Genomic DNA, 1,153,433 nt, shown 5'->3' on the forward strand with positions numbered 1-1,153,433 from the left:
CAGTTGTTTAAAGATTGTTTAATATTCTGATATGAAGTCTTAGTCTTTAAGCTATATAGGTATTAAGAATTTCAGTTCCAAAGTAATCATGTTTGTCATACTTATAGTTAGACTAATCAGGGTCTTTACATAGAGAGAGATGTATTTTGATTAGACAGGTAATCTTCAGCCTCTTCAAAGAGCTGTGGAATGTGACATATCAATAACTTAGGGTTCTCTTAACATGAGACACAATTGATCCTGGCAGTACCAAGAGAAGGTTGAACACCGAAGACACTCTAGTTGGAGCTTGTTTTCTTCTTTGAGGAACTGGCCATTGGGCAAGGAACTGCCCATGCCTTGACCACTGAAAAAATGAATGGTGTCTGGACAAGCATGATACAAGAAAAAACACTATCAAACCTTGCCAAGACATGAAAAGACAGTTTAAAAGTTTTCCTCCCTCTAAAAGTGGTTTGTCAGTTATTCTAGGCCAAAGTTGGTTGCTCCAGCATTGCAAATGAGACTTTGAATGAATGCCCAGGTAGAATGTCTCTGTCATCTATTGCACATTTTGGAAGCTACCTGATTGTGCTTCCTGCCTACTCAAGTAATATTTTCTCCCTTCTCAGGCCTTCAATGGGGTTAAAGACTAGATAGATTTATTTTTCTTTTATAACTTAGCCAAGACATTTCAAATATAAGACTTAGATTCCTTAGGATAAAATAATTATTAAAACATTTAGCACATGTTTATTGCTTAATATTGTTTATTTTGGTTATAATTCTAATTTTTATACTTGATATCTGTTCTTATTGTATATAGTTTTGTATTGGATACGAAACTTGCTTATTTAAACAAAAGGGGGAGGTGATGAAGACCCTCCTTTGGTCAATGATGTTTGAGAGGCTGGACCATGTTGGGCTTGGCCTTAGGTACCAAAAAGTGCATGGGTCTGCCCCTTTAGTCTCTCGTTCTCTGCTTGACTCACCTGGATGTTGAATTTTGTTCCTGTTCCCCATTGTAATATGTGGATTTCCTTTTAATAAAGAACCCCTTATAAAACCCTATTTGGAGCCAGTGCCCATGATTCCTTTATTCACGATTTCCCCCATCTGACTCATTCCTCTTCAGACCCCTAAGAAATCGTATATTCTGTAAGCAAATTTCTGTTCCATCTTTTCCCTGACACCCAACATTTTCCAAGCTTAACCTATAAACAAACTTGTTTACTCGTTAATAGTTCAGTTTGTATGACATATAAATATAAGTTCCACTGTGTTAGGGACCATATACGTCTTTGTTTCTCTACACACTCTGTCGCAGTGAACCTATATAAGGAGGAGTAGGACGAGGAAGACTAAGAGAAGGAAAGAAAAGTAGATCAGGGTTGGAGAGAGAAAGAGGTCATATATATCTTTTCACTGTAACTACAGGCATTTTTTAAATGGTAAGTGAGGTAGCTTATTCTCAAGTGTATATCTAAAGGACTATTTTTAACTTTAAAATGTGTCATGGGTTTTGAATTGTCAATAGGGCATATTGAGAGTGAGCAAAACGTAAATTATTTTCACTGAGTAGGCAGCATGTGGGACTATTTATGCTGTTTTTTGGCCTCGTTGAGAGCCCGTGACTACATCACAAGATGAATACGTCTCCAAATTTTACTGCAGAACTAAGATAAAAGAATATGATCCAAAATTCAATCAGAGGCACTGACATGAAATATCTAATTTTTATTAGTGAGAAGATTCTCTAAAGTTAAACTGCAATTGGCATGAAGAAACCTTCAACACTTCTGGAATAAAAATGCTCCCCAAATACCTCCACAGTGAATCTGACTAAAACCTCGTTTCCCTGAAAGCTTTGGCAACTGGATATCCTCTTGGCTCCAAGTTAGCACTAAACTATACATTCAACACATGTGGAGACAATACATTAGGTGAACTTGCAGAAAGACCTTTGACAGCTACTCTCCCTGAATATCTAATAAGAGGAAAACTGCTCCATAAACCAAGAAAAACATGTCTGGTTTCATTTAATTCTTTGTTGATAATGTAGGTCATGAACAGCCATTCACACGGAAGGTTTCCATTGTGAATACTGCTCAGGGCTTACTGTCTTAGGAACATGTGTATGCACATGTGTGCCTCACATTTGCATGCATAGAATGTTTTTGATATTTAAGAAAAAAAACTGAAATGTAGTTTTGTCAGATAAAGCAGTAGACAGTTTTTTATTTAAAAATCATATTTTTAAATAAGCTGTACATATTTGGGAAATAAATATCTTCCCTATCAATAGTACTCAGATGTTTGTGCAGTATAGTACAGTTCTATAGATATAGGCAACTAGAATGGTGACAGGCGGACAAACATGAGTGTTTTACTAAGTGTAAGATAAAAAAAGGATATGAATGATATATTATTCTAAATTATGAAAATTAGCTTATTTTTCTCAATAACATCTTCAGAAAAATAAAAGTCAATGTTTTACCACTTTCTTTGTTATGTGAGACATAAAAGTTGAGAACCCAGAAGGGGGAACACAAAAGCACATTAATTATAATGTTAAAAAGCTCGTTTTTTACTTTTTTGGTTTTGAGATTGCCACATGTTACTCAACTATCATTCCAACTATAAATGCATTTTAAAGAAATGTACATGAAGAGATTTGCACCAGGCATTATGTTGGTTGCTTAGTACAAATGATAAATTGTTTCTCAGTCTCCAATTTTCCTCCTCCCCTGTGAGGATTCTATTGAATTAGGAGTTCAGGCAGTGGATGGAGACTGGCAATATCCACTGTGACACGGATGCTTTGTGCTCCCTAGATACAGGCTGGAATAGTAAATATCCAGAAAGCCTCCATTTAGAAGTTTCCACACACCATATTGGTGAAGCTAGTATTAATAAAATGTATTTAAATTACTCCTGGCTGCACCTGTTACTCAGGGTTTAGTGAGAAACACTACCCAGAGTGCTGAAACAGTCAGCCTCAGAATGTTTTCTCAAGACTATTCTTACCCCAGGGAGATGTCTCAGTGGGTTTCTACTTCTGTCCTGAGACACAAGGGGAGCAAGTATGAATCTCACAGCTATTCCTGGTTCTTTGGCTTCTTATGTGTTGAATGCACCCAACTTAGAGTTCTGGGAGGATTTGATAGCACAGTGTTTGAATAAAATGAAGGCAGCATGCTTAAGTTGTGAATCTTTGTTTGAAATAACAAAAATATAATAAAGTCACAAATATTCTAAATATTACATATCTGTCTCCTTTTGTGTCTGTGTGTTGATATATGGCTTCTGCATATTAATGCATTCATATGTAGTAATAAAATATTATTGCTGTATATATCAGTGTAATATTATATTATAAGCAATATACTTTATTTATAATTAAAATTAAGTAAAATGGGGCCGGAGGGATGGATCAGTGGTTTAGAACACCACCTGTTCCTCTAAAGGTCCTGAGTTCAACTCCCAGCAACCACATAGTGGCTCAACAACCATCTCTTTTTAACTTTATTTTATTTTTATTGTTATTATTAAAAATTTCCACCTCCTCCCCACCTCCCATTCCCCCCCCCTTTTTCCCCCACTTCCCCTACTACCTCTCCAGTCCAAAGAGCAGTCAGGGTTCCCTGCCCTGTGTGAAGTCCAAGGTCCTCCCCGCTCCATCCAGGTCAGGAAGGTGAACATCCAAACAGACTAGGCTCCACAAAGCTAGTACATGTAGTAGGATCAACTCTTTTTGCCTTCATGCATGTAGGCAGAATACTGTAAACACAATAAATAAATCTTTTAAAAAATTAAGTAAAATGCAAATTATATTTTATTTAATTGTATTAATTTAGGAAGTTTTGTAGTTAGTCTTAGTTTTAGAGATAATTGATGTTTCAGAGAAGGATAGGACAAACTTTCAATTTTTGCTTTCTGAAGGCAAATTTTACCGTTAACAGCTAAATAATCTTATTATAAGTATTTTTATTATGATCATATTCAACTAAATAATGTTAAGATTAGCTGAATATATTACAATAAAATATTTTATATCATATTAATATGATTATAATAAAATAATTATTGAACTTTTATAGAAATTAAGTAATTATGATCTATTATATAGGTGTATATTTCCATGATTTTTATATTTTATTCTCCTACTTCAGCAAAACACTTGTAATAGTCTATATATTTATCATTACTTTACATTTTAGTTAAACCTAGTCCATAGACTTGAACATATCAAAAAGGACACATATCCATTCCCTTTATACTCACTGAAGTAACACAACTTTTGAATATTTAGACTTTTGCTAGTGTGTAACCCCCATTCGTACATACAGTCTGCACCAAAAGTATTGTACTTTATCCTCAACAGATTCATGGATTGGTTTAGCAGATAAATAGTATGTAAACTTACTATATTATGGTATTATACCAGTGGGATATGGTGGTGTACCGAAGGAAAGACAGAGAACCCCCAAATCCCAGGGTACACAGAGGACACTGCAAGAAGACTCAGAGCAAATGGTCCAGACAAGCTGTCAAAAATGAGGAACTGAAAGATCAGTTAGCCTCTGGAAAGAGAAAGTGAAAAGAAACACAGCCTATGCCCATAAACCGTTGCTGAGCATTGGATGAAGGAAATAGCTTTCCCTTTCTAAAAGATACTCTAAAAATGCTCATATATTCCTGTGTGTGTGATAACAGCCACTCAGTTTCTTTACTCACTGCTGCTCTCCTTTGCATGGCCCAAATTCTAGTTCAATAAGAAAAGATCGGCAGCTCAGATAATAATTGTGTCTATTGCACGTAAGATCAATGTTAATTCCTATTCACTATGAGGGCTGTAGGTATGTGCCAGGCTTTTGTGTGTAAATGTTGTTTACATCCTAACTCATTTTGCTCAATAACAAAGATGGTGTTGTTGCTCCATTCAACAGAGAAAGACCCCAAGTTGCAAAATGAGGACCACCTATTAGATGCCATAACTAACAAATTATAGAATCAAGATGATTTAGAAGTGTTCAGTCTGATACAAGGATTTACATAAGGAAAGAGAAAACGACAAGATTTCTTGAGAAAATTGGGAACATGGGGTTTACAGAAGAAGGTAGCAGGGGAGAAAGAAGGAAGGGAGGGGAACAGAGAAAAATGTATAGTGCAATAAAAACAAAAAATATTAAAAAAATTAAAAATGTACCATCTAGCTTTGAATAACAAAAATAGTGATGTTAAAATGATAAAAAATATAGTAACAGTATAATTATACTATTATAATCATGAAATGTGCAATTAAATTTACATATAATATATAATTATAGTATATTATTAATCTAACATGATGTACTGAAAATATTAATTTATTTTATTTTGATAGTGAATATAACAGGTACCACACCACATACCTCATGTTTAATCATTATATTTGCTGTCACCTTCATGTGGACAAGGATAATTTGTTATGTAAGAGAAAGGAATGTTCATGCATTGCTCAGAGTATTATTTTACAGAGATAAAGAAGATTTAAAAAAAAAATACCTCAAATGTTCCAATTAGGACAACATGCATTTTGCTAAAAATGTGCTATTCCCACTTATTTTATTGATTATTCTTTCCAGTCACAATGCCAGTGTGTAGCTCATGATGATGATTTTTGCCCACAAGCCTCTTCTCATGGCTCTTTGAATGCTGGGTTTACAAGAGTGAGTCATTAATCATCTTTGGTCTTGTATTTTCAAATAAAAGATGGTAAACTTCGAAAAAAGAATAAACCGAGTTTAGTTCCTTTCATGGGTTTTCTTTCCCTTGAACATTACAGAACTGTAAAAAATCAAGCTTACTAGCATAGCTACAAGAAGAGCAACTGTAGTTTTATTCATATTTAATATGTGCATCATAGTGTTTTATGTGTAAGGAGACTACTTCATTCAGTTAATGCTGTTCTATACTTTTAGTCAGGAGAATCTCACAGATTCAGTTCTCTTTCCTATAAAATACAGCTTAACTGGCTGGTTCGTCTTTAACTTACCATATATCAGTATGCTCAGAATATATTTTTATTTAAACCATGACTTTTTCATTTGTCATAAGCACAATTACAGATTTTTCTGAGTTCTATGGAAAAGAAAAAACAGCATTCACTGGTGGAGTTTATAGTCAAAGAATGAATAATTGAAATGATTCGTTTGGGGCCAAGACATGGGACCCATCCCACTATTCCTTCGATACTAGGATTTTGGCAGAAAGAAACATGACTCCAAATCTATCCTCCGTCTATGAAATGTATAAGGCTTCACATAATCTAGTTTTTTGCCTATCCTTTGTCAAATCTGAACTGAGATAAACTAAACATTCCAAAGACATTTAAGGAGGCTATCAAGACAAGCAGATAGAAAATGCTCAATGTTATTTTATTTCTTATATGAAACTATTTAATATTAAGAACTGAATTACTCAAATACAAATTAGTTACCAGTAGAAATCTTGCTCATTATGAAAACATTATGAATAATAAAACAATCTTTATTCAAATATTTATCTCTTAATAACTAAGGAATACGCTTTAAATGATTTATTTCCTATTTTCCTTCCTTCTTTCATTTGGGTCTTGCTAGTCAAAATGGGTTCACAGTTCTATGTAGCCTAGGTTGACCTGCTGCTCACTCTCGTCTGCTTCATCTGGGATTATAAACATGCACCACAGTGCTCACACACACACACACACACACACACACACACACACACACACACACTCATTTGAAAGCTGTACTCAGTAAGTGATTATTACCTTAAAATACAAACTAGAAAAAGGAGAAATGCCCCAGAGTGTATGCACCATGTTAGAGCCGGTAGCTCATTTCTGAGCCATAAGAATTTATCAGCAGTGTCTGATTTTTTAATGAATGAACATCTCATTCATTGAAAGGATTAAAAATAGTTAATGTTTGAGATACACAAAATAATTCAAAACAATGTTTCCCTATTGGTTCTGCAATAGGTGAACATACTCAAATATTTTCATGAATAAATACAGCCACTGCTAATAATATCTATTAGAACATTATTTGCTATCCAGTTTTCTGAATATAATCAGCAATTTTAATATTTTTATGTAGCTTTCATTAAAAATGTTCCTATGAGTTATCTAGCAGTCAACTAAGCAGTTTTTAAGTTATATAAAACATGGTATCTGTAAATATTTTCTCTAAGTTTTAAAGGGAGCATATAGTTCACAAACAACGAATGAATTAATATTTACAAATTATAAGAAAAATCCCGGGGACTAAATAAGTTTCAAAGAAAGAGAAAAAATAAGGAAACATAGAAAGTAAAAATATATTAAAAATACTATCAAAGATCTTTACCGTATGCAAAAATATTGATGGATTAATTGGTTAATTAAATTAATCAATGATTTAGGCTCGCATTTTATTTCATTTTTCCCAGAATCAAATCTAGCTATATTTTATCTGAAGGTTTACAAAGTTCTTCAACCTACCTTGGAAACAGAACTGAAAAGTGCAAAATGTATCACAGGAAAATGCTGAAGGCAGTTGACTTAGATGACTCCAGGTGTGGGGGTGAGGGTAAACCCCTGTGGCCTTCGGTCAGCAATATCTGCACCAATTACTTGAATGAAGACATATGTACTATTGCTGTAATTCTTTATGGTAGTCTATTGTTTGGAAGATTCAAAACTATCACAGCAGTTTGATTTCTTGGGCTGGAAAAATGTAAGAAGAAACATAAAAGAACGAGTGCCAATCAAAATGTAATGTATTAAAAAGGCGATACTAAAAGGTGGTTGTGGTAGAGTTAGTGATGTGATGTGCTGATAATTGTCTACTAATTAATTATACCATCCTGACTTTGTTGTCTTATTGTTAGCCAGAACTTCGAGTACTATATTGAATAAATATGGAGAGAGGGGATAACTTTATGTTATTCCTGATTTTAGTGGAATCACTTTGAGTTTCTCTCCATTTAATTTGATGTTGACTCTTGGCTTGTTGTAAATTGTCTTTATTATGTTTAGGTGTGTTCCTTGTATCCCTGACCTCTACAAGACCTTTATCCTTAAGGGGTGTTGGATTTTGTCTAAGGCTCTTTAAGCAGTTTTTTGAGATGGTCCTGTTTTTTGTGGGTTTTTTTTTTGGTTTGTTTGTTTTTGTTTTTTTTTTCCTTTTAAATGAATTACATTGACAGATGTTCATATGTTGAACCATCCCTGCATTTTTGATCATGGTGAATGGTGTTAATATTATTTACTTGGTTTCCAAGATAACAAATGGGTTTTCTGCTGCTCTTAAAGACTATGTTGTTTTTAAATTATCTTATGAGTATATGAAATTAAATTTATTTGTGGCATTCAATCCACACCAATCTTCCTCTTATTGAAGCTCCAATTTAATTCTTACTGTTTTTCAGCTTTGTATCTCATCTATTGACAAGACCTTCATAGTCTTTCACAGATCATGAAATATAAAAATAATTCCAGTTCTTTTTGTATTTTTACATTCATATAAGATGAACTGAATTTTCTCAAGAATCACCAAATTTATTCTATGATGAGGATATTTAATGATAAATACTTTGGTTACAGACATATTCATTAATACTAGTGAATACTGTAGAGAATTTTTAATGAGGATGATCATTGAGTTATTTTGATACTTTTGATTCTACCTAAGAAATGCCATGGTTTTGCCTCTGTCTTCTAGAGTACATCATCATCTTCGTTCATCGTTATAAACCCTGGTTCACAAAGGGTCAGTGAACAGACACAAATTACTCTTTGACTGAAATGTATGAATTCTAGTCCCAGTCAAGATGTGTGTTCACATCTAGAGTGTGTACAGCCATTATGTGTTGTTTTCCAACATGACATGCTGCTACCTAAAAATCTTATTTAATATTTTTACTTTGGTTTTTGCTTGCTTGTTTTGTTTTTGTATTTGAGACAAAGTCTTTCTATGCAATCTTGGATGCCTGGGAACTAAGTTGTTTTACAGCAAATAGGCCTCAAAGTCACTAAGATTTACCTGTTCCTGACTCTTAAGTGCTCTAAAGATTAAACTGTTAAGAAATCTCATTTAAATCTAAGGTCCTTTCTCTTAAAATACTTTAATGCTTTGGAAGGTACACAAAAGGTTAGTATTTCCCAAATATTACTTCATAAGTATATTCATGGATATCAATTTTTCTGAGTTTGTTCATGCAGTAGTTTCTATTTATTTTTTATTAATTCTTTGAAGAACTTGTTAAAAATATGTTTTGATTGTATTCACTCTCTTCCTTCAATACTCCATGATCCAAACCTGCTTCATTAGTCACACAAATTTGTTTCCTTGTCATTGTCCTGTTTTTTCTCCCTTCAAAACCAATTCATGCCATTCTAATATTCTTGGTTGTATGGTTTCACTGGAGTATAGTCAACTTACCAACGGTTGTATTCTTAGAGCAAATTCTTTCCCTCTTCCAGCATCTAGTTACTAACTTCCCTCTTCATGATGGAATTTTGTCTGGCTTAAACTTGCACAGGGATTTATACAAATTGTCACAACCATTGTGAGTTCATATGTACAACTGCCCTACACTGTCCAGAAAACACTATTTTGTTGTAGTCATCTGCTACCTTGATCTTACATGCTTTAATCATGTTCTTTGACAATAATATATAACCTTGGGGAAGAGGATTTATGGTATACATGTTCTCTTTATAGCTGAGCATTCTAAGACTCTTATTCCATGCATCTTAACAACTTGTGGGTTTCTTTATTGATCAACATCTACTACAAGGAGGAGCTTCTCAAATGAGTATTGATATAGGTGTTGATTTATGGGTATAGGAATGTCATTAGGAACTGACTTAATATTATCACAATTTAGCAAAATAATAGCAATAGGTAATTCCTTAATGTGTCTATAATTCCAATGTGTCTTAATTCCAATAATGTGTCTTTTTACAGGTTTTTAGACCAATACTGGTACCAGGTATGAGTTTCATCTCTTGGAACAAGACTTAACTCCAACCAGACAGTGGCTGGTGAATTCCATGATTGATATTCATATACTTTTACACCAATTAGTGTCTTGTCATTCTAGTCCTTACTGAAGCTTGAAGGGTTAACAGCTGGATATGATTTTTAACTACTTTTATCCTGTGGTAGTATGCATCATACCTTCCAACACTGTGAAAGCTAGTCATTAGTGCTTTAATTTCCAGGTCAATACTGGCATAATTTTTCCATGTTCTGTAACTCACTAAAGTATGCAATATCTTAAGAAATAAAAATGTTAGGAATAATAATTTAGCAATAGTCAAAATTTTATTTCTGTTTTACAAACTCTAAAATAAAATTTCTTTAATTTCTGAGATTTCCTTCCTCTGTTTCCCTGTTTCTTTATATTTATGTGATATTTAGCTTATCTCTTTCTTTTTTCTCTGTCTTCAGATTTTTTCCATTCACACTATGTTGCTCAGTGTTGTGGAATAATAATGTGTGTTTGCCCAGGTACCTTCTTGTTGCTTTAATGAAGAGCTGATAAACAAGTAGCTAGGCAGGAGGGCATAGTAGGATTTCTGGGCATAGGTAGAACTCAGGGAAGAATCTGAAGCATGCAGAATTCACCAGCCAGATGTGGAGGAAATCAGATGTATGGTACTGAGGAGAGGTAATGAGCCATGTGGCAGAATGTAGATTAATATAAATGGGCTTATTTAAGTTATAAGAATTGGTTTGGAACAAGCCTAGTCTAAGGCCAAGCATTCAAACATAAGAAATCTCAGTGTCATTATTTGGGAGCCGGTGGTGAAAAGAAAATTCCAACTACAGATTAGTGTATGGTCCTTCATGTTACTGAGCTATCTTAATCTCTTTGGTTTCTAGGAAACAGAAAGCTATAGGATGTACACCAATATGTACTCAAAGGGCTCTGAAAAAAGCCCTAGTACTCATGTTATGACATTATGTGAAACCATGTCTCTCATTTTCATCTGTAGGTGTCTAACTCCCTGAAAAGTTTTTCACAGATCACATACTAATCTTGATATTGTTTTGTTTTGACTTAATATATATATATTTTTACTTCCACGTGAATATCTTCCATTGCAGAAGCTAACCCAATGCAGGAAATAACCAGGCTAGCTAAAAGATAAACAATTACATTTTTATTTATTTTAAGGGGAAATTTCACTAAACCAGAATGAGAAGTCTAAGCTTAGCTGTGTGGCAAGGGAACCACAGAGAGCACACCTGGGCAATGCACCCATTTTTCTCCAGGTCCCAGAAAGCCACACTGTAACTTGGTTCCACCTCTTAAAGATAATTAGTTAACAAGGCTTCCCCATCACCTCCCACTTTTGTCTAAACAAAAGTGATTCAAACCCAATACAAAACTATATACAATAGGAACAGATATTAAGCATAAAATTGCAAACAATATAAACAATATTAAGCAAGGAACACATGACAAATGTTTTAGTAAAATTCTATTCCAAAGAGTTCAAATCTTGCATCAGAAAAAAAAAGCTTGGCTAAATAATAAGAGGAAGGTAACTATGGCTATCTAATCTTCAATCACATTGAAGGCTTGAGAAGGGAGATAATATTACTTGAGTAGGCAGGAAGTGCAATCAAGCAGCTTCTAAAGTGAATAGCATATCATGGAGACAATTGGCTACCTGAGCAATCACCCAAAGTCTCATTTGCAATGTTGAAGCAACCAACTTTTGCTAAGACCTAGCTTAACTGGCAGGCCATTTTCAGAGGCAGGGAATTTTTCAGAAACTTCTTACCCTGTCTTGGCAAGGCTTGGCAGTCCTTTTCCTTATGTCCTGCTTATCCAGTCCGGATACGATGTAATTTTTCAGTGGATGAGGCATGGGCAGTTCCTTGCCCCAAAGCCAGTTGTTCCAAGAAGAAGACAAACTCCTAGTGGAGTGTCTTTTGTGCTCAAGATTCTCTCAGGAATAGATTGGTGCTGTCAGGAGCAATTGTGTCTTATGTCAACAGAACCCAAGATTATTTAAATGCCATGTTCTACAGATCCTGGAAGTCATTGAAGATTACCTGTCTAGGCAGAATACAATCTCTATGAATGTTAAGAATTTAATTAATCTGACTATATTTATAACAAACTTGAACAACTATTGACCTATAATATTTAATATCTGTATAACTTATGGACTAAGACTTTATGTAAGAATATTAAATAATCTGTAAACAAATGTGCAGCAAATGAGGACAATGATTTCAAAATATAAATAATGTATATGTGTCTTGATCAGAGGTAAGAATAATATATAATGCATTACAAAAACATATTCTAAAAGTTGTATCAATATACAAAATGTTCTTTATAGAGGTAGAAACTCTATATGTATAAAATCTGACAGAATAACTTTGCAGAGATGTACAAATACTGTAAACAAATAACAAATAAAAATTGATCTTGTATCAATATACAAAAAACTATACCATGTAAATTATCCATAAATAATAGTTCATAATTATTCACTCTATTACCCATTATTGTGATCCTTTTTTTTTATTTTTGAACCTATATTGTTTCTACCCCAACCCTCTGACTGATACAAATAATAATCGACAGCCCCTAAATAGTGTTCCTAACTCTGAGGACAACCTTTTATGAGAGAGGGGATATTGTCATCTAGAATTGCTTCCCACTGTCATGGTGGTGATGTTCTCTTTATGGGATCCTGCAAAAGTAAAGTGATGGTTAAGTTTCAAGATTACTGTCTAGCATAGTTGCAAACAATTTCCGAGCAATCGATACGGTTTTTTCCAAAGTTCTTATTTGGAGTTCTAGCCAGATTATCATGACAAGGTGCACCACCTCAATATCTGTTACCAAAAAATCTGGTTTTATAGCAGTGCTGTCAATATCACGATGTCATCTCAACCAGGTGTAGTTGTTGCTCTGGGGCCCCATCTTCTTCCAGGAAACTTCAAAGATGACTGCAGGAAAGGGATCTGTACTAAACTCTATTGCTCATCATTGAAAGCTTAAACATTATTCGTGTAGACATACATTCAATGAAGAATAGACAAAATATGCACGGAGAAAGTAATTTTTTTCCTAAAGTCTTTCTTCCGTCCCATACCAAATGGCTCCTGACATGAGACAGAAACTATGAATGTGCTTTTTAACAACATGCTTAGATTTAGAGAAGTACAGAGATACTGTCCAATTCCAAAGCCAGATCAATATGTTCATTTACATATATAAATGTGTATGTTGATCACCTGTCCTCATAAGTCATATACCTTTTCCTTGATGATCCTCATTGGATAGCTATTTTCCTTGTGACAGCACCCAAACATCCAGGATCTCTTTAGTTTTTGAAGATGTGAATTTTTCTGTAAAAACAAGAGCAGAACCCTGCCCTAATCCTGTATGGTTTCCTTACCACCTGTATGGTCATCACCATTGTGGATGAGCTGTCATTTCATTCTCAAGAGGTTTCTTTTTTCAAAGAGAATATTTATTAAATTTTGATGTATCCATAGTTTTTCCTCTCCTGTGGAAACAAGAGTGAAACCCTTCCCCAACATAGCACATCTCCTAGTTTCCAGTGTGAGGCCAACACATCCTTGAAATACCATGGTTGAGTCAATTCTGAAGTTTTTTCCATTATCCAATGCCTCTCTACTGCTGTTGTTCCTTTCTCATTAGCATTAAAAACATTCAAGGTTAATAAAGTATTATGCAATCTATTTCTGGGGATATTTTCCATACATTTCTGCTTATTTAGCATATCCTTTATAGTTCAATTTGACCTTTCTATAACTGCCAGACCTGTAGGATTATTTGGTATATCTATAATATGCTTTATATTGTAATAAGCACAAAACCATTTCATTTTCTTAGATATATATGCTGGACCATTGTCTGTCTTTATTTGTGCAGGAATACCCATGATGGCCATAACTTCTATTAAATGCATGATTACTGAGTCAGCCTTTTCCAAGCTCAAGGCAGTTGCCCATTGAAAACTTAAATATATGTCTATGGTGTGGTGTACATATTTTAATTTTCCAAATTTCATGAAGTAGAATTTATGCATCTGCCAGATCTCATTCCTTTCAATACCCCTTGGGTTACTCCCTGCAGGCAATTGTGTTTGGTTATAGAAAGAGCAAGTAGGACATGATTTTATAATCTCCTTAGTTTGTTGCCATGTAATAGGAAACTCTTTCTTTAAACCTTTGCTATTGACCTTGCTTTTTATGCAATTCTGAGGCCTGAAACATACTTGCAATTAATAATTGATCAATTTTTGCATTACCTTCTGCTAAAGAACCTGGCAGACCAATATGGGATCGGATGTGTGTTATGTATATAGGTCAAAACTTATTCCTTATTCTGTCTTGAACCTGAATGAATGATGAAGTCAATTCTGTATCATCTGGTATAAATTCAGTGGTTTCAATATGCAAGACAATTTTTCTGTATATTATGAATCAGTAACCATTTTGATAGGTTCTTTAAAATCCCTTACTTCCATAAAAATAGCATATAATTCTGCTTTCTGGGCAGAATTATAAGGACTTTGTTCGACCTAACTTAATTCTTCTGATTTGTAACCTGCCTTCTCTGATTTATTTGCATCAGTATAAAATGTAAAGGCTCCAGTTATTGGTGCATCATGTACAATTTTGAGAAGAATCTAATAAATTCTCTTTATAAGGTTAAGTCTATTGCTTTTGGGTTAGTTGCTGCTAATTTCTCCCTTCAAATTAGCACAATCTCTTTGCCAGAGTTTATGCCTTCCCATCATGTTTTTATTTCATCAATAGTAAAGGCACTATAATCTCTGCTGGGTCTGCACCTGCTAATTGATGAAGTCTTAATTTACATTATATGATTAATTCAAAAACTTTTCCCATATGTGTGGTAAAAAGATCCATTCTAAGATAATATTATACCTCTGCATTAAAATTCCTGTAGGAGAAATTCTGGAAGGCAATATGACTAGAATACAACTAAGATTTGGATTCACCCTATCCACATGTGCCTCCTGTAACTTCTCCTCAACTATTGTCAATTCTTTTTCCACTTCAGCTGTTAATTCTCTGAGACTATTCAAGTCTCTATCACCATATAAGTTTTGGTTTTTTGTGAATTATTAGATCAGGTGTTATCCCAACAGCTGGTCGTAGACTGGAAATGTCTCCTAAGACTCTTTGAAAGTCATTAAAAGTCCGCAACTGGTCTCTTCTAATTTGTGTCCTCTGTATTCTAATTTTTGTAAACCTATTCTGTAACCTAGGTAATTAACAGAATCTCATCTTTGAATCTTTTAGGAGCAATTTGTAATCCCCATTTATACAAAACTTTCTTTACTTTTTCAACCATTTTTTCCTAAAGTATCTGCATTTGAATTAGAAAACAAAATGTAATCCATGTAATGGTAGATTATAGATTTAGAAAATTGCCTACATATTATTTTCAATGGCTGACCTACAAAGTATTGGCACAGTGTGGGCCTATTGAGCATTCCCTGTGGGAGGATAGCTCATTGATATGTCCTAGTAGGCTGAGAATTATTTTAAGTAGGCACTGTGAAGGCAAAGTTTTCTCTATCCTTTTTTTTGTGAAGGTATAATGAAGAAACAATCCTTTAAATCAATAACTATGCGAGGCCATTTCTTTGATAACAAAGAAGGCAGAGGAATTCCAGGTTGTAGAGATCACATAGGTTGAATAACCTTATTGATAGCTCCAAGATCTGTCACAATTCTCCATTTTCTAGATTTCTTTAAAAAAAAACAATTACAGGAGAAATCTAAGGGCTGGTAGATTCTTCAATATAGTGAGCATCTAGTTGCTCTTGTACCAGCTGTTCTAAAGCCTGCAGCTTGGGTCTCCTTCTTGGAAATGTTCCTGATTCTGATTTAGTAAAACTTTATTAAATATAATCATCAATCTTTCCCTTAAGTAATAAAAGTTCTTATTATTAACTACCAACCCCTGTTATTTAAGACAAACAACTATTAGATTGGTGTGGGAAGTCCTTCTGTATATGTGTTGCTTTTATTGGTTAATGGATAAAGGGGTTTCAGCTAGTGCCTTGGCAGAATAGAGCAAGGCAGGTCAACTAAACTGAATGTTAGGAGAAAGAAGGCAGAGTCAATGAGAAGCCATGTAGTCCCACTGGAGACAGATGCTGGATGCTGGATGGAATTTTATCTGGTAAGCCACAGCCACATGGTGATACACAGATTAGTGGAGATGGTTTAGTTTAAGATATAAAAACTAGCTAAAAATATGCTTAGTTATTGGCCAAACAGTATTGCAAATAATATAGTTTCTGGATGATTGTTCCTAGTCAGGGTGGTTGGGAAGTAGACTATCATCTTCTGCCAACATTGATGTAGAGGAACATTTCATATCCAAAGTGTGTATCTCCAAACAGTTCAAAAAATAGAATATTACCTCACCTGGAACAATGTATGGTTAGATTTCACTACCAACTACACATTTATCTACTATTGTTATTTAGATCTTAAATGAGTTTGTTTTCATCAGCATATCAGACCTTTGAAGAAACATGGACATACCCAGTACATTTCCTATGCCTTAGCTGACATATCCAGTTTCTTCATATTTGTAATTTATATTTTATTTATTTATTTATTAAAGATTTCTGCCTCTTCCCCGCCACCGCCTCTCATTTCCCTCCCTCTCCCTTGATCAAGTCCCCCTCCCTCATCATCCCGAAGAGCAATCAGGGTTCTCTGACCTGTGGGAAGTCCAAGGACCACCCACCTCCATCCAGGTCTAGTAAGGTGAGCATCCAAACTGCATAGGCTCCCACAAAGCCAGTACGTGCAGAAGATCAAAAACTCATTGCCATTGTTCTTGAGTTCTCAGTAGTCCTCATTGTCTGCTATGTTCAGCAAGTCCAGTTTTATCTCATGCTTTTTCAGACCCAGGCCAGCTGACCTTGGTGAGTTCCTGATAGATCATCCCCATTGTCTCAGTGTGTGGGTGCACCCCTCACGGTCCTGAGTTCCTTGCTTGTGCTCTCTCTCCTTCTGCTCCTGATTTGGACCTTGAGATTTCAGTCCGGTGCTCCAATGTGGGTCTCTGTCTCTGTCTCCTTTCATCGCCTGATGAAGGTTAATATTCAGAAGGATGCCTATATGTTTCTCTTTGAGCACTTGTAAGTTATATTTTTAGTATGACATAGCAGTGATGATTTCAATGATCAATGTTCTCTATGTTGGGAGAACCTCTGCTTGCCAATGTAACCTTCCTGATCAAAAGCAAGGATTGCAACTCAGCTGTCTTTATATGTGAAATGCGTAATCAGAATAAACTGAGCACAGGTAACAAAATGTCATATTCTCAGGCCAGACTTTTCTTTTGAAGGCAAAAATATGTAAGTGAGCAAGCTCTCTCTCTTGTGTTATACATATATGTGTATACATGTGCGTGTGTTGGCATACATCTGCATGTGTGTACCTGTGAAAGTCTGAGGTTAACTGCAGTTGACATTCCTTAAGTGTTGTACACTTTGATATTTATGAGACAAGTCTCCACTGAGACCCAATTCTTACCAGCTAGGTTGGTTGACCAGGAAGCACCCTCAGTATTTCGGTCTATGCCTTCTTAACGCTGAATTTTAAGCTGTGTGCCCCTCATGCCTGTTTCATATGTGGAATTTGTACATGGAATGGGGATTATCATTCACTATTGACTAAACCATCTCCATAATTCTGCTTTCGCATTTTTAAATTATACAGCCTCTTTTATGTAGTGGCATTTCACTTGTATTTTAATAATTTAAATGAGCCTGAAGGATCAGAAAAGTGAAACAGCTACTCTTACCAACCTTATAGGCCAGGCAACAATAACACACACCTTTAATTCCAATAGACACACTAACTTGCCTTGGAAACCATGTGATAATGGTACATGCCTTTAATCCCAGAACTAAAGAGGGTTATAAAACCAGAGGGAACAGAAACAGTCTCATTCCGAAATTGCTGAAGGCAGGATTCCCATTTTCATACTGAAGTCGAGGTAAGAGACAGTGGCTGACTGTTTTGCTTTTTAGAACTTTACATTGAACCCCAATATGTGTTTCTGAGTTTTTATTAATTGTGCTTCACCTTTATCTACTTACCTACACTTTACAGAGTCCTGAGTAAAATCGGTAATTGTCTTTCTTCCAAGGGCAACTGTATAGGAGTAGTAAGATTAAACAATAACAGTGACAGCAGAAAGACAAATGGCACCTACAAGGGTGTTTACATCTGGACACCCAGGTCCCATGCAAAAAAGAGAACTGTTTAGCTGCAGCTGATTCTCGTCCTCTGCTTAAAAAGAGCATCACTGCTAAGACTTCCTTTTTTTTTTCAAACAAAGCAGGAAATCCAGATTATTCTGTGAAATGTTCCAGGATTTAAATGCTGACAACTAATTCAATTAATTTTTAAACATTGTGTAGGCAAATATGGTGTGAGCCAAACAAAACACATCTGCAGGCAGGGGATACAGTGCAGTACTTCTGCTGAACAAGCCTAAACTATCCTCACGCCCTATACCTTTCTCCTTTATTTTCTTTCTCTTATTTCATGAACAAGGTCAAGTATGAGCTTCTCGAGGCCTGTTCAATTTACTTCATACATTACATGTTTTCCATTTTTTGTCTTCCATTCAGAGGCTGCTGTCATAGCAACCTATGTGATATACCACCTGTGCATTCCTATGCAGTTTTGCATGTGTGCTTGTCTGACTATCCCTCCTACTTTTCTCTCAGGGGGCTTGTCAGGCAAACATGTTTTTATCTAAAGAAGAAAGAGGGGGTCCTTACAGACACAATTAAAAATCTAAAAATCAGGTCATCTGTTTATAAGAGGGTAGATAAGAAATCCAACGGCATATGTCTTTAGGACAGACAAAGAACAAGACCATATAAAGACAACACCCAGATTACAGAGATATCCAAAAAATTTACTGACTGGGACAACTTAAGCCCAAGGAAGCAAGCATGGATCTTTCTCTAATAGCCTTCACAGTAACAAAGGTATTTCTTATAGTCTAATTTCTGATCTCTTGCTTGTACAACTGAAACAAAACAAAATTCTTATTTTTAAGACACTGTTTGTATGATTTGCTACAGTAACCCAGACAATAGAGACAGAGACTATACATGAATGACTCTCAATGCCAAATACCTAACACAGAATCAGCTTAGTGGAGATAGACTTGGAATCCGTGTTAATTCTTGGGAAGAGGAAGCATAAATCTCAGTGTTTCTGAGCTCATGGATTTCCTTGCACAGTTTATGCACTGTGGCAGAATAATATTATTTCATGCCTCATAAATTTAATTTTTGAATGGGCTTATTAAGACTCAGTAATCAAGAGACCAACAGTTTATTATTGCTAAGAATCTTTATGACCTGTATCTCTTCGCGGAAGAGTATAAAGTATGCTTCTCCATAGATAAGTGAAGAGAAATAATCCCTTAAGTCAGATGTTGCTACGTGTCACAGAAATGCAGTTCAAAAGGCCATATGTTTCCTAAGGAAGGAGACACATTGTCCCTGGGGCCAGAATAGCACAGTAGAAAGAGCAGACTCTGATCATCTAGAATTGAATTTGAACCACAGTGCCAAAACCGTGGGGAAATGATTTAACCTCATTGAGGGAACTGGTGGTCATGGAGGGAGGCAATAAACACTCTAAAATTATGTATTAAAAAATCAGATAGGTTAAAAGTTCTTACTTGCTATCTGCACTTGGAGTTAAATGGAAAACTAATGCTGCTTTCCTTTCACAGATTTTCAGTTAACTGTTTTGTCTTGATTGAGGAAGTAGTTTGGGAAAATGAAGTCAGTTGGACTACTGGTTTGAATTTAAGTGTATTAAGTTGGATTTCCTACTTTTAAAATACAATCCAGATTTCTGTTTTATAATTCCTAAAAAGCTAGTTGGGGATGGATGTAATTCTTAGTATACTAGATCCATTAAATCCTGGAATCATTTCCCTAACTAAGATGAAAACAAATTAAATTCTGCTTTGGCTGTACATTAAACACCCTTCTGGCTGATTGTTAATTGGTGCTCATAATCAGCATTATGATTCATAATGAGAAGGTCATAGAGATGGAATCATGGACCACAACCACTTTAATATTAAAGTGTTTTGTGAGGAAGTACCTTTTTTCCAGTTGTGCTTAACCTTAGTGTAGTGGTTTGAATGAGAGTATTCCTCACAGTCTCTGCATTTGAACATTTGGTCCATTGTAGGAGGTGCTGTGTGGTCGGTGCAGCCTTGATGGAAGAAGTATGTGACTGGAGGCAGGCTTTGAGATTAGATCCAATTTCTGTTACTTTGTCTGCTATGCTTCCTGCTGTGGTTGATGATGTGATCCCTTGGCTTCTTGCTCTTGTTAACAGTATCTGCTACCTGCTGCCATACCTCCTGTAAACAACTGATTCTTATAGTTCTGGAACCATAAGCCAAAATCAACTCTGCTATAAGTTCATGAGAAAAGTGATTAGGCCACATATCCTATGTTGATAATGTTGATAATGTCAGCTTGCCCATCAACATTTCTGAAGAAGAAACATGCCCACAATGAGACCTATTAAAGTATAGTGATATGTATTCCATTTCCTTCTAGCAGTCAAAAGTTTCTGTATAGGTAGTTAGTAGTTTATCAAATTAACCAATTTTAGACTTTTCAGTATCCTCCAGTATACATAAGAAATGTTGACTCACACAGTGTTCTTGTTTGGATCATTGGCTCCTGAGTAAGCATTGCATTTAGTACTCGAATGGCACTGGGCAATGTCTGCAGTTTATGTTGTCACATATAAAGAAGACAAGTCACCACTGGCACAGGGTAGAGGCAAGAAACCCCAGTAGCCATTCTTCAATCCATAAATCTTTATGAAAAAGCCCATAGCAACAAGGTACATTACTCAAAATGTCAGTAGTGACGTTAAGTGAAGTGCTGTAAGTGGAGAACTATAAAAGAGATGAACATGAATGGAGTGTCCACTAAGAAGAGCACACACACACACACACACACACAGAGAGAGAGAGAGAGAGAGAGAGAACAAGCAAACAAGCAAATCTTGTATTCTGAGACAAGAGTATCATGGAACAAAACAGAAATATGCATAAAATGTGAACTGGTCAGGAATGCTAATAAAAAGTTAGAGAGAAGAGAGAATGATAACTCCTGTGTATATATTTCTAACATGAATTTATAAGATCAAACTGTAGTGATATTAATACATTTCTATTTACCATAGATGATAAAATATACAGTGCTGAAGGGTTTATCAATGTAAACACCATTGATTTCATGAAATGAAGAATGTACTTTGATAAGTGAGCTCTCAGACACGGATAACTAAAACAAAAAAAAAGCAGAATTCAAAACACAGACAAAAAGCAGGAAGATAAGTTTTCTAATGATATTATATAGAAATTATTCAAATACAAGATTTATCCTAAATGCATGTAACAAGAGAAAGATGTTTGAAATAATTATAGAAGGTACACATTTCACTAAATTGGAAAAACAACATTTAAATGTTTCAGGTGGTACGGGAAGTAGAGAATGTGCTAAATGACAAACAAAATATACAGTAAATAATAATTTTACAGGTTGGAGAGATGGCTTAGCAGTTAAGAATTCTTGATGCTCTTTAGTAGAATTCAGATTTTGTACCCAGAACTCAAATCTGGTAGCTCAAAACTATGTATAACTCTAGTTACAGAGGATCCAAGGCCCTACTGTCTTCTTAGGGCCTTTACGTGAGTGTGGATAGCATACATCTACTCAAGCACACACATACACATTTCATAAGTAAATTTTAAAGAATGTAGTTTTGAATGAGAAAGAAAGATAATTTCAAGAAAATACATAGAGAAAAATACATTTGAATGACTGTAATAAGCAGTATGCTGAGGGGTTGAGGATAAATAGTAACTGAGATAGTTGAAGGATTAGGTACAATAGCGTTGCTTTTGCCCTATTTTCATATAATTTCTCTTTAGGCAAGTACAACATGTTGTTTACAAATTTTTATCTGTTTAAAATTGATAAAAAAAACTTACATAAGGTTTAGACTTAAACCTGTATATTGTCTTTGCTATCTCGGGCATTATTCTGATGCAGTCTTCTGCATTCATATCTGTTACACATTACAGTTTATTTTACAATTATAATTCATATCATGATTCCTATAGTGCGATATTTCATACTTTTTCTCTACAGTTTCTAAAAACCATATAAATGTTGTTGGGACACATGAGACAGAGAATTCTATTAGAGAGCTTCTAAAGGCACACTAGGGCCTCAGCCAGTGTGGGACGGAAGGGCATGGGATGGGGGCAGGAATTATCACTAGTCACAGCCTTCAAGTTCCCACACCTAATGCTCCAGAACGTTCTGGGGTATTTTCAGCATCTACCCACATGGAAGTAATAAGGCACACACCTTAATATTTTATATTTTTCTGTTAATACCTTGAGCCTGAGTGAAGAGACACATTAGAGAAAAGTACAGTCCATTGAGAGCCATCTGATGACTAATCATTTGAACACATCTTACTCTAGGAAGTCGTCAGTGCCTCTATCAAAATCTCTTGCATAGTCACAAAAACCAAGCATTCTTTAACATTTTAAGGGTCATTTAATGTCCTCTTCCACAAAGCAAAATTAAACACACATTTTAAAAAAATGGATCTGTCAAACCTTTCTTTCAAACCCTAAAGAGTTTGAAACCTAACTTCCCTGAGACCATGAACACATATTTTTCACTTTCAACTCCATCCGAATAGCTTCTATCAGGCCACCTATTGATGGCTCCTAGGAATTCTATCCTTGTTTCCAAAGTAGGTTTAATATTTTTTCATCCACTACTTTGTTCAATGTCATGAATTACTGTTGAAGGTTGTATTTAACTATTTGACACTAAATTGTTTATGATCTTTACTTAGACCCTGAAGCCACAACTTTGAGACCATGATCCTTAGCTATTGGACCAAATTTACTGTCTTTCCTCTACTAGGTGCTCCACAAACACAACTGTATTTTTCTTCAGACACTAATGGAATTTATTTGATATGTATGAGCTATCATTCTGAAACAAAGTCTTCTCATCATAATAATGAAGGATGTGTGAGGTGGTTGAAATATTTTAATTGGCCAGACTTGGATATTACAAACTGTACATCTAGTTGAAAGCATTCTCTTATACCACTAAACTTTCAGTTGAAATAGCCCTGTGTTCTATGTTTATTGTTTGAATTTTAGGACCTCAGAAATGTCTTCCTGTATTATTACTAGTATTATGTGCTTATCCACCTCAAAGATTGGGTGTACAAAACAATGCTGCTAAAATCACCATGACCTGCACTTTGTAGCATGTGGGAAAAGGAATATTGCATGCTTTCTTGACATTATTATCACATCATAATTTTTCAATTAGTCTAAAAACCGTCAACATCTCCCAGGGCTGGTGATTGTAGCCAGCCAAAGAAAAGGATGGGTTTAACAAATATCAAGTGCATGACCATGACTGGTTTATAACTATAAGCTTGCATTTTCCCATCTTTCTCATTGACAGAATTCATTGAAAAATAGTTAATGTCATTTTCCTAGTAAGATACTAAATCTCAAATGTAGACCAATACAGACAAACAGTATTTTCAAGTATTGTCTCTTTGCGCAGCAGTTTATAACTCTTCTCCTAAATATTGTTAAAGTCAATAAAAGTGATTATTCTCGCTTTGCATCTTAACATAAGACTTACTGTAACCAAACTAAAACTTCAAACAGGAGGGAAGTACAAATTATTGCCTTGGGCACACCTATTCTTGCTTATTTGTTATTATTTTGGGGAAAGGGAATAACATGTATCTGTTTTCAGAAAAATAATTTTCCACTGAACTATCAACTAAAAAGAAAAAGTCTTGAATTTATTATAAATACATTTTAATTCCCCTTGCATATTTCCTGCTATTGAGAAGCTATAGCACATGAATTAGCAAAATGGCTTAGCAGTCCACAATGTAATGCATGAAAGTTATAGACATATTTCTTCTACATATTTGATCACCTCTATAAAGTTTTGATAATAAATACCCATCAGTAAATATTCTTTAAAAACCTAAATGTGAGCATCTGTCTTCCATTAAATAAAATATGAAAACCGGTTTACACTTGAGAGTATTTGAATGTAGATAATGCCTACTACACAATTCATAACTATGTTTTTTATTATTATTCTTTGGAGAACATTCTGGAAGTTTGGGTATTAATCAGAATTATCTCACAAAAAATATACTTTCAGAATCTGGAAAATTTGCGTTTGAGTTCTAGATTTCTATATCATAGGTACTTTTTCTTAGCAAATTAAACTAGCATTGAACTTTTTGAAACATTTAACGTCAAAGTTAAGTCAAAATCGAGAAAACATTTTAGGGAATTGTATGCAGGATCTACACTATTAAGAATGACTAATTTGTATTAGATTCCTTGAAAATTCTCTGACTTAAAGATTTTGTTTCTTGTTCTTCATAGTATGTCTTGTCTTTATACAATTTTTGTCATCCCTGCTATCTAATCAATATCCTTTTTGATAAAAACACTTTAGCTTCCCAGACTTGACTGTAGAATTACAAATTCTCTTATAGGGTAAATATTGTCAGAAATTAAATATGTTATATCAATTTTTAATTAAAATCATGTGGTAGACAACTTTAAGAAAGAAGGCAATACTTCATTGGTTGAATCTTAAATCTCCAATCTGATGATTTGGAGGCAAGGAATTTGACGTACATAAGATTATGAGTATGGAGATTGAATGATGGGATTAGTGCGAATATTTCTCTTGTGTTGTATATATGTATATTTGAGTGAGTGAGTGAGTGTGTGTGATGTGTATTGATAGCTCAGCAATTAACAATGCTAGCTACTCTTTCAGAGTACCCAAATTTGTTTCCTAGTTCCCATGTCAGACAGTTCAACACCACCTATTGCTGTATGAGATTGAATGCCTTCTTCTCAACTCTGTGATAACACTTACACAGATAACATACATCACAAAGAATACATAAATATGGATAAATATTTTCAAAAGGAAGGATGTAGCTTATTGGCTGCCTCTGAAATGAAATCACAGTTAATCAAGTAGCCATCTATAACTAAGAAAAATCTTCCTTATTGGAAATCAACTATGCTAGGTGTTGGATGTCAGACTTCGAGTCTACAGACTTATGTGAAGATAAACTGCAACAACTTTTAAGCCTAGTAGTTTTTGTTATGGAATTTTGAGAAAATGAAGAGAAGTTTTAGCATAACTGTAGTTGAGATCTGAGTAAGAGGTTTCTGAACAATAAAAATAGAATTTTTCCTCTAAGTTGGACACCAACATCTAAGTCAATGGATTTCTGAAACAGTCTAGATGAAGGTAAAACACTAAATCATGAATTAGGATTCAGGTTTCATTTATGGTTTCACAATCTAATAAAGTAACATGAAAATAAAGAATATTTAAGAACCATGCGGAATAATTATTATAACCCATTAGTTATTACTGTACTTTGATAGATATTATTTTTTAATTTAGTTTGTCTTATCCACTTGGTAAAGCTATTACTTGTTCTGTTTAATGACAAGAGTACCTTGAGAGGAAGATGGGTGAGTGATTGAGGATATTAACTACCAATATCAGAATAGGGACATAAGTGCTTTTATCTATATAAGTAAGCACATATGTTATTATTTCATGTAAATGTGTGCATGCCTTACATATATTTAAGAACCTGCTCTTTGAATGTAGATCACATAGCTGTTCAGTAGAAATATTTCCTGATAGAGCAGTGAACAGATACAGACAAGTAAACCTACTGGAAAGCACTGCCTCCCATGTGATGGGTATCCAAATGAACATCTCAAGGAAAAACTCATGGTTTTCAACTTTTTGGCACACTAGTCTAAAATTTCTAGTTACTAGTCATGTTCAAAGGAAGAGCTTATATCAGAATACCCATCTGGCTCAGAATGGCAAAATAGTTGAACACTAGAGGACTGTGTGACAGTAGGAGCTTAGTTATAAGAGCAGTGGGATCATGATGGGCCAGTGTTTTAGAGGTAAGTCTCCCAGAGGTAGAGCAGAAGAAGTGTGAGGAGCACATCATTGGAGAAGGAGTGTCCTCATTTTACAGTCATCTGATACTCCATAGCAAAGGCTGAGATGCTCCGAATTGTAAACAAACCTTATGGAACTGTAATGATCATGTAGAAACAAAATCCAGAATTTAAGATTTCCTAAGGCAGAGAGATTTGGCAGATAATCTTATGGATTTTAGCTTGGATAACTTGGTTGAATCTAGGGTCTGAAAAGTTCAGAAAATAATTTGCCCTACTTAACGACTGAGTGAAAGTGTGCTCTTAAGTGAGACCCAGCTTCCTTCTAGAAGCACTATAAATGTACAGCAATAGGAGCCAATTAATATTTCAATAATTAGAATAAGTTCCAAAGCAAAGAATTTTAATCTTATCTAGAATATAGTACATCATCTAGGTGTTTAAATTAGTTTAAGTTTAATAAAATTGAGTAAAATGATCACACAAGAGCTAGCATATTAGAGATAAAGTCAAGTAAACTGAAAACAATAGAAGTTATAAAAATTGAAGAGAAGATGAGGATTTTATTGCATGATAGGATCTATTCTAAGCAAGCAAAATCATTTTCTAGATCATAACAAAATAACTAATGTTAGAAATTCATTTGAGATCACAAAATTAGTGAACTGATATTCAAAAGGTATCTGCTGATTGGTCAGTTTCTTTGGTGACTTGTAGAGCATGCAGTGAACAAGGGAAGAGCATGACAGCTAACGTAACATCACCGTAGTTGATTCGGCCATTACAGACATGGCTTGGATTGTTTCTGGAGTTGCCTAGACCTTTATCTATAAAGTAGAAGGGGAAAAGCCCTACTATGATGAATAATAAGTGTTTTTTTTTTTTATTTTAGAGACAGGGTTTCTCCGTAGTTTTTTTGGTTATTGTTCTGGAACTAGCTCTTGTGACCAGGCTGGCCTCGAACTCACAGCGATCCGCCTGCCTCTGCCTCCCGAGTGCTGGGATTAAAGGCATGTGCCACCACCGCCCAGCTAATAATAAGTGTTTTAAGTAAAGAAAAACTAACTGAAATGCTTTGAACAAACCCTGACATTATAGTTAATTTTCACCTGTATTCATAAAAAAAACAGATATTTTTGCATTCTTCTGAAACACACGTTTTATGGTGTGACATTCCTAAAGCATTATTTTTGTAAACTATACTTAAAATTTCTTCCTTTCAAAAATAATGAATCCTGGTTCTATTCAAGTACCCATGTACGCATATTAAATTAGCCTGAAGAGATCAAAATATTACTTTCAATTTTAATTTTTTTTTTTTTTTTTGCTGAGTAGTGGGGTCGAGGTTAGGCTAATTATGTGAAAATGCTAGGGGAAATCTACATAATAATACAGCTCAGAAAAATTAGAAGAGGGTGAATAATGAGGAAATATAATTCATTGCAACTTCTTAAGTCATAAAATGCTTTCAAATCCTTGTAATGTCTCCTCATTTTTAGTTTTGGCAACCCGTTAGCCTAGAGATAATCTTTAAAAATATGGGAACATAAAAAAAGACAGAATACAGATACTTCATAGTTAGTTGATTTAATACTTGAAGAGGGACACCCAGGAGATTTAAATATTGTAAAAATATTTCATACATTTTCTGCATACATATGTACATATTTACACACATGGGTACACATATGCAAAATGTAGCCTAGTGAATCCTGCTACTATATCGTAGAATGTAGACCATTTAAACCACACATATTTCAATATATATAGGAAATAATTGCAGGAATCTAACAGCAGGAACATATCAGATTGACAACAGGGAGAAATTAATGTTGGTACAAACATTTGATTCAAAGACTTCACAACCCTGTTAGAAACACTAGAAAAAGGCATACAGTCCTTACAAACAAAACACTCAAAAGAGGGCACAGTGAATAGGTAATGCTAAAATTAAATGTCCTGTACCCTACATAAGATTTAAATCATATATTTTATATAAATAAAGTATGTTGTTCATTAATATGATTCACCATATTCTTGGTTACTACAGACTTTCAAACTTTGTAAAATTCGAATTGCTATTGTTGTTTTAAAAGTCGAGACCTTGAATATTTTTATAATCACTATAATAAGTATGCTGCAGCATATATTTTATTAAGAATAAAACACAACTATGGAAAATAAGTTACTAACCAATAAAAGAATGAAAAGTTCTCTGATTCCATAGTATCTTACCAATCTCATATGCACTGATAATAGCATTGTTTATAAAACTAACCAGTCAGAAGCATTTGTTATTACTAACAGTACTTATATAAAAAAATCATATTTTTGGACATAAATATAAGCCCTTGTATTTTTGCAGAATTGCTCATAATAGAAAAAAAAATACCACCACTGAGAGAACACATGAATAAATTGAAATACATTTTTTCAGAGCAGCAGAAATTATTTATTCCTAAGTGTCTGGGGGGAAAGCTCCACAACACTAATTCTTGTATTTTGCGTTCTAGCACAACCTATACCATGTGAACCATGCCAAACTAGCATAGTGACTTTCAAATTACCTGGACACCTTAGACCTGCGGCCTGTGATTGCTGTGCAGCTGCGTCAGTGAAACACTTTCCTTGCCTTGCCTTTGTACCAGGTGCCATGTACCACCACCGTCTCTAGGGAGGGATGTTGATGTGCTTGTTTTCATATATTTGAGTATTCCACAGGAAGGGTTTGCATGGTTCCTGAGCTTGCCTCAAAGCTTCTTTCCCGTAACCCTTAAGTGAAATAATCAGTTTTGTTTTAACAATACCAATCTCTTTGTAAACCGTGACTTCCTTTGACCCATCTTTATTCAGGCCTTTCTAACTAAAACGCAGAGTTTTAAAAATGTCTGCTTTGCTTGGGTTTTAAATTTGTGTTATAAACTTGTCTAAAATTTGATTCTAAAGACCATCCATATGATAAGGCCTGGATTATTCTTCTGGAAATTTTCTTTATGAGATAAATTATGCTATCATTATTAATACAACTTCTCACGTACTATTGGAACATGTACTCAAACAGCAAAATTCTATGGTAGCATATTACACATATGATGCTTAGGCTGATTTCTACAGCCATTGTACCCATCTGAGATTTCATGAGGCTGCAATGAATGGTTTCAATATAAAACGCTGCATTCTGAAAGAAAGCAGTATGAGGATATGATGAAAGGAGTGCAAAAAAGAAGACTGAAAACGCTCAGAACATGAATTAAATACCAAATCCATGACTGGTACTAGGACAGATGTATTGTGATGTGAGCTCGAACCCACGTAAGCAAACCTGTTCAAGATCTCTCTGCTTTACAGACAGAGACGGTAGTGCTAAGGGAAGCCAATGAAGTTGCTCAAGCCTTCACACACACTAATTTATTAAGTACGACTTGAATAAATATTAAGAACTTTATTTCCAGGATTTGTGATGTCACTCAGCCTATGTTCTATATACAAATATTGCTTAAGTTCAATTAAAATGTTTGCACATACACATACGAAGACAGGCACACACAGGTACTCATGGAATTCACAGATACCAACATTTTGAAAACCCTAGCATATGCCAGGATTATTAAATGTATGGAAACTATTCAAGCGATTATGTAACCTACATAGAAAGTGATAGTTATACCACACTTTATAATTAATATCAAGCTGACTACACGGAATCAAATTAGCTGAATTTGCAGTCTGTGTAACTGATGGCAGTACTCTCACAAATGAAGTTGAATAGCTTCAACAGTGAGCCATTTGTGGTGCTCCTCTGCTACAAGCACTCATATTTCCTTGCGTTTTCCAAGGTCTAGAGGAAATCAGTATTAAAATGTCCCTATGTCATATATTTCAATGTCATGACAACAAAGTAACTTCTACAACATATCTTGCTTTATGTTTTACTCATTGGATTAGTTTGATAATGCCTCCTTACCTTGTAGACTTTGTCTTATAAGATAAATGTAGTTGTGAAAAATTTCCTAAACTATATGAAGTTATTATTCTTAAATCAAGCAAGAAGAATATTGCTCATAGAGTGAAAATGTGCCTTTGTGATAAAGTTTAAAAGTTGGGAACATCCTGATGTCACATCATCATTCAGTTCTGGTATCAAGGCGATAGACTCACATGACACTTTAACAACTATCCAACATTGTTTTATTTCACGTAGACACTATTGACATTTGTTAAATATTTAGAGTATAAGCTTTAAAATAAAACTTTAATAATGTGACTAAAATTAGTATTTTTCTGAGATAATGTAGGAGTAGATAAAGTCAACTCTAATGTGGTGTAAAACACATTGAGCTCTTAGAATTAATTTACAATGAAGAATGTCTAAAAACAATGATGATCATCAGTCATAGTCGGCTGACCAGCAAGAACCATGGATCCTGTCTGACTCCACAAAATGCATACCATGTGATCTTCCATAAATTCCTTAATATGTCCTAGAGGATAGAGTGAATGACACATAAAGATAACAGTTCCTAGCTCTTGCAAGTTGGCAATATAAACTCAACAAAGAAAAGCGTCTTTGTTGGAGTGCTTGATTAAGGGTCTGATATACAGACATTATCCTGAATTGTCTGAATGGGCAGTAGATATTCTTATTAGCAAAAACACAAGATACTTCTACACAGGGGATAAGGTAAACAGTTTTTGAAGATGGGGGACAACTTTGGGATAATGGAGACACAAGTGGTAGAAACTGCCAGAAGATTCAAAAGTCTGGGAATAATGTGAACTTGGAAGCTGGAAGTTGAGGGACATAGCTCAGTATACTATGACTTTGTCCCCAAGACAATATTTTTTTAATCTGAACTCCAGACCTGTAAAATAATGACTCGTTTATTTCCCCAGTTGAGACATCCTTGGAGGAAACTAAATTTTCATTTTATAATGGTTATAAATTGGAGATGTCTTCTGGGTTTTGCATGGGAACATATGTCCAGTTATCCTTTTAGCTTTACATTTCCAAACGGTGCAGATCTCTGTAGACCTTGTGCATGCTGCCTCAATCTCTGTGAGTTAATTTGTGAGTCTATCTTGTTTATTTAGACAGTCTTGTTTTCTTGGTGTGCTTCATCTACTCTGGTTCTTCTACATTTCCTATCTCCCCTTCTGTGGACTTCCTGGAGCTCTAAGGGCATGGATTTAATGAAGACAGCCCTTTTAGGGGGTAAGTGTTTCAAGGTCTCTCACTCTGCACAAAACACTCTCTGCTGTGGGGTTTTGTATTTGATTTCATTTGTTACAGGAGGAAGCATCTTAGATAGTGGCAAAGCAAGGCAATGATGTATGATTGTAGAAGAATATCATTGGGAGTCATTTTATTGCTTTTTAAAAACAGTACTATTTGTCTCCACCATAGTTCCTTGACCTGAGTAATTTCAGGTCCTTTATCACACAAGCAGTGTGAGGTATGGGTTTCATCTCATGAAGTAGTCCTTAAGACAATTCTGATACTGGTGATACCAGTGCACCAGCATATCTCACAGGAAAGACACCAGTGTAGATCAAAGAAATTGTGTCTGGGTTGTGTTTGTGTTTTTTCCCCCTTTGGTATCTGACAGAGTACCTTCTTGTACTAAAGATGCTATTACATAGGTTTGAAGGCTCTATGTAGGTACCAGCTTCACTTCTCCATGTTCAATGAGTTGCGTAGGTGGGGCCCTCCCATCAGATTGTGTGGAGAAATATGCAATCTTGGAAACAACCTGGGTAGTTTGGTAGCTCTCTTGGACCCTTTGGCCAAAAACTCAGTTAGATGTAACCCAACCAGGTACGTGTTGCTTGGTGACAGGTCAGTTGGGGCTCTGTCTCCTCTGTTATTTGACAATTTTCATTCATATATGTATATATTTTAGGAACCTTTATTGTATTCTTTTTCTATACTACCATCAAATGGACATTAATTTTATCTGTCTTCCATCTATTTGCTCCCTCTGGCCCCTCTTTTTACCTCCTCTCCACTTGATCCTCCTGTTCCAGGCAACTCCTTCCAATCCATTTATTACTATCTGCTCTATTTCCATTTCTTAGGGAGAGCAATATGCCCCTGTCCCTATTATTCTATGCCTAAACCCTGTGTTCTATACAGTGGTTATCATCCACTTAGTACATATTGTATTTGTCTTTCTTGTTCTTGGATACCGCACTCAGAATGGATTTTTAATAGTTCAATCCCTTTAACTGCTAATTTCATAACTTCAGCAGCTAGAGAGATGGTTCAGCCAATAAGGCTAGGTGTCGAAGGGAGCTGCGGGCTGCATTCTTGCCGCCCTGCTCCCGGCTGCCTGGCTAGCTTATACCCCGAAATAACAACACACAAATTGTATTCATTTAAACACTGCCTGGCCCATTTGCTCTAGCTTCTTACTGGCTAATTCTTACATCTTGATTTCCCATTTCTATTTATGTGTGTAGCACCCCAAGGTGCACTAATGGGGAAGATTCTAGCCTAGGTCCATCCTGGGTTGGAGCTTCATTGCGTATGCTCCGGAGAGGAGAAATATCGAGTCTGAGCTCACTCCCTCTTCCTCCCAGGATTCTGTTCTGTTTACTCCACCCACCTAAAGTCTGGCCTATCAAATGGGCCAAGGCAGTTTCTTTATTAGCCAATGACCTTCCTCCATCAGCTAGGCTCAAAACAACAAAGATCTTAAAATTAACTTAAATCGCTTTAATAAAGTACAAAAATGAAAATAGGTGCATTTAATCCTATCATACAGCCAAACATCATTTCTTCATGAAACATGGACATAGTGGAGAGGGACACAGTTGAAGCCCTAACAAGGCATTCTAAATTCCTTTGCCAGCTATGCAACTTTGCAAGTGTTTCCAATTATTTAGTACTCACCTTGTTATCCAGTTCTAAAATGTGCACGTGTATATGCACACCTGCCTTGAGTTATGAGCTTTTAACAAATATACATGAGGCTATGCTTGCATATTATCAGCAACTGCAAACCTAATTCTCTCATGCCATTGCTTTTATAATGGTGTGATTTTTGTTTCATTTGTTATTTGTAATATGTGAATATGTCTTAAACAATATATTATAAACTATTTCTTACTCATTTCAAGTAGTATCTCTTGAGAGCATGTCCTTCTGGTAGATTTACAGGCTTTATGAAGGTATCTAGAAGGGAATCAACATAAATTTGTTCCATGAACACAGGCAAAACTTGGAGTCTGGCAGCCCTTGTAATCTTAGCAGTGCATAAAGCAGAACAACACTAAGGTCGCTGGGATATTCTGGCCAACCAGTTGGTGTGGGACTCCACTCTGTATGCTGTGATTACCATTAATGAATAAAGAAACTGCTTTGGACTGATAGCAGGGCAGAGCTTAGTTAGGCAGGGAAAACGAAAATGAATGCTAGGAGAAAGGAGGCAGAGTCAGGGAGAAGCCACAGAGCTGCTGTCAGAGACATGTGCTGAATCTTTACTGGTAGGCCCCAACTTCATCATGATACACAGATTAATAGAAATGGGTTAAATCAGTATGCAAGAGTTAGCCAATAAGAAGATAGAGCTAATGGACTAAGCAGTGATTTAAATAATATGGTTTCTGTGTGATTATTTCGGGGCTGAGCAGCTGGGAACCAACAAGCAGTCTCCATCAACAGCCATTAGTGCTGGTTGGTTCATCCACCTCATGCTCACCTAGTCATGTTTAGGAAAAGGGATACTTAGCTAACAAAACACCTCCAGAAGACTGGCCCATGAGCAAGAATGTGGAACATTTTTACTATTATTTAGAAATTGATGGAGGAGGGCAAGCCCATTCTGTATGGTTCTAGCCCTGACAGGTGAATGAGAAAACTATAAGAAAGAAGGCTAAGCAAGCCACAAGAAGCCAGCCAGGATGCAACTTTCCTCCATGGTCCTCTGCTTCAGTTTCTGTCTTAAGTTACTGCCCTGCCTAACAATTTTGCTCTACATGCTGTAAGATGAAATTCAACTTTTCTTCCTCAAGATGGGTTTGGTCATATTGATGCATTTTTGATTTTTAGGCTGCTCTCCTTAACATAGCCCTAACTGTACTGGAACTCACTACATAGAACAGGCTGGCCCTAATCTCACAGATATCGTTTTGCCTCTACTTTCATGTGCTAGAATTAAAAGCCTTTGATAAAAGTCAAAGTACAGTCTAATATATTTAGTAAGTTCCAGGAAAAAAAAAACTACACCCAATCTCAAAGGAGCTGGGTGGCATCCTTGAGAATGATACTTACGGCTCTCCTTAGGCCTACATACGCACACTCACATCCATGTACCTGCGCACACAGAACACAAACATTAATAAAAGCTTAAAACTATAGATCAAATAAATTTGAACCTTGCTAACATATAGCAGTTATTGAAACAATTGGGTTGATTCTGGCTTTTATAGCTCACTCTGGTTTTCTCTCATCTCCTTCCCTATACCTGATTATTCTCAGTCATTACAAATACAAAACTAATTCGCATATATCTTGATTCCTTTATGTTAGGATTTATTTTTTCATGTGTTACTTTATAATATACAGTTATGTTTTTAACAGTGTGTTGCAAATTATTTTTATTCATTTCAAATATTTTCTAAGAACCATGACCTCCTGACAGACTTACAAGCTTTCTGAAGGAGGTATTTAGAAGTGACCTTTGAGAAAAGGATACTAATACTGACAAGAGTGGACTGTTTCCATTTTTTTATCTGCATTTGATGAGGAAGTTGTGGCCTCTTTTCAGTGTTGTGAATTTACCATCATTATCCATGTCTCTAACCTGTGGCCTTGATTACTATAATACTCTTGACTTTGGGCTGATTTGAGCTTTGGCTGGTGAGGAATGCAGCAATCTGTTTGCTTGTGGGTAGCCACGGCAGGAAGCATATTGTGCCAGTGTTCCATCGTAAAATGCAATGGAGCTGCACTTTAATGAAGCCACAGCAACGCTGAGTGTATTTGAGGAATCACTTGAATATTTAATAAGTCTAAATGGAAAAGAGATATGCTTTTTTTTTCTCTCTTGTGTTATTTTACCAGCAGTGGTTGAACAAAAGACACTTAATGAAAACATCTTAGCTGAATGTTATTTTCAACATTGTAGGCATTATACAGCAGAAAAGTTAGATTCACAGTAGGACTTAAAGGCCCCTGTTTTCAAACTCAGTACAAATGATTATTAAAAAACAAACAAAAGGACACAGAAATATGTCCTCAGCTGATGGAGCCATTTTTATGGAGACTGAAAAGCAGCACAGAAAGTCAGGGAGGAAGGGCAGCTGATTTCCTACATACAGGGGAGTGAAAGCAAACAAGCTATCACCATGGAATGACACTCCCAAAGGCATCGAATAGGCAGGAACCGAGAAAAGAAATGCCTGTGGATCTTGGCACAGGGAAATAAGAAACTTACCTCATTTTACATATAGTATAGACAATTCTACATATATGAATAATTGACATATCCATTTTATATATCTCCTTAAGATGTTGCACACATCTATGTGCAAAATATTTGTATATAACATATGTATTGCATGTGAGTTTTTTGCATTATGCATTTATACATATGCACTCATACACATTATGCAGTTATACATACATACATGCACACAAACATATTAATTTATGTTCCCAGTTTCTCTTATCCAATACCCTGTTCCTCCTTAGACACCATTGTGTAACCTAAGTAACTTTTTTGTCATCAAGAAAAATTTCTTTAAAGAACATTCTGTTGTTATACTTTTAAAATAAAATACAAATGTCATGGTTCCATATGTTACTCATTCGATTTCAGCTCATCCTTTTACACCTCCCAGAACCCTACTACTATGTGGGCCTGAAACTACAATAGAATCCTTGTCAGTTGATGCATCTGCCAGATTGTTTCATGAGTAACTTCAGAAAAATCTTCTTCTGAGCTAATATCCAAAATGTACTGGGAATTAATCCTAATTTTAGAAGCTTATTAGAAGTTTCTTACAAAAGATTTTACTAGAAAGAAAAGAAACTGTCAATTGCAGTCCTGGTCTAGATGGTGGCTGGTGGTAGAGCTTGATAGAATGACATAGTCCTTAAACAATTGGCCATATATCAAGCTTCATTGCTAACTGGAGAGGGACTTCGAACTAGTTCCAAATTCCAAAACCTAGTTTTTATGACTGTAAAGTAATGCCTATTATGTCAATACCAGAGATGACTGTGTTAGTTTACTGAGGTACTTTCTTTCATGGTATCTATGTCAAACATTCAGGTGCATTAGCTATTTTTTTTCCTGTTATTACAGGTAAAATATGAGGAATGTGTTCTCTGACTTTCTAGGCCTCTTAGATGTCTATACTGAGCTCACATGGTATGGGAAGATCGTGTTCTCTGTTCACTAATTATAGCGCCTTCTTATAATTGAATTTTATAATTGATGTCACTAAATATTTCATTTAGTCCTTTCTTCATTAACTCAACCTAAAATTACTGAGGACTGGCAATAAACCGGACATTTTGCAACTGATATTCTACCAATGAATGAGGCAAAGTCCCTTGATAGAGAAATCAAGTCTGCACTGTTATGAAAAATTAATAGGTACACAAACATTAGAAAAACGTATCTCATTAGAGAAATACTCCCAAGCTCATCCTATTGAGAGGGGTGGGAGTAATAGATCTTGTAATAGAGGAGCTAAAATTGAGCTGAGGGAGATTAGGTAACGTGGTGTAATCTAATGTGAAGTCTGCAATAGACAGTCCTGAGTTCTTGCCACCTGCTTCCTGAAGCAATGTAATTCTGTATTCCATTTTGGATATCCATAATAGGACTTGGGCAATGACTTCCATACTTACAATTGGAAAAACACAGTTCCTCTATCAGGCGACCGGCCCATCTGTGGAATGTTGAAACCCTATAATTTCACTTCATCCTGTCAGCAATATTTCATTTTCATTTTGTAGTAACGTAGCAATTAAAATAAAATGTGATACAATACACAAAAATAGGACAAAGAAAAATTAGAAGAGACTCCGAATGTACATGGGAGAAAGAATATGGGTGAGGTAATGACCTTGTTTATATTACATGTGGGCAATAACTGAGAGTTGAATTTAACCATTTAATTGTCTCAGATATCTAATAAGAAACTCAACCTGTAGCAAGAACTTTCTTTCAGTCCTCTACTTTAACTAGAACAATATCTTTATCTTAATTTTAGTAAATGTAAAAACTGTACTTATCTGTTAAACATATAATAGAATGTTATTTTTAGAAACAATTTAATGTCTGGATGGTATACATTTGTTTGAATTTATTTTAAATATTAATTGATTTTCCGAGTCTATAGTAGCCAAACTTACTTCCCTTCCACACCTACCTGCATTGCTTTCCTTTTTCTTACATTGGTTAGCTTTAAGAATATGTTTTGGAAGTTTATGTTTTGTTTGTTTAAGATTGTCAGTCATCCATGACTTTCTGCATGTAAAAATTCCGAGTGTATCAAAGTATCATTGCATTCTAAGACATCTGAACTCCTTGATGAATTATTTCAAACTGAAGTCTAAATGAATGAGAATAAAAAGCAAGTCAAGTAGGAATTAGTGTGTAATTATTCGTGTTTAGGACTAGATAGACTGTTATGAATTATGGGTTAACCCAATGTAATAAAATTTTAGTGAGTCTTTGTCTTACATTGTCAATTAAAAAAAATACTTCTGGCCTACAGACTGTAATTTGATTTATGTTGCCTGCCCCTTTCTTTTTGCAAAAGTGAGAAATTACAGAGCTATCCTAATGTTTCAAAAGATTAATTGTCCATAACGCCAATTTGATTTGCATGAAGTCAGCACAGCTGTAATCATGCTCACCTTCCCCAGTGAATATACCTAAGAAAATATTTCTGGGTTGCAAGTCCCATCATGTTACACTCAAGAAGCCAAACTAAATACAGCATAGCCCGCCTCCTCCACTTTCACCCTGGATGTTCTCCTGCAGTTGATCTTCAGATTTCAAAGTCTTTGCAACGTTTCCAAACCTCCAGGTTGTCAGCATTTTACTATTTTGTTTAGCCTTTTCTCATCTTTTTTGAAAGATGATAAGGAAGCTGTTTTTCTTCTGTCCAGAAAATTATTTTTGGTAGTACCATCATTTCTGCTTTTGCAGGACCAGCTAGCAAAAAAAAAAAAAAAAAAAGAAAGATAATATTGAATTCCAAGTTTGCCTTCTATTCAGTGTTGACGTTGACTTCAGCAATATGTTATCTGGGCTATCTATTTGGTCACAAATATTAACACATGGTGATCATCCCAAGTGCCCCAAGTGAAAGGAATTACTCAAAATCACAGCTACAAGAGAGCTTAATCTCTACTTTTTAACAAGGACTTTTTTCTTTTGTAGTATTTTAAATTGACAAATAATAAATATAAATCCATGAAATATATTTTAATGCTTTAATATGTATTTAAATAACTAAATATATTTTACAAGCATATTCTAAAACAAGTCTTTCATTATTAGGGATATAACAAAGATACTAGATTTAAAGCTTTATCCTACTGCTTTTGCAAAAGAAAGCTAATGCAAAATTATTGCATATTCAGTTCTAGAAGCAGCTGTCTTCAGACTGTAATTAAAAAGCTCATATGAGATTTCCCCCCTACTGACTCGCCTTAAAACCGCCTTGCTTTTGAAATCTATATTCTATAAAGTGTACTGGGTTTTGCTCTGGGGGTAGAATAGGAAGGAGAAGGGATTTAAATAGGTAATGTAGACTCCTGCATGTATATAGCTTCAGAGACACCTGCCTTGGGCCCAAAGTAGAGTAAGCCAGAAAGCTTAAAGATACCTTGGAGATTCATATAAGGAAGTTAAGAGACCAGAGGTCCCCATTGCACTTAATGGGAGGCAAGCTGAGTCAGAAAGAAAAGCCTATTGGACTCCAATTTTCACCAGCTTTGAGTAAATTACTCAAAAGTCATACGTAACAACATTTGTCTTATTCTTGAAAAATAAATATTAGAATGTTATAAAAATTTTGATGAGATTACCACCAGCACACATTGATATATATATATATATATATATATATATATATATATATATATATATATATATATATATATATTATTTTCCTAGAACATACTTTCTCATGCTACTATCTTAAACATTCTGGTAGGAATTTGTACAATTCGCTCTTGCCTTCCCGGGTCACACATTGAAAAACACATATCCCAAGGGCAGTCAAAATCCTATTCAATACCTGAAAGGTGAGAATTCATTCTGAAGCACTCAAATTAGTTTCACCTAACTTTTAGACTGAGGAGACAGAAACAAATTGTGCCACTTGCATGAATACATAGGGAATGCCTCAGTACGGAGAAATAATAATCACAGGAATGATTGGAGATGACCAGCGAGAATGGATCTGCAGATGTCAGAGTTCTGGATCCTTCAATGAGTCCTGCTACTGACTCTTTGTGTATTATTGCCCTTGGCACAACTTCCGGCAATATGTTTCTGTAGAAAAGCCTTCTTTTCTTGCTTCAGCCTTTACAGATTTTGTAGCCCATCAAGCAAAAGAGTTGGAAGTAGGAGTGATGCTAATTCCATGGTAAAACCCTGAAACCAGAATGGCATGGTTGCAGTTTTTGAGTTCAGTGTCAGGAAAAGGATTGCAATCGTAATGACTATTCATAGTTTTGATTGCCTCCTGGGGGCTGGTGTTTGTAGAACTTCCCCACTTCATCTCATACAGTCTGAGGAAAAGATGCTGACACTATTAATTACTTTTCTGAAGCTTTGATAAAATACCACAAGATAAGGCAACTTAAGGAAAAAGGAATCAATTTGGTTTACATTTCCAGATAAATAAGTGTTCATCATGGCAGGGATACATGGTAGCCAGAGGCATACATGATGGCTTGAGTAGTAATTTGAAAGGTTTTTATCTTCTATTAAAGCCAGAAGAAGAGAGAGCACACTGCACCTGACCCAGGCTATGAATTCTTAGTCTGCCCCAGTGGCATACTTCTTCCAGCAAGGTTGTACCACTTTCTCAGACAGTACTGCCAACTAGGCCAAAGTTGAGAAACATTTAGATAGGTAGATAGATAGATAGATAGATAGATAGATAGATAGATAGATAGATAGATAGATAGAGAGAGAGATAGAGAGATAGATAGAGAGATAGATACATAGATAGATACATAGATATGAATGGATAGATGGATGGATAGATTATAAATAGATTTAGATAGATGTATATATAGATCCATATATATATCCATCTTTTCTTGTGTGCATGAATACATTTGTGTGTGCTTATGTGTGTGTGTGTGTGTATATCTCTCTGTGTGTATGTGTATGAGTGTACAGATATCTATATAATGCATGTACAGGTAGGAAAAACAAGGATATGCTTCCTAGGAGCTCAGCTTGCCTTCTCATGGGAAAGACTGTGGTAGGAAAAGTTTTACTCAGGGACAAAATATCTGAGCTCCATTCTCATGGGAAATGCGGTAGAAAAGAAAAATGATCATACAAGAGCAAACATCTCTGTGTTATTTTAATGAATATAGGAGGTACCAGACACTTTATAAAATGCTAAACCCAGTGTCATTCTGTGAAATCCTAAATCTGGCTGTTTGGTTCCATTCTTACAGGAACTATCAACTTGGGCTCAATAAAATTCTTGCTTTCTCCTGTCTCTTCATTTCAGTCTGTTCTCTTTTCCAGATAGGTATTTTTTGCCTGTTCCACAGAACAAACTTAGTTATCATTGGGATTGCCTTTGAAAGTTTTCATATACCTAAGCCTATAGACGGCAATCTTATTCCAACTCCCAAAGTGTTTCTTCTGTGAGGTGATTTAAGATAAGCCAAAGACCAGTGAGTCTTTTCAATGTAAATAACCGTTATTCGCAATGAGCACTAAGAAACTGACCATTCATCCTGTGGATCTCTGACAACCACGTATTCTGAGTCTGCTCATGATTGTCTCTGTTTAGCTTCATTCATTTTCACAAATATCCCATTTTGTTTGGCTAGTTGCATTAATACTACATTTATACATTCCTAGCCTTGTCATGCATTGGAATTATAAAATGGTTAAGTCAGTTCTTGTTTCTGTTACTCAGTTCCAGTTTCACTGTTCCATGGGAGGCTATAGTTACATGAGTCTTTCAAATTACAAATCCCTGCGAATAATATGGCAATGCTTTATAGAACATCTTGTTGTTTGTAAGATTTTGCTAATAAAATAAATTAATTATTTCCACTAACCAATAATGTGAAATTAATTAGAATATGCCTCTGAAACATGCATAGACCCACTAGGGAAAAGATACCCTAAGTATAAATTATATCTGGTGGAAGCCACAATCAGTGAGTCTCCAAGAATAATTGGGTGCACCAAACGATACCTAATGAGTTGACAGTGTCTGACAGTCACAATTGCCATCACAGATAACATTTCAAATGTAATCTGTAAGTACAATGCATCATACCAAATGAAAAAGTTCTTATCAGAATATTTTCTTGTTTAGTTTAATGTTTTGGAGAGCTTTAAGCAGTAATCTCTTTCAATAATATTGATCAAAATGGCTGATGTTTATTAGTGTTCCTTTTTTAAAATTATCTTGTCTTTCAGCTAATTCAAAGTAAATGGTACTCTTTCTTTTTCTGTATAGGAACTATACTCTTAAAGTATTATTTTCTTTTGACAGTCCATCCTTCTGTTCCCTATCACTCAAATGCAGGACTGAGAACATTCCTTACTCATACAATATTATTTTGTCCAGGTAAGGTCCTTACAAGCCTCATTCTTAGAACATCCTTTGTATCTCCAAATCATTGGTCTCTGTGTTATTAATATATTACCCTAAAGTACAATACTTAATGTCAAAGAAAGCATTCCTTTCAAAATTTTAATGACTTTACTGTGTCAGCAAAGAGCTGCCTGTTGTCAAACACATAATGAAATACATTCATTATTATGATCTTATGAGAAAAGTAGCATGATCTTATACTCGCCTTTTCCAAAAGAGTAAACACCCACGATCCAACAGCCTTCATGTTGGCATATAACATAAGTGTTCAATAAATACTGTTTATTAGGAAATCTGATATTAAGCATATATGTTAATTACCAAAGCCTGCTTCACAAAGCCCACTATGGCTTAAAAGAAGACATTCTCATTGTTCGGTCCACATGTTACTAGTGCACAATGCAGCATATTCCATGTTTTCAAAGGTTCTAGGTCTATAGGTTCAATTGGTCTTGGGTGTAAACCTTATAATTATACTTGTGCGTAGTTTCTAGGAAAATACTGCTCTATTTTATGGAAGTGAATTGAGTATCCAAGGATTTCGGTTCTACCTGAAGTACTGGAATAAATCTTAGGTCATACATATAATTGAGGGATGGAGACTATGAAGGTAATTTCCCTTTAAAGTCAGGAGTCAACTGAATATCTCAGAGGTTTTCTATTAAGAAAAATTTCTACCATGATTCCCAAAAGAAAACTGACTTCAAATTACCTAGTTTGCTGCAATAAAAATATGACTAAAAATGTTTAAGTTCAAACCTTGAAAATTTAACATATGATTAGTTTAAGTAGTGGGTAGAAGTATGGCGTGTGGTTTACTTTAGGTTGGCAACTTCCACTCCCTCCTTTTGGTACACATACACACTATTAAAATATTTATACAACTTGCATAATGGCATTTAGAGATTCAACCACATCTTATTCTGCCCCTTCTTTTAAAAGCATTTTTGGCAACTAAAACTCATTTGCCTATCAAGATCCACAGCACAACAGTCCAGTGTTTTGCCAGGTACTCTGTATGTTAAGTTCATATTAAACAGGTCAAGTTCCAGGAGAATAGGTCACTAGTGGAAATTAAATAATTATAATTTAATCTTTATGTGGTTTCACAACTGGCTTTGTGTTTTAAATTTCAGCTGATTAAAGTTTTCACAGATTGATATGAAAAGCAATACCATAACACATGTACATGTATGTATGTGATTCCCCATTCATGGTCTTTTATTATCCTACAAGTGGCATTTCTGCATTAAATAAAACATCACTGAATGTTCAAACATAGTTACTGAAACAAGATATTTATTTAAACTCCAATATGTTCCTCTTCCGATCCTCAGATCTTCTCTTCATATCCTGCTAGCACCAACATTTACTGTTAAATAATTATGACTGCCAATTGCCATTCCCATCTCCTTCACGTGCAGGTTACTCCTGAAAACCCCCATGAACATTTCTCATCTGTAAAAGTATAACAAGAAAGAAAACAGTATGAATGTATACATTTGCCTCATGGGACGAGGAAAAGGAATGACTAAGGCTGAAGATCTGAAGATCTTAACACAGTTCATAGAATAAAGCTGGCATACATGTCATGTTCATATCTTTCTTCCATCTTCCATTTATATATCACATCAATGATTTTTTAAAAAGGGTGGTCACATAAGCATGTTTCTATCAAAGAAGTCCATGTATCCATACATGGACTCTTGCCCATGATTGTGAAAATCTATTATGTGAATTTTCTACAACTTCTTTTATATATGTCTCAATAGGGCTTTAATAAATCAATTCTATACTCTCAGAGAGGTCCTTGCAAAATTTAATTTTTGATATTATTTATTAATTTCTTTTGTACTTTTGGAGGTATTCAGTAATAAATTTTTAGAATGTAGAAGGAAACCCTTAAAATAAATTATTGAAGTATTTGGTAAAAGCACTTTTTTTCTGTATTTGCATCACATTTTAACGCCAAGTGCATGTCATTGCATTGTGGCATGATGTATTTATCTGCTCATTTATATCTTAGAATATTCTATTAGGCAACTGCTATTGTCACTGCTTTATGACTGACAAAACAAAAGTCAGAGGGATTAAATAGAATGTTGTTGGCTAAATGATAAATTTTGGGCGAAGCTGCCATCAAACCTCAGAAGTCTAGTTTCTACACAAATAAGCAAAGGCTTATATCTAGGAGCTCACAATCTTTTAGCCTATCAGTTCAGTAAATAGTTTGTTAAATGATATTTTAATCGCCAAAATTCTATCTCTAAAAAAAATGAAAGGAATTCTGAGACTATCCCATTAATGTTCTGAGGGAATTCCATTATTAGATGAATAACTGGTCTTACAGTGAGCATTAGCTGCACAAGTTGTGCTTAGGCCAGAGCGGCCTGAGTGAAGAATGGTAGCCACTGTCACACCTATATTAGTTATGGTTAGCAAGGCTCTGCATGCCAGATGTACAGATGCTGGCTCAAATCCCTCTATTCTCATGACATTATTAGTGGGAGATATCAGCCTGGCATTTGTTATACAGACTCAATCTCCTTTAAGAGAGTCACTCATTATAATGCTGAATGATTACATCCAGAAACCTTTTGTGTTTTGCATTAGCTAACTGCTAGCTCCAAACTTAGATGAGGAAAATGGATGCAAAGCCTTTGAGTCTCTGTATATTAGTCTCCTAGAGCTGCCATAACCAAAATTCTACCCCCAAAGTTACATAAACAATGTAAGTTAATTTCTTCATTATTCTGACAGCTGCAAGTTTTTGATCAGGGGGTTACAGAGATTTCCTCTCTCTTTTTTTTTTCTTGCAGATGATGAACCTCTTGGTGTCACTGGTCATGGTCTTTCCTCAACATATAGATATTTCTGTTGTCACTTTCATCTTCTTCCTCACTCCCTCCCCTCACCCTCAGTTCCCCTTCCTTCCTTCCTTTCTTCCTTCCTTTCTTCCTTCCTTCCTTCCTTCCTTCCTTCCTTCCTTCCTTCCTTCTTTCCTTCCTTCCCTCCCTCCTTTCTTCCCTTCCTCCTCCCTCCCTCCCTTCCCTCCCTCCCTCCCTTTCCTCCCTCCCTCCCTCCCTGCCTGCCTCCCTCCTTCCTTCCTTCCTTTCCTCCTTCCTTCCTTCTCTCCTTCTTTCCTTATGCGGAAGCATTTGAACGAGAGCAGATGTGTACGCAGGTTCTTGTGCACTGTGTGCTTGTGAATGTTGAGGCAGAGGTGAACCTCCGATGCTGCTCCACAGGATACAACTACCTTATTTCTTGAAACTTGACATCTGATTAGAAGCAGGAGCTTGTTCTTTATAGGTTAGGCTAGGTGGCCAGCAAACTCCATGAATCCTCTCATTTCTATTTCTATAGTACAGGGATTACCAAGGCACACCACCACATTCAAATTTGCACAGGAATTCTAGGGCTAAATCCCAGGCCCTCATACGCTTCATGAAATGACCCGTCTCCCCAGACTGCTCTTTTTCTTCCTTTAAGGACACAAGGCCTAGTGAATTAAAGGCTCTTGTTTAAATGAACTTTTCTGAAAAAGCACTTATGTCTTTAATGAAAGTGACAACTTTATTTATTTTGGACCCAATGAACGTTAAATGTCAGATTTTTCTAAGCTTTCTCTCAAAATGAAAATTTAAAGAGAAAGAACTGTTTGTCACAGAAGGAGCTGACTAAGGGTCAACACTGTTTCTGTATATGGGATAGGCCGGAGCCATTGCTTGATGAAAAGCAATTGAGTGCTTATGTTGTCCAGGCATAAGCAAAGAACATAGTGTCCATACATGAAGACCAGATCTTAGGTGACATAAACGGAGAATTCTAAATCCTTTATTCTATAACATAACCCCACAAGCTAGCATGGAATCCTTTTTACTAGACCAATAAAGCTGTTCATAACTTTAAAAATAAATATTTATTTGAGGCAATAATTAATTCATTGAAAACCTGTTTTCATAGCAGAATTGCATTAGTACCCTGCATTTTCTTGGCTCTTCTATATATTGACATCTTTGTGTGAAACCCAATTTATAGACAAAGTAAAAGTATTACAATGAAATCCAGCATTTTGCACACATTTTTACACCTAAAGCCAAAAATTGACTAAGATTTTTGTGGTCAGACATAGTTAAATAGATGGCTAAAATGTTTTGGTACTTTCTTGGCATATATTTTTATTAACTGTATTTGTACAATATAAATTAAAGGAACTGATGCATCTGTGAAATAATTACTTGCGTTATTTGGTGTTATTGTAAATTTTCCAGAAGCAAAGAGTCTTAATCCGTCTTAACTGGAGTAACCCCTAGTCTAGGGTGGCTGACTTCTGTCACAGTCTTTTCAACTCATGCGTCTTGCTTACCGGCTAAGAAGGCCTTAGGTGCAAAATTTTTGCTCAGTCCTGGAATCACAGAGACAGACTTACTATTAGTAAAGGAAATCTGTTTGTGAAATGAAAAAAAAAAATGTAGACACAGATATACCTCAGAATAATCTAGATATGGGGAAGGCAGGCAGAGATGAACAAGTAATGGCAGCCCTCCAACAGAGGCTTTTCTTCACTGGTTTTTCTCTCTAGTTCATGAGGTAATATGTTGGTGTCAAATTCACTGCTGTGTAAGGTAGCCGTGCCCAGATATGTTTCATACACCTTAGGAGTTGTACTGATTAAATACACTGAATTCAGTTTTTCAAGGATTAATAACAGATATTTCATTTGTTAAAATTGGAGTCTCTAACATTTAATATCCAGTACTTTATAAAAATCATCATGTTATTGAGCTGCCAGAAAGGGTTTTATTAACATTATAGATAAGTTTTAATTCTAGGTAGTAGTTATATTTTTAATAATCTATAATATTAATTTAGCTCTAGAGAAGCCAAATTGCTTGGATTGAACAGCTATATAGTTCTTCATGTTCATAAATTATTTAAATCATTCCATGGTATAATACATAGATAACTTAGATCCTCGTTTGAAAGTATTCCAAATTTCATTGTCCAGATGATATATTAATAATAAAATAGTTGTGATGTGATAACTCATATTCACTATGCAGTGTGAATTGATGTATTTAAAAAATAATTTTGAGATTGTATATAATTGCATCATTCTGTCATCCTTTTCTTTTGTATTTATTGAATCACTTAATTATATTTTTCATGGCCATTGTAAAGATAATGTAACATAACTATAGAAAACTGGAATATTTTAATCTTAGGTACATGGTAAAATATTTTTCATTTAGATGTCATATCTAGTATATTAGTTTCTTAGAGATGCTGCAAAAAGTGTAACAATGCACAAAATACAAGAAACTCCGGCTGGAGAGATGCCTTAGTGGGTAAAAGTGCTTGGTGCACACACAATAGGACCTAAGTTAGATTATTAGAAACCATTTAAAAATCCTGTGTAACTGAGAGATTTTCTGATCACAATTATAGGGGTATACACCTCATATACCTCTCTCTCTCTCTCTCTCTCTCTCTCTCTCTCTCCTTCTCTCTCTTTCACACACACACACACACACACACACACACACACATACACACACACACACATGCACACGCGCATGCAAAAAAGTGATTAAATAAAAAATAAAAACCTGTAACAGAAACACCTATGCTCACAGATCCGGAAGCTAAAAATGGGAAACCCAAGTTGCAAGCAGTCCAAGCTTCCTCGAGAGGCTCCCATGGAGAATGCATCTTATCCCCCCAGCTTGTGCTTAAGATATACTTTCTTTGGCTGTATCACTCTGCCTTTGCCTTTTTCTGACACAGTCTTCTCCTTACAGTCGTCTCTTCCCTTACAAAGACCAGTGCCATTGCATTTGCAGTAATTCAAGATGATTGTTCTCTGAAATCCTTGTTTTGATTACATGTTCCTAAAATACTTTTCTTCTCCAAATATGGTGAAATCTGTGGGTTCTTAAACATAGCTTTGTTAGGTTCACAATTCAACTACCTACACCAGGTTTCCTCATGCCAAAACCGTCTCTGTCTCTACGAGCTTTTGCAAGTAAATATTTTACAATGACGAGCACAGGAAGATTATACTTAGTGGGATGGAGCTAGGAGGGGAAAGGGATAGGTTTTGACTTAAAGCATAAAGGAACTAGAAAGGTAGCATCACCATATCATGTATGTTTTGATTCAGATAACGCACTACTCATTCCTACTTTTAGTTTGTCATCTCTAAAATGCTTTCCTGTACTTTCTACCACATCTTGCTAGGATGGTGTTTTAAAAGCTAATAAATAATCAAATGGGGCATTTTAGTGTGCAGATACAAGATATTAAATGTTCTTTTACTGCCCAGAAACACAAAAGTGTGCCAGGAATGAGAATTCATTTCTAGATTAAACTTAAAAATATGTATGGTCATGTTCAAAATGTTTGTAGATGGATTGAACTCCTTTACGTGGATGAAGACGGGTATGTGTTGTTTAGACAGTGAAATGGATAAATAAAATAATAGGGGATTTTTGTAACAACCTTGTGAGAAATAATTACAGTTTGGAAAAGCAGATTAGTCTGATCACTAAGAGAAAACCTTCAAACTTGAGAGGAGAGATGTGTAACAAAATCTGTACAGACTGTTAGAACATTTGGAAGCAAAGGAGATACTACGTTTGGTTTGTAGCAAGAGCATTTATCAGTGTAATCCCTAATATAGAAGGAGCTCCTGTAGGAATACACAGCAAACAATCCTGACTAGGAACAGAAGCAAGCAGTACACAGAGTGAGCAATATCAGAGGCCATGAGCTTTTGATAGCCCTTCTGTGTGGTATTGATGCTGTTCTAGAAAGAATTTACAGAGTGTTCAATGAAAACCACGGAAGCTTTGGGAGTGGTGAATCACATCTCCAGATGTGTAGCGATTACTGTGTGTAGCTGTGAGTTCTTTCTTTAAATTAACAAATAGTATGTTATTGTTTAGAAACTTTTGATATGTTTAGAAATTTGATAATTCATGAGTATTTCTCACATTTTTATATGACAAAGATGTTATCAGTTTTCCATGTCTCATTTAATTTTTCTTCATATTATTGTTGGAAATAAAATTTCTAGACATAAAAACTAAATGAGAATAACAAAATGATGCAACTGATGAGACCAAAATGTGAAAATCCTCAGTAACTAAGAACAGTACAGATTCCACCTTCACATTGTGGAAAAAATAAATTCAGCATATATCTAGGCTTTCTCAATGCTCAATGTTTTCTTTCTTTAAAAAATGTGTATACATTTACAGCAGGACTCGTAATTGAGAATAATCAATGTTGAGAATGTTGCAAACTGGAAACAGTCCAGAAAATCATCAGAACGAGGAAGATTAAATAAACCATATTGAATAGGTCATGTACGCCAATGCAATACAGGCACACATTGAGGTGATGCATCTCTACAGACTGCGAGGAGGAAGACAAATTCCACCAAGTGATATACAAAGCAGGATTCTTCTTATGTGATTCCAACATTAAGAAGAGTAAAGTATGAAATTTTTTGGATATATATAGAAATAAAAATTCCAACAAGGAACACGGAATATAAAATATTCTAAAAATAGCCAGGTGTAAGGTGGAAAGAATGGAGCAATTTGACCTCCAAGGCACTGGAAACAGTGATACTGAGCAAGTGCTGCCTTCCTCTGCTCACTCTTGGCATTCTCTGTTCATGTGCTTACATTTCAGATCCACCTCCAGGTTTGATGTTTCTCACACTACTTTTTAAATATAAACAAATGCAGTTCCGTTGACAAAATAATACAGTAGGCCTTCAGAGTTGAGCATAAGCAAGCCCAAATTTTAACAATTAATAAGCTACACCTTATATTAGGGTATTAAGTTTAAGAAATAAATGACCCTGTAACTTTACATAAAATCAGTTAAGAACTCTACTTCACTGCCAAAATTGTATCATGTCAAAATAATACATATGCTTTTAAAAATATCTTATTCATTTACTTGTTTGTGTCCTTGAAGTGTGTGTACCATAGTTCCTGTGTGGAGACTAGGAGACAATGTACAGAAATGGTTTCTCTCTTTCTGTCATGTGGGTTCCAGGGATCAAATGTAGGTCATTAGACTTGATGAGAAGTGTCCCCTTTAGTCACACTATTCCCCCAACTAATATTTTAATTTTATTTTTAATGTGTATACATTTTCTCGGAATAGATATTGTGTTCTGTACATAGTGACCCTCCCCACCCTCCTAGCCCTGTTTTTCTTTGGCAAACTGCATGCCCTTGATCTTTGTCTCCCTGCACTGTGTAAAAACCTGCAAAAAAGAAGAGAAACCCCTGCTTTTTTTCCACCAGAGCTTAAAGGAAATCAAATAAAATCAATTTGTACTATAACCAGAAGAGCATTTTTTCATGAGAATGTATATTTGAGGAAATGAATAAAAGTTCCTGGAATTTTACAAGGTGTGACTCAGATTTAGAAAAATTATTTAAAGAACTCTTAAACTACTTAAGTCTTACTAAGCATGGAATATTTCACAAAGCCTTTTCAATATTACAATTCTAACATCGTACCTGTTAGTGTGATTAGATTTTACTTCATCATTCTAGAATTTGCTTTCTGTGGTATGTCTGGCTATGTGTTTGACAAGTTTTTTTGGCAGTATATAGAAAGTTTAATAGCCAAGCATGTGGGAGAGTGAGAGATTTTCCGTCTGTTAATTGAAGAGAGCCAAAAGGAGGAAACGCCATTACGCAATTCTTGAACCACGTGGCTAATGCAGACTGTTTCACAAGGTGGCTCCCATTGCAGTTATACAAAGGCCTGAACACACTTCTATCAGGAGAAAAGCTAGCATTTCCTTTCTCGTTAAAAGATCATTTTATTGTCATGCTTTCCTTTGGGTTGTGTTTTACTCATGTGGTGATAGGAGAAGAACATAGTCAATGTTCCTTTGAGAACCTTTAGCCTGAAAGTGATAACCCTGAACCAGATGACCTTCAGAAATCAGGGAGGCTGCTCTGAATTTTTGAAAACAATTGGATATCTTTCAGTATCCCGTAGAACAATTCAACTTCCACATCCAAAAGAAAATATGTGTTCAACAAATATTCCCAAAATACTTTAACTGTGTGGCCATTGGCCCTTTTAGCTTTTTAAAGAGGAAAGAAGCTAAAACAAATGCAAACACAGTGAGGTGACTTTGCTTTATTGTGTTTATCATCAACAGAGCTTTGTTCTGTGGCTGGATGACTTTAGCCCCAGCTGTAAATCAGTGTTCTTTTTCTCTCCAACTCTTGGAAATGCTTTTCCACCTTAAATGTTGTAAGTATTCCTATTACACACATAAATTTAAACTACCTTTGGAATATTATTCATATGAAGAAATGACAGGAGGAAGTAAATTTCAAATTTACTTTTTGAAAAATAAGTCTGCCTGCAGTAATTTGCCTCCAGTCTAAAAACTTGGAAGGTAAAGGCCAGAGATTGAGACAAATTTGAACTATAGCAAATTTCAGGTGACACATTCCTCCAGATTACACCCTTTGAGAAACTGGTAGAAGTGATAAATGAATATAGAAAGACAGGAGATCCTATGAAAAATTATACCTGACTTGACTACACAATAGGAAGAGATGATATTGACCTCTTAATTAAATGCTGGACAGGAAATCAGGATCTGAAGTATATACATACATACACACATACATATATACATACATAAATACATGTATGTATCTAACAATATATGGATATATCTCTATGGATATATATTTCTAATTATATATATGTATATATAAATAAAACAATTAGATATCCTTCTATGAAGATCTTAAATCTAAAGACTCTAACTCTTGAACTGTGTAGTGTTAGGGAGTTGTGCATGTCTGCAGGGGGAAATAGTCCATAGACAATGCTAAGAAGGCAAGTATTTGAGTCTTGATTTCACATTACAGCACATTAATATATTTCTTTTTTAGTTTTTAACTTCCTGGACTTCAGAATCTCCAATTTGACCAAATATGATTAAGTTTTGTTGTGGAATTCCTGAATATTATTTTTGGTGTTTGTAAGTGGGGGATATTCTAGGTGGAATTTTGCACTCGGACCATAAAGAAATGGGAACACACTAGGCATTGGCAGAGAGTTACTCCAAGGGTCAAGAAAGGCTTAACCCATGGAACACTTTGAAAGTTAAGAAAGGTAATGCATAAACTCGGATGGGCTGTGACATTTTGTGACCTAAATAAGAAAAAGAACACAAACTTTCACATAAAAATATTGGAAATTAATTAAATTGAAAAATTAGGAAATGCAATTCTTTCTCTTTAAAGTCTGACATTTACACTCCATGGTGAACTGAGGCATGTTTTAGGCAGTCCAGAGTCATGTGAAGCAGCAACAGAGGAAATAGAGAACTCTTGGCTCTGTTGACTTCTTCACTGATGTTCCCTTCTCAACACGAACAGGGTCACTTGCCTCCCCCCCCCAAAAAAAAAAATTGACATATTAAAGTGGAACAGTCCTGGCGTTTCAGCCTCTACGCTGTTTTGTACATTTTCTGCTCATAGCATTTGTTAACACTTTTAGAAAAGTTAACAGAAATATGCCTGCTGATGACCATTTTTATCAAACACCATATAAATCAACTTACAAATGCTGTTTAAATGTTCTCTTTTCTAATCTATTGTCAAAATTTAATTTATAAATTATTTATCTAAAATATATAATACATTATTTTATTCTAAGCAAATCTAAGTCATATTTTTCTTATTTGGGCCTGTGGCTCTTTCATTTATTGCTACTTTAATCTTTAATGACTTATCAAAAGTTTTAAGGGTTTAATCTGCAATTGTGAGTTGTGAATCCATGTTTGCAACTGAAATGCTGCCTTTAGGAATGTCTCTTCCACTGACTAAACATGCCTTTTAATGTGGTGAATTTATTCAGTTAACTCTGAACAACAAATTAAGCTTTTCTTTTCTCTCATGACCTTTAGACTTCCTGAATAGGAATAATGTGACTCAGATTTGTCATGACCATTCAATAGTTTTTATTTACTTATTTATTCACTTTGTTTGCTACTCCAATTTTGATTAATATTCCTTTCTTTTAAATTTCAAGAAAGCTCGTTATCCTTAACAGGCTGAAGCATCCAGAGCTCGGTCAGGCTGCACCATAGCTAGAAGTGAACAGACTGACCCTGCTCTCTCTAGTGCTATGATTGCCACACAAACAGGCAGAGTCACATTTTTTTTTTCTTCTTCACCTCTGAAGAAACAAAGTTGGATGCAGTCCACAGCAGGGAGTGAAATTGTAGGCAATAGAGCATGCCATCTGGTAGGAATATGCTGGAAAATCTTCAGCTTTCTCATTGCAACAAAGGTAAAAGTAAAAGTCTATTAATTCAGCTCCTAACTTGGCTCAGAAATAAATTCCACCAGTCTCAAATTGCATCTGGTTTACTACATGTCTGGCTCTAATATGTACCATGAAAGCCAGACAATTTGGATGAAAATATTGTTCCTCTCTAAGCTTTTAGCAATTGGGAGGGAATAGAAGTGTAATTCATCTCTTAAATTTTTGCTCCTGTCTTCATGATACTGATCTGGAATGCAGAGTCTGTTTAAGCTGTTCCGTGGGTGATAAAAGAAGAACCCAATTTTTCTTACTGAGGAGAGGGTAATGTTGGAAAACACAGTTTTCCATATCAAGATGCCTGCTAATAAGACGTGCAATGCCAGTATCACCATGATACCTGGTCTCTGTGCTTTGGACTGATACAGTCTCTTATTTCTGCATTCTATTGACTACATTGATTACTTTGGAGAGTATCCTGGTCATTGCTTAATGTATAACTTTGCTCACATCTTTAGGCTGTCTTTTCTACATGTCTGCAAATATCCACGCTTTAAGTAAGAGTCATGTTTATGCATCTCAAGGGAATAAATAGTGTTAAATGTCTCATACTCCCTTAAGCCATGGTTATATTATTGATCAATAATGCAACATGGTGCCTAGTCTTTCAGTCATATAAAGACTACTATGGATTTACACCTTTAAAACAGGGGGCAGTTAGCTATGACAACGACATCCAATTTATTTTCCATAAGAACTGAAAACTTTTTAGAATCTTCTCTGAAAGATGTTTAAGTGCCTTTACACCAAATTATGGTATGTCACATATTGCCTGCAAAGGAGGATACCGCGTTATATATTACACTACCTTTCATTCTGTAGATAGAAAGTGAATTTAGGACACAGTATTTTCTATGTTTTAACCAACTTGAAGATCCAGCTACATTTATCAAACAATTATAATACATAATAAAGGATCAATAAATTGAAGATGATGCTATGTACTAATTTGTGAGAAATAACATGGAAATTAACAAAATGTGACCTAATATCTAAATATGTAATTTTAGTCAACCACCAGACCTCATGTAAAGAATTTACATTTCACTGTGTCTACTATTCATCATTTCCAGAAGAGATAAAATGCTCAACATATGAACTGACAATATATCAGCTTTCACATTTCCAAAAGAGAATATACTTTTTTAAGATTTTGGTTTTTACTGTGAGTTCGAGACCAGCCTGGTCTACAAGAGCTAGTTCCAGGACAGGCTCCAAAACCACAGAGAAACCCTGTCTCGAAAAACCAAAAAAAAAAAAAAAAGATGTTGGTTTTTAGTGTGTTTATATACGCACACATACATACACACATAGAGACTAATGTAAATGAATACACATGAAGTGACTGCAGCATCCAGAAGAGAAGTATAAGCTGTGGGCTGCCAAATGTAGATCCTGAGAACCAAAGCCAGTTTTTTCTAAAGAACCACAGTATGCTTAACCACTGAAACATCTTTCCAGTGGCAACATTTTAGTGTTATGTCAGTATTGCAACTGAACATGATTCATATTTTTAAATAAAATGATGTCATCCAGAAAGACAAATTTAAATTTTTTTATGATTTTTATAGGTACATATATAATGCTAACAAGCTGCAAACATAAAACCAGGCATCCCAAAGCTTTATTTTCACATATCATTCCTCAGGACAGTCTAGTGTTGAACCCTAAATATTTGGTATGTAGGAATCTAAACCACATCATATGGGTGTCATGTGGTTTCAATGGGAATCTAAGACATCCTGGCTAGTGGTTAAGAGCATCCCCAGGAAAAACAAATTAAGAATGAACACCAAGCTAGGCATGTAACCACCACATCTAAGAGGTCAAGAGTGGAGGATTAGGAGTTTAAGCAGGAGCCAAGGCTACATGGTAGTTTGGTAACAGACTTAACTGAGGACATGTTCCCAAACAAACAAACAAAAGTAGTGGGGAGGGAGAGAGAAAGAGAGAGAGAGAGAGAGAGAGAGAGAGAGAGAGAGAGAGAGAGAGAGAAAGAGACAGAGAGACAGAGAGAGACAGAGAGACAGAGAGATAAACAGAGAGAGAACACACAGAAAAAGAGAGAGGAGAAGGGGGTAAAAATAAAAGTGAAATCAAGAGAAAGCAGAAAATAATTGATATCAGAAAAGAAAATCATGAGGCAAGCTCCAGAAGGAAATCTTTTGCTGAAGTTCTTGGAGGAAAACCTGAATCTCTTAACAACACAAGAGTATAAAGCAAAATTTACAATCAATTGTGGATAATCACTTGAGAATTTGAATATGATTAATTTTCTGAATCTTAACTATCCTCACATATAATTGAAAAAGCAATGTAGTGAGAATAAGGACAGAAGGTAAAATATTTTTGTTGTGCTTGCTATATTTTCATGAAAAAAACACCTGACAATAGCAATTTAAGTAATGGATGTTTTATTATATTTTTTTTATTCACAGGTTAATGGTACATGCATCATAATGTAGAATTTTTTTGTAATAGAAGTGAGGCATTGGCAGCCATGAACTGAAGTAAGTTTCTTGGATCATTTTCTTCTTTGCATTCAGTCTAGTACCCCAGTTCATGGAATGGTACCAACAATGTTCGTGGTGAATTTTTCCAAACAATTTGCTGAATTCAAAACTGCCACAAAACAAGACAACAAGGTAGTCTCTTACATGATTCTGGAGCCTGTCAATATTACCCGTCAAAATAGTCATTTGTCTTAAAACTTCTTGATTCTCCTAAAGCAGTAATACATGTTCAGAAATCATGTTAGATGGTTCAACATGGAAACACACACACACATATACACACACAAACACAAAACAGTGAATGAGAGAATGAAAGAGAAGAACACAGATCAGATACAGTATTGATTTATTATCAAACAAGATGAACTTCAGGGACTTCAATTGGTAGATACAGCCTAGCCAGGACATTTGGTGAATACAGCCCAGCCAGTAATGGGTACCAAACATTAAAACATATGAGCCTATGAGGGCCATTCTCATTCATACCACCACAGTAAAAGTTAGAAAATCTGAGACAATGTTCAATTGTTCAGAAACACAGCATTCAAATGTGATTGTTGAACAGAACCTGCAATGTCTGCCTTAACCCTTCTCTTCTCCCCAGGCTATACCTTTTATTTGTCTTCACTAACTAACAGTGTTAATAAATTGTGATTTCCTAATAGCTTTCAAACTCATTTTCTCTCCTCACCCTACTTCCTGGTAATAGCCTTCAAATTATTATCCAACCTCCAGCCCATTTCATTTGAATTGGTAATGGTTTGACTTCTCTTGGAACAGACTTGTAGAGCTGTTGAGCAATAAAAATACATCCATGCAATTTTACCTTCTTTTCCACATGCTCCACATGTAGAAAGGCTCTCCACCACTCCTTAAACAAATCTATTTGGCTTCATCCTTAGTGTACCACCTCAGAATTCCGAGGTATGAACAGTTTTCCTATGAGTTAACTATTTAACTTTGTCAATAGTAATACAAGGATAATATTTCAAAAATATTTGATGATTCAAACTCAACCAAAATCTTTGTATTGACAGTTTCAATAAAATGTGACTTCTTATAGATAGTATCCCCAAATCTATACTGGTGTAGGAAGTGCTTCTGTATATGTTTAGCTTTTATTGGTTAATCAGTAAAACTGTTTTGGCCAGTGGCTTAGCAGAATATTGCTAGGCTGGAAAACTAAACTAAATGCAGGAAGAAAAAGGTGGAATTGATGAGAAGCCATGTAGCCACCTGCAGAAGACAGAGGCACTAGAAACTTGCCGATAAGCCAAAACCACGTGGCAATACACAGATTAATAGAAATGGGTTAATTTAAGATATAAGAGCTAGCCAATAAGAAGCTAGAACTATTAGGCCAAGCAGTTATTTGATTAATACAGTTTCTGAGTTTTTATTTCTGGTCTAAGCATCTGGAAAACAAACTAGCAGCCTCTGACAACATATTGGGATGCCAACGTGTGCTAACTAAATCCACATAAAACCTAAGAAAGCTTGAAAATTAATTGTAAATATAAAATCCCCACAAAGTTTAGCCACATTTTTTTTCCAGATGAGCTCTGTTTGCTGGCAGTATACCACAGGTCCTTTAAGAGAGGTCTTCCTGATTCAGCAGCAGCAGAAAACAAAACCAAAACTAAAAACGTGCAGTTCCAAAAAGGCAACTTTCTGCTCTGTGCTGCCAGCAAGAACTCTGACTCTTTAAGGAGGCCAAGCACTTGAATGGGGTTTGTGGGCAGTGTCCTGCAAGTTACTTGGTGGCAGCATGGGCCAACTGGTTACCAGAGTTGAGGTGGTTAGTGTGGCTCCCACCTGGCAGTCTCAGAGGCAGTGAACAGACTTTCACCATGTTGGATGGGGAAGAGCCAAAAGGCAAAGAAGCCTTAATCCTAGCCATGCCACTTTGCATTTGATTTTTTCGAGAGTATGGGCAGCTGGGAAACTAAACAGCCTGCAACAACACTACACTTTTCTCCAAGATTACCTATATAGCTTTATTGTTCACCATGTGATTACTACAGAAGTGTAGTACTTGTTATTCTAGCTTCCCAGTCATTATGGGTTAGTATGAGTCTGCAATTCACATTTTTTTAAGATAACAAGTATTATCTATTGATTTTTGTGTGTATGGGGGGGGGGTAGAATACTGATGTATAGCTTGTAATGAGATTATCTCAAGAATGGGATGCAAACCTGAGATGAAATTCACTTTTTATAACACATTAATATCCATTGATCAAAGAGAGTTTTGGTACTACTTTAGAAAACCTGGGTTTACTGTAAGGTTTATTCAAGGTAAGGTATGGAATTCCGTACTTTTGTCAACATACTAACTTTTAATAAGTTCAGGAATTTAGAATATCTCAGATTTTAAAGGTTTGAACTAGGGATGCAGAACTTATTATATTTTTGTGACCATTTCCCATCTCAAAAAAAGAGAAACAAATAGATGAACAAACAAACAACAAAACCTTCACTCATTGCCATTTCCATTTTGGTCTCAAAGCAACTGTTAGGAAAGGGCTTCTTTATCTACAGAGACTATTGTCACTTTGTCACAAGCAAATTCAATTCTTCTCCCTCCCTGACTTGCATCATTCTTTGTACTTTTTTATTGGTTATTTGAATGATTATCATCTCATTTCCTTATTATGATGAAAACCATATCAGAGATGGGATTCTTTTTGTCCTGTTCAAAGAGTCATGCTCAGTAGCTACAACCATCTGTGAAGCATCATATATGTTCAGACATGATTTTTACAACTGTGATTGACTGAATGCAAGAGTGACTGGAAATATTTTAAAATGTATTGGAGAGGTGTGGTCCTCAGTTCTTAAAGATGCTATGAAAAATAAACATAACGGTGCTGAAGATTCTTCCTGTGGAATGAGGAGGAATATTTCCGTTTCTTGGTTTTCCCTGGAATCCATACAAATCTTAGATATGAGGACCACCTTTTCTGTGTTCTGTGATTTCAACATTCCATTCCTGGGGCTGGCCATACCAGCACCCATCAGCTGCTTCTCACAAATTCTTTGTTTCAGGGAGCTTCAAGGGAGAGGTGGAGAGAAGTGCAGAAGTCAAGAGTGCACATTGAGTAACTCTCTAGCAGTTTTGTATAACTGCAACACCCATGTTCAAAACAGATTTATAGTAATCATTTTATTGAAAATGAGTAAGACTATCAAGGAAAATCTAAAAACCAGTCTTTCATGTCAAGTAGTTTGAGTCCCTTCTATAAAGAAAGGGGAGAGATGAAGCCTGGAAAAGATTTTGTGAAGCATTAGTGTCAGACACAGGCACGAAGACATCATCTTTACCTGGTGTGTGGTTTAATTATCTAATTCTCCAATGTGCAGTTTCTCTTAGGTTCTAGAGTTCTGGTAACAACCGATGTCATATGCCTCTAATATATTATCGAATTACTAAAACTGTTAAGTTAAAAAAAACTGTAAATTTCTCAAAATTTCCATGAAAGTATACAATCAAAACACCTTAATAGTCAAACTGGAGAACTGACAAAGGAATTCGGCCATTAGCCTTTCCATATTATAACATGCTTCACTGGAGTAAATTGAAATTTTATGAAGAAATAAAAATGAAACCAATTGATAAGATTTGGGTTTTAGCAGATAGAAAAATTTATATAACAGAGAATAGCAAACTTTTTTTAAACATACAAACAGCAAGTATTTTAGATTTTTTTTTAGTTTTTTGTTTAGTTTGACTGTTGTTGTTTTTGTTTTTAGTAATTAGTCTCTTTTACAACTTTTTTCTTATAATGAGAAAATATGCATAGACACAACATAAACATGTACAATAAAAATTTATAAATAAAATATTTGGTAGCCTGTCATATTTTGTTTGTATCACTTGTAGCGTACATTGGAAGAACACCTCCTATGAGAAAAATAGTAGTGTTTAGTCCTTCTGAATCCTGACTTACTTGGAGTTGGATATGGTCTGGTAAGTAATGTCAAACAGTAAATAAACCATCTGAGGACAGTAATGAGTCTTGAATAAGATGTGGACTGGAAAATATTAAGTGATGTATCCCAGGATCAGAAAGAAAAGCAGTGCATGTTCTTTCTCACATGTGGAGCAAGCATTCTAATTCCTACATATGTGTATTTATGTAGGAGTAAGAATAGGTTGAGTTCAGAAAATTAAAGTAAAAGCCCATGAAGGAAGGAAAAAACAAAGGTTTAAGAGGAGGAAATTGGGAGAGTAACAAGATACATGTGGTATGAAAATACCACAGGGATGGCTGGAGAAAGAAGGGAAAAGCTGTGGCAGCCGCTAATGTAATGGAAGCGAGGAGTCTAGCAAGGTAGGGAAATCAATTCACACTAAATATGAACCAAAATGCTCCAAAGAAATATTATTTTGTACACAAAGTTAAAAATAGATGACCAAATAGCATCTAGATTAAACAATGTGAAATTTAAAAGGTGGTCAATTTGGTTGTAGGAGTTTTTCCAGATCCTTACTGATAGGAAGACACCACTAAATTTATTTTAGAGACAGTAGTTCTGAGGTAATAATAATAACAAGGGCAAATAGGCAGTGAGGCTATCCAGTCCCAGATTCTTCTCTAAACATGGGTGCTAATTCAAGTCATCTGGCTCCAGTGCCAGCTCCCTTTATGAGCAACCATGGGAACTCTTTTTAACCATGTCAAATTGGAAATGTCAGTTAGGAGTTTCTGGAAAGGCTCTTGACTATAGCCATGAATTTGAGGGTAGAAGTTCACACAGTAAGTTCTCCATATCTTCCAGTTCCTCATCCAGAATTTAAACAACTGTACATGAAAAATACTAAAAAAAAACCATGATTTTTCTGTACTGAATATATACATGTATGTATGTATGTATATATATATATATATGTGTGTGTGTGTGTGTGTGTGTCTTGTTTGACACGATTAATAAATACAACAAATCAATCATTCACATGGTGTTTAAGTTATAGGGTTTACTAACAGTAATATAAGGAGATTTAGCATAATAGGACATATAAATTGCACACAAATATTATGTCATTTCATATTAGGGACGTGTGTGTGTGTGTGTGTGTGTGTGTGTGTGTAAGTTCCTGGAAATAACCACCTACCCACCCCCACCTCAAATTAAAAGGGACAACAGTAGATCATACAATGAGATTTGGGAGAGAGAGAGAGAGAGAGAGAGAGAGAGAGAGAGAGAGAGAGAGAGTTGAGAAAAGATCTCAAATTATAGCCCTGACCCTTCTAATTGCTATGTATCAGGCTGGCTTGAAACCCATTAACTAGATCTGGTGCTTCTGCATCCCAAGTGTATGTAATGCATGTTCATGCTATCACACTTGGCTCACAATTGGGTAGAAATTTTTAAGGTTTCTTCAGTAAGATCCAATACATTAATATTGCTCTACAGTATGGGGTCCTTTAAATACATGATATTAATGAAAAAAGAATTCAAAACTACGTAAAAGAAGTAGAATACTTGGAAATTCAAATATTTCAGAGAATACAAAAATGAAAAGTATTTGCATGTCTCTGAGAAGAGAAAGAATGTAAATCTTCCAAGCCTGGCATTTGCTCTAGATTTAATTATATTCTGGAGACACACACAAACGCACATACACATACTCAACAAAAAAAATAACAAAACACAAGGTTTAGAGCAAGGACATTTATCTACAAGAGAAAAAAAATCATTATAAAATTCTCTCCGTAGGAAGGGAAGTCATTTTGTAGAATCAGTATCATTGTCATGTAATTAGCACCCCAGGTTATATTTATTTAATCTCTTGAAAGTCTGAAGAAGTACAGCCCTATCTGGAAGAGCCCTGATGGATAATATCCTAATGGAGTTATAAATTGAAACTAATTGGTTTATACGATTGTTATTAAGTCTAATTTCAGTTAGTTAATGGAATTTTGTTTGGCAAGGGAATAGAGGTAATCTTTGCAGATGATATTTTACTTTTGAAATTAGTTGGTGTATTACCCTATTGGATCCACAGTTATAAATAAACATGAAGTGATAGCGCTTACCTCTACCTCTTGGGCCAAAGGTTAATTTTAGAGAAATGTAACAAAAAATTAATAATAATCCTAATATAGTATTTTTTCTATCCTTAATATTTGCACATGTAGTCTATGCTTCGAACAGCCTGCACACAAGAACAAGTTATTCAAAGCAACGCAACAGTTTAGTAGAGTTGAATCCTCATCATAGTAGCTTCAATATCTTCCGATATCATTTAATAAATTAATATGGCCTTTGCTAAGACCCAAATATATCAAAAATATCAGAAAACCTGCGTGGTTAAATGACTTGGATATTCTTTCACACTGCCATCCTTTAAACATGCCGACTTTTAATTAATTAATTTTTATTACATATTTATTTTACAACATGATTATAGTTTTCCATTCCTCTTTTCCTCCCATTCACTTCTCCCACCCTGTGACCCTTATCAACCCCTTCCTCCTCTGTTTCTGTTTAAAAAGGGGCAGGCCTTGTATGGGTATCAACAAAACATGACATATCAAGTTGTGGTAAGACTCAGAATCTCCCCTTGTATAAAGGGCAATCTAGTAGATGGAAGAGAATTCCAAGAGGCAGTCAAAATGATAGAGATATCCCCTGTTCCCATTGTTAGGAGTCCCATAAGTGGACCAAGTTACATAGCTGTCACATAAAAGTAGAGAGCATAGGTTGGGCTCAAAAAGGTTCCCTGGTTCTTGATTAATATTCTGTGAGTCTTTATGAGCCAGGTTAGCTGTTTCTGTGACTTGTCTTGTGATGATCATAACCCCCTTTGGCTCCTATTATCCTTCCTCCGTCTTGCCAGTATGATTCTTTGAGCTTGGACTAATGTTAATTTTCAATCTCTGCATCTGTTTCCATCAGTTACTAAGACTCTCTGCTGGCAATTCAGAGTGCCACCAATCTGATCACAGGAGATTGCCAGTTCAGGCTACATATCTACTATAGCTAGAAGTCTTATCTGGTGTCATCCTTAAAGATTTGTGGGAGTTTCCTTTGCATTAGCTTTCCATAAAACCCTTCCAGTCATCTGAAGCATTTACCTATTTATTCTTTATCAATATAATCTTGGAAGTCAGATATCAGGGTGAGAAGCTGAATGATCAGAGAAATGACTCTGAAGCAATCAGTGACTTCCTCTTGCTCTCTTTCCTTGATCCAAAAGGGCTAAGAAATGTCCTGAACCCCACCTTATTATTCCCAATGTCTCACTATATCACCTCAATACTCCAAAACCCCTATGGTTCAGTTTGGTCAGCTAATAACTAATTCCATCTTCTGATTCAAAGTAAACTTTATCGGCAGTCTCAGTAGTACAATCAAAATATCCTACAACATTCATCTCTTTCGGTACATATCCCCCTCCATTCACCCCTCAACCTACTCCCTCTAGTTCCCATCACCACCCACCCCTACTCCTCCCAGGAGATCTCTTCTATTTCTGCTTCCCAGGGAGATCTATAAGTCCCATCTTGAGCACTCCTTGTTTCCTAGGATCTCTGGTTCTGTGAATTGTAGCATGGTTATCCTTTACTTTATAGCTAACATTCATTAATAAGTGAGTACATATCATATTTGTCTTTTGGGGTCTGGGTTACCTCATGCAGGGTGATTATTTTTAGCCCCATCTACTTGCCTTCAAATTTCCTGATGTCATTGTTTTTAACAGCTGATTAATGCTCCATTGTATAAATGCACCACATCTACCCATTCTTTAGTTGAGGGGCATCTAGGTTGTTTCAAGGTTCTCTCTGTTACAATTTAAACTGGTATAAACAAAGTTGAGCAAGTTTTCTTATGATTGAGCATCCTTTGTGTATATGTGCAAGAGTGGTATAGCTGGGTCTTGAGGTAGAACGATTTCCAACTTTCTGAGAAACTACTATATTGGTTTCCAAAGTGGCTGTATAAGTTAGCACTCCCACCAGAAAATGAGGATGATTGCCCTTCTTTCACATCATCAGGAGTATAAACTGTCACTTGTGTTTTTTAGCTTATCCATTCTGACAGGTGTAAGATAGAATGTCAGAACCATTTTGATTTACATTTCCCTGGTGAATAAGGGTGGTGAACATTTCTTTAAGTGTTTCTCTGTCATCTGAGATTCTTCTGTTGAGAATTCTGTTTAGCTCTGTACCTTGTTTTTTATTGGATCATTTAGTTTTTTGATGTCTAATTTCTTGAGTACTTTATATATTTTGGAGATCAGTCCTCTGTTGGATGTGGGATTGGAAAAATTTTCTCCCATTCTGCAGGCTGCTGTTTTGTCCTGTTGACAGTGTCCTTTACCTTATAGAAACTTTTCAGTTTCATGAGATGCCATTTATTAATTGTTGATCTTAGTGTCTGTGCTACTGGTTTTCTATTCAGGAAATTGTCTCCTGTGCCAATGTGTTCAAGACTGTTTGCAACTTTCTCTTCTGTAGGGTTCAGTGTGTCTGTAGGGTTCAGTGTGCTGATGTCTTTGATCCACTTGGCGATGATTTTTAGGCAGAGTGATACATATGAATCTCTTTGCACTGTTCTGCGTGCCAGCATTCAGTTATACCAACACCATTTGTTGAAGATGTTTTCTTATTGCCATTGTATAATTTTTATTTCTTTATCAAAACTCAGGTGCCCATTAAGTTTGTGGATTTATGTCTGAGTCTTTGATTTGATGTTATCGATCCACCTGTCTGATTTTATACCAATACAATGTGACTTTGATTGCTACAGCTCTATAGTAGAGCTTGAGATTAGGGATGGTGATAACTCCAGAAGTTCTTTATTGTACAGGATTGATTTAGATATCCTGGATTTTTGTTTTTCCATATGAATTTGAGAGTTGTAAAGAATTTCATTGGAATTTTGATGGGAATTAGGTTGAATCTATAGATCACTTTTGTAAGCTGGGCATTTTTACTATTAATCATACCAATCCCTGAGCATGGAAGATCTTTGTATCTCCTGATATGTTCTATAATTTATTTCTTCAAACATTTGAAGTTCTTGTCATAAGCATCTTTCACTTGCCTAGGTAAAGTTATCCCAAGATATTTTATATTATTTGTGGTTATTGTAAAGAGTGTTGTTTCCCCAATTTCTTTCTAAGCCATTTTATCATTTATGTATATGAAGGTTAATGGTGTTTTTAGTTAACCTTGCATCCACCCACCTCATTAAAGGTATTCGTCAACTGTAGGAGTTCCATTGTAGAGTTTTTGGGTCACTTATATATACTGTCATATCATCTGCAAATAATGATTCTCCAACTCCATTCTTTCCAATTTGTATCCCCTTGATTTCTTTAACTTATCTTATTGCTGTAGCTAGAACTTTAAGCACTGTATTGAATAGATATGGAGAGAGTGAGAAACCTTGTCCTTTACAAGATTTTATTGGAATTTCCTTGAGATTTTCTTCAATTAATTTGATATTGAAAAATCAGCTTGTTATATATTGCATTTAGTATGTTTAGGTATTCTTTTTTATCTCTGATATCTCTAAGACTTTTATCATGAAGGGGTGTTATATTTTGTCAAAAGCTTTTTCAGCATATAACAAGATGGTCTTGAGTTTTCTTTTCTCTTTTAGTTTGTTTATATGGTGGATTACGTTGACAGATTTTTATGTATTGAAAATTCCTGTATTTTGTGATGAAACTTACTTGATGATGGTGGTGATCTTTTTGACGTGGTCATGAATTAGGTTAGTATTTATTGAGTGTTTCAAAGTCCGTGTTCACTAGGAAAATTGGTCTGTAATTCTCTTTTTTTTTGAGTTTTTGTGGTTTGGATATCATGGTATCTGTGGTCTCATAAAGAGATTTTGGCAATATTCCTTCTGCGTATATTTAGGGGAATAATTTGGGGAGTACAGATATTAGCTCTTCTTTAAAAGTCCAGTAGAATTCTACACTGAAACCATCTGGCCCTGTGCTTTTTCTTGTTTAAAGACTTTTAATTACTGCATTTATTTCCCTAGGTATTATAGGTCTGATCAAATTATTTATCTGATTGTGATTTAGTTTTTGTATGTGGTATCTATCAAGAAATTTGGCCATTTCTTTTAGTTTTGAATTTTGAGGAGAACAGGTTTTTGAAGTATAACATAATGATTATTTGGATTTTGTCAGTGTATGTTGTTATATCCTCCTTTTTGTTTGTGATTTTGTTAATATGTATATTTTCTCTCTCTGCCTTTTAGTTAGTTTGGATAAGGATTTGTTTCAATGATTCTTTGTGTTATTTTTTTGTTTCTATTTCATTGATTTCTTCCCTGGGTTTAATTATTTCCTTCCATCTACTCTACTTGAGTGAGTTATCTTCTTGTGTTCTAGAGCTTTAAGGTATGCTGATAAGTCACAAGAATGAAATTTCTTCAAATTTTTTATATGCACTTAGTGCTATGAATGCTCCTCTTATCACTGCTACGATTTTTATCTCATACATTTGTTGGAGAAAGCTGCATGTTTGTTCCCAACTACTCAGAACCAAAATATTCACACAGAAACCGTAATATTTAAATCATTGCTTGGCCCATTAGCTTTAGCTTCTTACTGACTAACACATATCTGCTGTGGGACAATGGTCTGTATCCTGTCAATTATATTTTAAATAAACACTGATTGGTCAGTATCCAGGCAAGAAGTATAGGCAAAACAACCAGACAGGAAGTAGAGGCACATAGATGAGAACAGGAGAATTCTGGAAAGAAGAAAGTCCTAGTCCAGAGTTGTGAACCAGCCTCAGAAGAAGCAAGAGGTGACTACCTCGCCAAATAAGGTACTGAGCCTCATGGTTAACACAGACAAGAATAATGGGCTGCATGGCGTCTCTCTGTCTCTACCCTTCTTTCTCCCAGCCTTCACTGTAGTTTCCCCCACTTAGCTCTGCTCCCCTATAGCTCCCCATAGCAGTTCCTTTATTAATTGATGATATTCACAGCATACAGAGGGAAATCCTATATCACTTCTCCTTTTCTGTTTAAATAAACAGAGGGTTTTTAATTTTAACATAGTAAAATTACATATAACAAAACATAAATCAAGCAAGAATTACAGTTACAATATTTATATCTACTTTATCTTTTATCACAGCTAAGGAAAACCTTAACTATAAATTCCTACACTCCATCAAAGACTCCAGAAGGATATAATTTAACCTAAGTAAACAGGAAATACATTGTAAGCAACTTCCAAATCACTAGAAATGACAGAGACATCTCACTGCCTGGACAGTCACCCAAAGTTCTTCTGTGATGGAGGAAGGTCATTGGTTAAGTAATAAAGAAACTGCTTGGCCCTCATAGGCTAAAACATAGGTGGGAGGAGTAAAGAGAACAGAATGCTGGGAGGAAGAGAAAGTGAGCTCAGACTACAGCTCTACAGCTCTACAGCTCTGCTCTCTGGAGCAGAGACACCATGCTCCACTCTCCTGGGTGGACGTGAGAGCTCTGCTTTCTGAAACACACACAATGAGGCTCCGACCCAGGATGGACGTAGGCTAGAATCTTCCTGGTAAGCGCACCTAGCGGTGCTCTGAAGATGATTAGAAATGGGCTAAATTAATATGTGAGAATTAGCCTAGAAGAGGCTAAATAGAAATGGGCCAAGCAGTGTTTAAAAGAATACAGTTTGTGTGTTGTTATTTCGGAGCATAAGCTAGCCAGGCGGCCAGGGTGCTGGGGACACAGCCCCACCGCTTCTATTACAACACTTCTGTACTGTTGGGGCATCCATTTTCAGCCTACAGGCCCATAGTATCCAACATTCTATTCCATGAAGTAGGCAATTTCAAAGATAATTCTGCCTATATTGGCAGTTTGTCAGTCACATTTTTCAGTGTCCTGCAGAATGTCTTGCAGACTCTAATGAAGCAGGAACCCTGAAGGATTGTCTCACCTTTAGTCACGTTCAGCAGTCATGTGGATCTTGCATGTCCACTTTGACTAATTTTTGCATTGATTTTCATTGAATTCTAGAAAATCTTCAATTTTTTTGTGTATTACTTCCTCAACCCAGTGGTAATTCAGTTCAGAGGTGTTCATTTTCCATGAGTTTGTAGGCTTTCTTTAGTTTGGTTTGTTGTTGAACTCCAATGTTAATCCATAGTGATCTGATAATATACATTGTGTTATTTCAAATTTTTTGTATCTGTTAAGACACAAGCAAGTGATCAGTTTTGGAGAAGGTTCCATGAGGTGCTAAGAAGAAAGTATATTTTTGGTGCTTTGGTGAAATGTTCCATAGATATCTATTAGGATATCTTTTTGAGTTATCTCATGTGTTTATTTTGCGATTTCTTCATTTAGTTTGTTTGAATGACATGTCCATTGGTGTCAGTGGGGTGTTGAAGTTTTCAACTATTAATGTGTAGGCTTTGATGTGTGATTTACACTTTAATAATGTTTCTTTTACAAATATGAGTGCTTTTGCATTTGGGGCATAGATGCTCAGAATTTAGACATCATCTTCATAGATTTGTCCTTTAATGAATACAAAATGTTTTTTTCTATCTCTTTTGATTGATTTTGGTTTGAACTCTATTTTGTTAGATTTTAAGATAGCTACACTAGCTTTACTTTTACGTCTACTTAATTATAATTTTTTTCAGCCATTTATTCTGAAGTAATGTCTGTCTATGGTTTTGAGGTGTGTTTCTTGTATGGAACAGGAGGATACATCCCGTTTTCTTATCCATTTTGTTTGCCTATGACATTTTATTGGTAAATTAAACCTATTGATATTGAGCAGTATAAATGAGCAGGGCCCAGGAACAGCAAGGCAGGAATGGACTGGGAAGACATGGATTTGGGGTAAGTGTCCAGGGTACAGACCATGGGAAGGGATGCAATTCCATCCACTGACAGGCGGGTCACTCCCCTGTTTGGGCTGATATGGTCTTAGCCTTAATGGCAAAAGTCCACTGGGTTTGGGGTCTGATCCCAGTAGACAGAATCCAAGGAGGATAACAATTCCTCTGCAGGAGGATCGCTCACACACTCTGGCTGGTATGGCCTGGACACCTTGCTGAGGTAATGGAGAGGGCCAAGCAGATTCACCAGGCACTAGATGGGAAGGCATGGGCTGGGGAAGGGTTGCAAGGGTGCAAACGGGAAAGTGCAGAATCCTTGGAAAGTTGCAATTCAACTGGCAGGCATGTCAGTCACACATTCTGTCTTGAGTTAGCATGATTATTTCTTTACTGTCCTCCAACTATTAACTGGCTGAAGTGGAAAACCATAATTCGCATGTGTGGTCCAAAAACTGATAATGTCTGTAATCACTGTGTAATAGAGTCTTTTGATTTTTTTTCCATTTGGTAAATGAATATTATTTCAGTAGAGATACATGATCTCTATTGATATTTTGTAACTAAAAATGCTATCATTTGTAATATATGCTAAAGTTTGAGATCATTTTAAAAGGCATTAAAATCACTCCCAACTGTTTGCCATCTCACGTTTGTCTCTTCATCTGACAGAGGCTTTAAAGAGAACAAGCAATCAAAATGGAAAATATAAGTACAGCCATTTCTTAATTTGTTTTTGGATGAGGCCTTTCCCAGGATAATGCTCTTCTGGAAACTTCTAACTCGAACTGTGGCATTCACAAACATCAGCTCTGTGGAACTGATTATGAGTGTGTAAGTGGATAATATAATGTGTGCATTAACATATATAAAGAACCCAATCTACAGAGAAAATGGAATGAAAACAGGACAGGTGGCCTATGTGCTATGGTAACAGCTCTTCCAGCAGGGAGCTTCCCTCACTCTGTAAGAAGAGATGATTTGTTCCTTAGGCACCATGCAGACCAGACTGATAATGGCCTGAGAAACAGCATCAAGTTCCTGCATGGTTTGCCACCCCTATAGCTATTCTTTACAGCGACTTTGCACAATGCTTATCTTGCAGATATCAGTACTAAAAGAAACATAAAAGACACACTGTATAAAACAAGGATGTTCATTATCTGAACTCATCTATACGATTTTGTTATCAAGCTATAAGAAAACAGGTTATTGGACGTCAAATCCAATGACACAGAGAGAGAATGATTGATCAATATTTGTTGCATATGTATGATATGCCTTTGTTGACACTTTATATACAAAAACTCACCAGGTGTTTACACTAACCAGCAGTGGGTATTACTTCATATTCTTTTGTTTCTAGATAACAAAAATCCAAATTCACAGAAATCCACTCACAGAGCAAAGACTTTAGAGTTAATAACTATATTCTGAGATTCAGTGTTCTTACTAGAACAGTGTGCTAGTTATATAGGTATTAATGGAATTTTCTTTTTTTCTAAGAATTTGGCCTTGTGATTATAACTCTTTTGACCAAATTTCTTACTTTAATTATGGTAGTGTTTTTATATAAATACATTCTTATCATTTGCTATAATTAATAGTAATAGTATAAAACCATTCATATAGAAATGGTATTAAGTCATTTGCCAAGATACTGCAAGAGCAATATACAACACAATGCAAATGCCATATATACCCACCTATATCAAAATCATTTCAGAATATCATCTAAATATTCTACACCCTTTTGTTCTAGAAATAGAAAGATAAGTTGGAGAATAAAATTGACAGAATTCAAGCCATTTCAGGTAATATGGAAGCTATTACCATATTCCTATATGTGGAGGACTGATTATATACTAAACGCCATAAAATGCACTTCCATTTCTACAAGTTTTTGTGGCATTAGATCTTTGTGGATAAAGCCCAAGAGATGCACCATGGTTTCCTTGTTTTGTTCGTTTGGTTTGGTTTGGTTTCTTATTTCGTTAAATCTTTTTCTTCTATCATTGATTTCTACCTCCTTGCCATTGATGGCACCCTGGCATCACAAGATGATCAAGTACAGCAAGGAAACATCACCATTCATGCTTTTCCTGACACTTTTCTTGGAACTCGATGTGTCTCTTTCCATCACTATTTCTCCTCCATCATGAGAGTCAATTCAATAATACAAAGACTGGTCATCCTACCCAATCTACTTATCCCCTATTTAAACCTCTAGAGTAGTAGTCATTTGTTATCTCATAGTTTATTTTAATATTTTTCTCATTTTAATTAAATTGATCTTATCTGATATCAGAAACTTACCAAGACTTCATAGTTTCTTTCAAAATATCCACAAATTAGTATATAAAGTGATGTGCCTCTTAAGATTTTACTAATTAAGATTTTACTAATAGATGCTTCCTGTTGACATGTTTGAGTACTCTACAGATAATATTCTTAATATACAACTAGTTTTTTGCTTAGTTTTAATTGACAGATGAAAACAATATGTACTTATGAATGTTACGTTGCTTTGAAATGTATTACCATTTTTTTTCTTTGTGGTCTTAATAGACAAAGACCTATTGCCATTCTGCATTGACTGTTCTGTGTGTAAATATCTGAAGTCAGGCTGGTTATGTCTTTGTCGTAGCTAAGTTGTTTTTCTGTTGAATGTTCAAAGACAAATGTTCCTATGCTCAAACTCCAATATTTTGAATGAGATATATATTTTCTCCTCTTATTCTATGACACGTTTTACTACATATAGTTTCCTAAAATAATACATGTTCTTAATGCCTACCAGTTTTTTTTAAATTTATCTCAAGAAAATATTCTGCTATCAAAGTATATACCAGACATCCTGATCTTGTTTACTTTTATTTCAGTTATATCGATTAGTCTTCTAATCTGTCTGTCCTTGCTTTATTTCCTGTTGTTGCGATAAAATAAGCTAAAAAAAAAAAACCCAAAAAACTGAAAGCAAAAAGGGGTTTAATCAGCTCATAATTATAGGTCCCAGCCCATCGTTGTAGAGAAGTCAGGTGGCAGGGACTTGAAAAGCCGTCACAATCATGGTCAGGAGCAAAGAGAACAGGTACCAGCGGGCTAAGTGCACAACCAGCTTTTTCTTCTCTTATAGAGTCCATGATGCAAACCCAGAGGCCACAAACAGTGGACTGGGTCTTCCTACCTCAGTTAACGTAACTGAGACCAGCACACCCAGACATGCCCACAGGCCACGCTCTAACCTAGAGAGCTTCTCTGCCAATGCAATTCTAAATTAGGTCAGGTTGATAATTAAAATTAACCATCACATATCTAACTGAATTAATCTTATTTATTTTTCTTACTTTCCTTATTTCTGATAATCTCAAGACTATTCTTGTTATTTGCAGGGGTTTAAGTTTAATTGTTCTGCTGCCTTTATTTCGGTTCTGATCAATTCCGATTTACTCATCAATTTAGCAAGGATGTTATTTTATTCTGCTTCTCAATTATATCTTTTCATCTTTTAACATTAATTTATCAACATGGCTTTAGTTGTTAGATTATCTTACTGATTTTTTTGATTTTGTTTTCTTGATATCATGCCACAATTATATTGGTTGTATAAGATAACATAACAATTTTCTTGGGACTTTGTTGATTTTCACTTTATGTTTGTTTGCCTTGCAGATGATATGTGGTTACTATTCCTTCAAATTTATTAATTTAAATCTCTGTGCTTGCCGTACTATTTGATTTCTGTAATTTGTCAATATTTCTACTTCCTGAGCAGCCATGACTATAGTTTCTGTAGTCTTTGCTGTACTGAGACTGAGTTCATAAATATTTATTTATCCCTTACCTGTCCAGTGCTGCAGTGTTTTTTTTGTTTTTGTTTTTGTTTGGTTTAATTTTTTTTTAACACAGGGTTCATGTAAAGCTTGGGTGTGTATGTTTCTATTCTCTCCACAACTTGAAGGCCTGTGAAAGGTCAGAATTAAAGCATACAATTTTCTGTACTGTTTTTATTATTGTATATGATTTTGAAATGTTTGAGTAAGGTACTTTATATCAGTTTCTTGTATAGAAATTTAATCCCTAAACTCATCATTTAATGTCACTTAGAGTGACATTTGGGAGATCATTATACCTTTCTGAAGTATGTAGTATGCCATGGCATCCTTTCAAAGAACGGGAAGATACAAGGACAGTAAGAGAGCTCTGAGCACACACCATTCCTTACTCTCACCATATGGTCCCATCTACTGGAACTATCAGAAATAAATGTCTACTTTCTTGCTTCCTTTCTTCCATCATTTCTTTCTTTTAAATTTTATAGAATTTATCATAAAAATTGCAAATAAAACAAATCACACTCCCATGTTAATTAGACCCTAGTCTATGTGTCTCGATGAACTTTAATACAGGTTGAATAGAAAATAATTTGAGTAGTTGTTTTTAACAAAACTTCAAATTTGCGATATAATTCAGTTGTAAAAACCACACACACACACACACACACACACAGAGAGAGAGAGAGAGAGAGAGAGAGAGAGAGAGAGAGAGAGAGAGAGAGAAAACCAGACAGACCTAGAGCCTGTTGGACTTTGGAACCTTTCATTTTAAAGCATCTCCAGAACTTTCATTGTGTTTCTGAGCAGTTTTGCACTTCATCCCTGCTAGATTTCTTTCCTAGAGATAGAAGGTTCTGGTACAGGGGGAGAAGATTTGAATCCTGACAGCAACAATAGTGATAGGCCTAACAAGATATGTCAGTAAGCAGTTACATTATGATTGGATTCAAGACCCCCTTAAAAGAAGCAACTCCTGTCTGGCATTCAACTGGCACCCAAACCCCTGCTATCTTTATAATGGGCTCTAGTGTAAAGCTAAATACTATTATTCTGCTAAATCATTATACTAGTAAAATGCCCCATATGTTCTTATGCTTCTAGCCATGTTTAGGGTATCTCAGTCCTTACAACATGAGCTTCTTTTTATAGTAGACAAACATTAATTTAGACTCCTATAACTAGTCAACATACAAAGAATAAAAGACTGTTGGGTTCTCAGCTCTAAGTGGTCAATGACCTCCTTCCCTCAAGGCTCAGGCATCATTACAAAAGACAAAAGAGTTGTCAGGACCAGATCTAGACATTTTCATAAAAACATTCTTCGGTGGATATGACAGCGCCAGGGCTGTTGCGCACATGAACTCACAGTAGCTGTGACTATTTGTACAAAACCTGTAAAAGATAAAGGCAGTCAAAAATCCTAGCAGGAATGGGGAGGACTCATGGAGTTGCACACTAGATGACGAGCTGTTGGTAATTGGTGATTGTGGGTGGGGAGGGAGCTGCACTCTGGAGAGGCTTTCTACACTCCAGTGATTGTTTCTATACCCACTGCACATACAAGTAACAGTAAGTGGACTCAAGAGGTTTTCAAAAAAACACACAAAGTTAAGAGAGAAAAGTAGTGGGAGAGAAAGGGAAGGAAGTGAAAGTGAGGGACTGGGGGTTCATTTGATCAAAATACACTATATGAAATGCATACATTCTATGAGATTATCAGGAAAAATTGGAAACAAAACAATCTTCTCATGTTCACTTGCTGACAGGAAACATTTTTACACACACACAGAGAAAGAGAAAGAGAGAGAGGGGGATGTTACATTAAACACTATACTTTGTACTCTAAGATAAAGAAAATTAAGGCAAAGCCTGCTGTCAACTTTTACTGCCTTCTGAAAGACGCCAATTCTAGCATTTTCAGGATGTTTATTTCTTGAAATCTTCATTTGCAATTGCTATTTTCATATACTTTGTCCACCATAAGGAGGCTGAAAAAGAGCAAGGGCTCTTTAAGGGTGTCATCACTGGTCCACAGGCACTGGCTTAAGCTCTGTCAGAACACAAGCATAGCTGTCTGCAGGGGGTCCGTTATTTTACTCCCTAAAGAGTTTGTAAAAGACAAATGAGATCCCTATGTAATAACGTACCCAATTTGTTCTAATAAAGATAGTAAGCACGTATGAGAACGAACAGGGATATGTAAGGCTTCGAGTAAAAATTGTAATTTTCCATTTGGAAGTGGAAAACAGCTACATGAACTACAGGAGCTGCAGCTGATTAGAAATTTGTGAAAGGCAACAGATTTGAGCAGAATATTAAAGGACTGGTAGGGCGTGGACTTTGCAGCAGCCATTGAAGTGCTATGAACACTCTAAGTGAAAGAGCTGGGCTCTTCTATGACTGCTAAGAAAAGAAAGAATTGCACTAATGCTTTTAAAATAACCTGGAGGCATGGAGACATTCAGTGACACTTGGTGACATTCACCTTTGATCTTTGAAGCTGCCCCAGGGGTTGAAGATCCCTACATTGTCAGTTTCCATATCTCGCTGGAGACATTTGAATTCCTTTCCTGGAACTTAGAGAAAGCATTTCTAGCATTACAATCTCTTCCTAGGAGTTCAAATTCTAACAGGCTGACTTTAGTAACAAGAGATTAGAGGTGTGAACTTCCTCAATATATGTTAACAAGGTGCTAAATGTGAAGGCCAATTATAGCTACTCTTAACTTCCTGTCTCCTGAAGGCCCAGTGAATGAGCATGAGCAGGTTAAGGCTCTCACTCTGAGGTATTTATAGGATTCTCAGCTGAAACTTATTGGATTCCTGAAAGGGTAGTAGTGGATTCCTCAGGGTATTGAGGAATTTTGTAGGCCCACCGTAAATGCTCCAGATGCCTTCCAGAACACCTGGCAATAAATTCCAGCCCCTTTGGCTTCCCCTTTCTTCTGATGCAAGGTTATTAAATATGAAATATTGCATGCTGAAATGCACATAAAACAGCCTAATTAGTAAGAGGAGGAAGTGAGAGCCAGGGCACACATGCTAAAAAGGGGATCATAGAAGGGCTAAGGGGTATGCTTTGTAATTGCAAAAACACAGGCAACTCAACCCCCTCAAAGACTTGATGGTATAGCAGTCCCTGCTGTTGAACTCTCTCTTGTTCTGATGATTTTTTTTTCAGCTGACAATGGCGTTATTTAAATTTTTGCTCCTCACATAAAAATGAAACAAAACTATAATTTTTACAACAGTTTGAAATTTACAAAAATGTTGGAGGAAATAGTCTAGTGATTTCCCCTATGGTCTTTAACCGTGCAGTCTTTATCCAAATATTAACATGAGAAAATGCAGTATACAGACTTAGTTTACTATAGGGAAAGCAAGGGCCTCTCTATATCTCTCTCTCTCTCTCTTTCTTTCTTGTTCTCTTCACCACCCAATCTCTTGCCTGGTATATTTTTTTATTTCACCATATTCCATATAATGTTGCAAATAAGCTCACTGCCATTCTGACATAGTTAAATTCATTAAAATGGTATTTGCCTTAGGAACCTAAATACAGATCTTTATGTCTCCAAGTAATCATTCAAAGCAGATGTGAAATTTTTAGTCTATTGAGAGTTCATTCCTAGTCCTCATAGTGATAAGCAACTTGATTTAAAATTTAAATGCTCTATTCCAACAGAAATGATTAACTTGCACTCTTTTGCTATTTTCTGGAAACTTTTTGTTGCTTTCTATCAGATCGAAGTAATAGAGTTTACAGAGATATTCATATTAAACTATAGATTGATGAGAGGAAAGCATATCATGTTTACACTATGTGACATGCGTGCTCCTATGTGACATAAAGCCTTTATAAATAAATAGCTAAAAACATAAGAAAGACTATGGGGATCTTTTGTATGTGTAGAACTATAAGCAAAAAGCAAATGCACATTATATAATGTTGAATGTGCTGTGTAATGCTGGTGGTTTACAAAGCCTGCTTATATTTTTCATGGCCTCTCCATGTGTTATTAATTTTTTCCAGGAACAGGAGAGACACACCTGTGGAAGAGGGTTGCTGTGTATCACTTTGGAAGAAGGACAGAAAAGTCTTTTCTGGCCTTGTAGAGAGGATGGGTGAGGGAAAGACCATATGGGTGTTCCTGATGGTCTTCATCAGTATTTAATTACTATGAAAAGACACTATGCCCATGACAACACTTATAAAGGGAAACATTTCATTGGGCTGGTTTACAGGTTTAAAGCTTTAGTTCATTGTCATGGCAGGAAGCATGGTGGTATAACAGGCAAACATGGTACTGAGATGAGCTGAGAGTTCTATATCTGGATCTGGATCCATGTGTAGCAACATAAGATAAACAATGACCCTTGCTTAAGCATTTCGAACACCAAAGTCCACCCCCAGTGTCACACTTCCCTCAACAAGATGATACTTTTTCCAACAAGGTCACACCTACTAATCTTTTTCAAATAGCACCACTCGCTAATGACCAACCTTAAAGTATATGAGCCTATAAGGGTCATGCCTTTTCAAATCACCATGTGACTTGGTCATTCTTTCCAATGCCAAGATGCCATATTAGAAGATTCTTTGTCTTTAAGTCTACCTCTTCTCTACCTAAACTATTCTTAGACACATTTTAAGCCATGTTGGTTCTTTAGCTCCACAGTTTCTTTTAACCTCAGGAAACTATTAATAAAATACCTTAAATATAGTGGAAATATCCCAAAGCATATAAATTGCTAAGTACTCATCAAATGGCTCATGGTGAGTGCTGAAATTCATGAACCTCAGTTATGGTGAGTTTTATCATAAATGTTTGTTTTCTAAAGTTATTCCATGAATTTAAAAGGTGTAATTTACAGTTATATTTATCAATTAAAGTAATTATCAATATTTGTGTGATTAATAAGGTATCTGAAAGAGCATCACTCTGTGTTACTTCCTCCTAGGTATCATGGTAGGTTGATCTTAGCCTATTAGTCCTTAGGTTTCAATGTTGTTTTACATACAATGACCATATTGTCATACCAACTTTTGACTTGTGCATTTGCTAGCAAAAAGAAAATTTCTTTGCATTCTGCTTTTAGTGTAGAAAGCCTCTCTGAATCAGAGTATACAACTAATGCTAAGGTTATACACTATGTTCTAACTATAGACTTGGTAATAATAGCACAACAAAAATGAAAATTGCTGAATAGGTCAAAAAAAAATCCAGTGTGGAAGTAGGGGACTCCTGGCTTCTAATCTTACAGATTAGAATTCTTCAACCAAATGTGATGCTTTCCCCAGAGGTGATATTCAGCCATATGCAGATATGATTTTGTTTATCATAACAGGCATAACTATTGTATAGTATTTTCCTGGGATGGTTAGTGTAACAAGCTTTATTGTAAGACTGGCATTGGCTCACTAGCCACCAAATAATGAAACAGAGACCTATTATTAATTATGAAAACCTGCCCTTTAGCTTAGGACTGTCTCACCTAGCTCTTATAATTTAAATTAACCTACTTATATTAACCTACGTTCTGCCATATGGAGTTATCTCTCATCCATCTTGCACCTCCTGTTTCCTCTCCATGTCTAGCTGACAATTCTGCTTTTCTTCTTCCCAGTGTCCTCTCTTTGTCCCAAAGTCCTGCCTATAACTCTAATCAAGCTATTGCCCATTCAGCTCCTTATAACACCAATCATAGCAATATAACTTCACATAGTGTACAAATATCCTATAACAAAATAGCAAATATCTATTTACATTAGATTTTATATCAACAACAGACAAAAGAAATTAATTCACTTACCACTAGCTGGATGTACAAATGAGTTTAATTTTGACTACTTATGGAAGTACAGGCAAATTATGAGTACCTACAACAATAAAGAAAATGTCTCTTTCCTAGTAATCATGAACTTCTTAGAAATCCTTGGGGAGGAATGGAGAGTCATGAGCCATGCTACTTCACAGGAAGTTAATTGGCCTAATCTTATGTGAGTTTCCTGCAAGGGACCAAACTAATAACAGGTTAAGATTATAAAGGCCATGCCTTACTTGTAAGACTACATTGCACAATAACATGAATTATACTACTTAGGTTCAGAACTGGACAGTATGCTTGTTACTAGATATGCTATGGTTAAAAGAACAATGGACATGACAAGGATAGCTGATAGATAATGTCGATAACTCAGTATGTTTTGTTGGAAAAATACACACACACACATGCATAAACATGAGGCATGTTGTTAACTAGCATGGGGATCTTTGGAGTTTGAGAACAATTTAGGCTACATAGAGTCATACACTAGCCAAGGTTAGAAAGAGAGATTCTGTCTCAAAAAGCAGAAAAGAATGCAAAAATCTAAATAAAGATGATAATGAAGTTGTGACTATTACATGTCTGGTAATATAGAAGGTTATCAAATGAAACTGAGGATTTATCAGTTTTCAAGAACAGTTAATACACCCCAAAATTTTTTTAAAGATATGTCTGAGTGATAACTATTTTTAGTTTTATAGGAAAAATAATATCTAACTTATATGGATTAAATTCAGTTGGGTAGATACAAGGGTGGCAAGTCCTCAGTGGATAATATGTTGTTGGTTGACACTGGACACTTCTGGAAGGAACACTTAGAAATTAATACAAGGTTCAGTTACCTCTGTTCTTAGGATTTCAGCCTGAAACAGTAGAGTAGTGTATGAGATGATGAATTTTGAGGTTTATATAGAGATATAAATGGGATGCCATGTCAGCAAAGAGGGCAGGGAGTGGTCAATAGAGAAAGAAGTTGAAAACTTTTGCTGGATAAAAAGCAACAAGGATGGGACGTCAGCTGAATTCTAAGTACATAGGATAGTAGGGTAAGTGACGCTAAAGAACGGATGTCAGGAAGGATTACAAAATGCTATGGAACTGGTGAAATAGCTCAGCAGTCAGAGCAATTCCTTCTCTTGAGGAGGATGCAAGGGAAATTAACAGTAACCAAAGCATGGCTCATAACTATCTATAACTCTAGGTCTAGGATATCACACTTTCTTCTTCTAATCCCTGTGGATAACAGAAACATGGGTTTTATAAATATATATAATATAATATACAAATATATGTATATATTATACTGTATAATATGCAACATATAAAACATGGCTTTGTATATAATACAATGCATAAATAGGTATATATATTTTATTATGTATAAAAACTAAAGATATATATATGTGCAAATAAAACACTTGATATACATAAAATAAATAAATACAAAAAAGAGAAAATTTTGTTTTTTCTTGTGGTTGTAGAAAGTCTATACTGGAGTGGGTGAAGAACCATATGGTGGCAAAGGTGGAGGTAGAGTTCAAAACATCTTAAAGTATCTTTCTATGGTATTGCTGAAGATGAAAGTAACAGGAGAGTCCTTCTGAACCTTGTGAAGCAAAGGAGGTGCCCATCAGATGTGCCCTAGGAATCCACTCTAGCCTGAAAAGTGTGATGCAGAAGACAGTGCCAGAGTGAAGACAGGATATCTCAAGATTCCTGGAAGCAAAAGTAACCAGCAGTCGACTGTACAATCTAACTTATGTGGAAGTGCATTTGTTCATAAATTTCAGAATAATAGAGACATATCCAAGAAGAAAATAAGTGCACCATCCGAGCACCTCACCATTCAAGAAAATTCAGGCATTGTGTGTGAATTAAATATTTATAGTAATTTTCCAAAGTTATAGGGAAAACAGAAAATGTGAATATTAATGTAAAATTCAGTCAGAAGTGACAGGTACAGTTAGGCTTCAATAATGGAACAGAATAAGCAGAGACCCCCATCCACAGGAATCTGTATCCATTAGAGCAGGTTATTCATGCCATAGTACTTACTTATAAAATATGCGCTTAGCACTTCACAGGGCTGTAATCTGCAGTGTTATGAACTCTCACCAGTTGACGGAACTGAGGTGTAAAAGGATAAAAAGGCTTGCCCTCGGTTATAAAACCAAAGAAAACGAGAATATCTGGTGTCAGTTGCAGAAAAGTTAAAACAGGAGGGATAGCTTATTCCAGAGTCTATTACCTCACCAGAAGAAAAGGAATCATCCCAGCACATTCAAAAGGCAGGGAGGAAGGGAGAAGGGAGAGAGGAAGGGAGAGGGGAAAGGAAGAGTGGAAGGAGTGAGGAAGGGAGGGAGAAACAGAGACAGAGACAGAATATTTAACTCAAGCTTGAATTAGATAAAAAAAAAAAATCAAAGAGTAAGCCAACTTTTCAAGTCATCTGAACTGAGGTTTAACTATCCTATCCTTGATGTCATAGTATACACCTGGCTGCAGTCTTAAGAAGAACTGCAGGCAGACTTCCATTGTTTCATTTCCATCTTGAAGGTGGGTCCTCTTCAATGGTTTGGAGCAATTATTTGATCACACACTTTCTAATTGGGAAAAAATGTTAACAGTATCTTTAAAAAGTCTTTATCTTCCTAGCTGCCAGTGAAGCATTTGTAAAACAGATGCCAATAACAGCTTGGAAACGTCCAAAAGGATGGAAACAGCAATTACTATTACTTCCTCTGTCTGCAGTACCCAGGGTTGGCATCCCAAGCCAGCATGGTGCTTGCCAAAGGGCTCAGATGGCATGCTGAAGAAATGTCTTACTCAGAAAACTGTTCTGTGGTTTTTATTCTCCTCAAAATTACAAAATGAAAATTGACTCAGAGTATTGATTTATAAGCCCTAACTGGAAAGAGAAATAATTGCAATAGTTTCAAGGAAACATCGTCTTTAATAGTTTACCACAAACTTCACTGGCAGTAGTCAAAAGATTCTAGTGAAATTTTCTGAACGCTGCATTTTCTTCTAATACATGCAATACTTACCAAATCCCAGCAAAATCGTGTTGAGGGGACATCCTGTGGAAAATCAAGACTATCAGAATTCTAGTCATCTTCATAGATACAGCTCATGCCCCTGAATCCTTCTCTGTACACCAGACCTGAGCAGTTTTGATTTCTGTCACCATATTCTTTGCTGATGTCCAACTATTTTTCTTATCTGATGGCCCCTAAACTGTCTCTCCAAACAAATATTTATGCCCTTTTTTTTTCTCAGCACTGTCTTTTGTAATTTGTCCTCAGTTTTTGCTCTAAGTCTAAAGTTTGTTTTGAAAGCAAGCATACTGCTATTGTAGACCACTATAGTCTGGTCAACTATATGTGTTTCACCAGGAGGCCTTTAACCCTCTTGAAACTGCTTCAGAATCACCAGTATTTTTAATCTTGGCAAAGGATAGAGTGTGTAGCAGGCAATGAATCAATAGTAGCTATATAAGGGAAAAACCAAGTTTTTCTTCTTAAAAGGGTGTTTCATGAAGAACCCTGTATGGGTTTGAGCTAGGTGATCTACATTGTGTAGGTGGGTATTCTTGTGGGCCTCACAACAGTGGGAATGGGGAGTGACTCTGATCCTCTGTCCTGTTCTTGGGACCCTTTTCCACCTGCTGGGTTGCCTCATTCATCCTTGAGATGAGGGTTTGTGCCTAGTCTCATTGTAACTTCTTAGGCCATGCTTGGTGGATATCCTTGGGAAGCCCTCTACTTTTTTTAAAATTTATTAATTAAAAATTTCCACCTCCTTCCATTTCTTTCCCACTTTCCCCACTTCCCCTCCTCCCTCCCACTCCAGTCCTAAGAGAAGTCAGAGTACCCTGCCCTGTGGGAAGTCCGAGGCCCTCTCCCATCCATCCAGGTCTAGGAAGGTGTGCATTCACACAGACTAGGCTCCCCAAAAGCCAGTACATGCAGTAGAATCAAATCCCCATTGTCAGCCACGTTCAGAGAGTCCGGTTTGATCATATGCTCCATTAGTCCCAGTCCAGCTGCCCTTGGTGAGCTCCCATTAGATCAGTCCCTCGGTCTCCATGGGTGGACACACCCCTCACAGTCCTGACTTTTTTGCTCATCTTCTTCCTCCTTCTGCTCTTCATCTGGACCTTGGGAGCTCAGTCCAGTGCTCGAATGTGGGTCTCTGTCTCTATCTCCATCCATCGCTGGATGAAGGTTCTATGGTGATATTCAGGATATTCATCAGTGTGGCTATGGGACCCCAGTAGCACAGACAATAAGAGTAACAATGAATAAATTGTACCTCCTGAATTTGAGAAGCTTCTGTAAAGCAAAGAACACTGTCATTAAGACAAAAAGGCAACCTACTGAATGGGAGAGGATCTTCACCCACCCTGCATCAGACAAAGGCCTGATTTCCAAAATATATAAAGAACTCAAGAAACTAGACATTACAATTCTGAATAACCCAATTAAAAAATGGGGTACTGAACTGAACAGAGAATTCTCAACTGAAGATGTTCAAATGGCCAAAAGATACTTAACATCATGTTCAACTTCCTTGGCAATCAGGGAAATGCTAATCAAAACAACTTTGAGATACCATCTTACACCTGTCAGAATGGCTAAAATTAACAACACCAATGATAACCTATGCTGGAGAGGATGTAGAGTAAGGGGAACACTCTTCATTGCTGGTGGGAATGCAAACTTGTGCAACCACTTTGGAAATCAGTCTTTCGGTTTCTCAGGAAACTGGGAGTCAACCTACCCCAGGATCTAGCAATTCTACTCTTGGAAATATACCCAAGAGATGCCCAATCATACTACAAAAGCATTTGTTCAAGTATGTTCATAGCAGCACTATTTGTAATAGCCAGAACCTGGAAACAACCTAGGTGCCCCTCAATGGAAGAATGGATAATGAAGGTGTGGCACTTATACATATTAGAGTTCTACTCAGTGATAAAAAACAATGACAACTTGAATTTTGCCTGCATATGGATGGAAACAGAAAACACTTTACTGAGTGAGATAACCCAGACCCCAACATATGAATATGGTATGTACTCACTCATTAGTGGATTAGCCATAAACAAAACACATATATTGAGCCTATAATTCGTGATCCAAGAGAAGCTATATAATAAGTTGAACCCAAAGAAAAGCATACATTTATCCACCAGGAAATTGAAAGAAGACAAGATCGCCAGGCAAAAGTTGGGAGCAGGGAGGTGGGGTTACGATGGGGGGAAGGAGGATGGGGGGAAGGTTACGAAGGTTACGAGAGGAGGGAGAAGGAGAGGATTGGGGAGAGTTTCGAGGAGTAGGATGGTTGAGATGGAGGGAGGGTGGTTATAGGAGCAGGGAAGAAGATAATTAAGGGAGCCATTTTAGAGTTAGCAAGAGACTTGGCTCTAGAGGGGTTCCCAGGTGTCCAAGGGGATGTCCCAGCTAGGTCGTTCGGCAGCATAGGAGAGGGTGCCTGCCCACTATATTTTAGGGAAATGGAGGAATAGTGGATCTGGTGGTGAGGGAAGGTGGGGATACTCACTGGGAGGAGAGGAGAAAAGGAAACTGTGGTCGAGATGTAGTGAATGAGAGAAGAGTAAAAGAAAAAAGAGAAAGAAGAAAGGTTGTTTTTAAACCAAGATGCACGACCTTTTAAATAAACATTTTATACTCTGACAGGTTTTGAACTTTTGGATCAGATTTAAGAACAAATTCTGACCTTCTTACTTTTTAGTCACTTTATCTGTGAAAGTTCATTTGGCTCTATGAATGATGCACATTAATAATATCCAGCTTGAGGAGTAAATATATAAAAATAAATGAGATAATGATGTAAGTTCTCATCCTAGGGAATAGTATAAAATGAATTCAATACAAGTTAGCTATGAGTGTAGTTGTTAAAATTATACAAAAAGTGCCTTGCTTCACTTAAGGTATATTTTGCTTCCTGATGTCTCTCTGTTATGGTTTCCTTGTCTTTTCATACATTTATTAAAAGAAAATATTATACTCCTTAACCATACAACTGACTATCATCTTTCTAGTTTACAATAATTCCTTTTCTTGCTGATCACACTCCATGACTTACTTATTATATGAATATTTGCTAGAAGTAGAACTCACTAATCTGGCTTGAATAGGGGTTTCATACAATGACTCAGAATAGTCAGGCAGTAACATCAGAACGAGGCAACAGATACGACCATGGTATTCACTGCAATGTACAAGTCACCCTTTGTTAGGACACAACAGTGTAGTGAGAAAGAGCCACGGGCTTTTATTTTGATTTCTCCCGTTCAGGTTAATGACTTTGCAATATATTCCAGAATAATATAAGTGCTCCACTTACCATCACACTAAAAAGAATCAGGAGTCTGTCATAATTAATTTATCTACCCTATTATGGCTTATATTCTTTCTGTTGAAAATTTTCAAAAAACAAAACTGTATATGTGTTGTCATTTCAACTCTACCTTATTACTGAGAATATTTTTAAATGAGCATTTCTAAAGGTGCATATGTGCTATGCATGCTACAAGAGGAAAAAGTAATTGCCCATCTTACCTAGCTATGAACCCTATGAACTACAGTAATGACCTGTCTGGCAAGTCATGCCCACTGGTACAGTAATAGCATGGATGTCATGGGAGTAAACAACTACTTTTCAATTGTTTTTACGGCCTCGTCCACAAAATAGAATCCATATCCTGCACAGCTACCAGGTTCAAGAGCCTGTGGCTAAACAAGTCACAGGCCCTAGGGGAAACTACTACTATTATTCACTAATGGGACATAGTATTAAGCCCATTCCTAATGACTTCTCATTACTTTCACAGATTCGGGGATCTTTCAAATATCATCAACAAAGCTTCTTTTAGCAGTAGATTGTAATTCATGCAAAGCCCCTTAGCTGGTCAGATTCAGATTTAAATGGAGCATGTATATCACGCCTTCTTCTTCCATGCCTTAGGATCAATGCAGAAGAGGAGGTGGAGAGAATGAAAGGGTGGGAGACAGTGGATAATCACAAAAAAAAAGTGTTATTTTATAGACACAGTAGAGGAGATTCACATATGAACTCAGAGTGATTGTGACAATATGCACAGGACCTGTGGAAATTCAAGTAAGACAAAAATCTCTCGCATCGAATATGACACGAACGTGAAATTCTTCCCTTAACTGAGGAGCTGTTGGTCATTGATTACTCTGGGAGTTAGTTTAATTTCAGGGTGAGTGTAACATGCTCCAGCGTATGGACATATACACAAGAGTATTTGGGTAGAATTTCATGTGACTCCGTGTGTTTTAAAAATGAGGATGCAAAATTGGGTAAGTATGGAATGAGGGTGAATACATCAGAAAGTAGAAGAAGGGATTAAAAAAATCAAACATAATATATAAAATTCTCAAACAATTAATTAAAAACATTTCAAAGGAAAATTTACAGAAGGTATAAATATGCTTACAATCAATAAGTGAATAAAAAATCGAACCTTTCAAACTGTATAGCTTATGATCAGCTTTATGGATTTGTTGTGAATGAAAAGCACTTCATGTAAACAAATTACATTGATATACCTAAATGTAGTTAGCCACACTCTACATTAATACAACAGTCCATATTACATTTGCTACACTATATCAGCATACATTTTGACCACTGGTTTAAAATAATATCCAGTTCTTGTTCAGTTCCTATCATACTACTGTTATTTCCACATCATCACTAGTTTATTGTACACACTTGGAATTCACTTCTAAAAAAGTATGTTCTAGAAATTTCATTAATGAGTTTTTTTTCTGACTTTAATAGTACAGACCAGTGGAACGTTGATGGTGCATGCTTTTAATCCCAGCAATCAGGAGACAGAGGCAGGAGGATCTCTGTGAGTTCAAGGCCAGCCTGGTCTACAGAGTGAGTTCCAGGAAAGACACCAAAGCTATACAGTGAAACCCTGTCTAAAAAAAAAAAAGAAAGAACAACAAAAACTAAGAAACCAGACTGTAAGTATGAGATCTCATAAACACACACACACTTCTACTTTCCGTACATGTACTCACACATACACACCTGTTAGCGACGTGAAGAAAATTAAAGATTTTTAATGATCATCTTTATTACAAAGTTCAGCATCAAGTTTTAATCTAAGAATTTCCTCTCTTGTTATTGGTTATCTAAACTAAGTGCCTGATGGAAAGATAATTATTTTTTATTTTATTCAACTTCTTACATTTTTATTAACTGGGCATTTTTTCTACCAAAAAGTATTCTTTAGCCTCATTTCTTCTTCTCAGTATATTAGATTTTTAATCAGTTAGTACTTTATTTTATTATGGAAATTTCATAGGTTATATAATTAGATTTTAAATAACATGAAATTTTTAATAATCATGATTTTATGAATATTCCACACAGATTAACACATTTAAAATATCCTCTACACTTCCTCTTCAACCCACCTTTACATCAAAATATATCATTTGTTAGCTACTATGTGCCAATCATGGGAAAACAACCAAAACATTAATTACTTGACCTTATTTCATTACAATACATAATAGATAATGTGAAACTCAACTATTAATTTTAAATGCTTTACATTGCATTACAATATTCAAACAAATCTGAAGCTTTATAGCCATCAACAATTCCTCACTGTTTAAAAGATGTTGGTAATAATTGATATGTGTATTACTTTTGTGTCAAGGTGACTAAAACAACAGACACAAATAACAAAAAGCAGCTAAGAGTTATTGAGTTCATTGTTAGAAGCTGTACTTCATCATGGCAGGGGAGGTGTTACAGAACAAAGCTTCTCTAGTCGTAGTGGGCAGACAAAGACGTATGTGTACTCAAGTGCCTTTTTCCTCCCTTCCTTTATTCTGTCCAGGTTCCCAGTATATGCTCTGGTGGCATCACATCAAAGTGGATGTCTCTCTTGTCAGTTAATTCTCTCTGATAAAGCCTCTCAGACAGACTCCCAAGTGTGTCCTATCAGTCTCCTGAGGGATTAAAATAAAAATTAAATATTACATTATACATTTTCCTTAAAATAACCTAGTTTAGTATGCTGCAATATAGAATATTTATATCTGTTTCTTGATGAACTGATAGCCATATGAAGTCTAGTATAAAGTGTGTAGTAAAATTTACTCTTAAGGACTAGCAAGAAGGATCTAAGCCTAGGACCAGAGTTCAACCACAAGAACTCCCATGTCAAAGAGAATACCAATTCCTGAAAGTTGTTCTCTGACTGTAGAACTCATACCATGGCACTTCCAAACCACCCCACTAATAATATGAATAAATTTTATTTTAAACATTTAAAATATAAATAAAATTCATGTATTTTATAGTGCTTCCAAATGAAAGACAGAGTTGATATTAACATGCTTTATATCACAGTATTCAAACTGATGATTCAAAATAGCAATGTCTTTTATATTATATAGAAGCATACATAAGTACTCAAATTATAAAAGTGATTTACATTGATTGCAATTTTTATTCCCATTCCCAGAATAGACACTTTTATTTGCTTGTTAACTGATACTCACAATTACTTTAAGATATTCCCCATTACCTGGTGAGTTTGCTTAGCTTCCCAAAGCCTAGTAAATGCAATGACACAGTATTAAGTAGTGATTATAGAATTCTAACAAAACCATACTTTGGTTTCATTGGAATTTTATATGGATCTAGAGAAATTAATATCTTAGTTCACCAACAGTCTGGAATTATTTTCATTCTGTACTGTTATAAAGTCTGTTTTCTTAGAATTCTATTAAAATATTTCTACTTGCACTCATGAAATATAAATGTGTGTGTGTGTGTGTTTTGTGTGGTGGTGAATATATGTACACTATACCTATATGAAAACACTGCAGACTCTCAAGACCCTCAGAAGATAAACAATGGTTGCTTCTTGAGTCACTGTAGTTATGAGGAAATAAGTATAGTTTTAAGTTACTAAATTAGTGGCAGTTTGTTAACCAGGCAAGTGAAAATGTTACATGAAGAGAAGGATTGTGCATTTTGATGGAAAAAAGGCAGCGTAGGGCAGTATGGGGGGGGGTGTCTGATGGGGTATGTTAGTGATGATTACATTGGAAACTTAAATGCTACCCAAAGTGTGAGCTACTCTATAGTCTGAACTAACTGTTCTACCCAAAGCCAAAGCCAAGAGGAGTTCAGCTTAATGGATTTATTTAGGGAAGTAGAAGTCTTTGAGGGAGACCAAATATATGGAGAGACCAAAGTGACATTAGAGAAATTTGGGTCTCTGCTACCAATAGTACACCAAAATAGTTGAAAAAAAACTGAATACAGCTTTAAAAACGAAATTTAAAAAGACACAAGGAAAGATGTAGACTTCAACACTCCCATAAGCAACTTATAGAGCAACTAGGCAGAAAAATACATGTGTATTGTTGAAATCAATACTACTACATGTATTTTGTTTGATTGACAGCCATACACATTCCATTTAACAACAGAAGACTACATGTTCTTGTTCTTAATAGTACATGGGACATTCACTTAAATAGACTACACTCACACCAAAAATCCATCAAAATATATTTAAACGTCTATGTATAATTCTATATGTGTTCTCAGAGCTCAATTCATTAAATAGAAAATTATAAGAGAAAGATACTTGAAATGCATTTGAGTACTTAGCAATTTAATAATATTTTCTTGACATTATGGGTCCAAGAATTCCCTGAAATTAAGACATTTTCAATTTGATTGGAATTTCAGATACAACATAAAATTGCCTGTAATGTAGTGACAACAAATGGCTAGAAATAAATTAAAAGATGAAGTTAAATGTATGAGAACAAAAGCAACATCTAAATGAAGATCCTAAATCTACATTTTGAGGAGATTAACAAAAGTACACACAATTTAAAGAATAGAATCTGAATCTTGCATGGGTAGATGTACAGCTGCCAGGAGCCAGGAGCGTTAAATAAGAATCTCAGGGCAAGGTGTAGGATTCCTCTCTATAAATTGTTGATTCGAAGGCTCCAAAAATAATATAGATAATGCTATCTCTTTAGATTATCCACTCGATCCAGATGGGAAGACTGTATTTATGAAGACAACATGTACTTTGGATTCCTCACATATTAAAATCAAACTGGAAATGAGCTGGCCTTTTCCTTCTTCTTAGTAATGTCACAAGTTGCTGCTGGAAGAAACATACTCATCCAGTCTGTATTGCTGTGGATGATGCACACTTCAATTCCAACCTTCCAGGAAGATGCTCCTCCAGTGACTATAATAGTTGGGAATTAACCAACCATTTCCAATTCTTTTTGTGATTTGCTACACGGTTGCCTCTGTAACGCTGGTAAAAGTCCTATGGTTAGGAAAGTCACAGGCCCTAAGGGAAAAGCAAAACTGGTATTTTTCTAAGTGATATGTAGACAAACTGCTACCTAAACATTTACGTTGATAGCCATGAACTAGTGCTGTTCTTAGCCTGAGGAAAAGAAATTACCTTTCTCTCCCCATAGAGCAATGACTAATATAGAGACTCATAACAGATGGGAGTTTTAAAAGGAAGTATTGGCTGATTGTGAATTTCTAAAAGAGTTAGCTAGATCACCCAATGCAAGAGTCAGGGAACATTACACAAGAGCAGGAAGAAAAGATTGGGAGAAAAGAAGGATGGAAAGGAGAGCTATGATGTACTATCTTCTGGGTATGGCATAGGCCTCACACTCATGAGTACATCAGTTATGGCTACCTGCACAAGTCTTGCATATAACAGATATAGAAAAGATATAAGAGAGGGACTAGCTGTGAACGAGAGATTCACAAAGAATGGAAAAGTCGTGGGAGGATAATATATGTTGGATTTGATCAAACTGTAATATATTTATGTATATACTTGTCAAAAACAAATACAAAAGAGTAAAACTCTATTTTGCTTGTATTTGGTTTTGGGATTCTGTTTTCTGGTTTGTTGGTTGGTTAGGATGTTTTGGAGACAGGGTTTTTCTGTGTAACTGTCCTGGTTGTCCTGGAACTCACTTTGTAAATCAGGCTGGCCTAGAACTCTCTGGGATCCACCTATCTATGCCTCCCAAGTACTGGGATTAAATGCATGAGCCGCCATCACCCTGCACAAAGGAATAAATCTTAAAAGCATTTGAGAAAACAAAATTAGAAATGAAAACTAAAAATAAGAACAAAGTGACTTGGGAAATAGCTTATAAATCTAGAGAAGAAATCAATGAATGAGAAAACAAAAATAACAGGAAAAATGGATAAAATTGAAATATGGAATCTGCTTAATATGGATACAGCTGATAAAACATAAGCCCAGCTAACTGTAAAAAAGGCAAGACAAGACATAATAATATTTCATGTCAATGACAAAAGACGGGTTATCTTTTCTGATACCTCAGACACTAAAGTACCATTGTAAACAAATCTTAAAAATAGATGCCTATAAATTTTGTGCTTTGTATCAAGTGGATGATTTCTTCGAATGATAAAAGCGATGAAAGTGCACGCAAAGACGAATAAGTCATCTCTACAGAACTATGTTTCCTAAAGAAGTTGAATCCATATTTAATAACCTTTCCAAAAAGAAAGCTCCCGAGTCAGATTCACTGGCAAATATTTATTAAAGTGGGTAAATATTTCAGTTCTACCCTGAGGCTTGTAACCCCACAGGTATGAGTGGCAGATCCTCATCCAAATTGTTGTGCGGCATACAGATTTGAAAAAGAAGTGCTTCCCTCTCTGAAACCAACATACAGGGCTTTGAGTTAATCCAACACCACCGGCAGGATAAGTTCCACAAAATATTCTTGTGCGATCTTCCCCCATGTACTTTTTCTTCCATGCATGTACTTTCCAAAAGTCACATGCAGCTCTAAAAAAGTATCAGTCATGTTTGATCAAGAACATACACTAACGGTGGCCTTTTACCTCTGAAAGATCATTCAAAATATTTACATTCCGATGTACTGATGGCTAAGACTTCAGTATATGAATTTTAGGTAAGACAACTCGATCCACAGTCTTTCATTATCCAGATCTCTTAAATTCACATTTTTTGCATGCAAAATGTCTTTGACACATCACAGAGCCACATTAGGTCATTTCCACAGAAACTCTAAATTACACTTCTTAGCTAAGAATCATTCAAATCCGGTGTGGGTGGGGGCTGGGGTGAGATGTTTCCTGAGGTAAAGATCAGGTGCCATTATTCAATAATCATACAGACATCAGACAGGAATTCCTGACTTTTATGAAGGTTCTAGGGATCCAAAGGTGGGTTTTGCAATTGTACAGTAATCACTTTACTTGCTGAATTCTCTCCCCAGTCCAGGCCCATAAACATATTACTGAATCTCATCACAAACATTCTACCTCAGTCTCAAGCTCATCATAACAGAAACATTAGTTAAATCCCATTATATTCATTTTAGAAGGTACCGGCTTAATTTTTAAAACATCCCAATCTTCAATATCTGATAAAAAATGACCACCAGAAGTCCTACAAGACATGCTTCCAAAATAAAGTATAGCATGTTTTGCAGAAATTATAGAAGAAAGAAAATCTCATTGAATACAGAGAGTTCGTAATTATTAATGTGTCAAAATGATATAACCATTGCCTGGAAAAATGGGTATATTATATGAAGTTTTCCTAGTAATGATATAACTTTAAAACTGTTCTATATAATAAATGTTTTTTATTGTTAAGTTATTTAATTTTACTTATTTAACATAAAAATCAATGTATTCATGTTTAATATATCCCAATTAAAATAATATGGTAAACAAACTATACAAACTTGTCTCCTCAATTTTGTTTGCTTCTATCTTTTATTATTATATTTTATCTTTATTATTTAAAACTAAATTTACATATATTGTGATCATATGCTTTCCCTCCCCCAAATCCCTCCTCACTACCCACCTAAATTTAAGTGCTTTTTCAAAAAGCAGAAAAGGACCCACAAAATACAAGACCCACTAACCAAGAAAATATGCTACCCCTGAAAAACACCCCCACCAAACTATAACCAAATGAAAGCACACAAAGTAACCTGTGAAGTCTATTATATGTTGGTTAACTTCTCCTGAGCATGAGGCCTGTCCTGAAGTAGTTGATATACGCAGTATCACTCTAATGGAAAAAAAAAGTTTTTTCCTCTCCCAGCAGGTATAAGTGACAGTTCAGTGGTTAACCTTTATCCTAGTGGTTAAACATTCATTCATTCATTAAAAGTTATGATAAACTATACTAAAATAAAATAAAAATTTATCACTTCAGAATCTTAATAATGCAATGTTTTAATTAATTCTTTGAGAATTTATACAACATATTTATATTATATCCACCACTAACTCTTCCCAGGTGTACCCCTTTCTGCTCCCTATTCTTGCTTCTATTTTATTTTTATTTAGAAGAGACTGTCTTGCAGCAGAGGACCTCCTGGTCCTTTGGTCCTTTGGCGCTTAGAATCTTTCTACTCTCCCTTCTGTGATGTTCCCCAAGTCTTGATTGTGTGGACTGAATTATAGATGTCTTCACTGGGACAGGCACCCAGGTCCAGAGTTCAAAGACAAATCATAAAGTTGAAGTGAAGGATACATTCAATGAATCAAATCATCTTTGATTTTAAACATGAAGGGACTGTTTAGCTATGGATCAGGGCAATCTTTAGGCAGTAACAGTATACACCGTCTTATAAACAGCAGGGCAATGGACACATCAGTCGCCCTAATGTAAGAATGTCGAGTTTATGTCAATCAGAATAAGTCTGGAAGAGAAAATTTCACCAAATTGTCCAAACAAAAACATTTCTTCTGCCCAACTGCTTGATATCAGACTAGTGCCATGTGCATCTGCACCAGTTACATTGAGTCTGGACTGCAAACTTACAGAAGGTTGAGCTGGTACACAAGTGTCATTTTGAGCAATATATTTAAGACAACTCCTTCTGTAGCAGTTGAAGAATAACAAAGCTTGAAGCGAATAACATTCATCTTTTGTCTCATCTCCATGGTCCTCATGGAGTGATATGTGAGAGGCATGTTAGAAAAATCCATCTTAGCCCAACTGTGTCCTCTTCACTGTCTGCCTCTTGCATGGAGGGCCAACTATTTATTGTTTGTTTTATCTGGCAGGATAACTAACCAAGACAAGACCTGTCTTTGCAAAGGGTTGTCAACATTTGGGCTTCGGGGGACTGAAGTAAGTGGGATAGAAACCTTAAAGGGCCAATTTGAGACCAACCTCAAGTCATGCTGGCTTTCAGAGCTTAATTTCCTGCAACATGTTGGTTTGATTTTGTCATGGTGAATCTCACAGTTTTTGAACTCAAATGGTCAAAATAAAATTGACTTTTTAATGAACTTTCTCAAACTTCACCTTGAAGTGTTGTTCCCTAGCAGTCGAAGAGGCACAGAAGAAAGAAATTTTTCATTTTTACTGGAAAGATACTGGTTTTATGAAAACTAGAAAGAAAAGCAAGTTGACCATGAAGAAAACTGAATCACATTGTGAAAACTGGATATAGTAAAATTGAAATGATTTTCTTGAGCAGGGTCATGATGTATTGAGAATGTGGTTTCAAATCTACCCGTCTGATATTGTGACAAGGCCCATGGGGTAGTGGTATAAGTGGAAACAATTATGCCTATGCAAATACTATATAAAGTGATTTACTTTAAGCTTCATATAAAAGTGGATCTTGGCTCAAACCAGGACCTGCTTAACAGGATAGAAGAAAGAAGGGTCTCATACATAAAACTGGTCCCTTAAAAGCTTGAGACAGGCATCAGTACTTATGAAAACTGAACTTTTGCCAACTAGCTTATAAAGCATAGAATATCATTTTACTACTCTTAGCAACTGCACCTGGATTTTCCTTCCCATTTCCAGACAGAACAGTTCCCAAAGAAAGAACAGTTCTCGTAATTGTCAAAATACATAATTTGGCAAAATACAAAATATAAATATCATTTAATGATTTTTTATTGTTATTCCAATCTTACCAAGAAGTTGTTTACACCTTGACAATCTGCCTCAAGTCAACTGAAACATGATTACAAGCCAGCGACAGTAAACAATGCCAACGTTTAGACACTATGCCTAACAACTCCACTGTGAAATAGGGACCTATTACTTGCATGTTAATCAAGAAACTTCCACTTAATTTGTTGTCTTTTCAGTTACATTTTAGATATTTTGAAGCTGGATATTATTCTAGGGCTAGTCTCACCCTTACATGCCCAAGAAGTAAAATCACTAATCTAACCTGATTGGATCAGGACTTAGAGTTCTGATTCAAGACAGACAATGGGTGGAGGTGGCTTTGTCAAGGAAATTAACATACTTTTCCTACCTTTAACTCCATCGCATAGAACTAAGCTGGCACTCTCATGGGTTGCTATGAACGCTACTGTAACACTGTGAGATGTAGTTACAAACTGCCTGAGGTGAGAACACCTGTGGCATTTCACTGCAAATGCAAACAGAAGGCTTTCAAAATCGCCATACTAGCACCACAGCTGAATCTAGCTAACATATAAATAACTTCTACACAGTAAGAGGCAAAACATTGCAGCAGATAGCTCATTTTGCTTACTGTGCAAGCAATAATAACCCTAAAGATTAAAAGCATGTTGCTCAGAGGCCTCAATTTCCTCCTCTGTTAGCTTTGATGAACAAAAATGGGAAAATGGGACTCTAATATCTGTCTTGAGAAACTATTAACAGGAAATAAACACAAACATTAGGCAATGTACGCATTAGTCTTGCCCAGAAACATACAAGCAGTAGGATGTTTTCTACATACATATGTAGCACATACATACAGTTGCACCTGACATTGGAAGAGGTATATAATAGAATAAGAGGAACTTATGATTTGTATGATCACAGAGAGCAAGCCTGAGGAACAGGAGAATGGGCAGTGTCAACACTAGCTCTGAAGCCTGACACATACAAGATCCTGAAAAATTCAATGCGTCTGTTCAAATCCAATAACAGAGAAAGAAGACATTCGAGTTTCCTAGTTTCTATGGCAGCTGGGGAAAAAGAAGTCTGTTGTCTGGAACAGAATCTGCTTTTTCATTCTACGTAACTGACTGCTTGAAACTCAGTCACATTTTATGGGGAACGACCAGCTTCATTGAGTCTATTAGTCTCACCTAAAGATACTCACAGAAACAACCAGAATACCATGTTACTGAATACTTTTACACCCAGTGGCTCAGTCAATAGATCACAAAATCAACCAACATAGTCTATACGAGGTCTATGTTTCACAGTTGGGAACATAAACTAAAAAGATGGATCATACTTTTTATTGTCTGTTTCATGTGCCATAAATCTTAATTCTACTATCATTCATGAACTCTCATCCTCGCCATTCAGATTGATGGGTGCAGATTTTTACAATGGATTAATATTACTCCAAGAATATGTGTCTATGATGCCTGGAATTAGAATACAGAAGCTCTTCTCTAAAACTAAGTCACATTGTCCATCTTTTTTTAAAGTAAAAATAAAGCTGAGAAGGCATAAAACAGTGCCTAAGATTCCTTCATACTCTTATAGCCTCCAGTTCACTTTCATGCCAATGTACATGTTTATATATAACCATGTGTGAAGCGTCTATGCCATTTTTTCCCTGAGAAGTTGAGTAGGTGGCGTGTATTTCAACAGCTCATCTCTACCAAATGAGAGCTATAATGTATATTTAAAGATGATGTCAGCTTTTCTAAATATAATTTTCAACTCTGCTGGGAAAAAATAGACTGCAGAACTGTAATAATCAACATATAAATAGCAGCCACATCTTTGCCATGCAAATTTGGATAATGATATTATGGAAGAGGACTATGCGAAGGAGCCTTCTGTCACCGCTCTTTCTGCTCACCAGAGAACAGCTGGGGTGGATGACATTTTTAGTTAAAGCCCATTTGGAAAGGCTTTTATCCCATGGAGATAAGCTAAAACCTCAAAATAAAACAATCCAAACCTGCCAATGTTTGATTGGTTTGCATTTGGAATGGAGGTATTAAATGCCTGGTTTTCTCACAGTTTGGGAGAAAAATCACACAGCTTTCCGTTGCCCTTTGACTGCTGACAAACGAACCCACCAGATCTTTTTTGCCTGCGCATGGGCATTTTCTTTGTTTCTTACCATCCTGATAGAACTAAGGTTAGATGCCAGACAGACTATGATGTCTAATTCTTTCAGGTCTCTCATCAAGCCCCATGAAGACAAATTCCTATGTGAATATTATATATCAAATTCAAGGTTCTACAAAGGGTAGAGGTGCACTATGGGAATTCCCACTGAAGAGACTCCCATATGTCCATCTCAGCAGAAGAAGGCCAGGCCCCCGAAAAAGTTGCTTACACGGAAATACTGCTAATTTCAGAAATGTTCTGCTACTGGTTGTAGCTCGTCATTAAGGAAAGTCGGGGCAGAAATCCAGGCAGAGACTTACGGAAATCATGGTAGAATTATACTCAGCCAGCCTTACATAGACTGTGATCACCTGCTCATGGAATAATGATGCCCACAGGGGGGCGGTCTCTCATATATCATATAACAGTCAGGTCACTCCTCTTCATTTATGACCCATAAACCAATATGATCTGTGCAGTCACTCAGTTGAAACTCCCTTCTAAGGCGACTGTAGGCTGCGACAGGTTGAGTGTTAAAGCCAAATAACACTGGGTAGGTATTTATATGACAGGAGTTACAAGCATGCACTTCTTTTTTTTTAAATATTTATTTATTTATTATGTATACAATATTCCGTCTGTGTGTGTATGCCTGCAGGCCAGAAGAGGGCACCAGACCTCATTACAGATGGTTGTGAGCCACCATGTGGTTGCTGGGAATTGAACTCAGGACCTCTGGAAGAGCAGGCAATGCTCCTAACCGCTGAGCCCATACCACCCTGAACGCGCCCGATCTCGTCTGCACTTCTTGACTATTTGGGACTCTGAGACAGATTTATCTGGGACAAGACAGAAAGGAATAAAATAATATGTGCCCATAAATGGTCTTAGACACAGCTCTTCTCATTTGATTAGAGAGAACCTTAAGTGTGGTATTGTAAAAGGAGCCCCGATTGGAATGGACACCAAAGAGAGATCCTCATTCTGTGGGATGGATTTCAACTTTATTCTTTCTTTCAGTTTGGGAATCAATCCATTTGGGGATAAAAAAAAAACCATCATGTGTTTAAGTCAAGCTAACACTATTTTGGTCTCATGTCTCATCTTTGTTGAGTTGTTTCTACCCTGTGACCATTCTCACATTTTTTCCCCTAAAATTGCCACAACCTTCCCACTTGTAAGCACAAGAACACCGTAGTACCCATGCCACCTATCCTGATGTGGCTCCATTTTATTTCCTTTCATTTGGACCTGACCATGAGACCTAGTCTGTTCAATCAGAAATTAGAAAACTCATTTGGACCTTGGGAGCTCAGTCCGGTGTGCCAATGTGGGTCTCTGTCTCTATCTCCATCCATCGCCCGATGAAGGTTCATATCCAGGAGGATGACTATATGGTTTTCTTTGGGTTTACCTTCTTATTTAGCTTCTCTAAGATCACAAATTATAGGCTCAATGTCCTTTATTTATGGCTAGAAACCAATTATGAGTGAGTATATCCCATGTTCATCTTTTCGGGTCTGGGTTACTTCACTCAGGATAGTGTTTTCTATTTCCATCCATTTGCATGCAAAACTCCCGATGTCATTTTTTTTACTGCTGAGTAGTACTCTAATATGTATATATTCCACACTTTCTTCATCCATTCTTCCATTGAAGGGCATCTAAGGCTGTTTCCAGGTTCTGGCTATTACAAATAATGCTGCTATGAACATAGTTGAACAAATGCGCTTGTCATATGATAGGGCATCTCTTGGGTATATTCCCAAGAGTGGGATTACTGGGTCTTCGGGCAGAAGGAGGGAGAACATGAGCAAGGAAGTCAGGACCGCGAGGGGTGCACCCATCCACTGTGACAGTGGGGATGATCTATTGGGAGCTCACCAAGGCCAGCTGGACTGGGACTGAATAAGCATGGGATAAAACCTGACTCTCTGAACATGGTGGACAATGAAGGCTGATGAGAAGCCAAGTACAATGGCACTAGGTTTCGATCCTACTGCATGAACTGGCTTTGTGGGAGCCTAGGCAGTTTGGATGCTCACCTTCCTGGACCTGGATGGAGGGGGGAGGACCTTGGACTTCCCACAGGGCAGGGAATCTGGACTGCTCTTCTGAGGAAGGGGGAATGGAGTGGGGGGGGGGAGTGGAGTGGAGAGAGGGGTAGAGGAGTGGGAGGAGGAGGAGGGAAATGGGAGGCGGAAAAGAGGCAGAATTTTTTTCAACAAAAAATAATAAATAAATGAATGAATAAATAAATAAGAAATTAGAAAACTGAATACTGAAACTTTAAATATCCCTGCCCTTAGGTTGTGTCTTACTGGGCTTGATGAATTCACACCACAGCATTAATGGATCCATGTTAGACTTCCAGTGAGCATACAAAGGAATGATGAGGAATTCTGGTTTAAAAGTTCATTTCCCATGTCCTTCCAGATCCTCTCCCCTTCCCTAATTATCCAACTTTAAGTTGTTTCTCAAAATAAATAAATAAACAAACAAACAAAATCTTAATACAACAATATTTCCTCAAACCAAAAAAGAAAAAAACAAAAATAAAGCCACACCCAAGATAAAAATGTACAAACAAAAGCAAAAACACAAAACTGTGATGAAATAAAGGAGATAAAAGCCAACACACAGAAAACAAACAAACAAACAAAAAAAAACCACAAAAAAACGGTGGAGTCCATTATATGTTGATGAGTTGTTCCTGAACTGAGGCATGTCCTAGAACGTTTTTTGTCTCCAATGTCACTCTATTGGAGAAAAACTAAATAATATTATAAAAATATATTTAAATTTAAAAATTATTTAAGGTAATAAAGATAAAAGGAAAATGTAACTAAATTATATAAATTTGTTAAAACTTACTACAAAACAGATATGAATACAAGCACCATGATACATTTTTAAGACTCCATTTCGTTTAATTAAAAGATAGAATTATAGAAATCATAGGAAGTAACTTGTAGTGGTACTCTGTATATTTTAAATAATATATATCAGGGAATGTCTCAGATATGGTCTAATAAATAAGAGCTATAATATCAATTGGGTATTGATTTCAACAATCATGAGTCTCCTGGCATTCACACAAATTTATATCCCTACTCGAAGAAAAGAATGATAATGCTTCCTAATAGTTCTTAAATTGGACAATTATTTGTTTTTTTTTTCAAAATGTAATTTTACTTTGACAAAATATTTTCACCCTAGGACCTTCAGGAAAAAAAAAAAGCTTATAGTACTAAGTTTCTGAGAACAAAATTAACAATACCCGTAACAAAGATCAAACCAAGAGAATCTCCTTACATTAGAAGTGCAAAGTGAACCATGCACTCTGAGAGCAAATATCTGAAGAACTATTTATTTTACAGGGCCGTGTACCCATGTTGCTGTGTTTATGGACAGATGAGTGTGTTCTCCCTTTGTGCATGTTGACACCAATTACTTGGTAAGGCATGTACACACAAAGATACCCAATAAAACACAGTTTATGGGGTGTTCTCAAAGAGAATCACATTTCCATTCCATCCACGTCCCATTCCAGGGACAAAGGAACTGAAGGCTAAAGCTATGGTAAAACAGATGCAATATGGAGAGAAACTCTGAGAAGACTGGATCAAGAGGTTTCACTTAGCACCTCAAGCGAAACTCTCCTTTTATTTTCAAAATATCTAAATCAGCCGGGTTCAAAAACTGAAAGAGTAGAGTAAGAAATTGGCATGTCTGGAATATCCAGGGATGGTTTACTTTCAAAATACACAACCTAAAAAACATGGAGTAGCTATCCCTGAGCTCTTTTCACTTTCTTTTTTTTTTTTTTTGACTTTATTGATTCTTAAGTTAAATGGATGCCTACAAAGGACTGAAGCCCAATTCATACCTTAGAACAAACAAGTATTTTGTCCTTAAAAAGTCAAATAAGTGTCTTTGAGTCTTAGTTTTTAAAAAAATTAAATTATACAGTCACCCTTGAACCAATCACCAAAACTCAGAATGGAATCAATTCATCCATACCCTAGAGTCAGGCTTGGAGAAGGAGGACATATCTACCAGAACAGGGAGCAGAGAAGGTTGCCATTTAACAACTGAGAAGACTCTTCAGTTTGACAAGGTGCCTTTATATTTTGAAGCTGTTACTAAATGATTGATTTTAGGATAGAGGCATGGGAAGAAATCATCTTTGGTGATTTTCATTCTTTGAATATTGACACATCAAAGAAATCAATGCAGACATTTTAATGTGTCGGATTCTGTTTGGCAGAAGAAGTAAATTTAGCTTTTGTGGTGCTAATTCTATATATTATATTTTAACAGAATATTTACTTGTTCCAGACACACAGAAATGACAATCCCTGGAGTCCTGGCAACTCAGTGCTTACACCTACTCAATTATGTATTTGGCTCCCTTGCAGGAGGAAGTAATCAGATGGAGACTGGTACAGACTGGCTTGAAGAGGAATGAATATGAGTGAACTCATCCAACAACATGCCTCATGAGGAAAAGTAGTGTGCTTATGTTGCTAATAAAAATATCAGAAGTTGAACAGTCTCACATCACATTCCTGTAGTACAGATGGTGGGGATATATAACACATTAAGTAAGGCAGGATGCAGAAGATAAAAAGTAGGTATGGCTCAAGTAAGGACATGAGAAGGGAAAAATAAAGGTAGCAGATGAGGCCTCCAGAGGGAACCCAAAAAACAAGCAGTCACTCAGGAGGGTCAGGATGTTCACATAGATACTGGACTCTTAGCAAAATGAAGAAGACTGGATATACTGAAGGCATGAGCTTCAGCAATGGAGTTTTCAAAATAAGTGTCTGTGGAACTGACGGTTTCCTCCTCTGTAATTTCCTGTGGTTTTGCTTTTTCTTACTGTTTATCTTGGTTTGGGAATTAAGCTAGGCAATATGGTAGGTTTGTGACTGTAGGAATCTAGAGGGCTGGTTAGAGAGTCATGGACAACACAGAGAGTACACAATGAGAGCATTCCATCCACAGTCAGTCCCATTTACTTTTCTCTACATTTTGGACCCTCAAATACTTAATGCTCCTGGTTGGTAGTAAATAGCTACTCAAAACTCAGTTTAGCTATCATTTTACATGCATAGGGTCATATGGCTGCTAATTCTGTCTCATTCTTAAGAATTTCTACGGTAAAAAAAAGTGCAATTTGCCAATTATATTTTATTAATTTTTGTATCTGGCCCTTTCTGCATAGTAAAAACCATTGTTTGATCATCATTGTATCCCTAGTTTCTGTAGTAGTACTAGGTGTCTTGCTTTGTGATTTCCTGATTGTGATTTAAGTGAGACTCCTTAGGATGAAATCATGCCAAGTACAGCACTACCATGGTGACATGTATCGGTGGGATAGGCAAAGAGTATGTCATCAACTCCACAGTCTTTCTGTGCCAAAGGATTGCTAGATATTTAGAACTTTAGACATGGCTTCTAAAATATTTTAATGTGTGATTATGATTTCCAAGTAAATATTTGTAAAGAAAATTGGTGTCTGTAACAAAAGATTGTGAATAACTAAGTATGATATTGCATGTTTTGGAGGCTTTTCTACATAAGATGGTCTCATGTCACTCATATTTAGAATCAAAATTACAGAACCAGATTTTCTCATCTTTAAGCAGGTCATCTGCTGTGGAATAATCTTCTTATACACTGTAAAGAATTGTCAATTGAGTTGGTTTTAATAAAACACTGATTTGCTAGTAGACAGGCAGGAAATATAGGTGCAGCAACCAAACTAGGAGAATTCTGGGAAGAGAAAGAGCAGAGTGAGGAAAGTTGCCAGCTAGATGCAGAGAAAGCAAGAGATAGGCGCACCATGTTAATAAAGGTACCACCACATTACAGAACTTCAAAAGAAATAAGGATTAATTTAAGTATGAGAGTTAGCTAGTAATAAGTTTGAGCTATTGACTGAGCATTTATAATTTATATTAAGTCTCCTAGTCAATTATTTGGAAAGAGGCTGTCAGATATTTGAGAATTGGAATGGTGATAGAGAAACTTCTGCCTACAATAATTGTATCTCATATATAAGATTAAAAGATTCAGATATTACCTTTTTCAAAACTTTATGGTTATTACCCTCTCATAATTAACTGCTTGAATATATTGCTTAAACGTAATGAGCATTGTATATTTAAAAAACTGAAGAGCTAAAATTTCATTTTTAGGTTTGTCTCTAATCACTTTAAAATCTTCATAAGAAAGACTGAGATTAACATTTTCTTTTTATTTTCATACTCTATTGATGAGTTAATTTGGGTGGTACCCGCGGACTTGCACATATTGTTGCTTTGCCTATAGTTTTATTTAATTATTATTTTTTAGTTTTAGGATATAAAACTCAAATTTCTCGAAACACTCCATATTTAGTTATATTATACTGTATTTTTCTTTTAGTCTAGCTTCTTATTCTGTTCTTTGCTGTTTCAAATTCTTCTTTCTCTTCTCTTTTTTTCTCAGGTTTATGAAATATTGTGAGCTCAAAGTCTGAGATCTAAGAACTGTTCAAAAAATATTGTTGGTAAGAGTATATACATTAGAGAACAAATGATGGCTGAAGGAACAGGAGTATAGGTGTCTCCAACAAGTCCTTACTCAGGTTTTCTATATCTGATTCCAAGTACTTGGCAAATATCCTGTCTCAGTTGTCTGTTAATTCTGGTACAGGCTTGATATAGAAAACCTCCAGCTGAGAGGGTTCATTTAATAAGTCCAGGAGGGAAGAAAACAAGGTAGGGAAGCAATGGGAAAGGGGCCCACAGGAGATTGTTAGCAAAGGCTGACATGCTCACACTTAATAGGTGAAAACAGCCCACAGGAGACAGAAGGTTCTTGCTTCCCTTAATTTAGTCTCCAGTAAAGAATGCTATTGGGCTTAAAGGAAATTATACTGTGGCTAAACTGGTTTGGTGGAAATGGTAAGGCTGCTTGGGTCAGCTCCTTGTTAACTGGAGTGATCTGGAAGAATGGTATAGAAACAGAATACAGGCTGTAATGATGAAGACATAAGCTGCTTTTTAAAATAAAAAAATTGGCACTAAAACAAAGATAAGTTAATGTTGAGGTTTCTGAAAGTGTTATGGTATTTAAAAGGAGGTAGTAATTAGGCCTTTATGCTCGGCACTGCTTCTTCTGTGGAACTGCACATTGGGCTTGTGGGTGAGATTAGACATTTATGCTCGGCACTGCTTCTTCTGTGGACCTGCACATTGGGGTTGTGGGTGAGATTAGACATTTATGCTCGGCACTGCTTCTTCTGTGGACCTGCACATTGGGCTTGTGGGTGAGATTAGACATTTCTGTTCTGTCATACATACTGACTTAGACTCAGTGTCAGGGGCTCCCTGCTGGAAAGCAATGCCTGTTTATACACCGCCTAGGAGAAACTCATGTTTCCTTTCCTATCTCTGTCCCGTCAATGGTCATTTCCAAGCTGAAGTTCCTTAATGTTGGAAAGCTCTTGGTTTTTAGTAAGTAGCCTTCTTTTACTGATCATGGTTGACAATTATTTCTGAGCTCAGCTTCTAACCTCTTATTCTGACATGATCACTGTCCGTGAAGGTTATTTGTGAAGATATCTTTGTCTGTACAATCTCCCATTCAAGGAAACACATTAAAAAATAATAACAACAGCCAAGGAAACTTGCACTCTTGTTTTCTTCCATTCCGGAAATATTAGGAGTATTTCTGACTGCTCTCTTTATCCTTCTTTCATTTATGGGGTTTTAATGTTAGAATTTCTTCTTCCATTTCATGTCCAGGCTTTCTAGTTTAATCTATGCTCAAATCAGTCTGTCACTAAATAATGAGTACAGCTTTATAAATACTCTGTATGATTTTATCTAGACTTATCTATCTATGTCCAAAATTCCAAAGAATTTTTATAAACATTACTTATCTCTTGCCAACACTGTATTTGGAATGCATCTGGAAGATTCTACAATGATAACATAGGGGACTTCAGTCACTATTCATTAATCTTCTCTCCATTTCAAGAACTTGTATCTGATAGTAGAAAGGTATACATGTGAGTTTAGGATGATTCAGGACAAATGAACTATAACTTGTTATGAAATAGGCAATGAGAGAGTAAGTATACGGTATGAATAAAACAAGTAGTTATGAAAACACACACAGAGATCTAAAATGATGAAACGTTGATTGTGCTCTGACAAGCGCAGGGGCATTTGAACCAAACATGTGGTGTAGACAGAAGCATGGAGGGTCATGAACAAATTTCTAGAGGCAGCTAAGGCTAGACTAGATGATTCAGTACTGAGAAAAAAATAAGCAAGACAGACTAAAGAAAGGTCAGGTTATGAAAGATTCTTTGTCACGGTGTTCTGATTTCATGTCTACTGCTGAGATTAAAAACACCCAACACAGGAGAGCAAAGATACTATTTTATATTACAATTAATTCCAGATTACAGTGCATCATGGGAGGAAGTGGCTGTGGCAAGTGTTTGACACAGATGCTAACACCATATCCCAGGAAAGAGCAGAGAGAAGGATCATATAGATGCTGCTGCTTGCACTTTCATCTGGCTTTTTTTTTCCCATTTTACATACTTTTAAATTTTTTTCTCAGGAAATGGTGCTGTCCACAATGGGTTGCAACTTCCTATATCAATTAACAATCATAATATTTTTGTAGACATATCTAAAGGCCAACCTAATCTAAACAATTTCTTAACTAAAACTTTCTTCTGAGGTTATTCTAGGCTACAGTAAGTTGACATTTAAAACTACTCAATATACACACCAAAGAAGAGAACAGTAACATTATCGGACGCTAATCCTTTATCAAGTAATTCTCAACCTCCATAGTATATGCACCAGAAAGATGATGATAAGAAATATCAAACAAATTTATATGAAGATGGTCTGTAAAACACAGGCTAACAATGATATTTTAGATGAAAGATAATTTACAGTACAATTTTGTTTAAAATTATACTTTATTTTCTAAAGTTTCCATTTCTTTAATATATAGTATAATCACACACACACACACACACACACATACACACACACACACACACTGTGGTCTGATAAGAGCAGCTCACAGCTACTTGAACTAGAGTCCAAGCCACAATTTACAAGCTAGGGAGTGGGAGTAAGTAATCTCTTACACGTCTGCAAATAGAATTCAGCCAGCACTTGACTTTATAGTCATGCATGTTTCATGTATGCCGATGCATGTATTATTGTAATTACAATGGTTCCTCTGTCCCAGTATCATCCAATGCTCAGTAGACAGAAAAGAAAGACTGGACTGAAAAACAGATGAACATTGGCATCATAGATATAAGATAGTAAATGGATGGAGAAAATACAGCAGCTTCTACTATTCTTTCTTTTTCATATTAATTCAATTTTATTTAACACTGTGACTCTTAGAAAAATTATATCATATTGTAATGTCTTAGAGGGTTATAGGAAAAAAATTTGAAGTTGTTTGTCTTTCTGAGTACTTCCAAGAACAAGAGAAAGTTCTAATTGAACCTTAGTATTTGTTTTGTGTATCTCACTGATGTATCTTCTTTGTAGACAGCTTTGATATATGATCATGTTTTCATTCTTCTATAATTCGTCCTTTGGCCTAACTTGAAAGACTGTTGAGAGCAGAAATGTTATCTTACTCTTTAATGCTAAACTTATCTTAACACCAGTTTTAGCTAACATCAGTCTTAATGGGTTATGGCTCTGAGAAACAAATCACAGTCTGTTTCTGTTCAGATAGATGATAGGAATTTAATGTGCTGTGATAACTTCAGGCCATAGAAATGTTTTAGATATAGATGCACACCCTAAGGTATTACCGATTTCATTGATAACAAATTCATCCTGACCTTCCCATTACTTATTTCACACTCTCTAAAATGGATTTATATTAGAAGCATAGCTTTATCAAGAGTGACATGTAAATGAATACCCTTATTGGAGTGAAGTCAAACATTATAAAATTTGGTAAAGAACAAGAAGGGAACTTAGAAACTTCAAAAAGAGAATAAAATTAATGTATTTCAAACTTTCTGGATCATTCCTCCCAATTATCTTGTAATATCCATTTATTTTTATTTACAATATATGAGTCAACTATTGGTTCAATTTTTTTACTCCATTACTGATCCAGGCACAAATAAGTCTGACAGATGTTCCAAGAAGTATAATAAGCAATGATGTTTACTTGTAACTAATTCATATTGATGTTATGAACAGACAACAAGAAGAAAATCCTGTACAGTTCATGATATCACAGAGCTCATACAAAATATTTTAGTATGGAATATTTAATGGAATGTATAATGTAAAGTTCTATACTTATTTAATTCATAATTCCAACAATATAATTGAAATAGTTAGCAATTAAAAGAGATTCTGCTTTAACATTTTTAAAAATAAGTATAATCATTTTTAATGACATTAATGAATATGCACGCCTAAGAAAAATGTTATTTGAAGAGTGGAAGAGTCAAGGTTAAGAACACTTTAATTACTTGCAGAGAATCCAGGTTTATTCTCAGAATCCACATAATGGACCATAACAGTCTGTAATTTTGCTTCCAGTGAATCCAAACTCCACTTCTTCTCAAATAAGCTAGGCACTCACAAGATACACAGACATAAATATAAAACTATGCACATACAATAACAGTAGAGAAATAAATCTTCTAATTTTTACTCTAGCAAGATATAGGTTACCTTAATTGTCTAATTTTAATTTTAAAATGTAGTATTAGAGAATCAGAATTGCATGCCATGAATGAGTTAGCTGTTATGATACTATTGTACATGTCAAGCTTTATTAGTCAGCACTCCTAATGGGGGCAATAAATGTAATTCAGTATTCAAAGGCTTTCTTACCATGGGTGAGGCTCTAGGCTTAATGTTTAACACTACAAATAAATACACAAATAAACACAAAGTTTCTATTTACTTCAGGATGCATCATGTGTCCATTATTTGCTCAGTCTTGATTCAGTTTGCCTTAGTCTAAGTCACTTGATATTAAATATACATAACTTCAATAGTTGAATAATCATTGGTTATTAATGTCTTCTGTTAATATTTTCAGAAATCAGAACACTGAAATCAATTGTGATTAAGTGTGGCTAGCTCATGAAGAATCTAAGATAAATGCTTATTTCACAGTTCTGTGCCAATAAACCCAACTGATTTATTAAAAGTTCACAGAATAAAAACAAAAAATGAACAAATAAATAATTAAAACCCAATCCACCCAATCAAACAAACAAATACACATCTCCATAGCCTCAATAGCTTCAAGGGCAGAGAAAGGCAGTTGCAGAATGGGTCTTTAAAACACTCATTTCTGCTCCATTTTCCTATTCTGGCAGAGGATCTTTCTGCTGTCTGTCAAAAGACAAATAAACATGTATATATTCCACACTTTCTTCATCCATTCTTCCATTGAAGGGCATCTAGGTTGTTTCCAGATTCTGGCTATTACAAATAATGCTGCTATGAACATAGTTAAACAAATGCTTTTGTCATATGATAGGGCAGTACTACTCAGCGGTAAAAAGCAATGACTTCGTGAATTTTGCATGCAAATGGATGGAAATAGAAAACACTATCCTGAGTGAGGTATCCCAGACCCAAAAAGATGAACATGGGATGTACTCACTCATAATTGGTTTCTAGCCATAAATAAAGGACATTGAGCATATAATTCGTGATCCTAGAGAAGCTAAATAAGAAGGTGAACCCAAAGAAAACCATATAGTCATCCTCCTGGATATGGGAAGTAGACAAGATTGCCAGGCAAAATCTGGGAACTTGGGGGTGAGGTGGCATGGGGCTAAGGGGGGAAATAGGGTGAGAAACATAAGAAGGGGAAAATGAGGGGTGTTTGGGGGAATGGGATGGTTGGGATAAAGGAAGGGTGGACACGGGAGCAGAGAAATATATATCCTAATTAAGGGAGCCATCTTAGGGTTGGCAAGAGACTTGACTCTAGAGGGGCTCGCAGGTGTCCAGGGAGATGTCCCCAGATAGTACCTTGGGCAACTGAGGAGAGGGAACCTGAAATGACCCTATCTTATAGCCATACTGATGAATATCTTGCATATCACCTTAGAACCTTCATTTGGCGGATGGATTGAGATAGAGACAGAGACCCACATTGGAGCACTGGACTGAGCTCTTAAGATCCAAATGAGGAACAGAAGGAAGGAGAACATGAGCAAGGAAGTCAGGACCACGAGGGGTGCACCCACCCACTGTGACAGTGGAAATGATCTATTGGGAGCTCACCAAGGCCAGCGGGACTGGGACTGAATAAGCATGGGATGAAACCGGACTTTCTGAACATGGAGGACAATGAAGGCTGATGAGAAGCCAAAGACAATGGCACTAGGTTTCGATCCTAATACATGAGCTGGCTTTGTGGGAGCCTAGCCTGTTTGGATGCTCACCTTCCTGGACCTGGATAGAAGTGAGAGGACCTTGGACTTTCCACAGGGCAGGGAATCTGGACTGCTCTTCATTCTTGAGAGGGAGGGGGAATAGAGTGGGTGGGTAGGGGGCGATGTGTGGGAGGAGGGGAAGGGAAATGGAAAATGGGGAGGAGGTGGAAATTTTTTTCTTCAACAACTAAAAAAAATAAACAAAAAATAAAATAAACAAAAAAGACAAACAAACAAAAAGAATGGGGATTCCCATGAAGAGTTTATGTTTAGAAGAGATATAAAAAGAAAGACTGCTCTTGTTATCCTAGGCTCTTGTTGAGTAAAGGCATAAAACCTAAAGCAGTAGCAACATTCCTGAAGTGACTTACAGGAAAAGAAAAAAAAAATGCAGAGGTGTTGGTGATGTTGTTAACTTTGAGATAATCTATCTGTATTAAAAGAATCTCTATGTTTCTCTTTGTGTTGTATAAAAGATAATATCATCTTAGCAAATATTGGAACAAGAAATATCTCTGTACCCACAAAAGTTCTTAACTCATGGTAGTATTATTTCCTAATTTTTATATATTTTTTATTTATTTTTTTTTATTTTTTTTTTAATTTATTTATTTATTAAGGATTTCTGCCTCCTCCCCGCCACTGCCTCCCATTTCCCTCCCTCTCCCTTGATCAAGTCACCCTCCCTCATCTGCTCTAAGAGCAATAAGGGTTCCCTGACCTGTGGGAAGCCCAAGGACCGCCCACCTCTATCCAGGTCTCCTAAGGTGAGCATCCAAACTGCCTAGGCTCCCCCAAAGCCAGTACGTGCAGTAGGATCAAAAACCCACTGCGATTGTTCTTGAGTTCTCAGTATTCCTCATTGTCCTCTATGTTCAGCTAGTCCGGATTTGTCCCATGCTTTTTCAGACCCAGGCCAGCTGGCCTTGGTGAGTTCCCGATAGAACATCCCCATTGTCTCAGTGTGTGGGTTCACCCCTCGCGGTCCTGAGTTCCTTGCTCGTGCTCCGTCTCCTTCTGCTCCTGATTTGGACCTTGAGATTTCTGTCCCGTGCTCCTCTGTCTCTGTCTCCTTTCATCGCCTGATGAAGGTTGATATTCATGAGGATGCCTATGTGTTTGTCTTTGGGTTCACCTTCTTACTTAGCTTCTATAGGAACATGCATTATAAGCCCAATGTCCTTTATTTATGGCTAGAAACCAAATATGAGTGAGTACATCCCATGTTCCTCTTTTTGGGTCTGGCTTACCTCACTCAGGATAGTGTTTTCTATTTCCATCCATTTGTATGCAAAATTCAAGAAGTCCTTGTTTTTTACTGCTGAGTAATACTCTAATATGTATATATTCCATACTTTCTTCATCCATTCTTCCGTTGAAGGGCATCTAGGTTGTTTCCAGGTTCTGGCTATTACAAACAATGCTGCCATGAACATAGTTGAGCATATACTTTTGTTGTATGATAGGGCCTCTCTTGGGTATATTCCCAAGAGTGGTATTGCTGGATCCAGGGGTAGGTTGATTCCGAATTTCCTGAAAAACCGAAACACTGCTTTCCAGAGTGGTTGCACAAGTTTGCATTCCCACCAGCAATGGGTGAGTGTCCCCCTTTCTCCGCAACCTCTCCAGCAAAGGCTATCATTGGTGTTTTTTATTTTAGCCATTCTGACAGGTGTAAGATGGTATCTTAAAGTTGTCTTGATTTGCATTTCCCTCATCGCTAGGGAAGTTGAGCATGACCTTAAGTGTCTTTTGGCCATTTGAAGTTCTTCTGTTGAGAATTCTCTGTTCAGCTCAGTGCCCCATTTTATAATTGGATTGATTAGCCTTTTACGGTCTAGTTTCTTGATTTCTTTATATATTTTGGAGATCAGACCTTTGTCAGTTGCGGGGTTGGTGAAAATCTTCTCCCAGAAAGTGGGTTGCCTTTTTGTCTTAGTGACCGTGTCCTTTGCTTTACAGAAGCTTCTCAGCCTCAGTAGGTCCCATTTATTCAATGAGGCCCTTAATGTCTGTGCTGCTGGGGTTATACGTAGGAAGTGGTCTCCTGTGCCCATGTGTTGTAGAGTACTTCCCACTTTCTCTTCTATTAGGTTCAGTGTGTTCGGACTGATATTGAGGTCTTTAATCCATTTGGACTTGAGTTTTGTGCATGGTGATAGATATGGATCTATTTTCATTCTTTTACAGATTGACATCCAGTTTTGCCAGCACAATTTGTTGAAAATGCTGTCTTTTTTCCATTGTATACTTTTAGCTCCTTTATCGAAAATCAGGTGCTCATAGGTTTGTGGGTTAAAGTCAGGGTCTTAGAATTATATCATCTTCTCTCCTCCCTTTCCATTCTCCAGTTACTTCTGGGTACTGTCCCTCCAACCCATCCTTGTATTTCCCGCATTTCCAAGTTGATAGCCTTTTTTCCCTTTTGCTGTTATTGCTACACACACACACACACACACACACACACACACACACACACACACACACGTTATGTGTTTTGTTTTGTTTTGTTTGTGGGGGAGTGTTTCGAGACAGGATTTATGTGTGTAGCTTTGGAGCCTATCCTGGAACTAACTTTGGTAGACCAGGCTGGCTTCAAACTCACAGAGATCCACTGGCTTCTGCCTCCTGAGTGCTGGGATTAAAGGCATGTGCCACCACCATCCAGCCTTATGTGGGGGTTTTGTAAATATAACCTGCTGAATCTGTTTTGATGTTGTTGTTTGTCAATTTATGGTTTCAGGGCTCACCACTCTTCAATGGAGAGCCAATAATTGGTTCATCCCCAGGAAAGGGCTAATTTTTCCTTCTCCTAGAAGTCAGTACTTGCCTGTAATTCTCTGTATTTGAGACACTGTGACATTTTCTTCTTTCATGTCAAGTGTGTCCATTTGTATTGCCATTGCTCTAATCATGTTCTTGCAGCCATTTTTAGGAGAGATGGCTTCACAGCAGACTTTGTGGAATTTTTGCTCTCATAATCTTTCATCCCTTCTCCTGCCATGCTCACTAGGTCATCATACATGGCCTGTAATGCGAACCTTACCAATTGGCACTGTGCACGCCCCACAATCTGTTGATATCTACATTTTGTTCTCTATGATGGTCTCCGTTTGCTATGTTTCTCTGGTGAAGGGTGGTAGGTTCTCTCTGGGTATGAAGATAAGCCCAGCTAGCTTCCCAGGGCTCTTGAACTCACTGATATGAGAAAAGGCTGCTCTTGTCATTTTGCTAGCCCAGCATAAATCCCTACTACATTCTCATCTTTATATTCTTTTTTTTTTTTTTTGGTTTTTTGAGACAGGATTTCTCTGTGGTTTTGGTAGACCAGGCTGGTCTCGAATCATCTTTATATTCTTAAGTGAATCCGTGCCCACAAACCCCAGCTGTTTGTATTTCTCTTTGACTTTTATCTTTTATCAACATAAAAAAATACCTCTGCCTCCTCTTTCACCTGAAATTTTCCTCCTTACAAAGAGAATGACTTTGAGGTTAGCTTTGCATCTCTGAAGTTATAACATTTACTGGAAGCCTTACAGAGGCAGTGGAAAAACAATTGTACCTGGATTTCAGGTTAGTCACACAGGCTTTTCTGGCTATATTATGGGTGTTATTTCAAAGATTATTGGAAAATAGAGATGCCATTCATGCACAGACTATTCAGAACTATGTAAAAATGCTACAGTGGACATTTTAAGAATAACTTCAATTCACGTGGTACCATCAGTTAACTTACCATAAAACTGCACCATTATAGCCCATGCAAAGGGGCTCAAGTGTTCAAAGAATAGGATCAGAGTGGAACCGGAATATATTCCATGAGGATTTGAACTTATGTGCAGGAAAGTCACTTGATGCTTATCCATTCAGATCTATTTAAAAAGAGTTGCCTTCTCCCCAAAGCCTGTCTATTATGATGCTACAGTCTCCAGACTGCCAAATCCATCTACCAAAGAGCAGAGTACTTGGAAAAAGCTGCCAGATAAACAAGTTCTCACAGGCCTGGGGAGAGATTAAAGAGTGCTACGTGTAGTTACTTCCAAAGATGCCTTTGCTTCTCCCGCTGAACTGCTGCTGTGACAATCCTGGAGATGCATTGAGTTTGGAAGCAGGGAGTTTTCAAAGTGACAGGCTTAAAAAATACAATTCACCTTTTGCCCTCCCACTCCCAGCTGCAAAATACTGGGCCTCCTTAGAAATATGCCGTGTACGTCTGAATGTGCTCTGGTATGTTTAACACATAGGCTTTCCTGGACCTCAGGTTTCCTATTTCTCTTCCTAGTCCAATTACTCTTTTAAATGCAGATAATTAAAGGAGAGTATTTATAATTTAGGAAACAATAAAAAAATCTTTTTATCTCTTAGCTCTGCACTCTCACCTCCATGTACTTACAAATCCAGAGAAATAATTAATAGCAAACTCAAACTGGTTTCAAAGTTTCCTACTATTGAAGCTGTTGCTAAGAAAGACAGGAAATCAAGTGCAAAGAATATATGGGAAGAGAGGGCTGCCGTGACTGTTTATCAGTGTTTTGGTTTAAAAGAACTGGGCAGCTCTGTGTAACAGGAAGGGTGGGAAATATGAGATTTTACCGTGCCTCTGACCACAAATGCCACTTCATGGCTCTGGTCACCTAGCTCTTGGTGTCCTCATGTGGGAAAATTTTCCCTCACATGCAGTTTGCAACCCTTGATTTCCTCTCTGTCTTTCTTAGCAATGCCATAGGTCAAAAGAAATTCTGGAATCAATTTGAGTCTCCTAATAACTATTTCTCTGAATTTTGAAAGAACCCAGATTAAAGTTTATACCCAGGAGATAAAAAAATATAAAATCATTAATAACTCTTGAATTCTGTCAGTTCACTTGTCAACCTTCAAGCAATTTAAAGAGCAAAGTTTCGACCAGAAAAATGTAGTTTTGAAATATAGCTTCAAGTATCTCATCTATAAACATGCTGATACAATAGTTACACAGTCAAGCCTCAATTTTCCCATCTGCAAAAGAGAAATAATATCAAACTCAAAATTACTTTGGAAAATTGCATCATCATATAAGAATATATATTATATTATTAAATTATAAATATATCAGAAATTCAGGTAGAAGTGTCAGTCTTTAAAGGAAAACATGAACACAAAGTGTTTAGTTGAAAAAAATCATATATATTGATGGCTGAAAGAAGCAAGCCAGCCCTGTAGGAGAGGTATACTCAACTTCTCTTTTAACCTAAATATCTCCTATGTCATCTGTGGATGATCTCAGACCCTACCCATTCCTAGGTGTCAGATTCTAATGCCTAGAAACACTTTCTACATGGAATCCCCAGTGGCCATACCTTGCAAGATCTCAGAAGCATTGTTCAACAGAGCTGTAAAATCAGCCATCAACTCCCTTTTCCAACTTGCTGTTATTTCTTAATGCTCACCATTTAAGAACAAGAAACCACTATGGAAAATCTAGAAACATTCATTAAACTGATTTTAATATGCTTTTAATACACCAGGTTGTGGTTCTGACAGCTGTAAGACATGCAAAATATGTCTTACGATGTGCAGAAGTTGTCAGATGAGTAATTGACGGCCCACTTGGTTTGAATGTCTGTTTTCTGGAATATACAAATCCATGTTTTTTACCCAATCCTCCTTTATTGTCAGAGGAAAATGATTTTGTCCCTCTGTGCCCTTGGAGTTTTAGGAGGATGTTGTTTTCGCATTAATCCTAATGCAGACATTTATTTATAGATGTGAATGGTCCCCTATACTTTGGAAAACCATGTCTGAATCTCTTCTATTTTAGATATACCTTAGCAGAATCTTAGCACGTGTTGTAGAATATTTATTTACACTGTAAAGATATGTCTCTTCCAAAGGAACCATCTGATTGGTTTAATAAAGAGCAAAATGGCCTATATCTATGATTGAGAGAATAGACAGGACTTTCAGGCAGAGAGAGAGAAACTGGGAGGAGATTCCTAGGTGTGAAATTTCCCCTGCGGACTCGAATCAAGGCAGATGTGTGGTACTGAAAAGATGTAACCGAACCATGGAGCAAAATGTAGGTTACTAGAAGTAGGTTAATTTGAGTTATGAGAGCTAGTAAGGAAAAAACCTAAGCTAAGACCAAGCTTTCATAATTAATAATAAGTCTTTATGTCACTATTTGTGAACCGGCCATCTGAGAAAATCCAACAAAAAAGCTTGTTACATGTGGATATGGTAGATGTTTCAAAAGCTTTGATGAATGAGTAAGTGGAATGCCAAGTAGACATTTTTGTTTATTCATTTGCATTGGTTTTCAAAACTAAGGCCTATAGAGTTTTCAGTAAGATTTTTTCCCCCTTTACCTTTTTTTTTTCCCTGCACATTAATAGAAATGAATTTTAGGTAACTTCTTTGGAGTCATTAAAAGAGAGGGCTGAAAACGTCATGCATGCAGAAAAGGAAATAATATAGAGATACAGAGAGAGAGAGGGCCCCACAGAGGGAGAGGACCCCACAGAGGGAGAGGAACCCACAGAGGGAGAGGACCCCACAGAGGGAGAAGACCCCACAGAGAGAGAGGGCCCCACAGAGGGAGAGGACCCCACAGAGGGAGAGGACCCCACAGAGGGAGAGGACCCCACAGAGGGAGAGGACCCCACAGAGGGAGAGGACCCCACAGAGGGAGAAGGCGCCACAGAAGGAGAAGGCCCCACAGAGGGAGAGGGCCCCACAGAGGGAGAAGGCGCCACAGAAGGAGAAGGCGCCACAGAAGGAGAGGGCCCCACAGAGGGAGAGGTCCCCACAGAGGGAGAGGACCCCACAGAGGGAGAGAACCCCACAGAGGAAGAAGGCCCCACAGAAGAAGGTCTCACAGAGAGAGAGCGCCCCACAGAAGGAGAAGGCCCTACAGAAGAAGGTCCCACCCCCACAGAGAGAGAGAAGGTCCCACAGAGGGAGAAGCCCCCATGGAGGGAGAAGCCCCCATGGAGGCAGAGGGCCCCATAGAGGGAGAGGCCCCAACAGAGAGGGCAGGTGAGGAAGAAGTCCTTCTGTGAGTGCTCCTCCCACCTGTGTTGTGCGGATAAGAGATCAATAGGTCCTGACTGCACTTAGATGAGAAGAGGGACACCTGAGAGCTTCTCCAAGGATGTTACAGGAGTTTCCTAACTTATTCCTCTCCACAACACTAAAAACTTAAAATCTCTGTTTCAGAAGCTTTGTGGGAGCCTAGGCGGTTTGGATGCTCACCTTACGAGACCTGGATAGAGGTGGGCAGTCCTTGGGCTTCTCACAGGTCAGGGAACCCTGATTGCTCTTCGAGCAGATGAGGGAGGGTGACTTGATCGGGGGAGGGGGAGGGAAATGGGAAGCGGTTGCGGGGAGGAGGCAGAAATCCTTAATAAATAAATAAATTAAAAAAAAATAAAAATAAAAACAAGGAAAAAAATAATAAAATACAAAAAAAAAAGAAAGAAAGAAAAGGAACTAGGTTCTGCAAAAGACTCTCAGAAGGCCCTCATCTTCTTGCAGGGTGAGAATTAGGTGAGTCAGTCCCTTCTAAACTAACCTCCATTTGGAGTCCAGAAAAAGCACCTGATCTGTGTACCGACAGCTCGGTTCTGGGTGTCTGAACTGACCCTTCAATGCCAAAAGTGTAACTGGAGCTGGAACAGCAACACTCCTGCACAAACTGGTGTAAAGTTCAGACAGAGGACAGATGGCAGCAGGTAGGAGAGGGGAGGGGGAAGATGTTTACATGCCCCACATGTTTGGCATAGTAGACACCCTCAGGTCTCTTAAGCTTGGCAGGGAAAAGAGAATGGCTTGGCTTAGATAACCCTGAATCCGCACGTATTCATGGTCTTGATGTTCTTTCGTCTGGATGGGAATGACAGACATCTTTTGTTAAAGTCTGGCAGGTAAACAAGGGCAGACTCTCCCTCAACACAGCACAGCCACTGACAACAGAGACACCCATAAGCTCCATAAGTAACACAAATGTCCTTCTTCCCTTTGATCCACAATTATTCATAAAAATATCCAATATGCTGAAATGCTGTGTGATTTATGAAGCAGCTGAACTCCAAATACTCTTAAATCCTCCCATCCCTCGTGGAAAAGGAAAGGGGATATAGCCCAGCTTGAATAATAAGCAAGGGAGGATGCCAAAGTCAGTGCAATATGCATCAAGATAATTCAGAGCTGCAAAAGGCAGGATAGAATCCAAGGCAAAGTTGATCAAGGGAAGTTGAGAGTAAAATGCCAGAGATAACAACTGTGCCCTGAGTTCAAAGAGACAGAAGAAGAAAAGAATATTTAATATAACTAACACATGTTACTGGCTTGATAGGGAAAATGCTCTGTCTCTGGGATTTTTTTTTAAACGGATGGCTATATTTATTTTGAGCCAAGCATTGTCCGGTTTTGTCAAAAACCAGTCCGTGGATGTTCTAAGAGATGAGGATCTCCAGTGAGGAGGTAAAACAGAGAGGGGCCTACATTTACATAGACACTTTGGAAACACGCTTCAGGACTCTGCTCTCCAGAACTGTGGAGCAGAGAGAGGTTCATAGTAGTGAGGAATGAATGGCATAGGTAGCCAAAGAGGGGAAATGGCTGAGCACATGTCCTCACATAGTAGGCTGAGGAGGAAACTGGATATGGGAGAAGCTATGCATTCTCAAAACCTACCCTGACTGATGGACATCCTCCAGTTGGCAGCATCTCCTAAAGATGCCGTAATCTCTGCAAACAGTGACACCATATATGGAACAACTGTTCTAACACTTGAGTCTCTGGGTTGCATTTTTCTCATTTAAACCATCATGCCAGTTAATTGATGAATTCAATTTGAATCAGGTGATAGATACAGCAAAACATAAATGCTTGGAAAAGGGGTTATGATTTTATACATTTTTGATCTTGAATATAGTGTCAATGTCTTCTATGAGATAATTTTTATACCATGCATATAAGGGAATACAATAAATGAGATTTCTTCTCTCCAAAAAAAAGAATATATACATTTCATTCATTAATTCAATTAAAATATTTTCTAAAATTTTACATATAGTGCATTGCAACTGTTTTGTATTTAGCCTATGTATAAATTGTTAAGCAATAGACAGAAAATAGCTCCTAAAAAGACGAAAGTTCAAATTTCTGGACCTCATGTAAGTGTGACATTACATGACAAAAATATTAAGGTTATTTTTCAAAGATCCTTAAACCAGGGATATTTTCCCAAATTATTGTCCTTCACTCAATATATCCTCCAGGTCCTTAAAAATGGAAGAGGGGAGCAGAAGAGAAGACTAAGAAAGGAGATGTGCGTCTCAGACTGATGGATGTGACCTCCAGCCACTTCTGAAGTCAGAAAATGTATGGAACTTAATTCTTCTCTGGAGGATCCAAAAAGTATTGGTGCCAGATGACACTCGATTTTATGCTACTGAGACCTGAATCAGATTTCTAACCTATGAAACTTTGAGGAAACATTCATTTTGTTAAATTTGAGGTAATCTGTTGCAGCAAAAATGAAAATCTAATGCAGGTACATTATCTAAAGATATTCCTGTTCTTTACATTATAGTCACAATTTTGAATTTATAATTCAGAAACACCATTCTCGCCTCTTCCTGTCTTGAGGTTTGAACAATCTGAAGAAGTCATAAAATGGTCTCGGGTTTTTTCTTGTTGGCTTTGGAAGAACAACAAGAAGTGTTGGCATCTGCTGCTCTCAACTTAACCAAATTATGCAGAGGTTTCTTGGGTTAGGCCACATCCTTGCACCAATGTTGGCCTTTTAGTTCAGTTAGAAGCAGAATCACAGCACTTCAGTCTCCTGAATACTTCTTATGAAACCTCCAATCCTTCATATGAAATTAGTCATCATTCAATAAACCCAGAAACATGCTAACATGTATATAACCAAAACTAAGTGACATATCTCTTGATCTCAGAGATATCAATGACACAAAGCCTAAAACAGTAATGTAACCATGTGTGACTTCTGTTATATGTCTGCAAACTCTTCTTTTCAAATCATTTTTATTTTTAAAGTAATTTAAATAATTACTGTAAAATTCTATGTAATTTAAAATGAGAATAATATAATTTCGCAAACCATACTGAAGAAATCTAAAACTTCATTGAGTCAAATACACTATCTTGTCTTCAGCCAAGGCAGTAAGAGACATCTGCAGCAAAGTGTTTGTTAAATCATTTTTTGTGAGGCTTGAGGTCACTATTGTCTAGATTATCCTAACTACTAATTACTTCTATATCTCCATATGTCTTCTGTATGAAAAGATGATGATTTGCAATCTATTTATTGAATAACGTAAAATCATTAAGTGGCTATGTTAAATAGCTCATATCTAAAAGCAGTTGCTTCATGTCACAAAAAAATTGATGTAGTTTTCTAAGTTCAAATTCATCAAATGTTGTTTGAAATACCAAAATTAGGCTGTGGTTATCTTTTATTGTTAGCCTGCTTAATATGTAGAAAAGCCCCTTTTTTTGAATACCAGGCAGTGATACAAATAATTAGTTAAGTAAAAATTATTTATACTATTTGATATGTAACTCAACCTAATGCTATAAAATGTAATTATTAATTCATTTCTATCAAATACCTTTCCCTTTTTCATTTAAGAAGGACTCAGCAAGTGGGAATTGGGCCATGCAGTTAATGCAGGCAGAAACACTTTGAAGTTTCAAACTTGATGCATGCTATTTCAGTTGGGAAGACAAGAAAATCATATAAATACTGAAAATGTGATGCTTATAATATAAAGAAGTGAATATTACATCATTTCAAAGGAAGGCTGACTGCTATTGTTAAACTGTAAGCATCCAAAAGCTCCATAAAATTGTTAGTACCCAGGTTGCTGTTTTATATAATAGGAAGCATGTTCCAGGCAGTGTAGAAGGATAATTTACTACATGGGCTTGCTGCACTGCTGAAGAAAGCACAATACAAAGTCCATTCCAATGGTTTGATGAATATTCCACTTTAGCGCAAATTTACAGTATGACACATGTGTGAGTAATTCTGAAGTTGTGGTCACAAATGCATTGCTAAACTTTAGAGGCTAATTTGGAAAGGAACATAAGTCTTTCTACATATTCATTTACCTCCATGGTAGATAAAATAGCTCTTGATGGGGGAGAGTCTTCTATTTTGTGTTAATTTCATTGGTTAAATAAAGAGACTGCCCTGGCCCTTTAATAGGACAGAAAATTAGGTAGGCGGAGTAAACAGAACAGAATGCTGGGAAAAAGAAGCTGAGTCAGTAAGTCGCCATGATTCTCCCACTCCAGTCAGACGCAGGTTAAGATCTTTCCTGGTAAGCCAGCTCGTGGGCTACACAGATTATTAGAAATGGGTTAGGTCAATATGTAAGAGCTAGCCAATAAGAGGCTAGAACTAATGGGCAAGGCAGTGTTTAAAAGAATACAGTTTCCAACAAGCTCTTACTCACCAGGATAGAGGAAGGACAGAAATGAGAAAAGATGTTGATAATTACCTGCATTCAACCTTTACAAAAGGAAAGTGAGTGGTACCCACACAGATAAAGGGTAGACAGGGAAGCACTTCAGTGTGATAAGTGGATGGGTTTAGATGGGGTGTGCTGAGTTAGGAGTAGAAAATCAATAGACTGTTGATAGTGGAATATGGTGTCTGGTATAGAAGCTAATGGGGACCAGGCCTTGTGGAAGATGCCAAAGGAGATTAGAAGAAAGAAATCAGAGGAGGTGGAAGAATGAACCGTCAACAGAACATAGCGAAGGCCGTACAGAGGGGAGTTAACCAATGAGAAATTAGAAACAGATAATAACAAAAGACAGGGGGGGGGGGGGAGAGAGAGAGAGAGAGAGAGAGAGAGAGAGAGAGAGAGAGAGAGAGAGAGAGAGAGAGAGAGAAAGGATGGATGGATGGAAGGGAGTAGGAAGAAAGGGTGCAAATGATGAAGATGAAGACTATTGAGTAAAGTATATGAGTAAAGTCAAAATTGTTGAGAATATCTAAAAATGTCAATACATTTTTTTTAGTTTCTGTTTTGATTTAATTGAAATAAAGTATACCACTGCATAACTGCCCCTTCCCTTTCTTTGATTCACCCCTCTTGTATCTCCTCTCAAACGGCATCTTTTGCTTTAATTATTTTGCATATTTTATCACTGCAGGCAGCAATTCTAGGAAAATGTTGTGTTAGGACACATAATAAGAAGGGCCCATGAGGGAGGCTGGAAAGAATGAAAGTAAATGAATATCTTATAAATTTATAATTGAGAAATTATGAATCAAGAGTCAGGTAGGGGGGTTTACATCTATAAACCTCAGTGTGTAGGAGGCCAAGACTGGAGAATCATTGCAAACTCAAAAGCAATTCATAATAAGATTTTGGCCACTTACAGTATGAAACAACACACACACACACACAGACACACACATATAAGTCAAAGGGAATAAATAGGCAAATAATGAGTAGTATAAAAGCCTCCATTTGTAATAGGAAATGCAGCTAAACTATCCATAATTCCTTATACCAGCTCCAACAATATTGATCATTCTCGGCAGCATGGTTGTCTTAGCAGAGAGCAGCCATCTTCAAAGTTATTATTGTTGCATCTTCATGCACAGTTTGTTCTATGCAAAGAAAGGAGCAGCAATAAACACTGGACGTCTGGCTGTAAGCTCACAAGTTTATGTTTTACCAAAGTTGTCTGGTCTGCCAACTGTTCCTTTATTAATATAATTTTTTTAAATGGTACTACAATATGGTTTCAATTGTTTAGTATTTTTTGGTGGGCTTTTCTCCTTCCTTCCTTTCTTCCTTCTCTCTTTTCCTCCTTCCTTCCCTCCTTCCCTCCCGTCTGTCTTTTTTCTTGTTATGGAAACAATGATGATCATCTATCTCAGGTGAGTCTGTAGGCTGGGCTTTAAGAGTTCAAACTTTTTTTTTAAAATCTACTTTTGTCCTTCAAAACAGTAAATTTTAATCTAAAGAATGAAGCACACATATGATTTGCAGAAATTTAGGACACACAGAACTAAACTCAATATACATGGAGAACTACTTTGCAAAGCAGTTTCTATGCTCAGAGTCCTGTGGTTCTGCCTTCCCCATTGACTTTCAAAAAAAAAAATGAAAAAAAAAAATAAAGGACTAATACCACCAGCGGGCAAATTTTGTAAAATTACTCTCCAAGTGTTTCAACGAAACCTGCCAGCACAACTCAAACCCAGACTTCCCCACACTTTGCTTTGTGGCAAAGGGCCTCAGTGGGACAGGCTGCCAGTCACACAGATGAGAGCCAAATTGTTCAGCGGATTTGAGAAGTGGACAGATGTTCTCCTGGGATGATGGAGGCAGGCCCCACCACATACATTTTCACTTGACGTGTTAACCAATATTCCCAGCCAATTATTCTGAGGCGACCAGCAGTTAATGAATGCAAAGGCAGGAGCTGGAGTCATCACTCATAGCTCCCACACAGCCACAAACTCCTGCCAGAGTGCTAAATTCCTCTCAGGCTCAAAGAGTCGCAGAGTTCAGGGGGGGAGGGGGGTTGGGCTTTGGATGTGTTCCCCGAGGCCTATATGGGAACACCTAAAACTGATTATGATGTGGTCATTGTGCCTGAATAAATACAAGAAAATAAAACACACTCTGAGGATACACACTTCAAAACATGAAAGAATGGGTTTTACATAGGAGAATGCATTTGAGGTCTCATAGGTAATTACCCCGAGGCACTAGAATAGGGCAATAAAAACAAAAGCAGCTGGGCCACACCAGTGCTATAGTGTGCTAATGGCTATTAAGCTAATTTGCAGCAGAAATATGATATAATAAGATCTATCACTTTAATGGAAAATAGAAAAACATAAAATAATTATGTTGTCTACTTTATTTGGAGAGATGACAGCAAAGAAGGTCAACAATTAGAATGTTTTCTTCTAAGCAACTGCTTGCACAAAGCCGTTGTGTCTCCAAACGTGCTATCTTCTTTGGGTTTTAAGCAATGCAAGCTTGAAGCTGTTACCAGGGAAATAAGATAAAGGGATATAAATTTGTTTTCAAAGGTTTGTCATGCAGAGCATTACTCCTGAGGTAGCAATTTCTCATTGGGGAATGTTTGCAAGATATATATTTCAATATTTATATTATATAAAACAGACTTATCCATAAAAAACTTTATTAAACAAAAATATCATGGGGTAGAAAATAAAGAAGTATATCGAGATGTCAGTGATCAATCTATGAGATCTCTAAGATTTTAAAATATATAATAGAGATTATTATTTATGCCATCTTCCTCAGGGGGTAGAAGGCTGACAATCAAACAGGGACTTAGCTTTCTCAAGTAAGGGTTGACCTTCTAATGATGTTGTAACCTCCATAAACATTGCCATTACCTGGAGACCAAGTATTCAAATGCATACACCTCAGCGTGACACTTCTCATTCAAATCACAGCAAAGATGTCTACTTGTAATCTGGAGGAAAGTGTATCTGTACTAGATATAGGACAGAAGACATGGCAGTTGCAGAGATGTGGGAAAGAAAGGGAACCTCTCACCGTGCAGTCAAACTCAATCTCTTCACTCCCCAAGGAGCAATACTCCCAGAAAAATTAAACTTTGATGTAAAGGTCACCAATATAAAGTTATTATTCTTTTTTCACATAGATATTTTATGAATGAGTGATAATGACTCAAACTTAAGGGCTTGGGTGGAGCCTCATTGATTTCCGCAGACATTCCCTGGGACCTAGAACAACACTGTTATTTTTATTTACAGTAAAGATATCCTACTTTCTTGCATACTTGTGAATGAGAGTTTTACCTTATCATTTATTATCTTCTCAAGCACAACCTAGTATTCCCCCTGAAAGCCCCTTTTTTATTTCATTTAGATTTCATGGCAAGTGTTTAAAGAGAATAACTTCAAAACCCTACATGCACCTGTCTTTAAGACAATGACGTGTGACAGTTTTAACTGAAGTTCTCACACCCATGCCCTTGAATGTGCCTTTTGTCTTTTTTTTCTCAGTGCTTCTTTCTGATCACCTTTGTGTTTTTAACTTCTGTTTTAAGCTAAAACTCTATTTCATGCTGTCTAATTCTGACTATTTGTACTGCAAAACCACGAGTCACAGTTTAACTGAGACCAATCCTTAAATGACTAGAACTCCTGGGAGTGATAGAAATGTACCTCCATACCCCAAAGTCCGCATGAGGACAGAGCTCAGACTTCAAATTCCCACATTTGTGAGTTATGGAATGTTCCCATTTATATCCCGATCTGTGATAACACAGCATGGCAGTCTGAACAGACAGAGGCACTGGAAAGACAGTAGATTTCAAGACTGTTATATTGTGGAGCAGAATAGAGGAAATAAACTCAGTATGAAAAATCAGTCAATGTTATTTCTGAAGTACAGCCTTGTACATATGACCAAAATCTCCTTGTTAAATGAGTGTAATAGTTTACCACACACTTGCCTGACTAAACATTTAGCTCCTTCAACATATTTATATGTTGTATCTAATCATAAAGGCACTTTGGTCTCTAAAATCCATGAAACACAAATCTCTTCATGGATAAATTCATCGCTTACCTCTTAAGTTTTCCCCCCTTTTACCTAAAGTACAATGAGTTCCATCCCCTTTGAATGGATTCATTGGCTTATTTGGTGATTCAGCAATACCTTACCAAAGACTTGCTTCTCTTGGGGCGTTTGTTTCATTCCAAAGAAAATTGATGAAGTATGTACTTGTCTGGTGATTTGTATGTGTAAAGCATGGTGGGGGAGGGGGTTCAATGTTTAGAACATTGTGAAGAGATTTACACAATATCATGGCTTCCTCTTTCATTATGTGATATTTGTACATAGACCTAAAGATAGTGGTGAGAGTCCTGAGATAAGATCGAATGTATAAAATGGAGGGGAAGGGGTTAGCAGGCAGTCAGCGTACAAAGTACAAACTCCCAGAAGAATAAGCTCAAATTTTGGACTATCAGGTTATTGTTTCAGAATGGGCTCTCTTTAGGCCTTCATACCTTATATTAAACTGATGTTTATGGGGTAAAAATCCCAGTAAATATTAATATTTAAATTGGCATGGTGATTTGACAAACAAATTCCTTAGTTACTTGGCTATCTATTGTCTGCATACTGGGATTGGCTTTCTTATCAGAAATAGGTATTTATACTGAATAAAAAGTCTCAAAGTGGTTTCAAGAAGATAGATGCATACTTCTGTTATATCTACCCAATATCATTTGTTGGGTGTCTAAAACTCCACCTTATTCCTAAGTATTCTTGTAATATATTTCATCAGCGTTGCATTTGCCATCCTAACAACAGAGTAGGAGAAAATGAACCTATCACTGAGGATAACATCTACATAGCTGGGACTTAGAAGCTAAATATATCAATTCCCTTAATGTTCAAACAGGTAGCATCCAACCATATGATGATACCAGGTCTAAAAAGATTTTGAAGAGACATGACATTAGAGTGTTATTTATACCAGTGGAAATTAGGAAAGACAAATACTGAGAAACACCTGCAGATTATGCCCTTTACCAGGAGAAATAGGGAGAAGAGAACTATAAGAACATCTGTAAGCCAAAATGTTTGTAGAAAATGATCATGAATGTTCTAAATAGAAAAGACAATCCATTTGAGCTAGAAATATGCATGGTTGCAAATGGTTGTCACAGAAGACCATTAACAACAATGATTTCTGAAAAATGTCAAAAAAGAAATATGGAGATATTTTATGAGGGGTTGTAGTACACTATAAAATCATAAACTGCCTACCTATGGTATGGACAAATGTCACATATCAGTGTCTGAAATTCAAATTACTTGAGATTAACATTGCATTTACTGAGAGAGAAATGAGATGAGGAAAAGCAGCAGATGAGAATCACCACCTTAGTACTCTGAATTAGTGAATTTTATTGTTTCCGGGATCAAATAACTAAAGAAGCAACTTGAGGAAGGGCGTCTCGTTTGCTTCTAGTTTCACGTGAATGAGTTCATAATGACATGACATTCATGTGGGCAGGCAGCACCATGGTGGGCAAGGGTGTGCATATGTGACACTTCACCTTCTCACATCTTGCTGGGACAGGAAAAGGAGAAGTGCTGGAAAGGAGTGAGCAGGCAGGAAGTGGGACCAGGCTTTGTCCACACCATCCCTAGAACCACATCTTCCCAAAGGTTTCATAACCATCTGAAGCAACATTACCCATCTAGGGACTAAATGAAGATATGGAGGTTTTTCTTTTTTTTTTACATTCAAATCACAATATTCACATTTCTTTTCTCTGTGTGTAGATGGTTGTGTTCTTAGCTACCCCTTGACTGTAACCATTTGGCTTTAGAAAAAATCATTAATTTACTATTAGGCATGATAATACCCTTTAGAATCATGTGTGGAGCTGCAACCTGCAACTAATATTACTCCAATGCTACAAAATTATTAAGATTACCTTGGGCTAGATACGTGTGAATTAGAGGCTGCAAACGTTCTGTAAAGAGTCATTCATCAAACATTTTCATGTGTGGGGTTATAGTGTGCTTGTTTCCAGTACTCCACTCTTCTGTTGTACTTCTGTGGCAGCCGTATGTAGCAGGAGACTGAGCGGCATGACTGCTTTCTTGTAAAACTTGATTGAGAGAAAAAGTTGCTGGGAGATTTTGCCAGAGGGTCCTGTTTGCTGTTTGGCTGATCTAAGATTTGAACTGTTAGTTCAATCTCTTTTTATCGGGGTAAGGAGAATAGTTTCATTTTCACTTGCCACGATTTAATAGGTACCAATGCCTAGTTATCCACAATACAAACTCTAAAAGTGTAGAATACATTGCTCTTGATTAACTACGTAATACACACACACACACACACACACACACACAGAGAGAGAGAGAGAGAGAGAGAGAATCATGGGGCAGGACTAGAGAAAGGAATGGTGATAGACAGGATGAGTCTTCATTGAAGAGTCAAATGGTTACAGATATCATCATAAAAACTTCATGTTAATTGATTGTAAATATAGCCCCCCCATCCTCCAGCATTTAGTGTTATTTACTAACTACTACAAAGAAAAAAACTTCCTAGAATGCTCAGAAACAATGCTAGATGAAATCTAATATGATTTTAATTCACATACCTTTATCATCTATTACAATGTTGGTTTTCTGAAACTGAGTAGACCAAAAGACCACATTCCATCAAAAGACTTCCTCTTCTGATGTCATCCTTCAAAACTAACGCTTTTCTTCAACACTCAGATCATTTTTGGGGTGCTCTATCATCATATACCTAATAAGGAATTGAAATAAATCAAATTTGAATACCATTAAAACAGGATAATGCTAGTTATTCCTAAAAATGACTAATATCATAATATTTGATGACTGTTATGATTCTACTAACTCAGAGCTGTAGCTTACGCCATTTCGATGGCTTTCAGGGGTGGTAGCTCCATCATTTAAAATACCTCCAACCAGGCAGAAAAAAAAATAAGTAGTTTTCATTCAGATTATCCTACTCTATCTGAACAGTAGTGGTGGTTCATCAAAGCATTAAAGTATCAAATATTTTATGGCTGCACCCACCACATTAAAGCCTGGCCTAAAAAGCAGACTTTAATTTGAGTTTGGAGAGAGCATTTCTGTTTAAATAAAATAAAAAACACAGGTGGTTCACTGAATTCACTGAATCCCAACCTCAAAATGCTGTTTAAAGTGCAAAGTTGTTAAAGGATTTTACTTTGCTGGTCAGCTCTACCCCGTGTAGGAACAAGGACCATACCATTTCCAACAGTATGGCTTGTTCACACGTGTTTGGCTCTGTGCCACCTTTCACGTGTTTCAACATTTTCTAACAAGAAGGAAGGAATTCCCTTACAATCACCAAGAAGTTTGTGAGCATAATTTGCTAATAATACTATGTTTTTTCAAAGCGTTCTTAGCTTTCCTCTTAAGACCACGATATTCTTTACTTTCTGCCTGCTGCCTGATCTCTCCCAGAATCACCACCACTATTTGGTACATGTCTCCTTTACAATACTACTTCTCAAACTGTGTTTATCATCCCAGGAACCACAGCCCATGCAACTGGGTCCTCGAACCCTGACAGAGATTGATTGAGAGGCACAAATGATTTAAAGCTCAGATCCACAGATCATATCCTTGGATGGAGATACGGCAGCAACCCAGGTACTCAGCTCATTCATTTTACACAGGAACAAGGCAGTAGTTGACATATTCTCAGAGGGCCTTTCTGTAGGGGATTAGTATGGAGGGGGACTAAGATCATAGTCGTCTGGGAGAAAAAACACTCGATTAGGTACTTTTGCACATACAACTTTCATCCACAGGTCAACATTTTGAAATCATCCACAGCTGGGTCACAGGAATGCCTTGACATTCTACTGATACTGACCTGGGGAAGGCCTTGCCATTTTCATTAGTCTGAGGCATTGGCATCCTTGACATGTCACTGCCCATATTAACAATATGTAATCACTCAAGACTTCATCTGCGTATCACCCTTGACTTTTCAATTATTTTTACTCTCCATTAATTAGAACACATCAAAGTAGTAATTATCTTTTGAGCATCCCAAACTCAAGCCAATAAAATATTTGCCCACACTCATCCATCAGTATTATGACTGCATCTACCATTTAGTCTCTTTCTCTCTCTCTCTCTTTTTATGTCCAGGACGGATAATATATAATGAATGAGATATAATCAACATTCTGCTTCTAAGACTTTAGCATAAGAGGCTATCTGTGTAAGCATTCCCAAGAACACATGGGGCTCCACATCAGGATGCAAAGATTAAAATCCAAATATAGTTCCTTGGTAGTTACCAGAACTACAAACATCTGCTTCACCTGTCAGTTGCTCCATGTTCTTACTTGATAATGTCACGACTGTGTCAGAAATGTGTTTTTAGGGTGGAATTAAGTAATGTAGAGAAAAGCCTGGCATGCAGTGGTGCTGGAGTGGTGTGTGATATTATTTTGATGACATGTGGCAAAGCTTGAGATTGCACTATATTAAATTCTTAACACGCATGATCTCATTTAATCCTCTGCCAGCTCCAGAAAGTTCTATACTTGAGAAAATTGGTATTTGACATTTTTAAGCTTGGGGTTTTATAGGAGTGTGACAGAGAAGCCTATCTTCTTCCTGAATTCATGAAATGGAAGTGAGTATAAAGGTTGAAGACTGTCATTGGATAAACATAAATTAGGAAGGCTACCACTTAAAGTACAGGATTCTACATATTATATTTATTTTCATGCAGACACTTTTCTTAAACTCAATGAATACTTGCAAACACACATCTATATATTTCTCCTATATATTATATGTGATATATACATACATACATACATACATACATATTCTCCTGTGAAAACATTGGAGTACTTTATGCCTTGTTGAGGATGGTCACTTGGATGAGCAAGCATCTTCTGCAGTCAACAGTCATTATCCTTACACAGGAGGTCATCAATTTAGCAAAATTACAAGTGTTATGAATTTAACTATGCTTTTACATTTCCTAAAACTGACCTCACACATTTCCCATGATACTGGCCCTTGAAGAAATGGCATGTTATGGAGATGGGGCGTTGCTTGTGACATGATGGTGACATTTTATCTTGTTTAGCTTCTTTTCTGGATTTTACCTTATTTAACTTTCCTTCTATTTGTTGATTTCTTAGTGTATTTTACAGGAATATCAGTAGTTTCTACATGCTCTGTTATTTGTTATAACAAGTTTGAACAATGTAGCTGCAGACTTTAAGTTACCAGAGCTTTTGCAGAAGTTTCATTACCAATGTACTGCTGGCATTTCTCTTTAATGTACAGGTACTGTTCCTTTATGACTACTAAAGTATATTCCATAACTACCTATGCCTTAAATATGGGAGTTCTGTAGTTATTGGTTAACTTTGAAGATTTTACATGAGTAGCATCATTTCACCTTGAGAAAAATTTACCATGGCACATTCAACTATGTGATTAGCAAAAGTCGTCCTCCTCAATACACACATTTAATTCATACAAGTTGACAGACAATATATATTGTCTCCTTTTTCACGATAATTAGGCCTCCACTTCTTAGAGAAGCCCAATGATCACTCTGTATATTTTCCGTTTCCTGATAGCATGCTCATACCAAGGGTTTCATTCTATACCGTGAGGAGGTAGAGGGAATAAAGGAGGAATGTGAGAAAGATGTCACTGAGTATGAATAGCAAGAGAAAACAAAATGCACAATAACCTACACAATAATTTCTTCAGGTCAGGCTTCCAACTCAATGCATTAAATCAATTACTTTGGCTTTTAGCATTATCAAGAATGGATGTTGTTTAATAAGTGATGCTCAGATGATATAGATCAGAAATTCATTTCTTAGTGTTTACTTTTATTGATATTGCAGTTTACTAATTTGCTAAAGAAAAGATGTAGGAGTAATATAAGAAGGCATTGTCTTTCAAAGATGTGTAAAAGATACGGAATTTCAGAATATAAGTTTAATTTTCTGGTGAAATAGGAAGAATGTGTATTAGTACCATTTATTTGAATTTTTGCAGTGTCCCTAGTTACTTTGAAAAAGAAAGTAAAATAGAACCCAAAAAGTGAGGAAATAAAGTTGGTATATTCTTGTAATTTTTCAGAATTATTGCATTTTTTTTCTTTTTGAAAGTATAACCCATCTGTGAAGATCTGCCGGGTACACAGACCTTTCATACAAAGGCAAACGGGAACTAGAGAGGTACCTCCTAGGTTAAAGCACTAGCTAAATTTTCAGAAGACTCAAGTTTTGTTCCTAATATCCTTGCTTGACTTATAACTGCCTGTCACTCCAATTCCAGGGGAACCAATATCCTCTTCTGGTTCTCAGAGACACCTGTATGCATATGGTATACCTTCACACACACACACACACACACACACACACACACACACACGCACGCACGCACACACACAATTATATACATAAATAAAAATCAAAAAGTAAAATAAACTTAAAATAGGTAAATGACAACAGTGATACTCAAAATGTTGAAATGCTAAAAAAAAATGTCACAACAACCCACTGAAATATCACATACCCTCCTTTTGTTGAAAATGATTAAGTGGAACCTTCCTATTCTCTCTAAGTAATCTTTGGAAATTACTTAACATTCACAATCCTCTTATCCTCAACTATAAAATCAAAGCAATATTATGTCATAAAAATATAAGAAATGTTTTATTTTCTTAAGAAATCCAACCTTATAAGATGCTATACGCTTGACTGCATCAAAAGCATATAGTGATATTCTTGGCAATTACATACATATACATTTAAGTATACGGTCGAGACATTTTAGGGTGCAAGTGTACACCAAGGAAACAAATTGTCACATGAAGGAATATTTTTTCTATACTCTGATCAAGACTATGTAAAACAAGCAGCGATTGAGACCTCAGAAGATTTTTAATTTTTTAATTACTGCTAATGGGACATAGGATGCCCTACAACTCTTACTGCTACTTCTAACACACACATGTGCATACGCCCACGTATACGGACTGCTTTTCAATCTAAAACCTCATTAATGTGCACTCTACCTGCGGACATGCCTCAGTTAGAGACCTCAATACACTCTGGCAATTGATTGTCAGTCCAAAGCCTGCTGACTTCATGCTCTTTGCAAGCTGTCTTGAAGCAACACTTTCAAAGGTTACTGTAGACATACTGAACCTGTTATGAATTATGATATATTTCCACAATCAGGACATGTTACATGAAATTTTGTTTGTTCTCATCTTTAATATCTTAATAAGAAACATGCCTATTCACTTTTAAAATATTGCTGCTAACCAATCATAGCAAAAATCATATTTTGATGTAATCCTACTTCTATCATAGAGTATATGCAGGGGAGTAACCTTCAGATTCACAGATACTCCCAACAACAACAGGTCTCTTCCTACAACCTCTCTAAATTTAGGGACTGATAAGTTTTCTGTCCCATTGCAAGATATATACCATCACCACTAAAATGACCTGTGATGGGTAATGTATATAATTCAAAATATCCAGTTGTATGTGAACAAAATTTCCAATGTCACCTGTCGGTTAAATAATAAAGACTTGCCCAAAATTGTAGAGTTGCTTCAAGTAATGAGTTCATAGTCATAGACTGATGATTTACTTACATTTTATCTCTTATAAAATAACACAACCTTTATATCAAATTTCGTGATCCACAGATATTATCTTTAAAATGAGAATAAGATTATTGAATGAAAAAGGATATAATTTAAGTGTGATAACTATATTAAAATGTCAAATTTGCATAGTGTAAAATCCTCTGTGAAGGAATTATAAGTGAAGGATTGTCTAGATTTAGCTAGCATATAGCAGGTTCACGTGGGATCATCATGATTATGTTCAATGAGATGGGAATATTTGGCCACTACAAGGATCACCATTCTCTGGGCAGGGGATCTAGGATTACATAAGCAAAGAAAGCAAGCTGAGCATCATTTATTGTTCCTCTGACTGGATATACTACAGAAAAATCCTCCTAACCGCCTTCTGCGGTGACTTTCCTAGCCACGATAGACTGGCATACTACAATATGGAAGTGTGAGCTAAGTAAATCCTTTATTTCTTACGTTCTTCCTGTCATAACATTTTATCACAGCAAAGGAAAAATAACTAAGATCATTATATTTCAGCTCTAATTGTGATAGTCTTAAAAAACTAAGAGCCTAATGAAAAAAATCAGAAAATAATATATGTGAACACACAGCCAGAGATAATTACGACCTCTCTCAGCATCCCCAATAGTCACCAGCTACCTTTTTAATGGTATGGCTGCATGAGCCTCCCCCATGTCCATACTTGCCAATTGACACACAGTATTTTCAGGATAGGTCAGGTTAAACTCGATAGGTCATAAAATAAAAGCCAAAGTACATGTACATGGAAAAGAGATTACTAATAGGAAGATAGATAAAGGTAGGAAGGAAATAAAAAAGGCTAGTGGTGAAGATAATTATAATTTATTATGTACACACGCAAAAGTTGTCAAAATATAAAATTTATTAATAAAATAGAAAAAAGAAGTGCATGATTGTGTATAGTATGTTGTAGAACAGTTCCAATAAATAACCTCAATCATGTGGGGGAATAAAAATTATTTTCGAGGAACATACACATGACTCCATATTATCAAACATTTCTCTCACACATTTCTAGAAAAGTCCATTTAAACAATTTATTCAATACATATTTAAGGCACTTTTTCTATGATTGTTTATTGTACAAATTTCAGAGAAAAGGACAGTGAATGAACTGTGCAGTAAGCTAAACATCAGAAAATATGGACGCTTTCTAGATGTCATTTCTGAACACACACCCAGACCTGTCATTATAAGTCTGGAGTAAGATGGCATTCAAATCATGTCAAGAAAAAAAAAGCCTCGTTAGTAAGAATGTACATCAGTTTACACTTAGAGGAAGTGTTGGGAAGTATTACAAGTCATCCCCTAGAAGAATGGTAGTTTCATTCTCATTACCAGGGAAGACATGCATATCAATGCAAATGTCAGCAAAATCAGCATAAGGGTACATAGAGACCCCTTTGCATATGAAAACAGCTTCTCTTAGGATGTCTTAATATTAGACAACCTCAAATATATAATCTAAGTAACAGTGAAATTGCACTTCCTTCACCATAGCATCCAAGCCATAGAAACATTGTAAATGAAATCTTGTCTTATCCCAATCTGAAAGTAAATAAAAATAACAACTTCAAATTGCCTCAATGGAAATGGCAAGTCAGCATCACTGCCTGCTTAACAAAATAGCTGTATTGCTTGAGAATACTTCCTGTATCATGTTACTATTAAAGTGCCAAAGATGTGGGTATTAATTATATGAGGGACACACACACACACACCATCACCATCACCATCACCATCATCATCACCATCAAATAAGACTTGTGAGTGAGGATTTCTAGAGCTTAAAGGACAGAGTGGGGGAAAAAGGAACATAGAGTCACTGAGGAACTACCCCAGAGAAAATTTTCAACCACTAAATTCTGCTTCTTTTCAGTTCATACTAGCTAAATAGTGTGGAATTCGACAGAGCTGGAAATCATGCCCTTTTAGCTTTGAAGTATATTTAGTTTATTAAAAATCATAATCAACTAGATTTTTACCAAGAGTAAGGGACTGTCCTAAGTATTCAACCACCATACTATTTTCATTCTTAAAATTCTGGTGAACATTCAGATCAAACTAAATTGCTCCAAAAGGCTTTATCTAAAGGAGATTTTCCAGGACACAGGTTTCCTTGCACTATTGAGCTGTATTCAGATATTCAACTTTTATTAACAAGGTGAAAAGAATCTGGTGAAGTATGTGGCAGATTTTTGGTTAGGGTTTCCAATTCTATCTGGATGCACTTATCCTGATTGGTACTGGAATAATGGCTTCCACATTTGTTCATGTAATTTTCTAAAATCGGTGTCAGAATTTTCATATGCCTCTCTCAAAATTGACTTTCTCTGAGAAGGTAATAAGCAATGATGAAATCTGTGGTCAGGTCAAAGCTTTCCATGTGGTAAGGATTCATATCTAGCCAGTGACAATGTCGCAGAACCATGATTTGGGAAGTGTGCTAGCTAGTTTTACTCCAACTTGACTCAAGAAAGAGTCATCAGAGTGGAGAAAGCCTCTATTGAGGAATCTCTTCCTAAGATCTGGATTCTAGGCAAAACTTCAGAGCATTTTCTTAATTAGTGATTGATGTGGGAGGGCCGAGTCAATTGTGGGTGGTGCCATCTCTGGGCTGATGGCCCTGGATTTTATAAGAAATCTGAGCAAGCCATGGGAAACAAGCCAACGAGCAGCAGCTAACCTTGGCCTCTGCATCACTTCCTGCCTCCAGATATCTTCCCTGTGTAAGTTCCCGCTCTCACTGCTGTTGATAAACTGTTACACAAAACTGTAAGCAATCCTAAGATGGAGAACAATCTCTGTTCATGGTAAAAAATATTGACTTGGTAAAAAAAGCAAAAGCCTCTTCACACACAGAAGATCCTATAATGTAAAATCATATACACCACAAAAGCTTGATTGTTTTCAAACATTATTTAATAATGGACTATTACATATGTACATACAATCATGATCTGAAGAGAACCGCAGTGTTTGAAAATAATGTGTAATATTTTCTATGAAAAACTCTAGAATTATAACTCACAAGAGTCGTAACTGCGACAAGTTAAGCCCTGGTGATATTAGTGAACTTATTTAGAACACATATTTTGGATATTATATAAAGTGAACAATTACTTGCATTTCATAGAGTTTAATTGCTATTATATTTGATTAATACAATTTATATTTTCACAGTTGCTAAATCATGTTTATATCTATAAATTTTATGTACAAGCATACTTCTATAGACATAATCTAAGTAGTTAGCATTTACATATAAAAATATGTAAAAATTAGAATACTTAAAAATTTTACTTTTTTATAGATAGAATTACTGTGAATCAATGATAATAAATCACTACCCAGGGCCAACATGACAAATTGATGAAAGTGGAATGATTATGGTCCACGTGCTTATCAACTGCATAAAAAAACTCAAACATGATGTTTTTTAATTTGTATCAGTATTACTTCTCCAAGAGAGACATGGTCTGGGTCTTAGAAACATACCTACTACACAGATGTCTTTCTGTGATACCTATGATGTGACCAGATTTGCTAGGAGAAGTAGGTTTTCTCCTACCTATTTATTTGGGTAAAATAAATGATGGTTTCCTTAATGTTCAAAGATCAACTAATAAAAACAGTAATGACTTTAAAAAAAGAAGAAGTGCCCAGTCCTCGGGGCGGCCGGGCGGGCTGCACTTCCTTTGTTTCGGTGGCCTGCCTGCACCAAGGAGGGTAGGCGCTTTGTTTGCGAGCTGCCCAACCAGCACGGAGGCCTGATCTCTCGGCCCCAGGAGAACCAGCGTTGGGGTGAGTTTCTGGCCCGTGGCGCCAGCCAGGGACAGGGATCTCGGGGGTCCCTTGGCCTCCTGTCTTTCTTGGGCTCTCTGCAGGACCTCTATTCCCTGGGTACTGCCTCTTTCTTCCTGGCCCACCCAGCTTCCGTCCAGAGCCCTCCCCACTTGCCCCCCCCTGCCCTCTTTTGGCGCGTGGCATTGGGAGCTGGGTCCCAGTCCTCGGGGCGGCCGGGCGGGCTGCACTTCCTTTGTTTCGGTGGCCTGCCTGCACCAAGGAGGGTAGGCGCTTTGTTTGCGAGCTGCCCAACCAGCACGGAGGCCTGATCTCTCGGCCCCAGGAGAACCAGCGTTGGGGTGAGTTTCTGGCCCGCGGCGCCAGCCAGGGACAGGGATCTCGGGGGTCCCTTGGCCTCCTGTCTTTCTTGGGCTCTCTGCAGGACCTCTATTCCCTGGGTACTGCCTCTTTCTTCCTGGCCCACCCAGCTTCCGTCCAGAGCCCTCCCCACTTGCCCCCCCCCACTCCCCGCCCTCTTTTGCGTCCAGGCGGGCTGCAGTTCCTTTGCTTCTGTGGCCTGCCTGCACCCAGCAGGGTAGGCGCTTTGTTTGCGAGCTGCCCAACCAGCACAGAGGACTGATCTCTTGGCCCCAGGAGAACCAGCAGTGGGGAGAATCAGCATTGGGACGAGCCAGTGTTGGGCACGGAGACCAGATCCCTTGGTGCCAGGAGAGCCAACATTGGGGAGGCCGCGTTGGGTAGGCAAGGAGACCTGATCTGGTAAAAGAAGATCCATAAGGGAGTATTTGGAAGAAGAGATGGGCAGACGCCAAGGCAAGAATTCGCCCAACAAACTGAAAAGCAACATGAAGCCACCAGAAACCAGCGACCTCACAACGGAAGGACATGAACACCTTAATCAAGAAGGAGAAAAGATTGACTTCATGAAAGTTATTGACGCCCTTAAACAGCATGTAAAAAACGCCCTTATAGAAATGGATGAGAAATATAACAGAAAGTTTGAAGAATTGAATAAATCAGTGAATGATACCCTAGAAAACCAAGGAAAAACAATCAAACAGATAATGGAAACAGTTCAAGACTTGAAAACTGAAATAGAGGCAAAGAAGAAAACACAAACAGAGGGCCGGCTGGACATGGAAAATCTAGGTAAACGAATAGAGACTACAGAAACAAGCATAACCAGCAGAATACAAGAGATAGAAGAAAGACTCTCAGATTCTGAAGATACCATAGAGAAAATAAACACACTGATCAAAGAAAACAGCAAGTCCAACAAACTCTCATCACAAAACATTCAGGAAATATGGGACACAATAAAAAGACCAAACCTAAGAATAATAGGAGTAGAAGAAGGAGAAGAAGTGCAGCTCAATGGTCCAGAAAATATATTTAATAAAATTATAGAAGAAAACTTTCCCAACCTAAAGAAAGATATACCTATGAAGGTGCAAGAAGCATACAGAACACCAAATAGGCTGGATCAAAAAAAAACATCCCCTCGCCATATAATTATCAAAACACAAAGCATTCAGAATAAGGAAAAAATATTAAGAGCGGCAAAGGAAAAAGGCCAAATTACTTACAAAGGTAAACCTATCAGACTTACACCTGACTTTTCCATGGAAACCATGAAAGCCAGAAGGTCCTGGATAGATGTACTGCAGAAACTGAGAGACCATGGATGCAAGCCCAGATTACTATACCCAGCCAAGCTTTCGTTCACTATAAATGGAGAAAATAAAATTTTCCAGGATAAAAACAAATTCAAACAATATGCAGCCACAAATCCAGCCTTACAGAAAGTAATAGAAGGAAAATCACTAACCAAGGAGTCCAATAATGACCACAATAACTCAGGCATCTAGAGACCCTTCATCAACACAAACCAAAGAAGGGATACACACAAACTCTACGACTAAAAATAAATGACCGGAGTTAACAACCACTGGTCATTAATATCACTTAATGTCAATGGTCTCAACTCACCTATAAAAAGGCACAGGCTAAGAGACTGGATAAGAAAACAGGATCCAACATTCTGCTGTTTACAAGAAACACACCTCAACCACAAAGACAGGCACCTACTCAGAGTAAAGGGTTGGGAAAAGGCCTATCAAGCAAATGGACCTAAGAAACAAGCAGGTGTGGCCATACTAATCTCTAACAAAGTTGACTTCAAACTTAAATCAATCAGAAGAGATGGAGAGGGGCATTTTATATTCATAACAGGAACAGTTCATCAGGATGAAGTCTCAATCCTGAACATCTATGCCCCTAATATAAAAGCACCCACGTACATAAAAGAAACATTGCTAAAATTCAAGGCAGCCATCAAACCGCACACACTAATAGTAGGAGACTTCAACACTCCTCTCTCACCAATGGACAGGTCAATCAGACAGAAATCTAGCAGAGAAATAAGACAATTAATGGAGGTAATGAAACAAATGGACTTAACAGACATCTATAGAACATTCCACCCAAATAGGAAAGAATACACCTTCTTCTCTGCAGCTCATGGAACCTTCTCGAAAATCGACCACATAGTCGGTAACAAAGCAAACATCCACAGTTACAAAAAAGTATTATTAACCACCTGTGTCTTATCAGATCACCATGGATTAAAGTTAGAATTCAACAACAAGGCTACCCCCGGAAAGCCCACAAAGTCATGGAAACTGAACAGCCAACTACTGAACCATACCTGGATTAAGGAAGAAATAAAGAAGGAAATTAAAGTCTTCCTGGAATTCAATGAAAATAAAGAAACAACATACTCAAATTTATGGGACACTATGAAAGCAGTCCTAAGAGAAAAGTTCATAGCACTTAGTGCCCACTTAAAGAAAACAGAGAAAGCTCACATTGGAGACTTAACAGCCCACCTGAAAGCTCTAGAAAAAAAAGAAGCAGACTCACCTAGGAGGAGTAGGAGACTGGAAATAATCAAACTGAGGGCTGAAATCAATAAAATAGAAACACAGAGAACAATCCAAAGAATCAATGAAACAAAAAGCTGGTTCCTGGAGAAAATCAATAAGATTGACAAACCCCTATCCAAACTAATCAAACGGCAGAGAGAGAATTTGCAAATTAATAAGATCAGAAATGAAAAGGGGGACATAACCACAGACATAGAGGAAATTCAGAGAATCATTAGATCTTACTACAAAAGCCTATATGCCACAAAACTGGAAAATGTAAAGGAAATGGATACTTTCTTAGATAAATATCATTTACCAAAGTTAAATCAGGACCAGGTGAACAATCTAAATAGACCTGTTAGTCGCGAAGAATTAGAAGAGGTTATCAAAAACCTCGCTACCAAAAAAAGCCCAGGGCCAGATGGTTTCAACGCGGAATTCTACCAGAACTTCCAAGAAGACCTAATACCTATACTCCTTAATGTATTTCACAATATAGAAACAGAAGGGTCATTACCAAATTCCTTTTATGAAGCTACAGTTACTCTGATACCAAAACCACACAAAGACTCAACCAGGAAAGAGAATTACAGGCCGATCTCACTCATGAATATCGATGCAAAAATCCTCAACAAAATACTGGCAAACCGAATCCAAGAACACATCCGAAAAATTATCCATTATGATCAAGTAGGCTTCATTCCTGAGATGCAGGGCTGGTTCAACATACGAAAATCTATCAATGTAATCCAGCATATAAATAAACTGAAAGAAAAAAACCATATGATCATTTCATTAGATGCTGAAAAGCATTCGACAAAATTCAACATCCATTTATGTTAAAAGTATTGGAGAGATTAGGGATACAAGGGTCATACCTAAATATAATAAAAGCTATATACAGCAAGCCGACAGCTAACATCAAATTAAACGGAGAGAAACTCAAAGCCATCCCGCTTAACTCAGGAACACGACAAGGCTGTCCACTTTCGCCATACCTCTTCAATATAGTGCTGGAAGTTCTAGCAATAGCAATAAGACAACATAATGGGATCAAGGGGATTCGAATTGGAAAGGAAGAAGTTAAACTTTCGTTATTCGCAGATGATATGATAGTGTACATAAGCGACCCCCAAAACTCCACCAAAGAACTTTTACAGCTGATAAACAGCTTTAGTAATGTGGCAGGATACAAGATCAACTCCAAAAAATCAGTCGCCCTCTTATACACAAAGGATATGGAAGCAGAGAGGGAAATCAGAGAAGCTTCTCCATTCACGATAGCCACAAACAGCATAAAATATCTTGGGGTAAATCTAACCAAGGAAGTGAAAGATCTATTTGACAAGAACTTTAAGGCATTGAAGAAAGAAATTGATGAGGATACCAAAAAATGGATGGACATCCCTTGCTCTTGGATTGGGAGGATCAACATAGTAAAAATGGCAATTCTACCTAAGGCAATTTATAGATTCAATGCAATCCCCATCAAGATCCCATCAAAATTCTTTACAGAGCTGGAGAGGACAATAATCAACTTTATATGGAAAAACAAAAAACCCAGGATAGCCAAAACAATCCTATACAATAAAGGATCTTCTGGAGGCATTACCATCCCTGACTTCAAACTCTATTACAGAGCTACAGTAATGAAAACAGGGTGGTACTGGCATAAAAACAGAGAAGTCGACCAATGGAATCGTATAGAAGACCCGGATTTTACCCCACAAACCTATGAACACCTCATTTTCGATAAAGGAGCTAAAAGTATACAATGGAAGAAAGAAAGCATCTTCAACAAATGGTGCTGGCACAACTGGATGTCAACCTGTAGAAGAATGAAAATAGACCCATATCTATCACCGTGCACAAAACTCAAGTCCAAATGGATTAAAGACCTCATTATCAGCCCGAAAACACTGAACCTGATAGAAGAGAAAGTGGGAAATACCCTACAACAGATGGGCACAGGTGATCGCTTCTTAGGTATAACCCCAGAAGCACAGGCATTAAGGGCAACATTGAATAAATGGGACCTACTAAAACTGAGAAGCTTCTGTAAAGCAAAGGACACTGTCACTAAGACACAAAGGCAACCTACTGACTGGGAGAAGATCTTCACCAACCCCGCAACAGACAAAGGTCTGATTTCCAAAATATATAGAGAACTTAAGAAACTAGACTTTAAAATGCTAATTAACCCAATTAAAAAATGGGGCACTGAACTGAACAGAGAATTCTCAACAGAAGAACTTCAAATGGCCAAAAGATACTTAAGGTCGTGCTCAATTTCCTTAGCAATCAGGGAAATGCAAATCAAAACAACTTTGAGATACCATCTTACACCTGTCAGAATGGCTAAAGTCAAAAACAACAAGGATAGCCTTTGCTGGAGAGGCTGTGGAGGAAGGGGTACCCTCATCCATTGCTGGTGGGAATGCAATCTTGTGCAACCACTGTGGAAGTCAGTGTTTCGGTTTCTCAGGAAATTCGGGATCAACCTACCCCTGGACCCAGCAATACCACTCTTGGGAATTTACCCAAGAGATGCTCTATCACATGTCAAAAGCATTTGTTCAACTATGTTCATAGCAGTATTATTTGTAATAGCCAGAACCTGGAAACAACCTAGATGCCCTTCAATGGAAGAATGGATGAAGAAAGTATGGAATATATACACACTAGAGTACTACGCTGCGGTAAAAAACAATGACTTCTCGAATTTTGCTTGCAAATGGATGGAAATAGAAAACACTATCCTGAGTGAGGTATCCCAGACCCAAAAAGAAGAACATGGGATGTACTCACTCATAATTGGTTTCTAGCCATAAATAGGGGTCACAGAATCTACAATTGGCGAACCTAAAGAAGCTAAGTAAGAAGGTGAACACAAGGAAAAACATATCGTTATCCTCTTGGATAAGGGTAGTAGACAAAATTGCCGGGGAGAAAAGTGGGATCTTGGGGGTGGGGTGGGAAGGGGGTAAGGGGAGATGGGGAGAGAAAAGGTAGAAGGGAAGGAGGGGGGACTTGGGGAAATAGGAGGATCGGGATAAAGGAAGGTTGGATAGGGGAGCACGGAACCACAATCCTTAGTTAAGGGACCCACTTTAGGGTGGGCAGGAGAATTGACCCTAGAGGGGCTCCCAGGAGCCCAAGCTGAGGTCCCCAGTTAGTTCCTTGGGCAGCTGAGGATAGGGAACCTGAAATGACCCCATCCTAGCGCAATACTGACGAATATCTTGCATATCATCTTAGAACTTTCATCTGGCGAGGGATGGAGATAGAGACAGAGACCCACACTGGAGCACTGGACTGAGCTCACAAGGTCCCAATGAGGAGCAGAAGGAGGGAGAACATGAGCAAAGAAGTCGGGACCATGAGGGGTGCACCCACCCACTGAGACAGTGGAGCTGATCTACTGGGAGCTCACCAAGGCCAGCTGGACTATTACCAAAAAAAGCATGGGATAAAACTGAACTCTCTGATCATGACGAACAATGAGGGCTGATGAGACGCCAAGGACAATGGCATGCAGTTTTGATCCTACGCAATCTGCTGGCTTGGTGGGAGCCTAGCCAGTCTGGATGTTCACCTTCCTAGATATGGACGGAGGGGGGAGGACCTAGGACTTACCACAGGGCAGGGAACCCTGACTGCTCTTTGGACTGGAGAGAGAGGGGGAGAGGAGTGGGGGGAAGGGGAGAGGGGTGGGAGGAGGGGGAGAAGAGTGGGAGGAGAGGGAGAAGAGTGGGAGGAGGGGGAGGGAAAGGGGAGGCTGGGAGGAGGTGGAAATTTGTTTGTTTTTCTTTATTCTTCTTTTATCAATAAAAAAATGTTGAAAAAAAAAAGAAGAAGTTTCATGACTTAAAATTATTATCTAAACACTTGGGATGAATGGAGTCTACACACAAACGTACACATATATATGCACACACGTACTAAATAGATGATAGCTACATGGATAGATGATAGCTAGATGGTAGATTATGACTCGGCTAATTAATAATAAAGCCAGAATGGATGCCATGTCATTATTTCTATCATTAAAAACATTTTATTCATCATACAGAATATACATATGGAAAGAAATTCAGTTTTCATTTGTTCGTTTTGGGTTTCAATTTATAAAAGCAATGCCAGCTGAAGAAAGTACAAATAAATACTTTCTAATTCCTTTTAACCTGTATGGAGGACAATTGCTTTCTTTTTAAGAGTGATGCTGCAAAGACTCTTTAAGGAAGTTTTCCTGCTGTGTATGTTTTCTTCAAGCAAATGAGATAAGTGGCATTTGATTAATGAGAAAACATTATTTGCTTCGCACAGACTACCGACAGGTGCGTTGCAATCCAATTCTGGATCTGTGGGACATGAAAGTGATGGCTGCTGTCCTGTGAGGGCAGGACAGCTCTCAGGCTCATTTGCAGTGCAACATGAGGAGAAACTCCTATATGTTTTGTTTGTTTCTCTATTTTAAAAGTACAATGTGGTCTTGCTATAGCTTCATGACTATAGACTGTTAACAGTAAAAATTCTAACCTTAATACTAGCTCTTAACCCTAACTCTAACTACACACACACGCACACACACACACACGCACACACACAACACACAATTACACACACACACACGCACACACACAACACACAATTACACACACACACACTCAAGCACACACACAGAGTCAAAATTACACAGGTGGAAGACAGCAGCAGTACCAAAGTCAGAAAGGTCAGAGAATGATAAACAACATTTTTATTAGAATAATTTTATTCAAGCAGGTAATTTTCAATATTATTATAAAATAGAATAAAAAACATAAAATCTCTTTATTATTAAGAATTTGGTAGTCTTCACACTTTTCATTTATCCTCTCATAAAATTACATTTCTGTCCTTTTGCTTACAAATGTAGCAATTATATTTTGAAAGAACAAACTTCATTAAAAATAAAAGTTGTCTAAGGTGAATGCTTATATATAGTTCATTTCTCTTGATGGTAGTTTTCCTAATTTTCCATGAATATGTTACTTTAGAATTGTATGAAATATAGAAAGATGCTGATGAAAAATTCAATTTGGCTTTAATGAGTCTCATGATGGCTTTTAGTGCACCGTACAATTTCCATATTAGTCAGTCCCTCCCGTATGTTCTATTCTTCATTTCTTTTTAATGTCTTTAAGAAAATGTCTTAAACTAACTTTCTAAAACTTTCTCCAAGTCTCATTTTCACTCACCTATAAAATGGCATTTATTTTCAAATATATATACGTATATATGTACAAACACATATACATAAATAACCATTGAGATGCTTAGCTTTACTGTCAGCTCAACCTAACCTAGAGCTACATGAGAAGAGAGCCTCAGTGAGAGATTGTCTTCATTTGATGGCCTATGAGTGTCTGTCATAATTAAGTTCTCTGACCTGGGATTACCCAGCACAGTGTGGGTATCACTTAGATAGATTTAGATAGATCCAGAACTGCACAAGGGTGCAAACATTGACCTGAGGACAAGCGGGCAAGTGAGCATGCATGTTATTTGTTTCTCTCACTTTTGAGTGTGATTATAATATGCCTAGATGTTTCAAATTCCTGGCCCCATGCCTTTCCTGCACTTCTGGAATATAATTTGATGCTCTGTTTGCTAAAATAAACACTTTACCCTTTAAGAAACATTTTCTCAGGATATTTTATTGTAGCATTAGAAATGAAACCAGGGCAGCTACATTTTTTGTCTGTCATTTATATCTATCTTTATATATGTATCTATGTATTATCTTATATGATATGTATTAACTATCATCTATCTTTTATTTATCTGTCATCTATCTATCTGTCTAGCTAGCTAGCTGAGACTTGGCCCCAGCTTAAAACATAGTAGTTGATTCATAGACAGTAAAATTAGAAATATCATTTTGTGAGTTATTCCTAGCACTTTTTGCACCTTACTTTGATTTCCTGACCATGATTAAAACAACAGGAGGTGGTTAATACACAAAAGTAAATATCCCATCTAGGCAAAGACTGTTGGGATCTTTGAGGAAAGTTAAGAATCACTAATAGGTGACTATCCACAGCGTTCTCCAGGCTGTCTTTCTGCTTGTTTTGTTGTTATGGCAGAAGAAAGCATCAAAACCTGGTGTCATAAAATCAGAAAATTTATCTTCATTCTGGAATCTAGATATCCAATATTAAGTTGTTAGAAGGGTTCTTTCCTTCTGAGAGCTGTGAGGGTGGATTTTCAGACCCTCTTGTACAGCTTTGTTGATTTTCTGATTTCTACTTCAGTTTGCTTTTCAAAATATCATTCTGATCTCTTTATTTTCCCAGGAAATCCTGTAAACATCTTGTGTTCATATTCAATTTCTTAATATAAAAACATACATATCACATTGACTGTGGTACATTATATTGAGCTCATTTTATCTGTTTTATCTCTGAAAAGATCCTACTTCAAAACCAGAACAGAATATGAGACAATTCATTAAGGAATTCATTTTATTTTATTTATTGTTTTATGTAGGAATCAGTATATGGCTTTCATGTATATTTGTGAACCATAACCAGAGTTATAGTAGGTCGTCAAACACCATGTGGGTACTGAGACTTAAACCTACATCCTCTTGGAGATTAGCCAGTTCTCTTCAAAGGTGAGATATTTCTCTAACCCTTATAATTTAGACTTTTTTCCAAGACTGGTTTTCTCTATAGCTTTGAAGCCTTTCCTGGAACTCACTTGGTAGACCAAGTTGGCCTCAAAATTTAATGGATGGGGTTAGTCATATACAGTTTAGCTAAAAATAAAAAAGCAACTTACTTAGCTTGCAACAGTAAACTCTGATTGTTGACCTTGCTAACATTAGTCATCCATACTTGCAGGAACCTTAACTTTTTATTTGCTTCTTTATGATGTATCCCAGGTTCCCAGAATAGCACTTGTTGTTGGGCAAGCATACTGCACACTTTTATAAAAAAAAGAAAGTGAGTGATGTTTTTGGAAGTGTTTGTCTATTGTGTGTTACATGAGAAGCACTGTCAATATTTGATTTATGATTATAATGCATGCATTGATTTTGTACTGATATCGTTGACAGTTCTTCTGAAAAACATTCAGAAATGACTTTACTTTTGACTGTGCCAATTACTGTGAGTTCCTTCATTATTAAACATGCCAATATCTGCAAATCTGTGTGATTTATTGTTGCAAAGTAAGTTCATTAAGAAAATGTTTATTTATTGTAAAACTATGATATAGTTTAACAAATTTAGTGGCATCCTTAGGAAAGAATGTATGACTACATCTTAGTTCATGTTTGTTAATTGCATTGAACCACCAGTGATTCTGTAAACACAATTCCTAATAGCTTTGCTTGTTTGACATATTCAAGCTTGCTTATACAGTGCATATTGGTGACATTTTAAAAATTACTATTTCCTCTATAGAATTGAAAGTAATGGACTTGTTGAGTCTTTATTCCATTTATCTTTGGAAATGTCAATTAAGGTGAAAGAAAGTAAATACTAATCATCCACAAAGATTGTGAGCCTTTGTATATCTTACTTTTATTGGTTTCTTTTTTCTAAATGGTAAAGCAACAAAAGGGTTCTAGAACAAATATCCTCAGAAATAAAGTGCAAAAGGAACTCAATTTTTGTGTTCTTTTAAATAAGAATATTGGTATGGGCAGATAATAGTGTGGTATTTTAAACAGAGACTGCTTGTTCATTTTCCAGCTGTTCATACCCAAATAATCACACAGGAACTATATTAATTACAACACTGTTTGGCATATTAGCTCGGGCTTCTTATTAACTAAAACTTACATCTTAAATTGACACATTTCTATTAATCTATGTATCATCATGATACTGTGGCCTTCGGCAGTTATGTGGCATCTCTCTGACTTTACCTACTCTCCCTATATCTCTGTTTGGATTTCCTGCCTGGCTTTAGTCTGCTCTGCCATAGGCTGAAGTAGATACTTTATTAACCAATGGTAATAAAACATATTCACAGCATACAGAGGGGAATCCCACATTATGGTGTGCTCTCTGGAGTCATATTAGCACCTTGTGCTTTCACTGAGTACTGCAAAGGTTGGTAACGAACATTCAGTACGTATTGATGCTGTTTTGAGCAACAGTTTCTTGGGAGATGGAACATTTCAATGTGGAAGGAGGTTGCTTAGACTTGGGGAGTTCTGAGTTGAATTAGTCCCTCCAGAAAGGAGAAGCAATACTCCTTTGACTCTTGAGTAAACAAACTTTGCATGTCTCTTGACAGCTCTCCCAGGTTATACAAGCTAGAAACTAGTATTGGGGGATGAGGTGAAGAGACTGCAACCTGTTGAAGTCCCTGCAGACCCTGCAGGGTGGCAGCTTTCCTGCAATAACCCCTATGGTGGGGTGACATTTCAGTGAGGGCTGCCTTTTAGCTCCCCTTGATTCTGGAAGTACACCTCCCTCACATTTCTGTAAGTGGCCTTTGTAAACTTGGTTTATCAAGTCAGACTTTGAAAAAAATTTCTCTCCCTTTGGTGTGTCGTCATTTCTCTGTCTGGAGTGAGTAGATATTTGTGCAACATCCATCTTCCCAGGAATCACCATGCAGCACAGTTGCTGTCTGTGAGAAATCTTAAGCAATCCTCTTATTAGCCCCTACGTCCAAGAGACCTCCATCTGATCTGCTTCCAGCCCAGGCATTCAGGGTCCCTAGAGACTGTCAAGTCAAAGGAGTGTGCAGAATAAATTAAAGTTAAAATATTGTCCAGAAGAGACCATATGTTTGAGCAGACTGAATTTGCCTTGATGGGGGGATGTAAGTGTTAAGAGAAATCATGTCCAACTTGTCAGAGAAATTGAATTAGGACCGGAAGGAAGAGGGAGATTGTAGACAAGAGAGCCAGGAAGCTTAACAGATATTCTCCTGAAATTAACAGATGTAAGACTAGTGGCCAAACAACCTTAATCATTTTACTTGTTTCCCTTGAGAAACAGGCATAAAATTTTTTAATTTTTAAAATATGTGTTCTTTCTAGTTTTTCTACAGCAAACAATATTTTAAAATTACAGAAAATCTAATATTGACAAAGTAGCAAACTTGCTAATTAGTAATAAAAACTTTAAATATGTAAATAATATTATATAGATCAAACAATATTATATAGAACAAATGATATTATGTAAACATAACAGGTTATATTTAGAATGAATATGTATATACATTTACATATGTAATAATAAACGATGATGCCATGGATTTATTGAGGGTGGAAAGGGCATTATAAAAAGGTTTTGAGGGAGAAAGGTAAGGGAGAAAACTTGTAATTACATAAAAATCTCAAAAATGTTTTTAAAATTTAAAACAAGAAAACACCAGAATAACAGAAGCCCACATTGTAGAATTCAGATGAAGACTATTGCCACAAACAGCAAAGATTCTTCTGGTTAGGAAACATATATTTATTTAACTTCCACTTTTTGCCAATTAAGAAATGAACAAAGACATTATTGTCAAAAAACATGCATTCTTATTATCACAAAGAAAATAACAATATGAAATAACCCAATTAAAGAATATGTTAACATGTGAGTGCAAGAAAAATTAGCAAGTGATGGGATATATTCTTAACCACCACACATGGGTCAGCTGAGCAGGGGATTAATGGCCGTGTGAGTTAGTGAGTGCATGAGTTGTCTGGATGTCTGGTGATATTGTTCCAAGAAAGGAACAGCAGATGACAGTGATCCCAATAGCCTAGTAAGCCAACCATTTTGGTTCAGGAAATGAAATATCAGAAGTGTTGAGGATTAGTTGAAATCTCAATAGAATGAATAGAGGAGTCTGAAAGAATAAACTCAATTTTTGGTCAAAGTTTTAATAACTGAATTGGAGATAGACTGAGAAGAAACACACATGGGGCAGGGAGCAGTGCAGTGCCCATTTGGTATTCACACTGAACTTAAGCAAGCAGAAGTGGAAGTTTAGGTTGCACAAGAGATGATTTATATAGATAGATAATAAAAATGTAAGCTGGAAGAAGAAGAACAAAGATAGATTATTAGATCAGTTATCTGATGCATGAATAGGTAATAGTTAAGTGATAGATGACAAATGATATATAGGTAACATATAAATGAGCGAAAATTTAAATATTTTAAGTTGATAAATGATAGATGTGTAGATCAATAGATGATAAATATAGATGATATACTAACTAAAGATTTATGAAAACAGATGTTAGATGATAAATTCATAGATGCATACATAGATTACATATTTAGATAACAGATTATTAGATAGATAGATGCAAATAATAGGTAATTAGATGATATATTGATAGATGATAGACAGAGCATGACTGATACAATATACCTAGATACATGCTAAGTTGATGATAAAAAGATTAATGATAAATTAGTAATAGATGATAGTCAATTAAATGGTATAAAACTTGATAAAGTGGCTGTCTGCATAGACACATGGTGCTAAAGGAATCAAGCAATCCTGTGCATCTTAGAGCAATTTAAGTCAGTCATTACTTCTATAGAAATAGAGGCCTTAACTAGAAGAAAAATCAAAAGTGTAGGCTTCTTACCAGACAGTGGAGAATGACTGATTAATTAAATAGTGCATAATTTTGTTGAAAGGATGAAAGCAATTGTCTGTGAGAGTGAGCAGTATTAACCTATAGTCACATGCTGTGGAGAAGGTTTCTGTGTATGAGTGCAGTTATCAGCAAACACAGATGCTCTGTTTTCATTACCATATCTTTGTGAAGGATCTAACAACAAGTTTGTTGCCATGATTCATAATGGGAAAGGATGTAGTTGAATCTTAAGGAGAAAGAAAAAGAAGACAGTTATATGCAAAAGTCATATATAAAACAAAGCACAAATTTATAAATAAATGATAGCTAGTTCTTCACCATGTTTGACTAGCTCCTGGGTTGTGGGTGTAAAGTGGAACCAGTTTCTTGATTCCTATGTTTTTATAGTCTTGTTCATATGTTTCTGTCAGAGCATAAAATATAAGTTCAAAATTAACCAAGGTGATTTTTGTACTACACATGAAAAAATGAGAGCCATAGTATATTGTCACTGATCTAAGATTATAAGAACAGTCTTTAGACTTTCAAAGTATCTATTTTGGTCCTTGTCTAAACCAAAATACCAGTCTGGATGGAATTAGTTGCCCTCTATTTACCTGGCCATTTTCTTAAAAGAGTGTGCTTACAGATTCATTTCCCAGGTCACCTGCTTTAAAGTGGACTATAAAAATTCATCACTAGGAATAAAGAAAAGGAAGGAGTGTGGAACAAGAAGAATTTGGCTACTGTTCAGAATATCACTTAGGTAATTAATTGTAATTATTTAATTATACAATATACAATTAATTAATTGTAAACACACAATTAATTGTATTTTCTCAAGTAGTATGCAAAAAGTAACAAACACTTTTAGTGGAAGAAAATACTGAAGAACATATCTGAGGTATCAGTGTTAGTGAGAAGCATTTTCTCAGAGGTGGCCAAAGTCTTAAGGGTTGTGTAATATTTTAAAATATGCAATCATGAAAGAGATTAGATTCCAGTTCCTATATGGGCTGGGGGATATGGAGGAATGAGAGGAAGGACCAAGTCTCAGTTGATGAGTGTGTCACATAAAGAAAACGGCACATGAGCATCAGGTTTGAAGTATCTGAAGGCAATCTTCAAATACATGTCCAACATTCAGTCTAGCAGGGGTTCACACTGGGTGAAGATATGCCCTGTTCTTCTACTAATTGTGGCTCACTTTTACAACCTAGTATTTGATTGACCATTTTAAAGTCAAAGTGAATGAAAAAAACCCTAAAAATCAGATCTAAGTACATAAATTTCAATAAACAAATATTCAATGCCAAATAAGTACAAGATCTCAAAATATGTCCATATTTTTTTTAAAATGAGAGTAAATTATGGAAAGAAATCATAGAAGTTCTCGAGTTTTATCTGTTGAAGGATCACTGCATGGAGAGTCGGAGTCCTGATAGCTGATTACTAAATAAAGATCAGAATCATATGTTATGCTTGACTTGTAACTGTAAATGTTCATGAACACCCTTAAAGATGAAGAGGCATCTCTGGTAGAATCTTTAAAATCGAGCATCAACAATAATAACAACTGTGCATGTTGAAAATGGATTAATTGCTTCTAAAACCACAATGAAGAGACTTGCTGCTTTGTGATTGCTCAAGGTTTATATACCATTAGATCTTTAAAGCTTTAAAGTGTGTGTATGTGTGTGTACTCCTGAGTATATGTCATGAAGCAGAAAGAGAAGTCAAGTCTCTCATTTTACCACGTGAGTTCCACAGAGCAAACTCAGTCTTTAGACTCAATAGCAAGTACTTTAACTTAACAGCCCATTTACTTGTTCCTTACTGATAGATGTTTTAAAAAAAAAATATCTAAGGTGACATGATAGCGCTTGTGCCAGAAAATTATCTTCACTTATTCAACCAAATGTCTGCTTTACAGAGAAAGAAACAGACCCAATGAATCAGCTCCATTCCAGTTCACACAATTAATTTGGATCAGAACCAGAGTCACCTGTTTATTCAAGTGCACTATGCTGATGCTTTCTTTAAGGAAATCATACTCGTATTTAAGTTAATAAAAAATGTTACTACTTACTCCCAAAACTCACAGAAAATGTAAATAATTACACTTTAGTCAAAAACAATTTAAATGTTGAAAGTAATGGAAATGGCAACTGCCTTCTTGCAGTCATGAGGCTATGCATATGCATCAGATTTTTCCATATAACAGATACACATAAACATACATAATTAAATTAATTTTAAAAGGCTATTAGTATGGTAGTGTGGTAAGGATGATGAGCTGGAATCTCTAATAGTTACTGATTGGTTTGACAAAGCATTTGTGTCTAGTTAATATCACTGACAGATCACTTTGGAATTGAGTAATCATATAAAATTATTGGTAAATAAATATAATGATGATAACAATGAAGCAAACACAATATAATAATGAAATATAATCTGACTAGAGATAATACCCAGCAGTTAACAAAATGTACTTCTTTTGCAGAGGATCCAAGTTTGAGATCTAGCAAGCATATCTAGCAATTTATAATTGCCTATAATTCTAGTTTTTGGCAATCCAATCTCTTTGTCCTCCCCAGGCAATTGGGTGTACACATATATGCTTACACACAAAAACACAAAGACACATACTTTTTAAAAACTAAAATATATTTTTAATTAATAGACAGACTGGGATATTGCTTACAGAAATACTAAGGGCTAGATTTATTTGAGTGTCTTGGTTTGCATGTCACAAGTTTTTCAGTTTTGCACAAAGTGGATGTTGAATGCACATAAACACAAGCTTCCTGTTCCTACAGCTTCAGTTTTTAAATGGAATCGCGTGGTTAAATTCCCCTTCCTTTGCATCTATAAGAGCTATTTACAGTTCATTACAGGGCACTCAAGACATATGTATTTCCTATATTTGGAAACATGAAAGCCTTCATTTCCTTTTCTGGCTTTCTACCAACAATCTTCACTGATCAGCCAGAGCGAGATTCTAGCTGAATCTGAAGTTGACTTCTTTGAAGTAAGTGCCTAACCCTCAGAAAGTGACAAAGGAAGCAAACAACTGGCTTCCTGGCATTCAGACATCTAATTTGGAAAGTGCTACAGTAAGCGCAGGACTTAGATGTATTAATAGAAATTATCAAAGACAATTGTAATACATGAAATTATCTAAAGTATCCAGGAAGCACATAGACTCAAACCTAAATTTAAGCAAAAAGTTTAAATAAACTAAGATTTTTCTACTCCCAGCAATGCTATGCCTTCTAATTGACTTTTAAAGAAAGAAGCAAAAAGTTATGCATTTAAAAAAGTCTATCAAAGAATCACAAAATTTTATATTAAAGATAAATAAACAGGTGTGTAAATACTACTCTTAGAGTTCTTTCAATCTATGTAAGGAAAAAAATGATTGCATCTAACTGAAGGCCTCATAAGATGTGAAAATTATTTGAAGAGATAATGTGCAGACACACAATTCACCCATACTTTATATATGCTTTAGTTTCCCCAAATTACAATCCATTCCTTATTATTAAATGATGTGTGTATATTCATGCTTTGCAGAATATTTTAAGTTAATTTCTATAACACTGAAACAATTCTACCCAGATTATTGAAAAACATTTTTCAATTTCTGGCAATATATATTAACTATAAATATTCAGCAAGTCATTCAGCCTCTTAAAATGTCTATTTTCATGAAGACATAAATAGCACACTCATAAACATTTATAGGAGTGTAAGATTGCACTCTGATAGTCTTTTTACTCCATTCAACAAATATCCATTGATGGTTTTTATCATATTCCATATGTTAATGTAAGCAACATGGAAATGAACGTAAATAAGAAACCATTTTCACCCTCTATTGAAAGGGTAGCATTTTTAGTAAGGAGTTAATATGCTTTATATATCTGAATATAATAAATAACATACCCATTGAATGTAACCAAAATATTTCACAGTGGGTAGATAACGGGCTGAGGATGTGACTCAATGGTAGCGTGTTTGCTAATCATGTTCCAAGTCCTAGTTTTGACTCCCAGCACAATAATGAGAGCAACAGAATTGTGGTATGTAATAACTTACCTAGAGACATTAAAACTGTTATAATCATGATTATTTGCTTATTTGGATATGGTGGCAAACTTCAAGACCCAGCTTCTGAGGTCTGAGACCAACCTGGATGAACCAGCTACTGGATCTTATTTTGTGGGTTTTGGGATCAAACTTAGACCACTGGTCTAAGTGGCAGGCATTTTTATCCACATAGCTTTCTTAATGTCTCCAGAAATATTTTCATTATCATTCTAATTATGCATATTGTGAGGCACCTGTCAGAATATATTCAAACTCATATAAATCTTAGACAATGATTTTATAATTGGCAAAATATTTAAAAATAAATGAACATAATATGTCTCAAAAATGCATTGAAAAAACACACTCTGTCCAGCAAATATTTTCTGAAAAATTGGATATCATTATGTACAAGACAAAAACTAGATGTCTGCCCATTATCCTATACAAAATTCAGATGAGAAATGGATCTAAGCCTTTAATATCAGGCCTGAAATTTTTATATTTCCAGGAGCAAATAATAGCAATGTTTCAAGATTTATAGATAGATAAGATTAACTGAAGATTCCTTTTGTTCAAGTAATAATAACAAGAATCCACAAATTTAATCAATTTAAGCTTTTATGAAGCAAAAGGGAAAATTTACAGAGTGAAGAGACAGATTACCCAATGGTATAAAATTCTTTGACAATAATTCATATTACAGGAGATTGATATCTAGACTAAATAAAGAATAAAACAATTAAAATGAGTAATCCAATTGATAAGTGGGAGAATTAGTTGAACAGACACAATTTATTTATTTATTTATTAAACATTTCTGTCTCTTCCCCGCCACCTCCTCCCATTTCCTTAACAGACACAATTTAAGAGAAAAAAAGTATGTATCATCAATGAACACATGAGACATCTATGGTCAATGAAAATCTTTAGCCATCTGAAAAGTGCAAACCAAAATGAAGTTGAGATTCTATCTCACTACAATAAAAGTGAGAACAACCATTGCTGACAAGTGTGCTGGGAAAAGAAGCTGCCAAAGAACTATTGAAATCATCATTAAAGGCGCAGAGAAAGCTAAAAATCCACGTATACCATGGCTGTAGATACAGTTGAAGTCAAAGTTAACATACCACAGAGACATCTGCAAACCCATGCTTACCATGACACAATTTCCAGTCACCGTGACTTGGAATTCACATAGGTGTCAGTTGGTGGATAAAGTGATAAAGGAAATGGAGTATATGAACACAATGGAGTACTCTCTTAAAGAATGGATCAGGGGCTGATGAGAAGAGTCAGTGGTTAAGGGCTGTTTTTCCAGGGCACCTGGGTTCTATTCCCAGAACGCAGATGGCAGCTGACAACTGTATATAACTCCAAGAGCTGAAACTCTCACACAGACATACATGCAGGCAAAACACCAATGATATAAAATAAAAATAAGTACAATTTATAAAAATAAAATCAATCCTTTCCTAGAAAAATGATGGTGTTGATGCTAGAACTTCAAACAAAAAAAAACTTGTACAAATATGCTATTTGTCTCATATGTGTAATATAAGAAAAGATTATGAAAATTTAATGGAAACCAATTAGGAAAAACAGGAGTAAGAGAAAAATGAAGCAAGAAGGAATATGTGCATCGGAATATCATAGTGAATCTGTTATTTTGTGCAATTCATTTATGATAATGACATAATGTTAGAATCAAAAACACATGTCAAAATCAAGTCTCCTGCAGAAAAGATTTTGAAAAGTGTACATAAAATATTCATAGAATTTCAGAAAGAGATAGCCTCCTTTCATCTCTCTGTAATACCAAACATATTCAGCAAAAAAGTATATATAATCAAATTATCATATCTGTTTCTAAAATTATTGTACCATTTTTCAGTTTTACCAACAATTGTACTTCTTGGTTGTTTAACATGCTACCTAATGGCGGATATTTCATTTTGCTAACTATGTGCATTTTCCAGACTATTTTTATAGTAATTTTGTTTTCAAGTATCTTTTGGCTATACTTACAGATTTCTTTCTGGAATTTCTAGACTTTTTCTCATTTTCAATTAGTTTATCTTGTTATTAGCAACTTATTCAAGTCATGTAACTATCCTGCCAGGAGTCACTGGCCCAAACCATTCCTGTTTTCTCTGGATTTGTTGCATTCCTATTATTTTTCCTAATGGGGTGACATTTCAGGTAAGAATTAAAGATTTAACAATTTATTGTTAACATTAGATCGAGTCTGTTTCTATTTTCCTTTTTATTATTATTGTTTTTTGTCTCTAAGGAACTTTTGAAGATTCTCAAATCCTAGAAATATTCTTAGATATTTTCCTTCCAAATATTTCAGTTGTCAAAATTTAGGTTGAGATATCTACATTCCCTGTGTTATCTATTTGAATTATCTACTTATTTTAATATATGTTGAAAAAAGAAAAATAAAATTAGATTGCATGAAAACCATTGATGATAACTGAAGGTTTCAGTTACCCTCAAAGTTGCAATTATTCTCAAAGGTTTCTGTGAGTGTGCCCTTGCCACTGACTTAATCTGCTCCACTTGGTTATCTGCAGACTATTATACCACTGACATATTAGATTTTGCGAGTCACCTCAGTTCTGAAAGATGTGCATGTTTTGCAAACAGAATTTGTCCTCATACAAGATTGCTATTGATAGTTCAAATCTTTTGCATGGTTTTGTGCAGTCTTTCACCCAGGTTACCTGTTTCTAAAACAAGCTCCCCAATTTGATATTTGGGACAACAGTTTTTGAAAATTAGATTGTAGAGGATGCATATATTCATCTTAATCTTAGTAAGGTTTTTAATGATGAAGTTTTCAACCTGTCAAGGTTCAGCATTCTGAATGTACCACAGTTATTTACGTAAGCTCACTGCCAATGTAACGAGTTGCCACAGCTCAACATATGTTTTAAAAGAGTGGTCATTAAGCCCATAGACAGAATGGGCCTCAACATTGTTTATGTTGGCTTGAGAGGTGCCTGTCCCAACTTGTCATAGGCTGCATTGGTCTGTGTTTTCTCACAACCATTTGTTCTGCATATATGAGCTGCTGTCACTGAAAACATGAAAATTTGAAACTCTGTTGTCAGCTCTTTTGGAGTTGACCATTCTATAATAGTATGACAAGAATACTGTTTCCTTCAAGTTGCTTCAACTTCAAGTGCTAGCCTCCCTTTTTCTGTTCATTTTTTAAGAAAAGATTTTCTTCTTGCATGCTGTATTCTGTTTATAGTTTTCTTGCCTTAATTCCTCACAGTTCCTCTCTACCACCTACCCCTCCACAGATCCACTCCTCCTCTCTCTCTCTCTCATTAGAAAACAACCAGAATTCTAAGGGATAAAAAGGTGTGTGTGTGTGTGTGTGTGTGTGTATTCATATATATTTCATATATATATGAAAAAACTAAAATTAACACATTAGAATAGGACAAACCAAAAAAAAAAAACACAAGAAAAAGAGCCCAAGAAAAGGGATAAGAAAGAGATATAGATATAGAGACACAACCATTTGCACACTCAGGAACCCCATGAAACACTAAAAGTCATATATATGTGTGTGTGTGTGTGTGTGTGTGTGAGCTGCAAAGTAAAAAGAGAAAGAAAATATATTTATAAACAAAACAAAACAAAAACATGGAAAAGCCCAGACACAATACTGTGAGACAAGGAACCTCTCAAGATATCATTGAGTTTCTTTTTCTGGTGCACATTCACTGCTGGGCACGGGCCTACTCTTAAGAGTAGTTTGTTTTCCTAGTGAACCTTCCTTGGAGAAAACTAAATTTTCACTTGCAAATGGTTATTAGCTAGAGATTGCCTCTGGCTTAGGGATGGGGACATTTGTTCCATTCTTTTTCAATTCTTAGACTCCAGTTGGTGCAGACCTGTGCAGACTCTGAACATAATGTCTCACTTTCTTTGAGGCTTTGATCCTTTTGATTTAGAGGGCCGTGAATTCTTAATGTCCTCTAATCCTGCTAACTTTTACACTTTTTCCATCTCCTTTTCCCAGGGTTCCCTGAGCTCTGAGGGGAAGGACTAAATGGAGACATCCTGAGTGTTTCAAGCTATCTCACTCTCTGCTGGAGGTCTGGCTATGGTTCTCTCTGTTTGTTCCCATCTGCTTCAAGAGGAAGATTTTCATTATTTGCTCCTCATTTATAACCTGGAAAAACCTTTGCAGGTCTCTAACTAAAAATAGAAAATTCCCCCCCTTGATGTATTAACTTCAAACAATCCCAACAACTTGAAAAGTTTCTAATTTACTTGTTCCTTCAGCTGTGTATAATATGGTATATCTGAAGATTGGTTTACATGGCCATATGTTGACAGTTATTTTCAATATTGTCTGCATGTATGTTTGCTGGATTTTCTGTAACTAGGGTAGCAGACAGTTGTGAGCTGCCATGTGGGTGCTGGGAACTTAACCTGGGGCCTCTGGAAGAGGAGGAGCAATCTCTCCATAAAGCTGTTGTTGTTTTGTTTTGTTTTTTGAGACAGGGTTTCTATGTAGCTTTGGACCTGTCCTGGAACTAGCTCTTGTATAACAAGCTGGCCTCGAACTCAGAGATCCACCTAACTCTACCTCCCGAGTGCTGGGATTAAAGGCATACGCCACCACCTCCCTGCTTATTTTCAATATTGTATGAAATCAAATATATAAGAATGACAATATATTATCATATTACATCAACATAATTTAAATAAAGAGAAAAAGGAAATTGTTTAATGAATAAATAGACACTGTATTTTTTCTCGCCCATAGTTCAATTTTACTCCCACACAAAATATTTGCCCCATTTTATACTTTCCCAATGGGAAAATGGTGAGGTTTGCTACTGGCATCTAGTGGACAGAAATCATTAAATATTTAGATATCCTGTGATGTAGAGGATAACTCTAAACAAGAAAGAATTTTGTTTCATACATCGGTAGCTTAAAGAATTTAATGTGTTCTACACCTATCCGTCAGTTGTATTTGATGTCATTTTCAAGTTCTTTATTCAAGTTTCCGTGTCTTGTGATGATCGTGAGACTGATACTAAGGCATTTATTTGTTCCCAGTCTCATTCCCCAGCTTCCAACCTGAAAGATAATCAATGTCCTAAAGTTTAATGTACAGGTAACGCTGAATGATTATATATTTTACTTTGTATTTGTCAACCAAATGTTCTGTGTGTATTTATTGTCCCTTCATGTAAGTATCCGTAACCATACTTTTGGTCAACTACTTTATTCTTAAGGTCTATGACCTTCAGTCGTTACTCTGTGCATCCATGTCTTTGGTTATTCATCACTTATAATAATGGACAGGTGGTTGTTTTCCATTATTCCCCAAGACATACAGTGCTGTGATGTATTTTCTTGTTAGATATTATTCCCTTTATGTCTCAAATAACGTCATGTAGATATAGACATGATTAGAGTACTTGATTGAAAAATTTCTCACAAATCTGAGGTCACCTCCCATAGATGATGAAGATGCTTAGAAAATGTTTTTGCTTCCAATAGAATTTCGGCAGCTGCATCCAAGTTAAAATGAGGTCTTTTGTTGTGCAGAGAGTGAGAGACCTTGGAACACTGAATCCTAAATAGAATGTCTCCATCAAATCCTTCCCCATGAAGTCCCTCTCTATCAAATTCCTCCCCATGAAATCCCTCTCCATCAAATCACTCCCATTTAAGAGCAGATTCCCATGCTCAGCTGTAGCTAGCCAATGCAAAATAAACTCAAGGGCTTTCTGAAGGTATATTGTCTTATAATGCTTTGTCAGGGTTTGTTGTTTGTTTATTGCTACAGATGTTTTGCTTGTATATTATGGTTTCCAAATTTGTTTTTTGAATTTTCTATGTTTAAATGTGTTTGTTTCAGGGTCTATATGCATTTATTGTGTCTTTTTGGCTCCTTTTTGTTTTTCCCCCTACTTATTCTGGATTTTTTTAATCTTAGTTTATTTTGTAGTCATTTATTTTAATCTCCATCATTCTCAGTATTTTGCATGCTTGCTTATTTCTTAATGAGAGAGAATTAGATAAATTGGAAAGCAAGGAGAATCTGGGGGAATTCGAGGAGGAGAAACTTCAACCAAAAAATAATGTACAAAAGAAATCTCTTTTCAGTTAAAAAAAAAAGGGATGGATAAAGGTGAACTTTAATATTATTTCCTTGTCTTTATCAGAATAGGGAAATCATATACATACAGGAAAAACTGGCAGGTGGGGAGATGCAATCATTTTAGTGATTTATTTTCAAATGGTAAGGAGTGGCAGAAATGATCCAGAGAGAGGATTATGGAGAGGGAGAGATTCTTTTCTTGGAGCAACTGTGAATTACTTGGCATTTCTTCAAATTTAGATTTCCTTCCATTAGCAGTGAGAGAGAATAAATTGATGTCCTCTGCCACTCAGTTTGTGCAGATCTATGAGGATGAGCTTAGAAACCAGGTCTGCACAGGCATGAGATCTACAATCCTAAAAGTCAAATGGAAGAGTTACTGAGCAGTCTCACAGGGCTTCTGCACCTCACATGATTCATCGATGGAGACTTCTTCAGATTCTCGTCATCTTGGTTATTATAATCAATTGTTATTTGAAATTCTGAAGAGTAAGAAAGGATATCTCATTGTCCATTGTCAATAGACAATGTCTATATTGACATTAACAATATCTCTGCTCCATTCACTGTCTATGACTATTAGTGAGTAACTTCATATAATTTTAATTTATTGAGATGTGATATTAGAACTATTAATGTCATGTTATTCTGATTTTTTCTGTGGAAAACTGGGAGGGATTTTCTTTAAAACCTAATATGTGGGGTGACATAACACATGAGAAACACTTTGGCTAAGATATTATGAACATCTTTCCAAGAGTGTAATCTACTTTTATTCTTTTATATTGTATTTTCAATTGGAGTTATTAATCCTGTATGTTAGTCTAATTTTCATGACTTATTTTTATTTTGTGAAACAAACTAATTCCATAAAGTGTTTTTTCCACTTGTCATTTTAACTGCTTGAAATGTTTACTTTACTATTTTTTTTTAAATGTAAGGTTTATGTATTTTTGTTCATAGTATTACATAAATATATTCTTTTCATAAGAGAATAATCAATATCACTTTCATCATTTGTTGACCAATATATTTTCTTCTCATTTGACTTTAATATGACCTTTGACTTGTGCATTTTTTATGGCTGTTACTTAGAATTTTATATTTGACTCCAATGACCCATTTGTCATTTAATACCCATTTATCATGCAGTCTCAAAAGATATAATTTTGAAATAGTTTTAATATGTGGGAGGTCTGGTGCTCAATTTTATTAGTTTTCAAGTATATCATAGACATTCTTAGCCTTTTAACCTTCCAGAAAAATTTTAAGATCAACTTATAAACCTCCACAATCAACACTGGAAGGATTTAAGTTCAAATTGCATTCAACTTTCAATTTATTGCTATTTGAAATATTTATAGTATTAAGTCACATTATTATAATCTTTAAATACTTCTCCAGAGCCTTAAAATCATTATTTATTATTAGATATAGTAGTTTATACAGATTTACACTTGCTGTTAATGGTATCAGGGAACATTCTGATTTGTTCTTATATTTATTCCCAGAATTTTTATTAACCTCTCTAATTATTGATAGCATATACATATTGAGAAAATCATAAGTAATTTAAATTTATATTTAAAATAAGGTGATTCTTATCTTTTTTGTTCTTAAGAATCAAGTTAACCTTTACACCTTGTAAAGGTCCAGAAAAATATTCAGTACTAAAGATGGTTGCAAGTGTGTTTGCTTTGTGTATGATTTAATGGTATATTACCAAAATGTTGGTGATTTTCTTTACAAAGGCAAATATATTTCTTTTCCCTTAAAATTTGTGCTAATTTTTTATTAAGAAATAATAAATTCTAATAGTTTTCACCAAATTATGATGGAGTTATGATTAATAACATGCCAACCATATCTACTATTTTATAAATATTGTTAATGGCAGGGTCCAGGTATTAGTCCTTTATAAAAATGTAAGCCTTTGATATTTTCCTTTAAGTAATATTTTCAACATGAAGATTGGAATTCTCCCAAATGTGGATTTAAACATATGCCACTGATTTTAAAGATAATATCAATCATAATGTGTAAGAACTATGATTAAGAATGCTTACATACTTAGTGACAATATTTTATAATCTTTTGAGGAGATATTTATTTAATCGGACTGTGAACTATCTGGGGAGGTATAAAATGACTGAAGCATGTGCAAGAATTCGTAGTGAATGGAACATTAGAAGACAGATGAAATTGATAAGTTACCAAAGGTAACTTTATATTAATGGATACTGGCAGAGAATACTAAAGAAAGTGGAGAGGCTTTGTGCAAGATCGTAAAACATAGACATAGGTAGAAGGTGGACAAGATTGTGAGGCAGAAATGTTAGCATAAATTAAGCATACGGATATTCTTGTTAACATATCTGGAATTGACTACAAAGGTGGAGGTTTAGGTAGAGAGTCAGTTTCTTCGGGATATATATTATCTCTACTTATCTTGGAAGTTGATATGAAAGACAAAGTTTATACTTTGGAAATAATATCGTATATATGCATGTATACACATTTTTCTATTATTGTATACTTACATTCTACTTAACAGAGAAACTCAGTAAAGCGAGTCCAGATGGTGATGCAATTAAGTATAAGTCTAATAAGTATGAATGAAAGAATAGCTACTGCCATTTTGCATCTCAGAGTCACTCCACGGCATGGGCGACAGAAACATGATTATTTTAAATTGTTTTCTCTTCACATCTACCTTTATGTTTCCGTAATTTTCTACCTTTTATTTTCTATATTTATTATCTCTTGAACCATTTCTTGTTTTTCCCCTAAATATATGCTGATAACCTATAAACTGATTATATGTATTTTTTAATTAACATCCTTAAGTCTTTAAGAATCTCACATGGTGTATTTAAATCAAACACATTTCCTTTTCCTCCTCAGTTCTTCCCAAATTCACCTCCATCTCTTAACCCACCAAACATACTGTTAGTCCAATATCAAGGTTCTCTATAAAACTACAAAATGTCTCTAAAATATTGTTTAATTAGCAAATTTATACTTTATTTAATGTTTCATCAGTTACATTAATTCAAATGCTCTATAAACTGTTTCCTAGAACAAAATATCATTGAGTGTTGTATAATTTATATTATGGCACTCATTTATATTTTACAAAGGAAATAGCAAGCTAATAATATCATTTATGGGTATTAATAGAAATGGGGTTAAATAGAAAGCATAAATGAAATATTATCTTCTTAGTTTCAACAGGATATTAAAGAATTGTCTCCATAGTAAAAAAAAAATGTTATTAATTTCGGTACAGATGTGAATTATCTGATGAATTATCTTAATGTTTTAGTAAGAATACAATGAGAATTTCATAGATGTAATGTCCCTTTGTAATATTTCCTAGAATATGAATTACAAAGAGCCATCTTCTAAATACAAAAGAGTGAATATTAACATTTTACTTGCTGACTAAATACAGCATATTCCAATTCAAGTTAAGAACAAAGTTGCAATTATAATTTTGCTTCTCTTAGATAAGCTTTTATACATATAAGAGAATATTAATTGACATTAGAGAATGAAATGCCAATTTTAACATTTGTATGTAACATATTTTTATAGGAACAACAATGTTAATGGCAATAAAAATCAAGGAACACTCAGCAAAATGACTTATTTGAGAGAAAAATTTAATATAGAAACATACTAGTATACCCAAGAATAACTGTAAAGTTTCTAATTATTGATTATAACTTCCTCAGCAATCACTATTTCACAAGTATTTTCCTGAGTATATTGAATACATTGTGTCAACAAACTGTCATTGTCTTCTAAATATAAGGAAAAGGATGCCTAGAGACTTTAATTAGTACATGAGTACCTACATCTAGAAAATAGAAGAGCTTGAATTGTACTCAACGGTGTCGTTCTATATAGCCTATTTTTACTTATTTACTTAATGTACATTTTTGAAAACTTGTAAATTGCTTTATTTCAGCATGTATTTTTTTCTTATTTTTTGCATTGTTACTATATTATTTACTATTTTAATGATTTTCAAATGCACCATTTAATACTATTTATGATATCTTTTGTTAAATATATTTAAAAACGTTATGCTGAAGTATATTATCAACATATGCTAAGTGGTTATAATAACTAAATTAAATTTGAGAATTTCAAAAAATAGCTGTAGAAATAAAGAATAGCAAAAATCTAATAGAACTGATCAGAGAAAGCAGCCAACAGAGATTATGCTTTTACTTTGAGAAAAATTCAAAGTATAACCTTTCCTTGAAATATTTACCAAAGCACAAGACTGTCCGTCAATGAATGGATGAAGTAACACCTCATTCATGTTTTTATAATGTGTATTTTTCTGATTTTTAAATGCCTAAAGCTTTAGTTGCTAAAAGCCCTGTAAGAAGTAATGAATATTAATATAGTCACAGGGTATCTGACTCCAATACCAAACACATCAATAGACACATATTATAGGTTGTTAATAAAATGGATTCAAAAAGAAAATAATTTTTAAGATAAGCTCATATATCTCAAAGAAATGACTAGGGAAATAATCTCATCTATGTAGTTGAAAATAGCATTTACCATATATTCACCTCTTTAGAATCGTTGACCTCCTGTGTTTCAGTAACCTTTATAAGCACTAATGGTTCTAATGATTTATAAGCGAAAATCCAGGAAGGTCATATTTGAAAATCAATCATTTCTTACATTACTTGGAACAGGGAGATCACAGAAGTACTAACAAGGCATTGATACACATTTTAAGATATTGTTAAATAGAACCCTAATATAAATCATGAATTTCTCACCAAATCAATGTGCGGTGATACCCACTTTCTTTTATTTAGACTGCAAAAAAATGTTTGGTAAAGGGTTGTAGCAATCTTATACCTAAAATTTACCAAGATCCCAACAGCTGGAAGATTGATTCTTCAGAGGTCTAGATAAACAACAAGAGGATATTGAGTATAGCTACCTAACTACCAGCAATGGTCATGCTGCTTAAATGTGTTTTCAAGCTCTTGTTTTGCAAAGCATGAGAGTCACATGACAATACAAACCATAGTGTTATGTGACTTTTCCTGGGAAGAGAAACAAATATCTTCTCACTTCATCAACAGAAAAAAAAAAAGAAAAAGAAAAACAATTCTAAACACGGTAGACTAGTTAACCAATGAGATAAGTTTAGATCTCTTACAGGAGATTGTGTAACGTTTGGATAGGTAGAACTCTCAGAAAAAAAAATTCTCTTTCTCTGGAATTGTTAACTGACTATAAATTTATGAAGAAAGTACTTCATGAGATCCTTCTCTCTATTATAGGACGTAAATGGGTCCAATCTTGTGTAAATCTCCAGATTGTAATCCCAGCTACGAACAGCTAAAATTAACAATGGAAGTGGCATACATAGAATATGTCTGACACTGAGCATATGTGCCCAAAAGCAACAGCAAGAATCAAAATGAAGCAAGGGTGGCCGCCAAGATATTGCTACAAAAGCTCAATCAGAGACAGCTCCTGAAGCAAAGAATTGTCTAGCCCTAACTGTTCATCAAGGTGAGGTTTAGAAAATTTTATTTAATCTCTTCCTATGGGCACTGAGGAAAACACAGATGTTGAAGTTAGCTGAAGTTTTGTTAAACCACTCGTGAGCAGACATGCTGAGTTTACATCAGGACATTTGGTGGAAAGAGCCATACATAATTTTGGCTAGTGTCTGATTGTTTCTGGGTTTCTGAGATTCATCTGTTTGGAGACCTGTGTAGGTAGTACCCTCAGACCTCAGTCAGCTTGTCTATTCCACAGATGCCATTCAAGGGGTACTAGATTTCTGATATGATATGCCTATGCATATATTAATCACATACCCTGCTCTTTCAACAGGTCATCTCAACTTACACCATTTGTCAAAAGGAAAAAAAATGGAAAATGATGTTTAATAGTTTCACAGATTATGTATGTTCTTGACTGAGTGCTCAAAACAGAAGTAAAGAGACTTCTAATTCTCACATTATCCAAGTTCTAATCAAAACAACTTTTTATTGGCCTATTAGTGTTAGGGAAGAAAGGAGTAATGAAGTACCAAGCTGACTTTTTCTTTCTTTTTATTTTATTTTTTTCATAATTTTCTGTCTTTATAGTGCCTTAGCTATGAGATGGAATATTTTATTACAACTTTGGGAAAATTCAAATTATACAAGGTATTCATAGGTGTCTATGCGGTTAGATACTACTTAATTAGTGTATACATTTGAATTTGCATAGCACTATGTATAATTTAATGACGGACGTTTTAGAGAGAGAAATGTTTTATGGGATTTTATGGTAAATAATCATTTTATATTCTGTAATTAAGTAGAGTAACTATTTTTTATCTTATTCATGACCATGATTTACAAGGTGATACCGGTGTATTCATTATACATTTCTCCATTATCCCTTTACAAAATAGCAAACTAATATCTACATAACCATTTGATCACTATACTTCCAAAATATATGTGTATAAACAGAAAGATACATGCTTATGTACATGTTTAATTCATGAGCATGTGAAGATACAATATATTTATGTGTATATAAAAATGCAGATTTCAAGTCTTTAATTCTACTTGCAGATATTCTGGTAGACAATTCTTCACTTCATTAAATTTACTCTGAAGTAATGCATATAAACATAACAATTGTATTTAAGGACTGACAATATTTTTATCAACTCAAAATTTTATTATTTCTTTGTGCTGAGAGCATGCAAAATCATCTGTAGCTTTTTTAAATCTACAATACATTATATGCTAATGTGAAGTAGCATGCTAACACATATTACTCCTTAGTTAACCTGACTTAATATCCATGTCTCCATTAACCCTATCTATTGGCCCCACTTTGTGTAATCACTATTCTGCTCTCTGAGTCGATGAGATCATATCTTTTAGATTGAACATATGCATGTGATAACATGATCTATCTTCTGTCCCTGGTCTTTCCCCTGCCCCTTAACATATTATTATACAGTCACATTGCATTGTTGCAGATGATGGAATTTTAATCATTCTTAGGACTAAGTATTTGTCTAGGTTGCACTATATCAATTATTGTAAGGTCTGCTGGGGTTTACAGTAGATGTGTTTGAATCCATGCATTACTCTGAAGACAATTTTCATATATTTTTAGCATTGCCATTCAATTTATGAATATGAAATACTTTAAATTATTTAAGTTTGCTTTATCTGCAGAATACTAAGTAGATCTCTGTCTATAGAACACAGCCTCAATTTTTGATGCTATGTTCAGTAGCATTGCATAATATTATGTCATTTTCAAGAGCATAATTAATATAAATCAACACCTGTATTTTGCTGGTGACTTAAGTTCTTGATTTGGGACAGCTGATACACAGAACTATGTTAGTATTTTTAATAAATGCAATTTGTTTTTATTTGCCGTATATTTTGTTAATGGCATCACTGACTTATTTGTTTCCATAAATTCTGGAGCAAATTGGCATGCTCTCTGTAAAAAGAGAAAACTAAGTTCTTTCTTCCCAGAATAGAAAAATCAAATGATTTCATTACCTAGGTACGAATTTGGAAAGAGTAATTCTTTCTTTGTTTATGATTTAAGGGGATATGCATGCATTTTTTGACAATTTAGAATGTATCTGCAGAATTTGTGTAGGCTTTCTCTTGGCAACTTATTTCACTTGATTCCAAGTTTAAAATTCAAATCAACAATGGCTTTAATTTGACCGTGTAACTTTTATGATATTTAGAAATGGGTGTGAGTTTACTTCTCTTTTGATAACTAAAGGAATTATAATGACATATGTGTGAAAGTTCTACTAGCCGCCATTTCCAAGGCAAGTGTCACATAGGACTGAAGCTGTTTGAATATTTTTGGGTTGAATTACAGAGATTTTTTGAAGTGTGTGTGTTCATAAATGTCATTCCCTTTTCTTTCCTGATTTGACTCCTCATAACACCTTTATGGAGGAAGAAAGAGTTTTGCTCTGTACTCCAAGCTGGCCTAAACTTAGTGAGCCTCCTGCCTCTGTTTCAAGAGTGCTGAGACTTCTGGTGTGCCTCACTGCATTAAGTCCTTCTTTGGTTTTTTCTTCACGGCACTGATTTTGAAAGTAAATTCACTTCTTGGGTGTTTACTCCCTTTTACTAAAAATGGATTGCTTTTCTGTGCATATTTCTTCCCTCTATTTTTGCTAGTCCTTCTTCATCTCCCTTCTCATCAAGATCCACTCTCTTTCTCTTTCTCATTAGAAAAGAACAGACTTCTACGTGTTGATAATTAAAGCATAGTAATATCATTTCCCTTTTTCATTTCCTCCCTCCAATGTCTTCTCACTTCAGTTCTTCCTATGACTTTCCTTACTCTTTCTCAAGTTTTTGACCTTTACTTTTTCTTAAAGTTACATATAACACACAAACATATATAGGCACACATATAATATATATATATGTATATATATTGCCATTGCATTTATAACAACATACAGTGCATATATATAACAATATATGTATAACAGAATACATATATACATAAATATATAATAAATACCACTTGTTTAGTATTGCCTCTATGTTTATGATTTCAGTGTGTTTCATCACTATGGAATACAAACTCTCCTTCTTTCAGCAGTTATTAATTGCCTGTAGTTCTTTATTTAGAAATGAAGGTCTATGAAATTTTTCCTTTCCTGATATCATATCAATTGATATTGTACATTGTTTAGGTAGCCATGCTGTTGTGGCATCATGAGCAAAGCTTTCCTGTCATTTCTAGGAGGCACAATCTCACAGTACACTTCCTGGTCTTAGGACTCTTACATTTTTCTGCTGTTTTTGTCAGTATTCCCTGAGCCTTGGGAGCAGCAGTTGTCCGTTAGCTGTGCCAACTGGGCTGTGCAACCCATGACCCTTTATTCACTGCGTATTGACCAGTTAGAGATTTCTGTGATGGTCTACAACTACTGGAAAGAGAGCGGTACTTACTTGTGAGTATTATGATGAATGTTTAGAATGCAGTTAGGAATTTTACTGGTCTAGTATAGTGGTGGTAGCTGGCTCTACTAAAGATCTATGCCCTTACTAGCCTCAAATATTTGGCTAGGTTTCCACCTAGTATGGTTTCTGTCCTGTTAGGCAGACCTTAAGTCCCAGTAGAACGTTCTTGATTACCAGCAAGGTCTAAGTGACCCAAGTGAAGTTTCAGGGATATCTTGTCATGCTTTTCATTGTTATTCATAGGCAGCACAACTGAATAGTACTATTTATTGCTTTTCTTTTGTTTTTTTTTTGTTGTTTTTTTTTTGTTTTTTGTTTTTTTTGGCAGCTTGCGCAGAACCTTCTAATATGTGAAAACTAGTCCTCAGGAGAATGTTTTCACAGCACTTCCAGCTTGAATCTTCTGAGATCTGTGTACAAAGTATCTGGTGTCTAGGAAACCAAGACAGGAGAAATAGTTGATATTAATATAATAAACAGCCAAAAGGTGGTTTCTTGAGACTGGTATGGTGGTTGTTTTTAGATGGTCTACTGCTCCTGGGGTAACATTGGTGCTCAGGTCTGATGGCTAAATCTATAAATTCACTCCTTCACTTAAGGCTCATGAAACATTTTGGAAGCGGGGCGGAGCAGGGGGGCGTGTAAGACCAGAGGATCAGTGTGTTTGCTGCAATACTGCATCTCCTAGCTATATTAGGAGCTACACCCATCAAATCTCATCAACATTCTTTTTCCTAAAAATGTACTGAACAAGAAAGACTATTGACATGTTACTACTCTGTAGTTATTGTGTAGTGAATACCTGGCTCAGTACTGGCTATGAAAAGAATCAAGACAAATTGGATTTGTTTGGTCCTTATTTACTCAGTTGGTATTTATTCAGAAACTTCTGTTTTAGAGACATTTCTGACTATCACAGGAAAGTGACAAATATTCAAAGACAGAGAGTGATATGGGAACTCTTCCCATATGGAGAAGGTGGTAGAATTTAGGTGCATGGCCTTAGGTGTGATTGACCAAAGGGACAGAGGGTATTCTTCAGGGAACATTTTTGGCTTTCTCCAGCTTGAACAGAGAAGCAAAGGCAGAACATGAATGGTAAAAGTCCTAGCCAAGGTCCTGACATCTTAGAAAATTTGCTTGAAAAGCTGTGATCTGGCTAGCCTGCAGAGGTTGTGATGCAGTCCTACTGTTTATTTTCTCATTGCTCAGCTGCATGCCATAAAGAAGATGGAACAAATGTCAAGTCCTAAAATCATGAGGAGTTGGTTTGCATATGGAGCTGTAAATGTAAATGCAGTATGGGGGAATGTATGCCTAGTATCTGCTGAGAATTTGCTAGCATGTAGTGTGTTCCCACTTTCAACAAAACGACTCTTTATGTCAGAGGATGGGACTCAGTAGTGTGTGCCTTACAAAATGCTGTGGGCTACACTTGTATTTATATGATGATACGATGAGCCTCAGACCTAAGGCAGCCTCATTGCAATGTGAGAGCTTGAAGCCAAGGAGAGAAACCACTCCCCACTTGTGTACATATTCAAGAGTCAGTTGCATGGCGCTTAGACTGTTTCTCTTAACAAGGATTAGAGATAATCACTGTGTTTTAAATGTGAGATACTTCAGTCTTACCAGAGATTTGAATACATTGAGCTTTATTAGGACTGATGAAATGAGGATACTTGTTTCCCTAAAGAACAGTTTAAGCCTGAACACAAAATAAATCAAAAGGAATTCTAGCCTTGGTATCTGCAGATGCCATTAATTAGCAGATGAGGCATTTGGCATTTACATTCAGTTAAAATCTCCACTTGGGAAAAGTGACATTTGATATGCAGAATGCTGGTTTTGGAAAAAGCATAAATGTGTGTGAGGGTACCAAATTATGTGAAAAAGACAGCTAAGACCATCAGCTATATTCTCTTCAACCTAAGACCCCATTCTACAGAGTGGAAATTAAAAAGGTAAAACAAAAGAGACAGGGTGTAATACATGTTATATCAAACTGAAGAGAACCTACTTTAATCATAAGATTAAAAACTAGAAATGATAAATATTTAAAATGCAGAGTATTCTAATAATAAATTAAAAAATAGAGAATGTATAAGATCATTTACTTGAAGTAAGTCTTTCATTTAAAGCAATCTTGTGGTCTGAAAATCAACAGTTAAGCAACACGACTGTATATATACGTGCATGCACACCTTTTACATAGGCATATCTTTACTTATAATACGCATGGACTTATATGTCAACAAAAATCATCAATAAGTATGCATGGTTCATGGTTTTGTACATGTGCAGCTGTTTATTCCCATAGTTACCAAATTATAATTTGGCGCGACCGCCTCGACCAGCAAGTATGATGTGACACCGGAGTTCTTCTTGCAAGCAGTTTTATTCAGAACCTTTTTACATTTGTATCTCTCTCTCTTCTCTCCCCAGGAAAGCCTCTCCCAGCCCTTAAGTAAGCCTGGGCTACCAACCTTGGATAGCCACGTGGGCACCGTCCATTGGTACACGCATAGGCAAACCGCTTGCGATCATAGGGTGATGATCGCAAGAGTCCAGTCTTAGCCAAATAAGGAATTGTTTATCAGAGAGCGCTCACTTTCGGGATCCTGGAGGGCAGAAGCCAGCACCATCTTTTAGGGATGTAGAGAGCTCCACGCAGCTCTCTACAATAATTGTGTCCATGAAAGCTGTTTTAAAAACTTTAGTGTGTATAAGAAGCCTACAAATCTTTACTAATTGGGGGAAATGTCTTCACAACCCAGTTTTAAACACAATAATTTCTCCAAAGGTTAAATGATTTAACTCTTTATAGATTTGCATTCAGGAGTTCTGAGAAGAGAAAATAAAACATTGAATCTCCACTACCTGTTTTATCTCCTTTTGAAATTCTTCAATCAATATACTGTTGCATAGTGTTAAACTGCATGCTATATTGTTCAAAAATTATATATTAACTACTGTACAGATTTTATGTGCTACATGAGTCTTCTTGTGTTTTGTTTTGTGTGTGTGTGTGTGTGTGTGTGTTAATGGGGAGAAGTGCATGTGTGCACACATGCTTGTTCAGTAGTACAAAGAACAAGTCCAGGCATCATTCCTGATGAGCCACAGACGCTGCTTTTGGAGTCAGTGTATCTCACTGAGAATAGGAGCTCACCTGATTGGCAAGATAACTAACCCCAGAGAACTTTTTGTCTCTGCCTCCCCAGCAATGAAATGCAAAATACATATTACCATGTCCACATAGTTTAAATGGTTCTGGGAGGGGTGTCGAAGTTCGGTAATCATGATCATGTGAAAAACCCTTTACTTACTGAATTATTCTCCCAGACCCATTGGAGATTTTCTATGGTTTTGCCTTTCAGAGAATCTTTAATTCACTATACCTTTATTTATGTGGAGGGCCACAGTGGACGTCCATATATAATTATGAGTACTATCTTTATCAGAGAACAGCTAAAATTTAGGTACATTGCCTTTTCCTTGTTCCCACAATAACTCATGCTCACTTCATACTTTCTCATTTGCTAATACAATGGTTTTCCTTAGTGGAGAATATGGGTCTAGTGTCAGGTAGCTAATGCTGTGTATTTCTTTTTTAATTTTTAATTAATTTATTAAAAATTTCCACATCCTCCCCTCCTCCCATTTCCCTCCCATTCCCCCCAATTCTTCTCCCCCTCCCTCTCCAATCCTAAGAGCAGTCAGGGTTTCCTACCCTATGGGAAGTCCAAGGTCCTCTGATGGAGGAGGGTCATCTGTCTATGTATTACTTTCATTAGTTAATAATAAAGAAACTGCCTTGGCCTTTGATAGGCCAGACCTTAGGTGGGTGGAGTAGATAGAACTTAATTCTGGGAGGAAGAAGGCAGTGAGCCAGATGTCATGTCTCTCCTCTCCAGGCAGATACTATAGCTCTCCTCTTCAAGATGGACACAGGTTAAGGTCCTTCCTGGTAAGCCACCACCTTGTGGTGCTACAAAGATTATTAGAAATGGGTTAATGAAGGTGTGAGAATTAGCCAGTAAGAGGCTAGAGCGAATGGGCCAAGCAGTGTTTAAAGAAATACAATTTGTGTGTTGTTATTTTGGGTGTAAAGCTAGCAGGGAGCCGGGTTGCAGCCTGCCGCTCATATCACTACAGTCCTCCCCCTCCATCGAGGTCTAGGAAGGTGAGCATCCAAACGGACTAGTCTCCCACAAGGCCAGTCCATGCAGTAGGATCAACACTCAGTGCCATTGTCCTTGGCTTCTCGGTCAGCCCTCATTGTCAGCAACATTCAGAGAGTCCAGTTTGATCACATGCTCCATCAGTACAAGTCCAGCTGTCTTTGGTGAGCACACATTAGATCAGTCCCATTGTCTCAGTGGGTGGACACACCCCTCGTGGTCCTGACTTTCTTGCTCATGTTCTTCATCCTTCTGCTCCTCATTTGGACCTTGGGAGCTCAGTCTAGTGCTCCAATATGAGTCTCTGTCTCTATCTCCATCCATCGCCAGATGAAAGTTCTATGGTGATATGCAAAATATTCATCAGTGTGGCTATAGGATAAGGTTAGTACAGGCACTGTCTCATCTGCTGCCCATGGAACTAGTTGGGGAAATCACCTTGGCTACCTGGGAACCCCTCTAGAGCTAAGACTCTAGACAATCCTAAAATGGCTCCCTTATTTAAGATATCTTCTTCACTGCTCCCATATCCACCCTTCCTCCATCTCAATTATCCCATTCCCCCAAGCTCTCCCCAATCCTCCCCTTCTCCCTTCTCTCTCCCCATCTCCCCTTCCCCCAAATCCACCCCACTTCCCTGCTCCCAACTTTTGCTCGATGATCTTGTCAACTTCCAATATCCAGGAGAATAAATATATGCTTTTCTTTGGGTTCACTTTCTTATTTAGCTTCTCTAGAATCATGAACTATAGGCACAATGTCCTTTGTTTATGGCTAGAATCCACTTATGAGTGAGTACATAGCATATTTATCTTTTGGGGTCTGGGTTACCTCACTCAGGATAGTGTTTTCTATTTCCGTCCATTTGCATGCAAATTTCAAGATATTGTTTTTTACAGCTGAGTAGAACTCTAAAGTATATATGGCCACACCTTCTTTATCCATTCTTCTATTGAGGGGCACCTAGGTTGTTTCCAGGTTCTGGCTATTACAAATAGTGCTGCTATGAACATAGTTGAACAAATGCTTTTGTAGTATGATTGGGCAAATCTTGGGTATATTCCCAAGATTGGAATTGTTGGATCATGAGGTAGGTTAACTCCCAGTTTCCTGAGAAACCTCTACACTGATTTCCAAAGTGGTTGCACAAGTTTGAATTCCCAGCTAAATGACCTGATGGAAATTAAGAAACCAAGGTTTTGTATTATAGAACACAAGACTGGAAGTAAGCAGCAACATTACAATTGAAATAAAAATGAGACAGCTCATAGTGGATCTTGCTTAAGTATAAACAACATTAGATATCACATTTTGGGGTCAGGGAATCTTTTGAGAGAAAGGACTATTATAAAAGACTGTTCTGTGGTTCCTATCAATACTCCCTAGAGTGATGGGAGGCAGGGCATTGCACACAGAGAAAGTCAAGGCTCACTTAAGCCGGAAAACCATGACCTGCCAAATGTCTATGTACACATGTGAGAGGGCAGGTGAAGGGCTGAAGAAAAGTTTCAAGATTTCAAGAAGAATGTTGAAAATGCAAGAGAAAACAAGAAATTAAGGTGGACAAAGATAATTAAAAAGAAATCATTCCAGTTTCACAGGAGAACATGTGAGGTCATGAAGAAATTGCCTGGTACCTGCAGGTCCCATTTGGGAATTATTTTAGTAATGAGATACAAAGGGCCTGGAGAGGAAGCCAAATTGTTACACTAGCTTACAGTCAATCATGAGCTTGCCATTTAGTTTCAATCAACCTTACTTAGAGGTTCCCCTGTAAAATAAAGTACAAGTTGCTGGGCTCTTAAAAGATCAAATGAGATCATGTCTATGAAAGTGTTCTTTAAACTCAGTATGTTTCTTCAATGAAGCCATGTTATCATTAGATTAAACCCAACTCCAGTAGAGTTCTAGCCTTTATTAACCACCATTGTTCCAGGTAGTCTATGAGAGAAATAAGGAAAATAAACATAAAGCAAAATATTGGCAAAGATTAAAAAACTTAACTTTCAGACCCGGTTTTGAAAAGTTATGATATTCCTTTAGACTAATAAAGTTTGTAGCTGAATGAAATTTTGGAACTGCTATGAAAGATAATGAATAAACCATGGGCCTATAACTGAAGACTGAAAATGTTAAGAAGATAAAACCAACTAAAGCACCAATATTTCCTAGAATATAGCAGATACCATGAATATGACAAAAATTGATAGAACACTTCCATGTGGCATATCTCAGTGCTTAAGCTGTTTCTGCAAAACCAACTCAGAGTTGTGAAGAAAGTTGCACTTTTGATTGTAAGCTGTTGTTTCACTGTTCTCTGGCATGGTCCCATGGGAAGACATCTTATATTTCTTGAGAAAAGAGCCTATAAAACACAAGAAGCTGCAGAATGTCCTTTGGGAAATGTGCAAAGAGCTAATCCCTGTGGGAGAAAGCCTCTCTTTTGGCAAAGAAGAACTACACAAGAAACAGCAAAAACCAGGGACAGAATGAATAGAAGAAAAAAGCAGCATCTGAACCTGAAAGCAGTTTGGAAGGATAACAATTACAAGACAGCATAAAAACTAGACACACTGGGGGAGAGAGGGTTTTTGACAGGACACAATATGATAAAATGTGACTCTTTTAAAAAACAATTGATACATTTAACAAAATTAAAATTTCCTTTTCGTTTTGCTCTATTGTAATTATTTTCATAAATTTATTTAAGCCTATGAATTTGGAGAAAAAAATGGAATGACATTTGAGCAGAGAAGCAAAAAGAGGGATCTCCAAGTTTAAAACAAACATGAAAAATAAACAAAGACCTTTAAATTTTTAATGATTCTCTACCAGCAAACACAGGAACTGCTAGATTCATGAGTTAATCAAAAAAATATTAAAGTAAGAGAAAATTAATTGTATTATATAATTAATGCAGGTGAGTGGGAAAATCAAAAGTGATTTAGTAAGCAATATATGAAAAATATGGCTAATCTGTTATTTAAAATGCTAGGTCTGTAGTGCAAGCAAGGATGCAGTTAAACTAGCAAACTTGACCAGTCAGTGGGTAGAAAGAAAAAGTTTATTTTGGGAATCCATTTGTGGGGCTGCCTCACTGTAATAGAGAGTAACAACTTGGCAGGAAAGCAAGCTGATTTAATATGATAGCGTGGTGGGAGTCTTTGATCTGATGTAGACTGTTGATATAATCAGGACCTAGATAGCCTGCCTGAAGGTAGTGGGCTTTAGGGAGTGATAAAAGAGGTAGTGCTTTTCCCAGTAAATAAAAACCTAATTAATTAGATTCTTGATGAGTGTTGAGCTTTGATTTTGTTTATCTAACAACAATCGTGGTCAGAGTCCTGTTCAATCATCATCATCAACACTACTGTCATTTGGGGACCCATTTTGGGCATAACATTTATACTGCACTAAAAATAAATTCAGTATCAATTATAATGTATTTTTAGAAGACCATTACTGTATTTAACTATATGACACAATGCACACAATACATGATCCTTAGAGGCATAACAAGGCGTTTGCTGATGACTCAGAAAGTGCGGCCATCTGTCACAAAGATCAACCACCTGAGGTTAATCCCTGATCCACATGGAGGGAAGGAACTGATTCCTGAAAGTTGACCTCTGATCTTTAAAAGTATATAAGGTAGCATGCAAGTGTACAAACTTGCATAGATCAACCATATCAACAAACTTTATGTTCTGAAAATTGATATGAAACAATTACTACAAGCATCAACAAAAGTATGTAACAAGATTAAATTACAGTAAAAACACAAAATTATAGAACAAGAGTATTTGGAAAAGATTGACATGATAATCTTTATGATATTTCTTTTTTCTTTTCTATTATTATTTTTATTGAGCTCTACATTATTCTCTGCTCCCCTCTTTACATCTCCCTCCCCTTCAACCCTCTTTCAAGGTCTGCATGTTCCCAATTTACTCAGAAGATCTTGTCTTTTTCTACTTCCCATGTAGAACAGATCTATGTATGTCTCTCTTAGGATCCTCACTGTTGCCTAAGTTCTCTAAGATCATGATATTTCAAATTTAAATCATTTAAAATTTTTTATCTTTGTCAATTTACATGTCAGTTCTACATATTTGTTTTCTTGTCTGCAGAACGAGATTTATATGTCTACCTAAATAGAAGAATATTGTAAAGATTCATGTTATATATTAGGTATTATGTCTAAAGTTATTCAAATAGTAACTTTTCTGTGGAACATTGTTCTAAGGGCATAATGAAATGCATACTTATATATAGTAATAGAAAAATGTATTTTATATATTATGTATGTGAAGTATATACATAATAGATATGCAAAAGAAAGACATATACATATGAGTCAAAACAACCAATGTACCAACAAATAGTATTCTTCATCTTGATGAGTAATTAAAAAAAATCTATGGACTTATTTGGAATGGTGCTGACCATATGCAGTGACCTAGCTAAGCCAAAAAGTTGGTGTGAAAGGTTCTGTAGTTAGAGTCTACTTAGAGAACACAAAGCCTTAGGAGAGTTCTCTTCCATATAGAAAGAAACATCCAGAAATTTGCACAATGATTGTGAAGCTACGAGAGTTTAAAGAGAGAAGTGATAAAGCCATGATGCATATACATCTTGCTTTATACTCTTGACTTTATCATTACAGGTTGGTAGTTTATGAAAAATTATTTTCAAGGATTTCATTTTCTAATGCCAAAGTCTTTTCTTTGAATACTACCACACAATCAAATTTCCTGCTTCCCTTTGCCCATAGACAAGGGCAAGGTCAGAATGTCTATATCAAGGGACTCATTCTGATGGGCAGATTTGAGGCAAGTTTGTGAAGAATACAGATTCCCATGTGCCTGCCAAGATGTGGGCAAGGCATGGAAACAGAGATAATGTATCAGAATTGCGGCTTTAAACTATTAGACATTTTCACAGCTCCTAGTCTTTCTCTATACCCCATGAAATTCATTTCAGCTGAGACCTGGATGGGATGATAGATAGGGGCAGTTCTAGCTAGCAGCTGAGATCCTCGTGGTCTGTGAGTGGAAGACAAACCAAAGTGGTGGTAGACATTAAAATATTAAGAATCTTTTTATCCCACTGTGTCTCAGTGAAAGCTCATTAATACAAATGTAGCTGCCAGAGTGTGATGATGGTTTATGGTAAGGAGGGTGCAGCCCACACTGATCTGGAAGGAAGTGCAGGTAAAAGGACAGAAAAGTGGAGAGAGCGGTGAAGAAAGCAATGAGGCCCTCATTTCAGAGGTGCACTCTTTTGTCCTTGTCTCCCTAGCAACCTCTCAAGTAGAAACTAGGTAATAAAACGAATAACTTCATCTTTGCCAGTAAGTTATTTTGCTTCATGTAATGAATACTTTAGATAATTACATAGGTCACATTCCCTTTTATATCTTTAATACTAAAAGCTTTAGAGTCCAATTTTAAGATGCATTCAGAGAGGGGGGATATGTAGGTCTTGTATTTTCATATTACCATCATTTCAGTCTCATGCTTCTACCTCAGACTGCCGTCTTTCAACTTTGCCTTATAAAAATTAAATTTAGATAGTGTTTAAATATCTAGTTTCTGCAGTTATCAAGTAAAATTTAGGTATAAGTTTATAAGTAGAAAGCAAAAAATTAAACCATTACTAAAAAAAGCCTATGGTTGCATACAGTGGTTACTAATATGCTTTCAATATATGTAATGATTTTAATACTGCTAAGATCCATGTTACTGTGCCAATTAACCAAACAGGGAAATGAATGCTCATAGTCGCTAAGTTTGCCATAGTAGTAAGAGACAGCAGAAGCACCACTTAGTGCTTCTACAAGTTTCCTCATATTGTGATGATTCTAACCAGCCTAGATCTTCTACAAATTTGAAGATGTTTCTACTTCATAGTGTTAGTAGCCTTGTGTAATAATAAATGAGAATGATCAGGTACCTTCAAACAAATTGTATTGTTTTGTTTTGCTTTTTCCCGTAGCCTTCCCTGTAGTATGACTTTACATAAAAGCCCTTTAACATCGTATGCGGCCAATCGTTTGCTCCACATTAGACCAAAGATTCTTGGGCACTCTTCAGATGCACACCCAGTGCTTTGATCACAGAGTTTCAAAGCCATGCCAAGTCTTCCTCTGATTTCATGGCATACAGCCCTTAGGAGCTTTTATTTTGGTCTTTATGCAAATAAACAACGGCATGTAACTGGGAAGCAAATGAAAGATGAAAGTCTGTTTATGAGCATGCCAAAGCAAATTGTTGTTTATCCTTCTTCCTATCACTCCATGTTTAATTCTTCACAGATAGAAACAAGGACCCTGAGTAGGAATCATCAAACTAGGCTACAGATAGAAAGAGCAAACAGTTAGTTGGCTTCCAGGGCAAACTGGCATAAACTCTCATGCGATGAGCATCTCGATTGATCTAATTCAATTTGGTGGTTAGCACTCATTGCGCTTACACAGGCCATCATTTTATAGAACATTGTGTACAGTAATTATTCAGGATTATTTGTTTTTACAGAAACTCAGAGAAGGCACCATTATTGGTTTTGTACAAATGAGGAAGCATAGTGAGAGATGCAATTTTACTATCCAGAATAGTTTGATTCAGAAATAGTACTAGTGGACTCAATCACAGACATAGCAGAATCTAAAAAATTTATAATTTCCATCTTTTCAGAATGCAAGGAAATGCATTCTTGTTCTTGTGATAATGCGTAATAAATAGGAGTAGTCATTAATATTATCTGAAGATGAATAAATTAAATAATTGGAATATAATTATCTGGCATGCTTGAAACTCAACACGTTTCCTATTTTAGGGCTTCAAGGGATTTAGAATATTACTATAGATTCATTTCACCTTACTGAAAATCCCATAACTTAAAGTCCAAAATCTGAAATGTTTTTCACATCCTGTTGGTACTCTGACAGCTTCAGATTTGGGGACATTTGATGTTTCGGATTCTGTGGATTTGGAGTGCTCACCCAATGACAGGCTTACAGTCCGTACTTTTCTGAATTCTATTTGCAAATTACAGCCTTCACACAGCGCTCAGGTCACATTTACCCTGCTCTTCATCAGCATAGGAAGCCTATCATTTCCCTAACACGTTCCTTTTCCAGAGCGCATGATTGAATTCATGAGTTCAGGAGATGTGAAGTTGGACAAAGGGTTTAGATTTCTTTATATTCTTGATGAACAGTTAAAATGATCAGTGTTCCTCAACAACTTTTATCATGGTTATCCTAGGTTTTATAAGCTAAGACAGTTTTGTTCCTTTCTATGAAGTTTTATTCAGGGTGTGGTTCAAGAATATAAGACTGTAAGTTTTTGGGTTTTGTGAGTTTTTTGTGTATAGTTTCAGAAATAACACCCCTCTTTTCTAGCACTGATTACTACTGTCAACAATTCTAAAGACACAAAGATATTATAAAATACAGTAATCAAGACACTGGAGTACTTCCAAAAAAGAGACATAAACGTAAATAAAAAATACAGATAACTCAGAAATAGGAGCCAATATACATAGACAACTTGCCTTTAACAGTGAAAGAAACAAAGATATTAAACAGTCTAGAGCACCTAAAAAAATTAGGCTGGAGATGATAGATATCAATAGAGGGGAGAAAAATACAGATGTGCAAATTATATCTTAAATTAACTCTAAACTGATCATAGAACTATATGAAAAATGTAAAAATATAAAACTAATAAATGGTAAAATATACAAAACCTAGATTATCTTGTGAGAAATGATGACGTTTTTAGATAAAATATCAAATATACACTATGAAAAAGAAATGATTGATGTGCTATAAATAATTAAAGTTAAAATTTTGCCCTTGAGTAAAATAGTGTAAAGAGATGATAAGGTAAGTCATAAGTTGGGAAAAATACTTGGGGAAGACATTACTATTAAAGGACATTGTCCCCAAAATACAAATAATTCCTATCACTTGGTAAGGGGAGAAACAACTCACTGAATACATGGGACATTTTAACAGACACCTCACCAAAAAAGATAAACCGAGGGCAGAAAGACACACAAAATGTTTTCCAGATCACATATCTTCAGGGAAGTATAGCTGAGATAAATACATAGAGGAAAAATGAGTTTTCGGTCACTGATAGCCTTTGAACCTAGAATGATGGGCACATGTATACATTTTTCTTCACTCATTGCTACATGCGTCAACAGTAAAGTTCTCCTGTTAATATAGAATTCTGGGTGATGATGACATGTAAGCTCACTGATGTCACTAAATTAATTGCCAGAAAGTTACCATTCTGTTTAGAGACATGCTTTCACAGTACTGGACTGGAATACATGAAGAATGTTTATACATCCCTTCTAATTTTGCTATGAGCTTATAATTTCTTTAAAACTAGAGTTTTAAAGACATAACCTAGGAATGAGACCAGCAAGAAAGACGCTAAGATCCTGATGACCATGAGTAACTGCTTTCTCCGATCCTGATGCTCTCTACTTCAAGAATTCCACTTTGTGGAGCAGTTTTTTCCCTGAAGTGGGCTTGAGTTTGAAGTATGTTTTCTTTTCTATGAGCCTCACCAAAGCTGATGATTGTGGAACAGTGGTAGGATAAAACTCCAATATTTAGAAATTTGTGACCTCGAGAAAATTATTTAACCTCTCTCATCTTCAGTTTTATGTTTGTAAAAGGGGGATTTTCACTACTTAGAAAAGATGAAATAAAATTTCACATGTAAAACATTATCACTCTACCAGCTCTTTAATAACTACATAACATATTTAATAGAATAAAAAATAATTTCAACTCTACTAGTCTGCAGCAAGTCCACCTAGCTTTAGCTACCTTAATTCTGGCATCCCTTTTGGCATAACAAAACACTGTTTAGTTAAATTTTCCTTTCTGTCTCTTCTGAAATATTCATTTTTAGAAGACATTGCTCTTGCATGGACTGTGCTTTCTTGTGCAACTTGAAACAAGATTGTTTATAGAATGGGGATTTAACAAAAACTGACCCTATGTAATAAAATCACAATGTGAGAACACCACATAAAGGAATAAATCAGAAAGGCCTTCAGGAAAAAGAGTAATTTGCCCAGAGGTGTTCATTACCATCGAGTTTAAATAACCACCATACACATGAATCTTGATCAATAAATCAGATTCCATGTCCTCGTGAAATTATACAGTTGGAAGTAGATGGGAAATAAGAATATATTTTCAGAAGTTATTAAACACATATACGCATACCAATGTGTCATAACATTTTAGAATATATTTGGAATTTCCAGAACAACTATCTATTTTCTTATTCATTCCATGTTTTCACAGATACTTATTGAGCCGTCTATTTTGTGTTAGACACTGTGAATTTCTTTCTGTGTTGGTATGTTAATTAAATCAAATAAGTAATTATTAAAGATGAAAAGCAAACTCATTTGTCCTGAATAACACAGATCATAAGTTATCCTGTTGCAATTTGTTGTACATAAATGTTACAGCTGGGTCCATACTGTAAATTCAGTTTTGAAACCGAAGTCCCACTCTGTGAAACTTACTTTAAGGAAAGTTGTTAAATGGATAAATGGCAAAAAAAAATTATGCCCATCTTTCTTCAAATTCTTCCAGGCTTCATTTAAACAATTCAAAAAAGTAATAATTCTGTCCTAAAAGAAGTATATCATTTAAATAAAAAGTATTTTAGTTGAAATAAATATCCAATCAATTTTATCTCATACTTGAAATCGGATACATGAGACTCTCCTGCACTTCTTTACTATGAAGAAAGTAAAATCTTATGACAAACTGAAATAAAAGCAGATGTAAACTATACAGATTTTGACAAATCAGAGAGTAATAAAATAAGCCAAAGCAGAGCAGTATCTCATCTCAATCAGCAAAAAGTATTTGGATTCAAAATAAGAATGAGCAGTTGTCAAGTGATTTTGAGAAAATAAACTGAAAGGTGGATGGGAATTGCTAGAGAGAAAAAAAGTAAATGTCTCCAGGCCAGTCTGAAAGACACCCCAGTTTATTGACTATTCCCTATTAGCTTAGTCATATTTTATATAAATAGCTATAATTCTCTATGTATGTCATAACAATTATTATCATGTGAATGCATATATGTATTTGTATACATTAAGCTAGATTGCATTTTTGGTTTTGAATTCCTGGATGAATACGTCATAAAATTAATAGTTAAGAAACTGATTTGTTTTCTTGGTTTTCACAATGTTTATCAAGTTTCAATATGTACTGGAAAGGTATTGTTGAAGGTTAACTCAACAAACTTTGTAACCACACAAATTCTCAGTTCCAAATTCTTCCCCTAATACTGAGCAATTTAGATATGATAAGTGGGGATATTAATATTATATATCTCATAAGATTATGGGGAATATTAAAATAAGGATGGATTTCCAGAATAATGCTGGAAAACTTCATATAGGAAGTAATATTGTGTGAAAGATGTGAGTTAAAATGACTGGACAATGGTGTTCTGATATCATACACAAAATTCCACAGTACCTCTAGGAAACAAAGCTTGATTTCCAAGCTGTTTCCTCAAGCACTTGTATGTGAATCTGCTGCACCTACTCTGGCATGATGGTTCAGCTAATAAAAGCATTTTCTGCAAAGCCTGACAACCTGGCTATGGCAGTAGTGGCAGGACAGCACCTGCTCCTACAAGCTGTCCTGTGATCTCCACACCCTCTTCTTCTTCCTCCTCCTCTCCAGCCATCTATCTTCCTTAACACAAATCAGTAAGTGTAATTAAAAAATTAAAATTAAAAATCCATTTTTCATAAAACAAAATATTTTAGAAATATTGAGTTTTCTTCTTAAAGATTGTAACAAATGTGAATTTCCTAAGGAGACTATATTTAAATAAATGTGTCTAAATTTGTTTAGCTAGAAATTTTGATTATAAAGTCCTTTTATGAAAAGACTCTTACTACTTTCTGTGTCATTCACAGATTAAGTAGTAATAATCCAACTGGTCAGCATCATAGAGTACAGACAATGAAGTAGTATCAAAATGACTTTTTTCAATTAGTACATAAAATTGTACTTATCCAAAATATTTGATACAGCAATTTTAATGTTGATTGATCCATCTTTAGACACTTTTATACTTTTGGAATCCTGGGGAAAGCAAAGCATTTCTCTCACACACATTGAATGTAGACAAAGGGAAATAACAGTGTGAAATTATCTCCAATTTGAATACTGGTCCTAAATCATTTTGAGGAAGAACAAGAACTGAGGTCCCTTATTTAGAATCTCAGTACCCTCTATTTGTCAATGTCAACCCAGCCACAGGTGTCTCACCACCTCAAACATATTACCAAGCTCTAACACAATATTATATGATTTAAGATGGCAATGTGTTTCATTGCTTCTGTCAGTTCTGTCTTTGAGGTGTTACAGTCTTTCTACATTGGGTTGTCAAAAGTGGAGGATTTCTAGAAATATGTAGAAGTTCCCATGAGGGTACATGTAAGGCCTCCAGTAGATGAGTGGAACTATACGTAAGAAGGTGAAGAGATAAAACTTAATATGAAGTTCCCAGTCATGTTAGGGCCTGAAGGATATTTGGAACTTTGGACACTTAGTTTTTATAATTACATAATTCTAACTATGGGTAAGGACTTTCTTCCTAAACTGAATAAGACAAATGTGTATGATGGTTAGTTATTTGTAGATAAAACTGCAGTGGGCTCTGGTCAGAACTCAAACCTCTCTTGTACATTAATACATATTAAGACACATGAACTCAGAATCTCAGAAAAATCACTGCAACCTAAAAATATAATATGCATACAAAATGTGCAGTAAGAAAGAGAGATTATTTGAATAGCTACAAACTCACAGGTTCACTCACCTTCGAATGTAACAAGAATTACAGAGTTAGGGGAAACTTAGAAATGACAATTATTGAAATTGCTTTAGAAATAAGGAAATTTAGTGATCCAGTTTCCCTCTATCTTCTCACTCCGTAATTCAAAACCTCGCAAACTCAGTCTACAAAGTCATGTTTAACTAAAGAGCAGAACATTTATGAGACTTCTCTGAGTCTAGGAACTTCATCAGTGGTCATAGAACACATGAATTTAAAAATAGCAAAAAAATTAATACAATCTCCAAAGTTCCCATAGCAGTCCACAGCAAACACCAGCTTAAAAATCTCACATGCCCCCACAGTGAGCAGCTCACTTAGACCACGTTCTATACTGCTGCCTGACCCTAAAGTTGTTTTTTATTTTATTTTATTTTTTGAGACAAAATTTATTTGTATGACTTTGGAACCTGTCTTGGAGCTCAATCTGTATATCAGGCTGGTCTCAAATTCACAGATATATGCCAGCATCTGTTGGGATTAAAGGTGTACACCACCAATTCTAAGTATCCACAAGGATGACCCTAGCTAAGACTCCTAGCAATAGTGGAAAGGTTGCCCAAACTTGCCTTCCCCTGTAATCAGACTGGTGAATACCCCAACTGTCATCATAGAGCATTCATCCAGCAACTGACAGAACCAGATGCAGAGATCCAAAATCAAGCAACAGGACGAGCTACATGAAAACAATGAAAGAGAGGGAGGAGTGAATATAGGAACAATGGAAGGTAAGATCATAATGGAGAAATCTATAGAGACAGTTGAGTCAAGCTCGTGGAAACTCATGAACTCTACACCCACAGCTATAGAGCCTCCATGGAACTGAACTGGGCCCTTTGCATGTGGGAAACAGTTGTGTAGCTTGATCTATCTGAGAGGTCCCTGACAGTACCACCAGGATCTGTCCTGGTTCATGAGTTAGCTTTTTGGAGCCTGTTCCCTGTGGTGGGATGCCATGCCCAGCCTTAATGACGGATGGGGGTCTCGGTCCTGCCCCAACTTAATGTACCAGACTTCATTGACTTCCAAGGAAGCCCTTACCTGTTAGGAGGAGTGGATGGTGAGTGGCCTGGGGGTAGAGGTGGGAGGTACAGGAGGAGAGGTGGGAGGAAGAACTGTGGTTGGAATGTTAAGTGGAATTTAGAAGATAAAAATAAATAAAATAAAGGAATAAAAAAACTCACATACTTTTAGGGAAGACTACTGCAACATTTTTAGTATTTAATCATTAACAACAAAATAGATTTCTTACAAGTAATTTAATTTATAAATAAGTATTTACAACATATAATAATTTGTTGAATTAAAATACAATGTCAAATACTAGAGAATAAATATCTATACTCAAAGGCTCTTAATAAAGTATTAGATAAACTTCTCCAAAAGTATGTTGATTTGCAAGTAATTTTAAGTATGAAAAGATACTTAATATATTTTTAAAAACAATACAGCATTCATAAACAAGCATAGTGTCTATCATTTGATCAACAGTTAGGGTAAAAATTAACCAAGAATTGTGAAAAATTCAATCAAAAAATGGAACTGGAGATTGTACAGAAAATGTACCCATACAGCATAGACTAATGGTGCAGGACAATTCTGAATTCTGTCAATTATATTTTAAATAAATGCTAATTGGCCATTAGCCAGGCAGGAAGTATATTATATGCGGGATACCAGACAGGAACTAGAGGCCAGTCAATGAGAACAGGAGAATTCTGGGAAGGAGGAAGCCCATTCCTCCCCAGTCCTGTCCAGACACCGAAGAAGGATGATGTGATTTGCCCCTTCTGAAAAAGGTAGTGAGTCATGTGGCTAACATATACTAGAATAATGGGCTAACATAAGTAATAAGAGTTAATAAGAAGCCTGCACTAATGGGCCAATCAGTTTATAAATTATGTAGACCTCTGTGTGATTTTCTTTGGGGATTACCGGCTGTGGGAACTGGGCAGGACAGAAACCCCAACAAGCAAGCCCTCATGTAACAGACATAGTTTTAAATACAATAAAAAAAAAATCACTGTAAAATATACAACAGAAAGGACACTGTGGCTACAAAATATCAGCGATTTTAACTTCTAAAGGTTAAAAACAAACATCTGGGGTGTTTCAAAATTTCATAAACTGATAATAAAATCAAATGCGATGTTTGCAAGGAAAAAACAACATACAGTACAACTAATTAGAAAGCAGAAACAGATAGTGAGAGAGAAATGGGGCTTGAGAAGTACGGCGGGTAAAAAGAGGTAAGAGAAAATGAGGTAGAAGGAAGAGACAGGGAAGAAAAGGGGAAGAAATGGAGAAAAAAGGAACAGAGTGCAAATAACTCACTGAAATGACTGAAGAAAAATATCTAGTAAATCCACATATGTAGTATATATCCTAGGAATCCCACAGTAAATGTGAAGAAATAATAAGTGCCTCAATGCCCACGACAGCCATAATCTTAGAGATCCAACAAGCTTAGTTTTTCCCAAGCTAAGTATACTTCAGAAAAACACACTAAGGTACATTATAATCAAACCATTGAAAATCAGTGATACAAAGAAATGTCATATGAGTCATTGAATAAGACAATGGTAGGAGGAATGATGGTTAAATTTTCAGTGGGAGAAATACACACCAAAGATTGAAGCTTAACTCAAGTGAAATAAATGTCAATAATATATATTTTTTAAATGAACCAAAATGCGCTTTCAATATTGAGGGGCTAGAAAGGTCATTTAGTTAGTAAAACGTCAAAGGAAATTTTCACATAGATACTGGAACAAGTACAAGCAAAATTTCCAGGCTGACAGAAACTGCTGCATTTGGAAATTCAGACAGTAATAAAAATAAGATCACTAGAATATTAGATACATCGTATTTATGCAATACTTTTTTAAAAAAATTAGTGTTATAAGTTCTATTTGGGTGATCTATACTGACATATTAGTATCAAATGAAGATGATGTAATACCAAGAGGTTAGGCTTTCCCATGGATCACAATTTAAGCAAATGCCCTACAGACAAATCTTATGGGGTCATTTATCAATTGAAGGTCTCTTCATTTCAGATAACTCTAACTTGTGTCAGTTGATAAAAAATTAACTACCACAAGTAGTATATATTGTTGTTGGATTCTATTAAATATATAATATTTAATATTTTATATATATATAATTTGATGGTATTCTCTGGCAGTTTTAAAACCAATATGTTCTGTGTGTTTTGCTCTAAACAGGATGAATCCTTTCCCTTTTCCTATTTAAATTATGCATATTTTTTAAAACTGAGCTATTTTCTGATACACTGTGAGCTGTAGATTGAACTGTGTGCTTTCTTCCCAGACTCACGTGCTGAAATCTGATCCCTGCTATTATGGTGTTTGAATGCAAAGACTGTGTAACCTGACCATGTTATGAGGATGGAGCCCTCAAGGAAGGCACAGTAGTTCTTGAAAAACAACTCATGTCTATGGTTGTTAAATAGGCCAGAGAACAGTAATTGGCTGGTAATAAGTTTTAAGAGAAAACCTAATAGTATTATTCAGCTATATAGAGATAATACGAAACAACTTTCTAAGCCCCTAACTTTATAATCACAGTTTTATACACAGATCTCTCATGTCTTATCAGTAAAACCTCATTTTGCAGTAGATGATGATAAATACAGAAATCCACACCTAGCTAATGTACAAAAAATAAGACTGCCATATTTTGTTTTAAAAAGGGACAATAAAAGATTTTTTTTTACATCTGCAACAAAAGAATATCTCCTATACATGACAGAGATGGTATTGCATATGTAACTCACAGTTACTGCAGCTGTATGCATAGCTCATAGACAAGATCAACATCTTCTCATCCCTAGCTGAGGTGCTGCTACTGGCAACAGATGGCTTCTGGGGAGGAAGAATCAGTTTTCTTCTGGGATGCAACCCTAAGAAAAAGCATGCTCCCACACCGGTGCACATACTGGTAGGACTAAAGGAACTCATTGAAAATATTTGAAAAATAAGCGGAGAATATGGAGTTAGGAAAAACAGTGGTATGAACAGATAGTGGAAAATATGCAAAAGGAGTGCAAAGCGGATTTGCTCAAAACACATTATAAACATATATGAACTTATAAATAAAATATACACCTAATTCAAGATCCAGCTATACCACTCTTGAACATATAGCCAAAGGACTTTACATTCTACTACAAAAACACTTGCTCAAACATATTCATTGCTGCTCTTTACATAGTAGCCAGCCAGGCATTGAAAACCACCTATATGTCTTTTAACATATGAATGTCTAAGGAAAATGTGGTTCATTTACACAATGGAATGCTATGCAGCTGCTTAAAAAACTGAAATCATGAATTTTTATGTAAATGGATAGAGTTAGAAAAAAAAATCACCCTGAATGAATTAAGCCAGATGCCACCAAAAAGCATATATGGTATATATTTGTTTATATGTGGACATTAGCTGTTAAGAGTTCAATAATCAGGCAGCAATCCATATAACCAGAGAGGTTAGATATAAAATAAGGGTCTGGTGAGAAGGAAGTGTGTTTCTCTTGGAATGGAAAATAGGATAGAAAATTGAATGATTGACAGGATGGGGAGGCTAGAAAAGGATCAAATATTGAGGGGAAAGAAAATGAAGTATTAAAGAAGAAGTTTATAAGGGGTGGGTCAGCTAACACTAATGGCCATTTGAAGGGCTATATGGAAGCATTTAATATAGGAGAAGCTTCTTAAAATACATACATATGTGAAAGACATCTAAATGGAATAACCAAATAATGGGGGAGACAAAGATCCCAGGTAGACATCTCTCCCAAAATAGAAAATCTCCAATGTTGGAAATGGGTTATGTCAAATAGCATTCATAGCCAGAGGAGCCTCATGGGCACTCCCAAAATATCCAGCTGATTGCCAAGTCTATTGATTATATCAATGACTGATGGATGATAAAGCCCTGTTTCTGATGACAACACCTAGTAAATCATTGACCACAAAGAAATCTGTGTTCTGTGTAGATACAGACATCGCTGCTAGGATATGATAGTGGCAAACTGACAATCATAAAGAGATAGACTCCTTTCAGTGCCTTGAGTTCCTTCTCCCATGTCTTTGTATGTTTTTATAAATGACTTGCAATCTCCTCTAGTCTTATAGCATGCCAACTCTGCCATGCCAATCATTCCTAGTGTTCTTATAGATTTTATCCAGGATTCTGCTTTTGGAAACCCTCACTTGATATTCTAAAGCACTTCTGATTAAAAGAATAAGCTCCCCTCCTTCTTTCCATGTGCACTCTACTGTGAGTTGAAATGTGTGAATAGAAGAAACAAGCAATGATTAAAATTTATCAAGATGTGACAATTCTGTAATTATTTCATTAAAAATACCCTTTACCTAGCTGTGACCTGTGATCTTTGAGTCACACTAAGACACTGAATGAAGGAAACAGATTCATCCATTTGGAATGTTATAGTTTTCTTAAAGAGATTTAAAAATACTTTACAATTGCTATAATAGAACATAAGGTAATAAAAGAAAAACCCAGCTCTTCTAGAGGTGGGGTAAATGTTCCTCAGTGTTCCATTTCCTGCTTGAATGCAGCTCTTTTTGTTTTAAGCCATCAATACACAAACTTGACTTGAAGCTACCACTTATCAAATTTTTTCAAACACATTATTCTTTCAGTAACAAAAGGATTTCAGTTAGCCTTGGAAGCCAATATTCGGATCCAAGTGAACACTGCACCTGCTCCATCGTTAATTTGTTCATATCTCTCAGTTTATCGTCTTTTGGCTATTTAAGCCTGGTTAGTTTTGAGTTATAAATTCTGGCACATCTGTGAAAAAAAGGCAGACATGTTAATGACACTATCATTCTGACCAGTGAAATATCTGAGAAGCTTTAGCTTTAAAGTTACTATCATGTTTTCCATGATAAAAATGAAGATAATGTTTCATTTTGAGAAAAGGATGTTCTTTGATAAATTTATAACAAAACCCATACACTTACTGAATTCACTATTAATACTCCATGAGAAATATTCTACCTTAGTTCTCACAATCATTAAATTTATATAATATATATACACTTTATGCTTCTGCAATTGTGGTGATTTGAATGAGAATGCTCCCTTTCTGCTCATGTAATGAATGCTTAGTCACCAGGAAGTGACACTCTTTGAAAGGATTAGCAGAATTAAGAGGTGTGACCTTGTAGGAAGAGGTCTGTCACTGCAGGGGGGCTTTGAGGTTTCATAAGTCCTTGCCAACTCAGAAGCTCTCTCTTGTGCATACAGAGCTGGGTAGCCTACTTAGGTACTTCTCCAGCACCACACTAGCCTGCCATTATGCTCCCTGACGCCATGATCCATGCCATGATGATAATGAACTAACCCTCTGATACTGTAAGAAAGCTACCAATTAAATGCTTTTTTAAAAGAGCAGTTGCCATGCTCATGACTTTTCTTTATGATAGAACAGTGCCTGGGGCTACAATGGTAATCAGAAGTAGCTTTGAAGACTAGAATTTTGGTAGTAGAGAAGTTTCCATTCCTGGGTGTGGGACCACATTTCAGGTAAAATTTTATGGGACGTGCCTTTCACTTTATACTTATGGGAAGTTCTAGGTAAAGTGTATTGACCAGGTCAGTTCCACCAATTCTTTGTCAGTAATACATGCTTGGAATTTATTTTCCTGAACACATTGTTTATAAGTGTAATAAAAGACATCTTGAAGTTCCATTTGTTGCTTTTTTTAGCAAAAAGTAGTGCTGAAATAATAAAGCCAAGACTGAGCTAAAGTTCTCAAAACACAGACTAATTATACTGCAAGAATACACCATTTTTAGCAAAAACGGATTTAAGCATTTTCTGCCACAAATAAATTAAAGTTCAATTTATATTGAAGCATTGATCAAACCAGTTCATTGTTTTTCAACGAATTAGAAGATAATAGAAAACCATAATTAGATTATAAGAACAAAGTAAAAATGCCTTTGTCTTCAATTCAGTGAATCTGAATATCAATCTTCCTGTCATTTCATCACAGACTTACAAATGACAAAGGCATTTAACTTATAATGATCTAAATTTCCCATTATTATAATGTAAATACTTCTTTTTGCATTTAAAACAGTATATTTTACATTAAAATACATTGTAATTTGCATGAGCATCCCCAAATGAAAGTCACAGGCTTAAGTATAAAGAAATATGGACAAGATTTATATAAATAAAACTATAAAGTCTTGATGAAAATTAAAATAATTAATTAAACGTATACACTATATGCTGACATAATTCAATTTAAAAACTAAGAGTGGCTGTCACAGACTGCTCAGCCATCACTGTGTCCATCTGAGTTCTCAGCAGCAACGGATGAGAGTTCCTTGTTCTTTGACAACCTAACCAGGATTCCTCAGCATCTTGCTGGACAAAGCTGGAGTCTTGTAAGTGCTAGAAATACTTTCTACCATGTGAATAATTCTTAAATACAAATATAGTATAAATATTTTTAAAACAGGTAATATACAGAAGAAATAGTATCTTTTCAATAATGTTAGGTGTTATTTTTCTTGAAAAAATAATTTATAAAATACTTTTTGTCTGGTGATGAACTCAGTAGGTAATGGGGTTAGTTGCCTAAGTTGTCAAAGTCTGATGACCTGAGATCCATCCTTGTAACGTATGTGAATAGAAAGAGGGAAAGATTCCATAATTGGTTCTGCTGGCTTATGCACATGCAGAAAAAACACACACAAACACAAATCCACAAAATAATAACTTTAAAAGAACTTTTAAAAAATTATTAATGGAAAAAAGAATAAAAATCTATTATTAATGAAACTGAAACAGAGAAAATACAAATGAGGACATGTATTACTAGCACACTATTTCCTTGATTTCTTTAATCGTTTATTTTTGCTTATACTGAATGTGTTCATAGTTCTTCATACTTCATTTGAATTACCACATCCACAGGTTTTAAAATGGAGGAAAATATGTTTTGTACATCTGCATGTAGATACATAAATATAAATTACTTGACAAATTTGGCATGAAATGAATTAGTAGAAGGGATGATGGGGATGCAACCCGTGCCTTATGTGTGCTGCTTGCTACATTCCCAGCCCCTGAAGTAGACTATTTTGATTTGTTTACCATTGGCAAGTCCAGTTTCCTGCCTTTAATAAAAAATGAAAGAAGATTTATGTTGAATGTCAAATATCTAAGGATAAACCACTTTTTGATGAGTTGAATAGAAAGGAATCGGGAACATAAGGATTGAATTTCCTTGAAAAAAAAAATCTGTGTTTAAAAACGAAGGACGGGAAGTCTACAGAGACCCTAAAGGCTTGAAAAATTACTTGATAAATTTGATGAACAGAAAGGTGACTTCATATCCTCACTCTTAATGATTTATGAAAGCAAAAGATTTTACATTCTAGATGTTTTCTGCCTTTTCTAGTTTCTTTACATTTGTGGATTTTAGTATAGAAATTTCTGAATCCTATGATTGAAAATGAACATATTTTTAAAGGATGAGACCCACAGAAGCCATTTTGCTCCAGGAAACAGGGCCCAATACTGTCTTTGTCCATGATGAACTAAGCAAAAAGCCACAAATTGCCAGGGCAGATTCTCTCTCACCTGAGCCCTCATAGAGCCCCTGATCCTTGTTTAACAAGATCTGTTTTAACAAGACCTGCTTGAAAGTAGAACTGTGAGGATCTGCAACAATTGGTAGGCAGATTATGGTTTATGATATTTTATAGTTGACGTTTTGTTAAACAAATACTATACTTTGTCTTGCAGAACATATTTAATAAAAGAAAGAAGCCCTACATCATATTTTCCATAGTGATTTAATAATACCATTCTCATCCACAGTGAGCATGTCTGTCAACTCCCATTTTCTTTTTCTTTTACTGTTATGCTCAATCACCAACTTTGTATCACGAAAATCCAATGCAGTCAATACATGCTGCTTACAAATCTCTATTCTAGCTTCTTAGGGGTTTGAATAGAAAAGCTGAATTTCATTTGCAACTGATAAAATTTTATAAACAGCACCAAGTTCAAATACTAGTTTCTTTGATGTAATGAACAGAGGAAGGTTATAAAGTTGTATGAGAAGCCATCAAAATATTTACTGTACCTTTTCCTCAACCTTTATTATTTTTTACAGGCCAGAAGGTAACACTAATAGTTTTAAAGTTCTTGTAGCAGTGAAACTTTTGATTATTTTCTGGCATTGTTTTTCAGGTGGTTGCCACATGTTTGGCTTCAATTCATAGATAGATATTATTTAATTTTCTTCACTGGTGTTCCCATTCTTTCATGATGAAAGCATATATTTTCTCAGAATTTGCATGTTCATTGAGTTATCAGAGATCTATCTATAAAGAGGTAATATACAAAGTGGAAGGAGAGAGTGTCAATTCATTTTTAAAAATAAAAACTTTGAAGTAGTTAAAGAACAAAATATTAATTAAAAACATATTTAGCCTTAAATGCATAAATGAAATTTTTCATAGCTATCTATAGATGTGATTGGCATTTATTCCTTAATAGTACAATTTGATTGCTGCAAAAATAAGGCCATGTTCATAAGTTTAAAACAAAGATTCAAACCAAAAAATTTTTTTTGATATTCAGATTTTATATATATTGACAATTAGTATTTTCTCAGATACATGCATCATACCCACTATGAAAAAATATACGTGCTGTAGTTTTGGTTAATTTGTGATTATAGTGACTTTAATGTCTTAATTAAGTTGATATTTAATGTCTTATACAAAATGACCATTTTTATAATAATTAGTTCTAAATAATTTCTAGAAAACAACATTGAAACTATATATGCTTATAAAAACTTTTCAAGCCTTCAAAGCTTGCATTCTCACCCATCTCTGAATTCGGAAATAACAGATAAAAGATAAACATATAAAAACAGTTTAAAAGAAATTGTGTCTCCTATACCCGCCATATCCTGTTACAATTCCAACAAGAACAGATGCTTACCTGATCCGTTTTCTTTACTTCTCTCTCTTCTCATTGTTTACTCTTTAGTTTTATATTATTTTTTACAGTGCTGGAAATTATGCCAAGGACCTCACACAGTTCTATGCTGTTGACCCTGTTTAATAGTCCTTGAAATGTGTATTTTTAAATAAGCTATTATTTCCATTGTCTCTGGATGCTCAAATGTCATTAGACTTAGTGATTGAAAGTCAGCTAAAACTGTTCCTTTGTACTCCTGACACTTTCTTAAACACTTCCTTAAAGTGATGATAAACATGGCTGTTCCATATGTGCAAAGTTGTCACATTGCGCAAATCCAATGGCTGGGGAAAGAAGAATATTGAGAGTAAAAAAAAAATAACTGACAACGAGATTTATGGTGGCACATGTTGCTAATTCCTGTATACCAATACTCTAGAAGACAAAGACAGAGATCAGAAGTTGGAGATTCTCCTGATGTCCACAGGGAGAAGCTATCTTTTCAAGTGTACAATTAAGAAGTGTATTAAGGGGAGAGAAAAAAATCCTTTTGGTCAAGGAATAACAAGAAATAAATGGTTATCTTAAAAAATGTCAGTGTGAGAAGAAGTGTTATGTATTGAGGTTAGAGAGAATAAATATATGCTGAGCAAGGCTGCAAAGGAATCAGATTTCACTTTAAGAGGGAAATCAACAGTGTCAGCTAATTAGTTGCCAAGTACGGCCTGCATGCTGTTGTAAGGGATCGCATGATCTACCTAAACTGGAGATCACAGAATGAAATAAGATCACAACTATAAAGATGGTGATTTCACCTTGAGGAACAGCACTGATATGGAGGGAATACTTAACATCGGGGGTAGCTGATACAGAGAAGCACACAGGACATGAATAAATTTGATGTTATTTATACAACGTGAGCCAAGAAAGCTTCAGTTTCACATGGGTTAATAGATAGATGACTCTTCCAACAAAGAAAGAATTGATAGTGAGAGATCATATTTCTAGAAAAATTTACAAATAGTATTTTGGAATGTTCAATGTTGAAACTGTTACATGCAAACACTAAACTCTGACATAGACTCAAAATCTCATTAAAATTCTGATTTATGAATTTCAGAAACAAACATCTATATACATATGTATGTGTATAAACATGTATATGTATATGCTTTATACTACATAACTAGGCAAAACACACATATGAAAAATTCATTCTTTGGGATAAAGGATTGTCCACTCTATTTTAATATTACTTTTATTTCCTAAAAGTCAAAAATAATTAAGTTAAGGCAACACTATAGATTTAAAGCATCATATTTTAAATCTTCCTGTGTGAATACGTTCTAGTGAAAGTATACATACCTAAGGAAAGCAATAGCTTATTGATAGGATATTTACAGAGCAATGATAAACAGACTGACAGTAGAGTTTTGCGTATATTAAGAAAGACAAAAGACAATGGAATAATGTACTGGTATGCTGACAGACCATTATTCACGAAAGTGAAACATTGAAAGATTTCTTTCTCATGTGAACAAGGCAAGGTATTCTTTTTTGGAATACATTTTTACCAAAGTATTAATAAAAATATGAAAAGTTATTAAGGGAAAACCAAAAAAATAAAATTTGAAAGAAAAATGTGGTAAAAATAAATGAGAATATATATAAATATAATTGTAATATGTATAGAGATTTGATACTGGTACCATGTTCAGAGGTTACATAGTTTCTCTACATTAACCTATACTAACATAAAATTTAAAGAAAGTATCATTACATGAGATCAAAAGCATGAAATATAAAGTAGGGAAATGTATATAATACAGTCTAAAAATAAAAATATTGGGAGAAATTTAAATACACAAATAAATGAAAAAATATAAAATGACATATTAGAAGACACACAGTGATGCAGTTTAATTTTCCTCCACAATAACCCATAGATTCAATAGTTTAGAAATTAAAGTCCTAACAGGCTCTCTTGAGTTCACAGTGTATATTCACATGCATAATTCTGTATGCATTAATAGCCTGATCCTATAGCTGATAAAGACAACCAAAGGACCACCAGAGTTAACATAAGCATAATCTTCAAAAATCCACCAAATTTGAGTATGATTTCTAAAGTCCTGGTGGCAATGATTAAGATAGGGTGAGAATGACTCACATATGCAAACACACGAAGTCCGACAGAGTTCAAATATAACCAAAAATAGGAAGTTATTTAATAGGAACTTCAAGGGTTAATACAGTTTTCATCAAGAGAAGCCAAGAGGAAAACAGATGGCCAAGTCACAGATTATTGGAAACTTTCACAAAACACTAAATGAGAGGAATTATAAGGATCCATAATGTTTAAAACTCATTTTAATAATTTTTATTTACCATGCGAGCCATCTATCTTTATATAATTTATAATAAAATTAATTGCTGCAAGATGTCAAGGTTTATTAGGCCACTGATGCTGTGAAACAGAAATCTGGAACCAGCCTCGGATGGTACCCCTTGCTCATGCTTTTGTCAGGATGAATGTTAGGCTTTATTATGAACTGGCACCCTTTCAAGCCATCACTGAGAAAGAAGGAACTATGAAACTAAAGCTTTTGACTATTAACAACCCTTTTTTAAAATTTTGTCAAAGATACCAACAATGTCTTGCCAAACAGGAGGCTTCATTTCCTTCATAGCATATGATGTATAGTACCTGACTAAAAACATATCACCACGTTAACAGACAAACATGTTTTGGTACAGATGTAAAACAGAACAATGTAAATAAGCTGGGCGGTGGTGGCGCACGCCTTTAATCCCAGCACTTGGAAGGCAGAGGCAGGCAGATCTCTGTGAGTTCGAGACCAGCCTGGTCTACAAGAGCTAGTTCCAGGACAGGCTCCAAAACCACAGAGAAACCCTGTCTCGAAAAACAAAACAAAACAAAAAAAAGAACAATGTAAATAAATAGGTTAATATAATACAATGGATGAATCTTTTATATAAGAATTTAAGATAAGATTTAGAATGAAAGAGCAACTATACCAAAAAGCAAACAATATTTGGTAGTAACAACAAATACAATTTTTAAAAGAAATCATCCAATTTGCAGCCATTTTTAGAAAATCAGGTAGCATAAGAGTGGAGAGAAAAGAACACCATGAATGGCTAGGAACATCCTCCATGCCACATATCAACATCAGTACCAAAATTTGCATCTCTAGGTATGTATGTGGGTATTTAACATACATATACATCTGAGAGAGAGAAAATATTGTTTAAATTTTGCAATATTTTGCTACCCTACTCTGCACATATCTTAACTCTTTCCAAAATAAAATCTATTGTTGAAATGTGTGTATATGCTTATTTTCTCTGTGTTAGAATGTGCACATGTTAGTGCAGGAGAGGGGATTGGATTCCCTGGCAGAGTTCCAGGAGATTGTCAGCTACCAGGGAGGGTGCTAGAAACTGAACTCTGGTACTACCCAAGAGCACTCCATCCTCTTAACTTCAGAGCCAAATCTTCAGACTCTGACTCTATTACAATTCCTTAAAAATATAAAACACTGTTATCTTTAGACTTAGAAATATTTACTTAAATCTCTTTGATATTCTAATGCACTTCTACAGGCAAATCTTGTATGCAAACCTACTTGGTAAATTGCTAAGTACAAAAGCAATCAAGGCAAGAAATAAGCAAAAGTAAAACAACAACAACAAAACACCTTTGAAAGTTGAAAACTCATACCAAAATCACACATTCTCTCACAGAAATCGTAGAAAAATACAATATTACCAAAATAAGCTTTCAATTAGAAACAAATTTTTGAACAAGTTCTATTTTCCAGCTATTTCATCACACAGCATAAGATAATAAAATCAGAAAGTAGATTAAGCTAAGATTTTTTTTTCAGATGTGTGGTTTTATTTACAAAACAGAAAAGGGTTCTCTTATCAACTCTCATCCCCTGAACATGCTTGTGGGTTTTGTTTTCCATGTAGTTGAATATAGCTGGTGTACTAAAATCTTCCACTTAAACACTTTTTCCATTCTCTCTCAAAACAGGGTTAAATAATTGACAAGAATTTTGTAGCTTCGTGGTACTGTGGAACTATATGTATTCATTGTGGCATGTCTTTGTCTTTGTCACAGTTTTCTCTGAATCCTGAGTGACTGTGTCTTTTTTTTTTTTAACCTTGGCCTTCTGTTTTAACAGAAGCCATGTAACAATAAGCATGGAGGAATGGAAAAGTCCCTGATCATTGATCAGTTGCGCTCTTCTAATTTTTGAAATTGACATTGGCCATACTTCTAATTATGTGAATGAATTTCTGTCACTCAGTAGTATTCCTGCAACTGTGTATCACAAAATTCTATTTAAGCAAAGACTGCTTTTTTCATTTCCCAGTCCCTGAGACCCAAATAATCACATAAAACTATATCAATTACAATGCTGATGTGGGATTCCCCTCTATATGCTGTCAATATCATTGGTTAATAAAGAAGCTGCTTTGGACCTATAACAGGGCAAAACTTAGCTAGTTGAGACAAAACTAAGCTGAATGCTGGGAGAAAGGAGATAGAGTCAGAGAGAAGCCATGTAGCCCCACCAGAGACAGACACTGGAACTTTACCCAGTAAACCACAGCCATGTGGCGATATGCAGATTAATTGAAATGGGTTAAAATAATATGTAAGAGCTAGCCAATAAGAAATTAGAGCTAATGGGCCAAGAAATGATTTAATTAATTCAGTTTCTGTGTGATTGTTTTGGGGCTGAGGTGCTGAGCAGCCAGGAATAAACAGTGGCCTCCCTCCAATACAATACTCTTTGGTCAATGGCTCAGGCATATTTCTAACTAGCTCTTACATCTTATATTAACCCATTTCTATTAATCTGTGTATTTTCACAAGGCTGTGGATTATCAGTAAGGTCCTGACATATTTTTCCTTTGGCAGCAATGTGGCATCTGCCTGACTCTGCCTTTTCTTCCTTCATTCAGTTTAGTTTTCCCACCTACCTATATTCTACCCTGCCATAGGCCAAAGCAGCTTCTTGACTAACCAAGGGTAATAAAATATATTCACAGCATACAGAGGGGAATCCCATGTCAATTCTGATTCTCTATTTGCGAATAGAGAATACACCTGCTGTCACCATAGATGCTTGAGTGTGCCTCTATCTACAAAAAACTTGGGGCCCCACACGTGGTCCTATACTAGTCATTGCTATTCTGTGTCTGCTAAAAGATGAATTCTTGTAAAATCTCCATGCTACTGTCAGGAAACAGAACAATAGCCCTGAAGTACTGTAAGTTTTTTTTAAAGTCTCCTGAGATATTTGACAAAATAATATAACACTTATTTCTTCCCTTTCCTTTTATTTTCTTCTCTCAGCTATCTTCACCATTGCTGAGACACTTTGTAAGTGGTTCAGTAAACAATTCTTCTGTAGAGACTGCATTGTGCTTAGCTCTTTAGATTAGATTTAGTTCATATCTAAAAGTTTGTGTTGCTGTATATAAACTATTAAAATTTAAAAGTCCGTTAAGTGCATTTCTTTTATTTGAAATCATGAATAGAAACTTGGCAAAAAAGTTTTATTAAAATCTACTGCATTTTCTGCAGACAGAAGTTTCTGTCTCACTCAGTCCCACAGACTTTTGGTCCCAAAGAATCATACAGAGGCTTATATTAATTATAAACTGCTTGGCCTATTAGCTCAGGATTATTATTAAATAGCTCTTACAACTTTAATTAAGCCATAATTATTTTCTATGTTTAGCCACATGGCTTGGTACCTTTCTCTGGCAATCTCATCTTACTTCCTCTGAATCTGGCTGATGACTGACTTTCTTTCCTCTTCCCAGAATTCTCTTAGTCTAGACACCCTGCCTATGCTTCCTGCCTGTCTACTGGCTTATCAGCATTTTATTAAACTAATACAAGTGACAATTACTGACAGTATACGAGAGCATTATCCCATAGCAATTATCTAAGCATGCATCTGCATGCCTACAATTGTAGTACTTTGGAGTCTGAGGCAGAAGACTCATTAGGAGATCAAATCTACCCTGGCCCAGATACCTAGATACTTACTGTCATAAGCAGACAAACAAATGAGCCAGTGTGTAGATGTAAAGATGGACTGCCTAATTCTTTTTCCAGGAAGTAATTGTGGCTTCACTATGCTTTCAGCATCAGTTTAACTTTGTATACTTGCACTGAAGAACTGCTTGTCTACTGATCCACATGATCCTTCCACTTCTTCCTCTAACTGAAGCCACTTCCTCTCACTCATATCTATAGCCAAGAGTCCCCCCCACAAATTCTTTACAAGCTGGACTCTGTTCCAATATTGCTTCCAGAGAATTCCGCCCTAAGATTTAGTTTGAAATTCAGACTATGTTTTGATTCTGAAGTTTCACTGAAGGAAATTCTGCCTAACCCTTTCATTGCAATAAACCCAATCACCTTAGCCTAATTTTAATTAAAAGATGGTTTAGGGAGGGAATATCATTTTTACAAAGTTGAGTGCTTTGGGTGATACTTCTTCAAAATACTGTCTATATTGCCTTTGTTTGGTTATATTAACCTTTTATTTGATTACATTTACTCAGGGCAAATGAGGTCAGAAAACTGACTTCTCGTTATGAAGCTTCAGTGGCCTATAATGATTTCAGAAGAAAGGGGCACCAAACCACTAATGGTAATTTCTGTTTCCCTTAGCTGAGACTTCCAAATCTCCTGATGAGCATTTATTTTAATACCATCATTTAATTTTTTCCTTCTCACATGTTAGTGATTTGTAATTGACATAGGATCAAAGTCCCAAGGTTCACCCATTTCCACTTCTACCCACACCCAAGGTTCCTAGAGAAATGTGGAGATGTTTTATGATTCTCTTTCATTAGCATTTTATAAGTAGCAGGACCTTCTGTTAGTCTGTGCTTTCTTGACATATAAATTTGTTGATACTCAGTTAGTACAGAGATGAAATGTTCTAAGGGAAATCATATGATTAGTGAAATATGGACCCAATATTCCTTGAAATGAAGATTTTTGTATGAATTATCAAAATTTTGAAAGTTACATTTTCAAGTGTAAGAAATTTGTGAATCTACCTCCAATTGAAAAAATAACTTATAAAATGTTTGAAATATGTTTTTCTGAAGATTAGCTTTTTGTTTGTGTTAGCTTTTAATTAGTTTTAATGATTTCTAGAAAATTAGAGATCTAACGATGTGGCAGTATTTCTCCAAAAGAAACTACCTCAGTTCTTCAGGAGCTGGACCACTGGTCTCTCTTAGTGATCTCTTTTATCTGACTATAGACTACTCTACTTCTATATTTCTAGCTGAATTCTAATTCAATTTTATGTTAGACTCTTAAGAAAACAGACTGCCAAACAACAACATGACTGCAATATAGGTAATGTACAAGTTATTCTTTACATCTTTATTTTAAATATTATGCAATTAATTTAATAACTTTGAAATTGAATCTGGACTTGCTCTATTGAAAATATTTGTGTTCCATAGCCAGCTGTATAACTTATATACCTCTTTAAAGGTCCCCTGTTTTTACAATCACTACTTATTTAATGCTTTTTTCCTCACACCAAATGTCATAAAGAATCTATGATATTCTGTTTATTTGCATTTATATATGAAAAAACTCCCAAATCAAATTTTGAAACATATTGAAAGTGTTAAATATATTAAAATGTGTTGAAAGTCTCAGTACAAGGTTCTGGAAATTCAAAGAGACAGTATAGCTCTCTTGTGATGGACAATCACTGTGTACATGGTGAGAGTAGGGTGGGGTAATTAAAATAGATCACCATGGCTAATGTAGAAATCAGAAGAATGGTAGGAAAATCTGATGTGGATAGCAGATATAAACTGGAACAGAGTGGACATTACTTTATGCTTCTTAAGAGTGCTGCCACCTGCTTTTATTCTATTCTACAGTGTGCACTTGTGTGGGTGTGTGTGTGTGTGTGTGTGTGTGTGCCAGGAATTCAGTAGAAAAAGGAAAAAAACGGAAGGACAAGCTTGGAATTATCTGTAGTTTTTGTTCCTGTCCTTTAAAGACTTTTATTTATTCACTAGCAATATCAATTCAATGGCAAGCTCACAGCTTGGGTGGCCCCTGTACCTTATGTTATCCAAAGGATTTGCCTGAGTATAGCTTGATTTCTCATTTGTCATTTGTCATGGAAAATGTATGCCCCAAAGTTACATATAGTGAAATGAAATCCAATTATGTTATTTTATGATGAGAACTAAATAATGCTCAGTGTGTTTCAGATTCAGCAGAATAATTTCCTCATGCTTCCATTGCTTGGCCAACGGGATTTCTTTTACACTAAAATCTGTTCTCTCACTTCAAAAACACTGTCTAGCTCCAGCACCCTTCTGACCTTAGCAGTCTGTTCCTTTGCTGATGAAATGGTGCTTTTAAGAAAGAAAAATATTCCGTCTTATTCCTTCATTGCTACAAATATTAACTTCTAATTATCTATAATGGAAATTATGTCTATAGATTAGGAGTGGAAAGAACAATGACCAAATATCACCTGTTTCCCTTCAAACCATCCATTAGTCAATAAATGCTTTTAGATATTCAAGTGGTGATGGTTAGTTTCCACCACAGAACTCACAATGATCTCTTAGTATGATGACACCTTGAGGTAGCCATATTCTTTTTAAATTGGTGTGCAGTGAGTGCTCACTAATATAGCAGTAGTAGACCAACCAGTATTATTATTTCCTCTCTGATTCTTTGAGAAATTAATAACTTACCACTTCACCTTATATGTGACATTTATAATCTGTGATTTAAAATGTTTAGTTTGGGACACATGATATACACTTAGAGGCAATCCCTTTGCATTAGAATGAATTAGAATCCCTTCTTAGCCCATAATGTAGAAAAAAAGAGTGTGACTTGGACTATTCTTTGTTTTTTTCATAGTGAAGACATGTGAATTATTTACTTTTGGCAAAGCCAGAAAAAGACATGTAGACATGTCTTGAATTGTGGACTTTGGAACGGCTGTCAAATAAGGTGAGCAGTTTATTAAAAGCTTTTAACAGACTGTATTAAGTGTTCAGATGACTGATTCTTTTTATGCCCTTGATAATAAATTCACTTTTCTCAAGCAATGAACTCTCTTGAGATTCATAGACTCCTTATAAACCTTGTAGTAAATGTTTAACTTCAGATTTCAAATACTATAGGACTCATTATGATAATAAATCTTATCCCTATGGTATTGTGAATTTGGTGATTATACACAGTGCTTCAGTTAAAGAGACCTTACCTACCGCATATATGATTTAAAAATTCCATTTGAGTATTTAATTACAAAATTTATCAAGATATTTTATTTTATTTTTCAAAATCTCAAACATAAATTTTGACCAAGTCTGTTTCCAATTCCTTCTCCTCACACTCCTACCCTATCCCTATCATCTCAATTCAGTAGTTTGCTTTAGAACCCACAAAAACCACATCTGCTTTGTGCCTGCATGTGTTTTGGTGTAGAACCATCTACTCAGGCAAGAGTCCGATGACTGAAGAAAGCTGAATCTCCCTAGGATCCATTGGTCACTAATACCTCTTCAGGTATAGCTGGGACTTCATAAGCTCCTGCCCTATCTTTACTAGTATATTGGCTGACTTTTTCTTGTGCAGGTCTTGTGATTGCAGTTTCAGCTATTGTGCATTTTTACGTGCAGCACCCTGCATCAGGATCATTTTAGAGATATATATGCATCCTATACTTCCTTCAAAGTGAGTTGGTTTCACTTAGAATCAATGTCCTAAAGTTCTTTAAGGAAATGACACAATCTTGTGTATTTTTAATTAACTTTGAGTTTTGTTGTGTAAGATACTAACATATGATAAATGCTATGGAAATTAAGACTTTTTTTTTTTGGTTTTTCGAGACAGGGTTTCTCTGTGGTTTTGGAGCCTGTCCTGGAACTAGCTCTTGTAGACCAGGCTGGTCTCAAACTCACAGAGATCTGCCTGCCTCTGCCTCCCAAGTGCTGGGATTAAAGGCGTGCGCCACCATCGCCCGGCAAGACTATTTTTTTAAATAAAACTTTTTATTCCTGAAATGACCCACAATTCTATATTCTGGCACAATAGAATTTGGGTGTATTTTTTTAGATAAGGCAGCAGGGTAATATTAGCTAAAGACACAGAAGGAATATTTTTATTTTCTTCTAGAATTATGTGTCTTTGTTAAAAATAAACTTCATTGCCAATTATATTTAAAATCTACTCTTTAAATAGTATTCAGATTCTTAGTAAACGATTACATGGGGCTTAGCATATAATGTCAACAATTACTAAGCAAGCATCAAGATTCAAAAAATGTATTGGGTGCATGGCTAAAGAAAGTACCAAAATGTTGTACTTTAGTAAAAAATTTCTTAAAAAAAGGAATCTGAGTCAATTGTGGTCAGAAGAGGATAGCCAATAAATTCCAAACATTTTATTAAAATATACAAAGTAAGAAAAGTACCAAAATAATAAAATGAGGGTATTCTCTTCTCTGGCTCTATTTCTTTGAATAATATTCAGTTTTTTTTAATTCTTCTCTAGCAAAACACTTGAGTGTTTGCATATCACATGCATTGAACACATATTTTGAATCTTATTCATTCATCATACATAAATGTATGAACAAAGAGCAACTGTGTGTCACACTCTGCTAGGGACATAAAGCTACCAAATTGTCTCCTCATTACTGTCCATTCCTTACATACCTGGAGAGAGAGCTACAATCTAACATTCCTAGAACACCTGTCTTTCATCTGACTTGCTGTTGAAAGAATAGGATAGTGGCTCTATTTTTACAAGAACAGAGAGGAAGGAGAGAAAACTTCAGTGAGTGCTGGTGGTGTCTGCCATACATATAATCTCCTCTGTCCTGGAAGTTAATCAATAGAAGCAAACATGGAAAGAAAATCAATAAACTATCCATGGGATGGTGCACTTTTTAAAGCTAGTACAAGATGCATGGAGACAGTCTATTTTGGGTTTTTTGGTTTTGTTTTATTGATTTTATTTAGCTATACATTTTTCTCTGCTCCACTCCCATCTTCTACCCTCCCCAAATAGCCTCTCCCATGATCCCCATGTTCCCAATTTACTCAGAAGATCTTGTCATTTTCTACTTCTCATTTAGATTAGAACCATGTATATCTTTCTTAAGGTCCTCATTATTGTCTAGGTTCTCTGGGATTGTGAATTATAGACTGGTTTTCTTTGGTTTACATCTAAAAGCCACTTATGAGTGAGTACATAGGATATTTGTCTTTCTGAGTCTGGGTTACCTCATTCAATATGATGTTTTCTAGATCTATCCATTTGCTTGCAAATTTCAGGATGTCATTTTTTTTTCCACTCTGTTGTGCAAATGTACCACATCTTTCTTATCCATTTTTCAGTTTAGGGGCATTTAGGTTGTTTCCCTGTTCTAGCTATGACAAACAATGCTGCTATGAAGATAAGTAAGCACATGTTCTTTTGGTATGACTGAATATCCTTTGGGTTTATATCCAAAAGTGGTGTTGCTGGATCTTGAGGAAGATTGTTTCTTAATTTTCCGAGAAATTGCCATACTGATATCCAAAGGAACTGTAACAGTTTGCACTTCTGCCAAGAATGCAGGAGTATTCTTTTACCCCATATTCTCTCCAGCGTAGCTATCATTGGCCAGTGTAAGCTATTTGATTTTGGCCATTCTTGCAGGATTAAGATGGAATCTCAGAGTTGTTTTGATTTGAGTTTCTCTGATGGCTAAGGATGTCAAACATTTCCTTAAGTGTCTTTCAGCCATTTTAGATTCCTCTGTTGTGAGTTCTCTGTTTAGTTCTGTACCCAACTTTTTATTGGATTATTTGCTCTTGGATCACCAATTTCTTGTGTAACTGCATTTTTATTGAGGACTTTGATCCACTTGAACTTGAGTTTTGCGCAGAGCGATAGATATGAATTTATTTGTATTCTTCTACATACTGCTATCCAGTTATGCCATCACCATTTATTGAAGATGCTTTCTTTTTTCCATTATATATTTTTGATTTCTTTGTCAAAAATCAGGTATTCATAGGTGTGTGGTTCAGAATTGTTAGGTTTTATGAGTTTCTAGACTTTCTGATGTTTTTGTTTAACTCTAACTTTAACCCATGGTGGTCTTCTAGTTGTTGAATGCATTTTTATACTGGCATTTATTAATCTTTTCTTCCAACCAATGTGGCTTGTTCTTGTGCCTAATCTTCTGACTGTTGTGGTTTGCCCCTGTGCCTATATAATCTTCTAGAGTGGCAGGGAAAGGCTAGCCATGAGGAGTATGTTAACGTGTATGGGGTTGGGTCATGGTGGGACAGTGTCCTTTTGGTGTTGGGAGATGGGCCAAGCCTGGAGGCAGTTCTCTCAGTTGCCTGCAGGTTGGTAGAAAGTGCAAGATCAGCTTTTAAATATAGTTTTTTCCACATGCGAAAAGCCATATTTGTGTATCTGTCATTGACATGAGAAGTAGAAAAAGGAATTCTACTAATAGTATATTAAAAGGTTATTTTGATTTGCATCTGTTGATTTTATATACTGCAACAAAAATAATGAGCATTAATAGTCTAATAGTCTTTATATCTTTCTTTGTATAAATTAAACCATCTGTAAGAAGATAATATACACTCTTATTTCTTGCTATAGTTCAATTTCTTTTGTTCTGTTGTTTCATTGCTTTGGTGAAAAATTTTAATAAAATAATTAACAAATGCATTGAAATGTATACCTTAATAGTTAAGAACGTTCGTGTTACTTTAAACTTCAGAATTTTAGAAATAACATCATCTAAAGTTTGTATACAAAAATCTACCTGTTCAATTACATAGTATGACAAATCTTTTGGCAAACTTATTGTTGTTAATTTTCATCAAACTTCAGTTTTGGAACTTCAATGTCACCGCAGTAATAGAATTCATATTGTTCACACTCGGCTAATATCTCTAATCACAAATAATGAGCAATTCATTTTCTAATTTTGAGAATTTATATGAAGTGGTTTAAGCAAAAATGTAATTCTTATTTCTCATTGACTTAGTACACTCAGCAAAGCACTTTTTGAAGTTTACCTATGATGCAAGATGTAAGAATATTTTTATAAATTTTATTAAAAGTTTTTCTCAATTTCTCTTTATTCACACATTTTGCCTGCCCTGTATTTGAGTTCATGGGTCAATGTTATGATGAATAACTTGTTTCCTTAAGTTTATTTTTAAAATTTATATTAGTACTTTGGAATACAGATTATATACAATGATCATTGTTGACCACTTTTCCTATGTGTAGATAAATCAAGATTCATGATGTTGCAAGATAATCCTTAGGAATATAAAATGGTAAAAGTACCTGAGTCCTAATACCATCATAAGTCAAAATACCTGCTTAGAAATCTCATATGAAAACTTGAAAATTTGTTTATTTTAACCTTTACAAATAGATACATAGAAAATATCTAAGGGAAGAGTAATTTTTTTAAAAATCAGGCTACACACACACACACACACACACACACACACATAGATATTTTGTATTGAAAATCTAAAATGCAAATACAATAAGTATTTATAGCTTTCTAAATGTATATCTATATACATTTGTATACACACATACACACACACACACACACACACACACACATATATATATATATATATATATATATATATATATCAAGGTATTAAGAAATAAAAAGAAACAGGATATAGGTAGAAATCAGTAAGTGCTTTTGAATAAGGAAAATGTCAATTTAATACTTAAGTGGTCATAAACATTAAAGAAAATAAGACTCTAATTGTATTTAGAAACTTACTTCTTAATTTGTGATAATGATTAAAATACTACCATTCAAGTATATGGTCTCTTCTTACTTTAATTTACACCTGTAAATTTATCAAAGAATACACATAGAAAGAATATCAAAAAGTAAACTGGAGCATGAGATTCTAATTAACTTGACCACAGAGTCTGGCTGAGCATTTTTCATTTCTGTGTTTCTCAACATTCAGTCTTATAGTACATTTAATACACTACTGCATGAGATTTTGTTAGGGTAAAGATGTGAACCACCATGTTTTGTTCTAAACAAATTCTTGAGTAGATGTATACACAGTCTTCTCAAATAACACAGAACATTTACTATTTAAGGGGAATATTGGGCAATAGATGTAATGGGACTTGGATGAAATTCCCTAGTAATCACAGCTATAGTGCTTGTTGCAGCCTTGCCTTTTTCAGTGATTAATGTTTGGGACAACTACATAGCACTGGAGAAAACACTTGTATGTAACAAACAAATCAAACTAGAATCACATCCAAAGTCTCAGAAATAGTCATAATCTTCAACTTTCCATCTTCCAACGTCATGATTGATAAAGCAGAAGTTGTTCTCTTATAAGAATTAAAAGCAGCAAGATTCTCTATGTAAACTAAACCTCATGATCAATAAAAGAGAAATTGTTTTTTTTATAAGAGTTAAAGGCAACAAAATTCTCTATGTAAAGTAAAATAACCATACCATCTCAAGAAATAGTGGCTCTCATTGTTAATACTGTACTTCAAAAACCCTCCAGTTATCATCATCAATCTGCTTTTTTCTTTGAACCAGACTTTTTAAACAATGATGGTTAGCAAAAATATAGATGAACAGACCACATTTTCATCAATGAATACCTGTGTGATTTGAGGTAACATTAAGTTTTCTTCTGTTCAAATAGTGGTAAAAATATTTACAATGTAGGATTGAGGAAATAATTCAGTAAAATAGAGCTTATTATCAGAACTTTGGTGTCTGGTATATGTGAAATTTTGGAGAAATTCATTAACTCTAATTTAAATATTAAATTTATTCTATTTTATTTATATATTTTGAAAAATATATGACAAATCAAAGTTATTTTTTATAATTATCTCATTTTATTAGTAATATTAATGGTAGAATTTTCTGAGTAAGGGGCATGGCATTAATAATAGCCATAAACATGTAAGGTTATGAACATGTCTATGACAAACTAAAGAGAGGGAGGTTTCAGTTAGGTAGAATTGTTTCTTCATTGTGGATATAGAAAGACTTATATGGTCAATTATATTACAGAACCAGAATGAGGATATTCTCCTTCAGACAATGATTCCCTCAAAGATACAGACTATGTTTTTCATGGACGAAAAACCTAGAAATCATGGTGAGAATGGAAAGACGTCTAAAAGTTTTTGAGAAGCAATAAGAGAAAAATTTGACAGCTGCTTCTTGATAGGGAAGCAGGCAATATGTGTCATCCAGAGAGGAAATGGAAAGTATTTCTGAGAAGTAGAGGTGGGGATTGTCGCAGGCAGCTGTGGAGTGCCTGGGAGACTCGGAAGAGTGTCAAGACCATGAGCATTAATAAATTGGAGGTCAGGGGATCACGCTGCTCATCAGTCATTGTCACTGGTGATGAATGTCCTGAGGGGAAAGGTCAGTGCAGGAGACTGGCTGCAGTCTGCTGCATGCTTCTGCTCAATCGAAGACTATTAGTGACACGTGCTTATTAAGCCCATGACATCAATGAAGTTGGGACAGAGACAAGTCAGAGTAAAGTTTCCAGGAATTTAATAAACTAAAAAAGAATAGATAAAAATAATTAAGTGTTTTTCTACTGAACTTTTAGAGAGTCCATATTACAAAATAAATACTATTTATGGTATAATCCTTTCAAAAAAAAGGTTGATTTTTTTTAAAAAAAATTTTAAATACTTACAAGCTAAGTGAAAATTGTATTTGTATTCCATTATTTAATTATTTCTGATTGAAGGTTCAGGTTAAAGCTAAAAATAGAATAAGAATGTAGCTGATGAAATATGATGTCCTGTTGTAGGGAGGCTGCTTGTTAGTTCCCCGGCAACCCAGTCTCCCAAAATATTTGCATAGAAACCATACCATTTAAATCACTGCTTGGCCCATTAGCTCTAGCTTCTTATTTGCTAACTCTTACATCTTAATTTCACCCGCTCCATTAATCTGTGCATCACCACAAGGTCACATTTGTCTCTGGCAGTGGCTCCATGGCTTCTCACTCACTCTGTTCTGCCCTGCACTGCTATAGGCTCAAAACAGTATTTTTATTCACCAATGGTATTCACAGCATACAGAGGGGAATCACATGTCATCTCCCCCTTTCTGTTTAAATAAAAGGAGGGTTTTAAATTTAATATAGTAAATTACATAAAACAGTTATTAAGCAAGGCCTATAGTTACAATATTTATATTTATTTTATCTTTTATTATAACTAAGGAAAATTATAACTATCAATTCTTCAACTCCATAAAAGACTCCAGAAAGTTATAATATTACCAAAGTAGCAGGAAGTGCATTGTAAGCAACTTTCGAAACTGTAGAATTGATGGAGACATCTCTGCCTGGACAGTCACTCAAAGTTCTTTTGTGCCATTGGGGCATCCACCTTCAGCCTACAGACCTACAGTATTCAACATATTTTTCCAAGATGCAGGAAATTTCAAGGACAGTTTCACCTATTTTGGCAGTTTGTCTGTCCCATTTTTCTGTGTCCTGTAGAATATCTGGCAGACTCTTTCATGGAGCAGGAACCCCAAACATCTCACCTTTAGGCAAGTTCAGCAGTCATTTCTCTGTGGGTCCTGCATGTTCAGTTCTTACAGCATACCATAAAGCAGTCCAGGCAAGAGCAGTTTATTATGCAAATGGCTAGCAAACTTCATAAGGAACCTCTTTGATACTCATCTTTATCTTGAAGTAATTGATCCTGCCAGGAGAAGTATCTCACTGTCATGAAAAACTATAACTTAAAATATTTAAATGCCATATTCTGTAGGTCTTCAAAGGGTTTGAAGAACACTTATCTAAATGAAATATATCTCTATATATCTAGAAATCCTAACATGACTAGAAGCTTGACTATTATAAAAGATTATTCATTAACCCATATTTCTTAATTATAAATTACATTTTTAAATGAGCAACACAAGCACAATACCTTAAGAGCATATATATATATATATATATATATATATATATATATATATACACACACACACACAAAATTGACCTTAAAATTGTATCAGTAAACCAAGATCCATACCAATGCAAATCTCTATAGCATATGCCCCTTTAAATGTAAACAAACATGTATAAACAATATTTGGAAATATGGGAATAGTTTTCTCCAAACTAATCCCTGCTGTTTATTGTGCAAAGTTATTTTTTGAGGGGTGTTCAAAGCGACCTTTCAGAGGTCTTGGTCCATCAAACCATATAAGTCTGGAAGCAATCCACAGTTTCTCATCTTCTGTGGAAACAAAAACAGAACCTTTTTTACAAAGCAACAAATCCTTAGACCAAAATTTTGAAGGTAAAATACCTTTAAAGTATATAAGTTGGTTACCTAGCTCTTTCACAGTCAAAAAATTCAAAGAAAACACAATAATATACATAACCCAGATTCTCTTTGTATATTCCATCTTTATGTGGCTTTTCTAACTCTATTACCTTTAAATATTTATTTTATTATCTTTACTCCTTTAATCTATGACTGTCTGTCTCTTTAAAGACTTTGTTTTATTTTTTTAAACCATTTAGTTTTTAGCTCTCTATACTCTTTTTCTTCTAACTCCCAAGCCTACATCCATTTATCCAACAGTATGACTCCTTTAGAGGTCTTTTCCATCTGAATTTGTCTTTATTGTGTGTGTTTTTTTTTCTGACCAGGGCTGTTTCTTAAAGTGCTAAGCACTTCTTAAAAACATAAGTTGCACCGTTGCTTGTGTTAATACAGCCCTGCCTGCTTGTTCTACCCAGTCCAACATGGCAGAAGTCTATCAGTGCCTGAGACTGCCAGATGGGAGCCATCCTTGCCAGCTCAACTCTGATAACCAGTTGACCCATGCTGCCGCCAAGTAACTTGCAGCATGCTGTCCACAAACACCATTGAAATGCTTGGTCTCCTGAAAGAGCCAGTTCACACTTGTAGCATGGCCCAGAAAACTGCTGTTACAAAGCCGTGTGGTTTTTTTGTTTGTTTGTTTTTGTTTGGTTTTGTTTTGCTACAACTGAATCAGGAAAACCTTTCTTAAAGGAGCTGTAGCATGCTGCAAGTAAACAGAGCCCACCCAAAAAACAATGCAGCTAAATTTTGCTTTTGCTTTTTAGTGTCTAGAATTCCTTTCCAAACTCTCTCAGGTTTAAGTGGATTTTAGTTGGCCACATGAGTGCTAGTTTGTTGTAGGAGCTGCTTGTTAGTTCCCTGGCCACCTAGACTCCCCACATAATCACACAGGAATCATATTATTTAAATCACTGCTTGGCCCATTAGCTCTAGTTTCTTATTTGCTAATTCTTACATCTTTATTTAATCCATCTCCATTAACCTGTGCATCACCATGAAGTCATAACCTACCACCAAAATTCCATCACATCTGTCTCTGGCAGCAGCTTCATGGCTTCTCACTCACTCCACCTTCCTTCTCCCAGCATTAAGTTTAGTTTTCCCTGCCTACCTCTCTTCTACCCTTCTCTGCTACAGGTCAAAGCAGTTTCTTTATTCACCAATGGTATTCACTGCATACAAAAGGTAATCCCACATCAATGTCCCAGATTTTGCTCTTTGCAGATGTGTGGTAGTGTTTGAGTTGGGACAACAATTTATGCAATCAGAGTAGATGTTCTAATTCATCTTCAGAAGAATCACACATGGAAATGGCAGGGCAAGCCTGAATACTGGGCAAAAGAGAGCCCTGTTATCATGAACTAGTGATTCCTGGAAAATGAGAAGAATCTCAGTGCTCTCTCATAGTAAAATGGAATATAGTACATATTGCTTTCAGGAGAGTGAGAAACATGATTTGTGTATCAGTATATAACTATGGGTGTAGACTTGTATATATACACACACATACACATACACACAGCCCAAAATTTACTATTACCTCATTTAAAATTTTAAAGCTGATTTTATGCATAAAAGTTTTCTTTCAGGTGATTATTAACACAGAGGTAGAGGTTAAGTGACAGATGGTCCAAACAGTCCAAATCTTAATCCCAAAGGACAAACATAAAAAAAAAGAAAACAGAGGACAAATAAATACAATCATAGTACAAGGACCAAGACAAATATGTCAAAGACAAAGAGACACAGAGTTCCCTAGGACCTAAATAAATAAAGTCCATGAATTTAGATATTAATAGACCATTATGAATTAAGATGGAGGGTCAATCAATCAAAATATCAGATTGCATTAAGGCAGAAGTGGTGGGCAAAAAGGACACACATTGCCAACAGAAGTTGAGAGAAAGCCTTGAGATGAGTGTCACAGAAAAGGCCATGAGAGAATGTGCGGTGGCATGTTTCATGCAGGTTTCGGGGTCATCTGAAGGAATGGGAAGCCAGTGAAAGCTGTGAACATAAAAATGATGGCCGACTTATCCATTTCCGCTAAGAACTTCAACATATATCAAGGGATATGCATCATAAATTGATACGGCACAGGGTGAAGAAGTTGCTTCTTTATTTTGCCCATGTTCAGGCAATGGAATAAAGGTTCAGTGAGGTTAAGCAGTTGCTCTAAGTTGCATGGAAAGCTAGGACCTGAGATGTCGCTCAAACCCTAGCAAGTGTGAGACACAATCTCATTTTTAGTGTGTTACTTGGATGTCTAGCTGTCTCCATCTTATCACTTTGTTCAATAGTAAGAGTGTTCCTATTCATTTCTTCTTTCTTAGAATTTTTAGTTTCAATCCATTGTTTTATTTCACCATCAGAATAAATGACCTTGTCTTTGATATGTTTTACAATTGTCAGTGTTATCTTCAGTGAAATTCTACTTATAAAGACAAGATAATTTTCCTTACCTGCTATTTTCTTCCCTCTCTTCCAGGATATATACAGTTTGCATTTGTCTTTCTCCTTTTCTTCTTCCTTCCTTTGTCTCTGCCTCTTCCATTTGACTTCTTTCCCTACTTCCTCACATTTTATCCTTTTCTCTTGTATGATGTTTGTATTTTATAATGTCTTACATCATTTTACCTAATTATCTTTGGTTCATCCTCCTCTTCCATTTCTTCTTCTCTTCCTTCTAAGATAATCTATCCCATTAGTACCTTCTTGCTGTGCTACAATATCATCCACAGTGGTAAGGGCTTCTGATTTGTCAGATCTGTAAATCTTTGGTCCTACTCCAAAGTCTATCTTATAACTTTATCAGCACATTAACATCTGCAAGCCATTTTGTGCAGAGGGAGAAGCATGGCATAGAATTTGTCCCCAGCACGAGATGCTCTGCCGACTTTTCAGATAGAATCAGTTTTACAGATATCAACCTTCAGAAAAGGTCAAATTCAAGGATACACTCATATCTACTATCAAGAAAGAAACTATTTAAAATATTCATGCTAAATAAAGGTCTGATTAGTCCTGCTTTCTCATTTGGGAGCACGTAGAAATCCACATTCTGAAATTGTATACCACATGTGTACTATAGCCAAAGTTTTCATGTTCTGCCTCAGTGCTTCCTTTTGGGAAATAAGTACCTTGAAGATAGAACAAGTCAATGTTCTTTTTAAAAAAAACAAAATCCAACCCTTGATTTCTTTAAGGTCAGTTTCATTATAATCTTTGAAAAATTGTATCTGGAAAGGAAGACTGTGTAATCTATTCTTTTTAAAAGGATACTCTTCTGTATAAAGTAATGGCAGAAATTCGGAGAGACTGTTTTTCATTGCCTCCGTCTCCCACTTAAGCATACTCCATTTTTGAAAAGGAAAGAGTTACTTGACACCAGATGTACAATTTAGGTCACTCCTGTATTCAGAAAGTTGTTTTTGGTTTAAGAAATGACAAAATGGAGATAGTTAAAGTGTTCTTATGAGATTCAGAGAACTTATAAGACCCTCCCAAATTATGAGTGACTATAGCAAGAGACCACACACACACATGCATGCATAAATGCACATGTGCACACACACACAGCAGAGAGTGACGAAATTTAATTATTTCCTAGTGACATGCTGTGCACTTTTAAACAAAAGATGATGAACAGCCACAAAAGCCCTGGCCCTGGCATCACTACAGCTCCCCATTCCACATTTGACTACCTTTTTTTTTTCCATTGACATAGTCCTACATCTGCTAATTGCATTCCCAGATCTCAACCACCACAAATATCCACAGGTATCTTTGCCTACATGGTGGCCTTCTTAGTGTGAATAAATTTGAGTCCCTCCTGCCTGAGCTCCAGCTGTTTCCTTACTGCTGTGGGTGATAATCAGGGACTAGATGTTGGGCAGCTGCATGCTCAATAGAAGAAAAGGTCAACACATGTCTTGGCTTCTGAATTCTTCCATTGGTTTGTTACTGTGCTTGATGCAAGCACACAAAACAAATTGTCTTTCTGAAATAGTTTTGCGCTTTCTTTCATTGTGTACATGCCTGGAACTCTTTATAAATTTAAAAGTGCTTTTAGTCTAAAGTAATTTAATTGTATTAATTTTATGCAAATTGTTAAATCCATGTAATAATATACATAGAATTAAATCCAATTGCTCTATCCTCAGGCCACCATCAGTTACTTTTTGTTATATGGTATTTTGTCATATTCTTGTAAAGCTTGTGGATCTTGAAGTGTTCAAAGACCGGAAATAGCAAAGGAGAACTTGGAGGTCTTTATATCAGCCAAGTCAGTATTTTCCTTGGAAAACTGAACTTACTCCTTCCAACGAGTAATATAAGATGAAACCCTCATGCATACAACTGCCAAAGAGTCTGTTTATTTTAAGCGGTTTTTATTTCCTTTAATAACACTCCTGGAATATCATTTATAAATGTTCCTCTTTAATAGCAATGTGTTCAGCTTTTAGTGACTTGAAGATATCAAAAAGTAATTAGTCCCCTGAGCCTATTAATTAAATTAATTTATATTTTATGATTATAGACACAGAAAAAAGTCACAAAAAGTTATTATAGAACGCTGTACAAATATGAGTAGAAATGACAGACATTTATAACTAAGCAAATGCTAAATACACACACCTATTGCCAATTCATTCTAATGTATTTTGGTGCCGCTAACTAGGATAAATCACCCTTGTTCTTGAAGCGTTGCCTCCAGATATTTTTCTTCCTTTACCAATTATCTTTTATTGTCCCAGCAATTTAACATGGTGGCTGTGTCAATAGTATTGTTTATCTTAGGCTCATCTGTAATGCCTGAACTACATGTACAAAGCATCTGGCCTCCAAAAGCTGCTTATATTTTAGATGGTTAACGTTCTTTGTCAATTCAAATGGATTTGAAACATCTATGGGAACATTCTTCTGAGTGTGTCTAGGAGGAGGTTTCCAGAAAATTTTAATATGAATGAAGACACATCCTGAATGTGTGTGCGCCATTCCTTAGGCAGAAATCTTGACTACACCAAAAAAAAAGAATGTGAGCTGAGCATCCACATCTCTTGCCTCCACTTCCCACCTCCAGATGCACTAGGACCAGTTGTTTCCCTTTGCTGCTCTAGTGCCTCCTTCAGAGTGGACTTTATCCATTCTTAAACTGTAAATCCATATCAACTCCTCCTTCCTTAAGTTACTTTGGGTCATGTATTTAGTAAAATCAATGACAAAAGTAACGAATACATGTATGTTTACATACAGTGAAGTACCTTGGGTCTGCCAAACAGTATTTAATGATAAGTAATCAATTCTGCTTTACTTTGAAAGAAGGAATGATACCCTGGACAAATTAAGAAACACAAGAAAGACACATTGGAGATGGGGGCATTCTGAGCTTACTGGCACTGTAATGAACAAAGAAGTATGATATCATTCAGGTAGGGAAACAGAGATTGCCACTCTGCCTGGAGCATTCATCTGAACCCTATGCTGTACACAGACAAACACAATCTGTACATATTTTATTGAACTAGTTTAATGATTCATGTTATTACCAATAAATATAAAATTATCTTTCTGTGTAGGTTATCTGCATATCTTATTTTAAAATTTAGAGATAATTGATAATCCCAAGAAATGTTTTAGGTTTTAATTTGTCTTTTGGTAGACAAAGGCTTTGTGGTACCCTAGGAGAACCTACGTCCGTATCAGAGTGGACAGAAATATATATATACAGAGAGAGAGAGAGAGAGAGAGACAGACAGACAGACAGACAGACAGACAGACAGACAGGAGAGAGAACGAGAATGTTTATAGCTGCTTTGATGTATAGTGTCATTTGTTCTTGAGACATTTCAGGAAAAATCAATGGTAAGTAATTTTAAAGGGTATAATCAGCTTTGTTTGTTGGCTGTTATCTTTTTCAGAATGATATTTATCACACATTTTTTTTTTGGTTTTGGCCATCCATGGGATGATATTAATACTGTTTTTGACAGATTCCTCTTTGAAAAAAAATTGTCATTTCTTGTCTCAATCATCAGGAAGAAGCTGGTAAGGTGCTTTTTTTCCCCCCTGTTGTAGTTGAAATAAATCACCACAAACTTAGTGACCTGAAGCAAAATAGTATTATTCCTCAGTTCAAGAGAAAGTTTTGCCAAAATGAATCTAATCTTACTGGGCTGAAATCAGTGCATTTGGTTGGCTGTACTCTTCCTGTTGAGTGTTCAAAGACTGTTTCTTATCTCCCCTAGATTCTAGAAACCAGGGGCATTGTTTATTTTAGGTCAACCCCCTTGCATTCAACCCCTTCAGAATATGTTTAGGCATACTTTAATACTGAATTTCATTTTCCTTCTCTATTTTAAATAATCTGAAAAAGAATAGATACCAAAAGTTTTAAATGAGCATAATTAAAAAACAGTAAAACAAAACAAAACAGGGAAGACTTAGACTGTCTGAAGTGGGGTTGTTTAAGATCTTTTCCCATTCTGTAGGCTGCTGTTTTGTCTTGTTGACCATGTCCTTTGCTTTACAGAAGCACTTCAGTTTCAGGAGGTCCCATTTATTAACTGTTTCTCTCAGTGACTGTGCTACTGGGGTTATATTTAGGAAGTAGTCTCCTGTGCCAATGTGTTAAAGTTTTCTTCCCATTTTTTCTTTTATGAGGTTCTGTGTGTTTGGCTTTATGTTGAGGTCTTTGATCCATTTGGATATGAGTAATGTGTACGGTGATAGATATGGGTCTATTTTCATTCTTCTACATGTTTATACCCAGTTATGCCAACATGATTTGTTGAATATGCTTTCTTTCTTCCATTTTATATTTTTTGCTTCTTTGTCAAGATTCTGGTGTTCATAGATGTATCTGGGTCTTCAATTCAGTTCCATTGGTCAAAGGTGCTAAGATTAAGACAGGATTTTTAAGTTAATGATTCTCACTACTATTGTAGATTGAATTAAAAACCACTGGGTCCCTTTGTTGGGTTATGAAACTCAGATAGCTCCTGATTATCAGACTCTCATATTATTCTCTCTTACTTCCAATGTTGGATAAAGCGTTGGCTTAGGAATTAGATGAAAAGCTTCCTGTATGGGTTACACACACACACACACACACACACACACACACACACACGGAACACGGTATCCATGCACCCTTTGTCATTCCTGATCCGTTGGTGAATGGCAGTCGCTGATTACTATAATGTCTATTCGATTCAATATTTGCAAACCAACTTCACTCCATTATTTTTATTAACTTCAAAAAATAGCAAACTATCCCTAAATTACCTGTATTAAATTTCCCTGTACTTATTACTTTCTCACGAAATACTGGCTTAATTGATATTGTTCTTATTCCTCTTTTTGATAACAGCAAAGGCTCCATAGATTTTCTTGCTTCCACTTCAAACATCCCAATTCAATCATACTGTTATCCAGCATGAGCATGATAAATACCAAGTTCAAGAGAGGAATACCCTAAATAAATTTAGTACATAACTTTCCATTCCCTTTGCAATGAATTTCCAGCCCAGTGTTTGATATCCTTATCCCTTTGTCGTCTATCTTGTTTTAAATTATATATTAAGAATCTAGAAGAACACTAAGAACTGGTCACAGAAGCAAAATTACAATTAACCTCTTCTCTGAAAATGGGCAGAAAGAATACTAGGGATGTATGAGAGAACCCTATAGGGAAACATTCTTATTTGAGGATAATGAAAAATTTCTTTGAGAAATGGTATAAGAAAGCTGGAGGATAAGTTAAATTAGTAGAAGCATCATAGAGTCCAGACTTTAGCAAAGTTCTCTCTATTGCGTGGACAGAGATTAGATTGGGGATTCAGGGAAGAGTGGATGATAATGGAAAGAACATGCAGTTATGTATGCTTGGGGATAGGAACCTGGGCATATATTAGGTATTATATTAATGCCACTGTTACTTTATTTGGATGCTTATCTATTAAAATCACATTTAGCATTTTAAATAAGGCAATGTTGCTCTTAACTGTCAAAGAATGTAGACTTTTAAAATTGAAGTTCACAAATACTATTCCTGTGGTTGGATTAAATTGAAGAGATTTCTTAAAGGCAGTTTGGAGTCCAAGCATCTTTGATAGCTCTTTAACATTACCTGGAGCATAAGTGTCTGAAACCCATTTTTACCTTCAAGCTTCCTTGATAAACTCCTACATTGTCACAACTTCCCCAAATAAGTCACAGAAGTACTACATTATCTCTCTGATTCGAAATTCTTCTCTGATCTGTAGAGAACTCATATTTTGTTTCTCTAAATATTTATTCTTATTTTATGTGTCCATGAGTATTTCTGTGTGTATGTATGAGTGCAGGCTCCTGTAGACTCCAGAAGAGAATATTGGATCATCATGGACTATGTGTAATTAGCTGTGTGCCTCCTGACTAGGGTCCTGAAACGTGAACGTGGGTTCTCTGCAAAAGTACCAAACCCTCTTGACCTCCATCCCAAAGACTTCTATTTTGAATATATGAAAACTTCTCTGACTCTACTTTTTCAGGGTAAGAAGATAATGGTATTTTAATATTTAGTCTCCACTCACAAAGTATTTCATTACAATAATGTTCATTTCAGAAAAGAAAATATTTACTTATAAATGGTGAATCTATCAGAAATATATGTATATTTAAATATTTGAATAGTAATATGTATGTATTAATTAGTATGTATATAAATATTCAAATATTTAACAAGGTTCCAGACAAATGGATTACTTTTTGTGAGAATGATACCACCCAATAGCACAACAAACGACACAGAAAATCAAATAAGAATTTTAAACATAATAAAATAGTTTGTTCTTCATAGTTCTCAGGAGCTCCAATGCTTCAATAGTTGGAGTCTCTAAATCCAAAGAAAAACACAAAGCTAATACCCAGGACTGCTCTCACTGCCCCACCAGTCACTACTAAAATTGAATGGGGTGGCAATTCCTCAAAAATATATTAGTTACTCATGTTCTCCCTCCTTCTGCTCCTCATTGGGACCTTGGGAGCTCAGTCCAGTGCTCCAGTGTGGGTCTCTGTCTCTATCTCCATCCCTCGCCAGATGAAAGTTCTAAGATGAAGGCCAGCTGGACTATTACCAAAAAAAGCATGGGATAAAACTGAACTCTCTGATCATGACGAACAATGAGGGCTGATGAGACGCCAAGGACAATGGCACGCAGTTTTGATCCTACGCAATCTGCTGGCTTGGTGGGAGCCTAGCCAGTTTGGATGTTCACCTTCCTAGATATGGACGGAGGGGGGAGGACCTAGGACTTACCACAGGGCAGGGAACCCTGACTGCTCTTTGGACTGGAGAGAGAGGGGGAGAGGAGTGGGGGGAAGGGGAGAGGGGTAGGAGGAGGGGGAGAAGAGTGGGAGGAGGGGGAGGGAAAGGGGAGGCTGGGAGGAGGTGGAAATTTGTTTTTTTTTCTTTATTCTTCTTTTATCAATAAAAAAATGTTAAAAAAAAATATATATTAGTTAGCAAAGCCTAAACACCACCTTCTCTGTTTTACTTTGGCTCCCAAGATACTTACAATCTCGTTTATTTTTACCCAGTATATGACTATATAGTGCATAAATACATGGTAGGCAATGTCTCTGCTCTTCAATAGTTAAGTGTCCTTAAGCATTTCAAGGTGTGAGTGGGTCCCGGAGCCAGTATCTTGTCATAACAATGACACATCTGCTCTAGAAGCATCATTATGTGTTTGAATTTTTATCTCCTTATAACAACCTCTTTTGCATATCTTTCCACTCATTCAAAACAAGAGAAATCTTCCTTGAGATGCTACAAACACCAAAAACACAGAAATGATACCGAAAGAGTACAGGGAAAAATTATAGATTGCCATAAATCTGAGCTCCTTAGCATTTTTATTTTTATAGGGCTTTTAGAAATTTTTCATCTATGCTTTTATATAAATCATTTAGACTTTCAAATTCTCTATTTATTAAATCAAATAATGATAGTATTGGTAGATTTACAGTTTTTTAAGACTGAGTTACTTATTATGTCCAGGGAAGAAGATGTGGGATGTGCCAAGCGAGAAACAGCTTTTGAGTTTCAAACACATATGTGGGCAACATACTTCTAACCACTATTGAGCTTCTCAGTAGGACTTTGCAACCAAATATTTGAAATACATTCCACCAGATGTTCTCTGTCATTTTCCCCATCTCTGACACAGTGTGGCTCCATGTAAAGCTCACAGACGCTGACTTGGTGTAGCAAGAATTATGCAGGCTTAGGCAGAAAACACATCCAAATTTTGATCCTGACTTGAATTTACAAGGTCATTGTGCAAGATGTACAAAAATATTATTGAGTCCGTAGATGATTGAGAGACAAATGATAGATTAGAGATAGATGATAGGTAAACAGTAAATAATAGAGACTAGATAGATGCAATTGTCCAGATTGAGAAGAGTGGTATGCAAGCATTCTCTGAATGTAAAGAGGATGCTTAATAATTGATGAATCATTTAAATAATCGCTATATTCATCCCCACCTCCGCCTTCCAAAGGGAAACACTGTTCAATAATCCCATCAAATATTTATATAGAGCCTTAAGACATTTTTACACGTGCCTTGTCTCATTTGATCCACATGATTCTCCAATGTAATTCCACATTAATTTCCTCATTTTTTGAAGGGAGAAAACCGGTTCAATGGTCTGTTCAAGGTCAAGTAGCTACTAAATGGTTGGCGTGGGGTTTGAACTCAGGCTCCCCAAAGCTCAATCTGACCTAGTGCATTGCTCTGAATGAGTTATGCATATTCAGCTTTATCTACCATCATCATATTTTCTGGTTCAGCTCTTCCATGAGACTTTTGTAAAATGAAATTGGCAATTGTTTCTGGCTGTGACGCTGGAGTGCTACATTAGGTCATCTACTGAAGCAGCCATCGTGAAATAACATGCTCCATGATGCCTCAGCGTGAAGTGCAGCCCCCGTGTCACACATATCATTTTTCAGGATTGATATCTGCCCTTGTTACCCCTCAAACTTGCTCAGGATGCAGAACAAGGTCTTTGCTCACACGGTGACTTGACTCCTCAGGCTGGCAAACCTGAAGCCAATTAAACAAGCGTTTTCTACACATAAACACAGGACATAAACATAAACACATAAACATCAGGCAAAGTCATATTCAAAACAAATCACCCATCATCGAGTTTTTGATGGCCAAGTTACCATTATCATTAAGAGGATTCTCTGTAGTTTTGATATTTGTTGATTTGGTTGAATTAAACCAAATCTCTTAAAAAATATTACTGAACTCTGCTGATGCAATAGTAACAGTTTCCTAGGTTAAAAAAAAAGCTACCAGTGAAGCTCTGGCCCATCTCTTGACATTTTAATGCAATTATGCTGCAATTATACATTTTGAAAGTATCATTAAAGTAACCCCAAATTGCAGCTAATTTCTTTTATTCTTGGTAATTCTTTTTCTATTCTATTTCCTCATACCAGTTAGACACAATAAGGAATAAATAACAAAAGCTGTTGTAACAGAGGCAACAGCATCACGGTTTCTAAATTAAGGGAGTCTGTGAAGGAAGGTGATGTTTGGTTGAAATATGGGTTTTTGCTTTTGAGCATGCATTTGTTTGTCTCTGCCTTTGTCCCACATATTCTGGGCTACTTCAAGCATACGTCTTGTCTTTAAAGATAGATTTGACCCCACTTCATTGTTAGTGAACATACAAATTGTTATTCATTGTTTCTGTTCCTCATACTCTTGTCAAGAGTCTCATGTCTGTACATCAGGCTACGCAATATACTCACGTTGTAAACTAGACATTGATGTTTCATTTCTCTCACTCCTGAAATATCTGTGCATAACATTCAACCCGAAGTCAAAGTCTCCACAGTATCTACAAAGCTCATTCCATCATGGCTTCCAATCTCCTATCCGGTTACTCTCCTTGTTCATTCTACTATGAGCGAACAGACTATCATCTGTTCCACACACACTAGAACCTTAGGGTCTTTGTGTTGCAGCTGCCTTTACTTGGAAAGTTACTGTCATAAATCTCACAGTGTTCCTACTTCTCACACATCTCTGCTTAAATGTGGTTGTCACAATGAGTCTTTCCTTGTCTATTAGAAAATTCCTAATTGGAGATCCTTGTCTTCTTTAAGTTTTTTTTTCCTTCTTATTTCTTACCATCCATTAGCACACTATATATTTGCTTTATTTGCCTTGTTTTCTGTCTCTCCATGGAAATGATCAGCTTCTGAAAGCAAAACTGGCAAGAAGCTTACTGTCTTATCCTCCACATCTACTTCAGTGCCTGGTGCTTGGCTACTCAATGAACACTTGTCTTTCTTATTTACAATTCATGACTACCTTTGATCAGCATGAAGAATCTGGGACTCCACACGTTGTTACATTCAGGATCTAGAGTTTGGTTGTGGGATTTCCAATGACATTAATTATAAGTGTTTTTATAGTCCTTAATTTGAAAAATCATAATAGGTCACTATTAGGTAACCATAAAATTTAGTGATAAAAATGGTATTCTATAAAACTTTCCTGGACAAGTATTTCACAACTACTTTCTCAGGCAGTGGTGTGGTAATTTCCCAAACCACATTCTGTAGGAATCTATTTAGCCATAACCCTAAATGATTTATAAATCACAAGTTTTATAGTGGATTCCACAGTGTACAGTGCTTTAGAATTGGGGATTCTGGGAAACTGTGTGATGTATTTTTCTTGAACATTGTCTTAATTTGATAGTCAGTTTTCATTATAATCACAAAATACTAAAGGTTGTTTTGAGAAACAAAATTTCTAAACAACATTAATACTGGCTCTGGTATTTAGCCAAGAAGACCTTCTTGGCTAAAGCACTTGGTGACAAATGTTGCCCCAACCACAGGAAAAGAGGGAAGAGGGAAAGAAACGAAGACAAAACAAGAAAGAGAAGCCACATTTTAGCATCCCATAACCACTCTTGAAACACTTACCACTGCCTAATACTGTTTTACTGAAAGTCAAGCTCCAAATGTGTAAACCCAGGGTGGATCCAGTCAAAGTGTAGCCAAAAAGTGTTCAGTTGGAGCATGCTTGCTCCATCCTGCTGCTTTCAGTAGGCTCTTCTGTCTTCTACTGCTCACCACTCTTAACATCCTTTAAGGACACAACTTAATGTCTCTTTACTACTGAAACTGCACTAAATAGGAACTTTCACCCTCGTGTCTTCCTTACACACTTATCCTGAATATCTAGAGTCTTCATCTTAACGTTACACAATTACATTTATGAAATATGTTGGTGTACGTACAGGCAGAGCAGTGTTCACTTATTTTGTTCTAACTCTGCATCCAACACACAGTATGTGTGTCATATGTCATATGTCACAAGATGAGTGAGTGTTTGTTGAGCACCTATTTATAAAAGGGAAGGGACTCATAAGGCTGCACTATTCCCTGGGGATTTATATACAGCTAATGGGTTAATGGGGAAAGAGAGATATTTTCTTCAGTGGTGTAGCCACTGGTAATTGCCCATGTCCCGTAAGTAAACCATTACCCACGCTCTTACAAATGACCCTAATGAAGTTCATTGCCCGTAGAAAATAAAACATAAAAGTAGAAAGGGAGCTAGTTTGGGAAAGGAAGAGTATTAAACAGAGTGATGAGGTACAAGAAAAGGTAATGGGGTGAGTATGTGTATGTATTATATACAAAATGAAAATGTTATCATGAAACCTGTAATGTATAAATAATAAACGCTAAGGAACCTTTTAATTTTTTTTTAAGAAATAATATATCTGAGAGGTTGCTCAGCGGTTACCAATGCTTGCTCCCCTCGCAGATGACCCAAGTTCAGTTCTGAGCACTGACACCATGGCTCACAAAGGATGTTAACTCCAGCTTTAGGAATCTGATGCCATCTTGCCCCCAGAGGAACTAGGCACAAAGATGGTACAATGCATTAATCCCAAAACACTAATACTCAATAAATAACTAACGTGTAAAGACTAGACTGCCAACAGTACTTTACAGGTTAACATTCTTAATTACCATTCACCACAAATTAATAAAATCCTCTTTATAACACACTAAAATCTGGTCCTATTTGAAAGATTCTCATTTATATGAATGTCTATTTCATATTGACTGATGAAAACTATAGTCAAGTAAACATGTTGTTTTCACTAGAATATTATTGTTTTATAAATTCTACATATTTCTTTTCTTTTCATAAATATTTTTCATTTGAATGACAATTTTTTTCATTTATTTTACATACCAACCACTTTCCCCTCACTCCTCTCCTTCAATTCCCTATCCTTTCCCATTTACCCCCTCTCCATCCACTCTTCCTCCATCTCCATTCAGAAAGGGAGAGGCCTCCCATGGGCTTGTGCAAAGCCAAGCCTGGCACATCAAGATGAGGCAAGACCAAGCTCCTTCCCTTACGTTGAGGCATAGCCAGAAAATTCAGCATGTGGAACACATTACCAACAGCCCCTGAAGCGCCAGAGAGGGGTCCTGCTCTCATTGTTAGGATTCTTAGCAATAGAAAGCTACATGGTCGTCCTATAATTGCAGAGGGACTAGATCGGTCCTATTCAGGCTCCCTGACTGTTGGTCCAGTGTCATTGAGCTCCTACGAGCTCAGCAGCTTGAGAGATTGCTCACCCGTTAAAGACTAGGCTCACAACCAAAAATATTTCTGTATGTTTGTTGTGTTTTTTTAGCTCATTTATCTGGGTTGTATGTAATCTAGTATATATCCAGTTCCATTTTCCAGAGAATGATAAAACCTGGGGAATATACATATCTTGTCTGGGGTCGTGCTGGTAGATAATACCAGGGCCAGTATGTGAATTCAGGGTATGTTCTTCTGTCACTTGCGTTTTGTCTAGAACATACATGAACACTTTAGACATCAAAAAACAATTTTTAGTGGCATTGAAAAATCTGACATAACTTTTATTATCAATGTAACTAAAATGTTGCTTTAATAGATAAAACTAAAGTACATAACTTTTAGATTTTTTTCCATATACCCCCAAAAGAAAAACGATGTTTGAGTAGAATTTACTCCTTGTTGAAAAATTTTCTCTATCAGTTTACCTACCTAATCTATTTATCCACCTATTGTTTAATACCAAGTTGTCTATGTCTAAATACACATTTCCTTAGTTTTTTAAAAAAAATTAATAAAATGGATTTATTTACTTATTCAATTTATCTTTACATGCCTTCCTTTTCTAGGAAACATTTTCATCATGGATGGCTTAATTCATAATAAATTCTGGATTTAAATTCATTGTGTAGTGCCAGAAATGTGTTTCATGGGAGTTGTTAAATTCCTATAATCAACACTGTAATTGCAACAGGAAAAGTCTGTATTGCATGAAAACATGAGGTAAGAAGAGGAGGTCTCTTCTTAGGCAAGGGACAAAGGTGTAAAGAGGTTAAGTGACCTCTGTAGCACCTCAGAGCATCGCTTCCCTAAGGAGTACTTGACAATGTTTCTTCTCCATTAATTCTCTTGAGAATCATTTTATGGCTTGAAGACTCCCTATGCAATAAAAGTTTATTGGCCGTGTGTCAGGAACTTTGCTGGGTGCTGGAGTTGCAGGGATTTATGAGACATCGCTCTATCCCTAAAGGAAATCACAGTGTAATGACAAAAGTAGGTATAAACCATTCTACAGAATCTAATAAGTGCATGAACAGATGAAGGGCACATAAGCCATCCCAGAGGGTCAGAACAGAAGCACTGGGAAAGAGATTTGCAATCTGAGCCTTAAATGATAAGTTGGGCTAGAAGTTTTTGAGACAGTTAAATGGAAGGTTAGGGGGATTAGCAAGGTTGAATCTATGCACAGGAAGGGAGTATGTAGTCAGAAAGACATAAGAAAAGACAATAAGGAATTCTAGGGAGGATATCAATTAATTGCAAGCAGTTCATTGCTCCTGAGCATAAAAGGGTGAAGAGAACAACAGCAGAAAATCGATCTTCATAAATAGGTTAAGCACGTAAAATGCATAATAAGCCATTCCAAGTTATTGGGCTTACTTTTTAGAAATTACAGAATTACTAGGACATTTTTAATTAGAGTTTTATAGCATGAATTTAATTCACAGAGGAACTCTGGCACCCTTGCTTTCTAAGTAATGGAGGGGGTAGGAACTAGTTAGGAAGTAAGTGAAGTAATCCATCCTGATATTTTTGTAAACATTAACATAGGTGAAGACAAAAATAAAAAAGCTGCAGAGTTTGGTGCAATTGAGTGATATATATGTATATGTGTATATATGGAAATAACTAACAGCTTTTAATTTTCTATGAATTTGATATAGAGTTTTGGCAACTGAAAATAATTTAATGTTGTGAATCCAGTTATAGAGAAAGTAGCTATTTACTTGAAAGAGGATCTAAATTGAAGTCAAGTCTAAATGGAAGTTTAAAGAATGAACAGATGTGCAGGTAATACATGGAGGTATTATTAACATAAAACTATGTGATAGGTACAAATATGTAGGAAAAGTATTTTGAATGAACATTTGTCATCACCTTAAGTCATTCTAATATCAGCTTGTGAAGTCATTTTGATCTATTTCAAGAAAGCTTCCTTATATGAGTACATTTATTTAACCATTTTGATTTTATTTGTTAAAGACATCTTTAGAAATACCATCTAAGCCATAATGTATTTTTTTTGTCTGTAATGAACCAGTACATCTGTCACTCTACCTCTTCTCTCACTGTTAAATTTCTCTATACATTCCTTAGCCTACATGGATACATGAGGTGGAATAACTCAACAAAAGGGCAAAAATCACATTGTTTAGGTTTATGAAGAGAAACGAGAAAAGATGATTTTATCAAATCAAAAACAATACACATTCCAAGAAGGAAAGCATTGCCAATCTAATAAATAATATAAGAGTTTAAATGCCCACTCAAAGCCAAGAGGTGATGTTACTGGAACATTTGAAAATGCCATTGTCAAGTGATGCTCGCAATCCCTTGTGAACTGAATGGACAATGAAAGTGCTTATAAATGATTCTTGAAAATCATGGAAGAAAATGGCTGGGCGAATAGAAGCAAGAACTTCACGATATTGTGATTTTGGTGTGAGATACTGGGGATTAATTTATTCCTAGGGAGAGAAGGAGAATGGGGATGAGAAGAAAGGAAGTTGAGGCTAAAAGAACCAGAGGCAGTGGTGCTAACTGAAAAAAAAATCTCAGAGAAGGCTAAGTGATAAAGTTAATGAATAATTAGAGGTAGTTAGTGGCCAAGATAGACCAAAATCTTGTTTTCTGGAAGCAGGCAAGAGGTAGGTATGAATTTAGACGAGAGTTAGAGAAAATAGGTTGAGAGATTATGCACTACCAATTTATTTTCTAGAAGAAGCAAGAAATCCTTAACTTTCTGCTTGATGTTGACTTAAGAGTATTGGATAGTCACTAAGATAGTAGAAAAATTGCATCCATATTAACATGAAAGTTTAGTGTCTCTGAGGTTGTTGAAATAGAAAGCTTTAGTACCAGAAATAGGGGTGGGTTAGATTTTAATTTTTATGTTTTAATGTATTTCTGCTTTAAAAGACATAGAGAAAGATAAAGAAAGAAGATATCAAAATAGTTCATGGACGAAATGAATGGAGGAAGCCTAGGATTGGATACAGATTAATCTGATGAGTTTGAGTTGGGAAGGAAATAAAGAGCCATAAAATTTCCAAAAGTCAAGTAGAATTGTCAATGATGACATTAGAAAAGTCAACATTTATCTTCAGATGGTTCTAAAGGGGAAAAGCTATTCTCACCCAGAGCCTGTAGAATGATAATATAAGAAAGTTAGAGAAGAAAATGCTCATAAAGAGACAGAGCTGTGTTCATTGTTACAGAAAAAAATTAATTGATAGAATTCACGAATTCATTTCAACTTCCAATTGAAATTAGGATTCAAAGGGCAGGTAGGAAAACTCAAAATAGAGAAGATGTAAGAGGAATGAGGTCAGTTGTAATGATGTTACACAAACAAGGAGGCAATGTAATTTCCATACTACATAAGGAAACATTCTTGGGAGACCAGTATAAGCCCCTTTGGGCATTCTGAGGAGGACCTGAGAAGATGCATGAAGGAGACAGACTTGGATTTTTTGGGTGTGTAGGCTATAAGTTTGGAATGAGCATGAACTGATTGTAGTCTACTCGAATGTTCAAGCTATTCTATCCTTATTGGTATCAAAGAGGGGAAGAGCTAACTTTTGATCATTTTTTCTTGCTTGTTTGTATATGTTTTTGTTCACACTCAAACGACCTACATGTGAAGTAGCAGGAAGGGGTCAATGAAAGATCTTAAATTGTGTCATTAAGCAAACCTCATAAGTGGTTTTTAAATATAAAGCAAAGAAAATCAGCCTACAAACCACAATCCCAGAGAACCTAGACAACAAAGAGGACCCTAAGAGAAACATACATGGATCTAATCTACTTGAGAAGTAGAAAAAGACAAGATCTCCTGAGTAAATTGGGAGCATGGGGACCATGGGAGAGGGTTGAAGGGGAGGGAAGAGGAGGGGAGGTGGGCAAAGAGAAATGTATAGCTCAATAAAAACAATTAAAAAAATCAAACTTCAAATACAGAATGAGAATCTGCCTGGAAAAAAAGATAATAACCCTACGTTCAGTAGACAACAGCCTACTACTACAAATAGAAATGGCTAAAACCCCAGAGAAAAGGCATTGTTGTTCTGTCAACTTGATCAGTACAGACAAAGGATCCTTATACCAGAGGCACTGGAAATGCAAAGAGAAGTGCCCAAAGCCACAAGTATCCTAGAGGTTAAGCCAAGCAGTATCGAAGTCAGGGAAGTAGTCTCACCCAGGTGGTGGCATGCGAACTCAGAGATAGCATCTGTAACTGATGGTTTTGTGACAGTTTTGCTTGACACAAACTAGTGTCATCAGAGGCAGAAGCCTCAGCTGAGATAATGCCTCCATGAGATCCGGCTGGAAGGCATTTTCTCAATTAGAGACCAATGGGAAAAGGTCCCGTCCATGGTGGATGGTGCAATATCTGGGCTGGTGTTTCTGGGTTCTCTAAGAATCTGGGCTAGTCAAGTCAGTAAGCAGCACTTTCCAATGGCCTCTACATCCCCCATAGATCCTGCCTCCAGGATCCTTCTCTGTTTGAGTTTTTGTCCTCACTTCTTTCAGTGATGAACAGCAATGCTGAAGTGTAAGCCAAATGAACCCTTTCCTCCCCAACTTGCTCTTTGGTCATGGTGTTTTGTCGCAGCAATAGAAACCCTAAGACAAGATCCAAATGCCCAAATCCAGAAAGAAGATAAGCAAAAAGACTCGGCGTGTCCAAGCCTGCTCGTAAGCTCTGGAATGTGCTTTGACTGAACCTGGAGGCGAACTCTACGATTAACTCCAGCAGGGAGTTGCCAGAGTCTTGTCATGATCTCAGGACTTCACAGCATTGCTGGTAGATAGGAAAAGAATCCCTCGTTGTCTTACCTGAGTAAGACAACCAAAGTTGAGGCTACAAGGAAGGAAGCTAGAATTTTCGAAGTTTGAAATTTTAAGACATCATGCCATGTTCATGATCCCATATGTTTTGTGATTTCGATTTTTTTTCTTGCTTAAGCCAAACAGGAAAAATACGATTAAAGAGCTCTCTGGGTCAAGCATTCTGTCTGAGTAGGCTTAGGAAGATAAAGATTCCCATTACTTGGTTTCTCGCAATGATGAACACACCTGAACACAGTTAATGTTCTGTTCAGACAAGAACTGAGATAATGAGACACACAGGCTTTATTCTTCAGCCATTTGTTTCAGAACTCATAAGCTGATTCACTAAAACCATCTTCTCTTAAAGCTGATAAGTCATATTTCCAGGTGACTTTTCAGATGTGTTAATACTGTAGCTGGAAAGAATTCATACTGGCAAGAGGATGTCAAATATATCATTTTTGAAAAGTAAGTACTCTCCAGACATGAGATCACTGCAGTTTATTGAAGGACCCATTGTACAAATTGGTATATGAGATATTTCAGCATATATTCAGCATAAAATTGGTCCTCATTAACATTTTAAGCTATCATAATGTGACTATATTTGGAATGGAAATGATTGGTTTTTTTTTTTTAGTAAAACCACTGTTATAATAAAGGCAGAAAGAGTCTGAAAGTTTTTCAAATTCAAAATGAAGTGGAAATTTTTGATTTTTCATTTCTGAAAAGAAAACTCTGAAAGAACAACTAGGAAACTGGATCCTCAAAATAATTGTTTTGAAATTGTGCTGGTATGTAGCTTTGTTCTTTAGATAAGATCTTCCTGTGTGCCCCTTATTACTCTGTATTTGCTATACAGATTAGACTAGTTTTGAAGTTGTGTCTGTCCTCCTGCTTCAACTCTCTGAATCTTGGATTACAGACACTTTGCTCTTTTAAGTGCAGCAATTGATATCATAGGTATTGAAACCAGAGTGTGTGTTCAAAGCTTACCCTTGTTTTCCATCTATAATAACCTAAGTAAGAAATATCTAAAAATATCCTCATAGCATCTCTGGGAGGAGGGAAGACATGATTGTCATAAAGATTTCAGAGCAAGACTCAGCTAAAGAGGGCATTCTATAAATTACGGCAGTGAAAAAGCATCTGCCAGTTAGAGTAAGTTACGGCTTTCTCCTCTCTGCCGACGACCACAAAACAGTTTCAGTCCACACAGTGTTTACTTGTGAGCTGAAATCGGGGCACATGCGTCTACTGGAATATAAATATCCTCAATTGCTGCCATAGTACTGTGGTTTTACTTCTTCAGTAAATTCTCCAAATTGGCTCACATTCTTTGTTATCTGTGTCATTATCACCCAATTCTATAATTACTTCTTAATAGAATTTGGGTTCTCATGTTATTTGCCTTCTAAAACAGGCAAGAATTGGAAGACAGCCCTGGAATTGCCTTGGCAGTACATTGCTTGCTCTCATGAATCTTGTTTTGAAGATATTCTGGGAAGAAAGATCCAAGATTGTAGAATTTACAATCCCACTTTGGCAGCCGTAGGACTTAACTACATACAGACTATTAAAAGGTGAGGTATTTTGCTCTGCAGGTGAGGAAGTCATTTCTGTTACCCATTATACCTGTCATGACTGGGAACAGCATTTAAGAAAGCCCACCCCCCCTTTAATACTTAAAAGAGTTTCTTGGCTTTCAGTGAAGAATAGCAAAATTAACTCCACTGAAATAATACTACTATCAATTTTCATTTGAAGATTCTGCATTATTCATTCACTCAATTATCAAGTCAACAACAATTTAGTGAGTGTTTCTGTTTAGTCATTCATCCTTTCTGTCTTACAATGAAATAATGAATGATCTTGGGTGTGCTACCCATCTACTAGGGATAAATAGATTTTTAAAATGTGAGTTTTAATATTGATTTTTAATCTATAATGGAGAAAAATACCAGTTCCTTACTATGATTTAAAGCAATAATAATATTCATGTATGGACAGCATTGGATTTGTCTTATTCAAATAACATTATTAAAACTATTATATAATTTAAGATGTTAAAGAAAATTTAAATAGCACTTCTCCTGGACTTTAGTCTCCTAAGTGTAGCATTCCCTTGGAACCATAAGTGCATGCTGCAGGAAGCTCTGGGTAGTTCTGTAGCACTGGCCCATGCATCATCTGTACAATCCCTAGGGCATGGCTTTCATGCAGCTGGATGGGTTCAGGTCACCTCTGAGACATGGTTCTTTACGTATCTCTCAAAGGAGCAGATATGTCCGTCATGTATATCTTGTCAGCATTTAGGAGGTGACAATGGATTAAAGTTGGTATATTCCAAATCACATGAGCCTAAAATTTTTATAATCTTTCTGCTTTTTTTCTTAGTTGTGACATGTACAATCAATCACCGTACTCATCCAACTAAATAGTACATAGCTGTTCTAGACTGTGTACTGCTACAAAACCATAGATGTCTGTTAAGATTGGCATTTAGGCAAATCTCATTTTCTATATAACAGTATGGTTGACTGAACCACACTGAAGTCTAGATTATAAAGGTATAGACAGATATAGATATAGCTAGATTATATGTATATAGAGAGAGGTGTGATAGATAAAGATAGATATAGATATAAATATCTCATAATTGACCCTCAAATAGGAACAGAAATCTGCTGTTGAGTAAATTTATTATAAAATAAAATTCTAAGTTCCTTTAATTTTAATGTCCAAATAATGCAATTAAGTGCTCAACTACAATAATTCTTGAAGCCACCTTGTTAGGTAGGTGTCCTCAGTGCAGTTTGAATAAATGGGAAGCTGAGACTCAGAAGATAAGTGATTTATAAACATAACTCACATGGAAAACAGAGAAAGGAAAAATGTACATATGATATATATATATATATATATGTACATATGGATGATATTAAAATGAAATGTTTCAAAAAGATTTTTAGATTTAGATCCTCAGATAATTTTTAGGTTTAAGATGTATTTTGGATTAGTCAAAAAATGGGAATCTCAACGTACATGCAAGGGCATCACAAAGCTTGCATTGACTATTTATCCTTCAAGAGGAGTTAAAAAGAAACATCACCAAAGCTCTGGAATCTGAAGGTCAGTGTCATCCCATAGTAAATCAGAGACACTGAGAGCCAAGAGCAGCTGCTGTCTAACTAGTAGCCAACAAGTTCCTGGAAAGGTTAATAGTGAAATCCAACTGCTTACAGTGATATCTTGCTGCAGAGTTTTCATCTCTGTAACTCTTTATCTGTTTATAAAAAGACATCCTTTCAATAGAGAATATCAGACATACTTAGTAATAGTTAATTGTGTAAATTTACACAACATAAATGAACCAATGATTCTACTGGTGTCTCTACATATTTAAGACATACATTTCAATAATAATACTTAGAAAACATTCAAATGACAGTAAGCTTTGACCAAAATTTTAAATTCTGGATGAAAACTGTTTGAGAAGTGATTAATTACTAAGTGCTTTAATGCTAATTCAATTATCTCTTTTCATTTCCTTCACTACAGCCTCTAATTAGCTGGTTTGCCATCAAAACAGCATACGTGTGGCAAGAATTGCACAAAAGAAACGTCCTGACATTAGAATTCAAATGCTGGTTTATAACTAGAGCCAAAGGAATGTATTTTATTTACAAAAATAAAAAGGAGGAAACTGAATCATTAAATCAATGCTAGATCACAGTAAATATATACTCATCTAATTGCAAATACCTTCAGTAGTGTGAAGTTTTAAAATAAATTATACATGTAGAAACACTTCAGGAGTTTGCTCTGTTATTCTATCAAATGATTGTCATGTTTTACAGAACAGTCTTTTCTTGCCATTTTCCCATTTCAAAATACTAGCCTATTAATATACTGGTTCGTGACACTATTAATTCTCTAGAAGGTTTGAAGGATAGTTAAGAATCAGAATTCCAGCAGAACTAGTTATCATTTTAATGGAATTGATCAGAATATATGACTTTAAACTGATTAGCAAAGTCATAATGAAACAGATACTACATAAACTGGCATTTCTCTTCTGTCTCATTCTTACCATTTACAGAAAGGGCCTTGTGCATTGAATCATTGAAAAAAAAAACTAACTTGAAATAAAATGATAGCAATGGATGCTTTCATCATTTGCAGATTGTCTCTTCATATTTTAGGTCACTTAGTATCATATTCAAACATACATGCTACTACTGGTAGACTCAGTTCAGGAACACACTTCTTCAAACATGTCAGATCATGTTCTTGAAATCTCTGATGATAGAAACCATTTCAGTCCGTCAATGTGCATTGTAATGTATTGAGTCAAATATCATCAGAGACCATAATTCATTTAAAATGACCAAAAATACATTCCCAGTTAAGTCAAGATTAATCCAAACATAATCTGTTTTGTTTGTGAAAATTTCCAATATGCTCCAGGATGACAATAACCTTTAATTTATTGTTTTGTTTTTAATTGTTCTTCGTTTTAAGACCCAAACTTTCATTAACAGAAAAGTAAGACACTAGTAAAAAACAACTATGATCAATTGATCCTGAAAGTTGAGACTCAAATGTAAGTAAAAACTCTTCTCATTTAAAATATTGCTTTCTTTTTTTCAAAATACTTATCTGTGAAAAGCTTTTAACTGTTTTTATTCCAACTCAGTCATTACTGACTTAAGACCAGAACTTATAATAACAAGTAGTAAAAAATGTTAAAACATCATTTATCTGGTGGATACTCAATCATTGTCTTGATCCACTGGAAAAAAAGTGTCTTGAAACTAGCACTTAGTTTTTACACAGCAGACTACTGGCGAGGGGAAAGTTTGAAAGTCAGTAGTAGCTTGATTTAAGCATTGCTAAGTAAGCACTGATGACGTCTTTCCTCCTTACTTATAAACATGCCATATGTTACCAGACCTTTTGCCCTCCAAATCACCATCACTATATCTTTCCAGGATTGATAGAATCTAGCTCAAGGAATGGGAATAAAGTTGGATTTGCCAAAAATACCCCAGGCTCATGAGCACTAGAATAGATAGAAAGGATACACATGCCAAGTCACTCATAGGTTTTTTTTAATAAATTTACTAATTTTAAATTAGTAAATTTTTAAATTCTTAAGTCTTTTTTAATAAATGAATTTAAAACCTAGATAGTAGTCAAAAGATCATAGAGAGTTTCTACAACAAACACAGCAGTACATGTAACGTCATGAATATTTGATTTGCTCTATGAGTCTCCATGAATTATGATACTATGCTTCAGTGGAAAAGCTTAGCCTCAGATATATCTGGATATGAACACCAGCTTTAATATCAACTTTAGATAAAACATACATTGAATAAATCTATTTTCCCTATTTCCAAAATAGAAATATTAATAAAAATTTCTGGATAAGACTGTATTACGGACGACATGAAGCAGAAGCCCTTGTAAGGCATTTGTTGCATTATTTTATATGTGTCCAATGTTTAGCAATTGTTAGTTATAGTGTTATTAATATAGCTATGCAATACAACGTGTAGTCACAGCTAGTGTACAATATATATTTACATCTTAAATTGCAATTAGTTGGGATTATGTAATTGGGGTTATTCTATTGGATTAGAGAAGTGTGGTTTGTGTCCATTCCAGGCTGAGACAATAGAGAAAGTTTCTCATCCTGTTTCTCTTTCCCTAAGACTGTGACCGTGAGTACCACCTGTTCCAGATGGCAGAGTTATGGAGTGCAAGAGATTCAAAAATGCACAACAACTCTTAGAGGTGAGAAATGAACCTTGTAGGACTGTTTTGGTTTGGTTTAATTTACCAAAACACAGCCTAGCCTAATTGGCCAATATGGATTGTGGAGGTTGGGGTGACAAGTGAAGTTTCTCTTCTTTTGTGAAGAGAGAAATTAAGGCTCAAGGATTTTAAGTAATTTCTCTGAGGCTTCAGAGGCAAACTTGAACCATGTTTCAGACCGTATCTTTTAATTGTTTTTTTTTTTCATGATTTTATTTATTTATTTATTTTGCTTTTTTAAAATTTATTTATTTATTAAAGATTTCTCTCTCTTCCCTCCCCCACGGCCTCCCATTTCCCTCCCTCTCCCCCAATTAGCCCCCCCCATCAGCCCGAAGAGCAATCAGGGTTCCCTGCCCTGTGGGAAGTCCAAGGAACCCCCACCTCCATCCAGGTCTAGTAAGTTGAGCATCCAAACTGCCTAGGCTCCCACAAAGCCAGTATGTGCAGTGGGATCAGAAACCCGTATCTTTTAATTGTATAAAAATTTATCACAGAAAACAAGAGGCTGGGTAACTAAACTATGAGCAAAATTGTCACAGATGAAGAAGAACTGACTCCATTTGTGATGGAGGTCTGGACTGAATCAGTGTGTGTAGATCAGCATTAACCATACTCAACTATATTTCTCATCAAAATGGGTGCTTAGAGAATGAAAAGAATAAAATACTAGGGCTTGGGGAGATAGCTCAGCAGTTACGAGCAGGTAATAGTCATGCAGAGAACTGAGTGTGTTCCAAGCATCCACTTGAGCGATCCACATTTGAGACTACCTACAGTTTACTCTGGTGTCTGCAGACTTCAGCACTAATGTATACATGCCCATATACAGTAGACATACATACAGACTTAATGAAAATAAAATGATAAATCTTAAAAATATAGTCTTAATAGTTGTTACCTGTGGTGTATTTTAGTTTTACAAGACAATTACTACATGCTCTGTTAAATTCCAAAGTGCCGTCTAATTCAAAAGAAATTAAAAATCTCTGGGAGTGACTTGATATGCTCAAATATATCCCAACGTGGGGCATGCTTTTAGGGCTTCAGACGTGTTGAATATGCAACTTCTTGTTTTTTTTCCAGCCATGCATTTAGTAATTCAGTATTTTTTTTTAATCCAATGAGCTAAAATTTGTTTGTTTTGTTTTTCAGCAAATTATGACTTTTGACATTTTACTTGAATTACTGCTGGTGAATTAACCTTAATCATTATAAAATTAGTAAATTCAACTGAATTTTGATTCTTTATTATGTAGATTGTTTGAGCTCATTGGTATCACCCCTCATCCATACTACCTCCTATATTTATAAGAATTTATTCCTAATTTGTTGGGTGTAACTAATCAGAGCAGATTGACTATTATTTTGAGGAAATTGCTTACATTTTGAACACCTTCCACCATTAGTAATGTTTTCAGCAAATTCATATTCATTGCTTTTTTTTTAGAAAAAATATGCTTCAAGAGTTTAAAGTTTAAAATAATGCCTTTCGCTGGTTTTAATTTTTCTTTATAAATATGCACTTAAATATATTCTCTTATTTTACCCTTTGAAAGTGATTTTTTTCTTATATAATATATTCTGCTTACCATCTCGCATCCCTGTGCTCCACCAAGTTTCTCCCAGCTCCACTCCCATCCTGACCTGCTCTATTACTATCTCACACTAGAAAACCAGCAGACGTCTAGGGATAATCAGAAAAAAATAAAAACTAAGAACTGTAATTGAACAAAACAATCAAACAGAAGGAATGGGACAAGAAAGAGAAGCACTCATTTGCATGCTCAGGAAACCCCTCAAAATACTACACTGGATCATTTCAGGTTCCCTATCCTCAGCTGCTGGCTTGGTGGGAGCCTAGCCAGTTTGGATGTTCACCTTCCTAGATATGGACGGAGGGGGGAGGACCTAGGACTTACCACAGGGCAGGGAACCCTGACTGCTCTTTGGACTGGAGAGGGAGGGGGAGAGGAGTGGGGGGAAGGGGAGAGGGGTGGGAGGAGGGGGAGAAGAGTGGGAGGAGGGGGAGAAGAGTGGGAGGAGGGGGAGGGAAAGGGGAGGCTGGGAGGAGGTGGAAATGTGTTTTTTTTTTTGCCTTTATTCTTTTATCAATAAAAAAAAATAATCAAAAAAAAATACTACACTGGAAGCCATAATGCATATGGAAAAAACATGCAGGGTAAAAAATAAAAGCAGTAAGATAAAAGTTTAAAAAATTAAAAGAGGATGTGGAGGGAGATCCATGGTATGCATTGACAAGATAAGATAACTTTGAGTTCATCTTCTGTTGAACATCTACTGATAAGATTGCAGCATACCATTAGGAGAGTAGTTTATTTCCCCAGTGAGATTCCCTTTGAGAGAGTTTTCATTTGCAAGTAGTTATCAGTTGGAGATGGCTTCTGGGTTAGGATTGGGGGCATGTGTCCACTTCTCCTTCCAGCTTTAGGAGCCAAATGGTGAAGATCTATGCAAGCCGTCTGCATGCTGCTTTAGTCTCTCTGTGTTGCTATGTACTTCAATCTTGTTGATTTAGAGGGTCTTGTTTTCTTTGTGTTCTCTAAGATGGAGGTTCTTAATAGTCATTTCACTTCCTCTTCCATGGTATTCCCTGAGCTCTTTGGAGAGAGATGGGAGCTTTCTGCTTAGGGCTGCATGTGTCAAGGATTTTTCACACTGTGCACTATGCTTGGCTATGGGCCTGTCTATTTGTTCCCATTTTCTGCAGAAGAAAGCTTCTCTGATGGCGGTTGAGCAAGGCGATAATCTATAACTATAGCAGAGTGTTGATATGAGTCATTTTATTGCTACATTTTTGTTTTTGTTTTTTATAACTGAGGAATTTGGTTTTCTTCTAGTTTCCAAGGATATCTGGTATCACATTATTGGTTACATAAACAGTGTCAGATATAGATCCCATGTCATGGAGAGGACCTTAAGTCAAATCACATATATTGGTTGGATACTCCCACAAACTTTGTGCCTCATTGCACTAGTACATCTTGCAGAGAGAATTCCATTGTAGATCAAGTGGTATCATAGCTAGATACATGTTTGAAACTATTGTGAAAATTGCTTTTTTTCCCTGATTTCTTTCTCAGTTTATTTGTCATTTGTATATATGAGGGCTACTCATTTCTTGAGTTAATTTTGTATCCATCTACTTTACTGAAAGTGTTTATCTGCCATAGGAGATTTCTGTTATATTTTTTCCAGCCACTAATGTATAATATTATGTCATTTCCAAATAAAAATACTTTGACTTTTCCCTTTCCACCTTGTACACATTTGTTCTCCTTCATTTTTCTTATGGCTCTCTCTAAGACTTCAAGTACTCTATTGAATAGGTATGAAAAGAGTGGACAACCTTGCCTTGATACTAATTTTAGTGAAACTGTTTTGAATTTTCTCCATTTAAGTTGACGGTTATGGGCTTGCTATAAACTATGTTTATTATGTTTAGATCCCTTGTATCCCTAATATCTCTGGATCTTTAATCATGAAAGTATGTTGGATTTTGTTAAAGGCCTTTTCTGCACCCATTGAAATGATTCTGTTGTTTCTGTCTTTCAATTTGTTTACAAGGTAGATTGCATTTACCTATTTAAATGTGTTGAACCATACATACACCTCTCAGATGAAACCTACTTGATCAAAGTAGATGATTTTTTATGTGTTCTTGGGTTTAGTTTGCAAGTATTTTATTGAGAATTTTTTCATCTATGTTCATATGGGAAATTTGTTTGCAATTCTATTTTTTTTTGTTGGGCTTTATATGGCTTGAGTATCAGGGTAACTGTGACCTCATTAAGCAAATTAAGCAATGTTCCTTGTGTTTCTACTTTGTGGAATAATTTGAGAACTATTGACATTAACTCTTCTTTGAAAGTCTGGTAGAATTCATTTGACCCTGAAATTTTTGTGGACATTAGGGGCCGGGTTACACTTTTAACAAATGCTTCTATTTCAACACTGGTTATAGGTCTGTTTAAACCTTATCTTGATTAAATTTTGGTAAATGCTATATATTGAAAATATTATTCATTTCTTTTAAAATTTTCAGTGAGATGGAGTTCAGAATTTTAAAGTATATCTTTATGATTTTTCTGGCTTTCCTCTGTTGTCTATCGTTTGCCCCTCCTTGTTATTTCTAATTATGCTAATTTGGGATAGAGGGAAAGTTAAAGATCTGCAGCTGGCCTCTCTCCTTCACTGGTCAGGAAGAGCTGTTCGTTCCCATGTAATGCCTGCTGGCATTGAGGGCTGGGTTTGAGCAATGAGCTGGGAGAGGAAAGGTTGAAGAGGAAGATATGTATAATCCACTGGAGATAGAGGCAGGGTAAAGGGGAGCCTGCAGTAGGTCAGCTACAGAGCTGGGTATAAAAGACTGGGAGTTTAGATTTGGAAGAGTAACAAAACAAGTGAAGAGCTACAGTGTTAGCCAACATCCTTCCTTGACAAGAGTGGCTTGCAGATTCCCAGGGAAATCTTAAATGTATTCTAACACAGGTCATGCAAAACCATTCTCTTTTTTCTATCTTATAGTCAAAGAACAACATTTTTAATATGAAATTTTCTAACAGTGCCAGTGCAGTTCTTACAGATAGTTGAGTCAAGGTTGTAAATAATGAGAGCAAGATTTTTTTTAGCAAATCTGGATTCTAGTTCTAGTTTATCCAGTTCTTAGGTGTTTGAAAATTAAAACACACTCTCTTGTCCTGAGTTTTAATTGAAGACTCAGCTGCGTGGGAAGACATATCTCTAGGGTCCGTCTATATCTATTTCTGTGTGTTGGTATATGTAATGTTTCCATTTAATCTCCTTATTAGGAGACTTCAGCAACATATTCCTAACTAATGCCCTGTAACTAATCTCCTATTTACCACCCACCAAAGAGCACTATACTTAATAACACCTGTTTTAAATGATATATTAAGATATGGTTTGTAAAGTATAAATTTCCCTCACAGCAATTGCACATTTCAGTGACTGTTTTTAGTAGATTTAGAGTTGTGCAATGTTCATCACAACAATTTTACATAAATGCTGCAGTCTCTCCTGTGTCTATTTTAATATACCCTTAAGGCAATGATAAAATGCAAACCACCAACACTATGAAAAAGTTGATCTGCTATCCATCTTCATAAATTTGCATAATCTGAGTTTTCATTATAATCAGTTGTACAATGTGTGGTATTTTGTATCCATCTTTTCTCATTTTCCATATGCTAAATGTCTTCTTATCTTGGGGTTATTGGCAATTGTCTGTTTTCAGATAACAGCATTTCTTTCTATAACTATTATATTTTTTTTTTGTCTATAGGCATTGGAAATGTCCCAACCTTGACTATTAATGATACTGTGAAAATTTGAGTCCAAGTCTTTTGGGATGCTTTCATTTCCTCTTCTTTTAAGTAGACTATTAGGAGAGAAATTACTGGGACTTATGAAATTACTAACAATTTAAAGAGGTGTTAAGTGCTTTGAGGATGTGACTGGTTTATTTTTAAATATGTTGTAGTTTATAAAAATATTATTTAATAAATATAATTGTCCATAACTTTCTGGATTTCTCTTAATTGTTATTGCTTAGGTAAGACATTTTACAATGAAGCCAAATTCATCTTTTTTCTTTTATAATCATGATCATCTCACAGACTCATTCTACCTGTGATCATGCCAATTTTCTCATACATATTTTACTTTTATTTCTTTGGGCTCTCTGATCAACATGTATTGCCTTGGCTCAGTTTTGAGTTTCTACACGAAATCTAGGTTGAGTGCTTCACCTTCATTTGTCTTCTTCCTCTGTTTTCACAGAGATTGATAATTTCTCACTAGACCTGGAATGCAGCCATGTTGACTGACCTTTATGTCAGTGCACAGACTGCATTAGAAGTGTTTATAGTGGGTCTCGACATTGGAGATTAGTGAGCAGTTGATGACTTTCTTCTAAAGTGTGATGGTTATACTTAAATTTAGATTTCCTTATAAAGATTGAATTTTTCATGTAAATTTTTTTCCCAAATCAAGTGAGACTTGGAAAGCTTTTTTTTTTCGCCAAAGACATCTTGAGTCAACTTGAAGGTAATACATATTTTAAAATATTGTAAGGTCTAATACAAAAAAAAATCTTTTCATTTAGTTTGCATCATATTTAATTTATTTTAGGAATATTGTGTAATTATAAGTGCATGGACCAGATTTTTTCCATTTGCTAATTTTACTGTCTTTATGCTACTGTCACAATATCCATTTCAAGTGGTTTATTTTTAAGTATCTTATATCTTACACTTTGCAATTTTATTAATATTTCCGGTTGCCAATCTCAACTTCATGTTTTCATAGAATTTTTTGAAGTATTCCCGTTATAAATATATTTTCTCTTTTCTTTGCGTTTAGGTGAATGTCTGGCTCTTGCTCTCTCTCTTTTTGAGTTGTATGCATATGTGTGTGTGTTTGTATGTATGTATCTTACATTGCATGTCTCTGTATTTGTGAACCTCATTTTTTCCCTTGCTCTCATTGTTACTATTGTCACTAGTCCTACTTAATTCTTTTTAGCCTTGTTTAGAATCCCAAGTATAATGCTCTATTGAAGTGAAACCATCACTTCATTCCAAATATTAGAAAATATATATATATATATAGTCTTTCAGCAATAACTTTGACATTAACTTTGTTTTCTGTTTTTATTTTTTTGACATATACATTTTTCTCTGCTCTCCTCCCTTCCTCTCCCCTCTTCTACCCTCTCCCATAGTCACCATGCTCCCAATTTACTTGGGAGATCTTGTATTTTTCTACTTCCCATGTAGATTGGATCAATGTATGTCTCTCTTAGGGTCCTCATTGTGGTCTAGGTTCTTGGGATTGTGAACTATAGGCTGTTTTCTTTGCTTTATGTCTAAAAGCCACTTATGAATAAGTCCATATGATATTTGTCTTTCTGGATATAAGATACCTCACTCAATATGATGTTTTCTAGATCCATCCATTTGCCCTCAAATTTCAAGATGCCATTTTTTTTCATCTGTATAAATTCATTTGTCCATTTGTGTAAATGTACATTTTCCTTATCCATTCTTCAGTTGAGGGGACATTTAGGTTGTTTTCAGGTTCTGGCTATGACAAACAATGCTGCTATGAACATAGTTGAGCACATGTCCTTATAAAATGATTGAGCTTCCTTTGGGTATATACCCAAAAGTGGTATTGCTGGGTATTGAGGACAGCTGTTTCCTAATTTTCTGACAAATCATCATACTGATATCTGAAGGTGCTGTACAAGTTAGTACTCCCACCAGAAATGCAGGAGTGTTCCATTTACCCCACATCTTCCAAGTATAAGTTGTCATCAGTGTTTCTGTTCTTGGCCATTCTTACAATTGTAAGATGAAATCTCAGAGTTGTTTTGATTTGCATTTCTCTGTTGATTAAGGATGTTGAACATTTCCTTAGTGTCTTTTAGCAATTTCAGATTCCTCTGTTGAGAGTACTCTGTTTAGGTCTGTGCTCCATTTTTTATTGGATTATTTATTCTTTTGATGACCAATTTCTTGAGTTCTTTGTATATTTTGAAGATCAGAAATCTGTCTGATGTGGGGTTAGTGAAGGAAGATCTTTTCCCACTCTGTAGGCTGCCGTTTTGTCTTATTGACCATATCCTTTGTTTTACAGAAGCTTTTCAGTTTCATGAGGTCCCATTTATTAATTGATTCTCTCAGTGTCTGTGCTACTGGGGTTTGATCTTAGAACTGGTCTCCTATGCATTCAAGTGTACTTTGCATTTTCTCTTCTATGAGGTTCAGTGTGGTAGACTTTATGTTGAGGTCTTTGATCCATCTGGATTTGAATTTTAACTTTTGATTTCTTAAAGATACTCTAATAGGTCAAGAAAGCCACATTTGACTTCTAATTAGTTAGGAGTTCGGTTTTGCTGTTATGCTTTTGTTTTGTTTGTTTTTTTTGGGGGGGGGTGTTTCAAGGCACGTTTCTCTGTGCAACAGTCTTGGCTGTCCTGACCCTCACTTTGTAGACTAGGATCATTGAGATCCTCCTGCTTCTGCCTCCCAAGTGCTGGGATTAAAGGTGCTACCACCACCTGGTTTAGGAGTTTGTTTTTCTTCTGAATTGATGTTACAATTTTCTGAATCTGTTGAAATAACTTTGTATTTGAGTTTTTATTTTATTTTACTGGTATAACACTATTGTTGAAAGTATCTTATATTAGTGAATTGAGCTCCCTTAGTGAATTCTAGACCTTCCCTTTCTGACTTGCATGAGTAAGTATGCTGCAGTTTGATCCATGTCCATTGATGTTTTTAGCTAATGTGAGTCACATTTTCCTTACTTTATTATCATGTTTAAAGCTTTGTTTACCTGTTTGCAGAAGACAACTGGCTCAGGCTCTGCGTCCCCCATTACTAAGAGCTTCCATTGCATTAGCTTTCTTTCCAGCTTGCCCCTGAATTGCCTCCAATTCCAGTCGTTTCTCTCAATATTCTCTCCCTAAAGCTGATTCTTCCTCTTCCCAACCCCACCCACTGCTAGTTCATCCCTGAACTCATCATACTTTGGTTATCAATCGACAGCTGTACAGACAGCATATATGCAACTACTTAAAGACAGATGTTGACAATCTGGGGTCCAGCTTCTTAAATTGTGTCTTGACATTTGAGGGGTCATGTGACTTAATGTGTAAGTAGCAAACTTTTTTTTTATAGAAACAAGAGAATAGCATATTCTCAAACAAACTCAGCTGACTCATCATTTATAGTGTTAGTTTCACTTTTTATTTTAACTGGATATTGTTTTTAATATTTAAGTATAAATTAAGCAAGATCTGACAAAACAGCCAGTCCCATAAAATCTGCTTCTCTAAGTTGCTTTACCTAGGTGAGGAATGTTAACTAGAGAAGTATACTATTGGGAAATTTCAAAGTTATGTCACTTGTTTTAGTTCAAGAACAAAATTCTTACTAGGAAAGTTGTGGTAGAATGAAAGGCAAAAGAAATGCTCTGAAAACAGGTTGAGTTTTATTCCTTCCACTCCACAGCAGGTTTTTAGAAAAGAATTGTGAAGGCGCTAACTTTCAAAAATATTGACATGAAATATGCCAATGTGCATATATACACATTTTGCTTGACTGGGATTACCTGTGAGCTAAGAATTTTGTAGTTTTCATTTTCCACTCTCATCACAGACTTTCACTGTGATGCCATTCTCCTTTCTACCCACTCTGACAATTTCCAGAGATAGAAATTACCTTTATCACTCATTCAATTATTCAACACTGTGTTTTTGTTTTGTTTTCTCTTGATTTTTTGATATATTTCTTTTTTTTAAAAAAGATCTGCTTTAAAAATGAAAAGGAAAGAATCTCATAGTTTAATAGAGACATGTCCAGTGATGACAAAGTTATGCAGTAGAGAAGGTGCTAAGAGGAAATGTGTTAGAAGTGCTGAAGACTCAGTTGTAGTTAATCTATGGTATCAAGGAAAGGTTATGAACTGAGCAAGCCCAGGAACTTGGCAAAGTTAGGAAATAAATAAGGAATAAGGCCAATGAGATGCCTTAGTGGGTAAGAGTAATTGGGTTCATGGTTAAAGAGCAAATGTCAATGCCCAAGACCCACAATTGATTTTCTCACACAAGCCATTGCATGTCCACACAGACACACACCAAAGGAGAAAGAAGAAAAAGAGAAAAGAAAGAAAGATAGATATAAAAACACGAGAGAGAGAGAGAGAGAGAGAGAGAGAGAGAGAGGAGAAAGTCAGGCTTTTCCAAAATTACAAAGGAAACCAGTACTTGGAATCTACTTTGTTATTCTGAGTTTCTAGTCTCCCATTTGTCAGACTATTTCAGGAATTCATTGCATGTCCTTGCTACTGCCGCATTCATTTGACATAAGAACTAGTTCCTTGTGTGGCTGAACAGCTGAAGGTTTAAACACGTTTTCTTTCTTACTGTATGTGATTAGTTGCTCTTTTTCCCAGTGTATAAATTTTTTAAAAGACCTAAAGCTCTGACAAATTTTGACTTTTCTTTTACTTGTCTGTTTGGGGATATAGCCCCTCACTGTCCCTCTAAGCTGTCTGAAATGTCCCCCAAGAGTTTTAGAGACCTTAACTTTGGCAAAATCAGGTTTTCTGCCTTCAAATCTTTATTTAAGGACTAACTAGTTTGTAAAGAATTGGAATTTTTATTAAAGATGTACTAGAATAGAATTAAGGACAAGAATTAACAGAGTCTTACTTGTAAAAAGTAAGACATAGCCAACTATTAATATAGACCTCAAGGGAGAGGAGAAACTCATTGTTATAATAATAGTCATATATTATATTTATTGGAGTTTGCACTTCGGTCTTATCCATGAGTAGTTCCTGAGGGACTCCTGATGGGACTATTACAGGAAAGGTGAAACACCTAACCCACAGGTCTACAGAAGTTAGGATGCTTTTAATTTAAAGTTATTTTTTTTTTTGAGATTATCAGGCAATGTCTGAATTAAGCAATGAGGCCATGCCTAAAGTCTTATTTATTCATGCTGTTAGCTTGAGTCCTTTCAATTTTAGCATAACATATATGCATATAAAAAGAATTGTAATTCTAGTAGAGCAGCCTTTACTACAAATATTAATTGTTCAGCTCTCAGGTGGCTAGACTCTAGGACGCCAGGCTCCCGCCCCTTCTCATGTTCCCACAACTTTCCTTTCTATCCCGCCGCAAAATGACTGTTCTATTAGAGTAACACATCTTTTTCTTTTAATTATGGTGATTTTCTAATCCAGAAGTTCAAAGATGGTTTAAAATGTACAAATGAATAACCATAATCCATTACAAAGGATTATTATTACACTGAGTAATAATCTATTGTCTAACTATACCTACCACATTTTCTGTATCCATTCTTCAGTTAAGGGATATCCAAGTTGTTTTTATATCCAGGCTCTCTGCTTGTGGCCGATAGTTGTGTAACTTGGTCTGTTTGTGGGCTCCCTAGCAGTGGAACCAGAATCTGTCCCTGGTACATGAACTGGCTTTTTGGTACCCATTCACTATGGTGGGATGCCTTCCTCAGCCTTGGTACAGGGGGGCGCGGAGCTTGGTCCTACCTCAACAAGGTAACTGTGGTTGATATGTAGAATAAAGAAAAAAATTTAAAAAGGAATTTTAGCATTCAACCTGCATGAGATTTTATCATATTCCTTTTCCCACTTTTTAGTGATTCTTTGTGGATTTCACATTCTGTATTGTGGTTCACTCATTTTCCCATCCCCTCCCTTTATGCCCTCTCTGCCCTTGCAACCTCCCCCAAAACAAAATTCAAAAGTGAAACCAAAACAAACAAAATTATAAAACAAATGTCTGCCTGAAGGCTGTAGTGTGGCTCAGTGAGTCCTACAGTATACCCTTTAGTCTATACATCTTTAGTTGTAAGTCTTCACTGGTTTGAGACTGCTGGCTTCTGCTGTTCTATAGATAGTGCACCCTTCCTGGGACTCCTCTTGGATATCCTGTTGTTGCTTTGTGTCATGGAGATCCTGAGATCTAGTCCTTCATGTCTTCCACCAGTTCATAGATGGGTGGGTGATGGGTGGGCTACCTCATAGTCACCGTTCTGGGTCTGGGTGGTAGCTTGGGTGGTCAACCTGCCGGCTTTCCCTCATCTTCACCACCAGCCCAGCTCTCCTGCACCCCCACCAACAGGGTCACCTCTACTGTGCTGCCTAGGCAAGCTGCCATACCTGCCTTCCCATGCACTGCAGCTGGTGGTGGCCAGGGCCAGATCTCACACCCTCATAGTGCCAGGCCCAGCTCTGTGCCTACCACAGCAGCAAGGGGAAAGGGGAAGGAGGACATTTTTTTTCCTTACTCACGTCACCACAGGGCAGACACAAGCGGGAAAGGTCAGTCCTTCTGCTCTCACCCTCCCCCCTTTTCAGGGTGGTGCAGCTGAGGAGGGACAGGTCTATTCCTCCCCACTGACGCAGCCAGTGAGGGGAAGGACCAGTTTTGAGCAGCCCAATCCTCACTGCCTTCGGTGACAACAGGAGCCAGCGGCATCTACACAGACTGACGGTAGTGCAGGGTCTCATATTCAGACATGGCCTCCGATAGCATCCCAGGCCTGCATGACACCGCGGCCCTGGGTGGCAGTGCAGGCTACTCAGTTCTGCATGGCCCCAGCAGACGCTAATCTGGTTCTAGGAGGCAGTCCAGACCCCTAATATCTGTAGAGTCCGCAGCTGTGATTGAACCATGGACTCAGACATGGTTGGTCCTAGGCAGCAGTCCTGGCTCAGATGTCACCATGGTCCTGTTTGGCAGTGCAGGTCCCATAGCCCTGAAACACAAACATGGCCCCAGGTGTGGACCCCAATCCCGGGCATCTGCACTACCTCTGATAGCAACAGGAACCTCAGACATGGGTGCTGCAGGCCCTATATGCAGCAGGGTCACAGACATGGTCCCCGCCACAGCTCAGGCCCACGTTGACCCCAGGAGTCGGCGCATGTTAGAGGAACGTCTTTTTCCATGCATAGTCTGAGCTCACTTTGGAACCTTTCTTGATAGCAATTTTTGGTTAATTTCTACTCACTCTTCTAGCTCTAGTCTCTCCATCAACTATTCCAGGCCAGCTTCATTTTATCTCTCACTTTACCCAACCTTCTGCTTTTCTGTCAATGGTAATCATTTCGCTGTTTCCTTCTTCCTCCTTCCCGAAGAGGCATAAGTTGTCTGTCATTCTTATCTTTTTTCTTCTTTCCTGTGTCTCTCACTGACCGTTTCCTTTTCTATCTCTTTTAAGACACGTTTTATTCATTTTTCATGACTTGGTTTAATTCATTTATCATGATAAGCTTCCTTGTGCTTTTGGTCAATACTATGAAATGTATTGTTGAATAGTTATTGTTTTGTATAGATTTTTGACTTTTGAATGTTAATTTTTTTTCTTCTCAATTTGTCAACAATATCCTCAATGGCAGGAGCTACAGCCTCCATTTTTCTGTACCCCACATCACACTTAGCAGTCGCCTGAGGACATAGTGAAAACTCAAAAATGATAGGTGTTTAAGATCCAGTAAGTGAATTGCCTTTTCTCCATTTTGAAATTGGTGATTAATCTTGAAACAACAGATTAATGTATAATTTCAAAATCCTGTGTTCTAAGACACTTGCTGAATAATTCCCCTTCAGTATTGCTATATTTAATCAATTAGTGTATGATACAAGCAAGCCGAACACAGACACACTTGACATTTTAGATTATCAGTCATCTCAACCTCAAGGACCTAGTCATTTGCTTTTGTTCAAGTTCATTTTTATCAATGTATGGTCACATCTTCTAGTCCTTTGATAATAATGCTGCATCAGAAATAATGTGCTATAAAATATAAGAATAGGCTTTGCTAATTGTGAAGCATTTGATTTATGCTTACTATTTATATGACTGCATTTGTATTTGCTTCTCCATATTTGGAGAACACTGATAAGTTATTCTTATAATTCATAGTTAACTATACCATGCTAGAGAAAATATACAGGAATTATAATGATATAATTTTCTTAATCTATTGATTTATTTGATAACTATTTTTACCAAATTCTATCCTATAATCTTTATTGTATCTCATAAAAATTTGATTTGGGGGAATTTTTAGGGTGTTGTGTTCATTTGCTCTTTAAATTAAAGATTCATAGGAGACTCAATGGGAATTTTATTAATTATTTCCGTTGCTTTTATCTTCCACAGTAGATAGGGAGATGCCAACAGGCTATATCAGCCAAATAACTCCTTTCTCTACACGAGATCAAAAGTTTCCAGAAATATAGGACAATTTTAGAAAAGAAGACCCAAGTTTGTCTTATTTGTATTGAATGGCTTACCAACAATGCTGCTGATAGCAATGCATGTGGCACTTTCCTGCACATGTAGTCAATCAATATTATAACTCTCCAAATATCAACTTGGTGTTTATAAGTCAATGGCATTATTAGGCTAACTTTAAATTTAAGTGATCCGTTCTACAATGCTTTCCTGATTTGAGAATAGTATAAACACTGGATATGTAAGGTACTTACTATTCTAATGTGAGTTGGTTACAGTTTCAGGAGTTTCTACAATCATGATTAGTTTGTTACCATCATTAATTTATTAGAAAAGACACAAATGAACAGCTAAGAGAAAAGACACAGAAGGTGAAATCAGGAAGAATTTTGCATACAGCATCTTCCATTCTCTGAGAGTTGAGGTGGGGTATTCTTCTTACACAGGTATTCTTCTTACATTGGTGAGCACATTCCTGAAGTTGATCAAATTTTAGCATCCTATATTACATTACATAAGTGTGATTGACTAAATGATTATCCATAAATTAACTCAGTTGCCCACCTTTCTTCCTCACCTAAGGTGTGTGTGGGTGAATAAGAAGCCCAAAGATCTCAAGCTTCTAATCATAGCTTAATTTTTCTGGCAAGCAGTCCACATCCTAAGGCAGTCTAGTGACTTACTCCAGTTAGTACATTAACATAAGTTCCTGTGGGATTTAAAGGAAATTTTTTAAAATGACAAATGACTGTCTCGTTTAAAAATGCTGTGTCAAGAATTACATGAAGGTCTCATATGACTTCTTTTTATATCATTAAATCATAGCCACTTATTTTTACCATTAATTTGACTAAAATGTGAATGTCAGTTTGCTTCCTGGAAAAGGAGATTCACTGAGATTATTAGTTAGCAGCATAATGATTTGGATGCAATAGCTGATTGGAATGACATTTCCTTGTATAAAACTTGATGAAATTGAGGTTACTTATTCATTTATTGATTTTTCACAAGGTCTGACACTGGTGGCTGTCCTAGAATTCACAATATAGTTCAGGCTGTCCTCAAATTTGTTGCAATCTGTCTACTTCTACATCAGTAGTATTGGGATTATTGACACAAACCACTACAAGCAGCAATAAAAACTTTCTGAAGTTTAATTTATTCACCAGAAAAATGAGAAATACACAATCATTATTCCATCTGGGTTTTTAGATTACCATGGGCTGAGTAGCAAAAAACAAAATAAACAAACAAAAATACGAAAAAATCACAAAAGAACAACAACAAAAAAAACAATGAGTTATAGAGAACTCAGCTGAATAAAAAAAAGTGAAAAAAGTAATTATTGGGTTTCGATTAGTGTAAATACTATGATAGAAAGTGCCATGAAAATTACTCAGATACTATAAACAGGGCTCTGCCTCTTTCTCTATTACTGAGCACGAATATTCTACCTCTGTTACACACAACACTTTGAGTTAGCCTACATGAAGCTGTGTTGTGCTCTCTACAGTGCTCCAGCTAAGACAGTAGTCAGAGCTGTGCTTTCATCTAATGCCTGTCTGCTGAAACGTGCTGCTAAGTTTTGGAAATACAATGCATGTGGCCCCTGAAGACACCTCTGTCAGAAGTTTGATCTTTATTGAGGTGAGGTTAAAAGATGCTAAGACCTTTACAAGAGGTCCCTGGAAACATTGCCCAAAGAACTATGTACCTTTGTAAGATACTAATTGTTCCCATGATAATGAGCTGTTAAGAAGGAGCAAGCCTGGTTCCTCCCAATTCTGTCTTGAAGTTTTGTCTCTCCATGTGGCCTATTCTCATATATGATCCATTATGGTACAACATTCCATACTGAGACAAATCTAGTGGTGCTGTCCCCAGAGTGTGTGCTAGGCTGTTTGCACTTTAAACTCCCATATTGTGATGCAAACAAACCCATTCTATTTGCAAAATACTTGTCCCCTTCTACTTCCTTAAAACAGAAAGCTAACTAAACCAGATAGACTTGTATGTTCACTCAGACAGCTATCAGAGTTGAGTTCAATTCAGGAAAGAGAGAGAGAGAGAGAGAGAGAGAGAGAGAGAGAGAGAGAGAGAGAGATCAGAAGCTCCAAGTTTATATACATAAACGTCCACCTACAATTACATCAATCCTTTAATTTTGTTATATTCTATTAAGTTGAAATGATTCACAAATTGTGCAAATGATCAGGCTAAAGGTACCACACCAGCATTTGAATATTAGAAAAAAGTCACCGATAATATTCTATGTATAAGATACTACACTTCCTCATTGAAAAGTTCTTTTGAAGTCATGGCTTCCTTAGAAAGCAATACATCAATATTTGAAATATAAAAATATGCCTTGGTGGCAGGACACTGTCTCACCATTTGGCATGTATAGAGATGGCTATATGTACTGCATGCGAACTTGATCATGTGCCCAGCTCTGAGTGATATACACACATACAAACACACATACACACACACGAGAAAGAGAGAGAGTCTGTGTACTGTACTGTAACTTACCCATGTCTAATTTCAAAGACTATTTTGCTATGTTATCATCTATAAGCCTGTTTTTTATGAGTCATTTAAAATGTGTGGAATAGGGGAAATATCTTTAAAGAGTCTAGATTTCAGACCATATTGAATTGCAACTCCTATTAATTAACCACCGATGACCCAGAGTAACCACTCAGATCCCATTAAGCCAATATGGTGAGTCAATGTCTGCCAGAATCAGAAACAAATGTGATCTATGCATTCCTTCTGCCCCTTCACTGCAAAATGAGCCTTCCATCCTTTCTTTGATTTAAAAGCTGAAAACCTATTACTTTGAAGAAGTCAATGGAAAACTACAAACCTCTCTGGGAATTACCTGACTGTTGAACACTAAACCAAATGGCATAGGTAATAAAAAGCAAACCCTGTTGCTGTAGAGATTTGCTCCAATAGAATTCATGGGTATTATTGTTTTTCAGTGAACCAATGACAGAGGGCGAAGTTGGCACCCAACTGAATCTTTGTTTCACGTGGTTGTAGGCAAATTATAAGTGTTCTCCATAGCAAAGTCTCTTGACATAAAACTTACACATTCCAGACTTCGGAAACTTTCCGCCTACTTATGGGGCTGCCACTTACACATATCGTTAATCCATCAATAACTGTCAGAGTTGCAGCAGTTGAGTGGAAAAATGGTCAAAGTTCCCCCATTTCATAAATCTCAGAGTGCTTGTGATTCTCAAAAAACACTGCAAATGTTTTTATTTGCAGGTTCAAAATGATTAAAATAATTTAAGAACACAGACTCCCAACTGGTGAGTGATTTAGTCTCGGGCTAGAATTAATATTCCATATTTCTCGATTTTGACAGAGAGCCATTTACTAAAAACTTTTAAGCAAAAGGAATTAATAGATTTTATGTTGACTTTCTACCTTAATATTAAAAAGCAAGCACTTTTTGGGGGGAAAGTATGATTTCACGTTTATTCCAGATAATCATATATTGAACATTTTGTGGAGAAAAATATTGAAGTCTTAAGGCTGTAAAGGCCTATATTGAGTAGTTTAAGAAGCCACAAAGATTTGGTTATTAAATTAGTGACTAAATTTGCTCGAAGTATGACTGTTCCCAAAAGGGAAGAAAAGAAGCAAGTCCCTAAAATCTGACAAGATGAAAATATAAATTTATTTGAAAATTTAATATTAGTTTAAAAACATGGTAACCCCCATATCATAAACATATAACACATAACACTATTTAAACAATCAGAGCTAGATATTCTATGGCTAGATTAAATACATAGAAATAAAAAAATAATTCTTAAAACAAATGAATCGTTTCATCCAACTTAGAGAAAAAATAGATATGTTTATAAAAAACCACACATAATAAGGTATCTCAAGTTTATTACGCATCTTTAAAATGATGAATACATAATGTCAGAACTGAGGAAGGAAAGGGACAGTGGGCTAAAACGGTACATTCTCAAAACACATCAATTTAAATGATTCTTTGACAACCTGAAGTAGTCAAAAATAAAAAGAACATGGAGAAAGATTATGCTGCTCAGGTAGGTCTCTCATTTTCTCTGCTTCAGAAAAAAGCACAAATGTAGAGAGTCTATGATGTGGTCTGGATGGTAGTTACACAAGAAACTTTGCCTTTTCATCAGTACCTAGAACTCTTTCTGCTAATTTAACTCTCCCACCTAGACTAGCTATTTCTAATTTTTTTTTTGATGTTTGTTAAGCTCGGGGATACTTCTTTTGATTTTATTTTATATTTTTTATTTAATATTTTTCCTACAGTATATTTTCCCCTCTCAAAACACCTTTCTCATTCTTCCCACACAACTTCAGTTCTATCAACAAATAACACAAAAATAAAAATTGAAACAAGCAAAAAAAAAGTCTCTACAAAAATAAAAACAACACAAATAACAAAAACATGGAGATTATTTAGTGTTAGCCAACAACTCCTTGGGCCTAGGGCTTGCCCTAGAGTATGGTTAATATACACAGTAACGCTTCACACAAGAAAGCTGATTTTCCTTTTGCCAGATGATATAAATCGCAGATAGCTTCTTGGGACATCTGGTACACTCCCCCCTCTCAGTGCTAGTGCCCTAGCTCTCTTGAACCTGAGCAGATCCTATATGTGCTGCCATAGTCTCTGTGAATTCAAATCTGCATCAGTTGTGCTGTTTCTGACAGACTCATCCACCACCTCTGAGCTCTTACACTCTTCCCTACTCTACTTCTGTTTGAGCGAAGGGGTTTGATGAAGACATCCCAATCATCCTGTTTCCCCAAGTTCCCCCCATCCTCCCCTTCTCACATTTCTCTCTCCATCTCCCCTAACCCCCATCCCACCCCACCCCCAAGATCCCAATTTTCTACACGGCAATTTTGTCTACTTCCCATAGCCAAGAGGATAACTATATGTTTTTCTTTGGATTCACCTTCTTATTTAGCTTCTTTAGGATCACAAATTATAGACTCACTGACCTTTATTTATGGCTAGAAACCAATTATGAGTGAGTACATGCCATGTTCATCTTTTTGGGTCTGGGTTACCTCACTCAGGATAGTGTTTTCTATTTCCATCCATTTGCATGTAAAATTCGAGAAGTCATTGTTTTTTACCGCAGTGTCGTACTCTAATGTGTATATATCCCATACTTTCTTCATCTGTTCTTTCATTGAAGGACATCTAGGTTGTTTCCAGGTTCTGGCTATTACAAATAATGCTGCTATGAACATAGTTGAACAAATGCTTTTGTCATATGATAGGGCATCTCTTGGGTATATTCCCAAGAGTGGTATTGCTGGGTCCAGGGATAGGTTGATTCTGAATTTCCTGAGGAACCGAAACACTGATTTCCAAGGTGGTTGCACAAGATTGCATTCCCACCAGCAATGGATGAGGGTACCCCTTCCTCCACAGCCTCTCCAGCAAAGGCTATCATTGGTGTTTTTAGCCATTCTGACAGGTGTAAGATGATATCTCAAAGATGTTTTGATTTGTATTTCCCTGATCGCTAAGGAGGTTGAGCATGACCTTAAGTGTCTTTTGGCCATTTGAACTTCTTCTGTTGAGAATTCTCTGTTCAGTTCAGTGCCCCATTTTTTAATTGGGTTAATTAGCATTTTAAAGTCTAGTTTCTTGAGTTCTCTATATATTTTGTAGATCAGACCTTTGTCTGCTGCAGGGTTGGTGAAGATCTTCTCCCAGTCAGTGGGTTGCCTTTTTGTCTTTGTGACAGTGTCCTTTGCTTTACAGAAGCTTCTCAGTTTCAGGAGGTCCCATTTATTCAATGATGCCCTTAGTGTCTGTGCTGCTGGGGTTATATGTAGGAAGTGGTCTCCTGTGCCCATGTGCTGTAGAGTACTTCCCACTTTCTCTTCTATCAGGTTCAATGTGTTCGGACTGAGATTGAGGTCTTTAATCCATTTGGACTTGAGTTCTGTGCATGGTGATATATATGAGTCTATTTTCATTCTTCTACAGGTTGACATCCAGTTGTGCCAGCACCATTTGTTGAAGGTGCTTTCTTTCTTCCATTGTATACTTTTAGCTCCTTTATCGAAAATGAGGTGTTCATAGGTTTGTGGGTTAAAATCCGGGTCTTCTATACGATTCCATTGGTCGACCTCTCTGTTTTTATGCCAGTACCACCCTGTTTTCATTACTGTAGCTCTGTAATAGAGTTTGAAGTCAGGGATGGTAATGCCTCCAGAAGATCCTTTATTGTACAAGATTATTTTGACTATCCTGGGTTTTTTGTTTTTTAATATAAAGTTGGTTATTGTCCTCTCAAGATCTGTGAAGAATTTTGATGGGAGCTTGATGGGGATTGCATCGAATCTATAAATTGCCTTTGGTAGAATTGCCATTTTTACTATGTTGATCCTCCCAATCCAAGAGCAAGTGAGATCCTTCCATTTTCTGGTATCCTCTTCAATTTCTTTCTTCAATGCCTTATAGTTCTTGTCAAATAGATCTTTCACTTCCTTGATTAGAGTTACCCCAAGATAAAGGAAGGTTGGATAGGGGAGCAGGGAAGCACATATCTTAGTTAAGGGAGCCACCTTAGGTTTGGCAAGAGACTTGAACCTAGAGTGACTCCCAGGTGCCCAAGACGATGTCCCCAGTTAGTTCCTTGGGCAGCTGAGGATAGGAAACCTGAAATGATCCTTTCCTATAGCCATACTGATGAATATCTTGCATATCACCATAGAACCTTCATCTGGCGATGGATGGAGATAGAGACAGAGACCCACACTGGAGTACCGGACTGAGCTCCCAAGGTCCCAATGAGGAGCAGAGGAGGGAGAACATGAGCAAAGAAGTCGGGACCACGAGTGGTGCACCCACCCACTGAGACAGTGGGGCTGATCTATTTTGAGCTCACCAAGACCAGCTGGACTGTGACTGAAAAAGCATGGGATAAAACTGGACTCTCTGAACATGGCGAACAATGAGGGCTGATGAGAAGCCAAGGACAATGGCACAGGGTTTTGATCCTACTTCATGTGCTGGCTTTGTGGGAGCCTAGCCAGTTTGGATGTTCACCTTCCTAGACCTGGACGGAGGGGGGAGGACCTTGGACTTTCCACAGGGCAGCAAACCCTGACTGCTCTTTGGACTGGAGAGGGAGGGGGAGAGGAGTGGGCAGAGGGGGAGAAGAACAGGAGGAGGGGGAGGGAAATGGGAGGCTGGGAGGAGGCGGAAACTTTTTTTTTTCTCAATAAAAAAAAGAGACATCCCATTTAGGACTAAGTGTTCCAGAGGCTCTCACTCTCTATATATATCCATCTGTGGATCCCTATGTTAATTCCCAACTACCACAATATGAGGGTTGTGTGAGACACTGATCTTTATGTATGATATCTTCTTGCTGTGGAAAATATCTGACTAAAGCAGTGTGTATGAGTGGAGGTATTAGCATCACAGTTCAGAATATGCTAATCAAAGAGAAGATGTGGTGCTAGCAGGATCTCCAGCTGTAGTAAGAGAAGCATGAAGCAGGTAGTAGAAAGAAATGCTAGTGCTTAGCTTACTTTCTTCTTTTCATTTGGTCCAAGACTCCAGTCTGTGAGATAACATCCATATTCAGGATTGGTATTCTTCCTGGAGATGTTGCTGAAAAGGCTCCTTCCTAGATGATTCTAAATCCTATTGACAATGATCATTAACCAACACAAGAAACACTATGTTCCACGTATCTCCAGAGTTTCTCAGAGATACTAGCTCTAGAGCTACTTGCTTGCTGAGGCACAGCCTGTCAAATGCTAACCTTCAACTTCTGGTTTACTATGGAAAGGGTGGGTCTGTGATAACCTGCCTTCCCAGCGAGTTCTCATGGCAATATTTCATATAATCCCCATTGGAAATGATCTTAGTTAGGGTTGCAATTGCTGTGAAGAGACATCATGACCATGCAGAGTCTTATAAAGTAAAACATTTATTTTGGGTTTACAGTATCAGAGGTTTGGTCCTTTACCATCATAGTGAAACATCGTGGTGTGAAGGTAGACATAGTGCTGGGGGAAGAAGCTGAGAGATATGCATTTTGATCCACAAGCAGCAGATGCCAATGCACACTGGGTACTGCTTGAGCATAAAGGACCTCAAAGCCTGCCCCACAGTGACACACTTCAATAAGGCTACACCTCATAATAGTGGCACTGCATTTGGGGTGGTGAGGCATTTTCTTTCAAACCACGACATGAATGTAAACCTGAAAGGTTGGAGTCTCCCACTTTTATTCTGCATTCTACTTGATAAATTTTCACTGATAAATGGTTCCCCTATTGTCACTAGACAAAGCTATGTAAGTTCATAGCTCTAAGAGGTTTCTCTGTTTTAGACCTATAAACATCTGTTTATGTTTTTGCTAGCTACAGATAGGCCAATTTCTTATTTCTGCAAGATCATGACACATAAAAACTTTGTTAGATAAACCATGATGGTGCCATGAGTGAGCTCAGCATCTCTTGGTCACATACAGGGTTGGTTCTCAGAAAAACTAAAGCTAGAATAAAGGAAAAAGGTAACTAGAGAAGCTGGGTAGGCAACAAGCAACCAAAGGTTGGGGTTTAAAGAGAAATGAAAAGTGTGGGTCAGAATCAGAAACTAACTCATTTTTTATTAACAATATATTTCTGTAAAGAAGAGATAGAGTTATATTAGATTGTATGCTTGAACATGGGAAATAATTAAGATTCAGGAATTAACAACACTTTCATCAATTGTGATAAAGGAAAAAAGGTGAGATGCAAGTGAAAGAAAGGAAGGAAGGCTAGGACAGCTGGAAACCAGATCACATGGGAAGAACTTACCTATTAGAAAATTTCATAAACACCTGATTTCAATTCAGTGAACAATGAATAGAGATGAAGGATTATTTGGGTTTTATTTCAGTTTTATTGCCATTCTTTCATTTCTTCTTATTTTTTTTCATTGAATGGGAATACATTGTAAAGAAAAAACATGTAAGTGTAGATGCAAGTGTTCTTTAGGAACTCTGTGTGTACATTATACTGTGTTTGTTAAATCTCTAATAATGGTTTTCACTCTTTTAGACATGCCATCCCTCTAGCTTAGATATTCATTTTTTTTTTAGTTTCTGCCCACAATTTTATATGGAAAATATATTTTGATCAATAGTTTTTATTATTTTTACTTACTTATTTTTATAATCTAATTATTTAGCTTTTATCTAGGTAGGAATCTCTAGTTAAGCCCATCTAACATTCACCTTTTTTTCTTCCTTTCTTTTATTTACGTATTTAATTTTCCTCTGTTTTCTGTCAAATGTGCTCTGGATGATGAGACCCTGCGCTGGGCCCATGACCAGCAGGAACTGAATCAATGCTGAAAACACATTCTAACAGCTGAATGGGCAGCTCCCAGGTGGTAATGACTTTCAGTCACAATTTCTCTGGAGCTCAATGCCGTGCTTCGACTTGCTAGTCCATTACCAATTTTGTTGCTCTTGCAGTCTATTACCAATTTAACTCCGCAAAGTTCCTTTTCACTGCTCACTTTTACTCTGGCTTTCTTTCTAATTCAATTGCAGGGCCTTCAGTGGGGGATTGAATGGGAGTTCCTATGTCACAGGCACGATTAAGTTATTGTTCCAATACCTCCTCATCTGCAGGCACTTGTCCAATTGAGGTATAGTGTGGGTTATTCTGTAGGTAGACTTTTCAGCATGCACATGTGATATTCTCGTCAGCTTTTTGAAGTGCCTCGCCTTATCTTTCCTATTAAACTAAATAATAGGTAGAAAAATGATGCTCAAAAGACTTTTTGTTTCTAAGAACTAAAACTCAAATCCCCTCCTGGATGGAAAGATGAATAAATATGTACAATAAAATCAACCATCAAAGTCATAATGACTATATGTTTTAGTTGACATATAATGTAACTACAAGTTTAACATTATTTTAAAAACATATTCTACATATTGAGCATATCTTGTTTAAGTACATAGTGTTGATATTCTCTCCTAAACCTTGAAAATTTCTGTACCACTAATAGATTTCAGAAAAGAAAACACAAATGAAGGTAAATGGACCATCCATTGTTTCTTTACTATTAGACAAAGGAGCTAGAATTTCATCTTCTCCTCCCGGCTGGGTTCTCTTGGGCTCTGTCCTTGGTAGAGCATGTTGATGTGACCTAGGTCCCATACTCTCAGACACCTTATGGAGGCCCAGAATATAAAGATTACTCAATTTTAACTCATCAAGTACTTTCCAAGTATAGCAAATATGACCCTACAGTGGTTTATTTTGTATGTACCCTGTCATCTTCCCTTGTTTTACAGACAGCCTGGAAAGTGATAGTTGAAATTTCTAGATCCTTTGTCACAAGGGAACAAAACTAAGGAGCAAGTGTCCAACACAATTTCCTCTTTACACACTCTCAAAAGGACCCAGACAAAGCAGTCACTTTAATATTCTTCCTGCTAACTTACTTCCTTTCACTCACATTAATTTGAAGCATATATTTTTATTCATTTATTAATATTGAAATAAGCATATACCATTATATCTGAATATAGATGCATGCATATTCCTATTGTATATGCTTAATAATAAACTGACATATTTATTAAGCAGAATTTTAGTCCAATTATAAGACAAATCTTTGAGTGCTCTGGGGGAACAAGGTAAGATCTAGGACTTAAATATTTTCATTGTATAGATTATCTTGAAAAATGAAATTCAATAATATTTAATAAAATATGCTTGGCTGTTTTCTGTGCTTGTCCATTGTCCCAAAATATAACAAGAACAAAGTCTCTACACTTTGAAGAAACACTAATCTAGGTGGCAGCAGAGTGAATTCTCACAGAGGTTCTTATAATATTGGGCACAGTTTATTTGCACATAAAATGTATCCAGTGGGAATTGAATTTGCACTTTTTAGCCATAGGCATCAAAGACTTTCATCCTCACGTTCAATTTGCCTTTACTAATTAATGACAAGACACAGCAATGCAGCTCCAAATTCCACGAAATCCTAGTGATCGTGTGGGACTCTTGGCGTGAGCTGTGTTTTTCCACTGGACAATGGACCTAAAGCCTTGGGGAAAGACTGAGCTCTTAAGAAGGAAGACTAATGACTTGCCCTTTACAAGGCTTTCTACACACATCTTCCTTAATAGCATCATGGCCCTATTTTTCCAAAGCCATCCATTTTTTCTAGCGAATGACCATCTTTTCAGGGCACTACACCTGCAGTGACATTATTTCATTTTCAAGAAAATATAACATGAGCACTAGATCATTGCAGCAACAAACACAGACTCCAATTTAGAGCCAAGAGAAGATTGACAATGAGTGAAAATTAATTTATCTCCACCAAATTTATTTTTGAAAATTTTAGTCTGAGAAAGGGTGCAATACAGGGCTTTTTTTGTGTTCCATTAAACACAAATCCATATAAAAATATAATCCCATAAATACAATCAGTATAAAGGTTACATAAGACTCCATGAACCACAATCAGTAATGCTGAAATTATAAAATACCTAAGTACCGTCAAAGAGGAAAGGGAACTGCCTAAGACTTTGCAGCTTGAAAATAGCCAGAATACAAAAACAAAGCGTCATAAACTGTAACTTAAGATGTCTCTAAACATGGTGTTTTAATTTAACTATAGGACTTTATGAAAATGAGATCATTTTTATACAGCACCTGTTGATTTAATCTAAAATCTATAATGTTCTCATGAACTTATTGTCACGTACCTAAAGGACACTGGCTTATATAAAACCACAAGAGTTATCCATATCCACATCAGGATGGCTGAGGAGAATCAAGCCGAACATTGATTCCAAGCAGTTAAGTATGGTGGCCCACACAGTGGTGTTTCATGCAAAGATGAAGGTAACCTCTCCTGCCACACTCTTCTGCCTGTGATCAGAAGGGCAAAAGCTTGTCACGGAATTCCAGTTGCCCACGGTTTCGTGTGTTACTCGGCTGGCTGACATGACACCTACACTGTTGCCACAGTATCCATTAATTGTCCTTCTTCCTTATTTTTGGCATCTCTGCTGCCACTCCGCAGTTTTCACTGGTTCCTCTTCTGTTGGGCTGTGGTTCTGGATTCAGGGCCGCTGCAAAAGCAGCATTTGCTCAACTTCTGTTTGAACTGTTTACCAAATCTGAGAAGAAAGCAGGCGTGGTGTTTGTGCTACTTATCTCGAATTGTCAGGGCAAATTTACGATTTCTGTTAGATGAAGCATGGTGAACAGTGAAACAGTTGATTTTAAATTTAGAAAAGAAGGAGTTGGTATACAACTCCAATTTTTAAATTGTCACTGTTTTCTATATCATTTCCTTGGTTTCTTTGATCCTCACCTTGTAGAACCCTAAAAGCCACAACTACTAATTTAAAGATTATGTTAAAAAGCAAGAAATAATTTATCAACAAATGCCATGCACTGTCTAAAGAAAAAAATACAAAAATCATCAAGATTCATTGGTGAACAGAAAATGTTTTCTTTTGGTTGTATCTTTATGAATATTTAATCTTGTTCTCATAACAAAACCATTAAATAAACCAAGGAACACTAAGTAATTTGCTTGGATTTTGAAAGCAAATAATCAGTAAGCCTGCATTCCGGTCAACTTGATTTTAATCCCTAATTTTTATACTCTCTGTATTGTTAGCTCCTTTGCTGTCTGTTTTTTTTTTAATGCTTCTAATTATACAACTTGTGTAAGTCTTTTACATCATAAAGTAGACTGTGGGAACCACTGGTACAAACACACAATGAAAAATGAAGGCAGAATCTTGGAACTAAAAAGTTCTGTCAAAGTCATCTAGGTGAACCCTTGCTTTTCAGAAAGCCAACGAAACCATTCCAGACACGCTGTCAGGAAAGGAATTAGCCGCTCTGCTAACTCCTGCTCTGCTTAACCATGCTTGTTACTCCCAGAGTCCCCCCTTACATCACTCCAACTCCCTCCAGCTGCAATTTATACCCTTCTTCCCTTATTCTGGCTCTGTCAGAGAACACAAACAGCTGGTCTCCATCCTCGGCATAATCACACACTAGATGATGAAGGTGGTTACTAAGTCACCCTCCAACAACTTCAGTACAGGCCATACTGCTCAGACCTGTTTTCTAGGCAACTGACAATCATGGCAAGTAGAGGAGAATGCATTTAAATATATTCACACCTTGTAAAAACCTGGGCAGGAAAACTGGATATAATCTCCAGCTCATATTGCAGCTAATCTTTTGCAATTGTTTTAAATCTGAAGCACACTCAATAATGGCCAGATATCACCTTTTATGCAATTTGGCTTTTCCTTTATCGGAGTTTGAAGTAATTAAATCAAGAAATCTAAGGTGAAAAAAATGTTTGGACAGAGGCCAGCAGGATATTTGATCCAAGGCCCATGTGTCTGAAATTAGACATAAAAGCTAAAACTGTGCTGTCCTTAAATCATGATGGCAAATGAAAGAAAAACGTCTGTGTGCTAGAGAGAGACAGAAACAGAAACAGAGATAGAGATGGGATAGGCTGATGCCTAGTAGGACTTGCAGGGGACAGGGATAATTCCCAGAAACTTCTCAGACTGACTGAAAAACGGTTTGGCACACAGTCTGAGAGAACAAGAATGGGCAGCTCCCTATAATTACCAAGTCTAGTTCCTGAGAGATTGCCTATGTGTCTAAGGAAATGAAACACAGTATACATGGAATGGTTTTAAAGTCACCCAGTGCCTTCAGTTAAAAGCCAAGTAGTTACATACCCTTCCATTGTTATAGCGTTTCTTTCCTTCATTTTTTTTTCTTTCTTTCTTTCTTTCTTTCTTTCTTTCTTTCTTTCTTTCTTTCTTTCTTACTTTCTTTCTCTTTCTTTCCTTCTTTTTCTTCTTCTTTTTCTTCTTTTTCGTTCTTTCTTTCTTTGTTTCTTCCTTCCTTCCTTCATTTCTTCCTTTGATATCTTTTACAAGTTGCCTCTCTTAGAATCAGTATTTTGAGATATAATATTCTCCATTAAGTCGATGGAGTCATGAAAACATGGTTCTGAAGGAAGGGGAATCCCATTCAGACTCCAATATTAGTCCAAGTAAAAGTGATATCCAATAATCTATTAGTCCACTTATTCTTTTACCCAGTCATCCATCTGCACAATAAGAATGAAAACAGTTGCAGCCTCACATAGGTGAGCTTTGTGTGACCCCCTATGGAAAGAGCTTCTGTTAGTACCTGGTGCATAGCTTGAGAGGAGCTGACTCTTATTGCTCATCGGGACAATCGAAAGAAGCATACAATTTAAGCAGACTGTTCAGGAATAAGCAAAAGAAGTGAGCAATGGGGAATGCTTTTTAAAATGAAGCAAACATCTCAGTTGTCATGCTTTAAAAGGAGAAAGCAATATTGATGAGTTGATGGTGGTTGGGCTACACAGGAAGCACTTTTTCTAAACATAACATTTTCATGAGATATAAATCAATTATGTTGCAGAACTGAAATCAAATAGAGGTAGTTTTTTATAAACTATTTGAGTAGGAAAATTTGGGGGAGACATGTATTTGTTTAATTGACAGAAGATGTAATATGCACTGGGATTCTGTGATTAAGAAATATAAATTTTATAAGTAATAAAATTATCACCATGTCAAATGTAAGCTAAGGAAGAATTATGTTTACCAAGTATAATTTTATAACAATAGAATGTGATGAAAATGTGGCTTAGCTATCTTACATTTATGTATGATCAGTGAGGATAATAAAAGATAGCCTTTAAAAATTGCTTTATAAACCTTACCAGGTACTTAGATATATTCAAATTTTTATTTGATCAAATTAACATCTGGTTTTAATGATACATACTAATAATATGTTAAAGACTAAAATGGAAAAAAAAGGAATACTCACAAAATACTCTATTCATGCATGTTCATCTGGGGGAACATGAAATACTTTACCTAAAAACAAGTCCAGACTGATCAAAAACCATACTGTGTTTCAGACCATCCAAGCTACATAATCAAACCTTGTCCAACATCCCCCCCCCCCCAAGAAAAAGGTAGCCCTTAAAACCTACTAAGGTCTGTTGCCTATAGAGTTCAGAGGTAACCTGAGAGAGATGACATGATTGTAAAATACATCCAGGGCTTGAAACTCAAAGCAAGAATGACTAGTATAGTGCTGTCTGAAAAAGGTCCTTTTAAAAGGCATTGGATGAAGAGATCAGGATCAATTATCAGTATCCTTTTAAAGGGCTTAATTCTTAAAAGAATAGTTAGCAGAGGCTGAGAAGAACACAAGGAAGGAGGAAACAGAAAAAGGCTTGATGCTGAGTAATGAATGTGCAATTAGAGAAGATGGATATGCTTAGGCTTTGGACAGCACACTATGGTGATTGTCATTGGCAATAGGTCATTCCACAGCTCCAAAACATAATTTTGAATGTTAATAACACACGTACTAAATGTTGGACATAATGAATGCACTGTTTTTCTTTGTCTGATCACCTTTTATGTATCACTTACTATGCATCCAACTGAAAAAAACACAATGTATTCTCTAAATATGTCAATGAACACTTTTGAAGCATAACATAAAAGAGAATCCTTTTTTTCCTTTATTTTCTTGAGCAAAATAAATTTCATTCTAGTACACCGACTTTTTGTCTCTGGTTATAATTAAGCTCCTTCCCAGGTGTAGTCGCATTGTCTGAAGTACCTCACTGCTACCAAAACTCTTTCATGTTTCCTCTTCATGATTGTTTATATGACAGAACATTAATGGACTCTCGTCATGAAGGTATTGTGTGCTGGAGAGTTTTGTAACTGCTGAGAGTTCAAAAGAGGAAAATGGATACATCATGCCTGGAGAATATTTAATATTTTTGTGTGTGTGAGTGTGTGTGTGTGTGTGTGTGTGTGTGTGTGTGTTTATAGAAGTCCAGGGGCTGAGTCCTTTCCCCCCAAAATTATCTTTGAATCCAGGATAACAATGCAGTGAAGTATCTTTGTATTCCAATCTTTAAAAAATAGTTTTGGGGGGATGAGGACTTGATGAAAAATACAATTTCATTTTATATTCAATTATGAAGGATGTCAGAGCTCATGGTGAGAAGCTGCAGTAAGCAACCTAAGCAGAGACCATAGAGGAACACTGTTGCTAGTCTGTTTTCTTTTTTTTTTTATTGTTTTTACTGAGCTATATCTGTTTTCTCCACTCCCATCCCTTCCTCTACCTTTCCTCTACCCTCTCCCGTGATCCATACACTCCCAAGTTACTCAGGAGATCTTGTCTTTTTCTACTTCCTATGTAGATTAGATCCATGTATGTCTCTCTTAGGGTCTTTTGGTTGTCTAGGTTTTCTGGGATTGTGAATTGTAGGCTGTTTTTCTTTGCTTTATGTCTAAAAGCCACTTATGAGTGAGTACATATTATATTTGTCTTTCTGGGTCTGAGTTACCTCACTAAATATGATGTTTGCTAGATCTATCCATTTGCCTGCAAATTTCAAGATGTCATTTTTTTCCCCAATGTGTAGTACTCCATTGTGTAAATGTACCACATTGTCCTTATCCAGTTTTTTGGTTGAGGGGATTTAGGTTGTTTCCATGTTCTGGCTATTACAAATAATGCTGCTATGAACATAGTTGAGTACATGTCCTTGTGGTATGATTGAGCATCTTTTGGGTATATACTCAAAAGTGGCATTGCTGGTTCTTAAGGTTGGTTGTTTCCTAATTTTCTGAGAAATTGCCATACTGATTTTCAAAGTATGAACCCCACCAACAATGAAGGAGTGTTCCCTTTATCCCACATCCTCTCCAACATCCATGTGTTTTGATCTTGAGATTTTTTTAGCTATAAGATGGAATCTCAGAATTGTTTTGATTTGTATTTCTTTCATGGCTAAGAATGTTGAACATTTCTTAAGTGTCTTTCAGCAATTTTAGATTCCTCTGTTGAGAGTACTCTGCTTATGTCTGTACCCCATTTTTTATTAGATTGTTTGTTCTTTTGATAACCAGTTTCTTGAGTTCTTTGTGTATTTTTGAGATCAGTCCTCTGTCTGTGTGGGGTTGTTGAAAATCTTTTTCCATTCTTTAGGCTGCTGTTTTGTCTTGTTGACAGTGTCCTTTGCTTCACAGAAGCTTCTCAATTTCAGTAGGTCCCATTTGTTTATTGTTACTCTCACTGTTTGTGTTACTGGGATTATATTTAGAAAGTGGTCTCCTGTGCCAGTGCATTCAAGTGTACTTCCCACTTTCTCTTCTAGGAGGTTCAATATGGTTTTATGTTGAGGTCTTTTATTCATTTGGACTTGAGTTTTATACATGGCAATGGTCATCACATTGGATGCTAAAAAACCCTTTGAAAAAATACCACACCCCTTCATGATAAATATCTTGGAGATATCAGGTATACAAGGAACATATCTAAATATCATAAAGCAATATACAGCAAGCCAACAGCCAACATCAAACTAAATGAAGAGAAACTCAAAGCAATCCCACTGAAATCAAGAGCAAGACAAGGTTGTCCATTATCTGTTTCCATATCTATTCAATAGAGTACTTGAGGTTCCAGCTAGAGCAATAAGACAACAAGAGGAAATCGAGGGAATACAAATTGGAAAAGAAGTCAAACTCTCACTATTTGCTAATGATATGATAGTTTATATAAGTACCCCAAAAATTTTACCAAGAAACACCTACAGCTCATAAACACCTTCAGTAATATAGCAGGATACAAGATTAACTTAAAAAATCCCTTATATAGATGGTAAATGGGCTGAGAAAGAAATCAGAGAAACATCAGCCTTTACAATAGCCACAAACATCATAAAGTATCTGAGAGTGTAGGCAGAAACTTCTTGTTCATTTCCCGGCTGCACAGAATCAAATAATAACACAGGAACTATATTAAGTACAACACTGTTGGGCCAATAGCTTAAGCACTTTTCTAGCTAACTTTCTTACATCTTAAATTAACCCATTTCTATTCATTTGTGTATTGCCAATAGGCTGTAGCCTACCAGTAAAGTTCTGGCTGGCGGCTCATGCCTTTCTCCTTCGGCAGCTACAAGGCATCTCTCTGACTCTGCCTTCTTTTCTTCTCTATCTCTGCTTGAAATTACCACTTTTCTCTATTTTGCACTGTCATAGGCCCAAAGCAGCATCTTTATTAGGTAATGGTAGTAAAACATATTTGCAGCATACAGAGGGAAATCCCACATCAGAAACTCAGTTCTGCATGCTTGAAAGAAAGCACTTTATCGACTGAGTCATCTTCCCAGCACCTTAACTCATAACGACCTGGGTGTATGCTGAACAGTAGTGATTATACATGCCTTTTTGTGTTTGGAGTCATCTAGCAAATCTTTGTTCATATTTCTACTTTCCAAACTTTATAAATTACGTTGCGAGTAGATTCTTTTGTAACCAGCATGACACAGTTTTGCTTTGAAAAGTCTGACCTCATTGGCTTGTTGACTTAAGTTTAGTGATGAGATGACAATTGATCTTCATTGTCACTCTAGTCTGATCGTTTTTTCAACAAAATCTCAATTGTTTGATTTTACTAGTAGACTTTGTATCCAGATGCTGAGGCAGATGCTCAGAGGGGCAGTAAAACACCGGGCTGACCTTCCTTTATGCTGACATTCCAGAAACTTTCTCCTCTCTCCTACCATTTCAAAGAAGCCTCAAACTGAATGTCTTTCCTTCCCTTCTACTTCCTGTGTATCTTTCTATCCATCCTCCTATTCGCTCTCATGCTGAGTGTACCCCTCCTGCTTCCTATGCATTTCTCTATCTGTCCTTACCTCCTGAATCTCTCTTAATCTGTTTTTCTCTTGTTCATTCCCTGTCAACTTGTTGCTTGCTCTGTCTCTTGACCTATGGTTGATTTTATTGAATCCTATTTACAATGAACAGAAAGTTCTTGGATTAAAGGTGTTTGCTAGGGTTCAGCCACACCACAAGTAGAAAAAGTTTTGTTTTTTTTTTTCAGTAAATAACAAACTTTCAGGTTTCAGAGTCTAATCAAATATCCTGCAACATTGGAATAGCTCTAACCAAACAAGTGGAAGACCAGGTATGACTAGAACCTTAAATCTTTGAAAAAAAAAATGGAAGAAGACACCAGAAAATAGAAAGATCTCCCATGTTTTTGCATAGGTAGAATTAACATAATAAAAATGGCAATCTTACAGAAAGCAATCTACAGATTCAATGCAATACCCACCAGAATCCCATCAAAATTATTCACAGACCTCCAAAGAACAATACTCAACTTGTTCTGAAAAAGTGGAAAAGCAAAAAAAAACAAGAAAGAAAGAAAGAAAGAAAGGAAAACCCAAACAATCCTGCAATCATGTACAATAAAAGAATATCTGGGGGCACCACAATCCTTGACTTCAAACTCTACTATAGAACTAAAGTAATAAAAACAGCCTGGTATGGGTATAAAAACAGATAGGAGGACCAATAGAATTGAATTAAAGACCTGGATATCAATCCACACACCTATGAATGCCTGATTTTTGATCAAGAAGCAAAATATATAAAATGGAAGAAAGAAAGCACATTCAACAAATGATGCTGGCATAGCTGGACATATAGAAAAATGAAAATAAATCAAAACGTTTAGTTTTGTGGGGTTTTTTTTGGTTTTTTTTTTCTTTATTGAGAAAAGGAAAAAAAGTTTCTGCCTCCTCCCAGCCTCCCATTTCCCTCCCCCTCCTCCCACCCTTTTCCCCCTCCCCCCACTCCTTTCCCCCTCCCTCTCCAGTCCAAAGAGCAGTCAGGGTTCCCTGCCCTGTGGAAAGTCCAAGGTCCTCCCCCCTCCAGTTTTTAGAGACCCAACAGGACAAATCAGAGGCAACAAATTTGGTAACACCACAGAAAGGCAGATAAAATCTAGCTAGTCATATCTGATAATGGAGATGCCTTTGGTGCAATAAGATCTGAGGTCATTGGCCTTTGTTATTCCTTATAGAAAGGGAGTCTGAGACAGGAATCTTTATAAGTGTTGTTTTGCTTTTAAGCAAGTATAGGGGAGAGCAAGGTATGTTTATTTCTGCACCTACTTCCTTTTAAGCAATTTTAACATCAATACTTAGGCTGATGTAGCAGAGTGAGGGAATGGTATGCTCTGGTATCTGACATTCCCTGACCAGTGCAGCTTAAACAACAGGAATTTATTCCTCACTCTTGTGTGAAAAGGAGGTCTGATTTTAGATGACAACATAGTTAGCTGTTGATGAGAGTTCTCTTCGTGGTTTCTATCAATGTTATTTGACTTTCCCCATTCTATCATTGTTTCTGGACTCTCTTTGGGAAGTGTCTGGAGTGAATAACTCAGTTCTAGTCTCCTTTCTTGTTCTTGAGAAGCCATTAATCCTACCTGTGATACCTATGCCTTATGACAAAAGACATTTTAAAAATGTAAAACATTTTTTGAGGAGATTCCATGAGATGCCGAGAAGAAGGTATATTCTTTCCTGTTTGGGTGGAATGTTCTATAGATGTCTGTTAAGTCCATTTGGTTCATTACATCTGTTAGTTCTCTTATTTCTCCATTAAGTTTCTGTCTGGTTGATCTGTCCATTGGTGAGAGAGGAGTGTTAAAATCTACTATTAGAGTGTGGGTTTTGATGTGTGCTTTGAGTTCTAGTGAGGTTTCTTTTACATATGTGGGTGCTTTTATATTAGGGACGTAGATATCCAGGATTGAGACTTCCTCCTGATGAATTGTTCCTGTTATGAGTATAAAGTGTCCTTCTCCATCTCTTCTGATTGAGTTTAGTTTGAAATCAATTTTGTTAGATATTAGTATAGCCACACTCACTTGTTTCTTAGGTCCGTTTGATTGGAAAATCTTTTCCTGACCCTTTACTCTGAGGTAGTGTCTGTGTTTGAGGTTGAGGTATGTTTCTTGTAAACAGCAGAATGTTGGATCCTGTTTTCATATCCATTCTCTTAACCTGTGCCTTTTCACAGGTGAATTGAGTCCATTGATATTAAGTGATATTAATGACCAGTGGTTGTTAACTCTGGTTATTATTTTTTTTTTTGGTGGTAGTGTTTGTATCCCTTCTTTGAGTTGTGCTGGTGGAGGGTTGTCAGATGCTTATGTTATTATGGGTGTTATTGGCTTCCTTCGTTTGTGGTTTTCTTTCTAGTACTTCTGTAAGGCTGGGTTTGTGGGTTTGTGGCAACGTATTGTTTAAATCTGTTTTTGTCCAGGAATATCTTGTTTTCTCCATCAATGGTGAATGCAAGCTTTGCTGGGTATAGTAGTCTGGACTTGCATCCGTGGTCTCTTAGTGTCTAGTATGTACTCACTCATTAGTGATTCTAGCCATAAACAAAGGACATTGACCCTATAGTTCATGATCCTAGAGAAGCTAAATAATAAGGTGAACCCAAAGAAAAACATATATTTATCCTCCTGAAAATTGGAAATAGACAAGATCGCCGGGCAAAAGTTAAGAGCATGGGGGTTAGGATAGGGTGGGGTGAAGGAGAAAGGGGGAGAGGGAAGAAAGAAGGGGAGTATTGGGGAGATCTTGGGGGAGTGGGATGGTTGAGATGGAGGAAGGATGGATATGGGATCAGGGAAGAAGATATTTTAAATAAGGGAGCCATTTTCGGGTTGGCAAGAGACTTGGCTCTAGAGGGGTACCCCGGTGTCCAAGGGGATTTCCCCAGCTAGGTCTGTGGGCAGCAGAGAAGAAGGTGCCTGAACTGGCCTTCTACCATAGTGACACTGATGAATATCTTGAATATCACCATAGAACCTTCATCTGGCGACGGATGGAGATAGAGACAGAGACCCACATTGGAGCACTGGACTAGGCTCCCAAGGTCCAGATGAAGAGCAGAAGGAGGGAGAAAATGAGCAACGAAGTCAGGATCGCGAGGGGTGTGTCCACCCACTGAGACTGTGGGACTGATCTAATGGGAGCTCACCAAGGCCAGCTGGACTGGGACTGAATGAGCATGTGATCAAACCGGACTCTCTGAATGTGACTGACATTGGAAGCTGACTGAGAAGCCAAGGATAATGGCATTGGGATTTGATTCTACTGCATGTACTGGCTTTTTGGGAGCTTGGTATTTAGTGTGAAGTGTATTTCAAACATCATTTGGAGAATACTGTTCTTAAAAGTAAATCTGAATTTCAATTCATAGTTATGACACATTTGTATTTTATCTGGTGACTGTTTCAAAAGGTTACTCTGACCTTAGCAAAACTCTTTTGTATCCATAGGTGTATTCCTTCCCTTATGTGCTAAATGATGGATAAGAGCTCTCTAGCTGAGGTACTCACATTATGAATCAGATGTCAGTATGTATATAACCTTGAGGTAAGTGTTGAGGAAAATGAGAAATTGAAGCTGTTTAGGCCTTTGAGGATAAATGTGTTTTTCAATATTGACTGAACTAGGAGAGGTTTGAGGTCATTGCTGAAGAAGAAATTGGATCAGTTTTTGATTAAAGATTCTTCAGTTCCAGCATTGGGGAATTCAGAAAGTATGAATTGACTCACGGCTATTGTCTGTGTTGAGGCTGAGCACTGAAGACGGGATGCTAATGCTGACGCTATTACTCTGAATGATCCCATGTCCTACTTTGCCCTAGACAGTTTTGTCAGGTAACACCAGTTGTCTTGATATCTCTCCCATTTGAAGCAGTTTTCATTTCAGAGGGGCTGACACTGACAGAAATTCATCACCTCCGAGACTGAGGTCTATCCAGAAGGAGAAAGCTGGCCTGATGATGTGCCACCCAAACACTTGTATTCATCTTGACCTGCAGGAAATTTCACAAGGGGATTTATTTTGGAACACCCTTTTCTGCTCCTCCTTTAACAAAAATTTGAAAATAGCAATTAGTTTATAATTGACAGAGAAACCCTAATGGTTTGCAAGCAGAGGCCAGGAACCATCCACAGTGAAGAATCTGGAGAACTTGCCCTTTAGTGTTTGTCCGAACAGTGCTCAGTGTCTTCACAATGCAAATCTATCCCCATGTCAGAAAAAAGGTAGTCTCAAATCTGTAAATCTCTAATATATGCTATACACATAGTCTATTTGAATACAGAAAATAATATAATGCATAAGCATAAATATTACATTTATTTTATTACAGGTTTTAGGATTATACTGCCTAAATCTTCATAGAAGCACAGATAGGTTATTAACTGTAAATATTCACTATACTCATTTCGTCCTTACCACATGCCTAGAGATGAATGCCATATTACTTTCCTGAATGTCATAAAGATGTGCTAGGAGGTTAGTTGGGTGCTGTCCCACCTTCCTAGCAGGCTAGGGACCTTGGGCTCAATTTCCAGAACTGAGTAAAATAAATATAAATAAAATACATTCGTGAGACTGAGGCTGTAGATTATTTTGTGTCCCTCTGTGTACAAATGAATACAACACCTCAGTCTATGGAACTGACAGCTAGGGGAACCTGATACCAGTGAATTAGGATATTTGTACTTTTGTGAACCGCACGTTTCACTTAAAATGGCATTGTTAAGATTCATCCATGTGTAGTCTGTCAAATTTCATTCTTTTTAAAGACAAAATCGTTAAATGAAAAGCACATATTAGACGTTTTTCTATTTCACACTTTATGTACATGTCAGTAACTTTCATCTTACAAAGAGGAAATGAGATGTTTTAGTTAAATGAATTGTAAATAAAGTACATAAAAGAACACGTTCACAACTAAGTCATTTGGAGCGTATCAGTAAATAGTATTAAATGTATTCATATTTTTTGACAACCAATCTTCAGAACTCTCCATTTTACAAAGTCAAGACTCCACAGACGTTAAAAAACAATACTCTTTTCGTCCTTTCTCCTGCCCTTGACAGCCATTGTAGTCTCTTGAATACCCAAGAGACGACCTGCATAAGACTTAAACATATGTGGGCTCAGTAATGTTTTGTAATGGAGAAGGTGATGTATCACAAATGCCTCTCTCTCTCTCTGAGGATTTTCATGGAGATAGTGATTCCTAAAAAGAGAGAAAGTAGATTGGGATGAGACAGATATTACGTTCAGTATTATAGTTACTATTAAGTTGTCCATATCCCTGTAAATAACCACTTAGCCACTACCTTATAAGTAGCCCTGGTTAAACTCATTCATTCAACTTGCAATTGTTTTTGATTTGTTAATAGTTCCTAAACTAAAATGAACAGACATTCATTTGTCTTTCCAAGAAAAATTTACAAACATTAATAATAATCTGTTTGGCTTTCACCCCACTTTTCTTTACAGAGGTTGATTCCAACTCTTGATTACAGAAATTTTAAAAAAAATATTTTCCCATCTTATAGAATTTCATGATGTCATCCAATTCAGACTGAGAACTACTATGAGAATAGTTGGAGCACATTCTATTTTCTGCCTCTGTGAATTTACACACCCATGGTACCTCATATAAATGGAATCACGCAACATTTATTCTAAAAGTTCATCCATCTTAGATTTTTTGAGATTAAAGTTTTACTAAAAATAGAATATATTTGTTTATTCATTCTTTTATATAATTGTATTTTCTTTAGCCATTATTAATTTTTTAAATTTTCTGAATGCCTCAAAACCTTCTGGAAACCTAAAGAATCTTGAGAAATCTTTCATGTGTTGGTAATTATCAATGTTGTCCCTTTGAAAGTCACACAACTTTGGGTATATTGAGTACTCATTTTCATTGAATTTTAGGAAGTCTTTAATTTTTTTAAAATTCTTCCTTGACACAGGCTTGATTTAAATAAGCATTGTTCAATTTCCATGAGTTTATGGCCTTTCTGCAATTAGTGTTATTGTTGAATTCTAACTTTAATCCATGGTGATCTGATAAGATACTAGGATTATTCTTTTTTTTTGTATCTGTTGAGATTTGCTTTGTTACTGAGTATGAGAGAAGGTTCCATGAGGTGCTGAAAAGAAGATATATTCTTTTGTGTTTTGGGGGAATGTTCTATAGCTATCTGTTAAACCCATTTGAGTCATAACTTTTGTTAGTTCCTTTATTTCTCTGTTAAGTTTCTATCTGGCAGTCCTGTCCAGTGGTGAGAGTGGGGTGTTGAAGTCTCCCACAATTAGTGTGTGGGGTTTGACGTGTGATTTAAACTTGATTAACATTCCATTTAAAAATGTGGGTGACCTTGTATTTGGGGCTAAGATGTTCTGAATTGAGACTTCACCTTGATGGATTTTTTTCTGTGATGAATATGAAATGTCTATCTTCATCTCTTTTGGTTTGTTTTAGTTTGAAGTTTGATGGTGTGGGACTGATTGCCTGTGTTTTTGTGGGTATAGCTAGCTTCCTTGATTTGGAGTTTTCCTTCTAGTACTTTCTTTAGGACTGTATTTGTGGGTAGATATTGTTTAAATCTGGTTTGTCATGGAATATCTTGTTTTCTCTGTCTATGGTGATTGAAAGCTTTGCTGAGTACAGTAGTCTGGGCTGGCATCCATGTTCTCTTAGTGTCAGCAGAATGTCCACCCAGGACCTTCTGGCTTTCGGAGATTCCATTGGGAAGTCGGGTATAATTCTGATAAGCCTGTCTTTATATGTCACTTGGTCTTTTTCTTTTGTAGCTCTCAGTATTCTTTCTTTATTCTGTAATGTTTAGTGCTTTGATTATTATGTGGCAAAGGAACTTTTTTTTGGTCTAGCCTATTTAGTGTTCTATAAGTTTCTTGTACTTTCATAGGCACGTCCTTTATTAGGTTGGGAAAATTTTCTTCTATTTTTTGTTGAATATATGTTGAATGTATGTGCCTTTGAGCTGGACTTCTCCTTCTTTTATCCCTATTATCCTTAAGTTTTGTCCTTGAATTCCTAGATATTTTGTGTGGAGAGTTTGCTGAATTTAACATTTTCTTTGACTGGTGGTTCTAGTTCCTCTATTGTATCTTCAATACCTGAGATTCTCTCTTCTATCTCTTGTATTTTGTTGGTTATGATTGCATCTATATTTCCTGTTCATTTTCACAGATTTTCCATTTCCAGAATTCCCTTGGTTTGTGTTTTCTTTCTTGCGTTTACTTCAGTTTTCAAGTATCGAGCCATTCCCTTCACCCGCTTGATTGTTTTTCTCTTGGCTTTCTTTTTTCCTTTAAGAGATTTGTTAAATTCTTCCAAAACTTTGTTTGTCTTTTCCTCCACTTCTTCTTTCTTTTTTATATTTTATTTTAAAAAAGAAAACAAACCACCGTTTTCATGTTATATACCAATCCCAGTTCCCACTCCCTCCCGTCATTCCATTTCCTCCACCTATGTCCCCCACTCCACTCCTTAGAGAGGGTACAGCACATTGCTTTGGGGAAGAATCAAGACCCTCCCTACTATATGTAGGCTGAGCAAGAATGGGCTCCTAAAAAGCCAGTACAAGCAGTAGGGCTAAGTTCTGGTACCACTGCCAGTGGTCCCACACTCTGCCCCTTCTGTAAGAAAAAATTTTTCACTTTCCCTTTAAGGGCCTCTAATATCATCATAAAATTATTTTTAAGGTATACTTTGGCATCGTCTATGTTGGAATGTTCAGGTATTGCTGATGCAAATCCACTAGTTTCTGGTGGTACCTATTGCTTTTTATGTTGCTGATCGTGTTTTTACACTGTAGTCTGTTCATCCCTACCTCCAGTGGGTGCAGTGGAGCCTGTGCTTCAGGGAGGTCCTTTTCCTCCAATTGGTCCAATCTGACGTAGGAGGTCTCTCTTCGTCCAGTTTCAGGTAGGTCTGTGCCTCTGGTAGATGCTGGTACGGCTCTAAAGCTCTTCCAGGTGTAGCTGGGGTTAAACCTCTTGTGGTCCCAGATGTCCTGGGGGGATGTTTGGGGGTGTTGGGAGCCTGCCTCCAGCTTTCTGAGGCTTCTATGGGTTTGGGTAGGGTTTGGGATGTATCTCCAGGGGCTAGGGTCTCAAGAGTGGGGTCTTCCAGCCAGATACCCAGACACTCACCTCTCCAGGTACATTCAGGGCCAAGGTTCAGGTGGTCTCAGATGCCAAGGGAGATAGCTGGGGATATAGGGAGGCTGCTCCCAGGTCTCTGCGGCCCTGGTGGGTGGGGGTGAGGCATAGGATGATCACTAATCTTAAAAAGTAAGTCAGGATCACCTCATTCCATGTCTGTGACAGTGACATGAAACCCACTGCAGATATTTATCAATGGGTTTGTTCAGTGTTATTCCACTGGGACCATACTGAGCCTCACAATAGGTTCTGGCCAGGGTGGGTGGCAATACCCAATGATGTTCTGCATTCTATGCTGAGATTAACACTTCCCAAGCAACATTTCAGCTGCCATAACTGCAATGCTCAGCACTTATTCAGATCCAGCCTGTTGTGCAGCTCCCCCCTCAGATCACACACCATTTTTGTTATATTTCACTTTATGACAAAATTTCACTTACTACATCTCTTTCCCTTTTATTCATCCTGATACCCCATGCCCACACTGCTGCCTGGGCTCTCCTTCTCTCTTTCTCATCCTCTGATGGAACGACTAACTCCCGAGTCTCTGTGCAGTATCAAACTGCAGCTTGTTCTCTCAGCTGTGCTCTATTCTGGGATGCTGTTGCAATTCGGAGAGCCGAGAAGGGAAAAAGCACTGCTTCCTTCTGTTCTGCCATCCCGGATTCTCTCAGAAAAATCCCTCCACCTCTTTCTCAATGACTGACAGGTTCCCACCACTGCTGCTCCAAATTATAATATTTCCCTTCCCCTTCATGTGATGACTCAGACTGCTATTGGAGCAACATCAAGTTCTCAGTTGCTTGTTGGTATTGCTACTACTGCTCTCTGTAGTAAGGAGGCTGCTTGTTCCTTTCTAGGCTGCCCAGACTCCTGAAAAACCCACACAGAAACTTTATTAATAAATTACTGCTTGGCCAATTACTTAAGTGTACTGCTAGCTAGCTCTTACATCTAGAATTAATCTGTCCCCATTATTTTATATTTTACCATGAAGCTTGTGGCCTACTGGCAAGGTTCCAGCATGTCTGTCTCCGGCAACAGCACCATGGCTTCTCCCTGACTCTGCCTCCTTTCTCTCAGCATTCGGTTTATTTTTCCCCACCTAGCTCTATTCTTTTGCCCTATCACAGGCCAAGACAGTTTGTTTATTAACCAATGGTATTCACAGCATTCAGAGGGGAAACCCACATCAGTTCCCAGTCTTCCTCACACCTCTGTTATTACCCTGACATCACACCCCCCTTCTCCGAGTAAGGGTTGCCAATACAGTTTCTACTCCAACAGTTATGTCAGCAGAGGCTGGCAGAAACACCTACCTTGGCATGCCAGGAGATAACAAAGAGCAGCTCAGTCACTTTCTGTCTCTTCTATGACTAACGTTTATAGATTGCTTACTTATTTCCCCCATCAGTTCCCTACCCCCAGTTTGTGCTTCTCCGAACTGAGTAGGGCGATTTGAGGTAGCATTAAAGGTCTTCCACATTGCTGTGAGGTGAATGCCAGCCTTACCTAGACCATCATAGCTAAAGCAATGAAGTTATGTATACAAACTATGGTATATACGAACATGAATGATAATGTTATATAATTTAATGCAATAGAGACATGGAGATTTAATAAAGGATATTTAAGGAAGTAAAGAAATATATTCATATCATTAATTTTGTCTATTATTTTTCACCAAGTCAATAGCACATGCTTCATAATTTTTTTTTTCCTTTTTTTACAAATAGAAAATTCTAGGCTGCAGTTTACAAGAAATATAGTGTCAATCTGGTATGGAATTCACAATGTTAATATAAATGCTACTATATAACTTTTTGGTGAACCATATGTGACTGCCACTGATCAAGAGGATAATGTTTTTGTTAATTAAAATAAAATAGGAGTTTTTGATGGCAAGTTGAGTCCCAGGATCTATTCTGTGTGTCTAGACATGCAAATGAGGGACCCTATGACATTATATGCCTAAATGTGTCACTTTGACACTTGAGAAAACATCAATAGCAGGAACATCACTCAGAAGTGATTCATAACACTTAGGAAGAATTCTTCAGCATTTCCCTAGAAGAGGTCACAAGATTTTCATTCAAGGAGTGCTCCCCATTTCCTGAAGGAAAGAATAAGTTAATAAAGGATATTTAAGGAAGTAAAGAAATATATTCATATCATTAATTTTGTCTATTATTTTTCATCAAGTCAATAGCACATGCTTCATAATTTTTTTTCCTTTTTTTACAAATAGAAAATTCTAGGCTTCAGTTTACAAGAAATATAGTGTCAATCTGGTATGGAATTCACAATGTTAATATAAATGCTACTATATAACTTTTTGGTGAACCATATGTGACTGCCACTGATCAAGAGGATAGTGTTTTTGTTAATTAAAATAAAATAGGAGTTTTTGATGGCAAGTTGAGTCCCAGGATCTATTCTGTGTATCTAGACATGCAAATGAGGGACCCTATGACATTATATGCCTAAATGTGTCACTTTGACACTTGAGAAAACATCAATAGCAGGAACATCACTCAGAAGTGATTCATAACACTTAGGAAGAATTCTTCGGCATTTCCCTAGAAGAGGTCACAAGACTTTCATTCAGGGAGTGCTTCCCATTTCCTGAAGGAAAGAATCAGTATCACCTCTAAAGACACAAGAACATTAAGTAAAGCTTGAAGAAAGAAACCCTGCATAAATATAACCTCTCACGAAGATCTACTTCATCATCAAATCCAACTGATGGAGGAAGGTCATTGGCTAATAAAGGAACTGCCTTGGACCATTTCATTGGTTAGAAGATAGGTGGGAGGAGTAAACAGAACAAAACGCTGGGAGGAAGAGGAAGTGAGGTCAGACTCGACAGCTCTCCTCTCCGGAGCAGACGCCTCAATGCCATGCTCCCCGCTCCAGGGAAGATGCACGCTATGAAGCTCTGACCCAGGATGGACTTAGGCTAGAATCTTCCTGGTTAGACCAGTGCTATACAGATGATAAGAAATGGGCTAGTCCAGGTGCGAGAGTTAGCCTAGAAGAGGCTAGGTAGAAATGAGCCAAGCAGTGTTTAAATGAATGCAGTTTGTGTGTTGTTATTTCAGGGCAAAAGCTAGCCGAGCAGGTAGCTGGAGTGTTGGGGACACAGCCCCGCCGCGCCCTTATTACTACATCCAACCTAACCTATCATGGTTTAATTCCCCTGCCCCTCCAACCCCATCTTCATTTTCCCATGAAACTCCTGTATCATGAAAGACTTATTAAATAATTATTTGTTTTTTTTTCTATTTTTATTCTTGCTCTATTTTTTTTTGTTTTGGGTCAAGGTCACATGTAGCTCAAACTTGTCTTCAAATTTATAGCCATTTTCTCACCATAGTTTCTCAAGTGCTAGGATTAGAGGCCAGACTCTCCCTGTCTGGCTGTATCTTTGGAATCTATTATCTGTTATAGAATTTTAGCCATGAACTTAAAAGGAAAAGACTAGATAATCTCTTTCCTATAGAATATTCACAAATAAAAGACATTTCTATACCATCTAGTACGAATTGTAGAATCTGTTTTGAACTGATATGCCATATTTTCTTGACTCTCAGAGAAAAATACCTAAATTGGTTGCATTTCCAGTGCATCAAGCTGGTGTTTAAATGTCATTTCTTGAATTGTCTCATCTATTACTTTAAACCAGGCAGTTCACGTGATTCTGTTAACTCCATTATACTCAATTAGTAAACACATGACAATAACCAAACACCTGCCATCTTATGGCTGCTTTCTAAATAACTTCCACTGCTGGTTACAAGAGTCAAGAGAAAAGAGCTATCCTCTAGATTATTGAGCAATTTGAAAGCCAAATTCTCTATTTCTGTGTGCAAGATTGCTCCACGTTTGAGGTTGTGTAAAAGAGCCCAGGGGCATTTCTTAGATGGGGAGTACCTGCATGCAGTGACTAAGTTCTCCATGTCTGAAGTGTAGAAAGATAAAGATGCGGTGCTGTGGAGATTCTGTTTTGATGCTGATGCCTTCTATGAGAAACCCCAGCTGTCTGTGGAGATTGCCTGTTCCCAGGGTTTCTCCTTTTGCTCCACTCTGGAATTCTGATGATTTTTTTCCATCAGTTTTGCTCAGTAATGCAATAAATAAGATTTAGAAAATACTTTATTTTTCAACAATTCATTGGTTTTAATGGGGTGTTTATTCAAGACAAGAGAACCATTATGCTACTAGAATTGGAAATCTACCATTTGTATCACAGCTCAGTCATCAAACACCTGCTTGCACAGAAAAAATAAAGATGTTTATCTGTATAATTTTATATAAGGTGAATATTTTAGTATTCAGTGGATGAGAACTGACTTCCCTGACTGTTACATATGATCAAAAAAAAATGTTTCGTCTTGTCGTGTTACTATCATCTTCTAAATCTTGTTTTCTACTCTTTCCTGATTTTATTTGCTTCTGTATTCCAGAGTAATTTCCTCAATACTAAAATATAAGTATTTCCAAGACTTCCCCAAATCATAATCATAAGAATGACCACAGAACACATGTAATGGGCTGAATAACAACTGGAATGAAGAAAAGGGAAAACTGACTTTTTTCTGTTTAGTGATATTCTCACTACTCTTTTATTTCATAGTAAGTAAATTTGCTTAATAAAGGAACAGATTTGTATTTCTTTATGACTATATGCATAACTTAAGAGAATTTCCTTATCTACATTAAAATCTTTACTATGTAGTATCAAGGTAGATGCTACACTCTATATCTGTGCAATAGCTTGTTGTACTGGAAATACATGCTGATTTAGGCATTTTCTCTGAGAGTAAAAAAAAATATATCTTAATGGATAAAAGCAGACTCTAGAGTTAGCTGGATTTTTATTGTGACAGAGTAAAGTAAAATTTGATAGAATTATATTGCTAAATTTTATAAATGTGAAGAATCGTATTAGAGATTTAAAGCACTAATTAATATTTCGATCCATCTTGCTAGTCTCATGTACATGGATCATCAAAAACCTGCACATTGCACATTCAAGCCTTGTCATATACAGGGAGCCTGTGATGAGATGTACTAACAGAAAAATCTGAAACATATTCTCCCTTCTCTTTCACAATGAGCTAATGGTCACTGAATAGCAATTTCTATGTTCCTAACTTTTTTAATCAAACTTGAGACTTAGTTCTTGCCATTGTCATCTCACTGTTTTAAGCTGAGAAATTTTTATTCTAATGGCAGATGCGTTGGCCCATTAGATCATCACAGCCATGATGAGAGGGGCGTCACTTGCAGGCAGAATAGATATTAGTAAGATGTGGTTTCTGGGGGCCTCCACATCAAAGCTCTTAGCTGACTTCTAGAACTATCTGCGCATTTTATGGTTATTCAGCAAATCACTTCTCACACTAAATAGATCCCTCGTGCCACTTAAAAAGGCCATGGCATTCATTTCATTCCATTTCACAGAACGGAGCAGCTTGTCGCATAGATGAAAAAGAATTTAGCTCTGCTATCAGTGGCTTTTACCCTCTGTTTAGAGGCTGATGGGAAATTTCATAGTAATGATGCCCTTTGCCTCTTTCCCCTCTTTCTTTTAAAATCTGTTTGGAAACAGCTTTCATTTCCCCTCGGGTAGATAAATTTCAGTACTACTTTCCTGTACATCACATACAGATGCTGCACTTGTATTTCACTATGAACAAAATTCAACACTTCTCTCTCCTAATTTTTCCTTTCTTTTAGTACTTTTTCTACCATAAATGACTTCTGATTCCTTAATGGGGATAGATAGATGACAGATAGATAGATGACAGATAGATAGATAGATAGATAGATAGATAGATAGATAGATAGATAGATAGATGATAGATAAATAGATAGATAGCCCGATGACTCTACAGATTTTGTATATCCTAAAGCTTTCATAGAAGGTCAAAGCAAATTTTGTTCAATTTATATAACCCATTATGGTCTATATTCTTAACCTCATGGGAGTAGGAGTGTATATGTCTGTATATGTGAGTATGTATGTTTCAATGTGCTTCTGCTTCTGTGTGGAAGACAATACTAACAGGAAGTCAAAACCAATTATTCGAGAGAAGCATTGACAAATGTCTCTGATGGGCAGAATTGATTATTCATCTCTAAGAACATAATTTAAATTCAGACTTTTTAAAATTACTACTGCAGGAATCAATTGTGATGGTGAGAAGACTGGCTCTAACCTAATAGCCTCAGAACATGCCTTGTCCCTCTGGTGACCTGCTGTGGCTTGTAATAGCATAACAACACCATTGGTCCTAAAGATTAAGGCATGAGAATAAGATTCTTACACTCCTGATCACTTCATTTAAAAACCGCCTAAATGGTTTTCAAGCACATTTTCTAGGACTAATCAGCTGCTCTGTGAGTAGAATGAGCCTTGCTCATGTAAGTGCTCTATCTTGAATTAAATGTGGGGATAATTGACTTAAGATTACTTCTGAGGTATGCTTCCTTATTATAACTATATCCCTTCTTCTTTACAGCATATTCAGAATACTAAATGAATGTAATAGAAAGAGAGACAAGTTTCTTCAAACAAGAGATGTAACTAATCATTTATCATTAATTCATAAGTAGACTTTTATATCTAACCCTCACCCACATCAGTGAAGGAAATGGTGATTTTAGACACAACAAAGCTTTATTTACATTATAGGATATTAGATCAACTGAGACATTAGCATAAACTACAAACTTACAGTGCTTTTTAAACGTGTGGTGAGCTCCCAAAATTATAGATTACACTTGATCAATAAAATTATCTAGTTTGATGAAATTTAATATCTTTTAATACAGCTTTATGAAGTCTACCCTGGTTTCAGAAATATTTTTTTTCCTGTCAGACAAAACATGTCACTTTCTCTAGAATTTATGTTAGTATATTTTTTTTTCTGCAAGCACAGATTATTTCCATGGGACAATGAACTTTTTTGAATGAAAACTGTTATTTTTTGCTTGCTATTCAATGTTTGGGAAAGTTTTATTGAATACAAACAATAGTTGCAAGTTTTCATACATATTTATTCATCGTTAAGGTGTTTGATCACCTTAGCTGAAATCTGAAACAAAAGACAAAAAAAATCTTGATATCATTCAAAAGTCCTCACTCAGATATGCCATTTCTAGATCGTCTCCATAGCAGGTAGTATCAAATCCAACAGAGGCGAATCTGAAATCTTGCCACATTCACATGAGGGTGATGCTGTTTTGAAGTGTTTTACAGCTGTTTTCCAGAGTCTCAAAGAAAGTTTCAGAAGCGTTTTCTCTTTTGACTGGCCCAGACATTTCAGGTTGGAGAGGAATTACTGTGCTTGAGTTCCTATTTTGGTCCTGGCTGGGAAGATCCCATCATCTTCTGTATATGCCTTGTTCTGCTCTTCTATTGACTTAGTCTTTCCTACTATTTAGACGTCAATGACCTGGGACACCAGAAAGTGCCAATTTAGCCTGGTAAATTATCATTTTCACCATGGCCTCAGGATTTCCAGCAAAAGGTTTTGTTTTGTTTGTCTTGGTCCTTCTTGCCAGAAAGACTGGTTTGAGGTAGATTTTAAAATTTGGGATGATTACAGAACATAATGACAGGATGCCCTCAAGTGGTGACATTTACACTACCCAGAAATCTCTAAGTGGTTTATAGCAAGCATGCACAATTCATCCTGTCCCTTCTTCAGAAGTAAGTAGCTCATGAAATCAAGAGAAAGAAATGAAAAAAAAGCTAAAGGATACAAAATTAATTTATTACAAGAATTATGTTTATTTCTCAAATCCCCATTTATTAAATAATTGAAAATACTTTCTTTCATTAGTTATTAAGAGCAACTGATTAGTATTGAAAATTGTGTATGTGTGTGTGTGCTGCGATTATTGATTTTAAAATTAGCATACTCCTTGAAATCCTAAATCTTACCAGTGAGCCATTCTGAACTTATTTCAGAATAATACTCTATCACATGAAAGGAATGTGCTTTTTAATACTGTTCTATTTCTCATGTTCCTCTTCATTAATGATAACACAAGCAATAAGTCTAGCTCAAAATACAGGTGGAAAATACTGATCCCTGGAAAACTTGGGCTCAAGTACCTCAACTTAGTATTTGTCAATAACGCAAGTCTGTGCCCATTTCTGGTTTTCATTCTAAGTAAATGCATTCTGGTGAAAACCATCAACAGTCCTAGCCTTGCTCTCCCAGTGACCTTCCATGCAGGCTTTTCACACACACACCCTCCTTTAATTTGTCCCCTTTGTGAATGGTTCTTCAGTCTGGCATCACCTACACTGAGGACTTAATCAATTTTCCCCTAACAAATTGCTCTAGGAAAAAAGAAATTGATGTCTGGATGGCAAAAAGAAATATTAGCTAACTGTAAATAATCTAAAGCATAATTATGGTTTTGGAAAATGGAGGTGGATACTGACATCAGGAGCCGTATAATTCCAAATGACAAATAATTTCAAAAGTCTTTATCCAGAAGTCAGAAAATGGGCTTGGAATAGTTTGGAGAGTCAAAACGTGGTATTTGACAAACACACATTTTTAACTATTCTTTTGTTGAATGAACAAATGTCTATGAATTTAGTTAAGAAAAATTACAAAACGTTTTTGAAATGTGTATATTGTGTATATTTTTGTCTGTGTATATTGACATGCTCAGTACATGATAAATAGCAAAAGTCCTGACTGCGTTTTTAATGACTATGATATTATCAAGTACATGGGCATTTTCCCTTTAAATATAGAATCATATATGTGGACAGTGGTTGACAGTAATATGGAGTTTAGACAATATCTGGGCATTTTAACTGTCAGCTAAATAAATTAATTAATTAGAGTCACCAGAAAATTGGTAACAAAGTTACATGAGGACTGAATTTTTGCCTTTCCTGTTCCCGTTTCAAGTTTATAGACTAAGAACAATATAATTTCTCTTAGTAAATATTGTCAAATGTAGGTCAGAGTGCCCAAAAGGGCTTATTTCTATTCTTATCTATTTCTATTCCTGTATTTGGCAGACCTACAAGCAATAATGCAAATATTATCTTTCAATTATGCTCAGTGTTTGACATACTCTCTGCTGGGCCTATTCTTCTATTAAAATTACAGTTAATGACATTTTTCAAAATTATGTTACTGAATAATTGCATGCATGGTAAAAAAGAATGCATAGAAATATCTCAAGGTCCAAATTAGGAGCAGAAGGAGAGAGAGCACGAGCAAGGAACTCAGGACCGCAAGGGGTGCACCCACACACTGAGACAATGGGGATGTTCTACTGGGAACTTACCAAGGCCAGCTGGCCTGGGTCTGGAAAAGCCTGGGATAAAACCAGACTCTCTGAACATAGCGGACAATGAGGACTACTGAGAACTCAAGAACAATGGCAATGGGTTTCTGATCCTACTGCACGCACTGGCTTTGTGGGAGCCTAGGCAGTTTGGATGCTCAACTTACTAGACCTGGATGGAGGTGGGGGTTCCTTGGACTTCCCACAGGACAGGGAACCCTGATTGCTTTTTGGGCTGAGGGGGGGGACTTAATTGGGGGAGGGGGAGGGAAATGGGAGGCGGTGGCGGGGAAGTGACAGAAATCTTTAATAAATAAATAAATTAAAAAAATTAATCTAGGAAAACACCTCAAAATTAAAAAAAAAGAAATATCAATTTCACTTCAGCTTAAAGGACAATATTTTGCTTTTTTATGGAGATGATGTTTTATGTAGATGGTTACCTCCATATGTCAACCACGGCTATCTACTTGCACAAACATTTAGGTGAAGATTTCTCAGGTTTGTATATTTTCTTTAAACCAATGTATTTAGAGTCAGGGGATTGTCTTACTATCAGTGGATATTGGTAGAAAGACGATGGTGATGGGGAGTCTCATTGGATTAGTAAAAGAACTGATTGGCACAAATAACAAAAGAGGGTTCTCATACCAGACTGCCTTTACCTACCATTTGTACTTTACTAACAGACTGGCTTAATACATAAGCTATGACTCTTCCTTAGGTACAAGTCTAATGGTCCCCCCATCAGAGCTTAGAGTTGCCAAACATTCACATGTCCATTAACTGCTTAAAATAAATCTTTTTATGTTTTACATATATCATATTAGTATATTCGTCTAGAATAACGATATCGCTTATTTTATAACCAAAGTATTCATAATTTGCTTTCATTACAGAACCTGAATTTATGTAGCAATGCATCAATATACATTTTCTTATTAAACATAGAAAAATAAATAAGAAATGCACATTTGACTTAGTTTTTTATTGCTGGGCAATAGAATTTACTTAAAAGGAGAGACATGATCATTTTACAAATCCCTCTTCCTAGATTTGTCAGTAATGAAGGTCTCAGGTAGAACTCAGTACAGTGAGAATGTGATTACACTCAGAACATAAGGTAACTGGAATATCTACACTACCTTGTAATGTGTGCACCTGCGTGTATGTTTATGCATGCAAGCACTTGTGCGTAGGAGTATGTATTCACATGTGTGTGCATGTGCGCTACCTACTCTTAGCTTCCTTACAGGCTCACAGATGCCATATTACCATCGTATTTATATAGCTTCAAGAGAGTCCAGGGGTGTGTTTGGCAGATAAAATGTCCAAAACTACCTCATGTCTTATTTTCTTACTTCCCAAGTAACAGTGTAAAATTTTGTGGTAAAAACTCTATTGATGGAAATTCTCATAGAAGAAGGCATAGTTTCAAGAAGAGATAGATCTGTATTTCTTAATGAAAAAAAAAAAAAACATTAGAAAGCTTTACAGATATATTTGGGCAAAACTGTGCCTGCTAATCTCTTAAGCCTTTGGGGGATATTAAAATAAATAAATAAATAAATAACTGAAGATGGATGCTAAAAATGATCCTGCACTAGTTCAGAATTGAATAAAGGGATATTTCTTTATTTAGGCGTAGACTCACAGATCACAATCCTCTGCACGAACCGGAAACAGGAACCAAATCCAGCAGCCAGGAGCCAGAGTGAGCTTGCTTTACTTTGCCATTTATAGTATAAGAGGCCACGCTTAAGTGGGCTGGTATCTTAAAGGCTACAGACTGAAGGAGTTCCTACAGCACCTCCTCCTTTTGTTTAGCTAAGAGAGTTCTAAGTCTAATACAAATAACTCCTTACTTATCAACGGCTTCTGAGACAGTGAAAGAAAACATTACTAAGCCTTGTCTTTAAATTAAAATTTAAAATTTAAAACCACATTTCCCTCACCCAGGTATTACCAACCAACTCAATGATTGTGAGTGAATATTCAGTAGCCTTATCCACAATTCTACATTAAATCAAATACGATTTCAAGCATTTCCATTTCTGCAGTTTTCTTCACATATCTTCACTGAGAAATAGGAAATATTAACTTAAAGTTATGTAATGATTCTATGGCTTTCTGCTTCATGAAACATTCCAGAAAGGAACTGTAGCTACTTTAAACCTTCACACAAGGATCAATGACAAAATAGATACATTTTTCTTTAATCAATAACTTCACCCTGAATAAACTACACTTTTTCCTGGTAAAAAAGAAAGTCCCCTGCAAACAACTGAGAGGTCAGCACATCCTCTATACCTTGTGAACAATGGGAAAATCTACAGGGTGGACACCACTCAGAAGTTTGCATATTAATCCACATTTATTCTTCTCTCTCCCATAAAACTGATTGCAGAAATAGAATAAAGTGTAGTGATGAGCACCTATAAAGGGGAGGGTCTCTTAGCATTCATCATTCTAAGACATCAGTGGAAGGAAGAATCCATTCCTGTAGAAAGCAAACACAAAACTTAGTAAGGCAATACCCAAGGACTTAAAAAAAAAGGATAAGCCAGTTTCAACCTAAGAGCTCTATAGGGGGATGGAAAGATGGCTCAATGGCTAACAGCACTAATGGATCTTCCAGAGGACACTGTTTCAACCCCCAGCATTCACATAGCAGCTCACAACTGTCTGTAACTCGTCTTTCAGTGAATCTGGCATCCTCACACATACATTCAGGCTAAACACCAATGCACATGAAATAAAAATGTAAATAAATTTTAAAAAAGGAAAAAGAAAATACAGCTTTGTAATCTTAAGGATAAATTTATTTAAAAAATTAAAAGAGCTATATATTAAATCACTCGTGTTTTGAAGAAAGTATTAGTCGATTCTATCCTCCATGCCACATGCAATGGCCAACTATTTCTTGAAGCAAAGATTCCATACCATGCCTCATTCCCACTTGGTAGGAAGGAAAGACATCCCTCTCCCAATTGCCCCTTTGAACTAAGATACCAGAAGAGAAATACAGAGGAGACCACAATTCCTAGACACAAGTTCAGTGAAAGTATGGGGTTTAACCACTGGATCATATAAATTTACCACTTCTTCATATTTTATAACCATACCAATAGGACTATATTATATTAGTGGATTACAAAGGACAAGCTTTAAGACACAGACTATTTATTCAAGGGTTTCTTAAGTATGTCTAAAGACAGCAGGGGGGAAAAAACAATGAAGACAAGCTCCTGCTACCCACACGTTTGGAAATCTTTGAACACAGCACAAAATTTGTGCATTTTAAAGTGTGCTCTAGTGCTGCTAACATATGCCCCTGTTTCTCTCACATATGCAACATGAGTAACTTTTAACAAAACAGAAGGCATAAGATACCCAACACCTGGACAAAATATCTTAGAAGAAAAAGCAAGTATCACTATAGCAAAGATGTTCAACTTATCAGATAAGGGGTACAAAACTGTTATGATGATCATGTCTAACTTTCTCATAATAAAAATTAGATAACTACAAAAACAGACACATAGTGCAAGACATTGTGATGTTTTGAAAGAAAATGCTCCCCAAAGGGAGTGGCACCATTAGGAGGTGTGGCCTTGATGGAGGAAGTGTGACCCAATGGGGACAGGCTTTGAGATCTCTTTTTCTCAAAACTCCTCTCAGTGGGACAGTCAGTTGACTTCTTGTTGCCATGCTCCCCTTCATGATTATAATGGAGTAAACCTCTGAATATGTAAGTAAGTCACCCTCAATTAAATGTCTTCTTTATCAGAGTTGCTGTGGTCTTACTGTCTCTTCACAGTGATAGGAAACCCTTATTAAGACAGAAGTGAACATTAAAAAAGAGGGGAAATTTTTATTAAAAAAGTAAAAAGGATAGAAATATAAGTAGAGAACATAAGGAAGAAGATGGCTGAGAAGAGTGATGCTGAAATTCTGTCAGTAGATACCTCCTAACTTGAAATATAGTCAAAGGCCAAAATGAACAATGAAACATAGAATATGTGAAAAAGACACAGAATGCATAACTGAAAATCCATAATGAGAGGATATAGCTCAAATATATTTGCAACAATAATAGCCAAGAGGCTCCGAGAACCTGTGACAGACAAGAAAACATCATCCATAAATCTGCAAGTACAATCACCACAATCACCACAAAGATCAACAGACGGAACAACACAAAGACAAATAAAATCAGATTCTGGTATCTGATATCTAACCAGAAGAAAACCAAGGGCAAATTAAATCAATTTAAGATGCCAGTGGGCTCATGGTAAACATTTCATCCATAGATGGTGGAGGAAAACCATGTAGCAGGCTTGTCATGCAAAGACGAAAAGAATGAACTGGGATGAAAGATGACAGCAACCTCCTTGAATTCTGCTTACAGTGAGCCATCTTTCAAACATTAAAAAGACTTAGATTCCTTAATACACAGAAGTTGAAAGAATCCATGGCACATATGGAGCTGCAATGCTATAATGTCAAAGTTCTTTATGTAGAAGAAAAAATTATAAATGTCAGCTATCTATAGTTCTTAAAAGACAGGAGAATTTCATAGAAATAACAGATCATGAAATAATTTTTTCTTTTGCTTCCCTATTTACAACATATGTAGGTAGCTGTAGTAGATATGTTTGCAAGTGCGTATGAGTATGTAGGTGCTGATGAACATGTGTCCTTATATGTGGAGCCAAAGGACTCCCTGAAGCATAATTTCTCAGACACTATCGGCTCTTGAGTCAGCCTCAATGACGGGGGAGTTCAGTGAGAGATGACAAGTGAGTCCCAGGTTCACTCACTTCCATTACCCAAGCACCAGGATTATTGTAAGCATGTACCACTACACCCAGCTTTAACAATATTTTTCCTGTATCTCTTTAAGCTATCAATAACAATATGTTGTATGATGATCAAGATACACAAAATGATTGAGAGTAATAAGAAAGAGAGAAAGCACTGAGAAAGCTTTTACTCACTTGTATATGATGATGTTATTAGATAATTTAACTATGAGTTTATTCTCTAGAACAGAAAGATCTATTTAAGAACATGGCATATATGCCAAAAGAGGATAAAACAGAGCTATACACAATAAAACTAGAGAAACATGGAATAAAATGAACAAAAGAAAAAAAACAAGATATATTATTTTTTATGTCAGGTCTGCCATGAATTGTCTTTATGGAATGACTTTCTTGTTTCTATTCCAAGTAAATTATTGCAGAAGAGAACATATGGCCTGTGAAGCTTAAAGTACTTACTTCTACAAAACCTAAAGTATTAGGCCTCTATAAAGAAACACTTTTGAAGTCATATAAAAGTCTATGGACCATATTTTAATTTCATTTCCCCAAATAATGTTTTCAATAGATACTTAGCCCAACATATAATATAGAATCTTCCACAGATTTGGTTTTAGTTTTCTTCTAATTGCCATTAGTGTGTGTGTGTGTGTGTGTGTGTGTGTGTAAATGTGATTAAGGCAGGGGTCAACATCAAGTTTTATTCCTTATTGTTTTTCAACTTATATTCTGAGATAGTTTCTCATCTAACCAGGAACTTGCCAACTAGACTGACTAGCCACCAAACCTACTGTCTCTAAGTACCAGTACTAGGGTTAATGGTGTACCCTAGCATGCCTGACTTTTACAAAACTTGCTGGGAATTGAAATTTGGTGTTCATGTTTCTTTTTCAAGCTCTTTATCAATTGAGCCAGTTCCATAGGCTCCCATTAATATCCCCTTTAATCTTGACAGTTCCGAACCATACAGGCCAGATATTTTGTAGAATTTCTTTGAGCTGTCGCTGCTATTCATTGATACACTTGAGGAGGGATACCAAAAGTGATGTGTTCTTGGTGTGTTGTAACACAAGTTATTTATTTTTCAAACATTACACAGATTTACCTTTTTTTTTCAATTGAACATTCCTATCCTATGTGTAATATGTAAAGTGCACCAATAATATAATTTCAAAGAAATCTGATAAACTTATCAAATCTTCACCCAGTTGTTTTATAATTATCTGAGTCCATCATTCCATTAATTTTCAGTTAGTATTGCACTTAGAGAGAATTCTCTCTCTCTCTCTCTCTCTCTCTCTCTCTCTCTCTCTCTCTCTGTGTGTGTGTGTGTGTGTGTGTGTGTGTGTGTGTGTGCTGTCCATATGTACAAATTCATATTTGAGTATAAATTGTGGATGTTTTGCAATGATCTATAAAATTGTGTTGGCAGTATATTAGTGTTTGTACCTTCCCACTTTGAGACAGACAGGGCTCTGTAAAGCTGATTCCTCCAAACTTTTAATAAGCTTCCATCACTTTTAAGGTATTTCCTTAATTCCTGGCCAGGTGGTGGTGGCTCATGCCTTTAATCTCAGCACGCAGGAGGCAGAGGCAGGCTGATCTCTGTGAGTTCGAGACCAGCCTGGTCTACAAGAGCTAGTTCCAGGACAGGCTCCAAAGCTGCAGAGAAACCCTGTCTCGAAAAACCAAAAAAAAAAAAAAAAAGCTGATTCCTCCAACCTTTCAATAAGCTCCCATCACTTTTAAGGTATTTCCTTAATTCCTGTACATAACTTGCTTAAGTTTGGTATCATATGTGATCCCATCACTGAGAAAGCACAACAAACCAAAATGCTTGCAATTTGTATGTCCTGTTTCAAACTTTGCTTCACCTCTTGCCTCAAAGATCAATAATTCTTTTTACTCCTAAGTAATATCTAGAATAAAGACATAAGTACTAGATTTACTCAGTATTAGAGAGTTGCCAAAGACTGTGGGAGAAGTCCTTCTGTATGTGTGTTGCATTTGTTGGTTAATGAATAAAGAAACCAATGGTTTAACAGAATATAGTCAGGCTGGAAAAGATATATAGAGAGAGTAGGTGGAGTCAGAGAGAAGCCATGTAGCTGCCAGAGGAGAAAGGTGTAAGCTGCCAGCCACAACCTTACAAGTAAACCACAGTCTTGTGGCGATACACAAATTAATAGAAATTGATTAATTTAAGATATACAAGCTAGCTAGCAATACACTTAAGTGATTGGCCAAGCAGTGTTTCAATTAATACAGATCTATGTGTGATTATTTCAGTGTTTGAGCCACCAGGAAACAAATGAGCAGCCTCCCACAACAACTGACCCTAAAATTACTCAAGGTATAGTTCTTGGAAACACACAAAGATGATATACAATGTAACAATGATAGATAGGTATAAACTTATCTTGTTATCTTCCTCTGTTTATAAAGAATGGGTTTAAAACAATTTTCAGTCTATTTGTCTGATTCTATGTATCCATACTTACATATAAAAATTAAATGAACTGCTTTCTGAATTCTGAATCCTGATCTCTGCAAGAAAAAGAAAGCATGATATAGAAGTTCAAAATTTTTCCACAGTTCCATTGTTGTGGTGAAGGTAAACCTTACACAGACCAAAGACAATTTGATGGGTTTCAATGAATGCATCCTCCAGTGTAATACTTTCTATTATCAATCTATGGGAATATTCTATTCCCAAGTGAGACCACTTTGTCATTAACAAGTCTTTGAAGCAAATATTTATACTAATATTTTCTATCACAGATTACTTGTACTCACATTTTGCCTCTTTTTTTATTGAGCTATATATTTTACCCACTCCCTTCCCTTCCTTTCCCCTCCCCTCCTACCCTCTTCCATGGTCCCCATGCTTTCAATTTACTCAGAAGATTTTTGACTTTTACTACTTCCTGTGTATATTAGATCCATGTATGTCTCTCTTAGGGTCCTCATTGTTGTCTAAGACACCATTTCATGCTCTTGCCTTTTTGTTTTTGTTAATCATAATGCTGAAAGTCATCTAGTTTGTACCTGTGGTATCAACTCCCTAATTTGGAGAGCTTAATATTACTCTATGATGTGAGCATCTTATATGACATTATTCTTTTTGGAATAACAATGAATTTTGTGGCTGTTATTAATAGACTTGTGCTAGTGTAGCTACATAGAGAAGACCATGTTGTCCAGCCTATTTCTGTTGCTATGTACCTTGGTATTATTTCCAGTTCCAACTGATAGAAAAGAGGTGATAAAGACAGACATTTTTGTCCAATTCCACATCTTCTTTTCTTAGCACCTGATACTTGACTTGTCTTCGATTTTAGTTCATAAACCAATGTCACTTCAAGAATGAAACTGTCACCACACAGAAACAAAAATGAAGGTTTCACCTGGCAGTGGTGGCACATGCCTTTAGTCTTAGCACTCAGAAGGCAGAGGCAGGCAGATTTTTGTGAGTTTGAGGCCAGCCTGGTCTACAAGAGCTAATAAAAAAAAGGTCTCTAGAAAATCAGTTGTCTGGAAAGAAAATCATAGGTTTAAATCTTCATAAATTCTTATTTAAACATTCCCTACCAATGCTTGTATTTTCAGAATTTTGTAATGTATTCATGGAGAAATGAACTCTGTCTCTTTCAAAAGGGTATAATATTGTGTTAAACAAAAGTAAACCGATTTAAATTAGTAACTCTGGGTGCATTTTCTTGGGATGCTATATAACTATGATTGAGTTTACAATAAGTTCCAGAAACATTCCTGATGATAGGTAGACAGACTCATTAGTGCTACTTGACACAACTTCCCTGTGACAAGACTTTGATAAAGTAGAGTATGAAGATACTTCATTATTCTTCCTTTAAAACAATTATTTGGTTTTACAACCCACTGCCTCCAATTAGCGCTTCCTCTGTTACCCCGAAACTCCTGCTCAAGTGCTGCTGCGATCTACTTATATGAGAGTCTCATGCTTCATCAATCTACTACTGTCTCCAGTCGTAAGGATTTTTTGCAGAATCATCATTGATACAGTCATAGATGAATGACCTCTTTTGAGCAGAGCTGTTCTCTGTGTTGCACTCAGTCTTTACCCTGTGGGTCCACATGTTCATAACTCATACATGCTTTGCTCTTTTCATGCCTGATTGTCAGAGAGGTCCCCTGATTCTGACTGAAAGCCTTGAATTTCTAGACACTGAAATAAAGCTGCACCAATGTCTTTCAGGAAGGGTAGATTTGTGAATCTTTTCTCCAGATTTCTTCGCATATCTACAGTGGTTGGGTGATCTCACTAGAGTTCCTTTGATTTCAGAAAATAAGGATTGTAATACATGGTTTAGGGAGCTAGCTTAAGGGGTAAAGTGCTTTCTATACAATCACAAAGATCGCAGATAAGCACACAGTAAGAAGACCCGAGTTCAGTCTTCGGGATTCAGGTGAAAAGTCTGTATAAGAATGCGCACTTAAAAATCCCAGAGCTGGATAAACTGGAGCAGGAGAATATCCGAGAGCTATAGATTACTGAGAATGATATCTCAGAAAACAAGGTGAACAATGCCTGAGAAACAATACGTGAAATTGACATCTGTCCTCTGTGTACATACATTTGAGTATTGACTCATGTGACACATGTATGAGCGCACACACAGAGAGAAATGTGCTGTCCCTCGGTCCTGCTATGACAATTCAGAATTCAGACTTAAAATCACATCACTTTCCAATTGACTAATTTTCTTACAATTCATTTTTTTTGATTTTAAAATATTTATGACAGAACAAAACTAATGAACAATCTGTGGACCTGGATTAAGAAAAAGTGTGCTTGTGTGTGTGTGTGCTTGTGTGTGTATGTGTGTGTGTGTATACACATAAGCATGTGTTTAGGGAGATTTAATGAGATTTAGATCTATGCTATATATAATGTTATATGTTGATGGAGGCTGCTCATTCATTCCTGACTACCCAGAACTGAAATAACCACACAGAAACTATTATTTGTAATACTGTTTGGCCAGTAGTTTAAGCATATTTTTTAGCTAGCTCTTATATCCTAAACTAGCCAATCTCTATTAACCTGTGTATCACCATATGGCTGTGACTAACCAGGAAAAGTTCTGTTCAGTATCCGGCGTCTGTCTCCAGCAGGGCTACACGGCTTCTCTCTGACTCTACCTACTCTTTCTCTGTATCTCTTTCAGTCTGGCTTTACTCTGTTAAGCTATATATGGAAAGCAACTTCTTTACTAACCAATGGCAATAAAACATATTCACAGCATATATCACCTCCATACCAGTTAAATATTATTGATATATATTAAGAGGATAAATAGAATTTTCTATAAATAAATTCTTACTATCAACTGATTTTCTTCACCAAAAACCCATTCATTTTTTAAAGAATTTTTAAATTTATCTATATGTGACTGTGTGTATGCACATATGTTCAGCTCATCTGAAAACTGCATCAGATCCCAAGATCTACAGTTACAGGTGGCTGTGAGCCACCAGATGTGAGGTGTAGGATCTGAACTTTCCTTCTCTACAAGAATAGCAAGTACTGTGAACTATAAGCCATCTCTTCCAATCCATAATTTCTGTTTCTAAGTTCACTTTGAATTTCTGTATTTTAAGGAATTTGATAATACTATTATAAATGTTCAAATTTTAAAAAAGTGTGTATAAGACTGTCAGATAGTCTTCACGATCCAAGTTTGCTAGCACCATGGTTTCTCAAGACTTATTCCTGTGGTTATATTATATTTCTTCTTCTAATACTATAATTGCTTTTTCTAAAACATTAGAATTGGTTCTAAATTAAGAATATCAACTTAATTTTTATTACATGAAGAATAAACAATTATGGCATTAACTATTAATTCTTAAGCATTATTAATAATGTAAACAGTATTAAATTGTGAATCATAAACAAAGTTATTATAATTGCTTTATCAGTAATATTAACAAGAAGATAAACTAATTAGTTTGTGTTTTCTTATTTTCAGTACTCACTTGCTTCAAGCATTTTCATACTTGTTTTGAATGAGAGCATATAATAGGCATTTGGTGGACTGTTGCAGTGAAATTAGGATGCAGCACAAGCCTTACTAAATAGATCTGCATGACTGTTTTAACAAGCTAATGCTAGCTATAGATTTCTGCTGACTAAATCCAGGTGACTTGCTTGTTTGATCCTTCAAAGTTCAAGTTGTCAGTTATTGACTCCTCCTTGCCTACCTTGCTTTGTTAGTAACAAGTTTCACTTTTTGCTTGAAAAAGCATTCCATTCATTTTATCTCACTTGGTCTACCTATTGTTCATGCCGCTTTGACTAATGATTTTAATATCATGGTAAAAAGAAGAAAAATGTATCCCATAAACATTTTAAGTCTCCCTAAACACCACGAGTTCTTATTTTTAGAAGAAGAATAAGATTGCATTTTGAATTAATTTTATCTTAAAGAGGTTCTCTCTCTCTCTCTCTCTCTCTCTCTCTCTCTCTCTCTCTCTCTCTCTCTCTCTGTGTGTGTGTGTGTGTGTGTGTGTGTGTGTGAGAGAGAGAGAGAGAGAGAGAGAGAGAGAGAGAGAGAGAGAGAGACAGAGAGAGACAGAGAGAGAGAGGATGTGTAGAAGCCTTTATTGTCATTTAGAGGTCAGAGGACAACTTTCTAGAATCAATTCTTACTTTCAAGTTTACATGTTCTGGGGGATATTTGAACTCATGTCTTCAAGCTTGTGAAGCAAATCCTTTGCCAACGGAGCCAAGTCTGTAGCTCTGATATGATCATTTAATTTGTTGACTAATAAAGTGAGCTTTCTGAACACTTCAACTTTGTTTGCATTTGTACTACACCACAATTAAATGGTTTGCCCACTGCTTCATCTGGATTTAATTTTCAAAGGTGTACATGAGAAAAATATGTCCCCTCCTTTGTCATGCAACAAAATGAATATATAAAATCTACAACGCCAACTCTCCAAATTGTAGTTTAACTGTCATTAAGAGATCACTGAGTAACAGTGCTTTACTGATATTTTAAGACTCAAAAAGAAAAAAAAGGATTAGAAAACTCATTATAACTGCTTTCTAAACCTGCTATTCAATGTCTACTAATGCCAAAGAAAAACATGGAATTCATCTGGCAGTTGTGGTTTCAAAGACAAAGAAAAATCTAAATTAATACAAAGGAGGTGAGTATAGAGGGAAATGGATGAAAATTAAGTATTCTTTTTTTTTTCTTCAGTCCTAAGTCCTGTGAAATAACTTTACAAATTCTGTAATTACTGCCTAGGATATTTTTCATGATGCTTGGACTCCAAAATAGATAAAATCCTATTTTCTCTATAAGTCTTCTAGTTACCATTCTCTCCCTCTTTCTTAGGTGTTATGTATATTCCAAATCTCTTTCATCTATGTTTCCCAAAGGAAGCATAGTCCATATTTTAACAGCTGTAGCTCTTGTGCTCTCTAATTGAATTCATCATGCCCTTGTTGATATCCTCACTCTGGTGTTTGTCTAAGGTGGAGGAGACAGTCTAGATCTTGGCTGGAGCTATGGACATGCAAACTCCATCTGTCGCTATTGAGACCGTTTCTACTCAAGGGCCTCTTATATACACCATCGCTGTTGTACTCATCAGAAAAACATCAGACAAAGTTTTCCAGATGACAACCCATGTATTTGTGAGACAATAGATGTCCTAGCAGCTCTGAAGATCACCCTCACTTCTACAGAAGGCCTTTGCAGAAAGAATGCGCCTAATCTGGAATTTATAACATCTCACCAAAGAGAAGCTCATTAATTTACCTTCAATAGCAAGAGACTTCATAAATAACAATCTAAACCAGAATAGAGTGAAAGAGAATTTTTAAAGTGATAGAGTTTTGTGAAAGGACCATGATCTCAGAAAAGACACAGATAAATATTTCCTTTCCCTGTAAGGAAGACCTGGAGTTACTAGGTTTTGGTGAGATGATGTTATTTAAAGAACAAAAGTTTCTCTTCTGACCTTACTAAGAAATTGTATTCCAAACATTCTATCATAATTATCAGTTGGCAAAGGGTTCCAATAGTTATTCATTATTATAATACTTATCACCTATCATAATTATTCCTGGTATCAGTTTACATAAATTACAGCCTTTCCAGGAATTACTGACAGTGACTACTTCCCAGACCATTATAGTATCTGGATTTAAATATGTAGTATATTACTGTGCTAAAACATGCAACAAAAGAATGGCTGACACCAGATAAACAAACTGAAGTTTGAAGTATTTTGCTCCTTTATACTTAAATATGAATATTTCCACCAAGCCATGAATTTCAGTCTCCCTCTTATTTCTCCTTGTTTGTTTCTGAGAGTAGATGCTCAGAGCTTTATAGAAAGGCAAAATCCCTTCCAAGATCCTAAATGAAAAATATATCAACTGTTATTGCATTTGTCAAATATGCCTTTAAATATTGCTGTATTTCCTGCTTTTGCTTTTCAATCACTTAAAATCAATACTAGTGTCATTTGTAGGCAAAAGCAGCCTTTTTATGAAAGGCTATTAGATTTATCTTTAAAGAAAATAGCAATAATAAATTATTTCAAGTGAACAAAGACCACTCTTCTTTTTTTATGCTTTATATATGCCCTTAGTTTCTGAAATTTCTTATTTGTGCATATTTGTTGTAGAATGTTATTTGATCCACACTTTAAAACTTTGAGACTGTTCATAAATTAACCTTGGATCAGGGGCTGGGACCAGTGACTACTTGACAAGAATTAGCCATAGAGAGTACAGAGAACCATGAAGCTGGATAGAGACACACACAGGAAGTAGTAGGGTGAGAATTAGAGATTAGCAGTCCTTTTAGGTCTGGGATGTATGGAAAGATGTGCTTGTTTAATCTCTGGTAAAAACGGTAAGATCAGCTTTGTTCTACCAGGTTTTCACCCTGGTATCAGACTCCAAAGTCTTCATTAGTAATAGAACAACTTAAATAAAAACACCAATTTGTAAATTTGTAGGTCCATATTCTTTAACTATTTTTCTTTTATTTTTTTGAGATTATATGACATCATTTGTTCTTCCTTGTCCTTCTTCCAAACTCTCCTCTGTACCCCTCCCTGCATTTTCATGGTTTCTTCTTTTATTAATTGTTGTCACATATATATTCCTAAATACATAAATGTAATCTTCTCAGTCTGTTTAATGTGACTTGCACATATGTCTTCAGGGCTGACCATTTGGTATTGGAAAACAATTGGTGTGATCTTCCCTGTACACCTTCACCTGTTCTCAGTATTCATTAATTTCCTGTAATTCTTTGTGAAGGTCCATATTCTTAAATGTTGATACAAAGAGGTCAAGTTGAAGTAAATAATAAAAACGGTGACAGGCGTGTCTTCATTTCTCTCTATCTGGAAGCAGATTGTTAAGCTGCTTTCCATCTGAAAGTGTCTCTGCCCACAAGGGCTCCTTGTCATATCATACTTTTTAAAATTTACTTTAAGGAATTGGTGTTTTTTCCCCCGTGGTAGTCTTATAAGACGTCGTGTCATAAGACAAAATTGTAATCTGCTTATGCTGTGTTGAACTATTCCTCCTCCATTGTGCATCTGCATGCTGTAGTCTTGCCCTGGGGAAATGATTTCATTCCATTATTCTCTTTACCATATTCTTCCTTCTTGTGTCGGATACCAATGGGGCATCTTTAATGGCACTTAGATATTCAATCATCCCGTCCACCAATGGCAACATATCCAAGTTGTTATATATCTTGGATATGGCAACATATCCAAGTGATTGCTTGTGATATAAGTTTGATATTATGGTGTGGAATGGCTACACGGACATAGACCCTGTCTCCATGATTATACAAAGTCATGATAGAGTCAGTTATTAAGCAAATGTACAAATGCATATGCCACTGTGTAATGGGTAAGTATTGTGGGAATGGGGGAATATTTTTGGAGCAGACATGTGTAACAGTAGCCAGGTATAAACCATTTGATCAGAAAAATTTCTACAAGAAGATGAAATTAACACAGACATAGAAGGAAGAGTTGTTCTCATCTGGTGTATCTTAGGCATTTGGAGACTTTTCATTGAGTAAGACTGTTAAACAGAAAGATTCTCTTTCCATTTAAGCTATTAAAAAATTAAATGCATGTGACTCAATTATCTATCTTTCTAAACTTAAATTTCCCTGATGTTGGCCAACCACTCATAGATAGATATCTCACTAGATAATTTCAAGGTTCACGAAATCAAACTCGGCACTGATTCCCCAAATAGTTCCTGCAAGACTTACATGGAAACACAGACATGTGTTGACTGTGTTTGTTGCCCCCTTGAGCATTTCATTAAACTATTTATAGTTGAAAAATGCAAAAATTAATATTAGATTGGTGGATTGAAAATTAACAATGAGTATTACTAAACCTTAATTATTGTCTTGAATGTCAAAGGATTTTGAATATAATTCACCAATTGCTATAATTTATTGTCCCACAGGAAAAAGCATTTTCACACTGGAGATACACTCTCCCACAGATATATATCCTCCATGAAACTCAGTTGTGATTTCACAAAGAAATATTTGAAAATCCAAAGATACCATAATCTTTTGGAATACAAAAGAATGAAATTAGGAGCAAATAATATACATCAAGGCATTTGGCTTTGCCCTCTGTTCCTACTTCTCTGGTTTCCATTATCCGTTCTTACTATGTAGTCAGAAAAACCATGGAAAGTGCCTCAAAATCAAGTCTCTTTAAAATAAAAAAGCTCTCAGATTTAGTAAAAAACATTATATCGTAAAATATCAACACAAATTATATTCAGAGACACAGAAATTTAGGGTAGTAGATCGTAGGGATGGAACAGGTAGAAAATATTAAGATATGCAAAGGAGTAAGACTGTCATAGCAAAAGGATATGGACACAAACGATATTGAAGTGTTTTTGGAGAGATTGAAGGGAAAAATTGATACTATGGAAACAGGAATCTCCTATTACACACTTCAGGCTCACCATAAACAGAATCAAAAGGAAAATAAATCCATCAAAGAGATATATGGATGAGAGGGGCAACTTTAAGATGACAACAATAATAATAGCTATCAACTACACAGTGTGAGAAAATGATGATGTCCCCATTGTTATTATAATTTTCAGCTAACTAGAAAGGATGTGAGGTTGGTAACATTATTACCTCTGCTGCACTCTAAGAATGACAGAATCCTGAAAGAGTTCATTGTCATTTGTCCAAGGCAATAAAGCCTGCTTGTGGAGACACTCTACTTGTGTCAAATTTTGCAACATGGACTAATTCTATTAATGAGAATTTTAATCATTGCCACTTCCTTTTCCCAATGATGTTTTAAAAGTGATATGTTCACTTACAAACCTATCCTTTATTATTGTTTTTCAACTGGTAAGTAAATGTAAGCTATATCTCAGCAATACTACTGTGTTTTCTATTAAACTTTCTTTTACTTTTCATGTTATTATTAAGCTCTTTGTTCGTCTTTTAATTTTAAACTTTTATGAATCACACTGTCTTCAGATTTTTTCTTTTCTTTTCCTTTTTACTTTTATATAGTACATTTTATTGTTTGATCTTATAATTGCTGCCTTGACATTTGATGTACCCTTACCATTCTGGCTTGAGACACACTGTCACTTCCTTGAGTACTTTCCTGTCAGGAGAATTGAACTTATCTGTCTTTGCTTATCAGAATCACTTGGTTCTTGTCATTAAAAAAAGAGTGTTCATTTTCTTTTCCTAGAACTGGATTATTCAAAAGCATGGTTTTTTTTTTACCCAATAATGCAGCTGTGAAGAAGTACTATAGAAATTATTCAACAATGGAGTGGATGTGACATATGGTTTTGGAGTGTTGAATTTATTAGTAAGAAATACAGAATAATTAAGAAATTAGCTAAATTATAATGAGAAATAAATCACTCATTTTGAATGCAGCAGGCAACAAATCCTCTTTCCTGCCACTAATCTGAAAATAAGCATCCCCTTAGAGGCTATCTTTTTTTCTTCTTCTTTTAGTAGTGGAGATGTTGCTGATAGAATGGTGTCTAGATAATTATTCAAATCCTAAACAAGATTTCTTTTTGCCAATGCATGTAGCTTTAGCAGATTAATCTGTGATTTTAGACACTCATCTACTAATTGGAATGCTACTAGAATCCAGAGAGTTTTATTATTATTAAGTTTGATGGAAGCCCTCATTGTGTTGTTCAATAATTAGTCACGGAAAAAAGTAGAAGAGACTAGATGGCTGATTTCTCAAATTTATGGGACTCTCTATGAAACTACAGCTTCAGAAGTATCTTGAAAATGAGTTCTGTACTTAAAACAGTTTTTAAGAATAAAATACCTTATTACAGAATTTGACTTATTGTGCTTTGCGCAAATTATAAAAAGATCAATTTTGTCCAATTCTGAGACATAATTTCTTCTATTTTTATCACTATGTGTATTCATTTAAAAAGACTGAAAAACCACCCAAATAAATCACAAGTAATGGACACTTGGAAGGAGAGAAGGAAGAACTAAAAATAGTACTTGGGGACATTTTGCTTCTCCCATCTCTTAGGGCTGATTTCCATTCATGGAGTACTGACCTCTGTTGGGCTACATCTCCTGCAGACCCAAGGACAGGATACTTGTGTTCATCCTATGTGTCTGGAAAGCTTAGGTCACAGTAGGTCCTTGTTTAAAATCTTCTGATTATGTGGATTTGCTTCAGATTTTTGGGACTTGGACCTGAAGCTTCTCTTATCCACCAACACTTGTGTCCTTGGAAGAACTGGCTGATACTACTGAACTTTTAAAAGAGAGGCCAGATGCAGTTCCTGTTAGAGAAGCAACTGAAAGGACAGAGGGCTCACTGTCTGGCTGTCTCCTCTCAGGATGTTAGCTGCTACTAGGTCTGTTCATTTTCACCCCTGGTTCTTCGCATACACCATGAAAGTACTGAACAATCGTGATACGCATAGCCAGCTCCACAGAAATCGATCACCTTGTCACTGGAAATGTGTGGCCACTAGAGGATATTTATCCCTAGTGTCTTTCTTGGCAATGTTTTTGGTATACTTTGCTCAAGCATGACCTAAATTACTGATTGCATTCCTATTTTTATGTCTGAATTACCAGGGGGACAGTTAAACACCTAGCCAGAAAAGCTTTCTGCTGTTGTGCACAGAAAATTGAGCTAGTCACAATCAAACTTTCCACCATCAATAACCAATTTAAATCATTACTCCAAGTAAATACCATTCTGAAAGCAATCTTAATCAGTCTCAACTTGAAGATAGACTGCTTGAGACTTACCTGATTGGAATTTCTGAAGACTTGACTGAGTCAACCTGTTGGTGGAAAAAAAGAAAAACAAAAGAATACTTAGCATCTTGAGAGCACCCAGAAAACTCAGATGGGATTGAAGTTCATCCACAAGTACTGTGAATCAAATCGTACTTAACATTTGGTTTTTTTTTTTCAGTGACTTGGAATGTGTATCTATGGTATGTTTCCATGTGTATATGTATATTCCCATGTATGTGGGTGCACATGTGTTTTCTAGGGCACCTAAAGAGGCCAGAAACTGATATCAAATGTCATCGTTTATCTCTCTCCACCTTAGATATTGAGGCATGGTTCATAACTTGAACCAGGTGGCCATTTATTTGGCTAGTCTGGCTACTCAACTTGCTCCATGGAGCCCCTGTCTGCCTTCCACATGATGAGATTGCAGGTGTGTTCCCATACTCACCCAGCTTTTAGGTGGGGGCTGTATATCTAAACTCTGATCCTCCCATTCTTACTTCGCATGCTTTATCCACTGAACTATCTTCTCAAGTCTGTGTCGCTTTTTACAAGGCCACCACATTTTGTGCCATTATTAGTGTTTTAGTTGACTGATGCTGGAACTCATGTGTAGTAACAGGCTGCTTGTTCTTCCTGGCCTCCCAGAACCAAAATAATCACTCAGAAACTGTATTAATTAAATCACTGCTTGGCCCATTAGTTCTAGCTTCTTATTGGCTAACTCATATTAATTTAACCTATTTCTATTAATCTGTGTGTCGCCACGTGGCTGTGACTTACCGGCTAAAGTTTTAGCATCTGTCTTCGTCAGGGCTACATGGCTTCTCTCTCTGACTCTGTCTCCTTTCTCTTAGCACTGAGTTTAGTTTTCCCCACCTACTTCTGTTCTGTCCTGCTCTGCTATAGGCTCAAAGCAGTTCTGTATTAATCAATGGTAATCACAGCATACAGAGGGGAATCCCACATCACTCATGTGCCAATTGGATTTAGTTTTATAATTAACAGTAATATGAATTTTCAGGTAATGAGTATACAATTATATCCCTGCAATGTTTAGCTGTGGCACACAGTGTACAATATTCCCACCTCACAACTGTATTTCTTTGATATGAAGCCTTCTTTTAGCAATATTGAAATACACTGTAATTACAGAATAAGACTTATTCTGACTCTAAACATTTTTCATTATTAGCTTATTATTATTTGACAGTTTCATACACATATTATATAATAAATTTTCAGACACTTTGACTACACATTACCCTATTTTACTCCCTTTAAACCTTCTAAAATTATTTTTTTTCTTCCCAACTTTTATGACATCCAATGGTATTTTTTCTTTTGTTATCAGCCTTATCCCAGTTAATATTATCCCTTCTTGATGCATCTTGTTGAAGATAGCTGATTTCCATTTGTGATGACAGTTTTTGTATATGTATACATTGCATTCCAATCATTTTCACCCACCATTCCCCCCTCTTTTGTTCCCAGAGACTTACCGTTCTACTTTTGTGTCTTCTTTTGCTGTATGACCCACTCAGTTTAGAGTTACTTACCAGAGCATGAGAGGGAGATTAGACTGGAGCAAAGACAAACTTACCAAGTCTACATTGTGAGAGAAAATACCACCTCTTCCTTTAGCAACCATTAACTAATCGACCCTCAGAGAACGTCTTTCATTTCATTTCATAGAAAGCTCCTCCTGCATTGCTGATGAATGTTGACAGCCAAGCCTTGTAGTTTCTCCTTCTCAGTGCATATAGAACTCATGAATTATTGCTAATTGGTAGAATAGTGGGATGATATACCATCTACTACATCATATCACTATAATATTAAGTCCCCATTTTAGTCACAGAATCTTCAAGAAGGATTCAGTTTCCTCATAAGTGACAGCAGTACTAAAATTTGGATCAACCACCTCTAATTCTTGCGATAAAAAATGTTAGAATATTTGCTTTGAAGGGTATTGATACTGAACATATGGTCCTTTAATGTTCATTTTTACCAATTCTGAACTCTGTGGTCCTCTTGGGAGATATTTTATGTCTACTAACCTTCCTGGGAAAGATTTCCAAGTATTTTCATATCTACAAAACTCACTGGCTTCAAAGAAAAATGCACATAGCAAAAGCCATGATCAGAATTGTGATGATTTCTAATTGCCCATATAAAAGGTTTACCATGACACATGGCACATAGTAAACATTAAAAAATAAAAGATGTGGGTTTTGGCTGACTTGTACTCAGAAGGATGTGTTTTTGTTTCTTTCTCTCCCCTTCTAGATGTCAGTAATATTCCAAGGAGGGGAGAGGTGGGAAATATCTTCAGACAGGAACTATGAAATCAAAGGTGCAGAAGAAAGATTCAGTGTCAATTAGAACCAGAGATGGTATTGAGAACAAAATAAAATGAAACATAAACAAATTCTAGTTCTTAATTATTCTTAACAAATGCTGTGTGATTGAAAACCTATCATCTTTATCTATGGAATGGAGGAGGGGTAGACCAGACTCACCTGTTTACAGCAGGTGTCCCTCAGTCGTCACTTCACTCTCTTGTCGACAATCTCGTTTTCCCCTCCCATTTCTGAATCATCTTTCATGACTTTCATTTATCCAGACCCCTTGCCAGACAGTCCAGAGAGAGGGTGTTTTGACTGAATTTCCATCATCACAGGTGATAAGACTGTCTAAAAGTAGTTTAGCTCTGTCTGGATTGAAACCAGGTTTGACTATGTGATGGATACTTGCAAGAGAGAAAATTTGGGAAAGAGATGAGTGACATTATGTTCAGTTGGATTCCATTTGCAGTTACATCCATCTACTGTAGGACTAAAGTTTTAGCATGATCTTCAACCAACCACTTGTCAACTGCTCATCACAAATGACAAAAGATTCTGAAAAGAGAAGTATAATGTGTTTGCTTTGGAAAATTTTTCTGATAAAGAATTTCACATTGTTTTGAAGATATTCTGGTTTGGGTTTTACATTGAGTTATTATTAAATACGGTCTTGTCTTGGCTCAACACAGGCATACATCTCTAATGGGCACTTGCAACACCATGGTGCATCTCGAAGAGGAAGGAAAGCATTATTCAGCAAACTGTCTCATTCTTCAGAATGACTTCCTTTGCACTTTGCGTCTGAATTAGTAAAGCAGATAAAGTCTGCTCTAAAAATCCATCATCTTTGAAATCCCACAAGTTTCCCTGATTGTTTTGTGCAGCAGACTGAGAAACAAAAGCCTGCATTTCCCAAGACAGTCATTTAGCTTTGGAATACAATACTATTCTCAAAGGCAGGGTTTATGACTTTGTAAGAGTTAATAAAATCAGTTCTGAAAGGGGGATATAGGGATATTAAATTCTGAAATATTCTAAATACATGTGCATATGTATAAAGTTGTGTTCCTAAGGAAGTATCTATAACTTTCATCACACACTTCCAGGAATAGATGACACAAAAATGTAGAGCCGTTGCTTTGAAATTTGAGTTCTTTCATAACCTCAAAGGATCACACTGAAACTAAACATTTTATGAGGGAAATCAGTCACGAGCTAGGAAATAGCTAAACCTACTTTTACCTAGTGCTGTCATAAAATTAAAGAATCCGTATGACTTTTCATTAGACATAAAAGCTTTCAAGTGAACCACGGGCTATTGTGATCCCTAATCAAAATATAATGCTTGCTATAAAAAGTGCCATGTGAAAGAGCCTCATCTTTGATGTGGTGTATATACACCTCAGTGCTATGTGAAATTCATCTTTGTCTTTTTTATTTTCTTTGGGGCGTCTTTCTAATCCTAACGCCCATCACATACTCTATAAAAATAGACAAAAGATGACTACTTGATACTATAACTTTGATGCTAACTTGTGTCTCTGTTCCTTCTTTCTGTTGTTATTGTAGCTATATTGTTGTTGTATGTGTGTGCTGGTGTGTTTGTGACTATGCATATTAGTACCTGCAAATGTTAAGTATAGATGTTAATGTCAAGTGTCCTTCTCCATTGCTGTCAATCTTAGTTTTTGAGATAGAATCTCTTGATGAATAGTGTGCAGTTTTGTCCAGACGGTGAGCCACCAAGGCCCTGGGTCCCTCCCATCCTCACTGCCCAGTGCTTTGGTTACTACAACACTGCACGACATCTCACTTTTAATTGTTGAAGGAGATCTAATCTCAGATCTTTATGATGATGAGCTTTTCACTCATTAAGTCCTCTCTCCAGCATTGATTTGCTACTCTTGTTCCATGATGCTCTCATTTCATATAAAACGTCATAACTCAGGTACCTGCTAAAGCTGGATAAAGAGTAGGTTGTTGTTAGAGAACTCTAAAGCCATTAGTTATGCAAGTCATAACTTAGTATGTATCCTGAGTTAGGATTGTATTTCTGAGCTCTTAAGTTGACTAATTATCCACAAGTTATGCCATGGAGGAAAACAAGAAACAAAAATGAACTTTGGGCACCTTATACCCTGCACATGAGTTGCAGTGTATTAAAATGTGGGTTATAAGATGTCTTGTATAACAGTTTTAAGCATTGAAATTCAAAGATTTTCTTATTTTTCTTTACAGTTCAGTGGAGCTTAATTGCTTGAATCGATAAACATAGCCCTGAGTTGCATGATTTTATAGATAAGAAAACTATTTTTATAACTCTCTAGTGTTATAGGTTATTACAATGCCTATGAAAGAGTATATGAAATATCAAGTTAAAAATGGATTCTAAATGCTTTGTTCAAAATAATAATCTTTAAAACATGATTGATTCCTTACCATATATTGGGTGCCTTGTTGAGAACCTAATATAGTAAATATGTAATCACCCCTATTCTCAAATTTATCCTAAGAAGCAGGTAACGCATGGTTATATTAACTTTGGGAATGAAGAAACACAACTAAGAGAGATGTGAACGAAATGTAGCATCAGATCCTGGATAGTTTTAGTCACAAGAACCCATGCCTCTCAGATCAAATTTTAAACCATGTGGCTATGCTTTTCAAATAGAATTCTTATCTATTTTGAGAAGAGAAGCTTGGGGTAGGTATGCATGTTAGTTATTGATAAGAGAATGAAAACAGAAGGAGAAAATAACAAACGAACCAGTAAGCAACACCACAAATGTCATCATTCTTACATCATTATTAGTGGCCGAGGTCATCAAGAACATCACTGTAGGCAGGGTCAGCCATCTGACAAGCCATTTTACTCTTATTCCATTGTTTACCAAAAATGATATGGTACCTCCTCCTGCTTTTTCTTCCAGCCTCTTTGTAGCTATCCATTTGCTTCTCATAAAGAGTGCATTCATTATTTGAAAAAAACTGATTGGTGGACTGCTATGTAGTCACAGTAATCTGTCAAATTTGTGAAGCATTAATGACTAATTTATCTTGAATCACACATCTCATTATCAAAAGATTTTAATCCTCCATGGAGACTATTTCCTCCGATTCACACTGGTCAGTAATTGTCTTTGCTTCTCTGCTGCAACTGTGACTATTAGTTGTAAAAACACTAACAGAGGTTTCTCTGGAGCTGTAGGTCGGTAGCAGAAAAGATTACAAAACTCCACACTAGGCATACTTTCGGGTCCAATTAATTCTGTAAAATGTTTGATCTTACAAATAAAATGATTCTTTGCATTTGTTTACAAGTTAATACCTCATTTTTTTCTAATGAATTTAATGTATCAGGCACTTGCAAATTCAAGTTATGCCAATAATTTAGTTTAAAAGGTTCTTACATGACTTTCCAGATTGATGAAAAATAAACAGCCATTGCAATGAATTCCTTCTTGTCCGGTAAGTAGTTCCTTGCATGCTTTCCCTATAACATCAACTGTAAGAATCACAATAACCAGGTAACACCAGGTCAGGAACTGTGTCTACCCATTATCTTTCTGAATCTCTGAGAAAGAAGGAGGTCCTCACTTAACAGTGAGAAGAGTAAGTGCAGCCATGGCAACAAACACTTCAAAGTACATAATATTCTTTTTACATGATAAGCAAAGTATTCTGTTCATAATTATGGAGACATTCTCCAAAAACTATTAACCACAACCATCTGGCCTGGTCCATTGTGACAGGTTTCAGACTGCATTTTTATTTCTGTTCTTTCCGATCTCCTTTCTCCTACTCCATTGTCAGGTGAGTACTCTTCAGCCATTGCTCTGCACATGGCTGCTTCATGAATGCTTTCAGCATTCTTTTTTTTTTCACTAGAAAGCTTGCTGAAATATTTACATGATTTCACACATTCTGATCACAGAGATCTCTCATGTTTTAAGATTAACGCTTGTTTCACAAATTATAGTCCAGTAGATTTACACTTTGTTAACCCTGCCAGTTATTCAATTCCTCTCATTAGACTTTCCTTATTCACTGTCTTTTCTACAACTATTATATTTTTAAACTTTATTTTAAGGTTACCTTGTCTTTAAAATGCATTTCAAATTTACTTCCTCTATCAAAATTTCTTACAATACTTTCAAGACTTCATCTGCTAAGGAATCAAAATCCCAAGCAAAGCATAATAAAATTATTGCCATCCAATTCACAGCCCCCTTAGGACCTGCACACAGATTGAGAGCCAGATCCATCTTTCAGCATTAGTTCTTTTACATATCCACTGGGTACCATGAAAAACGTCATCTTTGTTGAAACTTGTGTCTTTTTTAAATCTATGAACAATATGTAGAATATAATAAGGAAAGACTAAAAGAGTTTAAGAAATGACTAATATTCTGTTACTACAATATTTTTGATATACTACTAAATTTTTGCAATAGTCACTACTTTTATGACTTGAAAATATTATCTCTCTAAGATTTAAATAATAATTTTCACTTTGTAAATCTCTGAATTTCCTAATGATACTACCCAACATGAAAAAGAGTAACCATATTTTTTTTTAAAAAAACTGCCCAACTGTAGGAAAAGTAACAGTATTGAGTACAAATGTCTCTAGTTGTTCTTGTAACGTTAGCCATGAAGTGTGCTTAACTAAGACCTATGACTTGCTTTCTTAAGATACTGGTTTCATTAGGAAGCCCTTTTGCTGAACGCAGAAAACACTGTCTGAATAAGAAGATGAGAGTTCATATTTAATACTATTCCTTCAAAAGAAGTCCAAAACTAACAAAAAAACAACAGACGGTGTGTGTGTGTGCGCGCGCACGCACGCGCCTGTGTATGCAATCAAGTTTGACACTGGGGAGAAAAGAAGTGACCATGTGGAGAAACAGAGAAATCATAGCAGCAGGTTGAGATTTCAAGAACTAACTTTCAGAGCTCTTCCCAGACCTGCGTGATAGAATGCTGTAACCTGCAGACTCGTATGGCATCCCAAAGGAGCATAAACGTTGACAAGAGAGAGAAAAACAAACCACATCTATCTCTGATAGTTTATCAGATGTGCACACATAAATCTTATGCCAGAGCTTCTCTATCAGTTCTATGTCTCCAAACTAAAAGGAGGGTCTGTGATTAGGGGAAGATTCTCTGGGAGATAGGAGAGATAGGAAGAATGTGGGGTGATTCTGTGTAGAGGCCAGATGACCGTTTCCTCCTCTCACTGCCTATGTGTGGAATGCTGACCGTGATGAATGGTGCCCTGAATAACTGCAGGGCTAGCATACAGCACCTGACAAGGACTTGTCAGATTGTCAGAAGGTATTGCAAAAAGATTCTACGTGAGCAGGTTCCAGTTATTTTTTTTCTTTTTGCCCTCACCTTTTCATCTAGCAAGGGTACATAAGTCCATACTTGTAGCAGGATTTTACATTTTCTAAAATCATTTGTTATCTAATACTTGTTTGACCTATTTATGTAAATTATCTATCACGTCAGTTAATAGAACATGTGAAATAACTGTTCCCGTGCATTTCTATGGAAACAAGTACGTAAGACAAAATATGCTCATTCCCATGATATATACGTATAAGCAATAAATAGATAACAGAGTAGAAAGGGGACTCAGAGAAGGCTAGTTCCATTTTTGAGAATATTGGTTCTGACCTCTAAACAAAAAAGGTAAAGAGTGGGTGTCAAGATTTCTTGTGGGATTTTAGTGGTTTGAGCTGAGGGGACAGAGGTGCCAAGAGTCCTGTCAACATCCTGATAAATAAAAGTGCTAAGGGGCAAGTTTGCTATCAAAGAGTTTTTGCATCAAAATATAACCTATATATCATGGTATAAACAAGATGGAGGGGATATGAGTTTCCTATAGCTCTGTGAAACGAATCTTATAGTAACGAGGAAAGCCTGAGAATATTTAGAGCTGAACCGAGCAAAAAGGCCAGTGCAATAGGAGATATTACTAGATTTGGGAGTCATCTGGCCACTGTTGGACAACAGAAAACAGCACACAGGCTTCACGTACTTTGACAGTGAATAGGAGAAATGACCTTGGCTTAGATATGTGTCTTGTCAAAAACAAAGGAACTAAATTTGCCTTCAATTTTCAAGCCTGAGAAACTGGAAGAATATATTTGATATTGACTTAGTGGCTGATTTATATTCTTATCTCTTTTACTTAGATTTTACTACTATCAAAGCCTGTATGCAGATCTGATTTCTGTAATTAAGATGGCTCTTTACTTATATAATAAAGTAATGTTTCTTGGGTGAAAAGAGTTAAAAACCTTTTTGTCTGTGAATTTTGTTCACCTCAAGAGACACATAAGATATTTAGCTTTTCATTTTACCTTTTAAATTAACCACTTTTTTTTACCATGTTTAAAGTATGGCTGACATGGGTGTTACCATTTGAACATCATAAATAGGAAGGAGCAGAAGTCAGACTGACAAAAAAAATCACTGCAATGTTAGCTATGTTAGAATCTAGTAATTCTATACCAGGGACACCCATGTTTCGACACATCTTCCAAGGTTGTCATAACTTCTTTAGTCTCATCTATGTGAACTTTTAAGACTGCTGTTTGACCATAATAGTAGTGAGATTTCATTCAAATGACTAGTATACCCTAGACATTAAAAAGAATGGACTGAAAGTTAGTGTTAAATCTGTATATGAAAGAAGGAAGAAGATGCTGAGAGAGTGAAATGTGAAGAAAGAATAGAGGTTTCTCATATATAAATATTATGTTTATGCTTTCTTGAAATGACAAAAAGTTAAGTGGTCATTATGCAACATAGAAAACATTGTCGAAGAAAAGTCAAAATCAGGTTCTCCAAGAACTCTGAGAATCTACTATTAATGTCTGGCTCCAGTCTGTTGTCTTAGCCACCCTGCTCTAACAGGACGAGTAGCAACCCTTTACATCCTGAAAACATCATGATAAAGAATTTTGGAGGCATAGGAGTTAAGAATGCTGAATTCCACATTAGAGCTTCTTGTATGATACATGAGGTATCTTTAGCTAATTCCCTGGCACTCATGTGAACTATTTCTCCCCAAGGTCACTTTCATAAGAATCTTTGAGTCTGTGAATATGTGCTCTCAAGTGATATGTTTTAGTATCTGATTCTTATCTGGTCTAACCATGGAGGAGGGTCACATTATCACACATAAATATGTCCTTAAATCAGGAGTAAAAACAGAAACCTCTAATCTCTTTAAACCTTGATATATTATTCCTCACTACATCCTCAGAGACAAAAATAGTTCTTAATATTTAGTAAATATGGAGAGAGACATTAAACTATAAAATAGAAAGAAAGATACCTAGTTCAAGGCAAAGCGGGGAGTGGGGTCATAACTCATAACCCATATTTGTTAAAGAGCAAGGACAAGCCAATGGCTATAGTCAGAGCGCTCCGGTGCAAGTTGGGAATCAGGCCCCGATTGATGCCTCACTACTTTATTAGGTGGGGTCACTTGATTTGATTCAGTGCTCCTATTTCTTTCATGCACAGAGTTCATCCTGAGCAAGCCGTGCTATAAATTCTCAGAAAACTCAGAAAGCCCTGAAGCCTCTGCCTGGTGCTGTTGACAGTTTTACAGTTAGGAAACTAGTCTACTGGGTGTGGTATTTACGCTGTCGGGTCAGTCTGAAGCCCTGGTCACCTTTATAACAAGCGAAGAGGCCTCCTTTCAACTCAAGCACCTGTCTTTTCCTAGCGAATGCAGGCACTAAATTGATGAACTCTCCAGGTAAACAGTACCTGGAAACAACTTGCTTCTCGCAGATTCTGTCAATGCCTATGTTCAAGGATAGCTGTCTGAGGAGAGCTGACGAATGCTGCGAGAAAAGTAGAAAGAATTGTGCAAAGTGAATGTGTGAGAGGCATTGTTCCATGATCCATTAAATCAGTGAATTACGTACGCCAAGATCTTCTCCAGATCATACAACAAACAAAAATGCATTAGGGGCTCAGAAAGACCCAGAGGAAAGAAATAGTTTTTACTCTATTAAATGTGTGCACAGTTCAGCTTCCTTTTACCCAGTCACATCTTCCTGATGTGCATCTTGAGTTAAATTCATTTAACTTAGTGTTTCTGCAGCGTGTCTACCTCTTATGAAAAAAAAAAATTCCCCAAAGCTTCTTTCTTGAAAACCTAATTAATTCACTTACAAACATCCAACAAATTTTTCTGGATAATGAACTTTGGAGTACACTGCAGCAGAAGCATACAAACTCTGCTACCTTCTCTATGTAGACCTTAAGAGATTCCTAAATTCTGAAAAACCTGATGCTCTCACTGCTTTCTGTTTCCTTGGGAAACAGGTTTTTGCTTTGTCCTGTTTTGTTTGTTTGTTTGTTTTTATGTTTTTTGTTTTTGCTTTTTGGGGTTTTGTTTGTTTTTAAGAAGAATCCACTGTTTAGGTCAAGCTGTAGTGGGTTGTTATTTTAAATAAATTAAAAAATATTTAAATCATATTAGTTTAGTGTCTGACATATAAACATCCCCTGTGCTCACCTGAATAATCACCTCTTTCTGGGATCAACAACAGATGTTAAAGGCATGAAGAGCTGTAGAGCTTCCTGAGTTGAGGACTGTCACACTAGACTACCTGAGCAGTAAATTCTCTGGGGCAGTGCTGTATCTGCTCCAGATGGAATAAAACTCGTGAACTCTGTGCAGAGATATCTGAAGGGGTACAGGGCAGAGGATCCACAACCACCAATCATGACAAGATTACAGGAAGTGAACAAATCATCTGGAGTTTTGAGAACCAAGCATTCACTTCCACCATTGTTTTTATTTACTTATTTTATTTGGGGCTATCTATTAAGGAACCTGTTTCTTAACTGTTTCCATTTTTAAAAAAAACAAAGCAACATTATAAAGAGAAACTGAATATTTCAATATCAAAATTAACTATAGTAAAGAAAAATGAGACTGAAATAAAAAGATTCTGGGCTCCAAATACTTTGAGATCCTAACCAACATTTATTATTTTCCAATAATTATAAGGATCCAACAACATCACCTGTCCATTGAAGAGGTGAAATCATTTTAACAGTAGATAAATATTGAGTAATTTCAAGTTAACAGAAAGCCTTTGCCTTAATGTATCTTTCTGTTGTCATAACTAAAATCATAGAATGTATATTTAACAAAGAATCAAGATTTATTTATTCTATAATTTTAGAGGCTGGAAGGGTAATGAGCTTGGTACCATGGCGTTGTTGAGGACGAATTCGTTTAACCATGGTCTTCACTATTCTAAACCATTTGTTTAGGGAACTGTGCTCCACATTTTGCCGCTGTACCAGTTGACTCTGGCATATTAGTGATGCGGCCAGTGCTCAAGGACTATGGCTCTGATGTAGACTCCTGCAACTCTATGTGGCCAAGAAATCATGACTATTGTTCAAGTGTTCACAAGCTGAGATGAACTATCTGAACTCTCTGTCTGTCTCTGTCTCTATCTCTGTCTCTATCTCTGTCTCTGTGTGTGTGTGTGTTCCTCTTTCTCTCCCCTCTCCCCTCTTCCCTCTTCCCTCTCCCCTCCCCTGCCTCTCCTCTTAAGCATATTCCAGGACCTGGATTCCAACAGTCTTGGTGTGAAATAAGTGCGTTGTCCTGGGTCCAGTTTCTTTAACTCTATAAGGCAACTGAAGCAATAAGTTTAGGGCTAATATAATAAGTTTATTGACTTACTATACAGTACAGGGTTTCAAAAGACTGAAGGACAGAAAAAGGAGGAAGTGAAGGAGGATAAAGGAAGTGATATGGGGGCTGGAGTTACTATTCATTAGTGGTTAAATGTTTCTGTGAATTCAAGTAAATTCCTTCATACCTTTTGCAAGAGAAGTGTAAAAAAATCTAGCTATGTATGACTTTCAGAAAACTTGTGAATTATATACCTTTAATTAGTCGGTGATTCAATAAATGTGAGTAGACACTCACAGCACACTCATTTCCCTCTTCATCTGGCTTGTACTTTCTGCATGCCCTCTCTACTTCCAGATATCTCTTTGATGCAGGTAGCATCTCATTTTAGGAAGTATTTCTCCTGGCTTTCCCTGGAGTCTTCTAGAGACAGGCCAGCATTTTTTTTAACTGTGGATCTGGTTTAGTGGACCTTTTTTTTCTCCTAGTCAAGCAAAATGTAGATTCTGTCAAGTCAGTTTCTCTCAAGTAAATTTGGAAGATGGCTTTAGGCTGAAAATTGTCATTATACTCAATGTCTCAAATATTAAAATCCAGTTCCATATGTGGCATTTGAATTGAGGGTACTTTGCTGAAAATGTGGGTGTTCTAGAGTCTGACTATGGAATTGTCATCAACAAATAGAAGCATTTCAGTATTCCTACAAATCCAGTTAAAATTTTAATGTCAGAATACGTACTCTGGTTCTAATCTTACTTGTATTTTCTTTAACTGAAAGTTTTAGCAAGAAATTAAAAATAAAATATTTATTTAGACTGTTTTCAAATTAGAAGCAGGTATAACAATGTTTTTTATACCTCAGACTAATTTTGGTAAGTATAAGGCACAACTTGTTCAAGAAATATCTTTAACATTAGAGCAAGGACATTTGTTCAACTACTAACAAGAAGTATCCCCTGGGGCTTATATAAAATAAATTCAGGCTTAATAATGTTGAGAGAGAAATTATTTTAAAGTGTGCTTCTTTTTAAATGCAAATGGAATTTGAAGGTGTACATCAGCACTTTCTATCCCAGTGGAATTTTGCTACCACATAGTATCTTATCATTTCGCTTTTCTACCCCTGTATTCAGGACAGTGAGTTAACCAATGGCTATAATCTTCTCTCATTGTTTTAATGTTTGAATTGAAAAAAAAAAAGTCTTGTTGTATTGGGTAAGGTGAATTGCTACAAAACATTTTGAAATACATTCCAAAGTATTTCTGTTTACTCCAGAATGGGAACTGCACAATAAAATATCAGACTGTTTATGAAAATGCATATATGCGACTGAGAAAGAGAATGCATATACTCTCCTCTCTTCCTATTTATTCAGAAGTATTTTAACTAAATGAGAAATACTCACATACACACACACACACATACACACAATTGATTAGGAAATATATATATATATATATATATATATATATATATATATATATATATATATATTTCCCATACTCTAAGTAATATAATGGTAATTTAATACCTACATATATAATTTAATGATTCATAAATTGCTGAATTGGCTTGTTTTGTATTTTTATGGATTTTTTTAATTAATTTAAATGTAAGGTATTTGTTCTTGAGTATAGGTGTTTCTATAAGCCCAAAAAGGATGTTTGATAGCATGGGGTTGTGGTGAGCCTGTCAGGGTGCTGAGAATTCACCAAGGTCCTCCAGAAGAGAAATGCAAACTCTTTATTTAAATAAATGTTTTTATTTACTTTACATCCTGGTCGCAGCTTGCCCCACTCCCCTTCCAGCTTCCCCACCCCACTGTGTTTCCAACCCCCTGTAATCCACTCCCTCTCTGCCTCCACCCAGGGAAGGACTGCTCAAGAGGAGTCTAACAAATAAGGCACACCAAGTGAAATGCAAACGCTAAACCACTGAGCTATTCCTTTAGCCTCTTCATTTGTGATTTTAAGGGGGAAAGTATTGACAAAATTGTATAATAATGCAAAATATATAATTGTAGAAAATGAAATAATTGTATAATATATTATTCTAAGATAAACTATTTTCATCCATTTTGATGTCTTCATTTCAAAGAAAATATATAAATATTGTTTGCATACTTCAATGGGCAGATAAAGAAATGAGTATGAATAATTGGAGAGAGTGATAATAGTTTAGTGAGATACAATTTTAAAGGTCTATGCTCATACGAAGCACCAAGAACAACCAGATTGCCTTAGTGTTCCTTGTGTTGTTCTAAAAGTATTGTATGTCACAAAACTATGAGTAGTTTCTATACATTTGATCGGTTAATTATTCAGCTCTTAAACATAATCACACATGGTCATTTATATAAAATTAAATACTCATATAGAAATCTTACATAATTTAACTAGTCCTTTTTATACTGAATTTCTTTCTTAAATTATATCAGACTTGATCATCCATACTAGTCTTAATTTTATAATAGGATAGATATTTTAGAGCTTCATAAAGTGGAGTGGAAAGAGCTATTTCACAAAATGCATTAACCTTTAAACTCTTTCACTTTACCATGTAACTTAGACAAATCTCTTAAACTCACTAAATCCAGTCTTCATCTTTATAATAAAGTTAGAAAGTCTTTACGTGCCATAATGATGTTTCTACATACTTTAAGGATCAAATGGAATGATGTCCATGGAAGAAAGATGACAAATTACCAAAATATTTATGTAAGTAATGTGAAAATCATAACACAAGGCCGCATAACAAAGAGATTTCTGAATTAACTCATTTTAGTGAGACAAGACACAGAGTCACTGTTAAGATTGATTAATTTACTCTCCTAATATTATTTTTCTCTGTGTGTGGAATCGAGTTAGTTCTCTGGCAAGTAGGCAGCAAGGGTATGAAATACAAAAGAATAAATAAAAAGGACACAATTCTTCAAAGTCACAAATGACATGTCTATTTCTGTGGAAACTATGAACATGCATATTTTTGTATTATCTTTAACTCACCATTAAAGATAAGTCAGTGAACTTTACTGGCTCATTCTGTATAGGATATTACTGATGGGAAATGTTGGCATCATTTGAAAGTGAATTTAGCTTTTGGAACTGACTATGAACCAGATCTTAGTGAAAACTCCATGGATAGAATTTTTACTTTAAAAGTAAATTCAAGGAGTAGAAATGTTACACAGTAAAAGCATGTTTATCTGAACTTGGAGAAAAGCAGAATTAAAATCATTAATTTACAATTAATTAAAAGTAAACAAAATAGTAAGGATATACATTTGGCTCATAAGTGTGTATACGTAAAAGGAACTTTGAAAATCATTGAAAAAACAGTTTTAACTTATTTAAGTGTATTACCTCTATTATATGGCTATGGATACTATTGGATACAGAAAAATGGCAGCAATTTAGAAAAACACAGACTTATTATAATTTCATTATATTTCATATAATTCTTCCAAGGAAATAAAGCTCGAGGCTAGCATATGAGGGAAATCTCTCAGAGAAACGTATAGTCACATATACAAAAACATTGCGATTTCATCTCACTTTTCCAGTTACTTTTCTTAACTTTTGTACTAAAATGTTAACTGTTTGCTGACACTGGTAAAGGACATGGAAGACAAAAGCAGTCATCTGTTTGGATTTGGCTAGTCATACAAGTCAGTTTAGACAATCTCTGTTTACCATCTGTAAACTGGAAACTCTCCCGTTTTCAGTCATTTTGCCTACAGAGCACAGACTTTGCCTGCACATTGTCACCTTGGATTACATGACTGCATCTCCCTCTGTGGACCCTGCAAACTCAGACTTCTCCCACTGTTATCATGACTTGATCCACCATTCTTTTCTGCTTATCACAGTGAAGCTGACTCCCTTCCAGATTCTTGCTAGCCAGGGTCTGGTCATTCTCCATGGAATGATTTCTGTTTCTGAGTCCCTGTATTTACAATGTGAATGCTGTGTTGGCTTCCTCTCTGCTTTCCTATCTTTTAGGATTAAGACTTTATCCCAGCAGAGATCCTATCTTCCTAATCCAGCCCCTTTCCAAGTCATCTGTTTCTACTCTTGGTTGAATCCTGCTGGTGATTCCTTTACCACTCTACACAATGCAAATTCCTCTCATGTTAAAGGTAAATAGTTAAGAAACAGCTCAATGACATTTTAAACCCCCATGGTCACTTATGAAGTGTCCACCAATAAGACAAAAATAGACTGAAGCAAGTATTTCATAATGAAAATAGCTCCTATGCGTTCTCGAAATTATGGTATGTATTCTAATCCAGATTTCATCCTTAGAAATGATTTGCTCAACTTATAAATTCAACAAATAATTGCTGTAGGAATAGCATTTGATAGTATTCAGGTGATTTTTGTCAGGCCTATAAATAAAATATATTTGAAGTGTCAAGAAGCAATGAGAGGTTCATATACCTTCATATGGAGCAGACATTCAACGCCATATCTCAAACTGAGTTACCAGCACAATTTCTCCTTTGGGATAATACAGGAAAATACATCAGGAAGAAAATTAGTTGAAGATATTGAAGAAAGGCTTGGTCCTTTGATTAAAAATGTTACCCAAAACATGACTGGAGTAGCTTGAATATCATTCTACCTCTTTAACTTCACGATTCATTAGTGAGATTCCTTTACATGGTGGAACAACAAGGTCCAAGTGAAGTGGAAAGAGCTGTTGGCATGTCTGTCTGCCACCTCAGAGCCAAAGACCCATCCTACTAGAGTGTGCTGGCCTGCCCCCTGGCAACTGGCAAGATGCACCTGTCAGTACTTAAGCAAATGCCTAGCCAACTCCAGGGTCCCACGGCCATACACACATGCACTTGTCAATACACAGACAAAGGCCTAGCCAACCTATGTCACTAAGTCACACGCTGTGTGACTACTCTAAGGCTCTGTACACATGGGCCAAGGCCCCTTTAAAAGAAAGCTCTGCAGGTCACTTGCTCTCTTTTTCCTGACTTCCCTTTGTTGGTTTACCTGCACGACTTTCTGATTTTCTTTCTTTCATCCCAGCCCCCCATTAATCATCTTCCAGATGGGTCTGTTGTATATTGTGATCCATTCTCACCTGCTGCCAGACAACTACATTTGTTCCAAGTTACATATTTTATTCTTATCGGACTTCAGTTTTCCTTGAGGTACTCTCTGCTCAAGTCATTGTATATATTTATAATTCCCTACTTATATCAATATTAAAGCATTACAATGTTGAATTAACTTATATGGACAAGGAATTAAATGTTGATTTGTGACAAGCAATATGCCTGAAGATATAAATGTATAATTGGCCTTTTAAAAAATGGAAAAAGAAAGTCATGTCTTCTACATTTCTTCATATGAGACCACAGGTAAAAGCTTTCAAAGACAGTGCTATCTGGGTGTCAATGTGTGAGATCATTATGTTCTCCAGTTACAGAGGAAACAGTTTCCAGAAGTTTAATTTTTTATTATTTTTTTGTCAAATCCATACACTACACAGTTAGAACATTACCTGTTTTAAGTTATGGCTTTTCATGTTTGAGCAATATAAAGTTTGTAATCTCAGAAAGAAAAAATAAAGCAGATAATTCATTCTTCCCTCCTCCCTTCTGGAGTACTGCGAGTCTATTTGAAGGTTGTCATTTAAGTGGAATATTTTAGGTGGTGCTAATAAGTTTGTAAGAATAAACATAAATACTAGTATTAAATGCTTAAGATAGTCTATTTGATGCTATCATTCAATGGACACAGAATACTTTGTAGTTTTTAAAGAGATGAATTTCAAAGATTATTTTAAAATAAAAAATTGTATTGAACATAGAGGTTATGGAAAATTCATTTCAGATTTTTCTAAGGAGTATGTATTTTGGTGGATTTCAGATTCATCTACCAGTTTCATTGTATCTCTCGTCCTTCTCATAACATAAAACGTGGGGTTCTGAATCATTTAATCTATTTTAAATTCTTCTTATTTCAAGTTCAGATTTTTTCTCTAGCTCTAGAGATTTTATCATTGCTGTACAAATCCCAGCCTCTGGAAGCTTAATCAATATAATAAGGTAAAATTTCCTGTCTGAAAATGTCAGTGTGGCGGGCACTACTGAGAGAGCAGCCTGTGTGCTCCTCCGGGTGAGAAGTAAGTCATGTTCACTCCTTTGTACTTACTTCTGACACGAACACTTTGCATATCCTTCTCTGCTGACATGCTTAGTGAGGAAGGAGACAGTCCCTGGAGTCTAGAATTAAGACCTCATTATATGTATGGCCATTCATTGAACAGAAGTCAAATAGCTATTGATGCTCCCAGACATGACAGTGAATGGAACAGCTGCCATGGTTCCTGTCACTGAGGAAAATTTCTAAGGAGTCCAAGGCATAAGGTTTCACGGAATGCTGTCTGAAGACAGTTCTTAAGGTACACAAATCCAGGCAGGAGAGCAGTGCTGGCATTTGAGAGTTATGAATTCCTAAGAAGTCAAAGGAAGAAAAAACAATATGATTCAATACTCACTACTTACTACAAGATAAATATTCTAGATAATTCTTAAAACGACCTTGCGATATTAGTTTTTCATTTTATAGATGAAGCAATGGAGGTACAGCAAGTTTCAAAATTAGAAGAGCTGAGTCTGTATTTGAACCCATATATCTGGTTTGGAAACTCTTGCTCTTCTCCATGGCTTAGGGAGGGAGGGTGAGGAGCGTGAATTTGCATGTTGCCTGGTATGTAGGGCTAGTAATTTCTTCTTTCTCCTGAAGTGGGTGAAATGGGAAACCTTTTTTGGTTTCTTCTACTTCCATGAACTTCTTTAAAATTAGTGCTTAATGGCTCCACTCTGCTTCATGTGTACAGGTCTGGATTTAGTGTGCAAATGAGCAGCAGTTATGAAGTAAGTGGAAATAAATGTTTGGTTATTTATGGGGCTTAGTGGTATAATAGTAAATGTTTTAGATTAGGAAATTTTATAGATTCAGCCTGACTCATTACAAAATTGTTAGTGTAATGCCATACGGCATGTTTAGGATGCTGGAGCTGCCTTCTTAGCACTTGCATTCTTGAAGATGGCAGTTGAGGATTGACATAAATAGCCCCTTTTCTCTGGTTACTTTTTGAACAAGATTTCCTTTTCTAACTCTCTCCCTGTAGTCCCCCATCTTTCCTCCTTGCCTGCTCCTCACCCACCCCACAGTGTGCTATCACACTATTTACCCATCCTGCAGTGTACTCTCTGACACTCACTCTTTACCTCCACAGTCTCAGGGACCATGACTTTACTGCTGCCACCCACGCTCCTTCCAAAAGGGCACCTATTAGGCAAACCCGTGTTTCCACAAAGCCTGTCAAGTCAGTTCCCTGTTTATGGGGACCAGTGTGTCACCCAAGCTCCAGATAAGCTGGCTGGCTGATGCAGTCACCCACCTGGGACGTCCACGATAGCGTACCATCTGAAAACACACAGCATTTACACAGCCAGCTCTTCAGTAACTGTGGGAAATGATTTATTCAGGGAGACGTGAAGATTAGATAAACTCTGAGTCATTTCACAAAATGAACTGCAATAGACAGCAAGTAGTAAATCTTAGCTCCAGGGATTTTATTCTTAGAAGACAGATTCCACACCTTTCTCCTGATCTATTCATTGGCTACATTTCTGCCCTAGCAAATATTTCTGAGCACCTATTACGGCTAGTCATTATGCTATGTGTTCAGAGCAGAAAATGCAACAAGTCAGCCATACACGGTGCACACATGTAACCCAAGAGCTCAGAAGGTGCTGGCAGGAAGACCAGGATTTCAAAGTCAGTCTCAGCTACATATGAAATTCGAGACCATACTGTAAAACATGAGACCCTGTTGCAAAATTCCAAGAAAGCAAAGCAAAATCAACACACGAACAAAATAGGTCAAGTTATATATCTATGTCTTTGAAGACTAACACTTTGGCAATCTTTATCATAGCTCTGGGTATATTCTGCTGCAGTGAAATTGTGTGGATAAAGCGGATAGATTACAGCAATGATTGAACTGACTGGTTTCTCCCATATATTGTGAAGTTTTAGAAGGGAGAAGCTTGATCAGTTTTAAATCTCTGGCTGATATGTAAACATTTCCTTGTGTACAAGATACACACACACACACACGCACACGTGTGCGCATGCATGCCAATTTGTATGGATATGCACAAAGATACTCAAATTTCCAATGACCTTTCACCTAATTTACAATAAGCAAATGCTCTGACTCACTTTTTCCTGCTCTTCTCTTACCTGCAGAAAATCTGGCCTCTCCTACATTGTCTTCACTCCCTAGGCAGGCCAAGATCACTGTAACCTCGGGGCCTGTGCAGGTCCTTATGGCTCTCCCTGGAATGCTTCTTCTGGAGTAAGGAATACTTAGCTCTTACCCCATGTCTGTGCTCTATTCACATACTTCAGTAATCTCCCACACTGGAGTTGACCTTTGCTGCCTTGCTGAGTAATTTTCTATCTTTTACTACAGTGCACTTCCTTCAGAATGCTTGTCACTGAAGAAAATAGCGTAGCTGTCTCTAACCTGACAAGTCACAGCCTTCCTGAACTTTTAGCCTAACACGTAAAACTCAAAAAAAAAAATAGTAAAGAAAAGAAAAAGACTTAAAATTTTTTGTCTCCATTAGACTGCGTCTTAAAGAAAAGGGAAGGGCTAAGAGCATACTCTATTTTTAAAATGATTTTTTTTCTGCAACAAACAAATCAAGTGCACCCATTAACACCGTGTTAATAGCTATGGTAATACACATGAATTGCTTTCATTCTTAGCAGGAAGTTCTGATTCCTCATGGACAAAATGTATACAATGAAAGAAAGACAACCTCTCACATTAACAATAATGATGAGATATGCTAAATCCACAGTTTTAAAAATCTTGATTGACTAGAGACCCTAAAGGTGCAGGGAGGAAAGAAGAATCTGAAACAATGCTTGACTTATGACAATGTCCACTGTTACTTCTAAACCCATTCTAAACAGGAGAATGCTTGTTTGTAGGTAAGATTTAGGAGCTGGGTTTGCTAGCTGTTTGAAGAAGAATATGGTCAAAACAGCACTTCACTAGCAATTTATGCAGCACTATATCTTTTTGAGTGGCTTGACAGAAGATACAAATCTACCCCCTTCCCACTACAGCTTTATAGAGAAGAAGACACAAGCTGAGAGGCCCTTATTGGAAATGCCTGGGACCAGCTCTGTGTAAGCATTCTATTTTACAAGTGTGGAAATGTTTGCAGGTTTTACCGGTTGAGCTTCCTAAAATGAAAACCTAAAATTGAGTGATTTTGAAAACAAAGCTTAAGATTGCAGAACATTTGGGATTCTGCATTTGAAGTGTAGAACCACTCATTTCTTATTAATTACGCAAATGAAAACAGTTCCAATGTGAAACTTTACACACGTTTTCTCCAGCTGAAATTTCTGAAAAAGGAAAATGTGAAATACAAAATAACAAAAAACAAAACAAAACAAAAAAACAAGTGATATATCTTTAAAAAGCCAATTGAGACCCAGACAAAATTGAGTTTCCTCTTGAATGCTGAACTTGATACGATAATAGTTACTGTTATAATAACATTCTGTATTTTGTTTGTTTCTTTGTTTGTTTTTGTCAACGTAATAAAAGTTAGAGCTATCTGAGAGGAGGGAACCACAATTGAGAATAAGACTGGTCTCTAGGCAACTTTGTGGAGCATTTTCTTAGTGATTGTGGTGAAAGGGCCAGCCCATTGTGAGCAGTGCAATCCCTGGGCAGCTGCCGCAGGGGAGTGTATGAATGCACACTGAACAAGGAACAAGCCAGTAAGCAGCACTCCTGAACCACCTCAGCTCTTGCCTTGAGTTCATTCCCTCACTTGCCTGGATGACAGACTACAAGTTATAAAATGAAATGATCCTTCTCCTCCCCATGTTGATTCTGGTCATGGTATTTCATACAGCAATAGAAACCCTTCCTAAGTCACATAGTATCCAGAAGTATAGCCACAAATTTGTTTCATATCATAAAGCAAAGAGAAAACATAGGAACTATTTCTCATTGGATACTCGGTTAATACTCGTGAAAAAATGTTCATTTGTCTAATAGGTACTCTTTAAAGGAAATGTGTTTAACTGATTTCTTTTTAAATCCAAAATAAGGTAGGGAATAATCAAAGAAAATCGTTAAGTGTGGGGCATTAGAAACAGCTCTTATAAGACAAATGGCATTCTGTTTAAATATACTTAGGAGAAGTTCACACCCCATAAATACTGTGTCAATAACTATTTTCCACATAGGTAAAGATGATCTATTTGGCTTCAAGTCAGAGCTAATTGCCATAATATTTTGAGTAATGTTACTACCTCGTCTGACAGATTTAATTGTCTTCTCTGTATATGCAGGGCAGATCAAATTTCCTAATCCTTGAGAGAGCAGAAACAGTTTACTTTTATCTCATGATATGTCTCCTTTTCTTATGTGAGGAAATAAGCTTCAGTCTTAACTTCTATTGGACATTCCAGTCCTTGTCACTTCAAATCTCTATACTTGTGCCTTCTGCATTAAGCATCCTAGAGACAGTGAAGAGATTTCAACATAATAAAAGGTGATATAACACTATGAATACAGAAAAGGTTAGTGTATTAGATTTCACAGATCCTAGATGTGATTATTTTTCCCATGTAGGATTTTTTTTCATGTGAGTGTAGGAGCCATTATGGTTTCCTGATCTATCCCTGTTTTGTTGTCTACATGATAGAGGAAGGAAAACAAGTAGGGTAATTCAGTCTCAAACAGGCATGACAACTGTGGGAGCCCACAGAAGCAGGTCCGTTCCACCTTGACCAAGAGGATTCAATCCTATTCCTGTTCCTTTGAGGATATGACAGTAGGTTTAACCCAGGCTGCCTACAGAATGCTTGGTCTAAGGTGTGGTCATTGCATGTACTTTCTAAACAACAGAAGGCTTAACTCAAGATATAGTTGCTTGGTGTTTCAGGTATTGAAACGGGTAATTCCTCTGTTTGTTCTGTGTATGGTGTTAAAGCAGTCTTTTGCCTTCTCTTTGCCCCTGTTTGGATTGGGGTATATAAGCATATGGAAAATAAATACAGGCTAATTCAGTATTCATTGGATTGTCTTCCCAGTTCTATTCTGTATCTCTGTTCCTTTTCTTTCATATCTTTGATACCCCTGTCTAATATTTCTAATCCTCATGCCCCTAACCTGGAATGTGCAAACCCTGTGGAGGCTGGACTCTAGCAGACAACCAAGGAAACTCTTGTTTAAACCTCGAGTCCCTAACTTAAGACCTAAGAAGGAAGGATTGGTTCCAAACTCTGAAGTCTGGAGGCCTTAGAACAAAGATGCCATGCTCAAGAACAGGAAGGAACGGACAATCCTAGTTCTAGAAAATGGCAAGTGAGATAATCTATCCTTTTCCTTCATGATCTATTTGCAATGCCTGAGAAATCGAATGAACTGTGCACATTACTAGACAGTGGATCTCCCTACTCAATCCACATTTAAATATTAATTCCTTCCAGAAATATCTCCATGGATTCACCAGATATAATGTATTATTAGTTTATGAACATCCTATGAACTAGACAGTCAAGAAAAGATATAAAAGTTCAGACCCCATGGTAGAAGGAAAGAATTTTCAATTGCCTATAGATTTAGCTGAAAATAAAATACCTTCTACATTTTTCCACTAGAATTTAATACGCCTTTTCTACTAAAAAGAGATTTAATGACAACTTATGGATTCTTTATCATGTATAATTTTAATGTTATATATAATATAAATCACATTTGTTGATATATATGATACCATATGAAATATATTCATATATTTTAATGTACGTTTCATACATATAAAATAGTTATTGTTTTAAACTGCTGGTATTCAAATGAATGCGCTTATCTCTCACTTATGTCTAAGTACTAGGTAGCAAATATCAGGAGCTTCAAATGTCCATCACCAGGTCTGGCCTGGAAAGTTTTCATTTCTCAGATTCTTCTTTGCTGTTTCACAAGTGGTGAGTATTGTTGAAAGATTGTAAATGTGTATGTATCATATACTCACTAGAAACTTACTGTCCTAAAGTCATAGACATACCATAAGAAATAGATTTATGGGCATTTCACATTATACTGTGAAATGATTTTTGATAGATAAATCAACTTACAACGAATGAATCAAAAGAGAAGAGGACTTTGAAATATGCGCCAAGACGAGATCAGTACTAAAAATATCAAGGCTAACTGAAGAAACATTACATAAATAAAATTTAATCAAGGGAATATAAAGAAAGCAAAAATACTTGAAATCTCACCCCACTTTTAACAAAAAAAAAAAAACCCACCCTGAGTAGCATGTTTCCTCCCTTCCAGGTGCTTTTCTCTTTTATAGGCTCCTTTTATGTATTATTCATATTTTAACCAAAAGAACTAAGCTGCCAAGTGTTCTCCATCGCTGGTTACCAAAATAGTGAAACCTGGTACAACTGATGTTATATTTTTCTAGTTATTAGGGTTTACATTTCACATTTACTAAGTTTTTAAAAGTACAAATGCTAAAAATTGCTGACTTGTGTGTGAATATGTGTGTGTGTGTGTGTGTGTATCTTATAATAAGTCATTGAATAAGTTCTTGATGAAAATAAAAAAATATAATTTTTGGAAATTAATGCAGAATTGTATAATAAATATTTAAAATATTTCTCTTTTTTATTCCGACATTTCTGAACTTTGTCAAAAAGTAATAGTCAGAAAAATAATTTAAATATATGAATATTCTGTTGTAGATTTCAATTATTTATTCTATGGAGTGATAGAAAATAAACTTGAATGTTCATCATTATGGAAATGGAAATGTTGATAAATTCATGCATTTATAAGAAATACAGTGCTCAAAGCACACTTATGAACTAATGGGCATGCATACAGAATCATGTCAAGTTAAGAAACAGGTAACAGATTCTCTGTTATTATATTCAACGTTATTCTTGTTTGGAGACATATGGGTGTGCATGTGATAATGTGTTTGCATTTATGTGGGTCTAGCCTATGTTTTTCACATTCACAGTCAAGGACAAAGAAAGAAAAATAACAACACAATAACAACAACAAAAAGGAAACCCACTAAAACAAGAGATCCTGATCATGGATGTTATTTATTTGTGGCTGGAACAATATGTGTATTTTACTAAGATTTTTTTTTATTTCACAGATTTTTCTACATTAACCAGTTTGCAATTAAATAGTTTTAACTGGGTCTGACCAACAAACTGGAAATAATCTCATGTACTAATGTGCTATTTTTATTTGCCAGATTAAAGCAAAGTCTGATATTCATAAATGACAAACCACTGGAGATCTGAAATTGCTCATAATTGATTGCAGTATTCCTATATCACCACACCACACACACAAATACAGCAAAAATTTGTATTTTCTCACAATCCTATAATTAATAGGAAATAATTCTAACTTAAAATGTTACAATTCTATTGAATGTAACTGTGTTCAATACACTCACATTTATATGGAATATACTTTTGGAGCTAATGTCCAAAATTAGGTACTTTGTTAAGTTTAGATTTTAATTTATAAAATGATTCTTAAACTGAAAAAATGGAATTTAGCAAGATTTTTCTGCAATCAAAAGAGACTCTAAACCATGCAGATGTTGTCTGTGTTTAAGAGTGAAATGTTAGCAACATTCAAAACACCAAAATACCGATTCTCAAGGGAAAAGCAAAACACACAGTAATGAGTTACATTAAATATAATTGTTCACAACTTATATTTTGCTAATAAAATTGTTACATTAATCCCATAGTTATTTTTTATATTTTTCTGCAACTGTGCATACAATCACAGAAGCCATTAAACACAACTGATAATGTTTTAAAATAATATAAATTTATTCTTTTCTTTTTCCTTGAATCTTATCAGTCATTTACTTATGAAGAAAATAGACATGAAGTTTGTAATCTTCATTTACAAAAGCTGCTGGTCATGTCCAAACAGCCAGTAAGACAAATGAAAAATAAAACAAATTTAATCTTAATTGACTTTCTCTATCTAACAAGATCAAAATAATCAAATCACTCCTCTAAATGTTTAAGGTCCAATGTTTTGGAGGTAATTTGATTCCTTTGCAGATAAAATCATTTCAATGTCAAATTTAACTTGAGCCCATGTGATTAAAGATCACAAAATTGTTTATTTCACAGTAATCAAGTAAAGTCTGTCATTTCAATAACTATAGAACAAAATGGTTAAGATCTCAATCTAGCCTCAAAAGGATGTGAATTTTAAATTTTAAATTCAATTTTGCCACTTAAAAGTGACCAGAGAGGTCAGAAGTTTTTAGTCATTCTCAAACTGCACGTTCTTGCCTACAAAAAAATGGCCCAATTTGGCCCATGTCAATGGAAGACAGAGTGGGGTGAGAGCAGTTTTAGTCTGAGTACTTGGTACTTCCCTAAACACTCAACTAATTGTAAAGACCAACATGCACTCAGAACAAATGTCTTTCAAATATCTTCTCTTCAGCAAACTTAACTGATCATTAGTCCTTTTACCCAGCATGCCAGTCCTTAATCACCCACCTGGGAGTGGTTCAAGGGCAGAAGCCTGGAAACTCCTGTACTCAGCAGGGAGCTGCCCAATCATCCGCTGAGGTGGGGGTAAAGAGGGACAAGAACTTCCTTCTTGGCTCTTTTATTTATAATCTTGTTCTAATTTTATTTTTGAAAGAGTAAGCAAGATGGACTTCAGAAAATTAAGGAAACAAGTTGTTTTAAAAAATTTATTTTGGAATAGTAGCTTACTCAAATTAAATTTTTCATAAATGCCGCCATCTAGTGTTCACGAATCCAACTTTTATAGCTGACTTAACGTGTTGGTGGTAAGGGAGTAAACTTTCCCAGAGACCCAACAGCACAAGCATGAATTATTTTGTTCCTAAGTATTTAAAGAAAAGTTTTCAAATATCTGAAATTAAAACAGAGAGCTGAAATGAGGAGTCATCACATTACTTGAAGGCTATAACTAGATAGTCACTAGACAGTACCTAGACAGTGTACACTGCGCAAAACACAAATGCCTTCTTATTCAATCGTGATTTGGCTTCCTACCTCCTCTCCCTCTTCAAGATTTTTTTAGAAATGTTTGTCTGTCAAAACTCAGTTACAACAAAAGAATAACCTTGTTAAGAAAAAAATATGGACAAATAATTTGAATGGGAATTTACCCCAAAGTGGCTGAAAATGGCCGACTGGTACATGCTCAATGTCACAATGATACATAAATGCAGTCACAACAAAGGAAGCCATCACCCTGAAATCTCTTGGAGTGACTGCTTAAGATAAGCATGGGGATGGTGTCAAGAAATTGAATCTTTGGATACTGCTAATGGCAGCATGGAATGATACAAGCCACTGTGGAAATGGCATGGCATGCCCACAAAATTAAAACTAGTTCTACCATGTGAACTAAGTATCCCAAATTTGAGCATGCATAGAAAATAACTAGAATTGATATAACAATAACTTTTTGTCCCCCTAAATTCATCATAGCATTATTGAAATAATAAAATACTGAATTTTGAATGTCAATTAGCAGATATATAAAGAAAATGTAACTAATATATAATCTTAAATACTATACTAACTTAAAGATTCCTGTCTTGCCTTTCCAAACAGCATCAATGGAATTATAGAACAACATCTAGCTGAAGGTTTTAGACACAGGACAAATTTTACATTATTTTTCTTAGATCTAAAATAGTCACACTCACAGAAGAAAAAAAAATAGTATGATGGCTATTAGAAAATGAGGTGACAGAAGTATGGATTCATAAGATATAAAGTTCAGATAGTATAATGTCTAGCTACTTAAAATAAGTTGGGAAATCACCTGAAGAATTGGTGGGTAATAAAAAAAATGGCAAAAGATAAAGACTTTTGAATACCCAACAACCAAAATCAAGTCAAAGACTTTGAGGGATGGAACAGTGGTAAAGAGCACTGGCCGTTCATTTAAAGAACCTGCATTTGATTCCCATACACATAATACCAAAATAAAAGCCTCAAGATTAAAAACATGGGGATACTAGATGTTTCTGCCACTTGTCTTCCACGTTGTGTGCTTGACCTTGCCGCAGCCTCAGTTCTGATCCTACACCATGTGTGCCTCTGCATGTACTGAGTCTACAGCATGTGCACCTCTGCATGTGTGCCTCTGCATGTGCTGAGCTAACAGCATATGTACTTCTGCATGTACTGAGTCTACAGCATGTGCACCTCTGCTTGAGCTGAACAAACAGCATGTGCCCCTCTGCATATGCTGAGCCTACACCATATGTGTCTCTGCATGTACTGAACATACAGCATGTGAACCTCTGCATGTACTGAACATACAGCATGTGAACCTCTGCATGTACTGAACATACAGCATGTGAACCTCTGCATGTACTGAGCCTACAACATGTGCCCCGCTGCATGTGTTGAGCCTACACCATGTGCACCTCTGCATGTACTGAACACACAGCATGTGTGCCTCTGAATGTGCTGAGCCTACAGCATATGTACCTCTGCATGTGCTAAGCATACAGCATTTCATCTTTGCATATGCTAAGCATATAGCATGTGCACCTCTATATGTGCTGAGCATACAGTATATGAACATCTGCATGCACTGTGCATACAGCATGTGTGTCTCTGCATGTGCTGAACATACAGCATGTGTACTTCTGTATGTGCTGAGCATACAGCAAGTGAATCTCTGCATGTGATGAGCACACAATATGTGCACTTCTGCATGTGATGAGCCTATAGCATGTGTGCCTTTGCATGTGCTGAGCATGCAATATGTGTGCCTCTGCATGAGCTTAGCATACAGCATGTTCACTTTTACATGTGCTGAGCATACAGTATGTGAACCTCTGCAAGTGCAGAGAATACAGCATGTGTACTTCTGCAGAATCTATCACACTGAGAAATTCCAACAAATGCTGCCCAAAACACTCAGCTGAGATTCAAAGCTAGCTTATGTCATAATTTGCTGTGTACTTTCTGCTCTTAATTAAGCAATGGGTTAATTGTGGAATAGGACACCATGCATCAAATTATTCCACATATGGGTGATATTGGATTAGTATGATTCATTTTGAAATCACTGTTTGAACTGCTAACTAGGTTTTAGAATGAACCATAATGTGAATTATGCCTTCAGAGTAAGACAGAATCTCCAATAATTTCTGAAGTAACCGTAAACATGCTTTTACATTTTGTGTGCTTCTATTCAGTGACAATTATAAATCAAATTGTTCATCACCTCTGGAAAGTGTTCAAAATGTTCTATGTCCTGCAATCTCAAATATTCAGTTACAATTTAATTCTTCATGTACAAGAAAATAAGGAATGCATCTCATTAATATACATATTTCTTTCATCTTCAAAATGATGACTTTCACATACAAATGTTTAGCCAATTGTCAATTAAGAAAAATTAGGTTTGATCAAGGAAGACCACCTGAGAAATCTCCGGTAGGAACAGGTGGCCCAGATGTCTGAGTTCTACATCTAGAACATATTTAAAATGTTTCCTGAGATGATCAAGCCTCACAGGATACTCCAGTCAGGACTTGATCATAACTCTAAATTTTCTTTAGGTCTCCATAAGATTATCAGCATCCCCAACCAGCCAGAAATACCTGGAATACTATGCCCACATTCCCAAAAAAAATGGACTATGGATATTTTCCTTTGTTAAAAAAAAGAGGGGAAAGTGGTGTGGGAGAATTGTCTGTATTCTGTAAATCATGTTTTAAATAAAATCTGATTGGCCACACAGGAAGTATAGATGGGTCAACCAGACAGGAAGTAGAGGCAGGGCAATGCGAACAGAAGTATTCTGGGAAGCAGGAAGATACCTCCCCAGTCCAGCCCAGACCACTGAAGAAGCAACATGTGACCTTGCCTCACTGAGAAAGGTACCGAGCCATGTGGCTAACATAGATAAGAATAATGGGTTAATATAAGCTACAAGAACTAATAAGAAGCCTGAGCTAATGGGCCAATCAGTTTATAATCTTAAAAAAATGTTTAGCCAATTGTTTCAATATTATAAAACTTAATTTGTATAAGTGAATATGGTATTGATTACATACTTCTTCCAGTATATGCATATAATGATGTATACATATGGAGATATATATATTTCCTTTTGTCCTATCTTAATAGTCTTATGAGCCCAGGAACTTTATCGGCTTAGGAAAATGGCAACATTTGATAAGCCACTGTACCACACCATTATCTCCTATGTGGGTAGAGGAAAAACTTCATAGTTAGCCCAAGACTTCATGAAAATGTAGTTGTTTGTTTACACAATAAATTTTCAAGAGAAAAGAAGCCCCTGAGAAAGATATACCTATTTCTTCTCATTAGAATATAGAAAACTGAAAATGGGTATATCCAGTTGCCTGAAGAAATGCCAGTACATGGTACTAACTAGAGTGGTTGGCATGACTCCTAATGATTCCATCCCATGCCCGCATTTATAATAGAAGAGTATTTGATGCAAAACTTCATTTATGAGATATCTATGAATTGCAGCTAGACTCAGTTGAAATACAGGGCTGAAAATTATGTGAATCATTAAGAAATCAAGCAGCATTCTACGAGAAATGCAGGATCCTTTTGTTACTCTCTGTGAACTGGGTACTGAAACTCAAAGACAACAGCCATACACACTTTTTGCTAAAGAGAAAATGGGAAGAAATGTTAGGGTCATTCCCACACACAAAAGCCCCTCATTTAGCTTTAGTGAATGCAGGGTCTAGGAATTCTTGGTTTAGTATGGACTTTTCATCATCCAGGAGTTCAGAAAATGATTTAAAGGTTAACAAAACCTTTTTGAAAACATACATTAAGAGAACAATGGTAGATTAAAGTGATAGAACCAACAACGGTTGGACAAGTAGAGAAAAGGTCATGGTTTCTTTTACTATTTATTCAAGTGACTATTCTTAGCAAACCTCGATTACAAAAAAAAATTTAAATGTAAGCATTAGCTACTAACAAGTCTGGGCTATTGACCTAGCATTTAAAATTAATATTAAACCTTTGTTTAGTTACTTGGGAGTGGTTTGCAGGACAAAAACTTCAGCCTACAGATGTCATTGCCAAATTCCTTTTATGAAGCTACAGTTACCCTGATAACAAAACCACACAAAGACCCAACCAAGAAAGAGAATTACAGGCCTATCTCACTCATGAACATCGATGCAAAAATTCTCAATAAAATACTGGCAAACCGAATCCAAGAACACATTTGAAAAATTATCCATTATGATCAAGTAGGCTTCATGCCAGAGATGCAGGGCTGGTTCAACATACGCAAATCTATCAATGTAAATAAACTGAAAGAAAAAAACCATATGATCATTTCAGATGACACTGAGTCAATACTTTGAAGTCTTTGTTAACAATGTTGGGAAACATTGTTAAAAAGATATTTGTAGTAACTGCACTGTATTTAGATATGGAATTAATCTAAAAATTTATGTAATGAATAATAACAAATGCATTAGTGGATCAAAATAAAGCAACTGGGTGAAGAGTTAAATATATTGGTGGTAGGAAAATCTGTGGCACTTAAGACAGGCACTGTTGAGGTTGAATTATTCCTTTCTAGCCAAAAGATTTTCAAAGTTTCATTATTATAGAACAAGCACACCCTTACTTACTATTTAATAATTCATATGGTTTTTTAAAAATTCATATACATATATTGCTTCCATAAACATGTATATTCAAGCACAGATACTCATATATATGCACATATTGTGTACTTATAGTGTTTTACATTCTAATATTCTACCTATATAAATATAGTAGACATATAGGCCAATTTAATTTCTTACAATGCCACTCGTAGACCTGGAACTACTAAGTCATTGTGAATAGATACATTGGAAATTGTGGAGGATGTAAGTTCTGGAACTTTTTTTCTGGAGCTAATCAATAAAAGGAATATATAAATTTATGTGTATTATTTAGAGTTATTCAGGAAATCTTCAAAGACATCATGTCATTCAAATTAAAGGTAGAACATTCTGACTTATAATCTTCAACTTAGATGACAGAAAGTGATCCTAATAATTCACTGTTGTATTAGATACAACACTGTTGGGGTGTATGCTACCTCTAAGAATATAATACAGCTCTAACCTAAATATTGTCAACTTAGCTGGAAGAGAAGCATTATCTGCAAATTTCTAAGACATGGGAATATTTGATCAATCAACCTTCAAGTCAAAACATGACAAAGAAGTATCATTAAAATAAATCAAAGAGCAAGCACTTTTATTGCTATATGTGCAAATACTAGTCAAACGAGATCTCTTCTCACTTAAGAGAAAGATTACAAAAATAAAAAATGTAAGAAGTCACCCAGGTGTGCAAAGCTGTCCACTTCTATGGAGTTAGTGATTAAACACACACTTCACCTAAATTGAAGGCATAAGATATTTAATAAGATATAGACTCATAATAAATCTAAATTTGCAATATGAGAGGGTATTTATGTTTTTTATTAGAAAGAAAATAATCTATCTCAAATTTTGAAAACCAGTATTAGCAATTCTGCAGATATTCACTGTTTGGGCAAATTATAGTGATATATTAACTCCAAGATGAATAATTATCTATTAACATGAACATAGTTAAATATCTAACTTTCCTTATCACTACACACAAGTGCAAATTTAAAAATGATATGTGCCTGCTATGATGGTACATGCCTCAAATTCAGAACTTGGTTGAAAGAGGCCAGAGGCCAGAGGCTCTCTGCAAGTTCAAGAACAGCTTGCTTTATGCTTCAGGTGAGTCAGTGTTATATAGTATGACCCCGTACCAGGAAAAAATGAATAAGAAATAGTTCTATGAAATATTGAAATGATCCACCTCTCATTTCACTAGTTTGCTAGTTCCTTGAGCATTAGTAATTTAAAATAGTTTTAGGAAACTAATCTCTCCAAGCCTTGCTGATGGTAGTGCATGTTTTTAACGCTTTCTCTTCTCAAATGTCTAAAAACTGAGCAAAAATTTTAGCTCTGACACTCTTTTAATCTACTAATGTAATTTCTGCATAATCTTTCTAAAATATCTGTCATATGAGAACAGAAGATGAATATATGATAGTCCACCTCCTTATGACAGTGGAAAGCTCTTTAAAATCAAAACTCGAGAAGAAATGGATGTTCAGAAGGAAAAATGACAATAAACTGCAGCAAACACATGTCATAAAATTATTAAAAATATTTGTTTGATATGGAAGAAAATTTAATAATCTGCTTGACTTTATGATAAAAAGCTTAAATAAACAAATGTGCCAAGCAAGTCAGAATTTATTTTCTACTAGAAAAAAAAACTCTAAGTGCATATTCTGAAATGTTATCTGTGGTCATATTTAGTAGGTAGGATTCTCACATGTTTTACCTGACCTTTGCTCTTTGGAATTTTCCAAACTTTTCACATAAGGCATGTCTAATAATATGCACTGATTATTTGTAAATAATCCAGTTAAAAATGCTTCTGAGGGAAAAGGAGAAAAAGGTAGAACAGTATTGACTAGGGGCCTGACCTTTCTTTAGAAAGGCTTATTGCTCATTCAGTCTTTGAATGAGCATTAATGGGTTTTCTGATCTATTTTATTCCATAAGCTAGATGCAGATATCCAAAGATAAGTCACTCACAATCACTTTGACATAAACATCAGGTGCCTCCAGAGACAATGTCAGTATAGTCGCAGTAGATTGTGTCTTAATGCCAAACTAAAGAGCACAGAGGAGGAGCAAAACTATAGGGAAAAGAGAATAAAAGAATACATTTTCCACATATAAATTCCAGGCAAAAAAAAAATGGTGTCAGGCTAGGAATACAGCATGAGAGATGCTGAGAAAGATGATTTAAATCAAATTTGATCAAAGAATTAAATAAGACCTTATGTTCAGAAAAAAAAATCATTGTTGTGATGGCTTGCGTACCATATTTGTTTATGAAAGTTTCAAATAACCACTCAAAGTCCTAAATGTGTCATTGCTTAAAGCAACATCTCCATGGTTATTATCACACTTTTACTCTATGACTACAAGCAAGAACTTGTGTGGCCAAGATATATCCTAGATATGGTCATGATCTTATTCTGCTTTGTGCTAGTACCTAGTCATCAACTGTAGTATATTGTTTCATTTCTCACAAACATATTATGCAACTTCATTCTTACTATATCTATCTATTAAGGAAAAGGAACAGAAAAGAGAAAGGAAAAGAAATGAAAAATCCCAGAAAGCTATCATCTTAACAAGATATTTCTGTTTTATATTTTCGTGCATTTTTATGCATCGTGAAGCATCTTTGTCCCATTTCACCTTTCAATGTTTGTGTCTCACTTGGTTCAGCATCCGGAATCTAAAACAAACCACAATGTGGGCAAATAAATAGCAAGCATTTATTGAATAAATTAATGAAAAATGTTATATTTATGTAAACAAAGCAGTGTTCCTATAGAACTTACAATAAAATATCTCAGTTTTTATCATCATGGAATTATATGTATAGAAAAATCAGGAAAAAATAAACAAGATAATAAATTGAAATAAGGTAATTTGCTATGTCTCCAGTTAAAATTACTTAAATTCAATTCAATTTCTAAAATAAAAGCAAAGAAGTTTATAAAGTTATAATTTAAATGAGGTGCTTTGATTTCACAAAATATCTTACTGAAGAAATGTAAAGTAGCTTAAGCCTAAAGCTAACTTATTTCACCTCATTGCAATACATTGTAACAGAAGTATTTCATAGTCAGAAACATTTAAGTTACATTTGGTGTCTACCTAAAAACAAACTCAGATTGTCTAGCTACTTTTATTAATTCCTCAGATTCCATAAACCCCATGAGTAATGAATGACAAAGAAAGGATCCCTCTCTTCTACTGAAGTGTATTTCTCCTTGGTGGACCAAGAATTCCTCCAGTTTCTGAATTCTTCTTTTATTTCCACAGCGATTCTTTAATCTCTGCCCTTATGTAAAAGCATGTTAAGGAAAGAATTTGTAAAAGAGACATTTCTTATTCTCACGGTGGCAAAACGTCCTTGAAAAATCAAAGACGGCTAAAGGCCAGGCAGCAGTCTCTGGAGATCTTTTGTTATTTTTGTTATATTTACTCAGTGTTGGAAAAACCCTACCCTATGTAGAAGGACCAGAACGCTTGTCAGCAAGTGAGTTAGAGAGACCCAGGCACTGTCAGGGTGCTTTGGGCAAGACAGAGTAAGTTTTCTCACAAACCTGAGGTTGCCTTGTTTAAGGCTTATGAGTGTGTACTTTACATATGTATGCCTCCAAAGTGATGATCAAAGGGCTTCAGATGACATGATAAACTATGCATGAATAAATCCAAGAATGGATAAATCATCTTTAATGGAACATGGTTTGATATAAGACTATTAGCGAAATACGTCTGATCAGCAATACCAAGAAAAATCTCAAAGACTAAAATCATTGTGCACAGCAGAAATCATATTCAAGCATGAGACTTATAACATAAACTATGTATGTATGCAAAGCTTTATCTGTGTACATTGACTTATAAAAGTATTTTTGCATAAGCACATCCTACCATCTCTCTCTCTCTCTCTCTCTCTCTCTCTCTCTATATATATATATATATATATATATATATATATATGGTCACCAGCAATACAAATGAAAATCTTTAAGCAACCTAAATAATGTTTATTTCCTTCCAGAGAATATGAGCATTTTTAATTTCTTGATGTTGCTTCTGTGTATTTTCTGCCTATCCTAAGATACATGTATTGTTTCTGAAATTACTTCATGCAATGCAGACTGGCCCCAGGTTCACTATGAATCTACGGATGGGTTTGAAGTTCTGACACCTCTGCCTTTACCTTGCAAGTGCTGAAGAAAGAAATTATTCATGAGTAACAGAATAGAAAGACCACTGTCTCCCTTTCTAGATTTAAACTAAATATTAATGAGTAGATTGAATACACGAAGACAAAACCAGTTCAGTCATTTGCTTTGATATTTTCTTTTGCTGTCTATGGAGAACATACCAGAAAAGATATTCACTGATGTGACTATTCCTAGTCCTTGTGATTTTAAGAAAATTTGGAGCTGGAAGGAATCTGGGATTGGCATTGGGTTAGGAGGAAAGCCCAGTGAAGTAGGAAGCGCGATGTGGAAGCACCCTGATGAACATGGACTGGAGGTTCCTCTGGCTGGATACTGGAGCCACCTCCTCCCTTTCTCCCAGAATTGATCTAGGGAACAAGACAGACAACAAGAAAAGGAGCCCATGTCCCCTTCAAGGAGAGAAAGGATTTGCAGTGAACTCAGTAGAACCTTTGGCAAGAAAGTTATGAAAGACCTTGGACTCTCTGGCTGCCAGATTAAACAAAGGAGAAGATGTCGTTTATTTTACTTAAGTCAGTTCAGTTGATTCATAACACTAGTGGTAAAGGCATCTTAGAAGACAGGTCAGGGATCACTAATTCTTTCTTAGTGCCTCTCTTATCTCATTAGATTTAAGCTAAAGAAAAAACAATCCAATAAGCAGTCAAGATGCTTACAGAGAATTAAAATGCTTTTGGAGATTGCTGCAGATGGGACACAGTTACCTCTGAGGCTTGAAATAACAGACAACTTTGCTTCCATTGGGTTGAATAAAAACATACTCTATTGAAATGTGAAATATCTGGCAATTATAGCCATTTTTTACATCCACTGAGATCATCTTCTAGGTGGTCTCCCAATCTCCCAGACCTCATTCCTGCATGTCATCTTTTACAGTGTTCAGTCTTTTCTAGCTGCCTCCCACTTACAGAATGTGAGACTGCTGCAAGACCAGCTTCGGAATTCCCTGGGCTTCAACATAAATAGTTCTGTAGATCAGCCAGTGAGTCTTCCAGTGTTTCATTTGCAAAGCAACTGTTGAGAACCTGGTCCTGGAAGCTTCTGTGTAACAAGTCCTTTACAGAACAGGCCCTCTGAAATCTGGCCCTGAGCTTGGGTTTTGATCTTTCCGCCTCTCTCTTTGCATCCATATTAAGGGACCGTATCAAGTTTTGGGTGAACTTCCTATGTTCTCAAATACCTCCATTTTTCCTTGGCTTTTTCTGCCTGTGCTTTGCCATTCCTTGATACCCTTGGAAAATTCTAAACCTCTCTTGTAAAACTCTGGTTGCTCACATACACTGGAGGTTCCTTTGGCCTAGTTTCTGCCTCTGGTATACTACTTAGTATTACTTAGGAGTACAGTTACTCTGAGTATTGTGTCCATTGAAGGGAGTGACTAATCTCTGAACCAATGACTTTTTAAAGATTTCACTCTAAACTTTCCAAAGATCGCTCTATAGTTTAGTCTCATTGTGCATGCCTGTGGAATCAACATTGCAGAAATAAATTGAAATAAAAGAATTATGGGTTTTGGAATTTAATACTCATGAGCTTAAAATACTTTTTTATAATTTTCAGCAAAACCTTTATCTCTTTGAACTCAGTTTACTTTTCTTTTCTTTTTCTAAATTAGAGACACTATCCCTGGGTGAATGTCCATATAAGTAAAATAGTATAAATTTCAGGTTTTTTTTTCCCTGAGCCAAACTCTGTCCAACTTTATTAAAGATACTTATCCTAAACAATCATGATCTTTCAGGCAGGACACAAGCCGACAATACTTAATAGTAAACAAATACTTCCAAACTCCCTTCTTATGTGGACTACTATAATCATAATGTCACAATAAATCCCAGTGAAGTCTTGGTTTGATGCTTTGGAAAGTGGGAGGATCCTAGAAAAGGGCTGACATTTCACATTGAGGATGTTGTTTAACAACTTTTCATAAGCCTACCCTGACTTTCAGGAAATGAATGACAGTGTTATCAACATGAAATGCACAATCTTTTATGAAAGTAAAACTGCTGCTCTTTTGAGGACACTCAGTGGTGTCACAGCAAAGTCCAGATTGCCAAAATGGCAAAAGCAACTTTAGGAGGTCAATGTAGGTGGAGTTTTTCTGTCCCAACCGCCTGCTCCCAAATAACTGACACAGAGGTTCATTATTACTTATAAATGCTTCGCCAAAAATTCAGGCTTATGGCTATCTAGAGCTTGCTTTTTTAAGTTAATGTATATTCCATATTCCTTTTTTACACTCTGCAACATGGCAGTACCTTTATTAGCAGGGCACATTCATCTCCTGCTTTCTCTATGGCTGGTGATTCCTGACTCCACCCTTCTTCCTCCCAGCATTCTTCTAGCCTGGCTCTCCTGCCTAACTTTAACCTGGTTATACTGGCCAGTCAACTTGTTTATTAAACCAATCACAGATCTTCACAGTGTACAAAGGGATTATTCCACAGCAGGCCCAATTCCAACAGGTCCATGGTTTTAAGGGGGTTAAGTCTATGTTGATGGTACACGGGAAGGAAGATATAAAAATGAATTTAGAGTTCTTCCACTCCACAAGGCATTTTTGTGCCATACTGACCACATATGTCAACACCAGGACATCTCTCCTAGGATACAACAAGAGTCTTTAAAATTTATCAGGAATGATATCAACTTAGGAGACACTTGGTTAGTCACACATGTTCCTTCTTCCCAAAATACAAGGAAGTGTTCTGTGTGCTAACAACATAGCTTTTGCAAAAAGAAGTAAAACAAAATTCTTCATTTTTATAAAACTTTATAAAAATACAGTATTTCAAACTGTGTAGCCACCACAGGTACACAGTTATCAAAAACACGCGCATTTCGTTGGCATCTCCAAGACCATCAGCTTTATGTGCCTGGTCTGTTTGAGTATCTTCATTTTAAGCAGGATTATTCACATCCTTACCAGCACTGTTTCCCCCCTCTTCCCCTTAGGTAGGTTCTCTCCCTTCATTACAGGGGCCTTTCTAGGCTTGGGCTCTGGATTTTGGAGCAGGTATAGCAGACAACTTTGAAGATCTTCTCTGTGACTGAATTTATCTCCTTTACCATCCCTATCAGCCTTTCTTTGGGGCGTGGTGTCAGTGGGGGTGTTGGTGCTAGATGCAGGGATGCAGTTATATCTGGGTCTGATCCATGGGGGAATATTCTCAATGCTTCTTCACACTTCTCAGATTTTTATTTTATGTTTCTAATATGACATTTCACTAATCCTTTAAACATTCTGCAGAGTATATTTTGATCATAATTCGTTCCACTAGATGACTCCTTTTAACATCTATTCTCACCTCCCTTCCATTGCTAAGTCCTCTCTTTTATTTTCTATTTTTATTTACAACTTATTAAGTTCAAATTGTGTTATCTATATACACCTGAGTCAGGGGCATCTGCTAGAACACAATAAACCTACCAGGGAACTACACATTTCCTTCACTGTCCATCGTTCTTCTGTTAGTTTTGGACTTATAGACCTTTTAACCCTCTTAACAATACTGACTGGATTGATCTTGTGCAGGTATTATGCAGGTGACAGTTGCTACTATGAGTTCACTAGTGCACTGAACCTGTCACGTCCTAGAGGTACTTTCCTTTGGTCATCCTCAGTCTGTGGTCATTACTTCCTCTCTGCCACCTCCTCTGCAATGGTCCATGAGCTTTGTAGGTGTTGAATGAGGGTGATGTTGATGTCCCTTTTATGACTGAACATTCCATCGATGTTATTCTCTGTACATCCCATCCATTCACTAACTACATTAACTACCATATATTCCACAGGAAAACTGTGATGAGGTCTAAAGAGTACAGAGAGCAGTTTCAAATATTTAGCAGAATAATAGCAGTAGGTTCACCTCTGGAGCTTATCAACTCCATAATCATGGGTTCTTTGCCAGATTTATGGTACCAGGCATGACTTTGCTACTATGAAGGATGCCTTCAATTTGATGAGGAAGTGCCACTATTGCATGCAGGGGCATATCTTGACAATGCATGTCATTATTGTGTTTCATGCAGTTCTCTGATGGATAAGACTGTTGATGGTATTTCCCTCCCAGCAGCATACATGACACCTCTCAATGTTATGAAAATTAGCCAGCAGGAAGGAGACCTCCTAGGCAGAACCCATTTGAGTTCTCCATGTCCAGTGAACAAGGTATGCAGTGTGTTTACCACTAGAGTTTTACTCTTAAGTTCTAGTGGACAACCCAGAACAGCAGCAGTAGCCTGTATTGCTTAGGGGGTTTCTAGAACACCTACGGCCAGCAACTTGAAGGGTTACATAACTGGCACTGATCTTTTTATTTAGTTTCTTATGTTGAAGAAGGAGTATTATCCCGTGTGTAGTGTAACATCTACTGAATAATTTTAATGGATATGAATGTGCTTATACTATACATATATATATATATATACACACACACATATACATGTGTGTGTGTATATATGTAATTCATAAAATTGAAGGCTTCCATATAGCTTTCGAACATATTTACTGTTAATTTTTCTCCCCTAGCTCCTCCTCTCTTACCCATCCATCTCTCCCCAATTAAATTGCCCTCAGATTTGCATTTTTAAATCTGCTTCTATATCCCATTTTACAAGTGCATATACAGCAAGGCCCAATTTGATATTAGCAAATATCTATTAAATTATTGTTAGTCAATGAATATGATGAATTAAATTCCCTTATAGTAATTTTACTGTAGTTGCATTAAAAACAGATTTATTTTTAGTTGGATTTTCAAGGATTCATAGGATTAAATACTAGTGTCACAGTCTATAGTGATGGTTTAATATCCTTATAGGTATTATCTTAAGGTAATATCATAATATGATCTCTCTCTTTAAGAATACAATTAAAATCAGATGGTTAAGATAGTATTAATCCAATATAAACAGTACCATCCATTGTAAGAATATACAACGCCACATACATATTAAGAAAATACTGTATGAAAATGCATAGAAAATTTAGGCATCTGAAAGGTGGAAATTTTGGAATATCTTTGTGTGTGTGTGTGTGTGTGTGTGTGTGTGTTGAAGCACATTCATGTGTGCAATGCAGGCGTGTGCATTCCATAGTGTTTGTGTGGGGGTCAGAGGGCAACCTCACGGGTCAGTGCTTATCGTTCACCATGTTTGAGAAAGGGACTCCTTTTATGCGTTTACTTTTTTTTTCTGCTGTGTATTCCAGGCTAGCAGTCCCATGAGCTTTTGGGGATATTTGTACCTTCGCCTTTCTCCATAGGAGTTCTGGAATTACATAATCACGTTACCACATCTGGTTTTACGTGGATCCTGGAATCTAGGCGCAGATCCATATACCTTTGTAGCAAGTGCTTTGCCTATTGAGCCTTCTTCCCAGCCCACTATCAACATCCTGGGTGCCTTGAACTTCTAGATTCCAATAATTTGAGGGGATATTTGCTGTATTTTAAATCACTGCATTTGTGGTTTTATTATGACATTCCTAGAAAATAATAGGCTAACCCTTGACTTTAGTTTTAAAATTGCTACACTTGAAATGAAAGCTTATTTGTGTTCATGATATCAGTGTTAATTTATTTAATATAGCAATACAGTATTTAAAACCTTGAATTTTCTCCTGTAAAAGGGTGACAGCAAATATTTTCTTGCTAAAGAAACACATCTAGTGGGGTGGTTAGGCAGGTCTTGTTTAGGCACACATGTTGTTGAGATTAAATGGGGCAGCTTGCCTGTCATAACTATAAGAGTATCTAGCAGCTGACATCTAGGCAGTCTGGCTTTTACCAACTTTCTTTTTCATAATAACACTCTTCCATGGTTTTCCCTGAGTCTTAGGTATTGGGGGTTGGATTTTAAGTACAACACTTGGGTGCCACCTCCCAGCAGCGTATTCTCTGAATTTTGACCCACTGTGGATACTTGGGGGAAATTTTATAAAGTCCCAAAGGCAATCAATTGCTACTGAGAGAGAGAAAAAATATTTTTCTTTCTCCAAGGATGAGCTCCTTGATAGGTTATCCAATTCTAATTGGTCAGCTCTATATACCTATATTTGGACTCAGTAGGCTGTGTGTGTGTGTGTGTGTGTGTGTGTGTGTGTGTGTGTGTAACAACAGCAACAAGAGTAAGAATTAATGGATTTTAGTTGAAATTGATGGGGAAATGGAAGAAGTTGGAGAACAGACAGGAATGGCAATGTAAATACAGTATTCATATATAAAATTATTAAAAAAATAAAAGTTCAGATGGATGCTGGTGGTAGCACATGCCCTTAAACCCAGAACTCAGGAGGCAGAGCCAGCTGGACTATGACTTTGAGGCCAGTCTGGTCTACAAAGCTAGTTCCAGAACAACCAGGGCCACACAGAAAAACCTTGTCTCCAAAACAAAATAGAAAAAGTTAAATTAACAATGAAAGATTGGTCTGTTGTCTTAGTCTTGGGCATGTGGTGGTAGGAATGTAAAGAATTAAAGGCTGAACTGCATATGGGGGATCAGAGAGTGAATGTGAACATAATCCAAAATATTACATTTCCTGAACACTTATGAAGGAGTGTGCGATAGTGTGGTAACTACTACATCTCAGTTTGGTTGTTAGCAGTGATGCTAAGATGAACGAGGCATAAATGAACTAGAAAGCTTTGGAGACAGGTAAATAACTCTTGTTTCATTTTGAGAGTACTGTATTCTAGGTCATGTTTGCTATTGGTACTGTATAGAATCCAAAGAAACAGAAAATGCATTTCTGGGGATCTGAACCACTCTAGCTCAATCTAGTCCTTTTCTGTGAGTGTTTGTTTTCTCTTTTGTCTATTACTAGGTACAATAATTGTTATCAATTCAGCATGGGTATCCAAGGTCTCAGAACTAGGTGCTTTCTCCAGTATCATTGTAAGAGAGTAGTGAGGAGCTAGAATTTTTGACTCAAAGGCCCTGTTCATCTTTCACTGTTGTGGTTGCTGGACTTTGACTATAAGTAGGCACAGCCCAGCACGTGTTCCTCAAGAAACAAAAAGAACAGAAGTTTAAAAGAATTGAACCATGTAGTTTCAGACTGCTTGTGGTGGTAGTAATTAGTAAATTAAAGCATTAAAATATAGCTGGGAGTGGTGGCACATGTCTTAGATCCCTGCTTTTAAGACAAGGATAGATGGAGTGCTGTGAGTTCCAGGAAAACTTGGTCTTCATAGCAAGTTCCTTGTCACCAGGGATACATAGTGAGACCCTATTTCAAAAATAAATTAAGTATTAAAATCTAAAGACACATGCTGTGTGGTGGTTGCACAGGCCTTTAATCCCAGTACTTGGGAGGCCAAGGCAGGCAGATCTCTACGAGGTCAGCCTGATCTACAAGAACTAGTTCCAGGACAGGCACCAAAAGCTACACAGAAAAACCTTGTTTTTGAAAAAAAAATCTAAAGGCACATAAATTAACAGAAATAATTGAGGTTTTCTAAGATTCTGTACATCATAGTATTAATGAACAGTTAAAACCAATTCCTACTTCTCAGATGGAGGTGAAAAAGTTATTCATTCAAATCTATAATCATCACTATAACTAATAACTAGATCTGTTGTTCCTCTTTGTAACTGTCCCCAGATACCGCCTTGCTCCCCCATTTTAACTGATTTTATTTTATCAGACTGTGCTTATTTCAAACAAACAAAAACCCTAAAGAATAGATACTGTGACCATGGAAACCATTTTTATGTCAGTAGAGTCTTGACCAAGGAATTAGCAATTATCCTTTCCACACCTCCTATTACCTTCATGAACCTCATCTTCATTATTCTGATATGGGTGAAGAACTCCATAAAATGCCTATAAAATTCTATAATGTAGTTATTATTAAAATGAGATAGGGAACTGGGGAACTCAGGGATTAAATAGCTTGCCTAAAATATTACAAAGAGTACATAGAAAAAACAAGTATGAAGCATAGATATCCAAGTTGAAAATGTTATTTTTTATTTTTTAAATTAAAATAGCTTAAATAATTCTATAAGTTAGTAGCATACTTTCTTCACGCTATCCTTTGTTAAACAACACATACATTAGATACTCATTTACTGTATTTGGAGGCTGCACGTTCATTCCTGGCTTCCCAGACCTGAAAAAATCACAAAGAAACTGTATATATCAAATCACTGTTTGGCCTATTATCTCTAGCTTTTTATTGTCTACCTCTTACATCTTAAATTAACCCATTAATATGAATCTTGTATCTCAACGTGGCTGTGGCTTACAGGCAAGGTTATAGCATGTCTGTCTCAGGTGGTGGCTACATTGCTTCTCTTTGACTCCACCTTATTTTTTCAAGAATTGAGTTTTTCATTTAGCTCTATTCTGCCCTATCACAGGCCAAAATAGCTTCTATATTCATTAACCAATGAAAACAACTCATATATATATATATATATATATATATATATATATATATATATATACATGAATGAATCCCACACCACCTCCCCTTTTCTGTCTAAATAATACATATAAAAACAGGTATCAAGCAAGAATTACAGTTGCAATATTTATATCTATTTTATTTTGTATCATAACTAAGGACAACTATAACTATCTATTCTTCAACTCCAGCAAAGATTCCAGAAGAATATAATATTACCTAAGTTAGCAGGAAATGCATTATAAACAACTTCCAAAACTCTAGAATTGACATAGATATCTTGCCGCCTTGACAGTCACCCAAAGTTCTTCTGTAACATTGGAATATGAAATCTTCAGCCTACAGGCCCGAAGTATCCGGCTGATTTTTTCATGAAGCTAGAAATTTGAAGATCTCTTATGCCTTATACTGGCAAAGTTCATCAGTTGCTTTCTTCTGTGTCCTGGAAATTGTCTGACAGTTCTCTCATGAAGCAGGAACCTTGAAGGACTGTCTCACCTTTAGGTAAGTTTATTTTTCTGTGGGTCCTGCATATGCACTTAATACAGCATAACCCCAAAAAGTCCAGGAAAAAGCAGTTTCTTACCCAAATGGTTAGCCTTGTCACATTGAAGGCAAATCCCATAATGGATTTCTTCAGTTCACATCATCCTCTAGAGTATTTTTGTGCTGCCAGGAGTGGATATGTCTCATTGTCATGAGAAGTCCTAAATTCTTAAAACATTTTAAATGTTATATTCTGTTAAGATTTGAGAGGGTTGAAGAATAGTTATCCATCTAAAATATATCTCTATACATCTAGAAAAACTAAAATTACTACAAGTTTGACAATTATAAATAATTATCTATTAACGTTTATATCTTAATTATACATTTTATTTTTAAGTGAGATGCACAAACACAATCCCTTAACCAAAAGCAGAAATACATATAACAAAACCTTAAATTTGAATCAATAAACCAAGAATCATCCCAATGCAAAGTATCCATCTCTATAGCATATTCCACTTTAAATGTAAAACAAAAAAACCTTTATAAACACACATTTAGGATATTTAGGTATGGTTCTCTCTACACTGCTTTCTCCCTTTGTTGGGAGAAGTAATTTTGAAGGGTGCTCACAGTGACCTTTTGGTGGGCTTCATCAAACCACATTAGTCTGGATGGAATCCATAGGTTTGTAACTTCTGTGTACAGAAAAGTATGAAGTGGTGAGAGAACTAAACATCATTTTACTGGAAAAATTTTCCCTTCTTCATCAGTTAGTTTATCTAATCTAACTTCTAAACATTAATATTATGCCCAGCATACATGAAATTCATATTTCTACTCTTATACTTATCATATACTAAACCTAAAAGTCAAATCTCACTTTAAACAATTTGTCCAGACTATATATTTTTGTTAAGTGGACAATCATACCTTCATTTGCCTTGTTATTACAGTGTATGGGTAAAAATTTTGCTTAGAGTTTTGAATTAAATCAAAGAGATTATTTCATGTATGCTGCCCAGATGGTCATATGGTCAACATGAAGTCAGGGATATATTTTTACCTTGATGATAATTTATATTACTCCTTGGCCTTGTCATCTGTGACTGAGATATTTTCATTGCATCTCAAAACTTTGCCAAGTTTGTAAAATGAGTACCAAAATTAGTTTACATGCTTGGAGAATATTGCTTTGTGACTGTCAGTATTAAACTCTATTAACTACTCTCATTGAACAGCTAAATTCAACTTTGTCAATCCAAAGTGTGACAGGCATTCATAAAGTACCATCAAAAGACTTAGATATTTGAAATCTTTCAGATACAAGCTTTTATTTTGCTTTAAATCTTATAACATATTATAATATATAGATCATACATATTTATTTTCTGTCCAGTTTGCTATGTAAATATGGTTAAGATAATGGTAGCTACTTCCCACTCTCCACCTGAGATTAAATAAGAAAAATATCTTAAACATCTGAAAAATACCTGATGTATACTATGTACTCAGTCTCATGAGGATATTGTCAGGGTTACCCTCATATAAATTTAAAGCACAGACATCAGTAATGTCACAGGCACCATGAAGAAGCAATGCATGACAGTGTACTGGTTTTCTGTTCGATAGAATTTCTTATGTAGTGAGTAGAGAATGAATGGAATGAACCACCATTGTTAATTTCTGAATCTCATAAGCTTATCCATAATCAAGAATGCACTATTGAGCAAAAAACTGTTGAAGATAGTGTCTGGAAGATAGTTCAGTAGTTAAGATCACTGGCTGATCCTCAAGAGGACCCAGGTTTAATTTCCAGCAGCACTCACATAGAAGCATACAACCCTGAAACTTTAATTTTAGGAATCTGACATTTTTGGCTTCTTAAAGCACCACACACACACACACACACACACACACACACACACAGAACACATACATGCATTCAGATTAGTCATTTACAGGCAAGAAAAGGGGAATATTTTATTAAATGTTGAGGCTAAACAATATTCTGGAATTATTCTATGACTGTTAAGTTGATATCAAAATTATTGAAGCCCTTGTTAAAAATGGCATAGCGTCTGGAAATGGTTCAATGGTTACAGTGCTGATTGCACACATGAGGACCAGAATAGATTCTGCCCTAAAACTATGACTTCTACAAAGGAACAGGAAGCAGAGGCACATGAACCCTCAGGACTTTTTAGATCACGAAGCCTGGTATGCACAGAAGCAAGAACAAGATACCCTGTTTCAAAGAAGATAGAAAAGTCTGAAATTAGAGGTGGTCCTCTGACCTTCAGGAATGTTCTCTGACATGCAAGCACTCTATTTACTCACATAAACACATACACCCATACGTGTGTACACATCACACACACACATACACAAAATAATTAACAACAAAAAATAAGTCCAATGATTTCTCCATATATGGATATAGAAAAAACAGTTTTAACTAGAACAGACAATCATAGCAATTATATAAATTCTTAAGATTTACCTTAGATTTCAGATATAGCAGGTTGATAAAACCATTTTGAATAAACTATCGAGATAAAACATACTAAAATAGGACAATTAGGTGTAATCGATAAACTCATTTATAATTAAACTTTTATCCTTATTTATGGTGTTGCCATAGTAACATGCAGATCTATATAGGATTGAATTTCTGTAGACTTCAGTAATCATTCATGCACACACATACAGAGACACACGATAAATGATGCCTATACATGTAAATCTGTATTATACATATTAACATTTTATTGAGAAAAGAAGATATATATATTAGATGTTATGGCACTGATAAAAATGCATCTTACCCACAGGGGAAACATGTAGTGCTATGTCAGAACACAGTACAAGCACGGAGTCATGTGAGAATTCCAGCTGGTTGTGAGAAAACTCAGGAAAAGGGTTCACTTCAGTAGCACATAGACTAAAATTAGAATACTCAAAGAAAACAAGGCAGGAGTTTCATGACCTCAGTTTCTTTAAAACACAGAATTGTTCTTGTAATGTGTTTGCATGCCCTTCCCAGGTGTGGCTGACAGGAGTGGGTTTCTTTCAGATTACTCATTATTACCTGCTATTGTTGTTTATTATATGCCTTATGGGAAAACATGTTTTTGTCGCATGTGGCTTGTCCTTGTGATTGAACATTTTACTCACTTGATTCTTATTAACCTTAAGAGGATCAATTGTTTGATGCTCTGAATAAAGTTGACTACTGTATGAGATGAGATGTTGGTCCACTTCATTTATTCAGTTCCTACAATCTTTATAATTGCAAATAGCGGTACATGATACATCACACAGACACAGTCCATCCACTGCAATTTCAGGAAAGATGACATAAACAAGTTTAAACAGGATTTGTATGTGAATTGTTGATTTTCATAGTCTGCAGTTAGATGATCAGCCAAGTTTTCTTTATTTTTTTAAAACTTCTCTAAGTGGGGCTGTAGGGGTTGCTCAGTAGTTAAGAACATGCATTGTTCCAACTGAGGACCTGAATTCAATTACCAGCACCCACATCTACCAGCTTATAACTGTCTATAGCTGAGTCAACATTACTCAACACCTTCTTATGGACTCTATGGCACTGGCACTCACATGTGCACATAGACATTAACATAATAACAACAAAAATTTCTTTTACAAGACTTAACTGTTATTTTGTAATCCTTTCTTGTTTTGGTAGTGGTCTCTTACTGAAGGAACTGAAAATTAAAACAAAACAGGCTATAAGTTCATTTTCACCAAAGTACTTTAACTGTGATGTATCTCATTCTACTGTAAGCAATGAAAAACATAGTCCCAGTTGATAGAGTGTGTTCTGAAGTCTCCATCTTCACCTCATGAAACAACAGCATACAACACATAGCCTCTTGCTTTCTGATATATAAAACTTGTTGGATCAAATATTTATAAAAAGCACAAAGTTTTTAATAATATTAATTAATCACTTTGTGGGTACCACCAGGTAGTACATTATATAACAATAAATAAAATCCTAAATTTTGTAGACTAATTTACATAATTATACATGGGTTTTACTTTCGTCTATAAAATGGCAATAATAAAATCTGCTTTCTTGATGTTGGAGAGATGGCACAATGGTTAAGAGCACTTCTTTTTGCAGAAGAACCAGTTTGGATTCCAAGCACCCATATGGTGACTCACAACCCTTCATAATGCCAGTCTCAGGGGCTCCAACACCTCCTTCTGGTCTCTAAGCCACCATGTTCATGCGGTGCACAACCATACATGCACACAAGACAATACAGAAACAGCATAATTCAAAAATAGTATAAAAATAAAACAAATTAAAATCTGTTTGACAGAATCAGTCTGAAGATTAAGTAAGATATACTTGATGTATCAGACACACGCATCACAATGTCTAAAATGTAAAGACATGTTAATTACTACAAAAGTTTCTGTATCATCATTACCATCTTTCAGAAACTCAGTTTTCTCATCTGTATATTAGAGGATATATATTACATCTAAATGATATATGGATATGACTTATATGTGTCTACGAACCAGAGACCTAGAACTTCAGGTTTTATTAAACCAAAAAAATATGAAAATGTCTTTTAAGGCAACTCACCAAACAGGAAAAGCTATTACAAACCCAGAAGACAGAACTAAAATAATAACACAAACGTCAGGACATTCAGGAATGCCATTGAGTCTTACTGGGGAGAAGAGAGTTTGCAAGTTGAAGGGAAGAGGAAGCAGTTTTGGAGTAGGTGATAAAATGAGAATGAATTTCATAAAGAACGTTGCAAATGCAGGTAATAATGGAAATCAATCTAATTCCTCCACAAAACCTGTTGGAATGGTGCAAGCATTTTTTAAAGTGTCAGAAAATAAAGAGAAAGAGATATTTTTAAAGAAAATTTTGACTCTATTACCAAAAGTTTCCCAGCCCAACATTATCTTCAGAAAGAAAATAGAAGTAAGGCCACTGAATTTTTCTCACGAATGTATAGAACAAAAAATGTTTCTTATATTTTACTCAAAACTTTACATTTTAAAAGAATGTATTTAAAACTGCTTAGTGTCTTCAACAAATGAATTCTCTCGAATGGGATATTTAGCATGTAAAGAATGTTCTACTTTTATTGATTACTAAATTGATTTTCTCACTATCATTTTGAATTTATAAATGAGAACTTTCTTTAGATACATTTTATTGAGCAATAGAAAAATGTAATCCCTGTTATCTAAGAAAAATACTGTTCCTATCTATATTGCTCCTTTTATTATTTTTATATAAATAAAGAAATCCTTTGAATTCATTGGCCAGCCACTCTAGCATACTTCACAAGCTCCAGAACAATGAGAGGCCCTGTCCCAGAAAACAAGGTGGATGACATTTAAGGAACAAGACCAAAGCTGACTTCTGACTTCTACACGGCAAACATGAAAGTGCGGGTATATATTCAAATACACAGGCACCATTATAAATGTATATATGAACACATACATGAACAACCTACGATGCTTACAGGGAAAAAAGAAAAAGGGTAAAAGCTTATTTAGATAACCCATCTAGAAAATTCCTGAGTCATGTTTTTGGAGTTTCTTCAGTATATCGTTAGGTTCTCTACAAAGCATTCTAGGTTACACTGGATTAAACATCAGGTCTCATAACAAGTATTTGTGTGTCTTATTCCAAACACATCATATTTATCCACTTCTTCTGATGGTATATACAACTACAAAGTCACTTTGGTTGTATGACACATAAGAAAAAAACTTCACTTCCTGTTAGAACATTTAAGATTCAGTACGATTCTTTAGGTGTGTTTTTCTTCTCCCACAGTGATTATTAAAGTATGTGTCAAGATTGAGCCACTGTAAGCTAAATCTCTAAGTGTCTATAACTACAGCGATTTGCTGGCCTACACGACACACAAAATAACAGTAAAATTATTATGGCATGTGAAGTCAGATGAATTGTGGAACTATTTATTACAAGTATAGCCTGTCTTCTCTTGACTATTCTAAATGTTCTTACTTTTTTTATCTTCATTTTTATTAACCCCCAATATATGTGTTCTTCTATTAGAGTTTCATAGAAAATTATCTAATTAACTATTTATTTCTTCATTAAATTGAAGTCTTTTTAAAATTTGGACTTTGGCCCTGTCTTTTAGGCATTACCGGTCATAACGTAGCTACTTAAATGTACTTTTCAAATAAATATAATTTAGAAAATTATTTATTGAATAGACACTAACTTTTAAATTCAGAAGAGATAAAGAATTTGGACGTATTCTGAGTGTTGAATGAAAAACAAATGGACACACATACATATGCATACACATTATATATACAATGTAAATTATATATATATAATTATGAAAAATTGGAAAAATCTAAAGATTGTATACTCCTTAACTGTGAATCATTATTTAATGGATCAAAAGTTAAGTCTTCCCTCATTTTGTTCACTAAAATGCTGTTTTCAGTGTTACACTGTCACACTTAAGCACATAAAGCATATGCAAATAAAAATATCAGAATATGTCAAATAGCAATGAATTTCTCTTCTTTAAGAGAGTAAAGATGGAGATTTTAATTACAGTGAACCACAGCAATCCCTATTGGGTCAATGACGTTGGCTCTATGTGCTCATGAAAAGGAGTAATTTGATATCATGGTTAACATGGGGATCATGTAGTACATTGTTTCCTTTTCTGTTAGTCAGATTTCTTTTTCTAACTTTCCAGAAAAGGTATTTTCCACTCCTTTAACCCAAGTACCCTATTTTCTCCCTCAATGAAAAATTCAACAAATTCATCTGATATTCCTCAAGTGCCCTCTCCAAATTTAATTTATTATATACTGGAATGAATCCAGGAAGGATATTTGAGAGAAAAAAGAACTAGAAATATGTCATTCAATTTTGTAAAACTGAATTGAAGTTTTAGAGGGCAGTCTCCCTTGCTCATGTCTTTGTTTATACTGAGGTTGCTATAACGAGGTAATGGGAATGCAAGGCCTTTAAAGAGTGAGGCTGAATCTGTCAGCACATGGAAGTAATAGCAGTGGTTTGAACCTCCACCACACTAGATTTTCCATTTCCTCCTATTGAGTCTTTGGCTACTTTCATGTAACCACAATTTATTCTTTGCCAAACATAGTTAACATATCAAACCATATCAGTACAGACAGCACAAAAATGGAAATAATTATTTAGGTTAATATAGAAAAATACATGTGATGAGATGTTGAATTTTCCATCTAAAAGTTTTAATTATGAACATGCGCTCTCTGCTAGTTTGGGTTATATGTTATGTGAAAACACTTGTTATTTAGAGTGTATGTTGTGAATAACATTCAAGTGTAAATGCCATGCTTTCAGTATTTCCTTTGTTTGCAAGAAACTGTTTTTAAAAATAGTTAACTAGAACTTAATAGTTTTATAATAACTAGAATAAAATTAATAATAATGAAAATAATATATATATGTGTGTATATATATCACAACAATAATATATATATATATATATATATATATATATATATATATATATATATATATATATATATATATATATAACAATGTGGCATATTTGGAGAGTAGAGCATAGAGTTAGTGTGATACCCATAGGATGTTTTTCTATCTTTGTATCTGCAGGCCAAATAGGGAGGCATGGCAGCACAATCCCCAAAAAGAAGAGATTGAGGATAAATTAATAGAACTTATAGTCTATGATGCATGCAAACTCTAGCTGTAAAGTAAACCTGGGTAATAAACTCTTTAACTTCATTCATTTCCCTCCTTCCCATTCTTCATAGGGATCACATGCAAATCAATTTCAAATAGGAAGAAGGAAATGCATTTATGTAAACATAAAAGCTAGCTCCTCTGAGTATAGAATTAATGCAACAGGCAAGTAGAATATTAAACACATTATTCCTCCCTTCTCTAATTGGTTTCAAGAAATACTTTCAAAAGTAAAATGCTCTTTCCCCAAATAAATATTAATGAATTATATACAATTTGCAATTTATTATCAAATATTTTCCATTTCTTCAAAAGGAGATTGCAATGCTTTTTGTTTCTTAAGATCTTCATCACTTAGCTGAGGTATAATGATATGGCAAAAATCAAAGATCACATAGAGTGGGCATTGCTCTGACACTGACTTAAACACAGGTGATCAGAGAAGAGATTTTTTCACTTTTGAAAATTTTACTTTAAACAGTGTCTTTAAGATATGAATTAGATTCACCCACTAAAAGATAAAGAAATTATGTCATGAACCTCATAAAAAGTTCTGTCTAATTCCAGGCATATGTGACTCAACCATATAAGAATATAAAGGATGGCATAAAGACTATACTAAAGAAAATAATAGAAGACCTTATTAACCATTGTCTTAGGTGTTCTAATGCTGTGAAGAATTACACATGACCATGGCAACTCTTACAAGGGAAAACATTTCATTGGGGATGTCTCACAGTTTCAGAAGGTTAGTCCATTTTCATCACGGTGGGAAACATGGCAGTGTGCAGGCAGACTTGGTGCTATGTACACAGGAAAGATCACCCAGGAGACTGTATCAGAGGATAGCTCATTTATTAGGAGGGGATAGGGAATAGTTATACCCCAGGAAGAATTTCCAGTTATATCCATGTTGTGGTATGTTATTGATTTGGGGCAAGAAAATCAAAGGTGTTTCACTTGCATTCTCAGGAGCAGCAGAGGACAGGGGAGGGAGCCTTAAAAAGTCATATAAAAAGGAAGGAAGTCAAGGCCTAAATGTTTCATTGGTCAGATAAACAGCAACCAGTCCTTGTAGCCTTTATCAGTTGCTGCAAGCACTAAGGCAAACCTGCACCTGGGGCAGTCTACCTGCTGGTGTCTGTTGGTGACCAAGAAAGGTAAGGGAGACTCTCAGAATATAGAAAATTTGGGGATTTAGATATGCTTTAACTTCTTCTTACCTTCAGGCCATCCCCCACATGACAACAGGAAAAAACTAACACATTTGGCCTGGTTTGAGCATATAAGACCTCAAACCCCATCCACAGTGACAAACTTTCTACAATAAGGGCACATCTACTCTAACAAGGCCACATCTCCTATGGGCATGATACACCATTTTTATTTAAACTATCATATTCATGTATCGAATGCTTCCATGCCATGCCCCACATAAGCCATTTTCAGGAAACATTCCTTTTTATTTTATTAGCCAATGTTCTTTTCCTTTAGCTTCTTTAATCCCCGCATTGCTGCAGGCTGTAGTATTCTTTGCTAGGATACTTGACTTGATGATCAGAATGTTGGTGCTTAGAGCAACAATTTCAAACTCAAATGTCTGGTTATATTGCATATTTCACCTCATCCAGCTCCTTAAATACAGATGTGTGATAGTCAGTTGAATGAGTAGCTCTATTGCTTTTATATTATTTATGAGCTAAATTGTTATTTGTTAGGTTATGATTCATTTTCATTGAATATGTCTTTTAGTTCTGTACTCGGCACACTAAATAACTTGTACCAAATCTGACTTCTTTGGGTTAGAAATAACTCCAAACAGAGACATTCAGATGATGTGGGGTTCCCCTCTGTATGCTGTGAACACCATTGGTTAATAAAGAAACTGCTTTGGACCTATAGCAAGGCAGAACTTAGGTAGGCAGGGAAAACTAAACTGAATGTTGAGAGAGAGGCAGAGTCAGTAAGAAACTATGGAGCTGCCACTGGAGACAGATGTGCTGAAACTTTGCTGGTAAACCACAACCTTATGGTAATGCACAGATTAATAAAGATGGGTTAAATTAAGATGTAAGAGTTATAAAATAAGAAGCTAGAACTAAAAAGCCAAGCAGTCTTTCAATTAATATAGTTTCTGTGTGATTATTTCCAGGCCAAGCAGCCAGGAATCAACAAGAAGCCTCTTACAACATTCAGAAAAAATTATGTCAATAAGTAGCCCATGTGAGACTGTTCCCTCCTCTTTTTCTAGGCTTCTTTTGGTGACTAGTTCTAACTTGTACAAGAAGATGAGTATTTGACATAGATATGTACCCACTTGAACTCTTTCTCTTTGTCTTACTTTGTTGTGGAATAATATTTTGTACTCTGTGAAGATGTGTCTTTGCCAATGTCTGATCTGATTGGTTTAATAAAGAGCTAAATGGCTAATAACTATGCTTCAAGAAGGTAAGCGGGACTTCTGCACAGAGAGAGAGAGAAGGAAGAGAGATGAATCTAAGTGGGGGAGAGATACAGAGAGCAAACAAAAGATGCAAAGGACACAGAGAGGAAACAAGATACAAGACAGATAAAAAGCCACAAGGCAAAATGTAGAAAATGTAGATTAATATAAATGGGTTAATTTAAGTTATAAGAGTTAAGAGGACAAGCCTAAGTTATAGACCAGTCATTCATAATTAATAAGAAGTTTCTGTGTCAATTTTGTATGTGTGAGTTGGAGCTCCAAAGAAAAATTTATCTACAAATGTTTTCCAATGTTGGGTATATATTTCCAATTACGTACTGAGAAAGCTTTTAAAAAGATTACAAACATACAAGAATGGAACCTAACATGGCTTCCTTAGTACCACAGTACCCTATGTGTGTTGGGGACCATCTTCAACAAAATACTTCTTGCCAGGATAGGGGCATGGAGATCAGAAAAATAAGTAAAGAGTAGGAAGACATGAGTAAAATAATAAAACAAAAAACATCGGGTAGGACTGGACGGTAATTCCAGCGAATACTGAAAATTGCCCATGTTTAATTTCCAGTTGCATAAAATACCTCTGACCCCAAAAGGTAGGAATAAGATGTTTAAAAGATGCATTAATGAAACAAGAAAATGAACAGACCAGTTGAAGGTTGAGGGCTACATTCACAGTTAAACATTCTCTCACTAGAACAAAACAAGTCATTCTCACACCCTAGACCAAAACATTCTGTAGGAAAACCACTCTCTGGGTGGAATCCATTGTTATTTCCTTAACAAAGTAGGAACTTAGTTGGATTCTTAAATTTTTGTCTGGAGAAGAAACATCTACTTCTCTATTCCTGGAATACAAGTTTGGATATTATTGTCAATGCCTGTTGACAATTACCTTAAAAGAACAGAACTCTCTTATCTAAATCTAGGTGAGACCTTGGTTTGAGGTAGAAACAGACAATAGTCTTGAAAGAATAGAGGTAAGTACCAACTCTCTGACCTTTAAACATGGTAGAAATAGGCTCAAATTTTTGGACCTCCATACATGTGGGTCATAATTCAAGTCACTTCCTGTGGGCTTGAACTTCCAGCATGCCATGAACTAAGCTATGCATCAGTTTAAGATTTTGCTCATGTAGACAGAAAAGGTAACAGATACACAGAAAAGCAAGGTCAGATGGAAAAAAACCTCTCAACAGGTTGCAATGTGTTTAATATTCTGTATAAGCATAAAAATAAAAAGAAAAGGGATATAGACAGTATCAAAGAATAAAGTTCAAAACAATAAAGTCTTTAAAACAAGAAACAAGATAATAAAAAAGAAGAAGTCATATAAGGATAAAAAACAATTTTAGCACAGGGAGTTTGGACCTTATTTGGTGCCTTCTTAATTTTGAGTATTTTGAATGTTAATTAACAGACAACAGCTGCTTGGAGACATTGGATTGTGAAAGAGATTGTTGATTTAAACCAACCTATATCCTTTAAGAATATTTAACTTTAAAACAGAAGTCAGAAAATGTATTGCTTTGAATAAGAGGTTATTGTAATAGAGAAATAAAATTGCTGCAGGATCCCTGGTGGCTGCAGCGTCAGAAACGTTACAAGTCCCTGAGCAGTGGCAGGTAACAAACAGCGGGTCCCAAGAGTAGCCAGTCCCAGGCAAGAATGGCTCACGAGTCTAGGCCATGGGTCTCCAAAGCAGCTGGTCCCAGGCAGGGAGCCACATGGAGGGTGAGAGACAGATCACCCTGAACATGGATAAGGAACTCAGTCAGGCTGGAAGCTGAAGATCAGCTTGCCTCAGCAGATGGGGTGGGGAAGAGGGGGAGTAGCTGTGGCTTGTCTCGTAAAGGGACAGGACAGATCATTACAGTTATGCTTTTGTTTTCACATAAAATGGAAGTCTGTGTATTCCTTCAAGGTTGATAAAGATGAGGTTTGATCAAGGAGGACCCCCCAGAAAATTCTGGCTATAGTTAAAGAAGTAAACAAACCTAGAAAAACTACAGGACAGTTAACATATATTTTGCCTGCTCAAATGTTATATATAAAAAATGATCTTTGGCTGTCTTGTGTACAATGCAGAGCCATACTTCTACTAATGCAGATATGTATGTTACCTTTGAAAGGTTTTGTGTTTTTTATGTGAGTGCTCGACATATTGGAAGGGGAAAAAGACAGAAGGGGCAACTGAAGGCTTTGTCAGCAGTCCACAAGTTTGAATGGTGACAGCTCTCTTAGAGACAGATTTTGATGAATTAACTCAATTTTATTTCAGAGTATTAAAAATACATAGGGTTGGAGAGCTTGGGGACAAGCACTAATTTGTATTAAGTGACATGCTTCTATCACAAGGCTTGATATGTGGCATTAGGTTCCTATAATAGAGTTTCTAACACAAAACTTCTTACCAATGATCTTTGCTAAGAGTCAAGTTAAGATGAATCAGGCAGCTACTTTAGAGACAACTTTCAAATAAGGTCAGTCCTCCAGGCCTAGATAAAAGCAGATAGAGAGCAAAAAACCATGCTGGGAAGGGAAGGAGTTTCCATATTGCTGAGCTTAGAGGAATATCTTGCAAGGCTATGGCATACTGTGTCTCCTAACCAGCCAGCAATGTATTTCAACTGTTTTCAGAGCTAGGACACCAGATATCAATGAAAACATTTGGCCCAGGTGACCTAGTCTGTAAGAGTGCTTCTATTGAAGTTTTCTCAGAGTTCTACAGCCAGAACACCTTCAAGGACGCTCGTTCAGATGTTCCAGCCTCATAGATTACTCCAGCCAGGACTACAGATAAGCCTTGCACTTCGTCATTGCACAGAGACTGGACAACAAATGATACAGATAGTTCGCCCAGGACTTGAGCATTATCTATTTTCTATGGGTCCCATCAAGATGCCAGTGACTCCAAACAAGAGGAAGCAATCTAAAGAACACAACACTCAAACTTCCAAGATGTGGAATGGATAAATTTTGTTCATCTACTGGGTTATGAAGGTTTATCATCATTTGAAGTTTTTGGTTACAAGTTGTTATTGGTCATGGTCAGGGAAAAAGTTAAAAAAAAGATTAGATTCAAGAATCTCTTTCTGAAGGGATAAGGGGGGATATAGTACAGAAATGATGAAATAAAAGTGTAGAGTATTGAGTCTACTTTTAAACAACCACTAATCTCAAATATTTTACATTTGTATGGATTCTTGTATATTGATACAAAATTGAGGATATTTTAGTTACAACATACTATATGTGTGTTTCTTCTCTTGTTTAAGGTATTGCACATATGTAGTTCATTTTAAGATGTAATGTAAAGTTCTAGCCCTTGAAAAACTTTTATTATAAACCATTTAGGACAATTAGAAAATGCAGGTTAGTAGTCATATATAACAATCCAGTTTGTAGTCATGTTAGGCATGTTTTCAAAGTCATACAGAGATATATTTTAGAAAGGTAGATGGTCTTCAAACATATTAAAGACTTATTAAATATGGTCTTTAAGATATTTTAATAACAAGATTTTTCATGACAGGGAGACATATCTGCTCCTGACAGCACTTATTTACTGCAAAAATGATGCCGGATATCAAAGAACCTGTATATGGAGTTTGCTTTCAATGTGGAATGACTATGCTACATACGGTCCAATTATAAAATTCCTCATCTTCTTTGAAAGAATTGTATATTTCATAAATACTGTCAAAACCAAATATAGTTCATGATCCAAAAAAGATACTTTACTCCTGGTCAACTATGGGTAACTAAGAACAGGGAACACAAATCTGATTGTCCTGGATAATGTCCTCTACTCTAGAAGAGGCTGCATGAATTTATGCTGTCTCCAAATGACTAAGGATGTGCCTATTATCACATCAAACAGATGCTGACTGAGCTTTATTGACAGATGACTGAAAAATAAAATGAGGACGTGACTGCTCAAAGGTATGGTGGAGGAGAAGAGCTGATTGTTGATCAAAAGGAGAGCATAGCCAGGAACATCTGGAAAGACTCAGACTGAGCATGGCCAGCAGGTTAAATTGGGCCATAAGGACAGGACACAAGATTGGAAATGTGTCCAGGAAGACCAAGTGGCCAAGAAGAAGCCAGGAAAACAGGAGTGTAGGCAAATGGCTGAGTTATATGGGAATCAGAAGGGGGTTGGCAGAAGCCCAGCCCCTGGGAGGGAGAAGTTTAGGGAAGGGGTGAGAAGTGCTGGCAAGAGCTAATGGTACCTGTACCAAGTGAGACTTATCCCAGTTTTCTTTGGGACCTTGCACAGGGCACAATTCCTATTTCAGATTGTTCCAAAGATGAATAAGTTTATAAATGTTGATAGGAGAGTTGTAAGATGGTAAGACTATCACACAGGTCTGAGTTAATACTAACAAGTTTCTGTGCTGATACACAGCTTGCCCCTTAAGAAAATAGCCATGGCCATTAAATTCCCCTATCATTAGCTTTTAGTGAGTTCATGCAGTTTGCCTATCTGGTGCAGAACCCAGGAAATAGAAGTGTATTGCTTCTACATAAATGCCTTTGAAAATGTCAGTCCCTCCTTTCCCAAACCACAGTGCCCCACCTTTAATGGTTTTATGGAAGCATGCTAAATTGAAACACCTGAAAGGGAAGCCCTTGTACAAGCTTCTTACTGTTCCTAGCCTCCTATTCCTGTGTGGTTCTCACACTTTGACTCTCTTTCCCTGTTCCTGTTTATTTCCAGGATTTGTTTTGTCTAGCAAGGAGCCATAAAGGTTATATAGCAAAGGAAGACTTAAAAGTGTTCTTTGGTGGCAGAACATACACATGCCAGGGGGGAATAAAGCTGCCACTGAGATCTCAGCTTGCTGCCATGGGAAGCACATACCTGCATAATCAGGCTAGATGAAAGTGGAGAGCTTCCTTCCTGATGCCATAGGGGACAGGGTTTGGGGCCTGTGGGGAAGCTGTATTCAATCACAACTGAAGAAAGGGAACTCAGAGGAGGCCAAGCACTATTAGCTCTAATTGTGATTGAGAACCATGGAAATATTTAATGAAGAGCTCCTGAAATGACAAGCTCTCGAGCCTTAAAATGATGGCCAGCCAACATAAAGTCTACAAGAGTTTGCTTTTCTCTATCAAGAATGTAGATTAGATAAGGTTTAAAAGGAAGCTATTAAAAGAGGAGGTCAGTAATCACAGTTTGTAACCTCCCCATAATCAGAGAAGATCTACAAGCCTCTGTGTACATCTGAGAAGCCTTGCTGAGCACTGTCTTCCTAGGTAACTGCTCTACGACAGTGTGAATGCTCCGGGCTCATTGTTAGTCCCTATGTGTCCTCTACATATGTACCTGTTTAAGATTCTTTCACTCCTCAGAGAGCACCCAGAATAAAATCAGTGGGCCTGGTTAAAGGAGAAAAAGGTGAGATCAAAAGTGAGAAATATAATAATATATATAAAGATGTGTGTGATACATAAAATGAAATACAAATGATAAAGACTTTTTTATTTTTATTTAGTAATAAAATAAATTTATTTATTCATAAGGTTAAAATTTAAAAATAATTTTGATGACTTTTTTCTCAAAAATATCATATATTCTTCCTTCTGAACACTAACCTTGATGATCATACTTTTTTTCAGGCTTGAGAGATTTGAGGGGCTGATGTAGGAAAAGTGTGGCCACAATAGGAACCAGTACAAAAAAAAACTTTGTGAGGAGGCCCTGGGACTGCTGAATGTGAGATTGAGCTCCTCATAACTTGGCACTATCCAGTAGGGATGCTAATTTAGAAGGGGAGAGAGGCTGGGTCCTTTTGGGGGACTTGGAAGTTTGAATGTGTCTCCGAGTGTTTCTCTCTAACGGGCAGCATGGAAGTCAGTTTATGGTGAACAGATGTGAGGTTAGACTTTTTAAGCTGTGTAAGAGAGATGGGCTTCTAATGGTGAAGAATTTGCAAGGAAGTTGTACTCAAAGAACTGATAATTTAATGCTGAAAAATTACACTTCTCTGCTTTCCCTGGGCCCAGGAAAAGCAACTCCAGAGGAGAGGGACTATCGGAGGAAATGTAATATACGTGTGGCAGTCATTCCCACTGCTACAAAAGTCAGAATCATCTTCTTCCTGTGGGGGTTGTTTCCTTCGGTGGCTGGTGTGGGCATTCTTTCATCCACCCACATGGTATGAGAATCTGCTCATTTTTCAGCATAGTCTGAGACATGGCTCAAACATCCATATGGATGATATTGGTCTCCCAGGTGTCATGTCAGCCAATAAACACAGTCCTGCCTATTTAAACTCAGACTTTCTTTCTCTGCTTTTCTTCTGCCATGCAGAGATCTCACAACAAGGTATAAAACTTTGCTTTTTGACACAGTGGAACTTTGGAGGCAATGGGCCTCAGCCTTTGATTAAGATATTTAAAAAGGTCCAATACACAGAGGCCATTTTGAGCTCATTTATGTAATATAGCCATACCACCTTTCTATCTATTCTTATTGTCATGGTTGCTAGAGACTTGGCCTGGAATATGACTGAAATGAAGGTGCCAATGTACATTCATTCTCTTCATGTACAGGCATTGGATACAAGATGTAAACATGCTAATTTCATAGCACAGGTTGTGTGCACCCTTCCAGTCAACATGACAGCATGAGCCATGTATGTACCACACAAAATTATTTCCAGTGGAACATAGGGCCTGGCATATGCACTTGGGTGGTAGAGAAAGTAAAATCCAAAATTCAAGGTCATTGCTAGCTCTATATAAACTATGAGGCCAGCTTGGGCTTCATGAGGTATTCACTGGGGTAAATAAATAAAAGGATGGCAGGGATGTGATACCTTCCCTAACCCCAGCACTAGGGAGGCAGAGACAGGCAGATGTCTCTGAGTTTGAGGCCAGTATGGTCTACAAAGTGAGTTGTAGAACAGCCAGGGCTGTAACACAGAGAAACCTTCTCTAGAAAAACAATGAAACAAAAGCAGAACAAAAAGATGGAATCTAGACAGAGGAGGTAAGTCATTAGGGACATTTCCCATATCTTTGGGGAACTGTTTCTTTTTCAAAACCTCTTTTTTCTCATTCTTGGCCACCATGCAGTAAATGGCATTGATCTTCTATGGCCTTCTTCTTGCTTTGCTTCTCCTCAGGCACTACACAGGGGCATCAATCAAACATGGATTGATACCTCAGAAATCATGAGTGACTGTAAAACCTTCCTCCTTCAAATTGTTTTTTCAAATATTTTGAACATAAGTTTCTTAAAAAGTCAATAAAACACACTGCATCTGAAATATTCTATTTCTTTTGTTCAATTATCTCTATGAAAAAAGTTCTTGAACTAAAATTTTACATACTAAGAAAAATTTCAAGGATGTTTATTTTGACTAGTTCCTGTGCCTACATGTTGACTTGTGGCTTACTATGGCTCAAAATCTCCGAGTTGGGGATGAGTTGGACAGCTCAGCACCTGATATAAATCATGTACCAAACCTGGCTACCTGACTTTGATGCACAGGACCCATGCAGTAGTAGAAAACCAATTTCCACAAGCTGTACTTTTATCTCCTCATACACACTGTGACATATGTATGAGTATACACACAAACACACACATAAATGTAATTAATATTTTTTAAGGAATCTCACAGTAAGTCATGTAAAAACTATAGCTTGATTAACACTACCAAATTCCTGATTTTTATTTCATGATTCTATTTCTCAAATTACTATTGATTGATAAAACAAAAATTCAACGTTGTTATTTAAGATAAAATAATGGCTCTTTTCAATTTGTATCTCTTTTGAAACAAGATTTTCAGAAATATAATTATTATCACAGTTTTTTTCTGGATGTTATTTTTACATATGACAATATACTCAGCAGTTGTGACATTTTAAACAATAAATGTTAATAAAAATGATATGTAAGTATGAACTACCCTAATATGATGAACAATTGTTGAATCTTTATTGATCTGAGAGAAAGAGTTGAGTGTATGCCAGTGTACATGTGGAGGTCAGAGATTAGCCACAAGAGCTGGTAGTGTGCCACAGCTCCTTTAAGGGAGGTCTTCCTGATTCAGTGGTGTCAGGAAAATATAAACCTGCTCAGTTTCAAAATGGTGGTTTCCTGGTTTGCCAGCACAAATGACTCAGACTCTTTCAGGAGGTCTGGCTATGGAGCATTTAAATGGGGTTTATAAGCAGCATATTACAAATTGATTAATGTCTCAATATAGACCACTGCATACTTGCAACTGGGGTGGTGTTGCATGTGGCTTGCAGAGGCATTGAACATGCCATTTTAAGATGTGCTCCTGGCCAGAAAAGGATCATAGCTACACAATAGGACAGATTCAGACATAAAAGACCCCTAATGAGATAAAGTATGCTTAAAAAGTGTACATATGCTTGGGAGAAAGAATAAAAAAGACAGTAAATGTAATATAAAAGAGTATAGACAGTCATAGATTAAAGGAGTAAAGATAATAAAATAGAGTAAAATAATGAGCCTCATAAAGATAGAATATACACAGAGAGTCTGGATCATGTATACTATTGTGTTTTCTTTGAATTTTTTGGCTGTTGAGCTAAGTACAGAGAGATATTTCATTGTACAGGCTGCTAAGCTAAGTAAACATATATGTTTTAGAAGTATCTTGATATCAAAATTTGTGTTTAAAGATATGTTGCTTTGGAAAAGAGGTCCTCTTTTTGTTTCCACAGAAGGTGAGAACCTGTGGATTTCTTCCAGAATAATGTGGTTTGATAGACCAAGACCCCCCTGAACAACCTCTGTGAAACTCCCTAAAAAATTACTTCACCTAACAAAAAGCAGGAAGCATTTTTAAAAGAATTATGCCCAAATTCCCTAAATTTTTGTTTATAAATGTTTGCTTATGGATATGAATAATTTGTATTGGTATGGACCTTAGTCTACTGATACAAATTTTAGGTCAATCTTATTATATGTATATTTCTGTTCTTGATTAAGGTATTTTGTTTGTGCAGCTCATTTTAAAATGTAGTGTATAATTAAGAAATATCAGTTAATAGAGTCATCTGTAATAGTCAAGCTTGTAGTCATGCTAGTAATGGTATATATATATATATATATATATATATATATATATATATATATATATATTAGATAATCTTCAAACATTTCAAATACCTAATGAATATGGCATTTAACATGTTTATGTTATTAACTTAAAGCTTTCAATGACATGAAACACATCTGCTCCTGGAAGCACCAATCTACTTCAGGGGAAAGATGGGTATTGAAGAGGCTCCTAATGGAGTTTGTTAGACATTTGGGCAAAAAACTGCTCTTGCCTGGACTGCTTGACGTTATGCTATATGAACTGTTCATGCAGGAACCACAGAAAAATAATTGCTGTACTTGCTGGAAGGTGAGACAGTCCTTCTAAATTACTGCTGTATAAAAGAGCCTGCCAGACATTTTGCAGGACACAGAAGAAAGTGACTGACAAACTGCCAATATAGGCAAAACTGGCTTTGGAATTTCTTGCTTAATGGAATAGTCTGCCAGATTCTATGGGCCTGTGTGCTGAAAATTGGATGCTCCAACAATAAGGAGAAACTTTAAGTGAGAGATGTCTCTGTCATTTCTGGAGTTTTGGAAGTTGCTAACAGTGCCCTTTCTGGTTACTTAGTATTATTTCCTTCTGGAGTATTTGATGGATTATAAGACTAGATAATTATAATTACAGCTTTCCTTAGTTATGATAAAAGATGAAGTAGATATAAATATGTAATTATAATTCTTGCTTGTACCTATTTTGCTATATGTAATTTTACTATGTTAAAGTTAAAACATTCCTTTTTACTTAAATAGAAAAGGGGAAATGGTGTGGGAAGTACTTCTGTATATGTGTTGCCTTTATCAGTTAATAAAGAAGCTGCTTTTGGTCAGTGGCTTAACAGAGTAAAGCCAGGCTGAAAAAGATATATCAAGAGAGTAGGCAGAGTCAGAGAGAAGCCATGTAGCCTACCAGACATAGACATGGATGGAACTTTACTCAGTAAGCCACTGCCACACAGCAATACACAGATAAATGGAGATGGGTTAGTTTAGGATATAAGAGAAAGCTAAAAATATGCTTAAGCTATTGGCCAAACAGTATTACAAATAATACAGTTTCTGAGTGATTATTTCATGGTCTGGCCATCCAGGAACGAACAAACAGCCACCCCCCAACACCTATCTACCATGTTTAAGATAATGTTTTTCTCCTTGCTGTGCCTGGAGCTCACCTATTAGGCTAAACCAGCAGATGTCCACCTGTTTCTGTGTCCCACCACCCCATAGCACTAGGATTACATGCACTTGCCACCAGGCCTGAGCTTTTACATGGGAACTTGGAATCAAACTCTGGTGCTTATGCTTGTGAGGCAAGCTCTTTACCTTGAAGCATCTCTCCAGTCCTCAGGATTATTTCTATTTTATTTACATTAAACTACTTTTATCACATCTTGAATTTGACAAATGGATTTAATTTAAATGTTTTAATAAATGATTACCAACCTCAGATTGGACTACTGTTTTGTTTTGTAGCATTTTATGTCAAGTATCCCAGAATTTTTCTTTTTCATACCATCTGTACTAACTACACACAGTCTTTTTTCCTGTAACTATATATTTATGTAAGAGATTGATGTATTTTACTTGCAAAAAAAATGTTAACTATGAATTTTTTCAGGAACTAATAATAAATTTAAAGAATAAACCGTGAACATGTTTGTTTTGTCTTTTTTTGCTAATGTTTTAAAAAACCATTTTATTTGTTAGTGTGCAAATGGTAGACTCACTATCCAAATAACTGGGAAGAGCTAAGAAACTTTGATACTCAATTCAGCTGGACACGTTAACAGTTGATACTGACAGGTGATGCTAAAAATTGTGTTTGGCATGAATTAAAAATATGATGAAATGACTCAAACAATCATTCCTGAAGTCTGCCACCTTTCCCCAGATTCAATACTCACATTTAGACATGTTTGCACTAGATTTCACTGAAAGAGTACTGAAAATCAAAATAAATCCTAATGAAGAACAAATAATACCTCTGAATTTAAGTATTTTTGTTTTTTATTGATTAGTTAATTATTTTTCTTGTGTGTGTGTCTCTCTCTCTCTTTCTCTTTTTTTCTCTCTCTCTGTGTAGGCATACATGACATAGAATACATGTAAAAATCAGGGACAACTTTTTGAAATCTATTCTTTTTTATTATCTTTATGTGCAGTTTGGATATCCAGCTCAGGTTCCCAGGCTTACATCGCAAGGGCCTTTACCCACTGAGCATTCTATGGCCCAGTTTTCTTCTTTTAAACAAAGGGAGAAAATTTCAAAGTGATCATTTCTAATTTTAAACTGCTAAAACCTCGTACTTAGATACAACTCATTTATTAAGCAATTTAAGATGCTTGACTACAAGATTATCTGAGGCTCCAAACAGAAAATGAATGTGTTTAGAAGTAATTCTTAGACAAATAATATTTAGTTTGCTTTTAGAAGTCAAATCGTACTTGTATTATACCTCATATTCCAGTGAGCAAGTCAACTCACTTAGACAGCGGGATCTGAGAAAGTTCCTTGACTTTCCAATGACATTTTACAGATGGTCTGTAGGCAGTCCAGAGATGATCCAAAGATCCGAATTCCTCACAATTCCCTCATCAAGCTCCTTGCGCTTGTTTTGGATATTGTTTGACACATCAACATGTCACAAACCAAGCAATTCCAAACACACAGGGTTAGAGGGTTGGTGTCCAAGTTCCTTACATTGTCTTCAGATAATGCTCTATCTCAAGTGTTGATAGTAGGTTACATATGGGACAATCCCATATGTGGCTTATCATCCACAATGTAGCACATTGTAATAAAAATCCAGAAACACATATTGGAGTTTAACTTAAAGAGCAGAAAAACAAAGCAGTCAAGCTATTAGAGAGCTCTTACCTCTTTGAAATCTTCAGACTGAAAGAGAATGAGTTCCTGTCTAGTGAGTGCTGGGATTAAAGATGTGCACACAGCCATAGCCCAGCCTCTCTGGCTAACTAGTGCGGCTGCTGAGATTAAGGGTGTGTACAACCAGTGCCTGGACTTTATGACTGACTAATGTGACTGCTTTGTACTGACCCTCAGGCAAACTTTATTAAAACACAAATGAAATATTTCTAAACCATAATTTTCCTACCATGGTTAAGATATTCTCTTCTCTCTTGACAGTAGTTGTCTCAGCCTCATTCATCTTCCTCACATCTGTGAATGACAATTGGAAGTCTATCTTATAAAAATCCAGTCCTACTCTCTCTCTTTCTCTCTCTCTCTCTCTCTCTCTCTCTCTCTCTCTCTCTCTCTCTCTCTTCTCTCTCTTTCTCCCCCCTCTCTCTCACATACACACACACACACACACACACACACACATTAAATGTAAATTATTGCTGCTTTTAAAAATAATTCTGGATATAGAACACAAGTAGTATAGTAAGTCTTATTTTAGTGAAAGGTAGAAAATATATTTTAATCCTTATTCATAATTTACTTTTAATCAACAAAAAGGGAAAATCATGCATACTATACGCCCTTTTATAAAATAATGCAATTAATATAGTGGAAGGTTCCCCATGGCAACTTATCTTCATGCAATTGTCCCCATTCTGTTTTTATTTACTGCCAGACAACCACAGTTCTGTCATCAGTTCATGCATGTTAGATTTAAATATTACTCACTGAAGTAATAATAATCACTTAACACTGCTTGTTGTAGTAATATGGGTCTGAAAAAGCATGGGGTAAAACCGGACTCGCTGAACATAGCGGACAATGAGGACTACTGAGAACTCAAGATCAATGGCACTGGGTTTTGATCCTACTGCACGTGCTGGCTTTGTGGGAGCCTAGGCAGTTTGGATGCTCACCTTACTAGACCTGGATAGAGGTGGGCGGTCCTTGGACTTCCCACAGGGCAGGGAACCCTGATTGCTCTTTGGGCTGATGAGGGAGAGGGACTTGACCAGGGGAGGGGGAGGGAAATGGGAGGCGGTGGCAGGGAGGAGGCAGAAATCTTTAATAAACAATTAATAATAATAATAAAAACAAAACAAAAAAGACACATTGTGATCTTCTTCTCCTTCTCTTTCTCTCTCTGACACTAAATAATCTAATAGCTTTTTAATTTGCCATATGAAAGCTGTAAGTATATTTTATATAATCACTAGCAAAACAGAATGTTTCTACATTTTTGTAATTTGTACTACTTTTCATTAGAGTTATGTTCTCCCGAATTTTCCATTTGAATGTGTATAGGGGTTATGGAAAGGGGCTGGGGACTGACCCCAGGGTCTCAGACAAGCTTAGCAAATACTCGACCCATGTGTCACATTCCAGTCCCTCTTTGCCTAAATTTTGGAGATGCCGTTTTATATTGTGTTCTGTACTTTATGTTTTAAGCAATTATAGCCACTTTTCACTTTTATAGAAAGATAAACTGGGATGTAAAGAAATTTTTCATTTTTTAAGGTTTAGGTAATACAACTTCCACCAAAGCTCTGCTTGATCCTGAAGCTATGCTCTTAACAGCAACTGCATTGCTTTTACCACATCCACTGGGGTCTTCACTGTCTTTGAATAAAATCTAGTTTCTCTAATTCTGTTGAAGAAGAAATTATGTTAAAAGTGTAGACATTTCTAGGTATATAAATATTCATTTCATTTTCCTTATGAACATTATGCTTGCTTCTACAGGAAACAAAAGCAAAAATTAATTTCTTCATTAAAATTAACTGTTCTGTTAATGATCAAAACTCAGAGAACAATTTCTAAACTAAATGCACGGAATCATAAATGCTTATTTTTTTCTCCGTTGACTAATGACCAAGTTGCCATGGAAATGAGAATATCCTTTGAGTTGGTGTGTATAATGAAAGATAGTTCTTATCTTTTTATTAGATATTCTTCAGGTATTTATTAAAGAGAGAAATTTGTGCATATTATCTGTCAAAAACTAGAAGTCTATTAATCTGAAGAAGAAGCGTATGTTATTTACTGATTTCCTGTCTCCATTTCAACTAAACTTATGATGATCAAGGAGCAGAAGAATCTGGTTGCTCCCAAACATCCTCTTTCTCAGGCAACACTTGATTGATAAGAATTGATGAATATCTTCCACTTTAGTGTTGATTTCCTTTCATCTTTTGGTTCTATGAAGCAATAGCTAATTTAAAGTTTAATATCTTCCTTTTGTTCCCACACAGAGCAGATGGCCCAGACAAAAACCACCTCCTACTACCTAATTCCTTTGTGGCATTAATTATTCATCAGAAAGGAAGTTAGAAAATAGTATCTTTCAAATTCCTGGCTCACTTAATTGAATAGATTAAAGAAAATATCCTGTGGTTTGAAAAAATATATTAAAACACAAGAAATCATTAAAAAGTAAAACCTAGTGACCACCCATTGAGGACACTTCTAACAGTTGGATGGACTGGAAAGAAAATGTAATGAATACAGAACAAATGAAGACATCCTTTGCACTAGGGCTCAGTTTCCACAGATGTTCACCCTTGGGCTCTAGAAGGATAGCCTAAGAAAGAAATTAAGAAATTACTCCTTTTTTTTTCTTTTTCCTATCTCTACATGTCTCTAACTCCTTTGTGTATTTAACTGTACTTGTTAGTCTAAGAGAATAATTCAGTAGAGTTCTTTTCTACTTTCAATTTCAGTGAAGAAAGAGAGAGAGAGAGAGAGAGAGAGAGAGAGAGAGAGAGAGAGAGAGAGGTGTTCTTGTATATATTCACATAATTTTGCATATGCACATGTGTGTATAGAAGCCAGAGGTCAATGTCAGCACTCTTCATTACTAACTCTCAATAATTTAGACAGGGTCTCCCACTGAACCTGCAGCTCACCAATTAGGCCAAACTGCCTGACTAACAACCACCAAGAATGGAACTGTCTCCACTCCTTACATCCTCCAACTCTGGGGTCGCAAACGTGCACTTGTGCGCCCAGTTATGATGTGGGTGCCAAGGATCTAAACTCTTCACAATTATTTATGACATTCTTTACAAATCCAGTCATCTCCCGAACTCTAAATTGTGGTGTTGTTTTTGTTTATTCTCTCTCTCTTTTGTCCACTTTGACTTCAAATCCAGTTGAAACTGGCCTGAAAAGATTTTCTACCTTACATTTATTAAAAATGAGTAAATAAGTACTGGAAGAATCCTACTTAAATTTATGATTTTCAGTCAAACCTATTTAAGAAAATTCCATTCTACAGCCCAAGAGGAAAACAAAATAGAAATGATTTTGTCTTGCATAAAGTTAATCATGGCACACCACATTCTCCTTATTCTTCCACTCACTACTACTGTTTATAATGCAAACAAATAAACTCAAAGTAATTGTTAAAATGAGCACCCTTATCTTTTTTATTATAAGAAAAAAATAAAACAATACAGGGAGGGGCAGGAACACATACACAGAAACAATAAAAAAAAAACCACCAAAGTGTAAACAAATAAGAGCACACACAAAGAACCTGTAAACTTTATTATATATCAGGCAACTATTCCTGACCATGAGGCCTGTCCTGGAGGGGCTGATGTACCCAGTACTACTCCATTGGAGAAAACAGTTTTTGCCTCTCTCCACAGATATATCCTTTACCCGAGTGACTATATTTTCATTTATTCATTTTAAAAATAAGACAAAAATAAGATAAAACATAACTATTGTATCAAAGTTGGTCAACACAAACCAAGAGAAGAAAAAGAGCCCAAGAGAAAGCCTAAAAATGGGAGGCCCACTCATTTGCATACTAATATCCAATTAAAACACTAAACTGATTTGTATTCCTCTGATCTCTTTTATTGTCTTATTGCTCTAGCTAGAACTTCAAGTACTATATTGAATAGATATGAAAGAGAGTGGACAACCTTGTATTATTCCTGATTTCAGTGGGAGTGAAAACTTATATAGCCAATTTAGAAATCAGTATGGTGATTTCTCAGAAAATTAGTAAACAATCTACCTCAAGACTCAGAAATACCACTTTGGGTATACACCCAAAGGATGCTCAATCATACAACAAGGACATGTGCTCAACTATGTTCATAGCAGTATTATTTGTAATGGCCAGAACCTGGATACAACCTACATGTCCCTCACACAAAGAATGGGTAAAGAAAATGTGGTACATTTACACAATGCAGTACTACTCAGAGATTTAAAAAAAAAAAATGACATCTTAAAATTTGCATGCAAATGGATGGACCTAGAAAAACCTTATTGAGTGGGGTAACCCAGAAAAACAAATGTAATATGTACTAGCTAATAAGTGCTTTTAGAAATAAAGCAAAGAAAAACCAGTCTACAGTCCACAACCTCAGAGAACCTAGACAGTAAAGAGGACCATATGAAAGACCTACATAGATCTACATAAGAAGGAGAAATGGACAAGATATTCTGAATATATTGGGACCATGGAAGTCACTGGAGAGGGTAGAAGAGGAGAGAGGAGGAAGAGAGTAAAGCAGAGAAAAGTGTATAGCTCAATAAAAAGAAAACAAAAAATTAATGAACTGAAGTCATAATATATACTCACAGACCCATGCAGGTCCTTTACTTACTGCCTTGGTCTGTGTGAGTTCATGAGCTTTGATCCTGTCAGTTCAGAGGGTTGTTTTCCTTGGTGTCCTCCATCCCCTCTGGCTTTAAATTCTTTCCACATTCGTTTTTTGGTGTTCCCCGTGCTCTGCAGGGAGAGATTTAGCATAGTCATCCCATTTAAACTGATTGTTCCAAGGTCTCTTGCTCTCTGTGTAAGGTATGACTGTGGGTCTCTATATTTGTGACTATTTGTTGCAAGAGGAAGCTGCTCTGATAATGCCTGAACAAGGAACTAATGTATGAGTATAGCAGACAACCATTAACAATAATTTTATCACTACATATTTTCCTCCCTGTTTAGATTAGGATTATTTGATTTCACCACAGGTCCCTATGTCTAGTCTCAGGTTCTTATTAACCCAAACAGTGTCAAGTATGGGTCCCGTTTTAAAGAGTGGACCTTAAATCAAGTCAGTTATTGGTTGGTTATTACTACATGCTGTGTATCACCATTGCCCTAGCATATCTTGCAGGTAGTACACTATTGCAGATAATCTGTGCCTGGCTTGGTGCTTGTGATTTTGTTTTTATAGCATGAGAGTACCTTCCTGTACCAAAGATACTGGAATATAGAGGTGAAGGTTCTATATCAGTATCAACTCAACATCACTAAGTTCAGTGAGTTGTACAAGTGTTGCCTTCAACAATAGGGCCTTGCTCTCAGTTTACCTAGAGTAACCTATTGCCTTGGCAACAGCCTGGGTTGTCTGGAGATTCCTGTGGGGCCCCTCTGGCCAATAGTTCAACTAGATGTAGCACAATCTTTCAGGACTAGAACTTTATTTAGTGACAAGAGATAGCCAGTTGGGACTCTGCCTCTCCAATTATTTGGAGATTTCATTTAGATTGTCTCATATAAGTATATAGTTTAGGAAGTATCTACTGTATTGTTTTCAAATTACCTCTCAAATGTCTGTTGCTTTTGTCTCTTCCAATATTCACTCCTTCTCGTTCCACCCCTTCCCTGTTAGATCTTTCCATTTCATTTGCTCCATGTGTATCTGTCAGTTACATTTCCCTTTCCTAATGAGAACTACATGCTCCCTCTTGTCTCTTAATCTACACCTATAGGTTATAGCCTGGTTTTTTTATTGATTCAACAGCTTATATACACATATAAGAGAATAGTTACCGTATTTGTCCTTCTGTATTTGGGATACTTTGATCAGAATGATTCTAGTTTCATTTATTTGCTGGCAAATTTCATGCTATCACTTTTTAAAAATGGCTGAGTAAGACTCCTCTGTCTAAATGAACCACATATTCTTTATCCATTCTTCCAGGGAAAGACATTAATGTTTTTCCAATTTTTGGCTGTTATGAGTAGAAGAACAACAGACGTGGTTGAACAAGTGTCTGTGTGAAAAGATGAATCATTCTTTGGGTATATACCCAAGAGTGGTATATTGGACCTTGAAGTAGATAGATTCCCATCTTCCTGGGGATTTGTTATACTGGTTTCAATGGTGATTTTATGAGTTTGAATTCCTATCAGCAATGAATTGATTTTCCCTGTATTCCATATCCTCTCCAACATGAGTTTTAACTTGTTTTCTTGATCTTATCCATTCTGACAGGTATTAGATGAAATCTCAAAGTAGTTTTGATTTGCATTTCCCTAATGGCTAAGGAAGTTGAACATTTCTATGAGTGTTTTCTCAGCCATTTGAATTTTTTCCATTGAGAATTCTCTGTTTATATCTGTTCCTATTTTTGATTATGTTATTTGTTTTCTTGATACCTAGTTTCTGGAGTTCTTTTTATGTTCGGATATTATGACTCTATGAGATGTGCAATTGGTAAAAAATATTTTCTAATTCTGTAGGGTACAACTTTTTCCAAATGACAGTGATTTTTTGCTATGAAGAGCTACTCAGTTACATGAGGTCTCATTTATTAGTAATTAATTTTAGTGCCTCTGCTAATGGTATTCTATTCATAAAATTTTTTCTTGTGCCAATGGGTTCAAAGCTATTCCCCCAGTTTCTCTTCTATCAGCTTTAGAGTTTCTGGTTTTATTAAGCTGAGATCTTTGATCTGTTTGGAGTTGGTTTTTCTGCAGGGTGTTAAGTATGGGTCTAATTGCATTCTTCTACCTGCTGCCATGCAGTTTGACAACACTGTTTGTTGAATATCTGTCTTTTTTTCATTGTGTATTTTTTGGTTTCCTTTGAAAAAAATCATGTGTCCATAGATGTGTGGATTTTTGTTCGGGTTTTTAATTCGATTCCATTGAACAACATGTGTATTTTTGTGTCAACACATTGCTGTTTTTATTATGAAAGATCTGTAGTAAAACTTAAATTGGGATACTGATACCTCCAGCAGTTCCTTTATTAGTCAGGATCATATCATCTCTTCTGGGTTTTTGTGTTTTCTAGGAAGCTGAATATTGTCCTTTTAAGAATCTGTAGATTACTTTTGATAGACTGACCATTTTTACTATGTTAGTTTTGCTTAGTTCTCTATTTGGGTGTCTGTTGATTTTTCATAAATCTAAAGTTTTTTATTCCTGTTCAGCATATATTTCGACCTTGCTTTGCTTTTCCACACTGTCTCCCTTTCTTACAGATTTATAGAGACACAGGCAAGCTCTAGGTACATCTAATCTAAAATTTTCCCTCTGGGCAACTTTGTTGTTAGTCTATAAACTCATTAATATTTAAAATGAGTAAAGCAAGTGATAATTTCAAAGTTTTAATTTTTACTTATTATGACAATATCTGACTAGATTGGAAGGTCACACATTTACATTAATCTTATTATTTGTTAAATTTTACACTTAGTGCTTCATTATTTGTTGTTTTGTCCTTTCTACTGAAACATTGTCTACCTCTTTACTGATTATTTTATGTTTTATTCTATATGTGAGCTAATCACATTGTATTTCCATTTAGAGTTCATTGATATGCTTCAGTTGTGTTTCTTAACAGTTGGCCTAGCTTTCAGAGTTTACCTTCAGATGAAATACACATCTGAATTTCAAGAAACGTCCCTGTGCTATTTCTGTTTTCTCTGTATTTAGTACTATTTTGTTATACACGTTGCCTTTTACCAAAGAAACATATTTAACATGTTTAGCATCTTTCATTTCTCTCTCTAGATACAAATTGCTACACAACTCATTTTCTAACCCTGAAAAATCCATTTACCATTCCTTAGTTCATAGTCACTAGCAATGGATTCTCTCAGTTTACTTGTGGAAATTTTAAGTAATTATGTCTTGATTACTTTTATTTTGAAACATATTGGTATAGCACAGAAAATTCAAGTCACATGCACATAAGCATATAAATATATAAGAATATATACATATTTAATCAGTGATATGCATGCATATTTAAGGTGATGTTTTATTTTCTACTATCTCACATATTTTTATGACCAGATTTTTACTATCCTGCTTATTTCTATCTGCATAACCTAACAGTTTGTGTTCTTTCTACTTATAATACATGGTATTCATTCCTTATCTTCTGCAGTTCTTTTACTCAGTTAACTGGCAATTCTAAATGTTTCTTCTTCCTGCCTCCTTTGCATTCCTGCTGTTGATTAGAACTCATAGTTGTATCACAGAGATAACTGAAGCTAGAATTACATGCTTGAAGTCTCTCTCTCTTATTGTTTCTTATATTTTGGAAAGTATATGTTGTTGTGTCTTTAGACTAATTGAGTTGTTTCACTGCACAAAGCCCACCAACCATCTCTCCCGTGTGTGTTTTGGTTTGGGATGTTTACTCTTTCCTCCCTAGAATTTCTTCTTGAGTATCATTTATATCGTCTTCGCCATGGTCATATTTCTTTCTCTTTGGGTGAGCACAGGCGGAATTGTATAGCAGACATCATAATGTTCATATCTTCTCATCCCATCATTTATTTCAGGTCTTGACTTCCTGCTGGAGATTATTTTCATACCTCAGTTATGTATATGCTTTGAGATTCTTTATGTGCTTTCTCTTCCTTTTTATTTATTCTGAGTCCTTTACATTGTGTATCTTGATCCCATTCATTTCCCAATCCCTTTACATCCATCCTCTTCCCGTCAAACACACACACACATACGCACACACACACACACACAGAGAGAGAGAGAGAGAGAGAGAGAGAGAGAGAGAGAGAATTTAAGCTAATAAAGGGGGAAGGGAGAAATAAAAAATCTCATCATGGAAGCTGCAGTGTGACAGTGAATGACATAATATCTTTGTCCATATATCTTTACTTACAAGTGTTCATTGCAATGAGGCATTGGTCTGGTTTAAGGTTTCTGATTTCTACTACACTATCTGTGCTGGGCTCTCACTAGTCTTGGATATTCTGTTATTGGTCTGTGTTGTGGAGTTCCTGCAGCTTTGGGTTTGTAAGTTAGGACCCTTCAGATGCTCTAGCAGTTCATAGATGGAGTAGATGTTGGGGTGGGACAAGTCATAACCGTGGTTCTGAGCCAGGCAACTGCACAGTTTATTCTCCCCCCCACACACCCTCCCACCAGTTCTCCCTTGTCGTCACAACCAGGCTGAGCTCTCCAGGCTCACCCTGGCTGATTACCTCTTGCAGAATTGAGCAATGGGTGGGGTTTTCTTCTGCTTTCCCACTTTCCCAATCATGCTCCCACACCTGCGTCATTAGGGCCAGTTCTCCTGTGTTGATCTGGTGAGGTACAGGAGCCACCATTCTCCAGACTGCTGCAGCTTATGAAGGAGAGGGAAAGCCCTCCTGCTCCCATGATCCCAAAGCCACCCCTCCACCTGTCTCAGGCAGAGAAGGGCATCTCTCCTCTGCCTATGCTGCCACACGTCCAATGAATAATGGGGACAGCTCTCCCTTGCTCAAAACAGCTGAGCTGGATCATCATTACCTCCCACCACAGGCTGCTCTGCTATGCTGCATAGGACAGGGCAGGACCATTTCCTGAGTGTTGAAGTTGCAAGGAGAAAGGTAGGTCAGCTCTCTGACCTGTGGCAGGCAGTGAGGGGTGAAGGATAATGGGGAGCATCTCACACCCTCCCACATGGTCACATGACAGGAGTAGTGAGGACAGCTCTCCCACACTAACAGTTTGGGGACTGGCTCACTGGCACCTCCACTAACAAGGTTAGCTCTATTGTGCTGTTACCCAGGTGAGGTGCAGGGCCTGCACATTCCGAGATTTTATTGGGTTCAGGAATTATAATTTCTGTATTATTGGTCATGTAGCATTTCTCCATTCCTTTAAGAATAGCATTTTATCTTGATTTAGGGAACAGTTAAGGGTTTTGTTTTGTTTTTTTCTTTTTGTAATTACATTGAGTTTTTCCAGATTTTCAGATTAGGTTAAGGAGAACATTTATTCTAGAGCTAAGACATCAAACAGTAGGCAACACATTTCACATTTCTGAGAATTCTACATAAATGGCTCATTGATTGTTCCTTTTTCCTTTTTTTTATTTTTCTTTTTTCCTTTTTTTTTTTTTTTTTTGGTCTTTTGAGGCAGGGTTTCTCTGTAGCTTTGGAGCCTGTCCTGGAGCCAGCTCTTGTAGACCAGGCTGGCCTTGAATTTACAGAGATCTGCATACCTCTGCCTCCTCAGTACTGGGATTAAAGTCATGTGCCACCATCAACTGGCTTTGTTCTATCTTTTTATTTTACCTGATAGAAATGTGTGTTCTTCCCAGCTCTCATCATGAGCACTAGTTTCCTTTTGTCTAGTCCATATAAGCATCTCTTCCTCTGGTTTAGATAACTTCACTTCATCTGTTAGGCCAGTGAGGAGGATTCCCTCTAGCTCAGTAGAAAGTTACCACTGCTGCTACTGCCTCTCTCTCTCTCTCTCTCTCTCTCTCTCTCTCTCTCTCTCTCTCTCTCTCTCTCTCTCTTTCTCTCTCTCTCTCTCTCCTCTCTCTCTCTTTCCCTCCCTCCTAATTCTTTCGATTTCTAGTTGCCCTGGCCTCCCTCAAGGTTGATCTCTGTTTCTTGTACTCAGCAAAACCACCCAGTTTTGTTTGTCTTCCTTTTCTATCCTGTAATCTGAAAACTGCCTACAGGCTGTGTGTTCATGCAAACACAGGATTGGTTTGTTTGTTTCTCTTCTTTTTGATTGTAGTCCTAGGTTGACTTTTATATATGAGTCTGAAATATTTGCTTTATATTTCTCCCATTATCAAAGTGTTTTCAGCAGAAAGACATAATCCTTTCTTGTGTTTTATTCTGCCTCCACCGACTTATTTCTGAAGGTTATTGAATTAATTTGAGGAGAATAATTACTGAAAAGAAATCAATAAGTTTCAATGGCTTCTATAATAAAAATTGATTTATTGTTCACATTACAATGTAAAGGCAGGGATATTGGGTTGCGGGTTCTCCAGGTAAGCTGATCCAGAGCAGACTCAGTTCTCAAGTTCCTTGTCTTTCTGTGCCAGCGTATCCTAAGCCCTCCAAGTTTTCCTTGCAGCTCCCTACATTCAGTTACAATGATGGCGATAGCAGAAAAGTGGGCCATGTTCATGTGCCATGCTTATAAATTTCTGGTTCACTACGGCATTCCTTTAGCCTGACTTCAGTCACCTTTTCTGACCAATTTGCAAGAGAAGTCAGGAAATGAAGCTTAGCTGTGTGTCTAGATTATTTCTGTCCCACAGACATAAAAATGGAGCCATGCTTGCAATTGTAAATTTTCTGGTAGCCACATTATGTTGTAAAGTAAAATATGCAATTACTTTAACAATGACCCTTAATGGAAAAACATATTCAAAACTTTAAACATGTCATTGCATATTTAACAAAAATGTATAGTATCTCTTACATTCATTTTCATAATAAATCTTTAAAATATGTATATTTTATAGATATTAATCATATTTTAGTTCAGATTAGGTTGAAATATTAATTGTTTTTCATCTTTCATAAAGTTTATGGTTTGAATGTATGCTTATATACATCTATCACAGTTAAATTGAATACATTTCTTTCAAAAATATCTAATTAGATGATAGATATAGATAGATGATAGTTTTCATTAATCTTTAATACAGAGATCAGTAATAAAATATTACTCTTGACAACTACAAAAGTTTTCTCGACATTTTCATTATCTTAATTAATTGCACAAATAATGGTTTTATTGTGACATTTTCATACATGTATATAATGTACTTTGATTATATTCACTGATAATGCTGGATTGAAACAACATTTGGAAGCCAGAGCTCATTGGTCAGAGTCAGGATGCAGACTGTATTGGAAAAATGCTGTAGCTAAGAAGATCTTTTCACATTCACAAGTTTATGAAAATTAACCAAAATAATATTTTATGAGACATAGATGTTATAAGACATTTGAATTTAACTGTTAATTAAAATGTTTCTTGGAAACACCTATATTCACTTCCTTGCACATTGTTTATGACTAGTTCCCTGCTACTGTGAAACTTGAGAAGGTGTGAAGTAATATATGGCTCTCAAACAACAAACTATCTACATTTACAGGAAATTGTTACCAAGAAACAGACACTGAAAATTATTGGAGACAGGTGAATACTTTGATATTTCCCATTTTAATCATAAAATGCATTATTGCTCTAGAATTCCTTAAGGAATATAATTTGGAGATAATTTTCCAAAATATCACATCGCTTAGCATGGGCTGAGCACTGACATATATAATTAGGAGATAAATTAAGAAAAGGAATTCTCTATGTGCATAGGAAATCAGTTAAAATAAATTGCAATGAGACAGTAAATACTGAAAAACTGACAGGTGGGTTATGACATCACGCCAAAGTCATAAACACGGAGTGACTGGATCCCATAAGAAGTCTGTCAGTCCTGGCAGCTTGAATGGCACTGCTGTACCCAGTGAGGTTATCTGAAAACCTCACAGTGCCGGGCCCTCTTTCCTGATTTCTCTTTACCTACATTCCACAGCATCTTAATCTGGACCCTCTGTTGCCACATCTGCGATTCCCACTTATACATTCCTGGTGAATTCTCTGACTTCAGCCTTAGTCTAGCAAGTCCACTTGGCTATTCAAACATATTAAAGACAAAACAAACAAAATCTATGCTTCACCCGCTTTCTTTCTGCTAGCCGCTGCCTGGCACTCCCCGGTGTTCTGCCTGAAGTCTTGGGTATTCGCTGTTGCTGACAGAATGACTGATAGGGTCCACATGCCCCTTTCATTCAGTACAGCCCAGGCCCCAGAATGCTATGCTCTCTTGAGCATGCCTCAGAACTCTCCTAATGTGAAAATGTAACTAAAGAAGAGGAAAGGGGAGGTCGACACAGATGCTGGAGTTCTTTCTATGCGGCATCAAGGAGCAACATTTAAAGTGAAAATGCCCAGGATTTAGAAAGAACCATGGGAACTTAGGGACTATTTTCACCTCATCTATCTTCTCAGTGTTGTATGCTGAGCTTGGCACCTGGGAGCACACTTCCCCAGCTTCCCGGCTAGTTGGGTTAGGGTTCGGGTCTCCTGGTATGTGACACTTTTGAGAAATGTAGCACATGAAGAGAAAGAAGCCCACACAGCCATTCCCTTAGAGCAGAAGTTGGCAGAAATGCTGGCGGGGTGGAGGGGAAGCTCTCAACGGGTTCTGAGCAAACTTCCCAATCGCCTGCCTTGCCGCTGACAGCAGCAGACATTATTGGCAGTGTCTACACTCAATTACGTTACCTCCTCATTTCCTGGAAGTTAATAGGTTCTTACCCAGTCTCTGCTCCCAGAGCAGTTTCAATTGTTTTTTAAGTGACTATTCCTGTTTTAAATTTCTTCCTGTTTTAAAAAAAAAAAAATTGAGAGTGGTTTCATTCCTTTTTTTTTTTTTTTCGTCTGAGACTTGACTGGTCCATTTCACCAGCATCAATTTTCTGGATGACTGAGACTGTGGAGGGAACGAATGCAAATTCATGGTGCTTACTCACTCTTCATTTTACTAATTAGATACGGGGAATTAAGATATTCCAAGAGCCAATCTCAGCTAGGCATGGTGTGTTTTGAAGGCACACAGCATCTAGATGAGTAAATGAATCGAAATTGTAGTGATGTATGTTGAAATAAATTGAGTGTAGTAGAGAAGAAAATGTGAGCATGCAAAAGAGATAGTATTTTGCCTTTGGTTCTCGTCCTATGTAGTCTTCCGGGAACCTGACTAGCTGGCCAGAACATTGCTCATCCTTCCATGATAGTCATCAACTTGAACTACATGGAATTCATTTAAGGCATTAGAGAGATTTATGATTAAATATTTGATATTTACATGAGCCTGAATCTGTGCTTGCATGTGTGTATGTTTGAAGAAGGAGAAGAGATGGAAGAAAGAGGAGGGAGAAGTTCATCCCATCACAACTGTCTGGAAATGCCCCCAAACGTCACATTTGGCACACAAGTCTCTAATGCGACTGTGGTGAGAAGTGGAGGCTGACAAGAAGTGGCGTGGACCTACCTACGTGAATCAGTCAATGTACAATCACATGAGCAGGCTTGTACAAAGCAGTTCTGGTCCCTCCTGTCCTCTCACTTTCCACCATGCTTGACAGTAGGAAGGCAGCTCCCTAATGTTTGCAACTTAACTGGATTCCCCTGTGGCCAGAGTTACAAGAAACAAATTAGTCTTCTTTATGAATTACTCAGTCTCTGGTATTTTGATGAGCAGAAAATGGACCAGGACACACAGATTTTGTGGGGATCACTGAGATTCCCATGGGTACAATATGTATATCTCATGGTTAATATTTCTCAAAGAAATTTTGTGGAGGTTTGACAGTGGGTCTCTTTTATAAAGAACTACAGAGTTAAAAGGTAAGAGGCACAGCCTTTTTGCTTCTGCACACTAAGTGTTATTTCATTGCTCAAATTATTTTTCAGAACTTCCTTAGCTGAGGGCAAAACCATGCTTAAAATGCTGTTATAATGAACTATAAGCTCCCTGTTATCTAAAAGGTCTATGCATGTTTCATATTTTATTCACAGGGAATCTTTGCAGAATGGATGTTGAAATACCACTGTGTTAAGACTCTGGAAATCAGCCCCTGTCTGCGGTGACCTTCTTCAAGGTGACCCCCTCTGCGCCCCCCGCTGATACAGCACTTGAGAATGTACAATTGTGTCACTCTAATACCAACCAGACTTCTGATGGAAAATTGTATTATAATTCTAATTAAAACAAGATGCTCTTTCTTCCTATATAGCTAAGAAGTATTTGTAAATTTTAATTCTAAATGAAGATGAGAGTGCACTATGTAAAAAAATTTATATATTGGTAACTGAAGATAAATTTCTCCAAAACTTCTGGTTGACAAAATTGTGTGTGTCAGTGGGATGAAAAATATATATATATAATATATATTTATATATATTACATATAAATATATATAATCCTAACAAATTAATTCCATTTTGAAGAACTTTTATATCCTTATTTTCTATAACATGGAAAAGTTTCTCATGTCATATATAATTGGAAAGACCTAGTAGTGAATTGATATGGAAATTATTAAATGTACATGGGACCTCATTTTGTGGAAGAGTATGCAGTCACCATAAATATATTCCATTAAACAAGCTTACCATTGTCTATGTTAAATGCTAACACTAGGTTGCCTTACCACACTTAATGTATCATCTCATGAATAAACATATATTAGAAATATTGCTTAGTTAGTTTTCTATTGCTATCACAAGACACCACAATGAAACGCTACTAATCAAGTATCTTTGTTTGGTTTTTATGGTGTGAAAAGACTACTATGACCATGGCAAATCTTATAAGAAAAACTTTAAATGAGGGTGCCTCACTTACAATTTAAGAGGTTCAGTAAATTATCACATGGTGAGGAGCATGGCAGAACGCAGGCAGACATGGTGCTGAATCTGAAAGTACCATATCTGTCAGACTGAGGGAAGCTTGAACAAAGAGACCCCAAAGTCTGACCCCATAATGACATACTTTCTCCATAAAGGCCACAGCTACTAATAGTGTTACTCCCTTTGGAGACCCCCCCTTTTTTTAAACTACCACATTCCACTTCCTGGCCCCCAAAGGTTTATATCCAAATCAAAGTATAAAAAAAAAATGTGTTCAGTCTAACTTCAAAAATATCCATAGTCTATAAGAGTCTCAAACTTGTCTTAAATTCTGAAGTCTCTTCTGAGATAGATTGCAATCTCTTAACTGTAATCCCCTATAAAAATCAAAATCTTAAAGCAGATCACATACTTCCAACATACAACGGCACAGGATATGAATTACCATTGCAAAACAGAGGGAAGGTAGCATAGTGAGAAAATACTGGACAGGAGTAAGACTGGAACGCAGATGCGCAAATTTAAACTCTGCATAACCATGTCTGTCATCAAGAGACTCTCCACATCTCCATGTCCATTCAGCTTTATTAACGGGAACATGCTTATTTCTCTCCGACTGTTTGTACTCCCTGTTAGCAGCTCTCCTCAGCCGATATCTCACAGTTCTGGCATCTCTAAGGTCTCAGGCTCCCCAGTGCAATCCAGGCTTCAACTTCACAGCTTCACACAATGGCCTTTCTACTAGACCTCCATTCAAGACACCCTTGACACATGCCTGGCCTCAGGGCTTTATTCCATAACTCCTTTCTTCTGTCCTTAACTCTAAAGTCAGAATCAATAAGGTGGTCAAAGCTTCCAAGTTCTGCTCCTTGCTAAGGCTGGAACATTTCCTCCTCATTCAATTACATCTACAGCATTCTGTCTTTCATTGCCTAAGCTTGGTTGTCTTGAAACATGCTCTGTAAAACAGGCTGTTCTCAAACTCAGAGATCAGTCAGCCTCTTCCTTCCCAGTACTTGGATAAAATGTGAGCACCACCACACCCAGCTCTAAGCTTTCCTTCAGTTCCTTTTAACAAATTGGGAATCTAGCTAAGTGGGATCTTAACCTGTCACAACTTCTTTTATTCTATTTCTTAATTCATTCATTTATCTCCTTGAACACAGAATTTTGCTCTTTCCCACTTCCTGGTGCTTTTTTTAATCCTTCATTGGAGTTACCACTAAAAACCACAGGACAGAGTCTATTTGAAATTTATTCTGCCAACGGAACTAATGAAAACCTCTTCATTTTAGCCTTAGGCAGACTATTCAACAAGGGCAAAAGGCAATCACTCTTATCACCAAAATATCACAAGGCCAATCCCTAGGCCACATACTAAATTTTTTTCTCTGAAACCTCTTGAGCCAGTTCCCGATATTTCAAGTCATTATCAACATCATTGTTTTTCATGCTTCAGCTAGTATGCCCCATTAAGCAGTGCTTAAAGCGCTCCACTGCTTTCCTAACCCAAATCACCAAAGTCCATATTATTCCACAGAAAAGCATGGCCAGGCCTATCACAGCAATACCCCAGATCCTGGTACCAACTTCTGTCTTAGTTAAGGTCTTTTATTGCTCTGAAGAGACACCATGACCATGGCAACTCTTATAAATAAAACTTTTATTTGGGGTGGCTCACTTACAGCTTCAGAGGTTCAATCCACTATCATCATGGTGGGGAGCATGGCAGTATGCAGGCAGACATGGTGCTGGAGCTGAGTCCTGCATCTTACAGGCAACAGGAACACAACTGACTGTCACACTGAGGGAAACTTGAGCAAAAGATACCTCGAAGCCTGCCCCCACAGTGACAGACTTCCTCCAACAAGGCCACACCTCCTAATAGTGCCACTTCATGTTCATCATGAAGGGAGCTTATTAGTTGCTTGACCTCAAAGGCTCTTTCTCTTGGTGTCTTTAATTATTCTGAAGCAAATAGCCTGATATTTTTGAATGCTGCCACTTGGGAAAGAACGTTAAAGTCATTCATCCATAGTAAGCTCGTCCTTTGTTGTCATCTCTTAGTTTACGGCATTTACCATCTCAATACAAAATTGTTAGTATATTGCTTCCACATGAAAACTAATTAAGACAAAGCTGTAACTCTAAACTGGGTTTACAAAATATTGTATTAAAAACTTACCTTAAGACTTATGGTGGAATGAATGGACCCTAAACCAGCAACATAACATTCAAGTGACAATTTGTCCTGCCAGCAAGATGTATTGAGGTATAGGTGGCATAGAAATTATGGGAGTGACCAAGCAATGACTGGTTCAGCTTGAGGCCCATTCCATATGAGGGAGCCCATGCCTGACACTGCCTACAGGGCCAGGACACACAGACTGAATAGTTCAAATACCCAGAAATGAACATTCCTGGCAATCGATCAATCAATCAAACAATAAACAAGCAAGCAAATAAATAAATAAGTATCAATGAAATGAGTTCTAACAATATTCTGCTTTACTCATAGGTGGCCAATTGTCATCAGAGAGAATTCATCCAGCAACTGATGGAAACAGATGCAGAAACCTGTTGTAGAATATTATTTAAGTTGTGTTACATATTTTATGTTCTGAAACATTTGGTTTTTTTTCTGTTTTTTTTTTTTTTTTTTTTTTTTTTTTTTTTTTTTTTTTTTTTTTTTTTTTTTTTTTTTTTTAACGAATGACACTTTATTCAGTCATTTTCTTTACAACTGAAACTCCGGGAATTCAAAATTAACATCCTTGCCCGTGAGCTTCTTTTTTTTTTCACGGTTTCATCCCCAAGTTTTATTTATTTTTTAATTTATTTATTAAGGATTTCTGCCTCCTCCCCGCAACCGCCTCCCATTTCCCTCCCCCTCCCCCGATCAAGTCACCCTCCCTCATCTGCTCAAAGAGCAATCAGGGTTCCCTGACCTGTGGGAAGCCCAAGGACCGCCCACCTCTATCCAGGTCTCCTAAGGTGAGCATCCAAACTGCCTAGGCTCCCCCAAAGCCAGTACGTGCAGTAGGATCAAAAACCCACTGCGATTGTTCTTGAGTTCTCAGTATTCCTCATTGTCCTCTATGTTCAGCTAGTCCGGATTTATCCCATGCTTTTTCAGACCCAGGCCAGCTGGCCTTGGTGAGTTCCCGAAAGAACATCCCCATTGTCTCAGTGTGTGGGTGCGCCCCTCGCGGTCCAGAGTTCCTAACATTTGTGTAATGATGTAAAAATGTTTTGTTTTTGTTTATGCTGCATTTCTTTAAGTCTGTGAAGCTGTGATTCATTTCCTGTCTAAAACACCTGATGCTCTAATAAAGAGCTAAAAGGCCAAAAGTGAGGCAAGAGAAAGGATAGGCAGATCTGGCAGGCAGTATACATGGAAGTATACATGGAAGGAGAAATCTGAAAGAGGAGGGAAAGTAACAATAGAACAAGGAGAAAAGGATACTAGGGGCCAGCCACCAACCCTAGAGCCACACATGGACTAGAAGTTATAGCAAGATTTACAGAAGAAAGAAAAGGGAAAAGCCCAAAAGTCAAAAGATAGACCTGTTCATTTACATTTAGAAAAGGTGTTGAGAAATAAGCCAAGCTAAAGCCAGGTGGTTATAAGTAAGAAAAGGTTTGTGTGTGATTTATTTGGAAGCTTGGTGGTGGGCCTCCTGAAAGAAAAAAGTGTAAATGCAAAGATCAAAAAACAGCCAATAACATTTAGGCTGTATGTGGGGCTGTATTTCCATGTAGGGCCTGAGAAAGTTGGAGGGAAATGCTGCTCCTTTAGAAGTTTCTGCCTGCTGATGAACCCTTGAGCAGCCAGTTTGTTAAGTAGAAACAGAAAAAAAGATGAAGTGAAAATGCCTGCAACAGTGCAAGCATGAGCATTCTAGAGCTCTAGGAAGGTGGAATGCAGTTCTCGGTCTTGTAACTCCAACCAAGCCAGAAATTTTAAGCTTTGCTTTTGTAAACTGAGAAGTGGACAGAGCTAGCTGATAGATCACACTGAAGATCGTGATGTAGCTTAGCAGTCTAAAGGTTGCTCATGCAGTCAGGAAAGACTAAAAGATATGCAATAAAAAAGGATAAGACAGAAAAACCCTTAAACAGATTCCAGTGTGTTTTACAATGTGCATAGGCTTGAGAAAAAAATTAAAATAAGTATAGACAGTCATGGTAACAAATAAATAGGTTAAGAATAATAAAGTCTTTAAAGAAACAGTAAGAGTGAAAGAAAAACCATGTGGAGATGGGAACTACACAGGGAATCTGAATCCTATATACTATTGTTTTGATTTTAAATGTTTTGAAAGCTGATAAGCAAACAACAGCTACTAAGAGCCATAGGATTGAAAGAGGGACTGAGGCAATAAGCCAGCCTATGTACTTAATGAATGCCTTAACTTTAAGAAAGTAAAAAAAAAAAGTATTTGTCCAATGGAAATTAAAAATGCTTTGGAGAAGAAATGTTTCTTATTTTTCAACAGGAAACAAGAAGCTATGTATTTGTTCCTGGTTGATGTGGTTTGATCAAAGGAGACTGCCTGAAACTTGACAGGTGATATCTATCAACAAAGGTTACTGTTAGTCTTCCCAGGACTTGATCATTATTTCAGATTTTCTCAGGTACCTTAAAAATGCCTTTGTCCACTTTCAGCAGCAAGCAGTCTAGAGAAAACAATATCCACGTTCCTGAGAGTTGGGTTGGGGGAAGTTATTGGTTATTTGATGGGCCATGATGTTTGTTACATTTAGAGGAATATAGGAATGATAAGGGTGGTAGATTATTGAATTTAAACTAAAAAACAACTTTTAATCTCAAATATTTTGTAATGGTATAGACTTTTGTATATTTATACAAATTTAAGGTCGTTTTTGTTACAACGCTATATACATGTTTCTACTTTTGTTTAAAGGACTCTTGTGTATTGACACAATTTAAGATTTTTTTTTACAATATATTGTTGTATATATGTTTCTACTCTTGTTTAAGGTATTGTACCTAGGCAATTCATGTAAAAAAATATAAAATTCTAGCTCTTAGAAGCTGTTGTTATAAACTATTTAGGATAATCAAGAAACATAGGTTAATAGTCATTGATAATTGTTGTATAACATCTAATTGATCATAATAATAAAAACCTGAAGTCAGGTATCTGGCCAAATGCTGAAAGATCTGAGACATAAAGAAGCAAGTCATAGCAAACTCTTACCTTGCCCACTCCTTAGCCAAAAAAGAGCCAAACCCAGTCTTCTCCCAACTTATATTCCTCTCTCCACATATCACTTCCTGTCTTCTGTACATACCTCTAAGAACTTTATTGCTAACTAGCAGCTAGCTCCATCCTCTAATCTTCAGGCAAGGTTTATTTGTTAAAGTACAAACAAGATATCAATACATTCCCATTTTTATCTAAAATAAAAAAGGTATAAGAAAAACTATGTACAATAAGAACTATAGATCTATACAGTATATATAGGCAATAAATACATCAACAGTATCTAGTCCATTAGCAACTGACAAATTCAGAGAAAATACTCCATAATTATCTTATCTTGAAGAGTCCAAAAGAATGTACTTAATTCACTTACCTAATTCTAATTTGCATTAGAAAAAAAACTATGTTTTAATGTCTCTCAACCGTATGCACTTTACACCTTATTAGTGAATTTCTTTTCTGTGTCTGGTAACAAGGCAAACTATTATTATAAAGTCATCAATGCCATCAGAGACCTGAGAAGAAAATGATATTACCTGAGTAAGCAGATAGTTTAACCAAGCAACTTCCAAAAAAATATGAGATATGACAGAAATAGCGGACACCTGGATAGCTACCCAAGGTTCCTCTGCAATGCCATGACATCCATCCTCTGCCTACAGCCCTAGCATATATGACAGACTTTTCTGTGAAGCAGGGCATTATGAAGGATGTCCTATTTTCTCTTAGCAAAGTTTGACAGCCCATTGTTGGTGACCTGATTATACTACTTTTCTAATTTGGACAGCATACTGTCTTTAGTCAAGGCAACAGCACATTCTTGCTCAGTGGCTAACTTTTGCTACTAAGAAAGTAAACTCCATATGGAGTGTCTTCAGTGCCCATCATCTTCTCTGAAATGGGTTGGTGCAGACACATCTCGTTGTCATAAAAGAAAGAACCAATGTTATTAAAAAAAATCTTAAGTCATATTCATCAGATCTCTGAATTGTTTGAAGATCGCATGTCTCTTTTTTTGTTTGATCTTGAAAACATGCCTAAGATGACTATAAGTTCAATTGCAATAGGTAACTAATTACTAATAATTAGGGCAACAATTTCTTATTGCCCTAAAACTTTGGTAATAATAACTTTCAAGGACAGAATTTTGCATTACATTGCCTAATGAGCCTTATAAGTATAATACCTTGAAGAAAATTAGAAGTGTATGTACACTATGTTCTTATGAAAATAGCTTTGAATTTGTACCAATATTCAAAAATCCATATCAATGCAAAAATATTTAAAACCGGTAGTTGCTATTTTGGTTTAAAAATAGATTCACAAGGCTTCAGAGAAACCCTATCTCAAAAAAACAACAACAAAAGAGTAGATTTAATAATTTACCTTTTTACTCTATTTCTATATCCCCCCTTTTCTTTACAGAGTAGTCTCAATAATCTACCTTTATATCCTATAATATCTATATCCACTTTTTTTCTTTTGTAGATAGAAGTTTCTGTCCTGCTGGCTCCTGCAGCTGTTCAGTCCCAAATAAACACATAGAGGCTTACATTAATTATAAGCTGTTAGGTCTATTGCTCAGAATCATTACTATATAACTTTTACATCTTAAATTAACCCATATCTTATCTGTGTTTAGCCACATGGCTTGATACCTTCTCTCACTGAGGCATTCTCATCCAACTTCCTCTGCATCTACCTAGTGACTATATCTCCAGACCTCTATGGTTAACTAGTGGCTAGCTTTATCCTATGATCTTTGGGAAAGCTTTATTTGTTAGAGTACAAACAAAATATCTCCACAGATATCAGTCAAATTTGTAGATATTTTAGTTATGTTTACTAGATTATACTATATAAAATAGACAAATTGTCTACAAACACTTCAAAGACTTATAGAATATGGAATTTAAAATGTTTTGTTCACTTAGAGCTTTTCATGACAATGAGACACATCTGCTCCTGGCATCACAATTGACCTTATAAAAGGATGATGAGAATTGAAGGAACTCCATAGGGATTTTGTTTTCATTGTGACAAGATTAGCCTCTTGGGCAAGAAACTGTCTTTGCCTTTATTTCTTGACTATGTGTTGTGAAGACTGGATGTGAAGGATCCACAGGAAAAATTCTGATGAACTTTGAAAAACAAGGCAGGAGAGTCCCTTCAAAATTTCTGCTTTACAGAAGAGTCTGCCAGACATTCTGCAGGACACAGAGGAAAGTGACTGACAAACTTTGCCAATATGAAGTAGGTGGGTCATTCAGATTTCCTGCCTCATTGAAGTGGGAGTCCCCAATGTATGATATTGATATGTTTAATTACCACTGGTTAATAAAGAAGCTGCTTTGGCCTATAGCAGGTAGGTGGGAAAGCTAAACTGAATGCAGAGAGAAAGAAGGTAGAGTCAGGCACATGTCATGTAGCTACTGAAGAATAAAGATGCCAGAAGCTCACCAGTAAGCCATATCCTTTCAGTGATATACAGATTAAAAGAAATAGGTTAATTTAAGATATAAGAGTTAGAATATGCCTGAGCGATTGATCAAACAGTGTCATAATTAATATAGGGTGTGTGTGATTATTTGGATCTTGGTAGCCAAAAAAAAAAAAAAAAGATGTTGTCTCCATTTACACTTCACTAAAAAGTATGCCAGATACTGTAAAGCTGTAGACTTAAGATGGATACCCCAACACTGCAGAAACACTTTGGGTGACTGTTCAAGCAGCCAGATTTCTCTGTCATTTCTAGAGTGTTGGAAGCTGCTTGGAATGTACTTCCTATTTTCTTAGGTAATATTAATTCCTTCTGGGGTCTTGGATGGAGTAAAAGACTAGATAGTTATAGTTGCAGTTTTCTTTAATTAGAAACAAAAGTTAGGTATAAAACTTAGCATTCACTAAGATAGGTAATGTAGTATTTTCTTTGAATTTTGTTAAATTCAAATGGGCTGAATATTGTAAATTAATTCTTAATTAATAACTATTTTTGTTGTTAAATTTAAAATGCTTTATTTTTATTTAGACAAAAAGGGGGAAATAATGGAATATTATTTTAAGATATGTCATATTTCTTCCTATTGCTTTTGTTTATAATGCAAAAACAATCATATACTTGATTAAATAAAATTAGCCTATTGTCAGGAAGCTGAGTCAGCAACTAGCTAGCGGAAAGTGGTAGGGAGGAACCAGGAGTAGCAAGTGTTCTTAAGTGAGAGCTGAGGAGGTCTGGTAAGCTTTTCAGAAAACTTAAGCCAAGAGAAGATTAGCTACTTCTGATTCAGCCTCTGTGAGCTAACAGAGTGTTACCTCAACCTTTAAATCCTGAGTTCTATAGAAGGGTAGAGATCTAGATGAAGTTTCCCTTAGTGACTTTGAGGGAACTGGTGTTTGTGGGAACAGAATTCTCAGTGACTGCAGCCCTTATGGCTGACCTGTTGTTGGTAGCTGTGGAGTTGCTAAAGGCCAGCCACTGAATTGGGTGACAAAGAGCAGAAACCCACAGCCAGACATTAGGCAGAGCTGAGGGAATCCTGCAAAAGAAGGGGGAAAGGAAGAATTGTAGGAGCCAGCGGGGTCAAGGACACCACAAGAAAACCCACAGACTCAATTAACCATTGTTACTGGAGCTCACAGAGATTGAACAGTCAACCAGGGAGCCTGCATGAGACAGACCTAGGCCCTCTACATATATGTTACAGTTGTGACTCTTGGTATCCTTGTGGGACTCCTAAACAGTGAGAGCAGAATCTGTACCTCAATTTTGTGAAGGCTTTTGGGACTCTTATCCTTATACTGGATTAGCTTGTTCTGCCTTAATACAAGGGGAGGTGCCTAGTCCTACTGCGACTTAACATGCCATGTTTTGCTGATATCCATAGGAGGCCAGCCCTGTTTTGAATACAAATGGAGGAGTAGTAGATGGGGTATGTGGGCAGAATGAGGGTGTGCGGGCTAGGAGGAAAAGAGGGAAGGGAAATTGTGATTGGAATGTAAAAACACTTAAAAGTAATAAATAAACTTACTAAAGCTTTAAGATAAGAAGAAAGTTGCTTTAAGAGAAATATAAATACCAATTCAACTACAAACCACTCAGTCTACAATGGTGTCCTATCTACAGCATAGGCTAGCTAGAGCAATGGTTGCAAAAAGCTTGTGGGATAACCAACCAGTATTTGATTTGACTTAAAGCTTATTCCATGAGATGGAACCTGTTCCTGATGCTTCTTGAATTATCAAGAACCTGAGATGATATATAGCCCAGTGATGTGGAATTTCCCTCTGTATGCTGTGAATACCATTGGTTAATGAAGAAATCTGCCTTAGGCAGTGATAGTGTAAAGCTGAACTAGGTGGGGAAAACTAAACTGAAGGCGGGGAGAAAAAAAAGACAGAATCAGGGAAAAGCCATGTAGCCCTGCCAGAGACAAACACCAGAACTTTACCCAGTAAGACATAGCACCGTGGTGATACATAGTTTAGTGGAAATGGCTTAATTTAAGATATGAGTTAGCCAGAAATATGCTTAAGCTATTGGCCAAACAGTATTGCAAATATAGCTTCTGTGTGATTATTGCGGGGGCTGAGCAGCCAGGAACAAACAAGCAGCTCTCCTACAACAGCACACAGATTTAGAGAAAAAGCAAATACTTTTCTACAAAAAGAATGTAATAATAAAATGACTCCTAATGACATTCTGATATACTCTTAGATCAGTGCCTTGCTCAGTATTCATCAGAGAGATTTCCTTCTACAACAGGTAGGAGCAAATACAGAGAACTCACAGACAGGCAATAAGCAGAGAGTGGGAGACCTCAGAACACTAAGTCCAAATGCTGTGTCTCCATTAAACATGTCCCCTCAGGGCACAGGGAACCCTGCAGAAAGAGCTAGCAGGGATGGAGGACACCAAGGAAACAAGTGCTTCTAAACTCTACAGGACCCAAGCACATATGAACTCACAGAGACTGAGGCAGCATGTACAGGATCTACAGAGTCTAAACCAGCTGGAGATTTAGAACAGAAAGAAGTGATTACATCCACCCATCCCTAAACCAGAAGTTATCTCCAATTGAAAACCACTTACAAATGAAAACTTCGTTTTCCCCCGACAGTGGTGGCACTTCCCTTTAATGCCAACATTCAGGGGTGAAGGCAGAGGCAGGCATAGCCCTGAGTTGAAGGCCAGCATAGTCTGCTGAATGAGTTCCATCCAGAACAGCTAGAGCTATATAGATCAACTCTGACTGGGGGAGGAGAGCAAGAAAGAAAGGAAGGGAGGAAGGGAAAGGAAAGCAAGGAAGGAAGAAAGGAAGGAGAAAAAAAATACAAAGAAAAATTGGTTTTTCTCCAAGGAAGTCTTATTTGGGAAACAAACTATTCTTAAGGATATGTTGATGCCTAGCTGCCCATGGCCAACAGAAAATGATTTAAAAGTCATCTTTTGAGGTTCTCATAATGTTGTGTCAGAGATTTTTATTTTTAATTTTAACTTTTATTTTATTCTTCTATTTATTTATGTATTTATTTTATTTGCATGTTTTGCATATATGTTATGGCTTTAGGTCTTATGTTTTTGGTTTTTTGGTTTTTTTTAGATTTATTTAATTATGTATACAGTATTCTTCTGTCTGCATGTATACCTGCAGGCCAGAAGAGGGCACCAGATCTCATTACAGATGGTTGTGAGCCACCATGTGGTTGCTGGGAATTGAACTCAGGACCTTTGGAAGAGCAGGCAATGCTCTTAACCACTGAGCCATCTCTCCAGCCCAGGTCTTATGTTTTTATGGGATTCGTGAGTGTGCAAATGAGTCAATCTCTGCATCTACATATGTTTTTTGGACTCTTTTCTGTTTGACTGTTTTGTTTCTTTTATTTTATCTTATTGTTTTATTATTATACCTTAGAAACCTGTTTGTTTGTTGTTTGATGAGAGACATAATGGGGTTGGATATGGATTGGAAGAGAAGTAGAGAGAAAATGGGAAAAGTAGAAGGAGGGAAAATTACTCAGAATACATGGCATGAAAAAATCTATTTTCAATAAAAAATAATACCTTACTATGTCAGGCATACTTTGGGCCAAATGTAAAATTTATAATTAGTATCTTCATGATTTTCTCAATGTGAGAGCATGAAACTTTCAGGGACAATTTATAATCTTGTACACTTCAGGAAAAACCCATAAAAGCAATATCATGAGCCTTATTTTCTCGTAACCTGGTTATTTTTAGCTGTCATGCCATTTGAATAATTCCAAACTAGCATTTATTCTGTGATATAAAAAATGATGCCTTATCTTTTTAGCTGAAAAAAAGACTTCAATATTATTTTACAATCCTTAAACATACCACAGTCCCTAAACATTTCAACTACAGTAATAAAGGTGGCCAACAGTGAGAATCATTTTGGAACCCTTATGGCTTAATTTTTTATGTCATTTTACTGCTTGATTTTTTTTTCCTTCATGGCTTTAAACATATGGAGGCTATTAAAGCATTGGCTGTTTTGGGTGGCTTATGTAGTGTATAGAGACAATACATAAAACAATGTTAAAGATAAAATTAGAAATGGAGAAATTTCAACCATAAAAGGTAAACTCCATAGTAGTGTAAAGGAATGAACATAATAAATATGTCCATTTCTATGACATCACTAAGTCTTGGCATTGAATGGAAATGCCAAATATAATGTTTCACAACTTATTTTTTCCACAAATATTCATTCTCTTTATACTTGAAAATATTGTCATTTGTGTGGAACAAAATAATCACTAAAATGAAAGCATCTGGTAAAATAGGCCAATATGTTAAGATCTAAAAGGAAGCATTCTTGTTTAACACATATATTGTTTTCCCCATAAAATGTCAAATTCTTTTTGGAAACTCACATATTTATCATAGTTATAGCTTAAGATAATGTACTTTTCCCACATTATGATTTCCCATGAACCATGTTGTGATACAGTTGTTTTGCTATATTAAAGTTCTATTAAAAAGAGAGAAGCCATAAGGGGAAATGGTTGGCACTGAAATGTGTGCTCTAAGTCTCTTTGGGAACTTACTGAATAGATGTTTTAACCTGTAATAATGTCCTCTTTCTTCAGGGATCAATTCCAAGTTACAATGTCCACATATCATCTCTGGTTAAAAGCAATTTCATGGAACAGAACACTAGTACATAGAAGTCAGATACATGTACAGTTGAGACTGAATTTATAAATATACCATTGACAAGTCCGTGGACGGTTTTTGAAAGGAAAATTTCATCAGATGAAATTCATTGATAATTCTATGATTAAATTTGATATTTATATATTTGAATTCAAAATATTTCCCAATTGGATAAGTATTTTATTAAATTTCAAGCATATTTGAGAGATATTTAATTGACAGTTTTCTATACTATTTACTTTTTAATTATTTAAGATAAATACTAGGAAACTTTTAAGTAAACCTCAAATAGGTAAAAATAAATTTTCTAGTGATATCATTCACTGAACTTTCAAAATAAAATTCTCTTCAAATGAAATTTTATTGAAAAGTTCCATTGTCTCACCATAAGTTTTTATTTTTATTTTTTGAGACAAGGTTTTGTATATCCCAATTGACTTTGAACGTACTATGCAACCAAGGTTGACCTTTAATCTCTGATCCTCCTGCCTCCCCCTCCTGTGGTTGGTATCACAACACATAGAGCTCCATTTCTACTGTCACATGCTGCTGGAGACTGAGCCCAGAACTTGTGTACTTGGCAAACATTCCACCAATTAAGATACATTCCTAGCCTCTTGCTACCAATTTAAAGGCTTTTATGGATAAAGGGTAAAGAGTTACTATAACTATTAAAAAATATTCACTCATTAAAATACCAAAACAGTAGAAATAAGGTCAACTTCTGGGTTTGGCCATTATTATGCTTGTGGTATTTGAAAGTGATGTAAGCTATATTCAGCCACAAGGCTAACAAGAACTAACCCGTCAGTATATAAGTAAGTTTACTAAGTATTGTCAACGCAGAAGGAAAATCACTTTCATGCTTTTTAGTAACTCAAAATTTTTGTTTTGTTCTTTAAAATATGCAATAAAGAATAATCTTTTCTTAATTAATTTCACCTAGAAATGTCTACAAACAAGCGACCTCCTTGCTACAAAATTATACTATGTAAATATAACCAGGTGAACAAATGAGTTTATTGCAGTTAGTAATAAATAACTAACTTTTTAACTCTCAGAACTTCCTAAGTTTTGTAAATTTTTTGAATTTCCTGAACTCAGTAACTTTCATTAGCTTCTAAGTCTTAGAAACAGCAAGTTTCTAAAAGAAGATGCTTCAAACTTGAAAAGATATCTATGTAAAAATTATGTGCATGCTATCTGGTTTGTATTTACCACAAAAGCATGATGATTTTGTATCTGGGAATTATGGGAAGGTTTTGGCCATGACACTTTTCTTTGAAGAAAATAATTTCATATATATGTATTATATATGAGGATATTAACATATTCTTCATATTCTTGGAATGGTGTGTTTTTATATCTCATTTCCCTGTAAGTATTTCTATGTCTGACTAACTGCTTAACAACTACCAATTTAACCATAAATGTCTTTTCATCTTTAATGACTATCCTTTTAATTAATTTTCTAAAATGTACAGTGTCAATTGAATGACTTGTTCATGATCTTTTTCTTAGAACACGTAAAATTTCTCCATGCAAAGTCTTTATTGATTTTCTTGTATGTGTTGGTTACCATGACTAGGGTTGGTTACAAAAAATTACTCACTATATGGCATACTAGGGCCCATGATAGGTACCTGAAAATTTTGGCTTAATTTAATTTACCTAACAAAATTTCAGCAGTAAGTTTTTACTGATCACCTAAAAACAAAATGTGCTCCTAATAACCACTAGATTAATAACTAAATAATAGAGGCAAAAATCTCAGGTTAAATCATAGCTAGTACTTTGTTATATAATTTTCTTACATAATGAATATGAGCCATTAAGGATTCATCACTTTCAAGCCTACTTAAACTAAAAAATAAACAATGAAAAACATCAAAACACAGCTTTTCAGCTATCAGACAAATGAGGTTAAATTGAGCAAGACAGAAAATACAGGAGATAATGATGAACAGCTCGTATCAGGTAGCACATGAATGAAACTGATATACAGTCAATGTTTAAAAAAATGCATCCTTGTGCTGTGTGAGACACAGAAGCAAGTACTCTCCTTGGGGATACAGAGTATGAACACATATGCTTATGTTCAGATCAATCCATTCTCTCACTTGGCCTCACAGTCAGCTTTCATTCTTTCTACACAAACTCTACCCATACAATAGGATTTGTCAATAATCTATATACAGTAGGATATTTGTATCATATGCTTTAACCATGCATCAAATAGTTTATCATCCAAGAACACAAATATAAAATTATAAAGTTTTCCTGACTGAAGAACAATGCTTAGAATTTTGAATGCTACCTCTTCTAATCTTCATAACCAATCTGTAGCATGAGGCTAAAACAGAAGGGGCAGAATGATTTCTTGAGGGTTTGTATGACCTTCCAGTCCACACCAAACTTCTGATGTAAGAATGACTGACTTCCAAACTATTATATTTCTCATAACCTAAACTACCTTCTCAGCTACTGCTGCTGTTATGAGAAGGTGTTTTTATATAATAACGGTTATGTTTTATAGTACTGTTTAGTTCAATGAGTTCCATGTCAATGAGGTTTAGTAATTTAAAAAGCATTTCAGATAAAATCCAGCAAGGTATTATCAAAAGTCATGTTCTTGTCAGCTGCAGATCTTCATTTCTACCAGAAAACAGACTCAAAAACTTTTCGTGATCTTTTGAATCCCTTATAAGTCATAACGAATTTTCAAAGCATTACTTTCTTTATGTGGCAACCAGTATAACCAGGATAACTGCTTTTCTTTAAAATGATTCTGTGGGGAGTCAACAAAATATTATATTCTTGTTTATTTTATTTTGTTTCTGCTTGCTATGTTTTTACCACATGAAAAGGATGTTAATAGCATCACAATAAAATCATATTGAAGACTAATTTTCTGACGTATTCCTTTGAAGGCACATTTATGAACATTAAAAATGTTGTCCCAAAAGATCTTCAACAATTCCACATCAGACAGAGGAATGATATCCAAAATTCTAACTCAAGAAGCTAGACATCAAAATACCAAATAATCCTATTAAAATGGGGTACAGATTTAAACAGAGAATTCTCAACAGAAAAATCTCAAATGGCCAAGATTCATTTAAAGACATGCTCATTGTCCTTAGCTATCAGGGAAATAAAAATCTAAATGACTCTGGGATAGCATCTCACACCTGTCAGAATGGCTAATGTAGAAACTCTGATGACAGCCTATGCTAGAGAGGATGTGGAGTAAGAGAAATACTCTTTCATTGCTGGTGGGAGTGCAGACTTATAGAGCCACTTTGGCCTGGGTAAACTGGGGGAAGTAGAGACTGGATGGGATTGGGGGATGGATATGAGGGATCAGGATGATCTATTTGGGGGCAGGACAGAAGGGTAGAGTAATGAAAGTGATATCTTGACAGAGGGGGCCCTTATGGGGTTAGGAAGAAACCCGGTGCCAAGTAAACTCCCAAGAACTCACAAGGATTATGCTAGGACAACAGCATGTGAATGATTTAGGCCCTCTGCATCTGGATGACAGTTGGGTAACTTGGTCTTCTGTGGGGCCCCTAGAAGTAGGAACAGGACCTGTCCCTGAATCATGCTCTGGGTTTTTGTAACCTATTCCCTATGGTGGGATGCCTTGTTCAGCCTTGCTGAAGTGGGGAGGGGCTTGGTCCTTCTTTGACTTGATATTCCATACTTTGTTGATTCCCAAGGAAGACCTTACCCCATTTAAATAGAGATGGAGGAGGAATGGATGGTTGGGGGTTGAAGGGAGTTGGGGGGAAGGAAACAGGAGAAGAGAGAAGTGAAACAGTGGTTGGTATTTAAAATAAAATAAAGGAAAAATATGGCTCCAGTCTCAGTCTTATTTCTATAAAAGGAACAAGTGACATAAAATACTTGTGTTCAATATAGCAGTTATATTTTAGGTGGGCAATATTTCACTTACTCCAATAGAGAGATAAGTGAGGTGCCTATCTCAAACAAAGAGCTGAACATTTTATACTCCTACAAGATTATCGAATGGTTTATGGAAAGAGGTGATTTCTGGTTTTGCTTCAATTACTCATGAAAGCCATCAGCATCTTGGCCATTATCTTCTTTCCCTTTCTAGGTATACTGACTTTTATTTCAAGCTTTGGTTGGTCCCATCTCTAAACATCATGCCTTCACTCAAGTCAAGAAGAAAAGGTAATATCTCTGTGTGCTTAGGCTACGTAGGACAATAATGAGGAGACAAATGTACTGACCTTGAGGTGACAGAGGCATTGCTGATGACCACCGTATATTTATGGCATTCAGTTCTCCGTCCCAAACTTAGAGATGCCCTTGCTCAATAAACACATCAGTGTCCTTAGTTCTTCTTAATTTCCAGCTCATATTTAAACTTCCTAGAATTATTGTTTTAGCTTGTTGTCACTGTGACAAATATTAGACATAAGCTACATATAAGGAGGAAGGGTTTACTCTGTATCACAGTAAGAGGCATTAGTGTCTGGTCAGTTGATCCACTGATTTGCGTATGGTGGGGCAGTGCTTCATAGCAGGATGAAATATGGTGAAGGAAAGCTACTACTTCACTGAAACCAGGAAGTGAAAAGAGAAAGCAAGAACATGCTGGCTTCTGATTATTCTTTTTAAAGACACATACCCAATGACCTGATTTTATTCAGTAGGCTCCACCCCTGAAAATTGTCATGGATTAGAAAACAAAGGCTCTTGAACACTTTTGAAGATCCCTTGGAACAAAGTATAGAAATTGCTTTACAAATTAATAAGTTACTTTATTTTTGTCAATATTCCTCACTCTCAATAAAAAAGTAACTCTATGACATCTAAGACTCCTTTTATCTTATTTTACATTTTTATTATATTAAATGATTATACGCTTGGTCGTTTTGTTGGTGGTGGTGGGTTCTTGTTGTTGTTGGTTTTTTAAGCCAAGGTTTCTCTGTATAACAGTCCTAGCTGTCCTGGAACTAGTTCTTGTTAACCAGACTGGCCTCTAGCTCACAGAGACACACATGCTTCTGCCTCCCCAGTGCTGGGATTAAAGGCATGTGCCACCAACCCTCAGTTTAAGATCAGTTCTTAAATACTGACTGGTAGTTAGGGAGTGCTTAAGCAAATGAATGAATCAATTAATGAATAAAAGTGGTGATTTGAATACTTTGTAATCCTGTGGCAATTGTTTAGGTCTTTTAATTGTGATGGTTAGACAAAGAATGCCCCTCATAGGCTTACATAGTTGAATGCTTGGTCATCAGGGAGTGGCACTACTTGAGAGAAATTAGGAAGTGTAACCTTCTTGGAGTAGGTATGGCCTTGCTGGAGGAACTGTGTCACTGGGGACAGTCTGTGGGATTTCAAAAGCCCAAGTCAGTATAATCCTTGGGTCTCTCTCTTCCTGCTGTCTGTGGGTCTGGATGTAAAACTCTCAGCTACCATGTCTGCCTGTGTGCATGCTACCCATAATAATCTAAACTTCTGAAACGGAAAACAAGAACCAATTAAATGCTTTCCTTTTTAATAATTGTTCTTTTTATGGTGTCTCTTAGCAATAGAACACTGATTAAAACAATAATAAAGTATTCTAGTGTTTCCAAGGACTGGAATTTTTATATTAGAACTTTTAGTAAATTGCAAATATTTTTGTTGTAATTTCACTCTTCTAGGTAAATTTGGAATTTATCTAATGAAAGTTTATGTACACTAAATAAACTTCTAAATGAAGTGGCATTATTTTAATTTACAAATATATTCATGAAAATAAAAGCATCATTAAATATAAGTACATATAATAATCTAAGCCATATTCTCTTTTTTTTCCTTTCAAAATACTTTTTTATATCTTCCTTTGTTGTCAAGTTGTATGCTGTGATATGGACATGCAATACTCAATAAAGTTACTTAAAATTATCAACTTTTTATATTTTATAGCTTCATTACTTATTTATGACTTGCTATGTTTGTAAAATTAATTCAATGCAAATGATCTTGTTTGTACACGCACACACACACACAAAATTCATTTTATCTCCAAAATGCCTATGATGGGACAATTTTTGACCTAGAAAAGCAACCCTTTAGCTATAGATAAAGATATCAATTTGAAAAGATACATGAGACCTTATCTTCAAGTAACAGAAGAAAATAAAGATAGAGATACTGGTTCTTGTCCTCCTTTTCCTCTTCTTCTTCTAGACAGTCTGGTCTCTCTATTTCAGTCCTGGCTGTCCTGGAACTAGATATGTCAACCAGGGTAGCTTCTAACTCACAGATTATTTTGCCTCTGCCTTTCCAGATTACAGATTAAAGGGGTGCATAACAACATCCAGCCTCTGACTGTTTTTGTGTGTGTGTGTGAGTTTGTTTTAATTTTTTAGGTTTTTGTTTGTTTGTTTATATGGAGACAGGGTTTCTCTGTGTGACAGTCCTAGCTGTCCTGGAACTAGCTCTTGAAGACCAAGATGGTCTCAAATTCATAGAGATGTGCCTGCCTCTGCCTCCCAAGTGCTGGGATTAAAGGCGTACACCACCACTGCCTGGCTCATCTGGCTGTCTACTTAAACATTTGTTATCATTCTTGAAAGGCTGAGATCTCCATTTCTGGCATTATGTTGATATAAGCAATGCTGGAAAAGGATACATCTAGGTACAGACTTCGCTGATGTTTGAATGCCAGTCAGCTGGACATTAAAGATAATGATTTCATAATTTCCCAAAGAGATAACTCATTTTGTCTTTATTTACTTAAGTGATACATGTATTTTAAATAATACTTCATCTGATTTCTTTTTCTTTATGCCTTAAAATAATTTGGTGCAAGAAGCTGTAGTGTCATGGAACCCATACAATCCACTCACAAGCAAAAGTGTATGCCACACAACAGGTAAAGGAATTCTGTTTCACTAATCTGTCCAGTCACCACATGACTCCCATTTGGGGCTGGACTTGCAGAGTCATATTGTAGAAATGTGTGTGTGCTGTGTGTGTGTGTGTGTGTGTGTGTGTGTGTGTGTGTGTGTGTGTTGATATAGTAACTTGGAAAGAAAAAAATCAGAAAAATTATTTTACTGGACTATGAAGAGAAGAAGCTGTAAGTAACTAAAGTTTCTCAAAATTTTACTTTTTAAGGAGGAATGCTAAATGTTATATTTTAATTAAAACCAAATATTAGTTACAATTAATTTTAATGTTAATTATTTAGGTTCAGAACATAATGGGACTTGGTTAGATAATTTAATATCTCTGTGATTTTGTTTATACTGAGCCATTTGTTACCTACTTTGTGATGTCTTCTTATAGCTCTTCCAAATGTATGACTCATAATTATTTATTCTGATCATTTGCATTTAAAAATAACCCTTTCTCTTGCCTGCTTTCACCTGATGCATATTTTGCATTCTTCTGCAGATGTGTCTGATATTTAGAATGGCTATATCTTTACATGAGATAAGATCTTTTACTATGAGTCAAAACTGACTGAGTAATGCTCCCATCATCAATCAATGTATGTAAACCCGAGGTAAGAAATGTAGAATCATTTGGGGAACATTCTCACCTTTATCACAAATGAAATTGACTCTAGAACTTGAGAACATATGCTCTCTAGTATTTCAAATTCAGTATTTTTCCTGTTTTCAAGGCCTTATTTCAGTTTACTGTCTTTGCTACACATGCTAAAGCCATACTCTCTAACATGCTTTTCCTAAGTCTATATGATTCCCCTACAATGCATTATTTTGTATATAGAATACACTAAGGCAGAAAATGTCATCTCTCTATTGCTGTCCAACAAATAAAAATTTTATTTGCTTACATTCTGCTTATTAATACCGTCATTCATCATTCAAGTCCTTTTCTCCTCTGAGAGAATTAGATGTTTAACACAAATTTCCTTACTCTGTCTTACATAATTGAAAACTCAAGAATAATTGCAATAACAAAGGAAATTTCAGAAAATCTTTACAGAGTTGATACATGGACAGAAAGTAAATATTGTTCAGGAAATTAAAGTAGAAAAAAGTAGTAGAACTTCTCCCATGAACAAAATAAATCAACTGCCACAAACAAGACTTGCAGGTAACTGTCCATAGACATGTGGTTGTGTCTTTAGAAGCAACTATTTAATTGTGAAGTAGAAATAATATTAAGAAAAGGTTTCCTGAAAATTCATTGAAAGGGAGGTGTAACTGTAAAACCCTTACATTCATTCTAAACATAGTATTTTAGGTATTTCTGGAAAAATACAAAGACTTACTGCATTTATAAAAATCTTATACCATAGCATTTCAATAAAAAAACTATAATTATATCCAGATTTTGAACATAAACTATGATGCCAAACTTTATCAATTTTAAATCTCTTAACCAAACTAGCTGTGGGATCATCGTCAAATTATTCTGTGTGATTTTCTATAAATCAAGTTTACTCATCCTTTAAAATGCAGATAAAAATGTTACCAGAGAATGTCAAAGGTAACAAAGTCAAGCCATTGATGCTTTGCATGTTCCCATGTTGGTGAATACATTGCCTCATGTGTACTTTGTGCTACATGACAGTATTTATTTTATGCTGCATTCTATACATATGCTTACTTATCTCTAATTTCCTTAGCCTGCTTAAAGAATAAGAAAATAAAAAAATCCAACATTCAGTTTATTGTAACTGTAAAGAAATTTAGTTTTCCATTAGTTTCTCATTTTATTTTGTAGAGAATAAAGATACAGAAACATGCCTATTCTTGAAGAACCAATTTTCAGCAAACAGATAACCTTACATATTAAAATGTACATACAGTTTAATCATTGCTTTGGCATTCTTTCACATGATCAGTATCATCCTAAAAAATGCCCATGAAGTCAACATTTTCCTTGAGAGCCAGTGGGAGAAATGCCCATTTCCCCTGATGGAAAATAAAAAAAAACCCACAAAACAAAACAAACAAACAAATGATAACTTGTATAGATAAATAAACAGGTAAGGGTAGAATTACAAGCCAGGCATTTTCTGAAGTTTTTGTTTGTTTGTTTTTGCTTGTTCATCTTGTTTTTTCTTTTGTCTGTGATAAATTATGAATTTGGGAAGTGTTTTATAAATAGACATCAGAAGTCCTAAGTAGCCATAACCTCGTTTTCAGATAAGACCCCAAAGTACAAATTCTCAGCTTCTTTCGGTGATTTTTCTTCTTTTGAAATGATAGATCCTGTGGAAGCTTTTGAATGACATTCTGTCTAAGGTTTTTATTTCGTTATGGAACATAGTACTTCTATTTTAGCATATTAATAGTAACACACACAAATCTTGAAAACAAATTATTCAGCTATCATAACTTTTTATCTACTGTTACATCAGATAGAGCCATCTCTATAGCAAAACCTGCAGAGAGAGAGACAGGCAGAAAGACAGAGAGGCAAGATAATAAACATTTGGATGAATAAACAAAAAAATTGTGTATAATTCTGTAAGACTGAAAATAAGTTTATAAGTTTCTTAAAATATCATGGATATCAAGTTTTTGTCAGGAACTCCTGTAAATTAGCGAAAAGAATTCCAAGGCAGTGATGAGAATGATATATCTGGATATATTCTGGGATCCGACACTGAAGAAATCCTATCTCCTTATGACTAGTGGTTCCTGAGATCGTTTCCCCACAGCAACTCATAAATCAACAGGAGATGCTTCTCACGTGCATCCTGTCTCATTGGAATGGAAACTGCAGTGGGCAGAGACAAGCCAATATTGTTAGCACGTCTGCGTGCCTGCTGCTGTCAATCTTGGGGGTCAGAGGAGGAAGCGATGTTTACAACCTCAGAGTTTGTGTGACCTATGCTTACTTATTACTAGAACAAGCAAGCTACAGTGAACCTGGTATGAACTGGGAACATGTGGAATAAAATATTTCTTTCACATTGTCAGCAAGCAATGGAACAAATGAGATTTATGGCGGAATTGGATATGTGATTTATAGTTTTTCTTGTTCTTCATTTAGAAGAGGAAATTAAAACCACACTTGCATATGATTCCATCTTTGATCACTAGAGAATTGTGCTGCAGATTAATTATTATAAGCTCTATTAGCAATGCTCACCCCAGGTGCAGCTTCCATGCTATCTTCCAGCTATTATCCCAGGAGAAAGGAAAGAGGTTTCTAAGTGCTTTCCCTCCTCTTCCTTCTCCTCTTCCTCCTCCTCCTCCCAGCCCTCTCTTCCCTTGTCATTTGAGACACAGTCTCACAAGGTAATCCAGGCTATCTCACACTGATGATCCTCTTACACTTCTTAATGTTGAAATTACAGACATGTTCTACCTATGCTTTGAACTATCAATTTGTTTTGTTGTAAATTTTTCAGGTAATGTATCTGACATTTGGCATTTCACTGGGCCGTCATTTATTTCTTAAGCAATAATTGAATAATATGGAAAAATTAAATGGCTTTATGTCTTATTTTAGATGACACAGATTAAATAGGTAATATTTATGATTATATTCTTTTTAACTCTGAGACTGGTTACACCCTCTTTTTTTCATCATTCTGAACCCAGATTCAAATTTGTAGGTTTATACACAAATATTTTCAGGAGTTGGTTCTTATATTTCATTCAACTCTCCAGTTAAATGTGAAACTATTTGTTTCTTGAAAAAGCATTTTCCGTATTTTATTCCCATTTAAGATCATAAAAATAATTTATTAATTTAAAAATACTAAATTTAATAGTAACAGAGCATAGTAATGAATCACTTAGAGAGCTTCAATGTACACATCGCAGAAGCAGTCAAGTTATTAGATATTAAGCAGATATTTGAATACAAATCAAATAAAATACAAACTCATAATTATGTTTAAAAGGAAATCATTATTCATATTTTTTTTCTGATTGGACTGCATGCTTTGAAATTTTCTTTAATTCTCTATAAAGAACTACATTAATGGGTAGAAAAATAAGAATAACTCTAAGAAGCACTTGGTTTATTCCTATAAATTTGAATATTCAGGTTTATATGATAAGAATTAATGATATTGTGATATGAAAACTGGTTAGGACATAAAGTGGTGTTTTAGGGAGGATGTTTGTTTGTTCCTGGCTGCTTAGCCCCAAAATAATTATACAGAATCCATATTATTTGCAATACTGTTTGGCCAATAGCTTAAGCATATTTCTGGCTAAGTCATATCTTAAATTAACTCATCTTCATTAATCTGTGTATCACCATGAGGCTGTGGCCTCCCTGGTAAAGTTATGGCATCTTTCTCTGGAGGGGCTACATGAATTTTCTACTCTCCTCCTTTTTTCTCCCAGCATTCAGTTTAGTTTTCCCTGCCTAACTCTATTCTTTTGCCCTATTACAGGCCAAGACAGTTTCTTTATTAACCAATGATATTCACAGCATACAGAGGGGAATCGCATATCACCTCCCCTTTTCTTTAAATAAAAAGGGAGGTTTTAACTTTAACATGGTAAAATTACTTATAACAAAATAGGTACCAAATAAGAATTGCAGTTACAACATTTATATCTACTTTATCATTCATCATAACTAAGGAAAACTATATTTTAACTATATATTCTTCAACTCCATCAAAGACTCCAGAAGGATATAATATTACCTAAGTTAACAGGAAGTGCACTGTAAGCAACTTCCAAACTCTAGAATTGACAGAGACATCTCGCTGTCTGGATATACAGTTCCAAAAATCTTTGCTACCTCCATGGCAAGTTGCTTTCAAGCAGACCCAGATTTATACATGAGCCCCAGTTAGAAGGACTGTTTCTCCGTGTCAAGAAGATTGCAACCACAACCTCAATGAGGGCAGATGCCTCCATGCCGAATGTTCTCTTCATCACACCTTAAGCATCTTTTCATCTCTGTATTTACTATATATTTTAAACAGAACCTCATGATAACTCTGTATTTATATGTTTTTTTCCTGAGTTGTGGAAGCTATCCTAACAAATATAAAATATAAAAATATTTGAAAAACTCTAATATACAGGCATATCAAAAAAGAAGCTGAGGAGAACTGACTACTGGAAACTGTTATCTGAAATGGAGGCAAGTTGCAGGGACTTACTCAAACTGACAAATGAAGGATTAGAGAATAAGAGCAACATCTCTGCATTGAATAGTGAAGGTTTGAGACAGCTGTACATGTTAAAGTGGTCTGTCAGGAACTAAAAACCAAAAGTAAGTCGTTACCAATATTTTTAACCAAACTCCTGAATGATTTTTTTACCAAGAAAACATCGAAAAGAAAAAGAAAAGCCAATTTATTAGATGATACACTATAATGTGAATATGCGCATCATAGCACACTGTGGAAACCACAAAGAAACTGAAGCAAAGAGGATGCTTCAAAAACAAAGATCCTCTCGTCCTCTCCTAATGAGTATATGAATTAGTGACTCCTCTATGGAAACCAGAGTGGAAATTCTTCAAAATCTAAAAGTTGATTTATCACACGATGCAAGTGTACCACTCCATAATATAGACCTGAGGAAATCATTGAGAATATGATAGAGATGCCTGCATACACATGTTTATTATGGTTATTTGAAGCAACCAACTTATATAATCAGCATAAGTGACCATTAATGAATGGATGTGTAAAAAAATGAGGAATGCATTCAAAATGCCTCTTTAGCCACAGAAGATTTGTCTTAGGGTTACTATTGCTGTTTAAGAGACCCCGCAATCATGACAACTCTTATAAAAAATAGAATTTAATTGGGGCTGGCTTACAGTTCAGAGGTTTAGTTCATTATCACAATACCAGGAAGTATTGCAGCATACCAGCAGACATGTTCCTGGAGAGGAAGCTGTAAGTTCTACATCTTTATCTGAAGGCAATGGGAAGTAAACTATGTGTCACTCTGGGTGTAGCTTCAGCATATGAGACCTCAAAGCAAGCCCCCCTACAGTGGCATACTTCCTCCAACAAGGCAGTATGTCATTCCCTCTGTGCCAAACATTCACACATGAATCTATGGGGACCATTGCTACTCAAACCACCACAATAGCAATTTATGCAGGAAAAAGATTGGAACTGGAGATTCTTGTAATAAATTAAATAAATCAATCTCCCATCAATATTGCATACTTTCTTTCACACGTGGAATCTAGATTTTTAAAATAGAACCTAAATTAGGGAATAGACACCAACCAACAGTAAGTACATGGGGCAGGAGATAAGAAAGGGTAAAGAGACCACATGCGTTTAAACACAATATTTGCATACATGAAACTTACTTACTACATATACATAATATATGCCAATTAAAACTCCATAAGAACTAGTACCACTTTCTTAATTTGGCACTACTCCTTTCTTGTTCAATTCCTGTTGACAGGAATGACATAAAATGACTAACCTTAACCCTATGTGCCCACCCTCCTCTTAGAGCAGAGAGGCATTTCAATATGGCACAGGTTGTCTCCACCGAAAAGTCAGGACGAAAGCTCCCAAGAACATGAGGCCCTGCCAGACAGAAAAACAACAGATGTCCACTAACCAAAAAGAAGTGATTTCCTGTGTGTGCTCCTTTGTGTCTACTGCCAAATGAACTGCACGGGAACGGGAAAGGTCTTCCAAAGAAAGATGATGAAAACTATTTCTTTTATTAACTACTAATTAATTCGTGTCTTTAAAACTACAAGTCACTGAAGATTTTTACTTGTTGTAAGTAAGCATGTTTGCACACAGTTTGACATTTGGGAATACAAGAATTTGTTTTATAGAATAATACTATTCTTGTAAAACTAATTTAACTGTGTTTCATCATATTTTAGAAAAAAAACATAGAATGAAAAGGGATTAGACATAGATTTACTACTCAAAGCACTTTGGAAACTATTTGGTTGCATCTCTTACCTCAAGTTTAAATTGATTTGATTCTTATATTGAAATATTTATTAGCTATTACTAACTTTCTAAACTATGATCTACATTTAATATTACAGTGCAAGTATCTCATTGTTACCATAAATCATACATGATAAAGAATTGTAGTCAATACATGCTATTATTTTACTCATGACAGTTCTTATTTCTATTTTTAAAACTTGGTGCTTTTCAAATATTTTTAAATTCAAATAAAATTATTTCACTTTCCTCCCTCTAACATTTTTCATGTTCATTTCCTCCTAACCTCTCCCACTTCACCTCTCATTCCTCTCAAACTTCTCAAATTGATAGCCTCTATCATTATTATTACTATTATACACAGGGTTATGCATAAAAATTAACACCAACTGCTGAGTTAATTTTTGTTGTTTATGTGTATATGATTTCAGGGATGATTATTTTGTGCTGGATGATCAATTAGGGGTTTAACTGTCCCAGAAAAAGCTAATTCTCCTTATCTCTGCAGTAATTAGTTCTTGTCTAAGGCTTAGAAAACAAGAGATTTCTTTTCTTCCATGTTAACATGTCTATTGATATGACCATTGTTCATATATTGTTAAAAAATTTGGTATTACTTCCAAGGATACATATTTATAACTTTATGTCCTTAAGTATATTTTTCCAAAGTTTTTTCTTTCTGAATTTCATTTTTAAAGAAATTTTCTAGCAATCATATTCCTAAGCAAGAATTACATCTATGTGTGTCTATATCTTTGCACATGAGTTAAGGTGTCCACAGAGCCTAGGAGAAGCCAAATACCTTGGTGTTGGAATTTCAGGCTGCTGTGAGCAGCCAGATGCTAGTGCTATCACACACTAGATGCAGATGCTATCACAAGTCTGCAAGAGCAAGAAGCACATTGAACTGCGAGACATCTTTCTAGCCCAGGATGTTATAGCTATGCGTTAACTGGATGAGGATTGTCGCTGACTTTTGCTTTTATTTGAATGGATAATTCTATTAAAATACATCTCAATTATAAACTTTAAAACTATAGAAATTTGAACTTAGTTTTATTCAACTAACATTTCTGGAGCATCTATTAGATAGCAAAGAGTACACTGAAAGAATGTGTTAGAGAAAGACACAAATACAATATGCAAACTGGGATCCATGAGGAGAAATGACTGTAAAAGGAGACTATGTAAAGGAAAGAGGACACCTTATACAGAAGAAATCAAATAGGAAAATCATAGCAAGCTTAAAAAGTCTCATGAATTTTTGAGTTCTAGAGACATGAGACTGGGGGATGAGGGAGGTCAGATTTCAAAAGCATCACCTGCCTGCACTAAGGGGAATCAAAAGGGAATTCCACAAAGCCAGATGCTAATGAGACCACAGCACTCCACTGGATCAAATTGCATAACACACATTTTTGTCCTCAGTTTGTTGAAGGTCTCTGTGACATTCCAAAATGCAGTGATACTCCACAGCACAAAGGAAAGGCTGAAAGAAAGAAGGATGTTGACATTTTAGGCAAACGTGTGATTCAGGTCTATGGGTAGATAAACTTTTTTCTCTCATCACAGAAAGGATGACTCACCCCCATCCCACTGCAATTCCCCTTGGCCTAGGGCTATTAAAGATTGGCTGACCTTAAGGGCAACATAGTTTAAGGAGTCTAGTCATATTTAAATCCCCAAGTGTGCACAAGAACTAGGCAAATATGATAGGCTTTCCTGTACCCTTTGCCCCATACAAATTTCATACAACAGGGTGACCTGTTTGACCCAGTGGAGAAAAAAAAATACAGTATTAGCAAATACTTTCCACAGGGAATATAAAGCTACGCTGTCTTTTCTTTGTAGCCTATTCACAGTTCAGTTACAGCTTCCTCAGGGAAAAGTTCATTCTAGGCTTCCTTTGAATTATACAATAGTAAAACTGCCACTAAACACCCTTTATACACACACACACACACACACACACACACCACATCATACCACACCACTTTAGGTAAATGTAGTCTTCATGTCTGCGGCTGCCAATTCACTTTCCAAAAGCCCAATCCAGTTCTAAATTCTTAGAAAATTGTAAAAGAAAAGCAAGGTTGCACAAGTAGGAGACAGATGGATGGGCCAAGGATCTGAATTCCTTTCCTGCCTTCCTCTACAGCTCATTGGAGACCTTAGCTGAACCACTTTCCTGTCATAATCCCTGGCCTGCGTAACAAGGATAATTATCGCTGTCCTTTCCTTTGCCCTTTGATAACCTCACTGGGATATTCAGAAGTGTTATGAAGATTAATAAACCAAATGTGCTTTAAGTACAGCACAGGAAGAGAACAGAAAGGAGGCCCTCTGTGCAGAGAGCAGGAGCCAGTAACCAAGCCTTACTCTGCTATGACAGAAAGGCCCTCTATGTAGTGTCAGTCCAAGCCTAGAACAGGGGACATACCTCTCTCTCTCTCTCTCTCTCTCTCTCTCTCTCTGTCTCCCTCCTTCCCTCCTTCCCTTCCTCCCTCCCTCCCTCCCTCCCTCCCTTCTTCCCTCCCTCCCTTTGCCTGACTGGTTTTGGTACAGTACTTCATCTAATTGGCCAGATTTTGAAATATTCATATTCATTGTTTCTTTAATTTTTGTCTGAGTGAGCTAAATGTGAATAATGTACCCCAAGTCTACACTGTAACCCTCAAAGCCTATAAATATGTTTCCTCACAGGGAGATATTGACTTTCTGAATGTGGCCAGTCTGAGAAGATTAAGATGATGAGATTGCCTAGAATAATGTGACACTTAATAACAACCCAAGGACTCTTCTCAGAGGGAGGTGGTTAATGGTGGGGGATGCTGATGCTATGAGAGAAGCCAGAAGGCAGAACTAGGACAAGGACAGAAAAACCAGCAGACTCTGAAAGCTGAAATCGTTAAGGTATCAGATGCTTTGGATTCTGAGCTCCCAAGCTCCAAGATTGTACGTTATCCTACGATTCTACATTTGTGGTACTCTATTACAGGACTACCAGGGAAAACTACATAGATGGTATATATTAGGTTAAATGTTGGTCTTAAAACACACACACACATTTCTGTAGTGGTTTTGAGTAAGTATGACCTTGTTGGAGCAAATGCACCATGCCAGTGTGGGAGTGGGCTTTGAGGACTTACAAGCTAAGGTCCAGCCAATGTGCACAGTTTCTTTCTGCTGCCTGAAAGATCAAGATGTAGAACTTTTGGCTCCTTCTGTAGCACCATGTCCTGCCCTGATATTAATGGACTAAACCTCTGAGACTATAAGACAACCCCAATTAAAAATTTTCTTTATAAGAGTTGTTGTAGTCATGTCTCTTCACAGCATTAGATATTCAAACTCAGACAATATTCAAACACGTAAAAACGATGAATGTAAATTTATTTAGTAAAGATGACTGTGTGTATATAAGGATGAAGAAATGAAATCATGGTGAATTGAGACATATATCGAGACACAAACATACCTGTGTGCTGTCTCTTTTTATCTATATATATGTATACATATATATAGAAATATATACATGTCTTAGTATATGTATGTGTATATGATCAATTCAAGGAAATATATCTCCAGATCAAGGCAGCTTTAAATTAATATGTGATGGTAAAATAAAAAATCTTCATTCTCATTCCTTCTATTTTGAAAGGAATTTATAGCTCTGAATGATGTCACATGATTACTACTTGCTAAAGTTTAAAACAAAATAAGAATAATTTTGATAAAGATCTTTATTGAACAAGTGTTGGCTATGTAAGTAAGACTACTAAACATAATTTCTTAGACAATAGTGTTCTTAGAATATTTGTTATTGACTAAGTGAGATATATGCATCATTAATCCCTTTGGCTCTTCATCTTTAATCAATAAAATGAGAAGGAAAGATTTACTTTGAGCTACCAGGCAGAAACAGCTAAGGTAAAATAAGAAAATGACAGAAAATTGCAAGTCATAAAATGCTCAAAAGTTAGACTGAATTTATGATTATGAAAACTCAAGGGAATTTGCATTGGGAAAATTTGATTGTAGAAAGGTGTTTTTATTTCAATAATTATTTCTAAAATTATATGCCAAATGTATGATGAATAGACTTCTGCTGTGGCTAGTAAACTTCCCATTTATCAGCCTTGTCAAGGAGTGAGTGCATAAGTCCACTCAGATACAAACATATATGAAATACAACACCCAGGCATGCGAATGTGTTCAGTAAATGTTGTTTTTATTTTGTCATTGTACAGATATGGTCCACATTACCCACAATTCTTTGCAGTGGTGTGTCCCATATTATTGAACTTTGTGGTGGATGCCCCACACAAAGCACAGGTTTAAAGATTCAAGTTCCTAAGACACTACATAAAACCAAAGCCCTTGGGCCCTAATTTGCACTATGAAGCAAATGACAAATTACTGAATAAAGTATGTTAAATAGTCACTGTTTTGAATTAGCTGTTGGCTTTCCACAATCAATACAAAATGGTGTGCTAACTATGGAGCTGTGAGTCCTCCCCAGAATACAAGAAGTTGTCAGCTGAGACTTTTGAAAACTTTAAAAGCATAAATAATAAAACCTGTTGAAGTCCCCTGCTTTTCCTCATCATGGCTGTGAATGGGGGGACTTCTTTGATTCCTTTATAGCATTTAAGAAATCCCATATTATTCCAACAGGTAGGGCTATTTCACCTAATACGTTGCATTTGAAACATGAAGCAAAACATATAAAACATTTAGTCTTTCATATGTATCATATGGACAAATGTTTGAATACATTACTTTATTTTTAATAATAATTTTGTACTTCTAGGCACAGGATAGTCTCTTCTGGTCATATATACAATCATCCAGGCTTCATAGAATAAATCATATTTCATTCTCCTTGTTCATTTGTAACAAGCAGATGAGGAATCCTGAAACTGCTTTTTATAAACACCTCCTGGTTTTGCGACGGGCCATTATCAGTTTGGGGAAGATCTCCTCACACTTTCTGAATGTGTGATTAGGAAAAGGAACTTTAAAGATAAGATGCTTCTCTACCCCTCTTCCCTTTCTACTTACTTGCTTCCTTCTCTCCATTATGTACACAACATTTACCAAGTATCTATGAAAACAAGCCCGTTATCCAAATGAATAAGGCCTCTCCCCACCATCCTCAGGGTCTTCAATCCACAGAGATATCAATCAATATAAAGAAGCATGTGGAAAGTAAGAGTGGACAGGTCCCTCCACAGCAGAGCTGTGGGGTGTATAGACCAATGCATTTATTGCATTAAATAAAAGACTCTAAATATGTCACTGACTGTTGATTTTGCCAAGCACAAATGTTAAAAAAAAATCCAATTGCAGTTGCATTTTTGCATTCCATAAACAATTAAACAATGGAACAATTTATCATCAGCTGCGTAAGGACATGCTTTCAGAAAAACCACATTCCTACATTGATATAAGAGATTTTCTTTTGTCAAGTCTCTCTCTCTCTCTCTCTCTCTCTCTCTCTCTCTCTCTCTCTCTCTCTCTCTCTCTCTCTTTCCCTCCCTCCCTCTCTCCTTTATAGGAAACTGTTATGGATTGTTTCAAATCAGTTACCTCAATGTTCCCCATGAAATTGGGATCATGACACAAAGTAAGTTCAGATAACCCCCAAGGGGATCATGTGATGATAACATGTGACTTTTTTTTTATCTTGGGCTTTAGTTGGAAATAGAAAATTTTAAGCAGTGAATGTTGTACTGATTAATTGGGGGGGGGGGCAGGAAAAGGATGGGAGGCCTGGAAGTGGCTATTCAGGCAGGAAGACAAAATAAATCAGCCCAGGTACTCACTAGTCAGGGTAGAGTCAATGACAGTCTAGAGACACAAAATCTCAGTAGAAGAAAGCAATAGGAATATGGCAACTAATCAGCACTGTTTTAAAATTCTTTCTTTTTATAGAACTGTTTGTTGACATCTCTTCTAGATGAGTCATCTCCTGTTACATGAAAACAACACTTCCAGATTAATTATATTTCAATATCTCAAATCATCTTACACTGAAACAGCACGAGATGTTAATACATTCTAAGCATGCACTTCCTTTTTGAATTTATTTTTCTCTCATACAAAACATCTGTACTGCAATCTCCCCTCCCTCAACTCCTCAAAGTCTCTGCCTCCATCTCCATTCTCCTCCAGATCCAATGCTCCTTTCCCTTTTGAATAGAATAGGTCTTCCAGGAATATCAACCAAACATGACATAATATGATGTAATACAACTAGGAGCAAAACTTCATAATCACGGCTTGGCAAAGCAACACAGTAGGAGAAAATGGTCCGAAGAGAAGACATAAGTCAGAAGCACCCCAATTCCCACTATTAGGAGTCCTATAATAACTCCAAGCTAACAACCATGACGTACATGCAGAGGACCTAGCTTTTACCCATAAAGGCTCGGTGATTGTTGCTTCAGTCTCCATGAGGCCAAATGAGCCTTGTTTAGTTGATTCTGTATGCCCTATGTTTGTCTGGTATCCTTGAAGCCTCTGGCTCCTACAATCCTTCCTCCTCCTCTTCTGCATGGTACCCCAAGATCATAGGGGAAGAGCCCAATGGAGATCTCCAACAGGACTCTCTCTTCACCTAATATGAGTTTATTTCTGCATATGCTCCCATAAATTGCTGGAGAAAACCTCTCTGATGACATTTAAGTTAGGCAACAATCTATGAGTATAGTAGAATATTTTTGGAATCATTTTATTGATATTTTTTTTCTATTCTAGTCTTTATACTCTCTGGCCTCAGGATCCTGGTCATCCAGGCAGTGTAAGGCATGGGCTGTCTCTGGAGGCATGGGGTCAAAAGGAAAGAAAGGACAGGTTGTCTACTTCTTGGTCTACATCTGTACTTACTCTCTTCTGATCTGATCACATCTGCATTGAAGGTTCTTCTATAGTTCCTCAGCTACAGATATTCTCAGGGAAACCAAATATCTGTGCAAACTAGAAAGAAAAATAAGTACCAATTCAGGAACCAGATAAAGATAGAAACCAAGAGAGTTAGGTGTAAAAGTTAGATGAAATTAGACCAGTCATTGGTTGGCCACTCCCACAAGCTATGGGCCTCTATTGCCTGAGTACATCTTGAAGGCAGACCAGATTGTAAGTTGAAGGTTTTGCTTCTGGGTTAGTGTTCCAGTTCCACCACTGGAAGTCTTGCTGGGTTACAAAAGATGGCCAGGCATTTTCAGTGTTAGTTTATAAGACAGGATTTTCTATAACAGATGGAGGAAAGGAAAATGAATCCTGGGTATAAATTTTAAACCATCTTTGTAGGGACATTTATACTTTTTAAAAGAGGAAATAACAGCTTTTAAATTTAAGCATTAAGAAGTATTAGCAAGGTAGTTACCCTTTTTATACAATAGGCCAGTTTACTTTGTTGCTGCTTTCAGAAAATAGGGGTCAGAAGGAAAGAAAAGACAGGTTGTTTACTTCTTCGTCTACATCTGTACTTACTCTCTTCTGATCTGATCACATCTGCATTGAAGGTTCTTCTATAGTTCCTCAGCTACAGATATTCACAGGGAAACCAAATATCTGTGCAAACTAGAAAGAAAAATGAGTACCAATTTAGGAACCACATAAAGGTAGAGACCAAGAGAGTTGGGTGTAAAAGAGGAGATGGAGGTCAGGTTCTGCTAAAAAGAGAAATAAAAAAAAAAAACACTATCTTTTTTAGCTTTACATACCAATCCCAGTTCCCATTCACTCCCCTCCTCTCATTCCCTCCACCTACCCTCAAACCTCCCCCTCCCCCCTCGCCATCTATTCATTCCTCAGAAAGGGTAAGGCACATTGCTTTGGGGAAGTTCCAAGGCCCTCCCTACTATATCTAGGCTGAACAAGGTATCCATCCAAAGAGAATAGGTTCCAAAAAGACAATAGAAGCAGTAGGGATAAATCCTGGTGTCACTGCCAGTGGCCCCATAGTCTGCCCCTGCCATACAACTGTTACCCACATTCAGAGGGACTAGCTTGGACCTTTGCTGTTTTCTTCCTTGTCTGGCTGGAGTTGGTGAGCTCCCATTAGCTCAGGTAAACTATTTCAGTGGATGTACCCATCATGGTCTTGACTTCTTCGCTCATATTCTCACTCCTCCACCCAGTCCAATGCTCCCATGCAGGTCCCTGCCTCTGTTTCCATCAGTTCCTGAATGAAGGTTCTATGGTGATATTTAAGATATTCATCAGTCTGGAGGTTAAATGTTGATAGACGACAAGTTCCACTTGTATGAATGTATGAGATTGAATGAGTATATGATATATGAGGTAGCACATCTCATATTTTTTGAAACAGTGTCTTAGGTAACCCAGGCTGATTGTGAACCCTCAACAGAGCTGGCATCAATCTTCTGCCTCTACCACCTCACTGTTGAGATTTAAGAATGTACCACCATGCACAACATTATCTCATTCCTTTAACCTCTTGTTTATTTTCTCTTGTAGAAGTGCCAGTTTTCAAGTCCAAGGGGGAAATTACTGAATCCTATCCTCTGATTTGTCATCTAATGAAATGAAATGGAATCCTCAGTCAATGTTACTATCAAAAACACGTCTAAATAAATTGAAGAGCCATCAACCTGCACATCAAAGATTATATCATCTTTGTTCATAAGTGTCAAAATTTGGGAAATCTCAGTTTTTAAACATTCAAAGAGGTACTGCAAAGAAAAGAACTCTAAGGTCATGAAAAAAAAATCCATGAACAGAGAGTGATTTTCACTAAGAAAATCAATCAAAATGGAGTCTCATACTGTTAGAGTCCAATGGCGTGTCATGATGGAAAAGGCAAAACCATGGAGACAGCTAAAGCATCAGTAGTTTCTGGAGATTAATGAGAAAGAAGGAAGAAAATGGCAGTGCACGGGGAGTGTTGAAGGCAGTGAAACTCTTCTATATATCATAGTAATGGTGGTTCAGATCTTTATGCATCTGACAAGATCCACAGAATATGTAATAACAAGAGTAAATCCTCACTTCCGAGTGTGGTGATAGTGACATGTAAAAATCCAATTCATTCATTATAATATGTGCTCCCATTCTGTTGAGGGATGTTGATCATGAATAATATCATGCCTGTGTAAAGACAGAGAGTCATAAGAAATATGTCCCCTTTACCTAAAAGTCTTCTGTGAACTTTAATGTGCTCTAAAATAGCTTTTTTTGTGGTTTATTCAATGAGAAACCAAGCATAAGAGTGTTGTCTTTTGATTAGTAACAGCAGCCCTATTATATATAGAAATTAACATGTCATCAAATACAAGGTTTGTAAATATGCCGTTTCCTCTGCTCTGAAGAAGTTATTAGTTTATGAAGATCATACTGCTTATCAAGATCCTCATCCTGTAATATATTTTAAACAAAACAAAAAAACATGTATGATATTTTCAATTTCGTTGTTGCTCAAAATTGTTTTAAATAGTTGGGGTCCTTTGTGGTTGCATGTGAATTTTAGGAGGTTTATTTACAGTTTTAGAAGTTCAACGGCATAGTGTCAGCAGCATGGAAGCTCAGGTATGGGACCTCTTGACAGTGGCAGTAATGTAAATGTATGTGCAAACAGTTACTACATCCTTACATAGGGAGCCTGAGGTCTGGAGGGAGCCAGGCTTTTCACAAAATCCTTCACTCAAGGACTATTATGAAGCATATGATAGCTATACAAACATCTTCTGTGGAAAGCACTACAGTTTATAGTAGTAAAAACCCTGGGAAGCTATTGATCAAAAAAAAAACTTGTTTCTTACTCTGAGATATAAAAACTTACGTCTATATCACTGTTTTGTTTGTTTAGGGCTACTCTAAAAGGATGCCTGTGTGTTCTCTATAAGTTTAAACTTTGCTAATATATCTTTGTCCCTATTAGACATGTATCAAGGGAATTATCTAGATTGACAAGCATGACATTCTTTTAAAATTAAATTTGTAGGGCAAAAAAATAGATTTAAATTTTAAAAAGTAAACACACTATTTTTTTTAAGGTCAAAGTTTTCTTAGTGGTATCTGAGTTCCAATTTGAAGTGAAAAGATAGAGATTTGACTAAGTTTCCAACAATGATTGGGTTCAAATTTACTGAGTGAAATATTAACCCAAGAGTCATCCATTAAAAGTATGATCTAATTTTTTTCTAGAAACATGTGAAGATAAATCAAATTTACTTTCAGACAGTTGGAGTCCTGCATTTCTGATTGAAGGTTGCCTGTGACCTCAGCTCAGAGAACATAAGAGTACCCTGAAATACTTAACATCCCCCAAGGCCCCAGAGAACAACAGACAGCAGCAATTCTAGTGTAAACCTGACTTGGCCCTGTAACGTAAAGCAGATCCGCTTCTGTAGGGCCTTTTGAGAATTCCTGCTTCCTGAAATACCTCTGAGACCCAAACATCAAACACAAGCAAAACCTAAGGAGGTGCCTTGGAGCCAGTGCAATTTTCAAATCCTTCATACTAAAGGAACAGTACTGTCAATATTTGAAAGTAATTCTCCAGTGGGTTTCATACCCAGGCCTCTTGGAAAGATGGATGAGTGTTTAAATTTCTGTGAACATTTACAGTAACTTTGAGTTACATATAAACACTAAGAAAACCAATTAAAATATACAGAATCTTTGCATGTTTAGCATAGGCTAACATAAAGACAGTCAAATTTTATATTTTATTGGGTATTACAAAAACTAAACAATGTGAATGTGCTGAATATATAAAAATATAAATATATATAAACATATATGTGTGCATGTGTATTTATATGTGTGTAAACATAACTACATATGTACTTACCCTGATACATTTACTTTCATATACTCAACACTGGAGAAAATTATCATTTGTAAATTGTGATTTTGGTTGTTTGTTGTTTGTTTTTAAGCAATTTAGGCCTGGAACTAAAGTTCGGGTTTTTTTGTTACTTTTATATACTCAACACTAGAGAAAATCATCATTTGTAAATTGTGATTTTGGTTGTTTGTTGTTTGTTTTTAAGCAATTTAGGCCTGGAACTAAAGTTCGGGTTTTTTTGGGTTTTTTTTGTTTGTTTGTTTTTTTGGTTTTTCGAGACAGGGTTTCTCTGTGGTTTTGGAGCCTGTCCTGGAACTAGCTCTTGTAGACCAGGCTGGTCTTGAACTCACAGAGATCTGCCTGCCTCTGCCTCCCAAGTGCTGGGATTAAAGGCGTGCGCCACCACCACCCGGCTAAAGTTCATTTCTTAGGAGCACATTCTGCTCTGTGTACCTTTCTCATCAAGGTTCTAAACTCCCTTCCCAGAACCATGTTAGTACCGTGCCACAAATGTTCCTTCATGATATTCACTTCAGCCAGCTCCACGGGACTTTTAAGTTATCTAAAGCTATTGTATTCCCTTACTCCCCGTCTCATATAAGAGGGCTGCTGGTCTGACTGGCAACAAACACCTAGGTGACTTAGCAAAGCTTAAAGTATGTAAGGGTCATTGCCATTCTCAAGCATGATAAAAGAGAAATATTCTGACAGTTAATCAGCACACATCAAAAAGAATCTTTTAAAGTTTCTTCTCTTCTACCCGGAAATTACATTAACCTGAGGCTGCAGATTCTTCCATCATCAGGAAGCAAAACTCCCAGCTCTTTGTCTTGAAGAAAATTATTGATAATAACAAAGCACAAAAAGAAGCAGTTCTGGTTTCTACTAGGAGAGATGATTCAGTTGTGCTTTACTAAGACCTGGGACTAAATAAGGGTATGAAAGCTTATGAATCTTGAAAGACTCTGAATCTTGAGCAGAGCTACTAGACAGCAAAGGAATTTGGGGTTCAAAATTCAAGGTTAACAAAATGGCATCACATACTACCGTCATCCTATGAATTTCAAATGCTTAGGAACATACCATTTATGCTTATAATGGCCATTAGATTGTGCTGTGGGATATTTGTACACTGTGTGAAGATATATTTGCTCTAATTGGTGTAATAAAAAGCTATATGGTCAATAGCTAGGTAGGAGGTATAGGCTAAACTTCTAGGGAGAGAAAGGAAGAGGAGGAAGAATCAAGGAGAAAGAGATACAGAAAGGAAACAGTAGGTACAAGATGGAAAAGAGATAATGCCATGTGATAGAATGAAGGTTAATAAAAATGGGTTAATTTATGTTACAAATGCTAGTTAGGAACAAGCCTCAGCTATATAGGCTGAGCTTTCATAAAGAATAAGAAGTCTCAAGTCATTATTTGGGAGATGGATGGTGAGACAGAAAAAGACTCATTACAAGATTGTGTGTGTGTCTTTTCTGCTTTGCCAATTTGAATGAAGATCAGGTGTGATGCCCCTACCTTTGGTGCAGCTAAGTGATGATAGAGTGTGTACACACCCACCACAGATAAGGAGCCAAGAGAGCTTGTGAGTTTCCGTTGCCAATCCTTCTTTTGTCATTGTTACAGAACTGAAATCAGCTGGTTTTCATGATCCTATAACACAAGCATCAGACCACATCTGGTGCATCATCCATGTTGATTGCTCCCAGAAATTCTGGAAATGTTTATTGACATATCCACATCTCCACTCTAATGAGCAAGGAAAAGGTCAGGCTGATTCATAAAAGAAATTCTGAACTGAGAACATTTGGGGTAAAGTACCTCATCGCATAAGTGAGCCATTTGTTTTTTTTACAGTTGGCAAGCTGGTTAGTAAGGGTAGAGCAGCTGGGTTGAAATGATAGATCAGCATTAAGGGTAGCAACTGAAATCCTGGAGATTCAATGGGCACAATGAGCAAAAGATGACAATCTCTATTTTCTTGATTCTTATTGAAACTTAACCTAATAGCTAATGTCCAGAACCAACCTAAGTGTTCAATGCCAGAGAAATGGATGGAGAAAATGTGGTATACAATATAAATGGGGATATTTTTAGTTATGAAGAATATCAAAGTTATCTTCATTTATAAGAAAATAGGTATAGCTAGAGACAATTACATTAAGTAAATTAATCCAATTTCAGAAAGAGAAATATGTTTTCTCTCATTTTTGGTTCGCACATTTTATATATATATATATATATATATATATATATATATATATATATATATATATATATATATATATACAGAAAATCATATAAACAACATGGAATTTGAAGTAAAGCTGCATAGGGAACAAAATGTACTAACAAATAGGAAAGGCAAGAAAGGAGGAGATTATGGTGGGGTATATGTTCAAGGCTCAATATGTACTTATATACTTACATGATAATTTAGAAATTCTTGATGAAGCATTAATGGTCCCACGAAAATTGTTATTTCTTTAGACACAAAAGCTCAAAATAATTCCCTCCCTTTAACTCAGTTGCATCTTTTCCCCATTGTCTTTTGCTCTCTACGAAAAAATAATTTTGTCATATTTTCTCTAGACATTCAATGTCTTCCCTGCAAGTCCACACTGAGACTTGTTAGCTTCGTCACACCGGTGATGCCTGCATGCCTAATGCCTAGCTCTCCCATTAAGAATTTGTCTTTTCGCCGGGCGGTGGTGGCGCACGCCTTTAATCCCAGCACTCGGGAGGCAGAGACAGGCGGATCTCTGTGAGTTTGAGACCAGCCTGGTCTACAGAGCTAGTTCCAGGACAGGCTCCAAAGCCACAGAGAAACCCTGTCTCGAAAAACCAAAAAAAAAAAAAAAAAAAAAAAAAAAAAAAAAAAAAAAAAGAATTTGTCTTTACTGTTCCATCTGCACTTTCTTTGTACTGCAGAAGAGTGACAGGGAGGTCACCTGTATCATACAGAAGAAGGCAGACTAGAAAACCTTACCACTGAGGTGGAAGTCTAACCGATCATGCGCCTAAAAAGTGTCAATGTGCAAACTATAAAAATGCTATACAAAGGCCCCCATCTACTGAGCACAGTGCCATTGAGCGTCTAACCCTTCTATCAGCTTTGGAACACATTGTCCTCCTTGAAAGAAACTGTCTTTGCTTATAATGCTACCCAAATGCCCCTGTTCAATTCCTTGTTCTGAGACACAAGAGCCTGTAAATCCTGGTGAGTGCCCACAGGACTCTGACACTCACTTGCTATACAGTGTGCTGTTGACTCAGATTTACTAATAGTGGATGTTTTTATGAATATGATATGATCCAACAAATGATGTCAAGTGACTCATCTAACGATAAAGGAAAGACATGTCTACTAGTATCAGAGAGAGTGAAAGTGAAAGACTGAAGAAACCATTCAGCTCAAGACCAGCTTTGTGAGCCAATGGGTTTATGGCAGTATCTTGTAGGGGACAGCGTCACCAAAACTTTTCAGCAGCATGGCCAGTTCGGGAGTAGCTATGGCACTGAAGAACATCAACATCCTCAATACTCCACACCCCCAATAGTATAGTATCCTCTAAGACCATTCTCATTTGAGACAGGAGCTGGTATAAACTAGTATGTAAGAAAGGGGCATCTTGGCCAGCTTCAATATTGCAGACTTTCTGTCTACCCTGCTGTTCTGTTTGTCTCATTTGCCATGATGGTAGGCGAAAGGAAGTTACCCCAACAACTCTACAGCTTGGTTCACCACAGCTGTGTTTTCTGTCTCACTTTTTTCACTTAGTTTAATATTTTAAGGTAAAAATCTGTAACAATAGGTTTAGTATTTTATTCTCCTTATGGTCAAGTACTATACTATAATATACTCATGTAGCATTTTGCTTAAATATTAATCAAGTACCAGGCATTTAAATTGTTTCCATTTGTGCCTACTGTGATTTAATTCTTATAAATTATAAAAATATTCATGCATAGATTGCTCCATGGACATATGTTTTTGCTTCAGTGTATAGCTAAAAATGAGATCTGAGTCATATGGCAACTCTAATTTTTAACTGCTAGAGTAAATAATAAAGTGTTTAAGCAGTTTCAGTAATATATGTCATTACTAGGATGGATATGTGGGATTTAGCAAACAGCATCCCAGTGAGTGGGCAGTAATACACTTCTTTTGATCCTTATGTTCCAAGTGACTAAAGATATTGAGAGTCCTCATGTTTATTGGAAATTATTCAACATGCTTCAGATAAATGTATATTAAAGAGTCTCCATTTATAAACTGGCTTTCTCTGTGAAGTTTTGAAATATATATTTTGTTATTTACTTGGTATAATCAGAACATCAAATACACAAGTCTTAAGAGTTTTTACTATTCTGTACAGTTCAAACATATTTCTTTTTTACAGTCTTGCAATTTTTTAGCCTTTCAATTAAATGAATATACGATTAAAACACTATTCTTTCTACACAATGGTCTTGGCACCCTTGTCAACCATCAGCTTACCATAAGCATAAAAGAGTATAAATTCCATTTAAATTATATCTGTGTTATGTCAGGGGCATATACCATTTTGGTTACCATAGGTTTTTAGTAAAATTTGAAATAAAAATTATTATTATTTTTTTTTTTTGGTTTTTCGAGACAGGGTTTCTCTCTAGCTTTGGTGCCTGTCCCGGAAGTAGCTCTTGTAGCTCTTGTAGACCAGGCTGGCCTCAAACTCCCAGAGATCTGCCTGCCTCTGCCTCCTGAGTGCTGGGATTAAAGGCGTGCGCCACCACCGTCCGGCTGAAATAAAAATTCTGACTCATTCAGTTTTTATTATTTTTGAGTTTGTGACCATTATGTGCCCCTTGCATTTTCAAATGAAATTTAAACACAGCTTATCAATTACCTGTTTAAAAGGAAGCATCCGTGAGTTTGATTATAATTGCCTTATGACAGAAAATCAAAGTGTGGAGTATTTTCATGTAAATGGAATATGTTAAGTCTTTCCAAATATTTGATTCTTTGTACAAAGAGTTCATTATTATTTTGTAGTATTTTTATTTCAAAGGGGATTTAGAATTTTCAAATGATTTTTATTTATAACATTATCATTTTGTATTTTCTTGTTTGATTAGTATGAGTGAACTATGTATATCACTTGAGTCTTCAAAATTTATACCACCTTGAATTATTAGTACTCATTCTCATTTGCCAAGCTGTATTAACTTTTTAGGATCTGTTAGCATTTTGTCGAGTGCTACATATTCATCAACTATACTGCATGTAATTGTGATTTTTTTCAGTAAAATCTCTAAGAATTCTATAATATGATTTTTATCATATTCACTCCTACTTCTCCCTTTACCGATTCGCAGGTCTAACACCACCTCTGTAACCCTCCGCCAAAGTTAGGGTCTTCTTTTATTTTAAGTATTTTTATGTTAACCCATCAACTCCTATCTGCGCTGTTCATATATTTCTGGATGTGGGGCCATTCACAGGAGTTAGCCAACTACCAACGGGCACAGACTTAAAGAAAAACGAGGATCCTACTCCCAGAAGCCACCGATTGTCCATCGTTCAGGAGCTAGGGACAGGGGTTCATGAGCCCCTCCATGCTGGAGTGTTGACTGGCTTGATCATATACAGGTAGCCACGAGCTGCCGTGAGACCATAAGTGCACGAGGAAAAAAGAAACACTTTGTATTAAAAGTAAAGGACCTGGTAGAGCTGTATGCTGGCCAATACAACCTAAAGAAAACAGCCTAAACTCCAAATCAAGGTGTTAGAACATAAGATCAAAAGAAATGTCTAGCAACTGGAAACAAAAAACAGTCGAGGTTAAACCTGAGACCGAAGAAAAGTTGAGTGCTTACAGGTATGAACACAAACACGTGTCTGTTGTAGAATCTTTTCTTATGAAGGTAGACAACCATAGTAACTGTATATTTTACTCAACCCTACCTGATGATAGGTGAATTTTCCCCCTATCCACATAGTGGCTGCAAATTTCAAACTTATCCCATTCAATGGGAGCTCAAATAATTCATTTTTAAAGTGCAAAACCTGTCCTGCAAGCCAGAAGCTGTCCAATAAACCGTGCTCCCTCCTTTCTGAAGCTTCTCTAAACAAGTCTATCCATGCCAATTTTCATGACATCTAGCAGGTTTGATTTATGTCTAAAAAGCTCAAAGAAATAAAACTACCCAAAGTGTTCACTGACTAGTTAGAAAAAAGAACAAGTAATATGTATCTCTGTTATACTGTTACGTGGTATGTAAGTTTCTTGAAGTCAGGATGGTCACCCTTTGTACATCATCAAATACAAGAACATGAAGTGGTTTCTTGGTATTAGTGTTTCCAAGTAGATTACCTGAAGAAGGAGGTAAAAATAAAATATCTCAAACATTAACTAAGCTGCTATAATTTAACTATTTTTTTACTCATGTAATATATTTTATAAATTTGAATTCATTTGAAAGCAGATTTCTATCAAATGACTATACTGACAAATTTATAAAATGTGTCATGCACACGAATATATATTCTCCTCTTTGTTGCTTTTGCCTTGGTTTTCTGAGATAGGAATTTTCTACATAGCCATGGGTATCGACATCCATGTCTACACCTATTCTCAGTAATCTCATACAAGCATCATACCCTTTGTCGGGACAAACCAGATGTTCAGCCGACTTCACCTTTGTTCATCAGAAACAATCTGTTTTGCTTTTGTTGTTGTTGTTGCTGTTTTTTTGAGACAGGGTTTCTTTTTAGCTTTGGATCCTGTCCTGGAACCAGCCCTTGACAAATTGGCTTTACTACAGCTGCTTTCTTCCAAAATAAGTAAGTCTGGAAGTAAACTGTGAACTTCACAATTTGCAATGAATCATTGGTTTTTCCTTCTCCATTGCTGATGCATTTTGAGCTTTGCTGTGGAATTGATCTAAGCATGTACAGTGTCCTAATGAGTGGCAGTGATTTAAGTTATAAAACTTTTCCATATCCAAAATAACTAGCTTTTTCACAAAGAAGAACACTTGGAAAGTGACTTCTTTAATCAAGCATATTTTTACATTTACACGAATTTACTTCTTATTAGTTGATGGTATGTGAAACAAGTAACCATGACAACCACCTAGCTCATAAGGTGGTTGTCATGCCATAAAACATGACACATAGGCAACAGTGTCACAGTGTTAGGTATCGGATGGTTTTTATCCTGAGAAAAATTGATCATAAAGCCACAAAGGACAATTCACACATACCTGTTCTGTTCCAAACCTATTGAATATTGAAATGATTTTAAATTAGCTGGAGAATTATCATCATTCAAAACAAATGATGATGTAGAACTCTACATTGGCACTGTCTAATAGTCACTAGGCAAACATGCCCTTGGTAAGACTAAGGAATTGAATTTTGAATTTCATTTTTCATTTGAATCTTTGGAGATTTTTTTTGGTTGTTTGAGATTAATTAGTACAAACTGCTGTGCAACTTACAATACACTGAAGCTGGCCTCAAACTCACTAACAGTCCTCCTACTGAGACCTGAGAATGTATGTGTTAACTACTATATCAGTTTAGACTTTTTTTAATTTCACTTAATTAAATTAAATTTAGATGACTGCTTGATATTTAAGGTTAGATGCTGTTATTGTCTCTCCTATTAGACAGTAAACTTCTAGGTGATTGAAAATATGATTACCTTATAATAAAATTTGAAAAGAATCTTTGCTGAAATAAAAAAAAGAGAGAAATAGTCTAACCAAATCCTTCTTTGTTCTTTTCTATTTTATTTTATTGTATTTTTGATTTTGAGACACGATATATATGTATACACATATATACAATCCTCAGGCTATCCTCTTACATCAGTCTCCAAGCTGGAATAACTAGCATTACTGTCACTATATCTCTGACCCAACTTATGAAATCTGAGATTTTTATGACTATTATGAATTTTAAGGTGCCTTGAAGACCATAAAGTAAGTAGCTACCCATGTTTGCAATTTTAACTTAGATGTTTTTAATAATGCTCATTTCATTTCCTCCTATTGAAAACAGATTCTTTTATACAATATATTCTGCTTACACTTTGCCTTATCCCTACTCTTCCTAGTCCCTTTCTACATTCAGTCTTATCTGTTTCCAAGCCTTTTCTGTTTCTAGTTAGAAAACACACAGGTATCTAAGGAATAATAATAGAACAAAATGCCAATGTTAATTTTAACAATTCTGTTCCTCAAACATCATCTTTTATGCTTGCATCTCCATTAACTTTTTTAGCTTGTTTTTCCACATTGGTTCCTGTACCCACCCAAGACCCCAAATCTGTTTTTCACTACCATTAGCATCCCTTACATCTTTTACTTTTCCCATTTCTGGATTCATAGTTAATCATTATTGTCCTCTCTTACACAGATTTTTAATTCTCATCACCTCTATCCCTTCTCCACCTGGAGAGATTAGAGCCGTAACTAACACTACATTGTCCAAGTCAACCCCAGTGAAGAAGCAGCTGAATATGAGCAGAGAATAACACTAGTAACTACTACATCATTTTTTCCCACATGACTACTTAAGCAATATCACTTTTTATTTGAACTGTTCATTTCCTTATCTTTCACTTCTTTGTGAATAAGATAAGAATTTTTCCATCTTCTCAATCTTCCAACACATATTTATTCATTATGAGATTTCTCTCTGAATCACAGAGAGCATCCGAGAAACCTTAAGGTGCATACAGGTTCCTATTTCAAGTCCGCCAGGCTGGCCCATTCCTTAAACCTATTGTCTCTCACAGAGGATGGATCAATGTGCTCCTATGGACAACTCATCTACCACAATCCATTTCTTCCCAGTTTACCAAATCAGAGAACCACTCCTAATAATGTCCCCTTTCCTGCACCATGCTATCTCCCCATGTCCCTGGTTATCCATGGCTGGATATGGCATCGCTCACATCTCCTCTTTTTAAAGAAGAAAAAGATAAGAAAGAAAGCACATACACACCCATTTTCCCTGACCTACATGTCCAATCATCTAAAGCCAATTCCATTCATTTCCATTCTTTCTTGAAAAGATTGTGATTTCTATATCTGTTGCCTTCATGCACATTCCTTTGATTAAAAAAAAACAATAAAGGGAAAAAACATAATAAGTGTTTACTCCCACTACACTAACCATACTTGATTTGTTCACTTACCTATCAACTTCATTTACCACATTCAGAGTAATGTCTGATTCCCAGTTCACTGGACTTAACAATGCTGGATGTATTTGAATGACCTATTATTCTCAAATTACTTGCATACCTGGCTTTAAAGGAATCTCTGTTTCAGAGTTCCAATTATATATCCTATACAGTCTTTAGCTATTTCCTACTTCAGTGAACTACAAACTGACCACTAGATGCTACCACTCATACCAAGCAGAAGTCCCTAAAATTTTGGTTGAGTCAATATTTGAATATTTGAAAATTACATCACACCTCATGACCTCATGTGTGAATAGGCACAGATCTCTACATATTCTTAGCTTGTGCTTAACTAGTGTTCAATCACATCTTCAGTATCCTTACTTAGACACTATATGTGTATCTCTTACCATGAACTCATTATCACACTCTAGTTTATCAATCTTCTCATGAATGGAAGCTCTTTTTAAAGATTGTTTTTAATTCCATTCATGTGTATGTGCTTGTGTCTGTGTATCTGTGTACCATATGGCTGTGAGTATCCACAGAGGCAAGAGCTTATAGAGCTGTGTATATTACAGGGATGGCGACAATGATGCTGTGTTGTGCTGTGTTCACTAGCCCACTGGCCTTAATCAGCTCCAATCCACTGAGTTCTATCTCAACCCATTAAAATGTTAATTCATAGCCAACATAAACAAAAATGAAAGACAAAAAGAGATAAACACCATAGACATTAAAATATATTGAACATTAAAATACACAAAAGAAAGACCTCTAAAGGAACAATCTCCATGGATAAACTCGATCTTGAACTGAGACATGCACAAAATATACCCTGGATGATCTTGTATGAGCTAATAAAGCCATTTGTTCTTTAATTTTATCATCTTTAAAATGACAATCACTAACTGTCTTATTACATGTAATTATTAGAATAATTAAAGAAGACATTGCCTGTAAGTTGTTTAAGATATACTAAGTACTGAAGAACAAAACTATTGTTTATGTGTAATTATTGCATGTCACAGTGTGCTTTCAGTTTAGGAACTGACGCTGGCTTGTATGTCTAACACCTAACACGCTACCTGGAACTTAACATACAGAAGAAAACACTGAAAATAAAAAGATGAAAGCTACTGATCTTTGTTCTTCTTTCCAATTAAAATATGTATATTTCTTTCCTACAATCACTCAAAGCAAAAGAGCCATTATTCGGTAGTAGGATGCTGGCCTTCAAACAGAAGTATCTGGTTTCCTCCTTCACTATTTACTAATTTAACTTCCAATTGCCTGAATGAGATTAATATCATAAAAGTAACCTGTATTTGTATTAGTTATAGAATTCAAGTTTATGGTGACAGGGACTTTAGATAAAAAATTAAAATATTACACGGACATAAAGATTTTGTTTTATTCCTGTTACTAAAATGCAACAGTCATTGCTTAATTATCTTGATCCAACATTAAATATTAGCAAGTTTTGGATAGTTTTGGTGATTTATGAAACTTGAAGATACACATATATATGTTTTATCGGGAACTCACCAAGGCCAGCTGGACTGGATCTGAAAAAGCATGGGATAAAACCGGACTCGCTGGACATAGCGGACAATGAGGACTACTGAGAAGTCAAGAACAATGGCACTGGGTTTTGATCCTACTGCACATACTGGTTTTGTGGGAGCCTAGGCTGTTTGTATGTTCACCTTACTAGACCTAGAAGGAGGTGGGAGGTCCTTAGACTCCCCACAGGGCAGGGAACCGTGACTGCTCTTTGGGCTGATGAGAGAGGGGGAGTTGACTGGGGGAGGGGGAGGGAAATGGGAGAATGGGAGGCGGTGGTGGGGAGGAGACAGAAATCTTCAATAAATAAATTTAAAAAAAAGAAAAGTCACAGGACTGAAATCTCAGCCTGTGATTTTTATCTGTGCAGCTTGGAAAAATACTTAATATCTAATCCCTCTAGGCTTTAGCGCTCTCGTCTCTAAAATAAAAGATGACCAATTACAAAAAAAAAAAAAAAGCAAGCTTCCTGAACGTGTTGCTGAGACTGAATAACTACATACCATTAAATAGTCTCCAATCTTTATAGAGAGTGACCTGGAATTTGTGCAGCAGTGGGAAACTTGGAGCAGTTGATTCCAAGCAAGAACACTTCTTGATCTGTATATAAACCCATCTTAGAAATCAATCCTGGATACCAACAGGTTGGATACCCTAGGAAGATGCAGTTCCCTAAGTGATCTTTACTTTCACAACCATCGAGACTAAGAGGTACACATAAGAATTCTTAGACAATTGTTTAGGTTTTTTATTCAAGTTTGAAGTGAATAAAGGCAGATTCTATGCTTGAAAAGAAAGAAGGAAAAAGTGGGTAATGAGTGGGTTTCCATTCCATCTGTTCACATCCTGTGGAAACTGTAAGTCTAGAGGCTCTGCTGCTGGTGATTAGGGGAAAGTGACAAAAGCTGTCACTTTGCTCCCCTGCACACTATTCTGACCTAATTTTTCTGGACCAGTCTTTCTTTCAGTCATCAAATTGTAAGTGACAACACGGGCATGCAGATGAAGTCTGGTCCATGTGTGACAGGCCAGAGATGAGCATAGGGTCCTCTACAGATGCATGCTAATGATTCTTGACAGGGGTACCCGTTCCATTCATCCTCAAAATATGAGCCTCTGGGAAAGAAATTCGCTGAAGGCCTTTAAAAGTAGGTGCTAGGTGGTGCTGGAAATAAATAAATAAACCGAGAGGTAATCTAAGTGGGTTGAAACACTTCCCCAAGGCAAAGGAGGAGTCTGCATCCATCACACAGTGACATTATAAATCTGTATGCTTTGCAAGGCAGTGACATGAGAAATTAGACTGAAGAAGCCACAGATGCACAATTTGTCAGCCTCCGAGGAAAGGTTAATGCAAGTTAAATATTGACATGTCAGCAATAAAGATTACACCAATTATAAGTGTATACCACTGATGCTGTACCTAATGGCTGTGTGACACTGACAGGCAAGCCTAGGATGGAGAAATTACAACTAAAAGGGAATGTCAGAGTTATTAGAAATCAGACACTTGAACTTTTTAACATCTTGTCTGGTTTTCTCCATCTTATCATTATATTTTGCAGGGTTTTCTGGAGAAATAGAGACAGTAGATTTACGTGCACACGCGTGCGCGTGCACACACACACACACACACACACACACATAAAGGATAGGGAGTTAAAGACATAGAGAGACAGATACAGACCGTTGGATTCTATCATTAGGAGACCAAGGCATTTCCCAATATAAAGGACTAGTTAACAAGCAGGCGGCCCAAGAGATCCCATGGTAGATGCCATTCTTGTCTAGAAACTACCTTCCTTGAGTCACAGAATTCAGTACTTCAATTTTAGAAGAGAGTAGGAAAAGTTAAGTTCAAGTGAAGTCAGGCAGGAAAAACAATTTCTCACATACAAGAAGGTAAATCCAGTGAATATATAAAATTAACTACGGCAACTCTCAACTGAAGTTTTTTGTGAATAAACACCACAGTTTAACAATGACTGAACTCTTCCCACACATCAGATTCTATGCTAACATGTCACACCTACGCTCCTACAAGAACATCACAGCTGTCTAGCACTGTGAGCATTACACCTGGCCTCTTTTTTGGTTGGCAGCTCAGATAACTTACTTCAGCTCACAGAAATGCTAAGCACAGGGCCCTGAATTGTGATCCTGGAGTGGAGCCTGTTCCTTGACCTCAGAGTATTGGTTCCCTTGCTGTTTTTCTATTTTTTATGTCAAGACTCTATCTGTCTCTCTGTCCATCTCTCTCTCTCTCTCTGTCTTTCTTTCAGCTAACAATTCCATGAGAATCTTTTAGGTAGTGTGTTAAAGCTATTTTTTTATAACTATAATATTTTAGCTTCTACCCATTCTTTCTATGGGATATTGTAAGCACTGTTAGACAAATGTCTCTTGACATGAAGTGAAAATTCATCCTTTCAGTTGCCTAAGAGATAAATATTAATGTCCAATCAGACGAAAATAGAAAAGTTTTCTTGATGTTTATCTATGATTATTTTTGAAATATATTTTCTTAGTTAAATAGATTAGTATGAAAATTTATAACTCAGCAGGAAATGAAAGTATATAGATGTAAGAGCAAAGACATGTGAGTTTTATAATATTTCATTTAATTTTTTAATGTATTTAATTTTCTTGCTAAAGTTGACTGATTTTGACAAAACCAATAAAACTATTTTAAGTTTTAACTATTTAAATATATATATATATAGGCTTTTTGTTTGTCTGTTTGTTTGTTTTACATGAAAGTATGTCCAGTCACCAGATGAGGGTGTCAGATACCAGATACCTGGAACTGGTGTTAGAGGTTTGTGAACCACCATGTGGATGCTGGGAATTGAAATGCCTGAACCATTGAGCAAACCCACAAGCCACAATAAAGTCTATTTATAAAAACAAGTTTTAAGAATTTTGCAATAAAATTACCATCAGCAAACATTTTCAAGGTGAGAGGCAAATAGTTTTAAGAGATTTTAAGTTATTTTCATGCAAGCATAACAAATAACATTTCAAAGTAAAGAGAATTCCAAGTAAATCATGAGCTAAGGGACTATATAATTATATGGAGCTTATTTTCTCATAGTGTGACCAAAATAGCTAACCTGATTCTACAATCATTGGCAAATCCTTGAAGGGGAGGGAGAGATCAGTTTTGTTGAAGAATGCCTCCCCTAAAAAGACACCCAATCCCCATGGGATAGCCCTATACCCATGAACATATAGACAACACTAAATTCACTCAGTGGGTTATGAGAGTTGGGGGCAGGGAGGTAATACACAAACTACAAGGAAAAACTATGACAGAAGGGTAGTGAGGAAACTGGAAGGCGGGAGGGGTATGTATTTAGTTAAAACACAGTGTGTGTGTGTGTATGTGTGTGTGTGTGTGTGTGTGTGTGTGTCGAAAATAGAAAAAAATTAAAAACTTGACAAGTGCTTTAGCCCATACTTCAGAGAACTTTCTGAGAGGTCAAGCAAGGGATCATTGAAAGTCTAAACATAAGCTTGTTTGACTCCAGGACTCATATGCTCAGCTTTACTCTTTAGTCTACTGACCATAACTCAGATAAAACTATGAGACGAGAAGTCACCAAAATTTAAGAGCAATATTAGTCAACCTATTATTTCAGCTTATTGCTTCAAATTCTGTTCTTCAAACTTCAGAAGCCAACATTATTTGGGAATCATTTAAGGACTAAAAAAAAAAATCACATCTGTAATTCCTGTAAACCTGACAACAGTCAGCAAGGGTGCTATTAGTGGTTGTATTTGTATTTATTTGCAGAATAAACTTATTTGTTGGTCTCTTCCCAAAATCTCTCCATCATACTTAGGCCCCTCAAAAACTGTAAAAGCGCATCCGAGTATGAATCTCTAGTGCGTCATGATGAGTGCTAGTGAGGAAGAGAAGTTAGGTGAGGACTGAAATTCACCAACACGCCAACTTGAACAGGAAATCACTCTAGATGTATAAGGATGGATAAGTAGGGACTCTTCCATAGGACAGAAGGTAGAGTTCCAAGGCTATGCTCAGGTGTGGAGTACACTAGAACCATTAAGTAGTATCTGAAGTACAGAACACAGATGGGATTTCATAGAGTCGTCTGACATGCATCCGGGGACAAATGCTAGAAATAGTAATAACAATGACTAAGCCATTCAACTCAGGAATTCTGTCAAATCCAGGAGGACATATTGTATTTAAACCTTGATTGCTTTGGCTACTCGTCAATAAAAGGAATGAGAATTCTTTGAATGACAAAAACATGATCTGTAAAAGGAAATATACTAAACCCATTTTATGATGTCAGAAAATAAGGATGTACTCAAAGAGTCAAAGGGCTAAGAACAGATCAATAGGGTCTGAGAATTGCTATGGTCAGAATATGACTTGAAGTTCTCCTGAATACTGATATATTGAAATTTAATACTTATCAGAAAATAACCCAGTTTGGGTTATTTCAGTATGATGAAGCATAGTGAACTGATTATAGAAACTGGTATAAAAGATTCTCTAATGTCCAAATCTGGAATAGCATGAAAAATACAACAAACAATGTGCAGTTAGATCACAGTTTAGAGTAGTATTTAGCAGCAGATATAAATCAAATAAAAGTGAATTGAAAGTAAAAAGATCTACCAATATCAGTTTGGTCAGAGCAAAGGTTTATTCAAAGTACAAACATTGAAAAACTTTAACCCTCAGGTGATTTTGAAAGATAAGTAGGAGATGAAGGGGTTGGGTGAAGTAAGTTTTGGGGGTGTTCAAGGAGCCGTAGTGTGCTGCCCGTGAACAAAGCCAATTTGGAAAAAAAAATGTGGCTACACTTTTTGTGTGTGTGTGTGTGTCTAAAAGTCCTTTCCAAGCATTCTCAGATTTTATGTGAATTTAGTCTACCACGTTGGCACCAATTTGTTCCAAGGAGGCCACTTGTAGGTTCTTGGCTGCTCAGCAGCTCAGCCTCGAAATAATCACACAGAAACAGTGTAAATTAAATCACTGCTTGGTCCATTAGCTCTAGCTTCTTATTGGCTAACTCTTACATATTAATTTAATCCATTTCTAATAATCTGTGTATCGCCACGTGGCTGTGGCATACTGGGTAAAGTTTTGTTTGGTTCCAGCAGGTCTACATGGCTTTTCTCTTCCTCTGCCTTTCTTTCTCCTAGCATTCAGTTCTGTCTTCCCCACCTATCTCTGCTCTGCCCTACCATAGGCTCAAGCCAGCTTTCTTTATTAACCAATCATATTCACAGCATACAGAGGGAAATCCCACATCAGATTTGAGCATTTAGGAATGGGGTGACTGGGAACAAGAGGAGCACGGTGCAATTCATGTGGAATATCGTTTCCAAAGCAACTGCCAAGTACTTATCATGAAGTCAAGTTATTATGGAAATGACATAAGAACTAAGGACTATATTCAAAAAAAGAAGCATTGTAAACAAATACAAGTCAATAGAAGAGAAAAACAATTTTAATTTATGTGGATTTAGAAACACCTGTTTGAAAGAATCAATAAACAAACAATTGTAAACTTCCTACGTTGTGTTCATGTGTGTGTGTGCGTGTGTGTGTGTGTATGTGTGTGTCTGTGTGTACAAGGCAGGAAAGAGATGCATAAAGTGTTCTGTTTAGCATTCATTGTAGTCCAAATCCACCAAAATCTACACACATGACTTTGGTGTTCAGAGTCAGTTCCATTTAATTTCCATTTTAATTGGAAATGGCACACTGGAGAACAAAAAAGATGATAAGCCATCAGGAAAGTTATTAATTCCATGAGTAAGGAAGATAATGTTTGTATTTGCCAGAGAAGAGGCTATTAAAGTGAGATTATGATTGAAGGGGATAAGAGGCAAGGAATACAAAAGACAAGCATTAAAAAGATTCAGAATCATAGCAGCAAGATGGAGCATGTGGCACTGTGATAGGTTACAATAAAGTTTTTGAGAATTGTCTTAGCATGTAATCTAATTTGTCCTAAATGATGATACTATTCATCTCAATAAATAATGACACAATAAAGGTAACATTACAACAGATGGACTGATTAATATTCCATAAGATCTACACTGAAGGATGCTGCAGGTAGTAAAGCTCTGTCCTTGTAATATTGGTGATGCTAATAAAAATATAATAAAATCTAAACAATGGTAGTAATAATAACTGTTGATAGCACTTGTAATTTATCAAACCACATATTCTATAACATTAATATTGTTTTGAACTTTAGCTTATTCTTTTACTGGAGAAGGTTTCCTAATTTACAGATGGATATTTGAGAAGTTCTGTTCAGATTGTCTTTGATAACTTTAAAACATATGTGTCTCTAAGTATTGAGTCACGCACAGTAAATAGCCTGTCCAATGGCATAAATGACTGCTTATGGAGAGTGGAAAGGGTTCACTTTTACTATTTATCTATTCCAAATGTCAAAAATAAATAAATAAACAAAATATTTCATACATCAAGGTATCAGGGAGTGGACTTTGAGTCTCAAATTTTCGTTAAAGCTAAGTTGCTCTCTGTTTTTAGGCTTTCTTCCCAGAAAAGCTTTTACATCTTGGTCAGTGTGTTTATTACTAAAGACAAGAATTTAAAAAGCAAAAGTATTTTACACTGATGATAGCTCATGCTGGAGAGGATGTGGGGTAAAGGGAGTGCAAACTGGTACAGCCCCTTTGGCAATCAGTATGGTGATTTCTCAGAAAATTAGGAAACAACCTTCCTCAAGACCCAGTTATACCACTTTTGGGTATATACCCAAAGGATACTCAATCACATAACAATGACATGTGCTCAACTATGTTCATAGCAGCATTATTTGTTATATCCAAAACCTGGAAACAACCTAAATATCCCTCAGCCAATGGATGGATAAACAAAATGTGGTATATTTACACAATCAATTTACACTATACAGCAGAAAAAAATAATAGCATCTTAAAATTTTCAGGCAAAGTGTGAATCTAGAAAACATCATATTCAGTGAGGTAACCCAGACGCAGAAAGACAAATATAATATATAAACACTTATAGGTTGGTCTGGTAATCTTGCATCATTCTGTTATCCCAAAGAGAAACAGGATTAATCACTATAGATACCCCATGGAAGGAAGAACTTTCTTATAGTAGAACATAAAGCACACACACACACACACACACACACACACACACACACGTAGGAGGAGGACTTGCTTGTTTGTCCCAGCTGCCCAGAGCCAAAATAACCACACAGAAACTTTATTCATTAAATCACTGCTTGGCCCATTAAGTCTAGCATCTTATTGGCTAACTCTTACATTTTATTTTAACCCATTTCTAGTAATCTGTTTATTGCCATGTGGCAGTGGCTTACCAACAAAAATTAAGTACGTCTGACTCTGGTGGCTCCATGGCGTATCTCCCTGACTCCACCTTTCTTCCTCCCAGCATTCAGTACAGTTCTTGACGCCTACCTAAGTTCTGCCCTATCAACAGGCCAAGGCAGTTTCTTTATTTATTACCCAAGAAAAGCAACACACAGAAGAAACACACACACACACACACACACACACACACACACATCCAACTATATGTTACTGTGATGGCTTTTCTTGGTAGCCAAATTGACTCTATCTGGAATTAACTAAATCCAAAAATGGGGGAAACACCTGTGAGGGATTTTTGCTTAAATTTAAATAGGAGGATCTATTTCTAATCTGGATCTTAAGGCAGAAAGATACATGCTTATAATCTGGGCCACACGTTCAGCTCAGCCAATATAAGAACACAAAAGAAAAAAGTATTTGCCTTTGCCTGATTGCTCTTGCTTTGCTAACAAGCCAATTCCCTTGCTCCCATTAGAACCTAAATCTTAAGGATTCCAACTTCTAATGAAGACCAACTGAGACATCTAGCCTCATGTGTGCACTGAGCAAATTACCAAATTCTTAGACTTTCTGTTCATAGCCAGCCACTGTGGATTAGTTGGGTCACAGGCTGTAAGTCATTCTAATAAATCTTTCTTTCTTTCTTTCTCTCTTTCTTTCTTTCTTTCTTTCTTTCTTTCTTTCTTTCTTTCTTTCTTTGTCTTTTTCCCCACATGCTCCCTCTATATATGTGTGTATGTGTGCATGTGTGTCTGCATGCATGTATACATATATTTATATATATATAGAGAGAGAGTAGAGATATAGATTGATTGATAGATGATAGATAAAAGATGATAGATAGATGATAGATAGATAGATAGATAGATAGATAGATAGATGATAGATAGATAATAGATAGATTAATAGATGATAGATAAACAGATAGATGATAGAGATATAACAGATAAATTCATTTCAAAAGTTCTGATTCTTTAGAGAACTTTGACTAATTCAGCTGCTATAGAAAGAAAATTTTCTCTCAGTGAAATACATTCTATTTTATGTAATTTTGTACACTCTCATTTAATGGTTCTAATAAATCCCTGGCATACCCTTCCTTGGAGTATCACTGTTTTTCAATGGTATAATATTGTTTGATTGTGTGTGCATATATATATATATATATATATATATATATATATATATATATATATATATAACACACAGACCTTGCAAAATATTAATGCTGGAATCATTAAAACAGCATTTAAAGTGATGTTTTAACATACGGAGAGAAAATATTATTCAAACTGACAAGAGTGTAACTAACCAATAGCAATCAAATATATAGATATAATAAGACTATATGAATAGATTTAAGGGACCTCCTTAGGAATAATAACTTTAATAAAAGAAAAACAGAAGTCATGAAAACGCAAGAAATAAGATCCAGGTATAAGAAGAGTCAATACAGATCCGAAGATGATAGTGTAGTATGTAAGCGAAGCTACTCAAGGGTCTGAAACTGGAGAACTACAATCAGAGTTATGGAAAATTTCAATTGTTGTGAAGAGAAGTGATAGAATTCTAAATAGAATGATGATAGATAGATAGATAGATAGATAGATAGATAGATAGATAGATAGATTTATATTTGTTAGAAATATATGTTTATACATGAGTTTAGTATGACTCAAGAAGAGATATGTTTTAAAAATGAAATTAATTGGTGTATGAATGGATGTCTTGGGACAATTGAGATGTGTTAGTTATCTTTAAAAGGTTAAACAAAAAATGAAAGAAATTATCACCTCTAGGAATACTAACAATAATGGAATGACTACAAATAACAAAATACTACAATAACAGAATTATGACAGGCATACACCTTGTGGAACAGATAAGAATAATGTTTAGGCCATCAATGTAACAGTATCAAGTATTGATTTTACAACTAATAATGCTATAAAAATTCAGTGTCTCCCTCAAAATATGTTGCAGAACAACAGCAATGAGACCATTTGAAGAGTTGTAGCTATGACCTTCTCTGATGTGGAATATAAATTACTGTTTCTCATTTCAGAACTACTGAATCAGAAACACTGAGGACAAACATCCCGGTTCTGTGCTCCTGCAGCCTATCAGCCCCTCCTGAAACATGCAACCATCTGAAAGCTGTAACTGTGATTGTCTTTTCAGAATGTGATCATAGGTCATGAAGCCAATCGTAAAAGACAAACAGTTCTTTCCCAAGCAGAATCTAAATGAAAAATAGAAAATGTAAAACAGTAATATAATAGGATTTTAACAAATATGGAAATGAACCTATAATGGAAGAATTTACTAAATGTGTCTATTTGTGTGTGTTTTCCTTAATAAGTATTGCTAAATATGGCACAAAGAACAATTTTTTTCTGTGATACTTTCATTACAACTTACCTTTATAAGAGATGCAAATGTTAGTTGATAAAAAGTCAGTGGATATTTGTGAAGTGATGAGATTAGAAAAAGAGTAGGTAGTTTTAGAGGAAGCCAGGAGATTCTATGTACTTTTGCAAATAAATTATATCCCATATTTTATGCAGTAGATACTTGTATAGACAACTAGCCTCAAGTTTTGTATGACTTTTTAAGTTTTAGAAGCATGGTTTCTGTGTGCATATTTCCTGAAAATAGTATGTAATGTTTGAAGACTAGGTGGCAATTTCAGATAGACAATAAAGAAGTCACGTGCCTGGTGTTTAGGAACTAACTGAGAAGCATAAAGATGAATTGCTATTGTTTGAATTTTGAGTTTTATTTTGACTTAGGTATATATTTTATTTTTTTAGGCACCATTTTATTTCAGGTAGGATCATGATATTTCCCAGGGACAGACGTGTTAGCCAAAGTTCTACCTTGACTTTCTTTCTTTATTTATTTATTATATTTATTAAAGCTTTCTGCCTCCTCCCCTCCACCACCTCCCATCTCCCTCCCCCAATAGAGCCCCCTCCCTCATCAGCCCGAAGAGCAGAAGAGCAGTCCGGGCTCCCTGACTTGTGGGAAGTCCAAGGACCTCCCACCTCCATCCAGGTCTAGTAAGGTGAGCATCCAAACTGCTTAGGCTCCTACAAAGCCAGTACGTGCAGTAGGATCAAAACCCCGTGTCATTGTTCTTGAGTTCTCAGCAGTCCTCATTGTCCGCTATGTTCAGCGAGTCCAGTTTTGTCCCATGATTTTTCAGACCCAGTCCAGCTGGCCTTGTTGAGTTCCCGATAGATCATCCCCAATGTCTCTGTATGCCTTCTGCTCCTGATTTGGACCTTGAGATGACTTAGGTATATTTTAGTGTGTTTGTGTGTATGAACACATTCATGTGGGTTTCTGTAGCAGTCAGAAGAGGTATTCGATCTCCCTAAGCTAGAGTTACAGGCAGTTCTGTTCCAGCTCATGTGAGTACAGGAAACCAAGTTGGGCCCCTCTGCAGAGCAGCATGTGATCTAAACTACTGAGCCATCTTGCTGACCCCTTTGGTTAGTTGTTAGGAAAAATAAGGAAAACTGGAATCAGATACATCCATGTAATAGAACTTAGGAAACTGGAAGAATAACAACAGTGACAACTGAAAATCCAAGGGATATTCAAAGGTATAGTTTAAAATGAGTCAAAAACTGGCGCTATGATTTTTTTTAAATATTTATTTATTTATTATGTATACAATATTCTGTCTGTGTGTATGTCTGCAGGCCAGAAGAGGGCACCAGACCTCATTCCAGATGGTTGTGAGCCACCATGTGGTTGCCGGGAATTGAACTCAGGACCTTTGGAAGAGCAGGCAATGCTCTTAACCACTGAGCCATCTCTCCAGCCCCTGGCACTATGATTTTGTCAGACATATTCCTCTGCGGTCATGAAGGTTAAAATCATCAAGTTCATTAATCTGGAGAGCAGAAAATTACTTTCTTAATATGCTTGACACTCTTGATGCAGTGATTTCTTCCCTGTTAGACTGTGACTGAACAGTTAGCATTGTTGAGGATAATCTTTTACTTGTCTGGGGCAAAGGCTACTTAATGCCTGATACAGTGATTGATATTGTCATGAGTGTTTGAAAAGTAACTAAAAGAATGTCTTCACATCCATGCAAATGAATTAATTAACTAGTCTCATTTTCCAGATGATCTCTGTTTTATATTCTACCTTCACATAGACTCTTTTGACTGATCAGAAGATTTAACTGTGTACAATATTTGGGTTTACATAGAGCAGATTGAATTTTAATGAAAACCATTTATCACCTTCAGGAGTTAGTCAATATCTGTTCAAATCAAGCCTACTACTCTTGCAGAGTTTAGCATGCTGCCGTGGTATTGGAGCCACTTCTACAACAAGTACTTTGAACTCAGCAGGAATAAAACATCAGCAACACAATGAAATTCTTGATGATAATCATGATATATTCTGAGTATGTGTACCACAGTTTGATGATAATGACTATAACAGTAATAATAAGTACTTATTATGTACCTCCACTCTATTGGATTCCATGTCAGAAGTTTTTATATAACCTCATTGATTTTTCTCTAAAGTTCATCCAGATTGTTCTACTTTATACCTACAAAAATTGAAGTTAGGACACTATATAACAGTGACTACATAAAGAGGTCACATGTTTGGTATGCACAGAAGTATAAACTCTAAATAAATTGTCTCCTCTTAGTGTTATTATTTTGGGGAATTTATATTCTTTACTAAATTTAAGTTTAGTTTTTTGTTTAATGTTTAGTATATCACAAAAAATTAAGCAAATATGCCATTATGAAGATACACTACATAGAACTTTGGGGGAACTATATGCGTTTATTTTCATTTTAAACTATCTACTCTCAAAGAAGAATTTCAAATTGAATTCACCTGATAAATTAACATTTATGTGTACATATACACATAGAAGTTAAGGATACTTTACTATTGTTTTTAGTGTTTGAAACTTTCATATATTCATATAATATGATTTGATAAATCCACTGCTTCTCTTCTCTAGTATCTCCCCTATCCTACTGTCTTAGCTATCATTTGAATACAATGAAGAGACACAATTCCTAACCAAGGCAACTCTTATAAAAGAAAACAATTAATTTGGGCTTGCTTATAATTTCAGAGGTTTAGTCCATTATCATTGTGGTGGGGAGAATGGCAGAACACAGGCAGACTGGGTGCTAGAAGAGTAGTTAAGAATTTCACATCCTAATCTGCCAACAGCAGGAGAAAAGAAACACTGGAACTCTCTTGGGCTTTTGAAACCCCAAATTTTACTCCCAGTAATACACTTCCTCCAGAAAGATCAAATCAGCTCTACCAAGCCCACATCTCCTAATTTCTCTCAAGTAGTGCCTCTCCTTGATGACCAAACATTTGAATATATGAGCCTGTGGGGGCCATTCCTATTCAAACCACCACACCCTGATTCAGCCTAGGGATGCTAGTGTGTACATTAATAAAAGATCACCTCCCAGGTCATCAGGAGCCCTTAGGGTGATGAAAATTGATTCTTTCTCCTCCAGTAGTCAGCAATTGCAAATAGTTTCTTTGAAAGAGGTGAGATTTCATAAGCTCTATGCCCAAATCCATGCTGTGGTTTTAACTAGCTTTTTCTTGACCAGGTCCTATGCATGAAGTAAGAGGTGTATAAGTACATGCTAATCAATGACCTGTCATACCTGTCCAGACACAAGAGTCCTACAGAGTACTGAATAGACAGGACCAATGGAAGAAACTCCTTAATACTTAAAATATTATTTTTGGTTGTGAGCCCAGCCTTTACCAGCTGAGCCATTTCTCAAACCCTACACTTAAAATATTGGTTTAGAATGTCCTTCTATATATGTGTTGCTTTTATTGGTTAATTAACAAAGTAAGGCAGAATGTAGCCAGTCTGGGAGAGATAAAAAGAGAAAATAGTTGGAGTCAAGGAGTGACCATGTAGCTGCTAAAGAAAAAAGACACAGCCAGAACCTTAGCAGTGGACATAACCTCATGGCAATACACAGATTAATAGAAATGGAATAAGATATAAGAGCTAGCTAGATAGGCTCTGTTTGTGGGCTGAAAAAAAGAGGCATTACTCCTTTAAAAAACTTTAAACTTTAAAAAACATTCCCCTCCTACTCCTACACTTACTGTCCTCTCTCCCCTCCTTCCTTAAGAGAGGGCAAGAAACCCTGCCCTGTAGGAAGTCCAAGGCCCTCCCTGCTACATCCAGGCCTAGGAAGCTTTGTATCCAAATAGACATTTAAAAAACATACATAGACTAGGGGAGAGAGGAAAAAGAGTATAGACAGTTAAAAAAAGTAATATAAAAGAGTACAGATAGACTTAGATTAAAAGAGTAAAGAAAATAGATATTAAAAAGTAATATGTTGGTGGGATTAAGCTGCTTGTTCATCTCTGCCACCCAGAACCAAAATAACTACACAGAAACTATATTAGTTAAAACACTGCTTGGCCCATTAGATCTAACTTCTTATTGGCTAACTCTTACATATTAATTTAACCCATTTCTATTAATCTGCATATTGCCACATGGCAGTGGCTTACCAGCAAAGATCTGGCATGTCTGATCCAGACAGCTCCATGGCGTCTCTCTGACTCTGCCTTCTTCCTCCCAGCATTCATTTCTGTCTTCCCAGATTACCTAAGTTCTGCCCTGCTATAGATCCAAATCAGTTTATTTATGCATTGATGGTATTCAAACATACAGATGGAAATCCCACATCATATATGAACTGGGCATGCAGGACTCACAGAAAATTGACTGTTGAACTTTCCAAAAGAATGGAATGGTCCTTCATTGTTCCTGCTTCACAGAAAAAAAAAACTGCCAGACATTCTTCTTGACAGAGAGGAAAGTAACTGATAATCTTTGCCATTACAAGAAAAATCTGCTGGATACAATCAGCCTATAGGCTGAAGATGGTTGCCCCAATGTTATAGAAGAACTTTGAGTGACTTTCCAGGCAGCAAGATCTCTCTGTCATTTCTGGACTTTTAAAGTTGCTTACAATGCACTTACTATTTACTTAGGCAATAGTTTATCCTTCAGGGTTCTTTGATGAAATTGAAGACTATGATAAAGTTATGATAAAGATAAATTGTATATGAAACTTTAGACTCACAAAGAAATATTGTAACTGTAATTCTTGCTTAATACCCGTTTTTTATATGTAATTTTACTATGCTAAAGTTAAAACCTTTCTTTTTAATTAGACAAAAAAGAGGAGATGATATGGGATGTCCTTCTCTGTATAAGTACTGCTTTTATTGGTTAATGAATAAAGATGCTTGGACATATGGCAAGGCAGACTATAGCCAGGCTGGAAAAGATAAATAGAGAGAGTAGGTGGAGTCAAGGAGAGGTCATGTAGGTGCCACAAAAGAAAGGTGCTGCTGGAACCTTTCCAGTAGGCCATAGCCCCATGGTGATACACAGATTAATAGAAATGGGTTAAGATGTAAGAACTAACTAGGAATATGCCTAAACTATAGGATGAACAGTGTTGTAATTCGGGTCTGGGTGGCAGGAAATGAACGAGCATTTTCTGCTCATAAAATATTAAAAACATTGAATAAGCAATGATTTTGAAAGCTTTAAGTGTGAAAAGTCAAATAACTTTTAAAATAGGCCCTTGAAAATAACAAATACTTACTTATTTGACAGAAATATGTGAAGCCTGAAGTCCTTGAAAGGTATCATTCAACTCTGAAAAACCTCAATCATCAGCCTAGACTATTAACCCAACAATATCATCTATTACAACTGAAGGAGAAATAAAATCTGCAGTTAAAAAATAGGTTAAATGAATATATAACAGCTAAGATAGCTCTACAAAGGATACTAAAAGTGAAACTTAGTTCTGAAGAGAAGAAAAAACACTCTCAAGATTTCACAGAAAATAAACAAGCATTTCCAGAGCAGTTAATCAGAAATACTTAAAGAAACACCACAAAACAACATAGATAGTAAAGAGTATTCCATGAAAATATGAATAAGAAACAATCATATATAGTTATTACAATATCTGACAAAATAGATTCTAAGCCAAAATGAGGCAAATTAGATAATTATAGGAGTTCACTTTATACTCATTGAAGGAACAATCAACGGACAGGGTATTACCACTCTAACATATACACACCAAACACAGATTAAATGCCTAGTTCTAAAACCTCACAATGAGCCCAGCATAATGAGAGTGGTTGACTTTATACTCACCAACAAACAGGTCATTGATACTTTTTTGTAAACAAAGAAGCATGGGGATTAAATGACATAATTTAATCAACCTAATGGACATCTATAAAGCCTCCCATCATAACACAAACATGCTTCCTTTTTCAGTGGCCTATGGACCTTTCTCTGAAATAGATGACGTATTGGAATTTCAAACAAGTCTCAACAAATACAAAATAAATAAATAAATAAATAAAAATAAAAAAGTTGTGATAAAACTTGAATTCTTATCTGACCACTGTACAACAAGGCTGCATATCAACAGCAATCAAAACTACTGGAACTAAACAAACTAACCTACCTACTATAAATTATAATTGGAACAAAAAAAGAAATAAAGTAATCTTGGAATTAAAAGAAAATGAAATTAGAACATATTAGAGTCTATAGGACAAAATTGATGTGGGAGTGTCTTCTATCTATCTGTTGCTTTCATTGGTTAATTAATAAAGAAAACTGCTTGGCCTGATAGGGCAGAATTTAGGTAGGTGGAGTAGACCGAACAGAATGCTGGGAAGAAGTGAAGTGAGGCACATTCCATAGCTCTCCTCTCCAAGATGAATGCAGGTTAAGATCTTTCCGGTAAGCCACCACCTCATAGTGCTACACAGATTACTAAATATGGGTTAAAGCAAGATGTGAGAATTAGCCAGTAAGAGACTGAAACTAATGGGCCAAGCAGTGTTTAAAAGAATACAGTTTCCGTGTAATTATTTCCGGGGCTAAGCTAGCCATGTGGGTGCCAGGCGGCAGGAATGCAGCCCACTGCTCCATCTACACACAGTGAAAATATTCCTAAGAGAAAACTGCCTACATCAGAAAATGAAAAACTTCATTCAAGTTAATAATTTAATGTTGTACCCAAGGGCCTTGAAAAAACAAGCAAACAAAAAACTCTGGAAGAGTAGACAAGAAGAAATAACCATTAGAACTTCCTAAATGTTGTATAATTGATAAGTTAACAAAGGTCTCAATTATTACTGTTTGTTACCTTGGCATACAATAAATGTACACATAAAAATTAAACATAATATGTATCTATTATCTACTAAAAGCCATTTTATATAAAAGATGTTAGGAAAAATAAAGTTGAAATATATTTTAGGAATGTAGGTCATACAGGGGAATGTAGCCTCAAAAGGACAAGGATGAAATTTGTTATTTTAGAAATTTTTCATATGAACTTAAAAAGTGGAAGACTTTGTTCTCTATTAAGTATAAAGGCAAGATTCAGAAGGAATAAAAGCAATAGCTAAATGGTGGAACTAGCTTATCACATGGTAACACCTTGAGTTCTATCTAAAGCATTACCATGTATACTATGTGTATTGTGTAATGAAGGAGAAATAGAGAGGGAGAGAAAGCCAGATGACAGAGAAACTAAAAACCCAGAGCAAACTTACAATAATGTCCAATGTGAATGCTGAAGGACTTAGAAAATGAGGCTGTATAATTAACCTTTGTCGAGTACTATCCTATATATTATATGTAGTATTTAATATATTATTCAATCTTCACCAGCATTTGCAAATTTTGGATTTTACTTAAAGCACATTAATACTTGCATTAGTAAAAAAAAAGATGTTATAACAGCTCAAAAATACTGGTTTATGCTCTCTGTCCACTGGATCTTATTGGATCTGATAACAGGGTAGAAATGTGTTTTTCCACATATTGATTCAGAGAAAGACTGCTTGATGTCACTTCCATTGTTTTAAATACCCTCTAGAAAAAAATTACCAAATATAATTATACAACTAATCAAGGACATAATACCAATCACTTGGCTTCATGTTCTCATGTCAAGAAGGTCATAACTCTACCCAAGTGAAAAGAAGCAGCAAATATATTCTTTTTTAATTAATTTGTTAGTTAATTAATTAATTTTAATATCCCAGACATGTTTTCCCTTCCCTTTTTTCTACCCCCATCTGTTTCTACCCCTCTATCCACTCCCCTCCATTTCTGTTCAGGAAAGAGCAAGTCTCCCATGAATATCAACAAAATATGTCATATCAAGTTATAGTAAGACTAAGCACCTCCCTAAATATTAAGGCTGAGCAAGGCAACCTAGTATGATATGAGGAGTAGGGTCCCAAAAGCCAATGAAAGAATCAGAGATAAGCCCCACTCCCAGTGTTAGGAGTGCCATAAGAGGACCAAGCTAAACACCTCTAGCACATCTAACAGCGTGCCCAGCTCAACCTCTCAACAAAGGTACTCTTAAAAGGCAATCACATTTCAGGTATGCTTTCCATTATAAAAACAGGAGAAGAGAATTTGAAGATCCACCTCTGGTATGGGAGGGTGTTTTCACTGTTCATAAAATATAAGTCACTAAGGTTTACAGTTATTGAATTATTTGTTCTTAGACTCATGGGTATAAACTAGGGGTGGGGTCTTAACGGAATCTATCTAGCTCTCAGAAAATCCATGATCCACAGTTTAAACCTGGCCTGCCACTTTTTTTTTTTCTAGTTCAGGTATTATTGGACAACAGCCATGACTGTTTATTTTAGTGTTCTCTCTGTGTGTTCCATTACACTGCAGTGGCAATATTTTTAAATTGTACGGAAAGAGAGTACAGCCATCAAAGTTTCCAACATCTCTATCTGGCTCTAAACCAAAAATATTTGATTGCTGTATAAGTTTTCAGCTACATCTATGTCAATTTCACAAATACTTGATAGCTTTAAACAACCAAGATTTATTATCTAACGTTTACGGAATTCAGAGGTGTGAAATGGATCTTACTGTGCTAAAGCCACTTTCTCAGAGTGCTGCATTGCTTTTGGATGGCCTGAAACAGAATTGTCACCATGACTTTTCCAGCTTAAGGAATTTCTCTGAGTTTTGGTTTCTATCTTTCCAAATAGTGATAGCCGGTCAAGTCCTTCTCATGATGCATCACTCTGAGCGCCTCCTCCATTAGCACCTTGACAGTGGCTCTTCTGCCTTCTTCTATGGAATACCCTTATCATGATGATCAGCCTATTCCCCCAAGCCAAATGTAGCTAATTAATCAGCTTAATTTATCTGTACTCTTGACTTCTGTTTGCCAGCTGATGCAAAATACTTAGTTCCTATAGTTTCAAATGTGACAGTCTGGAATGTCATTAATCTGACTAGCGCAATGAGCCTTATTCAACACTCTAACCTTTTCATTGTTCCAATTCTTTTGCTTTCTGTCTCCAAAAATGATAAAGGCCAAAGCTGTGTTTCAAAGGAAATATTAAAAAAAATGGTTGGGTACAAATATGTAAGAGTACTTCTCACTGACCAAAATGTTTAGTGTCTAGACTATGGAGTGACCAAACATCCAAAGACCTTCATAAATGAGAACTTTACTCTCTGTGGCCCCATTTCTGCCCCAATAATACGACAGTAATTTTTCAGGAACCAGAAAAGCTGACCAAACTGTACATAAAGGTATACATTTACAGAAAAACATTATTCACATGAAGGAGAAGATGGCTCACAAAACAACTTACAACAGAGGAAACAATACTTTAGTTTTCTTGAACTAAAGGGGATAAACTGTACCTTCAATATGGAAGAGATAGCTATGTTTACATGCCAAGAAAGAGGGTGGCACTTTCATTAGCCTAAAACTCTAGCATATCTCTCAGAGCAACATTTTCATCTTCACAGGCCATGCTTAAACAAAACAGCAAACATCCTTCTTATCAGCGTCTTTATCCAGCTAAATGCAGACCATGTAACTAGTTGAAGAATGTTAGATGCAGCTTTGTTAAAATACTCTGTGGGTGGGACTAGAAAGAATGAGACTGAAGAAGGCCCAGCCTCAGTATTCCCAGTTTATAGATGCAGGATTAAGACACAAAGCAATTGATTCCCAATTTCAGTAAACAAGGCTCCTAAACACTGCACTTAATCTTTCTACCAGCATATATCTGAAACCACAGGAACCAGGGTAAATATCAGAAACGTCTGTTTTCTTTGTCTTTTAAAGAGTCTGAAATACTGAAGGTCCTTGTAGATCACATCAGACCTATCTAAAATAACTTAAACATAGTGCATCCTGTAGTGTTTTCCCTTACTTTGATTGCTAGAATTATTCAATAATAACTGAACATTATGATTAAAAATCAGGAACTGTTTAGATGTTCACTTGAATCTGCTTGCAGGGCACATCTGCAGAACTGCATTATTGAATTGCGGGTGCCCTCCCACCATTTCTGCGGGTCAGCGTGAGATCCCTCCACCTGTCCTAAATGCAGAAAAGAATAAATTGCATTTTCAGTCCTGTGGAAATAATTATATTTTCAAGGTCACAATCAATCATCATAAACTCAGTACCTCTCCCTTGGGAGAAGAAAAATTTAAACCCCTGATGTATTGCTTTTGTCATTTTGGAAAAAAAAAAAACTTTTCCAACTGACACGGTCAGTTATGAAACAATCTACGTGGGAGAGAGTCACTGGCCTCTATTGAGTCTCCACTCTTGGTTTTGTTCTAATAAATAATAGAAATCATGAAAATGACTCTAATATATGCAATTGTTACTTTTATTGCACTCCTTTATATGAAAAGTATCTTTAATTCAGGATCATGTTTAGTTTTAAAAATAGTATTCTGAATTAAACAATACAAATAATCATTTTTATACAATGGAAATAGATGGCACAGGATGTTTAGAATATTCTCCAGGTATGTCAGTAGAAATAATAATAATAATAATAATAATAATAATAATTATTATTATTATTAGAAGAAGAACTGGAAGTCAAGCTTCTGTCACACTGACTCCAGACATTATAAGAAAGGAATATCCAGGCAGTGTGCAACATGTCTGAATTTACATAAACAAAACAAGGCATTTTAAAATTGGCATAAAACTACTAGAAATAATTATAGCATTGCAAACAAAGCGTTGCCACCTCACCATCCCCTGTGGGCCTCTTTATATCTTCTTTCTGGTCCCCTGCCATCTCCCACCCCACACCCACTCCATGTGCTGTGTATCACTTTGCAATGTCTTGGTCTCTATTTTGGTTTCCAAGGCTTTCACTACTTTTATTCCTATTTACACACATGCACATAAACATTAAAATCCAGGATCTTTACATGAGGGATAGCATGTAGTTTTTGAGCAAGACTTTAAAAATAAGAGTCTGTGAACATAGTTGAACTAAATGTAACCCAAAATACAGTTCATTCTTACTTAGTTGCTTCTAAAATCAGAGAAAAAAAATACTCATCTTCAAGTTTTTCTACTCCTTTGATACAAATGCTGAATATATATTATCTGTCACAGAAAACCAGAGAAAATTTCCCACTTAATCTTTGAGGAGACAATGACCTCCATGCTCATCTGTCTTGTTTCATTTACATCAGTTGTTCCTTGTCACTGATCCTCGGTTAACTGTGGTATAGATTTCTTATCATGAGTTAAGAAAACAAACTAACAGAAGCTGATATATCCCAGAAGAACTGAATGGCACAGGGGATGGGAAAACCAGACCAGACATCTCTAGTAGGTTGCAAGGGTTTGAGCTGTAGGGAGCATCTGTCAGAGCTGACTTGAGGGCATAGAAGCATTTCTTTCCTCAAGAAGCATAAAATGTGCACTTTAAAAATAACTGTGCGCAGCAGTGAGTCGACATGATCAGCTTCTGATGAACTGCACATCTGTCTCTCTTGATCCACCTGTTGATTTGAAAGCTCTCTGCTTTTATTACATAAAGCCAGTGGCTTGTGGTTATTTGGTGACATCTTGCTGAAAGTAATGATAAATTCAGAAGCATGCTTTTACCAATTTTACAAAATTGAACATGAGGTATTTCAAAGTTCTCAAGTACACTGGCAGGATCTATTAACATCTAGTTTTTAGGTCAGCTTTACTTAGTCTTGACTTCATTCTCAGTAAGGAAAAACTAAATACACTGGTGAACTTACTTTTCCACTCTATCTAACAAAAGAAATGTTAAAGAAATCTCTCTTCCTGTGGTTTTGGTAAAAACCTGGGGAACATGGTGTCATTGACAGAGTTAGTTACAATAAGGTGAATCATTGAAATTCTGCCTAGACACATTTCCATTGGTTTATACCTGGAGTCAAGATATAGGATCACAGCAAGGATTTCAAGTAAAGAGGAGTTAGGCCCCTGAGTATAATTTAATGGGGTAATTAGAAGTCATACCAGGTGATGATTAGGCGAAGAACAATGGAATGTTCTACAGATAACTAGAGGTCGAATACTTACTGTGTTCTAGGAGCTATCACAACTTACAGAAAGACTTGGTGCTCACCACTGCTGCTACACAAGAAGCTCTCCTATGAGGAGTGTTTTCCAGTTCCTGGATGTAGAATTGTAGCTGTCGATCCCAAAATTTATAAGACCCCGATTTTATATCTAATACTTTTATTACCGACAAATCAAGTATCAATACTTATTCTCCATTAACACACACACACACACACACACACACACACACACACACACACCTGCACTTCTATTAAGGAGCAGTAGCTCAGACTCAAAGTTAAGATGTAGCCTATGCTCCTCTCTCTATTCCAGTCTAGTCTGAAGGGTCCGATAGCATTTAGGAATAAGAATCACTTTCAATTCTATAACATCAGAATCATTAGCTGAGGATAAAGATTAGGTAAAAATAAAGAGAAGGAAGAGGACTATTTCAGCACTCTGGGCTTTTAAAGATGATCTCACCTGATCTGTCTAAGACAGAAGAAATTAGAGCAAAGCAAACATAAATAAGCTAGTGGTCCTTATACAGAAGAATCTTTTAGTATGAAAATTGCATTTTCTTTTTCTAATCTATTCCTTGACGAGGAAGCTACAATGGGCTGCATATTTGGTTTTACCCAAGTTTCAAATTTTCAATTCCAAAGCAACCGCATTGTAAAGTGGGGTATTTAGGATATAAGTAGATCTTGAGAGTTAAGTCCTTGTGTGTGGAATCAGAAATGGCCAGAGTGTTTGCTATTTTTTATTAGTTTTTATTTTTTTTACCATGTGAAAAAAACAAGTCAACCATTTGCAATCTGTAAGGGACCCTTCATCAGAACACACTAACACTGGCATCCTGATCTCAGATTTCTAAGTCTCTGGAAGACTGAGGAGAAATGTTGATTGAAACTTTCTGTGTCCATGTCGCTTTTTTACAGCAACCCAAAGTGATGTAAGGGAGATCCACTGTGGAACTTTTTGTGCACTAAAGATGTTGCTCTGATTGCTTTAATAAAAAGCTGAGTGGCCAATTGCTAGGCAGAGTTTCCACTATGCAGAGACCTTCCCAGAGGACACTGGGAAGAAGAAAGGAGGAGTAGTGCCAGCCATGGAAGAAGCAGGAAAACGGCATGGGCAGTACAGAATAAAACCATGAGGCAGAAATTAAATTATTATAAATGGGTTAGTTTAAGTTATAAGAGCGAGTTAGAAACAAGGCTAAGCTATTGACCAAGCCTTCATAATTGATAAGAAGTCTCTGTGTGCTTGTTTGGGAGCAGACTGGCTAGACAGAGAAAAACTTGCTAAAAAGAGTTATGTTTTGAGTCATGAACAACCCATGGAAAAGTACATATAGATCTGATTCATAGCTAAGCCAGGAAACAAACACCATAGAACTAAACCACTGTAACTTTTAAAAAGGATTTTGCTATTTGGAAACATATTTTGTAAACCCAGTCCCAAATGCCATCCAGAACCTACGTATAATCAACAGAAATTTTAGATTATTTATTCTACTTTAGAAGGAAGGAAAAATATGACCCAGGGGAAGCTAGGTACCAGAAGGGGCTAGAGTGGGCATACGCTTCCAGCAGAGTGAATCTTGAGTTACAGAATTCTCGGGAGAGTGCTAGAAGTGGTAACAGTCATGATTCAGCTATAATCAAAAAGTGAAGGAAGTTTCACAATGATCTTTGTAATTTTTCAGATCACGGAGAACATTTTTTATATTTAATACATGAGTAGTTAGAAGGGCTGAGGTCTGCCTTGTTTGGGCATCACTTATGCTCGGTTGGGAATGCCACAATCTGGGTTTTGTTTTGACTTTGTCAATGGTTCATGATAGAATGACCAAATGAGACTCTTCTTCTTCAATTTAAATTCTGTTTTGTCTCCCTTCCTGATCTCAGGGTACAGTTCTAATATTTTGTTGTGATGAAGTTATTACAAGTTATTGAGAGTGATTCTATAAGCCTATTTTACTAGGTTGCTGAAAAAAAAGTAAATGAAGTAGAATACTTTTTTCTAGTATATTTTCTGGCATACACTGAAAACACAGTCACAGGTACCAGTGAACAGAATTATGAACCAGACCAATAGAAATCACTATCAGGTGATTTAAAGCTTTAATTGTCAGCTTGAGAAAGTCTAGAAATGCCTGGAAAGAAAGTGTCATGAAGTACAGCCTACATGGAATTGGTCTTTAGGATATGCCTGTGAGGATTTTCTTCATTAAATTAATTGCCATAGAAAGATTTTACCCACAGTGGGCAACACCGTTTCCTCAGAAGGGGAGTGAGTGAAGTGGAATGTAGAAACTGATTTGACCATAAGCAAGGAGCAAGTCAGCATCCTTGCTACCATTTCTCACTGTTCTTGACAATGGAGCTTGTTTAACTAGCTATCTGATGCAATTAGCTATTTGAAGTTCCTATCTCGACTTCTTTCACAGTGGTAGAATTTACATTTGGAACTCTGAACTTAAATAAAACCTTTGCCAAACTTACTTTTGTACATATATTTTATCATAGCAACAGAAATGAAACTGAAAAAGAGAACACACACACACACTGAAGGGTTTCTACATTCTACCTGAGAATTTTATTCCTCAAGGTATATTCTAATATATAAAAAGTAGAGCTGTAATGAATAGTATTGCTCAGCTATCTTACCAGTAGTCAGTCAGGCAGTGATACTAATAATGTGTTCTCCTGCTATTGGATCTCATATGCAAATTTTAAATGACACCTATTTATCAAACAATGTGAACTGGGAGCTAAAGATTACTCCCACCTATGTTAATAATATTATTAACACTGGTTGATAGTTTAACATTCACAATTTTGTTATCAGCATATGTGGGATATGCTTTGGGAAGCATTTGCTGTGGTCTGCGGGCAGGTGGAAACGTTCCTGTAGTGATAGCACTGGACAAGGAGTCTGTGTGTTGGCATCTAGGCTACTGAAAAGCTCAAGGCAAGCCTGAGCAATACAAGCAAGAATTTGTCTTCAAAATGGAAAATAAGGTTGAGGATATAACAGGGGTAGGATGCTTTCATGAATATGAGGACCAACATGACTTCTCAGCACTAGAAAGGAGAAAGATAAAATGGAGAAGATTGAGAAAGAGGAGAAAACAAAAAGCATTTCACTTTACCAAGCATCCTGGTACACTGTCTTATCTGGATAATAGATAGTTACAAGGTTCTGGTTGGCCACCATTTCTACTATATTAAAATCAATAGAATATTTAAACTTAATTGATTTTATCTCAGATTTAAAGGCTATTTTAAGTAAAATACATTTGAACTGAGATAAAATATTAATCATATAGAGTTCAACAGCTTTTGACGTAGGATTGATTTAGAGAATACGTTAGGGGAAGAAAAATAATATAAAAGTATGCATTTCAAACTGTTTTTCATGTTAAATAGTTACTATGTAAGTTGTATGGTGTAAACAGCAGCTATCCTTTCCCAAGGAACTTCTTCGGGGCAGGATTGTTCTCACTTCATCATTCGTTTTCAAAATAACCATGGTTTAGTTAGATTTTGCTACTTATTATAGAAAATATAGGGTTAACAACATAATGTAGCTGACAGAATTATCAAGCTGTAAACGCAGGTGCGGTCCATCTGAAGATTTGTGCAGAGTCCATATGACATTATTACCTTCTATTATAACCTATCTGTGCTGGCAGAAAAGATGAGGATGAGGTTAGTAGCATGTCCTGAATGTTCTTCTCTTCATCATTGATTGTTCTTTTATGTCCATATATGCTCTTGTCAGCCTCCTTTCCTTAAATCAGAGTTTGTCTTGCTATTGTTGGGGACCCATATGGTCTCACAAAAGAGTGTTTTAATTATTTCCTATTCTTAGATAAAGCTTTAAGCAAAATTAATTACTTCTGTTTCTGAAGAGGGGGCCACAGCTCCCTTAGCTAGGAGTCACCAAATATGCCACGGTTCTTGTGTGAGTGTGCATCACATTTTTATTATCCATGAACTTAACAAACTAGTTCATACATTAAACAGGTGCTTAGGGTTCTAATCAATTAAGTGAAATAATGTAATATCTAAAGTAACATACTCTACCAGATATTAAGGTATACTTCAATCTTTGTTACATAAGATTGGGTGCCACCAGTACAATGTTTACAAAATGGCCAAGTGAATAAATAAGACATACCTGAAATAAAATAGTAATAGTAATAAATATTAATGAGGATGGTGATGTAAACCGGAGACATCAAGAGAAGTCTCTTCAATAGATACTTCTTTACCACAACACTTAATGATCTAAATGAGTAATATCAAAATGAGAAAGAATAAAAAACTATTTAATATATGTAGCATTATAATTACATTTCCTGAGAAACAAGAACTTGCCCAAAATTTTAAAAAAAGTTAGAGGTTGTTGTCTTAAAATAAAGGACCTCTGTTTACCGAAAGATAAAAATAATTCTTCAATTTATTTTCTTGCATAGTTTCTCCACCAGGATTTAATCTAACACATACACTCACACTCAAACATATGTGTACACACTCTCACACACACATACACACACACATACTCACACAATAAGTGAACATATATAAAACTTAAAATCTAGAATGAACACTAGACAAAATCTATTTGTCTCTCTGGGTCAGTGGCATTTCACTTAGGATTAAAATATCCAGATCTATTTCACTAAGTAAAAACTGATACATATAAACATTAAAAGTGGACATATTAATGGTGTGCCAAGTAATATTTCAATACATATATGCAGTGCGTAATGTATAAGTCATGTTAAGCATGTGTGCCTCATATGCTTATCTCTTTAAAAGTGAAAACTTATTACACTCCTACTTGCCACTTTTGGAATACACACTGCATTGTTACCTATGATTTTCCTTGCATGCAGTAGCACATCAGACTATTTCCTTCCTGCCTACCTGTAACTTAGCACTCACTAAACCACCTTTGTCTAGAGCAAGTCAAAAATGTTTTTATCTTTGAAAAGACCTTCCTAATATGCACTATACACTGAGAAACTACATGTTTTCATCCATATTTCAATCATGTAACAGGCTAAACTGTCTTGATTACTGACATGTGTTTGTCCTCCGCTTTGAAGAGTCGATATATTGATGCTCAGAACAGTCAACAAAGCACTCAAATGCTGGTAGATGCATATTGAAACAATTAGTGCAATGTTTGTCATTTGTGTCTTAGCGCAAGTGACTGAGAGAGTATCCCAGTTCCTTTTGTCACTACAGTGAAAATACTTTCCAAAATCAAGTGACAAGAGAAGAGTCTGGTCCATTATGGCAAAGATGGAGTGGTGACAGAAGCTCATGGCATCTACTGTTACGAAGCAGGGTGAAGGTTCAATGCTGATGGCTGGCTTTCTCTTTTATAAACTCTCTGGAATCTTGCTTCATAGAATGGTGCTGCCTAAACTGAGGTGACTTTTCTACTTCAATTAAGCTAACCTAGATACTCCTTCAGACATGCCCAGAGGTTTACTCCCATCAAGTTGGCAATAAACTTGAGATATAGAGTGCCATATGCTATGCCGGCTCCAGGCACACTGCCTGGATCAGGATTCTAACTAACTTCCTATTTGTATGGTACAGAGCTGGGAGCTATGTAAAGAAACTCAAACCACCAGCCAAGAGTGTGTTTCCCATCTATGCTTATCAGTCCAAAGGAAGTACCTCAGACCACACCCTAATGGGGCAGTGCCCAAAAAGGCTATTGTCTAAATGAATTCTCACAACACTAAATCTTGGTTGTGACAGTTTGAGAGGCTGCATCATCTCAGCCAGTTACCTTGAAGCTATTCTGGATGTTGGATCAACTGGGTCATTGCTCCCAGGGACACGTCTCAGGGAAGTCTTACTTTAACAAACCATATTAGCTTAGAAGCAATCCATAGCTTCTCATCTTCTGTGGAAACAAAAGCATATCCTCTTTTCCAAAGCTTCATATCCTTAGAAACAAATTTTAAAGTCAAAATACTTTTATATTGATTTAGTTTAGCAGCCCCCACAATCAAATGTCTCTCTGTAGTTAGCTCACTAACAACAAAACATTTAAAGAAAACACAATAGTATATGTAATCCAGACTCTCTGTGTGTTTTCCATGTTTATTTGCCTCTTTAAAAAAAAACTTTATTTTATTTTTTAAAACCATATTTTTCAAAAGTGCCTATACCCATTTTCTTCCTTCTTGAGCCTATGTATATTTTTAAACATGCCATGACCCAATTAGAATTTTTTCCCTTGGTTTGAATCTGTCTTTATTCCATATCTCAAATAATTTTTTAAAATACAAAGTGGGTGTTGTTAGGACCAAAGCAGTGACTTTTTGTTAGTTGCATCCCGTTTGTCTTTCCAAAATGGCAGAGCCAGCTCTGGGAGCCATGCTCACTGTTCCAAGTCTGGGAAGAAGTAGGTCAATACTGCCATCAGGCAGCTTGTAGCACCCTGCTCATAAACTGTTTTTTGTCTGCATGAGTAAAAACTAAATCCACTATACAGCAAACTGCACAGCTTGAAGATACCTCCTCGTACTGTGGTGGTAACCTGCCATGCTGTGCTCAGGCCGGAATGCCGCCATGTCTCTGCTTGTGGCCTTCATGAACACAACTAGGAAGCTGCCGTCGGGTCTGTCTATGCATTCCAGAACCTCCCTTTTTCTTTTAAACTTCCTCAGATCTTATGTAGAATCTCAAGAGTCCCATGTTGGTATACCATTTGTAACTAGAGGTTTCTCTCCCACCTTCTAGCACCAGAATGTCTTCTCTGGGGCTTAATATTAATTACAAATTGTTTGTCCAATGGCTCAGGCTCTTACAAGCTAGGTCTACATATTTAAATTAACCCATTTCTATTATCCCGTATTTTACCACAAAGCTTGTGTCTTGCTACCTCACATCTTGATTCCCAAGAGGCTTCTGGTGTCTCTGGTGCCATCTTCTTTTTCTCCCTATCTCTCTGCTTGATTTTTCATCCTGGCTCTATTTTGCCTATTGGCCAAATCAGTTTCTTTATTAACCAGTGATAATAACACATATTCAAAGCATAAAGAAGGGCACCCCACATCAAAATATATGCAGAGGTTTATCTCTAAGGTGATTTTAGCTCCCATCAAGTTGGCAATCAACTTGTGATATAATCTGCCATCTGCTACGCCAGGTCCAGGCACACTGTCTGGGTCAGGATTCTAATTTCCTATTTGTATAGTACAGAGCCATGTGGACCATGAGTCAAGACAATTTAGGATTATAAAATCCACATGCTTATTATTTCTAAGTTATGAATGTGAACTTAAATCATTATATAAAAATCTTTAACCATGATAGTCTGACAAAAATATTAAATGTTACAGAACCTTTTTTGTTTCTATAACACATGATTTGTTTTGTTTTTTTCTATTTGCTATTTTTAGTCTTAAAATAAAGACATATTTAACTTTTCCAAATGCCCTTATATAATAAAAAAGTGACAAGCTTTTAGCCCTATAAAAATGAGCACAATATTGGGGATTATTGGGCATAAGAAAGATAAAAGAGAAATAAGAGAGAGAGAACAGTATAAGCTGGTCAGAGAAATATGAAAAGCGGGCTCCTTCCTGAAAGGAAAAGCCAAATGATGCTCAGGCCCTGGAGGTCAACTCCTAGAGCAAACGTGAGGTTCTCAATAATGCTTTGTGAGTTGGGGATATTTTGTCTGTAGATTCGGGTCAGAGAGAAAAGGAAGGCCCTGGGATACACAGATACTAACTCACAGGTTAGAGAGTTCGGTGGAAGGGTGAAGAACACGCAGCTGAAAAAGACCACGAATGTGTAGATGCTACACACTTTCTAGTGAAGCAACATGCTTTCAAGGGATATGATAGGATTGTGAAGATGAAGTTGGGAAGATATCAAAAGACGGAGTGTTCAGAGTGTCAAATAGCAGGGTCACGGTATGTTACTTTCCTTATCTGTGTGACCAAATATCTATATGAACAAGAGAGGGAGAGTTTGCTTTAGATCACAGTGTCAGATGTCAGCATATCATGGGAAAAAGGACACCGCAGAACAGAAGCAGTCACAACCCGAGGAGGAGACAGAGAGGGACTCCGTATACATTAAAAGTAACCTCCCTTCACCAGCTCCATCTCCCAAGGATTCTACAATCTGTCCATACTACACTACTATTGGGAACAGTGTTTAACACATTAGCTTCCAGGAGACATTTTATACTTAAACCATACCAATGTATTATTCATTATACATTAGAATAAATTCCTTGAAATTATTTTATTAAATTTCTGTGAAGATTCTAGAGCAAATAAGGGACTCTTAGCCTTTAAGAAAAATGACACTTTTGAAGTTTAAAATAACCATGGAGTAACTGAATTGCAAATAGAACAGAATTTGTTTATTTATATGAGGGGGTGGGAGGGAAGTGTGTGTGTGTATTTAGGTGGTTAGTCTCCTCTTCTGTCCCATACTCCATCCCTTCCTCCATCCATTCTTTCTCCATTCTCCCTTTTCTCCCTTCATTCCTCCCCCTCCCTCTGTTCATTCCTGTTTATCCCCCTGCTATTTCTGTTGCATCGCACTATAAATGCGTGAACCTTCATTTATAAGTCTTGCATTTAGTGTCATGCTTTCAGCATTAATATTTAACATTCACAGCTGTAGATGAAGCCATCGGAAGAAACGTAGAAGCTCTGTTTTTATAACAAAGCCATCTCAATATATGACTGACTTTCTGAAATAAATGTGCACTATAAACATACATGTCACCAATAATTTATGTTCATTCCCCAGGAGCTAAACTCAATGAAAGAGTCTGGTGACATAGGTCTGGCTTATGTAGGCTTGATTGCTTGAACTTTAATTAAAACATGACTTCTTGGAGCATTGTGTGTATGTACCAGCGCACTAGATTGTGTATAGATACTCTATATGTGTATATCTCTATATACACAGAAACACAAATTAAATTTTAAAAATGTAATTTTAAACCAAGCCAAAGAATTCCCTTTCTGTTTTTGTAGTTGTGTTACTGGTTAGGAAATTGCATTTAACAAAGCCCCTTTGTCCAGAAATAATGTTGTAGTATAGATAGGAAACTCCTTTCTTCTCTGATGAAGACAATTTTTTTTTCGCTTTTTATGGGAACTATTCTCTAACTCCCCTAATGGGACATGAATTAATATAGTAGAACACAGTTTAGCCTCAACAGCTGTGATGTGCACCTGTGCAGTATTTTTTTAATCCTTTTTCACCGCAGTATGATAGAGTAAAAAACAGGGGAAAATGCTTAATAGAACCTTCCAACTGAGATGCTTAATGCATTATTAGGACCAGACATCCTCAGCAGGATTTAACCTTGCCTATTAGGAATTGGGCTCAGGGAACCAAATATGAAAAGAATACATTTTCCCCAACTTGTTCTAAGGCTGGCAGTGGGATCCACTGCAGCCATATTCTGCTTTCTGTCCAATCTGTCACATGAGCTTTCTCCCGATAATTTCACCTTCTGCCGTGTCCGATTCACAACCGAGCATCCAAAGCCTTTTCACAACACTGCACTGGCATCGTGTGAGGATCACTAGCTAAGACAGAGCGCACAATCAGCTCTGCTCTCTGCTTGTTCTGCATCATTAAGCATTAATGAAGTGCTCTCTAATTGTTTCGCACTCCCAGCTTGCAGACTCTCTATTGCTTGGTATTGCAGGGCAGTTATCCTTGGAAGTCAAGCTAACTCTCCTAACTGTTATGACGGTGGGCACATGCTTCTCTGTGGAATGAATACCATTAAGCTGCCATCAACTGGAAGGCCAGAAAAGACAGGAGAGTGTTTCTAATCATGGACAATGAATAACATCTTTAGATTTTCGTTGCCCATTCTCTTTCACCTCAGGTTGGCAACGACTGTCCTCCACTCTCACTGAAAAGGAAACACCTATGCCAGATATCAGAAACATCTTAGAAACATTCCTGACTATTTGCAGGCTTTTTCAGTGGCTTTTTCAGATTAGGCTAAATGTCTAAGCTTTCTAAGGTAACTCCTTAGAAAACTATAAATAATGTATATGAAGAAATACAGAGAGCTGTAAGAAATCAATTGGCTTATAGTATTACACAGAGATCAAGGCAGCCTGCAGTTCTGCTACACACACTCTGAAAATGTTTGTATCTCTCAGTAAAACAAAACTCTCCCATCTGAAACATGAATAAAATCAACTTCTATGTGTGTGTTGGGGGTAAGAGAACAGTTTTTTTCTGATTGTTAGGGAAAAAAAGGAAAAAGAAAAATGCTAATAAAAAATATTGCCACAACTGATAACTTAATAAGTGGGAATTATAAAGTAACTATGATATTGGCAAAGCATTTTGATGCAACTGGGCTCCCTATATAAGGCTCAAGTGGCAAATCTGGTTTAGAGTTAAATTCCAACTTTCATATGAGATACATTTGGGGACCTGCAATTCCCAAATATGGCACACAGTTCCCATTGACCAAGTAGTAAAGTAAAATTCAGGAGGAGGTAATGGTGAGTTTGCAGAATTCAAAAAACCTCAGGCGTTATTAGAAAAAAAGACTTTTATTTTTAATGAGGGCTGCAGGGGATTTAGTGAACATAAATGGATGTGTTTCTGACTTTAGAAATCGGTGCACATATGCGTGCAAACCTTTCAACCAAGACCAACTTGAAGTAGAGTTCCTTTGGGGTCGGGTCATGTCATGATGCATGTTTTTAAGTGCTACGTACTGAGCCCAGGGCCTCAAGCTTCCAAAGAAAGTTAATATTTTACAACTAAACTACATCTACAGCCCCTCAAACTGTCTCCTGAAGAAACCATTTGATTAACTCCACTGGATAACAAAAGAATAAGTACGTATCATCCAGTTTAGATTCAAGAGAATGGAATATGTATTCTATGCATTATCTGTTCTAACATTATTCAACATAAATTACCTATCTGTTCCTGATTCCCCATTAATGTATTTCTTTTATGAAATAAATGTACCTGAATCTTTTTCTTGGGCTGTTGCCCCTTGGTTCCTAAGGTTAGATACTTCTGGAAAGTGTCCAGTGAGAACACATCTTAGTGGCCAAGATTGCTGCCTGCCTGTCACTTCTTTTGGCTTATTTTGCACAGTTGAGTGGTTTGTCCTTTGAGTAATGTTGGGGACAAGGCCTGAGAGAAATCGGAGTGACAGTTAAGCTCCAGACAGACTCCCCTTTCAGAGAGAGTTGTGCCTTGGAGAACAAGTGCCTGCAGCTGACATTTATACAACATCTATGGCTTAAAAGTATGTATTTACCTAAAGGCATAGGATTTTCAGATCTACATGAGAATTTAGAGTCCTTCTAACTTTTTAGGAAAAGAAAATAGAACTTGTGTAAGAGAATAGGAAACTCCTGTTCCTGTCTGGGGAGATTCAGGACTGGCATTTCTATTCCCTGGGTCTCAATATTCCTAGAAGATAGGCTCCATCCCTGCCTAGGGTTTTTCTGTAGCTTTGAAGCCTGTCCTGGAACTAGTTCTTGTAGACCAGGATGGCCTCGAACTTAGAAAGATCCTCCTATGTCTGCCTCCTGAGTGCTAGAATTAAAGGAGTGTGCCACCACTGTCCCGCTAGAAAACAGGCTTTCTATGTGCATCTTCAATGCTGATTCATTTTTAGTAGTCCTGGATCAAGGCAAGGGGATTATTCAGTAGATTATTGCTCTGATTTTAGATTATGGTCTTTTATTTTATATTATGCTTTGCCTTATTACTGAAGTCACCTTACAAATGAGAATATGATGTTTTCAATATTTTTACCATTTTGGGGGGATAGATTTTCAAAGCCCAGCTTCCGTTTATGTTTGATAAATCTGCATGAGTGATCATTAAACTCTCTCTATATATCTATCTATCAAATATCTACTCAATAAATTTAATTTGACTTAATGCTTTCTTTGAATGGAGTGGAAGAGAGCTATGGGGAATTCCGACTGTAGTTAAATAGACTAAGCTCTCTACACTAGCAGGATTCAAGCCTGTTAAGAGTACAGATAACTCTTCCTCAAAGAGGGATGTGCATCTATTAGTCAAGTCTTTACAGCGGTATTGTCTTGCCTGCCTTTCCAGGTACTCCTCCCTGGTCTAGGCTGTATGGAGAGTAATGTTTTAAGAGGCTGCTAACATTACATCTGGGAAAATGGGTTCAATTCATGCTGATGTAGCAGTTGACACCTTGTCTTAACTTTGTTCTCAATCTAATACCTCATGAACCAATGGTCCAGTCAACAGTCACAGGCAACATTCTAGGTACCATGATTTGATGCCAAATATGGTTAGAAGGCCTCTGACCAAAGAGAATTTTTGTAATATGTTTCTCTGAACTTCACAGTAGAATTTTTAACCCAATATATTCATTTTTTTAAAGGTCCAATTTTACCATTATGTTTTTCTTTTGTTTATTGTATTCATATAACATGAATACTCAGGGTTTTTGTACTTACTACCATATTAGCAAACCACAGATACTTTATTTACAACTATACTGAATACATACTGAAAAACATAATTTATTACAAATATGAATTTAAGGTGGTTACCTTTACTTGATAGAAAGCAAGAAAAAGACAAGGATTTAGTACACTTTTAAAAACCTCTTTCATATGAAAGAACCCCTTAAATGAACTTCTGGAATCCCCAGGACCATACAGATTGGGATAATAGACATAACACATTAATATCAACACACAAGAGAGCCACTGTGTTCAAAAAGTAATCTCACCACATTAAGATGTGGACAGTGAATTTAGACTGTGAACAAATGGAAGTGGTAAAGCAGGAATAAAAAGTTTCGGAGAAAACTAACATTAAAAACATCAAAAAGTACAGAGAATGTTTCTCACATGAGAGTGAGAAAAGACAGATCAATAGGGAAGAGAAGGCACTCGGTTTACACAGATGAAGCTTCTGGAGGCAAAGGTATTCCCTTATGGAGCTGGGACTGCAGTTCTTCACAGAGAAGCAAACCACAGGAAGGTGCAGATGACTCAATCCACAGACAAGTGCATGGAGTTCCAAGTAATGACGTTCTGCAAAATCCAGCTGAGACTATTGTTCTCCAGAACCCACCACAATATGAAGAAAGAGATTCCTGACCATTGCACCCATCAGGATCCCTGTTAAAATAGTGCTCTTACTTTTAAAAGTGGAATTCTTAAGCTCACATAGATTGTTAGTTCAAATATGATATTCAAGTTGGAAACCAGAAAGCTGCAATTTGCTAGGAAAGGGATAGTTAAGTGATTAAAATGAGCCTGTGCTTGCTGCACAGCTATGAGGAACAGTATTCAGATCTCCAGGACTCGTACAAGTTCCGCCATCTGTAGTTCAACTGCTTGAAAGACATAGGGACTCCCTGGAGCAAGCTGGCTATGTAGATGGTCTCAGTCTCCTAGCTCTGAGTTGAATGGAGAGAATGTGCCTCAATGAATGAGGTGATTATCAGTCAAATCAAAGAGGTGACATCAATCTCTGGACTCTACATGTATATCTACGTACGTGCACACACGTCCACACAGAAAAGTGCCCATCACACATATATGATTACACATACATACTACACATAAAACACATCTCAAAAAGACAAAGACAAATGGAAGTAGACATTTAAATAAAGGACTAGATAAGATGAAAGATATAATATGGAGCATAGGAGTGGAGAACACTTGAGACAATGGGAATAGGCTGGAGAAAAGTTTTAGATTAGAGAAATCCTCAGAATGCTTAAAAAAAATATGAGGAAGCCAATGTGGCTGAACCAAAGAAGCAATGGTGTTGACTGCAGAAGGTAAGTTTGGTGAGGTAAATAACACTGAGCCAAACTGTGAAATACATTGTAATCACTGTAGGGTTCTTGGCATTTACTCCACAATGCAGAGGTTTGAGTAAGAACTAAAATTTTTCTTATCTATATAGAAACAATGACTGGATCTTTCATTACTAACAGAGCGCAGTTGGAGAACAAGGTAAACAGAGACAAGCAAAAGTCAAAAGCCAGTAAGCTCAAAGGTGACCTCTACCGGTTCTTTCCCTGATTTCCCACATGAAGAAGAGTTATTTCCCTCCCCTCGAACCTAGGATAGAAATATTGGCATGTTAGGCTATAAAAGTGAGATGGAATAGAAGAATTTAGAAGAAACTCAACAACTCTGAACTACAGCTCTCAAAACATACTCCTAGGATGGTCCTGACCAGAACCTAGGCATCATGATAGTTGATACACAACTGACTTACACAGTCTCCCTACATTTGAACCTATTGACAGGCCCACATGAGCTCCACTTATTCTCCAGTCTCAACAGTAGGCCAGTCTCTCCTACCGTCATCTATTATCTGAGTCTGAATGCATGTAAGACTGCAATAAAAAATAACATCCAGCTAGATATCTAAGCCCAAAGACATATGTTTATAGTAAATTGTGGTAATCTAAGCCGGGCGGTGGTGGCGCACGCCTTTAATCCCAGCACTTGGGAGGCAGAGGCAGGCGGATCTCTGTGAGTTCGAGACCAGCCTGGTCTACAAGAGCTAGTTCCAGGACAGGCTCCAAAGCCACAGCGAAACCCTGTCTCGAAAAACCAAAAAAAAAAAAAAATTGTGGTAATCTATACAAATATCAACAAATGAAACATGAGTTATTTCTGAAACTTTTTCAAGATAGCAGGAGATTGTGTCAGGTGTCCCAGTAAAATTGAAAGAAAGCAAAATGACCATCTGACTGACTGATGTCCTCATAGACGTTATGAAAGAGAATTAAGAATGGTTCGTAAGGCTGGGCTGTGGTAGAGCATGCCTTAATCCCAACACTCAGGAGGCAGTGGCAAGTGGAGTTTGAAATCAGTCTAGTCTACAAGGTGACTTCAGAACAGACAGTACTGTTACACAGAGAAACCATGTTGGAAGGAAGAAAGGAAGGAAGGAAGGAAGGAAGGAAGGAAGGAAGGAAGGAAGGAAGGAAGGAAGTCAGTCAGTCAGTCAGTCAGTCAGTCAGTCCCTGGGTCCAAAAATTACTTAAGTTGAGTTTGAATCTTGATCATCCACAAATAAATAAATAAATAGATAAATAAATAAATAAATAAACAAACAAACAAACAATTAAACAAATAAATTGGGCTTGACTGTTTCTACCTATCACCTCAGTATTCTAGAGATCTGAGACAAGAGGCTCACTGGATTTTCTGGCCATCAGTCTAACTTCAGGATTAGTGAGACATCTTATCTCAAAAAAAATAAGGGAAACAGTGATTGAACAGGACACCTGATATCCCGATCATGCCTCAGCAAGTGCACACAGACTCCTATATCCGCCCTTACACATGTATATACAACACACAGACACACACACACAACTGTAAGTACATGAATGATTACAAAGGATTAATTCAATCAGAAAAGCAAGATTTGCTTTCAAATACATTTTTAGAGATCTGTAGATAAAACAAGATTTGGAAAGGAACAGACTTCTAAGCAGAGAAATGAGAAACGAATGATGGCCATTTGTATGGGATAAGCGAGTTGCAAGAACAAAAGGAAAACACAGAGGACAGGAAGATTAATGAAAGACTCCCCTGAATTGCATTCAAACGTAGACCTGGTGTCTGAGAGGTAGTCACAGAAGGAATGGCAAAAAGTATCAAGTGTATAAGTCAAAAAAAATTCAAAAGTTATATGACAATGTCAAATGTCAAAGACACAGTCATGTAATCTGTGAAAACACAGGGAGATCTTGTTGAGGTTTCTATAATTCAAGTTAGATAAATGGAGGCTTCAGCAGAAATGAAAAAGTTATGAAAGTACAGAGAGAGACCCTAGTAATGTGTCCATAAATAATGGATCAAATAGAACAGTGTGTGGACTTTGCCCTTTTGTAGTAAAGATGCTTGGGGTTTCTAATTATTTTCAGATTGTACTTTACAACACTGTGCTATATTTTGCTTGTATTTATTTTCTTTCTTTGCTGAGAAATAACAAAGAGAATTTGGGTTGTATTTGTTATCAGGAGAGGGATAAATCTGTCATTTCTTTCTTATTTAACAGGGACCAGAATAAAATTTTTGGGTTTATTTCTAACTCTGAGACTCATGAATGTTCAAGGAAAACCATTCTCTTTCTTCTTACAAGATTTCCAGCATAATCACCACTTATTAGTGACCCAAAGAGATTTATGTAAGCTCTGTTAAATATCAAAAGTTACCTTTGCCCTTCTTAATAAGGAAAAAGTAAATATAATCACTATAAAAGGTCAATGATCAAGAGATGTCCTCCACAGACATAGTATTTCAATACAGAATAAGGATGGGGATGAGGGGTGTGGGGTGTGTTTGGGGGGGGTGGCACCCTTGCGTTTCACTTTAAAGTCATCCTGTTTCTTTACCAAACTTCTGGGACAGAGCTAATGGGCAGTATTGAAAGCGGAAGGAAAGTCAGTGTCATTTTGTCAGTCTGCCTCGGGGTTCAGCACATTCCTCTGCTGCTTAGAGTTCAGCTGGAGTTGAGAGCAAATATCTCTGTTTACATCTCAGAACTTGAGTCTCTTTACAATGCCAGGTCTGGGAGCAGTTTCCTAGGACAAGGGTGGCATTGACTAATTTTTCTATACTCTGCCTATCTGTCTTACAAGAGTGATACATGGTACTTACAGCTAAGTTTTAAACTACAGGTCAGCAGTGGGCAATGAGCATTTACTTAAATGCATTTCCTTGCATGCACACACCTACAAACATGGGCCTTCATATTTTTTACAAACTATTTTTGCTATGTCCAGGAATAGCTGCATGAGGGCAATTATTGCTTTTCAGTGCTAACTAGATGCCAAGCGGTTTTTAAAGAATGTTGTATACATTCTTTTTGTTACCCATGCCCTAGGACATAATACATAGTAGCCATGACACTGAACCACATTCCCCAGTTTTCCTTTTCCTTTTTATTTTGAGACTGCGGCTCCCTGCATAGAATAGGCTGGTCTTGAAGTCACCTGCAGCCCAGACAGGCCTCGAATTTGTCATCTTCCTCCCTCTGCCTCCAGAAGAGATATGATTTCCAACTGGCACTATGAGATACTGTTGTTTATGAACAATCATAACAAAAAAAATAAGGTAGTTATTGGTATTCCTCAAAAAAAAACCAACTTGGAAACATTAAGAAACAAAGCAACATCACACAATAATCTGCAGAGTAAATGTTAAACTTAACTTCTGACTCTAAAACAGGTACCCCCTCCACTATACTGCATTACTAATTTATATGCATAAGAAAGGACATACTGCACTAGAAAAAGAAGTAAGATTTCAAAAAAATAAATAAACATTCTAAATTTTTGAAGAGTTGTAAAAATTTCAAGAGAGCTAGTAGAAAAGTCCTCTTGCCTATTGGAAATATTAAATAGGAAATATTAAACAAATCTAAATTCATTCTATTTAGTAGGTAAAAATGTAAACAATATGCAGCACCTTCACATCATAGAACATTATTCAGTAACAAAAAGAGAACAAATTCAGGGTTGTCCAAGAGACTCCTCAAATATTACAGGATATTCCTATTGCCCTGGGTTGTCCCTATTGCTGAAGACACCATGCATTTCAAACACAAAACACAGAGGCTCCTGCAGTGGAATTGTCCAAAATGCATTCTCCCTGAAACTTCCTGGTATTAGAAGGCATCATGCAAACTTCCAAAGGAGGGAAGCAACCAACAGTCTCACCCAACAATGACACTTGTAAACCACAATGACAACATGGCAGAATAATTCTAAGGGTGCAGTAGAGGTGTGTGTATCTTATCTTGGTTTTAACAAGAGCTCTCTAATTGATTTAAGACTTTCTCAACAAGAAGGAACTTATGCCTGGTATAGAAAACCTAGCCAAGTAACCTGGGCTAGTGAAATCATGGATATTGGAGAGGAATCTTCAACCCCACTGTACTAAGACAATATAATTTCCAATTACCTTCTCATACCCACAGATAAGTGTAGTCTTTGCTTTTCATTGAAGAATCTTCTCTTTGCAACAGAAACAGACCACTTCAGAAAACAACAACCAAGCAAAAGGCAGAGCTGTGGAGCCCAGTCTCAAAAGACACATATACAATACAGTCCCCACACCTAAGGCTCAGGGATCACTGCAGAAGAGGGGGTGGAAAGATTGTAAAGCTGGAGGAAGTAGGAGTTTGCTGTGTTATTGGGTCTCCTAGGAATTTCAGAAGCTACACGTATAGACTCTCACCAACATGAGTGCCCAAACATGAGCTGAACAAGGACAATGACGATAGACAGTCTAAGGTGGATGAGGAAAAACCAGGAGCCCTTAGCCCTACAAAAAGAGTAATAGGGAACTAAAGAATTGTGAGAGAGGAAAAAGTCTTCTCCAGGAAACAGCACACCACATTATTATTTTATACCAAATAATCAGCCTTGAAAGTGTACGTAAGAGTAGTACTACACATACTGAAAATATTGTACTTAAGTATTTAGGCTTATATCCATGTAGCAAAGAGAGTAAGTAGGGGTGTAAAGGGGGGAGTTGGAAGGAGGAAAGGGAAGATGAAATTTATGTAATTATATTATTATCTCAAAAAATTAAAGAAATACTTTTTAAAAAGAAATTATTAATGCACACAATAACTTGGCTATGGATCAAAGACATTAAGTTACTCTAAGAAGGTAGTTAGTTTCAAAAATTTATGTATATGATTCTTGCTGCCAGAGTCCATGACTAAGAGCAGATATTTACATACATACACGTGCACGAGTGCACATGCGCACACACACACACACTCACTCACACATGGGGGTGGGTGGTCACAGCTCTTAGGAATGATGAAGTTGTTCTGAATCTTGATTATAATGCTGGTAACATGAATCTTTACATGTTTTAATTTGTAGCATTAATTACTTCTCCAAAATAAAAACCAATTAAAATATAATTTAAAAATAAATAATAATATTGAGAAGAGAAAATTATTCAGACTAAAATAGCCAAATGTGATGCCTCTCTCTGGAAACTTGATCAAGTTTTTTTGATGTTCATAGCCTCAGCTTTCTCTCTTCAATTAATAATTAATCAAAATTATCTGCCTAGAAGCACATTGCAAAGATGTATGCTAAATTCTCTGATACATTCAGCTCTCTGATGAACAAACAGAAGCACCTAAGAAATTCTTGTTGAGAAAGACTCTTTGACTCATTGTCCCATGAGTGTTCTGAACACAGCTTCCTTTTCTCTACACCCAGATCCTCCCTAAGAAGCTGGAGTCAACAGAACCTTTCTCCCAGGTTCCTGATTAGTGATACAACTGTCTTCCTCTAAAATCTCTTGTCATCACTTGGGCAATTTGTCAAAGCTGTACAGGACACTTTTCAATCATAAGTATATCTATTCATTTCTCCTCAGCAACCTCTGATTCCATAACTACAGTTGTTGGTTTTTGTTTGTTTCTTTGTTTCTGCTTTTGTTTTCTGTTGTTCTTTACAGTTAATTTTCTTGTTAGCAAATTCTCTACTCTTTCTTTCAGCCACCTGCTCCACTCCATTTTGGTCCATCGGATCCAGGACTCATCCTCCCAAGAATTCTCTGAGACATGTCCACCGAGTAGCTAATCCTGTTACATGAACATGAACATCCTGACACTTGGTTCTGCAAGTACATCCATGCCACAGCATAGCCAAGACAGGAAGTCATTAGCTGGGAGTCTCTTACACATGTCTATGTTCCAGAACTTCTCCTTGCGCCTTCGTAGGAGTTGCTTCATTTTATTTAAAGAAAGTCAACTAAGCCTGCAATTTTGCCCTCAATATAGAGAAAACAGAAATGAATTTAATGCTACATTACAGCTAAGTATGGTAACTCATGATTGTATCATTTAGGCAAGAAAGTAGTCAAGAGTTCAGTGCCAAATTAGGGCACATAGTGAGTTTGAGCCTGCCTGAGCCATACAAGAATACTGTCCCAAGCCCCAAAATAAGGTAATTAAATAAATACAACTTGTCATTTTCCCAAGGGAAAGCTATAGACTTTGAATGTGAGATTTAAAATCAGATGAGGTTCTAAAACAATTTTGCTTTCTTCAAAATGTTTTATCAAATATTTTCTTTGAAATTTCATAAACACACACAATAAATTGACTACATACCAGGTTCAATAATTATTTTAATTGAACATATTAATGTATATCAACTTTTTTAAATGATAGCTTTCTATATCCCAAAGACAATAACTTTACTTTTACCAAATAAAGGCTTTACATGATAGAAAAAGGTGTATAATCATGTTTTCAGTTATAATTTCTAAATAATATATTCACATTATTTAATTTTTTCTTTTTACACTCTTTTTCCTGCTCCTTTTTCTCTTCCACCAGTTATTTTATATTTTTATAAATTTATTTTTAATCAGCACCATTTCTTGAACCCAAGGCAGCATATTTTATTCTGACACCTTAAGACATTATGATACCAGTAAACATATTTTTGAATGTTAAAAAAAAATCACACTCTTTTTTTCTTCACAAGAAATGGCACATTTGGGGTAGGTAAAAGAAGGAAAGAGCAAATAGGATTGTATTACATACATTTTCTTGCAAATTCAAGGAACTGCTTTAAGGAAAATCTATCACAGTGGGGCAGAAATGAGACTTAGTGATGAGAAGATCTGGAGGAAATGCCATCCCTTTCTTGCTGAATTTAGTAGATTTTCAAGTATTCCCCAGACTTAGCACCTGTGGGGAACCTGGTGTCTATGGCCATTGTCTGGAACAAGGAAAACTACAGAACTCTAACAGTAGAACATCAGAAGCTTTGGAAATTGGTGTTCGGCAACAGTATTCTTCAGTACTGTTTCATGGCACTGACGGATTTGAGATCAGATGGAAAATTATTTTTTACAGTATGCCATAGAATAATATTTAAAGGGTAGCATTTACAGAGAATGCTACAAACAGTAGGCCCTGCAGCTGAGAATTATCCATTACATAGTTAAGTCTCATAATGTTCAGAGATGTCTCTCAGAATTTTCACAGTGAGAGAAGCCATTGAGCCTCCAGTGTTTGTGACAACTATCCCTGCTGCTAGGGAATAACCCACCCCAAGCAACCTTCTCTCTTTTGACAAAATGTCTATATATATAGCCTAGCCTGCTGTATAAGTGTTTACATGCAACTTCTGAAATGAGATATTGGCTATGCATTCTTTGAAATGTATTCTAGAAGTACAAAAAGCTTTGTTTGATCATTGCCCAAATGCATTTTTCATTATTCTTCAAGCGAGTTTCCTTGGATAGTTATTGATGAGATTTATGGTCACAGAAATTCAGCTGACATGCAAACAAAGACAAAGAGAATGCATAGCTTCAAGCGGTACCATCCATAATAATTGACCTTGCACTATGAATTGTAAGTGTCGAGCACTGGCAATTGAAGACTCCAACTAACACAAAGTGTTCCTGAGAGTAGGCTTGGCATTGTGAGAGTACACAGATGCAGGCTCAGAAGAAGCCGGGGGTTTTAACATTCATTAGTTTTATAGCCATGAAGGTCATCTGTAAAATTTCATTTACATCAGCAGACTGCAATTAGAATTTAGATAATAAACTGGTCCATCAAACACCAGAACAAATGCATTAAATTCTCTTCTCAACGTATCAATATACAGCAACAACTTCAGACATGTTTTGGGGACAGAAACTAATAAAACCAAGTTGTGATGGCAAAGTAACCAAATGTAATAGTATCGGTATCTAGGTTTTTCACAGACAATCGTGAACCTGGTTATACAGTGATTCAGCAACAACAGTGACTTACAAGTAGGAAGGTTTGATTGACATGGCAACAGTACTAACCTGTGTGACTTTATGACTCTGGACCTAATGACAATTAAGGCCTACAATTCACAAAATTCCCCAGCAACACTCCAGTGAGCATTCAAAATTGAATTCCCAGGGCTGTGTTTAAAGGGAAAATGCTGTCTCTTTCACAGTTTTATCTACAGCCCTAGCAAATGCCTGGTATGCAATAATGAACAACGTATTTGCTAAGGAACAAATGGTTACAACTCCTTGCAAATTACAAATACCAGTACTTACTTTATAGAAGTTGCAAACTCCAGGTATGTTTACTGTGCAGAGAAGGAACTTGTGAAAAAAATATATAACTATAGGTCAGCTTTCCATTTTGTTCCCATTGCAGCATAATTGGTTTGCAAGGTACCTCAGCTACAAAGGTGAATCATTTTCCCCAAGTATGCTAGGAGAGCATGTGTACAACCAAACACTGATTTTATCACACTGTAATTAATTTTAAAGTGCAGGTTCCGTGGCACTGAGTCAATGCATTAAATTAAGTCATGGATATTACATTATTAAGGGAAACCTTATTTGGTAAAGCTAATGAATTCAAAATTTCAATAGCTTTGAGTGCAGGTGTTCCCAGATGGCAGAAAGATGGTTTTCTTCTATGTATTATTCAGCCATCTGCTTCCTCAGACTTCCTCTGGGCTGTTTCTGTCTCTCTACTCAGTTGGAGGATATGGGAATAAGGATACCGCTACTATAAACCACCCTAACCTTAAAGTAATAAGCCTCATTTTTGTTCACCGGCCCCAACAAAAGCTAACAAAAGGATGTGGCCTAAATGGCAAACAACCTTTAAATGTATTCTCGCTCTAGGAAACTACGGAAATGCAGAGCACACTCATAACTGGCTTGGCCACAGGTGTCCTCAGAAAGCCAACCCCATGTGGCTGGAGAGGCTTCACAGAAGCAGTGGGAGAAATGGTGGTGCTTCAGTCATAACCAGGCATTAGCCAGGAAGAGAAGCAACAAGGAGTCCCGAGTAAAGGGAACAGTACACACAGTAACCTGAGGGTTAGAGAGAGCAAGTGTAAATGTGAGGGGAAGGGTATTCCATCTCACATCTTGTGTGGTAACGATGGAAGGAAGTTAGCAGGGCCCATACAGGAAGAAGATAAAGAACTTAAGTGTCAACGTGGCAAGCCCCTGCTCCTTCTCCCTCTCCCTACCTCCCTCTGTATTCTCATTGACTGGGTCCAGGTCCTCACAAACTATTGTTCTCATTCTTGCTCATTCATGAGGATAATCTCCTTGCTAGACAGGGCCACTAAAGGGAAATCTTTCCTATTGAACGACTGACCTTTTAATTCTCCCAATTGACTGTGTAGATAAAGCCTGGTCATGTGTCTCAGCCAATTGGCCTCTATTGAGACAAGCAGAGCATGGTTCTCTCCCTGACACAGACAGAACTTGGAGTGCTCCAAGGACATGGACAAGGGCCGTTCAAACAGCATCTGCTAATTAACCGCCTATTGAAATAAGGCAGTTTGAAGTATTATGTCCCGGTATTGTGTTTCCTCATCGATACCCTTCAGCCAAGAGAGTGCAATCCCCAGCGACAGCAATATGTTCATTTATTTTTAATATTCCATGACCTACTCAGGGTTATGGCCTCATTAAAAAACGATTGATGTCTCTGACATAAGCCTGCGAAATGCCCTTGTTGTATGCATTTATACATGATAAAGAAGAAAAAATAAATGAAAACGAGTTGCCCCAGATCTTACGAACATTGTAACAAAAACTGACAAGAGTAATTTTTTGCTACTTTGGGGACAGACAAAAATAGATAACCAATCAAAGGAGGTCAGTGAATTTTGCTTCTATATATAGTTAGAAGATAGGTTATTTTTACAGTTTTAAATTGCTAACTTTAGCGGGGCAAAATCTGGCTTCCTTATTAATTTCACTTAATTAATTTTCTCCAGAACATAAGATACTAGAATATGTAGAGTCTTTTAAACTTTGGTTTATCTATGTAAATCCCACAAATGGTGTCCCCTTTTAAATATCTCTATAAATACTGTGTTGGGAAAACTCATGAATAATTTGTTAAGTCGGTATGGTCCAGGCATATTCTAAACACTGACAGCTGTCTAGAAATGTGATTATTGCTCAGCTGAAAACTCAAAAGACACAGACAAAGGTACTGCTTTAGACAAACACTTTTTTATGTCCGCTAACTGTTGATAACCGATATTCATAATGAGTTTCTCAGGAAGCACAGCTTTGTCCTGTGTAATCTTCTGGCTGACAGGAAAGAATGCATGATACTAAGTAAGATTTTGCTAATAAACTCTTAAATGATAAACTGATTGAAACTAGATGTGAATGCGTGGTGAATATGTCAACCTCAGAACCAACTGACTTATTTCCTTATCTTTCAGAGAGCGTTGTAAGGGTTAAACAGCTACAATGAACAACCAAAAGACCCCGGCTTTCAAACAAAATAGAGTAGGAAAGTTTAAAAGCTCAAAAATGTGTGAGCATAATCCACTGCTCCTGCATCACACTTGAAAGGAAGGGGGTGTGTGATCCTCTGAGAGAAGCAAGGAAACAAACTGTCATGAGAGTTTAAGGATATGTGACTAGATGGTAAAATCCTAGATCCACTAGGTCTTCAACACCAATGTATTATGATCTTATATAAAAAACTTTGTTATTGTAGAGTTTGTGTATATGATGTATTTCAATAAGCCTCCACACCATAGCTTTTGTTTGGAAGTCACAGGACAACTTTGCGGCGTTGCTTTTCTTCTTCCACCTGTACATGGGTTCCCAGGATCAACCCAAGTTCTGTAAACTTGTATGACAAATTTATATAAACTTGTATGCCTTCATCTGCTGATCTAGCTCAGACCTGAGTGATATAATCTTTTCCAGTGTTACCGAGGTAATAAAACAGCAAGGGTTGTATAAGTGTTAAAAAGAACAGCTCCCAGTTCATTCAAATGACTGAAATTATATACTAGTCCTTCATTATATTAATAAAAGGTATGAGTAATATACTAGAAATATAATATTCACGTTGGACCTCTATGAAAAATAGAAGTTATCTACAGAGAAAAGGAAAAATAATTTTCTAGGCAGGAGAAAAAATGGAGGCGTCTCAGAGTCATTCAAGACATAATCCAAATTATAATTTTTATTGCAATTCAGCTCACCAAAATCTTGGTGGTAGTAATTAATTTTATATTAAATGCTAGAATTTATAACAGTAATAATATAAAATTTCTACCAAAAGGAAAAAAAAACAAAACCTTCAACTTGACTTTGTTGTTTTAAATTTCTTGGAAGGCTTAACTGATACTCACCAGCCTGGGAGTATAAGGATCCCTATATTGAAAGTAAGGCTCACAAAGAAAGCAAGGATGTCTCTAAAACAGAAAGGTAAAAGTGTCAAGCTCTGAGGCCAGATAGGAAGCAGTAAAGGTAAGAATCGATTTGGTCCATCCAGGGCACTACAGCAAAGCCACCAGAGCTGGGTGAAGTTCGCACAGCAGAACTTCCGTTTTCAGACTCTACATAGCTGGAAGGCCCAAGCTTAGGAGGTCAGCAAATTTGATGTCATCAATGGAACGTTGTTGCTACATCCATCCTTACATATGAAAAAAATTAGGGAAGCCATGTGGTGTCTTTTTAATAAGGACATTAATTCCATTCTAAGCAGTTCTGCACCCATAATCTACTCATCTCTCAAAACCTCCAAATCCCAACACCACTGTGTGGTGGGTTATCGATTTTGACCCATAAAATTGTGAGGAACGTAGATACATCATAGAATGAATTAAACCCATTTCTACTGGATTCTACTCCCTCTTTCTCCACCATACCTGCAATAAACACAGTCGAGGGCTGTCCTTAATTATAAGTGACTGAATCTAGAAACATCTAGAATCCCTTGAGCTCTTTTTGTAGTACATAATACATTTGAAACTTTTCATTCCCTTCTTTAAATGAAACTTATTTTTCTTCTAACCCAAAACTGAGCTTTAAGTGCACACAGTGAGGTCAGTCCTCTAAGGCCAGAGATGGAGTTGGCTCACAGGATGCTTGGATGTTGAAGAGATTGTGGAACCTTGGGCAGATATAGCACACTTTATTTATGAGTACATAGTTGTCAGACATATAAGCACCTCCTGACACACACAACAGACAGAGACACACATGCAAATCAGCCTACATGCCTATACACAAACATATACTGGCAGAGGTAGGGTAAAGGTCTTAGGCCTCTGACTCAAGGCCATATTTGTATAGAACTCAAACAAGAGTGGAATTCTTCAGGAACTAGTTAGATGAGAGATGACATTACTGTTTGCTTTTGTGGCAGCTATTTTGTCTTGTTATAGAGAATATCCTTACCACTTCAATGCTATTTAATCATAAACAGCCTTCTGTCTCCACCACACACCAAGAGACAATATGAGCCAGAAAAGTATAGATTAAAATCCTTCGACATTACTGAATGAAATGAAGAAAAAGGTTGTATTGCAGATATGAGGGAAAATACAGCCAGAGGCATCTGGAAGAGTCCAAAATGAGCTGGCCTTGTGAGGAGGGGTGTGAGGGAGAAGGAGACAGGATGAGAGAGGAAGAATAGGAGGGATGTGAAACCAAAATAGGAAGAATATACCTTTCAGGTTAACTTCTGCTTGCAGTTAAGACAGCTGAGAGTAGTCCCTTCAGACTTGTGCTGGTTAAGATTTCTGTCTGTGATTAAAGAATAGCTTCCTGTTTGACCCATGTCCTTGCAAGTTAAGGTTTCTATTTGGAATTAAGAATAAGCTTGTTTCTTGGATCTTACAGAAACTGCAAAACATGCTTTTCTACACTGAACTTGCTATCCCATTCTCCTGATGTACAACCTTACCCTTGTTCCTTCCCTTTCAATGTATTTTTCTAAAACTCTCTAATAGTCAACAGTCTGGCCCCTGTAAATGCCCTATATCTTCTACAAAAGGAATCTCAAGAAGTCAGAAGGGGCTTGTTGTCTGAGGTTTTCTGTCCTGCCTGGTCCTGCAGCCCTTAAGTCCCAAAGAATCACACAGAAGTCTACATTAGTTATAAACTGATTGACCTAGTAGCTTAGACTTCTTGTTAACTCTTATAACAGATATTAGCCCATTATTGGTGTCTGTGTTAGCCACGTGGTTTGGTACCTTATTCCCTGAGACTATCACATATTGCTTCTTCTGTGACTAGGTCACGACTGCAGATTGTGCTTCCCTCTTCCCAGCATTCTCATTGCCCCACCTCTGCTTCCTGCCTTGTTGTCCTGCCTATTCTTGCCTGGCTACTGGCCAATCAGGATTATATTAAAATACAATTGACAGGGTACAAACCATTGTCCTGTAACACTTCCCCCTCTTTTTTTTAAAAAAAAGAGAATTCTGAATATAATATCCTTTGTTTAGCTTTTCTCCTGACCATTGTCCATAACAACTTGTAACTAACATTCTAAACAAAGGAAAACACTCATAGTCAATTTTTTGGGGAATGTGGGAGTAGCTTCCCAGATTACTTCCTGCTGGTTGGGGATTCTGATAATCTTATAGGGAACTAAAGAAAATTTAGAATTATGATAAAGTCATGACTGGAGTATTTTGTGAGCCTGATCATCTCAGGCTGCAATCTTGAATCAGTTCTGGATGTAGAACTCAGACATCTGGGCCATCTGTTCCTATTAGAGATTTTTCAGGTGGTCTTCCTTGATCAAACCTGATTCTTCTCCAAAATAACATACCTTTTGACTTTAATTTTGAAGTCAAAATATTTTCAAAATACATATCTTGGATTAATTCAGCAGTATTTATAAATAAATATCTTTTAGCAGCTGTTGTTCCTTCTTCAGCATTCAAACAACTCAAAGAAAGCATAATAACCTGCAGTATCTAGACTCTCTGTATTTTTCATCTTTATATGGCTTTATTTTAACCTCTATTTCTTTTATTTTATTTTTATTTTTTGGCTTTTTGAGACAGGGTTTCTCTGTGTATCTTTGCCTGGAACTCACTCTGTAAACCAGGTTGTCCTTGAACTCACAAAAATCTGCCTGCCTCTGCCCCCCAAGTATTGGATTAAAGGTATGCCATCATACCTTGAACTCACAGAGATCTATCTGCCTCTGCCTCTTAAGTGTTTGGATTAAAGGTGTGTGCCACCACACCCAACTACTCTCTTTTTTTCTTTTTTTTTTAAGGACTTTAACCTTTTTCTTTTTTCTCCCAAGCCTACACATATTTTTAAACACAGTGTAAAACATTTAGAGGTTTTCTTTATCTGAATCTATCTTTACTGTATACCTCTATTTTTTCTGACCACATGAGTTCTAATTTGCTAAGCAATATGGCTAGGATTAAAGCCATGGCTTTGACGGCTGGATCCAGCATATTCCTTACCTTCTGAGATTCCAGCCTCATGGCAGAGGTACCAGCCCGAGTCATGTTTATTGCCACAACTCTATGGCATTTCAGGGTCTCTGTCACCACCAAAAATCATGCAGTCATCTTTTATTCAACACCATTTAGGTGTTTTGTGGCAGGACCTCTTAAAAAAGATTCGGAGTTTTGTAGCTAATGCTGAGTCAGGAAGCCTCTCTTAAATGATAGCGTTTACCTCTAGCAAGCAGAGTCTACCTGAGAAAGTACTGCTATCAATAAGCGATGCTTTACCCTATACTTTTCTGTCTAGAATTACTTCCCAAGCTCTCTCAGGCTTTATGTGGATGCAGTCATGTGTGCACCATTCTATTGTCTGAGGTTTTCTGTCCTGTCTGGTCTTATAGCCCTTAAGTCCCAAAGAATCACACAGAGGTCTACATTAGTTATAAACTGATTGACCTAGTAGCTTAGACTTCTTGTTAACTCTTATAACTTATTCTTGTCTATTATTCCTGTCTATGTTAGCAACACGGCTTGGTACCTTATTCAGCAAGGCAGTCACATCTTGCTTTTTCTGTCTGGGTCACAACTCTTTCCTCTTCCCAGCATTCTTGTTGTCCTGCCTCTACTTCCTGACTTGTTGTCCTGCCTATACTTCTTGCCTGGCTACTGGCCAATCAGCATTTTATTAAAATACAATTGACAGGTTACAAATGCATCCTTACCCATGTTCCTTCTCTTTTAATGTATTTTTCTCACACTGTCCAACAGCCAATTGTCTGGCCCTGCAAATGCCTTATCTCTTCTACAAAAGGAATCTCAAGAGGCCAGCAGGGGCTGCTCTGTAAAATCCAGACTTGAGGAAAGGCAGCTGTACTGACCAATCCTGGGTGCACCCCAAAATAAAGCTTGCTTCATTTGGACAATTTTGGAGTTTGTCTTTCTCCTCGAAATTTTCAGGTTTAACACGGGATTGAGAGAGAGCCAAGGGAAGCATGTGTGTGTGTGTGTGTGTGTGTGTGTGTGTGTGTGTGTGTGACAGAGAGAGAGAGAGAGAGAGAGAGAGAGAGAGAGAGAGAGAGAGAGAGAGAGATGGGGCAGGGATTCAAAAGAGCAAATGGTTGAAATAACAGGGATAACTGGATAATATAGAAATGAAAAGTTGGAGGAAGGGAAGGGAAGCCCCTGGGTTGGAAAGATTTAGGGGCATGGTAAGAGGAGCTAGGGCTCTGAAACAGGTGTTTATAATGCCGAGAGAGCCTAGTGGCTAGCATGCAGTTTGGTATGTTAATAGATTAGCACCACAGTTAGCCATTTTTCCCAGGTTTTGGGGTGGGGGGCGGCTGACAATTACAACCTTCCCGTATATTCAGCTGCTGACCATTTCCACCTTCATGCTAAAGGGGGAGCTAAGAAAGTGCTTCTATAAGACTGCTTTGCCCCCAATGAATGGGACACTAAACCAAATAGAGTTTCCACAGTCACTTCAAATAAGGCATTCTCTCTGCTTTGCAAACTTACTACTGTGTTCAAATTTATCAGCAACATAAAAAGTGGGCTCGACAATAAAAAAGAAAGCAGAGTCATCATAGTCCTGATGTTAGCAAAGGATGACCGCAGACGATGTATGGATTTACCAACTGGGCTCATCGGCAGCAGCCCTGCCTTTCCCTCCCTTCTCTCTACTTCTGGACTGCAGCCAAAAGGCCCTGAAAACTCCGAGGGAGGTCTTCCCCTTCAGTTAATCCTTCTAGGAAATACCCCTAGGGATCTTCTCAGAGAGGTATCTCTGAACAGATCCCAGAGCCACTCAAACTGACATCTAAGATTACCCATCCCCAGGTGTACTCCAGAAAGTACTGTGCCAAGTGTGGTCCCTACCATAGACCAACCCATTCTCTTTTACCCTCTGGCTATTTCCATTTGAGCCACACCAGGTAATTTAGAATTCAAACTCGTCACTTCCCTCTCTTATCACCCTAGACACTTGAAGCTTGGATGCCAATTAGTGACTGTAAAGAGGAGATGGCTTGTGGGAAATGCTCTAGATTATTGTAAGTGGCGTGAGGGGTACAAAATGGATAACAAGGCATGCAAGCTTTTGAAGTCCCGACCAGATGAAGGAATAATCAAGGCCCAGCTGAGAGCTCAGACCTCCAAAACTGCTCTGCCAACTCCCAGCTGTCCTCCCAGGGAGCCACGCTGTTCTCATCAGCATGCTCCATAAATTCTGCAGTAGGATGCAAACCGCTGGCTGGAAGCTGACACTGATTGAGAAACCTCGCCCCAGGCCAACTGCTCTGAGGAGAGAAGCTGGGGCTTCAGAAACAAACACCAGGGTCTGTTGTTCAGCAGATTTGTTAGCGTTTAGAGATCACAGGGGAGACAGAGCTCGGCAATGGAAAGCTAATGCCCTGAGGAGAAATATTGTATGGCTGTATTTTTTTCTTTGATAATTTTTTAAAATGTTGGTCAAGGAAGAAAAAAAAACATAAAATTCAGTATTAATGTAGTTTTCTTGGTAGTTGCAAAATATGTTCTGATTTTGTATTCTGGATTTTTGCGGATGGTAGTTTCCTGTTTTTTTGGCTTGCTATCTCCCAGTGAACTTTCTTCTATCTACAGTCAGGCAATAGAGGGTGATGTGGGCTACAGAAGCCTGGTTGTCTCTCATTACAGAGTAGCCATGGGCTCTTTAAACTAATAAAGCTGAAGAGAAATCACAGATAAAACAAACTAGACTCTTCAGGCGCAGATGACAAGAGAGCGCCTGGGGGAGGGGGCTATGTTAATAATTATCCTGCTGGAGTTAGGAAGGAGGCCACTGAAGAAAGGCACGTCCTGATGTATTTACAGCCCCTGCAAAGTGTTCTGCATAATAATGCCAATTTTGGAGTTTTCCATCCCTCCTCCCTAAACAGAGACCAGTTTTCCCCCAGGAAATTATTCAAAAGACAAAAAAAAAATTAAAAATAAACACTTTCTCTCATTTCTACAAGGGGAAGAAAAACGAAATAACATGTGTACCATTAGGCTGCTGCAAACCCTAGAGGCCATGGTTCCTGACACACAAGATAATTTTCCCAGATCTATCAGGAGTAAACTTCTAATTTAACCCCGTATGGTGTGTCTCTCAATCCTGGTCTTCCTAATTCCAAGATTTTCTCTTTTCTTTACCTGTATCTCCGCTGGTTTGTTTCTGTTTCTGGTTTTGTTTTTATCGGTTCTGAGAAACTTTTCAAGGGGCTATCAGTGTCTGAGTGTAGGAATGTATGTGCCTATTTTAGCCCATTGTCTATTTGTGTTTGTACGTGCATGCATATGTTGTTAATAAGAAATAACAAATTCAAAAGACTAATTTAAAACATGTTTCTGCAGAAAGAGTTTCCAGAGCAGAGAAAACATAAAGATGGCCTCTGATGTGCTGACCTCTGCAGACAGTGTTGGACTTTTTAGTCTTTCCCTTGTGAGAAATTCTTGTCCTGTTGTGCTATACATCGAGACTTGCTTCTCTAGCAGTACTTTTCTTTGGACTACCAGCTCACAAATAATGACAGGGAAACTTAATATTAATTATGAAAGCGCAGCCTTAGCTTAGGTTTGTTTCTAACTAGTTCTTATAACTTAATCCGTATTTTCAAAGCTATGTTCTGTCACGTGACTCCTTACCTCATCTCTGTGTGCCCTCTATCCCATTTCTTCCCTGGCTGGCTAGTGGCTCCACCTTTCTTCTTCCTGGCAGTTTCTCTCTGCCTGCATGTTCTGCCTTTCTCCTGCCTAGCTATTAGGCAGTCAGCCTGTTAGTACAGCAGCGATGTGTCTCCACAGTGCACACATATCCCACAGCAAGCAACCCTCTCCGAGTACTCATCTCACTGGCAAAGAACACAAAGCCTGTGATCTATTCAGAGCTTCAGACCACCCTGCCACTTTCCTACCCTGGGCCCTGTCCCTTAGCAGATACCCTGCAACTGTCTAACTCTCAGGGTGCTATAACAAACGGGTACCAGCTGCCAGCTAGGAAAAGAGGGGCCTGGCACCTCCTGGAATTTTAGGCACATCTTAATACTGAAAACGGACCATAGCATTCTAGTTCTTACCCATGTATCTATAAATGTCTATACATAAAAATACAAGTTGTATGTGCATGTGTGTGGTGGTGGTGATGGAGGTGGTAGTGGTGGTTTGTGTGTGTGTGTGTGTGTGTGTGTGTGTGTGTGTGTGTGTGTGTGTGTGTATCAGCCCATTTTTCTCTGTATCTATGGGCTCCATAAAGGTTGATTAAATTCATCTGAGTTCAAAAATACTGTTGCAGAAATGATTCTGTTTTCTTAGGATTATCCCCTAAGCAATGCAACATAACAAGAATTTCCACAGCATTTACAGCTGGGTTGGTATTAGAAGCAATCCGGAGGTGATTTAAAGTACACAGAAGGATATGTAGAGTTAAAATGGGGAAAAAATGCAGCATTTTCTAAAAGAGATTGTACAGTTGTAGATGTGGGTATCCCTGGAGGTCCTGGAATCAACCCCTCTTGGACATTTAGGGTACCATGTCGTTCATTATTGTTTTCATTTAATTTGCTCAGGATATAATTTGTAGCAATCTTGGGAAAGGGACACTGACTGGCAACAATGCAAAAACGAATAAAACCAGGTTCTTGTTTTGATCGAATTTCACCAGAGGAAAACATACATGAATCTATAGTGTTGAAGCAGTACAGCATTATTGTTGAAGCCAGCATAGGGCATATGAACCTGGCTTTGAAAACTTCCATTTTCTATTGAAAATGTTCAAACCTTCCTTAAATTACTTACGTTTCAGAATCTGATTTCTTCATGAGTGAAAACCGAGGCAGTAACATCTACCAAATAGGTTTTAAAGCCAAAAAGAAAAAAAAAAGGCCTGGTGTTGTAAAGTGCCCCTGAAAGTACAGCGTTTTACAAGCAGAGACTAGAAAATTATGAGTTCCAGGCTAGCTTAGACTATATAGTGAAACTTTGCCACAAAAAATAAATATAAATTTTGCACTCTGACAAGGGAAGTAGGTAGACTAACCTCAGATCTTTCCCTCTTGTTCCATTCCTCCAAATTCTATCTGCTAGTCTCATCCAGAGCTCTGGAAGAGAGCACCTGCTGCTGCCTACCTTCCAACCCATCCGCCATCTTCAGTGGGTCACACATATATCCCTCTCCTAACTTCCGTTTCCGAACTCATTTCTTTACCCAGCCCCCAACTGCAGCAGGAATTCCCTGGGAACCCTCATGCTACGCATGGCAGGGATGCTGGTAAGCTCACCTCAGATGTTCACTTCTCCCTCCCAAACCAACACCCCAGTGATCATCTGTAGGTGCCGGACTTTCTCATAGCTTCATCCCAGCCTCCAACTCCAACAGGCATTCCCTGGGAACCCTTAGTCTACTCAGGCTCCCACATCCAAAGGATCATTTAGACCTTCTCTTCCAAGCATCCTTTCCCCACACTCATCCCAGCCTTCAACACCAGCAAGCATTCCCTGGGAACCTTCAGGCAGCATGAGGCCTAAGCGTTGGTCTTCACAGCTTCCTTCTCTCCAGTCAGGCAGCAGCTTCACCCCCTTCTCTGTAGCAGAACACCTGCTGCAGCCCCATTCCCCCAGCCTCCATCTCCGGCATATCACACACATCTTCTCACCATGCTCCCCACTCATCTTGTATTCAAGCCCTCAACTGCAAGGTTTCTCCGGAAACCCAGAAGTCAAGCCTGACAGAGAAGCAAGTAGGTCATCAAAGCAGATAGTTGAGCTTCAGATCTTCACACTCTCTCCTGTCCTCCAGGTCTAAAAACCCAGCTCATCCCCAGCTCTGGAGCAGACTACATGCTGGAGCCTCTCCTCACTGTCTGACCCCATTCCCTGGAATAAAAAGATTCTGGTGGATGATCGTGGTTTAATTCCCTCCTGTGGAGCACTTCAGGCTCACTTATATGTGGATATTAGCTGTTAAGGAATGATAACCAAGCTGCAATCCATAGAAACACAGAGACTGGGTAGAGAGTAGAGGACTCAGATGAACAAACAGATCTTTCTACTACAGGTGGATAGAATAGACAGTTATGGATGAATAGGAGGATAAATTCGACAGTTGCAGGGAACAGGAAGAGGAGGAAGGGAATATGGTCAGGGACAGCTAAATTAAGGGGCATTAAAGAGGTAGTATAGAAACCTAATACAGTAGATGCTTCCTAAAATATATATATGCATGGAGGTAATCTAAATGAAATTGCCAAATAATGAGGGAGACAGAACCCCAACTGCCATCTCTTGTCACCAAATGAAGCTTCCAGTACCAGTATTGGATCTTATCAAATTGTTGGCCCAAGAGGTCCCTTAGCATCATCGCCCAAAGAATCCAGGCTGTCTTCAACACTATAGGTTGTTCTCCCCAAACTCTGGGCAAGGCCCATTGCTAAAGATAACACCTACATAACTCATTGTACAGGAGAGGTTGAGCTGTTGTCTGCATGGAGTCTTCACCACTACATGCTACCATCTTTGGTAAAGGAAGATATTCTGTATGCCACCAAAGGAGAAATATAACACCAACCAAGCCACAAACCTTTGATCTATCAGTCCTGCCTGCAAGATAGATCAGAGCAATAGTGGTGGTTTGTAGGAGTAACCAATCAATATCTGAGTTGACTTAAGGCCAACTTCAGCAGATGAAAACTGGGTCTAGATAGCTCAGGAACCTAGGATAGAATCCAATACTATTTTTTTTTTTAAAAAAAAAAGCAATAAAATGACTCCCAATGACATTCTGCTGTACCTATAAGTCAGTGCCTTGTTCATTATCAGTGAAGCTTCTTCCTGAAGCAGGAGGGAACAAGTACAGAGCTCCACAGCCAGACATAATGTGTTGATTGAGAGACTTTGGAACACTCAGCCCTAAACAAACTATTTCCATCAAATCTCTCTCCTCCCAGTTCAGAGAACCCTAGGAAAAAGAAGGGTAAACAGTGTAAGAGTCAGAAGGAACAAAAGACAGCAAGAAAACAAAGTCCTCTGGCTAACATGATCAACACATGCTAGTTCACTGAGACTGCGGCAGAATGCACAGGGCCTGCAAAAGTCTTCACTGAATGGGCCACAGAGATGAAAGGAGAAGTAAACATATCCCTCACCCCTAACGCAGAAGCAATGTCCAATTGATAAACACTTGCAAAAGAAAATTTAGGTTCCTCTATGGAAGTCTCACTGGGGAAAGAATAACCCTTAAGAATAGGGTGCATGCCCAGTGGTAGGTGGCCAACAGAAAATAAACTCAGTGTTATGACTGGAGGTTTCTCATCTCATAATGTTGTGTCAGGGCTCTTCTTTAAAGAAAATCACCTTATTTTTAATTTTAATTTTATTTATATATATTTTTTTATTCTCTCATTTTGCCCTACAAGTCCTAGGCCTTCTGAATGTGGGTGACAGTCATGTGACTTAGGCAGTCTGTGGGATCACTGTCAGTGGGACCAGGATTTTTTTCCTAGTGCTTGAACTGGCTTTTTGGAGACCATTCTCTTTGGAGGGATACTTTGCTCAGCTTAGATATAGGGAGAAGGGCCTTGGTCCTGCCTCAAATTGATGTGCCAGACTTCGTTGGCTCTCCATGGGAAGTCTTACTCTCTTTGAGAATTGGATGGGTGGTGGGTTAGGGGGAAGGTGGAAGGAGTGGGAGGAGGGGAAGGAGTGGGACCTGGGATTGGTATGTAAAATGAGAAAAGATTGTTTTAAAAATAAATAAATAAAAAGAAATTCCAACATGGAACTGCATAACTCTGTGGTCAGTGAAGAACAGTAGAAAGACTGGGGTCAATTAGAGCACTTCACAGAAAATGTATCCATAAATTTCATTTACATTTAAGATATATATAATTTAAATATGCAGAAAACAGTAAGGTTGACTAGCTAGAAGGAACTGTAAATGTGAACATCAAAGGCATTTCTGAAGTGTTAAACGTGGTAGTGTTTTGACGTCCTTTGACTTGAAGCAAGTTTAGTATATATTTGGTCTAAAGTTTCACCCCAGCTTCCTAACAGCCCTTTATACAAAGAGTCTAGAATATTATAGTCAGGGGCCTCATCCCAAGCCCTGGCATTCATCTTTGGAATATTGGGCAGAAAGTTCCATTTCAAGCCCCCTCCACTGGGAGTTACCTCAGTCCAAACTTCACCTCTGAGAAAGCCTACCAAACAGTAACTCCTTCCCAGGGATGGTCAAGAAAGCCCACCAAATGGTAACCCCTCCCTGGGGAAGGTCAAAACCACTCCACATGCTACTTAAACTGCCCCCCAGAGAATAAACATGTGGTCTCCACTTTCACCTTGTCTCCCCTTCTCTCTCTTCCCCTCACCATGATCTCCCAGTGCCACCTGGGAGCATTTCATTAAACATGGGCATCTTTTATTTGGTCTGATTTGGTCTGATTGGAATTATTTGCATCGGTGGAGAGGTTAGTCATAAGAAATATTCCTAACAATGTGTTGGGTGACAATCTCCAGTTCTTTCTCTGTGGGTTGTTTGCTTGTTTGTTCATTGTTTCTTGTTCTATTTTGTTTAAAATAAAGTCTTACTTTCCAACTCTGACTGATTCTCTATGTATCCCAGAATGGAATCAGTCTCCAAATTCTGGGGATACAGGTATATTCTACCGTTCTTTACTCTCTTGCTATGACTTCTCTTGAACTGTAGTGCCTCCCACTTGGGGTCCGCACCATCCATGTTAGGCTTCACCTAGGGACCTTTTATTGTCAAAGAAATGTAGACAGAAAGTCAGTGTGCTGGTGGCAGCTGAAACCATAATAACCTTTCCTTGTTTGGTTTTAGACTCAAATAGTCCATTGGATTGTGACCGTGAAAAGCAACATAGTGAAGTCATTAGTCTCGATGAGATGAGGGTGTCCAAACCATAAATCTAAATTCAATCCTAATTCTAGAGAGAAACCCATCTCAGTTCAAAGGAAGCTTTCTAGACTAACCCACAGGCCTATAAAAAAAGAAAATCAATTCTCTTGTAGTCACTTATAAAAAATATAACACAATTTCAGAGAATTGCCATGGTAAAAGTCCCATTAATAAAACAAGACAAAAACATTTAAATACCTGGTTATGACTTGCTCTCAGAACCAAGTATCCCTCTAACTTAGATTCTCTCAAATTTTACCATATTACTCAACCAATACTCTTTTCCACTGTCCTTTCGTTCGTGTGTGGTGTGTGTGTGTGTGTGTGTGTGTGTGTGTGTGTGTGTGTGTCTCCAGACTTTATTATTTTACAGGTGTGAATCCCAGAAGTCCATGGCACTAGGCTCAAATCAAAACCAACCTGCCAGCAAGCCTGAGAATTCTCAGGGAGAATTGTCTTTTACTGATGCCTGAATTCCCAGGGACTCTGTCCTTCCAACTTCATAGTCAGCCATGAGCCATTGAGTCTTTCTTGGGAGGGATCAGTCTGGCTTTCACTCTCCAGGCTCTTTTTGCTTTCATTTTGTTTGTTTGTTTGCTTGCTTGTTTGGTTTGGAGGGGGTTTGTTTTTGTTTGTTGTTTTGTTTTTATTATTTTTATTGAGCTCTACATTTTTCTCTGCTCCCTTCCCTACCTCTCCCCTCCCCTTCAACCCCCTGTTCTTTTGTTCTTAAGCATATATAGTTTCTATTATCTGTTACCCTTTGAATTCCAGCACATAAACAGTTCTACTGAGATACTTTCAGTCTTAACTATCTATCCAGATACAGTGTAGATAATGAAACCATGTGTTGGAGCAACAATTATTGTATATAGGAAAAAACTATTTCATTAAAGATTTAGTGAATTAATGAATTAATTAATGATGAAATACATTTCATACCTAGGTATAGTAAATTTTTTTCTACTAACTAAACGTCTTGAAACATGTTTCATTGATGAGTGACAAAGAGAATGAATTACAGAGGAAATATAAATATTTAAAATGTAGTTAAATAAAGAATAGATTGAAAAGGAACACGAGTAAAGAATGGGAAATAATAATCTGGTTAAAGCAGAGGAATATGAGAATTTTACTAAAGGCAAGTGGTAATGTAAGCGTGAAATACAAAGAAGATATCCAACAGGTTTGACAGTCATTGGCAGAATCAGGCTTTGAGTGAATGAAGAGTCTCTTTACACAGCAAGAGTGAAGTTTGCACTAGAGTCTGTAGAAGTCTTCCAGAGAACAAACACTAGAAAAAAGAAAAAAAAGCCTTCCAAATGATGAACAATATGTGATATGCTCCTACGAGGGAGAAAAACATCAACTTAAGATTAGAAAATGTCACATATTAGGTAATCTTTTTTGGAAAATTCTCAAAACATGTTTGTGTGTTAACTCGTTAACACTATTCTGCAATGAGTAGTATGTTAAATATAACACTAATACACATTTGACCATGCATCACTTTGTGTGCAAAATAATCTATTAAAATTAATTACTTTAGTTATGTTTCTATTACTGTGACAAAACACCAAGGACCAGGGCAACTGACAGAAGGAAGGGTTTGCTGAGCTTAGAGTTCAGAGATTAGAGTCTGTCGTGATGGCAAACAATGGTGAAAAGCAGCAGACATGGCAGCTGTATCAGAATTTGAGGGCTCCCATCTTGAACCTCAAGCAGGAAACAGAGACAGCAAACTATTAACGGCACAACTCTTTAGTGACACCCTGCACCTAACAGTGAAGCCACTACTTCTGACCCTCTCCAAATAATGTCACCGACTGGGGACCAAGTCTTCAAACACTGAAGGTGCTGGGGTACATTTCCAATCCGAAACAGTATTTTTCAACTAGAGGAGTTAAAACCATATGGATGCTTATCTTTATTTCAAACCAAAGCTGGTCTTGAACTCATAGAGATCCATCTGCCTCTGCCTTTCGAATGTTGGGTTTAAATAATTTTGTAATTAGAGCTTAAACTCAGGACTGTGCTCATGCTTAACTAGTATTTCTTCTTTCTTTCTTTCTTTTTTTAAAAAAATAATTATTCTCTCATTTAGTTTATTTCCCTTCTGGAATCTTTTCTTTTTTGTTTCAAGTATTTCTAATATCAACCTGATATTGACTGTAAAATCTGCAGGCTTTTAAATTCCATTATTTGGCATCGAAGTACTTTTTGACTTTTGTATTTGTTGTTTTTGTGCTACAACATTGAGCTATGTATATGATTCTTCCCAATCCTTTCCCACTAAAATGGAGAGATTCTGAGAATCATTTTCAGGTCTTCCTCCCATAATTTTAACCCTTTAATCTACTGGAAAATGTCAAAATCCATTTCACCAGGCAGAGAATTTAAAAATAGAATATCTCTCAACATAGATTAGCCAAAAAAAGTTTGTATTATTTTGAATTTCTCTTGATTTAGATAAAAATCCCAGCTGAAGGGAATAAGGATGGGATGCTGTAAGATGACTGAGGAAGAGACCACGGTTGATGAGAGCAAGGAAGGGATGCTGGAAGAACAAAATGGGAGGAGAAGACAGTCAGGAGATTGTCATGAGTTAGCTGTTACTGTGAACAGTGAAGTTTAGCATAGGAGAGAGTTTTGTAGAACTACATAAAATGCACATAGAAATTTACCCTCTGAAGAGCAGGGTTGTGGAACTCCATCCTCTGGACAAGACGTGACCATTGTCCTTTTGAATCAGAGCAGCTACAAGGACATGTATGAGACAATCACAAAAGTGGACCCACAAAGATTTCTTTATTGAAGAAGAGTAGGGCTTAGAAGAATGTACGCATACACATTAGAAGGCCCTGTCTTTTGCCAAAGATGTAAAAGCTGTTAGGGATTGTTGATGAAGGTGGGCTGAGGACCTGTTCTGTGGTGGTACAACGGAATCTTTGGTCATGTAGCTTATCCTATGTTACTCATGATCTTATACTAGTCCCACTTTGACTGTAAACAACCTGAGTTAAACTCATTGAGTCATTGCTGGGTAGAATTGTTCCTTTGGTTGGTCACTGGTATCCTGTGTGGGTTTAATAGATATTTGTCCTTATCTCCCCAGGAAAAGTCTCACATCAGATGGGAAGTTCCTCTTCATCAATTCTCCCTTCCGCTATTAGTGGAGGGAGTGGCCCCAGAAACATTTGCTATTCCATGCTTCTCTGAAATTCTCTACAAATATGCCTTAGGTGGCGAAGCTATATTAAGTTAGGTGCTTGAATTTGCTCACCGCTTTGCAGCAAATGTCCATTAAAGCTGCGCCTGAAAACAGGAGTAGTGGGCAAAAGAAGCTGGCTTGGCTAAAAGCCTTTTAAGTGTTCTTGTCTCTAGTCGTGCCTTCTTTACTTTTTGCATGGTTTTCAGATAATGATTCTTCCATTTTCATGCATTAATAAAACACAAATCGCCTAAGTGCATTCTATTTTCCAGACACTGTTTTGTGCTGTTGGTAAACGAGACCCATTCTGAGTATCAGGGAATTTACATTTTGGGAGATATTTAAAAACAAGCAAGTAAGCAGGAAAAATACAGTAGGCAAGAGCAATAAATCTTATTCACGTTCTTAGATTCCACATGTGAAAAAAAAAAAAGTCTGACTGGGCACCCTGAGTTACTTATTACAGAAAATGAAGAAGAAAGCGGCTTTATTTGATGATTAGGAAAGATCAGAGACAGTGAATGGATTCACAAGATTTTCAGAATCAGTCAGTGATCGGATGATGAAGCAAATGTAAAGCGTGGAAGAAAAGAGAAAAAGGGATGTTTCCAAATTTCAGGGTTGGAAAATAACAACAGGTGTTGTCACTCATTCCGGTAGAGACACTGGGGGGAAAAAAGAAAGTTTCAGAGGACATTGATGGGCACTTCACATCTACGTTATATTTGAGGTGATTGTTCAGTATACTTAGATGTGATATGATTTTTCCCCATGTAAATGCCCATGTAGAATGCGTTTGCCTGAGCATGAAGGCCAAATGTAGGTAGTGAGGCATATTCTTAGTTCACAGAACCTCCCATTCAGTCCACCTACAGACGCTATTATTCAGTCATACTCTGATCTATTTTAGTTCTCAAAATTAGAGCATCTCCAGTCTTCTTTATGCCTCCCTGCAACATTAATTTTTCTCACCTACTCACTCTTTTCTAAGCCTAAATCTGTATTTAGCTTTCAAACACTGGTGACAATATTATTTGGAGATGAGTCCATCTTCCCTCAGCTTCCATTCTCTATATGTCCTGTTCTCTTGAGTATGAAGCTTAATAATATGTATATTTTTATTATCAGTTTTTGTTTGGCATGTGCAGAAAGAAATTTATTTCTAGCATTTGACATTCTTTCCTAGTGTTAGATGCATGCTTTCAATGGCTAAATAAGTAAATTGAGAAATGGAAGAGATTGTTAGCAAATGAATGAAAAAATACATAAATATCAGGATACTAGATATTTATATTTACTACATATTTATATAGTTTTCTCTTTTTATTGGTTCTTAAAGCATTTGTACAACATGTTTGTATTATATTCAACCCCTCAACTCTCCCCAAGTCCTTCTCACCTTCCCGGTTAAGCCCAACTTTGTGTCTTTTTCTTTAAACCCTTCAGACTATTTTGTGCTCAAAGTATTTGTGGAATATGTGTTCTTCCGCCAGAGAGTAGTTGACTTATTAAAGACAACACTACTTAAAAAACCTGAGCATTTTTTTCCAGCAACTAAGTTGACTGTAGGGGTGGGAGTATGTGCCTAGTTCCTTTTCTATTGAGGTTGCACAGACTCTGTACATGCTGCCACACATTTATAAATTCCTGAGTAAAATAATATCAGTTATATTTCATTAACTTGAATTCTGCATTTGAAAGTATGCAGTCCCCTGTTGATATATTGAAAATTTTCTACAGTCATCTTAACAGTAAACTAAATTATATTTTACATACACCCATAATTAAGACAGGTAATTAACTAGAGAAATTATTTAAACTTAATTTTATTTTCATTTTAAAGTCATCTGAGTACTATAAAGGTGCACTCTGAAACAGATGAGCAAACAAGGGAAGCTATAAGTATTAGAAAAGAAAGACATAAAGGGAGAAAAAGGAAGGAAGGAGCAAGGAAGAGATGAGGACTAGAGAGTAAACCAAATTTTCACAAAGGTAAAAAAGAACGAAAGAAGGAAAGAAAGAAAGAAAGAGAAAAGGCTGCATGTAGAAGTTTTAAGATTATTAAAGAATATTCAGTTTAAGGAGTTACATTTCTTCTCAGAGGATAAAAAACATTAAAATGTGCTTAAGCTAAATCAAGAATTCTGAATCATACAACAAATATATTCTCTGCAATAAAGAGAATGCCATTGTTCAAGTGGGTTAATGTGGAATGAATTATTGGACATAAATAAATATATGTTTTATATTTCTACAAAACTGTAAACAAGAAATATGTATTGTGAGCAATTCATGTCATCATTATATATTTAAAAGTGATGCATTAATAGGCTTAGAGGGATTATATACATTTATACATTTCATTTAGCAAGATTTAAATTACATTTCTTAAACATGGTAGAGAGAAAATACGGAAATAGGGAGTTAGTTCCATGTGCATGAATTTTATTAGAGTTGTTCTTATATTTATTAGCTAGTTGAAACAGATCAACTTGAAAGAAAAATTGCATTTGAGTCAAATCTAGTTGGAGTATGAGTTGCATGGATTCTTTTGATGCTTTCTAAATTCAATTCTCGTTTCCGTATATTTTTCAGAGAATATTGAAGTAACTATAATGAAAGAGGTAAGCCCTTTAAAGTTTCCTGAGTAAACTGAATGCCATGAGCCATACACCTGCAGATTCTGCTCTTTGGGAGACTGAATAAACAAAGGGATCATTTGAGCTTTAAGCGTCAAAAGCAGTCTGGATGACGTGTAAAATTAGTCAAACAACAGGACAAATTTGGTAGGAAGGGAGGAAGAACAGGGGGAAGAGGAACTTCAAATAAGGAATAGAGCATCCATAGAAAGCCTAAGCTGTGTGTATTAGTTGCTTTTCCTTGTGCAAGGAGGAAGGGAGGATTTATTTTGACTTACAATTTGAGGAAAAAGTGTACCATGGGAGGGAATCTATAGTGGCAGGAGCTCCAGGCATCTGGACACACTGTATCCTCAGTCAGGAAGCAGAAATTAACAAACGCTTTTTTTTTTTCCTCAGGAAAATGAACTGGTTGTATTTATTTGCCAAGATACAGCTTTCATTTTAAATCTATTTATTTATTTATTTATTTATTTACTTAGGATTTCTGCCTCCTCCCCGCAACCGCCTCCCATTTCCCTCCCCCTCCCCCGATCAAGTCACAGTTTGCTTTCCCCTTTTTTATACAAGATCTGAGCCTAAGGAGTGGTGACACTCATGGTTGGTGAGTCTCCTCACTTAATATTACTGAACAAAACAATCATTCACAGGTAAGCTGGTCTTGAGTGTAATCTAGGCCAAACAACCTAACCTAGAAACATCTCACAGATATATTCACATGTTTGTCTTCAGTAGGATTAGGATCCTGTTAAGTTGCCAGTTAGCACTAATCATCCACTATGTAACAGAAAAACCGTGAGTCTTGAAAGAATTTCTTTGTTCTAGCCTACTTCCCCTCTTGCAGTTACTGACCTTATTGAATATAAGTCTCTGTGCAATTCCTTGGTCTGATCATAGACCCTGGCACACCTTTTAGACACTCGTTCACATAGTATGCTTAGTCCTTCATAGTTTTCATCTCGCTTAAACAAATGTGAAATAAAGGCTTTGTCTTTGAAATCTCAACACAATAAATTTTAAATATGTTACTGACAAACTTAATTGCCTAAGAGTAGATGACGCATCCTGTACTAGGTGTTCTGGAACAATTTATGGATTAAACTGATCAGCAAGTAAATTGATCAGCAAGCAGATATTGAATATGTTTGTACCTGGCACTGTACCTGTTGGCAATTCAAAGGTCAATCAAACAAAGTATCTACTATGAGGACTTCGTAGTGTAACTGGGGAGTCAGGTGAGTTGGGCATAAAGGTTATGGAATTTACTTCCCTGTGGAAATGTACGTCATTTACAGATCTATAAAGAGCCTACAAAAAATGGCATAGTGATAATGACTATGCAAATTTAGTGAAACAGGGATGGTTGTAGTGTAAGTGGCAAAGAAGGAAGTAATTTTATTGTGACTGAAATAAAAAATTATATAGGAGGGTGGGAAATGAGGTTGAAATGGTAAATATGAAGTGAGGTTGTTATGGTTTTAATATTAAGTTAAAATATTTGGATTTTGTAATATACTCAAGAAACATTCAGAATTTGGTTTTAGTCAGTCCTGCTTTTACGAAGGTAAACTTTTAGGCCAAATGGACCATTCTAGTAAGTAGAGTTTATGTGGGTTTTTATCAAATGGTTCTAGAAAACTCATGACAAAGATACCATAATAACACACATTTTTCATTTTATCTTGAGGGAAATGACTCTATCTTACTTTACTCCCAAAATAAAAACTGCAAGTGTCAGAACTGGTAAGCTGTTAATTTCTACCTATCTGTCCCTTTCCATATATCTAACAATGTTATACTGACAATGAATTTTAATGATCAATGAGAAATGAACAAAATGGTCGGGGAAACATATTTCCTACTCAACATAGTAATTTAGGTCAGAGCTGAGATGTAAAAGTTACAGGTCATGATAACCTAAAGTTGGGTCAGTATTGTAAAAGTATTTAAAGACCGAACAAAATAGTGTATGATTGCAAGTAGATGATTAGTAACTAGAACTAGGTAAATTTAATTTAAACATATTGTTGTATCTCTATACAATAAACCAAATTCAGCAAAACACATGGTAAATAAGTCAGTATCTTAACTGATGGACAATATGCAGCATTCAAGAAAGAATACAGAGAAATGAAAAAAAGGACTGAAGAGAAAATTACTCAGATCTCAAAAGTGGTTTTTCTCCCCTTGAATCCATGATTGAAGATTGATCGTTGTTGATCACCTGAAAGCCACTAGTGAGTCCCTCTGGAAATCACATATGTACAGATGAGACTCTGGCAATCATGTTTGTGAAACATCTTTGTACACTGTCAGATTCCCTTGAATATTTCCTCTCATCACCATGATGCATCATGATAATCCTTTGGCTAAAATGAAAGGTTCTTAACCATTGAAAAAGAGATTTTGTACTACTTTAGGTTGATCTTAAAAAGGAACATGCCTTATCTGAAAAAAAGATCAGAGATAGTTTTCAAAATGCTCTCAAAATATCACCCATTTCTACACTGAGCATCAGCTATGAAGAGTGAGCACTTTCTTTAGCTCTGCCGAGGCTATCTGATAAAGCCACCCCCAGACTTTACAAGCCATCAATGGTCCCCTTAAGGGCTCAACAAAAGCCCTGTTGTAGCTCAGAAAAGTGGAATTAAAAATGGAAACAGTTAGCGACCTTCTTTTATGTGCTGACATTTGGGGTGGGGGTAGTGATCATAGTTAGTAACACAAGAGTAAAGATAACTCAAGGACAGTGGCCATAATCTAATTAAGATTTAAAATTACAAACCTAGTATATTTATTAAAGAAAAATGTGCCTGTTTCCTTGTGCAAAAAGCACCTTATGATAGAGCGGAAAAGGGTAGGAGAAAATTTTTGCAAATCTTTAACTAAGTAAAGAATTTGAGAAAAATTAACACATACTCTTCCCCCCAAAAAACATACACAAATTATAAGATGTGCCCAAACAGACACAGAGCAACTCCAAAATATTTAGAGCAAATAAAATATTTTAACAAGATAAATACATGAATATTGAAGGGTAGAATATTTTATTCTGGTTTCATAGGAATATAAAACCAGAATAAAATATATTCTAGGGTAGTATGTGCAGTGAATCAGAGAGCAGAGTATTTAACAATATGATGACAATAATTGATAAGCTGCTCGGGGGCCAGCCAGTTCCCCTGTCTGTACTTCATTTATTTTATAAGAAGAAATTAGGATAGATAATACCCAAGGTTATGTTGATTTTATGATTGAGAGAAACTAGGATAAAGTGGTACTTATTGAAGGAAAATCAGAGTAGAATATTGACTTCTTTGATGTCAGTGTTGCTGTGAGAGGTCTTCCACATAAAGCCTATACCATATGTCTAAATGCCTCATCTGCCAAAATGCCATAGAGTAATAGAGGGCATGTGTTAATTTGCCTATCCATGTGTGTGTGTGTGTGTTGTTGTTGTTGTTGTTGCTGGTTAACAAGAAAATGTTATCAAAGCTTCTGAATGTTTGAAGTCCAGGATTAAGGAAATAGTTCAGTTTCTTTTTCAAATTTCTCCTCTGCTTACAAATGGCATAATTCAGCTGGGCAGTGGTGGTGCACGCCTTTAATCCCAGCACTCGGGAGGCAGAGGCAGGCAGATCTCTGTGAGTTTGAGACCAGCCTGGTCTACAAGAGCTAGTTCCAGGACAGGCTCCAAAACCACAGAGAAACCCTGTCTCAAAAAAACAAAAAACAAAAAGAAAAAAACAAATGGCATAATTCAGATTGTTTACTTTCAAGTGTTTGTGCACTTGCATGCCTTGGCCATCACTGTACATTCTAATTTCTACTTATTGCAGGAATACTAGTCAGATTGGATTAGAGCATTTTAGTTTCATTATCTCTCATAAGGTCTATTTTCAAATAAAGTTATACTCTGAGAAACTAGGGATTAAAAGTATAATGTTTGGTTTTAGAAGGACAGAATGTAGTTCATAACATATATACATACATATGTATATGTTATATGTTATGTATGTATGTGCACACATACAAAGATATATATTATATATGTATATTCTTTGTCTACAACAAGAGGTGCTAGTGTCTTATGTACATGGTAGTTAAGCCCACAGTAATGGGGAAATATCTGGGCACTGAGAAGAAGCATTCAGATTCTGAATACGTTCACTAGAAGGACAAGAGCATCAAGGAAGGGAGTGTGGGAAGCTGAAGAAGTCTAGGAAAATATAAACATAATTATGAAGTGGCTTCCACAACCCTCCAGATGTAGTTAACAAGGGAAAGACTGGAGTCATGTGAATATTCTCCCAAAATAAGGCCACTTGGCCATCTGTCTAACTTTCTTATTGTGCTTAATGTTGAGACTTGAGAGAGAAATAAAGAATTGTCAAAGGGGAAGAAAAGTTAGGGTAGGCTGAAGGAAGAGAACAAAAAGGAAGCATCAAAAACAAAGGGAAGCAATAAACGCTGAATTACAAACACACCCACATAAGAAGGAAAACAGCTCTATAGCAGCCCATTCTGCTTGGGCAGAAACTGAAATACCAGAGACTGGGTGGATGAAACAAGCAGAATTTGTTTTTTTAAGGGCCTGAGATCTGCTGGCACATGGGTGTCTTGTCTAGGAGGTGGGTTTTATTCTGTGCTCTTCTTGGGCAGTGTTGGTCAAATGAAACAAAATAAAAGTAATTCTATTATTCCTTTCCTTGAAAAGCCAACAGTCCTTTCTGATTAATACTCCAACCTCATGTCCTGCTTTAACTTTGGTTCCTAAAGGTCCTTTCTCTAAACACACAATGGGAAATAAGACTTCAATATATCAATTTGGGGAAAACAATTCAGTTCTTGGCACCGATGTTGCTGATGTCTGAAATACACCGTCTTTCCAACAGATTGTCTCCTCCCTGAGTTCTAGTTAGAGAAAGTATTTTTTGGGGGGTAGGGGGAAGAAAGAGCCTTGAGTAAACACCTGATAGTTCAAGAATTCTTCTATAAAGCTACGAAGAACCACAGGCAAAACTGACCCTTACCAAAATGAAAGGAGCTTAAAGCTTTTATGTTTTCACAGAGGTTTAAGAGTTGCTTGAAGTTTGTTAATTTGTCAATCAACCTTTAGAAAAACCAGCTCTAAGTGGAACATCTTGAAGAGGGGTAAATTAAATCTTTTTCCAACAAGGATAAATAAGCAGGGAAGATCCCATTTACCTTATTTATAAAGGAGACCGAAGAAATGGTGCTGGACAGCTTGATATTGTCTGTTTCTAAATGCCTTCATTGTAAGAGGTCATTGGGAAGGAAAGCAGTCACAGAGAGTAACATGGTTTTCACTTTCCTATTTTGCAATAATTTTAGGTCTGATCTAAATTAGAGAAACCTACATGTGTTAAATACTCTACAGAAGTCAAGCAAGTTGAATACAGCAGTAGCTATGTTCCCACTGTCTTTGAAGTAACCTGAAGCCATTCCTGGCTCTTTCCCTGAGTTGTTGTTGCCTTTGGTGAAGTATCTCAGTTGTTCTGTATCTTCATTCCTCAGCTATCAGCAGTATACAGAGACAGTACCTGCTTCTTAGGGCTATTGGGAAAGTGGAATTCACTACTAAACTTCCAAGAAAGTTCATGCTAATGTCACGTGTTCAGCACTTTCATGTTTTGATTACTTCCTCTTACACCACCAAATAGTAAAGACTATTACATTTGATATAATAAGGATATTTGTTAACACTGAGTCTGTTCTGATTGATGGCTCAGTAAATGACTAAGGATTTCTCTGAGTCTGGGATACTGCATGGCATGGGGAATAAATAGAATCTGTGCTCCCTACTTTAAGCAAGAGAAGGATGTAGCTGAGGGAATCTTTTCAATATCTTTCCAAACTCTTTGGAAAAGAAATTGAGTAGACATAACCTAAACATGTCCTAAGTCTCAGCACAAACTGCAGTTCAGTTTAGTCACCTGATTAGAACATCACCCCCTCCAGGCCCCAAGAGGGCTGGCTCTGAGAATGCCGTAACTCTGATGGAAAAGGGGAGAATTGTGCCAGAGAGTTAGAGCTATGATAGCCACCAAGAGACAATCCAGACCAATGAACTTTGGTCCCATTAGCACTGGACTTTTACCAATTCAGCCCATAATTTCTCTACAGTCACAGTTCGCAAAATATGATAAATCAGAACTGACTAATGGAAACCAACCTAATTTTTTTCTTTATTTTCCAGAAACAGTATTTCTTCTGACTGTCAAGCATAAGGGAGGCTGAGGAAAGATGTCTCTAGCACAGAGGTTTTGCTTATCCATAATAGGAGTATCTACATATCTCACGGCTCTCAGAATGTTTATCACAATAGCTATATAAGACTAGCTAGGTCAGAGTTAGCGCCTGAGGTTAAATAAAGGTAAAAGCTTAGAGTTTAAGCATTCCGGAGATGCTTCTGCAGCTTCATGACTTTCCCCAGTGAACTGGCAGAGGAAGCAATCACTACATTGTGATTTTTGCATACTGTTTATGCATACCACATCCTAAGCCAACCTATAAACACTCTAAGGGAATCAAAAGCCCAGTTAATGACATATTATATGGAAGTCCCATGTTTCCTACAGGACTTGCCCCAAGGCACTGTGTTCAAAGGGAATTTGGAATTTTCCATCAAAAATTGCAGTTAATAATGATCTTGCATGACCTGCATTCCTGTGTTTCTTTTTTCCTCCTTTTAGTCCTGTGATACTTTCACACTCTCCTTTCTGTGGGAAATATGAATTCTACAGTTTGAACTGTGGACCCAGAAAGGCAGGGTAACCCTTGGAGGTTAGCAAGAAATCTTCTAAAAAATTTATTTGATCTAAAAGATAGCCTGGTCCAGAGACATCCTCAGCCAGGCTTCGGGAACAAGGCCAGGGCCTGTTCAGCATCACGGCAGACCAGAACGTGAAGTATCTGGCCCCTTCTTTGCTCTACTAAGATAAACCACATAGCCCAACCAGAGTTTAGGGTATAATTTGCCACCTATTATCTGTTCTGTCCTGGGCAAAACACTCTTCTGAAGTGATAAAAAAAAAAAAACCAATGTGACATATTTTAAACTACCAAGAGATATCAAGACATCTCAAAAGAAGTAGATGTTTGAGTTGGTTTACTGTTCTAAATTTACTTTGAAATACTTGCCTTCTCTTCCAAGCAACCCAGACTGTTCATTGACATGGACCAGTCCTAAAGGCCATGGACAAATAAATGTGCATCTCGACTTTAAAACAGTTCTTGTTTTGTTTTAAAAATGATTTTCACACGAAATGGAGAGTTACTAAAAACTAAATTCTTTCCTTCTATAAAAGAACATATTCCTCCTAATATATCTTGTAGGAATCCTACAATTTCTTTAGTCTGCCTTTCTGAAATTTCCCAGTTATAACTGCTGAGAATTTCCTAGGATGAACAAGAAATTCTAGACATAAAACTTTTTCTGAGTTATTCTAATATTGAAGCAAACGCATGGCAAAGAAGAGGGAGACAAGAACATTAAATTGATTAAGAAAATACTTGTCATTATATTTACATTATTTTTTTCCTATTAATCCTGTGAAAAATGTCAGTTTATATGTGGAGCTATATTTCATAGATTCATGTCTTTGGGGAATTCTTCCTCTGTTTATCAATGCTTTTGTAAAAAAGACAATGATAGCAGCATTGCCTGCTGTGAGACTCATAGAGAAAATTTAATAAACTGCCCCCTGTAATGCATGAAATATGTACTTCAATAAACATGGCATGGGACTCTTAGCAGTAGTAGGGGCACCAGAAAGTTCTTGTCAAATGGCTAATTTGACAGAAATCACATATTCTTCATAAACTTGATCGCTGAGTGTCCTAGTTATGGGACTGGAATAATCCCTGGGGATTCAAACTCTCATCTTCACAGGGCTGGTCCTTCATTTTCAATTAACGCACACTTTTTTTCACTAAGCAGACGATCATTGTGTTTTTATACTAACTACAAAAACAGTTGTGTTTATATAATACTCTAGGTTAATTTCTAATTTCTTAAACAACCATTGTCTGAGAAGACAGTTGCTTTCCCATCCTATAGATACTTTTGTATCAGAGAAGAAAATTCATGAATATGATATTTTGTTTAAAAATTCTAATTTAAACAAGAAGATCAAAATCTTTCCTTGCAAACACATATACATTTAGGCATAGTCATATTTGGATCTATGTGATGTCCATTTTTATATCTTTGTAATTTAGTTAATGTGAATTGAAAGGATTGGGATATGTCCTCAGGGTACTTACAGAAAAGAGATTTTATCCAAAAGGATAAACATTATTAAGTGGAAAGTGGGGTTTTTTTTCATGGATAGTTTTGAAGCTAAACAAGATACTACAGCTATTGCAAAATTTCCTATTTTTTTCCATCTCAAACTGAATGAGCAAAGGGAGGACACATGTAGGAGCCAGAGACATCAATGTTTATAGGAGATGAGTGATGGACAGAGGTGTGACCAACCAGTGACTGTCCAATGTTGTCTTTTGCTAAATGGGAGCAGAGATCATCAACACTTCACACTTTCTGTTACACCGCTGGCTTCCTTGCTAAACTGTGCTAGAGACAGGAGGAAAATGAGTTACCCAATGAGACACTGTGGTTTTCATTCCTCAAATTCTCACCCTTCTACAGTAACTTGCACGCCCCAGCCCGTATAGCTTCACCTGTCTGCCTGCCTTTCTGGGTCACTCGGAAAAGTCAAATTTTTCCTTTTTGGGATTCCATTTCTTTTCTAAGCATATGCCCTTAACCCTTTGGGCTTCCCCAACCCTGGGGCTTCCTTACTCTCCCTACAGCCTTCCTGTCCATCATGTATCACACCTCCTTGACAGTTTGAACAGCAAGGCTTTTTTCTTTCTCTCCTCCACTCTGTTCTTCCGGGCAGCAGCTAAAGTTTACTACTTGCCTGCCATATTTTATTTTTATTGATTTTTCTAACACTAAAAATATTTGCCCATCCTTGAGCTTCTGTTTGAGTCCATTCCTAAACGATTTTTGTTACTAAGACTGGGAACTCAAAGACAGGACCCATTCTCTCTTTCTCAATTTTATACTCAATCCAGTGGCCTTCACAGGAACATTATTATTCCATCCACAAACTAGTTCAGTGCTCAGGCCTTTAAGAGAGAGTATACGCACCAAAATGAGGTGTGTCTTCTGACTTATCCATCGAAAGGTGTTAGATACTACCATGTCTTTGAGAAGCAAATTAAGACCATTAGGAAGCGTAATCGCCCCATGTTTTGCTGAAGCTCACAAGGCAAATCTCATTGCAAGCTCACAGCAAAGGGAATTGAGCCACAGAGTTTTATCCTCAAACCCAGCCTTCCTGAGTTCTATTTGAACATTCACTCTCAGCGTTACCAGGATTCCTGCTCACCAAGTTTTCTATAGAAGAAATCTGTGGGGTAAACAGTATTTACACCGTAAATCAGTCTCCCTGGGAAAGGTATGTGCTGGTCCTAAGAGGAATGAGCGGCTGAGAGAACTGCAGCTAAATGCCTAGCACATACACATACTTGGCCCTTGGATTTCTGCTTTCCCTGCTGTGGCTGAGAGAGTCAAACAGCTCTTGCTGGAATGTGGGGCCCACTAAGCTAGCCAGTGCTCAACATTGCTTTTTCCTCCAGCACCTGGTAGAGTGGCTAGTAAATATAGATTTCAAGGAGAAAACGGAGTATACAGAAGTTTACCTCATTGAAATATAAAGTTGCATGTCTTAAAAACAACAGCAACATTATAAACAGGAATGATGGAAGTATCTCCCTCCTAAGTTTCAAACATATGCACATTTTAAAAATCATATCTTGGTGTTTAAAGATCATAAAAGCCATTTTGAAAGTATTCCCTCTAGTTAATTGCAACAGAGAGAGGGAATTCTTGGCCAGTGAGTCCAGCTCATTCACAGCTTTCATCAGTTAACAAGGTACAGTTCAATCCCATTTTGCCTCCAATTCCCCATTAAGCTTGGCTCAAATTCAAGTCCCAGCCCCTCCCACTGTCCCTGAATAGTCTCCATGTTTCCCTGCACTAAAGAAGAGATTAATTTGTAGAAAGGCTTCAGCACATTCCTGGGTTGCTCAAGTGCATTTCTTTTCATAGAACAAGCTTTTGATTTTGCGCTGTAAATCAAAGGCAGAGAGCAAAAATTCCAAGTATGTATGAGCTTCCGACCTTTAAAGAAACAGGATTGTTCAGATGGAATTCCACATGGAAATGCTCCACTCTATTACCCTTGCTAGTTTGATTATTCCTCAAGATACACCCTTTCTTCTTGCTGCTAAATATCAGAGTTTCAATCAAGCTGGTGTTTGGCAAAGCATTAAAGACAATTGAAGAGTCCTCTATTAGGAATTTATTCATATCGTCATTTCAGAAAATTTGTTTCATTGTTCAAGGCCATGGCCCTAGTTTGGAAACCTGTTAGCAGAATTTATATTAACACTGTATTTCCTGCTCCATGGGAGACAATGTGGACACCAATTCAGATACTGTGAACAGAAGCTATAATATTTTTAAAAATAAATTTTGACTACTTAAACAAATCTCTTAGCTATAAATCAAGTATAAAGACAAAATTTAGTACTGCACAGGATGGTAAGTAGCTATATCTTTGAATGATAAAAGCAAAAAAATTAAACCAAATTAAACAAAAAAACCCTTCAATATCCTTTATTCTATTTTGTTACCTTTTTATTTGTTCTCTTTACTGCATATACCAAACAAAACAAAACCATCCACTCAGAAGAAGGCATTGGTCCAGGTTGGACAGAGATGCTGTAGCATGTCTATTTAACAAAGACACCCTGACCCCTGGTCTGAACCTGTGCTCATGTCATACACATAGTTTAGAAAAGGGCAAGCGGTTGTAACAGGTGCTGCTCTCACAACGATGGTGTTCTAGTTTAAGAAGGAGTTAATAATTTGGCATTCCACAATTGGTATTAAGAGGAAGTTGGAACACTATGACTGCATGTGACTTCTGATTGCTCTGAATGTATTTAATTAATTGATTGCAATTGGGAAACATACTGTAACCACTCTAAAATAATTCCAGTCTTATTTATTTGTAGAACCTTTGATCATATGAAAAGATGAACTCTGATTGATTAAAATGGAATGCCCTAAAAGTTCAGTAGGAATTTAGTCACTGGGATGAGTAAATATATTTGGCTTAAATTACATGACTATGACAGAGATAGGGCATGCATCTATACTGGGCATAAAAGGACACCATTCCCTTTATCACAATATTAAAAACATGCATGCCCTTGATTTGGTTGTATCTACTTAATCAGTAGAGCACCCGAACTATAAACTCCTGATATCATATAGAGAAAGTACCAATCAATGCTACACCTTGCGGCTTCTCTCTTGTAACTTTCCTTTATGGGTATAAGACTAGAAGAGTTCTGCATTTATATCTACATCCTAGACGACGATACTTTGTCAAATTTCTTTCAAGACTGTGAAAAGCAGGTTCCTGGAACTTAGTTATGGCTGGCAAAGGGAAAACCTGCTTAATCTCAAGACAAGTGGTCACTGGGGTGGAGAGTCAAGCTACCATAACAGTACAAGCATTTAGTGCAGTCTTGATTGTGTGCACATCAGTTTCCATACCTAAAAGAAAGCCTTTTGTTCATGTAAGTTAGGAGGCTCTCAAATCCTAAATATCAACAAATATAAATAGATTCAGTCTGTGTATGGATCTTACAAAATGACCACACAAGTAACAAAATATTACAAGAGATATTGAGCTTGTAGAATCTACGACAAAGGCACAAATACCATTATTTCTTTGCCATTCTTGTGCTTCAAAGAATTTGTGCATAGTGAGGTAAAACTGATGAGAATGCTGGTTTTCAGCGGGATTCTCAGAGTCCTGCGAATCAGTCACTAGGTGCCGTCTTGTAGTACACTGTGTCATTTCCTGCCTCAGAGCTCTGATAAAGGAGACCACTTAAATGAATGCTGGGTTTTGCTTTGCCTTGATTTAATTCTAATATCAACAAGAGTCTTCAACAGAAGCTTTTTACAATTTTCTTTTCATATTATGGAGCTATGTTCATGTGTTCATGTTAAATAAAGTTGCGTTCCAAAACTCAAGCTTGCTTAACATTCAGGAAATATACTATATCTAATACATCTATAGAAGTGCAAGATAGCTAGATTTAGAAACGAGGGGTTCGGAGAATGGCCCAGTTCCAGTCTTCTTGTAGATACAGATACAGATTTACAAAAGTAAAATGGTATCAAGAAAGACTTGACCACTGTGCTTAACCCATACCACCCCTGGACACTGAAAATAGAATGAAACCAACCAACCAAAGAAGCTATTTGCATGGAAAGCAAGATGCCTCGGTGAAAATAAATCAATTACTAGAAAGTATTCAAGCTGACAATTACTAAACAATTCCCAGTCATGATTAATTTTAGTGTGGGGAATTTAACAAAGAAATATTGTCCGTTCAGAGTCTCTCATCCTGCTGAGGTCCTGGGATAGTGCCAGTGGATCGGCTGCTATTCACAAACTCTGGCAGCCTGCAGCTGAAACTGCACACCGTTAAATACCCTGAAGATGTTACCAGGGTTTTATCCCTGTAGTCTCTACAGCCATTCTATTTCCTTTAGTTAAACAGAAACCTTCTGCTCTATTTACCCTAGGAGCCAGGGTTTTGCAGATCAAACTCAGCAAGGCACATGGAGGAACTAATTAACAAGTCAAGTCAAAATGAAACTAGAGCCCAGGGTCTTGTATACAGTATGCACAGTTTGAGAAAGTGGATGTAACTTTCAAATCCAAGTCCTAAATCCTCATTTTCCTGTGTCTTGACCTTGGGAATTCCACCTACCCTTTTTCTCAGCCTTTTTTTTTATGTAACAAATGAGGGTGATTGCAATAGTTACTGTTTGAGAGAATGAGCTACAGGGCCACTGAACATGAGGGTTATTGGACCAACAGATGCATATTACCTAGCAGCTCATTAGAAATGCAAGTTCTTGGGACACACCCCATACTCTTGACTTAGAATTGGAGGTGAGGAGAAGGCATTAGTTAAGATCTGTATTTTATAGCAATCCAGGAGATTCATAGTCACATTAACTTCTTAAAGCATTGATTTAAAGCAGTCAATAAAATGTGAAGCCCTTAGCTTGGCCCCTGGTACACAATATGGTCTTAATATATATGAACAATTATTTTTATTAGAGTGTAAGAAAGGAGTTAACGTTGGACTTTGATCAGTGATTCAGGAGCTCAGATGGCTCCAATAAACTACTAATAAAGACAAAATGAAGTTGTGAGCTAATGGAAAGAGTTTACAGATTCATTTCCCAAGACTCCTATTGCATCTCCAAATTTTTGTTTGTTTTGCTTTTTGTTTGTTTGTTGTTGTTGTTGCTTTTATTCCTAATGCCCGAAATCTATTTGATTATAACCTCCTTGGACAAATGATTGTAATAATCTATTATCTCAACACTATCTATCCTCCCCATTCCCACCAACATTTATCAGATTCAGAAAAATTAATGGGTAAAATGGTATATCACACCAAGACTTTATCTGCATTTTCCAGATTAACATTAAAGAAAAGGTGGTCATGTACTAATAGTTTTCTGTGGTTCTGTGCCTGCAAAACATCAGTTCATGTGGTCTGTTTACATTTCGGCTTGGATTTTTTTTTCTTCATTTTATCGATTCTTGAGAGTTCTTCATTCTGTTGAACTTTTAGATTGATCCTAGGACACAGCTGTGATTTTCTTCCTTCCTGGAGAAGAATCTGAAGATTAGGAGATTAAGAGACATGTGCAGGGTCATAGAGATAACAGAAAATGATGGAGGATGATCCAAACAAGCTCTGTTGGATGCCAGAGTTCAGAAAGCTACACAGAAAAGAGACGGTTGTACTTTTGTTTTCTTTCTCCTGTACCCCAAGCTCTCTCTACATTTTCGGCAAAGATCAACCAAACTCACTGTGAGTCACAGGCAAAATGAAATGAAAAATTAACATGAGCAAACTCAAAACATCTAGAAATAGGAAGTGAGCCAGGTATAAGACTAAGAGAATTGGTTATTTGGGAGAAATCTGCTGAGAACCAAATCTGTTCTTAGCCCTGCAGATCTCTCTTAGCACTCTCTGTGGTGGTTTGAATGACAGTGTTCCTTGGACTCTTATGTTTGAATATTTTGCTCCCAGTTGGAGGAACTGTTTGGAGGGGAGAAAGAGGAGCAGCCTTGGAGAAAGTATGTAATGAGGGTGGGCACTAAAGCTTCAAAGCTTGCCATCTCCAATGTGCTTTTAGTATTCTGCTTGATGTTTGAGATGTGAGCTCTCAGTTGTTCATCACTCCATGCCTCTGCTCTGCCATCATGGGCTGTAATCATCTGAAATTGTAAGCCAAATTAATTCTTTGTTTTGTAAGTTGTCCTGGTTATGGTGTTTTATCAGAGCAATAGAGAAGTAATTAATACACTCAAAATGAGTGTTCTAATTATGATAGAGCATCTATTGAGTGCTTAAGAGTACCAAACCATAATCTCAGTACATTAGTTTCATGATTATGACAATTTTGCAAGTTAGGGAACTGACTTAGTCTTACTGTCCTAAAAAGGAATCCTAGTTTTAAAGGAATTATGAAAATTCCTTCAAAGCCACAAACTAAAAACCTCAGAAGAAAGCCCAATTGTTTAGCTCTGCAGTTACAGTATCTACAGTAATGCCTGTATTGCATACACCACCAGTCAAATACCCTATCACACAGTGTGCATCTCTTTGCTCAAAACACACATGCATTTGTCTTCTTTCTGGTCACTGTATTATGCAAAGGGTGAAAAGTCATACCTGGAAAGTTCAAAAATATTCTCTCATGTGTAATGCTCATGTCAGTTAATTTTCAAAAGTCAGTTGTTGTTCACACCTGAAAAGGTTAAGATATATGCAGTTAGTTCTCTTTGCTTCTTATTATCAGTATTGTTGTTATTTTAGAAAGGGCAGGACTTCCAAGCTTCAGATGGCCATGAGGAATCATATCTGGGCAAAGAGCGGAGGCAAGATCTATATTTATCTCTCATTAGAAACTTCCTGCTACAGAAATAATCTCAGGGAAAAATACCAAGAAAGCTTACTGCAAACTCAGGGATATCTAAGCTGCTTTTCAGTGAACATTTCAATGTGAATCTAACTTATCTGAAGTAAATCCTAATGGCATCTATGAAGACTCAGTCTTCTCCAGAACAGACAACTTGGCTCATCTATTGATTGCTATATTTGTGAGTGATTGCTATCCTGTAATGACTTCTTTTTCTTTTTTATGTCAATATAGCTCACAATAGTCCAATAACCAAATATGTAGGATTACAGTTACATATTTATTTGTTGTCTACATCATTTTAAACTAAATGAAATATTGTTGGGTAAACGGTTCAACCAAAGGAACTCACCCTGGCCCTGAAACAAGAGCCAGTGAAAAACGCACTCTAGCACCTTAGAGTCAAAAGGTTGAAAAGGGTCAGTGAAAGAAATACACTTTGGTCCTGAAAGCAGAGCCAAAGAAACACACTTTGCCCTTGACCAACTGAGCATGAAATCAACCAACACCTGAACAAGAAAAATAACCAATCCTTGAACACGAAGTCTAGCCAATCTCTGATCTTGTCGAGCTCAAGAAATTGAAATCTGACCAGTTTCTACCCTAGAGAAACTCTACCCCTAAGAAGCCCTGTATAATCCCTGTGCCTGTCCAGTTGGCAGCTGCCTTTCTCCCCCCCTGGCGGAGGCAGCCACCCTTCTAGATTCCTCACTCCCATATAAATCACTTAAATGTGTTTTGTATGAAACGGTCTTTCAGTGGAGTAGAGCAGAATCACTGCTGGAAACTCTACAGTGGAATGGAGCAGAGAAGCAATGGACACCTCTGCTGGGAAACTCCTTAGGGCGGCAGAGCAGAAGTAACAAGTTTTCTCCAGAGCTACGGCAGATAGCTAGAATTCTGTGGGGATTTCCCCTTAACAGAGCAAAGTAGAGAAGTAAAAACTTGGACCCTAGCTGACAAGAAATGGACATCTCTTTTGGGAAACTCCCTAGTGGAGCAGAGCAGAGAAACAATCAACACTTCTGTTGAGAAACTCCCTTGGGGGAGCAGAGCAGAGCTCAGTTGTAACAGCTCTCTTGGAGAGGAACAGGAATGCCACATCCTGTGGGGAGACCCTCTCCCACTGGGACCCAGCTTCAGACAAGTTAGGATACCTTTCTTCTCAGTTGTAGGTGTTCAGGATACCTCCCTTTAAAGTTGTTAATTTTTACCTGACTTTTGACAGTCATAGTACCTTTCCCTCCAGAGTTGTAATACTTACAAATATGTTTTTAAATAGCTTGGCAATAGGTATTATCACATTAATCAGTCAATATTAACTGTAAAAATAAATAAAGGGGAGGTGTTTTTTGTTGCTTTTGTTGTTTTAGAAGTTTACTTATATCTTGCTGCAGCCAGCCCAGCCTGGATAGCCAAGACTGGCGGGGGTGCTGGGATTGAGACAAGGAGGCTTCTTTTCAGGTGGAAGAACCTTTATTTTACCCCGCAACCTTTTATACCTCTACTCCTTCTGTGGAGACCCACCGGGCAAAAAGAACACAAACATCCTTGTCAATTACAGACCACAAGGAAGTTGTGCTGTCAGTCCGGGGGGGGGGGGGGGGGGGGGGGGGGGGGGGGGGTAAGGGCAGCTGGATCACAACAATATATGAGTGCTCTGTCTGCACATACATCTTTATGTGAGGAGAAGGCATCAGGTTCCACTATAGAAGGTTGTGAGCCACCATGTGATTGCTGTGAAAAACACTAAAAATCTCTGAAGGCCAGTGCTGTTAAGTGCTGAACCATTTCTCCAGCCCAAGAGGTGTTTTTTTTTTTTGATGTTGTTGTTGTTTTGTTGTTCTGTTATTGTTTTAAAAAAAAACACTAAAGCCTGTTATCACTGAGAACACTTCCCCTGATGATCCCGAAAGGAAGCCAAACTAGAATTTGATCAGCATATCTATAATGAAGTAAAAACCAGATTTACCTTACTTAAGTTTTAAAATTATTATTTTGGGGGCTAGAGAGATAGCTCAGAAGCTTAGGGCATGTGCTGCTCTTGGAGAGGATCTGAGTTCAGTTTCTACCACCTACACTGAAAGGTTCACAATCCCCTGTAGCTCCAGCTTCCTTAGATCTGAAACATAGTCATACTACAAACTACACATATAGTCTTACATATAATTGCAAGTAAAAACAAACCCTAAGGCCTATAAAAAAATCAAATTTTTGAGTGCATTATCTCTTTTAATTTTTACAACATTATTTTTGCTTGTATATTTCTAATAAACAGGAAAAGTGAACATTGCCAGAGGGTACATTGCCAGTACTGATGAGTTGTCAAACCAGGAGCCACTTCTGGGTCTTCCTGAGTCAGATGTTCATGCTCTCTCATTTGGAACACGGTCCTCTCCTAAGTCTGTCTCTTTTATTGGCATTTATCAGTAAAATAAGATTGGTATCCAAAGAAAAGAATGAAGTATCATATATTGACAATTATGAGTCAAGTATTTCCTATACTCACACTCATATAATCAGTTAAAAAATATTAAAAGTGTCTTTATACAACCACATTTCTATAGATGAAGAAACTGAAACCCATGGATATATGGTAAGTTGTATAAGAGTGGGCTCAGAATTTAAAATCTTGTCTGTTAGATTGAGGATTTTGTTTCATGTTGTTTTGTTTTTTGCTTTTGTTGAGATTAGATTGGTAGTTTTACGTGTGTGTGTGTGTGTGCGTGCGCGTGACATTTCCTTGTCCATTTACATATATATGGGCTATTTGACTGGTTTTATAATTTGGCTATTTAGGTTATTATAATAAAAATCTGTGTTATCATGTTTTGTGTGTTGATTTAGGTTTCTTCATATACGTGTCCTGAATACCTTGATCACATAATTCTATTGACAGCTTTTATGAAAGAGTGCTCTTTTCTGATCACCTTATTGACTATGCTAGTTTATATTTCCACCAGAAATCAATGGGATTTTTTTCTACGTAACCACTGACAGAATTTGTTGACTTTTCATGTTTTGATTATTGCACTTCTGATTAAATGATTGGATCTTAATATAGTTTCAATTTGGATTTCCAAAACTGCTGATGATCTCCTACTATAGGGAATGGACTCCAAAAAGCCAGATCGTGCACCAAGGATACATCCCAGTTCCACTACCAGGGACCCCCAAACAGATGAAGCCATGCAATTTTTACCCAAATGAAGAGGGCATATAGGATAAAAGGAGTCTAAAATCGGTTCCCAATGACCAAAGTTAGGACAATTTGAGTAACTCAATAAATTGTATGATATTAGATTATTACATATAATGTAAAATAATTCACAAATGCATAATGGCATAAAGAAATAATTTATTGAACAAACCAGAATTTTGAAGTAACTAATTTTTTTGTATAGACTAATTTCAACTTAATCTGCAAGAAAGCAGAGTTCAGATTCCCTCCATCTTCTTTAAGAGTTTCCTAGAACTTCTTTCTTCAAGAAAGAATAACTAGAATAGCTTTATTCAAGAAACTAAACAACAAAAGAGGAAAAGCAATTACAGTACCATAGAAAAACCTGGCAGTACTACATTAGCTAAGCAATGAAGAACTAGCACCATTATCTGCAGTGTGGACATCACACACCCCAGAGGAGAAGTCACAAAAGGGAATATGGACTCCTGTGTTCTTCTCCTAGCCCAGATCACCAGTCTAACTGTAAGGAAACATTACACATGCCAAAAGCAAGGGAAATTTTATAAGGTACATGGGCAGTAATCTTCAAGGTTATCAAGTCATGAAGAACAAAAGCAAAACAAAGCAAAAAGAAAAATAAAAGCCCAAAAGACTAGCACAGACCAGATATGACAACTGAGCTTTAGGAAATGACCCAATAGAAATAATGGAAATAATAGTGAAAAAATGTAGGACATGTATATGGGAACTTCATTGTCTCTGAAGGTTATGTACAAATAAAGTGCATTATAAACGCAGCATTTTTTTCTATAAACTAATGCCAGAAAATAATTTAAAAAATGGACCAAACACAGAGGTAAGGTATAGGGATTACCTTTGCAAGTGTCAATAACTTAGAATTTAGAAAGCTGAAAATAAATTTCATACAAGTACAAGAATTTTATGTATATTTGGGTAAATTACACTCAGAAACCCTCTTTCCATACTGGACTGACAAGATTTAGTGTCAGCGGCCACAATTATAATGAATACAGACGATTTTAAGTCTTATAAAAGTAAAAGTGAGATAAAGGTGAAATATAAATTTTGTCCTTGAAATAGGTGACTAAGGTTTCTGCCATATGAGAATTCATTTCTCACAACTTGAGTGTCACCTGCTATGAATACATACATAGTGTTGAACAAGTACTGTTAAAACAAGGAACACAAGTGAGTGACAAGCTATGAAAACCTAATTTATAAATCCGGGATATGGAGGAAGTGACTAAAACAACTTAAGGAAGGCATCTTAATTCATCTCACACAAGTTGGGGCGAGAACCACTGTTCCATAACTATCATCATTATTTCTGAATTGCTAGGAAACAAAAAAGAGGGGCCCTATAAATACCTAATTTTATGAAGAAAGAGAGAAAGGGAGGGAGGGAGGGAGAGAGAGAGAGGGGGGGGGGGAGGGAGGGAGAGAGAGATTGAGAGAGAGAGAGAGAGAGAGAGAGAGAGAGAGAGAGAGAGAGAGAGAGAGAGAGAGAGATTGTGGGAACCCACAGATGTGGACTAGTTCTACCTTGACCAAAGATCAGAGAGTTCAAGCCTATTCTTGTTCCTTCAATGTTATGACAGGAGGTTTGACCCAGGGTGTGGCTCTAACAGGATGTTTTGACCTAACGTGTGGTTACTTGATACTATGGGTATTGAGAAGGTGATTACTTTGTCTGTTCCCTGTATCTTGGCACAGAAGGTTTTAGTCTCCGTCTCCTCTTTGGATCAAGGTATATAAAGCCTATGAGAAATAAACTCAGCCAGGTTCAGTATTCACTGGGTTGCCCTCCTGACTCTATCCTGTGTCTTTGTCTTTTCTTTTGTATCTTGATTTTCTTCTGTCATTTGTTAATCTTCATTCTTCCATCCAAGCATGGATGAATAAGACAGTTAGCACCTGACTGATGTTGTTGCTGGATGTGGGATATAGCAATAGACAAACAAGTAAATGAATATCAGCTATGCTAGAAAGGTGGTGAGGAATGTTACACCATAGTAGATATTTATGAATCATTCTCGTGTGTGTGTGTGTGTATAAATATAAGTATATATTCAAGGAATTAAGAAGATAGCTCATTTGGTAAAGTTGTTTTGTTTTTGTTTGTTTTTGAGCAAACATTAAGAAACTGAGTTCATCAACTGCACCTATGTAAAGTACTGGGTTAAAGAGGCAAAGACAAAACTGAGAAGTTGACCCCCATAGTTTACCAGCTGGCCATACTAGCCTATTTGGTGAGGCCCAAGTCCCAGTGAAAGCATCATGTAAAAACCAACAAAGCAGCATGGATGGCTCTTAAAGATCAATATCTGAGTTTGACTTCTGTCCCAAATGAGGTGGACACATGTGCATATGTAACACCCCCAACACACACAAATGTGTACCCTCCACATATACACTATAATACAAGTGATACACCTTTTAAATACAGATTTTAAAGAAAGACCACGGCTCTAAAACTATAAAACTTTTGACAAGCACAGTGCTCAGGTGGCCATGCAGATATATACAATAAGTCATTTTATTCTCTGCTGTTAGAATTCTGATTGCCACCTAGTAGGTCATTCATATATTGTTTTCCAAATAAATAGATCACAGGTTTGTAAAACTAGTCACTCTACATGGGTTTTATCTGTATAATAGATAGCATTCAACTGGGTGACCCTTACTTGTTGTATTAATATAATTTTAATTTTGGGTAGAAAAATTCAAGTCGAGAGGTGAAAAAACAACCTTGTTTTCACATTTGAAAAAGACAGAAGTATGAAGGGTCATGGGTAACTGGTAGGGAGTGTGATTGTAGGAAGGGATCTTCACATTTAAAATTCTTTTTACAGTGTCATTATTAGCAAATCCTTTATGTTTTTCCCCTCAGATACCATATCAAACCTGAGAATTATTATTTTAAAAGTACATCCGAAGATTACTAGGGTTGAAAATTTAAAGTTAAGAAGAACTATCTTAAATGTCTCCTGTTGGGGAATATAGTAGTCATATATCTTGGGTTTTTTATTATAATAATGTCACAACAGCTGGACAAAAATAGCATTGTTAGTTTTTAGAAAGTGTTTTTTTTTCATTTATGTTATATTATTCAATGCCCACAACAGGAACCAACAGTTCAGTTTAATCATTTATGTTTTCCAGATAAAGAAATACAGCTGAGCGAGGTTAAGTGACTTGTTCAAAGTAACATAGCAATTTAGCTAGTCTTTTAACTATGCCTCAGGAAATTTTTTACATTCTGCCCTGCTGCTAATACCTCAGTGTGAATTAATTTTAATTAACACTTCCTTCCTAGGGCTATTGGCTTCAAATGATCATAGCAAGCACAAGAATCTATTCATGAAGGCTAGAATTTAAGTCATTTTAGTCTTTGAGTAAGTAGATACTCAGAGGGAGGAAAGGACCATTTGTGTATTACAAAAAAAAATAATAAGTTTAGGATACTACTTATATGTAAGATTTATTTTGATGGTATCATTCAGTTAATACCTCTATTATTAATAATAATATATATTTAAACTCCTAAATAAGTTAAAATTCTTTTGACATATGCAATGATGAATCAAATAGATATTTTATAATCACTTTCTACCATATTGATCACTGGCAGACAAAATACACATCCCAAATGGAAACAAAAGAATGTGATTTCAGAGCTTGAAATGTCATATTAATTAGATGACAGCTCTATTGTCTGTGATATCTTAGAAGTTGTCACTTTTTTCTCTTTTTATTAAGAATTATTTATTACAATCTCATTTTACATAGCTATGCCTCTTCCCACTCCCTCCCCTCCTCCTGCTTCCTCCAGCTTTCCTCCACCCTACTTCGCCATCCACTCTTCAGAAAGGGTAAGACTTCCTATGGGTAGTCAACAAAGTCTGACACTTAAGGGAAGACCAAATCCCTCCCCCTATATTTAGGCTATAAAAAGAATGCACTCCTAGATGCCAGTTCAAACACTAGGGATAAATATTGGTCCCACTTCCAGTGGCCCCACAGATTGTCCTAGCCTCACAACCGTCCCCCACATCAGTGGTCCTAATTTGGTCCCACGCAGATTCGCCTGCTTTCAGTCCAGAGTCAGTGAGCTTTCAGTTGCTCAGGTCAGCTGTTTCTGTGGGTATCACCATCACCTTTAAGTAACCTTGATGACCTGAGTTCAGGTCTCCAGTTCCCATGCTAATTCAGGCTCAGTAGTGCAGGTATGTAATCTATTGTTCTAGATAGACATTTCTGTTCCCCATGGTCCTGCAGCTGGTCAGTTCCAAAGAAACATACCAAGACTTATATTAATTATAAGGCGAGGCACCAACACCTAAGATTGTTTTCTGACATCCACAAGGGCACCATGTTGAAGTCACACACATTGTACAAACACATTTGAAAGATGTAAAAGTAATCACAATTCATGTCATAAACAAAGAAACTTGATTGACAAACAAAGCCTAGTGATCTCTTTAGAGCTTGGAATGATGTAAAGAAGATGCTCGTGGGACAGGAGTCCTCATAGAGGTACTTCAAACTGTGAGCTTTAAATTTCTCTACCATTGATGAATAATGGGCACAGTAGTCACATACTGGGTTTCTAATGAATATGTAAAGTCAATTTGAAAAGTAATAAGTAGGTGGTGAAACAGAGGTGGTGGTGGTGGGGGCAGTTTTGAGAGTGATAGTGAATTTGGCAGTGATAAAAAAGCAACAAAAGTAAGGAAAATAGATTCACCCTCCTCTCTTCCAGTTCAATTTTCACAGTTTCATCCTAGCCCTGCATCAAATCACTTGCAAGGGCCTGCCCTACCTTTTGCCTCCATTCCCTAAGGGCTCCTCTGAACCATGCTGCTGATGTAGCTTTTTTCCTCCACATCCTTAATACCTGGAGGCACTCTCCAAGTGCAAACCTGGTATCCGAACTGGCCTGGGAAGCAGATCAGCGTTTTGCTCAGCCAGCATTGGAGAAGCTTCCTACTACATACAGGAGATAAGAACAAATACAGAAAACCACAATTGGACAATGTGGAGAGAGAGAGAGAGAGAGAGAGAGAGAGGGGGGGGGGGAGAGACCTTGAAACCCTCAGTACTAAATGTGATAATCTCTATCAAATCTTTTTCCTCTGGGCTCAGATAACTCTGAAGAAGGGGAAGCAGAAAGATTGTAGTAAGAGTCAGTCAGGAAGAAAGAAGTCAAGGAACTGAGAGGTCTTCTTGACACAGTAGGGCTAACATATATGAACTCATAAAGACTGTTGCAGCATGCATAGGTCTTGCACGGGTTCATGCTAAATGAGTTCCCAGCACTGGCAAGGGGAAGAGGACATGATCTCAAATCCCGAGCCAAGAAGCCATGTTGAAGTGATGATAACTCACAAAGGAAAATTTGGCTCCATTAAAATCTCAAACCACAATCAAGGTCATGTTTTACACCCAGCAGTAGATGGCCTAGTCAAAATAAACTCAGTGGTATTCAGAGATTTTTTTCTTTTGTCTCACAGGTTTTCTCTGGGTATTGCCTTTGACCTGACTGTTTCTTGGCTTACATATTATGGTTTCCAATTTTGTGTTTATTTGAGTTTTCTGTGTGTGCATGCGGCTCTACATGTGTATGGGTGTCTTGTGTCCCCCCCCCCTTTTTTTTGCTATGTTGTTTGTCCTTTTTGCTGTTTCTTTGTTTAATTTGTTCTATTCTGGTTTGTAGGTTTTGTTCTTTGCCTGCTTGTCTTCTAAGGAGAGAGGAAAAGAAGGCATGCAGTTAAATAAGTGGGGAAATAGGAAAGATCTGGAAAAGAATATGGGCAAAAAACATGATCAGAATATATTCTATGAAAAAAATCTATTTTCATTTTTAAAAAAAGGAAAAAAAAGTCCTAAAAAATATAAAGAGGGTGGGAAGGCATGTTAGAAAATTGTATCTGTTAGAAAAATGATCTTACTTTTGATCTATACCAGCTTCATAATTTTGAGAAGTAACCTAATCTACTTAAGCCTCTGCTTCTCCATATAGAAAACAGTATGTTCAGCTACCAATTTTTACCTTTCCTGAGTAACTTGTAAGCATTTATTAGTGAATATATAAGGCATGTTGGTAGTTTGAAGGGAAAAATTTGTATGTCTCTGAATCCCATTCCCATTCTTTCCACAATCAATGTTCATACTGTCCATGGTGGAGACAAATTCACCCATAGAAGTAGGAGCACACTGGAGTATTTAGAAAAATGGACTAGGCACAAGAGTCCCTTCTCTACATAATGAATGAGAAATTCATTCAATTTTCCTGGGCTTTAATTTCCTCAATCTCTCAGTACACAGATCCCCAGAATCTTCAGCTGTAAGTTGTATGTGTATATTTAAATCATAAATATTAGTGTTGGCATTTATAATTCTTTTAGAAAATACATGGCATATTAAATAAAACACAAATATATTATTATACATTTTATAAGAGAGTTTATACACCAGTGTTTTCTAACTGGAATATTTGCCAACCAATGATATCTGACAACACATAAAGACATTTTGGTTTACCACAATGGTAGGCTTTACTGTCAATAAAAGAGAGGAATGGTGGTAAATATCATACACCAAATAAGACATTTGTCAGCAATAAGGTTCATTGAGTGTACTCTGTTCTTTCAAAAACCTACAACTAATACTTCTTCTTTTTTTTGTTTTTTTTTTTTGTTGTTGTTGTTGTTTTTTGTTTTTCAAGACAGGGTTTCTCTGTGGTTTTGGAGCCTGTCCTGGAACTAGCTCTTGTAGACCAGGCTGGTCTCGAACTCACAGAGATCTGCCTGCCTCTGCCTCCCGAGTGCTGGGATTAAAGGCATGCGCCACCACCGCCCGGCTCAACTAATACTTCTTAAATTACTAAAAACATATAGAAAGATCATTTCCAAACTCACACTAAGAAGCTACTTTTACTCTAATACCAAAATCAGTTAAGCACACAACAACAAAAAGACTATAGACCAATATCCCTGAAGAATATAGATGCAAAAATCCTAAATAAATTAATAGAAGGTCAAATATGGCACATAACCCGCTATAATTAAGTTGACTTTATCCCAGAAATGTAGGGACAACGGAACACATGCAAGTCAATAAATATTATACATCTTATCAATACACTTAAAAATGAAAATCAGGCCTGGAGAGATAGTTCAGAGGTTAAGAGCACAGGCTGCTCCCCAAGAGGTCCTGAGTTCAATTCCCATAATTTACATAGTGACTCACAACTATACATGATGAGATCTGGTGCCATCTTATGGTTTTTAAACATACAAGCAGGAAGAACACTGTATATGTAATAAATAACTAAATCTTTTTTAAAATATCATGCAATCACCCAATTTTATGCAGAAAAGCCTTTGACAAAAGTCCGACATGCTTCTTGATAACAGTCTTCAGAGAATGTAGGAATGAAGGGAACATAACACAACACAATCACAAACTCACAATCAGCATCAACCTAAATGGAAAAAAGCTTGAAGCAATCCTACTAAAGTCAGAAATGAGACAGGGCTATCCACTATCTTAATTCCTTTAAATATAGTGCTGAAAGCATTATCTGGAACAACAAAACAAAGGAAATTAAAGGTATATAAGTAGGAAAAGAATTTATATTATTGATATTTGTTGATGATATGATACTATGTAGAGGAGATACTTAAATTTCATTAAATAGCTTCTAGGAAGAATCAACAATTTTAGCAAAGGCACAGAAAGAACTCATAGCAACAAAAATACCAAGAAAAAATTATGGACAGGCCTTCATATGCAATAGCATCAAAGACAATATAGCACCTTAAAATAACCCTAACCAAGGAGGAGGAAGATCTATTTAACAAAAGCTGCAAATTTCTGAAGTAAGAGATATAGGAAAACACTGTAAAATAGAAAGGATAACATATTCAAACATCAATAGAAATAACATTATTAAAATGACCATCCTTCTAAAAGAAATTTATACATTCTGTGCAATTCCAATCAAAATACCCACAGCATGTATCATAGAAACAGAAAAAAAAACTTATGTGAAATCAGAAAAGACTCCAGATAGTTGAAGCAATCCTCAGCAAAAAGAATATTGGAGAAACTGCCCTTCCAGACTTCAAGATACATAACTGTAGTAAGAAAAACAGTATGGTACTGAAAAGAAATAGACATGTGGACCAACTGGATAAAATAGAAGACCTAAACAAAAGTACTTGTAACTACGATCTGATATTTGAAAAAGGGAGAAAATACAATGGAGAAAAGACAGCTTCTTCAAAAAATGGTGTTAAAAAAACTATGTTCATAAGCCAATGAATTAAAATAGGCCACATTTATCACCCCTACAAAAATTAGCTTTAAGTGGATCAAAGCTCTCCATTTGAAACCTGGAATGATAAAACCTGCTAAAATCAAACAGACAGTAGAGTACATGACATAGGTATAGGAAAGGACATTATGAATCTTTCTGAATAGCACTGTGATTTCTCAGGAATAAAACAATTGACAAGTGGGATCTCATAAAATGAAAGCTTCTACACAGCCAAGAATACAATAAATCAAGTGAAGAAGCAATCCACAGAATTTGTCAGCTATACATCTGACATAGATATTGGATTCTTATCCAGAATACACAAATAGCAAACAAAAACAGGTCCAGAAAAAAATGAATCATTTTTTAAAAATGGGTAAGGTATCTGAACAGAGAGTTCTCTCCCGAAGAAATAAAAATGTCTAAAAAAATAACTCAAAAAAATTTCACCATCCTTAGCCACTGGGGATACACAATTAAGAATAGAACAACTTTGAGATTTCATTTTACCCCAATTAGAAAGGCAAAATACAATAAAATAACTGATAACAAATTCTGGTGAGATTGTGGGGAAAGATGAACCCTCATTCTCTGCCAATGGGAATACAAACTTGTGCAGTCTCTCTCGAAATCTGCATCATATATACAAAAGAGTGAAATGTGGTTTATAAAACAGAGAAAAAGGAAAGTAGAGTTTGAATTATATAGCCATAAAAGGAGCAAATAATAAGAAAAGCTATCATTAGAATCCTATAGACTTTTCTCTATAAGGACTAGAATACAGTAGGAAATTTAAGACCAAATAAGGATAAAGAGACAAAATATAGTTGTGCATTGCTTAATGATGGAGGTTCACTCATACTTAAAGTTGAATTGGCAGGGTACTTTGTTATGTGAACATATTGTTACAAAAACTACAATGACTATGATATCACTAAGTCATAAAATCACATAGGACCAGCATGCCCTGCATCCAACTGTGGTTCAAAACACCCTGTAACACAAAGATATTGCAATATAACTGAAGAAACAATTAACATTATTTAAGAGATGAAAATATTCCTTATCTCTTTTTTCTAAAGTATTTTGACAAAGAATGATAAAAAACAATAAAAAGAAGGGAAGGCATTTTAAAGATAAATATATGTCAAGGGCCATCATGGGATAGCATTTTTTTACTTGTTTTCCAAAGTTGTATGACTTAAGTAAGTGCATATTGTTATATATCAATCACAACACAGTAGTTTACAAATCCCTATCTAAAGCTATACCTATCTGCTGTCTATCTTTTTTGTCTTCATGTTGTATTGTTGGTTTAACTCAGCTGGAAAACTGGAGCAATGACCTAAGAATTAATTATTTCCCTCTATCAAGGTGGAAAGAATGTCACCTCCTCTTCACTGAATAGCTTTGCCTTTCACTGTGACAGCTGCAGACGCAACTCTTCTTTCAGACCAAGGAAAATGTTTTCATTAAGTATTAAAAAAACTGTTTTAGATAAATCTCAAAATATATTGCCTTAGGAGTACTTTTTTCTAAAAGGAATAGCAATTGTTTGCCAAAGGATATGTTTAGTATGCTCTTTGTTTGGGTTTGAGATCCTATAACCTCCTGCAAACAGTCTAAAAGAATTTTACTGGCAATACTTTCAGTGTGTGTGTGTGTGTGTGTGTGTGTGTGTGTGTGTGTGTGTATACAACAAACTAAGAACTAAGCAGATCTTGTCTCCTATCTAACTTGCCTGCTAATATAAATATTCTCTCTCTCTCTCTCTCTCTCTCTCTCTCTCTCTCTCTCTCTTCCTCTCTCTCTCTCTCTCTCTCTCTCTCTCTCTCTCTCTCTCTGGCCTTTTGTACAAATCAAGAACAGAATAGTAAAATGTTCAGTAATATGTATTATGCAGATAAGACATGTATCCATCCGATCTTCATTCATCAGATGTTTAATTTACACTAAAATTAACAATGAAATCATCCAGTGGATAAAAACACTGGATTTTTCTGAAACACATTTATCAACATTTGCTTCATTTTTCTCCTGACACCTGTGAGTTCAATTCTCAGTAGGCAAATTGATTTTTTTCAGTTATTTTTCTGCAGGGTAATGGCTCTCAAATAGCTTCACTCGATAGATAGCTGTTATAAACCCGAGGAAGACCTGTGAAGTGGCAAGGTAAAACCTTAGCTTCAAGCTCCTGGACACCAGAACAATTCATATCTGTTCAGATATTTATGTGCCAGCTCTACACACACATATTGAAACGAGAGGTCTGACAAATCTGTCCTTTTCTCATAGCGGTTAAATCCCTCAGTCCTGTGGTTTGCTCAAAAAATAAAACCGTAACCCAGTTCTCCATCTCTAGTGGTTTTATCAACAGGACTGCAAATGGATCCCACCCTGAAGCCCATTTGGACACCATCATGCATACAGGCACACGTATCAGCTTCCCCTGCTCTTCCTCGTTCCTACCTCAAATTTGTTTATGGAGGAAATTACAAAGGAACTGACATGAAGTTTGCGTTAAGTTAGTTTGATACTTCTCAACTCCTAGAAGCCTAAATGCTTAAAATCACCATTTAACTTTTCATTTTCATTTTTTTTTGTTTTATCCAGGTTCTATAGGCTGAGTCAAGTAAAGAATAAGTGTATTTCTGTGTCCAAATCAAGCCCCAGTATATTCTTTTAATGAAAAATTCTTTAAGGATTCCATACGATGTATTTTGATCAAATTCAGCCCTAACTCTTCCTCTTAACTCCTCCTTGATCCACTCCTACTTCTCTTTCCCCAACTTAAAGTTCTCCTTTTTAAATAAAAAAAAAATCATTTTATAACCCTCCTACCTAATTTGTGCAATTTGTGCTCTTCACTTTTTTTTTTTTTTTTGGTTTGGGGACATCCACTGGAATCACACCCTTAAGGAAAACTGTCTCTCTCCCAGAAAAAAAAGTTACAAATACTGTCTCTTTCTTCTTCTGACTCCTGATTTCAAGTGACAGGACACCTTTTATGCTATTGCAGTAATTATCTGAGGGTCTTCCCTATGGAAACCAGACAGGCTGGCAGCTGCCGTCTCAGTAGTAGAACAGGGCGCCATAGCATTATATCTGCAAAGTTGATAGATAAATAACTTTTGGCTGTTGTTCTCAGCTAAACACCAACAACTCTTCTTGTGACTGCCAAGGCAATTGTAAATGCCCTGTCTCAGCTAAACACCAACAACTCTTCTTGTGACTGCCAAGGCAATTGTAAATGCCCTGATCCCAGCTTGTAATGTCACACAGACCGAGAGAAAGAAGCAGTGTTGCTGCCTGATCACTGGGGAGAATCATTCTCATAGACACCTCACCCCGGTTTCTCAAAGAATGCAGCTGGAATTTGCCATGCAGCAAATCTCAAGAGGGACATAGTGGTACTCATATGGCTAAAGAAAGCAAACCAATGTATCAAATTGGAACTGTACTTATGTACTCTTTAAGACTGTGTAAGAGAGGTTTCACTCAGAAATAGAAACATCACATTGCCTCTTTTTTCTTCCAGTGCGCATGGTCAGGAACACGGAAGGTATATTTGTTTCTAAGCCAAATGCATTAAACATTTTAGGTGAACCTGAATTTCTTGCTTAGATGAAGTGATGAAGTTATAAATGAAGGAGGGGGGGGGAAGGGAGGCCAGAAAAGTGAGAATAAATAAGCTGAGACTCAATTGATTTAACTGGCCTTGAAGTACAATTATTCTCTAAGCACAGGTTGTTTTAAACCATGCTGTCCCTCAAAGTGGTTGTATTTTGTTTTATATCTATTCCGACTTATTTTACTGAGCACTGCCAATATATGGAATGTTAAAGTCTAAGGAAATGGAAGACTACAAAATCTTGTTGGTGTGTGCTTAGTTTTATAAAAGATCTACTCAAATGCAACTGAACAGGTGAATTCAAGCAACGTCCGTGTTCAACACAAGTTTTAGCAAGAAAGAAGGGCCGTGGACAGAGAGATAGACAGGGCTAAGTGGAGGTCTCACCATTTACTACTATATATGTAAAAAAGAAAACACACAAAACAAAATTATTGACAGCCTAGAATCAAATTCCATGTAATCTGATCAGAAATTAGAACTCTTAGGATATTACTCCCTCTCTTCTGTATTTCCGTTTTGTAATACGTTAATCAGAGATGGTAATAAGGGATGGTAATAGTACCTATCTAATTAGAAAAACCTGGGATAGCTGTAGTAGATTCTTAGGACAATGTTTGACATGTGATGTGTGTACAATATAGACAGGCATCACTGTTATTACTGTTGCATTTCCTGTTGTTTTTGATTATTATTCCCAGGTGGTATCATTATCATTATATATTGTCAGCCTCAGATCTTTGATTTAAAAGAATAAATATTACACAACTATTTTGTTTTCAAAGTTGATTACTCTGTTGAACTGTATTAGTCCATCAAAATTTAGTTTTACGGAATACTGAAATAATTCATTCAAAAAATGGAGGTCTCCGATAACCCTGATCACCCATAATCTACACAGAAATTGTTTCTGCCCCTTATATCACCAGATACCTCACTAATCATTTCATAAGAGTCAAGTTACTAAATTTAGAAACCCATTTGTTAGTTAACACCCTCTTGCTTTATTTAGAGTTAAATGTACTTATTTCAAAATTCTAGTTGCAATGAAATTCATCTTCACAAAAGGGAATTTATAATGTGTGTCTTGAGAGATGGTTGTGACAATTAAACATCTAATGTCATGAATCAATAAATGATGATACTGTAGTCTTATTTTGAGTAACATACCGAACTAAGAATTTTTCAGATATCAGCTAAGGTAATTTTCTCAACTACCCCATGCAGTTCAGGATATTATAACGCCTATATTTGATTTTATAAATAAAAGGCAAATGCTGTTATTTAAACAAGTCTCTTCAGTGCGTTAGGCATTTGTCTTTAAAGACTCCCTTTAGGAGTCATTAGGATAGCAATATTATATCTGTCCAAGTCCCCCATGCCTGTCTGGCCTAAAGGGCTCCAGTCTGAGTGTGGGAGAACTCACCAAGGGGGAAAACAATTTAGCTTCACCTGGGTGACAGCAATTATGCAGAATGACAAAAGGAGCAGTTGAGTCACTAGTTGAGGATGGTAATTCACACTCCCCAGGGCCTGCCACTCAGAAAGCCCTGAGAAAATATTGCAGCAAAACAATGGCCGGCTCTATTGTTAGCAGTTGTGTCCCCATAATGCCTTGGCAGTTGGAAACAATCAGAGCAAACATGTATTCTGCTGTCTCTGAAAAGCTTTCTGGGCACATATGCTCCATCTCAAGCTGTCACTGCTTAGAGACCCAACATGGAATGGGTCACCAGGTCATCTGAGTTAGACATGGTGGCTCCACAGGACCCTCTGCCAATGACCAAATAAGCTGCAAACAGAGCTCACCAATAGCTTGTGAAATATATGACTCAAGGAGCAAAAGAATCATAGCTAATTTAAAATGTAGAGTTCTTCCACCTATGTGTGGGAGAAAGGATAGTAATTGGGGAGTTGGCTGTTAGGAAAAAGTGTATTTTCTAAAGCAAATTTTGGTTGTTATTACTTTATGGTATAGAACACTTTGAAAAATTCCTTCAAATAAGCAGAAATAAATTGTAAATACGTATATTTCCAGCTTTTTTCTAAGTTCTTCATGTCACCACAATGGGGAAGAATTCAATGAATGCCTTTGGCGACAATCAGACGACAGAAAATATGCCATTGGTTGATCTGTCACCTCTGTTAGACAAGATCTTTGTATAGATGCACCAGGTTGTTCATGTTGCATCATTACGTCAAATGCAGTGTTGGGAAGGAACCTGTGCCAGTAAGTGATTTTTTTTTGTTTATTTGGATTTTTGTTGTTTTGTTTTTGTTTTTGATTTGCTTGACACAGGATTTCTCTGTCACAGCCTTGGCCATCCAAGAACTCACTCCATAGACCAGATTGGCCTTGATCTCACAGAGATCTGCCTGCTTCTGCCTCCCGAATTCTTGGATTAAAGGTGTACACCACCATCACCTGGCATATATTTTAATATTATGAAAAGTAATTCATCAAATGTATTTGACATAATTCGGTCTTATTCTGCAAGTAGAAGCTTAGAGAGAAGAATACATGAAGTCCAGGATAAAATTAAAATCTCCAAGTCAGAAGTTCCTAACATAATCACCTGAGAAAAAAATATAAAACCAAATTCTCTTAATATAAATTTTTATTAATATAAAACCCAGCATCTGGAAATAAAAGAATAGGGATATCCATGCATGCGTTCAAACTGTATCCACTAAATACCTATGTGTGTATGACTGCTCAGCCAAGAGTTCAGGGTCATGGTTTAGTCTCTGACTCTACTAATGAAAGAGATTTCGGTTTCAAGCAGGTAAATTGCCAAAAAGTAATAACTACATGATCATCTAATAGTAAAAATAGTAGTGTATTTTACCCCAGAGCCAAAGGCACCACAAAATAGTTTGTGGGCAATACCTCTATATGAGTCAAATCACAAATATGACCAAAACTCACAGCTTCTGAGAATATCAATGAGAACTCAGCAATCATTCAAAAACACCAACAAGACTAGAATTCTGCACACTCAAGATAGTACAAAAAAATAAATCTAAATCAAGGGGAGACTAACTGATGGATTCAAAGAAACCACAGCTTTTTATGGAAAAGAAATCAGTTGTCTTGGTTACATGACATGGAGTTTAGTCACTCGGCACGTGTTTGCTAGGCCTTCTGAGTTGCTATAGCTGGGCTCAGAGAAAAGATGTTGTATGTTTATGAAGGAGGGATTAGCATTTAGTGGATGGATCCAGGCATGCATTTCTGTCCCTTCTCATTTATACTCAGATGTCACAATGGGAGAAGGAAGAAGCATCTTGAGCATTTATCCTTTGGGATTCATTTCGAATTGAAAAGATCAGAAACTTGAAAAGCCTTCTCCAGCTGATAATTTTCCAGAATGTTCTATGTTCTGATCTTTTTCTAGGCCATCATCTGCTACGTGCCTAATCATGGATTCCAGAAGCTTCTGCTACAGACTACTGACTTGGTCCACCTTTACCTTCCATGGCCTCAGCTTCCATTTCATCTCCCTCTTTACACTCTTGAAATAATGCCAGGCTCCTTCTTTCATTATTTTTAGACATCTAGTGAAATAATACTATTTTTAAAACCCAAAGTCATTTGTTTCTTTTATCGTGTTGTATTTTTCTTTCAAGTACACCACAAATTCTTTCCATCAATGGCAAAATAAGTCTTTTATAGCTTTCTCTTGGTCTTTTATCTTAGTCATCTTATAAACATAGAGATGAACAAAATGTCAAATTCTGAGTCAGTACGCTATGGTCTAAGGAACACAAAATTGGATTTGAATCCCAGCTTTGTTTTTTCAATGACCTTGAGTATGTGAAAGTCAGGGAAGGTGTTACATTTAGAGAAGTATCCTGCTTATAGACCTGTCAGTATGTAAGCCTTTAATGTTTCTGTCTTTATGATGATTATAGGAGAATGTGTAACCTAATTTCTAAAATATTTATCAAAAATTATTTGTTAGATATTCATATGCTAATATTAATTTCAAAATCAAAATAATAATATCTGTCCGCATTAGTGCAACAGCATTAGTCAAAGTAAGGCTTGAAGACTACACCATTGTGGTTAGCCAGATGATAAACAACCATTCTGATTGATATTTCTCTCAATTTTAAACACTACAATGTCTTTTTACTGTCCTTTTACTAGCCTTAAATCCATAATACTCTTGTCTCAGTCTCCCAGTGTATGTATGCAAATACACACTGTTAGGAATATTTCCTAACATAAGCTCCCTGCCAACGCAAAAATTCCCAATCAAGCCAAAACAAACCAAGCCAAATTAAGAAATATCCAGGTTTAATGGGAGATCTGTGGTCTCGGGTGTCCTTGAGGGGGAACCAGGAAGCCGCTGGAATGCAACCCCCAGAAGGAAGAAAGGGAGACCACATGTTCCTTTTTCGGTAGATCACTTAAATACCCTGGGGAGTGGTCCTGACCCCTCCCTGGGGATGGGGTCAGGACCAGGCCTGCTGGGATTTGGATTCCAGACCCGGCCTGAGGGCTGGAATAGATGCCAGGGGCTGGGGCCTATGCTCCCAACTTGACACACACTACCAAGTTGAGTTCCAATATTATTTGTTATTATTGTTATTAATTATTTTTTCTTCTGTTTCATTTTGAAACAAGTTTAGTCCTGGCAGAAAGAGAGAGATACAGTGACAGGCTTCCTCAAACAATGCCAAACCCCTTCTAACAAGGCCATAGCTTCTAATCCTTCCCAAACAATTCTCCCACTGGAGACTGCATGCAAATATGCGCCCATGGAGGCCAGTCTCCTTCAAACCAGAACATCACCCACCATGGAAAATTTTATTTGTAATAAAGGGAGACCAGCACAGAAAACCACAACTAAAAAAAGAATACCGAGTTGTTGGTGGAGGTTGTTTGTTCGTTTGATTCCCAGCTGCTCAGAGAAAAAATAATCACACAGAAACTACATTATTTGCAATACTGTTTGGCCAATTGCTTAAATGTATTTCTACCTAGCTTTTATAACCTAAACTAATCCATCTCCATTAATCTGTGCATCACCATGATGTCATGGCCTACCGGCAAAGATTCAGCAGGCTCTGGCACAGGAATCTGTCTCTTGTGGCTGCTACATAGCTTCTCATTGACTCTGCTTTCTTTCACACAGCATTCATGCCTAGCTCTATTCTCCTAAGCCACTGGCCGAAACAGCTTTATTTATTAACTGATGAAAGCAACACATGCAGAAGAAATTCCCATACCACATAGTTGTGGAGGCCACTTCCAGTTGGCATTATATATAAGCTACTCCTGCAACCAAGGAATAGTGTGGAAGGGGAGCAGAAAAATTGTAAGAGCCAGAAGAACAGGGAGTCTGTTGTGAGACTGTGTCTTCTAAATACCTGAGAAGCTATATCCATGCATTATCTTCTACATGGCTACCTAAACAAGACCTAGACAAGAAAGACAACAGTGGATGTGCAATGTGGAAGGAGGAAAGCTCATGAAGGGTCAACACTAGCCAAAGCTAAGGAATGTTGAGAAAAAAATAGTATTCCCCAGTGAAGTTAACCAATATATATTATACAGAGTGAGCAGGTAGTGTTTATATATTAACAAACACACCACACACATATACACTTTTTAAAATAAGAATAGAGGGCAGCAAAAGAATATCCAAGAAGAATCCCAGTGAAGTAGACCAATGACTCATTGCACTGAACATTTGCAAGTAAAGATGTATGGACTAAAGGCTATATTGTGTGATTCACTGTGACACACTATAACTTCCACAGTGAGATTTTTTTTTTTTAACTTTTGGGACAAGGTCGCAAGTCTATTTAAATCGCTCCCTGGAAAATCCCTTCTTTTACGTCAACAGAGAGCTAGTGTTAGGAAAATTCCTAAGAATCATGTACAGCAAAATCTAGGTAAAAGTAAAATAAAACACTAAGAAAACAAAATAGGCAAAAATTATTGTAAAGATTAAAAAGAGAAATGAGTAAATTGTAAAATTCCATATAATATACATTTAGAGAAAATTTTACATTAAAAGGTGAAATAACCACAGTTCTAATAATTATATGACAAAAATGAAGAGAAAAATGTACATTTGCAAAACAGGACACATTAAATTAAATTTACAAGAAGCCAACAAAATACACTGAAACTCTACCTTGGGGCACAGTAGTATTAGGGAACATTCGCAACTGAGTGACTCTTCTGAAGTTTCAGGCCACCTTGCTAAACTGAGTTCTACTTGGACTTCTAAGAAATGGGATTAGAGACTTAATAGTCAAATTTCCAGAAGATTAATTGTAATTGGAAGAGTAATGAGATACCTTCTGCTTTAATCCTTAAACACAAGCATACACACTCAGTATTCATACATCACATATACACAGAAAATAATACAAGCACACATACATCATACACACACATACACAGGTATACCATATATACATATACACCATGCACACACTCATAGCAAACACACACACACACCACAAACACTGATGATATCTAATCTGATATTTTTTTGTGCTGTTCTGTCTCCCAGTCCTCACCATACAATGACTAATCCATTTTTCTTCTTTTGTTTCTATTATTTTCTGCCTTTTTCTTATACTTGGTGGACCAGAATGTTTATTCTATGCAATGCAATGTCATGTTTCCCAACACTAAAATTAAAATAAAGACAATTAAGATCCTTACATTATTATAATTTTTTTCTATCATAGATCTGACTCTCAAACCTAGCTAGTGATTTTTGGAAGGCTACAAAACACAAAAGTTTGTGCTAATAGCTTCCCTATTGAAGAGGATTTTAAAATTTAATGTGCAATGCCATGTATATTACACACACACACACACACACACACACACACACACATATGTGGCTGTGTGCATAACTCAAATTAGAAACAGTGTGAAGCTGTTGAAAGAAACTGATGAATTAAATAAATGGAAAATAATTCCAAGGGAGAAGGTATGAAGACTTAGTACAAAGAAGACATCTGCTTTTTTTAAAGCCCATCTATATGTTTAATACACTTATAATCAAAATCTGTACAGTCAATCTATGGATATCAACACATTTTCCTAAAGTTTACATGGAGAGACAAAATATCCAAAATAGTCAATATGCTATTGAAGGAAGAAGGAATCTGGAGAGCTGATACCACCCATCTCCAGGACTTACTGTAAATCAAGTCAGTTATGAGAGGTTAGCACTGATGAAAGAAAAGGAAAAAATGTAGCATAATAAAAGCTTGAAGGATATCCACATGAATATTACCCTAGAATATACCACCTTAAATACATCTCTATAGGAGAAATATACTCTAGACGTTGTTATTTTGTAAAGCAGTATGCACACTTGAGGCACTAAAGAAATAATTTATCATTTCATTGGAATTTTTAAATTAATAAATAAAGTTAGAAAAAGAAAACCAAGTATAATCACATAAGAAGATTATCATAAGAAGATTTGCAAAGCTGCACAACTGCCTGGACAGGAAGATGCTCACATGTTCCTATAGATTGGAGTGTGGTATTTGTTTGTGTGTGGGGGGGGGTGTTAAATGGAAGGACAAATACATGGACCATAGTTGTTTGCTAGAGCAGTGAAATTCCTATGGGATGATATCATCATGTTATAAGTACTCCATTGTATATATTTACCATATTGCAGTGTATACTTGTACATTGTTTACATTTGGAGGTCATTGTCTTCATTTATTGCACAGTTGTTTATTGTCTTAGTCTTTAAATTAGATAAGTATTAAGAATTATAGATTAATAGTCATCTATGTTTGTCATATTTATAGTTAGACTAATTGGGTTTTTTAGATATGTAGAAATTATATTCTGTATAAACAGATATCTTCAACCTCTTCAAAGACCTGTAGAAAATGGCATTTAATCTAAATTCTGTGGTAGCAAGACACAATCGCTCCTGACAACACTGATCTATTCCCAAGTGATTGTTGAGAACCAAAGACACTCCATTTGGAGCTTGTCTTCTTCTTGATAAAACCGGCCTCTAGGCAAGGAACTGCCCATACCTCAACTACTGACAAAATACATAGCATCCGAAAATGGATAAGCAGAACTGTCAAATCTTGCCAAGATAGGGTAAGACGGTTTTGAAAAATTTCCTGCCTTTAAAAATAATCTGTCAGCTATTCTAGGCCATAGCCAAAAAGTTGGTTGCTTCAACACTGCAAATGTGTTTGCAGTTACCCAGGTAGCCAGTTGTCTCTCTGATTTGTTGCATGTTTTGGAAGCTGTTTGACTGTACTTCCTAATTACTCAGGTAACCTTATTTCCCCTCAGATCTTCAATGGAGTTGAAGACTAGATAAATGTAGTTACTTTCCTCTCATGACTTGGCCAAGTTATTTATTAAACAAGACTTAAGTTAGTTAGAGTAGAAAATTTGTTCTTATTGTATATAATTTTGTAGGAGGTTTAGAACTCTATTACTTAAACAAAAGGGGGAGGTGCTGCAGGGGCTTCTTCTGCTACTTCAGCCAATAGCCTTTAAGATACCAGCCCACTTGGGCGTGGTCTATTTGGCCTGAAAAGGCAGCGGTAACCATGCATTCCCTCTCTTGTTTCAGAATCCACTTCCGGCTACCAGACTTCCTGGTCATGGAGAGGGTTGTTGTCCAGGACGGTGATCTGTAAGTTTTTCCCTTTAAATAAATAACCCTTTTATTCATCATAATTCCAGACTGGTGTGGGATTATTTTGTGACTTACTCCTTTACCTGGCTCTATTCCGCTCTGTCATAGGCCCAAGCATCTTCTTTATTCATTAACTACTAAAAGCAACACATATACAGAAGGACTTTCTACACCAATATGCTGATATTATTACATTAATTTTAAACTACCTAAATGAATCCTTTTAACTCTTGAAAAATATTTCCTTGTGTTCATGTTTCTATTCTATAAAATATTTAAAAATAGAAAATATATTATTTTTCTCTCCTTTGTCATTTTTATAATTGTAACACTATTTTAAAATATTAGAGATACTTATAACATTAAAATAATATTAGAGACATGTATATAGAAACAACAGAACAAGAAGCAATAAAATAAAAGTTCCAAAACTGTCAGTGGCATAAATAGTTTTTAAATTAAAATGAAGTACTACCACAACTTAAAAGGTCATTATGTTAAGAAAAAGTAATTTACCATAAGAATGTTTGACGGTACATAATTGCACACATATTTTACTGCTGCAAAACAATAATGAAATGAGGTATTAAAATCAGTGCATTGCACCAGCTTTGAGGCTGGACATAGTCAGCAAACCAGTATGCTTTCCAGTTTATGTATGCAGACCGTAACACACCCAACTGAATATTTCCACATGCTTTCTGTAAATTGTGGTATTTATGATTTGTTGCAATTAATATTTCAGCCTGCTTCTAAAAACTGAATGGCATAGACATTTTGGCAGAATTATATGCAGATGTGAAGGCTCTACCAGCTACTGACTCCTTTCCCTGGTCCCTATTCTATTCTATTCTTAGTGGCTTCTCTATACCAAATATGTTGCAGGTTGTTTATCAAATGATGCATGAGCCCTAGTGAACAGTGTGGCAGAGTTCCTACAACGTCACTTCTTTTCAGTGAGAAAAATGAGTGAGTTTGAAGAGGCAGTTAATTTTGTATTGTTTTGATAAACAAGGACATGTAGAAAACTATGACACCAGACAGGGCACATGAACATTTCTAAATCACAGTACTACACCTGCCCTAAAACAATCTCCCTCAGTAGGCTTTCAGTATTTGTTTGTTGTAGGGGTAACTTCCATTATCATATGAGGTAGAAGTGAGGTACTGGCTTTTATTATGTATGGTCAGAAATGTTTAATACCTTACTGTATAAAGAATTGACTTTCTCTCTTAGCCTCAGTCAAAACCAAACCAAACAACCAATAAATCATGCTTGTAGAACCATACGGGTAGAATAACATTACTGCCATCAAGGCTATAACAAATATCTGAACTTTGCTCCACTGCTTTGTTGCACCCTTGTGACCTCAGAATTTGAGAGAATGGAGAATGAATATCACCATGAATTTAAGTTTGAGATCAATCAGAGCCACATTTCGGGGCACCCTGGGCTGCAGATGTCTCCAACATAAACACATGAACAAATCCGCACCTGTGATCCCTACAGGCACCCAGGAGTATAATTGTGCTTTCCACCTTGCTTCAATATAAACAGAGCCAGACTATTATTGTTTTACTCACTGAAACAAGAAAGGGAAGTGAACTTTTCTAAAACCAGTACACTATTGGAGCCACAGTATTATATATTAAATGTACAAGTGTACAGCTTATGGGGTACAACTTATGGGGAACCCGTTTTGCAGAGTTATGGGAACACTTGTCTTTTGGATTACTCACTGTCAGTTTTGTAAAAATCTTGTGAAATCATGGCATTTCTCCCTTCAAAATGGGATTCATCCCCAAAATACCTCATCAGTGTAACTTCCTCCTCTTGCATGGGGTCTGGGTGTGGGTGAGTCCAGGGCTCAGAGACCTTTAGTGATTTTTATCTAATAGTGTGGAATGTCAGTATTTTCTCTTGAATGCTAGTCCCTCCTGGGTAGTGTCATCTGTTCCTGGAGCAGAGCTGCTTTGTCAGGTTCTACCTGCCTTATTGTGATTCTGACATGCATATTGTTATTACTGTTTTTGCCCATGGATTTTTTTAACTATGTCTGTAAAAACTGAAAACTTGGTAGAGATGGCCCTTCTTTTCTCTCTGCTTCTTTGCCCAAAACATAAAAAACATGTAGAGGTAATGCATGTGAGTTAATTTATTTTGTTTACCCTAAGATCCAGTGAGCCAATTTTTGCCTGTTATTAGTGAGTCTTTCTGAACCCTGAGAGGTTTAATGGGCTTAATCCCAAAATAAATCTTGATAGAAAAGTCTCCCCAAGTTTATTTTTCCTGTTCTGTGCAAAGGTGGGAACATGTGAAGAAACCCATGTTAAGACATGCTGTATAGATATCATGCAAACAGAATGAAAGCATAGCGTAAAGCCACTGAGGGTTTAAGGCTGTCTGCTACTGTGTTAGTTTCTATCTTACCTGACTGATGCTTCACCTTCAGGCAGTTTGACGGCCTCTGTATTCTTTCTAGGACTGAAACATGGTCACCCAAAACCCATAGATTAAAAACCTAAACATACACAGTCTCCTTATTTAAAGACAAAGGTGTTTAAACTATAGTTAAGCAAGGTCATAAGTCTACTCAATAACACTAGCATCCTTGTAAGACGAATTAAGATCACAAGACGTGTGCATACCTAGCAGAAGGACCGCATGATGACCAAGGTGGTTGTCTTCAAAATTAGTAAAATGGACTCAGGAAAACTGAACCTGAAAAGAGTCTGGTATTTTAATTCTGACCTCTAGAAAGTTAAGATAAATGTCTGTTGCTCAGCCTCTGCAACTTCAATGCTCTGTTATTGAAATCTTAGTTGACTGCGTCTGCAGTTGTCTGCCTTCTGAGGACTTGAGTTCCCATGTACTTCATTTACATCCTTGGCATTGGCCATGCCAGAGGAGCAGTGAGTTGCAATTAAAGTTCCAGGTGTCAGCCCATCAGAAGGGCATCCTCTGATGGGCCAATCTCATTCAGTCAAGGACATGGGACTGTAGACCCCGGAATGTCTTTTGTTTCTGCTGTATCTTTACGTGTTTGCCTCAGCTCTTTTTCTCTGATATCTAGCATGGTGTGAGTGGACATAGGGATATCTCCACTACCTGTAATATAGTGTGATTATCTTTTGGAAACATCCAATTCTACTGGGCATTTTTACCTATGGATTGTCAAGAGGATGACTCCTTCCTAAGCTGTACTGTCTAATATAATAATAATGATAGATTATACAGAGTTTTGATAGATAAAAATAAATACAAGGATACAGCCAGGGTCTGTGAGTCATTCCTAAGAAGCTGCATGGATTGTACCTCAAGAAAATGACTAACAATTGAATCCCAGTAGCCCAGCTAGTTTAAATTCTTTCAACCTTAATATCAGAAGATATGTTCACAGGTCTCAGAGTGCATCACAACTGAAAAAAGCTTTGAAAATAACCAAGTTAGACTAAGATGATTTTTATTAAATAACTTTTGGGTGAATAACACAAGAAAACAATCTAAAGCTTTAGAAAGACACACAGTTGAATGTGGAACTCTTTAAGGTCAGGGAGCAAGAACAAAGCAGCCCAATTATTACTGACTGACATACTCTCCTTGCTAGGTTTGGTTGATGACCAAAGGGGATGATTAATTCCTTATACCCATTTCTGTCATCAATCTCCTGATGTAAAAAAACTATTAATGAATGGATATGTATTCTAAAGTTTTAAAGTAAAGCTGACTGATTCTTTTTCATATATAAAAGTTTAGGTTTGTGATTCCTTTAAGATTCCTTATAAGAGCACCTTTCAAGATAAGTAATAAAGCAAGTGGCCCTTTTTTGCAATTTCAAAAGGCAACCTGCTAGTAAAAGACATGATAAGAATACCTTGCTTGCCACATGGTTAGTTTATAACAAGTTGCTTGGGTACAAATGAATGTGGGTTCTTGGAATAAATTTTTTCACCTGTAATACATAAAATGTTTAATCACACGAGAGAGATGAAAAACACGTTTTTACCTATAATCATCCACTTGAGAAATGTCATGAAACTATTTTGCCTCTCATACTGTATGGAAGAATCCAATAAAAGCTGTAAAACAATAAGAGAGAGAGAATAAACAGAGAAAACAAAGAAGGAAACCATCAAGAGAGTTTCTGTGTGCCTTTTACCCTAGCCCCCCTCATATAGAAAAGATTAACTTCTCCGACTCTGTGAATTTCTATCAACCCTGTGCTGCTGGAGGCTGCCCCCCCCAAGACAGCTGAACATTCTCAGTTGCAAATATATCCTGCATCAAGCTTAGAACCCTATGTTCAAGGTTACTGCCTACATGAGATTAATGCCTTATAATGACTCCTAAAGTATTGCTGATCTCTCTAACCTGGGTTTAAGCCCATCTTTTCAACGACTTGTGTTGATGCTTTCATCTTTGCTTTGCCTTAAACATTCTAAGAAAAGTTTGACCAATAACTTTTTTTTTCCTCTGTGCTTTCATTTCTTCACCTCTCCATTAGTACCACCTTATAGTGTTGTAGAGGGCATAATAAGAGTTTATGAAAATAGTAACAGTTAGGGCAGGTTTTGATTCATAGTGGACATATAAAAGAATATTAACTCCCATTACAATAACCTTTAGATTTCAATACCAGCCATCATGGTATACTTGCATGACAAAAATTCTTGATAAATTAGTTAAACCTGAGGTAAGGGCTATGAAGCATTTTTGTAACCTTTGGAGGGAAGCTTCCCAATGTAACATACTCTAGCTGTTTCAGCTGTCTTCTCTCAAGTCCTGGATTTGATAAGCATTGCAACCCTTTCAATGCCTTTCCTCAAATACTCCAGGTCCTTGGCCAGTCTCCTCTACAACAGAAGGAAATGCTGTCCTGGGAGCTTATTCATAGTAAGGCATGTTAAGACTGCTAGGCCACACAAATTCTCTAGTAGGAGTGTGATGGAGTCTATGTATTTCTTAGACTCAGTGTAATCAACCTATATGATAGTATAAGACTTGTTTTTTATTCCCCTAAACAATAATGATAACAAATTAAAGTTTAATGGGTAATTGACTCAAAAATCAAAGTGCTTGTAAGAACACTTAGAAATGCTTGAAGGAGACAGAGCATGCTGGGTTTCATAGCAAACTGCAAACTTCATTTGAATTTTATAACAAGGAAATAAGGCCAGAGATGTGTTCCTTTTTCCCACTGAAGGAAATAGCTTCTATCAGCTGGAAGATCAGCTCCAATAACTTCAGGGATTCATTCGCCTTTATTAGGTCTGTTGCCAGTGTGATGGGCTAAGAACTTTCTTTTGAAGAAAAGTAATTACTGTACCAGAGTCCCTAATCAAAGAAACACAATTGTGGTTTTAAAGAAATCTACTCCCTCAGCACATTTTAGGCTCTCTGTGCCTTTCTGTAGGGAGGATCAATAGCTGGCAGACGTATAGATCTCTGTGATGGCCAGAGTTTAACTCCTCTCACAAAGTGTAGTTATATAGCCAGGGGTGAGAAGCCATTGTGTGGAAACCTGCCTTTCAGAGGTGGGTCAGAGCTTCATCACACTCATGGAGTAGGTACCAACATCTCCGGAGACCTTAGAAGTGAGGAATATCTGCCAGGTATATGCTTTGGGCCCATTACTGCAATATGGGATAGATTTGAATGATATGTTTTTTATAGTTAGCACATAAGTATGGAGCAGAAACTCCCTATAGCACCCTCAATAGAATACACACTATAGGAAAGAAGAGAAGTCTGAAGCATTGTAGAATGTCAATTGCCCAGCTATATTTAGTGAAGGATTTTGTAAATGTACGTTTATCTCAGATCCCTATAATGTGTTATCTATAGCTAGTGTATATAAATACCACTATCTATCTGTACAGTTAAAGGTCTGTGATTTGAATGAAAACTCACTCATTGTAAATGATCTCTCTTCCAAAAACCGCTCTGAATATCACACTTTTGCCTGTTGGGGAAAGTAATTGAAACCAGACAGATGGGCCCAAGACTGACAGTAAAATTTTGAAACCCAGAGTGGACAAATCCTTCTGTGTCACTTTTATTTGTCTTAATTGGGGACATTTTCTTCCCAATAGTGGCTACCTAAAGTAAGAATCACCTGATATAACTCCTCTCTCACACACGGTCTCTGCATATATGTGTATGTGTGTATTCAAAAGTAAAATTACTCCAGTGTTAGAAGATATGTGTGTGTGTGTTTGAGTACTGAATTTCCTTTCTTGAAGCTAAACACTTAAAAAATAATAATGCTAAACATATTTGGTTTAACAATCTGAAGAAGGCCTAACTCTGACTATTCAGAAATGAAGAAAAGAAATTAAGGGTAAAATGATGTTTTCTTCAATGTAGTGTTGTGTCAGGCCTTGATTTGAGAAAGGAAAAAGAAATCCATCTGGTCTTAATAAAGATTTGTGCTTTCCGGGTTGTCGGGGTATATTGTTTCCTTTCCATTTTTACAGTGAGAGCTAATTCTTGGTGCTGTGGAACTAAACAATTTATTTTCTTTTTATAGAGACCAGTCTTATTGATTCCATAAGTCTTCATTAAAAAATAAATAAGTGTTGCAATCTCCTTAGAGACACTCTGATACAATGAGTCCTGTGCCAGAAAGAAGCCCAGTGTGCTCACGGGAGAGAGCCTTCCTCCAGCCCACAGGTTAGGAGAGGCTCCCGGAGGAGGGGGGCCAGGGTTAAACCCTGAAACTAGGCAGTAATGACCAACATGAAGAATGGGAGGAAGGACTTTCCAGGCAGAATGGGCATGAATGCAAATCACATTACTGCTGACTGCCCGGGATGCATTTCCAGTGCAGCTCTGTGCCTTCTCAGATGTCACACAGCTTCACCAATCAGCCACCAGGCAATGCACCGCTGCATCTGGGTTCCCCATCTCAGGCAAAGGTATCACTGTACTTGGCTGCTTCCCCAAATCAGATGCGTCCCTTAAACTTGACTCCTTCTCTTTAACTATAGTGGTGGTGAAGGGATCAGCAGATGTTCGCTCTTCCATCTGCTGGGTGTTCGCTAAGCTTTTGCTTCCTCTCTATTTCTAATAACACTCCAATTTAACTGTGTCCTCTTCTTTTCATTCTATAAAATGATATAACTGCTTTTATTATATAAGTTTATAGTTATTTATCCATTTGGATTATTTGGAACTCAGCCCAGACTTCGCACAAACAAGGCAAGTTCTCTATCAGCTACACCACTAGCCTCTAATTAGATGAGTGGGGTCAGGTTGCATGACGTGAAATCCACAAAGAATTGATAAAGAGTTAAAAAATAACTCTGGGAATTCAAAAATTAACATATAGTGGGGACCTCAACCCTAATATATAGTGGGGAGCCTAACCCTAAACTGTTACAGGAACACCACATGCTTCCCAGTGGCCCAGCAGCTCAAACCCAAAATAATTACAGAGAAACTATATTATTTGAATCACTGCTTGGTCCATTAGTTCTAGCTTCTTATCGGCTAACTCTTACATATTAGTTTAACACATTTCTAGTAGTCTGTGCATTGCCACGTAGCTGTAGCTTACTGGGTAAAGTTCTGTCTGTCATCTGTCTCCAGGGGGGCCACTTGGCTTCTCTTTGATTCTCCCTCCTTTCTCCCAGCATTCAGTTTAGTTTTCCCCATCTACCTAACTTCTGCCCTATCAACAGGCCAAGGCAGTTTCATTATTAACCAATGGTATTCACAGCAAACAGTGGGGAATTCCCACATCACCTCCTCTTTTTAACTTTAGGAAGGTTTTAACTTTAACATAGTAAAATTACATATAACAAAACAGGTATCAAGCAAGATTTATAGTTACAATATTTATATCTACTTTATATCCATTCTTCAACTCCATCAAAGACTCAAGAAGGATATAATATTACTTAAGTAAACAGGAAGTGCATTGTAAGCAACTTCCAAAACTCTAGAATTGACAGAGACATCTCATTGCCTGGACAGTGGGATTCCTCTCTTTGTGCTGTCATTACTATTAATGAATAAACAAACTGCTTTGTACCTATAGCAGGGTAGAACTTAGCTAGGTGGGGAAAACTAAATTGAATGCTGGGAAAAAGAAGGATGGAGTCAGGCAGAAGCCATGGAGTTGCCGCTGGTGAAAGACATGCTGAAACTTTGCTGGTAGGCCACGACCTCATGGAGATGCACAAATTAATGGAGATAGGTTAAATTAAGATGTAAGAGTTAGCAAATAAGAAGCTAGAGCTAATGGGCCAAGCAGTGATTTAAATATAGTTTCTTTGTGGTTATTTCAGTTCTGGGAAGCTGAGAAATGAACAAGCAGCCCGGAACAAACTAGCAGCCCCTTTATAAGACTAAACATATATCTACACCATAGCTCCAGAATCTTTGACTTGGGGAACATGACAAAAAAGAGGGGATAGAATGATTATAAGAACCATGACACCAATATCTGCTATAATACTCTTTCCAGAAAATGACTTCACAAGGGAGATCAAAACAGTGGAAACATCAATGATGTTATTAATATGCAGGGGGAAAAGTGTGCAAGGTTCCACCCCTAAACACAAAACTACAGATACCTTATGACTACTGGGAGAACATGAGTGTGTGTGTGTGTTCACATACATACATAAATGCATACATATATACATACGCACATACGTATACATGCAGGAATGTATGGACCAATAAAAATAAAGAAAAAAGATACTGTCAACTTGAAATCAGTGTGGCAGGAGCATGGGAAGAGCTTCTAGAAGGGCAACTGGAAGGATCTAGAGAGAGAAAAGTGATGAATTCTATCTCAGTAAAAACATAAAAAAAGAAAAAGAAGACACTATGTGGATGAATATTTGCAGTTGTGTTATTTTTCAGTTCTAATATATGGTGTCTTATGACACAGAAAAGGGTGTTTAAGTTCTAAGCAACTTCAGGTAAACATATCACATATGCAAACTTGACAAAGCCTTGAAAAGAAAACAATAAAAATACTTTTTACCACTGTGAAAAATACCCAGAGTGATTATCGTGCAAAGACCATTTTGTACTCAAAATTTCCTGCATGAGTTATTTTTCCAAGCACTTTTCAATCGGTTCTCCTTTTATTAAAATAACAAATTTCCAGTATGATTGGGGTTCATCACTAATGGTTGATTAAATCATAATTACACCCCAGTTAATGTATACAGTGTTAGAGAGTCAACCGTGAACGTTTTTCATGAGGACCCTGTGTCATACATAAATAGCTTGGCACATAATGGGCATTTACTAAATCCATTTTTCATTTAACAAATGTGGGCTTCCATATTTTGTGGGAACATGTAGAATGGCAATTGAAAGAAAATGGGGAATTTAATTATATAGCAAAGTCTGAGTGTTGTGAAGGAGAAATCTTTTATCAATGTCTTCAAAATATATCAAAATTTACAAAGCTTTCTATTAAATTATTTCCCAAGCTTCAGTAGAAAAGCAATGGTCAACTATAGCTCACACCAGAAATAAAATATGAAACAGATGAAGATAATAAATTTTCATCCTTATTAACAAATAAATGCATATGGCTGGCTACACACACAGTATTTTTTTCCTTGGTATCCATGAAAGATGTGTTACAGATATACTCATGAATGTTAATATCCCATAATATTTAAGTCCCTTATATAAAATACTATAGAATTTATACATCACCCATACACACCTCCTTCATTCTGTAAATAGTAAAATTACTTAAACTAATTAATAAAGTATAAATTCTATATGAATGGTTATTTTTAGAGGCTATTGGCAAATATCTGTTTTTCTATTTGCGAAGAACAATTGCTAAGATCTGTTACCTTATTAATTCCTTCACTAGTATACAGAGCAGTGGGTATTGTTAGGTAATTTTCACATACATGTCACTGTGCTTTGCTCATATGCATAAAGAGCTATTATGGTGAATTGCTCTCATAATGTACTTATTCTCTAAAGATGAAAACATTTGTACTAGCTCTTGACTATACCCATGGAATTGGATGTATGCACACACACACACACACACACACAAACACACAACATGTTTTCTTTATTCATTAATCCATTGATAGAGTAATTCCTTTCCATAACTTGGCTACTGTTAACATGTACCCAAAACATGGTTATGAGGTATGACTACTGCATGCTGATACGGATTTTTTTCAGGTATGCTGGGGAGTATACCTGAATCATTTCATAGTTATTTTCATTTGATTCTAGTAAATCTCTTCGGTAACTGATGATTCAATGTCTTATTTCATCTTCATGTGCATATATAGTGGCTTGTTTTGCTTTGATTTCTGATTGCTCTTCACTTTGATCTGGCAAAATTCATAAAATTCTTTATAGTTTTTTTCTTGTATTGTTAAGACTGCTTTACAGCCGTAAATGTGGAAAGTCCCATGGGCTGATGAGAAGAATGTATATTCTGTAATAGTTTGATAGTATGCACTCTATGCCTGGCAATTCTTTCCAATTATGGAGAAGTTCAATTTAGAACTATTATTATAGATCATCTGGATGATCTATCTACTGATGGCAGCAGAGTACCAAAGCTGTCCATGATTATCGGATCTGGATCTACCTGTCTGTGAATCATTAGGTGGACCAGTGTTCATAGAACATATCTAGATTGGCATATCTTTTTGATAAATTTTACTTTATTGGTATGTAGCAACCTACCTTATAATTTCTCTATTTTGCTTGTAATCTTTGTCAGATGTAAATGTAGGTAATGATTCCCACTTAGATTCTCTATGTTTAGAATGTGGTTTTGATCCTTTCATTTGCAGTCTGTATGCATTTACTCCTAAAGTGGATTACTTACTTGAAATTAAATATTTTGTTCTTACGTTTAATAAATTTATCCAGCCTTCATCTTTTAAAATATTTTCTGAAATTAAAAATATAATTGTTTCATTTCCCCTTTTTCTTTTTCAGTACCTTCCCATAAATTCCCTTTCTTTGTCTTTCAAATTCATGGTCTCTCTCTCTCTCTCTCTCTCTCTCTCTCTCTCTCTCTCTCTCTCTCTCTCTGTGTGTGTGTGTGTGTGTGTGTGTGTGTGTCTGTGTGTGTGTGTGTGTTCAGCCCATATAAAGTTACTTGCAAGTATACAATTTCAGGGTTGACCACTTGGCACCACGTAGCCAATTGGGAACTCTTTCCTGGTGAAGACTATTTCTCCAGCTCTCAGCATTCATTAGTCACTTGTGGTCCTTTGTCTACAAATGAGGCCCCATGAGCTGACCTTCCTTCCATATTATTATGTCTATTGTTTAGCCATGCAGATGAGACTTCATGGCTGAATGAAGTACTTCACGGTAAATTTTGACATTGTTAGAAGATGAAACTTTACAGAAAATCTTCTCTGGCTCGTACAATCTTTCTGTCCTCTTTCATGATTCTTGAGCAGTTTTGTAGATGTATATGCTTGTTCTGATTTTAATTGGAAAGCTATTATTGTTTGCATTTAAATAAATTATTGTAATGAATGTATTAGCTTTTGCTTTTTTCTGAGAGGTTTGCTGTAGTCATGATCTTCATTTGCCTTTCAGCTATTCTCATGATGATCCAATTACAAAGCATAGGGGGAAATCCTGCCAGCAATATAAACAAGATGAAGTAACAATTAAAAAAATCAATTAATGATTACAACAATAACCATAGCAAAAAAATTTTAAGAAATAAATGCTGGAAGATGGTTCAATTGGTAAGGTACTTGCTGTGTATTCAGATCTTTAATACTCGTGGAAAAAAGATGGATGCAATGTTTACATCTATCCCTGTATTTGCAGCACTAGAAAGGTAGAGTCAGAGAATTAACGGGCTTGATGGCAAGCCAGAATAACAGGTTAGTGAACTGCAGTTAAGAGTGAGAGATTCTATGTCAAAAATTAAGATGAAGGTTGAGAAAGACATTTGGCATCAATCATTGACCTTTGCTTGCATGTGTGCACATACATATACACACAAACATGTAAATACACATACACATACATGCATGTGTATTCCCACACATAAATACAACCAGATTCATGAATACACACTCAAAAGAAAGTAGAGAAAACAATGTAGAATTGTTAATTTAAATATACAATAAAAATAATAAAATAAGTTTTAAAAGAAGAGAAATATCCAAAAAAGAAACTAAAGGAAAGGAACAAAATAATGAGGAGAGGAGGAAGATAAACATCATGAAATTAAACAAAATAAATATATGTACAGACAAGATAATGACAAGAATAAAAGAATAAAAATATTACTACATCTACTAGGAAAAAGATTTTTAAAACAAAAGAAGAAAAGAATTGAGATGTATATTTCCTGGTTCTCTTATATTAGAATACCCAGTTCTGGGGAGAGGTGGTGAGTAGTATTTGGGGTCAATTGTGATTCTAAGGAAAGCTTCCTTATTGGACTACAAAGTTAAGAAACAAGCCTGATGTACTCTGGAAAGGAATAATTGGAAAATCTATCTCCTACTCTTTAAATTTGGAAACCCTAAACTGTATGAAACAGCAAACTAAAAGAAGGATATTCAGGAGAAAGAGTAATCTGCTGGACCTGAACTCAGAGCTCCCATTGTCAACCAGCATCAAACACAGAGGAGAGTCAGCTCAGAGAGTGAGTAACCAGTTAGCCATGTCTTAGAGCACAAGTCTCCACGATGCTTCACCTCAGTGGGACTCATTCCATCCGGTCAATGAATGAGGTCTTCAACCACTCTTCTCTCCCAAATCCGACCTCTCCCAATAGATCCACGGCTGAGTCTCCCCATCTCTGTGAGCGGTTGCCCCGACTATGAACCACTCATACATGGTGGCAGGATATATCCAAGCCTCCTCCTGATTTGTGTTTGTTGCTTGTTTATATATTTCCAGAGTATCTCTGTCTCAAGTGATAAGTATCCTCTTGAAATGATTCTCTATTGAGTGGATCCAGAGAGGAAGGGAGATGGAGAGGAACTGGGACAAATAAAAGGAGAGGGATGTGGGATTCCCCTCTGTATGCTGTGAATATCATAGGTTAATAAGGAAGCTGTTTGGGACCTATGATAGGGTAGAGCAGAGCTAGGCAGGGAAATCTAAACTGAATTCTGGGAGAAAGAAGGCAGAGTCAGTGAGAAGCCATGTAGCCCTACCAGAGACAGATCCCAAACTTTACCTGGAAAGCCACAGCTTTGTGGCGATACACAGATTAATGGATATGGGTTAATTTAAAATATGAGTTAGCCAGACATATGTTTAAGCAATTGGCCAAACACTATTGCAAATAATATGGTTTCTGTGTGATTATTTCGGGGTTGAGCAGCCAGGAATAAACAAGTGGCCTCCTACAACAGAGGGGAAAATGTAATCAAGGTATATTATATGAGAAAAGAATTTATTTTCAATAAACAAAGTTTTTTTTTAAAAAAAATCAGAATGCCATATTAAAGCACTCCAAGATATGGGAAGTGAGGACAGTCACTTACTTTTCTCTTTCAGTAACAACCAAGAATGGTGAGGAGTAAAAAAATACCCTGAATGTTAGCTAACTGAGGAAAATTTATTCAGATAATGTTATGTAGTATTTAAACTTACAAATTATCATTGTATTTATTGACTTAAAGTGACATCAAAATTAAGCCTATGATAAAGAAAAGATGCAAATGTATATAAATGATTTGCAAAGATATTCCATGTGAACATCTAAATTTATACGATAAAGAAAAGACATCTGATAGCATGAAAGTAGGTGTTAAGACTCATCAATTTTCAATAACCTAAGGAAACCTAGTTCCTTCAATAGCTGCAGTGGGCTGGGTTTTTATTGTAAGATTTGAGAAAGTTATATAAAACAATTTAGAAGAAAATATAGTTTTATTTTATAAGCACCCATCAGGTTTGTAAATTTGTGAGGTTTGGGAAGTAGAGTCTTGTGTTTTATTGCTGTTGTTGGCAACCAATTTCTATACAGTTCTTAGTGTTATAGTCAATAGGAAGCAGAAATCAAAAGTAACTAGCTGAATATTAGAAATATGAGGAGAACACTCTGAGGTTTTTCTTCCACCTCTTAAAGCCCTAGGCACTTTACCTGGTACCCTCTTCTTCTCTTTGGTGATGGACTTAATTTCGTTGTGTTAGAATTACCTCACCTCTGTATTATTCACCCACAGGACTTAAACGTCTCAAAAGTTCAGAAATGATAACTTTTTATCGAGTCATTGCTCTCTGGAATGTAATTAGTAGCTGTAAACTAGTAGAGATAAACCTGTATTTGCTGAATTGTGTAAGAATAAAATAAAGAAGAAGGAAAGGATCAGCGTGTACAGGACAATGCCTGGTGAGCCTGTGATAGCTACCAAACACCATCTCCTACCCATCCTTTTCCCATTCTACCCTCATACCCTCGCTGCCTCTGGCCTGTATGCTGCTCGCTTGTCACACTGAGGCAACAGAAAGGTTACCCAGCTATTTATCAATTCCTCACCTCCCTGCAGCGATTTCCTGGCAGCCATTAGGCCCCTGGTGGGAGAGCCATAGCCTTTGGCTCTGCTTGCGGAATGGCCAAGGAGCACATCTGGATTGAGCATTTCATTTTCAATCCAAACCTGCTGCATTAACGCTCTGTCATTCTTAATCTACACCAGGTAACATGTAGACTGCTAGATTTGTACTCGTTGGGAAAAGACAAAGCATGACATTGTTGAGGCCACACCAGCAGGGGGTATAACTCTTTGTAAAGCTGTATAATACGTTCCAAACACATTGCAGCTGTTGATAGCTTTTATTGCATTTGCAGTTAGGGACCTTATTATATTTGCAGGAAAGATTTATTGTATTTACTTTTATTGCTACAGCAGTTTGGGATATTTTTGTATTTGTCATGAACTTGCTCCATTTATGCTCCTTGAGTTCCTAAAGTTTGCTCCATGAGCAGGCTATGAATAATTTCACCTGTTGTCATTACACTTGCAGTCAATTTTCATTACTACCCCGCTAATATTTCACAGTGTCTGCAGGTGCTGCATATTACATTAGTGGGCTGAATATTTTAAAGTCAGCAGTAATGGAGCAGAGCAATCAGCTGAAGAAAGGGCACAGAACTCATCAAAGGCTCAAACTCTAGGCAGATGGAGGGAGCACACTGGGCTACAGCCTCAGCGGACTGGGATCAGCAGCCTCTTTCAGAAGGACGTGTCCAAACAACTTGAAACTGAGTCAGTCTGACCTGTTCAGGCTTACACACACACTACAGATTCTCTACATATTTATTGCTTTAGAATTCTAATGCCCCTCTATTGATGATCTAGATAAAGATAAGACACCGACTTCAAATTTATGACAAACCGACATTTACAGTGGTATTCTTTGCCTGAACCACTTCAACCTTAAAAGCTATAAGACACGTATAAAAATCACACTGCAGATAAATCTATGACAAATTCTCACACCAGCTGTGACATTTAGGGATGACTTTACCACTGCAAAATGTTTGAGCAGAACTTGGCAGCTCGGCCACAACCCCAGCCTCCCCCGACCCTACTCATAACTACTGTCCTCTATTAATAACTGGAACATTTGATACAAACCTAGGTTTGATGGTATGTGACTCATTAGCACAGTTAATGACAGCAGCTAGATGCAATTGGAGGGAAGGGAAACCTGGAATAATTTGATTATATTCTGGAAGCAGCAGCTGCAGATGGAAAGTAATAATCAGACTAGAAGCTCATGTTTATTGAGTGTTTACTGCTTACTAGGCAAATTGTTAAGTTCCTTATATGCGTTAATTAAGCTTTATAACCACCCTATGAGATGTCCACGCTAACTAGCCCCCTTTTACCAAGGAGAAACTCAATCACAGGTGGGTAAGCAACTTGATCAAAAGCAAAAAGTGGGACAGAGAGAGCAGAGTGAGGTAGGTTTAAACTTGGATGGTTTAAGTCTAAACCCCAGTGTCTGGAACCCTGGTTTCTAGTAATCTAAACTCCATAACCCAATGTATTTATATTTAGTTGTTAAGCATGCTCTAGAATATGCTATGCTCACTGGACTTTCTTCAGGCATATAGAAAATGAGTATTTCAATAAATAAGGTTCTTCCCAATTACTTGAGAATCCACTACTTTACAAAGGTAGTTTTCTCTTTGTAAGCTTTGATGATGCTCTGGCCTCAATTCAAATGCAGATAGTATATGTTCATCATCCTCACAGTTACAAATCCCACAGTCTAGGATTTGTTTGGCACACAGAGCAATGTGTGCTAAATGCAGTGGGTGAGAATAGAGTCACTCATCAACCACTGGGAAACAGTGTTCTCGACCCAAGATATCCTGATGATTAGATGTAGTTTGGGCTTTTTGTTCTTTTAAGGCTTTATTACTGAAACATAACTGGAGATAACTTACTAAATGGAAGAAATCTAAGAAATCTAGGACCTACTCTTCAGGCACAGCTATATGCAGGGACTCTTTTGATATTATTTTGATGTCAAGGCCAATTTCCATGTTTCATTGTCTCTGTCACCTTCCCCACATCATCTATCATTTTGTAGCTAATATGTATTGGTCCAACAAAGGTTATGTCTATCCTTGAGGCAAAAATTCAGTGACTGACTGAGAAAAAGACTGGACAGACCTGAGTCTCATGCATCTCTGCTACCGGGGGTGGGGTGGGGTGGGCAGAGGCACTCTGACTCTGTCAACTGAGACAGGAGAGGATGAGTATAATGGTTAGAGCGTGTTTGCTGCTGAAAGGAAAACTGATGATGAGAAGGCTGTTTGTTATCACAGAACAGAAAAGTAAAGAAATCAGAAATTTGTCAGAGCTGATGAAGATGTAGAAAATGAATTTGTAGCAGGTAATAGATGTTTGAAAGTGTTACCCTCTTGAAAGTCTTGCTTTGTGATTTGGTTTATATATTAGGCATGTTTTAGTTTATTTTTTCCTTTTTAGATAATAATACAGTCACACCATTTCCCATTGTCCTTCCTTATTCCAAAACCTCCCATCTATTCCTCTTCAATCTCTTTCTGATTTATGGTCTCTTTTCATTAATTGTTGTTACATGTATATACAGATGTACATATACTTTCTTCAATGTCACCTGCTTAGTCTGTATAATGGTACTTGCTTTGTGTAAGACCACTTGGTTTTGAACAACCTATTGATATATTTTTCCATGAGGAGGACCTTTTTTTCCCTTCTCAGTATTTTCTGACACAGTCTCACAATAAACTCCCTAATTCTCTGGTTCTTAAAATCTATTGGCCACCTTTTCTGCAATGTTTCTGAACCTTAGGTGTTTGTAGGAGTGATTTCGAAAATGTGTCCATTGAGACTAGGCTCTGCAGCTCTGCATTTTTATGGTCTATGGTTTCCTGTAATGGTTTCTGTTGCAAAGACAAGTTTCACCGAGGAGGTGGTGAGGATTATACTTCTCTTTGGGTAAAGAGGAAATTTACAAATAGTTACAGTGTAATTAAGGATTATACTGGCTTAGAGAAGTGGTTGCTGTAGATTCTTCTCCAAAATCCATGGCATCACTAGGTAGTTGGCTAGGTTTCCTGTACCAGGCACAGTGTTCTTCTTGTTGCACAGTTTTCAGTCCATTTAGAGAGCTCATCATTAGGGCCAAGGCATGTGTGCCACTAGTGCTCCTTAGGGTTATTATACCATGCCTGTTGTCATTGTGTTCATAGGTATCAGAACCTGGGAGGACTGTTGCTTGCTTCCCTCCCTCCCTCCTTTGGAAGCTTGCATTATGCCTTCTGTTCTGAAACGTTATGGATTTTCTTTGGTTGTGGTTTGAAAATGAGAGGGAATATGAAAGATTCACACAGCAATGTATCTTAGGTAGCGGGAAAATAATGACAATGAACATAATGATAAGAGGCAGGGAGCTGGGTGATCACACTGCATCCACATTCAATAGAACAGCAAATGAGACCAAGGCATAAAACCTCAAAGCCCAAACAGAGTAGTGTGCATCCTCCATGAGGTCTATCCTACTAAACGGTTTCTAAACAGCACCACCTGCTGGAGACCAAGTGTGCAAACTGATGACCCTGTGGAGGACAGTTCCCATTTGTACCATAGCTGGTATTAATGATTTTCAAGTCTTTTCAGGCCCAAGGAATACAGCACTTTGATCTGGAAACAATCAGCTCCTTAATTCACTTAATATATTACTAGAGAACACAGAGGTTATTAGCCAAACCTCTACAGGATCAAGTAATCTGGAAAGAAAACTCCCTTTCCTTATTCTGAATGTGGACCCACTCCCTACCACCACATGCTTAGAAGCACTGGCCAAATTAGTACCAAGGCTATCCCTTTTAGAACAGTGTTTCGATACTGAATATCCTATTTACTATCCTAAGAAATTAGCCAATTGAAATTTATAATCACCATCAAATTAAGAGGATTGAGGAAAGGAAATCACTCCAGCTGCACTTTTCTAAGAACATCTATTTCCTTGAAGCTGGCACGCAATTAATGAACGTTAGTTGCTCAGATTATTAGAGTTCTCAGTTCTTCCTTTAAGCAGTGATGTTTGCTATCATAATGGCATTTGCTTTTAGCACAGCACTCATTATTTTTCCACTCCTCTGTGACAGATATATCTATCTGCTCAGTTCAAGAAGAAAGTATCAGCAAGTTCACTTACCCAGATATTTGGAGCCACAGTTTCCATTACCTCAAGATCAGAAAAGTGGATAGTTAGATTCTTCTTTTTTCTGTCTCCTGAATTTCACTTATCTTTGGATTAATGCTGAAAAGAAAATTGCTACTCATTAAGCTCTGCCAAAATCTAATATCTGGCACATGGACTGAGAACCTTGAAGAAAATACCAGAAGGAAAAAATTTGGCTGGTAACTTTATTATTGAGGCTTTGGTGTTGCCTAAGTAGAATTTTGTCCTTGGCAGATCATTATGGATTATGGAAGTTTTGTTCACAGGCAAGTAGCTTCATTGATATACATAAGGCTATTTTTATTCACTTACCTTGTACAAAATAAAGACCCCTTGATCTTTAGCAAACAGCTTTGCAAAGACCTTGGCAGAATGAGACCTTAGCGAATGGTCTGTGATGACCTTGGACTCTTTAATGCTCTGGCTTGATCGTAACCTGTAAAAGTAGCATCTTGACTTTGTAGAAGTTCTGTGAGGCTGAGGTGATACCAGCTGTGTTAATGATATTAAAATGAAATAATTCAGAACTGAAAGTATCCTAGTTGGAATTACTTCATGTTATCCACAACGCAGACACACCAGAAAGGCGGTTTCCTTTAGTGAAGCAAAAGCATGTGCTGGACCATCAAGCCTGGGAAAAAGCACTTCCTCACAGGAAAGCTGTACCCAGTAGACTTTGTTGTAGGTTAGTGTCTTAGCTAGAATTTCTCCTTCTGTGATAAAAAATACCATTACCAGGGGCAACTAAGGGTGGAAAGGATTGATTTTGCTTTCACTTCCACATGAAATCCATCACTAAAGGAAGTCAGCAAGAGACTCATTGCAGAAACTTGGGAGCAGTAACTGAAACTGAGGCCGTGGACGATCACTACCTCCTAGATTGCTCACCCCTAGATGGTCCAGTTTGCTCCTTTATATCATACAGAGAAAGCAGCCTAAGTGTAGCTACCACCCACAACAAGTAGGGTCTTCAAACAACAACCACTGACTAACAAATGTATCACAACAATTTGGTGTGGGTATTTTCTTTCCTGAGTTTCCCTCTTCCTGACTAATTCGAGCTTGTGTCAAGTTGACATAAAACCAGCCATCATAGTTTGGTAATTAATTTTAGCATGAAATTGTAACTAATACAAAGTAGAATAAATTATAGCTTAAGCCAAATTTTAACATTCAGTTATATGGAAGAAGAGAAGCTTCCTAAATGCCAAACTTAAACATAAGGCTCAAGTTTTATTAATGAACAAGTGAAAATGTTAAACTGTATTAGGAGAAGTGATAGAGGTGACATGTTTATTTTTCCTAACTCCCATATCTTTTCACAATGCTCAAGAATTCAGGTTAGAATAGCAGGTTTATTTTACAGAGTATTTCAAAGAGTAATAATAAGTTACATTTTCTTTTAGCTTTTCAATTTTGAGAGATTTTTTTTCTAGCTCCATTTAACCTCAGAACAAGACTCACATACATAAGCATTCCTATGACTAGAAGATCAAAATAACAATAACTAAAAGGCCATGGGTTCAGAATGTCCTGGGAGCAGAGAAAACACAACTGACAGGGTTACAAGCTGTGAAAGATAATGAAAAAAGTAGCTCTACTGCACTATGGCCTTGATTAATTAAACCAGGGTAATTAGTTGAGAAAGTGAGGACTGGAGGTATAGACTTCGGGCAGAAGACAAATTCTGGTTAAACGTAAGTCAATGTTTGCTTCTTTTCATTGTATTTTCAAATTTGTAAAACAAAACTTCTAAATGTTCTAGCCTTTCATTTTCATCCTGAGTAATAGGTGTCTTTGAAAGTACAAATCCCATTTAAAGCATAACTCTTTCAATAAAACAATTATGTAAGAGAAAGAAAGGGGGAAAGCAAAGGGTTAATTTTGACTTGGAATGGTCTAATGATGTTTAGCATGTACTAATAAGAGTGAAAACTATAGTAAGGCAATGTAGATTAAGTGGCTTATAAAGAACAAGCATTTATTTCTCACAGTTATAGAGACTGAGCTGTCAAGACTAAGGTGTGAACAGATTGTGTTTCTAGTGAGGGCACACTGCTAGAAAGTCCTAGAAAGTTGTCTTTTGTCTGTGTCCTCCCAGTAATGGGCTGGAATGTTGTAGCACATGGGCAAGGAGTTACATGTTGCAATAAAAAAAAAGTCTACTGTTCCTTGGTAGCTGTTTCCTAGTTAGGAAGGAAGTTAGGATTATTGAAATAAGGAAATTACAATCATGTCTTGGGAGATGTATCTACTGATAATCAGGATACCTTGTGGTTCAAAATCCTTGGAGTTCAAAGAGCTTCTTCCAACTGCTTCAGAAATTAAGAAAACCTGATGCTTTTCTGTTTCACATGGGCACATTGATGAAGAGTCTGCATCCTCAAACGTCCCCAGCTTCATTATGTCTTTTAAGCAGTAGTTTTAATCTGTCTAGTGGATTTTTCTAAAGAATCATAGGAAGAAACATTTGTAAAAGGGAGATCCAGATTATGAAGATTTGAGAGGGGAAAATGACTGCCTTGACCCATGTATATATGTCATTCATTTCACACATCACAGAACTGAGAACCCACTGTGCTGCTATGTCCTCTTTTCAGACATTACACTCAGAATCCCTTTGAGATATATTAGACACCAATAGTCACTTAACTGCTATTAAAATTATAATGTCTACAGGCTACATTGATTAAAGTCTTAATTGAAAGATCCATATCACCCATTCCAAGGCTCAAGAAATATCTGTGAGGAGGTAGAAAGAAAGGTGTAAAAAGTGGAAAAGGGGAGCCATTAACTGAAAAGCTATGGCCATGTCAGTCATGAACTCACAGCAGCTGCGGTGGCCTGCATAAGGCCTGGAGAACATCTGGTTAATAAACATTCATAGATAGGGAGGGGCTGGTGGGTCCAGCTTCACCCAGAAAAGCCTTTGGTAGTCCAGAACTTCTGGGGGAAAGAAACCACTGTCTTCAGCAACTGGTAAATATCAGTGGATGCTCCAGTCACATGAACAATGATGCCCAAGGCCCTGGTTAAACCTACAAAGAAAACCTAAAATAAAAAAAAAGCAAACAACAACAAAAAAACAAGAAAAAAGTGAGATTGGGATTTGTTATGTGGGAGTGGGTAGGAGGCTAAGAGAAGAAGTGATGACTATGACCCTCCACATGGCTCAGTGGATAATGGCACCTGTTGCCAAGCATGGACATCTGAGTTGGATTCTCAGATTTTTATGGTAGACATAGTAGAGTCCAGCAAGGCATGCTCTGAATTGTAAGTCTGTGCCATGGCATGCTGGTACCCACATATGTACTGGTTCAAAACTAAAATGGAAGAAAAAATTCCAGTAGTTCCTGGAACCAGTGTTATATCTAGATTCCTTAGTCGGCTTGCTGACATAACACAATACTAAAGCCTGATATGTTCAAACAAGGGAAATGTACGCCTTCCCCATCTCGCTGCAAACGTGAGATCATGCTGACAGCGTACACTGCTGGGCTCTCATGAGGGCCGTTTTCCTTGCTGCCTCTTCCTTTGTGCTCACCTGGTGTTTCCTGCTGACTGGGTGCTGGAATAAGACATCTCTGTTTATCTGAGGAGCCTGTTAGATCAGGATTCTATCCTTATGACTATAACCTTTAAGGGTTAGCCTCAGGGTTAACAGAGGCTAAGAGTAACCATGAGGTTAATTTTTTACTTGAATTACTTCCTGAAAGTCTACCTAACCCAGCCAAAGCATTTGTTTTTTTTAAAGCATCCCAACTTTACGTTGATCATCATATAAAAAGCAACAAAGTATTTTATAGCAATTCTACTTTACATATATTCTTACATTATAAAATCTCCTTTTAAATGTGTTATATAACTATAAAAGTAAAATACTTTGTAGTGCTAAATTATGATAGTTTTGATTTTTTTACTCTAAAATGTTTATGAAAAATGAGTTATATCAGAAATAAAATGTCATATTTCATAAATCAAATGTTTGCCTTCTGTTTAGTGTTTATACACACATGCATGAAGGAGTATGTGTTTTATGTTTAGGGTCCACAGTTATGTAAAGCAATCTTAACTATTAAAAATAAAATTAAAACCCCTAATATAGAATACCTGTATATTTATGGATAGGAAAAATAATTGTATGTCCACATAACAAAATGATTAAATTCACTGTTAATAAGATATATGTTAATTCAAATTTTTAAAGCAATTTGGGGACTTGATGGGTTAAGGAAAATGATACACATGGAGTGGGTAGAAGGAATGCTTCTGGGAGGGCTTGAACAGGGGAGAGATTGAGATCAAATACGCTGTACAAAATTTTCACAGAACTAATAAAAACGAGGAGAAAAAAAGCAATTTTAATATCAGATAAAAATCTTAAAGGTCACATGGTGATAAACTTTAAAAATTGCCTTTATGCATCTCTTTTTATATTATAAAATAATAAGACTCATAAAAATTCATTAAAATGTGCATAACGTGAACCATAGCAAACCTTTACCAGGAATATTTTATAAAAAATATTATTGCTAATTTTTACTCTATTGGAAAAGTAGAGGAAATTATCTGCTTAAAATGAAGTGATGTGCAATTTTATCTACATAAAACTGATGTGGGTTAGAAAGCAGGTCTTCCAAGCATGAGAACCTGAGTTTGATCCCCAGAACTCATGAAGAATTCTAAGAGTCAGGTGTGATGGCCGATGCTTAGCATTCTCGCATTGAGGAGTGTAGAGAACAGGGGGTGCCTGGGGCTCCCTGGCCAGTTACTCTGTCCTACCTGCTGAGTACTAGTCTGGTCAGGAAGCCTGTCTTTAAAAAGGAGGGGGATGGTAACTGAAGAAGAACACCTGAGTTGTCTTTTGGTCTCCATATCCATGGACATGTATGTGCTCATGCACTTCCACACGTGTGTGCGTGTTTAACCATAAAAATGCACGTACACAAGTAAAATATATGAAACTATTATAACAAAGATTATACAAATTGAGAAATTATAAGAGATAAAAACTTAAATATGAAATTATAAAGACTTCAAGATTATGAGAAACATGCTCAGAGACTATTGCCTTCAGATAATGTGTTTCTGCATGAAAACACAAACGTGTGCGTAGATGGAAGGCTACTATGATGTCGGGTTTCAGATGAGTCCTCTTTCTCTTGTCCATTTGTTTCTCTTCTTCTAACCTCAAATGTTTGATGCTTGTTATTTTGGTGCATATCCCAGTCTCCTTTAAATTTCACTATGTAGAAAGTATGGTTCTGTTGTTCAGAGCACATTTCCAGAGGACCTGTATTCAATTCCTATCACAAAAGCCTGTAAATCCAGTTCCAGGGTATCAAATACCCTCCTCTGGCTTCAGTGGGCATCAGGCATGCATGGAATACCCAGATATAAATGAAGGCAAAACACTCATACCCATAAAATGAAACAACATCACGATGTAGCCCAGAGTTTCCTGGAACTCAAAGTCCACCTGCCTCAGTTTCTTAACCGATGGGACTTCAGCTGTGTGTCTGAAGCTATTTTCCTTTCAAATATTATTCCATTTACCCTTACTATAGCCTATAAATAATAGAAAAGCACGTAGAAATCAGTACAATGGAAATAAGTAAAAATTAGTTTATTATATTATTTGTAGATTTTTTATTTTCAAATTCAACTATTTTTCCCTCCTTTGAGCTCTAACAATAGCACAGAAAAAATTCAATGAAAGAGAAGCAAAGGAATCCTGGCTATCAGAATACCTACAAATAAAGCATGCGTTAAACTAATTAGATTTTCTTATACTAAGTCCACTAACAAAATGTATCCATCCATATACTATGCAAAGGACAACATGGGGAAGTAGAAATGTGTTTATGCTTATCTAATAACAGTCTTATCTCGTTAAGATTTTCTCGTAAAAAATTTCTAGGCTGTTTTTGGAAAAAGCCTAAGACTATGTGATGAATTGTAAGACAAGCTTTGCTTATACTTTGTAAGATATATATATATCTTAAAGTGGAAGTTAGGTTATTAAAATAATCACAAAAGTTATTATAATATTAATTTATCTTAGACTTAAGCCACTTACACATTTACTTATGAATATACTAAATAGATGTAAATGACAGAATATAATCTTTGTATGCAGGCATTATAAGCATACAATATGTATTTATATGCAATTATTATTTACTTTTTTGCTCTGTTTAGGTTCAAAATCAGAACTTTTTGAATTCATGGCATGGGCTCCTCACTGAAAAACACTTCTACTCCACAACAAATGCTTTACTGAATGAGCATATCAGTGAGTTCTCCTTAGGTTGCCTTTTTCTGTGGAGCATTGTTGATATCATTTATGAAGATATGGGCCCCAAACAGTAGCATCCACATTACGTTAAGACTTAGTAGGCATGCAGTTTTTAGTGCAGCCCAGACACTTGGGAATTACTCTTGAAGTTTAATTTAAATTGACTTGAGTGGTTCCAATGCTTGCAATGGATGCTTAAATCTGAAAAATCTACTAATAGTCCCAACTGACATATCTTAGACCATACACCCTGAAATTCCTGTTTCAATACAACAAAAATAATCAACTGGGTCTACAAAATAAATGCTCGTATAAGATTACATGATGGTAATGTAAAACCTATAAAAAGATAAGAAGAGATTATATAAAAGTCCAGTAAATTAATTAATATCATATCACCTCTAATTCTGAAAAATATTGTCTGATGTTTCCAGGAAAGTAAATAAATCAATTATATTTTATGGATGGAAATAGATTTTATGTAAGCTTTTAGTACAGAATTTGATCAAAGTATTAGTAAAATACACATCAGGTAAAAGCCTGAAAAATTACTTGTCAAAAGGCTAATGGAAGAGCTCTCATGGGAAGAAATTTTATACTCTGGGTATGTATGAAAAAACAAATGAGCTGAGAAATAAAACTTGTCATTTATTGGAGATCTCGTACAAGGGGGACTCAATAAACACTTCTGTTATGTGAAAATCTTCAGGAAATAATGTCTTAATCTCACTTCTCTAGGGGATCAATTTTATGCATAAGGCCAATACATGTGATCAGTGTAGATAAGCATGCTGTCAGAGATGGTATCTTGATTTTCCATGTGAGCCTGTACAGAAGTGAAGTCTTATGAAATAAAATCAGTATGAGGAAGAAAATTTATGTGGACATATCTTGCAGAAGCCACACAGGAAGCATTCATAAAACACATGGAATATAGGTTAGGTTGTCTTCTCTTAAAGGATTATTTATGCTGCCACATGCCCTAGTTCCTGGTGATAAAATATAATATATTGTACTTATTGAAATAGAGACTATATGCGTTTTTATAAACAGTATTTTAAAAGTATAAGAAAATTGTTAAAAAGTGAGAAAATGTCTTCTTTCAAAACAATTATCCAAAAGCTACAGATTGCCAAATAAAAACACAGTGCCTGATGTGAAATACTACCTCTTAAGTTGTTGGTCAGAGGTATTCCAAGCACACACACACGCACAAAATAATAGAGGTTATTGCCTTTTATTACATTTGCTCACCAGAACTTGAGGGTTAGATCCTACTTGGTGAAGATGCTATATATATATTGGTTACAGAACATGGAGAAATAAGGATATTACTGACCAGGAAGATGGTTATATTTCCCAGTAATGGAAAGTGCTCTGTTAGCTGCTTCAGTGTGTGTGCATGTGTGTGTATGTGTGTGTGTGCACGCACACACGTATGCAGATGGGGGCTAGTTACCAACCTTCTTATCCAGCTGTGAAACCAGTGAACTACAATACTGACCAGCATTACAAGAGGTGTGCACAGATGAAATAGTGGCATAAATATTATGGGGATAACTAACTACTCTCTGATTGGATTTAAGGCATCCTTCCCAAGAAAAAACACATGTATAGATAGTACTCTAATTCTGGACAAGAACTCATGACTGGGAAGATAACAGGCTCCAGGAATAATCAAACTATTAAATTCTGCTAAATGGAACCAGTTCTAAGCTGCTATCTGAATGCCTATCTTTCGACCCATAGATTAGTGAAGTGCTCATACCTCATCAAATAAGTTCTTTTGTGCAGTAGACAGTGATTAACATACAAACTTATAACTGATCGAAGTACAGAGAGCAAGTGTCAGTGGAATGCTCAGACACAAATTGGACATCTATAGTATTCACTCTCCAGGTTCAGGGAACATTATGGAAGAGAGGGCAAAAAGAAAAGAATGAGCCAGAGGTTGAGCAGGTTCACAATGAAAAGGTGTCATATGGGTATGACAGGACTGCTGCACACATAAACTCAAAGATGTCACTGCCTGCACACAAACTGTAGAAGGGTCAAGCCGATCAAAAATCTAGCATGGAAGGGAAATGGAATGGACAACTGATTACTTCTAGAGGAAAGAGGGTTGGATACATTTTAGGGATGTGAACTCTTGTAGATGGACCATGATATGGTGGATGACTTCACACCCAGAAAAAAAAACTGGACTCAATAGATTATTTTAAAAAGAACTGGTCATAATTATGGAGAAGAACAAATGTTGAAGAGGGTTTTGGAAAAGTCAAGGGAAGGAATGGAAGGTGAATATGATCAAAATATGGTGCAATAGATTCTCAAAAGTTAATAAAAGTACTTTAAAATTATTTCAGCTCATGCTTAGGTATTCACATTGCTGAGGATTTTAGGTAAAGCTTTTGATATTAGAGGGAGACACAGACTCACAGCAAACTTCCTTTTTTTCTCTTACAGTCTTTCTTTCCTCTATTTCACAGTGATCTCAGAGTCTTAAGTGTGAGACTTATACTGTAGATGTTTCAGTTATAATTTGACACTACAACTTTGAATATTCATTGTAGTTTTTGATTGGTCAAAGGGATATTTACTTGGTGACATGAATGAACTATACTCATCTCTGATAACAAGGGCAAATATTTAGAATATAGTCAAGAATTATGCTGGTAAAGTTGAGGTTGCAGGATCTCTTCCAAGACCCATGACACAATAAACTATAATAGACTGACTAACATGTCAGTAGGTGTGGTGTGGAAAAGCCTAAGAAGCTTCAATACTACGTAAAGAATTACAGGCCACTAGGAATGCTGAGAGCAGGAGAAATAGTTTTTCCAAAGAAGACACAAATTAGATATTCAATACCAAAGGGCCCCAAAATATACATTATACAGACTAAGCAGATTGTACTTACATATTTAGAAAATAGTGTGTGTATGTATGTGTGTGTGTGTGTGTGTATGTGTGTGTGTGTAAAACAATTAATGAAAAAGAAACCATAAATTTTAGAGAGATCAGGGAAGGCTATATGCGAGAGGGCAGCTTGGAAATGGGGGATGGGGAAATGATATACTAAATAAAACCAAACAAAATGCTTTTCAGTGGTTTCACAGAGATAACTCAAAATCCAATCAATTTTTATATAGTTGAAAGTAAGTCAGGGAATGGGTTTAAAATGTGACAGCATGCAAAGCTGTGTTTTCTCTTAACAGAAAGACTCTGGAGAGGAATGTTTGACAGATTTTGTAATAGAAAGATAGGTGTTGTTTCAACAGCTGAAGTGGATTTAAGAGGATGTTCCAGAGTGGGTAAAGGGAAGAATGAGAAATTATTAATAAGAGAAGAGAGCATAATAAGATGGGGGCAGAATAATGCCCTCCCCCAAATTTAGGTAATCTGATTCTACAGTGTGATGTTTGCGAGCTTTAGGATGAATCTAAACTGAAGGATAGAACAGATGGTTTTCATCACCTGATTTTTAAATGAAGACATTACTCTGGATCTCTAATTGGGCAGCAAGAGAGGCAGAGAAGATAAGACGACATGGCCAATTCAGACAGGTATCAGTGCTGGTCTTTGAGGACAGAGGAAAGTTTCCAAAACTCAAGGAAAGTGGGTGGATGCAAACAGATAGAAAAACTGGAGAATGTAGATTCTCTGGTAGTATTCGAAAAGAAAAACAGACACCTTGATTTTGCTCCAGTCAGATTCACTGTGGTTCTAGCCTCCAGCTGAAAATAAACATGCAAGATACCATCGTCAAGGTGATTGGTTGGGGAAAAAAAACCCCACACAAATGCAATGGAAATAGACTGTGAGAAATTACTGAGTCATAATATGTTCTATGAAAATTAAAGCAATGAAAATTGGTGCTCTGGTGATACGCCTATTGACATCCAGGGTGAGGCACATTTAGCTGCGAAAAGAACATTTCCTTATAATTTTTGATTTGGTAGGTTGCAGTACAGGTGTGTGAGGTTGTTTAGATTTACTCTTGGAAAAGAGAAAGACAGGAAACAGGAGCTCTCCTTTAGGGTGATGGGGCTGAAAGCGAAATCCAGTTCAGAGGGATTCCAGGGAGAACACTGGGGAAATAGCAGGAAAGGAAGGCAGGTTTGAGCATTACAAACATTCCTTCACTACTACTGTGTGTTGACTTTGTATTCTAAAAGTAGTCAAAAGGAGTCATCTCAAGCATAAACAAAAAACAATTTGTGTGTGTATGTGTTTGTATGTGTTGTATGAAGCATGAATATATATATATACGTATATAAATGTATGTGAGTGTTTATAAATATACTTAAAATAACTCAGCGACTAGGGAATACAATACTTGTCTACATTTTAACATATAAAAATCTGGTGTTTTCACATTAACAATTAGAAGATATCCCTCTGAACATATATTTTTTATATACAGACAGTTAGAAATTCTTCTCACTGATATGAATTCTTTTCCATTCTCCTGTTCTTTTTTCTTTTCTTCCAAATTGAGATCATAGCTGAACAGGTTATATTTTTCAGCCTTCCTGGCAGCTAAGCTATGTCACAGGGATTTATATAGCAAGACACAGGAAGAGTAACATAGGAAAAAATTGTTACAAAGTTAAAAGAAGGATAGTAACCTTACATTTCTTTTTCTGTTCCTAGACAGAAGGAGGAAGCTTGAAGGAAGCTGGGACCCAAATGACTAGAAGACAGAAAGTTGAGTCCTGCCTATCTGGATAGCTTTGAGGAATAATGCAATATCAATAATATTGCATTCACAGGTTATTATTGTTTTTGCTTATTTTTGTTTTGATTTTTTTTTCAATGCAGGTTTCTCTATAGCTTTGGAGACTGTCCTGTAACTCACTGTGCAGACCAGGCTGACCTCAAATTCACAGAGATTCATCTGCCTCTGCCTCTCAAGTGCTGGGATTAAAGGCCTTCACCACAATTGCCCAGCTGACAGCTTTATTTTCACAGCTAAGCTTGCTATAGCAATGGTTAAAGCTGATTTTCAAGCACTGAGGGTGATATCAATATGCAGCTATTTGTTTCTATAAGTAAAGTCAAGTTTAACTGCAGATTGGAGCAATGCAGTCATATAGAGCAATTTATTTCTTTTACTTTAAGAAAGCAAAAATGTGAATCTAATATGTTAGAAATAATTTCTACTGTGTAAATAGAGAAGGAAGAAACATCTCTATCAGATATATCGGAAGATGTAAATAAAGAATGGGGAAATAAAAGAACAAAAATCAAAGTGAGTATCTATTGTAGTACAATAAGGATACCTCCAAAATGATGTATTTTCATATTTCACCAAAAAAGAATAAACATGGGCTAAGAATGTAGCTCAGTGGTAGCCACATGCCTAGCTCACACAAGGCCCTGGCTTCAATCTCTTGTCCTACAAACAAGCAAACAAGGATGAATACAAATTTATAGTAGAATTTAAAAACAGTTGCTATGATCCCAAACCTGATAACAGTCTATGAATGATTTGCTCACCCTGTGGACCACACTTCTCTCAGCCAACAAAAGAAGAGCCATGTCGGGTTAAATGGATGGCCTCTAGGGAAGTTATCTCCAGACAAAAAAACTTCACCTACTTTTATATCCTTTAGACTGAAGTACATCTCACAGCTCATTAGGCTAAGAGAAGGAATAATTTAGCTAATCATTATCTGGCGTTAATGATGCATGAAAATGGGTTGAGTTCAGTGCCAGGCAGGCTGACCTGCTCCAAGAGAGAGCAGGCAAGCCATGCCAGCTGCTGTTTAGTTCTGATTAGACTGGTATCAAACCAACTGAAGGTACAGGGGCAGGAGATGAGAAACAACTCCTTTCAGACTTGATACTTTTACTATTTTTTGTAGCAGTGGTGGCCCCCACATGTTTTAATACTATGTAGCCTTAACATCAAAAGACAGTTATTATTTTTATTATTTCTGATGTGTACCCCCCATAGCTTTCCCATGTTCCAATGGATAGTCCCACATCCAGGCATACATAGGCAGCATTAATTGCATTTATTTGGTGGTCAATCAAAAAAGAGGCTGGAATCTTTTATCACTGTATACATTCATGAATTCAAAACTAAACACCAATAACTTCATTGTGCTAGTCCCACTGGTCATGCTTCACACCTTCAGCAGGAGTTTGTGGCTAGTCGTACCACACTGTAGAGAAGAGGGACAAAAGAAGACCAGCACACTCTGATCAATAGTGACACTGTGATCTAAACAGTTCATAAGCACCCCTTCTTTTTTTCTCAAAGGAGAAAATGTCTATTTCATCCATTGCTTTATTTGTATGTGTGTGGCTGCCTGGATGTCTGGTGTACATGTTCGGCATAGATGCACCTGTGTGTGCAGGGGCAGAGCACTGGGGAGGACCTTTTGTCCCCTGCTCTGTCAATCTCTGCTCTGTTCCCTTGACACAGGCTCTGTCACTGAACCTGGAGCAGGGTTAGCAACTATCAAGCTCTAGAAATTGTCATGTTCTTGTCCCTCATGATGCTTGCGTGGCAGGATATGTGACCACACCCAGCTTTTAAACTGAGTTCCAGAAATTTGAATTCAGAGCCTCTCTTACCTGTTGATTAACTTCCTTCAATCAGTTTCCCTAATATTTAAAAACAAATAAAACATTCCCTCAACTATCAGATCTACCAATGAAATTTTCACTGGTCATCTCCAATAGAACATTGCATAACGATTCATATTGGACATGTTCAGAGCATCCAAACATAACTTGTCCATTTATTTATGCTGTGAATTAGTGAGTGCACCGGCACCATGTATAGTTACGTGTCCAGATTCCTTCAGTGATTGGTGGAAGAGAAATCTAATTATCTCTCAGAAAGGACACCTTCTTTTATGCCTAGATGAATGACAGTTTTGTTCCTGTAACTGGTCACATGACCCACACTATTTCATCATATGACTTATGGTACAATCTAAGTAAACCATTTAGATATCATTCAGCTTTGAGGAAATAGTTCCTTCTTCTCTATTATTTCCCTTGCACAAGTTGAACAAAGAAGTCTCCATGGATATGGAGCAGAGTGGTAGAACATAGTATTTATTACCTCTCAATTAGCATTTGAGAAGAACGACATTAGCAGGTTAGGAAAGCCATGCTGGAGCAAGATGCCTTAGAAAGACATGGGAAATGGCACTCCAACAAACTATTGAAAAATTGGTTATATTTGTCAATGAACCCAGAATCATTTCTACTAGGTAATAACTTGTTTTCCTGTTTGACTCCCTTTTCAAATTTATCAGGCATAGTTAGGCCATAAACCTAGTAAACATTTCCAAAATATGCATCCCAAAGTGGCTACCCGAATGTGCTCCTCAACAACCATCTTAATTAATCCTATACCCGCCTCATACTATCATCAAGTCTTTTTCCTCCAGATCCATTGTCCAGTTACTTTCCCTGGAGAAGCTAGCTGAAGCAACTCCAGACAGGTCAAAAACATCAAAGAAATGACTCCTTCTGGTCCGGCTTGGTAAGGTAAGGAGTTTACTGCAGTTACTTAAAAAAAGCACAGATGACTCAGACAGCTGCATTTCCAGAGCCCACCCCAGAGGGAGGGAGGATTCGGAAAAGCTGCCCCCCCCATAAAAAGGGTGCTGGCTGCTAGAGGTTGTTCTGTCTCCTCTGCTCTGAGCAATTGCTCACTACTTCTCCAACCTCAGGGAGGAGCCTCGTGAGTCTTCTAAATTTCATGACCTCTGTGAATTTTATCTCCCCTCGAGGAGAGAGCGTTCCAATCCATAAGAAACAACTACATGGGACCCTGCCCTAAAACATGCTTTGTTTTTAATTAAATCTCTAAATCTTCACAATTTTATGAGGTTTAGATGAATTTCTCAAGCAGAGCAGTTAGTCATCAATTTTCATGTTACTATATACTGGGTAGTGAACTGATTGCTCCAGTAAGTACTCAGAACTGTTGGTTACATTGGATTGATCAGGTTTTCCAAAACTACTCCCTTCAAAGACAAAAAGCACACATTCCAAGGATCTGGGTTGCCACTTGAGGCAATGTTGGTGTCCAAGGGCCACTCTGCTGCGGTGGCCATGCTGATCTGAGTGGCTTTCACTGACACCAAGGAGCCATGGTGACATCTAGGCCTGGACTGCTGCTGGAGACAAGGTCTGAGTCCATGGTCCCACTAAGTCAGGATCTGTGATGTCTGTGGCCCATGGTGCTATCAAACGCCACTTGTATGCCCTGGATCTAGGTTGCATACTGTGGTCACGTATGTTGCAGGAGGTCCTTCCGCTCCTCCAGCCAATAGCCGCTGAGGTACCAGCCCATTGGGGCGTGGTCTCTCTCCCTTTAAAAAAGCGGCCACTTTCCTTCTCGCTCTCTCTTATTTACTGTTCCACTTCCAGCGACTAGACTCCTTTCCTGATTGCGCAGAGGGCTGTTGTCTGGGACGGTGATCTGTAAGTTTTTTTCCCCATTAAATAAATAACCATTCTATTAATCATAATTCTAAACTAGTGTGGGATTGTTTTTGACTTATGCCTTCACCTTCACACGTAGGTGCCAAAGAGTCAAGATGCCACAGGATCTCTTTGATTCGGAGCAGCAGCAGGGTGTCCTAGAGGAGTTTCAGGGAGGGTCCCATGATGATGGTGCCCCAGAGGCCTTGAGCCACACCAATGGATCACTGCAATGAATATTTTGGGGTGGAGTTGATTGGACAAAAAGGTATGCTTTGTGACCTAGCATAGCTCCTGATGTTACTAGATAATGTTACTAGAGTTGTTGCACCAACAGACAGTGAGGTGGGTTCTTCATTTGTTTTGCTTTAAAATAATTTGGAGGGAGCATGCTGCATGGGTGAAGGGCAGATATGGAGGGACAGGGCAGTGAGTGGGACTGGGGTGCATAATGTGAAAGTCCCAACAAATTAATAAAAAGTGAAACAACAGTTTTCCTTACTTATTCAAACAACATAAAAAATCTTCACAAAGCTTACATCAAACTACATCATATATGATAAATATCACAGTTCTAAGTTTCCTGTATAGTTTAGTGTATATATTTAAAAAATATAATTCTCAAGTATGACTAGACAAGGATGGATAAGATTAATTTAGTTTTTGGTGTATGATACACAATGCAAAACTGAGATTTCTGTTTCTTTTTCTGTCAAATGTTTTCACCTGTATGAGCTCTATAATTAATATACAAGTTTTAATTTGTAACTGCTTCCTACATGATACGACTACATGTCTTCTCCACTGTATGTCTGTATGTGAGTGATGTGTTTGTATGTTTTCTGTATTCAAATATATGTGGCCACATGTGTGTATGTATGTTCTCCATTTTTGAGAGAAATATAATGTTTTGAAATTATTTTATTAAGTATATAGTGTTCACTATCCTTTTCTCAATTCCAGATTTCACCAATCATTATATCTTCTTGTAATAATATGTTCGTAATCATTGTGTCCAACTCAAAATACTTCCTAATTACTTAATTAAGCAAGTAACCCTAATATACTATAATACTGAATATTTTATAATCATCGTATTTGTGGTGATTTATAGGAAAATGGCTTGCAAAAGGTGTGGCACATTTAGGAAGTGTGGCCTTGTTGGAGGAATTATGCCACTGTGGGGTGGACGTTGAGTTCTCCTATTCTCAATCTATACGCAGTGTCACAGGCCAATCTGATAAAGGCAACGCTTAATTGAGAGTCTCTCTGCCCAGGTATGTATGTCTGGGTTTGGGTCAAGCTGACAAAACATGAACTAGCACAACTTATACTGTTGGTGGGCAATAGAATATATACGTTTGAATTCTTTTTCTGTCAAATATGAATATATTATATTTTGATGAGACTCACCCTACACTGTGCCCTCACCTTTGCTTAGCACCTTCTTTCCCCTCCTACTTTCACATCCCCTTGATATTGACAAAACATGTGCTATCTTATTGTTCTGGTAGGCAAGCACAATGGTTTCCATGTGAATTTTTCAAGTATCACTAATGATATTTGTCCCTCTTCCCTTCCCTCGCTGTTTTATCCTCCAATCCCATTACTCAGTTAATCCTCACCTAATATTCTTCTTTCATCCTTATTATTTTTATAATTATAGGTATATAAACTTTCTCATTTACTAGTATAGTATTCTAGAATTGCCTGAAAAGACCTCTGTAATCACAGAGGTATAGTCAGGAAGATGTGAAAAGAAAATAAATAATACAAGTTAAGAAAATAAGCCTCTGTAGATGGGTTCGTTTAGAGAGGCAGCTATAGATAGTCTGGCACAAGCAGCAACTTGGCACTATGCCATGGATGTGAGACAATGCAAAAGGATACACATAGGTGACTCATTACACAGTTGTGTGAGGACGTGAGAGTTGGCTGTAAAGAAAAGTGATTTAATTTTCTATATAGTAAAACTATTATATGTTAATTTCCAGAATTACATGTGCAAATTTAATTTCTCATCATTACATAGTACAGGATATATGTGTGTGTGTATATATATATACACACACACACATATATATATACACACATACATGAATGCATACACATATATAGTCCTGCTTATACATACAAGTGCATTCCTAATACAATTGTAAGTGTCTAAAAGGAAGGAATTCTATCTTAAAAGAAACAGTAACTACAAGGTTTATGACCTAGACACATCCTCACATCATCATCTGAGGATACATCATCTTCACCATGAGAAATAAATAATTTCATTGAGAAAGCACCCAATATAATATCAAGGACTATGAATAAGAGCCAAGACCCCGCAAAAGCCATGGGCTGAATTAGAGCCAATTTCGTTCTTCCAGAACTCTCTGACTGACTCTGTCTTCCTGGGCTAAAACCAGAAATCTAGACAGCATCCTTGGTATTTATTACTCCTTTGACCCTCTAACTCCTTAATCTTGCAAACATCTCATAGGGGTCACCGGCTAAAGCCATTTCAACCGTAGAACATCATCTAATCCAATTGTCATCACTGGGCAGCAGGAGCTAGGTGACACCTGACTCCTATGTAGAGAGCTGATTGTTCTTTATGCTTCTGCCACTTTCCTTTAAAGGAGGAGTGATAATATGAGCAAAGGAGTCAAGACCACGATGGTGATACTCACAGAAACAGCTAGTGAGAGACACCAGAGGAACCTCCATAGAACCTAACTAGGCCCGCTGAATATGGGTAATAGTTCTGAGACTTGGGCAGTCTGGGGACACCAATGGGACCAGGATTGATTACTAGTGCTTGAATTGGCATCCTTTTGGAGGGATACCTTGTTCAGCCTAGATATAGGAGGGAGGATGTTGGTCTTGCTCAGAAGTGAAGTTTCAGACTTTATTGACTCTCCATGGGAAACTTTACCCTTCCTGAGGAGTGGGTATGGGGTAGAGTGGAATGGGAGGAGGGAATGGAGTGGGAACGGGGATATGCTATGTAAAATGAGAAAAAATGTATTAAAAATTTCCTAATTTTAAAAAAGTATCTGTCAGTTTTCCAGTAGATATCCAGACAGAACTGGTCCTCACTGGCTTTTTTGGTTATCAACCAGAAAATTAGCTTTGTTCTATCTAGCAATACCAGTATCATTTTCATTCTAACTCATCATGAGATCTGGGATTTTCTGGTCTGCTTGATCAAGTCAAACCACTGTTTCTGTGACAGCTTCTCTAGCCCCATGCCTGGCACCTCACAGAGTTTCCTGTGGTTGTAATAATCATCTCACTTATAAGATTATTCAATAAATTTTGCCTCTGACAGAGACAATGTAAAAAGATGAGGCAACGAATGAGTATTAGATCTTTCTTGATTTTCATTTCTGAGCCTTTTCTTAAAGAGCTCACAATAGTATTCTGACTTAAAAGTGTCATCATAGTGAATTATAAAAAAGTAAACAAAAATTCTTACTTATGACAGCACCATGAAGTGTCTAATGTTATTAGGCTGTAGAGAAAAATTGAGAATAGACTTAACATGCCCAGGTAAATCCAAAAGAATGGAGAACACTGGGGAGACTATAATAAGGGCTCGGAGGTCATCACAAGAGTCATTGTAGAATGCAGTCATCATAGAAAATGGAAAGTCCCAGTAAAATGCCCTGTGTGCAGAGCTTCCCTCCTGAGAAAGGACACAGGAGCAAATGAGATGCTCAATGCCTGTCTGATTTTTAGAAAGATAAATACAGGAAGTTCACAGAGCAGTATGAAGCTTTCTGGTGCTAAAAGCTTAATCTCAGCTTGCATAAATGTATTTATGCAGCAAAGTAAACAAAACATAGTTTTCACTTTTCTTTAAAAAAATTCTCTTAACATTATTTTTCCCAGAAAAGAAAAAAAAAGTAATCAGAATATATTTTAAGAAATAATATGCATTTCTTTGTTTGTTTTCTTTCACTGTGAAAGAAACATTAAGGAGAACCAACTTGAGGGAGGGAAGCAATTATCTAACCTTACAGCTTCCTGTCCATCCCAGGGGAAGCCAGAGCAGGAACTCAAGAAGGAACCTGGAGGCAGAAGCTGTAGTAGAGACCCTGGAAGAGAGCAGCTTATTGTCTTCCTCTGATGGCTTGCTCAGCCTGCTTCCTTATACCAACTAGGACTACCTACCCAGAGGTGACATCACCCGCGTAGTCAGGACTCACAGGCATGCCAACAGGCCAGTTTGATGGCGGCAATTTCTCAGTTGTGTTTCCCTCTTCCCAGGTAGCTATAACTTGTGCCCAGCTGACAAAGCTACTCAGAACACATAGCCATACTAATTGTGAGTGTCCTTCCTGTACAAGTAAAGAACAAAACAAAAATTGCTTTTCTTGTTTTCAGGAGTTTGTGTATTTTTTCCTAAGGCTAGCACGGTAAACAATTAAAAAAATTAACATTGGATATGCCATTCATACCTTACTTAAAAAATAAATTCCTGTTGCATGTTTTCTAGATAACAATTTTGCTTGCAGGTTTTATGGTTTTGTTATATTTTAATGTTAGTTGATTTCTGGTGTTATTCTTAGTTTAAATGGCATAAAACAGTAACATTATTTTAGAGCATTTCATTATTATAAAAATGAATTTAGTTTCTATTCTTTGCAGTTAAATTTCATTACAGTTTAAATAAGCTTCTAGATTTTCCATGCCATATATGCATTGAGATGAATTTTGACTGAATTCATCAGCTGGATAGTAATGGATTATTTTCTATAGAGATTAACCTCCAAGCAATAGGTCTGCATTTTCATTTCACCAAATGACTTCTATTAGTAACCGTATGTTGTGTTAATGATAAGCAAAAATAGTGTCCAAGGTTTCATTTATTCCAATGGCTTGACTTTTGGATTTACAGAAAGATAACATAAACTGAATTTGATCTTAATGGGTGCTGATCAGTCTTAAGCAATCAAACTTGTAATGCTTTAGCCAGTTGCATGATAATGTGAATTGGAAGGAAATAGTCTCATTTCTACTAGAAGATTTTTATTGTTTAATATAGACAGTTGAACTCTTTAATAAGATAATCTTGAGCACAAATGATTCCCACCCCCATTGGGTAACTGATAACTTCATTGAGTAAGCTGATGAAACCTGGGATATATTTCTTTTTATTTATAGGAGAGTGATTCTTCTCTCTTAGTATTGTGGGAATATCAAACAAAATATGGGATAGCTAAATAATAATAAACAGGACTAGAGAGATGTCCAGTGTCTAATATTTTTATGTTAGGTTTTTGCGGAGACCTGGCGTTCAATTCCTAGCACCCACAAAAGCTGCTGACAAATCCAGCCCCAAGATCTTCCTGGTCTTTGCGGGAACCGGCATTCACAAGCATATATGCACACTAGTTAGTTATCAAATAAATTAAATGATAATTGCATACTATAATGCAAATACATTAGGTGTTTTTTGTTTCACTCCGAGAAATTTTATGTCTCAGACACAAGGAAATATGCACACTAAGGGAGCTTAATATTTATAATAGTTTTGCTTTCTAAATTGTTTTCCTGGAATTGCTATTCCTATTCATTATGAAATTTTATACGTGTTTTCATCTGTGGTGTCTTTTCTCAACTCTGTATTTTTCCATAATTGCTATATATTGGAGAGAGTTTTGCCAGTGTAGAAAAGTTATTTTCGCTGATTAAATCACTTTTCTTTAAAGTAAACATAAACTTAATAGACATCTAAGAGTCCTCTTTGTGTGTAGATGAAAAGAACTCACCATTTGGTTAGTTGAAACAGCTGGGTAACAAAACCATATAAACAAAATGTTCTGAGATTTGAAAGGTTAGCAGTATAACATGGGCAATCAGGCTCGTACCGACCTGTAGAGTGGCTCTTAGCTAAAGAAGATTTCAAGTGGACTGGCATCTCTGTCAGACAGATCCAGTAGCTAAATAAGTGTGTCATGCAGGGCCACATTGAAATAAGACATTGGTGAACACCCTTCAACATTTGCTTATATAATGTCTTCGCAGCCCCATTTTTACAGGAAAGTATATACCCTATTTGGGTAAATGGTTTGATACTACTCCAGTCTAAGATCCATTTAAACAACAGGTTTAGAAACACGTCTGTGTTTATCAAATTAAAATTCTATTGCATATCAATATATGAGACAAACACATTCTTTACACACACACACACACACAGAGAGAGAGAGAGAGAGAGAGAGAGAGGAGACAGAGAGAGAGAGATCATTCTTACTTGTAAATTCACTAAGTCGATAAGAAGCTTCTTGTAGTCGTCTTGGCCTTTGTCTCCTGCAATGATAAAAATAACATGAACAATGAGAAAACCAGAAATTATTCAAAAGATTATTATGTTAATTAGTTTTTGCCCAAAATTTATAAACTTAACACTATTCGAAGCCAGTTTTGAGGGCGTGAGATATATCATTAAACAGAATAAATACAAAGCCTTGCCCTCATGGAACTCACACTGTTGTGGATGGTTGAGAGAGGGAGACAGAACATATTCATTAAACACGAGGAAAAGCCAGTTACATATCAGAAAGCTAAAACTGTATAAAAATTGGCCAGGGTAAGGTTTAGAACAGAATAGCTAGGGTTAGGATTTTTTGACAAGATAAAGATAAAGGCTTGAGGAAAAGTAATGGTATTAACACATAGGTGTGGCTATATTGAGAGAATCTGCAGGGAGCTTGAAGTGTCCCATAGAAACAAAAGGAAAAGGTGTGCCTTCAATAGAGGGGGCAGGAATTAGTAAATGATAATATCAGAGTCAGTTAGGAAACAGGTAATCCAGGGTTTCTGGTAGCACACTATACTAACAGTCTAAAGAGTATAAAATGATTATGTCAATTAATACACAATTCACTGATTTCCAATGCAAGTATTATGCAATCTGGTAAGTTATAGAAATGATTTGGAGGGGCACCTGCTGCTGTTATAATTCATACATTGTTGAATGGTATTTGCTATGAGTTACGTCTGAGTCACAGCCTCCAAATTCGGTCATTCCATTCTTGTTAATGAACTAATAAATGACATGTGCAGTGCAGCTTGATTGAACCTGTCCTTTCAGAGATCTTATCTTCATCTGTCTCAGCACACTGAATGCCAGTGTGCTCAGTGGATCACCAAGAGGCAAAGTCCCTATGAGAAAGCATCCATTAAATGCTATTTAAAGATGATAATTCAACCTACAGAATAAATGAAATTCATTCTTTTCTGCTGTTGATGAACGTGTCAGAGTAAGATGTTGGCAACACAACACAGAAATTATGACACAAATGCCTAACAACATCAGTCGCTGAAAAGAAAGCTCAATTAAATCACAAACAGATTTGAGTTTCCTAGGTCATAATGACTATCAACATAGAATAATTGGAAAGTTTATCAACACTCTATTAATATACATATATATCATATTTACTATGCCCAAAGAGATTGTACTGAGAAACATAAATCTTTCTCCTTATATTATCATGGTGAGGTAAACATTGCCAGCTCCCACTTGCATGAGGAAAGGTGAATGGAAAGATGAACCTCCAGGTTTGTGAAGACAATGGTTATGGAGCCACCATAACTAGGAACTCAATCCCAGTAGCAGATATTAGTCTGGAAGTTACTTTATCTCTATTAGTGTGAGGTTGAAATCACTGGCTTGTGGTGATGATAAATTAAGTATCTTGCATGAAGATGTTTATAAGGGACTCGGAGATAAATAGGACTATAATAAATGCTGGCTGTCGTTGTCTTGAGGAGGTTTTACATCGTGTTGATAATCATCAGAGAGCAGTCATGTGCCCAGTAAAGAAGTTATTCGTCGTAACTACAAGAGCTGTGATTCAGCGACTTTATGCCTTATTATTGCAGGAAAAAGATGAAGATGGCTAAATTTCCCACATGTGAAGAAAAAGCATTCAAATAATGTGGCTGGTGATTACATACAATAAGATTGCTAGTTTTGGTCAAGAGGAAGATGAGGCCAAATTCCATTTTTTTTCTCAGTCATCATAAGTTTTACAGCTGAAAATTTATTTTCCATTTGTTTAAATTGTTTTGTTACAGAAAACCCTGTAGAACATTTGGGTCATTTAAAGAGGAATCTAACTTCTACAAATCATATTCATTTTAAAAAACTCTCACTTTTGTAACACACATTATTACAATGTGAAGATTTTATTTTCTCTTTTTGTATATCCCCCACCCACAACTCTCTAAACTCACTTTGTGGCCAAAGCCAACCTTAAGCTTGCCTTCCACTGTTCCTCCTGCCTTAGTCTACTTTGTACACGGATTTTGAAAGCCAACACCAATAATTTTCATAATAATGGCTCAGGTTCCACAACCTGCAATTTTTCCCTATAAGAGTACAGCACAATCTTTGGGAAAAAAAACCAGAACATTTTCATTTCATTTTGAAAACTCGAGTTGTATTATGTACCAAATACCAAAAAAGCTGAAGTAGAAACTGACACTTGTTCCAAAGGGAGGCCTGACCTTCAACTTTTGATCACCCACTCTCCTGGAAAACTCAATGTACACACTCATGTCTTTTTAATTGTGTCGAAAGATTCCCTGATATACAGTACATCTTCAACCAACTATGTTAATGTGAGTTAGAAAATATAAAAATGGAAGCAGGAATGAAAAAAAGCCAACCATTCCTACATTGAAAGAATTAAAACTATTCTAAAAGACCCTAGATATTTGACTCAAGCTTTGGATGAGAACATTAAAATGGCAGATTTTAAGGGCACTCATGACAGTCTTTAGTCCTCTCATGACAGTCTCTGTTGTCATTTGTAGCTGACATTCTTCACACTGATTCAGGTTTTACTACCTTATCTCAGGCTTGTAGCAGTATTCTGAAAGCTCTGTAAACTTTAAGAGATAAATCCTGGTTAGCTGAGGTAATTTACTAGCGGAAGGTCTTTGAGAGTCCACACCTTTCCTGTCTGATGGTCTGCCTCACAGTTCACTAAGTATGAGGAGTCTCCACCAGGCTCATGCCACCATGAACTCTGCCACGCCTTTCCAGCCATGACAGACTGAAATGCCTCTGACACTCTGAGCTGAAATAAACCTTTCCTTTCTTGAGGTTGGTTCTGTTAAGCATTTTGTCACAATAACTAGAAAGTAACTGATACACTAGCATATTTTATGAAAGTATATAGAGTGTTGTTTTTTTTACAAAAAAATAATGCATTCTGTGTTGTTTAATGTCTAGACTCTACGTGTCAGTGAAGTAAAAAGTTATAAAGCTGTTTATGTCAGGTTTACGGCCGCCTTTCAGAAAGCCATTGAAAGCCATCTGCCTCCATCATACCAAATGATCTCATTTAAGATGCATATATGCAAATAATGTATGGTTTTTATATTTACACAGAATAAAACAAATATCAGAGGAACGTTTCCCATATGCGTGTGCTGGGCAGAACACATTCTATATAAGCATTTACAAATGCTTGCTATGTGTGGCTATCCCATCTCAGGACCACCCCTCTGTGCAGACATACCTTCACAAGAAAGTCCAAGTCTCTCAGCTCACTGAAGTCTCTCTCTCTGGAATGCAATCAATTTCTCCCTCCACAGGGAGATAGCTCATTCTGTGCTTCCTCCTGGTTTGCAAATGAAATATTTGAATTTAGTTTTCTGTGAATTAGGCAGCCTCTTAAACACTCTCAGAAAATGTAGCTGCCGTCATTCATTTTATTCTGGTGAAAAAATATTTTATTTACCCATCCAAGATCCCTTAAAATACTTCATATCCAGAATATGGAATGTCTAAATTTGCAGTGTAAGAAGAAACAGCCTGCAGGCAAAATAATCTACACTTGCCATTCAGGTTGCCATTTTGATACACTACAAAAACATCTGCTTTATCACATGAGGTTTTATTATTCTCTCTAACCTCATGTCTTTCTGAGAAAATGGAATATGACATGGAATATGAATATATATAAATCAGTTTCCATCATCATCCAGGAATATGTTGTAACCAAATATCGTAAATCATCTTGAATCATAGTGGATCAGAAAGCTGTTGGTACATCATCTGAATGGAAAAGATGGAAGAAGCAAGACTGGTGAGTTTGTAGCTATGTGACATCTTTGTATATAGTGAAGGAGTTTGTATGTGGGCATCTGAGCAATAGCCTCATCTGGTACTACTTTGAAAGAGCTGGTACTAATCAGGAGGCTGCAAATTCCCGATCTGAGTTCTAGAAAGGCAGTGTGGAAGGAAACACTGTATGACTTGCCAATAAATATGTACCCTTAGCACTATAACACACATTTGTTCAGTTCTGTGGAAAAAGTCATGGAAGGCAAAGTTCTGTCCGTCTAGTCAATAATAGTGTTAGTGTTAGTCTTTCATGATACAGGCATTTTTTAAAAAAAGCCGGAGAATTTAGAAAGGCAAAGCTGAGTAGGTGTACATAAAGTAACTTCTGCAATTGTCACAGATGAAGTTTTCCTCAACCATAAAGGAAGAGAACTATTGCTAATCTAACAATGTTGTAGATATGAACAAAAAGTAATTACTTTTTTGTCTCTTACTGTTACATTTTAGGTCAATATCAAAAAGTTTAAAATGATAGTTAAAACCTAGTTGTCACAGCAATACATTTTCTTTGTTATGTTTAAGTCAAATCTCCATAATAAATTGTTTGTTTGTTTCATGTCACAGACATAGGAGTCAAAACTTCCCCATAGCCATTCTATATAACACGGCATATTCCCTGTGGGCAGTTCCTTCAAGCAATTATAGACATTTTAATATGACATGCTTTTAGTCTGTACAATGTATATCATGCAAGTTACATTTCAAAAAGCTGCGCAGCAAGAGCTAAATAATTCACTTTTACGATTCAGTAGTAGATAATGGAAATGGGGATGGAAAGAGAGCTAGGAGATAGCAGCTAGACAGCTTTGGAAACCTGTGGATGTCATAGAATGAACCTTGGTGAGGCAAAGAATTAGAGGGGAACAAGCAGGTGCTAAGAATATGCAAGTGCGTGGAGATGTTACATTTCATCACAATTTTAACCTTTCTTGTCCCACTAGCAACAGGGCCAATGCTGTGTAAAACAAAATATCATGAGCATTAACGTAAAAGGAAGTATTTCAGAGGCTAAGCTTAAGGAGCTGATATGACTTCACAGACCCAATATAAATCACTTTGCACATCTCTCTGAATCCTGGGTGTGCAGGACATGCAAGATACATTTTTTTTATTCTTTTTATTGACTATATATTTTTCTCTATTCCCATCCCTTCCTCTCTCCTCACCTTCTACCTTCTTCCATGGTTGCCATGTTCCCAATTTACTCAGGAGATCTTGTCTTTTTCTACTTCCCATGTAAATTAGATCCATGTATGTCTCTTTTAGGGTCTTCATTATTGTCTGTGTTCTCTTGGTTTGTGAATTGTAGGCTGGTTTTCTTTGCTTTTATATCTAAAAGCCACTTATGAGTGAGTACATATTATATTTGTCTTTCTGGGTCTGTTACCTCACTCAGTATGATGTTTTCTAGATCCATCCATTTCTCTGAACGTTTCAAGAAGTCATTATTTTTTCAACTGTGTATTTTTTTTTTATCCAGTCTTTGGTCAAGGTTGTTTCCAGGTTCTGGCTATGACAAATAATGCTGCTATGCACATAGTTGAGCACATGTCCTTGTGGTATAATTGAGCATCTTTTAGGTATATACTAAAAAGTAGTATTGATGGGTCTTGAGGAAGGTTGCTTCCTAATTTTCTCAGAAATTGCCATACTGATATCCAAAGGGGCTGTACCAATTTGCACTCTCACCAGCAATGGAGGAGTGTTTCCTTTACCCCACATCCTCTCCAGCATAGGTTGTCATCAGTGTTTTTTATCTTGGCCATTCTTACCGGTGTAAGATAGAATCTCAGAATTGATTTGATTTGCATTTATCTGATGGCTAAGGATGTTGAGCATTTCCATAAGTGTCTTTCAGACATTTTAGATTCCTTGGTTGAGAGTTCTCTGTTCAGGTCTGGACTCCATTTTTTAAATAGGATTATGTGTTCTTTTGATGACCAATTTCTTGAATTTTTTATATATTTTAAAGATCAGTCCTCTGTCCAATGTGAAGTTGGTAAAGATCTTTTTTTCTGTAGGTTGCCATTTGTCTTCTTGACCATGTCCTTTGCTTTACAGTAGCTTCTCAGCCGCAGGAGGTCCATTTATTAATTGTTTATCTCAATGTTATAGTAATAAGAGTGGCGGGGGCTGCGTCCCCGGCACCCGGCCGCCTTACTAGCTTATGCCCCGAAATAACAACACACAAATTGTATTCATTTAAACACTGCTTGACCCTTTAGCTCTAGCCCTTACTGGCTAATTCTCATATCCCAATCAACCCATCTCTAATAATCTGTGAGCACCGGTCTTACCTGGAAGATTCTAGCCTACGTCCATCCTGGGTTGGAGCTTCATCGTGTGTGTCTGCCCTGGAGCGGGCCATGGCGTCTCTGAGCTCACTTCCTCTTCCTCCCAGCATTTTGTTCTGTTTACTCCTCAGAACAAATGTTTTAACCTATTAGGGCCAAGCAGTTTCTTTATTGCTTAACCAATGAAATCAACAGATTGATATATGACACTCCCACATCACAATGTCTATGCTACTGGGGTTATATTTAAGAAGTCTTTTCCTGTGCCAATGGGTTCAAGTGTACTTCCTATTTTCTCTTCTATGAGGTTCAGTGTGGTTGATTTTATGTTTAGGTCTTTGATCCATTTCTACTAGAGTTCTGTGTATGGCAATACATATGAATCTGTTTTCATTTTTCTACATGTTGATATCCAATTATGCCAGCACCATGTGTTCAGTATGCTTTTTTCCATTTTGTATTTTTATCTTCTTTGTCAAAGATCATGGGTTCATAGGTGTTTAAATTGATACCCAGGTCATTGATTAGGTTTTATTGGTCCTATTGTCTATTTTTATGCCAGTACCAGGCTGTTTTCAGTACTGTAGCTCTCTAGTAAAGTTTGAAGTCAGGGATGGTGATAACTATAGAAGTTCTTTTATTGTACAGGATTGTTTTGGCTGTCCTCGGTTTTTTGGTTTTTCATATAAAGTTGAGTACTGTTATTTCAAGGTCTGTGAAGAATTTTGCTGGAATTTCAATGGGCATTGCATTGAGGCTGCAGGTTGCTTTTAAGACTGAAATTTTTACTACATTAATTCTAAGTACCCAAGTGCACGGGAGATCTTTCCATTTTCTGGTGTCATCTTCTATTTCTTTCTTAAAAGCTTTAAAGTTCTTGACATACAGTACTTCCACCTGTTTGGTTAGAGTTTCTTCAACATATTTTATGTAATTTTTCACTATTGTGAAAGGTGATGTTTCTCTGATTTCTTTCTCAGTCCATTTATCATCTGTGTAAAGGAAGGCTACTGATTTTTTTTTTTCAAGTTAATCTTGTATCCTACTACATTACTGAGGTGTTTATGAGTTGTAGAAGTTCCTTGGTAGAATTGTGGGGTCACTTATGTAAACTATCATATCATCAGCAAGTAGTGAGAGTTTGACTTCTTCTTTTCCAATTTTTACCCCCTTGATCTCCTTTTGTTGTCTTATTGCACTAGCTAGAACCTAAAGTACTATATTGAATAGATATGGAGAGAGTGGACAACCTTCTCTTGTTTCTGTTTTCAGTGGGATCATTTAATTTTCTCTCCATTTAATTTGATGTCAGCTGTTGGCTTCCTGCATATTGCCTTTGTTATGTTTAGATATATTCCTGGTATCCCTGCCTTCTCCAAGACCTTTATTATGAAGGGATGTAGCGTTTTTTGTTGAAGGCTTTTTCAGCATCTAATGAGATAAGCATTTTTTTTTCAGTTTGCTTATATGTTGGATTACATTGACAGATTTTCATATGTTGAACCATCCTTGCATCTCTGGGATAAAGCTGACCTGATCATGGTGGATGTTTTTTCTGATGTGTTCTTGGATTCAATTTGTCAGTATTATATTGAGTATTTTCCATCAATGTTCATGAGTGTGATTTGTCTGTAATTCTCTTTCTTAGTAATGTCTTTGTGTGGTTTGGGTATCATGGTAATTGTAACCTCATCAAAAGAGTTTGGCAATGTTTCTTCTGCTATATTTTGTGGAACCATTTGAGGAGTATTGGTATAAGTTCTTTTTTGACAATTGTATAGAGTACTGTGCTAAAACCATCTGACCCCGAACTTTTTTTGGTTGGGAGCCCCTTAATGACTGTTTCTATTTCTTTAGCAAATATAGGTCTATTCAATTTGCTTATCTGGTCTTGATTTAATTTTAGTAAGTAATATTTATCCAGAAAATTTTCATTTCCCTTAGGGTTTTGAATTTTGTGCAATATAGGTTTTCAAAATATGACCTAATGATTCTCACTTCTTTGGATTTTCTCCATATCTTTTGTTATGCCCACTTTTTTTTATTTCTGATTTGGTTAATTTGGATATTATCTCTCTCTGGCTTTTGATTAGTTTGGATAAAGGTTTGTCTATTTTGTTGATTTTCTCAAAGAACCAACTCTCTGTCTCATTAATTCCTTGTATTGTTTCTTTGTTTCTATTTTGTTGATTTCAGCTCTCAATTAGATTATTTCTTGCCATCTAGTACTCCTTGGTAGACTTTGATTCTTTTTGTTCTAGAATTTTCAGGTATTCTGTAACTTACTAGTGTGAGATTTTTCTAGGTTCTTTATATAGGCATTTAGTGCTATAAACATTCCTATTTACACGACTTTTATTTTGTCACATAAATTTGGGCAAACTGTGTGGTCATTTTTGTTGAATTTAGGAAGTCTTTGATTTCTTCATTTATTTCTTCCTTTACCCATTGATAAATCAGGCAAGCATTATTTAAATTCCATTTTGTGGGATTTCTGAAATTAATGTTGCTGTTGAATTCTAATTTTAAGCCATGGTGATCTGATAAGATACAAGGGGCTATTCCAGGTTTTTTTTTAATCTATTGAGGTTTTCTTTGTTATCTAGTATGTAGTCAATTTTTGAGAAGGTTCCATGAGGTTCTGGGAAGGAGGTATATCTTTTCATGTTTGGATGGAATGTTCTATAGATGTCTGTTAAGTCTGTTTAAGTCATAATATCTGTTAGTTCCTTTATTTCTCAATTAATGTTCTGTCTGGCAGATCTGTCCAGTGGTGAGAGTGGGGTGTTTAAGTCTCCCACTATTAGTGTGTGGGGTTTAATGTGTGATTTAAACTTTAGTAGTATTTCTTTTATATATGGGGTTGCCCTTGTATTTGGGGCATAGATATTCAGCATTGAGATTTCATCTTGAAGGATTTTATCTGTGACTAATATGAAATGTCCTCTTTGTCTCTTTTGACTGATTTTAGTTTGATGTCTATTTTGTTAGATATTCGGATAGCTATACTAGCTTGTTTCTTAGGTCCATTTGATTAGAATTTTCTTCCCGACCCTTTACTCAGAGGCAATGTCTGTCTTTGAGGTTGAAGTGTGTTTTTTGTATGCAGCAGAAGGATGGATTCTGTTTTTGTATTCAGTCTGTTAGCCTGTGCCTTTTTATAAGTGAGTTGGGTCCATTTATATTAAGGGATATCCATGACCTGTGATTGTTAATTCCTGTTATTTTTGTTTTTGTTGGTGGTGATGTTATTGTGTCTGTTTTCCCAATTTGAGTTTTGCTGATGTAAGGTCATCTATTGCTTGTGTTTTTTTTTTTTTTGGATGTAGTTAACTTTCTTGGTTGGAATTTCCCTTCTAGTGATTTGTGTAGGGGTGGGTTTGTGGCTAGGTATTGGTTAAATCTGGTTCTGTTATGGAATATCTTTTGTCTGTCTATGGTGATTGAAAGTTTCACTGGATATAGTAGTCTGGGCTGGCATCTGGGGTCTCTTAATGTCTGCATAATGCTTTACTAGGACCTTCTGGCTTTCATTGTTTCCATTGAGAAGTCAGGTGTAATTCTGATAGGTCTGCCTTTATATGTTACTTAGCCATTTTCTTTTGCAGCTCTTAATATTCTTTCTTTATTCTGTTTGTTTAGTGTTTTGATTATTATGTGGTAAGGGGATCATTTTTTGATCATCTAGTTGGTGTTCTGTAAGGTATTTGTACCTTCATACGGATATCCTTCTTTAGGTTGAGAAATATTTCCTCTATGATTTTTGTTGAATATTTTCTGTGCTTTTGAGTTGGACTTCTTCTCCTTCTTCTATACCTATTATTCTTAGGTTTGGTCTTTTCATGGTGTCCCATATTTCCTGGATATTTTGTGTTAAGTTTTTCCTAGGTTTAATGTTTTCTTTGATCGATGAGTCTTTTTCCTCTATTGTATCTTCAGAGATTGAGATTCTCTCATCCATCTCTTGTATTCTGCTCTTTATGCTTGCATTTGTGGGCCCTGATCATTTTCTCATGATTTCTGTTTCTATAATTACCTCGGCTTGTGTTTTCTTTATTGTCTCTATTTTGGCTTTCAAGTCTTGAATTGTTTTTTTCATCTGTTTGATTGCTTTTTCTTCATTTTTCTCAAAGGGATTTGTTGATTTCTTCTAATTTTTTGTTTGTATTTTCTTCCATTCCTTTGAGGGAATTTTTTATTTCTTCTTTAAAGGCTTCAAACATTCTCCGAAAGTAATGTTTTAAATCATTTTCTTCTGCTCCATCTTCATGTGTGGGTTTAAGTCTTGATGTTTTAGGGTCACTAATTTTTGTTCGTGTCTTATTGTTCTTTATGGTATTAATTGTGTTCTTAACTTGTCTACCCATCTTTTCTTCTAATTGGTATAGTTGAGGCTGTGTCTCTGGTGATCAATTTTCCAGGTGCCAGTGCATCCAAGGCTCAGATGGTTGCTCCTCATGGGAATCCCACATCATTAAATAAATAAATACCATCATTCCAAGATTGCATTTTATAAGAGTTACAAAGGAAACCAAATGCAATAAAAGAACTATAGATATTGACGTACATGTTTGAATAACATGTGTCATTATTTTGTGGCATATTAGAAATATATGAGAAGACCCTGAATGCAGACACAGGCTGGAGCACACGGGAAGAAAAAAGGGATATGGGAGCAGATGTATTTTGCTGGACTTTCTCTGGGTCCTGAAGCAGTCATACTTCTTTCTAAGCCATATTGTTTACTGAAATATAAGGGTCTAATGTGAGTCTCTTCTATTTCAGTGCTAAGTGGCCAGAAACGAACAGGCGGTTTCCTCCTACTTTAGGGATGAAGAGAAGAACTTTATTGCAAGTTTTGCCTCCTTGATTTCAAAATATGGTAAAAATAAGAATGGGAGTGTGCTAGTTTTCATGGCAACATGATAGACTAACAGTTAACTAAGGACATTCATGAAACCTTTCTAGAAATAATAAATATTCAGTTTTAAACAAGAAAAACCAATTCAATAATGATGGCTATGTTTATATAATATTTAGATGCCTATAGAACAAAATTAAGAATAACAATATTACAGAGATTATGATATGATAATATTGTGAGGGCATGTACACAGAATTCTAAAGCAATCCATTAACTTGAGATGTCACAAAACATTTTTAGATTGACAATAGAAAAGGCTGGTTTAGGATATCATATATAAGTCTTCATGGAAGCAATAGAATACAATTGATGCTGAAATGCAATGGGAGAAGGATTCTTGGAAAGACAAAAAAAAGCAGGAAGACATAGGGCACAAGTCATGTAGTAAATAGTTAATTTGGAAGTCTGTCCATTTTCAAAGAAGGGAAACCACCCTAGTTATTAATATTTATTGAGTCTCAAATAGGTAAAAAAAAAAAGTAGGATTGTTCTGTCTGTAGATCAAATAAGGGAGAAAGTTGAACTGTGTAATAAAGAATTCCATGCTGCTTTTACATGGTTGGCTAGAAATTTCTATGGACTACCTAGGGTAGATGGAATCCTAAGTAGGAATCTGAAAAAGGCAGCTCTAAACCACAGCTGCTAAGAGTTCCATGCTCTACAATTCATTCACACAACTCTCGTTATTCTGCTTTTCTTCCATTGGTAAAAAGAAAAGGAAATTCAATATAGAGATGATCAGATGCTCTCTGATTTTGAATTTTTAACTCTTTCTAGAAAAGATGCATGGGTAATATTGGAAAGCCATTCTACAAATAAAGCGTCCAGACAAAGAGCAAACTCCTGGGACCCCAGAGCCAGGGAGGTAGACACACCTTCATACCTGCCCCCTTGCTTTTTAGGTACAACCTACGGAAACCTAGAATTGGGTCTTAGACTATTGGCAGTGAGTCCACACCTCTCTACTATTTCTCCTTTGTCATAATAGGATTTACACATTTCTACATGTTTTCGAGGCATAACTAGATAAGCATAATCTCAGAGAAATTCATGTCTTCAGAGTGAATAGAGCTGAAGAAATCAGATTTATATCTAAGCAGACAGGAGGAACATAAAAGTCATACTTTATGAAGCCTAAAATTATTCCTTCTATAAAGGTGGAACCTGAGGTCATTGAGGTGATGTGACGATTGTGGGATCGAGGAACTACATAAAGGCACTAAACTAATGTCTGCAGTCTGAGAGGGAAAAAAATCTAAAGGAAGAAGGGCAAGAATCTATTCATTCAGTTTTAAAATTTACAATCATGAGTAACATCCCATGAGTAAACTTCAGAAAAATAAAATTTTACTGAGGATTTTCCATGTGCCCTGCAAACATTTGCCATGAGAAAATTTATGGGCCAATAAGCAATATAATATAGACTCAGATGTAACATCCACTGAATGATGAGAATACTAATCTGGATGTTCCTCAGACAAACCTATAGATTCCCCATATATATATATACATACATATATATGTATATATGTGTGTGTATGTATATCACAGTCTTCACCTTCTTTCCCAGTCTTCTAGCCCCTGCAATCTAATTGTTTGTTTTTGCAAATTTTATTGCTTAAATTGTTGTATTTAAAGTTTGCCTTAATTTAAAGTGCATGTTCTCACATGTCCCTCCAGCTTACCAATACTTTCCTAAACAGTAATTACAATTTCTTTCCTTTCATCCTTGTAAGAAAGTGTTTTCCAAGAAACCCCTTCTGCTGATTGTCCATTTTTTTCTAACTTGGTCCATATCATCCAGAGTTTGTCTTCTTTCCTTGTTATTTCAGCTAAAACACTGAATGTAAATTTACCATGCTGCCAAGCAGGAATCCCCATAGGTGTGTGTGGTGGTGATGGGGCTAGAGTCTACTTACCAAGAAATTGCCTGTCAATAGCCTCTAGGGATAATTCTTATACTTCCTTTCAAGAGATGTCGAGGGAGAAAAGGAGAGGAAGGGATGTTGGAGGAAGGGAACCAATCGGCTTCTAATTTCAAAAACTATATCAAGAGCTAACATTATAAATATGTGTTTGTCCCACTTGATGGAAAAATCTGACCTCACAGAGTCCAAACTCTCACCTTCAGTCAATGCTGAAGTCAACCACTGTGTAGCTCACTCCAGGGGAGCATAAGTTTCTAAAGTATGGTTTAGTGTTCCCCAGCAGGAAGGACTTAACCAAGTCTCTGTGTCAAAATAGAAACCCCTCAACAAATATCTCAATCAACTGGTTGCAAAGTTTTGATTTAAGGGGAAAAAAAAGTCTTAAATGTACTTCTGTCTTTACGTTTATTTCTGTGTATGTTGTATTTGTATGTGATTTCACTTGACTAATATCCCTTAGTATTTTCACGGTTTGCTACGAGCATTTGACTTCTACTCTTCTTATTAAGTCACAGAAAGGAAGCATTAAATGAAAGTATGAGCCTAGCACTAAGCTCCAATATTTCTGTGTACAGTAATATATCCTTTCTAAGAAGCTTCTCAGAAACAATGTACTAATGACTCTCTCTTCCTCCATCAAACTGATTTCCTGAGGATTTGGAGTGATGGCCTACATCAGTATAATGAAACTTTAAATACCTCTAAAAATACCCTGTGAGTAATTGTTATCCATTACTCTGTTTTCAATGACTCATGAGTCTATTTTCTACAAAAATTAGAAATTGGCTTTTATTGTTATCTGAGTGATTCAGTAGTGTGTGTGCCTAGATTGGGGAATCTCTACCTGAGTACGACTTTGTGTGTGCATGTGTGCACTCGTACACACAGGCACAGACACAAACACACACACACACACACACACACAGAGAGAGAGAGAGAGAGAGAGAGAGAGAGAGAGAGAGAGAGAGAGAGAGAGAGACTCCTTCTGGCTTTAAAATGTCTGTTTAGTTGTTTAAGACTCAGTTGCTTATGTCCTTTCATGCTAATTTAATGCTGGTTATCTGAGGGGAAAATCTAAGAAGTAAATTTCTTTGCAGCAAGAAAAAATTCTTTTATATACAAAAATGAATAGAATCAAGAAGCAATTACTGGATGTATCTTGGGGATGTTAGAATCAAGGAATACAAAAGATGCCAGCCCAAACAGAATGCTGCCTCCAACAAGCTCGATTTAGTGAGGAAGACAGATGCTGAAAGAAATCTAAGTGCCAAAGCCAACATATAAGCTGATGTAAAACTATTTAATTTGAAGATCACAAATGTTTATCTTAAAAAAACTGGTTCTTAGAAAATGTTCCCAAAAATGTAGAACCCGGAGAAAGACACTATATTATATGTCAAAGTGTACCAATAAGGAAAGTGCTTGTAGAGCAAAAAAGCTTGTGATTAGGTGCATGCCAGAGAAGAGCTGAGAGCGCTCAGGTAGAAAACACCCAGCTAACCTGAGGATGCTGACTCTTTCAGAGAGGAATTGATATCAGAGCTGGCATTTTGTAGTAAATAGGAGCGCGGGGCTGCGTCCCCAGCACCCCGGCCGCCTGCTAGCTTATGCCCCTAAATAATTACATGGACATTGTATTCTTTTAAACACTGCTTGGCCCATTCTGCTTGGCCCATTAGCTCTAGCCCTTACTGGCTAATTCTGATATCCCGATCAACCCATCTCTAATAAACTGTGTAGCTCCGGTCTTACCGGGAAAGATTCAGCACGTCAGACCTGGCGGCTTGCTTCATCGTGTGCATCTGCCAGGGAAAGCGGAGCATGGCGTCTCTGAGCTCACTTCCTCTTCCTCCCAGCATTCTGTTCTGTTTACTCCTCCCACCTATGTTTTAACCTATCAGGGCCAAGCAATTTCTTTATTGCTTAACCAATGAAATCAACACTCCCACATCAGCATTTGAGTTTGGGTAACTATGTATTTTCACTGCTGTGACAAAATCAACTAAAGGAAGGCACTGTTATTTTGGCTTACAGTTTATGGATGAGCCCATAGGCAACAGTGATCATTGAAACAGGAGCAGGAGGAATCTCAACCTATTGAATCTGTAGACAAGTGTCAGAGACCAGTGAATGGTGGAACTCAGCTAGCTTTCTTATTTTCTCTCAGCCAGAAAACCATACCCTGAATACTGCCATTTAGAGGTAACATAGGTCCAGTGAACTTAATTGAACTAACTTAGAAAATCTCTCAGAGATATGTTTAGATGATTCTGGATCCCATCAAATTGACACTCAAGATTAACCATCATTCTGTAACTATGAAGAAAAACACTTATGGGACGTTCAATTCCAGCCAGCAGGTGCTCTTGTTTGTTAAAAGATTGGCAAGGAGGTCATCAGAGCAGTTGTGTGCAGTTGGAGGAGAGATAAAGATGCAATGGAATCAGGTATTCAGCTTCCATGGGTTTTTGATGCCCAGTTTGAATATGTGGAAGGTTTAAAATAACATTTTATTTGACTTCAGCAAATGTGTTAGATTCCTTAGAAGTCCATTTTTTCCAAGTTGAAAAGCATCGAATGAAGTCGAGCCTTTTACCTAAGGCCCATGTAGACTTAACCCCAGCAGGACTCAAAATTTGATTGATGAGATGGGATCATAGCAAGTCCTTTTCCAATCCCCTCTACACTGGTTTTCTCTTCACTACCTGTTATTACTGATTGAACTTCCCCTGTGTCAAGCTCCATTTCAGTGAAAAGTCCCAATTCCCTTTAGCCTTCAGGTTTTTCCGCCTTCACTCAATCCCAGCTTTTCAGAGCCCAGTGGCTGTTTGATTGCTAGTGTTCTTACAACACTTTGGCAATTCACTCAGCACTTCCCGTGCCCAGCCAGCTCTTCACAAACAACAGGAGTGCATGAAATTCAATTCACAACACCTGCAGCTCCCACATTCCAACCTCACTGAAGAGATAAGCTCTCCAATTAATGATCTCCCTCTGTAATTGCTTCCCTTCCACTTCCTATTTTGCTTTTGATCATGTTCTGTTACAAATTCCCTCACCTGCTCACAGCAAGTTTCTTACTTTAAAGGAACCTGTAGGAGCTGAAAGGGTGGGCTGGGGAGTGGAGTGCACAGTGAGATATTCAGAGTTGAATGGTTGGGTTGGCATCTTCTAGTGTATGCTTCCTTTAACTCTTAATATCATAACTACTTGAGGTTTTCTACCTTGAATTTTTGACCGGTTATGAGTACAACTTATTTTCCTTTATGTTTTTCATTAACTTTTAAGAAAATTAATTCATTTGAAGAAAATTAAGTCATTAATCACAGTCTTGCTTGTCTACAACCAATGTTAAGAATAATCAGTCTGGTGAGTTATTTCCCTAGAAACAGTGCAACAAGGTTGTTAGTCATCATGTCTTCTTCATCTGCCTCTATATTATGGGACTCTGTGTATGCCCCCAAAAAGGAAGTAAGCAAGTACTAATTATGTCTCTACAGGTAAAATGAAATTATTATGCACAGAAAAAGAATTGTTTTGAAAATCACCATGGGAAAAATAAAGAGCAATACAAAATTGGTAGATCAAAAAGTAAATATATAAAAAAAGCATGTAAATTCCAGACTGGGCCTGGATGGATGTTCTGGTTCAATAGAGCTTGTGTGGCTGTTTTTATTAGCTTTTAAAGGTGCCCATCTATCTGACTTTGATGTAAATGGTAGTAGGAAATCTTTTAAATCTTCTGAGAAACACTTATGTAAACAAAAACAAAACAACAACAACAACAAACCCAGAAAATATCCAATCCCCAAATCTCAAAACCAGGGTTTTCATAATTAGGGCACAAGTTCATTTCTACCAGTCGCTTCCTGATAATGAAAGTCCCCACCATGAGAACCCTTGCTGAGAATAATGTGGGAACAGAATGTCTGACTCTCTACCTAACAAGATGGAGAATCACATGAACATGGCAGAGGAAACCATTTACAGACTAGGAAATTAGTTATTGCAATTTAAAGTATAAAAAATACAGATGATCCCCAGCCTAGAGAATGGTGCTGCTCAAAGTGGGTCCCACCTTACTCTGTCAGTTAACAATCAAGACCTTCCCCTGCAGTGATGCTCTCAGGCCAACTTGATCCAAATAATTTCTCTGTAGGAGTCTCTTTCTAGGTGATTATAGCTTGTGTCAAGTTGATAATTAAAATTAACCATCACAATAAGCAAGCAGAATATGATTATAAATTCAAAGTGGCTCTCTATCATTTTTATTTCGTGTTAGTAAGAAGTCGCTTTATATGTAATTTAACACTATGAAGGTGTGTCTGCAAGTCAATGGGAAATTAAATCTATTGAAAGTTATAAAAAATTTTCATAGAATGAATCGTATAGGTAAGCAAATGCCACTGATGTCAGAGCATAGAGAGACATGATCTCACTACAATAATTTGGGCTTTTCTTTGCACGAGAGTGTTATTATCCCTGGAAACCATTTTCTCCTAAATAACATATTAAAGCTACACAAGGAGGCTGAAAAAAGAAAAAGTGTCCTTATTTACAGTCAATTTGTCTAATTGAGTACTGGATAGTCACAAAGGGGATCTGACACCTTATACAAATGACTTAAGATATGGAGAAATGCATTCAATAGTTGTTCATTTACAATCTTTCAGTCCAAGCAGTCATTCCCAACAAGCATATTATTGAAAAATTTCAGTCATCTAGAAAATATACCACAAGGAAGAGTGCTGTAAAATGGGGGAAGTCCTGGTCTTTGTCCTCTATGGCAGGGACTTCCCAACCCTAACAAACAGAACGAAACATTTATATGCTTTTTCTAGCTCAAAGCTAACTCTTCCTGCCTGATCTTAACATTGAAGAGACAGCTGAAATTCTCAAATGGCAATTTTGAGAAAATAAAAATCATAGAGGAGAAGAAAAGGGGAGGGATCTAAAAAGATCTCAGCGAAGATCTGAACACAGTGAATCTGACTTTTCCAGGATTTTTAAGTCTGTAAAACTCTAAAAGTTCTGCCTTCCCTATCCCTTCACAGCCCCTGTATGTGGATTATCAGAGAGATGAACAAGCACGTCTATCTCTTCCAGGTACTTCAGTTAAGGTTTCTTTGACAGGTTACCCTTGCAACATCTTCCTATTGGCCACATGTGATACATATGTTCATAGTTTTATAGTCAAAAACTACCATTCTCTACTCTCCACGACCACACATAACACATCCATAGTCATAGGTCTCTCTCTTCTAAAATAGAGTGACACATGATACAAAATGGGAAAGAATACAGGAGGAGTAATATGTATTTTAGTGAAAATAGTTCTGAATTCCTCTGCTTCTGAGACTGAGTCAGGAAATGATCTTCGTTAGGTTACTAGTTGAGAAATTCTCCTCATTTGTCCATAAATACAAAACCACTCCTTTCTACCCTCTAAGGCAATTATGCTCATCCTAGTCTATGTCATTGACTTGTCTATCTGATGTCTTTCCCTCAGCAGATGATAAAGTCAGCATCTTAGATGATATTCTAGTTTATTTCATTTACCTTCACACAGCTAAGCATCATGTTTTATATAAAACCGTCCCCTAGGATGCAGTTCTACAATGTATGTGAGACAGAGGGATGATTGTGAAACATCCCAAGAAAACTTTTATCTTGGGAGCTGAAAATTTCCATGTGAGAGTGTCTCAGGAGTTTCTGCCTATTAATATTTTTATAGAAAAATTTCTACCTCTTAACGTCCATTATTATAACTGTACCGTTGCTTTCTTTTACAATGGAGAGGCTCATCAAGCAAACTCTGGAATCAATTTAACCAAGTTTGCAATTTCAGATAACAGTTCACTGAAGCTTCGTTAGTGTAACAGTAACTTAATAAAAATAAGTAAATGAAAAGGAAGAAGTAAGATCAGCTATGGAACTTGAAATAGCCTGTCACTTCAGATGGGAGATGCCATCATTAACCTTTAAGGTCACATCAGCTTTTATTGAAGTGTCAGATATCACAGTGTCAAAATTAAATTAGACAAACTATTGCCTCATTATTATGTTCACAAATCTCAAGGTAATCTGAATTAATACTACATGAACTGGGAACTCCTTAACCATTTTACTAATAGTGCACATATTTAAACTGTTTCAACATATTTCATGAGATCAAGTTCCTACCTCAAAAAAAAAAATCCAGAGCTACTTGTGCTAATAGTAATGTCACAACCAGCCCTAGGACTAAATTGCCAGTTAGCATTTAATTTAATGCAGTGTTTTAAGAAAAGTTGATACCTGTTTATTTTATTCTGGAATCCCTTTACTTGAATGTCAGGTTTTCTAAGATATAATAAATTTATATTTTTCTATAAGGAATATTTGGTTTGAAAATATGAAAGTAAAGTCAGTTTAAGATATCAAATGGCATTCCACTAAATGTTTTGTTGAAACGGTTTTCATCCATTCAACACACTAAAATATGGTGCATGAAATGGTCTAGATCAGTGTTTCCTCAACCTGTGCATTGTGGCCCCTGTGGAGGTCAAAGAAACCATTACACAGGGTTCCTTTAAGACCATTGGATAACAGAGATATTTGCATTTTGATTCACAATGGGATCAACATAACAGTAATGAAGTAGTAATTAAAAATAATTTAATGGGTGGGGGTCACAACATGAGGAACTGTATTAAAGGGTCAGAGCGTTAGGAAGTTTGAGAACCACTGTTCTAGAAGGAAGGTGTGACTTAGCTGGCTTAGGTAACTGCTGAGAAAAAGCCAAGTTATCTGGCCTCAATCCTGTAAATATTGAGTCTTTTAACTATGAATTGGAAGGGACAGTAAGGATTTAAAAGGAACGGTTGAGATCTGAAAGAATTATTAGTCTTGAGACCTTACAGTTTCATGAATGAAGAAATGTGTACAGAAGGTTTAAGCAATTTGGTCAGAATTACAGAGCTTAAAACTCCCCCAGCAAACAGAGCCATGATACACAAAATGATGAAAGCCTGAAATGGCACAGGAAATAATCCTTTACTATCTCTAAAAAACTGTCAAAAACATAACTATTCAAAGTCAAACAATAGATTAAATGTTGAAGGTAACTGAAAAGAGCAAGTGGATTCTTGATTAAATATTTTTAAAATCTTAATTTTACCAATTCATAAAGATGTTCTTTATTTTTACATTAATCCTAGAATGGAAATTCTTGTCCTCAGACAGGAATCAGCCAGTCCAAAGCAATGAGAACTACAACTTTGACAGATCTGCAAAACTTATAACTGCTTAATATTAACACAAGAATGTTTTGCTCTTTAATAACTCTTTCCATTTTAAATTTTCTGGCTCTTGGTGAACTTCACATTATGCATCTCAATCCCAGTCATCTCCTTGTTTCTACCCTCTGTCCTTGCAACCTCCCCTAAAACAAAATTAAAAAATAAAACCGAAAAACAATTAAAACTAACCAAACCAAACAAAATGAATAGAAGCCATAGTGTGACCCAGTAATACTCAATATGTTTTTAAATAGTAGTAAAATACAAATGAAAAACAACACTATATTTTCATAATTAAATATAACCTTGGAAAGTGCCAACACAGAACTATTGGGTGGTAGGTACTGACTTTGTAGGATACTTTGACACCATACTTTGTGATTTTTCTATATCAAGGGAAAAATTCCGTGTATAAAGATGAATTGATAGGCACCATACTCTTAATATCTAAAAGAAAAAATAATTGAAATATTACACATAATAAAACTGAGGTGGAAAAACTATGCTATGGTAAAGACTGTGCTATCAAGTGAAACAACATATTGCTGAAATTAAATTGAACATACGGTTTAAAAGACTCCTAGAAAGGTTTTTCCAAACCCATGGTCCAGAAACCATGAGGAGAATGAATACAAAGAAGACAAAGGAGTGAGAAGGTTCTCAACTCCTAGTTTGCTCAATACCATAGCTAACTGTGTGGGGGTGTGTTGGAAACCACAGCAACCTAGTGTGCTTTAAATGTGGATGTAAGAGATAATGAAGAGGACACTGATATTTTAAGAACACAAAGCTGAGGTAGCACCCAAGGTGCCAATTAAAATGGCTGCACATCAGAGTTAAACGATCAGTGCCTTCTACTGAGGAGCCTTTAGCCTTTGGGCCGTCAGTGTAGACTTTGTAGATAGGAAGATCTGACCCCTGCTCTCCCTAGAGCTCCCAAGGCCACAGGGTTTTATGCTGACTTTGCCATGGTGGGGTTGTAAGTACAGCTGGATTTGAAGACAATGGTGTTCATATTTAGACAAAATGCTGTATTTGTCCAGGTTTTTCATTTTTTTATCTGAATGGTAATAGTCATAAAAACGTGCACATTTTCTAACTTAATAAGTCTGAATCCAAGGGCAATTTTGTGGCCTTTTCATCTTTGAGTAAGTGGTTATTTTTGAAAAACTAACTTCACGCTAAAAGTCTGAAGATAACTTTCTCCTGTGCTGGGCACAGAGGTGAAAATCTGAGGACCTTTTCTTTCCTCTTTTTTTTTTCTGATGATATGCTTTTATGCTCCAAAGTTATTTCAAGATCCTGAACCAACCACCTGCTGATTATATTGATAAGAATAATAAGAAAATCTCAAATAACTATGTGTAAGAACCAATATTATAAGGAAACAAAGTCATTTTGATCTGACCCCAACAAAGCCACCTCCCTGTAGGGTCTCACACCCCACACCCACTTCCCTTTGCCTCTGTAGTCCCTATAACCCAGACCAACACTTTCTTCCCTGTGGCTCCTTTATCCTCCCAGATCATAAGTCCTTAATGTTTATGTGGACTCATGTGGTACAGACTACTAATACTAGACAACCAGTGATACTTATTTTAAACACATGAGAATAATGATTTTAAGTACCTCATGTATGGACTTACAAAGGACATACCACTTATTTAAAATCCTTAGAGCATGCATGTCTTCTTGTTGACATGTACACACATACTCTCACATATATTGTGTGCATACATATACATACATATGCACATATTACTATTCATGTTTGTAGAGTTGCAACTTTAAAGACTAAAATATAATATTAAAATGAATTTAAGCATCTCAAATTGAGGTACTTTTAAATTCTAATCATGCAAATGCACAGTTTACAAATCTACACATGTAAGTATATAAAATACAGAGAATATATCGGTATAAAGTATACATGCTTATTATTTTTTATCTCGTTTATATTATTGTAACCACTTCTTCAAAATGTATTACTTCCATAATCAACTTATCTCAACATTTGTTTGCAAATCACTTTCTTACACGTGTGCACGAGAGTCTGGGCTCTGTCATATGTTTACTGAAATATGTGTAAATCTATCTTTTTTACATGTACCAATGTTTTGTGATTTTTGATATTTTACAGTAAGTATAAATTCAGTTAACATACCCTAAATTCTACTATTTCTAGGTATACCTGTTATGAATTCAGTCTGTAAGTCCAAGAGTTTCACACAGAGACATTTATTCTCTGTTGGTTTCACACTTTGGGGAGGTTGTGGAATTTTTAGAATATTTGACCTCTATGTCAGAAATAGGTCACTAGGGTCATGTCTTTAAAATTACAGCCTAGCTTCTAGCTGCGGCCCACTGTCTCTCTTTCTCCTACAAGACCACCACAAGACACAGCCAATCTGCCAGGCTTTTCCCATCATGATGGACTAAAGTTCCCTAAGGCCATGATCTATACCAAATCTTCACTTGCATTGTTTCTGCCAGACATCCTAACTACAACAATGAAAAGGTTTTTAAATCAGAGTATTATTAGGTAAGTCAATTCTGCTGCTTATTATTTTATATCTCTATGTATAAGATACAGGGCTGAATACTTTATGTACATTTTAAATGAATTTGTAATCTTTGTTGTTCATTGTATATCAGTTTCAAACAGATCAAGCTATTCTTCATGTGTTACCCTCTAAAATTTTTATGACTTTACGTTTCATGTTTTTTTTTCAATAATTGAAATAAGATACTTAATCTGGTCTAGTGGTTCTGGGGAGATGGCTGTATCAGTAAGGTGCCTGCTGTGCAAATAGAAGGACCCACATTTGGATCCTCTGTACTCATATGGTAGCATGTACCTGTAATATTAGCGCTTGGGGTGTGGGGAGAAAGGAGAATCACTGTTGGCCAAGGGTCAACCTGTCTTTCTGACTCAGTAAGCTCCAGGTTTAGTGAGAGAGCTCATCTAAAAAGGTGAGGTACAGAATATGTGTGTGTGTGTGTGTGTATTACATATACATATATATACATACAGAATATGTATATACCCACACAAACACATTCATTTTATGCACAAACCACAGTACCCCCTCCTTTCCCTCCTCACCCCCAGCCACAATCCACCTCTCTCCCACCTTCCACTCCCCAGAAAGGTAAGGCCTTTCATGGGGAGTCAACAAAGCCTGGCACATTAAGTTGAGGCAGGACCAAGCCCCTCCCCACTGTAATCAGGCTGAACAAGGCATCCCACCATAGGGAGTGGACTCCAAGAAGCCAGCTCATGCACCAGTGATAGATCCTGGTCCCACTGCCTGGAGCACTACAAACAGACCAAGCCAGACAACTGTCATTCACATGCAGAGGGCCTAGTTTGGTCCCAAGCAGGCTTTCCAGCTATAGGTCCAGAGTCCCTGAGGTCCCACAAGCTAGGGTCAACGGTATCTATGGTTTTCCATCATGATCTTGATCTCCCTTGCTCATATAACGGCTCTTTCCTCTCTTCTACTGGACTCCTGGAATTCAGCCCAGTGCTTGATTGTGAAGCTCTACATTTGTTTCCATAACTTACTGGATGGATGTTCTAGAATGACAATTAGGGTGGTCACACATCTGACTACAGGAGAATGACAGTTCAGGCACCCTCTCAACTATTGCAAGTAGTCTTAGCTCATGTCCTCTTTGTGGATCCCTGGGAATTTCACTAGCACCAGGCTCCTCCCTAACCCCATAATAGCTCCCTCCATCAAGATATATTCTCATTGCTCTCGCTTTCTGTCTGTCCCTGAACTTGATCATCCCTTTCCCTCTTGTTCCCATTCCTCATCCTCAGTTTACCCAGAAGATCTCATCTATTTCCCCTTACTAGGCAATGCATGTGTCTCTTGTTGCCTCACTTCTCTGGAGCTGTGAATTGTATAGCCTAGTTATCCTTTGTTTTATATCTAATATCTACTTATGAGAGAGTCCATACTGTGTTTTATTTCTGGGATTGGGCTAGCTCACTTGGATGATTTTTTTTTTAGTTCCATCCATTTGCTGGCAAGTTTCATAATGTCATTATTTTTTACAGCTGAGTAATAATCCACTGTGTAAATATGAGGTTCAGATTATATTAGTCTCTTTTCTGTTACTTTGATGAAATACCATAACCAAGATAATTTACAGAAGGAAGAGTTCATTAACTCCTATACTTTCAGAAGTAGAGTCCGTAATGTTGGGGAAGGCATGTCAGGAACCTGTATCATACTATATTCTGCAAACATAAGGCAGGAAAAAGGCTACAAAGTCTTAAATTCCACCCCCAGTAATAAACATCCTCCAGCAAGGCTGCACCTCCAAAAGTTTTCATATCATCCTTCAAACAGCACAACTCACTGGGTACTAAGTGTTCAAATAAGTGGCCAGTAGGGGAGACTTCTAATTCAAATCACCACATCAAGCAATAGAAGATACTTGACATAGACCTCTGGCATCCACATTCTTGCACACAATTATGCCCCTTCACAGTGCACACACAAACATGTACACATATATACACATACTTATATCACACACATACATAGGTCAATAACTCCTAGTATGTTTATAGAGGTGGAAATAGATCCTTTAGTTATGTCTATTGTTGGTTCACATGATATAGTACTCTTATGACTATATGCATACAAACTACTGTTTTAACATAATGACTGTTACGTTATAGTTGTCATTTTTATTCCATCTGCTTCAGCACTTTTATAGCAGTTTTTCGCTCTACAGAATGTGTGACAGACATGCTGATGTGGCCTTCTGATCCCTGTCTCTCAATATTCATGACTTCACATAACTTCCTATTGCCCTGATCTTGTAACTTTCTTCTAAACAAATGTATATCACCAATAATATAGAATTGTATAGTTATATGTAGGTGACCGCAGGAAGTTTTATCTCATTTCTCTAGAAATTACCTTTCTTTTGCTGACTTTAGAAGCAAGCTTCCATGAATCCATTATTCAAGAAAATGGATTATTCATAAGGGAGAGTGAAAACATGCACTTCCTCCGTGGGCTGTTGGTGCAATCTGGTTCCAGACAAGCTGTGCTGTAATTGAACTTCTGAGCAGAAGATGCACGTAAAAGACTCACTTGGGCTCCTGACCTACAGAAATGAAGCTTTCATTTCTACCCAACACTGCTTCCCAGCTGCCTGCATTATATCTTCGTTACCTTTACAGTTACCACCTTAATGTTCAGGCTACCAAGAGCTTCTTCCTCTGTTTTACCTTGTTGGGACTCATGAATTACCTATTTGACTGATAGTGTTGTGCTTGGGAGATTCCAATAATCAATGAAGATACAATATGGAGCAAACTAGTGTCCTTCTTTGATGTGTTTTATGTTTTAATAGACTGAGGCATGGAGTAAGTAAATAAACACATAAGAATATGAAAAGTGATAGAATCAACCTAGAAAAATAAAGAAACATCTTCACAAGGTAAAAGGAATGGTGAGTCTTCTGTAGCATAAACAGGGCTTTGCCGATACTATTCTTCTTTGCTCAGAGTTAAAAGGCGACTGCTTACTAAATGTAGTATCTCTTGTAGTCTCAAAAATAATCATCTGGATTAGGCATCTTTATTCTACCAGGTTTTTTGTTTTGTTTTGTTTTTTGTGAGACATTTTTATTTTATTTTCCTTTATTTATTTATTTATTTATTTATTTATTTATTTATTTATTTATTTATTTATTTAAGATTTCTGTCTCTTCCCAGCCACTGCCTCCCATATCCCTCCCCCTCCCCCAATCAACTCCCCCTCCCTTGTCAGCCCAAAGAGCAATCAGGGTTCCCTGCCCTGTGGGAAGTCCAAGGACCACCCATCTCCTTCCAGGCCTAGTAAGTTGAGCATCCAAACAGCCTAGGCTCCCACAAAGCCAGTACATGCAGTAGGATCAAAACCTAGTGCCATTGTTCTTGATTTCTCAGCAGTCCTCATTGTCCGCTATGTTCAGTGAGTCCAGTTTTATCCCATGTTTTTTCAGACCCAGTTCAGCTGGCCTTGGTGAGTTCCCGAAAGAACATCCCCATTGTCTCAGTGTGTGGGTGCACCCCTTGCGGTCCTGAGTTTCTTGCGTGTGCTCTCTCTCCTTTTGCTCCTATGATAAACACAAAGTGTCTGACAATCAAAATATGTTCTATAGCAGCAATCATAAAGAACAAGATTTCAATGAAGATCTGCCTGGCTTCAATAAGCCTGTATTATTAGCTAGTGGGTTATGGACTATATTGAATTCTAGATATTTTCTTTCACCCTCTAGTAAGTAACAAAAATGTCCACATTGTTATTTTATGGGGAAAAATTAAGACCAATACTGAAATCTCTTATATTTTAGATGCTTGTAAGAGCTTCTGTTGCTTGGCAGGTTTGTGATTGGAGAAGATAATATTTGAAATACTATGTGGGAACTGGAGAGATGGTTCAGTAGTTAAGAGCACTTCTTGCTCTTGCAAAGGACTGGGTTTGATTCTCAGCACACTCATGGTAGTTCACAACTGTTCATAACTCCAGTTCCAGGGCATCTACAGTTCTCTTCTAACTTGCACGGGTACCAGACACACTCATGACACACATGCATGCATGCATGTTAAACATTCATACACATAAAACATAAAAATAAATCACCAAAATATATCATTATTTGTAACTCAAAATGCCATGTGAAAATGAGGGTGTTCAGGCATTAACATAAACAACCAACAACAGATTAATGATGGTGGATCCAAATAAAATAACTTACTTCTAAAGTGCTTAATGCCAGAAAGGTAGAAAAAATTCTCCTCTTCCTCTAATTTCATGAAAGTTGCTTTAAGGAACACATAAATATTCAGCAGAGAAACGCTCTAAGTTCCAGCCTCCATGCTAAAGAAGAGAGCTTATTTCCTCTCTAAACAAAATTTCCACTTACTGTTTTGATAAAAAGATTTTTCTAATTTGTATTTCCTTGGATGATCTACATCTTGTGAAAAAATAAACACTGACCTTAAAACACATCTTTTAATTACCCTATATTTGCCTTTCAGGTTTAGTTACCAAACTCTCCCAGTTGTATAACGCCTTGTGTAATCAGTGCGGCATACATAGGGCTAGAGTGGTTCTATAGCCTCTAGCTTGGAGAGAAAAAAAAAAGCAAGTGGAAAAAAAAGGTCTGTCATTTATTAGGGGTGGGTGAGTTTAACTTTAGTCAAACTCTTGACCTTTTCAGTAATGGGGACAGAGGAAATTGCAAGTCAGATAACCGTTGTTCTAAACAGAACTAAAACTAACACATATAATTAAGTTATGACCCCAGGCACAGGCTAATATGGTATGGGGAGCAGACATCGCGGGATTCATGTGAAGGGGCAGTGAGTCTGATCTCAGAGCAGCAGCTAGCTGAGAGCCTCGGGGGAAACACTTCTTTCTGATCAACACATAGTCTCACCTTTTCCTTTATTTTTTTAAGGTGCTAGTGCATCTTGTATAACAAGATGTTCCTGCAAAATGAGAAACATAGGAATCAATGACTACACAGGTAGCTGTAGCTATCAACCACAAATGCAAGGGCATTCTGATGCTTATTCGTCCACAACGACGACACAGCTGGTCCTTTTGTATTTGAAAGTCTGTTCTAAAGCTGAAGGACTATACAACCGAGCACTGCATGACTTAGTTCTACCATTTCTGTAACAAATACTTTATATAAGCAAGTTAAAGGAAAGGATTTCTTTCAACTGTTTAAGAAACTCTATATTTGGGCTGGAGAGATGGCTCAGAGGTTAAGAGCACTGCCTGCTCTTCCCAAGGTCCTGAGTTCAATTCCCAGAACCACATGGTGGCTCACAACCATTTGTAATGAGGTCTGGTGCCCTCTTCTGGCCTGCAGGCATACACACAGACAGAATATTGTATACATAACAAATAAATAAATATATAAAAAAAGAAACACTACATTCTATTAGGACAGGCACAATGGTGGGCACATAAGGCAGGGGTCATAATATCCCTCAGTGAGAAAGCATGGAGAGATGAATGCCAGTCCTCAGACTCCTTTATCACTAGTTTTTACTTTTTTATCACACAAGTGAGTGGGATGAGGGTAGGATTTCCCTACTTCGTTTAAACTTGAGTAGAAACATACTCATAGATAAACTCAGTGAAACACCTGCTAGGTGATTCCAATTTCACCCAAATTGGCAATAAAGAATAACCATTACCAATCTAGTTCTTGCCAACAGGACATGCAACCTACCAATTTTAAAAGATAGAATTCTACCTCTGGTTCCTTGAGGTTCAACCATCTTTCATGAGTTAAAATACATGTATCTCACCTTCAAATGCCCCCACGGTATATTTGTTTCAACATTGCTAAAAAATAGAGACTTCTTCTGAGATTTAAGATGCTCTCTTACTGAGTCCCGCTAAAATCAAGAAACTAACTTATGTACTTCCAATACACAACAGCACATGGCTGGGAAGATGTCTCAGTGATTAAGAACATGTATTGTTCTGATGGAAGACCCAGGTTCAGTTACAAACAACCACATGGTAGCCCACAACTACCTATTACAGAAGATCAGAGGATCCAATGCCCTCTTTTGCAGAGGGCTCCCGAATGTATATGGTACAATAAATACATTAAGTACTCACAAATACACACACACCCCACAAATTTATATATTATATATCAGCACAAAGTAAGTGTTCTCGTTGCAAAAGAGAATAATTAAGATGTAGAATGAGAGATTATGCTGAAACAATACTGATATGTAGCAGGACAAACCCTACCTTCTGAAGTCCCGTGACCTAAATCTGTGGTCTTGGTAGAATCAGCCGTGAACAGCTCTACCTCTCCAGTTCTGCCATCTGCAAGATATATACCTTCTCTATTGAGCAGACTCCATCATACATGTGTGGCTCTGCTTGGAGGACATTCTTACTGTCTTGGCATCTCCTGGGGTCTCCAGGGGAACTTAGATTTCATTTTTATAGCTTCGTGTAATGGCTTTTTAGAGCCTATTTGCCTGAAAGCCACATATTGCCCATTGTCAGTGATTTTGTGGCCCTGAAACTCTTGTTTTTTTCATGCCAGCAATACAAGCATTTTGTAGACCAGGCCACTGAATATTATTATCAACGTAAGCATTGCCTGCCCCATTTATGATGTAGGAGAGTTATCTGTCTATGTGTTACTTTCATTGGTTAATAAAGAAACTGTCTTGGCTTTTTGATACCACAGAATTTAGATAGGCGGAGTAGACCGAACAGAATGCTGGAAGAAAGAAGCAGAGTCAGGCTGATGCCATGATTCCCCTTCCCGAGACAGATGCTGTCTAGACTCATGCCTGTAAGCCACGACCTCGTGGTGGCATACAGATTATTAGATATAAGTTAGTCATGATGTGAGAGTTAGCCAATAAGAGGCTAGAACTAATGGGCTAGGCAGTGTTTATATGAATACAGTTTCCATGTAATAATTTCGGATGTAAAGCTAGCCGGGTGGCGGGACACAGCCCGCCGCTCCTTCTACATACTTATGCTACAGATTTAGTGGGCTCTGGGTACTTTAGCAACTGGAATGGAAAAATTCTCAAGATGCTTGTTTTTAAGCAGGAAACCGCATTTGGAGACATTCTCAATTCATTATTTTTTTCTTTCTAATGAAATTACACTTTAACAATATCGAGTCTTTTGGAATAGGATCTTGCCTACAAGTCTCCTGTCCTATTGTTCCAGGGAGGAGCTCTGGGTTCCTCTTTAATATTACTGACCACTTCAATAATTCAGTTTCTTTCTTTGTACCAGTCTTTTCTGAAGTCTTAAACTCACCTGAATACTGTGGTGTCATGATCTATTCCACTCAACAATTTAGTCAATTACTTTTGAATTTAGACTTCCCAAACTTTCCATAGCTCATATAGCCAGAGATTTGGCAATAAGGTAACACTGGCTCTTGAGTTCTCATGCCCCTCTGAAACCTTCTAAGCTGGGATGTCAGCACCTGTGTTTCTACCAGCATTCTAATAGAATACAAATTCTAATTGGTCTTAAAAATAAAATCTTGGAATGCTGAAAATCAGAAAAGCAGTGCAGTCAGCCACCAGCTCTTACTTCTACCTCAGACCAGAAGGGTGATCCTGTCTCCACAAATCCTCCCACTGAAGGATTCAGCTGTCTCTATGAACCTCAGACTGCAGTCTCAGATTGCATCTGAACTCCTATCTTCTCTACCTTCTATTCCTCTCTCTGCCCAGACATATCATTCCTGTCTCCACCTCCCTAGTGCTGGGATTAAAGGCTTGTGATCCCAAGTGCTGGGATCACATTTGTATGAGCTCCGTTTCTCTTTGAGTCAGATTGAGTCATGTAGCCCAGTATGGTTTTGAATTCACAGAAATCCATCTGCCCCTGTCTCCCAAGTATTGAGATTAAAGGTGTATGCCATCACTGCCTGGCCTCTGTGGCTGACTACTAACTTAGCTCTGCACTCTAATCTTCAGGAAAACTTTATTTGTTAGATTGCAAGCAAAATATCACTATGTTCCAATCTGCTAAATTCTTATCAGAAGAGCAATTAAGAGTTACCCTGGCCCGTAAGTCTAAATTCTTCCAAGTTCTACCCACAAAGCAACTCCAAATACCTCCATGTCACGTGGTTATATATGAACAGTCTCTCTTCTTCATAACCAGAATTTTATATTAATTATTTTTTCTTATTGCCACACACACACACACACAAATGCACACGCACATGCACACGCACACACACACACACATACTTGGTGGAAGCAACTTACTTTGGCTCACAGTTTAAGAAGTAACGGAGTTCATTATGATAGGAGTACAGTACCTGCTCACATTGCAACCTCAATTAGGAAGCAGAGAGAGATGAATTCTTGAGCTTATGTGGCTTCCTCCTTTCCATCTTTGATCCAACCCATATGATGGTATCATCCTCATTCAAGCCATGACCTCCCTTAATTAAGCTCCTGGGTAACAACCCTCAATGATACTCAGTTTTTTAGGGGATTCTAAATTCAGTCAGGTTGTCAATGAGCATCCACCACCACAGTAACCAGATAGTGATCATGACTTTAAAAATCCCCAATTATATACTCTGAGTGTGCTATCGTAACTCTACCTGTTTTGTTAGTTAACTAAGGAAAGTTAGAAAATACATAAAGGATATGCTAAGCAGGTTTTCTTTAATCCTTAAAATCAAATTTCACAGAGGTTCCCCACCCAAGTACTGACCAGGCCAGACCCTGCTTAGCTTCTGAGGTTAGATGAGACTGGGTACATTCAGAGTGGTATGGCCATAGACTAATTTTATGTAGACTTTTATAAATACTTCAAATCCTAGTATAATCCATTCCTTGGTATTTTTTTCTACATAATTATTTGCCACCTGCCCCTTCAAACTCCCGAAAGTTCTATCCTTAGTTCATTCTCACTTGATGGGAGAGAACAGTATTTCACTGTCAGTAGAAACTGCTACAAGTTAAGTCCCTGTCCAGATTCCTTTGTGGTGCTGTAATGAAATGATTTGACAAAAAAAAAAAACAAAAAAAAAAAAAAAACCACGAAGCAATTTAGTAGAGAAAAGGCTTTATTTGACTTTACAATTCCAGGTTATAGTATATCATTGTAGAGAAGTCAAGGCAGGAACTTCAAGTGCTGGTCCTGTCCTATCTGCAGTCGAGAATAAAATGAATGCATGTATGCATTCGTTTGCTTGTTCCACTCATAGGCTCAGGACTCCTTGACAGTGCCTTCCACACTGAGCTACGTCTTCTCCCATCAATTAACTCAACTAAGACAATCCCACAGGTCAACCAGTACACACAGCTCTGACTGAGACTCTCTACCCAGGTGATGCTTGGTCGCAGTGTCTTGACAATTAGAACTGGGCAGCACAACCCCCGTGCTCTGACAAAAACGTATTCACGCTCCAGCTGCTTCATTCCAATTAAGATGAGCATCTGTTGCTCTCCTATCAAAGACCAATGTCAACTGTGCAATGGTGGATCTCATCTTTTCTTATGTACTCAAAGTCATGTTTGTTCTGGAATCTTGAAATCATTGTCATTTATACTTTACTGAATTATACTCATTTTATAAGCATCTTATAGTAAGTCTCAGCTTCAAATCCTCCAAGCATTCTCCTTTGGCTTTATTACCTCGTTATTTTTCTTCCCTTGTAATTTAAATAGTTTTTTGAGAATTTCATGTATGAGAACTATATTTACACCATTTTTACCCTGTATTAATTATGTCCCCTATACTCTTTCTAAATTCATGACCAACTTAATCTGTTTTAGCCATTATTGTTTTGTATGCATGTGCACACATGCACACACACACACACGCACATTGCCAAGTTCCTTTAGTATTGCTCATATGTAATAAGTAGTATCTGTTTGGGAACTGGACTACCCATGCTGGCTAACTCTCACATCTTGATTAACCCATTTTTTCTGATCTATGTTAGCCATATGGCTCAGTACCTTTTTTCAGTGGGGCAGATCACATTCTGCTGCTTCCATGGTCTGGGCAGGAGAGTGTGAGGAATCAACGTCCTCCTTCCCGGAATTCTCCTGTTCTCATTACATCATTTCTATTTCCTGTCTGGTTTTCCCACCTATATTTCCTGCCTGGCCAAGCAGTGTTTATTTAAAACATGATTGACAGATTACAGACAATTCTCCCACATAAGCCCATCTAAGAAATACCCTTTTAATAAATATTAATTCTTTCCATTATTTTCCTCTGACTAATGCAGATGGTCATTATAGATGGATTTTTGGTCACTTTTGAAATTTAAAGATATGGCTGATAAGTGAAAAGCACTATGAGAAAAGGACAAATTTAGTGAAGACCTGGAACTGGACTCAGAAATGGCAGATTTAAGTATTCCCATGATTCTATTGAGAACAAGTGGCTTTCAGAATTTGGACTATCCATCATTTCTGTATCTGGATACAGACATAAGTGCTTTCCAATTTACACCATTATAGTTAAGATCCCTAGACTCTTAAAGTAGAGGCTATAGGCAAGCAATCATAGTTCCATGAATCCTAAAGTTTCAGGTCTGGGCAAACATTTCTCCTGACTACAGTAAATACCCGTACAGACAGACAGACAGACACACACACACGGGGAAGAGGGCAACTTTTGTCTTAATAAAGGAAAAAGGTGTGTTCTGTAGTCTGAAATCTACAGAGCTTTCTCCAACTATATTAGAAAACTTTCCCTAAAATTTGCTCTGCTTCTCCTTTTATAAAAATTGTTTTATTTTTTGATAATATAATATTATTATGCTATTTTCTCCTCCCCTAATGTTCCCCTTAAATCATAAGTTTCCTTCTAGTGATACTACAGACATAATAAACTCTTTAGCTATTACTTTGTTTTTAACCCACAGTGACTGAGAATTCTGGCTGTGATAGGAATTGTTACTGTTTTCTGTTTATTTGTGCAAATTGTACACTCTAGTAATTATGGGGTGGATATCTGACGTTGTTTGACTTTCTCTTTAGTTTAAAGCCAAATTTCGTTCTGTCGGTATATTTGTCAACTGTATCTCCTTTTTCTTTATTTATTCTTTGAAAATGTTATGTATGTAAGTAAAGCTTTCTATGTATTCATTCATTTATTTTATGTGTATGAGTATTCTGTCTTCATGTATTTACATGAACTACAGGGGAGCCTGGTGCTCTCAAGGCCTTAGGAGAGCACTGAATGGTCAGGGACTGGAGTTACAGATGGTTGTGAGCTGCCATGTAGTTGCTGCCCACTCCACCTAGGTCCACTGGCAGAGCAACTAGTGCTCTTGTGCTCACAGCCACCTCTCTAGCTCCTGTGCATTGTATCTTCATTATATATCATACCCACTCTTCAAGTGCCCCCACAACACCCATCATATCCTCCAAATCCCTGTATTTATTTTATAATTTACCTAATTTTATTTTCTGAGTGTTTATATACAGAGAGAATGCCTATCTGAATATCGCACCCCAAACTACGGCATGAGGAACCTTGAAGACCTGATAAGGATCAAGACATTTAATCCCAGTATTGAATGGAGAGGGCTTCCTGATGGCCTTCCCATAGTTGAAGACCCACTGGTGGTTGATTGCTACAAGGTGAAGGAAAGTAATTTTTATTTAGCATTGTGGCCGCTGGAAAGTTGTCTATGCCCCAGTGGATGACCACAGACAGGCCCACCCACATATGGGCATCAATAACTATACCTTCTTTAGTAAAACTTTGTTGAAATAATATACCTACATTTGACTTTATTAATAAAAGTTATGAGTTCTTTACATAATCTACTTGTAAGTCCATTGTTGAGCATGAGACTGCAAATATGTTCTCCTAGTTTACGATTTGTTTTTATTTCATTTCTTTTATGTTGTTACTGTTGTTTTGTTTATTGTGACAATAAGAAATCAGTTTGTAGCCCAGGCAAGTCTTAAACTTACAATCCCCCTGCTTCAGTCTCCCAAGTGTTAATATTATATTCACAGCCCACCACTATGTGGCCCATAAGAGTTTTACATTTTGATATAGTTCAAATAGCATTTCTAATGTTTGGTACATTTAGTCTCATAATCTAAAAACTCAACTAAACCCAGGCCAAAGAAGATTTTTCTCTTACCTTTTCTTCTGAAAGCATTGAATTTTATATTCCGATTATGATTCATATTGATAAAGAAAGTATATGGTGAATGACTTTTTGTTGCTGTTCCTGTGTATGAATATACAATGGTTTCAAAACAAATTTTGAAAAAGAGAATTTTTTTTCTCTCCTCAGTAGTTTCTGTACCTTTGCCAAAAATAAGTTGTTCACATTTACATGGTTTTATTCTGGGAATGTCTATGATGTTGCACGGATGTGTTTGTCAGGTCATTCATTTATATCAACTTTAAGTTCAGTACCTTAAATCCCACTACGAGCCCAGGGCTGGAGATAACAGAAGCTTTTCCACTGAACTACAGATCCCTTTGGCACTCACAGGCCTGCTTAATGTTTCTTGGCTTGGTTACATAGCAGAGGTCCTCAAAGACATGATAAGTCTCTTTAATCTCTATAAATTTAGTTATATACAAATATAGCTTTCAACAAAGATAAATATTAATATTCAAACTGCTGGTATAAGTGCCTGATAGCCAATTCCAAATACTCTTCTTAAATATTTGAAAAGTTTTAGATAAGTTTTAGATAATAAATCCAGCATGGTGAAAATAAATGGAGTATTTTAAACTAATGTATACAATCTTTTCTTGAGTTACTAATAAAAAATAAGAATCCTCCCTTTAATCTCGTCTTTGCTAAGCTAATGCAAAACTGAAGTATCTTACATTTTATAGAGCAAGGGGTTATTAGTATCATTGATTATCCTCTTGAAGGTTGTTTTGAAGGAAGGATCTGTAGACTCTTAAAGAAAATTATACAGCAGTTGCCCTTTAACTATAGAAAGGCAGGGTAAAAAGACCTGTTTAGATTTGAAAATATTATCTTTCAGTTTATAGTATAGGATTTCGATGAGTTTTCAGGCATAAACAAGCTCAGCTGCAGGACGTCGGACTAACGTGAAAATGGAAGTAACCCATGATTAGCTACTCTCAAGCATTTGCAAAGTATCCAAATAATCACTGCCCGTGTTTCTTCATTTCAATACCCTTGTCTGTGCTGCCAGGACTGTCTCAAAGCTGCTAACATATCCAAAACAGTTGAAAGTGCATGAAGAAGACAGAAGCTTTGGTTATTATAGATGGGATAAGTGAAGCAAAGGTAGAAAAGAACACATATACCTCAAGGAAGTAGAAAAGCTCTTCAACCCAAACTCATAATAGCTGACTCCACATACTGTTGACTCCTGATTTGTAGTTGTTAGTCCAAATAAAGAGAAAATGCCAGTGTGAATCCCAAGTCAGTGAACCAATACCCAAAAGCTCTTCTTTGGGACCTGGTAAAAATGTATAATATATGCGTTTGAACAAACATGAAAACCAAAACCAATAATTAGAATATTAATTATAAATGTGTGTGTGTGTGTGTGTGTGTGTCTGTCTGTCTGTCTGTCGGTCTGCTTGCCTGCCTATCTGTCTTTGTAGTTTTATATTTATTTCCTTTTCTTTTGTTATGACACGGGCTGAGTATTCAGCTCAGGTGTTAGTCTCAAACACACCCTCTTCCTGCTTGGGCCACGCCAGGCTAGAATAACAGACATTTACCACCATTGTCAGCTTGAAAATAAAGTTTTATAATAAATATTCACCTTATATAAGTTATTTTATAAATTTTAAAACTAGATTTTCTTCTTGAGTTCCTAATTCATCTAAAAAATTTTAATTTTTTTCTCCTTATCAGTGCAACCCATATAGGATTTTGTAATCTTTGCTGATTTTTATCATTTTTAGTGCTACCTAAGGACTGCAAAATTTCAGATACAATTATGGTAATATATATTAGTTATCACTGATGAGTTAAAACAGATTGAAAAGTATATGTTGTAGAGCTTGTATTTATCAGTCACAGAGTCAAATTTTTATTATGGAAAACAAAGAAAGAACCACAATACGTTACTTTGAGACTTCTTAATTCACAGGTAAATATGCTTAGTCCCTTCTTAACATTAAATGCACTGCTCTAAAAGTGAGTACATCCATTCTCGTGCTGTCTTGAAGCCATTAATTTTGTAGCTAAATGCTTTATATATCTCTTTTAGGTGTCTTTCATTTATCACCATTACTTAACATTTGTGAGCAGTATTGTAAGCTAATACACTTCATTTCTTGATTTGATTTAGCCTGTTTTACTGCTTTGCTGAATTCTTGGTTGGTTTTTGTTGTTTTTTTTTATTTTTATATCTGGCTCTATGCCTCAATTTTATACTAATTATATTGGCACCACTTAGTTTACTTCAGAATGTTTTCCAGTTGCCAACAATATATTTCTCAATATAGAAACCTGGATTCCTAGAAATATTTCATTAGGTGAATCCTATTCTTCATTGACAGTGGGGAAATTGTCCATAGGGTAGATGAGTGGGAAGGATAACATTTCTGTTTCCATCGCTTAGGCAAGAACATCAGTGCAAACCTAAACTACAATCTGCAGTAAACCTAGTAAAGTTCCATATTATACTAAGGTTCAGGTCTCAGACTCAGCCTCCCCTTTAGGTCAGTTTAGGTTTATCAGGAAAGACATTCTTGTTTTTTTTCTTTCTTTTCTTGAGACAGAATTTCTCTGTGTATCTTTGCCTGTCCTAGAACTCACGCTGTAGACTGGCCTTGCCTCAAATGCAGACATCCACCTGTCTAACCCTCTGGAGTGCTGGAATTAAAGTAGTGTGCCACCACACTGGTAAGGTGGTGGTTTTTTTTAACTAATCCTTTCTTATTTTTATTCCTCCTCTGCAGGGAACAGTGTCTTGATGTGGTTTTGGTCATAAGCTTTGGATTCTTCTATGTTGTACACAGATCTGAGCAGTGAGCTGTCTGATGAATTCAGGACTTATTCTGGTGAAACTGATGTTTGTTAAGGTCTAAGAATATCCAGGTTATTTGCACAAAATCCCTGGTTGACCTAATCTTAATTTCCTGCCTTTGTAATCTCACTAATGTTTCTCTCAGGTTTCAGTTTGTGAGTAATCTATGTTTTTCCTAGCTTTGATACTTCAAGTCATTGTAAAATTCTTACCTTAGGACCAGAGAATAATGACAATTTTTGTAAACTTAAGGGATATATTGAAGCTTGGGCAGCGCTTAACCTGGGAAAGAAAGAGGAAGTAATATCCACAGGGCATTAAAAATATTAAATGTGTGTGCTTATATGTGAAAAATTTATAATTAATATTCTAATTATTGGATTTTGTTTTTATGTTTGTTACAGAAAGTGGTTGCTTAGTCCCATGATATTAGTGCCTCTGTTGCATCAGTGGGCTTGTCAGATTACTTACTAATGTAGTAAAGGTCTTACACCTGAGTAAGACCAGTGGTTCCCTTTTCTCCTCTGTTAACATACATAGCACCTCAACTAGTAGGGATGAAGTGTCTTGCTGAGTACTGACTTGATGTTTTATAACTCGAGTTGTATCTTCAGCAGTAAGGTCTTAATGTCAAGTTTTATATGGTTACAAAAAGCATTGGTCATACCATAGTATTTGAGGGTCTAATGAACCTCACTTTCCAACAACATCCAAATAGGTAACCCTTTCCTGGCCCTGAGCTTCTATTTATTATGCTGTGGTAATTGTTCGTGGCATCGTTGCATTATTATTGGGTAAAGCCCCTTAAACTCCTTCTGTATGTGTGTATGTACACATTTCTATAATATTTTATTTATAGTAGTTAGGATTCCAAATGGCTGTTTCATAACATCTTCAATGTTAGTTAACCCTTCCCACATGCCTGCCTCTGTTTATTAAACATTTCTTGACCTGTTTCTCAACATGTTACAGATTCTGGCTGAGGACTTTTGGTTTGGGGTTTTCAAACTAAGGACGGCCATCTCATATTATGCTAATTAATGCCATCTTTGTTGACTATGCGACTTTTATATGTACCATATATGTCAGTGTAGATTTTACAGATACAATTTTACCCAAGTTCTATACTTTGTCTGCAAAGTAAGTTCACATTAATTAATCGTGAAAATTTAGAGGAACTAGGTCAATTTAGCATATGTTACAATTTTGAGGATGACCATTAGTTTTCTTACAAAGGTCAGCCTTTGCAGGTCTTCCACCAGTGGGGTAGTCGCAGATTTGCCGCCAAATTTCTACAACAAAAAGGTGGTATTTGGTCCTTTAGTTCTACAGGTCTTTTGAATATCACTTAACTTCCTGTCCTGCTTTCTTTTGCATAACTCTTTTTTTTAATAAATGAATGAATTTATTTATTTATTAAAAATTTCTATCTCCTCCCCTTCTCCCATTTCCCTCCCACTTTTCCCACTCCTTCTCCCCTCCCTCTCCAGTCCTAAGAGCAATCAGAGTTTCCTGCCCTGTGTGAAGTTCAAGGTCCTCCCCCCTCAATTCAGGTCTAGGAAGGTGAACATCCAAACAGACTAGGCTCCCACAAGGCCAGTCCATGCAGTAGAATCAAAATCCAGTGCCATTTTCCTTGATTTCTCAGTCAGCCCTCATTGTCAGACACATTCAGAAAGTCCGGTTTGATCACATGCTCCATCAGTCCGAGTCCAACTGGCCTTGGTGAGCTCCCATTAGATCAGTTCCACTGTCTCAGTGGGTGGATGCACCCCTTTTGAAACCCGAAATTCTATTTAAAGATAAAAAAAAATAAAGATATTTATTCTATTAAAAGATATTTATTTAATCATTTACTCTCTCTCCCCTTCTCTCTCTCTCTCTCTCTCTCTCTCTCTCTCTCTCTCTCTCTCTCTCTTCTTTCTCTCTCCCTCTCTCTCTCTCTCTGTGTGTGTGTGTGTGTACAAGGACGGGGGAGTTCCCCACAGTATACTTGTGATGATCAGAGGACAGATTTCAGGAGTCAGTTCTCCCCTTCTACCATGTAGGTCCTAGGGACACAACTCAGGCCATCAGGATGAAAAGGAAGTGCTCCCATGCTCTGAGCCATGCAGCTGCATCTGAAACCACATAAATTTTAATGCTGGTTTAGTTTGACCCAAGCATATGGGAATGGTTTAATCATGTCAATTTATTGAAGATATAGTTTCTGGTATTTCTAGTTGTTTATTTTTGTCAATATATCTATTTTATAAGGAGATTCTAGACTATTCTAAGAAGTATGTCAACAACTTCCATGCAAAAAAAATTTACTTGTAACTACTACCACCACCACTTAGAAAATTTAATTAAAAGTAAACTAAAATAAAAATCTTTCTTTTATTGGAAAGATTGGAGACTACTAAATAAATAAATATATATGTAAAATTTAGAATTGTATTTCTATCTTAATGGTTTAATCATTTTCTATATTAATCCATTTCTATTTTAAAGATACATGCAACTTGAAAATCTTTTCTAGGTGCATATAAAGTTTTTTCATGTTTTACTGTGTTGTTATTTCTCTTACAAGTATGTACCATTATGAAGAAATGTTAATTTTACCAGAGTATTTAAAACAAACTCCTATAATTGAGCTTTATTGGGTTAAACCTGCTCAACTGTTGAATGTTTCATACTTCCTGAAACTACTGAGGTTTTAGAGATTATTTTTGTGTTAACTCAAAATTAAACTATTGGTTAGTTCCTTTCCCTATTTGATTTTGAAAACCTCCTTAAAGCAGCTTCTCTAACACTCCTAAGATGAAAACACATCCTTTATATTATGAATCAATCCCTAATCTAACCTTTTGCTCAAGGCACCAGTTTTTATGTCAAGTAAAGATATAATCATTGATATAAGGTATAAAAAATCAGTTTATCAGTTCTTAGCATTCATTACGTGGACTTATTAAGTGAAGTAAAGTACTCTGCAGTGTTGCTATGATACAAAATTGGCATGACAATTCAGCTGTTAAAGTAGTTTAGTTTAATATGTGCCACTCTGTACAAGCCAACGAAAGTTAAGAAAGAGAAAAGTTTACCAAAAGCATCAACTTGAAAGTGGAAGCTGGATGTTGTTGCTTTTTAATCTTCAGTTTTAGAAATCTGAATCTCCTCCCCACTTTGCAAAAAAAAGGCCATTTATCTGGAAGATAACACATATGATTTAGCTCAGCTGTGCTCTGATCATGTGTGCTGTGGCTGAATTAAAGATGCAAGATTACACTTTAATCATTTGAAATGCTTTTAGATTCACAGAATACAGCTGGAAAAAGATTATGTTGAATTCTAGGAAAAGCCTAGATTATTCTCTTCCCGGTACTTAAGGAAAAGCCAGGGGAATCAGATTTCAATTTGGGTTCTATAAATCAAAACATGAAAACCTCATGTAGCCTTGCTCTCAAAGACACTTCTTGGAAGAATCCTTGTGTTTAATTTTTGGATAGCCTGCTGTGGTTTTCCTATCTGGTGTAAGTGGTCAATTTGGCGTTTTCCAGAGGTAAATGCTCAGAGATGTGATCTGATAGAGAAATTTCAGTTCAGGCAGTTTCCTAAATGTTTAGAGAAGATATATTTGCAGTCTAGGCCAGAGAAACAGAGAGGAAAAGCAAAGAGAAAACTGTCCTTGTTTGTGGAATAAAAATAAAGGCAGGACAGACAAACCTAACAAAATCTAATCAGCTTCATTCCCCACCCCCCACACACACACAATTTGCTCAAGTCAAAAATTCCACTTCTCTATCTAGAAACTTGTAATTTATTTTGAAAGATCCCTTAGAATCCTAGAGTTACTGCCTCCCAATTCAAGTAAGTTTTCTAAAAGACATTTTTAAATTAATAATACACTGACCACTGAAAATAGTCTACACATAAATAAGAGGAGTGTTCTGTTTAAAATCAGGACCATTATGACATTACAATGTGAGATCTATTTTATAGGGACAATAATGGGACAAAAATGAGTGGGATCTGATGAAAATATACATAGTGATTATGTGTAGACTGAATGTCTCTAGATATCTAGTGAAAATGTCAACATTGGACTATTTTCAATCAGAAAGTATGATAACTTTCTCAGGACCCCGAAATAATAAAGAATCCAACATTTTGTAGTATAAAAGACATAGTACAAACAACTAAAGTTTCAAATAGCCCACACATCCCCACATTCATGATAATTTCTTAAAAATAACACCAGACCGAAAACCAACAGTGAATTGCTATCGCTAGCTCTCACTCTTTAACTCAGTCTAGCAGTTTTAACATTCGCCTTGATGGGCTGCAGGCACTTTTTGGTCTGGATGCTTCAATGTCCTCTATAGTTACTGGTCAAAAATAAATTTTTGACCACTACTGCTAAATAAAGCTCTCTAAAATAAATCTCCAAAATTATTGGTTGAAAGTTTATGTTGTATCTATAAAACAGAACTCATATTGTAGTGTCAAACATGGTCCTGATTTTAAGCAAAACATTCCTCTTATTTATGTGTAGACTATTTGCATTGGTCGATAAAATATTAATTTTAAAATGTATAAGAGAAAAACTAATTGAATTAGGAAAAAATATCCTTAGAATTCTAGGGAACATTTCTATTCAATTCTCTTGGGAGATGATCCTTTGAAAAAACTATTGATTCCTGAAGGATTTTCTTTCTTGATTAGACAATCCCCACTCAAAATATTGGAAAGAATAGAGTGATCCTCTTCTTCTATAAAAGAACACAGCAGGAAGGCAATATTTCTGTGCACTAATAGATAGTCCATCAAAGCCACTGAGTCTACTGGTGTTTCTAGGCTGGACAGCCTCCTGAACTTTGAGAAACTAATTCTTTGGCTTTTCCACTGCTCAGTTGGTGCTAACTTTTTACAGCACTCCCAGCTTACATAGGTTGTCCCATGCAAATTTTCCCCCAAATAAATTTGTTTCCTTTCTCCTAAAATAAAATTCTTCTAGGGTGTCTCTTTTAAGTGATGTCACCCTTTCTGCAGCCTTCCAATGAAACAGCACAACAAGCAAACAAAAAAGCAAAGCAAAACAAAAGTTCATTTCAAGCATCTCTAGTCCACGTCTTCTCAGATTTGCATATTCTTTTAAACATAAGACCATAACCTATCAGACAAAAATATTATATATTCAGTTTTCATGATATAAGCTAAAAAATGCAAACCCCATTTTTGCCTACATTTAGTTTATCACCACTTTCATATAAATCTTTCGTATTTATTCACTTTTTACTTCCTTCTGTAATCTTTATTTCATAAATAAGTGTTTATGGCTGAGCCAACTGCATACTCAACATCTGTATTTTAAATTTTTAGCCACTTTTGCATCATATTTTTGAGTCCTGCATCATCGGCTTTGCACTTAATCTTGAATTTGCTGAATTGCATTCTAAAACAATCACTTTAGGAGGCAAGGGTACCATTTATAAATCCATGCACATTCAATGCGTGTCTCGGCTGAACTTGCCCTTGGAAGTTTGGCATGGAATAGCATTTTCCTTTACAACTTAGAAAAATAAATATTTTCCACTATCACATTCAGTTTTGATGACAAAGAGTCAGAAATACTTCCAAATCTTTCTCCTTTTATGTAACTAACGAGCTTGCTGCTTGTCTCTGATGATTTAGCAATCTCTTACATCTTTCACATTCTAAAAATGTCACTATGGAGGGATACCTATGAAGGGATGCTGCCACATTCATTCTGTTCAGTCCTTGGAATGAAACATCACAGTACCAGAGAACTCTCGAAAGTTGTGTCGATCCACCATTCTACTCTTTTCTATTTGCTTTTCACTGTCATTTAAAAATCCATGCAATCCTTATTATAATTATAGCAAATTTTAGAATGTAGCTCAACCTATGAGACTTAGACTCAATTCACTCCTACGTTGCATCATTAGTATTTGTATCATACTATATAAATCACTTCACAAATCACCTACTCTATGGGTGCTTCAGTTGCTCAGTTTATAAGATGAAACTCAGAACAGTCCTGCACTCATAAGTAATGGTGTTAGTGTTTGTGACAAAAAATGTCTTAGCCATATAGCTATACTTCGAAAATTTTAAGGCCTTAAAAAATGTAAGATTCCATATGATCATTGTAGACTGGTGATACACTTTTAGGCATTCCAAAATGATGATTACATGAAATACCTCTCAAAAAGTATCAGATAGCAAACATATAAATAATGTGCATGTAATCTACTTATCAGTTATATTTCTCCAAATGCTAGAAAGTCACTATAACAATAGATTCATTTTCTCTGTGTCCACGAGTCCATTGTAATTAATTTTTTCTCCTTTGCACAGGGAATTGTGAACAATGACATTTGTGTAGATGGATTACTGCCAGTTGTTTATACACACACACACTCCATCACACACACAAACACACACACACACTCCATCACACACACACACACACACTCCATCACACACACAAACACACACACACTCCATCACACACACAAACACACACACACTCCATCACACACACAAACACACACACACTCCATCACACACACAAACACACACACACTCCATCACACACACAAACACACACACACTCCATCACACACACAAACACACACACACACTCCATCACACACACAAACACACACACACTCCATCACACACACAAACACACACACACACTCCATCACACACACACACACACACTCCGTCACACACACACACACACACACTCCATCACACACACACACACACACACTCCGTCACACACACACACACACTCCATCACACACACAAACACACACACACACTCCATCACACACACACACACACACACACACACACACACACTCCGTCACACACACAAACACACACACACACTCCATCACACACACACACACACACACACACACACACTCCATCACACACACACACACACACACACACACACTCCATCACACACACAAACACACACACACACTCCGTCACACACACACACACACACACTCCGTCACACACACACACACACACACATGCACAAACACATCTAGATATATGCTCAGAGAGACACATATGCATACATACACACCCGCACAAAGGAATGCAGTAGTTCAACGTATCTTAAAATACCACCCTCTCTATATAAGTTTAAAAGGTACATTTGAACTGAGTTCATCTCTTCCCTATTTTGTCATTTATTTTTCAGAATAATCCCCATTTAGGACAAGTGTCATCTCAACATCTTTTTGTGATAACTAGAACACTGAAATCAGGAGCTCAGAGACACCCAGTTTATAAAACGATGTTATCCTCAATGCTGTAAATGAATAGCACACATGTGTTCATGACACATGGATTACAAGATTATAATAAACCTGATTGCAAAAAAATGGTCTAATAAAGAAATAAAAACTGAACCTGAATACAAGCATTAAATCTGAGTCTGATTGATTTCATTAACGAGTATGATATGATAGTGCACATTGCTGCTTTATCTTCACATTTTTATCTCACACTTTTTAATAGTTTTGTGGCCCATTTTGTTTAATTTTAGAAAGCAATGATAGATAAAGCATATGGAAAATTTGGTTTCATTTGTAAAAATTTCTATCAATTCTTTTTTGTCAGAAATGTTTGATCTCTTGCAGAATTGTAGTCTTGAATGCATAAGTTTTGCTCACAGAAAGAACTGCTTATTTCTTTTTCTCAACAAAGAAATTAAAATTTTAGTTGTGGGATGTCCAGAAAGGAGTATTTGACAGGCTTCTTCCATTAATAATAATTAATGTAAAATTCCATCACCCTTAAAATATTAAAATCTCTTTGACTAATCTCAAAGTATTAAGAGAGTGTGATTTTAATGCACAATTCTGGCAAAAACAGTCGCTGCTGGCATGCATAGTTAATATCCCATGAAAGGCCTTTGAACTGCAGCCGAAAGAGACAGGCAAAGCCCACTGAAAAGTGCCGCTCTTTTTTTGGAATCGTGCCTAGCTCTTGCAAAGCAATTCACAGAAGGCCATTCTTTCTACTGTAATCTTCCTTACTTCGAGCTGATGATGCTTTTATTTGGATGCCTGTGTGGAGAGCCAGATTGCAACTGCACGCCATGTTCTGGTGAATAAGGCAGTATTCACCAACAAGTGAAAAGATCCAAGGTATGGGGACTGTGAAGACTGGGAAGGATATAGAAGGTAAAGGTCAATACCGTTGACTTTGCAATTTATTCCTGACAGCTGAAGAGATTAGTCTCTTCATTAATGGGGAGCATTGGCTCTGTGATGACAGCCTCGCTGCAGGTAACTCCACATTGGATGAGGCATTCCCACTCTACCTGCTCCAGCTTTTTATACCACAGATCCCACAGACTAGAGATGCCACAGCCACTCCAGGTATGAAGTCCTGAACTTGCCTTCTCTGAAAACTGTCAAATATCAAATACAAGATCTTTACCTATTCAAGCAAGATTTTATTTAAGACAGGAAACAGATACATATCAAAATATGGAACTTCCTAGCTCTTTTTTTTCTAAAAGCAGGGTTGTGTTAGTTTTTTATTAAAGTTGTAAAATATTATGAAGTCTTATTGCTTAAACCAATGCAAGCGTTTCAGATTTCTAGAAGTCAGACACCAAAGTCAAAATGCTCACTAGGCTGTTTTCCCTCTGAACCTCAAAAAAGAAATCTGGATTCTCGCCTAATTTAGGTTTTGAACCTGCCTTTGCTGACTTGAGGTCCATGCCCATACATATATCACCCCAACTTTTGTTTTTAACCTGTGTCTCATCTTGTTCACCTGAGGGTATACTCTCTTCTTTCTTATAAGGACACTTGTGATGTCATTGACTAACTCAGGTTCTCGGATAACTTTTGTTCCAAAATTTTGAGTTTAACAACAACTTTAAGGTGGCTATTACCATATGAGGTAATGTAATCACATATATAGGGAATTAGGATATGTATATGATGGGAATTATTCAACTTGCTATAAAATAGAAGAATTAGATTTTATAAATCATTAAGGTGAAGTTTAAGAGCATATATTTGTTATATTTAAAGACCTGCTTTTGTAGTAACTTGGGAGTTTTGATTGTCTCCAGTACAGTCCTGTTAAGAAAATTATAAATTAAAACTATTTTTAATACCCAACATGTAATATTTCTCTGTAGGGGTCTAGCATCAAATAAATGTATATATACTGTGTGTGTATGTGTGTGAATGTGAACTGTAAAGAAAATTCTGAAAGTTATCATCTTAAAAAATGATAAATACCTGAAGATATAGATATGTGACTATGATTTGAATATGGCACAAAGAATACATGTATATATGTATATGTACATCATACAATACTCTATAAATACATATAAATATGGATTGAAATTAATTTAAAATTAATAATTGTTAAGCAAAGTGAAAAAGCTCTTCTATGTAGTAATACTAAATCCATAAGTAAGTATATATTTTGACAAGTGTTCGTTTGACAATTTGGACTCCAAAGACGGCAGTGGGATTTCTATTATTACCATATGGAATCTCTATTTTATACTTACAGATTACATGGAAAAGAGATCTATAACCCCCCATATGTCTTTCTCTCCTCTCTGATATGGTTTTCTAAGATGACCTTGATTCATGATCAGCCTTCCCCATACTCTGAACTCCACCATCCCTATCACACAATAAGGGTTTTCACTGAAGATATAGGCTATTTGTAACTGATAGAGTTGATATATTAATATATGTTTCTATAGTGGAATCCTGAGGTTTTATTATTATATGATGGTTATTTGATTCAAGTTTTATTTGAAAAAGCTAAGTATTAAAAGGAACTGGGATCTTTTATGTGTCTAGAAGATGTATTAAGTGACTAGTCATCCTAGTCATTGGTATTGTCGACATCTTAAACTTGAAATCAAATTTGAATATATCTGAGCTCCAGGGGTTTTATTTCCTGAAGAGTCTTGTTATTAAGGCTATTGAAGTAGAATTTCAACATGAACTGGAAATTCAAGTCATGAAAAACACTTCATATAGACTACATTATACAAGCAATGTTTCTCTTGTTTTATGCAAACTATTACACAAACTGAATACTTAAATTAACTAAAGAGAATAAGCTGATAATATTATTATAAACCATGACTTTATACAAACAATAATATATCCATATATATGTTAATTTCTTATTTCCTCATATTACACTGGACCTCAATATAGAAATAATGCCAGGTAAATGCAAGCCACAGAGACACTTTGTGTAAAACAGCATATAAATGCAAAAATACTAGAATAGATGGCATCACACAGTATTTCCACTTCCATAGATGTATCAGAATTATGATTTTGCAGTCTGTTTCTAAAAGTCACATGGTATTGTTACATACCAGCTTTATGGACCCTAAAGTTGGAGGGAACTTACTAAAGTTATCAGGTAGACTAAAAACATTCAGAATAAAAATACAAGTCCGTGTCTAACCCCTGCTCCTATTAGCTATAAATGTAAATGCCAGACATGTTCAAAGAAAGAATAATTCTTCTTTTATAAGGCTAAAATAATATCCATAAACTTGGCTTCAGTGAATTCATTCTGGTCATGGCATCTTTGCTGTACAAAGTCAACCAGAGAAACTCCATTAAACACAATAGCATGAAAAACATTCTTTATGTTCCAGAGAACACAAAAATTAGAACCATTTATTTTGAGAGACAGAGAAACAGAGGTAGAGGAGAGAACAAGAGAAAGGAAAGAGAGAAAGCAAGATGAAAAAGAAATAGAGGGGAGAGAAAGATGAAAACACACACATACACACACACACACACACAGAGAGAGAGAGAGAGAGAGAGAGAGAGAGAGAGAGAGAGAGAGAGAGAGAGAGAGAGAGAAACATCATATGGCCCAGAGTTACTCAGAAGACAGGGGCAGAACAAGACCTTCAGCAAGATCTAAGATATATGTATTCTGCAATATACCAGGGGATTCTCAGTAAATAGAAATGAACTTTAACAAACCACTTTCCTCTATAAAAGAGCCCAATATAGACTCAAAGGGTTGTATTTACATAAGTCAGCCTGATTTCCATAGGCAAATTATCCACCAAATATTGGTGATTGAATTCCTGTGGAGGTGTGCTGCTTCTCTTGATGTGATAGCCTGCTACAATGACTTCAACAATCAAGATGTTCATCCTCACATAGAAATACAATTATTATAATTTCTAAAACTGGACTCATACTTCTCAAACTGGACCCAGTCTGCATCTAAGACCTCAACTGGCATCAAGTTTGTAATTTTGGAACAGCTTCATACTTGTTGTATAGAGATTATTAGAGTTGTCCTTGTTCTAAAAGAAGACAACAAAAAATAGACTTCAGTGGAATAGGCAGTGACACCCAAAGTCTCTTCTTCAAATCATGGCAGAGATTCCATATAAATCTGAGCAATTCACTCCAGAGGAAAATTTATTGTACATAGTGTCTGTCAACAAAAGTGACAAATTGATGCGGCTGGGAAAACTTGTTTCTTTTCTACTGGTAATATATTAAAAACGCCAGGCATGGATTCATCCATCTCCCCATACCCCCAATTTTGAGTACATAATTTATTATAAGCAACTTTACTGCTCTGTATGCAAATATATACCCATATATAGCAAGACGGAGATATATAAACTTTAATTATCTTTAAAGCAATTCAGTTTCATTTTATGACCTTCTTAGAAACATTTTTCTTGGGTAAGGAGTATGACCTCAATATTAAAAACAAGTTGCTTTCAGTACTAGAATACAATGTTTCTTTCCCTTTGAGAAACATATTTTACACGATAGCACTTATGGGGACTGAAGGTCATCTTGCCTAAAGCCCCATGGCTGTATTTCTGAAGCCAGATATAGCAGCATTTATTCTCATGAAATCATACTAGGATAGAAACACATATTTGATAACTTTAACTGAGATGTTTCCATTTTGGATGGTTATTTCACGTATTTTTTTTATTATAATCACAGTTGTAAGAGAGTTGTATTTAATCATTGAGTACTTTTATTAAATTCATTTTTTCACACCACCCAGGTTTAGACAGAAGTCAGCTGTGTGCTCCTTTCTTTTGTAGAAAATGAAATCAATGTGCTTATATGTATTTATTGTAAACTTGTTTCTTATGAGATCAGCTTTTAACAGTGTCAATAGAGGTAAAGACTATCTTTTTAGAGTATAGCTTAGTCCTTTTGGAGTTTAGATCAGAAACCAAGGGAATATGTCCTCTCAGTGTTTTCAGAGGGAAATGAGCAATGGCTAATTTTGCCTCAATTTGATACAAGCTGCAGTCATCTGAGAACAGAGGCACTCAATTGAGAATATGCCTCCACCAGATTAGCCTATGGACGAACCTGCAGTACGACAAAAACCACAAACAACTAAGCATTTGTGAAACTATTTTTTGAAAATTATAAATAGTGAGTGTTGATATTTCTCCACAGAAAATATGAATATTTTTCAATGTAAAATAACAATAAGTATTCATCATTTAGTAGAAAGCATAAAATCTAATTTGGGCTTTATCAGTGATTTTAGTAGTTTCATGAAAGTATTTTCATGCTCAAATAGAATGAAAGGACGGAAGGATTGCAAAATCATGTGGTATAAGGATAAAGGAAAGAAAGGGAGTGAGGGAATGAGGGCATTTTCCACAATAAAAAAATAAGGTTGACTGAGCCTGGGCTGGAACAGGCCTGAGAGAGCAAACCCCACGGGACCAAGACTGAGCCAGTGCCCTAAGCTGTAGCTGGCCTGAGATAGCATATTCCACAGGAGCAGGACTGAGCCAGGGACTTGGGCTGCAGCAGGTCTGACACCGTGAATTCCACAGGAAGCAGGAGCAGATCCAGACAAGGTACATTTGAGGAAGCAGGACTGGAGAGCAACCTAGACTGGAACAGTCCTGAGGCAGAGAATTCCACGGGAGCAGGACAGAGCCAGTGACCTAGGCTGGAATGGGCCTGAAACAGTGAACTCCATGGGAGCAGAAGCAGATCCAGACCAGGAACACTTACAGAAACAGGACTGAGACAGCAACCTAGGCCAAAGCAGACCTTAGACAGCAAACGCCACAGGAGAAAATACAGGGGAGCAACCATTGAGGGAGTTGGCTGGAGCCAGAGACCTCTGCACGTTCAGGAATGAATCTGGGAACTACAAGGGAGTAGGAAGGAACCAGAGACCTCTGAAGGTCTGGGTGTGGGTCTGGGGGTGTAAGCCTGAGCCAGGTTCTCTGCAGGTCTGGGCACACCCAAGTCTGGGACCTCCAAGTAAAGAGATCAGGGCCAGAGATCATTGTAGGACCAACCCCAAGCCAGGGCCTTCTGCATAAGATCCAGACTAGAGACATCTACAGAAACAGGTCTGAGCTGGCAACCTAGGCCAGAGCTGACCTGAGACAGTGAACTCTATGGAAGAATCCATTTTTCTGTTGCGTACAAGAAACACACCTCAACCTCAAAGACAGACATTGCCTCTGAGTAAAGGGTTGGGAAAAAAATTTTTCCTGTCAAATGGATCTAACAAATAAGCTGGTATAGCTATCCTAATATCTAACAAAATAGACTTAAAACTAACATCAAAAGAGATAAAGAAGGAAATTTTATATTAGTCACAGTAAAACTCCATCAAGAAGAAATCTCAAAACTGAACATTTATGCCCCCAAATACAAGGGCATCCTCATATGTAAAAGAAACACTTCTAAACTTAAATTATACATTAGGAGATTTAAACACTCCCTCTCACCACTGGACAGGTTAGTCAGACAAAAAGAATAACCGAGAAATAAGGGAACTAACCGATGTTATGACTCAAACAGACTTAACAGACATCTATATTCCATCCAAACAGAAAATAATATATCTTCTTATTAGCACCTCATGGAACCCTCTTAAAAACTGACCACATACTTGATAACAAGCAAACCTCAATAGATAGAAAAAAATTGGAATAACTCCATGTATCTTATCAGATCACTATGGCTTAAAATTAGTATTCAACAATAACACAAATCTAGAAAGCCCACAAACACATGGAAATTAAAAATTGTTCACCTGAATCATCAATGGGTCAAGGAAGAAATAAAGGGAGAAATTAAAGACTTCCTAAAATTCAATGAAAATGACCACACAACATACCCAAATTTATGGGACACAATGAAAGCAGTGTTAAGAAGAAAGTTCATAGCACTAAATGCCTACATAAAGAAGCTGGAAAAATCCCACCCTAGTTAATTAACAGAACTTTTGAACATTTTAGAACAAAAAGAAGCAAACTTATCTAAGAGAACTAGATGATAGGAAATAAACAATGAGAGATGAAATCAACAAAATAGAAACAAAACAATACAAAGAATCAATGAGACAAAGAGTTGATTCTTTGAAAAAATCAACAAAATAGACAAAGCTTTATCCAAACTAGCCAAAAGGCAGAAAGAGAATGTCCAAATAAACATAATCAGAAATGAAAAGGTGGTTTTAACAACCAACATAGAGGAAATACAGAGTATCATCAGGTCATATTTTGAAAACCTGTATTCCACAGAATTGGAAAACTTAAAGTAAATGGACAACTTTCTGGATAAATATCACTTACCAAAATTAGATCAAGACCAGATATGCAAATTGAACAGACCTACAACTGCTGAAGAAATAGAAACAGTTATCAAAAGTCTCCCAACCAAAAAAAAAAAAAAACAACAACAACAAAAAACCGAGGACCATTGTTTTCAACTCAGAATTCTACAAGATTTTCAAAGAAAAACTAATTGTAGCCTCATAAAAAGAGTTTAGCAATGTTCCTTCTGTTTCTATTTTGTGGAACATTGCTAAACTCTTTTTATGAGGCTACAATTACCCTGATACCTAAACCACTCAAAGACATTACTAGGAACAAGGATTATAGACCAATCTCACTCATGAACATTGATGCAAAAATATTAAATAAACTACTGGCAAATTGAATCCAAGAACAGATCAAAACCATCATCCACCATGATCAAGTTAACTTCATCTCAGATATTCAGGGATGGTTCAATGTATGAAAATCTGTCAACATAATTTACCATATAAACAAGCGGAAAAATAAAAACCACATGCTCATCTCATTAGATGCCAAAAAAGCTTCCAACAAAATACAACATCCCTTCATGATAAAGGCTTTGAAGAGAACAGGGATTCAAGGAACATACCTAAACACAATAAAGGCAATATACATCAAGCCAACATCCAACATCAAACTAAATGGAGAGAAATTCACAGTGACCCACTAAAATAAGGAACAAAACAAGGTTGTCCACTCTCCCCATATCTATTCAGTATACTTCTTGATGTCCTAGTTAGAGCAATAAGATAACAAAATGATTTCAGAGGGGCACAAATCAGAAGAGAAGTCAAACTCTCACTACATGCTGATGATATTATAGTTTACAAAGCAATCACAAAAATTCTTCCAAGGAACTTCTACAACTCAAAAACACTTTTGGTAATATAACAGGATATAATATTAACTCAAAAAAAATCCAAGGACAGATGGATGGATCTAGAAAACATATTGAGTGAGGTAACCCAGACCCAAAAAGACAATTATCATATGTACTCACTTATAAGTGGTTTTTAAACATAAAACAAAGAAAACCAGCCTACAAATCACAATTCCAGAGAACACAGACAACAATGAAGACCCAAAGAGAGACATATATGGATCTAATCTACATGGGAAGTAGAAAAAGACAAGATCTCCTGAGCATGGGGGCCATGGAAGAGGGTTGAAGGGGAGGAGAGAGGAAGGGAAGGGAGCAGAGAAAAATATATAGCTCAATAAAATCTTTTTTAAAAAGGAAACAAAACAAAACAAACAAACAAACAAAAAACCCAGGGACAGAAATTGAGGTTATACTTGTAGATTAGAAAAGCAAAATAGCCAGCCATTGGCTCTTACCTCTACCTCAGTATGAAATGACAATACTGCCTCCAGTAATCTCAGAATAGACTGTCTGTCGTAGAACGGTCTCCTCCCATTTTATATTCCTCTCCAGTACTGGGATTAAAGGAGTGTCCCACTAAGTCCTGATTTCTATGTCAAACTATGCTACCATGGTCTTTAAATATGTTTAGTGGGTCTGTTTTACTATCTGGACTTAAGGCAAACTTTATTTATTAAAATACAAAGGAAATATCACTATAAATCTACCTTATCACTGTATGATGTGGGAGTTCCCCTATTCCTTTCCTCTAGGAAATCGTGTGGGGTTTCAGTGGAGGATACAAGGCTAACCCCTTTAAACAAAATAATTTTTTCGAAAAACAATTCCTGCCAGTGTGAAACCAAATTGCCTAACTCAGCCTACTCCCACACAAGTTAACACCAAGCTGCTAGAAAATTTAGGTAACATTTGCTTGATAAAGATATAAGGTATACTTGATAATCATTATTTATAAATTCCTAAGGTCTACCCAGGTTCACCGTAATATTTGTCTAGTTTTGTCTTTGCTTGATTTAAGTTTTCAGCTCTTTGGATAAATTAAGCCATACAAAAAGTACAATATTCTATGACCAAGTTTCTGGTCCCTTTAAAAAGTCCTTTTCCCAAGCCCAGGCATTTAATCAAAATCCTCCATTTTCTCAGGTGCTTGAGTAAAGCTCCTGCTTGCTACAAAGGGAGTCATTCTCTTTATCTCTGGCAAGAGGAACTTGTGATCCTTCCATTAACTGATGACTGTGGTGCCTATTAACTTGTCAAGGCCAATACTTACTTCCTCAGTTCCTGCCTCCAAACCCCACTTCAGCTCCCAAATCCCATTCCTCCCATTCCCAAGTAATCCTTTGTGCAATTGTAGAGAATAAAAGGTGCAGCCTTTTTTAAAAAAGAAATAAAGTAGCAATCATCTCGATTCACCCTCGGGTCTCCACACCTCCTCTTTGGTACCTGAACCCTACTGGAGCTGGACTCTGGCAAATAATGATTAATGCTCACTACAAAATTATATGCAATTTTGGGATTACAAGTGATAATTTTATTCTTCAAAGAAAAAGTTTTAAATACATGATATATGCAGACAGATGTATGTCAAGAATACAAGGTATTTGTGAAAAGCTGTAATGTAAGGTTTCAAATATTGATATTACCTATTCAACAGCCATGCCTTAGATAAAATCCCAAAAAAGGAAAATATTAGTTAATTCTGTTCGATTGGAGCCCATGCATGGTTCAGAAAGCCACAAAGCCCCCGCCCTCTCTCTCTTTCTCTTTTTCTTCTCCAAATGCAGCCTGCCAGAGAGTCTCCAAACAAAGGAAAAGTGCCAAAAAGCCCAGTTCTGTATTCTCGGTGGCTATTGCAGCTTCCTGCACTGAAGTTGCCAGCTGCTCTCAGATTTTGACCGTACTTTCGCACAATCCCAGCTTGTAGTGAACATGTCATCATTGCCCGGGGGCTTCACCCCAGCTCCCAGCATAAGCTTCCTCTCCTGTGAAGTTGCCTTAGTCCAAACTCCACCTCCGAGACTGCTCGCCAAACAGTGACCCCTACCCAGGGAAGGCTGGGACCACTCCCACAGGGTATTTAAACTGCCCCCCAAGAGAATGAACACGTGATCTCTAGTTTTTGCATTGTCTTTCCCTCTCCATATTTTCCCGGGGACACCCAGGAGCCTGTTAAACATGGGCATCTTTAATTTGGTCTGATTCAGTCTGATTGGAATTATTTGCATTGACCAGGATGCTCCAACCAGGATGATCGTTCTAAGAGAAAATACCTAACAAGCACCACTTGCCTACAATCTATATATTTCCCCTTCTTTAGTTCAGGGCCATGACCTCTTTTCCCTCAATCTCTGAGACCAGAGAACTCAACTGGGAGTTACTTTGCTCAGAATACCTGTTGGTATACGTTTTCAATTTGGCTTGCTCTGGCTTACTCTTGGCAGAGAAACTTATTTTGGGGGGGAGGGAGCAGAGAAATCTCTTCATTAAGTAAGATGAATATTAATCCACCAGCAATTGTTGCAGAACATCATTAGAGATTTGGAATATAACTATTATATTTTAATTGGAAAGGAATTCTGGGCCTTGAATTGTAAATACTTGTGAATAATTTACCCTTTGTCAACTCAGTGTCTACATGTGGTATCACAGGGACCTGGATGATTATGAAATGTGAAAATCATCTTTCTTTCGAAGCAGTAAGATGTTTGTCCTGATTGAGAGTACTAACAACAGCTCAGGAGGCAATCAGTTATGTATGTAAGCCAGTAACCCATTCATTTTCTTTACATCCTCCAATGAACAGCTAACACTTGAGTAGAAGGGATCCACACTGGGTGGCTGTGGAAGTCACAATTCACATTGCCAGAAAGAGTGGTATGGCCCATACCTTTAATCCCAGCACTCATCATGCAGAGGCAGGTGAATCTCTGAGTTTGAGGCCAGCCTGGTCTACATAGTGAGTTTCAGAATTGCCAGGGCCACACAGCAAAACCCTATCTCAAAAAGCAAATTTACAAAAAGGGTGTTTTTTGTTGTTGTTCATTAGGACAGGTATTGTTTGCCACAAGAAAATTCTTGCTTAAAAGATTCTTTCAATGATGAGACCCTGTACTTTCAGTCTGAATAATGGTTTTTACCATATGTTGATAATGCATCTAAATCACCTGACACATACCAATTAGAAATTGTCTTTACTCTACATAGCAGTCATTTTTTATCCTCAGAGTTCCAGGAAAACTAAAGAAAAGTGGCAAATATTCAAGAGTCCATAGAATAAAGGATGTTCAATATTATTTCTTGTATTTTCTTTTGTTGCAGAATATTTATCTATGCAAAGATGTGTTGCATTTGTCTAATATGTAAAGATATTTTGCATTTGTTTATGTTGCAGAATATTTGTTTAGCTATGTAAAGATGCGTTCCTTTTTACCTTACCTCCCTAAGACACCTGGTTGGTCTAATAAAAAGTTGAACAGTCAATAGTGAGGGAGGAGGTATAGGCAGGGACAGTAAGAAGGAAAGAAAATTTAGGCTTGTAGAAGAAAGAAAGGAAAGGATACAACAGGAAGGTACTAGGTGCCAGACAGACAGACATGGAGGAAGCAGGAAAGTAGGACATACAGAATGAAGGAAAAGTAAAAAAAGCCCCGCGACAAAACATAGATGACAAGAAACAGGTTAAATTAAGTCATAAGAGCTAGGAGGACAAGCCTAAGCTAAGGCTGAGCATTCACAATTAATATTAAGTCTCTGCGTCATTATTTACAAGCTGTTTGGCAGCCCAAAGAAAATTCCAACTCCATTCTCTCACACTTATTTTGCTATTGATTAAGATTCTTGGTTTTACATATATGAGATCACAGTCTTACAATATTTGAAAGCTTGAGGAATACATGAAACAAGAGAAAGGAATGTTTTTACTGTGTAACTAGACTAAGATGGACATATTGGAACACGTTTATATTGATTTCCAATTCTCTTGAGTAATTGTTTATACAGTAGAAATTGTATCATTTTCAGTTAACTTTAATCACTTACTTCTTCAAAATAACTATTGCATTATGTGTTATTTACCTGAAATGAATCTTATTTAAAAGTCATCAATGTCATTATTTATTAATGAGGCTATATAAAAGCTTTGTCAAAGTTTTAATGCTATGTGGTTGTTCAATCTTTTTGCAAAAAAAAAAAAAGTTTCCCTACAGAATTTTATTTCAATGCATTTTATTTTAATGTTGAAAAAAAACATATCACAAAATACTATGAATAAAATACTATATATTATATTCTAGACACATAGTATATCCATGGTAGGTACAGAACACATAAATTCAGGTTAGTTTAAATGATGATATTGAGTGGACTCTGAGGGACCTCACCAAATGCAGTGACTTACGCTAATGTAGCTTCCATCCCTGCGTTTTTAATCCTATTCTTTCTCACCTGTAGTAATATATCTTACCATTATCATTTTTCCTTTGCTTTATAGCATTTTTACTGTTTATGTTACCAAGACTATAGACTACTAATATTTCCACATTTCTACCCTTGTGCAAATAAAAAAATACTTTTACCTGTGACATGATTGGCTTCCCAGATTGGCTTCACGCTCTTCAGAGTCCCCAAAGAAACTATGTGTTTCAAAGTTATATTTGGTTTTATTCTTGCAGTGAGTTGAATTTCCTAATTTATTATTTATTTATTCATTTTCTTTTCCTGGAAAGTATTCCCCAAGGTTTATATTGTTTGCAGAGGCCGCTGTTTGTTCCTGGCTTACCAAAGCCAAAATAATCACACAGAAACTATATTATTAAATATAGCTTGGTCAATCACTTAAGTGTATTGCTAGTTAACTCTTATATTTTTGGTTAACCCATTTCTATTAATTGGTATATCACCACATGGCTGTGACATACCAGCAAGGTTCCATCACACCTGTCTCCCTGCAAAGGCTGCATGACTTCTCTTCAAACTCTGCCTTCTTTCTCACCAGCATTCAGTTTAGTTTTCCCTACCTGGCTCTACTCTGTCCAATCACAGGCCAAACTAGTTTCTTTATTAATTAACCAATAAAAACAACAAATATACAGAAGGACTTCCCACACCATTGTATCACTGCAAACATTTCCAAGCCAAAAGGATAACAATATTTAAACTCTTAAATATTATTTTTCTCAGTGTCGTGTTCGATTCTTTCAGTTCCAAACTCCAATTTTCCTATCTTTGAGGTGTGCCTTTGTTACTTTGACTTGTATCAGTTTTTCTGAGTAATAATTTCTGTTAAATGGGCTGACACTCACTTTGATTACACATAGATTTTGATTTAATTTGATCATTTTTCCTGCTTTTCATTTGTCCTTCTTGTTCTGTAATTTACCCCCTTCTCATTTTGGTCAACATTTAATTATATAGTAGCTCTTTTACTTTTTTAAAATTACTTTATCAGAGTGTAAATGATGCCTTTTGTAACAGATTATTTTTTTTTCATACAATATATTCTGATTAGGTCAACCCTCCTCCAACTCCTTTTCAAATCCCCAACCATTCAAAGGCCAACCACCCAAATCCATACCCTATCTCTGTATCATTAAAATACAAACTGGAATCTAAAATAGTAACATTTATAACAACATAAACTAACAACTGGTAAGACAGAATAAGATAATGTTAACAAACAGAAGGAAAGAGAGCAAAGAAACAAATATAAAAAGTCAAATAAAATAGTCAAGAAATAGATACAAACACACATGTTCACGCACAGAAAAATCCCATAAAAACACAAAATTAGAAATCATAAAATAGATGCAAAGGATTTGTAAGAGTTTTTGTTGTTGTTATTTGTAAACACACACAGAAGAAACACTGACAAAATTATGAAACAAAGTATCTCTGAAAACATCATTGGGTTTATTTTATGTTGCCATTTACTGATGGGTAGCCAATCTCTGTGAGTTCATATGTGTATTTGTTCTGCTGTGTTTAAGAGACCTTGTTTCTTTGGTGTCTTCCATCCCATCAGTCTTTTAAAATCTTTCTGTCTCCTCTTCTACAGGAATCTTGGACCCTGAGGGAAGGGATTTGATTGAGATCAGTGTCTTGCTCAGCCATTAGATAAGTCAATATGTGGGAACAGAGACCCACAGCTGGACAATGTAGAGAGTGAGAGACCTTGGATCACTGTCCTAAATAGGATGTCTTCCTTTCAGTTTGTATTTTACTTCTGAAAACCTTAGCAAGCTAGCTTTCCAAACAATGACAGCAACTAATTTCTGTACTCTGCCCCTCATAAATATCTTTGACTATAATCTTTCTATAATTAAGTTCATTCCAAAATTATTTGCTGAATGTCGTCAAAGTATAAGGCTTTATAATATTCTTGCAAAATTAAAGATGAATCATACGCAGTCCTTAAATTAATTATTATGCTCTTGAGATAGTTACATAAAGCTATATATTTGCTTTGCAACAGGAAAATTATCTGAAACCAGTGTGGAGAGTATCTTGGATGGTGAATAATCCCCTCAGTGGGATTGTCAGTAACCTTCAATTTGATACCTGTGTGATGTCTCTATTATTATAAGGACATGTCCAGTGTGTAAGTAGAAGAAGTTTACTGTTGTGATCCAGCTGCCCTCACTCCCCCTGACTGACAGCACAACTTCCTTGTGGTCTGTAATTGACAAGGATGTTTGTGTTCTTTCTGGCCGGTGGTTCTCCACAGAAGGAGAAGAGATATAAAAGGTTGCTGGGCAAACTAAAAGGTTGCTGTTCTTCCACCTGAAAAGAAGCTTCTGTGTGTCAATCCCGGCACCCCCGCCAGTCTCGGCTATCCAGGCTGCGCTGGCTGCAGCAGTTTACAAGCTAATATTTTGAGCTATAAGGAAAGAAACAGCAATGCTCAATCATGAAGACTCACAGACGAGACTTGGATAACTTTAAGAACGGTGTGATGCCCAGAGCGCAAACCTAAGCAAGACAGAGATGAGTCTAGAGAAAGGCAGAGAGGGCGAATTAAATCTTCAGCACCCTGAGGCTCAGATATGTGGGCAGAAGGCAGAATTCTAGAAAAAAAAATTGGTGTCAAATGTAAATAATTTTGATATAGAAAAAGACCTTGTGTTGGAAAAAATAGAACAATGTTAAGATAATTGGCATATTTCAGATTATTTTCATGAATAGGTGATGGAGCCCCAGCCCCACTCTTCTTTGGCCCCTCTTATTTATTTCCTCATCCCTCTTTTCTGGTCTATTTCAGCCTCTCTCTCTTCAACACCATATCTCTGGGCTGTTACTTATAAAATGAAGCCATGGGATGAATAGCTCATAGCAACAGAAATCTATTGCTTGCAGTCCTGAGAGCTGAGAAGTCCAAACCAAAGTGCTGGAATACTCCAGGCCTGAAGAGCGTCCTTCTCACTGTGTCCTCTCACAGTTCCCTGTCATCTCTTTTACAAGTGCACTAGTCACATGCCAACACTTTCTGACTCAAGGCCTGACTGCTGCCAAGTCCATCTCCAACACCATATAACTGGCAGTCAGATCTCAATTCATAATTTGGTCATGGGACGACTACACACATTTGGCTATGGAGAATCAGCCCTCCCTTTCTTTTGCACGGGGCATTTTAGGTCTGCAGGTGTATTAAAATTAATCCCATCTTTCTTTGTTGCTAGGAAATTCTCCACTTTGATACCCTTGAAAAGGGAAGAGTAAATAGTAACCTTTAAGTCGCAGGTGAGTCTGACCTAAGCCATGCCCGTATTGTATAAACTAAACATGTATTTTCCTCAGAGCTTTGCAGCTTTAGAGTTATGAAAAGGGAGCCATAAGACCCAAATGTTTTATGCATCTGTGTAAGCAGAGGCTTCTTATTCATTCCCAGCCAACCACACCAGAGATAATCCCATAGAAACTGTATTAATTAAAACACTGCTTGGCCAATCACTTAGGCATATTGCTAACTAGCTCTTATATCTTTTTATTATTATTATTTTTGAGACAGGGTTTCTCCGTAGCTTTTTTGGTTCCTGTCCTGGAACTAGCTCTTGTAGACCAGGCTGGCCTCAAACTCACAGAGATCCGCCTGCCTCTGCCTCCCGAGTGCTGGGATTAAAGGTTTGCGCCACCACTGCTCGGCTAGCTCTTATATCTTAATGGTATCTTAAATTAACCCATTTCTATTATTTTAAATTTTACCATGAGGCTCATGGTTTACTGGCATGGTTCTTGCTGACGGCTTGCATCTTTCTCCTCCAGAGGCTACATGGCGTCTTCCTCGACTCTGTCTCTCTACATCTCTACTTGAATTTTCTGCCTGGCTTAACTCTGTTAACCCAGTGACCGAAGTTAGTTTCTTTAACTATTAATCAATGGCAATAAAACATTCATAGCATACAGAGAGGAATCCTACATCACATCTGGATTTATAATTTATGGAAACCATCAATTGGCATGAATTGATCTAAAAAAGAAAGTGTAACTGAGAAGGAAAAATGTCATAAAGTACAGAGGACTTTATCATATTGTGGCAGAAGAGGAGCCTGGAGAACAGATGTGTGAGTGAAAGAGACCACACTGGATAGTTAAATCTCTTTTCAAGACTATTATCTAATTCTTATGTTGAGTGTGTGCAGATTAATCTTTCTAAAGTTCAAATCTCTTTCAACATTGGAAGTTTGACTCCTTCTCACCCTTAGTTCTTCCCTGTCTTTTCCAACCTTCCTCCCCAGCACCAAGCCCTGATGACATACTCTTCAAACACTGATGTGAAGCCATAAGCAATGAATTATCCAGTCTTCCCCTCTAGACCCTTCCTCATTATGTCACCCAGCCACACTCATTGATCCCATCAACTACAGTTCAATTTTCAGGACTCTGCTCACAATCTCTTTTTCCAGAATCTCTTCCATAAACCACATTCAAGTTGTTCTCTCACCGAATGCCATAATTTTTCTTTAGTAGTAACCATGGAGCATCCAAGTTTCCTATGGTGAGCCTCCATTTGTTTTCACAAAACAGTGAATATTTAATGCGCAGCTCTAGCTCATAGTTGAGTCTCTGGTGTGAGGAGCAGAACTATGCATGAATTTTAGGAGCTGTTTTGTACCTCAAATAGGGCCTGTGGTCTTTCTTCTTGTTACATAAAACTCACAAAGGCAAAAAAAAAAAAACAATTGTGTTCATTTCCTAGCAGTAACACATAGTTAAAGTAGATCTTGAACATTTTTGAATTGACTGATGATGAAAATAATATTACTATTTAGTTTTTATGCTTTGGCTGTGAGTGGTTTTATTTAGTTGATTGAATGGATGAAAATTTACTTTTAGATTGTTTGAACACCTTTACCATAAGTAATACAAACTGTAAATAAACCATGTAAGTTGTTTCTTCAGCTATCACAGTGCTGGGAACGATAACAGGCCTTCTATAAAATGTAGTGATAGAAAACTCTTAGTCCCAGCACCTCTTTTCCCTTTGATGAACTGTTATTATGCTGAGTACTTTATATTTCTATGTGAACTTTAAAAACAACTAGCATCCTTCTGACAAAAAGAAGGTAGATTCTACCAGGAATTGCCCTCAATTTGTTGTTTGGTTTCTAAATTATTGCCATCTTCATAATATTTCATTTTCTAATCAGCATGAACTGTCCTTCCATTTATTTGAGTGACTTTGTTTCTCTCAGTGAAATTTTCTATGTTTTAACATATAATCTCCTATACGCTTGTTAAACTTACTCCTTATTTATTCTTCATGATACTATTATGAATTAAGATATTTTCCTAATTCCTTTCAGATACTTAAAATCCTTAGTTATCCAAAGCTACCATTTAAGCCCAATTTTAATATTAAAATAACAAGCATCAGATATACTTAATCCCATGAAATAAAATATTCAAGCTGTCATAGAGATTAGAAAGATAAAGCATCGTTCTCACCTTCCAGCAATTGAAAATACAACAGTTTTCACTGGAAAGACACATTCTACTGAATATCAGAACCTCTGACGTACAATAAATGTTTGTAAAACAGTAAATGGATGAGTAGCGTTCTGGCACTTGTGACAATCATGAAGTCTGTTTTTGTGGAGGGATGGCTGTGTCAATTTTCTCTGCCCTCCTTTCCATGTCTTTTCAATCTGATTTTCAGAAATTCTAAATCACTTTTGCCTATAGACTGTCGTGTCTACCCTTTGATGACGCTATTCATCAAAGCACGTGCCACCCTCATCTACTCCTTATTTTTCTAGTCTCAGCCCAATTTAACTATCTCTTCTATTGTGAAACCTTTCCTGATGATTGGCATAGCCCAGCATTCACCTATGATCTTTGTAGACCACCCTTATCGTGGCATTACTACTATTTTAACTGCCGTGCTTACTTGGTTGTGAGCCCTTTGAAGTCATAGCTCTTTCTCCTCCTTCCCCTCTTTTCTCTTCCGTCTTTTTTTTTTTTGTGCTGGTGAATGAACCCAGCACCCAGTATGTGCTAAACATGTGTTCTATTTCCAAACCATGCTCCTGTACATTCATAAGAACTTTTTAAAACCTTGAGATAGAGACTAATGAAGGTGACCAGGTAGCTGAACTAACTCTATAACTCAGGGACACCTTGAAACTGTGATTCTCCTGCCTGAGACTCCAGAGTAGTTAGGATTAATTGGCCTACATCAGTAGGTTCAGGCAAAAGTCATAGGGCTCTGTTCCTTCATTTTCCTGAACGACTGTGCAAGTTTCAGTTCCCCTAAGATGTTCCAATACAAACTGATTAAATGGTCAGGAAAGGATGAGTATTCCTAGGCTTTGGGGTTCAACCAAAATTTTCCTGTTCCTTCTTCTGCTCCTTTTCAACAACTTGTAGTCTCACTTCGTATCCCATGCTGGATTTTATGTCACTTGCCTGTTGTTAAGCAACTCTCTGAGAGTATATTTTGTCTTCCTCTGTATAGCAGTTTCCATGATCTCTGTAAGAACTCAGTAGTTTTATAACACATCTCAGAAGCCAATTCACATTCCCTAGTAACAACATATCAACTATCATTCAAAAATATGGTTTTTAGCTAGTTGTGCTTAGTTGGTGCTATATGGATCTAAAATTATATATAAAGGATTTTTTTTAAAGAAATGTGTTGATCTTACTCTGTTCTCAGCTTCCCAACAGAATCTCTAGACTGTATCTTTGGTCACAAGTTTAATAACTGTCAGATGGCAAGATGTTACTTTACATCTCTGACTTCTATTCTCTGAGGTAATGATACATAAAACTTAACACTAAGTTTTTATATATGGGCAGGGAATGAAGTTCATAATAACATCTAAGTGGCCCATCAGTGCCCCTGGCATATTAAGTATGTGTAATAATTTAGTCGCCTCTGAATTTCCATCACTTTTTTGCTAAATAGAATTATAACTCCAGTGAAATGTTTAGACATGTTAGAGACTATTTTTCATTACACATATGGTTGATAGATACTTGGATACTTTATCAACAAAAACTGAAAATAGTATGTTGAAAGAAAAGAACCGACTGATTGTTGATACTCTTTTTAAATTTCATTTCAATATCCCTGTAAGAATTATTTAAATCGAAAGTCACAAATTATAATTTTTCTTTGGGATGGGCTTCATCTATACTCCAATATATGCACTTCCCACTGAGGCTGCCTTAGTTTGCTCAGAGTTGAATATTGTCCAAAGCCCTGTAACCTATTTCCCTATAAATTAGTCTTCTAAATGTTTTTATACTAAAATAACTACATGTTGCATTTCTTTCAGTATAAGGGGCAATTTCAATATTTCAAAAGTCTTTTAAATCAACCATAGTGCTGTAAAAACTAAGTGATATGGCTAGAAAAGCAAAGACATGGTTGCTGTCTGACATTTGCATCAGAAAGTCAGCCAAGCTTCTGAGTGCACTGGTCCACGGAAACAAGGGACCTCTTATGATAAACAAGCGCTCTGGGAGACAGGGCATTATCACAAAGAGGATTATTTATGCTAGTTCGAGAAATAAGAAAGAGGGAAAATGTAATCCCCTTTAGATCTTGAGACTGCTGATCAAATAAAAATTTCAAAGTATTTTTCCTTCCTTTTTCTGTTTGGCTCTGAAGAGTACTTATGGTTTGAGTCAGAAAAGCAAATGGGCAAAGTGACAGAATATTGCATAAAAAGTAGGGCTAATATTTAATTCTGTAAAAGCAGGATTTTAACTCTCTTACATATCAGAAGCCATCTTAACTTATTAAAGACATTGAGAATGACATCTTCTCTATAAGAGGAGGAAGTAGACTTACGTATTTTCTTTTTTTTTTAAATATTTATTTATCCATTTATTTATTATGTATACAACATTCTGCCTCCATGTATGCCCACATGTCAGAAGAGAGCGACAGATCTCATTACAGATGGTTGTGAGCCACCATGTGGTTGCTGGGAATTGAACTCAGGACCTCTGGAAGAGCAGCCAGTGCTCTCAACCACTGAGCCATCTCTCCAGCCCCCATGACTTACGTATTTTCATTGCCATGCATAGTTATATTTGGAAACAGAGCCATGAAACCGCAGAGAAGTGTTTGTGCTCTCGAAAAAAAACCAAACAAACAAAATTAACAAAGGAAACAAAACAATAGCAAAACAAAAAAACAAAAGCAAACCATTCACAGTATTTGTGTAGTGACTTTTTTAAGGTCACACATATAAGCTGCAGGATCTCAGGTTTCAGGAAAATTTCTAACGCTCAAAAACATAATCTGTTTTTAATTGGACATAGAAAAACAAGCACCAAGGAAACAAACAAACAACAACAAAATGCACCAACTGTTCTGTTATAGTGTCAGAAAAGTATAACTTGAATATTCCTTGGTACTCCTTTATTCCAACTAAGAAATTTCACATGTAAAATTATGATGTTTGGATCTCAGGACAATGAGGGGCTAATGAAAGAAACAAACTAATCATTTATTCCCATTTGGCTAAAACAAACTGTTAATAGCTTTGACTATTCTCATCATCGAGAAAAGTCCAAATCACCTGAGAAAAAACAGACTAACAAGTAAAGCATGTTGGATTGTAGTCTATCCGGTGTGACTTCACTTTGCAGCTTTACTTGTTGCAATTGAGCAATGTAGCCATGGAAGGGACATCTAACCTCTCTGGGACAGAAGCCTGCACCCTTCAATGGCAGAAACAGTGTGTTAGCATTAGGTCTTGGTTAAGGCTACATATTTTCCCCTTTTTGCTTGGTACAAAGCAGCATTTGGCACTCACTCAACATAGTTATTACCCACAAATGCAATGGAATGTGATATGATATAAGACAGGCTAGACATCCCCATCCTGAAAGTGCAAAGGGAAGAACACTCCAAAATCCACACTTGTAAAGCGAGAGTACTCCTTCATTCCCAGCCACCCAGACCAAAATAATCACACAGAAACTATGTTAATTGAAACACTGCTGGGCCTACTAGCTAAGGCTTCTTATCAACTATCTCTTACATCTTAAATTAACCCATTTCTATTAGTCACTATATGACCCTGAAGCTGTGGCCTGTCAGTAAGGTTCCGCTGGTGTCTGTTCTTCTCCTTCAGCAACTAAATGGTGTCTCGGTGACTCTGCCTAATCTCTATATGAATCTCTGTTCAGATTTCCCACCTGGCTTTGCCCTATTAAGTCATTGGCTGAAACAGATTTATTCATCAACAAATAAAAGCAACACAAAAGAGGAGGACATCCCACATCACAGACCTTTGGAACACTGGCATGACACTCAAGTTCAGGATTTTGCAGCATGTCACATGTCACATTTTCAGATTAGAATTGCTCATAGGTCAAGTGCTGTCAGATATTCTTAAAATCAGAAGAAAAACAAGAACAAATAAACAACCTCTGAAATCAAAATGCTTCTGTTCCCAAACATTTCAGATAAGGAATTTGCAGCCTGTACTTGTTTCCAGTGATTTATAGATTACATTTACTTCAGTAAATGTTGAGATGATTTCATTCAAGCTGCTTCAAATGAGTAATGAGGCAAATCCAAGAGATAAAGAGTCTAAGAGCAATTATAAACTAATATAATCGTTCATTCCGTTGTATGTTTAAACAAATTTCTATGTACTTGAGGAAAGCGCTTTGTGTGAAATCGCAGTAATATAGAAGAACAAGCCAAATTGTAGCTAATATATGAGTTTTGGGGAAGGTAATAGGTCTGCAGAAAATCTAAGGACCATTCTGTCTGGCAGTACTAAAGGATAGTAATCCCCTATGGAATGAAAAATCCAGAGCTTTCAATTAGCCAGTCTCTCGGATGCTTAGCACTAATGCCACCTGCTCTCATGATATTGTATCACCAGAAAGGAGATTTAAAACCGTATTTCCATTTTATGTCCCGTGATTTAATATTTTAGATATATCCTAGAAATGCACACTGTGTGTTACTGTGAAAGACAAGCACAAAATACTAATAATATATACTGCATAAATGACAGGCATCCATGCCCAAGTCTGTAAGAGTATACGGAAAATAGAGAATATAAATGTCAGAAGTGCAGATATTGATGGACGGAAGAAGGCATTGAATTCTCTGGAACTAGTGTTAGCAGTGGTTGTGAACTACCTGACAATGGTGCTAAAAAACAAAATCAGGTCTCTTGGAGGAGCAGTATACACTCTTAACTGCGGAGTCAAGTCTCCAGCATCAAGATCTGATGTTTACTCTAAGAAAGAAAGAAACATATTTCTTTTTGTTAAGTGACCATATTTTTTGTGCATATACAATATTTCCTGAGATTTCTGAATTCTATGAAATGGGAATGGCTCAGGTGAGTCAGCTGATATATCAATTGCTTAAAATACTATATTTTCGTATAGTAGAAATACTTAAAACTTGTGTTATTAGTATTAACCAAAATATAATACATAATTAGTAACTATAGTCACCATGGTTTAGTTGAGCAAGTCACAAAATGAATGCCATATGATCTCAATTAAACATGACATTTCAAAAACTTGATCTCAGGTTGACAAGTTGGCTTAATGGGTAAAGGTGTTTGCCACCAAGCCTGGTGACATTAACTTGAGCCCTAGAATCAACATGGTGAAGAGAGAACTAGCAACTCTACGTTGTCCTCTGACTTCCACATGTGCACGTTAACATTTATGTGTGCCCCTCAGCTCATACTTGTAAAAAAAGCTGAGTTCATGGAAATCAAGAGTAGAATGTTGGTTATCTGGGATTGAGTGGGGGGCATGGATCATTGAGATGAGGTGTGTCAATGGACAGAAAATTTCAACTAGACAGAATGAATACTATGTAGGAACATGTACTTTAAAGTTCCAGGTTTACATCTGTGGAAACACCATTGCACAGTCACCCCATCCCCCAGCTCCCCTCCAAACTTACTTGTCACCCAAGCCTGTAGAGTAACCCTGCTACAAGAATGAATGGCCTGGTAAGCAACAAATGACAGTCAAGAGACTCTAATTCTGGTTCACATGGCAAAAAATCAAAAATAACTTAAAAATAAAGGCTCTAAATTAAATTTTTATTCCTGATGAAATGAAGCAATGACTGAAAAACGTACTTATAATTGTCTTTAGTGAAGACCACTCAGGGACTTTACCCATGTCTGCCGGGAGAAAGGGAGGAAGCCAAATATGCTGTCCTAACACATCTGGATGCTTCATAATACCCAGGCTACCATGTCACAGCACTTTCTCTCCTGCTTAACTTCTGTTATTAGTTTCCTAAACAGTGTTCAAAGTCTTTGTTTAAGCAATTATTCCAAATGTATGATTATTTACCCCAAGCAATCTTTAAACAATTTCATAGCTCATGAATATCTGACCTCAAGATTTGGGCAAATCTCTAAGCCTTTGTCTAATCTTTATGTACCTACATTTGTTTTAATTATCTTGTCATCTCCACAAATTCAAGACTGAATTTGTTCTGGGCACAGATTTATATTACTTATGTTCTGAGTTTGTTCTCTCAAATGGGAAATTCAAGTAAAACTGATGAAATACACACAAACACACATACACACACACCCTCAGAGGTGTCAACTACCAAGAGCTCTTTGAAGTCAGTGTAATCAAGTAATTGAAAACAAATTGTGCTTTTTTTCCAGGGGTTTAACTCCAGCTACTATTTTCAGTGATTTAATCTGTCTCCTTTAAATCTACCTCCCACCAAGTTGCCTGCAAAACAGAGGCTTCCCATAGCACAGGAAAGTGCAGCTGCCTGCTTGCTGATATATTGCAAACCAACATGAAGCAGCTGCTTCATTTTCCTTCTCTTCCATGCTGAAAGCCTAGTGTGGTGCAGCCTTGGCTGTAATAATCTTTCTATGACCCTCTAAGGTAAGTTGTTTTTAATAAGAAAGCTCCTCTCTGTGAATTTCAATGAGCTTATCTATAGAATGTAGCCAACAGTATCATCCTAAGAGAGTTGGGGCAATAATATGCAAAGATACCAATAGACAATTATTCTTTCATATCCCTTCTTCCTTTTTTATGTGCGCATATATGTGTGTGAACAGGTTAGGTAGGTAGAAATGTGTGTACTTTCATCTGGCAGTCAAATGACAGCAATAAGTGCCATGCTCAAGATTGCTATCTACCTCTGTTGATACCCAATCTCTCACTAGCTTGGAATTCATCAGGTAGTCTAGACTGGCTAGCCAGAAACCCCAAGGATCCGCATGCTTCTGACTTTCTATTACCAAGATTATGGTGGTCATGCCACCATACCAGCATTTTCACGTGAGTTCTGAAGATCGAACTCAAGTCCCCATGCTTGCAAGGCAACACTGAGCTACCTCACTAGTCCCCACCTTTGTTTGCTTTGATAACTAAACCTCATTGAAGAAAAGCAAAGAGATTGATGGGTACAAACTGCATTTCTTAGTGACCCTTGCAAATAGTGCATGGCCCCATGACTAATTTTGCCAGTATGACTGGAATAATGTATTCAAGATTGAGTCCTTAAGATAAACTCCCCATTCTTTCTTTACTTTTCTGATGGGTATGTACATGTGTATATAGTGCTGGTTAACAACTGTGTCAGCTTCCTTGGAGAATAGTGGATAATGATACATGGGCTCTAGGTACCAATAAAAGCCATGAAGTTTTTATCTGAAATACGTATTTTAGTGAAATTTTATATACTAGATAAAAGACCCTTTTGCATCAAGTCAGTGAAGCCTTAGCAAGTCAATGGATGAAGCCTGAAGTACAGATTCCATAGCAGGCCAGAACATGGTATCTTACCTTATTTTCTCTTCCTTTTTTTAATGAACTTTGGAGCTGAGCCTCACAGAGGTATGGGGAAAATCTGCCTCTGATACTTCTCAAACTTTGAAAGTCCTCTGTGAGGTTGTAAACACACACACACACACGCATGCAAGTGTGTGCACACACATATATTTTAAAACTTAAACCTTTCTGACTCTTTACCTTTGGGCAGGTGCATATGTGGATGTCAGTTCAAAGCCTGCTTTCACTTTGAATGTTTCCTTGCTTCTAGGAAGCATTTAGATACTTGAACCAGATTTCCACATAATGGATTATAAGAACTTGTCATCTCTCTGTCACCACTAACTTTGGGACCTAATTGGACATAATTGGTGCTCAATAAGAATTTTAAAATAAATCATTAAAGTCAGTAGTATTTTTGGTCCTTACACTGTGCCATTCCCCAGGGCCAGTTACCTCATTTGGGTCCAGGTTGTAAGAACTATTATTATGAGTCCCAATCCACAGATGAAAGGCTGAGGTGTGAATAACTTTTTATGACTATACAACAAATAGGAACTGGAAGAAAAACAAATTCAAGGATTTGTGGTGGGTAGCCAGACACTATTGTACATAACTCTGCAATTAACAGAGGACTCAAACAAGGAATGCTGAGTGCCTACTATAAGCATTGTGTTGTGCTAGGCAGAGAAGGCACACAAGTCACTTACTCTGCTCCTCAAAATGAATAGTCTGTTTTAAAGGATGTAAAGGGTACGCACATAAATACTCAGATATGGTGTAAGGGCAGAAAGTAATTAAATATGAAACATACAACACCTACACAGTTTACATATTTTGTATAAATTTTTGAGGCAAATGATAGCATTCAAAGATCTTCTTTGTGATAGTTATGTATATTCTCCTCTCTAACCTTCCTAGAATGATGAATGGCCTAGTCATAAAAACAACCAGTTGCTTTTTAAAAAAACATCAGTCCATGAATAGGAATCAGCATAGATTTTAAAGAAACAAATCATGACAGAGAACATGACGCTTTATGTCATTTTATTTGCAGATAAATTGGTAATGGAGACATTGCAGAAGTTTTGAGTTAGATTTGATTTATTCACCACAAGTTACTGTCTCAGGAAAACACACTCCCATATTGGGCAAAATTGCCACAGGTGTTGGATGAGCACTGTCAAGTAGATTGGATAGGAACTGAAAGGTCATAAAACAAAATGTAATTGCAAATTGCCTGGCATTTAGATGGAAATGCCCGAACTGCAACAGGCACACCCAAAAGTGATGGCTGTGTCAGATATTTCCCCAAAACTAAATATAGAAAAGAATAACATATATGTGTGTGTCTACATATATGCATAACTATGTACTAGCATGTGTTATTTTCATGAATAATTTAATAAACTATTAAAATGGGGAATGTGTAGGAAGAAAAGAGCTTCCATACTTAGAGCTTAATATATGCTATATTTTGAATGAATAATTTTCAATGACATCTCTTATTTAGTAAAGAGAGTGTAGGCAGCCAGTACTTCTGTTACTATGATGATCAGAGCTCTCTTTGCAGCAAATTTAGTAAATTTGTTTTCTTTCTTAAAAACTAAAATCAAAATTAGAAACAAACTTTAAAAGACTAGTTTTCCCCCCCAAAGCCTGGCCTCATCTGTAGGCTGAGTACCTTTAACCAAGCCATCTAATTTTCTGGTGGTCAGTTATCACATAGAGTTTCTTTGAAGACGAACCATTGATAACCAGTGCATAACCCCGTGCATACAAACCATCGATCATACCATTATCTTCTCTACCTTCATCATGTAATATCTCTAAGGGATGGAATCAAAAGGGCATGTGTCTTGGCACACGGAAGAACTGTATTCAAATGTTCTTTCAGTTTCTTTTCTGTGACCTGTGAAGAGTTTGTTAAGCTTTTTAGACTTCAGCTCCTTAATAATAAAATTAGAGTCCATACTTATCTCTTTAAAACTGTTATAGGAATGGATGTGAATTAGTTCAATTTGTTGCCAACACTCTTGGAAAAATTAAAAATCTTCTCTCAGTGGACAATCTCATTGTTAAAAAAACTCACTACCCTGGGAGCTGCCTGCCTCATTTTCAAATTCCAATGTTGTTTTTTGTAAGCTAATTTATTCTTCGATTGAAAAAATTCTGATTGGATGTTTATAATCTTCCATGATTAAAATCATATACATCCATAATCCCCCTGCCCACAAAGCTAACATTTTAAAGCCCTAAGCAAGGTTTTCCTCTTATACTGCCCTATTTATCAGAGACAGAGCAGATGTCTGAAGAATGCAAAGGTCATTCAAATTACTGGTCAATGCCAGACAAGGTAAATTGTCCAGCCTACACAAACATGTGCTTATGTTTAGAAGATTTTGAATTATTATTGCTTGCTTAAAAGTCAGAAATAAAACAAATGGATAAAATTGTTTTAATCCACATCTTTTATCAGAAAACTTACAAATATCCGCATTCACACTAGAAAATATTAACTGGACTGTTTTTAACTGTGTTGCCCACTTTGAAAATTATTTTAGTCTATATGAATTCTATCTATGCTAACTTAATTAAAAGCAATTATCATTTACTGATGAGCCATCAGATGTTAAGCCCTAAGGATAAAGAAACATAAGCAGCAAGCCTCATGCTCTCAAAGAATTTATAATCTATTGGCAAATATCAAACAGACACTAATTATAATGATCATTACAGAAGAACCTTGATATAGTTAATTCTAACTCAAAAGTGTTCCAAACTATTAGAATTTAGAGTAATAAAAAGCCAGATTAACAATGGATGTTGACTCAATGTAAAAATTCTGAAGTAATGAAAGGTCATTTTATCATTAATATTTTCACAAATAATTTTTAAAGTTTAAAAATTCTAGTTCAGTTTTTTTTTCTCTTTGCTTGTTTGACCTTCAGGCTTATTTTACCAATGCTACCAGATGCTTTCTGGTTAAATGAAAGAGTGAGAAGTTTAACTCAAAGCACTATAGATTATTTTTATTGATGAGATACTCAAGGCTTATAGGACAATTGGGTATTTTCTAAACCACAGGATAAAATATGTAAAAAATGGAAAGAATGCTCATGAAGAAAACTGAAATGTATGGGAAAAGCTAAGTACATATACATATATCCTATCTAGTGGATAGGAACTTAGATTCAACACATTGACTATGTAAATATTTACTCAGTAACTGATCGTGTATATTAAGTATGGCATATTTGAAAGTGGGTAACAAACTATGAAAATGGATAAAAAAGTATCCTGACTATAACTAAGGCTTCTATCTAAATAATAGTCAGGATGGTTGTGTATATTTTCACTATTCTAAACCACACTCAGAGTATTTCAGATGTTTCATGAACTTACATTGCACAGAAAATGAATATGATGCTGTGAGCACATACCTCACAGTTTCCACGAATCATGCTAAATATATGTATATATTCTATATCTGTATATATGATCTTTCCTATTATCTTCTCTCAATGTAATTCAATCATGCAAAGCACATCTTAAAAATAAGGTTTAATTCAGAGAGAAAATGTTCTTACTATGTCACCTAAATAGTACTGCAAAGATAGAAAGTAAGGTTAGTTATCCTTGGCCTCTGTGGTATATTTTTCCAGTAACATAGGTAAGACATTTGCATTTGACACCTACTGGCAAAAGGAAAGTCAGTTCTCTTAAAGAGAGTATTTCAGAGTATATCAGCCACACTCCAAGGCAGACCCCATACCCAGGAATAGCACAAACACAGAAAAAGTAAAAATACTGGCATAGGAGGGAAAGTTTGCAAAAATCACCATAACAGAATAAAAGGGTTTCAACTAAAGAACAGCATGCAGATATTAGTCCATAGAGTTTAAAAAAGTGAGAAAAAAACCCCACAACAGCATCAAAGTTAGTACAGTTTACCCAATCACTACACCTATAGTGGGACAGATGAAGAACTGGAAAGACAATATTTGGGAAGGTGTGAATAAAGAAAAACACCCTCAGGTTCCTGAGTAAAAAACAAAACTCCAGCTGTGAATCAAAACTAGACTAGGAAGAACTGGGGTAGTAATGGTTAAATTTCATGCATACATTTGTCTAAATTATGCTTGCTGCAGCAAACAATAGTTCTGTTATTGCAATAAAAGTATTTTACACTTGCACTGTTAACAATCATAAAGTAAAAGATGTTAATGTTAGTAATATGGGTGAATCTCTAGCAGTTTCCTGAAGGACTTTGGAGCAAGACACATCATTTTCTGGAGAATAATAAGTACTGGTTCAAGACTATAACTCAGAAATTCTGCTTAGGTTTCAACCCCATTGATCTTCTTATAGATTTCAAACTTAAGATTTCAACATAAACTCTATCTTGGTTTCCAGCTGGAAACTGCCAGCTAGCCATCCCCATAAATTTCAGATTTTCACCCCCCATAATCCTTTGACCAAATTCTTGAAAATAAATCACTTTATATGTAGATAAATATAAAAGCTTGCAATCAAACCAAGAAGAGTTTGTTATCATTTAAATAAGATATTTGGTGAGAGAGATGGAGGGTAGCTGCTATATTCTAGATACATTTAAACAAATTGATGAAATTGGTGATGGATTTCATGTGGGGGAAAGTGAGAAAAAATGCGTTAACTATGGAGCTTTTGGTTAAGCAGACTTAGCATCCATCAAAATGAGTTCTGAAATTTTTCAAGTAACTTCAAGACAGCAAGCTATATTACCCTCTAGGGTAGAAGGCTGTCTGGAATCAGGGCAAGGATAGAGTTCTTACCTTAGTTGCAAGGAACCTATGATTGACACTGTTGCTGCAAAGGAACTAACTGTGAAGAAGTCAAACCAGGAACAAGAAGAAAGTCTTGAGTCAAGCTGAGGAAATTTCTAACAGTGAGGGATCTTATATCTTGTACTCATACAAGTTCGTTGGTAGTGGAAATTGTGGAAAACACAGTTTCCTTTCAGAGTGTCATGTGACAGTCAAGAGAGATTTACCTAAAAGGGAGAACCAAGTGTGTTAGACAAACTGGCTAAGAGCCAGTCTTACTTTGTTCTCACATTTTCTTCTCCCCAAGGATGCTTCACAGGCAAAAGTAAACTCAATGGTTCTCTCTGTCTTTCATGAGGTCCTTACTGACCACTGGTTTCTTACATCAACCCTCCTTTGTTGAAAATGTAAATATATTAGAAAAGTTGAATTTTGCCTATGTGACTCTCTGAGCGGAGTTTTGTGCCCTAAGAATTAACTACAGAATTTGGTCATTTACTTAGTATAAATAAGTAATGTGTGTGTGTGTGTGTGTGTGTGTGTGTGTGTGTGTGTGTGTGTACTATTTATATATAACCAATAAGTCAGTTTTTGGAATAGATTTAAGATCAGTGGTTCTCAACCTTCCTAATGCTTCGACTCTTTAGTACAGTTCTTCATATTGTGGTGACCCCTCCATAAAATTATTTTGTTGCTATTTCATAGCTGAAAATTTGCTATGGTTTTGAACCATAATATAAATATCTGATGTGCAGAATATCTGATATTTGACCCCAGAGGGTTGTGGCCCCCAGGTTGAGAGTCACTATTCTAGATGCTCAGAAAGTGTTCTGGAACAACAAATGTACGGGATTTTAGGAGTATTGTTGACTTCATTGTTCTTAGCAGTGGTTGTAGGAAATACACACATTTTGTTAGATCTTAAAATCCCTCTTTCAAAACTTCTGCCTATTTGACATTTTAGACAAAGTATTGAGGAGCCATAAACCTGCAGTCATCTCATGTAATTTCCTTCCATGGTAAGTTCTCATCAATAATACTTTAATCAGTGTTTTATGGATCCTTTCAAGAAAGTCATTTGATACTGATCTCAGCTATCTATCTCCTGTGCAGCAAGAGATATGTGTAAATAACTTAGTTGCATCAGGAAGCCAGAACCCAGTGGTTTGAGGATGAAGATGAAAATGAAACGGAGAGACAGACATAAGCACCATGTCACTCTGCAACCATCCAAGGAGAGGTATGTTAAAGGCATTCATACAAGTTTTGGCCACTAAGATCAGCATTAAACATTTTACAGCTCTGCCCCAAAGTGACCTCCTTTAACAACTTTTCCTCAATTCTGTCATTTCTATACTTCAAAATCTGAAATGCAAAATGTGCATTCTACATTTCTACTCAGGGTTATTGAAAACTCTCTTTTGAAAGTATATTGGTGGTTTTTAAAAAAAATATACAAGGAGAATTATATGAAACATCCATTTTCTAAGAAAAAAAAATTAAAGGACTTCCTCTCTGTTTTAAAGACAGTATCAGCTTTGATGTGATGGGTGCACTGAACATGTCAGGCAGAATGTTATCAAAAGAAATAGTTTCAAACCATTCCTCAGGAAAAATACATTTTGATGTCCAACTAATCTTGTCTTTACATGAAAGTATTTGGTTTAGAGAAATTTTTGCTTTAACCCAGAAAAGGCAAACATATGCAATTAATATAAAAACAACAAATTTGAGCTTCAAAATGGGGACTTTGAACCTTTCTGATTAAAGTCAGTTCAAACAACATGACCAGACACTACTTTCTTAAGAAGTTCCAATTTGTAGTTGAGAATAAAATTGTTTCACTGGATCCCCTGAGAAAATGGCAATGCCAGAAATTCAATTACAGGTGTATTTTGGCTGACAGAAGACCCCTAAAAGCTATCGTATCAGCAATGATAAATACTATGTTTTCTTTTAAATGAAAATCCAAGCAATTAAGTGAACCAACGTCTCTTCCCTTTGTTTTCTTTGTCACTTCCTCCCCTCTCAACATAACAGTTGACTAAAAAACAGCTGCATAATAAATTTTGTTTAGGGAGTTGAGAAAATTTGCAATCTAAGAATTTACCCTTTTCCCCCCTTTTTTGTAAAGCTAAAGTCAACTTTGAGAATGGTTGTGATAAAATAGCCTGCCTTCATAATAGGCTTGAAAGCCATCTTATAATAAAGACAAACTTGATCCATTCCTGTTTATGATTAAATCTGTTTCTCATAGATCGGGCTATGCTCTACCTGTAAATTTAACTACAAATGGTTCTGGGTTGCCTGCTCCAGAAAACAATACCACAGCATTGTTTGAAAAGATTATTATGATGACCTTGTTTTGATTACAACCATGACCACCTTGCAACAATGTCTTTGTTTTAAAAAGTTGTTATGAACAACTTTTTATGCTTATTCTGTTCCTATAATCCTGTTTGTTTGTCTGCCAAATCTTCCATTTGGAAACCCCCAACTCCTAAATTATATATAAAAAAAAACCCTAACTTGCCCATGTACAATGATGAACTCCTGAATCCCACCTTTAAAGAGAAACAGACTATTTATGAATAAAAAAGCTTGCTTTAATTTATTAGGTCATGATGATTTTGGTTGGTGGTCTTTCTCATAGTATCTGTAGAATCAACAATTATGATATACTATGTTCTTATCATCCTTAATCAAAATCAAAATTTCACATGTGAGATTTAATAGCTGTAGGTCAACAGATATATCCTTGTGGAGAGTGAGACCATTCAATCTCCAGCAAGTTCTCTATCTTATTTTCTTTCTGTAGATGAAAATGAAGCCATTCCTTAAACTCTGCCTTGTGACTCTACCCTGGAAATGCAGACTGGAATGTTTGCCCAAAGCTTAGATTGACAAAGAAAGCTTCGCTATTCCAACTGTTCTATACTCCATTTTTAACCAGAAGCCGAATCCTGAACGTCTCTCTTTCGCCTGGAGGTATTTCTTTTACCAGTCTAAAGGTATACGTTCAATGGGGAAGAAGCCAGAAATGAAAACCAAACATTTTGTCTAGAAAGAGTCCAGAATGAGAAAGTGGAAGAGATTTAGAGATAAGGGAATAGAAAATAAATTTCCAGCTTTGCCTAGATATTGAGTAGTCGCTGGCAAGCAAAATACTATAGTGCAAACAGATGCTGCCAGAGAGGATTCATGGGTACCTGCATAGGGGGCAGGAGTAAGTCATGCTGCAAGACCAGAATATAGCTGGGGCTAGAATCTCAATATTATATTTGTTTTTAACAAAAAAAGAAGGCCCATCATTGAAAAATAGCAGTCTATAATGCGAGGATTCTTATCATTTGTTTATTCTGTTTAGGGTTTACACTATTGTTATGTTTCAATACAACGAAAAAGGTCAACCCACATGCTTTTTGACAGTTCCCAGCTCTGCCTACTGTTACTCACTGTAAATCATGGCAGATTTCCCACCATATATGAACACTTTAAGACAAGATTTATTTTACATAGCCCATGATATTCTAAATAGGATTATAAACAGTGTTCCACTTCAATGTTTCCATTTAAAAACTAAGGGTACAATGAGATGCCTCTCCCACTACTCTCGGAACAGATAAAGATTGCAGGTTCATTTGGACCTTTATTTGCAGGCAGAATCCAAGGAAACCTCGAAAGCTGGGAAAATTGTATCTGCTGTTTTACTGCTTTCTGAGTCTAGACCTTCTGTGCTTCTCATTATTCTGATCCAAGCCAAATACCAGGTCAACATCATCAAGTCAAAGAGACTCCTACAGTAGATAGTAAATAGCCCAGGAAACTCGGATGAGTTGGTGAATGACAGCCCGTCAATCCTGCTCAGTGTCACAAAGAACACTCTTCTTAGACCTGAGGGTGACAATCAACCAAAGCAGCATGTTGCCCCCCAGCTGAGATAGCTGCTTTTTAGGGGCCATTGGAACATATAGCACCAGATAGGAATTTCCAAATGCTTTCTTATAGATTGCAGTCTTCACTTAATTAGAGCAAGATCCATTTGCCTATTCAATGGTGCACAGTCTAGCTTGCAAATGTGACCTTGATGTCTTGGCCACTGTGCAAATGATCCCTGGGAGAGGCTGCTTGAAGTAGCAATGGCCATTTGGACTCTAAATTTCGCTGATTTACTCATAGCTGAACATTTTATATGTATGCTTTATAATTTGTAAAAGAGATAGCTACAGCATTTTGAGATTAAGATTGTCTTAATTGTTTCTGTTCCTGTGAAAGTAACAAAGTGGATGGCTGGTGTTATGATTGTTCCGTCACTTTAAGAGACAAGCCACGCCCACCCCCTGCTGCCCCACCCATTCCCTCCTCTTGCCATCTTGGCTGCTCTCTGCAGTCCCTTTTCTCTCTCCCCCTTCTCCTTTCTCTCTCACTCTGTCCTCTTCTCCTTCTTTCCCCCCTCTTTCTCTCTCCTCTCTTCCCCCTTCTCCCCTCTTTCCTCTCCATTCCACAATTCAACTAATAAATATCCAATTCCATTCTGTACAATATGTCTGCCCACATGTCTCCTACCCGCTTACCTGCCCAGCCGCTTGCTGGGCCTCTGCTCGGGGCTGGTGGCTCTCCTGATCAGGGAACCTCACTGTCGCCAGGACCAGCCCACCCCACCCCAAGCTCGGGACCCGCTGGCAAAAAATTATAACAGCTGGTGCATAATAAATGTTGGCCAAGCATCATCTTAATACTACCTGTTTACTTCCATCAAAGTTTTAGGTTGTATCATCAGTATCCTAGTTTACAGATGACCCTGAAACTTCTGGCAGTTAAGGAGGTTGCCTAGATTAGGTAAATTGTAAGTAAATATGTACAGGTTCAAATTCAACTGTGTCTGATTTGAGCCTCTTCTATACAGATAATTTGTATTGCTTTACCCTCTGCTGCCCTTGAAAAAGTTAGAATGGACTTTTAGAAAAACATCAACATGCAGGATTTGTGTTTCTTTTACAAGATATAAAGATAAAAAGTATGTCAATTGACTTTACTTTCTCATCAATGCCCCTGTTATCCCCCTCTCTGTCTTTCTGATGCTCTTTTTTTGTTTTCCTTGTAATGATTAAATGATCTGGCATAACACAAAATGCAAATTATGTTCTATTGCCCTAAATTGTTCCAGTTCATTTAGCTCACCATGAGCATTCATTACAGCTAATTATTGTAACAGAGTTTTATTATTCATAATTATTTTTTCATGTTGCAATGATCATAAATTTTAAAATTTCTGGCCATCATGAGTTACCATTCATGCATGCATGTCAGGGACATTTTTTTCTTAAGGAACATTCAGATGCTCATTATCATCAATATATTTGTAGGATGTTAACATTCAGATCCAATAACGCCCTTTTGGGGTATTCAAAATGCAGTAATTCTCAAGACTAATGATAAACTGACACTGTGCTTAATTTTAGAAAACCAAATTAACTACCTCTGATTAGATGTGTGGCAGATTTCACTGTGCTAATTGTGTCAGGTTCGTGACCCCAGGCAAGAGAAATGCTTTCTTAACTCACTAGCATGCAGTAATATCTATTTTTAAAGATTGCCCTCCAAGGGTGTCAATAACGCAGTAGGTTTTGTATCAGTCTTCATGGAGATCATCTCATCTCCTGAAACTGGCAAATGAGACAAATGCCAGAATTCCCTGAGAATGAGAAAGTGATGAAAGTATGTTCTTACACCATTAGTCCAAAAAGTAAGCTTACTCTGTCTCAGAGTAGAATTAGGACACCCTTGACACAAATCTCATGTCATGTGAAACAGATCTTACTTTTTTATTTTCTTCATATAGTTCAGTTTAGATTCACTACTCATTCCTTACTATATTCATGACATTATCATTTATCCATGACACACTCTTGAAGCCTAAAGAACAATGGAAGCATATAGTTTGCCTCTTGAGCTTGTGCCATGAACAGGGACATATTCAGTGTCAAAGAATCATGCTGAGCATAAATCTTAGGATCCAGTGAGCATGGAACACCTGCAGCTATCACTTCCACCTGAAGCCAGACACAATGCACTCCCTTATGCACTGCCAATGTGCAGGTACTCAACAGTGGGCAAGCACTTCTTGGCATTTTTGACTTACGGATTATCTTTAGCTCTAGGCCATTAAATAAAATCTGAATTCTCATGTTTCTTAAATGTGAATTATGAGCTCTGAGCTACTTTCTTGAGCATTAAACTCTATGTCTTCTTTTTTTTTTTTTTTTTTTTTTTTTTTTTTTTTTTTTTTTTTTTTAGTGAGGAGTTCTATGGGGGCAAGAGAAGAAACTAGAAAAGGAAGGGAGAGAGGGGAAGAGAAAACAGAAAAAGACAGAGGGTCCGAGAGAGAGAAAAGAGAAGAGGCAGGAAAAGTCCTGCCTGCTTCTTCCGAGGAACAATGAGAAAGTTAGACTCTATATGCCTTCTTAATACCCTTTTTACATATTTGATAAGCATTCTACACTCTGTAAACCTTATCAAGAATCATGACAAGAGCATCTCCATATCCTTCAGTTGCTCCATTTTCATTTTCTGTTACTCACTGCCTTGAGCAAGGAGAATCTTCCCCATTTGACTCTTTCTTTCCAATCCCTTAAAATGTCTTCCCAAATTTTCTCATTTCTATGTCTATGTCTTCCCATCATCACAGTTGGCATTCTGGGTCACACCAGCAACTGATGTTTGGTTGGAAGTGTCACTCCAGCCCCCTGGCACTCCTATATCCAAGGAATCTGGAATGTTTGAGGTGGAACTTTCCACTCCAAGTCCCCTCCCCTGGGAGTTGCCACAGTCCAGACTCCACCTCTCAAAAAGCCTGTCAAATGGGACCTCTACCCAGAGAGGGTCAAGACCACTCCTACAGGCTATTTAAACACCCTCCCCCTTGAGAACGAATATGTGGTCTTACCAGTTCTCCTGTTCCCTCTCCGTTTTTTCCAGATCTTTCTTCCTGTAGGGCCTCCAGGAGCTCGGGCATCCTTTAAACCTGGGCTTTTCTAATTTGCTTTGATTTGGTCTGATTTGGATTATTGCATCGGTGGAGAAGTTTATTGGGCCATAAAACGTTTACACCTGGGCACTGCTAGCCTATGCTCTTCACCCTTACACAGTAGCCTCACCACAAGGCACACAGATCTTTTCCTGAAGCATAAGTCAGTGTTCTGTATGTACTCCAAACTCTTTAGGAACTTTCAACTATTCTTAGAATCATTAGAATCTAAACTGTCCTCACCACAGGACTCTATATAAACTGACCCCTAACTTCCAAATCCTGTATTGTAGCTCCTCACTTCCTCCCTCTCCCATATGCATAAGTTTCATGCCATACAGGTGGTCTTCTGACTCTTGTAATTTATTGCTTGACTATTGATATTCATTAGCCACGTGCTACAATTGCACACTACCCATGTATTTTTCCATCTAAACCTCACAATACCTTTAAAATTAGGTATTGTTAATAACCTATTCTAGAGATGAAAATAGAATGAAGTCCAGAAAGCATAAACCTTTCAGAAGAGAATCAAAGTGAGAAAATATGAGACAATAAAAAATAATTCATTGCTATACATGATTTACTGCTACTGTTTCTTTCAAGTCAAGTACTCTCAGATTTATGACACAACCATTCAACAAACCATGTATGCTCACCCTGGCTCTATCACAGCTGCTTTTCTCTGACCTGAACATCATTTTCATTCAATTAGAAGTTGTCATGACCAAGATACTTGATTGAAATTAAAGCAAAAATATTGAGGGTAGGGACATTACTTAAAGCTATTTTTTTTTTTTGCTAAAAAAAAATGAGTGTTATTGAGAAAATAATAAGATCTACACTGGTCTGTCTTTGCTTAATTTGTTACTACACAAACTTGACAAGGTTTATTTTTTATTATTACACCAATGGAATAAGGATATCTAGTGTTGGAAGCCTAAAGAGATTAGGGAATATTTGACCTTGTATACTCAACTGCCAGAATATGAAAGAGAATAACCATTCCTACAAAAAATTATATAAGCTAAATTTCAACATTTCTGATTTTGAATGTTTGCTACATATGATGAATGTTTGCATTGTTAGCAAATTGCATGTTTAAAAATAAGATTTCTTCGCATGGAGTTTTATTCTGGAGATATAGAATAAATCTTTTCCAGAGATGTGGAATAATAGATTTAAAAGTTGAGCAAATTTAATATGATTTTTCTTTTGGTAAAACGTACACCACAGAAAACTCTTCGGTAGAAAAGATATAACCAAACAGAGAGAATCAGTATTCCCTGAGTACTAACATTACAATTGCTATTTTAGTAAGTGTTCATTTCCTTATTTTTCTTTGAATAAACACACATCACCTTTGTAACTAGATAAGGTCTGCTTGAAATACTTTCAATTTATATATTGGGTGCTGGTTAGAAGGTAACTATCCTCTTTTTCCTCCTAGATGTTGAGTGAATTTGTTGAAATATCAGAGCCAGATGATTCTGAGGTAAGAATCAAAACCACACCACTTATCTCGATATCCTTTTGATATTTGACTTATACCCACTCTTTACTACAGGATATTTGCTAGGTGCGCTGCTACAAAAATGTGTGTGTATGCACAATTATGCGAACAAGTGGGAATGGAACTGAAAAGATATAAAAATGATTGGAGGATTGAGAAAGAGAAACTCCTATAATCAGCTTCATACTCAAAATCAGGTGGTGTCTCTTGAGTCACTAGAGCTGAAAAGGGGACAGACGGAAGAGTGGAGATGCAGGGCCACTGCAGGTATTGAAGATGGCATTTGTAAAAATTTGTTCATAAGTAGCAAAGATGTGTGTGCAGAGAAACTTCCCATCTACCGTTGATTCATTCATGTGCTGTTCTTGAGGTTGTCATTAACTCACTCTTCAGCACATGTCCTGGTCTTTGTTCACAATACTCCGAGTCAAATATACGGAGCCTGTGAATAGAGTATGACTATGCGCATCATGATCTGAATGTCAGTTTGCCATCTTTTTACTAGAATCATATAAACTCTCGCCACTTCCAATGTTTGCTGGGTTCAGGCCCCAAAAGGATCAACAGTTTGTGAAGTCTGGCCCTAACTTGTTCATATTAAAGCAGTACATGTCTAGGCAACTTGCTCTTCTGTGGACTCCTTTCTAATACCATCAACCTTAGGACAAATATATCTGGAGGAAGAGCAATGGTTTTCAAAGCCCAGAATATGACCACACAATGCAATCATCTTCTGAAACTGGAAGACTTGCATTTTTTTCAGGTTATTCTCAAGACCTACTGAAGTAGAACTGTACATGAAATCAGCTGTCTATGATTTGACAAATACTCTGGGTGTTTCTAAACTATGCCAAAATTCAAGAAATGGTGATACAGAGAAGACAGACAGGTAATTCTGTAGTACCATTTCATTTGTGTTTTAATAAATAAAGCTTTCCTGAAGAGTGGAGATTAAAACAGCCCCTCTGGTCAGCCTTACTACCAGGCTGTGGTAAGACATATCTTTAATCCCAGTAGTTACACAAGTTGCCATAGAAACTGGGCAGTGCATACCTTAAATCTCAGTGATGCATGCCTTTATTCCCAGAAGTAGAGATTATAAAATGGGAGGAGAGAGCTCTCAGGTATAGTCACATTCTGAGATTCCTGGAGGCAGGATTGCCATTTCTGACTGAAGTCAAGTTAAGAACCAGTGGTTGGCTGCTTTGCTTTTCAGATCTTTAGTACAAAACCCAATTTCTCTCTCTGAGTTTTTAATAATCATGCTTCATAATTCCTTAATTACTAGTAGGAATTCTGAGTCCATGACACAGTGCAATCCTTTACAAAAATTTGTTTGATCAGGCAATGGTATAGAAGAAGGTCCACACATAGTAGGCTTCTACCGTTTAGGCTCCTTCTAAAACCTTGCTCCACCCTGTTCATAGAATGGTGGAATTTACATCTTTGCTTCTGCTATTCATTGTGAAAAGTCATTTAAACATTACTGGCATTGGTTGTTTCTTACTCACATACCAGAGTTACTACTACTTATATACACACATGAACCTAACGTGTGCTTTTATTAGAGACAAATTTACTCATAGATTAACTTTAAACCAACTCAGTTTAAGAAATATCTCAATGTGCTGCAACTCTAGTGTATACATAAAATAGAGTGAAGTACCAGAATGTTATAGCTAGATGCTGTTGGTGACCAAAAAAAAAAAAAAAAAATCCTGAACTCACATTTTCCCACTGGAAAATTGGAAAAAAACTGGATTTAGGAGTGTTAAATACCTGTATTTGAACTCAGGCTCCCTCTAAAACAGTAGTATGTAAAAAGGGAACAGGAAAGAGGATTGTCATTTTATGCTATTATGTGTAGTCCAATTCCTGAACTTACTACATTAAAAAGATCCCGTGTTCCCCTGTCAACATCCCATGTCTATGTCTAGCACCATATCTCTCATCTCTGAAGTGATCGGCACTTGCAAAAATAAAGTTCTCACTCCATATACAAATACTTTATGCTTGAGACACAGTCAGGTAAGGTAGTTCAGAGGGAAATGTTGTGAGTAGCAAGAGAATGGATGGGATAAAATCAGGAAGCAGGACATGCTCTAGAAAGGCATGAGTGAGACAAAGACAGAGAAGAGATGAGAGAGGCTTCCATGTGGGCTTCTATTCAGCTCTGCTGCTGAGTTGCCCCATCATCTTCATGCACAGGTACAGCTTCAAAACCTCAAAGGTGGTGAGGAATATTGTTTGGATATTTAAAGAAGACAAAGGCCTCTGCGGTTTGGAGTGATTAACAGGAGAATTAAGTCTTTAATATGAGCACTTAATGACAGATGGTTATGGTGACACAAGGCCCAAACCAAAACTCAGTCAACACATCAGAGAGAAAGACAGGTGAAAAGGAGGAAGAAAAGGAAGAGGTGGTGGAGAAAATAATGAGATGAGGAACCTCAGATGAAAGCTTTCTGGTTTTCACTGTTAAACAGTAGTGTTCATGTTCCTATATACACAAGGAATGCAGCATTCAGACAAGACTAGATATGGCAGGATCTGCCAAAAGCAAAAGCAAAATCAGTTGGTCACTGTTGTCCACAGTAATAATGTTTGGTCAACAACGGAATCCTTTGCACACCCTGCAGTCATGGCCAGACAATCATTACAGATTCCATCTCCACAAATTCAAAATTGATTTATCAGATTTTATGATGTCTGGGTTATGTTCTTCAGCCTCTGAAAAAGTAAAACATAGTAAAATACTCTGCCAGCCTGCTCCGTGAAACCTAACATCCAAACCGACATTTACTTGAACTAATGAAGTGTTCTAAGTATTTGGCAGTTGGGTTTTTGTCTAGGTTGGTTTTGCTTCTTAGGGATTTATTTTCTGAGTTGATGTGTCAAAGAAATCAACAGCCTCTGGGACACAAAGTCTAAAAGATGTCACCTGTATGTCCTTCTGAAAGAGAGATTAAAATCAATAGCCACAATACCAAACACTTTCTTAAGCATGATGCACACACTGACTATTTTAATTTTCTAAGACTTACAAGACACACAATTGAGGCAGGACAATAGCGCACAAGCACAAGGAATCTCATGCAAATTCACAATGAGTAAGCAAAATTGGCCAAGACAACCTGTCAGTGGACCCAAGTCATGGTAACTAATTACACAGGCTCCTAGCCAATCACAACACACCAGCAGTGATTGCCAGTTTCAAAAGAACCAACAAGAAAAGTTCTTGTGGCATCTTAATTTCCCTAAGCCCATAATAACCGCAATAAAAAGCTTCTGCATTGGATTCTCTCTGAATCCACATCTTCTCATCCCGTGTCCCCTAGGAAGCAGGGATTGCACAACTTGCAGCAGCAACAAGCCCACAAAAACTACAGATGATTAATGATTAACTACATTTTACAGAAGAACTGATACATACAGTGGCTCATTCATTTAGGACCAAGCAACAACCGATGCCCACTGGAGCCATATACCACTGACTGCCACAGGCCCTCAGACATCCTGCAAACATTCTTCAGTCTCAGCAATTTAGTCATTCTTTTTTGTTTAGAGGTCTGAATGTACTAACCAACCAGTGATCAATGAGCCAAGCAATGGCTAAGCAACTGAGATAATCTTGGAAGAGGCGGCCAGTAAGGTATTTTATGAGAGATCAGTAAATCAAGTTCCTTTCCTCCAAGATTGTTAAGGAAATGAACACAATTAATATGTTTAGAATGAAGATAAGAATAGATTGCATGTAGGAAATTGAGAGTGGTGATTCGCTCTCTTTTTAGTGTTTATTCCTTCTATCAATTATGAAAAACTACTATGGGTGAATAGTTAATAATGAATAACCAAGAATATGGCTACCAAAATCAAGCATATGTGGATGTGAGAATATCCACACTCTGATACTTAGTAGATACAGTTGCTATGGGGATGTTAAGAATCTCTCTTCTTTCCTTTTAGCCTTTAAAATTATTATGAAGCTGCACATACCTCCTAGCATGTGACACTTAAGTAAATCACATATGCGACAAAGTAAATATCTGCCCTAAAATTAATTTTAATAACATTAGTTTGTTAGAACAATTAAAGGAGATAAGATATTTAAAACATGTCCTGCAATAGGCAGATAGAAATTATAGTACAAAACATTGCAATGAAAGCTGCGCAGTACAGTGAGACATATAAAGGAGGTGCAGAGTTCAAAGACAATAGTGAATGCTCTGTTAAGATGTCAGCACAACTTCAATATTGACTATATAATTTATATAGTGAAGAAGGGAAGAAAATGCATTTGTGTTAGTTGTGAAAATTCAGGCACACATCTTTATAAAAGTTAACATGGATACCAGTCAAGAATTTTGGACAGATAAAATGATAGATGGGGAAAATAACATTAGAAATTTTTAGAGCCAACAAGAAGACTCAAGAGCTAAAGGTACTTGCCACCAACTCTGAAGACCTTAGTTCAGTCCCCAGGACGTCCAAGCAGAAGAAGAGCATTGATGGCGGAAAACTCTTCCCTGACCTCGACATGAACACTGTGATGTGCCCCTACATGTGTTGTTCTCTCTCTCTCTCTCTCTCTCTCTCTCTCTCTCTCTCTCTCTCTCTCTCTCTCACACACACACACACACACACACACACACACTCTAAATGGAACTCAAACTTCTCTAAATTACTAAGAATTTTCTAGTAGATAAAGTCCACATGAGAAAATGAGATGGGAATCCATAAGACTGTTATATTTATGTTGTTAAACAAGGTTGAAATCTTCATACTTGTGATCTGCACAGGTCAGTTATCTATCCTGATTTTTAACATTCTGTGCAGATAAGAAAATGGCAAGCTCAAGTGGTGATGTAGGTTATAGTATAGAATTGCTTTGATAGGAAAACTTTAAAAGTCTCATTTGTTTTATCTACTCAATGTCAGCTACCTGTCCAGGTGTACTAAAACTGACAGGGAACCAGATAGTATCTTTGTAGTTGTGGGATGTACCCCTCATGGTGATTGGCAATGACGAAAACATTTATAAGTATAAATACATGGTGATTTTATGGTATGTACTATGAAGAAAATAAAGAGAATGAGGCAGAATTCTCAATAGAAAACTTGTCAGTTTACGTTGTGACTTGGAACCTCCCTTAAAAGTTGATGCTTGATCTATGGACTAGGAAATAGTAAGCAAATGGAACAGATGGAGACTTCAAGAATGAATTCAATTTTATGTTTGTTGTGGGGTTGCTGAAGATATTTTTCCATTCTGTAGGCTGCCATTTGTGTTGCCGACAATGTCCTTTGCTTTATAGAAGCTTCTTAGTTTCAGGAGGTCCCATTTGTTTACTGTTGTTCTCAGAGTCTATGCTCCTGGGGTTATATTTAGGAAGTAGTCTCCAGTGTCAATCCGTTCAAGTGTACTTCCTACTTTCTCTTCTATGAGGTTCTTTGTGGTTGATTTTATGTTAAGGTCTTTTATCCATTTGGACTTGAGTTTTGTACGTGGTGATAGATATGGTTCTGTTTTCATTCTTCTACATGTTGATATTCAGTTATGCCAGCACCATTTGTTGAATATGCTTTCTTTTTTTTTCATTTTTTATTTTTAGCTTCTTTGTCAAAAGTCAGATGTTCATAGGTGTGTAGATTGATTTCTGGGTCTTTGATTTGACTTCATTGGGCATCCTATCTGTTTTTATACCACTACTAGGCTGTTTTATTACTGTAATTCTATAGTAGAGTTTGAAGTTAGGGATTGTGTTGCCTCCAGAAGTTCCTTTATTGTACAGGATTGCTTTGGCTATCCTGAACTTTTGTTTTCCCATATGAAGTGGAGTATTATTCTTTCAAGATTCATGAAGAATTTTGCTTAGATTTTGATGGACATTTCATTGAATCTGTAAATTGCTTTCTGGCAAGATAACCATTTTTACTATGTTTATTCTACCTACCTAAGAGCATGGAAAATCTTTCCATTTTCCAGAGTATTCTTCAATTTCTTTCTTCAAAGACTTAAAGTTCATGTCAGACAGGTCTTTCACTTGATTGGTTAGAGTTACCCTAAGATATTTTATGGTATTTGTGTCCATTATAAAGGGTGATGTTCCTCTATACAAAGAATTCAAGAAACTTGACATCAAAAGAGCAAATAATCCAATTTAAAAAAAAATGGGATACAGACCTAAAACAGAGAACTCTCAATAGATGAATCTCAAGTGGCTGAAAGACACTTAAGGAAATGCTTTACATCTTTAGTTGTCAGTGAAATGCAAATCAAAACAACTCTGAGATTCTATCTTACACCTAACAGAATAGCTAAGGTCAAAATCACTAAAGAAAGTCTATGATGAAGAGGACATAGGGTAAGAAAAACACTCCTGCATTGTTGATGGGAGTACAAACTTCTATAGCTGCTTTGGAAGTCAGTTTTGCAATTTCTCAGAAAATTAGGAAATAATCTACCTCAAGAGCTAGTAATATCATTTTTGGGTATATACACAAAAAATCATTTATACTACAAGGACATAATCTTACTATGTTCATAGCAGCATTATTTGTAATAGCTAGAACCTGGAAACAACCTAGATGCCCCTCAACTGGAAAAAAATTGATAAAGGAAATGTGGTATATATACATAATGGAGTATTACTCGGTGGTAAAAAATAATGACATCTTGAAATTTGCAAGAAAATGAATGAAAAAAGAAAACATTTTGAGCGAGGTAACCTGGTGTAGGAGGTCCTTCTTTCTATATGTTGTTTGTATTGGTTAATGAACAAAAACACTGCCTTGGCCTGATAGGATGGAACTTACGTAGGTGGAAAGGATGGAACTGAATTCTGAAAGGAAGAAATCAGAGTCAGAGAGATGCCATGGATCCATTGGAGACAGATGCTGGGTTTTTGTTTTTGTTTTTTTCGGTAAGCCACTGCTATGTGGTGATACTCAGATTAATAGTAATGGGTTAAATTAAGATGTAAGAGTCAGTCAAAAAGAAACTAGAGCTAATGGGCTAAACAGTGATTTTAACTAATACAGTTTCTGTGTGGTTATTTCAGGGCTAAACTAGCTGGGCGGCAGGGATGAACAAGCAGCCTCTCCTTGCAACAGTAACCCAGACCCAGAACGACCAATATAATATGTATTCACTCAGAAGTGACTTTTAGACATAAAGCAAAGAAAACCAGCTTACAATTCATAACCCCAGAGAACCTAGAAAACAAAGAGAATCCTAAGAGAGACATATATAGATCTAAATAAGAAGGAGAAAAGACAAGATCTCCTAAGTAAATTGGGAATGTGGAGGTCATGGGAGAGGGTAGGAAAGGAGAGGGGAGGAAGGGAGAGCAGTGGGAAAATGTATAGCACAATAAAAACGAGAAAAAAAGAATGGATTCTCAAGCAGGCAATGCTGCCCCTTTTTGTAAAGGCAGCACATGGGAAGTAGGGCCAGAAAGAGCAGGAATTAAAGGCTAGGTCTAGCTACATAGTGAGTCTGAGCCCAACCTAGGCCACACAAGACCCTTTCTGAAAACAAAAATTTTGCTCCAGGAGGCATGTCAGGGTAATAGGAAAAAGGAGGCAATGATAGATCTTCTCATATTACATGGCTTGAAAAGAAGTCTGAAAGTGTGAACACCAGAGTGTAAATGTGAAAGCAGCAAACATAGGTTCATGTTGCATTGATGGATGATGGGGACAGAAACTGCATGGACACAGGTTCAAAACTTGGGAGAAGATGAAGGGAGATAATAAGAAAGAGCTCACTGCAGCTGTTATTAGGTCAGATACATGGGACTGGAGCAGAAAAGAAAAGAATATGAAGTCGATTGATGTGTTTCCCCTTTTTTCTGTTCTTTTCTTTATCTAGATGGCAGCAGGTACAGATTATTTATATGGTGACCTAAATAATACATGAAATAAGGAATAATACTGAAGGAAAGAGCAGATAAATTGCCAAAACAGTTTTTGCAGTAGATGGAAAGAAACAGATTACAGTTAGAGAGACAAAGGAGTCGGTGGTGTTAGCCTTAGAGGACCAGAGTATTTCATCCACAGCTAACGTGGGGGGGGGGGAGTAGAAGAATATAGGCATATATCTAGGAAGCATGGGACATGGGAATCTTTTCTTCTAATTCTTCCAGTGTCTAAAACCAGAGAGCAAAGTTAATAGAAAGAACTTGGCAAGGGTGAAGGAGTGTACGTAGAATGCTTGAGGACAGAGAGATGGTAACAAATTGTTATGCAGAGTTGGAGATTGGATCATTTAAGGCAGGACAATCCAACCAGTTTGTGGTCCAAATCTAGCTTACTGAGTGTTTCTGTAAATAATTCTGTTGGAAGAAAGCCACACCCATTCATTTGAATTGAGTCCCTCTTGTTTTTTTGCTATGATGGCTGAACTATGAAAGAAAATGTATGGCTGCAAAGCTCGTATTACTTACTCTATGAACATTTACAGACAACAATGTCCAAACATTGGTTTAGAATGTTCAGTTGGATTTTGATGCAGTGTTAGGAGGTAAAAGGTTAGTGGTCATAAATCTAAGGAGTTGAGAAGACAGGGTTATTCCTGTGTTTGTGTTTATGAGGATTAGAGGAGGAAAAAGAGAGTTCTTGCCATGATTTCAGCTGCTCAAGTCTGTATGTAGTAAAGGAAAAGAGTTGGAATTAACCAGAGCTTATGTTCAGGCAGGCTAGTCCAATTCATAAAGAGAACCACAGAGGCATCGAGGGAATGGAAAGAGCATGAGAAACATACATGGAATTGCTGCAAATTAAATGAGGTTATAAAACAAAGAACGACACTGAAATGAAGGGCCGATGGATTTAGCTTTAATGGGATTCAGAAAATATGAAATTGGATCTAGAAAGAAGTAAACACTAAAAGGCAGGATGATGGTTGAAATTAAGAGTAGGAAAGGTTGCAATTTAGAGTGAGAGAAAAGCAGATAAATCAGTCCAGAGAGGTAGAAAGAAAACAAAGCCAGGAACAAGTGTTCTTCAGAAGTCATAGTCCACAGAAGTCCAAGAGAGCATTCCTGTCTATTACATCGAAGTTTCACACATGGCACAGAAATGCAATTTAGGGAGCAAATTTGGAAAGCTTGAGCAATGAAGATCTTCTCTCCCTTGTCTGCTTCAAAGAGATCCATGAAATTGCATTAAGAAAGAAAAATCAAAACCAGGCAGGAGAAAGTCCGTGCACTTTCAAACGTAGGTCCTGTTAATAACTGCATCTCGCAAGGGAAATGTCTCCAACTGAAAGACACTGCCCAGAATTACTGTCCCTGGAATGGTGTAGACGACAGACACAAACCAGGAACTGCAGATTTCATTACTCACTACACTGCTGGTGAAATGGAGCACAGGGTGAGTTATGTGAGGTTTTTCAGGTCTTTCCAAACTAAACACATTTTGTCAGTTTTTGAAATCATAAAGAATAAGCCATCTTCCTACTCTTAGCCTTGACCTTGCACACATAGTTCTTTTTCTTCTTTTTTAATTATTGTGTCTCTTACATGAAACACTTGAAATAGGGAGCATGTTGGTCTTAGCTGACTTTGTCCATGCTTGCCATCTTTCCTGACCCACCTTCAAAGTTATGGATGCATTCCAAACTGATTAAATGGGTCGCAGCCTTGCAGAGAGGCCAAAGCCAGCTGGTTCCAGTCAACTGTATTTCTTCCAATTGGCAAACGATAAATGGATTTTTGTTCCTACAGTTGCTGATTGATGACTTGATAGTATGCCTTGCAGACCAGAGTAACATCTCACCCTAAGCCAATGTCTATGAATCTGTCTGCATTCTTAGATTAGCCTATCTGTCCACCACAACACACTGAATCTGATTTTATTAATAAATTGTAAATCCAGTTATATTCAAAGATATGTTTATATATTTTCTATAGTTGTTGTTTGTGGATACATCAATACAATAATTACCTATATGCATATATTATATACATATATATGTATATATATATATATATACAAATGCATACATCCATATGTCTGCAGAGTGGTTATGAAGAAATAGATCAAAGACACAATTGTTCTGAGAACCACATAATAAAGAAATGGATTTTTAAAAAGTGGGGATCTTGGTATAAAACTAAATAGTTGATATATATGAGCATGTGTTTAGTAAGTGTTAAGCCCTGAGTAAATCCAAAGAAGAAAAACCAAGTGTGACTGAACAGAATAGAAGCAGTTAAAAGGAATCTAAAATTGCCCATTTAAACCTAGAGGTGCCCAAACCACAGTACTTGGTGTGTCAATGGGTAGACAACTCTATATTGAAAGAACCATTTTAATTCCATTGTGTTGTAAAATGTTGATTATCATTCTTCACCTCTGCCTAGTAGATGCCAAGATGTAGCTTAAGTAGTGACAAAAATATCTTGCAACGTAATCAAACGTCACCAGTTAGAGGGGAGGCAAAATTGCTCTTTTCAGAACCACAGATTAAAGCAATCTGAAAGGTTCCCTGTGGGCAACAGATCTTTAAGTGTAAGCAGTTGTTTGCTCGGTATGTGAAATTAAATAAAGCTCTTAAACAAAGAAAATACCCCATAGATAGATATCATTGTGAAAGAATGGTAGCCTAAGGGGGGCTGCAGTGTAAACTGAGAAGAAGGTGTGCAAAAGTGAGATGTAAAGTAGACTGAACCAAATTAATCACAATTTTCACCATCACAATACATTTTGGTAGGTCTGAAACAAATCATGCTGTCAGAATTACCTTTATTCAACACTGTGGGCCTGGTGCTGGCCTTAATGAATAAGAATTCCTACGAATATCTGTATCACAACCTCTTAAATTAATGAATTTTTAGTGTTGTGTTACTCAGATTTTAAGCTACAAGCCGTAAGCTATCAATATCCCTGAGCTCATGTTAGAAGTGCAGAATTTCATTCCGATCTATGGACTTAGCACCTACAGTTTGTAAATGCCTCAGTGATTCGTTCAGTCGTTAGATTTAAGAAACACTGCTCTGACACTCAAAGTGTTGAAAAATTACTTATATGAGTGTCGTTGATGATCTCCAGAAACACACCCTATGTTGTTCAGCACTTTCCTGTCCAGTTTAGAACAAGGGGAGGTCTCACAGAATCGTCGCTGAACCATTATCTTCAAATATGCCCCATAGGGTAAAATGAAGGTTTATTAGTAATATAAAGTACTACAAGCTTTTATAAGCTCTCATGGGATAACACAGAGGTGAAAACCACCTCTGAACATAAAATATCATTCTATGACCCAAAATTCAATTGTAGAATATATTGTCATTCTCCAAGATCTCAAAATAACCCCATTGTTTCAGAGTCAGGAAAAGAAAGGAGAAATTGCATTTGATGTTTGAATATTGAGAAGCACAGGCTTACATGAGCGAGCTTTTCAAATCCATTAGTCCACATTGTTAACATACTTTAATTTCAGGATTATTTGAAACCTTACCCAAATCTGTCTCCAGGCAATGGGGAAAGGACTAGGTACAGAAACTAACAGCAAGGGCATAGAGATCATTTATGAAATTTCTAGTATTGTTTTAATATGTCAAATAACCAATGACTTTTTAGAAAAATATTATTCTGTCTTGAAAATGTCAGAACGGAAGTTCTGTGTATGAAAGCCCAGAGTTGCTGATAAATAAGCTATTAAGCCTGAATACAATTCTCCATTATCCTACATTCTATTCCTTGACCCTAGGTACTCTGATTTAAGCTTAACTCTAAGAAGAAACACACTTGAGCTTCAGTCAAACTTCTCTGATGGATTCAGCATAAAATAAAGGCATATAAAATCCCACTTGTAATTTAAAACATCAATATCTAATCTGTTAGACTTATGAATCATTGAAATTAAATTTATGAAAATGTAACTGTAAATCTGTATAATTATGTCAATTTCAGCCAAAATTAAAGAATGATTTCATCTATAAATTTGATTCAAACCTTTCCTTCATTACAAATCTATGCAAGATTTAAAATTTATTGACAAGTAAATATACCTGTGATGATAAGCATCTCAATGGATTTTAAAAAGAACAAGACAGAGATAAGTAAGAATACATGCTCAGATCTCAGTCTTGGTGTAATGAATAAAAATTTAATATGTATTCCTTAATATTCTCCAGAATAATGATATATGTTTATAATATATAATATTGTAATATGTAACATATAATAATATATGTTTAAATTTATATAGACAGTGAAGAGAAAGGAAAACTGAGAAAAGAGACAGAAGATAGGAGAGCAGAGGGGAAGAGAGGAGAGGAAAAGTGAGGAGAGGAAAGGAGAGGAGGGAAGGGGAAGAGAAGAGAGGAGAGGAGAGGAGAGGAGAGGAGAGGAGAGGAGAGGAGAGGAGAGGAGAGGAGAGGAGAGGAGAGGAGAGGAGAGGAGAGGAGGAGAGGAGAGGAGAGGAGGAGGGGAGAGGAGGGGAGGGGAGGGGAGGGGAGGAGAGGAGAGGAGAGGAGAGGAGAGGAGAGGAGAGGAGAGGAGAGGAGAGGAGAGAAGAGAAGAGAAGAGAAGAGAAGAGAAGAGAAGAGAAGAGAAGAGAAGAGAAGAGAGAAAACAAACCACAAAGGGTGTAATGATTTGGTTCAATTCTGAAGCTTTATCGACCAAGAGACTTAATGATAGACAATTCTAGTCCAAGGGCCGAAATGAGATGTAATAACTCAGATAATTCAGTCAAGCAGAAGAAAAGTGACAAATTTTATGTCCCTAACAATGGTAAGACCACAAAATCAACCACTACACAGGTGTTTATACAAAATGAGAAATCTGTGACCTGCATGTAGCAGAGAACAGTTGCATATGCTTTAGCCTAGCTCTGCAACCATCATGAGCAAGAAAAAAGACAACTAAAATCATGGCCATATAGACTAGCCGTCTGCTGCATCAGGGAAGTACCCCTTCCCTAGTAAAGCAGGCAAAACCACAGGCACACCCTGGTATAAATGCTTGATGTTCAGATGGAGAACAAGCTCTCTGACATTATAGAGAAAGTGTGGGGCTGAAGTGGGTAGAAGAATCCCCTTCAGGTTAGGTTTACTAAAGCATGAATCTTTGCAAGAAAAAGAAATACAAGCTTTCATTCAGAAGGAAATACTGCAGATATTCTTGGAGGAGAAATATTGAACAGCATAGATTCCAAAGCTCTGTTGATCCATTCAAGTCATAGTTCAGAGCAACTTCTTCAACATGGTTGCCCTGTCCCATATTCATCACCTTCCTCTATTGTCAATATGAAGAATGGCATTTGTAGTTAGAAGATACTCTCTGGAGAGACAACCAAGATTGAAATTTCTGCTCCACAATCTCTCAACATGTTATCCAGGCAATGTCTCTAAACATACTGCCCACCATATACAGATCCCACAAGCTGACCCATGTGACAGTAAAGTCTAGCCCAGACTCATCATAAACTCTATGCAGAGAGATTCAAGTCACTTCACATAACTATTTTAATAACCACAAGTTACATTTTCATATGGAATCCTGTTTCTAGCAATTGTCTGTAGTAATTCTTTCTTTGGATGGACAGCTCTGAATGGAGCTTCTTACTAAGTATGAAAGCTTGACCTTGTTCCCAACTAGCACTTAAAATTAAATTAACCCATCTATATTAATCTACATTCTGCCATGTGTTTCTTTATCTTTGCTCTGTACCTTAGTCCAACATCCTGAGCATCTCACTGGGAAATCTTCACCTCTTTTTCTTCCCAGGTTCTTATCTCTGCTTGGAAGTCTCTTTAATACATAATATTGATCGATGAAATTGCTTTCTAATATCTCTTTTAGTGTTACATGTTTATTATTCTGAGTGTTAGACATGTAAATTGATGTCCAAAGATCAGTTGTGATCAATTATTTCTCTCTAGCAAGGACTCTTGGGGCAATAAGTAAAAACATTATTTCAGAATCTAGAAGTTTTATGTTTATATGTAAAATAATCACTATTCTGTATTGTAGAATATTATTTTATGATGTGTTACATTTGTTTATGTTGTGGAACAATTTTTTTAATGATGCAAAGTTGCATTGCATTTGTTTAACTGTGTGAAACTGTAATTCTTTGCCTGTCTAGAATACCTGATGGTCTAATAAAGAGCTGAGTGGCCAATAGCAAGGATGGAGAAAGGATAGGTGGGGCTGGCAGGCAGAGAGAATAAATAGAAGGAGAAATCTGGGAGGAGGGGAGGAGGTGCAAGAGAACAAGGAAAGAAGGATGCTAGGGGCCAGCCACTCAGGCAGTCAAAGAGTGAAAGCAAAAGAAACACAAGGAAGAAAAGGAAAATGCCAAGACGTTAAAGGAAGATGGGATAATTTAAGATAAGAATAGTTGGATAGAAACTAGCCAAGCTAAAGACAGGCATTTATAAGTAATAATTTAATTGGTTGCTGGATGGTGGACCCCCAAAAGAAACAAAAGAGTAAAAAATGAAGAACAACAGTTATGTTTTAATCAATGATTTATAAATGGGATTATCTTCTTACTTTCGAAAGTGGAGAAAGGCGAATGTTCTTCTGCATTCATGGGAAAGAAAAAGAAAATAAATAAATAATCATAGAAGTATGCATGGTGACACGCGCTGGAGAGGAAACTATCAAAGTCAGGGTTCGGTGTTCTAGCTGGACTTCATGTGGGATGGGAACTAGTCAGAGAAGTCCACTTTAAATTAACGTTCAACTGAGATCTTAGTCAGAAACCTAAGGAAGATAATTCCAAGGAAGAAAATTTCTAGTGAATTAATGTGCTTGTAGTTGAAAACAGTCTAACAGATATTTGCCTTAGAATTATTTTCTTCTTCCCTATTACAACATTTCCCTTCTTGTTGCTCTTCGGTTGGAAGGAACGGTTGCACACATTAGCACTTTGCACTCATAGACTGTTCTGGATGTTCATAGCTCTGTAACATAATACTTCAAAATTTCACAGGTTTAGCATGATCATTTATTTTGCTTACACTTTTTTATGTCAGTAACTTGGGTAAGGTTGGGATTCAGATTCCCAGCTAAGGTAGCCACTGCAGGAAGACATGCTTCCAAGATCTCTTCTTCCTTCTTCATTGGCTCAACACATGAGTCTCAGGTTTTCTTCAGTTGAATGGCTCCTGCTATACAGTAAATCCACAGGACTCAGGCTTGTCAAGATATGAGGATTCATCAGATTTCACCTATGACCTGGCTTCAAAGCAAAGTATCATAAAAGCAAGGACTCTAAATGGAGCCTCAAAAGTCATGAAGCACCAGTTCTACCACATTTCATTTAAACGACACTTATCTGAAAGCCGGTGTAGATTTGAGTGCTAGGCAACACACAAGGAAAGAAACCCCGGGGTTATAACCAAGACTTATAGGTATCAGGTTTAATACTCATTTGGCAGTGAAATTATGTGTCCTTATTTTCCTCTTAATTCTATACATCTCTAGGTTCTTAGCATCACCATTTTCTCTTCTGTGAGATTTTCATTGCTTCTGAAAACCCGTTGTACATATATCTGCCACGACATGTGTTTTGTCCCATTATCATTTGATTTGCCAGTCTGCCTGCATACTAGACATTGGGTACCTAGAGGGGATTGAAGATGTCTTCATTCATCTTTAAATGTAAGGCTCTGATGGCTGGTGCTCAGTAAATGTTAGCTGGATAAGCAAGGATGTGCGTGTCAACACATTTACTCCTGAGGCTGAGAAAAGCAGCAATAGGTAGATTCATGTGGAACTCTTGTTTCCAGAGAATTTTTGGGTAAAAGGTTATGTCAGCATGAGACTAGCTCCCTCTACAATATATTCACACGTAATGTCAAGTACTATCAGGGTTCAACAAATAGACTTCCCTAAAAATAGTGAGAGCAACTGATGTCAAAGAGTTTTAGGATCTTGTCAACTTGATAAGTTGTTCTGTTTTTTTCACATACTTCAAGAAGGTATACTTCATAGATTTATCTGCCCAGGAAGTGCCACAGATGATAAAAGAGAAAATATGGCTGAGATTCAACCTGAGAAAAATTTCTTCTGTATGAATTTTTTAATCTAATCTGATACTTTATAATTCTTGTGGTTTGAGTCTTAAATGTACCCTGGGAGAATGTAGGTTAAAGGCTTGGTCACCAACCTGTGGTGCTATTGGGAGATGAAGGAATTTTTCGGAGGTGGGTGAGGTTAAATAGGAGGAAGTTAGGTCCTGGGAGGCAGACTCTGCAGGATTAATTGAGACACCACTCCTTTTTTCATGCTGCAGATATTTCTCAGCTTCCATGAGATGAGCAGTTCTATAGTTCCTAGTCTCCTTAAGATAATGCTCTAACTCACCGCAGGCCCCAAAAGAAAACACCAAGTGACTTTGAACTGAAATTTCTGAAACTATGAGGAAGATAAAAGCAAAACAAACCACTTTTCTCTGGAGTCTTTTGCCATGGTAAAGGAAAGCCATCTACAATAGTGGCATTCGCTGAATCTGCATGTTCACAGGGAGCTGTATAGATGCTGTATTTGCTAAGCATGCACCGTGCAACTTCCTACAGCAGCAAACATGTGAGGAAAAACACAAACATTTCCATGTGGGTCCAAATTAGTAATAGTATGCTTATCTCAGTCATCAGAAAGTCAAATTTAAGTTGCCTTCCACTTACCTTTCAGAGTTTAAACACGAGAAATATCAGCTCAAAATCTTTACTGTTTAAATTTCATGCTTTATTTATTTATTATGGATATTTTTCACAGTGATGAGGATCACTTAGAATACACCCTGCCTGCAGGTAAGTGCTCTGTCACAGAATTCTGTCCCCATCTCTTATCCTTATTTCTTTAAGTGGATAACAAAATTGTACTTACTCAAAGGGAAAAAATTGTACTTACCCAAAGGGAAAAAAAGTCAACTAAATTGGTGTAGGGAAAAAAGATACACAAATGGTGAAAATATTTTTTAAAAAATAAGTCCTTGGATAGAGAAATAGCAAATAGAACACTTATGTCAGAATAGGAGGACAAGCTATAGACCCCACAGCCCTTCAGGACAAGCTTTCTTTTTTATTTATTGAGAATTTCATAGAAGAAGCTAAGACACTTTGAACAAATCTACCCAATTACTCTCTCTTTCAGCCTCTCCCTTACAGTTTCCAATACTTTCCCTTCTGAACTTTATGTGTTTATTTGTAACCCACTGAGTCAACTTGATTTTACCTGCATGTGCATTGATAGGACCATCATCTAAAACATAGGCACCCTCTCAGGGATACATCCCTGAAGAAACTGACTCCCTTTGCAATAGCAACCAAAAATTGCCAGTAGCACCATGGTTATGGATGGAATTTAAGAGCCCTTCCCCAGCCCATGTTTGTATTTTAGCAACACAAAAATTTTATTACAGAGTTTTTCTTTAAAAAAGAAAACCTGCTATCATCCATACTGCTAAATTAAAGATTGAGGTCTCAGTACAGTTCCGTATGACACACACACCATGTGCTAAGAGGATGAAATCACAGCACTGCTCAACAGTAGCCAAACTCATATTAAAATGAAGCTGGAAGTGTGATAGGAGAAAAAGTGCTGAGTGAAGCTTAAGATCATTGTCAAGATGTTGCTGGCACAAGGCAGGATAGGATATAAGGGGTAACCTTCCTGGATGCTTTCCATTTGGTCACTGCAGCACTGGGAGCCTGTGTGTTCCCAGACCTATTTGCCAATTCTGAGGCAATTGTACCAGTGTCAGTATTCCAGAATGTAATGTCACCTCTTCCCTGCAGAGCTTCTCTCTCAAAATTAGGAATGAGGGTATGTGCTGAAGACTTTGAAGAGTATAGACTGTAATTTGTATCTCCCCAAAATATGAGAGTGAAGGGTTCAGATGTAGACTTCCAGGATCTGTACACTTTGTCTACAGGCCAGTGCTGTAGATATTTTAAGACTTTGTGTGTTGTGCAGACTCTGTCTCAATGGCTTAACTGCCTTGTAACAACAAAAAAATGTGTGTGTCAGCAAATCCTTGTGCTGTGTGTTTCAATAAAGTTTTATTTGTTCTTGGAAACAGAATTTTTATCAAGGTTTCACACTAGTGACTGGAACACTGGTTGTCATCTTGGCAGGATCTGGATCTCCTAGGAGATAAGTAAGCCTCATGGCATGACTCTCCTGGTTAGGTAAATTGATATGGAAAGACACACACACACACACACACACACACACCACACACACACACACACACACACCACACACACACATACACACCACACACACACACACACACACACACACACACACATGCCTGCAAGTGTGGATGGCACCATTCTATGCGCTGAGGTACTGGAGAGGCTACAAAGGAGAAAGTCAATTGTGAGTCTCTCTTCATCTCCTGCTCCAAGTCTCTACAACTGGGACCTTTGCAGAGAGGAACCTTTAGTTTTAGTCTTTCTATCAGTAGAACAGTGGCCCACTGAGCCTTAGATTTAAAGTGGGCATAAGACAAATCTCTTAACCCCAGGTAATAGTAATAGTTAATAGCCTCTCTCTCTCTCTCTCTCTCTCTCTCTCTCTCTCTCTCCTCTCCTCTCTCACATACATAAATAATAAAATAACTTGTTAAGAAGTAAATTCAAATATTTGACTAGTAAGGATATGGCCAAATTGCTGAAATTTTGGTGCTCCGATATAGTCCATAATTGCACCTCAGAGGCTATTCTATTCATTTTCTACAGGTGCTGAGATAGCTGGGAAACTCACTCATTTAGGACAATTTTCTCAGTTGTGCTCTCTCCATGGTAAATTATGTGAATTGGAGTTTGCTGTGCTCATATAGGGACTAGTTCCCTTCCTTTGCTTGATACACATGTCTTAAAAATATGTGCACAATGAGGCTCATCAAAACACTTTTGCTTTTATATTTTTAATGTTTCAAAATTAGATGCTTCAAGATTAGGCCTTGTCAATCTCACTTGGCTTCATTCTGTTCTTAAAAATGAATTTTGTCAAGTAACAATAACAGCTCCAGTGATTTATCTTCTCAAAATGTTTCAATGCATGGAAAGATAATTTTGAGATTATATATTATGCACTACTTTTTTGAGCATTCACTCTTTAATTTGTTGAGTTTTTACCTGGATTTTTTGACAAATGTCAATGATTTCTTATTTAAAAACTATTTTTTCAGTAATTGTAACTCAACAAAACTTCAAAACTCTGAAGTTTCACAGCATTTAAGCCATTACCTATTTGATTAAAGAATTCCACTGAAATTTTACTTCTTTAAAGGAGCAATCAAATTCGGAAGAATCCAATTATAATATAAGTATGTTAATAGGAAAAATTTCAACTGAGGTACTGTATGATAACCTTTTGTATATCATTCTAAGGCTAGATAACTTTTTCTAAAATCTAATCAATGACACATGTAGATGAATAATAAAATACATTATGAAACTGTTTTAGAAATTTTTAAGTGTGGCAAATATGTATAAAGCTCACCATTACAACAAGACTTGGTTATAGTACCAATAGTGCCACATTGATTTTCAACCAGTGTGCAAAATCATTTCCATCTTGAAATACAGAAACTATTGCAACTAAATGAGAACCAGTTCTTATAGTAAACGAAGGGGTGATGCAATCTGTCAAAGGACAAAAGACAAACCAATAGAACTATCCAGCTATAATGGCTACAAACCATAATGAACAGCTGGGCAAGATATTCCAAAAGGTGCAACAAACACCAGTAAGACTTTCTCCAATTCAGTCTAATGTTATGATGAAGTCTCTTATCTTGGTTGTGTAGAACTCCACTTACAAAGTGGGTTTGGCTTGGCTTTATTGTTGCTGTTGCTATTACTTTGGTGTGCGGGTGTATGCATAGATGTGTGTGAGTGTGTGTGTCATAAGTGTGCATACATGTACACATCAAAGCACAGGTGTGTAGACCAGAGAACAACTATCAAGAGTCAGTTTTCTCTTCCCGTTGTGGGTTTTGGGTATTGGTGTACTGATCGTTAGGCTTGTGCTGTTAGGCCCTGAGACATCACACCCTTGTGAGCCTTTGTCTTGTTGGACTTCTGAGCATTGCCATTTTCTCAGATGAGCTGCTAAGAAGAGTATTACTGTGAATTAGGTCGTTCCATTGCTATTGATACCTCGGTAACAGTTTTCCTAGTGCTCACAGGAACTGCAAAAAGTTTTAAATGTCCCATCAGCTGAGCTGCTGATGACACGGATATGGCTTTTGTCCCCCATTTTGTTTGTAACTCACATGGTAGTGGTGTCCTGTAGGTTTGTAACCAAACATTTTTAAAGTGAAAAGTAAATTTGGAAATTTCTTTTACAGATTTTTGGGGATTTTTATATTATTATTATTAAAAGTAGTAGTAGTAGGTTTTGATTTTTGGTTTTTCAAGACAAAGTCTCTCTGCAGCTTCAGAACCTATCCCAGAAATAGCTCTGCAGACCAGGCTGGCCTCGAACTCACAGAGATCTGCCTGTCTCTGCCTCCCGAGTGCTGGGATTAAAGGTGTGTGCCAACACTGCCCAGTTTACAGAATCTTAAATAAGCCATCGAGCCATACTTTATATGGAGTAAAAAACGATGTACAAATTCAATGGAGGGAGATGACTTAATGGCATAATTGAGATTGCATGAACTGGATAAATCAAGTCTAAATGAGAATTTGATATAATTAAAACTATAGAGATAATGAATCTTTCTTTTAAATAGTAAAGCTGGAGCTTTCTATTAAACACATATTTTCTAAATGCAAGAGCCAATAACTTTATTCTGAGGTATTTATACTGAGGTAATTAATAGCTTTTTTCTCACCTCTAATACTAAATATTGTTATAGTAATTATTCAATAGTCATGCTTAAATCATATATTCAAGTATTAAAATAAATTTGATATATTTCATTAAAATAAAATAATATTCCAAGTTAATTAGTGAATTAATTTCCTCTTGGTTTATTTTTTGATTATATTATCTTACACCATTTGCCTGATTTCGCATAACTAACTTTGTATTATTATTCCTTCTTATGTATTTGTAGCACTCACTATGAAATCCTTCAGGATAATTCAATAACTATTTAGGTTCCATTTCCAGTGAGTTATTTCTTTTTTCTGAAATTGTGTTTCTTTCTTTCTTTGCACATTGAAACAAGCCTCTTCTTTCGGTTTTGTAGACTATCACGAATCCAGGAGGAAACGTTCTCTATCAGCACAGAGCAGAGGCCTTGTGTCCACACTTTCCTGGATGTCTTGCACAGCCCTTCCCTCTTCCTCCTCCCTAACATCACAATGTCCTGTCACTGTACTTCTCAGAACCTCAGCAACAGTGCAGAATTTTATTACCTATGTTATTATCACCTAGGTGCCCCAGCCTGTAGATTCTGCTGCTTTTATATATAGTAGAGCCTATCGCTACATTCAGAAGACTCACACCTGATAGCCAAACAATGCCATGGCCCTCAGTAACATTCGGAATGAATAAGCCCCCAGGCAATCTTTAACAAACTGTAATTTGAAAGCTCATATTATGTTTTTCCTTCTGAGCCAAGGAAGAATTCAGGGATGGAGTAACTCCATGATAAAGTATTAACTCTCCCTGAATGAAAGGCCCTAAAAGGAGAAAATGGCAAGCGACTTCTTATCTTCTAGGATCTTTCTTTTCATTGGTTAGATGTTCAGTTGGTTGCTGGTGCTTGAGTGCTCTCTACAACCCCTGACCTTAGGGTTACTGTGTTTAAAGTAAGGAAGGTGGCATCGTCTGTGATCTCTCTGCTATCAAGTTTTGTTTTTTAAAATAAAGAGCTTAATTATAAAATGTTAATATTTTATTCTGTGTAAAATATACTACTAACTTTTGATAGTTACATTCTTTCCTTCAATTCAAAGACTATCAACTTATAAAATATTCATAGAATATCCTATTTGACACAATTGGTAGTATACCATAATTTATTTGTTCATAATTATTTCCTAATGCCTGTATCATAGTCAAAGAATTCTATTTCTATTCCATGATTTTCTTAACCCTTAGAGCCTTGGATTTTAACAAACTTAATTTCCTGAAAAATTAGAACTTCAATTATCAACACAAGAAACTAATTTTGTTCGATATTAAACTTCTACATTTGAAATATTATCCAAGAAAAATTCAGTCATTTTGACAGAGAAAATCAAATAATTTACTTTGAATCCATTATTTCCATTAAAAGATACAATGCCATTCTAAGAATTTAACTGAATTTCTTCTTGTAGAATTAAATGGCACCTATTTTCTTCTAAGGGAAGACATCTGTTTTAAAACGTCCCTCTGTTAAGTGGAATAAAACTGTAAATAGCTGTGTCCGTGTGTGTGTGTCCATGTGTGTGTGTGTGTGTGTCTGTGTGTGTATGTGTGTTTCCTACATTCCAAAAAACTTTTAAATTAAAGGGAAAAATTAAATAAGATCTACTGTTTGTTAGTAAAAAGAGTCATCCTTCTTAAGCAATATAAGTACACCTGTCCCTCCTACAAGCAGCAAAATTGTCATTCTGGGAAACAGTTCATTAAATAAATAGTAACTTTGAAGTGCCTGCTGATGCTGCTTTGTCCTTGGCTTTTTAATGTGTCTAATATGGCCACTATGACTGTGTGATGGATGATAAATGTCAAAGAAACTTTTATGCAAATTAAATTGTTTCAACACCTTTCTCAAGTAACAAAAATCAAATATTTAAATTCTCACTAAAAGCTTTTGCTTTTCTGTGCTCATTATTCTTAACAGATTTCATTGCTAAATGGAAAACATGCCAAAATATTAAAATAAATATATGTGACAATTACTGACAAACCGCAGGAGCAGACAGGTCGGATCACTTTAAATCTCTTCCATGCTGGGTCTGCTTAGCTGCTGTCTCCAGCTCTCACACACTCGTTGTACACATAATCCTAAATTGTCCAAGTGTCTTAGGAGTTATTGTCTGGCAGTAAATCTTGGCAGATTTGCTCTTCACAGCACGCAGATAAAACTTTGGTAAAGATGGCTGATATTATTATATCATGTTAGGTAGAAATTAACTATCTCTAAAGCAGACATCACAGTACATTTATTTTTATCAGTCAATATCAATCAGATATAGTAAGTGCTGATAGTGTCACAAAATGACATGTCATCATTGGTAATTTTGAAATTTTAACCTTGCATTAAAGAGCAAATTCTGGTAGTACATACATTAGCATGGCAAATATAGAAATACATATATGCATGCAAAAACAATCACTGGAGGAAAAAGGCTGTAATTCTGAAGAAGAGAAAGGAGGGGTATATGGGAGAGTTAGGGAGGGGAGGGAAAAGAGACTTGTGGTGTTTATATTAAATATCAAATTTAAAATAATAGAAAAAATCCACTTCAAACTCAGATGGGGAAAAAAATCACAAGCCAGAGTAGGTGGCAGTGCAAACATAAGCACATACCATCATCACACAGAAAAGTGAATATATGATCACGCTAGCTACATTTATTCATATCTGACTATTCACATCCAGTTTATAAATAAAGAAGCGTAAGGTTTCCTATCTTGGGAAGGCTTAGTAAGTTAGTACAAGGTAGTCCTATCTTATTCCTTTTGTCTCCAACACCATTTTCTGTTTTCCCGATCTAACAACTTAAGTGTAACTGATACAGGATGCTAACAGACCAAGCAAGAACTGAGGGAATAGTTCAGACACTAAAGTCTTAAGGTGAGACCTGAGGATTCTGTTTTTTTTTTTTAATTCCTAGAAGTAGTTACATATATGATAAGAGAAGCTAGAGAACTTGGCTCAAATGTTGCATTGAAAAGAAAGATCTGATTGAAAGGGCAGCAAGGATACTCCTCAAAGAGTTTGGAAGGATTGTGAGAAGAAACTCTAACATCACATTTTTATTTACCAAGATACAGAACTTCCTAGATTTTGGAGTTAGCTGAACAATTGCACATTGTTCAGATAAAGTATCAAAGAATGTTCAGCAGCTTTTTTAGAATATCCAACTAGTATTCTTTAAGGAAATGGAATTTGGCGAGTGACTCTGCCTTTAGAATATAAAAGTTCTAAGTTCTTCCTACAAGTATTTGTAACTATTCTACAAAGAGAGCACAGACAGCCTGGACTAAGCGAGATTGACTCAAATATTAGAAAAAGGTGAAGAAAATATGAGGTAAATCTTGCTCAGACACAAGTGGTAGATGCATGGGAGAAATAACTTCAAGTGTCTTAATGTACAAGAGAAAAAAAAAGGATGATAGGTAAAGACAATGAACCGAATACATCAAAAAGATTTGAAGAACTCCCTAGTCTCTACCATAAAGTATATTGGAGGAAACAGATCCATTTATGTTGATATGACCTATAAATGCATCAAATAATACTTGGAACCCAGAAATAATCACAGGTATTATACACCAATTAATCTTTAAACTAAAGGTTACTAACACAAACAATAAGGTCTATCTGAAGCTTGGGCATCTGTGGCTACTTGAGGAAGACATGTCCTCCATCGTTTGAGAGAGTACTTGGTGCCAAGTTGGTGTTGAGCCTGGGAAGGATATGATTGTTTAGGAGTATGTCACCCACCAGGGATAGGCTTAATTCCTGTTTCCACTGTGTCTCTGCTTCCTATGAGCACAAGAAATATGATCTCTCTGGGTCCAACTGTCAGGACAGGCTCTACTCTTACTGCATGTTTCCCCACCATGACGAATTCTGCTTCTCTGAACTGTAAGCCAAAATAAACCCCTTTCCTCCTTCAGTTCCTTTTCTCAGGGTATTTTCTCACAGCAACAGAAAAGTAACTGATGCAGGGTGCTAACAGACCAAGCAAGAACTGAAGGAATAGTTGAGACACCAAAGTCTTAAGGTGAGACCTGAGAATTCTTTTTTTTTAATTCCTAGAAGTAGTTACATATGCAAATTATAAGAGAAATTAGAGAACTTGGCTCAGATGTTGCACTGAAAAGGAAATATCCATTGTATAACAAATGGATGAACCAGAAGGCGATTATGACGAATGAATCTGACCAGTCAGAACAGAACAAATATTACAAGATCTCACTGGTAGAAACCAGTTAAATGGTCTATTTTAGGGGGTAGAATATTGGTTATCAAAGACCACGATTAGGGGATATAGAGAGTTTTGTTTGAGGCTATTGAGTTCACTTCATTAGACGGAAAGAATTGGCTGTAGATGCATGACAGTGTGAATGCCTTTACCACAACCTGAAGACACATTAACAGAAATAGCGAAAGGCTGCAGAGATTTCTCAGTAGTTAGGAATGCTTGCTTCTCCTCCAGACACCTGCGTTTGGTTCCCAAAGCCCATGCTAAGTAGTTCGCCGCAACCTGTAACTCCAATTCCAAGAGATCTATCTGATGCCATTTTCTGAGTCAGTATCTACATACATGTGGCATAGTCTCATACCGGTACACGGGCACAAATAAAAATACAAACAAATTTATAAAGGCTTAAATAGTTAGTTTTAAATTACATGTACATTTTTATCACAATTAAGGTTGAAAACTATCCGGCACACTGTATGAAACTATGTATCTCTATATTCTCTTTCCTGTCCATCACAAATTAGATTTTAAGGGAAAAATGGGCCTGAGAAGTTCTCAGCCCAGCTCTATGAATACCTGTCAATAAGGCAGAAGTAACATGTTTAATGTGTCTTACAATAATTTCTTAAGCAGTCATAATAAACATTTGAATCTCTCAATCTGACGTAAACATAATTCTTTATGTTTGAAAGGTGTGGGGCTTTGAAGGCATAATTTCTCCAGTGTGTAGACTATACCTCAGCGCCACTTACACGAGCGCTTGTGCTTACTGTAAACTCAACTTATTGTGTGTTGCTTTCATATATTTTGCTTGGCTCATGCTTTTTATTTGGGAACACGGAAAATCACATGTGTTTTAGTTTACAAAAGAAGTGTGGCATTTCCACCCTTTGATATGAAAACATTTATTAATGTTTGAATGGAGCTTTCAAAAATCAAGCAGATGTAATTTGTATCTTATGAATAAGAGATTTGCTCTTAGATTACATTTTTCTCTAAGGCACCTGTGCCGTCCTTTTTATTGATCGTTATGTTGCCCAGGAAGTTGTGCTAATTCATCGTGTTGCTATTTTGATTAATGTTCACACATTGAATTTATTCATTCAGAGATTGGCCAGAATTTCTAGACACGGGTCATTGCTCTAATCTCTTTTTCTTGGGCTTTTATTGGGGGGGGGGGCAACAGAATGTTCTTGCAAATGACAAAACATAAATCCTGTTTATACCATTTAAATAAATTATTTTGAAATCAGTGTAGGCTAAGACTAAAAACCTCAGCCGAATTCCAAGTTGAAGTTTAAAATTTTCTAGGAAAACTTAGGAGGAGTTTAGAGAGAGCCGTTGGAATGCTGGGAGTCCCATCAGTCCTAAAAAGTAATGAATGTTGTGTATTTATCCTTAGTATCAAAACCAGGTATCAATCTTATTTAATTCTAATTTATCCTTAGTATCACTCTCAGGGTCTTTGTTTTTGTTCTGGAAACATAATAAACAAAGGATACTCATCTCTGTCCCTGTCCTGAAAAGTCATCTCAGACAAAAGCTAATTCAAGGTGCCATGTAGACATTAAAAGTATCAAAAACACAGAGGCACAGTGTTTTCCTCGCCTGTGGTTGTGACTTCAAAGTGGCTGAACTCTTAGAACTGTTAGAGAACTATGCATGAAATTCATTGAAACGCAGATTAGAAATTTTCACTCTGTCATGTATAGGTGGGCAAGGGACTTTGAAAAGAGGAAAACTCAAATTGTACTAACATTTAACTAAAATTTATATAAAAATAAACAAATGTTGAAAATGTAGTAAGAAGTCATAATTGGTCCAATCACAATGCTGAGCGCATTGTTCCTTTTCTTTGGAAAATTGGAGATTTCTCAGGATTGGAGAGAGAACCCCAAGAAATGGTTTAATAAGTGAGTTTGTCAGCTTCAAGTGCCTCAGAGACCCATTACCATGAAAATCAGGTCATTGTTGGTTTGAAAGTTTGTTCTCAAATTTCATGGGTCATAAATATGTTAACAAAGTGAGAAAGGAAAACCAAAAAGGACTGAAATCAAGGCTGGAGAGGTGGAGGAGTTATTAGCCATGCATACTCATCTCACAGAGGACCCAAGAGTTTCCAGAACCTTTATCACTCCGTTCACAGCTACCTTTAACTCCTGTTCTGGGACATTTGTGATGTCTTCTGGTCTCTGCAGACACCTGTGCTTGTGTTCACAAACCCAGACTTAGAAACATACTTATACATAAATAAAAAATTAAAATGGCATTTAAAAAAGAATACTCATCATTGTCCGCTATGTTCAGCGAGTCCGGTTTTATCCCAGGCTTTTTCAGATCCAGGCCAGCTGGCCTTGGTGAGTTCCCAATAGAACATCCTCATTGTCTCAGTGTGTGGGTGCACCCCTCGCGTTCCTGAGTTCCTTGCTCGTGCTCTCTCTCCTTCTGCTCATGATTTGGACCTTGAGATTTCTGTCTGGTGCTCCAATGTGGGTCTCTGTCTCTGTCTCCTTTCACCGCCTGATGAAGGTTAATATTCAGGAGGATGCCTATATGTTTTTCTTTGGGTTCTCCTTATTTAGCTTCTTTAGGATCTCAAGAACAACGGCAATGGGTTTTTGATCCTACTGCACATACTGGCTTTGTGGGAGCCTAGGCAGTTTGGATGCTCACCTTACTAGACCTGGAGGGAGGTGGGTGGTCCTTGGACTTCCCACAGGGCAGGGAACCCTGATTGCTCTTTGGGCTGAAGAGGGAGGGGGAGTTGATTGGGGGAGGGGGAGGGAAATGGGAGGCGGTGGCGGGGAAGAGACAGAAATCTTTAATAAATAAATAAATTTTAAAAAGAATACTCATTAATATTCCCTGAGTCTTCCTTTTCCTCATGTATGAATTTGTGTATAGCTTGTCACTGTGTCTATTAAATAATTACAATGCAGTTGGTGTAAACTAGCCTTTATGATTTTAATCATCAAATTGTCTGCATATTTCTTCTAGGCCTCAACCATTTGTATTAGATATAAAATGCTTATGTTTCCTGGAGTTATACTTTTGACAATCTTCACAAGTCTCCCCTCCTTTCTATGTACAGGCTGGCTTTATGAAAGTTCTGATCACAAACTCCTACTTCTTTCCCATCTTCCATCTAACTTGCACAAATTCCTGAGAATTCTGCCTCCCCAGGAATCGTCAAATCAGCTGGCATTTGCCCAACGCTGTTGCTTAGAGGCGAAAAACGACCTCAGGACCGAGCACATTTAGCTATCAAGACTTAGCTACTGCTTCTCTCCTCATCAGCATCCTGCCTCATGGTGTGTATCAACCACATCCAGTTACTTTCAGTGTTTTGTGTATCATTAGGTTTATTTCTTGCTTCATTGCCTCTGAGGACTAGGTCTCTATGACCAGTGTGTTTAAAATTTGATCTAGACTAAGTACAAAAAGGTCGACTAGCCAATAATTATAGCATCATATTTTTCAACAAATATGCTTTTTACTGAAAAGCCCATAGTAATCAATTTTGTACATTCAGGCTGACCTTTCTTTCTTTCTTTCTTTCTTTCTTTCTTTCTTTCTTTCTTTCTTTCTCTTTGTTTCTACATATGAGAAATAAGTATTTCTTGCCTAACTTACCTGGATTAACATGATTTTCTATTCTCCTATCAATTACATCATAAATAACAGGGTGCTATTTTTCTTTGTGACTATGTAATAGTCCATCATCTGTACACATATATGTATATGTTCATATTGATCTATTAGTCCATTTGATTAGTGCCTAGGCTGATCTCATGTCATGACTAACATGAATAGTAACACAAGAGATGTGTGCATTCATTGTCACACTTTAGTCTACTGATGACCTCTGGCTATGTGGTCACCAACTATCACATATTGGTTGTATGCTTGGTTTTCTGAGAACTGCCACACTGGTCTTCATAGTTGTATAGAAACTTCCATGCCCATCAGCACTGTGTGTTTCCTTGTCTATACACCACGTGCTTATTTGCACACACACTTATAGTGTGTGTGGGAAGGAGTGTGTGTGTGTGTGTGTGTGTGTGAGAGAGAGAGAGAGAGAGAGAGAGAGAGAGAGAGAGAGAGAGAGAATATGTAGACTAGCCACAGAGATCTGCCTGTTTCTGCCTCTTAAGTGCTGAGATTAAAGGTGTCCACCACCACTGCTCGGCTTCCTGACATTTTTAAAAGCATGCATGTATGTGTTATCTGCCAACATCAAAATAAAAAAGAAGTCATTCACTCAAGAAATCTCTCTTCATTTTAGCATCAACCATCTCACTTAGCTCAGCCTCTGGTCTTAATTCCAGGGCTTCATATGCAGGGTCACACAGTACAGACCAGAGTATGGCTTCTTTCACTCAATTTAATGCATTGAAAAGATAATAATTTGATTTTACATATCAGTTACTTGTCTGTTTCTGTTAAGTAGTGATCATTATAGGACACATTGCAATTTGTTTATCCATTTACCTATTAAACAATTCAGTTGTTTGGGGCCTTTGTTATTAAAAGTGCTCCAAAATTTGCTTATAAAATTTTCATTAAAAATGTTCACTTCCATTAAATAAAGCATTAGGAGAAGTACTGATAGTAAACCCATATTTAAATCTTTCATAGCCGGGCCATGGTGGCGCACGCCTTTAATCCCAGCACTGGGGAGGCAGAGGCAGGCGGATCTCTGTGAGTTCGAGACCAGCCTGGTCTACAGAGCTAGTTCCAGGACAGGCTCCAAAGCCACAGAGAAACCCTGTCTCGAAAAACCCAATAAATAAATAAATAAATAGATCTTTCAGAAATTACCAATGTATTTTCTAGAGTTGATGCACTATTTACCATTTCCACAGGAAATTAGGACAGTTACAATGGCTCTATGCCCTCACAAACTCACTAGAACACACTGTGTGGAAACTTAACTATAATTTTTCCATGAAAATATTATCTTACAATTGTTTTCTTCTATTTCTTTAGTTTTTAGACAGACCAAGCTGGACTCAAAACTTATAAGCCTCCAGTTGCAGCTCTGAGAGTCGTAGGATTGCATCTAGTTCTTCTGCTAACACTTCAATGAACATAATGAATCCACAGCTCTACATTGGGGTTTTCTATTCAGTCTCTTTTATCAGCATGTCTCCAATGCCCTGGCAGTGTGGATGGTAGATGCTACAGTCACGCAGTGCTGTGAGGTAAGTCTTCTATGAGCTTAAAAAACAAAATGGTCATTCTGATTTTAATGACTGTAAAAACTTTGGTATCTCAGGAAGATCTTCTGCTGAGAATTTGTGTACAATGAGTTAAAGTTAAAGATCAGTTTCATAAAACTGAAATTTTGCAAACATTGTTTTCCAGTCCATTCATTCATTCATACACTTTCATATTTAAAATACTCATTTGTCTATTTCTTTCTTGTTCTTTTGGTGTTCAGCATAGTGAAATTACACATAATTTACTATATATATAACTTTTTGATATTTTAGATGCCTTTATAAATAATCTATTAAGGATTTATATTATTTTTAATTATGTGTATGCCTGTGGAGGGGCATGTGCCTATGAGAACAGGTGCCCACAGAGACAAGAGGGGTTAAATGTCCCCAGAGTTGGAGTTAAAGCCTGTTGTGAGCTGTGAAACATGACATCTGAGGAATGAACTCGGGTCCTCTCAAAGAGCAACACCTGCTTCTAACCACTAAGCCATCTTCCCAGAACCTAGTAATCTTTAAAATTGGCATACCATAGTTGAATTTGGAATCTTTTTAGGAATAACTGGAATATTCTCATACAAAGCACAAAGAGTATGAAGCGATTAAATAAAGCTAATTAACGTAATTAACATATTTTCCTTGACAGATTTGTCACTTGACATATTCCTAGTGATTCATTTGAAATTTGCTCTCAGTTATTTTGAAATAGATGATAAATCATCAACTACAGTTACCCACACAAGCAGCAGGCCTCAAAGCTTTTTCTCCTAGTACCTAAACCTAGGACTTAAGAATTAGTAATTCCTCAGATCTTTGCTTTGTCTACCCCCAGCCTCTGGAAACTATCATTCTAGTCTCTTCTGTGGCATCATCATGTTTTTGATCCTAGTCCAAGAGAAATGATGCAATTCCTGTGACTTTCATTCCACTGACCATAATGTCCTCTAGATCCATCCATACTGTCTCAATGTTTTTCTTTCTTTCTTTCAGGCTAAATAGTATTTAGTTGGTCACATATGTACAGAGCGAATTTTCTTTATCCATTCATCCATCTACATATACTTAGGTTTAGTCTGTATAATTGTTATTGCAAATAGTGATGCAACCAACATGCAAATATTTTTGATTCTTAAGAACATATTCAGAAAGATGCCGTTGATATAGCAGATAGCAGTTGTATTTTCAGTGTTCCCAGGAATCTATATAACATTTGTTACTTACATTCTGTGCTCACATTCTCTAGCAGGATGCAGAGATTGCTTTCTCTCTCTCCTCCCCAACTTTGTCTTTAATTCCTTAGGCAAAAGAAATTCTAACATTGGCGAGAAAATATATCACTGTTGTCTTAGATTATATTTCCCAGTGATTGGCAGTACTGAGCAAATTCATATCTGTTTGAATGTTCCTCTTTGAGAAGTATCTCTTTCTTCCAATACTTCTAAAACTATTCAGTCAGGCTGTTTTGTGGCTACTGAGTTGTTTGAATTCCTTTTATATTTTGCAATCACCCTTGCCAGCATGTAGGATTTCCTAACATCATTGCTTGTTCTAGGCAATATCTCCTGCATTGCCTTTCCTTTGCCGTACAGGTTTGTAGTGTCAAGGAATTCAAATGTCTACATTTGCTTTTCTCATCTAAGATGCTGCCCAAGCTAATGTAATGAAATATGAAGCCTATATTTTCTTCTCAGAGACTCACCATTTTAACTCTTATATGTAAGTGTTCATTCTGAGTTGAACTGCATGCATCATTTTAAATAGGGGCCTTTCATTCTTCTGTATGAGAATAAGTGGGTTTCCCAGGATCATTTATTGAATCGCTGTTCATTCTCAATTCTATGTTCTTGGTATCTTTGCCAAAACTTCATTGCTAATAAATGTGTGAGATTATTCCAAAAGTCTGGCCTGTTCTATAACTCAATAATATGTCTGTCCTTAAACCAGTAGCAAGCTTTTTACTATGATTTCTTCATAACATTTAAAGTCAGGAATTGCAATGTTGTTCTTTTTTTTTGCTCAAGATTGTTTTGACTACTCATGATCTGTTGTGGATCCATACAAATTTAAGAGTTCCCCCATTTCTGTAAGAAAACAGGGGTTTTGGCAGGGGTTCTGTTGAATATGTAGATTACTTTGGAATGTAGGAACACTTGATATTAAATCTATGTCTGTGAACATGGCATAGCTTCAATTTATTTGTTTTCTTTAATTTATGTCATCATTATTTTATGGTTTTTAGTACAAAAGTCTTCTCTGCGCTTAGTTAAATTTGGACCTGAAGGTTTTATTTTCTGTTTTCATTATAAGGGAGATTTTAAAATTACATTTTCAGATAACTTATAATTGGTTTACAGAGTATAAATTTTTGTATGTTTATTTATATTCTGCTGAATTTGTTTATTAATATTGACCAAACTATGTTTTGCTGGAGTGTTCAGGATTCTATGTATATGAGATGTATTGTCAGACAGAGTATTTTGACTTCCTAATAGAATGACCTACTGTGCTCATCATTTGATTCAGCTACCAAAAAACAGTTAAAGAAGGAAGGTCACCACTCATAAGCAGTCAAGTTCAAAGCGATACTTAATATAAATTATACATAGTCTTATGTTATCATTAAGAAAACAGTGTACATTTACACAATGGAGGACTACACAGCAGAAAAAATAACATCTTGATTTTGCAGGAAAATGGATGGACCTAGAAAACATCATTTTAAGTGAGGTAACCCAGACACAGAAAGACAAGTATCACATGTACTCACTCATAACTGGTTTTTAAACATAAAGGAAAGAAAACCAGCCCACAAATCACAATCCCAGAGAACTTAGACAATAATGAGGACACGAAGAGAGACATATATAGATCTAATCGACATGAGATGTAGAAAAAGATCTCTTGAGTAAATTGGGAGCATGGGGACCTTGAAGGAGGGCTGAAGGGGAGGGGAGATGCAGGGAAGGGAGCAGAGCTCAATAAAAATCAAAAGAAAGAAAGAAACAATAAAAAGGTCTGATCTCCAAAATATACAAAGAATTCAAGAAATTAGACATCAAAAAAAATAATCCAATAAAAAAATGGAGTACAGGCCTAAATAGAGAATTCTCAACAGAGGAATCTAAAATGGCTGAAAGACAATTAATGAAATGTTCAATATTCTTAGTCACCAGAGAAATGCAAATCAAAACAACTCTGAGGTTCCATCTTACACCTGTAAGAATGGCCAAGATCAAAAACACTGATGACAACTTATGCTGGAGAGGTTGTGGAGTAAAGGGAACCCTCCTGCATTGCTGGTGGGAGTGCAAGCTGGTACAGCCCCTTTGGATATCAGTATGGCGATTTCTCAGAAAATTAGGAAACAACCTTTCTCAAGACCCAGTAATATCACTTTTGGGTATATATATAAAGGAAGCTCAATGGAGCCACAAGGACATGTGCTCAACTATGTTCATAGTAGTGTTGTTTGTCATAGTGAGAACCTGGAAACAACCTAAATGAACCTCAACCAAAGAATGGATAAGGAAAATATCTACATTTACATTTGGAGTACCCGACAACAGAGAAAAATAATGACATCTTGAAATTTGCAGGCAAATAGATGGAGCTAGAAAACATCATACTGAGTATGAGGTAACTCAGACCCAGAAAGGCAAATATCATATTCACTCACTCATAACTGGTTTTTAAACATAAAGCAAACTAACCTACATATCATAATTGCAGGAACATAGATAACAATGAGGACCCTAAGAGAGGCATATATGAATCTAATCTACATGAGAAGTAGAAAAAGACAAGATATCCTGAGTAAATTGGGCACATGGGAACCATGGGAGAGGGTTTAAGGAGAGAGAGGAGGAAGAAGGAGGAGCAGAGAAAAATGATTAGCTCAATAAAATCAATTTTAAAAAAAACAACAGTGTAAGAGGGCTAGAGATGGCTTGGTGGATAAACGTGGGTTCTGCTCCTCCAGAGGACCTGACTTTGGTTCTCAGATCCATATTGAGTATCTTAGAACTACCTATAACTTCAGTTCCAGGATCTAACACTCTCTTCTGTCTTCTGAAATATTTTTTTAAAGAGCACATACAAAACACATATTATATATGTGACTGCTTTTTTCATCTAGAAAGAAAGGAAGGAAGGAAGGAAGGAAGGAAGGAAGGAAGGAAGGAAGGAAGAAAAAAGAGCGAGCTTTGGGGTGCTTTATAAGAGCACTAATATCATGTGGTGATTCCTTTTTTTCAGAGCACAGCAATGCACTCTGATCCTTATCTGTATATATCTATATACACAGACATACAGACACTAAAGACTTTACATTTAATTCTTCTCATAAAATTTTTATTCTTCAAAAGTTCATGAACATATAAGAAAACATCAAACAACTAATAATTGTACATCAACATTTAAATTTGACATAAAATAATGTTAGATTTAAAATGAGAAATATTCACAGGAAAATAGCCAGGAGTCTATACGATAAAAGGGAAGCAGAAGATATTTTACAATAATCAATCTTTTTTCTCTAAAAAATGGACTCTATTTTTTAAAGAGGATATTTCTAATACTGCAACTGTGTGTATCTAGACAACAGAGACATATTATAAGAATGATGGGGTGCTTCTCTGATTGTTCTTTGCTCTCTTGATTTTTTGTGGCAGCCAGGAGTATCACGGTGGTTATACTAATTGACATGTTTTCTGATACAAAGATCAGGGCCACCTATGGATGCATGTAAAACACAACTGCCCAAGGTGTTGTGGAGTTCTCTCCCCTCTCTGAGGTTGTAATGATTTGGGGAAGCATATTTAAAAGTATCTAAAATTAAAATGAACCAATGTAAATTGGATACTGCATTACTGCCCCATTAATAGCACAATGACTGGCATTTAGTGAAAGTCAGAAAAAAAAAAATCAGACCCAGAATCACTTTTAACCCTTTATTCTATTTCATCCCAAAGAACCACTGTAGAAACGAATAGCCTTAAGAACCAGAGATGGCTAAAGAGTTTAACTGTGTTGTCTTCAGCATGTGATTGGCCAATGAGAAATAGTCAAGGTGACTATTCACAGATTCCTTTAGTTGCTTTGGAGTCATATAGGGAAAAATAAACTGTCCATATATTTTAAAAATGGTTACAGCACCCCCTGTCTTAGGGGTCTGCAAGGATCTATTGCTATCTCCTACTTCAGAACGTATGTCTGTATGATTTACCCTAGTTAATATATTCCAGCTGATTACTACTATGTTTAGAGCCTTGATTTTTTTAATTAATAACATATATTATGTCCTAAACTTAACATTTTTATACATCCCCGTTCTTTGAGATAATCTAAGATAATTTTGACTGCTATTGGTGTGTACAAACAAGGGTAGAGGATGACAGGGAAAATGCTTTGTTACATCTTACTTTGAAAGTTTCCTATTTCCTTTGTGCTAATAAGAAAATAGTTTGTAAACCTGCAGACTTGCTGCGGGCTTCATGTTTAATGAAGTAAAGGATATGCAGTGGTTTTTCAGAGCAAAACACAGCTGGAGTAAAGTAAACTAAGCATTAGTAACTTACATGCTCTATATGTATGCTCTCTATATGTTTGTTCCGAGTATTTCAGCAATGCATTTAAAGCAAAAGACACGAAACAAAGATGAACAGATAATCACTGGGTTTCTCTATACGTCATCATCCTCAAACTTGAATACATGAGTCTTAGAACAAGAGCAAAACTGCCTTCCATTAGCGTCACTGTGAAATCTAATCTTAGAGCTGTTGGTACTCTCCACTTTCTTCACTCCTCTACAAATCTTAAAAAATGGAAAATTTCAAATGTACCTTACTTTCTCATCAAACAGCCTTAACTGAACAAGCATTTCTGTGATAGATATAAATGAGTTCGTCTTTAACTCTGCAAGAAAATAACAGTATTATAGGAAAGAATAAATAAGCAAAGCAAAATCCTTACTTTTGTTGGTTTTGTGGCCACTAAAATAGACGAATGTAATGATGGTTTCTTCGTGGAGTCGGCGAAGATTTTTTTTATATTTTTATTTATTTATTTATTTAAGATTTCTGCCTCCTCCCATTTCCCTCTCCCTCCCCCAATCAAGTCCCCCTCCCTCATCAGCCCTAAGAGCATTCAGGGTTCCCTGCCCTGTGGGAAGTCCAAGGACCTCCCACCTCCTTCCAGGTCTAGTAAGGCGGTGTTTAAAGTTACACATGAATTGGAATTTTTCAAAGAAAGAATCACATTCCCTCACAAATATTTCAAAGGTAAAGATACAGCACGCAGGGAGACTAGCCTCGCCTGATTAGGAACCTCATTGTGGCTGTCAACCGAACGGCACATTATTGGATGAGAACCAATACATAGGTCGATAATGGAGAGATCAGAAAGACTGAACATGCACTGGTAAAAATCTTATCATTTAATTGACTGTAGAGAATTTCTGGGTTTTGTTGGTTGGTAATCAGAGGAACAGTTCTATCAGATTAAGTTAAACAAAATAAGAAAGAGAAGCAGGAAGAAGAAGAAAAAGGTGAGGGAGAGAAGGATGAGAATAAGGAGGAGAAAGAGGAGAGAAAGAGAGGGAGGAAAAGACAGAGAAAGGGAGAATGTGTGTATGTGTAAGTTACATGGAGGCAAGACTAATTTGAAACAAGTCTGGAAGCTGGGACTCACTCACTGAAGATTCCCACCAAGGTCAACGTGGCTATGTTTAGAAATATGTGGATAAACAAATAGTCTCTAAAGTCCAGAAGGTAAGATGGGTAACAATAGAGGAGAAAAAGAGATCCCAAATATTCTGCAATTTCTTACTCATTCTTTTCTCCAGAAGCATTGGCGCTGACCATGTTATTAAAAATGAATTAGTCCATGTGCCCACTGAAAACACTTGCATCACCAGGGACTACATTAAAAGTACCAATGGCTGTGCTCCTTCACAAAACTTCTGGTAGGAAGGCCCAAGAATTAAGCTCTCCCAGTGACAAGTGCTTAGAAATATGGCATAATCAATGCTGATATGTGTTATATTTCTATTATGAATTGTTCCTCTCCTAGCCATCCCTGACATCTCTATTTCTGGTTCTGCTCCTGCTTGAAAGTTAAATAAAAGTAGCCTAAGAGAATGGTGTCAAAATTTAGAAGTGAGCATTTTTTTTTCCAGGACTAAAATGTGAGGCTCATTAAACTGTTGAAATGGTTGGCACTCCACTTAGTGTAGTTCCAATATGGTATGTGTCTGCTTCTTACTGCATCAGACAAAAACACTTACAAACAATAGGCCCCGCAGTACTTGAACTTATGTCTATTTTCTCTGTACAGTTCTCATTTCGATACTACCAATGGCGGCCGTGTCCTACTGCGAGCCTCTTTATTGTAAACGCCTCCATTGTAAATAGAGCAGAAAAGAGGAGTGTAGCTTCCAATGGGATCGTGAAAGGATGGAAAACCTTGTTCCTAATTAGGCTCTTGAGTTTGAAAAACTCCATTCTTTCCATGAGAGGAAATACTTCAGACCGAGCATCAGAAAAAGAGATGGTACAGAAGAGCTGGGAATGAGAGATTGACACACTAAAGGGAATATCCAATTTGCTGCATTTCTGAATAGGGGTTTTCAGTGTTGCACCTAAGATTGTTTCCCATTCGCTATCTGCTGTTTTTCCCCCGCTTTATTTCCCCCTTGCAATTGCAGCTGTGGGAGTGGTAGCTTGCTAAGTCCCTGTCTCCCCCTCAATTTATTAATCTCTTTTTCTATTCTTTGAAGACGATAGGCTTTTAAAGGAGCATACTACTCTCTTCTCAAAGAAACAAGCAAGCAAAATGAAAATAAAGATGCCCAGAGGGGGGAAAAAGGAAGGCGAAGCCTAAGAGGGCAACACTTGGGGTAAAGAAAGGATGATGAGAGTCCCCTGTTGAGCTCCTACACAGGCGGTAAGAGCCAGGCAGTGCTAAGAAAGCAAAAGACAATAAAGACAGAGCGATAACTGCCACTTAGGATCTTTGAAAGGAGGGAAAAAATCACACCCTTTCTCTTCCCATGAAAGAACAACAGGACCACCCAAGAGGGACAAGAAGAGATGGGGCTCCCCTTTTCTTTCTTCATAAAAAGAGAAGAAATAAAGAGACATTGCAAAATGTTCTTTCTGGTTACATAAATGGGAATGTGCTGAGATGGGTTTAAGTATACCCTGTGCAAGAAACTGGTTTCAAATGAATGTGGCCTTCCTCTAATCAGGTCCTGGAAGTAACACTTACCACGGAGACCCTGGCAATGACTGGAAGACCTGGGGACTGACTTTCTTCAAAATCATATTTTATTTTTCTTGTTCTTTGGTGTTTTAGAGAAGATGCATGAGAAATCAGAAACTATATTCATTTTACTTAACATATTATTTTAGATGGGGTCTTAAGGACCCTAGTCTAAATGTCTTAGAGACCCTGGCTAGTCTCTAAGTTGGTCTTGTCCTTAAAATAACTCTGAACTTCTGATAGCCTTTTCTTCATATTTTGAACCTTGAGTTATAGGCATGTTCTGGTTCACTCAGCTTGATGTGGTGCTGGGGACTAACCCCATGGTTTGCACATGCTAGGCCAGCATACTAGCAACTGAGGCACCTTCCCATACTTTTGTTAATTTTTATTCATCAGGCTGGTAGCTGTAGCGATGCAATGCACAAAGCCTACTGTTGAATGTTAGGTACATGGGTCTGAGAAGAAACTTCCCACTGACGGCACAGGGCTCTGACGTTCACACAGTGACAGCAGAATTGAGACTGAATTCACCGGGGACTATTAGCACTTGTAATTCTTATTTTGTATTCCCAACTCTAGCAACTTGTTTCTGGCATGTGTGTCTCCCTTTCCCAACCTTCCAAGCACTTCTGAGGAAGTTGCCTCACCAAGCCTCACAGTCATATTTGAGCTAGATTTTGAATAAGAGACATGCAGGTTATGTATTCCTGCTTTCCAACCATCAGCCCAGCGTGTTTGGGGACACAGTTATTTCCCACTAGTTTTCCACTTCTAAATCCACAGCCATTGCCTTTAAAGTTAACATAATCCATCCAAGATTCAAAATCTACACTGATCACCTTTCTTTGTGTGGGACTGTAAGGCTGCCATATAGTCATGAATGTGTGTGCAAAAAGCTGCCTCACATCTAGGCTTTCTGTGGAATCCCATTGCTTATTGAAAATGTGAGGGTAGCATCCTTCAGTTAGGAGACACAAGCACCCTCCTGATTATCACCCTGGGTTCAGGAACTATCGTTCCCCTGAACATGAAGAACACTCATACAGTTTAGAAAAAAAATAACTCAGTTGCTTATCTGCTAGACAAAGTCAGAATTTTATAGGAAAAGATGTGGAAAATTTTAAATGCTATGTTCACAGAAACATTCAGACTGGAACCCTTGAAAGTAACTCTAATGGTTTTGAAGAAGATTAATTGTTATAAACAATATATAAAATTTTGAAAAGACTAAATGAGTCAGTTCATTGGTTTTATAAATTTTATAAAAATTGTTGTCTAAATATAAATTCCTAGAACTGTTTATAAACCAAAAATTCTAACTATTTTCTACCCATCAGTTTGTTTCAGATGACTACATCAGTGGAATTCAACATTAAATCTAGTCAATTTCCTGATCATTATCAATTAGGCTTGCATGCCTCGGAGTGTTTCCCAGCACATGTTCTCAAGTTCAGTCAATTTTTAATATGATCCCTCTCTACTTGATATTGATTTTCCCATATCACCATCTTGCTCCAGACTCTGATAACATCATACCTGACATTCTCCTTCACTGCTTATGAGCTCCAAAATGCCAAAGTGTTTCTATCATTCTAGTTATGCTTGTCCCATTAATTTGTGGAAATTTGTTTTAAATAATCTTCAGTTGATTAGAAGGGAATTCATTATTAACTAAGAAGTTACTGAGGAAAGTTGTGTGTGTCTAACACACATACACCAAACTCAAACCACCTTTAAAGCCAATTACTATAGTAAAAATAGACTTCATACTAAAATTATGTTTAGCACACATTTACCCACTTTGACACAATTTTAAGAGATAAAATCCTTCTAAGTTTGTTTCTTTTCTTTTTTCCGTATTTTTTCTATTTTTTAAGCAAATCACTCATTTTCTCATTATAGTTAATTTTGCAAAGGACTTCCATTATCCCTAATCTGCTAAAGCTGGATATAAAACTGGAGCAGGGTGTAGCACATAGCACTTGTGATAAAGGAAGAAACATGCTATTATAAATGCTGTCACCATACTCCTAGCAAATGTAGAAGATGACACTTAAGAACTATTATGACTGTAGTGACAATGAAGTCAGCAAGCTTCTCTAACACAAATAAATAGGAAAAAGAAAACAACAGCCTTCCAATACAACAGAAAAATAATTCAGAGAAGATAATGAAAAGAATATTCTCAAAGCCATCTTTCTTATGATGCCCAAGCAGTGCAAATTTCCTTGTAGAGGGTTAATGGTCTATTCATCAAACATAGGGAAGGTATAGAACAGCAATCATAGAGCCAAATATTTTAACTCAAATTTCAATGGCCACACACAAAGTACGTAACCTTAAAAAACCACGTAAACCTATGCCTAAGATTACTCCTATTTTAAAAACTCATGTACATTAGATTTGGTGCATTCAAGCCTTAAATTTAACAAGCTTTTTTCCACAAAAAAAGGATTGTGATAGGAGGATTGTGAGTTCAAGGCCAGCCTGGGTAACATAGCAAAATCTTAAACAAACTAACAAGCAAACATATGAGCAACAAGAGCAACAAACAAACTTATTCTGGGACATTTGAATCCACATGTGCATGACATTGGCCTCAATATATGCATATATTATGGAATAGAACCATGTAGTTGACTGCGTCAGTAAATCACCTTGAGTGTCATATGAAAAATAAGGATTTACTCTCATCTTGATGATGTAACACATAATTGACTAAAACAACATCTGTCTTCTGCTGAGAGTTGATACAAAACAAATTAGTGTGCAAGTACTGGGCTGATGTGTTCTAAGATTCCACCCAATCTTGAATGCTAGGGCTCATTGAAATTTATAGCATCTATTTTTTGTTTTACATTTCCTTTGTGGTTCCCATTAGTTCGAAAACTGAAGGATTGCTGTAAGTGTGCTCATATTATTTCCTCTAAAACAAAGTATATTTCAAAGGGGAGAAATAATTTCCCTAAAAGTCTTAAAAGCAGTGGACTGCTTTCTTTTTATGTGACCGATGAATTGAGAACTGTTGCGGGGATGATTGGCAGAGACAAACAGAAGGAGAGAAGTGGATCTATTCATTTAAAGGTTACACTGCTTTAGTCTGTGCTGAGAGGGATTCAGAAAGGTGGTGTGATGTAAAGAATCTGCATTGTACTGTCAAAGAACACAGATTCTAATCTGAGTCGTCAGGCTACCCAGCAAGAGGAACTTGGTTCCTCTCACAATAGTGCAGCCTTGCTTTCTTTATTTCTAAAATTAAAGTCAAATAGGAATTGAGTTAAACAATTGCTGTTCTGACTTTAAGGACCTTGACCCAATCCATGCCTTCTCCCTGTCAAAAGAACACAGATTATTGCATGCATGAATTTCTCGGTTTTCTGAATTTCAAAGCCACATGTCTTAATCTACTTTGTAATTTTGCAACAAAATTTGACAGATCAGTACCTCATTTTCTCACAGTTCTGATCAAAAATCAGCTTTGTAGTGTGTCTTAATTAGGGTTGCTCTTGTTGTAGTGAAACACCATGACCAAAAGTAGCATGTGAAGATAAGGGTTTAGCTAGCTTACACATCATCAACTTATTTTAGTGTTCATTAATGAAGTAAATCAGGATGCCAGCTCAAACAGGGAAGGATCCTGGAGGCAGAAGTTGATACAGAAAAATACTGCTTACTAGCTTGCTTTTAATGGCTTGCTCAGTCTACTTTCTTATAGAAACCAGGACTACCAGCCCAATGTATAACCACCCACAAAGGACTTGGCTCTCCCCCATCTTTCAATAGTTAGGGAAATGCCCTGCAGGCTTGCCTATAACCCAATCTTATGGAGGCATTTTTTCAATTGAGATTCCCTTGTCTCTGTGACCTCATTTGTGCCAAGTCGACATAAAACTAGCCAGCACATGTCCATCTCCTTGCAGGAAGAAGTGAACTTTATCTTCTCAGAAAGAAAAAACACAAACAAACAAGAAAAAACAGAAACAGGAAATAAGGAATGTATGAGTGTGTGGCCTTGTATAGTGGCATCAATTCAGTCATGAAGGCAGAGACCCTAGGAACTAAATTTCTCAAAACATCACACTTCCCAATATTGGCACACTGAAGGTAAGTTTCATCAAAAAATTTGGAAAGAATAAAAGCATTCAGACAATAACAACTCTAAAGGTAGACATTTGCATACCTAAAACCATGCCAAATTGTTTTAGGGGAACTTGGAAGAGATGCAATCTCTTACAGGTACCTTTGCGTGCTCAAACTATTCCCCACTGGTAAGAAGAAATCAAAGTAGTAAATTCTGATCATCTCTCTTGAGAAAAGGGTAAAAGTCAGCCAAATGTGAATGAAGGGATCAAAGCATCCCCTTACCCTTTCACAATTCACCCCGAAGTCTCATTTTTCTCTTACAGTGGAAATAGCAGGTTAATGCACATGGCTTAAATTGAGGCATTTAATAATTGAGTGCTGAGACAGACACAAAGAACAAACTCTTTAGTACAGATGAGCTACAACAATGTGAACTATGTATAGTTGGCTCCCTTATTGCATACTTTAAAAGTACACAGCAAAGTGCCACAGCTCTGTCCCAGGAAACAGCAGCTGGTTTCTAACTACCTTCTCCTTAATTTGGAAACTCAGTATTATTCGTGGCTATCACAATCCAGATGATGGGTGAAAATAGTGTGCCCAGAGTTTGAAGTATCCCATGAGTCAAAGCAACAGGTGGAAACATTCTTTTGGTAGAAGATTTGGTGATTTTTTTTTCCCTAAGGTTTCTGCCTAAGAGGGGCAGTATTGGATCACAAGACTCAAGATGTCTCTTCTGAGAACTATATTAGCTAATTATAGTTTGATTTTATATGATTCATTTTTCAGGGAATGGGCATCTTGATTGACAGTTTCATCAAGATTTTATGGGATGGATGGGTTCCTTGGGAGAAAACAGAGGAAGAGAAATAGAATGTGAGCAATCAGCAGTCCCCAAATGCCCACTTGACTTTCCATAAAAGCTATTGCAGGACTCTCCCTTCCATTGGGGTTTTGCTTTAGAAGCAGAGCCTTCAAACACACTGGCTCTAGGTTGGTGCTGTGAAGTGTTCTCTTTATAAGCACAGACGACTGCTTGATTCAGGAAACAGCATCATAGGCTTTTAATGATCTCACGATCTCAATTCATTATGATTTCCATGGCAAGGGAATGGAATTGATCAGTGTCCTTCTTTTCTATTAGCATAGTTTTAGATGTAGACATAAACGTACTTCTTACTTAAATGGTGCAGGTGGTTTTCTTGCTAGTTTTTTCTTTTAAAAACTATTGGCCATTTCTTTGTCCAAGTTGAAAATATTTTTAAAGTCCACATGTATACATGAAGTGCCAAATCACAAGGGAAAGATTATGTTACATAAAAGTCAATGGTAAATTCTCCACAGATGTTCTTCCACTTAAAAGATTTAGCAAAAATGATAATAACAACTTTTGGAAAAAAAACTAAGGCTTGGGCATATGTTATTATAGTCTTTCTTCCAAGTCAGTGCCTTCACTCGCTCTAATTTAGCCAACTGTGTTAATCTGTTAGACACAAGGTCAAAGTTTTGGAAATTGTATTTTTGCTTCCTTAATACTCTAAACATCTAGTGAGAAAATAGCTAATCATTGTTAAGTAACTTTCTAGAGTAATTGGGATTTTTGTTTTTTGTTTTTACATTGCCTCTATAAGAAAGTGTGATTGAATGAGTAAGATGCTTTCATACTAAACAAATTAAGGTCTCTGAATTTCTAATTTATGATGCTACCGCTTTGAATGGTATAACCACCAAGAGGATTGGGTGGCAGGTGAAGGTAGAAGATTGTTCACGTCTCTGAGAAGTGTGATGTGAAAAGAAATGGCAAATGAGTCCAAGGAAGGCTCAGATCCCATCGATGTGTTTGCAATGATCAGTGGTCAGGTTATCATTCACTGTCTGCAGTCATAAGAAAGCATGGCCTAGAGAAGATGGTAAGAACCTGAGCTACACGCTGATCCTAGCAAGCTGTTAAATATTCCAAATTTTATTTCCCGACAGCATCATCTAAGCTTGGTGAAAGGGCTGGAAGAAAGTTGAAAGGATATAGAAGATTCATTAGATCTAGGGAATTACTTAGCTGGAGAATTTCTTGCAACTTTTTCTATGATAAAAATCTCTAGAAAGAGAGACTGAATTTGGATCCCTCTTCTGTCTGACTAGCCTAGTAAGTTTAAACATCCATACAAAGAAAGTCTGAACATTTATTTACCAGAGACACTGTTTTGTTAACCCTCCACTCCAGGCATAGAATAATTACTACAGATGGTACTCGAGTTCAACAAGGATGAGTTTCATGTCATATATATCACTGAATGCATTTCTTTACCTTCAGTCTACATGACATCCAGAGATGTACACACCCAGGCAAAAATGAGTGCACATCACACAAAGCCTCTTACAACACTGTTTGCAATAGTTTTCTACTTTTGTTAAGAGTTTTTTTAGGTTGGACAGGGGAGCACGGAACCACAATTCTTAGTTAAGGGAGCCACTTTAGGGTTGGCAAGAGACCTGACCCTAGAGGGGCTCCCAGGTGCCCAAGCCGAGGTCCCCAGTTAGTTCCTTGGGCAGCTGAGGATAGGGAACCTGAAATGACCCTATCCTAGATCAATACTGACGAATATCTTGCATATCATCATAGAACCTTCATCTAGTGATGGATGGAGATAGAGACAGAGATCCCCACACTGGAGCACTGGACTGAGCTCCCAAGGTCCCAATGAGGAGCAGAAGGAGGGAGAACATGAGCAAAGAAGTCGGGACCACGAGGGGTGCACCCACCCACTGAGACAGTGGAGCTGATCTACTGGGAGCTCACCAAGGCCAGCTGGACTGTAGTAATAGGAGTGGCAGGGCTGCGTCCCCAACACCCCAGCCGCCTGCTCAGCTAGCTTATGCCCCGAAATAATTACACAGACACTGTATTCATTTAAACACCGCTTGGCTCATTTCTACCTAGCCTCTTCTAGGCTAACTCTCACACCTGGACTAGCCCATTTCTTATCATCTGCATAGCACCCGTCTTACCGGGAAGATTCTAGCCTAAGTCCATCCTGGGTTGGAGCTTCATAGCGTGCATCTTCCCTGGAGCAGGGAGCATGGCGTCTCTCTCTGAGGCGTCTGCTCCCGAGAGGAGAGCTGTCAAGTCTGACCTCACTTCCTCTTACTCCCGGCATTCTGTTCTGTTTACTCCACCTACCTATGTCCTAACCAATGAAATGGGCCGAGGCAGTTCCTTTATTAGCCAATGACCTTCCTCCATCACTGGACTGTGACTGAAAAAGCATGGGATAAAACTGGACTCTCTGAACATGGCGAACAATGAGGGCTGATGAGATGCAAAGGACAATGGCATGGTGTTTTGATCCTCCGTAATGTGATGGCTTTTGGGGAGCCTAGCCAGTTTGGATGTTCACCTTCCTAGATATGGACGGAGCGGGGAGGACCTAGGACTTACCACAGGGCAGAAAACCCTGACTGCTCTTTGGACTGGAGAGGGAGGGGGAAAAGAGTGGGGGAGGGGGAGAAGGGTGGAAGGAGGGGGCGAAGGGTGGGAGGAGGGGGAGGGAAATGGGAGGCTGGGAGGAGGTGGAAAATTGGTTTTTTTTCTCCTTTTCTCAATAAAAAAAAAAGAGTTCTTTTAGGTAGTTTGATGTGTGACTTTCTGCCACCCACTACTCCAAGTGTGTGATGTATACATAACCACACACTGACAATTCACTGCTCTACACCTACAGGGGCACTAGAGGGATAAACTAACTTGCATAAATTATGAGGTCTACATTTACCTTTAAAAGAGATATATGAGTGACATTATTCGAACCAAATTTGCTAGCATATTTTAGCAAATTTAGTCCAGTGTGCAATCTAAAACTGCTGTATCTCATCCAATTCCTGTCTATATAAGTGCCATGACTATGAAAATGGTTATTTCTGACAAAGGTCTTACATGAGGGATGATGTCATACTTACCAAACAATACAAACTATCCTGTGAATTATGTTCTTTATCCACAATTTAAAGATGAGGAAACATGATTTATCAGATTCCTAATTTAGTGTCAGGGCTGTGAACTCAACTAAACCATCTGGTTTTGGAGCTCAGTCTCTATAACCTGGTCTTCTGAAAAAATTAAGGACTTCAAACCCTTCCAGGAGACCTGGTTATAGGGACTGAGCCCCCAAAACCAGATAGCTTATTTCGAATACAGCACTGACACTAAATTGAGTTATACAAACTAAGAGTAACTAATAGCTATAATGATATTATTTAATTCATTTGTCAATATTATAAATATTATGGATGCTAATACCATTAATGTTAATAATATTAGTTAAGAGTATTATGACTATGATTATGACTAAGAATACAAATCTTAGCTCCTTGGAAAAAGAAAATCATTATAAGTATCGCAACAGTAAGTCTCTAATTACAAGAAATATTTTTTTAAGAATTCAGCCAAATTTGCTGGACTCATATGTAATACCCTCTCTTGTCTCTTAAAAAAGAGTCTTTAGTTAGAAGAGCAGCGGTTGCCTATATAGTGTTCTGCACTTTAGTAATCCTTTGCTCACTGTCTATGATATACAGAAGCAATTACAGTTTGAAATGCAGATCACAAGGTTTCATTTGCATTTTGGAAGCTGATATTAGATTCTATATTGCATATCTGATTCATTCGTTCTGTGAATGTTATATTTTATTCATAAAAACTTGCTCTGGACTTCTATTGTGATATTAGCAATGGCTCTATACATTTAATGGCAATGTGTGGGGCTTTGGAGCTAATTTACACTTTCCTTCCCTATCAGTGTGGTTGTCAAGTAGGAAAACAGAGAGAGTCAATTGACTACAAGGTACTTGAACTTTATTGTGGATGAAGTATGTGGGATTAGGGGAGGATATACTTTGCCCCATTCAGAACCTAAGAACATGGGCCAGAAGTAGCACAGTATCCACTCAGTATCAAGAGGAGAGCTGGAAAGAAAACAAACATATGTTTACTTTCCATCTCACAGAATAGGATAGCTATTTTGTCCCCTTTCAAGCACATATACAGAAAAAAATGAAGACAAGAGGAACTCATGCATGCACACTAACCATTACCTCTGATTAATTAGAAACAATTTAATTAAGATGCCAATCTCTCCCTAACATTCCAGGTGAAATCCTATACCTCCCCAGGGACTCGAGCAACTCTGCACCTGCCTCTCTGACCTCCTTCTCAGCCTTCTGGCCATGGCAGGTCTAGATCAGCTTTTTGAATTCGTTGTTCTAGTTTCCAGAAACAATGTGCCACCGGCTTCTTGGCAGGATGTCATGAAAGTCTTAAATGGAAAGTTATGCTTGAGAGGATCTGGAGAGATGGCTGATGGGCTAAAAACACTGCATTTTCAGAGGACCCAGATTTAGTTCCCAGTCTGCACATAGTGGCTTGCATTCATCTGTAACTAGAGTTCCAGGAGCTCCAGCACCCTCTTCTGGATTCTGTGGGCATGCACAGAGTGTATATACACACTTACTTGTAAGACACTCATACACCCAAAAAGTAAAAAATAAATAAAAACTTAAGTAGTTGTATTTTAGAAACACTTTTAGTATTTCAACCATGTATATGCCCCCGCCCCTACAGTATCTCTGGTCTTCACGGAATTACTAAGTGTGTTTGTTTACTGAGTTATTGATTCCATTAAATTGGTGATTTTCAAGTATTTTAGGCTTTTGAGATATGTTAGAAACCTGCTACTATTTATGAAAAGATGCCTCAGTATTAGGACTCTTTATTTCTTCTGATTGTGCACTTTGATGTTGGAACCCTATTTCTACTTCTGACTCTACATTGGTATAAAATAGTCATAGACAAAATAGATATTGCTGTGACTGTATTCCTCTAAGATTTTATTTTCAAAATATAATTGAAGTTCAGATTTGCACAGGAGGTATAGTTTGCTGACCTCTGTATTATATCTGTGAAAACAGAATTCATTTGTGCCCCTCAGCAGTCTCTCCACTGTGAGGGAAACAATAACAGCAGGTTGCAAATACATATATTTTCATGAACAAATGGCCCCATGCAGAAGGCTGATGAAGGTTCACCTCGTGGAACACAAAGAATGGGATGAATAGAGATTTACCCCTAAAAGGCCGAGAATGCATTTTACTCATTTATATTACAATTACTAAGTATTTTAGAAATCTAATCAATGTGGGTTTTTCATCTTGTAGTAACCTGCTAAGTCTCAGCTACTGGAAAAACCTCTGAATCATAAGCTTTTGCTTAAAAATATTAATTTACTTTGAAAACTAAGCCAATGTAATTTAGGACTTCTGAGAGATTAATCAAACAGGATGACTAAAGCAACTGAGATTGGTTTTATAGCTGTTCTTGTTGGAGTGAAATTGTTAAGGGAAAGGAGGAATAATCAGAGTAAATCTGTTTGATCATAATTATTTTCTTAACATCCAGGACAGCATTTTAATGTCAGACAGAGTTTCCTCTTCCTCAAATGTATTTTTGGATTTACTAATAATACTAAAGATGCATAGATATTGGATGTCTACCATATAACAAGCATAGTCTTGTAAATGTACTACATACACTACCCTAAAATAACTCTGTGGAGGTAGAGTTTCATCTTATGGGCAGAGAGTTGAACAGATTAAAAAGTGGCTGATCTAAAAATAGGTATTTGCCATAGTGACTGTAGATCCACACCTATCTCTACTGTGGAATAATTCTCTTGTACACTATGAAGAATGTTACTAGGATTAGTTTAGTAAAAACTGACTGATCAATAGCCAGGTAGGAATTATAGGTAGGATAACCAAACTAGAACAATGATGGGAAGAAGAAGGATGAAATCAGAGGAGCCACCAACCAACCGCTGAGGTAGCAGGATGTGTAGAAAATGAGGTAACAAGACATGAGCCGTGTGGCGAAGCATAGATAAGAAATATGGGTTAAATGGGAGAATCAGCTATTAGCTGAGCATACTAGGTCTCTGAATCAATTATTTGGTAAGGAGCTGATTATTTGGGATCAGGTGATCAGGACAGGAAAACTCCACACACACACATCTCCCATACTAGACTTCATCATTCTCAGTCCACAGTGGGATAAGTCTTCTCTCTGAGTACGCAGAATATTTAAAACTCCCCAGACATAAAACCATATGGAATGCTACAGCAACAACTAGCATAGAGCAGAAACTGCTGCCTTATGGGGAACATAGCACATGAGGATAAACAGTGCTGCTGTCATGAGAACAGGATGGAAATTGTTACATAGCACATGAGAATAAAAACTGCTGATGTTCATGAGAACAGGATGGGAACTGTTACATAGCACATGAAAATAAAAACTGCTGCTATAAATCAAAACAACTCTGAGATTCCATCTTACACCTGTAAGAATGGCCAAGATCAAAAACACTAATGACAACTTAATGCTGGAGAGGTTGTGAGGTAAAGGGAACACTTGTGCATTGCTGGTGGGAGTACAAGCTAAAACAGCCCCTTTGGATGTCAGTATGGTGATTTCTCAGGAAATTAGGAAACAACCTTCCTCAAGATCCAGTAATACCACTTTTGGATATATACCCAAAGGATGCTCAATCATGCCACAAGGACATGTGCTCAACTATGTTCACAGCAGCATTGTTTGTCATAGCCAGAACCCGGAAACAACCTAAGTGCCCCTAGACCAAAGAACTGGATAAGGAAAATGTGGTACATTTACACAATGGAGTACTACACAACAGAAAAAAATACTGACATCTTGAAATTTACAGATAAATGGATGAAGTTAGGAAATACAATATTGAGTGAGGTAACCCAGACCCAGAAAGACAATTATCATATGTACTCACTCATAAATAGTTTTTAGACATAAAGCTAAGAAAACCAGCCTACAATTCACAATCTCAGAGAACTTAGACAACAATGAGGACCCTAAGAGAGACTTACATAGATCTAATCTGCATGGGAAGTAGAAAAAGACAAGATCTCCTGAGTAAATTGAGAGCATGGGGACCAAGGAAGAGGGCTGAGGAGGAAGAGAGAGGCAGGGAGGGGAGCAAAGAAAAATATAGAGCTTAATTTAATCAATAAAAAAAATGCTGCTGTTCAAGAGAACAAGATAGGGAACTGTTACATAGCACACGAGGACAAAAACTGCCACCACCATGAGAACAGGATCCCAAGTACATGAGAGTCAGGCTACTGTACTTTAAACTACTTGTTTACATTTAAAGATAAGTGAAGAGGTTTTACATTTTGTGTTCTTTTGACAGGAAAATTTTCAGACACACACACACACACACACACACACACACGTCCCAAACAACTTTGACCCAGAACCCCCTTAATTAGATCTAATGCTCAAAGGGACTCCCAGAAAAAATGTTTTTTTTTTTCCAAAAATCAGAGCACATTCTGGATATAAGACAATCCTTAAGGGAAGTATCCACATTAAGACTGGGATAGGAATTAGACTTGTGTTCTGAGATTTATGTTCAACAACTCAGATTGATTGTTCCATTTCTATAAGGATTCTACAAGTAGGTACTATGACTATTAAAATAATTTTCACTTGATTTTTTATTTTGACACATTTGCTCATTATGTATCCCTGACTTATCTAGAACTCATAATGTAGACCAAGTTGGCCTCAAATTCACACACATAAACCAGCCTCTACTTCCTTCATGCTGAGTAAAATCAGGTGCAACCATACCTTGCTTCTATTTTATGGTAATTTTATAAATGAAGAAACTAAGCCTAAGAGATTAGGCTATTTGTCCAAAGAAAGAAAACTGGTAATTATGGAGAACTTATTTCAAGTTAGACAATGGTTCTGCAACTTGATGTAGGAGTCCCCTCTGTGTGCTGTGATTACCATTAATGAATAAAGAAGCTGCTTTGGACATATAGCAAGGCAGGACTTAGATAGGCAGGGAAAGCTAGGCTGTATGGTGGAAGGAAGAAGGGTGGAGTCAGGGGATGCCATAGAGTTGCTGCCAGAGTCAGACATGCTGAAACTTTGCCTTGAAGCCACTGCCACATGGAGATACACAGACTAATAGAGATTGGTTAAATTAAGATGTAAGAGTTAGCCAACAAGAAGTTAGAGCTAATGGACCAAGCAGTGATTTAAAATTTGGTTTTTGTATGATTGTTTTTGGTCTAAGCTAGCCAGACAGCCAGATCAAACAAGCAACCCTTCCCCCAACAGCAACCGACATTTTTTTTCACAGAAATTTGTGTGATTTAATATTCAAAACTTAACCCCATCATACATATTAAAATATAGAAAAATCTTATTTATACTTGAATCTTGCTATTCAAACTTTGTGGTGACTTTTAGAATATATGTAGCAAATTTTATATTTCCTAAACTTCATATTTTTATATTGAGATTTTTCTTATATTTAATTTTGTGAACTTGAAATTTATTGCAAAGGAAAATAAAACACTTGTGCCTTTTTAGAACAAAAGGAAAATTAAGATGGTACAATTATTAGAAAAATTGTGTATTGCTCACTCTCACCAGTAGATGACCATTAACACAAAGACTCACAATTGGTCAGCGTGCAAAGAATTAGAGTCTTGGGAGTGCTCAGTCCTCAATGGAATGTTTATGTCATGGCCCTCCCGTCAAGGCTCAGGAATCTATTAAGAAGACAAAGCAGGAAGCAGTGCTTTTCAGCTATGACAGGACAGATGGACATAATTACTTACAGGAGTTGTGACAGGACACATTAAGACCCACAGAACCTTAAGCCAAACAAACTTTAAGCATGGAAGTGGGGAGGAGGGACATGAATTCCTACCCCTAGCTAAGGTGCTACTGTTATTTGATATATGCTGAGAGGGGAGAGAGAAAGACATGGTGGGGAGAGAGTTATGTTTCTTCAGTATTGTGACCCTTGGTATATACAACATAATCCCAGTAATGTCCCATGCCCAAAACAGTTGACCAACACAACAACAAAATAGTTGAACTTAATGAACTTAAGAGGGAAAGTTGGCAGCATAGTGGTGGCTAGGTAAGGGAAAGAAGATGAATACAATCAAATACATGTTGAGAAGTTCTCCAAGAATTAATAAAAACATTATTTTTTTTAAATCCATTGAAATGTTTCTATTTCTATGTGATTTTTAAATGCATTTAATTTGCTGCCTCATCAGTTCTATACAACTTGTATTAAAACACAGGATCTTTGTTTTTCTCAGAAGAAAATCATGTTGGTACAAATGAACTGGTTTTACTAATTTTATTTTACTATCAGATTTTAATCTTTTATAATGTTATTTATATGTACATATTTTTAACTTGCAATTCAGTTAATTCTAAAATAAATCATTTATTTTTTCATTCTTCCTTTATAGAAAGAATTATATTTCTGAAATGCACATACGTTTATGTGCTGTTTTTCTAATAGCTGTTCCAATTCATGCACCTCAAATCTGAAGGTGTATTGTCAACTAGCAATAAAAATTTCACTAGAACCTACATTTTTACATTCATACAAAAATAACTCAAAAACGGAGCAATAATTAGCTTTTCATCCAGCACTGCTCTCTAGGGTTGATGGGACTGGCTCTAATCTATAGGGTTATATACTAATCTGGAAAAGTCTACTGTGGACAGAGGCAAACCAAGATGATGACAGTTCTATGTGTCTACTCAATGTGTCTTGAGATTAAATACACATGGAGCTGCCTTTAATTCCAAGCTAAACATGTCGTGTTGGTTTGCTTTTGTTTGCTTGTAAAAATTCTCATAGACCTACATAATGTGAAGAATGTGTGAATCTGGGAAAGGAGGTTTAATACCCAGCATTCCCCAAGCCTGCTCACCAATGGAGCATGCCTTTTCCAGCCTTTTTAGAGTTATCTATTAACAGCTTCACATGTTATTAGTCCATGTTAATTTCATTTTACCAGTTACCTTATAAAAACTTAGAGCTATGAGAGCAAGCCTGGCCATATCGTGTACTCCAGAATATTAACACACAGGATGTGGAAACTGAGAGGAAAGCAGAGTAATGGGGTGTTTAAGCATGAGGTAAAGCAGAAAGGTGGAGAATACAAGATTCTGCAAAAAAGTTGAACCCTGTATGTATGGTATATATTTGTTTATCTACCAGTGGTTCCTATTCTGCAAGCTCATTTACTGGTGCTGTAATTGAGAGATGACATGAAATCTCCAAGAGGTGGTACCTAATAATGGGAGGTTGTAAGGTCACCGTTTAAAGTGATTTTGGTGAGAACCTGCTTAGTTCTCAAAAGAATGAGATGCTATGGAAGGAAGCATCTTTTCTAGCCACAGGATTTATCTTGTATACGCTCTTGTCTCCTTCTGCTTTTTACTAATGATCCTTGCTAGATGCTGAACTAATGAGGCTGACCACCTGCGGACAAATAGTATCCAAAACTGTGAGTTAAACAAATCTTTCTTCACAAAATAGACAATTTCAGATATTTTGTGATACAACAGAAAACAGACAATGCAGTTTGTACTAGGCAAGAATTGACAAAATAATGGATTTCAAATGCTTTACACAGGACAGAAAGGTATACTCAGTAACCACAGAGGTGGTTCTAGTGATAATGCATGCACCTAGCAATGCACCTTTGCTAGGTGATGTCACATTCCTATGAATCAATAGAATTATTTTCTTCAGTTGAAGATACCAAAGGTAGTATCTCTCATATCCATGATGTTGGATCAGAAGACAAAGGACACAACTAGTCAGCATTGATGCTATGTGTATGCAGTGTATTTCAGTCAGACCTGCTCTTGCTCTGGGCCTCTATTTCCTGTTGAGCTCCTTCTTTCCAGCTAGTCCTCATCCTACTTTTATACCTTTTCCTATTATCCATTGGATTGAATTAGTGTTGTTAGCATGAGCATGAATGCAGGGTTATTTACAGGATGTTAATCAAGTTACCAGCTGCTATGCCACTGAAGAAAATGATTCCCCATCTTCCAGCAAAACATAAACTACCAAAAGCTCCTGAAAGGTGAGCAGGACCTTATGGGCTTATCTCCTCATCCACAATAGAATGTTAATAGGCCTGATTTTGTTCAAGTTTTTGGCAGATAATAACAGTTCCATAGGTTCATGGCTGCAATAGCCATGCCAAATTCAGAAGACAGCACCATGCAGTAGTCCTCCCTCTCTTTCATATTTCCACATTTTCTGTCCCCTCTGCAATATTCCCAAGCCTTAGAGGATGTGATAACAGTGGTTTGCTTAAGCTTGGGCACTCAATAGTCATTCATTATCAGCACTTTGACCTTTTATGAGTCTCTGCATCAGCCACTGCACACTACAAAAAGAAACTTCCCTGACCAAGAATGAGAGTAGTACTAAGCTGTGGCTATAAACATAAATAATTAAAAAGCATTTAGAGAATAAATCCATTTAGAAAAACAACTGTAGTAGACTTCTCCATATGGCCCGTGACCTTCTACACCATGGGCTTTTGACCAGGTTTATAGTAAAAGGCACAAATTTCCTCCTACAAAGCAGCACTCAACCCTGGTATCAGAAGTCTTTGTATAGGTGTTGCTTTTATTGGTTAATGAATAAAGTAACCAAAGCATCAAGTAATCACACCCTAGGTCAAAGCATCCTGTTAGCAGCCAAAACTTAATGCAAACCTCCTGTCAATAACCTTGAGGAAGCAAGAATAGGCCTGAACTCTCTGACCTTTGGTGAAGGTGGAACGAATTCACATCCATAAGCTCCCACAATACCATGTGTTGAAAAACAGATGCTAAGCACTTTGAATAGTTAACATATGAAGTGATATGTGTCTGATATCTTGGTATGAAAAGGGTAAGTTGGAATGTAAGCTTGATGGCTCAGTCAGTAAAGTGCTTATTCTTATGCAAACATGAGGAACTGGGTTTGGATCTCTCACCAGCCAGAGCAGCACACATCTATAATCCCAGTGCCTGGGAGACAGATACACACAGGCTCCTGGTGTTTACTGACAAGAGAGTTTGTTAAGAAAGTACAAAGTTCTAAAGAAGATTAAAGATGATTTGTGCATGTGCTATATTCTAGACAAAGGAGTAAGTGGAATAGCTTCAGATGGAAAAAATAATTAAAATCTTAAAGTCAGAGGAGTTTAGACATGAAGGTATAAGAATTGGGGAGCTGATTGGATTCTTTACAGGGCATGGGATAAACATTATTTGATAGAGATTATATTGACAGTAGAAAAGTAAAAAACAAATTTTCTATCAAAGTTGCTTCAAAGAATGTGGTTTAATTTCATTTAACATTTTATTTTTAAGGTAAATTCAATTAGAACACCTTTTCTTTATTGATATAATTAATTTTAAGTAGCATTTATTGTAATTGCAAAAATATTTAATTTAGAAGCAAAAGTATCAAAGGAGCAAAAACTATGTCAAATTATCCCAGAATAAAATGATCGTTGACATTCATCCCTTCCCACCCCTTCTTATGCATTTTGCATAATCAACCTTAAAGAATAAAAGATAATTTTACTACCTCAATTGTTATTTCAAATATAAAGAGGTGTTTTCATGTTATTAAAAATTCTTAAGCAACATAATTTTAGCAGATTGGTAGTCTTCATTTATCTGAATCCACTATGCTAACTTGAACCTGTTCTTTTCCTTGGGTATTCATGTGATTTAGTGCTTTGCTTGCATCTTATATGCAAGTCTTTGTGATATTTCACATTATTTAGTTAAAACATTTTTATAAGGGGACATCCAAGTTATAAAACGTAAGTATTTCAAATGTATTTCCAAATTGTTTTCAAGCTATATGCTAATCATTTTTTCTCCCTTCAAGAGGTATGAATATTTTGACAGAAGTTTCTGTCCCACCCAATCCATAGCCATAGAAACTCACAGAGGCTTACATAATTACAAACTGGTTGGCCTATTAGCTCAGGTTTTCTTATTAACTAACTCTTACATCATACATTAACTCATAATTCTTGTCTGTGTTAGCCATGTGGCTTGGTAACTTTTATCAAGCAGGCGTTCTCATCATGTTTCCTCTATGTCTGGGTGACAACTGCAGACTGAGCCTTTCCTCTTCCCAGAATTTTCCTATTCTGGTTGCTCCCACCTATACCTCCTGCCTGGCTACTAACCAATCATCATTTTTATTAAACCAATACAACTAAAAAATCTTTACAGGGTACAAGAGCATTATTCCACAGCATGAATATATATATATATATATATATATATATATATATATATATATATATCCTATTAAAATATCATATGTTTCTACCAGGAAGAAAAATATCAGACATCATGCCACTAACTTTGAAATAAAGTCAGTTCAGAGTAGCAATCACTTGTTCATCCATTAACTTATGACCTTCATTTAGAACTAGCAGTAATGCATGGTGTCTGGGCAACTTTGGGGAGACTGAGAGACAGTTCCAAATGTTGGTATGGTTCATATGGTGAGAAAGTCCCCAGATAAAACACTGTTCAAAACACATATAGTTTAGAAATAATATCTCTCCTAAAAGTAAAGACATAAATTGGTCATTGTTTCAAATATACAAACTATGCTAATAGAATTAATCAAATGATCTCTCGTTTCTCTGGCTAGTTAATACTTCTATTATAACACATGAGGTAATTCCATGTACATAGATAGATTTTTGGTTTGGACTCCATTTTAACAGTAATTTTCTGGCAAGCTTAAAGTAAGGATAGTTAAGAATGAAACATTTTCAACACAAAAGTTTGACTTTTTATTTGTTTGTTTGTTTTTGTTTTTTGAGACAGGGTTTCTCTGTGTAGATTTTGGTACTTGTTCTGGAACTAGCTCTTGTATACCAGGCTGACCTTGAACTCACAGACAACTGCCTGCCTCTGCTTCCTGAGTGCTTGGATTAAAGGCGTATACCAACACCACCCGGCTTGACTTTTTAATGTATTCAGTAGCAGTCATTCCATTGATATGCCTCTTACCATGTGTTACAATATCTTCATGATCCATTTATTTAGGCATCTCTCATAATTAAAACTACACAGAACTCAAAGCCTATGTTCTTAAGTCAGCATTATCTCCATTTAATAAACAATAAAATAAAATTTTATTTAACTAATGTTGTACTTCAACAGGCACACACACGCACACACACACACACACACACACACACAGGAAGTCCTACCAGCTATCATTATCCAAAACATAAGTACACATGTACTTTTAAAACACGCATTTCTCTAAGACAGCTTACATTCCTTTTCATTGAGAACATAGAAAGATCATCCTCATGATTACAGATCATGGAAAACATTGCTTCACTTTCTACCAAGATCATATCACTCATTTGAACATAAGAAAACTGTTCAATCCACAAGTAATTTACTTAGTATTTTTTGTGTAATTGTTTGACTCAGAGAAATGCCCTAGGCTTGGCATAGAAATTATTGGATGGTTCTAATTATAGAGGTTTATAATATTTTATTATTTTGTCTGTGGAAAAGCGAGTTCAATACAGAAGTTAAATAGCACACATTCTATAGAGGTTTTGAGTGAGGCACATAGAAAAGCTACCATTAGGAATCAAGATTCTTTTTTCCCCAAATTCCTTATAGAATATCTACATGTTTGAGGCACTGTCTTAGGTGTCTCTCTACTCAGAATAGGTATTTTTACCCTCAGTTGTAGTGACTGAAAAAATAGACAAATGGAGTAATGTTCATTTGTTTGAACTCAGTCTATGACTTTCCAGTCATGGCAAGACAAATAGGCAAATATTTTGTTACCACTTTAAAATTCATTCTTCTCCCCATCTTCTAAACATTACACGTGGATCCAATTTAAGCATCACTGTGGGAAGTGGTATTACTTGTACTACCTGGGGACTAAAAAAACCTGAATATTTCAAAGCAGCTACATAAAATTCCATCCCTTAATGAATTTTATTAATAAAAACAAACATTCCATGAATTAGCAACATCATTAAATTCATGAGAAATGGTGAATGTGGTCAAAATAACATGCTAAGCAAAACATTCTTAAAATTCCTGTCATTGTTCAGAGCATTTCCTAAAATGTCTTAATTATATGTAGTTTTAAAGTTATAAATATAAATATAAATGCTGATTTTGGAAATGTGTGCTGGATTAGTTCTTGGTGGCCTGACTGCTTGTTTGCAAGTCATACCCCATTAGAATATCCTTTAGTTTGGCAGCCGCTAGCCAAGTAGCCAAGAGCATCTTGTCCATAGGAAAGTATCAAGGTAATATGTTGAAGTTGCACACATGATGTGTAACTAAGGGATACAACAGCAAGCAGCATCCCCATCTTGCTGTGTCTATTTAACACCCTTCTCTGATCCCTAAAGTGAACCACGCTACTCCCTGGGCCTTGAGAGCTTACTTGTAACTTTCATATGATGATTTTGTAAGAAGGAAGTGGAAGAGAGAAAAACCTAAAACTTTACAGAAGCAGTTGTATAGAAAAGCAAAGACAGTTTCAGAGAATAGACTTAAAACTTAATTATCTGACAGCTAAGACTCAAGACTAAGGTGCGATTCAGCAATGGTTCTTTTCAAAATGACTCCGAAAAGATCATACTTTATAAAAACAAAAGATTAGATAATTCTACAAGGTCAAATATCTGTGCAGTTTTAAGAACATAATGAACAAAAATATTAATTGTATGTTTTACAATATATTTGAAAAAATATGTACCTGTGCATTATAGGACACCTAAGTTGTTATTACTGGTGTCAACTGTTGACAGAGCACAAATTATGACAATGAGTAATATCTATCAAAGGAACATTCAATGAGATTAGGAGTTGTTTCATTTTTAAGTATAATTTTAAAATATTAAAATATAAAAAAATTAAATAAAAATTTCAAATTATTTAACTATTTTTCCATGCACATATATTTAAATATTCAATGTTTTCTCCATTAGATATAGGTCTCACAAATGCTGAATTTTTTAATTATTAGTAATTAACTATCTTGGTGTATCCATAAAAATTATTTTAAATAAAATAATGATTTATGAATGCTAAATATAAATAAATCCATTCACATTAATATTAATGCTAATTCATAAAAACGATTGTTTTATCTTATACTTATTTATCAAGTGTTTGTGATCTCCTTCAGTCCACATAGCCTACATTGATAAGATTAAGATCAATGGTTTGAGAGACAAATAGGTCATGAAGCCCTCAGGGATGGGATTAAAGTCCATGATGGATAATTTTGTGAATCAGCTTGACTGGGTTAAAGGATGGTTAGTTTGTGGTTAAGACATGATTTCCAAAGAGTTTCTAGAAGAGTGGTATTTGAAACAATGGACTAAGTAAAAATCCCTCTTATCAGTGTGGACAGAGATCTGTTAATCTGCTAAGAATCTGAACAAAACACAAAAGCAAGAGACTAATGAGATGACTTTGTGGATAAAAGTGTCCTAAAGTTAATGCCTGGAACCTAAATAAACAAACAAGAAAGAGGCATAAAGTGAAAATCAGTACCATGAAGCTCAAGCATCACACACGCACATGTGCGTGCACACAGACACACAAACAAACACACACACAAAACTGTGTTTTAGGGAAGCAAAGGCTGAATAAAATAGTAAAATAATTATCTTTCTCCTCTTGAGATGGGACGTTTTCCTAATGTCTCTCAGACATCAGAAAAAGGAATCTTCTGGTTCTTAGATGTTAAGACTGCCTCATTTCTATCCTAGATCTCAATCCTCTGGGTTCAGACTGGTGTACACACCATTTTTCCTGGGTCACTTCTCTGAACAAACCTGGATAATGTAGTATCCTTACAAAAGAGGTCTTAAAATGCTACCTTGCTCACTTTGAAAGAGTTGAAGACAGTAGGGATGATCCTGTGGCTAACAATGTTGGCACTCTGACCTCAGACATTCTCCTTCCAAAATAATAAGCCGCAGGTTTCTGTTGCTCATAAACTACCTAATGATGGTACTTGGTTCCAGCAGCTTGGTCTGATGCATGTTCCTTAACCCGTCTAGATATATTTCCTTTTTAATGTGTGTCTTTAGTATTTATAAAGTGCTTTAGAATAAAGGTTTGCTTCCATTATGGGAAAAGTTCAATTATCAAGAAAACCAGCAGAGCAGCTTCAAATTACGCTCAATATCATTCTAAAACAGATTAGATGAACTGACCTCAGTCAGTTCCCTTTTCTCATATAATAAGAAATATACAGTTTTCTGTAGTTGATGCTGGAAGCTAAAAGCAATGCAAGTGTGTGGTTATTAAAGATGAGGAAAGCTTGGTTAAATTATTCTGACCACTGAAGATTTAAGTGACACCTTGCATCCTTCCTTCTTCCCTCTCTTCCTTTTTCCTTTCTCCTTCCACCTCTCCCTTTTTTCCTTCCTTTTTTCCTTCATTCCTTCTTCCTGCTCTTCTTTTTCTTTCCTCCTTTTTCCTTTTCCCTTTTCCTTCTTTTTTCTTCCTTCTTTCCTCTCTCCTTTTGTCCCTTTCTCTCTCCCTCCTTTCTTTCTACCCTGCTTCCTTATCTTCTTTCTTTTTCTTCTTTTTCTTCTCCCCTCTCTTCTTCTTTTCTTTCTTCCACCTTCCTTCTCTTTATCATTATTCCTCCCTTTTCTAGTAATACAATTTATCAAAATTTATCAATATAGACTTCCCTGCCAGATCATAGCACTGAAGAAATCTATGATCTTCAAAACATGGAACTTGACTGTGTTTTGAAGTATAAGGTGCAGATAAACAAGAAACTAAGTATCATTCCCATGTAAATAGATACGCTTAATAGCATATTAAATAGATAACCACTGAGGGTCTTTGCCAGTCCCTGTGAGGACAGAGTTAGAAGAGATAAACACAACCTTTGTCATCAAGAATCTTCAATCACTTGGGGAAGACACAATATGTAATGACAGTGGAGTTGTCTTACTATAGATTACTAAAGAATTAGTACTGTTGAACTAGGCTGGCTAGACATTATAAACTATATCAAGGTCAATAAATATATTTTTCTCTCTTTTATCTTGATACCACACTAGGATTCTATTACAGCCTCCTCTGAATAGGACAAATGTCAACAGAAGCATCCTGAGAAAATTGAGATGTGCCATGTAATAAGTGGGAGAGGAAGCAAAGTGGACTTTGTGCTCATTCCTGTCATTCTCGTTAACCGGTGATGAAAAATAATCTAGAGAGAGACTCTTGCATGGCATTATGCAAGGGAATGAACAAAGGAGTAAAGAGCATATGTCAGAGGAAGTCAAATGTGTTAGCAGCTCAGGGCTAGCCAAGAAGGCGTGGCTAAAAAAGGAATAAGCAATGTGTTTGTGTGGAAGGAATTTCTCAAGAAAACACACAAGTGGCTAAGCATATGTAGAAAGCACGATTTTTATGAAACACCCAAGGAATGGAAGGCTGTCTAGACAGAAGAGCTTGCCAGAGCATTTACATGCTAGCAAAATTGTGGGTTTCGAAGAGTGCCAAGCATGCAAAGTTTTCCTAAAGTATTTGCTTAAGAAAGAGAAATGTGTATCAGTGATCACATTTGGAGAAGGTCAATTCTGTGTAAAAGAGAATTTATAACTAAGAAGGTAGCCTCATTCTTAAGGCATCATATTTAAACAAAAATTCTTTCCTTCCCAAATCTTGGAAAAATTCCTTAGCCTGGGAGAATTTCCCTTCAAATAGGAAAAAAATACGTGTTAGATATTTTTGAATAATGGGAATGCAGAGAATGTGTATTTTTGAGGTCTGAAGACGTTTTTGTCCTTGAAGAACTCAAAACGTCTTTGTTCCTTTGAATCAAATTTAGTACATTATTAGTGCATAATTATGACCAGTTGTAGCATCAGACTCTAGTTAAAATATATTTAAAAATACACAGGAAGTCAGATAATCTAAAGCTCCTCTCCAGTTGTACTAGTTCAGAAAGTTCTACTGTTAAGGAAAGTGTAATGGACTCGGAATCTGTTTTGCTGACTTTCAGAAAGCCGTTGGTAGTTAATTTTCCTCTTCAAGTTTGGTTTGACAGTTTATCTGAAGTAAATGGAAGTTTTGAACCAAAGAGTTATAATATAGAAACAAAGTTGGATGCTGTCCAGATGTTCTGCCCACAAGCTAGGCAGCATTAGGAAAGTTAGTCTGTCTCTTTGTTCTTGCCTACCCTCTTTTAAAAGTAAGGGCAGTTTGTAGCCAGGGTCAAGGTGGTTATGGCATCTCAACTTACATTTGATGTTTCAGAAAAACAATTAATGCAGAAGATATTTCTATCCTCAATATAGGTTTATGACCTGATAAATCCATTGTAAAGTAAAAATGTCAGGAGAAAATTCATTTAACATACCTCACCTACTGAACCTCATAACTTAGCTTAGCCTGCTTTAAACACTCACAGAACACTTAACATTAGCTCATAGTTGGGAAAAATCATCTAACAAAAGCCTATTTTACAATGAAGTGCTAGTATTGTCATGTTGTTAACTATACTGCAAATGAAAACCAGAAAGGTTGAATGAGCATACTTTCACACCATTGTAGAGCTGAGGGATCTTAAGGCATCATAAGTCAGGGACCGTCTGCATTTGAATAAGCAGAACAGAGCTGTGAAAGCCAGAAAACTCACAGACAAATGAAATCAGAGGGGAAAGCCAGGAAGAAGTGGTTCTACTACCCTCTACTGCTCAGCTGCAGAGAAGTTAGATCTCACCTTCATGTTTTAATACATCTTTTACAGAAAAGCTGCTGAAGCAATGCCACCACCACTACACCACTAAGCCCCAACTCATACAGTGGATCTTAAACTGTGATGCTTGTCCGAAAGACCTGAAGAACTTGATACACTCAACGCTAGTATGTCTGAGTTCTTGTAGGGGATGTGCATAAATTTCAGGTTTCCAACCACTGTTTTCCCTGATGTTGCATCAATGGTGGGAACCACACTCTGAGAATCATGCCCTAGTGCTTAGTTCTCAACTTCAAATAAATATAAGAATTAACTTGAACGTTTTGTAAAACTACAAAGTGGCTAAGATCAATCATCGAAGAATCTTTGGGTTGAATTTAAGGGCAGATTTTTTTTTCTCCTCCAAACATCTTCATGTTGTATTGGTGAGGTGTCTCAGCATCCAAAGGCAGCTTGGTGCATCAGCCTGGTAACTTAAGTTCAACCATAAAAATTAGAATCTATAAAAACGTAAAAGGAGGGAGCAACACTGTAAACTTACCCACTGACCTAAATACTGTCCTGGCATGTGCAGCCACCCCCCCACCCCCCACACTCACACACACAATGTACACTTGAGAAAAAGTTGAAAAGCATTGGTTCAGTGGGACAGAAATGGTTTTCTTATTGCTATTCAAGTTTGACTTTCTTAATCATGATTCTGAAAACAAGATGTCCAATCACCAAGATTTGCTCTACGACTGTTACCTACAGGGCAACTTCACCAAATGGTGACTAAATTCTTCCTGAAGTAAAAGTCAGAGTAATTACTAACCTCTACGACAATAACTGCCATGATTTTTGTTCTTTGGGATACAAATTTCCTACTTCATAATTTACATTGTATGTTTCTTACTTGCCATTATTGACTATCTGCTTGTGGGTTTTGATAGTTTCTTCTCTTCCACGAAATTCTAAGTTTGCTTTTCTGTCTAAAACTGTATAAGTTCTTCTGGTAATATGAGTGCAGTAGAATAAGCAAATAAGCAAATAAAACAGGGTAAAGTTCTTCTGTTTAAGGAGACCACATATTGAGCTGTCAGACATGGCAATGTGCTGTCACCATTGCAGAGTGGCACTATACCTCTAATTATAGCCACAAGACATTTGAGGAAGAGGTACAAATCATTTTGGTAGTGAGGGAACAAATCCTGTGGATTTTGTGACAAAAGTCAGTCTTCAAAGATGATTAGGAATGTTTAAGAGCAAGGTGGTTCACACAGAGGGATAGAAAAGTGAGCTCTAACCAGAGAGGCAAGCTGAAAGGCGGGGGAGGAAATGTTCCAAGATGGTATGTATGACTAACATAAGTGGGTAAATGCAAACCAGCTAGTAAACACTGATAAACACAGATTGGTGAGAGTTTGATTACTGTGAACCCTCCCACCTCCATCTTTGGAGTAGCACACACTTGATTGTCATAAACATTGATGTTTCCTAGGTTACCCTAGCCAAAATACTGCTGTGCATCTAATAGCCAGTGGATCACAGGGATGCTCACTTTAACATAGCTAATTGTGCTGAGAACTGGTGTCACTAATTGATTTCAGTGTGTATCTCATGTTACTCAGCATTTAGGTTTTTGTTATGAACTCAAACACAAAAGTCTGTGTGTTTATGGAAGAAAATAATAGAGCAGTTTTATTTGATTGTAGATTTGGAGTTTGTGGTCTCGTCTTAAAAGCTCTAAATTAAGGGTGCCCAACCCATAGCTAGCAAGCCACAAACAACCCAAGGATAGTCAATATTATAGATTTTCTTGGTTTTTAACTTAGCTCCATCTGGAATTAAATAAAACCTAAGTGGCTGTGAGGGATTATTTTTCCTTAATTAAATCATTTGAAGTAGGAAGACCTATTTTTAATCTGGATCTATTGTGGTGAGAAGATAAACCTTTAATCCAGATCTTTGGAGGTAGAAAGATCCACCTTTAATCTGAGCCATGCCTTCTGCTGGCAGTCATAAAAAGGACATGAAAGAAGAATGCATCTGTCTGTGAGTCTATTCCTTCTCTGGCATTAGAGGCCACTTCTTTGAAATTCTGGCATATACTAAATACCAATGGAGACAACCAGCCTTGTGGAGTAAGAAACTCCTGGATTCTTGGACCTTCCTTTGATAGACAGCCGTTGTTGGACTAGCTGGACCATAAACTACTCATAAGGTATTCTAATTTTATATATATTCCAGAAGTTCTGTTCCTCTATAGAAGCCTGACTAATATAGTTATGAATATGGTGTAAAAAGAAACTGCTCTTTTGTTCCCAGCCACCCAGACTCGAATAATCACACAAAAACTGTATTAATCACAACACAACACTGTTGGCTAATAGTTTAAGGATATTCCTAACTAATTCTTTTTGTGTGTGGGCGGGATTCAAGAACTTTATTCAAAGTGCAATAAAACTGGTTAAAAGCTTAAAAGATAGGGGATACTAAGATACCACCCATAAAGCCCTCAAGCCCAAGAGCAAGCACAAGGAGTGTTCTTTCTAGACAGTATACTGAGAAAGGTGCATCCATCTTCCTGTTTGACTTTCTTGGTGGTGAAACTGAGTTCATTTGCAGGCAAGCAGCTGGAAGATGGCCACATCCTGTCTGAATACAGCATCCAGAAAGAGTCCACCCTGCACTTGGTCCTCTGCCTCAGGGGTGGGATGCAAATCTTTATGCAGACCCTGACAGGCAAGACCATCACCCTGGAGGTTGAGCCAAGAGACACCAAGGAGAATGCCAAGGCAAAAATCCAGGACAAAAAGGGCATTCCCCCTGACCACCTGAGGTCAATCTTTGCAGGCAAGCAGTTGGAAGATATCTGCACCCTGTCTGACTACAAGATCCAGAAAGAGTCTAACCTGCCCCTGGTTCTCCGCCTAAGGGGTGAAATGCAGACCTTTGGCCTACTGTTAAGTTTCTGGTGTCTTTCTCCTTCGGCAGCTGCATGGCATCTGCTGACTCTGCCTTTTGTCCCCATGCATTTATTTTAGTTTTCCTGCCTACCTACATTCTGCCCTGTCATAGGCCAAAGAAGCTTCTTTATTAACCAATGGCAATAAACATATTCACAGCAAACAGACAGAATCATATCAATATGGCCCAACATAAAGTCAACTTATATAAAACATCATATGCATTTTTGATGGTGCTTTGAGTAGGAATATTGTAAATGGTCTTGTTCTGTCATAACATCACACAAAATTAGAGTATACACGCTCTTGCTATTTGTACACAAGTAGAGTTTTAGGTTTATCATTGAGCATGCTTTCTGGTGTGTTATCTTCCAAAACCAGACTATTTAATTGCCACTATTAGTTGTTACCTTACCCATTGTGACTTGATAAGTAAAATAATAATTATCACTAATGTATTAACTTACCATAATCAATGTTACTTAGACAAGTAAGAATTAATATTTAAACTTTTAAAATTCATTTATTTATATATATTTTTGGAAGAGAAACAATGTTGGAAAACAACTTGCAGAATTAGTTCTTTTCTTCCACTATGTGGTTCCACGGATAAAACATAGGTTGTGGGACTTGGAAGCTAGTATCTTTCCTGCTATGCCTTCTTGCCAGCCCTCTAGTTTATCATTAAATATGAATTCACACTACAGGGAGTCTTATATACAAACCGAATTCACTTCAAGATAGAGCCTCTGATTTGGGCTACATACTCATCTAAGTTGCAGAAAGGCATGAATGTTGTTTTCAATCTTCTTAATAATTTTCATAACAATAAATACAGTCCCTTTTCTTTTATTTTTTAATCTCAGTATGGCTATGAGAATGTCTAAAAAATAACATAACCCACAAAAGAAATGTTACAGATGAAACGAAATTGTTAAATGAAAAGTGGATAGACTATCTTTTTGTCAAGGCTAAAGGAATTCAGCTTAATTCAGTAAAAATCTGAGCAAGTCTTCAAAGACTATAATTTGAAATATCATTATATGCAAACGCATGCTGCCAAGTTTGTTGGATAAAATATTGTAGACAAAATAGTCTTCTCAGTAAAAACTTTCTGTTAAAAAGTTACAGCTCAACTATACAACTTAGTTGCATTGTTGAATATTTAATAGCAAAGACACAACCCCAAAGTCATTTATTGATGCAGAGTTAATTAAGCAATGTATGGTCAGGAGGGCCTTTATAAAGCTGATCTATTACTAAATCCACTTTGTCTCACCAATCCATAGTCAGGAAAATGACAACAGCAGGGAAAATCTATTGAAAGAAGTGTAGAGAATAGAGCCACTAATTTTATAATGTGTGATTTGGTGACAGATAACACCTCTGAGGCCACAAATCTGCCTCAACATGCCATTTTTATTAGAGGTGTTGATCATTCATACAATTTCACTGAAACTAGTGTCTCTAGTAATATTAAAAGACACAAAAAATCTAGAGATTTTTACAGAGCAGAAAACATGTTAAAGAATTCTTTATTCATTGTCAATGTGTCTAGTACAGTTCCTGGGGTGCCTTTATAATACTGAGTAAAAGACATAAATTAATACAAGATAAAGCAATTGTTGAATTATCATTGTCTGGGAAACTTACAAAAGTATCAGAAATAGATGATATTATGCCAATAGTCATCAAGATTGGGAATTTCTGAAGAGCCAAGGGTTTAAATCATGTTATTTCCAGAAAATGCTTTTTAGTGTTGGTACTGACTGCATCATTGGTTTTCTGGAAGTAAGATGACTAAGTCAAAGCCAAATGTTGAAAAGATTTTATCATTCATAACATGATAACTTGTTATCAATTTTTTATTGTATTGGAAGCAATTTTTTTAAAAAAAAACTTTAAAATGAAAAACTGGTGTAGGAGGTCCTTCTGTATTTGTGTTGCTTTCATTGGTTATTAAAGAAACTGCCTTGGCCTAGTTGATAGGGCAGAACTCAGGTAGGCGGGGAAGACAGAACAGAATTCTGGGAGGAAGAAAGCAGAGACAAGCAGACGGCATGATTCTTCTGCCAGAGACGGATGCTGGTTAGACTCATGCCAGTAAGCTACCATCAAGTGGCGATACACATTAATGGAGATGGGGTAAACTAACATGTGAGAGTTAGCCAATAAGAGGCTAGAAATAATGGGCTAGGCAGTAATTTGAGTGAAAACAATTTCTGTGTGGTCATTTCGGGAGTTAAGCTAGCCAGGCAGCGGGATACAGCCCGCTCCTCCTACAACAAAAAACAGCATACAGATTTATTGTTTTTGTTTATTTGGTTTTTTTATTGATTTTTATTGAGCTCTACATTTTCCTCTGCTCCCCTCCCTGCCTCTCCCAGATTTATTGTTTTTAATGGACTTAGCTGCTCATTTAAAAGCTAAACATGGACCTCTAAGGCGAAAAAAAAGCTTATTGGTACAATAGTTCAAATTATACTGGCATTTTAAATGAATTGCAAAGTATAGCAGATACAAATTAAAGCAGACAGTTCTATGCACTTTAAACTAATGGCCAAACATAGTTTGTAAAGAAAACAATATTTTTTCGTTTTGCATAAATTCTAGTGCCATGGCAGTGGCCCCACAGTCTGCCCCAGCCAGACAGCTGTAACCCACTTTCAGAGGGTCTAGTTTGCTCCTCTGCTGGTTCCTTCTCTGTCTGGCTAGAGTTTGTGAGCTCCCAATAGCCCAGGTAAACTGTTTCAGTGGGTGTCTCCATCATGGTCTTAACCTCTTTGCTCATTTCCTCACTCCTTCCTCTCTTCAACTGGGCTTTAGGAGCTCAGTCCAATGAATGCTCCACTGCAGGTCTCTGCCTCTGTTTCCATTAGTTGCTGGATGAAGGTTCTATGGTTATATTTAAGATAATCATCAGTCTGACTACAGGGCAAACCCAGTTTTGGCACCTTCTCCTCTATTGTTTAGGGTCTTAACTGGGGTCATCCTTGTGGATTCCTGGGAATTTCTCTAGTGCCAGGTTTCTTGCTAGCCCCATAATGGCTCCCTCAATCAACATATCTTTTCTTCTGTGTGGTAAATGGTCATGAAAAAATTTAAACAGATTCTATTGTTGTTTATGTTAATGTTTTTGTATTTACTGTGTGGCCCCCAACCAATCATTTACCCAGTGTGGCTAAGAGATGTGAAAACCTTGAGGACTCTGCACTAAATAATACTTGTAGAGACACTAAGTCATTGTATGACCCTGAAGAGTCAGCTCTACTTTTACTTTAAAAACAAAAATATTGAAGCAGTATAAATGGTCACTGGAAACTAAGTTTATCTCAAGTACGTATACCCTTGGAAATAACTGAATGAATATAGGAATGAAAAATGTTGCTTACTGACCATGACTTTTAATCTTTTCTGAATATTTACTCATGAGTAGTGACTGCTTAACGGCACTATAGCTCTATACTGAGTGTTTCACATACCATTTTCTACAGAGACAATATCATTTTATGTTTTATCTTAGAGTACTCATGAGTTCAAATCTCACCATACTTAGTAATAGCCTTACTAACAATAGATGTGAGGTAATATTAGCTCATGGTATTAATTTGTATTTCCCTAATGGATATTGATGTTTCCATGTTTTGCTTGCCTGTTGGCCACTTGTGCATCTTCTTTAGAGAAATTTAAACTGATATTCTTTGGCTATTTTTATTTGGATTAATTTCTGCTGCTACATTGTAGGAATTTTTAGAAATTATTAGCTATAAGGTTTATAGAGGTTTTTTCCCATTGGAGAAGCTGTCTTTTCATTTGGTGATTATTCCCGTTACAAGCATTTTAATACAATATAGTCCTGTCTGTCTACCATCCTGTTTATGTTGGCTAAACTTTCAGTATGACATCTGAGAAATCATTGATAGAACCAGTCTTAGAAAGTTTTCCATTTTAATCAGATTATAATAGTTGAGATCTTTCATATTCTTGAATATGTAACCCTTTTTGAGTTGATTTTTCCACATGGTGAAAGAGAAGACTGAAGAGGATAAAATAGATAAAGAAACAAGGAGCTATGTCAATTACCCAATTCAGCTTCCACTTCTATTTAATCAAATTACCCAAATATTTTGGTTTTAAGTTTGATTTTCAATTTCTTTTGCCAAAAAAATTCCTATTCTTTCCACCACTAGACATCTTATTAAGTGAAAACTAAGATTTTGGAAGGTATATTGAATGTCTTATGAACTTAATTCATTTAAGTGTTTATTAAGTGTCCACTATGTACATGAACAATTACTAAATGGGTTAAGTAGTTCATAGTCTCCTGGAGGGTATAAATAGCACATAAATGTATTATATTACAATATGGGCTGCAAGGGAAGAATATGTAACAATACTATGAGGCAGAACTTATCCTCTAGGTGAACAATCTAGAGTAATTCTTCCAGAAAAAAATATATATTTGAGTTACATCATGAAAGAAAAATGAATAGTTCACTAAATAAAGAAAGACACTTTTAAATAGGGGAAACATGATATAAAACAGAATAGTGGCAAACAATAATGCAAATGCATAATTATATGTAAATAGCAAAGCACCCTGTTCATTCTTAGAAAAGGACATATATGTATATTTAAATGTTGATAAAAGTTATTCTATAAAAAGTGGACTAAGAATATAGCTTAAGTGCTGGTTAACCATGCCTTCTAATTCTGAGAATGGGAATGTCTGAGGAAGGAGAGAGTCTCTGGATATTGCCATTCTGCTCTGTTTAACTGCACCATTGAGGCTGCTATAATTAGAAAGCATCATCTGCCATGTCCAAGGTCCAAATCAGGAGCAGAAGGAGAGAGAGCACGAGCAAGGAACTCAGGACCGCGAGGGATGCACCCACACACTGAGAAAATGGGGATGTTCTATCGGGAACTCACCAAGGTCAGCTGGCCTGGGTCTGAAAAAGCATAGGATAAAACTGGCCTTGCTGAACATAGCGGACAATGAGGACTACTGAGAACTCAAGAACAATGGCACTGGGTTTTGATCCTACTGCACGTACTGGCTTTGTGGGAGCCTAGGCAGTTTGGATGCTCACCTTACTAGACCTGGAAGGAGGTGGGTGGTCCTTGGACTTCCCACAGGGCAGGGAACCCTGATTGCTCTTTGGGCTGACAAGGGAGGGGGAGTTGATTGGGGGAGGGGGAGGGAAATGGGAGGCGGTGGTGGGGAGGAGACAGAAATCTTTAATAATTAAATAAATAAATAAAATAAAAAACAAAAAAGAAGGCATCATCTATGACTTAACTAAAAATAAAGGTAATAACATATAATGTATGTCAAAAGACCCATGTGTTCCTTAATGTAACTTAGGAAATAAAACACAATGCTGGCAAGAGAAGGAAGTCTTATATATATAATTACAATATATATATGAACGATTACAAAATCTATTATGATGAACTAAGATATTTTATGGTAAAAAGTAAACACTGATATTTTAAACATTTTCCTTGTTTGCACTAATCCATGGAAGATTAATGAATAACAGGGTACATAGAACACATCTGACCTCGAAGATTGCAGACCAGGAATAAAAGATCTGTTAAAGTAAGATATGATAAATGCGAGAACATTAGGACAAAGAGAAAGAAAATCTTAATACAATGATGTCAAAGACGTGAAAGAATTAAAATGATAATCTTTACTCATGCTCAGTGGATTATTGGTGAATATGTATGAAGGGGTAGGTTTTACTTGATGTGATGCACAACTATTACTTAGTTATGAGAAGAAGGACCAAATTACTTCTCAAAAGTCACTGGCATAGGAAACTGTGAGTGCCTGGTAATCTCTGGAGGTGTGAGTGGAAGCAGGAGGAGAACCACGAAGAGGACCACAGGAAACACACCAACTATGACACAACTTTCCCAGGTTCTCTATGACTGCATCTATATAATCCTCTTGGGCTACAGCAGACTGTTTAGACCTGAATGTGCTGTGCAAGGTGCGCAATAATATTCCGGAGTCTGATATTTTACAGGGTGAGAGACAATGTCCTCTAAGAAGGAAAAGCCTGTCAATCTAATGCCAAAGAATGTTCAAGCATGTTGGGAGTTTAAGCTGTGAATCACTATACACTGGTCACAACAACCTTCCTCAAACTGTATTAAAGATGTCCATTAAAATAGTGCCATGACTTGATTTTCTACATGATGAAAGACTATTAACTTGATTAACTTAATTAACTTGAGATGGCCACAAACTCTATATTTGTCTTATTTATGTGCGGGACAACGTCAACAGATAAGATTCTTAATGATAGCTTTGGGAAACCAGCACACTTAAGTGTCCTAACAAGCTGTGGAACAGAAAGAACGGAGGTGTTCATGGAAAAAGAAGGGGACAAGGAATAAAAGGTTTCATGAAACCAATGAAGGGAAGCAAGAAAGTTGTCAACTGCAAGGATACATAACACATTTTGGACCAATTCCCCTGTCTGGAGAGATCTTTGCAGCCTCGCTGGAGCTGTGCCAGTCAATGGGAAAACAGGGATAGGAAACAAAGCCAGAAAGTGGTGAAGCCATCTGTGACTATAACAAAAGCTTTTGTTAAGTTTGGCTGTGCTGTATAGAAAACAGAAATAAAATATTCTTCATACTTCCTCCACTCCGAAGTAGTCTTCATGTACATGGAGTATGGCTGACATTTTACAGGATGAGGATATTTTGAGGGAGGAGAGACAATATGTTATAAAATATACAAGTCTTATGCAGTGTTTAGAAGCTAGAAGAAGAAAGACAGTAATGTCCACTGCAAGAAAGAACCAAAAACACAGACCTCTGGTTAGATAATCCATGATCCACAGGCAATAATTTAATAATATATCCAAGGCTCGATAGTATGTTCTATTTTCCTTCAACAGAGAAAGAACTGGAAAGAAGAACTTGTTTTTTCATTCTGTTATACACGTTTCAAAATAGCAACACATTCTTTATATTTTTCACCCTGCTAAAAACATTAAATCTTTTATAAATGTCCATTTAAAAACAGCAAAGGGAATGTTCAAAATAAATAACTATGAAAATTGTCAGGTTCTGATTATGCCACAAATAAGGATTTGCTTAGCAGCCATTTTCTTTCTCCTGCACAGAATCTCTCCTAGATATGAGTTTGCCATGCAACTCATTTCCTATTTATTCTTCTGAACAAATAAAAATGTAACAGTCATTTCCATCTTCCTACAAATGGAGCACGGGTGCCTCAAGTGCCAAAGCTAGAGAGCTCAGCATTAAAAGCCTAGTCTCTTACCCTAAAACTCCCACGTGGGTACTGGAATTACTGTCTTCCTTTATGCAATAAAATGTGATGTTTACAAAGTATTGCTATGATGGAGAAAAGTGGTATCAGTTGCCATGTTTCCAGCACAAATACTTTCCATTAGTCAAGCAGCAAGTTTGACAGCATGTTTTAGGAAATGGGCACAGAGGTTTGCTTTTTTTTTTCTTACTAGTATAATATATTCTCTATTTAGTGTGGACAAAAATGTCTTTGTTATTCCAGAAGGAATGTTCTTATGTGTCAAATTTGATAAAATCACATGTTTGTCCCACTAAGCATGATGTACCAGGATAAACTTCTCTCTCTCTCTCTCTCTCTCTCTCTCTCTCTCTCTCTCTCTCTCTCTCTCTCTCCTCTATATAACCCCAGCTGTGCTGGAACTTGCTTTGTAGACCAGATCAGCTTTGGACTCAGACATCCACCTGCCTGTGTCTCCCAAGTATTGGAACTAAAAATTTGCCCCTGTACCCCTGTATCTTACTACATCTGATCATTAAGGTAACCTGAAATTTCATTTCTCTGTATATCATTGAACACAGTCTTTCAAGAAATTTTTTCTCTGAACTTCATTCTTCTTCTCCCTCTTCTTCCTAATCTTCCTGCTTTTCTTTGACCTCCCCCTATTCCATTCCTGTATTCACAAATTGTATCATCTATCCCCTAAAGTCCAAATCCAGTCTCCATACTTTCAGTCTTTAACAATTGGAGCCATGCACCTCCAACAGTTAGATTCAAAGCATTCCAGTTACCTTTACCACCAATTTAGTTCCACAAACAACTCCTGGTTCCTAATAACTTACAATGTAGTACATTAAGCCTTTTATTTTCAACAAGGCTTAGAAGATTTCATAGACTCTCTCTTAAAGCTATATCTTCAGGTTTATCTATGACATAGATACTGCAGGTTTTTAAACATCTTCCATATAAGTCACATGGCTCATTATGCCCACATCATCCCAAAAATCTACTTCTAAACACTTTAAAGTTTGTACTGGAAGTTGAAAACCTTTACTCATGATTATGTTTTTCTCCTTTATTGGCACACTACTTGGGCTTTAGGACCAAGGCCCAAATGATAAAATACAGACAGAAGGGATGCCTACAATTATGATGCCTATCCTTTAAAATTGTGCATAAGTCTTCACAGAAAATTGTGTGTAATGCTTATATGAAGGGAATCAAGTAAAGACCTTAGGTGCCTACAATATTGTTGTAAAAAGCATGATGTAGATGATTCATGAGGCAATGCTACTCTGCTAAATAATGCTATCAATATAATGTGAGCAAGAAATATTTATTGAACTCAGACATTAAAATATGAGGACAAATCATTAAAATTCGTTATAGTTGCCACTGTTACTTACCCTGACAAGCATAGCAATCCAAAAGAGTAATTATTCTCATGGAATTTCAAGAGGAAGAAATTTCTAATATGCTGTTATCACAATATGTTGATTCTACTTAAAAATAGAGCATTTTCTTAATGAATGCTGTTAACATATCAAAAATGGTTCTAAGTTTTACATGAAGATGCAAAAGGCCAGGTTAACAAAAAGATTGTTGAAAGAAATTGAAAGTATTGACACTACCTGGCTTCAAAATTTACAATACACTTGGAGTAATTAGAAGAGTATAGAATAAGTAGAAGTAAAAATTAACAGATCAGGATAGAATACAAGAAAAAGAGAGACAGATGCACAGAGTTGATAGGTTTTTGACAAAGGACCCAAGGCAGGGTGATGAAGATCATATAAAACTTCACATCCACAGTCATAAAAACTTGACTTGAACAAAACTTTGTATCCTTTAAAAAGCCACTCATAAATTCAAATGGTCTACAGATTTAAATATAAAATTCAAAAATTGACAAACTAATGGAAGAGGACACTAAAAAGTCTATCTTTCCTCAGATTTAGTGGTAATCTGAAATATAACATCAAAGATTTTGCCCATGTGAAAAAAAAAATGTTGAACTGGAATTGCTTAAAAGAGAAACACTCTATGAAAGATACTGCCAGAAAAAAATGAGGACAAGTTACTAGCCTAGAGAGCAATATTTGCCCCCCAAAAATATGACTAAGGTTTATTACCCCAAATATACAAAGGACTCTTCAGTAATCAACTAAAAAGTCTTAATGAAAAATTAGTTATGGGACTCAAAAAACCAGTGGCTAAACAGTCATACACCATAGGGGAGAACCTACTACTCTTACCCTGATAAATGAACATAGTATTAAACTAACTACACATGACTTATCATTATGTCCATAGACTAGGACAGCTTTCAGGTCCCATCAAGGAGTCTTCTTTTTGCAGTGGATAGCAACTAACACAGAGATCCAAAACTGGTCCAGGTGTAGAAACAATGGACTGGAGTATGCAGCCTGAGAAATCACATCTATCTCATACTGCCTCCTGCCAAGACTCAAAGATCATTGCAAAAAAAGAGAAAAAAAAAGTGTAAGAGTCAGAGCTCACTATTACAAAGAAAGTCTTTTCTGGCTGCATCAGGGTATTTGCACATATGAATTCACAGAAGCAAAGACAAGATGAGCAAGACCTGTGCAATCTCAAGTAAAACAAAATTCCATATGGAGAGGGGAAGTGGCCATGAAGTCCCAGTCCGAGCTGCTAACTGGTGAGAGACAGAGTCAGTTTTCTTTACGAGTGTAGGCCCTGTCCAGGCTGACCACTTTCCGATAAAGACCACTCACCCAGGTCATATGGACAACAGAAATTGAACTTACTGCTTTTAAAAGATAAAAATAAAGGCACAGAAAATAAGGTTGAGAATGAAAGAGTGGATCTGGGAAAAGCCAAAATAAAAATGACGATGAGTAAAATAAATTATCTGAAATTCTTAAGTAACTAGTAAAAATGAAAAAAAAAAGTTAGCCAAAGTATTAAACAGATAAGGTCATCAAAAAGGTATCAACTGCCAATGAATCTTAAAGAAAGTACATTTCATGCCATCAAGGAATTTCAACTTAAACAAGAGTTAGATTTTATGGCAGTTCTATTATAATTACAAAATTCAAAACACTGACAATTCTCATACAGATGTTTTGTACCTGAAACTGCCATTCTTTCAAAGTAGGATACAAAATAATAGTATCACCTTGAATCAGAGTTAGGCAATGTCTTGCAAAACTAAGTATGAACAAACATTTGGGGCAACAATCAAACTCAACCTGAAAGCTCTGAAAGCTTTTGTCCATATAGAAATATACACACAAATAACTAGAGCAGGTATATTCATAATTGCCTTACATAGTAGCAACCAATACTGCTTTCAGTAAGAAAATGGATATATTCAAAACAACAAAGATAACAACAAAAAATAATGATATGCAATGATATAAACAAATGAGCTATCAAACAACAAAAAGACAAGAAGGAAAACTGGGTCCATATTTCTCAAATACAAAAGCAAACTGGAAAACATTACATATTTATGATATCAGTTAGGAGACATTTTGGAAAGCATAAAATTATGGGGATAATTTTAAAGATCAGTGATCACCAACTGACAGTGCATAGGGAAGTTTTTTTTGATGTGAATTGGTTCTCTTTTATAATATGATGGAGCATACATATCCTAACATTATCAAAACTCTTAAGGTAAACTATCATTAACTGCCTACTACAACTTGTGTACCTTGTGTGGAACAGTATGTCACTTGAACCTCTAAATTTTAATACAAAAGTCCCCCGGAGGATATTGATGGGGAGGTGGAAGCTATGCATGTGTTTGGGTCAGATAGTAAATAGATGGAGTCTTGAATGAATGTGCATTGTTGATATGGTCATGACCGTGTCAAGAATCCCAATGCTTCAGACCGATGGGGATGCCAAAGTCTTCCTATTGTCTAAGAAAGAATGCTATGAATGATTGATCTTAATCAAAACAAGTGTGTGTAGAAACTATCAGCTACAACTTCCTCCTCTCTGGTGACTGTAAACTGAAACTGTTTTCCTATAGAATCATCCCATCAAATTTAGCTAACTGACACCCTCTTCATTCAGATGTGTACAGCAAACCCCCTCCTAAATCAGCATTATATAATAAATGTGTTAAGTTTCCAGACTGCTGGTATGTTGTCACCAGATCTCATGGGTCACCCAAACCCCCTTTTTTTTCTGTATATGTTTGTCTATGTGTCTGTATGTCTTTATTACTTCCTTTACTGATGACCAAAGTCATGTAGATTTTGGCAAGAAATCCTGTATTCTACTTAAGGTTTCCTCTGTGAACTGATTAAAATGATTGAAATAGTGTAATAAAATAGTCTACATAACTCGATGTGACAATAAAAACAGTTTGTACCTATTAATCCTTACAAATCTTGAATCTAAAAGGATAACCAACTAGAAAAAGTTATAGCATTGACACCAAAAGATGTTGTATTGATTGAAAATAAAGTTGAAGAATTTTTCCTTTCCTTTATCAAAAGAGAGGTATCAAAGAATACTATAAAACATTATTTGCCCCATAATGGAATAGCAAAAACAGAAGAAATTGAAGTAGATTACTCCATGATGATTTTCAATAGCTTTTTCTTTCCTATGTCCAAAAATTTTCTTGACTTTCCCTTCAGTCTCCACAACCACACATACACACACACACACAAACCACCACCACCACCACCACCACCACCACCACCACCACCACCACCACCACCACCACCACCAATGCCACAAACAAACAAACAAACACACCAAAAAAATGGGTTAAAAAAAATTTTGAAGCTAGATTATAAAGATTCTGATGTCCTCCTTGGTAATTTACCCTCTTCTTGGCTTACTCCCATGAAGCAAAAGGCCATACTTGTAACACTCAAGTGGCCAGGAAGTGCAGGGTAATAGCTAATAGCCCTTCATAAAATCTGACTTAAAAACCAAAGGAATATAATTTTTTGTACAAGCACAGATGTGAGTTCAGAAAGAGATTCCACTGCCTTTTAGTCTTTATATGAGCTCCCAGCCTGGCTGAGATCTTGGGTGGTGTTACAAGAGGAATTGAAACAGAGAACCAAGATCTCTGTTGACAATTCTCACCAAATATTACTTTGAAATTTAAATATGTGCTACTTTAAGTTCCAAAGTTTCCTGAAATTTTTATGCAGAAATAAATAGCTAATATAAATGTTTCTAACTTCTTTGGCCTAGCTCTTTACTCAATGCTAAATGTTGGGCTTTTCTAGATTATATTGATATTATTACATCAGAGAAGCTCAAGAAAAACTGTAACTTAATCCAATAGTCACAAATGTGGTTTCACTAATATTATTTGTAGTCCTCAAATACACCAGGAAAATCTTATAATTTACCCCCCACAAAAAAAGGGTTTCCAGGTATTTGTAATTAAATACGCCCCTCCCCCAGAGCTATATAAAGGCTTCTGTGTGCTGCCTAAAAAGTGGATGCTCTAGCTGAAAGGATTTGCAAAAAAACTGATCTGTAAATCTTCACCTATGTAAATATATCTTATTGTCCCCAAAATCAAAACAAAAACTGTAAATCAAGTATGTTTTTGCTCTTTGAGTAAAGCCCTGTCTTCAAGCTCCCCCCAGAACAAGGTATGTTGAAGATCTCGGGGAAATCTTCAATTCAGTATTATCCCTTGGGATCCAAAAAAAGAGGTCAATTTCTTCTTTTTTTTTTTTTTGACAATTTAAGAAAAAGCTATCTTTTTTTCATTTTATTTATCAATCCCAGTTCCCACTCTTCCCGTTCCCTCCACCTCCTCCCCCAACACTGCACCCCCTCGTCCACTCCTCAGAGAAGGTAAGACACATTGCTTTGAGGAAGGACCAAGGTCCTACCTATGATATCTGGACTGGGTAAGGTATCCATCCAAAGAGAATGGATTCCTAAAAGACAGTACAAGCAATAGGCATAAATCCTAGGCCCATTGCCAGTGGCCCCACAATCTGCCTCAGTAACCAGCGGACACCATATTCCAAAGGCCTAGTTTGGTCCTATGCTGGTTCTTTCCCTATCTGGCCAGACTTTGTGAGCTCTCATTAGCTCACGTAAGTTGTTTCAGTGGGTGTCCCAAAAATGGTCTTGACCTCTTTGCTCGTATTCTCTCTCCTTCCACTCTACAGCTGGACTTTGGGAGCTCAGCCCAATGCTCCACTGTTGCTGTCTTCCTCTGCTTCCTTCAGTTGCTGGATGAAGATTCTGTGATGACATATAAGATAGTTATTAATCTGACTACAGGGCAAGACCAGTTCGGGCACCCTCTCCACTCTTGCTTAGGGTCTTAATTAACACATTACGTTTATTGAGAATATGTGAAGGAAAGTCATTATTGGACAATAGTGCATTATCTTTTTTATTTTCATGCTTGTCTTTATGCTCACTTCATCAAGCCACAATTGTGCATCTTTTCTAAATAAACACCTAACAAAAATTCCTGAGTGTGTATCACTACATATAGAATCCTCTAGAGTGACTCCTTGCTAAAAAGTTGCTTATAAGAAACATGTTCATAAGGAAACATAAAACAAACTTGTTTGAGAAAATTTCCATTTTATGAAAATATGCTAGCAAAAAAATAGATGCAATTTGGGTCACACTTCTTTCTCTGTGCCAACTTCTGTTTTAGTTGCCTTCTCACACTCAAAAGATTCCTACAAGATATATATATAATTTCCATTTTCTTTTTACAAGCAATGCCACTCCTAGCTGAGGTGCTATTGGCAATTGGTGGCTGCGAGAGAAGGGAGAGTCATTTTCTTTAGGAGTGCAGTCCCTGAGGGTCGATCTATGTTCTAGCAGATGGCCTTGAACCTACAGTTATTGGCAGCACTAAATGGACTCAGTGGTTTTAAATAAACAACTCATGAATATGGAATGGAAAAGAGGAGAGAAAGAGAAAAAGGGAAGATTTGGTCAAACCACATTATACATACATATGAGACTCTCAATCATTAAAACAGACTTTTAAAAAAAAAATAAAAGCAATAGAAACCAATTCATTACAGTTGTAGAGAACAGAAATCTGAAGTAAATAACACTTTCAGAGATACATTTTCTCAAAGAAGCAATAAGGAGAAATCCATGCTTGCGTCCTCTTGCTTCTGAAGTCTTCATGCTCAGAGCTTTCTAATGCTAACTTCCATCTCCATCTTTAGCTAACCTCTTTCAAGTGTTTGTATGTACCTTGGGGGTCTGTTCTGAAGACATGTGGCTTTCACTTTAGGGGAAACTCTTAACTTCAATATGATCTTGCTGAATTTTCAACTTAATTTTATCAATGAAGACTGTTTTTTCCAGATAAAAACAATTTCATCAGTTTAGGAAGTTAAGACTTATCTTTTGGACTCTACCATTCTGACTGTTACAGGTGCATGAGGTCAAAGTCTCAGTCTCCAGAATTGGGGACACTTGGATGAAAATCTGGTCTTTATTCAGAGGCAAAAATTTTTCATAGCTGTGGTGGTAGCTAAGAGGCATCACATTTGCCTGAATATGAGACCTAAAGCACCACACATACACTCGTACACACACTCTCTCACGCACACCACACACACTCAACATGACACACGCACTCATTCACACACACAATGATTCATACACATTCTCTCTCTCTCTCTCTCTCTCTCTCTCTCTCTCTCTCTCTCTCTCTCTCACACACACACACACACACACACACGACCAAAGGTATCTCAACTGTGAACTGCAGCATGTAGCATCAGAACTTATGTTCTGTATTTGAAAAGAAAAACACAAAATTGGGACAATCAGCATATGACCCATGGAACAAAGTATAAATGCCCCTATAATTTCCTCCACAGCTCCCATTACTGAAGATGACTGAGCCTTACCTCAAGACCACCAGGCCAGTATCCGGCTAGATAAAGACTGAGATAGGAACATCATTGGCCTTTTTTACAATTTGAACTACTTTTATGAGATAAAATGTTAAATCTTTGAGGAAAACTGAAAATTATCTAAGGCTAGTCACGTGACTCTATAGGAGATAAAAATCATCTTCAAGGACAATGTTTTGTCCATAACTGTAGAGAACATTGGGCATAGTGGCAGTTAGATCCCAGGTATGCTTCATAATTACTTCCTGCTTCTTTATATTACTACTTATTAGATAAATATTTAATGACAATGATTCCCATTGTCTTAAAATGTGTATGCATGTATGTATTTGTGTGTGTGTGTGAGATTATTTATTCCATAACAGTTTATGTGTTTCAGCTCCCAGTTTAAATGTCATAAGGGATTTCCTTCATGGCTCAGAGGAAACTCATTTTTTTGTCTTTGTTTTTTAACTATCATTGCTTTTATTTAGCCAGACTTTAGTGAGATCCAGAGAGAGGACAACGTGTATATGAAATATACTTTTTATATTTATTTTTTAATTTCAATTTACATTCCATCCATAATTCTCCCACCCTCAATCCTCCTCCTACCCCCCACCTCCCAGCCCATCCCCCACCCACTCTTCCCAAAGGGCAAGGGCTACCAAGGGACATCAAGGAAGTCTGGCACACTAAGTTGGGGCAGGACCAAAAACTTTACCCCTGCATTAAAGCTGAGCACTGCATCTCCCCATAGGGAATGGATTCTAGTAAGTTAGCTCATGCACCAGGGGCAGATCCCAGTTCCACTGCTAGGTGTCTCAAAGATAGTCTAAGATTCACCATTGTCTACCACATACGGAGGGCCTAGTTCGGTGCCATGGAGGCTCCACAGGTGTCGATTGAGACTTCATGAGTTTGATTCAGCTGTCTCGGTAGATTTCTTCATCATGATTTTGACCTGTCTTGCTCATAGATTTCCTCCTTCTCTTCAGTTGAATTTCTGTAGCTTGGTCTGATGCTTGCTTGTGGATCTCTGCATCTGGTTTTACCAATTGCTGGATGAAGGCACTATGATGATAGTTGGAGTAGTCACCAATCTGTTTACAGAAGTGGGCCAGTTCAGGCTTCCTCTCCACTATAGCTAGGAGTTTTAGCTGGGATCTTCCCTGTGGATTCCTAGGGATTTCTCTATCACCAGGTTTCTCCCAGAGTGGATCTTTCTGTCAAGATCTTTCATTACCTGCCTACTCCGTGCCTCTCCCCCTCTCGACCATCCCATTCCTTCATGTTCTCATTTCTCCTTCCCTCCCCTTTACCATTGCTCCCTTTCCCCCAGTTTACCCAGGAGCTCTCATTCAATTCCCTGTCCCTCCTAGGGTTTTCCTTGTTACCTAGCTTATGGGTACTATACATCTGGGGCTATGTATTTTAGTCTGGTTATCCTTTACTTTACATCTAATATCTGCTTATGAGTGAGTGAATTTCTACATCTTGTATACAGTATTTTCATCTCTATAGATATAGATAGAGTTCCTTTATCTATAGAGATGAAAATACTGTAAACAAGATGCAGGATTTCTCTATATAAATAAATTATTTACAACAAATGATGACAACAACAAAATAGCCTCACAAGGAGTTTAACTGTTGATATTAAGGACACTAAGAAAGAAGATTATCATATAATTTGCAAATAGGATATATAAGAAATACCTTTTGAAGTCAGAGGTAATGCAGCCCTAAATTCTACAATTTATTTGGCATTGAATGAACTTCCCACACAAGCAAAATTTCTTGCTCCAGTCCAGTAGTAAAAGAGTAGCATTAACACAATAGGATCCTTGCCCACACTGATATTGGTTTATGCTAGCTAATCTGAGCAGTTTAATCTTGTGTTGACTAAAGGCACTCTAATGACCTCACCTACAGAGCTAACAAAAACACTGATTCTCCTCTGTACTTATTTCTACCATCCCCTTGTTACTTATAGATTTAGAACTAAGGGAAAATTTCCAGCAATCCCCTTAAGGTGAGATACTGAGCATCACAATGAAGAGATATATTAAACTTCAGAATTGCCTCCCTTTTCCAATGTATGTAGACAGAAGTCTCAAGAGCACGTGTGGAAATAGACACTCATTTTGTGGTATAATCATGTAACAAACATAGAATCGATCAGTCTGAATTTATTGCTGTGAACTTACTAAAACGAAAGTAAGTATTTCAATTTGCAAAACAGAGATTTTGAGAGTTTCTTTGGTTGGGAGAAGACCAAAAATTAACAACAGTATGAGCAAACTGAAAACGCCATAAGTGGAGGCTAGAAGGTTTTGGAGTAGTATACTACAAAGATACAAGATTGTTGCCATGAATAGCTCACTAAGGGCAATTCTGGGAGGAGTCCAAAGAGGAAAGATGTAGAGATACTATGAAATTTTTTAGAAATTACTTAAACTTTAAAGATCAGGACCAGAATGCCAGTACGACTAGCAGTAATCAAATCCATTCTGATGAAATTGTAACTGGAAATAAGAATGCATTAGAAATTGAAAGAGACCATCTTCTTTTCCCCGGATTTCACAAAGTTCTCTGCTGACGTTTCCAGGCCCATGAACTTTATCAGACAGAATTTAAGAGCCAAATCTGAGTTTTGTGGATAGACAAAATTACAGAAGTGTATCCAAAGTGTTATTTGGACAAAGCTAACTTATTTTAACTTACCAGGCTCCCAGGAAAATCTGCCTCTGGTGATCCATGAATTGCCTCACATCTATGTTTTAATTACATAGGAATTGGATTCTTGAACTTTTTTTTAAGTTGATGATATGAAAGTTTTAAAATTTGGAAAGATTATTAAAAATTAAATAATGTATCTTATATGCAAGGGCATATATTTTCAAGGGTAGGATGCAAAATGTTATAGTTTGAATATTTTTTTTCTGCACCCATGCAAGAATGTATTTTCAATTAAGACATTTTAAGGAGTTAAGACCTTGAAGAGATGTTTAATTCAGAGTTGATTCAGAAGCTGGGTCTCTTACTTTCAGAAAAGTTCAAAAGATGACCTGCTTTTCTACTTTCTTCAGTGTTTACTCTCATCCCCCACAGCCCCCCCCACATACTTTCCCAAATTTCCCTTCACCTTTGTGTTTGTGTGTGTGTAATCTATATTCATAACCCACCAAATTCAATAACATGAAAGTATATTAGAATCACATCTTATTTCAATATAGTTATTTCATCTTCCTTCAAGGATTTATACAAAGTCCTTGAAAACTGAAAAATCTTCCCTATAATTATACATTGTGGAGAAAAAGGAGAGAAAGAATGGAATTATTAAAAAAATAAATAAATAAACATTGTTCTTAACTTATCTTCAATAAATACTTATTAAATACAGTATGTAGAAGAGCTTGATGTTCAAAATTTAGTTTTGTGTCTTCTACAGCAAATACAAATATTTAAGCATATTTATTAAATATACAACTTAAGAGAGCTTGAAAGATTGTAAGACTGTAATCTTACTCTCTCCAAACAGAGGTTTGGTTAACCTCATCTTAAATTACCTTGATGGTTCCAAAGTCACTTCTGATATTACACGATGTAGTTCCAGACTTCAAGGTAATCTAAGGGAACCTGACTATAAAAATCACTTACAGCAATAGTCTAGTGGCTGGACATAATTTCAATGCTGTGCCAAAAGTCTTTTTAACATAATCCATTGATTTTGGCATGAACTATTGTGGCTTACTGATGGCTTCTAGGACAAATAGCCAGCATGCCACTAAGCTGGTTGGTAGTCTGGGTACCAGTCTAAGATTTGATGAAATGAAGCATTTATAACAGAAGAGCCCAATGCTGAGCAATCTAGACAGGAAGTCCTGTCTGTTCTAGGGTACAATATGTCAATTCGCCTTTAGGAAACCTTTAAAACATGACTTATGTGAGGAAACTGGGTGATTCCGTTTAAGACTGCTGTAATCAAGTACCATAAACCAAGTGACTTAAACAAAAAAAAGTTTATTGTGTCACAGTTGTGAAGGCTGGAAATTAAAGATCAAGATGTTGGCAGAACATGTTCCCTCTGAAGTCTGCATGAAGTCCCTGCTGTGTGTGTAAATTTCCATATTCCATAAAGAAATAGTCACAGAAGATTTAGGGCCTAACCCTTCTCTGCTATGAGTTTATACCCAGTAAGGTCATCTTTAAAAGCTTTCCTTCCAATCATGAGATATTCAGAACTAGGAAGGACTATGACTTTAGAGGTAAGAAAATTAGGTTTCACTCTCTTTATAGGCACACACAGTTCAAAGCACAGCACAAAGCAATAGGGTCTGCAAGAGAAAAGTGCAGAACAAGCAGGCCTTTATCGAAGAGCAAGTTGGTAATGCAAGGTTCTCTTGTTTCATGCACTGACAACCTGACATGGAGATCAGTTGAAATGCTTTGAAAGCAGAAGGAAATTCCCAGTGCAAAATTCTGGAAGGCACAATTTCTCCTTCTCTCCAGTGGCAGCCTTCTGAGCTGAAGGAGAGGACCCCAGCCAACCAAACCAAGTGTGAAAAAGCAGGCATGGGGTCAAGTCTGAGCTTATCACCTGGACAAATTGACTGGCATTAAAGAGCTAGGTTCGAAGGGTGCCAGAGAACAGTGGATAAACAGATCTACTCAGGCCAACAGCTAGGCATAGTTTTAGAGGAAAGAGATCATTCAATTATTCTTCCTCTACCTAGCTCTGTTTTCTCAGGCAGCCCAACACTCCACATATTTAAATCTTTGAAGTGAAACACTTAACAGGAAAGTTACTGTCACTTCAAACTGAAAGAGACACGGATCTACTTTCCATCAGACCTTGCCTTGCTATGGCCAGTTTCCAATATTAATAAAAAGTTCAGTTCCTACAAAAATAACTTCAGACTGCTCCTGAGCTCTGAAGCTTTGGTGACAAACTTGGCGTACTCAAAATCAATGCTGAACACAAGAGAAAGCTCCGTGCCCAGTGGTAATACAAGGACACGGTTATATTTAGAGTGGGATTCCTTAGCATGGAATAGCTGTGAAGGTCTGATGTCACTTCTAGAAGATTCACTTTATATACAGAAGAGTATTGAAAACCAAGCTTAGAAAGCATTATTAATTTGAAATAAAATTGTGTTGCACTTCATTTTCAAAGATAGTAAATCCACCAACACTAGTAAAATTAACTACATAGTTGAAGTCTGAAGTTGACATATATGAAAAAGCCAGGAAAAATTAAAGTTTCAAAATCTCTGTGACCATTCAAGATTAACTATATATCATCTACAAAAATCATTCAGTGATAAAATGTCCACCTAAATTGACAAATTAAAGATAAAAATTCACTCTTATTAGTTTGGCTACTTGTGGCCACTATGAGTTTTTGTGTTTACCCTAAATAATCAGACCAGTCTTTTACCTTTTCATAAGCAAATCTGTGATCATTCACTTTGCCACTATTATCATATTTTTAGCATACTTGGAGTTTACAGAGACATCTTGATCATTAATCTCATGTTCCTTGACAGTAGCAGCTGAAGTATTCATATGTCATCTGGTAAATAGATATTTAAAGTGTTTAATGAAAAGGAAAAATTTTCAGTTCATTACACCTGGTATAACACATATAACAAATGTGTTAATAAAAATTACTATCTGAGCTTGGTCGTGTATGATTTTGACTCCAGCACTCAGGAGGCAGAGGCAGGTGGATCTTTGTGATTTTTGAGGCCTACCTGGTCCATATAGCAAGTCCTCCACATCCGAAAAATACTAAGATAAATAAGCAGCATTAATGGAGAAAAACTATGTTTGATAGGAGAGAGAGAATATTTGAGTTGTAGTGTAAACTACTTTACTTAGGAAAAAATGTAATAAAAATGTCCAAGATATATAATTTTCATATATCATAAGAAATAAATGTTGATTATTTGCAGTCTTTTTCCATTTTTTTAAAAAAATATCTAATGAGCACCAGCATTCAAAAAAGCATGGCAGCAGGTTAGAGTGTTTCAAAGCCCTGTTTATATAATACTGAAAAATAAAGAATCAATTGCCAACAACCAGAAATGAGAGAAAACCTGATTTTTTTTCAGAGGCATCATAAGTATTTTTCAACACAACCAATATCCTCAGCAGCAGAAGAATTAAACTAGAAAAATGTTATTTGAGAAAATAACTAGTACCTTAAGGGGTAAAGTTGTAGTAACTGTGTTTAAGCATAATAAAGAATAACTTTTAGGGATTAGAACATCAGCGGTAAAAAAACAATGACATCTTGACTTTTGCATGCAAATGGATGGAAATAGAAAACACTATCCTGAATGAGGTAACCCAGAACCAAAAAGATGAATATGGTAGGTACTCACTCATAGTGGATTCTAGCCATAAATAAAGGACACTGAGCCTATTTAAAAAAAAAAAAGAATTAGAACATTGTAAATCTCAAACTAGTTTCTTCAATACATGCATTTATTTTAATTTATTTTACCTGAAAGTTATTAAATTAAAATGTCACTCATTTATTGATGATGTTAGAGAAGTGAAAAAAATAAATCATAATTCTGGGAATAACCTCAGAAGTTCACCTAAGAACTAAGAGTGAGTTGATTCAATGAGTCTATGAAAATGGATTCTTAAATTTCTCATTGATGATTAGTCTGTTATGGGGAATGAAGAATATTTTAAAGAAAGAAAACTTCTTTTATAGATATCCAACAAATGTATAAATATAATATTTTAACATTTCAAAATCATGAGAACAGACTACTTACACAAAAACAATTCTATGATTTTTTTGATACACTATTAAGAGTTCTCAGTTGCAAACTATCTTAGTGCACTAATAAAATTTATATTAGTCAAAGGAACATTACTACCATGAGAAGGGATAAATATGTTGAGAGTATCAATAAGTCTCATAAACATGGAATTGACCAATAGACATCCAAGAATACATAAAACTAATATGCAGGCTCAGCAATAAGAGTACAGGAAAAGTTTTATGAGTTAATTCTTACTCAGAAGGAGAGTAAAGCCTTCCAACATGCTGGTGATTTTCCATACCTTGACATAATGGTTTAGTGCAAAAGACCCCATTGGTCTGAATATATGGTCTGTGCATTTTTCTATCCCAAAATGTCTTACTTTGACAAAAACCTTCAGAATCACTTCTCTGTTCATTCACTTTCTGTCTTCATCACTGTCTTGGTTCCTTTTTGATTGCTGTGAGCAAATCTCTGCCAAGAAGCACTTAAAGGGGGAAAGACGATTTCTGGCTCACAGTTCAGCAGGAGCAATTCTCTGACCATGGTAAGGAGAAGAGGTCCATGGTGAAAACTGCCAGGAACTCACATATGTCACATTAAGAACACAGTCTGAAAGATTAAGAGTTAAGAGGACAAGGTTTGGAACAGAAGAAAATAAATAAGAGATTTCCACGTTGGGTATAAGATGACCAAGCTAGGCAGATAAGAAGTGGAAGGAGACTGTGAGGCAGCAATTGATGGTTGGCTGCTGTCCTACCAACACCATCATTGAAGCACTGGTGGAAATACATCATGGTAGGGAACAAAGTACCCTATTGTCTGTTCTTATTTTCATGCTTCTAATGCAGATTTCTAATAGACTACATCATAGGAAGTGATGGTTTCTCAGAAGATGCTTCCAACTAGGAGGCCACCAAGACCACCCATTAACAAGGATTTAAACAAGGATTAACAACCCATTAACAAGGATCCACCTACATCTAGGTGGTTGTGACAGAGCTCAAACCTGCCACAGTAAAATTATAATCATATCATGCAAATTTGAGAACAAAGGAAGCTTAGCGTAATCAGCAGTGTTTGAGACACCTATAAGGTCAGTGTACAAACCAGTGTAGTCATCAATTTTTGTTTCTATGACAAAATACTGAGAAAAATACTTTAAAACAGGAATGATATATGTTGGTTCATAGCTTCAGTTCATAATTACCTGGCCTCTGATATTTCTGAGAGGAAAAAAAAACCATCCATCATGGTGAAAAACACATGTTAGGAAAAAAACAGTTTATGACAGGCAACAGGGGTTGAAATAGGTTAGAAAGGAGGGATAGAGGCAGGAAAAGGAGAGAGAGTAACAGAGAGGGAGAGAATGGGGATTCTCTCACTCAAAGATATAACCATAATACTCAAAGTTGTATCAAAAATACTCAGCTTTTCTAATCAGTATAACTCACCAATCAATTAATCCCTTAATGCAGTCATCAATCGGATGATACAATCATCTCTCAGCAGCAACACCAGATAGGAACACATGATCCTTTTGGAAGGACATTTCACAATCAAGCCATAACACTTCCAAGTATATTTATTTTAAATTAGTTGGCTCTTCGATCAAAGCAGAGAAAATGAATCAGTATATGAAGCATTTAGATGATAGAACCTTGGAAGTCAGGGAGAGCTATGAGCCTAGTTCACAAGGCTATTATCTTTCCTTTTGGCAACCATAATAATCCACATCAGGAATATAGATGCCAACAAGCCTGGTTAAACTAAAGAAGCATGAAACATATCAGAAAAAGTCTCCTCTCAACACCTATGATGGAAAAATCAGAACCTACTCTGCTGCCAAATTCTTTCATCTCTGAAGACATAATTTCCAACAATTTTTAAAGAATTTTTATTTATTCTTTAAGAACACCAAGTATGTATCCTTTGCTAAAGACTGTGTCACCCCAAATTGATCTCAGAGTAATCAAGCATTACTGTGTATTACCAAGATTGGAAAGCTGAGTAAAGAAACAGAAAGATGAATTACTATTTGACCATGGCCTATTTTGGCTTTCCAGAAATTGTGATGTATGGAAACGAAGCAATTGAAACCAACATGTACTGGGTCTAATGGCTATCCTCTTCTCCCCTAACAGGAGCCCACAGTGTTTTTATAAGTCTCATAAAAGCATTTATGAGGCTTTGATGGGAAGTTGGCAACCATGGCTGCCTACAGTGATCTGATGAAAAGCAGTTCTCCACAGCTTCAGGGGAGGGTTATGGCTGTGCTTGTTAGGCAAGGAGGGCCAGTAGAGCCAAAGAAGAGAGGAGAATGCAGGTTTCATGTGTGATGACACATGAAACTCTAGGAAGGCAGCAGTATACAGCAGAAGTCCTGAACTAGATTCTCCAGGAGGCTGGGAAAGTCGTCTATCCTGCAAATCCATAGCTGCTTTTGAACTTTACCCAAGTATTCCTCTCATTTGATATCAGGACATGCCTAGTCTGCTGACTGAGCACATGAGCTTGGAAGACATAGAGCCTGACTTTAAAAGTTCCTTCATGACTTCCAATGTGTCTAACTTCAATTAACTGTTTGGGGGCTTGTGTGTGTGTGTGTGTGTGTGTGTGTGTGTGTGTGTGTGTGTGTGTATTCATCCCACTTGTGTATTGTTGCTTGCAGATGACGAAAGAGGCTGTCTGATTCCTTAGAACTGAAGTTACATGTGATTTTAAGCCACCTGATCTGGTTGCTGGGAATCAAATTCGGGTCCTCTGGAAGAGCAGCAAGCGCTCTTAACTACTGAACCAGCCCTTTATATGCTGGGTAAGGTATTTGTTTCACTTTTCTGATTTCTGTTTATTGCTCATTGTTAAGAGCAATTAAATGAGATGTCTTTAAATATGATTTGCAAACCAATAGCCATTTGGAAATCAATGACTGCTCACCAATAATTGAATTCCCAACTCACTTCTACCACTAAAAGGAAGATCAATTAATTTACCAGATACTAAGCTTCCTGACAATGTAGAGGCAGTGAAAGAGAGATATAAAAATAGTGATATTATATAGAAACACAATTTGTGCGTGTTAAAATTGAATGCTATGTTTGTTTGTTTGCTTTTTATACAGGGTCTCACTCTAGAGACCTAGCTGGCTTCAAGTTCCTGCCTCAGCTTCTCAAGTGCTGAAATTGAAAACATGCATCATGATATCTAACTAAGGAGGAATGCAGATTTTAAAGGGACCATGGAACTATTCAAAATAGATTCCTGAGTAATACTAGCTATTAATAATAAGAAAGGCAAGGCATTTATGTTATGTATGCCACATGTAGAGGCCTATTGCAAACATTTTGTGTGTGTGTCTATGTATAACCATCACTATACTGATTTTAGTGGCTGCTTCAGTGAAAAGACAATAAAAGAAACTGAGGTACACAGATTTAGTAACTTCCCTAAAGCAGAGCAAATAATAGATTTTGGGAAATTCAACTCGTATGTCCTTAGTATATTGAATGTATGACTTCTCTAAATGCTGAAAAAACTTAGATGTGCATGTTAGACATGAATAATTGTTTTTTCCCTTAGTAAAACAGATGGCTGTATCTACATATGTAGAAAGTGCAGTTTTAGCTAATTCCACAGAAAGAAAAAATGTGTGGCTTATCAAGTTGATGTATATTTTTCTCATTCATTTTACAAACATTGATTTGGTGCTTACAGTGAGGCAGATACCATGGCAGATGCTGGCAGAAGAGCATGGGCACTTTTGCAAAATGTTTGGTTAAGTTCTCAGCATCTACTGCTTACACCCTCTAGTCACTGGTCCACATCATCTTTCAGTCTGCTCTCCATCATAAGCAACTCAACCACATTCTGGGGAATCACACTGTCGTCAATGCCATATGTTTGTATGTACATATACACACAATATTTGTGTGTACATATACATGAACATTGTTGTGTGTACATATACAAGCACACATGCATTCTGGAAATCATGCTCTCATCACTTACCAAAAATCTTTTGTGTACCTACATATGCACAATGTTTGCGTATACATAGACATACATATTTTGGAAAATCACGCTCTTGTCACTTACTACAGTGCTCATGTGAACATGTACTTGCACAATGTTTGTGTGTACATATAAACACACATATTTCAGAAAATCATGCTCTTGTCATTTCCCACAATGTTACAAATACACACACACACCAACACAAACACGTCTCCACTATCTTAATCTTATTCTAACTCCTTGTTTTCCCCCTTCAATCTGAAAGTGTTCACTTAACTCAGGCAAAAACCAGTTTCTCAGAATATTGGGAATCAATCTACCTCAAGACTCAGCAGTACAACTCTTGGGCATATAGCCAAAGGGTGCACACTCATACTGCGTGGACATGTGCTCAACTACGTTCATAGCAGCATTGTTTGTCATAGGCAGAACCTGAAACAACCTAAAAATTCCTCAACTGAAAATGGGTAAAGAAAATGTGGTGCATTTATACAATGCAGTACTCTCCAGCAGGAAAAAAAAAATGACGTTTTGAAATTTGCAGGCAAATGAATGGAACTAGAAAAAAAACCATCCTGAGTGAGGTAAAGACAAACAGGATATGTACTCACTCATAAGTGGATAATAGACATGAAGAAGAAGGGTGGACACGGGAGCAGAGAAATATATATCCTAATTAAGGGAGCCACCTTAGGGTTGGCAAGAGACTTGACTCTAGAGGGGCTCGCAGGGGTCCAGAAGATGTCCCAAGATAGTACCTTGGGCAACTGAGGAGAGGGAACCTGAAATGACCCTATCCTATAGCCATACTGAGGAATATCTTGCATATCACCTTAGAACCTTCATCTGGCGATGGATCGAGATAGAGATAGAGACCCAAATAGGAGCACCGGACTGAGCTCTTAAGATCCAAATCAGGAGCAGAAGGAGGGAGAACATGAGCAAGGAAGTCAGGACCACGAGGGGTGCACCCACCCACTGTGACAGTGGAACTGATCTATTGGGAGCTCACCAAGGCCAGCAGGACTGGGACTGAATAAGCATGGGATGAAACCAAACTTTCTGAACATGGCGGACAATGAAGGCTGATGAGAAGCCAAGGACAATGGCACTAGGTTTCGATCCTAATACATGAACTGGCTTTGTGGGAACCTAGCCTGTTTGGATGCACACCCTCCTGGACCTGGATAGAAGTGGGAGGACCTTGAACTTCCCGCAGGGCAGGGAATCTGGACTGCTCTTCATTCTCGAGGGGGAGGAGGAATGGAGTGGGGGGAGGGGGAGAGTGGTAGGGGAGTGGGGGAGGGGGAGAGGGGTAGGGGAGTGGGGGGAGGGAGCAATGTGTGGAAGGAGGGGGAGGGAAATGTGAAATAGGGAGGAGGCGGAATTTTTTTTTCAACAATTAAAAAAAAATAAACAACAACAACAAAAAAGAAAGAAATGGATAACCAACCTACAGTCCACCACCACAGAGAAGACCATGAAGAAACGAGAACCCTGGTGAGGTGAAGTAGACAAGATTTCTTTAGTAAATTGGCAGTGTGGGGGGAAGGGGAAGAGGGCAGGATAGTAGAGAGGGGAGAAAGAGAGTGGGAAGGAGAATATGAGGGATTGACAGAGAAGAAAAGCAAGAAATGAAATACCTTGAAAGAAGGAGCCATTATAGAGTTAGCAGGAAAATAGGTACTAGAGAAATTCCCAAGAATCAGCAAAGATTACTCCAGCTAAGAATATAAGCAATAGTGGAGAGGGTACCTTAACCAGCCTTCCCCTGTAATCAGATTGATGACTACTTAATTGTCATCACAGACCCTTCATCCAGTAATGGATGGACAAAAATGCAGAGATCCACAATTAAGCACTGGGCCTAACGCGTAGACTATAGTCATAGACAGGGAGGAGCAATATTATGAAAAAAGGGGCCAAGACCATGATGGGGAAACTCACAAAAACAGCTTACCCAAGCAAGTGGGAGTTCACTGACTCCAAACTGATAGCTGAGGTACGCAAAATAAGATCAAACTAGGTCATCTGAACATGGATGTCAATTTTGTGGTTTTGGCAGTTTATGGGGCCACTAGTAGTGGAATAAATATTTATTCATACTGAATGAATTGGTTCTTTGGAGCCTATTCCCAGTGGAGGGATACCTTGCTCAGCCTAGATACAAGGCGGTGGGAGGGCATTGGTCCTGCCTCAAGTGATGTGACAGACTTTGTTGATTCCCCACTGGAGGCCTCACCCTCTCTGAAGGAGTGAATGGGGGTGAGGTGGGGAGAAGGTGAGGGGAGCAGGGGGATGGGAGGGAGAGAGAACTCAAATTTGTATGTAAAATAAGATTTTTTTTTAAAGGAGGGGGCAGGGGAAGAAGATAGAAAATAGTTTGACTTACATTCTTCCCCAATTTTTGATTCATGGGAACAATATTTCAAGATCAATTCCCATAATACTCCTCTAGCTTCGTCTCTTACTACTTTCGCCACATATAAAATCCTTCAACAAATTAATTGTTTAATCCTCACTATTTGTCTTATTTCTTTATATTAATCCAGTGTGTTCTATGAATTAACTATGTCCACTTGAGTGTGTTAGGTCAAGTTCTACTTTTTCTTAGATGAAAAAACTTTCTCTTCTCATGGTCCAGTGACAACCTCTGTCCCTTTCTCAAAACTATATAGTTTATCTTAAACTACGAATGTTTAAATGTCCAATAAATTATAAGTACCTTAACGGCTCCATTAATTCCTTGTTAAACCACATACAGAGTTACACTCATTCTAGTTTCAGTAACTGTAAGTGGGCAGCTACTTGATGCAAGCACTGATTGTCACTGGTTTCCATAGCTAATATGTCAATCATCCTACTAGGAAATATGATTTATGACACTTGGGGCAGGAATTAGTTTAATGTACATACCTGATAGTTGTCTTCTTTTGAAGACTTTTCTACTTTGGAAAATACTGTTAATTTCTACTGCTAGCAAAATTTTAGGCAAATGATTTTATATATATAATATATATTTATATTTATAGCCACCAACATCGGATTAAAATGTTGCTTCTACATACTTTTATTGACTACATTCTTGTATACTTCCAGTGTCTGCTTCCTAAGCATCTACTTCCTCTGAATGGAACTATTAAAGCTACTTAAATAGAGCACTTCTAAGCATCCCTATGGCTCTAAATATTTGCAGAACTACCCTTTACCTTTCCATGAGTAGCTTGTGTCAATTGTGTTGCAATTCTTCAAACAAGTAGATAGATTTCTAAAAAGAACTTGCTGTTGAATCATCCCACAGCAATTTCCCAGAGTGCCTGGGAATAAAAAACAGTTCATATCTAAACATGATGTTGTTTTAGAGGAAATTTTGAAAAGGGCAATTAGGAAAAAAAAATCTGACAACAATCCCTACCAAGTCTAAATCTCTAGAAATATGTGAAAGACTATAAATTACATGAGCAGTGGTGTATGTGCATGCATGTGTCTACATGTTTTAGGTGGCAAGCACACACAGGTATGCATAAGCATGCTATATGCAAAAGTATATGCTTTAAGGAAGCAAAAAGAAGAAATGTGGTAGAAATAGAAGTAACTCAACTCAATTTTAAAAAAATAGTCTTTTCAATTCATGTGCTGAAAGACAAAGAGGTGGCAAATTTTGTGATATTTATTGCCACTGTGTTGGTGAAGTCAATACTCTGTACTTGTCAGTAGGGGCAGAGAGCAACAATGTGATAGATTATCCGTGCATGTGTTTCTTTCTAACATGTCCATCACTTTGTCAGATTTTACTCACCCTAAATTTTGTTTTTGATGATGAACAAAAATCAAAAAAAAATAAATAAAATGAGATAAGCTTTGCTTGTTTTCACAGACACATGCTTTAAAACGTCTATCAGAATGCGACTTTTAGAGCATGCGTGGCTTGGCTCCCCTCCTTTGTCAAGGGTATGTGGAAACAGCTGAAAAAATGGGGGAGCGCTGTCTCATTAGTTATCCCATTTCAAGGACAGGTGTCTCCTCCACCAGTTCCTAACAAGTCAAAGTGAGGTCAATAAAGGTTTCCTGGGCTAGGAGGGATTTGGTTGGGCTGGATTTGAAGGACTGGTTAAAAAGAAAAGTTTTTCTTTTTTTTTTTTAAACAGTTCAGTGTTCGTGATGTGCATTTTACAAATGTCACTCTGTGGGGGAAATATTTTCCCCTCTTTTATAAATAGGACAGCAGAAGGCTGAATGTTATAAATAACCAGCCTAAGACCATTCTGTTAACAATTATGAAAAGCACAATTTGAGCCCAATAGGTCTCTCCCAAAATAGAACCGCAATGCACTTGTGCTTTGTCGTACCCTTTATTTAATCAGTTGTGCTTTTCTGTCTAAAAAGTGATTTATTTTATATATCTAATTATTTTCTTATTGCAACAATAAATACAAAATTGAAATATTATTTAAATTTTACTCATATAAATAAACAAGTGGAGCATCAGAAAATTTAAATATTTTATTCAGTCATTTACTAGGCATAATTCCTAGGCAAGTACTTGGCTTTCTGTTTCTAGGGACAGCTTTTCTGACAGCAGAACATTCTGTGTTTTACCAAGCCATGTTTCAAGACAAAATACTGTGCATGGTTTAAAATGTTATTCCATCTTAAAATAAAATTAGAGTTACATATACAGTTGCACTATGTAATTGTCTTAGTAAATATAAAGAATTGAAATGGGCCATTTTTCATCAACACAAAGAATCCCTGTCAATTATTCTAATGCAACATGGCTGGATAAAGAATACAGAAACTCTTCAAGTAAAATTGTACAAACACAAAAAAAACATTAATAGCTTTCCTCTGCAAAAGCAATAGAAGTCTGAACTTGTCTTTGCTTGACTAGACTGAGCCAGCATTTTAATTAAATAACTTTCACTTGACATTTAGCTAACAACTATTTCATAGATTCAAGTTCCATGCTAAACTAAGGGCCTGTCCTAGCAAGGATCGAAGCAAGAGTTATAAAAAGAGTGTTTCTTATGCTATTCTCTTCGTAAGTACTCCAAATCCTATCCTAGGAATTGTTTTCCTGTTCCTGATTTGAACATGACATGAAATGGGGACAAGGGGCATGCTAAAAGACAATCCCCTAAGAAACAACATGGACTTCCAATCTTCAAAAGACATCAAACTGCATAAGCACACATTTTGTTTATATCTATCAGGGAAAGATAGGTATTATTTCCCTCAAATGAAAGAGAAAATTGAAGCCAACTGTGTCCATTGACTTTCCCAAAGTTGCTAACAAGCCAGTGGCTGAGGTTAGAACTGGATTCAAATTTCTTCATATTCCACACTGTCTCACCTCCTTATGTTGAATATTAACTTTAGTTACCTCAAGCCTAGAAAACATTAAGAAGCTCCATGAATACTAAATAAGTCATGATTTCTTAAGAATATTCTTTTGAAATTCAATCCTATTTTCTTTCTAACATTAAAGCTCACTTATTCTTTCATTTTCTGCTCATTAGGGCTGAAGGAATCTATAAAGAACACCCAATAAGTAAACTTGTTTCGTTATATTATTGGCAAATGCCATACTGGGATGCAAAAACTTCTGTATTATAATCAGTAACACTAAATAACTGGTTAAAATGTTAACTATTGTCACACGAAGAGAAAATGAATTAGTAGGACTTTCAAGGTACAAATGTATGCAATTTCTATGAAATAAGTGACCAAAACAAACTGTAGGTTTTGGGAAAGATCTATAGAGCAGGAAGCCTCACAGATGAATTTTTGTTTGTTTGTTTGAGACAGGGTTTCTCTGTGAAGTCTTAATTGTCCTCTAACTCCTTCTCTAGATCAGGCTTGTATCAGACTCGGAGATCGGCCTGCCTTTGCCTCCCTAGTTCTGGGAATAAAGGCTTGTGCCAGCACTGCCCAGTCATAGTTGAAATTTTTTAAGTGTGTACATATTTGCCCAAATGGGGAGAAAAAAATAGAGATGTGGTGAATAAATGAGTACCAGGATACTGAATGTTTGGGATAAAATAGTATCATGGTGCGTGTGACTCTAAAGGGATGGGGCAATGAGAAAATCACTGGCTCGTATACTTATGAATCAGCTGATCAAAACAGTGTGTCTGATGTGGGAGTCCCCTCTGTGTGCTGTGATTACCATTAATGAATAAAGAAACTGTGGTGGTCTGTTGATAGCACAGAACTTAGGTAGGCAGGGAAAACTAAACAAACTGAATGCTGGGAGAAGAGAGAGTCAGGGAGAAGCGATGGAGCCGCCAGAGTCAAACATGCTGAAACTTTGCTGGTAGGCCACAACCTCGTGGTGATGCACAGATTAATGGAGATAGGTTAAATTAAGATGAAATAGTTAGCCAATAAAGAGCTACAGCTAATGGGCCAAGCAGTGATTTAATTAATCGAGTTTCTGTGTGGTTAGTCTGTGTGTAAGCTAGCCGGGCTGCCAGGAAGAACAAGCGACTCCTTCCCTCAACATTGGTCCATAACTAAAGCAGATACTTCCAGTGACACTCCTCTGGACCAGATACTTATGAAGGAAGGAACTAGAAACAAGAAAGAGGACAGAAGATAAGAAGATGCTATAGTGAGTTGAAGTTAGCCTCACAATGCAAATCATTCTTAAAGGTACTTCCCTATTTCCTCAAGACTGCATTCAATTGGTGAGTAACTAAAGAAACTGGTTGAGGATAATTTACATTAATTTTATAGTTATTTTACATAGGAGTTCTCTATTGGCTTCCTTTTCTCTAAGTTTTATTGTCAGACTGAGGAACCATCTTGACATGGACTTAAATTCTTGTGGTTGTACCTGAAACAATTCCTGTCTTCAAAATAAGTCCATCACTCTTTCTGGTCACTGAGCCTCCTGTGATAATATCACTAAAATGTGGTTGATGATACCCACTTCTTTCAGGTACCTTCCTTCATACATACATGCAACACATATTTATTGGGTATGTGTGAGCCAAGCATGGTGAGTGTTCTCTATCTGTGATTATATAGTAATCAACAAACATACAAAATCCCTTCTTAGGGTTTTTGCTAACATTTGACTATGCATCTCTGCACTATAGCTTTTGGCCTTAAATCCCAAAGTTTCTGCTCCTGTGACCGCCTCATTAGGAACCATGTCACTATTAGTACATCAAATCTCTCAAAATTCTTATGTTTCTCTAGACAGACTTTGAAGGTTTCAGGATGCTTTCTTCAAGCATGAATTGGAGGAATGTACCCCACATGCAGTGTAGGGGATACTTGATGCTGTGCCGAATGCAGAGATGAAATTTTCACAGACCACATGGAAATAAGTAAAGAATAATTTCTTCTGAAGGAAGATGAGTGAGAAGCAGCACTAGACATCAGCACCTTGCCACTTAGCTTTTGTCTATCTTACTCCCAAGTCATAAGGCCTCATGATGGCATACCTCCCTTTTCCTCTCTTCTATTCTTTTATGTTCCCACATCTTACTTTAATCCCATGATCTTGTCTTGAGAGTAAAATTTTGTAGCTATTCAAAGAGAAGTACATTAACAACTATTATAAAAATATTTTTCATTAAACAACAGTTAAGTTTCAAGTTAATCACAATTGATTTAACACAGCCATGGATGAGATGTTTAAAGTACACACTCCAGGACTTTATATGCAATAGATAGTGCAAATATAAGGCTACAATTAGAAAAACTCTTTATGAGCGAATGAAAGAGCAGTGGTTCTATTCCCAGTCATAGAGAGCATAGAAATATTGCTAAGATGCCAGGCACTTATTTGTATGTTGGCCTAGAAATACCTCAGAATATTGGAATGAGGATGTCCATCTACATTTCAAAAACAGGACTGAGGAGCCATCCATCTGTATAAATCATAAACCCAGACAATACCAACAGTATTAATCTGAAACCATGGAGTGATCCTCTGACTCAACCCTACTTTCCCACTACCAGTAAGTCATCTTACACAACTGTGAGTTGAGAGAAATTTACTTTTCAACAAGGTCAAATGTGTAGTTTCTGCTTAGCTTAACCTAAAGTATTCTTCACTCCCAGCCCAGCAATGAGATCCATGATAAGGTAGAAGATTACAGTTCAGATAGAAAACAATGAAAAATGAAACAGAATCTAGACATTTTAGCTAAAGTATTCAGGATAGACGTATCACACATGTGAGAGAATTTTAAAGTTAATCTCCTCCCGGATGAAGTGCGATGTGTGCTTCCCGAAGCATCTGGCACATTCAGTTGTCATCAAGGTGAACTCATTAAAAAGCAGAACAGTCCCCAGGGCAAGAGACTCTTTGCATGAATTAGGTGTGATGAATGAAATACACATATGAGAAATATCTATCATACAGCATAGAAATATGGAGTTGCTGCAGAATGGAGCAACTCCCTCAAACTAAATGTAATAATCTATGGTTCTGTGTCTATGGCCTATCGAAAAAACATCTGGCCACGGGAAAAACAGCAGTCCAGAGGTGAATACCTGCTAAGTCCTCCCCTGGCTACCAAATGATTGAGCAAACAGCTATCTAAAAACCAGTCCCCAAAGAACTGTGTTTTCTTCAGAAGGACTGATCAAAGCACAATCGGTAGCCAACTGACTGTCCCAACAACCCAAAATATCCACCCCCATAAATTCAAAGACTGGGACTCTTTTCCTACTATGATTTTAATTTGATTATTTATTTTTCATTCAGTTTTGTCAAAAGGTCTTCTGAGAAGATGATCCTGTAATTTTAAGAACTTTCAAGTTAAGGCAATAGGAATTTTGGCAAGTAACACATCTCTTCCTCCCCCATAGGAAAGATTATTCTAGTCCTCTGTGCCCCAGCCTAAAGTCTCAGTTTCTCATATTCTCAATACCAAATTCAAATATCCTGGATAATGAAAAAAACTGTCAAAAAATAGCTAATTTTGACTTGTCCTGAGTTTTAAAGATGTCTATTTTCTGTGAAATAAAATATTAAAACTTGAAAATAAAGATATCCACTGTGCTCCTGAACTCCTCTTTCAGATAAACCCACAAAAATATGATTATTATTCATCCATATAAATATAGACTTTACTCTAAGTTTCAGCTCCACAAGTAATCATGTATTATGTTCCAGACACTATACCTAGCTATGCAAACAAATACCCCTAAAACATAAATATTGTTCGCTCCAAAGACTTACAGACCAGGAATCTCAAATAAAGGATTGGATTTTCATACACATATCTAGATGATAGTAGCCATGCATGTACAATGAAGCCATAATCCCATGTACGAGATGTACACTCTTAAATTAATAGCCTCCCAAAGGCCGCACCTCTGACTACCATCACATTGAAGGTTAAGAATTTTAACATTGGAATTAGGGGGAAGTAGAAGTTCCATTACACTGCAATCTTCCCTTAATCCACATTGAGTCTTTCCCTTTCTTCCCTGAGCACCAACAAATCTTTCATCTAAGCCTGTGTTATACATGAATGCCTATTCTGTGGCCTTTTCTGTGTATTGCTCAGATTTTAACATGGGTTCCCCAGCAAGGAAGCTTGGTATGGATAAACTTAAGGTGTCTAAGATGAAAGCTCAAATTACTGCTGTTTTAGTTAGTCTTCACCCTAATTCCACTCTACACCATGGCCTTTCCTCAGGAGCAATTGCTCTGCGGATAATTTTTAATGATGGCTGAATATTGTTATCTTTACCTTTATGTTCAACTTTCTGTATTTCTGGGATATTATTGCTTTAATTCTGATCTTCTCCATGGATGTATTATTTTTGATTCTATTCTCAGCACAAGCCTACAACACACAATTGATATAGACAAAGATAAACAAACAAACATACCCACATATTTTATTACTTACCTTTTTCTCCCAACACAAGTAAGCATGTCTACATTATTGTAGCTATGAAAATGCTATACATAGATATAATAACTCAGGTAGTAATTATTAAGTTATCCTTTCCTGAAAAAAATGTTAACTTAGGTAGAATATTCAAAAAGATAATCCCAAACTGGAGCTGTCTGGAACTAGTACATATACATATGCACATATATGCAATGTTTTTTAATCAAATACACGTGGCAGTTGTCTTACTTGGAGTTTCTATTAATGTGAAGTGAAACCATGGTCATGGCAACTCTCAGAAAGGAAAACATGTAATTAGAGTGGGAGGCTTACAGTTTCAGAGGTTTAGTCCATGATCATCATGGTGGAACATCACATCATCAGTGTGCAAACAGACATGGTGCTGGAGTAGCTGAGAAATCTACATCTTGATCCACAGACAGCAGGAGGTGAATTGAGTCCCACACTGGGCATAGCTTGAGCATGTGACCTCAAAGGCCTCCTCCCACAGGGACATACTTTCTCCAACCAGGCCATACCTACTCCAATAAGGCCATTCCTTCTCCAATAAGGCCACATCTAGTAATAGTGCCACTCACTATAGGCTAAGCACTTGAATACAGGCGTCTGTGGGGGCCATATCTATTCAACCCACTCTAGCAGTTTTTGCTTCATTCTAACTCCACCCAGATCCTTCCAAACCACATCCTCCTCCAAATTTTATCTCTTTCCATTTTCAACTACTGAGTACAATTAATGTAGTAAAATTATGCATGGGCATCAGATTATCCACTGGGAGTATGAGGAACCTACCGTGAGGTATAGAAGTATGAATCCTATGGGCAATCAGCTAACTAAGAAAACCAATGAAATAATTTAACACCTACTTCCAAGGACAGAAACTCATATATCGAGCATTCTTAACTTCACTATTTATAGATGTGCAATTACTGGGCGCATTTTCTTCCTCATGCATGAAGGCTGTAAAGTATTGTCTGTTTTCTGTATTGCCTATGCACCAAGCATATTCATAAATCACTCGATTTTCCCCATCGTCTTCCACATATTCTTTTTTATTTTTTTATTGATTTTTATTAAACTCTACAGTTTTCTCTGCACTCCTCCCTGCCTCTCCTGTTCAACCCTCTCCCATGGTCCTCATGCTCCCAATTTATTCAGGAGATCTTGTCTTTTTCTATTTCTTTTTTTTTTTTTAAGATTTAGATTTTTTTAAAATTTATTTATTTATTAAAGATTTCTGTCTCTTCCCCGCCACAGCCTCCCATTTCCCTCCCCCTCCCCCAATTAAGTCTCCCCCCAGCCCGAAAAGCAATCAGGGTTCCCTGTCCTGTGGGAAGTCCAAGGAACCCCCACCTCCATCCAGGTCTAGTAAGTTGAGCATCCAGACTGCCTAGGCTCCCACAAAGCCAGTGCGTGCAGTAGGATCAGAAACCCATTGCCATTGTTCTTGAGTTCTCAGTAGTCCTCATTGTCCGCTATGTTCAGAGAGTCCGGTTTTATCCCAGGCTTTTCCAGACCCAGGCCGGCTGGCCTTGGTGAGTTCCCAATAGAACATCCCCATTGTCTCAATGTGTGGGTGCACCCCTCGCGGTCCTGAGTTCCATTCTCGTGCTCTCTCTCTTTCTGCTCCTGATTTGGACCTTGAGATTTCAGTCCTGTGCTCCAATTTGGGTCTCTGTCTTTGTCTCCTTTCATCGCTTGCTGAAGGTTAATATTCAGGAGGATGCCTATATGTTTTTCTTTGGGTTCTCCTTATTTAGCTTCTCTAGGATCACTAATTATAAGCTCAATGTCCTTGGTTTATGGCTAGAAACCAAATATGAGTGAGTACATCCCATGTTCCTCTTTTTGGGTCTGGCTTACCTCACTCAGGAAAGCCATCCCACTAAAATCAGGAACACGACAAGGCTGTCCACTCTCTCCATACCTCTTCAATATAGTGCTTGAAGTTCTAGCAATAGCAATAAGACAACATAAAGGGATCAAGGGGATTCGTATCGGAAAAGAAGAAGTTAAGCTCTCGTTATTTGCAGATGATATGATAGTATACATAAGCGACCCCAAAAACTCTACCAAAGAACTCCTACAGCTGATAAACACCTTTAGTAATGTGGCAGGATACAAGATCAACTCCAAAAAATCAGTGGCCTTCCTATACACTAAGGATAAGGAAACAGAGAGTGAAATTAGAGAAGCATCACCTTTCACGATAGTCACAAATAGCATAAAATATCTTGGGGTAACTTTTTCTATTTCTTATGTAGATTAGATCCATGTATGTCTCGCTTAGGGTCCTCAGTGTTGTTTAGGTTTTCTGCAATTGTGACTTGTAGGCTGGTTTTCTTTGCTTTATGTTCGAAAATCACTTATGAGTGAGTACATATGATAATTGTCTTTCTGGGTCTGGGTTACCTCACTCAAAATGATGTTTTCTAGCTCCATCCATTTGCCTGCAAATTTCAAGATATCATTTTTTTTTCTGCTGTGTAGCAATTCATTGTGTAAATACACTACATTTTCCTTATCCATTCTTTGGCCAAGGGACATTTAGGTTATTTCCAGGTTCTGGCTATGACAAACAACCCTGCTATGAACAGATGAACACATGTCCTTGTGGTACAATTGAGCATCCTTTGGATATATATCCAAAAGTGGTATTGCTAGGTCTTGAGGAAATTTGTTCCCTAATTTTCTGAGAAATCGCCATACTGATATCCAAGGGGGCTGAACCAGCTTGCATTCCCACTAGAAATGGAGGAGTATTCCCTTTACCCCACAATCTCTCCACTATAAGTTGCTATCCGTGTTTTTGATCTTAGACATTCTTACAGGTGTAAGATGTAATCTCGGGGTTGTTTTGATTTGCATTTCTCTGATGACTAAGGATGTTGAGCATTTCCTTAACTGTCTTTCAGCCATTTTAGATTCCTCTGTTAAGAGTTCTCTGTTTAGGTCTGTACTCCATTTTTTTTATTGGATCATTTGTTCTTATGATGACCAATTTCTTGAGTTCTTTGCATATTTTGGAGATCAGACCTCTGTCTGATGCCTCCACATATTCTTTTGGGACTCCTGAGTACAGGAAGTACTCCTGAGCCAAGGAAGAAACTCTAGTACAACTAGCTAGCATTAAAGTGTATGCTGCCAGCTCATGGACTATAACTCTGCTTTTGGGTTTCACCACAGATGTGCTGTCCCCAACTTGGCATAGAAGGCTGTAGGCCTTACTTAACTTTAAGACTTCATAAGTGCAACAACACTTGTTGGCATCTAAATCTCAGATAAAGAATATTTCTTAAAGAAATGATGTCCTAAGAACTCAAACAGCATGAAATCATCAAGTTGCATGAGATCAGTAGTCTTTCTCCGGAATCCCAAGTGTTTGGTTGGGATGTTAACACTGGAACTTGCCATGTACCTATACTAGGTCCCTGGCCATTATTTGTGTCCTATGCCATAAAACCTATAGAGTTATACAATACAACAACAAATCTTGTTGTTGCATGCCTAAGCCTGTGTAGTATTTGTCACTGTTCCAGGCTGCACTCAAATGATATATGTTGTCCTATCTTCCTTGCTAGGACAACATCAGAAAATAAATAAATACCAAAACATCCTCTATATATTCTTCTCTGAGCCGGTAGCCTCAGCCTGACTTGGTTTGTAGATATTCCTCCTCAGTCTTTCTCCTTCACGTTCTATTCTCTCTGTATTTTCTTATTCTCTTCTCTCTAACTTAATTAAAATCCCCTCTTTTTATGAAGACATCAGACTTATTAAAGAAGGATCCACTCTAAAGGTTCTATTTTCTACTGGGATCTCTCTGTAGAAAACCATATTTTTAAATAAAGTCATATTCTGTAGTATTGGAACTATAATGTATATTTTTTGAGGTGGGGAGAAAACTCAAATCAACCCTGAAGACACAAAATATGCAACCACTTGTCCTTTGTTATGGAAATAATATTCAGATAATCACCTGTCCACTCCAAAGCTCATGAAGAGGAACAGAAGTCCTCAGAACAACAGCAACTTGCTAAGCATGCAAGAGCCAACTTGAGGAAGATCTTCCTTCTTCCAGCAAGCCTAAAGATTAGAGAGTCCCAGTGTACAGATGACAGCAAGCTTTGGAGACATATTAAACACTAAGATACCATCGGCTCATCTGTATCAAAATTCACAGATACCATGAGAAGAAACAAAATTTTGCTTTACTTAACCTACTATTTTTAGATGGTTGTTTTTATAGTGTAAAACAATAAATAAAACTAGGGTTTTGTTTATTTGTTTGTTTGTTTGGTTGGATGGTTTTGTTTTTGAGTTTCTGTTTGTTTGTTTGTTTTTACTGCAGTTGTTATTTTTTGAGACAGCATTTCTCTGTTTAGCCTTGGCTATCCTGAAACTTGCTTTGTAGACTTGGATGGCCTCTAACTCATAGTTCTACCTGCTTCTGCCTTCTGAGAGACAGTTAAAGGTATGTGATACCACTGCCCAGCTAAAACCTAATTTTTACTTCAAAAACTCCCACAAATGGAAAGTTACTTATTTTTCTATTTTATTGATCATTCTGTTGATACCATTTTCTGTCTTTCTTTGATTAAATAATTGATAACATTTTCAGAGTTTTTCATACAAGAATCCTTTCTCAAATAGACATTATACACATATGCATATATATATGAATACAAGTGTGTATATGTTAACACATATTTAGACATTCACCTAACTCTTTTATTTATTTATTTATTTATTTATTAAAGATTTCTGTCTCTTCCCCGCCACCGCCTTCCATTTCCCTCCCCCTCCCCCAATCAAGTCCCCCTCCCTCATCAGCCCAAAGAGCAATCAGGGTTCCCTGCCCTGTGGGGAGTCCAAGGAACCCCCACCTCCATCCAGGTCTAGTAAGGTGAGCACCCAAACTGCCTAGGCTCCCACAAAGCTAGTACGTGCAGTAGGATCAAAAACCCATTGCCATTGTTCTTGAGTTCTCAGTAGTCCTCATTGTCCCCCTAACTCTTTTGTCAACCTCCTTTGTATGTTTACTTACAAACTTGGTAATGATGGGTTGTTTGCAAATATATTTGGTAATAATCATATTTATTTATTTTTCTGCATATATTTATGTACACTGTGTACAGAAACTACAAAGGCCAAAAGAATGTATCAAGATCCCCTGGAAACAAATTTGAATGAGGTTGTGAGCTGCCGTGTAGGTACAGAAACAGAATCCAGGTCTTCTGCATGAGCAGTAAGTACTGTCAGCCTCCTTGCCATCTCTCCAGTCTACATTTGATAATATTTTAAGCAACACATTGAAAGTGGGATAGAGTATTTTGAGCACAACAGGAGGGAGAATGTACTCTATTGGCAAAATTATGCATGAATGAATCATGATCTTAGAGTACATGCATTTAAAAAACTATTTGAGCATATTTTGCAATTTAATTAGAAAGAAAAAGGGGGAAACTAAAAATTTTCTGAAAATGAAAGAAATGAGAGATTTGCCACAATTTATGATATAGTAAGAAAAAACAGAATTAAAATAGTTTTAATGTGTTCATATGTAGACATATCAGTGCATTCTGAAATAAATCCACATATAGAATCAAATGCATATGATGATTTAATATGTGATAAACTTGGCATTTCAAGTCAAAGGGAAATTGTGAACTCTTTAATAAATTGTATATGAGATAATGGATTGCCATCTGGCAGAAAATATAGTAAAATCAGATTTCTTGCTTTGCACCAAAATGAATTCTGTATTAATCAAAGTTTTTGTAAAGAAACATAAAGAAATAAGGAAAAAATAAGGCTCGTAGTAAAGACATTTTTAGGGGTTTCTAAAATGCAGAAGCTATAAAAATGCAATAATCGCATACATAAAATAAAATGTGCTTAGAAAAAAACCACAATAAAATAAAATTGAAAGAAAAATGACAAAGTCTGAATGGAGATTTCCAACTTATACCACAAATAAAGTGCTAGTTTCTTTTCAATAAAGAAAATAAAAACAGCATCCCCATGGAAAACATGGCTGTCAGCTATAAGCCCACTATATTCACAGAAAAATATTCAAAATGCCTCCTGACCAACTAAATCAAGAATACATTAATTTCACTCACAGTAAGAAAAACTGAAGCTATAATAAAACAAAAATCTGCTTTTTTAGAAAGAAATCTGCTATATTTGGGGGAATAAAATCGAAATGTATTTTAAACAGGTACAGGGGATTTGAACTCAGGTCCTTAACTTGCAGAACAGGTATACTAAGCCAGTCCTATGTCTCCACTTTAACCCAGATTATACTTCTGTGCACACACAGTATACTACATGAACAGTCTAGTACATGTGCAATATATTACATGTACAGCAGTCTAGATGTAAAACAGAAAAGATAGAAGAATATTTGTTGGCTCCTTCTGTAGTCTTATGATAGTTGAAGGACAATAAGAAATAAACAAAAGTCAAACAACAGAGGGCTGAGTAAGTCAATCATGATCAACAAGACTAGCCCAAACGGAAGGACTAGAATGAAGCCTGGTCATTTTGTGGTAATATTGATGAACATCAAGTTATTAAATAAAATAATCTAGACATAAGGAGACAAATCTTCTGTGATATTATTCATAGAGGAGTCTCAAATAACAGATCTCATAGAAGCAAAAAGCAAAATATTAGTTACCAAAGGCTGAGGAGAGTAAGGGATGGAGAAGCTGCAGAAGAAGGGTGAGTTCAAGGATACAAAGTCACAACCAGAGAAAATGAGTCATTTCTGCGGTTCTAACAAACAGAAGGATGATAGCCATGAATAATGTTGTATCACATAATTCAAAATAAATGTAAGTTAAGGTTTTGAATGTCTTAATCACAAATAAATAAAATTCTTGAATCCACCCATGTTTTTGTCTGTTAATGAGACTAAGAACTGCAAGGTGGGAAACCTCAATTTGTCTAATGTTATCTGACAGCCAGAAAAGGGTCCCCCAAAGTTCTATAACACTTGGATTATTGCAAACTAGTTTTATAGATATTCTGTCACCAAAAAGATTGCATATTGAGTATTTACCAACAATGTGGCATTTCAGAGCCATTGGAATAAACATCGTGTCACACAAGTAATCTAACTTAGGTCTCCTGACACCAAATCTGAGGGAACTATTTCCCTTGTTTTACTTCAATAATAACTGTTTTAATTATGTATCAGACATGCACAAAAGTATCAATTCTTAACATGTCAGGTCGTACATAATAAAAAGCTGTAAATTCTTATAATTTAGTAAATAATACATGCCATGCTTAATACATCCCTCTCTCTTCCTCCTTCCATCTCTATTCCCCTTCGTTCTTTCATTCCTTCCTTCCTTTCTTCCTTCTTCCCTCCCCTCTGACCCTCAATAAATGGTGGCCGTTTGTTTTGATTTTCTAGCAGTTTGAAAGTTCTGAGGAAACTGTAGTCTGCCATGTGTATGTAGCTGACAGCAATGAACACATGTGCTCTACGTTTGGAAGAGAAAGAATTCTGCATGCTACACTTTAGACATTTCTTGAATTATTGGACTAAAGTCTCTTCATGATGGGCTAGTGCTAATTATATACTAAGGAATAAACCCCAGGTTCATTGACTATTTATCTCTCACTCCTCCTCACACACACACACACACACACACACACACAGAGAGAGAGAGAGAGAGAGAGAGAGAGAGAGAGAGAGAGAGAGAGAGAGAGAGAGAGAAGTCAGCCTGTGTGCTAACTGCATCAGGAAAATGAAGCATTAAAGGCAAGAGAACTCATCTATCACCACGGAAAGAAGAGCTCGGGGACCCTTATCATCACCATCCTTCTTGCCTTTTCACTCTCCTCTAAAATCGCTTCCCTATAAACTTCAGTGCACTTTTCGGGTGTACTTCTGTTTCCCTGTATTGAATGATTAAATCCTGAACAATTTACAATGCTCTCTTGGGTTCAATGCAGCCTGAACAGAAATAAGAACGGTCTAAATAATGCATTCCAGTAATGAATAAAAATGCTACCTTTTAATAGGATGTGGCAAGAGGAAACACAGTCACAGGCAGAGTTACCTTGTCTGAGCAGAATTTCACCATTTTTTGAAATCGTATCAGAAGTGGGAGAAAGTAGTGATGTTGCCCATAGTCCATGAAATATGACTGACATACTATCCACATCTCAGTCCTGGAAAGCAGAGCAGGGTCATGTCCACAGAGGGACAATGATCAGACTGCATCCCCTCAGCAGTCCAGATGTGAGCACCGAGGTACACGCAGAGAGTGACATGGTCGGGACACGACTGCCACAGCACAGCACCTAGTCATTTCGGGAAACAGTAGAAGCAGGGAAGCCCCTCTGCTTGGCGCCAGCTGTTCATGTTGAAGAAAATCCCCTTGCCCATTTTCACATGAAGCAGATCATCACACCTAGGAAAGTCATCTTGCCCTGATCCCCTGAAGCCCTTTGTGACAGGTATCCTACCCTGTATCCAAAGGTAATGTCGCAGAGAGAGATCCAGGGGAATCTGAACACGTGCGTCTTGTTACCTTTCCCCAAATTTATTACCATTTGGAATATAAACATTTATCCCCTGGTTGTACTTCTACAGGGCTCTCAGAAAAATACAGTTATCCTGTATTTTTTTTCTTTTCTTCTTCATTCTTGATGGTCTCTGATTTCTTTATCTCGGTAATCTCTTTTGCTAGGTATCCACCACCAAATCTGTGTTTTAGTGAGAAAGTATATTTTCTTCTTTATAGAACCAAGGGTGTTTTTAGAACATTCAAATGAGCAGGAAGGGTGAAGACCTCTTTGAGGTACTTTTTTTCTTTTGAAGTTATGAAGCTGCAGTATTATATCTATCCTGTCATTGGCCCAAATCTAATCACATTATTTAAGTCACTGAGAGGAGAGCTGGTATAAATTTTTTGTAATTGAAAACCATGTATACAATAGACAATGGGAAAGTTAATGAAGGGAAGAACTGACCATACATGTTACAAGATAGTTTGGGAAAAATCAAATTCCTGGAAACATATGAAAATTTGTTACATAGAGATGAATTATATTCTTGGAAAACTAGAAGAGAGCTTCTGAAAACCACTCAGAATACTAAGGTTTCTAGTAGACAGATTAGGAAGGGTCAAGTAACTCTAAAGGACCATACTGAATGTGTTGACACCAAAGATGCTAGAGGGCACAGAGATAAAAGAAAAATATCAGAGCAATATCTGTAGGTGTCAGGAAAAGAGAAATATATAGAAAACTCTCGGGAGTCTCAGCAAAGTGATGGAGAGTTTCTTCGGCCCAGAGGAAGTGATGGGAACAGGGTGCCTTTCAATCGCTGCTGTCTCCCAGCTTCTCATTCAATGCCGTGTCTCGGAAATGGCTAAGGAGATCTGGAGTAAGTTAAAACTTCCCTCTGTCCCTTCTCTTAGATCTGTAAGCCTCAGACAGGAAGCCTCGTTGAAAGACTTTCTTTCATCCTACTTCAGCTCACAAACACAGTGGAGCCTAAGGTTGGAAGGATGAGTGAACGGAGAACTTCAGACCTATAAAGGATACTGTGCTCCCAGAGAGATCAGCCTGTGGATGGTGCCAACGTTCGTCCGTCAGCATAAAAACTGCTGAGAGGAAGTACACTTTAAAATATCTGAACGTTATTCTTGGGGAACCCATATGTACCAGAATGACCAGAAAAGGCAGAATTATCTACAACTGGGAAATAATATTTAAGAATCTGACACTTTTTGAACTAAAAACTATAGGAGAAAAGAATGAAAAGGCATAGTAACCTAATAATCTTCTATTTTAGAACAAAATAATGAAAAAATGAAGGAGATTCAGGCAAATGGCATGTTAAATATAATGCTTTTTAATTGTGAAAGGTACTCTAAAGATCAGTTAAAATATATTTATGAGAGAAAGAAAGATAATCACCAACATACCCTCAGTAATGTTTCTCATACATGGAAGCTCAAAAAGAAACACCTCATCAAAATAGAACGAGCAACAAAGACAGTGGGAAGAGATAAGATATCTCTTAGTTCAGAAGATAGCAAGCTACATTCAGGCAAGGCTGGCCTGGGTCTCCGGTGAATAGTCTAGGGAAAGCTGCGAAACAACTGTCAGAAAAGCACAGGACACCCTAAAATTCCCTGGGAAAGGCTAGACCCAAGGCAGTGGTGGTAACAGTGGGAGAGAAGACAGGAACACCCCTCTCTTCTTGACACGGACTGCTTGGCCCTAGCAGTGACTGAGCAGATGTGAGATGTCATTTCAAAAAGGTTTGAAATAATTAACCTATAAATGGAGAGAGAGAGAAGACAGAGACAGAGATAGAGACAGAAAGGGGGGCTGGAGAGAGATATCTGCTGCATGGTGTGTTTGGAGTCTGGACACTTAGGGAACCACATGCTGGGAAACTGGTAAGAAACTGTGGTCTGACATCTGAAAAACAGAACAGTGTATGGCTGTGGAAAAGGAACCTTGAAACAGATCTAAAAAGCAGTCTGATAGAAACTAAAGTCTATGTTAGAAATTTCAAACGGGCTCCGAACAGTGTCCTAGAGCTAAATGGGCAGAGCCAGCTTCTTCCTGGAGCCCAGAAGAAATTCTTAGAGCTGTGACCAAATCTGATACTGCACCTCTGAAGCACACTGTCCATGACCTGGATAACATATATAATCTGATCCTATGAAGGAAGGCCCAGAAAGACAAGACTTTCCATTGCAGGGCGACCCCAAACTTTGAGGAAAGAATGTGAGAGTCTGAACCATGACCAATAAACAAGCCAATTAGCGCTGGCTTCGTCCGTTGTCAGTGAAGCTCTTCTTGCAGGGGGTTTCAGTCATTGCAGACCAGTAGTTGGTGTGATTGCAGAGAACAAGCAGGTCTTGATTAATCAGCCCTAAGGGATGACAGGAAGCAGAAGCAAAGCAGCCCCACTGGAAAGGCAGCAAGTGAGAAATACAGGACTCAAGGAAACAAAAGCATCCATATGTGGGGTGGAGCCTGTAGCTCCCTCCGGGAATATGGAGGTTTTGCAATAAAGTTTGCACAACCCTAAGCTAAACAATGTACTTTACAAATCACTGACTTATCAGGATACTGAATAGGTGTTAGCCTTTGTTCTTTTACTTTCCCCTCCTGCCGGAAATTATTGGCCCTCCTTTCTCTTGCTGGGGAATTCTTCCTGAGCCTATGATCTTTCACATGATTCATCAATCAATCATAATTCCCTACATATGTTGACGTTAAAACCCATCAGATTTCTCCCAGCTGAATGAATTATTTATACATGGGCAGGACTGAAATGGCTCAGTCCCAGGATCTGAAAGTCTCTACCCAAAACTGTTACCTGAAAATCATTTCTGAGTCTCCTCTTGACTGCGGGGAGCTTTTCTTTACTTCTTGATAAACGTTTCTTCTTCTATCCTCAACTGTCATTCTTCACCATCCTGGATCCTGAGACAAAGAACTAGGCTCTGGTGCAAGAAAATGGCCACAGCGTCAACTATGTGGCCCCCTGCAAAGCTCACAGAACATCACAGTGGTGAGGTGGGGGCAGAAAAATATAAAAGGCAGATGGTAAGGAGGAAGGCTAAAAAATACTGTCTTCTGGATATGACCTGACTTCTGCACTCATGAACCCATAGCTGCTTTGTTTGCCTGCACATGACCCTCAAACCTGACTGATCCACATTCCATCATAGATGGGGGAGGACTCATGAAGCTCCACCCCTAGGGGAGGAGCTACAGGTGTCTCCTGATTGATGAGCAAGAAGAACTCGTTTTCTTCCTATGTTGGGGTTATGCTCAGGCTCAAGTAAGTAACCTCCAATCCATAGTCATGAAAGTAAAACAAAACGCATGAACAAGGGGGACTTTTTGAAAACAATGGATAAAAGAGGAAGAGGAAAGAGCTATGGAGGTATGGAGAGGTAAAAATGACCTAAATACAGTATATACATATATGAAGCTATTAAAGAATTAAATTTAAACTATTTTTAAATACATTGTTTAATCTACCAATAAGTGCAAATTCAAGAATATCAGAAAACTGCAGTCCTATTTACTAATTGGCAAAATCTGAAAGCAGTAAGTGCCTCATAGAAATGTTCAGTCAACAAAAGCCCTGTGTTTAAAATACATAGCAAGTGATGTTATCCTGGAACAGGGCAAGAGAAAGCCAGTGCTAAGTTGAAGTTTTGAAAATGCACTTTGCTTCTAGAATGTCTACAGGAAGCATCTGTAACACACAGCACAAGATAAAAGTGTGTCCATCAACCACCAACTGGATACGCAAGACATCACCTGAATGAATTCAATATATTCTGTAATCTCAAGTTTCTACAGGTTAATCAGATTTACTTCCGATAAAATAATGACCTTAGATGAAGTGTCTTTAAAAATTTAAGTAGGTAAAAAGAAAACAGAAAGAAAGAAGAAAGAAAGAGGGGGTAAGGAAGGAAGAAAAGTAGAGAGATAGATGAAAGAAAGAAAGAAAGAAAGGAAGAAAGAAAAAAAGAAAGAAAGAAAGAAAGAAAGAAAGAAAGAAAGAAAAGAAAGAAAATTATCATCAATGACTCTTCCTAAAATTGTAAACATAATGCAATGTGTGGGAGCAGTTTTGACATTAAGGATGATGAGTGATAAGATTAAAATTAAACAGAGAGCAAGTCTAAACACTTTTCAATTAAAGCAGATGACAAAATACTTGATGTAGCTTAATATGCATAAAATAATATATACTCACACTTAACTGAGTGGTAGGTTGAATAAAAATGGTTCCACAGGCTCATAGGAAACGGCACTGTTGGAAGGTGTGACCTTGTTGGAGTAGGTGTAGTGTTGTTGGAGGAAGTGTGTCACTGGCTGTGTGCTTTGAGGTCTCAGATGCTCAAGCCAGGCTAGTCTTCTAGTCTCTCTTCTTGCTGTCTACCAACCCAGATGTAGAACTCGGAGCTCTTTCTCCAGCCCCATGTCTGCTTACATGCTGCCATGCTTTCTGCAATGACAGTAATGGATTAAACCTGTGTACTGTAAGCCAGCCCCAATTAAATGTTTTCTTTTGTAAGAGTTGCTGTGGGCATGGTGTCTCTTCACAGCAATAGAAACCTAAGACAATGTGCAATGTCGCATATGTTCACATTTATTAGAAAGTTTTATCTGTCTGTTTTTATTGAAGACAAGGTCTCACTCCAGTCCAGAAAGGCCTGATCCCCATTCTGATCTCTGACTCACAGTATCTTTGGTCCCAGTTTCCAGAGTGCTCGGATTATAAAAGTGAGTCCTGTCCTGCCAGAACGCTGGTTTTCAAATCTCCTCGGTTTAAACCCTAGATTGTGTCATGAACATCAAGGAAAGTGAGAAATGTGGTATTTTCGCTGAAAGAGGCAGAATAAAGGCCACATTCCAAATTCCAGTAAATTCAGGTAGAATGTATGCAGGCTTTTTTACTGAATGTTGATAATTTCAAAGAAATGTCACATGCAATTACTTAGAGCAAACTGTGTGCACTGAGCTGATGGGCAAAGGATCATGGGATCCAGATCCACATTGAACTCTGAGAAACCTTGACCTTTCTGGGTCCAGGTGCTGCCTCTTTGCAGTGACTGACACCCCAGAACACCTGCAGTGGTACCCACACCGCATTTGTGTCACTCCACCAGTAGCTATGCAAATAAAACAGTTCCTCCTTGCTCCAGCCTGTGGGCTCCCAGATACTTCAAAGTCATCCGGGAGGCAGACCCCTCTCATGTCACCTCTCCCACCAACCCCTGGGGCTCACACCTATCGCATTCCACAAACACAGAGCACTAGCGTATGTTCTGCATAGGGCTTAGAGGTTCCAGTTGCTCTTGAAATTTGTCAAAAACCTTTGTCCTGAGCTTTTGATTCATTGGAACTGGGAGGATCCACTTGGAACTTTCTAGCCTAGCCCCTGGGATTTTCAGCCAGTGTGTACAAGTTAGGAGAGGATAATCTTTCAAAACTGTGCATGAATTATCACTCAGAAGTAATTTGCTCAGGATCCAGTCAGGGTTCAGAACCTGAGAGCCCTCTCTTAGGTTTAAATGCTTTTAATTTGCAACTGATGCATTGAACCAGTGATATCAGAATTCCTAAACTCTACATCTCACAATAGAGCCACTCTGTGTAGGATCAGGTCAGCAGGACCCAGACATGTATCCCCACCTGTTCTCCATCCTGCCTCCTGCTCAGCGAATCACCCCTAGCAGGCTGCCTCTGGGCTGAGAAATCACTGAGGCCCTGTTGAGAAGCCTCTACCGTTTGCTTTCTTCTGTTTGCTTTCACACCTTCCCTGCTTTGGGGGAAGTGATAGGATTCCAGGTTCAGAAGAGCCAGTGCTGAGCTCTGCTCCACAGAGTGAAAGTAAACAGGAAGGCAAGAGCCTCACACAAGGCTTTGGAGCCTGTATGTTAAATTATGTCAACAGGACGCTGAGAACAAGACTATGCAGGAAATTCCACAACCGAATGATGAAACCTCCGTGGCACCTGGCTGCCACAGATGCCTGGATGGCATTTGCTTTGATCTAATCAGCTACAAGGAAGATTTCAAAGAGGAAACGTAAAATTAAGGTCAAATTTTAGCATGAAATAGTCCAAGGAGTTAGATCATTGCTTAAAGGGCAGCCAGGCTCAACATCCACCTTAATGGCTGGAATCAAAAGAACGGACAAACCTTTTGAATCAGATTTTAGCATTAGCTTCAGGTAAAGGTCTGTGTTTGTCAGCGCTGTTTAGGATTCTTTTTCCACTTTCTGGAAAGGGGCTGACTTCAGTCTTCAAAGTACACATCCAAGTTAATGGAGAAACACGAGGGGCAATAGTGATCTAGCCCTCCTTTCTGTTCACCTACTCTAGGGAGACATGGCCATGTGGCAATGCTTACTCCCCCCACGTTCTTTCTCAGGACATCAAAGGACACTGAATTAGGCTTAATGGTTTATAATCAGAATTTGTCTTTATGGAAACATACAGCTGGTTGCCGGTGTAATTTATGGAAATTAAGCATGCATACATATCCATTGTGCTAGGACTCATTGTTATACAGTATGGTGAGACAGACAGGCAAAACCCTCATAATGAATCGAAAACACTGAGTGTTCAAACACAGCACTGAGCCTGGAGTGAGATTAAACGTCTACTTTACATCACAGGGCAGGGCCTATTTCAAGAATAAACTAAACTCATCTTTGAGTATGTTGTTTTGAAAGAAGTCAATATTTTTGATTGTTTGTTTCATATTTTACCCTAAAGATCTCGTGTTTGGGTTTTGTTCTGTTGTTTTGTGTTTTTTTTTCCCCCACCTAGAGGGATTATTTTGAGAGTGTTGAAGTGATGTGCAAATAGAAAGACAGGGCCGTATTCCTAGTATACTGAAATAACTTTATTTATTCAAGTTTAAAAGTACAGTCATTTCTGCTGAGTACTGGGAAAGAATGAATTTTGCTGATCCTTTCCCCCATACTAAAACATTGCTGGGTGTGAACTCTTCTAGAGTGGACTCTTTGCTTCACTAAAACAGTGTCTGCTTCAGTAGATGTATAAGAAACACTTCTTACATTTTGATTCAACCCTTCAGTGTTGGGGACTCACTCCTCACAATGGTTTAAAGTACAGAAAGGCCAACCGTCAGAACCATGATAACTGGTAACATTACAAGTGGTTTAACTCACGGCCTCAACATGTGTTTTCAGAGGTTCACGTGTGTTTGCCTAGTTGATCAAAGTGCCTTCCCTTCTTGGGACATTCACTTCAACTTCAAAATAAATGATATTTATTCTCGGGCCGTCACAGTTGGTCAGGGTCACAATGGTTCTCCACTGCAATGAGTACCCTGTCAAGAATCTAACACACTTCACCAGGTGCTCTTGGGCTTTCTCCAAGTTTAAAGAAATTTCCAGAGATATCCACACTTCTTGAGGGCTCGTAAAAGTACTAAACCAAGAATAAAAACAAAAAAAACCCCACAAATACTTAATGACACTGTAGGTATTCTATTTATGGTTAAAATGAAGAAAATAAGAATTAATTTTACTTGGGAGAGAATATGCTTGCTTACCAAATAACTGTTTCGATACCACTTTAGAAAAAATGACTTATATCATTAAGAAATATAGACCCAATGGTAAACGGGATCAGATGTGTGATATTTATAGCTGTACAAATAAACACATTTCAAATTTGTTTATTGGAGGCTCTTACTAGTTTGGAAGAAGAGATGTAGCGCTCCCGTTGAAATGGGAACCCTGCCATCTAGTGGTCATTTTAGATATTACTTCTTAGATCAATAGCATCTCAAAGAGAAATGTTGAGTCAGTTTAAGAATGAAGCACTTTTTGGAAAGGCGAAGCAAGACCACCAAAATTTTTTTCCCTAAAGCTCACAGTAAAATAGCTGAAATGTTTTAAGTAGTATCAAAATAGCTAAGCTTTAACAGGATATTGTTCCCCAGTGTAAGCGCACTTAATTTAAAAGGAGTAACACTTTAACATTATAAATTGTTCTTTATCCAGTTAAAACCTTTGTGACCTTGCACCTACTAATCTGTGTAACAAATCCTGCATTCTTTTCTAGTTAATCATCTCAGGGCCCACAGGCTAAATTTCAAAAACTCATGCAAAAGATATTTTGGTTTTGATTTTCTTACCAAAAAAAAAAAAGTATCCAGAAGAAGGTAACAATATTCTGAGGAGTCTTAACACTTCACTGAGTCTTGAACTTTTGGATTTGCTAAGTAGCAGTTGACTCAGTTACAAAGAATCACAGCCTCAGTGAATTAAAATACACTACGCAAACCTACATTTTAAATAGAAAGGGTAGCAAAGGGTGAGGAAAGGCTATTTCACTCAGAAGAACCCCCGCAGATGGGGAAAATATCATTTCTTGTCATGTCAAAATATTATGCTTGGGTCCAGAGAAATGGCTCAGTGGGTAAAGGTGCTTGCTGGCAAATGATGACCTGAGTTCCACCCCTGGGATTCACACAGAGGAAGAAGAGAACTGACGACTGTAAACTCTCCTCTCAACCACACACACACACACGCACACACACACACACGCACACACACACACACACATGCACGCACACACACACACACGCGCACACACACACACGCACACACACACACGCACGCACACACACACACATACACACACACATACACACACACGCACACACACACATGCATGCACACACACACGCACACACACACGCACACACACACACACACACGCACACACACACACATACACACACACACACTCAAATAAATAAGTAGAATTTTAAAATCATGCTTAATCAGGAGTCATTTTCCCTCATTTATTCAACAAATCCAATGTCAGGCATGGGACACATAACAATGAAAAGTGCGTTCCTCTCTCCTCAAGCTCTCAGGCACTAAACTGGAGACATACGATCAGATGATCATGTGTGTCACAGATGTTGTCATAATAACACGGGCACATGGGTCAGGTCTGCTGTGATTTAGGTGATAAGAGGGGGACCATTCATTCCTTTTAGGAAAGGAACTTGAGGAAGCCCTGAAGCATAGAGAATATAATGGTTGGTTTTACGTATATCAGTTTGTCTGACACTTGTGTACAGATGTGAGATGAAACATTAGCCAAGATGTTGCTGTAGTGTACTGCTGTTCTTTCTATACAATTCCCACTCAGTGAATGAGCTTTGAGTAAATCAGGTTATCCTGTATCATGTGTTTGGACCTTATCCACTCAGCTAAAGGCCATAAGGCAGATATAGGCTGAGGTCCCTCCAAAGAAACAGTTATGCCTCCAGACTGTCTTTGGCCCCAAGACAGAAACATGGGGTTTTTTTCCACAATTCACCACTGCCAGCACAGTCTGGCAGTACTATGGAAATTCTGTTAAGTCCTCATTAAAATAAATGTCTCTGGGGCTGGAGAGATGGTTAGAAGATTAGGAGTACCAGCTGTCCTTCCAGAGGACCCAGGTTCAATTCCCAGCACCTGTGTGGCATTTTACAATTGTAACTCCAGCTCCATGGGATCCCATGCTCTCTTCAGTTTTTCTTTGCAGACAGTGGGCATACATTTAGTGCACAGGCATACATGAAGGCAAAATACCCCCACATACAAAATAAAAATAAAAAGCAAAATTATTTGGGGCCTGGAAAAGTGACTTGGAAATTAAGAATGCATTTTTGTTCATGCAGAGGACCTGGGCTCATTTGCCACCACTTGCATTGGGCAGCTCTCTGACATGCTCTCTCTCTCTTCCTTCCTCTTCCCTCACCCATCTCTCTTCCTCTCTTCTTATGCTTTTCCTTATGTCGAGTATCACTTCCTTTCCCTTTCCGTCTCCCCTCATGACATGTCTAAAGGATAAAGCATCACTTTGTCTCTAGAATGAGAGTAGAGCAAACTTACCTCCCAAGAAGATTTTCAGTTCACATAAAATGAAAGAGCATCTATAAAGTGTACGGAAGGGACAAACGATGTTGCTACTTACCTGTAACTAAAGATGCAGATAGGCAGGCCGGGAGCAAAGAAGAATGATACTAACTCAGGTACCCAGACTATCCTATTCCCATTCTTCTCTGCCTTTGTAGATTGTCCTCCTCTAGGTAGCAATATGAATCCTTTACAGATTCTGAGTGTCCAACATGATGGCTACTTATCCAAAAATGATATAGTGGCGGTTTTTGCAAACACAACAGTGGGGTCCATATTTGGGACCTAAGTAACTTCAGTCTTGCAGTAAATGACACCAGATTATGAAAATGCTGCAATTCCCTTATGGCATGCTTCCCAGCTTTGTTCTACCTCCTAAAAGACAACTTCTTTTCTAGGGAGTCTAGAATGAATTCTGAAATAGGAATTTCTGAAATTTTATAGTAGTCACTTGTCTTTTTGAAACAGTTCAGTCATTCATAAATCAACTTATTAAGAGTGTTGTATGGCAGAACTATGTCAGCATAGTTCTGAAAACACACATCCCAAATCATAAAATTCTTTTCTCAAGTGAAAAAGTGCGTGTGTGTGTGTGTGTGTGTGTGTGTGTGTGTAGCAGTGTCTCTGTAACCCTACCTTTATGCAGATTCTGGGGCAATTTCTCTGAAAAATTCATGCTTACATAGCCATAATCTGAACATACTTCAAGTCATACTCCAAATGGTCCTACAGCCATACCATGAATGTGAATGTGCAACAAAAAGCAATAGACTATTGATTCATACAATGCCACAGATGGATCTTAGGTGGCTTCCAAGTGAAAAAGTCAAGTCCATAGACTGTATGCTGCATGGTTCCATTCACATGGTATCTTTAACATCACATAACGACAGAAATGGAGAATATATTGTTGATTCCAGCACTAGAACTTGCCTTAGAACTGCTTCTCTGGTTTAAGAAAAGTGGCCCAGGTTCTCCAAAATAGCAACATGCAAAATAAAAGGAATTTATTACCTCACTTGTGATATTGATATATAATACCAATATGCTTGCTTGATAGACATGTAGAGGTTTGCAGAATTATGTACAGGTATATGGGAACATACAACTTAAAAAATAAACATCATTAAAATATTTAAGTTGGCACTTGCCTCCAAGCCTGAACATCTGAATTTCGTTTCCAGAATCCACACAGAAGGAGAGAACTGATTTTTGCAAGTTGTTCTCTGACATTTGTGTATAAACATATACACAGTAAATAAGTAGTAAATATTGATGTAACCAATATATGATATGATTATATTGAAAAAATAATGGGTGATAATCGCTTTTGGAATGATAAGAAGAAACAGAAAAATTAACAACTAAATTTTGGGTTACTGGAGAAGATGGGTCAGTGGTTAAGATCACTTGCTACTTTTCTAGAAAATATAAAATTGGTTCTCACCCATTGTCCAAGGTGGGAGGGTCTCATATCCACCAGTAACTTCGGCTCCAGGATATTCTCCCTCTGGCCTCTGTGGGCACCCACCTTAACACACATGACATGCAAAAATAAATAAGATCTTTTAAAATATGCATTTTGTCTTCCACACTTCAAAGATAAAAACATAGCTATTTTTTAAAAGTTAAGATATAACAACCAAATATATTATTTATTTTTAAGCAAGAAGCATTATTACAAACAACAAAATCTTTTGAACTTTTGTTTTACAAAAGAAATAGGCTTATTTTCTGTTGACTGAGGTTTTCTGTTCTGCCCAGTTCCCGCAGTCATTAAGTCCCAAAGAAATCACACAGTCTAAATTAATTATAAGCTGATTGGCCCATTAATGCAGGCTTCTTATTAACTCTTATAACTTATATTAGCCCATTATTCTTGTCTATGTTAGCCATGTGGCTTGGTACCTTTTTTGGCGAGGCAGTAACATCTTGCTTGCTCTGTGTCTGGGTCACAACTGCAAAAATGAGCTTTCTTCTTCCCAGAATTCTCCCGTTCTCATTACCCTGCCTCTATTTCCTGCCTGGTTTTTCCTACTATACTTCCTGCCTGGCTACTGGCCAAACAACGTTTTATTAAGATATAATTGACAGAGTAAAAACCATTGTCCCACAGCACCCCCCACTTTTTTTTTTTTTACAAAAAAGCAAGAAGTCTGAATCTAATATCCTTTGTTAGTTTTTCTCCTGACCATTATCCATAACAACTTGTAACCAATATTCTAAACAAAGGAAAATATCCATAGTCCATTTTTTGGGAATGTGGGTGTAGTTTTCCAAGCTACTTTCTGCTGGTTGGGGGTACTTATAATCTTATAGGAACCTAAAGAAAATTTAGAATTATGATCAAGTAATGACTGGAGTATCCTGTGAGGCTTCATCTTCTCAGGCAGTGGTCTTGAATCTGTTCTGGAGGTAGAACTCAAACATCTGGGCCATCTGTTCCTACCGGAGATTTCTCAGGTGGTCTTCCTTGATCAAACCTGATTTTTCATAACTCAGAATGAATCTACAGCCTCTTATTTCCTGTGTAAAAAAAAAAAAAAAAGCAAAAACTCTTCTCTAAAGTATCATACCTTTAATTTTGAAGTCAAGGAATTTTCAAAATACCTTTCTTACATTAATTCAGCAGCATTTATAAACAAATATCTTTTGGCAACTGTTGCTCCTTCCTCAGAATTCAAACAATTCAAAGAGAACATAATATACAGTATCCAGATTTTCTGTGTGTTTTCCATCTTTACATGGCTTTATTTTAAATTATTTCATTTATTTTTAATTTTTGGCTTTTTGAGAAAGAGTTTCTGTGTATCTTTGTCCTGGACTCACTATGTAGATCAGGCTGTCCTTGAACTCAGAGATGTGCCTTTCTGCCTCCCAAGTGCTGGGATTAAAGGTATGTGCTACCACACCTTGAACTCACAAAGTTCTGCCTGCCTCTGTCTCCCAAGTGTTGGGATTAAAGGTGTGTGCCACCACACCCAACTTCTTTCTATCTTTCTTTTTTATTTTAAGGACTTCAACCTTTTTTCTTTTTTTCCCCAAAGCTGCATATATTTATAAACACACTGTAAACCATTTAGAGGTTTTCTTTGTCTTTGAATCTATCTTTACTGTATAGCTCTCTGTTTCTGACCACATGAGCCTTTAATTTGCTAAGCAATATGGTTAAGATTAAAGCTGTGACTTTGACAGCTGGATCCAGCCCATTCCTTAGCTTTCTGAGATTTCAGCCTCATGGTGGAGGTACTGGCCAGAGTTGTGTTTATTGCCACAACTCTATGGCATTTCAAGGTTCCTGCCACCAACCAAGCTGCAGCAGTCTGCTCACAAAACACACTCAAATGTTCTGTAGCTGAACCTCCTGCCCAAAAGAGAGTTTGCACTGACAGATCAGCCCAGAAAGCCAGCATTTTAAAATGGCATGGCTTTTTTCCTGCTACAGCTGGAAACCAAAAAGCATGCTCCATCTTTTCATCCACACCATTTAAGTGTTTCTTGGCAATACCTCTTAAAAGAGCTGCAAGGTTTTACAGCTAAAGCTGAGTCAGGAAGCCTCTTTTAAATGAGAGTACTTGCCTTTAGCAAGCAGAGCCCACCTGAGAAAATGCTGCTATCAATAAGCCATACTTAACTCTATTATTTTATGTCTAGAATTACTTCCTAAGCTCTCTCAGGCTTTATGTGGATGCAGTTGTCCACACGTTGGACATATGGATAATAAATATTATTTAAGGGGAAAACTTACAAATTATTGTCCTATACAACAGTCCTCTGATCGAACAGGAACAGAGTCTAGCAGCCAGAAGTGGGAGCTGGAAGCAAGAGAGTGGGCACTGCTTTTTACAGTATAAGCTACCATGCCCAAGTGGGCTGGTATCTTAAAGACTATTGGTTGAAGCAGCAGAATGTACTCCCATAGCAATTTATAAGCCATTTCATGTTGTTTCAATTATAAACTTATTAGATTAAACTTCAATCACAACTTAATAGAATTATTAAACCCTTAAAAGAATAATAATATATACATGAAATTAACTATTGTAATCTCATAAGTTTGTAGCCAGTCATGGCATTTCTGTAGCCTAGACTTTAAAAAAAGATAAATACATATGGAACAAACACAAAGGTGTGGAAATGGTTCATAGTGTCTTGGGAATGATAAAAAATGAATAGAATTAATCTAAACATAAATACATGAAGAATTAAGTAAATGAGAACTTATTCAGAATGTTGAAAGACATGAAGCCAGGAAAATATCCACAAAGAGCATTAATATAATAGGATATAGCAGAGAGGTATGTATTTTGTAGGTTTTGAATAAATAAAGGTATAGTACATATATGAATATATATGCATTGTGCTATTTGTGTACAAAATACTTAGGGGAAATAATAGTTTATAACATAATGCATGAATTATAATATACTTCAGTATTTTGTTCTGAATTTTGCAGAATTTCCTATGTGATTTCCTTTTTAATCATAAAAATAATCTGTGTTCTCTAACAAGAAATCCATAAATCTTAGTTACTAAAGTTTGGTTATGGTTATGTTTTTTTTTTTCAATTGAGCCTTGTGGTGATTTCACTGGTATACTGGCAGGAATTATATCTGATGGTAGGTCTGCAGTGGCACCAACATAGCAGTATGTGGTGAATGTTTGTTATAGTCAATCCACAAGCAAGCTCTTCTGTGTATAGATTCCTTATAAACCACATGAGTGAAGACCTCAACTCCTAGAATGATAGTCATCTGAGGAAGATACATTGATGCTGTGACTCTGCTGTACAGAAACATTAGATTCTATAAAGAAGAAGAAAATACCTATTATCTATTCTGAAAACAATACGGTTTTCATATGAGACATTTATTTGTGGTGAAGCAGGGAGTAGTTCTTACTAGACAATGCCTTAACCACAAGCAATTGTTGGGGCAGTGGGTTGGTCTGTTGATATGTATAACACCTGAAGTATGATAAGGCAGAGCAAACTTGAATCCTAAAGAACTCAGAAAAAATGAAATCAAAGCAAAGTGACAGTACCCTGGAGGTACTCTACAACAAGACAAGAAATGTCAAGTTCACTGAGAGGTGCATGCTCACAAGACCCAACTGGGAAAACTAAAGCTGTCTAGTTTCAAAAGTAAAACGATGTATCATGACATTTCTTAAGTTTCTGAGTCAAAATTGTATTTTGACTAGGCAAGAGAAATGTCATATCTTTGATAGTGGTGGTATTTGGCAGGCAAGGACAATCATGGTTCCTTATGTTGAATAAAGTCAAAGCCAAATACACTTGTTCAACATGATTCTTCAATTGTGATTTAGAGCTGAAATGCTTTATATCTGACCCCTTCCTCCATACCATATTTTCCTTCTTCTTTATATGGTATGGGAGAATGGTCTGTATTCTGTCAATTATGTTTTAAATAAACCCTGACTGGCCAGTAGCCAGGCAGGAAGTATAGGTGGGACAACCAGACAGGAAGAAGAAGCGGCTCAATGAGAACAGGAGAATTCTGGGAAGAAAGAAGCTCCCTCTACAGTCCTGTCCAAACCAAGATGTGACTACACTGCTGAAAAATATACTGAGCCATGTGGCTAAAATAGATAAGAATGATGGGTTAATGTAAGTTTTAAGAGTTAATAAGAAGCCTGAGTTAATAGGCCAATCAGTTTATAACTAAGGTGTGCCATTTCTTTGAGACATAACGATTGTGAGAACCGGGCAGGGCAGAAACCCAGACAACATTTATAGACCAAAGTAAATTTTAAGACAAAAACCAAGCAACAAATTCAAAGAATGAGGCAAAAGAAAAGATTTCACAGTTTTGCCTATCTATCTATCTATCTATCTATCTATCTATCTATCTATCTATCTATCTGAAGGCAGGATCTTGTGATGTAGCCTAACTAGACTTGATTTGACAGGGCCAAAACTTGCTGTGATATTCCTACCCCAGCCTCTTGGGAGTTGGAATTACAGGCATTTATCACCACATCCACCTGAAATAAGTTCTTGGTGAACTGATTTCACAAATCGCTCATAAAGTAGAAGTAGAAACAACTGAGAAATTTTAACTACTGGCCTTATTCTACTTATTTCCAGATTTTGTATATTTTCCCTCATTTTTTAACTCATTATCTGATTCCCAGAACATATCCCTCTATTTAATATAGTTTGGAAAAGATGCCTTATAGTGTGTAATATATACTGTATTGAAAAGTTGTAAAATGTTGTTTAACTTTGTTGGAAGTGAACTCTAGGAGCAATGAGGGTTCTGCTGTCCCAGACTCTATAGACTTTTATTTCAGGACTCCTCAAACCCTTGTTCTGGGAATTTGTTGTAACCCCAATAACTCTGTCACTAGGAGAAGAAAGAGTTGTAAAACAAAATGAGTGTGAACATGGTAACCTCGAAAGCAAAGGTAAGTCATTGCCAACAGAGATCACTGATGTTTATCCTCTGATGGAAAACTGTCTACCATGGGAAAAGGAAGCTGGATGTGCAGACACAGAAGTTCATCCACAAAAAGGATTGACAACACTCTGAAACTCAATGAAGAACTCTGTGTAACTGTACTGACTCAGCTTCTCCAGCTAATTTGATGATGTTACCTATCTGCTGCTACTTGTTCTCTTCCTTGGAAGCCTCTTTTTTTTTTATTGAGAAAAGGAAAAAAAAAACAAGTTTCTGCCTCCTCCCAGCCTCCCATTTCCCTCCCCCTCCTCCCACCCTTCTCTTCCTCCTCCCCCCCTTCTCCCCTTTCCCCCCACTCCTCTTCCCCTCCCTCTCCAGTCCTTGAGGTACTTCTCTGCTCCACCTGAGACTCTCCAGCAGGAACTTCCGTTGGCTGCTTCAGTGAGTTTCCCCAATCAACTTCTTCTAAAAGTGTGTGGGAACCTGCTATTTGATGATGTTATCTTTGGTTTGCTGTCTCAGTTGAACACCTGCATTTATCGCTGTTGGATATTTTGAGTGCCCAATTTGATAATATTTTGATATCTACCTGCTGCCTTTCTCTGTTACTCACTACTTATTCTTTCATTTTTACTCGCTATATACTTAGCAAACGCTTTCAAACATGGTTACTGTAAATCATTCTATGGATTGTATACAACAAGTATATTAGAGATTAGTATCTACTAAATCAATAAGCTTACTAAATGAAATAGATAACAACAACAACAACAACAACACACACACACACATCAAAAACATGTTGTGCTAGTTTAGACCAACTAGATACAAACTCAAGTCACCGTGGAAGAAGTAACCTCAGTTGAGGAGTTGCCTACGTCATATTGGGCACATCTGTGTAGCATTTTCTTGGTTAATGCTTGATGTGTGAGGTACCAGCCCACTATGGCAATGGCACATCTGCGAAGATGGTCCTTGGTTGTATAAGAAAACAAGTTAAGCAAGCAACAAAAACAAGCCAGTAAGCATGAGTTCCCTGTGGCCTCTGCGTCAGTTGATGCCCTGACTTTCTTCAATGATATATTAAGACATGGAAATGTAAGCCAAATAAGCTCTGTACTTTCCCAAGATGTGTGGTAGGGTTTGTTAGCAACACAAAACAAACTAGGACCGAAATATTTGCTGTTTGGCCCTTTACTTAAAATTATTAGAATACTATTCCAACGGGAAGGAAAGAAAAGAAATAGAAACAGTGATATACTGAGTACTAACTATATACATTACTGAGACGCTAACATGACTAAAAATAAGTAATCTCTAATGCCTATTATGAGTTAGTCAATTAAGTGTTGTTTTGCTATTCGATTCCTTTACTATTATAATTGTTTTCACTGACTGAAACTTTGCCAAGGTACTTTGTATGTGCTTATTCCATTTGTTTTCCATAAGACCTAATGGGTTGAGACCATCATCCTTGTTTTTAATATAAGAAGCAAAAATTGAAGAGATTAAGTCACCAGCTAAGTGGAAGAATCAGAACTTGAACATATGCCTTAGAATATAAAGTATAAATGATATTATCCTTTGTATTTTGTCACGTTCTATGTGACAAAAATACATTGATTAATTACTTATGAACATATAGTGCCCTTTATTTTAAAATATCAGCAATCATTCTTCATCATTATCACATAAATGGGAACATCCCATTAACACTTGAAAAATACCAAGCCCTGAGAGGTCAGATGACTTGAGCTTCCTGCCATGTAATGATTTGCAGGAGAGCAGGCAGAGACAGTGGCCTGCTTCTCACTGTTCCTAAACATTTGGTAACCTTCCTGTCACAGAATCTTAGGGTGGACAAGTTACTTAAAGATCATTCATCCAACCCATAGCCAAGAATTGAACTTGCCCTTACCATCTCAGGCAAGCTGGCGGGTAGGTTCAAATTAATAGTGCATTTAGTCCAGCCCACATTCTGTGAGAGGCACTTAATATGCTTCACCCCATTTAATCCTCAGGGCACCTCTAGGAAAGAGTTATTAATTCCATAAGATAAGGAAAATCTAGATCAGTAAGATAAAGTCATTTGTCCAAGGTCACATAACTGGTAAGAGGTAAAATAAAGATTGAACACTGTGTTACTCAACACTGAAACCTGTTCCACCTCTGTCACACATCCCATCAGCAGCCCAAATGCCCTAAAGTATTGGTGTGGCCCCAGCTAGACCTTGTAGATTCAAAAAGTAAAGTCATATTATGTTGGCTATTTAGAGTTTTTCTAGTTTGTGGAAACAAATATATTTCAAGTGAAAGTATGTAACTGGGAATAGCCTAAAATCCCTCAACCACTACTTTGCAAACAGGGGGTCAACCGTGAATCTTCAGCCTGTTTAACAGAAAAGCTATTCTGCCCATAACATTGTTCAAAATCCAGCAGTCCCGGAGGAAGGACATTAGTTCTTTATTGATCTCTGCTGGTCAACACCCTGGGACCACGTGCATTCCTATGTGCTTTTATGTGGGTGAAACAGTGCTTACTAATAATGCCACATTTTAATTAAACATATCCACAAAATGAAACTCTCCATCTCTCCAGCACATACACTCCTAGTTTTCAGTTCAGCATAATACTTTTGGCCCAAAAGAGCCAGCACAATGTCAAATAGCATCATCTAAATCCTTGCAACATCAAGAGCTGAAGGAAGTTAGTGGTCAAGCATAAGCTAAGTAGATTACAAAGTAAATGAACAATTGTTGCTGATCAGCTCCACTCATTCCCTTTAAGGGCTGACATTCTGATGCTGTAGGTGAATGTTTTCCACATAAAAACTGTACTACGAGACAAGATCTGGAGCTGGAAAATACTTTTTCAAAAGAAATTGCAGGAATAGCAGAGGTTGCATTAGAACATACACATATATGCATGCATACATATGTTAAAAACATCTGCATGCTCAGAGGGATGGACCTCAGAGTACCTGTACTTTTTGCTGCAGCCGTACAAAGATACTTTCAGAGGCACTCTGGGTCCTCTGGTTCCTCCCTAACACCTCCCTCATTCTTCTTTCACAAATGCTGCTCTGTGCTCAGAAGTCCCTATACGTTGCAGCACTTGTAACCCTTCTCACTGTAGTTCTTGCCTTTGATTTGCTCTTGCTGGGACCTCAGATACTTAGAGAAGCCACTGTCGAGCTCTATGCCTGTTCCTACCTTACAGAGTTTACCATGTCAGTTTAACACACAGATTTGGGGATTTCTGGAGCCAGCTTTCTTGAGGAAGATAATCCCTTTGCAGATCCTCCTGTGGATCTGAGATGGCAAATGCCAATCGCAAGCAGCGAGTGAGTGCCCATTATGCAAAACATAATCAGGGTACATCCATCTTTTGTACGGTTGTGTTTTACTTTGACTGTTGAGGAAACTCTAGGTTGGTGTTTTCAATTGGATGTGGTCATCCATGAAGCTGGTTTTATAGCCTTGAGTATTCACTGAGTCAAAAATTATTATGGCTGCATTTTTTGCAAAGGCTGAATAATTTTATTGCCCTCAATGAGATTGGTAGCTGAGGAAGCTGAAGCAATGATGAAAATAATTAAATCATGTGCTTCAGGGCACAAAGCAATCAAATGCAGATGAACAGAGCGAAATTTTGCATTCCCCTCCAATCCTTTTGACCTCCCTCTACCACCAGCTGCCCCTCCACCACCCCCAGAGCCTCATACAACCACTGTCTGAGAAGACCTAACAACTGTGCCTTTTGCTGGCAACTTAGCGAGTTGCTGTTGCCTTAGCCAAACAGGATTGGATCCAGACAGCCAGAAGATGAGGTTCTGCCAGGGACGAGCTTTATTTTCTGGCTCCCTTTCTCCTTTAGCTGACTGTGGAAGGACTTTTACTAGCATTATGTCTTATAATTAATTGTTTCACTTCACTGATCAAAAGCTGCTTCCAAATTTGATCCAAGGACAAACACAGTCCCTGAAATTCATGGATCTTGACATTGCAAGCCCCATAAACCATCAATGAGGAAAGGCTGGACTTGGGCAGAAATGCCTTTGGTGCCCCTTCACAGGCCACAATACACTCTCTATGTAGAGCAATGGAAATGTCTGGCTACCTCTCTACAGAGGAGATTTCAGTGTTCCTGCCTTTCGATTCTCAAATGAACAATGCGCTCCCTCCTTACACAGTTGCTATCTGTATACATAGTTTTCAGAAAAGGGCATCCTTGTCATTACAATCCATGGTCATTTATAAGTGTCTTAAAAGAGTAAGCAGTTCTCCTGGGTACATTCAATCAACTTTTCTACTATGATGTCATGTTACAGGAAGGCTTTAAGATAGCCTGTTTTTATTATAATTTAAAACTATATCACATTTGAAAATTTTTCTTCCTGATTCTTACAAAAATTTATTTTAAAATAACAAGGTAATCATTTTCATTAAGAAGCCAAAAATTTTATGGAAGAGAAGATGACTATAACATAGTTTCAAAGTAAAAAAAATTCAAAGATAAATTCACTGGTCACCCTTTTGTATGTTAGTGATCAACACATAGGCTGTAAGTCAGGTTCTTTATCAACACAAGTGCACGGCTCCTCCCAAATCCAGTAGTCAATGACTGTTACTTGATCAGTTTGATGACTAGCCACAGAGGACCTCTCCTATAACCTTGTGGTCCTAAGCATTTGTTCTATTAATTTGCTGCTAAACAGCACTGCAGTTCTTGTTGACTTGAACACCGTGCTAAATAGAGATAGTTCAAGAGGGAGAACCAGAGATTTGATAACTGTAGGGATATGTGTAGAAGACACGGGAAAGATCAACAAGTCAGTCCATTAGGGACTCTGGATACCAGTGAAACATGCATTAGTAGTACTAGATTTTTAGCAGGGAACTATGGTGCCCACAAGGACCACTCCCTACATACCCTTGATCTGGCATCCCCTGGAGGTATCATAAATCACACACAGTTTTCAGACTAGCATGCCTTTTCTTCTTCCATTGACAGATATTTTCTGAGAGGAAAGGTTGTGTAGCTATTATGAAAAGGCCCTGAAGTCTACAGATTGTTAAGATACAGAGGAAAATGATGGCTTGTGATACAGAATACAGTTAAATTTTGTTCAAGTCATCCTTTTGGTATTTGAATTTCTGGGGAAAACAATTATTTAGAGATGTGAAAGTTTATTAAATAGTTTCTCTAGGATATATAATTTAGAGGAAGAGGACTCTCTTTGCTTCTTCTCATCAATGTGTGTACAGAAACAGTGAGATTCTTCTTCAATAATTTCTACAGGGAAGACAAATCTAACTCTCATCTGATAAAATGGTCCTTTATTGAATTTTTAATGTAGATGTTTAGAGTATAAGAAGAAGTAAGATTATAAGAAAGGGAAATTATTTTATTTGCATGGAGTGCTTAATTTTTGGAGAAGATTAAGTATAAAGTATAAGTCTACAAATTCATTTAATACCAGTGCTTCTAACAGCCCTAGTCTAAATCAGCAACAGCATTTATACAGTTTCTCAAGAGGAAGAACAGAAGTCACCCCCTCAATGCCCTTATTTCTTTCAGTCCCCTATGACTACCTAGTTTCTCTTCAGGACACATTCCATTTGAAGACATCTTTCTCCAGAAGGCCTTCCTTTGTGGGAAATAGCCAGTGAGGACATATCTCATTTCTTCTCTTTTACCTTCTGGGTTAGCTCTGTTACATTCTTCACTGTAGAAAATGTTCAAATTTTTTCATTAAAAAATAATCAAAACCTTTTTGCATTTAAACCCACTACATCAATTTGCCACCCATCCCTATTTTTCAGCATCCAATTTACCGGCATATACATTCCTTATTGTCATAAGTTACCAAAATTTTATTAGCTTAAAAATAACATGATTTGGTTGTTTTGCAGCTCAGTAGGTGGTGGGAAGGACAACTTGAGTCTTAACAGGTCAAAACTGGAGGTGTCCTCAGACTTCTTCTGCTTCTAGGGAGCTCTCTGGGAGGACTCCATATTCTTGTCTTCCCGACTTACAAGGGCAACCTGAGCTCTACGGTACGTGATCTCCCATCTGTGCTCAAAGTGTACTTTAACGTATGCTCACCCCTTCTTAGCTGTACGTCTGAGCTTTCACTCTGGAATCCCACTATAGACCCTTGTCATTCTACTTGTTTTACCTGGGTAGTCCAGAATAATCTCACTCAAGATCTTTAGCTTTTATTAGTGTTTTTGATCTTAACCATTCTGACAGGTGTAAGGTGGTATCTCAGAGTTATTTGTATTTCCCTGATGACTAAGGATGTTGAGCAAATCCTTAAATGTCTTAAGGCCATTTGGGAATCTTCTGTTGAGAATTTTCTCTTTAGATCTGAACTGCAATTATTAATTGGCTTGTTTGGTATTTTAATATCTAGTTTCTTGAGTTCTTTATATAGTTTGGAGATCAGTCCTCTGTCAAATGTGGGTTGGTGAAGATATTTTTCTATTGTGTAGGCTGCTGTTTGAGGCGAGAAAAATAAGCATGATATGTACTCACTCATAAGTAGATATTAGGTGTAAAGCAAAGGATAACCAGGCTACAGTCCATAGACCCAGAGAAGCTGGGTAACAAAGAGGACCCTAAGAGGGACACGTGGATCACTCTAAGATGGGAAATAGGTAAGATCTCCTGGGTAAACTGGAGGCAGGAGTGTGGGGAAGGAAGGGAAGGGAAGGAAAATAAGAACATGAGGAAACAAGATGGTAGAGTTGAAGGAGAGACAAAGTTGGAGAACAATGAAAGAGACATCTTGATAGAAGGAGGCATTATGAGGTTATGGAGAAACTTGAGTCTAGGGAAACAACCAGGAACTGATGACTACCCTGAATGTCCTCATAGAACCTCCATCCAGTAACTTATTGAAGCAATGCAGAGATTCACAGCCAAGCACTGGACTGAACTCCTGGAGTCCAGCTAAAGAGAGGGAGGGGGAATTATATGAGGATGGGGATCAAGATCATGATGGAAAAACCCACAGAGATGGCTGACTTAAGCCAGTGGAAACTTATAGACTCTGGACTGACAGCTGGGGAATCTGCATGGGACTAAACTAGGCCCTGTGCATGTGAATGATGTCTGTGTCGCTTGGTCTTTTTGTGAGTGCAACCAGGATTTATCCCTATAGAATGAAGTAGCTTTTGGGGACGCATTCCTTATGGTTGGATAGTATGCTCAACCTTGATTCATGGGGAAGAGACTTGGTCCTGCCTCAACTTAATATGCCAGGCTTTGTTGACTCCCCATGGGAAGACTTACCCTCTCTGAGTGGATGGCGGATGGGGAAAGGTGGATGATGGGGAGTAGTGGAGGGAGGGGTTGGTATGCCAAGTGAATAAAAATTTATAAAACGAGTCACAAACACACATCATTTTTGCAAAGAAATCATTACTCTTACTATAGTTCTAAGTTCAAAGTACCTAACAGAGTATCTCTGTACCTTCACCCTTATTGCCAAGCTATGATCCAAGGAGCCCTGGAATTGTCCTAGAATGTCCTCCTTATGCCATACCCTCTTCACCTTTCCCTCAAAGTGTATTCTCCACCTAATGTATAGAGTAACTAAATAATTGATAATAGCTTATATGTAGTCTACACTTCAAATATTCCAATGTTTTTTTCATTTGATGCAAGCTTCAAAATCCTAAGTTAGGCCTTGCAGCTCTTTTATGAGCTGAATTCCATCTCCCAGCACAGCCCCACCTCAGGACACAACATACGCATGTATTTCATCTTCAAATAACCACCTCTCACAGTGTTAATACCTTTGCATGAGTGTTATTTTGTGTTATTCTGTATTCAAGAACCATATTCTCAGTCAGTTACCACATGTATATTTTCATCATTATACAACTCTCAACCAACCAAATGTCTAGGGCAAGTCTCTTAGAGCGGTTGTCATTTTCCCTTTTGGTTCTTCAGAATTCACTGCCATTATTGGCTTAGATTACTCTTAGCTTGTGTTTCTAGGTGTCATCTTTCTCCACAAGTGGTACATGTTATATCCATTAATGGATAATATATTCTATGTTTACATATATAAGCACAGTCCCTACTTCATATTTTTATTTACCGAGCAGCCAATAAACACCATTAAATGATTAAATAATTTTATTCAATTTCTTCCAACTCCATGCAGGTAAGCATGGTGCTTACTTTCTTTACCCCTGAACCATACATAATGCACATATATATTATAGATAAATAATTCTGATAAATAATTAACAAATTAATAAGTGGTACAATGAACTCCAAACATCCTTTTACTTAAAAACAAGGAGATTATATCTGTTTCCAATTGGAAAATTACAAATTCTTTTTATTTTTTCTCTCTGTCTAATATTGGACTTTAGTGGAATGTTTGCCTATGGAATTAAGGATGCTAAAATAATTATGTTGTCTCAAAGAATGCATGCATGGTCTATACTACTCTAAACTGTAGGGTAAATACAGGCCAGCACTGGTCTTTGAGTAACAAGGGTTTTACAGAAGGTATCTGTTTTTTTTTTTTTTTGTCTTGATAGAGAGATTCAAAGCTTTTTCTGATAGTGATGCCCTGCCTTTCAGTTTCTCTTTGGAAAGTCATCTCTGTGTTCTTCACAAGCCTCTGTAGTAGAAGGTTGGGCTGCATCCCACTGCCCAGCTAGCTTAAACCCCAAATTAACCACACAGAAATTGTATTAATTAAATTACTGCTTGGCTCATAAGCTCTAGCCTCTTATTGACTAACTCTCACATCTTGACTCAATCCATTTCTAATAATCTGTATGTCACCACGAGGTAGTGTCTTACTGGGAAAGATTCTGACCTGGCAGCTGGCTCCTTGGTGGCAATCTCTTACCCCAATTTCTTCCTCTCAGAATTCAGTTCTGTCTACCCCATCTATGTTCAGCCCTATATTAATTAACCAATAAAAGCAACACATAGATAGAAGGACCTCCTACACCAAGACACTAATAGAATGACATGCTTATAGAACCAGTCTGATGAGAGACATCTAATATTCAAGTGTTGACTAAAGGGATGGGAGTATAACTACAAACTTCACCTGCTTTAGGATATTCTAAAGAAGACAAAAGTGTTGCAGGAATTCCATGATGTCCAGTCCATCAGAATGAATAAAGAGTTGTGAAAAAGAACCTTGGAGGAAATACACATAATTATTTGTCTTCCTGCATCCTTTGTGTGTTTACTTAGTGCTTAGTCCACTGTGGGAGGGATGCTACATGACTGCTTTCTAACACATCTCCCTACATATGACTTCACTCCTTTGCATACCATACTCTACAATTTGTTTCAGGTATAATTGCACACAAAGTAAACCCTGTGATTCCAATTTTATACCTAATGGTTTAGAGGGTCTTGTTTTTATTGGTGGAAGACCCTACCTTAACAAGGCTAAAAGAATTCACCTCTCTAATGAATTGTCACCTTCCCATCTATGTCCTGAGTTCTCATTTTGGGGGGCTTCTTAGCACTCCCCAAAATAACATGCCACTGTGATTCTTCTACAGTATGGTCATCCCACATATTTTTAAGTTAATTTAGTATGTGTTTGTTTGTCTACCACAGGACACATGTGGAAGGAAGAAGGCAACTTCTCTATGATTCTCTTTTTGGGGAATTGTGAGTAACCATAGGGAACCAATGGCAGGCCAAAGGGTATCATCAAAGTCCAACTTGATAAAGCAATGGCAAGTTTAAGTGTGGTTACTTTAGGAGTATGAGTGAGGAACAGAAATGATACAAAAACACTGCACTACTAATTTCCATTCCAGATCAGACAACAAAAGTGGAAATCTAGAGCTTAGTGCACAGCTGGACAGATTAAAGCAAGATCAGTGTTTTCTTAACCTGTGGGTTGTGACCCCTTTGGGAGTCAAAGAACCCTTTCACGGGGGCACCTAGAACCATTAGAAACCATAGGCATTTGCATTATGATTCATAACAGCAAAACTACAGTTATGAAACAGCAATGACAAAAATTTGATGGTTGGGGGTCACCACAACATCAGGAACTCTACTACAGGGTCATAGTATTAGGAGGGTTGAGAACCACAGTGTTAAGAATGTCTTTTCAAGGCAGCTCAGTTGGCCCAAGCTTCTTCCAGGCAGGTTGTCTTGCCTGAGAGTGTCTCTCTGTAGTACTAAGTGGTTACATACAGTTGGGGATGGAAAGGCCTAGTGCATTTGGTCAGTTTCTGAACATTTCTGGTGTTTTTGAATTGTTTATTTCTTGAACATTCATGAGCCTCCTATTATAACACCCTGAGTTTTCAAAGGCTTCCCTCTGAGATGGAACATTTAATCAATGGATTTCTATGTAACTATGACTTTCTAAAGTCGGAAGTCTATTGCCCAGAGATCAGTCCGTCAGACTTGCGTGGAAGCACTGATTTTCCCAACAGAACCACCTTGTATATCTGACACCCTTTTCCTAATTGTTCCTGGAACCAACTCCCTTCTATTCAAGTATTCTATGAAGTTTCATTCTTTTTCAACCCCAGCACAATAGAAGGCCGGGTTTCCCTTTGCCACGTACTCTTAGCATTCTTCCCTTCTGCTCTTTAGCCTGTGAGAGTTCTCTCATCCATGTTGGCATGTCACCTGGTGTTGTTATTGTGCAGATCATGTTTATGCAACCACATTGTTGAGATACCATGGATACAGCTTCCTTGGCATATACAGAGGACACTATCAAGCAACAATTGTCCTGGACCTCTGGCTCTTAAAATCTTTCTGCCCCCTCTTCTGCAGTGTTCCCTGAGCCTTAGGTATAGCATTAAAACTAGGAGCTGGGCACCATTAAGGTGACTTATTCTTTGCATTTTCATCACTTTTGGATCTCTCTAGAAGCCTTTATTTGCTGCAAAGAGACGTTTCTTTAATGAGGGCTGAGAGCTACACTTATCTGTGGGTGAAAGAATAAGCATTTAGAATACAGTTAGAAATTATACTGGCTTAAGGAAACGACAGTAGATTCTTCTCTAGGATCTATGTCATCCTCTCTAGCCCTAAAGATGTAGCTGTGTTTACAGTACCACAGTACAGTGACAGGTGTGTATTCTTTCCTGATATACAAGCCTTAAATCCAATCAGACAACTGTTGGCTAACCTCAAGATAAAAGGGCCAGTATTGCACCATTAGGGTTATCTTGTTGCTCTGTTTATGGTCGTGGCTCATAAGCTTTACAAGGAAGTTGGGCTATTGATTTCTTCCCTCCCTTGGCAGCCTGCACAGCACTGCTGACTACTGTGAGACCTAGTCCTCAGGAACAGGCCTCCAGGTCAGTTCCAGCTTGATGCCTCCAAGTCTATGTCTGCAGTGTGTGGTGTCCTCATCCATACATCTTCATGTTCTGGGAGGCAACCAGGGACAATTGCAATAGCTTGCATGATTTAAGTAGCATTTTTGGAAATCCACAGCCAACAGCTTATAGGGAGGTTTCCCATGCTTGGCACTAGGGCTTTTGTTAGATTGTCTGTGGACTGTTAGGAAGAATATCACCCCATGTAAAATAACTGAATGTGTGGATTTATGTAACTATATGATCTTTTTCCTTATGACTTTCCCAAACATCAAAAAAAAAAAAAAAGAATCGTTTTCCTCATTCTTTTATGTTACCTCACTCTCAAGCCTATTTGTTCTTGACATATATTTCTGATATTTCAAGTTTTCATTTCAGGGAATAATTTAGTTATCTTGCTTTGTTTACTTGTTTGTTGTCTAAGAAAAATGAGTGGGGATGATCCTTCTTAAATGCCTATTGCAAGGTATTTTATTATAATCTGCGTGTTATGCAAGGTGAAGATACTAAGTGGTTAACTGTGTAAGTCTTACGTAAATTTTAACCTTTGAATGTTCTCTTTAATAGCTTTCTACTCAAATGGGAAGAAAGAAGGGAAGGAAGAAAGAAGGCAGAAAGTTAATTGGGGTTGGTAAAAAGAAGGATGGGAGAAAAGGGAAGGAGAAGGAGAGTGGGGTGAGAGAATTGTGAGTATATTAAACATTAAATTAAACATATTTCATAAAACCTCATACTCTGCAATTACTAAGCCACAGCAGTTTCTCCCTAACATGAGCTGTCTTTGCCTCAGTGGTTGAAGACAACACATCGAGACCTCCTCAGAATGTCAAGAGAACTATACCTCCTTGGTAGAATATGTGCAGATCATGTTTGCACCTTATATAAACTACAGTCCTTTATGTCACTTAAAGCAAAGTATTTTGTTTTTTTCAAAATCTCATTACCTATAAAAATTATAGATAATTCACTCGATTAAATCATAGTATTATTTTCTAATGTAAAAAGTCATTTTCAATAGATAAACACAGCCATGTATAACATTTGTGCCTAAGTTATATTAAAATTATTACAAACTATCATGAAAAAATCCATCCTTTCTATTCTCATAAAGTTGTTTCATGTTTTCTCTACAACTTTCATACTCACCTATACACTTTGATTTTTCCCTATGCACATGGAGAATGTCATAAATACCTAGAATGAATCACAGCTTTAAAAGGTTCTACCTCTCAACAAGACATATGGGTGAAGGCATTAATGGATATTTGAAAGCATAAATTATGACTTTGAAAGAATGTAGAAGACAATATTTATGAAAGTAAGATCTGTCTCTTTATGGTCCTGACAACTATGGATCCTGGCCCTAGCCATGTAACTGTGGAGGTAGCATTTATCTTCTATGGATATCAAACCCAGCTTCAGGGATCTACATGTTTCTCACCATCCTCCTAGCAGCCATACTGTTTATCAAAAGCATGAAGACAAGGACTTCAAAGGGAATTCCTTCCTCAGATCAGCTCTCAGTGTGCAGCTGAGAGGAACAAGAAACAAGCTTCTGCGTAGTATTTATTGGGTGCCAAGTGTTTCCTCAACACTGTACAATATACAGAGAAAGACATGGCCCATGCCCCATGGGGTTACCTTGTAAATAGGACCAATGAGGTGAGGCATAATTGGCTGAATTCTTACTCTGTGTTGATGACTTCTCTATGGGAACCCAAATCGTCCTCTGTGGAGACTGGTGCTATTCACCAAGTACTTAACAAGTGCTTTATGTCTTCTGAGAGCCTGGCACAGGGGGCCCCATCAGGAGGGAAAGCTCTGCGTTCGTCATAACCGCCTTTCATTCAGGCTAGTCCTCAGACAGGGGCTTCAATGGCCTTAACAGCAGTGGGGAGTCACTAGATGGCTTTGTGGATGATCCAGGAGAATCAGGAAGACCCTTATCCTAGAGACAAACGCTCAGCCTATTATAATTCCAGGATTGTTCTCCTGGCTGGCGTTTTTAGCCTATCACTTCAATGGCTACAGCTCTCTAGTGGTCCCTTCTTCCCTTTCATCAAATGGCCACCTTTGAATACTGCCACAGACTTCATGGTGCCCTCCTGATGCCCAGATTATGTCCTTTGTCAGCCTCACAGGCTCTTACTCTGTAGACCCAACGTACCTCAAAAGCCTAGAAAATGCTAATCCTTTTCTACCATGTGAGCATCCCATTCTATATGCTTGCCCTGAGGAATGGAAAATACTAAACCAATTTGTACAAACTCACAACATGCTTTAATACTCTGTATAGTTTTAGACTTCATTTCTAAACAGTGATCTATTTTTCCTTTACTCTGGCATCTACTTTGTATGAAAAGCAGTTCTATATTTGTAGCTAATTGTACAAATATGGCACAACCTTCTATAAAGCCTTTCTGGTCAAATCACATGGCTCTATTATTTCCTAAGCATTCATAAGAGTTCTAATGATAGAACAAATACAGAAAATGTTTGTAGTCTATCGTTGTTGTGGTGGTTGTTATCATTTTACCTCCAGCTATTTCTTACTATATTTTCTGGTTTTATATGCTCTTGTTTTTCAATTTTTTAAAAATATTTTTGCTATGGCACTGCATGCAGTCTAGTTTGGCTCCAAACTCAGTGCATAATGAAGGCTGACTACTGGTATCCCCAACTCTACCTTCTAAATGCCAAATTTGCAGTCATGCACCACCAAAATCTTCTCTGTGACATACCTTAATATCTTAAAATTAAGGCAAGAAGAGTTAAGAACCGTGGGGTTCTATAGACCAATGATGAGGCAAAGCTTCTCTATTAAGGAGATTCCCTTCAGGATAAAATGTTTCAGTCTCAGGGGAAATTTTTTGTACAACAAAACCCCAGTTTTCTAAGAAGCAAGAAAAGCACATTCACTAGGAAACACTTGACTTTAGCCAAGAGTGCTACAGATTTCAGCAGATTAAGTTCACATGAATATATATGAATTTATAACCTAAGATATAATGACCTTTTAAAAATAAGTTATGCTCTATAAAAAAAAATAAATCATGAAAATACATCTTAGAATTTGAAATCATATAATTACCAGATTAGGAACATAAAGTATCTATGCTTAAAATGTTTAAAGAAAATCACAGATGGATTCAAAAGTATAAATAAGATACATAAATCTATAGAAATATAAGAAGCGTATTGAAAATTTGACTTATACAAAGTTTCAAAATGCCAGATCTATAGTTAAAGCCAATACACAACTTAAGTAAGCACTTACATGCAACTGAAGAAATGTCAAAGTAAAAGATATAGGCATCCTCCTGAATATTAACCTTCAGCAAGCGATGAAAGGAGACAGAGACCCAAATTGGAGCACAGGACTGAAATCTCAAGGTCCAAATCAGGAGCAGAAGGAGAGAGAGCACGAGCATGGAACTCAGGACCGTGAGGGGTGCACCCACACACTGAAACAATGGGGATGTTCTATTGGGAACTCACCAAGGCCAGCCGGCCTGGGTCTGGAAAAGCCTGGGATAAAACCGGACTCTCTGAACATAGCGGACAATGAGGACTACTGAGAACTCAAGAACAATGGCAATGGGTTTCTGATCCTACTGCACGCACTGGCTTTGTGGGAGCCTAGGCAGGTTGGATGCTCAACTTACTAGACCTGGATAGAGGTGGGGGTTCCTTGGACTTGCCACAGGACAGGGAACCCTGATTGCTTTTCGGGCTGGGGGGAGACTTAATTGGGGGAGGGGGAGGGAAATGGGAGGCGGCGGCGGGGAAGAGACAGAAATCTTTAATAAATAAATAAATAAATAAAATAAAATAAAATAAAGAACTAATAATAATAAAAAAAATTGCTCAATGAATAAGAGATGGCTCAGTGGTTAAGAGTAGTTGGTTCTCTTAATGAAGCCCCGAGTTTGGTTTCCAACACCCATCAGGTGGATTGTTTCTGCCTGTAACTCTCGTTCCAGAGGAACAAGTTCCAGAAACCTCTTCTGGCCTCTGTGTGTACAAAACACACAGTAACACATGTGAACACATGTAATCAAAAAATTAAAATTAACTAGAACTCAGGCATGTGGGTATAATACCTGTGTGGAACGTTTTTTGATTGAGTCATTTGAGGTAAGAAGAGCCATTTTAAATCTCGACCACACCTTCTAAGGGCACCTACTTTGCCTACTTTCCCTCTCTCTCACTGACAAGTTCATGCTTTCTCTGGTATTAAAGCCTGCTTCTTCAGGATGCTAATGTATACTGAAGACAAACTGAGATAGCCAACCTCATTGACTGAACAGCTATTGTATTCTTGTACTTGCTGTTAGAACAACTTGATTGCAGAATATAAGACTTGTGATAAAATTGTGTGGTGTGTGTGTGCGCATGTGTGTGCTTGTGCAATTTTTCGGAATATGTGTGTTTTTTATTGTGTTGCTTCTTTATGCTGGACAATGTGTAAAGGAAGAATTGTAAACAGATTGTATACTCAGTCTAAATGTGTAAATTCAAGCAGCTGTTGGAACAATTTGATTGCAGAATATAAGACTTGTGATAAGGAGTGTGTGTGTGTGTGTGTGTGTGTGCAGTTTTCTGGGACATGTCATATTTTATTTTCTTGTATTGCTTCCTTATACTGGCCAATACGTAAAGGGAGAATTGTAAACTCAGACTAAATGTACAAATTTGAGCAGCCTCACTGGAGAAGCTCCAGGGCACTCTCATGCCTGCTATTTCTCCAAATAAAACTGCAGTTTGAGTCTCAGGAGTATAAGAAGCCAGATTTTAAGATCCCATTCTTTTTAGGGATTAACATGGCTACAAGGATAGATCTTGGTATGGAATCTGTCTTCCAAACTTAGATGAGAATTTCAACAATTTTCTAGTTTGTTCCTTGTTCTTGTCTATTGATTTAGAGGAATAAACCGCCACAGACAGTGACAGGGTGGGTTTTTTACTTAATATTTTGTTCTATTTACTTCACATCATACTTCTATCCCTTACTGTCCATATATAAAAGATAATAAAACATACAGGGCACATCTTTATGTGAGTGACCTCAATTCATGTGCTGTCTTCCACTTGCATCCTTTTTCTACATATGATAATAGCTCATTCTTCTTCTTTAAGATTAAATAATACTCATTCTTCTTCTTTAAGATTAAATAATACTTTGCTGTATGCATATAGCGTGTTTTCTTTGTCCATTCATCTACAACTGGCACTTAGGGTAATTCCACATCTTAGGGTTATTGTGAATGTTGACCAATAAACACAAGACCACTCATGCTTCTTTTGTATGGTGACTCCACGTCCTGATATATACCCAGGAATGAGATAGCTGGGCCACACAATAGCTCTATGTTCAACGCTAGAGTCTCTATACTGCATTCTATAATGCTTGCACTAATTTGCATTATTACCAGCAATGTAATAGAATATCTTTTTCTCCACATTTTCATAAACGCTTAGTTTGTCATAAAGTCATTCTAACCTAGATGTGACCAAATCTCATGTGGCTTTTACTGGCATTCTGCTGGTGGCTTAAAAAAAAAGAGCTTTTTTTTTTCCTTTTAAGTGATGGCTATTCAGATCTTATTTATTTATTTATTTATTTTTTGCTGAATGAATTGTTCCCTCACAGCCTTCTAGTACTTTATATATTCTGCAGGGTATTAACCCTCTGTGCAATGCATAGACGGCAAGGGTTTTCTTTTCTGCACAGGGTGGTTTTTAAACTTCAGTATTTAGAGCGTCTAAACTCTACTCTTACTGCACACACAAATAAATATGTCTACGTACACATACACAACCTTCTGTCTTAGTTATCACACAGCAAATAACATCACTCAGTTGTTCAAGCAAAAAACTTTAAGAATATTAATTTTTCTTCACATACTCACATTTTTGATACTTCCAGCTAAGACTATCTCTCTAGACCACTACTGTAGTCTGGTATATAAGAATTCTAGTCATATCTCCTATGTATTGGCTTGACCTGTAGTATTAATAATGTTCTTTCCTTCTTCATTGTAGCATAGGTCCATGATTTCAAAGTTCCATACCAAATTCAAATTCACACGCACAGTTATTTAAATATCTAAAAATAGCCCACTTGAACATGTAGCTCTGGCAGGCCTTGCCCTTCCTCCATGTCTTCTGCCTTGATATATATATGAATATATATTGTATTCCTAAAGCCATCACATCTTCCCTTATTTGGCTATTTTCCTCTTCCTGAGGCTGACTACCAATGCCCAGCTATTAAAGTATTGGGGCCCATCAATCAAAAGCTTCCCTTGGCTTACTTAATTAACATTCACAATTAAAATTAAATGCTTTGTTCCAACACAGCATTTTCCATTTTACCTGTATAATCCACCATTTGCCTATGGACCATATCTATCTCCTTTCTATCCATAAATAGTCCTTTATCCATACCCTCCCCCGTTTTCCTTGTTCCCCTCTTCTTCTCCCTCCTTCTCTATCTCCTGTCTTTGTCTCTTCCTGCCCTCTGTCTCTCTGGGGAAAAATAAGTCTTCTTTGTGTTAAGAACTTCGTCTTGAGTGTCCTGAGCTGATACTTTTCCTTTTTTTATCTCTACACATTTAATCAATGCATGCCCCCCAGAAATTTCACCCAACATCTGCAAACCATAAAACATGACAAGCCCTGACAATACAATACCCCCATATGCTGATGTCCTCCATAGCCCTCTGACCCGGAGAACTTCCCACCCTCTGAGGAATGGCATCAGCTGCACCCACTGCTCCTTTGGCTTCACCACTTCTCTATGGCTCTCCCTGAGATATTCCATTCTGCTGTCTCTGGAATATTTCTTACTAGGACAAGCTTTCCCTGACATGAAACCCTTTCTCTGTCCTCTAAAAGTTTCTGTGTCATCGCCTCTCGTGATCCTATTTTCCAAAGCCCCGGGCTCCTTTATCTTAATCACCAAGACTCACATTGGAAAGTACTATAACGGTCACCTTTCCACCATTCTAGGTTCAGCCCAACGAAGCCTCTCTACATAATAGCCAAACTACCTTTCTTAATGATGCTACTTGAGAACCTTTCTGTCAGTCTGCATTGTCCTGTTCCACTGCTAGCTTGTGGGTTACCTTTAAATCCTTCTTTCCTTCTTTCTCTTGCAATAATATATCTAGCATGTTTTCATTCCAGAAACTCTTCATTGCCTGAAGGGCTTCTGCACAGATCAAGTGCCACCCTCTTTTTAATTAGATTTGAGATACATCTCACCTCCTTAGACACATTTTGTAATACTTGTTTTATGTTTCAGCACTTACGTAATTTCTAGTTAGGTGTTTTTCTTGCTCCCATGATATACTGTCTTTTCACCAGATTCAAAACCTAGTCTACTTCTACTTTATTCTGTACTATAACCAGGTGTCTAACACAAGGCGAATTTAAATATTTGCTACATAAGTGAGAGAATGTAATACCAGGGCAAGTACAGATGAGTCTGGTACTAGAATCTGGAATTCAGATCATGGAAAGTGGTCCAAATTCATTCCTCTGTTCTAACCTTTTGGACTAATTATATAAACAATATTTAGTCTCTAGAATTTTGAGTTTATACATTGAATTTCTGTGCTGAACTTTTCCAATTAGTTCATCACTTCCTTGTTCAAATCACACTGAAAACTGTGCTCAAAACAACTCAAAACACTCTAAGTTCACTTCCATCATGGTTGTCATAACATGATGTAATTTTCTGCTCTCTGGATGATCTTCTCCATTACACAATGAACTCCTTAAAGCAAAAAACACGTTTGCCTTCTCTCAAGTGCCTACTATGTCGACAACACTTTTTTTACTTGAACTATCCTTCCTAGTTGTTGAATGAATACACTTTTTTTGATCTTCTTAGGCAGGTTTAACCATTCTTTTTTTTATTTTTTTATTTTTTATTTTTTTAATTAATTAATTAATTTATTAAAGATTTATGCCTCCTCCCCGCCATCACCTCCCATTTCCCTCCCCCTCCCCCAATTGAGTCCCCCTCCCTCATCAGCCCAAAGAGCAATCAGGATTCCCTGCCCTGTGGGAAGTCCAAGGACCACCCACCTCCATCCAGGTCTAGTAAGGCTCTGGCAAAGCCAGTAAGTGCAGTAGGATCAAAAACCCATTGCCATTGTTCTTGAGTTCTCAAAAGCTTAATTTTCATGCCTTTTGGTTTATAAGAAAAATCAAGAAAATGGAACTGAAGGCTCTGAAGTTCTGATGATGATGTTTTGGAATAACTAGGAGCTTTAGACATAGAGGGATATAAATGAGAAAGGAGGTATTATCTCTACTCTAACATTTGAAATTGTCAAGTTAGGATCGCTAACAATCACAATGATGTGTGGGAAATAAGGGTATCAGATGGAACACGGACACAAAAAGGCAAGCAATCATTGCGAATGAGCATTGAACAACTATAGCCATACCCAACATACTAGTTGGGTATGGGGGCCAGTTTAAACACCAATATGATGTGTTACTCAGCCAACTGCTACTGAATCAAAAATAGAATTCAACACATAGGAAAGATTTGTTTTGACTCCTTGTGTCAAGAATTTTCTCCATGATTAATTGGCCTGGTTGTTTGTAGTCTGTGGTAAGGTAACATGCTGTGGTGGGGTCACATGGTGGAGGAAGATCTCAGAGTAGTCAAGAGACAGAAAGGGAGGTGAAGGAACCCACAACCCATGATCTCTCACAAGATATATATATATATATATATATATATATATATATATATATATATTCTCATTGACTGGGAAACTTGCTAGGTTCCAGGTCTCTTAACACTCTACTGCACATGCCTACATTACTTCTCTACTGTAATTATCTGACTACCTTTCAAAGTGTGAGTCAAGGACCAAGCCTATAATACAAATGACTACTGTAGGATATTTAAGATATAGCTGAGTGGTTGGCAGTGCATGCCTTTAATCACAACACTCAGGAGGTAAGGCAGGTGGGTCTCTGTGAGTTCGAGGCTAGCCTGGTCTACAAGAGCTAGTTCCAGGACAGGCTCCAAGGCTACAGAGAAACCTTGTCTTGAAAAACCAAAACCAAACAAACAAACAAACAAAAATATTAAGATAAAGTAGCACTAAAGTCATCAGCTAAATTTGATTTTTTTGAAGAAAAAGCAAAACAAAAACAAATAAGCAAAAAAATCAAACCCAGAAGAGGATGACAGATAGGTACAGCCCTCAATCTAAAGGCAGATTTTTTTGACTCAAAGGGGTATTTCACCATAAATCCTGGTAGCTCTCCATCCCCCATTATCATTAGTATCCCATGATCTTGTAACATGATAGCCATTTTCATGTTGACTGGAGTTGTATAACTGAGATTGCTGCATTTTTCAGTGGCAAATTTATTTTCTAATGCATCTCAATTGAAAATATTTTATCTTATAGATATAAGGACTCAGTGCAACTTTGGCAATAAGTCCATCACTAGGTATGTTCTAGGAAATGCAGTGCCTCTAACCTCACAAAATACTCTAGAATAGCAATCATAACTGAGGTCTATTTGACAGATGTTTCTCTATGGGACTCTTTGGTGCTTTTTTTAATAAAGAGTTGCAGGCTCTGCTTGGTCCCAGGAAACTAACTCTCCAGCAATCAGGATACACAATTATCCTGATAATTAGTTGATCTTCATTAGATAACAGCAGAAGTTTATTGTTTTTCCTAGAATTACTTCTCATTTCCAATAATAATAATAATAAATAGATAACAGAAACGGGATATATATGCATCCTTTGCTTAAAGATAGGAATGATCATCTTTATATGTGCAAAGCAAATAGAATTAAATAAATAATACTTAACATAAGTAAGACCTATCAAATTTAAAATAATTAAGCTAACAAATATAACTCTCAAAAACTTCAACTCATATATGTCACTGAATTTTATGCTATGTTTCAAGAATGTGTAGTCTTAGGCTCTTTCAGTAAAGTTATACAAGATGAATTAGTAAGATTTTAGGCAAAAAGAACAAGACAGTGTGGGTCTAAACTTTGTGGAAAGCACAGTTCACAACATTTAGCCTGTTAGTTACCTATTGCTGTCTTTGTTTTTCCCTTTCTTTCTCTCTGACACATATATGTATATACACACAAATATATGCTATATATATGCATATTATACGTGCATGAATATGTGACTTTGCATATTTAGGAAAAAAACTAACTCACATTCTTTTCTTCAAATCCAAATTCAGTTTCTGTAAGCATTCTTCGATCAAGTGGTACATACGACTGGTCCGAGTTATCTCAAGGCATGCCAGCTACTTTGGTGTATGGCATAGGGCAGACGACTTTGTCCCTGAACTGTGTTGATCTTAGTTAGCAGCCACTATCCTCTCACCCTCAACTTGTCCCCCAAAGTCATTCTGCAGAGATTGCAGAGCATCTGTTCACCATTTCTTTCTGCTCAGAGTGCAGCATTCGCTCTCAGCTTTCTGTGTGCTGGATCCAATTGATGACATTTGAGGTGGCTGCGACCCACAGTGATGAGGATCGCAGAAGATGATGGGCTCGTTAAGCACATCTCATTTTAGACAAACTGCAAGTGGCATTTTGTTTATATGGTTCATTTCGCCAACAAATTAGATTTCAAATTGATTGCTTTCCAAAATGGCATTGTTCATCAATTTCGAGACCAGGAAATTACAATCAGAATCCTAGTAATTAATGGTCTCCTATATTAAAAAATGTTTTTTAAACAGCAAGCCAGTCATGAACTCCAGTAGAATGTAAAATACTCTCTTTTAATCTCTCTCTCTCTCTCTCAAGCACTTTATGGGATAGAAACAAAATGAAGGATTTTGCACACACTTGCTATGAAAATAAAAGATCTAGCAATTCACAACAGAGCTGGCCAGCACCAGATCATAGAATAACCTAAGGCCGGGCAGAGAACAAACCAAAGTGTAACTCTGGATCAGAGAATACCTTGTATTGGGTTGTGAAAACACCAATAATAAAAAAAACAAGTTCTACCATATACCATTTTTATTTTTCATTAGTATATAAAGATGCCTAATTTTGTAAAGTTACTATCCATTTTTTATTTCATCCTTGACGAAAAGTGTTTACATTGCCTTCTTAAATAAAATTGGAAAAAAAAAGAATAGAGAAAGGCATGGGTTTTCTTAAATTTTATTTGAATGAATGTTTTCAACTGCAGATTTTTCCTGCCACTAGTATCAGAATCCCCCCCCCCCAGTTCTTTAGCATTAGCATTGCATTTGAACCCTACCTATACCACAATTATCCTGATGAGAGTTTATAGCTTGCACAGCTGTGTGTTGTAAAATAAACCATAAATTTAGATTATTACATAAATCAAATACACAGCTTAATTATTAATAAAATGACTTGGAAGAGAAATAACCTTTTGTCCCCATTTGAAAAGGTTCCATCATCAGCGGCAGCCTCATGTCCGTATCTTTTCCTAAGGAATTTTTATCTTGACTTACAAAGTAAGTACTTCCCTCTGTTGAAAAAAAAAAGTCAAATTTCCCAAATGAGAATCCTTAATTTGGATTTAGTATTTCTCCAGGAACTGGAGAAGTTTTTTCACTTTTCTAAGACCTAATTTAGAAATCAGTGAAATGCAGATCAGTTAGCTTCAAGGTGTGCTTGTCTGTGGACCATATTCAGTTTAGTGGAAGTACTTATATATAGCCCACTCTATCCTCATCTACTTACTTAGAAAGAGGATGTGGCTTGCAGAGAAGAAAACAGGAGCAAAACTAAACCCCAAGGAAATGGAAAACCTAGTAAGTCCTTTATTAAAGAGCAATTCAGAATTCAGCCTTTCCTGCAGGTTGTTGAAAGACAATGAAAAAAATTTACTTCTAACTAACTATAACATTCCAATTCAGAAACCAAAAATTCCACACTTAACATATTTTAGTGGCACGCTCTAGAACCTGTCCGCTTCTGAACTAAGGCTCTAATCTTAGCTCTGGAACTCATAAATAGTTTGGCAGTTGAAATTTAAGACATTTAATCTTGAAAAGAATATTAGATGATATATTAATTCAAACCCTTTTCTACCTTGTAAAGATGGAAAAATAAATCTTGGATAAAGATAAGTTAACTTTCCCACCTCAAATCATAGACCTCTAGATTTTACAATGGATGCAACTACATTTCCATTGTTTCCTAGACCTCAAAGCTTGTGGTACCTTTACCTGCTTACTGCATGAAGTCCAGCAGTCTTATCAGGTCCCTCTGAGCAGCAGTTACTGTCTTCCAAGTACTTTGCATTCTAGAAATAAAAAGTGTTCTGGCAGGCTCCCCTCAGTTTCAGATTCCAGAGGAAGATTATTTTGCATCTGAGTAGTTAGCAAAAGGATACAAATGAGACCCTATTGGCACTTTGTGATGTTGTGGGAATTGGGGTTTTACCAATTAGAGGTGGCAGAACCAGAGGTTTAGAGAAGCTATCCATCACTAACCTAAGAGAGCCATGGAGAGAATGAGTTAGTACTAGAAAGACATCTGTGGAAATGGACGGGGCGGCTCAAAAACCAAAGATGTTTGGCCATATGGAGTATCACGGACCCTCTTTCCCTCTCCCGTATTTAAACTCCAGAAAGCCTGAGTTTCTTACTTATGTCTTCTATGGACAAGAACTTGAAGGACATATCAAAGAAAAGTTTCCACTCTTGCTTTTCAGTGCTTAAAAATCTTCCTTTCCCTCTGCTTCTATGTGAATTGAAAGTGCGCGCGACATATGTAATTCGACCATTGAAAACTGCACTATGCCATTTGATTCTCAAAATGACAGAGGGTATCTTTGCTGACCCAGTTTTTTTTCTCAGTGAGACTGAGTTGTTTGCTCAAGACTCTTGCTGTTAGAAGAAGTGGAATAGGGACCGGAACTGAAGCCGCCTAACTCGAGAGCCTGTGCTCTTAACTCTCATACTCACTTGGCTCTTTACATCCCATATCAATTAGCTACCACTCTGTGTTACTGTACCTTATTATCTCATTTATGACACATCTGTATTTTTCTTTATCTTCTACAATGATTACTTCAGTGATTTGGAAAGTTGGAATAGACTTTAAATTGAAGACTATTCCTATCCTTTTGACAAGTGAAATTGGATACCATATGGCAATAAAAAGAATGGTACCATGCGACGATAAATATAATATATAAAAGCACAACTTCTGACTGAAAGTGAGATCTTGGCATTGCTTTCGTTTGCATTTCCCCAGTGACTACAGATGTTGAACGTTTGTTCATGTTATCACTCACATGCATCTCTTGAGTGCTGTCCATTCATTGCTTTAGCCTATTTGGATTGGACTGCTTGGCTTTTTGGTATTTTATTATTAACATGTTTATGCATTCTAAGCCTTGTGTCAATTATAGAGCCACCAAACATTCTCTCTCATTATGTAGGATGTCTCTTCACTAGATCTACTATTTCCTTTGAAGCAAAGACCACAAGAAGCAAAGAAAGTCAAACTGATAAATACTAATACATTCTCTAACTTGTGAGTGTGAGATACAATATAAATATTATAAAAATGAATTAAATGTTTGTTTTATAGAAATACATAAGATCATAAGTATATATGACATAAAAAGAAAAGAAAGACTAGGAGAATACAGAGGGCAGGAGAGAGAAAAGAAGAGTGAGCTGGCCAATGAGATCAAGATATACAACATGTTTCTATAAAAATGTCTTCTTAGGGTCATTTTATTTTATTCTTCATTATGTCTCTATGTATGTATTTGTGACTGTCTGTCTGTCTGTCTCTGTCTCTGTGTGTGAGTATATGTGTATGCACATGTTTGCAGGTACCCAAAGGACTTAAGGCATCGGGTTTCCTGATGTCAATGTTACAGGCAGTAGTGATTCCCTTGCTGAGAATTCTGGGAGCAAAAATTGGGTCGTCTCTAGGAGTAGCACATGCTTTTACATGCTGAGTCATCTCTCCAGCCCCATGAAAATGTTTTTGTGAAACTCATAACAATACACAAATAATATTTAGCAGTAGCAAATTTCAAAAACCATAGGCTTTCTAACAAAGTTTTTACAAATGGTCTCAAGTCAGAGTCTTATAAATGCTAATAAATTCAATTTAAGATGATATCATAATTCCGTTTTTGTTTTTACCAATTACATACAATATTCTATAATAAAGCCTCATGCTAGGAAACTTAAAATTCAGAGCATAATATTCTATTACTTCATGAGGCTAAGTATGACACGTAAAAATGTATGGATGATTTTAATATTGTTCATTCAAACTTTTGTGCTTTGAACTTTTACAAACTCTTAGGAATGATGCATATCTGATAGCAAGAGATCCTCTTCAGCTTGTCTATATTTGTGAAAAGTAGCATTTGTAACTCTGTAAAGGCCCTATCTGACAACTGGAAATGTCTGAAAATGTCAAGAGGTTGTAAAGTATGACTGTTCTGTGTGAAACTGTGAATTCCCTAATGTTAGAGATTTGAGGCCAAGGCATCCAGGTGACAGAGCTCTCGAAATGTCATCGGTGAACTGCATTCTTTGTGCAGAGGAATGGACTGTATGCCTTTTCCCTTCCGACTCTAAAGTTTATCATCCTATCAGTTTCCCATATAAAGGGCAGTTAATATCTTTGGATCATGTCTATTAAATATCACACACACACACATACATCTCAAATAGCATTATCTATAATATTGTGTTAAGATCTTTATGCACATTTTAGAAATGTTACTGATTTAAATTCCTCTCTTCCTGAAAGGATATAGCAATCCTTTCTATAATTTACATTCAAATCGACAGTATTTTAATTTCTTGTTAGAAATAAAAGTTTTCAACAAAATGATTTTTCATTTGCTTGAATAGCATAAGCTCAAATATTTCCTCCATTGACAAGCAAATTTTGCTCTTTTTTCTAAATTAATGCTTCCATTTGTATTCAAAGGCAATCATATGACATGAAGAAATGGAATGCTTATGAGTTTGAATTGGTTTAATGTCCACCGCAGTTCTCTCTACTGGGCTTTTAAAGATCTCGTGAAACAAAATGCAAATTAAATTGTGTGAAGAAGAGACAAATGTCTCTTTCATTCATAATAAATTGATGCAAAAATCTTACTGATTATCTGAATGCTACATCTGGACCTGGTGTTACCACATAGAAATTCATTATAGAAAATATACTATGCAGATTAGGATGGCTAATGTAGCATGAAAACTATAACTTCCATCATGATTTAGAATTATACATTCTCCTCTACATGAAGATTGCTCTGACAAGCATTGGCACCGGCTTCCTTGGATTCTGGCATTTGACCCAAAATATCTAGAGCAAATATTTATATGAAACGCATAGCATGTCAAACCATGTCATAGGTCACATTATTTCCTAATTTCTAAAGAAAAACACATGGTTAGATACCGCATTATCTTATCCAGCAGCGAGCTGGAACATTAACCAGCAATTCATGTTTTTAATCCATATCAAGAAGCTATCTCGCATGAATTTCTAAAGCAATAAATGTTTGCCCCACTTTTAGCCACACACAGTTTTAAATGTTGACGCCACTTGAAAAAGCAGAAAACAGGAGCAGATGAAAGTCATTTTATAAACAGTTTGTTTAACCTGTCATATACAAGATATTTGGGAACACTATTTATATTTGTTGACTCTGTGACCTAATTCCTTCATGGGACGCAAGCATCATGAGTGTCTACTCCAATGCACTCTTCTCACTTGAATCAAGGGCTCTGGAATACTGTCTGTGCCATGCTGGGCACGCTTACATTACTGGGTTCTGACTGCTGAGTGTAGCCAGGGAGAGGGTCCAGCCTGTCCATCTTACTTATCCCGCTCATGGCTCACTGTCAGCTTGCCCCCTGCCTTGCTGCTGGCACCTTGACAGAAATGACACGAATGGCTCAGCCTGCTATAATTATTTTTCTTTGGCCACCAAAGTGCACATGAAACAAAGGAAAGATTAATCTCTGCCATAGACCATACTCAAAAATCAATAGTCATGCTGTTACTGAATTATATGTGAAATGAAGCTATAGCTCAACAAAAAGACATATTTCTTTGCATTATATACCACGTTTTATTGGACTAGACAGTGAATATTCATTTTGCACCTAGCAACTCAATAACACACATCTCAAGAAATTCCCTTGAGAACCACATTTTCTCCACTTTGCATTTTGTTCCTAAATCCTTAAATTGCCTCTTGACTAGTTTTAGGAAAGTCTTCATTACCAGGTTTATATTACTATTTTTGACAATCTACCTTCATGAATTTCCCAAGGCTGCCATAAGAAATTATCACCACACGGGTGAGTTAAAAGAGGGATGACTTGTTTTCCTATTCTTTTAAAGGCCTGAAATCTGAAATCAAATTTTTGGCAGGGTCTCACTGCCTCCAGAGGCTCTATGGGAAATCCCATTTATGCATCTTCCAGTTTAATATTGCATGCCATTTAAAGAGTTTTACACATAGAGACTAGAATGAAACAGATTCAGGTTCTCATCACAGATTTACATTCTAATTGTGTAGATTTAGACAAGGGCCTCACCTTTCTGTGCTTCAATTTCTTCACTGTAAATTGACTCTATAATTGTAGCTACTCACAGAGCTGTTAATGGGTATTAAATGAAGGAATGTTTATATGCTAGTTGGAACAGAGGCTAGCTTCTCAAGAGTAAGTTAAAATAATCACCCATGATCTTTATTATTGCAGACATCATGTTTAGAGTTATTTTGTACAAAAAAATAGGCTCTTTGGAACTATATCTGTAATTTGATCTATATTGCTGTGTCCTGATGCACAAATAAATGCTTAATGTACCACAACTTGTATTAACTGAAACTCATATAATTAGAATTAAATTAGAGCTATTTTTAGGATTCAGTGTAAATAAGTTTTATGGAATATTACCACAAAATCATTAGTCTCTGTTCCCTATAGGATAACTAGGCTGCCTTTTAAAAATCACCAAATTCAATAGACTTAATTAGCTCCATAGTGTGCACATGGGTGTCCCCTGTGTATACTCTATTGTCCTTAAAGACACAACTCTAGTTCTGTCTCCTTGGTGAATGTGTTAGATTACCATAGTCTCCACAACTCAAGGTGCATCTAAATTTCTTTCAGTGTCTATTCCCAAGCACCCAGAATCTAGCATATGGAGCTGTATTCTATTATATTGCTCTGAAAATTTTCTTCCCTATAGAAAATTTGAGAAGGGCATATTGATCACGTTAACCTATAAGAATTCACCAGTTGTTAAGATATTTTATGTTTTAAGAGTTTAGTTCCTGTTGAACTCAAATCGTTATTCTATTATTTGTTGAGAGCAAATTGTACATATCGTGACATTCACCCTTAAGTGTCACATATCTTCTAAGAAGAAGGTAACATTTTAGACTCACCACTGGGCTGTTATCAATTTCAAAATTCCAATATTAAGAAATAGTACTTTCTAACATACAGTACATACTAAAATTTTACCAGTCTAGCCAATAATGTTAAGATCCAGGCCAGCATTACTCACTACATTTAATTGCTCTGTGCTTAAACCTCCTTTAATTCTGGAAGCTCTTCCATCTGTTTCATAGTTTATAGTACTTTACAGTTCGCTCAAGTTTAGGATTATTTCCCAAGTCAATTTTTGTATGGTAGAATCTAAGTTTTCAGACACTCAAAGACTAGTATTCATATTCATATATTATGTGTCATATTATTTGTATATTTTATATTAATAATTTTCAATAATCATATTAATTATTGAAATTTGAAATAATCTAATTCAAGAATATTGACTCTTCCTAACCTTAAGCTGTCTTTTTACTTTATCATTCTGCCTCTGATAGACACTGCTTTAAAGTGTGTGTGTGTGTGTGTGTGTGTGTGTGTGTTTGCAGCATCACTTATTGAAACAGAACAAAGAAGGATACATGTAAGGGTTTGACTTTGGCAGGAAGTAAGGGGAGGGGAAGATGATACAAGTATATTATAATCTCACAAATTAAAGAAATAGTTTTAAAGTTAAAATCATTTGTCTAACATTCGTATAATAAATCCTGTTCTCTCTCCGTTAATATTTGTAGAAAGTATTCTTTTTGATATTGTTAATTTGAATGTGTTTCTACACTTGCACCTAAATTAAGTGTCTCATGCATGGCATGTAGCTAGACCATGGTTTGCACTTGCTTGTTTTTATGTTCATTTATTGGATAATTTATTCAACTAAAACTGTAGAGTAATTATTGATAAGAAAGAACTCAAATTTTGCCTACTGCTTTATCTATGCTCTGTGGCCTTTCAGTCCGTTTTTAAAACTAATTATATCTCTTTTTTGAAAGGGAACCATTAACATCCCTTCCTCATTACCATAAATCTTTCACAATTTTCTTTGGGTTACCATGAGAATGCAAATATTATAATGTCATAAATTTATGAAACTGCAATTGAAATTGACATTAACTCCATGCCAACAACACATAAAACCTTTGCTCTTTTAACATTTCTCTTCTAAAAGGCTTACTGTTTTAACTTTAGTGTTTGTGTACCATATACATGCAGGGTCCTGTCAAGGCCAGAAGAAGGTGTTGGATTGCCTAAAACTGAGGGTACAGACAGTTGTGAGTCATTGCGTGGTTGAGTGCTGGAAACTAAACACAGTTCCCTTCTAAGAGCAGTAATTGTTTTTAAATGCTGAGCTATCTCTCCAGTCCCCTCTACAACACTTTGGTCCCCAAGCCTTCCTTCAATTATTGGCATAAAATTGCAGTTTTATATATTGTGTGTCCAAACATAAGTATTCTAATCATTGGAACCCAAAAGTATGTAGAAAACAGAATGAGGACCTATAATCAAGAGTTACTATAATATTAGGTTGTGTATTAGGGTTGGTTTGGTGGCAAAGTTATTCTCTTTTATCTATTCTTTCACTGGAGGCATTTGCTATATTCAGGAGGTAAAGGCATGTTAGATCTGAGGTCCTGTTTCCTCTCTTAGATTGACATTTATAATCAGAGGTTCTGTCCTGGTTTAGTTCGGGACTCTTGCCTGTCTGCAGTTTCAGGCAGAAGCTTTAGCATTGCCCTCTGCCCGTCTCACACATAGACACACAAAACAGTGCCTGTTTGCCTTGTGGGAGAACTGCTCAGGCTTCTTTGCTGGGTCCACAGCTTCAGCCTGTTGCGGGAGGTCCTCCCACTCCTCCAACCTATCGCCGCTGAGATACCAGCCCCTTGGGGCGTGGTCTCTCTCCCTTTAAAAAAGCGGCCACTTCCCTCTCCTCTCTCTCTTCACTTCCTGCTCCGCCGGCGACTAGACTCCTTGTTGCGTTGCGTAGAGGGCCGTTGCCTGGGACAGTGATCTGTAAGTTTTTTCCCCTTTAAATAAATATCACCCTATTAATCATAATCCCACATTGGTGTGGCATTGTTTGTGACTTACGCCTTCATTTTGGCACCCAACGTTTGGTTTTAGAACCTCTCACGGCTCGCAGCCGCGAGTTCGGCTTGGCGGCCGGAAGTTCGGCTTGGCGGGAGCCCTTGCTTCCTCAGCCGCTGCCTGTGGATTTAAACTCCACAGGCCCGCGTAGTCTCTGCCCGCGTGGTTTGCTCTTTTCTGAGTCGTTTTTAAATCTCCCTTGCAAGCACAGCTCTTGAGTGGCACGAACCAGAGCACGCGGTTGCTGAAAGCTGCAACCCCTCAGGGTGACTCTGTCACGTGGAGGCATAAGCAGCTTCCAGATTGCTCTTCTCTACCCCTGGATTCTGGGTTTCTGGTTCCATCTCTGGAATTGATTTAATTACATTTACTTTGTTGAGAAACTTGCGTTTTCCAGTTTTTAACATCTACTAAGGCACTGAAACAGGACCATGTTTTCATCGCGATTCTGCAACAGCGCCACCTGCTGGACAATAGGTAATATGGCAATTTTCGTTTCTAACGCAAATTTTACTGCTTTGTTTTCACTAATACAATGGATTAGTAATTTTGTATTTACTAATACAATGAATTACATCATACAAGGTCTATATGATTATGGGATTACCTTAATTTGCTTGTTACTAGGCTTCAGTTTTCTTTTCCATATTCTATCATTAAGGAAGAATATGGCACTCCTAAGAATGATAGAATCTTTACGAACTAATAATGAACAACTAATTGACAGGATTAAAATTATTGAAAATCAGAGGTTATCTGAACAAGTGGATACTATGACAGACAAAATTGATTCCATATCCAAGGGTATTAGAAAGTTACCTGAAAGGGTTCAGGCTATTGAATTTGACCTTCAGAGTTTATCACAAAGTTTTGATAAGGTAACAGACAGAATGTACCTCCAAGATGGGAATCTACATGATATACAAGAAAAGTTTAAGGAGGACATGTTATCTTTGAAGGAAAAAATTAAAGCTTTGGAATCACAGGTGCAGAATGGGGACCAAAAAATTGATACCTCAGTGAAATCACTGGAAATATATACAGGTCAGGAGATTCAGGATTTAAGAGAGACAATGATAAAAAGGTTTGAAAAGATTGGAGAAATTATTGCAGCTGGTGAACAGAGTAAGGAGGCACAAGGACAGGATACAATGCCTCCACCAGCTATTAGAACTGGCTTACCCAGGGTTCTAGCGACATACCCTGTACTTAATTCTGACAAAGCGTCAACTTCTAAAGGCTCAAAGGGAGTCAGAGAAGCTAGATGGACACCAATAGCAATGAATGATCTGAAAGAAATTAAGCAAGCTGTTGTTAATTTTGGCTTGCACAATGCATATGTAAAGGAAATGATAAAGACTTGGGCTTCTAATGCTAGAGCTATCCCCCATGATTTCCATCAGTTAGTGTCTGCAGTTTTAGATAAGGGACCTTCCTTGATGTTTGGAATTTATTTCAGAGAAGAATCCAAACATATGGAACAGCAAGGAAGAGCAAAAGGTATTGAGGTTTCCCAAGATCAAATTCTTGGTTCAGGAGAATATGCTGATCCACAGGTCCAAGCTCTTTATGATGATGAAGTACTGTGTCTATGTCACCAAGCAGCTTTAAATGCTTTGAATAGGATACAAGATCCAGCAAAAAGGGTTGAATCATATACCAGAATTAGGCAGGGACAGAGAGAACCCTTTATTGACTTTTTGCAAAGATTGATTAAGGCTCTGGACATAGGGGTAACAGACCCAGAATCTAGACGAATACTTCTTGAATCTCTAGCCTTTGAGAATGCAAACATAGAATGCAAAAAGATAATTGGGCCTTTAAAGTCTAGATCAGCACCTATGGATGAATGGATTCAGCATACGATGAATGTTGAGACGTTTAGCTATAATGATGAATCTTGGGTAGGAGAAGTGATTTCCAAAGCAATGAGGAGACATCAAACTGCCAGGTGTTTTAATTGTGGTAAATTAGGACATTTACAAAGGGATTGCAGGCAAAGAATTTCTAGGAATAATATCTCTTCTGGGAATGACAAAAATAGGAGACCTCGGCCTTCAGGTATATGTAGGAGATGTGGTAAAGGCAGGCATTGGTCCAACGAATGTAGGTCAACAACAGATAGACGGGGCAATCCGATATCATCGGGAAACTCCATGGGGGGCCTCTCGCAGGCCCCCAAGCCAACAGTGGCCCAGTCATTCCCAGTCACAGTGGAGAACGTGCCTCACCAAGAAAATTAAAAGCTCCAATTTCTGCTGTAAAAAGTAATACTGGTCTAAATGATGAATTACGTGTGGAGGATGAGTCAAAAAACCCAGTAGGACAGAGTAAACGTATATTTTGGCAGACTTCTATTAATGATCAAAGACCAAAGCTAAGAGTCTGTATAAATGGCACTTTTATTGAAGGCTTATTAGACACAGGTGCGGATGTAAGTATCATTACCCCAGAATCTTGGCATCCGAATTGGCCTCTTCAAGAGGTAGATGTTCAGTTCCTAGGAATTGGAACCCTATCTCGTGTAAAACAAAGCACAAGATGGGTTGAATGCATAGGGCCCGAAGGGCAAATAGGAAGACTAAGGCCATATATAGCCAATATTGCCATAAATTTATGGGGCCGTGACCTGCTACAGCAATGGAATACCCAGATTAACATTCCTGTATTTCCAGGAATTCATAATTCGGGGAAGGATATGATGAGGTATTATGGAAAAAGGTCACCAGCCATTCAGGCTGTACAAGAACATACAGCAAATACCAAACCTTTAGAGGTACCAACAGCCCTACCTTTAAAATGGCTAACTGAAAAGCCAATATGGATCAAACAGTGGCCTCTAGCTGAAGATAAACTACAGGCATTGGAACAGCTGGTGCAAGAGCAACTAGATGCTCACCATATTGAAGAATCAACCAGCCCTTGGAATTCTCCTGTGTTTGTTGTAAAAAAGAAATCTGGTAAATGGAGAATGGTGACAGATCTAAGAGCTGTCAACAAAGTAATTCAACCTATGGGCCCACTACAGTCTGGAATTCCTTTGCCTTCTCTGTTACCAAAAGGATGGCCTCTTATAGTTATTGATTTGAAAGATTGTTTTTTCACTATACCGTTACAAGAAAAGGATAGAGAAAAATTTGCCTTCACAGTGCCTACTTATAATAATTCTCAGCCTAATAAGAGATATCAGTGGACTGTCCTCCCACAGGGTATGCTCAATAGTCCTACACTGTGCCAATATTTTGTAAGTAAGCCATTGGAAATAATTCGTAAACAATTCCCCAAGTCCATCATTTATCATTACATGGATGACATCTTGTTATCTGATTCAAATAAAGATACTTTAGAAAGGATGTTTGAAGAAGTAAAGAAAGTCTTGCCTAGGTGGGGATTACAAATTGCCCCTGAAAAGATTCAAAGAGGAAATTCTATTAATTACCTAGGTTACAGAATAGGGTTAGAGAAAATTAAAACGCAAAAGGCACAAATTAGGAGAGACCGCTTAAAGACTCTTAATGACTTCCAAAGATTGTTAGGAGACATTTCCAGTCTACGACCAGCTGTTGGGATAACACCTGATCTAGTAGTTCATTTAAACAAAACCTTAGATGGTGATAAAGATTTGAATAGTCCAAGAGAACTGACAGCTGAAGCAGAAAAGGAACTGACAATGATTGAGGAAAAATTACAGGAGGCACATGTGGATAGGGTGAACCCAAATCTTAGCTGCATCCTAGTCATATTGCCTTCCAGAATTTCTCCTACAGGGATTCTAATGCAGAGGGAAGATATTATTTTAGAGTGGATATTTATACCTAATAAACCAAGTAAAAAATTAAAAACTTATGTGGAAAAAGTCTCTGAATTAATTATAAAAGGTAAGCTGAGACTTCGTCAACTAGCAGGTATAGACCCAGCAGAAATTATAGTGCCTTTTACTACTGAAGAAATAAAAAAGTTATGGGAAGACAATGAACCGTGGCAAAGAGCTTGTGCTAATTTTTTGGGAGAAATTAATAGCAACTATCCCAAAAGTGGTAGACTTAACCTCATAAAAAGAACTTCTTGGATTCTTCCTAGAATTGTACGTGATGCTCCAATAACTGGAGCCCGTACTTTCTATACTGATGCAAATAAATCAGGGAAAGCAGGTTACAAGTCAGATGAATTGAGTAAGGTGGAACAAAGCCCTTATAATTCTGTCCAGAAGGCAGAATTATATGCCATTCTTATGGTGCTAAGGGATTTTAAAGAACCTCTTAATATAGTTACAGATTCACAATATGCAGAAAGAGTTATCTTGCATATTGAGACAGCTGAATTTATACCAGATGACACAGAGTTGACTTCATTGTTTATCCAGGTACAAGACATAATCAGGAACAGGCTTTGTCCGATGTACATAACACACATCCGGTCCCATACAGGTCTGCCTGGTCCTCTAGCCCAAGGCAATGCTGAGATTGATCAATTATTGATTGGAAGTGTGTTGCAGGCCTCAGAATTTCATAAGAAGCATCATGTCAATAGTAAAGGCCTAAAGAAAGAATTTTCCATTACTTGGCAACAAGCTAAAGACATTATAAAGAGATGTCCTACTTGTTCTTTCTATAATCAAACACCGTTGCCTGCAGGGAGTAACCCAAAGGGTACTAAGAGAAATGAAATCTGGCAGATGGATGTGTTCCACTTTATGGAATTTGGTAAATTAAAATATGTACACCATACCATAGACACGTATTCAGGTTTTCAATGGGCTACTGCCCTGAGCTCAGAAAAGGCTGATTCAGTAATCACACATTTATTGGAAGTTATGGCCATCATGGGTATACCTGCACAAATAAAGACAGATAATGGTCCAGCATATGTATCTAAGAAAATGAAATGCTTTTTTGATTATTATAATATAAAACACATTACAGGTATACCAAACAATCCTACAGGTCAGGCAGTTATAGAAAGATCAAATCGTACTATAAAGGATATGCTGAACAAACAGAAAGGGACTGAAAATACCCCCAGAAATAGATTACATAATGCTTTATTAACCTTGAATTTTCTTAACGCTAATGAGAAAGGAACGACAGCAGCAGAGAGACATTGGATAATGGAAAAGTCTGCTGAACTAAATCAACCGATTTATTTCAAAGATGTGCTGACCTCTCAGTGGAAGCCAGGAGATGTGCTACGTTGGGGAAGGGGTTTTGCTCTTGTTTCCACAGGAGAAGAAAAATTGTGGATACCATCAAAATTAATAAAGTTTCGATTTGAAGAGAAGAAACCTCTTGGAAAGGAGAAATGACAACTTATCTACAATGATGATATTCATACAGATGGTAAGAAAAACATATAGAATGGGGGCAGGGTTCTGTTCTTATCTCCACAGGAAAACACTCATCTTTGAAAAATTCAAGGGACCCTGGATATTTGGATACTGACAGATGGAAAAATACCTGCCCAATAGGAAATATCAAGAAAACCGAAAGGGTTGTGTAAGTAATATTAAACCATATTTCTAAATTTATAAAGCTGGTTTTGAAGTTGGACTCTGGCTCAGTCCTTCTCCAATTCCAAGCCTGTTAGTAAGAGAAAAACCCAGAGTTTCTGGAGTTTCTGTCTCATGTCAAGAGCCATGATATGGGACAGAAAGAAATATGAGTTTAGAAAACATCTTTGCTTTTCTTCATATCTATCATACTTTTCATTGAATATATCTATCATGTCTTTCATTGAATATATATATATATATGTCTATATGATTAATGCTTAAGTTTTTCATAATGAACGATGAGTTTTTCCTGAAGTGACATTTGAAGTTTCCAGGAAGAAGATGGGGCCCCATAACAACAACTCCACCTGGTTATGACGTCATGATACTGATAGCGCTACTACAAGACCTGCTTCGGGTACCAGCTGCACAAGACAGTTCCAACTTGGTTAGCTGAAATGGTGCACATCTTATACAACATTTTGGCCAGACCTGCACAAAATACTCAGAGACTATTGGCAATTTTAAAAGACATTGATCTTGAAATTTAACCATCATTTTACTTTCACAGGATCCCCCAGAAAGAACGTCGCCCCTATGACAGCTGGAAGTAATTTTAGAGGACGACGTCCCCTCTCCCAGTAAAGTTTGCCCTTGGGTTTAGGGACATCATTTAGGGGTTGATTATAATTAGTACACGATTGAGGGTTGGGGGAGGAATTTTATAAGCTCAGGGATCATTTTGAAAAAAAAAAAAAAAGAGGGATGATGGGATAATAGATTTGTAATTGTGAGTTACTGTTGTTAGACAAATATATTGATATAGATTCTTGTATATTGATACAAAGTTAAATTGTATTGACTATTGTATGCATTCATGTTTCTACCTCTGTTTAAAACATTTTTTATGTATTGACATATATTGTATTGTATATATTTACCATATTGCAGTGTACATTTCTACCTCTGATTAAGATACTTATATAATGTTCGTGTATTGGTATATATTTACCCACTGCAATGTATATTTGTACATTGTTTATATTTGGAGGTCATTGTCCTCATTTGTTTCACAGTCGTTTATTGTCTTAGTCTTTAAGTTAGATAGATATTGAGAATTATATAGACTAATAGTCATCTAAGTTTGTCATTTATAATTAGACTAATCAGGTTCTTTAGATATATAGAGATTATACTCAGTATAGATAGATAATCTTCAACTTCTTCAAAGAGCTGTAGAAAATGGCCTTTAATCTAACTCAGAGTTTTGTGGTAGTGAGACACAATTGCTCCTGGCAACACCACTCTATTCCCGAGAGAATGTTGAGCACCAAAGACACTCCACCTGGAGCATTTCTTTTTGGCAGAACTGGCCTTGGGGCAAAGAAATGCCCATACCTCAACCACTGACAAAGATACAGAGCATGCATCAATGGATAAAACAGGGCTGTCTTATCCTGCCAAGACAGGGTAAGATAGTTTTGAAAGTTGCTTGCCTTTGAAAATGGTGTGTCAGTTATGTTAGGCCTTAGCCAAAGTTGGTTGCTTCAACGCTGCTAATGTGACTTTGGGTGATTGCCTAGGTAGCTAGTTGTCTCTGTGATTTGATGCATGTTTTGGAAGTTGTTTTACTGAACTTCCTAATTACCCAGGTAACATTATTTCCCTTCTCAGATCTTTGATGGGGTTGAAGACTATATAAATGTAGTTACTTTCTCTCATGACTTGGCCAAGTTATTTATTATACAAGACCTAAGCTAGTTAGAATAGGATATTTGTACTTATTGTATATAATTTCATAGTAGGTTTAGAACTCTCTTATTTAAACAGAAGGGGGAGGTGTTGCGGGAGGTCCTCCCACTCCTCCAACCTATCGCCGCTGAGATACCAGCCCCTTGGGGCGTGGTCTCTCTCCCTTTAAAAAAGCGGCCACTTCCCTCTCCTCTCTCTCTTCACTTCCTGCTCCGCCGGCGACTAGACTCCTTGTTGCGTTGCGTAGAGGGCCGTTGCCTGGGACAGTGATCTGTAAGTTTTTTCCCCTTTAAATAAATATCACCCTATTAATCATAATCCCACATTGGTGTGGCATTGTTTGTGACTTACGCCTTCATCAGCCTATGTGGATTGTGCAAGTTCCCACGTGCCTGTGCTTCTTAACCTGGGTCAGATTCGGTTTCCACCTAGGGTCTGCAAATTTGGCTGCTCCTGAGTATCTATAGGCCCTGTACAGGGTCATCTTCTTCCTCCCAACTGGCTCTGCAGGTTGCATTCCAAGACATGGGACTGCCTGCGCACCTATGGACCTTACCTGAAGTCAGATCGGGCCCTTGCCCTGGGTCTGCAGCTACCTCTGAAGCCACTGTGAGAAGTACAAACTCTGTCGTGTTGCACCTCTTATCCGTACCTTTAAAAGGATGAAAAGAGTAAGTTCATTTGAACATAACTCCATAAATTAAAATTTTTAAATATATTTTTTTTCTTAAAAAATACTGCAACTCTCTGTTTTAATTTGCTATTTATTTTTCAACATATTTCTATTCATTACTTGGGCATTCCATACAATGCACCCTGATCATACTTGCTTTCTATTCTTCCCCATTTTTTTTTAATAATACACAAAGTCTAATTTCTCCTGCCCGTATTCTCATTGAAGTGTGACCAAACACCGAGTGGCCAACTCCTTAAATATAACTGAGTCTATACCCGCCTCTAGCCCCTGCCAGATGCCATCAACTGTGAAGAACTACACTTCAGCATCTTTATCACAACTTTTAAGGACTTTTCTCACTGACTTCCTGCCTAAACTGTTTCTTTTATGGAGGGGGGAGAGAAGCTGTTGTAGAAGCCTTCAGTGTCTCTCAGTCTCAATTAGGAGTCTGTAGTAGAGACCACATCAGCAGAAGCTTCCTTTCCCGAGACAGCCAACAGCAGCATGGATCAAGGACCTCATCATGATCTCTGGCAGCAGCATGAAATGCAGGCATCAACATGGACTCAGCATGGATCATGGACATCAACATGGCCTTCAGTGGCAGCAGATATCACAGGATTTAACATGATCTACTGCGGCAACATGGACCACCAACACCAGCATTTTTTTTACTTTTTTTCCTTTCTTTAAGGAATGATAACTATATGATGGAAAGTTAATTTGTTCTTATAGATTTGTTTTTTGCCAAGACTAATTGTATAGTAAAGAGCCAAATTAGAAAAAGAAAATAAGTAAAATATGTATTTTCTTCTTCTACTTAAAAATGTATGCTTAAAATTTATGTGAAATCAAAAGTTGAAAGGCTGGTTCTGACAGAAAACATCGGATTTGCTCCTGAATCTCAGTTTGCTATATAGTGATTTCATGAACAAGAGGATTTTCAACCTCTTGAACCTAGTTCTCCTCATCTCAAAGTTATTGATCCTCAAATTATGCTCATTTGATCTTCTGTGAAAAAAATTTAGAGGCAGAGCAACGCATAAGCCCAGACGTATCTTTCTCAGAGTGCCAAGAAAAGCTGAAGTGCAAGCAAGGTACCAGGACACAGAGATTAGGGAGGGCAGCCAGCTTCTTCCAAGAAGACACTTTGTTTGAGTCCTCTGCTGAAGAGAAGCACTGTCTTCTCATGGTACAAAGGATGGAGAGACAAAAAGAGACTTAGTACTCTGTGAAGCTTCTTTTACAAAGGCCTAAATTCCATTCACCAAAGGGAACTCATGGAATTTAATCACTTCCTTAAAACCCCTTATCTTAATCTTATTGTCCTGAGACTTTAACATGGCTGACAGTGATACAAACATTTAAACTTCACAGCGTTATCATCATACCCACTTCTTAGTGTTGTTTTAAGAATCAAACAAAGTATAGTATTTAAAGCACTCTTTAGTAGATTGAATATTGGTGTAACCTCTCAGGCCTTTGTTCAGCTATTGATATCTTTACCGTGTTCTCAGTGTGACCAGATCATATATAGTCTTTAGACAGATATCACTGGCTCTAGTCAAATGACATGAGGCAAATGTGATACCATTCCAAATCAGAACCAGCTCTCCCGAGACCTTATCTGTTTGGTTTGTTCTTTCTTTCTTTCTTTTTTTTTTTTACACAAATAGTTGACAGGATTGTTTATTGTATTCAGACATGCATGCATCAGAGGGAACAACCGTGAATCCCAGTATTCATCCTCCTCTCCACAGATACTCCTCTCTGATGGTCTATAAGTTGCCTGTTGAGGATGTATGGCCTTTGTCACAGGCTTTCTTCAAACTGGAGAGATGTAAGTGAATGTTTAAACCATGAACACTCGTAAATGGAAACTGTTTGTTCGTCTTGGCAGGCCAGAACCAAATAATCATACAGAAACTGTATTAATTATGGCACTGTTTGACCTGCTAGCTCAGGCTTCTTACTAACCAATTCTCACATCTTAAATTAAGCCATTTCTATTAATCTGTGTATCACCACGTAAGTGACCTACCGGTAATTATATATCATGAACATTCTATAATTTTTAAAGCTGTTTTTTTTTCTTATGTGGGATGTCCTTCTATATATGGGTTGCTTTTACTGGTTGATAAATAGAGCTGTTTTGGCCAGTGGCTTAGCGGAGTAAAGCCAGGCAGGAAATCCAAATAGAGATATAAAGAGAAGGTAGGTGGAGTCAAAGTGACACACTGGTTTGTTCTTTCTCACCACTGCCTTGTGATGAGAATTTCAATTAGCTGGCCAATCAAAGTAACATCAGAGACATGTGGAGAAGAGTTGCTAGCATCCATCATTGACCTGCTAACTTAAAACCCAGCTACCAAACAGAACCCAGCTTGAACAATGGACCCATGGGAATAAATGTCTATCGTAAGCTACTTGGTGTTAGGATCATTTCTTAGCTATATACATCAAGAGGTATAGTGTCCAATCCTGTGACAGTACATAAAAAATAATTTGACAAATATACAGTTCCTGATAACATGACAAGAGATCGTGGTACATTTCAATTTATTTATACTTTGTCAAACAGCAGAGAGAAATACATATTTTTATTTTATTTATTTTGGTTTGAACCTACTAACATGGGAGTGAAATAAAGTATTAGAGAATATTTAAAGATACCAAGTTTAAGCCCCTTGGTCTGATGGTCAGTGTCAGTTTCGTTTCCTCCTATGAACTTTTTGTCATTATGTTCTCACTAATCCATCAGGATGAAAGATACACAGCATGAAAACAGCATGACATAGTATGTCATGGAAGTTCTTATCAGACACCACAACACCCTGCAGGACAGTGATGTACAGTTTCAGGGACTTAAGTTTCACATACACTAAATTGCATCAGCCAGTAAACACTGTTGTATTTATTTCCCATCCAAGTGGAATACAAGCTTTAAGTAGTAGATGATGTAGTTGTGTGACATTGAAATACTCTCACACACAACACAGTATTTTGAAAAATAATCCTTAGACATTAAGTGTTGGATACTTGACCACAAAAATGCTCTATTACTTGTAACTCAACTTTCTTCATTCTACCAAGACACTCAATGGAAAGAATCACGCCTAGCCTCATGCCCTCTCATAGGACAGGAAAGAGTGAATTTCCCATGAACCCTGATGAGAAGCACTGTTTAAGTAAAAACCTGAAAGTGCCTTGTATGGGAATCCCCACTTCAGATCTGTGGCAAAAGTGACTATTCTTAGAAGTTTTGCTTTTGACATGTACAAATCAAGGAATCTACTTATGGGTGAAATCTTTAGGAAGTATTCATTAAAGCTGCACTTATTTAGCCAATTTCTTATCGGAAAACCCAAACTGAGACGCAGAGCTTGCAGGTTTTAAAACTTCTCTGACAGCTTTGCATGAAAAGACTTTAACCTAATTTTATTCAGACTTTCTTGTGAAAATTAAGAATTTATTTGCATTTCAATATATTACCCATATTAGGTTGAACCACATCACTGCTGAATCCCTGTGAGCTATTAAAAGAATTCTCAATTTCTCCTCACATGTTAGAACAATTGAAATAAGATTTATGAGCCCTCCATTCCAAGCTTTCTTTCCTTTTATTCCTTTTCATTTCCACACCATAAGATAACGATCTTTTTGTAAACTTTACACAAGCTATCATTAACACAGAAATGTTTGATATTAATAATAAATCAGAGAAAGAAATATGTAGCATATACTATAAAAGAAATTTGAGTGATAACATAAGAGTATCTTGATAAGAGTGAGACATAGTTGAGTAGTATAGCGAGGATTTCTGGGTGGAAGGCATAGTGGAATTAATATGTAGAAAACAGGATGTTGGACAAGAAGGCATCTTTCAGATGATGCAAGCAGCACATAAAAAGTGAGCAGTTCTTTTGAGTAAGGGAAAAGTCTAGAGCAGATGGGACAGACCTGCAGGGGAGAAGTTTCCAGAAATTTGATGGAAGAGGCACCGGCTACTGTCTCGGGGTTGAGAAACTCTGATTCTGTGGGCCTATGTAGATTATGTGGTTATGTGGCTTGTCCACCGCATCCTATATTCTGAACTTTATGAAGTCTATCAATAGATTTCTTATTCCTTTTCTTCCAGAGCTGTTCAGTCAAAGGGAGAAACTATCAGTGTCCTGGATAACAAGATAGAAGCAAAAGAAAATTATATTCCTTTACCTTTTCCCCTGCTAGACACTGGGTGTCTACTCAGAGCAGGTTCTCACCTTCTGTTCCTCCCCTCTCTCATTTCCTCTTTCCTCCTTCTCTCTGCTTCATTTCCAACAATGTTCCCCTCATTAGCATATTTAACTCAGGGAGTTAATAACTTCCTGCTGTTGCTAGCCTCAGGGTATTTTGTAATTCTTGCTGCTTACCCTTAACCCAACATGCATTTTTTGAATAGCCTTTTTATTAAACTCTTATTAATTATTTGCTTGGCTGTTCCATCTATTTTTGGTCAGGTTCTTGAACACTACAGTACTGTAGACTATATCCTTAAAATTAGCATCCCATCTTAAACAAAATAAAATGGAATTCTTAAGAGCATTTGTATACATTCTCACATATATGTGCTTATGTGCACTTACATGTACCTACACATTGAAAACAAAAAAGTATGTTATAATTCAGAATTGCAGAATAAATTATCAGTTTTGATGCAACTAGAAGTTGGATGCAAATATAAATTGAACTGGAGGAGGTAAGAATGAATGGATATTTGATATTTTGGATTAGGCAAGACATGAAATTACCTTGGATAGGAAAATAATGGAAACTTAGAGAAGTTGCTGAATTGAAGTTGGGGTGAAAGTTTTTGAGGGTGGACTCCAACATTTTGTTTATGTAATCGATGGAAAGGGGATCTCGACTAAGCTGAAGTATCTGGCATGGCTCCAGTTTTGCAGATGTCCACTGGGTTTTAGGTTTGGACACGCTGAAATTGAGAGCCCGTGAGATGATGTTCATGTGGTGATATGAAACAGACAATTGGTTAAATGCTCTGAAACTGTTGGCGGGGGCTGGGATTCGAGGATGTCAGTCTGAGGGTTTTGAGGCATATGGTAATGATCAGTACTTCTCCTGTGTGAGGTTTCCTACAGGGTGAGAATGTGGCCCACACCCAACCCTGAAGAGCTCTAAAGTATTGGCCATCTCAAGGAAAATAAAATCAGAGAATAAAGAGTAAAGGAGAGCAGGAGTTGGGGAAGGATATGTGTGATACAAAAAAAAAAAAATGGTGGTGTGGATCACAATACTCAGAGTAGAGACAGGAAGTCACACACGGCCTCTGCTGTACTAACGTATGTGAAAATGTATTTTTCTTACTTTACTTTTTAGATGACAAATGTTATATCTTAAAGGAAGTATTTTTGTGCTTGATGACAGCTTGCCATCCTAAGGCTCCGTTTGGTCCTATGGACCCATTTTGGGACTTATCTCCTCTTCATGGTTCTTAACTATGCTGTATGGTTCAGGAATACCTGTTCTGGCTTCCCTATGACTCCTTTCTCAAAGCAGGATTGATAAAATACATCTACCACTAAGAATTTTGGTATTGGTTAACGAAAATTTTACTCTAAAAAACTTCCCTATGCCAATAGAAAAAAAAAAAGATAGAGAAAAACAAAACATTTTTAAAGCACAGTTGTGCCTGCCCAAGAGCATTCACTTAGTAAATTACAATCAGACTTGAACTAATGTTTTCTAATTTCCAAATTTCCTGTGGTTCTCTACATGGAGGAAGCAGTGTAACCACTCAGGAATATGCTTTTTGGGGATCTCCACATCGCAAACTAGATGTGGCAAAAAGAAACATCCATGAAACAAGTGGGAAAACCTACACATTTAAAGCTCTAAATTAAAAACTCATAAACCAAAGTGCATCAGCAGTCTAGGATTTTTAAAAGAACATTATGTTATCTTCCTTTAGATATAATTATTAATTTTTTTCTAAACTCACACATCCTTGTCAGTACAGACTGTCAACATCCTCTTATCTATGGTTTCTGATAATAAAGTAAACGTTTTCAACTCTCACTATTCTGGTGTGGATAGACTGTTTATCTGCTGAAAAAAAGAGCAAAAGACAATCTGGAAACTGAAGTCACCAACGTATCTGAATAACTTCTTTGTGTATCTATTTTAGCGACTTATATACTGTGACCTAAAGTGCTTCTGTTGCGACTGATTCTGTCCTACTAGAGAAGGGAGTACCACATTAGAAGACTCCTCTGACACATGGAAATAATCGACACAAACTCAGAACAACAGGCTGTGTTTTAAAAACCAACAAGCTTGATTGTTATCTTGCCAGCCATGTGAGCATATGCTCTTCATAACATTGTAGAAACTACTTTGTAAATTCATTTCATTTACTGAAGGTTAATAACATCCTGAAAAAGACTGTACACACGCATGCACACATGCAAGCACACCACTAAAAGCAGGCTGTGGTGAATAAAGGTTTGATAAGTTAAATGAAACCAAAACAAGTAAGATTGTGATGCTTATGACAACGTCAAATTAATACTAGTCCCTGATCAACTTCAAGTGACTGGAAGAATGCTCTCAAGACAGACATCTAGTGGTCTGTCATTGTTTTACTAGACTGAAGATGTTGCCAAGCAAACTAACACTGATCATACACTCTCCTTTCCCTTGGAAAATGGTCAAACACAAGGTTGCTCTAAGCCTCCTAGAATTTCAGGTCCATCTGTTCTTAATAGAAAAACTCAGGGATTGAATGTACCTTGGACCCTTGGCCAACCTCAACATACGGCTCAGGTCTTGGCTTCCTGTATTTTTATAATTCTCCTTCATCTGTAAGCCATAAGAGTACTTCTAAATTGTCCTTAGGAAACCATTGTAAGAAAGACATCGAACACTCAAGTCCCAGACGCTACTTTACATGTATCATCATCACAAGGACTGGTGATAATGAATTTTGATGAACTTTGTTATCCAGTGTACTTTTTACTGATCCCTGTAAGAATTTTGAAGTACTTTCTTTTTGTCTTGTCACAGGACCATGAATATATCATGGAACATTGGTATGTTGTTTCAAAGCCCAGTGCCTGGCCAGGATGAATTGCTTCTTTTGGAGTTGTTGACTAATGAATCCCCATAGATCTTGCTGCCAAATATTATAATCTTTGATCATTGTTCTTGGTTACTTTCTAGAACTTGGTGGTAGAGTCCTGTTACTGAGAAAAAGAAACATATCCTTGAATCACAGATGTTGGTGATATCAGACTGGTATAGACTTGGAAGTGTCATACTTACTGGCCATTTTTTATAGGAAGGATTTATGCAACTTAACAGAGGAAAAAGTAAGCATCAATCACATCCAGCTGTGAACCCTGCAATCTACAACAACAGCTGGCTTGGTAAGGCATGCCCACTGGTACAACAGTGATGTGGACATCCTAGGAGTAACCCATCACTTTCTGATTGGGTTAAATCCAGCTTAACTAGATAAAAATAATGCCTGGCACCATTATTAGGCAAAGAGCCTATGACTACACATGTTATAGGCCCTAGAGGAGAATCTAAAACTATTATGATGCAAATGGGCATAGCAGTAACCTGATTCCTAATACTTATTGTTGTACCCATTTTGATCAATGAATACTCTTGTCTAAGTTTCTATTTATAGTAGATCATGAAAAACACAAAGACTACAACTGGCTAGTGACAAGAATAAAAGACTGTAGAATGCTCAACCACAACCGGAATAGATATGCTACATCCCCACTCCCAAGGTTCAGAAATCATTTCACAAGAAGAGGAAGAAAAAGTTAAAGAGACAGAAGTGGTAGATGACTTCCTGAAAACATTTGGACACAGGACAGCAGATATATAAAATCACAGCAATTATAACGACATGTTTAAAACCTTTGAAAACCAAAGGTCAAAAAAATACTTATGTGGAGAGAAGGGAGTTTTGCATATAATCCCACCTCTAGCCACAGAGATGTAATCCCTAGTAAGACAATCATTCTCTGGTGAAAGACCACACATCAAAGAATATTTGAGCAGTCCAAATTGGATTGATAGGTTTAAATTTTTTAAAAGGTTCATAGTAGGGAAGGTAGGGAAGGGAGGTTAATCAGGGGGGAGTTGGTAAAGGGAAAGTTTATAGTGTATGAAAACCAAAACTGTCAAAGAACTATTTTTAAATATTCTACAAAATAAATATGTCCCATTAAATCATCTTGCATTAGTTGTCCTTTATGGGAGAGCCAGTTTCTATGGAAGAGATCAATAAAGAATAATCAATAATGCAATTACAGTTTGAATTTATTAGAAAGCATATAATCACCAATGGCAACTTCTACAGCTACATGTGGTATTCTTAGGAATACAGAGACAAACAAAGTAAATATAATACACAAAAGAATTTGTCTCTAATGAGTTGCAGTGTTGGGTCTATTTGATTGATTCTAACTTAGAGATTAACAAACATGAGTTTTGAAGTAAAACTACAAAAATGCCAATAAGTGTCTTTCACACTAGCTTGTCTCAGAAAAGCAAGCACAGAATCACACGATGTCTTTTGTTGAATTACCGGGCTGTCCTCATGATCTATTTCATCTTCCAGTGTCTGGTGCCCAATGAAACTTGGCAGGGAGCTAAAGGACTAACACCTCCTGGAAAGCTATTCTCCCATTTGCAGATGAATTTTTTGTTTTGACAAACTCAATGCCTTACTAATTGCAATCTTCATTCGCTGTGAATCAAAGTCAAAAGAATCCCTTGACAATCTTCAAGATCCAGACTCCTTTCCTCAGTGAACCAAAGGTCAAAGCGAGGCTGCTGCAGACACCAAGAACAGCAGGGATTTCCTGATTAGAAACCTGGGCAGCCAGAATTATGTGCTCAGAGATGTAGCCAAATGTGCTGGAATGGAGGGAGATTCAGCAAACAAGGCTGCCTGCTAATGTCTCCAGCCTGCTCTCATCACTCCTGCTTCTCAGTCAGCACTGGTATGATCGAATTTCATACAGGTCATTGAGGTTGGCCAGTTCCTTCATTCTGTTTCTCGTTCGCATTCTCTCCTGACTCCGGATCTTGGCACATTCTCTCTCTGCTGTTCCTGGTGCGTTAAATACCATGAGTTATTTAGAATAAGCCAGTGTGTCCCTCAGACATTGGGCAAGCATGCTTTATTTAAAAGACTGTTCACAGGACTGAAGAGATGACTCAGTGGTTAAGAAAATTTTCTGATTTGTAGAGGCCCCAGGTTTAGTTCTCAATACCCATATCAGGTGACTCACAACTCCCTGTTAATTCCAGTTCCAGAGGATACAACACCTACTTTAAGCTTCCACAAGCATCTGCACATACTCAGTATACACACAGAAAAAAAGAAAATGAAAAAGAAAAAAGAAAAGAAAAGAAAGAAAGAAAAGAAAGAAAGAGAGAAAGTAAAAAACTGGACTAAACTCCCCAAATATACTCCTTGTTCAATTTTTCTGTGTTCTCATTGGCCTTCTGAACTTAGATATTTATCAGAAAGCTCTGGATGCCACATTGAAGTTGTCTGGATATTTTTGCTATAGCCCACACTAGACTTGAGAATCATTCTCAACCTTTCTAATTCCCATCTATTAATTGTCAAAATAATGTGTTTCATTATGACATTTTATTTTTATTTATTTTTTGTTGTTTTTTTTTTTGAGCTATACATTTTTCTTCACTCCCATCCCTTTCTCCCCCCTCCCCTTCTATCTTCTCCCATGGTCCCCATGCTCCCAATTTACTCAGGAGATCTTGTCTTTTTCTACTTCCCATGAACATTAAATCCATGAATGTCTCTCTTAGAATTTTCTTTGTAGCCTAGGTTCTCTGGGATTAGGAATTGTAGGATGTGACTGCCTAGCCCAAAAAAGTGCCAAGCCACGTGGCTAACACAGACAAGAATTATGAACTAATATAAGTTATAAGAGTTAATAAAAAACCTGAGATACAAGGCCAATCAGTTTATAATTAATGTATATACATTTGTGTCATTTCTTTGGGACTTAATGACTGTGGGAACGGGACAGGACAGAAACCTCCATCAGCATTGCTGGGTATAGTTGTCTGGGACAGCATCAGTGATCTCTCTTTTTGTTTGTTTGTTTGTTTATTTATTTTTGATTTTTTATTGATTTTTATTGAGCTCTACAATTTTCTGTGTTCCCTGCCCTCCCTCTGATGTTTTATTATGGACTCCATGCTATCTCCCCACACAAACATAAATAAAAATAATTAAACAAACAAATAATTCATAAGTATTAGTTAAATAGAACACTGAAACATGAATATGCTGGTTTTTCTTAAGTTGCCAGTAGGTCCTCCTCACTGGTGGGTCAATTATTTTCCCCCCTCATCTCAGACTATCATAAATATCCTCCCTGATGTGGGATTCACCTCTGTATGCTGTGAATATCATGGTTAATAAAGAAACTGTCTTAGGCCTGTGATAGGGTAGAGTAGAGTTAGGAGGGGGAAAACTAAACTGAATGCTTGAAGAAAAGAGGTGGAATCAGGGGGAAGTCATGGAGCCCTCACCAGAGACAGTCAACTGAACCTTGCCAGTAGGCCACAAGCCTCATGGTAAAATATAAAATAATGGAAATGGGTTAAATTCAGATGTAAAAGCTAGCCAATAAGAACATAGAGCTAAAAGACCAAGTGATTTAATTAATACTGTTTCTGTGTCGTTATTTCAGCAGTCTGGGTGGCCGGAAAACAAATAAGCAGCCTCCTACTACACTTCCCCAAGTCTTGAGTAGACAGATACATTTCTCCTTGGATTAGTACTTTCCCTGGAACAACCCTTAATGGTTTCAGGGACAAGGATCATTGGAAAAGTTCCCTGTGTACAAGAAGAAAGGAAAATCTATCCTTGGTATTTCATTGTTCTCTATCAAAATTAAGGTTTCTTTTGACTACAGTTAAGATGAGCCAGGAAGTGATGGCACATACCTTTAATCCCAGCACTCATGAGACAGAGGCAGCAGATATCTGTGAGTTCGAGGCTAACATGGTCTACAAGAGCTAGTTCCAGGACAGGCTCCAAAGCTACAGAGAAACACTGTCTCAAAAAACTAAAAAAAGAAGAAAAGTTGAAATATATCAAATTGCATTATGTTTAATCTTTTACATTCATTATAAACTGATCCCAAACCCAGTAATGACTACTAACTTTCAGAAATCTTTGATCTTGCATTGATAAAGTCAGAGGGGGAAAATTCACAGATTTTCTTCTTATAAACAACCTGTAGAACTTGCCTTCCTGCAAATATCTCTTGGTCATGTTATGATGTTCAAAATTAGAGCAAGTTAGGGAGTTTAATTGTTATGTTCAGTAGCTTATGAAAATAAGAGCAACATGCCCTAGTGACTTAGAAAAAGAACCATTTAGAAACAACCATTTAGAAGCAAGTAAGCACTTAAACTACAGCAGTACGGCAGATAAATCAAGCAGCATAAAACATGAAATAAATTCAGTCATGAAATCAATCTGATGCTAATTATTTGGCAACATACACAGACACAGACACATACATACACACAGACACTTGTGCAATATAGAAGCACACAAGATGAAAAGTCAAGAAAATCCTTCCTAACAGTTATTACCTTCCAACTCTTGCTGTCAAAAAAATCTTATTTTGTGTAGTTTGCTTTCACCATCAGAGACAGATTTAAATGGAGAAACAACAACGTAAGCTGTAACATGGGGAAAGCCATGCAGAGGAATGGAGAGAATCTGGCCCTGGTAGGCAGGAAGACAGAGCCTTAACCCTGGCTTTCAAGTGGCAGCAGATACAACAGATCTTGGATGGATTGAAATAAAGGTCAAGTTAAAAACAGTTTTGGAGATAAAGCCTTCCTAGGCTATGCTTAAACTGCTTATGATAAATAACAACAACAAACAGAATGGACAATAGAGTAATCTTGGCTTAAACAAAAATAATATAGCCCTAGTTTCCTTGGCCAGGATTTGTATCGATATTACATAAATATTTGAGTTGGGACTCCCGATTTAAATTACCTGAGTCTAAATTTCTCAATTGTAAGAAGCTGTGAGTGGTGACTTAGCTATTCCTAGCTGAATTTTGAATTCTATAATTACTATAAAGTATTTGCAAAGCATGATAATTCTGGAATATTCTGGGAAGGAAAATTGTAGTCTTAGTATAATTATTTTGGTCTCTAAGCCAGTGATGCATATGATATGGAAAGCAAATTCAGCATCGTCCAGTTCATCAATTTTGTGGTAAATATATTTCATCATGTGGCAAGGAAATCACTAGAAGCTAAAAAAAAAACTGAAATGAAAATTGGCAGGCCATAAACAACCTCATTACAGCTGCAAATAACCAAAATGAGGAGAAAGCAGAGCTGTTGCTATAAATCAGGATATATTGAATGGTTAGCAAACATGGATCCCAAGACTAAAAATAGAAGAGTATGAAGAAATCTAAGAACTAACCTGCTTGGGGATAAAATGAGCTGTATGCTGGCATTGGGGAGACTATTCTTTCTGTGTCTCAGCTTGTCCTATAATGAAGAAACAAGTTAAATCGTTGTTAAATTTTAGCTGTGGCAGTCTATAAAAGACTAGGTAACAAGAAATTCCTTTACCTTGACTTTTGTTAACCCTGCCTTAGGAAATTCATCTAAATGGAATCTGTGTTTAAATTCACTCCTAAGGAACCTCATGGTCTATGTGGAGTCTAATTGAAAAATTAGTTTTGTTTGAAAGGCCTCGACATGGTCTCAAAGTGTGACATGCATATCTAATTTCTTTCATGGTTGCATAAAGTAAGCAAGAAAAACATTCTCACCCACTCTTGACAGCTTTTATCACAAACTATTCAACAAATGTTTTCCATCCTCTTGTCTCAGAAAGTTATTTGAACAAAACAGCCAGTGAAAGGAGAAAGAACATTCATCACCTACCAAGAGAATAAAGCATATTTAAATTCAGCTGACATAAAGTGACTCTTGGAAGAACGGCATACACATATTTTTAATTGTAAAATTGGCAGGTGTGTGCCAAACTATACTATCAAAGACTGAAATTCCTATTTGATTGCAGAGAGAGTCCTCATTCCTCATCTTTGTTAATGAATCTAGGCTCCACTAGGAGCCTAGACTATCTACCTAGATCTTCCTTTGCCAAATTTAGCACTTGGTGCTAGGATAGTTTATAAGTAAATATCTGTGGGTTTTAAGATCCATCTTTCAATCTGAAAAGATATACAAAGCTTGAATTAGTATGTCTGTGAAAAAAATGGCTAAAAGAAACAATGTTAAATGAAGAGTGGTGTGTTTTGGCTTATGGTTTCAGAGAATGCAGTACCAGGGAACCTCAGATGAGGCTGAACATCACGACGGGAGGTACAGGTATAGCATAATTTCTCACTCCATAGTGGCCAGTAAGCAGAGAGAATAACCACAAAGTGTTCATTATAAGGTCTATTTTTCCAGGACACTCCCCCAGTGAGATACTCTCCCTACCTAGGTCACTTCTGCCCAGTTATGTCACTTTCCTATGGTTTATTCACTTATTTAAATTTTGATTCTATTAGTGGTTTAGCCCAATAATGAAGGCAGAGCCGTTGCCATTCAACTACGTTGAACAAAACTCCACCTCTGAACAGTTCCATTGAGGAACATGTTTTCAGTAGAGGAAATATTTGGAGTCAGGTGGACAGAGACATCTCGTATTCAAAACTTAACAAAGCCTCTGATATCTGTTAGCCAGTGTCTTTTTCAGTTGTGATACAGGGAAATGAATGAACAGAGCAGAGAAAGAAAACTTGGTTGCCTGCTGTCTCCTCCCTTCCTGCACACAAAGACCCATGTATACCACAAGCCTTGTATTTATACTTCATTCTTTCATGTCCTAGAATATTCCCTCATCTTTTCTTTAATTAATTAATTTATTTATTTATTTATTATTGAGAAAAGGAGAAAAAAACAAGTTTCCACTTCCTCCCAGCCTCCCATTTCCCTCCCCCTCCTCCCACCCTTCTTCCCCTCCTCCCACCCTTCTCCCCCTCCTCCCACTCCTCTCCCTCTCCCTCTCCAGTCCAAAGAGCAGTCAGGGTTCCCTGCCCTGTCTTTTTTATTTTACATAACAATCCCAGTTCCCACTCCCTTCCCTCCTCCCATCCTCTCCACCTTCCCCCACCCCTGCAACCTAGCCCTCATCCATTCTTCAGAGATGGTAAGGTGCATGCTTTGGGGGAAGATCCAAGACCCTCCCTACTATCTAGGCTGAGCAAGTTGTCCATCTAAAAAGAATGGGTTCCTAAAAATCCAGTTCAAGCAGTAGGGATAAATCCTGGTGCCACTGCCAGTGGCCCTGAAGTCTGCCCCAGCCATACAACTATCATCCACATACAGAAAGTCTAGTTTAGTCCAATGCTGGGGTGGGTCTTCTCTGACCGACTGGAATTGGTGAGTACCATTGGCTCAGTAAACTTTTTCAGTGGGCGTCCCCATCATGGTCTTCACCTCTATGTTCATATTCTCATTTCTCCGTCTCTTCTACTGGACTTTAGGAGCTCAGCCCAGTGCTCCACTGCGGGTGTCTACCTCTGTTTTCATCAGTTGCTGGATAAAGGTTCTATGGTGACATTTAAGATATTCATCAGCCTACTACAGGGCAAGGCCAGTTCGGGCACTCTCTCTTCAATTGCTTAGGGTCTTAGCTGGGGTCATCCTTGTGGATTCCTAAGAAATTCTGTAGTGTTGGGCTTCTTGCTAGCCTCATAGTGTCTCCCTCAATTAAAATATCTCTTTCCTTGCTCTCATCTCTGTCCTTCCTCCATCTTCCCTCAAGTTCCTCTTCATTTACCCAGATTTTCCATATCCAGATTTCCCTCAGTTTGTGTTTTCTTTCTTGAATCTATTTCAGTTCTCAAGTCTTGAACAGTTTGAACTGTTGCTTCACCTCTTTGATTTCTTTTTTCATGGTTTTCTTCCATTTTTTGTTTGTCTTTTCCTCCTTTTTAAAAGAAATTTTTCACTTCCTCTTTAAATGTCTCCATCATCCTCAGAAAGTTATATTTAAAGTCATTTTTTTTCCTGCTTCTTCTGGGTTAGGATGATTAAGTCTTTCTGTTGTATGACCACTGGGTTCTGGTGTTACCATGTTGCTTTTTAGGATGTTGAATGAATTCTTGCATTGATGCCTACCCATCTCTTCCTCCAGTTGATGCCAGCAGTGTCTTTGCGTCTTGGTCTAATCCTTGCAGTGGCTGTCTATGTCTTTGGGAGCTGTTCTTGGTCTGCTCTGTACTGTTTCTGTCTGTGTCTCAGGGAGCCACTGAGGTCTTTCTCTGTCCACTCTCCTGGTCTGCTTTCTTGATCCACTTTGTGCAGTCCCAGCCTGTGCTTCAGCATTCCTCTCTTGGTCCTCTATGTGTAGTTATCTAGTGTTTCAGAGTTTCTCTAAGGTTGTGGGGAAGGGTTTGGGGAGAGGGGGGAGCTTGTAGCTTGCAGGGTCTGCTCAATGGGATGAGGGTGTTACAGAGGCCTACTTGTAGGAAGCTTGCCTGCTTGTTGGCTAGAGAAGCTGAGGCAGGTATTAGAGGGGCCTGGGGTTTTGTTCTAGTATAGAGGGCTTAGAGAGTGGGGTGTCTTCCTGGGTGGGTGCTCACTTATTTCTTGGTCCTATCTGTGAATTTGCAGCCTGTGCTTCAGAGCTCCTCTGAGTTTATAAGGGGATAAGAGAGTTTAGGGAAACAGGGAACTTGTAGCTTACAGGGTCTGATTGATGGGATGAGGGTATTGGAGCAGCCTACCTGCAGGGAACTTGCCTGCTGGCTGGCTAGAGAGACTGAGGCAGGTAGGGGCAAATATTCCCTCAACTTGTCAGGCACAACTGTCTTATATGACCATTTTCTGATGTGTTTTGTTTTCTCTTGTGGCTGTCCACGTTGAGGTAGGGTCTCATGTCTTTCTTCTGTTGACAGTGTGTTGGGAAGAAATGACTGTTTACATCTGTAAGTCACTCCTCATCCATGCTTTCTCCAGCTCTGAGGTTGCTTGGAAGTTCAGTACAGGTCATGACAAAGCCCATCCCCAATTTCTTCTTGGTTCCAACATTTCTGAGAAGACCCATGTAGGAATTGGTATTATCTTTGAAATCAGTTCGTCACCTATTGTGGAATATCAGTTAAAGAATGTTACTTTCTTTTAGACTGTGGAATATTTGCTTAATGCTGCAAAGATGCATTGCATTCTTTTATGTTGCACTTGTTTAACTCTGCAACACCATGTTACTTTGCTTGCCTAAAACACTTGATTGGTACAATAAGAGGCTGCTTTTTTGTTACCCGGCCACCCATAAACCCAAAATAACCACACAAAAACTGTATTAATTAAATCACTGCTTGGCCTATTAGCTCTATCGTCGTATTGGTTAGCTCTTACATCTTAATTTAACACATTTCTATTAATCTGTATATCACCACATGGGGCTTACTGGCAAGGTTCCAACTTGCAGCTCTGCATCTTTCCCCTCTGGCAGTTACGTGGTGTCTCCACCTCCACCTTCTCTCTCTCTCTCTCTCTCTCTCTCTCTCTCTCTCTCTCTTTGTTTGTTAGGTTGTTTGATTTGTTGTTTTCTCTTTTTTGGTTGTTTTTGTTTTTATTTTTGCTACCTCTGAATCAGGAAGACCTCTCTTAAAGGAACTGTGGCATGCCGCCAGCAAGCATAGCCCATCCAGGAAAAAAAAAAAACTGCAACTAAACTTTGTTTTTCAGCATCTAGAATTCCTTTTCAAGTTCTCTTAGGTTTTATGTGGATATAGCTAGTACACATTGGCATGCCTATTTGAAGCAAGAGGCTGCTTATTTGTTCCCCTGCCACCCAGACTCCTGAAATAAACCACACAGAAACTGTATTAATTAAATCACTGCTTGACCTATTAGCTCTAGTTTCTTATTGGCTAGCTCTTACATCTTAATTTAACCCATTTATAGTAATCTGTGCATCACCACATGGTTGTGGCTTACTGGCAAGGTTCTGTCTGGTAGCTCTGTGTCTTTCCCCTCTGGCAGCTCCATGGTATCTCCTGACTCTGCCTATTCTCTCTTGTTAAAGTTAAATCCTTCCTTTTTATTTAAACAGAAAAGAGGAAATGGTGTGGGAAATCCTTCTGTATATGTGTTGCTTTTAATAGTTAATGAATAAAGAAACTGCTTTGAGCCTATAACAGGGCAGAACAGATCTAGGAGGGGAAAACTAAAATGAATGTTTGGAGAAAGGAGGCAGAGTCAGGGAGAAGCCATGTAACTGCCAGAGGGGAAAGAGGCAAGCCATCAATCGGAACCTTGCCAGTGGGCCATGAGCCTTGTGGTAAATTATAAAATAATAGAAATGGGTTAAATTAAGAGATAAGAGTGAGTTTGAAATATTCATTACTTAATATGCCAAGCAGTGTTGTAATTAATACAGCTTCTATATGATTATTTTGGTTCTGGTTGGCCACGAACAAACAAGCAGCCTTCATACAACAGATTAGTCTAATAAAGAACTGAATGGCCAGGAAGAAAAGAAAGTATAGGCAGGATTGGCAGGCAGATAGAATAAATAGGAGATGAAGAGAGAAGGACGAGAGGGCCACAATAAAGGGAGAAAGAAAGGAGGACACCAGGATCCAGCCACCCAGTCACACAGCCAGCAATAGAGAAAGAAAGAAAGAAAGACATATGGAATACAGAAAGGTAAAAGCCAAGAGGCAAAGGGGAAATGGATAATTTAAGTTAAGAAAAGATGATTAGAAACAAACCAAGCTAAGTCAGGGCATTCATAAGTAAGAATAAGTCTCCATGTGATTATTTGAGAGTTGGGTGGTAGGCCCCCAAAGAGCAAAGAGAAAGAAGATTAGAAAAAAAAATAACCAATTATAGTCACCAGTGAAACTTCTGAGTGGCATTATCAGATTTGTCACTGCATTCATCAGAGAACCAACACTTAACTGATGCTCACAGGTTGATGCTGCCTTGATTTTCTGTGGCTTAGAACTAAGGAACGTCCAGAACCTGACATCTTGGATTAGAATCTGAGCTTTATCATTCAATTGTCATATTAACTTAGATACATGTAACAACAGTGAAAGAAAAAGAAGCCATGAATTTGAAAGAGAACCAGGTTGTGTCACATAAGAGGGTAGAGGATGACAATGGAAGGGAAAATGACACAATTGTAATCTCAAAAAAATTAAAAACATGAGGACTTCTGTGTATTTCAGTCTTTTCAGTTTTATTAGGATTTGGTACTTGGAATGAGCCTAAGGCCTCCTTATATGCTAGGCTAGCACCCTACTGTTGAATTAGGTCCAATGCCCCTTTGTAGTGTATATTTTTTAATTATAAGAAAAAGCTTACTAAGCTGACTTTACTGGCCTTGTACTTATTCTGTAGCTGTTTCTTCTTGTACACATAATATGATTTTATCTTTGGAATGTATTAAGATACAAGTGAGTACACTAGCTGAAAACCTGAAGTTGACCCAAGAAATCTTCACATTCTACTCTTCCTTGCCCTTATTCTTTTGAAACTCTAACTGGAATAGAAAGAAAATAATTAGCTAACATTAGTGCATGCCTGTATGTTACCATTGCACAAATATCATCTCATTATTTCATCATAGTGATAACAAGAGAAGGAGCTTCAATTGACATTTAGAGAAATCTCACTAGGTACTTGTTATTCTATTTTTGTTCCACACCATTGATCATCCCAGACTCACATACTTTTTCTACCTTTTGTGACTCCTAAATACCACCAAAGCCTCACCTCCTTTTAATTCTGTAGTGTTTGCCAACTGTCTTCATGATGAAGGCATAGGATTTCTTTATGTCTTTGTCTACATGTCACACTACCCTGCATGGTGTTGTGGGGTGGGTAGGAATAGCTTATCATCTTTGCTGCTATACGAATCTTCCAGGTTTGATCAGGAAAACTGTCATTCACTGTGCAAAAGGTCTAAACCTTTTTCTCCACTGAAGTCCACTATATTGAACATTCCTTTAAAATTACCTCTTTCGTTTATTTTTGCTTATCTTTTAGCTAATGGAGTCTATTATAAAGGTAATTTTTGATAAATGCATGATTTATGACCAAGTGGGCGAGTAAATAATGATTATGTAAGTAAAATGATACATCATATCTGAATTGACTCCTAACAGGCTAACTCTACCCATTCATACTTCCTGGTGGGAAAGAAACTCCCCAAGACAACTTGAAAAGTATATTGATTTCACATATTTTCGAAACAGCAAAGGCCTTATGAACCAGGGGGCATTTCAGCCATACGCTTTTCATGTCCTGGTTCAGCTGAAACAGTCTGGAAGTAATTGCATGGCCAGTCTTTTCTGGGATGTCAACATGCATTTATCAAGGTTTCCAGGCACTAAGTTTCTCTTTTGAAATCATAAAAGATGTAACTCTTGGCAGAACTATATAAACATTAGATTATTTTGCTGATTATTTGCTTAAGAACCATCATTTGATTCATCTGCCATGATAACTTCACAATGTCCTTGAGGCAATCCAATACAATAACTATTTGCATCTCCATGTTTCAAATTCATTACAATAAAAACTCTGAACCTTAAAAGAAGTCATAACAAACCTTTAGCAAAGCTAAGAGGCAAGGCAGAAGGAAAACATTAACTGTCGTAGGACAACATTCTCATCTGATGGAGGAATTTTTCTTTCTTCTTCTTTCCATCTCTTCTTCTTTTTTCTTCTTCCTGATAGTGAAGTTTAGATTAATCTTTTTTTCAAGGCATCGACTGCGCTTTTTAGATGTCAATTATAATTTTTAGTCATGTGAAGACTTGTTTCTTAGTGATACACATGATTTACCTTCAACCACAATAAATGTATTGTCTTAGCAAAGCTCTATTTCCATTTTACCACATAAGACCTTTAAGGCTTTGTTGACAAGAGAAGAAATATCCAGGAATCAAATACACTAAGGACTATGACAAAGGACAATAGTAGTTCAAACCACAATGTCTTGGTAGAGAATGAAGCTAATTGGAGAGATTTCTTAGGAGTCTGAGTTGCTGAATCCACACAGATCTTGGGAGTATACAAAGAGAACACAGATGAGTGAGTTCTAGAGATTCCAAGAGAAGCTTCTGAATGGAAGTAACCTGACTATCATTAACCAGGAGTTAATAAGATGATCAAAGCCACTGAAGAAAGGAAAGATTAGTAGTAATCATAGGCCAGGACTCATCAGAGCCAGGAGTCTCAACACTGGGGGAAATTGGCCGCCTCTCAGTAACAGATAGAGAAACAGAACCTATAAAAAGAACCCAACCATTTCATTGTAAGTGAAACCGCACTTTCAGAAGACACATAAGGAACTTTTCCTGACTGTGGCAGAGAAGAAATACAGGAAACCATTAACAGTGTGGGCTGTCTGAAACCTGTCCTTAACATATATGTCATTTTGGAAAAGTCACTTGTGTCTTGAATGATTCATTTTCATTTGTGTCATTTAGGATACTTCCAGTGACAACTAATCAGAACCGAAAGTAACATGATTTACATGGATATTTAAGGAGAGTGAGGACCATGGATTCTAATTGAAAGCATTCCCTACATAGTGTGTTGGTGACAAAGTAATCACGGCTGTGTCATCCTATGCTTATTTACTACTGCATTGACATAAAATGGAACACTTGTTTCTGAGACCACACTCTTTATAAGGAATGACTTGCTTTCTAGCAATCCTCAATCAAGACGTTTCCAGAATTATATCATGTTTCCACATCTCACTCAATTCATGGGACTGGACTCTGCTTCATGCAGAAGACATTGGACCTGAGTTCCAGAGCAAAACATTATAAAGGGCTGAAGTTCTCAATGAACTAATGAGAGCTCTCATAGAAATAAAATAGTGTTACTCTCCAAAAAGCAAACTGGTCTGCATTAAAGACAGGCAACTTGAGACAAATAAAAAAAAAATAAGGAAATGGGCCACCTAAGCAATAAACAACAGTGTTAACATAGCTTTTCATCTTGTAAAAGGGGACAATAATGGTGAAAACTTTGGATGTTTAAAAACATTAAGTAAATTGATAGTGAGCACACAGAACAGCCTCTGTGTCCTAGGACAATGAATTTAAGGTTGTCATTTCTGCTGTTCTTCCTGTTATCATTGTCTACTCTCTTAATTGACTTACTTATTTAAATATTGACACTGGGTTTGTACATGTATCAGTTCAAGATACTAGTATACCACTGCCACCCTTTAAAGAGGGTTGTGCAAATTTCACAAAGGTAGACAAACTTAGCTGTTAGCCACTGCCTAAATGCTCGAGTTCTTTTAGTTTGTGGGAAATGAATACTCATTTCTCTGTATTTCAGTGTTTACCAAGCATCATTCCCTGTACAAAATATACAGTGGGGATACACAGTTGAAATCACTTTTGCAAAATTTACTACCTGATATCCACCAGTATTGGCTAGCACATAGGTGGTATCCAATGAGCTTAAAAAGTTGAAGTGGAATCTAATGAGAATATCGTACTAATCAATGAAAAACATTTGTGGTGTATGGAGATATTGATAACGCTGTTTTCAAAGTTGATAAAGTGAAATATAAATATTAATTCAAATTGGAGAGTGATTTGGGAAAGTTTCTCAGAGGAAATGAAATCTGAGATGGGGTGAAGGGTCTTACACAACGTCCAGTCAATGAGTACAGATGCTCAGTTTCCAAACTCCAGATGTATTCGTGTATCCTGTTTGTCTATTCTACACATGAAATTATTTTAGACAGTTAAACTTTATCAATTGTTTGTCTTGGAAGGCTTTCTGATTTTCCTTGGATAAAAACTGGTGTTCAGGGAAGTTTTCGCTAAATATCACATATTCTGCCTATTAGGTAATAAGCTCTGCAACAGAATGCCAGATGAAAGACATCTGAACACCAGAATGCAGACTGGCTTCCCCACTGCATGGATCTATAATTTCTTGATGAGGCAAGGCAGTGTTTGACATGGTTTCCTGTGGTCTTCAGAATTTGCCTTTTCAGGCCCCATAACCCTGTTATTTATTATTTCACATTTAGTTTGCTTTTGGTAATGAAAAGAGCTTAAAGATAACATGGAGAATACTTGGGGGTTACAGAAAATCTGGCTTCACTTCTAAGCCAGAAATAACTTGTAGTACAAGTTAGAAATTCAAAGCAGTTAGGGTTTATAAGGGGAAAATCAGCATGGCCCTGTGGTTTTAAGTGACCATTACTGTGAAAACAGCATTGCCACCAACTGGTGTAATGTTTTATCATTCATTATCACTCCTGGCCAAGGGCATATTGTACAAATATAGGCAACATAGGAACATATTATGCATGGCAGGGGTACCATAATGGATTTCAGTTCTCCAGACATTCAGTCTTTGTCGTATATTTTAGTAACAAAAGACAGAGCCTCTAGTTCCCAGCATTCCAGGTATGTTTTTATAAATTTTGTCTCAGCATGCTGTTCTCAACATTTTAAGTAAAAAAGGTGATAAAATTATCTCTAACATAGAGTGACTTCTACAATGTTTTGACAGTATTTGTCATAATTCCTATCACATGTGATATTTAAAATATCCATATTCTACTATAGAAGTAAAAGCATTCTTTGTGTATCAAAAGAAAAATGTGGTTGAAACCTACCCAGGAAATCTAATCATTCTACGGTTATGTCAGAGTTTGTATTTTTGCATTAAAATTTAAACTCAACTCAGCGTTAGTGATTGATAAAGACAAATTCATATGGGATAAACACAACTGCAGGTTTCCATTTTTTCTCTGTATAAAATAAACACATGAAATAACTAGACAGAAAAGTATAGAAAATTAAGTATCTGGGAGGTTGCCTATATTAGATACTCTACATTAAAAATATTAATCTATAATACTTCTAGTATTTTAATAATTATCATGGTAATCCCAACACTTGGATGGGAGCAGCTTCAGCTACATAGTAAGCTCAAAGCTAGTCTTGGTTTATTCAGAGGGAAAAAATGATGGAAGGGAGAGAGAGAGAGAGAGAGAGAGAGAGAGAGAGAGAGAGAGAGAAGCAAAAGTAATATTAAAATGCAATTGAGATTGAATGGAAAGATAAAGAGAAAGAATACATGCACTAGATACTGAGTGCAGGAAAATAAGCTATTAAAACAACAAAGAGACCAAGAATTACTGAAGCACACTGAAAAAGGAAGTCAAGTAAGAAATTGAATACACTGAACAAACTCCACTATCTCAGAAAGGAATAAAATGCTACTATATGGAAAGGGGATTAGAAGTGTATGTGTATTATATATATAATAATCTTCCATAAACTTAGTTTATGAGCTCATGTCCTAATTCTTATGCTGAATGACCTGCAAGTGTGCCTCAATCGTGTTATTTTTGTTATTCCCTCTTTCATTGCTCTCCACCCCTCCTCAGTAGGAGTTTGCAGAGGAAGCAGATTTTTTTGTTGTTATTGTTTGGTTTTCTTTGGTTTTCGTTTCTAAATACACAAGAACCAATGCAGAATTCACTCCTCCAGTTTCTTTCTTGCTCATCTGTTCTGGGTGGCTACACATGCCCTAAATATTCCAGGTTCAAATGTCAGGTAATTAGGAACAACTATGATCTAAAATATGCTATTTATCAGTTATTTTGACTGTGTTATATATATCCTTTTCTAAACCCCAAATTAGCTAATCAATTTTCAAGAATTTTCTTTTTTTCCTCTTTGGATTTGTTTTTGTTTGCTTGCTGTTTATTTATTTTTGCAATTATGTAGACTGAACCTAGGTCCTTACATATGCAAAGAAATAACTCTACCAATAAACTGTACTTCTAACCTCTTTCAGGGCTGTATTTCCTTTCGTGCCATTATCAATATACATACAGACAGCTTTGATCTGTAGAATTTACGATAAAAATTTAAAGAACATAAAATATCTAAAATAAGTTTTTTAGAAATGGCATAAAAGACTTTTTATTTTATTTATTTATTTTTTTATTGAGAAAAGGAAGAAAAAAAACAAGTTTCCACCTCCTCCTTAATTTACAAAATGAATTAGTTTGTGGTATCTTCTTCTACATGACTTTTAAGTCAGTTGCTTTGTAATGAATGCCACATGGTCTGGGTGGTTTCAAGCCTGAAATTGATTTACATCCGTTCAAGAGTAAAGTGTTTGGTTTATTAGAATAGATGATTTGTGTCTCTGATCACTTAATGCAGGGTCCTATGCCTACCCCTTAGATAAGGCTTGTTAATTATATTGATTGATTCATCTATATTTATTGATCATTGAGAGATGACAAAAATTATTCACTACAATAAAGAATTGCTTGATTGCTCCCTATGAGGTCATGAATTTCTGTTTTATACAGCTCGGAGTTCTGTTCAGAGTAACACATCATCTGCAATTCAATATTTTATTTGAACATGAAATATTTTCTGTTAATTAAATTTTTTCTATAACTTTGGGTTCAGAACCAGTTCTAAAGATGAAGCGGCAGAGGCAGCGTAAACTACCAAACTACATACAGCTCTCCTGCCTCTACCACACTTTCGAACATTCCCATTTCATAATAGACAAAGTAGAGACATCTCCTCAAGGTGAGAGCTAGTATTTTCGTTCCACTCATTGAGCACAAATTACCCATTCAGTTCTGTTATTGCGGACCAGAGTGGGTCTCCAATCATGAAAGCACCCTCTTACCAACAATAAAAAGAGAGTGTGAGATTGGTGGTATAAGGGAGAGTACACATAATGGCCTACGCTTGGCATGTCCCTAGATTCCTTGACTCAAGTATCACTCAGCCTTATTCATATGCAAGAGTAGACTAATCGATCACCCTTTGTACCCAACCATCATTGACCACAACACTAAATCGAGGGAAGGCAGAATGCACAGATTAACAGTATGTAATTTTTTAGAGAAAAGTCGCAGATAACCCACAGAGCTCTCAGAGCTACATGGACCCTATAGAGACATCAATTACTAGTCACAGGTTTATTTTACTATCTTCTGTCTTGCTTGAAAGTTATCATGGAGGCAGTGGATGGGAAAAAGAGAAAGAAATTCCTGGATTTGTTTAGGAAATGTGAAAATTTTAGCATCATTTGTTTTTTCAGTGAAGTCCCATTGTGTCCTGTCCCACAGTTCCTAGGACTGGCTCAAGACCACTCATAAGTGAAGCTATGGTGTCCAAAAGGCAGTACAAGAAATTTTCCTATTTGTTGCTTCACGATGCACTGAAAACACATTTGTTCAGACAAACTGGATGGCAACATAAAATATGGCATACATTATCAGAATTCTGCCAAAGAGGTGACTCTACCAAAGAGTTCTGGGTTGGATTTCCAAATTTTAAGTGTACAGTTTTAATGCTTCTATGTATATCAGAAAAATACTTGATTAAAGAAAGGTCAATCTTTCATACATAAAGGAAATATGAAAGTATCCTTTTTCAGTAAGCAGTAAAAAAATACCATAGATCGAGTGGCTTAAGCAACAGATGTTTGCTCTTTATAGTTGTGATTACAAGCTGAGGACAGGGTTGTGTTCTCATGAAGGCTTGTTCTGGCTGTCACACAGTTGCTATGTCCTTGCTCTTACTTGACTAGAAGATTGAGCAAAAACCTTGTTGCCTGTTCTCATGATGTCACTATACTATGAGGGCATCCTCATGACCTCACTCAAACTTTATTATCTCCCAAAGGCCCTCACACCAAATACCTTCATATTACTGATTAGAGCGTCAACATATAGCATGCAGTCATAATTTATTTAAAAGTCACAGTTGTAATTCTAGCAGGAACCACATGGTATGACTCACTTCCGTCTTTGACCTGAAGAAATATTAAAGCTATATATATTTTTGTATATGTTATAGGTCTGCCAAAATTCCCAATTTAAATTATTGTTTGTTTGTCTGTCTTAAATTCTTGGAGCAAGCAATAGGAACCAACTACAAAAGCAAGTGAGGTTAAGACTTTGAATCACTGAAGTGGGAGATTCTGTGACATGCACATGTGTATCCAATGTTCGGTTTGAATACTTCTGCACAGATTAAAAAATATTTGATGAAAATATCCCCTTGCAAGAAAATAGTAGAGAAAGATATTTGCAGTCTCAATTCCCCTAACTACATTTATTTGAAAGTGAAACACTTGTGAAAAGTGGTGATTTACAAAGGAAAAGTCACAGGATGCAGGGTCCCTTACTGGAGTTTCTATGACCTTGATAAGTAAATGTCCAATAGGCCTTGTGAGCTAGGGTGTGCAGCTGAGCTGCAGCAGTGAAGGCCTGGGGAAGAATTGTACTTCTGGGAGGAAGTGGGAAGCCTACTGCCGATGCCTCCTTTACTGTGAGTTCCCGTCAACTTACACCTGTACTCCCTTTTCAGCCTTGTATTATTTTTGTAGTGATGGTGAAGGTATTTATAGATGGCTTCAAGTTTCATGTCCCAGGGGTACAGGAAATGACTGCAGAAAACTGCTTGCGTTTGTCTAAGTAGGAGGAATGGGCTCGTGAATTGGTTGTGACAGGAACCTGGGAAGACAATGACCCTCTTACATATACACAGCTCTCGTTTCTCTGACAGTCAATTTCAAGCAGTCTATCTGAACACCCCCCAAAAGCACATGGGTGTGTGTCAGGTTATATTTCCTGATTTGTGTTTCAAGTCATTTGGTTCCTAACTGTGTTCATTCTTCTGAGGGCTTTTTTTTTTCTTTAACTAGAGAATCTAATTCAGGGACTCTCACAGACTTGGCCCTCAGAAAAATTCATTTCGTTAAATAGGAATCGAAATTCTGTAAGATGTGTGTGAATATGAAAACACCAACCTTTCCTGCTTTCTTCTCTCAGCAAGTACAGGAAGAGGGGATTCCAGTTTCTGCCCAACCTTATCATTCCTTTGTGCCTTGAAGTCATCCCTATGAACAAGAAACCAAAACGTACGAAATAATGTCCATACATAAGTTAGTGAGCAGAGTTCATATGTATTTGCACTTTTGTACGTTCTCTCATTTAACCTTCAAATAATTCTGTAAAATTAGAATTTCTATTTTCTCATTACAGAAGTAAAAGCTATAACTGAAAGAGCTAATCAGAGCAAAATTGTATGAATACAGGCTTCTAACTTTAAAGTGATTGCTTCAGTGTTAAAACTTTGAAAGGATGGAGCCTCATGTGAGAAAAACAGCCTCGTCTAAACTAGAACTCAGGGGTCTTAAAGAAAGGAATATATTGTGTCTGTTCATGTGGAAGCAAATGATCTATGCATAGTACCTTGACATAACCACAAGCCAGTGAAAAGAACAGTCCATTCTGACTCACAGTTCTGCAAGTTGGCAAGAAGTCCTCAATCCTCCAGTGGGGGCTAGGAGCCTCTTGTTTGCCACCTATTATTTTTATTTTTTTTTCATTTATTAAAGATTTCTGTCTCTTCCCCGCCACCGCCTCCCATTTCCCTCCCCCTCACCTAATCAAGTCCCCCTCCCTCATCAGCCCAAAAAGCAATCAGGGTCCCCTGCCCTGTGGGAAGTTCAAGGACCACCCACCTCCATCCAGGTCTAGTAAGGTGAGCATCCAAACTGCCTAGGCTCCCACAAAGCCAGTACGTGCAGTAGGATCAAAAACCCATTGCCATTGTTCTTGAGTTCTCAGTAGTCCTCATTGTCCACCATGTTCAGCGAGTCCGGTTTTATCCCAGGCTTTTTCAGACCCAGGCCAGCTGGCCTTGGTGAGTTCCCTATAGAACATCCCCATTGTCTCAGTGTGTGGGTGCACCCCTCGCGGTCCTGAGTTCCTTGCTCGTGCTCTCTCTCCTTCTGCTCCTGATTTGGACCTTGAGATTTCTGTCCAGTGCTCCAGTGTGGGTCTCTGTCTCTGTCTCCTTTCATCGCCTGATGAAGGTTAATATTCAGGAGGATGCCTATATGTTTTTCTTTGGGTTCTCCTTTTTATTTAGCCTCTCTAGGATAACTAATTATAGGCTCAATGTCCTTTATTTATGGCTAGAAACCAAATATGAGTGAGTACATCTCATGTTTGTAGTAATATGAGCGGCGGCAGGGTTGCGTCCCCAAATCCCCAGCCGCCTGCCCGGCTCGGCTAGCTTATGCCCCGAAATAATTACACGGACACTGTATTCATTTAAACACTGCTCTGGCCCATTTCTAATCATCTGTGTAGCGCCCCTAGGTGCGCTTACCGGGAAGATTCTAGCCTAAGTCCATCCTGGGTCGGAGCTGGGGCATGGTGTGCGTCTTCCCTGGAGCAGGTAGCATGGCGTCTCTCCTGCGTCTGCTCCGGACTGGAGAGCTGTGGAGTCTGACCTCACTTCCTCTTCCTCCTGGCATTCTGTTCTGTCTACTCCTCCCGCCTATCTTCTAACCAATGAAATGGGCCGAGGCGGTTCCTTTATTGCTTAGCCAATGAAATCAACAGATTGATATATGACACTCCCACATCACATGTTCCTCTTTTTGGGCCTGGCTTAACTCACTCAGGATAGTGTTTTCTATTTCCATCCATTTGCATGCAAAATTTAAGAAGTCCTTGTTTTTTACTGCTGAGTAGTACTCTAATATGTATATATTCCAAACTTTCTTCATCCATTCTTCCATTGAAGGGCATCTAGGTTGTTTCCAGGTTCTGGCTATTACAAACAATGCTGCTATGAACATAGTTGAGCATATACTTTTGTTGTATGATAGGGCATCTCTTGGGTCCAGGGGTAGGTTGATCCGGAATTTCCTGAGAAACCAAAACACTGCTTTCCAAAGTGGTTGCACAAGTTTGCATTCCCACCAGCAATGGATGAGTGTACCCCTTTCTCCACAACCTCTCCAGCAGAGGCTATCATTGGTATTTTTTATTTTAGCCATTCTGACAGGTGTAAGATGGTATCTTAAAGTTGTCTTGATTTGCATTTCCCTGATCGCTAAGTTGAGCATGACCTTAAGTGTCTTTTGGCCATTTGAACTTCTTCTGTTGAGAATGCTCTATTTGCCACCTATTAAACACGCACTGGAACATAAGGATGCAAATGATGGTTCTTCTGATTTGATACTTTAGTTGAGAGAAAAATCATATATGCATGTACATACATATATATACACTTTCATATATGTGAGATTATACACAAACACACATACATAGAACAAGTTTACACAATATGATATAAAATTACAGGAAAAGATAGAGAGCTGTAGTGAATTGGTGAAGTATCTTTTTAGGATTCTTGATTAAGTTTAAACCAAGAGGAACTGTAAAATTCAGGGAATAAATAACTAATACATTGGATTTTAGCAACCTTTAGATCTAGGAACATAAACTGTCAACACTCCTATGATCTGTTCTTCCTAAAACATTGTGTGACTATTGACCCAATCTCCCCGAGCTCTAAATAGCTTTCTCCCCACGACCAGAAAAGCGGACATACAATTGGCCCCCCAGAATATTCTCACATGATATAAGAACCCATCTTCAGCTTCCACCTTTAATCTTAGACACACTGAAATAATTCAGGGGTCCTGGGTACCACACTTTTCCACCAGCAGGAAGATGTTTGCCAGCCATTCTCTCCAATGCACACAGTCCTCCCTCTCTACCTTTGGGAAAGAGTCCTTTATTCACAGACATCACGTTAATACCACTTCTTTCATTGACCCTATAGACTCAGACTGATTCCCGTCCTGATCTGTCTTTCTCACACTAAAAGACTTACTTTTTAGCTGTGTCCTCTATTATATTGTAAACTCTTTCAGGATAGGAATTATATTTTTATCATTCAGAGTTATAAAGTGGTATGCAAAATGAATAAGTACTTGCCAAATTGATGATGAAATGACTCAAAAATAAAACCTCTGACATTCTATGAATGAACTATATTCTCTCATATACATTTACATTCAACTGCACTATCATGGAATGAGCTCTTTCTTATACATGCCTGAGTTACATATCTGAAAGCAATGGTGATTTTGATTCTTGCCTCTCTCCATCTTTCAAGGATGAAGAGCCCTACATTTCTTTTATTATTTTTATTTCTTCTTCAGCTTCCCATGAATAATTGAATACCTGTCTCTTCGATAAGTTTATAGGCCCCTTTAGAAAAGTAGCAATGTCTCATTTGATTTTGTAGTCCAGTATTTGCCAGTAAGTGAAGAAAATAATCTCTCATTTATTTACTGTAAGTAGGCAGGAAATTAATGTTTATCTTCAGCCATTGCATTGATTACTGCAAAATTATTTTGAACAAAAATTTGAATTTTCTTGTAGGCTCTGACCTAGTGTATATTGCTTCTCTTCTCTCAAACTCAAGGCACTGTAAGTCTGGTTTGTGGGACTTCCCAAGGGACCTGTGAAAATTAACTTTCTGCCAGAAACTGTCTTAAGTTAAAGGTTGGCTGAGGTACACAGACACTCACAGGTTCCTCCAAGATCACAGATCCCGCTGTGGGAATATGACAACTTCCCTCTGCCAGAGTCCGAAGAGTCATGTCTAGACTTCAACATGGTTTGGGAGCACTCCCTAGAACACTTGATATTTTTTTCCTTACTGCAGGTTATAAATCTGTGACAGGATCAAGATTTTTATATATTCCCAACTATAATTTGAACTGACTTATTTATGAAACTACAGAATGTATATTGAGCTTTTGATACCTTAACTTTGTTATGACAAATTAATCAAACTACCACTAAAATAAATTTAAAACTGATATCACGAACATTCATCCATGAGAGCTTGGCTGTGTTAAGTGGGAAAGAGAACTTGGCACCTATTCTTGTTCCCCACAGGAAATCTATTCATGAGCCTATAACTCTTTTTAGATTTGTCCTATGAAGACTTTATTGTCCTGAGATGAGGCCAAGATTAGATTTGTGGCTGTAGGGAGAAAATATTGTAATTTCTATTTGCACTTCCAGTTTAGAAAGTCACTGGTCACAACAGTGTCTATAGAGAGCAAAGGGCTTCACACCAACACACCCAGTGCTATGGCACAGAAGGAGTTCTGTTACCTGGGGGGGAACAAAGATAACTTTCAAATATGGCATCAGTTGAGTAGTGAAATGTGAACACAAGTACAGAAATAATTTTAGTTCTTCTGCTCCTACTCTAGATTAGTTAAACAAACACTGAGCTTATTCTCCTGAAATTCAGATAGCCAAGTATTCACATTATCAAGATTTTTGAAATCTATGGTGATTAAATTGATCTTCAACCTGTATGTCAAGCTCATTTGCCTCTGGGTGGCTACACTATATACATATCATTTATTAATATCCATACCTAAATAAATTACTATATTATAAATCTGTCTAACAGTGTATGTTCTGTCGCTGTTTCTCTTCCTCTTTCTCTGTGTTGGCTAGGCTTTTGTCAACTGACGCAATCTATAATTATTTGGCAAGAGAAACTCTCACTTGAGAAAATGTTCCATAAGATTGGCCGATAGGCAAGACTGTCAGCCATTTTCTTGGTTAATGATTGATGTGGGGAGGTCCAGTCACTGTGGGCCATGCCATCTTTAGGCTGATGTTTTCAAGTTGTATAAGAAGGGAGGCTGAGTGAGCCATGAGTAGACAGCAAGCAACATTCCTTCTTAGCTTCTTTTTCAGATTTTGCCTCTAGGTTCCTGCCTTGAATTTCTGCCCTGGCTTCCCTCAATGATGGAATGTGAGCCGAGAGCTACAGGTGACATAAACCCTTTCTTCCCCTAGTTGCCTTTGGTCATGATGTTATATAACATGGCCCTAATTAAAATACTCCTTTCTCTTTCCCTGTTTTCCTATTTCCTTCTCCCTGTCTCTCTATATATGACAGAATATTATATAACAAACGTGTGTGAATAAATTTGTATACATTTTCAACTTGGATCTTTAAGAATATAATTCTCCAGATGAAAAACTGTTTTATATGGAATCAAGAAGATTATGGTGGATGGCTATGGGCATGTTACGTGTACCTCATGATCCAGGGGAAACAGGAATAGACTTCCATGAGGCAAAAATGAGCATTGCACACCTAGCTGCATTTTCTTCGCTGCTTCAGTGGCTCTAGCAGCTGCTGTGTGCCTGTACTGGAGATTTGAGAACCAAGGAAGTCTGTACATCTGTCAGAGAACATGGATTTATATTCCTTGTCATGTCCAAGTTGTTCGTTAACATATTCTCGTCTGTTATATTATTCTCAAGTTGTACCATTTGCACAGTCAAATTCAACACGAGAAGCAGGTAATTCTGATGTTTTGATTTTGCAGACAGATTTGTATTGAAAATAATTCAGCCAGTTTGCCTAGATAACAGCGTGTGAGAACAATGGAGAAAGAGAGAACGAGTGTACATAGCTTAGAAAATAAATGTTTTTCTATTGATTGAAAATAAAATGGACATAGCGGCAGTGACGAAAAGAATAAGTGAATTGTGTCCTAATGTCTCCCCACTGCTGAGCTTGGAATTTTACTAAGATATTTTCTTCAGCTGATGTTGACTTTCTTGTAATCTAATTAACAAACTGAGAGGAATACTGGAAGGAAGGATAGAGGGCAGAATTAGGGAAGAAACTAAAATCTAGTCGATTTGAGTGGAGATTTAAGTGATATTTGTCGCCAGTGTTTTCAATATTTTAGTTTGGGACTGAAATACAAGGTAATAAAGCAACACTGTAAATCAAAATAATATCTAACTTGTTTCATTTTCTCTTATTTTATTCAGGATTAAAGTTCAAAGACTCATACAACTGAAAAATTTGCTAAGAATTTTTGTGGGCACATTTTGCCAACATGCTTAATTTTAAGTGAATGTGTGAGGGCAAATGCTAGTAGGTTGGTCAGGCAGTTACATCATAGCAGCAGGTCAATGAGCTTTTTAAATTTCTAACTAGAATTATGAAAAAATATTGTTTTCTCCATGGATTCAAGAGTTTTTTCAATCAGGCAGGTAACTCAAAATCCACCATCCCATGTCTTATGGTATTAATTATAAATACCATGACTACAAATACCATGATAGATGGTATTAATTGTAAATACTAAGGCAACCCTTTGTTTGAAAATTTTTACTCTTTTAATATTATGTACATATCTATACTACATATTGCTCACATCCACCTTTACCTCCTCCTTTCAGGGCCCTGGCACCCACCAACATATTCCTCCTCTCTCCCCCAGTTCCATGATGTTTTTTTTCTTGTTAAAACCCACCAAGTGTAATTAGTGTTGCCCATATGCACATGTGTGAGGAGTCATTCACTGTAGCTTGGGCAACTTGCCAGTAACTCCCCTAAAGAAATGGTATCTAACACTAGTCATTGTTGTTTGACCACATGCAGGCGAGAGCTGAGTAATAAATGAAAGGAAAATTGACAGATGAAAGCTTTAAAACGCAAAGACATTACAAATAACAACTCCAAAATTTGTCTTCCCTGTGATGTCTAATTAGTTATTTATTATAATTTTAGAAGTAGAAATTCTATGACGTGGACAATTTTTGTAAAGGATACAAATATGGAATGATATTTCTTTTCTGTTTAAACATGATTTATAAAAGAAAGCAGCAGCAAGAGAACAAATTAGCACAGGAAACAGACACATGTTCTGTATACTTATTTGGGGGGAAAGCAAGAATTCTGTGCCTCTCAAACTAAAAAGGAACAGTTGATGAAATACCTGTTTGTTCTTTTATTACTGGGAATCAGTCTTTCAAAAACAGGTTTTGCTTTTTTTGCTGTTCTTTTTTTCCTTTAACAAACCAGCATTACCTGTTTTGCTGTATCTTTTCTTTGGATTAACCACTTTGGGGATATTTCAGAGGATGGATCTATAATCTGTACACACATGACCAGAAGCAACTAGTGAAAATACAATTGGAAGCCAAAGTGCTTAGACTGAGTGTATTTTGCCTGTTACTGATTATAATCATGATTTCTTTTCACATTTTTTTGAAGCATTGGTTGTTCTCTATGCCCAGGTTAGTGCTCAAAAGAGGCTTTTAGCTGTGACATCAGGAGGTGAAAGGAACCCTTAAGTCAGAAAATGCAGCTCCTGCTGTCACTGCTTCTCTGCGTGCTATCTGTGTTCCACTTGTCCCCTTTCTACATTATAAAACAATATGCAATCTCCCTGATCATGAGTAATGCCCCATTCATACACGTTTCCTATCCTCTGACTCAGGGAGGAGGGCTCAACAGAACAGAAGATTGGTCCAGACAGTTCAAACTGTGCAGCTCTGTTGAACTGGAATAAAACTCCCAACATCATTCTCTGCATTTGAACCTTGAGTTTGGACTACAGTAGGTCCACATGTACGGAGGACAACAGATTCTCTTGATGTGTAAAAATGACACACCTGGCCTCAGAGTACACTTTGCAGATTCATGTCTGAGCTTCAGTGTTCTCAGGTTGATAGTTGTGAAATCATGTCCAAATCAGGCAAATATCTGATCGCCCAGATTTTTAATCTCTGCATAACGTTTCATGTCTATGGTTATAAATTTGTCTTGCAGTATCACAGGGCTGGAGGGCATTCAGAATCATCTATAGTCTACAGTGCTGCCCTGTTTCTTTCTCAAATAATTTTGTTGAGCTGAACTAGTCTGTTCTACTTTGCACAACTCTTTTCCTCAAACATTTGAAAATTCAAATTTGAAAAGGGCTTAAAATAACTGATACTCTGTAGTATTGTGTCATTGGACAAATCTTTGCCAATAGGGTAGTTTTACCTTTTTCTCGCAAAAAAAAAAAATTTTTTTTTTGCTTTTCATCACCACAAACAGTTGTCAGGACCATATTTTTTTTAAAAAAGGAGACAAAGATTCTGTTTTTATGTCAATAAATCTTTTCTAATATACACAAAATAGAGTCCTAACTGCTAGGCAAATTATACCAAAATTTCACAAGCTCAAAGTGAGTAGCAACATGTTTGAACACTGATCTTTCCCTTGGACCACCTGGACACCATTGTTTTTAGTTGTTGTGTTTTTACAAAAGTATCTACCTGAATAAAGTACTGGTAGAGTAGCTGCTGCCATGGCAACTGGCTATGCCTTTCAGCATGGGATCAGGACTCCATCAAAGATGAAAAGCTCCTTTCTTCCTCTCCCTCCCACTCCTGCACCCCGCCTCCTCCTCTCCTTCCTTCCCCCTCCTTCTTCTCTTGAAAAGATTTTTTTGTTTGTTTGTTTTCTTTCAAGGACTCTGGTCATAGAACTTTGGAGCCTAATTTGAATCCTTTATCGTTCTGTGAACGAACCAAACATTGTCTCAAATTCAGTTGCACTCCAGCTTTAACGTTGATTTCAAAATGACATAACCTAGAGTTATTTCACTTCAAATCCATCAGTGTTGACCTTATACATCCCCTTACCTGAAATAAACCATTCTTTCTTACGTCTACTTTAAGGGGTTTGTGGAGGATAGCTGGGAAAGCGAACCAAGGTTACCGATGAATAATAACAACAGCTATTTTTGCTAACTTTTCAATAAATGCACGGCACAATGATGATCCCACTGCATAAATTATTTCACTATACAATTCTAAAAATTTTATCAGTTAGATTAAAAAGAAAGGGAGGAATGGAGAGGAAGAAAGAAGAATAGTGAGTCCATTTTTGCTAACTTCCCACATTCTTGAGACCATAGGAATATTTCATTCCAACTCTTCTCAGCTAAGGAAATAGTGTCGATATACCCATAGATGAGAAAGAAAGTTTCTGCAGGGAATTCATCTCATGGGCATGATTCAGAAGCTAATAACATTGTTTTCCTAATTCTGTACACCATCCTTCTAGGAAACCTGCCCAAAACAGATACAGGGTGTGTGTGTGTGTGTGTGTGTGTGTATGTGTGTGTGTGTGTGTGTGTGTGTCTGTGTCTGTGTCTGTGTGTCCATATGTCCATGTGTCCATGTTCTAAATGAGGTTTATAATTCAGAACTTTAAAAAAATGACAAGGTTTCATTAAAATGCCCAAAGTCAAGGCCCCAGAAAAGAGACATGTGGAGCTTGCATTGTATTCTCTATGCAAGACATTCTGAAGGGAAGAGAGAGTATTTCACTGTCTAGTTCTTCCAGAATATCTCTCTCTCTCTCTCTCTCTCTCTCTCTCTCTCTCTCTCTCTCTCTCTCTCTCTCTCTCTGAGATAGCCCATAGCAAATGAAAGGAGGCAGAATGGTTACAGAGGGCTCTTGCTAGAACCTAGTCACCTAAGAATGACTACATGATCCTCTGAAAGCAGCATCAGGACTACCTCTGAACATTGCAGAAATTTAGCCGCCTCAATGAGTCCTTGCAGCTACTGAATCTGAATCTTTACCTGGGAAGATGCGGAGAGACACGGAATTGAGATCTGCTACAAGGGTTTCTCCATCTTCAGACGCACTGTGTGTTTGCCTGAGGCAGTTTCAGCAAACACCACTGGCTTTGCCAAAGATTTTCTCCTCGGTGCTACTCGAGCCAGGCTCTTCTGAATGCTTTCTCAAATAGTGCTCAAGTTTGGCCTGTCAGGCTTGAAACAATAGTATTCTAAGATTCAGTAGAAGCTTCAGGCTGCAACCCCAGCCTTAAGATTTTGGTGAAGGAAAGAACTGTCAAACAAATTACTATGGGAGGTGGGGGCAGACATCAGTGAGGACCACCTACACATTTTCACCAAACTTCCTCTTTTTATTGCTATAGTAACTTACTTGACTCCATGGAACCCCCATCCCATTCTCTCTATTCCTTCATTTTCCTTTAACATGCAAGTCTTTAAATTTAGTCCTCTCGAGCCTTTCCATACTGCACTAGTCATGACTGATTAAAATTTGTCTGGCTGTTTGATTCTCAGCTGCTCATGACGTGGAGTCACGGGAGGGATTTTAAAGCTAAAGACTCGAAGCTGCATCCTAACTAATTAAAAGTAAACCGGAAAGACATCGCTCCTCTGGGAAGGCATGTAGGAAAGAGAAGACTAACAGAGCTTGAGGGTTGATGGATGTGGAGAATGACAGAGAAATGCCAAGTGGGGCTTTTTGTGAGCTGAGAAACAGAGAAGTATGCTGTCCAGCACTCTTGCTTCTGGGAGCCCACCTGCAACCCCCCCCCCCCCCGCACATCTTGACAACTGTGTTCTTTCATGAAATGCATGTGTTTTCATGTATCTCTTGTATCCACTTGAAAAGGCTCTTAAATAAGTGTTTTGGAGAGTCCTCTTAGAAAGAACTGGAATTCTGAATGAGAAGAAAATTATACCTCCTATCTGAGAACACAGCTCTTTCCACTCCCTATGCGAAACAGTCTGGAGTTACTTTCAGAACTAGCTCAAGGGTACCAAGAAAACAAATCCATTGCATTCTAACCGGCAGATTTTTTTTTTTTTTTGCATGGGCCCATCATCAAATGATGAATTCCTTAAGGGTACAGTGTCTCTATATATCCCTCAAACACCCTATAATTTTACTTTAAAGTGAGAATATTCAATGGGGAGAATACAACTTCCACAAGAGAATCAAAAGTTCTTTTAATAATGCTGTTTTAAAACCACATTTTTATTCTTATAAGTTGATTGAACTTGCCTGGTCCATAATTTCCCACAGTAACTTGCACCAAGTCACCGCCAATTAACACTGAACTCAGTCATTGGTCCACAGGGATATTATTTCTGATTAAGCATTAACACACTTTGACACAAGGCTGTCAGTGTCAATTGGCTTACATCAAGCTGAAATGTCAAACCACTTTGTGCGAGGCTTATTCATAGCTCATGCTGAAAGCAAGGGTCAAATGACCAAAGATCTACTAAAAAGGAAACTACCATGCAAGCAGGCCACAAGGTAGAAGAACCATCTGAACATGCAAAACATCCTCTAGAGATTTGTAAGCCCTTTCCTAAGAGCATACATGTAAGTCACCAGGTGACAGGATGTCTCTCTTCCATGTTTATCTCACCATGCCTAGGAAACTACAGTAGGCTGCATGTATGTAAGCATACAGTCGCTCTTGGCTAAATGAGGAAAAGCAGCCTCTGTAGCGCATACAGGCACCGACAGTCATGTTTGGCTTACAAAGCTGGAAGAAAACTTAGACTATGAATTATAAAGATTAGAAGAAGAAGGAAGAAGGCTTCTGATTTATCACTTCCAAATAATGTATGGAATTATCTCCATTATTCCTGTGGTTTAGATACTGCTGCCACAATTCTTGTTTCAAATGTCGGCTTGCTTTCCAGAGTAGCACTGTTGGTAATGGCAGGCCGTTCATGAGGTTCAACGACAGAAAGTGTCTTTTTTTCCCTTCAGAAAATAATATTTTTAATTTATAACTTTGTTCATAGACTATATCTTGATCCTGTTTTTCCCTTCCCCAATTTCTCCCAGATCCTCCCTATCTTCCTACCCACCCAACCTTATGTTCTCTCCCTCTGTCTTTGACAGGTCGTTGGATTAAATGGGGACATAGCTTTGAAGGCAATCATGATGTCATCTCTGTTGTGTTCCTTTCCCCTTCCTCCTTGTGGTCTGTGGCTCCTGCGAAAGGGATGAGTAGCCTTGCCCCTCCATACATTGCAGCCATGACCTTAGCATGGCCTTAACAAACAAGGCCTAACGTAGACCAGAGGAAGGGAGTCATTCAGTCTTGAACTGGAACTTTCTCAGGATTAGTTTATTTTACATGCTGAGAGAAAGCTGACCAATGCAGGAACTCAAATTCATACCAATATATTTATATCGGTCTTTGAGAAGTGCCACTTTGGACTTAAGAACAAAGTCTATCCAAAACTAAACACAATGCTACATAAATATTGAATTATGATATAATGTATAATACAAGTCTATTGAATACCTGATATATCATGGATAATGTTTTAATTACTCAGTTTCTGTTAATTTATTCATTATTCACAAGAAATCAATGAGTTGGTACTTGGATTTGTCCCATTTTACAGATAAGGAAATGAACCACACTGCCTACAGTCCTATGGCTCAGCAGGGCAGTGAAAATGCCTTCTTAAATTACTAACGTGCATCTCTGAGATCACACATTTGTCTTAAATCCGTGGAATGTACACTGAGAGTGAGCTCTTACGGAAGCATCAGTTTTGGGTAAGAATGATGTGTCAGGATAAATTTATTCATTGTAATGAATGTTCCACACTAGGAGAGGTGTTAAGACTGAAGGAAGCTGAGAGTCAAAGCAAGAGAAACATGAGGAATGTCTGTAATGTTGCTCAATTGCAATGTGTCTAAAAATGTGCTCTCTCTCTCTCTCCCTTCCCCTCCTTCTCCCTCCCTCCTCTCTCTCTGTTTCTTCTCTCCTTCCTACCATTTAGCTAACCATTTTATATTATTGATGTCAGTTTCAAAGCACAGCTAACATTCCAGAAACTGTAACTCTCTTCAATTTCTTTCAGGTCAGATAGTTACCAGGAGTTTAAATGCAGTAAGATGAGTTCTCAGTTGACGGGAGCAGGCACAGGACTCCATGAGCACCCTGAGTAGACAGAAAGCACTCTGGCTGGGCCTCACAGGGTGAGAACATGGACATCACAAAACCACCAGGAAGATACCTTGTGATGTTCTGTACAAGTTTATATTTGGAATTCTGTGAACAATATATTCATAAATGCTTAGTATAAAAGTGTAATGAGTAAGAATAGGGAAAAAATTAAAATATGTCTTTACCTAAACCTCTCTCATTTCCTAACAGATAATTTTGACTATATGGATATATAGACTCTTATACACATTTATATACATTGTATATTTTTTCATGTGTGTTTATTATATATCATACATGTACATATATATTATACACAAGATGGATATATCTGCATTTTATATAGTACAAATATATATATATCACTGCATCTATTCTGTAATTTAGTTTTTTTGTTTAAAATAATATGGAATATTTACCTTGCCTTTACACATATCCCTGCTTTGTATATTAGAACTGTGTGTTTTTTTTTATAAAAGTAACATATTCGTTCACAGTACTATATACAGTATTAAAAAAATGAAACTGCAAATAATAGCTCCGCAGTCTGTAACATGAGGGCCTGCTTGTTGGGAGTTTCTGTCCTGTCCAGTTCCCGCAGCCATTTAGTCCCAAAAAAAATCATACAGAGGTCTCCATAAGATTATAAAACTGAATGGCCCATTAGCTTAGGCTTTGTATTAGCTCTTATAACATATATTAACCCATTATCCTTATCTATGTTAGCCACATGGCTCACTACCTTTTTCGGTGGGGCAGGTCACATCCTGCTTCTTCCGTGATCTGGGCAGGACTGTGGAAGAGCTTTCTTATTCCCAGAATACTCCTGTTCTCATTGCCCCGCCTCTACTTACTGCCTGGCTACTGGGCCAATCAGCGTTTATTTAAAACATGATTGACAGAATACAGAGAATTCTCCCAAACCAGCAGTCCTCCCAGAACTACCCAATCACACTTGCATTACCCTGAGTTAATTGCTCAGAGTCACAATATCTGTGTGTGTGTGTGTGTGTGTGTGTGTGTGTGTGTGTGTGTGTGTGTGTGAAATTCTCTCACTGCCAAGCTACTCTCAGCTACTTGATAGGAGACAGGGAAGAGCTGTGTATAAGAGATAAAGAGATGGGTGAATTGTCCGTCATATTAGCCTTGAGGCATTTCTACTCAAACTAATAAGAACTATGAAATGCCAGTCTAAACAGAACTGGATTTCTGTTAAGAAACATACTATTAATGGAATTAATATACATAAAAAACCCAGACTGCCGTCTTATTTCAAATGTCAAATAGAAGGACGGGAAATTTCTCTTGTAACTTATCTTCCCTGTTCAACTCACCTCTTAACAAAATGCATTTAAAATGGACACAGGGAAACCTGCAGGGTCATCAGGTGGAGCCTGTATTCACATCATCAACTCCACAAAGCAGTGACCATATCCCCAGCTGAAGACATCCCATTTTATATGCTTCAGAGACTTGAGTAATTCCAACTCCCAGTTCTGTTATAATTTATAGCAAATGAGGCATGAATTTGGAGGAATTATTTATTTACTTCTGAAGTGAATCTGTGACCTGTGAATGACCCTATTACTAGTTAATAGAAGGAAGGAATTACTTGTTACTGGAATGAAAGGAAGAGAATATTATCTAAGCACATGATCTAATCTTCAATATTCATACAGTTTAAATTTCTTCCCCAAAGGCTCGTGTCAACAATATTCACAAGAAAAGAGAGCGAGATCATTATCATACAAGAAAGATGAGAACATGGATGCCATTGGATCCAACACATCTAATTTCAACTAACAGTTCTATGCATGAGCAGAAACCAGGACTCAGATACACCTCTTAAGCCATGCACAATTTTTAAGTATGAATCAAATATTCACAGGTATGCATAACAGGTTTGGGAAAATATTTTACAGCAAGTAAGTGATGTAACAAGCCAGTATAAAATAGCGTGTTTGCACTATTCTTTGGTACTAATTAAAAAAATCTATTATAGGATTAGGACATTTAAAATTCACACACACACACACACACACACACAAGAAGCAGCATTGAATAAGCAAGTACTCTATTTAGCAAATCCCATTCTGCTCGCATAAATTTAAAGACACCTTAACACTACGTGTTGCGAAGCTTTTAATGCATGTGTTTCTGTGTCTTCCCTCACCTCAGGAAATAGGGAGGTTTGGGGACTTTCTATCCTTGCTTCTCAGAGCAGAAATTTCAGAGTTCAAATAATTCAAAACTGCAGTAATTGAATGAAGAGAAATAACGGTTGATGTTCAAGCTTATCGATTCGGCGCTTAACTTGCCTAATCGTGACGGTTTCCCTACCAAACAAGCATGGCTGAAGCAGCCTATTGCTTGTCCTGTGCCCCTCAAGGCTTTATTTACACAGTTGGGCTGCAAGATTTCAGAGCGATTTTCTAAAGTTGGTCACACGGGGGCAGCATTACCATACACTCAAAGGCTTCTGGCCCCTGCAGTTCAAGATTAAGAGTGTAACATCAATCAACTCAGGCAAACATCCTTTTGTGTGCTGTTCTTTGACTTAGAGATGTGTGAAAACGCTGTGTGGTCTGTGAAAGGGGGGGGGGGGGGGGAGGGGGGCTCTGCTTCTTCTGTCCGGATTTCTAGAGGAATATGGGTGCAGGGTGAGAGGTAGTGCTACCCCTAATGAGCCAATTAGTTTGAGTGGCACAAATACCGCTAAGGACTTGGCTGCAGCGGCAGCGGCAGCGGGGCGGGGGGCGGGGGGGGGGGAGCAGGGGGGCCGGAGGGCGGGGAAGCTTTCATAGGATAGAGAGAAAAATAAGTCTAACTACAATTTTAGGCAAAATGGTGCCTGTGTTAAAAATTTCTTGTCTCTTTATTTGACTTTCCAATAAAGAAGAAAGAAATACTTGGATTGGTAGTCTCCATTTTTATTCATGTCCTTCTTTTTCATACAAGTCACATTTTCATAGCAATGTACCTGCAGCGTACTCAGCTTGCTAATCTATGCATTCCAAATATTTCTCCCCGTTTCTTTCTCCTGCAATTTCATAATGAAGGAAAAGAACTCTCATACATTTATATGTACATATATTTTCCGAATACCTTGAAAGGACTATCATTTAATTCACTATAATTGTGTATAGTTAGGTGTTATTGTTTCCATTTTATTAACGGAGGGAAGTGACAAGAAAAAAATAATTGAACTGTTTCAAGTTCCTACAGATAGTGAGTGGGCACGACCTGGTGCACCTGAGATACAAACCCCATTTCCCCTGTCACACTCATGTCTCATTAAGGATTAAATCTTTCTTAAATTAATCTTTGCTTTTTATTCTATTGTAATTCAGCTTTTTAGCCCATGCAGAGAAAAGAATCAAGAAAGAAGCAAGAAATAACTGTTAATGTTAGCATTCAGATGAGGCTCATATTGAGATCTGCCTACAAAAACTAAGAGAAGCTGGTGTGTAGAGTATGGGTTTATACAGTGAATATAATAGGTGTAATTTATGCATCCTCCCTTTGATTTTAACTAAGAAACCAGTTTGTTTTCTTTTCAGTTAAGAGTCACATATTAGCAACAATGTTGTAACTGGATTTGTTTAAGAGCAGTTAAATCAGAAGGATTCCTATAAAATGAAGAAAAACAGCAGCACTGTTTGTATGGTTTATAAAGAAAACCACCAACTATGTGTTGATCACCCAGCAGAGGTAGCAAGGATCAAGTCAACTGACATCACAGGCTAAGTCATCCTGCTCCCCTGCGCATTAGAGCTGTCCCTTAGGGAAGACAGGTTCTGCTTGCCATCTTTACACCAGAATAAAAATGATCTACCTGCTTCAGGCTCCTAGCCACAAGTTCATCCATGCACTTCTATCTCCCTCGTTTCTGATCTCTAACTTTACAAGTATATTCCTTCCAGCCAATCTATTTGGTAAAGGGCAGAGATAGGTAGGTAGGTAGGTAGGAAGACAGACAGACAGACAGACAGATGGAAGGGGACGAGAAGAGAGAGAGAACACAACATATATGAGTGTATGCCTGCCAGAAGTACAAAACTTCATCGGCAGTGAAGCTGCTGACCAGATGTGTGAAACTATGTTAAGCAAAGGGATTTCTTTTCTCCAGGAATCTTTAGCCCCACCCCCACCCCCACCAACCTTAGCGTGGTGCTCTAATCAAACAAAGTTAAGTTTTTTGCTTGTATATACCATGAAAATCTGAAGCAAGTCGGTACTGTGTTTTTGCTTCAGTTCCCGGTAATTTATTAGTTTTGTTTCTGTTACTGTAATAAATATCACAATCCAAACAACTTGGAGGAGGAAATGGTTTATTTTCCTCATAGGTTAGAGCCTGTTCTCTAGGGAAGCCAAGTCAGGAACTCAAACTGAAACCTGAAGGCAGGAGCTAGAAACCATGGGGGAAGACTGCTCGCTGACTTGCTCTCCACACTTGCCCAAGCTACTTTCTTAAGAAAGTCCAGGCCCACGTGCCTGTGGATGGTACCAACTACAGAGGGCTGGTTCCTCCTGCATCAATTAGCAATTAAGAAAATGTACCACACTAAAATCAACAATTTATAAATGGAATCACATAAAACTAAAAAGCTTCTGCACAGAAAAGGATGCTGTCATTCAAAGTGGCAATCTACAGAATGATAGAAGATTTTTACCAGCTAGATATCTGATAGAAGCCCAATATCCAAAATATATAAAAAGCTCAAAACACTAGATGTCAAGAAAACAACCCAATTACAAAATGGGACGCAGATCTAAACAGTAAATTCTCAATAGAGAAAACTCCAGTAGCTGAGAACCACATAAAGAAATGTTAAACATCCTTAGTCTCCAGGAAAAGGTAAATTAAAACTACTTTGATTTTCATCTTACACATGTCAGAATGACTAAGATCAATAAAACAAATGACAGCTCATGCTGGCAAGGATGTGGAGTAAGGGGAATGAACACTCATCCATTGCTGGAGGGAGTGAAAACTTCTACAGTCACTATGGAAATCTGTGTAGCAGTTAATCAGAAAGATGTAATTGATCTACCTCAAGATCTAGCTATACCACTCTTGGGCATGTACCCAAAGATGTTTAATCATACCACAGACGCTGTGGGACAATGGTCTTGTACCCTATAAAGATTTGATACTTGTACTGGTTTAATTAAATGCTGATTGGCCAGTAGCCAGACAGGAAGTATAGATGGGGCAACCAGAACAGGAGAATTCTGGGAATGGAAATGCTCACCTAGCCATTACCTAGATGCAGAGAAAACAACATGAGAATGTCTCACTGATAAAAGGTACCAAGCCATGTAGCTAACACAGACAAGAATTATGTATGAGTGTAAGAATTAATAAGAAGCCTAAGCTAAGAGGCCAACCTGTTTATAATTAATGTAGACCTCTGTGTGTTTCTTTGGGACTGAATGGCTGCAAGACCAGGTGGGAAAGAAACCTCTGTCAACAAATGGAGTCAACATGGACAACTACATCCACATAAAACCTAAGAGATGTTGGGAAGTAATTCTAGTCATAAAAGAACAGAGTTAAGCATGGCTTCTTGGTATCATCATTTTCTCAGGTGAGCTCCATTTGCCAGAAACAAGCACATCTCATTTAAGAGAGGCTTCCTGACTCAGTATTAGCTGCAAAAACCTTGCAGCTCTTTTAAGAGCTTACCCCCAAACACTACAATGGTGTTTATGAATAGCTGACAATGCTTTTTGTTCACAGCAGGGAACTTGAAACACCAGAGAGTTGTCACAATAAACATCGCTCCTGCCAGTACCACCACCATGAAGCTAGACTTTCAGAAAACTAATGAATGGTGTGGATCCAGCAATCAAAGCCATTGCTTTAATCCTAGATATATAATTTAGCAAATTAAAGACTCATATGGTCAGAAAAAGTGAGATATACAGTAAAGATAAATTCAGAAGAAAAAAATCTCTAAACGGTTTACAGTGTGTTTAAAAATATATGAAGGCGCCGGGCAGTGGTGCCGCACGCCTTTAATCCCAGCACTCGGGAGGCAGAGGCAGGCGGATCTCTGGCAGTTCGAGGCCAGCCTGGTCTACAAGAGCTAGTTCTGGGGCGGCCACCAAAGCTACAGAGAAACCCTGTCTCGAAAAACAAAACAAAAAAACTATATATATATATATATATATATATATATATATATATATATATATACACACACACATATATATATGAAGGCTTGGGAGAGAATAAAAAAGGATAAAGTCCTTAAAAGAAAGAAAAAAAGTAGTCAGGTATGGTGGCAAACATCTTTAATTCCAGCATTTCAGAGGCAGAGGCAAGCAGATCTCTTTGAGGACAGCCTAATCTATAGAGTGGATTCCATGACAGCCAGAGATATACAGATATCTGTCTCAAAAAATTAAAATAAAAGAAATGGAGTTTGAAATAAAGCCACATAAAGATGGAAAAAAACACAGAGAATCTGGAAACTGTATGTTATTCTGTTGTCTTTGAATTGATTGATGGTTAACAGTTGCTAAAAGGCATTTTATTATAAATGCTGATGGATTAATCCAACGTATATGTTTTGAAAATGCCTTGACTTCAATATTTAAGTCAAAAGATATGTTACTTTGGAGAAGAGGTTTTGCTTTTGTTTCCATAGGAAATGAGAGGTTATGGATTCAGTCTGCATTAAGAAAAATCAGGTTTGCTCAAGGGAGACCCCCTACAAAAATCTCTGATAGGAACAGATGTCCCAGATGAACCAACATTTCAGAGGACCTCTGTTGGAGTTTCCTCTGTGTTCTACATCCAGAACAGTTTCAAGACTGCTGGCTGAGATGATCAAATTCATTGAATATTCTAGTCAGAACTTGACCATAATTCTAAATTTTCTTTAGGTCCCCATAAGATTATCAGTGCCCTCAGTCAGCAGGAAGTAGCCTAGAAAACTATGCCCACATTCTCAAAAAATAGATTATGGATGTTTTTCTTTGTTTAGAGTGTTGGTTACAAGTTGTTATGGAAAATGGTCAGTAAAAAGCTAAACAAAGGAAATTAGATTCATAGTTCTTGTTTTGAAAAATAAAACGGGGGAGTACTGTGGGGTAATGGTCTTGTACCCAGTAAAGATTTGTTACTTGTTTAATAAAATGCTGATTAGCCAGCATCCAGGCAAGAAGTATAGGTGGGGCAACCAGAACAGGAGAATTCTGATAATGGAAAGGCTCAGTCTGCAACCACCACCCAGATACAGAGAAAGTAAGATGAGAATGCCTCACTGATAAAAGGTACCAAACCATGTGGCTAACACAGACAAGAATTATGAAATAATGTATGATGTAACAGTTAATAAGAAGCCTAAGCTAATAGGCCAACCAATTTATAACTTATGTAGATGCTTAAAGAAGCTGCTCACATTCTCTCTACAGCCACAAAAACAGAGAAATATGAATACCTTTGCTCCTCCTACTTTCTCCTATTTTAAACAGACTAGGATCCCAGCCCAGGGGATGGTGCCACCCACAGTGAACAGGTTTCCCCACCTCAATGAACATAATCACAATAAATCTCTCACAGGCATGCCTAAAAGCCCATTTCCCAGCTTATTCTAGATCTCAACAAGTTCACATTGAGATTAACCATCATATTCATTTTCTACAAAAAAGCCACTGAAATATTCCTATTACTCAAGCTTTTTCTCATTGTTTTCCCAATAAAGCGTTCTGTGAAATTGTCCTGGGTAGACTGACAAACATCTGTTGACCCCAGGGTAGGGCACATATGACAGATCAAAGAAACGATTAATTGAAGGCAAAGGCGGTGTACCAACGAGAGTAATAAATGCTAATTAATTGTGCAAGCATGGGCAACTTGAGAATATGTACACCACTGAAGAAAATCAAGAAAAATCTCACTCCCAAGATCCTTAAACTGATTATATATCTTCAGAGACAGGTGTCTAATGATCCCCTCTTTTCTATAACATAATATTATTAGGCCAATCTTGTGCAGTTCTGTAGATAATCACAGTTGCTGAGCATTCAAGACACCAAGACCATGTCATGCCTAGAGAAGAGAATCCCACAACAGATGCTTTTCATCTCCATTATTCAGCTTCATATTCAAATTTTAAGGTACTAGTCCTAGAAAAAAAATCCAGGTAATATTTCCAGAATATAAATCTAGCACCATGAGTAAGTCTCTCAACATTAAAAACTCCAGTCACGGGGTTCACACAGTCTCTGTTCCATCACCCTCATTTTTCATTTCCACAAATGTTTCTCCAGTTCATAGCAAATGCTAGTCAAATTCTTCATTTTGTGGAGGAGGGGTGCCAGCGAATTTTTCCTAGAGTTAATATAGTATTTCTCCATTTAGACATCTCTGAGACTGGACCCTAGAAGTTAGTCTGAGGGGAATGAAGGGTTGGTAGAAACTCTTCCTGAGAACAGACAGGTACCACCATCTTGGACAAGATGATCCTGTGGTCTCTAGACAAATAGGAAGTGTTGGCCTCTGTGGGAGAAGGCTCTTGATTGTTTCCTTTTCAGAAATGCAAATGAATATGTAAATCTAGGATCCTCAGACTCACTCACTCAAATGCCAGTTTGCTAGGTCTCACTTTTTCCTCATGAAGGCCGTGGACAGCATGCCCTTTGGTGTACTTGGTCTTCTCAGGAGCTCACCACCCTGGCTTTCTATATGTTCTGAACCATCACTTCAAAAGACATCCCTGTTCTTCAGAGCTGCCAGAAGTTCCTTGATGTTCACAGTATGCTTGGAATGATTGGTTTCTTGCTAAGTATGTTGCTTTGCCAAGAGTTATAATACTTTTGATCACTCCAATATCCTTTTTCTTTCCATTCTCCTACCAAGTTTACTGTATTCAGCTGGACCTTCTCAAAAAGTAGTGGAGCACCTACTACTTTTTACCATATTCTTATTAATCATCATTAACAACAATACTAGTGAATACAGGATCATGTCCCAAAGATCAGCAAAGGCCTGTTAGTATTTAGGTTCCTTCATGGGAATTAGAGTCTCCTCTCTACTTCCTGGCCCCAGATTTAAGACAACACTTATGTCCAAATGACTTATAACATAAGGAAAATGGCAGTAACTACCTACATAACTTGTACAAAGATTGTTTCAAAGAGTATGCACTGCAAGTAACATATACAATAGCTACACAAAATTTGCATGAATTAAATTGTAAGTTCATGTCTTCAGCCAGAAAGAGAGAAAGCAAGAAAAGAAATAACAGTTCAACATGTGTGAATTTCCACATTCAATAATTGCTAGCTTGCCTCTGTGACAAGGGAGGTGTGAATCTGCTATTCCCATATTTAGCTCCAGTCGCCCCACCCCCACCTCCATCTCCCACCCCCACACACCCTCTCGGAGTGAGCATTTTGCAGAGCAGGAGACATTTCTGCCTGAGGCTGTGGTTTACCGTGATAAACGGCACACAGAAGAAAGGCACCCAAGGAACGGTCACCAAGTGATGGTTTATATACTTCCCTCGTTACTCTCACCTTCCTCGTCTTATTGGCAGCCTGTGAACTCTGCCACCCAGCAACTTGTCAGATTCCCTTTTTCAAAGATGGCTGTCATATACTGAAGACACAGTTCACTTCAACTAACAGAAAGACGTCAACGGTTTGTTTTTCTTTATATGTTCTTGTGGCTTACTCAGAAGACTCCAGGTCCAGTGTCAAACATACACCTCGCCTAGAATGAACATCCAACCTTGCACGTGCCTTCTCAACCGTTCTCTCACTCATTAAAATCCCATCCCATACATGTTGCCTGGATCTTGGGCCAAAACTCTCAGCAGGAAAACAATTCTATCTCATGTGGTATCTTGTGTGGTCCCTGGGTACCGATAAGCACTATCAGCTGAAAGCTTGCTTCTAAAGAGCTGTTTTGTTTACATAGTTGACTGGTTGTGACACCAGTAGTTCTGACAATATTGCAGTGTGCTCTTACCAGCTGTCCTCATTCTCTGCCAACCTGTCTTCCCATGCCAGGTGTAGAGATCAAGTGGATAAATCCTGTCTGTTAGTTCTCTAACCCCCATGCTCTGGGGATAAATGTTAAGACAAAATTGTATACATAGCTGGACAATGAAAATGTGGTAGATATACACAGAGGAATATTATTGAGCCTTAAAGAAACAGTAAAATTTGTAAGTGAATGGATGGAATTGGAAAATATAATGGGGGAAGTCACCCAGGAACCCAAACACAACCTTCATGGTCACCCTCATATGTAGGCCATAACTTCAACTCTGGTGTTTTCTGTAACCTGAAGTCATTAGGAAGCCAAAACCCTAGAAACATGAAAGGAACAGCACTAAAAGGAAGAAGGATAGAAGAAGACAGGGGAAGTGAAAGTAGAGGGAGGGTTACTGAGATTAAACAGGTCATGCAGGAAGCAGATTTAGGGAATGGGAAAAGAAGAAGCAGGTAGACAGGTCAGACAGGAAGTAGAGTGGCAGGGATGGAGAAAAAGAGGGACAGGGTTCACTAAAATGAAGGGTGCATGGAGAAGCTACATAGGCAACTACAACCTTGAATGCTAATGAAAAGAACAGTTTTTTTAAAAGTGCAAAAAAGTTCAATGGCAGATACAGGTTACCTCATAAGTGGCATTAATCCTAGAGTTTCTAGAGAGACCCAAAGCAATATAGCTGATTATGTTTGCTCTTGGCTGCCTTCCTAACTAGATAGTAAGATTCTATTTCTCAAAATACTAAATACTTTAGTTTTAGAACATAGAGAAATCAATACTGAGCTGACTGAAAAAAAGTTCCTACTGCTAGAATTGCCTACTAGGAGAGAAAGGACATCAATGATATTAGTAAGTTCTGGACACCACATGGTATAACACCAACAACCAAGACAAATGGACAATTGTGGCAAGAACTTTTTTGGGAGTGGAGGGTGACTAAACACTCTCTTGATTAGATTTAAGGCCTGCTTCACAGGAAAGAATTCATGCTTGCTATTCTAAACATGGTCCAAAAATATGGCTGAGGAAGTCATAGGGCCAAGGGGGAAACCTAATTACATTGTTTTTCTAAGTGGTCATGTTTACCAACCTTCTAAACACTTATGTTTATATACACAGATTTGCGCTACTCTTAAGCTGTATTCGAAAAGAATTCTTATCACAGAAGTTAATGAAGATGGTCAATGCAGATATTCAACCATAGACTTTCCAAGGCTTAGTGGACACCGAGGAAGAGGTGGGTAGGAAGAATGTAAGAGCTGAAGGAGAGGGAGAAGGTACTGAGAAATGCTGCCTTCCGGATGTAACATGGCTGTTGGATACATGATATCAGGGCAGGTGTGGCTATCTACAAAAGATTTTCACAATATCAAGCCAATAGAAAATTCTAACTTGGAGCAGGGTAGGGAGCTCAGGATCCATCTTCTAGCTGAGTAGTGATTGGCAGTTGATGGCTACTCTGGGAAGGAATCACCTTTCTGTGGGGAATGGCTACTAGCATGTTTCCATGTCCCAGTAGACGATGACCTCTCAACCCTGGTCATAGAGCCAGCACTAATAATACTTAATGAGTTAGAAAAAAAATGACATGAAGTTGAGAGGCTCTGGGAAGTTGGAGGCAGAGAGTGGGTATGTATGATCAAAATATCTTGTATATTAACTTCAAAGAATGAAAAAGCCATTAAAAATGTAACCCCTGCCAAAGTTTTCTTTTTGATTTAAGAAAAGGAAAATACTCGTTTTTTTCCTAAAACAGTACCAGCTTTCAACACAACATATTACCTCATGTTAATTTCTTAATGTTTGATTTCTCAAAAAGACCAGCAGCATCTGACTTTGGTACTTTTTCTGTTGTTTATGTCATTGCCAAGAATAGACAAGGATTTGAGACACGTCAACAAAATTGAAAGACATGCCTAAGGTCTCCCATCCAGTTAAGAAGACCTCTGACATAAATATAAAAATGTTCCTACACATTTATTGATACCATGTTTAGTACCCAGTATGCGTTTGATTGATGTTAATTGTTTCTAATTATTGTAATTGTCATTTGTTGTTTTCTTCCTGTGTCTCCCTACCAACATGCTTGACAAGTGTACACACCGATTCATACTCTGTCTTCAGATCCATGTCTATCTCTAATTTGTTCACAGATTAGATCCTATAGGACACTTTCAGTAAGGTTCATGCTGCCTCAAACTACAAGTCTGAAAGCACTTTACAAGTCTCTTTGCTTTGCTGCAGGCAGAAAATAAATGAAATAAAATAAAATAAATCACCCTGACTGCCCTCTGCTTCGCTAGGGATCTGAAACAGATGTCTGGACAAACCAGAAAAGACAAATCAAAGAAAGTAAATGGGGACCCTTTCTTGAGATTTTACCAACAAATTCTCAATCAAAATTATGAACTGCAGTGATTAAGAGCACTTGTTCTTGCAGGAGGACCAGATTTTGCTCTCAACACCCATATGACAGTGAGCTCATATACAGAGAATCCAGTAACCTCTTCTGACTTTAGTGGGCATGAGTAATACACAGACATTAACACAGGAAAAATGCCCATACCTATAAAAATAATTAAATCTTTAAAAATAAATTAAAGTCAAAAGCTGGTTCCAAGGACTTCTCATTTTTGCTTGCATGGCACATACTTCATAATGTTTAAAAGAAATAAAACAATTTCTATACATATCTAATCTGTGTTATGAAATTAGATCCTCTTAATAATAAAACTGGGAGGGGATTTCCAACCCCAAATCCACAGATGATCTTCTCTCTATTCTTACTTTGTTGCCTCGAAGCTGCTACAGAAACTAGTGTCCGTGAACACAAGAATGAATTTTATTCCCTGAATAACCAAATATACTTCAAGCATCTCTAGTAACTGTGTTGAAGATTCTCGTAACATTTCTTAGCCTTTCATTTACCAACTAGATGCGATAAGAAATACATCAAAGAGATAATATGAGACCTGACTTAATGCTGTGTTGTGAGATAAGTCCTTTATAATTTTTTAAGTATTTCACAGACTCTCTTTTTAGAGACAGGGTGTTACAAGTTCTCCAGTGTGACCTTGAACTTTCAGTCCTGCTTTAGCTTCCAAAGCAACTTGGATTGTAGGCCTATGATAACAGGTCTAGAAAGAACTATATTCATGGATATTTTTGTTTATGTCCTTTCAAGAATAGCAATTAGGAAGGTCTAGAGAGATGGGCCAACTCCCTGTAGTCCTGGACAAAGTGAGGGTGCCTGGCTGCTATGCTTCTCAGTCAGGCTTCGTCTTCAGAATCAAGGAACACAGGATAAAGAACCTAAAAGCTCCTCTCCTAAATGGAGACTTTTCCATCACCAGTTGTGAAGTGCCACCTAGTTATCTAGATCTCAGTAAATGTATACAGAAGACAGGACAGCTTTTGTCACAATCACTTTTGTTACTTGTAGAGAATTCCTGTCAGCCACAAATGTTAAACTGGGTCAGAAATGTTAAAGAAGGACTGAGAAGTACAGCCTGGTCTTTTGCCCCTTTGTAGCATGATTAACAAGTTATTCTTCAAGAAAAGAAAAAAGATAAATCCTTTCTAAGCATGTTCTAATTGGCTTTAAGGGAATGTAAGGCAAACATTCCTGGTGCTAGTGTTATGATTGATTCCCTTTCTGGTATTCACTGACTTTCTTCATTTATAGTAGATGGAATCTTCCCAGGCTCATTGAGGGGAAATATTATTTTGCTGTTGTTATAGAATTGCTAACCTTTATTAAAGAGTCTGATTTGCATTGAGATCCTTCTACATTTGAATAGGAATGTCTCAATAGGTTAGAGAAAGGCAATGTCTGTGGATTAAAAAAGTATGCAAATGAATAACAAACTTTAACTCTATAAACATGAAATGATTCAGAAATTCTTGCCCTTTGTTGAGGCAAAAATAAAGAACAATTGCCTCTTTCATGTGAATTTACATCTCAGCCATGTTTTACAAATTGCCAAAGGACAGTCCTCTAGAAAAACCACCAAGCCAGTGTGTTGGGGAAGGCCCGCTTGTTTGTCCCACTGTCCAGTTTCTGGCCGCCCGGCTTAGCCCCAAAATAATCATACAGAAACTGTATTACTTAAATCACCTCTTAGGCCATTAGCTCTAGCTTCTTATTGGCTAGTTCTTATATCTTAATTTAACCCACCTCCATTAATCTGTGCATCACCACAAGGCTGTGGCCAGCAAAGTTTTAGCATGTCTATCTCTGGCGGCTCCATGGCATCTCTCCCTGCCTTCTTCCTCCCGGCATCCAGTTCTGTCTTCCCTGCCTACCTAAGCTTTGCCCTGTCAACAGGCCAAGGAAGTTTCTTTATTCATTAATGGCAATCACAGCACACAGAGGGGACTCCCACATCACCTGTGGGTAGGATTCACATCACAATTTTCCCTGATCCCAGAAGAGTACTGGGAGCTACTGTAGATCAGGTTTTATTATGAAATTAATATGCTTCTAGTTAATGTACCCGGAGCAAACATGATTACTTTATAGTCTAAAACATAGACCTGTTGATTTTTAAAAGAACACGTAGACTGCATGCCCAATTCAAAATATGATACTGAAGTTGAAAGAATGCCAATATAGGAAGAGATAGCCCTGTTCTCCCTAGAGAGAGGATTATTGTATCATTTTAATTGCTGACAAGGTTGCTTGTAGACAAAGGTCTTGTCTAAGATGTTTAAAGGGATGATAGGGGAATGTAATTAGCATTGACAGATGTCTACCTCATGAAAAAGAACTGCACACTGTAGAACACATGTAGACTTATGTCGCTTGCCTCAATACCCTTGAAATAGACTTCTTATTCTATAAAAAGTACCTTCAAGAAACAGTGTAACTGAGTCATGAGTGTTTACAATCTCTTCAAAGAAAAGACAGTACTGAAATCTATAAAATATGTTTGTGACTCAAAGAATAAACAGAGGCCCCAGAGCTCCCGCCCTTCAGAGCCCTTAGAACTTCTGACACGGTCCTCCAAGCTGCTTGTTACCATGTCAGATGATGCTGTGGTAGAATCAAAGTTCAGTGGCTATTAGAACAATTACTTAGACAGATCTGGATTTCAGTGCCCACAGGAAGCAGAGATGAGGCAGCTGTAGTTTGCTTTTGGTCACTGTGGTAAATAACATGACTGAAAGAAGCATAAGAAGAGAAGGGCTTGTTTAGCTTACAAGTCCGTGTCACAGTCCATCCATGAGGAAAGTGGGGGCAGAAGCTCAAGCAGAAACATGGGGGCAGGGACTGGGCACAGAACAAAGCAGTGTGCTGTTTTGTTTCTAGGCTCACATTCAACTGTCTTTCTTATACACCTCTTGCCTCCTGCCTAGGGATGGCAGTACCTTCAGTGGATTGGGTCTACCTGCCTAGGGATGGCAGTACCTTCAGTGGATTGGGTCTACCTGCCTAGGAATGGTACTACCTTCAGTAGATTGGGTCCACCTATATCATTTAGCAATAAGAAAAGTGACTCACAGATATTACCACAAGCCAATCTGAGGGAGGCATTTCCTCAACTTTTTCCTTATGTGTCAAGTTGACAACCAAAATCAGCCATCACAGAGGCCAAAGCAGTATGGTAAACATTCCTTCAAGTACATCTCTGAGCATTAACGCTTTTGAGACAGAGTTAGTTTTCACTGATGAATATACTTTAGACCCTTTTTCTCAATATTTTCCCTATATGAGCCCAATTTTTACTTAAATTTGGTGATCATGGCATCATTTATTTTAACTTTTATTAAAGATTTAAAATAGAAGTCAAATTTTAGTATGTTAAGTAAAATCAAAGCCATCTTTTAGATCATTGTAGAATAATCTTATTGCGACATTTCAACACATAATGTTTCCTTGAAGTTAGCCAGATATGTGACCCCTTATTCAGCTCAGTATCCAGAGTAAATGCTTGTGTCAGGATGTGCACACAGACGTGCTGTGTCATGCTCCACTAACAACGGCCCTTTAAGTTCAGAGAGTTCAGTTGGCAACGACAGAACTGATATGAAACTCCAGGGCTGCCCTCGCTTCAAAGGCAACAGGAGTTTCCTGGCAAGACGCAGAATGTGACCACAGGCTTCTCTCTCTTCTGATTGCTCTGACCCATGATTGCTGTTCCCACCCGTGGAATTACTGAGAACTAAGTAAAAACAGTGGCTCTTCCACCATCCGTTATGCCCTTGGACAAGGGAGTCAGTTACACCTACTTCTAAGCTTCGCAGACCCCATAGGTTCAGCTGCATAGCTGCTAATATTCAAGTAACTGCCCTCAGGACAGCTTGTTACAAACCTGCTTAGAAAACCTTCCAAAGTTGAGTCTTACACTGTCAACCTGCAAAGCATTGTCCCGGAGAACAAGGACAGTATCTTAATTACTTTTAGCTCCCCAGGAAACTCTACAAAGTAGGGTAGGCACTAAATACATGTTTGCTAAACTGAAAAAAAAGTTTGTTCTGTTCAGAGGAGAAAAAAAAAGTCTCTATAATGTATCATAGTGATTCACTTCAAGGAAGAAAACACAAGTTTTCATTAAGTATAGAAGTGTTCTTGGTGTTTCCTTCCTGGGCAGGAAATAGAAAGCTATGTTTGAAATCCTGCTGGAAAGATCAGATGACAGCTAGGTCTTGTGTAATGAGGATCATCGGCATTTACAAGCAAAATTGAGCTGCAGATGAAAATCAAGTTTGTGTGAACACAGGCTCACACACTCACCACACCCCCCCACACACATAAACAAGCACACCATCCCCCCACTGCCTCTTCATTAAGTCAATTATATCTGCTAGTGTCTGGAACTGTTTAATTGTGCAATGTTAAAAACAGGCTGTGTTTGTGTGTCTGCCTGCCTGCCTGTCTCTCTCTCTCCCTCTCCCTCTCTCTTTGTGTGTGTGTGTGTGTGTGCACGTGCACGCATGCGTGCGTGTGGTGTGCGTGTGTGTGTGTGTGTGTTTAGGCATAGTTGAGAGATAGAGATGATAGATAGATAGATAGATAGATAGATAGATAGATAGATAGATAGATGATAGATAGATAGATAGATAGATAGATAGATAGATAGATAGATAGATAGAGAGCTTGCTTCTAACACCAAACATATTAAAACGCGATGACTCTTCTGCATGGCAAAACACTGAGTAATTACCCGAGCCCAGAGATTTCTTTACACATGCTTTCTGCAATCTTCCACTTTGTTATTTATGGAAAGATGGGGGGCAGGGAGCAGACAACTCTTACCATGGCAACCCTTACAGAACATGTTACACTTAATACTATCTGTCACTGCTTAGATGAGAGCACTTCTCGTAGTGTGGGTGAGGAAGGAGCATTTGGCTTGATTATATGCGATTCTAAAATATACCAGGAAAACATACTAAGAGATTAAAAGAAGTCAGACTTTGTGTCCTCCGTGAAACAGCCCTGAAGCTTCCTTCGCGTTACCAACCGTGTCTCTTGTGGATGACTTGATAAATAGGTAACATGACCACCAGTGTCCTCGTGAAAACGAGAGCTGACTGCTGTCCTGAGATTGAAGATGGAGAACATGTTTGTTCCTTCAAACAAAACTCTTTGCAGCACTTGTTTCCGTTTTGCTATGCACTCCCTGTTGCGACGGATTTAAGTAACTTTCAAATCATTTGGTCACAGCCATCACTGGGTCAATTCACCTTTAGGGAGCAAACACCTTCTCTCTTTCTCCTGGCTTTGCTTTTAATTACCTTCTTTGGCCCCTAGATTGATTCCCCTTTTTCAGAGAAATTTTGTAGAACTGCTGTGAATTGTGAATTCTTTCAGATGACAGGCAACATAAGCGTAGAGTGTCTGCTGCCAGGGGAGGTCAATAGGGAATGTCCCATTTGGATTTCCATTGTTCTGATAAAACACCCTGATGCAAAGCTCCTTTGGAGGAAAGGATTAGTTTGGCTCACAACTTCAGATCACTGTTGAGGGAAATCAAGAAAGGAACTCAAAGCAGAAACATGAAGGCAGCCTTACTTACTACTCCACACAACATTACCCCCAACCAAAAAAAACTATTGCCAAGTTTATGGAGGGATTTTTAAATAGAAAAAAATCTTCATATTCACACAACACAAATGCCAAACAAGAAGAATATCAAAATTTAAAAAGAAACAAAAAGAAAAGCAGAATATCTACATAAAACTATGATTAGGTATCAGTCAGTCTACCCATGCAAGCATATACTTATGGCAAAACAGCATACATGAAAAGGACCAACACTTGAAAGACTGTTTAAAACTGTATTTAAAACTGAATATAAACTTATGTCTTTGGGGACAGAGGCATAGCTCATTTTGTGATGTGCTTTTCTTTCAAGCCCAAGGTCCAGACTTCAATCCCAAGAATTGCACATTAAAAAATAAAAACTGAATGTAACTACATACAAAGGACTACTTACAATAGAAAGGTGGAAATGGGGAATCCAAGGAAATCACAAGCTTGCTGGCCTAGTCAGCTTACCAAACTCCAACATAGTGAAAGACCTTGTCTCAAAAGACAAGGAGGAGAACACCAGGGAACAACACTCCAAGCTGACCTCTGCCTACACATGCATGTAGACACAGGTATACATACACACACCCACACCTGTCCAGATGCACACTCAGGTGTGCTCACACTATACTGCTTTTACGTGAATCAAAGTTGTAGTTAAAACTCAAATACATATTTGCACATGCGGACACACGGTGTGGGGGACAGTTTTAAAGATGGGTTCCTTAAACAATTTAGTAAATATCTAAGCTTGTGATATATAAAACATCCTAGAGGAATCAACAGAAAAAAAGGAAAATGAAAGAGACAAATTCCCTCAAAGTATGTTATGAGGTTATTATAACCGTGACAGCTGAACCAGAGAAGAATGGGAAATTATAGACCATTTTAGTCATGAATACAGATACAAACCCTGAAAGGAAATGTGAGGAAGAAGAATCAAACAATTAAAGGAAAAATCATGCATAAAGGGATTTCAAAGATGTTTTAACCCGAGGAGAACAAGTAGTTTAAAACGCCACATTAAGAAAGAAAATGCGTTAGATACAGGATGTACAAAACCTACCTTTACTAAACTCCAATAATTTTCAAAGACAAGAACTCTTAGGAAGATGAAGATGAAAGGAATCATTCTCAACATTGGAATGGTTCCTTTTAGCTACAGAAATTTTATATTTATATTGCTTTTATTAGCTACTGTTCTGAGATCCTAAAGCAGTACATTAAGACAAAAAATCAAACTAGGGATATAAAAAAATCTTTATATTTTTGTCAATTTTTATGATTGAAAGCTTAAGATGTTTGATGAGTAAATTTTAATTATTAATAAATGTGTTGAGCTAGTTTGCTTGACATGAGTATATTATGCCAATGATAAACAAATTCAAGTAAATTTTGAAAACATTAATTTGTATGAAGGAAGAAAACTATAAGGTAATCGGAATATAATTTTTTCCTTTACTTTAGAGAACTGCCTAACAGATCTTTTCAAGAATTTTATATATGAATTAGGAACTCCATTCCTGTCTATGCTTATAAACTAGGAACTGCACTGAAACTATACCTGAGAAAGAAAAAACATATCCACAAATAAAATTATACAATCTCTTACAAAATTTGTTCACAATAGATAAAGCCTGGAAACAGCTCAATTTTTCTGTCACTATGAGAGTTGATAGTACATGTAATTCAGTCATTTCAGGAAAAGTTTTCTTTCTCCTCTCCTGCACTTTTCTTTCTCTCTTAGTCATATATGATTTTTTTCATCTTCCTTCATAAGCCTTCTGAAATTTCCAAGTCTAAACATGACCTTTGATGCTCAACCTCGGAGATCATTTCTTCTTAGTATCCTTTTCTTAAATCTCTTACTCTTCTTCTTGAGTTATTAGTGTGTAAGTCACCTAACTCAAGATTCCTATTTCAATTTTCTATTTATACATATACTTTAAGAGATCAAATCTAATCCTACAGATTTAAAAATCACATGTATGATTTTGTCTTAGTTATTTTCCTATTGTCATGACAAAATACCATCACCAAGGCAACTTACAGAAGAAAATGTATAATGTGGGCCTACAGTTTCAGAGGGTGCGTCCATGATCGTCATGGCAGGGAGCCAGGCAGCAGGCTTACAGGCATGGTAAGATGTACTTAATAGAAATGGGTTAATTTAAGTTGTAAGAGCTAGTAAGGAACAAGCCTAAGCTATACGCTGAGCTTTCATAATTAATACGTCTCAGTGTCATTATTTGTGGGCTGGTGGTCCCAACAAAACTCACTGCTACACAGAAGTATTGTAATCATTTGTACTCAGTGTATTACCCAAGCTCAGACATATGACGAGTTAGCTGGTAGAGACCATAATAACAGTGGCATAGTTTTATCACAAAGTATCCCTACTTCTACACTTGTCTCTGTATGCTCTACAGTAATAAAAATGCTTTTCCTAATTCTATCACTCCTCTGATAAAATCCATAGCATAGGCTACTTAACGCAATATGGGAACCAAGGTTCCTTATTAATAGTTGCCCAAAAGTTGCAATATCAGAACATTTATAACCACTTTCATCTGATCTTCCCCTTAACCTCCCAACATTTACTCTGTTCCAGTCACAGAGAATTATTTCTGTTCCTCAGATGTGGCAGGCATTCTCCACATGAGTGCTTTGTTCTGTCCAGGTCTTTTGCTAAGGAAGCTTCAAACTAGATATATATCTTAATGGATAACCTACTCATGTCTTTCAAGTCTTTGTTCGCATGTCTCCGTATTAATGACTCCCACTTTCACTTGTCTGTGAAATGCCTTTGACGGGATCATGTGGAAGGTCCCAGCCAGTGGTGCTACCTTAGAAGGCATAAGTCCTTTAGGAGATGGATCCTTGCTGGAAGAAGTACACCATTGGGAGTCACCTTTGAGATTTGATAGCCTACACTAACTCCTGTCATCCCTGTGCTTCCTAACTGTGGAGGCAACTAGACATGTCATCTCACACTCCTGTCCCCACACCTTGCACTCTGTGATGGACTGATGTGTGATGTCTTCCCCCTTCAAGTTGTTTCCCATCAGCTATTTTTGCCACAGAAATGGGAAAAGGAAGAAGTACGTGCCTTACCCACTGCTCTTCCAGAAGTCTTCCATTCTCCTGACACTCAAATTACTTCTATTACTTTACTAGAAGGGGAGCACCAAAGTAGAAATTCTTTATTTTGTTTTTTTTTTTTTTTTCCTTTTTTTTTTCTTATTTATTTATTTATTTATTTATTTATTAAGGATTTCTTCCTCCTCCCCGCAACCGCCTCCCATTACCCTCCCCCTCCCCCGATCAAGTCACCCTCCCTAATATGCTCGAAGAGCAATCAGGGTTCCCTGACCTGTGGGAAGCCCAAGGACTGCCCACCTCTATCCAGGTCTCCTAAGGTGAGCATCCAAACTGCCTAGGTTCCCCCAAAGCCAGTACGTGCAGTAGGATCAAAAACCCTCTGCGATTGTTCTTGAGTTCTCAGTATTCCTCATTGTCCTCTATATTCAGCCAGTCCGGATTTATCCCATGCTTTTTCAGACCCAGGCCAGCTGGCCTTGGTGAGTTCCCGATAGAACATCCCCATTGTCTCAGTGTGTGGGTGCACCCCTCGCGGTCCTGAGTTCCTTGTTCGTGCTCCGTCTCCTTCTGCTCCTGATTTGGACCTTGAGATTTCTGTCCCGTGCTCCTCTGTCTCTGTCTCCTTTCATCGCCTGATGAAGGTTAATATTTATGAGGATGCCTATGTGTTTGTCTTTGGGTTCACCTTCTTACTTAGCTTCTCTAGGAACATGCATTATAAGCCCAATGTCCTTTAGTTATGGCTAGAAACCAAATATGAGTGAGTACATCCCATGTTCCTCTTTTTGGGTCTGGCTTACCTCACTCAGGATAGTGTTTTCTATTTCCATCCATTTGTATGCAAAATTCAAGAAGTCCTTTTTTTTACTGCTGAGTAATACTCTAATATGTATATATTCCATACTTTCTTCATCCATTCTTCCGTTGAAGGGCATCTAGGTTGTTTCCAGGTTCTGCCTATTACAAACAATGCTGCCATGAACATAGTTGAGCATATACTTTTGTTGTATGATAGGGCCTCTCTTGGGTATATTCCCAAGAGTGGTATTGCTGGATCCAGGGGTAGGTTGATTCCGAATTTCCTGAGAAACCGAAACACTGCTTTCCAGAGTGGTTGCACAAGTTTGCATTCCCACCAGCAATGGGTGAGTGTCCCCCTTTCTCCACAACCTCTCCAGCAAAGGCTATCATTGGTGTTTTTTATTTTAGCCATTCTGACAGGTGTAAGATGGTATCTTAAAGTTGTCTTGATTTGCATTTCCCTGATCGCTAGGGAAGTTGAGCATGACCTTAAGTGTCTTTTGGCCATTTGAAGTTCTTCTGTTGAGAATTCTCTGTTCAACTCAGTACCCCATTTTATAATTGGATTGATTAGCCTTTTACGGTCTAGTTTCTTGATTTCTTTATATATTTTGGAGATCAGACCTTTGTCAGTTGCGGGGTTGGTGAAAATCTTCTCCCAGTAAGTGGGTTGCTTTTTTGTCTTAGTGACAGTGTCCTTTGCTTTACAGAAGCTTCTCAGCCTCAGGAGGTCCCATTTATTCAATGATGCCCTTAGTGTCTGTGCTGCTGGGGTTATACACAGGAAGTGGTCTCCTGTGCCCATGTGTTGTAGAGTACTTCCCACTTCCTCTTCTATCAGGTTCAGTGTGTTCGGACTGATATTGAGGTCTTTAATCCATTTGGACTTGAGTTTTGTGCATGGTGATAGATATGGATCTATTTTCATTCTTTTACAGATTGACATCCAGTTTTGCCAGCACAATTTGTTGAAAATGCTGTCTTTTTTCCATTGTATACTTTTAGCTCCTTTATCGAAAATCAGGTGCTCATAGGTTTGTGGGTTAAAGTCAGGGTCTTCTATTCTATTCCATTGGTCGACTTCTCTGTTTTTATGCCAATACCATGCTGTTTTCAATACTGTAGCTCTATAATAGAGTTTGAAGTCAGGGATGGTAATGCCTCCAGACAATCCTTTGTTGTATAAGATTGTTCTGGCTATCCTGGGTTTTTTGTTCCTCCATATAAAGTTGATTATTGTCTTCTCCAGATCTGTGAAGAATTTTGATGGGATTTTGATGGGGATTGCATTGAATCTATAGATTGCTTTTGGTAGAATTGCCATTTTTACTATGTTGATCCTCCCAATCCAAGAGCAAGGGAGGTCCTTCCATTTTCTGGTGTCTTCTTCAATTTCTTTCTTCAAAGACTTATAGTTCTTGTCGAATAGGTCTTTCACTTCCTTGGTCAGGGTTACCCCTAGATATTTTATGCTATTTGTGGCTATCGTGAAAGGTGATGCTTCTCTGATTTCCCTCTCTGTTTCCTTATCCTTAGTGTAAAGGAAGGCAACTGATTTTTTGGAGTTGATCTTGTATCCTGACACATTACTAAAGGTGTTTATCAGCTGTAGGAGTTCTTTGGTAGAATTTTTGGGGTCACTTATGTATACTATCATATCATCTGCAAATAACGAAAGCTTAACTTCTTCCTTTCCAATACAAATCCCCTTGATCTCCTTATGTTGTCTTATTGCTATTGCTAGAACTTCAAGCACTATATTGAAGAGGTATGGAGAGAGTGGACATCCTTGTCGTGTTCCTGATTTTAGTGGGATGGCTTTGAGTTTTTCTCCGTTCAATTTAATGTTAGCTGTTGGCTTGCTGTAAATAGCTTTTATTATATTTAGGTAGGATCCTTGTATCCCTATTCTCTCCAAGACCTTTATCATGAAGGGGTGTTGAACTTTGTCGAATGCTTTTTCAGCATCTAATGAAATGATCATATGATTTTTTTCTTTCAGTTTATTTATATGGTGGATTACATTGATAGATTTTCGTATGTTGAACCAGCCCTGCATCTCTGGGATGAAGCCTACTTGATCATAATGGATAATTTTTCTAATGTGTTCTTGGATTCGGTTTGCCAGTATTTTGTTGAGGATTTTTGCGTCGATGTTCATGAGTGAGATTGGCCTGTAATTCTCCTTCCTGGTTGAGTCTTTGTGTGGTTTTGGTATCAAAGTAACTGTAGCTTCATAGAAGGAGTTTGGTAATGACCCTTCTGTTTCTATATTGTGGAATACATTAAGGAGTATAGGTATTAACTCTTTTTGGAAGTTCTGGTAGAATTCCGCATTGAAACCATCTGGTCCTGGGCTTTTTTTGGTAGGGAGGTTTTTGATAACCTCTTCTAATTCTTCGCGACTAACAGGTCTGTTTAGATTGTTCACCTGGTCCTGGTTTAACTTTGGTATATGGTACTTATCTAAAAAAGTGTCCATTTCTTTTATATTTTCCAGTTTTGTGTTATACAGGCTTTTGTAGTAAGATCTAATGATTCTCTGAATTTCCTCTGTGTCTGTGGTTATGTCCCCCTTTTCATTTCTGATCTTATTTATTTGTGTGTTCTCTCTCTGTCGTTTAATTAGTTTGGATAGGGGTTTGTCGATCTTGTTGACTTTCTCCAAGAACCAGCTTTTTGTTTCATTGATTCTTTGGACTGTTTTCTGTGTTTCTATTTTGTTGATTTCGGCCCTCAGTTTTATTATTTCCAATCTTCTACTTCTCCTGGGCGCGTCTGCTTCTTTTTTTTCTAGAGCTTTCAGGTGTGTTGTTAAGTCCCCAATGTATGCATTTTCCGTTTTCTTTAAGTGGGCACTTAGTGCTATGAACTTTCCTCTTAGCACTGCTTTCATTGTGTCCCATAGGTTTGAGTATGTTGTCTCTTTATTTTCATTAAATTCAAGGAAGACTTTAATTTCTTTCTTAATTTCTTCCTTGACCCAGGTGTGGTTCAGTAGTTGACAGTTCAGTTTCCATGAGTTTGTCGGCTTTCTGTGGGTAGCATTGTTGTTGCCTTCTAACTTTAATCCATGGTGATCAGATAGGACACAGGTGGACACTGATATTTTTTTGTATCTGTGGAGGTTTCCTTTGTTTCCAAGTATGTGGTCAATTTTTGAGAAGGTTCCATGAGCTGCAGAGAAGAAGGTATATTCTTTCCTATTTGGGTGGAATGTTCTATAGATGTCTGTTAAGTCCATTTGCTTCATTACCTCCAATAATTCTCTTAATTCTCTATTAGGTTTCTGTCTGATTGACCTGTCCCTTGTAGAGAGAGGTGTGTTGAAGTCTCCTACTACTAGTGTGTGTGGATTGATGTCTGCCTTGAGTTTTAGTAATATTTCTTTTACATACGTGGGTGCTTTTATATTAGGGGCGTAAATATTCAGGATTGAGACTTCATCCTGACAAATTGTTCCTGTTATGAGTATAAAGTGTCCATCTCGATCTCTTCGGATTGATTTTAGTTTGAAGTCAGTTTTGTTAGAAATTAATATGGCCACACCTGCTTTTTTCTTAGGACCATTTGCTTGAAAGATCTTTTCCCAGCCCTTTACTCTGAGTAGATGCCTGTCTTTGTGGTTGAGATGTGTTTCTTGCAAACAGCAGAATGTTGGATCCTGTTTTCGTATCCAATCTTTTAGCCTGTGCCTTTTTATAGGTGAATTGAGCCCATTAATATTAAGTGATATTAATGACCAGTGGTTGTTTACTCCGGTTATTCTTATTGCTTTTGGTTGTAGAGATTGTGTGTCTCCCTTCTTTGAGATGTGCTGGTGAAGGGTCACTAGATGCCCGGGTTATTGTAGGCAGTGTTGGCAGTGTTGGATTCCTTGGGTTGTGGTTTTCCTTCTATTACTTTCTGTAGGGCTGGATTTGTGGCTACGTATTGTTTAAATTTATTCTTATCCTGGAATGTCTTGATTTCTCCATTTATAGTGAACGAAAGCTTGGCTGGGTATAGTAGTCTGGGCTTGCATCCATGGTCTCTTAGCTTCTGCAGAACATCTATCCAGGACCTTCTGGCTTTCATAGTTTCCATAGAGAAGTCAGGTGTAAGTCTGATCGGTTTACCTTTATAAGTTACTTGCCCTTTTTCCTTTGCAGCTCTTAATATTCTTTCTTTAACCTGTATATTTTGTGTTTTGATTATTATATGGCGAGGAGATGTTTTTCTTTGATCCAGTCTGTTTGGTGTTCTGTATGCTTCTTGAATATTTAAGTGAATATCTTTCTTTAAGTTGGGAAAGTTTTCTTCCATAATTTTGTTGAATATATTTTCTGGGCCTTTGAGCTGTGACTCTTCTCCTTCATCTATACCTATTATTCTTAAGTTTGGTTTTTTTATTGTGTCCCATATTTCCTGAATGTTTTGTGTTGAGAATTTGTTGGTTTTGCTGTTTTCTTTGATCTGTTCGTTTATTTTCTCTATGGTGTCTTCAGCATCTGAGATTCTTTCTTCTATCTCTTGTATTCTATTGATTATGCTTGTTTCTGTAGACTCTGCTCGTTGACCTAGATTTTCCATATCCGGCTGGTCCTCAGTTTGTATTTTCTTCCTTGCCTTCATTTCAGTTTTCAATTCTTGAACTGTTTCCATTACCTGTTTGATCGTTTTATCTTGGTTTCCCAGGGTATCATGTACATATTTACTCATTTCTTCAAACTTTTTGTTATACTTCTCATCCATTTCTATAAGGGCATTTTTTACATGTTGTTTAAGGGACTCTATTGCGTTCATAAAGTCAATTTTTTCCACTTCTTCTGTGTTAGATTGTTCAAATACTTCTGTTGTAAGATCCTTGGGTTCTGGTGTTTTCATGTTGTTTTTCAGATTATTGGGTGAGTTCTTGCCTTGGCGTCTGCCCATCTCCTCCTATTAATCCTATCTAATAGGTCTTTTAAAAACCGGATCAGGTTTCCCTGCTGTCCCAGGGCTCCGCTTACAAAATGCCCTCGCTCTGTTTCCTGGTTTCTGCCGCAGGCCAAGAACCCTCTCACCCCTCCGAAGTGTCTTCCGGACAGGACCAGGCTCCCCGTTTGCCAGTGACCTGGCCAAACAAAGGCCTACCTCTTTGATTTGATTGTAGTAGGGCGATCTGTTCTCCTTATTGCCCGCCTGACTCTGCTGCTCTGCTGCCGCGCTGGTCTCCCAAAGCCTCTTCCTGAATGCCGAAATTCTTTATTTTGTTTTGATAATAGAACCCATAAGGGCGAGTCTATTTTAACAAAAACTCAATTAGTACTTGCTGAAAAACATATCAGTTTTACCACCTCATGACTTCATAAGTACAATCATTATCACTCCATTTTGTATATAATAAACTGAGTCACTGGGTGATTTCACATGTCAAGACTGGCTTGTTGCAGAATATTTAGAAGTGGTAAAACTGCCTTTTGACCCTGATAGACTGTCTCCAGAGGATATGTGAAAATGGTCAGATAAATATGCTTCTCCAGCTAATATTTTCCGCACTGTTATAATCCATAGTAGAATCTTGGGTTAAGTATTCTTAGTAGTGCTATGTCTAAATGAGAGATTGGAAAACTCAGGTACACAAACTTTCCCAGTCACATAGTAAAGAAGAAATAGAGTAATGTTAGATGCAAGCTTGTTCCTAGGACTTCAACACAGTATTATGTCACACACACACACACACACACACACACACACACACACACACCCTCATATACACATACATAAACACACAATATGGATATATAAGTATCCTTTCTATTGTACAAATCACTTCCAGAATTCATAAATGTTTTCTTCATTTTAGCACACACAGTCATGTTTTCTTTCAGGGATGGTTCTTATTCCAAATAGAGCAAGTATTATATTACTAAATCTAACCACATGACATTGCACTACTCCCCACAACCGTTTAATTACTCAATGGTCATAAAGTCAGGGCTTCTGGCCTGAATCCTGTGGTCTCTTCTCACCATGTGGTACATTGTTAATCAATTAGATGGCCAGTTCTTTTTAGTTCAGTGTTTTTGCAAACATGAATCATTTCCTAGGTGAGTTCACCCAAGCAGCGCTGTGATTGCCCTCTTTCCAGGCCCATTTGGGTTTCAGTCCAGACTTGAATCAAGCTAGTCTCTGTGTGTGTGGTCCACGGTGAAGTCACTTGGTAACTGATAGTGTAGGGTGAAGACTTAGAAAACAGAGATTGCTGTCATGCATCAATCAGTATATTGAGCTCAGGTTCTTGCTTCCAAACAATGATGCTGAAGTTCTCACTACCCAACAGTGAGGCTGGTGGATTTTGATAAGAACTGATTATGCTCCTTAGTTCTAATTCTCAAGGAAGGTTCTTATCAATACTACCTCATCCATTTAAACACATATTTAAGACAATTCGTCATTAGAATATATGTAGATCCATTAGACTTCCAAAAGAATATTCATAACTCTTAGCTGATATTAAGGATCTACATTAGACCCTAGGTTAATAGGTCCTATATTATCATTTGCTTGCTTTGAACAGAAATACATCTAAATTCTCTCATCCTTAAAAGGAAAATGTAGAATGGAGGCCCCTTGTTTGTCCCAACCACCCAGAACTGAAATAATCTCACAGAAACCATATTAGTTAAATCACTGCTTGGCCCATTAGCTCTAGCTTCTTATTGGCTGACTCTTACAAATTAATTTAATCTATTTATATTAATCTGTGTATTGCCACGTGGCTGTGGCTTACCAGCTAAAGTTCCATCTGGCTCCAGAGGGGCTACATAGCTTCTCTCTCACTCTGCCCTTCTTTCTCCCGGCATTCAGTTCTGTCTTTGACACCTACCTAAGTTCTGTCCTGTCCAAAGCAGTTTCTTTTTTCATTAATGGTAATTGCAGCATACAGAGAAAAATCCCACATCAGGAAAATATCTAAGTTGGTGCTAAGAATGAGAATGATTCTAAGGTTGAGTGATTGATATGGTTGTACTTATGTTCTTCTGTATAAGGGATATACAGACCAACCATGCCAATTAATGAAATCCTGAGAGTTTTTACATGGCTACATTGCCTTCTGTACTGGCCATTATTATTAATTAACAGCTGAGACATCAGAGTGCCAGCTTGCTTACTTGCTGTGCAAGCCACAAAAATGTATATAAGTAATACATATCAAATTAAATCTTCAGTCTCCTAAAAGAGAGAAGTGTTATGAATCACTAAAAAGTTGAGAAAGAGACTTCAAGCAGAAAAATTTGTCCCAATTTTAAATATCATACTCTTTTTTGATAGTGAGACAGACAGAAAAAATAGAAGAAGAAAAACGAAGGAGGAACAAGAACAAGGAAAGAAAGTTGCCAGGGGTCAGCCACACAGCCAGCCAAGGAATAAGAATGAAAGTAAGATATATAGAAGTAAGAAAAGGAAAATGCCCAGAGGCAAAAAGTAGATGAAATAATTTAACTTAAGAAAATTTGGTTAGAAACAAGTCAAACTAAGGCTGGGGATTCATAAGTCATAATAAGCAGCTTCCATATGTGATTTATTTTGGAACTGGGTGCTAGGCCCCCAGAAGAACAAAGTCAAAAGAATAAGAATAGAAAACAACCAAAATCACAAGGGTTTTCTGTTTTGCTTTTAAAATCAAATATATATATTTGATTTTAAATATATATATTTATAATATTTTAAATATATATATATTTCTTAAAACATTGAATTCTGTCTTTAAAAAAGAGAAAGTGGGGCTTCATTCAGCAAGGACCATTTGATTATAAAATTGTAATCATTATAAGAATAAAATATAGCCAAGTTAATATTCATTAATGGAAAGTTTAATTGTACCATGAAGTTTCTTAAGTGTCTATATAGTTTTAGTTTAACAGAGGATATTTATTCACCCTCACCACATATTTATTGAATTCCCACTGTGTGACAGGTCGAGGTCCATGAGCTGAGCTCACAGCAGAAAGTCAATCATTTCTCTGAAGGTTGAAGTCCTGATTTCTACTTTCTGTGAAGCTAAGGTGTGAAGAAGTGAATGTACTGCCAATAGTGACAGAAGTTTTAGTATTCAACCAGAAGTATGGGAGAGTCAGTAGAGCACAGAGTATGCTAACCACTACAGTGCTCTAACATGAGATGACAGTGTTAATAAAACATAAGCAACCACAGGTGATATTTTATGATCAACGGTAGTGGCTATGTGACATTGCGTTAGCTATTTCAATCATTCCTCAGAATCTTGTGAGTACAACTAAAATAGGTTTATAACATGAACACATTAAATAAGTCACCATAGTTTAAACCATTGCTTTTCCAAGTATTTGACTAGCCATGACGTCCCTTTATCTATCTTCTCCCTACTATATATGTGTGTGTTTGTGTGTGTGTGATATATATTAGATAGATAAAGATATAAATAGGTATATAGATAGGTAGATGAAAGATAGCTATGGATATAGTTACGTGTACATATATATAGTTGTATATAAAATATATAATTGTACATATTATATTATATACTTATACTATAGGCATTTATTTTGATTGCCCATTTGTTTGGATAAAGAAAGGTCTTGCACATTTCTGAAGCAAACCTTCAGTGTTTTGTGAGGATATTTTCAGATTGGGTTAATTAAGGGGTTAATACATACTCTGAATGTAGGTGAAAATATCCCATGGACTGAGAATCGCCACAGAATAAAAAGAGGAACAGAAAAAAAAAAACAGCTGAACACCTACCATGGTATTTTCCTTTCTCTGGTTCCTCTTCTACACAGATGTGAGCAAATTCCTACCAACACAGTGGGGACCTGCTCCTGCCATTGCGCCTTCCATGCCATGACGGACTGTAGCTTTGAATCAGGAGCTGGAATAGAACCATTCTTTCTTAAATTGCTTCTTGTCATGTATCTAGTCAGCAATGAGAAAAGTAATTGCCAACAGTAACACAACCAGCCAGTACCAAGAAGAGTTAACGATACTCTAAGTGTTTTTGCATGTCTCTGTCTTCTTCAAGTGTTTTAGGACTAAGGACATCTTTGAGCACTAGTTGTACCTGGTACCTGGCACATTGGTACTGCATAATAAGTATCTGATCAATAACTGCAAGATTCGTCAAATAAGAGACCTTGATCCTGTGACCAAAGCAAATGGCACATGCTTGGTGACTTCAAGAATTTCACAGCAATTTAGTGACTACTACAAGTTGAAAAGGTTGCTCTTACCCAATACAGGAAAAAGACCAAAATCCAAGGCAAGCACTTGTGGCTACATGGAAAGATCCGTGCATCTAAGGGAGAGTATTGGTTGAGTTTGCAGCCAAAGGTGGTAATTTTTTCCTTTTTTCTATCAACCTCTGTTTGCACTCAGTTCAAAGAAATTAAGCCAGAAAGTATGTAAATTTTCAATCTAGAAAATTTTCCTTAACTCAAAAAAGCATATCTTCAGGAGCCACTGCACTTGTGCATGGTAATATAAACCATATCCTGTGTACTAAACACATTATCTTATCCTCAGCAATTACTGGAATCCGCTGTTAGGAGTTGCAGTGAGGCCATTTCAAAGTTGGCATGAAACAGAGAAATGATGAACTCAAGCTCCATGCATTTTCTTTTCCACTAATGAATACTTCTTTTGTTCCAAAGTCTCCCCAAGTGACTCTGCTTGACAGTACAGGTAATTAATGGACCATTCTTATGGATTCAGATACAACTGAAAATATGAGGGGACTTGGTAATTGAATCTACATCCAAACTTTCCCATTATCTAAATGACTAATAAGTCTATATTAAATTAATAATACTTTCTAGGAACTTTTTTAGAGCTTATTGATAATACCCATTTGAAAACAGAAAATGTTGCTGTGAAGCTTTGCCAAATCAGATCAGAGAAGGAATTCTCCTTGATTCCTGTTGAGATGATGTTTGCAATTGGAATTCACTAACGTCTGAAAGAGTCTGTATTGAGAGCCCATCAAAGGTCAGAATTCAGTAATTAAGTTGCAGATGCTGATTTATTTGTGTGTGTGTCTGTGTGTGTGTGTGTTCATGTGCTTGTGCGGGGGTCAGATAACCTTTGATGTTCATTCTTGCCTCCTCCCATGTTGAAGGCAGGGTCTCTTGCTGTTTGCCATTGTGTAGACCTACCCAGCTGCCTATCAGCTTTCATGGAGTCTCCTGTCTCTTGCCTGTTGTCTCACCATAGGAACCCTGAGATTACAAATACACACGCACGCGCGCGTGCGCGCACACACACACACACACACACACACACACACACACACACACACACACGAGTCATGAGCCCAGGCTTCCTGTGTGTTCTAGGAACTTGACCTTGGATTCTCATTCACAAGCACTTACCCCCACTGAGCCATTGCCTCAGCCCTCGGGAGATTTTTGTTTCTGTTCTTGTTCTGTTTTTAAGTTTTAATGACTTAGACATGCAATTTGTTTTAAATTTGGAAAAAAGAGAAATTTTAAATAGTTAACTTGCAAAGTTGATAAGAAAAAATATACTTAATACTTCTAGGTTTATTTTTGCTAGACCATCCTCAAAATCAATCAGCTCTAGGACACCTCTATGGCAGAAATTAAAGTTCACTTGGCTCTTATTTCTGGAATAGGTAAAGAAAAATGAGAGTCTAGAAGTCAAAACACCCAGCAGATTAACTTTGTTGGCACTGACCTTGACAGATGTAGACTCAAATTTCCCTTTCCTCCCACACTACAGGGAGGAATAAGAGCTAATACAGGAAACTGTGTGATTTAAGAATTATTTAAATAAAGGTTCCTTGTACTGAGAAATTTAATAGTCTTTTATTGTTCTGAAGATAATGAGTAATTTGAAAAGAATAATAGATGTTACGATTACTCTCACTAAAATATCCCAGATATTATATTATTTGAGAAAGTACATGATAAACAATAAGCAATTACTCATAAAGAAACGATAGCTTGTTATTTGCTGTGTAGCAGTTTCCTAAGAGATTAAAACCTTTGTCTTGGAAGAGATCTCATTAAAACCCAGGATATAAAAAGAAGGTGAACTAGGAAGCCCTAAGCAGGGAGTGAGACACAGGAGGAAAACAACTCAAAGGCTTCAGTGAGTCCCTCAAACTGACCAGAAACAATATCTTCCTTACTCCCCAACCCAAAGGATTGCAGAGACACTTCCACACAAGCTACACTGACTGGAAGAGGTTGAGACCAACTGCGTTCTCTGAAAAGGACACTATTGAGCTGGATGTCTAGTGTGTGTCAGCTTTTGTGAGCTGTCACTCATGCCATGGCTGGGGGGGCGGGATTTGTTGATGTATCTGACCAATGAGGTATTTTTGCTCCTGTAGACAATAACAACAAAAATGACCTTCAGTGGTATAGTTATTTTGATCTGTCATGAGTTCTCTATTTGGGTAAGCTGTTGTTTGTTCGTGTCTCCCCAGGAATAGTCTCACAACACACACACACACTCTTTCACAGCAATGTAGAAAGTGTGTGTGACAAAGTATTAAGAAAACTGTTTTTCAGAGTGTCTCAGAAGGGTTAATAGAGATCCCTTTTGGGGATAAAGAGATCATTAAAGGAATCAGAAAGCAAAGAACAGTATGCAAGGTAATAAGCAAATTTGGAATATCTCTGACTCCAGTAAAAATAGAACTGGCTTTTGGTGCTTCTTAATGAATAAATGCCAGTTTTCCTGAAGCACTAAATATTAAAGGAAAATATGCATTTTGTAGTGAAGTCAGTTTCAAAATGGTGAACTAACTTAACCCACCTTTCTAGAGATTGAAAATATATTCCACTGATGAAACTCACCAATTTTGGAAGGAAAATAATGGATACAATTTGGTTCAACAGAATATTTTTAAGGCAACTGCTCCCACACCTAGCACCATCATGAGGATCAGGAACCTGTGGCTAGAGAAGTCATAACCTGAAGGGTGAAACTACTCCTGTCATTCTGCTAAGGGGTCTAGTATTAAATCAGTCCCTAATGATTTCTGTTGTAGTCATAGACTAGTTTGCATCAACAGGCAAACTTGTTTTTGTAGCTTTTTTTTTCTTTTGCAGTCTACAGCAATTAACAAAGACGAACAACTGGTCAAGGTGCAGAGAATGAGTGGCTGTGGAACGCTCAACCATAAGTGGGGCATTTATATCACAGTCCTCTCCTCATATGGCTCTGAAATCATCACAAAAGAGTCAGTGGAAAGATTCTAAGAGCTAGAAATCATGGATAGCTTCAAGCAGTGTTTCCCAGACACAATAGGACAGGTGCATATATGAACTTGTAGAAATTATAAAAGCATGTATAAGACCTATGCAATCCAAGCCTGGGATATCCGCTAACATCTACTACTATTCCCAATTGTGAGTTATTGCATTATTTACTAAGCAGAAATTTGCACATGTAATTCAATAGCCAATCATGTGTTGATATGGCAAGTTGAGACGAGAGGCAGAGAGACAATATCAGAAGTGACAGCAGTACGTGTGATCAGAATTGGCACAAGTGTTGGATGATATGAGATGGTCTAAGTGAAAAGAAGATGAAAGGAAGTCTCTGTTTCTTTGCAGGATTGTTGGTGGTGAGTTTAAGACAAGGAAAAAGAACCAGGAACAGGTCAAAAAAGAGATTTGTTGTTTAGCTTTGGAAGTCTAGTTTTGCGGCACAGTTCTGCAGATACTGAAGGAATCACTTTGGGTGTGTAGAAAGGATGCGAGAGAGTACCAGAATCATGGTGTTGAAAGACATCAATATTTCACTGACGTGTGAGTCAATGCAAATGTTAAGTCTGAAATACAGCATATGCACATCAGTCTACTGCAAGTTTTCAGAATCTATCACCTTGTCATGCGAAGTACACGAAGCCAGAGATTCTGCCAGAAATCTTAAACTGTTCTCTTATCTTGCTGGGAATCCAGAGTTTCAAAAATAGATGCGAGTGCACCATTTAATAACCTTGTGCATTTTTTCAGCAGCGTGACCAGAAAAATAGCAGCTCACTAAAATAGTCCAGGATCAGGAGAATTTAAATAAAACCTGAAGGGAGATAAATGTATCTTAACTTGTAAATATTCCAACAACAAGATAGGTCAGAAACCTAGGAGATAACCAAAAACTACTGCGCCGCTAAAGGAATGTAGCAATAAGATGATATTCTCTAAACTCGTGGATCAGTGTCTTATTCAACCATCACTGGAGAAGCTTCCCTTGGGAATAGAAAAGAACAAAGATAGAGACCCACAGCCAGATAATGTTCAGAAAGCAGGAGACCTTAGAATAGTCAGTCCTAAATGGGGTATCTCTATTAAATCTTCTCAGGCCTCAGAGAAGCAAAAGCAAAAAGATTGTAAGACCAGAGGGGGATGGAGGTCACCAAAGAATTAAGACCTTCTAGACACAAGAGAATATATATATATAATTCACAGAGATAGTGGGAGCACACACAGGGCTTGCGTAAGTCTGCCAGATGGGGACCCAGCACTCAGAGAGGAAGTAGATACAATAGTCCATGACTAACCCAGGCGTTATGCCCAATTGATAACCACTGGCAAATGAAAAACTAGTTTTCTCCAGTGGAGTCTCTCTCGGGAAACAAGCCACTCTTAAGGGTAGGCAGTAGATGCCAACATAAACTGAAGTGGGTGGCATCTTTGAAGGTTCTTTGTCTCACAGTGTTTTGTCAGGGCATTTTCTTTTTTTTTACCTTACAGGTCCTTTGTGTTTAAATTATGGCTTCTGATTAGTGTTTTTATGGGATTCCTGTGTGTGTGTGTGTGTGTGTGTGTGTGTGTGTGTGTGTGTGTGTGTGTGTGTGCATCTTTATGTTTCTCATGCTTTTCTTTGGCACCTTTTCTTCTATTCGTTTTGTACTATTCTGAAGATTTTGGTTTTGTTATATCTTATTTTATTATATATTATTATATAAATATCTGTTTTCTAATGAAAGACAGAAATAGTGTGGATTTGGATAGGCGGTAAGGTGGGGAGGATCTTGGAGGAAGTGTGGGAGAGAAAAAACATAAAAACAAATTGTATAAAATATATCTTCAGTAAGATAAAAATTGAAAGTTGAAATTAGCTTCATTTTTATCTTAACATATTCCAAAACCCAATAAATTTATTACTAGAAGTGAAGCTCTTTGCTCTATTGCCCCTTCTGCAAATCACACAATTCATGTTTGCTAAATAAAACTAAACATTAAGTACGTACTATAGATTCATTTCCTCCATAAAGATTTTTTTCAACCCCCTTTACCACTATCAATGTCCAAACAAATCACTTTTATTTCAGATTCATGATAGTTCATTGCCACCTCTAGTAGAGAACATTTCCCTATTGTTGGGTTTATGTCTTTTCTCTGATTAAACTGTGTGTTTCTTCATGTTGGAGATCTGGTCCTTTTTTATCTCTGATTCTTCCACTTAACTGTGTATATACTAAGACTGCCAAAGTGTCATCCAATTTCTGTTCAATGTAAAATGAACATTGTTGTGGAATATTTGTACATTGTGAAGAGGTATTGCTGTGATTTGTGTAATAAAAAGCTGAAAGGCCAACAGTTAGGCAGTAGAAATAGGCAGGACCTCCAATTAGAGAGAGGAAGAGAATAATTACAGCGTGCAGGAGATACCACTGAGATGAGGACTGAATCAAACACTCAAAATGGGAGAGAGGTAAAAGCCACGTGGTAGAATATAGATTAATAAAAAATATGGGTTAATTTAAGTTATACAAGCTAGTGGAAACTAAGGCCAAGCTTTGATAATTATTAATAAGTCTCTGTCTCATTATTTATGAGCTGGCAACCCAAAGAAAAGTCTGATTACAGAAGATTTGTTCAACAACAGATGAATGGATATATTGTGCAATGAATACAGAAATGAGTTAGAAATGAATGAGCATCTACACCAGGAAACTGTGCCAAACAATTCATTTGGTTCACCTGGTCTATTAAAGTTTGCTTTTAACGAAAACTGAAAAGTCAAAGATTTGGAAGCCCCCTAAAAAGGAACTTTAGTAGTTAGGAACAACCAGTGGTCTGGAAGGTCTAGAAAGGAAGGGAGATACTACTATCTATATAGGTAGAGCCATTGAGTTTCTGGTTAGAAAAATAAGGAGCAAATCCTGTTATGCAGAATTTAGATGAAAAAAAATGTTGGGTGTGGGTTCTTTACATGACAATGGTGTCTGTTCAGAATATCACATTTATTGTAGAAAGGAGATAACCAGGAGAAAATGTCAGACACTGGCAAAAAAACAATTGTAAAGTCAATTATGTAAACCTTGGTTTGTTTGAAGTGGAAAGATTGTAACCCAAATTTCAACTTCACATTTCATGTTTGAATATTGTTAGTTTGGATGTTAATCTTCATTCTGTGTTTGATTGCTAGAGTATTGGTTGCAAACATTGATTACTATAAAATGAATCCTAGACTTCTTTTCTGAGAGATCATTTATGTGCACCTAAGTAGTAAACACCACCTTAGGAGCCTGAGTCTTTACCAAACTGAAGTGGATGTTTTTCTCTCTTTTACTCTGCTTTTTGAGTTCTATTAACTTAACCAAATCCAGATATCATATCTGGGCATACACATAGAACATAAAATAAGAGAGCCCCTTCTTTACCTTTTTATTATAAAGTAGTATTTTCTTAATGAGTCACAAGACATACCGTGTCTCCCAATAATTGCCAAAGTCAACCTGTGATGGACGGCAAAAGAGAAAGATCACAAAAAGAATCCTAGCTGAAAAAATATCTGCTACCCCAAACATGATTTGTTTTTATCAGCAATGGCAAATATTAAGATAAAATGGGCAAGCATGCATGGTCTTCCATAGAGTTAATGAACTGAATATTCCATGATGTGAGAGGTGACAATATATCTAACCCTGACATTATTCTTCTGTGAATTGCTAGGATACTGTATGCTAGCATACCACATTGTATGTGGCCTGACAGCTGGATTTACAAAGAGAAATTTTTCATATGTGATTAAGGGATTGAATTTATGAGAATGATTCAACTTATTTTTGGATATATGTAAATGACCAAAGAACTCCATGAAAACACCAGAAGAAATTTAGACTGGTTGTATAGTTGATGAATTTTATTTTTTATTTTTTGAAATTCTTCTCTTTACTATGTCTATAGACAAAGACTCTAAATGCTTCCTAGACATTTAAAAAGGGTATTAGTGAGCTGTTATCTCTGCCAGTAAGTCCAAAATGTTGGTGACCAGATGACATGGGAAAAGTAAAACTTCTCACTGCATCAGGAAAACAGTAGAGGATAAAAATTATAAAGGTACTATATACAGTTGAATGTGAAATGGCCCTCATAGTTCCCCCTTTCCTCACAGCCCCCCCTTCCTCACAGCCCCCCTCCTTCCTCACAGGTTCTTTAGTCTGAACAGTTAGTGATACTTTGGGCAGGGAGAAGGTTGAAGCATCTAGAGTAGGAGGCATAGCTGACAAAGGTGGGTGAGAGAGATCTTTGAGAGTTAAAGCTTGGCCTTACTTCCAACCTTACTATCTCTTTCTCTACCTGTCAAAATGTGAGGAGCTATTGACACATGCCTCTGCTACCACACCACAAACTCTACCATGCCTATTTTGCATGTTGAATGGAAACCCTGAGCCCAAATAAGTCCCTCTTCTCGAGTTGTTTTCACCGGCAATCTTATCACAAGAGTAAGAAGGTAATTAATACATAAGGTCTTCAAAAATTAAATGATTCTGAACTATTGAAAAACTTCTAAATATGGTAGATTTTTATAATTATCTCACTAAAAATAAGAGTAAAATTTTAACATACAAGGTTTCTAATTAATACTATATTGTAGGCAGAGGCTGTTTGTTTATTCCCGGCAACCAAGACATGAAATAAGTACACAGAACCTGTATTAATTAAAACACTGCTTGGCCTATTAGCTTATCTATATTTCTAGCTAGCTCTTGTATCTTAAATTAATCCATTTATATTAATCTGTGTATTGCCACATGGTTGTGGCCTACGGGTAAGGATCCATCTGACATCTGGGGTCTGTCTCCTAAGGTCTATATGGCTTCTCCATGACCCCACCTACTTTCTATCTCCAATCTGCCTGGCGTTACTCTTGATAACCATTTTGTTGTACGTAATCCTACTATGTTAACATTAAAAACCTTCTTTTTTATTTAGACAGAAAGGGGGAGGTGATATGGGATTCCCCCACTCTGTATGCTGTGAATACCATTGGTTAATAAGAAAGTTGCTTTATGCCTATTGCAGTACAGATTAGAGCAAGGTGGGAATTCCAAACAAATAGAGGAGGAGAGTAGGCAGAGTCATGGAGATGCCATGTAGCCACCACAGGAGACAGATTTGGCAGAACCTTTCTGGTAAATCACAAACCTCATGGTAAAATATAAAATAGTAGAAATGGGTTGATTTAATATGTGAGAGCTAGCTAAAATATTCTTAAGATATTGTCCAAACAATATGCAAAAAATATAGTTTCAGTGTGATTATTTCATGTCTGGTCAGCTGGGAACAAACAAAGAGCCTCTGCCAACACTATATTATCTTTGCAGGAGACCTGTAATGAGTCCATCCTCAAATGTCCATTGAAAATGCAAAGACATTTCATTAACCACAACAGCCAGCCTGAAAACCTTTTGGGTAACATATACCATCTAAGATGCCATATGTTAACTAAAGAACTATAACTACTGAAGTTGAACTAGTCACTAATTTGAAGATATTGAATGCAGTATTTGAAACAGCATTAAACTATACTAATTCTGAATCAAACTACTGGCCACAATAGGAAAAGATGATTAAGAATAGAAGTAAAAGTTATACGTCAAGATGGCAACTGAGTTGAAGTGTGTATAAAATAAAAATCTACACAAATATTTTGGTAGACACAGATAGTATTTCATGCTATTATATAAACTGGTTTCAGTCTCTTACAGGCCTCCCATGTTCCCTGTTACTCCTTTAGAAATTTTTGTAGATATTCCTGGTCAAGATTTAGATATGAGAAAATTGAAGCAATGAGTAACTTAAGCAATTTACTCATTGTCAACTTATCATAGCAGTAAGGCAAGATCTTGGCTTCCTAACTTAAGCAAACCTCTACCCTGTATTTATCTATTGGTCTATTCCACAAGGATCTTAAGTGCTGCGCTGTGAAGTGTTTTCAATGTTGGTCTGAACTAACCACCACCCTGTGTTTATCATTTGTCTATTCTACACGGGTCTTAAGAACTGTGCTGTGAAGGGTTTTTCACATTGGTCTGAAATGACCATGAATGTGAAGTTCTTACTGGCTCAAAGAAAGTTCTCTATGAATTTCATTCCTGTTTCTTTGTAATGGTCTTTTGATACAACCCATGTTAGTCTTGAACTTGTGATTCTAATGCTTTCTTTTTGAACCACTGTGATTAAAGATATACCAGCATAAAAAAGTTATATTTAATTCTAAAATCATGTTCTCTATACTTAATTGATATAAACATCTCATCTGTACCATGTTTATAGGAAGAAAAGGTACTCTGGTTTTGTTTATTTTCACTTTTGTTTAATTTACTTGGCAATATAAAAATGTAACAGCATGAGAATTCATATAATTAAAGACCCATTATTTTATAAAATAAAGAAACATCTGGAGAAAAATATAATAAATCTTCTTTCTCACATTTTAAATCACCAACACCATACTAAGGACAGTCTACAAGTTTTACTTGCAAAACAGCTCAGATGAAATTGACCCCAACTTCACCTTCCAATCTCCATGGCCTATGATTCTAGGTAGCAAAGTGTAGGATTAAATATCTGACCCTCAGTGCTCAAATTCATTCCTTATAATCACAAAAGTTTTTGATACAAGGTGATTCACCATGTTACAAGGGATGATTGCATACATGGGTATTCTGAGAATGCAAAGTGCTAGAACAAGGTGTAAAAATAAGACAACAAACTTAAACAGTGCTATCATGAATTGTGGCTTCAGGGTTACCCTGCCTAGGATTGTATAGTTTCAGGATCTTCTTGAGCCAATAAGTCTCCAAAACTATTGTTTATATTTCTACCACTATTCTTTTATAGAAATATCCATTTTTACAGTTGTTCACAGACAACTGAATACTTTGTATATGTCTATATGTCTAACAGAGAAATAGCAAACTTCTAGAAGAGAAAAACACACAATACATTGATAAAAGTTAAAACACTTTTAACCCATGAAACCCTCTTCCCAAAGTTGCAAAACTCAGTGCCAAGAAACATTTTTTAGCCTATTATTTCCACAGGAGACCAAGAGCTCACAGTATGTGAGCATCCAGATCCCTTAGGCACATGGAATATTGCCATCTATTAGAACTAAAAATGTAATCAGTGCTGAGACTACACTTGAAACATCATGAAGAAGACCTTTGGAAATGACTTTATGGGAGAATCTTAGAGAAGGAGACTGTGTCAAACTAGCAACAGAACTCAGAAGACTATAATGCTGATAAAATAAAAAAGATTATGCTCACTAGATTTCAGACAACAAAAAAAAAGTCTTTTGAGAATTATACTAAAGACCACTTTGTTTACATTATGGCAAAGAATTTGTATGTATTTTGTTTGATACTTCAGGAAGCAGAGAAGAAAGAGAAAGATAGAAGAAAAAGTTACTGGTAGCATCTCAGGAGTGAGAAATACCTAACCCAGTGAAGACACAAAGGCATAAACATCAAGTTGCTTTGAAAGACATTCTAGGCAGAGGTTTTTAAGATCAGATCTTTGACTCATCCAGCCCATTTAGAACTATAAAAGCCAGCAAGGAACATTTAGGCTATTGCCATTGCACAAATTGAGCCAAATAAGGATTTAGTAACAGAATAACTTGGCATGGTGCTTGTTTTATAGAAAGCAAGACTGCAAGCATTATGGAGCCTTCCACCAAGATTTCAAAGAAAAGCACAGAAAGTATGTGTGACAGAATCAGACTTCCTGAAGAGCCCTACCAGAGCTATGGATTATGTTATGGAAGTGAAGCCAAAGCTGATATAAATCGCCAACATGATAGACATACCAAAAATATCAAATTGTCACTGAAAAACCCCAAGAGAATGCCAAACATGCCCAAGAGAAATGCTGTAAGAGGCCTTAGATACGGTACAGCTTCTGAGGCCTTGGAAGTCTACATCTGAATACAGAGTTCTGAAGATAATTTACACAGATAATTAATATCTAATGTTTGCCACTTTTGGTTTCTGTCTTGCATTATTTCCAATCTTCTCTTGCTATTTTACTTTTTTTGTTGTTTTTTTTTTCGAGACAGGGTTTCTCTGTGGCATTGGAGCTTGTCCTGGAACTATTTTTAAAACAAATAGGATCATTTCAGGTTCCCTATCCTCAGCTGCCCAAGGAACTAACTGGGGACCTGAAATGACCCTAGCCTAGAGCAATACTGATGAATATCTTGCATATCATCATAGAACCTTCATCTGGTGATGGATGGAGATAGAGACAGAGACCCACACTGGAGCACTGGACTGAGCTCCCAAGGTCCCAATGAGGAGCAGAAGGAGGGAGAACATGAGCAATGTAGTCGGGACCACGAGGGTTGCACCCACCCACTGAGACAGTGGAACTGATCTATTGGGAGCCCACCAAGGCCAGCTGGACTGTGACTGAAAAAGCATGGGATAAAACTGGACTCTCTGAACATGCCGAACAATGAGGGCTGATGAGAAGCCAAGGACAATGGCACGGGTTTTGATCCTACGTAATGTGCTGGCTTTGTGGGAGCCTAGCCAGTTTGGATGTTCACTTTCCTAGATATGGACAGAGGGGGGAGGACCTACGTCTTACCACAGGGCAGGGAACCCTGACTGCTCTTTGGACTGGAGAGGGAGGGGGAGAGGAGTGGGGTAGGGGGAGAAGGGTAGGAGGAGGGGGAGAAGGGTGGGAGGAGGGGGAGGGAGATGAGAGGCTGGGAGGAGGGGGAAACTTGTTTTTTTCCCTTTTCTCAATAAAAAATAAATAAAACAAATAGGAATAATACATGTCAAAATTGACATACCCGAAGCAGTTTCCATTGTGAGACAAACATGAGGCTGTTGTAGGAAGCTGCTTGTTTGTTCTTGGCTGCTCAGACTCCAAAAATAACCACACAGAAACTGTATTAATTAAACCACTGCTTAGCCTTATTAGCTCTAGCATCTTGTTGGCTAGCTCTTACATATCAATTTACCCCATCTCCATTAATCTGTGTATCGACATGAGGCTGTGGCTTACTGGGTAAAGTTCCAGCGTCTGTCTTTGGCAGGGCTACATGTCTTCTCCTAATTCTGCCTTCTTTCTCCCAGCATTCTGTTTAGTTTTACCCTCCAATCTCTACTCTGGCCTAACAGGCCAAGCCAGTTTCTTTATTTATCAACCAATAAAAACAACACATAAACAGAAGGACCTCCCTGTTTTCATTGCCCCACTTATACTTCCTGCATTGCTACTGGCCAATCAGCATTTTATTAAACCAATGCAAGTGACAAATCTTTATAGGGTACAAGACCATTGTCCACAGCATATATGTAAATATATATGTGTGTGTGTCTGTGTTTGTATGCATATGCATGCATTTATGTGTATGTATGTGCATGTTTATGTATATGTGTGTGTGTGTGTGTGTGAGTATGTCTGTGTTTCTCCTGCTGCAATTGTACACTACAGTTGAAGGGTTTTAATACTGAACATCCTTTAACTGGTGGGTATCTTTCCCTGTTTTTCCCTGTTTTGTTTTTTTTTTTTTTTTGCTTTCATCAAGTCTTCCCACTACTCACCAGTCCTCAGCAGCTTCTCCTATTTCTCAACAAAACTCACTGATCTAGTCTAAATGAAGAAGTATATAATTTTATATAGGAGTAATTTATGAAAGATGATTCCCTTGACTGTGATGTACTTGAAAACTGTAGACTTAAGCAATTTGGAAAGCATATAAGAGAAAAACAAAAATAATCACACGTAAAATCCTCCATTTTCGAAGACATAAGATGACCAGGAACACATGAATAGTAAGAGTAAAGGTGCCTTGGTTTCAACATGGTAATGAGAATTTTTTGTCTAAAGGAACAGTATGTCATAGAGAAGTGTACAACTTGGGATATCAAGAAGGGTAGGCTTTTGTAGGCTTTTATTTTGCTGCAATGGGGTAGTTACATGAGTAAAATCAATGCACAGCTTGGAGTAAACCAGAGAAACTAGTATAAAGGTAGGAGCCATGCAAAACAAGTGAAAATTAGACTAGACATGGCTGAACAAGGACTAAGTAGTAGAATTTAACAAGTTTTGCAGAAATATCAATGGGCAGAAATAACTTTCACTCTGTTTTGTGAAATATTTCACGTCCGTTTTTATTAATTTCCCTTGCTGCTTTTTTAAGGCTCTATTTGTATTTTTCAAAAGACTTACTTAATTTTCAAGTGTGTGTGAGTGTGAGTGTGTGTGTAAGTCAACAAATCCCCTAGAATTATAGTTACAGGCAGTTGTGAGCCACCACATTGGTACTGGCTACTGAACTCATGACCTCTGCAAGAGCAACCAGTCCTCTCAACTGCTAAACCATCTCTCTAGAACTGTGGTTTTTTTTATTCTAAACTTGTTTTTTTATGATATTTCACTCTTTCACAGTTCCACATCTAGCCTATTTCCCAATTCAACTTCAATGCCACACTGAAATGTGGTAAAGGAAGACCCTTCTATTCTGTAGATAAACAAAAGAATAAAAGTCTGTCTCTGATTCCACAAAATTACCCTTGGCATGATGTGAGGATCTGTGTAAACCTCACCACAGAATAGATTTCTCCCTGAGGTAGAAAGGATTCACTCAATGTGGGCATAAGGAGGCTTGTGATAAAAAGCATTTTTGACCTCTTCGTATGAGGGAGTGTGTTAGTTAACTTTACATCCTTGTAACAAAAATGTCTGATTAATAACTTAATGAGAAAGAACTTATTGTGACTCACATTTTTAGGAGTTTTGGGTAAAGGACTGTTGGACCCATTATTTTTGTCTTGGAATGAGGCAGAGGAGGAGGAAGAGATGAGGAGGTTCTTAGTAAGCCAGGAGGTGGAGAATAAAGAGGAAGTAGGTACACCACTCAAGCATAGGCCTCTACTGACCCTATCAGTCTACCTAGGCTCTGTCTTCTACCGTTCCACAATCTCCCTAAAGTCTATTCAAATTTTTAAGTCAATCGATGGAGTAAACCATTCATTTGGTAGAAGTCATTATTACTTGTCTTTTAGAACACACTCAAAACACACCCAAAGGTATGCTTTACTAATCTTTTAGGTACGTTCCAATTGGATTTAAAAGACTGGAATTTGGTAGCCCACCTAGACAAATTGAAGTGTTCAGACTGCCACCTGCCAAGTCAGCAACTATGCAGTGACATCACTGCCTTCATCTGTTCATCTTACAGGAAGCAGGACAGTCATTATGTATCACGTTATGAGTGGTGTGTATCATACTCTGTATCAACATTTAGCTCTCTGCCATTTAATTAACGTTTCATTTTGATCAGTCTCTCGTAAGAGGAATTTCTTACATATTATCTTGCAGGCACTCTGCTATATCTCCCATCTGCAGCAAGTATCACCAGCAAATTGTTCAACACAAGTCCCATATTTTACTTGACATGTGGATATGGAATTTCTATACTGAGCTGAAGACACAAACACTGTGAAAATGCATGCTAAATGCTTTTTGAATCGGGTAGCTCACCTGTATAGATCCGTGTCTTCTTCACGCATCATGTCCTACCAGTAGGGCACTGGTGCATCATGGAGCATCGAGCTCATGCTGCATCATGAATTTCTGCTAAACACAGTACCAATGTTCTTTGTGTGCCCACTGGATGCTTTAAGTCACTTCTCATAAATACTGTCCAAGAATCCAATCTCTAAAATGCTTCCTCTTATGTTAAGTAAGGCTACTTCCCTTTGCTACCTACCGATTGTGACCTTGGTTTTCACAACCAGCAGAATAATGTTTCTCAGTTATGTCAAGCAGTCAAGTGGCACAGAAATGTCAATGAATATCTGAGCATACCCAAACCAAAATGGAGTCCAATTATGTTCTGCATAGAATTCCTTCTTCCATGTAAGAAGTACCTTAATGCTGTCTGTCATTGAAATTCCTCACTTCTCAATGTTATGTTCCTTTACAGGGAACATCCTTAGTTTTATTGGTATTCCTACACACTGTAATCTGAGTGAAGCAAAGTCGTTGTCTGATCATCTACTGGACGTCTATTCTATGGACTCTTTCCTAACTGGGATGACAATCGAGTAAATCCATCAGAAAGCAATGAAGAGTTGAATATAAAACAAGGGTAGAAAACACTGTCAGGCCACCAGTCCACAAGGAAGCCATTCTCTAATACAGCCCTTCTGTAGCTTTCACTTGAAGACTTCAAGCTTAAGCTACAGGAGTTTTCAATTCGGCTGTATTTATTGAAATAATAACTTGGAGTTTGAGAAGATTTTGACAACAAAATATAGTTTGAATTTTGCTTGGAAAGGTCATCTTTTCTTTTCTCAGGTTTATGAGCCACAGTGTTTGTGATGGCTTTATCTATGCTCTTGTTTCTCCTCCCGTGGGGCCATTTCTGTGCAAATGTCATTTTCTCAAGCCCTCTGCAGAGCTGGAAACTTCCATGGAAAACAAAGATTCTTTTCAACCTGGAAAGATTTTGGATGTTTTCTCTGTGATTTAAGTAAAAGCATCTAGTTCATCTAGTTCCATTTACTAAGAAACCTGAAATCACAAAAGGAGTGTAAAGAACAACAAATCAAGTAACAGAAGGCAGTGCACCTTGCCTACACATCGCAGGGCTTGAAACCTGATAGCAGATCATGTTCCTTGCTTATTGAACTTAGAAACAGTTAGTATTTGACACAGGGATAAATGACAGAATGGTGTGTTGATTTACTAAGAAACATGGTGATATTAGTGTAGTCTGATCCCAAGGAAAGTAGGCTTCTTGTCTTTCAACAGAACAGCAGTTCTATGCGTATGCCTTTTTTTTTTTTTGTCAGAGAAACTACCCATCAGTCAAAGCAAAATGGTTTTGTGGAAGAAAGGGGGAGAGAAAAAGAGAGATAAAGGGGAACACACATGCTGGACCAGGGCACTCTAGTGGGAGACTGAAAATGTGATATTATACAAGCTAATCTCAGCCTTAGTCTCCTCATTCACAAATGTTCTGAGGATTAAAGACACAGTATCTATAGTGTGGGAAGTCATTCTGTCTATGTGTTGCTTTTATTGGTTGATGAATAAAGCTTTTTCGGCCAGTGGCTTAGCAAAATAGGGCAAGGCAGGAATTCTAAAGAGATAGAGGAGGAGAGAGTGAATGGAGTCAGGGAGCCGCCATGTAGCTACCACCAGAGGAAACAGATGGCAGAAACTTGCTGGAAGACCATGAACTCATGGTGATGCACAGATTAATAGAGATGGGTTGATTTAAGATGCAAGAACTAGCTAGAAACATGCTTAAGTTATTGGCCAAACAGTATTGTAATTAATACAGTTTTCTGCGTGATTATTTTGGGAGTGTGGGCACCCAGGAAACAAGTAAGCATTTTCACCCAACACTATGTATAGCAAGAACTACAGCACCTGACTTATAACAAGTACTTCATAAGTAGCACTTTCTATTATCAGTGTTAATCCATTATTCCCACTCTAACCCCACTGATTATCAGGATTCAGTAACTTCTTTACCCCTAAATCTTGACAAATAAAAAGTGTGGAAATTATCTGATTTCCAAATTCTATAACTGATCCAAAAGAATGCTCTGGAAATCATTTGGTCCCATGACACTTAAATACTAATACCTCCTCTGAAAAAGTCACAGTATCCAACCCAGGGGAGAGCTAGAAACAGGAGAGAGATTTTTCCATTGCAATAATGTTTGCCCTGCAGTGTTTAGAGAACGCTAGGGTTACTCTCAATCACTTGCTCAATTGCTGAAAATTCAAAGAATAAAGTTCTAAACAGCTAATAAGTAAATAAAACCTGAGGGTCAAGGAGTATTCCACATTCACAGAATGTGTCAACACAAATAGATTTTTACATCATACATCTCCTCACAAAAATTGAACTAATGAAGTAGTGTGCTTGTTTTGTCCATATGATAATGGAAATTTCAAATATCTAAGTTAGGAATGTAGTTTCCAAGCCTTTCTGAGCCCCAAGTAAAGGAACAAAGTCTCAGTAAGGCCATTTGTCTTTTAGAAAGTCAGTGAACCAGACATAGGAACAAAGTGACCTCCATACACTATTCCTTAAGAATTTTCTTGTGAATTATTAATGGTTGGTTGGCAACAGAATCTTTAAGATACAGAACATAAAATAAACTCTATTCAGAAAATCCATTGTGCTCAGCAAAATTACATTCTAAATGTATTTTTTCCTGCTTAGCTTCATACATCCCTTTCCATCATAGAAAATTTGAGTGTGGTAAGTTATAACCTCATTTATCTGTTTTATATTTATTAAAACATAACAGATGATATATAAATGTTGCTATTTAAGTAACATAGAGACTAACAATTAGCAATAATAAAGTATACAGTGTGTTTGTATTTGCATAAGTGCCAGGAGAATCACACTTCAGTAGCATACATCTACTTGTCCATTCAGGAACAAAATCAAGATGCCTGATTTGTACAAGGGCAACTTGAGAAGCCAAGCAGTTAGATACCTAATCATATCACACTTATAGAAATACCATCAATTATCTTAGTCATTAATTTGCTCATTCATTATAGAAATATTACTAACTACCAGTGATGTGACAAATGTTTGAGAAACAGATGTGTTCTGAATAGAGATGAAGTCTTTTAATCCTGTGTCAAACATAGCTTTGATTCCAAAATTGATTTTCAGAATCCCTATGAATGGAAGAATTGCTATTTTTACTGTGTACGAAAATCTCTCAGTTTACATGCAGATATTTAATCAACTTACAACAGTGAAATAAGGCATAATTGTCTAGCTTTTTAAACTTCAATACATTTTAGGCAACAGTCAGAAACATCTACCTGGCTGAAAGACAATAAACTAATAAGAGTCCTTACTACCATCCATTCAATCCCTGCTTCCAGTCAAGTATCAACATCAATGTTTTATAACGTATTTCATTCTTGCAGCAGTCATAGGAAGCAGAGCTCATCCTTATTTCTATCAGATGTGGAGAGTATGAGAGAAAGAGCAGCCAATCTCTTGCCAAGATCATTCTTCTCTAAAAGGCAGAAAAGGTAACTCACGGTTTGAGCACCGAAGCACTGTTTCTAATAGAGGATGCTCTCTCAACTTACCGTTGTCTTCCTGTTTTGACAATCCTTCATAGATGCATTAGAGTGCTTCATAAAATCATAGGCTATTTTGGACATAATTGTTGTGTCTAGCTTTCCATCAAATGGCAAGTACTTTGGGTCAATATACAAAAGCCAAATGGAATGAAGCCACTGCTTAATGTTGTGTGGCAGCCTTTTTCTGTGCTGATAGATCTGTAGTCCATCACAAAAGTAACCAGTGCGGGAGGAGAACTGGCCATAAATTTTAGGTCAGATGCTCTTGTGAAAGCTATCATCTGACTAGAAAAATACCATTTCTATCCTGCTCTCCAGAGCAAGCATATTCTGCTCTGTATTGCTATACATCAAGCATTTAAAAGAATATTTTTCAATGTTCAACCAAAAATGGTATCTCTGTTCCAAGAAAAATTGATGAAAGACAATAGAGGATGGCTATCCAAAAGTATTTGTGCAGACTCGCACCATCAATGGGTATGTGAGGCAGCATAAACACTCTGAATGTGAAGTCAGAAACCTGGATGCAGGATTTAGCATCACTTCTTCATAACTCTCTGACCTTTGGAAAACAAGTCACTCAATTGTCATAATCCTCAGTGTGCCTGTAAATTGTGCTGTCCATATTACTGAGCACAGGGAAGAATTGTTAAAATGGTTGACACATGACGTGATGGATGACAAATTACTTTAGGAACTCCAAGGTAGATTCAACTAATTTAATTCATCAGCATTTTGAGTCTCCTGCATATGATAAGGACTGGTTAAGCCCCAGGAAAAATGGTTTACTGGGACCTATTCCAAATCTTTAAAGAATGGTTACTGCCAACATGTTAATTTTAAGTCATATTTACTGCAGAACTGGGCCATGTTTTATTTGAAGTGTGCACAATTTATAGAATCTTTAGACCCCTTATTTCATAAATATTTGCTATAATATATGTGATAAATTTCTAGGATATAATATACAGTTTCATATTTCAGATTATTGTTACATTTTAATGACATACAAATCATTGTTTCTGTGATATATTTGTTGACAAAGCTTGCTTGAAAATACAAGTGTCAATTGTATTATTGTTTTCATAAAAAAACACACTAAGTTTATCACGTGATTCTAAGAACACATTAGATTCTAATTTGTAGACTGTCCATATTTTAAATTCACTTTTAAAGTCAAGGCACTGGGACTGAAGAATGGGTATTTTGTCTGGTAAAACAAAGTATAGTTGTGACAGAGACACTGTATACTTAAATTCTATAGACTGACTCCTAAGATTGTGTTCTTTCAGTCAACCATGCATTTTGCCTTGTTTTCTCAATGCACTTCCATCTTTATTATGGCTTTCTCTATTCACGGTAGTCTAGGAGTGGACTCAATATATTTATATATTAGTAGATTAATGGCATTAAAGAAATAGTGGCATACATGTATAATGGAATACTAGTCACCTTTAAAAAAAAGTAATCCTGTCAGTGCAAACAACATGGATGAAACTAAAAGGATATTGTGTTAAGAAAGATAAACATCACATAATGTCACATGTGAATTTGAAAGAGTTATATTCAGGCAAGTAGAGAGTAGATGAGTGAGTGCCAAGATTTAAAAAAAGGCAGGAATACAAAGTTAAGAGGAACACGTTCAGAAGATCCATAGTACAATCTCGTAGCTAAAGTCAATATGTTATAGCATTGAAATTTATTAAAAGCATAGATTTTTAACAGCTGTCACTGCAGGATACATGTATTGATTAGTTTAACTTAATCATTTAACAAGGTATACATATTTCAAAGTATCACCCATCACTTGTACTTTGTCAAAGGAAGGAAGAGAAGGAACGAAGGAACAGGGGTTGGAAAGGTCCTTTATAGGTGCTATCAAAAGTCTCATGAGATGTAATATGCCCCAGATATGAAAGGTACCTCTTCTGTATCAAGATATCTGATTCATTCCAAAATGAGAAAGACAAATCGGGAGCAATTATCATAGTCTTGTACCATTTGCTTTCTTAGTGACTAATGACACTCTCTCAGGGTCAATTTAGCAGCAACTGAAGAAGTGGAGAGAAGATAGCTATGATAGCTCCACAAACTAAATGTGGGAACTTCAAGAAGATTAAAAGCAAATTCAGATGATGCTGTCTAATAGTAGAGAGCTGGAGGAAATCATCTGTATCATCTAGGTTCCCAGTTCATTCCTCAGATATTATCCACCCAAACCACTAGGGAAGGCTTTCCCATGAGACGAAAGCTCTGGTATCTTTGCCTCATCAACAAAACTCAGTGTTTTCAGCATAAATCTATCCAAACTTTTTAGGAATAAATCCATTTTGGAATTAGAACCATGGGTCTGTTTATACTTAATTGTAGTTGAATTAGAAATTTGATTTGTGTTAAGTAAACTAAATCCTAAATCATAAGTCATGTACGTAGATGCTTTTCATTAAAATTTTTCTTTGCTCAGGTTTCTTTGGGGGTTGCTGTTCTTTATAGTTGCTTGTGTAGTAAAAGTATAAGAACTACATGAGTTAATAGATGGTTTATAGTTCAGAGCAGACCCATGTTTGGGTCCTAGCACGACACTGCTCTGTTCACAATTGTCTGTACCTCCAGCTCCAAGGGATCTGACACTCTCTTCTGAACTCTCTGGGCACTGCACTCACATGCACATATTCATACATATACACATAATTAAAAATAATGAAAACAAATATTTAAATATAAGATCTATAATTGATTAAGGGACTGGGCAGATGACTCAGCAGTTAAGACCACTTACTGTTCTTATGTAACATGCAGGGTTTGATTCCCAGCATTCACATCAGGGGGCTCACAACTACCTTAACTTCTAGTTCCATCCCAAGCTACCATGTCTTATTAATCTGTCTTCTCTAACCTAACATACCATGCCACCGTTCAGAGTCATGTTCTTCAATAACATTCTATTTCATCTTAAATACAATCCTGAACTCTAGCCTGACCTTCTTGCTCAGTCTCATCTCACATATCTATCCCTTGCTTAGGATGATTCAGAATCCCTATTACTGTGTAAGTTTCTTAAATACTGATTTGTTTCCTTATCTTAGAGCCTCTGCGTATTTTGTCCTGGTTGCTTTGAAGGACCTTTCTCCTTGACTGTTGGGTCCTAGGTTTAACAAGATTCCCTTTAGAAATCTCTTCCTTGAACATTCATTTAGTAGCCTCCCTCCTAGGCTTCCACATCTCATGCACTATTGTAGACATATTTAACTGAAATCTTGACATGGCTTAGAGTCACATGACAATGGAAATCCAGTGAAGGATATTTCAAACCAGAGTGCTCTATGGACTTGTCTAAGAGGGGGTGACTTCACTGTTCAGTGATGTCTGATAATTCTGCGCATTCTGGGAAGGAAATCTTTTTTAACCTTACATGTAATGAAAGGAAACTTCATCTACACGACTGTTGGAGGAAGGCCATTGGTTAATTAATAAAGAAACTGCTTGGCCTGATAGGTTAGAACATAGGTGGGTGGAGTAAACAGAATAGAATGCTGGGAGGAAGAGGAAGTGAGCCAGACACCATGCCTCCCCTCTCCAGAGCAGACGTGATGAAGCTCCGACCCAAGAGGGACATAGGCTAGAATCTTCCTGGTAAGTCACCACCTCATGGTGCTACACACATTAATAGAAATGGGCCAAGCAGTGCTTATATGAATACAGTTTGTGTGTTGTTGCTTTCCAAGATAGCTGACTCAGTGGTCTGGAATGCTTGCTGCTCTTCCAGAGAACCTGAGTTCAGTCCCCAGCACCCATAGCAGATGGCACACAACCATCTGTAACTAGAGTCCTAGGGAATCTGATAACCTCTTCTCGTTTTCTCTGATACTATACACAGATGCATGTATATGCCCTCCGCCTAAATAACATGCACACAGAATTAAATAGAAAATAAAATATTTTTAAAAGTTACCTGTCAGGAAAATTATTTATAAGACACATATTGATAATAGAACAATATTCTTAATTTAAAATAATGTTTATAAACCAATTAAAATCACTCATGTCCGAAAACAAAATAATGAAAGAGCGTTAGTAAATAACTCACACAAGTGACAAATGTGGGCATACACAAATATTATCAGTCTCCCTAGGCAAATGCAAATTTAATGAACTATTATTTTTCAACTATTAAAGTAGCAAAGATTTTTTTCAAAGATAATTCTAACATATACAGAGATGCATTAGAAGCATGCTCTATTGTACTACATAAGTAATACATAAGAAATACATTCTGAATATATGAACAAACAGATTGTGTATGGGGACACTCAATGCAATTAATTATAATGAAAGACCCTACAGACCCCCTCCTCAAAACCCGTAGCTAGCATGCTCCTGGGGGAACGTCCTGTTTGCTTTAAAAAAAAAAATTCTCCGGATCAGCAGCCAGCCTGCTCCCGTAAGAACATCCTATGTGCCTGAGAGAGCAGGAGATCTATGAGACAGAGATAGGAAGACTGCAAGGCAAGATGTCAATAAGATAGGATGTCAACAAAGCAGGTTAGCTATAAGATAGGAACAGGATGATTGTTGCCAGGCATCCATGCTGAGAGAGGAAACCATTCATGCCCCCTGCCGCATTCCGATAACCACGCTTTTGCTTCTGTAAACTTGCTTCTTGCTGACACCCATGCTGAGAGAGGAAACCATTCATGCCCCCGCCTCATTCCGGTCGACCGATAACCATGCTTTTGCTTCTGTAAACTTGCTTTTTGCTCTTCCCTATAAAAAGCCCGCCCTCCAGTTGGCAGGTGCGCAAATCTTCCGAGAGATCTTGCTGCCCACAGGTACCTGTGTCTACTCAATAAACCTCTTGCGATTTGCATCCGTGCGGTCTCGGCCTGTTCCTTGGTGTTGAGGAGGTCTCCTCCCGAAAGGAGGTCCTCGTCGAGGGTCTTTCAATAACACAACTTACAGCCATCACAATTATCAACTATAGTTAATTTTGCACACATCATCCAACCCCAACCCAAGAAATAGTTGACAATGTCTGACAAGGTTTTGTTGTTGTTGTTTTCTTTGTTTGTATATGTGATAACTGAGCTAGGGTATTTCTGATCTAGGCAGAGATGAAGCTAGGATCCTACAGGGCACAGGAGAGACTTTCACAATTACACGGCCTCAGAAGTCAAGAATGATGGGTTTGAAAAGCCTTGATCTTGAAGAAAAATCTCAGAAAAGCACTTGGTTAAATTCTGAGCTTCAGTTAAATGTTTCTTTTCTTTAAAAAAAAAAAGTTTTATTTTTTTAATTAATGTGAGCGTGTGTGTGTGTGTGTGTGTGAGTGTGTGTGTGTGCGTACGTGTATCAGTGGCAGGGGATGCCATGTGTGTGTGTGGTGTCTAAGGAGGCCAGAAGAGGGCACTGGATCCCCTGCAGGTGGAGTCACTGCTGTTCATAAGCTGTCTAAGTGTATGCTGGAATCCAAGTTCTGGTCCTCTAGAAGGCCAATGTGTTCTCTTAAGCAGGAAATCATCTCGCTAGCCTCTTATGGAAGTATTTCTAAACAAAAGGTGGGATTGCTATCCTTGTTTGTGGGAATCACTCCTATTTGTATGTATGCTACTAAGCATTTCAAAGTAAATCATCCTAAAATCCTTTAAGGAACTAAGCCCTTGGGTTCTCTACTGTTGCAAACAGTTTTTTAACTATTTCCTCCTAAGAAAGCTGAAGGTTTTAAAAATCAGTTAACATCTCTTAAGATGTCTGTCAATCAACCATCATTCACTTTCCTTCATTAAAATATAAATAAACCATTATAAGAAACAAAATAATAACAAAGAGATAAAGTGCAGATATAGCACCCTGGGAGCTAGGCATACATCTCATAAGTAAAATTGTTCTGATCACAAGGACAAGATCATGGGTATCCCCATAAAACTATCTAAGACTAACCTTTTCAGAATTGTTTACGGTAGGAAAATAGCTGCATCTAAATGTTTAATAAGAAGAATGTGTTAAATAAATGCTATATTATTTGTTTGAAAGAGTTAATAATCATTACACATGAATATAAGAAGTATATTATATTCTTCTTAATACAATAAACAAGTATATAAGACATGAATTTTTAACACAAAATCCCATTAAGTACCAAAATACCATATGGGGAAGATATAAAAATAAAACATAATTCTGTCTCAAGAAGGTGAAATTATATCTGCCTTTGTCATATATTTCAAGCTTCCTAAAATAAATTTACACTATTAGTGTAGATAAATACCTATAAATAGTACAAATCTGAGGGCTTAATTTATACTTTAACGAGGTTCAAAAAATTTTTCAAATTATTTAAATAGAGAAAATTAAAGGGAAACTTAAAATAGGCACATAATTTGTTTTTAAGTCAAAAGGAGAATTGGATAATCATTCAACCAGCAAGTAGTTTCCTCTCTATGAGAAGTTGTCAAATCCATCACTTGCTAATAGTGAGTAGAAGGGTCTTAGCTCATACAAAGGAAGAGAGATTCCATTCCAAAGGGGACAAGGCTCTTACTCTCCCCTACACTGGAGAATCATCTGGTCACTTATTTTGTTTCAACTAAGAAAACTTGAACTCAGATTATCAAAGTAACTGTGTACAAATGATTTCAGAATCCACATAGAAAATGTTTCTGCCTTTGTCTGGCTGTCTTCAGTTTCACATGCTGGAGTAGCTTTCCATAAAATTTTAAGTGTACCAATATATGAGTTACAGAATGAAAACTGTGAACTGCTCCAAGAGCTTCAGGAAGTGATTTTAATCTGCAAGAACTTCCCAATGTGGAATTTATGCAAATCAAGGAAAAGAGCAGTTCTGCAGTGGATCCAACCAAGAAAACATCTACTGCTCTTCCTTCACAGCTAAGCAGTTTCGACATCATATATGCACTGAAGCAACATTCCAAAATTCTCCATATAAAGGGTCCATCCTAACATTTTTCTGTAATTCAGTGTCGATCTTCCAAAGCAGTGTACAGTATAGGCAGACATAATGGTCCTATCCTCCCACCTTGTTCTTGCCTTTATTTCTTGGCATCTGTTATACTCTGATGGCATGCTATCTGAATCCTTACTCTTTGCTTTCTTTTTACCCTTAGCTTCACATTCGTCCATGGGACATGACCATAATAAAAATGGTCTTTTTTAAAGTCACAATCTCTAGAACCCCGGACATGATTTTAGAGCTGTTACCTGAGGTCTCCCTTCTTGGTTGTCTTTGTCAATTGATACCATTCACTTGGCATGAATCCACATAGAAAACATACCTGTGTCACTGATCCTACTGCCTCTACCAGAAGATAAGATATTTATGCCTATAACAGATATCTTTGTGTCATTCAAAAAATGCCTCAAACAATACAGCTTATTGTATAGTATAAGGTATATTGTGTACCATATGAATATGATACATAAATATCAAGTATGAAAATAAAAAATGGGTGTGCATTTATAAACTATCTAGCACTCAAATTATCTTATAGAAATGAAACTTTGAAGGAAAATAAGTTATGGATCATAGATGCAATGAGACCAGAGACCAGACCACGGTGGTGGTGTTACAACTTCCAGTGCTGCTATTCTCTGATGGGAAGTGAAGTTTCCATTTAGAGCTATGATTCTGATTATATAGAGGTCAAATGATAACTATCTAGGTCAAATAGAAGCAACTCCTTCACAAATGAATCAGATGATCTTGAATAAATGCTAACACCTTCTGTACTCTTGATTTACTATGAAACCAAGAGAAATTTGGATAAAAGGAGGAAAACTTGAAAATCTCTAGGAGTGAAACAGGAGTCCAGACTAGGGTCAACCATCACTGAATTTGACTTTTCTTCTTCTTTTTGTTTTACTGTGATTTTTTTTTTACTGGATTTGTTGAGTTCGTTTAGAAAACAAGAAAAGTGCCCAACAGGCTGTGTGACTGACACACCAGCAATCACCACTGCTATCAGTGCAGATTTAGAATTAATTCTGACTAGATACCACAAATCTACTAGACAATGCATTTCATAATCTATACATGTCATGTGATAATGAACCCCAGAACTTAAGAAGAACATAAAGTATATCTGGGAAGTCAAATTTTATTTAAATTCACAGTCATACTAGTAGATGCAAATGTATACATTCCTGTTGAGACTGTAATATTGTAGAGTATGGACCCTGTAAACCAGCCTGTCCTAAAACCTGATAATACAGGAAAGATAATTTATTAAAACTAAACTTATAAGTGTTATTTGGTTTCATCACTTGTACTAACTAAAACTGTGACTTTCAGTATTAGTGTATCAGTTTCTATTCTTCAATGATCAAGTAACTTAAGTTTGACTTGAATTATCTTAAGTTTTAAAGACAACAAAAGCAGATGACTGGATTTAATGGTGAGTGCAGGCATGCATACAATAAAGGACTGACATAGTGGCAGTATACTTGGAACTCAATTTATTCCAGACAGATTTTTTCTGTATAATGGATATGATGAAAATTCATAGTCCAAGACTTGGATTTTTCCCAATGGAAAGAATACTTTCCCTGAAAGTTATGGTAAAAATCAAATAAGCATACAAGAAGCTATGCTGGGTTATTTGGCCTATTGCTCCTGCTGCAAGATGCTGTGGGGCTGTTTGCTGTCTTGTCAGCTGCTGGATAAATAGTTTGACCTGAAATTTGAAATTTTGTCTAGATCCAATATTATCATGATCTAGAATTTTATCTAGATTCTGGACAGCCCTACTTTTGGTAAAGAGGAAGAAAAAGCTATGTGAAATGAATGATGTGAAGCTGACTTCTCTGTGTGTTTGGTGGGTCTCTTATCAGGAGGAATCAATGTAGACGGGGAAATGATGCAGAAAAAGGAAAAGGTACATGACAGTCAAATAAAAGCAAAATAGTACACAGGTCTAGATATCAGATCTGGACCAATGTCAATGTACACAAATCTTCCCTCTGGACTATCAGAATTTCAAAAGATCCCAGCTCCTTGTAACAAGAAGAGGAGAAGAAGAGAAAGGGGAGAAAGAAGAAAGGAAGATGATGTCTCAGATGATTGAAAAAGTCCCCAGGTAAGAGACTGTGATGTTAAAACAGAAAATTTAAGGTTTCTGTCATCAAAGAAATGTCAGTCAGTTAGAAATGCAGAAGATGACTCCTCTCCCTCCTCTAAATGCCCCATGGCCCCATTTCACCATCACTCACACCTATCTATGTTACTTTCCACCACTGTTCCCTGATAGCTCATGGCCTGCTCATCCAGCATCCTCAATAACATTTCTCAAAGACAACTATTTTTCTCTTTACATTCCACTTAAAATTACCCATGACCTGTCTCAGTGTTGAAATCACAGATGTGTGTGTATGTGGGGGTTACCCCAAAAACATCTCCCAAAGTCACTTTCTAATTCTTCCACAAGCTTTCCTAAGAGTTTATGAGTGTGCCCCTTGCGCTTCTGAAAAAAAAAAAAGAGAAGTTCTTCCTTGTCCTGGGTAATTATCATTGCAGAATTCTCTCCCATGGCCATACAATTAACTATTTCTTACAATTTGTGTTCTTTCAATCACGAGAACCACAACGGAGTTCTGAGATTGCTCGAAACCTAAAGCTTTAGATGCAATGACCTCATGAATCCTTCCCTAAAAACACTCTAGATTGTTTGTCAAGTAAAAAAAATAATAAAGGACACTTTTTAAAATTTTTCTCATTTCCCTTTTTAACCATTTTTTATAAATTTATTTATTTATTAAAGATTTCTGTCTCTTCCCCGCCAGCCAATTCCCTCCCCCTCCCCCAATCAAGTCCCCCTCCCTCGTCAGCCCTAAGAGCAATCAGGGTTCCCTGCCCTGTGGGAAGTCCAAGGAACCCCCACCTCCATCCAGGTCTAGTAAGGTGAGCATCCAAACTGCCTAGGCTACCACAAAGCCAGTACGTGCAGTAGAATCAGAAACCCATTGCCATTATTCTTGAGTTCTCAGTAGTCCTCATTGTCTGCTATGTTCAGCAAGTCCGGTTTTATCCCAGGCTTTTTCAGACCCAGGCCAGCTGGCCTTGGTGAGTTCCCAATAGAACATCCCCATTGTCTCAGTGTGTGGGTGCACCCCTTGCGGTCCTGAGTTCCTTTTTAACCATTTTAACAACAAAATTATATCCAACTGTGATATGCATGATTGATACTGCAAAAAATCATTTGAATTGTTTGGAGAATTATAGAGTTCGTCTTAAAAGAACTATGATTTTGTTTGAAAGACATCATTTGGTTTTCTTTTGCTCAGTTTCAGACAAATACATACATGGATAGGGCCCTTCCAGGGGAAAGCAAAATGGAAGATCATTGTTGGGAATGAAAGCTAAGTGGACAGGGAATAAACAGCACAAAATTACCCAATTTAGGTTGCAAAGATCAACAAAGGTAGCTTAAATGGTTATACTTTAAAAAAACAAGTTGATGATCATTGGAGATCTCTGCAAAAATGTATAATATGATACACATATATGTGTGTATATATGCATGCACGCATATATATGTGTGTGTGTGTGTATGTATTATGATTATAAATGCAATGTCAAATGGGTGGCTAAACAGTCTTTGGGAGTCAGTGGTTGCTATAGAAACACTGCTTTGCACACAGGTCATCTAAAGTGAGGCAATCCCTCCAGGGACTGGCTTGGAGAATGTCAATTAATGAGCACAGTGCAGAAGAATCAAAAGGAAGCAAAGAAGCTGAATCGTGGATAAGTTAATTCACGTATTCATACGTCCTTCCATAAGTGAATTGAAGAATCAGATCTTTTTCACTACATGAAGGGTTGGTTTACAATCCTTGGAGTCCTACTGGGCATTTACCTGCTGCTTGCCCTGGAGAAATACCTAATATCCTTGAATTTTAATGTCTCCATCTGTAAAATGGGGATACTGTTACAAATACTGAGGGCACTCAGAAATTTAAAAGCAAAAACACAGCATATTTCCTGTAGAGCAAGCAAAGAGCTCACTTCTTTTTTGTGTGTCACTGAGCTCCCCGAAGACTTAGTTTACTCCTAGAATAACAATATGCTGTTATTCTTCCTGCTCCTATTTTGCTTGTAAATCTCTACTAAATAGTCACAAAAGCATTTAAATATTTTTACCTCTTTGGCCTATTCAGATTATTTAAGTGAACATATAGAGATACCATGTAAGATGAGACATTTTACAACCATTTTTGCATATAAACTTGGGTGATCTGAGTTATAGACAAAGTGATAAGAAAATGGCAAAAATCATGCTTAGTTTACAAATTATAATCTCTGTATAATCCTCCAACGTTCTCTCTGCAATGCATGCAACCTTTAAGGCCACATGTTCCAGATGGTAAACTACAGATGAAAAAGAGCTGTCTAGTTTGCGTTAGAGTGGATATAAATTAAAATCCAAGCCATTCAGCCCCAGCACCAGATAGTTAAGACTGTGACAAGCACAGCCAATTGCGTATCAATTCCTCAAAACCACAAGGAAACCTCCTACTTCTGTTCCTTTCTCCTGTCACCTGGTACAATGAGTCTTTCTTGTTATTCAAGGATTATGTTAATATTTATCAACTTTCTAGGCTTTCTGGACTGTAGCTTTCCCTTTCCTACATTTACTATGTGTCAAATATACATGAACTTACTACATCTAAAGTGAAATAAGATTGGGCATTGCCCACTTTTTCCACCATGGATCATACAGGAAATAAAAATATCTGAATGGTGAAAGGCACAATACAGAAAATTGATGAGGCAGGTTTGCACAATGATAGCCACCTGGAAAATTTGGGCCACCCTTAATAGCTAGTCCTCTGCCTCATAATAAACATGGGCTTGATAAGTCGGGACCTGTCCCACTGATTCACCACAATACACAACCCCTCACTGCAAGGGAATTGTCTACAAAGAATAAGCTCCCTGGAAGCATCTTGATAATTTTATTGTATTGTGGGATCTGATCCTAAACCTTTCATAGGTTCACCTTTAGTGTTGTATACAATACACACTACCAACATGTAGAGAGCATCTACTGAGTGATTTACACATGATGTTGTCTCACTAGTTACTAAAACACCGAGGAAGAGCATTTGCAATTTGTGGTTAGAAGAAGAAACTGAAGTTTAAAAAGTGCCAAGTAGTTTTAAGGGACTCTGCAGTAGGGATCAATGGGTTCAGCTTCAAGTTCACACTGCCCCTGTCAAGAGGCTTCTATCAGGAACACCGGGCGGCGGAGCGCGGCCGGAACACCGGGCGGCGGAGCGCGGCCGGAACACCGGGCTGCGGAGCGCGGCCGGAACACCGGGCGGCGGAGCGCGGCCGGAACACCGGGCGGCGGAGCGCGGCCGGAGGACGCCCAGCGCAGCCGGCGGGGACCCACTGGGACCAGAGCAGCAGCAGAGGACACAGGCTGCTGGCGGCGGGAACCGTCCCAGCAGCAGAAGCAGGCTGCAGGGACCACGCGCAACACCAAGAACAGATCGCCCCACTACAATTAAACCAAAGAGGTAGGCCTTCGATTGGGGAGGTCCCTGGCAAAGGAGGAGCCGGGTCCTATTCCTGAAGACCTTTCTGAGGGGTGAGAGGGATCTTGGCCCCCGGCAGGAACCAGGAAACAGAGCAAGGGCATTTTGTAAGAGGAGCCCCTGGCCAGCAGGGGAACCTGAACCAGTTTTAAAAGACCCCTTAGATAGCATCGATAGGAGGAGATGGGCAGGCGCCAAGGAAAGAATTCACCCAATAATCTGAAAAACAACATGAAAACACCAGAACCCAACGATCTTACAACAGAAGGTCTCCAACACCATAACACAGAAGAAGTGGAAAAAATTGACTTTATGAAAGCTGTAGAGTCCCTTAAACAACATGTGAAAAATGCCCTTATAGAAATGGATGAGAAGTATAACCAAAAATTTGAAGAAATGAGTAAATACGTACATAATACCCTGGGAAACCAAGAAAGAACAATCAAACAGGTAATGGAAACAGTTCAAGAATTGAAAACTGAAATGGAAGCAAGGAAGAAAACACAAACTGAGGACCAGCTGGATATGGAAAATCTAGGTCAACGAGCAGAGCCTACAGAAACAAGCATAATCAATAGAATACAAGAAATAGAAGAAAGAATCTCAGATTCTGAGGACAACATAGAGAAAATAAACGCTCTGATCAAAGAAAACTGCAAAGCCAACAAATTCTCATCACAAAACATTCAGGAAATATGGGACACAATAAAAAGACCAAATCTAAGAATAATAGGAATAGAAGAAGGAGAAGAGTCACAGCTCAAAGGCCCAGAAAATATTTTGAACAAAATTATGGAAGAAAACTTTCCCAACATAAAGAAAGATATTCCTTTGAATATTCAAGAAGCATATAGAACACCAAACAGACTGGATCAAAGGAAAACATCCCCTCGCCATATAATAATCAAAACACAAAATATACAGGTTAAAGAAAGAATACTAAGAGCTGCAAAGGAAAAAGGCCAAGTAACTTATAAAGGTAAACCGATCAGACTTACACCTGACTTCTCTATGGAAACAATGAAAGCCAGAAGGTCCTGGATAGAAGTACTGCAGAAGCTAAGAGACCATGGATGCAAGCCCAGACTACTATACCCAGCCAAGCTTTCGTTCACTATAAATGGAGAAATCAAGACATTCCAGGATAAAAACAAATTTAAACAATACGTAGCCACGAATCCAGCCCTACAGAAAGTAATAGAAGGAAAATCGCAACCCAAGGAATCCAACATTGCCAACACTGCTTACAATAACTCAGGCATCTAGCGACCCTTCACTAGCACAACTCAAAGAAGGGAGACACACAAATTCTACTTCCAAAAACAATAAGAATATCTGGCGTAAACAACCACTGGTCATTAATATCACTTAATATTAATGGTCTTAATTCACCTATAAAAAGGCACAGGCTAAGAGATTGGATACGAAAACAGGATCCAACATTCTGCTGTTTGCAAGAAACACATCTCAACCACAAAGACAGGCATCTACTCAGAGTAAAGGGCTGGGAAAAGATCTTTCAAGCAAATGGTCCTAAGAAAAAAGCAGGTGTGGCCATATTAATTTCTAACAAAACTGACTTCAAACTAAAATCAATCCGAAGAGATCGAGATGGACACTTTATACTCATAACAGGAACAATTTGTCAGGATGAAGTCTCAATCCTGAATATATACGCCCCTAATATAAAAGCACCCACGTATGTAAAAGAAATATTACTAAAACTCAAGGCAGACATCAAACCACACACACTAGTAGTAGGAGACTTCAATACACCTCTCTCAGCAATGGACAGGTCAATCAGACAGAAACCTAATAGAGAAGTAAGAGAACTACTGGAGGTAATGAAGCAAATGGACGTAACAGACATCTATAGAACATTCCACCCAAATAGGAAAGAATATACCTTCTTCTCTGCAGCCCATGGAACCTTCTCGAAAATTGACCACATACTTGGAAACAAAGGAAACCTCCACAGATACAAAAAAATATCAGTGTCCACCTGTGTCTTATCAGATCACCACGGATTAAAGTTAGAATTCAACAACAATCCTACCTCCAGAAAGCCGACAAATTCATGGAAACTGAACAGTCAACTACTGAACCACACCTGGGTCAAGGAAGAAATCAAGAAAGAAATTAAAGTCTTCCTTGAATTTAATGAAAATAAAGGGACAACATACTCAAACCTATGGGACACTATGAAATCAGTGCTAAGAGGAAAGTTCATAGCACTAAGTGCCCACTTAAAGAAAACAGAGAAAGCATATATCGGAGACTTAACAGCACACCTGAAAGCTTTAGAAAAAAAAGAAGCAGATGCGCCCAGGAGGAGTAGAAGACTGGAAATAATCAAACTGAGGGCAGAAATCAACAAAATAGAAACGCAGAAAACAGTCCAAAGAATCAATGAAACAAAAAGTTGGTTCTTGGAGAAAATCAACAAGATCGACAAACCCCTATCCAAACTAATTAAACGACAGAGAGAGAACATGCAAATAAATAAGATCAGAAATGAAAAAGGGGACATAACCACAGACACAGAGGAAATTCAGAGACTCATTAGATCTTACTACAAAAGCCTGTATGCCACAAAACTAGAAAATGCAAAAGAAATGGACATTTTTTTAGATAAGTACCACATACCAAAGCTAAACCAAGACCAGGTGAACGATCTAAATAGACCTGTTAGTCGCGAAGAGCTAGAAACCGTTATCAAAAATCTACCTTCCAAAAAAAGCCCAGGACCAGATGGTTTCAATGCAGAATTCTACCAGAACTTCCAAGAAGAGCTAATACCTATACTCCTTAATGTATTTCACAATATAGAAACAGAAGAGTCATTGCCAAATTCCTTTTATGAAGCTACAGTTACCCTGATACCAAAACCACACAAAGACCCAACCAAGAAAGAAAATTACAGGCCGATCTCACTCATGAATATCGATGCAAAAATTCTCAATAAAATACTGGCAAACCGAATCCAAGAACACATTAGAAAAATTATCCATTATGATCAAGTAGGCTTCATCCCAGAGATGCAGGGCTGGTTCAACATACGCAAATCTATCAATGTAATCCACCATATAAATAAACTGAAAGAAAAAAACCATATGATCATTTCATTAGATGCTGAAAAAGCATTTGACAAAATTCAACACCCCTTTATGATAAAAGTCTTGGAGAGATTAGGGATACAAGGGTCATACCTAAATATAATAAAAGCTATTTACAGCAAGCCGTCAGCTAACATTAAATTAAATGGAGAAAAACTCAAAGCCATCCCACTAAAATCAGGAACACGACAAGGCTGTCCACTCTCTCCATACCTCTTCAATATAGTGCTTGAAGTTCTAGCAATAGCAATAAGACAACATAAAGGGATCAAGGGGATTCGTATCGGAAAAGAAGAAGTTAAGCTCTCGTTATTTGCAGATGATATGATAGTATACATAAGCGACCCCAAAAACTCTACCAAAGAACTCCTACAGCTGATAAACACCTTTAGTAATGTGGCAGGATACAAGATCAACTCCAAAAAATCAGTGGCCTTCCTATACACTAAGGATAAGGAAACAGAGAGGGAAATTAAAGAAGCATCACCTTTCACGATAGCCACAAATAGCTTAAAATATCTTGGGGTAACTCTGACCAAGGATGTGAAAGATCTATTTGACAAGAACTTTAAGTCTTTGAAGAAAGAAATTGAAGAGGACACCAGAAAATGGAAAGATCTTCCTTGCTCCTGGATTGGGAGGATCAACATAGTAAAAATGGCAATTCTACCAAAAGCAATCTATAGATTCAATGCAATCCCCATCAAAATCCCATCAAAATTCTTCACAGATCTGGAGAAGACAATAATCAACTTTATATGGAAAAACAAAAAACCCAGGATAGCCAAAACAATCTTATACAACAAAGGATCGTCTGGAGTCATTACCATCCCTGACTTCAAACTCTACTACAGAGCTACAGTATTGAAAACAGCTTGGTATTGGCATAAAAACAGAGAAGTCGACCAATGGAATCGAATAGAAGACCCTGACATTAACCCACAAACCTATGAACTCCTGATTTTCGATAAAGGAGCTAAAAGTATACAATGGAAAAAAGAGAGCATCTTCAACAAATTGTGCTGGCAAAACTGGATGTCAACTTGTAGAAGAATGAAAATAGATCCATATCTATCACCATGCACAAAACTCAAGTCCAAATGGATTAAAGACCTCAATATCAGTCCGAACACACTGAACCTGATAGAAGAGAAAGTGGGAAGTACTCTACAACACATGGGCACAGGAGACCATTTCTTATGTATAACCCCAGCAGCACAGACATTAAGGACCTCATTGAATAAATGGGACCTCCTGAGACTGAGAAGCTTCTGTAAAGCAAAGGACACTGTCACTAAGACACAAAGGCAACCCACCAACTGGGAGAAGATCTTCACCAACCCCGCAACTGACAAAGGTCTGATCTCCAAAATATATAAAGAACTCAAGAAACTGGACCGTAAAAGGCTAATCAACCCAATCATAAAATGGGGCATTGAGCTGAACAGAGAATTCTCAACAGAAGAACTTCAAATGGCCAAAAAACACTTAAGGTCATGCTCAACTTCCTTAGCGATCAGGGAAATGCAAATCAAGACAACTTTAAGATACCATCTTACACCTGTCAGAATGGCTAAAATCAAAAATACCAATGATAGCCTTTGTTGGAGAGGTTGTGGAGAAAGGGGTACACTCATCCATTGCTGGTGGGAATGCAAACTTGTGCAACCACTTTGGAAGGCAGTATGGCGGTTTCTCAGGAAATTCGGGATCAACTTACCCCTGGACCCAGCAATACCACTCTTGGGAATATACCCAAGAGAGGCCTTATCATACAACAAAAGTATATGCTCTACAATGTTCATAGCAGCATTGTTTGTGATAGCCAGAACCTGGAAACAACCTAGATGCCCTTCAATGGAAGAATGGATGAAGAAAGTATGGAATTTATACATATTAGAGTACTACTCAGCAATAAAAAACAAGGACTTCATGAATTTTGCATACAAATGGATGGAAATAGAAAACACTATCCTGAGTGAGGTAAGCCAGACCCAAAAAGAGGAACATGGGATGTACTCACTCATATTTGGTTTCTAGCCATAAACCAAGGACATTGAGCTTATAATTAGTGATCCTAGAGAAGCTAAATAAGGAGAACCCAAAGGAAAACATATAGGCATCCTCCTGAATATTAACCTTCAGCAAGCGATGAAAGGAGACAGAGACTGAGACCCAAATTGGAGCACAGGACTGAAATCTCAAGGTCTAAATCAGGAGCAGAAGGAGAGAGAGCACGAGCATGGAACTCAGGACCGCGAGGGGTGCACCCACACACTGAGACAATGGGGATGTTCTATCGGGAACTCACCAAGGCCAGCTGGCCGGGGTCTGGAAAAGCCTGGGATAAAACCGGACTCTCTGAACATAGCGGACAATGAGGACTACTGAGAACTCAAGAACAATGGCAATGGGTTTCTGATCCTACTGCACGCACTGGCTTTGTGGGAGGCTAGGCAGTTTGGATGCTCAACTTACTAGACCTGGATGGGGGTGGGGGTTCCTTGGACTTCCCACAGGACAGGGAACCCTGATTGCTTTTCGGGCTGGGGGGGAGACTTAATTGGGGGAGGGGGAGGGAAATGGGAGGCGGTGGCGGGGAAGAGACAGAAAACTTTAATAAATAAATAAATAAATAAAGAGGCTTCTATCAGCAAATTCAAAGTGATTATGCCAAACAAACTGAGCATTGAGTTTGGTAGGAAATAAGAATTCACCAGCATAAGTTTTTCAAGTGAAAGGTGCATTGCTAAAGAAATGTGAATGCTAATTTCAGCCCCTCATTATACTCAGTGGCACATGCCTTTAAACCCAGCACTCTGGAGGCAGAGGCAGGTGGATCTCTGAGTTCAAGGCCAGCCTGACTCACAGAATAAGTTCAGGACAGACAGGGCTACACAGAGAAACTGCTTGAAAAAGAAGCAACAACCAAACAAATGAAATCTGTGGTACTTGAAACCAAGCTACGGTTTCATGGCTGAGTCACAGTGTAGTACAGACTTATCCATAACATAAGTAATAAAAACAAGAGTCTAAGAGCAATGCTTTGGACCATATAATATTAGAACTGAATTGTACATCAAATAAGAAATTGTCAGTGCAGGTCCAAGTACAAAGAAAAGCCATGTAATAGTCAGACATGAGGAAGTCAAAGGATACTGGAGACAGAACAACCAGACGAGGTAAAGATAAAGAGGGCCCTAACTAGGCCTCCTCTCAAGACAGAGACAGGTAGTTAACTAAAGGCAAGAGCCAGATGGCACTAGCTGAGAAGCAGCAGCAGCAAAGGATTTCCCTCTCTCCTTCTCTCTTTCTCTTTTTCTCCCTCCCTCCCCTCCCCCTTCTCTGTCTGTCAAGTCACCATAGGAACAAAATGTCCTGGAGCAGAGAGGGGCTTGGGGAGCATGAACTCTGCACAGATAAGACAGGTGGCTGGTATTGTGTTAGTTAGCTCATGGTAACCTCTGAAGTAGAGAAAACACGGCTGCACACATCAGTTATATCATCAGTTAATAGTGATGAAGCCAGATTGACTATCTGGCCCTAGGGTCTTTATTTTCATTTTTCTAATGCTGCATAGTGTCATTCTGCCTTTTTTTTTCTAGTAAAGAGTAGAAAGCGTTGGAAAGCAAAGCAAAAACAATTAAACAAAACCCCGTTATAACTTACCACTGTGTCAGCCTTCATGGCTTGGGTCTCACTTTTCTCTAGCGAAGTACAGTGATGAACCACTTCTCTAGCTAAGGAGAATTCACCATCCAGTCTCAGGGATACATAAAGTCCAATGTAAGAAGATGAATATATCCTCTTCTAATCTAAGAGACAAAGAAGAACAAAAGAATTTAAACCGAATAGAGAAATTTTCAAGGTCTTTGAAATCACCCCAAATGACACACTCTAACTTAATCATGCTACAGAGGAAGGATAAAGAGGGCTAGTGTTGACAGTGCATGCTTTGACATACCGAGAACAAATCTTGCCTAAAAATAAGACTGAAAAGAAGTAATTTTTAAAAATCCTATCAAGTTTATGATGAACTGTAAGCACTTAGGTCTGATTATACCCTATGCCCATCACACTTGGCTTTCAGTTCTGCAAGCAGTATTTCCTCAAACGAATTTGAACAAAGGTAGAAATATTCTGACTAGTTAAGAGTATCAGTCTGAGTCCAGATTAAATCGACTGCAGGACCATTTATCAGGTCATTCTTTGTTCTCAGCTCGGCTAAATTTGAGAAATGTATGGTTAGTTCTCAAACTCCCTTTGCTCAGAACTTATTTGGGGAAATGTGCAGCTTCCTTGTTTCTCTGCCCTTGGGAGACATAAATCCATGTCGCTGGCAGATTTACAATGGAGGGTGGCTCTCTCCAGGGCTTGTCCTTTCATCCCTCTAAAATGCAATCTAGAGGACATATAAGCACACGCCTCCGGTCTCTATGGAAGGATGGGAGTCTAGCTTTAGTAAGTGACAAACAGGAGGTGCGCACAACCTCATCACACTGAACAACCCCACTCTAACGCCGTTCAGTACTTCTCCATGAGTTCAGCTCAGACTTTAGAATCCTCTGCCCTTTTCATCAGCAAAGAGGAGTTCAAGCTCTCTTCTCCTTTGTAATATTAAAAAAAACAAAACAAAACGAAAAACTTCCTGCCTGTTTCACATATCCTGGTCCTGGTGCAATGTAACTTTTTCTTGCTTATATTTATTTTGACTTCTTTTTTGTATATGTGAATATTCGTCTTTATTTGAGTCAATTGTGTCATTTTTTAGCTGTACCTTAAAATATCTTAAGGTATAGATATTTTGTAATTAAATTTAGTTAAAGGATTTTGAGGTATTCCTTCTATAACATCATTTTTTAAAGATCATCTCACTAGGCTCACGTTGAACTCATAGAGATCCACATGCCTCTCCTTTCTATGAGCTAGAATTGAAGGTTCATGCCACTATGTCAGGTCTATGTTCACTCTCATGGACTTGGGCTAAATTTTCTGTTTTGTCGTGACTGGATGTCAGAATCACTCTTTACCACAGTCTTAGCACATTGTCCATTTATTTCCAGCCTTTCCCTTTTAACAGAACCATTTTGCCATCAGTTCACCCCACTTAAAGTGCACGCTTTGCTATTGCCTTTAATTCATTTGTTGCCTCTTAACCCCCATAACAGGATGAGGGGGAAAGGAGGATATAAAGAACAGAAAGATGAAGAGAAAAAGAAGAAAAGGAAGAGAATACATAGACGGGGGATAGCAGACACAGATGCAAGAAAGGGAAATGAGGGGAGAAGGAAGAGGAGGAAGAAAATTAGAAAAGAAAAGAGAGAAGGATGAAAGAAAAGAAGAAGGAAAGGAACAAAGAGGAGACAGAGGAAGAAAAATGAGAAGAATGAGGAGAAATAGAAGAATTCAGTGGCCAAGTCAAAACAGAAAGATTAGAGAGAGAGAACACCACCCAGAGATCTCAGTACAGCAGCAGTATGGATTTCATGGATATATTTTTGTGTTTTAATTGTAGTTGAATTCTTTGAAAGTGTCATACTTTTACACAATGTTCAGCCATCATATCCATTCCACACACCACAACAGTACCTCCTACTTTGTCTCCCTCCCAAAATCATGCTTCATATTTTAAAGTATAATCAAATCACACATTTGTGAAAATAAAGGCACAACTAACTGGTCTTTGGTTAAACCAACTACTGTTTGTAAATAAGTTTATATTATTATATCATGAACCATATTAGGAAACTGGAAACAGAATAGTAAAAGATGTTTCAGTAAAAATTTAAGCTTCTATATCACAAAGGTTACTCTACAGATTGCTCATCCTTCAAATTAGTACATGATATTAAGTTTGCAATTCCCAAATTCTATAATAATTTTATCATTAATAATAATCCCAAGTTTGGATACTTCTGTCTATATATGCGTGACCATCATTTAAGACACGAGCAACCTACTGATGACCACAAGGTTATATAGAGTGACTCTCCCTGTCTCAACACCACCAGTCTCCAGTTGCTCTGCCCAGAGTGGTAGGATCTCAGGGCCCCCTTCCTCTTCCATGATGAATTGTAACTGGCTTGATCTTGTATAGGTCTTGTACAAGAAACCACAGATGCAGCCATGCCATGTCCAGAATTCAGAATCTCAGCTTTCTTTCCCATCCACAAGCTCTTACATTTTTCTGTTCCTTTTTTTACAAAGTTCCTTAGCTTTGGATGGTATGAGATTGATCCAGATGGCAAATTCACATGTTTCTTCTTCTTCTTCTTCTTCTTCTTCTTCTTCTTCTTCTTCTTCTTCTTCTTCTTCTTCTTCTTCTTCTTCTTCTTCTTCTTCTCCTTCTCCTCCTCCTCCTCCTCCTCCTCCTCCTCCTCCTCCTCCTCCTCCTCCTCCTCCTTCTTCATTATGTATTATACTTAGGAATATTACTTCACAAGTTTCAGTGTTATTTATACCCAGCACTTTGACTATTTATGAGTCTCTGAATTATCCAATACCTTTTAAATCTATTCTCAGAGGAAAGAGGAGCCTTAGATTTATATATAGGATAAGCCACAAACACCATACTGTTTCCAAAGAGGATATATATATATATATATATATATAATATATATATATCTCAATTGAATATATATATATATATATATATATATATATATATATATATATATATATTGAGCAAAATCAAAGCCTTCTGAGCTGTGCCTGTGTAATAAGTATTGATGCCCAAAAGAATGGTTCAAATCAACTGATTTCTGAACTGTGAATGAACTCCCATCTCTGTGTCCTGGTTATGGTCTTGTCAGTTTTCCATCTCCTTCCAGACATGATGTTTGAATGATCCTACCTGAACATTCCTATCCTGACTTCCCTCCTTCAAAAATATTCACACTGGCTCACACATTTGACTCTTGTTATGTGAAAGATTCATTTCCCACCCTCTTGTTCAGCTGCTGCGTCTGTGTCTGTCTTGTGTTCCTGGAGTTACTTAAAAACAGCACTGTTATTCAACATATGTTTGTACCTGTTGTGTTTTCTGTCACTACTTTAGGAAAATATGGTCTTTCTATTAATGGGAAGCATTGACATAGCTATTACATTACCAAAATATCAGTATCTCACCCTAAACAAGCAACCTTTAGAAAAATCCTTAATAGAATATGTGTTTTAAAACATTGACTTAAAAACTGGAATCCTCCTGTGGATCTTAGGTCTGTCTCTTGACAGTATTATATATTCATTTTATGAAAGGAGAGTCACATTAAACTTTCTCCTTTCAGTGATGCAACATTATCTGGAATGTTCTGAGTGTATCATTAAGTGCTGAAGTCACTGAGTGGAAAGGTGGACATGAAAAAAAAAAACAAATCAAAGAGAAGGGCACCTCTGGAAATCATAGGGCCTGCAAATAAAATGAGACTCAGCATAGATTTAATTAATAATGGGACACAAAACTAAGGAAGATGGAAGAGAGAAAAAACAGTATCTTGAACACGCATTTCGAAATACAATTCATTCCTAGAAGCATTGTTAATCCCCAAGGTTATAAAATAAATGAACTAACCACAGCTTCTGTCCACAGACATCAGAAAATTCCAATAAAATGGTTTCTTTTCATATGCATCATAGTTGTCTTTATATCATATGTTTCCTAGAGAGGTGGAGTATATACAACTGGGGCTGATCTACTGCCTGGACACATTTTCCAACTAAGGGAGACGTTACTATGGAAAAAGGACTGGTAAATATTGTTTTCTGCATTAGCCTCTGGGAAGAAAATGAAAAATATGGAGGATAAAATGGAGCTGTTGGTTTACTGTTTCTTATAGCTGCTGTGATGCAAGAAGAGAGGATAAGTTAAATGGGTCCTCAGCCCCCTCCCCCCCAAAAAAAACTGTGACTCATGGTGAAAAGGGTGAGAACAAGGTAGAAGTGGTAGAAGGTATTCGGTAGGTCTAACTGTGATGTAGAGAAGGCAAAAAATCTATGCATCATGCAGATAAGGACCTTGCCATGGTCTAGTATAAGACACTGTGGTAACCCGAGAATAATCTGCATCAGAACTGCTAAATGAGGAAAACTTTCAAGCGAGGAAGAAAGTACTCTCACAGTTTTATCTTTAAAGCTGTAGAAAATGAAAGAAGGGTAAATAGAATCAGTCTGAGAGCCATGGGAATTGAGATACTAAGTAAAATAACTATTCATCCAGCCTTGTGAAACTGCATAATATGAGACAATTCAACTCCTTGATGGATTGGCTCATATGTTCCATTATAGACAAGTGGGTTCATCATCTGAGTACCAGCGGATCTTAGGGAATTGAGGGCAGAGGGTTTTTGAACCAGAGCTTCAGAAGACAGATAGGACTCTGCTCACAGGAAAATCTAGAAAGGTTTATTACACAAAGAACTCAGGGCTGGTAAGTGGTTTCCAAAACTTTTCTAAGCTCCATGCTCGGATATTATTTTTTTTCAACATAGAAGAGGCGCTAACATATCTAAATGATGTAACCCTACAGGTGATTTACCGTTTATAAAGTTCTCAAACAATCAAGAAAGAATGAGAGAAGGGCAGAATAGACCAAGAAATTCGCCAAAATCACTTGAAGGCAAATATGGCAAAAGCAAGTTGCTAGGGGAAGAAAAATTAGCAGAAAGCAAAATTGCATGCTAGTACATGTCTACAGGGGTTTAACGGGGCAACAGCTGACAGAAGACATGACTGACAAAACATTGCAGGTAAAGAAGATGTACCTTGATCTTGGGGTGGATTGTTAATCTTCAGAATTTATAGTGTGCGTTTCTCCCCTGAAAGACAATTCTCTAAAGGCAAAGATTCTTCATCCAGCTCAAGTTCCCTTTAAGTGATGAGATGTGGCTGACCAAAAGGCAAAGACTGGGAGTCTGCCAAAACTTGGGAGCCCACTTCAGCTGTAGGCACAGAAGACAAGAGTATGGCACTGCCAGGCCGAGAAGCACAAACTGGCCTTACCAAGACCATAACAGACAAGAAAAGAAGTGTTGCACAGGTAAAATGACTGGGGGTTATGGAAATCTAGCTGTGGTAGGACTCCCATTCATGATGCAGTATACAACATTGCTCTTTGATGAAACAATTAATGCAAGTGATGAAATCTTTCATACTGTATTGGATCTTGCTTGTGTTTGTTTTTAATCATCCTCTTAGGCACTACAGACCAATTAACATCTTTGGAGCAGATAGTAGAAGACCTTCATGGATCCTGTCTGTCTGTTATGTGTAAGGTTTCATTATAAAAGGCTAACTCCTGTGTTTCTTACAGACTTCAAGAAACATCTAGAATAGTGGTTCTAAACATGTGGGTCACAACTCTTTGGGGAGTCAAATGACCCTTTCACAGAGGTCACGTATCAGATATCCTACAGATCAGATGTTTATATTGGGATTAACAACAGTAGTAAAATTAGAGTTATGAATCAAAAATAATTTCATGATTGGGAGTCACCACAACATGAGGAACTGCATTAAAGAGTCACAGCATCAGGAAGTTTGAGAACCACTGATCTAGAAGAGCAGCAAAAACATTAGTCCAAGAATTTGAATAAACAGACGTTGCATGAATGGGAATGAGTAATCCATGGGTCATAACGTAGTGAATGAAAATCAATTTTAGCCAGAGATAAACATTTAAATCGCTACAAACCAGAAACACTACTGATTCTGATTTTGATTATATGTCACAATTAAATAGCAAGACCGTGCCACTGAAAACATTGTACTTGTTAGCTTCAGGACATTGAGAACTCAGACTGGGAGAGAGCTAAAAGCTTCCTCTCTGCTGAAAGGTTTCTACGATGCTCTAAGGCATTGTTTGGGCTTTTGCAGAGAATCATCACCAACAATCCAGCTTAATTATAGATCCTGTTTACTATACTACTAACAGGCTAGGCGAGATGTGTCTGCTGGGGAGATAGTGGCACAACTTCTATGGACACAACCGATTGCTTTCTAATTACATTAAAAGTCTATTCCACAGGAAGGAACTCATAGCTGATACTATAAACCAGAGCTAAGGGCCAAAGTTAGGGAGGTCACTTCCCTAGCAGGGAAGCAACTTCCATGGCCTGATTAAATTGATAAACATACCTACCAGATTACCCTCTAAACATTTGTGTTGATGCCCGTTGGTTATGGGTGCTGCTGCATCAGTTAGTACTGAACAGAAACTTCGGGTCTGCATTAGTGATATATTGCAGAGATTCATAAGCAGCCAAGCTGCTGTTAATAAGTGGCTTGCTGTGATACAGCGGTTCAGTGCTCCATCATAGATGGAGAAAAATAATCAGACCGTCTTTAAGGCCAGATAATACCATGGAAAGGGGATAGAGATAATAGTAAAGGCTAGGGAAAGGGATGGAGTGCTGTGTAGCAACATCCTGCAAATCAAAACATTCTTTCCAAGATGAAGGAAAAAGACTTGTGATACACAAAAAGTCAACAAAGCATTGAAAGCTCATAAAATGATTTGCCAGTCTCTGAAAATGATTTGCCAGTCTCCTTGTCAAGGTTATAAAAATAGCAAGTGATTAATTGCTGGGGTGGAAAAATGCTCCAGCTTCTTGCAAGCAGTTCAGGGAACTCCAGAAGTTCAGGTTTCATGAGCTGTCCCCAGTGCTGGGGTGAACTTTTGGTGCTATAGCTGCATTTGGGTCACCCACATAACTGTAAGCTCACTGGCTTACTAAGTTAGAAAGGCAGAATTGCTGTCTAGTCTGTCATCAGTCTCTTCATCAATCTGAGATGAACAGGTATCTGTTTCCATCCCCTCAAGAAAACTCACATGAACTATTGTATAGTTAAAATTGAAACCCTGATGATAATAAAGAACTTAAATTTTTTTTTAAATACATGATTTTCAAACTGATGCCAATAGTCTGAGAGCTTTCTATGAGCTCCTGGTTAATTAACTGTTCTCAATTTCTTCATTTCAGTAGAATGGTGATTCTACATACACACGTACACACACACACACACATGTAAATACATGGGATTATACACACATACACAGGGTAATATAATCTCAATATAGTATGGCCAAATGGAACAATTAATTTGTCTTCTATATCTACTCCCTATTTAAGGATGCAATATGGTCATCTACCATGTGACTGGATAGAAGTCCAAGGTGATATCTTGGAGACCTTTTCATCATCACCCATGTCTTATCTAATAATAACACCGTTAAGCAAGACTTCTACCTTTGCACCCAAATCCCTAACTTTCAAAGCAAGTTCCACATCTTTCCGGCATCATAGTAAAGAATGCAGGCTTGCCTTATCGTGTCTGGAACCTTTAAGACAGAGTCAATTAGAAGCCCTTAGAATACCAACTGTACTAAGTAGAACAAAAGTAGAATGAAAGAAAATCCTCAGCACTCAGAACAGAAGTAAAGAAACAGCCAACTTCACCACTTCATCAGGAGACACGAAAGACTTCTGAGGCACATCAATGACACCAGCTAGAAAGACAAACCTAATGCAGAGCTGGCTGTGATTGAATTAATTAGCTTCTCGTCTAAATCAGAAACTCCCCTCCTCTACTCAACTATATGGAACAGAGGCAGCACCAGCAGTCCCAGGGGCCAGGGTTAAGATGTGTAGACCTGAGAAGAGAGGATCCACCTCCATATCCAACAAGATCTGAGGTGTACCTAGATTTTGCGTCTCCGTCTCCCTCCATTTCTGGCTTATAGTCCTTAAAACAGAACCATAGTGAATACATATAGGAAAAGAATGGATTTGAGCTAAGATGATAGCTCCATGAACTAGATTATGCTATATTTTTGGACTGAATTATGTACATTTCTACATGCTTTGCTTATGAAGGATTGTAAGGCAAAATCAAGAATTAAATAAATGCGAAAAGAGAAGCACAGTAAAAGCTCATTTTAATCTATTTTCTTTTTCTCTTTGGGCAAGACATCTTTGAGGCAAAATAAAAACCAACACGGATGACAAAAGGAAAAAGTAAGCTTTCTAAATTACACAATGCATATGGAAAAAATAAAGCCCCCAGGATCACCCCACACGCCCTTGAAAATTGACATGTCATTTTGGAGTTAGCTTGCTTTGTTTAAGCTAGAATTTGCATCTTAGTAGAAGCTCACAGGCATGTAACCTGTGAGGAGATGGTTGCCATGACAACATTAATGAGCCTGTCCTATGACCACAGATATCTTGAAGAGAGAATATGTTTGTGCTCTTACTTATTATTGTATTGGTCCCTGCTCTCTGCACAGGAAGAGCTGGAAAAAAAAATCATCCCTAACAGGAATGTTTATTAATGATCTCACAGCAAGCCATTTTAAACTTTGAATAAGAAGAGAATCATGCTGCATTAAAAACAAAAATGTCTGCTTAAAAACCAATTAGATGAAAAGTGTGCTGTTTTGATAATGGGCTGCTGCAATGAATCCCGGTGCTGTTTTCTAACAAACAACATGATGATTAGTCTAGTTTGCCCTAGTATGTCTGTTTGTATAATCTTTCTCGTTGGAGGATTTCAAGGCCTTTTCATTTGATAATTAAATCATAATCCTTCCCATGTATCTTAATAAAATAGTAAATATTTATTAGAAATGATAGATTAATATATCCTATGTTTCTGAATCATATAAAGTCTTTAAATAATAGCATAGACTTCAGTCTTCCATCCAAACAGAAAGTGAGATTCAGAGAAGTAGAATATGTTTCTTGGAGATACACAGTCAGCATGTCCAACCCAGGGCTAGAAGTACACCCATACTGTAGTGTGATCCCTTTTTACACCAGCCCTACTCACTACTCTTTTAAAATGCTCACTGACATATGAATCCTCCAAAAGTAGGGATTGCCAAGAGCGCAAGAGACACTCCAAGAGTTAGCAACCCAGCCATCAAATTTTGTAATAATTTAGAGAAACCGAAATGAGTGATATGAGCCTCCAGTTTTTGACTGTGTTGTCTTTTAGTTAGTATTTGACCAATTCAGTTTTTTATTTGCTTTTTTTTTATCTTTTTTTTTTGAGACAAGGTTTCTCTTTGTATCTCTGCCTGTCCTGGAACTCACTCTGTAGACCATCATGCTGGTCTTGAACACAAAAAGATCTGCCTGCGCCTACCTCCCTGAATGCTGTGATCAAAGGTTTGTGCCACCATCGCCCAGCTAGTATTTAAAAGAAAAAGAGCACTTTTCTTTTAGTTAGTATATGAAATGCTGTGTGATTTCCTATTATTTTATTTTCAAGCTTTTGAGTCTACAGAAATTATTTTTAAAATTTGATTGATAGTGGGTTCTTTTTGTTTGTTTGGGGATTTGCTTATTTGTTTTTGTTTTTGAGACAGGGTTTTTCTGTGTAGCTTTAGAACCTATTCTGGAACTGGCTCTGTAGACTAGGCTGACCTCAACTCACAGAGCTATGCCTGCCTCTTTCTCCCGAGTGCTGTGATTAAAGCTGTGAGCCATCACTGCCCAGCTGATGAATAACATTTAATCTCTTTATCAAGGACACCCAGAATTTGAGTAGGATTTATGTCAGTGAGTTCCATCAGCTTTGGGTCAAAAATGTAAATAATTTCTGGACTGAACATGTAAAAAAGATTTTTTTGGCATTCTTCTCTAAACAATATAGTATACCAACTACTTAATAGGGCATGTTTGTTTTATTTGATATTATAATCAAGACAGTACCGAGTATATGGGAAATGTATGTTATATTGTATAACTATTATACCATTTTATATAAAGTACTTGAGTATGCACAAGTTTCGAAATCCCTCAAGCATCCTGTATCTGATACTTCCCCCATGGATTATAGGGCTGACTGTACATTTCAGAGTACCTTTCAGGGTCTGAAAAACTACATGAAGGAAACAAATAGGCTCTTTAGGCATTTATTTCACCAAATAGTTGCTCAGAAGAAACTCCTTATTTAATAGAGAAGGAGCAATCGTAAGCACTGCAATGGTATGGAAAATTTCAGCCTGCTTTTATAAGTTTCATCCATCTTAACTATCCACAGCAACACAGTAAGTTCCACAGGTTTTGGGTTTATCATTCATGCCTTCCACAACTCAAACACTTAAACAATCCTGTAGCTCAATCCTAATTCATCTTATTAATAAAAATCCAGAGTCAGATATTGGGAGGTGAAAGCTGAAGGATCAGAGAAGCAGAACAACCAGCCACTAGAGTTCTTACCTCTAAGAAATCCTCAGACTGATGCCATGTGCTCCTGCCTCCTCCTGCCTTATACTCCTGTATCCACCTCCCTAGTACTGGGATTAAAGGTGTGAGACTCCACTGCTTAGCTCAGTTTCTCTTTTAGGCTGATTCAATCATGTGTAGCTCAGGGTGGCCTTGAAGTCCTGATCTTTCTGCTTCATCCTCCCAAGTGCTGATATTAAAAATGTGTGCACCCACTGCCTGGTCTCTATGGTTAACTAGTGGCTAGTTCCACCCTCTGATCTCCAGGCAAGCTTTATTTGCCAGAAACAAACAGAATATCACTACACAATTCTTTCCTTTGAAATGTCTTTATTAATCTAGTATAGCCAAGTCCTTCTCACATGTCCAAGGGGGAAAAATGGGTCATCTCACAATGGACTAGTTGCTCTGAAATTGTGGACCATTTATTTTTGATCCTTCCTCTGCTCTTAGAGGTTTTTAAGGTTTCATTTTTGTAAAAAGATTAAATCATTTTGCTTTATTTCCACTTGATAGGCTTTGGATGTTAGACTGCCACTATTACCTATAACTTACACAGAAATGTACAAACACACACACCACAAACAAATAACATTAGAATTCAATGGATGATCAGATTATTGTTTCTCCACACTGACCCTCTTGGCTACCTTAAGCACTTTAAAATTCTTCCTGATTATGCTCCAACACCACTATATTTTTTGGGGATTTTTGATTGTACTGTGAATCCCTGAGCCTGTGTTAATAAAATCAACTTGGGTAGGGGGATGGAGCCAGCAACTAGTTGACAGGAATTAGCCCTACAGAGTATAGATGAGCCCTGAATACAGTTAGAGATAAGTACAGGGAGTAGTAGTAGAGGGTGACTTGGAGTTTCACAGTCTTTTTAGGTTTGGGAAGGCTGGAAAGATGCTCTCTTGCTGTGCCTGCTCAAAAAAGAAGGTCTGCTGGTTGCTTCTCAACCTCTCTGATTTGATCTAGCATGTTTTCACCCCAACATCTGACTCCATTGATGAATAGAACAACATAAATAAAAACAAGTACATGTAAGTGGGTAAGATTTGTGGGTTTTTTTTGATTTGCTTAAATTTTATTTTTTTTTATTGATAAAAGGAGAATAAAGAAAAGAAAGAAAAAAAAACAAATTTCCACCTCCTCCCAGCCTCCCATTTCCCTCCCCCTCCTCCCATTCTTCTCCCCCTCCTCCCACCCCTCTCCCCTTCCCCCCACTTTTCTCCCCCTCCCTCTCCAGTCCAAAGAGCAGTCAGGGTTCCCTGCCCTGTGGTAAGTCCTAGGTCCTCCCCCCATGAGCAAAGAAGTCGGGACCACGAGGGGTGCACCCACCCACTGAGACAGTGGAGCTGATCTACTGGGAGCTCACCAAGGCCAGCTGGACTGTTACCAAAAAAAGCATGGGATAAAACTGGACTCTCTGAACATGACGAACAATGAGGGCTGATGAGACGCCAAGGACAATGGCACGCGGTTTTGATCCAACGCAATGTGCTGGCTTGGTGGGAGCCTAGCCAGTTTGGATGTTCACCTTCCAAGATTTGTGTTTTTTTATGAACTTCTCAAAGTACTAAGGCTCTGTGATGTCCACAGAATCTTACATATTTTGCTGGAGATCAAAAACAAAATAATGAATTAAACGTACAGCTTTGGAGATATAGGGAGTGCTCATGAGCCAAATACAGGAGCAGTCTGTAGAGAATGAAAAAGACAAAGAAACAACTGCCGTCCTCCAGGCACGGGAAAGGGACACAGTTCTTCTGGCAGCTCTGTTTTAGCCAGTGAGATGATGTTTAGTTTTTCGCTCACAAAATTATATAATGATGAGACTACTCTAATTTAAGACTCTGAGGTTGTGATGATTTGAACCAGCAGTTACTGAATAATACACCCAGTGTGAGCTTCATGAGGACAAGAGTGTTATGTGGTCCATTTTACCACTAAAATAGCACAGTGTATTTGCCCCTTGGTATCTTAGCTGGATTGATGCTAAGATGCTCCAGGATACCCCAAATCTGTGGGTATTCAAGTCTTTTATTAAATTAAGGTAATATTTATATTTAACCCAAAACACCTCCTACCCTGAATTCAAATCTTTTCTATAGTACATTTAACATAGAATACAGAGAAAATGCTGTTTAAATAATTGTTACATGTTATTGTTTAGGCAATGATGACTATTACGTATCTCAGGCACACAATTCTTTTTCCTCTGAGTATTTTCAATCCACAGCTAATCAAATATTCAGGTGGGAGTCCATGGATCCCGAGTTGAGACTATACTTTGAACATTAAAATTATTTAATTCCAAGGAAGAAGGCCTAACAGATAGTAAGTGCAGAGGTCCAGGATGCTTGATGCAAGTATTTCTAGAGAAGACAGAAAAGCTGTACCCATGAAATCTCAACAGTGTGGTTGCCTAAAGACCCACACAATGACGTCATTTATATTGCCTATGTGGATGGGGTAAACCTCACAAAGTTCCATGCCTAGATAAAGAGCTACAAGACAACAGCTGCTGAGTGAGAGAATCAGTCTTTGCCATGGATGAGCCTCTCATAGGTTTACCAACCCTAAGTCATCAGTCCTGAACATACATACATATAAGCAACATTAAGTGAACTCAGAAGGTTGTATTTATATATACATGTGTGTGTGTGCATGTCCGACAGTCATAAGAAAAGCTCATAAAATTGAGATGGAGTAAAACAGTCAAAGGAAAAGTTAGAGAGTGAGGGTAGAAATAATGTCCATACAATAAATACAGTATGCATGCATAAATCTTTAAAAATAAGTGTGCAATAAGGGTGTATTGTTGTGTGAATGGATGGATAAATGAGTGAATAAATGACCATTCATTGTTCTGACGAACAATCCACTTCCTTCTAGCTCTGATCTCATGTCTTAAGAATGCTATTATTGAACTAATGTCTTTTGAAATAATGGTACTTCCTATTCATTGCTTTTATTATTCAAGTATTATGCATATTTACAATTTCTCTTATTCAACACAGCAAGTATTAATATACAGCCTACATTTCTACAAGAGCAAATTATTGCATAACTTGACTATATGAACTTGGCTAGTATTGCAGGCCTTCCATTAATATATTCTTCTTAAAAGTAAATATATTTTGAGGATGGAAAGATTGTTTAGTGGTTAAGAATATTTTTTTTTGCAGAGAACCCAGGTTCAGTTCCTAGCACCCACATGGTAACTCACAACGATTACTCCAATTCTAGGGAATCTAATGTTCTCTTCTTGCTTCCATGGGCACCAAGCAAGCACATACTCCACAGACATACCTGTGAATGAAATATTCATACATATGAAGTAAAATAATTAAGTTTTTAAAAAAATCAACTTTATCTCAAATTTGTGAGGCCTTTAAAACCAAAGTTAATTAAAAGATAATCAAGCACAACACATGAATTTTACCCTTAAAAAATGCAAGGCAAGCTGTTTATTTAATCAGCCTACAACAAAGGCATTCATGTCTAAAACATCAGAGTTTATGTGCCTATATGAATAAGTGAAATAACACTTTGAATACTCTCGTGGTTTGAGTGTCTCAAAGCATAGCAATTAGGCAGCTTGCCTAATTGGGTTCCCCATTAGCACTCCATGTGTAAATTAATGGACTTAGCATGGCCTTCATCTCAGAGGTCAGCTCATGCACACTGTAAGCGGAATCTTCCAGAGACTTCAAGTTCCAAATAATGGTTGCAGAAACTAAGCTGTCATTTTCCAATACCCCCTCCCCCGCACAATACCTCATTGTTCACCCAACCTGAATACTCTTTACATACTACTGTCTATGCTGGGGTCCAAAACGCAGAATCTCCCCTCTCCCCAAGTTCTTTGCCACATGGAAATAATGCTATGAATAATATTAGAAATGAGTTAATAGAGAAAGAAAAAATATTTAACGCCACATTAACCGTGTTACTCTCTTAGTGACACAGGTGGTCAGTTGAGACACTTTCAACTATCTGCTTATTGGAGACTCACTCGATTTCTCTGTGTGTTCTCATTGTCAGATAATATCACAGTAGTTGCTTCTCTCAAGAGAATGAACAAATGAAACAAGCTGATTGTCCACAGGGATTTCACGGAGAAAAAAATCACAAACACCTTGAAAAATAAAAGAAATTTGAAAATTTGGGGCAAAACATTAAAACACCCCAGAATGAATCAACCAGGTCAATTATTCATCTTTTAAACTGAAACAAAGAAACATTAACTATATGAGGTATAATTGATTCTATACTTAAGATTCTATATGCACAAATGTGCCCTTAAAAGAATTAGTGTTTTCTATTTCCTTCAGAAGAAAATTAATATTATGTACAAAATAAATAGTAAATGCATTAGTCAGGATTCTCTAAAGAAGCAAACCTTATAGAACCATGAGAAAGAGAGAGAAATAAAGAGCAGTTGTTAGATTGACATACAGCCTATGGTCCAACTAGTTCAACAATGAGTGTCCACCAACAGAGGGTCTAAGAATCCAGTAGCTGATGAGCCCACAAGACTGATGGTCTTCAGTATATGCCAAAAGCCCAAAGAAGTAGGCTTTAATGCCAGTGAAGGAATAGACTTGCTAGTGAGAGAGAGAGAGAGCAAGCAGGTAGAGAGAGCACTCTTCCTTCTTCCAAGCCCTTTATATAGGCTGCTAGCAAAAGGTGTCGTCTAAAGGTAGACCTTCTGATCTCAAAGATCTGGATTAGCAGTTGGTCTTCCCACTTCAAATGATTTTATTAAGCAAAAGTCTCAAGCCAGGATCCACCCTGGCCCTCGAGGGCCGGGGTAGCAGTGCCACTATGATGAACAAATATAGAATGGAGAGATGGGGAAGACAGAGTAGTTGTGGAGAGATGGAAGAGAAAGGAAGCAGAGAGGACTGGTGAGCTGTGAGAGAGGCAGAAGTGAAGAAGTGATGGCAGTGAAGATCAGGCTGATAGGAGGAACCTGCACTGCCATCTGAAACCATGTTGATGTCTTGGGGCTATTCCACCACTGGGGTCCATACTGGCTTGTGTTGCCACCTGAGGCCATAGTGATGCTCTGGCCGAGGGTGTCCACAGGCCATGTATGTAACTTCACTTTCATTTACAGGAGATGTGGTTTCAGAGAAGACTTTCTTGTCCTTGGGTTCCTATAATCTTTTTGCCCCTTCTTCCATGATGTTCTCTGAAGCCTAGAATTATGTCTTAAGACTTCAAGAGTTATGTTGCAAACTAGTGTAGTTACTCTGGAAATAAGTCTAGATGATTCTAAAAATAAACTAAAGATAAATATACCACATAACTCAGATATTCCTCTTCCTGGCATATTATTTTTATTTACCTAAAATTACATGTAATACATATGAGTGTGTGTATACACATGTGTATATGCATATGAATGAAGTTATGACACTTGGGCTAACGGTGAACAGTGATCTCCTGAAGAGCCAAAGACTATTTCACAAAACTCCCAGTAGTAGACATGAGAAATTCTTCAAGCTACTGGTCAAGGGAGTCCAAGAGATTCCCACAACAACATAAACTATTGGCTTTGGCAGGTAAGTGTTGGATGTTGATGGTAAGGCTTTATTGTTGAAGTCACCATTTGCGTTTAACACAGGACTCAGATCATTTGAGCTGAAATCTCCTTCCTGTTGATTAGCTCTCACAATACCAAATGGTACTACTATATGCACTGCCAACGAATGGAGGCTACCTATGCAGCTTGGATTCCTAGAAATCATAACAATATATAACCAACATTGTAAGATATGTTGCACCTAAAGGTACAACAATGGCACTTATATACTGGAGGTAACCAGTAACAGTCTACTTGGACTCAGACCTTGCTCAGCAGGAGAAAAATGGCCTGGCCCTGGGAACTCACTCAATTTCCTGCAGCTTGTGAAATTATAGATTCTGAAGAAGAGTCTTCCACTATAGTTTTAGTAGACCAGAATAATTCCTATCTGTATTCTGAGTATGTATCCTTTCTCCCATAGACAAGTATAGCTCTCAACCCTCATCAAAGAAGCTTCTCTTTGCAACAGATGGAGACCATTACAAAAAAAAAAAAAAACAGGTGAGAATGCAGAGAACAGTGGATGGTGGCATACCTAGACCCAGTGGATATATCTGGACCTACTTTCTATGTAAATCAAAGGACCCAAAATAGATTTTTAGCTAAAGTTGATACTCCAATATGCAGAGACAGATTCTAAACACAGTTAAGTGAATGGGGAAGTGTGTGGCAAGATGGGTATATAAAGAAATGGACATGGGGATGTTCTATTGGGAACTCACCAAGGCCAGCTGGCATGGGTCTGGAAAAGCCTGGGATAAAACCGGACTCTCTGAACATAGCGGACAATGAGGACTACTGAGAACTCAAGAACAATGGCAATGGGTTTCTGGTCCTACTGCACGCACTGGCTTTGTGGGAGCCTAGGCAGTTTGGATGCTCAACTTACTAGACCTGGATGGAGGTGGGGGTTCCTTGGACTTCCCACAGGACAGGGAACCCTGATTGCTTTTCGGGCTGGGGGGAGACTTAATTGGGGGAGGGGGAGGGAAATGGGAGGCGGTGGCGGGGAAGAGACAGAAATCTTCAATAAATAAATAAATTAAAAAAAAAAGAAATGGACAATAACTTATGAAAGAAGAAGTGGGCCTGTTATCTCCAAAGGTCTTAAGAGAACTCGTTCAAGTAGCATTAACAAGGGAAGTGAAAAGAGTATCTCTGTGGACATCCACGTGAAATGCCCTCCAGACAGAGAAACTGTACATGGAAATTCTATGTAATTAAAAAGTACTGAATCAGTGTACACAGAAACACAGCACCAAAGGAATAGCTAACCTAAATATGTCCATTAAACCATTAAACAGGGGATCAGAGTAGATCAATGGCCCACAAGTGTAGCTCACAGCAGCTGAGTTTCTGACAGGAACCAGTGTTAAACAGTTTCTCTCTCCTGATTCAGATCTTCCCACAAAACCCTAATAATTATTACAGTCTCTTTATATTTACTGTAAAATCCATTATTCCTTTCATAATGCTCTTCTGAGTTGCCCACGTCTCCAAGGAGGGAACTGTGTACTCAAATAAATAATCACTTCTTTGATCATGCAGCATCAGCCCAAGAACTAGAGAGAAAGCTACTGTGTGTATTCTGTTTCCCAGCAAGCTCAGGAGCACAGCAGAGATATTCACGATGTAGTGACTTCAACAGCATTAAGAATGAAGCATCACTAAGTTCTGAGAAGCCCCAATATCTGGTGAGCAACTGTTACTGCATTGCAGGAGTTGGCATGAGCAAGCAAAGTATCTTTCATTTGACACACAACTGCCTCCATGGGAAACAGTGAGGCTCCTTGGTTTACTCTGGCAAGACCACATTGCAGTAGAGTAGCATAAAGACCTCCACACTTCACAGTTAGGGATAGGAAACGGAGAGAAAAGGAAATATCCACCATGAGCCTTACTAGATTGGCACACCCCTTGGTCCCCTCAATAAACCTATGATGGAGTCTTGTTTTACTTTGCTGAGTGGAAACTGAATCCCATCAATTTTGTGCAGTTTGCTCTGGATCTCCTAGACAAGAAACAGCAAAATAAGCCTTAAAAGTTGGGTTTTCCAGACATTAGAATCCATGCTGTTTTTACTATGTAACATTCCATATAACATGTTATCAAAACCCCAAAATGCAGTGTATTTGATACCACGGTGATAGGCTGTCTTGCTTGGTCGCCTCTGGGCAGACCGGCTCCTCAGGCAGGTGCAGCATATGTCCCTGTGTCGTTGAACTCACCACACAATGTTGTAATTATGCGCCTACCTGCCATCACCAAAAGACTGCACACTTCTCATGTTTACAATGTAATCAAAGTCTTCATATGCCAAATGTGTTTTGCTCAAAACACCCACAGGAATACTTGAGTATTAAATTTTTTACAACATGGCAGTAACTAAAATAAATCAAAAATATTAAGAATTGTTAGTATAGAACCATAATCAGAAACTCTTTTGAGTTCAGGTTTATTTGGGGGAGAATCCTTAGACAAACTGTGATCCATTTATTGACTCTGAGAAACTGGTTGAACCGCTGCACACCTTTTCAATACCTGTCTAAGACAATGAGAATAAAGTCAGTGTATAAAAACAAGAGGAAATTTTTGAGTTTTTCCTTATAGGCAGCATTAAGGAACAATGATCAAATAAAAATTAATGTAACAAGTGATAGAAAAATTAAGGAAATACAGGGGATTCTTTAGAAAAAGGAAAGGAAAATCGTGTTTCCGATGAGATGCTAATCAAGCTGTAGCATCAGGAACACAGGTGCCAAAGAGTCTTCTTTGACAGGCAAGATATCCATGTGCCGTAGGAACTATGAAAACCCATAAAGCTAGGGCACAGAGGGTGCAAGCAGAGGGTCTGAAGGGTGTCAGATCAGACACACACCGAGCTGCCTCATGATGAGGTGGTGGATTTTCTTACAATTACTGCCTCCTTGCAAGGCAATCATGAAGAGACTGGCAAGACCAAGTTATTAATAAATGACCAAAAGAAGAAGAAACCAAAAGTGAAAGAGAGCTTTCCGAAGTCCCACATACAGACCATTTATATGCTGCGGTACACACATCCCATACACGACACACGTGGCATAGGGAGCCCTGACAGCATCGTGACAGCTTCCCTCCGTGCAGAGGTTTAAAATGCCCTCATGGGAATGTGATGGTGAGGCAGCCTCTACTCTGGGGATGGTTTTGCTAGGAAGATTTTTTTCTAGCCAGGCTAAAAAGATTGAAATACTATAGATAAGAAAAAATTCAGGAAATGGAGTAAGGTCATCCACTGACCCTGCACAGAAATACCAAAGCCCTGTCAACACACAGAGAAATGAAATTATTCATGAGGTTGTCTTTTCAAGCACCCCCTTATTGATTATTTTCTTTCTTTTTTTTCAGAAAAACTGCCTTTTGACTGCCACAAGTAATAGCATACACACACACACACACACACACACACACACACACACACACACACACACAAGCCTTGGCTGGATCTTCACCCTAACAAAAGTCCTGTTGCACTCAATGGCCCAGAAGATGGAATGCACCATGCAGGCAGACTCCTACTCACTTCTGGGATGAAACAATGCAGAAAGTGTGCAGAGCCCTCATTGAAAGTCAGGAGATGTGTGCGGCTCTGGAGAAATCAGAATCAGAACAGTTTCTGTGCTTCTGCATCATGGGCTCTGGCTACCCAAAACGCAGATATAATAAAGCATAGAAAGGTTAAGAAAACAGATTTGATGGAAAGAATTCATTCTCTAGTCTTTTTAATCTCAAAACCTGTGTTCTTATTTCTTTTGCTAGAGTAGATAAATTTTCATTGTTCCAACTTGGACAATTTATAATCTGACAGAGAAAACAATTTAGGAAAGCAGGTGTTAGCAGAGATTAATTATGTCATCTCTAAGCTTCCAGAGTAACTTATTTTTCAGCCTTCAAAAATATTTTTCTAAAGCCTTAAATGATCGGTGATGATGGTAAAATTTTCTTTTGCGTTATGTGGGAGATAATTTCCAGATTTTCTTAATCTCTTATTAGGGTCAAAATTGCTTGCTAACTAATGTCTTGTGTCTTATTACAGTGAGAATACTCACTTTTAGAACTTTGAGATTGTTACCAGAAGCCTGGATTTGAGAAGTAATCCTAAAACTGGTTATTTTATTTCACTGTTTATAGCCACCTAGGTTAGCGATAAAAGACCAGACCCCATTTCTAAGCTTAGTAGACTCCAATTTGGGATAACTTCTTTATTTACTTATCATTTTTTAAAAATTTATTTATTTATTAAAGATTTCTGGCTCTTCCCCGCCACCACCTCCCATTTCCCTCCCCCTCCCCAGATCAAGTCCCCCTCCCTCGTCAGCCCTAAGAGCAATCAGGGTTCCCTGCCCTGTGGGAAGACCAAGGGCCACCCACCTCCATCCAGGTCTAGTAAGGTGAGCATCTAAACTGCCTAGGCTCCCACAAAGCCAGTACGTGCAGTAGGATCAAAAACCCATTGCCGTTGTTCTTGAGTTTACAGCAGTCCTCATTGTCCGCTATGTTCAGCGAGTCCGGTTTTATCCCAGGCTTTTTCAGACCCAGGCCATATTTATTTTTAATTATCTCTCAAATATTACATCCTGATGCAATCCCCCCTTCCCTGTCCTTCCCATCTCCTGCACCTGCACCTCTTCATCCCCAAGTTCCACTCCTTCTCTGTTTCTCTTCAAAGAAGGGCAGACCTTCTCTGATATCAAACATGACATATCATGCTGCAATAAGACTAGGCATATCCCCTCATATTAAGACTGGACAAGGCAACCCAGTAGGAGGAAAATGGCCCCAAAAGCAGGCAAAACATTCAGAGACAGCACCTGCTCTCACTGTTATGTGTCATGCAAGAACACCGAGCTTCGCAACTATAGCATACATACAGAGGACCTAGGTCAGATCCATGCAGGATGCCTGATTGTCATTTCAGTCTCTGAAAGCTGCTATGGGCCCTGGGTAGTTGATTCTGTGGGTTTTCTTCAGATGTCCTTGACCCCTCTGGCTTCTACAAACCTTCCTCCTTACTTCTACAGGATTCCCCAAGCTCCACCTAATGTTTGACTATAGATCTCTGTGTCTTCTCTCATCAGTTGGATGAAAGCTTCTCTGATGACAATTATGCTAAGCTCTGTCTACAAGCACAGCAGAGTATCATTAGGAATCATTTCACTGCTTTTTTTCTGGATGTGTTTGGATCTATCCTGGGTCTCTGGGATACCCAGCCTCTGGTTCCTAGCCTTCCAGACAGTGGTAAGCATGAACTCCCTTTGGAGGCATGCATCTCAAGTTGGACCAGTCATTGGTTGGCTGTCCCCAGAAGTTTTGTTCCAACTTTACCCCAGCACATTAAACGCAGGACAAATTGTAGGTCAAAGGTCACATGGCTGGCTCAGTGTTGGCAGAAGCCTCTCATTTGTTCCCTGGCCACTAAGACCCAAAATAAGAAACTGTATTAATTAAATCACTCCTTGGCCTGTTAGTTCTATCTTCTTATTAGCTAGCTATTATACCTTAAATCAGCCCATTTCCATTACTTTACATTTTATCACAAGGCTCGTGGCTTACCTGCTAGGTTCCAGCTCATCTGTCTCCAGGAGTGGCTACTTGGCATTTCACTGACCTGCCTTGTTTCTCCCAGCATTCAATTTAATTTTTCCCGCCTAGCTCTACTCTGCCCTACCACAGGCCAAAGTAGATTCTTTATTCATTAACTAATAAAAGCAACACATACACAGAAGGACTTCCCACACCAGAACAGTGACCAATATCTCCATGGGAAGATGTTTTCACTAGGGTCACTGAACTCCAACAGCTGATAAACACCTTCAACAATGTAGCTGAATACAAGATTAACTCAAATCAATCAGTACCCTCCAATATAAAATGGCAAATGAGCTGAGAAAGCAATCAGGAAAACAACCCATTTTATAATATACTCATATAATATATCTTGGGGTGACTCTCACCAAGCAAGTGAAAGACCTATATGAAAAGAACTTCAAGTCTTTGAAGAAAGAAATTGGAGAAGATAACAGAAGATCTTTGTCCCTTATGTATCAGTAGGGCTAACATAGTAAAAATTTTCATCTTATCAAAAGAAATCTACAGGTTTAATGCAATCCCCATCAAAACTCTAACAAAATTCTTTACAGATCTTGAAAAAATGCTTAATTTCACACGGAAAAACAAAAATCAAGATTACCTAAACAATCCTGTATAATAAAATAATCTCAAGAGGTATCACCATCTCTGAGTTCAAACTATAATATAGAGATATAGTAATAAAAACTACATGGTATTAGCATAAAAACAGACAGATTGATTAATGGAATCAAATCTAAAACCTAGGCATAAATCCACACACCTATAAACATCTGGCCTAACTGGATGTCAGCATGTAGAAGAATGCAAATAGATCCACATCTATCATCCTGTGCAACTGGAGAAAAGACCTATTAACATAAATCCAAATACACTGAATCTGATAAAAGAGAAACTGGGGAATGTCCTTGAATTAATTCACACAGAAGAAAATTCCTACCCTAAACACAGAGAGCACAGGCACTAAAATCTTAATAAATGAGACCTCCTAAAACTGAAAAGCTTCTGCAAAGCAAAGTACACTGTCTAAAGGACAAAATAGCAGTCCAAAGAATGGGAAAAGATCTTCATCAACTCTACATCTGGCAGGGGGCTAATATGAAAATATACAAAGAACTCAAGAAACTATAAATCAACAAACTAAATAATCCAATTTAAAGTGGGGTACAGATCTAAACAGAAAATTATCAACAGAGGGCTCTCAAATGGCTTCGAAACACTTAAAGAAATGTTCATCTTTAGCCATTTGGGAAATGCAAATCAAAATGGCTCTGAGACTCTATCTTATACCTGTCAGAATGGCCAAGATTAAAAACACAAGTGACAGCTCATGCTGGAGAGGATGTGGAGGAAGGGGAACACTTCTTCATTGCCAGGGGGAGTGCAAACTTATGCAGCCACTTTTGAAATCAATATGGCAGTTTCTCAGAAAATTGGAAATGATCTACCTAAGACCTAGATATATCATACCTGGGTATATGCCCAAAAGATGTTCACCCCACCATAAGGACACTTGCTCAACTATGTACACAGAAACTTTATTTGCAATAGCCAGAAACTGGAAATAACTCTGATGTTCCTCAACCAAGAATAGATATAGAAAATGTGATACATTTACACAATGGAGTTTTATTCAGCTGTTAAAAAAATAACATCATGAAATTTTCAGGCAAGTAGATGGAACTATAAAATATCACCCTGAGTGAGGTAAACCAGGTCCAGAAAGACAAATATGGTATGTACTCACGTATAAAGCAAAGGATAATCATGCTACAACCCACAGATCCAGAGAAGCTAAGTAACAAGGAGGGCTCAAGAAGGGTGCATGAATCTCCCTGGGAAAGAAAAATAGATTTCTACAGTGGACTGGGGTTGGTGTGGATGGGAACAAGTGGAAGCAGGTAGGAAAAAGATGGAGGGAGAAAGTAATGGGATAAAGTAGTGGGAAAGATGGCTGGAATTGGGGTTCATTAAGGGCAATAAGGAGAAACCTAGTGCAATGGCAGTTACCAGGAATCTTTATGGGGTAACTTCTAAGACTACACAAGTGACACCTTATGACTGGGATTGAACTCTGAAATACACAATGACCTACTTCTGTTATTTTGAAACTTGGGTCCATGCCACATTTAACCCACACTAGGAATGTCTGTACCCTGCCTACTTCATTAATTTCTAATTTTCTATAAATTCACCTCCCACCTAAAAATGTAAATTGAAGTCTATATATGGAGAAAACAATATTATAGTTCATTTTTCTTTATCTACTTACATTTTAGTAGTTAACACTATTGCTTTACAAATAGATGGTATTCAACATTTATTAAAAATAAGTAAAACATATATTGATAGAAACATGAATAAGTCTATCTCTATAGCTGGGTGTTAAGTTTTCTCATATATTTAAGTAAAGCTCTAGATTGGAGAAGTGCTCTAGCACAATAATTAAAAGTGTTAAATTTGGGTGCATAACTAGAGGCAAAGAGACCCCTTCTATACCCACTGCTGATTTCCACCAGATTTCAACTGATAGCTTCAAACCCAGGATAACACAGGACTCTCTGACAAACTCAGTGGAACATAAAACAAAACAAAACACATGTATGTGAGAAACAGACTGGGAGGTAGGAGTAGTAGGGAGATGAAAGAGGATGAGGATGTGAAGAGTAGTCAGTGTGCATTGGGTACATGTGTGAGATTATCTGAGAGAAAGCTTATTTCATTTTTTTAATTTAAAAAATAAGAGACTTGGATGAAGACACCTGATACATACCTCTAACTTACACACACACACACACACACACACACACACACACAGTCAGAAGCCCTACAAAAGTAACCTGTTGTGTCTCCACAAAGAAGATATTTGGCTGTCATGAAAGTACCATTAATAATGACCCTTAAATATACTGCCATCTGTTCACAATCAAAAATTTAAAAAAAAAGAGAGAAGAGGAAGTGTGTCACAAATAATAAAAACTATTTTTAAATGTATAAAATCAAACCAGAGAAACAAAATTCAAATGTTACATTTGTAATATGCCCTTGGACAAGAACACTTAACAGGCTGAGTCTCAATATTATCATCTGTAAAATATGAGAATAATATTTGCTGCACTGGCTCCCTTTTTCTTAGTGTAACAAAACATCATAAGCAAGACAACTTAAAGAGGAAAAGTTTATTCGGCTTACAGTTACAGAGGGAGAATTCATAATGGCTGGGGAGGCATGGCAGCTGGTGGCTGGAGCAAGAAACAAACATGATGCAAAGTAAGTGAGGTGTAAGCAGAGCCAGGCTATAAAGACTTGTAGTGATATATCATTTGTATTTTAGTAAATAAATCTTGCCTGAAGTTCAGAGAGTAAAACAGCCTTACTGGTCAGTCTTATAGACCAGGCACGGTGACACACACCTTTAATCCAAGTAGCCACACTAGTTCACCATAAAAACTGGCAGTCGTGATACATGCCTTTAATCCCAGCCCTAGAGAGGAATATAAGAAGGGAGGAGACAGCTCTCAGACACAGTCTCATTCTGAGATTCCTGGAGGCATGATCTCCATTTCAGACTGAGGTAGAGGTAAGGGCCAGTGTCCGGCTGCTTTGCTTTTTTGACCTTCAGGTTGAGCCCTAATATCTGTCTCTGGGTTTTTATTAACCACATTACAAAGACTAAACACCTGCCTCTAGCAACACACTTCTTCCAGAAAGGAAGAAACTTCATAAAGGTTTCTTAATCACCCCAAATTGCACAACCCACTGGCAATCAAGTGCTCAAATTTATGAACCTATAGGGAACATTTTTTTATACAAGCTACCATACACATCCTAATTTTCTTAGGGATTATGTGCATAATGAGCAGCTTGAAGCAGACTTTCATAAACAATTGTAGTAAAAACAAATCATTTTTATGGTGAACAGAAATCTGGATTTTGTGTAATGTAATAAAGTCAGTGAACCTCAAAGAGGAAATAAACACCCCCCACAATGAATTGTGTCTGTTCAAGTCTCTGTGATCTTTGTTACTCAATGACCAGTAAGAAAGAAGAGATGAGAGAAAAGGAAATCCCATGCTCTCCTGCAGCTTAAATTAAGTGGAGATGGTAACAGGGCAGTAGAGGTAATCACTACTAATTAATTAGCGTAACTGTAAAGAGAGACTCAAGTTCACAATTCCATATAGAGTCAGAGCCCATGGGTGTGGATCAGTTCCACGTTGACCAAAGGTCAGAGAGTTCAGGCCTATTCTTGTTCCGTCAATGTTATGACAGGAGGTTTGACCCAGAGTGTGACTGCCTACAGGATGCATGGCCTAAGATGTGGTTGTTACATGTCCTCCCTAAACAATGCAATACTTAACTCCTGATATAGTTACTTGATGTTTCGGGTATAAAAGATCTAATAAGTTTTGTTGTTGTTGTTGTTCCTTTTTTGTGTCATGGAAAAGAAGTCTTGCCTTCTTCCCCCATTTTTTGGATTAGGGTATACAAAGCATATGGAAAAATAAATGATGGCAAATTTAGTATTTGCTGGGTTGCCCTCCCAACTCTATTCTGTGTCTCTGTCTATTTCTTTTGTACCTATGCTTTTTATGCCTAACATTTCTAATCCACAGGCCCCTACCCTGGAACATATGAACCCATCAAGGCTGGACCCTGACAGATATTGCTCCAATGTGGGACCCTGAGAACATAGCAGAACAGTATTGCTGCAGGACCAAAAATCACTATGGAACCTGCTAGCATTCCTGCCAATAATTCCCAACATTGTTAGAAACTCTGCCTCAGCACACATGGAGGTTGAGTAGTTCTAATGAGAAAGGACACAGATCCAGCAGCTTCTGTAACCTCACCATGTGCTCACGGCTATCCAAACATAAGATCTTTGAAATAACGGCAGACATACTTATGTAATAAGAAGAGAGCCCACTTATTAGCACAGTCACTGAGAGTGAAGAATTTGAAACTGCCGTTAATGATAGATCTGGTGGCATCATGATTTTCAACATAAACACTGAATAGCAGATGACATGGGAATATCTTAGTTTTCTGTCTGCAGATTTTCCATGGCAGACTTGCTCTGGTTTGATTAAGCATTACATTTTAGTTGCACATTTTTTAATCTACATGTTTCCTGAAAATGCTGGCATATTTTACCCCTGTAGGCATTTTTCAGTTTGCTTTGTTTCCATATTTCATTGCATCTGAGGAGAAGTAGCATGGTCCATGCATTAATAGGAAAAATACTTCTTGAAGGTCTTCTGTGTGGTTTTGTATCTGTAGGGTTAGGTTACACAATATACTAGGGAGAAGACTGTAATGAGTAAAGAACTTGTAGGCATATAACTGCAAAGAAATGAATAGAGAAATTTTGGTAGGATAGGTATGATAAAGAAATCACAACCGTCTTCATCTAGGCACATTTATAGTCTCCATTTAGGCTTATGATATATTTTGAGTACATTCTAGTATATGCTGTGAGATCATTTTTATCAAGCTTTATTGACTTTTATATTTTATTTTCTTGTATTTTGATATCTAATTATTCTATAATCTCTTGTTGAAAGGCTACCCTTTTATTGAACTGTGTACCAACTCCAGCCTGAATAGTAAGGGAACCAAGGGACAAAAGTAGTCCCTCTGAATGTGGATGACAGTTGTATGGCTGGGGCACATTGTTGGGCCACTGGCAGTGAGACCAGAATTTATACCTATGCTTGATCTGGCTGTTTGAAACCCCTTCTCTCCGAAGAAATACCTTTTCTCAGTCTAGATATAGTGGAAAGGGCCTTGGTCCTGCCTCAAAGCAACAATATCTTTAGGTAATAGTATTTAGCCTACAGGCACAGGAAGGCTATATAGTTGAGAACTGACAGAAATAATGGGAGAGATGGGTGAGCAAAAGACTGCTCATTTTATCTATGTACATAGCTTAGAGGAGGAAAGAAATGGAGACAAATTTCTCTAACTCAAAGTACAAAATACAATCCAAGAAATAAAAGTTGGATTGAATGTTATAGTAGCATATAAAAGAACTAACCGGACTGAGGATATATAAGGAAGAATAGCTGAGCAGATGATAAAATGATACTTAGGTATTAACCAGGAGCCCAACAGGGGCACAAGTTTGTATAAATACATACAGAAAATAGTAACTATATATTGTGAAAGGGGAACTTTTATGTACCAAGAGCATGAACACGGAAAGTACATTTAAAAAGTTGTCTCATTGGGAGGTTATTTAGGCCTTTCTTTATCTATTCCTGTTGCTAATTGTGATATATTTGAACAATGTAAATAAACTATACAAATTTTCTGGGTTTTGTTTGTTTTCTCATATATTCCTGACATAAAGAATGTAAAATCAGTAACTATATAAAGGTTGCAAGAGAGGATGGCTAGAATGGAGATTGGGAGAGAGGCAGGAAAGGAAAAAAATGATCCCCATTCAAAGCCTGTTCTTGCTAGACAAATATCAGGGCACAGATATACAGAAATCAGTCAATTTAGAAACTTCTAGAAAATAAACTCTTTGTTCTATGAAAATACCTTGTACCATCCACACTAACAAAAAGTGGGAAAGACAGGCTTGACTCCTACAGGCTGCAGCAAGGTATCCCAACCTATCATATAAGGTAGTGGTAGAAGACACTAAACACCATGTTAATTTCATAGCGGTGGGAAGGAAAATGAAGCCTTAACTAATTATTCTTTATCAATAAAAAGTCAGGAGTCAGATAACAGGGTAAGAGCCTGAAAGACCAGAAAAGCAGGGAAGAAGCTACCAGTCACCTGCTACCTCTTATGATCCTTCCTCCAAAAGGACTGAGAATTTCTCTCAGTCCTGCCTTACTACTTCCTGTCTCCAATCTGTCTACAGTCCTCCAAACTCCTATAGCAAACTTTAGTCAGCTATTGGCTGATGTGGGATTTCTCTCTGTATGCGAGGAATATGTTTTATTACCATTGCAAAATAATGAAGCTGCTTTGGTCAATAGGAGGGCAGAATATAGCCAAGCTGTAGAGGCAAAGAGAGAGAGTAGGTGGAGTCGGAGAGATACCATGCATCTGCCAAAGGAGCAACATGCTAACTGCCAGCCAGAACCTCACCAGTAGGCCACAGTCTCACGGTGACACACAGGTTAGTAGAAGTGAGTTAATTTAAGATGTAATTGTTAGGTAATAAGAAGCCTAAGTTATTGGCCAAGCAGTGTTGTAATTAATATAGTTTCTGTGTGATTATTTTGGGTCTGGGCAACCAGGAAACAAATGAACAGTCTTGGCCTACAATTTGCTAGCTCCACACTCTGACTCCAAGCAAGCTTTATTTGTCAGACAATCAAAATATTACACAACAAGAAAGATATACTTCCACTTCTGGTGTGGGAGATCCTTCTGTTTATGAGCTGCTTTTATTGGTTAATGAATTAAAAAATGAATTGGCCTGATAGAGTAGAGTAGACCTAGGCAGGGAAAACTAAACTGAGTGCTTGGAGAAAGGAGGCAGAGTCAGGGAGAAGCCATGTAACACCACCAATGACAGATACCAGCTGAAATTTTATCCGGTAAGCCACAGCCGCATGACGATACACAGATTATTAGAAATGGTTTAAATTAAAATGTAAGAGTTAGCCAAAAAGAAGTGAGAGCTAATGGACCAAGCAGTTATATAATTAATACAGTTTCTGTGTGGTTATTTTGGGGCTGAAAGAATAGAAAGAGTCTGCCAGACATTCTGCAGAACACAAAAGAAAGTGACTGGCAAACTGCCAATATAGGCAGAACTGTCTTCGAAATTTCCTGCCTTGTGGGAAAGTCTACTAGATACTTTGGGCCCATAGGATGAAGATGGTACCCCAAGGGTACAGAAGAACTTTGGGTGACTGTGCATGCAGCAAGAAGTCTCTGTCAATTCTAGAGTTTTGGAAGTTGCTTATAATATACTTCCTGTTTACTTAGGTAATATTATATCCTTCTGGAGTCTTTGATGGAGTTGAAGAATTTATAGTTATAGTTTTTCTTAGTTATGATAAAAGATACAGTATATATAAATATTGCAACTGTTATTCTTTCTTGACACCTGTTTTGTTATATATAATTTTACTATGTTAAAGTTAAAACCTTCCTTTATATATAAACAGAAAAGGGAAAATGGTGTGGGAGGTCATTTCTGCTTATGTGTTGTTTTTATTGGTTAAAGAATAAATAAACTGGCTTGGCCTTATAGGGTGGAGTAGACCTAAGTGGTGAAAATTAAACTAAATTCTAGGAGGAAGAAGGTAGAGCAAAGAGAAACCATGCAGCTGTCACCAGAGACAGACATACTGAAATCTTGGTGGTAGGCCACGAACCTTGTGGTATAATATAAAATACTGGAAATGGGTTAATTCTAAATGTAAGAGCTAGCAAGCAATATGTTTAAGTGATTGGCCCAGCAGTGATTTAAATAATACCATTTCTATGTGGTTATTTCAGAAGTCTGGGGAGCTGGGAATGAACAAACAGCCTCCTACAACACATTTCTATCTTAAAGTAACAAGGAACTCCACTTCTTTTCCCCTTGAGATCATATCTTTTTGCACAGCAAGGATGTTAACTATAAGCCAGCCAGAATGTGGCACAGGCAGTAGCTATAGAACTCTCTACCTCCCAGCCAAGGTGATTATCAAAGAGGGCTCTAAGAGACCAGCACATCTACACCAAAATCCTAACATCAACTGTCTCAACAGAACCCAAATAGAAAAATCTTGATCTCCCCTTCAACTAGTAGTAATTAGGCAACTCTCCTTTCTATACTGAATCAGTGTCAAAGTCACTTTTCATTGGATGCTGAAAAAGCTTTCAACAAAATACAACAACCCTTCATGATAAAGGTCTTGGAGAGAAGAGGGATACAAGGAATATATCTAAACATAATAAAGGCAATATACAGCAAGTCAACAGCCAACATCTAACTAAATGGAGAGAAACTCGTAGTGATCCCATTGAAATCAGGAACAAGACAGGTTGTCCACACTCTCCATATTTATTCAATATAGTTCATGAGGTTCTAGCTAGATCAATAAGACAACAAAAGGAGATCAAGGGGATACAAATCAGAAAAGAAGTCAAACATTCACTATTTGCTGATGATATGATAATTTACATAAGTGACTCCAAAAATTCTACCAAGGAACTTCTACAACTCATAAACACCTTCAGCAATGTAGCGGGATACAAGATTAACTCAAAAAAATCAGTAGTCCTCCTTTACACAGATGATAAATGAATGGGCTGAGAAAGAACTCAGAGAAACATCACCCTTCGCTATAGCCACAAATAACATAAAATATCTTGGAGTAACTTTAACCAAACAATTGGAAGACATATATGACAAGACTTTAAATCTTTGAAGAAAGAAATTGAAGAAGACACCAAAAAATGGAAAGATCTCCCATGTGCTTGAATAGGGTAGAATTAACATAGTAAAAATGGCAATCTTACCAAAAGAAATCTACAGATTCAATTCAAAACCCATTAAAATTGCAGCAAAATTCTTCAAAGACTTTAAAAGAACAATACTCATAACTTCATATGGACCTTTCCCAAAGCATTATTCCTTACCTTCTCTGAGGAGTGGATGGGGGTGGGTTGGGCATAAGTTGAAGGAATGAGAGGAGAAGAGGGAGTGGGAACTTAGAATGGGTATGTATAATGAAAAAAAGATAGTTTGTGTTTTTTAAATATACAAAAAAAAACCAAAAAAAATTATATATCAGCATTACACACACACACACACACAAACAGATCAAAAGATCAACAACTAATGGTCAGCAGTTTTTGGATGCTTGTATCCAACAGAATGAGCAATCCAATACTTTATTACCAAATATATACATGCACAAATCCATAAAAATATTAACTAATAAAATTAAGTAATATATAAAGGTTCATACTGTCTCCATGTTGGTGGTTAGGATTAAACTGCTTTTCTTAATTTATTGAGGTGAAAAATGATACAAATGCATTAGAAACTTCACTTTGAATTTAGATGTTTTACCAGAGTGAGAATACTGTGTACAATATTTGTGGTACTGACTAATAGCAATAAGACTCATCTCCTAGCCAGGCACCTGTGTACTAAAGAGATCAGTATCTAGTGATGTATGGAGTACTATACTGTCAGTACTTTTGGATGCTTATATCCAATATATTGTGCAATTAAACAGTTTATTACCAAGTGGACTTTGCTTTAGACATGTTTGTCTACCCATTTACTGATATGAATATTCCAAACTTGTTTAAGAAAGACTAGGCTGAGCTATGATCCTCAAGATAAGCACACTACATGTATTTTTAATCTAAAAAAATTTTGTATTTACTGAGATTGTGAGAATATAATCCCATCTTAAACCAAGGAGACCATGATTACAGGGGCATTATTCAAGAGATACAAGGTTAGTCAATATGGAAAACTCAGACCTAAACTCACCACAACAGCACAGCTTGGTATAACTCAACACACATTTATTTCAAAAGCTATCAGGAAAAAACTAGGAAGGGAGTAGACGTATACAAATGGCAAAAACACCTTTAGCCAAACCTTAGCTAACATTAAACTTAGTAGCAAATGATTGAATCATTTTAAGAGTAGAGAAATGAGTGAAGACAGAGCATCACTCTTATTCAGCACATTGTTAGAAACCCTAGCTATGATAATAAGGCAAGAAAACAAAATGCATGCAGATCAGGGAGGTAGAGTAAAACTGTCCACATTTAAAGATGTCATAATTGTCTACATAGAAACATAGAAGCCTACAAAAGGAGCTCCCACTGCTGCTAAATAAATAGATTTTTCAAGTTCACATAATAGAAGGAAAGAATATTATTAGTTATATTTTTCATGAAGATAAAATTTCCAATGTAATTCCACTTGTAATCAATAAAAAGTCTTTAATTGTAAACCTAATAAATTTGTGTAGCATTTGTTTGATAAATAGTATAAAATATTAGAAAAGAATAAAATAAAATAGAAATAAGGACACCAGATTCACTGGCTAGATGATTCAATATTGTAACTATGTCAACTGTCATCATATTGATATCTTAATTTAGTATAGTTCTTATTAAAATTACAGTAATAGTTTATGTATAACCACCAAAGTTATTCTAAAGCAATGTATTAAGGCTAAAGGACTGAATATATATAAGTTTTGATAAAGAATAGGAAGAAATCAGTATGCTAAATATCAAGGTTTGCAGTGGGACTATAATTATGGAGGAATAGACACAAAGATCAATGAAACAGAAAATAGGGCCCAGAGATCATCTTAAGTGTTTTGACACAGGAGAAAAAGCAATTAAAAGAAAGATAATTATTTTAAAAAATGACCAGCAACCCTGGACCCCCTATGACAAAGCAAGGAGTCTCAACCTCAATCCTGTACCTTACATAAAATCTAATTATAAAAATGTTGGTTAAAGATCGCAATACCTTGAAACAGTCCTAGAGTATTCTTTTCCTCACCCTTTCCCAGTAGATACCAGCCTGTATTTAAATTCCCTTGTCTCCAGGGACTTGAACCAATTTATTTAAGTAGAACTTCCTCCCTACTTGTTTGATTGCAACAGAGCATCCTGTTGATTTTACTTACAGCTCTAGCCTCTTAATTTATCATTATGGAGTTTTAAGAAAGTTGTTTACTCTCTTTGTAAAATTTGACTGTCTCTAGGACTTAGAAATGTAGGAGCCATGACTACTTTATTTAGAAATATGTCCTCATCATCGAGCATGATATTAGGAACAGAATGGATGGATTTTTATAAAACAGTTTTGAAAAAAAAATAAATCTGTCTCTCAAGGCTAAGGAGATCTTAGGACATTCAAGTAAGTCTACAGTGAATAACATAATAGTATTTAACTGAGATGTGTTATCTGACTCCCCATTTACTAATTAGAGTAGGCCAGAATAAATCTTAATTAGTTAAACTTGTCAAGCCTCTAAGGGTGATTATATGCAGTAAACAAAATCATAATCGAAGTTTTATTTGAGAAATATTAGGTAAAAATAATAGCTCTCTTCTTGAGATGAGATGCCTTCCTTTGGACTCCTGACTGTGACAAAAATGAATGTCGAAACAAACTCATATAACACTTTCATTTATGAACATCTGTGGTTGTATGCAAAGGAAGATTATCAGCCCCTAAGCAGAACTAAAAGCACTGATTTTCCCTAAATTATATGATATCTTATAAGCGTGAGAAAGATAAAAGTTTTAAATGACCCCTTCTTTTTCCATTCTACACATTTTTTGCCCTCAATGCACAGTTCTTATTTCTTCTGTCTATTTTAGGGGTGAATGATGACCTAGGTCAAGGGAACAATGACACATTATAACAATATATTCCACCTTCATTTTGTAACCATGTTAATAATTGCCAAGCATATGTTTGAAGAGTCTTAATAGTGTTTGTATAATTATAGCATCTCATCAGAGCTATATTCCTCCTGGGTGATTCTATTCTAAAAATGCTAACAGAGTTATTTTTCTTTTTTTGTTAATTTTTATTTTTTTATTTAATTTATTTATTTATTAAAGATTTCTGCCTCCCATTTCCCTCCCCCTCCCCAGATCAAGTCCCCCTCCCTCATCAGCTCGAAGAGCAATCAGGGTTCCCTGATCTGTGGGAAGTCCAAGGACCACCCACCTCCATCCAGGTCTAGTAAGGTGAGCATCCAAACTGCCTAGGCTCCCCCAAAGCCAGTACGGTACAGTAGGATCAAAAACCCATTGCCATTGTTCTTGAGTTCTCAGTAGTCCTCATTGTCCGCTATGTTCAGCAAGTCTGGTTTTATCCCCGGCTTTTTCAGACCCAGGCCAGCTGGCCTTAGTGGGTTCCCCATAGAACATCCCCATTGTCTCAGTGTGTGGGTGCACCCCTCATGGTCCTGAGTTCCTTGCTCGTGCTCTCTCTCCTTCTGCTCCTGATTTGGACCTTGAGATTTCTGTCCGGTGCTCCAATGTGGGTCTCTGTCTCTGTCTCCTTTCATCGTCTGATGAAGGTTAATATTCGGGAGGATGCCTATATGTTTGTCTTTGGATTCACCTTCTTATTTAGCTTCTCTAGGATTGCGAATTATAGGCTCAATGTTCTTTATTTATGGCTAGAAACCAAATATGAGTGAGTACATCCCATGTTCCTCTTTTTGGGTCTGGCTTACCTCACTCAGGATAGTGTTTTCTATTTTCATCCATTTGTATGCAAAATTCAAGAAGTCCTTGTTTTTTACTGCTGAGTAGTACTCTAATATGTATATATTCCATACTTTCTTCATCCAGTAGTCTTTGAAACTGATTGAAAGAATTAGTTTTCTTGGCTCTATCTCGTAGAAGTAGATTTAACCCTGTGAATGTGAGAATTTTGACCAAGAGTGCTTCTTAAAATGCTAGGTTAGCTGGACTAAGGTTGCTTTGCCTTTTGACCCCCAACAAGTCCAACATGGCAGAGATACATTCACCACTAGCTCTGCAAGCCTGCTCACTGCCCCAGCTCCAGAGATGCAGCAGGTCTATGTTGTCATTAAGCAACTTGCAGCCCTCTGCTTGCAAACCCCATTTAAGTGTTCTATAACAGAACCAGCAAGAACCAGGAAGCCTGCTCTTCAAGGAACTACACAGTTTTTGCTGCTAATGCTGAGTCAGGAAGACTTCTCTTAAAGGAATTGCACTCTGCTTGTGTCTAGGAAACAGAGCCCACCTGAGAAAATGCTGCTATCAAGAAGCTGTGCTTAACCTTGTTCTTTTGTGTCTAGAATTCCTTCCCAAGCTCTCTCAGGCTTTATGTGGATATAGTTGGCCCACATTAAAACCATTCGGAAAATGGAGACTACTCTTTTGTCCCTGGCCATTCAGACCCAAATAATCACACAGAAACTATATTAATTACAACACTGTTTAGCTAAGACCTCTTACTAACTAACTCTCACTTCTTAAATGAACCTATTTCTATTCATCTGTAAGCTGTGGCCTACCGGTAAGGGTCCAGCATATCCATCTCCTTTGGCAGCCACATGGCATCCCTATGACTTTTTCTAGTCTCTCTCTATATTCTTCCAGCCTGGTTATATTCGGCCCTGCCATAGCCCAAAGCAGCTTCTTTATTAACCAATGGTAATAAAGCATATTCACAGCATTCAGATGGGAATCCCACATAGAAGCTCTAATTCTGTGGAAAAGAAAAGCCTTAGAATACTGTAACTCTTTCAACGGAGGAGTCTGCTGGGGATTCAGAAAACTAGGAAATCAGCAAGAAAGTGAAAAGTAGAGTCGTGCTAATGAGGTCTACACGGGAATCAGGACCTTACTAGAAGTTATGATATAAGTCATTCATGGTATTATATGGCAAAGATTTTGTCTGCATTTTATCCATGCTTCTTGTGGGATGGGATGGAAGGAATTTCAAGGAAGCTCGGGATTCAGGCTGTGTCATACTTTCTGCCTGGCTGCTCTCAAGGATAACTACGTTACCATGGAAAACATTTCCAAATGAGAAATCCACATCTACCGTGCATCTTATGCACATGCCACAAAAATCACTAATTTATCTTTCTTATCAAGAACTGAATTCTTTTTTCAGTTCTACCCATGAGCCATTGTTATTATGATATTCAAGATACTTCCAGGGAAAACCCAATTGTCTACTGAAATACCTTCTAGGTGAATCTCAGATTGATGTCATGGTAACTGGTATTATTAAGGCTCAGGGTATTGTTGAGATAACCACCACCTCAGTTTTATTTTTATCAGCTGTGTGTCATTTGCAGGCTTAGTTTGATAGGCTCTACCAGGCTTTATTAGGACCTTTGGAATCATTCTAACTTCTACTTCCAACCATACAATGGAACCCATTTCTCATATATTTTGGGAGACTTAAGATTATCTGATTTTCTAGCTTTTACTAAATCTGAGCATGCAATATAATGTTTCCTGACTCTGTTTGTACTCAAAATGGTTAACTGCACCTGGCCTTTGAGCCCCAGAGTTAGATAGTCACAACAAAGTACCCTCTTACTCAGTACCAGCTTTCTATGTTGTCAGACTTCTTGTAGTTATGACAAATTACTGAAACAACTGAATGAGGGGAAGATTTATTTTGGCTTAAATGGAACCATATATATAAACTGTGATATCGTGGCAGTCAATCTGATAACTGAGTCACTAGGTCAAAAATTGGACCATAAGCTATAATAACATGGGCACATTTCACAAATGGATGATTCCTGTCTCAACTAAGTGGTCTTATCACACTGCTCAGAACATTATACAATTTAAAACATACTTTAAAAAAATTATGCCAATTTCCATCAAGTATTTTCACACTATTTTATTTTACTCTGGGTAACTAAAGGCATGAAAAGCAGAATCACATGTATTGAGACTCCTACTGGATCCTGTTGTTTGTGGGGGTTTTTTTGTTGCAATATAGTATTAATATTAGCAACATAGTATGTTTCTTATTCTATATTATTAGACAATTGAATGTTTACTTCTTACTTTCAAAGTTTTCTACACTTTTTATACATATATTCGTATGTATATATGTATAAAAATTAGTTAAATTTCTATATGTATAGAAATTAGTTAAATTTCTATATGTATGTATATATGTGTATATATATATATACTACTGTTTTGGCTTTGTCTGGGATCTATAATAAGTTGGATCATCTGCCCTAGTTTTTTGTTTGTTTAGTTGGTTTTTTTGTTGTTGCTTTTTTATTTTCAGAGTTTTTATGAGACAGAGTTTCTCTGTAGAACATCCCTGCTGTCCTAAAACACACTCTATAGTCTTGGTTGACCTCAAACTCACAGAGATCCACCTACCTCTGCCTCCCAAGTCCTAGAATTAAAGGTGTGCACAACCATGGCCTGGCATTTGCTCAAAACTCAAAGAACATGAGACTTCTGGGTTAAAATTGGTTGTTTACTACTCAACCCAACCAGGCAAACCTGCTTTTAAGAGTTTTTAAGGCTATGAGATTTTCAAAATTAAACCCATGAAATACCCACACAAACCTGAGTTGATTTTTCCCGTATATAGAAATTAGTTAAATGGTAGCAGGAAGAGTGGACACTGCTTTCCTGGTCTCTGCATCAAATGTAAAGTGTTTAATGCCTTTCCATTAAAATTGCTGCCCATTGTAGGATATTCCTAAGGAAATTCATTTCTATTTCATGTCTTCTATTATTTTGTCAAGGCCAAAACAGGATTATGATGGGTTTTGTTTTTGGTTTTTGTCTATGCCTATCAAACTGGGGATTTTATTTAATATCAAATCATCTGATTTTTAGGCCTGTGCTATAATTTTAACCTTCAACAACAATAGATTTTAGCATTTTCGTTAAAAAAAAATCTAAACCCTTCTGTGATCATAAGTAAAACTGGCCCATAAATTCAATTTTTTATACTTCCTTTTTCTATTTATTTCTGTAATGTCAATAAAAATAAAATTGCCTGACCCTTGGTAATTGCATTGAATTTGTTTGTAAAATTACCCTAACTTTGAGGCAAGGACATCTTGCAAACACATTTAAACTGCAGAAAGACTATTAATCTACCCCAGTCGAACCTAAGTTCTCTTTGTTGCCATTTGAGACTTTGTTTTATAGACCAGTTGATTTTCTTTTTCAGAGTGATGTAGCTAGTATTTAATAATAATTTGTGTGTCTATTTCATACACTTATATAAGAGATTGGATAAAGATTATTGGTGAGAAAAATTGCAAGCAAAAAACATTAAGGCCTGATCACCTCACGTTTTTGATATTTTTATCTTTGTAATAACATAGAGCATGTTTATCTGAGACTTGCCCTCTGAATTCTGTTATATTCATATCCTCTTTTATTTATGTTCTAGGTGTGCCTTTTCTTCCTTAATGTTCTGACATATCGTGTGATTTCACAATGGAACCTTTTATTTTCTTCTTCCTCTTTCTGAAACATGACTTGGAGATGGGGTGTGATCTTAGGCAATTAAAATGAATCTCAAGTGGAGATTGTCTATCAGAACCATTACCCATCAATTTCCTGACTTCTCCAGCCTCTGTTTCCTAAGAGCTTGGGACTGACTACATGCATCATGTTACTCAGTAAAACTTTTATGCCTAAAATGACATGAAAATTACTAAAAACTAGAAAAAGAATGGTTTCTACCAAAAGAATCTGGTCAAATCTAATGAACTCATTTTCTGTTCTCACTTTCTTTGAAGGTTTTTAGTTTCAGTACCAAACATTCCAAGCAAATATTTTTTTTCTGCGTATTAGCATAAGACAATACGATGTGTTGAAGACTATTAATTTTATTATTAAAATGTCTGTCTTAGATGTGGTATTCATTTATATAGTTTCATAAATTGTTACCAGAACCATTTCTAAATTGTGGGGGAAAACAGAGAAGGATCCCCTAGTAAGCAATAGGATGCACCAAGTGCCTGCCTAATAGATGTGGGGGAACCTTATTAACTGAAGCAAAATGCATGCCTTGTAGTAATCTATTAAAATTGGTTACCTGCCATAATACAGCTTTCATAAAAGGAGGAAATGGAAGTATAGTTACATTATTGTTAATATTAGACATCATATGTATCAACTACAGAACTCAATTTCCCATCAGCAAAGCAGTGGTAATGTTTGCTCCACATTTGCTTCCACAGCTATGGTAAAATAGCCACTTTGAACAGGAGCACATTTCATGCAGCATTTAGAGCCTAATAGTAAGGGCGCAGAAATAGCAAACTAAAGCTTCTGTCCTGAGACTTCATTGCCACATGGCCTTGGGCAAGTAACTTTAGCGTCCCTCCCTGCACTTTCGCTATTTCCTATAAAACAGAATTGTATGTAGTATATATCCTTCACTAGAGTAGTGTTGTGGAAATTCAAGCAGAAAGCTTATGTACAATACATGTCACACTGTTACCATTATTTCTAGCCAGCAAAATATCCAATGAGATGTAATGCTTTTTGTATAACACTGTGACCATCAGCCAAAGATTACTGAGGCTTCTCCAAGCAGCTCAAAGAAACAGTTTCATCCCTTTAAGCAACCAAATAAAGCATTTCAACCCAGAGAGAATGCAACTGGAAGTCAACTTAGAGCTCTGAGCAGAAAAGTGATGTGGTTGGAGTGAATGCACATAAATAGGCATAGAATGGTTTGAAAAGAGAAACCTCAACCAGTATAACAGTTGATACCGGGAGCCAGAAAGCATCTTTTGACTGCTTATATTTTAAGTATGGTTTGAGATAATATATAACCTAGAATTTACTCTTAAACTTTAAAACCGTGACACTGCATAGGGAAGATACTTCTCATGCTAGGATAGAATAGGAGATAATCCTGAAAATGAGCAGCACTTCAGCTAACGTGAAGCACAATAGCAACAACTCCAAGTAATAATCAAAGGAAAATGAGGCTACACCAAAAGCAGAGTTCATATGGATAAGATCTTCATCCATATTTTAAATTAAGATTGAATTTTTAAACATTGAGTTGGTGGGGTATTGAAATAGAAAAATATATGTTTTAGTCTTTAACTCCACATCTTGGGAGACAGAACTTCTAAAGTCCTTGTCACTTATCTTGTGGTACTTGGGTCTTTTCTAGTTCCCAAACTACAGAGATGAGTGGACCAACTTTCATCTTTGATTATTTATTGCAAACCCTTTTAATCACCTCTGAGTTCGTGTCAGTGAGATGCCTTGGAAAGACCTGAAAAACTGACAAGAAAGGAGGGGTGTGAACTGGTTGCCAAAAATGCCAATATATTTTAAATCACTGATTCACTAGTGACCAATGATTTAATCAGTTAGGTTAATGCAAGATACTATAAAAAAAAACCAACAAAACACAAAAGTAAATCAAAGTGTTGGGAATACATGTGCCAAAACAAGGAGGCTCAATGCCTCTCCATCCTGCCTTGCCCTGAGACTCTCTCCCATCTGGTAGCCTGTGAGTTTAATTTGTTATAGTAAACTGATCAACATAAGGAAATAATTTCCTGAATATTGTCAGCCTTTCTAGCAAGCAGTCAAACATATGGAAGATCATGAGAGAATTCCTGATCAGCCAGACATCCGCAGGGAGTGAAGATGTTTACATCTGAAATACAAGCCATCTTCATTTGTGGACTCTGGTACTAAGGTCAGGTTGGCAGAGTCAAACTGGACTGAACTGTAGAACTTCTAATCCTTTACCACAGAGAGATGGAGAGTACTTGGAATAGAAAAAAACCTACAGTCAGTGACAGAAGTGCTCTGTTTGAGACCAAGCAGAAAAGAGGGTCATTTTCCTTTTTAAAAACTTCAATAGATCTGAAAAGAGGGTAAAAATATGTATGCCAGGTGTGTGTGTGCGCGCACACACACACATATGCACACATGCGTGCGCACACACACATGTCTGCATGTTCACACACATGCTCAAGTGTGAAGAATAAATGATTCACCCACTTGTGTACATTCTAACACCTAATGAAAATCTTGTTACATGGATAGACTTAACTGTTATTAATCAGTTGACCACTGAGAGGACAAAATTACTCTGGATTTTGTTCTTCATTGCTGTTTGTTTGATGGGGTTGTGGGTTCCTATTATGTTATATACACATACAACTTCAAGAAATTTGCTGTAGTTGATTTTGAACATGAAGGCGGGAAGCCAAACTCAGGGCATGTAAGAGCCTTTGAAAGCCAGACCCACCCTCCATGGACAGCCAAGAAGAAAATAGGACATATTTACCAGGACCTCAAGAATCAGTCTACCCTAGAACATCTAGACAGAAATGTAGTCCCAGCAACACCTCAGTTTTATCCAGGTGAGACTAAGCCACTAAGTAAACAGAAAAAATTAGCAGCAATAGAAAAGTAGCAGAAAGGAAAGGCAGGGAGAGTTTTTTTCTTCTTAAAGGAAATACCTAACAAAAACATAAAACTTCTCAATTCTACAACAAACATCCAGTTGGTTAAAATAATAAAGGTCCATGAGAGAATATTAGCAATGACCTCAAAAAAAAAAGGCATTCAAATGTCTTTTCTTAAAGTCAAGCTCAGGCCCTGCATAAATATTATTCAGAAGCTTGTCATGTGGAAAGGCATTTACTGTAAACATGTTTGAGGTTATGAATGATGTCAAGGTCACAGGGACAGACTAGCATATTATGAAGGGGGAGATCTATTAGCTAGACAGGAATATGACCATTTACTGTGCCTTCTCTTTTGACCAAGCCAAGCAAAATGCTTCAATTTAGTAATAGTTAAAACATCCGCTGAGCAGCAACTTCCACTTGATTCACATCTATACACCAAACCACTTGTTCTTCTGTGATGTGGCAAACACACGGGTCTAAATTGGCTGATTTCTAATGACCTATACTAACTCCAATTGAAATTCATGCCAAAACTAATCAGAGCATTGCATTTGCCTAGAAATGAATCTGGACCAGGTCACAATGCTCCACGGGTTATTTTTTGAAGGACTGGGATATTAACTGCTCTTCTTATGATTGTTGTGTTGTATGGAATCATCCAAAACAACTGTAAGTCTTACCCCAAGATTCTATAATGAATAAAGTCACCTGAAAATAAAGCTGCAAGTTGGGAGGTCAGAGTGGAGAATAATTAAGAAGGCAAAACTAGGGGTCTATTAAAAGTGAGTACCAGACAGCAGGCAACCACACCGCAGTATTGACTGCGATGAGCCAGAAAGTTTCTCTTTCTTATCCGAACTATTTTGGCTAAGTGTTCTCTAATTTGCAATTGGGTGGTTTCTACCCGCTAGGCTTCTTTGCTATTATATACTCAAATGCCATCAATTTCTAAAGAGAAGATGAGTGAACTGATAATTCCTGATAAAGAAAGAGAGCCATGTTGAACAAGAGTATGCTGCCTTAGGTTACTGAAAGTTGAATGCATAGAAATATATACTATTTGCACATATGTTCGTACATTGAAAATGTAATTATAAAGTCACATAGCTCAATTTATAGCAAATGAATTACTTGGAACTAGTGTGTTATTATAGCCTCTATGAAATTTTGAGTGTAAAGACTTCTTTCACTGTTCAAAAAGACTGAGTGGAACCCATTGATGTGATGTTCAAATTTCACAGGTACGGGATGCAGCTCTCCTTCCATCCAAATTCATCTCTTAGCATAGTACATGAATGGATAAAGAAAATGTTAGGTATATCTATTCCAAATACCCAGGAGAACATTATCCAGCTGAAAAATGAAGGAAACCTTTTCACTTGAAGTGACAAGGATGAATCTGGAGGACATTACATGAAATTAATGAGTCACAAAAATTAAGCATATTCAGCTGGAAAATATAAAAATACTGATCTCATAGAAGAAGAAAGTTGAAAGGTAATTTCCAATAGCTAGAATGGTTTGAAGGTCTCTGGAAGAATTTTGATCAAATGATTCATATTTAAAGTTGTGAAGAATATGCTTAAGAGATTTGTTGTGCAATATGGTATTGAGAGCTAATAATAATGTATACAATTGTTATATAATGTGTACATTATTATATAATTATATACACTTCTTTAAACGTGCTGAAAATAGAAGCTGTGTTCGACCTTAAAAAAGTTGTGACATTAATACCTTCATTAATGAGCCATACTTAATGATGTATACATATTTTAAAACACTATGTTATCTATAATAAATATGCACAATTTTACATTCCATTAAAATATCTTAATTGATAAGTTTTGAACGCACATATGCAAATAAACGTGACTATTACCAACTGGCCCTACATTCCACCATCCTATTTCTACAGCAGGTCTCCTGTAATAATCCAATGATGCTGATGCATCTGTGCCCCATGCTTAAAGAAAATCATCAGGACACACGAACCCCCCCCCCAAGACTGCGTGAAATGCAAGGTCCTCTGCTCAGGAACAGTTTTCTGCTCCTACACTAAGGCTATCCACCCAGAGAGGTGCTGAGGAGCTCCATCTGGACGGGCTACCCACCCAGAGAGGTGAGTGCCTGCCTACCGGGCAGGCCTCAAGGACCCCCAAAGGGAGCGCGGGCACCTTCAGCTTGCCCTGCAGCGTCTCCTGTCTTCTACTCGACCCCGCCCTGCCCTCCAAGTTTGCCAGTTTGTCCACGGGTCATTGGATTACCAGGCGTCCATATTTCGGTGCTGAGGAGTTTCATCTGGATGGGAACGGTTCCTGCTTCTACACTGAGGAGATACACCCAGAGAGTCAGTCACAGCAAAGTCTGGACCAAGACACCAGGCCTCTCCTGACTCCAATTGAAGGAAGAGATGGGAAGGCGCCAATGCAAGAATTCCTCCAACAACCTGAAAGGCAACATGACATCACCAGAATCCAGGGATCCCGAAATAAGAAGAATTGTACACCCTACTCCAGAAGAATTAGAAGAAATCGACTCAAAAGTGAATTATATGAAATTAATAGAGGACCTTAAACAGGAGGTGAAAAATTGCCATAAACAATCAGAGATTACAAACAAAAAGGTAGAGTAAGTGAATAAATCGCTCAAAGATACCCAAGAAAACCAAGAGAAACAAGAAAAAGCAATCAAACAAGAAAATACATCAGACTTTAAAGCCTGAAGCTCGCCTCCAGGTGCCTTCTGTCACGTAAATGCATCATTACATGGGCAGCCGCATGAACTGTAAAGGGAGTTATGTTTTAAGGCAATTTTTAAAATATTCCATTGTCATGAAATAGTCACGTGTTTCTCCTCCAACAGTGAAAAGAATGAGAATTATGGTTTCCCAGGAGATTTGTGACAGACAAAATAGCTGAGCGTCTCCTCAGTTTCTGAAGTGTTTTATTCACCAACTTTCAGCTCCTGTGGACTGAGACCACCTTATCAAGCTCCCAACGTACTGCCAACAATAATTGTAGTTGTAAGTAAAAAGATTTTAATAAATTAATGAAAATCAAATCCTGACTAGTATCTATGCTATTCTGATAAGTCTATTCTTTGAACTGTTTCTGGCAAAAAAAAAATCTTGAGAGATTTTTATTTTAATAGAAGAATTAACTCCTTTCTAAATGCAGGCTTATCCACTTGTCAGCCAAAAGTCATGGTCATTCTGTGGTTAGTCTATTAAGCAATGCTCCTCAATTGTCAATCAAACCAGAAACAAAGCAGAAACCAGATGCAGGAGAATAGAGTGAAATAGGAGTAGATAGGAAACATGAGAAATATTTTTTGATATCCAAAACTCTGATTGGTAGATAGCGAGAAAATTCATAATCGATGTGAGGTCTTTTTAAGTCAGAAACCAGGCAGGACAGAAATATAGCACTGAGGGCCAAGAACATGACCTGGTCATAATAGTTCCCTTAATCACTACTGAGTTGGTTTATTAGGGCAATATCCCATAGAAATTAGTTAGCTAGTTTCTAATCCCAAACATAAGCACATCTGGAATACCCTGGCAAGTAGCATGCATGCTTCCTTGCTTAGCAGTATTTATTTTTTCTCTTGCACCTGAAGCACTGTTACTGCTTGCTGTCAGCTTTAACTTGTGTCTTCATATTAAATATCTACTGTGAGTCCAGAAAAGAAGGTAAAACAAAGGCCATGGTGCAATCTCTGTCCACAAGCCCTATGTCAGCTGATGTTAGGAAAGAGATACCGGATAAAGGGACCAGGACACAAGCCAAAAACACATCAATAAAAATAAGGGCAAATGTAAATTAGAGCATTTCTCTTAATGCCTCTGAACTTCAATGTTCTAATAAGAAAAGTAAAATACCCAGTTGGCATTTCTCATGCCTGCCTGGTGTCAAGGATCTAGGATAATGTGTTTTGTGCTTGATAAAACTGTAATTTAAAGTTGTAGAATCCTGAGTAGGTACAGTATTACCAAATGAGCTTACCAAGGAGGAAAGGAGAAAGTCATACTGAAAATAGCCAAATCAGCCCTGTTTAGTTGGTAGCTTGTCTTTTTCACCTAGTCTCAAGAAACAAGCACCCACTTAAGCATAAATAAAATAGTCTTTCCCAAGCTTCAAAACCTCCAAAGACGAAAAAGGTAAATTGGCTCCCACAGGTGTGACATCAGCAATCACTGACATTCTGTACGGGTCACAGTGACCCTATGCTCCAAGTGGGTGACTCAGAGGCTCATGTTACCCTAGCAAGATGACCCCACATTGGTAGAAGACTTTTCCTTACAATGGGAAAATGTCGATAAACATGAACTACTCTTATTTTGTTCAAATAGCATTGTCAAGAAAGACCTTCACTTTGCAGAGAGCAGACCTGCACTTAAATTCTCTGCGTAATACTTGTGATCTCTCTGAGCTTCTAATTTTAAACTATGTATTAGGTAACAGATATTTGATATAGTTTTCTGAGATAATACATGGAACATCTCCAATGTGGTAGATACTCCAAGAACATGACTTGTATTCATCTGTTACAATTGTTTTACAGAGAGACCAACACTGAAACGCTTCACTTAGTGGGAAGATAGAATGTAACCTGAACCTCAGATATTCCGATGCAGGGATGAAGGGATACATTCCAGCCAAGAAGACTCAGGAAAGAAAGGCAGATAGGCAGACAGGAGAACAGTATCTTGGAAAATAAAAAAGGAGGCAAGTCTTGATTAAGTCAGTTTCATTAGGAGCCAAGGAAAGGGAAACTGTGCCTGGCCCTAGGCCAGGCATTTTCCACTTATCTCATTTCTAGCTCACAGCAATCCTAAAATGGAAAGGATGGTGAGCTTTACTTTATGGAGTCTGCAAATGAAGTTGGGAGATGAAATGAATTAACCAAGTTTGAGTCCTTGTATCCTGTACACGACAAGGTCCTTGAAAGGACATCTGCCCGATTCTTAGCACGCTACTGTCTGTCACCCTGCTTCTCCCAAATACCTGCTTTCAGTGATCTCATTGTCCAACATTCTCCATTCCTGAGCTAATCGGAGTTTTAAGGGATGCTACGGTGTGCTTTGTTATAGATCCATCCATGAGGATGTTCTGGGAGAAAACTGTTGCAATTGCCCAGAATGCTGTGATTGCTTGAACCAAAGGTCTTTTCTCTCAGCATTCAACACTCTTTAGCAACAGGCAAATATTTAACATTGAAAAGATGCTGTCCCATTACCCACGACTTGGTCACGAGATTTCCTTACACTGTATGTCATTCTCACCCCCACACACCACTAATTTTGTTGCAATCTGCCTGTCTCCGTTTTAAAGAATGTAATAATCACTTGATAATAAGTGATTTTTATGCTATAAAAATTTGAAATGTATGCAAAAATATTTCCTTACTTTACAAAGATAGGTCAGAGAAATCAGGTCATAGCATAACAAAAAGGCGTACTGAAATGTTTAGCAAAGCTGAATACATGGGCACATGCTTTGTTTCAGAACAGCCTGGTTTTTCTTAGAAGCATACATTGAAGTGAACTCTCCTTGATCCTTCTTTCATCTTACTGCAAGTCTGACCCTGAGAGATATAGTCTGATTGCCAATGAGATTATTTTTAGTCAAAGAAACTGATTTCCAATCACAAAGATTTCCTTTGTATTAAAACACTACCAGCAAATGCATGTATGTGCGAAAGCTGAAGAAGATACTTACAGTAAGTGCACTTGCTTGTACTATTTCCAAAGTCAGGAGGGTAATAGCTCAGTATCTACATTTTGAACTTCGCTAACTTTCCTGACAGGGTTTGCAGAAACAATTCTAAAGATACTTTGGAAATTTTCTTTATCGAAATCAGAGACAAAAAGTCTGGAGGAGCCTGTTTTGCTCACGTAGTAAGAACTACTGAGAGATCCCTAGCAGTGGAATCTGGTGTTAGCATTGGAGGGGAACATAAAGATGAGCATGAAGATCAGTCCGACCGGTGGTGGAGCTCCTTGCTGGGACCCGAACAAGACAGAAGGCAGCAGTGGTGTGAATAATCATTATCAGTGTGTGAGGATATCTGGGTTTGCCTTCCACGTCAATCATTTTCATCTGCTAATTCTTCCTTTTGCTGACTTCCAAGAAAAATCATTGTTGCTAAGAGGCGCCCCTGGGATTGTTCACCGAGGCAGGAATGGGATTGTGTGGGCAGGGGTATGGGTGGAAAAACATCAAGGCTGTAAAGCAGTTCTTCTAGTGTTCATGTGGAGAGAAAGAGATGGAGGATTACAGGGAAAACAGCACTGAGAGGTATTCTAATCTACTTTGTGAAGTTTTTTTAAGACTGCAAGGAAAAAATTGTGTTTAATTTTCTTGTCTTCTTCCTGGGTTGTCACATCATACTTTTTTAATCTCTTTGTCGCTCTGATAAAGAACTACGTGGATATGGCCTTTCTGTGTTGCCCAGAAATGTGGCTAAGAAATCTCTTAGATAACATGTGGCAAAGAACAGTAAGAATATAAGCACTGAAAAAATTTTTTGCTGTGCATTTTCATGGAATGACACTGGCCCAAGTAAAACAGATGTGGTCCATTCCTAGACAATGTTCAGGCTATGTCCGAAGTTCTGGGTACTTAGACTTTCTTTCCTTTGGAGGGAGCGGTATGGCATGACTTGGGAAAGAATTCACAGTATGAGATTGTCATGGTCAGGGGGCCACAGTAAAGAAGAGGCGAATGGAACTTTCTGGGGGAGGCAGGTTCAACAGCACAGTGGAAAATCCTTGTCAGGAAGCATCAGCTTTGAAGGGCAGATGCAACCCAGAACCTAAGGACCAAAAGACTTCACAGCAACAGCTATTAGATAAGCTGTTACAGGGTGTGAAAACCGGGGGGGGGGGGGGGGGGCTCTAACAGCTAAAGATTTGCTTGTTGTACTAGATTTCTAGATAATGGTTTTGTAAAATTTGAATTTGGAGACTGTGCTTTTAAGTTCATGGTTTCAGGCTGCAATAAGGAAAGAGACCATCAGGAACAACCTAGGAAGACCACCATTGCTCACTGACCGGCAAGTGACCTGGACACAACCAGAACAATAGTATATCAGGGACATTTCAACTTGTAAAGAGTATTGCATATATGAATAGCTACTTCATAAAGGAGCACTGAAGGAAATCAGTATTGGAAATGACAAATTGGTTGACTTTCCTAATGTTTATGGTTTAGTAATGATTTTTTAAAAAATATCATCCACTGTTTAAATCAAATGAAAGATCTTCAAAGTAAAAACTGGAATTACTACATGGTTCAGTTACAGTTGGGCTTCTTAAGATTTTTCTATGACACATTTTCATCTAAGAAACTTTTCCACACACCCAGTTATACACACATGGGCAGATAGATAGATAGATAGATAGATAGATAGATAGATAGATAGATAGATACATACATACATACATACATACATACATACACACACAGACGGATGGGTTCAAATCCAACACTATTGAAAATCAATTGTAAAAAGATTCATTTTAAAACAATTCTTTGCTATACATGTAATTCCTAATTTGTCACCAATTAAAACAACTTTGTACATAAAAAATATGTAAACCAGACAGTGGAGGTGTATGCCTTTAATCCGAGCACTCAAAAACCAGAGGCAGGCAGACCTCTCTGAGTTCAAGGCCAGCTTGGTTTACAGAAAGACTTGCAGGACAGCAAGGGCTACACACAGAGAAATACTGTCTCAAAAAGCAAAACCAAAAACCAATCTATGGAAAGCAAGTAGAGTGTAATCTGTTAATAGTTTGGATCATTGAGAGGTTTTAATTAGACTCTGATATTTTCTTCTCTGTCAATTGTCTCAGTCTAGTTGAACTTGGGAACTTTGGAAGGTTTGATCTTAGAGAAAGAACATAGCTCAGTGAAAGGAAGTTTTGAAGGTTTCACAGAAATAAACCCAACTCCCTACAGATGAGCTTCATTGCCCTGTATGGGGCACCCCCATTCTTCATGTTTCTTTTCACTTCTGTGTACAAAATGGAACAGCGCATTCATCCTCTGTGGAATCCCACACTCCTGCCATGTGTGGCATGCCTTATCAGAAGCTGGAGCCTGTTGTCTCGGTGTGAAGTTTTCACACCAAGCAGAGGAAACAATGAGGGAGACAAAACACTTTTGGCTTTTAAAGAGGAGAAGTTTTGAAAAAAGAAAAACTTCTCAAATAATTTCATAAGCTTCTTTCTCTCTCTCTCTCTTTTGTTTTTATGTTTTTCCGAGACAGGGTTTCTCTGTAGCTTTGGAGCTTGTCCTGGAACTAGCTCTTGTAGACCAGGCTGGCCTTGAACTCACAGAGATTAAAGGCGTGTGCCACCACTGCCCCGCCTTCCTCTTGTTCATAATTTAAAACAACACTTCTTCACCTGAGGACATGTGGGATCTCTTTGGGCACCAGAGCATCTATGGAAAATATCATTTGATAGTTCTTAATTTTCACAATTTTTACTGAAGAAATTCAAATATATATATTTGAAGGAAATTAACAGGCATGCCTGGCCTTGAACTCACTATACAACAAATGATGACTTTAAATTTCTTCATGCATCCAACTCCTAAGTTCTGGAACGATACATCACCTTGCCAGATTCTGTGAGGTGCTGAGCATTAGACCCAGGGCTTTTTAATTGCTAGGGAACTATCTTACCAAGTGTGTCACTTCCTAAGCTCTCAAATGCATTTTTTAGAGGTAAGAAAACCTAAGCAAGCTGGGCGGTGGTGGCGCACGCCTTTAATCCCAGCACTCAGGAGGCAGAGGCAGGCTGATCTCTGTGAGTTCGAGGCCAGCCTGGTCTAGAAGAGCTAGTTCCAGGACAGGAACCAAAAGCTACAGAGAAACCCTGTCTTGAAAATCAAAAAAAAAAAAAAAAAAAAAAAAAAAAAAAAAAAAAAACCCTAAGCATAGAATGCCTTAGTTTCTTGCCCAAAGAAACTCTGCGCCTGACCAAACCAGCCATATAAATGCTCACCCTAAGAACACAGTCTCCTCACTGCATGGCACTGACCCCACCTCCCTTTAAGGATCTGTCTTAAGACACAGTTATCATACTGGATACAAACTCACTAACCAGCTCTAATAAACAATGAACGAGTGAAAAAAAATGATGTCATAGCAATCGCTAATACTGAACCAATGCCTAATTTTGTCAGGAATTATTATAGAAGCTTCACATTTTCCGTTGCCAACTGTATAACTTCTGTAGTGACTTAATCTCCTTGTGCCTTTCTGCAGCTTCTCAAATATCGCATGAAAGCCATCGCATGAAGACTACTTCAAGGGATAAAGGAGTTAATGTTCAGGCTACCACTGCAAACACAGCACAGCCCCCACCTCCCACACACTCTGGCCAAACATTCTTTAGGTCTTTCTGGAAATGCTGCTGCCGCCTCTCCTATCAAACTGCTCTTGTCTTTGTAAAAATAAAGTGTTCCAGATAAAACAATGTGTGCTGTGATCCGAATCACCCAATACAAGGCTGTGTGCCGTAACCATGGTGATTGTTTTATATTTTGACTTTAAGAGATAAAGTTTTAAAAAAGCCTTCCCATGAGGTTTGTATCCTTGACTTGTGCCGACAGTAGCTCTCCTTTTGTTTACCTAATGAAATGCAGCTGCTTTTATTACACACCACCCTCAGCCCTGTTTCCTTCTAGTCCAAACTCTCATTGTTTCCAGATCGAATTTTATTTTTCTTTTTTAGCCTCCTTCCTGTTTGACTACCGTGTTCTCAAAATCATCTCCCTTTTCTCTATTGCCACCTCAAAGACCTGTGTGTAGGCAAACTCCTACCAACAGCTTCTCACACTTCCCAGAACCATATCATGTCTCTTAATTTGCTGAATGCATGCACCTCCCTCAGTTGTTTCTTCCATTTCTCCCCTGCCCCATCCAGAATCTTCTTCTAGCCCCCACTGCAGCAGGCAGGCAGCCTTCTCCCTCCCTCTCCTGTCTTACGCTCCTCTTCCTTTATGTCCTTGAATCTACATCTCTGTCTTCAGGCGATGCCCCCTTTTTTTCTTGACGTTCCCCCAGAACATCGCTGTTGTCCTTAAACTTAAATATCTTCCCAGAATCAAAATTAAACATCAGATGGCAGGCGCGATGGCACAATCTGCAATCCCTGTGCTCGGGAACAGGATGACCACAAGTTTAGGGCCAGCCTGGGCTCTATAGAACTCTGTGTCAAGAATAAAAATAAATTGGCATCAGCACTGGTGACTCCAGCAACACTTAGACCATCTGTCCACTTTGTTGAATTTAGTTTTCTATGTATGGATGTCTGCATTCCCATTTGTTAGCTTTAATCTCCATTTCTGGTAGTGACATCTTTGAAGACAGAAACTTTTTCAGCTCCATTTCCAAAGCATGCTTGATATACAAGTACTTCATTATCTTGTGTTGAGTGGACCAAGGAATGGACAACAACTGAACTTATTAGATACAGATAAGCTTATACAGAGGTATAAATTCAACCCATATTGCCTTCCTTTAGAAGACAGGAAGAGCAGCTTTGTATACGATGTTAACAAATGAGAATTAAAGTGATAAACTTCTATTGTTTACTGTTTATTGTGCGGCTCATGCCTACACCTGGCACATGCAAGTGACTGAAATGGAAAAAAATAATATCAGTCCCATTCACACAGTTTCAGAAGGCTGTGAGCAACCTACAATCTGTGTCTATCAAGTTACCAGAACATACCTAGTAAGAATTATATTGTCAACGGAAAATTGGAATGCCAATAGCTTATTTTTTTAACTGACCTTCATCGATACATTTGGAATTGTGTTCTAACAACTTTCATACATTGAAGACCTTTGTTTTTTATTACCTTCCCCCATCTCCACGTTTGAAGTCCTATACAATACAGGGACGGATATCATGCCAACAGGCGCATATGTGCTGCTAAACCCAACATATGGGAAGAGGTGAAAGAGGAACTTTTAAAAATGATCAATTTATCGTTTTTAGAAAATTTCAAGATGAGTCCTGGCACCTCATTTTCACCACACATCAAAAGGACGGCTGCGAAGCTATCTATGTAAATGCTAAGGGTAAAAGCCAGGATGGACCGTGTGGAGTAAGAGGTCTAGTTCAGGGGTGTCGAGCTGTAATATCTTGCCCGTGGTGGTACAGATTAGGGTAAACTAGGGGCAATGGGCTAGCAGACAGTAGTACTAGGGTGGGAGGCTTGAATCTGACCGTGATGAAGTCATCCACACAACCCGCCCCCCTGCCATGTTCTCACGACACACCACTGCCCAAATCCAGCTGGACTTTTGGGAAAGCTCCCAGCCTCGCCCTTGTCCTTGTCACCACAACCCACAAATGACTGACATGGCTGGAGAAACCCTTCCCTTCTCTCCACCGCCTTAGAAGGCTGAGGCCTTGTTTGCTGATACACAAAATATGTCAAGGCTATTACTGCACCCGGTGTTAATTTAATTAAGGGTTTTAATGAAGCAGAAAATTAATCAAAAGGTTGTCAGAGAAAAATGTCAAAATCAGTCTTTACCAATTTCAACATACTGTTTCACGATTCCTCAGCTGCTTCTGGCAGCTTCCTTTGTGAAAATATGGAAAGAGACTGGATGGAATAGAAACAGAACCTTTTAGAGAAGGACAAAGAAGTCAGCTTTCTTTGTCTGTAAAGTGGGATGGTGCATTTCCATTCTGGCTAATAGGAAGGCGTAATCCATGGCATTAGAAAGAACTGGAAGATTACGAAAGGATCGCTAATAAGTGCAGGCCATGCCATTACCTTTTGTTCTTCCCGAAAGCCTTTCAGCACACTCTTTTAATCTCCCATTCTCTTTGTCCCTGCCATACGCCATTTGTTAAACATAACTATTTAATTATCTTTTTTGATTCTTCCCTTTTAATAATGAGTGAGCTATCCAGCGCTCATTTCCAGGTGCAGTAATGTTTTTATTGTTTAAGAAAAATTAAAGTGAAATTTGATATGCTAAAATCATTTTTATTTAAGACCATTCTTAAATTTTTGTAAACATCTATAGCAACATAACCATCACAAGAAAAGTATAAGGCAGTTCTATGATGCTAAATCACTATTCCATGTCTCTTCACAACTCACCTCTATTCCCACCTCCTTTACCTGACCAACACTGATAGTTTATTCTGCTGTTCTGCTTTGTTCTTTAAAATACCACGATCATTGACTATCCCATAGGTAGCCTTTGACTTTGACTTTTTTCCACTGAGTATAGCACACTTAATGTTCATTTGTGGTGCTACACGTGCTATCTCAAGTGTTATTGCTGTGTGATATTTTGCCTGATGGAAATGCCATAATTCATTATTTCTCCATTATTCATGTTTGAGGTAATACCAAGTAAAGAGCTTCCTATATAAACATATGTTTTCATACTTTAGGATAGACCACTGAACCATATGATAGCTGAAAGTAAACTTGTTGAGCTGTTTCTCAGATAGCTTTAGCTTTTTAATCCTCCCACAAAAAAAAAAAAATGGTCCTCACAAATACTGGGCGATATAGAAAGCTATGTTTACGTCTCTGAAAATTTGTATCTGTGTACAGAAATGTTTCATTGCGTACTTTGTATCTTTACATGTGTGTATGTTTGTGCATGTGATATGTGTGTATTTTTGCGTATTTGTGTTTTGCGTGAAGAACATGTCCGTGGAGGTTAGAAGACAACACTGGACATAGGGCTTTACCTTCTACCTTAAGACAGGGTCTCCCTTGTTTTGTATCTCTGGTTGTACCCCCAAGGTACCCATAAGCTTACAGGAAACTCCTGTGTCTCTTCTTTTCATGTTGCTATAGAAACATTGGGAACACAGGTGTCTGGAGGTATTTATGTAGGCTTTATATAGGTCCTGGGAACTCTATTTTGGATCCTCATGTAGACATAACCAGCATTAATGTAATTACCCACTGAACCATTGCCCTGGCCAATGTGGTTTGAATTCTCATTTCCCTAATAAATAGTGGCATCAATAAGATGTTTTAAATTATTCTTATAACCATACATCTATTGTGGTTTTCTTAGCTTTTTTCAGGATGTTATAATACAATATCATAGACTGGGTGATACAACAACAGATATTTATCTCTCTCAGTCCCAACTGACTAGCCAGAAGGTATTTAGTCTAGTGAGGGTATAGTGATCTTCTCATCATAACTTCATGTAGAAGGGGCAGAAAACCTGAAGATGTCACTCAAGTAGAATAGATTCCCTTTTTCATGATACTCTGAGTCCAAATATTAGCCACAAAAATGGAGGGTGGGCAAAGCAGTCTTTGGGGTATCTTGGAGGGACACCAATATTATTCATGAGAGTCCCATTCTCATAACCCCAATACCTCTCAAAGGTTTTGTTTCCAAACATCATCATGCTTGGCATCTTCCACCAGATTTAACATGAATTTAGAAGGGATACAAACACTTAGTCTGTGCATTGTCTTTTGAAATCATCTTATTGGCAAATGAGTATCTTCCATCGAATCTTGAAGCCTTATGTTTCTGTCTTGTGTCTCACTACATTCAAGTCTTCAGTACAGGGTGGAGCAAGAGCCTTGAAAGCAGACATCGTTGTTTCTTTGTCTTAGGCATAAAAAGCAATCAGAGTTTCCACATTAAATGCATTGTCACCCCTGGGCTTTTTGTTGGTATTCTCAATTATATTAAGGAACTGCCTTTCTATTTCAATTTCGCTGAGGATTTCTTTCAGAAATGGATGTCAAATTATGCTAAATGATTTTTTGTATCTCTTGAGATCATATGGATTTTATCTCTTTATCTGTTTAGGTGAATTATATTAACTGACTTGGAACATGGAACTATTTATATATTCTTGGAATGGATACCATTTGATTATTTTTGTAGTCCTTACAAATTGTCTGTTAGATTGATGAGTACATTATCTAATTTACTTGGAAAATACTTTACTAGTTTATAGCTATCACAGTGTAGAACTTAAATGCCTCCTCACAAAGGGCCAAGAGTTGAAGGTTTGATTCTAACTGATGGTTCTTTGGGGAAATGGCAGACCCTTTCAAACATAGACTTTAGAAGAAGGAAGTGGGAGATGTCTCACCACAGGGCATGTCCTGGCAGGGGGCGGTGGTATCATAGCATGCAGCTTTGTTCCAATGCATCGCCCCTTTCTGAGTATTTGGGCTTGCCACAGCTCAGAGTGATGGGGCCACATAAACATGGATTGCAAACTCTGAAACTATAAACCAAAAGAAACCGGTCCTCTTTTTCAATTCTGTATCTCAGATTTTTGGCCACAGTGTTAGAAAGCTAACACAGTGTCTTGCAATGAGCTTGACCATTGTCATCTAAATTGTTGGGTTTACTGAGATGAAATGAAGGGCAAGCTTTAATTATTTTAATATCCATTGTGCCTGCAGTGAAGCCTACGCAGACATACCCCTATACACTGATGTTGATTTGGGTTTTCTGTAGTTTTCTTCTGATCAGGTTATCTAGAGTTTAATCGTACTGATTTCTATCTTCAGGTTCACTGATTTTCACCTACTTTATTTCCATTTTATAGGTTTCTGTTCGTTATGGATTTGTGTACTTAATTTGGCTTTCATGGGCTCTTTGTTCTATGTTGTCTTAATGTAGAAGCTTAGGTCATTGAGTTGAAATCCTTTGTAATATAGGTGCTTAATGCTACAAATTTTCTAGTATAGGAGTAGGCATTACTTCATCCGTGTTCCACAGGTTTTTGAAATTTTCAATACTATGTCTTTGCTTGTAAGTTATTTAGCAGGTCGACTGTTTATTTTTAAAATGTTTAGGAAACATCAGGGAATATATTTCCGTGGTGAGAGTGTGTTAATTATGTTCAAAGCCCTGAGTTCAATTTTTAACTAAAAAATTTGAAAATATTCTTAATACTTTGTGTTATGGATTTCTGAATCCCATTGGTCAGATACCATACTTCATGTGACTTGAAGACATTTAATTAATTGAGAATTAGATAAACTCCTATCATGTGTTCTTGGTTATTGTTACATACACTTGAAAAGAATATATATACTATACTTATTGACTCTGATGCTTTATAAACAGAAAGATAATAAAGTAGTTATTGTTACTAATGAAGTGCTCCATATGCCTGGTTATATGAAGTCTATGGCAAGTATTAAGAGAGAAGTATTGATGCTGCCCCTTAAATTTGGGAAGTTGGTTATCTCTTCTATATCACTCTCATGTTTTGGATTGGTTTGAATCGCAGGATGAGTGCATGCCAGGCAACTACTCTACCACTGAGCTATACCTCCACCTCTTTTGCATTTCTTAATTTAAGTTAGGGTCATGGCAAATTACCCAGCCTAGCCTTGAACCCACTCTGTACCCAGATAGGCTTAAATTTGTAGTCTATGTGATTTAGCTCCTATAGTGGCAGTAATTGCAGGCCTAAACCACCAGGTCCAGCTGTGTACTTTGATACTCTGCTTCTTGGTGCAATACTTTTATTTATAATGTCTTAATCAATTGATTTATATGTTTATAGAACTAAGCTCTTAACCCATGATCGTTTTATTTGCTTTCAAATCTACTTAGTCTATATGCATTTAATTTTATTTTGATTAGTTTATTATGATATATCTATTTCTATCTTTAGTATTTTCTATTGAAAATGAAATTTTTCCATTATAATATATTCTAATTACAGTTTCCCCTCCCTCATCTCCTCCCAGATCCTCCCTAAAGGCCCATCTGTCCAACCCCAAGACTTCTTTCCCTCTCTCTTTAGAAACAGGGAAATAGAAAACAATCAAACCAGAATAAAACAAAATGAACAAACAGAAATAAAAGCATAGAAATACATACACAGGCAAAGATACGCAGGCTTATACACAAAACTCATAAAAACACATAATGGGAAATAATATTTAGGCAAAAAGACCCTTAGGGTTAAAAAATGAACAAAGTATTATGAAACAAACTGTTTTCAAAATTACCATTGAGTTTGCTTTGTGTTGGCCATCGACTGTTGGGCTTGACGCCTGCCCTTTAGAGCAGTGTGCACACCCAGCGATATTGCATTAACGCTGATGTTTCCTGGCGAGTAGCTGTTAACTAGAGATAGCTTCTGGCTTAGGGATGGGAGCTCCCATCCAGTTCCCTGCTCAGTGCTAGAACCTGTGCAGACCCAGTGCGTGCCACAGACTGCCACAGTCTCCATGAGGTCATACTTCTGTCATTCATGCTGGGTCTCAAAGGCACATTTCCTTAGTGTCTCCCATCCCTACTGGCTTTTCTTTCCTACACGTTCTACCTCCTCTTCCACCGAGCACAATGAGCCCTGAGGAGAGGGGTTAAATGATGCCACCCCATTTGGGATGAAATATGTGCATTTAAATATATAGCTTGAAACCAGTATATAATTGGATCTTGGTCTTTATGCAGTATGAAATATTTGCTTTTTATTTGGAGTACTTGATAATTCATTTGGATGCTGTCATTGATGCAATTGCATTTAAATCCACAGTGTTGGTATTGTGGTTTAAATGAAAAAATATTCCCATGGGCTCACATATTAATACTTGGTCATTGTTGGTTGACACACTATTTGAAAAGGTTGTGGAGCCTTTAAGAGATGGAGGCTTACTGGGTGGAGTGTGACACTCAGTGTGAGCTTTGAAGGTTCCTACTTGGCCCCACTTTGGTTGGTTGGTTGTATGTTTCCTGTCTGTTACTAGGAAATAATCTCTCAGTTTCCTGCTCTGGCTGCTTGCTGCTATTCCTCCCTTCCCATTACAGACATTCCCTGTGGACTTTAAGCTAAAAAAAGAACTTTTCTCCACTAGTTGCTTTTGGCCATAATATCTTACCATGGTAATATCTTACCATAAAAGTATTAATTTTAATCAACTTTTTCTTCTTGTGTTTCATTTTAGGAAGTTTCTTTGCTATACCTTAAAGTTCATTAAACATTTATTGTTTATAATTTGCCATCAGTTTAATCCAGTGGGTTAGACACTATTTATCACTTCTAGAAATTTGAAATGGGCTTTTAAATTCTGTTTCTCATATACAGTCTAAAATTTTCTTCCTTCTTGAAATGAAAGATACAATTCTAATTGTTTTAATACTCTAATTTATTATCTGGTCTTCCATATGAATTGGGGAGGTGAGTAGGGTTTTTCACTGGTGGTGGCATCTGTTTGCGCTGTTTTTGCTGTTTGATGATAGTGAAGGGGTTGGTAGTGGTGGTGGTTTGGGTTTTGGTTTTGGAGACAAATTAACTGTGTAGCCAAGGCTGGCATCAAGCTCACTAGCTTCCTTCCTCTGTCTAACAAGTGCTGAGTTCATAGGTCTGTACCACCACCCCTGGATAATCTGAGTCTGAGTTTTGATTCTTTGTTGTTTCTCAACAATTGTCTCATTTCCTTTTCCCCCCTCACAGTGTATCAATTTTACCATACTTAGTAAGTTTCACATAATTATTATGTAAGGAACCTTCTTTTCTTCTTCAAATTCTTGAGATTTCCTCTGGCACAGATAACTTAGAATGTGATTCTTCAGTCTGGTAAAACTGCTTCAAGTTTTATTTCAACACTCCAGAGTAGCCTTTCATAGGGACAAATTTTGTTCTCGATATACTTGAAAAAAAATTTTTTAACAATTGAACATAATATAAAACCCTTTCAACTCTGACTTACGGAAAAACTGTCCCTGACCTTGTGAGGTCATTAGGTCATTAAAAAGGTCATTAGGAATTTTTATAATCTACAGTTTCTTTTGTATATATAAAGCATGGTGGATCAACTGTATTCTGTTATAAATGATTGCTATAGTGAGAAAATTTTCGTATGTTTACATGCAAGCACTACTGATTACTGTTTCATGTTATACTTTAGTGTACTAGCAAGTATTTATAATACTGTTTTAATTCCATTGAATACATAAAGAAATTGAATCCTGGCAAAGCTTAAGTAACTTTCCCATGATCGCATAGCTTCTAATTCAAGGAGATTAGAAGCAAAGTCATGTCAGAACTATTGTCTTACATATAGAATCACATGTGTTAATGCCTCAAGCAGTCTACCACAAGGCTTGCAATGACCACAAACATAGCAAATTTACACAAAGATGGATCTTTCCTGCTCACAAAGCATTGCCTCACACTGTTTCTTTCCTAACAAGGGGCTGTCCTTGCTGGAGGGCCTGGCGCCTTCACAAGAGAGGCCGTTACTGCAACATAGGTCTCAAATCAAGAGCACACAAAGCAGTAGCCTCACCACAGAGTTCAAGTGGCCCAGATGAAGCCTCCTTCTTAGAAAAAAAAAATAAAAGTAAGACAAACAACATTTGCATTGTGACAGTAAATAGAAAATTAAAGTTTTCATCCTGTTTGGTCCTTATTTTTCTTTAAGCTGGTGCACAATGTGATTTAAGTTGCTCACTATCACATATCTTAATTGATAGACCTCTTCCTTATGTTTTGTTCCCAAGAATTAATGTTTGTATTTAATATCATACTGTCATTATCTTGTTTCCTCCACACTGAAAGGAGTTGTCTGGGATTTGCAGGTGTGCCGGGCCAGCTGGAAACACAATTCCCTTCTCTCCTTCCTCCTCCCCCTGATCACTGGTTATTATGCATAATTACATGGAAGCATGTATTAGACTTTATTATAATGCATGACAGTGTGCTTTAAGTAAATTAGAAATTTGCATATCAATTCATGGGGAGAAAACTAAAATGCCATTCAGGACCTTTTATTTACATCCAGAGGATTTCTGGTTTGGGAGAAATTGTTTCTTCTCTCTGGTTGGTAATCAGAGTCCAAAATTTAAAAGCATAATGAAGCCGGGATGAAGGAGGAGGGACTCGGAATCCTTTGCTCCTTTGCTCCCTCTCTTTTTTCTTTCCTGTCTTAGTAACCATCTGGGAGAACGGTTCCTTAGTAACCAGGCAGGCCAGGCATAGGCTACCTAGGGCACTCAACATTTACCTTGTAATGTTCCATCCCCTTAGCTTTTCAGTTGCAAGCTGGTTTTGCAGCCAAGAGAAATCAGGGTCACTCAAAGCAGACATGACCCTGCACCCTGGAGTGTCCAAAGCCAAGTCACAACGAGAGCTGGAGTTGACTCTACCCTGTCCCTAACCCACCATGCTTCTTATCTTCCTTGGTCATTAAGAGAGCTGACCCCCACAGAAGTGTTTAGGGGCTTCTGAGGTGGAAAGAGTCCTGAGCTAAGGCTTACACTTGCAGGGGGCAGGGAAAGGATCCTTTTCCTCTCCAATTGTCTGTGTGGATGCTGAATCACTCCTGGTGGAAATGGATGTCTCTCAGCTCATTAAGATAATTTACAAACACGTATCTTCACTTTGGAAAGCACTGGAAGCTACCAGAGTGTGTCAGTTTTCACAACAAAGTTCTTCCCATTTCATGTGGAAGCAGCTTTGGTTCAGTTCCATTGTGCTGTGTTCATTTACAGATTTCAAATTCAGGGTAGAAAGCTTTCTTTAAACTGTTTATTTTTTGTACAGCTAGATGGGTGCTTTTGGGATAAAAGACTAAGTGTCATTTTTACTTTTATAGTAAACCTCCACAAACAGAAAATACAATTTTATTAGGTTTTATACTGTTTTATTTTAAGCTCAGAAAGAGTGGACTTTTGAAATTACATTGTTTGAATACCAATGACTTATTTCCTTGAATTTAAGTATATCATAGAATCTAAGATTTTAGAAAAATCTGTGTATGTGTAACTTCTCTCTATGTGAACGTGTACAGATGTGTATGTGTTTAGTGCTTGAATTTGTTTACACTTCTACCTTAGTTCGTAAAATCTGGGGAAGGTGATGCCACTTCAGAATTATTTTCCTTATTACGTTAAGAATTACAGCAATTAAGAGTTATAACCAGTAACCTTTCATTTTTATTGCTTCCGCTTGCTTTTTCCTACTCATTCTTACACAAGTGTTTCACAATTATTTTGTTAAGGCATACTAAGGTAGTTTGGAAGGACACAGACCCAATGCCTTAAAGGGAGAAGCTGAAATGACTTTTAAAACAGTAACCAAGCACAAAGAAGTCCCAGGAAGAGGGAGCTCCGCTTTGTGTAACCGATGGAAACGGTGTGCACTAAGCAGAGAACACAACTGCTCGCCCTATAGTCTTCCAGAGGTCTTAGCATCAATATGCCCCAGCCTCTCCAAAGTACCGGAGACTTTCCCACACTACATATTTAAGAACACAATTCCAACAGTTCTAGATGAAGGATTCTCACAGAGGGCAGAACCTAAGCCACAGCACTGCAAATAAGAAAGAACCTGGGATGGCTTTTAGCCATAAAGCAAAGAAAACCAGCCTATAATTCACAATTCCAGAGAACCTAGACAACAATGAGGACCCTAAGAGAGACATAAATGGATCTAATCTACATGGGAAGTAGAAAAAAACAAGATCTCTTGGGAGCATGGGGACCATGGGAGAGGGTTGGAAGGGAGAGAAGAGAAAGGGAAGGGAGTAGAGAAAAATGTAGAGTTCAATAAAAAAAAATAAATAAAAATAATCTCTGGATGGTGAACTCCAGAGATCTGGGAACCTTTCAACTGGTCTGAACCACCTGGCCTTCTGCATATCTTTGGAGAATTACCAGATGAATTAATGGTGATTCTGTTCACTTTAAATAACTGCTCCTTGTGTTTGGCTGAGTCCAAAAATAATAAAATGAAATAATAAAAATAATAATGGAAGGAAGGAAGGAAGGAAGGAAGGAAGGAAGGAAGGAAGGAAGGAAGGAAGGAAGGAAGGAAGGAAGGACCTGAAGAGCTGTTCTTTCAGAGGGAATGTAGCTTCTGATTTAAAAGAAGAAAATGATGACCAGCTGAGACTTTCAGCATTTCAACTGTACATAAGGTACAATCCTGTTGTGGGATAATCCTTAAACTAGGCAAAGACATGTTACATTCGTTCATGCTGCATGTGTTCATTCTATAAGGATGTGCTTCATTTGCATTAGTTAAATAAAGTCAGTCCCTCTCAGGGAGGCGGGCTTAGCAGCTGATGGACAGGAAGTAGCAGGGAGTTTAGTGGGTTTTTGTAGCTGGCTCAGTGGTGGAAGGGAGTGGCTTCCCTGGATGCCAGCAAAGAGAGAAAGTGAGTCAGTTGCTACTCCAGCTCTCTGAGCTCACAGTTTTTCACTCCAGTTTTATTAGAACGGTAGAGATTTAGTTAGAGCTTCCTTTAGCGGCAGCAACAGAGCCTTTGTCTGGCAGAACAGAAATCCCCACAGGCTACGGCCTTAGCGGCAGGGCCACTAGTCGTTTAAAGCCCAGCCACAAGAACAATCGCAGTGGGTTTTTGATCCTACTGCACGTACTGGCTTTGGGGGAGCCTAGGTAGTTTGGATGCTCACCTTACTAGACCTGGATAGAGGTGGGCGGTCCTTGGGCTTCCCACAGGTCAGGGAACCCTGATTGCTCTTCGAACAGATGAGGGAGGGTGACTTGATCGGGGGAGGGGGAGGGAAATGGGAGGCGGTGGCGGGGAGGAGGCAGAAATCCTTAATAAATAAATAAATTTAAAAAAAAAATAAAGCCCAGCCACTGTAACGAAGGGAGAACAGCACAATCATTTTCATATAGAACAAAAAATGTAAAGATTGAAAAGTACGAGGTGACATTCTTCATCAATGTGACTGATCTTACACACAGATCTCTAGGAAAGGGTAGTAAGTTACATACACCATCATATGTGAGAGTAGATATACACACTGGCTGGCTTCATTAAAGACCCTTGCAAACGAAGGGAGGTACAAGAAACGAGAGAATTCCTAGAGGGCCCGTGACACCACTCCTTATTTAAAGACAAGGCTGCTGAGCTGGACCTATTAAGTTAGACTAAACTATGGCACTGCAGTCACTCCAGGCCACCATAGCCCATAAAATCTAATTGCATGCAGTAAAACCAACCAAATCTAAACGAAACTACATATTTCGTGTCTCAACAAAAGTACTTCAGATCAGTCTGAATATAACAGAGGTTACTAATTGGCTTTGCAGTTTGCTCGCTGTTATTAAAGAAAGCCAATATGACAGCCTCCCCTTCAGCTCTGCATTTCTGCCTAGGAATATATAAAAAAAATAGTAGGCTTAGGAAAATGTCTATGTAATCTACTGGCAAAGAAAATATATACTTAAAAACAACAACAACAACAAAAACACCTTGTTCCCTCCAGCTACAAGGAATGTTAATAGGTTAGCTGAAATCAAACTAGTCATTCTGGATAAAGACAATCTGCAAGGAATGGCAGAATAATTCGCTAAAAGGAGCAGGGTCCCTAGTAACAAGGAGCACTCACCCTAGCTCTCCATGCTTCTAGTCCTCTTTAACCAAGGAAACAATCAACTTTTTTTTTGCCTAATTCTCTGTTTCCGATGTTTTATTATTATACATGGTCACATATAATCCTAACATAAACATATTTGAGATATATAATCTAAAAACATCCTATAAGGTTTTACTTAATTTGATAATAATAGGAAAAGATTGATTTAACCTGTGCTTTTTTTTATCCTAAAGGGACTGAAACATTAATCAAACTTCACATTATGCTTCCATTCCCATTCCCACCCCCTGGGTATAATAATGTCTAAATCCTGATAAGGTACCCGTGTGCAGAGCCAACCTTTAATGAGAAGCAGATAGACAAAAGTACATTATCTTCTTTTCTGCATCTCAATCTGCAAGCACCCTGATGCTAATTATGAAATCTGACCATTCATCTATAGAATGCGTCTATGCAGAAATAAAACAGATGTTCCAAATAATTTATAGTTATGGTTAGTGGGTGCACCACACACCCATGCACACCCGCAAACCAACCAGTTATTCTCAACAATGCTTCCAGAAAAGTAGCTAACATCAACTATACAATGATTACCATATCGAAGGAATATAATTTTCTACAGTGCTCATCCAATCTGGTTTGGCTGTTCACCCTTAATCTACATCTATTCCCTCTTTCACGTATGATCCACAGCCTTGCCGTGAATCCTTAGCTCGGAAACAAATATCTCTTCTGAGAACAGTGAACCCTAACAATCATGAAAGTAAGAATAATTTTACTTTTCCAATATGCTTTTGTACAGAAAGTTCTGAGCGCCTTATAAATTATATACACAGGCATCACTTAACCTCCCACTAAAAGGCTGCTACTTTTAAAAGAAATTCTCTGCTGTGTCGTACAGCGGGAAAGAGAGTCTAATGTGTTCGTGTGCATTTGCTAGAGAAGTTTTCGGGAGGTGAAGTGTAATTCCCTACTCAGCAGCACTAAAAGCTTTGAACAGTCCCTTTAAAAAGTCATCAAGGGAGCTTTTAATCACCAGAAGTAGTCAACTCTCTGTTTTGGGCCTCATCCAATCGAAGTGGAGACTTCAGCCATAGAACAGCACGCCAAATCATCAGGGGTTATGAAGCCGGCTCAACTTCATTAGCGATAGTCTCTTTGCCAATGCCTGTGTCGATTAGGCAAAATGGAAAAGATCAGAAGGGAAGCGAAACGGCTGCTCTTGAAGCTGATGCTAACTGGGCTCAGAGAGAGGCAGGCTTTCTCTCCCTGTTCCCCATATTTCAGCCAGACTCCAGATCTGAGAGCTGACTTTCAGTCTTAACCGTGCGCCACAGAGGACAACAGCAGGCAAAGTTCTTTGTACCCCTGGCCACCTGTCAGCTTCTCCCAACCTTTGGACCACGCTAATTGCTGTCTCCACTGTGAGGCCTTTTGATTGGCACTATCCCAGGGACAATGGCTCCCTTTGCTGAGCTGCTTTGGCTCATGTTTCGTGCCGCTGATATATGTGTCAATCCTACAGAAGCCTGAACCTTTTTCCTCTACTGATGGATGTCTTTATGTGTGGAGATGGTGCTTTATCACAGTTTGCTGTCCTAAGTGAAGAGCTGAATACAGTATGCACTGAATATTATCTCAATGGCTGAAAGTCTAGCTCACGTTCAGCTCACTCACTCATTCATTCATTCATTAAGAGGCTTAAGTGACAAACACCTTCCCATCCCCCTCTCTCTTCCATCACACCTTCACTCCAGGCTTGCCTAAAACAACCTGTCAATGCTCTGAGAGCCAGATTTAAACTCCTCACCATGGCATGGCCTAAAGATCTAGGTTCTTCTTTAAAGTCCTCTTTCCATTTCCCTTCACACACTCTCTCCACCAGTCTGTGGCTCCTTCCCTTTCTCTTCAAATACAGTCCCTTCTTTCCCAACTTTGGATTATACGATTATGAATGCCTTTGCTTGGCAAGCATTTCCTTCTCTTCATATCTCAAGCTCATTGTCACTCTTTCAGACAAATCTTCAAGGTTAAAGGTCACTACCTACACATATGGAGCCCTTAGGCTATTTCTTTATACCACATCAAATTTTTAATTTTTTTATTTGCTGTTTGCTTATTTGATGATAAGCTTACAAATAGAATACAAATTCCATTAGGTCAGAGATGGTATCAATGTTATTCTCTATTAGAACCTGAGCAAATAGCTCAGTGGTTGACACTTTAAGATCCTCATTCACTATGGTTGCTTTGTTTATTTTGTTTTGCTTTGTTTTTTAGATAGGGTCTAGTATATCCCAGGTTGGTCTCCAACTCACTGTGTAGCCAAGAATGACCTTAAATTTCTGAACTTTCTGCTTCCATCTCTGAAGAAATTGGGTATGAGAATGTGCCATCATGCACAGATTAAATATATAGTAAATGAATAAATAGCATTGTTCAGTTTCTTCACTAATAATCTATGCAACTCAGGGAAGTTTATAGTAGGCTAGAAAAGGCCACTAAATCAGATCATGGCAGATTAGCTCAGCAATCAGAGACTATGAGTAATGAACTAAATGCTTGTGAAACTTAGAGAATATTAGAAAAAGGAGGCTTCTCTACAATGGATGCTATTTGCTGATATAAATAAATTCATGATTCACTATATGCATCTGCCTAAGTCATGACAGTTGTGATCTGTAAACAGAAGCTTTTTCTGTCCTGCCTAGTACCGAAGACCTTTTAAAATAATCACTCGGAGGCTTACTATTAATTACAAATTGTTTGCCCTATTAGCTTAGGTTTATTATTAATTAGCTCTTACAAGTAATTAACCCATTTATATTAGTCTATATTTTACCACAAGGCTCATGGCTTACTACCTCACATCTTATTTCCTAGGTGACTTCTGGTATCTCTCTGATTCCACCCTTCTCCCTTAACTCTCTTGGATTTCCTGTGTGGCCCTATTCTGCCTAGTTATTGGCCAAACCAGCTTCTTTATTAACCAATGGTAATAAAACACATTCACAGCATACAGAGGGGTTATCCCACAGCTGCCCCTCTCCATGGGATAAGCTGTCCTTTTGATGGGTTCTGGGGAAATCTCGTGTATCTCTCCATGAGTAGCAAAGTGGCAGAAGGTATGACAGGAGGCTAGGGATGGATGATATAAGTCTTGTTTTACATACTAACATAGTCAAAAAGAACATGATCATCTCTGTAGTCTAGAGCAACTTCCTTTCAGTCTTTGATTTGCGTAGTGTCAAGGAAGGCAACACTAAAAGATAGGGAGGTTTTGTAACACTGAGTTATACTTTAAAGGAGAGGAGGACACCTATGCAGTTCAAGAAGAACAACTGGATTTTTACAAAAATCATTTAATTTTATTCAGAACAAGCAGAGTTTAAGGCTTTGGATGATATTCAGGTAAACATGATTAGTGGGCAATTTTAGATCCATGCCTAGAATTCAAGTATCCTGAAGATATACAGTGCAAAGTCATTGATGGTCAAGCACAGATAACTGTTTGGTGATCATATATGGAATGAAAAGTACTCAACATAGACACAATGAATAGATATTCTCCACAATGGCAAACTGAAATAAAATGATATCTGGACATTCAAGAAAAAGCATAAACTTCATGTGCATCCAGAAACAAATGGCATGATCCTTGTTTATCCAACCAACTTTATTGTCCTTAATTCTAAACAATAGTCATTATTTTCCTCTTAATACCAGCTTGAAGTCACCATCTACTCTGGAATTCTATGATTTGCATTCATGCTCCCTCATATATTGGATTTAAGAATCTTATCTCCAAATGTGCACATATCTGACTGGTCCTCTTGGAACAAAGCAACAGTATTTTGAAATAACATTTCAGTTTGAATCTGTTGTTTCAGCTTTGAGACCCTTATTCTGACTTAGTGGATTCCTCATTTCAACTGTGTGTGTTCGGAAACGCCACAGTGTAGGACAATGACCTTGTGAGTGAGCCAGCATGAGTAAACAGTATAATTTAATAGGAGTTCTGAATATAGCCTACTCCATCCATAGAGGCTGTTTTATAATTCTTTGCCTTTTTTTCATATTTGCTCTTCTGGGCAGCTACGTTTTCCATGGGTGCATTTACATTTCAATTTCCACTTAATAAACGGAGGGTTAAACTGTTGCTATCCTTTCTAGTGGCAAGAACATTAGCAAAAATTCAATCTAATGAAATTATTTTTTAAAAGGAAATCCAGTCACTGCACATTTGAGCATGAATATCAAGATAGTAAATGGAGAGTGAGAAACAGTTTCATTCGAAATATAAGTAGAAACAAAAAATGCTAAGTGTTATGCCGTATCAGACAGACATCATGTTAGGCAACAGTGATTTCCCAGCATGCCTCAGGGCATTGTCACAGGTTCAGATACTGTCTGGTCGCATCAAAACAGTGTGATCAGAGTTGTCTGATTTGTGTACAAAAGCTGCCCTTACCACCAAATGAGAAGCCCTAAGCATAGGATGGCTTTGAGATTTCCATATTAATAACCTTGACTCATAATTAAAGAAATCTTTAACAGAGCATTTTATTTTACTTCGGTAACTACAAAGCAATTACATGATTATTAGTGCCCAGTAAAAGTATACTATTAAATATTAAGAATAAAAAAACCAGATGAATAATAATCACATTGTATTTTGCATGGAGTCATAACCTGAGGCAGAGCAATTACCATGTATTATAGTCTCTGAAACATAAATAACAACATAAAGATAATTTGAAAAAAAGAAAGAAGGAAAAACCCAATCTAGACCAGGGAGGATAATATTCCAGCTGAACGAATCATGGATAGCTGGGGAGAAGCAAATAACCAACCGCTACAATGTTCTGAAAATGAAAATCCTACCACGTCCTACAGACTATACTGCCATAAACAAATCGCCTTTGATCAGATAGTCAGTCCACATCCACATTAACTCATCTACTAAACCTTTATAAATGCTATGAAATGATAACCATCACACATATAAGAAACTTAAGAATCAGAAAATCAAATGACTACTGCCTTATGCAATAATCGAGCTACAGAACAAGAGTTCATATTCACTGTGTCACAATGATATGACTTCACACACCTTTACTCCACACAATATTGCCACGCAACTACAGCATCTATCGATAAATGCTTGTGTATCTGTTTCTGTCTCTCTTGACTATGGGATTCTTCTTTTTCATTAGCAGCAAATTACAGGATGCCCAGTGTAGTGTACCATCGACACACAATAAGTGCTTCTAGTTTTACACAATCATACTCTAAGGGTGAAATAGTAAAAAGGATTATACTGCAAGTCACATTTTCATTTAAAGTATTTAGTAGAGCCCTTAAACATGATAAATGTAAACAAATAAAACTAATTTTTACAATGACACAATGATTATAATAGCACACTTGTCATTTTGACACATAACCAATAGCATTTTAAAAGTTAATGAGATCTTTCTCCTTTCCTTCATATTTGATTTTTAAAATCCTATGTATCATTTTATGTGTTCAGTAATGACATATAAGCAGTGCTTGGGTATTGGATGGTGAAGACAGAAGTAATCTGCATTGAGAGCATGAACCTCAAAGGAATTATATTGACTCTATATTGGTTAACTTTAACAGCCTATGTAGACAAAAATGCATTCTCCATCTAATGAAATGTGTTAATTAGCTTTTTGTCAATATACTGGAACCTCTAAGGGGTTATATGAGTTGGGCCCATGAACTCAAAGCCTCAAGTATAAGATTCCTTGGTTTGGGTTTCTATCCACGGTGGTGGGTCAGAGCACAGTGATAGAACTTGTCAGAGGAGCACTTCCATGAACCAAGAAGAGGGAGACGAAAGGCCTCACACTAGGCCCCTGCTCCTAAAGGAGACAGCACTTCTCTGTACCTCAGGTACCAAGCCTTGAAAAACACTGCCCATACTCAACTGACAGCTGCAAGTCCCTGCACTACATTCAAAGAACAGCTCTTTTTTCCTCTGCTAAGTCACTAGGGCTTCAGGATTCAGCTACCCAAGCTCTTCATTACACTTTAGAGAAAGTCCACATGGGGCAGCTGAACAAATCTTCTCATACTTCCAAAGTAACTTTAGTGGATTTACGTATAATGTGGAGCTCCCACTACTTGCATTTAAGGATGAGGATGAATGAAACACATGCGTGTGTGTGTGTGTGTGTGTGTGTGTGTGTGTGTGTGTTCTTCAAACTTCTTTTTGTGGCTGTTTTCCAATTTGAACTTGTGTGATTGGTATTTCTCTCTAGCCTGCCTGTTCCCAAATACCCAGAAGCCACTTCCCAAATAATTGACTTGGAGGGAGGCTTAATATTATTTATAAATGCTAGACTGATAGCACAGGCATGTTACTTGCTAACTCTTACATTTAAATTCATTCATGATTCTTATGTTTGCTTACCCACAGGACTTGGTGCCTTTTCTTAGTATAGCGCTCTCATCTTGCTTCTCTGTGTTTGCCTGTGACTCCAGATTCCATCCTTCTTCTTCCCATCAACTTTAGCTTGGTCACCCCGCCTATACTTCCTACCTGGCTACTGGCCAATAAGCATTTTAGTAAACTAATTCGAGTAGTAAATTTTGACAGTGTATAACAGGATTATTCCACAGCAGACTTGGGTTTTCAAAATCTGCCTACAGATTTTGTAATCTGCTCACATGATTCTTCACTGAAAAATTCCATGTGTTTGATTGATGTACAGGTATGCACCCAAAGGCTCTATTCAAGCCATTGCTTGCTACTCAATGGTTTGTTAAGGAATGAAGAGTCTCAAGAGATTTATCATATATTTGCGGTACAATACAAATGTAATATGGCAATACAAATGTAATATGCAATACATATGGCAGAGCCGGATGATCACCAAAGACTTCAAGATTGAAGGAGAAAGGAACCATGAGGTGGGGGTGGGGGACCTGAAGTAGGGAAAGAGAATGAAGGATGTTTCAGAATCAGAGCTCTTAGGACAGGGAACTATTAAACAAATGCTTATATAATACAGTATACATGAGGCACTGTTTTGAGAACTTTACACAGGATTCTAACTCATTTACGTTTCACACACAGACCACTAAGCCATACCCGGTTTTGTCGTTGAGGAAAAGTGGTCAGGTAACAGGGAATGTCTATTCTGCTGGAGAGCAACTGCACTGAGATGTGAGCCCATGGCCTCTATTTCCAGGACCCACGTTTTTAACCAAACATGCTATGCTAATCCACAACAACTGAGCCCTAACCTTAGAGTGTATTCTTTCCTGATAGATTAGTAAGTATTTATATTTCTACTATACTGCAGCCTAAAAGATAGGATGTTTTGGCTCAAAATGTCCCATGAACTATTAGACAAGTGGTTTTAACACGTGTGTTCTTATTCCTGTTGATTTAGTGTTTCCTATTTAAAAAACAAGGTCCACATATGTACTCATACTCCTGTGAGGACACATAAATAGTAGTGGTGATGAACATTTGTGTGGAGGGTTAATTTTTACCCTAAGATTGTGTCTGATGTACTCTACGATCTGGAAACAGCTTGGGATATTTAAACTAACAGTACATTTGCAAAGCCATGTACTCATTTTATAAGGACTTATGAATGTACAAATACAGCCTATTTGTAACACCTACCATGGGGATTATGTAGACTAAGCACTGGAGACATGGAAATGGGGGGAAAATCACTTCTTAGTGAAACTTGAGGGACTTTCTAATGACAAGTCAACAACAAAACAGGTTCCTTTAATTCTGAAAATTTGATTGTAATCTCATATAAGCTCAACCAAAAGGCTTTGTTGTGTTGCATCCCCCCCCATTGGCTACTTTAATAAAATCGAGAAATGAGATAAACTATATTCCTAAAAACCTTTAGACTTTATTTTATTCCAATTCAATTTAACATGTAATTTTAAGCACAAATATGTAAGCCAAGTTTCATGCTAAGCAATAGGAAAGGAAAAATTAATAAAGCTTAAGCCTTCCATCAAGAAGTTTAAAATTCTGCAACTATATAAATAACTGTTGTGCTCTAATATAAATAACAAGTGTGCTGTGAAGGTACCGAAGAAGCCACAATTAAGAGAGGGATTTACTTGATGACTAATAAATTTTCGAATACTGATTTGGAAAATATTCTATTAAATAACTCGAATACAAGAAGAACTATGCAAATATTTATGTCTAGTTCTGAAATTTCTCAAATAACAGATGATTAATTTTGCCTAGAGAAGAAAAATACCTTTGATCAGGAAAATCTCAAAAATACCTTTGAGAAGGCAATGATGTTTGAACAGAAAGTTAAAAAGAACATATGGCTTTTTAGGTACAATATGAAGTAGTCAGAAGCAGAAAAGACACAAGAAAAGGAGCAAAAATTAAAGAGAAATCACAGTAGAATGTCTTTGCTGACATAGTTCCACTTTCTCAACAGCAAAACAACCACTTTAGTTGGTGAATATCAAGAGTAGAGTATCAGCTCAATAGTACTCATAAGTTCAATCTAGGAATAGAGGGAAGTCATATGATGATTTGAAAGAGATGACCACATACGTCAGGCATCTGAGTGCTTGGTCCCTAGATGGTGTCTATTGATTGAGACTTAGGAGGTGTGGCCTTGCTGAGAAAGTATGTCACTTGGAGCAGGCGTAGAGATTTCAAAAGACTTTGTGCCCCTTTGAGTGTGTTGTCTTTGCTGCCTGTCTCTGGATCCAAACATGAGCTCTTAGCTGCTATTCTAGCACCCTGTCTGCCTGCCTGCTGCCATATGCCCTGTTGTCATGGTGATAATCTCTTATTCCTCTAGAACCATAAATCCAAAATAAACTCTGCTTCTATAAGTTACTTTGGTCATGGTTCTTTATCACAGAAGTAGAAAAGTTACTACATTTAACTAAAAAATAAAATCAAGTACTATTAGTATTATAGTATGCTTTCTGAACTGGATATCAAGGATGGATAATAGGTTTCTACAGGTCAAAGACTAAATATATTCTTTAAGACAAAGGTAGCATTAGCAAAGATAAAATTATACAAATTACTCTATTGAATATTATGCAAAATATTATAGCCTGTAGGCATTGCTCCAATGAGGGAATGGCTGAAGTAAAGATTAATGAGAAAAGAAAGCTTGTACAATGGAGAATTTTTTAAATGAATATAAATTAGAACTTCATTCTATAGAAGGTTCACTGGGGATTTGAAGTAGAGAAATAGTATAATTAAATTAACCCCCAACAAAGATTAGTTGAAGAATGAGTTATAGAAGGTAAGATTGGAGAACCAGTAAGGAAGTAATAGTAGTGACCACTGAAGGAACAAAATGGCAGCTGAAAATAGGGCTAACTAGAGAAAGAGGAAGCAAAAGACAGAGAATATGTCAACAGAGCCAATCTGATATAGCAAGCATTTAAATTAGTAAGAGTGCTAAAAAAATGGTTGGTAAGGAAGACAATTAGTTTCAAGGTAGAAACATTAGATAGACATCGAAGAGACTAGTAACCAACCAGGACAAGACAGCCACTGCCTTAAACAGAATGACAAGGTCAGGGAGAGGAAGAGGTTGATGCTGTAATGCAGAAATACTATGACGGTGAAGCAATGCATTCACACTTTGGATGACACCAAGCTAGGAAATAAATCTGCCATCTGCCCACATCTGCTATTTACTTTGTGTTCCTTCTGAAATAAAAAGCAATCAATCTTTCCATATACACTCGAGTTTCCTAGCTTGGTTACCCCTTTTACCTAGAATCTTCATTTAAAAAAAAAAAGAAGCAGAAGGAAGAGAGAAAAGTCAGATTAAAATAAATCAATCAATTTGTGTCTGCCAAGTTAACATCTCTGTAGGAAGTTAATTGACCCTGCCTCTGACACGAGTCAGGATGACTGATGAGAACTGAGAGAAGATGGAACATGTCCAGAAGTTCAAGGCACAAACAATGTGAGGATATCTTCCTTCTATAAACAAACTGTCTGGACAGCAGGTGATCCATGCTTAAATCTAGAGGGAGGTCAGAGGGTTACAGAGAGCCTATGGATGTAGAGGTGAGCTTCTTGCTAAGGCTGCCATGACAACTGCAGGGAAGCAACAAGATTCAGACAGTGGCAGGCACAAACTGGGGAAGAAGGCTTCTCTGGGCCAAAGAGAAAGAGGAGTATCACAGAGCAAGCCAGATGAGCAAGGGCTCTACTGTCTCATCCAATCAGACTTCTACCTGTGGCCACAAGTTGAGAAAGCCTTCATGGTTTGTCCTCTGCACTGTAGCAAAAGCACTGAATTTGCTGGACCAAAATGAGCTTCATGTTTAATTTCATGAACCTATTGCTTAGCTCTCCAAATTAAACTGTACTAGTAAGAAGGGGGGCGGGGGTCTATTACCGGTAAGCAGACAATTACAGGCAAGTTAACGAATATTTCTCAGCCCCAATTTTCTCATCAGTAGTGGATGTCCCCTACCTTCTTTTATCAGAGTGGTCTAATAACAAAAGGAAGTTATTTACAGAAAGATCTCTCCATGTTTTGGTATAAAGGGAATTTTGGATCATTAAAAAAAAAAAAAAAGACAGACTTCTCAATCCTGTGCTGAAAACTTGAAATACATGAAGCCACTTTTCAACAAATGTCCTTTTCCTCCACTTTAAATCATCTTTAAGAATGAGGCTAAGACTTTATCTCAGAGTTGTTTTGATTTGCATTTCTCTGATGGCTAAGGATGTTGAGCATTTCCTTAAGTGTCTTTTGGCCATTTGAGATTCTTCTGTTGAGAATTCTGTTTAGGTCTATACATCATTTCTTAATTGCATTATTTGTTTTTTTATGTCAAGTTCCTTGAGTTATTTATATATTTTACAATATAAACTCTTCTAAGAGGTTCAGTTTGACTGGATTTATGTTGAGGTTTTTGATCCATTGGGCCTTGAGTTTTATACATGGCAATAGATATTGATCTATTTGCATTCTTCTTCATGCTGATATCCAGTTATGCCAGAACCATTAGTTGAAGATACCTTCTTTTTTCCATTTTATAATTTTAGCTTCTTTTTCAAAAATCAGGTGTTAATAGGTATGGGGTTTGATATCTGGGTCTTCAATTCAATTCCATTGGTCCTCTTGTGTTAGAATGGCCAAGATCAAAAAATACTGAAGACACTTTGTACTGGAGAGGATGTGGAGTAAGGGGAACAGTTTTCCACTGCTGGTTGGAGTTCAAACTTGTATAGCTACTTTGGAAATCAGTATGATGATTTCTCAGAAAATTAGGAATCAATCTACCTTAAGACTCAGCAATACCACTCACTCTTGAGCATATACCCAAAGGATGCTCAATCATAACACAAGGACATTTGCTCAACTACATTTATAGCAGCATAATTTATAATAACCATAACCTGGAAACAACCTAGATGCCCCTCAAATGAAGAATGGATAAGGAAAATGTGGTACATTTACACAATGGAGTACTACTCACTGGTAAAAAATAAAGACATCTTGAAATTTGCAAGCAAATGAATGGAACTAGGAAAAAAAACAACATGCTGAGTGAGGTAACCCAGACCCAGAAAGACAAACATGGTATGTATTCACTCATAAGTGGCTTCTGTTATAAAGCAAAGAATAACCAGCTTACAGTCCACAACCCCAAAGAACCTAGACAAACAAAGAAAACCCCTAGAAAAGAAATACATGGATCTGCCTAGGAAGGAGAAAAAGAAAAGAACTCCTGAGTAAATTGAAAATGTGGAGGGCAAGGGAGTGGAAAGGGAGAGGGGAGGGAGAAAGGGTGTGTGGTGGAAATGTATAGCACAATTAAAAACAATAAACTTAAAAAATGAAAAATGAGGCTAAAAAGTGTCAAGACTCCCCTGGCTTCTACAGACACAATATCATATATATAGTATATATAGTGATCACTATATATATATATATATATATATATATATATATATATATATATCACTGCACAAACCCTTCAACCTACTCATGACTATGCAGTTAAAGATTCTGTACTTAAATGGGACAATTCTAGGTCCTCAGTACCTTAGCTTTTACCTCTAAAAAGTTGGATTAATGAAGTGAATTCCCAGAAGATGAGTATTCAGAAATGAAACCTCTTCTAACTTCAGGGACTCCCTCAGGATTAGGCTTCCCACTGATTCAGTGCCCCTGTTGCTAAGCACCCAGATGTGGCCAGCTGGCTAGCAATACCAATAGACAAGTCCTTCAGTATTAGATGGAGGGAACTAATGCTTACTGAATACCTACAATGGCTTCAGGAAGTATACTAGGCACTTAGCAGACAAAGTCTCATTTAAAGTAAGTTCAGGTACAAGCCTCTAATAGGGAATCAGACAAGTTAAGTGAATCAAAGCCAAATGACAAGTAAATTTTAGTGCTGTGTTCTGTTTATGCTTTATTTTTGTTGGGTTTTATTATGAGATTAAAGTCTTTGGTAAGGGCCAGGCTGATCTGACTCTAAGCAGAAGAAATAATTTCATGTACTCTATTCTTTCATAATTATAAACGCTCTTAGATATCATTACAGAAAACTCTCCAGAAGCAAAATACAGAGAAAAGTGGCTTCAAGTAGGGGCGATGGAGTTCAGTACCACCTCTGTGAATAAAACCATTAAATGTCATGTTGCAACGTGTAGTTTCCAGGAATATTATGTCAGTAAATAAATGTTCTTTTGATGAATATATTGGAGTCCTCATGAAGCTAAAATTCCAGAACAGAAGTCCTGGTTATTACTTCTACTTGTGTGTCCTTCCAAGATAAAGCCACAAGTACGTAATGTGCATTTCTGTCGCCAATAAACAATAAGTCTCATGGAGTAAGAACACCCATATCAAAGTCACTTAGAACTGGCTTCAAATTTCACACATTACTTAATCATCATAGGATCTAAGAGCATTTTTTTCCATTTTTGTGGGATTTCAGGAACCATAACAGGTCATTCATTGTTCTAAAATCTGCAACAGCAGGAAGAGACAATTAGCTTTTGTTAAATAGCTATCTTGAAATTACTTGGCCAAACTATAATCATTTCGTAGATGAGATTTCTAATTTATACAAAATTCTAGATTAGTGAAAGGTATCCAATGTGGGAAGTGGGAAGAGTTTGAATACCACATCTATATTGATAAAAGGTCAGCCTTAAGTAATACTGGGTCCATTCACCTAGCTAGGATTTGAATCTGGAATTACTCAAATGGTTTTACCTGTACATAATCTATGTGTAACTCCAAATAATCCTTGGTATAGTTGTTTAATAATAAAATGTAAATTCATCACATGGCAATTATCGCTTGCTAACTCTACATCCAGAAAGAAAATACAAAGCAAAGTTCTGAATAGCCCCATTTGTTGTTCAGAAGGTCTCCAAGTTGTTGGGACTTCATGTAACAGAAACAGTGTTCAAGGTGAAGTCAGAACCACTGCTGAAAGCTCATCACTCAGACCCTGTATTGTAACCATTAACTGCAGACAGCTCTGTGGGACTAGGTAGTGAACTCTAAGAAACAGACAGCTCCCTTGCTCAGACGCTGCAGCACACTGTGCTATGCCTCAAGGTCAGACTCCTTGGGACATAAAAAGACCCAGATCCCAAAGTCAGTACCTAATGTGGGAGACCTGTGTCTAATGCAAGTTGCAAAGGAGAATAAATGTCATAGATAAAAAAGTAGAGTAGCATTTGCACAAAGAGTTAAGGAAGAAAAAATGATGATAAATGGAATCCTAAGCTACAGACAGGGTTTATGTTCAGTTTGTATACATCTCCTAGGTGTGATGTTTTCTGTCATAAGACATGGCACTGAACTTGAGAGATATAGTGACCTTTTGCCACCAGAAGCTACAAAACTTTCCTGAGTGCTTATGATGGATCATTCACGTAATCTCTCTACAACAGAAAGCTCGAGCTAGCAACCTTACTATGCTCATTATATCCAGCAGATTCTTCAGCTACATGCACCGCAGTTTCTTTTAAAAACTTGTTAAGCATTAACAAGAAAAGCATTCATACTCTGTAAAAAGATGCCAGTATTTTAAATTTTACCTACACTTTAAAATGCCTTAGTGAATAGAGTGAATTTGTTTATGTAACTTCTCTGATGTCTTCTATGCTCAAAATTCAGGAGAAGCTAATCAGAAGTTGGTTAGGCTGGAAAATACACAGTAACTTCTACCCAACTGGTTACCAAAAGCTGTACCTGCCTTCTTCAAACGACTCCTCACAGTCAGAAAACAGCAATATATGTTAACAGTCACTATAGTTTAGAAAGGGTTTTCCTGTCCTCCAAAAGGCTCACATGCCTAAAGCTTGCCTCCAAATATCATGAGATCCTTAAGAGAGAGAGCCAAGTCTAGAATGATGAGGACACGACTATCCTATAAACAGTTTAATGTTGTTCTAATAGAAGCAGATGTTCCTCTCGATACCAAGATGTGGTAAAGGAGCAAGCCTTGTCCTTCTGCCTCTCTTATCTCCTCTTTTGCCTCTGCTATATTCTCTTCTATCTTATGCCTGTCATAACAAAAGACAGTCAAAGATCTTTCCCACTGTACAAACATGGAACCTCCCGTAAATAAACCTCTTTTCTTTATGCACCAGGTATTTTATTATAGCAATAGAAAACGAACTAAACACTATCTTCAGTATACTTATATAACTAACATAGAAGTAAGTAGAATTGGCCAGAAGACTCCACTCAAGGACTTCCTCAATCCCTTCCCAAGTTTCTCTGCCTCCTATTTTAGCTTCTTATTTTTAGGGACCTCCATGGCAATGTATTAGAACATTAACCCCAAGTTCATCTTTGAACTTTGATCTGGCCCTGGAACCTCCAGGAGCGTAATGCAGATTCGTGCTGCAGAAAAGCAGAACCAAGACAGTTGAAACTGATAATTGTCAAAGAACTCTTGAGACAAACACAAACGGGTGCTTCGCTTTTCCCACAGACTAAACAAAATAAATGAGGACCATCAAAACAAGGAAACACATATGCACTCGAGTTTGATGTAATTCAAAAGTAAGTCATAGATAGTTGAGACTGGCAAAGACTCCAAGGAAGACACAGGAGTGGAAAAGTTTATCATGGGAAAATGAGAAAATTCAGGTGCCCTCCCATGATTGGGAGCTGCTCACCTCAAGCAACTAAGAGGGCCACCTAGAAGCCGTGAACCCTGATCATTACTTAAGGCCACGTAAGTTTTCTTTATTTGGTTCCAATTTGGAAGTGGGAAGAGTTGGAAAAATTAAAATGTGCTAAGAGGTCAGGCACAGTGAGAAGGGAGCAGAATGGTGCCAATCACTTTCCCTAAGGAGCCAGAAGGATGCTGTGCCACATGGAAGACCCAGAGTCAAATTAGTTCTCTTTTTGCATTTGCTACCTTGCAAGACTGTTAGACGTCTAAGTGCGTGTATCAGCTGGATATACAAGTCAGGGGGAAGCCCGGCTGGAAATGACCATTTGGAAGGTAATGATTTAAGGGAGAGGAAATAATCTATAATTCTTGAAGCAGCTAGGAAAACTAAGGTGTGGCCTGTGTAGTGCATTAGGGGGAAATCTAGGAAATGGCAGCTTCCCAGAAACAAAGGAGAGAAAATGGTTCAAGAAGCATTGGATCAGATGATCAGAACAGCCAATCTGGGCAAAACACAGAGCTATGGAAAGTAAATAAGAAAGGATGGCTTTGACCATGTGGAAGTGACAAATGGTCTCAATGCTAGTGATGATGACCAACAATTGTTTCTAGACTGTCTGGCTCCCCATCTGGCTCCACAGTATTTAGGGGTTTCACACCACCTCTCTTCTGGAAATCCTTACTCCTGGCTTCTACACTTCTCTCTCTGTCTTCTTCTAAACCACTCCCCACCCTGTAACATATTGACCTCCAGCAATTCAACTGGACCTAATTTGAATCCTGTAAAATTTCAAAATAGTCTCAGAACAAACACAAATTTTTAATTGTGTCTTGCACGCATATTCTGTTTCTTCAGTCTCTCTACTCTCCTCCTGCCACACTGTCCTTTTTATATGTCCAACAATTCAACCTCCCCTTCCTCCAGAGAGTATTATCTCATCCTCTTACCCAGAAACATTCCGTTTCTATCAACACAACACATGAGGGGTGTGCCTTACAGGGTCCCAAGCATCTTTCTGTTTAAAAGGAAACTGCAGAAGATAGGTCCTTTGAGCACCCTAAACATTGTACTTTCTCCTCCTCCATTACCCTACATCCCACATGCCCTGAATGTAGTGCTTCAATATATTAGATATGGATGTTTTCAAAATTATTACACATCATTGACTTGTGATTTTTTGTTTATGTCTGCCTCTCCTGCATGTCTACAGGTTCCTTAGGGCTGCCATGTTCTCTCACTAAAAATAAAACTAATCAAAAGCTGTAAGTAAACTGATTGCAACCAAATAAGCTGTAAGATGCACAAGATTGTCTCTTTACAGATAGGGAAAATTCAGTGACATACCTCAAGTCTAAGTTTTTGTTCCTTAGTGTGTGTGTCTGTGTGTGTGTGTGTGTGTGTGTGTGTGTGTATGGTAAGAAATGTTTCATTTGTACATGCACACGCACCCACGCATGCACGCACACACATGCACACACAATGGTCTTTAATCAGAGTCTCCTCTGCTATGGTCTCTTATTTCTTTCTTCTGCCACCGCACACCTTTTTCCTGATCCTCTTCCTCTCTTCATGTCTCTATTTTGTGACCCACTGATTTTAATGAGGGTTGCTTATGTGAGTATGAATATGGGCAATTTGCTTGACTTGGAGCAAATTGCAGTCACCACATCCTTCCGGAATGTTACTTCTTTCTCCTTGTAACTTCTGTCTCTGGCTTCTCTGGGAGGGGTGGGAGGGACGAACGGTATGATCACTACCCACCCTCATTCTTGTTAGGATATTAACACTGATGGACTAAGTATTGTACAGACCTTACACAGGTAGCTGAGCTCATGGATACAACAATCATCTCATGTCCAGAAGACAACATTTGATAGCATTCCTTCCTAATCTCCAGCTCTTACATTTTCCCACTTCATCATAGTTTTTTTTTTTCACTGAGCCTTAGAGGTGCGCTAGAGATGTCTCATTTAGGGCTTAACACTCAACGGTCACTTGTTCTTAGAAGAACGAGCAGTTATGAGTCTCTGCACTGACTTTATAGAAGATTATTTCCCTATGAACTTAAAAAGAAAGTAGCTTTCTTTTCAATGTTTATTTACCTTGAGCTATGAGTAGGTACGTGTGTCTATGTGAATGTGCTGGTGTGAGCACCCGTGCCTTCAGAGTACAGCAGAACCTGTCAGTTCCCCAGCCGTGAGCTGCCCAATGTGGGTGATGGGGACTCAACTTGGATCGCTTCAAGAGCAAGCAGTAAGCAGTAACAACTGCTGACTCATCTTTTCAGCACCCAGCTGAAGTTTTCCCAAGGGCAGAGTTTATATCACATTTATCTCTGAATTTGAGTCTGTCTCTTGACTATTGAGAGTAGTCACAGAAATATCTACTGGATTTAGTTGTAACAAATTGATGTTCATGGATTTATGCTGAACTAAATAAGCATGAGAATCTTGCAGAATGTGTGCAGGTTTAACTAGGCAATTTCATATTCGGCTTTGAACAGCAACTTCAGCCTCCCTTCCTTCCATTGCTTTGGTTTCTTTCTTCAGAAAGATAGTATTTGACATTCACACTCAGGGCTGGTTTACTCTTGCAGAAGTTACCTCCTCCTGGCCTTCCTCACTTACCACAAACACTATTTGTGTTTGTCTGATGGACAGAAAATTTATCCCATTATGCGGCAATAGTAACTGTGCAAAGGCTCTCAGCTCAAGAGCCCAGGTTCTCATGGGGAAAAGTGCTCTCAGACTCCCGCAGACTGCAGACCACTTTGTGAAATAGATGGTACCCAGGAACCACCAACTGCCTTCATTGCCACTTGGGACAGGCCCAAATGAAAACCACACCCTGGCAAATGGAAAGGCTGGGACTGCCTCTGGCTGGCTGCAGGCTAAACAATGCCTACATTTATTAAATATTATAAACAAATAATTTAATAATGCCAGAAACCAAACCAGAGATGCTATCACACAATAAATAAGCATTAATACCACAGCCCACAGACCACCTTGTTCTCCAACTGATGATTGCCAGGTGGTCTCTGAGACTACTTCCAGAATACTTTAATTAAAATACTACTAGTAGTAGCTTACATTAATAACCCACATAAATAATAAAAATTATTCTTTTTCAATAACTTTAGCTTCCTTCTCAGATATGAGTAAAGCATGGTTAAAGTTCTCTACCATTTCAGTTTGCTCTATATAATTATCAAATGAGTGATATTTTGATATGAAAGGGCCAAAAATTTTACCCATGGATCATGCTAATGTCACCATTTTCTAAACATGCCTCCTATGTAGAGCATGAAGTTTGACCTCTCTCTCTCTCTCTCTCTCTCTCTCTCTCTCTCTCTCTCTCTCTCTCTCTCTCTCATGCACACACATGCAACACCATCCTGTTTCCAATTATCCATAAACTCTATCCTTGAAGAGACATATATAAAATTTGCTCTACAGTCTCCATTCCTGGATGCCTCATAAAAGAACCTTCTTATTTAAAAAAACCTCATGATTTCCATGGTTAACAGAATGCACAGTAGTTTTGATAACAGTGGGACGGGGCCTTATAAAGTTATAAGACTAAGAGTTTGGATATAATGAAGTTTTAACTTAAAATGATTAACAGAACTAATCTCCATAGATTAAAACTCAATAGACAAGAATTACCAGAGGATTCTTCCCCATTTCTTTAAGTTAAGCAGTATCTTTTAAATCTGTATCACCATCTTCACCATCATCAATCATTTACAATGAACTTTAATATACAAAATTATATCAACACTACAAACATTTCTTACATCCACCCCTTTATTGACACTATTGTAACTATGGCCTCAATTCGGACTCTCATGATCTGATCTGCAGCCTGACTTCTGCAATAACATTTCTGAGCCAGAATACTAAACCACCTGACCCGAACCCTGATTCTGGTCTTTTGATATTCCTTAGAGACACTGTTCCATTTATTTATTGTTTCCTACTATCTGACACCTTCTTTTAGAACAAATAGGCTGTTGTCCATGAAATATAGCTAGGGTCAAGAAGATAAGATGGCGCTTTTGTTTCTTTCTTATCATGGCTTTCAAAGACAAGTACTAATTTTTGGAAGGTAGCATTTTTCCCACTATTTCTATTTCACATTTTCTTTGTGTCATCCCAATGTAAACATGCAAAATTAATAAACAAACAGTCTAGGAATTTTCCTTTAGAAGTGTATCTTTGAAGGGAGACAGGGAGGAGGCTCAGTGGGTAAGGGTACTTGCCTCTAAGTCCGATGACTTAAATTTGATCCCCTGAACCTACATGATAGAAAGAGAGAACTGACTCCCACAAGCTGTCCTCTGACCTCTAGATAAGCAGTGTGGGATGTGTGTGCACATGCACACATGAGGTCACACACACACAAACACACATACATACACATAATTAATAAACATAGAAATATTTCAGTTGTAATATCTTCAGTAGAAAAAAATCATAATCTTAAAAGTAGGTGTTATCTGCCCAGCACTATAATGCTGTAATTGTTCCAACAACTTCATGGTTTGTATGAGAATTCTAGTGCGGCAGTAAAAGTGAGAAAACAAGAGAAGGAACCAGGCACTCAACTAGAGGCTGTAGCAGTTCGTGTGTCAGGGAAACAGCCTTCAGTGGTTAGCTCAGATGTGATGTCTTTAGTGCTTGATGGGGATGTGTTTTAAAAAGACTTTTTAGGGGAACTGATACAGTCACTCTACTGACACAGCTGCACAACTGCATAAAAATAGCATATCTGAAATCCCTGGAACCTGAGAACAATCAAGCCATGTTTATAACACCCTTTACAAAGCTGGCTTTCCAGCTCTAAGCTCTGCCCTTATCTGGACCTTTTCTCTTTGGGGGAGGAATACTTAAATTATAAGACTAGGGAATAAAAACAGAAGTTAGAAATTAGACTGACAAGCCAAATCCCAGTGATGCCTGTTTTTTACATACAGTGAAGTTCTATTGGAACACAAGCCTTCAGATATAGTTAGTGACTGTGTTTGGTTTGGCACATTGCATAATTACAATTATTATTATTAAGATTACAAAACAGATACCACAGTCCCTATAAAGCTTAATATATGAACTTTGGCCCTTTCCTAAAAATGTCTGAAGTCCAAAAACATGGTTTGCAATCTAAATTCTGCAGGTATTAAAGATAGTACTAAACAACTAATTATATTTTCTGAGCCTAACTTTATTTCTTACTGTATAAGAACAATAAGCTCAGCTTTATGGAATGTCATAAATATTAAACAAAAATACACAGACCTTACTCAATGACAATCTCTGTGTATATATGTTTAATCTACATGACACAAATATTCATATTCCCCACAGATACTCTTTTCTTTTCACCCATTCCCCTTCTCTTGATCTACAGAATTCCAACCTACCAAAAAATTACTTCAAAAGGAATTCACCACCAACAAAGGAAAAAAACTCAGCCCTTTTTATAGTTTCTTTTGTGGCTATTATTCCCTCCCCTTTTCCTTCCTTTTCCTGTCTCCTTATGCAATTTTGAAAGAATGAATGAAGAAAGAAAAAAAATGAATGGAAAGAATGAGCATCTACTAGCTTGAGTAATTACACTTGCCTTTTAATGTAAGTGTAAATCAGTACAATGAAAAGGCAGCTGATTGTGGGGAGCAGAAAAGCCCTGAATGTGTGCAGTGGGGGAGGTCCTGAGTGACATGGCACAGCCATGAGAACCAATGCCTCAGATTTATGGGGAATCGGAAAAGCTCCCCCACACATCGGGTTTGGGGATACCTTTCTCTGGTATGATTATGAATGCTGACAGTGGGTACAAGTGCAAGGGTTTATAAATGATTGACAAGTGTCTATAGGGACCAGCACCTGCAGCTTCCTCCTGCTGCATGCTTAGAGTCTGAGACTTCTCAGATACAGAGACCTCCTACCAAGACTAGTTTACTTTCTCTGTGTTGAGATTCAGAGCTATTGCAGAAGTAAGTGCTTTTCCTTCAGAGTGTACACAGCCCACTTGAATCCCACTTTTCTGCACGTGATATGTGTGACTGGCCTTTCTTCATTCCCTCTCCCCCTTGTGCAGATAATGGCAGCTACAATTCCAAACACTTAAAAAAAAAAAAGTCAATGTGGCTTAACGTCTACAACAGATCTCGCTAGAAGTAACATTGGAATCTGGTTGGACCTGAAATCCGGCATTAATTTGGATTAATGGTTGCCAATATAATTATAAATTGTGCCTCTCATAAACATTTTCTAAATAAGCAGAAAATCCCCTGAGGACTTAGTTCTATTGACTTTTGAACATTTTTTGCAAGCACTTTCAAAGGGTGTTTTGTGCTCCTACTACTACGGGTCCATAAAAATCACCATCATTTCTGTGCTCAAATGCAGCTTTCTGAAAGCCTCTCACTTCCAGCAGCAGTGTTCATGCTTTCCATTAGTGCCCCCTTGCTCCCTCTCACAGGTAGACAATCAGAACTTACAGGTTCAAAGAAAGACTGAAGAAGCAGGTGTCCAATGAGGAGAAAACAAACTGTACTTAAATAGATTACTAAAAAAAGGCCATCTTTTTTGTGGGGGGTCAGGATCAAGCACAAGCACCCAGAATGAAATTCCATAATAATGGGTACCTTCTTAAATGACCTTTTCTTTGCACTAGATAGTTATGCTAAGGGCTTCAGTAGGGTGACTGTTGTTGGATAGGATATTGAATGCACAGCACTGACCATGGTGTGAGAAAAGTCTTCAAGAGCTCTTTAACCTCCATCTTTGGTAGTTGTCCCTGCCAAGCCTATGCACATATACTGACTATATTGCTGCACTGAATTTCTCTGCATATTTTACCTCACTTGGTCCCTATAAAAAGACTATAAGGTGGATTTTGTTACCTTTTATTTATTTTTTTAAAGATTTATTTATTATGTATACAGGTTTCTGCCTGCATGTATGCCTGCACACCAGAAGAGGGCACCGGATTTCATCATAGATGGTTGTGAGCCACCATGTGGTTGCTGGGAACTGAACTCAGGACCTCTGGAAGAGCAGCCAGTGCTCTTAACCTCTGAGCCATCTCTCCAGCCCCTTGTTACCTTTTATTATTGGGAGCTATACAAATCTAGAACCTCCTTTCTTTAGAGAGATGAAATAACCAATCTACCTATGCATAATTGTTAAGTCAGTGAGCCAGGATCAAACCCAAGTCTGTCTGGCTCCATGATTTCCCATCATCACACTGTGCCTCCTCGTCATCTTTCCTCAGTGAATACTCACTAGAAGCAGTAAGCTGCCATATGCCACATGGGGATAGAAGCTCACAGAAACAGAAAGCCTTCTGAGGCCATGAGGTGAGTCTCTGCAAAGGAAAAGAAAATGCTTGGCTCTAAATGAAAAAAAAAAAATATGACTGTTCCACACATCCTTCGAGAATGTTTGCCTTTCTAGAGTGAAAGGCACTGGTGCAGGTGCAAGCCAGTCAATTGTTAACTCAGCTTGGGATAAGAATTTATTTCCCACTATGACTGGTCTGAAATCAGTGTCGGCAGCTTTAATGATCAACCCACAATCAGTGGGCCTCTTCATCTTATCAGGAAGCTTGATTTGCATTTTAACATTGCCATAATAATTAACGAATTATGCAAATAACCACCCAGTTATTCATTGACTGTGAAGAGCAAGCTTCTCATGGAGTAATTTCTAAGAAAGATTATAAGAGCAATAGTGGTAGGCGAAGGAACACTTACCCATTAACTGATTCTAGCCAATATCACGGCCCCATTTTCAGAGGCAACTTATCCAAGGAACAAAAGAAAACTCTGGAATTCAAAAAACTTGAGTTTAAATCTTGTTCTGCCACTCACTACTTCCATGTCGAGAATCATTAACATCACAGTGTTTAAGTTTAAGAGCTTTTAAATTAGAATTAGGATGTCCATTTTAGTTAATGCAAGATTAGTGAGAAAGTATTGATTTAGATGACGTTAACTGAGACTTAGAAAAATATTTATAAGAAAAGTACAAAGTAAAACCACTGAAATGAACTGAAAAAGACAAGTAAAATAAAAGATTAAGACTTTAGACTAGGCCACACGACTGCAGAAGATGTTTAAATACAGGAAAATTCTTTTTCATATATTGTCAGCCATTTAAACTGGTGTGAGGAAAGGCTATGACTTGGAAAGTAATGGTTTGAGTATTTGTCTTCTTCAAGCTCATAGATTGAGTATTTGTTCCCTAGATACTGGTGCTTATTTGGCAAGTTCCATGGTTTTGTCATACAATAGCAGTGCCATTCCAGTGGAAGAAATGGTACCATCTCCACTCCTTGACTTTGAACTCAACCAGTTTAGTTTCTTCAATCAAAAGAACTGGATAGAAATGAAACTGTGGTATACCTGCCATATCATCAACAGGCTTGAGCTTGTCTGGTAATTCTAGTAGGAAGATGAGGGACACAAGTACCAAAGGCACTCAAACCCAGCCTAGACCCATCAACCATCAGCTGACCCATAATAATAGTAACTATAAAACTAATGAATGATAAATAGTTCTTTGTGGAGAGATACACTTGCTATACACAGTAACTTACTGTAATACTCAATATCCATAAACTCAACAAGACTCATCAATAACAAAAATTAAAACCATGACTAGAAAAGAAAAAAAGCCAAGAGGAAAGGGATGAGAAAACAGACCTCTGAATTTTTCTCTCAGACCAAAATTTCCAATCTTTATAAATATAAAAGAAAAAAGTGGAAGTCAGAATCAAGTAATATTTGCAGTGTCTCAGAGATCATTCACTTGAAGTGTGGACAGAATAGAAAGACCACAAGCCTTAGGATAAGAACTTGAGTTCTTAATTATGATATAAATGTTCTAAGTGTTTATTACCTTGTGGGCTAAAAAGGGAAAATTTTGTCCTTGATTTTGGAGGATGAATGTGAGCATTGGAAAAATGACAATAAATGCATGGTAGCTATTAATATTGATATGATGGTAGTTCAATACCATCTGGTCTCTGCCTATTTTTGTTCCCAAGTCCTGAGTAATTTAGCCCCTGGTGACCATCATTTGTTCCCAGGCTGCTTCTAACCTAGAGTACTAGCAGTCAGAGCTTCCTGTACTGTCTCTGACAGTGAAATAAATGCTGACAACATACAGGCAAATTTTCAAATAAAGGCAAATAAACTTACTGTGGTGCTTTGCAGGCATTCTGTTAAGCATTTTATTCCATTTCATTATTACTCCACCAGCCTTTACACTATTTTGTCATTGTCAATGTTTTCAGAAGAACACTCCAAGGAGCAGAAACTCTGATTGCCTTTTCCATGAGCACCGCTATTTGAGGGAGAGAAAGGACTCAAATCCAGATTTTCACGGTTAGACTGTCATCAAAGCTTTATCATTTCACCTCCCGATTTTTCAGAACATTCCCAAGCCTGGATGGGATTAGTCCTTATGTTTCTTAAACACCAGTTTCTCGGAAGTCATGAGTGACAGATGTGTAGCAGATTCTCTGTTCTCAGGCCACAGGTCACTTTTCTGATCATTCAGATTGTTATTATAATATCTGAATTCTGAGTTTTTATTGATGAAGAATAATTAGATAAAGGTTTCATCTGTTGCTTCACATTGAGCACCATATATAGAGATTCTTTCTCTGTCCCACCAGTCAGCTCCCAAATCATGACATGAAGACTTATTATAAATTATAAAAACTCAGTCAATAACTTTGGCTTGTTTCTAACTAGCTCTTATAACTCATATCAGCTCATTTTTTTTTAAATTTACTTTCTGTCTCACGGTTTTATTACCTTTACTCTGTATTGCCCATGCTGCTTTCTTGCTTCCTCTTTGTCTGGCTGGTGACTCTGCCTTCTTCTTCCCAGTATCCTCTCTACCCCCGAAATCCTGCCTAGCCAATGACAATTCTGCTTTTTATTAAATGAATCAGACTGATAGAACTTCACTGTGTACAAAAAGATTATTCCACAACACAAATGAGCTTAGGGGTAGACACTAGGCTTCTAAACAGAGTCTAGAAATGTATATTTTATCATCTATCTATCTATCTATCTATCTATCTATCTATCTATCTATCTATCTATCTATCTATTGAGATATGGTCTCCCTATGTACTCCTAGCGGGGCTGGAACTTGCTATACAGGCCAAGCTAACTTTGAACTCACAGAGATCCTGCATTTCAAGTGTTAAGATTAAAAGCATGTGCTACCATGCCTGGCTCCAGTAATTATTTCAACCAAGGAAAAGCATCTGTAGATGCACCAACCTCCAATCAGCATTCCTATCCTTAGCAAGCCATGCAAGAATGAGTGCTGTAAAGATCACAGCACTGTCTTGGGCCCTCACTGTCCACACTCAAGCACTCAGGCAAGAATAACAACTCAATCCAGATGTGCTGGGAGGACACATTCAGGGAGGTTCAAGCAATGAATTAAACTTCATTTTACTTCTCTTCTTGCCTTTATATTGCTTTTATTTTTATCTCCCGTTCACCTTCTGTCTCCTCTTTTCTTTTCTCTTCTTCCCTCATCACAGATAACGTTGTTTGCTTTTTTTTCTCTCTGTCTTCCTGAACACTCTGCTCACTGGTGCAATAACTAATTAAGACTGTAATAAATCTGTTGCTATAAATTAGTTTTTCTTGGAAACAGATCAAAATCATTATCTGCTAATATCACTTAATTCTATTTTGAAGTATTAGCCCCACTTAGAATTAAAGATACACCTTAAAGAAATTGCTGCAATTCAAAATATTTTTTCCCTTTCGGGGACATCCTTAATTGATCAAAAATGTTTATTAAAATATAGAAAATAGTCAAGAGACTAAGAGCTCCAGAGCTGTTCTTAAGAGCTCATGAGGTGGTTAATGACATGTCCAACTTGATAAAAGCTTTGAACTGATATCCAAGAAACTTCTTCAATAGTAATTATTGTTCGTCTTTTCCTAGTTGCTTCTGATCACAGGTGGAACTAAGAAATCCATTTGGTTTCAGAAGAAACAAAACTTCAGAGAACGTAAGCAAACAAATTGTGCCCTAAAAGATGTTGATCTGGGCTGTTTTACCTGCAAATTCACAGCCTAAGGGTCCAAACATGGGAATATCTTCCCAGCTGCCCCAATAGCAAATCATCCAGACAAGGCAAAATTCTAACAAATTAGTGCTGTAAAAGCAAGTTAGTGCTGAGATGGCCCCTGCTAAGAACACAGAGAACAGAAAGCTAACGAATGTGGAACTTTGCAAAAGCAGTTCCTCTGTTCAAAAGATGCCCTTCAATGGAAGAATGGATGAAGAAAGTGTGGAATATATACACATTAGAGTACTACTCAGCGGTAAAAAACAATGACTTCGCGAATTTTGCATGCAAATGGATGGAAATAGAAAACACTATCCTGAGTGACGTATCCCAGACCCAAAAAGATGAACATGGGATGTACTCACTCATAATTGGTTTCTAGCCATAAATAAAGGACATTGAGCATACAATTTGTGATCCTAGAGAAGCTAAATAAGAAGGTGAACCAAAAGAAAAACATATAGTCATCCACCTGGATATGGGAAGTAGACAAGATTGCAGAGCAAAACCTGGGAACTTGGGGGTGAGGTAGCATGGGGCTAAGGGGAAATGGGGTGAAAAACATGAGAAGGGGAAAATGAGGGGAGCTTGGGGGAATGGAATGGTTGGGATAAAGGAAGGGTGGACATGGGATCAGAGAAATATATATCCTAATCAAGGGAGCCATCTTAGGGTTGGCAAGAGATTTGACTCTAGAGGGGCTCGCAGGTGTCCAGGGAGATGTCCCCAGCTAGTACCTTGAGCAACTGAGGAGAGGGAACCTGAAATGACCCTATCCTATAGCCATACTGATGAATATTTTGCATATAACCTTAGAACCTTCATCTGGCGATGGATCCAGACAGAGACAGAGACCCAAATTGGAGCACAGAACTGAGCTCTTAAGATCCAAATGAGGAGCAGAAGGAGGGAGAACATGAGCAAGGAAGTCAGGACCACGAGGGGTGCACCCACCCACTGTGACAGTGGAACTGATCTATTGGGAGCTCACCAAGGCCAGCGGGACTGGGACTGAATAAGCATGGGATGAAACCGGACTTTCTGAAAGTCGCAGGTAATGAAGGCTGATGAGAAGCCAAGGACAATGGCACTAGGTTTCGATCCTAATACATGAACTGGCTTTGTGGGAGCCTAGCCTGTTTGGATGCTCACCTTCCTGGTCCTAGATAGAAGTGGGAGGAGGACCTTGGACCTCCCGCAGGGCAGGGAATCTGGACTGCTCTTCATTCTAGAGAGAGGGGGGGAATGAGTGGGGGGGAGGGGGAGAGGGATAGGGGAGTGGGGGTAGGGGGCAATGTGTGCGAGGAGGGAGAGGGAAATGGGAAACGGGGAGGAGGCAAATTTTTTTTTTGCAACAACTAAAAAAAATAAAAAAAAGAAAAAGAAAGCATTTGGGAGGATTAGAGAAGTCAGCCTTAGGACATCATCACATCCCATTCCTCACCCAGAGTTGACACCTGCAAATCCCTAAAGCCTGTGCATGCAGGGATTAGGGTTGTCACAAAAGAAAATCCCTATTTTGAACCTGATGAAAAGATATTACAAAAACTTTTCGAGATTTTTACAAAGTCTCTGAAATGGGATTATTTGTTCAAGTTCACATCGCATAGATATGGCTAAAGTCCAGAGTTCTAATTAGTAGATAAATTCTTTTTTTCTTTCAATCACTGCACTAGGTCATGCTCCAGCCTCCCTCATCTCCTGTCTCCACTGAAGAGAGCCCAGACACAGCCTCATCTGATCACAGCAAGCACTTTCCTAGCACAACTGACTCCACCCCTGTCCCCCCAATTCCCTCATCAGTCCTCTGATTCATCCTAGTCTCTAGACAGTAGAAACACAGTTTAACTGCAGCACCTTCTGAAACTTGTACCCCTGAGCTCCACCCACAAGCTTCAGATCCATCAAAGCTACTTAGTACCTACCCATTTGTATATCAGACAGCTGTTGAGAGCCAGTGCTCCAGGGGTCTCCTGAATTTTAGCACATGAGTTCAGCAGGCTACTGTACTCCCTGGCTGATAACTACTTTTCAAGGATGGGCTGTAGAGCAAATAACCACAGGAGGAAGAAAAAGTCAGGTTTATTTATTGTCCCATCTAATGCAGGCAATGTCTTTATCCAGGACAAAGGTCAAGCAGGTTTACTAACCTTTACAAAGGATTAGAATCCCCAAGTTCATGATCCTTCTCCTGTGATGTAAGCCCTAACACATGAATCTATCCTCTGCTTCTCGCGGCATTGCCTCGTGGTCAATACAACAGGGGGACTAGTGCAAAGATCACAGATATCACATATCTCAATATATTGATGAGGACTTTGCATTCCCTTCCTAGTACACCCCTGTGTTCCAGCCCTCTTATGCTCTCTGGGGCATAGAAGCCAGGCAGAGAATATGTGCTCAGCAGCATTTGTTGAACAACAACAACAACAAAAGAATAAATGAGCATAAAAATAAGTGAGCAACATGATAAGGTTTGTGTAAACCGTAATTCCATTTTCTTGTTGAGTAACGCTTACAGAGTTTGGGTAGCTTGGAAAAAAATTAGACAACTACTTAGAAGGTATGTTGATGATTGGCCCTAAGTATGCCTATTCTCCCACCTAAATGTTTAACCTCTGCTCTGCTTCCCCTCAAGTATATCCATTTGTCATCAAAACACATACCACGAGGTGGGGAAATGCTACTTGTAATTTTCTTTTTCCATATCTTAAGCTTGGTACAAAAAATATGTGTGTGTGTGTGTGTGTGTGTGTATCTGTCTGTCTGTGTATATGCAATGTGAATATATATGTACATCATTTGTTTACATATATATATATATAAAATTTTTATAATCAGAAAGTAATTTTTTGTTTTGGTTTGGTTTTTTTGAGACAGGGTTTCTCTGTAGCTTTGGAGCCTGTACTGGAACAGGGAGGCCTCAAACTCAGAGATCCGCCAGCATCTGCCTCCTGAGTGCTGGGATTAAAGGAGTGTGCCACCACCTCCTGAAGAGAAAGTAATTTGTAAATGTGCTCGATATCATACTTCAGTGTTTCTACTTCCAAAAATCTTTCATGGTCCTCCCTGCAACTGCTCTGAGAGACAATGGACAGAGCTCACAAAAAAAGTGAGTCTCCATATTGCACACACTTCTTACTGATTTAGAATGACAGTGAAGTACTAATTTCCTCACATGATTCACCAAACGTGAGCTGATTGTGAATAATATATTTTCTCCCAGACAAGTTGTACCTCATTAAGTGAATTAATGCATTAAGTGAAAAACTCTAAGATCAACTGCATGTAGGTTCCAAAAATGACCCCCATTATCTGTAGTCCTAGTGGCTAAGTCCCTGGCAGCTGTTATTTTCAACATGAATCATACTTTTTTCCCCTCATACTAAGTTTTTAAGACGATGCTTTAAATTAAGATAGCTCATTGTTCAATATTCCTTTATTGTAATTCTTTGAAAACTGGCTTTTTAAATGGCTGGCAACCCTGAAACTCATCTAGCAAGAACCCTGCCCCCCAGCCTGCCCCCCAAGTCCTCTGCCCAGTGGCTCAGGAGCACCGAGAAGGTTCTGTGCTGCTCCCAGCAGTGTTTGGACGCCTGTCATTTAGCACTAACATAATGAGTACTTGATCATTACGAGAACACTGCCCTGTTTACAATTTTCAAGCATTTGGGGCATTCTCGTCTATTCGTTATCCCCAATTAGAAACTTGAATTACAGTTTCCATTAAGTAAACACTGATCTCTTTTCCCATGTTTGCTATGGAACACAAGCCAGCAAACCTCTTTAATTCTCCCCCAAGCTGTGGGTATGGGTTGCATTGTTGAGAATGGGCTTTAGTAACATAATTATTCTCCCTCTGTGTATTGGAGCTCCTTGGAAGAAGAGAACACAATTCAATCAAAACTCTGCCTTCTGAAGAAAAGCACCATGATTTTTCCATCCCATTGTCTTATCAGCAGGAGGTACACTTGCAAAAATCTTGTGAAAATCGAAATCGAGATACACATTCAGTACATTAACCTTAATTAATAGTCTTATGGACTAACCTAATACTCCCATTTTGGATGTGAAAAATCTGGATTTGTGGCTCAGCTATGCATGGAACTGAAGGGCCTTAAGGGAAGCTCTTTAACTTCTCTGAGTTGAAAACATTTTATAGTTAAAAAATGGATTCATAAAACGATGTAAAATTATCAATATCAAATGGGAAAATATACACAAGGAAATACTGATAATGTTTATTTAGAATCAACAGTCTACAGTCGAATCTCAATAAAGGTAATCCTCAAAGACATACCTAATTCAAAATTTGATTCTCCAGAAATGCTTCGATAAAGTCTAATGTCTCATTGGAATGCTTAATATATCAACAAAGAGTGTACCCGAGGACAGTTTCTATTTAATCATGCAAGAATAATTATAATAGGAAGGTTACACTTGAAGTATCCACTCCTGGGGGGGGGGGGAGGACATGTATTGTGCTTTATGCTTGAGCTGTCTAATTTGCAGAAATGCATCCTTTTATTTTTCTGTGTCATTTCACAATGGTTTTGTCCCGGGCAAAGGGTAGGGTGGGGGCTGCAAAGAGAGAGACAAATTGGAAAGGTCTCATTTCTTTTCAATTACTCCAGCCAGACTCCAAGGACATCATCTACAATGGGTAGTACATGGAGATGCTCCCTCCAGAAAACACTTTAATTATGGGCTGCTGGCGAGTGTCCAGGAGGGAGCTGGGTCTGCAGGCTAGAAGGCTGAATACTCAGGGGAACACAAAGTAATTACCTTCATCAAGAGCAATCGCAACAATACCAGAGTCGGGCTCGCTTGTTCACAAACAGGCAATTCTTTTTGTGCAGACATTTGTGTTGACCCCTGATACAAAAGCCTCAGTGGGGGAAAAAAAGCAGGGTCTAACCTTTTCTGTCTTAATCATCACCATTTAGCAGGGTAAATGTCACCTGCTGTCTGACTTTTCATTAACCATATAAAAGCCTGGGAAAGCGTCCCTATATTTAGAGATGTGTGTTTAAAACAAAAGTGGTTTCCCAGACTTGGACTTTTTCCCCTTTCTTTGCTTTGAAAATCAGTCATCTCATTTTCCTGACTCCCTCAAGGGAAAGCTGAAGGTGTCACCAGCACAGCCACGACATCTGAAGTTTCTTAAGGCAGAATGGTTGGAAGCAAATTGGGTAACTGTACTAACAACACGACTCAATTTAACTGTCATCAGGAAATTATAAAATATCTTATCAGAGATTGGATGTGAAAGGAAGACCCCGAGGAGTGTCATTTAAGAAGCAGTAGGTTAAACTGGGTAGGGAAGATTTGCGTTAGCTCATTAGTACTTGAAGTCAAAAAGCATTTAAGGATCTAAGTCCCACCAAGGGAACATGCTTGCCTTCACTTCTCCTACTGGAGAATGATTAACAAGAGCAGCGCTGGGGATTTCTCCCCAGATCAATTCAAACAAGACTTAACCCTGACACAGAAATCTTAAGACGCAGTTAACCTGGTTTGGCAACCCAGCGTGCATGCCACAAGAGTGTGTACCGCTGGCATTTTCCCTTTGCAGAGTGGAATGTCACAGGGAAATTATTAAGATAAAAACAGAAGCACACTACGTCTGTCACAAAGTCATGTCGTGATGAGAAAAATTATCTAGCAATGCCTAGTTGTATGAATGTCTCTATTTTATTCTCTGGCTGTCAGTCACTCATTCGTAGCTCTGAGAACAAATCCCCTTAGGCAGGGTTAATGGTTGGAGGAGGGGAGCTATCAGTCCCTTATTAGTTTCAGCAGGCATTTCCCTGGTGATTCCGTTTGTCTAATGTGACAGAGTCATTCACTATAGAGTAACCTCCAAATTTTCATCTTAGGTGGTCGTTCTGTCAGTTTGGGAGCAGTGTCTATACTGCCTTTTAGACAACACTCCAGTTTAATGGTATTAATGGAACAGGACCCTTTGTAAACCAACATGCTGAGAAAAGTTGCTCTCGAATATATTAAATAAGTCTTACAGATTCAATTCTGCTGAGTCCCATATTTATCACTACAAAAATTAAGAGATGAGTTGTATGTTAACATTGGGAAATTTGGAATTCAACTCAAGCTCCACTACAAACCATAGGCGCCTAGGCAGTCAGTCACTTGAGTACAAAATCCTCATCTCCAAAGACAGGTAGATGGGAGATTATCCACCTCACAGAAGTAAGATAGGAGGCAGCCAAACAGTGTATCTTAAAACACACTGGGAACATGAATTATAAGCTCAATGTCCTTGATTTATGGCTAGAAACCAAATATGAGTGAGTACATCCCATGTTCCTCTTTTTGGGTCTGGCTTACCTCACTCAGGATAGTGTTTTCTATTTCCATCCATTTGTATGCAAAATTCAAGAAGTCCTTGTTTTTTACTGCTGAGTAATACTCTAATATGTATATATTCGGATAAATTTGGACTAGCTGAACATAGCGGACAATGAGGAAGAATGGGAACTCAAGAACAATCGCAGTGGGTTTTTGATCCTACTGCACGTACTGGCTTTGGGGGAGCCTAGGCAGTTTGGATGCTCACCTTATGAGACCTGGATAGGCTGTCCTTGGGCTTCCCAAAGGTCAGGGAACCCTGATTGCTCTTTGAGCAGATGAGGGAGGGTGACTTGATCGGGGGAGGGGGAGGGAAATGGGAGGCAGTGGCGGAGAGGAGGCAGAAATCCTTAATGAATAAATAAATTTAAAAAAAAGAAAAAAACACACTGGGAAACATTAGGCAACAGAAGGAAATCTGAGTTGATGGATACTGAAAGCAAGACCATCCTGATGGAAGGTCAGTGAACAAGAATACTAATAAGTAAACAAAATCATAGGATGGACTATTTTGTCAGTCTTATTCCCCCAGAATAAACCAGACTACAGGGTAGATTCATTGACTATTCCCCCTACTAATTGGATTACAACACTAGCCTCTCTGAGAGTTGAGTATCTATACTATGCTCAGCTGTAAATTACAGAACATGGCTGAAAATCTTCAAATGAACTAGCTGTATCTGAGTTTTATCAGGGGAAGATAGGATCACAAGATGTTTAAATAAAACAGACATGAATGATGGCAGGAAAAAATGGGGTTCCCTAGGGCCAAGAACACAAATGTCAAAAGTCCATTTTTTTAAAAAAAATCATTTAACAATTATGGGTAAAAAAATCCCACTTCTGACATTTGTGGAACTCTACTGGCCTTTGTAGTATTCACTTCTAATTTAGAGTCTTGCATGTAAGCAAGACATTGGCTCCAGCAAGGTTAACTATGTGAAACTTCGCTACCAGGGAGTGGAAAGTTGGACAACTTTCTCTCTGGTTTCTTACAAAGGCACATGGAATAGGTAGAATGCTTCCCAAAGAGAAAGAAGGATGGATGCTGGGCAGGGGAAAATAGCATCTGTCTACTATGGTTAACTGTTGGCCTATATTCCAGATAGTCTATATGTCTATTTTTACTTAAGTTTAATAGTCAAGTCGGAGGATATGCTAATATGCTCAAGATACAGATGAGGAAACCAAGACTCAGATAAATTCAGCAGCTTTTCAAGTGTTTTATGCTGACTCTGAAGTGAGGCAAAAGGCTGGTTTATAAATTGGTATAAACAAAAATTCTTTAAATAATATAATGGGAAAAAAGTGTAATGAGAAAAGACAAAAAGAATCCCTCTTGTCCTCTGTGGCACAAGGTAATGTGCCTCTTATATTTGTGTCAGCACCCCTCGTGGTCCTGACTTCCTTGCTCATCTTCTCCCTCCTTCTGCTCTTCATCTGGACCTTGTGAGCTCAGTTCAGTGCTCCAATGTGGGTCTCTGTCTCTATCTCCATCCATCGACGGATGAAGGTCCTATGGTGATATGCAAGATAGTCCATGTTCTGGCTATTACAAATAATGTTGCTATGAACATAGTTGAACAAATTCTTTTGTCGTATGATTGGGCATCTCTTGGGTATATTCCCAAGAGTGGTATTGCTGGATCCTGAGGTAGATTGACTCCCAATTTTCTGAGAAACTGCCACACTGATTTTCAAAGTGGTTGCACAAGTTTGCATTCCCACCAGCAATAGATGAGTGTTCCCCTTACTCCACATCCTCTCCAGCATAGGTTATCATTGGTGTTTTTGATTTTAGCCATTCTGACAGGTGTAAGATGGTATTTCAAAGGTTTTTTTTTTTTTGCATTTCCCTAATCTCTAAGGAAGTTGAACATGAACACCTGATTTTTAACAAAGGAGCTAAAATTATACAACGGAAGAAGGAAGGTGTCCTTAACAAATTTTGCTGGCATAACTGGATGTCAACCTGTAGAAGAATGAAAATAGATCCATATCTATCACCATGCACAAAACTCAAGTCCAAATGGATTAAAGACCTCAATATAAATCTGACCACACTGAACCTGATAGAAGAGAAAGTGGGAAGTAGCCTGCAATACATGGGCACAGGAGACTACTTCCTATGTATAACCCCAGTAGCACAGACAATAAGAGCAACAATGAATAAATGGGCGCTCCTGAAACTGAGAAGCTTTTATAAAGCAAAGGACACTGCCATTAAGACAAAAAGGCAACCCACTGAATGGGAGAAGTTCGTAAACGAGGTTTCTAGGCAGCATGCTGCAAGTTACTTGGTGGCTGCAAGTTACTTGGAGGCAGCATGGGACAACTGGTTACCAGAATTGAGGTGCTGCGTGTGTCTCGCATCAGGCAGTCTCAGAGGTAGTGAATGGACCTCTGTCATGCTGGACTGGGTAGAGCCAAAAGGCAAGCCCAGTTCTGGCACCCTCTCCTCTGCTGCCCAAGGACCTAGCTGGTGACATCCTCTTGGACCCCTGGGAACCCCTCTAGAGCCAAGCCTCTTGCCAACCCTAAAATGGCTCCCTTAATTAAGATATCTTCTTCCCTGCTCCCATACCCGCCCTTCCTCAATCTCAACCATCCCACTCCCCCAAGCTCTCCTGAATCCTTATCTTACAGGTCTTTATAGCATTGCACTTGAATATACTGTTCTAGCTGAACAGACCTCCCTGCCACCAGTACTCAGGATGCACATATTTTGATCCTTTCTGTTTTTCATTCACAATAACATTTTTCTTCTTTGTGCATACATTTTGCCTTCTCTCCATTATTTATTTATATGCAAATGTTTAATACAAGTGCTAGTGTGAAATTACTTTTTCCTACCAAATATTGCTGACCTTACAATTTCCTCCAAGAAATTTTCTCTCTCTCTCTCTGTGTGTCTGTGTGTGTATATGTGTGATATTCATACTCATGTGGATACATGGGTGTGTGTAAGACTGCTAATACGTGTGTGCACATGATTGTAGAAGTCAGATGACAACTTAGTGTCTTTCTTCAAATTCCAGTATTTTTTTTTGAAGATGGCTATGGCCTCATAAGCTCAAGGAGCTAAGTGTGATGCCTAGAACCCACATGTAAAAAATAGTATATGATTGTCATCCCAGTGTGGGGAGTAAGAAACACACAGCTCCATGGAACTCCTGGGCCAACCCCCTCTTCTAATAGTCTAGTTCCATATAAGCAAGAGATTTTGACACAAAAACACCTGAAAAGTGACATTTGAGGTTCTCTGTCCTCCACATGCCCACACATGAGCATATACATACATGTGCACATACATACATGCACACAAAACACTTAGGATGACTTGAATTGAATCTGACTTGAAAGCCTCTTTCCTGTGATCCAGTCTCCATTGTACCAGAAAATACTATGCAAGCTGCCCGGGGAAGGAAGCAACTAAACAGTCCTACCCAACTGCAAAACCAATGAGTAACCAGCATGGTGAGACGTCCATAGAGTTGCAGCAAGGGACACTCACATGTCATTGGCAAACGACAATTGTTTGGACTTAAGACTCACTCAAGAGGAGGGGAATCATGCCTGGTACCATTAACCTTGAGAGTCCCAGGACTAGTGAGGTCATGAACATTGGGAAAGTATCTCCTACTCTCACTTTCTTAGGTGAGTATAATTCCTTACTAAATTCGAAATCTTATTCTTGTACTCACAGGTAAGTGCAGCTCTCTCTCTCTCTCTCTCTCTCTCTCTCTCTCTCTCTCTCTCTCTCTCTCTGTGTGTGTGTGTGTGTGTGTGTGTGTGTGTGTGTGTGTGTAGCTCCAAACTATTTCTCCAGCACTATACCTGCCTGCATCTATGCTCCCTGCTGCCAGGCTCCCCACCATGATGATAATGAACTAAGACTCTGAAACTGTAAGCAAGTCTCCAGATAAATGCTCTCCTTTATAAGAGTCATGGTGTCTCTTCACAGCAATAGAACAATGACTAAGACAGAGTCAGAATACCAGGAAGTCTGCAGTGGAATGTTCTTTCCTAGAAACTACTGCAAAAACAAGACCAGAACAACGAAAACATCAATAAACACATCAATACGGTAGGGGGAAATTCTTAAGGGCTTCTACCCTTAGAAAGAGAACTCAGGCAACTAATGACTGATGAGAGAAGGAAAATCAGCCCCTCCCATGGATGAGCCTCCTTATTGGTTGTCCAGTGTAAAGTGGTCAGCCCTGACATGATATACACAGAAATAACAAAACCAGCAGGTTGTGTTTATCCATTTCTGTGCATATGTACCCATATGTAACAGTAATAATAGAAGGAAAAAGAGACTATCAACTTGACAGTGAGGGGCATAAGAGAAGTTAGAGGGAGGGTACCTGGGATGGGGAAAGTGGTATGATTTTATTTCAATTAAGACATATCTAAAATAAATTAATTAATAAAATGGTACCAATATGTCCATGCCATATTTTAAATATGGGAAACTGAGTCACAGAGAGGTTATATTGTTGGCTGAAGGGGAGGTTGTCATCTTAAATAAGTGGTAGGATAGAAGTATGCATTACACATCTGCCTGGATTTCTTTAAGTGCATTTTCTTAGCTGCACATATTCAATAATCCCATCCATGAATGTTTGCTAAGACCTTGGAAGTGTTGCATGGAGCTAAAGGTTCCAGTGAGGTAGAAACAGAAAAGAAAGGTACACTCTCTATTATCTTTAGTATTCCCTAGAGGGCAGAAGGAAAATATACATGAGCTAAGGAGCAAGATCATTCAAATGAACATAAGTGCTATAAAAATCAAAACAAAACGATAGGTAAGGAATTACCAGATGAGACAAGAAGAGGCCAAGATACCAACAATCCTACATACACATAATAAAGGCCTAATAGCAGATGTGACATCAGAAGAATAAGGTCTCCAAACAAGAAGTGGCCATCCATGAGAGATGGAGGCAAGCCTTTCTAGAAAGCCTTGCCCAGAGAATTTGTTAGAAGGTTAGAAGAACAAAAGGAAGACGGGGGAGTTAGATCACAATGCAAAAAGTTGTGCTGTCGATGGAGTCTGGAATACCATGACAATTTGAAAATGGAAAAAACAGGAACATAAAACATCTGGGAGATGAATACAAATACTGCCAACAGCTTTATAGTAAAAACTATTGATCAACAACCTTGTAAGGGAAAAATTTATCATGAAGATCAATACAGCACAGTTATTACTTTTCTCATTTTTGATGGAGAACGATTCCATTTTCAACAAGTTAAATTAGTCTATTTTGATCTATTGAATATGTAGAGACTAAGAAACTGATAAAGTGAGCACCTTCTGGCCATTATTATTACCATTATAGACAAATGATGATAAATCATTAATTTTTAACAGCTTTATACATTTACTGAGACTAGATTTTTTCCCATACAATATACTCTGTTTATGGTTTCCTCTACCCCAATGTCTCCCATATCATCCCCATTCACCAAAATCCACATCCACACCCTTTCTTTTCTTCCTTTTTTCTTTTTATTTCTTTCTTTCTTTTCTTTCTTTTCTTCCTTCCTTCTTTCTTTCTCCCTTCCTTCCTTTCTTTCTTCCTTCATTTCTTTCTCTTATTAGAATACAGTCATCTAAAAACTATAATAACAATAATAATAAAATTAAATTAAAACAAGTAAGAATAGGACAAAACATACAAACAGAAAACAAATGAGCCAAAGAAAAAGCAGAAGAAAACAAACAAGAAAAACACAAGAAGCACATACAGATGCTGAAACACATACATTCATAAACAGTGAAAACCCAATGTGTTTTATTTATAAAATTGGAAACCACAATATGAAGAAAACAAAACCTAGACAAAGCATTGTGAGGCAAAAGATTTTCAAAGTTTTTGAGTTTGCTTTGTGTTGACCATCTACTGCTGGGCATAAGTCTGCCCTTAAGTGTGGTTTGTATGCCCAGTGAGATCACATTTGAGAAAACTAACTCTTCTTTTGTGAACAGTTAGCAAATAGAGATAACTTCTGGTTTAGAGATGGTGTATGTGTCTACCCCCATGCCTTCTCTGCACTATGACTCCATATCGCTTAAACTTGTGCAGGTCCAGTGTATGCAACCACAGTTTCTTTGAGTTCATAGGTGCATCAGTCCTGTTGTGTCTAGAAAGTCTTGTTTCCTAAGTGCCTTCCATTCCCTCCAGCTCTTACAACTCTTCAGCCTCCTCTACAGAGTGCCCTCAGTTGGAAGGGGAGGGATTTGATGGAGACATCCCAGTTAGGACTAAGGGTTCCAAGGTCTCTCCCTCTCTTCACATTTTCCAGTTGTGGGTTTCTGTATTTGTTCCCGTCTACTGCAGGAAGAAGCTGAGAAAGTCACTGATCTATGTTATGGTAGAATGTCACTATGTTATTTTACTGTTGTTCCTTTAACAGATCAGTGCTATTTGGTTTTTCAAAGGTGTTAAATGTTAAATGTGTTTAAACAAATAGGTCCATGGCCTATCTAGTCTCAGATTCTTGGCCAACTTGGCAGTATTGGACATGAGTTCCATCTTATAGAGTAGACCTTAAATCCAATCACATAATGGTTGGTTACTCCAAAACTTTCGTGCACTATTTCACCAGCAGAATTTGCAGGCAGGTGGATCACCATTATAGATAGCAGGGTTTGTAGCTAGACTGGAATTTTCCTCTCTCTTATAATGCAGTCTTCCCATACCATGAACACACTAGTCAGTAGAAGTGACGGCTCTAATTAGGCACCAGCTTGACTTCTCTATGTTCCGTGAGTCATGTAGGTGTAATCTGATCATGAACTGATAGACTTTCAACTTGCTTCTATTTTTCGGATATCATATGTGGTGCTGTTGTCAACTTTACATATGAATTTTCATGTGAATATATCTAGCTCTCTGGTATACATATCTGCGATGGACCTGATGGATCAGATGGTAACTCTGTGTTTCTTTTGAAGACTTGTCCAAATGTTTTTCAAACTGACAGCACCGTCACGTGGTCCCATAGACACATGTGAAGAACGCATTTCCACCATATTATTTTAACCACCCTTTTTTACAGTGCACTTTTCTTAGAAGGTGTGATTACTCATTCTTATTTTACCGATTTAGGAAAAGAAGAGGCCTGTAAGAAACATTGTCACAGTGTTTAAACAAATGTGAACCGGGGCTTAGGTGAAAGTGGTAAAACTAGAAATGTTAGAACTTGCCATAGACAAATGTAGGGAACAAGAGGAAGCGAACGCAGCTTACCATGCCTGCATCTATCCCGGTTCTACTGCCCTCACAGACTCGTAGACATGCTCAGTAAGGCTCGTCTGTGAAAAAATGTCACGATCCCATTAATCAGATCAGCAATGTTAGCTCTATACTCTACTCTGTCATCATTGCCATCGCTCTGTAGTCATGCTGACATCAACCAGTGAATTTCCTTCTTTTTCAAATTCCATCATTGTTTAATCTTTAGGGATGGTGGGACTAAGGCATGGTAAAGTGAGCCACTAGTCAGGAAAACAAAACAAAGCATGGTCATCACACACCTTGCCCTAGACTAATATACTCATCTAATGCTCTTCTCTCCTCTGCCTGCGGTTAGCAGTAACTGATGCCATGGTCAAAATGAGGCCACTTGGCATGGAAAAATAATCAGATGAGAGCAGTTCACTGTGCTGCTTAGGCAACACCCTTACTTACAATTGTTCCTGACATCCAGAAATTTATGGACAGGAATGCTTAGATTGAGTTGCTTCCAGGAAGTTTGTGATCACCTGACTTCAGTGAGGAAATTAGACCTCCCTTCTCTTCAGGGTAACCACAATGTTTTTTGGAAGAATAAGTAAATTTTTCCTGTAAGTATTACTCAGTGGGGAATTCTATTTCCGTGTCTGCTCTAGAAATAAGGCAAAAGTTGTATCACTATTTTATTCATGAACCATCTATCCAGTAGTTTAGTAAGGTGTGGAGCAGTGAGGCCACAGCAGCAACCCTGAGACATCATACTCAAGTAGGATAATAGGGAAAAGGTACACATTCCTAACACAAAACATTTCAAGGTTCAAAGTCTTGCTGATAAGAGCATTTATTTTTGGAAGCAATCTTTTACAAGTTGTTCAATAATCTAAAGTTGTTTTAACACACCATATGCATTAGAAGAGAAAGGCTCACTTCCCAGTTTTAATATGTGTCTGCAGCCTTGAGAGAGTAAAGATAATTGGGGTGAGTGTTTGTAGATAGAGCATGGAAGGGTGCATTCCCCAGCCGTCTCCAGATGCCTCTTTGTCTCTCCAGGATACAGTACAGTTCTGAGACCTCTGACATTAGGAAGTGATCTGAGTTTTAACATGCTCATATATCAACTTGAGAGGGAAAAAGGAATCTGTCTATGGAAGGTGGGAACTCAGGCTCTGGATAGGAGCTTAACTGAACATGTGCAAAAGAGGTTGAAAAAAATCTAAAGCAGAGAGCTAGAGCTCCTTCTCTTAGCAGTGGAGATAAGTTCACGTGGAAACACATACCTTTAAGGGGAAAAATAAAGCCAATCCATTTACATCACTCAACTATAGAAACTACTTCCCTCCCATGAATGTTACATGCAACTTCCGAGTTCCCAACATTGAATGCATTGAGTGACAAGCAAAGGGTTCAGCTCGAGGTGAAATTAAAGTTCTAATTGACTGGATTTAAAGTACAGGGCATACACAGAACGGCTGAGGGGGACCCAGTGTAATCACAAGGTCTTTATTAGAGAAAGAATCATAGAAACGAAGAAACCAGGGTTTGTATTGTTTCATTTGCCACTAAATACACAGGTGGTGTGTTAAAAGCCAGAGGTTTTATATAAATCTGAGATCCCTCCACTGTGGCTTCATGTCTAGTCTCTTATGGAACCTGGGATTTCTTGTACCCCTCTTCCCTACTGTGTTTAATTTCTGGTTTTAAGTCCTGTAACCAAGTATGCGCAGTTTTCTTAACAGATATCCCTGTGGGGTTGTAAAAAAAAATACAGCAGAGATTCTTATTCTAAACAAATCTGAAACAAAGAGTAGACAGTCCCGATTAAATGGAGCAGAGTGAAGAATGAAGGCTGCCGTGAAGGTAAATCTCTGCACACAAAAGCAGCCCCTCAAGTACAGGGCATTTTGTTTAGCATCTGAGAATTCCCACCCCTCTCTGCGAAAACAAACCTGAGCTATTCTTTTGCTAAGAGATGCAAGCTGATTATTAATACAATGCATGGCAACATCTGTAGTTTGCACACTGTTGAACTAAAAAGGCTCTAATGTATTGGAGCAGAGGCCAAGCAACCGGTATCCATGGCAACTTCGTGTTTAGTTTCAACCAGCAATCACAGAGAGTATTCAATCAGATTCTCGTATTTGTCTAAATGGCACCCAATAAATATTTCCCATAGCCAACATTTTTGTCTTGGCTTGGAAACAAAGGAAAATGTAACCTGGCTGGAGGAGGGGGGATAAGAAGAATTCTCCCAAAAGGACCAACTCCATGTAAGCTAAAATTAACGTCTCATTTATCGAGTGACAAAGAGCTCAGGAAATATAATAGGTATGAATATAAACAAGAACGAGTACAGGGGACAGAAGACAGAAGAGGAAACAAAATTCTTCATTCTAATTTTATCGTTAATAGCTGATCTCAGAAAAGCCATGAAGTCAGCTTATGTTTACAGTCTAACAATCAACTATTGTTTGCACAGTGTACATTTGGTTGTTATACTGGGTACTTTATAAACATATCTTTAATCCTCAGCAAGAGATCAAAAAAATAAGAAACATTGCAAGACAGCTATTATTGCCTACATTTCACACCTAGAGAAACTTCAGTGAAGAAAATAAAAGCAGCTTTTCCACCATTACAGATTTTCTCTGTGAAGAATTTGAATTCAGGTCTATCTGATTTTTAGAATCTCAGTGCTTCAAATTCCAAAGGAACCAAGTTAAATTAATTGAAAGAAAAATCTGCTTGTTTGAATCACTATTTCCACAAATATATTTTCTGGCAAGTAACATTTTTTTCTATTTTTTAATTAATTCTTTGAGAAGTTCATACAATATATTTTCTCTCCCCTAGTTCCTTCCAGATGCAGCCCTGCCTCCCAACCAGCTACCCCCAACGTCATGTCTTTTTTATTTGTTTTTTAAATAACCCATGGATTTCAATTTGTGCTACTGTATGCTCCTAGGGGAGGGGTCTTCCATTGGAGTATGGTCAAATTGTACTGTCAGCTTTGAAAATGTATATCAGTGTAATAGCTTAGCTAAAATTAAATGGCACTATTTGTCCCTGCCCTGGGAAATAATTAAATGTATGAATATTCTACATTTGCATGCGATTTGCATATTCATTTTAGGCCAAAAAAGAATGCAGACTAGGATGGGAGATCTAGGATGTAGCTAGATGCTGGGAAACCTGTAACCATGAGCAGTCCTACAGTCTTGGGCTGAGACTGTAGTAGAAAAGTAGGTTAGAAAAGCTGCATCTACAACCAAACACTCCTCAACTTTGGGGACTTTCTTATCCCTCAATTTTACTACTACTATGATTTTTATGGTCCATTAAACCATCTTCCCACTTTCCGTATGATGCCAAGCATAAACATACACACACACAAAGTTTTGCCTTAAGAAAGCAAAACCAGTCATCTCCAAGCTACAATTAACAAACAAAAAAACTGTATTTAAAGTACAACTCCGGGGGAGAAAGTCATCATTGTCTTTCAAACATAGACAAATCACGTGCAATGTCCATTTTGAACCTTTTCTCTGAATAAACTCCTCTATGTTATGTGTGGCTCTTGTGGTTTTATGAAGACAAGTTACCGGGAAGTGGTCTTCATTGGGATACTGCAGCTTCTGATTTCACAACCTGACACATATGTAAGACTGCAAAGCAATGTGCTAGCCATGCATCTGGGCTAACATTCACGCTACAAGTAAAGCTGAACAATAATGGACAGAAGCTTTATTTCTTAGTTGCTCAGATATTAAAGGGCCTAAGGGTTCTATTGTGTGGCACAGACAGTCACAGGATCTAGGGAGCACTGGAGCTAAGCTTCTTCTTATGTTATTCCTATTTCAACTTTGTACTTACCGAATCGAACCATCTCAAACAGGATACCTGAAACAATTTTTCTTGCTTAGATATGCTCAATGGTTGTCTTGGGTTGTCACTTGAAAGGAGTAACTGAATATATTCAGACACTCTGAAATATATATATATATATATATATATATATATATATATATATGTATATATATACATATATATATACAATAATAAAAGATAATGAAAGCTAAAAAAACATAGGTTTACTTGAAAGCACTGTTAATATGTTTAAATGTTTTGTTGCTTCTGAGGCAGGGTTTCTCTGTGTAGCCGTGGCTGTCCTGCAAATCTCTCTTTAGACCAGATGACTTCAAACTCAGGGATCTACCTGGCTCTGTTCCCAAAGTGTTTGGATCGGAGGTGTGTACCACCACACCCAGCTTAAATATTTTCAAAAGATACTTAACTACTTAAACAATCAACAACTACAAGTAAACTTTCAAGCAACTATCAATTTGAACCACTTAAGTACGAAGCAAGAATGAGCATTTTTTTCCAATTACAATTGTCTATGGTAAGAGGCAAATTCCTATAGTAGTCAGTCACACTTTCATGGGGAGAAATAGAAAACACTTGAGTTCAACCTTGTGACATTTCAACATGGTGCTGTAATCAACAGACATGTTAGGATAAATTCATTGTTATCCAGGGATGTTACATACACCCCATTGATTGGACATGTCTATCAGAATCAAGTTTAAACTAATCTACTGGAAAGCAAACACTGCTTGTCAGATGACATAAGAGTGACTGAACAGTACTTTCTAAATGCGCAAGGGTAGAAGAGGGGGAACTAGTCCTACAGCTGCAAAGAGGATGGGTAATTTATTAAGGAAATTCCCTTAGCCCAATATTACACCAGTTTAATATCTTGACATTTAATACCTATGTTTGGTCTATTATGTAGAAATAGTGTACTACCAAAGATGAAAGTGTTGTTATCTTTAACACTAACTAATCTTGGGAAGCAGTTAGAAGAAGACAATCTAGAATTTTCTGTCTTGATAAATGTAATTCACATGCAGAAATGTACACAGGTCACAAGTACAATTGAATATACCTTTCACAAGTTGGAAACATGTTTCACCACCACCCAGGTTAGGAAACAGTTCAGGGTTAAGAAGTAATATACACAGAGTCCTCCATTCAAGATCCCTTAGAACTTTTCCATTTCTTTTTGCAATAATATCCACAATCTTGACTTTTAAAAGCATGAATTATTTTCCAATTTTTACTTTATGCATGAATTTATTATTATATCATGTTTTGTGCTTGTGAGAGGCATCTATACCATTGTGTACAGTTCAAGATTCATACTTCATGCTGAATATCTCTCTCTCTCTCTCTCTCTCTCTCTCTCTCTCTCTCTCTCTCTCTTCTCTCTCTCTCTCTCTCTCACACACACACATATTATTCAATTCAGGTTTCTTTGTCTATAATCTGACATTATTCAATGCAAGTTTCAGTTTCATCCTTCTAAGAAATTGGAAAGATTTGTTCTAGACTAACATGGGCTCATTTAGTCACCTGTAACGTTCTGATATGTGCACAACCCTCCATTAGCTGACTGGGTACATAGTTCTAACTTAATGTTTTAATTTGTCTAATTAATATTGAGAATGATTAGATACATGCTAAGGCTAGGGAGATGGGAAGAGTTGGTTTAAACGCTTAAAAAAACATACGGTTAAAATTTCTTGTTGAAGCCAGGCAGTAGTTGCACATGCCTTTAATCCCAGAACTCAGGAGGCAGAGGCAGGAGGATATCTGAGTTCAAGGTCAGCCTGGTCTACAGACTGAGTTATAGGACAGCCAGGCCTACACTGAGAAACCCTATTTTAGGAAATAAAAAAGAACAAAACAACAACATGCATTTTTCTTAGTAAAAATTACCAACATTCTTTGACAAAAGATGTGAAGTCAATAACAACAACAACATGCATTTATTAAAGTAGATATTTTAAATTTTATTTATTTCATGTGTATTGGTGTTTTTGCCTGCATGCATGTCTGTGCGAGGGTGTCAGGTCCACTGGAGTTACAGACAGTTGTGAGCCACCATATAGGTGCTGGGAATTGAATCCCGGACCCTCTGGAAGAGAAACCAATGTTCTTAACCACTGAGCCATCTCTCCAGCCCAACAACATGCATTTTTACTTCGTAAAAATCACCAGCATTCTTTGACAAAAGCTGTGAAGTCAGTAACAAAACTGTATTTTCCCACTCAATAATGCATTAATTGATAAACTAATTCTCTCTCTCTCTCTCCCCTCTCTCTCTGCCTTTTTCTCCATCTCTGACTTCATCTTTTGTACTAAAATTAAATTTAAAAAAAATTTTTAAAGAATTTTGGTGGGGCAGTGGTGTCACATGCCTTTAATCCCAGCACTCGGGAGGCAGAGGCAGGCAGATCTCTGTGAGCTTGAGGTCAGCCTTGTCTACAGAACAGTTTCCAGGTCTGGCTTCATAGCTACTGGGAAACCCTTTCCCAAAAAAGAAAAAAAAATAATTTTGAAGTTACACTCTTATTCTTTAATTTACAATTATCACTTCAGTTCCTGGCAATGGTCCTTAATTTCGATGATTTCCCAGGAACTATTGATTGCACGGATTTGGGAAGACTGACTATTTGCCTTATCAAAGCTGCCATCTCGTTCATAGTTCTTTGTTAGTGGTAGGAAAATGACAAATTTTATAGGCTGGAACCAACCAACCATAATTTTTTATTTATGTTTTGTAAGTGTTAAAGCTGAAAACATATTTTTCAGCTACCTCATTCTTGACTTTTTGAAAGTCCATATGTTCTTTAGGGAAATTTAAAATTCAGCTTTAGTTGAGTGTTTGCAAAAAACTAAAGGAGATATTTGATGTGCAAGATTTATGTCTTCAGAAATCAGATCTGAGCCCAACTGCTTGGATAAAGTTCCCAAACTAAATTTCCCTAATGGTTTAAAAACTTATTTAGGACAGGTTCATGAGTTCAATTCTGTTCTGATGCTGGTGGGAAGGAGCGTTATGCACAACTATTGCATGTGCATATTTCAGTTTGTTTCCAGAAAATAGTAAGGACCCATATATTCTGTCAATTTTAAGCATTTAATAAGCACATTTTGTTTGAATTGTCATCTAGATGCTGAGACTTTTGCGATCCTCCAAATGATGGAGTTGTTTGGTTTCCCTGATAGTAGAATTTATTGCGTTACAACCATCAGGCAACTTGAGAAAAAAATTATCAATGAGCATCATGAAAAGACAAGAATCCTCTGAAATCTTACAACTGCTCCAAGTTGGACAGGAATTTTATTGTTTTAGTATTGGATCTGGTTCAACAAAGAGGATTGTTAAGCTGGAAGTTAGAAAGACTCAGGGTCTCATTTTTTGATTTCTTAATACTTGACTATGTGACTTTATATAAGGCATCTCCCCCTATTGCAGGCTTGAATGTCCTCATCTCAAACAGAAGACAGACTATGGTAGTATTTTCAAACTGAATCATATTGTTCCAAAACTGATTTCTCCATGGTGCTTTGCCTTTGATAGATGTTGTGTGGGAGGAGCTTGCAGAAGACTCTTTAGAGTAAAGGATTGTTTTCCTGGAATACCAATTTCCTCTGTCCTCTTGTTTAAGATTTTAAAATCTGTTTTAACTTATTGAATAATTTTTCTGCCTTATCACTTGTTTTAAATGCCCTAGAAGAAATGATAACTGGATACCAGCTGTAGAAATAGAAATTGATTTTGTTTGTGGACAACGAACTGTTCCATCTCAGAGACAAAGACCTACAATTGCTCCTTTGCTATTAGGTAGGATCATATCACAGGGTTTAACTGTGACTTTCATAACAAGGATCTTGGAAGCCTACTTGGCAATGTCTCTCACAGATGGATATGCCCTTAATCTTAAGAGAGAGATTAGATAAATGAGAGACATGGGGAAACTTCTCCATGATTTAAATTATTTATTCCCAAGCAAGTTTAATCTTAGTTATTCCATTACCACAACCATCTTCCCTGGATGCTTTTCCATCCTTGAGTGTCACAGTAAGATGTAAACATATCAAGTTCGTTGGTCAGAGTTCTGAGACAGACAACCAAGTGTACTCCTTAGTTTTTACATGAAGTTACTAAAAGATAATGTGTGGCTCACAGAATATCTAGGAGACCCAAATTGTGAAACTTATACTGTCCAAGCCAGGACAGATGGAACTAAATAAAACACATAAAAATAATTCAAGTCATGTATATCATAGACTCTCCTACAACACCACCGTGGTGACTACTACATGTACACATGTAGAACTTGCATCTAGAAAGAACTGTTCTAGATGCCCATCTCCCCCACCACACTAGTTAGAATATTGATCTCTATGCTTACTTTCATTTACTTCAATTTATTTTCATTTCCAAATAAGCAGGTCCTAGGTCATGTACCTGCAGCTTAACTACAAAACAGTGAAAGTAATGTTTAGACTGAAGGAAAGCATTTGCCGGTGGGCTGGGAGATTTGCTGGTGCAACAATTCAGCTTTAAGTTTTTAGTAGTTATTAATGAATGGAGATAAACTCTCAGGAGACCTGTTTCTGGGGGTGTGGCTAGCTACTACGGCAGGTGGAAGCAGATGAGTGAGAAGAAGGGTGCCCAAAATGAAGAGGAAAAGCCCAAAGGCACTACTATTTAAGATTGAGTTGAGTGAGGTGTTCTCCTTGAAAATTAAATATTACATAGTGAATATAAGTATACAAAATCATGTGGTATCTAACAAACATGTACAGTTTTCATGTTTTTCATCTGCTAAAAATCAATTTTTAATATAAAGAGAATAACAAAGTTATTCTCTGCTGGTGTTCTGGGAGAAAAGAGTCAAGCCAATCCGAGGACAACAGGAGGCATGGCAGGAGTTATTTCCATGCAATGTCTCTGTGTTGTTTAATAATATTCATGTTCATAGTAAAGCTGCTCAGTTTGCCTTTCTACAAATCATTTCAAGTCATTCACAGACAAGCTGCGGTGAAATAGGAAAATGGAATAACACAGAGATGTAAGTAGGAGACGTCAAAGACAAGAGACTAGATCAAAAATGCTTGGAAAAATAAATCCACTCAGCTGTTTACAATATTCTTGACATCAGGGCATTTACACAACTTAGAAAAGTGACTACAAGCTGGGCAGTGGTGGCACATGCCTTTAATCCCAGCATTCGGGAGGCAGAGACAAGTGGATCTCTGTGAGTTTGAGGCCAGCCTGGTCTACAAAAGCTAGTTCCAGGAAAGTCAGGACAAGCACCAAAGCTACATAGAGAAACCCTGTCTTGAAAACCCAAAAAGAAAAAGAAAAAAAGGAGAGAGAGAGAGAGAGAGAGAGAGAGAGAGAGAGAGAGAGAGAGAGAGAGAGAGAGAGAATACCAAAAAACCTCATGGGTAGCCAATAAAAACAAACTTCGGACTAGTGGATATACCAACTCACAAACCATTCAAAGAATAGAATGCATCCAGTTATTTTTGGGAAATTGTTACTAAATTAATTGGCCTAAAACCCTTATTCCAAATATCTGCTTTCCAGGCAAGCCAAGTACAAAAATCTCCCCTCTAGTCTTGAGTAACCACATAACTTTTCTATTCATAGCTCTCAATTAAATTATGTGTTCATTCATGGATTTGGGGATATTATCTGTCTCATCTCATCAGAAAATAAAGTCTCTACAAATAATAACAGTGTTTGAACTCATCTATGTGTCCCCACCTCTTAAAACAATTCCAGATCTGTAAATGGTACTTAAAGTGTAATCCCTAACAGAGTTACTGAGAATGCCTTTCCTTCCATAATATCTGGAGAATTACCAGTATGGCTAAGCCACTTAGAAGAGACACTTGGAATATCATAAGGCCTTAAGAAATGCTAGTTGTTATCATTTAGTATGGTAAAGTGCTCATAATCTCTCTGCATAACCCTAGTAATAAACATTCTTTCTAAAGACTTTTGTTTAATCTACCTAGAGTCTAAATCTGGTTGTTAGTTGGAGGATCAGATTGGTCCCCCATCATCAATATCTTTATGTGATGCTGAGACAGGTCTTTGCAATGTTAAAGTTTAATGCAATGTAATAATATACATTTTCATCTACTATAGATTAATAATTTACATGTGATATTTACTGTGAACAAGAATTCAAATCCTTAGTTCATCTTCAAACATAGTGCCATCTGGCCCACAAATCTTGGGAAATACTGTGCCATGAGAAACCAGACATGAAAAGTTTGTAATCCTAGGTATTTTCTGCCCTTCCCACCAACAGAAATGTCCTTGGGAGACCAATAATTAATAAGGGTTTACAATGTAAGGGACAGATGGAACTATCCCTCTAGATGACTTTGCAAGCATATAATTAAACACTGCTTTACTATTGTCCAAATGATGCTTTTATCCTAGAATATTAACACTGGGAGAGACTCCATAGCGACAAGGTCAAACCTACTCTAAGTGGCACAGACAACAAAACTGTTCAAAGACCCACTGATACATTTTGGAAGAATTTTTGGAATTTCTAGGTAATACAGATTCTAACTTTAAGGGTCTCTTTGAATAGAACTGTCTGAGGTTTTTAAGAAAGTATTCAGAAAAAGTTTTGGAGTTTTTCTTCATTTTAACATTTATTCCTTGAAATTTCACAGAACTAGGACTTGGTAAATTGCTACATTGGTAAAGTGCTTTATGACTAAGCGTGGGGACCGAGTTTAGATCCCTAGCACTGTACAAAAACCAGGTTGCCGGTGCACATCTGCCGTCCAACATGGTATAAACCAGGCGTGGTGGGGGCACATCTGCTGTCCAATACGATATAAACCAGGCGTGGGGGGGGCACATCTGCCGTCCAACACGGTATAAACCAGGCGTGGTGGGGGCACATCTGCCGTCCAACACGGTATAAACCAGGCGTGGGGGGGGGCACATCTGCCGTCCAACACGGTATAAACCAGGCGTGGTGGGGGCACATCTGCCGTCCCAACACTGCATAAAATTCAGGCACAGTGGTGCACATCTGCAATTCCAACACTGCCAAGTAAAGACAAAAGATCCCAGGGACTTACTGACAAACACTTCTAACTCATTAGTGATCCTCATGTTTGATAAGAGATTCTATCTCAAAAATCAGGTGAAGAGTGACAGAGGAAGACACCTGACCTTGACCTCTGTATTCTACATTTGCACATGAGTTTCCATACCCACACACATGTTCCACATAGGCAGATACCATACACATAAATCCAGAGACATGCCCATACAAACACACCACGCATATACACCCCACAGGGAGAGAGAGGGAGGTGGAGAATTCAAAGAATGATCCTGCCATCTATGAAGAAGTCATTGAACAATTTTTTTCTTTTCTATTCACTATGGTTGCTTGTTTGGGGACTTTTTATTTGAAAATTTTAAATTTATAATTTTTTCTTTACTTGACATGTAATAAATGATACCCATTTATGGGATGAGAAATGATGTTTTGATATATATGTATATCTGTGTTTATACATTATATGTCTATACATACTTAATATTTAAATAAGGACATTTATTATATCCACTACCTCAGGAATTTAAGATTTCCATGCTGTAAGAATATTCAAAATCCTCTCTGTGAAATATTTGGTACCCTGCTCTCACATAGTCATTTGACTGTGCAGCAGAAGTCCAGAACCTGCTCCTGACATCTAAATATAACTTTACTTTCATTACTTTGGATTTTGCTTTTAGGTTGATGTAATGTCTTTATTCAAACACAAAAATATTTATGAAAGTAGAAGACAAACCTCAGCTCACAGGAAGCTGAGACTGTGCCTAGGTTATCAAGTGTCTGTAGACTTCAACAAAGTTCTTTATTGATTTGATCCTGAAAACTAATGAAAAATATGGCTGAAATTACTTCCTATGACAGATAGGTTTTTTTTTAATTATCCATCCTCTTCAGTCAGGTGAGGAAGACAGGATATGATAATAACATAAGTGTTGTTTTTTTTTCAGCATATCTGAAAATAAATTCCTAATCTTCCAAAAGAAACTAGATGTCACTAAAAATTTTGAGACATGATTAATTTCCAGACAGCAACTGTCAGCCATGTAGAGAAGTGGTCAGAGGAGCAAAAAGGCAAAGAAACAAAGGAAGACAGTAGGCAAAACAAGACATGAAAACAGGTCACATCGTTCTTTCCTGCTGAGAAGCACCAGGATGGTTAGGCTTCACTGCATCAAATTAATCTCACCTGGGTATGGAAGGCTTAAATGCATGCTACACCTTCCTGTAAGGAGGTGGTGTGGAGGAAGAGGAGGTGAAGAAGAAAGAGCAATAGGAGGAAAAGAGAAGAGAGACAAGCAAAGGGAGAGAGGGAGAGCCTGTGTGTTCCACATGCAGTGTATCTTGCTCAGTGGATCTATAGCCCAGCAGTTCTCTCAATGTCCTTCCCACCAGCAGTGCAGGCATCACTGGAGCTGCTCAGATTCTTGAATTTCACCCCAGATCACTGAATGAGAATCTCTGGAGGGTCCCCAGATGGACTCTTGGTCAGAATCATGGATAGTCCTGCCTGGGGTGTAAATGCATATATGACCATGAATCTGATAAAAGGAACAATATGTACAGAGATCCTCTGGTCCATTCAAATTGTAAATAAATCACACCTGTGCTGCATATTTTGCAAAATACAACCCAGAATACATTTATTCAAAGCTTAAATAAACTGATAAAAGTCTATTTTGATATCTTTAGTCTACTATCTAGGCAAGACACTCTTTGCAAAATCATGGTTATATACAAATGTAGCCAATACAATGGTACTCTTAGTGAATGTTAGCATCCCAGTATTTCTAAATTAGTAAATTTCTATCATATCTTCAGATTAAAGAATCTTCATACAAAGAATTAAACATATTAAAATTCAAACTGCATAAGAATATAATGGACACCTTCACATATAATTTGTAACATATATTTATATAATATAACAAGGATATGTATTTGATTGTAATTAATCACTATACAAAAATACATCAATGTAACTGTTCCCTAAAATGTATTTTATGGAACAGATTCAGTGCGCTTTGGGCCAGATATGTTTATTCCCTGTTCCAAGGACGCATCCTTCATCTTTCCAGCCTCTGCTCACGTACTTACTCTTGAGTGAAATTTTCTTCCCATCACATTCAGACATCTACCTGCTGTTAAGAGAGAGAGAGCCTGCTTTTGGTCCCGGCTGCCCAGCTATCTTACCCCCAAAATAACCACACAAAAACTGTATCCATCAAAGCACTGCTTGGCCATTAGCTCTAATTTCTTGTTGACTAACTCTTACATCTTAATTTAACCCATTTCTAATAATCTGTATATCACCACAAGGTCATGGCTTGCCGGGAAAGATTCAGCATGTCTGACCTGGCAGCTCCATGGTGGCTCTCTGACTCTGCTTCCTTCCTCCCAGAATTCAGTTCTGTCTTCTCTGCCTACCTAAGTTCTGCCCTATCAGGCCAAGCAGTTTCTTTATTGATTAACCAATGAAAGCAATACATAAACAGAAGGACCTCCTACAACCTGTCCTCTTCCAGAAAGCTTGCATTGCACCTCAGTTTCCTGAGCAGAACAACTCCAAGGCCTCGGAAGGAGAGTTGAGCCCTAAGAGGAATACTTATTCATTTGACCAGATGAGAAACTACATACATACCATCTGTAAATGCCCCATGGGATATAAGAGATAAATTCTTGAAAAAGAATGACCAAGGAAATTCACTGTCTTCACTGAGGGACAGGCCAGGTGACCAAGTCCCAGCATCTTTACTGAGATATTCCCTGCCTGGTTCCCCAATGCTGACTCTGTAGCATGTGTGTTTTGTGTGGTGGAATGCCTTTGGTAGGGCTCCACCAAAGCATCCACTTTGCCCAATTCCTATTTGCTGTGTGTGTGTGTGTGTGTGTGTGTGTGTACATATATGTAACTTAAATATACCTATGTTTACTGTTAAATGTTATAATTGTTTATTGTATCTCATTTCAGATTATAAAACAATAAGTCTCATGTTTTGAATTGGTATGTGCTTTTAAGTCTCTTACAAAAAATACTATATATGTAATCCAACCCTGATTTAAAATATATTAAGCTGTTCTCTGATATTGTAAGTTCTGCCATTAACCTTCTATTGCAAGCAGTTTTTTCTTCTGTCTGTTTACTAGTGTAAATCTTTTCTGTTAAATTGAGATCCAGTACAGTCAAGCGTGGACCCAGCTTTCCAAGCAGATTCTATACTGTAGTTACACCTGATAAAGAGCCCTCAACTGCTCAGAGATCTGGCATTTACATATTTAATTATTAAAAGACTCTTCATAACAAAAAGGAACATGTTGGCTCCTAGCAGCAACACTCTATTTTCTCCAAAGAAGACAGAAGAAAAATGGGCACAAAACAACATCCATCTGCAATTCATTTCAACTGCCAAGCACTAACCACTGAGAAAAAACTGCCTTTCATCTAAACTGAAGATCTCCAGACAGTGGACAGAATCACTGGTATCAACAGCCTAGCTGCTCAGGTCAAGGTAGGCTTGTCTTCTCTTAGCCCACAGGATCTCCTTAAGCCTGGCAGGCCCTGTGCTAAACAGCAAAAGAAAAATACAACCCTCAGCTACCAAGAAAGTTCAACCAAGTAAGTTCTCTGTTGTGTTTTAATCAATAACTCAAGTAAAATTTTATCCTTCTCAATGATCTTTGATGCAGTTTGACAGCTGAGATGTTTTGTCAGCTTAGAAGGACAACCTCACCAATCAAATTTCAACAAAATACAAATACAAGTTATTAAGGTGTGTACCTGTAAGTTATAAAGGTGTGAGGATAAATACAGGATAATCAAATTTCTCTCTCACACTGCCTTCCATAGTCTTAGAAATACTTTTCATTGTGCAAAAACATCTGTCACAATCATTCTGATGTCTAAAAATTATGTTTCACAAACCCAAAGAATTCTTATGAGTTCCAGGGAGCCAAGTTGAAGGATCCACCTTAAACAGACCAGATATACCCCTCTCAATTCCCTGGTCCTAAAAATATTTTTTCTGAACTTAACTTTGTCATCTGTTCTGCTAATACCTTAAACAGTTGTAAGAAACATCAGATATTTCCATACCACAAACACCAGATAGGAGCAAAGACACAGCTACACCAGGATGTGACCAGCACCCAACTTTCTCAGGTCCTCCCTAATATGACTCCCACAAATAAGCAGAAAGCAGTCTTGAGAATCCACAGCCATAATTCCTTTAACCTGTTGTGCCTAACCTCTCACCTTTTCATTATTAAAAAAAAAAAGATGGGAATGTAATGGTCTGGCCTGTCCCTTTAAGAGACAAAACCTGCCCAGTTCCTCACCTGTCTACTGATAAGGCAGGAAGATCTTCTTTCTACCTCTGGTTTGAGCTCTCCTTCTTTTCTTTTCTGTCTGTCTCTCAAAGAGCTAGCTACTGCCGTGGCTCCTCTCCCTCCCCTTTCCTCTTCCCCTCCATAACCAACTAAATAAATACCCAGCCTCACTCTGCATGGCATGCCTATCAGTCTCTGTCTCTCACCTGCCATGCTGCTCCCTGTCTGGAACTAGCTACCTTCGTAACCTGCTGTTGTCTCATGCCCGCTGCCCACTGCCGCCACTCAGGGATCCACAGTGTTTTATTTTTACCATTACATTGGGGATTGGGTAAAATACGATTATCTTGCCCATGAAGAACCAAACCAGAGAAAATTTGCGGGCTGTCTTATCAGTAATGCTGCTGAGACTGGTATCTTGGAAGAATATAGGACTACAGTCACAAAATGTTTCTCAACAGCTGTACTGTGCCCCCAAAGGAACAGACAAGGAGGAACAATGATGCTCCTCCAAGCTTCAAAGGTGAGAATGAACAGAAGGTGAAGCTGGAACAGAAGCAATAGGCTACAGCTATTGTATAAACAGTTCTAAAAGTGAAGGGTAGCTGGGCAGTGGTGGCACACACCTTTAATCCCAGCACTCGGGAGACAGAGGCAGGCTGATTTCCGTGAGTTCAAGGCCAGTTTGGTATACAAGAGCTAGTCCAGGACAGTCTCCAAAGCTACAGAAAAACCCTGTCTCAAAAAACCAAAAACAAACAAATGAATAAATTTTAAAAAGTGAAGGGTATATGTAAAATATGCATTCATATGAAGTACTACACTGGTACAGGGAAGAAATTATAGTATATGGTGTGCATGAAGATGATTTTTGAATGACCCTACTGAAGCCAGGGTCTATGATGATGCCCATGGTTCAGGTTTCCATCAAAGGTCACACCTTGGGTCTGGCCTGCTCCCTGGGGCCATGCTGGTATCCGAAGGCCACACTATTGCTAGGGCCATACACATCTGAGTAACCTGGCTGCCACTTGGCATCATGGTGACATCCAGGTCTGGGCTGATGCTGAGAACCATGGGCATGGGAGAGTTGACACCAATGGTATGGGCATAGAAGAACTGGCTCTGACCCTAGCCTGAGTGGTGGTCCTAGTGCAGGCCTGGATTGGTGAACTCGGCACCACCCAGGCCCACATCCATTCTATGCCGTCTATATCCTGCTGGAGCACATGAAGGATCTGGTCCTGTGCTGCAATAAAGAATCTCCATGACTGGGGCAACAGCTGGATGTCCAAGAAGAGATTCAGTGAGGGTTCAGTAATGATGGTGTACCAGAAGTCAGAGGTCTTGAACTAGAACAACTTATTACAATGCACATATGTAAGCAAAGTTGTTTGGACAAAAGGTAAACTGTGCAATACACCACAACTCCCAATGCCATTAGGTGAATGAAGAGGTGGTGGAGAGGCAGAAAAGATGGTGGAGTGGATTAGTTTGGTTTGGTTTTTAATTTTTAAATTTTCTTTTACATGGGCCACTGCAAGGTGAAGGGTGGATATGAAGGGACTGGGAAATGAGTGGAACCGGGGTGCATGATGTGAAATCTCCAAAGAAACAATTGAAAATGATGTTTTACAAAAAGACAACTTTGTTCATTAACCAAAATTTTTATTTTTAAAAGTGTGGTATAGAAAATTGTTTCTTTTAGTGTGCTAAATAACAAGAACTCACAGTGGTACTTACATAACAGACCTCCACACTGTTATGGGGCTTGGAAGCCCTAAATAAAACCCCTACTGGTTTGATTTCTCATGAAACTGCTTATCTGCAGATAGGGCACCTTCTCATCTTGCCCTTACATGGCTTCAGATAGTGCTGATCCATCCCCAGGGTCTCTTCCTCTTCTCTTAAAAACAACATCCATATTAAATCAGAATTTCACACTTACAATCTCAATAACCCCTCCTATCTGTTTAAAACCTCTATCCTCCAACACGGTCGCCATAGTGATTAAGGTTTTAATATATGAACTTTGAAGAACCTAATTTATAACAGCTTCTAAATGTAAAAATTCCATTTTATGCAAAGATTAAATAGGTGCTATACAATTGGAAGCACCAGGCTTGTGTGGCAGACAGAGGAAAACAGCAGAGGGGGGACCTGGAGGCTTGTCCTACCCTGGCTCTTCACCGTATGACACTGAACAGGGCTCCTTCTGCAGCACGAGAGTAGAAATTTTCCACTGGATTTCTTAGACTTTTCAAATTACAGTTATTTAAAAAGAAAGTAGTTACCAAAAAATACCAAGAAATGATTATAAAGACTGAAGTTATAGCAGCGTGGTTGGTTACACACACTGAGAAGCAACATGCAATTCCTTACTTCTTTCTAAATTGTCATTAATCTGCTTAATGTAAGTTTCCACTCTCCAGAAAAACAAGAAAATCAATTCCAGTCAGAGTTCTCATTACATTTCCCTTTCCTTTCAGGGGTTCAACAAATGTCCAAGGAATTCGAGTAACCCCCAAGAAATGGGAATGGAGCATCTGGCTTTCAGTCTGCATTGTTGCTGTTCAGATACTCGGGTCCCACTCTCCTGTCCTCTGCTAGAAAAGACTACATCTATTCTTTCCATGTTTCTCCAACTCCTTCACCGTATGGCACTTTATTTGTAGACCATGCTGTGTCTGATCATGACCCAGAGCCCTAGCGAAGGGGCCAGACACCTACCTCATTAAAAATCCTGCTAGATTCAAATCCTAAGTCTTCGAGAATCAAATACTCTTCCTTCCAATTCAATATTTAGCATGGAAATCTTTCAACTTTTCATCCATCTATTATTCCCCCAATAACCAGCTTCTGTTTCTTTTTTTTTTTTTTGCAAAACTTAAATTGTGTTTATTTGTCTATTGATTTGTATTAATTACATTTTTAATTTTATTTATTTATTTAATAAAGATTTCTGTCTCTTCCCCGCCACCGCCTCCCATTTCCCTCCCCCTCCCCTAATCAAGTCCCCCTCCCTCGTAGGCCCAAAGAGCAATCAGGGTTCCCTGCCCTGTGGGAAGTCCAAGGACCACCACCTCCATCCAGTTCTGTTTCTTTATATAAACAAAGTCCCATGGATATTCCCACAGACCTTGAGAATACAAGGTAAAGGAATAGGTGCAAGAGAATAGAATCTTTGTGGGGGGTTTGCTTATTTGTTTGTTTATTTGGGGGGGTTGATTTTCTGGCCGTGGTGGTTTGGGCGTGTTTTCGTGTGTGTGTGTGTGTGTGTGTGTGTGTGTGTGTGTGTGTGTGTGTGCGCGCGCGCGCGTGCGCACGCGCTGATTTGTCTGGGCCACAGATGCCCAGATATTGTGCCAGATGTCATTCTGGATATTTCTATGAAGCTATTTCCAGAATAATAATAACACTGAAACCCATGGGCTTTGGGTAAAAGATGATTCTAGACATCTTAAACATCAAAAATATAAGAAATAATTTTTAAGTGATCCAGTCACTTGGTTATAACAGTCTGAAAAGGTGAAATAAAATGCTCATTAAATAACTCATATACTTTGAATAACTATAGATAGTTGGAACTATAAGAATGGCGATGGAAAAAGTAATGTATAACAGTAAATTTCCATTGCAATTCCCAAGAAAATACCCTAAAATTGCAAAATTTAAAAACACTATAACACAAATGAAGAACATTTTAATGAGTTTCACACTGGACCAAAAACTCGCTCAGAAGAACATCAGTGAGCTTGAACATGGGTAAAGAGAAACTTCCAAGGCAGAAACGCAAAGAGAACAGAATGTGGGGGTGTGGACAAAATAAACAAAGATGAACTATGAAAAATTTTCAAAAGGTATATCATGGAAAGATGGAATACCAGAAGGAAAAGAGCAAATGGAACAAAAGAAGCCTGTAATACAATGGTCAAAAAGCTTCTGAAATTATGGCAAACAACAAACTGCATATTCTGAATGCCCAAAGAACACCATCCAGGATTAATTTTGAAGATTTTATGAGACATTTGATATTCAGACATCAGGGATATAAATACAAACAAAGTTTTAGATGACAGAAGATACATAATAACATAAAACTTATATCCAGAGGAGGGGGGGTTGTTTTGTTTTCTCGGAAACCATTAAAACAATCACTTATTAAATCATTGGTGGAAATGGCATCTTTAGCTTTCCTTACTCTTAGTTGAGCCAGCATGTAGATCTGGTAAAGTAATCCTAACTACAGTCAATTAGATAGATCCAACATACACACAAGTGGAGTGAACAGCATCATTGGGTTGGGGGGACAAAGCTGGCAATGTCACTGTAAGGTACCTTAGTAAAGCAGTTCAGTGACATTTCAAGGTTCATTTAGCTGATTTAAAAGAAGCATAAAATAGTCTAAGGCAGGAAGTAAATGAGACTACTCTAAGCTGTTCAAATTAATCTGAGGAAATAGAAATGGAAGAATAAACAAAGAACAAATACAACCAATAAACAAATATGTATTATTAAAATCCTGCTAATAACATAAGTCATCTTAAATATGATGGATCTAAACATATTAACCCAAAGACAAAACCCAACATCCAATCACATGTTTTGTGTACGCACACACACACACATACACACACACACAAAGAAAAAATAAACAAAAAACATTTTAAGTAGAATGGCTTGGGTCAAAAGAAGAGGCAGAGAAAGTCATACAATACTAACATAATGCCACGGAAAGATGGAGCAGCTCAGAAAGGCCAGGTGCGATAACAAAATCTCATCAGTAGTAAATTGATATTACACAATAATAAAGGAACCTGTACTCCTTTAAGTTGCAATAATCTTAACACAAGTATGTCAAAACTCACAAAAATGGATTGTATTGAAAAGAGAAATATACAAATATATTTTGGCAGTGATTTTTTAAAACATCTCATAGTAATTGATGGATTGATAGGCAAAAAGTCAGGAAGGAATCTGTTAGACTGAATAACACGATCAATCAGCTTGATCTAATTGTCTACTTCTATGGAGAGAATAATTCATCCTAAAGCTACAAAATATGTGGTTCGTTGTAATATAATAATTCTCCAAATTAAAAAAATATATAAATCATATAAAGTACATTTCCAGACCAAAATTAAATTAAATTAGGAACATATAACAGAAGGATAGCTGGAAATTCATCCAAAATATCTGGAAATTTAATAATATGCTTCTAAAAGAATGTTACATTAAAGAATAAATTGCATTGAAATAAAATATCTTACAATGAATAAAATTAAGAACTCCATTATATCCAAATTCATTAGAAGCAACTACAACAATATCATTAGAGAGGGATTTTAGAGCACTGAATACATGTTAGAAAAGAAGAAAGATCTAAAACCTATCCCAAAGTCTTTACTTTAAAAATCAGGAGATGGCAGAATAATTTAAACCTAAGAGAGAGGGCAGAAAAGAAACAATAAAATATTAGAACACAAATCAATGAAATTCCAACAAGGAAGTAATGAAGTTTGCACAACACAAAAGCTGTTTTCAGGATGTTATAATAAAATTGACGAAGAAGACGCTTAAGTAAACTAAATAAGAGAAAAAGACAAAGCATATTACTGATATCAGAAATGAAAGACCGTAACTGTGAAGCCCATGGGCCTCTAAAGGATAATAAAGGTAGTCTATGAACAATTTTGTTTCTACAAAATTGACATCTTAGATAAAATCCTTTGAAGAAAAATACTGTCAAATAATACACAAAGACGGCGAGATATCCAAACTGATAACAAACTTCCACATTAAAATGCACATGACACAATCCAAAAGTTTTTACTTGGGAAGTCAGTCTCTTATTTGAAGAAGAAATTATCAATTCAGTATCTTAAATAAGAAGTAATAACCAATCAAATTCAAGCATTGACGGGGTAGGGTTCATGAGGCCTAACCCCTAGCTGAGGAGTTACTGGTAATGCATGAGTGCTGGAAGAGAGAGACAAGTTTCCTTAAGGAATGTGCCCCCTGGTCGGTTATGTATCTGCCAATGGATGGCCCTGCCCCTGTGCATATATGGAAACATGAGTCGGACTTAGTGAACATTTCACAAAAATGAAGAAGGCATCAAGTTGGGAGCACACAGAATGAGGTTCTCTTGGAAGAGTTGGGAGAGAGGATGAATATGATCAATATGTGTGTGGATGTGTTTGCATGTATATGTATATATGCATATACACATACGCATGCATAGTGCGTGTCTAAAAATGTATTTTATAAAGAAATGAAAGCAGAGAGAACATTTTATTTGTTTTATGAGACCTTTAATGCTGTAACACCAAAACTACTTGAAAGACTACAAGAAAGGAAGTCTGTAAACTAATACCTCTCACTGAGTAAACTGAGCATGAATCAAAAGTCCTTGGCACATCATTACCAAACAGAATCCAACAGTATAAAAATTATTATTCCCCACAAACCAAATGGATTTATTCCATGCATGCAAATCTAGTTTCACAAACTAATGTAGCCATATCAGGATGGAGAAGAAAGCTCAACTGATCATGTTTACTAATTCTTAAAAGAAGCATTTGACAAAATTTAACTTGCAATTAATAATTGAAGAAATGTCTTTCAGAAGCTAAGAGTTCAACAAAGAATATCTCCAAAATTTGACTGGATAAATTATATTAAATGTCAAAAATTATATTTCCCACACCCTAAAATCCGGAATAAAATAAGGCTGTGTCTGTTCAACATTACACTGGAAATCTTTGCTATTGCACTGGAACAATCCACCCACTCACCCCCGGTGCCACAAACAGTAAAATGCACATATATTAAAAAGGAACAGGAGAAGCTGCCTATCCAAATGACACAATCATTCTTTGTTAAAATTTCTCTATGAACCGAAAGTAAAAAAACATACATACCCACATGCAAAATACCCATACACATAAAATAAAGTAAATAAATCTAAAAAATAATTTTGAGCTAATATATAACAATACCTAAAGCAAAGAGGAGAAGCTTGTGGCAGAAGTAAACTACAATCAAAGCCATAGGAGCAGAAGAGAGGACTGTTTGGTGGAAATGAGACGAACAAGGGAGACAGAAAAGGAGGGAGCAATGGAGGAGGACAATGAATAAGAACAAGGTATAATGATACATTGTGGAAATGTCCGAAGAAAAGCCATTTTTATATGTTGACCAAATATTAAATACTTTAAACCATATATATAACATATTATATATATAATATCATTTGTTACATCATCAAAAATTGAGATGCTTAGGTGTATTCATACATGTCTAGTAACTACATACATATAATGATAAAAGACTAATGGCAGAAATAAGAGGTCAGTTCTTCCCATCTTGATCTATTAATCCATAATAATTCCAATAAAACTTTATAAATATTAACAAGTTAATTTTAAAGCTAACACAGAAAGGAGTCATCTAGACTAGCCAACACAATAATGAAGCAGAGATTGGGGGAGACTCACACTTATCCATTTTAACATAAAACTACAATGATTAAGAGGTTGTTTCCCTGGTGACAGAATAGATCCATAGATCTCTGAGCCCATGGACACACCTAATAAACACAATAAAGTGGCAGGAGAACACCAGCAGGTCCATGGAAAAGGTGTGGGACACCCTTCTTCAAACCATCCTGGTTAAATTAGACATCTACCCATATTTTTTTAATCCTAGAGAGAAATCTTATATGTGTCATACAAATTAGCATAAAATTTACATTTTACATGTGAAATGAAATTTTTACAAGAACATATACAGAAAACTATAAAATGGATTTTGCTTTCAGTGATGCTTTTTTAAACACTGCAGGATTTGTAGGCAAGGGTCAGTGCAAGTGTGATCCCAGTAAATGATTCAGTTAAAGTGACTTTATGGAACTCAGCACTAGGTACAGTGAATAAGCACCAATAGAAAGTTTTAGTTAAAATGTAAAAATAGAAAATAAAAGACAGACAAAACACAGATAAAACTCAGCATTTTTTACAAAAAAAAAAACTTAAAGTGAGACAATGACCCAAACAGATGTTTCACCAAAGAACTCACATAAGTGGCAAGTAAGTATGTGGGAAGATTTTTCACATCCTATGTTCTCCAGAATTTCTAAAGCAGAAATTGCAAGGAACAAATATTTTGTAAAACAGTTTGATAGGTTTTTACAACTTGAACTTCTTGTCACTCTCTGCTATATAATCCAGCAAAGTACTCATATCACTCAAATGAGTTGAAGGTGTTTTTTTCCCCTCAAAAGTCTGCACTAAAATGTCTTCATTGGTGAGTGAATAAACAAACTGACATAACCATTTCATCAAATATTAATCAGTGCTGGAAAATGAGCTTTCAAGTCATGAAAAGACATGCATGAGCTTTAAATGTATATTAAATGAAGGAAGCCAGTGGGAAAAGGACATACGCCATTTCAGTCAAACTATATTACAGTCTAGGTAAGAGCAAAGCAGTCGGTTTCACTAAAAGCCCGTGGGTTTTCAGGAAGGGGATGAGAGGAGGAAAGTTAAAAAGCTGAAGTATGGAGCGCAATTCCTTTTGAGACAGAGGAACTGTTTCTTATTACACTGTGATGGTGGACGTGTTGCACTTACATAAAGCTCCATGAAGATTTAACACAGAAACTAATATGTGCATTTTAAAACAAAAAATTGAAATTGCAGGATCCAAGGATAAAATTAAAAATGTGGTGAAAAACTCCAGTTTCATTACAAGTGTGTGAAATAAGTTCTGTGGCAGACGTAAAACAAAGGGGGAATCAAAATCACTTTGGAAATTAGCTAAGTCTCAAAGATTAAAGACAAAACAAATTTGCAGTAATGTAAGGTGGTCAAACCCATCAAGTTCCATCCTACAGCAATATTAGTTTATACTTCTCATGCCTGGATATTGGAATCAAACAATGAGGTACTTGGGAAGATAGAGGAAGAGAACATTCTTTTTTAAGATTTTATTTTATTTTTATTATGTGTATTGTGTGGATACACATGCAGGCATGTGCAGTGTTACAGTTCTGATATAGGTCATGGAACTGAAATTACAGGTGATTGTGAGCCACAATATGCAGGTTTGGAGAACTGAACTCAGGTCTTCTGCAAGGCTCTTAACTGCTAAGCCATCTCTTCAACCTGAAATAACATTCTTTGTGATTTCAATAAATAAAAACTTTCTTTTTATTTATTCTTAGAATATTTCACCTCACACCTCCAAATACCACCCATCCCCCCACCCCAAAATATAACACAAAATCAAAATTGTAGAGAATGAGAAAAGGAAAAAAAAGGAAGAAGTGGAAAATCTCATCATTGAAGCTGCAGTGAGTCACAGTGAGTCATACAGTAAACTCCTTTATCCATATTTTTTTCACATGCAGGTGTTCACAGCAAAGATGCTTTGGTCTGGTCCAAGGCCCCTGGTCTCTGCTACAACATTGATGCTATGCCCTCACTGGGATTCTTCCTGGACATCCTGTTGCTGCCCTAGATTTGCAGGACCTTTCGCCCTTCCACATGCTCAGGCAGATCACAGATGGGGTGGATATTGGGGTGGGCCAATATTTCTCTGGTTCTGGGCCTGAGTAGTTGCAGGAGTGGTCAGTCCTCCAGCTCCCCACTGTCTTAGCCACCAGGGGGCGCTTTCCAGCACTGCCCTGACTGTAGGGTAAAAGGGCCAGCGGAAGAAACCCACCCTGGAACCAGAACCAGCGAAAGAAGCACACCCTGGTTCTGAGACCTGAGCCAGTGAAAGGAACGCTTTAGTCCTGAACCCAAACCCAAAGAGATGCACCCTGACTCTGAAGCCAGTGCCAAAGAAACACACTTTGTCCTTAGAATCAGAGTCAGTGAAAGAAATATGCCTTGGTCCCAAAACTAAAGACAAAAAGCTTAAAAAGGCCAGCGAAAGAAATACAGCTTGGCTCTGAGATCAGCCATCTCTGTCCCTGCCTAACTAAACTAACCAATCCCTGAGCAGGGAAAACCTAACCTATCCCTCTTCTCCCTGGAAAAACTCTGCCCCTAAGAAGCCCTGCCCCTGTTCAGTTGGCTGTTCTTCCACCCTGGTAGACGCAGCCACTTTCCTGGACTCTTCCCTCCCAATCTCTTGAACAAGGTTTGAGTGAAGACCTTCTTTCGCTGGAGCAGAGACAGAACAGAGCTGGGGTGTAACACTTTCGCTGGGGGAGCCTTCCCTTAGCAGAGCAGAGTTGCTACACTTCAGAGTGCCAGAGCCGAGTTGTAACAACTTTGCTGGGAAAAGCCCTCTCCTACCAGAGAAGGGCTATCACTTTGGGGAAAACCTTCCCTAGAACAGGGCTGTAAGCTGCTACACTTAGTTTACTGTGATCTGTGCTATTCCCTGGTTTCCACTGCCAGAGCACTCTCCCATCCGAGCTGTAACACTCAATATTCCCTGCTTCCCGACCGCCAGGATCCCTTTCCTTCTGAGCTGTGACACCTCCACTGGCTAATTCACTCCTTGCAGCAATGAACAAGGGATGGGGCCAGTTCTCTAGCTTTCCTGTCATAGGTGCCATTCGCCCACACCTTCACCTTCAGGGCCAGCTCTACTGAGGGACCCAGGTGTGGTGTAGGGGCCACTCTCCCGAGTGTGGAAGCTGATTAGGGGCAGGACTAGCTCTCCAGCTCTTAGGAACTCAGAGCCAGCTCTTCCCCCTGCCTCGGGTGTTGATGGGGGCATCTCTCCTCATCCATGTCGCCACATGACAGATGAGTATCTATGCTCACACCAACAGGACTGGCTTACCCACATTGCTAACAGGGCCAACTCTACTGTGCTGCCCAGGCGAGATACAGGGTCCACTTTCCTGAGAGGTGCAGCTAGTAAGGTCAGCTCCCTCACTCACCACAGGTGGCAGAGTCAAGGCAGGGTGGGGGAGTGGCATCTGCCTCTCACCCTCACCCTGAACTATTATTCTTAACGTTGGCTGTGGAACTAACAATAGAGGGAAGAGTCCAGAGTAATGAAGATTTCATAACAGAGAGGGAGACATCAGTCAAAATACATATCTAACTAATTGTACACTTATCCACAAATAAATAGTTATAGAAATGTGTATCTAGAATATATGTATACAGGTTAATATGCATACATAAAAATGTCTTTGCATTGTCAGACAATAGAATGACAACAACAATATCTCAGTGGCATGAGAAAATCTAGAGTCTAAATTATAACTTCTAATATAATTTTCCAGCGTATTTCCTAAGATTAATGTCTAATTTTATGAATAAGAAAAGAAATATACAAAAATTAGCTTTGAATATGCTGCAGTGTCAGAAAGAAACTACTTAAATTAATTAATAATTAGGATATATAAAAGGAAAACAGGAGCCCACTAAAGGAATTTTCAATAACCAAAACTGAGACAATTCAATCAATAACATATAGTAGCAGTGGACACAGCCTGGTAGGGTTTGAATGGTTTTTCTGTAAAACTTAGGATAAACTTTGTCATTGTAATAGTAAAGGCAGTGTCTCTAGAGTTCTGTTATAGCAGGAAAAACAAACTAGAGAGCACTTATAAATAAAAATAAAGTAACTGTTTATGAGTTCATAATGATACAATAAATAATAAAGACACGAACCTCTCAGACAAAATTCCTAATAATTTATATATAGACACTGCCCTTCAGGAGGTGGAGTATTATGGGAAATTTCTTATGTGTGATTTTTACATATGAATATTCTTTCAGAGACTATAGAATGAAAAGAAGGGGGAAAGAATTTTATAGTGGAAAAAATGTGAACAATTACCTCAACTGAATTTTCCAAAGGAAAAAAATCATACCTGTGTTAAAGATTCTACAAGATTGAGTGACTGATGAGAACTGACATGATTGTAGAGAGTTTAGAATGTGGCATGTTCTAAGCAAATTATCATTGGCTGCCTTTAGCCTTCTAAATAGTCACTGTTTGCTCATGCACATGTTTAACCTAATATCCATCTGTGACTACCAGGTAAATCCTTTTGGAATGTTGTGACAAACAACTAACTTCCACCAATCCAGATACCAGAAAGATTATCAAATAACAACTGATGCCTATATATAAATTCCAGTATAGTATAGTATAGTATAAGTAACCCACCTACTTGATGTTTTTAACAATATATTTTAGAACTGTCTTGATATATGACTTTCTTTATTATGACTTTCTTTTGTTCTTTAACTATAAAAACTCATGAAACTATTACCACATTGACACATATATAGGATAATCTGTGTCTGTGTTCCTAGTTCATGGTGATTACATGTTATTTTCTGTCATAGAAGGGATCCAGGGTAGGAGCTCAAGGCAGGAACCTAAGCAGATATCAAGATGAATTCTTGCTTCCAATAACAATGTTTCTTAGATAGCCTGCCTGTTGTCTGAGGCTTCTGTCCTGCCCAGTTCCTGCAATCGTGAAGTCCCAATGAAATCACACAGAGGTCTATATTAACTATAAACTGATTAGCCCATTAGCTCAGGCTTCTTATTAACTCTTATAACTTATATTACCCCATCATTCTTATCTATGTTAGCCACATGGCTCAGTACCTTTTTCAGCGCCATAGTCACATCTTGCTTCTTCCACATCTGGACAGGACTGAAAAGAGAGCTTCCCTCTTCCCAGAATTCTCCTGTGCTCATTGACCCGCCTCTACTTCCTGTCTGGTTGTCCCGCCTATACTTCCTGCCTGGCTACTGGCCAATAAGCTTTTATTTAAAACATAATTGACAGAATATAGACAATTGTCTGGCACCACCTGCCTGCCTGCCCATATGCCTAAGAATAGTTCCACCAACAGTGGACTGAACCCTCCGATATTAACAAGCAATTAAGAGAATTCCCCCACAGACATGTCTCAGACTGATCTAAAAAAATTTTTTTCAATAGAGGTTGATTCTTACTATAGGTTTGTTGTTGCCAGCTGAAGCTATGACTCTATCTCTTATATGTATGTTTTCAAGACAGGATCTCACATGTAGTTTTGAGGTGAGAGTTGTTTTCATATGAAGAAACTAAGGAGAGACCACAACTAAATGTCATTTAAATAAAATCCTAGAATGAGAAAAGACATTGTATAGAGTCTATGACAATTTGAACAAACTGTGGACTTTAGTGAATAACTCATTAATATTGGTTCATAAGTGTGACCAAAATACAGGGATAAATGGCTAGGATGAGAAGAAAAGGGCCAAGATTAAATGAATTATGTACTACTTTTTGTCATTTTTCTATAATTTAAAAAATGGCTCCAAATAAATTTGCTTTTACAGTTACTTAACTGAGACAGACCCAACAGACCATGCTAAAAATCTGTGACATTTAGTACCTCTAAGAAAGAAAAGAGGTATAAACATTATTCAACAGCTATGAAATAAAACACACTGAATTAAAACTGAACTAAAATCAATTTGGAGTCTCTCTGTAGATCTCCTATAAGAACTGTTTACTTATTGGTAAGCTCTCTTCATTGGGACAGAAAACAGAATAATTATATCAAGATGGGACCTGGTCTCCTTGCTCTGTTCTGTCATGTCTCTATTTCTTTCATTTATGTTCAGAGAACTGAAGCAGTCAAGCATCATAGTTCATAGGACATTGGCTGTTTGGGCACATACCTCCCTTATATTTTTCCATTATTTACTTATTTATTTACATGTACCCACAGAATGTATTCTTTTTCTCCTACCCACAGTCAGCCATTGCAACTTGTTTCAGGAGAATCTAATCACAACTTATCATCCCTCTCCCCCAAAAGACAGAGAAGTGATATTGTAGCCAACACCTTGTCTTCTAATAACAAAATCTTCATCTGAGATTAACATCACTTAAATGGGAGATTTGTGGTGGCAAGTGTCACTGAAAGGCTTGGTTTTGCTTGGAAGCTGTGGTTTAATAGGACATTATTAAACCATTTAATCTCTCCTGCAGAAACATTTCATGCTGCCCCCTCAGGGAGCTTTCTCTGCGGGTCTTGAAGTCAACCCTTGGCCAGGCTGGTGACAGTTCCCTTGTGACAGTCCAAGTTCATCCTGCTCTAATTTCAGCTGAGCAGCAAGAACATGCACAGCAGGAAATTCAAATTTGAAAATCTCAAGGAAAAATACACACAGCCTTTCATTTCCCACTGCCTGGGATATTAAACCCAGATGACCGGAGTGAACACAAGGGAAAGACAAATTGCAGAAATAAACACAGCTCTTCCCCGGTCACTGGGTCATTTAAGTGGCAGTCCTGTTTTATTTCAAGAGAATTCAGTGCCCTCCCTTAAGGGAATAGAAACAAGCCCTAGGAAGCTTTTCTGTCAAGGGAACTGTGATATCCAAGGGAACAGACTGTTTTACGGAAGTTAAAGTTTAGGGGTAAGTCCAGCACTGGTTTCCTATCCAGCCCTGTTAAGTCATTGTAGCAACTGCCAGCCATCGGGCTCTTAGAGCAGCACACCTTCCACCCTAGGCTCTGTAATTTGAATGAGGAAACGAACAGACAGTGTCACAGCTTTGGAAGTAAGAAAGCAGATCAAATTCAAACACAACCCAACTCTGACCTTATGGATGTCTGATCTCAGCAAAGCAGATGAGTCTTTCTGGGGATCAATTTCAGCATTTTAGAATTGTTTCCATTTGTTTTGTTTTTAAGGGTCCATCCAAAGATATGGCTTAGGGGCACAGCAGTGCTTGTCATTAAGCCTGAGGGCCTGAGTTGGATAAAAGGGACCTACTTGGTAGGAGGAAAGAATCAACTCCCATGAGTTGTCTTCTGACCTCCACGTGTGCATAAGGACACCTATGTGTCCACACAGACACACACACACACACAGACAGACAGCCACACACACACACAGAGACAGACAGACAGCCACACACACACAGACAGCCACACACACACAGAGACAGACAGCCACACACACACACAGAGACAGACAGACAGCCACACACACACACACACAGACAGCCACACACACACAGAGACAGACAGCCACACACACACACAGAGACAGACAGCCACACACACACACACACACACACACACACAGAGAGACAGACAGACAGCCACACACACACACACAGACAGACAGACAGACAGCCACACACACACACAGAGACAGACAGACAGACAGACACACACACACAGAGAGAGACAGACAGACAGCCACACACACACACACACAGAGACAGACAGACAGCCACACACACACACAGAGACAGACAGACAGCCACACACACACACACAGAGAGACAGACAGACAGCCACACACACACACACACACAGAGACAGACAGACAGACAGCCACACACACACAGAGACAGACAGACAGTCACACACACACACACACACACACACATGATGACTGGAAAGAAAAAAGAAAGAAAGAAAGAAAGAAAGAACGAAAGAACGAAAGAAAGAAAGAAAGAAAGAAAGAAAGAAAGAAAGAAAGGAAAGATCAAATGAGAACCACTCATTTACACATTGTACATAAGACAAAAGTCAAAACATTTTTTTATATCTATGAAACTTCTACTTTGTAGTCCATGTGCAATTACATTTTTAATGAAATCTGGCAGAGCCAATTTTTCCTTTAGTGTTGAAAAAGTTAGAGAATGCTGTTTGCTTGTTTTCACTTGTGGTACATTTTTATTCTGATCTTGATTACTAATATTAATACTCAACTCACATATCACATACTGCACAAACAATACAACTTTACAGTAGTAGGCACAAGACTTACAGAATGACTATAAAGCATTAGAGAGGCAATAATCTAATTGAATGAGTTCGAAGAAGTTCTTCTGGAGGCAAAAGCCTAGTAGAGATGCAAACAGAATCTCTGAAAGAGTTAGAAATAAAAAGAGCTCTGTTGAAGCCACCTCAGAGACTAGCAACAGAATCAGAGGTGACCTGAACCTCAGAGGTGGAGTCCAGCTGCCAGAGGAGGGAGGCACAGCCCTACAAAGGCCATAGAGATGAACCAGGTCCAGAAGGACAAATGAGCAGACAGGCAGGCAGCGATGTAAGTAGGCCACGTCAGCAGCGCGAACTGTGCCAAGCTTAGGCATCTGGGACATTAGGGATTTATTTGCCTGTCAAACACTTGACACGCACACCAGTTGGTGGGACGTCAATAGAGCCATTACCACGGCAATGTTAGGTGTCCTCTCTATGGGGTCCAGGAGAGGGTGCTGCACACTTTGCTCAGTCTGGTGTGCTTGGTAAGTTCTTGGGCCTGGTTTTCCTCGTATTGTTTTAATACACTCATGTGCTCATATGATTCTAATTTAATTTGATAAAGCATAGAGTGACATACTCCTAATTTTAGAAATACATTATTTACTAGTTAGTGTCTCGTGACAGTGCTGGAGAAGTAGGTGTTAGTGTCTACACTGACAACAAGGTACAGGATCATAAAGCCTCTGTGTGTGTGGTCAAGATGAAGTCAAGGGATATTTGTAAAATGGACTCACCCAGAGTAAGACACAGCCTCACCTCAAAAATATGAAACAGAAGTCTTATAAGGGAGTAACAGCTTTTCAGATAAGTGCCATCTTGGGTCATTAAAAGGAAAACACAGGAGGCTAACTATAATTTAATCTATTTTTCAATGTACTTTGTGAGCAAAATAGTTGAGAAGGAGGGCTCTATTCATATCTCTAAACACAAATCATGATTTCATAATCATGATTATAAAGGTACTTTCATAATTATTTCAAGGTTCAGGATAAGAAGATAAGTAAAGGAGGTCTGTGCTTGCCAAAACCAATCAGTAAATATGTGTGTGTGTGTAAATTATATATATGTGTATGTATGTATGTATGTATATTTATATAGGTGTGTGTGTATGTGTAAATTACATACATATTCTTGCAGTAAAACAAGCACCAACACAAGATAGAGCAAATAGTAAACACGCAGGGACACATGACACCATGAAAGGAAGTAAAACCCCCGGAAAAGGTAGATAGTTGATCCCTAAAAATTTTTTTAAATGATCAATTTATATAAGCCCAGTAAGATGCAAGAAGACATAGATAAACACCTAAAGAAAATAATACATGCACAAAAGGTTTAGCAATAATTATTTTAAAGTGCCAGAAATCCAAAACCTAAAGACTTGAAGGAAAGAATTGAAAATGAATAGTAAGATCAGCAACAGACCCAGTCATACAAGGACAGACTTTTACCAGGAAAAGGCAAAGATGAGATGACATGCAGAAACTGGAATATTGTAATGGTGATAGATAATGTTAACTCCAGTGCAAAGACTAAAAACCTAAAGCATAAAATATATAATTATTGTATAAATTAAAGCTATATAATATAACTGCCATATGATAATTCATTAATTCATATACAATATTCACAAGCTGTGTGAGGCTTAAAATATAAAGACAATCATTGGTACTAGGGTTTAGATTATAATTACCCTGAACAAGTTCACAGATTAAAAGGATAATCTGTATGCTTTTGAGAAACGAATGAATCATGAAGACAATCTCATTAGAGGATGTAATTGCTCCTGAATTGACAATTTGATGTCACGGGGGTGGTAAAGGGGTATATTTTTATGCCTAGCCCCTTCCCTGCTTCTTGTCTTTGCTCCCTGGCTAACGTGTGGTAAGTAGTTTTTCTCTACCATCTTGACATGATGTCTGCCTTACAATAGGCCTGTAAATACTGAACTAAGAGATGATGGGCTGAAAACTCTAAAACTATGAGCCAAAACAAATTGTTCCTCTGGTTAAGTTGTTTCCATCAGGTCTTTGGTTGCAGAGATAAAATCCTAACTAACATAACAGGAAACTTGGGTTTAAAAGTAGCTTTTTTTAGGAGTTAGCTTAGATTTTCACTATCCAACACAGAGGATTTGTTTTACAACCAAGAGTTAAAAATGAAGCAAAGTGGCCTTCTCATGCTTAGTGATTATTATTCTTCATTTTAATTTTAAACATAATATCAAGTTCAAGATTTTCTCTCTCTTTCTCTCTCTCTTTCTCTCCACTTCTTTTCCTGATCTCCATTTCCTCATATTTACACTGAACATCTTTTAAAAAGCTTGATAAACATTTTCATTTAGATGTTTGCCTGTCTGCTTATTCAAAGGCAAATCAGTATTTGATGAGTGCCAATTTCATAAAAGACAGACACTTAAACAATGTTAGTTTTTTATTATTAAATTAACTGTTTACTGCTTACTGCCTATATATTTTAGTACCACACTTGATGCTAGAAATATAAAAATATAAAGCAAATATAAAATACCATTATCCTCATGTGAATTTCTATGTTCAGGTTCTTATAGGAACATACATAAAAGGATAGGAGCATGCTGGAGATTGTTACAGGAAGAAGTGGGGGCCACTTGTTTGTCCCCGCCTCCAAGAACCAAAATAATCACACAAACTGTATTAATTGAATCGCTGCTTGACCCATTAGCCCTAGCTTCTTATTGGCTAACTCTTACATATTAATTTAACCCATTTCTATCAAATCTGTGTATCGCCACATGGCTGTGACTTACCGGCTAAAGTTCAGTCTGTCTCTAGCGGAGCTACATGGCTGCTCCCTGACTCTGCCTTCTTCCTCCAGCATTCAGCTTAGTTTTTCCCACCTAGCTAAGTTCTGCCCTGCTATAGGTCCAAAGCAGTTTCTCGGTTCATTAATGGTAATCACAGCATACAGAGGGAAATCCCAAATCATAGGACAATCGTAACCAAGTGAAAGCTTAAAGGATGCAAAGCTTTGCTAGCACATCTTCAGTCTCTCCATATCTAATATATACCTCTCTTATTTAAAAAAATATTATTCTTTGTACAACCCCAATCACTCTCTAGAACTATGACTTTCACAATTTCTCACACATCAACTACCTTTTCTCTACTCTTGTCTCCTCATTCAATGATTACCATGTATGGTTTACCTTGTCTTTGTCAAACTTTTCTATTCTTATTTCAGACTTGAAATCTCATGAGACTAACTAGAGTTAGTTTTCCAAAATGATTTCTCTTATATGACCATCAATTTGCTTTATTAAAGAGATGCTGAATGTCTCTCAACCTTTATCCTTTTCAGTCCTTGTCTTAGTTGGGATTTTATTGCTGTTAAGAGACACCATAACCACAGCAACTCTGTTATTTATTTATTTATTTATCTATTTATTTATTTATTTATTTATTGCGTTTCCAGACATAATTTCTCTAAAAGCCCTTACAGTCCTGGAACTTACTTTGTAGACCAGGCTAGCCTTAAACTCACAGAGCTCCACGTGCCCTGCCTCCCAAGTGCTGGGATAGGTAAACACCACCCTTTTATAAAGGAAAACATTAATTGGCATTAACTTGCAGTTCAGAGGATTAGTTCTTTATCATCATGGCAGGAAGCATGAAGGCATACAGGCAGACATGGTGCTGGAGAAGGAACTGAGAGTTCTGTAAATGATTCACAGGCAGCTGGAAATGAATGTCATGCTAGAACCCAGCTTGAGCAATTGAGACTTCAAACCCTGCTCCTTAGGAATGCACTTCCTCCAGTAAGACCACACCTCCTAATAGTGCCATTCCCTATGAACCTATGGGGGCCATTTTTATTCAAACCAGCAGTCTTCCTAAGATGTTTAATACTGAGACCTGCTTCATTGTGACTCTCTTCCTTCCTCTGCAGCCAGTCCTTATCTAATACATACTCATCCCTAAATGGACGCATTCCTCCAGACAAATTGACTTGCTTGCTCTTTTCTTCCTCCCCACATCTGCTCCTCTTGTTCTTCTATGGCATTGACTATTTTTTCTACATGAGTGATCTGTAAGTCTTTGCAATTGCTGATGGCTCTTTCTAGGCTCATATTCAAATGCACCCCATGTATTTTTGGATTTTGGACATCTCTACCTGCCTATCTTTCAACCTCTATCTTAAAATTATTTTATTAGTTTCATATGTATGAGCTTTTGCCTATATGTAAGTTTATGTACCACATGCATGTCTGGTGCTTTTGAAGGCTAAAGAAGGCTTCAGTACCCTTGAAACTGGAGTTACAGATAGTTATGTACCATACAAGTGCTAGAAATTGAACTTGAGTCCCCTGGAAGAACACCCAATGCCCTTAACCACTGAATCACCTCTCTAGCCACTCTTACCAACTTCTTAATTTTTTAATTTTTATTCTTCTTCCATAAGTTACACCACACTTGTAGTTTCCCCTCTCCCTGCACCTCCCAGTCCCTCTTCTTATCTCCCCTCTCCCTCACATCAACTCCTTCCCTGTTTCCTTTACAAAGGAAAGAAAGAAAGAGCAGGCCTCCTAGAGATATCAACCAAACAAGACATAACAAGTTGCAATAAGACTAGGCACAAAGCCTCATATTAAGCCTGGACAAAGCAATTCAGTAGGGGAAAAGGATCCCAAGTGCAGACAAAGGACTCAAAGACATCACCTACCCCCATTGTTAGGAGTCCCACAAGAACACCAAGCTACCCAACCATAACATATATGCAGAGGACCTAGGGCAGAACCATGCAGTCTCTGTGAGCCCCTATGAGCACTGCTTAGTTGGTTCTATAGGCCGTGTTCTTGTGGTATCCTCGACCCCTCTGGCTCCCTTATGCATATTTATTCCAAGTACCTCCATACCTACTCTTGTTAGTATTAGTACCTTCCCAGACACTTGGATAAAATTTGCTAAACACCTACCTCTTAGTTTATTTTGTCCTCCACAGTTAGAAAATATCACAACTTGGATGCCAATTACCTTCTCAGGGCTACTCCAGTACTTCACCAGATTGAACTCTAATGACCTACACAAATCCGGGACAGCCTTCAGAATGGACCACTCTCTTTGCTCATACAGCTCCCACAGTCATCCATTAGTACGGTTCAATCATACTGTTTCCTGGATTGAATACAACAAGTGATTCCTCAGTTGCTGTAAAATAGCCCAAAACATATTTTGGCCTTTTAAAGGGCTCAGAGACCTAGCAGGTGTCTACTTCTCCTGCAATCATGCTGCCAACCAGTTACACCCCTACTCATATCCACTGCCATGCCTATGGTCTTCATTCTCAAATCATCCCTACCGCTGAGATCTCCTTCACTCTTCTTGCCACTTCAAATCTTCGTGGAATTCTTTATGTCTTGGCTGAAAAACCACCTCCTCCAATAAACTTTTTACTCTATCTGTTAAACTTAATCTTTCCATGTTTGAAATTGCGTTAGTAGTCTACCTCTTCTTTTACTAGATCACAGACCCCTGTCTACCAGTAAGTATTCTTTTTTCTCAAAAAGTGTTCCTTTTATTTATTATTTTCCTTTTGTTTATTTTTTATTTAAATAAATTTTTTTCATACCAACCACAGTTTCCCCTCCCTCTCCTCCTCCCATTCCTCTCTATATTCCCCCACACACCAAATCCCCCATTCACTCCTCAGAAAGAGTAAGATCATGGGGAGTCTACAAAGTTTGGCATATCAAGTTTGCAGTAAGACCAAGCTCCTCCCCATTGTATCGAGGTTTGTTGAAATAGGAGCGACGGGGCTGTGTCCCTGGCACCCGGCCGCCCACATGGCTAGCTTAGCTTATGCCCCGAAATAATTACACAGAAACCGTATTCTTTTAAACACCGCTTGGCCCATTATATCTAGCCTTTTCTCAGCTAACTCTCGCACCTGGACTAGCCCATTTCTAATAATCTATGTAACCCAAAAGCTGGCTTACCAGGAATGATCTTAACCTGTGTCTGCCTGGAGTGGGAGAATCATGGCGACTCCCTGACTCAGCTTCTTTCTCCCAGCATTCTGTTCTGTTTACTCCACCCACCTATGTTTTAACCTATGAGGGCCAAGCAGTTTCTTTATTGCTTAACCAATGAAATCAACAGATTGATATATGATACTCCCACATCAGAGTTTGAGCAAAGTATCCCTCCCTAGGGAATGGGCTCCAAAGAACCAGTTCATGCACTTGGGATAAATCCTGGTCCCACTGACAGTAGCCCCACAGACTGCCCAAGCCATAGAACTCTCAGCCACCTTCAGCCCTATGCAGGTTCCCCAGCTATCAGTCCAGAGTCAGTGAGCTTTCACTAGCTCGTGTCAGCTGTCTCTGTGGATTTCTCTATCATGATCTTGACCCCTTTGCTCATGTAATCCATCCTCCCTCTCTTCGACTGGATGCATCCCACTGATTAGCTGTGGATCTCTGCATCCCAGCAAATATTCTTAAAAGCATGCCACATAGTTGCTATGCCACTGTAACCCATAACAACCAGCACCTACCCTGTGTATATGATCCTTGTCAAACCGTGCTATAAACCCATTGTAAACTTTTAAAAAATACTTACCAAGAAACGAAAATTGTGAACAGTATAGAATAATAAGTAAAAATTTTCAAGATCATAAACAATCAGAATGTATCATGATAAAACTTGCAGAATTAACCTTATAAAAATAACAGTGTACCCATGAACCTTTTAGGAATATTTAGGCACAGTCTTTCTTGAGTCATGGAAAGCTTGGAATACACCTGGCTGCCATACCCCCTCTACCAAAGCATCATTTAGTTCCCATAATCACAATACTCTGCAAGCAAATCTGGGAGCTAGAGAAACAATGTTAGCTCAACACCTGACCACATTGTAGCTTGGAGAAATGAGGCTCCCACTTGAGTTCCATAGCTCAAATATGTTCCTCCTACCAGCACTTCTTACACGCCAGCACTGACGGTGCACTCAGGCTTAGAACGAGGCAACTGAGTGGTGCAACCATGGCAGCTGATGTCAGACTGAAAACTCAGATTTTAGTATTGCAAGCCGGAGTGAAGGAACCTTTGCAGACATGACAGAGGCAAGTAGAGCTTGAAATTCCAACCAAGAATTCTGTGTTGCATCATGGGATGCCATCATGTCAGGAATTAGTCCTTTAATGTTACTGTGCAATCAATTTAGGACATATTTTATATCACAAAATTAGATTATAATTAATATCTTGGCATTGTTTTCAGAGCATCATAACATGTTTTCAGGAGAAGTCTGAGCAAGAACTATAAATTTGCCTCCAGGCATATAAATGCGTTTGCATAATTAACTGAGACAGGGATCACAGTGGCGCACTTCAATGAACCAATCCCAATTAGGGAGCTGAGTCATGAAAGGTTGTTGGGGTTTCCTAACCCAAGTACCCACAGAATTTACAGTTGCTGCTCTCTTGTGACATCCAAGGTTTCTTTTCCAGAAAGGCTCAGGAAGAAAAAGTCATCAATATGAATGAAGTGCACAAAGTAACCAGCATAAGTCTTCGCCATTTCAAAAGACATAGCTCTGCTCGGCTATGTCTGGAAAGATATTTTCCTCTATTATATCTTAAATTTCTAATTGCTATGAAAATAATTTAAAGTGAAATAATTGTACATAGTCAGAAATTATTTCTCTTTCTGCTGTCCTAAAGTCAATATAATTTTTTCCCCTCAACCAGAATTTTCTCTTCAACCTTCCCGGTCTAGGGCAGTGGCATTTCATTTGTATTTTAATAAATAAAGCTTGCCTGAGGATAAGAAAAGTAAAACAGCCACACTGGCCAGCCTTACAGTCCAGGCAGCAATAACTCACACCTTTAATCCTAGTAGCCACATTAGCTTGCCATAGAAACCAGACAGTATTGGTGCACACCCTTAATCCCAGAACTACAGAAGATTATAAAACAGGAGGAGACAGCTCTCAGTCTCAGTCTCATTCTGAGATTCCAGGAGGCAGGATTGCAAATTCAGACTGAAGTAGAGGTAAGAGCCAGTGGCTGGCTGCTTTGCTTTTCTGACCTTCAGGTTGAACCCAAATTTCTCTCTGAGTTTTAATTAATCATGCTTCAGTCTAGATAATGCCCTCTTATACAAAATAGAAGGCATCTCAACACTTAAATGCTTTGCCCATATATTATCTTATTTATCAAGGCTGTGTATATTCTACATCTTTTCATTTCCCCTTCCTAGTTTGGCTTGTAGTGTTTTAAGCTATATTTACCAAAGACAAATATACCTATTGAATCTTACAAAGTGCTCTGTCTGAGACATTATTTTCCATTTTCACATCAAATTGGTACTTATCACAGACAGATAATGGAAGTGCGCCTACTGAATCTTTCCTTTTAGATCTGTGATTTTGGTTTCTGTTCTAGGAAAATAGATAACTATTGAGTTGTTCATAGAGTGAAAAACAAAATTTTTAAGAAAACTATGAAGATATCCTGGGTTAGAGGGAAGATATGAAGGGCTGACATCTGTTAGGGTAACAAGTCTTGTTTTGTGTTTACCTTCATTTGATGCCAAATGCCAAACCTCTTAGCACAGCTCTTAAGTTGAGCCCTTCCCAGTAGATGGGAGTTGAAGAGTAGCTTTATCAAAACCAAAAGTTTTGCCAGGCAGTGGCAGTACATGCTTTTATTCCTAGAATTTGGGAGGCAGATTCAGGAGGATCTCTGTGAGTTCGAGGTCAGCCTGGTCTACAAGAGCTAGTTCTAGGACAGCCAGGACTGTTACACAGAGAAAATCTGTCTCAAAAAACAAACAAAAAAATCAGAAGTATTAGTTATCTTATTTCTAAACTTCTTAGCGAATGATCAAAGTCTTCTTCTACTACTATGATAATTCCCACTTATCATTTTAGTCCTTTTAGATGAATGTTATTGAAACCACTAAGTAAGCAAACAAAGAGAATAAGAATTCCACTGGTTCTGACTGCTGGGAGTGCAGTTTATAATTGCTCAGAGTAGCAGTAACACAGCCAGAGGTCCATGAGTAGAGTCCTCAAAGCTGCCATGTCTCTGGGTCTCACTCTTTGCTAACCTCTGCCTTTGCCCTTTATCCTCTCCCTTGATAGCTCAATTCTAACATTTTGCTATCTCCAGGCAACACCCGAACCAATAAGTAACACAACCATTCTTTAAAAGAATGAAGATCTACTTCTGCTACAGGCCAGGATCTGATTTATCCCTCTGTAAGTCAAATCCCTACACTTAGATGTGAAATTGTAATAGGCCCTGTGGAAGTAAAAGAGAAAACTGTTTCCAGAAACAAGGAAATAAGTGGAATTCAAGAACAATAACTTCCTGCATTCCTTAAAAATAGTAACAATGAGATTCTGGGTCATACAAAGAAGTCTAACCTTAAGCAAATGTAGTCTGATTAGTCTTTTAATAGTTAAACTATTTCCAATATTTAACATACTGCCCTCTCCTCCCCAAAAGATTTATATTTCTAGTTTTTTTCAAGGAGATGTATCTGATCAGCTCCCTAAGTAAATATGTGCAAAGAAAATAATTTATTCACTGTCTAGGTAGGAATAGACTCTGCACTCAGTTTGCACAGCACTCCTTGGTCCTTTGCTACCTTACTGAGATAAAGGTTTAGAAAGGATGGAATTGGCAAGGAGTTCAGGTTTGAAAACAGATATGCATCTATCCAGATGCACAGTATAAGCAATATGTCTATTGAAATTGATATTTAAGTACAAGAAGAAAACTAAGTATTTAAAAGACTTTGTAAGACAGAGCCATGTACTTACAATATGTACTAGTGGAAATGGTTCCTTCCGAAGATCTCATCTGCTGCACAAAAACCATGGTTACATAATATAACACAGGCACCAATTTCATACACTCACAACTATCTTCTTTCTTATTTAAACAAAATCAAACAAAAGCACCTTCATTTTGTTTATCAGGACACAAAGCATTCGAAATAAAAGTCTGTTTTCCCCATCTCCGTTGAAGCCCCTAAGTGTTTGCACTCCCTGAAAGTGTGCGTTCTTTCCCAGTTCCTCTTTTCTGCTACCTGAAATGAACATGGGAAGGTAAGAGCTAAAGCAGTCCTCTTGTATCAAGTGTTACTGGTGATAGAAGCCAAGGCCATGATGACACAGAGGAAGTTAACAGAAGGCACAGTCCCTGGCGAAGATAGCAAAGTTTGACCCATATGGACATGACAAATGACCCTTTACTGTGTGAACCCACTACTGAAGGATAGGTCTGCACGTCAGTGGCCAAATATAGTATCCAGCAGAATTTTCCACAATGCAGGAAATTTCAAAGACAATTCTGCCTATACTGACAGTTTGTCAGTCACTTTCTTTTGTGTCCTGCAGAATTAGACAGGGTCTTGATATGCAAGCCAGACTGGCCTTGAACTCACAATCCAGGTGCTGAGTATAGAAGCATGCATCCTCATACCTAGCATTATCTTTTCATATGAGACTCTCACTCTCTGTCTTCTCAATCATAAACACGATCACACTCCTTATCCAGCTGTTCCCACTAGCTTAAGATAAAACTAAAGTCCTTAGCACAGCTGTCAGGCCAATGTTCTCCCGCTTAGCTCTTAAACTTGTCTCTGCCTTCCTCCCCACATGCCCTGCATTTCATTCATCTTTCGAAATGTCCCTTTGGCGACTCTGAAATATCCTCTTCAACCCTTGTTTCCCTGACTGTCATTTCCCCATCACCTTGGTGTGTACAATTTTCCCAACATACTACAGATGTTCATAGAATGACAAATGTTGCTTTTAGATTGGAGATTAGATGCAGATTGCAGAGGTTCTATTTTGGATGGAATTAAGTGATGAGTAATATTTTAAAGCGTAGCCAGCGACAAACAAATGCATATATCAGAAACAGAAATATCATAGGCAAAGACAGAGAAGCAAGGAAGCTACTGTGCATTCAAAAAACAGTTTGATTATAGCACAGAATATATGCAGAGGACAAACCTATTACAGACATTTCTAAGTCTTTAACCAATAGTTTGCAGGTAAAAGAACATTGAATAACGACTTATGTATAGAGCTTTTTACCAGTCCTGGTAAAGTAATCTCAGAGACAGGTCTTTTGAGGAATTCAAATGAATATATGATAGTTCGTATCAATATACTTTTGGCAAATATTATCATCTAGATACATAGTATCAGCTCAAGGAGTCTGCAAGCATGCTAATTCTTTTAAACAGAGGCATTGTTTAACTTAAGGTTTAGAGACTTTTTTATTTCAGATAGCTTTATATCCAAATTCAATGATAAGAAAACTTGGGGTTCAGATAATTTAAGTAATGCTGCCTGAGGTCGCACAGACATGTTGACAACATTCTTTCCACTACAGCATACTAAATACAGTTTATTTAATTTGGTGGGCAATGAGGCATCATCGAAGGATTTTAAGCAGAGAAATGGCATACATTGGGCTGTGCCTTAAGAAAATTAATGTATTCCTGTGGTGGTGCAAAGAAAGAAGGGATGGCAGAGGGACCAATTAGAAAACTATTGCAAGTCAAAACTTGAAGCGATGCTCTGCGGATTGGTTATTTAAGAAAGCAGGTCTAATTATGATTGTTGTCAGCTGTGGCAGTCATTAGTTCTTCTCATCAAATAAATTCATCCAATATTCTGTTTCTCCATCTCCGGGTTCATGATAAAAAATGTACTTCCTCACCCTCTTAGGGTTTGCTATGGCCATCAGACCTCATTTACCCACTAAAACGTAAGTAGAAATGACAAGCTTCCCCACACTGTCTGCTTTCTCTTCTGTTATGGCAAAAAGGAATGACCTGAGTGCTATGCTGCTAACCTGGGGCCCCGAGGCAGAATGATATTGAATGGAATTCACTCTGACCCAGGATGGGCAAGAAGCATTAGTGAAAGAAAAAAATATTTAGCCAATTGGATGCAGCGCTTGTTGCTATGGCAGAATAACCCAGACATCTCTGGCTGATAACACCTATTTTCCTGGGTCATTTCAAGCACAGCCTCACAAATTTTAATGTACATGTTATACTTGCAGATGTTATTAAAATGTAGAGTTTCATTCCTCAGGTTGAGGGAGAGTTCCAATATATTGTATTTCTCGCAATCTCCCTATAGCAGATGGTACAACTACTGTGCTTCACACCATGATATTGCAAGAATATAAAACCACCCTGTCCAAAATCATAGGGAAATTGAAAATCCAGTTGCCCAGTTCCTTTAGCTGTATTTCAAGTGCTCAAAACCCACATGTGACTGAGGACCACTGTGTTCAATAACTGAAACATCAAACGTTTTCTCCACCACAGAATGCTTTCTTTTGCTGAGTTCTCTACAGTGACACCCAGAAATGCAAAGGGACAGTTGATTCTGACAGGTTTGGGGAAGGGAATGAAAAGAGATACAGGTTAGCCGGCATGTTGCTGTCAGGCAGGGTCCCTATAAAGAGCAGACAGTCCTAAGTCCTCAAATACAAAGCTGAGACAATCAAATGTGACATTCAGTCTGTGTACAGGACAGATTGTTTCCCTGCCGACGCCTCTCAGATCATCTCAAGAGATCCCATTTCAAGGTAGGCACTCCCCCTTCACCTTTGCCCTGATCTTGCCTGCCCAATTTGGCTGATCTGTTTACTTACCTCCATTAAACACATGATCCTAGCTGTAGCATTTGTTTCTGATCTCCTTTTCCCAGAAAATCAGCGGTACTCAGTGAGCATCTTGTGAGTACCGCCAAACGAGCCACAGAATTACACAGTACACTAGGCACATGGCTGGGAATGGCTTTCAACTGCCGCCTGCTGCTGCTGATATTCTGTAACCTGGTACCCACTCTTCTCTCCGTTCCCTTCATTGGCAACTCAAACAATAGGAGTGAACTTTATTCTCTCTTCCTTACTGCTTTACGCCCTGATCAATGTTTTACAATTACATTAATCTTAATAATTTAAGATTCATGTGCAACATGGAATTCTCGGCAAATGAGTTGTATATGATGCATGATTAGAACTGCTTCCAATGCTAAACAAGGAATGATGCAAGGCTAGAGCTTTCCCAGCCCAGATTCTGGTGGTCCAGTGCATGTGGAGGGAGGCAGAAGGAACAAGATAGATAAGTGACGGACAGAGCGTAGAGGATGACATGCTAGGCAAAACCACTGAAGAACACATGGAAGCAAGGACAATGGCAACAAGGATCACACCTCAGTCCATATGCTCTGCTAAACGTGAGCTCACCTTGGCCCTCGTAACACATATCAGCAAATTCATCAGAATGAAATAGCTGACACAATTTAGAATGAGAAAACCTTTATTTTGACTTAACAATTATTAAGTTCTGTCCAAAATCTGGTTGTCCCATGGCTTTGAGTGGTGAGAGTTCATGCAGGAACACATGACTGAACAAACCACTTATTTCATGATTTGGGAAGAAAATGAGAGAAACAGGGAAGGAATAATTTCTCAAAAAAAAAACCCGTCACCTTTAGGGACATGATTTCAATGACCTCATGACCTTAGATAAGGCGCTGCCCCCAAAAGGTTCTTCATGTCCCAAGAATACAACCTTGGTGATAAAACCTTTGTGCATGGTAGTGCCCAGGGAGGATGCTACCAATCTTCAAATCACATCATCATAATTTACTAAGACCCTTGTTGCCTTCCCAAAGATTAATCCCATATTGGATAAGATTAAATTCTCTTGTCTGGTAAATAAAGATTGTAAGTAAACTGAAGTTGTATTCTTCTTTAGCCAAAAATCACAGGTAGCATAATTTCTTGAAAAGTCTAAGGCCTTTAGCAGGTTCTTAAAAGACTTCTGGCTAAGAGTGCACAATGGTGGTCCTGCCCAGTCCATTGTTTTCTTTGGCTGGTGATTATGGTATACACTGCATAATGCCAAAGCAGTTTAGAAAAGATAGTAGAAGAACAGAAAAACCTACAACTATGCTTCCTAACTTAGTGAGCACAGACCAGATAAACCTACAGAAGGCACCAGGTCAATCTTTAAGCCAATCTCCAGTTGACTCAGGCCTGGTGCAGTAAAACTCAACATTCTTCTAGTTTAGAGGTGAGCAAGACTTTTCTGTTAAGGAAATGGTAGATCATATTTTGGGCTCTCCATTCTCTAATTTATCTGTCCCAACTCTTTAGTACTTCAGTTGCAGTAAGAATTCAGTCACGCATATACAACTGCAGCAAAAAGGCATAATGTGACTCAATAGAGCGTTATTAATAGAAAGCAAAGTGTGACTTTCACCTATTTTTTTTGTTCACCAATAAATGCCACTCTTTTTAACTTTACAACGGTGTAAAAACTATTTTTACTTGGAAGGTTGTTTAAAAAACTGGCTGGCATTGATTTGTCCACTTCTATGAAAGAAGTTACTTGAATTTGGAAGAATGGTGAAGGTTAACATATTCCAGCTGTGTCTTATTCATACATAAGTTCATCTGGGCATACTGTCTAGACACAACCCAAAGACATAAATATTTGATGTACAAAATATTGCTTTATACCCTTAGCAATTTTTTATATAGTTATGTAGATTCTCACTCATTGGAGGAAAATATCAGGCTAGCCTCGTAGAAGAATCAAGTGGCATGTGACATGACGGCCACTGGAAACCGGGAAAGAAAAAATGGAACAGTGGAAGGGACAGGGGACAAAAGGAAGGTGAAGGAGGGGCCCAAGAGTGGGGGCAATAGTTTTGCTTTCCTGTAACACAGCAGGGTAAATATTGGTTAGAACAATCTACGGTATATATTGAAGAACAAATGAAATAGTAGGAAATTATCAGCACATAAAAGTGATTAGTGTTTGAAGAGACAGAAATATTTACTTTCCTGATCTGGCTATTATGTATCATGTATGTGTGTCAAATTACTATACTGTACCCTATAAAGATATACAAGTATATAATGATTTTTAAAAACCTTAATTGAAACTGAGAAGGAAGCTTGGTTACTAGGAGGTAAGGGTTTTAATACTTTTATTATTTGATTCTACCAAATAGAAAAGTTACATCATTTTGCCATGATGGGAAGAGAATACAGGAGCAGTGGTTCTCTGTGAACAGGGGACACAAGCTAGAGCAGTCAAGGCTTTGCTCTGCTCTCTACATTTTAAAAGTAGCACCACACTGCCAAGGGCTTTGTATTCCTTTGAATAAAGCATGTCCCTGAGCCCCACACACTGCAGATAATCCATCAGTTCCAACAAATGTCCATCGAACACTGCCTGTGCTATGAGCCCTAAGCAGAGCCAACTGCTCACAAGTGGGATTTTCTGGCTGTTGGAGAGTTCTCAGAGGTTCAAAGTGCTGCTCAACTTCTTAGAAATCAAAAATGGATCATTGGATTTGAATCACTGACTCCCTCTCTCTCCTTCTCTCTCTGTGTGCATCATCTTCTCTCTGTGTCTCTCTTTCTCCTTTTTAATTAAAATAGGATTACATAATTTTGCCCCTTCCCTCCAATTCTTTGCATGCCCCTATGTTTCCTCTGAAATTCATGGCTGCTTTTTCTTTCATCTTTTATTATTATTATTGAAAATATATAGAAATTAGATAGATAGATAGATAGATAGATAGATAGATAGATAGATGATAGATAGATAGATAGATAGATAGATAGATAGATAGATAGATAGATGATAGACAGACAGACAGACAGACAGACAGACAGATAGATATGAGTACAAGCTGTTGAGTTTCACGTTGCTTCTATGTAGTTGTTTTTAAAGCTGACCACTTGGCATTGGATAATTATTTAGGGACTCATCCCTGGAAAGACTAATTCTTCCTTGGCAGTTAATAATCAGCTGTAGCTACTCAACAAGGGGCGGGGCCCAATGAAAATTGTCTCATCTACTTACCATGTCAACTGGTGTTGTCACTGATCAGGTTTTGCTTAGGTGGCCATATTGTTGAGATGTTATAAGTGTAGCTTCCCCATCATACGTACAAGACATACCTTTCCAAAAGTCTTTCTGGTTCTCTGACTCTTACAATCTTTTGCTTTCTTCTGCTTTTTCTGTGTTCCTTGAGCCTTAGGTGCAGGCATTGTATTGTGGATGTGACAAATAGAGTTGAACAAACCACAGTCAGCTGTTCACTGCTTTTGGCAAGTTGTGAATTTCTGTAACGGTCTCTGTCCACTTAACCTAAACAAAAATCCTATGATGGGGATTAAGAGTTATATTTATCTGTGGGTACAAGAATAAGTATTTAGAGTACAATTAGGAGCTACACTGGTTTAGGAATGTGGCCGAAGTATGTTCTACTTTAAGATTCATGGCTTTGTTTGTTTAGGGTATTTTGTTTTTATTTTATTTTTCAGTTTGTTTATCTGGTGAATTACATTGACAGATTTTCATAGGTTGAACCATTCTTGCATCTCTGGGATGAAGCCAACTTGATCATGGTGGATGACTTTTCTGAGGTGTTCTTAGATTCAACTTGCCAGTATTCTGTTGAGTATTTTTGCATCAATGTTCATGAGTGAGATTGGTCTCTTTCTAAGTAATGTCTTTATGTAGTTTGGGTATCAGGGTAATTGTAGCCTCATAAAGAATGTTTGGCAATGTTCCTTCTGTTTCTATTATGTGGAACAATTTGAAAAGTATTGGTATTAGTTCTTTTATGAAAATCTTGTTGAATTCTGAGCTGAAACCATCTGGTCCCAGGCTTCCTTGTGTTGGGAGAATTTTGATGACTGTTTATATTTATTCAGCAGTTATAGGTCTATTTAATTTGCTTATTTGGCCTTGATTTAATTTTGATAAGTGATATTTATCCAGAAAGTTGTCAGTTTCCTTTAAGTTTTCCAATTTTGTGGAGTACAAGTTTTTGAAATATGACCTAATGATTCTCTAGATTTCCTCCAAGTCTGTTATTATGTCCCCCTTTCCATTTCTGATTTTGTTAATTTGGATATTCTCTCTCTGCCTTTTGGTTGGTTTGAATAAAGGTTTGTCTATTTTGTTGATTTTCTCGAAGAACCAACTCTCTATCTCACTGATTCTTTGTATTGTTTTCTTTGTTTCTATTTTGTTGAGTTCAGCTCTCAATTTGATTATTTTCTGCCATCTACTTCTCCTGGGTGAGTTTGCTTCTTTTTATTCTAAAGTTTTAAATGTTCTTGTTAATTCACTAATGTGGGATTTTTCAAGCTTCTTTATGTAGGCATTTAGTGCTATAAACTTTCCTCTTAACATAGCTTTCATTGTGTCCCATAAATTTGCATATGTTGTGTGGTCATTTTCATTGAATTTTAGGAAGTCTTTAATTTCTTCCTTTATTTCTTCCTTTTCCCGTTGATGATTCAGGTGAGCATTGTTTACTTTCCATGTGTTTGTGGGCTTTCTATTATTAGTGTTGCTGTTGAATTCTAATTTTATTTTTTTTTTGACATTAGCCCTCGGAGATTTTATTTAATGCTAAAAATAACATTTTGATAAGGAATATGCTGATTGTACATTTTTTTATTGAGAAAAGGAGAAAAAAAAACAAGTTTCCACCTCCTCCCAGCCTCCCATTTCCCTCCCCCTCCTCCCACCCTTCTCCCCCTCCCCCCACTCCTTTCCCCCTCCCTCTCCAGTCCAAAGAGCTGTCAGGGTTTTCTGCCCTGTGATAAGTCCTAGGTCCTCCCCCCTCCGTCCAAATCTAGGAAGGTGAACATCCAAACTGGCTAGGCTCCCACAAAGCCAGCACATTACGTAGGATCAAAACCCCGTGCCATTGTCCTTGGCGTCTCATCAGCCCTCATTGTTCGCCATGTTCAGAGAGTCCAGTTTTATCCCATGCTTTTTCAGTCACAGTCCAGCTGGCCTTGGTGAGCTCCCAATAGATCAGCTCCACTGTCTCAGTGGGTGGGTGCACCCCTCGTGGTCCCGACTTCTTTGTTCATGTTCTCCCTCCTTCTGCCCCTCATTGGGACCTTGGCCTGTCAGAATAGCTAAAGTCAAAAACACCAAGGATAGCCTTTGCTGGAGAGGCTGTGGAGGAAGGGGTACCCTCATCCATTGCTGGTGGGAATGCAATCTTGTGCAACCACTGTGGAAGTCAGTGTTTCGGTTTCTCAGGAAATTCGGGATCAACCTACCCCTGGACCCAGCAATACCACTCTTGGGAATATACCCAAGAGATGCCCTATCATATGACAAAAGCATTTGTTCAACTATGTTCATAGCAGTATTATTTGTAATAGCCAGAACCTGGAAACAACCTGGATTCTAATTTTAAACCAAGGTGATTTAATAAGATACATGGTTATTCCAAATTTTTTGTATCTGTTGAGGTTTGTTTTGTTACCTAGTATATGGTCAATTTTTGAGAAGGTTCCATGAGGTGCCAAGAAGAAGGTATATTCTTTTCTGTTTGGATGGAATGTTCTATAGATGACTGTAAGTCCATTCGAGTCATAATATCTGTTAGTCCCCTTATTTCTCTGTTAAGTTTCTGTCTGATTCACCTGTCCTTTGGCAAGAGTGGAGTGTTGAAGTCTCTTCCATCTCTTGTATTCTGCTGGATATGCTTGCATTTGTGGTTCCTGATTGTTTTCTCATGATTTCTGTTTCTATAATTCCTTTGGCTTGTGTTTTCTTTATTGTCTCTATTTCAGTTTTCAAGTCTTAAATAGTTTCTTTCTTATGTTTGATTGGTTTTTCTTGGTTTTCTTTAAGAGATTTGTTGATGTCTTCCAATTTTTTGTTTGTCTATTCCTCCGTTTCTTTGAGGGAATTTTTTATTTCCTCTTTAAGGGCCTGAAATATTCTCCTAAAGTTATTTTACGTCATTTTCTTTTTTTTCATCTATATTTGGTTGTTCAAGTCTTGCTGTTGTTGTGTTGCTATTTGTGGTGTTGCATATGTTCTTACCTTATCTACTCATTTTTTCCTCTGATTGGTATAGTTGGGGCTGTCTCTGACTCTAGTTGCCAAACATTTTGATGACACTACAATCTTCCCGGTGCCAGTGGATTTAAGGCTCATATGGTTGCCCTTCATGGTGAAGTCAGGGCCTCTGTTTCAGTCAGCCCATTGGTCACTTTGTGTTCCTGGAGTTCACTTGGCACTTGCTGAGGTTCACTCTATAATACCAGGGGTCGTTAGGGCCTGCTCCCAAGGAGATTGCTTGCCTGGGGCTCTTTCTGATGAGGTTGCTGCCTTGGACCTGCTCTGGTAGAGGTCCTGGCTCAAGCCTACTCCCTCGGCGGTTCTAGATTTGCACCTGGACCCATAGATCTCTGGTTCTGGCCTACTCCTTCAGAGGTCCCAGACTTGTGCTCAGACCTGCATCGGTCCTGGCTCAGGCCTACTCTCTCAAAGTTCCCAGACTCACTCACAGACCTAGAGAGGTCTCTGGTTCTGGCCAGTTCCCTCAGTGGTTGCTCCTGTGGAGGTGACCGTATCAGGCCTGCTCCAACCAAGGTTGCTGGCTCAGATGTGTTTCTGTAAATGTCCCTAGTCTGGGACTGCTATTGATGAGGTCCCTGGCTTAGACCCAGTCTCTCAAAGGTCTATGGCTCCTGTTTACTCTCTCGGAGGCCCCAGATTTGCATCCAGACCTGCAGAGGTCCTAGTTCAGGCCTACTCCCGTGTTGGTCCCAGCCTCATACCCTAGACTATTTTGTTATTGTTGTTCTTATTCTTGTTTCTGTTTTGTTTCTCCATATTCAAAAATCATCCTGAGTAGCCATTTGAGCATTTTGTTCAAGAGCACACGTTATACATTGATCTTCTATAAATTTTCTGAAAATTTTGTGCACATCTCCCACTCCTGACCATTATCACACACATAACAAATCTTGGGCTACTCCAATCCCATTTAATTTACTTAACATTCACTGAGAGGCTCTTAAATACCTTATATACAAAGCTAGTTTCTAGATTTAAGGCAATTATCCAAATATATTCAGACTGGACTAGCTGCCTACTAGACAAAACAAACCTTAGAAACTGAAGTTGTATAAACATTACATTAAGGGACAAATCAAGTGCTATGAATGCAATTAGAATTAGCATTTAACCTACTCCATGGTATGTAAAATTCTTTCTTTAGTGAAGTCCCAAAGTCAATGGCTGAAGAAAGAGAAAGAGGTAAGATTTCAACTAGAGGGAATAGCATAAAAAGAAGGTTTAGTATCCTCTTCAATTTCTTTCTTCAATGCCTTAAAGTTCTTGTCAAATAGATCTTTCACTTCCTTGGTTAGATTTACCCCAAGATATTTTATGCTGTTTGTGGCTATCGTGAATGGAGAAGCTTCTCTGATTTCCCTCTCTGCTTCCATATCCTTTGAGTATAGGAGGGCGACTGATTTTTTGGAGTTGATCTTGTATCGTGCCACATTACTAAAGCTGTTTATCAGCTGTAAAAGTTCTTTGGTGGAATTTTGGGGGTCGCTTATGTACACTATCATATCATCTGCGAATAACGAAAGTTTAACTTCTTCATTTCCAATTCGAATCCCCTTGATCCCATTATGCTGTCTTATTGCTATTGCTAGAACTTCCAGCACTATATTGAAGAGGTATGGCGAAAGTGGGCAGCCTTGTCGTGTTCCTGAGTTAAGCGGGATGGCTTTGAGTTTCTCTCCATTTAATTTGATGTTAGCTGTCGGCTTGCTGTATATAGCTTTTATTGTATTTAGGTATGACCCTTGTATCCCTAATCTCTCCAAGACTTTTAACATAAATGGATGTTGAATTTTGTCAAATGCTTTTTCAGATACTAATGAAATGATCATATGGTTTTTTTTCTTTCAGTTTATTTATATGATGGATTACATTGATAGATTTTCGTATGTTGAACCAGCCCTGCCTCTCAGGAATGAAGCCTACTTGATCATAATGGATAATTTTTCGGATGTGTTCTTGGATTCGATTTGCCAGTATTTTGTTGAGGATTTTTGCGTCGATATTCATGAGTGAGATCAGCCTGTAATTCTCTTTCCTGGTTGAGTCTTTGTGTGGTTTTGGTATCAGAGTAACTGTAGCTTCATAAAAGGAATTTGGTAATGACCCTTCTGTTTCTATATTGTGGAATACATTGAGGAGTATAGGTATTAGGTCTTCTTGGAAGTTCTGGTAGAATTCCGCATTGAAACCATCTGGCCCTGGGCTTTTTTTGGTAGGGAGGTTTTTGATAACAGCTTCTAGTTCTTCGCGACTGACAGGTCTGTTTAGCTTGTTCACCTGGTCCTGATTTATTTTTGGTAAATCGTATTTATCTAAGAAAGTGTCCATTTCTTTTACATTTTCCAGTTTAGTGGCATACAAGCTTTTGTAGTAAGATCTAATGACTCTCTGAATTTCCTCTGTGTTTGTGGTTATGTCCCCCTTTTCATTTCTGATCTTATTAATTTGCAAATTTTCTCTCTGCCGTTTGATTAGTTTGGATAGGGGTTTGTCAATCTTGTTGATTTTTTCCAGGAACCAGCTTCTTGATTCATTGATTCTTTGGATTGTTTTTTGTGTTTCTATTTTGTTGATTTCAGCCCTCAGTTTGATTATTTCCAGTCTTCTACTCCTCCTAGGTGAGTCTGCTTCTTTTTTTTCTAGAGCTTTCAGGTGGGCTGTTAAGTCTCCAATATGTGCTTTCTCTGTTTTCTTTAAGTGGGCACTTAGTGCTATGAACTTTCCTCTCAGGACTGCTTTCATAGTGTCCCATAAGTTCGAGTATGTTGTTTCTTTATTTTCATTGAATTCAAGGAACTTTAATTTCTTTCTTTATTTCCTCCTTAATCCAGGTATGGTTCAGTAGTTGACTGTTCAGTTTCCATGAGTTTGTAGGCTTTCTGGGGGTAGCATTGTTGTTGAATTCTAACTTTAATCCATGGTGGTCTGATAAGACACAGGTGGTTAGTAATATTTTTTTGTAGCTGTGTAAGTTAGCTTTGTTACCAAGTATGTGGTCAATTTTCGAGAAGGTTCCATGAGCTGCAGAGAAAAAGGTATATTCTTTCCTATTTGGGTGGAATATTCTATAGATGTCTGTTAGGTCCATTTGCTTCATTACCTCCATTAATTCTCTAATTTCTCTGTTAGGTTTCTGTCTGATTGACCTGTCCATTGGTGAAAGAGGAGTGTTGAAGTCTCCTACTATTAGTGTGTGCGGTTTGATGGCTGCCTTGAATTTTAGCAATGTTTCTTTTACATACGTGGGTGCTTTTATATTAGGGGCATAGATATTCAGGATTGAGATTTCTTCCTGATGAATTTTTTCTGTTATGAGTATAAAATGTCCCTCTCCATCTCTTTTGATTGATTTAAGTTTGAAGTCAACTTTGTTAGAAATTAGTATGGCCACACCTGCTTGTTTCTTAGGTCCATTTGCTTGATAAGCCTTTTCCCAGCCCTTTACTCTGAGTAGGTGCCTGTCTTTGTGGTTGAGGTGTGTTTCTTGTAGACAGCAGAATGTTGGATCCTGTTTTCGTATCCAGTCTCTTAGCCTGTGCCTTTTTATAGGTGAGTTGAGTCCATTGACATTAAGTGATATTAATGACCAGTGGTTATTAACTCCGGTCACTTTTTAAGTAGTAGGGTTTGTGTGTTTCCCTTCTTTGAGTTGCGCTGGTGAAGGGTCTCTAGATGTCTGAGTTATTGAGGTCTTTGTTGGACTCCTTGGTTAGTGATTTTCCTTCTATTATTTTCTGTAAGGCTGGATTTGTGGCTACGTATTGCTTAAATTTGTTTTTATCCTGGAAAATTTTGTTTTCTCCATTTATGGTGAACGAAAGCTTGGCTGGATATAGTAGTCTGGGCTTGCATCCATGGTCTCTTAGTTTTTGCAGTACATCTATCCAGGACCTTCTGGCTTTCATGGTTTCCATAGAGAAGTCAGGTGTAAGTCTGATAGGTTTACCTTTATAAGTAAGTTGGCCTTTTTCCTTTGCGGCTCTTAATATTCTTTCTTTATTCTGTATATTTTGTGTTTTGATTATTATATGGCGAGGGGATGTTTTTTTTTGATCCAGCCTATTTGGGGTTCTGTATGCCTCTTGAACCTTCATAGGTACATCCTTCTTCAGGTTGGGAAAGTTTTCTTCTATAATTTTGTTAAGTATATTTTCTGGACCGTTGAGCTGCACTTCTTCTCCTTCTTCTACTCCAATTATTCTTAGGTTTGGTCTTTTTATTGTGTCCCATTTTTCCTGAATGTTTTGTGATGAGAGTTTGTTGGACTTGCTGTTTTCTTTGATCAGTGCGTTTATTTTCTCTATGTTATCCTCAAACTCTGAGATTCTTTCTTCTATCTCTTGTATTCTGCTGGTTATGCTTGTTTCTGTAGTCTCTATTCGTTTACCTAGATTTTCCATGTCCAGCCGGCCCTCTGTTTGTGTTTTCTTCTTTGCCTTCATTTCATTTTTCAAATCATGAACTGTTTCCATTATCTGCTTGATTGTTTTTCCTTGCTTTCCTAGGGTATCATTCACTGATTTACTCAATTCCTCGAACTTTCTGTTATACTTCTCATCCATTTCTATAAGGGCGTTTTTTATATGCTGTTTGCTCTATCACATGTAAAAAGCATTTGTTCAACTATGTTCATAGCAGTATTATTTGTAATATCCAGAACCTGGAAACAACCTAGATGCCCTTCAATGGAAGAATGGATGAAGAAAGTATGGAATATATACACACTAGAGTACTACGCTGCGGTAAAAAACAATGACTTCTCGAATTTTGCATGCAAATGGATGGAAATAGAAAACACTATCCTGAGTGAGGTATCCCAGGCCCAAAAAGACGAACATGGGATGTACTCACTCATAATTGGTTTCTAGCCATAAATAGGGTTCACGGAGTCTACAATAGGCGAATCTAAAGAAGCTAAGTAAGACGGTGAACCCAAGGAAAAACATATAGTTATCCTCTTGGATAAGGGAAGTAGACAAAATTGCCGGGGGGAAAAGTGGGATCTTGGGGGTGGGGTGGGATGGGGGTTAGGGGAGATGGGGAGAGAAAAGGTAGAAGGGAAGGAGGGTGGACTTGGGGAAACAGGAGGATCAGGATAAAGGAAGGTTGGATAGGGGAGCACGGAACCACAATTCTTAGTTAAGGGACCCACTTTAGGGTGGGCAGGAGACTTGACCCTAGAGGGGCTCCCAGGTGCCCAAGCTGAGGTCCCCAGTTAGTTCCCTGGGCAGCTGAGGATAGGGAACCTGAAATGACCCTACCCTAGAGCAATACTGACGAATATATTGCATATCATCCTAGAACTTACATCTGGCGATGGATGGAGATAGAGACAGAGACCCACACTGGAGCACTGGACTGAGCTCCCAAGGTCCCAATGAGGAGCAGAAGGAGTGAGAACATGAGCAAAGATGTCGGGACCACGAGGAGTGCACCCACCCACTGAGACAGTGTGGAGATGATCTACTGGGAGCTCACCAGGCCAGCTGGACTGTTACCAGAAAAAGCATGGGATAATACTGGACTCTCGGAACATGGCGAACAATGAGGGCTGATGAGACGCCAAGGACAATGGCACGCGGTTTTGATCCTACGCAATGTGCTGGCTTGGTGGGAGCCTAGCCAGTCTGGATGTTCACCTTCCTAGATATGGATGGAGGGGGGAGGACCTAGGACGTACCACAGGGCAGGGAACCCTGACAGCTCTTTGGACTGGAAAGGGAGGGGGAGAGGAGTGGGGGGAAGGGGAGAGGGGTGGGAGGAGGGGGAGAAGAGTGGGAGGAGGGGGAGGGAAATGGGAGGCTGGTGGGAGGAGGTGGAAATTTGTTTTTTTTTCTTTTCTTTATCCTCCTTTTATCAATAAAAAAATTAAAAAAAAAAAGAAGGTTTAGCTAAGGAAGAATGTGTTATATTCTTAGACTATATATAGTGCTAAATGTCAACACTAGGAAGACGAAAACAAGGGACAGAGTTATACCTTTGTCCAACTTGGAACCTGTACAGGTCATGGCATGATCTCAGTGACATCAAGCACAATCAAGCACAATGTGTGACCTTGACCATATTCTACCTTGCCCCTTCTACATACAGCTTTCATCACAGAGAATTTGAGACCAGTTCTTTTGTCTTACATACACAGGTCTTAAAACAATAAAGATCAAATTCTGTTTGCCTCCATTTCTACTCACTGAATACAATTCAGAGGGTCAGCAAGTTCTCCATTGATTTATACTTTGAAAACACGAGTGTTTTCTTAAACCCTCAGAGCCTGTGAGATTCCTAAGAGCCTTCACCCCACCAGACCCACGACACGAGTGAACTCTGCATTGTTCAAGTTGCTGTTGCCACTCCTGGCTTCACAGAAGTCCCCACACTGCCTGACTCATAGGACTCTTTCCTTGACCATCTATGGTCTGCTTAGACACTCTTAAGCACAAGTCAGAGGAGTTCCAAATTCTCTCTCCATGTTCTATGGCTTATGTCTGAAACACTCTTGTGCTTATAAGCCTAAAAACTACAGAACAAATAAATACAGGCACAGAAGGTCATATCCTCTAAGCCCGCCTGTCTTATCAGCCAGATCAGTTATGGTCAAAAAGGAATGGCCCAAGTTTAAACTACATGACTGATATAAAATCCCACAGTGTGTGTATTGAGACAGTAAAAAGAAACAGGGAAAAATTATTTTAATAATACACTTTATTTAACTCAATATATCTCAAATTTGTAATTTGATTGTACAATCAACATAAATACTCAAATTAGTTTGCATTCTTTCTGTTATGTGATATACCATGCATCAAATTATGTGCACATAGAATTTGATATAAAACCAAAACAGAAACACAAACACAGTGTTCTGCTGGTACTTTCTTAACATATCAGGCAAATGTCATTTAGCCATTTTTTTAAGTTCTAGTACAGCTCACCTTTGTATTTCACACCTATGCTCTTTCCTCACTCAAAATTTTATCATCTTAGAGAAAGAAAAGAGATATTGCAAGGTACCAAGCACCACAGAGACATATGAAAAAGCAGGGTCTGTCAAGCATTGCTGGAGTCCAGCTATTGATGATGCATGAGTTGGCTGGGATCTTGGTCTGCAGAATGATGGAGCTTTTCTCACAGGGACTTCATTGCTGGCAAAGAATGCCAAGGAGTTCAGGGAGCAGAGGACGCTGACAGCGAGTGGTCCTGCTGATGAAGCCTGGGACACACTAATGAAGTGAGATTTTCAGAGCAATAGAAACAAAATTGAGTCTTTCAGGAATATGAGCCAAGTCCTGGAGCCAATTCATCTCTTATTTACAGAAATCAATAAATCAACACCTTATATATTTAGTGTTTTTGAGTGTGTTGCAGAGAAAATGAATAACAGTTTTCCCCTCAAGGAGCTTACCTCCTAGCTGGAATAAAGAACTAACAAGCAAATCAATGCATGTTGCACAAAAATTTGGTTGTATTGCATGACATGAATTTCAAATATTTTACAAGTGTAATAATATAGGGGTTTGGATATTATATTCTTATAGCCTAAACACATAGGCAGGATGTCTCCTGTCTGGCTTGTTTCTCTGAAACAAGTACCCCTACCTACAACTACCATATCCTGCCTGATGGTTGTACCAGACAGATGTGAATAAGAACTGTCAGACAGGATATGATTTTAGCCCTCTGTTCTTATGGGGACATGGGGATTCTGATGATGCTCATCAGATGGGAAGAATGAAATGTTTTCATAGATGGCACCTATCCTCACATGGAACAGCTAATCTAATTATTAGATAAAATAACTCAAGGAAGAAAAGGGTGCCTTGACAATATATACATGAGTGGGTATTAGAAGTATTAAATAAAGACAAAGTAATTGTGCAACAGAGAGATACAGAGATTATATGTAGATATAGATAGATAATAGATAGATAGATATATAGATATATAGATAGATAGATAGATAGATAGATAGATAGATAGATAGATGACAGATAGATAGGCAGATAGATGATAGATAAATTGAGATATTGATAAGATGGTGGATAGATAGATGATAGTTAAATAGAGATATTGATAAGATATATATATATATATATATATATACACATACACATATACATACATCCAGTTAGATATTGATAAGATAGATACATACATCATACAGATAGATATTGATAAGGATTCTATGAGAATATTCAAATTATTTTACTTTGCAGAATTTTTATTTGCAATTTTGTTCAGTCAACCAAGAAGATTTTAAACCATATACAAGACATTTTAAAAAATAAAATGTAGTACTCTTTTTTTTCCTATGAAGATGCATTGTTAACAAAACACTTTAAGCTATTAAGAAAGATAACATGGTACACTGTTAAGGTGTCCCTAGATGGTGTGATCATTACTTATTCATTGTGTTATAGTGGATGTATTTCCTCTAGGAATTGTAGGCATCAGAGGATGAGGACAAGTTCCAGGAGCCTCTCCCACTAAAATGTAAACCAATTGTGGGTTGTTCTCAAAAGGGATTGTATTATAGTTTTGCACAATTTGAACAGATGTTTGTACTGGAAGCCCTCAATGTGTATTTAATAGAAATATATAAAGGTTATATGGTGATTATGGTTAAACACATTGCCACCAGGGAGACTGCTTTTGTTCACAAATACAGTGGAAGAGGGGGATTGTAGGGATGGTCATTAGTTAAAGGGCCTTGTAAGTCTGGGGAGCTGAATTTTGATTCCCCGGAATCCATTTAAGATTAAATAGGATAGACCACATCTGTAATCCCAGTACTCTTAAAGTGAGATGGGAGGAGGAGACAGGGGAATCCCTGGGAACACCTGGTTCAGCTTGCCTGACAATATGGAGCAGCAAACAACAAAAGACACAGGCTCAGACAAGGTGAACGTTGAGGACTGGTATCCTTGACTGTCTTCTAGTCTCCATCTACACATGACAGTGTGGGAGTACCTGAAGCCTTACGCAAAAACAAGCATAGAGCCTGGCAATGGTGGCTATTGGCACACCTTTAATCCCGGCACTCAGGAAAGCAGAAGCAAGTGGATCTCTGTGAGTTCGAGGACAGCCTGATCTACAGAGTGAGTTCCAGGATAGCCAGAGATACACAAAAAAAAAACCCTGCCTCAAAAACAAAAATACCAAGCATATGCACACATAATCACAGAGGAATTGGAGACAGAAAGAGAGAGGGATGGAGACAGACAGAGAGACTGAATATTTTCAAGCTTGCCCCCATAGTCATCAGAGGAACTTGTGTGGTCTTGGTCTAACTTTATTGCACGACAACACAAAGTCCCACCGGGCAGTGTTGGAGCCAGGACTTTCAGCACAGAATGAAGACAAGCCATGAGGCAGCACCAGAAGCCACTGGCTCACTCCCTAAACAGATTTTCCCAGAACCACCACAAGAACTTCCTTACCTCCAGCCATGCCATGGAGGTTCTGGCCATGATCCGGCCCCAACCAGCAGGAGTGAAGTTCCTGCCTAGAGTGGTAAGTGGGCAGAAACTGACTCCATGACACCATTTTCTCCTTCTATGCTGGAAGGAGAAACCCTTCACTTTCCATCTCCTTCATGTACTGCCCCATTCCCTTTTTCCTACTAAGTCAGAACTGAAACATGTTTTTAAAAAGCAGTAAGCAACAAAGCACAACAAACCTAGATGATTTATAATAGTCTAATAAATGCTGACTATTTTTTGGACTAGAAGCAAAATATGGAATGAATTTAGAAAGTAAAATTAACAATTTTACTGACTGTTACAATAATGGGAATATTTGGACAATAATGGGAAGAAAATCAAAGATAAATCTTAGGTTTCAATAACAGAGTATATAGTCTCATTTCATCAAATATTCTACAAGTACTTATATGGATGATACTATTCTGTGATCTGCAGAAAATGTCTCTGTATTTGTAGTGTCTAGACTATGCTTAAGATATAAAAAAAGAAATAGTGATGAACAATAGCCTATACCATGCAACATATGGCAAGCACTTGGTTATAATTTATGTGTGCTGTCTTATTACTCTTTACATTATTTTAAACTCATTTCATGGACCAGACGCTAAGGCCAGCAAAGACTATATAAACTTGCACAAAAATTGCTAATGAAATACAATACTTGAAGTAAGGGAGGAAAATAATTCTGTTTGAGACCAGATTAACTTCGAGGTTGGGAGATGGCCAGGCAAAGTTACTTGTAGGATGCTGTATGTTGTGCCTGCTTTGCATTACCATAGTGAAATAACTGGACTAGTGACAAGGATTAGTGAGTAAAGGTGATTGCCACTAAGCCTGTTGGACTGAGTTCGATCCCCAGAACCCACACGGTAGGAGAAAATGGTACTCTACATTTTCCACTGGCCTCTGTGAGTATGTGCCATGCTATGCATGAATGTCCTCAAAAATAAATTAATTAAAATATAAGCAAAATTTTTAAAAGAAGTACTTGAAAGTGAGTAACATTATTAGAAAAATTTGTTTATTTTCTAGACACTTTTGGAGACACAAAGTCCAAATTACATCAGTCTTACTGGCTTGAGTCCCTAGTTGAAGAGTTTACGGTAAATGGCACCTTGGAGAGAACAAATATGAGAAAAAGAGATCCCTTTTCAAGATAGGAAGCCAGAGAGACTAGTATCCCACACTTACCCAAGCATAGCACCCCCAATCACAAAAGAGTCCACCTCTTAAAGTTCCCATTACCACTTCTCAAGATCACTCCCACTATGTAATAATGTAGGTGGTCAATCAATCATGAGTAGTGTGCAATAAGAGGTTAAAATACAGAATGCTAAAGATATGTAACATCTTATAGCTGTCCTGTAACCCTGTGACTGTTGAAGTAAGGACATCTGCCAGAATTTTTTTTTCTGTTTCATGTTTCCTGGCTGTCTTGTGCCTCCATGCCCCTTGAAGTAAGAATATTCACTCAAATTCTTTACAGGGAATAGAAATGAAAATGAAGGCATTTCACAATCTACATGTAGGTGCAAATAAATGAATTGAACCTATAGAATCCAGCCTCCCAACCAACAGAACCAGAAGGTCAATATACCCTCTTTACTGTATCACTTATATTGCAGATGCCTGTATCACTACTTGCCTTTTAAAGTAAATTCCAGAGGAACCATATTGCAGTAAGTAACAGGTTAAAAAGCATTTGAAATTGTCAATCAAACTTCAAAACCCCACCCTGGGGCTATAAAAAAGACTTAGGATAATACAAGAACCCACAACCCATAGTAGCTTGCTGGCTCTTCAATTATGGTCCACTTTTCCACAAGAGAGTGTACTGTTCCTTTCAACCAACTTGCACTCCTGCTGTTGTTCATCTGAGTTCAGTCCCACCAGAGCATAAGAACTGAGAACTTGAATTTCACTAGAACACTAAGGAGTAAGCTCCTGATATAGGACACTGGGAATGCATGCTGAGCATAACAAACCATAGCAAGTGTCTAGATCTAGAACTCATAGAAAAAAGTAAAGTGTGTGATCTAGACTGGAACAGCCTCTAAATACAGATATGGGTTGAATCTATATATCCAAGACCCAGAAGTGTGAAGATGTGGGAGGTGATGTATGCTTTGAATATGTTTTATTGCCACTGGTTAATAAAGAAGCTGCTTTCAGCCAATGGCTTAAGAGAGTAAAGCCAGACTGAAAGATATATAGAGAGGTCAAGAAGAAGCCAGTCACAGTCCAGCTGGCCTTGGTGAGCTCCCAATAGATCAGCTCCACTGTCTCAGTGGGTGGGTGCACCCCTCGTGGTCCCGACTTCTTTGCTCATGTTCTCCCTCCTTCTGCTCCTCATTGGGACCTTGGGAGCTCAGTCCAGTGCTCCAGTGTGGGTCTCTGTCTCTATCTCCATCCATCGCCAGATGAAGGTTCTAGGATGATATGCAAGATATTCGTCAGTATTGCTATACGATAGGGTCATTTCAGGTTCCCTATCCTCAGCTGCCCAAGGAACTAACTGGGGACCTCGGCTTGGGCACCTGGGAGCCCCTCTAGGGTCAGGTCTCTTGCCAACCCTAAAGTGGCTCCCTTAACAAAGGCTTGGAAAGGAATCCTGTACACAAAAGAACAGAGTTAAGCATGGCTTTTTGATTGCAGCATTTTCCTGGGTGGGCTCTGTTTGCTAGAAGCAAGCATAGGCATGATTCCTTTATGAGAGATCTTTCTGATTCAGAGGTAGCAGAAAAAAAACATGTTTTCAAAATGGTGGCTTTCTGAGCCATGCTGCCAGCATGAACTCTGGCTCTTTCAGGAGGCAGAGCACTTAAATGAGGTTTCTGGACTTAAAGTAAATAATATTGCTTATTATAATATGGTAGGTCTTGGAATTCATCACCAGACATCCTCCATACTTGACCAACCACATCTGGTTTTCTTTTTTATGTTTTTTTCATATTTTTTATTATTTAATTAAAATTTTCCACCTCCTCCCATTTCCCTCCCACTCCCCCCATCCCCCTTCCTCTCCCTCTCCAGTCCAAAGACCAGTCAGGGTTCCCTGCCCTGTGGGAAGATCTGGTTTTCTGTCAAGCCCCCAGCCTTATTCTGCAGAGTGTATGCTTTACATCACTGACAAAATGCATGATATAAAATAACGTAAAGAGGTGGGTGAATATATTTGGTTTAAGATATTGAGGGGCTTAGTAGATGGTCATTGTTCTTGGGTTGTAAGGCAGAACATTACGGAGGGAAAGCAAAGTTTCTTTGTGCTACCCAGGAATTAGAGGGTAGATAAAAGGTGCCAGACATAAGACAAAGAAATATCTTTCCAACTATAATACATAAATAAAATAAATTATCAAAAGCATACCCATATCCAAGCTATTCCAGGCCTCCAAGACTATCAAAGGAACTGAGAAGTAGACAACAATAACTTTGGATTATACAATAAGAAAGGCATCAAACACACTTGAGCAGCTGCCCAAATTTGGAACATGTTATCTTCTTAATGCCTTCAGTTATTCCAAAAAATGCATATACAAATCCTTTGGAATAATCTGGTAAAGGTGACAGTGAAATCCTCCCTTTTTAGTTAAAGATGATTAAAGTTCTAGAGAGAGATGGTGGTGACAGTCACATAAGCATGCAAATACAGTTAACACCACCAAACTGTCAACTTATCCTGGCTATTAAATCCCCAAGCCATGTACAAATCGGAGTCACACATGACCAGTAGGAAAACTGAGATAAAGCAAGGTTAAGAAAAGCTGATGAGTGAGTGACAAACTGTGATCTCAAATGAGGCACAAACAATCATGTTCCAAATTCTAGTTATTATAGCCAGTTAGTTTCTAACACCAGCAAATTGCTTGTCTGATGTATCCCCTACCACCGCTACTTTTAAGGCATATGTATGAAAGCTGGTTCTTAAAAATAATTTACATTTTGAAAGACTAAAAGCTAGTATTTATGTTTTCCGCTAAAGACTGTTAAAGGTTTATATCAACATAGCTAAAAGATTCTGGAATATTCAGTTATTGAATCTATTCTCTCCAACAGACAAAGGCCTGGAAAGTATCTCATCTAAGTGAGAATCCTAGAAGTCACATTGTAGAGAAACAACTCCCTCAAGGCTTACACCCCACTGCCCTTTAAACACTGTCATTTTATTTTCCTTGAGTGGATCCCAAATGTATCTCCTTCTATGTATTCCTAGACATTCTGTAGCAGCCAAATATCTAGGCACACCCTTGTGTGGTCCTTCAAATTTGTCCTCTATAAGGCTATCAAGGTACTCTGTCTTGTGGATAAATAGCTAAACACATAATAAGGACTTATGCTAGGTCAGAAGTTATAGTAAGAAAAAGTAATAGCTTCAGTTATTTCAAAAAATGCATATACAAATCCTTTGGAATAATCTAGTAAAGGTGACAATGATATATTGAGATATATTGATATATTGAGAAATAATAATACCCCATCTTTTTCTGTCTCTATGTCTCTGTCTCTCTCCCTTTCTGTGTTAGCTTGCTATAATTCAGACACTTCCCTTCACTGGGAGTGCTTTGGTCATTCAGGTCCCATGGGTTAGAAATATTTGTCATCATCTAAAGGGGTTAGTTACAAATTATTATTGATTAGGGCAAGAAAAAAACTACTGCTCATCTCAGATTCTTTGTGCTGGTACAGGTTTTTCTGTATTGATGCAAATTTAAAGTTACTTGACCATACTAGGTTAATTCTGATTGAAAAGCATTGTTTGTCTTCTTGGAAAGTTTTGTCTATTTCTCAAGAAAGCTGTATATGCTTATTTTGTTGGAAAGTTTGGTCTATGTTTTCTGTGGTTTGTAGGTTTTTCTGCAAGCCTGAAGCTGAAACAAGAATGGTTTGGATATTTTTGCTGACAGCAGCCAGTCACCACCCACCACTGTTGTGGCTACCATTTATAGTCATGGCTCAGAACTTGTCTCTGAGCTCTGGTCACCAGAGTCAGATTAACATCTGAATGATGCCTTTTTATATAGATAACATTAGAACTGTTTTATGCTGTTCTTTATTTGAAAGCTGGCCCTAGATTTGGATTATGGCTCTTCCTTCACTACACTCAGGCATGCTTACTTAAAAGTTTCTCTATGTTGCTCTGTCACTTTGACTCCCTGACACAGTGACAGAGAGAAGAAAACAAAACAGAACAGCCAAAAAATTTAGACCCGGCTTTTATAAACATTCTCTACTTTAAAATTCATGTTTATTTTGTTAGATATTCTGGTTAAAAATCTGCTAAAATTAAAACTAGTTAAAAAGTTAAAAATTAGTCACACTGGAAATAAATAATTTAAAATCTATGCATAGGTAATTTTTTTTAAAAAAAATGACATGATTTTTATTTGGATTGCCATCATTTTATAGTCAGTCACTTGGCTAGTTGCCATTTTGCTGGATTTAAAAAAAGATGGATGTCACAGTATTACATCGCCATCTTGATTAGAGGTAACCATGTGAAATAGGTCCACCTGCAAGGCAATAACAGATCTCCAAAATAGTTTATATTGGGATAGATTTTTTATATGACAGGTAATTCATGTCCTATCTTAAAAACAAGGTTTATAAAAATAAGATTTAAAACATTAAAGCTGTACCTCAATGCTTTTATACTCAAGAATGTACCTTGCTCTGCCAGCTAAACTTTGTAATTTAAAAATCAACCAGGTGTTAATTGTTTTAAAGACATGAAGGGATCATAAGAAACAGCTCAGATTTGCACATGTATGGCAGGACTAGAGTCCCAAAAATGTCCAGCTACAAGGATGGGCCTGAACAATTTTAGAAATGCCAATGCCAGGTGTTAGTCACCAGAAGCACCAGCTACAGTAAAATGTAGCAGGCTGAGATCCAAAAGACAGGCTATATATATGTCATCAAGGGTGGGGCCAAGGAGGTGATCCAAACCTCTCGAAAAAAAAATTTTGATATTGTGGGAAGACATTTAAAAGATTTAAATGTTTTAAAAATAGTTATTAAAATATTTAAATTTATAAGACCATGGAATATTTGTTCTTATAAAATGTTTTATATTGTTAATATTTGGACATAAACTAAAAAGTTAAAAATTGGGATCACAGCCATAAGCAGCAAATGCTAACCAGAAACTGGGATGCTCATTTCTTGTGATGCAGCAAGACAATGAAATAAGTAGTCTGACAAGTCTTGGAACAGTTTCTCAGTCCATTGAGTCTTGACCCTTTGGGGTTAAAAATCCTTTTTCTGGGGTAGCCTAGGACCACCTGAATGTCAGATATTTACATTAAGTTTCATAACAATGACAAAGCTGCAGTTTATTTTATTTTATTTATTTATTAAAGATTTCTGCCTCTTCCCTGCCACCGCCTCCCATTTCCCTCCCCCTCCCCTGATCAAGTCCCCCTCCCTCATCAGCTCGAAGAGCAATCAGGGTTCCCTGACCTGTGGGAAGTCCAAGGACCACCCACCTCCATCCAGGTCTAATAAGGTGAGCATCCAAACTGCCTAGGCTCCCCCAAAGCCAGTACGTGCAGTAGGATCAAAAACCCATTGCCATTGTTCTTGAGTTCTCAGTAGTCCTCATTGTCTGCTATGTTCAGCTAAGGCCAGCTGGCCTGGGTCTGAAAAAGCAGGGGATAAAACCGGACTTGCTGAACAAAGCTGCAGTTTTAAAATAACAACTGGACAAAATTTTGTAATGGGGGACATGGGAATTATATTGAAAGATCAGAACATTGAAAAAGCTGAGAACCAGTGGCTTAGAAAATGTCTCTCCTTATGCAAAATCTATTCAGACTTAAGAATGTATGTCTAGCCTCCTTGTCTTTGCTAACTTTGCTAAGCTTAAGCTATTTGAATAAACTGAGTCATATAAATGTTTTATGTTTCACTGAAAGGAACTTGAATTCAAAATCATTATTTTTAAAGCCAAACCTGACAGGAATATAATGTAAAGTCCTAGTCTTATAACAGTTGCTTACTGATTGTAAAATGTTAAGAAATGTAAGTTAATAGCCATCCTTATAAATGATCAAGTTCATTAATTATAGCTATGGTAAGTATTACTAATATGATTAATTAGTGATAAAACTTACTTAGTCTACTATATATATTTTTAAAAGTTAAGCTTAAAACAAGTAACTAGAAACAAATTTCTCTATTCAGATATACCTAGGCAGCCTTCAAATACTTCAGAGATCTGCAGAATATGGCATTTAAAATATTGATTAAAAAGCTTATTATATCAGACAGAGACTCCCAGATCCTAACAGTGATCCAAGGTCTCCAAAGAAGACTATGGGTCACCATGATGTCTCCACATGGATTATGATGACGCTGACCACTGGACAAGATGCCCCAATGCAACACCTGCTGCCAGAACCTGGTCCAGACTGTGGACAAGCAGCAGGACACTGAAGAATTGATTGCACCACTTTTGCTTAAACTAAATAAGATCATTTTTTCCCATGTCCCTCTTCCACAGGAAAAGAAAAACTCTCACCTTATGGACCTGGAAAAGACTGCTGTCCTGATACTTCTGCCTCCAATACTATGGAGACCTGGGTATGCCTAACTGGGTATGGCCTGGTCCCTGTCACTTTAATAGATTCTGAAGCCAAGCCATCTATCTGGTCTACACTCAGATATAATTTATCCTTCTTGGATATCTGATAGTATTGACAACTGGGCTAGCTATAACTTTGACAGCATATCAGCAGGCAACCAGATTCTTCCCCAAGGCTACAGTCAGCTTGTTAACTCATTTTATATATGAAAAGCAAGCCTTGATATGGGTCTAAAAACAAAAAGTCTGACTATATAAAAGCTTATAAACTTTAAGGGTATCAGAAAATCATTTGAGATATAAATACAAGTTTTTAAATTTAAATAAATAATTTAAGATATAAAAAAGTTTCAGGTAGAGCAGTGGCTATGTACTACTCAATCACAAGCTCAAGATTTTGATTTTGTTTTGATTGACATCTAAATACAAACTTATGACACTTCTCATCAGGCCAAAGATATTTCTGTCCAATCTATACCTGGCTATAAGGACAGAAGAAAAGTGTGCATGCTTCTCACCCAAATCTGTAGTTTTTGCTAAAAGTCAAAGGTCTGAGTCTATTCCTTCTGTTTTACAGATACCCATTACCTGCTTTTTTCCACAATGTGGATTTCAGTACAGATTGGTAATACTAATATCTCTAAAACTTTGATGTCTTTTTGAAATAAAAATTCATATAGGCTTCAGAAAAAAACTGGATACAGTTCTCATAGGTCAAAAGGATTCCAGAGAAGTAGAGCCTAAGTTTTCTCCACATATCTATTCCTGAGAATGATATTTTTCGCTCTCCTGGTCTTAGGACTATTCCCCTTTCTGCTTACTAAGACTGTGGGCCTGAAAATTTCAAATGTAATATTTTCCACTAAGTTCATAAATTTTAACTTCTGTTTCTAGTTTAAACTTGTCTCAACAGGTTTCCACTTGGCTGATAGACACATCCGAGCATCAGCTACTGACTATAACCTGCTCCAAATGACTGCAAGCCCCGGACTTACTGAAAGCTGATATGGACCAGTCGAGCCCAGGTAAATGTTCCCTGTCTGCAATGTAGTCAGTGAAACAGATGCTTCTGATAAATGCTCCATTGCCTGAATTCCCTCCTTACCTTTGACTAGCCTTTCAGTCTTCTTGGGCCTTGATTACAATGCCCCAATGTCAGCTCCAAGTAGTAACAGAAAACAACATGCCATCCTGTGTTCTCTGCACAAGATAGGTTGAAGTACTGAGACAAGGGGGAACTTCTGGTATGGGGGACAAAATGGCTATCTCTAATGCCCAGTGACATACATGAAAAAGTCCCAGAGTTGTCAATTAATAGATTTATTAACCAAAATGGTTTTACAATAAGATAAGACACTTTGGTTCCTTGTTCAGAATCAAAGAGGTCATTAAGGATTATATTTTGGTTGTATTCAAAGATCAGAGCTTGGGAACAGAGGATTGTCACTGCCCTATGAAAATCTGCCCTTGGGTCCTGATACCATCATCCCCTTAAAACCCTGGGCAAACAGGACTCATGACTGGGTCCTGTCATCAGTATTTGTGAAGAGGGGAATGTAGAGCCCAGTCATGGCAAGCACAACAGAGACCACCCAGGAATAGACCTTCCAAGGGGAAAGTAACATAACAATCAGAACATGTACTGTTATGATTCAGGTCTCCCAAAGAACAGAAGGCTTCCATATTCACAGACCCAAAGATGAGCCTTCCTTCCAAAAAACTGAGGAAACCCTCAGAAGTTCCAAAAGGAAAAGGAACAGTGTGGGTAGAGAGAATCACTGGCTGTGAGCCACCATGTCTCCTCCAGCTGGCTCTGTGCCGGTCTCAGTAGAATCTGACAGGAGAGGTCACTGTATTCTTAGCCCAGGTCTACAGAATGTCTATGAAGTCCAGTGAGCAACTGAGATTTGATGCTTAATGTGAGGCTGGGTACAAGCTGTGTCCCTGCAATTTCTTAGCCTACCTGTGTCTCAATTCACACATCATACAAATATGTATCAGTGGACTATCAAATAGAGCTAAATAAAAATAACACTTGAAAAGTATAGAACCATGTACGAGACAATCATTCTGCTTTAGAACACTGCTTACAAAGCTTTTATTCAAAAGTAGACTTATAACATTCTTGTTGGGAACGGAGTCAGTCTGTGGGAAAAAATTCTGGAACTATGATTTTGGAAAGAGTGAATGTTTTAAGTTTTATGTTCATGATGAGCCTTGTTGTATTAAAGGTTATGAGAGCTTTTTCTATATCAATAAATACCTCCTAAATTTATTTGACCACTGAGATTTTTGTTTTAGTCTTAAAACATCAAGTTACATTTACCAAGCACATGTGGAGACAGGCTGCTTTAAAAATCATATTTTTGAAGGAGATTTTTCATGCTTTTCTACAAATGGAACAAAGTGTCAGAAAGAAATCCATTCTTCCATTATATTTATATTACCTTTATCCAAGGCACCTAAAAATATCCAGAGACAAATTGCCAGCTATTGAGAGAGGCAGGCAGATCTGATCCTCATATTACAAAATCACAACTGCCTAGGGACATGATCAGATCCAGGAAAAGATTGAAAGCAACAATCAACAGCCACAAAAAAGACACTGACACATCTATCATCCTCTCAAGAGACAATGGCAGGCACAAGCCCTCAATCTCTGAGTCTCCAGCCTAAGAGGCATGGGAAAATATGAGTAAGAAAGAATACCAGGCCCCAAAAGCACATCTTGGAATTGCAACTGTCTCTGCCATTTAAACACATATCGACTTTATCCAAGCCTTAGTTTTCCTGAAATGAGGCTAACGTTATGTGGACTGGATGAGAACTTAAAAGGCAAACAGAATAGGGCATAGTCAGAGTGCTGTTCTGAACTAAAGCATTTGGAAGATATGTACTCCAGTTAGAACTACAGGGACCTTAACAATTATCTACTGCAACCTCTCATTTTAAACACACTGGTTTATCCAAAGGCACATAGTTTGTTTCTATGAACTATGATCCTAACTGGGTCTCCTGACTTTTATTCCAAATGTGTTTTTACTGTTTGTCAAATATCTGCATCATCTTCCCTTTGTTTAATATCCAATGAGAATGAAATTGAGATGAATACAGCCCTGCATTTCAAAGGTAAATATGAAACCCTCTTATCTACTATATTCAGGTTTAAAGGAAGTTCTAGCTAATCAGAGTATCTTTCGCGCGGAAATTAAAAAATTCTCTTCACAAAAAGGTCAGAGAGTCCTGATATATGCCCCACATAGATTAATGACTTCCAAATCATGTGAAAGCAATACAGCTCACCTTTGAAACTGGGCTGGACATAATTTCCTCTGCCTTTAATGACTTTGGATTCCCACATTGCTTCAAGGCAACCATGCTGAATATCAATCATCAACACACGAAGGGCATAAACGTATAGTCCCACTCAGAGATTACACTGTGTGTGCAAGGCTGGTTAACAGACCTGGGTTAATGGAAATCCAGGCTGCGAATGAGCGCTGCCTGGAGATTTATGACCAGTTTCCAGGAACTCAGTCATTTAAAATCTCTTGCACCTTTGCTTTTTTAAAAGATAGGCTATTGCTTCATATAATACTAATTTCAAAGTTCAAAGTCAGCATCATGAAACAGAAATACAATCTAGATGGTTCTTAGAACCTCAAGACCTGAACGAAGAAGTCTTGGTTGCAATGAATTCCAATCCATCCTTGAAAGGATAAGAACAGGAAGCCTGAAGAATAAACAGGCCTAACCCAATCAGGGGCAGAGTAGAAGCATTCATTCCACAGGATGCAGAACCCTGCATTTGGAATTTCACTAGTCACAAGGAGGATCAGAGGAATACTACTTAGATGAAGTATGGAGAGTTCGAGAGAAGAATAAATCTTGATTGCCACTGTCACAGATGCAAGGAAAATGAATGAACAGTCCCCACTGGATTACCACAAATCTGTTCCTTACTGTGTTTGATCCATCCCTGAAGGCCCAGGAAGTTCTGACAGTGAATTTAACTGAAGCCAAAAGCTCCTAAGGACTGGGAACCATCTGGCCCTCAAATACCTGCTGCCATTTCACAGTTTGCTTTCACACTCAATAAAGACAGTATCGAACCTACTGCCTTCTCCTAAGTGTGAATGGCTTCAACATTCTCTGTTGCAGGAGGAGAAAAAAAAAACATCATTTCCACTATTTTGACTAGAAACTTGGAATTTATTTATAATTCTTCCTCTTCTTAGACTACTCTTTTTCTATCCAAAATACCTACTGATTCCTCTCCCACTGTCCTGTTAAAACTTAACCTTACCTACCACAGCCACAATCCCAATCCTCATTCTCTCAGATAAATTACCTCAACAGCATTCCTCCCCACTCCCCGTTTAGCTGCTGTCAGCTGCACCCCGTTCTCAATAACAGCAATATTTTCATGCAGAAGAAAATTTCCTTATTCTATTCCCTTTACCTTTTACTAACTCCAACACACACACACACACACACACACAACACTCCTGTTACACTCCAATAATATCTAGCTATTCATGGTGTCATGAGGTGCTTTGCTACTTCTTATCTACCTAACTCTTATTCTTGTAGCCCTTCCTTTCCCCTCCTTTCTCACCTATTTTTACCATAGTGTCTCCCACTCACTATTCCAGATCCAAAGGTCATTTTAGCAGGAACCTTACCTGACCCCTACAGGATATGATAAATCCCACTCCTTCACAATGCCAGAGCACCCTAAACTCACATCTTCTACTTTACTGGGTAACAAGCCACTCAAATATCTATTTCCCACTTGTTCAAAGCACAGTAGAGTAAAGTCAAGTCTGTATCTTATTATTTTGTTGAAACCCTATCATATTACTGGGTTCTTAAAAATATTAAATTGACAAACAATCCAATTAATTAATTAATGGTTAGTTCACATCTTTCCTGTCTTTTCTAGGTAATTTTGCAGGGGATCATCTGTGTCATTTATGGACTAGTGCTGGGCACATTAACATTGAGAAGAACCAGTAGCAGCAGGCACTCAACCCTGATGACCACACACATTTCTTCCTCCTATTGGAAATAGAATGCTAATATTTTTCTTTCTTTTTGGTACTGAGAGCATCTTTCAGCTACAGATACAACTGAACTATAAGGATGTCACAGAAGAGGAACTTGTACACCTATTGATTATATCCATGGGTGGGACTGCTTTCCATCCTCACCACAATTTCAGCAAGGTGCTTGAATAAGAAAACTGAGTCTCAGAAACTACCATATACACTATAAGACAAACAGCAGCTAAATCGATGGCTTGAACCCTACGATTTCAGGCTCTTTACATCTCATAAAAATAGTTTTATAATATATAGAATCCTGATCTATCTTGCCTTTAAATAGGATCTTGATAGCACTGTCCCAAAGTTCAAGGCATCCCACCGTGTTCCACATTTGCTCCCACCCACCTTGCAACCTCAGGCTGACTGTATTTCCTTCTCCTAAAGAGTTTAAACACCATTTCCTTTAGACAAGTAGCAGATGTTGTCATGAAAGAACTCAAGTTTCCTGACCCTCTTCCTATTCATCATTGCACAGAAGCAAGAAAGTAAATTACATCCAAGCAGTCTTGTTAAATGGAAGGCATAACATGTGTGACAGGTCAATTCTATCCAACAAAAGCCTCTGGACAGAAATTTCTGAATGATGAAGAGATTCTCGACCACAGGCCATTAATTAATAGCAGTCTTGGCCTGACAACGTTCCAACTGTGTGTTCATATGCACACACACACACACACACACACACACACACACACACCTTATCAATTTTATTTACTTTATGTTATGATCTTTCTAATCTTTTCTAAACGTGTTAACTCATTATTTCCCATTACTTAACTAAATATTTGTATTTAACTTCTCATCAGAAATAGACTTAGAGAACCAAGGGATGAGTTTATATGACTAGCTGTGCACTTATAAAGATGAGATAGCTGAATTGCTTAACAGAATTCTGGTTTTCCCACAGCCTAATTCTGTGATGGGTACTTGATGTTGCTGACTCATTTTTCCCTTTTTGTAAAAATTGTTAAGATACTTAGAACATTAACAAATACCCTTATTATTTTCTATGGTTCTATCTCTGCTTTCACAGGGAAAGAGAATAGGTGGAGAAGGTATTTAGGTTATTATCTGTCTATCAAAGTAACTCACAACACCCGTGTTCCCAGCCAAGTGGGAGAACTAATTATATACTCAAGTCTTCAAAGTGGGGAGAAACAAAAAATGAGATCTGTGAGTATGTCAAAAGAAAAAGCAGAACTACATCATTCTAGAGAGGCAGGAAACCCAGCTATACTTTCCATGTAGTTATATAGTGACAATTACAGGAACAAGGTAGTTCGTATAAACTCTATATCTAACATAACATACTCATACAATAGTTGTTAGTTAAAATTACTGTTTTTGCATCCAAAGTAAAGCTCAGAGTCCTTGACATATCACCTGGTGGTTCTTCCTTCACTCTTAGAGCATACTACACCTTTGAAATTATTACACCAATTGTACATAACACTCGGCTTCAAAAAAAACAGTATAAACTATCCGTGGAGATTAAATTATTCTCACAATTGATCAACTATATAAAAATCAACTTCTCACCACTGGAACAATAAACATTTACATACTCGTTTAATTGACAAATGCTTATTAAACATCTGGTCCAAATACCTCTTAGCAAAGATCACAGCCATAAGCAAGCATGGTGTGGTGGTATTTTGAGTATTTTAGTCATAGAGTTGATGCAGTAGAGCTGCTGGATTTTTGAAGAAAATCTGTAGTGTTTGCTGACTGAAATGGTTTTCTGAAACTGAAATCTCCTGTCAAGTAAAAGCAAGACAAAAGCATCATGCAAGTCATAACCATCGCTCTTTAGGCTACTCACAAGAGAGAGAGAATCACCATAAGGCCTGTGCTCTGTAATAGAGGCTTCTCATTTATTTGGCAAGCTTAAATAATGGAAATATCAGACTATGTGAGACTGGAGACTCTTCTGTCACTGTCTTGTGTCCCCTCTACTTTGTGTGCTCTGGACTGATTCCTATGGCATTCAGACTGGACATTATTTTCATGTAGCCATCACAGCAGAGCTTAGAAAACAAAAGAAGGGGTTGGAGAAATAGTTCAGAGGTTACGAATACAACTTGTTTTTTCCAGAGAACTTGAGTTTGGCTCCCAGTACCTGCATGCGGTGATTCATAATTCCCCATAACTCCAGTTCCAGGTGACTTGATGTTTCTGGCCTCCATGGGCATCCACACAAGCATGCATGAACCCACACATATCTACACATAACTTAAAATGAAAAATAAATCTTTAAAGAGGAAGGATATTTATAAACAAAGACAGAGGTTGTCACAGTGTTTTTCCACTTACGGATGAGGAATGACATCAAACGAGAAATCACTTCTGCTCCACAAATCTACCACATGTCACCCTCAGCATTGCATTTCAAAGAAACATGACTTTTGTCTACTAATGAAGATCATGCTTGATCTATAGATGATGTTTTCTAACATCTCAAAGTTTAGAGTCCAAACCTCAAAAGGACCTTTAAAAGTTTCCATCAATGTCAATGTATTTATTAGAAGTGGCTATATTACTGAAATAGCTCCCCTCCCAGTCAACACTCATGAAGTCAATGCCCTCGTGAAAATAGTCCTCACAAAGTTCCAGCCATCCCTCTCTCCCTTTGTCTCCTGCCGGCCTGCTAGCTGCATCCTGACACCTCCTGAAGGGTAGAGCTGCTCTTTTCACAGGCAGCAGAAATCCCAGTCTCAGCCTTTCCCCAGATATTATTGGAGCTTCCCCTCCACATTCCTCACTGGAATATGAAAAAATAATTGAAAACTACACTTTTTAGATCTGTATATGATGCCGTACTGGCCCTGCTTTTCTTGCTTGTCACCTAGAAATGGAGCACCAGGCTTTGATTTCTGGAAGCAGTCATTTTCGGGACAGCAACCAAAGGTCTTAAGAAGAAGGTCCCTGGCCCTGTCACTGACCAGCTATTAGAGTCTCTCTGTTTGGTAATTTTTGCCATATTAATAAATATGTTAAAATAAATTGTTAAAAACCTTCCTCAAGACCCAGTAATACCACTTTGGGGTATATATCCAAAGGAGGCTCAATCGTGCCACAAGGAAAGTGTGGATGGGATGAGAGGGCTTGGGCAGGTTCTAACTTGTCTGGGGTAATTCTGAGGGTTTCCATGAATTTAACACTACCCCAGAAATGCAGTCTAGTTTTTAATTTAAGATTTTTTTATTGATCGTGTGATTAGAACTATATCAATGTCTATGGAGCCTTAAAAATGTAGAAATGTTAAAATAGTTCTGTCTATGCATCTCCACACTGTTGTTAAATGCACACTTCTAAAATGACTTTTACAATTGTCTTGCCATTACCATTGTGAAACTCACTCCTTTCACGTCTAAAATGTGGCTAAAATCAGTGATGCTGGGTCACTTCTGTGGAACAAACACTGCACTGAATCTGTTGCACTACAGCTGATCTTGGGTTTCATTGCTCTTTGGACCTCATCCTCCATATTTCCATCCACACAAGGATCTTTCTGTATGTGTGAGTGAATACACATGGGCACAACTTTATGAGATGCCAGTGGTCAGCTGCAGTGTGATTCTTCGGGTGTCCTATCTTGTTTTCCGTTTGTTTTCTTTTCTGTTTTGGTGGTGGTGTGTGCATGCATGTGTGTGTGCGAGCATGTGAATGAGGCTCTCTCTCTTGTCCTGGAAGTCTCTGATCTGACTAGGTGAGCCCCGGGGACCTGCCTGTCTCCTTGTCTCCAATTCTGGAACAAGAAGTCACACCACCACACAGAGCTCCTTTAAGGTCCATTGGGGACTGAACTCACTTTCCCAGGCTTGCACTATGAGCACTTTACCTTCTGAGCCATCTTTCCAGCCAACACAGAGAGATCATGAGGCATCTGGTGGTTCCTGAGGTGACATTACTCACAAAGATCTCCACCCTTTTGTAGAAAGGTCTCCTTTAGATGATACTACTCTAACCACTCCACCGTGATTCCACCCTCCTTACACAGAGGCACATGGTGAGCTTGAAGAGACTTACTCTTAACTTCCGTCGTGGCTGTGAGAATGGACTTCACAAACCAACTAATTCAGAGGTTATGATTTCAAGAGATATAATGGAAGAGCTCTGAAATTCTCAACAAGGTTTGTGCTGAATCCTTGCTATGCATATGCTTTCCCCAGCCAGTAGTCTAGTAACAGGATATTGAGGCAAACTTATCTAAAGAAATAAAGGATTCTTCAGGGTCAACTTTGTCTCCAAGAAACCTTGACACCTTCCATAATGCCTTCAGCTGTCCAGCACTCGAGGATACTGCCATCCAATGTCCATACACACCATCTCTCTCTTTTTCTAGATGCATGTACATAGCAGTCATCCAGCCCTGCCTGGCTCCCACAATATTTTCTCTCACAAAACTATTTTTCCTAATAAATGCCTAGTACATTTAATCTCATGCTCACGCCTGCTTGCTCCTATAGGACCTGAGTTAAAACTGCCTTTCTTTCTAGTTTGTGTAGAAGAACTAGCTTGGTTGCAAGCTTCTTCCTTTATGATTACTTTATTGAATGAGCAAAACTCAAAATGCATCCTGTTTCCTTTTCCCTACTTCTTCAGACCTTCAAACTTATCCCATGCACCAGACACACTCCTTGCGTGTCATCATGAATACATTTTATACAGTTTATGATTTTTACTAGAAAAAAACAAAAACCCTTAAGATGAGTGGATGAGTGGATTAAATAAAACAGGAACTTGTTTATACAACTATAAACCATAAAAACAAGTCTTTAATAAAATATAGAAGATTGAAATTTCTGATTCATGTTCCTCTGGGCATTTGGTTTTGCCTACCTAACTCCTCCACTGACAGTCTCTGTCCTCATGTTCCTAATGGTTATAGGAGACCCAGCCACAGAGGAATAAAAGAAAATGAAAAGAATGACAATGTGTGACAGCATTTATGAGAAGCACAGTTTGACACCACAGCTCACAATGCTTCATTGCCTATCCGTTTACATATGTAGCCACACCAGACTCCAAAAAAGTCAGTACAAAATAGATTTTTGTTCATCCGTTTATTTCTGCATTTGTTTTAGGTTGCAGCTACTGAGCCTGCATGAAAATTTGAGTCTGTTTCAAAAAAAGACTCTCCGACAGCTTCGATAGCTTGTCCAATGACTTAATTGTTCTCTGGCTTCAGACTAGTAACTAAAGCTTTGCCAATTACAACACTAAAATTTCAAATGTCATCTAATTAGTGCCTCCCCAACATGTGCTAGAGACGAGGGCAAGGTTAGCTCTCCTGTTGCCCCACCCCTCTCTGATGACCGCTCATTAAACATCACATAGCTCTCCCGGATGTAGTGTAGGGGGGTGAGGGGTTGAACACAGACACATCTAACATTATTAACACAGCTGAAAGCTAGCATTCAGATTCTCCATGCTTAAAATTTTCAAAGGCTGACTTGTTCTCTAGTAAACTGTTTTGTTGATCCTTCCCAGATACCTAAACTGTGGAGCCTGAGGCTGCACTGTAGTGGGTATATTTGGACTGCCATTCCCCTCCGTCACCCATTCCTGCCTTCCTAAACTATGGTGACCAAACCCTGAGCATTAGCGGACACAAGACCTTCAGGAAGAACCAGCCGACACCACTGGAACAGCAGACACACTTTGCATAATGCACTCCACTGTGACATATAAATAACTTAGAAGTCCTCCCAAAAAAGAGAAGGTAAACAAGATGAAAATTTACACCTCCAAAGGTCCATTACAGAACTGGGTTACGGGGTAAACAAATGCCTCAAAAACTAAGATAGAACAGGCACAGAGGATCAAAGCTTGCAAAGTACAGGGCTGCTAAATGCAGAAGAAGCTAACTTTTAAAACTAATTGATAACTAAGCTGACCACAGACTGGCTTGGGGGGAAAACCTTGAGGTCCCAGTTGTAGGAAGGGGCTTGTGCTTTTATGAATTATACCTGCAGGGATCTTATCAAGTTCTCATGGGAAGTATCACAACAAATTCCCCTTTGGCGTACAATAGGAAGAGGGAGGGAATAATCATTTTTGAAATATATCCAGGCCTTTATGTTCTTCACAAATGCTTAAGGTAAACTAATCAAATCTCAATTAGTAAAGGAAATGGGAGCTATCCCGTCCCACCCTTGGCCTGTCCCACCTCCAGAAGAAAATCAGAAAGCTAAGAAACATCTGCAAAGACCATAACTCAGAGCACATGTTAACTGAGAGAACAAGAGTGAACCAGCAGACCATAAACGTTTCCCTTGTCTGCCCCTTACTGTCCTGTATAACGAGGAGCCCGCAAGTAAGCCCTATAGTGAACATGCTCTTTAAGAAGGCGGTAGCCAAAAAACAAAACAGAGACATCAAAAGGAAATGGAAGCCTCAAACAAGAGCAGTTAATATACACGATAAAGAGTATAATATTTGAACACATACAAAATCTTATACTTAAAAAGTCAGTTTCTATTAGTCAATACACCATATCTAATGGTCAGCAAAAAATATACAAGTGACAAAGCAAAGCAAGGAAAAAAATACACTATCGTGATTCAAAGAAGAAAACCAATACTCCTCGGGTGTACATCGGGGTTATCAGACCAGTTAAAACAGCAGTGATTCAGAGAGCCACAACTGACAATCTACCAAAAGTGAGAGATCTTGGAGCACTCAGTCTTAAATGGGATGTTATTATCAAATCCCTCGCCTCAAGGTTCTGGGATCTACAAAGAAAAGGAGGCAGAAAAGCTGTAAGAGCCGGAGGTGGAGGATAGCTCCAAGGAAAGAGTGTCTTCTAGAGAAAACAGGGCTGATACTCACATGAACTCAGGGAGACTATGGCATCACACCCAAGACCTGCACAGATTCAGACTGATGAAAACACAGTACTGAGAAGAAGCAGAAACAAAGTCTCAGACTTCCCTAATAAGCTATGTGCAATTTAGATCTGCTGGGAAAGAGGGGGAATCAGCTTTTCTCCAATGACATGAAGTTGGATATATCAACCAGACTCCAGGCAGGTCTAGGAGTGGTGGGCCAATACAAAATGTACTCCAAGGTTTTGTGTGCTTTTGGTTTTATTTTTCATTTAGTTTGCCATTTTTTTTGTCTTATTGGAGTTTTGTTTTCTTCTTTTTGAGAGAGAGAGAGAGAGAGTATATGAAGTTGGGTGGGTAGGAAGATAGGAGGATCTTGGAGATGTTTGGGTTGGGGAAAGAAAATGATAAAAAAAAATAATATATGAAAAAATGTAACTTATTAATATGTTAAGTTCTGTGACAACAAAAATAGGTACTATGCAAGAAGTGGGCAGTGTGAGAAGATGGAAAGTCTAACAATCAAAGGAAATGCTAGGAATCTTAGTCACTGTGACAAGAATGAAGACTACATTCCCCGACGTCCGTTTTGGCTAGGAGTAATGATGTGGCCAAACTCCAGTTTGCAGTATGTGACTAGAACTGCCGTGTGCAGCTTCCAGGCCACTCTTCTTGACTGTGTTGAAGAACTGTGCTCTGTGGGAATTGCTGCAGTCCTCTGCCCATTCCACAGTAGGATTGTACTGACTCCTTCAGGTTTTCTGTAGCCGTGGAGTCAGCTCTTTCCAATGATGGAGGGAAAGTCATTTCACTACTGAAGCAAGAGTTTCCAGCTTGTCCTTTTCTCACCACAGACCCCAGAAGTATTCCGAATGGTGAAGATTTGTCAGTGGTTCTGAGCATGCGGCACTTGAAGAGTCAACCCAGACACTTGTGGGAAGCACATAACACAAGCAAAACAGGATCAATACTCCAAAAACGTAGAACTACTGTGGCACTCTCTTGGAATTCTAACGAGTGTGTTTTGTGTTTTCTCTCCAGCTCCGTGCTAGCTGAAGCATAGACCAGGAAGTGGGCCACGAAATGGAAGCGGTGGAATGAGACTGAATCCCCGAAGAAGTCTAGTAATAGAGCTCATATATTTTCATGCATGAGAATAAACTTCAGTTTAAGCCTATGGAGATATATCTGGCTCTATTCTCTCCTCTAAGATAAGCTTAGAGTAGAGTAGAGCCCTCCAACTGTTTGCTTACTTTTCAGTACCAAGGAAACCCTGCAACTTGCCTTGGTTACTGTGGCAGCACACAGTTTGGATCTGTGTGCACTACCAGAACCATAGCAAATCTGACAAACAGATTTGGGCGAATCCTTATCAGGAAAGGATGAATAAAAACATTGAATCAAATGCTTCCACTCACTTTGGAAAGACTGATCTCTGCTCCTCCTTGAACTACACCTGGAACTCAATGTATTTAAAGATCTGACTAAACAGTGAAGTGATCAATATTTCCAATAAGGATCAAGTCAAGGAAGTGACCAACAGGGAACTGTCTGTGTAGCAGGATCTGCCCCAGAGGGAGTTTAAAAAGCAAAATAGAAACACCTATAAAGGCTCTGCTGAACTAGCAAGTATGTGGGCAGATGTAACCACAATGCTTTAAATTAAGATACAGTCAGTCCATTTCCCTCAAGAAAATAATGTACCAAATAAAGTCACCTAACAATACATATTCTCAAAGTCTTTGGGATATTATGTATTTATTGTGCTATCTGCAAGATAACTTTCAAGAACAGTAAAATTGTTTCAAAGTTAGTTAAACCAAAAAGATAATAACAAACCAGTTCCTCTGACTGGAAAACAAATTATAACTTCAGGAAAAGCTTGATTCAACAACTAAGACAACAGTTCCAACCTGGTTTTCCTATTTGCATTTTCTGGGCTTAGTTTTCAATGTTAACTTCTCTGAGGCATCCTTCTTCAACCTCCCTTCATGCTGAAGAAGTCTGAAATAGGACCAAACAGGTAAGAACATTCCACACAGCTACCCAAAAAGGCATGTGGTCTCAGTTTGCCTGGACTAGCTCAGGCCATAAGACTATTTCTAACAAATTATTTGAGGGCTGAGGTTTGATCTTTCTAGAATATTCTTAGCATCCCCTGAAATACATCTATAGCACAGACTACCAGTCCCTTTCTTTTCAGTGGGCAACTGAAATGTACGTCCCTTCTATTGAAGTTAGGCATGGTCATATGATAGCGCCCTGGCTTATGGCATGAAAGGCTTACCCCTAATGAAATCTTACATAGATTAAATTCATTTTTCTATCGGCCTGCTTAGTTGTAGAGACTAAAAATTTAGAATCTAATAGAACTATGAAGATAGAAAAAGATCAACCTATTATAGAGTAAGTAGGATCCATCCATAATGCGATCATCTATCTCATAAGCAAAATGTACCTTTTATTAGTGTTAGATGTTGAATTTTTTATAATTTTATTATACTTTATTTATATGAGGAAGAGGTGATGAAGCAGAAAGAGAACTTTTCCATGTGTCACCTGGGGATCAAACTCAGGTCATCAGTCTGGGTTGCAAGTGCCTTTACCCTTTGAGCCATCTCACAGGTCCAGAATTGGGCCATTTATTTCTTGTAGCGATCAATATTACTTTAACCAACATGGTTATACAAGGAGCACTGTCTAAGAGTAGGACAAATGGGTGCGGGAAAGCCCAAAATAAGCAAAGTCCTTGGCAGCAGTGGTTTAAAGATTTGGATTATCTTTAAATGAAATAGAAGCAATTATTCTGTCGAAGACATCTGATTCTACACACTTTTATTTTCTGGAACTGCATCATTTTAATGACTTAGCCACAGACCATGTAAACAAAGCAGCAATTGCCTTTGTACTATAATAAGGCTTTGCAAACAAGCCCTGCATTTTCGCATGGCTTCCTTGATAAATGGATGATATTTTCCTATGCTCACAAGCAGCTGTACCCAATAGAAGATGCATTTAAATTTACTCAGCATCTCGGAGAATCCCTCTTCAACACAACTCGAGCTTTCTGAAATGGAAAATGTGCTTTTCTAAAGCCTCTTCATCTTGAGTTTTAACATGCAAGCGAAGGCTAGAAGAAGAAAATGAAACCAAGGGACATATGAAAAGCAACAGAAGAAGCTACAAACCATATCCAAAGCCAGCAAAAGGGGGAGGGCAGGGCCCCTGGTTGAAGTCCAAGACAATAATGTCTTATCTGAAATGAAATATGCCTAGAGTAGAACGAGATTGGTATCGAAAACAAAGCATGAGTAAGGTATTAAAAAAAAATAAAGGTCAAGAACTGATATGCTGGGTGACAACCTAGCAGTTCCTTGCCTAGACAGTCCCTTCCTTTTGGGCTGAACAAATTCTACTCATCTTTCTGGAATAAATGTCACAGCTATGGGGTGGTTTTTAAATTGCAATTTCTTCCCCATTATATAGACTATTCTTCCTATTAAAATCACCTCAAAAAGTGTTCCTCTCCTTCCACAACTCCTCTCTTTACTAAAATTACAGTGTTATCTGAGTAATGATCAGGCTCTACCTTCCCGTCTAACGTGAAAGTTGAGCAGGACTGAATGTGTTGCCTTTTCGCCCACATGATTGTAACCTCTGCTGTGGCACCCAGTACACAGCAGGGACTCTTTAGCTGTGAAAGTCTTCTGGAGACTAGTATGGGTGGAATCAAGCACTATTCTAAAAATATTAGGTTCATGGGTACATCTTAAACTTATATTTGCCTTTGCACCAATTCTGAAAAGAAACTATAAAAGTCTAAAGCTAGTAAAATTTTGTCTGTTAAACCATGTAAGAAATCATGTGTGTTTTAAAACAGTTGGAAGGATTGTGGGAACTTTTCCTAGATGCTTTTTCTTGAGAGATGAACTAGCATCTCAGAAAATAATGAGAATCAAAGTAGCATTAGCCAACCCCTTAAGCACACCCAGGGCCCAAGGCTTCTATCCCTGAAAAGAGTTGTGTTGACTCTTGAACTTCACTTCGGATTCATTGAGGCTTTATCATTTTCCCATCATGTAATGTACAGCCTCTTCATTTCTCTGAGGGAGTCCCAATTGTCTCATTTGTACAGTGACATGAAAGCGCACCTCCAAAGGCAATGTGAATGTGTAACTTCATGATATAAGCACATAGCCGCCTCCAGGCTGCCAGGGGGGCACTGCTCTGATGGTTTTATTTCTGTCGTGATACTTCAAACGGTTTCACTGCCTTTCCATCTCACTGCAGTCACTACACCTTCCCACACTTAATTCTATGTCAAGTTTGTTCACAGAGTAGAAACACCTCGTCATCTACTTCAGATAAAGGACTCAATAGTAGGGTAGATATTTTAAGATAACATTTATATGTATAGAATTTATAAAATCTCATCCAAAATTCATAAAAGTCCTTTGGAATGGGCAGTTTTTACAAGCCCACATGCAGTAAACTAATGAAGACAGATTGAAATTCCAAGTTAGAGCTGCTTGACTCTAACCCATGTCCTCCAACGTATCACATGGCCTTTCTACTTCCCTCTCTTTATCTTCTTGCTCTGTTCCAATGGTACAAACTTTCCTTGAACTGTTGTTTGGTTAAATGCCAAGTGTGAACTAAAACTGTGTTACCACATGTGGACACTACGAAATAACTATTTCACAAAAGCCCAAATATACTATTGTCAGCCAAATATTGTAACAGACCACTTGGCAGGTAGTTCTGACCTTAGCTGTTGTCATCGAGAGATATTTGTGATGCTAGACCTAAGAAAGAATACAAAGAATGACATTTTAAATAGCAATTTTGAAATCAGCAGTCAACCTTAAAAGTATTCTTTCTTCCTAACAAAAATGACAGCTATTTCAGAAAACACAAGAAATATAGAAGAAGGATAAGTGTATCCAAGATCAAACAAAAGCATCTTTTCTCTGTTGTTTTGTACCTGAAGGATTTTTTTTCGTACAATATATTTTGAACATGTTTTCCCCTTCCTCACTCCCTCTCTGGTCCCTCCATCTCCCTACCTGTCCATTTTTATATTCTTTTTTCTCTTGCTCACTTTTTACAAACAAACAAGACATTAAAAAATTCTTACAAAAACAAAAATTAAAATAATCAAGCAAAAGACCAACAATATCCCCCTAAAATGTTCAAATAAAGCAAAGCAAAATGAGATTTAAAAGTCTACAAAAATACTGTTGAGTTCATTTTGTGTTGGTCAGCTACTCCTGAGCATATGGGGCCTGACCTAAAGTGTGGTTAATATAACCAGCGAGACTCCTTTGGAGAAAAGTGCAGATAGCTTCTTGGTTATGGGTAGGAACCCATGTCCACTTTTCTATCTCAGTATGGGGAACCCATTTGGCTTGAACCTTTGCCAGTCTTGTGTAAGCAATCACAGTCTCTGTAAATTCATATATGGATAGATGCTAGATAGATAGATGTTAGATAGATAGATAGATAGATAGATAGATAGATAGATAGATAGATCAGTATAACTGTGTCTAGAAGACCCTGTCTCCTTAGAATCATTTATCACCTCTGGTTTTTGCAATTTTTCTGTCTCCTCTTCCTTGATATTTAAGGGGAGGATTTTCATAAGACATTTGTTTTAGGACTGAGTGTTCCAAAGACTTTCACTCTCTCTGCATAGTCCAGCTCTAGATCTTGGTGTTAGTTCTCATTTTCTTTAGGCAGAAGCTTCTCTGAAGAGGGCTGAGTGAGGTACTAATTTATGGCTATAGCAGTAAGTAATTAGGAGTCATTTTATTCTTATGTTATTTTTTTTTCGAGACAGGGTTTTCCGTAGGTGTTTTTTTTTTTGTTCCTGTCCTGGAACTAGCTCTTGTAGACCAAGCTGGCCTCAAACTCACAGAGATCCACCTGCCTCTGCCTCCCGAGTGCTGGGATTAAAGGCATGCGCCACCACCGCCCGGCTCTTATGTTCTTTTAACAGAATAATATCATTAAGTTTTCGTCTAAGTTCACAGCCTACCTAACCTCAGGTTCTCAGCTACTTTAGCGGTGTCAGGTATGGATCCTGCCTCATGGAATGGGCTTGAAACCCAACCTGAAAGTGGTTTGTTATTCCTGTGACAGGCGTGCCACTCTTGCACCAGTGAATCTTACAGGCAGGTCACTGTTGTGGGTAGCAGAGTTTGTACCTGGGAGATATCTATGATTACTTTTTAGTCTGGTAGCATGCAGAGTACTTTCAAGAACCATGAACACTAGTCAGTAGGAATGGAGTTTCTAGTTAGGCACAAGCTTGACTTCTCTGGGTTTGATGACCTACGTAAGTGTTGTATTCAGAAACAGGGCCATATCACGGGGTTGTAGAGAGTAAGCAATAGCCTTGGCAATAGTCTATGATGTTTGCGGGTTTCCACGGGGACTTTTCGGCCACCAATTCAACAACATGTAATCCTTTCCTGGCACCGGAGGCTTTATATAATGGCATAAGATGTCTCCTTGGGGCATTGTATCTTCTATTATTTGGTGACTCTATTTAGATTCCTTTAGTATATATATATATATATATATATATATATATATATATATATATATTAGAAATCTCATTCAATAGGAGGTTTCCCTATGGTTTTTCAAGTGACCAAAAGGCATCTTTTAAAGATAGTAAAACATGAGCTAAATTTAGAAGTGGGTATCATTAGAGAGAGACAGAGACTGAACACTGCAGTCACATTTTCAATCATAAGATCTATATCAACCTATTACTGAACTCCATATACAGAACTCTGCACTGGACTGACCATGGAAACATAGTCAGAAGCTATTTTCTATATTAAGAATGATAGGCACTTGCCATCTCTAAGAATTCTCATCCATCCAGCATTCATGATTTTGAAGGGGGGGAAATACATCAGAATCTCTCCTAAGCAGAACTTTCTGTCCTCTTGGAAGTAAATTTACCACAAGAAACTGCCTGTTGTAAATTCAGTTGGAAGGAAGGAAGGAGGGAAGGAGGGAGGGAGGGAAGGAAGGAAGGAAGGAAGGAAGGAAGGAAGGAAGGAAGGAAGGAAGGACAATGGAAGAAGTCTAACCAGAAAACATGAGGTTGTGAAAGAAAAGAGCCATAGCAAACACAATCTCAACACATGTGGCACTAGGGAAGAGTCCTTGTGAGATGTTAAATTTCTCAGAGGACAGTGCTATAACAGAAATGAATGCATCTGATTAAGCCTATGCTAGGTACACTGTGTCCTATGAGCACTTCATATATGTCATTTGTATTGACCAATTTTGTATTCAATCCCACATGGTAGGATTTGTTTCCATCTGATAAATGAAAAACCCACAACAGAGAGAAGGTAAGCAATTGGGACAAGCTCACAGATTAATAAATAGTCTAGACAGAAGTCAAACCTAGGTGATATAAAACAGAAGAACCCATTTTTCAGGACATTTAGGGCAGAAGTTAACCTTGATAATTTAAATTGAATGATTATTTAGCATTTAAATAAAATATAATATCATGGGCTTGGGCAACTTGACTGCAAAACTGATCATTGTTATAGTCATAGTCATTCCTGATGCTCTGGCTACTGGAGTGAAGGACTGCTAGCCAAGCAACCAGCAGAATTGCCTTCATTGACTACTTTGAATATTCCATGAATTCCTGAGGAAGGAACTTTGCTGCTTGCTGCCAAAGCAGAACTATGGGATAAAATGAGATGTCACGTTGCACTGACTTCTGTCTGACACCAACAGTACAAATTCTGGAATCCTCTAAGCACACATATCAATGCCAAGATCAAGACATAGAACATGGTCATAAAAGATGCCAAAGATAAAAGGACTAAGAAGCATCTGCTTTAGGCAGTCAACATGGTGCATATTATCTTCTGGTATGTGTGCTAGTCACTTGCCTCCTTTGAGTGGGAGTTACACTCAAAAACTCTCTTTTAATGAGTAGAGCACAGGAAACAGTAGAGTAGATTACTTCCAAAGACTAGATTATAAGATGTGGCAGCTTCTATCTTGGTACATTCTTCCTTGTTCTTGGGTTTTTCGTCTATGAAAAACCAATGGTTATGTGTTGTAAAGCACTCCTGTGAACAAAACCATGTGGTGAAAGATGGACTCTTGCCAGTAACCACAGGAGTGAACTGAAAGCAGAATCTTCTCCCTGTTGATCCTCCAGATGAAACCACAACCTCAGTAAACAGATTGGCTGTAGCCAAAAGCATCCAGATAAGTTATTATCAGTTTCCTGACTCCCTAGAAACAACAAAATAATAGATGGCTGCTATTTAAAGCTGTAAATGTTACATACCAATAGTCAAATACTGTCATGTCCTTAACTATACAGACAAAGATCAAAGATTCCTGCAATGTGTGGAAAGCCTCTTATATTTATGCTATATTCTGCACAAAATTATGTTCATATGTATATTAATATATGCATTATCAAAAATGTAGCCTGAATACTGATTTAAAATAGAGTTAAAAGTAAAAGAGAACTGTGTTCTGATTCTGACTATAATTGGCTAAGTGGTTTTGAAGGGACAGTTCTAACTTCCTCTTCTAAAAGATGGGTTGACTTCTTCCCATTATTCTACAGATACCTTTACCTTTATACATCCTGTACTCTGACTAGTTATTTTTCATTCTGGAATCAGATATATTCCAGTGGATTCAAAACACAACAGCAGTCAGCAGGTCATGTGCATCTTCTAAAATATCCAGGCTCTGTGTCAGACTCCAGCCTTCACTATGGTAGGCTAATTCTTTCCTAGGAAATGCGTTCAAGAACACAGCCCATCCTATACATGGGCTCACAGCTGCAGTACCAAGTGGTCAGATATTGTGTTTTCCACAACCTCCAATTTCCATGGTCTCCTTTTTAGTCCTTCTGCCACAGCCCACAGAGTCATCTTCATCACCAGAGTAGTTATTACAATAAGTTTTGGATAATTGCCATTCTTTCAGACAGTCTCCATTTTTAGGCTCCCCCTGCCCAGTACATATGGGCACCAGATTGACTCATCTACAAAATGTTGCTAATAGAGGTAGGTCTTCCTTATAATGATGGCAGGGGTCATATGTCCAGAGGCTATGTATTCTTGTTGATTGTGTTCTTACCTTGTTGTCTACCCATATTTTCCTCCACTTGGTGCAGTTGGGGCTGTGTCTCTGATGAGCACTCCTCCAGGTGCCAGTGGATCTAAGGCTCAGATAGTCACCCCTTGTGGTGGAGTCAGGGTCACGTGGTGGAAGTCACTTGGCACTCCCAGAGGTCCGGACTGCTCAGGATGGCTCTGGTGGAAGTTGGGAGGACAGGTTGAGGCTATGAATTCTTCAGGATCAATGATGAACTTCCTATCTTCTCATGGTGATATTATTCTGGTTAAGATGACTGGATAAACTACTAGTTTTAAGGCAAAGTTCAAGATAATCAAATCATTGTCCTACAAACTGGGCTTTGGTTTATTTGTTTTTAATTTTCACAACCGACATCTTCCCCATAGTTGTTCCCCAAAGGAAAGGGAAAATTTCAGAGAGATTTTTGCTCAAGATTATCTATGGTTACAAATAAAATGGGTCAATGATATTTCTGTTTCAAGTTCTCTAGTGCTTATGTAGGAAGCTGTGGCTGTTTTTCTGCCTGGTCAATCATTTAAGTTTATGCATCAACAAGTTCATCACAGGCATTTAGAACTTTAAAACTGGATCACTTTTGAACCAGACTTCATTATATAGGTTTAATAACTAGGTACCACATTAAGTATAAAGATGCAAGATTCTCACTCTTGTATGTGTCATCATCTAGTGGCAGAGACAGATGTTCAAACAGGTAATACTGATTTGTTAATAATAGATTCAGTACACTAAAGTACTGGAAGAGAACTAATAGTCAAAAGCATGAGGGGATAGATTTCTGTCTAGGGAAATAGTGGGAAATTTCTAGAAAGAGAAGGAGGGTACATGGAACGGAAAGCTTCGAAGGATGAGGTGAGAGATTCTGATGAATGAAGGTAAAAAAAAGTTAATGACATTCCAAATATCATCATAGAAATGAGAGAATATGAAAAAGCATGAAAATGTTTGAAGAACACTGAATGTTTTCAAGTAGATGACAAGTAAAGCACAAATATGACAACGGAAGACAAGGGTGGAATGGAAAAAGTCAACACAGCTCAGGGATCAACTCGGGAGGTGCCAGATAAAATGAAAAAAGAAGCCAACAGATTCAAGAATGGGAGTAAAGGTAGAAAAAGTTCATCAAAACTGGGTTTGCATGCATTGTTTCACTTTGGATTCAGTGTGAAATAACGGTAGAAGATGGTCATGTAAAGGATTGAAAAGATGGTCTAGAGCAAGGGGACTTGGTAGAAGAGTCAGAATGTAGTAGTAAGAGCGGCGGGGCTGCGTCTCCGGAATCTGGCCGCCCACATGGCTAGCTCTAGCTTATGCCCCAAAATAATTACATGGAAACTGTATTCTTTTAAACACCGCTTGGCCCATTTCTATCTAGCCTCTTCTAAGCTAGCTCTCGCACCTGTACTAGCCCATTTCTAATAATCTGCTGTAGCCCACGAGCTGGTTTAACAGGAATGATCTTAACCTGTGTCTGTCTGGAGTGGGAGAATCATGGTGACTCCTTGACTCAGCTTCTTTCTCCCAGCATTCTATTCTGTTTACTCTACCCAGCCATGTTTTAACCTATGAGGGCCAAGCAGTTTCTTTATTGCTTAACCAATGAAATCAACAGATTGATATATGACACTCCCACATCATCAGAAAAGATGTTTTATTGTGGATTCAGTGGGGCTAACAGGGTTTGAAAACAAAAATCTTGAAGCATAATTAGAAAATTGAAAAGAATTATGAGACTTACTTTTCCCTTCTTTTATTGATTTTTATTCAACTCTACATTTTTCTCTGCTCCTCTCCCCGCTTCAACTCTTCCCAAAGGTCCCCATGTTCCCAATTTACTCAGGAGATCTTGTCTTTTTCTATTTTCTACTTCCCATGTATATTAGACCTATGTAAGTTTCTCTTAGTGTCCTCATTGTTGTTTAGGTTCTTGGGATTGTGGTTTGTAGGCTGGTTTTCCTTGTTTTATGTTTTAAAACCACCTATGAGTGAATACATGTGATAACTGTCTTTCTGTGTCTGGGTTACCTCATTCAAAATAGATTTACTTTTTAAATTAAATGCCTTAGAATACTATAGGCAGTACTAGGGGTATGCATCTTCAGGCCATGCAGTTTTGAGTTTAGCTTTAAAAACTTGCCTTCATATACTACAAGAAAGACAAACAATAATTTTCTTTAAACCCGAGACAATATAGTCAAAATACAGTACATAGACAAGATTGTATTCCCTTAAATCTTTATTTACAAATACAGGTCCACCCTACAAACAATTATTTGCCATAAAAGCAAAATATCTAACATTTCCCCTTTATTCAAGATACACTTATTGAATCTAGTACCATTTAATATTTCCACTTTATTCATGATGCATTTACTGAATCTAGTATTACTAATGATATAAACTGCATAAAAATGATTGACTCACAGTGTATTGACTCACTACAGTGTAACAGACACATACAGTGTATCAAGTATTGACTCACTGAAGTGTATCAGACACATACAGTGTATCCGGTATTGATTACTACAGTGTATCAGAAACATACAGTGTATCAGGTATTGATCACTACAGTGTATCAGAAACGTACAGTGCATCAGGTATTGACTCACTACAGTGTATCAGATACAAACAGTGTATCAGGTACTGTCTCACAGTGTATCAGGCACACTGCTATGTATTTTAACACATTCTAAAGTAGGACAATGTATCTCCTTTAATAGATGAAGAAGCTGATGATCACAGAGATTAGTTTTCTTAAAGTCAATGATTAAAAAAAAACATAGCTCAGCTTTAGATGGTAAGAAAGGATATTCCTTTTAGGGAGGATCCTATACCAGATATTTTTAAAAGCCCTTCTCCCAGAAATCATGCAGTTATTCAGTGTAGTATGGGAAACCTACTTTAGTAGATACTTCTGAACACATGAAAAGCAAGAAAAAAATTCCAAGGACCAAATTCAGCCTTATGATGTAGAAAGAATGGCAAATAGCATACCAAAGTAGATGAGGAAAGACAATGAAGCCTCAATTCTACATTAAAAAAATCTACAGGCAACTAAAGGGATGCTGTGAGTGGGAGAAATGGTCAGGGAAGAGAACATTAATTGGTTATTGAATACCAAATGGTCAGTCCTAAAAACATACATACAAATAACATTCTATTGACTGAGAAGGTTATATTTAGGAATATATATAGTTATGTATAGATATGTATTGAAATACATATCTACACATAACATCAATTAAAAATGAGGAGGGTGAATGGGTTTGATAAAAAGTAAAGAATAAATGGGAGAGTTTGGAGGGACAAAAAAAAGGGGGTAAATTCCGCAATTATAATCTCAAAAACAAAAGAAATTATTTAAAAAATCATATGATAAGTTATTTTTAAAAGCTACGAAAAAGAGACTTTTGGTCACAGAGAGGTGGCATCATGGGCCCATGGATAATTCCTAGATCCTGACAAGGAACAGGACCTGTGATGGGGCTCTCTCTTTTCAACAAAAAGTCAGTCCAGAAAAAAAATACTCATTTCAGTCAGAAAATGAAAAAGAAATCTGTCTGTGCACTGCACCTTCAAGCTTACCCTGTATCATGATGGACTGTCCCTTTATCTCTGGCAATGCTCTGTGTCAAAATGTTGTAATCAATATTGACCTGACCACAGTCACTTTCATATGCTTGTAGCTACATATGTATCTTTTTCAATTATTTTACTTTCAACCCTATTTCCATATTTATAATTTTACAGAAACTTAGACAAATGAATTCTTTTTTCTGCAGTGCTAAAGACTGGAAAGACTGAACCTAGGCCTTATATACGCTAGGCAAGCACTCTATCACTGGGTATACTCTCAGCCCATGACTTCATTTCATTTTTCAAAAATAGATGAACTTCAGAAAATTAATTACTGTCCTTAGAGAAATTAAGGAAATGCAAATCCAAGGGAAAAGAGTAGAGACGAGTCTGTGGAAAGAGCAATTAGAAATATGTGCAAACCCACTCTATCATCAACAAACTGTCATCTGTGCACCAAACAGCGCCTACAACACTGAGCCTACAAAAAACAGGGTTCTCATACATCACACGAAGGTACAACAGGCTGTGAAAACATTTGACTGAAGAGAACTAAGTCCCAACTCATGTTTATAGAAAATCAACCTAAAAAGAAATATACAGAGGATCAATCCAAAAGACTCAATAATAGTACAAGAAAAAAAAATCCTAGACAGTGAAAACCGGAAAAGGTAAAAAAATGACTAGAAGCTTTTTCTTTTCTTTTTTAAAATTAATTTACTTTTTAAAAAACAAAAAATTATATTTTCTCGTTTTACATATGAGTTCCCACTCACTCCCCTCCTCCCGCTCCCTCCATCGTCCATCTTCCCCCCCACACCCATCCACTCCTCAGAGTGGGTAAGGTTTCCCATGAGAAAAGTCAATAAAGTCTAGTACATTGCTCTGAGGCATGACCAAGGCCCTCCCCACTATATCTAGGCTGAGCAAAGTATCCCTCCAAAGAGAATGGATTCCAAAAAGCCGGAACAAGCAATAGGGATAAATCCTGGTCTCACTGCTAGTGGCCCCACAGTCTGCCCCAACAATTCAACAGTCACCTTATTCAGAGGGCCCGGTTTGTTCCCATGCTGGTTTCCCAGCTGTCAGGCTGGAGTCAGTGAGCCCTTATTAGCTCAGGAAAGCTGTTTCAGTGGGTATCTCCATCATGGTCGTGACCCCTTTACTTATATTATCACTCCTCCCTCTCTTAGACAGGACTTTGGGATCTCAGCCCAGTGCTCTGCTGTGGATCTCTGCATCTGCTTCCATCAGTTGCTAGATAAAGGTTCTATGATGACATTTAAGATAGTCATCAATCTGACTACAGGGCAAGGCCAGTTCAGGGACCCTCTCCACAACTGCTTAGGGTCTTAGCTGAGGTCATCCTTGTGGACTCCTGGGAATTTCTATATTGCTAGGTTGACTAGAAGATTTTTGAAAGAAGAACATCTACAGAGTTAAAGAAAAATAGAAACTTCTATATTGAAATGGCTTGGTGAGTTACCAGGAATATATGACAAAATGACAAGTCTGTATCAAAAGCTGCAGCATCCCAGAGCATAACAGACTAAGAGATCAACTCTAAATGCTTTCTTAGAGAAAAAAAAAGTAAAATTCACCTACCACAGAAGGATAATTCAACTAAGCTTCAAGTTCTGCACCAAGATTGAAGGCAAGAGAATTAATACCCTTAAAGTTGTAAAGTAAAATACTTCCAACCTAGAGTTCTATAGAAGGTGAAAGAAAATGGCAAAATTAAGACATAGCCAATATTAAAACTGTCATAATTTTAAGCTTTACTTTTGATTATAATACATGTATATATTGTAGTAACAGGCATGATGCATATAAAACAAACTTATTTGAGCAAGACGTTCCAAACAAGGAAATAAAAACATTCGGTTCACTCTAAAGTTCACAGAAATACATGCCGTGAACAAACAGGATGCATCTACACAGAGTGACGAGCTTGGGAAGTATTGAAAGCCATATTCAAGTACAGTGGGACAACTTACCACTAGACTTGGATGAAAAGAGCTAACTCAAAGACATTTAGAATCATAAAATTAACATAAAAATGATGCAGTTCAATCAACAATGGGATAAGACCCACTCAACTACATATTAGAAGATTCTTTAAACCACTTTAATCAAATGGAGATAACAATTGCTAGGAATACGAAACAATCCAAGGGCACACAAACATGTAAGAGATGACAAATATCATCATTGAAGTCAGGGTTATGGTAGCTGGCTTTTGTGTTGTTCTGACTACTGATAAACAGCTTAAGAGAAAAAGCCTTGTTTTTGTTCAAAATTTCAAAAGCTTTGTCCCTACGATGGTGGGGAAGGCACTGTGGAGTGGAAGTAGCTCAGGCATGGCCATGATGAGAGCATGAAGCAAAAGCAGTTTGCACTAAGTGGCAGGCAGGAAGCAGAGGGCCTGACAACTTTCAGAGGCCTGCCTCTAGCAGCTGTTTCTGCCAGTTGGTGCCCAGTTGCTAAAGGTTCTAGGGCTCTCGAACTAAGACCACAAGCTGGGGATGAGACATTCAAAACTGACCCTGTAGGGAATACTTCAGATCCAAACCATTGCAAGATGATAATATAACTTTATGGAGTTGCTGTTATTAAAATTAAAACTCTACAACATCCTTTGTATAGAAATCCCACCCCTGGAGGGGTAACTCAAACTACAAATGCATCTCTTCAAGCCACGAATGAAAAATATGTATAAAACAGTTGCTTTCTGGGGTTTTGTTTGAAAGGGTTAACACTGAAAGCCATGTAAACAGTCACTCACAATGCAACGATGGAATTATGAATCATAATGTGCTCAAATCATGGAATATGAATATGCAGTACAGCAACCACGAAGAATAAGATGAAGCTGCTCCAGTCAATCTGGAGAACTGTCACGAAATATTGTTGCAACTGGACTGCATGCTAGAGGAAGAAAGGAGGCTGGAGAAAATATGTGCTGTAATCAGACCATAGGGCCTCCAATAGCGTGCTAACAAGCTGGAGGAATCTACAAACCACACGGCAATAGGAATAGCAATTAAAGACATTTCAGGAATATCTATGTATGCCAATTAATCCGAAGCAGCCTTGACTTCCTTATCTTACCTTCCCATTTTTTCCCTTAAACCCTTTACACTTCCCTTTAGATCTCCTAACATCAAGATCCTAACTGCGGGAAAATTAAACACAGGAGACAATGGACAAATGGTATTAGAGCTAAGTGATCCCTAAAATGAAATATGGTTTCAAATATGCGCTTTAGAGGAAACTGTTTTCCAAACATGCTACATTGTTCTTCTGGTAATTTCATTGTGGTGACGGGTCAGTCAGGCTATAATTGGTTTTCATTAGCCTTTCTGCAGCTGCGAGATTCTTTACCTACATGCTGTCAGAAAACCAGGAAGGGCGGGGAAAGAAAAGGGGGGCTGGTTGGTTCATTTTTCCACCTTTTTCAAAATGCCAGATAAATTGTTTTCAACCTGTCTTACAGGCAAATGTCCCACTTTCAGTATAAATGGGGGGAAATATGTCACCATGACAGCTTAGAGAAAAATAGCTGATCTTTTCCGCAGAGCACAATGAACTCAATCCTGTCTTTTATGCAACAATGTTTGGCTTCCAAGACCCAACAGGGAGAAAAATCGCCTGCAGCCCTTTCTCCGGATCCTCTCAGGAAAATATGATTTGGGAGATTTTGAGAAACTAAGAAAAGCTTATGCAAATCAGCGAAATACATTTAATAATGCAAGTTTTTGCTTTAGTGGGCAGGCAGGGACTGTGCTGTGTATGGCACAATGCAAGATTCACAAGAGAATTTCATCCTGTAAAATAATTTTGTACTTACTTCAGTTTTATTCAAACCATGATTTTAAAGTATAAATTCTTCTGCCACACTGAGTTACTCTAGGAACCCTGGCCTCTGAGAAGCCACTGTCCCTCCCAGCAGCTTGATGCCAAAGCTGCCAGGTCACTGAAATTTCAGGGTTATACTTTCTTATGTTATGAGAAATCAGTCAGGGACTGAGAAGATGGTTAAGGCTGTTAGAGTACCTGCCCTCAAGTTTGAGAGCTGAATTCAGATTCTTAGCACTTATGTATGAAGCCAGGCACTATAGTGACTGTCCGTAACTCCAGCACTGAGGGAATAGAAATAGTTGAATTCCAGGAGATTACTGGGCAGCCGATCTAGCAAAACTCATGAGCTCCAGATATGGTGAGAGACCCCATCCCAAAAATAACATAGAGGGATGGTGAAATGGCTCAACAAATAAAGGGTCTTGCTAGTTTGAACTCTCAGGGCCCATAGTAGGGGAGAATCAACTCCCACAAGTTATCTTCTGACCTTCACATGAATACCATGGGATAAGTATTCCCTCTACTGTTAAATAAATGAATATAAACAGAAGTAGAAAAATAAGATGAAGAGCAATCAAGGAAGATATCTGTAGATGGAGCGGCGGGCTGCGTTCCTGGCGCCTGGCTGCCCGCACGGCTAGCTTTATACCTGAAATAACAACACACAAATTGTATTCTTTTAAACTCTGCTTGGCCCATTAGCTCTAGCCTCTTACTGGCTAATTCTTACATCTTGATTAACCCATTTCTAATAATCTGTGTAGCACCAAGAGATAGTGGCTTACCAGGAAGGATCTTAACCTGCATCTGTTTCAGAGAGGAGAGGCATGGCGTCTATCTCACTGCCTTCTTTCTCCCAGCATTCAGTTCAGTCTACTCCGCCTATCTAAATTCTGCCCTATCAGGCCAAGCAGTTTTCTTTATTAATTAACCAATGAAAGCAACAGATAGATAGAAGACACTCCCACATCAGATATCCAACACCAACCTCTGACCTACAACACACGTGTAACTGCAACACATCTGCACTTACACACATGGGTATATACACAAGCATATATATATATATATATATATATATATATATATATATATATCACACATGAGAGTGGGAGGGGGAGGGACAGGGAGAGGTAGCAGGGAGAGAAAGAGAGAGACAGACAGAGAGAGAGAGAGAGAGAGAGATCAGTCTAAACATTATTGGTACTTGTCCACTTTAGGTTATCCTTCTCTGTTTTCATTCCTCTCACACAGAAATTGATCACAGCTTACACGACAAAAATACAGGTGATAAACAGAGACACTACAGGCACTTCAGTCCCCAGTTCTCCATGACATGTCATCAAGACAGGACAAGACTACAGTTGCAGATCATGGAAGTAGGATCCACCCCATTTCCATGCCTTCATGCCCAGTTCTAAGTATACTGAGTAGGCCCTCTCTGAAGAGACTGGTATATTCAGATGATCGTCAACATATCCAGTGGTCTTTGCGAAGAAAGGAACAACATTCATTTAGCCCATTGATCCTCTGGATGCCAAACATAAGCCTGCACTTGTGGAGCTTCAGTGGCTTTGAAAAAGAGCAACTATTCTTCCTTTGGACAAACCAGTATTTCAATGGTTTTCTTTGTACAGGGTAGATTTTGCCCTCTGTTTGCTCGTTACTACAAAGCCCTCCGACGCCTGTTCAGCCCTGGTCTTGGAAATCTCCTGGTCTCTTCTACTACTTTAATGATTCTATCAGTACTTCTTACACACAAGTAGAATAAAATGTGCCTTGGTAGAATAAAATTTGTCTTTCATGCAAGCAGGGCTGTTCTCTTCAGCAAACAATTTCTTCAAAAGTTCATTGTTATCAATCATTTAAAATTACTTTAATATCCTTAACACACTCCTGTGTATAGTGTCAAAACTTCCCATTTTCTTCCTTTGTGGTACTCCAAACTGAGTAAAGTGCTGTAGAAATGAAGCCAGGCAGTCTGGGAAGAGCAGAAACCTCTCCCTGCTTATTTTAAAGGCTGCACAGCCAATGTCACTACCGAAGATCACATTAACTTTGTAGAAACTATGTAACATAAAAGGATCACATAAACACTAACCCTTGACATTGTTAAAAATGGCTTAGAAAATACAGTTTAAATGTTTTCATGACAAAAAGTTTAGATAAGTAGGTGGGGAACTACAAGCATTATTTAGCTTGAATTAGTCATTCAAAAATAGATTTTTAAACAACAAATTGTACAATAAAGAAATGCACACATTTTATCAATTAAAATATTAAAAACAAAACTTTTAGTATGTCCAAAACCATGCAGATAAACTCAGAAAGTTAAATGCAAAATTCTATACTTTTGTTAATTCTATTTCTCTTCTCCTGCTGACCATACCCACAACTAAGAATCCCCATGGCCATCTGCATCCAGGTTAATAGTCCCTATTAAAGCTGAAGTCACATACTCTGAACATAGGACCTGCCATAGCAGACATACTGAACCATGAATTTTCTTACAGTGTATCTCTCTCTTTCCTGATCTCAGTGACTGTCACCTCTGCTTCTATGTTCATTTTTCAGGGATAATAATTTAGGGGGATTCTTGCCCCTCAATTCTCCTATACTCCATCACTCCAAGTCATGTTCAGATACCAGAATTCTGGCTGCCACTTCTGGAAAATGCTTCCAAATGACTACATGATCAACAGTGGCTTAGGGCCTTTCCCTGTGTGATCCATGGTCCAGATGGTACATGTGTGGAAACTCCAACATGCCATGCCACTGTATGTACGTGTGTGTGTATATGTATATACATATATATGCATATATGTACACAATGGCAAATGATGGAAAAAGAGGCCATGAATTTGAAGGAGTGTAGGGAAGTTTATATTGGAGGATTTGGATAGAGAAAAAAGAAAGGGAAAGATGTTGTAATTAATATACAATCTCAAAAATAAACAACAAAAAAAAGCATTAGGCCATGAAAGCAAGAGAGACTATCAATAGTGGTTCATTTGATCACCTGAGTAGAAGCAGAGAAAATCAGATCAGGTGTCTGCCTCCCAGTCCTATTCTTTTCTGCTTTTGTACACTGCTTTCCCCCTAAAAACAAACCTGTTAAACATGCTCAGTGTTCGTTACAACAGTGAGTTTTCATCATCATTTCTTAAACTGATTCTCTTACTTTCACTTTACAGGCAGAGAAGTAGATATTAATAAAACGATTTTTTTCTGGTAAAAAGAGTTGACCATCAGCACTACCACTGTACCACTTCAGAACATTCTGGTACAGCATGACTCTACTTAGAACTCATGGTTATTGGCTATAGGAAGGAAAACAGTTCCTCAGAGTCACCCCTTCATTTGCTGGGAGAATGGTGACAGTTATCAGCTTGTAAATTAGACAATCTGAGCTTTCTTTCCCTGACCCAGCCCCCATCAGGCTCTGGGCCGCTCGCTCTGCAGCATAACAAACTATTAACCATCTTGAGTCTAATGTAATGACTCATGCAGCATGTTCACGCCTTCCATCTCATTAATCACCAGTTGCTGTAAGGCCCTGTTTGTTAAAACCAAGCATCAGTGAAAACAAACCCTCGTAAAAGGAACCCTCAATTAAAGGGAATTTGTTCCCCTGATACCGTAAGAAAAAGAGGGGGGAAATCAAATGACAGGGAAAGAAAGTAATGAGCATTTGGAAGAAACAAGAAATCAATAACTCCAGTTGTTGACATAGTTCCCAACATAGTGAATCATGTGAGAATACTAAAAAGACAAAAATTCCATTTCCTAAATTTGGCTACTTACTACTGTAGTACATATTCATTGTTCACTTAAGCCATACTGGGAGACATGATATCAAGACATTTTCTGTCTGAAGTCAAGGTGTTCCCACTCTGGTTATAGGAAAAAAAGCCTTGTGCTAGCCAGAATGATGATCACAAATAGATGCAGAGAGAGAGAAAGAGAGAGAGAGAGAGAGAGAGACAGAGACAGACAGACAGACAAAATATGTTTGGATCAGCGAGAGACTCTCCAGACTCAGATATTCAAATATTCAACAGAATACAGTCTTGAAGCACGATTAATAAAAGCTCAGAGACAAAAACTGTTGTTCAACATGAAGATCCGAAAAGCAAAGCAGCCAGCCACTGGCTCTTACCTTGACCTCAGTCCAAAATGTTGATCCTACCTCTAGAAATCTCAGAATGAGAATGTGAATGACAGCTGTCTCCTCCAGTTTTATAATCCTCTCTAGTTCTGGGATTAAAGACGTGCACCACTACCGCTTGGTTTCTATGGCAAGCTAGTGTGACTACTGGGATTAAAAGTGTGTGTTATTGCTACCTGGTCTTTAAGGCTGGCCAGTGTGGCTGTTTTATTTTTCTCATCCTCAGGCAAGTTTTATTTATTAAAATACAAGTGAAATGCCACTACACAGTCTCCTTTACATAGGTTATAGCTTTATCAGGTTGGTTTATTTTTTCTGTAGTTTGAGGGATATGATCACTTCGGTCATTTACAACAATTGCAGGTCTACCACCTCCCTCTAGCCTGAAAATTGCAATGGAAAGGAAAGAGTCTTTGGGGGGGAGGTTGGTTTTTGGTTTTCATCGATGATTCCAGTGGAAGTATCAAGTTTTACCCATCACAATTGACTTCCCAGTTTTCTGATATACATATGTCTCTGAAACAACCATTTGCCATGGATTTGACATTGCAGAGTACCCAGGGAAGGAAGGTGCTCAGCTCCACCTGAACTGGCAATATAACTTGAGTAAATAAATGAATGTTCTTTGTAGCAAACACAGGTGAGTTCTGGAAATAGAATGGCAGTTGCCCTCCACAATTATCTATACAACTGGTCCTGTGGGTGATCACAGGTTAGAGAAGTGTATACATGCCACAGGGAGGATCCAGAGGAAGGCAGTAGCTAATTCTGTTTGTGTGAGAGAAAAGCAGGAAAGGTTTGTCAAGCTTGACCTGCATCTTGGAAGGTGAGTGAGTTTGTAATCCACCGGCAAGGAGATTGTTTCCTGGAGCAAAAGCACTGAGCCATAAAATAGCCCTGTCTGCTTAGGGGAATTCTGGGTCAGTCTTACTTCACCTTCTACCATCTTTGACGTCTCTGGATCTTCACAGATACTCTTGCTGACAATCCCTCTATTCAGAGCTTTCTGCCCATTCTGTATCCTCAGTTGACTCTCCCCTTCTTCTGCCAGGCAAACTGGATGTTGTTAGGCTCCCAACGTAAAACTCAAAGCCATGAAAAGATAGTGGGGCTCAGGGGCTGGCTCTTAAAACACCTTCATTGCCAAATCCACAAGATGACCTTTCCATCTGGTCTCTGCTTATTCTGTATCCAATCACAAATATTTGCTGACTTGCATCTGGAGGCCAGACCAGAGTCCCTATACATATAAGGACTCACAGAGATTAATTTCTATCCGGACGGGAGCTGTCAGTAAACATATAAATAAATGCATAAGGTCACCTCATAAAGTGCTAAGTGTTTGAAGGAAAGTAAAGTGCTTGGGTGCAAATGGGAGGGACAATTAAGGAAAAGAGATGACTGCTTTTGGGGTGTGGCCAGAAAAAGGCTAAGGAGCTGACTGCTGAAATGAGTTTAAATGACCTGAAACTGCGCATGCCTGGAGATTAGCATCATCTCAGGCACAAAGTGCACACAGTGCACCACCAGTATGGTTCTGGGCTTCTAGAGAATCTTTGACATCACCATGTAAAATCAGAGTTTTAGGCTAATTCCCAGTCTGTAATGAGTTACCCCAACTTCTTCTACCTCTGCCTTAACAGTAGGAGTCCATTTCCAAGAGCAACCGCTACTATGTATAAAGCATCTACAGTGTTCTGAGAGCCATAACTTTTACAAATGTATACAACACAGGTTCATGGGATTTTAACATCCTAAAAGTTAGATACTTTTGTATTCATTTTGTATTTAAGAAATAAGAATTTCAAGTCAGTTGATACATAGTTCAAAGCCACATGGACAGAGTCCAGTCCAAATTTCTGGTGTAGACACTGAAGTCCCTGCATTTTTTTTTTTTTACCAATTTTGTCTCTACTGTAGTAAACTATGTACTGAATGGATAGATACTATACTGTAAATTCTTCCCAAAGACTAGCTATAGAGATCGTTATTTTCTTTTTTTTTAACATTTTTTTTATTGATAAAAGAAGAATAAAGAAAAAAAAAACAAATTTCTACCTCCTCCCAGCCTCCCCTTTCCCTCCCCCTCCTCCCACTCTTCTCCCCCTCCTCCCACTCTTCTCCCCCTCCTCCCACCCCTCTCCCCTTCCCCCCACTCCTCTCCCCCTCTCTCTCCAGTCCAAAGAGCAGTCAGGGTTCCCTGCCCTGTGGTAAGTCCTAGGTCCTCCCCCCTCCGTCCATATCTAGGAAGGTGAACATCCAAACTGGCTAGGCTCCCACCAAGCCAGCAGATTGCGTAGGATCAAAACTGCGTGCCATTGTCCTTGGCGTCTCATCAGCCCTCACTGTTCGTCATGATCAGAGAGTTCAGTTTTATCCCATGCTTTTTTTGGTAATAGTCCAGCTGGCCTTGGTGAGCTCCCAGTAGATCAGCTCCACTGTCTCAGTGGGTGGGTGCACCCCTCGTGGTCCCGACTTCTTTGCTCATGTTCTCCCTCCTTCTGCTCCTCATTGGGACCTTGGGAGCTCAGTCCAGTGCTCCAGTGTGGGTCTCTGTCTCTATCTCCATCCCTCGCCAGATGAAAGTTCTAAGATGATATGCAAGATATTTGTCAGTATTGCGCTAGGATGGGGTCATTTCAGGTTCCCTATCCTCAGCTGCCCAAGGAACTAACTGGGGACCTCAGCTTGGGCACCTGGGAGCCCCTCTAGGGTCAATTCTCCTGCCCACCCTAAAGTGGGTCCCTTAACTAAGGATTGTGGTTCCGTGCTCCCCTATCCAACCTTCCTTTATCCCGATCCTCCTATTTCCCCAAGTCCCCCCTCCTTCCCTTCTACCTTTTCTCTCCCCATCTCCCCTTACCCCCTTCCCACCCCACCCCCAAGATCCCACTTTTCTCCCCGGCAATTTTGTCTACTTCCCTTATCCAAGAGGATATCAATATGTTTTTCCTTGTGTTCACCTTCTTACTTAGCTTCTTTAGGTTCGCCAATTGTAGATTCTGTGACCCCTATTTATGGCTAGAAACCAATTATGAGTGAGTACATCCCATGTTCTTCTTTTTGGGTCTGGGATACCTCACTCAGGATAGTGTTTTCTATTTCCATCCATTTGCATGCAAAATTCGAGAAGTCATTGTTTTTTACCGCAGCGTAGTACTCTAGTGTGTATATATTCCATACTTTCTTCATCCATTCTTCCATTGAAGGGCATCTAGGTTGTTTCCAGGTTCTGGCTATTACAAATAATACTGCTATGAACATAGTTGAACAAATGCTTTTGACATGTGATAGAGCATCTCTTGGGTAAATTCCCAAGAGTGGTATTGCTGGGTCCAGGGGTAGGTTGATCCCGAATTTCCTGAGAAACCGAAACACTGACTTCCACAGTGGTTGCACAAGATTGCATTCCCACCAGCAATGGATGAGGGTACCCCTTCCTCCACAGCCTCTCCAGCAAAGGCTATCCTTGTTGTTTTTGACTTTAGCCATTCTGACAGGTGTAAGATGGTATCTCAAAGTTGTTTTGATTTGCATTTCCCTGATTGCTAAGGAAATTGAGCACGACCTTAAGTATCTTTTGGCCATTTGAAGTTCTTCTGTTGAGAATTCTCTGTTCAGTTCAGTGCCCCATTTTTTAATTGGGTTAATTAGCATTTTAAAGTCTAGTTTCTTGAGTTCTCTATATATTTTGGAGATCAGACCTTTGTCTGTTGCGGGGTTGGTGAAGATCTTCTCCCAGTCAGTAGGTTCCCTTTGTGTCTTAGTGACAGTGTCCTTTGCTTTACAGAAGCTTCTCAGTTTTAGTAGGTCCCATTTATTCAATGTTGCCCTTAATGCCTGTGCTTCTGGGGTTATACCTAAGAAGCGATCACCTGTGCCCATCTGTTGTAGGTTATTTCCCACTTTCTCTTCTATCAGGTTCAGTGTTTTCGGGCTGATAATGAGGTCTTTAATCCATTTGGACTTGAGTTTTGTGCATGGTGATAGATATGGGTCTATTTTCATTCTTCTACAGGTTGACATCCAGTTGTGCCAGCACCATTTGTTGAAGATGCTTTCTTTCTTCCATTGTATACTTTTAGCTCCTTTATCGAAAATGAGGTGTTCATAGGTTTGTGGGGTAAAATCCAGGTCTTCTATACGAATATCTTGGGGTAAACCTAACCAAGGAAGTGAAAGATCTATTTGACAAGAACTTTAAGGCATTGAAGAAAGAAATTGATGAGGATACCAAAAAATGGATGGACATCCCTAGCTCTTGGATAGGGAGGATCAACATAGTAAAAATGGCAATTCTACCAAAGGCAATTTATAGATTCAATGCAATCCCCATCAAGATCCCATCGAAATTCTTTACAGATCTGGAGAGGACAATAATCAACTTTATATGGAAAAACAAAAAACCCAGGATAGCCAAAACAATCCTATACAATAAAGGATCTTCTGGAGGCATTACCATCCCTGACTTCAAACTCTATTACAGAGCTACAGTAATGAAAACAGGGTGGTACTGGCATAAAAACAGAGAAGTCGACCAATGAGATCGTTATTTTCCTGGATTCTTTGCTCATTCTAGTTGCTGTGAGTGCTATTAAAAAAGACTGGAACTATGAAGAATTTCCATAAGGAAAATTCAATCCTAGGAAAACTGTCATGGAAATGGGTTCCCAAGACAATCACAGAGGGTTCAATGATCCTTTATAAAATGGCAGTGACCATCTGCAGTTCCCTTTGTTTTGTACCATTTCTTCTTGAAAGCAAATGATAGTAAAATCTCACTCTTCCATATAAACACTTGGAAAATAGGCTCCATAAAAGTTGAGTACATTAAAATGGGAAAGGGATAGTTAGGGCTCTTGTAAGAAGCAATACTTGAAAAATAAAAAGGCTAACCCTTTAAGCATGTTTTAAAGATCCTATTTGGCTAAAGATTATCCATGACAGTTAGGGAGTTGGAATATAAAGTTCTATAATCAAGATGGGTACAATAGTGCATACTTATAACCCCAGTCTCTAGAAGTGGTGAGGGAGAATCAAGAGTCAGGATTACTCTCCATTGGCCACTGAATGATTCACTTTCCTGTGGCTATGATAAAGCACCATTCAACAAAAGCAACTTGTGAAAGAAAGAGTCTGCTTTGGCCTGTAGTTCCAGAGAGATAAGAGCCTGTCACAGTGCAGAGGCACAGCAGCAAGCAGCTGGCATGGAGGCAGGAGCAGAAGTTGAGAAATCATAGCTTCAAATGCAAGCAGGAGTCAGAGAAAATGAACTGGAAGTGGCATAAGGTTTTTTAAGTCTAAAAGTGATGTGCTTTCTCTAGTAAGGCAACGCTTCCTAAGCCTTTCCATACAGCACCACCAACTGGGAATCCAGTGTTCAAATATACCTGAGCCTATAGAAGATTTTTTTATTCAAACCTCAACACAACCACATTGGCTCTGGAAGTCAATACAGGAAGATCAGTTCAAGGTCATCCTCCTTTGGCTACTTGAAGAGTTCAAGCCCAGCCTGAGCTACCTAAAACCATGATTCAAAGAACCAAACAACAAAAGGTCTATAGCCAAAGGAGTTTGGGGAATCCACATGAACTCATGAAAATTCGCCATGACTCTTGGTATATTAACAGCTATGAGAAGTCCTTCAGTAAACAAGCCTTGATTCCTTTGTTCAATCAAACATGTTTATTATTTAACTGCAGAAAGTTTTTTTTTCAATACCATAGATGCACTCTTAAGAAAATTCCTTATAATTCACTTGGAAAACGTTGCCTACACTAAAATAGCAAATTATATTTTTCTATCCAACTCTATAGAAGCACACTGAACAAAGACCAAACTTCTCATCTGAGGACTAACCAGCCCACAACCAATGCCAACAGAACAAAGACATTTAATGTTCTCCAGTAACCAGGTGAAGAATGGCCTACAGTGCCCTGCCTAAGATGTCAATCCACACAACTAATATTAGGATATTTTATTATAATCTAACAGCTAACCCAGTGACAGTTTTGCTGCCGTGATCTGGGAAAACATTAGAAAAATGAAAATTTCAAAGCTTCTGTATTTAATATTTTAGGTAACAATATTATCTACCATGCTATATTTTCACAATGAACTTCAATAATAGCTATTACAAAGCCCTTTCTGGTAGAAACAATATGCCTGAAACCTGGAGTTTTATTTGGTGACATCTCCTGGTATTATCCCAAAGCTCACAAAGGTCCGTCCCTGGACCTGGCACTATCATGCCTCCATGGGCTTGTAAGCCCCACTTTGTCAAAACAGACACTGCGGCAATTATCATAAACCAGGTAAGTGCATGACAATTTTTTAAAGTGGCTTTTAACCTTCACAGATGATTTTGATCTAGGGAACCTTAAAATTAATAAACTGTGAAAGGTGTATCTTCAGTCCTCATTGAATGAAAATGAACATTAATACCCCGCTGATAAATCATTAACATGTCTCAACAGTAAGAAATAAAACAACACTGTGGCTTTCACCAGGAGAGGCCTGGTTAATTAAGCCGATACTGAAGGTCAGAACGCTGAAACCAGGGTTTATGAGGAAGTGCAACCCTGCCAAGTTTATTAAATAATAATAATATGTCCATCAGACAAAGGAACTGTTTTAAAAGTAATAACAAAAATAATGAAGCGGGAGTTTACAGGGTAGAAAAGGAGAGTCACCCCAGCCACATCTGCCTTCCCAGTGCACACTGTGAAAACGTAATTCCCAGCTCATTAGGGAGCCATGGGGAGAAGTGGAGAGAAATGCTAATTACACATTAGCCTGGTTAGCTAAATTCAGATGGGGTAATATCACGTAGATTGATGGAATAAGCCATAAAATTTTCAATTCCAGGCAGGCTACAATAAGTGGCTTTTAAAGGAGCAAGTCAGTTCCTGTTCTCCAAAACCACAAACTAGAAGATGGGGATCATATATCCAAAGAGAAAGACAGGACTAATCCAGAGATTAAATGATGTAAAGTTGCTCAAAGATGAATAAAATACATAGACCAATGGCCTATCCATAATGTCTCCCAAATCTAGTATTCATTTCCTAATACCATGTTGCCTTGTGGGTGCCAGATTCTAAGCTTCGTAAAACACAGTTCAAATTGTGTAACTTAGCATGTACTTCAGTGGTCCCTTCTTAAGTAAATGATCTCATTCTAGAAATATGGACTGAATGCTAAATTACGTTTTTATGTCCTATGGATAGTCCAACCTCAAAATTTAAATGTTTTTTGTCACGGCACACAGTATATAGCTGGAAAGCTATCTCTCTCCTCCTTTCTTCTTTCCTCCACTTAGAAACAATCCTTCAAGCACATTTATTTCCATAGCCAGAAACTCCACAAAGCAATCCCTCACCTCTCCCGGTTCAGGCAGAGGCTCTTTTAGTGTTTATCTCTATCCATTACTATATTGTAAATTTTGTCATAACCCCAAGTAGCCTTCCTAGCCCAAAGCAAGGCCCAACAAATATTTGCTGAATTAAATTGAATTTATGCTTATAAAACTTAAAATAAAAGTAAATAGATAAGAAAGTGTCTCATTTACAGTTCTATTGCTATGACACCATGACCATGGCTACTCTTCCAAAAGAAAATATTTAATTGGGAGCTACTTGCAGCTTAATCCGTTATCATCTTGGAGGGAAGCAGATAAGCATGGTGCCAAAGCCATAGCTGAGCGCTTTTGCGCTGACCAACAGGAGGGAGTCAGGGGGAAGAGACACTAGACCTGGCATGGGCTTTTTGAAATCTCAAAGTTCACTCCCAGGGACATACTTCCTCCAACAAGGCCACACCTCTTCCCACACAGTCACACCCCTTAACTCTTCCCAAACATTTCCAAGTCTTGGTGGCAAACCATTTAAATATATGAGCCTATGGGGATCATTCTCTTTCAAACCACTACAGGAAGTAGCAAAGCTGTGACTTTCAATGCTTGGAAGATTGGAATGGAGTAAAAAAACCACTTCTGTATTTCTCCAGTATCTCTTACTTGATAACCTCATTGTTATTCTGTTCTCATTCTGATTCTTCTCTACTTGTAACGAGTGTGCTCTTAGTTAATTTGTCTGTCTGGTATCATTTCTTTTCTCCCATTTAGCCATTTCAAAGCTACCAGATTATTCTTCCAATCATGTAATTCCAATCATTCAATCAGAATTCATTTCTTTAGCATCATGAAATATTACTTAAGATTCCCTAATAGTTAATATATTAAAAGTTTTCACACACACACACACACACACACACTGTTAATATCCTCCAGGTTATTAGGACCCAGTATCCCACTGGCCATTGTGAGATGACTAAACTATAACTCAAGGGCTGGTGAAAGAGGCAAGTTATGCAAATGACAGGGAAGAGCTATAAATGCAGAGCAATGCATCAGGTTTCACAGGTGACTTCTAAAAAAGGCAATGTTCTGTTAACCTAGGAGGCAACTTGCAGCCTATACCTTATTCAAAAGAATCACAGACCATCTTGACCAGAGAAGTCATCACGACACCAAATCTCTGTGAGGTCATTACCAACCTCTCCATGTATCTACTCCCCAAAGTTAACACATCTGGCTCCAGAACACAAGAAAATAGGGGCTGAGAGGCCCTGAAACAGTCTATTTCTGCAACTAAGGTCCATTTGGTGAGGAGAGAGCCCACCACAAGAGGTTGCCTCAGGCAGGCTTAATCTAAGACTCTGTTTCTGTGTTTATAAACTCTAAAGCTCATCCCAGTGATGCATTTCCTCCAGCAAGGCCAGACCTAAAATTCCCCAAACAGTGCCACCAGCTGGGAGTCAAATGTCCAAATACCTAAAGCTATAGGGGGTAGCTCTCATTTAAACCATTAGGAAGTCTACAACTTCTCCAGCCATTATTTCTTCTTATTTCAGTTTCTCTATCTCATATTCTTATTGAATATATTCTATTCCCTCATTTTATTCTTCCACTAGTAACTTCAGGAAATTAAAACTAGACTTAATACAGAAAAACCTCTAAAAATACAGAATATTCAAAGTACCCTGGACTAGTCTCTAGACTAGATGAAAATGGCATCAATTCCCACTAAGTAGCAGCATGTTGGGCAATAATTCATCAACTTGTTCAGTATTCACAACTATAGTTTTCAGTTAAGGCAAATGAAAGGCCAGTCACTGCACAATTCATACATATTTTTAAAGACAAGAAAAGATGTAAATCAAATTTTCTGCAATATTTCATAGGAAAAGATAACATAAAGAGACATTTAGGAATAAAAGATAAATTTCAATGAATTCAAGATATTCACAATTCTATGTAAGAAGAACGCTACCAAGATATTTTAAGCCTAATATGTACTCTTCTTTGATCTAAATCCTACAAAAACACCAATTTTTACACTAATTCTACAAAAAGTCACAACTCCCAAATTTGGGCTTATAGCTCACTTTCACGAAAGTGCGCATCCACCCACAACCACATTATTTACCTCTTTTCACTGTTGGACAATAGAATCAAACCATTTTGTTTAAACTTCATTCATTTTCCTGTGTTTAGTGTTTCATTGAATGAGTCCACTAGGATTCATTTATTCACCTTTCTATTACTGAGTTTTGAATGTTTCTAGCTTTACCTTCACAAGTGGTACTTCTTTGAAATCTCCAGATTCGGGGGGTACGTTTCAGAGCCCACCCTTAGCAAACCAAGCAGGAGCTCGCTGGAGCCACCTCATTCCAGACTCTGGGAGAAGGCTGCCATCAGCAGCATTCCAACACATGCCCGGGACCTAACAATTATTTAATACCTAGCCCATAGATCTGCCACATGTGCTCTCTTGTTCTCTTTTCTGGCCTTCCTGGGATTCTCCCAGGGGTGTCTGCTTTATATTTCCCTGTTTTTTAAATCTGGATTTATGAATTTGGTTTGATTTATTACATCAGCAGCAGAGGAACCCAACAGACAGGGATCTAATAATTAACAGTACTAATCTATATATTCTTGTACATGACTCCCGAGAAACAAGAAGTGAAGTTTCTTGATGTTTTACACTTAAGGGAATTAATGAGTCATAGAAATTTATTGCATTAGCTAGCTATATTTGCATAGCAATATAACACTAGTTTAGCAACATAACAAAGCAAACATTGCGTAGCTCATAGATTCTTGAATTACAAATCTACAAATCTAGCTTAACTGAATTCATCTTGAAGACTACTATACTGTATTTGGATAGTGACTGTCTCAAAAGACCTACATGATAAAGGACTAATACCCAGAATGGTGCTGTCTAGAGACAGTGGTTCTTCTAAGAGGTGTGACCAAGTTAGTAGTCCCTTGGAGCATTACTTGCATGGTTTCAAAGAGAACCTTGGAACTCTGACCATGGAAAGAATAATTCATTTCATATACCTCCATGATTGTCATTTGGTGCCAGCATCAGAGGACCAGAACAATCGTTATATAATTTTAAACATGAACCTCCAGAAGAATGAGCCCATTAATTCTAAGTTAATTATCCAAGGTATTTTCTTATGTGAGGGAAAGCTGTCTAACATGGGGCTTTTCATGAGGCACTAATCAAGGTGCTGGCAATTATCGGTGAACATTTTGAGTGTAGAGGAAGCTGTTCACTGTTCAAATTAATTTTGATAGGTTTATTTCTTTTTAAAGGTTAGACCAAGAGCTTAAATTTCTTGCTGATAATCTTTCTTAAGTTTCTTTAATTGTGGACCTCAGTATTGGACAATTAACACAGCATTGAAACATCAGAGGTGGAAAGACCTATTGGCTAGTACCAATTTTGAAGAAAGAATTTTATGTAATCTACTTACTAAAGTAACAGCATGCTGTCATTGTGTCATATTCTAACAGCTTAAAGCAAGATGTACTTATGGCTAAGGAATGAAACAAACCTAGATGTCCACTAACAGATGAATAAACGAAATGTAAAAATGTAATTTGTATAAACAATAGGATTTATTCAGGCATAAAAAATTTGATGCAGGATTCTCCTCTGTATGCTGTGAATACCATTGGTTAAAAAAGAAACTGTCTTGAGCCCAAGACAGGGTAGAATAGAGCTAGGCGGAGAAAACTAAACTGAATGCTGGGAGAAAGGAGGCAAAGTCAGGGAGAAGCCGTGGATCCACCGCTGGAGACAGACATGCTGGAACCTTGCCGGCAGAGCCTCATGGTAAAATATAAAATAATGAAAATTGGTTAAATTAAGAGTAAAAGCTAGCCAATAAGAAGTTAGAGCTAATAGACCAAGCAGTGACTTAATAGTTTCTGTGTGGTTATTTCCGGAGTCTAGGCAGTCAGGAAACAAACAAGTGGACTCCTTACAACAAAATTTGTCATCACATTTGAAGAAACATGTATGGAACTAGAAAGTGCTATGTTAAGTGAAGTATGTCAGATTTAGAAAGACAAAAACATGGTTTGCCTCATATATAGATCCC

Source organism: Microtus pennsylvanicus, chromosome 12 (genome assembly GCF_037038515.1).
Source record: "Microtus pennsylvanicus isolate mMicPen1 chromosome 12, mMicPen1.hap1, whole genome shotgun sequence".
NCBI classification, from domain to species: domain Eukaryota; kingdom Metazoa; phylum Chordata; class Mammalia; order Rodentia; family Cricetidae; genus Microtus; species Microtus pennsylvanicus.